The 1153433-nt window shown below is 41.4% G+C and overlaps 6 protein-coding genes and 1 long non-coding RNA gene across 22 annotated transcripts in view; 5 read left to right on the forward strand and 2 right to left on the reverse strand.

Moving 5' to 3' along the window:
- The first annotated feature begins 147724 nt into the window (after nucleotides 1-147724).
- sema6bb (sema domain, transmembrane domain (TM), and cytoplasmic domain, (semaphorin) 6Bb) lies at nucleotides 147725-764822 on the forward strand. Of its 9 annotated transcripts, XM_059991590.1 has the most exons (20): nucleotides 214137-214879; nucleotides 277409-277462; nucleotides 312577-312672; nucleotides 342931-343020; nucleotides 454271-454405; nucleotides 478143-478260; nucleotides 519521-519581; nucleotides 570847-570909; nucleotides 579136-579237; nucleotides 641081-641171; nucleotides 645031-645150; nucleotides 647859-647947; nucleotides 650117-650334; nucleotides 700998-701129; nucleotides 716061-716210; nucleotides 728827-729006; nucleotides 731393-731533; nucleotides 737677-737754; nucleotides 739889-739947; nucleotides 751644-764822. In XM_059991590.1, the coding sequence occupies exons 5-20, from the start codon at nucleotides 454306-454308 to the stop codon at nucleotides 752654-752656; spliced, it is 2715 nt and encodes a 904-aa protein (XP_059847573.1). In that variant the 5' UTR covers nucleotides 214137-214879; nucleotides 277409-277462; nucleotides 312577-312672; nucleotides 342931-343020; nucleotides 454271-454305; the 3' UTR covers nucleotides 752657-764822. The 9 variants fall into 9 exon arrangements, with proteins under 9 accessions (XP_059847570.1, XP_059847569.1, XP_059847571.1 ...); XM_059991589.1 differs by lacking the exon at nucleotides 312577-312672; XM_059991591.1 differs by lacking the exon at nucleotides 312577-312672 and having other exon boundaries at nucleotides 214137-214819.
- On the reverse strand, nucleotides 155695-215203 carry LOC132406234 (uncharacterized). Of its 2 annotated transcripts, none has more exons than XR_009516099.1 (3): nucleotides 215026-215203; nucleotides 174300-174407; nucleotides 155695-155956 (listed from the first exon to the last, which is right to left on the reverse strand). It is a non-coding gene; the product is annotated as an uncharacterized LOC132406234 (long non-coding RNA). The 2 variants fall into 2 exon arrangements; XR_009516098.1 differs by having other exon boundaries at nucleotides 174300-174421.
- LOC132406225 (uncharacterized) lies at nucleotides 360639-365320 on the forward strand. Its single transcript, XM_059991573.1, has 2 exons — nucleotides 360639-360895; nucleotides 361174-365320. Exon 2 carries the CDS (start codon nucleotides 361341-361343, stop codon nucleotides 364608-364610), a length of 3270 nt encoding a protein of 1089 aa, XP_059847556.1. The 5' UTR covers nucleotides 360639-360895; nucleotides 361174-361340; the 3' UTR covers nucleotides 364611-365320.
- Nucleotides 764823-920372: 155550 nt separating the features above from the next.
- LOC132406226 (perilipin-3-like) lies at nucleotides 920373-928778 on the forward strand. 4 transcript variants are annotated; one of them, XM_059991574.1, is made up of 7 exons: nucleotides 920373-920435; nucleotides 921747-921936; nucleotides 922512-922564; nucleotides 923312-923528; nucleotides 927208-927386; nucleotides 927632-927763; nucleotides 928201-928778. In XM_059991574.1, exons 1-7 carry the CDS (start codon nucleotides 920388-920390, stop codon nucleotides 928552-928554), a joined length of 1173 nt encoding a protein of 390 aa, XP_059847557.1. In that variant the 5' UTR covers nucleotides 920373-920387; the 3' UTR covers nucleotides 928555-928778. The 4 variants fall into 4 exon arrangements, with proteins under 4 accessions (XP_059847557.1, XP_059847558.1, XP_059847559.1 ...); XM_059991575.1 differs by having other exon boundaries at nucleotides 928204-928778; XM_059991576.1 differs by lacking the exon at nucleotides 927632-927763.
- A 15537-nt stretch (nucleotides 928779-944315) lies between these two features.
- On the forward strand, nucleotides 944316-957156 carry LOC132406227 (perilipin-3-like). The gene is made up of 8 exons (XM_059991578.1): nucleotides 944316-944464; nucleotides 944729-944818; nucleotides 949697-949892; nucleotides 950912-950994; nucleotides 951431-951695; nucleotides 952759-952946; nucleotides 954258-954398; nucleotides 954994-957156. The coding sequence occupies exons 2-8, from the start codon at nucleotides 944747-944749 to the stop codon at nucleotides 955366-955368; spliced, it is 1320 nt and encodes a 439-aa protein (XP_059847561.1). The 5' UTR covers nucleotides 944316-944464; nucleotides 944729-944746; the 3' UTR covers nucleotides 955369-957156.
- A 37379-nt stretch (nucleotides 957157-994535) lies between these two features.
- Nucleotides 994536-1091498, reverse strand: hdgfl2 (HDGF like 2). 3 transcript variants are annotated; one of them, XM_059991598.1, is made up of 16 exons: nucleotides 1091299-1091498; nucleotides 1049728-1049804; nucleotides 1047807-1047945; nucleotides 1042854-1043000; nucleotides 1039476-1039595; nucleotides 1038909-1038980; nucleotides 1032524-1032665; nucleotides 1030964-1031042; nucleotides 1018300-1018603; nucleotides 1013851-1013957; nucleotides 1012814-1012884; nucleotides 1010203-1010273; nucleotides 1001131-1001232; nucleotides 997867-998068; nucleotides 997185-997311; nucleotides 994536-995365 (listed from the first exon to the last, which is right to left on the reverse strand). In XM_059991598.1, exons 1-16 carry the CDS (start codon nucleotides 1091368-1091370, stop codon nucleotides 995269-995271), a joined length of 1929 nt encoding a protein of 642 aa, XP_059847581.1. In that variant the 5' UTR covers nucleotides 1091371-1091498; the 3' UTR covers nucleotides 994536-995268. The 3 variants fall into 3 exon arrangements, with proteins under 3 accessions (XP_059847581.1, XP_059847580.1, XP_059847579.1); XM_059991597.1 differs by having other exon boundaries at nucleotides 1030964-1031039; nucleotides 1032512-1032665; XM_059991596.1 differs by having other exon boundaries at nucleotides 1032512-1032665; nucleotides 1091299-1091497.
- Nucleotides 1091499-1113496: 21998 nt separating this feature from the next.
- The window catches only part of ubxn6 (UBX domain protein 6), a 60248-nt gene continuing 20311 nt past the window's right edge, over nucleotides 1113497-1153433 (forward strand). The window contains exons 1-8 of one of the 2 annotated variants that reach the window (XM_059991599.1): nucleotides 1113497-1113636; nucleotides 1125192-1125346; nucleotides 1133083-1133141; nucleotides 1137588-1137719; nucleotides 1139606-1139703; nucleotides 1141390-1141465; nucleotides 1150224-1150308; nucleotides 1151694-1151910. In XM_059991599.1, coding sequence (XP_059847582.1) covers nucleotides 1113554-1113636; nucleotides 1125192-1125346; nucleotides 1133083-1133141; nucleotides 1137588-1137719; nucleotides 1139606-1139703; nucleotides 1141390-1141465; nucleotides 1150224-1150308; nucleotides 1151694-1151910 — 905 coding nt within the window. In that variant the 5' untranslated portion in view covers nucleotides 1113497-1113553. The remainder of the gene's footprint in view (nucleotides 1113637-1125191; nucleotides 1125347-1133082; nucleotides 1133142-1137587; nucleotides 1137720-1139605; nucleotides 1139704-1141389; nucleotides 1141466-1150223; nucleotides 1150309-1151693; nucleotides 1151911-1153433) is intronic. The other variant, XM_059991600.1, reaches the window with a different exon arrangement.

Raw genomic sequence — 1153433 nt, forward strand, 5'->3', positions numbered from 1 at the left:
AAATATTACTGTACTCAGTTTAAACTGTAACCTTTGAAATCAATCAGTATATAGAATCTGGTAGAACATGTCAGGACATTTTGTAGTCTTTCATTTATAAACAAATATCATGTGTAAAGTTGCAAGAAATATTGACTTACAAGATGCCAAGGGGTTGAGCTCATGCTCACCATAATGTCACCAATACAACCTCCATGTGACAATATTAGAATGTTGAAATTGTTCTGTGTTGATACAAATATCAAAGTAGAAATTCAACAAGCCAGCATGTATTTGTACATATTTGTACAATAGGACTGCTATCCTGCTGATGATGAGACCCATGGTGGCATACTCATTGAAGCAGATCTTGCAATTTGAGCACAAGGGCTTCTCCTTTGCTATGCAGAATTAGCGGGTATGTGTCAGAACACAGATTACCAGCTGTGAGGGAAGAAAGAAATGTCCCCCCATTCGCCAAGCCACAAGGCCTGGGGCAGCTTACCGTGGAGTTATGATCAACATTGTCGTGCTATGATTGGTTTATGGTTCTGCTTCAAGGTCAGTTTATAAGCAATAATGCACACAAAATTATTTTGGATCTGTGATCCCCAAGCATATATGAAATGCAACCATGTATGTCCAGATCCACTCAGTTTGAAAGGTTAGAGAATTCAAGTGACTGGTAAACAGAAACCCTGAGTTTCCACTTAATTCTCCATCCCACACCCTCCCCGTTCTCACCACTCTTTTGGACTTTTGGACTATTCCAACACAGCTCTTGAGGAGCAGAAGCTACTTCTTTGTCTGAGCAACTTACAGTCTTGGGGCTCAATATTGAGTTTTTATAGCTAGTTTATACCTATATCGCATATACCTAGTTTTTATATCTAGGTAGATGCACCATAACTTGCTGAGTATTACCAGCTTTCTCTTTTATTTCAGATTTTATCTCTTCTATTTTCATTCATTTTTTCCTATATGCATCTCTTCCAGAGAGATCACCTTTGATGACAAGTATTCAATACCATCTCTCAGCTGACACTCCGATCACTTGCAGCACAGTTTCTCTTAATCACCACAATTTCACAAATGTTTCATTTTCTTTTCCTTTCTCTTTGTGTTATTCTGATAAAATGTCTCTGATTGGAAATGTTAACACTTTCTTCCTCCACAGATGCTGGCTGATTTATGGAGCATAACTAGTATTTTCTATTTCTTTCTCAAATTTCTAATATCTGTAATTCTCGGATTGTCAACTCACATTTGGAAGTAATTAGCCAATAGTTGAGAATTTAGTTAATGGTTCTCTGATAATCAACCATCACATAGCACACAACATTTGTTTCACTATATAAGTTTTAGGGTCAGATATTAAGAATTATGTATTATGTAGCAGCTTTTATTACCTCAGATATCCTAAAGTTCTTCAACAAATGAAGCTTTTATAATGTGTGGACATTGCCAAGACAGGAGAAGTTTAGCTGTCAATTTCCACACTGCATGTTGCCCCAGGCAGATAATGTATTTCAATATAGCTGGTTGGAAGCATACAACTGTTCCTTAAGCATTACTGGATCAAAATCCTGGAAATCCCTACCCATCTACCTCAGTAGGATTGCAACGTTTCGAGAAGGAGGCTCTCCATTGCCTTCGTTGGAGCAGAGGCAATGGGTAATAAATGCCGGCTTTTTCAATGTTGCCTGCTTTGAAATGTAAGCAAATGATTTATTTCACACTAGGGATATTGCTGGAAGTGAGGAATAGCTATTTCTAACCATTAGAACAATTAAGTTGTGTCTATACTACACCATGCTGAATATAAGGTTTTTGTGATCTATCAACTATTGTGATATTTGACCTTGCTGACCTTTGTGATCCATCAACTGCTGCTTTATTTCAAAACTTTTGAGCAATTCAATGACATTGTGCCTAATCCACTGCAGAGTCATATAATATGTAAACAAAGAGGCTGTTTGGTCACATATTGTGTTAAATATAGTGCGACTGTTCAAATCTTAAATACAGTAGCTTTAAACTAAACATTCAAGTGAGCTATTTGTTTTTAGTGAACACCAATCTGGTGGAAAGATGCTGGCCAACTTGTGCAATCCACAGTTCCTCCAAGAAGTTTCTATATTGTAGGTGTTACAAGATGCCTCCAAACATGCCACCTTCCGGGTTTTAGATGCACAAACTCCCTGGAGTACGGATAGCTGATGGGGCCCTTTAAGGGTTCAAGACAGTGCCGATAATTGGCCATCATGTTTTGAGCACCTAGAATTGAGTATTTAAACAACACCTGAACTGTGTTTCGGGGTTCAATCGTAAGCATACTTCTGTCATCTAGTGTTTGTTTTGAGCTCAGATTCAGTGTAACACAGTGTCTCGAACCTTGCTTCAGATATCCCAGTATCTGGGTCCAAACCATGCTCTTCAAGGACTCTCAACACAGTACAATTGAGCCAACATGGAACCAGCAGGGTACAGAAACCTTTCATCGGCTGTGGCCAGACACAGTGAGAAAATTTCCAAGTAGAGCCTGGAAGTACAGTCACTGTGTGACAACTATGGCAGGGAGGAAGCTGAAGTCACTCGAGTGAGGCTGTCAATTGCTCTGTGGAGCCGGTCCAGCTTCCAACCCTGGGAAGATTCAATGGTGATCCAGGTACTTGCCACAGCTTCCTCATCCAACGCTCATTAGTATTTGAACTCCAGTCATCTCGGTTCCCTTCAGGGTGCAGAAGGGTGATCTTCATTATCTCTCCTCTGACCGGAAGAGTCCTGGCCTGGGTCACCATGCATTGGGAATCCAGGTCAGAGACATGCTTGCATTCATAGGAATTCAGGGCCACCGTGAGGAAGGTGTTTTATCACACTGCCGGAGCCAGCTGAGCCTTGGACTGCCTGATGAAGATTTGACAGGGTGGACAGTCAGTGTCCAACTACTGAATCAGATTCTGGACCTAGCCCCAGGAGAGTGGTTGGAATGGGAAGGCTTTGGCCATGCTATACTGCCACTGACACTGAGATGAACTGAAGGATGCCCTTGCCTTGGGAGAGGCAGCAGAGAACTTAGAAGTTCTGATTGACCAGTCCAACCATCTCAGTAATCGTCTGGCAGAGAGAGAGTGTGGAACTACTTCAGGAGGTTGACAAGAGCCATTCTGAGCCTGGTCCCTACACATCACAGTTTCACTCTCCAGCCTCGGACCATGACCATCCTGTTGCCTGCTCAAGATCAAATTGAACCTGTGCAGGTTGGTGGTGCTGGACTCTCCGCTGATGAGAGATCTCAGCGTTGGAGTCAAGGTCACTGCTCTTATTGCGGGGAAGCAGGTCACCTGTGGGCTGAATGTCCGAAGCTGCCGCCAGCTGGGGAACTGCTAAGACCATTCAGTCTTAGCAGGACTGTGACAATAGTAGCCACTACACTCAGTCCCACAGATTCTGGTTTTGTGCTGAAGGCCAAGTTCACCTGGTGTAAGAACCTGAGGCAGGTGAGGGCTTTTATTGCCTCTGAGGCAGCGGGTCCTAATCTGCACAATCCTAATCCTAATCTGATGAAAAACAGACGTGGGAGCACAGAGGAACATCTGGAAAGCCTTCTTCTTTGCTGCTGCTGTTGTGAGGTCCGCTGAGAAGAACAGGCCCCCAGTCCTCGGGGTCGCGTTGCTGGTGGCCATTGGTGGGGGTGTCGTAGTGCGCTCGGCAGAGGATGGTGCTCAGAGAGGCTGTACTGGAGGGGATGGTTAGAGGCTTGGATGTTCGATGGACTCGGAGTCCGCTGCAGTCGGGGCACTTTCACTGTGTGCTGCGTCTGTGAGGATGGGTCCGACAGAGCTTTCACTGTGTGCTGCGTCTGCGGGGCTGAGCCGTGGAAGCCCATTGTGGGGGTATTCCCTTCTGCTGCCAGCGTGAGATGACGAGTCTATCGGGACCCTGAGGACTTGTGGAAACTGTGTGGTGGTTTCTTTTGAACTTATAGTCTTTTAACAACTTTGGACTATCTTTACTGTGCCCATGGTCTGTTTTTTTTAAACAATTATGGTATTGTTTCCACTGTTGTAACTATATGTTAACTATAACTATATGTAACTATGTGGTTTTGTGTAGGTCTTGTAGCTTATGTTTTGGTTTGTTGGGTGGTAGAGTTGCTCTCCTGACTTGGTGTGTCTGGATAGTCTTGTTTTGTCTGGTGGATTTGGAGCTCCTTTCTGGGGAACGCGCTAAGATTGTAGCATGATATTAGTACGCAGCAGCCTCTCCAGACTGAATTTGGGGATTACCAAACATTATGTGGATTTTCTGGTGTAGTCTGCTTTATCGTGTGCTTTTGTGATATCATTCTGGAGGAATGGTGTCTCATTTTTCAACTGCATTGCACTTAAAGTAAAGGCGATCTTATTGAAACATATAAGATTGTGAAGGGGCTTGATCGGGTGGATGCAGGGAAAATGTTCCCAATGATGGGTGAAACTAGGACTAGGTGGCATAATCTTAAAATAAGAGGATGCCATTCCAGGACTGAGATGAGGAGAAATTTCTTCACTCAGAGGGTAGTGGGGCTGTGGAATTTACTGCCGCAGAGAGCTGTGGAAGCTACTACACTCAATAAATTCAAAACGGAGATAGGCATTTTCCTGAATAAAAATGGCATTAGGGGATACGGTGAGTGAGCAGGCAAGTGGTCATGTGGCTAGGTTTAGATCACCCATGTGATCTCCTGGGCCAGTTTTCGATAGCCTGGATGGGTCGGAGAGGAATTTTCCAGATTTTTTCTCCTCAATTGGCAAATCGGTTTTTTTCCCCCCCCGGGTGATCACATGGGTTTGGGCAGGATGAATAATAAAATAAAATGGGCGGCATGGTGCCCTGTTGGTTGGCACTGTTGCCTTCTGGGATTCAGTGATAACTAGAGTTAAGATTGGATCAGCCATGATCTTGTTGAATGGCGGAGCAGGCTTGAGAGGCCGATTGCCCTACTCCTGCTCCTATCTCTTATGTTCTTATTTGTGGTTTCTAAATGACAATAAACTGAATCTTGTAATTTCTTGGATTTAGGAACCAGCTGTTCGTTCAATGCAACACAGCGAGTGTTGAGCCAGCCCATGCCCATAACTGTCTAGGACCAGTGGTCCCCAACCACCGGGCGGCAGACCGGTACTGGTTGGCAAAGCATTTGCTATTGGGCCACGAGTAAATGATATGATTTGGCGATATGAAATGATATGAGTCAGCTGCACCTTTCATCATTCCCTGTCACATCCACTGTTGAACTTGAACACACACAAGGTCATTACCCATGCAAGGTAATCAGTCGCCTAAATGCAGTGATATCCTAGTGCCAGGGATCACTGGTAGGCCTCGGGTAACAGGCTGCTTCGTGCGGCCTTTGAAAAGTGCCATTGCTACTGGCCTAGAGTACGGACAGATGGGCGCCGTCTCTAAACCTGTTTAGCACACCGAATGTTTGCGGGGAACCCAATGCTAAAATATTCACAGACGACCTAATTCGGGTTCAGGGTTTCATATGTAGCAGAGCAGCAACCTCACTGCGATCTACTGAAAGTCATCCCTGGAGCCAAACTTTTGTCGGCTGATAGATCCTCCCTACTTTCAAGGGGGCGGTTGCGCGCCCTGTCACACTCTTCACTCAGTCAGTCGCTCTCTCCAGACTGCGACCGCTGCGGCCCCGGCACGGGAACCTCCGGCCCTTACTTCGTCCTCTCACCCCACCCTCGACCAGCCGCACCTGGCCAAGGTGTCTGATGGTGGGCGGGCAGGAGGCTGGAGTTCAGGCCCGGAGGCTGTCCAATGAGGCAATGAAGCCTTCAAAGCTGCTTCAGCACCTTGAGTCCAAGCACCCTGCACTTGACAAATCCGTTGAGTTTGCTGAGTGGAAAAAATATGAGCAAGCAGGACAGAAGCAAGTACTGAGAGCCACAAAAACTAAATTGCGGATTAGACTGGACATAAGGAACCCCCTTTGAGTATCGCTGACTCCCATCACCCCGCGATGGAACTGTCTTGTTGCAGGCTCCCACTGATTCAGCGATATTGGTGTGTTGCAATGATTTTATATGCTCACATGAGGAAAATATGCACTGTGTGTTTAATATCCAAACGTTACTTAAAATGTTATGATGATATTGACTTATAAGTGACTTATAATTGACCTATCACTATATTCATGCGAGGAAAATATGCGCTGTATGCTTAATATTAAATTCATTAGATAAACCGTTTTAGAAATGAAATTGAGTGTATTAGCCATTTATAAGTGCTTATAGTTGACTTATCACCTGTATTCCGGTCGTGATTAACACCACCAGCACCACCCCGCCCCCCCTGTCAGCTGGTCCGCAAGAATATTGTCAATATTAAACCGGTCCGCGGTGCCCTGGTCGAGGACGGCCAACCACTAGGTTCCGGGCAGATGCAGCAGCAGACTGGTCTTGCAGGTGAGTATAGGGGATCATGCGGAAGACGTTCGTTTTTACATTACTGATTTTCCACTCACACCTAGCATAACCTATCTGTGGACTGGAAGGAGGGGAGAATCATTGCTTGGGCCTTTCATTATAAGAAGGTTTGTTGGTGGCATGGTGTTCTGACACCCGGATGCTCTCGTGACCAACGCCCAATAAGGGAACAGCCTTCACTATGAGGTAACCTGAGACCTAGCCCAGTCCTCAAGAACCAACAAGCTGGTTCTGACCAACGGGACTGTGAGACCCAACACAGTCTCGTCAGGATCCCACTGGGACGAGAGAGAGAGGGAATCTATACACAAGCAAGTGAAAATCTGCAGACGTTGGAAAACCAAGCAACACACACAAAATGCCGCCTGGCCCACTGAGTTCCTCCAGCACTTTGTGTGTGCTGAGACGGAACCTACAGTTCAGGAGAGGTCTTAGGAGATTCACAAGCAGTCCAAGAAACTTGCCGCTAAGCTTAAGGAATCCAGCCGCCAGGTCTCAGGGGATCCGTGAAGCCTGTTCTCGGTGGGAGGAGTGGGGGGGTGGAGCAAGGATCCCCTGCAGCACCTTGCTGTCATTACCTGAGGATTCAGATTTGGACTTGGCCACTGTTTCGATGAAGGAACCTTGTGAGTGTAGGGGGAGGACTGACAGGAGTGTCAAATCACCCCCATCACCTAAGAAGCCTCAGGAGTCATCCTCGAAGGAGGGTCCGGAGGAGATAGCAACACCCAGACCAGTCAAAATCCCTTCTCTCTAAAGCACTGGGAAGAGGCCTTCAGCAAGGGAAAGGCCTCAGCTCTTCCACCACATCGACCCTATGACTGTGTTACTCAGTACCTGTACCCTGAGGGGACAATTGTGCACACTCTCAAGCCCAGATGGAAGCACAATGGAGGAGTAGATAAGGGAAGCTCCTGTCACAGGCTTCATTCAGCCCTCCACCTCACTCGCTGGCACAGGCTTCGTCTTCATACAAAAGAAAGATGGGAGCCTGCGGCCATGCATTGATTATATGGGATTAAACCACAAAACAGCCAAGAATCACTACGCCCTTCCACTCATGAATATGGCTTTCAAGATGCTCCAAGCAGTGAGGATATTCACAAAATTAAACCTACAGAGTACATATAAATCTGGTCCATATTAGGGAAGGTGACGAATGGAAAACGGCATTCCATTCCTTTGTGTACCTGGACAATATCCTAATCTTCGCAAAGTCCATGAAGGAGCACGTCGCTCACATCAAAGACATTTAAAAGAGGCTTCTAGATCATGGACTTTATGTCGGGTTGGAGAAGTCAGAGTTTCACGTGACAACTGTTTAATTTTTGGGTTTCATCATCTCCAATGGCAATCTCAAGATGGACTCTACCAAGACCCAGGCAGTCAGAGACTGGCCACCACCATCCAACATCAAACAGGTCCTGGGATTTGCTAACTTCTACCTGTAGTTCACCAGGAACTTCAGCTCTGTGGCAGTTCCACTGACAGTGCTAACCAACTAAGAAATCTATGGGCCCTTTTGCCTGGACAATTGAAACCGAGGCTGTTTTGGCAGAGCTTAAGCAATGGTTCACAAAAGCTCCCATCTTAGTTTCTCCTAACCTGGACCTTCCTTTCATTGTGTAAATGAACACCTCAGACATTGGAGTGGGTGCCGTCTTGTCTCAATGATCACCTGCAGATGGTAAAGTGCATCCATGTGCTTTGTTCTCCAGGAGACTATCCCCGGCAGACAGGTACTATGACATCAGGAATTGGGAGTTTCTTGTGGCGAAGTTAGCTTTGGAATTATGGCATCAGTGGCTATAGGGGGCCAAGCACCCTTTTATCATTCCGGCTGACTACAAGAACCTGGCTTATATTCAGGAGGCCATGGGACCGAATTCCAGGCAGGCCAGGTGGGCTTTGTTTTTTTAACTGCTTTGAATTCATCATAAACTACCAACAGGGGTCAAAAAACTAGAAGACAGATGCCTCGTTCTATCAGCTTGATGAACCGGAATGAGAACAGCAGTCTACCACCATTTCGTCCCAGGCCAGGGTAGTAGTGTCAATTCATTGGCAAATTGATGCTCCTGTGCACAAGACCTGAGCACAAGGGGATTCCTAGGAATGATCAACCAGGTATGCTATCCATTCCAAGGTCTGTCAAGTCCCAGATGGGGATATTCCAATGGGGAATGGGGACATTCATCGAGAATGACCGCTAACCCAAAGATTGCCAGGACCCTTGAGTTTATCAAGAGGAGGTATTGGTGGCCCCTAGAATGATGACAGAGGATCAGCAGTACATGCAGGCAAGTGAGGTTTGCACTCGGAACTAGAAGCCCCAAATCCGACCTCAAGGGCTCCTCCACTCCCTACCTGTTCTGGAAAGACCTTGGGCACACATCTCCATGGACTTTGTCATAGGTCTCCTGTCAGCCAAGGGGAAGTCGATTATCATGGCAGTTGCCGATCGAAAGTCTGCAAGTTCATTGCCTCGGAGAAACTGCCATCTGCCGTGGAGATAGCTGAGATTGTCCTGGACCAGGTCTTCGGGATTCATGGATTCCAGTGGACATTATCTCGGATCATAGTCCACAAGTTACGTCACATTTGTGAAGGGTGTTCTGTAAACTGATATGGGAAACAGCAAACCTTTCCTATGGGTTTCACCCACAGTCCAAAGGCCAGGCAGTGCAGATCAAACAAGCTTTAGAATGTACCCTACGGTGCCTGATCTTGGAAAGACTGGGTGAGTGGTGTGACCATTTGATGTGGGCGGAGTTTGCCCACAACACCTTACAGCATCTGGCGCATGTGATGTCACTGTTTGAGTACCAATTTGGTTATCCTCCACCTCTCTTTCTGGAACAAGAGGCCGAGTCTGGGGTTTCTGCAGCTGAAGATCACACCCAACCCTGCAAACAATTTGGGCAAGTGAGATTTTGTTGGCCTGTAAATAGAAAATGGAGACCAAGGTGAATCAAAAGAGAAGTCAGGGAACACGAGAAAATCTGTAGATGCTGGAAATTCAAGCAACACACACAAAATGCTGGTGGAACACTGCAGGCCAGGCAGCATCTATAGGGAGAAGCACTGTCAACGTTTCAGGCTGAGACCCTTCATAAGGACCTGCTTTACAGCCTGGGCAATAGGTCTGGCTGTCCACCCATGATTTGCCTCTCCAAGTGGAATCTAGAAAGTCAGTGCCCAAGTCCACTGGATCCTTTTGAAATCCTGAGGAAAGTAAACCCAGTGGCTCACACTTTGAAGCTTCCCAGGACCCTAAAGATCAATCCCACCTTCCACATTTCTAAATTAAAACCTGTCTGCACCAGTTCCTTAGACCTTCTACCATCAGCCCCACTGCCACCCAGGTTCATCAAGGGGAAACAGGTCTTCGAGGTGAAAAGACTTTTGGACTCGTGTACTGTTCAAGGGGTTTTGCAATACCTCATGGACTGCGAAGGATTTGGACCCGAGAAGAAGTGTTGGGTGCCTGAAAGAGACATCTTGGGCCCAGTTCTCATTCCCGACTACCATCACTGCCTCTCTGAGCAGCCAGGGCCGTCAGGAGTCAACCGTGAGGAAATGTGTCCTGTTACGAGACGTTCGAGAGTCTGGATAGCGACACGGACCCTTTAAGAGTTCAGAACAGTCATGCTAATTGGTAATCATGTTTCAAGTACCAAGTATTGAGTATTTAAGGAACCCCTGAACTGTAGTTTGGTTCTCAATCGTAATCCTACTTGTGGTATTGCTAGAGTTTGTTTTGAGCTCAGATCCTTTGTAATACTGTGTCTCAAACCTTGCTTCAGATATCCCAGCATTTGGGTCCAATTCATCCTCAACAAGGACTCTTGTCACAGTAGGATGCAGAGGTTACAATTCCTGGCTGGGTCTCAAAAAGAAATCTGTTGCTTTTGCTTGAATCAATTGGGAGGATGGTCTGTTTTTTGTAAAAAATATCTCACATGAAAGGTGCCATATCCAAAAATGCAGTATTCCTTCATTATTGCACTAATGTGTGTGTTGAACCATGACCTTCAAACTCTCTGCAGAGTCACAGCTGTCAGCTCAAACCATCCACACATGTCTATTAGAGTAACAACTCAAATAATATGCACACTTGTGCGGCACTGTAATGACTTAAATCACACCCAGATTTGAACATCACACCGTGCCTTCAAAAGGGATAAAAGTAAATGACATGTGTTCTTTCACCTGTGGGATGGGGCACCACAGCAGTCCAGATTTATGAAATAGGAAAGTGTTAGGATAGTGCAACCCATTCCCAGTGGGGGTGCATTTATAAACACAGCTAATTCAGCAGTAAATATCACTAAATTACAAAGCCACTCCAGTATTCAACAAAGTAGTTCGGACAGAAATGGAAAACAAGTCTGCTCAGGGACATTGCTTCTAACACTGTAACATCCACGGACTCTGCAGCAGGATCTACACGCCTGCGTAACAAGTTCGACAATCGCGCTTGTGAGTCTGCACGTTCCAGCCACAGTGTTGGTGTTAACCTTCAGTTTGAGAGTTTTACCTAACGGCCCTGTTGGCCTAGCATTTATTGTTTTGCTTTCCCTTTAAAATCTGCAACAGCTCTCATTAATGTCAGTGAACTGTTGACCTGCTTCAGTGTCTCACTCTCCACTCTTGGACCATATCCAAATGTTTGGACAACCACTATAAGGGAAGTGCTAATATTGGTTTTGTGTTCATCACCCAGCATTAATATTCTGCACACAGGGTTTACATAAAACACCTGTAACACACTGTAAGGTTTCACTGCTAAGGCTAATGTAATGGCTTCTATGTAATGTTCCGCTGATAAAGTAATAGTTTCTGCAGCAGCAATGTTTGGGTTGTGACTGGAGATAACAGGACTTTGAAATTCAGTGGCTATTCAATAGGAGAAATGTTGTTCTTTCTTTCTTGTATGTCTGGGAGCTGGGTTTTTCATGGTCTTTTGTCAAAGAGAGATGGAAAGGGAAGACACGTGTGGAGACAGCTGGTACACCACCGGACAGAGTGCACTGAGAGCTGAGGGTCCGAAGGGCAGCGATGTTTAGAGGGGACCGATGGTGGAAGAATGACTACTGAGTGAGCTCCAATGCAATTTTGACTGTGACTTGGGTCCTTTTTCTTGTTCTGTTTATTTTCATTTCTAACCCTATATTCAGATTGAGATTCATGAAGTCTATCATTTAATTGCATATGGTGTACTGTCTGATATTTTACGTTGTGGGTTTATGACTGGAGGTATGTTACACAGCATCCACACAAATGTGATTTCCCAGTTTGGCGGGGCTGACGGCTGTTTCCCCTAGATGAACACGAGCTGGATGAGCCCGAGGGTTACAGACCTTTGATAAAAACATTGTAAAATGAACTAAAATATTTTCCAATGGCAAAGACATCTATGTCCAAAAGGTGTTGAAAACTCATCGAACAGGAGCCAACAATGCAGCATCTATTTCAGGGGTGGCCAAACTCACTTAATGTAAGAGCCACATACGATTAACTTCAGATGTTTGAGAGCCACAAGACGTGAACAAAATTTACACACATGATTTTATTGTCACATACACATTTTGCTACAAAAATTTTATCTAAATGTTAAGAAATACATGCACGCAATAATATTTATTCATGCATGTAGTTTTTTAAACTGTTAATTTGTATTAGTTTCAGTAATCATAATGTACATATATACCAAATGTTTTCAAAATCTTGACTGCTGATTGTTGTAACTATATTGAGCGTGTTTAATATGGTAACGGACTATGGGAACACCTATGAAAAATATGCGAATTTCCATTTCAGTAACATAAGATTAGACTGCCAAAAATAAAAATAAAAGGGAAAAAGCTGAGATATTTTTAATGATATTTATTTGTCTAAGGCTTAGATTCATCAAGAGCTAAGTTGAATGCAAGGGAGTTCTTTACATTATTTTATATTTTGCCTGCAACATCAGCACTGATCTGGGAGATATGCCTCCCTGTAGTCTGGCATGAAACTGGTGTTTGTGCTATTAGTCACTGGAGTTTTGTGTTATTTGGATCTATCATTGCACCAACTTCAGCTATATTTTTCTTAACAAATTCGCCATCAGAATATGGGCGTTTAGCATGAGCAATATTCCATGACATAACGAAACTAGCTTCAGTCATTGTATCGGCTTCCTTACTGAACATTGTCAACAGTGTCTGCTGGCTAATTAGAGATGATTTTAACAGTTAATTTGTTTTTCCGTAATTCAGATTTATGTGGATAATCAGCCGAAAAGTTTTTGTGATTTGTTTCATAGTGGCGTTTCAAATTACTGGCTTTGTAATGACTGACTGACACATTGCAGATAAGACACAAAGGTTTAGCTCCTTTAATGGTAAATCCAAAATCTTCCTCCACTGTGGCTTAAAATGTCTGTTTTCATCCTCATATTTTTGTTTCTTAAAATTTGATGACACCATCTTCCTTCACAAAATTTTCACAGACACTTGAAAACAAAACTTGTATCTGCAGTGTACCAATTAGGATTGCACAATTCAGCGTCCTGTGTTACACTGCGTTAATGTACATGACATGAGTGAGGTCGGGCCTAGACTCACTAACACTTTGAGTGCCAAATGACATAGATCCACATCTGTGCTACTTTTGCCTTCAGCACCCAATGATGTTGATCTCCGTCGTGTATCTTGAAACTCACACCTCTGTCTTCAAGCTGTCTTCAGCACCACATAGCCATTCTCACCATCTCTTGAGTGATGGAATTAAGTCTCAAGGGATTTCCCACGGTTCTATTTATCATCAAAATGCTTTCCCATTCATTTCTACGCAATGGCAGCACGTGGTGAAAAGGAGGTCAACCAACATTTCCCATGAGCCGCACATTGAACGCCAAAGAGCCGCGCGTGGCTTGCGAGCCACGGTTTGGCCACCCCGATCTATTCATTCATTTGTCTAGTTCATTAACTGAAGGATAGCAATTGAGTATGAACCATGGCTTGAGTATGGAAAGATACCAAAACATTGTACCTTCTCTTTATAAATGGTGAACAGACAGCCACCAACCCATTCCCCATGCTCACCCACCCTCAAATCCAACCTCAAAGCTCATCCATCCACAAATCTGTTACCTGTCGTCTCCTTGAAAATCTTCCAGCACACTCTGGATCAATTGTGCTGTATCAATTTCTATTGATTTGAAAGGGTGAAGTTGTGTATTTTTGTACAGTGAGTGCTCATACTGACTAGCAAAAAAATTACCAAGCTTGACAATCATTAACCCTGGAACAATGGTCTTATTTTCTCATTTACTTATATTAATTTAAGTTTCTCGAGTACCAAGCTTATAAAATTCCTGAACTCGTCTAATAAATGTTTCTCAGACCTGGGCCTTCTATAGCAGACATGTCAGGGCACTGGAAAAATCTACCAATGCTGTATCTGCAAAATTTTCCAAACTTACTAGAAGGATAAATAAACTAAAGCCAGTATCCTCTCCTATCCATTTAGTTGCCTCCTCCATCACAAAGAGCATGCAGTTTGGTAGGTAGCAATAAACAATTTGGTGGAGGAACTCAGTAGGCTGAGCATCATTTGAGTTCCTTTAACTGGAGGGAGTTGAAAGGAATCGAGAGAGAATAAAATTGATTAGTTGTAAAGCACTGAAGTGGGACTTTAGGCCCATTAGTCCGAACCTAATTCATTTTATTCCACCTACTTTTCTTCAATTCCCTCCAGATTTTGTCCCTTATCTACACTCCATGGGCAATGTACAGTGGGCAATTAACTAACCAACTTATCTTTGGGATGTGGGAAAGAACAGGAGGGAAACATGAAATTTCAGGATGAAAATCTATGCAGATGACAGAAGTTTCTCTGGTAATTATGGCATATTATTAAGCAGACAGAACCCAAGTATCAATCAGGTAAAAACCATCTCAGCTATTTTTCACAGAGAAAAATTGAGCTATAATTTCCAATTTGGGTACAGTCAGAGAGTTGGGCTTATTATGAGAAATATTTTTCTTCCACATTTGTCACCAAACATAGATCTGTCATTTCTCTCCTTATTTCTTACAACAAAGGAGTAAACCATTCATCCCATCAAGTGCATGCCAGCTTTAGAGCAGTCCCATCAGTCCCATTCCACCATTTATATCCCTGTAATCTACTCCCTTGCACATACAGATTTTGTTATATTTTTAAAATATATTTTAAAATATGCATTGATGTATTTAATAATGATCCAGATCAGATGTCTAAATGTATCAAACTTTTTGAATGATAAACCTTTCTTAATAGTAAGTTGATGCTAAGATTGAGTTTCAACAATCAACAAATGTTAGAGAGAAGGCAAAAAAAAAGGCCATTGTTTCAACACCGAGAGAAAGAGCCAGACACAGTGAGATAAAGAAGAGGAAGAGTGGGTCGAAGCTTTATTTCAACATAGAGGATGATTCAGTGAGGGGCAAGAGTATGTGCAACAGAGCTGTGGAATAATTATTTATGACCTTTTGAACAATCTCCTAATGTCACGACTGATGAACCAGATAGTCTAAGAAATGTTTTAAATTCAGTACTGTAAGTGTTCCATTTTCATGTACCAAATCTTAAATGGATTTAAATTGTAATTTTTCACTTGAGTTATTTATTATGATTAGCATTATGACCTAGGAATGTGATCATTTAGCACCAACTTTAACATGCAAGCAGAATCACAGAGCTGTCCAGCTTAAAAAGAGGCCCTTTGGTCCATTATATCATCAGGCCTACCTATACTAATCCCACTTGCCTATAGGAATTCTGTATTTCTCAAAGCCTTGCTCATTCCTGTTAACGTGCATAGATTGTGCCTTTACCTCTACCTCCTACTCTGATAGCTCTTTGTGTCTACCTCTCAGATCCCCTTTAAATTTTATAGTTCTCACCTTAAACCTCTATCCTTTTGTTTCAGACACCTCACCCATGAAAACAGACTTATAAACATAAACAACTTAACATAAGTTTGATTACACTAGTAAATATTTTGGATGCACTAGCATTAAATGTGAAATTATTCAAGGTATTTCCACACATTATTCAGTTTAACTCAAATGTCAGACACAAATCTAATGACGTCACTATTGATAGAGCTCCTTTTTTTGCCAATGCTGATATAATTTGGAACTTCTGGGTAAAACATGATTGTTGTTGAACCTGGTGCCCATTCTAACACAACTTCTATAGATGTGCGGTGGAGACTATATTGACTGGCTGCAACACAGCCTGGTATGGAAACACTAATGCCCTTGAACTGCAAATCCTACAAAAAGTAGTGGATATCACCCAATCTACCACAAGTCAATCCCTCCCCATCGTTGAGCACATCTGCATGAAAACGCTGTTGCATGAATGCACCATTAATCACCAGGGACCTACACCACCCAGCTCATGCTCGATTCTCACTGCTGCCATCAGGAAGAAGACACAGGAGCCTCAGGACTCACACCACCAGATTCAGGAATGGTTATTACCCCTCAACCATGGGCTCTTGAACCAGAGGGGACAACTTCACTCTACTTGCCCTATCATTGAAATCTTTCCACAACCTATGGAATCACTTTCAAAAACTCTTTGTCTCATGTTCTCAATATTTATATACAAACACAAAAATAAATCTTTCTTTTTGTATTTCCACAGTTTGTTGTCTTTCGCACACTTGTTGAAAACCCAAGTTAGTGTAGACTTTCATTGACTCTATTGTGCTTATTACTGTATTATGGAATTATTGAGCATGCTCACAGAAAAATGAATTTCAGGGTTGTAAATGGACTTTCAGAAAGCTTTGATAAGGTCCCACATGGGAGATTAGTGGGCAAAATTAGAGCACATGGTATTGGGGGTAGGGTACTAACATGGAAAGAAAATTGGTTGGCAGACAGAAAACAAAGAGTAGGGATTAATGGGTCCTTTTCAGATTGGCAGGCAGTGACTAGTGGGGTACCGCAAAGCTCAGTGCTGGGACCGCAGCTATTTACAATATACATTAATGATTTAGATGAAGGGATTAAAAGTAACATTAGCAAATTTGCTGATGTCACAAAGCTGGATGGCAGTTTGAAATATGAGGAGGATGTTAGGAGAATGCAGGGTGATTTGGACAGTTTGGGTGAGTGGGCAGATGCCTGGCAGATGCAGTTTAATGTGGATATGGTGTCAAGAACAGGAAGGCAGATTACTATCTGAAGGGTGTCAAGTTAGGAAAAGGGGAAGTACAACGAGATCTAGGTGTTCTTGTACATCAGTCATTGAAAGTAAGCATGCAGGTATAGCAGGCAATGAAGAAAGCTAATGGCATGTTGGCCTTCATAACAAGGGGTGTTTAGTATAGGAGCAAAGAGGTCTTTCTGCAGCTGTACAGGGCCCTGGTGAGACCACACCTGGAGTATTGTGTTCAGTTTTGGTGTCCAAATTTGAGGAAGGACATTCTTGCTATTCAGGGAGTGTAGAGTAGGTTAACGAGGTTAATTCCCGGGATGGCCGGACTGCCACATGTTGAAAGGTTGGAGCGACTGGGCTTGGATACATGGAATTTAGAAGGATGAGAGGGTATCTGATTGAAACATAAGATTATTAAGGGATTGGACACGATAGAGGCAGGAAACATGTTCCCAATGTTGGGGGAGTCCAGAAACAGAAGCCGCAGTTTAAGAATAAGGGGTAGGCGATTTAGAATGGAGTTGAGGAAAAACTTTTTCACCCAGAGAGTTGTGGATATGTGGAATGCTCTGCCTCAGAAGGCAGTGGAGGCCAATTCTCTGGATGCTTTCAAGAAAGAGTTAGATAGAGCTCTTAAAGATAGCGGAGTCAAGGGATATGGGGAGAAGGCAAGAACGGTATACTAATTGTGGATGATCAGCCATGATCACAGCGAATGGTGGTGCTGGCTCGAGGGGCTGAATGGCCTACTCCTGCAACTATTGTCTATTGTCTGTTGACATATATGTACTTTGAAAATAAATTTACTTTGAACTTTGAAATTTTGTGCCTCTTCACTACTTTAATCATTATTTAAAGGATTATTGTGTTGACAATGGAAGGTTTGACTAGCCAGCTTCAGAATTCATAACTGTTTGCTGAAATACTTTCCAAAGTCATCAAGTGCAGAGACTTCACTGTCATGTACTGTTGCTGCACAGCCTAGCAATCCAAACACTTGATATACTGTATACACACTGTCAGTGATGACAAAAAAAGGACAAGCAAGATAATAAGTACAGGCAGGTTTCCCAGGATTAAAGCGAATGTGCTATGAGAAAAGCTTGGACAAACGAGACGTGTTTTCTCTGGAGCAGCTGAGGGGTTATCTGATAGAGTTTATAAAATTATGAGAGCTGGCATCTTTTCCCCAGGGTTGTAATGTCTAATAGTAGAGGACACACATTTAGGCTACATCCACACTACGCCGGATAAATCTGTAACCGAAGCTTTTTCTCTTCGTTTTTACCCTCCGTCCACACTAAAACAGCATGTTTGTCCACCAAAACTGGAGCTTTTCAGAAATACTTTCCAGGGTGGGTATTTTTGAAAACACTGCTCAGGTAGATTAGTGTGGACGGAGTAACCGGAGACTTTTGAAAACGCTGTCAGACGGCAGCGCGCTATTTCATTGTTTTCTTGAACGCAACCTAACAATTTCAGAACAGACAGCAAAGAAACTGAAGCCAGAAGAGTTAGCAATGTACTCACCAAATACTTGACCCATAACCTACTGAATAAATAAGTATACTGTACTCACTTTGCCCTGTTTTCTGTCCTTGCTCGTATGAAGGTGGTTTACCTATTTATGCAAGTACTTCTCTGACAATAGATGTGTAACAGCCTAATGTAACATTGTATGGAAATGCAAGATAACACTGACGCAGACATGTTTTATACATTTAACGAGGTGCTTTATTAATGCAACAGAGTTAGTCAGTTTTTCAATGTTCATCGTCGGCTGGGTCAATCTGTCCGTGAACTCCCTGTCGGTTGCCTCCATACGCTCCAGTATTTGTTTCCTTTTAGTTTTAAGTTCTCCTGCATGACAGCCAACAGTTGCCCGTCCTTTTAAGTTTTTCTAGTCTGTAACTACACAAACGCACGCTTTTACGGCGAGATTCGACACCAAACATGTCGCTTGTTTTTGGTAGATGTGTCCTGCACATGTGCGGGAGGAGGAGATTCGCCAAAATCTCCTTTTCAGTGTGGATAGAGATATTTTCAAAAACGCATAGTGTGAACGCCTATCGTTTTTACTCGAAACCGGCATTTTCAAAATTATCCAGTCTAGTGTGGATGTAGTCTCAAAGTATGATGGAGTAAGTTCAAAGGAGATATGCAGACATGATAGAGGAATTTAAGAGGTGTTAAGTAGGCACATGAATATGGATGGTTGTGGATTATGTGCAGGCAGATGAGATTTTGTTTAATTTGGCATCATGTTCAGCATAGGTAGAGTGAAAGATGGAGCCTATTCCTGTACAGGACTGTTCTATGTTCTTTGCATCCTGTCAGAAGAAGCAGGACAGTCTATCAGCACAGAAATGGGACATCTGGCCCACTCTGACTTTGTTCTAAAGTTTTCAGGGTAACAAGAAAGAGGCTTTTGTGATACACCAATGTCCAGCTCAGCCATGTTCACTTTGGTCTTTACTCTAGTGTGACTAGAGAGTGCCTTGTGTGCAAAGATTGTGGAAGAATAGGACTTGCCCTCAAGTCCCATCTGATCCCACATTGATTCAAAGGGTAATGGTGCTCAAACAGGAAAAATGGCCATTTGAATACCAAAAGGCAGGTACAATATATGGAGTTTTGTCTCTCAATGAACAAACAAGATCAGCACAGGAAGTGAGAGAAAAGAAGCAAAGAAAATATCAATAACCTGCTTTATTCGACCTCTGGGATCAAGATTACCACCAATCTTTCTAGGGCCACACAGTCCTGTTATTTTTTTTAATTCTGCAAAAGCAAATCTGATTTTCAATATATAATCACATTTTCCTTTTACTTCCCTGTCTTTGGGGAAGGATCCTTACCAACTAGGAAAGGTCCTTAACAGCCGTCCCAAACTCGATTGTTGAGGAACTTAGCAGTGAAGAGTAACTGTGCTGATTTCCCACTGCTTTAACATTATTTTTGTCCTCAAGGTAAAACCTCTTCACCATGGGAGAAGAAGCGCTGACCTATGCAAATGTTCTTAGTGCTCAGAGCAGTCTGGTAGGGTTGCTAGCATGGTTCAGGAGGGTTTAAACTAATTTGCAAGGGGGATGGGACCCGGAGCGATAGAGCAGTCAAAGAAGTGCATGGGGTAAAGCCAGATTAACATATAGAGAGGCTTTGAGGTAAGAGCAGCAGAATAAAGGGTATAAAGGTAGTAAAGTGGAAGAGCTAAAGTGCATGTACTTCAATGCAAGAAGCATCAGGAACAGAAGCAATGAACTGAGAGCTTGGATACATACATGGAATTATGATGTAGTGGCCATTACGAAGACTTGGCTGGCACCAGGGCAGGAATGGATTCTCAATGTTCCTGGATTTCAGTGCTTTAAAAGGGATAGAGAGGGGGAGAAAAGGGGAGGAGGGGTGGCATTACTGGTCAGGGATACTATTGCAGTTGCAGAAAGGGTGGGTAATGTAGCAGGATCCTCTTTTGATTCAGTATGGGTGGAAGTCAGGAACAGGAAGGGAGCAGTTACTCTACTGGGGGTATTCTATAGGGCCCCTGATAGCAGCAGAGATACCGAGGAGCAGATTGGGAGGCAGATTTTGGAAAGGTGCAAAAATAATAGGGTTGTTATCATGGGTGACTTTAACTTCCCTAATATTGATTGGCACTTGATTAGTTCCAAGGGTTTAGATGGGGCAGAGTTTGTTAAGTGTGTCCAGGATGGATTCCTGTCACAATATGTTGACAGGCCAACTAGGGGGCATGCCATACTAGATCTAGTATGAGGTAACAAACCGGGTCAGGTCACAGATCTGTCAGTGGGTGAGCATCTAGGGGACAGTGATCACTGCTCCCTGACCTTTAGCATTATCATGGAAAAGGATAGAATCAGAGAGGACAAGAAAATTTTTAATTGGGGAGGGACAAATTATGAGGCTATAAGGCTAGAACTTGCAGGTATGAATTAGGATGATGTTTTTGCAGGGAAATGTACTACGGACATGTGGTCGATGTTTAAGGATCTCTTGCAGGATGTTAGGGATAAATTTGTCCTGGTAAGGAAGATAAAGAACGGTAGGGTGAAGGAACCATGGGTGACAAGTGAAGTGGAAAATCTAGTCAGGTGGCAGAAGGCAGCATACATGAGGTTTAGGAAGTAAGGATCAGATGGGTCTATTGAGGAATACAGGGTAGCAAGAAAGGAGCTTAAGAAGGGGCTGAAATGAGCAAGAAGGGGGCATGAGAAGGCCTTGGCGAGTAGGGTAAATGAAAACCCCAAGGCATTCTTCAATTATGTGAAGAACGAAAGGATGACAGGAGTAAAGGTAGGACCGATTAGAGATAAAAGTGGGAAGATGTGCATGGAGGCTGTGGAAGTGAGCGAGGTTCTCAATGAATACTTCTCTTCGGTATTCACCACTGAGAGGGAACTTGATGACGGTGAGGACAATATGAGTGAGGTTGATGTTCTGGAACATTTTGATATTAAGGGAGAGGAGGGGTTGGAGTTGTTAAAATACATTAGGACGGTTAAGTCCCCGGGGCCTGATGGAATATTCCCCAGGATCTTTCTTTCCTCGTTGTCCACAGGAATAGTACCGGAGGATTGGAGGGAGGCGAATGTTGTCCCCTTGTTCAAAAAAGGTAGTAGGGATAGTCCAGGTAATTATAGACCAGTGAGTCTTACGTCTGTGGTGGGAAAGCTGTTGGAAAAGATTCTTAGAGATAGAATCCATGAACATTTAGAGAATCATGGTCTGATCGGGGACAGTCAGCATGGCTTTCTGAAGGGCAGATCATGCCTAACAAGGCTGATAGAGTTCTTTGAGGAGGTGACCAGGCAGATAGATGAGGGTAGTGCAGTGGATGTGAGCTACATGGATTTTAGTAAGGCATTTGACAAGGTTCCACACGGTAGGCTTATTCAGAAAGTCAGAAGGCATGGGATCCAGGGAAGTTTGGCCAGGTGGATTCAGAATTGGCTTGCCTGCAGAAGGCAGAGGGTCATGGTGGAGGGAGTACACTCAGACAAGAGGGTTGTGACTAGTGGTGTCCCACAAGGATCTGTTCTGGGACCTCTACTTTTTGTGATTTTTATTAACGACCTGGATGTGGGGGTAGAAGGGTGGGTTGGCAAGTTTGCAGACGACACAAAGGTTGGTGGTGTCATAGATAGTGTAGGTGATTGTCGAAGATTGCAGAGAGACATTGATAGGACGCAGAAGTGGGCTGAGAAATGGCAGATGGAGTTCAACTGGGAGAAGTGTGAGGTGGTACACTTTGGAAGGACAAACTCCAAGGCAGAGTACAAAGTAAATGGCAGGATACTTGGTAATGTGGAGGAGCAGAAGGATCTGGGGGTACATGTCCACAGATCCCTGAAAGTTGCCTCACAGGTAGATAGGGTAGTTAAGAAAGCTTATGAGGTGTTAGCTTTCATAAGTCGAGGGATAGAGTTTAAGAGACACAATGTAATGATGCAACTCTATAAAACTCTGGTTAGGCCATACTTGGAGTACTGTGTCCAGTTCTGGTCACCTCACTATAGGAAGGATGTGGGAGCATTGGAAAGGGTAAAGAGGAAATTTACGAGGAGGCTGCCTGGTTTAGAGAGTATGGATTATGATCAGCGATTAAGGGAGCTAGGGCTTTACTCTTTGGAGAGAAGGAGGATGAGAGGAGACATGATAGAGGTGTACAAGATATTAAGAGGAATAGACAGAGTGGAAAGCCAGCGCCTCTTCCCCAGGGCACCACTGCTCAGTACAAGAGGACATGGCTTTAAGGTAAGGGGAGGGAAGTTCAAGGGGGATATTAAAGGAAGGTTTTTCACTCAGAGAGTGGTTGGTGCATAGAATGCACTGCCTGAGTCAGTGGCGGAGGCAGATACACTAGTGAAGTTTAAGAGACTACTGGACAGGTATATGGAGGAATTTAAGGTGGCGGGTTATATGTGAGGCTAGGTTTGAGGGTTGGCACAACATTGTGGGCCAAAAGGCCTGTAATGTGCTGTACTATTCTATATGTTCTACATTCTATGTCTCTGCTCATTGATGCTTTCTCTAGTCTGGTCATGGACCATCTCCTTGTCACAATGGTTGCAATAAAATAACTAAGTCTTTTAGTCCCTGTGTGGTCACAACCGCACCAGATCAGATGGGAAGCTGTTCAGTCTGTCCCAGCTGACGGCAAAAACCAAGTTTTGTGAAGTACTCATCAGGGACATGTTGTTTGCAGACGATGTGGCTCTGGTAACACGTTCTGAAGAGCAACTGCAACGCCTCGCAGACAGCTTCTCATGAGCCTGTCAGGACTTCAGCTTGGCAATCATCCTGAAGAAGACCAACGTGTTGGGCCAAGGTGTTGAGCACCCCCCTGCCATGACCATCAACAACTACGAGCTGGAGGTAGTTCACGAGTTTACATACCTTGATTCCACCATCACGGACAGTCTCTCCCTAGACCCCGAGATCAACAGACGGATCAGACGAGCAGCCTCAACATTCGCCAGGCTGACAAAGAGAGTCTGGGAGAACAGAAAGCTGACAACTCACACCGAGATTGCAGTCTACAGGGCCTGTGTCCTCAGCACACTGCTTTACGGCAGCGAGACCTGGAGCCTCTACTCCAGACAACAGCGGTGTCTCAACTCCTTCCACCTTCGCTGCCTGAGACGCATCCTGGACATCAAGTGGACTGACCGAGTCACCAACAATGAGGTCCTGGCCCGCGCCCAGATACCAGCCTCTTCACCCTGCTCCAACAGCGCCGTCTCCGCTAGCTGGGCCACGTACACTGCATGCCAGACAGGAGGATCCCGAAAGACCTGCTGTACAGGGAACTGGCCTCTGGCAAGAGAGCACAAGGGCGCCCCCATCTTCGTTTCAAAGATGTCTGCAAGAGAGACAAGAAGTCACTGAACATGAACGTCGAGAGGTGGGAGGTCATTGCAAGCGATTGCTCTCGCTGGAGGCTGGAACTACGCAGAGGTCTAAAAAGAGAAGAAGAGAAGCTGAGGCTTGCTGCTGAAAAAAAGTGCACTCACCGAGAAAACAGCACCAAGACAACACCGGAGGACAGTGCCTTCAAGTGGAGTCGCTGCGGCCGAGACTGTTAATCCCATGTGGGCCTCTACAGCCACAACAGACGCTGCTCTACCAACATAGACTGAAGCAAGACTTTCCAGGCGCAGGTCCATGGTCTCACGAGACTAACGGATGCCATCAAGAGATCAAAGGTCACAAGCACAGTGTTTAAACGAGTTCCAGAATTACAAATCTAAAAGACCATAAAATGCCAAAAACACTCAGCAAGTCAAAAACAATCTGAGGAAAGAGAAACAAGGTTAACTTTCAAAGTCAAAAGTATTTCTTCAGAACTAAAATATTAACTCTGTTTCTCTTTCCATGGCTGTCATCTGGCCTGCTTACTGCTTCAACATTAAGTTCAAGTTCAATTGCCATTCAACCGAACATGAGTACCCGTCAGTATAGCCAAGGAAAACAGCATTCCTCCGGGGGCCAAGTTGCAAAACACAGTTTCAACAGTCATACTCAGCACAAGAAACAGAAAGCACATATAAGAAGGCTGTAAACATACAGTCACACAAAAATATATGTAATATAGCCGAGTCTGTGTCATATCCTGTAGATTGACAGTACATACATGTTGTTGGCAAAACAAGCCCAAGGCAGTCCACAGGTGAATGGAAACCAGCTTGTCTCCTACCCAATGAGCACTGTAAGGCAGGACTGATGGGAGGGGCCAGCCCCCAGCCCAGAATGGATGCTGCACCACACTGCCTCTGGCATATCCTCTCCAGGGTAGCTGTAATAGGCAACCCACCGGCATGAGGCCTAGTCCATGCTACCACCGAGAGCATACAGCTCCTCCATTATTGGTCTCGCCAATAAACCAATGAATTGGACTTACGGTATTCTACATTACCAATGTCCAACTATGATGGTACTGGGTTTATTGATTATGAAGTTCTAAAGTCAAACAAACACTTTAGGCCTTATCGGATATCAATAGCCATAGGTGCTCTCACTAAGCGGAGATCAATATTCAAAGGCTACGTTACATCCCTGTTCATTCTCCACAGTGAGTTTAGCTGCCACTATGCACTATTTTAGCAGCAGGTCCCCCTCTCCCTACTAAGGAGAAGATACTTCCAGTTAACAAGGTTAATTAAAACAGTTTATCTTTTTACAGTGATATACATTTAAATCCATACAAGACTCTTAAAAACACATGTAATACTCACAGAGGTTTTCAATTTTAAACATTTCCAATTGCAAATCATTTCCAATACCTAAAGCATTAAGCATTTCTTAAATACAAAGGATTAAGGATTACCAAAACACAGGTACAATTCCTATAAACAAGAAAAAATCTGCAGATGCTGGAAATCCGAGCAACACACACAAACTGCTGGAGGAACTCAGCAGGCCAGGCAGCATCTACGGAAAAAAGTATAGTCAATGTTTTGGGCCAAAACCCTTCGGCAGGAATGGAGGAAAAAACCTGCCCCTACACCACTTCCATCAATACCATCCAGTGCCCTAAACAGTCCTTTCATGTGAGGTAACACTTCACCTGTGAGTCTGTTGGGGGTCATTTACTCTGTTCACTGCTCCCGGTTTGGCCTCCTGTACATCAGTGAGACCCAACGTAGATTGGGAGACCGCTTAGTCGCACATCTACACCCCATACACCAGAACAAGCAGGATCTCCCAGTGGCCATCCATTTTAATTCCATTTCCCATTCCCGTTCCCATTCCGATATGTCCATCCATGGTCTCCTCCACTGTTGTGATGAGGCCACACTCAGGTTGGAGGAACAACACCTTATATTCCATTTGGGTAGCCTCCAACCTGATGGCATGAACATTGGTTTCTCAATCTTCCGGTATTACCACTGCCCCCACTTTCTCCTTCTCCCATCTCCTCTTTTCCTTCTTTCACCTCATCTTACCAATCAACTTCCCAGCTCTTTATTTCATCACTCCCCCTCCAGATGATTCTCTCCTCCCTCCCCTACCCTTTAAATTTACTCCTCAGCTTTTTGTCTTCAGTCCTGCCAAAGGGTTTTGGCCTGAAACATCGACTGTACTTTTTTCCATAGATGCTGTCTGGCCTGCTGAGTTCCTCCATCATTTTGTGTGCGTTGCTACAATTCCTATAAACTAAAAAGACTAACCAAAGATACAGACAAACAAATTATCCACCACAGAAACCAAAGCTGGAGGAATAGATTTTAGTTCATGATGTTGCTTACCCCATTACTTATAAGCCTGAACTGCACTCCACATTTATACCCTTTCCAGCCTCTTGAGTGACTTCACAAGGATGTGATATTTTCCTCAGATACCCTTTTAACACAAATGGTCTAAAAGCATTCTTTGGAGACATAGATCCTAGCTAGCTACCATTAATGTTGTAAAGCTAACTTCTGAGTACAATTATAAACACATTAGTTATTGATATGCTAAATGATATTATCCATCTGGTTCTGCAAGCTACCTTGAACTAAGTAACTTAAGAGTCAGTTTGTCTGTTTGAAACAACCTAAATCAAACAACCCATTGTATAAAAAGTATACTATATATAGTCTAAACTCTACTCTTGAGCAATAATAAAGCATGTGTACTGACTCTTTCCAGAGAGAGCATCTTCAAAACACTGAGCCTATTTGCAAAGCTATCTATAAAGAGTGCACATTTTAAAAACTGAAGACTGACTCCCATTAACAACAAGAAGTTAAACAAACTGTTAATTGGAAGCTTGTTCCCTCCATTGAGGACATTTATTGCAGCAGGTACAGAAAGAAGGTTTGGTAGACACCAGTCACCTCAACCAGAAACTATTTAAGCTGCTTCCATCTGACAAACTGTACTACAGCATTAAAGCCAGGACCAACAGACTACAGGACAGCTTCTTTTTACAAACCATTAGACTTTTAAATTCACATGTCTGTAAATTGCAAAGATTTTTACTCCCTCACATTGTGCGATGGATGTAAGATTTAAATAAATTCTAAATTCTTCTTACAACTGTTTGTGACCTTTCAAATGGCAGCTGCTAGTTAAGAAAGCAAGCTTAGCAAACGTGAGATAGAAGCGAATATCTATCAGACAACAGGTTCTGGTGATCACAAGAAAAATGTCCAAGAGAATTACTCGCTGTTCAACTGCCTTCATGCACTGAGTCTGACTCCTTTCTGCAGCAGGCAGCAACGCAGATTGCAGCAAGTCCAGCCCCTCTTGCTCCGCTGCTATCGAGCAATTCGCTGATGGGATAGACCTGTAGTACCTGAAGTTCTCAATATCCAGCAGTGACTTGCAATTGTAAAAAAGATATTTTAAAAAGACAGTAACAATTTAGTTGGATCCAGAGAGGCCTCTGCCTCTGAGTACACTGTCAGCTTACTGGAAGTGCTGTTTTTTTAAAAAATTTCAGGTATCTAACCTATGCAGTTCATTGGATTTTCTAGGATCCAAAGAAGACCATGTACTTCATCTTCTAACTGCTTCTTGCTTGAGCAATTGTGTTTCATGATGTGGAATCACTGGTTCTCCATACTCTCGTACAAATATTGAATCTCAGAAACACATCCTCCTCATTGTGCTTCCTCTCTCCCATTATCTGAATGAGTTTGCTTTGGCAATAGCCGACGTACTGGGCTGGAATGACAAGAAATTTAAAGAAATGCAAGAAGCATTTGTTTTTTCTTGAAACTACTTTATAAAGATTAATCAAAACCTATTTAGTTACCATCCTATCTTATGTATCTCAAAAGATATCTCCATGTTAAATTAAAGCTTCTGCCTGCTTCTAATCCGACTGTGTTTATGATTACAGCAGCTGCTGAAATCTGCATTCACAACTGGGCCTGAGGCAATATCTCTTCCATCTTTACAAAGTGTTAAGAAAATGATCCAACCAGAAAGCGAGAAGCATTCATGTGTTTTCCTTCATCTGTAATGTTCCATTATTTATGATTTCTTAGCATGCTTACAAGAATTAATCCTCTTTCTCCACTACCATCGATTGTCTTCTCATCCATATCACGGAAATCTATTTTATTTTTTTAGAATGTTCTTTGCTGAGTTCAGGGTGTTGTTGTACATCATGAGAGCAGCCTGGGGGCTTTTTAACAGAGAATCGGTGGAAAATCAACTTATACCATTTTCCAGCTTTAGAATATGTTTTTCAAAAGTTGTATAGATTATGCTTTAAAGGTGGAAACAAAAACGTAACATCTGGAGGAAATTGAAAGTGGGTTGATGAGATGATGAGTTTGCATACCATTTGGGAAAAAACGATTTCTGGCAAGCCGAAGTCTGGAGCACAAATCGAGAGCTAATTGCCAATCAGAGTTGACAAGGACCCAAAAAGGCTCTAAAGGGAAAGATTACACTAGGTTTCTGATTTTTGGCAACGGGATAAGTTATTGGTGCAGGGTTGAGAAGTTTTACTCTGCATCTGATCTGTGCTGTATTTGGTTGAGAAAGACCATTCTCCCCATTATGTCTGTGCCAGCTCACTAGAAAAGATGGAAATAATGATGTAGGCATTGTGAGTTTGTTACCAGAAACTGCACTATATCATAGGGTTAAAACATTGTCTATAGACACATGCCTGGTACATGCTGGTTAGTGGGACTGGGATGAGTACTATCATCCTTACTATTCAACATATAAGAGACCAACATTTTAAAAGCACAGAGTCTGTTGTTTCTCACCTCAGCTGTATTGGGCTCTATCTCCTTGTAATAGTTTCCCAGAAAAAAGTGTCTACACAGATTACTAACCTCCCTCCAGCACTATCTTTCAGGCCTGTGCTTGGTAATCCTACCTCCTCCTACCTGTTTGTACCCATAAAGTCATGAATTAACAGTTTCCTTTCTAGGCATCAGCTGCTTCTTTGAAGTACATTTGTCTTCATTCTATTTGCTTCAAAATTTCCCCCTTCGGGTTTCCAAGATTATCACAGACGCAACAAGCAAAATCCAGTACTCAGACCCACATTCAATTTCTGAATAGAATGTTATGAAAAAACAGTCTATTTAGACTATTTTCACATTTTATGACATCAATGCATTCTCCCAATAAGTAATCAATGATAGGGCTTCCTTTATTTTCACTTAAAAGTAGAGAGAGAGGATTTTTCATTTTGTTGGGATTCTCTACTTTGACCACAGCAAAATCAAATGGGATAGTATGAAGGTGGAATAATGACATAAGTTCTGATACTTATTTTGATGGCAAAGGGAGTTAAGCAAGATGTGAATAAAAATGTTTTATTCTTATGAATAGAACTTGTCAATAACTAAATGTTGTGTGTGAAAAAATGGCAAAGAATAAACTTAAAGTGGTTTGAAATGCCATCTAAATCTTTGGGATGCTTACAATATTTGTGAGCCCAGGGCACTATTGTAGAAATCTGACGTTGTCATATTAACCAATAACCAACATGTTACCAACCTTTCAAGGGTCACTATGGGTTTCCAGAAATTTCTAGAACTCTTCTGATAATAATCCAGTTTCCAGTTTAATTCTCTTTCACTATTTCACTTCCCAGTTGTAGTACAGTATTATCATGAATGGGAGAAGGTGTGGATTAAATGAGTTTCCAAAGATCATTTAATTGGGTAACAAAATCTCCATTCACATTCTAAAAGAATCAGAAAGAAGAGCCAAAATAAGGGTGAACAAAAATAATTAAGGATGGCAATACCTTTACAGCACGAAGGAATGAGAAATTGTATTTGACAACTGAAGGGAAAGGATGAGACCTTTAGAGGTATGTGATCATGCATCAATTTCAGGACAATATCCCATTGACATTGGGACATCTGGAATCAAATCATCACTCACTGGTGAACACTTGCAGTAACAGAATTTATAGCTCTTCCAGGGCTGGTCAGGTCCACTGCCCATGTCTCCCTTTCAACGTAAGTTGCTGTCATTCAAAAAAAACCCCTGCCCCTTTAGTGCTCTGCACTGCGTTGCTAAAACTCTTGGGTTCTTGCCCAAGAACAGCTGGATATTTGTCTGAATTTAATAAAATGAAATATTTGTGAAAGCTGAAAATGATTGACAATATGATTTTAAATTTACAATTATTTCATTCAGTAATTGTAGGTGTGTAACACAACATATTTTGCAAGAATTGCTATTGAAATGCTTTGAACAATTGACTAAATAAGCAACAGAGCTTCAAGAACATCAGGTAAAAAACTGAAATAAATCATAAACCAGACTCAACTGAGTCCTTAATTTAACAAGATACATATTAGCCCACAACTCCAAACAAGCAATATCAACTCACCCTGTGCCAACTGCAATCTGATAGTGCCAGACTTAGACAGCTGTTTGTGAAATGAAATGTACATTTCGTAGAGTGATCATTTTCCCCTTTGCATGTTACAGTTTATTCAATGACAAAGAATTATGGGTATCCATGCAAGGGAGCATGCATACAAGCCCGTTAATTGGTCAATTAAATATAGCACTGGGAGAAAGCTGGTAAGGGCATTAAAATGAAGATGATCTCACTTTCATCCATAACCAGTTTTTATAATCCATTAGAACACTAGAACAGAGCACCTCCATGGAAATCCAACTTTTAGCTTTGATAAATCTCATCCTCCAATGGCTACCTTTGAATCCTTGCCTTCCCACTTCTAGCCTCTTACAGAGGGTCTCACATCTTTTGACTCTAGGTTTCCTACTCCTCTGTTACAAGACTGACTTTATGTTGATGTACATCAGGTAGTGTTCATCAACAACAAAAAAATAACATACACTCAAAACATTACGAATAAAAGTTGCCCAGTGAAACATTGAATCTCCCATCATGTTACGAATGCAGTATAGATCACCTACTGTCACACAATTCATTGATGATCAGAACTTCTACAGAAGTATGCAGTATACTTCAATGTGTGTAAAATTCAGCCATCTGGAGTTTGTTCACCGTATATTATAAAAGTTTTCCCTCAGTTTATTTGGAAACTTTAACAAAGCTAATGCATTGTTTACAAAAAAAATCCCATCTTGTCCCTCAGCAAGAATAATATGCAGTCTTAACTGAAATTATGTGGATGCTTAGCCCATGATTTGCAAGAATTTTGTTGGTATTTTATTTTTGGAATTCCTTTGATAGGAATTCCCAGTCTATTTAACAACAATATTTGCTTCCATTTGTAAGATATAAACAGAAGTATTCTTGATGTTTGATGAGAGCTATAAATATTAGTTATGTTTTGGGTAATGATACACTGACAACATCTGTTTCATAGCAATGGCCTTCCTGCTTATTTTAAGTAATTTTCTCTGGTTGTACTTTCACTAATAATCCATCAATCAAAATACTATTATATTGAAACAGTATCTTGCATTTAATGAAATAAAGATGAACATCAAGGAAATGATGGAAAAGGTAGTAGTGGTGATTAAAATTCATGGAAAGAGACATTTTAAAGTGGATCATAGAAAGACAGAGTAATCAAAGGAGATCAGAGGGTCTAGGTAACAATAGGACGTAGGCAGTGTACACTGTACCTTCTTGATGTGGGAGTGTTTTCCATAGAAATTTTATGTAAATCACTAAGTAAGTGAACCTTTAACATCAGTAAAGTTGCTGGAACAAGTTATTTAGTTATTAGACAAAATAAGCTATTTTTGTTCATAAACTTTATATAGAGGTATAAGAGTAACACAGACAAAATTCAGAAAGAACTTAGCAGGTTAGCCAACATCTATGGAAAGGAGAAAAATAGTCAACACTTCAGACCAAGAACTTTTGTCAGCACTGGAAAGGAAGGGGGAAGAAGCCAGAATAATGTGGGGAAGAGAAAGGAATACAAGCTAGAAGGTAATAGGCTAAGCTAGGTGGGTGGAGGAGAAGGAGGGATGAAGTGAGAAACTGGGAGGTGATAGGTGGAAAAGGATGAAAGAGATGGATAGGGGCTGATAGCAGTGGAGAGTGGACCATGGAAGATGGGAAGGAGGAGAGTAAGAGACAAGTGGGAAAAAGCATAGTGGTAAGAGAAGTAAGGGGGAAGAAAATAAAACTACTGGAAGTTAGAGAAATCAACGTTCTGTCATCAGGTTGGAGGTTACCCAGAAGGAATATGAGGTGTTGCTCCTCCACCTTGAGAATGGCATCATTGTGTCATTAGTGGAGACCATGAACAAACATGTCAGAATGGGAGTGGGAGTTGGAACTAACTTCATCTGCTTCCCCCACCCATGTGGTTTCACCCATCACCTTCCAGCCTGTACACCTTCCCCAGCCCCCACCTGATTCTAGCATCTTCTCCCTTCCTTTCCAGTCCTGATGAATGGCCTCAGCCTGAAACATCAACTGTTTATTCCTTTCCACAGATACTGAGTTCCTCCATCATTTTGAGCTTAGTTATCACATTGAAAATCAGAAGTCTTCTCTTCACCAAAAGGAGTCTTTTCTTGACCAAAGTGTAAGTATATTAGTGGTCAGGCATTTTAATTTAAGCTAATAAGCTGATCAACTAAGGGAAGTATTGTCAGCAAAAATTCATTTCCATCATGTTTGTCTTATCACTCTAAACTTACTTTAAAATAATCATGCAACAAACTTGTTCTGATTTTGAATGCCTGCATCATATGTTGTCTATTCTTCTGAGGTGGAATAACACTTTTAATACAGGATTAAACTCACAATGAAATTATATTCTCATTTAATGATTGACTGCTACAGTTATGAATAAAGGGAAATCTTAATACCCTCACTGGAAATCTTGTTTTCAAAAGGAAGTCGTTAAAACATGTGATGCTTCCTTTGCCTTTGATGAACTTTAATTAGAGTTACAGGTTGAATTCAATTTAACTCACCACCCACCGCTACTTCAATAATCACAGCATATCTTCTGCTGACTAAAATAAAGCCAGCCCATATGCTGGAAAATAACAGTTAATTAAAACATATCTGTTAAATACAAATTAAATATTACACATGAATGATACATTCTTTGTATTAATTAAAATGTAATTTACATATTAAATCATGTTAGAATTTTTATCAAGTCATAAATCTCCATAAAGTATTTCATAGCTCTCCAGCATTAGAAGATGTTAACTCTTTCTTGCAGCTTTGTGCTCCGTTGCCTCTTTCTTCTTTACACCATGCTCTAATTTCTTTGTTCTATCAGTTGTTCTTCATTTCCATCTCCACCACCCCTCCATCCCAAATACACATATTGTGTCAGCTAGACTCGTACCCAATCATAATTGACAATGCTTGCATGCCAATTTGGGTTATCCCTCCAGTTTGTCTATTGACAGGCATAGGGTTATTCAGTATAACAATCTATGAAAACAAAGGTGCCATGCACCTAAGCATCAGACCAGTGTGTATTTAGGAGACAATATTACTTCTTCATAATGCTTTTGTTACGGTCCGGTCCAGAGCCCGCCTTCCGGGCCTTGCAGCCAGCCCTCCTGTCACCCGGAGCCATTGGAGCATCTTGGCTAAGGAGGTACACCTGTCGCCTATTAGGAAGCAGGTATTTATAAGGGGCTCGGGGACTCAGCCTAGTTGGGGGGTGGGTCATCCTGCTCTGAAGCTGGTTTAATCCACTCTGTACCTGGTCCACTGGATTGGAATCCTGGTCTGTACCTGTTTCACCTGCTTTGGATCCAGTTCTGCCCTGGTTGCTGGCCTGCTTGGAATCCTGTTCTGCCCTGGTTGATGGCCTGCTCTGCATCTGTTCTGTCCAGTTGGTCTTGTTCCCCTGCTTCTCTTGTGTACACTTGTCCTGCTAGTCTGCCTTATTTGCCTTGCCTGTGCTGTCATGCTGTCGGTTGCCTTTCCCAATATACCAGTATATCACGGTAGTCCTACTGCTCACCCTGGACCCAGCTCCTTTCTGTTCCCTTGCCTCTGTTGGATAAGCCAGGCTGTTGCTGTTACCTCTTGGATGGTTCTGTCCCTTCCTGTCCCTTGCCCCTGTTGGGTAAGCCAGGCCATTGCTGTTACCCTATGGGTAGGTTCTGCCCCTTCCTGCCCCTCACCTCTGTTGGGGAAACCAGGCTGTCTGCTGTTTTTCTGGTGGAGGGACTCGGTTCCCTTCCTACACCTCACCTCAGATGGGTTGTGCCCTGCACCTGCCCAGGTGTCAGTGCCTTGCCCAGGCCTCCGTGTCTCTGCCTGGGAGGCGGTCCTGCCCAGGATGCGGCCCACCCTGAGGACTCCTACCCTTTCCTCCCCTTGTTCTGATGGGTTGTGCCCTGCACCTGTCCAGGTGTCTGCCTTGCCCAGGCCTCTGTGCTTCTGCCTGGGAGGTGGCCCTGTCCAGGATCCACACGGCCCACCCTAAGGACTCTGACCCTTTCCACCCATTGCCCCTACGGGTTGTGCCCGCATCTGCCCAAGGTTCTGCCTCTTGCCCGGGTCTCTGTGTTCCTGCCTGGGAGGTGGCCCTGTCCAGGAGTTATGTGCCTGCCTGAACTCTGGGATCCAGCCCCACCTGCATTACCCCTTGCATGCCAATGACATCCCCATCCTGTCCTACCCCTAGTACTTCAGTGCCTGCGTCCAGTGTTTGGGTCCATTCCATGTCCACTCCTGACAGCTTTGCCATATTCTTAATTTTGAATGATCATCTTCCCAGATGTTCATTGACACTGCCTTAGTACAAAAAGTTTAGATGGCTCACTATTTGATAGATGAATTCATGCAAATTCCTGATCCAACATGTTGACAGGCCAATTTAAGGAGGAGCCATACTGGATCAAGTACAGGGCTTGTGACAGATCTCTTGGTTGGTGTGTGTTTTGGAGACACTGATGACAACCTCCTGAACTTTGTCATAATATTGGACAGGAAAAGGAGCAGATTGTATGGGAAAGTATTGAATTGTGGTAGGAGAATAATGCTGCTATTAGGCAAGAGCTTGAGAGGATAAATTAGGAAAGGGAGTACTCAGAAAAAGGCACAATGGAAATGTGGGGGTGTTTAGGGAGCACTTGCCTGGTGCTTTGGATTGCTTTGTCCCACTGAGGCAGGAAAAAGATAGTAGGCTGAAGACATGAGAGGTGGAACATCTAGTCAAGATGAGGAATGAAGCATATTTAAGGTTTAGGAAGCAATAATCAGATAGCGTCCTTGAAAGCTGTAAGGTAGCCAGGAAGGAGCTTAAGGGATTTGAAAGATCTAGAAGGGAACAGGAGAAGGCCTTGGCGGGTAGAGATTAAGGATAATCCTAAAATGCTCTACACATACACAAAGAAAAGGAGGATGACTAGAGTGAGGATAGGACCAATCAAGGATGAAAGAGAAAATGTCACTAGAGTCAGACAAGGTAATAGAGGTCCTTAGTGTTTCCCTTCCTTCAGATTTCACTAGTGAGAGGGACCTTGAGAAATGTAAGGGCAACGAAGACAGGCTAATATGCTGGAATACATCAATGTTAAGGAAGGGGATGCACTAGAACTTCTGAAAAACAGTTGGGATAGATAAATCACCTGTGCCAGTTGGGATATACCACAGGGAAGAGATCGTTGTGCCTTTGGCGGTGATCTTTACATCCTCACTGACCACAGGAATAGTATCAGAAGGTGGGAGTGTGGAAAGTGTTATGCCTTTGTTCAAGAGAGGTAATAAGGATAATCCTGGGAATTAGTTTACATCAGTGTTGAGCCTTACATCAGTGATGGGAAAACTATAGAACATTATTAGAGACAGGTTTTAAAAGCATCTGGGATATCATAGTCTGATTAAGAGTAGTCTGCATAGCTTTATGAGGCACGATATGCCCCTCACAAGCCAAACTAAATTTTTAAGGATATGACAAAGCACATTGATGAACGTAGAGCAGTGTATGGATTTTAGTAAGATATTCAATAAGGTTCCCATAGAAGGCTTATTCAAAGTGTCAGGAGACACAGGATCCAGTTAAACTTGCTTGTTTGGATTCAGAATTGGCTTGCCCACAGTCCTGATGAGGGGTCTCAGCCTGAACTATCAACTGTTTATTCCTCTCCAAGATGGCGCTAGTGAATCATGGCGATGTGTTGCAGGTTGCTTACAAAAATTCTGAATTACTCTTACTACAATCTGCAGCCAGTAATTTCCTTTAAGCAACCTACTTGTGAACCATCTAAATGAATGAGCAATTTCACAATCTTCTGAAGAACTAAGCTTACTTAACTTTCAAAGATGCTGGTATAGAACCTTTAAGTGGATGAAAGCCCAGCACCATTGGCATAAAAGAAGGAGGAGGAGGGGACTCCAAGTCAGGCTGAAACACTGAGGAATAAAATTCTGTCTACCCAACACTTTATTAGCAAATGTACAATCACAGAAAGAACAAGAATGTGGACCTCAGGGCAAGATTGCTGTATTAGTGGGAAATGAGGAATTGCTGTGTTCTGTGTTTCAAGGAGACATGGCTTATTCTGGACACACCAGATACAAAGATACACCAGATGAACAGGAACGCTGATTAAGAGAAGCCAAAAGGTGGGGGAAGGGAAGACCATATTTCATGATAAACTCTTTGTGGTGCTCAGACACAGCATTCTTGTCATACTTTTGTTCCCCGATCTGAAACATCTGATGATTAAATGCGACCATTCTACTTACTCCTCTGTTATCCTGACCGCAATTTACATACCACCAAAAGTAGATGTTAAATTGGCATTCAATGTATTGAATGCTGCAATTAACAAACAAAAGAACAACCTATCATAACAGATTTAAAATCATTGTTGGGGATTGTTTAAAGAAAAATTTGCCCATTTTTCTTCAACATACCACTTGTAGCACCAGGGGCCTGAACATACTTGACCTCTGTTATACTTGTGGTGAACTACATATACCTGTCTGGACACGCCCCTCTGCTGACTGCTCCTGTGGCTCCTCCCACAGACCCCGGTATAAAGGCGGTTGGAGGCACTGCTCCTCTCTCATACTCCAGGATGTTGTGTGGTGGTCTCTTGCTACTAATCGTGGTGTCTTGCAGCTAATAAAAGCTTATCGTTCACCTCCCGTCTCCAAGAGTTATTGATGGTGCATCAATACTGCAATTCAAAATGATTACCATTCCATGCTTTGACTGCATTTCTGGAAATCTAATCACTTAGCTGTTCTCCCCCTACCTGAATACAAGCAGAGACTAAAATGCAAGGCTCCAGAAATAATGGCAAACCAAGAGGTGGTCGCGGGAGCCAGAGGAGTAGATATGGGATTGCTCTGAGTCGATGGACTGGGGTTTGTTCAAGGACTCATCAGAGGATCTCAAAGAATACTCCATGGTTGTCACGAAGTGTAAGTAACGTTATAAAGGAAGCACTGCAGTGCCTCTACTTTCTTAGAAGTTTGCAAAATTCAGCTTGTCATCTAATATATTGACAAACTTCTATCGATTTGTGGTGGATACTGACTGGTTGCATTACTTCCTGGTATGGAAACAACCACTGTCCATATCCAGAAAAGCCTCCTAGAAGTAGTGGATATGGCCCAATCCACCACTAGTAAAGTTTTAGTCACCTTTGAGCACATCTACATGGAGCACTATTGCAGGAAAGCAGTATCCATCATCAAGAATCTCCACCGTCCAGGACATGCTCTTATCCCACTACCACTATCAGGAAGAAGGTACAGGAGCCTCAGGACCCACACCACCAAGTTCAGAAACAGTTATTATCCCTCACCCCATAGGCTCTTGAAGCAGATGGGATGACTTCACTCACCCCATCACTGCGCTCTTCCCACTGAACTGGAAACACTTTCAAGAACTCTTCATCTCATGTTCTCGATATTTATTACTTATGTATTTATTATTATTCTTATTATAATTATTTCTTTTGGTATTTCAACAGTTTTTTGCGCATTAGTTGTTTTCCACCCTGATGTGTGTGGTCTTTCCTTGATTCTATTGTGCTTTTTGTATTTATTCTGATTGCTCATTAGAAAACAAATCTCAGGGTTGTATATGTTGACATATATGTATATATATGTATAAAAATGTTTACAAAGACTAAAGTTTTGCTCTGTAAGAACTGGAATTCAATTGTAAACAAGGTGGGAGAGCGGAAACCTGATTGGATGAGTACTAACCAATCAGAGGGGACAGACTACAGGGCTATAAAAACCACCAGACTAGAGAAGCCCAGCCATAATCCCTGAAGAAGATGGCAGTGATTGTCATCGAAGCTTTGGCTATAGACGATGCCTGTACCCAGCTCAAAGCCCAAGAAGAGCTTATTTGTTCACTAGAGACTCCTATTCCACTATTCTTGGTCTGAACCCGAAATCAAAATGTGAAAGGAGCATTTAATCCACACACCAGCCAATCTCTTTGTGAATTTAGCGATCGGTCATGTTCATTATCAATATATCTTAGACTCTCATCAAAGGAAGAATGAATACTAATGACCTCATCCATTCTCCTTCTGACTTGAGAAATATAAAAGCACTCCATCACTACTGCGAAATAATACATTTTGGTCTAATTTGCGATGCCTGTTTTATTCTCATAATGAGTAACAGTCAATCTTGGGAATAGAATGACACACTTGGTCATGTCCTTGTATTGTATCATTTCTGTCCTGAGCTGGAATATCACATAGGAATGCTGGGGAAGTAGAACTGAAACCTCTGCTTGTGATGACATTTTAGATCAGAGCACAAGACAATTATTCTGAACTAGATGTTGTAGTCTCCATGAAACTCACTGGTCTCTGTTCACAGCTTCCTTCTGTTCTGCAGTTGCTAATTGCCATGAGAGAAATCTAAAATCTCATATTGCTTTTGTCAAAAGAAACTGAAGTCACCAGAGTTTGAAATTCAATTTCGACAAAGACTTACAAAGTTTGTATGTTCTCCCCATGATCCAGTGGGTTCCTTCCAGGTGCTCAGCTTTCCTTCTCCATTCCAAATACCTGCCATTAGTTAGTTAATTAAACATTATAAATAGTCCTGTGATTAGGCTTGGGTTAAATAGCTGATTTGCTGAGCAGTTTGGTTCACCAGGCTGGAAGGGCCTGATACAGCCTGTATCTATGAATAAATCAATACATTTTCATTCTGCAATTCCAAGATATATGTTTGTAGGTTATTTTGTAACAGTGTTTAGTCAGAATGAGAGCATGGCTGGGACTGTGTTTTAGGGACTGGAACATGGGCAGGCTTGTGAGCAGGTGTGATGACAGAGGTGATGAGATGGCATCCATTAGTCTCGTGAGACCATGGATCTGCACCTGGAAAGTCTCCAGGCTGCAGGCCTGGGCAAGGTTGTATGGAAGACCAGCAGTTGCAGCAAGTCTCCCCTCTCCACGTCACCGATGTTGTCCAAGGGAAGGGCAAGGGCCGATACAGCTTGGCACCAGTGACGTCACAGGAGTTACCAGAACAAGGTTGAGGGCAACGTTGGACTGTCTTAGGGACTCCAGCTCCGGATTTGTCCTCAGGGTTTACCCCCGAAGCCTTTTCCATAAGTGGGTATGGCCGCAAGGAAACGGAGGTTTGAAATCAGAGTTTTCCCTCTCTTAGATGGACTGCCTTCCCAGGCTGACAAGTTCCATCTATTAGGTAATGAAAAGATAACCTATGTGTTATGGCAAATGGGACAGGTAGGATTATTAATGAATATTTTGTCTATATTCATAAACAAGGAATATTGTGTCAATGTTGTAATTAAGATGATTGAGAAGTATTGAATGGGATAAATGTGGTAAAGGAACAAGTAAAAGTAGTTTCGCTTTTGAAAATGCCTCAAACCAATTGAATCTAAAAGAAACAAGGAAGGAAAGTGCTGAGGCTCTGACCATCATTCTTTAATCCTTCCTAGAGAAAGTACCAGAAGATAGAAGGACTATTAACATTGTACAAGGAAAGAATTAACCGACTAATTTCTTGTCAGCTAATTTAACTTCAATGGTGGTCAAATCATTGGAATCTATTCTAAGGAAATATTCTAAACCTTCTTATTGAAAAGCTTATATTAATCAGGGAGAATGAGTATAGATTTGTTCAGGGAGGTACTGTCTGAGTAACTTGATTGAATCCTTTAAGGATGTAACAAGGAAGGTCGATAAGTTTGACAATGGCCATATGGATTTTTTGTAAGGCTTTTGATACGATGCCACATAGCAATCTTATCAACAAAGTAAAGATCAATGGGAAAATAGTAATCTGGAGCTAAATTTGGTTCAATGGCAGCAAGAAAAGGATAATTACTGATGGGTCTTTTGTGAGTGTTTGGAGTTCCACAAGGCTCACTAGTCACACTTCTGCTTTTTTTTTATGCAATGTTCATGATTTAAACATTAATAGAAGGGTTATAATAAAAAAGATTGAAAAAGACACAAAAATTGGCCACGTTGTTGATAGTGAGAAGGAGCACTTGCACTGCAGGAAAACAGGGATGGTCTGGTCATTTTGGTCAGTAAAGTAACAATGTTAATACGGGAAGAATGGTTTAAACTGGAATGCTCTCACAGAGAATTAGAATGGACTTGACAGAGTGAACAGTCTCTTACTATGCTGTGATGGATACACTTACATTCAGAAAGTAACTATGTAAAATACACAAATGCAGATTTAAGATGCCATGTTCACTGAGATCATTTCAACAATGCGGCTTTTCTTGGTACTTCCTACACATCAGCTCTGGATGTGTGCAATTCTGATTGCCTACCTTTCCCGAAGGTCCAACAAAAATAACTGGATTCCATCGTTTAATCGTGTTTTAGATTTCTTCCCATTCCCTACAGAGTTAGCATCTCCAGCTTCCATCCCTTCAGAAATCTAGCCTGAACACTATGTGACCCAGATGAACTTCTGTGTCTGCCATTACCATCTTCTTTCTAACTCTCAGGAACAATTCTGAACTTTCATCTTGATGGTTGCCTTGCTCTGAAGGTATGGACAACCTCAGCAATTCCCTAAGAGAGGAAACATTGTCTCTGGCTCCTTCTTCTCCTTTAACTCCTGTAGGATAGATTACCTATCCTTAAATTTGTTCCTAAGCAACAAGCCATGATCATTTTTGCACAGGGGTATTCTGTGTCAGGATAAGGAGTTATTCTGTTCTGGAGAACAAACAATGCAATACAATGCATTAGTTTCTGATTGCCAATCTGAAAATGAACAAGTTAACCTATCTGACTATTTCCCGTTAGTTAGCCAATCACTTATTTTATGAGTCTAACCTTACTTCGCATGGTACCTTTTTATGTGGAACCTTATTAAATGTCTTCTGGAAATTCAAATTCACTACATCTCCACTTCCTCCTCATATCCCCCATTTATTAGAGTTACAAAGGAATTGAGCATATTGGTCAAAGTTTTCCTCTCATAAAACCACATCCATTCAGCTTGATTTTCTTACAGTTTTCTAAATGTCCTGCTATGTTCTCCTTCATGAAGGAGTCCAGCATTTTTCCAATGATAATCATTAGGTTAACTGGGCTGTAGTTTCCTGCTTTCTCGCCCCTTCTTTCTTAAATGCTAGTGCCACATTTGTACTTTTCTTCTTGTAGCCTTGCAGAATCCAGGAATTTTTGGTAATTTACAACCAATGACCTATTATCTCTTCTTTTAAGTCCCTAAGCTGCAGGCTAGTAGACTTTGTTAGCCTTTAGCTCCTCCAGACTGCTACTCATAGCCTGAGCCCATCACATGCACAATGACACCTTCAATCCCATCATAGAGCGTGGCACTCTAGAGCCTCAGTGCATATTTGGAATTCTAGTAAACAAGGAAAGCATCCCAGGAGAAACAGGCTAGTACCCCTTCCCTTTGCTCTTCACTGTGTTTCTAAGACTCATTTTTCCACAATAAATTGTGTAAAGGGCTAAGGTGGTGATGCGGTACAGTAACAATCCAGCAGAGTTTTGGCAAGGAAAGATCAGATCTGTAACAGTATTCCATTCCTTCACATTCAGTGCTGCCTTCTCCTGCACAAGAGTCAATCTGCTCTCAGCAACCTTGAGGCTTGAGTACTGTAGATCACACCATGCTACACAAAGGCTCACTTGTTTCACTCTACTTAAACATAATGAGATATAAACTCTTTTTCCAGCTTCTTTTAAGTGCTTCTGTTTGGTCTTCATAACTAGTATGATATTATCCTGAATACTCAGCCATTAACACACTTGTAACTTTTTCTCTATTACTACTGAGTGTATGTCCGTGGCCTTCTGCTGCTGTAGCCCATCAAGGTTCAACATGTAGTGCCTTCAGAGATGCTCTTCTGCACATAACTGTTGTAACGCACAATTGTTTAAGTAACTGTCACCTTCCTGTCAGCTTGAACCAGTCTGGCCTTTCTCCTCTCACCTCTCTCATTAACAAGTCATTTTCAGCCATAGAATTGGCACTCACTGAATATTTTTTGGGTTTTTTTGCATGATTCTAAGTAAACTCTAGAGAATTTTATGTGTGAAAATGCCAGGAGATCAGCAGTTTCTGAGATTTTCAAACCACCCTCTCTGGCACAGGCAAACTTTTTACAGTCGTAGTCAGTTAGATTGCATTTCTCCTTCATTCTGATGTTTGGTCTATACAGCAACTGAACTTCCTGATCATGTATATTTGCTTTTGTGCATTGAGTTGCTGCCACGTGATTGGCTGATTAGATATTTACATTAATAAGCAGGTGTATAGGTGTACCTAATAAAGTGACAACTGAGTGTATTTTTGAGACAGCTTTGGCTGCTTTATACAATTAAATTGTTCCTTGTATTTCACGATCAAACAACAAATGTTCATTCGATCTGTCCAGATGAAGGGTCTCGTTCCGAAATTCCAGCTGTCCATTTCCCTTCCACAGATGCTGCCTGATCTGTTGAGCTTCTCCAGCATCTTGTTTGTTGCTACTGACTCCAGCATCCGCAGTCTCTTGTGTTTTCATTGGATTTATATTCATTTGGGGAGAAATAGGGGACAGATCCAGCTTAGTGAAGACTTCAGCTGGTTCAGGCTCAATAAAGCATCAGTTTTATTCAGAGTGACATCATTATCACTTCAAAGCCATACCTTTTTATCAAACTTTGGAATGCAAGGTTGTCTGATCTCACTGCGCCCTACACTGCTCCAGTTTAACTAGCTCCTCCTTCATCTTTGCTATAAGACAACAAGGCACAGAGAGGGCTGGCGACCAATCAGCTTGGCATCTTGGTGCTTGTGGATATGAGTTTAGTGCCCTGCTGTCACTCTCTAAGGTATGAAGAAAATCTGCATACCACTTCCACACTGAGAGCTGAACTCAAACTATCGAGCTGAAAGACCCGATAACTGACCTTTATCTAGTAGTGTTGGTCATTGTGAATAGTTCACTATGATCATTGATACCTTGACCTTTTTAAAAGTTGCACAAAACTATTCACATTATTTTTGACAGGGTTGTTTTTATTTAAACATAAATTTTTCTAACTTCTGGAAATGTCCCTCCCTCTCTTTTATCATTCCCTATTCTGATTCCCCTCTTACCCCTTCTCTTCTCACCAGCCCATCACCTCCTTCTGCTGCCCCTCCCCACTCCTTTTCTCCCATGGTCAACTGTCTTCTCCTAACAGATCCCTTCTTCTTCAGCCCATACCTTCTCCACCCACCCTGCCATCCTGCCACTTTCCCCCCTCACCTGGTTCACCTATCCCCTACTAGTTTGCACTCCTTCTCCTCCCCCAAAACTCTTCATTCTGGCTTTTTTCACCCTTCTTTCCAGTCCTGATGAAGGGTCTCATTGTGAAAGGTCGTCTGCTTATTCCTCTCCGTAGATACCATCTGGCCTGCTGAGTACTTCCGCTATTTTGTGTGTGTGCTGCTTTGGATTTCCAGCAGCTGTAGAATCATTTGTGTTCACAATTTTGTCGGAGTCCTCAATAATGCCACGAGTACATAGGCAACGTGATGTTGTTTAGGGTCGCAATACCATTGACCCCTTTGATTCAGTGGTACCTTGGAGAAATTCAGCAAGATACCACAGGTCAATTTTGAGTGATCTGTTCTTAAGGCTACTTACTGGTTATCAGATTGCTGCCCTTTTCCATTCAGCTGCCAATACAATTCCTGATCTGCCCATTTCATCATTTTGGATGATGAACCCATCTCTATTTGTTTGTTCTGAAAATGACAGCAGATCCCTCTGCTTTCAGCTGGCTGCCTGCTAAAAGTTGACCTCTGTAACCAGATAACCTGGTCACTCTGAAGAAAATGAAGGTAATGTTATTGCTGTAACTTCAGTCCTCTGTGCCCAGTGCCCTGCACTGAATAGGATTCCCTTCCATTTACTTATTCCCATCAGTTTCTTCCCATTCTGCAGCACCATTTCAACTTCAACAGCTTCCTACCAGCTTGGCTCTAGTCACCAGAAGCTTCACCTGACCACTCTGGACAATACGACAGCACACCTCTCTGCAGTTCTGTATTCTGTATAAACATGTTAATGAGTTACAGGGTGCTACTAGGTTTCTCTAAATCACCACGTAAGTCCTGACCACCTCTTCAGGCATCTGACAGGGTGTCCCAGAAATGTAGGTTTGAAGATATTTCAGATGGTGACTCATCAAAATAAGTCCCCGCTATCTCATTAAGTGGATCATTTATCATGCTGCATTATAACTGTAAGTTGATTAGTGTTGTGTAAATGTCCAACCTACTTTTCAAAATTGGATTGACGTTCTTTTACTCACAGATCACTGGATTTCATTCTTCCTCATTTTTCACTTCTAATTTCTATGATGAAATGGCTTTGAAAGACATATTCCATCATTCAAGATAAACATTAAACACTTCATGCATTTTGTTATGCAGTATTTGCTGAGTTTTCTGTTGTGCCATATCTGTGTCCTTTCTGCCACCTTGTTTTGGTATTAAAGGATTCACCCTTCTGTTTTATCACACTTACTTTAAGAATTAGATTCATCAATGCCACTTTAGCAATATTACCAAAGTACCAGGACCAATAGCACTGAGATGAGTGACCTGACACTGTTTGACACTGTTGGTAGAGATGACCTGTGGGAGCTCCTACCAAAATTTGGTTTGCCCCCCACGCGTAACCAACATCATCCGTCACTTCCACGAAGGCATGGAAGGCCGCATCAACATGTGTGATGAGTTGTCAGACCCATTTCCCATCAGCAACGGTGTAAAACGGTTGTGTTTTGGCTCCTTCTCTGTTTGGACTATTGTTCACTCCTGTTCTTCAGGATGCCGCTTCAGACCTGAAGTCAGGAGTCTTCCTACAAATGAGCGGCTCCTCAACCTTGCAAGACTGAGAGCAAAAACAAAAGTCGGGGACATTGTGGTGCATGAGCTACAGTTTGCTGATGACTGTGCACTGATTGCCCACTCTCTCGAAAACGTACAGGAGATCACCAGTCACTTTGCCAGTGCAGCCAAGAGCTTCAGACTGACAAACAGCCTGAAAAAGACAGAAGTTTTGTAACAACTGGCTCCTGGCTCAAGCTACGAAGAACCAACTGTCCTCATTGATGACACTCACCTCAATGCTGTCAACAAGTTTTGCTACCTGGGCTGCATAATAACATCCTCAGCTCCTCTGGATGTAGAGATTGAGTCAAGAACCAGAAAAGCCTGCTTTGCCTTTGGTCAGCTGAAAGATTGAGTTTGGTCACAGAACATCAGGTTGGCCACCAAGTGCAAGGTATACAGGACTGTTGTCATATCAGCCTTGCTATACGAATGTGAGATATGGTGCCCATATCAGAGTCACTTACGCCAGTTTGACCAACTGCAGCAGCATCACCTACATTCTCTGATGAAGATCACCTGGTGAGACAAGGTCTCCAACACCAAAGTCCTCTCTCGAGCCGAAAGCCAGCAGTTTCAACCTTGGTGATGTCAGCCCAACTGCACTGGGCAGGACATGTTGTCAGAATGCCTGACGGAAGACTGCCTAAAGATATCTTGTATGGCTAATTGTCCAGTGGTACCCGAAAACGAGGAGGCCAGCGACTACGGTACAAGGAAGTTCTGCACAGGAGCCTCAAGAAAGCTGACGTCGCCCCATCAACATGGGAGGATCTAGCTCAAGATCGCTCACAGTGGAGGGACGCCATCGGAAAAGGTGTGGACGCTGCTGAGAAAAGCTCATAGAGGCAACAGAGGAAAGGCACAGCAAGTGCCACAACAGAGCTTCTGCCCCCGCTGCCCCTCCAGGCTTCACCTGCCAAGTATGTGGCAAGCAGTGCCTGTCAAGGATCAGCCTGTAGAGCCACTCCAGGACGCACATTTCAAACCCCACTAACTGACTGAAAGGAACCATCATCACCCTATGGGATGGATGGCCAGAGAGAGAGAGATTAACTAAGTATTCATCCTCATCACCAGTGTGTTGTCTTCAGATTCTTTTTATACTACACTGTAGACTATCACATGATCTATTTAGACTAGAGCTATCAAAGGAAACAAGTATGATTATCAACCCTCAAATGAACCCAGAGCGTAGTACATATACTGTTATAATCATTACCATAGCATTGTGTATTAAAGTAATAGTGACTCCACCAACCCTAAAGCAACACATACACTTTATACTAAAATTAGATGTACCCATAGAGTTTTTTCTTTACAACTAAATCTCAAATATTGTGAGTGCATTGATCATTCATTCTTTCAGAGATGACTTCCTTCAGATATCCCTTCCATACATCTGTTCGTTCTCCTGTAATACTATTTGCTTTGTGATCTTTTCCAATATAGAAAGATTGCATTTTATTTTGTGTTTGGCATCTTGAATGATGTGTCACTGCCCTTGATCATGTACCACCCTTTTAATTGATATTGTTACTCCTTTATATTTCTGTTAAGAAAACAAATATTTATCCTTTCAAGGAAACTTGTCCAGAAATCCCACGTGTCTCTGTATCTTGCAAAGCCTGCTCTGTGCTGTTCCTCAGTAACTTCAAATACATTATTTAAAACCAAAACTTCCCAGATGACATTTACAAGAGGCAACAAAAATCTTCCATTGGTTAAACCATTCATTGACCCTGCATGGCACATGGGCCAATCAAGTAACTATGGCAACATCAAATCCTTTGAGAATTGCTGTTGTATTCACCACGTGAAGTGAATGTAAATGTTGTAAACAACTTCGGCTGAAAGTTACACAATCAATTTAGAATTCAGAACTCAGGATCATACATCAAGCAATACACACTAAATGCTAGAGGAAATCAGAAGTCCAGGTAGCATCGCTAGAAAAGAGTAAACAGTCATGTTTCAGTCAGAACCCCTTCATCAGGAGTTCCACCAGCATTTTGTGTGTATTGCTTTGATCTCAAGCAATTGCAAATTTCTCCTTGTTTGTCATACTTAAAGCAATTGATTTGACTGTACCCATCTACCATCAAGTATTCAAAGTTCATAATTCTAAGTATTTGTATTATCAAAGTATGTATATGTCACCATTTACAAACCCAAAATTAATTTTCTTGCAAGACTTTACGATAAATAAAATACAACAGAATCAATGAAAGGCTACACACAAAGACTCACAAACAATGTGCAAAAGCAGACAAACTGTGCGAATACAAAAATAACAAATAATAATTTAAAATAAATAACTAAATAAAATTGAGAACAAGAGTTATAGGGTTATTGAAAGTGAGTCCATAAGTTGAGGTATCAGCTCAGTGTTTAGGTGAGTGAAGTTATCCATACTGGCTCAGGGACTTCTGAAATACAAATGTAGACATTGCAAATATTGAGACCAATCTTAATCCCCACAAAGTTTGAAGTATCCAGTGAGTGTTCAGGGTATCAGATCAAGGAAGAGATGCAGAGTGAGTGTCATAGTTACCTCAGCATGGACAGAGAGAAGATAGAGGACATGATCCAGAATTAAGCTGGCACAGGGTTTTGGGAGTGTCACATGGAAAGGGAGAGTTGAGGTGGGAGGAGTTTAAGTTAGACCAGGTTTCAACTGTAACAGAAGGGTCTGTAAATGTAGCAGCTTCTTCAGCATACAGAACAGAACTTTTTCCAGTTATCTGGAAGATCCTAAGCATTCTTTCTGAAAACCTGAGTCCATTTGATGGAGCTAATGAGGTGCTATTACCAATCAGACATGGGTTTGAAATGCAGATATATGTGTAGAATACTGTTCAAGATTTGCAAAATTCTAAGGCACATGTATACAGCTAGGGTGCCTAAGACCTCTGCACAGTATTGTCATAATTATCTGTACAGCACTGTACTGCTGCAAAAAAAAATCATGACATATGATAAACTTGATTTTGATATGGGTCTCTATTGTGGACTGAGAGTGGGTAACACCAGAGAGACATTCTGTAGTGATCAATAAACCATTTGTTTGGAGTCAAATTATCTTGCCTGGCATTTCAGGGCTGGGTATGTCTGTACCTGTGTCAACCCTCCCACCCCCAGCCCCTGGCATTCCATCTTTGTCACCTGTCCCACCCCCGCCTCTCGTGGCATTCCACCCTCGTCCTTCCCATCATCCTTTGCTCCTGCCAGATTTACAAACTTGTGCTCCGCTCCACATTGTCAAATATGGTGCAGTGCAAAAGCCTTAGGCATCCCAGCTGTGTATATGTGCCTAAGACTTTTGCACAGTTCTGTAATTCCACCTTGTTTTTCAATTTTGTTACTTCATATGGTTTCCAGTGTACAGTTACAGAAACAGTATGCAGGACCAGCTTTCTGCTCTATCTTGGTAAGCGTGACAACAATAAACCATTATCAACAATATAGAACTTAGAAACATAGAAACCCTACAGCACAAAGCTGTGCCGAACATGTCCTTACCTTAGAAATTACCTAGGGTTAACCATAGCCCTCTATTTTTCTGAGCTCCATGTACCTATCTAGGAGTCTCTGAAAAGACCCTATCATATCCGACACCAACAGCGTTGCCAGCTACCCATTCCATGCACTCATCACTCTCTCCATAAAAAACTTCCCTCTGACATCTCCTCTGTACCTATTTCCGAGCACCTTAAAACTGTGCCTTTGCATGCTAGTCATTTCAGCCCTGGGAAAAAGCCTCTGACTGTTCTCACGATCAATGCCTCTCATCACCTTATACACCTCTATCAGGTCACCTCTCATCCTCCGTCGCTCCAAGGAGAAAAGGCCGAGTTCACTCAACCTAATCTCATAAGGCATGCTCCCCAATCCAGGCAACATCCTTGTAATTCTCCTCTGCACCCTTTCTATGGTTTCCACATAATTCCTGATTTGAGGTGACCAAAACTGAGCAGAGTACTCCAAGTGGGGTCTGACCAGGGTCCTATATAGCTGCAGTATTACCTCTTGGCTCCTAAACTCAATCCTACAATTGATAAAGGCCAATGCACTATAGTCCTTTTTAACCACAAAGTCAACCAGCGCAGCAGCCTTGAGTGTCCTAAGGACTCGGACTCCAAATTCCCTCTGAGCCTCCACACTGCCAAGTGTCATACCATTAATACAATATTCTACCATCATACTTTACCTACTAAAATGAACCACCTCATACTTATCAGGGTTAAACTCCATCTGCCATTTCTCAGCCCAGTTTTGCATCCTATCAATGTTCTGCAGTAATCTCTGACAGCCCTCCACGCTATCCACAACACCCCCAAACTTTGTGTCATCAGCAAACTTACTAACCCACCCCTCCACCTCCTCATTCAAGTCATTTATAAAAATCACAAAGAGTGGGGGTCCCAGAACAGATCCCTGAGGCACACCACTGGTTACTGACCTCCAATCAGAATATGACCCATCTACAATCAGTCTTTGCCTTCTGTGGTCAAGCCAGTTCTGGATCCACAAAGCAATATCCCCTTGGATCCCATGCCTCCTTTCTTTCTCAATAATACTTGAATGAGGTACCTTATCAAATGCCTTGCTGAAATCCATATACACTACATCTACTACTCTTCCTTCACATCTTCAAAAAATTCAATCAGGCTCGTAAGGCACCTCCTGCCTTTGACAAAGCCATGCTGACAATTCCTAATCATATTACGCCTCTCCAAATATTCATAAATCCTGTTTCTCAGGATCTTCTCCATCAACTTACCAACCACTGAAGTAAGACTCACTGGTGTATAATTTCATGGGCTATCTCTACTCCCTTTCTTGAATAAGCGAACAACATCTGCAACACTCCTACCCTCCGGAACCTCTCCCGTCCCCATTAATGATGCAAAGATCATCGCCAGAGGCTTAACGATCTCCTCCTTCTCTTCCCACAATAGCCTGGGGAAAATTTCATCTGGTCCCAGTGACTTATGCAACTTGATGTTTTCCAAAAGCTCCAGCACATCCTCTTTCTTAATATCTACATGCTCAAGCTTTTCAGTCCATTGTAAGTCATTCCTACAATTGCGAAGATCCTTTTCCATAGTGAATACTGAAGCAAAGTATTCATTAACTACCTCTGCTATCTCCTGTTCCATACACACTTCTCCAGTGTCACACTTGATTGGTCCTATTCTTTCAGGTCTTATCTTCTCGCTCTTCACATACTTGTAGAATGCCTTAGGGTTTTTCTTAATCCTGTCCGCCAAGGCCTTCTCATGGCCCCTACTGGCTCTCCTAATTTCATTCTTAAGCTCCTTCCTGTTAGCCTTATAATCTCCTATATCTCTATCATTACTTAGATTTTTGAACCTTTCATAAGCTTTTCTTTTCTTCTTAACTAGACTTACAACAGCCTTTGTACACCATGGTTCCTGTACCCTACCCTTCTTTCCCTGTCTCATTGGAACATACCTATGCAGAACTCCATGGAAATATCCCTTGAACATTTGCCCCATTTCCCTGAGAATATCTATTCCCAATTTATCCTTCCAAGTTCCTGCCTGATAGCTTCATATTTCCCTTTACTCCAATTATACACTTTTCTAACTTGCCTGTTCCTATCCTTCTCCGATGCTATGGTAAAGAAGATGGAATTATGATCACTATCTCCAAAATACTCTCTCACTGAGACCTGACATCTGCCCACGTTCATTTCCCAATACCAGATCAAGTATAGCCTCTCCTCTTGTAGGCTTAACTACAGATTGTGTCAAGAATCCTTTCTGAATGCACCTAACAAACTCCACCCCATCTAAACTCCTCGCTCTAGGGACATGCCAATCGCTATTTGGGAAATTGAAATCTCCCACCACAACAACCCTTTGATTACTACACCTATCTGCTCCTCGATGTCCCTGTTACTATTGAATGGTCTATAAAAAACACCCAGTAGAGATATTGACTCCTTCCAGTTTCTAACTTCCAGCCACAGAGTCTCCGTAGAGAATCCCTCCATGCCTTCCTCCTTTTCTGCAGCTGTGACACTATCTCTGATCAACAGTGCCATGCCCTCACCTCTTTTGCGCCCCCCCGACCTTTCTGAAACATCTAAAGTCTGGCCCTCGAAGTAACCATTCCTGCCCCTGAGCCATCCAAGTCTCTGTAATGGCCACAACATCATGGCTCCAAGTACTGATCCACACTCTAAGCTCATTCACTTTGTTCATAATACTCCTTGCATTAAAATAGAGACACCTCAAACCATCAGTCTGAGCACGTCCCTTCTATATCACCTGCTTATCCTCCCTTTCACACTCTTTCCAAGCTTTCTTTATTTTTGAGCTAACCACCTCTTCCTTTATCTCTTCAATTCAGTTCCTCAGCAATTCTAGTTTAAACTCTCCCCAATAGACATAGCATACCTCCCTGCCAGGATATTGGTTCCCCCTAGGATTCAAGTGCAACTCGTCTTTTTTGTACAGGTCACTCCTGCACCAAAAGAGGTCCCAATGATCCAGAAATCTGAATCCCTGCCCTCTGCTCCAATCCCTCAGCCACACACTTATCCTCCACCTCATTCTATTCCTATGCTCACTGTCACATGGCACAGGCAGTAATCCCGAGATTACTACCTTTGTGGTCCTGCTTCTCAACTTCCTTCCTAACTCCCTGTGGTCTGTTTTCAGGACCTCCTCCCTTTTCCTACCTATGTCATTGATACCAATATGTACCACGACCGCTGGCTGTTCTTCTTCCCTCTTCAGGACATGATCAGAAACATCCTGGACCCTGGCACCTGGGAAACAAACTACCATCTATGTTTCTTTCCTGCATCCACAGAATCGCCTATCTGACCCCTAACTATAGAGACCCCTATCACTGCTGCCTTCCTCTTCCTTTCCCTACCCTTCTGAGCCACAGGGCCAGACTCTGTGCCAGAGGCGCAATCACTGTTGCTTCCCCCAGGCAGGCTGTCCCCCCCACAACAGTACTCAAGCAGGAGTTCTTATTGTTGAGGGGGACAGCCACAGGGGTACCCTCTAGCATCTGACACTTGCCCTTCCTTCTCCTGACTGTTACCCACTTACCTCTCTCCCGAGGCCTCAGTGCATATTGCTCCTATCTATCACCTCCTCACTCTCCTTGACCAGGTGAAGGTCATCGAGCTGCATCTCCAGCTCCCTAATGCGGTCACTAAGGAGCTGCAGCTCAACACACCTGGTGCAGACGTAGTGGTCCAGGAGGCTGGGAGTCTCTAGGACTTCCCACATCTGACACCGAGCACAGAACACCAGCCTCAAACATATACTTCCTGTCTGTATTCTACGCAGGCAACCTACCTCGCCTGGACCTGTTATTGTTGAAGCTCCGTTGACCAAAGCCCTCCTACTTTGTCTCCCTCTGCTCTGTCGCCTCTCCTCATATGCCCACTCTATAAAACTGTCTCCTTTTAAACAATTCTCGCTTTTAAACTCTTCTCGCTGTTCTAACTGGCGGACATCCATGCGCTTGCACAGTCATGCTTTGATCAAACAGCTGAAGAAAAATTAAAAAAAGAACAGATGATTCTTCAAGGCCACACTTCTATCTTTTTAGGCCAAGGTGGGTTAAAACAAGCCCTGTTGTTGGTTTCACCATCATCGTAAAATGTGATTTTTGAATGAATTGGTTGAAATTCTACCTCTCATTAAGATCACCTTTATCTACTGTATACGTAGTCTGATAGGAACTAGGTATGGACAGCAGTATAAAATAGCCTCAATAGGAAGTGGATATAAAACCATAACATAACAAAATCATTCTGTTGACAAATCCCAGTCGGTACGTTCAATTAGTCAAATGATACTGCGCTCATAGTCTTGCCCGGCACTGCCCACACAAGGATTATCTTCTTATATTCAAAGTGTTATATAATGCCTAATTTAACTTAGTTTAAATTGTTGCATAACCTCAGTGAAGGTATCAGTGAAAGACTAAACTAAATCAGTCAACAGCAGGAATAGAATCTGATCATTAAACACTGTTTAGAAAAATGCACTCTGTCGCTTTCTGGACTGAGATATCAAGTTCTAATCAAGTCCTGAGCTATGCTTCTACCACTAACTTAATTACCAAAAATTGCACAAATAATGTTAGTATCACTCTGTTAAGAATTAATGATCAAAGTAAAAGGAAATTAATATTTAAATAGCATCAGAATTATAGACAGGCCTTACAATAAGATTTAAAAATTAATTGTTGGAATGGGTTTTTCAAACAATGGAAGAGTACAGTAAAACAGATTGATGGAATATCTCAATGGGCAGCATCTGTGGAAGGGAATGGGAAGTCAATGTTCTGGATCAAGAACCTATATCTTAAATGAACTAAACAACCAACTTATATTTCAGATCCAATATGTTTATGGTTTCTGTGGGAGGTTCGGTTCAATTTCCATATTTTGTGTATTGTCAATGTGGTGCATTCAATACTGGCATTTTTGTCAAACATTTGGATACAATATTAGGTAGCACTTCCCACCTTGATGCTACCTCAGAATGTATTCTATAGCACCAGAGAAGGTAAGGTATAGGGGCAATACATTCTTTTCTCAGGATGGGTAATTAGTTACAAATTCAACTTTGCCAATAGGACAGTGAGAAGAGTAATTAGGAGAAAATATTGTGCAGTGGACTCTTCACTTGCTGCAACAGCACTCAATAAATTTGACACCAGGATGAATCAACTCATTTGATTGGCAACCCGCCCATTATCCTAACCATACTGACACACCCGTGGCAAAAGAGTGTGCCATCTATGAGATGCATTATCCACCATGATAATTATACTAGTACCTTTCATGCCTGTGATTTCTGTGAAGGACAAAATCTTCAAGTGAATGGAATCACCATGGACTGCTTTCGCCAGAAGGATTGGTGCAGCTTGAGACGATGGCTCACCATCATTGGCTCAAGGAAAAGCAGGGATGGACAGTAAATATAGTCTTTGTCAGAACACACAGACAAAAAATGAAAAGCAAAGTTGCTGCTTTACCACTGATAGGAAAGGAGGCAAAAGGGTGTCACAGGAAGAGCTGACAAACATTTGAAACAGAGGAGGATAAAGGGATATACAGTTAAATGCAGATGCTGGAATCTGGAGCAAACTTCCTTTCCTTCATAAAATGCTCCACCATCACCTTCTCTCAAATTCCAGCATCTTCAGCCCTTTTCACTTCTACCTATAACCTACCAGTTTCTGACATCATTCTCACTCATATCCCTCCCTCATCAGCCTATCCCCTTCCCCCTCACCTGCATCCACCTATCACCTGCCAGCTCTTGTTTCCCCTCATCCCTCCATCCTTTTATGCTGGCCAACTTCACTCTCCACCCCCTCCATACTTCTATCAGTCCAGTTAAAAGTTTTCAATCCAAAATGAATACTGCCCATAACTATTCCTTCCCTGCTACTCACATGCCTGACCTTTTGAGTCCCTCTAGCATTTTGTGTGTCTTAAAGACAGAATGAGGTAAGACAAAACCAAGATTATGGGGATCAATCTTAGTTTCCTCTGTTAGAGCTGGAACACAGTGGGCTGAATTGCCTTCTGTGCTGGAGCTTTGATTGTCTCAAGTAACAATCCCAATGAATCATCACTGTCCTTCTTCATTTTGTTAATTTTCATGTGCAATTTCATCAGTTGTTATTTAATACTTCTCCTTGTGGTTTCATCTTAAAATATTAACATCACTGTTTCAATTTGTGGTATATTGAAGCAGATCAAAAGAGGGTACAGAACTGAGTTTACAAATGTAGCTCTAAGTATCTAGCCATGAAAGTCCAGTCGTCATGGGGCAGAGTAGATGGACAAATTAATAATTTTACTGTGGCCAGTTTCACATGTAGGCACTTTTTGTTTGCATTTGATTCACATGCAGATGGCAAAAAGGAAAAAGTCAGTCCATCTAGTCTGGTACAGTGAAGTAAAGCAGCCCCTGACTTTTCCATCAGCTGTCCTGCAACTTCTCGAGAGAGAGGCAGTAAAACAAACTTGGAAGAGGACCCTCAGCCAAGTTTGAAGGGAAAAAAGATTAACAAAATATTCCTCTTCAATCCCTAAAGGCAAGGACTAGACTAAGTGGCATATCACCTAACACTGAGCCAACTTTATACGAAATATCCATCCTAATGTGCTGTGACAATGAGTAAAAAGCCATAACCATGATGTATGTTAGATAAAGTGTTTGTGTCACCCTGCATCTAACCATGCTGTGTCTGACTTAGAAGTTCTTCATACTGACAACTGGGAATAGTTTTCACTTTTGACATCAAGACATTAACTTTGTTGAGGTCTTTTTCTTATACATTTTTGAATCCACACAATTTTGTTTTTGGTCTGCTAGTCAGTGGGGCAGGGAGCTAATCCCAGGTAGTAACATTGAAATCTACCCTTGTGAATTTCAACTGAAATATGTTCCAGATTCCCACCGCCCATGATCAGCAACACAAGGTTTTTCAGCAAACTTGTTCAGCTTGTCCTTACTATTAAAAAAATTCATTAAAATGTATCTGAGTAATAGTCGCAAGGACATGCAATTGGATTAATGATTCGTTTATTACTTTGCTAGTGCCAAGAATTACAAGAGGAACACAGGCCTTCTGCTCAGTTGGATTTTAGAAAATGCAATTAAATATAGAAGTTAAACATTACACTTTGACTCCTGTAGAAAAAACTAAACTGTTACAATTAGTGATCGAAAATGGAACTCCGCTCCTGCTCTGCTGCATATAAAGGCTGACTGATGTGCTACTGAGTTCCACGCTGAAGTTGATCTGAGTTCTGAGTGCATTCCAAGTCCATGTTAATTCTGCTAATTGCCACTTAGCCAGCAGTTAGCAATTGTCCTCATGTCTACAATATGAGAAAGGAATATCAAGCATTATTTATTCAGATTGCAATTTTGTCTTCTGTGCCATGAAGTGTATCTGAATGTATGTGTGATATGTGTTGATGTCAGTGTCAGTATATGTTTTATATGTGTATGGTAATGAGTAAGTGTGTCTTTATGTGTGTGTCGATGTGTATATGTCTATATTTGCTTGTCAGCATACATAAATGTGTGTTTCGATTTGTGCATATGCCCATGTCAGTATTTCTACAGTTGTTGCATTGCAATTGGAGTTTATTACTGGTTATATTGCATACCGAGCCTTTGGGCCTTCTCCAGGCTGCTCTGGGCTTGGTTCTAAGTACTCATTTTGGTTCGGTGTTATTTCCCATTTCTGTTGTTTGCATGATTTGTGTGTTTTTTTTTTCATTCTCTGTGCATTGGACGTTAGTCTTTATTTTATTTTTTTAATTGGTTCTTTTGGGTTTCTTGCTTTGTGGCTGCCTGTAAGCAAACAAATCTCAAGGTTGTATAATTTATACATTCTTTGATAATAAATGTACATTGAAACTTGAGACTTTAAAAATGTATGTGTGTAAATGTGTGTGAGTCTCACCTTTCTTCCCTCTTTTGGTCAGTTAAACATATGCGGATTATAGGGTGAAGGTTTGCCTCATTCTCCCAGAAAATGTATGTGAAATTGAGTAAAGATCTGTGGAAAGTAGTGATGTGCACAGCATTTCATGCACTGAAATGAGATCTTTGTTTCTGCCGGGACCTCTGCCTAGGGCATAGCTGGCCAATGTGAAAGAAATCAGTGCTTAGACAGCTCTGTATGGCTGGTACCATTTAGCAGTTGTAATGGGGATGAGGGAGAATACTGGGAACAGCTGACACAGCCTGAGCCAATGCCATGAGGGGAATTGGCCTGTCTGATTCCCAAGCAGTAAGCAGCTTGAAGCAGTGTCGCTATGCAACCAGCTGAAGGAACCAATGAGCAGCTTGCTGCCCACTGAGGGAGCTCCAGTGATTTGTCCAACATTATGGTGGCTGTGGGGATGAGAGGCTGGGAGACTGGATGACAAAAATGGCAGCAATGTGGCTGAGAGATGGTGGTGAATACTTATCAACTGCAGCTCATCAGTCTGGAGAAGATCCATCTGGAGGGAAATTACTGAAATGAGAACAGGAATAATAAACAAAATTCTGAAACTTTGCAAAACAAACTGGTGAAGCAAACTATGGCTGATGTTGCAAATTTGAAGTTCAATTCAAAAACATTGGAATACTCAGTAGATTAGGCAGCACCTCTGGGAAGTCTGGTATTATTATATATTTCCAATATCTGCAGGTCTTTTGCTTATTTCTGCAGCAGTGATACAGCTGTGACCAAAGGAAATGCTTTGGTTCTTCCCACAATGGTTCCATTGGTTCTCACTGTTGAGATTAAGCAACACAGATGAGGAAGGTTCTAGAATTACACTTTACATTGTCATCGATGATCACAGTTGGGATGAAAATGATGCCACTGCAAACGAGATTCAAAAAGTTTAAGATAATGGCTTGTGCCTTTGGTTTCAGAGTCTGACTGTTGTATGTGCCATCATGCCAAATTAAAATGTTCTGACCATATTTGTCCAGGTTCCTACAAAGACTGGTCATTTAAATAAAGTGCTATGGTATACCTGATACTTGTGAGATGCAACCCTATCTAGGGATGACACGGTGGTATAATGGTGAGCATAACACTATTATAGCACGAAGTGGCCCGGGTTCAATTCCTGCTGCAGTTTGTAAAGAGTATGAATATCCTCTCCATGAACTCATGGGTTTCCTCCGGGTTCCCTGGTTTCCTCCCACATTCCAAGAGTCGTAAGTTAAATTGTCATGAGTGTAATTGGGCAGCGTAGGCTCATTGGAATGGATGGGCCTGTTTCCATGATGCATCTTTAAATATTTTTTTAAAAAATATGGTCCCTAAGAGTAAATAAATAATGAATGGTTTTAGATGAGCCCCTTGTGTAAATTGAAGACTAGACTGCCTTGCAAGAAAATCTTTCCTAAGTAAGAGCATTTGGAGAGATTTGAATTCTTACATGCTACAGATGTGCATTTTTAATTCTTTATACTATAACAGAAAATCTTTGTATCCAATAGAGTCTCTGCTCTATTTTCCTCTTTTAACTTTTTAACTGGTAGATTGGAAGTAGGAAATAGCAATTATCTCATTACAAATTGATTAAAAATGTTCCAAATTAATAATCTCTGAAGCTGATAAATCCTTTGTTTGCTTTGTTGAATTATTCGTCTGGTGAAGCTCATCATCAATTCTATTTCCTTGCAATTAATTATAAAATCTTCAGCCAAAGTGTTCAATTTATCTGGCACAGCATTATTGATCACACAGCTAATAACTATATACATTCCTGTTAATGAGTTCTACTAACAGATTTTTGAAGCTGCAGTTTTCTGGCACCAATAATATCTCACCAGCAGTCGTTTTGCCACAGGGAGTAGCTGCTCCTAGCTCAGGCACTAATATCTTCAGGTCTGCAGATTTTCTTTGTCATTCTAAAGGAATGCCTGACTCACTAACTTGCCATGTGATTACAACCCACTGGTCTCTGAAGAAATGCATACAGCAGCTCTGAAAATGCTGGAAATACTGAGCATGTCAGGCAGCATCTGCGGAGTAAGAAACACAAATAATGTTTACGGCTGATGACCTTTCAACAGAGTAGATTTGCAGAGCCGACTAAAGGCACTATTAGAGCACACTAACACAATTACATTTGGACACCTTTCAATTTGTTCCTTCATAACCAGAAAATCTTTGTATCCGAGCGTGTCTGAAAATAAAGGTGCCTGTTGCTTCGTTTCATTAGTAAATTCAAAATAGGGAGTTGCAATCATCTCATTGGAAATTGATTAAAATATTTCAAATTAATAATCTTTGGAGCTGATAAATTCTTTGTTTCCCTTACTGAATTATTCATCTGGTGAGGCTCATCTCCTAGCAATTATACAACAGTTGCAGCATTTTTTTATTTTTAAATTGCTGCAGTTCCATTGCTCAAGCTGCCATTGAGCTGATGCTAGTTAACAAGGGGACTGCTTGGTATCAGTGCAGGCTTATATATCGCATGTATTGAGATAAGTAAAAAGCTTTAGTTTGTGTGCAATTCATACATAATGAGATAGTATAAAGAAAAGCAGAATGCAAAATATAGTACTTCAGTTACTGAGAAGGTGCAGTCTAGGTAGACAAAAAAAACGTGTGAGGGCTGTGCCGTTGTAGATTGGAAGATCCAAGCTCAAGAGTTCAAGAGTCTCATAACTGCTGGACATAAGCTGTCGTTAAGTCTGGTAGAATCTTCTGCTCAAAGGGAAAGGGGTGAAGAGGGAATGACTGGAGTGGGAGGGGTCCTTGAGTACGAGGCAGTGGGAACCGTAGATGGAATCAAGATGATATGGGGCTGGATTTCATTGATGGACTGTGTTGTGCTCACAACACTTCGCAATTTCTTGCAGACTTGGGCAGAACAGTTGCCATATCAAGCTATAAGGAATCCTGATAGCATGCTTTCTATTGACGCTTCTGTATAAACTGATAAGAGTCATCAGGGATATGCTGAATTTCTTTCGCCATACGTTTGTGTGCAATGTAAATGTAATTGCAAAATTAAATGAATTATAATATCCATGATTTTGATTCCGTCTTCACTGTATGGCTGAAGCACTGCCAGATGAAGGATCCCAGATCAGCACTGTGGCTCCTAACAGGGTGTCACCTAACCTAGTATTGTGCTATCTACAATGCCACTGTGCCACTTGCACTTGTACCTGTCTGACTTGCACCTCCCCTGGTTTATTCACTCATGAATCCTAAGTCCCTGTGGCATAAATGAGGTCAACATGAGCAGGTCCCAACCAGTGCCTTTTTGGGGTCTGGTGCAGAGGCAGGATCAACATTTATTGCTCCCCCCCCCCAATTGTCAATGAGAAGGTAATGTCGGGCCTCCTCCCTGAACAGTTTCAGTCCTTCTGATAAATGGACTCAATGGTAATGAAGAACAGGATGATGTACAGCACAACATGGAAAGCAATCTGCAACTGATGCCCTTCTTGGAGGCAGGGTTTGTTAGTTTGGCAGGTGCTGCTGAAATAGCAAGAAACTGCAATGAGTTGTGTAGATGGTACATTCTGCATGTCACGGATGGTGCCAGGCCTCTTGAGAGTTGGTTCTGCACTCAAGCTGAATAGAGAGTACTCCATCACAATCCTGACATCACGCTCCTGTAAGTGACATGAAGGTTGCTGGTGCTGTGGACAGCACTGAACTTTGTCCAAGCCTTTAGCAGTATATCAAAAAGATGGAAAATTTGGCAGGGTATTGGAGGATGGATAAATCCCAAAATGTGCGATGTTGTGTTTTGAGAAGTCAAACAAGGGGCTGGAAATATACAGTAAGTAAAATAATGATGGACAGAGGGACCTTTAGGTTCAAGTCCATTGTTCTCTTAAAGTGGCAACACTGGTAGTGAGGGCATATTAAATCTGGGACATTACGTTGCAACATTTTTGCACTGTTAAGTGCATCTCTGTTCATCAAGACACAAGAAAGACAAAGGTGTGCTGGAGAGAGTGCAAAGGAGGTTCACCAGGATGTTGCCTGGAATAGGGTGCTTTAGTTATGGGGAGAAATTAAATAGACTTGGTTTGTGTTCCTTGCTGAAGGGAGACCTGATAGAGCTATATAAAATTATAAGAGTCACAGCAAGTCAAAGAGTCAGATAAAGATATAGATTAGCTTTGTCACATGTACATTGAAAGATCAAAGCATACAGTTAATAGCGACATTTACATCAATGATCAACACAGTCCAAGGATGTGATAGAAGCAGCCCTCAAATGTTGCCATGTTTCTACTGCCAAGAAAGCATGCCCACAACTTACAAACTCTAACTCTAACCCATACATCCTTGGAATGTGGGAGGAAACCAGAGCACCTGGAGGAAACCCACATGGTCACAGGGGGAATGTACTAATTCCATATAGACAGAGATGGGGTTGAACATCGCTCATTGATTGCTGATGTTGTAAAGTGTTGTGCTATCTACAATGCCACTGCACAGCCCTAATAGTCTGTGTGATAGTCAGAATCATTTCTCCATAGTAGAGATAGCAAAATCAAAAGGGCATAAGTTTAAGGTAAAATGAAGGAGTTTTAATGGAAATTTGAGGGCTAAAGTTTTTTATACAGAGAGTGATTGATATCTGGGACTTATTGCCAGAGGAGGTGTTGGAGACAGATGTGATCACTATATTTAAGTGACATTTTTAAAGATACATTAATGGGCAGGGCATAGGAGGAAATGGACCTAATCTGCGCAAAATGATCAACATGGAGAAAGTAGGCCGAAGGGTCTATTTCTATCCTGCACGTGATGATTCAAGCATTGTAGATGGGTTAGTGGTGTTAGGACATAAATCCTTCACTGAATGATATCCAGCATTTGACCTTCTTACTGAGCCATGTGGCTGTCCCTTTGAGTCTCGGGGCAGTAGTTATTGATGGTGGGGGGGGGGGGGGGGGAATCTCAGTGACGTAATCCTTTTACATCACAACCCTTGGTGGTAAGATTTCTTCTTGTTGGAGATAGTTATTGTGGCAATAATGTTATTTTCAATTTCAAGATTTAAGGTTCAAGATTATTTAATTTCATTTCCAGTACAAATTTGTAAAGGAAAAGTAGAATAATTATTATTCCCAGTCTGTTGCAGTACAGAAAAACACAATAAGATAAAGATATCCAAGGTCTGTTGGTTAGTAAGTCCAACACTTAATTGCACAATGGAGTATTTAGACTTAGGATTAGGAGTTTGTTCACCAAGTTCTGTGGGATCATAGTGTTGAATGCCGAACCGAAATCTAGAAAAAGCATTCTGATTTAAGTGTCCTTACCTTCTCAGTCCATGCCTGAACATTATCTAGTTTTGATTGTGTGCAGGTATGGTTTGTTCAATTTACTGAGGGAGTGTAATTTGCTGAAGTACAGTTGTAGAATGTTTAGTTCTACAAGTGGCCTCATCATAGAGAAAGGGTACTGACAGAGCAGCTGTTACTCTGACCTCTCAGCTTTTCTACCAGCCCTAAGCTAGCTTCCAGACCCTGATTCTGGTCCTACATCCAGGCCTTTTCCACCTGCTTAGACCTGACTGTAGTCCTGCATCTTGACCCAGAACTAGCTAAGTCATTTTGAATACAGAAGAAATTCCTTTCCTTATTCAAGGCCTAATCCATAGCACTTAATGTCGTACATTCAAAGCTCAAAGTACAGAGTAAGTTTATTATCAAAGTACATGTATGTCATTCCAAGATTCATTTTCAGAATGAGAATCAAAATCAGAATCCGATCAGGTTTAATGTCACCTACATATGCTGTGAAATTTGTTGTGTTGCCATAGAAGTATGTACAGTGAAATGCATACAAAATACTATAAATAACAATAAGATATTTAGATTTTTATATAACTATCTTAATATTATATATTTAATGAGATAAATAAAGCAAAAAGAGAGTAAAAATAGTGAATTAGTGTTCGTGGATTGGTTCATGGTCCATTGTCCATTTAGAAATCGGATGGGGAAGGGAAAGAAGCTGTTCCTAAAATATTGAGTGTGTGTCTTCAGGTTTCTATACCTTCCCCTTAATGTAGCAAAGAGAAGAAGGCATGTCCTGGGTGATGGGGATCCTTAATGATGGATGCAACATTTTGGACCCTTCACCTATTGAAGAGGTCCTCAGTGCTGAAGAGGATAGATCACGATGGAGCTGACTGAGTTCGAAACCCTCTGTGATGGTGACGCAATGTGTTAGAATGCTCTTCACAGTACATCTGTAGAAATTTGCTAGAATCTTCGATAACATACCAAATCTCTTTAAACTGCTAATAAAGCATAGCCATTCTTTGTAATTGCATCAATGTGTTGTGCTCAGGGTAAATCTTCAGACATGTTGACACCCAGGAACTTGAAATTGCTCACCCATTCCTCTGCTGATCCCTCGATGAGGACTGATGTGTGTTCCCTCGACTTTCCCTTCCTGAAGTCCACAGTCAATTTCCTGATCTTACTGATGTTGTCTGCACAACTCAGTCAGCTGATCTATCTCACTCCTGTACACCTTTGAGACTCTGCCAACTACAATTGTGATGTTGGCAAATTTAGAAATGGCATTGGAGCACAGCCTAGCCACACAGGTATGGGTGTAGAGGTGGCAGAGCAGCAGGCAAAGCACACATCCCTGAGGTGTGCTGGAGTTGATTAACTCCAAGGAGGAGATTTTTTTTCCAACCTGCAATGACTGCAGTCTCCCGATGAGGAAGTCAAGGATCCAGTTGTGGAGTGAGGTACAGAGGCCCAGAGTTTGAAGCTTGTTGATTAGTACTGAGGGTATGATGGTGCTAAATGCTGAGCTATAATCAATAAACAGGAACCTGAGGTGAGTATTGCTATTGTCCAGCTGGTCAAAGGCCGAGTGGAGAGCCAGTGAGATTGCATCCACTGTAGACCTATTGTGCTGGTAGGTAAGTTGCAGCAGGTCTAGGTCCTGACTTAGGTAGGAGTTAATTCTGGCCATGACCAACCTCTCAAATCACCACAGTAGAAATGAGTACAACTGGGCAGTGGTTGTTGAGGCAACTCGCCCTGCTCTTCTTACACACTGATATGATTGATGCCCTTTTGAAGCAGGTGAGAACTTTCGACTGCAGCAGTGAGAGATAGAAAATGTACTTGAGCACTGTCGCCAGTTGACCAGCACAGGTTTTCAATGCCCTACCAGGTACACCACCAGGGACTTGTGACGGTTCACACTCTTGAAAGATGCTGTAGCATCATTTGATATACTGCCCTCACAACGTGTACGTACAAAGCTATGCAGCGAGTTAAATTCCTCAAAAATCACCGAAACATAAGCTTTCTTCAGGGCTTTTTAAATAAAATCTTACTTGTGAAACTGCAAAAAGTTAAGTTAAGTAAAGTAAATATTAAATCCAATACAGAATCATCTCGGGCCTGAATATGCTAATATTGTTGATTATTCTCAGAATCAGTGTTAAACACACTGTATACAATACTCCTTGACTATGCCATGTAAACAAGAGTAAACTTGTAGTGCAACGTTGTCTTAATGATAAAAGGCAATCATAATACTTCCTTCAAATATATCTACTAAATTTTTACTAATATTAATAGAAACTTAAGACTCAAAGGTATTGCTGTTTCAAGAGCAAGTGCAGAGAGGATGGAGTTGGATGTCATTCCACCGTGCACTCCAATCACCGTGCACTCCAATCGAGATCTGGTTTGTGAGCAAGCTTTGCCTTGCCCAGTATGAATCCAATTTCACTATATCCAGCAGTGGCTGCAACCTTCAGGTATGCAACAACAGCAATAGTTTTAGTTGACACATCACAGAAGATGAGGGCCTCTTTCTTTTGAGCTGTAGGTTCTGAAATTGTGGTGTAGGTTCTTGGAATCTTCAAACCTTTAAGATCCTGGAGGGAAGAACACCTTTGCTGCCATTGCTCATGTTTCTCTTCTGGGAGTCGAACATTGCACCCTCAAATGTCAGGAGTCAACTCCCTTAATATGAAGCATCCCTGGATATTGATTGATGCAGCAAGAATAAGTGGGTCAGATGGGCTGTTGATTTGATAGCACCCCACGACATGTAAAGGTCATCAGTATCAGCAAACTGGAAAGGAAGGATGTCTGTAACAAGGTCTCATCCAAGGCCCAAACTGCACTTCATTGGAGGGAGTTCCTGTTGAAGAAGATCAAGATTCTGCAGACCTTTTCCAAAAGAAAACATGCCACAACCTCAGCAGATGCAATCTTATGCAGTGGAAGTAGACTGCGCCAACATGTCTTGTGCTGCTCTCAGCATGCTGACTCATTCTACTGCAGTAGAGAATGATCTACGACCATCATCAACATGGAAATGTCTTTCTATGTACCTCCCTTTTTCAGTCCCAATCTCTTTCTCTCCCTCAATAGCTGTCCTATTAAAGTCCACAGATATCCACAGCTGGTGAATGACAGTTACAAAATACATGAACTCGTGTGTGCTACTCCTGAATGGTGTCCCATTAGTGGTCACAAAATCACAAATATATGAGGTATTCTCAATGATCCTCTCTCACTAGGAAGTCGTGGAATGTTTGTTCAATGTCTGTCGTCACTGAGACTGACTCCATTCTGAAGCACTTTAGGTACCCAAGCACATGAGGGCACCAGTAGAGCATTGTTCAGTGATATGTCTTTGAACTGTGCACTTGTTGTGCCCAGAAATACTTGTGCAGATTTCCAGGGGTGGTAAACACCAAAGCTGGGCAAATACCAGTTTTCTTTGTTGGGTGGAGACACTAACGCAGCATAATTGTTCCAGAAGAGTCTCTCCCACAAACTCTGTATAATGACCTTTCATTTCTGGTTTCCTTCTCCATGTGCAACTGAGGGACTTGAGTCATCTAAGGGGCCGTCTCTGTTATTTGGTTGGAGTTGTTGCGGCAAGCAAAAAGGAACTGTTTGACTTGTCTTCATTAAACCCTTAGGTCACAATTCAAAGGGAGTCCTCACCTTCGTTGGAAGGTGCCAGCTTATAATCATCTTTCGAGTGACAGAAGGCTAGCTTGCCTCAATCCGTTTGAGCAAGGGCAAGTACATCAGGGCACCTACTATCTCTTTGTTCATATGTATTCTACTCTCACAGGGTCTGACTTTGGCACCTGTTCTCCTGGGCATTAACATTAAATGTGCCGTCAGTGAGCTGATGAGCACCATTGAGGCAGACTTCACCCACTATGACCCAACCCAGGTCCAATCAGTGAGTACAAGGTGCATTACGCCAACCATTGCTCTATTCACATACCTTATGTGCATGGATGATGTCTCTACCAAGCAACTGTAGAATCTCAGCAAAAGGATCAGGTGGGGGGGGGGCATCTTGTCAGCTACATGTGAATGACTAAGTACAACTTCAGGAAAGGGATTTCATTCCCGTTTTTGGGAATATGGTCAAACTCAGTGACAGTTGGACAAGATAAGCAGATCACCCCTCCAATTGTCTCCACTACAAATCCACTGGCTTTTCTGATGTTTCAAAAGATGACTTTACAGTGTATGGAGAAACAGAGCTTTAAATAATAAATATGTCAAAGGATATTGATTTTGCCAAAGACACTTTGCTCTGATCATCTAAGATCACATTGGCCATTATTTCTTGCTCAGGATGTCTTTTCAGGTAGATTTTGGCCAGACATACATTAGAACAGTATTTGCCTTGGAATCTGTACCCACATACATCTGAGGATGAGGAAGTAGCTATATCTGAAAGATTCTCATCTGGCTCCCCATTGTGCTCTGCTGTGGGTGTGCTGGAACCAGTGAGAGCCCAAGATGCTGAATGAAGTGCTGGCATGGGCTGGTCACGGCTGCACTCAGAGCAGCGAGTGATAGCTTTACAGTCTTTCCTTGCTGTGCTGTTGAAGACAACATTTGAAACATATCGAGTGCTCGTTTAGAATACAGCTCCAGTCTGCAAGTAGTTTTTCTCAGAATCCTCTGCATTTCCTGAAGGGGTGACATTTCTTACTGACCGGGCATTGTCTATCGCGATTCATGATAGAGTTTACTCCTTCAGTTTTGTTGACTGTGATAAGGGCTCTGGTTTTCCATGCCTTTGCAAACATAAAACTGGGGTCATTTCACATTTCCGCATGGCGGCTGACAAACCTCACAGAGAATGAAAATGGTGAATAAAGGACATGATGCTTCATTTTATACTTGAACCTTTCAGTTATATAGTATTCTTGCATATCGCTTTGAGGTTCCTCCCCTATTCCTCTTGCAGTATGTAGCTATGACAATAGACCTGCAAGCTCCAGGAGCTTCCGCAGTCCTTTGTTTCAGAGCTCAAGTCTGTTAAAGGGAGATTCCTCGATAGCCTCTGGAAAGCCATGGCATTTATCCTACCTTGCCACAGCATTTGTAATCCTGCATCCAGATTATTAATATGAACTGCTCTAGCCCTTCTTGCATGTTGCAGTGACTCCCCATCAAGCCACTTGCAGGGAAGGTTTAGCTCTTGGCAATAATTCCTAATTCTCAAACCACTGTGAAAGCTTGACTTCCAAGACAGATAACTGGCAGACTGATTGTCGAAAATTGCTAGTCCTGCTGTGGCTAGGTCTTGACGAGCCAGATACCAAGACAGATCTAATGCACCTGTGGCTCCTGAATGAGAGCTTTGTGGAGAATTAAATTGAATTGAATTGACTTTATTTCTTACATCTTCTCATACATAAGTAAAAATATTTACATCACATCTCTGCCTGAATCTGCAATCTGCAAATTATAGCAATTTGTAATAAATAGTATGTACAGTAAGATATACAACAGAAAAGTCAATATAGCTTAGAAATACAATTGTGTCAGCATTAATTAATCAGTCCAATGGTCTGGTGGAAGAAGCTGTCCTGGACACTTTCCTGGCTTTAATGCTGTGGTACTGTTTCCCAGATGGTAACAGCTGGAACAGTTTGTGGTTGGGATGACTCAGGCCTCCAATGATCCTTCAGGCCCTTTTTAGGCACCCGTCACTGTACATGTCCTGAATAGTGGGAAGTTCACATCCACAGATGTGCTGGGCAATCCACACCACTCTGTAGAGTCCTGCAATTAAGGGAGGTACAGTCCCATACCAGGCAGTGATACAGCCAGTCAGGATGCTCTCAATTGTGATCCTGTAGAATGTCATTAGGATTTGGGGACTCATGATGAACTTCTTCAACCATCTGAGGTGAAAGAGGCGCTGTTGTGCTTTTTTCACCACACAGTCAGTATGTACAGACCAAGTGAGATCCTCAGTGATGTGTGTCCTGAGGAACTTAAAGCTGTTCACCCTCTCAGCCCCAGATCCATTGATATCAATAGGGGTTAGCCTGTCTCCATTCCTCCTGCAGTCCACAATCCTTTGTTTTTGCAATATTGAGAGAGGGGTTGTTTTCCTGACACCGCTGTGTCAGAGCAATTACTTCTTTTCTGTAGACTGCCTTGTTGTTTGAGGTGAGGCCAATCAATGTGGTATCATCAGCAAATCTAATTTGCAGGTTGGAGCTGTGGGTGGCATCCACTGGTTTGCCAAATGTGTATCCTGAGTTGGATGGAAGTTCAGTCTGTCCATATCTGTGCAGATGGGATTGGTATCAGTAGTAACTCTTGACTGAGGTCTTTGCTGTGGTAGAACTGCAGAACGAGTCATTGTGGGTCATTGCTGCTGTAAACCTTGGCTGTTAATACCCGGACTACATAAAAGACATACTGGTTGAGTGGTGTGGACAGTTTCCTTTATAGATTTGAAGCAATGTCTTTATTATAGCCAAAATGCATTTGGAGATGTGCTTTAGTAAGATGCATTGACTGTTGTGATGGCAAAACATGAATGATTCTGATTACAGACTCATCACTGTCTAAGTCAGCTGCTGCGTCATACGTTTTTGCCTCTGCTGAGGCAGCCTTAGTTTTATGTTCATTCCTGAGTGCACTTAACACATGCTGCCTCCATGTCTATACATGTGAAACATCCTGGGAAAGGTTTCACTGATAATGTAACGGTCTTTCTGTAGAAGCAGTGTTTGGGTTATGGTTAGAGATAACAGTGCTTTGAAATGTGAGCCGTGCAATGGGGGGAGTGTGTTTTCATGCTGGGTGCCTGTCCCCGAGGTCACCTGGGTCTTTTGTTCAGTAGAAGATGGAGAGAGAAGATGCCAGAAAGGAGAGGTCATAGCCACCAGAAAGGAGTGGACTTGGAGTGGGGCCAGGAGTCGACGAAGCCCGGGGAAATCGGTGGAGGACCAGCAGACAGGAAACCGTGAACTCCAACTTGTGGATATTAGACTGTTACATTAAAATGGGTCCTCTTCTTTTTGTTTTACTTAACTAACCCTTTAGTCAAATTAAGAATCATAAATCTAAATCGTTTAATTGCATATGGTGTACCGTCTGTTATTTTGTGGTACTGATTTGTAACAGGGTAACACATTGCACGGCATCCACACAAATGGAAGGTTTTGCACCTCAATCTCATTCGTTTTGTGGGACCAGAGATTGTCTTCCCCAGACTTACGCAGCCGACAGAACCTGAGGGTTACACGTACTTTCTCCATGTTGATGCAAAGCTTTATTCATCTGCATCTCAACTTCGTCTTTAGCTTAAGCCATTCTCATTTGTGCCCCTTCAGCTCTGACATGGGCCTGTGCTACAGCTATGTAATCATGGACTCATTCGAGTATCACGAAGACAAAACAGACGCGCCACATTCTGACCTCATTTGCAGGGTTTGGTGATCGGCATTGCTCGGGTCAAAGCTGACATTGTCGTGTGTGGCATTCAGACGCGTCTCCAGTCCATGGGCAATGACTTTGAAGACGAGGTATCTTTTAATTCTACTGCCCTCACAGTGCACGTGCAGTGAGTTAAACACCTTAAAATCACCAAGGTGGAAGCTTTCACTGGACTTTTCCATGAGCTTGTAGGTGTGAAACTGCAGAACGTTAGGTAAATTACATATTAAATTCAATACAGAATCATTGTGAACCTGAATATATCAATAGAACCATAGAAAATTACAGCACAGAAACAGGCCTTTTGGCCCTTCTTGGCTGTGCCAAATCATTTTTCTGCCTAGTCCCAATGACCTGCATCTGGCCCAAATCCCTCCATACATCTCTCATCCATATATCCATATATCTGTACAAGTTTTTCTTAAATGTTAAAAGTGAGCCCGCATTTACCACTTCATGTGGCAGCTCATTCCACAGTCCCACCACTCTCTGTGAAGAAGCCTGTCAATTATTCTCACAGTCAGTGTTAACCAAGGTAATACACATATGCAATACTCCATAACTTTGGCGTATAAACAGCAGTTTACACATGGCACAATGATATCTCAATAATGATAAACATGATGCTTCCTTCAAAATATATCTACTAAATGTTTACCAATACTAACAGAAAACTAAGACTCACAGAGCCAATAAAGAGAGGATGGAGATGAATGTCTTTCCATTCAAATCAATTGAATCCAAACTAAAACATGCAGGAAATGATATAAAAACAGGAAGTAATGTCCATACAAGACAAACTGTGACTCTAGAGGCCAGAACAGATGAAATGTGCACTGCAACCAGGAAGATGGTGAAAAACTCCCTTGACAGATAAAATGGGCTATCAGTACTAGATCTTTCAGGTTGAGTGAGGAGGACTGACGTAGAAACCCCATGTCTGTGCACTGTGAAACAAACTCCAATCCCTCTTACTTTAAGTGACTCTACTGCCCTGTCTATGTGGTGGATGGTGAAGTCCCATGCTGCATCACTGTGTCTGGAATGTTGGGGGTGAGCCATGTTTCCATGAATGAAACTACACAGCAGTCTCTTATGTCCCTCTGGTACTGTAATCTTGCTCTGTGGTCCTCGATTGTATTTTCCAGACACCGTACATTAACCAGCAGGATGGTAGGTAGGATGTGAGGAGCTCAGGGTCCTGCATTTCAAATCTTACTTGCAGCCCAGTATGCTTTCCGCACTTCCTTTTACTAAAGGGAAAACCCTTGCAACCTGATTCTGCAGTCCAGTGTCTGCTGATTTTGAGGAAGTATAGATTTTTTGAAATATCTTAAAACAATGCTGCTTTCTGAAGTACCCATAACTGAGACTGTACTTCAGCTGTGCTGGTCCTAAACAGGAATATATCATGCTTCCGTTTGGAGCTGCACAAAAACAGTCACCAGTTTCTGGCACCATATTCCCGTGTCATTTTCCTGCAGGAATTCACAGCAGCACAACAAAACACAACAAAATCAATGAAAACTACACACAAAGACTGACAAGCAACTAATCTGCAAAAGAAGACAAACTGTGCAAATACAAAAATAATCAAATAATAAATAAATACTGAGAATATGAACTGTAGAGTCCTTGGAACAACAAGAGTGCATAGGTTGTGAAATCAGTGTTGATTCACAGCAGCAAGAAGAGATCCTGGGCTGGATGGTGGCAGTCCTGGATGATGGATGCTGTTTCCTTGAGGCAGCATGCTTTGTAGATGTGCTCAGTGGTGAGGAGGGATGGACTGGGCTATGTGCACCACTTATTGAAGGATTTTCTGTCCTTGGGCAGTGGTGTTTTCATACCAGGCCAAGATGCAATGAGGCAGGATACTCTCTACTGCACATCAATAGAAGTTTGTCAAAATTTTACATGACATGCCTATCTGTGCAAATGTCTAAGAAAGTAAAAGTGCTGCCCTGTCTTCTTTGAAATGGCGCGTGCACACTGGTCTCAGGACAGATACTCTCAGGTGATAACACCAAAGAATTTCAGATCTCTGTGTTCCTGAATGTCCCATCAGCAGACGAACAATAGAAGGGTCTGTTAGTTTGCTGTCAACAGATTGCTTAGCAGTCCTTTACACTGATTAATGTGTGAGCACGTCTCCCTTTCTCTTGTCAGAAGTTCACTTCCTGTGAACATTTAGCTTTCTCAAAGCCCCAGCAACAATACAAATTTTGATCAAGCGTTTGCCTCTGTCTCCACAGTCTTTGTGAAAAACAGGAAAAAAGCTTCAGATTAAAGCCTTTATGTCTGCACTCATTTGGTAAATATGAGCTGGGCAGTACTTTGCTTCACTCCAAGTTGATTGTCTTCTTCACTATTCCCCTGCTTTAATCTTTACTATTTCATATCTTCCATAGGACATGTAACTTCACTTTTCTGAAGTGGTAGAAACAAGAAATGCTGCAGGTAGCCAGCAGGCCAAGCAGTATCTGTACAGAGAGAAAGAGAGTCAACATTTCAGATCAACTCACATTTAGGATTTACAAGCTTTTGCAATCGCTACGTGGCTGAAACCAGCTTCTCTTGTTCTCTTTCCAACATACTGCATATGAAGGGTTTTAATTATAAACTGTTAATTATTTTGACAAAAAACAACTACAAGAGGTTAGGTTTTGAGAAGAATGTATAATATCACATTCCAGTGATAGGATTCAGTGAGCCAGCTGTAAATATCCCCGAAGTTCTACTTTCTACAGGACTGATGGCAGTGTACAAGCTACAAACATGCTCTATTAACTGAGAAATCTATAATGTGGAAACAGTCAATGGGTCAGGCAGGAGCCACGAAGAATGAAAGAGAGTTAGCATTTCAAGCTGATGAACTTTCATCAGACTGAGTGTCTCTCTTTCATACTTCCAGCAGGCACAGTATTGATCTCAAAAAAATTTAGGCTATAAAGTCTTGATACTTTACCCCACCTCATCTTTACTTCCCTCTTCTCTTTTCAGCTTCTCCAATAAACATATCTCTCCTACCATTTTTCTCATGATCCCTCATGATCATTTATTGGGCTCAGTACTTTTTTCCCATATTTTGTTGTATACTTTGAGATACCTTCTTATAGAAGATGCATGCTGGTTTAAGTATGTTGTTGGTACATCTTCCATTCTATACCACTGCTTGAGTGCTAATATTGTTCTGAAGTAATTTTTCATAATAGACTTCATTCCTAACATTATGCGTAGTCTTCTCTGTACACAGTTTCTGACTCATTCTCAGAGGTGATAATGCAGACTGGTTTCACTAAAATGTCAGTTCCAAATCATATTAAATTTTCCTTCTGCTATGTTGTTATTAGTCAACTATTATTCAGTTGTCAAGATCCTTTTACTGTTGCTGATGATTAACTGTTTATTTTCAGAACGTTCCTGACAGGCACACTGTGAGATAACTCAAGCCACTTGCCAGTAGTTTTGTAACTGTATAATATTGAACAAGTCTGAGAAGACATTAAAGTGTTGTTTTATCCCAACATTATTAATTACTTATTTTGGTGTGAATGTGGTCAAACTTTTTTATGGCACTCTTTATCCTTCTTATTTTTCACCATTAGGACAGAAATGTTTCCACATGTTGGTAAATTAACAAAATTAATTTGATGATGTTGCATAACTCCCCACGTTCCCCCATACTCTAGAAATCAAAGAACTAAAGATGTTGGAAATTGGAAATTTAAAAAAGAAATTCTGGAATTACACAACAGGTTATGTAGTACTTGTGAAGAAGGTAAACGAGTTATCATTTCAGGTCAATGGCCCTTCAAGAAGTGAGGGCCTCCGTCAGTCAGAGTTGACCATGGATATTGCATCCTACCTGTATAGATAGGCAAGCCTGGGCAGTACGATATGCAGAGCAGGCTGTTGCCCATGTAGCAAGCTCCCCCTCTTCACACATCTGATGAACCCAAAGAGGTGTCAGAGACTGATACAGTCTGGTACCAGAAGCGACACAGAGGTGACCAATCAACATCAAACTCAATGTAGGACTGCCTTGGGGGCTCCAGCTCTGGATTTTTCCCTTGGGGTTTACTCCTGAAACCTTCCCCATGAGTAGGTATAGCTGCAAGGAGGCAGAGATTTGAGATTAGAGTTTTCCTTCTTCTAGATGAGCTGCCAACCATGGCTGACAAACCCCAGCTGCCCGAAGTGACTGGTTTTAAGGTGCCAGTAACCCGCCATTGCCCCTTCTCCTGTCAGTAGAAACGGTTCCATCAAGCTTAGTAGCTAAGCCATATGTGAAGGCCACGAGATGGACTTGATTGTCAGAGGTCCTTTGAGGCACACACCATTGGAAGCATTTAATAGGTAGTCAGAGCTTTTCTCCATTACCACTCCCAGTTATAACAACCTGAGGGAACTAATGGCCCTTCATAAGAACCTTAATATCACTCATATACTTCATTCAGATAGACTTTATGGACTAAAATAGGAAAAGCTGGGATCAAACCACAGCCTACTCTTCACACCACAAAGATAGTGAGCCAGTTCTTAGGCACTCATAAGGAATGCCATTTTATCCTTTTCCTCAAGGCTACCACAAACTGAACATTATTCTTAGAGCCTTGTGAGCAGTATTACTACTGGCAGAATTTCACATGCTGACAAGAGGCATACACAGGCAAGATATACTAACTAGTTGAGTAGCATTGCAGCAACAACCTTGCATTCAATATCAGCAAGACCAAAGAGCTGATTGTGGACTTCAGGATGTGATGAGGGAACAGAAACAGAGTTCAGGAAAAACTTTTTCACCCGGAGAGTTGTGGATCTATGGAATGCTCTGCCTCAGAAGGCAGTGGAGGCCAATTCTCTGGATGCTTTCAAGAAAGAGTTAGATAGAGCTCTTAAAGATAGTGGAATCAAGGGATATGGGGAGAAGGCAGGAATGGGGTACTGATTGTGGATGATCAGCCATGATCACAGTGAATGGCGGTGCTGGCTCAAAGGGCCAAATGGCCTACTCCTGCACCTATTGTCTATTGGAACACAAACTGATCCTCATTGAGGGATCAGAAGTGGAGAGAGTGAGTGATTTCATGTTCCTGGGTGTCAATATCTCTGAGGACTGAACTTGGACACAACATATAAAGCTATAAAGAAGACAAGACAGCAGCTATATTTCATTGGGACTTTGAGATTTGGTTTGTCAATTAAAACACTCAAAAGCTTCAACAAATGAACTGTGGAGAGCATTCTAACTGGCTGCATCACCATCTGGTATGCGGGGGGCGGGGGTGTCTACTGCACAAGATTGCAATAATTTGCAGAAACTTGTAAAATAGTCAGCTCTATCGTGGGCACCAGCCTCCGTAGTATCCAAAACATCTTCGAGGAGCGGTGCCTTAGGAAGACAGCTTCCATCATTAAGGATCCCCACCACCCAGAACATGCCCTCTTCACACTGTTACCATCAGGAAGAAGATACAGAAGACTGGACACACATACTCTATGAAATAGGAACAGTTTCTTCCTCTCTGCCTTCCAGTTTCTAAATGGACATTGAACCAATGAACACTACCTCAACCTTCTTATTGCTGTTATTTTGCACTACTTATTTTAACTGAACTATTTAATATACATACTGTATATATATTTACTGTAACTCGGCTTTTTCTCTATATTTATTTATAATGAGGTTCATTGTACTGCTGCCTTAAAGTTAACAAATTTCACAACATATGCCGGTGATAATAAATCTGATTCTGATTCTTAACTTCCCACTCACCACATTTGTGCCATTGATGGTTGGCACAAGGCTGGATGAAAAAAGTTGAAAATTTTCAGGCATGTATCCAACTAGGTACAGGCACAACCATTACCATTTTCACGCTAGTGTGTGACATGTCCACATTGGGACACGGGGTCGTCAACTCACAGTGCAGTTAGGATCTTGATTTAATTTTAATGGTTGCTAGCTCTGGAAGCTTGACAGATAAATGGAGATTTAAACATTTGTCTCTGGAGCTGCAAGTACTTTTCTGATATGGATTCTGAGTCAGAATGAGCTGGAGATTTCCCACCAGTCCCATCAATTACTAATGACCAAAGTGCACAAAAGTCTTGTGCTGTGCAATTTGTTGCCCAGTGACAAATCATTGCAAGCTCCATGTTGTCAACACTGGAAAAGGAATTGTATGATCATTAAATATGCTTAACATACCAGCGAGGTAGAGGGTGACAACCTTTTATGAACAGTTTAAATTCCTTTTTGCGCTAGTACCATGTAAACTATCTTTGAAAGTCTTCCACTGTTTCTCAACTGTCCCATCAAATAGCTCATGTTTCCATTCTATGCTAACCTGCCCCTTGTATCTTTTCAGTCTCCCAAGGGGGTGTTGTTGTAGTGTGGCACACTGACATCTACCTAGCTGAGGTCAGGTGGCAACTCTCAGACACCTCCTCATACCTACCTCTCCAAGAGGTCCCCATTACAGACCATCAGAAATTTATCTCTGACACCATCACTGACCTTGCCCACTCCAGAGAACACCCATCCACTTCCACCAAACTCATCATTCCCGTACCCCACAGTGCTCACTTCTACCTCCTACCTAAGACCTACAAACTATGTATGTCATCTGAAACAAGAAGATCTATCCCCCCTAAAGAAGGCCTCAAAGCTTTCTGCTTCTCTCTTGACAAAAGACCGATCCAATCCCCCTCCACCACCATCCTCTGGCAGAATTGGTCCTCACCATAAACAAGTTTTCCTTTGGCTCCTCCCACTTTGTCCAAACTCAAGGGGTAGCAATGGGCACATGAATGAGCCCCAGCTATGCCTGCCTCTTCATTAGCTACATAGAACAATCCATGCTTGAAAGCCTTCCCCGGTTATACTCCCCAACTCTTCCTGCGCTATATTGATGACAGCATTGGTGCTGCTTCAGGCACCCCTACTGAGATCATCTTCGTTATCAACTTTGCCCTTAACTTCCACTCTGCCCTTAAATTCACTTGGCCCATCTCCCCTTTCTCGATCTCTCTGTCTCAATTTCTGGAGACAGACTGTTAACCAACATCTTTTATAAACCTACAGAGTACCATTGCTATCACGACTATACCTCTTCCCACCCTATCTCCTATAAAATTGCTGTTCTGTTTTCTCAGCTTCTTTAACTCTGCTGCACTGGTTCCCAGAATGTGGCTTTCCATTCCAATTCATCAGAGATGTCGTCCTTCTTTAGAGAATGGGGTTTTCTTCCCTCTAGTATTGATGCTGCCCTCACCTGCTTCTCCTCCATTTCCTGAACATTGTTGTACACCCCATCTCCCCACCGTCTTAATGGTGATAGAGTTCCTCTTGTCCTTACCTACCACCCCAATCAACCTCTGCAACTTCCACCATCTCCAAAGGGATCCCACCACTAAACATATCTTTACGTTATCCCCCCCACCCACTTTCCCCAGGGATCACTCCCTCTGTTATTCTTCTGTCCATTCAACCCTCCCCACTAATTTTTCTCCCGACACTTAATCCCTGCAAGGAGCCAGAGTGTTACACCTGCCCATTCCTCTCCACACTTACCTCCATTCTGGGCCTCAGTATGTCCTTCCAGGTAAGGCAACACTTCATCTATGAACCTGCTGGGTCATCCACTGTATCTGGTACTCCTCGTGTAGCCTTGTCTACATTGGTGAGTCCCATCGTAAGCTGGAGGACTGTTTTGTTGAGCAGCTCCGCACCATCTGCCACAAGCGGGAACTCCTGGTGGCCAATCTTTTTAATTCCCATTCCCGTCTCTATTTTGATATGTTGGTCCTTTGCCTCCTCATGTGCCAGGATGAGGCCACCCTCACAGTGGAGAAACAATACCTTATATTCCGTCTGGGTAGCCTCCAACCTGATGTCATGAATAGCGATTCCTACTTCCAGTAAACAAATCCCCCCCCCCCTCTAATCCCCACTCTGACCTTTTTTCTACCAATTCCTTCCCCTTTGGTCCCCTCCTATTTCCCTTTCTCCTGTGGTCTACTCTCCTTTCCCATCAGATTCCTTCTTCTGCAGCTCTAAACTTTTCCCACCCACTTGGCTTCACCTATCACCTTCCAGCTAGCCTTACCCCCCCACCACTTTTTTTATTATGGCATCTGGTTCCTTCCTTCTCAGTTGATTATCTATTCATTTCCATTGATGCTACCGGGCCAATTGAGTTCCTTTGTGTGTGTGGCTTTGGACTTCCAGCATCTGCAGACTTTCTTGTGTTTATGTAGTCTTCCTTGCTTAGACATAGTAAACTGATTTTAGATTGAACTCTGCCCCCTCCATTTGTGCATGAAATTCTATCATGCTGTGATCACTCCTCCCAAGATGACCCCTAACTACAAGATTGTTAATTTTGTCTGCCCCATTACGCAGGACCAAATCTAATATAACATTTTCCATTGTAGGTTCACTAATATACTGTTCAAGATATCTATCACTGAAGCATTCTATGAAGTCCTCCTCAAGACTCTTCGACCAATTTGATTCTCCCAATCTATTTGCAAGATAAAGACCGCCATGACAACTGCTGTTCCCTTCTTACATGCATCATATGTTTGTTAGTTTATTGCCTGGGCCATTGCAATGTTATTATTCCATGGCCTCTAGACAACTCCTCTTTACAATTCCTAATATATACCCAGATGGACTCAACATCCTTCTTCTTAGATCTTACACCATCATTAAATCAGAGTGCTACCCCACCTCTCTTACCTTCCTGCATTGTCCTTCCATATTACCCGATACTTTTGTTTATTCACTCTCTCCTTCTAGAAGACCCTACTACCTTTCAGAGACAGCCCTGACCCTTGCACCTGGGAGGCAACACACCAACTGGGAGTCCTGCTTGCGGCCTCCAGTCAATACCATTAACCATGAAATCCCTTACCATGATAGCTCTGCCTCTCTTTTCCCTGCCCTCCAAGGCAGCAGAACCACTTAGTGTTATGATCCTGGCTTCTGCTGCCTTCCACTAATGAGCCATCTCCCCCAATAGTATCCAAAGTGAAGTGGTATATCTGTTTGGATGAAGATGGCTGCAGAGGTCTCCTGCAATACCTTCCTGCTGCTGCTCTGCCTCCGAGTCTCCCAATCCCTAGGGCCTTAACCTGTGCTGGGATCACGTCACTAAACGTATTATCCACAACCTTCTCAGCATCGCAGATGCTCCAAAGTGAGACTACGTGTAGTTCCAAGGTCCCTGTACAATCTGTGAGAAGCTGCAGCTGGACACACAGAGTCATCAGGGATTGTGAGTTCCCACATTCTGCAGGAGGAGCACAACAGGGGTCTGAGCTCTGATGTCATTACCTAAAGCTTCACCATGGATGATCCAGTTTCCTCCCAATCCCTGTTGGTAGGTAAATAATTACTGTAAACGGCCTTGGTGTAGGTGGTGATAGTTTAATCAGGAGTTGTTAATAAACCTGTAAAAGAATGGAATACATAGGCTGATATAACTATGTGAGCGTAGGCAGACATTTGGTGAATTGAATGGCCTCCTCACTGTCAAATAATTATAACTTAAAAATGAAAACATAGAAGCCTATATGTGTAATATGTGAAGTAAAGTTTAATCTTTTTGGGTTTCAATAACAGTGGCTCCAAGTCGTACACTTCCAGCTTGTATACAAGTGAATTATTTTTTATCATACGTGTAATGGTGCAAGCTAAGGTAAGGAAATTGAAAGAGTAAAAGAACCTGCTGGAGAGCAAAGCTGTGGAAAGAGATCCAGAGGAAGGCCTGCATTGACTTAGCCAAGAGACAATTACGGTACATGCATTAGTGCAGTGAGCAGGGAGGTGCTGAGGCTTTGAGAAATCTGATCAATGCTACCAGATGAAATAATGAATTGGAGAAATAACTACCTCAGGGAAATTATGGTTAGCACAAATCATGACTTTCATTTGCCCTCTTGTAAGATTTTTTGCTTTGTTTATTGTGTAGCCCCCTGGGTCACCTCAGGCTCGCTCAGCTCGTTCTTGTCTAGGGGGAGCAGCCTTCGGCCCCGCCAAACTGGGTAATCAGCTGGTGTGGATGCTGTGTGATGTCCCCGCCTTGCCCAAAAACAGACAGTACACCATATGTGATTAAATGAGTACAATTTATAAAGGTTACTATAACTAAATGATTAATAACGATACAGTATATATGAAGAAAAAAAATAAAGAAAAGGCTCCAAACTTATCAAAGTCCAAACCACTTTGTGCAAACCATTGGAGCTCAATTACTGAAGTCTTCTGGCCACCATTCGATCCCCTCCGAACTCCTCGACTCGCAGCTTTGGACCATCCGAAATGGTCAACCAAGCACATCTAGCTTCATCTCCTCTCCTCGGAGTACCTCCTGGCCTCGGACCCCCGCTTGGGGTCTGTTCCTCGCCCAGCTTACAGCATTGCGTCCTCTCTCTCAACCCCTCGCGCCGATCTCCCCAAAAGCCCGCCAACAATAGCTTACAGACTCAGAAGAAAGAACAACATTAATCCCAATTGGTTTACAAAGGAATACAATTCTCGTTATCAGTAAATTTTAACCCAAACAAGCTTCCAGCACTCTCTCGCAACAAAGAAGCATTCCTGCTTTTAACAAGACAAAGAAGCCATTTTGATTACATACACAGTTACAAAGAAAAAAGAAGAAACCCCCTTTACAATTGTAATAAAGATCATGCTTGGAAATAAATGCTCCCAAAGGAACTCTACGAGAAGCAGCGTTAGCATTACCCAATCTACTCAAATGTACCAGAACTTTACATTCACCATTTGGAGTAACATTGCATCTAACTATCTGGGGTAGATTCAAATTTATTTTTCCAGGGCCCAAAGTCCAAATTTGTGCATTGTAAGGAAGTAGAATATTAATAATAATGATTCCTATCATTCAAAAAGGATAGAATAGTGAATAAAAATCAAAAATAAATCCAGGTGGAATTCAAAAGCAAAATACTGCAGTTGTTGGAAATCTGAAATAAAACAGAAAATGCTAGAGATACAGCAGGTCAGACAGTATCTGGGGAAAGAAAAATACATATATCCAATGTTTCAGATCGGTAGCTTGAAATCAGAACTAGCTGAATCCTATTTCAGTAAACAGCTGCTTCATCAGAACAAAAACATTGCTACCGTACAGTAGAGCACACAGCTATGCTGGCATTCTTACTGCATTGTTTCAATCTCACGAGATTAATATCCATTAGCATTTCACTTTGGGTGCCAGTCTCGAAGGGCTTGTTGTGCACCAGTGTGAAATATGTAGTGGCAGGTGTTAAAGCTGTGCAAACATATGGGACCATTTTGGCAGATTTAGCTTGTTGCAGCAGGAGGTGTTAAAATTCTTGGTTCTGTGAGTATGCCATCCAATCTCCAGAGGATGGCCTGTTTATATTTTTAAGTTCGGACACTGCCAAAGTAGGCAACAGACAGTCATTGTGAAAATGTCCAATTTCCATGAAACAGTGGACAAAATCAAATGCGGTATCCCAACAGAACCTATACATAGGAGACAGCCTTAGAGATTAAGGTTAGTCACGAATTTGATGAGACACCAATCCTTGATCCCCAGCTGTGATTCAGACCTCATTCTAGCTACAGCTAGGGAATGAATAATACATTTCACACTTCAATTCCATGATTGCTTAGCTCTGTTCCTGGTGACAGTTTTGCTGGTGCGAAACTGATATTTGCATAAAAATCTAGAGTGTATAAACAAAACAAGAAAACATTGGCAAATCTGAGCAGAAACTTGGAATTTGGAAGAAGAAACAGATCATTATAGCTGCTTAGCAGGGATTGCTGCTATGGAGAGGGCAGCAGGGGACCTTCCTTTATTTTTAAGTTGTAAAGTTGTCAAGTTCTTTTAAAAAATATATAATGTACCGAAAATATCTGGCAATCAAAATCATAAGAGATGAGCTTGTGAACTTCAAAGTTGATTCCACTTCATCTTGCCTCCTACAACACAAGAAGGCAGGCTGAATAGGCTGTACAGCCTCCTTCTGTGTCAGAATGATTCTACTACTGTGATCTACTTATGGCAAATTGTGCCCAGCTTTCCCCATGCTGTTCAAGAGAGCCTTATGGATTACAATGAGTTTATAAATGTAAAATAGAGAATAATATGAGGCTAGATGAAGGGGCTCGATTTAGAGGAGTCAGCCCAATACATCACAGGTACATTCCTCCCTACCATCAGTGGTACTTACATGAGGTGCTACCACAAAAAGGCTGTATCTCTCCTGAAAGATCCCCACCACTCAAACCATGGCAAATTATCACAGCTACCATAAGTCAGGAGGTACAGAAGACTGAAATGCCACACCACTAGATTTGCAAAGTTCCTTTCAGCCATTTGGTTCTTGAATCAACTTGCACAACCCCAATCACCTCCTAACATTATGACAACTTCAATCACTTTGCACCACAATGGACATTATTTTGTTATAATGGTAATCTTTCCCATGCAATTTTCTATGATTTATGTTTTTTCTTGTGAATGTTGTGATTCTAATGCTATGCGCTACTGGTGCTCCTCTATGTATGTTTTTCATTGCGTCTATGCACACATGTACTTGTGCTCGTGACTTTAAGCTCAACTTTGATCCAGAACATTGACGGTCCATTTCCCTCGATAACCTGCTGATGCTACCTAACCTTCAGTATTTTGTGTGCTCTGAGAGAAACCAGAGTCTTCAGTTGAAGACCCTTCATCAGCAACAAATCAAAGCAGCCAGAACTGATGTGATTATTGTCTGGACTCTACAGAATGAAGATACAAAAACCTTATGGGGTTGTGCAGAATCAGAGGTAGTACCCCTAAAACTGAATAGCAGCCAACATATACCAGTTGACCAACATATGAAATATGACACCCAGCTGACAATCAGGCAAAATGCTAATAGCCATTAAACAATATTGGATCATCAATTACTACTTAAGCAGTGGAATGGATAAGAAAAAGCTGTTATAATGCAAAAAACTGCAAAAAAAATTGTAATGCCCAGGTTCTGTGTCAACATCTATCTGTGGATATTAAGCTTTCTTCTTCTAATTTTATTGACAAAATTATCCCTTTTGAATATTCACTTTTTTCTTCTGAAGCTGTAACTACTTCTTCATGTTCTTCCTGTATCCCCATAAGTCTTTCCTCTCAGAACTCTACCCCATTTTCTAACTTAGAAATACAGAACTCATGTTCATGCCCTCACTCAAGTCTGAAGATCATGAATTCAACCCGTTCTGCAGAGGTACAGCTATGATCTAGACTGGTACTTCAGTGCACTGTCAAGGGAATGTCCTTATTAGGGGATGTTGTGTTTTAGACAAGATATTGGCCCAGACTTTGTATGAGCAATAATAGCCAAATGATTGCTGTTCAGTTATCGTTGCTCCATTAAATTTGACAGCAGCACCAGGATATCTACGCATGTGTACTAACTGCAGAAATCCCAAGATTTCTCCCAGTAAATGAGCTACAATTGGGAGCTTACCCAATAATATCAAGGAGGACCGATTGAAATTACATGAAATTAAAATATTTATGAACAGATCTCATCAGAAAATACTTTGAAAACTGTGCTCTTGAAATTCAAACATGAGCCATGATTTTTTCTGCACCATTCCTATGAAAGTATTTTTTTTATCGTGGCCAAATGCTTTAAAACTTACCGTAACTCTTTGCTGACCATCTCTAAATTCATTTGGTTGCATATGGCTCTCTTGGACAGCATCAGGTAGGCTTCGTATAACTTGTCACCTTCAATCAGGTATTTCTATCCACAAGTCCTGCCTGCACCACATACACGTGCTCTGAGTCAGGTGAGCCCTAGATCCGGCATCTCCCATGCAAGAGCACTGCTATGAGGATATATCCATGTGGCTGTAAATCGTGCCTCTATTTGGGGATTCGCAGTATCGTCAAGCAGTGTCATGTTAAGGAGATCTCCCTAAAGGCCCCAGGCCAGTCTGACGACCCAATTGAGGTAAGCACCTTTCATCACTGCTTACCTGTTGTCCACCATGTTCCCTATTGTCCCTCCTTTTGTAGAACCATCTACCCACTAATCTCCTCATCTTGATCACATCCCCACCTGTTTTGGCCCCTCAGCCAACATTAATGGATATTTTGAAGATACACTTGAGTAGATTCTGTGCCTCTATTGCTCACATTACTTCTTCTTATCATAACTCAGCATGGAGGAACATCGATTCATCTGCTAAAGGAGGAGGGGTGGAAGGTGATGATCAGAAGATATCTTTATCCATGTTTGACCATATATCATGTGAATCCTTGGGTCTTAGACTCTGTGGTGGGGAGATCTAGAAGTACCCCTACAGTGTTCAAGCTACTGTGGCAAACCTCTGGTGAATCTGTCCCTCTGATGAGATAGTATCTACTCAAGGGCTGTGTTAGAGGAGTTTGGCGTGTTTTCCTGGAGTAAGCTATGATTCTATGACTATGATTGGCAGGTTTTTGAAGGATTAAGCTATGGGACAGGTCTCAAATTTAGCTGCAAGGTGCCATGTTTTGAAGAAAGATTTTGCAAAGTCATCTAAACTTGACACTGCATTCAAATACATTGCGACATTTGAATTCAGTGCCAAATTCAACTCCATATAGTCTAAGGTGATGCATCTTGTTCATGGCTGTGCCAGCGATGAGAAAACTTCAGCTGGACTCTTGTGGACTGGACTTTCCACAGAGGTCACAAACACTGTGACTCCTGACTTTCACACCACAAAATCCTTCCAAGAAGAATCTCTTTCACATCTCATGATCATCTGCTCACTACAGTGTCAATGAGATCACTCAGACACTGTGTTGACAAGCAAGGTTCACAGAGGATGGAGTTCACATGTGTACAGCCCCTGCTCTCTGATAGGCTGATGTGTGGTTGAACAAACTCACCAAACTTCAGGATCTCTAACAAAAATTAACTAATCTTTGCAATAATTCTTCCAGACTTCAGAAAGCTTCTGCAAACAGTGCTGCAACACAGAAAACAGCCCATCACTGTACTTAAAGAGGCTGCACCATATACAAGCAATACCCTACATAGTGTGATATGGTGTCAGCAACATTGTCGCACCATCTTGTACAAAAGGGTTTATCAGCATTTCTGACTTTCCATTGGCACAGGTAGCTGTCAACTGAAATAATGGGGCATTAATAACCTGGGCCTCTTCCTCTAGTGGAAAGAGATTTCATTTGCTCAGTGTTCAAGTGGCTGTCAGTCAGTTCATTCCTAAGTCATGTTTCAGAAAGTATATTGAACTGTTCATATTTAGGGAGTCAGAAATAACAATCACTTTCCACAGCTGGATCAGCCTGGAAGGGTGGTTCCTGAGGGACACAAATTGCCCTGTGCTTCTCAGACTGTACAAGTACAACAGAAGCCACACGGGCAGCAGAATTCTTGCACTGAACATTACTAGAATCTAAGAATGAGATGCCAAAACCTACCTCAGTCTAGGGGCACATCATGCAAGTGCAGTGACTTTACATAAGAAATAGGAGCAGGAGTAGGCCATCTGGCCCGTCGAGCCTTCTCCACAATTCAATAAGATCATGGCTGATTGGGTCATCGACTCATCTCCACCTACCCACCTTCTCCCCATAGCCTTTAATTCCCCTACTATGCAAAAATGTATCCAACCTTGTCTTAAGTATATTTACTGAGGCAGCCTCCACTGCTTCATAGGGCAGAGAGTTTCTCAGATTCACCACACTTTGGGAAAAGCAGTTCCTCCTCATCTTCATCCTAAATCTACTCCCCCGAATCTTTAGAATATGTTCCCTACCAGCCTCACCTACCAGTGGAAACAACTTCCTTGCCTCTATCTTGTCTATACCTTTCATAATTTTATATGTTTCTATAAGATCTCCTCTCATTCTTCCGAATTCTAGCAAGTACAGTCCCAGGAGACTCAATCATTCCTCATAGTCTAACCCAATCTTCTCTGGAATCAACCTGATGAACTTCCTCTGCATCACCTCCAAAGCCAGTATATCCACACTTTGCAGTTTTGTGCCCTTAATGAATAATCCAGCCAAGCAACAACAGCTGCTGGGGGTGCAGGAAGAGCAGCTTACAGACCATGGGCCTCAGGGACATGAGCACAGGCTCAAAGTGGCAGGAACAAATGGAGTCTGGAAACATGGAAGTCCTTGCAGATCACCAGTAGAGTTCAACTTAGAAAATAAAGGGCCAATAAAGGGCTCCATGATAGAGGCAAGCTTTCTGTGAAGACTCTGGTAAATCATTTTGGTCAGTGCAAACAAGGTGGTAACTCTCTAAACCTCTTACCAATCCTTTGAAACATCACAACTCACCAGAAATCAACTGGTGACGTAACATCTCATATCCTCATTTTCAGGACCATCTGCACTGATCATAACAATAAATTAATTAATCCCTGATCCATTTGCTGAAGTAACTTCCAATATCTGTTTACAACAGTATGCAGTTCACATCAGCATGCCATGTTTCTTAACTACTTTGTTGTATAGGGATCCTCACACCTGGGCGAGACAAGCATAGTCACCTCCAAGGGGTGATCCTGTTATAATGGACCTGACCTGTGTCCAGTGCTCCTTGGTACACAGGACCTTTCTCTTGCTCTGCATCTCTCTGATGAGGCCTTTCAGTGAGAATGGATTCTTCATCTATAATTGCACATTTTTAAGGATTGATACCCTTCTCATGTTGGTGCACAGAAAATAGTCAGGGTCTGTAGTCAGTTGAGCCTGATCGCTTTGGGATTCACACAGTCCTGGGATTAAGCCACCATTACACTTATTCCCAGGTATTTCTGGTCAATTTCATAAATGTTTTCATGGGATTAGGTGCAGTGCAATTTTATCATACCAAGAAAGGGTCAAATCTAACTTCTGGGCAATTCTCTTCAACATGTTCCTTCCTACAACACATTGTAATGCACACTGTGTCTTCAAGATGAGTAAACCAATTGAGTTTTTCATGATATATGATAGTTTCTATGATGCATTTAACAGAAAATAACATTTTCTGTCCAGATATTTAAAGCTAAAATCAAATTCTCAAAGTACCATGCTGAGATTTGAACTTTAATCCTTTGAACTAATGTGATCACCAGACTTCCATAACTTGCTGAGCACACTGTCATGGTGTGAAACTCAATCCACCCATAGAGGCAAAAAATAGCAACAGCAACATTTTAAGCCTCAGTGTTGCGATGAGCAGCAAGTGACTGGTTTTCCTAAAAACAATAAGCTGCACAAGGAATATTTTGATCAACGGTGACTTTTTGTTTGTTTTATTTTCTGGAGAAGTAAACTTCATTTTCCAGGGGTGATTTTTTTTAAAGTAGTGGAATATCTTCTCTGTTTTGTATATCAAAAAATGTAATTTACTGCAGAGATGGAACATTTGGACTGTGATATCTCTTCACCATAGAAACAATAACAGCCAAGCAAAATAATAATCTGTTTCTGTATTTCTATCTTCCAATGCAATTCAAAGACCTCCTGTTGATGCATTTTGAAAGTTAAATAAACATCACCTTCCTTTTATTAATCCTCCTCTGTGCATTGTTCAAAATGAAAAATACGCTTTCCACATTTAATTTAACTTCATTGATTAATGCTATAATTCAGAAGGTAAACAAAATTATGGGAAAATACTAAGGATAAAATGATTGAAGAATTAACTCATATTTCAACACAGTTCTATCATAACTCTACAAGTGAAAGGGCTAGGCTTGGTGAGATATGAGTGAGGTTGGGTAAATGGAAATGGATTCCACATACACTTGGGTAATGAGCTTTCAGAGAAATAGGCAAGTTATTTAATGTCAGTTCACCTAGCTAATCAATGCAGGCCGAGAAATGGCAAAGTAGTTAGTGCTGCTAATGTACAACTCCAGCAACTTGGGTTCGATCCTGCTCTTAGGCGCTATCTGTGTGGAAATGGTACATTTTTCCAATGACTATAGAGGTTTCCTAAACTGCTTCTGGTTTCCTCCCAAGCCCCTTATACCTACCAGTTGGTTGTCAATTGATTATTGTTAACTGGTCTTAGTGTTGATGGAGAATCAGTTGGGAAGGGTACTGGTGGTGGAATTAATGGGTATGCAAGAAGAATAGATTACAGGGAAATAAGAAGTGCAATGGATCCAAAGGGTCTGATTTAGGAGCTGTTACAAATTCAGAGTTGGAAAACCAAGTTCTATGCCTTGATGCCTTCTGTACTTTACTATTTGTCTTCCATCTTTCGCACTTTTTTTAACTTGAATTAATTTTATATCCTACACTGTACTGCTGTCACAAAACAAATTTCATAACACATGTCAGTGATAATAAACCTGATTCTGACATGAATGTAAAACATGGTTGTGGAATGCCAATTCCGCGATAGTGGAGCTCAGCAAACAAACCCAGTCAATTACAGGCAAAATCCTCCCCACCACTGAGCACAGCTTTGTCGCAGGAGGGTAGTAGCCATCATCATGGACTCCTACCACCTGGGACATGCCTTCTTCTCACTGCTGCCATCAGGAAGAAGGTACAGGAGCCTCAGGCTTCACACTATCAGTTTCAGGAACAGTTATTATGCCTCAACCATCAGGCTCTTGAACCAAAGGGGATAACTTCATTCAACTTCACTTTCCTCATCATTAAAATGTTCCAATATTTTATGGACTCACTTTCAAGAATTCTTCATCTGTTGTTCTTGATATTTATTGCTTATTTATTATTATTATTATTATTATTATTATTATTATTATTATTATTGTTGTTGTTGTTGTTGTGTTCGCAGTTTGTTCTCTTTAGCTCACTGGCTGAACATTCAAGTTGGTGTAGTTTTTCATTGATTTTGTTATGGTTATCATTCTATCAATTTATTGAGTATGGCCACAAGAAAATGAATCTCAAGGTTGTATATTGTGACACATATGTACTTTCATAATAAATGTACTTTGCACTTTGAAGTATAACTATTTGCAAATATCTTTCATTAGAAGTGCCTACACAGCCTTCAGCTGAGATTCTCACCATTACAGATCAGTGCCCAACCTCTCCACATGGTATTAAAGAAGTGGTTGCATACATTGGGTTCAGTGAGCATAATGGATCAAGGCAACCTGCTAGATGTATTAACTGCATAATTGCCCATATCTGTAATTTCACTGCATCTATCTCCCTTGTATCTGATGTTGGAGTGTAAAATGGTCCAGTTACGTCCACAAAAGGAATGACTTAACCAATTGTCACCCCTTCAGCCTGTACATGATCAGTAAGGGGAAAAAAGAAGTCAACAGGCACCAAGTGTCATCAATATTGACAGTGTTTGTGCAGGCGGAAAAACCTGGCTCTGTATCTCATTGCATCCTTCTTCCAAGTATGGAGGAAAGAGGAAAATATCAGACTTTTATATCAATAGTGCAGCACAATGTAAACCAAAGGAAACTGAGACTAATCAATTGTTTGATCTTAGACTATAAGACATAGGAGTAGAATTAAGCCATCGCCCATCGAATATGTTCTGCAATTCCATCATGCCTGATTTATTATCCCACTCATCACCATCCTTCGGCCTTCTCCATGTACCCTTTGTCGCCTTCAAGAACCTAACAACTGCTGCTTTAAATATACCCAATGGTTTTGCCTCCACAGCTGTCAGGGCAACAAATTCTACAGATTCACCAGCACTGGCAAAGGAAATTTCTCATCATGTCTATTCTAAGGAGATGTTCTTCTGTTCTGAAAATGTGTCCTCTGGTCTTAGACTCCCTCAATACAGGAAAAATCCTCTCCACTTCCATTGTATATAGGCCTTTCAATATAGAAACATAGAAACATAGAAAATAGGTGCAGGAGTAGGCCATTCGGCCCTTCGAGCCTGCACTGCCATTCAGTATGATCATGGCTGATCATCCAACTCAGGACCCTGTACCTGCTTTCTCTCCATACCCCCTGATCCCTTTAGCCACAAAGCCCATATCTAACTTCCTCTTAAATATAGCCAATTAACCGGCTGTGGTGAACTATGTGCCTGTCTGGACATGCCCCCTGCTGACTGCTCCTGTGGCTCCTCCCACAGGCCCCTGTATAAAGGCGATCTGAGGCCTGACGCTCGGCCTCAGTCTCCAGGTCATAGTATGATGGACACTCACTCCTGGTTCCTTCTTCCAGTCAATAAAAGCCGATATCTCGCCTTACATCTCAGTCTGAGTTATTGATGGTGCATCACCGGCCTCAACTGTTTCCTGTGGCAGAGAATGTCACAGATTCACCACTCTCTGTGTGAAGAAGTTTTTCCTCATCTCGGTCCTAAAAGGCTTCCCCTTTATCCTTAAACTGTGACCCCTCATTCTGGACTTCCCCAACATCGGAAACAATCTTCCTGCATCTAGCCTGTCCAATCCCTTTAGAATTTTATACGTTTCAATAAGATTCCCCTCTCAATCTTCTAAATTCCAGTGAGTATAAGCCTAGTCGATCCAGTCTTTCTTCATATGAATGTCCTGCCATCCCAGGAATATTCAATAGCTTTCAATGGATCACCCTCTCATTCCTCTAAATTCCAATAAGAACAGGTCCAGAACCATTAAACACTGGTTATACATTAACCTTTTCATTCCTGCGGTTATTCTCGTGAATCTTCTCTGGACAATCTCCAATGTCAGCTCATCCTTTCTTAGATAAAGAGCCCAGAGCTGCTCACTGTACTCCAAGAGTGGCACGACCAATGCTTTGTAGAGACTCAGCATCATACAGTATCCTTGCTTTTATATTCTAGTCTGCTCAACATGAGTGCTAGCATTGCATTTGCCTTCCTTACCACTGACTCAGCCTGCAAGTTAGCCTCAAGAGAATCCTGCACAAGGAGTCCAAGGCCCCTTTGCATTGTGCATTTATTATTTCTGCAGCATTGAAGTAATATTGTAAATATATTGTTTGATTAAACCTTCTGTGTTCATTTAAATAGTTCATTAAGAGTTATGTGTAAAAGTACATGAAATGCATACATTATTATGCCACCAAATTGTATGTGCATGCCTTGCTTAAAGTAAAAATTAAACTAAGAAGTACACACATTATTCCCAGGCTTTCATGTTTCTTTTCAATTAATTTTATGTTTTGGAGTTACAAAACTTCAACAATGGTCATGAGGAAGTTTTAAATTAACCCAAAATGACTACCTTTCAGTCGAAATGCAGTGAGATGTTCAACTTTTCAAAAAATCACAGTAATGGGGTTTCTTCAGAAGGGAAGTGATAGTCAAGTTGACAAAAAGGCAGAAAACGGACAGAATTCATGGGTTCATAAACAGTGAGCACCAGCTGATAATTATCATCAATTCAAAAAGCAGGCAGAAATGGCTGGCTACATCAGAAAGATAGATGGATTTGATGACACAAGAGATAACAGGGTATTGCATACTGAGTGAATTGAACAGTACTCTGAAGCAAATGAAATAGCCAATAAAAAGCAAATTCCAGTTTTGCTGAGTGCATTAAGTGGAAACCCAAACAGTGTGCTTAGAAGTTTAACTGCTCCAGTGAAACAGCGGATGTGAACTTTGGTGATATCATAAAATCAATGTAAGGACATTTACAACAGAAACCATTGTTGATTGCAAATCACTTTAGGTTTCATTTCAGCATACATGGCTGAATTGAAGAGATTGTCTGAGCATTGTCAGTTCAGTGATGGACTTAATGATGCATTGGGAGATCATTTAGTTTGTGGAATCTTACAAGAAAGCATCCAAAAATGGCTTCTAACTGAAGCACAACTCACACTTTCAATAGCAAGCAACGAGGCAATTGAGCTGTAGTCAGGAATGAATGTGAGCATGAACAAAATTGCAATATCTAAACAGAAAACAGGCTGGCAGAATAAATTGTGTTACCATTGTGCCACCAGACCAATGCAGGTTTAAACGCGAAACTTGCAGAAAATGTGACAAGATAGAGCATGTACAAAGAGCATGCAGGGCAAACAAAAATAAATGGACTACACAAGGAAGTTAAAAAGATAAAAAGTCAAGCTGCATTTTTAAGAAGAGCACTAATCTGCATGCTGTTGATGAAATATCTGATAATGATGAGTAACACAGGACTGGACGACCTTGAGAATTACAATGTGAAAACTAACAATAGACAAGTATGGCTTACACCAGAAGTGAATGGCAAATTAATTAAAATAGAATTTGACACTGGGTCAGCAGTTTCAGCAATTACACAAAATGAGTTTAAATGGCATTACAAATATATTGAACTAAAGGCTGCAGATTACCAACCAAGAACATACTGGAAAACAGTTAACTCCTATGGGAATGACATTCGTGACAGTAAAATACAATAAACAAGCCACATTGTGCTTCTATGTGGTAAAAACAGGAGAGCCGGGATTGTGGGTTCATGATTGGCTGGGACAACTACAGCTTGATTGAATATCCATTCATCATTTGCATGCCACATTCTCTGCAATAAAGTCAACTGAAACCAAATTAAGTAAGGTACTGGATGATGCCGCAGCACTGTAAAACTCAAACATATCAAGGGTAAAGTAGCGTTAAATGAAATTGCCACACACAAATTTTACAAAGCCCTTCCAGTTCCTTATACCATCTGTGATAAAGTAGCCAGTGAGCTCAGTCACATGGAGGCTGAAGGAATTCTTTCCAAGGGTGAGTGGAGCGCATGAGCAATGCCAGTGGTCCCAGTAGCAATGAAGAAAGAGTTTGTTTGGATCTGTGACGATTTTAAGGTTTACCATCAACCCAGTACTGAAAGTAGATCCATGCCCTGTGCCCAGGATACAGGATACCTTTAAATACACTTCAGCAAAGTGGACCTAGCTGAGGCTTACCTCCGAGATGGAAGAAGAGTCCAAAGTGTTTCTCACCATAAACACTCAATAAGAGCTTTATCATGATAGTAGTCTTATTCCTGGAGTAGCATCTGCCCCTGCACTCTGGCAGAAATCTATGGACCAGGTGCTGCAAGGCAGCCCAGGCATTGAGTTTTATCTGGATTGCATCATTACCAGTCAGGGTAACAAGGAACACCTCCAATATCTCAAGAAAGTGTTAAAACGATTAGAAGATTATGGGCTCAGAGCTCAATGTAACAAGTGTGAATTCTTTAAACTGAGCACTTACTGTGGTTATACTATTGACACACAAGAATTAAACAAGTGTGCTAAGGAAATTCAAGCAGTGATGGATGTCCCAAGGCCAAAGGACTTGTCACAGTCACAGCCCTTTTTAGGATTTATCAATTGATCTAACAGGTTCCTGGCTACTGTACTCCACTTTGAACTCATTATTATAGATCGGAAATAAATGGTAATGTCATAAAAGGCTTTGTGAGGTGGGTTTCAAAAAGATAGAGAAATGGTGATATCAGACACTGTACTCACACATTATGAACCACATATTCCATGAAACATGCCTCACCTTATGGTATACATTCACATAACTTGTTACAACTGATGGAAGTGAACACCTCATAGCTTTTGCCACTGCCAAGAAAATATATGCACAGATCGACAGAGGTCTTGAGGCTGCTTTGGTGCATAAAACATGTCGGCCAGTATTTGGATGGGGGTGAGTTTACCCTTATTATTGATAATCGACCACTAGTGTCCATTTTCAATTGTTCCACTAACAGTAGCTGCGTGACTGCAGAGATGAGCTCTGTTGCTTCGAGGACACAACTACCAGATCAAATTCAAGAGGACAACTAACAATGGAAATGCTGATGGAAAAGGAAATACCTGAAAAAATATACAAAAGGGGACACTCCTCTTGACATATTCTCCCTAATATAAAGCTAAATTCACCCTGTTATAGCAGAGATGATTCAAAGTGAAACCAGAAAAGACCCCACACTCTCAGATCTATATGACCACCCCAAGTGGCTGGAATGTGCTTCAGAAATTCCAGCCCACCCCATTTTTACCAGCGCTGGGTTGAGCTTACCCTTGATAGGGGTTGCCTAATGTGGGTATTGAGAGTTGTTGTACCATGCAAGCTGAGAGCTGAAGTGTTGGAGGAGCTACGTAACGGTGAAAGCATTGGCTCAAAAATTTGTCTGGTGGCCTGGGATAGATTAGCAGATTGAACAGCTTGTCTGGCGCTGTTCAGAATGACATCAGGTCCAGAAGATGGCAAGACTAGCGTCAGTCCTTCCCTGGGAATGGCCTGCATTGCCCTGCAGAATGTCCATGCAGATTTTGCCGAACCATTCATGGGCACAATTTTCTTATTAGTAGTGGATACAGCTAAAAAATGGCCAGAAGTATTCCCAATAGCCTCCACTGCAGTCTCAAACATTGCTGATGTGCTGAGAACTTCCTTCCAAGGACTGGTGCTCTCAATCACTTATTCAGTGACAATGGATCTAAGTTTGTTGTGGAATAGTTCCAGTCATTCCTGAAAGTGTATGGAATAAGACCACCATACCACCCAACTACAAGTACCTTGGCAGAAAGTTTTGTCCAGAGACTAAAGGACGCACTGCGAGCAATGTCAGCAGAACACACTACACTGACACTGAATCCGAAACTCTCCAATTTCCTCCTTGTGTATCACAAGGAGCACACTCCAAAGCCAACAGCTCACTGGACATACTGTTCCTGGGTCACCTCCTGCACTCACGCTTGGATCTCCTCAAACCCAATCTCAGAAGAACAATGCAGGACAAACAGGGGAGACAAACTGAGGGTTCCTCAGACAAGGAGGTTTTGTTGTTTTACTCCTGGGATAGCTGTCCTAACCAAGGACCACAGAGGTGATCAAAGGTGGTTACTTGAAAAGATTAAGGACAGAACTGCACCACTCTCCTACATAGATCAATAAACATCTGATGTCATCTGCAGATGACACATCGATCAGTTGAGGAGAGCAGAGTCAATTGTTAGAGAAGAAAGGTGTCCAGAGATGTCAGAACCATGTCCTGCCATCCCAGAGTCAACTCCTACAACCACCATGGAACTGAGGCCAGAATCTGAAATTGTTTCACTGGCTGCAGAAAGTTTGAAGTTAATAACTCATCGGGGTGATTTATAATTTGTGGCCTAAGGTAGAAGGAGATGAGTTATTAACTTCAAACTTTCTGCATTTTCACTCAAAGAGTTGAACTGCATATACATGTAACAAGAGCTGTGTAACTCAACCCCTTCTACTGTAGGCCACAAACTTATCAATCACCTATCTGTGGACACTTTCTGGACGTCCAAGATCCGTATGCTCCATGACCACTGGACTAAGTGTGTAAATCTAGGAGGGGATTATGTTGAAAAATAAATGTACTAGGTTTTCTAAAATAGACTCCTTCTACCTTAGGCCATGAACATATCAATCACCCCTCGTAAAAACAAATGTAAGAAGTACAAACATTATTGCTAGGTTCTCTGTGTTTTTCTTTGAATTAATTTCAAGTTTTAGAGTAGCAAACCAAAACACATTGCAGCTCTGATTTCCAAATGTTTTCCTATTTCAAAAATAGTCTATGCCTTTATTCCCTCCACCGAAATGCATGGTCATGCAGTTCCCTACAGTATATTACATTTGCCACTTCTTTGCCATATAATTGACATATAACATGAAAAGAAGCAGTCCCAACACTTACCCTGCAGAGCACCCCTAGTCACCAGCAGGCAACCAGAAAGGGCCCCCTTTAATCCCACTATTTGCTTCCTGCCAGTCAGCCAATTTTCTACCCAGTGGTATTATTTTTCCTATAATGCCACTGGCTCTTACCTTGTTTAATATCTTCCATTTATTTTAGTTGTATCGGATTAATGAAAGCTCCCCTCTTTAACCCAAACCAATGCTGCAGTAACTCCATAGAAAATTGTCCATCTTCAGCTGCTCTATCGATGGACTTCAGTGCAGTACCCCCTCAGCATTCGGAGAATGACAGTTCAAAGTCTTAGGCATAATTCTCTGGAATGAAACTTGAATCTTTTACCTTCTATCAATTGATAACACTTTTAGAGAAGCAGAGGTCTTAGTTGAGAATAAGGATATATAAATATCTATTTCCCATAAAATTGCAGCATCATTCTCACACACTACGTCACAGAACAGAGTGGTTCATGCAATTGTTTCAAATGATATTTCATATCTTTGCTTTCCAATGATGTGATCTCCCACTTATGGAATCTTATTGATATGGGCTGGGATAGGAGTCCTGAAATCTGCTGAACTGTACAGGACATAAACCAGAAATGGTTCTCTTTGGTCAATTGTTTAATAACTGTGGCAGAATATCAGCAATCAGACATGAAATAAGATGTGTCAGAAACCTTGCACTCTCAGCCCTGCCAGGCACAATATTGTATATTAATGCTGAAGAACTTTCCATTTGGACACATCCTTTCAGCACTTAACAGTCCTGTACTAGATCTTGAGAGACTAAAGCTCTCTTTAAACTCTATCAGGCCTAACCCTCTATGCTATTGCTTCATTTTCTTGTGGCCTTGCTGATGCACCATCAATAACTCACACTGAGACGTAAGGCGAGATATCGGCTTTTATTGACTGGAAGAAGGAACCAGGAGTGAGTGTCTATCATACAATGTCTTGGGGACTGAGGCCGAGCGTCAGGCCGCAGATCTCCTTTATACAGGGGCCTGTGGGAGGAGCCACAGGAGCAGTCAGCAGGGGCGTGTCCCGACAGGCACATAGTTCACCACACTTGCTAACTGAGATTGGGATTATTACACAATATTATCTGTGTTTTCTTGTATTGTGTCATGTGCCCATTACTTAGTTGGAAGTGAATGGAACTTGCTCAAACTGTGCTGTCCTTCGCTCTCTTAAGGTGGCACAGAGCCAAAGCGACATGGATTCAATTCTCTGCCAGTGACTATGGGCTTCCTCTTGGTATTCTGGTTTGCTCCCACATCCCAAAGGAATGCCAGTTAGTAGACTAGGGGGTCATTCTAAACTGCCCTTATTGTGCAGGTGAACAGTAGAATCTGTGGCAAATAAAGGGAATGTGAGAAGAATAAAAATGAGATTCATGGAGAATTAGTGTGAATAGATGGTGGATGGACAGCTTCATCTCAGTAGGCCAAAATTCCTGTTTCCACACCGTACGTCCCTATGACTCTATGATGTAAATATTTCACTTCCAGCTTTCAGCAGTGTGTATGTGTTGAGTTGGATTCAGTGACAAGTCCCAGAGATGAAAGTCAAACATCACACCTGCTGAATCATTGTGAACAATTTGTTTCAGATGATCTCTGTATTCTTTGAGCAGCTCATGTGATAATTTAACATTGGATAGTGCATTAGTCAGTTAGCTTTCGCAAGTAAATGCACAAAGACTTCTGAAGGGGAAACAATGTGAAAGGTGATAATCATATTTTAATGAGAGTAAAGAGAGAAAGATGAAGAAGCTCAACAGGAGAAATATCAATAATGTGTAAACTATTTAAACAGAAAATGTACTTCCATTTAAATAGGACCTTGACCATAGCTTTCAGAATGTCACAATCTGCTTAACCACCAGTGGAGTACTTTTAAAGTGGTCAATATGGAAAATGTGATGGCCTGTTTGCACTGAAATTTAGTCCAGACAAAAGAAAGAAATACTGAAGGAAATATAGTTTTTAAGAAAACAATGAAGCAATGAAGACAGTGAAGGACAGCTCAAGGTGGAGTTAGAACAATAAATTGAATGTATGCAAATAAAAGCCACAATGGTGTCGCTGGTAGAGTCACTGTTTTGCATTTCCACTGACTTGGGTTCAACCCTGACCTTGGAGTCTGTCTGTGTGTTTGTGCATTCTCCTTATGACGCTATAGATGCATCGGGGCAATCTGGTTGCCTTCTACATCGCAAAGAGCTGAAGTTGCCTCTAGTGTGTAGAATCCGATGGGAATGTGGGACAAATAGTTACTGGGAAAATGAGCAGAGCAGTGGGATTGACCCGAGAGCCAGCACAGATTCAATGGACTGGAATAGTCTCCATCTGTGCATCTGTGCTTTATATATATACATACTCATACATGTAAAATATATATATTTATATACATGTCAACATTAATAAAATGTAGAAAAAAGAACAAGCCAATACCAAGTAATTCTACCATCACTCTGTTCTAAACGAAGGACTATTTCAACTCTGATTCTGACAGGGTTTTCTCATATCACCAGTCCCTCTGCTGTAAGAAAATGGAGGGTAGAGTTCAGTTCAGTTCTGAAGACATTAAAGTGTCTCTGAAGGCCACAAAACAACAGAAACTGAATACTTCAAACGTGCAGAGCTGCAGAGATCATACAAATGAAAATATACAGTAAATTAAGTTATACCCTGGCATACCACTGTTTCATTGGGTTAATTAAATGTTGTGTCAATTAAACAACTGAGAATATAGATTTGAAAGATGCTGGGTACTAATTCCAGACTGTATTCAAGTAACAGGCAATCCACTGTAGGAATTCAGCAGGTCCAGGTCAGGCTGCAGATTTGGTGGGAGGAGGGTGGGGAATGGTACTTGCAACGTTTCAGGTTAAATCCCTACATCATATCTCATTCCTTTCCTCTCACAGATGCTATTCTACTCCCTATATTCCTCCAGCAGATTGTGTTTTCTTCCAGATTCCAGCATCTGCAGCCACTTATGTTCCCAATCTGCTCTGAGTTTGGTCATCAATGCTGATTTACATTCGACTCGAATGTTTCTGAATCGGGGAGAGGGGAACAAATAATCTGCAAAGATTTCTGTGACCTCATGTTCATTTGTGTGTCAACAGATGAGCTTATAAACACCCCACCTTTTCCACCACTGCTTCTCCCCACCTCCATCCTGCCTCCTGAAACTTCCAACTTGTCTGGAGGCACATATGAAGCATTGTGCTTGTCCACAATACCGGTTGATGAATGACAACCATGGAAACGAAACCCAGCAAATTTCATTGCCGTCTAGTGCATCTCCATCAGTGGAAAGATAGGGCAACAGTGGCCAGAGCATTCTAAGTGATGTAAGAGATAGAAAGTAAAGTGAAGCAGACCAAAGATATGGGTGGTAAATGCCTATTTAGCAATATCAGGATGAATATAGAATGGTTAATTAAATAACAAAAGCAAGGGTAAGGAGAGAATACACAAGCAGCTAACATAAACGAGAATCAAAAGGCATATAAATTATGCATGGAAATTCAAGGAGGTTTAGAACCACATTAGAGATCTATATATGGAGGGAATAAATAGTGCAGAGGTACTGATAACTCTACCAAAGAAGAAGATGCTGCTAAAATTATTGTAAAAGACAGGTAGTCATGATCCTTAATAAGCTAAAACTTAATGAAGATGAGGAGCTAAAAGGAACGATTTGAGTTAAGCCAGGTAAGTCCTCGGAGGCTGATGAGAGCAAAAGCAGAAATATATGTAAGAGTGATTGGCCATAATTTTTCAACAGTCCTTGGGCCAGAGAGACGGAGGAATTAATTTTTTTCCTCTTGTTCAAAACAGAATGTGCACACTATTCCATCAAACAATGGGCCATTCAGTTCATACGAATCTGTGTGGAGCCGCTATTAGAAATAGCCCAGGGGCAAAGGTAATAGATATTTGAATATGGAACAAAAAAAATGAGGAGCCTGCACAGATTGGTTAAAGAGAAACCAGTCTGACTGATAAGATAACGGAACGTGTTGACGTGGAATGTTGCCTTTTATGTAGATTTTTAAAAGGAATTTTACAAAGCTTTTGAACGAAACTGAAGTCCATTTAACTGATGGGACTATGGCTACAATAATATAAAATTGGATTATGGACATGTAACAGTAACTAGTGGAAACATTTGCGATTAGGGCTGGAGAAACGTATACAGCACAATTTCAAAGACTGTTCATGAGACCTCTGCTTTTCTTGTTATGTATTAATAAGAACTTTAGAAATTTGAGCTGGTATAGGGAATCATTGCCCCACAATTTCCCTATTGCCCTTGATTTCCACAATAGTCACTCATTTTCTTGAATGAATTCAGTAATTGCACTTCCATAGCACTCAAGTGTAAAGGATTCCAAAGATTCATTGCCCTTTATGTGAAGGAATCTCTCTGCATCACAGCCCTAAGTAGTCTACTGTGGCGACCCACTTTCTGTGCAGGCGAACCGGCTCACAAATAGCCAGCGTGCGGGGGGACACTTCGGTAATGCACCTTTGATGTCATTTCTGCCTGGAGAGGGCGGGCGCTAGGGATTAAATGCCAGCGCCGCGAAGTTTGAATAAACTAGTCTCCAAACGACTTACTGACTGTGTGTCGTTGTCTCTAGCTCTGTACATAGTACATCGCTACATTGGTGACCCCGACGGTCCAAACGAGATTTGGACCAAAGATGACCAACTCTTCATCTGTTCACGCTGTTTCGCTAAAACTGCTGACTTTCTGGACGCTGCGACCACGCGTGTGGTTTAACCAAGCAGAAGCCCAGTTCCAGATTCGACAGATATCCTCTGATTCCACACGTTACTACCACGTGGTGAGCGCCCTTGACCAGGAGACGGCTGCCCAGGTTGCGGAGCGGGGTGCCCGCCTGCTTCACCTGGATGGTTTGGGAGACAGACTGCCGTCAGCATTGATGAACGAGATGCTGGCCCTGGCTGACGGACACAAGCCTTGCCTCATGTTCGAGCAAGCTTTCCTAGAGCAACTGCCCGAGGACATACATCTGCTGCTGGCCGATGCAGATTTCAGCTACCCCCGGAAGGTGACGGCCCGGGCAGACATGCTGTGGAAAGCCAAGAGGGAGAGCGTGGCGTCCGTCGGTCAGATTACCAGGCCATGCGCCCAACAGCAGACCAGACCAGGCCTGGCAGGGGGGCGCACACAACACAGTGGCAGGAGTGAGGAGGCCAGTGAACAGTGGTGTTTCTACCACCAGTGGTGGGGCACAGAAGCCCTCCATTGTTGCCCGCCCTGCAAGGGCCAGGGCCAGGGCCAGCTGCCGCTAATGACTATGGTGGCTGGCCACCAGGACAGCCTCTTGTACGTCTGGGACAAACAGTCGGGACGCCACTTCTTGGTCGACACCAGTGCGGAGATCAACGTCTTGCCCCCGATGGGGTACGACACCCACAACAGGAAGCCAGGACCCACCCTGAGGGCCGCAAACGGCAGCACGATACGGACCTATGGCACCCACACAGTGCAGCTGCAGTTCGGCACCAGCCGGTTCACGTGGGACTTCACACTGGGCACCGCGGCCCAACCACTCCTGGGGGCAGACTTCTTGCGAGCTCACAGCCTGCTGGTCAACTTGCAAGGGAAAAGACTGGTACATGCCGAGACTTTCCAGACGTTCTCCCTGGGTGAAGCCAAGTTGCTGGCCCCACACCTGGACTCCATCACGGTGTCGGACAACGAATTCACCAGAATCTCGGCGGACTTTCCATCGATTCTGGCACCGCAGTTCACGGCAGCCATGCCCAGACACGGGGTACAGCACCACATCCCGACCAAGGGACCACCCCTCCATGCCCGCGCACGAAGGCTCTCCCCGGAAAAGCTCCACCTGCCAAAGGAGGAGTTCAAGAGGATGGAGGAATTGGGGATCGTACGGAGGTCCGACAGCCCATGGGCCTCTCCCCTGCACATGGTGCCCAAAGCAGCTGGGGTTTGGAGACCATGCAGCGACTACCGCAGACTGAATGAGGCTACAACTCCAGACCGCTACCCTGTGCCGCACATACAGGACTTTGCAGCAAACCCTCACGGGGCAAGAATCTTTTCCAAAGTAGACCTCATCTGGGGATACCATCAAATCCTGGTGCACCCTGAAGACATCCCCAAAACGGCACTTATCACCCCGTTTGGCCTGTTCGAGTTCCTCCAAATGCCGTTCGGCCTGAAGAATGTCGCACAGACGTTCCAGCGTCTAATGGATATGGTGGGTCGCGACCTGGACTTTGCGTTCATCTATTTGGACAACATCCTTATAGCCAGCAGTAGTCGCCAGGAGCATCTGTCCCACCTCCGCCAGCTCTACTCCCGCCTGAGTTTGGCCTCACAATCAACCCAGCCAAATGCCAGTTCGGTCTTGATACCATCGACTTCCTGGGCCACAGGATTACCAAAGACGGGGCAGCACCTCTGCCCGCCAAGGTAGACACGATCTGCCACTTTGCCCGGCCCAACAGGGTCAAAGGCCTACAGAAGTTCATTGGTATGATGAACTTCTACCACCATTTCCTCCCCTCAGCAGCCCGTATCATGTGCCCTTTGTACACCCTGATGTCGGGTAAAGGCAAAGACATTACTTGGGACGAGGAGGCCTCGGCCACTTTCGTTAAAGCCAAGGAAGCCTTGGCAGATGCCACGATGCTGGTGCACCCCAGAACGGACATTCCGACCGAACTCACGGTGGACGCATCCAACACAGCAGTCGGTGGGGTGCTGGAGCAGCTCATCGAGGGGCGCTGGCAACCCTTGGCGTTCTTCAGCAAGCACCTACGACCACCCGAACTCAAGTACAGTGCTCTCGAGCTGGAACTGTTGGCACTGTATCTGGCAATCCGGCATTTCAGGTACTTCTTAGAAGGCAGGCCGTTCACCACGTTCACGGACCACAAACGTTGACCTTCGCGTTCACGAAGGTGTCCGATCCCTGGTCGGCTCGCCAGCAGCGACATCTGTCCTACGTCTCCGAGTACACGACGGACATCCAGCATGTCTCGGGAAAGGACAACGTCGTGGCGGACGTACTCTCCAGACCAGCTGTCCAGGCCCTGTCCCTGGGGGTGGAATATGCAGCACTGGCGGAGGCGCAGCAGGCAGACGACGAGATGCCCAGCTACAGGACCGCAGACTCGGGTTTGCAGCTGCAAGACTTTCTCGTAGGCCCAGGTGAGAGGACACTCCTGTGCGACGTGGCTACTGGCCAACCTCGTCCCATTGTCCCAGCAGCCTGGAGGCGGCGAGTTTTCGACTCCATACACAGTTTGGTGCACCCATCTATCAGGACGACCATCCGGCTGGTCTCCAGCAAGTTCGTGTGGCACGGACTTCGCAAGCAGGTCAGTGAATGGGCCAGAACATGCGCACAGTGCCAAACAGCCAAGGTGCAGCGGCACACTAAAGCCCCGCTGCAGCAGTTCGAACCCACCCACCGGAGGTTTGACCACATTCATGTGGATATCGTGGGCCCCCTACCAGTGTCCCAAGGAGCGCGGTACCTCCTAACTATGGTAGATCGGTTCACGAGGTGGCCAGAGGCAGTCCCGCTCTGCCGATTCCTGTGCCCGAGCACTGATTGCAACCTGGGTAGCATACTTTGGGGTACCAGCCCACATTACTTCCGACAGAGGCGCCCAGTTCACCTACAGCCTGTGGTCGGCTGTGGCCAGCCTGTTGGGAACGCAGCTACACCATGCTACTGCCTACCACCCACAGTCGAACTGACTAGTGGAACGCTTCCACCGTCACTTGAAGTCTGCTCCCATGGCCCAACTGAGAGTACCTAACTGGGTGGACGAGCTTCCCTGGGTCCTGCTTGGAATTCGCACAGCGCCCAAAGAGGATCTGCACACCTCGTCAGCCAAGTTGATGTATGGTGCACCCCTGGCCGTCCTGGGAGAGTTCATACGAGCCCCAAGGGGGCAAGAGGAAGAACCCGCAGCAGTCCTGGACAGACTACGTGAAAGGCTCGGCAACCTGGCTCCCATATCAACTTCACAGCATGGACTGACCCCGACCCATGTACCCAAAGACCTGCAGAAATGTAAGTTTGTGTTTGTATGAAGGGGCAGATACCGGGCACTGCTACAGTGGCCGTACAAGGGGCCGTTCAAGGTGATCAACAACAAGGGGTCCGCGTACGTTCTGGACATTGGGGGGAGAAAGGATGTTTTCACGGTGGACCGACTCAAACCAGCCCATGTGGACTTGGCGCAGACGGTCAAGGTTCAGGCACCGCGGCACAGAGACAGACCTCCCAAACAGAGGTTGATCCAGACTGTGGACATTGTGGGGTGTATCGCCGGTTCTGGAGGTGGGGGGGGGCGGTTATGTGGCGACTCACTTTCTGCGCTGGTGAACCGGCTCACAAATAGCCAGCGCACAGGGGGAGACTTTGGTAATGCACCTCTAATGTCATTTCTGCCCAGAGAGGGCGGGTGCTAGGGATTAAATGCCAGCGCCGCGAAGTTTGAATGAACTAGTCTCGAAACGACTTACCGACTGCGTGTTGTCTCTAGCTCTGTATGTAGTACATCACCACAGTACTTCATATTTTGGTTCCAGACACCACAACCAGGAGAAACATCTTTCCTGCATCCAGCCTGACAAGCCCTTTCTGAATGTGTAAGTTTCATTGAGGTCATCTCTCACTCTAGGGAATACAGACCTAGTCCTCTCAAATTCTTCAGAAACATCAAACCCTCATCCTTGTATCCAATCTAGTGAAACTTCACTGCACTTTTTTTAGTTGACTGTGTTGAATATCCAGGTGCATTCTCACCAAGGTCTTATACAATGAACCAGTTTCCTAACTCTTGGTTTCAAAAACTTCTTGTAATAAAGATTAATGTAGTATTTGCCTCCCATATAATTTGTTGCCCCCGTTTGTGCAGAAAGTTACCTTGGTCCCTCTGAATGCTGTCACTGTTCAGATGCTCATCATGATCTTATTTTACCGTTCTGTGCACCACAGTAGTGGCCTCAGGTTTTTCTACATTATATTTCACCCACTCAGCTTATCCATATACTTTTTAAGTCTTTTTACAACCTCCACCTTCTGACAATCTCACTTGGTTTACTATAATTAACAAGCTTGAAAGTAAGATAGACTGGTCCTTTCAGCCAAATCATTCATATAGATCACAATACCTGGTGCCCCACCTCCAAATTTAAGCACAATCCTTTTGTTCCTACTCTTTGATTGCCCGATAAACGAGAATTAATCCATATCAGTAGACCCCTTCAATTCTATATATACTAAACTTTTTAACTAACCTCCTGTGTGGAACCTTATCAGAAAACCCCTCCAAATGCAAATACAGGTCCACCAGGTCCAGATTGTCTATTCTACCAGTCACATCCTCAAAGTACTTCAACAGATTGATCAAACATGAATGCATGCTGACTCTGCTCAAGTCTAATCTGCTTTTCTAAGTGCTCTGTTAGTATATCCGTCATTACCAATTCCACCATTATCTCTCTTGGTCACATTGACAACAGGCTGGTCGTTCTCTATTTTTCTCTTTCTCTGTTTTAAATAGAAGAAGTCACATTTGCTTCCCATCATTCCAGAGCAACAATTCCACAATCCATAGAAGTAGGATGATGATATGATAACTAAGACACCTGTTGCTTCTTTACCTATCACTTTCAAAACTCTTGGATGAATATAATTGAATCTTTTAGATTTATTGGCTTTCAAGTTCACCAACATCTTTAATATTTTCTTTTATTACTGCTTGTTTCCTCCAGTTTCTCATTCTCAACTGATTTTCCAGTAAACCTGGCAGAGTTTTCTATCTTTTTCCATGAAAATGTTCAGCTTTAATTTCTCTACAATTTCCTTCTTCCCATTATAAATCCTCCCATTTCTTTCAGTGAGGAACACACAGACGTTCATTGAACTTTTTACATACCTATAACATCCTTGCAGTCTTTCTTTACAATGAACATACAGGGAATATTTTAAAGTTTGCAGTTAAGTCAAATTTGGAGGTATGGTGTACTGAGAAGAGGATAGTCACAGAAGTGGAGAAAATGGATGGAATAGGCAGTCACATTGTAAAGGAGCACTAATCCACAACTAATCCACAAATCTTGGTAAGAAGAACAAGGAGAGCCAATGAAATATAAAAGGCACTGGTCCAGAAGAGGGTAGGAGAAATATAGATGCATAGATATACAAACTTGCATTTGCAGAGAGCTTTGAGAGCAATTCAAAGGCTTAGAAAAATAGAAATATAACGTAAAAGAATGAAAGAAATGATGTGAGTGTCTGTCAACTATTTTTTTGCCACAATTGGAGCATCCATTTCTGGTCAACATCCTGCAGGAAGAACAAAGGAAACTCTAGGGGGTGATGATAGTAAATATTTAGCCAAGTTGTCCTGTGGAGAAGAGATTTAATTATGTGGATAGACTGAAGACACTGGTATATTTCTCACTGGAGAAGTAAAAGTTGCGAGTTGATTTGATGGAAGCATTCAAAGTTATAAATGATCTAGACAAAGTGATAAAAGATAAAGTGTTTCCATTTAAAAGTTATTGAAAACCTGGGTTACCGATTTAAGATGATTGGCAAAAGAACCAGCAGTGACATGAGGGAAAGACAATTCACACAACACATAGCTACAATTAGGAATCTGCTGGCAAGTTAGTCAGTCTTCACTTTCAGAACAGAATTTGATAGATACCTGAGTGGAAATCATTGTAAGCTTATGAACAAAGAGCTAGAAAACACAACCATCTGGACAACTCTTGTAGATAATGTTGTGACCTTGATGGGCTGAATGGCCATACTTCCTGTCGTCTTGGATCTGCTCTGCTCTGTGATGGATTATGTGTAGTTAGAGATGAAGTTAGGAAAACAGAAGTGCTAGGAAAAAATCCTTATTCTTTAAAGGAGTGGTTTTAGCATGGAAATGATAATAAAAATTTGTTGGTTAATTTAAAAAATTCTAAACATAAGGAAAGGTACACAGAATAGAATTATCAGGATTCTAAGATGGTAAGTGAACGGATGTGTGAAAGTAAATACCTAAGTGGCTTTACTCCCTAATGAAGTACTTGTGCAATTCATTGCTGCTTTTCCACTTAAGTTACAGACAATAAAAATTTGAACCTATGTATAATTTTTAATTGTATTTTACTAACAAATACAGGACAGATTGAGGTGATCTTTAAAAAAAAATTTCAGCACTGCAATTATTCATTTAGATAAACGAGAGGACAAAATTTTGCCAGTTTATATTATTAAAACTTGGACCATCAGCACATCCCTCTGGAGCCGCCATCCTTGATTTTACAATACAGGAGTGAAAATGCATGCCTCCAAGGAAAAACTGTATTGATGTAAACTACTGGAATAAGTACGAACAGATACACAGCATATAGACTAGTAGATCAAGAGAGTGAAAACGCCGGTGGGTGCTGCACTGAATTAATAGGATAAAGGTTTGCACAGTCTTGATGGTCTGAATTTAGATCCTAATGCATTTCAGCCCACAAGGCAGAAAAGGGGTGTATTTGATTTCTTTTACAAAACACAGTCATTTGTAATGATTAGCTGCCAATGACATTTTAACACAGAATGTGTTGGAAATTTGGTTGGTAGAGGGTCTGTGGGGCTGAAGAGATTTGTTATTGCTGGGAGAAACTTTGATTTCCAGACATCCACTTTGCATTTGGCAAGGATATGAAAGTCAGGAGTGCGGGGGAGGGTTGACACTTTGAGCCCACACTGCTGCCTAAGTCCTGCCATATCGGTAGATGAGTCAGAATGGCTCCTGAACTGCCTGAACACCACTTCTTCAATTAAAGCCTGGGAGCTACCGAACAAAATTACAATACCATTTAATGTGAAAGGGCAGGATGCTGTTCCACAGAAATACTACAGGCCTTAATTCACCCTACTAACCTTCACATCAAAATCAATGGAATTGAATTTTGGAATCTAAGTTAAATGGTCATGTTCTATTATTTACGTTTATATTTCATGGAACCGCCAACAACTGTCTACACTAATGTATTATAGTAGTCACAGTTGAAGGATAAATTCAAGCTGGGTTCTTCAGTTCTTCCTCCCAGAGGCCTGTGTTGATGGCTCATGGTTTAATAATATAAACTCTGACAATATCACCAGATCACCCACGAAAATCGGGGTCTCACTTATCATTGCATTTGAAAGAAGATGCCTTCAAGGACATAGCCATCCCTCGGTGTTGAAATAGGTGGAAAAGCCTGCATGATGTACTCAGTTGAAGTTGAATCTACAACCTCCTTAACACTGAGGTAGAAGTGCTGCCACCGAGCAAGATGTTGGATCCCAGGCTGTCTTGCCAAGATTACAGGTTGATGTGGTCATTGTTGTCTTGAATAAGACCAAACCTGTTTACTCTAACAGCCTTCAGAAACAAATTCTCCACATCACTCTTTCCACACAGCATCCACTCTGATAAGCTGCTATCCAAGGTTTTGAAAGGAGCGGTAATTAGAAACAGTAAATACACAGGATTTTAATCTTCCAAATTTCTATAGATTGCATACTGATTTCCATGGATTGGAAAACAATAAACATAACTCTTCAATATAAGAAAGGAAGGAAAGAAGATGCAAGGAAACGCATAATGCAGATAATACAGGAAGGAAATGCTCTGTGGCAATAATGTAAAGAATAGTAGGATTGCAATGATTAATGAAAGGGAAACAATGTTTGACTGATCTCTTCAAATTCGTTGAGGGTGTAACTACCAGATCTTGTTCAAAAATACAGGTAACTTTGACAGGAACTGACAGGTTGGATGTAGGGCTATGCTTCCACTGGCTGGAATACCCAGAACCAGGGCTCAGAATCTCAGAATAAGGGGTCAACCGTTCAGGACTGAATTGAGAAAAAAAAATAGCGGATAGTGAATCTTTAGAATTCTCTACCTGACAGGGCTGTGGAGGTGCAGTCACTGTATATATTCAAGATAGATTTTGTACGGTAAGAGAAAGTAAAAGATACAGGGATTCTGCAAGAAAGTGACACCGAGGCAACAGTTCAGCCATTAAATTATGGAAGGGCAGAGAAGCAAATAAGACCAAATGATTTATTGCTATTTCTATTCCCTATGTTTTAATGTTAGCCTGTGACAATATTTCTTATTCAACTGTCACTCCAGACCTCAATTGCTCACAGCTAATGTAGTCCCATTTTTGTCCAGAGTTGTATTGATCCCCATTCTGTTCATGATATAAATGAAATGACCTTGTGAATTTCAGTTAGGTCAATGGTGCATGTCCCGTGCCCTGCCTCCTCCCTCTATGTGCAGCCCCCAACAGTACTTACTCCTCCTTGCACTCATGAACTTGCAGCGCAAATGGCCCAAGGAAATACATGTCCATTTAATTTGAAAAATCGGAAGAACTGTCCAGCTGCAGCAGAGGTATGTGGATCCTCGACAGATACAGAATATATTTTTATCACATTAAAAGAAGCACTGCGGCTATGCAAAGGTTAAGCTTGCATTATAACTACTCAGAGTAATTCACTTCTACAAAGCTGAGCTTTTAACAAAGGAAGAACATGATTATTTTTAAATTTCACTTCTTGCTTCCTTATTATTTTTTTCTCTAGAGTTGATCAGTCAATTGTGGTTCTGAAGTGTTTGCTTAGGTGTCAAAACAACAGTTACCAATTCTCCTTCACTTTTTTGTCCAGATGCGATGCTGAGTGAGATTGCAAGCCAGAATGTTGAGGATTGTTGACTCAGGCTATCATGGCTGAAGATATCCTTCTGGAAATGCTGGAGACCTCATATGATCCCCTGGCCTTAAATTTGTTTATCTGATGCCTCTGCCCATTTCCTGTTTCCATCTTCCTTTGGTCAACAGGTTTCCTTAATCTGAGAAAAATAGTTGGCCAGCATTCATTGTAATTCATGCTTTCAATTGCATAGAGGGGCTCCATTTAAATGTGGTAACAAAATGACCATCTTGTGAGAGCTGTGCATCAAAAGGAAGTATCCTTTTATGAGAAAAATGACGGCCCTTGTCAAGTAATACAATATTGAATTTTTAGCCCACCCAATTATGCTTTTTTCCGCCTTTCCTATTCATCTATCATGTCAAAACTATTTCATCATATACCACAGCAATTCCCAGTTAAACTGTTATCCAGTACATTGTTGAAGGACAATCTCTCAGCTTTTGATTCTCTGTTTCTATAAACTTCTAAACATTTTTCTCTTTACCCTTTCTCACTTAAACACTTACAGGAACATTTTCAACCAAGCTTGTGATGAAATATTTGTACCCTGTTTTTTTTTCTCTGACAATCTGTTTCTTCTTCTTTTCCTACGATTCTTTTTGTTGCTCTGACCATTTTGTTTTTTACTTATCTATGACATTGATCTTTGCTTCTCTGCTCCATCTTGTCTCACTTTGTCCAGTGTGGCCATTTTGTTTCACACACAACTTAGCAAGTCACTGTAACACAACTGCCTCTCCTGGGCCAAGGTCTGCAACGGGATAAGGAGGGGAACAAGCAGAGTTATGTTTATGAAGCACGAGTAGATTTTAAACTTGTGAGTTTACATGACTTGGGACTTAGAATGAGAGCAGGAGTGTTTGAGAGTGAGTCTCAGTGGTGCTAATGAGTTCCACTTAACCACACTTTAAAGAGGTAAGTCAACTAGTTGTTAATTAATTGGTGAGTGGCTAATTAGTTAGTTATAAGCAGCCAAGAAAAAGAAGGTTGGGCCAAATGGAATGGTTGTTGTGAAAGTGGGCCAGTGGTTATGCTTTGGCTCAAGAGGCTTGGCATGCAAAAAAGAAAAGCCCTAGCTCATTCAATCTTTCCTCATAATACGTGTTCTCTAATAAGACCATAAAACAAAGGAGCAGAAATAGGCCATTTGACCCATTGAGTCTGCTCTGCCATTTTATCATGAGATGATACATTCTCCTATTTAGTCCCATTCCCCTGCCTTCTCACCATAACCTTTAATGCCCTCGCTACTCAGATACCTATCAATCTCTGCCTTAAATACACCCAATGATGACCTCCACTGCTGCCCATGGCAACAAATTCCACAGATTCACCACCCTCTGGCTAAAAAAATCTCTTCGCATCTCTGTTCTGAATGGACACCCTTCAATCTTTAAGTCATGCTCTCTCGTACAAGACTTCCCCACCACAAGAAACAACTTTGCCACATCCACTCCGTCCGTGCCTTTCAACATTCGAAATGTTTCTATGAGGTCCCCCCTCATTCTTCTAATGTCCAAGGAGTACAGTCCAAGAGCGGTCAAATGTTCCTCGTATGTTAGCACTCTCATTCCCAGAATCATTCTAGTGAATCTTCTCTGAATCCATTAGCTGGTCAACATGATGTCTCCATGTCTGATCTCCAACATCCACGGTGCACATCAGCGATCTAGTTCCTGTAGTTATCCTAACGGGTGTCCACCTGCCTTCTTGGTAATCACATGCTAGGACTTCCTGTCTAGCCTTGAAGCTCCTTGCTGATTTACATGGCAATTGGTTGAACTGTTAATTCTGCCCTTCACTCTGTAGATCTGGTTTCAGGAGATCTATGCGAGATCTTATATTCCTGCTCTTGAACAGCATCGTAGGTGTTTGATTTGTCGGTGCATGAACAGAGTTCAGATACACAAAAGTGAAATTGTCCACCTTGTGCTGAAGTGAAATGTCCTCCTTGTCTATAGCTTTAATGGACTTCTTGAAGATTTAGACAAACCTTTCAGCTAACCCATTCATTGCTGGATGGTAAGGAGATGACATAAAATGTCTGATGCCATTTTTCTTCATGAATAATCTGAATTCTTCAGACATGTATTGTGGCCCGTTGTCACTCACAATTTGCTCAGGTAAGCCATTTCTGGACAAGGTAGTCTTCAGGTGGAAACAGTCTTTTCTGATATGGTTGACTTCATTGGTATGACCTCAGGCCACTTTGTATGACATCCACAGCAATCAGAAACATGGAGTTCATGAACAGCCCAGCAAAGTCATATGCACTCTTTGCCACAGTGAAGACAGCCAATCCCACAGGTGTAAACATTCCCATGGGGATGCATTTTGAAATTTGTAGCGTCCCGAACAGCTTTTGGTTAAGTCTTCAATCTGTTTATCTATGCCCAGCCAATGCACGAGGCTCCGAGCAAGACTCTTCATCTTGACTGTACCCAAGTGTCCTTCATGCAGATCCTCTGGCATGCAGTTTAGAGGGAACCACAACACGAGATCCACAGATCAAGGTTCTTTGACATACACGCAGCTGGTCTCATCTCACTGAGAACACTGAAGAGATTGGAGTACCATGATCTCCATGGTGATGTCATAGACTTTTGACAATGTCTGGTCATTCCTTGTTTCTCTTTGTATTTCTGAATTTGTTACCAGTAGCTGGTCCACCAATCCTGTGGGAACACCTCTGCTGGGTCACAGAATGAAGATTTTTCTTCTTCAATTGCCAACAGTGGAAGAGGTGACAAGCCGTCAGACTCACTGTATTGTTTGGTACCCTTGAGCTCTGTCATAAGAGTAGCTTCTTGGGAACAGTGTCCAACGTTGCAACCGTAGCAGATATCTCTGGGATTCTCTTCCTGGGATTGAAAATGGACACAGGGTCTGTGATCTGTCACTCATGTGATCTTTTGTCCATAGAGGTAGGGGTGGAGCTTCTTTACTCCCTTCACTAAACTAAGGACCTCTCAGTCAATATGTGCGTAGTTGCTTTCAGCGCCCATCAGTGATCTTGTTTTAAATTCAAATCAATTTTCCATAGTGTGTGACAAAATGGCATCAATGTCATAAGGGGATCACACAGCAATCTGATGGGCAGAGATGGGTTACAATGAGTAAGCAGCTCATCTGATGTTAGTGGTCTCTTTGGTTCCTTGAATGCTCTTTCACATCTTTCTGATGTTTCCCACTTTGCTCCTGTCGACAATCATGCTTTCAATAGGTGAAGCACTGTAGCAAAACTTGGGAGAAACTGGTGATAATAGTTTACAAAGCCCAAGTATGACCTGAATTGTGGCACAGATTTTCTGATTTAGGTTCCTGCAGCACTGATTCAATCTTCTCTTGTGACTTACGTAAGCCAGGCTTGTCAATGACATGTCCACAATATGATATTTCATTTTTGAAAATTCACATCTGTCTCTCTTTGTACACAGACCATACTCATTCAGCCTGTTACACACTTTACCAAGATTCTGGAGGTGCCTTTCTTCATTCTTGCCAATCACAATGATGTAATCAAGGTAACATTGTGTTCCTGGGATATCTTGGAGCACTTGGTCCAATCATTGTGTTCCTGGGAGCACTTGGAGCACTTTGCCAAATTGCTGGAGCTGATGCAACACCAAGAATGAGACTATACTGGAACAGTCCCCTTGTGAGCGTTGATTGTGAAGAACTTCCTGCTTGACTCCTCAATCTCTATTTGCAAATAGGCTTGTGACAAGTCAGTCTTTGAAAACCTCTCTCTATCTGTCAAAGACATAAAAATATCTTCTATTTGTGGTAGGGGATACTGCACAGTATGCAGCACCGGGTTGGTGCTCACTTTGAAATCCCCACGTATGCAAACAGTGCTGGCCTTTCTTTTCTTAATCACCGGGACAATGGGCATGGCCCAGTCATTCCACTCAATCTTGGAGAAAATGCCAGACACCTCCAAGTTCTGAAGTTCAGGACCCACTTTAGGATGAAATGCATAAGGCTTTAGATGTGCTTTATGGAACTTTAGCTGCTTCATCCAGTTCAATTCTGGACTTCATATCTTTGACTTTACCAATACCCCTCTCAAACACTTTCTCATTAACAGTAAGCAGCTATGACAGTTGCTGGATAGTGATTGCATTTGGACTGCAGTTGCCTGTTGATGACACATTGTCCCTCCACTATTCAACGCATAAATCTCTAACTGCTGTGTTTTGTCTGCACATGTCACATTCACTTTTAGTTTGCCTTTTGGAGAGACATTTTCACCTGTGTAGGTCTTTAGTATCACCAAGGTCTTTTTTAATGGTAGCTTAGAAAACGGTCTGTTGTAGTCAGCCTCTGAAATTACAAAGATAACGCTGCATCCAGTTCCATTCAATTTTACACCAGACACATCTGTTGTGATTCATATGATTTTGCAATCTACCTCAGAAATGTTATGCAGTTTTAGGTATGACAGCCCGCCTTTGTCAGACTCTATGTTGTCTGATTCAGTTTTACATTCAATCACTTCATGGATTTGTTTAGTGTTGTGTTTGAAACTTTACACTCTGTATGTTTTTTCTCCTTGGTTTTGCTTTTTGTCAGACTTGCACACTTTCCCTATGTGGCCTTGTCTGTGACACTTCCTGCAAACTTTTTCTTTGAACCAACAGTCATTTGCATCATGGGAGGATTTGCCACATTGATTACATTTTTGGCTTTTTGCACCATTCAGTTACATTTTGTGTGTTTCACATTCTAAACTCTTTTTCTGTAGTTCTGATGCATGATATGCTGCTGTCTCCATTGACATTGCAATGGTCAGTGTCCATTCTAAGGGTAGGTCTCTTTCTGACAGTGGGTTCTTTTGAGTACTTTGACTATGCATGCCACAGAGAAGCCTGTCCCTTAATGCATCTGAACCTCTATCTCTAAACTCACAGTATTGGGAAAGTTTGTGCAATTCTGCAATATATTCAGAAATACATTCATTCTTTGACTGGCTCCTTCTGTGAAATATAACTATCTCAGCAAATACTAGTGGTTTTGGGCTGAAGTGATTTTATAAACTTACAACAATTTTGTTGAATGTCTTGCTTGTTGGCTTTTCAGAAGTTATTAAGTTGCATAAGACACTGTACATTTTTGCACCCATTATGGTGACTTTCTTTTCCTCATCCACATCCTTAGCATTACAATACAGTTCAACCCTCTCTATATGCAATTCCCAGTCCCCATTAGCACTATGAAATCATCAACTTCCCAACTAAGGCAATCGTCACATTATTTTCACTTTAGCTTTGCCAGTTGTGCGTCTCTCATTGTATGCTGTGCACTGTCACTCACACATCCCTGTGCTAGCATCCTTGACTGCCTTCTATGTACGGGTTCGATCTTTCCTCTCACTGTCTCTTTCCCATCCTCTGAGTTCTGTCATCTTGTAACTGTCAGTGCAGTTGGTGATATTCATTGACATTCAGGTCATACGTGTCGACAATTTTTTTATATCTGTACAACTACGTATCAAATAAAGCAGCACTAGAACGCGGAGTAGAAGTGAACGTGTATATTCACTTTGCAGAGAGAGAAACAAATCAATGCAAATGGATAAGTTATCAGTCAATAACTAGTACTAAGGTTAGTCAATGCACTAAAAGAAATAGATCTGTACACTACACTTCCTATAATGAGGTGACCAAAACTGGTCTAACCAGAGTTTTATAAAGCTCAACATTACATCACAGCTCTAAAACTCAGCTGTCAGACTAATAAAGGCCAGTACATCATACGTCTTCTTAACCACCCTGTCAACTTGCATGACAACTTTGAGTGATCTATAAATGTGGACCCTAAGATCCCTTTGTTCCTCCACACTGCTTAGAATCCTATCATTAACCCTGTACTCTGCTTTCGATTTCAACCTTCCAAAGTGTACTACATCACACTTGAATTCTATCTGCCACTTCTCAGCCTAGCACTGCATCTTATCAATGTTCTGTTTTACTTTTGTGAAAACATACTAACCCATCCTCCTACTTCCTTGTCATAAAGACCAGGGGTTCCAGAACAGATCCCTGCAGAACACCACTGGTCACCAATCTCCAGGCAAAATATGTTCCATCCCCTATCATCTTCTGTGGAGAAGCCAATTCCGAATCCATGCAGCCAAGTGGACCCTACACCTCTTAACTTTTTATATGAGCCTAACATGGCTTGTTAAATGCCTTACAAAAATCCATATCCTCCACATCCACAGCTCAAACTTCTTCAGTTTGTTTTGTCAAAATGCTTCCTGTCTTGGAGTCTGGCAATTCAGAGGAAATTGGGCATTAATGCTTCAGAGAGCTGTTTGGACTTGTATCCCTTTCACAGTACACTGATAAATGGGATTAATCAAAGTGGGTATTTGAAGCTTGGCTTGGATATAAAGGAGCTCAGGGCCTGTTTCGGTGTTTACGACTGTATGACTTGCTAATTCAATTTCTGCATTTGAAGTTAGAAGATGGGGAGATATGACATAATGTTTGATCCCATTTTGCTTCATAAACAATTCAGAATTAAATCATTGAAATTGCAGACTAGTATCCAATGCAAGTACATTGAGAAAAAAAGTCTTGAAAAATAATCTGATCTGCTTTTATACATTCCATAGCTCCACATCCCACACATTATATTTCGATCCATTTGGATTGGTTGTCCACCAGCATTGAGATGTTAGACTCATTGAATCATAGTGAAGTACAGCACAGAAGCAAGCCCTTCAGCCCATCTAGTCTATGCCAAAAACATTTAAACTCCTTACACTCATCGACCTGCACTGGGACTACAGCTCCATGTACCTATCCAAACGTCTCTTAACGTTGAAAGCAAGTTGTGTTGGCAGCCATTCCACACTCTCATGACCCTCTGAGTGAAGAAGTTCCCCTCATATTCCCCTTAAACCTCTCACCCTTCACCCTTAACCCATGACCATTAGTTGTAGTCCAACACAACCTCAGTGGAAAAAGCCTGCTTGCATTTACCCTTATCTATACCCCTCATAATTTTGTATACCCCTATCAAATCTCCCCTCAAACTTCTACATTCTGAAGAATACAGTCCTAACCTATTCAATCTTTCCTTATAACTCAGGTCCTCAAGACCTGGCAAATGGACCTTGTAAATTTTGTCCGTACTCTTTCGACCTTGTTTATATCTTTCTTGTAAGTAGGTGACCAAAACTGAACATAATATTCCAAATTAGTCCTCACCAACGTCTTATACAACCATAACATACCACCCCATCTTGTGTACCCAATTTTGATCTATGAAAGCTAATGTACCCAAAGCTTTCTTTATGACCTTATCTACCTGTGATGCCACTTTCAATGAACTATGTACCTGTATTCCCAGATTCCTTTGTTCTACCACATTCTTCAGTGTCCAGCCGTTCACTGTGTAAGGCCAACCCTGGTTGTTCCTACCGAAGAGAAACACCTTGCACTTATCAACATTAAATTCCATCTGCCATTTTTCAGCCCATTTTTCCAGCTGATGCAGATCACTCTGCAAGCTATGATAGCCTTCCTCACAGTCCCACTACATGCCCAATCTTGGTGTCATATGCAAATTTGCTGATCCAGTTATCCATGTTATATTGATAATAAACAGAAAAGGACCCTGCACCGACCCCTGTGGCACACCACTCGTCACAGACCTCCAGTCAGAGAAGCAACCCTCTACTACCTCTCTCTGGCTTCTTCCACAAAACCAAAGTCTACTCCAATTTATTAATTCATCTGAACCACCTTGACCAGCCTCCCATACGTGACCTTGTCAAATGCCTTACAAAGTCCTGGTAACTTTCTCAAGAAACTCTATAAGATTGATTAGACAAAACTTACCACATACAAAGCCACACTGACTGTCCTTAATCAGACCATATCTATCCAACTGCTTATATCCAGTCTCTTAGAATACTTTCCAATAACATTCCCACAACTGATGTCAGACCCACCGGGTGTTTAGAGCCTTTCTTAAACAATAGAACAACACTGGCTATCCTCCAATCCCCTAATTCCTGTCACTAAGTATTTATATATTTCTGTTAGGGCCCTGGTAACTTCTGCACTTGCCTCCTGTAGAGTCCAACCAAACATCTTGTCTGGTCCTGGGGATTTATCCACGCTGCTTTACATCAGGTTAGCAAACACCTCCTTCCTGTGTAATCCGTACAGAGTCCATGAAGTTGCTACCACTTTGCCTCACTCCTATAGACTCTGTGTCCGTCTCCTGAGAAAAACAGAAATGCAAAGAATATTTTTAAGATCTCCACTATCTTTTTTGGCTCCATACATGGATTACCATTCTGGGTTTCCAGAGAACAAATTTTGTCCCTTGCAATCCTTTTGCTCTTAACATATCTCTTAGCATTTTCCTTCACCTGCTTTCCTGCTAGATTAACGTCATGTCTTCTTTTTGCCTTCTTGATTTCCTTCTCTTGCATTTCTTATACTCTATAAACACCTGATTTGTTCCTACTTGCCTATATCAGCTGGGCATCTCATTTTTTTTTCTCTTAACTAGGGCCTCTATATCTCTTGAAAACCAAGGTTCCTTACATTTATTATCATTACCTTTTATTCTGACGGGCACATACAAGCTTTGTACTCTCAAAATTTCACCTTTGAAGGCCTCCCCACTTACAAAGTATGCCTTTAACAGAAAAAAACCCCTCCCAATCCACACTTGTCCACATTCTTCTCACACTGGTTTAAATGGACCCAATAGAATGGTCATACAAGCTACTTCCACACTTGAGTGGTGTCCTCAGTGGTCTGTATGTATAGCATACTCTGGCCTCTTCCAGATCCTTGTCTATACCAGGCCAAAACTACTAACTGTTATGTTCATGACAACAGTATTCAAACCCTCTGCTTGAAAATACTTGGTTCACTGTTCTTTGACCATGTGATGCAGATCTGATTCGAGTATGTGCTGTAATGGCTGTGTTTACAAATCTTATTTGATCATTATGTCAGTACCATCACTAAAGCCAACAAACCCTGGCATAATTGTTGGAGTAGACAGTGTTAGAGTGGAGACTTTGAGGTGTTAGCTCTTTGAGGCTTGAGCAAGGAAGAGGCTTAAGTGAGAGAAGGTGAAGGAGCTGTAGGTAATTCCCCCTACCCTCAGTTTATTTATTGTTTCCATCTTTATATTTGCACAGTTAGAACAGTAGGGATGTCAGGCAGGAAAGCTGAATGCTCCCCTTATGAGATGTGGGAAATTCAGGGAGACCTCCAGTGTCCCTGACAACTTCACCTACAAGAAGAGCATCCAGCTGCAGCTTCTAAAACTCTGTATTAAGGAGTTGCAGCTGGAACTGGATTAACTCCGGATCATTCGAGAGGATGGGAGGTTGATAGATAGGACATATAGAGAGGTAGCTACAACCAGGGTGCAGGACACAGAAGACTGAGTGACAGTCAGGAAGGAGAAATGGGTTAAACAGCCAGTGCAGAATACCCCTCTGGCCATCCCCCTTTGGGTGATGCCCATATAAAATAAAGCAACATGAATATAAATATGTATGTTGATCATTAAAAACCGACATTTTAAAATATTATTTATTTAACTATATGCATAGATGTGACATGTACCACTTGGGAAAAGGCAAAGTGTAAATTGCTGGAGAAACCAAGTGGATTGAGTGGTCAAAGATTCAGGCTGGGAGTCTGTATCAGGACAGAGAGTGAAGAAAGGCAATATCCAGTGTAAAGAAGGGAAAGGGAGGAGGGATGAGACAGGGGCTGGTCTGTGACTAGCAAAACCAGGTGAGTGGATTAGGGAGTGTGGGGAGGGAGATGATTAGCAGATGGAATTCAGTATAGGAGAGGATAGTACAGGTGAACCAGGGGGAACAAACCCAAGTGCATAGGAGTGTAAGTGATGGGTGGAGAGAACCTCATAGGAGAGGGCAATGAGTCTATGTAATGAGGGGAGAAGAGATGGAAAAGGTGAACAGAGAGATGGGTATCCTGGGCAGGCCTGTGGAAATGGTGAAGAAACACAGGGTGTGAGAGTTTCCAGGTTCACTTTTCTATCTCTTCATTATCTGGACTTATTTCCCTGCCCACCCAACTCCACTCTCAATCACTACTCCATTATTTGGTTCTACCAATTACCCATCAGCTTCTGTCCCCATCTGCCCTCACCTAGTTCCATTTGTCTAATTGCCCCTGCCTTTTATCTGTCTAATTGCTCCGGCCCACCATCTCCTGTGTTTTCCTATCACCTGTCTCAACACCCCCTCTCACTTCCTATACTGAGTGCCTTCCCTCTACACTCTCAGTCCTGATGCAAGCTCTGGACCTGAAATATCAGCACACCCTTTGCCTCTACAAATGCTGCTTAACTTGCTGAGTTTATCTGGCAGTTTACTTAATATTTTCTCCAGATTCCTTTGTGCCTCCACTTTTGCCTCTGTCAGTTCAGAAGAGAGAATCTGTGAAATGGGCAAAGGGTGCTGACCATTGTCCACCGGTGAGATGAGGGTCAGCTTGTAACTCCTACAGAGCTAAGCAGTTTTCTTTGCTTTGGACACTGCAGCTACGGGTGACAACCAATCACTTGCTGCAGTTTTATCCAATTCATCTACTTCAACTCTTAGCGCACATAATAGCAGGCAAGGCTTGCAATAAGCTAGAATGCAATTTAACGAGCATGTGAATTTTGCAGCCTTTAATGCTGGTATTAAAATTTACGAGCATTTACCCAGAGCCAGATTGCATTCTACACAGTCCATATCACACAACTGACTCCTCCAACCCAACCATACTTGCTAGCCCCACAGCATATTTAAATATTGTGGCTGTGCTTCCCTCAAATGCTCTCTATAGGCATTGTTGATTTGGCAGTTTCCTAAGATGGAGCTGACCACATGTAGCCACTTGGCTTCCCACAGACCACCTTGATCCCTCACTGACAACTCTAGCTGGTGATCAGAAGCACTGGGAGCAGTTGAAATAGTTAATGTCAAATGTAATTTTCTCTTATATATATTATAACCATATAACAATTACAACGTGAAAACAGACCATCTCGACCCTCCTAGTCCGTGCCGAATGCTTACTCTCTCCTAGTCCCACTGACCCGCACTCAGCCCATAACCCTCCATTCCTTTCCTGTCCATATGCCTATCCAATGTTACTTTGAATGACAATACCAAACCTGCCTCTACCACTTCTACTGGAAGCTTGTTCCACACAGCTACCACTCTCTGAGTAAAGAAGTTCCCCCTCATGTTACCCTTAAACTTTTGCCCCCTAAGTCTCAAGTCATGTCCTCTTGTTTGAATCTCCCCTATTCTCAATGGAAAAAGCCTATCCACATCAACTCTATCTATCCCCCTCATAATTTGAAATACCTCTATCAAGTCCCCCCTCAACCTTCTACGCTCCAAAGAATAAAGACCTAACTTGTTCAACCTTTCCCTGTAACTTAGGTGCTGAAACCCAGGTACCAGTCTAGTAAATCTTCTCTGTACTCTCTCTATTTTGTTGACATCTTTCCTATAATTTGGTGACCAGAACTGTACACAATAATTTCACATTATGTGAAAAAGATAAATAAATTTTAAAAAGCTAACTTTTCTTCCTGAAATCACATTTCTTAATAGAAGCAGAGATGATGCAGCTTTGCATTACAACACATTTGGGATATGGTCCATTTACTAGGAATGCAACCATTTGTAAAAGGGGTCAAGGTTATGGAAGTGAGGGTTTCTCCTGTACAAGGCAACTGGGCAGCACAGTGCTTGCAGCCAAAATGGCTGCAGTCTCACATCTCAGTTATGACCTGTCTGTGTTGTAGGTTCTTGAGAGTGCTAATGTAGGAAGATAACTGGTTGACAAGGCCAATAGGATGCCGGCTTCATTCATTAGGGCATTGAATACAATAACGGAGCAAATTTGATCTAGTTTCATTGAACATTCAGCTTTGATATTGGTCAAATCTCAGCTGAAGTACTGCACATTTCTGGTCACCACACTATTGAAGGATTTGATGATGCTAGAAACGGAACAGAGCACTATTCATAAGGGGGTTGCCTGGTCTATTTTCCCTGAATTGGAGAGTTTAAGCGGGGTCATGATTAAAGTGCAGTCAGTGGTCACTTTATAAGGCACACCTGTTCGCCTGCTTGTTAATGTAAATATTTAATCAGCCAATCAAGTGGCAGCAACTCAATGCATAAAATCATGCAGACATGGTCAATAGGTTTAGTTGTTGTTCAGACCAAACATCCGAATGGCAAAGAAATGTGATCTAAGTGACTTTGACCGTGGAATGATTGTTGGTGTCAGACAGGGTGGTTTGAGTGTCCCAGAAACTGCTGATTGCCTGGGATTTTCACAACAAAACACTCTCAAGAGCTTACAGAGAATGGTGCAAAAGACAAAAAACAATCCATTGAGCAGCAGCAGCTCAGCAGGCAAAAATGCCTTTTATGAGAGAGATCAGAGGAGGTCCATACTGGTTCAAGCTTGAAAGGAAAGTGTTGCTAACTCAAATAACCATGAGTTACAACAGTGGCGTGCAAAAGAGCATCTTTGAAGCACAACACGCCAAACCTTGAAGTGGATGGGCTACAGAAGCAGAAGACCACAAGCATACACTCAGTGCCACATTACTAGATACAGGGGCTACGTCATAAAATGGCCACTGAGTGTATATAAAGCGAGGAGGAATGCAGATATGGTAGATGCAGGATTATTCTCTCCTTATCAGAGGCAGGTAACACAAAAGAGCATAGAATTAGTATAAGGGATACAAAATTTACTGGGGACTGTGAGGGGCCTTTTCTCTCAGACAGTGGTGACTACCTGGAATGCATTGTTAGGGAAAGTAGTAGAAGCAGAGTCACTGAAGGATTTTTACAAATGTCTAGACATTGAAGATTATGTGCCAGGTACTGGAAGATGGGATTAATATGGACATGTGCCTACAGATTGGCGTGGACATAGTGAGCTGAATGCCTGTTTCCATGCTGTACGCTTAAGACAAGTTGCAAAGCAGATGATAGAGTATCAAAGACAGAGAGAAACTCCTCCCATTGGAGATAAGCCACAAACAAAGGAACATACAGCAAAATAATGGACTAAAAAACAAATAAAAAAGGCATGAGAAAATATTTTCTTATCATGTGATCTGGCTATGAAATACACCGCTAGATGTAATAGCTGAAATAGGTTCAACTTAAGCTTCCAAAAGGGAGATGGGTAAATAACTGAAAGGAAAGAATTTGCAGCAGTATGGGCAGAAGGTGAGAGAGTGGGGATTGGCTGGATTCCACAGAGCTGTATGGATTGAATGGGCTGATTGGCCTCCGTTCGTAACCATAGTGATTCCATGAGTTACATTGAAAAACATTTCAGATTCAGATTCACTTATTCAACACATGTACATTGAAACATATGGTGAAATGAATCATTTGCATTAACAATCAACACAACACAAGGATACTGGGGAGACTTCACAAGTGTCGCTACATTCATAGCATTTTAGAACATAGAACATAGAACAATACAGCACAGACGGACAGACATACTTTATTGATCCCGAGGGAAATTGGGTTTTGTTACAGCCGCACCAACCCAAGAATAATGAAGAAATATAGCAATATAAAACCATAAATAATTAAATAATAAGTTAATCATGCCAAGTGGAAATAAGTCCAGGACCAGCCTATTGGCTCAGGGTGTCTAACACTCTGAGGGAGGAGTTGTAAAGTTTGATGGTCACAGGCAGGAATGATTTCCTATGATGCTCAATGTTACATCTCGGTGGAATGAGTTGCTGGCTGAATGTACTCCTGTGCCTGACCAGTACATTATGGAGTGGATGGGAGTCATTGTCCAAGGTGGCATGCAACTTGGACAGCATCCTCTTTTTAGACACCACCGTCAGAGAGTCCAGTTCCACCCCCACAATATCACTGGCCTTACGAATGAGTTTGTTAATTCTGTTGGTGTCTGCTACCATCAGCCTGCTGCCCCAGCACACAACAGCAAACATGATAGCACTGGCCACCACAGACTCGTAGAACATCCTCAGCATTGTCCAGCAGATGTTAAAGGACCTCAGTCTCCTCAGGAAATAGAGATGGCTCTGACCCTTCTTGTAGACAGCCTCAGTGTTCTTTGAGCAGTGCAGACCATTTGGCCCACAATGTTGTGCTGACCTTTAAACCCTGCCTCACATATGACCCTCCACTTTAAATTCCTCCATATACCTGTCTAGTAGTTTCTTAAATTTCACTAGTGTATCTGTCTCCACCACTGACTGAGGCAGTGCATTCCTTACACCAACCACTCTCTGAGTAAAAAGCCTTCCTCTAATACCCCCCTTGAACTTTTCTCCCCTTACCTTAAAGCCATGTCCTCTTCTACTGAGCAGTGGTGCCCTGGGGAAGAGGCGCTGGCTGTCGACTCTATCTATTCCTCTTAATATCTTGTATACCTCTATCATCTCTCCTCTCATCTTCCTTCTCTCCAGAGAGTAAAGCCCTAGCTCCCTTAACCTTTGATCGTAATGCAAACTCTCTAAAAATGGCAGCATCCTGGTAAATCTCCTCTGTACCCTTTCCAATGCTTCCACATCCTTCCTATACTGAGGCGACCAGAGCTGGACACAGTACTCCAAGTGTGGCCTAACCAGAGTTTTATAGAGTTGCATCATTACCCCACGACTCTTAAACTCTGTCCCTTGACTTATGAAAGCTAACACTCCATAACTTTTCTTAACTACCCTATCTACCTGTGAGGCAACTGTCAGGGATCTGTGGACATGTACCCCCAGATCCTTCTGCTCCTCCGCACTACCAGGTATCCTGCCATTTACTTTGTACTCTGCCTTGGAGTTTGCCCTTCTGAAGTGCACCACCTCACACTTCTCCGGGTTGAACTCCATCTGCCACTGCTCAGCCCACTTCTGCATCCTATAAATGTCTTTCTGCAATCTTCGACAATCCTCAATACTATCCACAGCACCACCAACCTTTATGTCGTCTGCAAACTGGCCAACCCAACCTTCTACCCCCACATCCAGGTTGTTAATAAAAATCATGAAAAGTAGTGGTCCCAGAACCGATCATTGTGGGACACCACTAGTCACAACCCTCCAATCCGAATGTACTCCCTCCACCATGACCCTCTGCTTTCTGCAGGCAAGCCAATTATGAAATCATCTGGCCAAACTTCCCTGGATCCCATGCCTTCTGACTTTCTGAATATGCCTTCTCTGGTACCTTGTCAAATGCCTTACTAAAATCCATGTAGATCACATCCACTGCACTACCCTCATCTATATGCCTGGTCACCTCCTCAAAGAACTCTATCAGGCTTGTTAGACATGATCTGCCCTTCACAAAGCTATGCTGACTGTCCCCGATCAGACCATGATTCTCTAAATGCCCATAGATTTTATCTCTAAGAATCTTTTCCAACAGCTTTCCCACCACAGATGTAAGGCTCACTGGTCTATAATTACCCTGACTATCCCTACTACCTTTCTTGAACAAAAGGACAATATTTGCCTCCCTCCAATCCTCTGGTACCATTCCCATGGACAACAAGGACAGAAGGATCCTAGCCAGAGGTTCAGCAATCTCTTCCCTTGCCTCATGGAGCAGCCTGGGGAATATTCCGTCAGGACCCTGGGACTTATCCGTCCTAATGTATTTTAACAACTCCAACACCTCCTCTCCCTTAATATCAACATGCTCCAGAAGATCAACCTCACTCATATTGTCCTCACCGTCATCAAGTTCCCTCTCATTGGTGAATACCGAAGAGAAGTATTCATTAAGGACTTCGGTCACTTCTACAGCCTCCAGGCACATCTTCCCACCTTTATCTCTAATCGGTCCTATTTTCACTCCTGTTATCCTTTCATTCTTCACATAATTGAAGAATGCCTTGGTGTTTTCCTTTACCCTACTTGCCAAGGCCTTCTCATGCCCCCTTCTTGCTCTCCTCAGCCCCTTCTTAAGCTCCTTTCTTGCTAGCCTATATTCCTCAATAGACCCATCTGATCCTTCCTTCTGAAACCTCACATTTGCTGCCTTCTTCCATCTGACTAGATTCTCCACCTCACTTATCACCCATGGTTCCTTCGCCCTACCATTCTTTATCTTCCTCACCGGGACAAATTTATCCCTAACATCCTGCAAGAGATCCCTAAACATCGACCACATGTCCAAAGTACATTTCCTTGCAAAAACATCATCCCAATTCACCCCTGCAAGTTCGAGCCTTATAGCCTCATAATTTGCCTTTCCCCAGTTAAAAAATTTCATGTCCTCTCTGGTTCTATCCTTTTCCATGATAATGTTAAAGGCCCAGGGATTGGTGGTCACTGTCCCCAGATGCTCACCCACTGAGAGATCTGTGACCTGATCCCATTCATTACTTAATACTAGATCTAGTATGGCATTCCCCCTAGTCAGCCTGTCAACATACTGTGACAGGAATCTGTCCTGGACGCACTTAACAAACTCTGCCCCGTCTAAACCATTGGAACTAATCAGGTGCCAATCAATATTAGGGAAGTTAAAGTCACCCATGATAACAACCCTATTATTTTTGCGCCTTTTCAAAATCTGCCTCCCAATCTGCTCCTCGGTATCTCTGCTGCTACCAGGGGGCCTATAGAATACTCCCAATAGAGTAACTGCTCCCTTCTTGTTCCTGACTTCTATTCATACTGACTCAAAAGAGGATCCTGCTAAATTACGCACCCTTTCTGTAGCTGTAATAGTATCCCTGACCAGTAATGCCACCCCTCCTCCCTTTTTTCCTCCCTCTCTATCCCTTTTAAAGCACTGAAATCCAGGAATATTGAGAATCCATTCCTGCCCTGGTGGCAGCCAAGTCTCTGTAATGGCCACTACATCATAATTCCATGTATGTGTCCAAGCTCTCAGTTCATCATCTTTGTTCCTGATGCTTCTTGCATTGAAGTACACGCACTTTAGCCCTTCTGGATTACTACCTTTACACCCTATATTCTGTTTCTCTTTCCTCAAAGCCTCTTTATATGCTAGATCTGGCTTTACTTCATGCACTATACTTGCAGCCCTCACATGACCTTTATTCTCTTCCACCTCACTATCTGCTCCAACACTCTGGTTCCCCTCCCCCTGAAAATCTAGTTTAAACCCCCCGGGGTAGCACTAGCAAACCTTCCCGCAAGGATGTTAGTCTCCCTCCAGTTCAGGTGCAACCCATCCCATCGGAACAGGTCTCAACTTCCCTGGAACAAGGCCCAATTGTCCAGAAACATGAAACCCTCCCTCCTGCACCAGCTCCTTAGCCACATATTAGGCTGCATTATCTTCCTATTTCTGGCCTCATTAGCACATGGCATGGGTAGCAATCCTGAGATTGCAATCCTGGAGGTCCTGCCCTTCAACTTTGTACCTGAACTCCCTAAATTCTCTTTGCAGGATCTCCTCCTTCTTCCTATCCACGTCATTGGTCCCTACATGGACCATGACATCCGGCTGCTCACCCTCCCTCTTGAGAATACTGAGAACTCGATCCGAGATATCATGGACCCTGGCACCAGGGAAGCAACAGTCTATCCAGAATTCTCAATCTCTTCCACAGAACCTCGTATCTGCCCCCTAACTATCCCCTATCACTACTGCTCTCCTCTTTTCCCTCCTTCCCTTCTGAGCTGAGGGTCCAGTCTCAGTGCCAGAGACACAACCACTGCAACTTGTCCCTGGTAGGTCGTCCCCACCAACATTAACCAAAGCAGTATGCTTATTATTGATGGGAACAGCCACAGGGGTGCTCTGCTCTTCCTGTCTATTCCCCTTCTCTCTCCTGACAGTCACCCAGCTAACTGTGTCCTGACTCTTAGAGGTGACTGTCTCCCTGTAACTCCTGTTTATTTCTGCCTCTGCCTCCCGAATGATCCGAAATTCATCCATCTCCAGCTCCAGTTCCCTAACTCGGTTTGTCAGGAGCTGCAGCCGGATGCACCTTTTACAGGTGTAGTCATCAGGGACAATTGTGCTCGCCCTGACTTCCCACATCCTGCAAATGGAGCTCTTGACTGCCCTAACTGCTGCCTCCATTACCAACTCCTAAGCTAATTAGATTAATTAAAGGAACTTACCCGACCTTACCTGACTGGGAGCAAGCTCGTCCTCAGCCTCTGCTCGCCGAAGCCTCTCGAGCCAGAGCCTTCCTACTCTGTCGCATGCTCCATTAATCTGCTCGCTTTTTAAACTCTTCCACTGCCTCACGGGCTGACTCCCACGTGCTTGCGCAGTCGTGTCCCATTCAAACTGCCGAAGAAATGACAGTTTGAAATGTTGAAACAAAGAAATATTGATAATGTTCAGCTGAACAACACAAGCAACAACAACAACAACAACAACAGCAGAGCAATAGCAACAAAACAGAACAACACCAACAAAACAAGCCCCTTTCCTCCCTCCCATCCACTCACACACATAGACAGGCTATCAAAGTCAGACAGGCCACTTCCAGGCCTCCACTTCTTAGCCCTCATCAGTACGCCATGACAATCAGTTTGTCCACCTGCTTCCTGGAAGCCAGCAGTGGAGGGTTCTACCCAGACTGATTAACTACCAATGTTTCGGGTGGGGGGGGGAGGGGTGGCCCATGCCTGAGTAACCAGGGAAGAAGGTACAACTGTACCCCGGAAGTGTTCCTGAACCTTTGAGGACAACAGGTGATAGGTGTCATCTGAGATAGGGATGTGAACATCTTAATTTAGATTATGTTACTGATTCTTTAATCTCTGTTATATTGCCTATGTTTGTTGTAGTATTGTAGAATCATAAAATCAGAATCAGGTTTAATATCACTGGCATGTGACGTGAAATTTGTTAATTTAGTAGCAGCAGTTCAATGCAATATATAATATAGAAGAGAAAAAACTATAATAAATAAAATAAAAGTAATAGTAATAAATAAGTAAATCAATTACAATATATGTATATTGAATAGATTTTTTTAAAACATGAGAAAACAGAAATGCTGTATAATAAAAAAAGTGAGGTAGTGTCCAAGGTTTCATTAGCTATTTAGGAATCGGATGGCAGAGGCGAACAAGCTGTTCCTGAATCACTGAGTGTGTGCCTTCAGGCTTCTGTATCTCCTACCTGATGGTAACAGTGAGAAAAGGCCATGCCCTCAATGCTGGAGGTCCTTAATAATGGATGCTGCTTTTCTGAGACACCGCTCCCTGAAGATGTCCTTGTTCTGGTCCAGTCCGGAGCCCGCATTCCGGGTCTTGATCTGGTTGGTCCACGGACTCCGGACTCCGGGTCTTGTACCTGTCCCTCCTTTCGCCCTTGAGCCCAATTAGTCATACTTGTGGATCATCGTGGCTTGTTGGGGCTCAAGGAGGCGCACCTGATGCCCATCGGCTGGCAGTATATACAGGGGGCTCTGGGACTGAGTGGAGTTGGGGGTTGTCCTGTTTACTCAGGAACTCTGGTTGCCCTGGCTTTGAGTGCCTCTTGCTAAAGATGAGTTCTTTGAGTAAATCTGGCACTCACCCTGGGCCTAGTTCCCTTCCTATCCCTTGCCTCTGTTGGGCAAGCCTGGCTGGACTGCTGTTGCCTGGTGGGGGACTCTGCTCCTTTCCATTACTTGCTGTTGATGAGTTGTGCCCTGCTACCTACCCAGGTGTCCTGTGACCTGCCCAGGCCCCAGTGACCTGCCCAGGAGGTCCAGGCCCTGCCCAGGAGTTATGCAGCCTGCCCAGTGAACTCTGGGGCCCTGACTTGCCTGAACTTTGGGATCCTCTTGCCTGCCTGAACTCTAGGACTCTCCCAAAACTCCAGAATCACCTTGAATGTCACGTCCCTCACACACACCATGGTCACCACATCTTTTCTATCGTTTAGTTGTGCCTGTCCTGCCCTTACTACTTCAGTGCCTGTGTCCTGTGCTTGGGTCCAGCCTCCTGTCCCCTTATGACAGTCCTGTGTACTTTGTAGGCTGGTACCCAAGATGGAGCTGACTAGATTTACAACCCTCTGCAGCTTCTTTCGGTCCTGTGCAGTAGCCTCCCCCCCCCCCCCCCCATATGAGACGGTGATGCAACCTGTCAGAATGCTCTCCATGGTATATCTATAGAAGTTTTTGAGTGCATTTGTTGACATACCAAATCTCTTCAAACGCCTAATAAAGTATGAAGGGTGATTGATAAGTTTGTGGCCTAAGGTAGAAGGAGTCAATTTTAGAAAACCTAGCACATTTATTTTTCAACATAGTCCCCTCCTACATGTACACACTTAGTCCAGTGGTTGTGGAGCATACGGATCTCGGACCTCCAGGGAGTGTCCACAGCAGGGGTGATTGATAAGTTCGTGGTCCAAGGTAGAAGGAGATGAGTTATACAGTTCTCGTTACATGCACATGCAGGTCAACTCTTTGAGTGGAAATGCAGAAAGTTTGAAGTTAATAACTCATCAAGAATGATTGATAAGTTCATGGCCTAAGGTAGAAGGAGATAAGTTATTAACTTACTTTCTGCATAATCACTCAGAGTTGATGTGCATGTAATGAGAGCTGTATAACTTATCTCCTTCGACCTGAGGCCACAAACGTATCAATCACCCCTGCTGTGGACACTTTCTGGAGGTCCGATATCCGTATGCTCCACGACCGCTGGACTAATTATGTAAATGTAGGCGGGGACTATGTTGAAAAGTAAGTGCGCTAGGTTTTCTAAAATTGACTCCATCTACCTTAGGCCACGAGCTTATCAATCAGCCCTCATATAGCTGCTGTCTTGCCTTCTTTATAACTGCATCAATGTGTTGGGACCAGGTTAGATCCTCCAAGATTTTGACACCCAGGAACTTGAAACTGCTCACTCTCTCCACTTCTGTTCCCTCTATGAGGATTGGTGTGTGTTCCTTCGTCTTACCCTCCCAGAAGTCCACAATCAGCTCTTTCGTCTTATTGATGTTGAGTGCCAGGTTGTTGCTGCGGCATCACTCCACTAGTTGGCATATCTCACTCCTGTACGTCTTCTCATCACCACATGAAATTCTACCAACAATAGTTGTATCGTCAGTAAATTTATAGATGGTATTTGAGCTATGCCTAGCCACACAGTCATGGGTATAGAGAGAGTAGAGCAGTGGACTAAGCACACACCCCTGAGGTGCACCAGTGTTGATCATCAGTGAGGAGGAGATGTTATCACCAATCTGTACAGATTGTGGTCTTCTGCTTAGGAAGTTGAGGATCCAATTGCAGAAGGAGGTACAGAGGCCCAGGTTCTCAAACTTTTTAATCAGGATTGTGGGAATGATGGTATTAAAATTCTGAGCTATAGTCGATGAACAGCATCCTGACTTAGGTGTTTATGTTGTCCAGGTGGTCTAGAGCCATGTGGAGAGTCACTGAGATTGCATCTGCCATTGACCTATTGTGGATGTGGCCACAATTAGTCCAGATCCTTGCTGAGGCAGGAGTTCAGTCCAGTCATGGCCAACCTCTCAAAGCATTTCATCACTGTAGATGTGAGTGCTACCAGGCAATAGTCATTAAGGCAGCTCACGTTATTCTTCTTAGGCACAGGTATAATTGTTGCCTCTTTGAAGTAAGTGAGAGGTTGAAAATGTCCTTGAATTCTCCCACCAGTTGGTTGGCATAGATTTTCAAATCCTTACCAGTACTCCATCATGACCTTCTGCCTTGTGAGAGTTCACTGTCTTTAAAGACAGCCTAACTTTGGCCCCAACACAGCGATCACAGGGTCATCAGGTGCAGCAAGGATCTTCACTGCTGTCATCCTATTCTCCCTTTCAAAGCGGACACGGAAGTTATTGAGTTCATCTGGTAGTGAAGCATCGCTGCCATTCATGCTTTTGGGTTTCGCTTTGTAGGAAGTAATGTCTTGCAAACCCTGCCAGAGTTGTCGTGCATCCAATGTCGCCTCCAACCTCATTTGAAATTGTCTCTTGAAATAGCCCTCCACATAGCTTACCTGGTGTCCTGGTACAGGGCTGGGTCGCCAGACTTGAATGCCACAGATCTAGCCTTCAGCAGACAACGTACCTCCTGGTTCATCCACAGCTTTTGGTTTGGGAATGTATAGTAAGTCTTTGTAGGCACACACTCATCCACACAGGTTTTAATGATGTTGGTAACAACTGCAGCATACTCATCCAGGTTCGAAGATGAATCTCTGAATACAGTCCAGTCCACTGATTCAAAGCAGTCCTGTAGGCGCTCCTGTGCTTCCCTTGTCCATAATTGCAATAGATGTATTTTTGTAATAAAAATGACAGGCTGCGTCTAGTTCCCTAGCAGAGTTGCAGACTTACAGACTTCAGGCTTCAAACTTCCCAATAGGCTCACAGATTCGCTGACCCAGGGTTTTGGGCCATCGGGCTTCGAACTCAGGACTCACCAACTCACTGACATGCGGTTATCAGCCTTTGTACATTCTACACACATTGATCTCTAATCCCTGGATTCATCAACCTAAGGAAACTCGCCAATCTGTAAGGTCACCTCCCCTCATCCTGTCCGTTTTACATCCATGGCATTCGCTGACCTAACATCCAGCTATGGGGATCACTGGCCTTTGATCATGGAGCCCTCCAACATGTACATCCTAACCTCTAATTCATCCACATCCTTGTCCCTAAACCCTAACCTGACCTCTAACTCCCCACTCTGGGCTCAAAACCATCCCTATGAACCACAATCAACCAAGTCTAACCCATGAACTGAACTTTTTTAATGGTAATTAAGCAAAATAATAAATATAAATTAAAATATAGGGGAATAAAAAAGGAAAGTTTTACTGCCCATGTATGCCATGCTTTGAGTACTGTCCAAAGCAGATCAGTTCTGGCAACACATGCACTCAATCAAGTAATCATCACTTTACAGTAGTCCTTGGCTAATGTCAATTAACAAAAGGAGAAGGAATCAGTTTCTGTCCACAGACAGGATCACTCCAGGCTTGTTTGTAAAAATTTATTTTACCTGAACCTTGCCTCTTTTTTTCCTTTCACTGTTCTCTCCTCACTGTCTGCCTTTCAAAGGATTACGGAGTATGGCTGTTTGCTCAGGTAACCTTCTCAATGGTGCATTTTGATTAGGGTAAATGGAGATTTACTGTGCTCTTCCAATCTCAAAATCAAAACAAGCCTAAGGATTCAAAAACTGAAAACAAAGCCAAGATTCAAATAATTGGTAACCTGTCTCAATAACTATCATCCAGTAGCACTTATATCCATAGTTTTGAGAGGTTGGTGATGAAACATATCAACTCCTGCCTGTGAAACAACTTGGATCCGCTCCAGTTTGCCTACCAGCGCAACAGATCCACAACAGATGCAATTTTGTTGGCCTTTTACTCAACTCGGGAACACCTGGGCAGCAAAGATGCAAACATCAGGAAGCTCTTTATCAACTACAGCTTGGTATTCTATACTACAATTCCATAGAACCATAGAGCCATAGAACATTACAGCACAGAAACAGACATTTCGGCCCTTCTTGGCTGTACCGAACTATTTTTCTGCCTAGTCCCACTGACCTGCACCTGGACCATATCCCTCCATACACCTCTCATCCATGTACTTGTCCAAGTTTTTCCTTAAATGTTAAAAGTGAGCCCGCATTTACCAATTCATCTGACAGCTCATTCCACACTCCCACCACTCTCTGTGTGATGAAGCCCCCCCCCCCCATGTTCCCTTTAAATTTTCCCCCCTTCACACAACCCATGTCCTCTGGTTTTTTTCTCCCCTAGCCTCAGTGGAAAAAGCCTGCTTGCATTCACTCTATCTATACCCATCGTAATTTTATATACCTCTATCAAGTCTCCCCTCATTCTTTTAAGCTCCAGGGAATAAAGTCCTAACCTATACAACCTTTCTCTGTAACTCAGTTTCTCAAGAACTGGCAACATCCTTGTAAACATTCCCTGCACTCTTTCAACCTTATCAATATCCTTCCTGTAATTTGGTGACCAAAACTGCACACAATACTCCAAATTTGGCCTCACCAATGCCTTATACAAACTCACCATAACATTCCAACTCTCATACTCAATACTTTGAATTATAAAGGACAATGTACGAAAATCTCTCTTTACTATCCTATCTTCCTGTGATGCCACTTTTAAGGGAATTTTGTATCTGTGTGTTCCAAAGACTTTCAATTTCCTCTTTTAATTTAGCATAATTCTGGTGTTTATCATTATTTCTGTTTATCATGATTTCTGTAATGTGTGTGTGTGTGTGTGTATTATTATTATGATAATCGTGATTATTATTTATTGTTTTTCTTTCTTTTTGCACCAGTACCCTTTGTTGTCTTCAGCACACTGCTTGTCCCCACTGCTGGTGCAGTCTTTTATTGATTCTATTTTCTTTTTGATTTATTGAGTATGCCAACAAGAAAATGAATCTCAGTGTTGAAAATGGTGATATCGATGTACTTTGATAATAAATAAACTTTGATCTTTGAGTTCATCTCTGATAAGACATCAAATGATTTTGTATACTTCTTTTAGAATAGCTCTTGAAGATTTGAAGTTACATATTCACCTTGGTTATTAATGTGAAAGGGAGAAATAGGGTCAACCACTTCTTGTATCGTGTCATTGGACAGATGACATTGAAGGAGACCCTTTGAGCCACTGAGTCTATTCCAGCCACAAGTCTACCACTTACCAATGTTGATCTTTAATCTTCCTATATTCTCATGAATTGATCCCTGGTTCTACCAATCACTTACACACTGGTGGCAATTTGCAGTAGGCAATTAACTTAACAACCCCTCGGTCTGTGTGATGTGATGGAAAACCAGACCGGAACAGTCAGAATAAACCTACATGGTGAAAAGAAAATCATTCCGACTCCACAAAGACAGCGCCTGAAGTCAGGATTGAACCTGCGGCTCGAACACTGTGAGACTGCGGCTTTATTAATTGCACTGCTGTACTATAGGCGAAAAAACTCACATCATCACTAGACTTCTCAAGAAAGAGATTCTTCCTTTGCAGTACTCTGTAAGCTTACAATGTAGTAAAATTTGCACACTGAATTCTGACTTGATATTCAGAGTCATTACCACTCACCTCGATTCAATTCGGACGTCCCTAGTCCACGGATCTCTTCGACTCCAACCCTGAATCCAATGGCCCTGGATACTTCCAGGTGGGTGAAACAATTGTCAACAACCACAGTTCCAATGACCCCGAGCAGAAAACTCTGACTCTTCATTACTACTTTGATATTTTTGCTGTATTGTGTACTTAGCACATACAATGGAGGATAAATTTCTATCCATTAAATAATAGGCATGGGACCGCAGGCAAAACTTTCATTTTCCATCAAAATGTCAAAGAAATTCTTATCTAACCCAGGTCAAGTGGAGCACCCTGTGATCAAGCAGAAAACACTTCTAATACACATGAACCAATAAAGAATGAACTTTCACTTATATCACATCTGTCACCCTCAGGCATACTCCAACAGACTTCAATACTCATAAGCTAACTTTTAAAGGCAATCGTTGTTAAAATGTGAGCAATCACAGAACCAATTTGTGCACATCAAGATTCCACAAGCAATGATGTAATAAATGGCAGATTAATTGTTTGCTTTGAAAAATGAATATTGCCCATAAAAACTATAGAACTCACCTGCTCATCATTGATTAGTGTCATAGGATCTTTGCATCTTTCCAAGGAGAGAGAAGATGATCTCTATAATTCATTAGCAGCATGGAACCTCTAACAATGCTAGTTTCTGTCAGTACTCAATGAGAAGTCAGAATGAATTATGTGCTTCAAATTCTCAGACCCATTGTTGCATTACTGACAAGGCCATTGAGAGAGTTTTTTTTTTCACTTTTCTTGCACAGAGTCATTCCAATTTGGCATGTTTGAAATGGTATTCCGAGCTGGACAAAACTCCAGTAACAGCATCACACATGGTGCCTTTTATATTTAACTTCAAGATGAGGAATGGAATATTGAGCACAACCAACTCAGAAACAGGACAGCCAAATTCAATTTTCTTTCTCTCTGCTTGTTCAGGAACAGCTATTACCCCTCAACCATCAGACTCTTGAACCAGAGGGGATATCCGTATTGTGTACTTTGATAATAAATTTACTTTGAGCATTTGTATTAGATCTAGGAAAGACATTTCTGTTTACTATTTCTGTGTTCTATGCAAACTATCCTGTATTTTTTAAGAAAAATGTTTTAAGGTACTGAGCCAATTATCTGTAAAAATTAAAATGGTTCTGGAGTCACACGCTAAGAGCTGAGTTAAAGTAATTCAAAATAACTCCAGTTGCCACCCATTCCATCAAAGATTAATAAACCCTCACACTAAACTCAAGCTTTCAGTCAATTAGCTCATAACCATGCGCCACTCTGTGGGAAGCTTTCACTGATAGGATTCTTAATGTGAGACTAGATGAAATGTAACTCTGTCACCATACCTCCATGAAAAAGATAGCAAATTTATGTTCTTTCCACAAAGGTAGAAACACAGAACATGCTTTCCCAACTGTACTCAAGCAATGGAGGTCTCATAGAGTTCAACAGTGGAGATCAAATATGGAAATCCCCTCACAGCTACACCAGAGGGACACTTATTGAATTTGCATCAGGTTAGATCCGTCACTGGAAGAAGAACTCTACTGAACTACACAGACTTGTATTCATGACTGAGTGAATTGACATATTTTTGAATTAATTAAAATAAGTTAAACATATCTTTTTTGTTTTAAGATTCTTCTTGTGCTCTTGCTTGTTTTAGTTTTTGTGATTTTAAACTATTTTTTAATGTTTCTGAATACCAGAGGCATTCGGGGTCATTGAAATAATTTGATGTTTGGTGCTAAACAGGATAATTTGTGGACAAGACATTTTCTGCACCCTGACTCTTCTGTTGACATGATATTGTACTAGACTTTGTCATCAGTTCAGGCCTCATTATTGAGTAGTGGATGACTTTGAATCACATTGACAACAGAAGATGTAATTTCATACTTAACACCTATAACAGCGGCAACTATGAACTGTTTGCAGTCAGCAACAACTTCTGGCTGACAATGAGAGAGCACAAACAGTACTTTACAAGTTATGCAAATAATAACAGCCTCTGCATTTGACTGGCAGTGTGAGTCCTGTGGGAGTAGCTCCAGGCCACATAATTCCAACGTAATTTGACACCAAAGACATTTCAAAGTGACTACTAAATGGCTAGTAGAGCAAATGGAAAATTGCCAGACTGAGGCAATGTTTTTAGTTTATGCAAAACCCAGAGTAGAGTACATTGTAATAAAAAACAAAGTGAGAAGTCTTGTTCTTCTCATCAGGCTGATGTGTCAATAAGAAGCTCCAAAAGTTACTCCACTTGGAGCAAGAAACTCCAAGTATATCAAGGTTACAGGATGAAAATTCCAACCAGTTGAGCCCCATTCCAAATACAGCAAAGATTATTTTATATTGCAATTTGAAAACAGTAAATCAGTCTTGTGACAAATTTGGGTCTCAGCAGAAACCTGGCAAGGCAAAGCCATTAACAGCTCTTCTTAGTTTAATGAGTAGATAAATTTCATTTCATTGGCTATTCTGTAGCATGTACACGCAGCGACATGTTTAATTAGCAAAGCAGAAACAGTTTTAATAAGGCGAATGTCTCTGTAATACCTTACACCTATCCTGGCTATTCTTCTGGTTGTTGACTTTGCAGTGTATTTCATATTTCAGTAATATTTGAGCAATATTGCAAAATATATTGTTTGATTAAGCAGTGTCTGTTTGTTTCTATAATTCCATTATGGGCTTTATGTAAGAAGTATATAAATGGCATGCGTCATCATGCCTCACTAAAGGAAAACTAAGTAGACAAGTTTATCCTGCTTCCTGTATTTTTCTTTCAATTCATTCCTACAGTTACAGAAAACAACAAATTTCACAGTGCATTTCAGAACCAGTTGGCCCTCTTATACAGTGGTCCCCAACTACCAGGCTGCAAAGCATGTGCTACCGGGCTGCGAGAAAACTATATGATTTGGCGATATGAAACGATATGAGTCAGCTGCACCTTTCCTCATTCCCTGTCACGCCCACTGTTGAACTTGAACGCGCGCGAGTTCATCGGTCACCTAAACGTAATGATACCCTCACACCAGGGATCACTGGTTGGTCTTGCGTGGCCGGCGAGAAGTGCCGAAACTACTGGCCTGGAGAGCGGACAGATGGGCACCGTCTCTAAACCTGTTTAGCACACCGAATGTTCGTGGGGAACCCGGTGCTAAAATATTCGCAGACGACCTAATTCAGGCTCAGGGTTTCATATGTAGCAGAGCAGCAACCTCACTGCGATCTACTGAAAGTCATCCCTCGAGCCAAACTTTTGTCGGCTGATAGATCCCACCTACCTACAACGGGGGCGGGCGCGCTCCCTGTCACACTCTTCCTTGCTCTCCGGACTGCGACCGCCACGGCCCCGGCACGGGAACCTCTGGCCCTGACCTTGCCCTCTCACCCCACCCACAACCAGCTGCACCTGGCCAAGGTGTCTGGCAGCGGGCGGGTGGGAGGCTGGAGTTCGGACCCAGAGGCTGTCTAATGAGGCAAAGAAGCCCTCAAAACTGCTTTGGCACCTTGAGTCCAAGCACCCTGCACTTAAAGACAAAGCCGTTTGAGTTTTTTGAGCAGAAAAAAACATGAGCAAGTGGGACAGAAGCAAGTGCTGATAGCCACACAAACTAAATTGCGGAATAGACTGGACATAAGGAACCTCCTTCGAGTATCGCTGTATTCCGGTCATGTTTAACACCCCCGCCCCCCGTCGGCCAGTCCACAAGAATATTGTCAATATTAAACCAGTCCACGGTGCAAAAAAGGTTGGTGACCCCTGCTCTTATATTTAGGACTTCTGCCCAAGTTAACAGACTGCATGCAGTCAGTGATGTGACTGGATATCGTCACTTCAGTGTTGTAATCTACAAAGACCAAGGCACTTAGTTCAGTTGATTTACAGAAATGGTGCTGATTCACTGGAGTGAAACCTGGAACGCTTGGACAGGTTGGGCTTGTCTCCATTGGAGCACAGAAAAGTAGCAAGTAATTAGATTAAACAGATACCATCCTGGGCCTTCTAATGAGGTGGATGTGAAGAAGTTTTCTTTTATGGAGAAATCTAGAATTAGAGGGCAATGTTCAGAAGTAAGGGGTCTCCTATTTTAGGCAAAGGTAAGTTATTATTTTTCCTTACAGGATAATGAGTCTTTGGAACACCACCAGAAAGTTACTCTCCAATCCACGCACCATTCTGACTTAGAAATATATCATCGCCCCTTTTACCATCGCTGGGTAAAAAATCCTGGAACGCTCTCCCAAGTGACATTGTGGGTACACCCACACATCAAGGCCTGCAGTAGTTCAAGAGGACAGCTCACCACCACCTTATCTAGGGCTATTAAATGGTGGCCTTGCCTATGAAAACACATCCCTTGAATGGTTGTAATAATAAGATAGGAGGACATAGAGTCTTTATATTTTTTTGAAGGAGAGGCAGAGTGATTAATGATAAAAGATCAGTATTATTTGTTACATGTACTTTGAAACGTACAGTGAAATGTGTTCTTTTGCGTCAATGACCAACACACAGCCCATAAGTGTTGTCTTGCTTCTGACACCAACATAACATGCCCACAACTCACTAACCCTAAAGATACATCTTTAGAATGTGCACCCAGAGGAAACGCATGTGGCCATGGGGAGAACGTACAAGTTCCTTATAGACAACGGTGGGAATCAAACCCCCAACAGTAAACACTGGCATGGTAAAGTGATTGTGCTAATCAGCACACTATTGTGCCACCCCAATTACTAAGGAAGTGGGAGAAATGTTATCCAAAGTAAGTGGGAATCTTGAATTAAAGCTGCAATCAGATCAGCTTCATTCTTAGCAGGTCTACTCTTGCTTCTAATTCCGATGTATGTGGATATTGCTTATCATAGTGAGTTGTTCTGTAAGCACACAATAAATGTACAGAACAGCAGTTAAAATAAAATATCCCCACAGCTCAGTTAAATGGAAGAAGTTCATTTCTGAGAGAAGAAAAATGATACCAAATAGTGCACCATCCAGATTAATGAATTCAATTATATATTTTTTTCTGATCTGTAATCAGCACTATCCCAACAATTTTTGGATTGTTATTAAGTGCATGGGGTAATCTTGACTTTGTGAGATAGTGTTGGAAGGCTAATAATACTTTAGTATTTACCCTTCTCTCGATCTTCGTTGCCATCGGTTACAATAGAATTAAGTCAGGAGAAATGGAGAGCTCATATTAACTTGCACTTCTACTCAGGCAGTCCCTGGGGCTCAAGGATGTCTTCCTTCCACTCCATCCTTTAGATCCTGGTGTGACCAACGCATTCAATTTAGGAACTGAGTTGTTGATTCAAATGGGGCAGGATAGTATAAGTGCTCTCAACAACAAAGCTTCAGGATCATAGTACCATCTGGAACATTTTTTCTCTCCCTCCAAAAAATCGCAGTCTTTGTCAATTCCATTCCCTCATCACCACCAATCTGCCAATCACTAATCACAATCCCTGCCCACTGATTCACTCCTCCCCTTACCAATCATTGACCATTCCCGCTTACAACACAATTTATCAAGCCTAACAAGTCTAACCCACATGTTGTCCCTTCCCCAAAACTAACATTAATCTCCTCAAATTCTGAGACAGTTGTCCATCCCAGTACTGCACTATCCATTGACTGCTTCTAAATCTTGGGCTTCTCAATGGCGTGGCTCCCCTACTCCCCACATCCTGCAGTCAGGCCCAGATCCCGAGTGCAACTAATCCCATCTGCATCCTCTGCAATGACAAAGGAAAGTCCTTCAGGGTTTTAGCAGAACACAGTTGGACATGATCTGTCACAAATAGACGAGTGTCTCTTTAGACTGCCTGACAATTACAGGCCATTTATCAGCTCAGGTTGTTGCATTGACAGTGGAATTTATTTTGAGATATGGATTATAAAGCTGTTCTCTACAACCCTGATCTGTACCTATCCTTTGGCTATCTTTAAAAACTACTATTTTGCATTTGCATTCTAACTCAACCTCAGTAACTTATTGTATAGTTTCATCTCTGTGCTTATGGAGTCACCTTCAGATCAAATTCCTGTCCCTGTCTGTCAGGGGCATATGGAGTGTGAATGCATACAGTTTTTTTCCCTGGGATAAGGAATCAAGAACACCAGGGCATAAGTTTAAAGTAAGTGGGAAAGGCTTAACAGGAGCTTGAGTGGTAACATTTTTACACAGAGGATGATACATATGTGGAATAAGCTGCCGGAAAAGTGGTCGAGGTAGGAACAATAATTTATTAAAGACAGATGGTCAGGTACAAGGATTGGAAAGGTTTAGAAGGTTATAGGCTAATCATTAACAAATGGGACTGTCTTGGATCAGACTTCTTAGCTAGCATAGGCCAGATGGGCTGAAACAGTGATCTGTGAGTACATAATTCAGCCATCACAACATCATGTATATAAGTAGGTTAATTGGCCAGGTAAATTTCCCCCAATGTATAGAAGAGGGGTAAAATTTTGAAGAAGACTTGACAGAATGCAAGGAGAATTTTTTTTAAAAAGTAGGATTAATGTAGGATTAGTTTAAATGGATGTTAATGGTCATACTGGGCTGAAAAGCATGCTTCTGTACTTTATACTCCAAGACTCTATAACAATATTTCTTTCTGTTCTACTTTCCCTCATTTTCCATAGCTGCGTGCCACAGCAAACTTTTTCTTTAATTTCATATCCAGTTTACCACTAAGATTGTATCCTTCAATGGTTTCATAGTCATTTTCTTTGTCTGCATCTCTACAGAAATCCTATTCCATGTCCTCAACAATGTTTTCTTTTCCACTGATAATCTCCTTCACTTCCCTATTTCTACACTCATCATTTTCAGGAAATTGAGAAGTCTCAGATAGTCAGTATTTTCATACAGATAAAATGAGGATTACAACATAATTCCAGCTCTAGTGAATTCATCAGTCACTGAACTTGCTAACATTGGGAACTACTTGAAGTGAGGTATCAACCATCGTACTGATTGGGTCACACAATATTCAAATATATTGGCACATAATTTTTTTTCTTATTAGTGCATTCATGCCAAAATACCACACTGAACAGGTAACAACACCAACATTTGACAAAAAATTTGAGTCCAAGAGCTAAAAGTTAATGTAGCAGTTCTATCTAGCCCTGATTGGACCACAATTGGACTATTGTGCTCACCTCATTATAGGAAGGATGGGGAAGCTTTAGAGAGGGTGCAGAGAAGTTTCACCAGGATGCTACCTGGATTAGAGAAAATGTCTTATCAGGATAGGCTGAGCGAAGTAGGGGTTTTTCTCTTTGGAGCAAAGGAGGATGAGAGGTAACTTGACAGAGGTGGACAAGATGATAGGAGACATAGATTGTGTGAATAGCCAGACACTTTATCCCAGGACAGAAATAGCTAATTCCAGGGGACATGATTTTAAAGTGTTTTTAGGAAAGTATAGGCAAGATGTCATTCTTTAAGCAGACAGTGATTAGAACAGGGAATGCCTTGCCAGAGGGAAGAAACACGAAGGCATTTAAGGAATACTTAGATACACACGTTGATGATAGAACACTATATAAAAGAGAAGGGTTAGATGGATCTTAGATTAGAACACTGTGGGCCAAAGGGCCTGTACTGTGTTGTAATGTTCTATGTTCTAAATTCTGCAAAAGAATTTTGTAAAAGAACTTGAAATAATTCTTATTTATGTATAGAGTATATAAAGAAGAATTCCTTCAAATTGTGCAATATACTGAGTCCCAGTCAAAGCTATTGATATTAGTTAGCTTTCATCAGGAAAGATTCCTAGGTCAGAGGCCAAGGCTGATGGTCTGGGATGTCATAGAGCTTAACAGGAGATGAGAAGATAATGGTACAATTATAATCACATGGATCTAAGTCTCAAAGAACAGAGAGTTTCAGTTTTAGAGCCTCTGGGAAGAGAAAAAGTGTAGTGAAGTAAAATGATCAGGATTTGTGAATGTCATCAGTAATTTTGTGGATTTAATTTAGCACCTTAGTTATCTTTGTTCTTTAGAGAGCAGCCACATTGTCTTGTATCTAGCCATGTAATTTCAGAACTTATGAATGCACTAACATCTCCCTTCAGTTCAGACTGGACACTTGTATTATTTATACATTTCTACAATCAGTCCAAGGGCACTCTGAACTCACATTGGATAAATTAATGCTAAGCTCTGTTCATAACTTGTTTTATTCCACAATTAGATTACAGAGCAACGAGTATTGTAAAAATCCCTCCATTCCCTTTGACCAATATATATGTGTGCAATGTCAAGCTATAAAGATCTTGCAAATCTATCTTCCTCCAGTCTTACGTAACAAATTGAATAATATCTTTGCATTCAGTCCAACAGCCTCAAGCAAAACTCCTCTTTTTGCAACCACTTGCAGTCTGAGAGTCTGCACGGCCCTCATTATAAAACCAAGCTTATTCTCTTGGCATCTGTGCTCTGATTATTAATACCTCTCTCTCTCTGTCAGAAAACTTGTTCCTCTCACTACCAACAGGGATGAAATAGGATTGAAATACAATAGATTTAAGTCTCAAGCAAGCTACTAAATTGCATCTTTTTTTTCCTTCTTGCTTTGTCTTTTGGAAAGCAACTTTTGATTGGTATAACCATAATTTTTACTGGGTGCCTCCTTTGTTTAAGAATCTGATTTTAAAGATTAGCTCCTCTCCCTCACCTCTTTGTAGAAAAGCAAGAAACATGGTAAGAGAAGAATTATTTTTGAAAATAATCCATAATGTTATTAAAAGCCATGAAGGGTGAAAATGTTAGAAACACTAAGCAGGTCACACAACATCTGTGGAAAGAGAAAATGCCAACATTTCAGGTCCTGGCCCTTCTTGAATACCTTTCTACACACGAGCAAGTAACTTCAATTGTACCCTGATATAAATGACAATAAACAAATCTCTCTAATCCCAATATTGGGAAAGAGAGAAAAGAGAAGTTATTTTAGACAGCAGAGAAAATAGGACCCAATGGATTAGACAAATTTTCATCATTCATTGACTTAAGTTATTTTATATTACTGTAAGTAATCTACATACTGGCCGAATATCAGTTTAGCTTATGATTTATTGGCAATCTGCGTGAAAGAAAAATAGTAATCAAATATTGGATACTTCACTAGATTCATGTCACTCTGTGATGTAACTGTGAACTAACTCAGTGTTCTAACTGAGGGTACAAGGGCATTTCTAGGGTAGTCCGGAGAAATACATGTATTAAACTTCCTACCCTGGATTAGTTCACTGCCTCATAGTTTCTCATTCCTCATTGGCTATTGAAAGACTGAAATATATAATGGTTCAACATTGGATGGTCATTCAATCTTGATTATTTAGTGCTGAGGTAATTCCCAAAATTAGCGAAGCAATGAATAAAGATTTGATGTTGAGCTTCTCTCTTACAGTCACAAAGCATTCTATTCAAATGTAAAATCCATTTCCAGGAGAAGCATTATTCAAGAATCTATTCTGTTTCCCAGATCTAAATTCAGATTCGCTTTTTCCCCTGATCTTTATTCTTTTCTTTCCTGAGGCAGTTGATTCTTACGGAAGGATACAGTTCCACATCACTTCTATATTGCTCAAATTCTGAAGTAAGCCAGGACAACAACTGTCAGGAAACTACTCACCATTTTCGCAACTGAGCTCTCTCTGGCAGTTAATTGAAATCCTTCTACACACAGATTTCCAGCAGAGCCCTTTGATGTGGATCAACCACAGAAGCCTCGGATGCTCCCCTACCCCACCCCTTTCACCAATCTATTTAAAATAAATCTAATTACTGCATTCTACTCCTGTTCTAATTAGGACAAATTAACTCAACACAGAAAGCGAAATCTTCATGTTCTGCATATTTCAATTTAATTCAGAGTTCTGCATTGATCTCCTGAGCTGCACTATTTTAGTCCTAATTTTAACTCTTCCAAGTGTCAAATCCAAATGATCTCAATGCTGATGCTCCTCAACGGCTTAAACAATAAAATATCTAAAATTATCCACCTCACAAAGGATATTTTTCAGTGCAAGTCTACACATGTGGAACTGGAAGTCAGTTTCAGTCTGAACTTTCTTTCTCCTCTTTTTGTTCTAAATCTTAAAATCTCCCTCCAATTTTCAAGCATCTTGAGTTTTTCCAGATTCTGGAGAGATTTTATTTTTCTGGAACATTCCTTCTGGTATGAATCCATGCAGCATTGTTTACTGTAAAACATAAATAGGTTCATTAACTATACAAGTTCTTGATCATGAAGTAATAATTTATACCCTGCTTCCTTTCTTGTGCTTTGTAATCCATCTCAAGGCAGTTGAAAAGTAGCAGAAGCTCTCAGATGCAACCATGCATCTCAATTCACAGCAGCTACTTTCCACAATTACTTCCCAATGTTCCTTTTATCGTCATTATTGCTATAGCAGCGCTTTGGATTTTTCTGTTGCTGATGAATTCATGTATTTTCCTCTGAGGTATGTTTACTTTTCTCTCTATTTACATCTCAAAGAAAGAGTTGTAATTAAGTATCTTTCACAGCTTTAGTGCTGTACGGAAATTAAGCACTTTTGGAGGACACTAAAGGTTGTAATGCTCACAATGTATGTCCACCGCACATCACATGTCACCCATTAAGGGGTTTTATTTGTTACGGGTGGTGTATAATCTTAAAAAAAAACAAGCACATAATAAAGTTAGCTGGCCATTTCCACTGCTAAAATACTTCAATACTATCTTTTATAAAAGGCTTTATGATGCAAACCATGCCCTTAAAATGCATCTGTTTTTTAGCAGATCTTCATAAACAGAACTGCATCCCTAGCGTAAGAAAGCATATTTTACATTAATCTCTGATCCTTGTAAAGTGCAGTGCTTTCCGTGTCACCATTTGTCTGCCATATGTAATTTTCTTGTATAGGTATGTATTGCTAACTTTCATCAGGAAGCTGTTTAATGGTGACCTTGAATACTTCACCTGCAAAGGTATTAGTCACTCACTGAAAGTAGGCTCTTCCTCGTATCTTTGATCCAGCCCTCCATACTCACAAATTTCCAGATTCACAAGACAACCATCAGTATAAGGTCCAATTGCTAACTTTACCACACTTGTACCAGAGAAGCTAAGGCCAAGTTTACTTTATCAGTTGCTGTGGCCTGGCTTAAATCAGTTAACTCAGGACCAAGAATCAATTCTTCTGCAAAATTTGAACGTTGTATCTCATAGAAACAACCAGCAAGGTGTTTATCCCTTCAGCCAATGAAAATCTTGTCCCTTGATATTTTCAAATTCTTTCCTAACTTTCCCATGAAACACTAGCTTTGGATATTTCTGTCATATCAATTGCAAGTGTACTGCAGAGTGTGATATTAAACAGTGGTGAGTGATGTTCCAAATTCAGTATATTGTCTTCATTGTCTTGTGCAAGGCAAGGTCAGGCCAAGGTGCTCCCAGTCCAAACCACTCCATTGCCCGGGAATTCAATTGCATGATGCTATTTTGTTCAGTTTAATCAAATTTCCCCAAGTGAAACATGATAATGAGCAGTTCTGGTTTGCTCTGCGACACTTGAAGAATTCAACAAATCACTTCCAGGCATGAGACCTGAAATCGTTGATGTGATTTGTATTTCATATATCATTCCCCATGATGCATTCTGCTTGGGGCTTAGAGAGAGGATTAGGATCGTCTTGTCCTGGTTATATCGGTTACTGGGTATTTCAGGGGCATTATCTGTAAAATGGGAGTACTGCAAGCTCAGAGAAAAAAGGAGATAAATCTTCAGTTCTAATCACCGCTGACTCCCAAACCATCCAGGGAGGTTCCCTAACCCCATGACTTGTACCTTTCCCTCCCAAACTCTATCCATCCTGCAAATTTCCTTTTACTCAATTTCCCCAGCAACGTTGAGCACATCTACAAGGAGCACTGAGACAAAAAAGCAGCGTCCATCATCAAGGACCCCCACATCCAGGTCATGCTCTCTTCTCACTGCTGCCATCAGGATGGAGGAACTAGAGTCTTAGGTCCCACACCACCAGGTTCAGGAACACTTATTACCCCTCAACCATCAGGCTCCTGAATCAGTCTGGATATCTTCACTTACCTCAACTCTGAACTGATTCCACAACCCGTAGATTCACTTTCAAGGACTCTACAAGTTATGTTCTTGGTATTATTTATTTACTTGTCTGTTTATTGTTACTTTCATAATTCATCTTCGTTTGCACATAGATTGTTTATCAGTCTTTCCATGTAGTTTTTCATCGATTCTATTGTATTTCTTTATTTCAAAGGTTTCAAAGGTGCATTTAATTTCAGAGAAATGTATACAATATACATCCTGAAATGCTTTTCCTTTGCAACCATCCACGAAAAACAGAGGGGTGCCCTAAAAAAAGAATGAAGTTTTATGTTAGAACCCCAGAGTACCCCCCTCCCCCAGCTCCTTCCCTTCCATGGAAGGGAAGCAGCAGCAAGCGACAATCCCGCCTCCCCCACCAGCAGAAAGAAAAGGCATCAGCACCCGCCACAGAGCACTCACGTGTGAGCAAAGCAATAGCAAAGACACAGCCTTTGCCGTACTCCAAAGACTACTTGTTCACCCAGTATTCGACATATTACAGGCTCTCTCTTTCTCCCTAATAAGGGAGAAAGAGATGTCTCCATTTCACAACGAGAGCGGAGACATAACAAATAACTTGCTGGTTTATGATGTTACAATTTCTTGTGAGAGCCTGCAAAAATGTATCTCAAAGTAGTATGTGATGACAAATACATACTTTGATAATAAATGTACTTTTAACTTTGATCTTTGAACATTGTCCATGCCATTCCATCCCCTCATCCACCAGTCTTATTTACCCTTACCTCCATACCTTCTACCCTCCATCTCCTCTACCCCTTCACCTCAAGGAGATGCAAGAGAAGGGCAATCCTTCTTCCCTTCACCTGTCCCCCTGTCCCCTTTCCTCTGGTACATTTCTGATCAGCTACCGATCAGCTGGTTTTGTTACCTGAGTGCTAGCTGAAGGAACAAGTATGGTGCATATTGTTGCCAAAATGTATTATTACAAAGGCTTGCTAGTGTGATATTCCATTGAGATACTTCTAATGAAATATCACCATTATTCGGTAGTGATTCAGTGCCTCTTTCTCATTCTCTCTCTCTCTCTCTCTCTGCCCCCCTCTCCCCTCTCCCCCCCCCCCACACACACACAAAAACACATGCATTTTGAGAAAGTTAGCTCTCTGAGACTTGGGAATTATTCAGTGAATCAGACACATGCAGATGTTAGCAACTGAGCTGCCAATTATTAGGTAATTTCAATGATAAATATGAAAATCTCTGATGTGATTCATCTTTACAAGGCAACATGGAGTCCTTTTTGGGGGTTGGCTTGTAAGTAATTGTAAATGAGCCTTTGTCACAAGACTCAAATATTTATTTCAGTATGCTTCCTTTCAGTAGGGGATGGCAGTTCAAAACACCACAAATTCCTAGAGATAAAAATAATTTCTTTTCTTTACTAATTGACTGTTAAATTTGCCATAGGACAGAGTGTTCCCACGCTTTTTTAGATGTGACAAGCAATGAAAATGGACAAAATGCTACAGATTATTATGCAAACATGTTTCATCTTACACTATTTCCCATTGCTGCAGAACAAAAATATTTTAGCTTTCTGGTCATTTGCCAGTAGATTTTAAAGCACTGGTTCTGGATCAAAATAGAGTTATTTTTCAGGACAGAGCATGCCAAAGAATTTTTGTTTCTGAGTGTCAGGGGTATTACTTCCTTTATTTCCCTTTGGAACCTCACGAAACCTGGTCCATTTTCCTGACAGTGAGCATTAGTAAACTACTTTACTCTAGATAATTTCATGCAGCCATCTAGATTAGTGTCCCTGCATATGAGTTTCCGACGTGCAATCACAGGACTGCTTGGACACAGGCTAAGAGTGGAAACTTTACGGTGAGTACTAGAACCGATGTAGCATTCTCTTTTTTACCAAACTGATTTTTTTTAGTTTTATTTCTGAATCTATTTATGTTATGGAAAGGTCAGTATTTATTGCTTATCCCCAATGCCTGTAAAGCACCTTCTTGAACTCTTTCAATCCTAAGAACTAATATGAGAATTCAACAACAGTAATCCCATTGCCTGGAAAAGGGAGGTGACTGGATTGACACTTGCAGTGTATAAGTGAAATTTGTTATTCGTCATTGCAAGCCTAAATGTTTTCCATTACCTACTGTACGTAACCATGGAGTGCTTCAACATCAGAGAATGTGTAAGTGGATCTGAACACCATCTTTAAACATGCTTTATTTAAGTCTTTCTGGTAAAGTAAGGCCATGAATGAAACAAAATATAGTTAAATCTCATTGCCCTGATGAGTTGCATCAGCAATGTTACAGAAATTACATGATTGGCCTCCAACAACAATAACCATCTTTTAACTAGTAAACATATTTCACACTACCCTTTATTGACCAGCTTTACCAGAACCCATGGGTTCAAGTGTTGCCTTCATGTCAAGAGAAGTCTCTTTCACCTCACCTTTGAAATGAAGCTCACTTCCCTCTCAATTCTTTGGACCAACATGAGCCAAGTTATCTCAGATGAGTGGACAAACCCACACCCTTCCATAGCCGTACAATTGAGCTATATTACTCAATCATCATGGAGCTTAATGGATTATTTTAAAGAAAATCCATAGTAAACAACTTTGCATGTGACACCGTGTCATTCCTTTAAACAAGGCCACCATTTTATTCATACATGACTGCTTGGAGACAAGTTCAATGAGGTTAGTAATGCAAAAACAATGTGGTTATTTAATAAGTTCTAAAAGGATTGGACTGACACTGCATCACACCCCCCCCCCCATCCCAGAAATTCCAATTGCCACTGGAAGGCATATTTCCCTTTCTTATTGGTTAGACATTTGCATTCTCTCTAAAATTCATCAAATGCACTGGACAACAATTTTTTTCAAGTGTTACTTCCTCAGAATTGCTTTTTTTGTTTACGGTAGACCACTTGAAGCTGAACACAAATATAATTTCTGGCTACTTAGACCATAAGACCATAAGACAAAGGAGCAGAAGTTGGCGATTCAGCCCATCGAGTCTGCTCCTCCATTTTATCATGAGCTGATCCATTCTCCCATTTAGTCCCATGCCCCCGCCTTGTCACCATAACTTTTGATGCCCTGGCTACTCAGATACCTATCAATCGCTGCCTTAAATACACCCAATGACTTGACCTCCACTGCCACCTGTGGCAACAAATTCCACAGATTCACCACCTTCCGGTTAAAAAAATTTCTTCGCATCTCTGTTCTGAATGGGTGCCCTTCAATCCTTAAGTCATGCCCTCTCGTACTAGACTCCCCCACCATGGGAAACAACTTTGCCGCATCCACTCTGTCCGTGCCTTTCAACATTAAAAATGTTAAACATGTCACACTTGTATCACATAGGAAATTAGAGAAACCAGAAATCAACTTTTATTGAATAAAATGCATTTAATTTCATAATGAGGCTGATGCTTTACAATCATTCAACTAAGCTAAAATGTTTTATGGATGATTTTCATTTGTACTCAATGTCTGAGGCTTCTTGCTTAAGTCGCCAACAATAATCAGCCGTCATTGATGGATCCTCGTTACCCTGATACTGTTTCTCCATGACCGCAATGTCCTGGTGAAACCTTTCATCATGCTCATCAGTGACAGTGCCAAGATCTGCAGGGAATAAGTTTATAGGAAAATGGCTACAGTTTGGTCAAAGATTACCACCGATAAGAGCTTATATGGATGATATAACAAAACTGACGACAACTGTCCCCTGAACCAAGAGACTTCTGCAAAAGCTTCATCAAAACATCACATGGGCAAGGATGAAGATCAAGCGCAGCAAGTGCAGAAGCATCTCCATTGTCAAAGGTCAAGTCACGGATCAAAGATTTCATATTGATGGAACATCTGCCCCAACTGTTTCAGAAATGCCAGTGAAGAGCTTGGGCCAATGATATGATGCTAAGCTCAAGGACACGGAGAAGTTTAAACAACTCAAAAAGGATACCATCACGTACAGAGCTCGCAACAACAAGACCTTGCTGCCAAGAAAACTCAAGCTGTGGTGCTTCCAGTTCGGCATACTCCCAAGACTCATGCGGCCTTTAACAATGTATGAAATCCCCATCAATAAGGTGGAAAAGCTCAAAAGAGTGATCAACACACTTGTGAAACAGTGGCTTGGACTTCCAAGATGCTTAAATCCCGTTGGACCGAATGGGAACGGCAAATTGGAATTACTAATTACAAGTCTTGTGGAAGAATACCAATGCACCAAAGCAAGGTTGGTCATTACCCTCACTGAACCTGAAGATACTGTTATTCGAACAGCAGCCCCCCGTGTGGTAACGGGGAGGAAGTGGACTCCATCTGAAGCCATTCAAAGTGCTAGTTCTGCTCTTCACTTCAGGAATGTGGTTGGCCAAGTCCAACATGGGAGAGCCGGTCTCAGGCTCATCCCAAAGGCTCCTCAATGGCACAAGGCAGCATCAGTGTAGAAGAGACGGCTCATGGTGGAGGAAGTGAGGAGACAGGAGGAGGCAGAGCAACACGCCAGAGCCATTTTAATGGCCAAGTAGGCCCAATGGACTAATTGGGAGAGCCTGGAAAAGAGGAAACTCAGCTGGCGTGACATCTGGGAAATGGAGGGATCTCGGCTAAGTTTTGCCCTCAGAGCCACTTATGACCTCCTACCAACACCTCAAAATCTGAACCAGTGGTGGGGAGAAGACCCCACTTGCTCTCTTTGTCAAGCACCTGGATCACTAAGGCACATTTAACATGTACCATGAGCCTCAGCCAGGAGCGGTATACTTGGCAGCATAACCAAGTTCTCAGACAGCTGGCATCAATCTTGGAACAGAGGCAAACCACCGTAAACGCTCTCCCACAAACATCAGCAGGAAATATCCACATTACACGATTTGTACCAGCCCGCCAACCTCCAGAGCACTAAGTAACATCAAAGGATAAAAGCATTCTGCATGTTGCTTGGGATTGGAAAATGGACGTGGACTTGGAGAAAAAGCTTGTGTTTCCCCCAGACATTGCGGCTACAACACTCTGGGCAGACATAGTCCTGTGTTCCACAACAGCCAAGCTGGCATATGTTATGGAATTGACAGTACCATGGGAAGATGGCGTTGAAGAAGCTTATGAGAGGAAAAAGACCAAGTACTCTGAACTGGAAACTGAAGCTGCTCAGAACAGCTGGAAGATCAAGATTTTCCCTGTAAAATGGGATGCAGGGGATTCATTGCTACATCTACGACCAGTCTATTGAAGAAGGTGGGAGTGAGGGGTGTCTCCCTCCAACAAGCAATTAAGTCCTTGTCAAATGCAGCAGAGGAAAGCAACAATTGGATTTGGATTAAAAGGAAAGACAACAACTGGGCTGCAAGATAAAGACAGGAGGGTACAGAATTCAGGGGGTATATCTGGGATACCAGGTAGCACCATTGAGCCCTCTGGAGATGTCATGGGCTTATCAAAGAAAAAGGGTGTCCACCTGATGACCCCAATGATGCAGCTACCCTCCTCGTCACCACTCCAAGCCACTGCCAACATTGAGAGTGCCAACTTTATCATTGGGATTGAAACATCAAGTCCTATTAGCTCTACTTCTACTATGGGAATGCAGAAAATGAATCGTTAATGACATATTGCACTTCATGTTTTTTTTATCCTTGAAGCATGTTGTAAACCAGCTGCATGTAACTTGGTGCTCTGCAGTTGCCAAGAAAATTTTCCACAGCATCCTTGAATGCCTTGCATGTGATTTTCTCTGGTCCCACTAGAAGTTCTTCGAATTGCCTATCATTGATAACCTGTTTGATTTGTGAGCTAATAAAAATGCCTTCCTTAATCTTGACATCAATATCCTGACTTGAATTATGAATTAAAATAACAAATATAGGCAATTTCAGAAAAAATGGCGTGTAATAGGAAATTTGAGTTTCATGATCATCAGACCAAAATCCATAAGATCTACCCAGAAGTACTCAGGAAGCAAAATCTTTGTCTTCCAGTGATATCAGTTTCAACGTAGCACTAAAATATACATTGGCTTGCTTCATTTCAAGTATTAAGAAGTGGACCACGGTAAAGTAAAAGCAGGCACAACCTATTTCTTTCCAAAGGTGTTCCTCCCTACTTTGACTGATCTCAACCTTTCCTTTCTTTATCCAGTTATTTTCTGTTTCACCAGCAATTCATCACTTAATGTTTTATGAAGGGCCACAAAGCTGGGGAGCACCACATTGGGCATTATCTTCTCTTTAGCTGCAATATGAGTGCCCAGAAATTATGTTGTATTGTATCATATTTTTGTGTGATAATCAATCTAGAAACAGGCTCTTCAACCCAACAAGTCTCTGGCCAACCATCAACCATCAATTTACACTAATCCAATAATAATGCATCAGCAAGGACGAAGGAATGCAAAGGCTGTGATTTCTATCTTGGCTGCCTCTGTCCAATTGCTGGGTAATTCACAGAGGAAATCTGTACAAGCAGGGTCTGTGCTACATGAGAATAATCTCTGCTGTGCCACAGAGAAAAAGTGGCAGCTGCAAAAGGAGAGACGGAATAACTGAAAAATCCAACCATTAGCCACAGTCACCACTTCCTCTTGCCCACACTGCACCAGAATATATAGATCCCAGATCAGCCTCGACAGCCACCTGAGAACCCACCAACCACTGAGGTGAACTTTGGACTAGACTGGAGCGATCACCCGTTCTACAAACGTGTACTTTAGCATTCTGCTGCTAAATAGAGGACACCAGGCATACAAAATGTTGTACATATAGACACTACATTTCAGTACTTTCGTACATGGCTTTAGTCATCCATGAGCTACTCTAATAACAGTAGGGATTCACAACTTTTGAAAAATTGTCTGCTACATGACTTAAACAAAATTGGCACATAAAAACTTGAAGAAACTTAACCAATTTTCCAGACACTCCTCTAGATTTACTTTACCTTCTTCACTTCTCTCAACCTGGTCCATGGCCCACTGGATTTTTAATTAAAAATATCTTGGTCACAATTTTGGTCTGGATGCTTGGAGTCCCAAGATTTCATTCTTTATTTAATAAGCATAAATGTAGTTAGACTGGCAGATAATAAAAGCAAAAACACTATTTCCTGCCCTTGTTTTTCTTTACAGTCATTTTTATTAACTGTGGATTTAAGAAGAAGTTATTTTGCAAAGATTCTTACAATAAAGAGAGGGACAAAACATTACTGTTAAAAAATGGGTGTGGCAACTAGTTGAAACAATTGTTAGTTCAGCTAAACAAGGGTTAAGGAGTTGTAGGTTATTAATTTATTCCAAAGAAGTTCCCTATGATGGAAGAAAAATGACAAACCAATTTTTTTAAGCTTTCCATTTGGCAATCAGCCACAATCTGTCATCCACTATGATTTATAGCTTTTTTATTTAATATGTAATAGACAACATGCAACTTATATAAATAAGCATAAATTCAATGTTTATACTAGAATTTCCAAACAAAATGAAATCCAACTTTTGGCTGGGTGAAAGTAATATAATTTTTGACAGGTTGGCTGATTAAAACCTTCCCTGAACTGAGGGTTCTTTAAAGGGGTGCTCTTTGAGATTCTTGTTTATTTGAAATTTGTACCGGTTTTCATCAATAACTTCCTGACAGATTTTGGGAAGAGGAATGAATGTAAAGCAATCAGCATTCTGATGATTTTTATTATTATAAGTCTCAGTGTGTTGGTTTATATGATCCAGAGGTAAACAAATATGTAAGGCAACAATTATAAAGGTTAAGTGGTATATTGGCCTTATGGGAAACTAGTTTGTGGACAAAACTAAGGAAGAAATGCTGAGATTGGGCAGAGATTGGATTTGTCTTTCAATTGGTGCACTATGCATAACTCTGGACTTCATATTTAAATAACATTATTCTTGTCTTGGTGTCATTGCATTATGGATTTGTGAGTGATTTCTGGGTAAGAGGATTATCTGTAGCAGGGAGATTGAAGAAAACAAAATTTTACTCTCTGGAGTTTAGAAAAATGAGCGATGATCTCATTGAGTCAGACAAGACTAAGATTGATAGGATGGATCTTCAGACTGAAGAATCCAGTGACATGGTGCAGGGTCTCAGGACTGGAAAGCAGCCATGAAGAGAATTCTCTTTATGCAAAGGATTGTAAACCTTTGGTATTTTCAACTTCAGATGGTCACAAGTGCTGATGGATTGTGTATATTCATGGTTAAATTCAATTAATGTTTATATACTAATGGAAATATGGGGAATTGTAGAAATATTGAGGCAAATAACGACCATGGTCTTACTGAATAGAGAAGCAGGCATGTTGGTCCAGATAGTCTACATCTGTTTCCATTTTCTATTTTCTTATGTCTATAGATGATTCTCACTTTTCTAGATGAGGCAGGCCTATTGATGCACCATCAATAACTCTCGGAGACAGGAGGCAAAAGATAGGCTTTTATTAGCTGCAAATGTGACCATGACATCTTGGAGACTGAGGGAGGAGCAGTGCCTCCAATCGCCTTTATACAGGGGTCAGTGGGAGGAGCCACAGGAGCAGTCAGCAGAGGGGCGTGTCCAGACAGCTAGACACATAGTTTACCACACCTATAAAAAGGAAATATATGTCAGGAAAATAGATCAGTTATGGACACAATTCACACCATTTGTTTCAATAATGTTCCAATAATCCCAGCCAAAAAAATATCAAATGAGATCAAAGTTCTTTTGACATCAGAGGCCTGACGAACGGTCTCTCAGCTTGAACCGTCGACTGTTTACTCTGTTCCATAGACACTGCCTGACCTGCTGAGTTCAGAGGATAAATTATAGTTGGTGATAAACACAAGAAATTCTGCAGATGCTGGAGATCCAAAGCAACACACATAAAAAGTGCTGGAGGAACTCCGCAGGCCAGGTAGCATGCATAGAAATGATTAAACAGTTTCAGTTTCAAATTTTTAAAATACACTTATACATTGAGACTTGCTTGCCTGTAAGGCAGCCGCAAAGCAAGAAACCTTAAAGAGCCCAATTAAAAATGCAAAATAAAGATCAACACCTGATGCACAGAGAAATGGGGGAGAAAACACAAAACATGGAAACAATGAAAGCGAACAACAACATTCCAAACCGAAATGAAACTTTAGGTCCGAATCCCAGAGTAGGCCTAAAGCTCTGGTATTGGGTACAGAGCACAGCAGCCGGGGCAGTCTTCATAGCCTCAGCGCCATGGAGAGAGAAGTGAACATCACCTCCCATCTTAACACCCTGTCTTTCCAGTCTATCTGAGCCAGCACTTAAAATTGTCCAAACCATGTATCATTGCTCACACTAGGACCTGGGCACCACTGCAATGAAAGGCTCTGGGCCTAAATCACACTGCCCAGAGACTTGCTCCAGGCCTAGATTTCACTGCTCAGCCCAAAGCCACTTTCAAGTCCTCTACTTGTGCAGGCATTGAAACTCCTCTGCCTCGACTTCTCCTTTCCAAATAGCTGACTTTGTCTGTGTCAATTCTGCAAGGTGCCAGCACAGTTCATCCCCCAAATTCACTTCGCCTTCACCCGGCTATTCAATGTCTGCAGTGATAATCTACCACAGTTTACTTCAGTAAAGGTGTTATCAGTGATTTTAGTCAAATTTCTTGCCTTTTGAACTACCAGTAAGCTGAGGCACATGTTTGGTCGTGCCATCTTAAACTGGAAGTTTCGAGCCAATAAAATCTTTTATTTTAGCAAGATATCACGGAGACTCCACATGTGTGGAACTCTGAGGTACAAGTAAAAGGCTTGCCTTTAAATCTAGTAGCAGGGAAGTGTGCGAAACCGTAGAACAATAGAATCCGGTCATAATGTTGTTTTCTTGATTTGTGTCATCCATTTCCACCCATTTGACTTGTGCAGCAACGTTATCAGGTCATGCTCATGGTTGATAGGAGTTAGAGGAGGATAATGCAAATGAGTGCAAAACACTTCAAAATCCAGGGCTGTCAAACAAACACTGGAGGTCAGCCAGTGCTATTTAGTAGCAAGGACATGAACAAATACCACAAACAGATAATCTCAGTTAAAATGGTCAGTACTAATCCAGGTAGAGAAATTATTCATCTGAGATTTAACAGGTAAGGCAGAGAAGCTTATAGTGTGTATCGGCTGTGAAGATAGCAATATTATACACTTAAAATAAACATTTCTGAGAAAAACACAGATTTGGCATCTCACTATTCCAGGGTACAGATGCTACAGGCTTGCGATAGGTACAGGTGAGCGAGATAAGGAAGGACAAAACAGCAGTAATTAGAGATTTCATTCCTGGGGGATCATCCAGTATAGTAGAATGTTGAAACAAGAAGAGGAGGATCAGTATAATGGGGGTGTATTATAAACACCCCAGTTTGACAGTGGAAACTTGAGGAGCAGGAGTGTAGAGAAATTTCTCATAGTTCTATAAATAAATGTTCTGATTAGCGGGATTTTTTAATTTCCCTAAATTGACTGGATTTCCCAAGGTACTGAGGGCCTGGAAATGGTGAAATTTGTCAAATCTATCCAGGGATTTTTTCTGAGTCAATATATAGAGGGCCCGATTCAGAAGAGTGCCATTCTGGGCCTCCTTTTGAATAAGAGGATAGGACCAAAGACCATAAGATATAGGAGAAGAATTAGGCAATTTTGCCCATTGAGCCTGCTCTGCCATTTCATCAATTCACTCTCAGCTCCTATCTCCTGCCTTCACCCCATATCCCTTTGTGCTCTGACTAATCAAGAATCTATCAACCTCTGCCTTACGTAAGTCAAATGACTTGGCCATCACAGCCACATGTGGCAACAAATTCCACGGATTCACCACTCTCTGGCTAAAGAAAATCCTCATCATCTCCATTCTAAATGGACATCCCTCTATTCCAAGGCTGTGTACTCTGTTCTTCAACTCCCCCGCCAGAGGAAAACTCGTTTCCGCATCCACTTGATCGAGGCCTTTCAACATTCGATAGATTTCAAAGAAATCCCCTGCTCTTTCTTCAGAATTCCAGTGAGTACAGGCCCAGAGCCATCCAACACTCCTCATATAATAAGCCTTTCAGTCATGGAATCATTTTCGTGAACCTCACTTGAACCCTCTCCAGCGTTAGCACATCTTTTCTGTGATAAGCGGTTCAAAACTGCTCACAATACTCCAGTGCCTTAAAAGACTTAATATTACATTCTTGCTTTTATATTTGAATCATTTCCAAATAAATGTTACTATTACATTGCCTTCCTTCCTGCAAATTAACCTTTAAGGAATCCTGGACGAGAAACTCACAAGTCTCTGCAACCCAGATTTTTGAAGTTTCTCTCCATTTAGAAAATAGTCTACACTTTTATTCTACACTACTACCAAAGTGCATAGCCATACACCTAATGCCACAGTAAGTTCTTTGCCCATTCTCCTAATCTGTTTAAGTCTTTCTGTATCCTCTCTCTTTTCTCAACATAACCTGACCCTCCACCTACCTTCATATCATTTGCAAACTTGGCCATGAAGCTATCAATTCCATCACCTGAACTGTTGACATATAGCATGAAAAGAAGTGGTCCCAACACAGACCAATGTGAGACACTACTAGTCACTAGCTCCTGTTACGTATCCCGTAACTGGATAACTTACCAGCAAAGGTAGAGAGGTCTGTTGAAGTCTGTTGTCACTATTTTCAAACGTTTTATTCGTAAAGGGACACAAAAGTAGGGTTAATGCATACATTCAGATAGGGCACATTGTCAACACTCAATCTAAAGCGCGGGTATATTAATAATCATCATTATTAAATGAGCTCTGCTGATGTCTAGGGGTTAATAGATTGTCCGTTGGGAATATAAAAGTCACTCTGAAAGTCTGCCGGCCTCAGCCCGTTGGAAATCGCTGGGTTTTTTGTGGGGCAACCGAGAGAGAGAGATTGGGGGGAGAAGAGAAAGAACTTGCCGAGTCTTGATGAATCTTCCGTAAAATCGGGGGAGCATTGGTTTCCTCTCCCCGATGTTAGTTAAAAGCGGTTTCCTGTGATTCCAGCCGCAGATTCCAATCCCGGAATCTAACGCACGTGGCTTCCTTCAGAATGGCTTCCCGCTGCTGCGGGACCCTCTCGTGTCTTCTCGGTGCGTCTGAGGGGCTGTCCCCCCGAGACTCTCCTTTATACTTCCTCACGGGATCGCAGGAGTCAATCAGGTTGTGATGATGCAATCTCTCTCTCAACCAGCCCACCTTGCCCGAGGGCTTTTCACGTGGTCTCCATGAGACAATAGTCGCTGTTGTCTTTATTCTGTATCGCTGGTGGTACCTGCAATTTGGCACATCTCTCTCTCTCTCTCTCTCCGACTGGGTCTACTGACCCCCCCCCCCTTCAATGGGTGCTCTTGCGATTCTCACAAAGGAGGGGGCTGTGATCATAACACCTCCCCTCTTAAAAGACGTTTTACCAGCAGTTAAAACGAAGTGGTCCACAGTCTTAACGGAGTTTTGGATCTAACACAATACACAAGTTTTTCTTTTCACAAAATACTACCGTTATACATTCAAGTCAGTATCTAAATAGTTAACGATTACAGTGTCCCTTTCTTTCATATCTTAGCATTGCGAACCGTACATCAGACTTCAATTCAATAACCACCGATTTAATTTTTTTTCTAAGCAACAAAACTAAGGAGGTGTGACCTTAGCTTAGGTGCATTTACAAAAGTTTACGCGAATACTAATCGTTTCAGTCGTTTAACTTAACCGGCAGGTCTCCGAAGGGCTGTCTTTATTATTCACAGGCTTTGGCGCAAACCTGCTCAACCTGCCAGGCCATCTAACAATGTCATCTCCATTAACCATCGCCCCTTTTCCGGCGAGCCCCCCCCCCCCGTGGGGAACTTGAGTAGTTTTTTGTGGTGAACTCCTGCCCGCCCCGCTCATCGGGGTTATTTTAGCAACACCATGCCCCAGACTTAGACCATTTCCACCCAACTCTTTGATTTTACCCAGGTGGCTGGCCCTTTTATCAGTCCCCTTCAGGCTATTGGTGTTTGATTCGAACTCTTCACTCAAGTAGCCTGTCGAAGGCAGCCTTTTTACACCCCATCCAGGCATAACAATAGAGTGGGGGGCCCCGCTTTTCCCGGCTCACTCTGTGAGCGATCTGCCAGGTTTAAGATTTCTTCCTTCGATTTGGAAACTACAGGCTTTTCGTTTCCTTCGTCAACAATCCTCACCCCCCCCCCCATTCTTAAATTCTGCATTAACTTTGAACACTCCTTCGAGTACAGACGCCGGGGAGCTCACACTTTCCCCGGTTACCAAGGTTAACCCTTTTCCCACTGAACCGAGTCCATCTGACCCACAAGGACGGCCGCCCCGTTCCACTGGGTCAGATACCTCAGACTTCTTCTGAGCTCCATTACTAGGTTCAGCACCTCATGCATCCTCCTCTCGGACACACTCAAATGGGACATTTGCCTCTTCCAGGCTTTCAACCCCCGTATTTTTTTCAAATTCTAACCTCCCCCGATCCTTCCAGTTACTCTCTGGGAGGCTCCCACCCGGGGAAGGCGCAACCCTACGAGCTGAAACAACCTCCTTGGCCTTTTCAGCAGACTCCGTTGAGGCAAGGGTATCCTTTCCATCTAGGACTGCCCCCCTCCCGTTATCGGTAACACCTTGAGAACTCTCAAGTTCCTCAAACAATTCTGCCAAACCAGACAGATCATCCATGCCCAACTCGGGACCTTTTAACAGCTTTATCTGTTTCTCATCTTTATTTCCTACCTTTAGGACCTTTCACTTCGCTAAAGGCAGATCTATCTCCTCTCCCTTACCCCCTTTCACTTTACTACTCTTCGTCTTACCACCCTCGGAACCCTCGTGGCACAAGGTCGGCAAAGACGTCTCGGCCAAATCAAAACTGGCCAGATTTAAACTGCTCTCGTTCACAGTTCTCTCTCTCTCTCCGCCACTTCCAGCTCTTTTAACTTAAGTTCACGTTCCAACTTTAATTTCTCCACCTCTAACTGAACCGTCCCACTTGATGGTACTTTGTCAGGGACATCTTCCAATACCCCATCTTCAAACACATTCTTCCCAACATAATACTGAGTTATGGCCATTCGTACCTCCCACTTTTTCATGGACGACCTCACTTCTGTGAGGTTCAACCCCTTCGCCAAATTTAACAAGTCTGATTTGGTGGCCGCCTCTAGCGGGTTTTTCATAAATTCACCTGCGTCCATCTTTGCTGTTTTCCCATCTGGCTACCCGTGTAACCAGATTCAAGTTTTTGATTTACAAGCCCGATTCACTGGCCTCCCAATTTGGTGTCAAATCACGGACAAGCCACCCAATTGTTACGTATCCCGTAACTGGATAACTTACCAGCAAAGATAGAGAGGTCTGTTGAAGTCTGTTGTCACTATTTTCAAACGTTTTATTCGTAAAGGGACACAAAAGTAGGGTTAATGCATACATTCGGATAGGGCACATTGTCAACACTCAATCTAAAGCGCGGGTATATTAATAATCATCATTATTAAATGAGCTCTGCTGATGTCTAGGGGTTAATAGATTGTCCGTTGGGAATATAAAAGTCACTCTGAAAGTCTGCCGGCCTCAGCCCGTTGGAAATCGCTGGGTTTTTCGTGGGGCAACCGAGAGAGAGAGATTGGGGGGAGAAGAGAAAGAACTTGCCGAGTCTTGATGAATCTTCCGTAAAATCGGGGGAGAGTTGGTTTCCTCTCCCCGATGTTAGTTAAAAGCGGTTTCCTGTGATTCCAGCCACAAATTCCAATCCCGGAATCTAACGCACGTGGCTTCCTTCAGAATGGCTTCCCGCTGCTGCGGGACCCTCTCGTGTCTTCTTGGTGCATCTGAGGGGCTGTCCCCCTGAGACTCTCCTTTATACTTCCTCACGGGGTCGCAGGTGTCAATCAGGTTGGGATGATGCAATCTCTCTCTCAACCAGCCCACCTTGTCCAAAGGCTTTTCACGTGGTCTCCATGAGACAATAGTCACTGTTGTCTTTATTCTGTATCGCTGGTGGTACCTGCAATTTGGCACATCTCTCTCTCTCTCTCTCTCCGACTGGGTCTACTGACCCCCACCCCTTCAACGGGTGCTCTTGCGATTCTCACAAAGGAGGGGGCTGTGATCATAACACTCCCAAGCAGGAAAGGTTCCCTTTATTTCCATTCTTTGCTTCCTGGCAATCAGCCAATGCTCTATTCACGCTTGTATCTTTCCTGCAATACCATGGGCTCTTAATTTGTTAATCTGCCTTATGTCTGGCACCTTGTCAAAGGCCTTCAGAAAATCCAAGTACACGATATCCACCAATTTTCCTTTGTCCACCCCGCTTGTTATTTCTTCAAACAATTCCGACAGATTTATCAGGCCAGTCATTCCCTTAAGGAAACCATGCTGACTTCAGCCTATTTTAACATGTGCCTCCAAGTACTCGAAAACCACATCCTTAACGTTTGACTCCAGCATCTTCCCAAACACTGAGACCAGACTAATTGGCCTATAATTTCCTTTCTTCTGCCGCTGTTTATTCATGAATAGGGGAGTGATGTTTGCAATTTTCTAAGCCTCCAGTAATATTCCAGAATCCATTGATTCTAGAAAGATCATTAATAATGCCTCCACAGTCTCTTTATCCATCTCCTTCAGGACCCTGGGGTGTAGACCACTTTCAACCCTTTCAGTTTCCCAAGCAGCTTCTCCCTATTAATGGCAACTTCGCTCAGTCCTGACCCTACACTCAAACTTCTGGCATACTGCTAGTGTCTTCCACAGTGAAGACTAATGCAAAATACTTATTCAGTTTGTTTGTCATTTCCATATCCCCCATTACTACTCTCTAGCATTATTTTCCAGCAGTATTATGTCTATCCTCATATCTTTGTTGCACTTTATCAAAACATTCTTTGAAGAATGTTTTGGTATCATCTTTAATATTACTGGCTAGTTTACCTTCATATTGCTTCTTTATGACTTTAGAGTGGACTTCTCTTAGCTTTTTAAGGTTCCCAATCCTTTAATGTCCCACTAACTTTTGCTCCATTATATGCTCTCTCTTTACCTTTTATGCTGGATTTGGCTTATCTTGTCAGCCATGGTTGCATCACACTGCCTTTGGAATACTGCTACTTCTTTAGGATGTATCTTCCAAGTTGCTTCCAGAAACTCCAGTCACTGCTGATCTGCCATCATCCCTTCTAGTGTTCCCTTCCAATCAATCTTAGCCAGCTCCTTTCTTGTGCCTTTGTAATTCCCTTTATTCCACAGTAATACTGATACATTTGACTTTAGCTTCTCTTTCTCAAATAGCATGGTGAACTCTATCATGTTATGATCACTGTCTCTTAAGGGTTCCTGAAGGGTTCCTGATAATCTCACTTATCAATTCTGGTTCGTACCATAACACCCAATCCAGATTAACTCCCTTAGTGAGGAAAACCACTAGCTGCTCTAAAAAAACATCTTGTAGGCGTCTACAATCTTCCTCTTGGGATCCAGGACCAGCCAGTTTCCCCCAAACTACCTGCATATTGAAATCACCCACAACAATTGCAACATTGCCCTTTTGACATATATTTTCTATCTCCCCTTGTAACTTGTAGAGGACATCTTTGGAGGTTTGTATATAGCTCCCATCAGAGTCTTTTTACTCTTACAGTTCATTAGCTCTACACATAACAATCCTTCTCCTTCTGATCCTAAGTCACCTCTTTCTAAAGATTTGATTTCAATTTTTACCAGCAGAGCCACCCCTCCTCCTTTGCCTTTCTGCCCATCCTTTCAATATAATGTGTATCCTAGGATGTTAAGCTCCCAGACATAATCTTCTTTCAGCCACGATTCAGTGATGCTTACATCATACATGCCAATCTGTAAGTGCGCTACAGGTTCATCTATTTTATTCTGTATGCTGCCCACATTCAAATATTACACCTTCAGTCCTGTACCCCTTTTGATTTTGTCCCCCTTTTATATTGCAACTCATTCCGTTGACTGCAATTTTGCCCTATCATCAGCCTCTCTTTGCTAGCAGTCTTACTTTGTAAACCAACTACCCCATTGTCAGCCCTGTCACTCCAGTTCCCATCCTCCTGCCAAGTTTGTTTAAACCTTCCCAAACAGCTCCAGCAAACTTACTTGCATCGATATTGGTCCCCCTCCAGTTCAGGTGTAACCCATCCCTTTTGTACAGATCTCAATTATCCAGATCTCTGAACCCCTGCCCCCTGCAACAGTTCTTCAGCCACATATTCATCTGCCAAATCATCCTATTCTTACCCTCACCTAGCTTGTGGCACAGGCAGCAATTCAGAGATTACTATCTTGAAAGCCCTACCTTTCAGCTTTCTACCTAGATCCCTAAAATCTCTCTTCAGGATCTCATCAGCTTCCCTACCTATGTCATTGGTGCCAATACACACCAAGACAACAGCCTGCTCACCTTCCCCCTTTAGAATGCCATGGACCTGATCCAAAACATTCCTGATCCTGGTTCCTGGAAGACAATATACCATCCTGCTGTCTCTATCACAACCACAGCATCTTGTCTCTATTACTCTAACTATGGAGTTTCCTATCACTACTGCAGTCCCCTTCACCTCTCTTCTGAGCCACAGTGCCAGACTCTGTGCTAGTGACCCAGTTGCTTGCACCCTCTCAATGGCATTCTAAGTGGACAAGTACAAACAAGCTGGATGAACTCTGAAGAAGGTGGGAAGAGCCGAAAGAGAAGTTATTAAGTGTGAGTACCAGTTCAAGACCAAGGGTGTAGCTATGGGCACTCGCATGGGCCCCAGCTATGCCTGCCTCTTCATGGGTTATGTGGAACAGTCTATGCTCCAAATCTATACTGGTACTGCTCCCCAACTTTTCCTTCGCTACATTGGTGCTGCTTCCTGCACCCATGCTGAAGTCGTCAATTTCATCAATTTTGCCTCTAACTTTCACCCAGCCCTCAAATTTACTTGGTCCATCTCGGACACTTCTCTCCCCTTTCTCAATCTCTCGGTCTCCATCTCTGGAGATAGACTGTCCACTGACATCTTCTATAAACCCACTGACTCTCATAACTACCTCTTCCCACCCTGCCAAATGTAAAAATGCTATTCCCTGTTCCCAGTTCCTCCATCTCTGTTGCATCTGTTCCCAGGATGAGGCTTTCCATTCCAGGACATCTCAAATGTCCTCTTTCTTTAAAGAATCGTGGTTTCCCTTCTGCTGTCATCAATGATGCCCTCACCAGCATCTCCTCCATTTCCCGCACTTCGGCCCTCAGCCCATCCTCCCATCACCACAACAGGGACCGTGTTCCCCTTGTCCTCACCTATCACCCCACCAGCCTCCAGATCCAGCATATTATCCTCCGCAACTTCTTCCACCTTCAACAGGACCCCACCACTAAGCACATCTTTCCCTCTCTACCCCTCTCTGCTTTTCGCAGGAATCGTTCTCTCTGTGACTGCCTGGTCCACACATCCCTCCCCACAAATCTCCCACCTGGTACTTATCCCTGCAAGTATAAGTGCTACACCTGTCCCTACATCTCCTCTCTTACCACCATTCAGGGCCCCAAACAGTCCTTCCAGGTGAGGCAACACTTCACTTGCGAATCTGTTGGGGTAATCTATTTCATCCGGTGCTCCCAGTGCGGCCTCTACATTGGCGAGACCCGACGCAGATTGGGGCACCGCTTCATCGAGCACCTCCGCTCCGTCTGCCACAACAAACAGGATCTCCCGGTTGCCGCCCACTTCAACTCTCCTTCACATTCCCATTCGGATATGTCCATACATGGCCTCCTCTACTGCCACGATGAGGCCAAACTCAGGTTGGAGGAGCAACACCTCATCTACTGTCTGGGTAGTCTCCAGCCCCTTGGTATGAACATCAAATTCTCCAACTTCCGGTAATTCCCTCCCTCTCCCCCTATCACACTTTCACTCTGCCTCCTCTTCTAGCTGCCTATCACCTCTCTCATGATTCTGCCTTCTTCTACTACCCATAGTGTTTTCCCCTTACATTCCTTCTTCACCTCTCCTACTTATCCCCTCCCTGCTTCCCCTCCCCATCCCTTGATCTTTCCTCTGATTGGTTTTTCACCTACACCTTCACCTGCCTTTGCCCCCTCATTCCTCAGTCCTGACGAAGGGTCTCGGCCCGAAATGTTGACTGCTCCTTTCAATGGATGTTGCTTGATCTGTTGAGTTCATGCAGCTTGTTTGTACATGTTGATTTGACCACAGCATTTGCAGTGTACTTTATGTTTAGTATTCTAAGTGGTATGCTTATTACAGAGTGGAACAGCCATAGGGGTACTCTGCACTGGCTGCGCATTTCCGTTCCTTCTCCTGCCAGTCACCCAGTTACCTGCCTTCTGCAACCTAGGATTGACAGGCTCCCTGTAGCTCTTATCTATCACTTCTTCAGTCTCCTGTATAAGCCGAAGGTCATCAATCTGCAGCCCCAGGTCCTTAAAACGTTCTCTGAGGAGCTGCAGCTCTTTGCACCTGGTGCAGATGTGGTTATCAGGCAACGGTGGTCTCTCAGAAATCCCACATCTCACACACAAAACAGAACACTACCCCTAGAGCCATTCTCCGCTGTGCTAACTGTGCCATGACAGATGAGGAATCAGTAGCAAAGAGGAAAAAGAAACTTACCAGATACTTAATCCACCCAAGCCTGAACTCACTGAAGCCTGGAGAGCCAAAGCCACTCCTGCACTGGCCCCCTCACACAACACCCACTCCACTTGCCCCTGCCTTATTTTTATTCATCATTTCTAATGAATCCTTTTCACTGATTGGGCACAGTCCAAATCCGAAAACTGCCGCAAAGCACTGCCTTTTTAATCTTCAGTTGCAGGCCTAAGTGACATCTTAGCTTCTTCCAGCTCACTGATGGGGTGCAGGACAAGTAAATGAAATAACAGTCAGGGAACACATTGGTTCTAGTGACCATAATTCTGTTACTTTCAAGATAGTGATGTAAAAGGAAGAAGTAAGACCCTTAAACTGGAGACTGGGGCAATCAGGCAGGATCCAGCAAAGGTCAATTGGGTGATCCTATTTGAAAGGAAAGGAACAAATAGCAAGTGGGAGGCTTTTCAGAGTGGGAGATCAAGTGTCCTGGAACGGTATGTTTCTGTTAGGATAACAGGTAAACTAGGCAAGTTTAAGGAACGTTGGCTGATGAGAGATATTGAGGCTCTGGTCAAGAAAAAGAAGGAACCATTCACTGGGATTAGGAGGTTGGATCGAGTGAATTCCTTGATGGCTAGAGAAAGATTAAGGATTCTCTCAAGACGGAAATCAGGAAGCAAAGAGAGGGTATGAGATAGATCTGACAAGGAAGATGAAAGAAAACTCTACAGCTATATGAAGCATGAAAGAGTGGCTAGGGAGAGAATAGGTCCCCTTAGAGGTCAGCAGGGCTATCCATGCCTGAAGATACAGAAGATGAGTGGGATTTTTAATGAATAGTTCTGCTCAGTGTTTACTGAAAAAAAAAATCATGGTTGTTCAAGAGATATGGGAAACACATGGAGACGTTAGGGAGAATAGTCATATTATGAGGGAGATATATGCAGCCCTATTGTGCACTGATGGATAAATCCCCAGGGCCTGACTGAGTTCATCCTCAGAATTTGTGGGAGGCAGGAGTGGAAACTTTAGAGAGCATTTAGAGAGATATTTGCTGCATCGTTAGCTGCTGGTGAAGACCCCAAAGGTTGGGAGGTGGCTAATGTTATTCTGTTGCTGTCATTACGAAGAAAGCATGAGGATTCTCTACTTTCTTAGGAATTTCCAAACATTTGGCATGACATCTAAAGTAACCTGAAGAAGAACATTTTATGCAGTGAGTGGTGAATTTATGGAATGAGTTGGCAGAGCAACTGAATGCGGCAGATACAATCATATCAGTTAAAGAAACATATGAATAAGTACATGATGAGACTAGGTGGATGGGCACCATGTTTAGTATTGGCTTGGTGGGCTGAAGGATGTGTATATGCTGCATTCCTCTATGACTCCAAGTTATAGAACTTGATACTGAATCTGGAAGGCTTCATCAAAATCAGATGGAAACCAAGATGTTTTTGTTTGAAAGCTTGCACGTGGCCTTACTATGACAGTGCAGAGGTCCACAGGTAAATAAGACTGAAGGAGAAGGAGTAGAATGGAGAATTGAAGTGTTGAGTTCATGTTACAGGCAGATGATCCAATCTGCCTTTGGTTGAACCAATGGAGAGGTGACCACTCTGCCAGCACTGAATGCCGCGCACTAGACTGGAAGATGTGCAAGTGAATCGCTGCTTCACCTGGAAGAACTCTTCCCCTCCCACTATGAATAGCGGCAGGAAAATATTAAAAGTGTAGTTTTTATATCCCCTTTTGCTGCATGGAGAAGTGCCTTAAGAAAGGCTGCAATTGGTGGGGATGGAAGAGAAGATCAAGAGTTGTGAAAGGAGTGGCCTCTCCTGAATGATGAAATAGAAGGTGTGTGGCCCGTGAGTGTAATGGTGGAATCTTGTTGGAGAAGGTGGAAATTAAAGAGAATGATCTGTTGAAGGAAAGGCTGATGATGTGAATGGTGAGGATCAGGGGAACTTTGTCCTTGGTCCATCCAAGAGGAGAGTTAACCAATTCCACAATTTTTTGCAGAACTCCTGATCAGACTTTGACGAAAAATGTAATGGTGCCTGAGTACAATCAAAAGGATTGAAACGCAAACGTTTAGGCTCCAGAGATTTGATTTATAAATTATGCATTATAAATATGTATAGATAGTGATGGGAGAGGAGTTCAGAATCCAACATGAAATGGGCAATTTGATATTTCAAAGATGTGAATGAAGTGTTATCTCATGTTCTTTTGCAGTTTAATCCAGTTTTACAAATTCCTGACAACTGGCAGAAAACAGAACTTTCCTTTCCATTGGCCATGTCTGGATTCGAGGCCAATATATCAGCAGACAGTCCAAGGAATGTTGGCAAGAGTTAAAAGGCCTGATTACGCTTGTAAATGTGAAAACAGGTTCAGGATTGTGTCACTCTGAAAGATAAAGGTGCAATTTCTCCACATGTTAACCAACACATGGCATACCAGCTCATTGCTCTACTACTTGGTGGTCAGTTCTGACGAATATCCACCTGTAATAGATCAAACAACACTCTAAAAGTATAGCATATGAGGAAGGAATTCAGGCTCAGGAGCCTGAGACTTCTGTTATGCCCAGAAAGTTGCAGACAATGGCAATACTGTATATTTATTGGACTGGAACCTTTTCCTCACGGAAAGACAAGCCAAACATGATGTGCTGGAGAACAAGTCTCCACAGCTGTAAAATTCGATTGCATACATGGTCCAAAGCATCCACAATTAGTTATAGACAATAGACAATAGGTGCAGAAGTAGACCATTCAGCCCTTCAAGCCTGCACCACCATTCTGAGATCATGGCTGATCATCTACTATCAATACCTGGTTCCTGCCTTGTCCCCATATCCCTTGATTCCCCTATCCATAAGATACCTATCTAGCTCCTTCTTGAAAGCATCCAGAGAATTGGCCTCCACTGCCTTCTGAGGCAGTGCATTCCACACCCCCACAACTCTCTGGGAGAAGAAGTTTTTCCTTAACTCTGCCCTAAATGACCTACCCCTTATTCTCAAACCATGCCCTCTGGTACTGAACTCTCCCAGCATCTGGAACATATTTCCTGTCTCTATCTTGTCCAATCATTTAATAATCTTATATGTTGCAATCTGATCCCCTCTCAATCTCCTTAATTCCAGCGTGTACAAGCCCAGTCTCTCTAACCTCTCTGCGTAAGACAGTCCGGCCATTCCAGGAATTAACCTTGTGAATCTACGCTGCACTTCCCCTACAGTCAGGATGTCCTTTCTTAACCCTGGAGACCAAAACTGTTCACAATACTCCAGGTGTGGTCTCACCAGGGCTCTGTACAAATGCAGGAGGATTTCCTTGCTCTTGTACTCAATTCCCTTTGTAATAAAGGCCAACATTCCATTAGCCTTCTTCACTGCCTGCTGTACTTGCTCATTCACCTTCAGTGACTGATGAACAAGGACTCCTAGATCTCTTTGTATTTCTCCCTTACCTAACTCTACACCATTCAGATAATAATCTGCCTTCCTGTTCTTACTCCCAAAGTGGATAACCTCACACTTATTCACATTAAACATCATCTGCCAAGTATCTGCCCACTCACTCATCCTATCCAAATCACCCTGAATTCTTCTAACATCCTCATCACGTCACACTGCCACCCAGCTTAGTACATCAGCAAACTTGTTGATGTTATTCTCAATGCCTTCATCTAAATCGTTGATGTAAATCATAAACAGCTGTGGTCCCAATACCGAACCCTGTGGCACCCCACTAGTCACCACCTGCCATTCCAAGAAACACCCATTCACCGTTACCCTTTGCTTTCTATCTGCCAACCAGTTTTCTATCCATGTCAATATCTTCCCCCCAATGCCATGAGCTCTGATTTTACCCACCAATCTCCTATGTGGGACCTTATCAAATGCCTTCTGAAAATTGAGGTACACTACATCCACTGGATCTCCCTTGTCTAACTTCCTGGTTACATCCTCGAAAAACTCCAATAGATTAGTCAAGCATGATTTGCCCTTGGTAAATCCATGCTGGCTCGGCCCAATACTATCACTGCTATCTAGATATGTCACTATTTCATCTTTAATAATGGACTCTAGCATCTTCCCCACTACTGATGTTAGGCTGACAGGATGATAGTTCTCTGTTTTCTCCCTCCCTCCTTTCTTAAAAAGTGGGATAACATTAGCCATTCTCCAATCCTCAGGAACTGATCCTGAATCTAAGGAACATTGGAAAATGATTACCAATGCATCCGCAATTTCCAGGGCCACCTCCTTTAGTACCCTAGGATGCAGACCATCTGGACCTGGGGATTTGTCAGCCTTCAGTCCCATCAGTCTACTCATCACCGTTTCCTTCCTAATGTCAATCTGTTTCATTTCCTCTGTTACCCTATGTCCTTGGCCCATCCATACATCTGGGAGATTGCTTGTGTCTTCCCTAGCAAAGACAAATCTAAAATACTTATTAAATTCTTCTGCCATTTCTCTGTTTCCCATAACAATTTCACCCAATTCATCCTTCAAGGGCCCAACATTGTTCTTAACTATCTTCCTTCTCTTCACATACCTAAAAAAGCTTTTGCTCTCCTCCTTTATATTCCTGGCTAGCTTGCGTTCGTACCTCATTTTTTCTCCCCGTATTGCCTTTTTAGTTAAGTTCTGTTGTTCCTTAAAAAATTCGCAATCATCTGTTCTCCCACTCTCTTTAGCTCTGTCATACTTCCTTTTTTTTAATGCTATGCAATCTCTGACTTTCTTTGTCAACCTCTGTGGCCCCTTTCCCCCCTTTGAATCCTTCCTTCTCTGGGGGATGAACTGATTTTGTACCTTGTGCATCATTCCCAAGAATACCTGCCATTGCTGTTCCACTGTCTTTTCTGCTAGGATATCCGTCCAGTTAACTTTGGCCAGCTCCTCCCTCATGGCTCCATAGTTTCCCCCGGAGACACTGACACCTCTGATCTGCCCTTATCCTTCTCAAATTGCAGATAAAAACTTATCATATTATGGTCACTACCTCCTAATGGCTCCTTTACTTCAAGATCGCTTATCAAATCCTATTCATTACACAACACTAAATCCAGAATAGCCTTGTCCCTGGTCGGCTCTCGTACAAGCTGTTCCAAGAATGCATCCCGTAGGCACTCTACAAACACCCTATCCTGTGGTCCAGCACCAACCTGATTCTCCCAGTTCACCTGCATGTTGAAATCCCCCATAACTACTGCGACATTACCTTTGCCACATGCCAATGTTAACTCCCTATTCAACTTGCACCCAATATCCATGCTACTGTTTGGTAGGGTCTTTTTGCCCTTACTGTTCCTCAATTCTATCCACTCAGACTCCACTTCTCCTGATCCTATGTCCCCCCTTGCAAAGGACTGAAACTCATTCCTCACCAACAGGGCCACCCCACCCCCTCTGCCCACATTTCTGTCCCTACGATAGCACATATACCCTTATACATTCATTTCCCAGGTCTGATCTTCCTCCAGCCATGTCTCCGTTATCCCAGCAACATCATAGTTACCCATTCGCACCTGAGCTTCAAGCTCATCCGCCTTATTTCTGACACTTTGTGCATTCAGATATAGAATTTTTCGCCCATTTCTCCTCTCTCTGTTTAAATTGCTGCCTATTGTGCTTAACCCAGCTACCCAAACTCCCATCGGTTTATACACCCTTTGAATTTTGTTGTCCTTCCTAAACTTACTTATTCTTTCTGCACATTCAACTCCATGTTCCATCAGACCATCCCTCTGTACATGTGTCCTCCTTATCACTTGTTCCGCCTCACCTTTCTCTACTACACACTTAATATTCTGGAACCGTGTAGTCTCCACCTGTCCTTTATTCTTCATCTCGCTATCCTCTCTCGCATTCTGGATCCCAGCCCCCTGCAAATCCTAATGAAGGGTCATGGCCTAAAATGTTGATCAAATTCTTTTCCATTGATGCCTGCTGAGTTTCTCCAGGAGTACTAGCAAACTTTCCTGCAAGAATGTTAGTACCGCTCCAGTTCAGGTGTAAACCGCCCCGTCGGAACAGATCTCATCTTCCCTGTAACAAAGCCCAATTATCTAAAAACCTGAAGCCCTCCCTCCTGCACCATCCTCTCAGCCACGTATTAATCTGTATAATCCTTCTGTCCCTTGCCTCACTCACACATGGCACAGGTAGCAATCCTGAGATTGTTACCCTGGAGGTCCTGCCCTTCAGCTTTGCACCTAGCTCCCTGAAATCACTACACAGGACCCCCTCACTCATCCTACCCATGTTGTTGGTCCCTACATGGACCACAACATCTGGGTTCTTGCCCTCCCTCACAAGAATCACCTGCACCCGATCTGAGATGTCCCAGACCCTGGCACCAGGGAGGCAACATACCATCCGAGACTCCCGATCTTCCCCACAAAATCTCCTATCCGCCCTCCTGACTATAGAATCCCCTATCACGACCGTTCTCTTCTCTTCCCTCCTCCCCTTCCTAGTCGAGGGTCCAACCTCAGTGCCAGAGACAGAACCACTGCAATTTGTTCCTGGTAGGCCATCCCCACCAACAGCATCCAAAAAGTTGTACTTATTGTTGATGGGAACGGCCACAGGGGTGCTCTGCTCTCCCTGTCTGCTCCCCCTGCCTCTCTTGACTGTCACCCATTTGTCTACCTCCTGTCTTTTCGGTGTGACTACCTCCCGATAACTCTTATCTATCTCTGCCTCTGCCTCCCGAATGATCCGTAGTTCATCCAGCTCCTGCTCCAATTCCATAACTGGGTCTGATAGGAGCTGCAGCTAGATGCACCTTTTGCAGATGTGGTCATCAGGGACAACTCTGGGCTGATTCAAGATAGTGTACTATCATTCTTCAATACACCAGTGTAACAAAGAATAAAATGATTGTTACTCCCGATCTGATGCAGCATTACAAAAAAAACACATTAAGAGTAAAGAGCACAATAAAAAAACACAATACATATAAATATAATTTATCCAATAAAGCACAATGTACAAACGTACAAGTACCTGTTATAAACACTGAGTGACTGTATGTACATAAAGTGACACTAGGTGATGTGTATGTGGTGGTGGTGGGGGAGGGTAGGATAAGGGGTGGGAGTGTTGATGTTAGAACCTGCATCAGAGAGTTGAGGGAATTAAGGAGAAAAAAGCAAATTTGAGATGTGACAGGCAAGGTGAAGCTGAGGTCATGATCCAGCAATGGTGAAACCACGAATTCATTCTTAATGGGTGCCTGTGTGTAGATGTATCCCAGCATTAGACTTCAAAGACTGGGGAACTGCTGAGATAGATCTCCTTTAAAATTCGCTGAGGCTGACATGCTTGCCTTGACAACTCAATTGCACTTTAACGGTCTTTGCCTTCCATGAGCCATACATGGGTGAACAAATTTCAAAGTACCATTTGTATCTACGTTAGTTTTTGTTAGATGCTGATACAAGGCTTAAGAAGATTGATATGGAGTTAAGTGTGTTTTTTTTCCCCTCTCTGGCTTTAATATCTTGAAGCAAGGGTCATAAAACAATAGGCAGCTATTCAGGAAATTGTGTTCATCACAGATACTGTGGGCTAAAGAGCCTGGTGTGTGCTGTACTGTTCTGTGTTCTATAACAGAGATGAGAAGAAATCCCTTCTCCTATTATGTGGCAAATCTTTGGAAGACTCTACCCAACAGGGCTGAGGATGCTCATTCTCTGATGTTGATAGATTTTTACATGTTAAGGGAACAATGGTTATAGTGTCAGTGAGAAAAGGTTCACTGATTAAAGTTAAGGTCAAGTTTATTATCAAATGTTCAAGTACATGTGTACATAGTGCAAAGAAAAACAGTAGCAACATGGGCGCATAGTATCAAGTAAAGAGAAACATAAATTATACATAAACTTTTACAAGAAAGAAAGTAATTAAAACAACAAGCCTCCTTCCTGCCAGCATGAACATCCAACTCACTGACCTCAGTTGATACCCCTGCCCCCACCCTTACCCCCATCCTTATCTATTATTTTAGTCTGGTTCTCTTTCTCTTTCTTTTTCCCCCCTCACTATAATCTCTCCCCCCAGCCCCACCTTTCTTTCTCTTTTATTTCCCATAATTCTCCACCTTCCCCCTAGCCCATTTCCCTCCAGCCTATCACTTCCCAGCTCTCTACTTCATTGCTCCCCCCACGTCTTATCCCCCCCGACCATCCCAGGTTACTTCACTCCTGATGAAGGGTTTCGGCCCAAAACGTCGTTATTACCTCCTCCCATAGATGCTGTCTGGCCTGCTGAGTTCTGCCAGAATTTCGTGTTTTTTTTATAATATTGTTATACTGAGGTTGAGATTGGGATTGTGCCAGTTCATCCCAGAATCTGGTGATTGACAGGAAGTAGCTGTACCTGAACCTGGTGGTGTGGGGCTTCAGGCTTCTGCACCTCCTGCCCAGTGCTGGCTGCAAGATAGCATGGCCCAGATGGTGGGGCTCTTTGATGATGGATTTAAAGGAGCAACTATGATCTCATAGAAGAAAAGCAGCACAAGGGGGTGAATAGATCCCCAGTCCCAGCTTTTACTCCTTACATCCTTTATCTACAACATCACTCATTGTTTGTGTCACATGCACAGAGGAGCCAAAAACAAAACCACAAACCTGGAGAGTTACGTACAGTATATTAACACTGCAATATCGTTTTGTGTTTCGTCTTCTATCTCTTTGTGCACATCATCTTACTTGGCCATTGTCCTTCCTGCTCCAGAGCTGGGAAATGGATACTATCAGTAAGAGAGACAATAACTGTAAACATCACAGACAAGTACAAATTACGTGCTGGGCAACTAGACCCTATAGTCAAGAAATCAGGTCTTTAACAACTCTATATGCAGAATCTCGATGTGAGTTCACATAATTCACTTAGAGTAAGTATATTTAGATAAACAATATGAGGTAACTAAATGCCCACTTGAGTTCATATTATACAATTTGGACAGGATTCATGAATCCTTCGTGTGCCCTAAGGTCCATTAATACACCAGACTATGTTTTTGTCTGTCAATATGATTTGCCACTAGAGGCAATTTTTTGCTGCTGGAACAATTCTCATTCTTTTAAACCAACTATTGACCTTCCCATTTTCCTGTCTCTGATTTTGCAGTGAATTTATTATCTCCATAATGTGTTTTTTTCAGTTATTCCTCCCAGAATTGACAGTACAAAACAGCTATATCCCAAGTGCCGGTGATCATCTCTGCATCCACCCAAAAAATAACTGAGTTGTGGTATGGGCTCCCAATAACATATATAATGCTCTTCAAGGTTTCAATATAATGACACATTAGCTAGAGTAGCTTAAATAATTCAGGACAGATTGTTTTTCAGTCTGAAATTAGAAGGTATTTTAGAAGGTCTAGTTAGGACAGATGCACAGAGATGAGTGCACCTTCATTCCTTGTCCTTCTCAGAATCCAAGAGTTCAAAGTTGTCAATAAACTAGCTAATTCAGGAAACAAAACAGACAAGTATAAATTTGTCAGTGGGGAACCTGGCTCCTGCAGTCTACACATTACAGATCCACAGCAATTTAGTATGTGGAGTCCCACTGTGTGTTCACATAATTTATCTTGATTAAATATATCAAGACACAAATTGAGGTAAACAAATGACCCATATGTACACTGGTCCTTGTGTTCTTTTAAATATCAAATAGGACAAAAGTTTATGGAAATATGTAGACCTGAGCCAAGTTTTGGAGGCATAGTAATTTTAGTTTTAATTAATAATTGTTGCCTTTCAGGAAGTATTTATCGAGAAATTTCCTAAATAACTCAACTGATGAGTTAATGTGAACAGGGGAATGTTTAAGAGACCTGTGGAAAAAATCAAGTATGCGAGAGAGGTCCATGACTGGGTAGGTTGTGTCTGGTCTGAGTGGGCTCTTGAATAGATATCTTTCTACTGGGCCTGTCCATTGAAATGTGAAAGAATTAGTTGTTTTTTTAATTGATACCTGTTTAATTTAATATCAGTGATTTATACTACCTCGGAAATCCTGGCAGAAGTTCACGTTCAGGAAATCCGAGCTTGAATCTGAATAGCATTGCAGAGCAGCTGGAGAAGCTGCTGATTCAGCAATAAACCGGATTCAATCCCAACCTTAGGATCTTGTGGGGTTTGCACATTCTCTTCTGTAATGTGGGTTCCCAGGTTGTTTTCGCACATCCAAAAGACCTAGAGGCTAGTAGGTTAATTGGCTGCTACAAATGACTCCCAGTGTGTAGTTGAGTGTGGGGGGGGGGGGGGTGGAATGTTGTGGGTTGAACAAAAGAGAATTTCTTCCAGTGCCTCTTACAGGAGTTGTCCAATATGGAGGAGCACCGATTTATCAGCTGAGGGAGTATGGTAGCTGACAGTCAGGAGTCAGATTCTATGCTCAGTTTTTACACAATGCCACGGGGCTTCATGGGGATGAGGAGGTTATTGCTGTGAGCTCCTGGGCCCCTCCTGTTTACCACAATTCCATCCTCCCTGATGGATCTGTCCTGTAGGTGGGATTAGATGAAAACGGGAAGTGTGATGGAAATTGTCTGCAAGAGCCTATTCTCTAATAACCAGGAATTAAACTCCTTGGGCTCCTGACGCTCGCATGAACGTCAACTTCTCAAACTTCTGGTAATTCTCTCCCTCCCTCTCTTCTCCTTTTCTATTTCCCATTCTGGCTCCCCTCTTACCCTTCTCTTCTCCTCACCTACCTATCACCTCACTCTGATGCCTCTCCTCATCCACTTTCTCCCATGATCCACTGCCCTCTCCTATCAGATTCCTCCTTCTTCAGCCTTTTATTTTTTTCCACCTGTCACTTCCCAGCTGCTCACTTCATCCCTCTTCCCCACCCACCTACATTCCCCATAATTGGCTTCATCTATCACTTTCCAACTAGTGCTCCTTCCTCCCCCACAGCTCTTTAATCTGAATTCTTCCCCCTTCCTTTCCAGTCCTGATGAAAGGTCTCAACCTGAAACATCAACTCTTTCTTCCTCTTCGTAGATACCCCTGAACTGCTGAGTTCCTCCATAATTCTGTGTACAAGTGCTCTCCCCCCCCCCACACCCTTACAAAGGTAGAGCATTCCTATGAAACCTTTCTTAAGTCGAAATGGCATAAAGCGAAGAGCCACTAATTTATATGGGAAAAAATCTCGTAATGCGAAAACAAGTTACTAATGTAGGTCTTCTTTAAAAGCCAAGTGGCATAAAGCGAACATTTGTAAAGCGGGGGACACCTGTATGTTACTGAGTAATTCTGTGTTTGTTTCATTGCTTGGATACCAGTGCTCAGATGTTTGTGAGGAGGACTTTGCGAAGATAGACCGACTCTTGATGCCAGGTCCATTTGGTTTCATTGTTTTGAGAAATTAGTTCTTATATACTGTTTGGGAGGGTGGTGTTCCTAAGCTAATTTGACAGTAAGATGCTTATACTCAGTACTACTGATGGCTGTGAAAATGAAATGGAAGACTCTGACAGTGACTATGACAGGTGGGAAATTGTAGCTAATGATAGGTAAAGAAATGCAAAAGCAATGCCTTAATTAGAGAGGCATCATGAGACGACCTGTATTTTCAACAGTTACCTTAGAGACAAAGGTGCCATAATTATGACTGTAGATCTAAAGATCTCCTGCCATTATTTGTAGTACGTGGAGTGTATTCTGCCTGGTGAGTGGTAACTAGTGATGTTCCACAAGGGTCTGATCTGGGTCCTCTGCTCATCATGATTTTTATTAATGACTAATGAGGAAGTGGAGATGTGGTTAGTAAATTTACAGATGATACAAAGGTTGGAGGTGTTGTGAGTCGTGTAGAAGGTTAGCATAGGTTACAACAGCGTTGGGCAGAGAAGTGGCAGATGCAGTTCAATCTAGAAAAGTGTGAAGAGACACACTTTGGAAAATCAAATTTGAAGACAGAGTGCAGGGTTAAAAGTAGGATTCTTGGCAATGTATAGGAACTGCAGGATTTTGGGGTCTAAATTGATGGATAACACAAAGATGCTATGCAAATTGCACGAGTTGATAGTCTGGTTAAGAAGGCCCTACTTGTACATAGTTTTCTCCATTTGCTTGTTCTTTCTTTCCGCTCTTTTCTATAAGTGTATACATCAGATAAATATTATGTGGATATTTGTGGCATATATGACTATATGATATATACATACAATATCTGAAATACATCTTATGGAAATGTTTGTTTGATGAGGAACTTCAATAAAAAATAAATTACAAAAAAAAGGAAGGCCCTCACTAGTCAGGGGGTTGAGTTCAAGAGCCATGAGGTAATATTGCACTCTATACATCTCTAGCTGGGCCTCACTTGGAGTATTTGTGTTTAGTTCTAGTTGTCTCATTATAGAAAGGATATGGTAGCATTAGAGAAGGTGCAAAGGAGAATTACCAAAGTGCTGCCTGGATTAGAGAGCAACTCTTATGAGGAAAGTTTGAGCAAGCTAGGGCTTTTCTCTTTGGAGCAGTGGAGGGTGAAAGATGATGAATGAAATGTGTAACATTATGAGAACCATAGACAGCTAGCTCCTTTTTCCAGGTGGCAATGACCAGAGGACATCATCTCAGGTGAGTGGAGGAAAGATTAGGGGAGATGTCAGAGGTAGATTTCTTTATGCAGAGTGGTGGATGCCTGAAAGGCACTGCCAGGGATGGTGGTAGAAGCTGATACAATGGGAACATTAAAAAAATAAGCACATTAATAAAAGGCAAATGGGGGGGGGCGGCATTATGTGTTATGTTGGAGGACAGGGTTAGATTGATTATGGAGTAGGTTTACATTGCTTGGCACATTATTGACGGCTATTGGACTGCACTAGACTGTTCCATGTATTACTTACTGAACATACTTGCAGTTATACCACACATAATGGACTCTGTGTCTCCATGATGGAGTCACTCAGATGCTTTCTTACCTTAATTGTGTCCTCCCATCTACCACAGCTGACTGCATCGCACCTATTTCCCACACCTCTGCCCGCACCCCTTAAACCCTTGGAGAGAGAAAGGATGGAATTCCCTTGGTTCTCATTCGCAACCCCACCAGCCTCCCAATAAGTGGATCTTCTCCTTTAATACGCTTACACCAGCATCTTCCCTTCCCCTCTCTTTCTACATTTCAAAGGGTCTATTCCCCTTATGCTACACATGTTTGCATACCGCAGCTACTCCCTTGCTTACAGCCCTAGTTCATGCAACCACAGGAAGTGAACCTCCTCTTTTTACCTCTTCCCTCCGCACCATCCAGGGACTCAAATCAGTCCTTCCTGATGAAGCAGAGATTCATTTCCATTTCTTCCAATCTAGTGTACTGTGTTCAGTGCTCACCATTCATTCTTCTCTATGTTGGAGCAACCATGCAGTGTAGAGGGGCCACTATGCAAAGCACCAGCATTCAGTCTGGCTCAAGCTCCCTTTCACTTCGTCTTCCATCTAGCTTCTGAACTGAATAGTGAAAACAACAACTTCAAGTAACCCACTCACTCTGTCTATTTCAGAATTGGCCTAACCTCAGTAACATCTTTTAAAATTTTGTATTTCATAGTCTTTACACTTCACTGTAAATATGTTCTCCCTCTCACAGTTTTAAGTTTCTATGCTCCTATTCATCATCATCATTATGTGCCGTAGGCAATCATGGTCCAAGACCGTGATTGTTCTTGGCAAATTCTACAGAAGTGGAATGCCTTTTTCTGGGCAATATCTTTACAAAATGGGTGACCCCAGCCATTATCAATACTCTTCAGAGATTGTCTGCCCAGCAACAGTGGTCACATAGTTAAGGTCTTGTGCTATGCACCAACTGCTCATATGACCATCCACACGTGCTCCCATGGCTTCATGTGACCCTGTTCGGGGGCTAAGCAGGTGCTGTATTTTGCCCAAGGGTGACCTACAGGCTAGTGAAGGGAAGGAGCGCGTTACACCTCCTTTGGTAGAGACGTATCTCCACCCTACCACTTTATTACCTTTACCTATTTGCAGACATTAATTGATCAATTAGAATATTTCATCAACATCTTACCAGTAAAGAAGCTTTGCCTAATAACAACCTCTCCATTCCATTCATCTCTAAATCCTCTCAAAAACTAGAGCTTTGCAAGTTCCCTCCCTTTCCAAATTTCCGATGAAAGTTGATTGAACCAAAATACAAACCCAGTTTCAATTTCAACAGATGCTGCCCAACCTGCTGAGTGCTTTCAGCATTCTATATTTTTAATTTCTGCCTATACAGAAATGACTTACTCTGTCCTCAGTGGAAATGCAGAGCACAGTACAGCCGCAGCAACGTCTGAAGTTCCATGTTCATCATGATCATCAGGACCGTTACAACCAACCACTAATGAATCTCCAACCTGAATTATTAACTCTTTCTCTCTCCACAGATGCGGCCTGATCTGTTGAATATTTCCATAGCATTTATTCTTCTCTTTGGGATGTGGGAAGTCAGGGTGACCTCCACCATCCCTAACAACTACACCTGCAAAAAGAGCATCCAGTTGCAACTTCCAACAGACCATGTCAAGGTGTTGGCACTGGGAATGGATGAATTTCAGATCACTCAGGAGGCTGAAGGGTTAAAAGACAGAGACATACAGCGAGGTACTGTAGTTACACTCAAGGTGGAGTACACAGTTAACCAGGGACCATCAGAAGGGGAAAAGGGTATAAGCATCAGTGCAGAGTACTTCTTCAGCTGTTCCCTCAGAAACAGGTATACCACTTTGGATACTGTTGAGGAGGGATGACTGATCAGAGGAAGGCCACAGTGATCAGGTCTCTGGCACTGAGTCTGGCTCTGTAGCTCAGAAGGGAAGGGAGGAGAAAAAGTGAGCAGTACTGATAGTGGACTGATCGGTTAGGTGAAGAGAAAGGAGGTTCAGTGAACAAGAATGAAATTCCTGCTGGAATGTTGACTCCTGGGTGCCAGGGTCAGGGCTATCTCAGATTGAATCCATAGCATTCTTAAGTGGAAAGTTGAGGAGCCAGAAGTCGTGGTCCATGTCGGTACCAATGACATGGGTAGGAGGGGTGACAAGGTCCTGCAAAGTGAGTTTAGGGAGTTTGGTGCAAAATTAAAGGATAGAACCTCCAGGTTTGTGATCACAGGATTATTGCCCATGCCATCTGTAACTGAAGCTAGAAATAGGAAGGTCATTCAGTTTAACAGTCTAAGGAGATGATGCAGGAGGGACTTTTGGATCATTGGGTTCACCTTCAGAGATGTTGGGACCTGTACTGAAGGGATGGTCTGCACTTGAACAGGAGAGGGACAAATACCCTAGAGGAAAGGTTTGCTAGTGCTGCACAGGAGGTGTTTAAAGTAGACATCCAGAGCAATGGGAACCAGACCACCAGAACAGATAGTGGGGTAGCTGTGGAGAAAGATGTGTTTAAACCTACATTCAAAGTCAGGAAGATTTACCATGGTGGGACTAATGTTCTGAGCTGCATATATTTCAATGAAAGGAAAGGTGGATGAGCTTAGGGTATGGATAAGCATGTGGAATTATGACATTGTAGTCATTGGCGAGAATTGGTTGCAGAAGGGGCAGCACCAGGAACACACTGTTCTGGGGTTCCTTTGTTTTAGACATGATGGAATAGAAGGGATTAAAGAAAGAGGGGTGGCATTACTAGTTAGTAAAAATGTCAACAACAGTACTCAGCCAGAGGAGCTCGTCTAATGAGGCCTAATGAGTAGAACTGAGGAATAAGAAAGGTATGACCACGTTAATGGGGCTAAATCATAAGCTCCCAACAGTCCATGGGACCGGAAGGAGCAGATTTGCAGAGCAATCACAGACTTTTGCAAGAAACAATAGGTTATGATAGTAGGTGATTTTAACTTTCAACATGTTGACTTGCACTCTCATATTGTAAAATGTCTGGATGGGGAAGAATTTGTTAAATGTGTTAGGGAACTTTTCCTTAATTGATACACAGAATTTGCTTTGAACTTTTGAACTTTAGAAGTCGCAATTAGAGAGAGTGTGATACTAGATCTCTATTAGGAAACAAGTCAGGGCAGGTGACTGAAGTTTGTGTAGGGGAATACTTTGCATCTACTGATCATAATGCTATTAGTTTCAAGGTAATAATGAAAAGGATAGTCTGGTCATTGAGCTGAGATTCTAAATTGGGGATAGGCCAGTTTTGATAGTATCAGAAAAGATCTGGCAAGTGTGGTTTGGGACAGGCTGTTTTTTGGCAAACGTGCATTTGGTAAGTGGGAGGCCTTCAAAAGTGAAATTTTGAGAATAGAGTCTGTATGTTCCTGTCAGGAAAAAAAATGGCAAGAAGAACAGATTTAGGGAATTTTCATTTTTGAGAGATATTGAGCCCTGTTTAAGGAAAAAGAGTTGCATAGCAGGTATAGGCAGGTAGGAACAAATGAGTTACTTCAGGAGTATAGCAATGCAAGCGAACACTTATGAAGGAAATCAGTAGGACTAAGAAAATTTGAGCTTGCTCTAGCAGACAAGGTGAAGAATAAAACCAAAAGGTTAGCAAGGGACAAAATTGGTCTTCTGGAAGACCAGAGTGGTAATCTATGTACGGAGCTAAAAGAGTTTGCGGAGATCTTAAATGGACATTTTTTCCATCTGTATTTATTCGGGAGATGGACACAGAGTCTCTCGAAGTGAGGCAAAGCAGTAGTGTGGTCATGAACCCAATACAGATTAAGGAGGAGGAGGTATTTGTTGCCTTAAGGCAAATTAGGGTAGATAAATCCACAGGTGTTCCCACAGACCTTATGGGAAGCTAATGCAGAAATTCAGGGACCGTAGTCATGATAATTAAAACATTCTTAGCCCCAGGTTAAGTGCCGGAGGATTGGAGGACCAGTAATTTGTTTCAATTTTTAAGAAGGGTTTCAAGAATAAGCCAATTATAGGCCAGTGGGCCTGACATCAGTAGTGGGAAAGTTATTATAAGGTATTCTAAGGAATTGGATATATAAGTATTTGGCTAGACAAGGATTGATCAGGGATAGTTGACATGGCCTAGTGTACAGTAGGCCATGTCCAACTAATCATGTAGAATTTTGTGTGGATGTTACCAGGAAAGGAGATGAAAGCAAGGCAATGAATGTTGTCTACATGGACTTTTGCAAGGCTTCTGACAAGGTCCCTCATAGGAGGTTGTTAAAGAAGGTTCAGTCGCTTGACATTCAAGATGAGGTAGTAAATTGGATTAAACATTGGCTTTGCAGAGAAACTAGAGAGAGGTGGTAGATAATTGCCACTCTGACTGGAGGCCTGTGACTAGTGATATGCTGCAGAAATCGGTGCAGGGTCTGTTGTTGTTGGTCATCTATATCAACAATCTAAATGAAAATGTGATGAACTGGATCAGCAAGTATGCAGATGACACCAAGATTAGGGGTTTAGTGGACAGCAAGGAAGACTGTCAAAGCTCGCAGTGGGATCTCGCAGTGGAAAACTGGCAGATGGAATTTAGTGCAGACAGGTGTGAGGTGTTGCACTTTGGGAGGACCAACCAGGGTAGGTCTTACATGGTAGAACAGAGGGATCTCGGAATTCAAATCCATAACCTTGAAAGTGGCATCAAAGGTAGATACGATTATAAAGAAAACACTTGGCACATTGGCCTTCATAAATCAATGTATAGTGTATAGGAGTTGGGATGTTATGTTGAAATTGTATAAGACATTAGTGAGACCTAACTTAAAGTATTGTGTGCAGCTTTGGTCACCTACATTTAGGTAATATATAAGTAAGATTGAAAGAGTGCAGATAAAATTTACAAGTGTGTTGCCTGGTCTTGAGGACCTGAGTTATGCAGAAGGGTTGAATAGGTTAGGATTTTAGTCCCAAGAACGTAGAAGATTGAGGGTAGATTTGATAACTAAATTATGAGGAGTATAGATAGGGTAAATGCAAGCAGGCATTTTTGCACTGAGGTTGGGTGAGACTACAACTAGAGGTCTTGTGTTAAGGGTGAAAGATAAAATTTCTCAGGGGCACATGAGGAGGAGCCTCTTCACTCAGAGAGTTGTGAGCATATGAAATAAGCTGCCAACACAAATGGTAGATGTGGGTTTGATTAGAACAGTTAAGAAACAATTGAATTGGTATATGAATGGGATGGGTATGGAGAGTTATGGTCCAAGTGCAGTTCAAAGGGACTGGTTCAGCATCAACTAGATGGGCTGAAGGGCCTGTTTTTATCTGTAGTACTCTATGACTCTTGTGTAGATATCTTCCACTCACAATAAGGGTTACTTTCTGATTAAAGTAGAAATCTATGAGAGTCAGTGATTCATTTGCATTGCACCTCATTTGGTGTTCCTCTACACTGGAGAAACCAAGTACTGATTAAATATCCACGTTAACGCTAACTACTCAGGTGTTGTAGCAGGCTATATATCTGTACACCTGAGTAAAATAAAATCTGCAGATACTGGAAATCTAAAACTAAATCTGAAAATACTGAAAAATAATCAGCAGGTAAGGCAGTATTTGTGGAAAGGAAAAAAACGGAGTTAACATTTCAGGCTGACAAGTGCCTTCCTATGTGGTTCTGTACAGACTTACCCAATTGGCGACACAGAAGCAAGTGCTACAGAGATGACTTTCAATAACCGCAACTGTACACTCTTGTGTTAAATGACTGTTAACCACATCAACACAGGTGTACTGAAATACAACAACAAAATCAACAGTGCAAATACTACTTCAAGAACTCCATTTCAAGAGTTCTGCATAACAGAAATGTTTAAACAGATTAACTGATAAACATTACAGTGGAGGACACAGTTCAGAGCATGAACACACAAGTGCAGATATTTTGGTTTGGGTACCAATTACACACAAAAGCCTGCTTTTTCTGGGAATGATTTTTGGCTCAAAATTCTGCTCAAACTATTTCAGTAATTACAAACATAGAAACAGCCCAACAAAGCTGTGCCTTAGTTCATAATATTTAAATTTCAAATATAAAACATTAAAAAATATTGCTTGAAGTACTCTCAAGTTTTAATCTGAGACAGTTATATTAAAACACTGAAGATCAGTATATTGCAAACACTAACTATGTTAGCATTCTAATCTACATCTGGCAGTAACTGAACATTACTTTAAAATAGTACAGTATTATTTACTGGTTCCATGTTGTATAACAACAGGATTCTTAATAGCATCAAATACTATTTTTCATACTTAAATGCTTGTAAGTGTATGATATATCTGAAAAATACTTAAATGGTCATCATCTCTTTGGGCTCCAAACTCTGAAATTGTTCCTTAAAGTTTTCTTTTTCCTTCCTCTTTCCTTTTTTAAGAAATTCCTTAAAATCTTTTTCTTGGTTCAGCTGTCTTGACTTTCCTCCCCACTCTCCACAGATAATGCCTGACCTCCTGAACATTTCTAATATTTTCTGTACTTTTTTTCAGGTTTCCAGCTAGTTCAGATTTTCCCTTTTATGGTTTTGCTAACGTCTCTTTCTTTGGCTTGGAGTGAAGTTTTGTCAGTCACAGGGGGACAAAATACCATGTCAGGGAAGCTATATAAATTCTGGTATTTTATTTTGTTATTGAGCTATACATGAGCTGTACAGTGTAGATCTTAATGTATTGTCAGCCTTTTATGTGTTGGGCACTACTATGTTCCTAACGCAGCAGATTAATAAGGTGGAACAAATTCTTCAAGCAAGAAATATAAGTTGAGAGCAACACAGTTTGATTTTGCCGGAGCCATGCTGGGAATGTATTCAATGCCCATGTTGAAGAAAGGAAAGAAGATTACGATTTATTAAATAGCATGCTGAGGGCTTCACAACACAGCATTACCAAAAGCCACAAAGGAAACAGCAAAAAAACCCCAGCTAATATTCAAGGGAAACAAAGTCAGACACCAAGGGCCATGTGCTTGTACATCACTTTTTTTCACCTCTCCTCTTGCAATTTTCTCTTCCCTTGTTTCAGCGACTGAAAACAAGTGGTATTTCGAGAAGACTTCACTTTCCTGCATGTCTGGTGTTATGGGCAAGCAATCAATTAATGTTCTGGTACTAAACTGTTTTATCCTTTGTTTTCACACGAACATTAATCCATTTAAAGCTAATGGGTTAATGCCTGTGCGATAGAAGGTCATGTTGGACTGTATACCTTTCACCGTCCACATAGCCTCACACGTTCAAGGCACAAAGTTGATGAGAACGATGGTTCATTTCTTGAAAAGGAATCAGATGAAGTCGAGTCAATATCAGCAATAGGTCTTTAGACTGTCCTGATTGGTGGGTATAGACCATTCCAGGACTAATAAACCCAATCCTATCCAAGCAGATGATGCCAAAGTGGTTGGGAAGAGGAAAGATGGGAACAACGAGAGTAGTAAGAAGAGAAAGGAATTCTTTTGAGATGGGATGCGGAGAATGATGGAGCAAGAAGAGAAGAAAGGAGTAAATTTTGGGGCTGAAGAGGATGGTCGTTGGGAGTTAAAATGGTGCACTCGCATTTGTGTTGATATGGTCTAGATTTTTCTATATAGAGAGATCTCATGCTTTATGTGTACTTGGTGACATCCTTACATATCCAGAGAGTTTAATGTCAGTTTTTGACCAGATTTGAGCATCAGCTGTTTGGATCATCTGCATATTGGGGCTGATTTTTAAGTCTAACCATGCAAACTTATGAATGGCTTGCACTCAAGCATTTAGCCTAGGGCTTTAGACGAGCAGACTTCTCTGAATTAAATGTTCATTACAAACTTTGGCAATGGCAATTGCATAGCCCCTGTTCACACGGAGCCATTCTGAATGTCTAATGAGAACTGGCTATGTAAATAACTTAATGGATGTTGTATCCATTTGAGCTCAAGCAAGAACAATTAGCATAATTACACTCTTCTGTGAGCACTGACACATGCTGAAATATAGTCAGAGGCCACAGTTGGGCACCTTACTCGATTGGCTAGATACTGCAGAGCAAAAGTGTGGGGGGGGGGGGGAAATGGCAGTGAAGATGGAGTTGAAGGAATTGGGGGACAGAGTGAGAGGGGTAAACATCAAAAATAGAACTGAGCTTCATTAGTTTCCTTGTCTACTGTCAATCAATGAAGACACTCTAGAAGAAATCACTAGACTGTGCACATAGAAGGAGAAGCTCAAATTAATGTTATACACGGACACCAAGACTCAATGTGTCCTTCATTTGCCCAGTCCACAATATGTAGCATTCTAATGCTATTATTTTAAGCTGCTGTTCTCAAGGATTAAGGATCAACTTTATTCATCATATACATTTACAGGTGTTAGGAAATTGCTGTGGTGTGTTGATGCCATATGCAACAGAAAACAATGTTCAACAATTCTAAAGAATAAAGAATTATGTGAAAGTAAAGTTAGAAGAACGGGTATGGAATAAAATGTGCATAAGTACATAAATGCCAGCATGTACTTACAAAGTAAGCAACATAATAAAAAGTGGCTTAATGTGTTTACTGTGTAGTGCAGTATCTGAGGTAATAAAAAGAGAGGGGGTGGGAGGCTAACTAGAATGTCTGATCAGATCAACTGCCTGGGGAAAGAAACTTTTAAGATGCTGTTAAGTTTTTGTTTTAAAAGCCCTATAGCGCTTACCAGAAGGGAGGTTTTGGAAAAGGCAGTTTGCTGTGTGGGTATTGTCCATAATGATTTTTCCTGCCAGCTTCCTTGCCCTGGACACATACAAGTGTTGTAACAGTGGTAGACTGCAGCCAATGGCCATTTCTGCTCTCCTGACAGTTCACTGCAGTTTCCGTACAGTACTGTGCAAAACTCTTAGGCACCCTAGATTTTTGATATGTTTTCAGAAGGTATGGACCCCAGAGAGCCCTGATCTCAACATCGAGGTTACCTGGAGGTATAAAAGCAAAGGAGACAGCCAAAGTCTGCAGAAGAAACTGTGCAAGTTCTCCAAGATGCTTGGAGCAACCTTCCAGCTGATTTTCTTATAAAACTGCATGAGAGTGGCCCTAAGAGAATTGATGCAGTTTTAAAGACAAGGGGTGATCACACTACATATTGGTTATATTTTTTGTACTGCACTTTATTTTTTTTTGATATTTAGAAACATTGTATTTTGATATTTTTAATACATCTTCACTTTAAAGATATTTTTCACACATGCCTTAGACTTTTGCTCAGTACTAAATATTGTGAGAAAATGCTGCACCAAATCGCACAGCAATAGTGGGTGCGTGAATGCTCTCTTTGATGACAATGTGGAATTGCACCAGAATGTTCTGGGGGAAATTGAATTTTACAAACAGCCACAAGAAATACATCCTCTGCTGAGCTTTTTTGTTAATGGCGGTTCTCCTACATGATGTCCTGTGAAATAATGATGCCCAGGAACCTTAATGTTGAAGCGCTGCTAATTGTAGAGTTGTTGATGATGAGTATGTGGAGAGAAGACAGATTTCTCCAGAAGTCGATATTTTTCCATTTCTCTGCCCCTTTGTTTTCAGTTGAATACTTTTAAGGAGAATCATTAATAGGTAAGAACACCTACTGGACATTTGTATATTCTATGGAGGTTTCAATGAGTAATTTATACCTCTATTTATAACATCCACAAATTTAACAATCATTCAGATTTGTCCCACAATATCAGATTCCATATCCATTGGTCAGCATTCATATTGACACCAATTTTATTTTCCAATATCCAAGGATGTATCAGCACAATTATAACTAAGTATTATACCATTCTTATTTAAGATTGCTATTACCTCTATAGAATCATGTTTCCCACAGTTCACTGGTTTTATTTCCTTTGAACTTAACCTGTGAAACAAGCACCATTATTAAAGTAATAAATTTACTCAAATTATAAATATTTTACCAGACAGTTGATCATCGAGTATGTTTACCAGAGGCAAGACCAATGCAACAGAGGACCAAATGCATTGCTTGACATTCCATACACGAGTTGCACCAGTTTAGCAAAGGTGGGCCTTCATATAAAGCAGACTTTCACAGAAATGCTCAGTACCTACTTCGATCTCTCTTGCAATAATGCATTATTGCCCTATTCTGGTCATTATTTTTCTACAGGCACTGGGGCCGAGCTGTGCCTTCAGCAAGAAAGGTCATTTTTAATTATATAAAACTACTTTGAAGGATGTAACTGTGGACACAAGATGATAAATGGTTTGACCTCCAGCAATGTTTCCTTATGATAGGTGACAGATTCCAGCGTTCACTTGACTGATTTAAATAAGACTCAATATTTGAGAATCTATGAGCTTTCCAGTTGGTAAATGGTGCCCACATGCAATCTAATGCTCAGAATCAAATTCGGACCACTTCAACCCCTGTTTAGAACTACGATTATGGATGTAACTCTATAGATATTCTCATTAACTATGGCTTCTCACACCCCACCAGAAAGCATTCTATCCAGATAAACCATGCCTTTGTACGGCAACTGCACTGCCAAAGCCCACGAGAAATTGCAGAGAGTTTTAACCGCAGCCCAGTCCATCTTGGAAACTAGTCTTCACTCCATTGTCTCTATTCATAGTTCCCACTGCCTTAGTAAAAACAGATAACATTATCAAGGACACTCCTCCCACACGTCCGGCCATTCACAGTTCTTTTCTTTGCTGTTGGGCAGGAGACTCTAAAGCCTGAAAGAACAAACCTCCAGACTCAAGAATAGGTTCTCTCATTCTGTTATCAGGCTCTTGAATGGACCTCTCATAGACTGAAACATGAACTCTTGAACCCTATTTCTCCCGGTCTTACCAGGATAGCATTGCATGGAGCCACTTGCGGGGCAAGTAAGTTAATGACCCTCATCCTCTCTCCTCTCCCCGTCACACAATAGCTGTGATCCCGGCGCTGCTATGACCCCCACTTCAGATTCAGATTCAGATTCAGTTTATTGTCATTTAGAAATCACAAATGCAATGCAGTTAAAAAATGAGACAACGTTCCTCCAGAATGATATCACAAAAGCATATGACAAAACAAACTACTGCAGAAAATCCACATAACATTTGGCAATCCCCAATCCAGAGTCCGGAGAGGCTGCTGCGTATTAATATCGCGCTACTGTGGCGACCCATTTCCTGGCACATCCGAACCGGCTCACAATTAGCCAGTGTTCCGGCTAAGGGAGATAGCCTACGGGGGTTTGCGAGCACAGAGCTTTGGAGCCTCTGCGCCACAGGGGGCAGGTTGAGGGAGACTTAAAAGCAAGGCTGGGTATTTCGAATAAAGTTTTTCTTCGACTGCAGTTACCGACTCCGTGTCGTAATTTTAGTGCTGCACGTAGCACACCGCTACAATTGGTGACCCCGACGGTCCAAACAATTTTTGGACCAGAAATGACCGACGCCGCCTCTGTTCATGTGGTTTCGTTGAAACTGCAGGGTTTCTGGACACAGCGACCGAACCTATGGTTCCAGCAAGCTGAAGCCCAATTCCACGTTCGCCAGATCACCTCAGAAGCCACCCGCTACTACTACGTGGTGACCTCCCTCAACCAGGACACAGCGGCCCAGGTCACGGAGTTCGTACAGTTGCCCCCGGCAGACGGCAAGTACACGGAATTCAAAGCCCTGCTCCTCAGGACTTTCGGACTCTCAAGGCGCGAGCGGGCTGCCCGTTTACTGCACCTGGATGGCTTGGGCGACAGACCTCCATTGGCTTTAATGAATGAGATGTTGTCTCTGTCCGACGGACACACACCCTGCCTCATGTTTGAGCAGGCATTCCTGGAGCAGCTGCCCGAGGACGTACGCCTACTGCTGTCTGATGCGGATTTCAGTGACCCCCGGAGGATGGCAACCCTGGCGGACTTGCTGTGGAACGCCAAAAAGATGAGCGGGGCGTCCATCGCACAGATCTCCCAGCCACGCTCCCGGCAGCAAACCAGTCCAGGCCCGGCCGCAGAGCCCGCCAACCCCCGGCCCAATGAACACTGGTGCTTCTACCACCAGCGGTGGGGCGCAGAAGCCCGCCGTTGTCGCCTGCCCTGCAAGTCCCCGGGAAACGCCAAGGCCAGCCGCCGCTGATGGCTACGGCGGCTGGCCATCGGGATAGCCTCCTGTATGTGTGGGACAGAAGGTCGGGACGCCGGTTTTTGGTCGACACTGGTGACGAGATCAGCGTTTTACCTCTGACGAGTTACGACACCCACAGCAGGGCACCGGGTCCCCCCCTGAGGGCCGTGAACGGCAGCACAGTAAGGACCTATGGCACCCGTCAGGTGCAGCTACAGTTTGGCTCCAACCAGTTCACGTGGGACTTCACACTGGCCGCAGTAGCCCAACCGCTTCTGGGTGCGGATTTTTTGCGGGCTCACAGCCTACTGGTCGACCTGCCCAGGAAGAGACTGGTACACGCCGAGACCTTTCAGACGTTCTCCCTGGGTGCAGCCCAGTTGCCAGCCCCTCACCTCAGCTCCATCACGCTGTCCGACAACGACTTCACCAGGGTCCTGGCGGATTTCCCATCAGTTCTGCCACCGCAGTTCACAACAGCCATGCCCCGACATGGCGTACAGCACCACATCCCGACCCAGGGACCACCCCTCCACGCCCGCGCTCGGTGGCTTCCCCCGGACAAGCTCCGACTGGCGAAGGAGGAGTTCAAGAGGATGGAGGAATTGGGGATCATCCGGCGGTCCGACAGCCCATGGGCCTCCCCCCTGCACATGGTGCCCAAAGTGACAGGAGACTGGAGACCATGCGGCGACTACCGCAGGCTGAACAAGGCTACCACACCGGACTGCTACCCTGTGCCACACATTCAGGACCTTGCAGCAAACCTGCACAGCGCACTGATCTTCTCCAAGGTAGACCTCGTCCGAGGGTACCATCAAATCCTGATGCATCCTGACGACATCTCCAAAACAGCTCTCATCAGCCCGTTTGGCCTTTTCGAGTTCCTCCGCATGCCGTTCGGCCTGAAGAATGCCGCACAGACGTTCCAGCGGTTAATGGACGCGGTGGGACGGGACCTGGACTTCGCGCTCATCTATTTGGACGACATCCTCATAGCCAGCAGCAGTCGTCAAGAGCATCTGTCCCACCTCCGTCAACTCTGCACCCGACTGAGTGAGTACGGTCTAACAATCAACCCCGCCAAATGCCAGTTCAGACTCAATACCATTGACTTCCTGGGCCACAGGATTACTAAAGACGGGGCAACCCCTCTGCCCGCTAAGGTAGATGCGGTCCGCCACTTCCCCCGACCCACCACGATCAAAGGCCTTCAGGAATTCGTAGGTATGGTCAATTTCTACCACCGTTTCCTCCCTTCAGCTGCCCGGATCCTGTGCCCCCTGTTCACCCTGCTGTCCGGTCCAGGCAAGGACATTACCTGGGACGAGGAGTCCGCCGCCACTTTCGTTCAAACGAAGGAAGCTTTGGCGAACGCCGCAATGCTAGTACCTCCCAGAATGGACGCCCCTACCGCCCTCACAGTGGACCCATCTAACACGGCAGTCGGTGGGGTGCTGGAGCAACTCATCGCAGGTCGCTGGCAACCCCTGGCATTTTTCAGCAAACACTTGCGGCCACCCGAGCTCAAGTACAGTGCTTTCGACCGGGAACTGTTGGCGCTCTGCCTGGCAATCCGGCATTTCAGGTACGTCTTAGAAGGTAGGCCCTTCACCACGTTCACGGACCACAAACCGCTTACCTTTGTGTTTACGAAAGCGTCCGACCCCTGGTCGTCCCGCCAGCAACGCCACCTGTCCTACATCTCTGAATACACGACGGATGTCCGGCACGTCTCGGGTAAGGACAATGTCGTGGCGGATGCGCACTCTCGCCCTACTGTTCATGCCCTTTCCCAAGGAGTAGATTTTGAGGCACTGGCAGAGGCACAGCAGGCAGATGAGGAGATTCCAAGTTACAGAATCGCAGTCTCCAGTTTGCAGCTCCAGGACCTCCCCATAGGCCCAGGTGAGAGGACCCTACTCTGTGACGTCGCCACCAGCCAGCCCCAGGGAGTTCATACCAGCCCCAAGGGGGCAAGAGGAAGAACCCGCAGCAGTGCTGGGCAGACTATGCGAGAAGCTCGGTAACCTGGCCCCCATACCCACTTCACAGCACGGGCGGCACCCGACCTGCGTACACAAAGACCTGCAGAACTGTAAGTTTGTGTTTGTACGAAGGGGCGGGCATCGGCCACCACTACAGCGGCCCTACGAGGGGCCGTTTACGGTGCTCCGGAACAACGTGTCCACGTTCGTGCTGGACGTTGGGGGGAGAGAGAGATTTTCACGGTGGACCGACTCAAACCGGCCCATGTGGACCTGGCGCAACCGGCCGAGTTTCCGGCACCTCGGTGCAGAGGCCGACCTCCCAAACAGGTTCCGGCCCAGACTGTGGACATTGGGGGGTGTATCGCCAGTTCTGGGGGGGGGGGGTTATGTGGCGACCCATTCCCTGGCACATCCGAACCGGCTCACAATTAGCCAGCGTTCCGGCTAAGGGAGATAGCCTACGGGGGTTTGCGAGCACAGAGCTTTGGAGCCTCTGCGCCACAGGGGGCAGGTTGAGGGAGACTTAAAAGCAAGGCTGGGTATTTCGAATAAAGTTTTTCTTCGACTGCAGTTACTGACTCCGTGTCATAATTTTAGCGCTGCATGTAGCACACCGCTACACTACCATCTTAGTGCGTTCCCCGGAAAGGAGTTCCAAATCCACCAGACAAACAAGACCAAAAACTAAAGCTACAAGACCTGAACAAAACCACATAGTTACAACACATAGTTACAACAGTGCAAACAATAGCATAATTGATAAAAAAAACAGACCATGGGCACAGTAAGAATAGTCCAAAGATTTTAAAGGACTATAAGTTCAAAGGAAATCACCACACAGTTTCCACAATTCCCCAGGGTCCTGACAGACTCACCATCCCACGCTGGCGGCAGAAGGGAATACCCCTGCTATGGACTTCCACGGCACCGCCCAACTCAGCCTCACAGATGCAGCACACAATGAAAGCTCCGTTGAACCGAGCCTCGCAGACACAGCACACACCGACAGCAACCTGACTGCAGCAGACTCTGAGTCCGTCGAACCTCCGAGCCGATAACCATCCCCTCTGGCAGAGCTTCTCTGAGCACCATCCTCTGCCGAGCGTATTAAGACAGCCCCGCCAATGGCCAGTGGCAACATGACCCTGAGGACTGGGGGCCTGTTCTTCCCAGCAGAGTCCCAGACCTCACAGCAGCAGCAATGAAGAAGGTCTTCCTGGAGATTTCCCAATGTTCCTCCATGCTCCCACATCCGTTTTCAGTCGATTATGATTGCGCACGGCACCCAACTTCACAAATAACAGATAATCAGCTCCGGAGTGGCTGCTGCAAGCCGCGTTGCGCCGCCAGTTGCTCACCAGAAACCCTCAGCAGAAACACACCTAGATGGACCTGCGACCACTAACCCTGATGTCCAGTACATTTTCAGCAATGTCTAGGCATTTGCTCTTGAGGCTTTGCAGTATCAAGATTGTTTCATTATTGTTTCATTACCTCGTGCACCATTATCTTTCAAGACTCATTTGATTCTGCCATGGTTCCTGAGAATTGGAAAATTGAAAATGTAACTCCACTCTTGAAGAATGGAGGAAGGTGAAAGAAAGGAAATTATAGGCCAGTTAGCCTAACCTCAGTGGCTGCGGAATTGCCAGAGTCCATTATTAAGGATGAGGTTTCAGGGTACTTGGAAACTAATCATAATGTAAGTCAAAGTCAACATGGTTTCTGTCAAGGGAAATCTTGCCTGACAAATCTGTTAGAGTTCTTCAAGGAAGTAACAAGCAGGGTGGACAAAGGAGAAGCAGTGGATGTCATATATTTGGATTTTCAGAAGGCATTTGATAAGGTGCTACACATGAGGCTGCTTAACAAGATAAAATTCCATGGCAGTGTTGAGAAATGTATGATAATACATTTTGGTAAAAGGAACAAAAGTGCAGACTATTATCTAAATGGGGAGAAAATTCAAGCATGTGCAAAGGGACTTAGAAATTTTCATGCAAGATTCCCAGAAGGTTAATTTACAGGTTGAGTCTGTGGTAACGGAGGCAAATGCAATATTGGCATGTATTTCAAGAGGAATAGAATATAAAAGCAAGGAGGTAATGCTGAGGATTTATATGACACCGGTCAGGCCGCACTTGGAGTTCTGTCAACAGTTTTGAGCCCCATATCTCAGAAAGGATTTGTTGTCATTGGAAGAAGTCCAGAGGAGGCTCATGAGGATGATTCTAGGAATGAAGGGGTTAACATATGAGGACTGTTTGACAGGTTTGGGCCTGTACTCACTGGAATTTGGAAGAATGCGAGGCGATGGGGGGGGGGGGGTGGAAGGATCTCATTGAAACCTATCAAATGTTGAAAGGACTAGCTAAGGTGCATGTGGAGAGGATGTTAACTATGGTGGGGGTGACCAGAACTAGAGGGCATAGCTTCAAAATTGAGGAGTGACCCTTTAGAACACAGTTAAGGAGGTATCTTTTTGGCCATAGAGTAGTGAATCTGTGAAATGTTCTGCCACAGACAACCATGAAGGCCAAGACTGTGTGTATATTTAAAGTGAAAATCGATCGTTTCCTGATTGGTCAGGGCATCAAAGGATATGGTGAGAAGGCAGACAAGTTGAGTGGGATTCAGGATCAGCCATGATGGAATGGTGGAACAGAATTGATGGACTGAATGGTCTAATTCTGCCTCTATGTCTTATAGTCTTATGATTTAACATGACTGTTTTGAACCTTGGCAAACTGAGCTTGAACTCTTCATCCTCAGCAATAACTTTTGTTACCTCCTGCAACAATGTTATTCTCCACTATATCTCCTCCTGCATCCTTCAATCCCCCACCTCAAGTATTCCATGCATCACCACTCTATGCGCAGCAAGATGGGGTGTCTCTGTAGTGTAGTGCTATTACAGCGCCAGCAACCCAGGTTCAATTCTCACTACTGTCTGTAAGAGATTTGTACTTGCTCTCCGAGACTACATTGGTTTCCTCCAGGTGCTCCAGTTTCCTCCCACATTCCAAAATATAGGTTAATTGGTCACATGGGTGTAACTAGGCAACACAGACTCATTGGGCAGGAAGGGCCTGTTACCATGCTGTATCTCTAAGTAAAATAACAATTAAAAGATGCCCTTCTCTTCCCATCTGCAAGCCCGCACTACCCCTCAAACATTTCCACCTTTGCATCTTTCAGAGCCTTCTGACTCATATTCTCAGCAAAGCCTTTTCTCCTCTTTTCAGACCTTCTGGCATCAGCAGGCTTGCTGCGTCCAGACAGCACCTTAGGAAGTGATTGTGAGGTAAAAGGTGCTGAGGGCACTGTTGTGGGAGCACCATCAAAGCACGTTTGTAAAGACCCCGCTCCTCAGAGCTGGCATAGCAATTAACGTATGGGGAAAACGATCCCCATAACAGAAGTTAAATATAACTCTTTCACCCTGCTGCGTTTTCATTGTCATAAAAATTGACTTTTAAGATAACCTCTTCAGACAAATGAAAACTAAATTTGGTGTCTTTTTACATGTAAGTCAGCAAAGCTGAGGCTCTCCTGGAGCCAAACAGAACATCACAAGGACCGCAACAAACTATGGTCAGGAATTGCTATTTGGAATGATCATATTGTTCCAATTAAAGTCAGATACATTTATTTAATTTTTTACAGCAAAAAAAGTTACTGTTTGGCAGCCAGCATGATTTAGTTAATCCAGCAACATATTAAGATGTAGCATTAATAACTGTGATGTTAAATGAAGTGACTAATTATAATGTAATGTTAAAATAACATGTATCGGAACACACTAGAAGTCTGTCAGTGTCTTTGAAGAGAAAAGCTGGATTGCGGAGGCTCCTCAATAATGTTCTTTAATGGAGTTTTGCTGAGGGACAATGCTTGCAGCTTGGACCATGCCTCCCTCGGCTTTATGTCATGCGGGGTCACCATCCTCTTGAAGGGAAAATTTTATTGTGGGTAGAGCAGAGACAGTTCTAGAAGCTGGGAGGAGGTAGATGGAAGTGACAAAGGCTGACGATGGTGGAATCTGAAAGAAGAGGAGGGTGGAGCATGGAATCAAGTAAGGGAAGCTGGGGAGGGCGGATCGGAACAGTGGGTGAGGGGTATCAGAGGGAGGAGTGTGTGCATGTGCTTTGGCAGATGGAAAGAGTGGAGTAGAGGAAAGAACTAGGTGATGTGTGGCTGGGTGGGTGTAAGAATAGGTAGATAGATAGATAAATAGGTAGATAGATAGATAGATAGATAGATAGATAGATAGATAGATAGATAGATAGATAGATAGATAGATAGATAGATAGATAGAAGAAGAGAGAAAAGGGATGGAGGGGGAATAGTCATCAGAAGATGGAGGATTTAATGTTCATGCGATCAGGTTGTAGACTACATAGGTGCTGATCCTCTAGCTTGCACTTAGCCTCAGCATGGCCATATAGAAGGCAAAGGACTGGCATACAAAATGTGAGAGGAACTCAGCGGCCCAGGCAGCATCTGTGGAGAAAAAGCACAATCGATGTTTCCAGCCGAAACCCTTCGGCAGGATGGCCTGAAAACTCGACTATACTTTTGCTCCACAGACGCTACCTGGCCCGTTGAGTTCCTCCAGCATTTTGTGTGTGTTGCTTGGATTTCCAGCATCTGCAGATTTTCTCTTGTTTGAGGAATGGTGAGTCGGTGTTGGAATGGGGAGGAAGATTTAAATAGTTTGACAAGCATGTGCAGTGACGAGCTAAGTGACACAGAACCAGATGAACAGTTCACTGGCCTTTAATCAGAACTGTGCAGAATAAAAGAAAAACAATAAACGCTTGGTCAACAGCGCCATTAACTAGAACTCACAAAATGAAAGCTAATGCCGACACTACGGCTCCAAAGCTGTAACTTAACACTAAATAAATACCAATCCTTCACAGGGTCAACCTAACTGGTAGTCTTCTTTCCCAGAACAAGAACAAAGGTGTGCTGACATTATTGTGCTTTTGGTCAAGTCTCAACAGGACCAAAACAAGATCTGATGGCATCCATTAGTCTCGTTTGACCATGGACCTGCGCCTGGAAAGTCTCGCTTCAGTCTGTGTTGGTAGAGCAGCGTCTGTTGTGGCTGTAGAGGCCCACACGGGAGTGACAGTCTCGGCCGCAGCGACTCCACTTGAAGGCGCTGTCCTCCGGTGTTGTCTTGGTGCTGTTTTCTCGGTGAGTGCACTTTTCTTCAGCAGCAAGCCTCAGCTTCTCTTCTTCTCTTTTTAGACCTCTGCGTAGTTCCAGCCTCCAGTGAGAGCAATCGCTTGCAATGACCTCCCACCTCTCGACGTTCATGTTCAGTGACTTCCTGTCTCTCTTGCAGACATCTTTGAAATGAAGATGGGGGCGCCCTTGTGCTCTCTTGCCAGAGGCCAGTTCCCTGTTCAGCAGGTCTTTCGGGATCCTCCTGTCTGGCATGCAGTTTACATGGCCCAGCTAGCGGAGACGGCGCTGTTGGAGCAGGGTGAAGAGGCTGGTATCCGGGCGCGGGCCAGGACCTCATTGTTGGTGACTCGGTCAGTCCACTTGATGTCCAGGATGTGTCTCAGGCAGCGAAGGTGGAAGGAGTTGAGACACCGCTGTTGTCTGGAGTAGAGGCTCCAGGTCTCGCTGCCGTAAAGCAGTGTGCTGAGGACACAGGCCCTGTAGACTGCAATCTCGGTGTGAGTTGTCAGCTTTCTGTTCTCCCAGACTCTCTTTGTCAGCCTGGCGAATGTTGAGGCTGCTCGTCTGATCCGTCTGTTGATCTCGGGGTCTAGGGAGAGACTGTCCGTGATGGTGGAATCGGTATGTAAACTCGTGAACTACCTCCAGCTCGTAGTTGTTGATGGTCATGGCAGGGGGGTGCTCAACACCTTGGCCCAACACGTTGGTCTTCTTCAGGCTGATGGTCAAGCTGAAGTCCTGACAGGCTCTAGAGAAGCTGTCTGCGAGGCGTTGCAGTTGCTCTTCAGAACGTGTTACCAGAGCCACATCGTCTGCAAACAACATGTCCCTGATGCGCACTTCACAAACCTTGGTTTTTGCCGTCAGCCGGGACAGACTGAACAGCCTCCCATCCGATCTGGTGTGGAGGTAGACACCATCAGTTGATGTTCCAAAGGTGTGCTTCAGCATGACTGCGAAGAAGATGCCGAACAGGGTGGGGGCAAGCACACAGCCCTGCTTCACACCCCTGCGGATGTTGAAGGCCTCCGAAGCAGAGCCGTCAAACTGAACGACGTCCTTCATGTCTGTGTGGAATGACTGAATTATCCTCGGGGGCAACCAATCCTGGCAAGGAATTTAAACAGGTCATCTCTGCTTACAAGGTCAAAGGGCTTCATGAGGTCAATGAGAGTGATGTAGAGTGGTTGTCTTTGCTCTCTACATTTCTCTTGTAGCTGTTGAAGGGAGAAGATCATGTCGATTGTGTAGCATTCTGACCTGAAACCGCACTGAGACTCGGGATATACCCTTTCGGCTATTTTCTGCAGTCTGTTCAAGACCACGTGAGCGAAGACCTTCCCAACGATGCTCAGCAAGGAGATTCCCCTGTATTTGCTACAGTCCCTTCTGTCCCCTTTGTTCTGATAAAGGGTGACAATGTTGCAGTCTCTCATGTCTTGCGGCACTGCTCCCTCTATCCAGCACTGGCACAGCGGTTCGTGCAGGTGGTTTAGCAGGATGTCCTTTGCACACTTGATGGCCTCTGGTGGAATGTCATTCAGTCCTGGTGCCTTCCCAGTGGGCAGGCTGTCAACAGCCTTACTCAGCTCTTCGGCAGTCCGCAAAGCATCCAGTTCCTCCATGACAGGCAGGCATTCCACGGCGTCTATCATACCGTCCGAGATACGTTTTCTCTAGAGAAGAGTTCAGAGTGATGCTCCACCCACCCCTCCATCTGTTTGCCTTTGTTTTTGATGGTCTCGCCTGTTATGGTTTTCAGTGGAGCTATCTTGCTCTGGGTTGGATGGATGGGTTTCTTGATCCCCTCATTCACTCCATGGATGTTGCCTGTGTCAAATGATGACTGAGTGCCTTCGCATTGTTGTAGCCAGTAGTCATTTGCACATCGTCTGGCTGTTTCCTGCCCCTTGCTTCTTGCTGTCCTTAGTGCTTGCAGTGTTGCCTGGGTGGGGTGGCATTTGTGCTCTAGTAGTGCAACACGCTTTACCTCGATAACAGCGGTGAGCTTACTTGACTCGCTTCAAACCAGTCCTGTGTCTTGCTACATTTCTTCCCGAAAGGCCTTGAATGCAGTGCTGTGGATAATGTCCCTGAGAGAGTCCCACCTCTGCTCAGCATCTCTTTCTGGTGGGTCTGCAAGGACAGCACCCTCCAGTGACTTGATGAACTCCTCCACTTTATCTGGGTGTTTTGTCTTACTGGCATCGATGTGCTGCTTGCCCGGAAGCTTGGCATAGTGCATCTTCTTTGGCCAAAGTCTGACCTTGCAGCAAACCAGAAGGTGATCTGTGTCACAGTCGGCACTCTGAAAGGAGCACGTCATGAGCACGTTTCTCAGACGATGGTGTCTTGTGATTATCGGGCCTAGCTGGGGCCAGGGTTTGGAGCAGGAATGTCGCCAACACACTTTGGCCTGGAAGCAGGTGTTGATGACATACAATTCGTGCAGCATGGGCGTAGACACTGACAAGGTTGCAAAGCTCGAGCAGTAATTGCCTGCTGTCATTCATGCTGCCAGTTCCATATCGCTCCAGGCAGCTTGGCCAGGAGTCGTGTTCGGCACCCACTCTGGCATTGAAGTCGGCAAGTAGCAGCAACTGTTCCTGACTTGGGATCTCTCGTATCGCCATTGACAGCAGGTCGTAGAACTTGTCCTTTGCGTCTTGTGTAGAGTAGAGGGTTGGGGCATAGACACTGACAAGGTTGACAGGCCCATCAGATGTCCGGAGTCGAAGTGAGGAAATCTGCTCCATCCCTTTCTCGCTAGGCTGTACCATCTTCAGCAGCGAGTTCTTCACAGCAAAACCGACACCATGCTCTCTGATCTCGTCTGAGCCCTTCCCCTGCCAGAAGAAGGTATAGTCTCTCTCATGTAGGGTTCCCAATTCTGCGAGATGTGTCTCTTGGAGCGTTGCAATGTCCACTTGGAGTCTCAGCAGTTCATTGTTAATAACTGCTGTCTTGCATGTGTTGCTGATCACCCAAAGGTCATGTGATATACCAGTGGTCATGGTCCGTAAATTCCAGCATCCTAGTCTGAGTGCTGGCTTCTTTCTTTGTCTTCTTGTTGTGCCTGGTGCAGTATTTACAGTCCGCAGTTTGGGTTACTTGTATCCCTAAGCCCCACACACCCAGTAGAGTGGGCAGACTGTGGCGGAACAGCATCTAATTGGCTGGCAGGTGCATACTGCTTGATTGCCAGATCAGTTCCACAATCCGTCATTGAGGATGCTCAGACACCATGTCAGAGTCCATGTCAGGGACCCCTCCCTAGGCGCAGCTCCTGAAGCCTGAGAGACCTGTTCGCTGGAAATCTCGGATGAGAGACTTAACCAGGACATCCTGGGCTGGAACCCAAGAAAACTCCTCAGGGCCATTTCCCTCCCAATTCACGAGATACTGGACCCTGCTCCACACCCGGCGAGATGCCAGGAAGTGCCATATAGAATGCACCAGGGGCCCATTCACCAAGCAGAAAGAAGGGGGATGCGTAGAGGCTGGAGCAAGGGGGAAACAGGGAACAATGGGTGAATCTTCAATGATGATGGTAGGTTCAATCTATATGAGACATTGTTGAAAGCCTTTCCCACTATGAAAGGTCCCATGTAGCATGAGACCATCATGCTGCTCTCAACTTTCAAAGGAAGATCTCTAGGCGAAGAGATAGGCGAAGGCCTATCTCCCCTGGCTTGAGAGGCCTCACCTGTCAGTGGAGCCAATCAGCTTGAGGGCATGTTGTTTCTGGGTGCGCAACAGAGAAGCCCTGGCCCATCTCCACGGCCCTTGTAGCATTGGACTAATTATTCAGCAGCAAGAACTCCGATGTCAATCCTTTGATCAGGGAAGAGTAGTGGCTGGAATTCCTTCTGGCATTCAAAGGGGATCATGCCAGTGGAGGGCAACTGGAGGTTATGGTGAGAAATCTTTGTCCATACCATTTGGGAGGTCCAGGCAGTGGGGCTGGAAGAAACAAGGCAATGCAGGTTTGCCTCCAGCTCCTGATTCACTTTCTCAGTCCCGCAGTTAGATTGGGGGTGGAAACCAGTTGAGAGGCTAGTTGTGGCTCACAAAAGAGAACAGAAAGCCTCCCAAAATTGAGATGTCTTTGAACAGACACTATGTCCTGAGAAAAGTTGTGCAGATATGCTGAGGCATGAGGGTGGCAGCTTAGGGAGAGCAATGAAGCGGGCAGTCTTGGAGAATCAGTCCATAACCACCAGTATGGTAGTGTTTTCATCAGATAGGGGAAGACCAGTGATGAAATCTACCAAGAAGTGGGATTGGAGGCAGAAAGTCACAGGCAGCAGACAGCACAGACTAGCAGGGTGCTGATGTGATGTCTTTTTCTGGGCACAAGTGGGACAGGCAACAACAAAGTCGTGGACGTGCTGGGACATAGGCTGCCAGCAAAATCATCTATGAATCCCACGATCCATTGAATTCTAGGATGGCCAACCAGGTGGGAAGAGTGACCCCACTCCAGCGCACTGGGGTGCAAAGTGGCAGGGAGAAACAGCATTGGAAGGGTCCACCTGGGCCCGGATCCAACTGTTGGGCAGCCCTTACCTCTGCCTTTATTCCCCAAACTGCTGGAACATCTATGCACAAGTGAAGAGGGGTGAGCTCTGGATTGTCATTGTTCTCAGAACTGTCAAACTGGTGGAAGAGAACATTGGCCTTAGTGTTCTTGCTGCCAGGATGGTAGGTGAAGGTGAAATTAAACTAGGTGAAGCAGAGAGTTCAACGGGCTTGACAGGAGTTGAGTCTCTTGATGTCCCAAATGTAAGAGAGGTTCTTGTGATCTGTCCAAACCAAAAAGTGGGGACCTGCCCCCTCCAGCCAGTGTCACCATTCAGGACCTCCTCGACAGCCATAAGTCTTCAGTTCCCAAAATTGTGGTCACCCTTGTCAAGAGTCAAGCGACAGGAATGACAGGCACAGGGGTGTGGCTGATTATCCATGGAAGAGCGCTGGGAGAGTAGAGCTCCACTGCTGACATCTTATGCATCATTCTCGACAATGAATGAATGAGATAGGTCTGGGTGTTGCAGCACCAGGGCAGTGATAACACATCACTTCAGTTCTGAGTATATTTGGTCTGCTTCGTTTGCCCATAGGAATCCTGCAGAGCTCTTCTTGGTGAGTGCACCTATGGAAGCTACAATGAACTGAAGTTTCTGATGAAGTGGTGATAAAAGTTTGCAAAACCCTAACTTTAATCCTAAACATCACCTAACTTGTTTGACCACTCTTTGACAGCCTGAACTTTACATGGATCCATTTGAACTCTGTAAAGGGTGAGGATATAGCCTAAGCATGACACCTGATCTTTATGGAATTCACACTTCTCTAGCTTGGCATAAGGTTTGTTCTTGAGGAGTCATCTGAGACCCTGCCAGACATGTTGGATGTATTCATGGTGAGAGCAAGAATAGATAAGAATGTTGTCCAAATACACAAATACAAACTGATTCAAAGCCATGCACACAGAATATTGGAGGAACTCAGCAGATCAGGCAGCATATATGGAAAAGTGTGAACAGTTGACATTTTGGGCTGAGACACTTCTTCGGGACTGATTCAACATGTCCTAGAGCACATCGTTGACGAGGAATTGAAAAACAGCAAGAGCAATGGCCAGACCAGATGGCATCACGTTACTCATAGTGGCCAGTGGGGGTGTAGAATGCTGTCTTCCTCTCATCCTCTTCTTGAATATGAACCAGGTTGGAAGCATTGCATAGATCTGTCTTGGAAAATATGGTTGTTCCCTGGAGATAGTTGAATGCAGAGACAAGAAGGGGAAGAGGGTAGCGGTTCTTCACTGTAATGTTGTTGAGGGGCTGGTAGTTATTGCAGAGATGAAACTTAACCATCTTTTTTGCTCTCAGAAAAGAAGCTCACCCCCAGGTAGACATTCTTACCCGTCCCCATTCTTGGAGCATATGTCATTGGGTACGTTTAGGGCAGAGGTTGAAAGATTCTTGATTAGTCTGGGCACGAAGGGATATGGGCAGAAGGCAGGAGACTGGGGATGAGAGGGAAAATGGATCAGCCATGACAAAATGGCTGTGCAGACTTGTTGCACCAAAGGCCAAATTCTGCTCTTGTATCTTATGGTTTTATGGTGTCCAGATAGCCAGGGAAGGCCAAGCAGCAACAGCATTTTGGGCAAGTCAACAAGATGGGACAGCTGTTCTCTATGGTCAACTTCTAGCACGTTGGAGGTGTTCTGAGGAGAGGTGGATGTTGCTGGTGATCAGAAGCTGACTATCCAGAGTCCTGACATCAATATTCTTGATAAATTACTGAGTTGGATCTTTCCATCCTTGAGCCAGAGAGATAGCCATGAGGATCCCAGCTGTCTTGGAGTCAAAAAATGCCCGAAGCTCATGAGTCTGAGACTCCCACAATGAGGAAGCAGGATTAAGGGAAGATGCTTGCAGAGAGCATCCTGCTGATGGTATCCTCTTTTACTGAGTGCTTTGGACATGATGCCTGGAGGTATCCTGGATCGCCACAGTAGAGGCAGGAGCCTGTTGGCCTGCACCAATCTTGTTTCTCCTGAGTTGAATGCATGTGCCTCACCTGCATAGGCTCCTTCGTGGACAGTGTTCTGGGTAACATGGAAGGGGTTGAAGACAGGTGGTGATCTAAGGAGTAGGAACCTTGGGACAATCTTTCTCTCCGCCAGTCAGTTGCCGGTTGTCAGTTCAGATGGCCAGATTTATCAGGTCATCCCTACAGTCCTGCTGATCATGCATTGCGATCTCATGCCGGATCCTTGTGCTCAGCCCACACTGGAAGGCAGTGATGAGGGATCTCTCATTTCACCCTGCCTTGACCGCAAGTAGAACTTTACTGCATAATCCTTCACTGTCCCTTTCCCTTGGCACAGGTCCAGTAGTTGGTGGGCAGCTTCCTGACTCCATACTGGAAGATCAAAAACTCTCTTGAACTTAACTACAAATTGCTGGAATAGCTGGTCTGTGGAGGAACCTTATTCCCAAAGGGCACTAAACAGGCTTTGTTGGGAGTTCACCATGTAAGCAAGTTTATGCTCATTATCACCAAACTGACCTGCCAGGACTTGGAAAGTCAGCTCACACTGGATAACAAAATGTCTGCAGCCGTCTGGGTGAGCGGACCTGGTGAAGGAATACCTGTTTCTGGTCCGGTCATGGCAGCTGGGGCAATAGTAGCCAATACTGATAAGACTGTTAAAGTGGAGGATGTGGAAGATGCTGGGAGTGGGGTAACCTGACTGAGGGCTACTGACTTGCAGTAGCAAAAGTGGTAATGGCTACCACCTGATTCTGGTTGTCAGTAGTAAGCTTATAAACCGCGATCCTGCGAGCAGTAATCGCTGCCACCTGATTCCGGCTGAGGTGTGCTACTGAACTGTTGCTGCTCAGGCTGACACCTGTTCTTTCTGCTTTGACTGGGCTTGCTGCTCTGAAAGTGGTTGTCGTACTGCATGAGACACTTCTGCCAACCCAGTCTCTATTGATTTTAGCTTCTCTTCCGCAAACTTCATTTTGGGTTGGGCTTGTCATTCTGCGAGTAGCTGTCGCACTGTGTGAGTCACCTCTGCCCAAACAGCCGCAATTGACTGTGACTTCTGTCTTACCTGACTAATGAATAGCAGGGCCATGGTCAGCTGTTCACTCTCTGCTGCGTCCATTTTGTCATTTGAGTCTTGCTAACAAGGATGTGTGGTGATGGCCCAAGGGCAGAGGGAGATGAACAGTTCACTGATGTTTAATAAGAACTTTAAGAATAAAGGAAAAGCAATAAATGCTAGAAGAAAGAGGCCATTAGCTAAAACTGAGAGCTAATGCCGACACTGTGACTCAGAAGCTGTAACAATACTAAATAAGTATCTCTCCTTTACAGTGTTAACTTAAATGGTAATCTTCTTTCCCCAACAAGGACAAAAGTAAGCAGAGAATGTTGACATTGTCATGCCAAGACAAGACTGAAATGAGAGGAAGTTAAATAGCACCACAATGAAGCACTAATTGGCTGGAACATGCACACTTGTGAACGTTATTGGCAACCCCATTCTGCAGCCTGCTCATTGTGGGTGCTCAGACCCCTCGGCAAAGTCCATGTTTATGCCATAGTTAGCAGTCAGGAGCTCTAGACAGCCCTGGTGAGTGAAGCAGCAGTACCTGGTAAAGTGGTTACCCAGTCACTGAATGTTCCCAGGCAACTTCAAGGTGCCCAAGTATCTGTGTCAATGAAACTACCCCTTTCTATATTTACCTGTAAAACTGTACCATGTCCTTAAGAGAAATATGTTTGAATGAGGATATAACTATACCCACGTAAAAGAGCCCAGGCATAACACAGAAGAGAAGAGAAAACATTTGATAGAGAAACTAGACTCTGTGCTGAGACATAGACAAATGCCTGATAATACAACAAAAACAACAAACCACATTCATTGATTATGCATTGACATATTTTGTCTGTAGTAAAATCCTGAATAAAAATGAAATAGGTAATCTAGAAAGAAATAAAGCTGAAATGCACTGAAGAACTGTCCTAGGCACCAGATGTAAATTCTGTTGTGGATGCAAGCATAGGGGCAAATCTGGTTCCTCAAGAATGAACTAAAGGAATGACGCCACCTGCTTTTTGTGAGTGTCAAAGTGATGGATGCTGTGTAACTTCGACCTCCATCAGAAATTCAGGTGCAGTACGATTTGCTACAGAGTAAAGCTTCCTCCACGCTTTCTCGGCTGTATGTCTCAGCTCCAACCTCTAACCAGCCTTCTCTGCTCATATCACAGTAAGAGACATGTCATCACTGTGTGCACCGCCTAGCCTCGATCTTTCCAAGTGAGTTGGCAATTTAGAGAGAGGCTCTCCGCTGTGAGTTTACAGCCACAAAGGAAATGGATTGAAGCTGCCTTAAAATAATTTTACACAGTGCTTGTAACAAGAGAAAAATGATCATCGCATAATTTGGGTTGATTTCAAGACCTAAGAATGAAGGGTCAGCATAGAAACAGAAAACACCACCCAGTCCCCTAGCAGAAGCCCCTCAAAATCAAATTGTTCCTGGTCTGAGTTTTTATATCCCTCAAAAGGAAAATTTGCCGAGAGCTTGATTATAACCAAAACATACAGCCAAAGTGATATAATACATAGATCTCATGTTCCTTGCTGTAAACTGATTGCTTTCAGCTGTGAAATCTTGTTAAATGAAGGTTTGTTTTCTCCATGTTATACAGTCTCATTAACGGCACAAATTACAAACAGACAGGCTTTGTAATAGATCTATGTCTCATGCATTGGTTTTATCTGTGCCTTGCTACAAAAACAGTGAGTACAAATTAGGATTGCATTATTTGGGATTCAGAATAAATAAAAATCCCATTGCCCTACAGATATTGCTCCAATATTCTGGAGTAAATTCCTTAAATAAACCACTCAATGTCTTATTTGGTACTTGCATTATGGTGAATAGAAAAACTCCACATCTCTCATCTACATTGTCTGTCGTTTTTTGTTACTTCAAGAAATTTTCAAAGTCATGATAATTGACCTCTGTGCTTCTTTGGTAAGGTGTAGTAAATAAGTTAGCTCTTGCTCTTGAATATTCCTAAAGAGGCAAGGATTTGGATTTCAATAGTGAATTCAAAACACTTATTGAATTGCAAAGACTCAGTGGGTAGAGAAACAAGTCAGTGCAAGTCATGATCACATGAACAATAATGAGAAATAACTAATCCTTTCCTTACACATTCCATCAGGGATCACTAAACAGCAGTTAGGAACAACAAAAAATGCTGATGCTTTCTCCCCATCCTCCTCACCAAACAGCAAACTAGGTGTTACTACCACCCGCTCTACATTACCTAACTTGCAGACTCTTGAATTTCTAACATTGAAACTCTTGGGACCTGTATCAACCTGGGTTTGAGGAAGCTCACCCACAGACAATTATATGTGCCTTCTTCAGTCAGGTGTGTATGATTTTTTGTCTTTTTATTGAAAAGCAAAATTAATTCCATAGGGGCAGGAAAATCATTGCAAATTATTTAACTGCATCCAAAGTGGCTGTACACACAGCAGAAAATAGAACATCAGAAGAAATCAGAAATGTTTATAGCATCCCAGCTGACTCATCCTAAAACATTTTAGTTGGTCAAAATCTACATATCCTTCCCCCCTCCTCCTCATCTCCATCCATTGCTTAGGAGCTTCATCCACAAACAGTTGAACTGTGCAGCCCAGAGTTATTTGGTCCGATGGCTCAGAACAGGATGCAAGATAGTTTCACTGTGGTGTTTAATGAAGTTCATACGGTTCTGCAGTAAAAGGTCAGGAGTTACAAGGTGCAGCTGTAAATTTGATTATTAATTGGCTGGAAACCAGAAAAGGCAACACAGTTATCTATAGTAACAGTTATAATTGGGGAACTGTGAATCTCAGGACATACTCCAGGGATCAATCATACTCATTAGTCACCTTACAGCAACATTTCACTTTAAACACTGGAACTGATTTTAAGAAAAGAGTTAAAGACAAATACAGTGACCCTGTGTATGGTAGCTTCTCTGAATTTAAAACAATGGGTTTAATCTTAACTCCCAAAAATAGCTGGATTGCAGTCATATTTAAGATTAAAATGCAAAATACCTAAAACGTCTTCTGATTTGAACACTTTGGTTCTGTTAGAGAAAGTAGTAAAAGGCCAATCCAGTAACAGGAGGGTGGATGGTTAAGAAAATATAATGTCTGTCTTTCTTTTAATGTTATTTAACTCGTGGCACAACTTTTTATAGACAGAGGAAATTCATGACACAAAAGGAGACCATCCAACCCACCATGTTGGTTCTCATCAAAGAGGGACCTAGTCCCACATTCCAGCACAGATTGTAACCCTGGAGGTCATTCCTCCTTGCATACACCCTAAGTATTATTTACATGGGATGAGCTTCCAGCTTCTCCAACTTTTTTCAGGCATTATCTTCTGATCACATCCACCATCTGAGGGGAGAAGCATTTTCTGATGTTCCAATCCTTCTACCAATTACTTTCAATCTATGCTTGGGTTCTCTAGACTTTGGTGAAATTGGTCACTGAAAGGAGTCAAGAAGGGGTAGCATCATCCGAGAAATGTCCCCACTCCTGGGTGCACAATCCATTTGGAGATGTGATTTGTGGTGAGTGGTAGCCTTTTGGGAGGATGGCAAATATTATAGGGCCTCTATATCATTGAAATAATTTAGAAAGTGCACAAAATGCAAATGTAGATATCCACTCAATGGCTCTAGAGATGATTGTGGCTCTAGAAATGGCTCTAGAAACTCTAGAGATGATTGTGCATGAAAATCCCAGGAGATCAGCAGTTTCTGAGATACTCAAACCACACCATCTACCACCAACAATTATTCCATGGTCAAAGAAATTTAGATCACATTTCTTTCCCATTGTAATTAGTAGTATTAAGAAGAAATAAACCTCTTTACCATGTCTGCATGCTTTAATGCATTGATTTGCTTCCACATGATTGGTTGATTCAATATTTCCATTAATGAGCACGTGTGCAGGTGTACCTAATAAAGTGGCCATTGAGTGTAGTGACCCTGGCTGGAGAGTTGAAAGCGGATCCCAGGAAACTGTAGGGCAGCCTGAACTCATTAAAAGGTGTAACCCAAAATGTTTTCAGATGCATAGGCAGTAACCTCCTTCAGGCCACATTGTACCCTACCTTATCATAACTGGGAGATCAGTAAATCTGCATGAGCAGATCCTTTCGCCCCTAAATTGGAACAACCCAGCCCAATGTAACACAATTTCCACCTGTGCTCTTGTGCAAGAGTAATATACTGTAATCATTGAAAGACACACCACAGAAACAGGCCTGCCAGCCTACCAAGTTAGCAGTCACTATCAACCACATTTGCACTGGTCCGGCAATAATTCCATTTGTTTGCATCAGCTCTCTGCCCCTCTCCCCACCACTCACTGATACAATTGGGGCAATTTACAGTGGTACAATTGAACCAATCCACACACCTTTGAGATAGGAGGAAACCGCAGCCCTCTGCAGAACCCATACACTCACAGAAGAACATACAAACTCCACTTAGTCAGCATCCTAGGTCAAGGTTGTTCCTTTGTCTCTAGCACTGTGAGGCAACAGCTCCTCTACCTTTGCCATTACGCTATCTGTGCTGCCTATCATGCCTCACACCTACTAATTTGGGAGGGAACCAGTCAAGTGGCACATTGCAGATAAATGTTGCAGAGCACCAGGAATCTTTCTCTTTGCAACTTCTGAATTTCAAAACGGAATCCTCCTTCTGCCCGCAGTTATGCTTATCACGCCAACCTCCCCTGCCCACCCAACAAGCCACAATGCAATCATCTCCTCCAGGTAACCTAACTCCACACTTGGATCCTGGATCCACAGAATCACATCAGCTCTAAAGTTTGTTAGTGAGAACTCTAACTCTAACTCCAAATGATCATGAGGGGAATTGGTATGGTTTTGATTAGATGGTACAAACTATGAGCTCTAAAAGACAGAACTAATACAAAAAAAACCTGAGGGTGAGGTTATCCACAGCCTAGAGCTCTTGGGAATGATTGAACAGGAGCAAAAATTAGTGGGGTGAATCTCACCCAGTGGGTGAAAGAGCAGAGGGCTCTTCAAGGTGACAATTTCTGAGACAGGTGACAATAAAGTTAAGGGCAGCACAATGATATAACTAGTAGAGCTTCTGCCTCGTGGCTGCACTAACCTGGATTAAGTCCTGACTTCTAATACTATATGTGTGAAGTTTACACATTCTTCCACCAACCCCACGGGTTTCCTCCGTTTTGCTCCACAAAAAGGATGTGAGAGGAATAAAGTGGATGAGCGTAGAATTAATGCAATTCAGTGCCTGATGTTCAGCGCACACACAGTCAGCCAAAAGGCTTTTTTCTGTGCTGCTGGACTCTGCCTCCTTAACTCACTGTGAGTTTAGGTTAAGGAAATGTCTGCCTATCAGATAACAGTTGTATCTTGAACTCAGCTAAAGAATGAGACAGGAGTTGCCACGAGCCTACGTTTATGGAGATCATAGGAAAGCAGCTTGTTCTGAGGAGACTACCCACAATAAGCAACTGAGCGCAGGAATAGAGCCCACCATAGCACAGCATGCCAGTCATGTTGCGGCCAAGTTTATTGGTGTGATCACGTTCTTCGTCTGGGAGCTGCTGACATGAACACTTGCACAGTGACAGCTCCTTCCTGTTACTCCATGTAAAAAATACGTTAGCAATTGACCTGGCTGCAACTTCGAAACTACTGTGTCAATCATCACTCAAAGAATGGACACTTGGGCGGAGAGGCTGTCTGTACTCATGGCAACATATTCCAGCAAGTGCCCACACTTTCAAGACAATAAGGAAGGGGAACTTGGGGGCAGGGTAGGGACGAGTGGTGGGAAATGTATGTTTCTTTTGAAGCAAAATACATTTCTTGATCATTTTCTAAAGCCATGAGAGTTTGATTAACTTACTGTCTTGCAAACACTGCCAGCTCTGGGTTATCCTGCACATTGCAGCCCAGGAATCTATTAAAGACAGCTGAAATTTTAACAAATATGCAAGTGAAAAACGCTATGTCCTTAGATTAGAATTTTTGTGTGCCATTTTGTACTTCACCTTGTTCCTTATGCATTGGTAGAATTTATTGTCCTCTTTATAATTTTTAACAAGGCAGTATAATGAAAATGAAGCATCATGGTACAGAGGCTTCAATGTGGCTAAGTACATAGGAAGCTACGAAGAGTTGCATTGTGCATACGTGCCTTTTGAATAGTAATGTAGTAATGGAATTGGCTACAAATACAAATTTCTCATGCTCTGGAGAGCTGTGGCATTTACTGGGGTGGCACCTGGGAGTGTTGGGAGTTTGATCTGATTGACTGCAGTTCAATAACGAAGTCCCACCAGACACCAATTTCATTTTTCCTGGACCAGCAAACCCTTCCTCAAAAACGTGGCAATTGCTGGAAACATTCAGCAGCTCAGACAGAGAGAGAGCGGAAAAGCAAAGTTAGCTTTTCAAGTTTTTATCGATTCATTGCTGCGGCTGTGGGAACTGGGATTTCAAGAATGGAAGAGAGGTGGGGTGGTGGTATTAACAACAGTGCGTTGAAGCATATTTCACCTGCGTCTATGGTACTTTTTATACCTGTAACTGACAGTCAAAGGTATTTTCCTTCATTCACAGATCATTTCCACATTGCTGGCTGACTGCCACTCTGCTAGAAAAGCTTGATCAACTACTTGTCTGCAGTCAAGTGCTTTTGCATTTCTTTCAGTGCTGTTCTTCTGATTCACCTTCCAAACATTAATGGGAAGTGGGGGAGGTGGGTGATTCACAGATCAGAAGCTCATATCAATGTTTATTGATGTGTGAGGGGGTCAGGGGTAAGTCATGGCACTGCACAAAGTGTTTGACACCTGCTGGTTTCCTGGTGAGTAAGAGTTGAGAAGCAGATTACTATGGTACATCTTAATTTATTGCTCCATAGGGAATTCGGGGAATAGTTTTAAGTTTGATGTCAAGAATGCACATTGCAGCCTAGATAAGGAAGCTGGGAGCTGTGACTTGGTCCTTTGGAATTTTTGAGTTAAGGAGGAGACAGCCCAGGGCAAGCCTCCCAAATAAATGGTCTCAAATATCTTAGCTCCCACTGCGAATTGTCGCCTCCTTGTCCCTTTCCGGTTGCTTCAAAGTAAAAACTAAATGAGAAGGGACAAAGTCATAAACACGAGTTTTCTCGTGCTCAGTATTTACAATGAGGAGGTTCAAGATCTTATGCTGATTTAATTGTACTGAGTATTTGGCTTTATTAACTTCAAAAATAAATGCAGCTGCTGAAATTGGGACAGTCTAATGGAGCACATTAATGATGCCCCTGAGGGAGCTGTTTCAGTTCAATGCTGTGCGACTCACTGTGACGCCAATTCCCCTTGTTGAAAGCATGTTGCCTGTGGCACCACTTCCAATATGCTCTTTCTGACGTGGGACTTCCTCCACTGGCTCATCAGTTGTTGGTCCAAACTTTCCTCAATTATACTGCTTTGTGTCTCCATTGAACTATCAGCAACGACAGGTCAAAATTTATGTAGCTGCTATTGCTTGTCATTTCCTTTTGCAAGTCAAGAGTCTGTCTCTCTCTTTGTGTGATTTAATCATTGATAACTTACTTAGCCAACATGGCACTAGAAAAATGGAAACTAAATATCCATTACACCGGTCTCCATTCCTTAACGGAATGGGGTTGAGGGTGATCCGGGATCAGCCATGATAGAGTGGCAGAGCAGACTCGATGGGCTGAATAGCCTAATTCTATTCCTATGTCTTATAGTTTTCCTGTCCATCTCCATCCTAACACCAAGGCTGCTGTTCTTTCTAGTGATAAACCATATGACCTGAATTGATAAATATATGACAGAATATGAAGAACATTGTTTCCTGGTTGATCGAATAGCACCATATCAGTATAACGTGGTGCTGGGCAATATATTACAGGGCAGCAAGTCCTAACTCAAATCCTTGATCATCTAATCTGAGCTAAGGCATCTGGGCTTGATCTCAGTTCCCCACTAAGGAAGAAGATAGCCTAAATCATGACTCTCACATTATCTGAGGAGAGTGCTGACATAGATAAAACAATATATCCATGGCAAGTTAGCATTGTAGGTATGGGCAGGATTTATAATCTATGCTGAGTTAATTTGATTTGACCTACGGTGGTTACCGAGGTAACAATATTCTACCTCAACCTCGCTGTGCATTATGGAGGAGGAAAAAAGAAACTGGTATTGTTCACTTGATGGTAAATTAAAACTGAAAAAAAAACATATGTAAGGATACTGAGTGAGAATGAAAGTCATTTCATCCAAGAACAATACTCCATACTTGTGAAGTAATGCCATTTAGGCCAGAGATATAAATGATGCCCCTGTCCTTGAGTTTTAGTCTAGCAACATCCAGACCCTTGAAGAAAGAGAGTAGAACAAGGAGAAATTTCCTTTACTTGCTTCTGTAAAAATTTATAGAACTCTCTGAATTTACTCATTATATCCAAATATTATTTCAAAATGTTTAACTTATGTAAAACCATGCCTCCTGATAAACTATTAACGAATAGGATTCTGAAAAATTACCTTTGATACATTTCTAAATTCTCCATTTGAATTTAAAATATGGCTTTTACTGCCAAGACTGTGGTCAGGAGTAAAACGAATATTTTATGCACGATTATTATTATTGGTGAAGGATTATCTGTTATGCATTGGAAGGGGAGGATAAAAATTCACAGCTACGCAGGGAAAGAAAATGTAGTCCAATCCAGTTTATGTGTCGAATCCAGTTCTGGTTTTGCCACACGCCGGAGGCTGGTGCTTGGAGTAGCTGTGAGATGAGGGCACTGTGTGCGCTCCTGGTATCACACAGAGGTATGAGGTGGGAGCTCAGCCCCAAATCCGTGCAGTGTGTTTCACAGACACTGAAGGGGAAAGAGAGAGACTACATATCCACACACACGCTGCAAGGGCAAATCACTTTCTCGGCTGCTGTCCTCTCCCCAGTCTTCCTGGATCTCCACACTGCGAAAGGCACAACAGAACCAGGTGGCTTTCAACTGTATTCAGCTGCTGTGGGTCTAAACGGACTTCCAGCACTATCTTCCCGTAGTCCTCTCCCCGTCACATCTGCGAAGGAGTAGCATTTGGACTTGAGCGCAAAAGCAGGGCAGGTGTGGAGGCAACTAGTTGAGAACATGAGCCGAAACGACCCCACGGATGGGTGATTAGTGAAGCGATCCGTGCACTGCGTGGTTGCCAGTCGATTCCTAGAGTGTTAAAGCCTCAGCTAACAAGGTAATTCGAGCGAGTGCTTACCCCGGGTGCATACAGAAGCCGCTTGACTCTGAAATCAAGGTAACAAAAGCCTCTTCTGATATCTACTTGACTGTTAATAATAATTAGGTGTGTATTATTTTACAATATTATTAATCGTGAATTTCTTAGCACATGTCTACTGTACTGGAGAAGAATTAATCTTAGTGTAACTGTCTTTCACTAACCTTTCGTTTACTCCGTCTTTAAGCGAAACAGACTTGTTTGTAAAGGATCCCAAAAGGTGTTTTAAAAGGGAGTTTCTAAATCCGAGATTAGCAAAAACAAAACTGCGATTTAAACCCGTTATATAATTTCCCCCACTTCACTTCACTGAAGGATTAGAGGAACTTGTAAATATTTGGTTTTGCGTGAGATTTGCAATCGACTGCGCTGCCTCTGACCAGCACAGTAGCAATGTCTTACTTACGTTATTTAAATGGTTCCATTGCACTAACCACTGGCAGTAGCTAATGGATAATCTATTGCAAAATGAAAATGCTTTCGATCATTGGTAAAGCGTGCCGTGATTGGCATTTATTAAACCCGAGAGGGGGTGGTAGAGAAATCGGCTCACTTCAGAGGAATGATTGGGGAGTGCCTTCTTTTCTGCCGGCTCTAGCTTTGCTATGTAGCCGTGTACAGGTGCATTGAAATAAGGTTCGGGGTTCGTTATCTGAAAACGCTGTTTTATATTCATCTTTCACCGGCTGCTTGGTTCTTTGTCAGCCTCCTATCTCGGTTACGATCGTTAGTTCTCTTTTAATGGGGGAGGGCGTAAAACGTTCACTTCGTGCTGTTTTTATCCGTGTTTTTCGGACAGCAGTCGCCCCTGATGAGGTGCTTTGCGACTACCCTGGATTTCGAGGAACGGCGGCGTGTAAGAGCAAGGGAGAGAACGAGGGGCTCAAGGTCCTTTTACGGAGCCCTTATCTTGACTATCCCACCCAGCCCTCCCACTTCGCGGGAGCGGCTACTGGAGACATCTGGTAGAAGAGGACGGGGTGATTGCAACATCCCGACTGAGCATTTGCTAATTCAGTGTGGGCCAGTGAAGGAACCTGGAAGAGTTCGGGGCAAAAATAAGATCCGCTAGGGCAAGGGATGAAAGCGAGTTCAATGTTTAGGAAACTAGTGGATACTTCCTAACCAATAACACGCAACTACTGTTAACTACCTCCCAACCTTTTGCAGTTCTTCTTATAAACACTTTCTGTACAGCAACTATTGTCTATTCAGGGTCTCTGTCAACTGAAGATCACGGGGAAGTCTCTCATTTTGTGTGTTTAAATGGTAGTGCTGGCATGTAACACATCTCCTTGTATGAGCACCGCTGGCAGGAGAAGCTATCTGTTTTCCTTCTGCAGTTATCTTCATGGTGGTTTCCTCCATTGCTTTCGTTGCTTTAGGTGTTGAACCTAGTCCTGGCTGAGGTCTTTGCTACTTTGATTTTACTGTCTTCATACAAACGCAGTGATCAGGTGTATTACATGGACAGACATTAGGGGAAGCCGTAAAAATCCATTTAGGAAATGGTATCTGTGATTAAATAGTGAATACCTTGCAGCTTTTAGATAATATCACAAAGTTCTTGATCTCCATGAACAGAGATGGAAAACATTGAAATGACTGATATGCTTCTGTGACTCCGATGAATCAATATATTCAGTAGAGGGGTGAGTGCAGGCTGATTAGTGCCCAACACTATAGCCAAGTAGCTTAATTAATTCCAGCTTTTCCTTTTATCAGTGTTCAAGTTTAAGAACGTAGAGTCCATCATTTCCCATTTCGTGCCCAGAAACTTAAAGAAATGAAAAGCAGATATTAAAAAATTCCAGCTTCTATTTCATTTAAGTGTTTGTCCTTTATAATGTGATGACTGTTTAAATTCACTGAATTGTTAATTATATTCCTGGCTTTGTCTCATTTCATTGATTTGGTTCAATTTTTGCAGAAGACAAACTTTAATCAGCTTGGAAGGGTGGGGATTTCAAGTCAATGATGACAGAAGATCGGAGGGGGGGGCAATAAAACTCTCCTCTCCCTTAACTGACCCCTTCTCTTCCCCCGACCCTCCCCCCCTCCCGTCACCCCCCAGACAAGCTAGTAGAAAACACTGACGAATGGTGTTTTCCTGTGAGGACAGTGTTTGTTGTGTCAGAAGAAACAAATAATACTGGGGAAAACTTCAGTGGATCAAGCAACATCTATAGATAAACAACACTTCAGATGATCTTCTCTATCTCGTGTTTGCACTTTTTCCAGTTCTAACAAATGGTTGTTGACCAGAATTGTTTCCCCCTCCTTAGATGCTGCCTGGCATGCTGAGTACTTACAACAGTTTTTGATTCTATTTCTGATTTCCAGCATCTGCAGTTTGTTTTATTTCCTTCACATAAGATTTCAAAGACATGAAGATGGGAGAAGAAAAAATAGCTTGGGTTTTTAGAACTAACTTGCTCTACCTTGCAACTGTATTCCATTATGTCTTACTACAATGGATGAATTCCACTGTTGTGACTACCATTAAGAATGGTCCCCACTTTTTATCAAGAAGTCATTACAAGAGGAAGGCATTGTATTGTTTCTTTAAAAATTGTTACATTCCCCTATGAAAGTGATCTTGTATTTAATATAGGAACTGTATTGTGTCCACCAAAATGATGCCCATGCCCTAGATTTGGGTTTGAGTGCCCAAAATTCAGACTTGCCAATTCCTCATTTCTAACTCTGGTGGAAACTAAGGTGATCAAAACTCCTTTGATATTTAAATTAGGTTCTGAAAATGTCAAAACTCAAAAGGCAACCAAACTCAGTCCATCAGTCAGACAGTGTAATTTTAATAAAGAGCCTATCATTTAAAAATATCAGTTCTCTTCATATGCAAAATCTACTTCAATAAATCAAATCCAATGTGTCCCAAATAATGCATCTGATTACATAGAATATAGAACACCATATTCTACTGCACATTACAGGCCCTTTGACCCACAATGTTATGCTGACCATGTACCCTACTCTAGAAGCTGCCTAAAGTTTCCCTAGCGCATAGCCCTCTATTTTTCTAAGCTCCAAGTACCTGTCTATGTGGCTGTTAAAAGACCCTATTGTATCCACTTCACCACCACCCGCAGTTCATTCCACACACCCATCACTGTATGGAAAAGCTTACCCAATATCCCCTCTGTACCTATTTCCAAGCACCTTAAAACTATGACCCTCATGTTAGCCATTTCAGCTCTGGAAAAACGCTATCCACATGATCAATGCCCTTCATCATCTTATGCACCTCTGTCAGCTCACCTCTCATCCTCTATTGCTCCAAGGAGAAAAGGCCAAATTCACTCAACCTATTCTCATCAGTGACACCCTCCAATCCAGGCAACATCTTTGTAAATCTCCTCTGCATTCTCTCTACAGTATCATCATCCTTCCTGTAGTGAGTTGACCAGAACTGAACACAGACAGACAATCTTTATTGATTCTGAGGGAAATTGGGTTTTGTTACAGTCGCACCAACCAAGAATAGTGTAGAAATATAGCTAAAGAACACCATAAATAATTAAATAATAATAAGTAAATCATGCCAAGTGGAAATTAGTCCAGGACCAGCCTGTTGGCTCAGGGTGTCTGACAGTCCGAGGGAGGAGTTGTAAAGTTTGATGGCGACAGGCAGGAATGACTTCCTATGACTCTCAGTGTTATATCTCGGTGGAATGAGTCTCTGGCTGAATGTACTCCTGTGCCTAACCAGTACATTATGGAGTACTCTAAGTGGGTTCTGACCAAGGTCTTGTATAGCTTTAACATTGCATAGAAGTTTTGGATATTTAGGGAATTATCTTTTTAGATAAGCAGCTCTAATAATTTTTTCATTACCTTTTCAGTAAATCAATTTTCTCTCCTTCATGAAGATAATCATTAACTATTGTTTTTTACTAGCTTTTTAGGTGTTGTGCTGATTAGCTCATCCTAGAATGCCTGAACTTCAATAAAACTAGCTACATTTTAAGATGCACTTTAAAACCTAGCTCTTCATTCAGTTTTTTTGTGCTTTCCATACAAGTTTATTTTGCCTGCACCCAATTTCTTTCATCATCCCTATATGAAACATTTTTCTGTACTGAAGATACCTGATCAATGATTTGTGAATCAAGCAAGAAAGTCAGGCTCATGATTAGTGTGATAACTTACACGATTAAATAGTTCATTGGCTCTTAATTACATATGGAGCTTGAACTCCAAACCTGAGCATGAATTGGCAGAATAGATATTTAATTCATTACCTGGGCACCCACTGCAACTACAAAACAGTTGTTGTTTCCTACTGGAAATGAATGGGCAAGACATTACTGTCATATGGTTGTACCTGATTTCTGCTGTAGTTAAACTTGTCTAGGTTTTGCGTGTTTCTATATGGCTTGTGGCTGAAAATGTAATTTGATCATAATGAAGTAGAGCATGAATTAGACATAACAAACAATGTGAACCTCTTCAGCAAACAATTTGGAAGGTGGGAAGCAAACAGCTGAAGGGTTGTGAAGCAGTTATGAATCATTGTGGATCAACTCAATATTAGGTCAGGTATAGAAACAGAGAGAGCTAATAAACTGGGCAGAGAAAGAATATACAAGGCAGATAATGCAAATTTTAGATTTGAATATCAAATCTCCAAAGGCAATTAATGCCTGATAGAAAATTTCTATTTTTATTGGTATCTTATTTGCGGTTCCTGTTTCTTCCTGGTCTTGTTCTTTTCTATCCTCAAACCTGATAACCTCAGATCTCCACAGTCCTACCTTTTGACCATTTTTGCTGACTCTATCTTAGTGCTCTGGCAATTACATAGGGCACACTGTGAAATTTCCAATCTCTGCCTCTGTGTTTTTCACTGCTTCTTTAAGACAATCAATAAAACCAAATTTCTGTGTCAATATTTGTCATACTTTCATTGGCTAGCATTGTTTCTTGGATTACTCCTTGTTTTCTGCATTGAGGGTGCATTCGATGCAAGTTGCAAAATGCTGCCAACAAAAGGGATATTTTACAATTTTAAATTCATGGATATATTTAATAAAGATACAAAAAGGTTTAACAATACCTTTTAATGAGAAACTTATCAAAATGTTGGTTGATGCTGCCTTTGTGTTTTAGCCGGATTTTGTAAGGTACGTTTGTTGATATGTTTTCCCTGAGTTTGGTGAATTTTAATGTGCGTTGGCTGGGTTAGACAGCACAGGTATGCTGATTTATTTACAACAACAGCCTGGCCAGGATTCCAACCCTCTGGCACTTCCTCCATGCTTTGTCCCAGTGTAACTTTGCTCAGTATCAGGTGAGCTTCTTCTGTGCATTGCATTGAACTTGGCAAGTACTGACTGCTCAAACTTGTTTTGAGTCAAATCTATTTGGTGCTGGTGTCAAATTAACTCAGCATCTGGAGATGGGAGTTTAAATGAGCAAGCGCCACAGTAACATCAGTTTAAAAATTTGATTCCTTTTCCATTTGAACAGCTAAAACTGGCCGTCCTTGTCCCATTGCAAAATAATTGGCTTTTTAAAAAATTTCTCAGGGGTAAAAGGGGTTAATTCAATCCAGCTGGACATTGAGAACAATTTTATCTATCCTGTTGTACAACAAGATTCCTCGTAGAGCTATGAGTGTCCCTGCTGCAAAATACTGTTGTGTGTGAATTATGCATTTGACACAAGATAACTGCTTTTACTTGCTAGTTGAATCAGTGTGTAGGAGTATCTTCAAATTGTTGGGATTTTTTTTGTAGCTTATTAAGTACTATGTAACTCCCAAATACACACGAAAAAAATTAAAAGTCTATGGTCAATATTTGGGGGGGTGGGGTCAGTGCATCTGATCGATTGTTCCTCGTTGTCAAGTTTACGAAACGCTCCACACACCAAGAGTAATTAATATCTCTGTGGAGCCCAGCCAGAATAATTTTTGCTCAGCACTTTGGGGACAAAATGACCATAGAAACATTATCCACACTGTTTCAAATTCTTGCTGTTCAGAAGCAAACAAACATAGTCCATCAAGTTTTCCCACTGCATTAAGATGAAACGTGTTCTTTGCTCTCCAAGTGCTTGTCTTCCAAACTTGCTTGTACCACGAGGTGAGAACCTTTGCACTTTCACTCTCAAACCTGGTAGTAGTTCTGGTGATGGCGTGTACGTAGCATTGTTGCAAGTGGTGTTGGGGGTGGGGGGGGGGGGGCGTGAAAGGTTTCCCTGAGCTCCTGAAGAAATAGCACCAGCTTGGAGTGGAATGATGCCATTGCTGTTTACTGTGTTGGTATGAACCCTGAGATTTATTTGTAAATAAGTCTGCTTGGGAGGATCGTTTTGCTACTTTTGTTGCCTTAAATGTGATAATTTCTCTGAGAATCTATTTTGAAGGGATCTTCAAAATTTTGTTTAAAATTGGGCTGCAATCTGAATTTTCTTAGACTAAATGAAAGCCAGAGGACAATGAAAACTTCTCCTTGTTGAGGGTGTTAGCAGAAAACTGTTGCTGATAAAGCAGTAATGGAACATTATGCTTTATTTTGAAGAAAAATATAGTACAATTTTAATTTTAATTAGGAAAATATCCCCTATTCCTCTGATTAAGTATCTGCCATTTGGGATCTCATTACTGACATTTCCCAAAACAGATGATACTATAGGTCTCAGTAAAAAAAAATAAGGGAAGCAGGCACAAGGGGTACACACCACCCACGATCCTCTCCAACCCATACTACCCTGACGTACAAATGTGTCACTGTTCCTTCACTGACTGGCCCTATATTGTAGAATTCCCTGGATTAATAAGATGGGTCATCTTCACCAGAAGGACAGTAGCAATTATCACTACTTTCTGAAGGGCTGTTGGGGATGGCAATAAATACTGGCATTCTCAGCAATGGCCAGATCCTATAAGTGAAGATAATTACTGTTACACCTGAAGCCCCCTCCTTTGTGAGAATCGCAAGATCACTATTGGGTGGGTCAGGAGACCCAGGAAATGAGAGAGAGAGACGTGCGGAATGTCTCGTTCCCCTGGCGATACAAAGCTACGAGACATGGCCATTGTCTCTGGAAGGCGAACTTGTGGATTGAAAATACTGTGCTACGTGGAAGCCCTCAGGCAAAGTGGGCTGGTTGAGGGAGGGATTGCATCACCCCCAACCTGATTGACATCTGCCACCCTGTGAGTCAGGATAAAAGAGGGTCTGTGGGAACAGCCCTTCAGACGCACCAGAAGAAACGCTAGCGATCCCGTAATAGCAGAAGCCATTGGAAGGAGGCCACGTGCGTTCGGTTCCGTTTGCCTGGAACTGGTGGCTGTACCACGGAAAATGGCTTTTAGCTAACAACGGGGAACCCAACTCCCCACGACTCAAAGTATTGGCATCATAAAAGACCTGGGCAAGTTTAATCCATCTCTCTCTCTCAACCCCAAAACGCTGCAGCTTGAACGAACTAACAGTGACTTTTATATTTCCATCGGACAATACATTATCCCCTAGACGCCGATAGAGCTATTTCTTATTGATTATTATTATACGTGTGCTTTTAGATTTGGTATTGATGACGTATATTATCTGTATGTTTGCATTACTTATTTTTGTGCCCTTTTATCAATAAATACTTTTAAAAATAGTACCATCAGACTTCAACGGACCTCTCTATCTTTGCTAGTAAGTGACCCAGTTACGGGGTTACGTAACATTACGTATAGCCTTTGAAGCAAATAGTAATATGTGATTTGTTTCTCAGGGTAGTCCTGTTAAGAGCATAAAACAAGGATCATTAGTATGGGCCAGTTTCACAATGACAATGCATTTATAAAGTCAATCAGGTGAATTTAATGAGGCCAATATTATTGACTTATTGGATAGTTATATTGAAGTAGATTGGACTATTTGGCTGTTGTGCTGATCTCGGGCTGTCTCTTCGGTTTACTATGTAGATTGGGTGCCACGGTAGTGTAGCTGTTAGTGCAACGCTGTTACAGTTCAGGGCATCAGATTTCAATTCCAAAGTTTGTATGTCCTTCCTGTGGAATGTGTGAATCTCTGGATGCTCTGGTTTCCTCCCACAGTCCAAAGACATACCGGCTAGTAGGTTAATTAGTCATTATAAATTGTCCCATGATTAGAATAGGATTAAGTTGGAAGTTGCTGACTTAAGGCAGCTCAAGGGACTTATTCCTTGCTGTATCCCCAAATGAAAATAACTTAATGATTGACTTGGTTGTGCCAAACTAAAGGAGTTGTGCAACATCGCTTTTGACAAAAATAGCAAGTGCAAACGTTGCTTTTTCTTCAACAAAGAGTCAACAGGTGGACTTGAGAGTAATTCTTTTTGCTGGCATCTGATCCCAACCAGATACCAAATTACCAAAAACTTTATACGGATTCTAGTGCAGGATAACAGCAATCCAGGCCCAGAGACATTGTGGGCAAACATGCAATTCTGCTGAGGAATATTTTTGCAGGGATAGGATTGCCCATTTATCCCTTGGATGCTGTTTTGTCACTTGCCTGCACCATGACTGTGACACTATCGGGTGGATAATGATCATGCATTTGCAAACGTGTAATATTCCAGTGTGCTGGAGGAATTCAGTGGGTGGAGCATCATCTGTGGAAGGAAAGGAACTATTGGCATTTTGGGTCAAAACTCTGCATCGACACCAATTCAAATGCGGGGTTTCAATCCGAAGATGGTTTAAATTCCTTGAGGTTAATATGTCAGAGTCTCTTCTAGCAATCAAGTGCCATAACAAAGCAGGCTGACAGCACCTCTACTTTCTGAGAAGTTTGCATAAGTTTGGCACATCACCAAAAACTTTGCCAAACTCCTATAGATGCACAATGGAGAGCATCATAACTGGTTGTATTATGGCCTTGTATGGAAATGCTATTACCCAGAAAAGGCTACAGATAGGGATAAATAGAGCTCATCTAGCTCAAACAAAGCCTTCCCCACCACTGAGTACATTTATATGGAGTTCTGCTATAGTGAATGTGCCAAAAGGTAACATTTGCTGCTTATTTATTTTTATGAGCAATTTAATGCAGCATTGTTCATTTCTTATAAGATTTAATGAGGGGCTGTCTATTTCAGTAGAAGTCTAGGGGAAAGGCAGATTTTTCATTGTGATTAAGTGAGGGGAAGAAGCTAAGAATTGAGATATATTGGGAAATATCCACTTCCCCTGACAGTTCTTGGCACAATGTTACTCTCTATTAGCTTACTGATCAGACTTCATGGGAGCCGACTGCTTCCTCTCCCTGTTCATGCTCTGTTAAATCAATTTTTGGCATTTAAGCAAATATCACTGAAATGTCAGTGCTTGAGTGGCAGCATTCTCCGATGATAATTTTCTCTGTCAAAGCAGATGGAACAATTATCAATATTTGTGGAAGAAATTTCTTTGTGGGAAAGATGAGGAATTCATTAATCCAGCCGTCTCCAGAAAGGCGGTGATGAGACTGGATGGGTTTTACTTGCTGACTTTTGAAATGTCCTGAAGGGGGCACTGAGAGTTTTATTCAAATAAGAAGCAAATCAAATCTTATTCTTTTCCATGCAGTCCTGGTAAAATATGAAAAAAATCTAGGAGACGTGACAGGGGAATGCAGAAGTAAGGAATATTCATATTTATCCATAGTAAACTGAAAGCTGTTACTAAAATTTTAGAAAGTTAATTACAAATTAGCAGAGCAAAGCCTTTGTTTGCTGAAAGCCAGTTTGGCTCCAGTTCTGTTGGGAGGCAGTTCCACTTATGATGTTTTATGTATTTGTAGTTCCATTAATAGTGGGAGAGCAGAGGCGAGGCCAGCTCATTCTCTTCAGACGTGATGACAATGATGTTGACGTTCATTTCGCAATCTGGAATTATTTCTTTTTGAAGCAATGTTACATTGGTGTTCCAGAGCATGGCAGTGACCTGACCTTTCTGTTTCGGTAATAAATCTCCTTTCACACAATCTCCTACCCCGTACCTGATACATCCACTTCACAAAAGTCCACTTGATTGCACCAATTGGGCCACAAGTATATTCAATGTTACCCAGTTGAATGTTTTTTGATTATTTTAAAGCCATACAGCATGCAACTAGATGTTTCAGCCTAACTAGACCATGCGAGCCAATGTGCTTGTCTAAGCTAGCCCCATTGTCCCATGTTTGGCTCATACCCTTCTGTCCATGTTCCAAACTGCCTTGTATTTAGCCCCCCTCTTTTTTTTTTTAAGACCATCTCTTCAAGGGAGAAGAAGATCGCATGGCTTAGAATCTAAACTGATGAATTGTATAGAAAAATTGAGGCTCACTCGAAATTTTAGATGTAGTACCAATGGCTGTAGTGGTATATGAGAAAGGAACTTGTCTTTGCTTCAAAGGCAGTGACTTTTTCAGATCTGCAATGCTCTTGCTGATACCAATGCTAATAGGAGTTTCAAGCACATAACCTAAATGTATTTGATTTATTCCCAGCACACTTCCCAACCTACAGCTGCAGTGTAATAGATGAAGACAACATCTATCTCTCCAACCATAGGAAGATGTAAACGCCTTGCTATCTAGAGAGGACAGAATTGGAACTCCCTGTGATCTCCACATTTTGCATGCTGGTCGTTGTTTAACAGTGTTTATATATTTTTTGTAAATTCTATTTTTGTATCTTTTTATCTGAAAATGCCTGTAAGAAAATGAATCTCAAGTTAATAGTAAATGGTAACGTATAATAGATATTCTTAGATAATAAATTTGAAGATTCTGCAAAGTGATTAGGCCCCCACACAAAGGAATTTGATAAATGCGAAGAAAGTCACTAATTCTCTGCTTGTCTTGAAAAATCCTGAAATTAGTTGCTAAAATGGGGCTGGAGGACATTACAATTGGAAAATTTCTTAAGTTTTTGTTATGTTAGATGAGGTTTGGGATGGAGAAATGGAAGAAAATTGGAGCAGGTGATTGGGCATCCTGTGATGCATTTACTGGGATTGCTTCCAATTAGTATAGATAATGGCCTGCGTCACAGACATTCTGACTGTGCATCTTTGATCACTGTATGTCGACACCTTCGGAGGGGGAGTGCAAGGAAGAAAATTAGAGTGAAGGCAATGGGCTCTCCTTTGGATGGATGTTGAAAGGAGTTAATCGGTAAGGATCGGTTGTGCAACCTCTTGGAAATAAAGATGATCTTCCTTTTACTGACAAAACCCATAATTAGACTCGAACAAAATACTTCCTCAGCTTAGACCATGTTTCAATCTAGGGTGCTATCATCTTTCATTGGGAAGCAAAGTAAATCCCCCATCAGTGAGACAAGTGCGAAGGAAATAGCTTCTGTATTTTTGAATCCGTTGTTCAATGACTGCTTCAAAATCTGTCGAGGCATTCCTGTAACATAAGATGTGACCCTTCCATTTCTGCAAAATCAGCAATTTGACAACTTCCAGGTTCTCAATTGTGCTCCTGTTTCCCTTGCTGTGGTGTGTGGATTATCTTTGCCTTCCTCGAAACATTGGAGTGTGACCTGTGTGATGTCAAACCATATTAACCTGTAATCATTCTTGATGAGAATATCTGTAAAATAATAGACCTTGAAGGCACCATATCTAGCACCTCTTGTCACCTGGGGCTCTCAGAAGTACTTGCATGCATTCCAGTGGAAAACACCAAATAGCAATTGCAGAAGATTTGCTTTAGAAAGTGAGATGCTGTGTTGAATATCCACAGAGTCCGGAAACGATCTAAACTTGGGTACTGTCTATTTGGAGGTAGCACATTCTCTGTTGACCTCTTGACCATTGGGAGAACATTTAACCTCTGCTCAGACAGGTGAAACAAGGTTCTTTGGTTTTCTTTTACATGGAAAAAGATGAGCTAGTTAACTGGCTAAACTGCTTCTAATTTGAGCAGATGGCAGGAGAGGTGGGCAGTGAAGGAGCAAGTGGGGAAAATGGATTTAACATAATTGGGTTTTTGATGATCAATATATACAGAGTGAGGCAAAGGGCTTGCTTTTGTGATATTTGCTCTAAATCTCTTGTGGGTTATTCAAGGTGCACCTATCCAGTGTCCCATCACACTGCTAACTTGTGCATTGTGGGTGGTTATCAGGATGATGCCATCTACAATTGATATTTAGTCTCTGGTCTGAACTCTTTGGATATTGATGGTCCCAAAGGAGTTCATGGTGGTGCACTGAGCAAAAGTAATTCTGTTGAATACCAAGAATAGGTGCTCAAGGTCTCTTTTGCTAATCCTAATTATTGCATGGCACTTGGTGACATCATTGTTGCTTGCCACTTGTCAGATCATGTTACTTGGGTCTTGTTGCATGCATGGGCGACTTCATTTGCTGTTTGCATCACAGGCTGCTATGAGAATGCCAATGCCCTTGACTGGAAATACCTACAAAAAATACTGGGTACATCATAAGCAATTCCCTCCCTCCCTCTCCTGCCTACCATCAAGTACATCTACAGGAGTGCTGCCACAAGTAAGCAGCATCTGCCATAAAGGACCTCCACCATCCAGGCCATGTTATCTTCTCTCTGCTTCCATCAGGAAGGAGGTGCAGGAGCCTTGGGTCCAACACCACCAGGTTCAGGAGCAGTTATTACCCCTCAACTATCAGGCTTCGAAACCAGCAGGAATAACTTTCATTCACTCCAGTGCTGATTGATTCCCCAACCTATGGACTCACTTTCAATGTCACTACTACTCTTGTTCTCAATATTTTTAACTTTAAATTTATTTGTTATTATTTTTATTTTTGTACTAGTGCGACTGTTCATTTTTTTCACATTGCTTATTTGACTTGGAGTGTAGTTTTTCATTGATTCTGTTGTATTTCTTTGTATTTATTGTGAATGGCCACAAGAGAATGAATGACAGGGTAGTGTATGGTGATATTTATGTACTATGATAAATTTACTTTGAATTTGAAGTTGCAAATTGAATTGATCATTGTGCTGTCATTAGCAGATATCCTATTTGTGACCTTGTGAGATAAATATAATTATTGATAAAGCAGCTGAAAATGATTGGGCCTCACTGAACGCAGCTGCAATTGTGATGTCCTGGGATTGACCTCCGTTAAGCCTAACTATTTTCTGTAGTGTCAAATACAAGTCAGACAACTAGAGCAGTTTTCCCGGTTCATTGACTGCAGTTTTAGAAAGGTTCCTTGATGCTTCCCTCAGTCAAGTATTACCCTCATTTGAAGGACAGTCTCTGTCACTTTATTTTGAGAATTCACCTCTTTGTTCCGTGTTTGGACTAAGATGGTGATGGTGTCTGGAGTTGAACAGTCCTGCATAACCCAAACTTGGCATTGGTCGGTAGGTTATTAGTAAGTAAATGTCACTTAGTAACAATGTTGACAAACCTTCCATCAGCTTTGCTGATTGAGGGAAGACTGATCGGATGGACATTAGCTGGACTGGTTTATGCATTTTTTTTTGTGAATAGGGGAACCTGTTACAATGACAGGTAGCACTTTACTAGATGGGGCTGGTCAGTGATATCATGGAAAGTAATCTTTCAATGTACTGTTCTTAATTTGTTCAAGAAGCCTTGAACCTGAGACCTATGCTGGTTTAGTGCGAGGAGCAGCATCCAGTACTCCAAGGAACCACAATCGCAGAGCTGGCATACAAACTTGTGCACAATCGCCACCGTCGGCCTTTTCACTGCCAGCTCCTCTGTAGTGAGGCAGAAGACTGAAAAGGCACTGAGATAGAGAAGATAATGAAGTTTAGAAGAATGACGGGTGCTCTTACTGAAACACAGCAGATGCCGAAGGGGCTTGACAAGAGTAGGTGTTGAGACGTTTTCACAAGTGGGAGAACCTTGAACGTGGACAAAGGGCCAAGATTTAAAACCAAGTAATCTAGGACATTTTTCTCGCAGAGGATCATGTCACTAAAATTCTCTGACTAGAGAGTTGTGAAGGCTATAAGAATTAAAAGAATTTAAAATGCAGGTAGACTTTTTTTTAGAAATCAAGGAAGCGAGGGCTGTGGAGGTGGAGCTGAATCCTGGGACAGGTCAGACAAGATCACGTTGAAAGACAGAGAAGCTTTCAGAGGCCAAGCAGCCTACTCTTGTTTACTTCTGCCTGTGTGCAGGTGATCGACGGGGTGATCCTGGGAAGGATCAAGATGAGGTGAGGAAAGGACCACATTGGAGGATGAGGGGTGAAAGATTACAACAGAAGGTAGCGAGTATCAGAGATGGGGAGTGAATAGTGGCAGACTAGAGTATACAAGGAAGATTGGGGGTTGGTATCGGAGCTGTTGAAGGCACAGAATGGGTATTGGAGAAAAGATCCTGGGCAAGAGGAGGTAGTGAAATGATTGGAGCACAGGAGTTGCGTTGGTGACTGGGCTCTGGGGAGAAGTTCAGAGAAAACTGTAAATTCTAGTCATAGTTGATCACTAAACATGTGAAGAGAATCTTTGAACTTTACCTAACTGAAGATTTTTTTTCACTGCCTTTCTGCCAGTAGTCCAATTAGAAAGAGCCCCTACTGTAACCCAGGAACAGATATTAACACCTCCATTAAAGCTTGCTTTTGCATCCTGGAAAACACTAGCAGTGTGCCAGGTGTTGAAGGGTGTGAGGTAAGAGAAGTGAGAGCAGTTACTATTGCAAGGGAGAAGGTGCTCAAAAAGCTGAAAGACTAAAGGTACGTAAGTTACCCAGACCAGAAGGACTGCACCCTAGGGCTCTGAAAGAGGTAGCAGTAGAGTTTGTGGAGGCATTAGTAATGATATTTCAAGAATTATTGGATTCTGGCATGGTTCCAGAGGACTGGGAAACTGCAAATGTCACTCCACTCTTTAAGAAAGGGAGGCAGAAGAAAGAAAATTATAAACAAGCGAAAATCTGCAGATGCTAGAAATCCAAGCAACACACACAAAATGCTGGAGGAACTCAGCAGGCCGGGCTGCATCCATGGAAAAAGAGTACAGTCAACGTTTGGGGCCGAGACCCTTCAGCTGGACTGGAGAGAAAAACATTGCTGAGGAGTAGATTTAAAAGGTGGGGGGAGGGGGGGAGTGACACAAAGTGACAGGTGAAACCTGAAGGGGGACGGATCATCCTAAAGATCAACTTGCAGGTTGAGTCCGTGGTAAGAAAGGCAAAAGGAATGTTGGCATTTATTTCAAGCGGTTTAGAATATAAGAGCAGGGATCTAATGTTGAGGCTTTATAAGGCCTCACCTTGAGTACCGTGAACAGTTTTGGGCTGCTTATTTCAGAAAAGGTGTGCTGGCATTGTAGAGAGTTCAGAGAAGGTTCTCAATGTAATTCTGTGGACGGAGGGGTTATCATTTGAGGAATGTTTGATGGCCCTAGGCTTGTACTCGCTGGAATTCAGAAGGATGAGGGGTAGGTCTCATTGAAACCTTTCGAATGTTGAAAGGCCTAGACAGAGCAGAGGTGGAAAGGATGTTTCCATGGTGGTGGAGTCTAGAACAAGTGGGCACAGCCTCAGGATAGAGGGGTGTCCATTTAAAGCAGAGATGCGGAGAAATTTCCTTAGCCAGGCGGTGGTGAATTTTATCACAGGCAGCTGTGGAGGCCAGGTCATTTGGGTGTAATTAAGGTGGATATTAATAGGCTCTTGATTAGTGACGGGATCAACGGATACAGGGAGAAGTCCGGTGGGGGAGGATCACCCATGATTGTCTGACAGAGCGGACTCAAAGGGTCAAACGACCTAATTCCCTTCCTGTGTCTTATGTTCTTCTATAGTGCAGGCCTATAGCGTTGGTAAACTTAGGGTGCACAATAGAAAATGGTGTTGGTTGTCCGTTGCTTACATTTGACAGCCTTGAGCGTGCCCTGTAATGAATGAAGGAAAATATCAAAGTTCAAAGTAAATTTATTATCAAAGTGTCACCATGTACTAACCTAATATTCATTTTCTTGCCGGCATTCACAGTAGAGGGGAGGCATGGTAGTGTGGTGGTTCGCACAGCGCTTTATGCTATCAGCGTCTTGGGTTCAATTCCAGCTGCTGTCTGTAAGGAGTTCATGTATTCTCTCCGTGATGGCTCTGGTTTTCTTGCACAGTCCAAAGACGGACCAGTTGATGGGGTAGTTGGTCATTGTAAATTGTCTGGTAGTTAGGCTAGGGTTAAATCAGGGGTTGCTGGGCGGTGCAGCACAAAGGGCCAGAGGGACCTACTCTAAGCTGTATCTCAATAAATAAGTAAGTAAATAAATAAATAGAATAATAGGATCAATGAAAGGCAGCACACAAAGACTGACAAGCAGCCAATGTGCAAAAAAGACAAATAATAAATAATTAAATAACACTGGAAAATGAGTTGTAGATTCCTTGAAACGGAGTCCATAGGTTGTATTGAGTGATTATAACCAACCATTTGCCACAAAGAGCAATGAGATAACCATTTTAGTTTCTGAAATAATAGTACACAAAAATATAGAATTTTAAGCCCTTTGTTAGATCTAGAAGTGAATATGTATGAGTCTGTGTACATAAGCTTGAGCATCACTGTTTGGGTTTGATGTGTGAAATTGTGCGGTTATTGGTGTGTCAACTTGTACGATTGCTCAGGATAATGTTGTGATGGAATAATGCTGAGAGATGATTATTGAGGTCCTCCATAGCTTGTGTTGTTGTGGTCAGTTAACTCTGCAAAGGTCAATGACACTTCTCAGCCAAAGGAAATAAGCAATGAATAGGAGAAGAAAAAGACTGTGAATCAAACTTTGATCTCGTGGCCAGAAATTCAATGCACAGGCATGATGGCTTTATGATTGTTTAATTGAGACAGTAATTTATCAGCAGCAGTGTTTGCGCAGGCCGTTGGTATGAGCTGCTCCAATCTTGACCAATCTTCTTGGAGCTCCTTGCTGTTCCTAAAGCATTGTGGAAAAACATTTTTAAACAATTATAGCTGCAAATATAGACATTGCAAGACTAATATGCACAATGAATTTATTAATAATACTAATCTTTGGAGCAAAGAAATTGATAAGAAATTATATAAAGATGTAACAAACCAGGACAGTTTAGACATGGAAGCTATTCTCATTAGTGATTGGTTCAAGGGGCCAGAGGGCACAGATTTAAAATTATGATTAGTAGATGCCCTGGGGAGTGTGACGGGGAAAAACATTTGGTTTCTTACAGAATATAGCTATGATCAGACTCAATGCCTTATGGTACAGTGGAAAGGATATTGATCAGGGCTTTCAAAACATAATTTTTTAGTCAGTTGAGGGAAAGTGGTTTGCAGTCATTGGGAAAGAATGGGGAATGGGTCAGAAGGGATTGTTGTATAAGGAGTCACCAGAGAATCAATGGGATGAATGGTCTCCTTCTGTGTCATAATGACATTTTGATTAATCATACTGAGTGGTCAGAATATCTCACAATGAATTAAATTTAGAAACAAAGTGATTTCGAAACACAGGAAAATGGCACAACTAATAATTTTCCACAAAGGACTATGCAAAGTATAAACAGTTAGTGTGTGCTTGAAGTGCTTACAGAGGACATTGGGGAAAATACTCTACTCTTTTCTCATGCATGGCCCTGGGATGATTAATGTCTAGGGCAGAGGCCACAGAATTGTGAAGACAGACTATGATTGGAATTATACACCATTACACTCACCAGTGAGTTATAGTTACTAGCTATTTTAGTTCTAACAATGGAACTAACTGGACTTCAAATCTAACCCAGTGCTTTTACCCCAATTTTCATCTGTTTCATAAAGAGAACCACCGTTGAGATGGTGTCTTAGTAAATGGAATACTGTGATTTTTATTCCTGTAAGTTCAACATAATTTGAAAAATTCCAATTCATAAATTATTTCAAAATAAATATCATTTTTTATTTTTTAATTGACACCATAATTCAGAAAGTTTTACATTTCAAAGTAAGCAGTTTGTACTGTTCTTAATGCGTGCTTCACAGTTCTGCAGTGAACAGCTTCTGTCTTCAATTCAATTTTTCTTCTTTGCGTTGTTGATGACTTTCCCTGAGTTTTTCAGCAGTTGAAAACAAAGTATATCTAGGATTTGTATTGGGGCTCAGTCTTGTCTTGCATGATGACTTTGGTGTCAGAATAGATTTCATGCTCAAATAGGTATTATGTTCAAGCACTGGAACATAAAAATCATTACTGACACTAGTGAAGAAGGGACCATGTTATCAAAACAAACTTTGGAGTCTCTCGTTTCTGTCAGTTAGATAGAAAAAGATGCATGGCTGTGTTTTGAATAAATTATCTATATTTATCCTCAAAACAACAGCACTAGAAAAAAAGGTCATTTTATATTGTTGGAGGAGCTTGCTATATGAAAACAGGTTCTACATTTCCTATATTACAACATTGCCCTTAAATATTTCATTGGCTGTAATGGAATTTGCCTATATTGAGGTAATGGTGCTATAAAATATTTTTCCTCCTTTTAATCTACAGTCAGTGTTTTTTTTCCCTACCATTGGAGATGCAAATATGCTCTTTACATGAAAATAATCTCATTGGTCTTGGGATTTGACTTTTAATCAGTTGGCATGAACTGTTTTATTACTGGTTTAATGTTTGGAATAATTGGCTGGGCCATTCTGTGGAGACAAAGTTTTGAATTATTGAGAACCTTGCTAAACTCTAAACTGAAGGAAACAATAGCGGGAGGGGCGCGGTGGGAGGTGGTGCTGATGAACCTTTAGCACTCTCGCATTTTCCCATTCTTCACTTCAATCCTGTCGCTAATTGTCTCAAAGTTGCCCTTTCCATGGAACAAGATGGCAAGGTAAAAATATTGAATGAATATATAGGTCATTAACATAAGGTAAAAGATGGTATTAAATGTTGTTTAATAAAATAGTAAAGGATGCAGAAGACAGGTAAAAAAATTTCAGAGGCAAACATGAGGAAATCTGCAGATGCTAGAAATCCAAGCAACACACACAAAACGCTGTTGGAACGCAGCAGGCCAAGCAGCATCTATAGGAAGAAGCACTGTCGACATTTTGGGCCCAGACCCTTCGTCAGGACTAACTGAAAGGAAAGATAGTAAGAGATTTGAAAGTAGGAGGGGGAGGGGAAAATGCAAAACGATAAGAGAAGACCTGAGGGGGATGGATGAAGCTAAGAGCTGGAAAAGTGATCAGCAAAAGGGATACAGAGCTGGAGATGGGAAAGGATCATGGGATGGGAGGCCTAGGGAGAAAGAAAGGGGGAGGGGAGCACCAGAGGGAGTTAGAAAACAAGTAGAGTGATGGGCAGAGGGGGGGGGGGGAAAAAACTAAATATATCAGGGATGGGGTAAGAAGGGGAGGAGAGACATTAACGGAAGTTATAGAAGTCGATGTTCATGCCATCAGGTTGGAGGCTACCCAGCCGGTATATAAGGTATTGTTCCTCCAACCTGAGTGTGGCTTCATCTTGACAGTAGAGACGGCCGTGGATAGACGTATCAGAATGGGAGTGGGATGTGGAATTAAAATGTGTGGCCACTGGGAGATCCTGCTTTCTCTGGCGGACAGAGCGTAGGTGTTCAGTGAAACGGTCTCCCAGTCTGCGTCGGGTCTCATCAATATATAAAAGGCCACACCGGGAACACCGGACGCAGTATACCACACCAGCCAACTCACAGGTGAAGTGTCGCCTCACCTAGAAGGACTGTCTGGAGCCCTGAATGGTGGTGAGGGAGGAAGTTTTAATGGCAGATGTAGCACTTGTTCCACTTACAAGGATAAGTACCAGGAGGGAGATCGCTGAGAAGGGATGGGGAGGATGAATGGACAAGGGAGTCACGTAGGGAGCGATCCCTGCAGAAAGCAGAAAGGTGGGGAGGGAAAGATGTGCTTGGTAGTGGGATCCCATAAGAAGTGACGGAAGTTACAGAGAATTATACGTTCCAATGTAGTCCTGATGAAGGGTCTCAACCCGAAATGTCAACGATGCTTCTCCCTATAGATGCTGCCTGACCTGCTGCATTCCACCAGCAATTTCTGTGTGTGTGTTGCAAGTCATTTCAGATCTCATATCTATTTAAAATTGCATTATTGGATTCATTAAAGGTATCAAAAAACCAAAGTTTAAAGTAAATTTATTATTAAAGTACATGTATGTCACCATATATAGCCCTGAGATTCTTTTTCTTGTGGGCATACTCAATAAATCTACAGAATAATGACCATCCCCAATATTACTTTTAACATTGGTGTTTACTTCGGCTTTACAAGACAGATCACAAAGCGTCATGAGCAATCTGCCCTTGGAGATAAATTACTCTGCACCTGCTGTCTTAAGGGTTATTTACTTAGCTAACATCAACGGTAAATGCTCTGTGGAGTTGTCATTTTTGAACTCCTAGGAGCATCTGTATGTTATCACTAGAGAGCTGCTGGTACTGTAAGTGGATTCAAAATGCAAACTGGATCAGCTGGTGTATTGAGAAGACATGATGAGGAATCAGGCAGTTGTGTGTAAGGGTTAGAGATATCTTGCCTTGGCTAAATGGCCTTCAGCTGACCCCAAGATTTTTGAATATGGCATAAAGCAATTTCCCCATTTAAATGCTGCAGAAGATTCCTGGAGTCTAAATTGAGAGAAAGAGGAGGAAGCTTCATGTTTGGAGCCACCATTTCTCACTTGACAGTGAGCTTTAGAAATACATTGTCTGATCTTTCACCTACATGCCATTGATGGGCATGAGCTCTGGACAAACTGGCAGTGAACTTACCTCTACAACAGTAGTAGTCTACTGGCTGTAAAGCACTTTTGAGATATCCAATAGAAAGAACGAGATCCTATGTAAATGTTTCTTTTCTTTGGGTAAGTGCCCATGAGTTTTCAAAGCCCAAGTTCCTTTTGTTAAGAACAAGCTGAAGATCTGCTGTGTTGCTATGTGTTTACACACTTGATATCTGGTTGACTGAAGCTCTTTATCTTCAACAGACAAGGGAAAAAGCAATTGTGTGTGTGCGTGTGTGAGATATGTTTTAAAAACTTTGGAATTACAAAGAGTTTTAAATATTTTTCTTTGCAGTTTTTGCAGAGATGTGGAAATTGTCCTTTGAAGTGATATCCATGAAATTACAGGATATTTTCTTGTACACTGCTCTGTTAGGTTTGGACCAAGAATTGTGAGTTAACTAGGCTTCCTCTGAAAACCTTGAAGCACTAGCTTCTGATGTCAATGTCAGTTAATGACACGTATCATTTGAGAAACTTTTATTAGTTTGAACTTTAAATTTTAAGACCAGGTTGGATAGATTTTTGCATAGTAGGGGAATTGAGGGTTATGGAGAAAAGGCAGGTAGGTGGAGATGAGTCCATGGCTAGATCATCAATGATCTTATTGAATGGTGGAGCAGGCTCAATGGGCTAGATAGCCTACTCCTGCTCCTATTTCTTACGTTCTTATGAAATGCCTTTATTTGACGCTGCTTGTTCAATGTAGCTATAACATCAGAGATTGTATATAGAAACAGTTAAACATAAGAGTGTTCCTTGAACACAGCTGATTAAAAATAAAACACAGCAGATGTTGGAACTCAGAACAGTGGGAATATTTAACAGGTCAAACAGCATCTATTGAGAGAGGACCAGTAATGACCATATAAGAATTAGAATTTAGAATGGAATATAAATTCTGTTTTGCCAGAAAGAACCTGAAACTTGTCTTTGAGTTTGTCCTCGACTTGCTGTTGTTCTTGCTCATTCTCCTACCCCCTCTCGCTTTCCGTTCCTGAGATCTATGTTGTCCTGGTAGGGTTAGCCATGGCAGTAAAGTCAGTGGTGGGGCGGGGGGGAGTGGTCCCTGGGCAAAGAGCCATCCAACCAAGACCTTAATGGTGGTGCATTACAATAGCAGAGGAAAGCTGCAGCAGTGAAGGGTCCTCAGTCATCTTGCACGCCATGCCACTGGACCTTGACATTGATCTGTCAAGGACTATGTGGTGGCTGCCCATGCTTCAACCTCGACTGGACCCTGACCCTGATCTGACAAGGATCGTATAGTGGCTGCCTATGATCGGTCTCCCCATGTTAAATAAAGTCCAAAGCAGATGTTCTCCATCAAGGGAAACCACTTACTTTTGCCCATACTGCACCAGAATATGTGGATCACGGATCAGTCTTTACAGTAAGTATCCAGCAATTCACGGCCCCTTGGGAGAACATCGTACTCTACTCAAGTGATGGCACTAGTACTATTGGAGTATGTCAGTTTTATTTTTGCAGGATTATACATCACCTACATCATCTTGCACAGTTTAGTGTAAAGAAACTCCAGGGCAAAGAAAAGTGTGGAGGCAGCATTGAGGAAAGTAATATGGAGAGGAAATTTGATTGTGTATATCCTTGTATAAACACTTGAAATGCTTGTTCTAACCTCCTTGGCATTTATTAAAAGCAGATGCTATCCCCCATACTGCAATCGAGAAAATGAGCTGAGTCTACATTGTAAACATATTGCCAGGAGCTGTTTATGCTCAAATGCCAATTCAACTGAGGACTTCTATGTGAGGAACTGTTTTTTTACATATTAGGGAATTATAAACAGACAGACTTTGACTTGTTTGGGTGAGGAAGTTGAGATTAGCCAGTGGCCAGACCTAGAACGTCTGTAAAGGAATTCTGATACCCCCTTCATCCCTCTGTGAGCCCAGTAAAAGAGACCATAAAAATACCATTTTTTTTTCCCCCTGTTAAATCAAACCGATTACATTGCTTTGACTTGAATTGGACCAATCAATCTACAACCACATATGTAAAAATGACTGAATTGGTTTGTCTTTTGAAATGAATATTGGCTTGGGATCCAAGCAGAGCTTCCTTGCTTGTCTGTGAAATTCATTATTACAGTGAAGTATTAACTAGGGTGGGTGTTGAAGATTCTAAAATGGGGCTTGAGCCCACATTTTGACATAATAGCAAGAGTGTTGCTACTGAAATGAGGCTGATGTTGTGCAGGCTCCTAGGACTGAGCTCCAGGGAACAATCATTCCAGTTCTCCACTCTTGATTGTGAGACAGCAAGAATAGGAATTAGAATAAAGTGCTAACTAAAATGTGTTCTGTGCTTAAAATCAGTACTTAGAAATCACTGACTGTAAAGGAATTGATTGGAGTGGTTTTAAGCACACCGTTTTGCGAGAACATCATTACAAGAGTGTGGAGTAATATAAAGATGTTCATTGTAACTGACAATCAGTGGAAGCATCCGATATAGTCGCAACACCCCTTTTACTGAATGTGATCTGTGTCATCGTAGAGCTTGCACTTATTTTATTCAATCTGTTCAGAGTAACATCATAGCAGCACAATGCATGAATACAAAATTCAGATTATCGAGAAATAACCTTACTTCAATATCATTTAATAGTCTTGCTGATTCTCTTGCATTCAACGGGAGATTCATGGTCAAGATTGCGAATGTCTGCCTTAAGAGTCCTGAGCCCATTTTCTGATGCATGCACCTATGCTGCCAAGGAAGTTCCAGGGTTAACCCTTTAATTACCGATGCAATATGTGTTAATTTAACATTTTGAAAGTGTTACAAGGCAGCTGCTCCACTACAGAATGTGTTTTAGTTAAGATGACAAATCATGTTTCTAATGCTGATTAAGTTTTTAGCAGGTGTTATGCACTATCAGATATTGCTCTGAGGCAAAGTTTATTTTCGGCTCCTGCAGTATTTGGCTCTGAATTGTTAACCCATTTTCAAATAGAGTAAAATTAACATTGTAATTGATTCAAGCCTTTCATCCTGCCTATCTTTCTCCTCAATGCTTTTTGAGAGAAATCTTTGATTCGTTGGTGAATGATTGCTGAGGTGATGGCATTCTTCCATCACCCAATGAACAAGCTTTGCAAAGGCTTTCTTTTTCTTGCCCTATCCAGTGTCACTCTCACGCCCTCATCCCATCCCATACCACCATCCAAAGTTTCTCTCCCACCCTTCCTCCAACCTCCAAACCCATTTCCTCAGAAATGAAAATATTTACTAGTTAATAAATATTCAGATGCATTTTGAAAGTTATGTTTCCCCTAACCACTCAGGTAGTCACTATTTGTAATTTTCAGCGTTTTGACCAATTGTCTTCCTTCTGTGTTACTCTTCAGACAGCAAGGTAAACTTTAGAGAACTCAGCATTCTTAACTTTGGCACTCAATTAACTAGCATTGCCTCTGATCATCCAAAACAGCTTAATAATCAATGAAGTACATTTAGAAAGTCATTGCTTTACAATAGAAGAAATGTGTCAATTTGCACACAGTTTGCTCTCTTAAACGATAATCTAATGCTTGCTCATTCATTTGTGCATACAGCACCCTGCACTGAGGGGCAATAAGGAATAATAAAATTGATAGTGTCTATACTGGAAATGCAGTCAGTTTAACTAAGGCTTGGACTGCTCAAATTTTGAATAGTAAAGCAGATAAAGAATTCCTACATTTTTAGGATGTTATTGGGTACAGAAAGTATGTGGAAAATATATATTTAAGGGTAGAGTTAATGGATACTGATCTTAAACATGGAGAATAATAGGATCAACTTTTCACTGACTTGATGAATAATCAGTAGCCGATAGTTCGGTGCATTAATATTGTAACTTTCAGAATGGAAAAGCTTATGCTGGAAATCCGGAGCAACACACAAATTGCTGGTGAAGTCAGCAGGTCAGGAATCATCCATGAAGAGAAATACACAACCCCTCTCTCTCTAGTCTTGATGAAGGGTCTCAACCTGAAACATCGACTGTTTACTTCCCTTCATAGATGCTGCCTGATATGCTGAATTCCTTCAGCATTTTGTGTGTTTTGCTCAAGGTTTCCAGCATCTGCAGAATCCCTTGTGTCTGTGAAATTGAGTGTTTGTCTGCAGTGGGAAATTGGGCTAAATGATTTTGTGACTGAGGAGGAATGTGGTGTTTCTGAACAGTGAATACTGTCCAGTGGCAGTGTCAGCTAAGGACAAACCAGCTCTTGGATGAGAAGTCTTGAATGGGAATAGCAACTTCAGTCAGGAGGGAGACAAAGGAAAGTAGCTCAATCAAGACTAGGAGGGAATCATGACATGAGCTTTGTATTCGAGATAGTATTTTTTATGGGAGACAGTCTGCAGGTAAACTGTATAGAATGCTTTCTGCCTGACTTCTGAGTTGGTTACAGCACTGAATTTAACATTAATGTTGCATTTTACACATGATATAGGGATGACATATGTCATCCACTATTAATAGACTGGGAATTTTATTTCAGTAATGTATGTCTTTCTGCAGATTTTGAACCAACTAGGCTTTCTGACTGGCACTCATCTACAAGAGAGGTTGGCTACACTGTTTGCATTGTTGCATCTCAAGTTATGGAATCTGAGAAACGCATGGGAGATCACAACGATCTTCCTGTCCCAACAAACAATCGACGTCACACATCAAAGCAGAAAGCTTTTATAGTTATTGGGGGGTGGGGGTAGGAGGCTGGGAGTGGGATTTATATTTATTATTGGATGGTTGCCATAGAAGGTGGGACCTTCATTTGCAGTGGGGTTAAATGAAGATGTACTGTACCAGGTAATATAAAATAGTTGGTAAAGCTGTTTGATATATAATGAGGCATTGAGGAAACATTGCGCTTTAAGTTATTTGAGACTATAACCTGTGGCCAAATGTATCATAGCCCAATGCAGTAAGGTATAATGGTTTATAATAGAAAAGCAATCTTTAGGCTTCATCTATTCTTCTGAGAGCAGTTTTATTTCAATTGTTATGAGGTATTGACATAATCTAGATGGCAATGAGCTGGGGATAACTTCCACCTTCTTGGAATTGTTCAGACTCCATTTGACCAACAATTTAATTCCTCCTTGGAAGAAGTAATTTTTTTTTAATTTTGAAAAACAGCCTCCACCTTGTGCTGATCAACTAATATACTTGACCTCCAGGACAAGATGCAGCTCTGACTAACTCTGTTAAGGTCATGTATCAGACTGGATTTTTTTCAGTTTGCACATTTGGGGAGAGAGAGGGGGTTAGATGTGTCAGATTAGGACTTGGGGACAGGGAGTCATCTTTACTACTTCACGTAACTAAGAAGTGCAGGATTAAGTAAAAGGGGTACAAACACGGAACATAGAAAGCCTACGTAAATGCTTTTTGGGTAGTTTCTGTGTTAAGGAATCATGGTGGATGAGATTATCTGAATTACAATAAATCAGCAGCAATTGTTAATATTTTGATAATATAATTTAAGTGACTTGTTTTTCAGAAGACATGGTTATGTTTTCCTTTTATTTCCTCTTCCCCCTCCCTTCAGTATGCTGATCAAGCTTGGTTTCGGTTCCATGGGTAATTGTAGATCACAACAGAAGTTTTGTGTGCTGACAGTCATGACTTTAGTGAATTGTTAGTGTTTAGTTATACACTTGTGCAGATAAAACTGCTGAAGGATTTTATTAAGTTCATTCTGATGAGTTATTAATGTGTGATGATTTGTTGATCTTCTTCCCTGACAACATTCAACTGGTCAGACAACATTTGTGGAAAAAGAAACAGTTAACACTCCAGATCAGTACCCTGCATCAGATCTGAAATATTAACTCTTTCTTTCTCCAGAGATGCTGTCTGACTTGGTGAGTATGTCCAGTAATTGCTGCTTTTATTTCTTATTTCCTGCACATACGGTTTTTGATTATTTTTAAGTCAGCTTACCCATGTTTGGTAGAAATTATCTGTTGTGTACTTAATATTTCAGTAATATTTGAGTAATCTTGTAACTATATTTAAGAATTCTTTATATAGTTCATTGTGGCTATATGCAAAAATAGATGAATTTGCATATGTCATACTACCACATGATACATGCGTGTTTTGCTTAAAGTAAACCTAACTTTGATGCACATTTCAAACTCTAGTCAGTTACTCTTTATTAGTGTAATGTTATGGAGTTACAAAGCATAATAGTGGTGACAAGGTATTTTTAAAATGATCCAGAGACAACTACCTACCTGTTGAAGTACAGTGAAAGACTAGAGTTTAAAAAAAAATTCACAGCAGTTTTTTTCTTCGGAGCTGTATGTGTTCTTCAGAAAAGAAGACCTGATAGAATTTTTTTTTAAAGGCAGAAAGTGGATGAATTTACAGGCTCATAAACTGTGTATCAGTTTTTCATGGCAAAACAGCAAAAGTGGCTGACTGCATCCAAAAAGATTGATGTGTTTGATTACACAACGGATGACTGGATTTTATGTACTGAATAGATTGAACAGTATTTTAAAGTAAATGGAATAACCAATGAGAAACAAGTGCCAATTTTGCTGTGCATTGGATTTAAAGGCATACAGTTTGCTACAAAGTTCAACTGTTCCAACCAAACCAGCTGAAATGAACTTTGCTGATATTGTGACAGTAGAACCAAAACCATTGATTGCAGAACACTTTAGGTTTCATAATTGCAATCAAAAGGAAGGGAAGTCCATTTCAGCGTACATGGCTGAATTGAAGAGATTGTGTGACTATTGTCAGTCCAATAATGGGCTTAATGATGCAGTGAGAGATCATTTGATTTGTGGAATCTTGCAAGAAGGCATTCCAAAATGGCTCCTAACTGAAGCATGGCTTGTATTAAAAAGAGCAGTTCAAACTGCTGAATCATGAAAGCAGCAGACAAAGGCGCAATTGAGTGACGGTCAGGAATAGTATGAACAAATTGCAACGTCAAATCAGAAACCAACCTGGCTGAACCAATTATGAAATGTTGTGGCAGTGATTCACATACACCAGACCAATGCAGATTTAAAGGCAAAACTTGCAGAAAGTGCAACAAAGTAGGACAATGTATAAAGAGCCTGTTGGGCAGACAAAAATGAATGGACTGTACAAGGAAAATGAGAAAGTAAAGGTGCAGTTTCAAAAAGAGCACTAATCTGAGAATAAGAGTGACACAGGACTGGCTAGCTTTTACAATGTGAAAACAAACAATGGGCAAACAATATGACTTGCACAAAAGTGAACAGCAAATTAATTAAAATGGAATTGAACACGGGCTTGTCTGTTTCAGTCATGCACAGAATGAGCTTGAATGACATTTCAAAGATACTGAACTGGAGCCTGCAGATGTGCAACTTGTACTGGAGAAAAGATCATTCTTGAGGAAATGATATTCATAACAGTGAAACGCAAAAAGCAGCAGTCCACATTGGACTTGAATGTGGTAAAAATAGGAGGACCAGCATTATGGGGGGTGAACAACTGAGACAACAACAATTTGATTGGAGATTCATCCACTATTTGCATGTCACTTCTGCAAACATCCACCAGAAGTACATTAAGAAAGGTACTGGACGATGCCACAACTGTCTCCATGCTGTACACTATGAACTATTAATCAGCAGATGGCAAACAGGTGTTGCTGCCAACCTCTGCCTCTGGTTGGAAAGCGTTTTGGAACAAGGAAGGACAGTGCTGCTCAGAGGAATTGCGAAGGTGACGAAAGCAGTGTTCTGACTCCAACAGATTTCGTTGGCAACATATCCAAGAAAGCTGGTAAACTAATCAGGCAGTTACTTGGTAAATATGGCTTGGTTTTAAGCTGGAGAAGAATTCAAGGAGCTTCAGAAAAATTGCAAGCATTTAGCTTTTGAGTGTAAAGCTCCAGAATCTACTCTGAGTGCTTTGTTGCATGAGTTTCCAAGTGGGAGACGAGCTGCTTATAAAAGTAGATGCAAAGACCAAAGTCCTGTTGGATGAATGGAAAGGCAAGTCATTGGATATATGAAAACAAAGGATTTTGTTAGATGATGTCATGGATGAGAAACGAAGAGGAGAGATCAGCTCATAAAGGGAGCAATAGAAGTATTAATAAGAGAATACTCCAGTGAATTAAATTGACCTTTTCCAAGATCAAGATGTACAAACTAGGAGTAGGGGATGGAAGGGGGAAAAAGGAAGAACAAGAGTATCCAAAGCTGTCAGAGCCATTTCCTGCAGTCTGAGTCGACTCCTACAACTACCACGGAGGAGGCCCCAGTAGCTGTGATTTGTTTTCACGCCTACTAGTCTCCCCTGCCAAGCAGAGTGACCTCCCTTGTCAGAAAAGACATTATCCCACAAGATTAAGAAAACAGCGATTAAATCTTTAGGCCTGAATGGGACAATTTAAAATTTACTATGCTGTGGATGTCTGTATATAATAGTTATATAGTAAAGTGTATACTGTTGAGATGCATTCTCTATTAAGTTAGATTTTATAACTAAACAGGGAAGAGTTTTCTGTCTAATATTAACTATTTTTTTGCTTATATATGTAATCAATTAGTTATATGTAAAAATACATGAATTGCTTGTGCCATGATACTGCCACATGACACAAGTGCCCCACTTAAAGTAAACACACAGTTAGACTCAGGAGCCTGAAATGCAAGTCTATCTTTTAATTAGGCTAATGATACAACTCTCCTCTCTATATCCCATACTGCACACAGATGAGAAATGATTTATTGTACCAGTGTGACACGTTGCACGTAGCCAGTTTACCAGTGGAGACAAGGAGACTTCCAACTTATCAGAATCAGGGTTATCACTGTGACATATGTCATCAAAATTTTTACACAGTGCAGTGCAATGCATAAAATACTAAGTTACAATAAGGAAAAATAAAACATTAGTGCAAAAATCAGCAAAATAGTGATGTAGTGTTCATGGATTCAATGACCATTCAGAAATGGGACCCAAGAAGACATTGTCACCTTCCACAATGACTAGCGTCCAGTGGCACATCTTGCATCCACAGTGATGAAGTGCTTTGAGAGGTTGATGATGAATCATATCAACCCTTGCCTGAGAAGCAACTTAGATCCGTTCCAGTTTGCCTACTGTCAGAAAAGGTTCACAGTCAATGCTATTTCATTGGGTCTTCACTCAACCCAGGAAAATCTGGACAGTGCAAATGCATACATCAGAATGTTCTTTCTCAACAATGGCTTGGCAATCAATATCATCCCCTCAAAACTAATCATTAAGCTTCAAGACCTTGGCCTCCATTCCTCCTTGTGAAATTGGATCCTAGATTTCCTCACTTGTGGAGCACAGTCAGTTTGGATTGGCAAAAATGTCTCCTCCACAATCTTCATCAGCACAGTTATACATCAAGACTGTGTGCTTAGCCCCTGCTCTACTCAACTCACTTTATACTTATTATTCTCAGGTTAAGCAGAGTTTCTATGCCATATTTAAGTTTGCTGACAATGCCATTTTTGTTGGCCGAATCAAAAGGTGGTGACTAATCAGTATACAGGAAGGGACTGAAAATCTGGCTGAGTGCTGCCACTACAACCTCTCACTCAATGTCAGCAAGATCAAGGAGCTGATTATTGACTTTCATGAAAAGGAAACCAGAGGTCCATGAGCCAGTCCTCATTGGGGAATCAGAGGTAGAGAGTATCAGCAGCTGTAAATTGGTGTTGTCATTTCAACAGATTTGACTTGGACCCACAATGTAAGTTACATTACACAGAAAGCAAGGCAGTGCCTCTACTTCCTTCAAAGTTTGTGAAGATTTGGCATGACACCTAAAACTTTGACAAACCTCTATAGATGTGTGGTGGAGAGTATATTGACTGTTTGCATCATGGCCTGGTGTAGAAACAATGCCCTGGAATGTAAAATACTACAAAAAGTAGTGGTTACAGCCCAGTCCATCAGAGGTAAAGCCGTCCTACCATTGGTCACATCTACATAGAGCATTGCCGTAGGAAAACAGCATCCACCACCTAGGCCATCCTCTCTTCTCATGGCTGCCATTAGGAAGAAGGTACAGGAGCCTCAAGACCCACACCACCAGGATCAGGAACTTGTTTCTTGTTACATACACCTGTTAGGGTGCATTCTCCAGATACCTTATGAGGTAACCGTAGCCTTCAGCCATAGTTATAACTCCTCAGTCATCAGGCTCCTGTTCTAGAGAGGATAACTGCACTGGACCTCACTCATCCCATCATTCAACTATTCCCACAACCTATGGACTCATTTTCAAGGACTCTTTTTCTCATGTTCTCTTTATTTATTTTCTTTTTTTTGTATTTTCACAGTTTGTTGTCTATTGCACTTTGGTTGTTTGTCTGTGCTGGTAGGTGCAGTCTTAAATTGGTTTTATTGTGTTTCTTGTACTTTCTGTGTATGCCTGCAAGAAAAAGAATTTCAGGGTTATTAGTTTTACTTTTTACTCCAGGCTGTTATACCTTCTTCTTGATGGTTGTAATGAAAAGCGAGCTTGTTCTGAGTGGCGAGGGTCCTTAGATACTGCCTTTTTTTTTGAGACATTGCCTTTTAAAGGTGTCCTTGATTGCAGGGAGGCTAATGTCCATGATGGTACTGGCCAAGTTTGCAACCCTCTGCAGCTTTTTCAGATTCTGTGCATTGGCACCTCCGTACTACTTGTTTTTGTTCCCCTCATCTGACGCCACTAGTTCATATGTGGTTGAAGTTACTGTGTAACATAAATGGCTACCTTGTCAGCACTGAGGTGCAGCAAGCAAAGTGCTGCCTTGTTATTCCAGTGACTCCGGTTCAGTCCTGACGTCTGGTGCTGCCTATGTGAAGTTTGCATGTTCTCTCTACGACTGTGTAGGCATTTACTCCAGCTGCTCTGGTCTCCTCTCGCATCCTAAAGATTTGCAGCTTAACTTGATTTGTTCATTGGCTACTGTGAACTGGTGAGCAGTAGAAGTTGGTGTGGAAGGAAATTTGATGGAAATGTGGGGAGAATAAAATGGGTTAGGTTAAGATTAGTGCAATGAGTGCTTAATGGTTGACATGGACTCGATGGGCTGAAAGGCCTGCTCCCATGCTACATTTCTACCAAGATTCCAAAGTGATGAATTTACTTGCTCTGTCTCTGTCATTTCTCTCCCATTTCTTGAACTGTCCTTCTCCATCTCAAAAGAAAGAATATTTATCATCTTTTACAAACCCAATATTCCCCACAGTTTTGACTTTAACCCTTCCCACCACGTCAGTTTTAAGAATGCTATCTCCTCCTTCTCCACTGATCTGTCCTCAGGATGCAGCATTTCTTTCCAGGATATCTATATGTCATTCTTGTTTCAGATAAAAGGCTTTCCCTTCCACTACTATCAATGCTGCTCTCGCCTGTATCTCCTCCATTTCCCACCTGTCTGGCCTCACCCTATAGCTGCCTTCCCCGACATCACAGGGATTGGGTTCCCCGTGTCCTCCCATAAGTCTTTGTTTTCCAACACATCATCCCCAGCAAATTCGACCCTTCCCACCAGATTCCACCACCAGGCTTATCTCTCCCTCCTCTGAACACACCCTCCTCCACCCACCAATCTCTGCTTTGCCCAGGGTTTGCTCTCTCCACAATTCCCTTGTCCACTCGTCCTTTCACATCAATCTCCCTTCTGCCACTTATCTATGCCAATGTGGTAAGTGTGACATCTCTTCCCTCACCACTATATTCAGGGCCTGAATAACACTGATAGGTTCATGTGTGAATAACTCACCAATATGCTTACCAACAGGACTGGTCTGTGACAGATGACATATGTACCATATCATGCCACACAACTGTCACTTAGAAAATGAGGACACATTTCAGAATGCTCTTTCTGGATTTCAACTTGGCATTCAAAGCTATGATCACACCGACCTTGGTGAACAATCTCCTCCTCCTCAGTCTAAATATGTCATGGTTCAACTGGGTGTTGGACTTGCTAACAGTCAGGTCTCGGGTAGTTTTCCGTACACCTGAGTGCAGGAAGTGACATCCAACAATTTTGAATCACTTGAAACTTGAAATTTGAATCTTGACTGTGGAGAGGCTCCTCAGGTTGAGGCAGTCCCTCACATCTGAACTTACTGGTGTCATTTATTGCATCCCGTGCTCATCCCGCTACGTCCTTTATGTTGATGAGACACAACACAAGTTGGGAGATGGTGTCATTGTGCGCCTTTGTCCATCCAGTGCAAAAATCAGAATCTCTAGCTGGTCGCCCATTTTTGACTCCACTTCCCATTCCCGCACTGGCACATCTGCCCTTGCCTGCCTGCACTGTACACTAAGACCAGTCATAGGATGGAGGAGTAACATCTCATGTTTTGTCTAGGTAGTCTCCAACTTGATTTCTCTAACTTCTGATCACCATTCCCCATTTTTTCCCTCTTTTCAGCCCTTTCTTTTCCCACACTCTACATTCCCTTTCACTACTTCCCCTGCCCTCGTCATCTCTCTAGTTCTCTCCTTCCTTCCCTTCATTCCATTTCTTCATGTTTCTCCTTGACGTCATCTTCCCACCTTTGCCTTTTCCACTTATCACCATCTAGCTTCATGTATCATTCCCCTTCCCCCTCACCTGGATTCACCAATCACATGCAAGCTTGTGCTTCTACTCCCCACCACCCAACTTTTTATATTTTGGCTTCTGTCACCATTCCTTTCCAGAGTCTCAGCCCAAAGCATTAACCGTGAAGTCCCATCTGTGTAATGCCACAACTGTAAATCCGTGGTGACAGTCCAACCACCACAGAATTAGCACAGAATTAAGATTTTGTATCGGATCTGTTGAAATTTAAGAGCTTGTTGTACAGTTGATCTAACATTGCAGTGTAAAGAAAGGTCAGTTAAAATATGCTGCATGCACTGTTCATTGAAGGAATGCCATGCATTGTAAAATGATTTTTGTCACACTTCAGAGGAATCTTGATGGAAAGTTTGATCTGGACTCCTGCTGCAATATCTCTCCTGCTGACTGATTGATTTGGTACACTGGGAGCTGCTAGGTGGGTTTAGTTAAGAATGATATTGAAGTGTTGATGTTCTTAAAATATCATTTATGTTGACTTGAAGCTTGCTCCTGTTTAATAACATCACTGGAACTCAGTATGAAGGTTTTGTCCACTGATTTTTTTTTTGGAAAGCATAAGGTTCAGATGCTGTAAAATGGCTCAGAAAGTGCTGTGAATTTGTCAAATTGGTATAATTTAACAATTGTGGCTTGGTGGTACTGCCTAGTGCAGTCCATATTTCAACAAATGCAAGAAAAATAGCCACTGGAAGGTGGCTCTTTCTACCCACGCTGCTTTGCAGCTTTGGTGTTTGTGCTTATGATAGTGTTGCTTACTAAATTTATGTCAAGGGTGATGTTTGCAGCTAGCTTAAAGGCACTCTCAGACGTGCAGTAATATCCTGCACCATGGAAACAAATGTGATGCAAATGTCTTGTTATCTCTGTAGTGAGCCCCCTCCGTTGAGACCTTTTTGCCAAATGAAGGACGGGTAATTGGGGTAAAAAAAAATAATACTGAATGAGGTGAAATATTATTGTTGTTAGGTTTTGAGTAAATAAGACTGAGTAATTTTGATTCCTTATTATTGAAGATGGTCTAACCTTGCCTCCTGTGGTATACACATACATTATTAGTAAGTAAACACAGTATCTCCTGTGACTAGAGATGATCATAAAGCCTGTATGTCTGAGATTTGGCACAGCTGAAGAGGAGGTACATATATCTATCAACCCCAGCTCATCCCCATGAACACCAACTCATAATATTTCTTTGTGTATCAGGGTTATTGAGGTTTATTGCTTTTTAATAAAGAAGTGCTCCAATTCTGATGGTTGGGCCTTTATTTTAATTTACCCGCAAACCATTTTGCCGTCCTTGTAAAAATTGTTACTTCAAAATATATTTTGTTACTGTCAGTTCCATACATATTGCAGGGTATCCTGTAGGGAATAGTCGGACACAGGAGATTGCACATCTGGTTTGTAAGCACAGTGTCCTGATTTATGAAGTTATTTAAAATAAACACTCTTTAAAGGAGAGCCAATTCTTGGAAACAAACTGTTTGCCAATAAGCATCCTTTAATTTTGTCTTGGGAGAGGGAAAGTAACCAGAAGAAAAACCGTGTGCAAATTTAATCTCGTAGAGCCACAGAGAGATGCAGCTTAGAAATGAACCCTTTGGCCCATCGAGTCTCTGCTGGCCATGAACTACCCATTTGCTCAAATCCTACATTAACCCCATATTCTTATCTCCTCTCAGATTTTACCACATTCTTGTACATTAGGGATAATTTGCAGTGATCAATTAACGTTCTACCAACCTGAACATCTTTTGTTTTGTTGGAGTAAAACTGCACACCAAGAGGAAATCCACCTGGTCATGGGGAGACTTGGCAAACTTGCACACAGATTCAGTGCCATCCCAATGAGTAACATAATGTCGCTTCCTAATGTGATTTGCTGCGCCGATTTGGAAAGGTCAGGTAAGCAGCCCAGAGCATAGAGCAATGGCTGGGTGCAGGCTGGAGTTTGGAGAAGGACCCAGTGCTTGGACAATTTAAGCATCGGGCCAGATGGACTAAAACGGCAAGAGGGTGAGACCAGAGGTGAAGGTCAAACCCTTTCTGCTCTGTGATACTTTACTCTGCTGTCCTCTGTGCTGAGGTGGAGGCAAAGTTGTGTCCCAGCTGCTCCAGGCTTGGTGTCTGTGAGTTTTGTGGTGATTTGCCTCTGTGTGATAGACTGTGGGCCTCGGGTTCATGGACTCAATTTCAGTCTGAATGCTGTTGCTTGCTTTATTGTTTGCGTGGTTTTATTATTTCCTCTCTGCGCATTGTGTGCTGGCCTTTATTTTAATTTGGGTTCTTTCGGGTTTCCTGTTTTGTAGCTGCCTATAAGTCGATAAACTCAAGGTTGTATAATTTGTACATACTTTGATAATATACTTTGAACTTTGTTTTATTACAATGTCCTTGTACACTAATTAAAAATGTTTGCAATGCTATTGCTGCTTTGAGTTAGTAATTTCTTGCGCAGAATGTGATCTCAGTTACGGCTGGATCTTTTTGTGGCACTGCTCATAGGTAGCTAGATGATAATGTAATTCTTTTAATGACAGCAGTGTTATACCACATATTGCAGAGTTATTAGCTGGTTGCCAACTTAAGGCATTGTTTAATGCCACGTTTCCTTTTAAGGTCACAAAGGTGCAATTGCCATTTCTAAAGGATATACAAAGGTTGGCTTGAGGTTAATTGCCTTTTTTGAAGTATGTAAATTGCCAGGGTGTTTTTTAAATGTCTGATATTAGCTCTCAAAAGTGACACGAGTAGGTTTTTCTTATCTCTTTCTCATGTGTTTATGATTCTTGAATTGTGATGATTGAAATGTTGTGGACCAAATGGTTATACATGTGCCACTGTTGTAATTTACACACACTCATCTCAGGGTGTCAGAATATTTGGTATTACATTTTCTGCTCAGGGCACAGATACACTGTGTTTATTTCCCAAGAACTGATCCACCATCCAGTAACCTGCAATGCAATTATTCTTTTTATTGAAGGCAAAACAGTGAACAGTCACAGCAGACTCAGATATCTGATGTTGGAGCAATGCTACGTGGTTTCCGGTTAATTGGGCCATTGGTTAATCAAGACAGCTGGTTATCTGGGACAAATCTTAAGGAACAAAAAACTAATCGAGAATATAGCCAGAATTCCCTTATTTGTTTATCTTGTGGAGATGTGCAGTTGTCGATGTTTATGCTCAAGAAGCAAGAATTTTTGTCACTGATGAGCTGGGGTGAATTAAGCTGTAATACAATCCAAAAGTGTCCTGTTCATTGCAGTTTCAAGCATTCAGGCTTGGAAAAGTCACCGATGGCATGGAGTGAAAAAGAAACTTTCACTATTTCAGCAAGTAAAGAACTACAAAGCATTTGAAGTTATTGACAATTTTAAATTTACATTGAAAATGAAGATTTGGAGGATGCTATCGTCAACAGCATTGTATGAAAGTAGTCCAATGTCTGCTCAAGGAGCCTACACTGATCTTGTTCATTTACAGTGAGAAGGACATGATACAGATAAATCCTTCCATTGATTGGTATTAGGATCTAATACAGTTTTATAGTACAGTAGCATTGGTAGTGTTCAAATTTGTTCTGTATTTCATTTGAATACATAATTTGTTACTCAGCTTTTTTATACCTTTTCAACTATTTTCATAAAAATTTGGATAATTAGTTCAACTGCTTAATTGGGCCAAAATGTACTGGTCCCGATACCACAATCCACTGTATTTGTGCACACACGTACGTGTATGTGTGTTATACACGACTCTCCGATACAAGTAAAGCACAAACATGTGCCACACACGCTGCACAGATACACTAATGCGATTCCCACCAAGACACATACCTCAAAGTCACTAAAATGCAAGCACACACACATCACTGTCTCACTCCCACACACACATACGCCTAGCTCATACACACATCCAGGCACACTCCATTAACTTTCAAACTACTGATCTGTTCTGAGTTGCTTGAATGAGGCAGGACGCTTCCAGGGATTTTACAGTTGACCTCAATATCGCTTGGCTGCAGATCAGAAAATTATTTCAAAGTCAATCTAGTAATTTTTATTTTGCTGATAGTTGTACATGTAAGGGCACCCATTCAATAGACAATGTTTGTCCGTGCTGTTCTCTATCTGAAGTTAACTGCACGGTGCCACTTTCAGAGCCTTACAGTGACCATTATATTGCAGGATAAAACAAGCTTTAAATCAGGGATTCCCAACCTGGAGTCCATGGACCCCTTGGTTAATGGTAGGGGGTCCATGGCATAAAAAAAAAGTTGGGAACCCCTGCATTATAACGATGCATCCTTCAGGACTGAGGGGATATCAATTCGTGGGGGCTGGGTGGTTGAGAACAGTGCATTCTGTGCAGAGTAACAATGGATAAGAAAAGTTGTTATTTGTGGTAACATTACTTTCTGTGTCAGTTGTATGTGCAATATTGTGCTTGGTTCAGGGTACATTGATTTCCTTGGCGATGTACATGCCTAGTATATGGCTGAATGACAATAAACTTGAAATTGAAAACCAAATGGCCATTCTATCATTTCATCCTTTGGGAGGCGGGGAAAAACTGTTGTTTTCTCTCCAAAGTAGACCACCTATTTTAAGGGGATTGCTCCTTGTTACAGACTTTCGACCAAAGAATCCATATCAGATGTTCAATTAATGGTATTGTTGCAACACAATGTATTTGACAATCTTATTTTCATTCTTTGGGAATGAATACAATTACAGCCAAACAAAGTATATTATTCCTGATGCAACACGTGGTTTGAGCAATGCCCGGAGAAATTACTCCGAGCTTTCAGAGCATGTCTTTGAATTCACTCGGCCTAATTAGGATTTAAATAATTTTGTTTGCTCAGCAGCAGTGTAATTTATCTGGGTTCTCCCTCAGCAGGTCCCACCTTGAATTTTTCTTTAATAATTCATGGAACGATTCTTGTCATCACTGAGCAGTGACTGCAGACTCATTTACCAAGCACCTCCTTTATGGGATTTAATAATTGAGACCCATCTGTGTAAATTTCTCTGACCCATATCCCCCAGTTCCAAGTGACAATAGACAGGCTTTAACACTGCTGATTTCTACTTGGTGACCCCTTTAACCGAATGCTTCTGGCCCAAGCCTGGGCAGGTCAGTTTTCCCTCGTACACTCTGCTTGGGAGGGGACTGCCCTGCTGCGCTGTAAGACTGATTTCAGTAGTGTCTGAAGACTCTGACACCTTCATATGCCTCTGCGGATATTAGTGGCTTCACTGTATCAGCCCTAACAGATGCATTTGTCATTTTACAGCCACCATTTATACCACTCTTCAATCTTCAAACCCTGAGGGACTTGATGCATTGCATTATAATTTTCACAGTTCATTATGGCCGAGTTAATTTGGGTGTAAATTTGTGTTTAAGTGGAAGCAATTAAAATACGTTCATATTTATGTGCATTTCATCAAACAGTAAACAGCAACATCAAATAATGAATCTTCCAAGTCCCTTGGCAAAGAATGATAGTAATCAGTGACAACCAGCTCACTTGCCCTTAGTAAGCTTTCACTTTTCCAGAATGTTCTTAGCTGGAAAAGTTTCTGCAGCATCAGTGGAAAGCTTCTCAGGTTGATGAGTTTCTCCCTCCTGTGTTAATTTCCAACTCCAGCTGCAATGATAACTGTTCCAGAACTTAAAGAACATTAGCTTAGCTACTCAACTAATGCAGTGAGACAGGCACAGCCTCTGATGCCCCTTGCACTTCTCAGTTTAGAAGCAGCTCCTACTGGGTTGAATAGTCCTCCCACTTTGTAGGTGCAGTCATTGGCTTGTTTCGGTTCTTAATGCTACATTATCCTGCCCCTAACTTACGCTAAGTGCTGATCTTCTGAAAAGCTGCTGGTAGCCTAATACGGCAAATGGCAAGTAAATGCTTCTGAGGTGTACTTGTTAAAATTGTGCAGAGTTCTGTTTGCCAAAGTATAGGGAGGATCTGATTGTGATGGAGAGAGGACAGATGAGATTCACTAGGATTGAAGGACTTGGGTTATGGGGAGAAATTGGGATATGCTGGGCTTGTTTTCCTTGGAGTGAAGGAGACTAAGGGGCAACCTGATTGAAGTATATAAGATTATGAGAGGCATAGCCAGATAGTCAAAATCTCTTTGCCATCGTGTGGGTATCGGAAACACAAGGGCTTAGTTTAAGTTGAGGGGTAGGATTTTTAAGTAGGACCTGAGGGGTAAGGGCTGTAACAACTCCATGTCTAAACTTGTAGTGGGATTGTGGAGATGCAGTGGATATAATTTCACTGTGCTTCAAGGATAGCAATCTAGACTGGGAATATTTGAAAACTGATTCTGAGTTGCTAAAATGGCAGTTTTCTGTTTTCCAATATTAACTCCCTTCTCCTTGACAAGTTCAGATTTACAAAAAAAATTAACTGCAGGCATCTGTCACCTGCTTGGTTAACATCTCCATTTGTGTATGTTAAGATTTATTTGTGATGGTCATAAACCTCCCTAGCAGTACCCTTTGTAACTTCGTCAGATGTCCTTAGTACATTGCACCCCTGTAACATGTCTGAAAAAATACCATCCTCTGATTTAGTTGAGTGTAAGCCTAGAAAGGACTTTTGCAGTCATATTGCCAGACAAGCACTTAATGATTCAACTGGAAATCCTTTGACAACTATCTTAATGCCAGTTTGGGTTAATGATTGCGTAAATTGCAAAAGAATATCATCTGAATACGTGGTGGTGATCTACATCGCATTCACTGAACAGAAAATGCCGTAAATATATAGATGAAAGAATTAATTGACATAAATGCACTTGGGGGGAAAAAAACTTGCAACTTCTAGCAGCCTAGAATGATCTTGAAATAATTTCTTTTAATCCCTTTCACTTCCATTTACAATACTCAAGTTATCTCGACCATGGATGCTGGCATCCGGTCCTTCTGGCAGCTGCCTAAAAACCTTGCATAGTTCCCATAGGGAATACCTCCTATTCTTTAACCAGTGAATGGAAAAGCTAATCCTTTGGCCCCACTTTGTGTCACCCTGGCTTACAGCTATTGTCAACATCTGTTTTTATCACTTCTGGATGCAATTATAGGGAAAGAAGAAATGAATCCAACAACCTCCTTTGCCAGATGGTTTACCAACATTTCTGGCCTATGCCTTGAGTACAGTAAAGGCGCGGGCCTCCTGCCATGTCAATTTTGGACATCTTTCATTACAGACACTGTCTGTGATGACTACAACTGCAAGATGTGTGTCCAGCTGCAGCTTTTAACCATCTGTATTAAGGAGTTTGAGCTGGAACTGGATGAACTCCAGGTCATTTGGGAGGCTGAAAGGGTGACAGATAGGACATATTGAGAGATAGTTACACCCAAGGTGTTGGACACAGTGACCGTCAGGAAGGGAAGGGGAAATGGGTTAAGTAGCCAGTGCAGAGCACCCCATGGCGTTCCCCTCAACAACAGGTACAGGTACACCACTTTGGATACTGTGGGGGGGTGGGATATGGTTGACCTCAGAAGAAAACCACAGCAGTCGGGTCTCTGCCAATGAGTCTGGCTCAGCAACTCAGAAGGGAAGTGGGGGGGGGGGGGCGGGGGAGAAGAGGCACACTGTGGTGATAGGAGATGCGTCAGAGGAATGGACAGGAGCATCTGTGGGAAAGAATGAGATTACCAGATGGTGTGTTGCCTCCCGGATGCTAGAGTCTGGGATATCTGAGATCAGGTTCTCAGCGTTCTTACATGAGAGGGTGAACAGCCGGTAGTCATGGTCCATATAGGTATCAATGATGAGCAACCAAGTTATGCTTTGGGAGGTAAGGGAGCTAGATGTTAAGTTAAACGGCAGGACCTCCAGGGTTGTGATCTCAGGATTGCTACCCTTGTCATGTGCTAGTGAGGTCAGAACTAGGAAGGTTATATAGTTTAATATATAGCTGAGGAGTTGGTGTAGGAGGGAAGGCATAAGATTTTAGGATTATTGGGATCTCTTACAGGGAAGGTGGGACCTGCACAGATGGGACAGTCTGCACTTGAACTGGAGGTGGGGAGGTTAATATCCCAAGGCGAATATTTGTTAGTGAGTCTGGTGGGGTTTAAACTAGAGTTGCAGGGGGATGGGAACCAGAGTGCCTGAACAGGTAGTGGAGAGAGGCTGTGGAGCCAGATGTTGGTTAGACCTCAGACAAAGTTAGGAATCAAACGGTTGAGCTTGGTGTGACTAGTGACCTGAGTTGTGTATATTTCAATGCAAGAAACTTAGGAAAGGTAGATGATCATGCTGGAGATGAGGTAGCTGGTTTACAAACAGGCAATGGGTAGTGAGGAGAGGCTGTAGATGGGGCAAAGTGGCAGTGAACAGGATGATTTGCAACATAAAAGATGGACAAAAGCGAAAAGGGTGAATACAGGACTGAAGGTGGCATATTTGAATGTACGCAGTACATGGAATAAGATAGATGAACTTGCAGCAAAGTTGCAGATTGGCAGGTATGATGTTGTGGGTATCACTGAATCATAGCTGAAAGAAGATTATAGCTGGGAGTTTAATGTCCAAGGATACATACTGTATTGAAAGGACAGGCAGGGAGGCAGAGGGGTTGGCGTTGCTCTGTTGGTTAAAAAATGAAATCAAATCATTAGAAAAGGGTGACATAGAGTCAGAAGGTGTTCAGTCATTGTGGATGGAGCTCAGGAATTGCAAGGGTAAAAATGTGAGTTCTGTACAGGTCCCCAAACAGTAGTAATGATGTGATCTACAAATTATAATGGCTGATTTTAAAAAAATGCATGACAAAAGTGCAATGTTACAATGGACATGGGGGGGACTTCAATATGCAGGTAGATCGATCAGGTTGGTGCTGGATTACAGAGGGGAATTTCTAGAGTGCTTACGAATGGTGAAAGGCCTTGATGGAGTGGGTGAAGAGAGGATGTTTCCTGATGGGAAAATCTAAGAGCAGAGGACACGTCCTCAGAAAAGAGGGTTGTCTTTTTAGAACAGAAATGAGGAGGCATTTCTTTAGGCAGTGTGATTAGTCTGTGGAATTCTTTGAAAGGAAATGGGGGGGGGGGGGGGGAAGAGTAGTTGAACGTTGAGGTGTACATAGATAAAACAGCCAAATATATATTGGTGTGCCTGCTGTGTGGCACCTTGTCAAAGGCTGTTTGAAAAACAAAGTGCACAACATCTCCTTTGTTTATCCTGCTTTTTATTTCTTCAAAGAATTGAAACAGATAATATAAATTAGTGTAGGTTAGGATGGTAGGTTTCCTCCTCCGAAAGGCAATGATGAAACAGGAGTGTTTTTATCACAGGGTCTCGGCTAGAAACACTGACTGCTCATTTCAATGGATGCTGCCTGACCTGCTGAGTTCATCCAACTTGTTTGTACGTGTTTTTATCGCAAATCTCTCATTCTACAATCATCATTACTGAGGAATAGATATAATTCTAGATCATTAAGTCTAAATTCCATATCATACGTACATGATGAGATTTGAACTCAAGTCTCCGGATTGTTTGGCCTGACTGTTGGTTTACTTGATGCTGCACCATTTATTGTTATACTCTCTTACTCCAGTTGTTATGTATACCTTTAATGCTGGTGAGTTTATCAGTATGTCTTTTTTTTTTAAAAAAAAGGCTGATCCTAGTGTATGGAGACTATCCCAGTACAGCAAGACCTGTGTAAGTAGATAATGCATCAAACCAAGGGTCTGTTCCTCTCACCATTGACTGGCCAGTTATGGAACAGTGTAACCAGCTGTGGTCACCACAAATTTAAAACTGCAAGTGTCGAGGTGAAGACTAACAAAACAAAATCTCAATTTTACAGAAGGGAACTCCAAATTAATGTAATATTTAAAAATAAGTTTTACTGGGAAGAAATGGTCTAAAATATTCATTCAGATTAAGCCTGGAAAAAGAATAAACATATACATCTTATTTGGAGAAAGTAAATTAGAGGGTGTTGATGGATTTGATGAAGGATCTTGGACCTGTTACATTCACTGTTTCTTCTTCCACCAACTTGTTGATTATTTCCAGCTCTTTCTATTTTCTACTGAAGTATTTCTTTACACAAATTGACAAATAATATCCCTTGCAATACTGAGAACTTTTATGGTGTGAAGGTTATGGAGAGAAAAGCAGGCCAGATAGGTGATTTTGAGGTCTTTTTTTCTTCATACCTAATTTCAGTCATCACATTCCTGGTTAAACATATTAACACTGGAATTCTCCTTATCTTCAAGATGATTTGGCGAGGCCAGCTATTTCGAAATGATGGATCTACAAACTGCTTTCATTGGCTAATCAAGGGTGATTTTCTAATTTAGAACGTCGGTGGTTGATCCAAGACTGGAGCACAACAGGAATATTTCCCAATGTGCTTGAAGCAAGGTTCAGTTACTCTGTCAATATAGATTGCAAGTGCATAATTAAAACACTGAGAAATGGATTAGACTACTTGAAAATGCAATATCCACCGGCAATTTTCTTGATATAAATCAATATGGATTTGTCTGTTTTCTCTATATACACCAGAATGTTCCACTATTTTTCTTCTACATTTCCTTTCATCCATCTCAGATAAAATAAGTTTTTTTTCTTTCAGGAGACCGTTTCTACATTTTTTTTCTCTGGTAAATGTATGGAATTTTCTGATATAGCCCAAATATTATTTTCCATGATATTTCTGGTTTTATTGCATAGCTGTTACCATTTCTCCTCCCATTTCTGTCCTATGTTCAAACACGAGAAAATCCGCGGATGCTGGAAATCCAGAGCAACACACACAAAATGCTGGAGGAACTCGGCAAGCCAGGCAGCATCTGTGGAAACGGTCGACATTTCGGACCAAGACCCTTAATCAGGACTAGGAAAGAAAAGGGATGAGAAGTCAGAGTAAGAAGGTGTGGGGAGGGAAGGAAGAAATACAAGATGGCATGTGATAGGTGAAACTGGAAGAGGGGGAGGAGTGAAGTTAAGACCTGGGGAGTTGATTGGTGAAAGACATAGAGCTGGAAAGGGAGAATCTGAATAGGGAGAGGGTAAAAGATCATGAAAGAAGGGGAAGCTTTGTCTTTTGCAATTATGGATCTGAATTTTATCTCCTTCTTATTTTGGGTTTCCTTAGTATTTGTTTTTCCCTCATTACTTTATATCTTTTCTCTACCAATTTAAAATAAATCTTACCCAATTTTCCTTTTGTGTCCTTTGCTGAAGTAATTTCTTCATTCTTTTCAGATCTTGTTCCTTGATGCTCTAAATTCTGAATGTTAGTGACCAATGCTTTGATTCATCTGTGAATACAATCACACAATTGACTGCAGAGGGCATGACAAACGAGCTTAAATCATGTTATTACTAAGCTTAGAGTGATCGGTCTTTCAGCTATGTTTGCTAGATGCTGACTAGAAATGGAACCTGTTTATTTCTCACTTCTAACTGAAGTGCATTGAGAATATTATTTTAATGAGATTAGTAGGACTAATCAATGCTTTACTAAAATTAGTGGGTCCACCATAGCCTTTTTGGTAATACCTTCACAGAATTTTGCCATCGTGGATATTATGATGAAGACAGTATATTTACTTTATCAGATCCGCAGCTCAATTTTAGGTACAGTTGCTTCTGGCTGGTCCCCTTTGAATCAGGATTTAGTCTCCTGGGTTGATAGTAATAGCAGACTGATGGGTTTGTTAGGCAGAGGGAATGTGGTGGTGTACATTTGTGCTGCCCTTCAATGACTTTAGAGCTGCCAGGTCTTTTCTGAGTCTATCCTGTTTAATACAGTGGTTATGCTACTCAACACAATGAGAGTATGTCTGTGGAGTGAATTCAGGATCGGTTGCCATTAAGATTGTGTGGTGGTCATTACTGCCTGCACTTGACATGGACATGCAGGTAGATGAGCCAAAGAAAAATGAGGTCAGGTAGGATTATCCCTCAAGTTGATTCCTTTCCATCAGCTCAGTGCAAGAGTGACAGTCATGCTGTTTGAGGTTCAGCCTTTGAGTTTAATGGTGGTGCTACAAGAACCAGTTCTGGTGACAAATATTGACGTCCTCCAGTCAGGGTACATATGGTTCAGCTTAGTGCTTCTTCTGGTGATGTCCAAAGTGGAAGAAAACTGATTTATCAGTGGAGTGGTGAGGGAAGACATTCTCAGCAAAGGTTTCATCGCCTGCATTTTGTATACCTTGAAGAATTAATGGTCCCCGGGGCTGGTGTTAGATCACAGACCACTCCTTCCTGATTAGAACATTACAGCACAGGAACACAGTGTTGTGCCAATATAATTAAGCTAACGATGCCTAATTAAACTAATTCCTTCTGCTGCATATAATTCATATCCCTCCATTCTCTGCATATTCACGTGCCTATCTAAGAACATGTTAAATGCCTCTACTTTATCTTCCTCTACCACCATTTCTTCTGTCCTTTAAAAAGAATTTGTCCTGAACATCGCCTTTGAATTTTCCTCCTCTCAGATTAAATGCATGCCCTCTAGTATTAGACATGGCCCTGGGATAAAGATACCAGTGGTCTACTCAAATTATGCCACTCCTAATCGTATAAACTTCTATCATGTCTCCTCTCGGCCTCTGCCACTACAGAGAAAACAACCCAAGTTTGTCTAACCTCTCATAGCACATGACCTCTAATCCAGGTATCGTCCGGGTGAACCTCATCTGCACCCTCTCCGAAGCCTCAACATTCTTCCTATAATGGGGCAAACAGAATTGAATGCTCAGTACATTGATTAATAAAGGCATGCATGCTAAATGTCTTTTATTAACCACCCTACAAATTGAGCAGCCACTTTCAGGGAGTAATGGACTTGGCCACTCTCTTGAACCACTGCCATTAGGGATCTTGCCATTAGTTATGTGGTTTCTGTTGTGTGGATTAAATTCCATTTGCCATTTCTCATTTCTCTATCCAGGTTCTATATTTCATTGTATCCTTTGGCAAACTTCTACATTATCCACAACAGCACCAATCTTGGTATAATCAGCAAAATTACTAACTCACCCATCCACATTTTCATCCAAGTAATGCAGGCTAGTACAATGAGATATAATTATAAAGTCAAACACATACAGAATGGCCTAGAAGAGGCCAAGTACTAAAGACCTGTGCTGATCAACTGGCTGGAGTGTTCACTGAGATCCCTCACTTCGGCAGTCTGAGGTACCTACCTGGCTTCAATTATAACGGTAACCAAGAAAAATGTGGTGACCTGCCTGAGTGACTATCATCCATTAGCACTTGTATTCACAGTGATGAAGTGTTTTCTGAGGTTGGTGATGAAACCTATCAACTTCTGCCTGAGAAGTGACTTAGATCCTACCCAAGCAATAGGTCCACATCTGATGCCATTTCATTTGCTCTTTACTCAACCCTGGATAACCAAGGTGCATACATCAGGATACACTTGATCAACTACAGCTTGGCATTCAATGCTATCATCTCCTCAAAACTAATCAAAAAGCTTCAAGACCCTGGCCTCAAAACCTCCTTGTGCAATTGCAGCCTCAATTTCCTCACTTGCAGACATTGGTCAGTTCAGATTGGCAACGACATCTCCTTCACAATCTCCGTCAGCACAGGTAAATCACAAGCCTGCGTACTTAGCTCCCTCCTCTACTTGCTCTGTACTTAGGACTGTGTGGCTAAGCATAGCTCCAATGCAGTTTTCAAATTTACTGATGACAGCACTGTCATTGGCCAAATTGAAGGTGGTGACGAGTCAGCATATAGGAGGGAGACTGAAAATCTGGCTGAGTAGTGCCAACAACCTCTTATTCAATATCAGCAAGATAAAGGAGCTGATTAATGACTTCAGGAGGAGGAAACCAGAGGTCCATTAGCCAGTCTTCATTGGAGAATTATTGGCGAAGAGAGTCAGTAGCTTCAAATTCCTCAGTGTTATCATTTCAGAGGACCTGTGTTGGCCCAGCACACGAGCAATTATGAAGAAAACTTGGCAGCACCTCTGCTTCCTTAGGAGATTCTGAAGATGTCATGCTGAATCTAACACTTTGACAAACATCTACTGATGTGTGGTGGACAGTATATTGACTAGCTGTAACAAAGCCTGGTATGGAAACATCAATGCCCTTGAATTGAAAATCCAACAAAAGCAGTGGATACAGCCCAGTCCATCATAGGTAAAGCCATCCCCACCATTGATCACATATACATGGAGCATTGCCGCAGGAAAGCAGCACCCATCATTAGGGACCCCCCACCACCCAGGTTATGCTCTCTTTTTGTTGATACCATCAGAAAGAAGGTACAGGAGCATCAGGACTCTCACTGTCAGGTTCAGGAACAGTTATTATTCCTCAATCACCAGGCCCTTGAGCCAAAGGGGATACTTCCACTTGCCCCACCACTGAAATGCTCCCATAACCTATGGACTTGTACTCAAGGACTCTTCATCTGATCTCAATATTTATTGCTAATTTTTTATTACTATTTCTTTTTGTATTTGCACAGTTGACTTTTGCACACTACTCGAATATTGAAATGAATCTCAGACTTGTATATGGTGTCAAGTAAATACTTTGATAATAAGTTTTCTTTGAACTTTGAATGGAAGCAGGGTCTTTAGCACTGTGTGTATCCCAACCATCAAGATCTTGGTTCCACTATTCCCATTTTATTCTCCTTGTATTGCCATCAATTCCACCTACCACTCACCCACACAATTAGTGCAATTAACCTTTCAACCTGTACATAATTGGGATGTGGGAGGAAACCAGAGCACCCAGGGTAGTTACAGGAAGAATGTTCATAGACAGCAGCAGAAGTCAGGATTGAACCTGGGTAATTGGAGCTGCAAGGCATCAAATGTACTAATTACACTGGCATGGTGTTTCAGATGCTCCCAGGTCTGTTGACATAAGGGAGCTCCCATGATTTCTATGGAGAATGCTTTTCGTATACATAGGAGGTGTAGCCATCAATTATGATACCATTTCCTTTGTGATTATTTTCCCCAAATTCAGGAACCAGGCTATAAGTACTGATGAAGAAAAGCTATTTGTATAAAGTATGGAAGCTAAGTGGCAGTGAAAGTAAGTATGTGTTGGAGACTTCGGGCTGTCAGGCTTGGGAACTGGAGAGTGAAAGCTGGTTTAAAATTACTATTTTCTTCAGTGGAGAAATGAAAGTGGCAGAAAACATTGTTGAGCTACTAAGTGCAAATGCATTCAATATTTTTCCTCTTTCAATTTGCAGATGGTTTTTACTTTAAAAATTGTCTTTGTAGCTGAATGGGTTCAGCTTTTAAACAAGTAAGTTAAACTCAACTCTTTGTGTGGCGCACTGCACTGTACGAGAAAGTGACTTTGCCTTGTATTGAGTTCCTGGTTCTCCGAGGTGGCTCTCGCTTGGTGTGGAGGCAGGAGGGGGAAGGGCACAACAAAACTTGGAGATTGAAGCTCTTTTGACATGGGGAATCTAGTTTGCACAAAGGATCTTTGGAAATGGAAGTGAGTTGGGAATGTCAATTTAGCTTCTGAAAAAGAGATTTGATATTCACACAATGACTGAACTACCCAATGACTTGAGGGAACTATTCTCAACATAATCCAGCACTATTCTTGCATAGTTTGTCATTTGTTGTGTTTGTATGCTGCTGTGCTAACTATCAAGTGTAACTGTTACTTTAAGATTGGGTAGGTTGGTGGTACATTAACCCACATTCTGTAGTTAACAGCAATGTTGTCAAAGCCTTGGAGTTATTTGGCATGGAAACTGGCCTTTCAACACAGAATATCCCCACTGACCATCAAATACCCACTGCCTCTTGTTTTCCACTTAATTCCTCCCACCCCTCACTCCCCACCCACTGTCCACCACCACCATCTTGTTCTTCTTCCAAATACCAGTTCACAGTGGCCAGTTTACCTATCGAACAGCAGGTCTTTAGCAATTCAATGTACCCAAGCAAAACAACCGTATTCACAAGGCCAAAGTATAAGCTCTGTAGAGACAGCCCTGGAGGTGAGCCCACGTCACTGGAACTGCACCACGGTGTGGCCCTGTCTATGTATGGTGATGCTTTAGTTCAGCATAGAGGCTGTCACAAAGCAGTGTTGTTCCATTGGTGCTCAAGCTTTCAGTGAGCTTGTTACATACCGTGTGAGGAAAGCCAGCACTCCACCTGGAACCCCCAGCGCTGGTGATTGAAGAGTTCACATGATGTTAAAAGGCACATGGGGCTGCTATTGAAATCCCAGCCTTGGCTTGTCCATTCAGCACAGCTGTGGAAGTAAACGAAAACACAGATATTAGTGAAGAGCAAACCTGACAGATCTGCTTTCCCTCTAGAATCGCCTGCATCAACTCACATTTGACATAGCAGAGTCAGGGCACTATACAGCATGGAGACAGGCCATTTGGCAATGTAGGTGTCCACCTAGGCCAAATGCAACAAAATGGAAGTAGCTTATCTACCTCTAGATCTTTCCTATCCATGTATGTGTCCAAATGTCTTTAAATGCATTAATTGATCCTTCCTCTAGAACTTCCTCTGGTAGCTTGCTCCATATACCCACCATGCTTTGTGTGGAGGGGAAAAAACTTGCCCCTTAGATCTCCTTTAAATCTTTCCTCTCTTATATTAAACCAGTGCCCCCAACTTTCAGACTCCCCTACCTGAGGCAAAACACTGTGCCCATCCATCTTATCAATGCCCCTAATGATTTTATAAATCCTCTGTAAGGTCACCCCTCAGAATCTTTCAGTCGAGGGAAGACAGTCCCAGCCTATCAAGCCTCTCCTTACAACTCAAGCCCTCCTATCCAAGCAACATTCTTTTGAAACTATTCTTCACCCTCTGTAGCTTAATCAAATCCTTCCTACAGTAAGGCCAGAACTACACACAATACTCCAGGTACTTAGTCTCATCAATATCTTATGCATATGTAAATAGGCTTATTATTGTCACATACACTGAGGTGCACTGAAAAACTTGCCTTGCATATTGTTCATACAGATCAATCTATTGCAACAGGGCTTTGAAGTAGTACAAGGTAAGACAATAAGTGCAGAATAAAGAGTTACAAATACAGAGGAAGTACAGTGTAGGGAGACAATAAAGTGGCAGGTCATAACAAGGTAGACTGTGAGATTATGAATTCTTATACTAAGGAACTGTTCAGTGGTCTTTTAATCACAGTATAAAAGATATGTGTGAGCCTGGTGGTGCGTACTTTGATACTTCTGTATCTTCTGCCCATTGGGAAAGAGAGAAGAGAGGTTGTGAAGGGTGTCTTTTGATTATGCTACCTACTTTATTGAGTCTACGGAGGGGGAGATGCATCCATGTGGCATAATATCAAGTGCCAAAGTGAGAGAGGAAGATGCAGTGGATGAAGCTGCGATGGAGAGTGCCTGGGAAATCGGTCAACACCACAAAAAGGTGCAGCTGTAGGTGCACACGTATACCACGGTTTGTCTCTGCTGTATTTCACCAACGAGGAAGTTACAAGCTGATGGACTTGAAAAAAGATGGCTGCCTTGTTGAAAGTCAGGGATCACAAGGACTGAAGAGCCAATCATTTTAAAAACATGCAGTCTTCAACCATCTATTCCCCAGAAAACTGGGAATGGATGGTTGGAGCCTTTCAATGTTCATTAAGAATCTGGGTAAAAGGAACAGATTGAAATACCTTTGGGAGACAGGATTTGCTTTCAAATTGGATCTGAAAGAAAGTTACTCTATTTACACTTAAGAACTGAAGCACATTTGGAGAAGATCCTGAAGCTTAATTATAGAAAATTGCTGGGATGACCTGTCAATGTGAGCAAGACATGAACTACAAACATGAGAGAAGAGGGAAAGGTATGTGCAATTTACAGATGGCAATTAATCCACCAACCTGCACGTAATTGTGATGCGTGAGGAAACCCATGCAGTTACAAAGAAGAATGTGTACAGATAGCACCAGAAGTCAGTATTGGGTCCAATGGGAGCAGTAATCTTGCCACTATTGACAAATGAGACCATTTGTCTGAAACTTTGGAATGGAACTGCGGAAGAATCCTCCTGGAATCTGTTAAGTTTGGAAAAACAAATCCAATGCCAGCATTCTGTACGGGGCTCAGTGAATTGTTCCACTGAGTTGCGAGACTGCATCTAATTGCTTTACAGAAAACAGTCCACAGCCGGAGCAGAAGAGGTCACAGAGCAAGCTTAAAATACTAAGCAGCAAAATCCGAATGAAACATCTGTCTGAAAGCATCCAGAGATGTTTACTGTGTGTCTATTCTCCGCCAACTTGTTGCACATCGTGGAACTCCCAGCGGGGGTGAACAAATTGCAGATTGAATTGGACAAGTTGAGAGAAATGTGCATAGCATTATGGAAGCAGCAACAGGGTCCAGGAGAGAAGAAAGTGTGTCACTGTACAAACAGAGGTTGGAATATCGGTGTTTGTGAATAACAGGATTGATTTCAGGTGTTTTGTCAAAGACGGATGCCAAATAAGATACCTCTAAAAGGGAAATGGAGATGAAATCCATGAAACAAAGCTTCAAAGTGAGGGGAGCAGCATAGCAACAGAGGAACAGGAAGTAACCCAAAGCAGAGAGGTGAATTCCACAATCCTGAAAGGAGACAAAGGGTTCATTAAGTTAACAGATTTCTCAAAGGCTCCAAGAGAATAAGCCTGTCTGCTGGTTGATGATCATGCAAGTTACAAGGAGATCAGATCATAAGGGAGTGCTGTCTGTAGAACAGGAGGCAAACCAGAGTGAAATTGAGACCAACAAATGCTGCGAGTTCTCGGGAGATTAAGAAACCTGAAATGTGTTTTAAAGTTATTATTGTACATGTATGTACAAGTTCTTGAATGTACTCACTAATTGTGATGGTACATTGGATTATTATATAATCCCACTAGGACATGGACAATCAATTGCATCCTCCTTTGGCAGTCGATTCTGAACTAAATTGAAGCAAGTACATACAAGACTGCTAGATTAAGCATATGGCACATCCTGTTTAAAATATTAGCAATTCTATCAACATTAGAATTTTAGTTGCGTTCATCTCTGTCAAGGATTGCCCTTTTTTAAAAAGGGAAGGAGTGGGCTGTACAGAAGTATTGGTCTGTGGCTCGTGTTTGCTGGCTGCTTTACATTAGCAGCTGGTTTACCATTGTCACTTGAACTGATTTACAGTGGAAAAGCTCCATGGATTGCATGCCAAATAATGTTTGTCTCAGATTCAAAACTGGTTTGGCCACAGAAAACAGAGTTAATGGTGGAAGGGCATTTTTCTGACTGGAGGTCTGTGCTCAATGGCAGATGGTGTTTAATCAAGGTAAGTATAAGGGTGATGAAGACTTGCCTTCATTGGTCAGGGCATTGCGTATAAAAACTGACAAGTTATTTAGGCCGCATTTAAAGTTTTGAATGCAATTCTGGTTGCCACATTGCAGGAAGGATGTGATTTTTGGGGAAGTTCAGCAGGGTGCTAATTGGATTGGAGAACATTTGCGATAAAGAGGGAAGACGTGACAGACAGAAGCATATAGAATTATGAGAGGTTTTATGGAAGTTGATAGTCTTTTACCTAGGGTGGAGATGTTAAATACTAGAGTGCATGGCTTTAATGTGAGAGGGAGAATGTTTAAAAGAAAAGTGTAAGGCAATTTTTTTTTAACAGAGAACAGTGGGTTCTTGGAAAATGCTACCAGGGGAAGTAGTGAAAGCAAATGAGAGCGATGTTTAGGAGACATTTAGAACATCACCTGAACAGGCAAGGAATGAAAAGATGTAGACCATCTGCAGGGAGATGGGATTGGTTTAAGTAACATCATGGTCAGCACAGACATAATGGGCTGTACTGTTCAATGTTCTATGAATCACTTGATTGAAAATGCATAGGGAGATGATGATTGCACACGTGAAAAAAATTAATAAATTGTATTTGAAGGGGGTGACTATGGGGAGATCATTGCAAGGAATATTAAACCCTGAAAACATTTAATTCTTAGATTTGTGCATGTGGAGTTTAAATGTGGCCATGTTAATAGTTCAGTAACCCAGTTGTTTATAAGAAGTTTATTGCAGTATTTTGTGTTGTTTATTTCAGACTGTAATTCATAAATTGAAAACTTGCAACTAGTTAAACCTTAGTGGGGTTGACTTGTGATTTCCCTGGACAACATCTCAGCTGAAAAGTTGCTTGAAATCTGTTTAGCTGTTAATTACTACTCACTTAGAGTTGCAATCACAATTAAAATGTAACTAAAACTTGGATCATCTTTGTTCAAATTATCTGCACTCAAATTTAAAGTTTAAGAGAGTTGTCTCATAATCATGCATAAATCTTGTGCATTGAACTTGATTTTCAGTAGTTACAAGGAAGCCTGAAAATTTTTATCACCTACAAAGTCATGAAATTAGCCACGAACTTGGACATTTGCAGGGGCCAAAGCCTTAGGGCTAATATACCAGCAAGATCCAGATTGTCAGCATTTATTTAATATTTAATATTAATATTTATAGGAAAGCCTTGGACCATATCTGTGGATGCTGTGAACATGATTAAGTCATAAAAATAGACCAATCAGAAATGAATATCTTGCTGCGGCAGAATAAATATGGGAAACTGGTGCAAAACTGTCCAGAGAATCTGTTCATTATGGCAAATGCTGAGTATTTTTATTATATTCTGAAAAGGTGAGAGCACAATGACATGTTTCGTCAGTGGTGGGAACCTTCGAGATTCCTAATGAGGTGCCAAGCTGTCATCTATTAAATTGTGTGCACAAAAAAAATAACTGACTTTTAATGACATGTTTGCTTTGCGCTTCCACCAGAGTTTTTCCTGAGGAAGTTCCTGAAGTGATGAAGCTGTCATTAGTGTGAATTTCCCTTGTTTCCCTGGAGGAGCAATATTCAGGATATCAGCAGCAGCATTGAAGCCACCCTGCAGGCAAAGGATCGCAAACGCACAATCAGTGCCAGGACCCCAGCTGTAACTTTGTCATCTGCTTCCGCCAAGAAACCCATCTACAGTCATGGTTGATAACCCATTCGGGTCAGCAGGGTTATAATTGTACTGCCAGCCTGCCAGACAGAGCTTCTGCCTCCAAGCCAATGTGATTGTTATCATGGGTCCTTTGCCTCTGATTATGCAAAGAGTCAGATCTTTATAGACTGTTGCAGTACAAGAGGAAGCTATTCAGTGCAGCTTATCTGCTGGTATTTGCATGCACATTTTCCTGGTGACCTTCATTAAACACCACCAGAATAATTTACCATTCCTTCAGAATTGTTATGAAGCAGTCCCTTCAGCACACCAACCAGCCAGCACCCACCTAATCTAACCCACTTTAGTTTTCCTTCTCCTCCCATGAGCATTATCTTAATTCTGTTGTTACTACTGGACTCCTATACACATGAACGGCAAATGTACATTGGCAAACTAACTCGCTAACCCACACATCCTTGGGGTGTGGGTGGAAACTGAAACAGCTTGGGGGGAAACGTGCATTCATAGGGAGAACTTTGCAAAAGTTTGCTCAAGCAGCACTGTGATCAGAACTGAAAGTTGGGTCACTGGACCTGTGAGCCAGCGGCTCTCCTGTTTATAAATACAAGACTGGTATCAAAAGCCAGACTGTAGTATTTGAGATACTTTGAATGCCTTTATTTAATGCAGACATGTTAAATAGTGGTTTATGTTCTGCCAAGAGTGGTGTTCATAGGGATTCTATCTCTGAGTATATCCATAAGTTAGGGCAAATTTGTCCCAGCTTGGGGCAGTTCAGAGTTGGCTTTAAATCACAGACAATGCAATGGAAGAAAAGCATCAGAAGTTAGGTTTGCACTATAATGAAAGGATCTATTTCTGCAGCAACTGGATTTGAGTTTGCTGGTTCTTTAACTGCTTCGATTTCTTTCATAATAAAATTAATTCTTGGCCAATTATTCAGAATTACTAAGGCTGTTTAAAGATGGTATCTTGCAGCTCAGCTGAGCTCAGCACCCACCAAGGATTAAACTTGTTCTCTCTGCGACTGTGTGCCACTGTCATCCATCGTACTGGGCGTTTACCTGCCCACTGACAAATAATTTATCATTGATAGCTTACAGGTTATAATGGCATCACTGCCTGGCTGAATAATCGAAGTTCATTTAATGTGATAATGGTGTAATAGCTGGTTGTTTGCTGAAATCCCCACTCCTCCTTATATATTCCACTGTGTTTCTTGTACTGGTGGAAAAGATTGATCAATCAGCAGTAACAACTCTGGATCTGCTGGCCAAGGATTACAAGAGCCAAAAACTTCTCACTATTTCAAACTTTGTATCTTTTCTATTTCCTGACTTTTGAATTAAATACTTTGATTTATAAGAAGAATATTTGTTAAAAATCTGGATGTTAGGTGGAACTTAATGAATTTTGCTATGTTTATAGTTGCAACCTTTAAGAATGCTTGAACCAATGGCATGCAAAACATTAAACACCAGCCTTGTACTTGCATGCATTTAGTTAATAGAAACTATATAATTAGTGAGGGGCACCATGGTAGCACAGTGGGTTAGCACAATGCTATTACAGCCTGGGGCATCGGAGTTCAGAGTTCATTTCCAGTGTTCCCCTCTAAAACATTTTCACGCCTTTCTTGTGTGCACATAGGTGTCCTCCTGTTGCTTCAGTTTCCTCCCACAGTCCAAAGACGTATCAGTGAGTAGGTTAATTGGTCATTGTAAATTGACCTGTGATTAGGCTAAATTGTGGGTTAAATTGGTGGGTTGCTGGGCGACGTGGCTTGTTGGGCTTTAAGGGTCTGCTCCGTACTAGATCTCTGAATAAAAATAAAATGTAAACTTCACTAAGTGTACAATTTCAGTACTCATGTACATGGAGATTTTTTGTTTCTGTGAAAAGGAGAGAGTGTGTGCAAAAGTTATTTTTACTTGATTTTAGTTCATAATCACTAAATGGAGGTCGATGTTGAAGTAAATATGTAAAGGAACTAGATTTAGTTTAACATTGTGTGTACGATTAATGTGTTCCTTCATCACTCAACTGGTGGCATTCTCACCTTCTGCCTCTGAAGGCTGTAGTGTCAAGTCGGACACCTACTTCACCTACAACCCATCTCTGACAGTGATCTCACATAATCTCTTTAGTAAGTTTTATTTTTGAGACCTAAAGTGACTGAGGAGTTTGGCTGTAAAACCAGAGACACATTGGTAGCCATTGCAGGTGGTGTTGGAAGGCACGATAAATCCATGATTGCTATGACTCAGTAGTCTGTCTTTTGGCGTTTATACATAGTATGATCACTCTAGTGCAGTACGATGGTCTCTTGAGGGGTTGTCCATTGATGTGATATCATGTGGCTGTAGAGACCGATCCAGGATCCACATATTCTCCCACTTGCTGATCACCGGGGACATCTGTTAGGGTGGATTCCCTAAATGGAGAAAGCCTGTGAATGACTTTGATTAATGTGGGGAAGCTGATGCATGGGCAAACATCACACAGTCCTTGATAGTTTGGGCTCAGAGTCCATTGGCGTGGAAGACAAGATGACTGGGGCCTTTCACTGCTGCAGCTTTCCTCTGCCTTCATTGCTCTTGTGATGGGCCATCATCTTTCACCAGCTCCACCATGGAGGTCTTGGTTCCATTGCTCTTTGTCTGGAACCTCCTCCTTGACCGTACTGGGTGATCCTACCAAGAGCTAAGCGCCAGATGTCATCACTTGAGGGGATCTCAGGTACTCACACATCTCTCCATGACAGGGTGACGTCCCTCAGAAAAGCATTGATCTGTAATTGGAAGGAGACAATTGTCCTCATAGATGTTGGTCCATCTTGGACAAGTCTTTGGATAACTGTGTTCCAGACTGCCCATAAGACTATAAAACATAAGAGTAAAATTTAGGCAATTAAGCCCATTGAATCTGCTCCCCAATTCAATTATGGCTGATTTATTTTCCTCCTCAACCCCATTATACTGCCTTTTCCCTATAACATTTGACCTATCAACCTCCTCTTTATATGTGCCCAATGTCATCACCTCCATAGTTATCTGTTGCAATGAATTCCACAGATTTAACATCTCTGCCTAAAGAAATTTCTCCTCTTCTCTGTTCTGTTGAGGCTACCTCTCTTGATATTTACTTCAGTGGTTCCTTTGATTTTTTAAAAAATATTTCCATTTCCTTCCCCCATTTATGGTTTGCTTCTGTAGCTATGGGTTGATATGTCTGTTTCAGACATAGGCTAGATGATCTGAGCCATTAAATAGTGTTTGCTGGCACAAGGGAAATCGATGTATTTTGATGACACTGGATATTCAATTTTTTAAATAGCAAAAATAGATTTTTTTCATATAATGCACAATCCAAAAAAAGTGTTCATTAATGTAAAATCTTTTAACAAGAATACAAACATATCATCATTGTGAATCATGTGACTCTCTGAGGTGAAATTACTTTCATTATTTGAAGGTATTCCCTGCTGATCTCTGACCCTTCATATGATTTAGATGTTACAATCTTTTCCCCGTTTGCTGGCCACCCTAATGTCATTTAAAAAGTCTTGGAAATCACATCCAATCCTGCATTCATTGATGCCAATTTGGGCCTTTGTCCTTCATGCATTACCCAACTAATGTGCCATCTAAATCATCCAAGTACAGACATCCACTGCAAATTTAAAATATTTACAGTCCCCATCCTCCTTTGAAAGTGCACAGTCCCATGCTGGTCTTGTTTGATGTCCATGTGGAAGATGTGCCTCTTTCAGGGTCCGAATAAGGCCTGGTGTCCCTTCTGCTACTGCATATGGAGGGGCAGAGATCAGCAAGGAATCCCTTCAAATAATGAACAGGACTTCACCTCAGAGAAAGTAATCTGCATAAAGTCCTTGATTTTCATCATTTTATCTTGCATAGAAACAGGATTGCATAATAGACAAAACCATGGGAGCTCCAATTTTACAACATATGTCAGTGATGATAAACTTGACTTGGATTTGAGACTTTGCCCAGTAAGGGACCACACTTTGAATTGTTACTTATTTACCTATGAAGTTCTTTGGCGTATCTTTATATCAAGAAAAAACAAAGTTGGTAGCACTCTTACCTGTAAAACAAGGGCTGCATATTCATTACTCACCTTCAGACAAGTGCATAATATTCACTTGTGCTTAAGTGTAGTCGTGAGAGAGGATCACAGAACCAGTGATGCCTTTGAGTGAAACATTATTTAAGGCCTTATTTGAAGGTTGAGAAGCTATGGCGCTGTTTTATGGAAGAGGGAATGCCCAGGATTTCTGTTGAATCCCTGGAATATATTGTATGGCTGCTGACTGCTCCCTTTGCTGTGGTCTTGTCACTCCAAACTTCAGCAGCTCTAAGACTCAGCTCTGCTGATCAGGTGCGATATTCTTCCCAAGTTCATGATCAAGTTTAATTATCATTCAGCCATACATGAATGCAGCCAAACAGAACTGTGCTCCTCCAGGGCCAAGGTGCAAAACACAATACCAACAGTCATACGTAGCACGAGGCATATATAGCGCATATATGATAGCAGTAAACATATATATATATCCCATCCATGAGTGACATGTCCTGTAAATTGATGGTGCATGGGTATGACTGGTAAGAACAAGGAGTTCTCAGCATCCATGGATGAATGCATGCACACAATCTAGCTCATCTTCCACCGAGCAAATAGCGGGGCCGCGCCCAACCCAGCATAGATGCTGGGCTACACAGCCACCGGCCTCTCCTCTCCTGGACTGCTGCACCAGGCAACCCTCAGATGGAGGCCACACCATTTCCCCCGCTGTCTCTCTCACCTATTAGCAAAGGAAATGGACTTCCAGTATTTTGCATTAACCAATCTCCAGCGGGGTTTTGTCATTGCAAGAGAAATGTCCAAGACCATCAGTTTCATGCACCAGTTCCAATGCCGTTCTGTAGCGGGCAGTAATGCAGTCCACCCCAAGTCCAACTCCTCCACTATCAATCAGTTCACTGGTGGGATAGACCTGTAGTGTGTGAAGTTCTTAATGTCCAACATTGTCTTGTGATTGTAAAAATGATTTTTAAAAAACTGTGGTTCGCCCCAGAGAGTTTGCTGTGTCCGAACCTGCCACCAGCTTACTGCCGTCCATGAGTTGGATCCCAGCAGCATTCTCTGGTCCTTGGAGAACAGAGGTGAAATCGGTGAAGTGTTTCTTCTAGGACTGCCCAGTGATGATAGTTGCCAGGACACAATGGTGTATCTTCTCCCACAGTCCTTTGATTGTAAGACTTTCAATCAAACTCATAATGAAATAAACAGCACCACACAATCTAGTTTCCAAGGCATTGACTGTTTGCTGAAGTTGCAGGCTATATTATTGAAATGGGCAAATATTGATCAAAACTTTGGACCTATAGTAAGTGCCCATTAGATATTTTGTGACTGCTTCTTCAGTGGAACAACTGAAGATTAAATTACCGTTGCATTTTCTCACTGTCACAGCCTTTTTATCATGAATATCATCACCTCCGTCTACCAGGCAACTACTTGTATCCGATATCATTCAGGGAATACTTTTGTTAAAGCTATTGGAAGCATTAAATACAAGTTAAAATTGAAGACATTTACATGCACCGGACTCTTATGACTGAAATGCAGCTTGGGAATTCTCAATGCGGCACAGACGACAAAGAAAATAACAACACTTCATGCATCAAACCAAAGTATGAAGCCATAACTGGTTTTATTTACATTAGGAATGGATATGATATGGTTTTACGAAGGAGATGGGTAAAATAGCAAAAGCGAAATCACTTTCCGTTTCATTACTTTTGTCATTGTAGATACACATTATAACCTATGATTTCATGATTGCTTGGCTTCTGGTTTTAAATTCAAAACCCTTCAGGTTGGCTTCTTTTCTTTCTCAGTGAGCTCCTGTTGATGGTCAATGAGCTAAGCTTCAGCCCAAATAATGCCATCCCATAGTGGAGATGCAGTCAACCAATGCACAACATGAAACCTCCAACAAAAAAATCCTGTGGTTGTATATCCTGTTGTGCAAGCAATATTGTAGGGCAAATACCTGTAGCAAACCTACAGAACTCTGTTTTTTTTTTAAAATTGCATTCTGAGGATGACTGATAAGTTTAACTATATAATACTCTGAGCTAAAACCATCCTGGGTCTATAGAAAACAGTTCAAAGTTTCAATTTTCAGTCTAAAGAAAATGCTTCACAACAGAGATATATTTTGCCCTAGCTTCCACCTGCCTTTCATGTATTTATTCATTTTCTGCTAAAAGGGTGCTTCTCCTTCCCTTGTTTCATGCATGTTTGTGACATACAGCAGCTTATATAGGCACAAAAATATGTATTTTCTTGTATAACCTAATGATTCCATTACATCTGTTTGAATTACTTTTAGAAATTACAAAGAAAATTGCTGCATTATACAGAAGAGACAATTCTTGTCTATAAAGTGTCTGCTTTTAGTCACCTTAGCCATGCCACTATCAGCCAATCAGCTGCTGTGGCCCAGATTTGGGGCTTTACACCTTGTGATGTGGATGGTATTACATTAAGAGATTTCTATATTTAAGACAAATAATTAGATTATCTTGTGTTCCAGAATAGCTATAAATTAGCCTTGTGGATTATGATCAGTATGCTACAAGAACCTGAAGTTTATTGGGGGACAGATTTAGCCCATGAAGATTGCTGGCCCGGGGGATCATAGGTAGGCTAGGAAAGCTTTAGAGTTTGCAAACTATATTGGGAAGTTGGAGGGAAATTCATAGGGCTTGCATATGTTGTCGAAGAGGGTAGCCAGCAGGGCTGTTAGGAGAGTTTGAGCTAAGAGATTGGAGATGGATTGTCTGAAAGTGAAATCTGCAATAGGACAGGAGATCCCTGGACTGTGAACTATACTATTAAAGCAAATATTCATCTTGTGTTGTCCCAGCGATGGCTTGTATTGACACTGCCTACCTCAGGAAAGACCAGGAGCTGATGTTAGTCCACTTACACATGCTTTAAATGTGGGTTAAAAAAACACTTGCCTTTCCTTGCATAGTGGATGCATCGGGTATCATTAAAAAACACGATACCCAAATACTGTGTACTAACTACTTCACAATGTCATTATATTATTCTGTGTGGATGTACATCCAAAGAAACCAAGATTAAATTCTGTAATACTTGCTCTTAACTTTAATTTTAGATTCCTGGAATAAAAGAAATAATTTGAATTTAAAGACGCCAAGCTCCCCAAAGCACTTTATGCCAAGAAGTTATTTTCATGTGTGGTCACTGATGTGATGTAGGAAGTATTTTCCTACCTTGTCTTAGAGCTCACTTGCAGAAAGATAGAGTTGTCAATGATTAGAAGTCTGTGAACTTGACTGATATCTAGCAGTACAGTGGAATAAATATCTCTGCTTGAGTGTTGTCCTTCTGTACAGTAGCATAATGCATCATTTGCTTTTGTGTTTACTTTCCATTAATTGATTTAACTCAGAGAAATTCGGAAAGTCTGCTGGTGCCAGTTATTGGAAACAGAAAATGCAGGAAATACTCAGCAGGTCAGGTCACTTCTGTGGGAAAAGAAACAAGAGTCAAAATTTCAGGTCAAATACTCTTCATCAGAACTCAGTAGTAGATTTGCTGTTTATTTACCTTTTTGCTGTTTTCTCCCTCTGTCCCATTCCCCAGCAGCCCTGTTAATATTATGAAATATCTATACTGAAAGAAATGTTGAAGTTAGAAATAGTTTTATAATATTACTCGGTAACGTCTTGCTGAGGACTAACAACCAATCCCAGCTGATACTATGCCCTTGAGCCACTCTCAGCAGTGCTGCAACTGGTAATTACTGTGAAGTTCCAGCCTCTGAGATCACACATGAATTCTGTAATGATGCTTTCAACCAAGAGAAGACTAGGCGGTTGCCATGGAAAAAGAAATAACCAAATTATAAGACTAATAATTCTGTTTCAAAATGCCTAATGTAATTGGGTTTGAACTTGTGGGTTGGTTGATTTTACCTCCTGACAATGTTTTTAGTTGGGGAAACAAGACAAGGAAAGAGAACTGATTGACAGTTTTTCTGTTCTACAGCCATGAACAATAATCGGGAACAAAGGGACAGCAGGTTGGAAGAACATCATCGAGGTGATTTTAATGTTTGGCTTCAGTGTTATTTGGGAAATACAAAGTTACTTCTGAATAGATGTTGATAACAGTCAGCCAATCAGATGAGGCTTATTTTAATTCTCCCTTCCACTGAATTATCAGAAAAGGGGGCTTGATCATAACTAGCATGATGCTCTTTTTGTACAAAGATTACATAGGATATACTCATCTGTTCTAACCTATTTGACCCAGCCCTTCCATTTATATTCCATTGGAGTCTTGTCCCACCTTTCTCAACTAACGTAAGAGCAAAACATAATATTTTCTGTCCCTTTTCTGGATTCTCAATAAATACACATTTACAATAACCATTCTTTGAGTAATATTTCTTTTGCTGAATCCTCTTTGATTCCTTGCACACTCATACTATTTTCTTCTTCTCTGCAACTGAAAGTACACTTTCAATGCAACTGAAGCTGTTCATGATTTTACAAATCTACTATGAATCATCCTTCAACTTTTATAAGACAAGTGAATCCCAGCCTGCTCATTCTTTCCTAGTAGGTATATCACAGATTGATTATCATTCTTGTGAATCGGCTAAATACTTCTGAATCCTCCTCAATTTCTGCACTCCTCCTCGGCTTTTCAGTTCTATCAAGTTGAGTTTATTATCATTTGACAAATGAGGAGAGCTATGGGTGCAATGAAAAACTTGTTTATTGTATCATCACAGGCACATGGGTGCAGGCAACAGATAACACAAGCTATACATATACAAGGCAGTTTTTTTGCACTATTCCCTTGTTTTGCACAATCAGAGACAAGTCTATGATGGTACAAGAGGTGGTCCACAGTGTTCCATCGCTGATTTAGGATTAGGATTGTGCAGGTCTTTTCAAGAATCTGATGGTTGTTGTAAAAGTAGCTGTTCCTGAACTTGATGTTGTTGACTTCAGATTTATACACTTCCTGCAGTGAGTAGCCAGAAAAAAAAACTAGCAGCAAGAATGGTGTGGGGTGATTGATGATGGCCTCTGTAATTTTTTTTCTGGTAGTCCTTTATGTAGGTGTTTTCAGTGCTGGCATGGGCTGTGCCTATGATGGACTGGGCTCTGCGCCACTGTACCCTGCATCCTTTTGTGCTCGTGTGGTTTAGAATTGCCCTTCCAGCACATGATGCAACCAGAGAGGATGGTTTCAGAAGTGCCTCTGTAGAAGTTTGTTCAGTACATGGTTACATGCCAATTCAAGTTGATTGAATTAATGTTTATAAAATGTGCCGCCTTTAGCGAAAATCTCTGTGCCTAGTCAAATTTGTGACAGCAATACCAAAAGTGTCAGTGTGTGTGGCTTCTGGCTGATCTGATATATTAGGGTGTACAAGAATTGAAACTAGTAACAAAACAGGTTGCATGACTAGTTATAACATTTGCAAACCCTACCTCTTAATTAGGAGAACGTAGTTTAGTTTGAGGAATGTGAATTATCTAATAAAGTATTTGGAAGCAGTCGGTGATCTTGATAGTTAAAAAGGGATTTTATACTAGAGCTACTGCATGTAAGGAATCTTCTTGTCCGTGGGATACTTACAGTTTGAATCTGAGAACTAGATCTGCAGGTGTTACAGTTGTACTCAACATTGGTTAAACCACACTTGAAGTGTTATATGCAGTTCTGGTAGCTACACTATAGATGGGATATTACTGAGCTTAGAGTGAATTGAGAAATCATTCATGAGAATTCTCTGAGACTGGAAAGCTTGAATTATAAGGCAAGGATAGATAGGCTGAGAATTTTCCCCTGGAATTAAGGAGGCTGGGAGGTTATAGAAGCTTATACAATGATGAGAGACATAGATAGGGCAGATAGTTTTTTTTAAATCCCAGTATATAGGGAGAATAAAATGATTTTTTTGATTTAAGGAAAGCAAGGAGAGTTTTGTTTAATATAGTGGGTGGTGAGTATATGGAATGGGCTGCCAGAGAAGGTAATAGTGGCAGGTACAACTACAACTTTAAAAGCCAAGCATTTGAACAGGTACAGGGATAGAAAAGGGGCCAAACACGTGCAAATAGGATTAGTTTGGATGGGCTTCTTGGTTGGTATGGCTGAGTAGAACCAGAGAGTCTGTTTCTGTGCTTTATAATTATATGAATTTAAATCCCACTTAATCAGAGCGGTGCCAGTCACAACTATAAAAGTTAACAATGTTTAATATAGTAAGTCATACTAAATTTCAGTCCATTCCTCAGTGTATTTGAGCCTGCTGCCCAGGAATGAAACTTGACCATCCCACTGGTGAAATTGGTGTGAGCTCTTCCTATGTGAATCAGCATATGTGCCTTTATCATTCTTCAATATGTAAACTTAGAAGTATCAGATTGCCATATCAATCTGTAGTCTTCTGGTTGTCAGCTAACAAAAAGAAGATAGAAGTAATTAGTCGTCAAAATTTTATTGTACTATTGTTATCAAAGTTGGCAGAAAGAAATTGAACAGAAAAAAGCTGTTAAAAGAACAAGGAATTGATATCAGGGACATCTGTACGTAAATGTGACATTGGAATTTTCCACTTCCTTGGGTCAGGGAATCCAATTTAAGTGAGGTTTAATTTAAGACATTCTTATATGCTTGTCTCATTCACCACTGAAATACTTCATAAGCTGTAAGAGTATATATTTAGAGATGGGGATCTCCCACTGAAATAGCCTTAGTTAATTGATCTCCATAATGGAATGCTGCAATTGGACACGAAGACCTTGGACGCGGAAGGAAAACAAGCTGCTTGGGCTACTTTGAACTCTATCCATGGGCAACCAGTAGAAAGTGAGTCTGGGTGGAATTTGAAGAAGACAGGAGCAACTACAGTGATAATGGCTCAGATAAATAGCTCACTGACACATTGGCTATCTGGGGTTGCATTTGAAGAGTTGGCTTCTGGCTGAGGTAGTGGAGGCTACCTATAGAATTAGAATGGCATGTCAACAGGAGCCTTCAGAAGAGAAGAGTTGCCAATTCAGAATTATGATCTGAGTGATGCATAACTAGATATATATGAAGGGGGAGAAAACTCAATTATTTATATATTTGATGCTCATGAATTCCAAGTCTTACATACCATAAAATGAAGTAAATTATTCACAGCTATCAGTGCAATATTCCTATGTGGAGTCAAATTTTAAATGATTAAAGACAACACTGAATTCTCATTTTATTGTCTTGACTGAATTGCTGACCAGATTCAATAATATGCTTGAAAGTTGATCTTTTCTCTGCTACAGTGAGCAATTTTAAATTAATTATTACCATCTGTCTGTTAAATCTGTCAGCTGCGCACATGGCTAGCTTCATTGAATGTGCAGCCCGGAGTTAATGTGAGACATGGGGTGAAATCCACATCCACTATGGATTGGCTGTGATGGTAAGGCAGCAAAATACACGGGCAGGTTGTTGGAGCTTCTGCATGTGTGTAAAGTGGAAAAGAATAGAGCAAGCAAATGCTTTAGAAATTGAGAAAGGAGATTTTAGTTATGGTAAATGAAGGGTACAGGTTTTGAGCAATTATTTTGTACCTGTTCTCACTGTAAGTAACCAGTAGCCAAATAAAATTGACAAACCAGTATCACTGCGAAAGTAAGTACAGTGGATTCCAGTTAATTGGGGCAGCCGTTCATTTGGGACAACTCTTAAAGAACATAAGCAAATTGACCAAGTTCCCTTAGTTTATTTGAGACACTAAGTCACTCAATTGGGGTGGAGGATGGTTGCTAAACAGCTTCTAACTAGCATGTTCACATCATGTGGCTGTTAGACACTATACTGTGTTTGTTGTGAACAGTTTTGAAATAGTGTTACTCGCATGTGTTTATAAACAGTGATTTTTGACACTGATAGTTGGCAAGTAATAAGACAATTCAGTACTGTTTTGTTCACTGCAGTTTCAAGTATTCAGGCTTGGAGATGCCAAAAACAGCTGGGAGTTGAGATAAAGTAATTTCACCACTTTAATAAGATAGCAACTACGAAGTTTGTGAAGAAGAGTCACAGCCCAGAACATTAGCTGTTTACTCTTTTCCATAGATAATGTCTGGCCTGATGAGTTCCTCCAGCATTTTGTGTGTGTTGCTTTGGATTACCTGTCTCTGCATACTTTCTCGTGTTTGAGAAACTGCGAAGAATTTGAAGGTATCGACAATCATCTGAAATGCACAATGAAAATGAAGATTTGGAGGATGCAGTCATTGAAAGCATTGTTTGAATGCAGTCCATTATCTGCACCAGGTGTTTGCATTGATTTTGTTTATCTTACAATCAAAATTACATGGGAATGTACACTGAATGAATTCCTCCATTGATAACTAAAAGGAACTAATGCACAGTGTTATAGTACTGTAGTTGCATTGGTAGTGTTCTAATTTGTTCTGTATTTCATTTAAATATGTATTTTTTACTGAGTTAAACAGTTGTGTCCTTTTTAAACCCTTTTAACTATTTTGTGTTTCCAAAAGGCATTTGATGAAACAGTTTCTGAAAAAAGTAAGGTTCCTGGAGCAATGTAGTAGAATGGAGAGAAAATTGATCAATAGATTTCAAAAAAGAGGAGCCATAAATAGGTTAGTTCATATAGGTAAAATATAGCCAGTGTGGGTGGTGTCTTGGCGATTGCTGGGGTTTCAACTATGTACTCATGAAAATACGTGAAGGATTAAAATGTGTTACATCCAGGTATGCTGATGGCAAGTTTGAAAATGAATGGTGAAGACTACACAGAACCTCAATAAAGGGTGTCAACAGTTTGTGAGTGGGGGAAAAATTGTGTCAGACAGTATAAAATGAATGGAATTGCGAGATCATCCTATTCTGAATTTAAATTAATAGAATTCCTGAGGAACAAAAAAATGAGTGAAATGCAGAGGAAATATTCTAGACTCCTTTTGGAGACACCTGGTGCCATGGTACAAGAAATATAAAATAGGAACTTACTGTTCCAGCAACAAATTGAGGCAATTAGTTAATGTAAAGAAGATGGGGTAGGTGGAGTGACAAAGGTAAGGAAGTGTACAAGGCTTGGTAATGCAGTTGTTATCTTTTTTAAGGGAGGTATATTTGCTCTGTGATGGAGCATTAGGAGATCACTGGCTTGATTCCTGAGATACTGGGTTGTCATACGAAGAGAATGGGACTAAATATATTGGATATTTTCTGAGTTTGAAAGACTAAAATGTTGCAATATTGAAGTAGTTATGATTCCAAGCTTGAAGCATGGTGTTCAGAGGGTGTTTTCCCCCTCATGGGGTGTATAGAAATAGGAGATGTAATCTGTGTATAAGGCATTGACCACTTAAGACTGAAGTGATGGGAAGCATTATTTCTCAGGGGGCTGTTAACCTTTGAAGAGTCACTGAAAGCTTTGGACATTGAGTCATTAAATAAATTTAAATCTGAGTGGTTAATTGTTGCACTGACTAGAATTAAGTGAGTAAGTAAAGAATAGGTGCACAGATTAACCCTTGACTACCTCTTCTTGCTTTCCCCTCTATAAAGGGGCTTCTGCTGGGCCCACACTAAGCATGGATTAGGCACAGGTTCCCCTGTAGTATGCATTCAGCATTTCTAATTTCAATTTCATATTTGAGTTGATAGTGTGTGCTATCATGCTGTCTCATTCAGAATTCTAATATGACCAAAATGTTCCTCAGCTAATACTCTGGAGGATTAAAATGCCATTGTGCATTTTAACTGCAATTTTTTTTATTAAAAAGTGCTTGAAATGAAAATCCATTTCAAACAGTTTCACTGTGAACTCATATAAAGGAGCATTTGAATTCCATAACTCAATTTAAGCTTTATTTTGTGGGCACAGTGAAGGGCCTCCAATGTTGAAAAGAACAAACAAAAAATAGAACAACTTATTGCGGTTAGACTTGGGTTTGAAGGCTGAAGCATGAGAGGAAGGAAGGAAGGTCGTGGAAGCAAGACACCTAATCATTCACAGTCCTTGTGAAAGAAATGTTTAAATAGAGACAATTTGCCATGACAAACGTAACCACATTGATATCCTATTTCATTCATGTAAATGAAAATGTAAGGACTCTCATGATAGCAAGGTAGAAATTGTAATGCAATGATGTTCAGCTGGCTCAGTAAGCAAACATTTTTTCTGACAGCCAAAAAAACAGGAAAAGCCTGTTTGTTTTGAAACAGGAAGTCAAAAGGATAGTGGAGGTTGATAGTGTGGCTATATTTGTTGACGTGCAGAAATAGGAGGTCAGCCACCATGCAGTTCCATTTCTGATGCAAGCAGCAATGCAACTTCATGCTGTTAGTGTAATTAAATGATTTCTGCAAGTAGACAGCTTTGGGTGTGCCACCGAGTGGCTGTTCGCCTCGGCAGGCAGGCAGGCCTGTGGGTGTTCAGCACTCTCAATCTGGCTGCAGCTCCTCAAGGCCACGCTTTAACAAGTAAAGTGGAGGTGCGTTGTCGCTGCATAAAGTGCCTGCAGATATTCTGGATGACAGTCTGACACAGTGGACTGTGCAGAATGAAGGAATTGTGATCCCTGCCTGTCACAATGACTGCTGTCACACATCAGATGAACAATGAAGAAGTGGAATGTGTCTCCATTGCAGGATGTTTCAGAGGCACAGAGCCTGTAAAGCAGTGAAGATTACACGGCGTAATGCCACTCATGGTCAGAAGAGTAACGAGTGGAGATGGGGATGGATAGCAGAAGTGTTTGGCTGAGATTGCACAAAATGAATCAGAATCAGGTTTAATATTGCTGGCATGTGTTGTGAACTTTGTTACCAAGTGAGTTAGTGTTCATGGGTTTAATGTCCTTTTGGGAATCAGATGGCAGAGTGAGTAGATGATTCATGGATAAATTGGAAAGGACGTAGGAGCTATTTCCTCAGTATCTTTTCCACTCTCAAATAGGGGAAAATAGTTGTTGATTCAATCCCATAAAAAGATTATTTTGATAAATAAAACTAAACCATAGTGCCAGAGAGTATTTCTTCCACAGAGGCAGACAGGCTCCAAACAATGTTGCAACTCTAAGAGCAGCCGGCCAGATGATGCCATTCTAATAATGAAGCTGATCAATATTATTCTTGCCATATAGGTTACAAGCCTCAAGTGAGTTTGGCAAGGTGAGTGTTTATAATTAAGTGAGCAGGGCATTCTGTGAAATAGCAGCCACTCCAAGGGGTTTTGTTTTGACTAGTCTGTGAAGAATAGAAACCTGTGTAATGGGAGCCCAGGAGGATACAGGCAGATCTTTTGAAGAATGTTCGGAGAACTGGTGCAGAAACAAGACGGTTGTACGAGACATATACAGATAATTGGCTGCTGAAGGGTATGGGCAGATGGTAAAAATTTCTGCTTCCCTACAGAAAAAAAGTTTCTTGTCCGATCAAGAAGCAAGATTGAAGTCATGGGCATTGTGGATTTTTGACAAAGAGAAGGTATTGTGGGGGCTTGGTGAGGTGGTAGGGAAGGAGTATTTAACATTAAAATCCATGGTTATATGAGTAAAGTCAGCCTAAATAATATGAATGATAGATTAAATGTGTCCATTACCTGCTTAGTAAAGGTAATTACATTTGTGGAAAGAAGAATAATGGCTCCAGAATTGTAGCATATTCTTGTTAATGCAATTCATTAAGATTGACAGTTTAATTTGTTGGGCTTTTATTTATTTCAAAAGAATCTTCCCTTCTTATATCTACATTAGAGAAGCACTCTTACAACCTATTTCTTAAGTTGTACTGTTGAACTAAGATTCACATATTGTAGTTAGAAAGCAAAAACAGATAGTTCCTTCTGTCAAGTTTTAACGTCATCGTCAATTACTAAGGAGTGGTTATTTAATCAAGTGGGAAGTGCCAACTCTTGGATGAAAAGCACAGATGTTTCCCTCTCCTCTGCTGTTGTACAGCTCTGTGATTGACTACCTGACCTCTAAAATCTCTGAGATGTAAATGTTCAACTTTTCATGTGGCATCTGCCGTCAGTAAGCTCCATTCTTCTGCCATATTGGTTAATGTTCTGAGCAGTGCCACATGTCCAGAGTCTTAGCCAAGTTCACCTTCAGGTTATGGCATGTCTTCGTCCTCATCGACTTCCATTCAACATCATAATGCAGTCACTATGCCCGAGTTTTATACGTTTCCCCTTAGACCTCACTTTGTGCACAGTGAAGTGCTTGATTTCCATTCATGTCATTGTTCCTTTGAGTAGCTTTGATGAAAGGCCAGGACTTAGAATGTGCAGGGCACTAATGGCATTGAAGAGAGTGGGTACAAAGATGAAAGAGTGGTACAGTAACAGCGTTGTGTTTTGAAATTCTGCAGGCTGTAAAGGGAATCGGTGTTACTGAGCTGAATTTGGATTCAGCATTCAGAACACATGCACTGTACCTCATTTCCCAAATCACAGCAGTACATTTTGGTTAGTACTACATTCACTGAAAATGTTCCCTTTTTTGCCGGAATAAGTTCTACCCAGTAGCTTTTGGAAGTGTTTCAGATTTAAAATTTATTTTCTGTGATCTCATTTTTAAAATAGAAAGCTGAGCGAAAACACATTTGCATTGTCTTTATTGCATGTATGTGGTAGCTTTGTGTGGTAAGAACATGGCATGATAGATAAAACTGAGCATGAGAAAGATGAGAGAGAAAGAGAAATGGTAGTACTTACAATTGATATTATTTAGTTTACAAAACAAGCCCCAGTTGAAACTAACACCTAATGTAAAAAAATCATGAGGGGCATATTTGCATTTTAAAGCTGAGCCTGAAAGAAAAGCCATAGTTCTTGAGAAAGGCAGTTGGATTTTCAAATCAAACAAAGCTTTCAAAGGAGAAGAATAGGAGAGATTGTAATGGCTGATGATGAGATTGCTTTTTTTGCTCTTGGAAGTTAGTGGGATTTGGTGGATGGAGGATCGCAATCAATGAAACATACTTTTGGCATAAGGGACCTGTCATTCTAAACTGAGAATCATGTATATTGCTCTTGGACAGTAGTGAATCTCTGGAATTGGCGACCCCAATAGAGTTAATCAAAACTATTTAAATTTGAAGCTTGATGAATCTGGCATTCAATGTCAGTAAGACGAAAGAGCTGATAGTGGACTTCAGGAAGGGTAAGACGAGGAAACATATACCAGTCCTCATAAAGGAATCAGAAGTGGAGAGAGTGAGAAGTTTCAAATTCCTGGGTGTCAAGATCTCTGAGGACCCAACCCGATCCCTACATATTGATGCAGCTATAAAGAAGGCAAGACAGCAACTATACTTCATTAGGAGTTTGAAGAGGTTTTGTATGAAAACAAATTCACTCAAAAACTTCTGTAGAAGTACTGTGGAGAGCATTCTGACAGGTTGCATCACTGTCTGGTATGGAATGGGGGCGGCTACTGCACAGGGCCGAAAGAAGCTGCAGAAGGTTGTAAATTTAGTCAGCTCTATCGTGTGTACTAGCCTGCAAAGACATCTAGGACATCTTCAAGGAGCGGTGTCTCAGAAAGGCAGCATCCATTATTAAGGACCTCTAGCCCCCAGGGCATGCCCTTTTCTCACTGTTACCATCAGGTAGGAGGTACAGAAGCCTGAAGGCACACACTCAGCGATTCAGGAACAACTTCTTCCCCTCTGCCATCCGATTCCTAAATAAACATTGGACTCGTGAACACTAGTTCACTTTTTTAATATATATTCTGTTTTTGCACTATTCAACATATGTATAATGTAATTGATTGATTTATTTTTTTCCTCCTCTTCTGTATTATGTAATGCATTGAACTACTGATGCTAAGTTAACAAATTTTACGACATATGCCGGTGATAATAAGCCTGATTCTTTGAAAGAATAGGGGATTGACGGCTTTGAAGATCTGACACAGAGTAGGAGTTGTGGCTCTGGTTGGATCAGACGTGATCGCGTTGAGGGGCCAGGTGGCAAGCTCCTTCTCTTTGCTTGTGTTCTTGCATAAAGAGTGATTCAAACAAAGCTAAAACTTTAGTTAAGTGGTCCATAAGGTACCGTGAGCAAGGTTGGCAGCTGACAGAGCTATGGGGAGAAGAGTGAAAATCTAAGAATGTCATCGCAGTTACGGATGGTGATCGTGGGGAATTACGGGAAGGACTGGGAGGAGAGCCACATTCTATGAAAACCCAACTTCAGCCAATGGGATATTTGCCCTCCAGCTATTCCAATTACAATCTGTTGGTAAAATTGGGTAACTGAGCAATAGACTATAAAGGGGGGAGAAACAAAAAAAAAAGGAATGGGGAGAGAAGCCATGAAAATAAAGGCATTAAGTTGGGTACGATGAACATATCAAAGACACAGTTTTAAAATATAGCGGGAGATTGACAAATCTAAATGTAAAAGTTTGAGTCTGTAATGTATTTGATGCCACAGTTTAGAAGCCTGATTTGTTCCAGTCAAAAACAAGCAAAACAATTAATTCTGATATCTTCTGACCTTGGATCAGGTATTGTATTTACAGGCTGCTGCTACTCTGCAGCAATTCCTACCAATGGTCATAAATCCAGTTGCAATAATTGGCTTCTGGTATTGAAGGGATTGCCCAGGTTAAATGGAGCTGTACTTTAAAAGCAATATAATTCATTGTCTGTAATTTGGCTCACACTGACCATTTTTGGCGAATGCAGCATTATTTGGATTGAAATAATACCTCTCCAGAAAAGTAATTAGAGAAATTAGATGTGGTTTGGTGATGGTGGCAATTCTTTCTCCTTTGTTCTGCTGGGATTTAGTTTGAAGCCTAAAAGGAAAGTCTTCACACTGTAATGGTTACTAAAGATTCGAGGCTTGGACTGACTGAACCCATTTCCACAAAAGGCCAGAACCCTCGCCAAAAAGCAGCTCGTAATGCATCACTGAAGTGGATAACGTCACTCAGAGGTGACATAAGGAGGCTGATGTGAGATGTGAAAATGCCAGTGTTATGCAGAAATGACTGTTACTTTGAGTTTTTGTTGATGCATATTGCTGAATGACACTTGAACGAGCTCTGGAAATGTAGGGTCGCCAGTGTGTATTTGAAAGTAAAAGGAACTGTTCCATTGTTATCTTAATATGTAGGTGTTCTGCAGTGCTAACAAAAACAAATAGATGCTGTACAAATAAGATCCGTTCTAAAGAATAATTTTGAAACAACTTAAATGAATTTTGATCATTGCTTTTACTTTTTAATATTTAAGAACCAATATTAATTTAAACATTTATTTCTAAACAAAATATAGTACAATCACTCCAGGAAAATGCATCCCAAATTGCCCAATGGTTTGCACTACTTCTAGTTTACATTACTCTGCCTTTTGCACTCCGTGTATGGTCTGGGGCAGAACAACTGCACATAATGAAGGTTCTTTTTTTTCCCCACTTTGACCCACAGTTCTTTTCTGTTGTCAGGCAGATGTGTATGCACTGTAGGGTCCGCTGAGATATTTTACCAGAGCTGTTTTCAATCCATTCCCTCTCTTAACCAGTGTGATTGAGGAACAAAGGAACATTCATATAAGCAATGTTAAACTTGTGGGAAAGTGACATTGCGCAATTTGTTAGAAGAATAAGGAAACAGAATAGATTCTTATCATCTGGGAACTGGTAAATTTAGTGTAGTGAGTGATCATGATGTTGGTTTATGAGATAGAGAAGGTACAACAAACCACTGGAGGAATAAATAGTCTGGTATGGGTTTTGAACTACAAAGTTAGAGGCTTCTTGTTGTGATTGTACAGGGTGTTGCTGAGATTTCATTTTGAAGGCTTTGCATGATTTTTGAATCTGTATGCAGAACGAATGTCATAATCTTGTGTGGATTCACTGGGTATAGCATACGGATTTTGGAGTGAAGTTAACACGAGGATACAGTAAGTAAAACTGTCCTTTGCTCAGTGACAATTGGGGAAAAATAAGAGGTGACCTGACTAAGATATTCTGAAAGCTCGACGGGTAGAAGCTCAACAGCTGCTTGCTGTTGCTGGAGAGCCAAGAACTCGGGGTCAATGTCTCATGGTAACGAGTCAGTCACTCAAGAGGGAACGAGGTTTGAATGCTGAGATTGCACACCTTTTGCAATTTTGTACATCAGAAGATCTTATTCAGATATTGGGTGTGTTCAAGACTGAGACTAATAGATATTTGGGAAAGGAAATGAGTAGCTATGAGGATCCAACAATAAAGTGGGCAAGCAGAGGATCTGGCATGAAACTGAGTGGTGGAGAGGTTTGAGTGGCCGTAGTTATGCTATTGCACTTGATAGCTAAGCAATCAAAGTGGAAAAACTGTTGTTATTATTTAACTGAGGCAGCATGGTAAGTATTGTCATAAAGAAGCTGTTCATGATTTTTGCCATTTATTGAAAGCAATTCTGCCTCCTGCATAAAGAAACGTGGGTTCAGGCGTTTCTCAGTTAATGGAATAACCGACTTAAGGACAAGTGATTCTAACTTGATATTGTTTGAATTGGGGTCTTTGACAAAATAAGGTCAAGTTCTGTCCTAGCACTTAGTCATATACAAGTGTTGATGTTGCTAGGGTAATCTTAGTTTGGCATTCTGAACATTGCATCGAATACAGATGCACTTTAGTAGTAGTCCTGATGCCACTGGCTTTTTGTCTGAGGGAGGGTGTTGATGGTGGAGTTGTGTTTGGGCTAAAATGGATCTGTTCAGAATTGCTACCACAGAGCAATTAAATTGCTTCTTTTTTCCCCTCCCTTGGACTGTAGTTCAGCTCCCAAGAGAGGTAACCTTTTCTTTCTAGATGAAATCCGTAAAACCGGGGAAAATTCATTTAGCAGCAATACAAAGATCGTGGGTGAAATATGGGCCATTGGAAATTTTGCAGCAAATCACTTAGTGTGAAAAAATGAACTGCTTTATTATATTGAAAATGCAGTTTAATATTTGTAACTGAAAATGGTGGTTGAATTTTGTACAATAAAATATACATGTGTATTTTATCAAAGAAAGAAATGCTTAATACTTAAGATTAATAACAGAGATTTGTGAAAAGAAATCTAACAAAATTCTGCCTGCTGAACAAAGTGGTTTGTCATTTTTTTGTTTATTTTCATCTTTAAGTGTATTACAGCAATGCCATTGTATTGCAAGTGACCTATTTTGGTGGTACTTAACAATAGCACCAGTTCCTCAGAATGTCATTGACCTAATCTTCAAAAGCTTCTTTAAAAGTTGCTCTGCAACTAATCAACAGCAAGTATTTAATTTCTGTGGGGCAGAGATTTGCAAGTGAAAATGCCACAGTAGGTTCCACAATGCTCCTGCAGCCACCACAGGCAACAAATGAAATCAAAAGTAACCATCATGGCTTTTGATCAACTAGGCCTGCTGAAGTGCAGTCGTTGCCTCATTGTGGGAAGATTTGAGTAACAGCTCCCTTGGTCGCTGGAACTGCAGGAGAGTGAGGAACACTTCATGGAAAAAAAAATTCTGCAATATTCAGAGGTACAGAACAGCAATTAGCATTACATTATTTAAACATTTAAACACCAAATGTACAAAAAGAAAGAACAAATTGTGCAAATGGCAAAAAGTGAGCAAAACAACACAATATAAAAAATCAAACCAGAGTCATTAAAACAGTCCGGGAATGCTCAGTTTAGTTCTGTTCAGGCCAATGTACGGCCATTTTGTTAGTTGACTGCAGGCCACAGAATCAGTCCTCCCCGATCAAGTCCACACAAAATAGGAATATAAAAGGAGTAACCAGATTCCAGAAACACAAATAACATGAAATGTGAGCTCGATCCACAAGCCGCATTGATTTAAACCTTGCCCGAGACCCAAGACTCGGACAGCAGTGAGAGAGGGAGGGATTGGCCAAACATGGGCAGAGGCACTGAACGCCTGCCCACTTTCTCCTCTCATCCTCGTTGATTTCCATCTTGCTCGATGCTTTGATCGGTGTGAAATGGAGGCAATCATGGACTTGTCCCCATCTTCAGTGATGATGATCATGTGACATTGTCATCTTGATCATATTGCAACCATTATAACAGTAATATTGTCTGTCTGGGAAGTCCTTATAAATTGCACATATTTCATCCATGAATCAGTCATATTGGGAGCACATAACATGAAGTAATTGTCAAAGACCCCAATCAAATATGAGTATATTCTCTAGATTAATGTTGAATAATTTATGCACTTCTTGTAGATAATAGAAAGGTATGGAAAGAAACCCTTGAACTTGGTTAGAGTAAATGTTACCAATTCAGAATTGATTATAGTATTGATGTTAATTTAATACGCTCCTTTTCCTCACTAGACGTTTCCCATTTTTATTCAAGGCCCTGACACTGACGGACTCCACAGATGCCAGCAGCACTCCCTCCAATGCTGAAACCAGTTAGCATCTCCCTATTGATGTACCCTGCTAATGAGTGAAGGCTCTGGCATTGAGTCTATTTAAACAGCATCTTTGGTAATCTCTAGTCTATAAGACCCAGTTCCTCAAAATAGAGAGCATTGATCATCAGCACTCCATACCAGGAAAATGTGGGCACTCTCCCCATGGGTTTCCATCCAGCTGGCACATCCGCTAACTGCTTGCCCTCTGTTCCTCATTATGTGGGACTGGTGGGGAAGTTTACTGTCAGCATGGTAGTGTAGCAGTTTGCATGACACTCGTGCAATCAAGGTTCAATTTGCGGTGCTGTCTAAGGAATTTGTATGTTCTCCCTGTAATTGCCTGTGTTTCCTCTGGGGCACCGGTTTCCTGCCATATTCCAAAGACATACGGTTAGGGTTAGTAAGTTGTGGGCATGCTGTGTTGCCGTCAGAAGCATGGCGACACTTGCGTTCTGATGCTGAGGCAAATAATGCACTCCGCTGTGTGTTTCAATGTACGTGTGACAAGTAATGCCAGTCTTTAATCAATGTACTGTAGCAATGTACTACATACAGAGCTAGAGACGACACGCAGTCGGTTGTCGTTTCGAGACCAGTTTATTCAAACTTAGCGGCGCTGGCATTTAATCCCTAGCGCCTACCCTCTCCGGGCAGAAATGACGTCAGAGGTGCACTACCAAAGTGTCCCCCCGCACGCTGGCTATTTGTGAACCGGTTCACCTGCGCAGAAAGTGGGTCACCACATAACCCCCCGCCCCCCCCCCCAGAACCAGCGATACACCCCCCCCAATGTCCACAGTCTGGATCTGCCTCTGTTTGGGAGGTCTGCCTCTGCGCCGCGGTGCCTGAACCTCGACTGGCCGCGCTCAGTCCACATGGGCTGGTTTGAGTTGGTCCACCGTGAAAACTTCCTCTTTCAATCCAATGTCCAGAACGTACGTGGACCCGTTGTTGTTGATCACCTTGAATGGCCCCTCGTATGGCTGCTGTAGCGGTGCCCGGTGTCCGCCCCTTCCTACAAACACAAACTTACAGTTCTGCAGGCCTTTGGGTACATGGGTTGGGGTCCGTCCATGCTGTGAAGTCGGTAGGGGGCCAAGTTGCCGAGCCTCTTGCATAGTCTGTCCAGGACTGCTGCGGGTTCTTCCTGTTGCCCCCTTGGGGCTGGTATGAACTCTCCTGGGATGGCCAAGGGTGCACCGCACACCAACTCGGCCGACGAGGTGTGCAGATCCCCTGTGGGCACTGTACGAATTCCAAGCAGGACCCAGGGAAGCTACTCCACCAAGTTAGGTCCTCTCAGGTGGGCCATGAGAGCCGACTTCAAGTGACAGAGGAAGCGTTCCACTAATCCGTTCGACTGTGGGTGGTAGGCAGTAGCGTAGTGTAGCTGTGTTCCCAACAGGCTGGCCACAGCCAACCACAGGCTGGAGGTGAACTGGGCGCCTCTGTCGGAGGTAATGTGGGCCGGTACCCCAAAGTGTACTACCCAGGTTGCGATCAGTGCTCGGGCGCGGGAATCGGCAGATGTGTTGGTGAGCGGGACCACCTCTGGCCACCTCGTGAACTGGTCTACCATAGTTAGGAGGTACCACGTTCCTTGGGACACTGGCAGGGGGCCCACGATATCCACATGAATGTGGTCGAGCCTCCGGTCGGTGGGTTTGAACTGCTGCAGCGGGGCTTTAGTTTGCCGCTGCACCTTGGCAGTTTGGCACTGCGCGCACGTTTTGGCCCATTTACTGACCTGCTTGCGAAGTCTGTGCCACGCGAACTTGCTGGAGATCAGCCGGGTGGTTGTCCAGATAGATGGGTGCGCCAAACCGTGTATGGAGTCGAAAACTCGCCGCCTCCAGGCTGCCGGGGCGATGGGGCGAGGTTGGCCAGTAGCCACGTCGCACAGGAGTGTCCTCTCACCTGGGCCTACGAGAAAGTCCTGTAGCTGCAAACCCGAGACTGCGGTCCTGTAGCTGGGCATCTCGTCGTCTGCCTGCTGCACCTCCGCCAGTGCTGCATAGTCCACCCCCAGGGACAGGGCCTGGACAGCTGGTCTGGAGAGTGCATCGGCCACGACGTTGTCCTTTCCCGAGACATGCTGGATGTCCGTCGTGTACTCGGAGACGTAGGACAGATGTCGCTGCTGGCGAGCCGACCAGGGATCGGACACCTTTGTGAACGCAAAGGTCAATGGTTTGTGGTCCGTGAACACAGTAAACGGCCTGCCTTCTAAGAAGTACCTGAAATGCTAGATTGCCAGATACAGTGCCAACAGCTCCCGGTCGAAAGCACTGTACTTGAGTTCGGGTGGTTGTAGGTGCTTGCTGAAGAATGCCAGGGGTTGCCAGCGCCCCTCGATGAGCTGCTCCAGCACCCCACCGACTGCTGTGTCGGATGCATGCACCGTGAGTGTGGTCAGAATGTCTGTTCTGAGGTGCACCACATGGTCACAAGGAGAACACAACCTCCTCGTCCCAAGTAATGCTCTTGCCTTTACCCGACATCAGGGTGTACAAAGGGCGCATGATACGGGCTGCTGAGGGAAGGAAACGGTGTTAGAAGTTCACCATACCAATGAACTCCTGTAGGCCTTTGACCGTGTTGGGCCGGGCAAAGTGGCGGATTGCGTCTACCTTGGCGGGCAGAGGTGTTGCCCGATCTTTGGTAATCCTGTGGCCCAGGAAGTCGATGGCATCGAGACCAAACTGGCATTTGGCTGGGTTGATTGTGAGGCCAAACTCAGGCGGGAGTAGAGCTGGCGGAGGTGGGACAGAAGCTCCTGACGACAACTGCTGGCTATAAGGATGTTGTCCAAATAGATGAACGCAAAGTCCAGGTCGCGTCCCACCGCATCCATTAGCCGCTGGAACGTCTGTGCGGCATTCTTCAGGCCGAACGGCGTTCGGAGGAACTCGAACAGGCCGAACGTGGTGATGAGTGCTGTTTTGGGGATGTCTTCAGGGTGCACCGGGATTTGATGGTATCCCCGGACGAGGTCTGCTTTGGAAAAGATTCTTGCCCTGTGTAGGTTTGCTACAAAGTCCTGTATGTGCGGCATGGGTTAGCAGTCTGGTATTGTAGCCTCGTTCAGTCTGTGGTAGTCACCGCATGGTCTCCAACCCCCAGCTGCTTTGGGCACCATGTGCAGGGGGGAGGCCCATGGGCTGTAGGACCTCCGTACGATCTCCCATTCCTCCATCCTCTTGAACTCCTCCTTTGCCAGGCAGAGCTTTTCCGGGGAGAGCCTTCGTGTGCGGGCGTGGAGGGGTGGTCCCTTGGTCGGGATGTGGTGCTGAACCCCGTGTCTGGGCATGGCTGCTGTGAACTGCGGTGCCAGAATCGATGGAAAGTCCGCCAGGATTCTGGTGAGTTCATTGTCCGACAGCGTAATGGAGTCCTGGTGTGGGGCCAGCAACTTAGCTTCTCCCAGAGAGAACGTTTGAAAGGTCTCGGCGTGGACCAGTCTCTTCCTTGGCAGGTCGACCAGTAGGCTGTGAGCTCGCAAAAAATCCTCTCTCAGGAGCGGTTGGGCTATGGCGGCCAGTGTGAAGTCCCACATGAACTGGCTGGTGCCGAACTGCAGCCACACTGTGCGGGTGCCGTAGGTCCGTATCGTGCTGCCGTTTGCGGCCCTCAGGGTGGGTCCTGGCTTCCTGTTTCAGGTGTCATACCCCATCGGGGGCAAGACGCTGATTTCCGCTCCGGTGTCGACCAAGAAGCGGTGTCCTGACTGTTTGTCCCAGACGTACAAGAGGCTGTCCTGGTGGCCAGCCGCCATAGTCATTAGCGGCAGCTGGCCCTGGCCCTTGCAGGGCAGGCAACAACGGCAGGCTTTTGTGCCCCACCGCTGGTGGTAGAAACACCACTCTTCACTGGCCTCCTCACTCCTGTCTCTATGTTGTGTGTGCCCCTCTGCCGGGCCTGGTCTGGTCCGCTGTTGGGAGCGTGGCCTGGTAATCTGACTGACGGACACCAAGCTCTCCCTCTTGGCTTTCCACAGCACGTCTGTCTGTGTCACCACCTTCCGGGGGTCTCTGAAATCTGCATCGGCCAGCAGCAGATGTATGTCCTCCAGCAGTTGCTCTAGGAACGCTTCCTCGAACATGAGGCAAGGCTTGTGTCCGTCAGCCAGGGCCAGCATTTTGTTCATCAATGCTGACGGCAGTCTGTCTCCCAAACCGTCCAGGTGAAGCAGGCAGGCACCCCGCTCATGCCGTGAGAGGCCAAAGGTCCCAATGAGCAGCGCCTTGAATGCTTCATATTTGCCTTCTTCCGGGAGCGACTGTATGAAATCCGCAACCTGGGCAGCCATCTCCTGGTCAAGGGCGCTCACCATGTGATACTAACGCATGGAATCAGAAGATATCTGCCGAATCTGGAACTGGGCTTCTGCTTGGCTAAACCGCACGCGCGGTCGCAGCATCCAGAAAGTTGGCAGTTTTAGCGAAACTGCATGAACAGATGAAGAGTCAGTCATCTTTGGTCCAAATCCCGTTTGGACCATCGGGGTCACCGATGTAGCGATATACTACATACAGAGCTAGAGACGACACGCAGTCGGTAAGTCATTTCGAGACTAGTTTATTCAAACTTCGCGGCGCTGGCACTTAATCCCTAGCACCCGCCCGCTCCGGGTGGAAATGACGTCAGAGGTGCATTACCAAGGTCTCCCCCTGCGCGCTGGCTATTTGTGAGCCGGTTCGCCTGTGCAGAAAGTGGGTCGCCACAGTACTTTCCCCTAAAGGTCTTTCCAGTGGGTGTCACGGTCAGGAACTGTGGCCAGGTCCTCCCACCCCTACCCTGCAATAGTCCAGCAGCACTAAAGCAATTGTAACCTCATTCCTGACAATACAGATGGGCAATACAAATTCTGAGCAGATCTGGTCACATTGAATCTGTAAACTGAAACTCACTCTGGGTTCTCAAGTCGGCAAAGGAGCCTAAATTGTGCTGTTTTTGATATTAATGTGTTTTACTTGGTTCACAATTACCATTCCTATGGATTCTTCATTATTTTCATGTCTTTCCCATCAGTTATAAGGACAGCTCTTTCTCAACAAATGTAATCTAACTTTCTGTAAACTGCAGCAGCAGGCAATGGAAAGAAAGAGAGGCTGAATCATTTTACAGTGATTTTCATACAAAGTGTTGCGCCTCAAATGATCGTCTCAGGGAAAGCAATTCGACTCTGCTGCTGGAACCTCGTTTCCTATCAGTTTTCTGGACTGCTAAATGGAGAGCTGCAAATTTTTTTTACCCCTTATGTTTCCAGTATTGCTGACACCTGCAATTCTCAAAGGGGATCCCAGAACAGCATTCAAAGGGCAGGGCTAACGTAGTATGCAAATGAAGCAGAGAATGAACTCTCATTCCATTTAGCTTCAGTGCTCCTTCAGGCCCTTTGAAAACTACATTGGCTACATATAACATCTCCCAAGTTCTAAGGGTTTTGTTGCCATGGTACAATCCAAGTAAGTGGTGTCCATGTACCACACCAGTCTTACAGCTGTTGTAAAGAGCAGACTCAGCTCTATTACATTGCCACTGGCACAGACTGAACATAGCTACTGACGAACACTGAAAGTACTTGATTGGGGACGGTTCCCAGAAAATTCAGATGCAGGCTTTAAAAATATAAGTGTGAAATTTTTAAGAATAATAGCATCATTATATCAAGAGAGACCGACCCTCTAGAAGAGCAGTCCTGTTGGTCCCATTCCTTGGCTCTTTCCATAAGCCCCTGGATATCTTTCTTCTGGCGCCCACCTAATACTCTTTTCAACACCACAACTAGGTTTCTCAGACTGTGCATTCAAGATCCTAACTACATACTGAGTGAACATGCTTTTTTCCACATCTACCATGACTCCTTTGCCAAACACTTTAAATGTGAACCTTCTGTTTCTCTGTCCCGCAACCAATGTAAGTAGTTTCTCCTCAATTACTTTGTCCAGATCTTTGATTTTAGCCGGTTCTACAAAATTGCCAACTTCCTTTTATCTGTCAACGTAACAGAAATCTCTTGTCCCTGGAGACTGATGGTTAGTTGGTACTGAGATTTTTCTGGCATATTCTTAAACTGGGAACCCAGCAACAGCAGCAAAGCATGCAATGGTTGAAGGCAGGGTGGACAAGGTATTGTGAGAGCCATCTGTATTTGTGGTTTGAAGGAAATTATAAATTCCCACAAACGGCACACTCAGGATAATGGTGAAATGAAATGGGAATTCTAAAGATCAAGTAGTTCTTTGATATATTAATTTTAGATAGTTGTTGCAATGCTGAAGCAGATCCAACTCATCGGAGCCCAATTAATTTCCTGGACCAGTACTCCGTCTAAATGTTTAAACATCCCATCCCTGCATCAATGGTGGACCATGGATCGTGTACTATCTACCCATTGCACTCCTGTAAATCACTAGGGCATTTAAAACCATAGAACATAGAACATTACAGCACAGAAACAGGCCTTTTGGCCCTTCTTGGCTGTGCTGAACCATTTTTCTGCCTCGTCCCACTGACCTGCACCTGGACCATATTCCTCCGTACCCCTCTCATCCATGTACCTGTCTAAGCTTTTCTTAAATGTTAAAAGTGAGCCCGCATTTACCACTTCATCTGGCAGCTCATTCCACACTCCCACCACTCTCTGTGTGAAGAAGCCCCCACCAATGTTCCCTTTAAACTTTTCCCCTTCACCCATAACCCATGTCCTCTGGTTTTTTCTCCCCTAGCCTCAGTGGAAAAAGCCTGCTTGCATTACTGGGGGTCCTACTCGTATGTATGATGTCTATCATCTAGGAAAGCTGGCCAATCCGTGTAGTGACATCTGCACTGGACTTCGAGGTGAATGGCCAGCTCTTTGCATGGTTTCCATCCGTTGTGGGGGTTAGCATGAGCTAGCAACTCAGCCTCATAAAAAAACGCACAAAAAAAAGTTACTGAAACAGCAAAGTTGCCGCCTGATGTGCCACAAGCTGCAGAAAAGAACAAACAAGCGACAGATCTTGGACAAGCACCAAAAGTCAGTTAATGAATCATAGAGAGGGCATCGAGGGAAACCCTTCAGACCCTCAACTCTACGCCAAGCATCAACCACCTATTTAAATTGATCCTGCATTTCATTCTTATTCTCGGTAAATTCCCATCAACTCATCTCAGATTATACCACTCACCTACATGCTAGGGACAATTTAGAGTGGCCAGATAACCTACCAACCCGCACGTCTTTTAGATGTGGGATGAAACCAGAACACCCAGGAGAATGTAAAAACTCCACACGTACAGTAACTGAGGTTAGGATTGAACCTGGGACCTCTGGCACTATGAGGTGATGGTCCAATAAATGCAACACTGTGCCACCCTTGGGGCAAGAATGTGAGAACCCCATTGCTCCAGGTTCCTTCCAGACCATATAATATCCCAACTTCCATCACTTCTTCACTATGGCTGTATTTCCCTGCCTAACATTCTCTGGTAGAGTACAGTAGTGGTGGAGAAGGGAAGGGCAATAGATGGCAGCTTTGCCCATCAGCCAGGAATAATAATTTTTAAATGGACTTGTTACTATAAAAACCACAAGAACATATCCTAGTTCTCCTGATGAGCCATAATCTTTTTGTTTCTTCTCTACAGATACACTCACTTTCATTCATTCTGTCACTCCTGATGCACTGGAGCCATAAACCACCATTACACTGATCATTTACAGATGACACACAATTGCACAGATGCCAAAAGTAAGTGCCAACATAGACACTGCAGAAATCAAGCTGACTACAGCCCGTAGAAAGCCAGAGAATGCTGGGGATAATATTTATTCAATAAATACATATCAGAACTAGAGTACATGCCACTCCACAGCTTGGAGTTTGCTTTTTAGTTTGTTTATGATTCTCTCTATCCTGTCACACTCTTCTTGTCATCTCTCCCATTCTTCCTGCTCTTCTCACCATTTTCTGTACTTTTAATGATGATGTGGTTCTTGCTAATATACTGTTCTGTATAACCAGGCTGCCCGTGTACTCTCCTTATTTAGCTGCTCATCACTCAGACGTGGCTATTTTATCATGCATACACGTGCAGGAATCACTGGACAGTAGTTCAGGATAGGACTCTAGGAACAACATCTCATCACTACCATCAGGATCCATATTTATTGCTGACCTTAAAGTAAAATAAAACTGAAAATACTGGTCAAGTAATACCTGTGAAAAATGAAACTGAGTGAATACTTCTTCACAGACAGCTCCACTGATGCAACTCTTCTCACAGGTACCTCAATATCTTCCTTCTTCCTGACAAGTGGTTTCCCCTTTAACGTCGTAGACAAAACCAATGTTTGCACCCTCTTTCATTTCCTCTACCTCTGCTCTTGACCTACTTGACCCTGGAGATCCCATAGCCCTCACTTCCCTCCCTATGTTCCTCTTCATTCAATGGACCTTCTTTTAGCAACCTCACTGACCTAACCCATTGCTGTCTTCCCTCTTCTCAGCATTCTAAAGGGATCTTCAGAACTCCCATTCTTCATTGTCTGTTCTTCCAACTTTGCCGACCATTGCTCACAACGTTTTCCCCTTACAGCCACAGAGGCTACAGCACCTGCTCTATTATTTCTTTCATTCCCAATATTAAAGAACCAAAACAATCTGTTCAAATGAAGACGCAATTCATTCGCACCTCTTCCAGTACTGAACCCACATTCACTGTATGTTCTCCTCTTCATTGAAGGAACACAAGACAGATTGGATGACCACATCGCATAGAACCTGGAATCAATGAACAGAGATGCTTAAAGCCCTTTTACCAGCCACTTTAATTCTCTACCCCATTCCCTTTTGGAGTTACTTGTCAATATCCTCTTGTACTATTATAGTAACAAGAGTGAAGTTGAACAGGATCTCATCTTCTTCCTAGACACATTACAGCCGACTGCAATTTTATTTTTTCATGTACGGCAATCTGAAACAAAAGGCTTCAATGAAATCTTATTACTACACGATAACCGAGTTAGCATACAGACAATGCATTCATTTCTCAATATCTGGAGAATTAAAATAAACTTCCCATTTTCCCTGGTTAGAGGTTTAACTTTCAGTTTGACAGTCACTACGAAATAAGGAAAGCTCAAAATTTGACAAGTCACTGACCACACATTATCCCCATTTTGTATTTATTGACATAATAAATATAATCTTTAAAAAACTGAGAAAGAGCCTTCAAAATACTAGATGCCTTCATAACTTGTTGCTTCATGTCCTCTTAGAGCTTTGTTCCGGCCAGTGATTTTAAAAATAACAAATTACCAGTAGGCAATAAACTCCTGCTGTTAGTAGCAATGGTTAGCTGTGTAGCCACCTAAGCTATACCCTGGGAGTTACAAACATTAACCACTTCATTATTTGTCGTCAAGGCCCCATTAGTCACTTATTACTAGAAAGGAAAGTCACATGAGATCCAACCACCTCTTAACCCAAGAGCAAGTGTTAGCTACCAGCTGAATCATCCAGCACAAATTCAACCCATCTCAATTCTGAGTCAAAACTACCAATTAAAAAAAAAGTAGGAATATTATACTATTTTTGAAAATGTTTGGCTCAGAAATGAACTTGATCTTTCTGCTGAACTGGATCCGATTAAGATCATCCCCAGGTTCTGGCAGAAATCCATTCCAGTGAACTGCTCGCAGCCTAAACAGTTTGCAAGTCAGAACTACAGCCACCAAGCCAAGATTCCACATGTCTGAAGATGCTGGCATATTCATCCCATGGGCCTCCCAGACACGGCGTGTACATATGTTTGCTGTTCATAACCTGGGGAGGAGCTATATTTGCAGATTGATGGGCATATTTATCATCTCTTTAAATTATAAGCTTTAACTCCAGTGGGAAACCAATTAAAATGAAATTAATATAAATACAGTACTCTAACCTGTCAGATCTGATTCTAGAATTCTTTGTGAGTTCTTATTACAAGATCAATAGACAAAGGAGCTGAACTAGACCATTCAGTCTATAAGAGTCTGCTTTACTTTTCAATCATGATTGACTTATTTCCCCTCTCAACCCCCTTCTCCTGCCTTCTCCCTGTAACCATAGTTACTACTCAAGAAAATATCAACTGCTGCTTTAAATATACACAATGATTTATCCTCCACAGCAATTTGTAACAATAAATTCCACAGATTCAGCACCTTCCCGCTAAATAAATTCTTCCTTGTCTCTATTTAAAAGGGATATCCTGCTACACTGAAGCTGTACCTTCTGATCCTAGACTTACCCACAATTAGAAACATCTTATCCCCATGTAGTCTGTGTAGGCCTATTGATGGTTGGTAGGTTTAAAAGAGATTCTACACCCCCCCCCCCCCCATTCTTCTAAACTCTAGAGAATACAGCCCCAGAGCATTACATTTACCCTTTCATTCCCAGGGAAATTTCATAAACCTCCTCTGGACCCACTCTAATGCCAACACATTCTTTCTTAGGTATGGGCCCAAAACTGCTCACAGTATTCCAAGTGTGTGCAAGTTTAGGGAATCAGTCACCAGGACTGCCAAGTCCAGTTTCTGAATTATTAATTATTTATGCTGTTTAAAAATCCATCAGGTGTTTCTAAGGCCAGTGTTTGGAATGTACATTTAGCATGGGCAAAGCATGAAGTGGAACCATCTAGTCCAGGAAGGTTCATCTCCAGTTGCCCTGAGATGACTGATCCTCTGCCACGGTTCAGCTGAGATGCCGTAATTATTCTCAGGGAAACGGAGTCAGGAATCCTGCTTCTGATTATGATCCAATTCATACATCTGGATGGGTGGTCCGTTGGCGATGTCCTTTATGACCAGTTAGCTTCACAGCATTCACTGGGCTTGAGTTCAAAATAACTATTTGGGTCAGGTCACTTGTTGGAGGAGCAAGCCAAACTGAAGAGTTAAGGAATTAATCAGCACTGTTCACAAAAAAACATTCTGGGAGTTATTAAGCAACAACAATTTTTGTTCATGTAGCAAATTTAACACTGTCATGTATTACTTTGGGTGGGACAGTAGCACTGGAGGTAGTGCAGCTGTCTCACAGTTGTGCTCGTGTTCAGTCCTGACCCAACTGCTGTCTACTAGGAGTTTCTGTGTTCTCCTTGTGACCATGTGGATTTACTCCAGGTGCTTCACTTTTCACCAACATCTCAAATATTCACTGATTGTTTTGTTTATCTATAATTATGTCTAATGATTGAAGATTCAGGGTTAAACTGATGGAAATGTGGGTGAGAAGTAAATGGGAGAATGGGATTGATAGGATTTGTCTGAGAGCTGCCATAGACTTGATGGGCCAAATGGTTTCCTTCTATGCTATGAGGAAATATGGAAAATAATGACCAGGGAAAGAATGAAGATGATGGTTTGGTAATGGATTTGGGACAGTGTCATCAAGTGAGATGAACTTTGACTCCCAGAAGCAGGCAGCTTGAGGTCACATCAGGGGTTAAATGCTAAAATCGTCTGAATCAGAAATCAAACTTGCCTCATTGTTTTAACAGAAAGTGAACAAGATTCTCTGAATTAAGCTGAAAAGCAAAAATGCTGGAAATACTCAGCAGGCCATGAAGCAACTATGGAGAAAGAAACAAAGTTAATATTTCAGGTCTCAGGTCTATGAACCTTCACGGGAGCTGGAGAAGAAAACTTAAATTGTAGAGAGGGGGAAGGGTAGAGAGAGCAAAGTGAGGATGGAGACAGGGTGATGTTTTAGGGCCATCTAGTAATTAGATGAAGTATAGTTAGCAAACGATTAAAAAAAACACTAAATATGTTGGAACCATGAAAGGCAGAAAACAACAATTGCTAATTTTTTTAAGCAAAAGAGAATGCTGAAAGTTGTCTGGTGAACTGTCACCCCTGTTACTTTTCTTTCTCCTCCTGATCTACCCAGTGCCTCGTACACTCTCCCCTATCACCCACATGCATTTTCCACAAGTTCTCCACCCCCTATTGTTCCTATCTGCCCTTTCCACCCGCCTCACTTGACTTCATGCTCTATCTTTAATTTCCAATCAGAATCCATCATCTGAAGCCTTTCTCACTTTTTCTTCTCACCTCCCAGCTTCTGTCACAATTTCCATTCTCCTCTCTTTCATCTGCCTGTCATTCCTCCTCACCTAGATCTACCTATTGGTTGTTAACTCTTGCTTCACCCTTCCCTTTATTTTTTTATATATATACCAGCTTTCTCATGCTTATTTTTCAATCCAGCTGAAGGTTCTTCACGAAACTTACACTGCTCCTTTCCCTCCACAGATCCTCCCTGACTTGTTGAGTTCTTCCGGTATCTTGGTTGTTATTGCAAAAGATTAGACGAGAGAGAGAGAGAGAGAGAGAATAAATAATATTAGAGTTGTAAGACGCAAATAGAAAAAGCTGCTTGCCTAAAAAGTCCAAAGGTTGCAATGATGGGTGATGAAATATTGTTCCTTATTGTTGCACTGGAAATCATTCACTATGTTACTCTTGTAGACCAATGTTAAATCTGGATTTCAGTGGATGGAGTATTTGCCTAAAGGGACTCAATTGTTAGGATCTGCATGGTATTTGGAAAACTGTTCTTCTCAGTTTGATCATCCCTACCTTTTTTTGGATAGAACTCTCCCTCAGCTTCCAGCAATTCCAACAATTAATTGCAAGTACATCCAGAACTCACTGTTGGCCAACCAGCATTACACATTAGAGATGGTAAATGGGTTGATGATGTGTGGTGTGAGTTTTATGACCTCTCAAAATGATTCATTTCTGGGATGATTAAAGAACAGCATATGGTCTATATTGAAAAATACTGGAGAAAACTCAGTCATAACTTTTATATTAATATTTGAATACCGTGAGCAACACAATTGAATAAATGTTGAATGAATTCTGAAACAAGTTTTATTAATAATTGATGGTGAACCTGGGTAGTTGTTTCTTTGACACACGTTTAGAGATTGATGATTCACTTATGCATTTATTTCCTGGTTGCAAGGCAGATAGAAGATGCTGGAGGAACTCAGCAGGTCAGACAACCTCTATGAGAGGAATGAACAGTCAATGTTTCAGACTGAGACCCTTCATTTAGAATGGAAAGGAAGGGGGGAGACGTCAGAACAAGAAGGTGGGGAGAGGGGATGGAGTCCAAGTTGGAAAATGATAGCTCAAACCAGCTGAGAAAGAAGGTAGGTGGGTGAGGGAGGAAAGATGAAATGTGAAGTTTGGGAGGTGATAGTCAGACTCTCCTTAAGGCTTAGCTCAAGGAATGATCCTCATCACCCCAGCTTCTCCCTTTATGCCCATTCTTTATCTATAGTCACAGTAATCGTGGGTTGTTCATCCACTATGAGTCTCAACAAGCCATAAAATCTATTCCCACTGTTTACTTATCCATATTCTCCATCAGTGATCGCAAATTAAAACATCCTGAATTTCTGCCCTGGACTTTGAGTCTTGCTGCTCAGCTAATCCTTTGGCTAAGGTTTGCTGAATTAGCCCAAAATAATAAATAAGAACAGAGAACTGTAAGTAGCAGGATACTAAGGGAGCTAATAGACAACTTGTTGGGCAGGAAAAGGAATGGCATGCAACATCATGACTGTAGCAACAAGATCATCATAGGTTGGTTCCTCTCTGTTGATTTTAAGGGTTGTTCATACTGTTAGAATGAATGCAAGAAGAAGTCAATGACCCATATATTGGTTTAGCACCTTAAGGTGCTGGGCATCGATTAAAGGCATATCGATATTTAATTTTTACTCTTTTTATAAATGGGCTATTCTTCTTCAATGTTTTCAGGAAAGCTGAGCTTGCTATCTGCAAAGGTGCAGAGGTTGCTTACTCTTTCAAGGGCAGTGAACCTCTAAAGTCTGAGACCGGCTTGTTAAAATGCTACCGCTTTTTACCTCCCACAGTCTGCACAAACGGTCCTTGTAGACTAACATATTCTATTGTAATCATGAAATCAAAAAGACTCTCTCACTGACAGCCTGACTTCCTTAGCAGTCATTATAGGAGCTTTGACAATATAATGTAATTTTGCATTAGCTCTTTTATGTTCTTTATAATCTTACAAAATCTTAGCATCTGATTCTTAGAACTAGCCTTTAAGATTACTTTGTATTTCCCACTGTACAAAGTGCAAACTGTTCATAAATGGAAGCAATTACACTGTTACAATTTGTTGATTATTTTAGTGATTACCTCAGAGCTATTTTTCAGATTTTTTTTGGTTTCTTCCTTCTATTACCTTTAGGACTGAACAGTTGGTGCTTTCTGGATAGAAAATGAAATTATTCTCCTGGGTTCTAATTGAATGCTTTCTTTGTTAACCTTCCCTTTCCCACATTGTGGTTTACAAATAGACTAGGGCAATGGTGAAGTCATTTCAAGCACAAATGACTACTAGATCTAAAGCTTCTGTTCTCTTTGACTTTGCGTCTGTTACCCACTGAGCCCTAAACCAATTGGGTATGGTGGGTGGTCCAGTCTAGTAATCCAGAGGCCAAGACTAAAGGTCCTGAGCTCAGATTTATGACAGTGGTGTGGGGTTTATATCAAATAATAACCTGGATTTAAAAAAAAATCTAATAATCAATAATGGTAATATCAGCTTCTTGTACAAAAAAGGGCATTTGGTTCATCAAATATTTTTCAGGCAAATCTGCCTTCTTACCCAGTCTTGCTTATATGTGAATATGCAGTTATCTTTTATGTCCTCTTAAGCAGTCCATCATCTACTCAGTTTGAGGGCAAGTAGGGAAGTGCAATAAATGCTGGCAGATTTCCCAGCCAAGAAAATACATTAGTCTCACTTCTATTCTCACTTCCTCTGAATGTTCTGGCATGCGACTGTGGCTCTACACGTTCTGGCAGCTCTCCGCCACATGTTTTGTAGCCATTCTTCATGAACGGGCCTGGTCAAAAAAATTAGCGGCTGTGGGACCCCAGCAGAGCCTGCTCACACAACTGAAGCTGTGCTCTGCAACCATATGATCTTCTCTAAAAGAAAGGATTGACAGTTGACCACTCTCTAAAAGACCACTGAAGGTATGATTTCATTTCCTTCATGCTATGGTTCGCAGGCAACATGACAGAACCCAGTATTTCTGATTCTTCAGCAAGTCCTGGTGGAAAAGGCCTGTATGCACGTCTTGAACATTCATATTAAATGCTTACTTTCATGGAATAGGTTGTGGTCACTAGCAAACAAGACTTGCACACATTGAATTGCAATTTGGTTGAACTTAAAAGTAAAAAGAGTTGCCACTTTCAAGAGAAAAGATTGGAGGAGAAATGTAACTATACAATAAAATAGGATGATTGATAAACTGCAGGCAGTAGAGAAAAGGCAACAAATGTATCTCAACCTGCTCAAGCTTCACTCCTGTGGTCTATGATGTCTGTCAGTTGGCCTGATCAAGTTACAATTTACAGCTAGCCATTACCCAATCTGTGAATCATTTTCATGTGACAGGTTTTTGACATGTTTAAAAAGTCATTGTCCTACTTGTGTGAGTCCAACAGAAAAGGATCACATTAAATTTGTTTATAGTGAACTTTTAAATAATTTTGCTCTTTTAAGAAGAATTTGTGCTTTGTATGACTCAATTAAAATTAAGATTCCATAATCCCCTGTGAGAGTTGACAGTCAATCGAGCGGAAGATTATTCTTCTGACCTTTATTGAAAGGCTGCAGCAGATTCACACCCTTTCTGTGATCCTGTCTGACACAGAGTATTGGCCTTTATTAAAAACTCCACAGCAGAAATCAAACCATCCACAACCAAGAACGACTTAGAATGTTGTTCACTCCCAAAACAATACTAAACAGCATTACACATAAACATGGCTTTACGCGTATCAAGCAGCATCTCAGGAGACAAAGAGGTGTTTAACATTTCAGCTTGAGACCCTGCGACAGGACTGAGTGTGTAGAGGGAAGATATCCAGTATATAGAATTGAGAGAGAGGTGAAGGGAGTATACTGAGTCAAAGTCTCATTGGTGGTACAACAGATGGAGCCAGGTGTGAGAAGGAGGGTGGAGACAGAGATTGGGAGATGATAGGTGGAACTAGATTAGCGAGGTATGATGGACAGATGGAACCAGGTAGGGCAGATGATAGGACAGGAACTAGGGAGAAAAGAACTTGGTAGATAAGTTTGCAGATAATGGGTGGGTGGGACCTGGTGGGGGGAGGGTGATGAATATGGTGGATAGAGCCAGGATTGGAGGTGTAGTTCAGGTAGCTATGGGAGTCTGTAGGTTTATAGTAGATAGATATCAGTGATGGAAATTGGGAAGTTTACTTTACAAAATGTACGTAATTTTTTTTTCTGAGTTTCCATATTGATAAGAGCAGGCACTTTCAACCACAATGTATATCCGACCTTAATGCCAATCCAGACCAACCCTATCTGCCCTAGTCTATATTCCTGCCTGCTTCTGTGCTTGTCAAAATGTCTGTTAAAAGTTGCTGTGTGGCAGGGACTGCGTTTCAGGCATCTACCATTCCCTTTAACCTCAATTTTTTTTCAATTTCCATCATGAGAATCAGATTCTATCCTATCTATAATCTCTCATATTCTTATATATTTCTATCAGGTCACCCCTCAGCTTCCAGTGCTCCACAGAAAATGATCCAAGTTTGTGTAACTCTCCTTATTAACTAAGACTCTCCAATCCAGGTAACATCCTAGTAAACCTCTCCTGTATCACTTGCAAAGCCTCCATGTATTTCCTATAATGTGTCAAACAATACTCCAAATGTAACCCACTAATGTTTTATACAACTGCGATGTGACTTCTTGATTTTTATGCTAAAGTAGGCTGTGCACTTTCTTTACTACCCCATCTGCATATGTTGCCACTCTCTGAGTGTTACACCCCAAGATCTCCCTGGATATCAGTGCATCTAAGAGTTTTTCCATATACTATATATTTCTCCTTTCCATTTGATCTCCCAAAATTCAACACCTCACACTCGTCCAGATTAAACCTCATTTGCCATTTCTCTGTCCGTACTTCCTACAAGTCTATATCCTGTTAAATCCTTTGACAACCTTCACTGTCAACTGTTTTGTCATCTGCAAGTGTGCTGATCAGCCTACGTATATCTTTGTCCAAATTATTTGAATAATATCACAACCAGCTGAGATTTGTGAGCAGCATCATGATAAGGAGCAATTCTGTTTAACTATTAGGCTCCTATTGTATAATTGCTTCATTTGAGTCCCTGCAATAAAAAAGAAAGTACTTGCATTTCAATCTGCATATCTTTGGCATCCTAAATTACTTCAGAACTTCAAGATGATTTTTTATTGCACTGCCACAAAGTCATGAGATCACAGTGCAGGCAAGAAAGACCTTTGAGTCTATTTTCATGCCCACGTTCAGATTTATCATGTATTCCTTCAATATGACATCTAATTCCTTCTTAAATGTTACAGGAATGTCATTTCTTTTTATATCTGGGAGTCCATTCATTGTGCTCATAGCTCTTTTTGTGAAGAAATTGCAGTTTTCCATGTGAATTTTACTTTTTATAGTTTTTTATATCCCATATCCACTTTTTTTTTTCCTGTTCTGGATTTATCCTTGGATTATCTTTTATGCCTCTGTAGTATCAGCTATCAGACATTTTCTTTGAAGGCTAATAATGTTGCATACCTCCAATCTTTCTTCATAATTTAAAGCTTTGAAAGTATTAATGGGCCTCATACCTCCTCTTGAATGTTTCCCTTGTCTCACACCGTTCACAATGGACATAGCATTTCAGCTGCAGACCTTTAACAGTCTGAAGGCACGAAGAGCAGCAAGCTATACAGAAAATGTGAAATAAATAAATGGTTAATTTTTGGTGTTATAAAGATGATTGTCCTTGAAAAACATTCAAGGCTTTTGAAAGGAGCAACAGGATATTTGTGGACTGAGTGAACATCGCTTGTAAATGTTTTCTGAGAATACACTGCCAACAATCCACCTCCTTTTTATGCTGAGTGCTGTGCACAAAATGGTTGTCAGGTTTGCTCCACCAGTACACTGGCTGCACTTTGTAAAGTACTAATTGGTCATTAAACATATGAAGTCCTTGAGGTTGTGAGAAGTACAAGTGTGAAAAGATTTAAAACTAGAAGAGGCAGTCATCATTTGCAGGTTTATTGTGAAGGTGGCAGCTGACCACAGTGGCATTTCCTGTAAAGATGCAGCTCCAACTGAAGTGTCCTGGGGCAATTCTGACCTTTGCGGTCTGTGTGGAGCTTGCCGTTTCTTCTAGCAACTGCATAGATTTCTTTTACTTTTCTGGTTTTCTTCCATATTCTAATGATGTGAAGGTCTAGAGGTTAAATGGCCACTATGAATTGCCCCTGGTGTGTGGGTGAGTGGTAGAATCTCTGGGGGGGGGGGGAGTTGCAGGGTATATGGGAGACTGTGAGGAGAACAGAGTGGAAGTATAGGGTTAGTGGAGCTGGGTTCTTGATGGTTGCAGGGTCAGTGCACTGAAAGGCCCATTTGCACACTGTAGTTCCTTGAAATGTAAACCTGCTAGCACCTGTACTTGGATCAGTAGGTGCTTTCTATTATCCTTCTAAAGCATAGAACCACGTATCAGGGACCTGAGCTGTTGTCCAACAGGATACTCAATAACATTTCAGAGACAGTGCGTCGGGCAGATTGGTGTCTGTGCCACTGAAGTGACCATTGGCAGCTTTCTTCCTACTACAAAGCCACACTACAATCTATTGCTGCTCAAGTGGAAGAACAGCACGGGCATTGGAATGAGAAACAAAAGATACTAAAAATGTTAAGTAGTTCAAGGAGCGTCTGCTAAAGTGTACCCTTTGTCCACTGTTTATATTCCAGATACTTGGCATCCTAAGCCTGCTAAATATCTTGGCTTTGAAAATAAAGTCTAATTATTTTTCAGCTTTGCTGCTGCTGGTTTAATCTTTGGTCAGAGACCCCTATATTGATAAACAAAAGGTCTTTCAGCTCTCAACAAAATGATTACTGGGATTGAATCAGCTATACTCAGGATTCACAAATCAGCATGAAGAGATGGTTCATGTGGTCAACTGTGCTAACAGATTCAAAACTACAAAAGACAGCCATTGCTTGCAAGTTTGACATGAAGGTGGCAGCTGACATTTGATAACTGATGTACTGTCATACAAATCCATATTGATTTACTGGCAGATCAGTTACACATCTGTGCTTTTTGTATCAGAGGATTTGAGGATTGGATTGTTTCTCGGTTCCCAGGTTCTCGTGTTTCATAGAAATGTGTTAAAAAGGAAACATGTGTTATGTTGACCAAGTGGCGATAAGTGATCAGTTTGGGTTACGCAAGTGTGTGTATAACAACCTCCAAACACTTCCATAAATATTACCCAAAACAAGCCAGCAACCATGAAATGGTTGACGCAGTTCATCAGACAATGGTGTATTCAAATATGCATGTGAATTCTGGCTTAAGAATAACATTTAGTTTTTATATTTGAATTTGGGAAATCTTTAAACATGACCATTTATAATGTAGATACTATTATTGGTTTATTATTGCCTTATGCACTAAAATACTGTCAACAGCTTGTCTTGAATACTGTTTACACAGATGATTGCTCTGTGCACTGAGCTAGAATAAGGTAAAGCAGTAACAATGCAGAATAAAGTGTAGAAGCTATCGAAAAATTGCAGTGCAGTTAAACTATAAACAAGATAATTTAAGGTAGATTGTAAGACAGAGTCCATCTCATTTTACTGGAGATCTGTCGAAGAATGATAACAGTGGGATAGAAGGTGTCCTTATTAACACTAAGGAAACAGAATATATTCTGTTCTAATCACTGATATTATCAGATATACCCATACCAGTTGTGTTTAAGGTAGGGATTGCCAACCTAGGGTCAACGGCATAAAAAAAGGTTCGGAACACCTGGTTTGAGGGATCATGTATAGGAATACAATGCAATATTTTGGTAAGTGCTAGACATCACTGGAGCATGCAGGTACAGCAGGCGGTGAAAAAGGCAAATGATATGTTGGCATTCATAACAAAAGGATTTGAGTACAGGAGCAGGGAGGTTCTACTGCAGTTGTACAAGGTCTTGGTGAGACCACACCTAGAATATTGTGTGCAGTTTTGGTCCCCTAATCTGAGGAAAGACATTCTTGCCATAGAGAGAGTACAGAAAAGGTTCACCAGATTGATTCCTGGGATGGCAGGACTTTCATATGAAGAAAGACTGGATCGACTAGGCTTATACTCACTGGAATTTAGAAGATTGAGGGGGGATCTTACTGAAACGTATAAAATTCCAAAGGGGTTGGACAGGCTAGATGCAGGAAGATTGTTTCCGATGTTGGGCAAGTCCAGAACGAGGGGTCACAGTTTAAGGATAAAGGGGAAGTCTTTTAGGACCGAGATGAGGAAAAACTTCTTCACACACAGAGTGGTGAATCTGTGGAAATCTCTGCCACAGGAAACAGTTGAGGCCGGTTCATTGGCTATATTTAAGAGGATGTTAGATATGGCCCTTGTGGCTAAAGGGATCAGGGGGTATGGAGAGAAAGCAGGCACAGGGTTTTGAGTTGGATGATCAGCCATGATCATACTGAATGGTGGTGCAGGCTCGAAGGGCCTAATGGCCTACTCCTGCACCTATTTTTTGTGTTTCTATCACTGTTATAGCCACTGATTGTCCATCCATTTATTTTAATAGGTTGGAAGGTACTGAGGATGATGGAGTGTGCAACAACTGTGGAACTTCTCAATGCGTACACTTGCTGTGACTAGGAGAGAAAAATGCACAATAAAGGTCCTCCCCAGTTTACAGATACAAAAAGTGCAGCCCATGCGTACGAACCAGCCTTTGTGAGAACTGATAGAATGAATCTGCTGGCTGCTGCCGGATTGCGTGCTCCTTATGCTGGGTGGGAACTTAGTTCACACTTAGCATGACTGACCTGCAATCTATCCAGGAAACAAGTGGTTTGTAGGGACTGAGCCCTAACAACACAGGAAGGACCTGTAGGGAATTTACAAAAAGCATAAAGTGCCTTTTACTCTCCCCTTATCTCAATAGTATAGCACTTTTACCCATCTGTATTCTTTTGAATAGAGTTGTATTTTCTTGCAAAACCATTATCAATTTTACATTTACATCATGTTTATTGTGAAGTTGATGTTCATTGTTCAAGCTTATTTTACTGTATATTTTCAGATAAAGTATTTCAAATAATTGTATTGGATTGAAACCCACTCTCAAAATTAATAAGCATAGGTCAGGAAATCATGAATTAATTGTGTTTGACTTAAGAATTGAAATCACTGGCAGGAAATCAAACAAATATTGCAGCTCACACTCCATGTAAATGCCATTATTAAATAATGTCCTACTGTAGAATTACCTCTTGAGTATTAGATTGGGAGACTTGTAGAGATAACAGAGTTGACATAGGAAATGTAATAGTAGGCAATATATCTGGACTTCCAAAAGGGCTTCAGTGAAGCATTGAAAATATTTTAATGAATAAATTGCAAAGTCGGGAAATAAGAAGCAGTAAGATATGTTAACTGGCTGTGAGTTTGAAAGTTGGGGCAATGGTCAGATTGGAAGGTGGAATCAATTGCAGGAAGGTTTTAGTAAACATGCTGAGTAAGGAAAAATTGATAAAAGAATTTTAACATGGGAAATGTTAGCTATTCTATGGTTGGATTTGTGTGGGAAAACAAACAGTAGATAAACAAAAGATACAAGTATATAAAAAATCCAAGGTGAATATTATAGACATGGTACCCTGGATATAGAAAAGGGTGTAGGCTGTAACAACCTGGCTGCCACAAATAGCATTTATATTCCATAGTAACCTGTCCGTGGTCAGACAACTCCAGTACAATTGCAACATTAGCCTCATTAATACAATAGTTAACTGCTCAGGTGTGCTTTCCCACTAAAAGCGGGGCAAATGTAGTTTGGATAACCATTGCTTCATTAATTTATTCTTAATCAGCGAAGTGGAGTCAATAATGTAATCAGTCATTATCCATCTCCAGTAAAATGTTCTCTCAAGTTTAGCTTTGCTATCTTCAGCGCCATCAGATTCCAGACCTCAATTTTTAAAAAAAGCTTTATTACCTTGGCCCAAATATTGAAGAGCTGAAATCTAGAGGGAGAATAACAAACTACCCTTAGCCACGAGGTACTAAAGACCCCTGACAAAAAATGAACTTAAAGGGAATTTAGAGCAAACCTCTCTAAGCAAGAGAATTACCCTACACAAAGGAAAATGGTTCTGTGTGATGGAGGAGAATCAGTTTGGCCATTGGCATCACTGATGCATCTCAACCTGCTGAGTTCCTTCAGCAGATTGTTTGTTGCTGTATTGGGTAGTAATCTACAGTGAACCATTTTAAGTTCCCTCACTGTTGAACTTCTGTCCACTACAATGTCAGGAGTATTTACTGATAATTGCATTGTTCAAGTCCATTCACAGTTTCTCTCAAAATTAAGCATTTCATTCCAACCTTTGAGCTGAACCTGGGTATCATTGAGATATAGGTTGCTAAGTGGCAAGTAATGTGAGCTACACAAGTATCAGACAAGAACTTACTCCAGTGTAGGGTGACTGTCCAGCTGTCTTTGGACAATTGTATCACCAAGTAGCCAGGACGTTAAAAAAAAACTTAATAGGGACAACTAAATCTGCTATAAAAATAGGAAGCTCCATAGTGAATGACCACCCCTAGATTTCCCAGACTCTTCTTACTATTTGCAAAGCAATTACCAGGAGTGTAAATGATCACTTCCCTGGATGAGTGAAGCTCCAATTAAACTCAGCCCTGTCCAGGACTGAGCAGCCCTCTTGACTGGTAGTTCTAACAGCATCTTAAAACTTCACTCCCTACACAAGTCAGCTGCTTGTGTTCATTATCTGCAATGCAGTGCACGGCAGCAACATGGAAAGATCTTTTTGCAGCATATCCTGAACCTTCCAAGCTCAACCTCCCGGAAGGGAAAGGGAGACCTGCTTATAAAAGTGCTGCAGATTGCAAATTCTCTTCCAAGTCTCTGTCACTATTGCAGTTGGGTTGAAATCCTGGACCTTCCCTCAACAGCTCCAGTTTACCAAGGAGGCTGTGTCAGCTCTACATCTCCTTTTCAAGGGCATAATGAAATAATTACTCTCATTTTACAGGGTGTGGGTGTTGCTGGTATAAAACACTGAAAGATGTTCTGCAAGCTAATAAGACCATAATGCAAACCAAGAACCTCAGGGTTATTTTCCCAGGCATAAAATTAATGTACTTAAACCTATATTGAGTCATGGCAAGGTAAAACACTCCTTTAGATTTCAGGCTGCCATTTTACGAAGAGGGAGGATGCATCAGAGTGAGTTCAGAAATGAAAATAATACTGGATCTTCTGAGGTATGCCTGTCAGGAAAGGACGAAGGGGCTGGGTCCCTCCTTTCTCTTCAGGTGTGATGAAGCAGAGTTCTTAGAGGTTTTGTAATGTGGAGATTTTTCATTTGTAGCAAATAGGAGAACCAAAAGCCATCGATACAAGTAGTCTAGGAGACATTTAGAAGATCATGATTAAGGCAAATATGTCATTACATAAGCAGAGGTGGGAATGGAGTGGATGGGGAATGATAGGAGGTGGTTTGATTGATTGGATTGAGTGACCTGTTGTATTCTGTAAATACTATACTTACTATTTATTTATTTATTGTGATGCGGGGCAGAGTAGGATTTCTGGGTCTTTGAGCCACACTGCCCAACAATCCGCCATTTTAATCCTAGCCTAATCACAGGACAATTAACCTACCAATTGGTGTACCTTTGGACTATGGGAGGAAACTGGAGCACCCAGAGGATACCTACGCAGCCACAGAGAGAAAGTACAAACTCCTTACAGGCAGCAATAGGAATTGAACCCAGGTTGCTAGGACTGTAAAGCATTGTGCTAACCACCACATTACCATGCCACACCATTCTTCATTCTAAAAATGACGTATACTTTCAAGAGTATTTTAGTGAATGTGCAAGATACACATTAGACCCAAAGTCATAAAAGTACCATCTGAAGACTCTGTAAGTAGCTGGGCCTTACAGTTTGATTCTGGTCATCACTGGGCAAGATGGATTCAACGAAAATAGCTAATGGTTTGCATTCTTTTTTTCACATTACCTGCTAACATTATCAATTATGCATCAGACTGCCAGCAGGAGTGCTTGTGGCAGGTACAATAGTATTAGATAAGAAGCATATGGATAGGTACATGAAGGGGCAAATCTTAGAGGGATGTGCTTTGAATGCAGAAAATTGGAACCAGCTGGGTAGACACCACGGTTGGCATGGACTAGTTGGGACCAGGGATCTTTACCTGTGCTGTATTGTTCTATGACTATTACTTCAAGTGCATGCATGTGGGTCAGATCTGCTGTGGAAATATACCACAGAGTCCACATTTTAAGAGGATGGGGCAGACTGGAACTTGCAAAATGAAACAGCCAATGTTATACCTGGGCATTCCATTTACTGTTTGTACTGAATGCAGTTGACATTCTCACAAATTTTAGTTTAGATTATATCTTTACCAAAGTATAGTGATGATGATAATTTGCTGCTTCATTAGTCTCCTCTCCCACTAATTGTATTCCGTTCCGTGCAAGCATTCTTCAGAAATGAGCTAAGCTGACAAGGCTGGAATGCGCTTTTGGTTTCTTCTCAGACTTCCAATGTAACTGCAGTGTAGATTAACAGAAACATTTGACCCATCTTCTGATATCATTATAGCAGCTGATGGGCAGAAAGCCCAGGGAACAATTAGTAGTTTAAAAGGTAGTCATCAGCAGTGAGAGGCCTGTAAGTATTTCTCTGTTGCTAGGGGAAACACAAGTATCGCTCTGCGTGACAGCAGCTAGCGCAGCACAGGTCCATGATTCTAGATGGAGATATCCAGGCCTGTACGTCTCTACTTCCCCTCAGGTAACATCAACTAGCAAAATTGCCCATACTTTCAGTTTAAAGGCTACCGTATAGAGGCAGATGGAAGAAAAGTGCTAGGCCAAAATGAACCTATGGCTTTGTAGCTCCCTCTGAACAAGTAGCATAGCCCTGATGAAACTCTAAGTTATGCTTATAATTGAGATATTTTAGAATTCATTTGAGATATAATAATGTGTTCTATTTCAGCACCGCAGTATTGTGTGTGTTGATATAAAGAGTTCAGTTTTGAGGGTTTTAAACATAGGATGCCAGTCTCTTCTAGAAGAGGGGCAAGAAATTTCTTCATAAATTAATTCTTAAAGAAATTACTTTGGCATTGATATTGGTTTATTATTGTCACATTTTCCAAGCTACAGCTCAAAGAGATGGGGTTCTGCTTGACCTTAACTATGACACCATAAGCCTCCATATTCAGTACATATTCTCCAATTGTGCCACCATCTCCAAAAGGATACTATCACTACGCACATCTTCCCCCCCCCCAAGCCCTCCACTTTCCATAGAGATTACTCTCTGTGTGACTCACTTGTTCACTCAACCTTCTCCACTGATCTCCATCCCAGCACCTCATATTCTACCTCCAACCTGAAGACACGAGCATAGATTTTTTCTAGCCTCCAGTAATTTCTTCAGTCTTCCTCCTATTTTTCCATTCCCCTTTCTGGTTACCGTCTTTCCACCTACCCGTTACGTCAATCCATTCCCCTCCTTCTTCCCTTTCTTCCATTGCCCACTTTCCTCTCCTATTAGATTCCTTTTACAATCTTTTACCTCTTCCTCTAAAGGCCTCCCATCTTCTCATTCATCTCCACCCCCACCCCCACCAACCACCTGTCTCTCTTGATCTCTTCTATCGGTGACCAGCTTATACTCCTGCCCTTGCCCTTGCCACCTTTTTCTGGCTTCCTTTCCAGTTCTAATGAGGGGTCTCTACCCAAAACATTGACAGATAATTCCCCTACATAGACACTGCCTGGTTTGCCTGGTTCCTGCAGCATTTTGTGTGTGTTGTTCATTCCGATCAAATCATTACATGATGCATTGAGCTAGAATAAGGTAAAATAGAAACGATGCAGTGTAAGAGTAAGTGTTATTGAAAAAGTGCAGTGCAGCTAAATGATAAAGATTAAGAATATAAGAAAAAGATTGTGAGGAAAAGTGTCTATTGGGATAGAAAATGTCCTTGCACATAATGGTACATGCTTTCAGCATTTTTTTATCTTCTGCTTGTTGAGACAGGAGGAGAGAGACTCTTGGGTGGGTGGGATCTTTGATTACACTGGCTTCTTTAATGAGTCAGTGAGGAGTATGGAGAGTGTCCATAGATGGCTGGCTGGTTCCCATGTTCTAAGCTGTGTCCACAACTCTGAAGTTTTTTTTGGGTCACATGTAGAGCAGTTGTGAGACAAAGCCATTGTGCATCCAGAAAGAGTCCTTTCTATGGTGCATTGATAACAATTGATAAGTTTTAACTGTGCATCAAAATAACAATAATCTTGAATTGTGTTTAATCAATGAGATTGGGTGAATGTCTGTCAAATGCGTGGATAACTGATACTAAATTTTCTCAGTAGAAGAAACAATTGCTTTGGTGTAGATTTAACAAGGAAGTCACAGGAAATTGCACAAGGATCCATATCCCATCAATCCCAAATAAATTATGTATAACTCTACATTCCTGACTACTTGACTGCGTATTTTTCATTTTAATGTTATTGTACATATGAATGTAATTTGAAATAGCTTGCACATCACTGCAGCATGTGCTCAGCTGATCTGTATGAAATATCCATGAAATGGAAAGGCACGTTCTGCGCTTTGCAGGAGTTTATTTCCAATGTTGAAACTGGAGGGCTTTTGATTGCAAGATATTAGTGTGAGATCACAAAGAAGAATTCCCCTTTTCAAAATATTTTGAGCGGGTAATGAATCAAAGGGGAGAATGTCAGTGAGTTTCAAAAGAATTCCATGGGGACTGGCTTAGATATCTCGGGTTCAGGCACCTGCCCCGATGAGATGAATATTTCTGTCAGTGTGCATTAAGTTTGGTCTGTTTTATTTCAATAGTCCTGCGTTTCTGTAGTGGGGGAGATGATAAAATGCTGCTCTCCTGTTGTTGGAAATCCTTGGAGAAATTTTAAACTCTCAGCAGAGGGAGCTTCACATCTTTTATTTACCAAGTTCTGTGTGACTTAATCTATGATGGGAAGGAGCTGAATGAGAGAAAATAGCATGGACTTGGAAAGCTTAGCAAACTTTATGAAGTCATTATAGCTCAGTCAAAGCCTAATTCTACTGGTTGACTTTTTCCTTCCAATGCTACCAATACTGGACAGTAGCAGGAGGGTGTGAATGAATTGGGAGGGGTGCAGGGTCTTCCTGCCTGCTTGCCGCGTAACAGGAATGTGAATAAGGGTTAGAGCAGAGGATCAAGCCACATACAGTAAAGGACGAGCATTTTATTCTCGGACAACCATTATAGGGAAAAATAATTACTTATTTCATAAAATGCAGAGTTTAGTGGTGGTTATAAAACCTCTTATTTATTTTAATAGTATTCCTCTCATGCAATATTTAAAAGTCCAATTGCTTTCTTGTATTACCTAATTAGGAATGTTGCTTAATTAGAAAACCACAATTACACTAAAATTCTTTATATTTTGTCAATTTGAGACCTTTTGTTATTCAAGCAATAAAATGTAGACAAGTACCATTTTCATGTCTTTCCTAAATTAGCAAACAAAATTCATGAAGGTTTTTTATTTGATACATCACAACGCCACATCATCATTAAACAGGTGGTAATTACACAGTGTTAAGTAGTGGGCTTTGGATTAGTTTTTGTAAGTACTCGATTTTTCCCAGCACTCTCTTCCATCTGCAGATGTTGAAATGTTAATAAAGGGAAGCAGGAGTAGTTTCTGACTTTCATTTTCAAGCAAATTGCCATTGTTTATATGCAAGAGCAGATTATTTTATCATGGCTGTCGGTAATCTTATTCTCATTTATAGTTCCAAGCAGGAGTGGGTCTGTGCAGTTTTTTTTCTCATTTGTAACACAAAACACAGACACACTGGCTGTTAGGCTAAGATAACAGTTATGTTGAGATTAAATATGGACCTTCCTGTGTCACACTACTAAATTAGCGGAAGTAGTTGAGTAGAATTTTACGTTGTACAGCAATGTTGGATATAAAATATTAAGATGGATGGATAGACTACAAACTTGTTCCCCCTTGTTGGACATACAGGACAAGTAGCTTTGCTTTATGATTGCGGGTCTGCCATTCAGTTAGTTGGTACCTGGTTTCCGGAAGCTTTCCTGGACTCGAGCATTCATAATTAGCTTGCTTGCCTCCTTACAATATCAGATAAAATGGTGAATCAGTCTAAGTATGCCACTCTTCAGATATTTGTTAGAAAGTGTGATCGCTATGATAATATTTTGATGTTCCTTCACTGGTTCAATGAAGCACACAGGTAGAAAGTTAATAGTTTTGCAAATCCATTTGCAAATTGAAGTCGCTGGAGTGATCATAACAGGAATGGTGATTACTCTTTTAAGCCATCACATGAAGACCTTTCCTCCAGTGCTACCTGAAATACTGACTTTCTTTTCTCACAGATCCAGCCTGAGTTGCTGAATGTTTACAGCAATTTTTGCTTTACTGTAGCTTTCCTCAATAGGTTCCTGTTCAATGCTAGGCTGTATCTGGGAGAGGAAAGATGCCCACAATCTATCTGGCCCAGACTAATCGTGTGAGGTACATTAGGCTTGGTGGTTGTACATCCATTTGCTGGCAATGAAGTTTTATGGTTATTGGAAGTTGGCCTACCTGGGAGAATGTTACAAATGGTTTTTATCTGAAATAAAACTTGACAATGCTGGAAGCATTCAGTCGATCAGGAATCCTCTATAAAAAGAGGAACAGGGTAAATTTCAGATCAATGTCTCCTTTTTACCATTAACATTTGGACAAACATTCCAGTGATTGGTGTTCGACCTGAAATGTTGACACTGTTTCTCTTTCTATGGATGTTGCCTAACCTGCTAACTGTTTTCAGTTTTATTTAAGATTTACAGCATCAGCAGTTTTTTTTTGCCTTGTGGTATCTTCAGTTTAACTTTGACCTAGCATGGTATAGTCTTTCTTTAGGCACCTAGTGAACAGTGAGTGGAGAAAGTAAATCAACTGCTCCTAGTAACCAAGTGTGGTTATTTGTGTTGGGGCTGTGCTAACAGCATACACACACCCCAAAATACTAATCTGGGGAAGCTCCTGAAATTCTAAAGAGGCAGTGTGTGTACAAATTTAACACCTCAGTGCTCCTCTTCCACCTGGGAACTGAGGAATGTCCACCTGGAACAAAACGGAAAATATTTCTGTTGTTCTTCCATTGAACTATGTGCTGCAATATTTTGACAGTTTGAATATCAAAAGAAAGCAAAAAAACTTTGAAGCCTTAATTCCTTTACAAAGCCATGAATCCCTTCACTTCAGAGATAGCTGGTGGCATCGTGTTCCTGAGTGTTCCATTTCCACCACACAAGGCCTAATAGTTAGACTGTGGTACAGCCTGTTCGCTTCTATTGAAGTGCTGAGTCAGGATGATCTGCAAGCTCTCACAACTTGCAGTTCCATCTCAAGAAAAAAGAATCGCAACTATCGCTAGCTTGCTATTGAACCAATAAATACATTTCTAAAACCATGTCAGAAATTCCTCCCAAGTGTCAGCTTTTTGTTTGAAAAATAAGTGATATGTGATTGTTCAATTCTGAAAAGATACTGGAATGGAATCTGACCTAGTGCTTGTTGCTGCATTTCCCCAGGATGGCATTCAGGAGCAAGGTTCCTGGAGAATTAACTTCTCCCTCCACTCTCCTCACTTACCATTTTGAGGTGTTGTAGGGGATTGGGTATGTGAGGCCATCTATAGAGCACCACTGACTATATTTAACTAACTTTAAGAGGACATAATTTCTTCATAAACAACAGATTTAATGTGGGGTTTTCTGGTCTCTGTGGGTTTTTCATGTATCAGCTGATGCCTTTACCCACTAGGCATCTAGGGACCTCCGGCTTTGTGCCCTTAATAAAGAAGGAAAGAAGATACGCTGTTAATGGCTGGAATGTGAGAGGGTTCCTTAATATGATACCTGTGAAGACATGAAGCACTGACTTCACTGTATATTCTGGGAAACAGAAGAAGTCTTATCAGGAAACTTGTCAGTAAACAGTATTGAGTGAAAATATTCCCAGCTAAGTAACATCCTCCAGATATAATATCTGAAAATCTCATTAATAGGTCTAATATTTATGCTACTTTAATTTCAAAATTCAAAGCAATATTTCTAAGCTTTTTTGCTAAAAGTTACAAAAGGTACCAAACAATTTAACTCGTTTTCATTCTGTAATCTATAAAGTGCTCTGCAAGCTTGTGACTGAATTGAATTGAAGAGCAAATTGAAAAACTCTTTAATTGAACAACAAAAGCTCAGAGAAGGTTAAAAAAGGAACAGGAGAGAAAATAGAGCAAAGGCAGAAGTAATCAGTTAATGATACAAGAATTAGGTTTCAGAAGTCAATGGCTTACAGGTCTGAGCCTGGGGTAAAGTTTCACATAGAAGAAAGCTCTTGACTGGCCATATCTTTTCGAGAGAAGTTACATTTTTTTTGAATAAGACTGCTATATCCCTGGAGAGAGATTGTACACTCCTTCACAGACTGATGGCAGGTTGAACAGTACTCGGTCTGAATTTGGCCACATTTCACAATATCGTTGAGAGAAATTGTCCTTATCAAAGATAAATAGATCAACTGCCATTCGACATTCTCTTTATATAGAATGTACTCCGTGCAAATACAATACGTACATGGCTACATCCAGAATGGAGGTGATATTTCTCATTCAATGAGGCACAGAACAAAATAGTTGTAATGGAATTCTGATCGTTGGCATTACGATTACCATTGCATTTCTGTTTATATCCAGAGAGATTAAAATGCATAGTCATATGGCACTGAATGGCCAAATCCAACCAAAATGCCTTTCTAAGCTAGTCCCATTTGTCCTTATTTGGTCCATATCCATCTAAACCATTCCTATCCATGTGCCTGTCCATGTTCCAAGGGCAATATATATAATGCTCAACATTGTGCTCGAGGGCAGTATACATAATGCTCTATAAGGCAGGTAGCATCTATTCAGAAGGTAATACAATGTGCAAAACTATTTTTGATCCAACCTACCACCCACACTTGCTTTTCATGCTAATTCCATGGCCCTGCTTAACTGCTGCAGCAGGCTGGAAAGGGCTCTGATCCAAGGTCCTCTTGAAACACTATGAGTGTTGTCAGGCCAACAGATGATGGGACTTGAGCCTCTGTCCCTTGCAGCATTCAGATGGTTTTACATGTGCCAGAAAACAGGAAAGGGTCAGCCATTCAGTCCTTCAAGCTTGGTCCTATCATTCAATACAATGACTGCTAATCTGCCTCAGGCTTCAATTCCTCTTCTAAGCTGATATCCTGTAACCTATAACTCCATGATCTTTCAAAAACTATTTCTTTTGATACCTCCAGTTGTTCCCTAGAGGCAGAAAATTCCAGAAATTTAACATAATTTGAGCAAAGAATTCTTTGCATCTCTTGGCAGTCAATGGCCTTCTCACGCTTTGGTTAAAATTGTTAATTTGGACCTACTCCAGGTTTCTCCAGAGATTGGGATTTATGGACTCAGTATGGGTTGGAATGCTGTTGGTGTTGCTCACTTATTTTGTCTGCATGATTTGTGTTTTATTTTCCTCTTCCTCTGTGCCCATTGGGGGTTGGTCTTTATTTTTTCTTAATTGGGTTCTTTTGGGTTTCTTGCTTTGCGGCTGCCTGTAAGCAGACAAATCTGAAGATAGTATAATTTATCCATTCTTTGATAATAAATGTACTTTGAAATGCACTTAGAATTTTAATGACGTTAAATAATTAAAATTTAATTACTTCCAAGTTACTCTCTTGTCCTTTAGTTAAAACATAAAAATTCACTGCAATAAGGTGTATTGGAAAGGTAGGTTAATAGGCAGAGAGGGTGGTGTGGCTTTGTGTATAACAAATAATATTAAATCATTAGAAAGGGTTGACATAATATAGAGTCTCTAAGGGTTGAGTTAAGAAATGGCAAGGGTAAAAGGACCCTAATGGCAGTTGTATACGGGAATCCAAACAGCAGCCTGGAAGTGGATTACAAATTACAGCAGGAGATAGAAAAAGCATGTCAGAAGGGCAATGTCATGATAATCATTGGGGATTTTAACATGAAAGTAGATTGGGAAAACCAAGCCAGTACTGAACCTTAAAAGAGAGAATTTGTAGAATGTCTATGGACGGCTTTTTAGAACAGCTTGTGGTTGAGCCCTCTAGGGTATTGGCTGAGCTGGATTGGGTGTTGTGCAATGATCTGGGGGTGATGAGAGAATTTAAGGTTAAGGAACCCTTAGAGAACAGTGATCACAATATGATCGAGTTCACTTTGAAATTTGAGAAGGAGAAACTCAATTCCAATGTGTCGGTATTTCAGTGGAATAAAGGAAATTACAATGGCATGAGAGGGGAACTGGCCAAGGTTGACTGGAAAGGGACACTAGCAGGAAGGACAGCAGAGCAGCGGTGGCTGGAGTTTCTGTGAAAAATGAGGGAAGTGCAAGACAGATACATTCCAAATAAAAATAATTTTTTTAATGGAAGAAGGACATTACCATGGCTGACAAGTGAAGTCAGAGCCAAAGTAAAAGCAAAAGAGAGGACATACAAGGAAGCCAAAGTTAGTGTGAAGATAGAGGATTGGGAAGCTTTTAAAAACTTGCAGAAGGAAACTAAGAAGGTCATTAGGAAGGAAAAGGTGAATTATGAAAGGAAGCTGCCGACTAATATCAAAGAAGACACTAAAAGCTTTTTTAAGTATATAAAGGGTAAAAGAGAGTTTAGGGTAGATAAAGGACCAATAGAAAATGATGCTGGAGATATAGTAATGAGAGACGCAGAGATGACAGAGGAACTGAATTCGTATTTTGCACCAGACATTCAAGCGTGTCAAGGAAGTGAAGTTTGTGCAGTGAAAATTACGACTGAGAAGGTGCTCAGGAAGCTTAATGGTCTGAGGGTGGATAAATCTCCTGGACCTGATGGAATGCACCCTTGGGATCTGAAGGAAGTAACTAGAGAGATTGCGGAGACATTAACAATGATCTTTCAAGAATCGATAGATCCTGGCATTGTACTGGATGACTGGAAAATTGCAAAAGTTACTCCGCTATTTAAGGAGGGTGGGAGGCAGCAGATAGTAAACTATAGACCTGTTAGCCTGACATCAGTGGTTGGGAAGTTGTTGGAATTCATTGTTAGGGATGAGATTACGGAGTATCTGGAGGCACATGACAAGCATGGTTTCCTGAAAGGAAAATCCTGGCTGACTAACATACAGCAATTTTTTGAGGAAATTACAAGTATGGTAGACAAAGGAAATGCAGTAGATGTGGTGCACTTGGATTTTCAGAAGGACTTTGATAGGGTGCCACACATAAGGCTGCTTAGCAAGATAAGAGCCCATGGAATTACAGGAAAGTTACTAGTGTGGGTGGAGCATTAACTGATTGGCAGAAAACAGGGAGTGGGAATAAAGGGATCCTATTCTGGCTGGCTGCCAATTACAAGTGGAGTTCCACAGGGGTCAGTGTTGGGACCACTGCTTTTTATGATGTATGTCAATGATTTGGGCTATGGGATTAATGGATTTGTGGCTAAGTTTGCTGATGATACAAAGATAAGTGGAGGAGCGGGTAGTGTTGAGGAAACGGAGAGCCTGCAGAGAGACTTAGATAGTTTAGGGCGGGGGTCGGCAACCTGCAGCTCCCGAGCCATTTGTGGCTCTTTCACCTCTGTGCTGCGGCTCCCTGTGGCTTTGGGAAATAATTGGTCAGTATTTAATTAAAATGTATTTTATGTTAGTTTGTTAGCTTTTGAAATGTAATTATGGTGATCTTGTACAACCTAAGTGTAGCGACACATTTCCTGCCACATCCGAAACGGCTCACAATTAGCCAGCATTCCGGCTAAGGGAGATAGCCTACGGGGGTTTGTGAGTACGCGTCTTTTGCAGCATCTGCGTCCATGGGGGCTGGGTTGAGGGAGGCTTAAAAGCAAGGCTATCTTATCGAATAAAGCTATCTTTGACTGCAGTTTACTGACACCGCTACAACGTGTTTTTATCGCTGGCTGTCCAGACGGAAGGTGCTGAAACGCTTTGTCGCGTGTCTGGAAGAAGTGAAAACTTTCCTGGGCAGCAAAGGGCTCACCTTTCCTGAGCTGGAACAGCCAGAGTGGCTGGAAAAGCTACACTTCATGGTAGACATGACAGCGCACCTGAACACGCTGAACACAGCTCTTCAGGGGAAAGGACGTACAGCCCTGCACATGTTGGAGGATGTTTTGGCATTCGAGCGCAAGTTGACAGTGCTTGCCAGAGATTTACAGAAAGGCACTTTGTCTCACTTCCCCAATTTGAGAGAGTTCAAACAAGGTCACGACATGATAATTTCGGAGTATTTACATTCTGCAATCATCGCAATGCAAACATCGTTTGGGAAACGCTTCTGTGAGTTCAGAGAGGAAAAAAACACATTATCCTTCCCGGTCACTCCCTTAAGCATCGATCCTTCCCTACTGAATACGACTGCATTGGCAGGTGTGAGTCAACCTGATCTTGAGATGGAACTGGCCGACATAGCCGACAAAGACATATGGGTGTCCAAGTTTAGATGCTTGACAGCAGACCTTGAAGATGTTGCCCGTCAGAAGGCCGTTCTTGCTCAGAAACACAAATGGAGTGATATTGAAAACCTCACAGATGACAGCTTGCGATCCTGTGTAAAGATGAAGGTGACGTCATACAGCCCTGATGTGCAGACGCTGTGCGCTGAGGTCCAGGAGCAGAAATCCCATTAACCAAGTATGATAAATATTTTAATTGCCTATTATTTTACTTATATTCATATTTTTTCATTGTTCAGTGAAATAGTCCTTTCATTTTTCAGGATGACAGCTGGCTGACGTTATTTTTGGTTTGCTGCTGGCGGAAAATTTAAGTTCGGCGTTTTTCATAAATACAAGAAGGACTCAAATAGACATTGAATATTTTACTTAAAAGTAACTTTCAACCCAACGTCTTTTTTTCGGAGTTCAAAATGTTTTTGTTGCATGCAGAAATGTAATTTCGTTTTCTCTGCAGGAGTTCATCAATTTCATAAATGCAACACATTATAGTTTGTTTATACATAGCATAAAGGCAAAAAAAAACGTTGTATGCAGTGTTATTTCATTTTAAATGTCAAACGGGTTTTGCGGCTCCCAGTGTTTTCTTTTCTGTGGGAAACGGGTCCAAGTGGCTCTTTCAGTGGTAAAGGTTGCTGACCCCTGGTTTAGGGGAACGGGCAAAGAAGTGGCAAATGTAGTACAATGTTGGAAAGTGTATCGTCATGCACTTTGCTGGAAGAAATAAACAGGCAGACTATTATTTAGATGGGGAGAGAATTCAAAATGCAGAGATGCAAAGGGACTTGGGAGTCCTTGTGCAAGATACTCTAAGGTTGAGTTGGTGGTGAAGAAGATGAATGCAATGTTGGCATTCATTTCTAGAGGTATAGAATATAAGAGCAGGGATGTGATGTTGAGGCTCTATAAGGCACTTGTGAGACCACACTTGGAGTATTGTGTGCAGTTTTGGGCTCCTTATTTTAGAAAGGATATAGTGACTTTGGAAAGGGATCAGAGAAGATTCACAAGAATGATTCCAGGAGTGAAAGGGTTACGGTATGAGGAATGTCTGGCAGCTCTTGGGCTGTATTCCCTGGAGTTCAGGAGAATGAGGGGGATTCTTGTAGAAACATTCTGAATGTTAGAAGGCCTGAACAGATTAGATATGGCAAGATTATTTCCCATGATAGGGGAGTCTAGGATAAGAGGGTACAACTTCAGGATTGAAGGACGTCAATTTAGAACAGAGATGCAGAGAAATTTCTTTAGTCAGAGGGTGGTAAATCTGTGGAATTTGTTGCTGTGAGTGGCTGTGGAGGCCAAGTCATTGGGTGTATTTAAGGCAGAGATAGATAGGTTCTTGATTAGCCAGAGCATCAAAGAGTATGGGGAGAAAGCAGGTGAGCGGGAGTGATTGGATGAATTGGGTCAGCCCAGGTTTGAATGGTGGAGCAGACTTGATGGGCCGAATGGCCTACTTCTGCTTCTGAATCTTATGATCTGATAAACAAAGATCAGCAGAAAACTTTGCTAAAATTATCGTTCTACTGAATGTTGTTGAGCCAAAATAAACAATTGGATCCATTGCTTGTTTTGCCATCATACTTGGCACAATGCTGAGAAGCCAGGTCTGAAAAAATGTTCTGGAGATGGTGGCAGAGCAGGTGCCCAGGTGTGCTGACAACTGCCATCTTTCACAGTGAAGTGCAAGAAGACAGTGCTTGATGGCACATGCAACAGTGGAGGCAGGCAGGCAGGCAGGCAGGGGTGTGGGGGGAGTGCTGAAGTAGGAAACAAAGAGAGCAATCTGATAGGGTGAACGCAGTACATCAAGGTGGGGTCTATCAGGAACCAGACTTTTTGGATCTTTGTCCCACAGGATTTGGTACCCTATTGAAGCTGGGGAAGTGTGTCTGGGTCTTGGAGGAACTGAGGCCGTAGTCCGAGGTCCAGTGAATGCCTGAGCCAGGCTTGGCTCTGGGCCAAGCAGGAGCTGATGAATTGAACATGATCCTAGCAAGAGCCAGAGCAGTGTGGCTGGTCCCTGCAGGAGCAAAGCACTTGAGCCAGAGTCACAGATGCTAGGTGCTGCTGTTCACTTTTTCCTTTTCACTGTGTGCTCTTCCCTGTCATCACAAATCTCAGCATTTTAAATTGACGTGTGAATCCAAAATGTGCTCCAGAGTGAGATCTTGGATCATGCCGAGGAAGGTCACAGGTCTGATGTGTGTTGATGCTGAATTTAGTCAAATTGATCCTGTTACTAGCACCATTTCTCACTTGTACAACAGGGACTGCAGACAGCCTCAGCATAAACACAGCAGAGAAGCTTAATTCTGTATCTGTGCTAAGTTAATTGCTCCACGTGGCTCTGTTTCTTAAACCAAATTGAGCTGTGATCTTCCATTTCTTTTAAGAATTCATATTCCTTTCACCTAATCACTCTGTGCAGAAACCTATGCACAATCCGTCGAATTGTTAGTGTAATTTCACCTATAATTCTGCTAAAGAGGATTACAGGTGCTTCAAGCAACTCCTAATACTGGTGACACATTTAATAGGGACACAGGTTTCCTGAACAAGAATTGCATTGTTCAAAAGTTGAATGATGCCATCACTCACCGAAGTGCTTGACGAGCACTGCAGCCAAGTTTGGCTTCCAGCAAGGACTAAATATTAAACACTAGTTGCCCAATGCCAAAATCTTAATGAGGCCTCACTGTCCAAAGATGCCAATACAATGCTTTATAGCTGTGAGCTAAATCATAAAATTTCTCCCAATTTGACAGTAAGTAGTCCAGGAGTTTACAGTGTAGCTGATGTGGAAAATTGGATGCTGCTGCTCTGAGTTGGGTGCTGAAGTAGGTTGTCAGAGTGGTGTTGAGGGAGCTTTCTCATCTGATGTGATGGTGCTTTATGTGTAAATGCAGCTTTTTTTCCAGCGCCAACACTTGATGAGTGCAGAATTCACCAAAGAGCTACTGTTTTATTAAAAGACTTCAAACTGTCCTCAGCTGTGGAATGGCAGGAATGAATCCATCCAGGGTGGGGGAACAATGCTTTGTTCATTAATGCAGCATCGGGAGCCAAATTATGGTTTTGGATGATCAAAATGATGTCAGAATTGCATTAAAATAAAGCAAAAAGAGAAAATATTTTTGCAAGTGGGAAGTGCATTTAAACAGTGTTTAAATGTCTTGCTTTGGAGCTAAATCTTGAGAGATTAAAATCATTTTAATCCCTAATCTATTCTGGGTTACACTTCACAGGAAATTAGAGTTACAAGCTAAAGCTTAAGCAGTGCTAGTCGGAGAAGACCCCTTAGACTACATTCCACATGCAGCTGTGATAATCTGTTTTATTTTACTTAGAGATACAACACAACAACAGGCCCTTCCAGCCCACGCTGCTCAATTAAACCCATGGGATGAGTTAACCTACTAACCTCTGTGTCTTTGGAATGTGGGAAACCAGAGCATCCGGATGAAACCCACGCAGTCGCAAGGGGAACTTGCAAACTCATTACCGACAGCCCCGGAATTGAGCCCGGGTCTGTATCAGTGTAACACTAAACGCTATTGCTTCCACCCGTCCTATTTTGAGTGCTGCAAGATATGTTGTTCTGATTAAACAGAAATATCTGTAAATGGCACGGGACAACAAAAAATCCAAACCATTCTGAGAAAAACACTTCTGTATTTTTGAAACCAATCAAAGAGAATACAATGAAATACTTTTGTAAAGGGCAGTGTTCTCCCCAACTGGGAACAAGTCCAGCTCTTGCAGGATGAATTTGGTAAATCAGTAAACTCTACACCATGGCTACCAGTTGCCACATCTTCAAACCTGAAAATGATGTTATACCGCTCATTAATCCCCAACCATAAACTATTTAATTGGAACTAGCTGACAACCACATTAAGGTGCATCAATGGTACAAAAAATACTGTCCCCCTCACTTGTTCTCAGGCCCCCAACCAAGAGCCAGAGAGATAAACTGAGGGAAACAGGCAGTCAGTGTCTACTGGATTGAGAACACTGAAGGGTTCTGCAACCAATACTCAATCTTTGGTTCAGGTGCCCTTGATGCCATTTGCAGAGCCCATATTTTACTACAGCTCTGACAAAAGGTTCAGTAATTATGAAGACTGATGAACGCTCGGCAGTAGCCCTTGTCAACGCGGTCTTCAAAAAAGACATCTGACAAGGACCTGCTTGGTAATCTGGTCCAATAAGATTAAGACACATGGGGTCCAAGGTGAGGTGGGTAATAGGGTCCAAAATTAATTTGTCGATATGAGGTAGAGGATAGCAGTGAAAGGCTGCTTATCTGATTGTAAGTCTGTGATTGGTAGTGTTTTGTCTGGACCTTTGTTGTTTGTGATATATTGATAATATGGTTAATAGACTCAGAGAGCTAAATGCATAGTTTAAAAACTGGTGTGGGAGAAGTGGGTTTGAGTTTGTGAGACATTGACAGCAGTATGGGGGAAGGAAAGAGCTGTTTTCAATGGGACGGGCTCCACCTGAACCGCACAGGAACAGGGTCCTGGTGAACCACATAACTGGAGCGGTGGAGCGGGCTTTGAACTCAATGGTGGGTGGATAAAGTGGGGTCAACAGCTTGAAAAAGTATGGACCATGTAAAAGTGCAGGAGAGGATGGCAAATTCACCACAATAAAAATAAGACAAAAAGTTTAGAAAGAGATAAGAATTCAACAAGGTAACATAAAGGCAAAATTGAAAACGGCGAGGAATACAGGACTGAAGGTGTCATATTTGGATGCACACAGTATACATTAAACAGTAGATGATCATGTAGCACTATTAGAAATTGGCAGGTACGATGTTGTGCACATCACTGAGTCATAGCTGAAGGAATGTCACAACTGGGAGCTTAACATTCAAGGATACACCTTGTATGGGCAAGCAGGTGGGCAGAACGGGTGGGGTAGTTCTGTTGGTAAAAAATTTAATCAAATTCTTATAAAGGATCAGAAGATGTAGATCCTTGTGGGTTAAGTTGAGGAGCTGCAAGGGTAAAAAGACCCTGATGGGGTTATATAGAAGCCTCCAAAAAGTAGCCAGGATGTGGGGTACAAATTACAAGGGGAGATAGAAGAGGCATGTAAAATGGGCAATGTTACTATGATTATGGGGAATTTCAATAACCAATCAGGTAATCAAATAACCTCCTGCTAAGCCCCATTTTTGTTAGACTTTGCTTGAAACACATTTTAGTTGTTGAAAGCAATGTGTATTTGGCATATCATGAGAAATTTGGACTGAAAAAAAAACGTATTTTTTTGGGCATTATTGCTGTTCACTGTTGTGGTACAGTTTAACTAGTAGGATATGATTCCCATACTTTAATGATGCAGTGACACAATTCCTGTGAATTAGGGAATGGTGTTCAATGGAGTTAGGGAATCCGCCCTTTTGAATGGCCTTGACCCACGACCCAACTGGGATATTGCTGCCCCACTTTATGTACCTTCAGCCAAAGAATCGGGTTTTGCCTGAGCTATTATGATGTCATAAATTTCCTCTTTACTGATCGCAGCGCTTGAGGCTGGATTATACAATAGGTGATTGACCGTGGCTGTTAATCCATAATGAAGATGGCAGAAGCAGAGCAAATGAAAAAGTGTAGACAGTAGAGTGTGAGGTATCCAAAGTATGGGTTCATACCAACATCAATCAACCAACAGCAGCCAGCATTAATGTTGTGTGAAAAAGTTTCCTCAAATGAGGCAGCAAAACCTTCCGTGCTCCTCGAGTATTTGAAGAGAACGCACTCTGATAAAACAAACAAGAACTTGGCTCGTTTTCATTCACTTTGTGAAAACTTTCAAACAGAATACACTCCAAAACCTGTTTGCCAGCTCTTCACAACATAACAGTGATGGTTTGATGCCTCATACAACATTTCATTGCTAAATCTGGAGAGGCCCATACAATTGGAGAAGATCTGATTCTACCAGAATAAGGGAGGTTCTGAATACGGTTTTGCATAAGTCACCAGACCAAATAACTAAAGTGATTCTGCTCAGTGACAGCTATTTTCAAAGATGAATAGATGAAATGTCTGAGAATGTGGAAGATACATTGCGTAACATGCTTATGACAACTGAATTTGCCAGCAACAAATCTTTGCCTCTTGTTTATGTTCCCTTCATAAAAGATGAATGTATAGTTCAAGAGTTGTCATTTGCAAGGGGACTGGAAACAGATACGATAGGGATTTCAGTATTTCAGATTTTTGAGCAATTTCTCAAAGAGAAGGGCATTCCCTGCACCAACATTCTTGCTTCTGCAACAGATGGGGCACCATCAATGACAGGACACCACAGTGGGGTTATTACTTTCTTGAAAAAAGCTGTACCTAACACATTTACCATTCACTGTGTAATTCACAGACAACTTCTTGTCAGGAAAAAAAAACCTAGTGACCGGCAGCACAAATCATTAAATACTGCTATCACAGCAGTAAATAACATCAAGTCCATGCTATCAATTCCAAACAACATTAAGAACTTTGTATTGAGGGCGATAAAGACTTTGAAAGCTTGTTGTTGCATGCAGAAGTCAGATGACTCTCAAATGGAAATGGCCTGAGATGCTTTTATGCACTTTTTGAAGCTCTGATAAAATTCTTTGAAGACTCAATTGCTTCATTCAGTAATCAGCTCAGAAGTATTAGGCATGACATTGCTTATTTGTCAGAATTATTTGCAAAGTTTAATGAAATCAATGTTCAATTGCAGGGAAATGATGCGAGTCTTACCAAAGTCAAATCAGTCATTTGCACATTTAACCCTATTTAAATGCAACACTGGCCATTGAGACCTTGTTCAATTTCCAAGCCTCCCAGTGTAGGAAGAGAAAGAGGGAATACCAGATGATGGTTTTCAAGTATACCGTGCACGTGTGTCAGAGAGATTTCGGGATCTTTTCTCGATGCAAATTCCAGATTAAGTGATAAATCCATTCCTGAACACTTGTAATGAGAAGTTAACAGGAAGCACAGAGGAAGAACTGATCTTACTACAAAATGACTTTGAGCTGAAGCCGAGTTTAAAGAAAATCAGACCAAGACTTTTGGTAGCAGCAAGAAATCTCTGAACGCTATCCTGCACTGTGGAGAAAGGTCAAGGTGTTCTTTATTGCATCTCCAACATCATACTTAGTGGCATGTGGTTTCAGTGCAGTTTTCCAACTACTTTCAAAGCATCAAAACAGACTGTAAATTACTAAACATGGGAATCTGAGACTCCTGCGTGTCATTCTGCCTGATGTTGAGCAGCTGATATCACTGCAGCAAGTCCATTCATCACAATGAAAGTTGAAAAGGCAATTCAGTTGTGAATAGTTGAGCTACTAAGGTACGCTCTACGATTGTTGATGAAAATTATTTTTACTGTATGTAAATAATTTTATTTGTAGCTTTAAAAAGATTTGAATAATTTTTGCAATTATTTGTTACTGCTTTGAATTTGCAGTCCCTATTCTCTTTCACTATGCATCATAAAACAAAATTCTTAATAGGTTTTATGTAATGCCCAGCAGGGCAGAAGGGGTTGCTGGCGATGTGGTCTGGGAGCCAGGGGTGGAAACCCAAAGAAGTTTGGGAACCACTAGTCTAGGACGAAAGGGCATAGCCTTATAATAGAAGGATGTCCCTTAAGTACAGAGATGAGGAGGAATTTCTTTAGCCACAGGGTGGTATGTCTGTGGAATTCATTGTCACTTACAGCTGTGGAGGCCAAGTCATAGTATGTATTTAAAGCAAAGGTGAGGAGGTACACCAGCACACTGCCTGGGTTAGTGGGCACATACTGTGAACAGAAGTTGGACAAACTTGTTATTTTTTGGAGTGGCAGAGGCTGTGGAAAGCCCTGATAGAAATTCATTACATTGAAAGGCACTGATAGAGTGGAGAGCTAGCTTCCTCTCTTGCAAGGCCAAAATATCTAAAAATAGAGGGCACACATTTAAGGTGTGAGGGAGGAAGTTCAATGGAGGTATCCATAGAAATTTTTTTTTACACAGAGTGGTGGGTGCCTGGAATGCACTGCCTGGGGTGGAGATAAAGGGAAATATAATGGAAATGTGTTAAGAAGCTCTTAGATAGGAACATGAATTTGCAGAGAATACATGTTTGTGGATTTGCGTAGGTGGAAGGGATTAGCTTTGTTAGATATTTAATTACTAGTTCAGTTAATTAGGCACAGCATCAAGGGCCAAAGGAGGGCCTTTTCCTCCACTGCATTGTTCTGTATTCTCTAAAGGTAGTCATGTCCCTTATCTAGTACCACTGTACAATTAACATTTACTCATCTTTATTACTCATCCTTGTCTCTCGGCTGTTTCCATAAAAGATATTTATAGAGATGGCCAAAGATTTAATCTTAGAGATGGATTTTAATGGTTGCCATAAAAGAGTTTGAAGGGATCTGTGAAGTGCTGGATTCGCCATTTGAAGGCACACTTGTCAGTGGTGGGCAAAAGGAGTTGTACATGTACTGGAGGCTAGTGTTAGATGGATCAAGGCTTTTTGTTGTACAGAAACTGAGTGAAGTAGAAGAGTTGCAAGTTGAAATTTTGGCTGCATAGCTCTGGTTTCCTCCTACATCCCAAAAATGGGTGGGTTAGTAAATTGCCCCAGTCAGTGGTAGAATCAGGAGGAAAGATGATGAGAGTATGCAGAGAATAAACAAATTGGATTAGTAGAGGATGAGCGTGATTGGGTGATTGATGTCTGTACCTTGTGGTCCAAAGATCCGTTTCCATGCTCTAACTATATCACTTGGTGAAGTCTTTCTGCATTTGACTAATATACAGAGCTGTGTTCGAAAGTAACACTATGTGCATATTGTTGGAGTTCAGGATTAACAATGACCGTAATAATCAGCCCAATCAATTGTCGGTAACAATCACTGTCTCATCAGAGAGAATGAAGCAGAAGATGCAAGATGTCTGAGATTCCTTTCCCAAATCTTTCCATCTCCATTTCCTGCTTCCACAATCTCCTTGACATCTGCCTTTGGCACCACGTTTAGACACCTGCTCTCGTATCGCCTGCATGGATCACGGAAAAGTATTATTTGACAATACACCATGAATTGCCTTGGCTGCTCTATTACATTAAAGGCACCAGATAAAAAATAAGTTTGTGGTGCTTCTCCTCAGCAATCATTCTCAAGGAATCAGTGCTATTTCAAAGGTTCAAAGGTCAAATTTAATGTCAGAGAAATGTAAGTAATATATGTTCTGAAATGTTTTTTCATCTAAAAGAAGTATTGTAACATTGGAGAAAAAATATACTATTTGCAGTGATTTGGGAGCAAAAGAAGATTTTGTGGGAATATTGTTTGCTCATTGTACTGTACTCTTTCTCAAATGTTTTAAGGATGTGAGCTGTAAATTAGCAAGAATCTGATTTGATGTTTTGGATGTGTTCTGAGCTGTCAGAACCTTCCTGGTCTATGCTGCCTTCCTGCTCAATCGTTCTAGTCAGGACCAGCCTTGTTCCACTTGCACAATCACCAGGAACCTTAATTATTGACAACGCAGAAGGTGATTCAGAGTTGCCCAACCAAGAAGATTGGCTGCACAGCTACTTTCAAAGAATAACCCGTGAACCATCTAATGTGAGCTGAATCTAATGGGCTCCAGAATTGTTTGTGTCTCTGTTCAATTTAAAGAATCATTATTTAATGGGTCCTGTCTTTATGTTGACTGAAATAGCCACTATTCATCCTTTACCAAAGAATAAAAAGCATCCATACTGCATTAATCTGTAAAATTCGATCCTTGTCATGTTTAGTGATGCTTCGCAAAAACCCTGTTATCTAGTTAGCTGCTGTCATCAATGCTTATTCCAGTATATTCAGAACATAATTACATTCTGGTCCATCAGAAGTTGAGGAAAAACAGAATTAATTATTGATTGCCTCAGGTTCCTTTAAGACTAATCATAAATGGCAGTGTACGATTCCCAGTTGGAAAATGCACTGTTTAGTGAGGAATTAAGCCAAGCAAGTGCAGTCTCTAGTCAGTGTCATTTTGGGCGAGAGTGGAGGTAACGACTGTTTTAAGCTCAGGGTTTCTATCCTGAATGATGATTGACACCAAGGTCCTGCACATTAATTATTGTGTGCCGTCAGTAAGTTCTCTCTGTGCCGACGTATCTACTGTCACGTCCCTGTCCCTCCTGAACAGCTCTTCAGTGCTGAAGTCACTGGGTAGGCATTAACCATAGGCAAACTGCCCAGTTTTCTGGTGCTCAGCAGAGTAGAGTCCAGTAGTGGAGCTTTCTCTCCTGGACGGCAGCAGAGATTAGCAGCTGCTTCCAGTAAGTTCCAATACTGCTGGCATTGGCAGCACCACTGTGAGAGAGCTGAGAAGAATTCCACAAACTGGTGCCTTTGGAATCTTTGAGAATAACCATGGCTCTGGTTGAATTCTTGTACATCAGTATAGTATTGTTCAGTATTGTACTTAATACTCAGACTTGATCCTATACTCTTGAAAAGACGTAAATAAGGTATAGGAGCAGAATTAGGCCGTTGAGTCTCCTCTGTGTTCAATTATGGCTGATTTTGTTTTTCAACATCATTTTCCACCTTCCCATAACCCTTAACATGCCTACTAATCAAGACTCTATCAATCTCTCCTTATTTACTCAGCCTCCACTGCCACCCATGGTAACGAATTCCATAGATGCACCACATTCTGGCTAAAGAAATTTCTCCTCATCTCAGCTTTAAAAGGATATTCTTTTATTCTGAGGCTGTTCCACCCTCCCCCACGTCTTCCTGACTCAGAGCTGAGGACTGAAATAAGATGTAAACTGGGTGTATAATGTCACCACTAGTAAGGTACTTAATAATCTGTTGTGGCTTTAGTTGTTTCTCTTTGAGACTCCAGAGAAATATTTGGGTGTAGCCGTTACCAAACTATTCTTCAATATCCTCATCATGTACAGGGATCCTGATTAAATTTCAAAGCAAAAACAGAGGAGGTAGTCTGGGAAAATGTTTTGAACTGACATGCAGGTGAGTGGTGGGGTCATTGCGTTTTAAGAGCTGAAAAGTAGGCAGGTGTGCCGTCCATCACCTCGTACAACAGCACAAGCAGCCTGCAAGGCAAGATTGATGTCTATACTGAAGCTGTGATTCCCAAAGAGCCATCTCATCAGTTTGTTTCTGTCAGCTGGTGCCAGTTCAACTACTCCGATTCTCCGTCTGTGAAGGAGCTTCTACCAGCAGTGAGACATCAGACAAAATAAGCACTGACTACCAGCTTCCCTGTAGATTACCTGTAGCTCTTGTCACTTCTCTGCCTTATTAAATTACATAATATTTATGTAGCTTTCTTCCCCTCTGCATTCCTTGAAAATGAACTGACGCCTGTTAAACTTCATTTCCTGCTTTCAAAGCTCTCTGTTTTGACTGAAGTATTACCTTTGCCACAGGAGGTTCAAGTGTCGTAGAGCCATTGAGATGCGCCACAGATGCATGACTTAGCAAATGCTTTGACTGCTAAATTTGGCCCCTTGGCACACAGTTTATTGGTGGCTAAACAATTGAATGAGATCCAAGATGGCTTCCCCTAAACGTGTGCCATTTGACAGAGTGTCATGCCATGTATTGCTAACACCAGCCAGATGTTTGCAGGGCAACCAAATTGTGCAAAACTGACTTGATGCCAGGGTTGCAATTACAGAGCGCAATGCTTGAGTTCACATCCTCTCTTAACTTTGCACTGCCTAACACATGTTCAGCAACAAAAGTACACTAAAGGTGGTCATTGATTCATTTCAGCTGGTGGTAATACAAGTGTTTGCTGTTCCTAGACTGAAAATTGCTAAGTGGTATGTCAGGTGCGGATGGAATTTCTCCCAATTTATAAGGCATAATTTAGTTATTCCCTGACATGGTTGCTTCAGTAAATATTTCCCTTGGAATACTATATGCCTGGACAGGAGCAGGGAGCAGGGCATTCTGCTGGAGAGAATGGGTAGATTAGTAAAGCAAAGGAGAGATTTCAGCAAAAAAAAACATTTCCCCCAAGTGGAATTCAGAGAGCTGTCTGTGATTGGAATCTCAGAAACAAATGGCTAAGCAATTCTTCCACAGGACCATGTTCTTGAAAGTCCCTACAGAAAATGGGCATATCTACAAGCTTAGCGCGGGGTGAGGACTACACTGCCAGTGACCCCCAATCAGAAGTGCGGGCCATGATCTGTCTATATCTTCAGCTCCTACAGAGCTGCATCCGTAGAATGATGCAGTCACTTGGCGCTGCTACAGTAGGGAGGTACCCCCTACTTTGGTTCAAGAACTGACTGGATTTAATTCCAGGATGTCGAGGGACAGCAGGGGCGAGCAGCACTCTGAGGAAGGTGTCGGTACTGGTGTACAGTGCTCTGCTGACACCACTTGTCAGCTTTCACATTACCATATTTCTTTACATCAGAGATTCTAGCTCATTGAATTTACATGACTCACAAAGCATTCTTACTCTCCCCCACTAATATTCCCTGTAATATATTTTCCCCGCATTACCATTAACTCCCTCCACTCAGATTCTACCACTCGTGTTCACTAGGAGCAATTTACAATGACCATTTCACCTCCAAGTCACACCATGTTTGGGTGAAGTGGGAACCCACATAACTGCAGGGAGAAATCACTCTACAGACAGCATTAGTGGTCAGGATAGAACCTGGATCACTGGAACTGTGAGGTAGCAGCTCCACGAGTTCTGCCCCTGTGGTGCAAAGGGATTTCACTACATAGACAACATTTGACCATGGGAAATGAATGACACAGCATAGCCCCAGGTTTTCTGCCAGTGGGGGTAGCACACATAAAATTGTGGAGGAACTTAGCAGATCAGACAACATCTATGGAGAGGAAGGGTCCTGACGAAGGGTCTCAGTCCAAAATGTAAACTAATTGTTCCCTTCCATAGATGCTGCCTGGCCTGCAAGTTCATCCACCATTTTGTGTGTGTTACTCTGGATTTCCAGCATCTGCAGAATCAGAGTCAGGTTTATTATCACCGGTATGTGTCGTAAAATTTGTTAACTTAGCAGAGGCAGTTCAATGCAATACATAATATGGAAGAAAAAAAATAGGGAAATCAATTAGAGTATATGTATATTGAATAGATTAATAATTGTGCAAAAACAAATAATATGTATTAAAAAGATGAGGTAGTGTCCATGGGTTCAATGTCCTTTTAGGAATCGGATGACAGAGGGGAAGAAGCTGTTCCTGAATCACTGAGTGTGTGCCTTCAGGCTTCTGTACCTCCTACCTGATGGTAACAGTGAGAAAAGGGCATGCCCTTGGTGCTGGGGGTCCTTAATAATGAATGCTGCCTTTCTGAGACACCGCTCCTTGAAGCTGTCCTGGTAACTTTGTAGGCTAGTATCCAAGATGGAGCGGACTAAATTTACAACCCTCCACAACCTTCTTTCGATCCTGTGCAGTAGCCCCACCCCCCATACCAGACAGTGATGCAGTCTGTCAGAATGCTCTCCATGGTACATCTATAGAAGTTTTTGAGAATCTCTTGCAGTAGTGGTAATGCTGCCACTGAGTGGCAGTTTATTTTAACACCTGCATTGGATTCACCACAGTCAGTGTTCAGATGCTTCATGGTATCATTACGCCATGAATGATCTATCTTGCTGTGACAATTTTGCTGCTGTTTGACCCTTCCCGGAGGCACCCTGGAACAGCAGACAGAATGGGTGCCAGGGTTGATGGTACTCTGCTCCTCACACAGACTGGCCTCTCAAATTTCTTATCTAAGTTCTCCATACCCAAAGTCCTACAGAGACATCTTTAAGAGGTTGGGTATTATCTTCTGTTGCTTGTCCCTAGTGCCCAATAATTCAGAAAATGCCGACACCACCTCTAAGATAAATTCAAATTGCGTAGTGTTTATATCTGAGATGATGCTTGAAAGTGGGAAAAATAGTACTGATGTGTCTTCATCACCACTGTCCGTCTACTCAACCAGGTTACAAATGTCAGAGGTCACAAAGGAGAAGGACTGAGTGCTGGGTTCTGGAAAGAGGCAGAGTTGCGTGTGGAGATAGTTGATCAAAGTAGGAGTTTGTACTTGCACCCTCTGAGATGAGAGGATGAGATTGCGGAATGAAGGGACTGTAGGGGTGAGGAGGACGATACTCATGACAGTTCGTTCCTACTGAAGTTGAGATGGTGGGGTGGGAGTGGTGAACAAATGGGTTCAGCCTTTGCCTAGTTCGTCCAATCAAAATGAAACCAAAGGTCAACCTCGGAGTAAGAATGCTCTTGGATTAAGAGATAGAATTAACACGAATGGCAGATGGGGCAATGATTTCAACAGTGAGATCCCAAGGAGGGCTAAATGCACATCAACAGAATGAAGGGAAGGCTCAGGGATTAGTGTATCCTGATCAACATCTCCCACAGCAGGAGTGACAAGCAGATGGATCTCACACTGCTGGTTGACTCTAGCTTCCTATGATTATGCTTTGATTATCCTTAACCTGCAACAGAGATGGAAATGAATCAGTGAAATTCAAGCAATATTTTTGAATGATGTTCCTTTTGTGGTCGAGTGGTTTGGCAGTGTACGTAGCAAGCAAGCCGCCTGAGATTTGCAACAGTGTCTGTGTAGGTGAAGCGATTCTGTGAATAATAGTTATGAAACCCAATCAGCCTTGTTGATGGTGCATGATGAATGTGTCATGCAGTACCTGGGGCAAGAGATGTAGTTGATGTGTTGTGAAATTTGAAGAGGAATTCGCTGGCCTCCTATGTGTGAACATTGAAGCATTGAAGTATTGCACCAGGTCCTCAGTGCTTGATTCATGGCACCTGACTGTTGCGGCTATCTGGTCCACTGCCTTTGGGGGGGGGGTGTTGCAAGTGTCTTCTGATACCTCAAAAATGCATCATTTCTCTTCTTCCCTCAATCCTTTCCACAAAATCTCTCCTAGGCAAGTCAGAAGCATCCCCCAGTCATTAATCTCCTTCAGGTCAGACTCTCCAGATCAAAGCAACCACATTGTAGCTTTTAAGGAGCAGGCTGGGTTTATTTAAAGCAAACTGGCTTCAATTGGTATGGGACACAAAGGAGATTGGCAGTTAGAACTGGCTGTGTGCAGTGTGGTAGTAGCTCACTTCCTGCATCAGACAACACGTGTGATGGTCACTCACACAAGCTCATGAATCTTGTTTCCTCTGGACTGCAATTTGATGCCCTGAGTTTCCCCTTTATTTTAATCTGAGTCCCTACTCCTCCTCCGGAGATCTGAGTTTCATTTACAAAGAGTTTGTGTTTGTGGGGTTAATCTTTTAAAGCTGAAACCATTCTGAAACTGAGAGGCTGGTCTTGGTATCATTCTGATTATAGTAAACTAGGCCAAGGCTGAAACCATCCCTACACAATCCTATCCCACTATCTTAATTCCAGCAGGGAACAGTCATCTTGAATCATGTAGTTGTACAGCTCAGAAAGAGGGCCTGTTGTCCACCAGGTGCATGCTAACCATCAAGTACCATATATACATATCCCAGTTACCAGCCCTTGTTCTTCCATGCCTGGTTGATTCAAATGTTCAGCCCAGGTAAATGTTGTGAGAGTGTTTGCCTTCACCACAATCTCAGGTAATTTATTCCAATCTCAAAAAAACGCTCTGGGCGAAAAGGTCAGGAACAGGAGCTAACATTTGCTCAATATGAAGGCAGGTCACTGGGGGCAATTGTGTGACCCGAGTGGTTTCTGCAAGTAACATCAGCTGCCATTGGGAACCAAACTTGGAGACTTCTGAGGCTATAAGCCTGGTACTTCACTGTGAAGTCGGCCAACTTTCCAGGACTAGTTTTGATAATGACTGAAGTGACCAGAAATTAGTGATTAATGCTGGGCATATTACTGTGAGTAATCCTGGAATAAATAATATTGGAGTATTTAAGAAACAAATACATAGTTTCACTTACTTTCACCACAATACTGCAGAAAAGATTTATATGGATGTTGCCAGGACTTGAAAGATTGAGTTCTAGGGAGAGAGGTTGGACAGGCTAGGAATTTTTTTCCTTTAACCATAGAGTGTTATTTTGATTTGAATATTATTAATTAACTTTGACCTAATTTATGCTTTGCAGAAATTAATAAACTTGATAGCAGCATGACATTTTCTAATAGAACAGTGATTAATTTGCATTACCCTTCTGTCTTCTCCAGGATGATGTCCAGCTCTGCCTGAACGTACACTTCTCAGATCCCGTCAGTGTAACGAACTTCATCAGTCACCAGTTCACCTCTTGAGATTAGGTAGGCCATCTTTAGAATTTTCTCTGCAAAGAGCACTTACTTTCTGTACCTTCCTCACTACAGACTATGGTAAATCAGACTGCCATACTTCATGCACCAGTGTTTTTAATATCAATCCATACTGGGCATACTTTGCCATTAAAGCCTTCTGGGAGACAAAGCTATGTGTAGTGTGATTTGTGTTTTGTGGTGTTAGCATAAGTCTGAAACCCACCTATTTAAGGTTGATGTATCAGCTCTTGACCTGAAATTCTCTCCAGGACCTCAGACAGATTTGGTGGACTAACTTTGCTGAATTCAATTTTGTGTAGCTAATTTTTGAATTAAACAAAAACGGATTATGTAATTTTCATCCAGGCAAAAATCTTTAATTCAAGAGTCAGTGTTTTAAAGTGAGGTTATTTTTAGTATACGAAAGCACGATGAGAGGGCAGATTGCACAATAGTGATTAGCAATAACAAGAGAAATAAGGTAGTTGAATTCCAATCCTTAGAGGCCTACAGCACAGCTTGCTTTCATAGTTCTTGATAGTATTATTAGTCATCATCATGTGTATAGCCCCATTAAAATATCAGTACAATATTTTGTCTTGCTGAATTTGCCTTGAATTTTTGGGGTTAAAGCAAGATCAGTTAAAGCAATACCTCCGTTTCAAAGTTCTAAATGTTTACAAACTTGCCTGTGGCCTGAATACTCCATACCTCTGTAACATCCTCTAGCTCTTCAGTCCTCCACATACTTCCTCCATTCTGACCTATTGTGTTTCCCTAAATATGATTTTTCCAGCATTGAATGACCATGACTTCAACTCCATTGTCCTCCCCATCACGCACAATTAAAACTCCCAAACTGGGCCTTCAGTCTCAAAAGGTTTGCATGTGGAATTTTGTTTAATGATGCACTTTGGAGTAAAGACTTCATTAAAAGTGACATACAAGCATAGACTTGTATTGCAGCTGTTTAATTACATATTTATGTATCACTAGTGCATGTCCAGTAGAAGGTAATTGTTTCATTGGTGCTGAAACAAAACAGAAAAAAAATTATTACATATTTAGCTCTTACTGTTTGAATGAATTTTCCAAGCTAGAAGAGTGCTGTCGTTTCTTAATGTGCACTTTGTATCAGAAATATGCTCACAGGATTTATTTTTTTGTTTTTAAAAACATGTACTTGGTAATTCCTTTCAAGCTTGGTGATTGTTTTGGTGATGAAGGATAATTCAAAATATGTCCTATGTCAAGTGATCAGAGTCACAAGCAAAATGTGAGCATCTGCCTCACGAGACCATTGAATACATTTTATATAGATTCTTATAAATGGGAAAATGTCTTCTCTTCACCTTTTTTATACTCATCAATGTGAGAAATGTCATTAAATTTATTTTTACTGCTGCAGTATTGAAGTAAATCTGCTGAACTTGTATTTCAAAACAAAGCAGACCCAAGAAAGTGACATCTGTCATGACCTTTTTGCAATCCAACGTTTAAATCAAGAGAAAATGACAATGGAAAGAAAATGGAATTTAAAAATAGAAAATTTTAATATAACTTTAATGCAAAGGAAGGGAAAATAATCTTCAGCTGGACATGGCTATCACTTTTTGACAAAATAACCCCACCAAACCATTCTTTCATTGTTAATCATGTCTTTCTTCAGAAATTCATCTGTCTGACAAAGGTATTGATGTTTCCCACTTCAGTGGGCTATCTTTCATATCTTCCTTCATATAAAACTTTCAGCTCATGTTATACATAAATTTCAAATTTTCATTCCTGAAATTTGAACCCCTCATGGAAGTTACAAAAAAAACTTTTGTCAGTGCTGTTAATATTTTTCATACTCTGAAATATTTCATCTATAGTGTATCTTCCATTTGTAATTAACTTATTGAAATGCCAATATCTCTGTCTGTAAAGTACTAATCTCCTTTAGATCTGTGTTATCTGAATAAAGGTGGTGTCGAGAGAATTTTACCAAGATGCTATGTGAGGAAACAAAAAAATAAATGATTGTGGCCTTATGGGCCACGAGCCCTGGTATTTTGTAAACTGAGTTGGAATCTCCATTTATTTTGTTTTAAATACTTTGTTATAGATATAAGAGGCATGTTAGTGCTAAAGAATGTAACACTTTGTGTTCCTATCACTTCGTGTCAGTGTCAGCATCAGCCAGTGTCCGGGTTAACTCAGTTATGTACAACTCTCTTCATTCAGCCCTAGCAACACGCTTCAGCTTGAACCTCATCTGCACTGTGACTTCTTTGAAGGAACTGAATTAAAGCTGGTATTTTCTCCTTTATGCTGGAGAATAACTGTGACAACAGAGTTCATGGTGGATGCATGCTGATGACAATGCTGGCTGCTATGTGACAAATGCCACTACCCTCCCAGAACCATTTTGATAGGAAATTCTGATTTCTTTTACGCAGGTGATTCTTCCATTTCACCTTCTCACTTCCAGTGTTACAGGAAAATTCCTTTCTGATGAGCTGTCCTGTCTCTCTGGTCCCGGTTTTGACAAGACTGGATGATACTATACTGATTTAAGTGAGGCTTCAAGCAAGTCTTCAATGAGTCTCTAATGTCTTCTGTTCTTGCCTCACTTCTCTCAAATGCTGGTTCTTCATTAAAAGTTTTCAAACTCATTTCATATTGGCTCCTTTGAAGTACGTATCAGAAAAAAAGATTGTTTTTTATTTCGCTTTGAGCCGTGTCCCAGAAATCAAAGGACAATGTCATACATGCTGTGTCATACAGATCTTCTTTGAACATCACAGCAGTTTTACCACATTGAAACACCCCAAAGTGTTTTTGCTGGGAAATTATCAATCTGAATTTGACAGCAGCATTGGAAGAGAATTATTAGGGCAGATAATGAAATAGTTGGTCAAAGAGGTCAGTCTTAAGAAGGGTCTCAAAGGGGAAAGTTGAACTACGCTAACAAATTAGTTTCTGCAGGAACCTTCAAAGCTTAGAAACTTGGCAGCTGAATGCATTATGCTCATTATGGAGTCACTGCTTAAGTATCCAGTGGTGGCAAGGCTTTCAGATGTGGAAAGCAAGGATTTGAAAATGACCGTGAGAATTTAAAATCTGAAGTACTACTTAACCAATAGATCAACAAATCAGAGCCATGTGTGATGGGTGTACAAGGACTTTGCCGAGTTGAGGAGTGAGCAGTGGTTTTGGATGAGTTGCTGTTTAAGGTGAGAAGTCAGTAAGAAATGCATTGGACTAATTTTTCATTGTATCTAGGTACATGTGATAATACATCAATTCCAATAACATGGTCTCATATCAGCACTTCTGACTGATCCACCCCATTTCTTGATATCATTAACTAGCTCCTCTGTTCTACTGACATTGAGGGGGAAGATGTTATCATGATATCATAGCTCAAGACTTTCTGTCTCCTTTCTATACTATTTAAGATCTGGCACACTAAAGTGGTGTCATCTGCAAATTTCTAAATAGAGTAAGAGCAGAATTTGACCACACAGTTTTGTCGGTTTAGGGATTATAGTAAGAAGCTGAGGACACAGCCATTTGGGACACCAGTGCTGAAGATATCATGGAGAATTATATCTGAAGCTTGCCATGAAGTGACATGCAGTAACATAATTGAATCAACAAACAAGACTGGTGCAGGGTTTCAACCTGAAATGTCGACAGCTCCTCTCCCCCCACAGATGCTGCCCAGCTCGATGAGTTCCTCCAGCAGCTTGCTGCTCCCAGTTCCAGCATTTGCAGTTTCGTGTGTCAGCATAATTGAAACAGTCTGATTCAGCTTCGCAATGTTTTGGTGATGGGGTGATCAGTAACTGGTGGATGAACATTATGGCAGGGACTTAAGACGAGGACCAATCTTCACAATGCCTACCTTGGGATCATTCTTGTGCACCTGTTACTGGGGGGCAGACAAGCAATGTCATAACTGAATGCAAATGGTGGAGATGAGAGAACTGTTGGTAATGCAGAACTAAGAATTTTATGATAATGCATAGCAACCGTAAGTTGTAGAAATCTAATGTGTCAAAAAGTGTCTGGTTGGAGGACAGTGCATTATCCTTTTTCATCAAAATCTTTTGGAGAGAATGAACAAATATCATCTTAATTCTGGTTTACTGACATGTCTAGGGCAAAAGTGTCTGGTCGGAGGACAATGCATTATCCTTTTTCATCAAAATCATTTGGAGAGAATGTACAAATATCATCTTAATTCTGGTTTACTGACATGTCTAGGGCCTTCCCTGACATTTGGATCTGTTTTCTTTCAGCTCATGCATGGGGCTGCTGACAGGGAATGGCAGGAATCCAGAATCTTTTGTTTTCCTCTGTCTTCATCTTCCTTGTTTCCACTGTCCATTTTGGAGGTGAATACAGATGTGAAAATGAATGCCATTTGTTTGGCTGAAAACCTAGCCAAGAAATGTGTCAAATCTGAGATTGACAGGTTTGATTTGTAAACTGTTCCTGCATCAATATTTGGCATTTCACTGCAGCCAGACACAAAAAAACTGCCAGTGGGTGTGAAGAGATCGCAGTAACCCTCACTCTTCATCCCACTAAACCCAAAAGGAAAACAACTAAACTATTCTTCATAATGCTAAGTGTTAAGAATTTACTATCTTGTGGGATTATTTTGATATAAAGTCTCTGAGATGGTGTATGGACAGAGGGTTGATTTTCAGTTTTGGACTAAAAAATCATGACTGAGTTTATTTAAATGTGGTTCTTGCTCAGCTGTGACATTGGTAATTATCATTCAGATAATTGGCCCATTACTGTGTTTCTGCCGATACAAAACACTAATTATTTTTCAATCACTTAGCTAGAGTGCAAAGCCACAATTCCTGTTAGTTCAACTCATTTCATTTCAATTGGAGCAGCTCTTTGCAATTGCATTAAAACAGCATAGCCTGCCAAGGTCACACATAAAGAATGGGCATTTTGGACAAGGCGGTAAGCAGCTGCCAGTGCTTCTGAGCAACGGCCAATTAAAAAGAAAGGAGGAAAATGACAACACGTCCTAGTTAAAGTAACAAGAACTGAAATATTAACCATTAAAATGGGCAGCAGAGTGATACAGCTTTGAAGTCACTGTCCTACAACTCCAGTGAGCCAGGTGTGATGCCAACCTCTGGTGCTGACTGTGTGGAGTTTCCACATTTTCTCTGTGACTCTGAGTTACCTCCCACATCCCAACAATGGATGGGCTGGTAATGAATTGGCTGCTGCAAATGGTCCCTAGTTTGTAAATGGAATCTGGAGGGATAATAGAACATGGGATTAGTGCAGAAAATCTATAAGTGGCTGGAATCTGGGGCAACACACAAGGTGCTAGAGGAGCTCTGGACAGGAAGTGTCCGTGGACAGAAATGGTTAGTCAATGTTTTGGTTTGAGACCCTTCATCTTGAAGAAAGCATCTGAGCTGGACCAGATGAAGGGTTTCAGCCCAAGTAGATGACTATCCATTTCCTTCCACGGATATTGCTTGACCCACTGAGATTCTCCAAGCATTCTGTATGTCGCTGTAGTGTAAGTGGGTACTTATTGGCAAACACAATCCCATCAGGCTGATTCCCAGTCATACCTCTAAAATCAAAGATTTGTCCCACTTTGTCCTCGGGTGTTTTCATTACAGTTTTCTTTTATGTTAAATACCTTATCTGATGTGTACTAAATTAGAAAGATCACAGTTTCAAAGCCAAATACACTAGAGGAATTTGGGAGTAAGTTTTACCAGCATTTCCCTGAAGAACTCAAGTAAAAGACTCACCAGCATTTGTATAACACCTTATCACATTTTTCCAGAGAAGCCCCTAAGTGGCCAAGATACAACAAATTACTGTGCACTGACTAAGTGATAATTGAATCATAAGGAGTTGGATTTTTTTTATTTGGCTTCCTTACAATTAAGGTGATGAATTTGTCTGCGAAATGCCACCAAATATGTAATTAACCACACAAATAATAATTTTAAAAGAATAGCAATAATAAAAATAACAGGAATGTTACTGTTATTTCTCCACAAAGACCAGAGGTTCGATCAGTTACCATTTCAAAGGGTTCATGTCAGGGATGCAAGTATCTCAAAGGTTCTTAATTGCTGCAATTTTTTAGTCATATAATGTGGCAATTAAGCAGATTTATATTGAAATTGTAGCTTGTGTTTGTTTTCAGTCTTGCAGATAAGAGAAACTTGTTAAACCTCTTTGATTATATTTTCAATGTGTGTGGAAATTATTCCTTTGATCATTAGAGAAGTTAAGACTTTCATGTACGTGCCACCTTATACAGCAGCATTTCAATGTCAGTGGCCAATGTACAAAGTAAGTTTATTATCAACGTGCATTATGTTACACATAATACCATGAAATTCATTTTCTTATGGGTATTCACAGTAGGTACAAAGAAATGCAGTAGAATCAATGAAAAACTACACACAAAGATGCGCAATGTGCGGAGGTGACAAATTTTGCAAATACAAAATGAAAAACAAAATAGTAATAACAAATAAATAATACTGAGTGCATCAGTTGTAGAGTCCTTGAAAGTGAGGCTATAGGTTGGGATGTCAGTTCAATGTTGGGGTGAGTAAACTTATCCCTGCTGGTTCAGGAGCCTTATGATTGAAGGGTAATAACTGTTCCTGAATCTGGTGGTGTGGGACCTAGGGCTCCTGCACCTCCTCCTCAGTGGCAGCAGCGAGAAGAGAGCATGATCTGGATGGTGGAAGTCCTTGATGATAGATTTCCTATCACAGTGCTCCTTATAGAGGTGCTGAGTGGTCGGGAGGGCTTAGCTGTGATGGGTTGGGCTGTATCCACAACTTTTTCTCAACTTTTCCACTCTAGGTTATAGCTGTTTCCATACTAGATCGTGACACAACCAGTCAGTACCCTCTCCACTGTGGACTTACAGAAATTTGTCAAAGTTTTAGATAACATGTCAAATCTTTGCAAACTTCAAAGAAAGTAGAGGTGTTGCCATACCTTCTTTGCAATGGCACTTGCGTGCTGGACGCAGGACAGATCCTCTGAAGCGAAAACTTCACAGAATTTAAAGTTACTGATCCTATCCACCTCTGATCTCCTGACGAGGACTGGCTCATAGACCTCCAATTTCCTCCTTCTGTAGACAATAATCAGCTCTTTGGTTTTGCTGACATTGAGTCAGCAGGTTGTTGTTGTGGCAGCATTCAGCCAGATTTTCAGACTCCCTCCTTTATGCTAGTTCATCACCAACAGCAGTTGTGTCATCGACAAACTTAAACATGGCATTGGAGCTGTACTTGGTCTTAGAGCAGGGGGCTAAGCACACAGCCATGTGGTGTGCCTGTGCCCTTGGTGATTGTAGAGGAGATGTTGTTGCCAATCCAAACAGACTGTGGGCTGCAAGTGAGGAGATCAAGGAACCGTTGCATAAGGGGTATTGAGACCTATGAAGCCTGGTACTCTGAGGTGGCAGTACAGAGTTCTGCTCTGATAAACTACTGTCCAACAGTTCAATGCAGCTTCCAGCCCGGGAACATTGCCCAGGGCCAGTGCCAAGCTAAGCAAGCCAGGACGCAAGTGCATCCAGACAATTGAAGTGCGAAGGAAGAAATAACTGGCAAGGGAACTACATCTGATTTAATTTATTTACTTTAGATACAACTAATTGCTGTGAATGTTTCTAATTTTCTTTAACTCTTTCAATGGAAGATCAGCTGCCCGCACGATTGGGAAGATCCTGAGCCTCCCAGTAGAAGATTGAACCCCTAGCCCCATCTAGAAACTGGACCTAGAAAAGGCCAGTTACAACCTTAGGAAGTTCACTAGCTGCTCAAGAACTGGGGCCACTCCATTTTCAATTGTAGAATCATCAATCTGGACCGTGGAATTACTGCCCTGAACTATGGGTCTGGGATCCTCTCTTGACGCTGGTAGATTATTTGCCTCAACCTAGAGGATTACTTCCTTGTCCTTTTCTCCATGTACCCTTCCACAGACCCTACCAATTACTCCTGTGCAGCCTTCTTTGGACCAAGCACATTGCTCTCTTAAACTTGAAGGATAACTCTCCTAAACCCTTCCCTGGAATTAATGGATTACTCTCCCATACCTGGGGAATTAAAATCTCCATCATCTACTATGTAACTTAGTCTACTATCTTATCCAACAGGAAGATCAGATCTCAATCTTTATTATCCATCATTTTGAACCTGTCTACTTTGAAACACACTCCACAGAATTGCAAAGGCGCCACCAACACCAGTCTTCCCACAGACTCTTTCTGTCCTCCATTCTTCAATGTCAATTTAGATTGAGATGATTTGATTATGCTGAGCTTTACCACAAGGCCCAATGTTTGCTCACTCAACATGCTCAAACATATCTTTTCCATTTATCTTCAGTAGATTGCAGTATGAAGCACCACCATTCACTGTATTTTCCTTTAGTAATTCAAGGGCTTCGGATGAAACCAACTTACTTGCACCTTTCTGGTCAGTGGCTTGGTAAAACATTAAAAATTGAACCACGAGAAGCAATCCATTCATTTACACACCATTAAAACACATAAGTATTTATTTGATTCTCTTTTCTTTACCCTCCACTAATTTGCACTTACTTAAATCTATCATAAAATAACCCCAATAGTGAAGAAATTTCATTGCAATGCTTCGAGGAGTTTTCTTTTGTCACTGTTTTTCAAACTTATGAGAGAGCCTGGGGTGCATGGTCAAGAATCAACCTATTATCATAATTTTGGACTTTTCTGATATGTTGTAATTGAGTTGAAAAGTATGGTTGCTAGGAATGTTTGCCAATCAAGAGAAAATAATAGTATTTATAACCAAAGTCACTGAAAACATAAATAAGGGAGTAACTTAAATATCAAAATGCTGTTGAAGGACAGTTTAGAAACTTTGTGCTGGAAGCAATCCTTGTCCATAACATAAAAAGCACCCTTATCTACAGGAGGCAATGGAAGAACCTGTTCTGCATTCTTTATGAGAATTTCTTGCATTTTTTAGAATTTTCTTCTCTGTTGATGACATTGACCGCAACTGAAATATTGTTACAAGAGAGATTTCATAGATTCATGATTGCAGAGAGCATTGTAAAGTTTCTGTTATTATTTAGATAAATCCAGGTGCCATTTCCCATTGCAGCAGAGCCTCACAACAGGAATGTGATATGTAGTTGGAAGAGCTGTTGCTGAACCTGCTCGTTTTTAAGCTTTGTCACAGAATCTTCAGCATCCACCTGAATTTCCATCCAGCAGTTTGATTTATATTTTTCATTGCAATTTGTTTCTAAGTCCTGGAAACAGCCACCTTGCTGCACTGGAATTAAAACTGGAAGCAACTGAGCCAATTGAAATAGTGTGAATATTGGAAAATTAATCAACCCTGAACATCGACAGACCTGCCAGCAAAACCTCTACGTTCTACAGCAGAGGTTACTGGATGTCAATGAACCGTGGGAATCCACCTCTGCATTCTGAAAACCTTTAGTCTCCTCAATTCATATTTCCCCTTTATAATTTCCTTGGTCTCTCTGCAACGTGACAGTAAGATGATTCTTTGCAAATGGACAGAAACTGTTGATTCTGCCTAACCAATTCCTTGTAGAACACCAGTGTTACATTCCACAGTCTAAACTGTGCAGACTTAAAGAAAAGTGCAATTTCCTGCAACATTTGCTTTATCGTGCATGTCATTATCATCAAAGGTCTGCAATCTTCAAGGCATTCAAACTGGAAAAGGCTTGAACTCCCAGTAGATTGTTCAGAGTTACATCCACCCAACAGAGTTCTCCGCTTAAGTAATCCAGGGGAAATGGTGGAGGTATTTACATCTGTAATGTTGCAGAAGCATTTAAATAAGCACACGAGCAGGCAGGAAATGGAGGGATAAAGTCCATGTGCAAGGAGAGAGGATTGATTGAATTAGCATCATGGTTGGCACGTACGTGGTGGGCAAAAAGTGTTATGCACACGGTGTTATGTTCTAAGCTCAGTGCATTTCTAAAATGCTCATACTTACTTTCAAACTATTACATGGCCTTGCCTTCTTCAACCCACTGTGGGATATTTACAGTGCTGTGCAAAAGTCTGTAAAGCAATTATACTTGCAAAAATAATGAAGTGAAACATTTCTAAATATCAAAGAAGCTATAAAATGCAGTAAACAGTTTAAAAAAAACTAAATCACATCAATATTTGGTGTAACTACCCTTTGCCTTTAAAACTTCATCAATTCTCTTAGGTGCGCTGTCATGTAGTTTTATAGGAAAATCTATTTATCAGCTTCTCTTCAAAAGAAATGTAAAAGTTCAACTTTCAAAGCAAATTTATTATCAAAGGACAAATATGTCAGCATATGCTACCACAAGATTTGTTTTCTTGCAGGCATCCACAGTAAGTACTAAGAAACATAATAGGATCAATGAAAAACCAAACACAACAGAGGTGCACAAACAACCAATGTCTAAAAGACATCAAACTGTTCAAATACAATAAATAATAATAATTAATTAATTAAGCAATAAAATATTGGGATCATGAGATGTAAAGTACTTAAAAATGAGTCCATAAGTTGTGGAATTAGTTCAGTGTTGGGGTGAGTGAAGTTATCCATGCTTGTTCAAGAGCCTGATGGTTGAGGGGTAATAATTGTTCCTGAACCTGGTGGAATGGGACTTGAGGCTCCTGTATGTCCTTCCTGATGACAGGAGCAAGAAGAGAGCATGGCCTATATAGTGGGGTCCTTGATGATAGATTCTGCCTTCCTGCGACAGTGCTGTTATCGTGTCCGCAGACAGTCTATACATGGCCCAGCCAGAACTGGACACCTTCTTGCGCCTTGTTGTTGAATTCAGCAAGATCTGCAACAGTTCAGGGTTCCTCTAGTGATGGGCATTGCAGGAGATGTTGCATAGTTTGTGGCTCAGTTCTACATTCACAAGTTGTATATGGTTATATATCCCCATTTGCTTAGTGACACCTTTGAACGACCTACACCAGTCCCAAGTCTGTTAAGGCATTTCCATCATTGGGGGTTGTTTCAGACTGGCGAGCCGGTCTTTCCACAAGGCGATGCTGCCTTCAAGGTAGAAGCATTCACGTCAAAGCCCTGTTTCAACCAATTCTACCATCACCACGCGCAGCAAGTAGTATATTCAACATTTTTGTACCATTGATTTGATCATGCCTGAAGACAGAGGTCATTGACGTCAGAAACACGGGACTTTTTCGAGACTGGCATTGACTATTATATCTGCTAACGTTGAAGGATTCTCTGCATGCTCTTGGTAAATGTCTCAGTGGTGGGAAGGGCTTTACCTGTGATGGCCTGGATGGTGTCCACTACGTTTTGTAGGATTTTCCATTCGTTCCCATACCACATCATGATGCAACCAGTTAGTATATTTTCCACCACGAATCTATAGAGTTGTCAAAGTTTCAGATGATATGTCGAATCTGCGCAAACTTTAAAGGAAGTAGATATACTGCTGTGCCTTCCTTGTAGTGGCACTTGTGTGCTGGAACCAGGACAGATCCTCTGAAGAGATGATGATGAGGAACCTAAAGTTGCTGACACTCTCCACTTCGATCCCCAAACAAGGACTGGCTTGAGGAATTTTGCTCTTCCTGTAGTCAATATTCAGCTCTATGGTTTTGCTGGTATCGATTGAGACATCTGTGAAGAACAAGAATCGCAGGATGCACATTGCATACATTTCTCTGATATTAAATGGAACTGTAGAGGCATCATTCAGCCAGATTTGCAATCTCCCTCCTTTCCGCTGATTCAGCCCACGGCATACTTAGCCTCACAGTCATAAAGCGAGTAGAGCAGGGGTCTAAGTGCACGGCCTTGTGGTGCAGCTATACTGATGGAGACTGTGAAGGAGATGTAATTGACAAGTTAAAGTGACTATGATCTGCAAGTGAAGCAATCAAGGATCCAGTTGCACAAGAAGGTATTGAGGTCCAGGTCTTTCTTCATGCTTGTCAGGTACAGATGTGTACAACTGAACAAATCTCCAGCCTAATTTGTCTCTCTCTGTACACATGCAAAACTGCTGGAGGATCTTAGCAGGTCAGGCAGCATCACTATAGGGAAATAAACAGTCAACATCTTGGCTGAGATCCTTTGTTGCCCAAAATATCAACTGTTCACTTACCTCCAGCAATACTGCCTGACCTGCTGAGTTCCTGTAGAATTTTGTGTGTGTTACTCAAGATTTTGAGCATCTGCAGAATCTCTTGAGTCTCTCCATAAGTCCATTTCTCCAACACAGGTTACATCCTCCTCAGCTTTGCAATTGCTGGCACATCTTTGCTTTGTGATGTCCAAAACCTTCATTTCAGTAAGTCCTTTAGGAGCAAAGTTCATTTGCTTCCATTCCAGTTTTATGGGCTTGAGGCAGCTAATGAGACCAAAGTGGGAACCACAGAATCCCCAGCAGATGTAATACACAGTTTGTAGCAGCAGCTTAAATTGTGCTTGTAAAGAGCCTAGCATAACTTCAGCACTGGCCAAGTTAGAAGAATATTACATAGGCAGGCCATCCCTGAGTAGCAAATAGGATTCCATTTTTGCAGATGTCTATAAGTCAATTTTGTACCTAAGTTGGAAAATAAGCAAAAATTACGAATATAGTAACTGACTCCTCTACAGTCTTATAGCAAATGGAATCAAAATCACATCTACTGATAAGAGCAATTATTCTTAAAAAGCAGAGAGCGAAGAAACTAGTACTGCCATTTGTAGGAATGAATGTTTATATGCATCTCCTGCTTTTGAATTTAATAATATTATGAAAGTTCATTCTTATGTATGGGTGTCCGTAAGTTGTGACCTGAGATAAATAAACCATATCTACCTGTCTTGCTGCTTCAGGGTTCTGTAAGCATGCATTCTATTTCTCTATCCTCTACATCTTAGTTTGCTTACTGCCTATTGGGCGCAAGGTTTGTCCTTGTGAAATATGTTGTCTCACACGTCTCCTTATTCTGCCAATTTAACCACTTCTGTGGCAGCTTTCAGCTCCCTTCCTTCCAGCCAGCTGCATGACAGTTTTGGTAGATTTTATAATTGCCTTTTTGTCTGATGTACTTCAGTGCAGAACGCTGCACACTCCGTGTCATTCATCATCCAGCACCTTATAATGAAATTGAGGCACACATAACCCGCAATTCCAGAATGACAGATGATAACTTACAATGGGTGCTTCCCTTGGTAGATGGTCAGCACCATTGGTGTGGCCAAGTACCTATAGGATGTGTTACCAATAAGCCTTTGCTTCTGAGCAAGCCATTCCCCAAAATGGCTTTAAAAAAAAAGACATTTTGACATTCAGAAGCATGCAGTAATCAATTATAATGTATTTAGTAAAGCTATTTAATGTGGTCATAAGGATTTAAATAATTTTAACAAACTTACAAAATGTTAAAATATTATAGCAAAAACAATATATCTCAGAAAATCTAAGTACCTTTATACTTGCCTGTTTTCCTCAAAGAGCACATTTATTTGATTGGAAAAGAATGGCCTTGTTCCTGCAGTAGGTCTGATCTGACATATGAAGACACAAGAGAATTGGAGCAAGAGTAGGCTGCCTGCGTGCGCATTGAATACCATCGCAACTGATCACTCAAGTCCACATGCCCAAGCATAGTTTCTAGGGGATCACAGTAAGTTTCTGTTCTACTGCTAGGCAACCTGTGGAGACAAAGACAGCTGGAGCAACCTAGCTGCTTGTTTGGATCCTCAATATTTAGGAAAGCCCAAACGCTGGATGAACTTCACATGAATTGTGCAGGAGGCAGTGCAGCCAGGCTGATCCAGGATTATAGGGGTATAGAGTTCCAACGGAAGTTAGTATGTAATGATCAAGAGAAATAGACTTTACCATGCTGTTAATAGGGAGTCCCGACTGACTTAGCAAAAGAATCCCTCGCTGAGGCTGATGGCTTCACTGCCTCTGGTGCAAACAGTGTGGACAAGGATTAGAACCTTCCTGCTCTTTCTTCATCAGTTTTATTATTCAATGCAAAAGCTCACTGATTTTAGGGATAGGAGATCAGATATCTGAAGGAAGGGAGTTGGCAACCTTTTTTTTAGTTAATCCATTCAGCATGATAAGACTTTGAGGTTATAAGCAACTCGTACCAATCTTTCCAGGGAACCTTATTTTGCATTGCTAATCGAATTTAGTTTGGATCTTGTGCTGGTTGTGTTTGTTTTGAAGACAATCAAATCTTACAGGCTTAGTGGTTCTTCTCTGTCAATAAACTTCAATTCAAAGTCATTTCAGCAGAACTCTTTTTCCGCACCCATATCTGTCGACTATTATCAGGCAAGATCTGAAAATGATTTTTTTCTCTCCAGGCGGTGTTTTATTGATATCAACACTGAGGAAGTCAAAGCTGTCAGAAACCACAGCAACCACAAAGTGTGAAAATCTACTTACAGTTAGATTTATTTCATTAACAGTGTATTTCTTGAGAAGGCTGTGTGAAATGGCAAACCCAATTATAGAGTGAATAAAAGATGTTGAAAGTGTGAGGATGATGTGGAATAAAGGGGAAATCAATAATGGGGGTTCAATGGAGACAAGTTTGAATCCCAGAGTTATGGTAAATAGGAAGCTAGAAGGCAAAATAGCAATGGAATATAGAATATTCTGCAAATAGGGTTCTGTCTGGAATGACAAAAGGTAGAACATACAACAAGTATGGTTTTTGTGCAGTTAGAAGATTGATTTTGCTTTTTCTATTGAAGGAGGGGGTGAAAAGATCAGAAGTGCAAAGGAGGGTGGTTCCGAAATGGTATTCTTACTTTAGTTTAGCCTGTCAGCTGCTCCTTTACCTCCACTGTATGGGTTCATGTCCCATTGAAAGACATTGACACAGGGATCTCAGCTAATATGTTGGTGCAGCATTGAAAGAACCCTTTATTGTTATTTTTCGAGGTCATTTTGCACATAAAAAAGTGCTTACACACATTCCCAGAACAAAAGGAACAGCACCTCAAAGACATTCATAATATGCCATGTGTTTTGAGGCATTTCGGGCCAATATAATGTTAGATCATTGCTTAGTTCCAGTTTAATGATCATTCCAATCAATTGCCTTCAATGCCTTGGGAGATTAATGTGCCTCCTCTGCAATATTGAATGCTGTAGTTAGTCATCCAATCTCAGCAAAGGTATTGTTAAAAATTCTGCAACTGGCCGTATTAGATCAGATCAGTAAGTCAGAGAGAAAAGAAATTAAAACTCCACCTGACCAACGCATGAATGCATCTAATGGAAAAAGTGTAGGCTCACCTGTGATGATTTCTCTGCCAGAAAGCTTTATAGTGCTTTGCACTGTACCTCAATAATAATCCGTCGCCATTAATAACCTGGTGCGGTAGAGTGGCCACAATAAGAAAGGATGTGGTGATGGTTGTAAATCGGTAATCATTCGCTATGGACTGGACTTGTGGAAATTCGAATGAACTTTTGCAAGACTCTCCCATGGTGGGCCATGGAAACAAAGTAGAAATACAAGCGTGACTGATCGTCTATCACAAAAACGGCCCAGATTAGGGGTCTTAACCTGAAACATCAATGGTCCTTTTCCCTCCACAGTTGCTGCCTGACCCACTGACTTCTCCAAAATCTTGTTCATTCCTTTACATTCCTGATTTCTTACAATACTCTTTCGATTTCTAAAAACTTATCTAACTGGTTTAGCACCTTGGCCTCTACAGGTGATCTCACAAATTCACCCCTCCCCACCCAAACAAATAAATTTCTCCTCATCTTAATCGTAAATGTTTTTCCCTGTATCCTATAGCTGTGAATTCTTACCCTCAACCCCTCGGTCACTTCCCCACCACCTGTCACCTCCCCACCACCCAATTTGAGTCAGAGGAAACATCCAGGTTTAGATCTGTATTCTCTTGAAATAAATTTTACCCTGACAGTAACTGTTTATTGTTTCGGAACAGTACCTTCTGCCACAACAGGTCTACAGTGGATGCATAGTCTACTGGATCTATGTTATAGAGGACCTAGACAACAGTAAAACATATGTCAAGCTGCTGTTTATCAATGATAACACACTGTTCCCTATTAATCAACAAAATTCAAATGAATCCTTGACTTCCCCATTAGGAGACCATAGTCATTATGAATCAGGGACAACATCTCATCCTCACTGACGGTCAACGCAGGCATGACTCGATGCATTTAGCCCACTGTTCTACTCTCTCTACACTCCACTCACGACTGTGTGGCTGAGCACAGCTCAAATGCCATCTATAAAATCACAGATGACACCACTGTTGCTGGTAAAATCTTAGATGGCAATGAGGAGGCATACAGGAGTGAGATAGATTGAATGGTGGAATGGGGCACAGCTTCTAGCTCCTGGGTGCCAACTTCTCGAAGGATCTATCCTGTGCCCAATACATTGAAGCAGCCATGAAGAAGGCATGCCAGTGACTTGACTTCATTAGGATTCCAGGTTTGGTATGTCACCAAAGACTCACGCAAGTTTCTATAGATGTATGTTGGAGAGACTTCCAATGCCACAGGATTGAACGAGGCTGCAGACACTTCTAGACTCAGCCAGCTCCATTGCAGGCCTCAACCCACCCCACTATCAAGAACGTCTTCAAATAGCGGTATTGCAAGAAAGTAGCAATCATCATCATAGACAGTCACCATCTAGGTCATGTCCTCTTCTCGTTGCTACCATCAGGAGAGAAACACAGGAGCCTGAAGACCCACACTCAGTGTTTCAGAATCAGTTTTTTCCTCTGAGCCATCAGATTTCTGAAAGACCCACAAACACCACCTCATTGTTTTTTTTTGACTAGTCCGAGGTGGGATTCTTGTGGCTGGGAACTTAGGAGCAGGAAATTCACCTGTTGTCCTTTTAATAGTTGGCAGTTGTCACTATATGCAGAATGGGATTTATGGTGCTCCACTCTATCAGGTAATAGAACTATCTCTGCAAGGCTGCCAGCTCTCAGGGTTCTGAACCCGTCTTGGCTGCCAGTACCTATGTGGAATTTTCTACAGAAAGGAGCTTTGCATTCAAAACAACCTTAAACTGTCTTAAACTTCATAAACTGGAGCAGCTAAAATCTTTTAAGATGAGCAGATCCCCTTCTGAGTATAGATTTTCATCAGAGTATGGAACCATGTAATGCTTTATTGTATTTCATCAGTTTCTGGCAAGTAGCATATCTACCAAGTTTTGTTCATGTGTGTTAAGTAAGTGGTATCCTGAGGATAAAATCTGACCCATCAGAAAACTCAGTTAGTAGCAGGTCTGTGAAGAACCTTGAGGAAGGATCAGGCAGAGCTGAACCTAAATATTGACAGATCACGTTTAAGTAATTTAATCCGCCATTGTTAGTGAAATAAATGGAAATTCCATTGTCACAACAGTTCAATCTTAATAGTTTTCTCAGTTAACTCAAGGTCTTCAGACTATCATAACCAATAGACTATCCCTTTAGAATAATATGAATAATGGAAACAGAGAATACTTAAGACTGTTGCCTCGAAACCCTGGTGCATGCTTTCACCTAAAAAAAAATATCACCTAGTGTGCTGTCTTTACGACAGTTATTTAGTTTATAATATTTTCGCTTAGTAATTCATTCAATAGTATTTTCTAGTTAGAATTAGAAGTGTTTAAAGTGTATTCATTGCATGTAAAATATATCGGCATGCGATGACGTCACATCCGGTTTCGCCGCGTCTTGTGGGAAAACACCGGTTTAAAATTAGCGCGAGGGTGGGGGCTTTCCACGAGGCTCACCTGAGCACAAGCAGTTTTGCAGGCATGAGAAATCACAGTGAGAGCAACGCTGTAAGTTAATAGATAATCGATATATTGAACTAAGATGTTAATAGTGATCCTGTTAGAGGTAACGTCGGTAGATAATGTTTATGCTTTCGTTAATTAAAGAGTCGCGGATAGTTTGCATGGAAGTGTATTTAAAGTAGTGAATGGAGCAGGTAAACTCTCCCTGTATACTGCACCTTAGTGTAATGTAGTTATAGTCACCTTTGCAAGTATTTACACTTGAAATGTGATATTAAGGAAGGAACAAATACTGTATCAATCTTGTATTGTTTTATCAACAGTTTTCACCATATGTTAATGTGAAGAGTGAACAGTAAATGGTTAATCTTACTGCGATCTGGTTCTTATTAACTGTGGTTTATCCGGACGTTAAATTCGGCGTTTCGTTACACCCGAAGGAGAACGTGACAGTGAAAAAGCGGCATTATCAGGTGTTTCAAGTGCTGCAATGTCAGCTCAATCCAGCATCAAGTCGACGCCGCCCAGCGACAAGGGCAGTAAACCGACATCAAGTAAGCCCACCCAGGCGTTATCGGGTGTTCCAAGTGCTGCAATGTCAGCTCGATCCGGGATCAAGTCGATGGCGCCCAGCGACAAGGGCAGTAGAACGACATCAAGTAAGTCCACACAGGCAAGAGCCAAGGCAGAAGCCGCCAAGGTGCGACTGCATTACGCCAAACAAGAGGCAGTTTTGAAAATGAAACTGGCCACCAAAGAAGCCGAAAGGGCCGCCAGACAAAGAGAAGAGGCTGCCAGAGAAAGAGAAGAGGCTGCCAGACAAAGAGAAGAGGCCGCCAGAGAAGCCGAAACCCAGTTGGAAATGACAAAAATATCGACAGAGTTGCATGTGCTGCAGCTAGAAGGAGAAGGAGAAGCTGCCAGGGTGGAAGCAGAGTACATAGAAGAAGCTGAAGGGTCGCGTGATCTGACCGAAACAAGTTCTGCTTTGGAAAGGACCAGACTGGAACGCACGAGCGACTATGTACAATATCAAGCAGACAGGCAGGCTTGTCTCCCCTCTCCATACCTATTCGATAACTTCCCCAGCTACGAGGAAGAGAATTTACCCTCGCGGCCCCGCGATGAAGTCAAGAATGAAAGAGCTGACAACCGATATACTTTGACACCAAAGTTACAAAGTTCGATGCGAAGAGACGCGGAGGTTGAATCCAGGATGGCAAATTCCATGAGAAACGTGCGTTCTCAGTCATATGGGCGCCAACGTACTTCTCCAGCCCGCACGCCGCTTGCAGCCGATCCCACGCTGCAGTATTTAGCACGACGGGATCTCGTCACTTCGGGACTGTACCAGTTTGACGATAAACCCGAAAATTACCGTGCTTGGCTCTCCACATTCACCAACGTGATTGACGGGGTCCAGCTCAGTGCAACCCAAAGGTTGGACCTTATGGCGAAATGGCTGGGGAAAGAATCACGCGACCAGGTGAGACGCATGCGTTCAGTGTACATCAACAAACCTGAGCTAGCCTTAAGCGAAGCGTGGGAGAGACTTTGGGAGAGATATGGGTCCCCCGACATTATTGAAGCGGCGCTATATCGACGTCTGGGAAACTTTCCTAAGGTGTCAGCCAAAGATCACTTTAAGTTAAGAGAATTCGGAGATTTACTCATGGAGATCCAAGGAGCCAAAGAAGATGGCTATTCAGCTGGTCTAGTATTCCTAGATACTCCATCCGGGATTAGACCAATTGTGGACAAACTTCCATTTGGGCTGCAGGACAAGTGGCTGACTGTTGCCTCAGAGTACAAGGAAGACCACGATGGTCGATTTCCTCCCTTTGAGCTCCTCACTAGGTTTGTGTGCAAGGAGGCGAAGAGGCGAAACGACCCTAGCCTTGTAGGTCCAGGAAGCAGTTCGATTTACACCAAGCCAGGCAGATCCGTTTCGAATGTTTTCAACATTGATAAACCCGTGTCAGTGCTCAAGACCGAAGCCCTTACGACTAACAACGACCCTGGCAAGTATTGTCCATTGCATAACAAACCTCACCCCCTGAAAGCATGCAGAATGTTTAGGGAAAAACCCCTTGAAGAGAGGACGGCTCTTCTCAAGGAGAAAAGAATATGTTTTAGATGCTGTTCCTCAACCTCTCACCTCGCCAGAGAATGTACGATCGCCGTGAAGTGTCCGGAATGTGGCAGCCCAGATCACGTCGAGGCCATGCATCCCGACCTGTCACCACAAACCGAGAGCGCTCCTTCACCCCCACAACAGGACGGCGGGGAGGGAGAGGCTCACTCTAGGTCAATAGCTGTCAGCACGAACTGTACAGAAGTTTGCGGTCAAGCTCAGTCAAGTCGTTCTTGTTCCAAGATCTGCCTCACTAAGGTGTACCCTAAAGGAGCCAAAGACAAGGCCATCAAAGCCTATGTGATTCTGGACGATCAGAGCAATCGTTCACTAGTCAGTCCAGAGTTCTTTAAATTGTTCAACATTGAGAGTGAGCGGTTCCCATACTACCTCAAAACTTGCTCAGGCAACATGAAAACCCAAGGAAGGAAGGCAGAAGGCATCCAGATCGAGTCCCTGGATGGTAAAGTCGTCATCTGTCTCCCTCCGCTCTTAGAGTGCAATGAAATCATGAATAACCGCGCTGGGATCCCGACACCAAGTGCGGTGCTACACCAGCCGCATCTCCACCACATCGCCAAACACATCCCAGAACTGGATCCGAAAGCGGAAATACTCCTGCTATTAGGAAGAGATGTTATCCAGGTACACAAGGTTAGGCAGCAGATCAATGGACCACTCAACGCCCCCTTCGCGCAACGTCTGGATCTGGGCTGGGTGGTGATAGGAGAGGTGTGTCTCGGTGACGTACACAAACCGACGGTCGACACACTCAAGACCAATGTGCTAGAGAGTGGCCGCCATTCGATTTTTCAACCCTGCACAAGTTCCATGTATATCAAGGAAGCACAACAAGGCGTTAACAAGCGCGAGGCAAGCGACGAGTCGCTGGGCCAGTCAGTCTTCGCTCTAACGAAGTATGACAACAAACTTGCACAATCAGCTCAAGATACCATTTCTTTAAAAACCAAAGACACCAAGGTCTTCAGAGATGAAGCAAATAATGGGGTTGCCCCATTGCCAATCAGAGAACCACGCCAGCGCTCACCAGATAACAAAGAGCAGGCAGTCAAACGGTTCACGTCCTTACGGAAAACCTGGAAAAGGAAACCTGAGATACAGCAACGCACCCGATTGGCCCACGAGGTACTGTGCACCCTAATGGCAGAGGTCACAGCCATTATAAACGCACAATCATTCCTACCTGTGTCTTCTGACCCAGAAAACCCCTTTATACTTTCGCCATCAACGCTCCTTACGCAGAAGGCAGGAGCACCTCCTCCACCAGGAGACTTCTCAGACAAGGATTTGTACACAAAGCAATGGAGACAAGTCCAGGCTCTGGCAAATCAGTTCTGGTCCCGCTGGAGACAAAAATATCTACCTTTGTTGCAACAGAGACAAAAGTGGACAGAACCCCACAGGAATCTTCAAGTTGAAGACTTAGTCCTGCTCAGGGACAAGCAAGCCACCCGCAACAGCTGGCCAACGGCCAGAATCACTGCTACATTCCCCAGCGAGGATGGACATGTCAGGAAGATCGAATTGAAGACTACCGACCAAGGCGATGTGAAAATTTACCAAAGGCCAGTTACAGAAGTTATTCTACTTCTACCCAATGACTGATTAAGAGACTAAGTTTTGTACTCTGCTCATTGTGACCTTACGAAGGTCAAGCGGGGAGTGTGCTGTCTTTACGACAGTTATTTAGTTTATAATATTTTCGCTTAGTAATTCATTCAATAGTATTTTCTAGTTAGAATTAGAAGTGTTTAAAGTGTATTCATTGCATGTAAAATATATCGGCATGCGATGACGTCACATCCGGTTTCGCCGCGTCTTGTGGGAAAACACCGGTTTAAAATTAGCGCGAGGGTGGGGGCTTTCCACGAGGCTCACCTGAGCACAAGCAGTTTTGCAGGCATGAGAAATCACAGTGAGAGCAACGCTGTAAGTTAATAGATAATCGATATATTGAACTAAGATGTTAATAGTGATCCTGTTAGAGGTAACGTCGGTAGATAATGTTTATGCTTTCGTTAATTAAAGAGTCGCGGATAGTTTGCATGGAAGTGTATTTAAAGTAGTGAATGGAGCAGGTAAACTCTCCCTGTATACTGCACCTTAGTGTAATGTAGTTATAGTCACCTTTGCAAGTATTTACACTTGAAATGTGATATTAAGGAAGGAACAAATACTGTATCAATCTTGTATTGTTTTATCAACAGTTTTCACCATATGTTAATGTGAAGAGTGAACAGTAAATGGTTAATCTTACTGCGATCTGGTTCTTATTAACTGTGGTTTATCCGGACGTTAAATTCGGCGTTTCGTTACACCCGAAGGAGAACGTGACACCTAGTATTCCTTGCAGAAGTCAGGAATAGGGACTGAGTGGCTGCAAGGCTGATTGGGCCTATGCTGTGGTATGAAAGTGGTAAAGGCAGGTCTGGTGGTGCTGGGATCACAATCCTGTGGGCCAGGCTTTCGGATGAGGTTAATGGACAGAATCCGGCAGTTGAGCAGCTGGAGAGTTGGAACTGATCAGGAGACCTGCATTTTCATGGGAGTCAAATGAGGCTTTGGTAGGTTTGCACATCAGAGGGCTTGGTGCTGGGGCTGGAGATTGAGATGTGGTTGGGTTCATTGATCTTCGGCTGGTAGAGTGGCACATACTTGAATTCAAGTCCAATCTACTAGCACTATGGGTGTCTTGAGTTGGCAACATGATTGGAAGTGCACACTATCCTGAGATTGCCCAGCAATGGACAATCCAAGGTCTGCATAATTCTAGTTCCCTCCATAATCCAAAATCAAAATTCACAAGGGCACTGTATGTCACAAAGTGCCAAGCTGGATGTCTCAGGTGATGAAATCTAGAAATGAAATAACGAATAGTGTTTGTGGACAAGTGTAGAACAACTGAGAGTTTGAACAATCCCAACTAAATCCAGAATTGTGGAATTTCTTTAGCTGCTCTACTATGACTGGTTTACTGAGGTAGTGGCAGGGATACAGAGAGTGAATCTGGATATTAGTCATGTTCCATTGAGATTTTGCAATCTTAATCAGCATTTCCTGCTCTGTTTGTGTGCTTCCAATCATAGTCTTGTTAAAGCTATACACTCTCCTGTTGCACCTGTGCTGGACGAAGTTCCATTCTAATTGTCCACTGGTTCTTCTGAAGAAATCAGTTTCTGAGCTCAAACTATTTTTGGGATTTTGCACTTAAAAAAAAACTGATTGTAATCCTTTGTTTTCAAGTGTGAAATTTTATTCTGACCTTTTGTTTTCGTTTTGCTGCAAACCGGAGGCATCCGTGGGTATATAGATAGTGAAGTATGAGCAATTGAAGCCTTTCCCTTCATTGAGGATGGGAATACAAGAATTTAAGGCCATTAGTGGATGCCTAACTTCCACATTTAGCCATCGAGTATCAGCATTAAACACTCCCAAATCAATAAACTTTTTAAAGTTATTTTATATCTCCTTCTATTAATGTATTGTATTACTGACCCAGCAAGAATAACCCACAATCATTCTCCATGACATTCCCAACCTCTAATGTTGTAAGGTACACTGTGAACTCATTTCAGATTCTTCTAACCTTTTCTTGGAGTGGCAACAGTTTAAAACCAGCTGTGAATGATGGAAATTATGCTGGGGAGTTTCAGAAATAGATGGTCAGTTTCCTATGGCTTTTCAAAATAGACTTAGAGGCAGTTCTTTTCTTAAAATTGTTGAAATTATAGCAATAACAATTATACCTTTCTCTCTCCTTTTAATCCACCCTGGTTCTTTTGTACACCCCTTCTTTCCAATGCCTCTAACCCCCAGCTTCCTTTCCCCAGTTACCCGTCTGTCCCTGTCTATCCCCTACTTAGACCACTATCTCTTCTCCTCCAGCATTCTCATCTGCAGCCCTCACTCATCTGGTTCTACCTGTTGCCTTACTTTCTCAGCAGATTCAATAATCTGCGGCCCGTTGATGTCTCCAGTAAGCATTTCCTAGCCTTCCATCTATCGCCCCTCTCTCCCCACCTGGACTCACTGATCACTTGGCAACCTCAGCTTCAGCTTCAGCCTATGGTCTCACTTCTCTACCCAGGCTATGTACCCTCTGCATTCTCAGTCCTGATGCAGCATCTTCACCCTGAAATATTTCCCTCCACAGATGTTACTGCACCTGCAAAATTCCTCCAGCAGTTCCCTTCTTTTTTACAACAGTGACTTGCATTTGACCTCCTAACAAAATGTGACTTGTTGGAGTGTAATTTGTAATATAACTGTGAAATTTGTAGTTATTTATTAAAATTGAAAAGTGTTGCCTTCTGGTTTCAGAAACCTGTCTTCTGGCGAATATGCCAGCCTGAATTAATGAAGCTGTACTGTGTATACGTGTTTGCTACGGGCAGGGGCAGGTGCAGTGAGAAAAGTGGAGGGTGAAAGGAAAGATTGGGGTAAAAGGCCAGACAAAAGACACTGAGAAAGAAGAGGAGACACAAAGGTCAGAATAGAGATAGCAAGGAGAAGTGAAACAATGCAATAGTGAGTATGAATGGTGAGCTAATAAAATGAAATTTCACCAGAGCGCCGGTGACCAGTGATGCAAGAAATAGATTTTGTCTGATGGACTGCTCCCATGACAAGGTACCAAAATGTAAATGAATAATCTATATGTTTATTATTAAAATACACTTTCTTAGACAAATAAAGTTAGCAGACCATCTTAACTACAAAATTGATTCACTGTTTCATTCACCTTTATAAGAAAGTGATCAAAGTGTGGAGAGATTAAATTGTGTATGTGCAGCAAATAAATGAGCCCTTGAGAAAGCTGTGGCTGGACATCATTTAACTGAGTGGCAGAATATTTACAAGCAGCTCAGTACTATAGAGGTGATCTGGCTCCTTTATTTGAACAGAACTATATTACTGAAAGTATGGAGCTATACCATGGGTGACTAGTGACCACAGAGGCACCAAGACGGGATCACAGGAGAGTAAAGAGCCAATCACCTCAAATCAGAAGTAGACAACTGATGGATGTGAAGGTGCTATTGTAAAATAGAAATTTAAGGGGGAACAGCCCATACAAGATCTATGAAGTTTATGGTGACTTAGCATCTAAGGCAGAACCTAATCTAATGGGCTACTGGTAGAGCAGGCAGATACAAGTACTTTGTATATCCTCCGAGCATCCATTACCAAGACAATCGTCCATTCACTCTTCTCCTGCTCCACCCTTTTCCGGTATGCAACGACAGCACTTGCAGATAAGAGGAAGAAAGGAAATTTTTTAAAGGGGTCAGAAAACTGTAGTGAAGAACGCTCAAACAAAAGAAAACTTGCCAATGCTGGAAATCCAAACAATGCACACAAAATGCTGGAGGAGCTCTGCAGGCCAGGCAGCATCTATGGAAAATTGCATTCTACCTTTCTCCAACAAAAGAAACCCTCACCAGTCAGGAGTGTACTGAAAGGAAAGAGACTGAGAAAGAAAGATTGAGCAAGAGGGGGCTTGATTAAAGCAACTAGGATGAAGGTTCTTGGCCAGTGGATTTGGAGAGGGTGTTTCCATATGCGGGTAATCTATAATTGCAGGTCACTGTTTAATAATAGAAGGTCAGAGTCTGGAACATAAATAAGATGAAACTAGTTCTCTCAGAGAGACCAAATCTTTGAAAAAACTCTTCCTCAATGGGAAGTGGAATCAGAATTTTTGAATATCTTTTAAGGCAGGAATCAATACATTCGTAGAAGCAAAGGGATGAAAGTTACTGTGGATAGATGGGAATGCAAAGGTGGGGTTGCCTTGCTCTTGCTAAATTACAGCAAGCTTGAGGGTCTGAGTAGCCTACTTCTGCGCCTCATTCATAGGAAAATCATAAGACAAGGATTAACAAGAATAGCTCAGTTCAGGAACAGGTCCTTTGGTTTCTGATGCCAAATTAAACTAAATCTCTTCTGTCTGTCTAACACCAATGTTGTATCTGCTTCCGTCAACCCTACAGCAGTTTGTTCCAAGCATCAACCACATTCAGTGGGGGAAAAATCATGCCCCGTACATCTTTCAATTTTCCCCTTCTAAACTTAAAACCATTACCTCTAATACTTATTCCTCTAATATTACCTCTAGCACCTCTTAGATGCTGCCTGGCCTGCTGTGTTCTACCAGCATTTTGTGTGTGTTGTTTAAATTTCCAGCATCTGCAGATTTCCTCATGTTTGACCTCTAATATTTGATATTTTTTCCATGGGGGAGAAGAAGTCTTGCTGTTTACCCTGTCTATCCCACTAATCTTATTAACTTCTGTCAGGTAGTCCCCTCAGCCTGCAATTCTCCAGTGAAAACATTGCCAAGCTTGTCCCATCTTCCCTTATTGTACATACCCTCCAATGCAGGCAGCATTTTGGTGAAACTTTTTTTTAAGCCTTTTCAAAGCCTCCACATTCCCCCTGTGTTGAGGTGGACTAGAATTGCACACTAAATTATCTGAAAGAGCATCCAAAACAGGACTCAGTACACTTCACTCAAACTCTGTCTCATTATCTTCCTGAATGCATTTCATAGTTGAAAATCTCAGATCTATGATTGGCTTGATTTTGACAAGTTTGGTGTGATATTTTATTAGCAAACAGATGAGATATGCTTTGAATTAAATGGAATTAAGATTGTGAATACAAGCAATGCTGTGTTTATAAAATTTTTTATATGTGGATTCTATTCATTGGAAGGTAATCCAGTTTAATTTATTTAGGTTTCTCGTTGCTTCTGTGTTCTCCTGAAGGTGAGTTCAGTTCTGTGATTGTAGAATTTGATTACTGTTTGAATATTCAAAAAGAAACTCATGGAATGAATAGATAGGCTGCTCAAAGACAAAAATAACGCCTCAGATGCAGCTGGCTGATACTTGACCGTGTGTGAATCAAATTTAGTCAAAATGTGTGTTTAGAAGTTTTATTGAAATGTTCATTGTCATCAAACCTTTGTTGTCAACAAATTGCCAGCCCTCACTTTTATTTCCATTCATCTGTGTCGAGCCAACTTTTTGCCCCAACACCTTGAAATGTCTTTGTAACTATAATAAACAGGATGATCTTAGACAAACATAGACTGAGGTGGGTGTTTGATCAAAAAATGAAAATGACAGTAGATGTTGGGAAAGCTTAATTGATTAGGTAGCATCTGTAGAGAGAGAAGTAGTGTTAATCTTTCAGGTTTTGTTAGTATTAGATAACCAGTATCATTTGAGTCTGACGGGAGAGGGATGAAGGTGATTGCAGTAATGTCATTCATTGAGAGCTAAAAGCTCAGATTGCAACAATGAGTTATAAGAACCATACCAGAAATCTCAAGTCTTAAGAAATTAAGCTATGACCTGAGGCATATTGTTTGTGAGAGAAAACTTTGTAGACTTTCAGTTGGTGAAACTACTGTATTTTGCAGTATTGAGCCAGGAAAATCCTAGGTTTTGACTTAAATGCAATACAGTTTAGTACTTAGGGATAGCATAGTGGTGTGGCTTGTAGAATCACTCCAGCAACCTGGGGGTAATCCTAACCACGAGTGCTGTCTCTATGGAGTTTGTATATTCTTTCTTTGATCTGAGGTTTCCTCAAGAGCTCCAATTTCTTCCCATCTCCCAAAGATGTGTGAATTATTAGGGTAATTCACCTCTGTAAATTGCCTTTGTGCTTAGGTGAATAAATAGAATCTGGGCTGAGTTGATGGGTACGTGGGTTGAACAGCTTACTCAAAATATTGATAAGAGAATGGGATTACTTTTTGAAATGGAGCGGACTTAATGGCAGAATTGACTACCTTTTATGTGGTTTGGGAACCGGGATTATATGATCTCAGTTGAGATGACAGTCAAGCTGCTAGAATTGACTTCAATTTCTCCAGGTTAGGAAGAGGAAGATCAGCTTTTAACCCCAGTACTGACAAGTGAACCCCATCTAGAAGATCAGAGTCATCGGTGATAACTCATGTTTATTAATCAGTAGTTTGTAGTCGTTAGCTAGGCCAACTTATGTACAACAGCTTCTGTTGTATATGCAGCCATTCTCTTAATGCCATCAGGAAAAAGCAAGTTATTGACAGTGTTAAGTGTTAAAAAGTTATAGGTATCAGAATCAGAACAGAATTTATTATCACTGGTATATGTTATATATGCTTTGCATAACACCATTTCATGTTTGCATATTTGTAGCCTTTACTTCCTTTAATCAGGCAAATATTTTGAAATTTAAATTTCATATTTGCTAATTGTAAACAGACATATCAGACAACTAGGCAGTTTGTGATTAACCTGTAGATGAAGTCAGCAGGACATGGTTGATACCGCAACCAGTGGAATACTTCACAAGTAGTTTGAATCTTCTCTGGAATCAGCGCTCGATCACCTATAATATCAAGGCAGCATGGTAACCTGGTGGTTGGTGCGACGCTATTAAAGATCCAGTGAGCTGGAGTCAGTTCTTGCCACTCTCTGTAAGCAGTTTATACGTTAGTCTTGTGATGATGTGGCTTTCTTCTGGGTGCTTCAGTTCCCTTCCACATTTCAACAATGTATGGGTGGGTGGCATTGGTCTAGGAGTGTTTGTCACCATATGCTGCATCTCTAAATCAACAGAAAAATAAAAGAAGATACACGTTAGGTTACAGAATAGGAAGTTGAAAGTTATTGGTTGAATAGAGTTTGAATATTTCTACGTGCACAAGAGTTACTGAGCATGGTATTTCTCAGAGTGATCACTAAATATGTTACCCAGTTTCCTCAGAGCAGTACTAACAAGGAAATTCTGAAAGTCATTACCCTCTTTAGAAATGATGTTGTTTGAAACTTGCCCTTTTTTTCTCAGGCTAGTGAGGAAGTGACATCATGATAAGCTAAAAGTAAATTTATTATCAAGGTAAATGTCACCATGTACTACCCTGAGACTCCTTTTCTTCCAGCTCCTCACGGTAAAACAGAGAAATACCTCAGAATCAATGAAAAACTATGCAACAAAGACTGACAAAGAACCAATGTACAAAAGAAGACAAACTATGCAAATAATAAATAAATATAGTACTGAGAACGCGAGTTGTCGAATCCTTGAAAGCGAGTCCTTAGACCTGCAAGATAATTTATCCGTCAGTGACTCCTGGTGGAGGGTGGATCTGTGTGGATGTTGATGAAGACAGGATGTGTCTTGGTTGGATTGCTGCTGCATTTAAAACCCTGCCAACTCCCCAAGCCTGGATTTTTAATGAATAGCTGTTTCAAAAAGATATTGGAAGATTACTGTAAACACGAGATTCTGCAGATGCTGGAAATCTTGAGCAACACACACAAAATACTGGGGCAACTCACAGACAGTTTTTTTCCCTCCATGGATGCTACCTGATTTATCGAATTTCTTCAGTGTTTTGTGTGTCTTGGAAGATTATTGGATTGGACTGAATAACCATATCCCAAAAATATTAGAAGGAAAGCACAAATATTATTGTATTATGTTTAATTTTCAACAGTTTAATCATAGCTTGATAGAGTGGATCAGTATTGTAGAGCGTAAACATATATTTGTAGAAAAAATTGCCAGAAATGTCAATCATAGCCAGTGTCAGTCACAACAATGTCATCTTAATGTTATTGGCTCTTCTGCTTTTCAGTCAAATCACAGAGCAAAAATATAGTTTGAAAGTAATTACACTTAAAGCTATATTTTTGACTTAATATCTTGCAACAAAAATAATGAATAGTAAATTACAGGCCCTGATTGCAACTGCCTGATTCTGAAAATCTGCACATCTTCCATATTCTAAGCTGGAACTGCTGAATTCCCATCTAGAAATTGGATGGTCCATACCTCCTGGTGTCATTTACAATACTGCACAATAACAAAAGCTTCCTTTTCTACCTGTTAAAGAGCATTAGTTCTTTTGCAAGAATATTTCCCAAAGCTACATGTTTTCCCTCGGAATGATCATTGGCACTTTTTTTCCCCCCAGTTGTGCTGATTTTAGTTTGTACAGCATAAGTGATTGATGGAGGTGTAGGTAGGCAAAGAATTAAAGAGCTGACTATAACTGGGCCCAATATGACAAGGCCTTTGATTATCTCAAGCTGTCCTTTTCTAGATTAATCATGGCACATCCTTGCAGCAGACCTATTAGTTCACTGTAATGCTGGCCCTGTTGAAATGTACATAGTGTTACTGATAGATTTTAATTCAGTTTGTGTCATGTAGGGCTGATATTACTGCAGAAGCATTTGGGTAACTTAGTTAAATGATGTATGCTTTAACAGTAAAACGTACTGTCTATATGTAGCAATTACGTGCTATCCCCCACATTAATAACACATTACGCAGAGGTCACGCCCTTCTCCTCCTGTTCCCTCTATTCGCTACTCCTTTGTTTTCCTCCTCCTCTTCACCTTATGCTTTACTTCTTTACCTTCTTCTGGATCCTCCTTCCATTATCTTATTTTCAACCACACTTTTGTTGTGATACTGCTTCATATGTAGAATTTGAAACTCATGCAGCATCTTCATATCTCACCTTCTCATGTTAGTGGTCTGTAAAATGGGGTGCCCATGTACTCCTGCGTAACAGTATAATGCATATTGAGAAGCATATGTTTTTCATTTAGAACAGATGCAAGAAACAGAAGCTGGAATAAATCATTTGGCCCCCACACCTGCTCCATTACTCAATAAAATCCTGACTGATTTTCCTTTTTACCTCAGTGCCATTTCCCTGTATGAAACTCTTGTCCCTTGATTCCTTAATATCAAAAAGATTGTCAGTCTCCATTCCAATCATACTCATATCCAAATATAAATTGCCTTTTAGGTGATGAGTTCTTCTTCTTAGTTCAGTTTGGGTGACCCCATCTCCATACACCCCAGATTGTGTATGTTTTCTTGAAATCACCTCTGGTCTTCTCACCCTAAGAGAGTATATGCCCCATCTACTGAATCTCCCCTCACAAAACAATTCTTCCATCCCAGAATAAATCTGCAGAACCTCTATTACATCCCTTCTATCACAGGTATATCCTTCTTTGTAAGAGAAAGACTTGACCTGTACCTATTAATCCAGATGCAGTCTCAGCAGAGGTCGAATTAATTTCTGAAGGATGTCTTAACTCTAGAACCCAAATCCTCTTGAAATAAAGGCCAATGTACTATTTGGCACCTTAATTGTTTGCTGTACCTACACATTTATTTTCAGAGATGCCAACATCTTTTAATATTCCATCATTCAAAAAGACTCTGCTTTTCACAATCAAAATAATGACTTCATATTTTCCCTCAATATGGTTTGTCTGCCATGCCATCAACCATTCATTTAACCCGTCAAAATTTCCTTGAAGTTTTTCTCCTCACAGCTCACTCTGCTGTTTAGTTTTGTATCATCTGCAAACATGGCTATACACTTGATCCCCTTTTACAAATCATTGTGAGCAGCCCAGCCTCCAGCCCCAGCCTTTGCTGAACTCCAGAATCAAAACTGACCTATTTATTTTGGCTCTGTGTTTACTGTCTGTTAAGTAATTCTCAGTCCACACCAGTACATGACTCTCAATGTCATGCACTCTAATTCTGTTTAGTTACCTGTATAGAAGCAGATAAAAGTCCCTTGGAAAGTCCAAGTTCATCATATCAATTAGTTTTTCCTTATCTACTCTAGTAGTTATAAACTCAAAAGTTGATAGCAGATTTCTGAAGCGTAAATTCTCTGCCATAAATCTATGTTGATTCTTCTAATACCTATTATTATTTTATAAGAACTTTGTGATTATTTCTTTGTTAATATACCCTACCATTTTCCTGTTGCTGATGTCAAGGTACTGGTACAATTGTGAGCATTTTAAAAGCACAACTTCATATTTCTCAGCCAAACTAATTAAGTTCAGTGATTGTGAATTGCTGTAGCCTCCTGTTGCTCAAATAAATGATACAGTCCATTTACACAATTATCTGCTCAAACTACGGGGTTCTTCTGGATAAGATTGTCATGGTGACCAATAGCAGATGTCAGAGTAACATCAATTAATCTTGCTTTAATGATATAAAAAAGAATTAGGTCGCTTACCCTCTTTGGAAGACAGTATAACACCCCCCCACCACAGAAGATCTTCGGTACATCTTTGAGGAAGCTAGAATCCTTGTGTCCAGACAAGAATGGCTTGCTCTTAATTTTTATTTCAGGAACAGAATGTGAAAGCATAAAAAGGAAATAGTCTCAATCTGTATACAGTGTCTTTTTTAAATGTGTTTATGTGTGTGTGTGTGTGTGTGTGTGTGTGTGTGTGTGTATATATTTTTTTTTTAAAAATTTTATTTATTTCATTAGGATCACCAAGTAATTTTGACAGACAAACTGCTGTACCTATTCCACAATCAAGATTGATATTGGCAAAAATAGAGTTCTCTTCATTGTTAGAGAACACACACCAAGTGTTGAAGGAATTCACCAGGTCAGGAAGCATCTACGAAGGGAAACGGACAGTCATTGTTTCATGTCAAGACCCCTCATTCAGGTCCCAATGAGTAGTTTCAACCTGAAACATCAGTTGTCCATTTTCTCCATAGATGGTGCCTGACCTTCTAAGATCCTTGAGCACTTGGTGTGTTGGTCCCTACATAGTTAAGTAATTTAATAGTGCAGTCAAGGCTTTTGGCTTAAAAAATAGACTTCTGGACCAGAGACTGGAGATCTAGACAATAAGGCATAGATGGGAGGACTATAATAACCACAGTATTCTGAACACCATTGATATCCTTCCCTGCCCCTTCAGTAAATAAATGATGCACTTTGAGGGTGAAGAGAGGGTGGGGGAGTTCCTTAACTGATCTTGAAAAAACTAAAGAAGAGGTTGTGAGTTTATATGAAGAATACAGTGGCTCTCCTTAATCTGCCCATTCTTGATTGGTTGAAAAAGCATAGCTCTCATTAATGGCTACTGAATGGTGACTAGGAATGGCAGCCTTGGCTGAATTTTTACCCTATCTTTAGACTGGAGCTAAAAACCAAAAAGGTAACAAAATGTAACAATCAGCACAAGTATTCTTTCCCACTGGGAAATAGTAATATAAAGTAATTGGTAGTAATAGAAGTAAAGGAAAAACTACTAATGTTTTCAGAGAAAATGGTTTCCCAGTATATCCAGCATATGTTATTTGAACTCCTGTCTCACCTGAGATTGAATTCATATTGAGGATTAAACCTGATACACTTTTTATCCATATAATTAATTTCCAAAACATGTACACTGAACTGTCAAGGGAATGACCCATGAAACATTGTCCCATCTTACGTTGCTCTGAAATATCCCATTTGATCCTTCTGTACTAGTAATGCAAAACAGTCTGACATCCGAAACTATCAGCTAATGCATAATTGTTTCAAGCATGCCTTAGTAAGGCCATGAAATGCATCAGCCAGTCATGCATTTCAGCTAAAAGACAGCACTGAATTTGAATCAGAATGATTGCTTCCTTCTGTCCTGATATAGATTCTGCCATGGAATGGTCATTAATCATTGGCCCAACTAGTCCACTGAGTTTTAATAAGAGATTCCTACCCATGGCTCAGGCAGTACCTTGATTTAAATAGGCAGCTGTGACTATCTTGAGGAGTTTCAGGACAGGATTATGTCCTCAGCTCTCAGACAATCTGCTCCAGCAGTTCTCCTACTTTGACCATTGGGGAAAAAATGATAACAGCTGCATGTAAACCATCTCTTCTTTGTCATTGAAGAAAGGAGTGACACACCCAACATTTCATAGTTCAGTTGTAGCAAAGACTTAAACTTGTTACTGATTAAAGTATGGACATGTGCAAATGTGCTGTGACCTTATGTTTATTTTAATTTTTACCTTGACCTCAAATTGACTTGGCTCCATAAATATCTTCTCCTGCGCTGAGTGCTTGAGTTACACAGATATCTTGGTAATCTTTTTCCATTGCACCTCAATGTAAATCTCCTACCATCTTATTCTGTATATATCACCAATCAATCTGGATCTCATGAAATACTTACCTGACAGGATTATTGTTCCTTGGGGAATGAATCTCTGCTGCTGCTATCTCTACACACCAACCCCTTGAGGATTTTGGGGCTTCTTCTCATCACCTGTCTGGCAGCTTTTATTCACTGTATTTTATAGACAATTCAGTTAAATTTCCTCCTTTAATTACTTCTGTTTTCATCCTCTGTTCTTTGCCATCTGGAGTCGAGAGGGCAAACCGCCAAATTCTTATGTTGTGAGCTTCAGCTCAGAATAGTTCTGATTGGGAGACAGAGCCCAGGCTCCTTGCCACTGTCCTCTGCTGCTTGTATAAAGCAGTTCCCTTTGCCCTTTGTCATATTCCTCATGTATTAATACATGAAGTGCCTCTGGCTTTTTGAGATTCCATACAGTACAGATACATTCTCCCAAGGTGGGGTGCTTAATTTTTCTGTTGCTGCAAAGAGTGAATGACCTGGCACCATTTGCTTTAATGAATGTTTCTCCCATCAATTCACACTCCCTTAACAAATCAGAATTGTACAGCTGGAGTGTAAATAAGACTTTAAAAAAACACATGCTATGTCTTGCTCAGTATACAATGCCACTGCTTTTATTCTGTTAACAGAGAGGATTCAATTTAAAACTTGGAAATCCTGTGTTCTGCCCTCTGAGCTAAGGAGACAGGTAGAGAAAGCTACTGAGGAGGTGGCCAGAGTACCAAAGACCATAACACATAGGAGGAGGCTATTTGGCCCATTGAGTCTGTTCCACCATTCAATCATGGCTGACTTTTTTCCAACCCCCTTTTTCCTGCCTTCTTCCTGTCACCCATAACCTCTTACTAGTCAAGAACCTAGCGATCTCTACCATATTCACCCAATGATTTGGCCTCACAGCCTTCTGTGGAAGTGAATTTCACAGATTCATGGCCCTCTGACTGAAGGAATTCTTGCTCATCTCAATTCCAAGCAGACATCCCTTTATTTTCAAGCTGTGCCCTCAGATCTTGGATTCTCCTCCTGATGGAAATATCTTCCTGCATCCATTCTATCCAAGTCTTTCAGTATTCAGTAGATTATAATGAGATCCCCCTTCTCTTCCTTCTAGACCCCGTTGAGCACAGACCAAGAGGCACCAAACACTCCTCATATCTTAAGATTTTCATTCCCAGAAACACCTTGTGAACCCCCTCTTCCCCTTTTCCAGGGTCAGCCCGTCTTCCTTTAGATAAGGAACCCAAAGTTGTAAACGATGAGTACATCCTTGTCTTTATATTCTTGTCCTCTCAAATTGAATGCTACCATTGCATCGGCCTTCTTTACTACCGACTCAACCTACAAGCTGCTGTTAGGAGAATCCTTACACTTAATACAGAATTTGTGTTTGTCTTTCTCACTTTTCTCTTTTCCTGAAAACCAGGCCTTTTAGCTAAACATCAACATTTATGATGCTCTTTATTGCAGAAGAACACCCAAATGTAATTTGACAGATAGAGATGCAAAGACAAGATAGGTTCAAAGAGATCTTTAGTGGAAAGTGAATGAGTGAGAGGGGTGGTTTAAGGAAGGAATTCTGTAGTTTGGGGCTAAAGCAGCTGAAGCTACAGCTGCCAATGGTGGGGTGAACGGAAAATGGACTGAATTTGGTGGGCTAGAGGTGGTGACGATTCCTCAAATTGTGAGGGACAAAAACCACACAGTAATTTAAACATATGTATGAAAGTTTTAAATTTCAAATAATAGAGTGAAGTGGGAGTTCTGAAACCAAACTAGGTCATCGATTGCTGGACTAAATGTTGAGATAGGTCAATGCAGGATAGGATATGGACAGCTGGTTCCTTCCCTCACTATCTTGATAACTAGACACTGGGATACAGAGGCCAAATGCACCATCCCTGCTTCTGCTGAGTTTGAGATTGTTCACCTTAAGTCAGTCCAGGGAGCAAAACTGGTGTCATTCCATTCTGTACAGATCATTAGCACGCTAGCAAGTACACTTATCCACGGGGAGAAGCTAAAACACATTGTAATAGATTTTTTCCACTTTACCACACTTTCCTTCATAACCTCCAGCAGGCAAATATCAGGATATGGGGAACACACTTCACTCAACGGGAGCTTCCGCCATCTGGAAAACGAGCAAAGAGTGAAACGTCCCCAGAGCAATATGTTTGAATACTACTTAATCCTGTTCAAACCCTGTTGTTCTGCTGCAGTGCTGCAGCTGTTTTCAGCTGTTCCGTGCTTGCTCCACCGTGTGGACTTTCCTCATCTCAGTTGTTCGAGGGAGGGCAACTGTCTGACGTTGCTGCAAAGTTTGCTTCACCCCGAGGACATCGACAGCAACAAAAGTGAGATTGTCCTCGCAGAACCAAGTGTTTCTTTGGAGACAGCTGATGAGAAGAGAAGATTAGACTCAGGCAATTGAGGAGTCAACCTCAGATTTCTCCGTAGAGACTATTGATTGAGCTGTTGTTGGGAACAAAGAGGAGGCTGTCTGAGACTATTGGGCTTGCTGTATTAAACAGGGACAGCTGATACAGTCAGGCAATTAATAAAGGAGAAATGTTGACATAGTCAAGAGATTAATAAGTATAGGATGTGTTTATTGGAAATTCATGGCCAAACCTTTCTTTAAGCACAGCTGCTGGCCTGTAAGATGCTTACACACCCAACCGTCTGGACCAGCCCAGGTTCACTGCATTTTACAAATCCTTTTTACCCCTTTAATCAGGCAATGTTAACTTCAACATCCACGGCACTGTTCCATTCCAGTGCATCGTAGCCTTGGTGGACAGACATTTTCCCAAGTAAGTCAGATACGGCTATAATTTTCTTGATGAATTTGACAGGAGGCTGCCACAGCTGCTTTAATTGCTTTATTTTCCAGTGTAAGATTTCTTATTGTATTCCTGTCTTCACTTAAGGAGATAACAGATCATGGCAAGTGTGGCTGCCATTTGGGATGGCCATGTATGTGTGACTTCAGTGTTTCTTGGTAGGGGATGCGTTGTTTGGGGTGGAAAGTTTTGCTGTTGATGACTGCTATTCAATGAGTCTTACTGGGAAATGTGTGGGTTTGATGTTCATTCGATTCGTCTATTGGCTCTCAGTGACTTGAAGTAAACTCAGATAGGATAGACGGCCACAGTCGTTATCCCAGTATGGGGGAATCTAATGCTCGAGGGCATATTTAAGGTGAGAGGGGATGGATTTAAATGGAACATGAGCAACAAGTTTTCTATATGGTGGATGTATGAAATATGCTGCCAGAGGAAGTGGTAGATGCAGGAACAATAGGTGCATGGAAAGAAGAGGTTTAGAGGGATATAGGGCAAACCGTAGGAAAATGAGACTAACTTATGTAGGCACTTTGATTAGTATGGACATGTTGGGCTGAAGAGGCTGTTTTCATGCTGTGTGATGATATGAATGGTCACATGTGCAAGTTACTGGAAGAGTGTTAATTCCTCTGAAGAGATGTATGTGCCTTTGAGTGAAAATGGAAGAAACCATGGGAACTGCACTAAAGTAGTTTTTCTGCAGGAAAATTGAAAGTCAATCTAAGTTTGGGTAAGAGCTTAGAGTAAATTAGAGGAGGGACAGCACTCAGTTTTACCTGATTGTGATAGCTACCATCTTGAGTAACATTTCTGCAGGGAGATGGAAGAGCTACAGGGATGACCCTAAAACTGTTTCAAAACAATTGCACAGGTTTATTCAAGAAAGGGACCTGGGCAAAAGTAAAACACAACTGGTAAACCACACTCTGCTTTACTTTCATTTAGCACCTAGCAATGGAATGGTGTAAACAAACAATAAAAGTAATGTGATAATTGTTTCCCCACCAAGGCAGCGCCCCTTTAATTGGCTTTTCTGTATGCCTACAGAAAAACTTTTATTTCCTCAGGAGAGTTGATTAGTTTGAAAATTGTTCAAAATACCTTGGTGCATAAGGCTAAGGGTGAGCTATCAAATACAGCCTGTGCTAATTTGCTTTCAGTCACAAAAGCCGCTGATACAATCATTCTGTCTGTGGGATGCAGTGGCTCAGGAAAATACTGTAGTTGTATTGGGATAATCTCATTATGTTCAAGCAAATAACCTAGCTCACCAGTTCTAATTTTTACTCTCTTATTTCAGAGGGCAGATTGACAACTATAATCAACTTAGGTTATATTGCAGCTGCTTTTCTTAACATGTCACTTTGACTTTTACCTCTGCATTACAAGGATATAGATTTCAGCCACACAGTAGTCTTAACCACTTGGTGCAGTTTTGGAAGAATGTTCCATTATCTTTAGAATGAGATATTAAACTGAAATTAGAATATTTAACTGTAAAATGTTCTGTATCTGCTTTTTAAAGAACAGGTAGTTCCAGCCTATATTTATCCTTGAAGTAACATCTAGAAGATGCATTAATTTTCTTTTTGCTATTTATGGTGTGTTGCTGAGTGCAAATTAGCTGGTGCATGTGCTCCATTAAAAAGAACTACACTTCAGAAATCATTGTGAAGTGCACAAAAAATTCTTGAAGATGTCAAAAGTGCAACTCAACTGCAAGGTTTTGTATTGAGATTACATAGGTGGTCAGAATCTGCTTCCAATTATGTTAATTATAGTGTTAGAGCTGAGGAAAATTACTATCATAGAATAGGAACAATTTTACAACACCAGTGGGTGCAGCAATTGTTACTGTGAATATAATTTTAATTGGTGTAGGGGAAAGCGAGTTATTAGCCCTTCCCCTCTGCATTGTTGCGATTTGCTTGGATCCATATGTCAAGCATTATGGTTATTATTTCAGGTAAATCATTTGCAGATCTTTTTATATTGTTCCTTTGCCTACTGGAAAAAATAGGTGCAATTTAGTAGCAGTATTTTTTTCGAATGGGCTCCAGTGGAACCGGGGAGGAGGGGGCTTCGAACGCTCCAAGTAAAGGACATTTCACAGAGACACAGAGAAAATCTAACTTCCCAATTCAACTCGTCTGTTTTCCTCCCTCCTGTTCTGTGTGAGGGCAGCTGTGGCTCCAATACTTCACCCTATTCCTCCTGTGTGAGTTTGTGCAGGGGGGCAATGTTACTTTGACCTCTAAGTGTTAGCAATTTTTTAAAATGGAAGCCTCCCCCCCCCCCCCACCTCCCTGTGTAGTCACTATCCGCTGTGGTATGGCAAATACACTCTTTAACCACATTCCTGTGTTTAGTCATGAATAACTAATCTAGGAACTTTTTTTTGCTATTCTCAAGATATTGCAAACTATTTGTAGTTTGACGTCGGTGTCTGCAGGCTATTTACCCCAGCCAATTTTCACCATGCCATTCCATGTACACAAATGCAAATATTTAGCCACTGTCATAGGATAAAAGTCAGCAACAGTTATTTCCTTTGCTCCCTAACCCAGGAGGGCTTAATTTTACCAGCACCCACTTGGATTTTCAGGAGGATTATCTCAACAAACTCACAACAGACCAATCCTATTTGCTTATGCAGTGCCATTCCAGACAGTACAGTCTCGTAATGCCACAGTGTAGCACTGGTGTTGCTTTATTCCAAGGATGTTACTCTAATCTTCTCAGATATAGTGTAATACTAACTTTGCTTGCCCAGACCTACATGGAGCCAAGTTCTTATTGCAACATTAACAGCTGTGGCCGAGTATTTGATTAGGATTCAAGCCAGCTTGGCCCTTGTGCTCTTTACAGTGTAAGCGATCCTTGAACATTAGTAAAGAAGATGCTTAGTTACAGTACGTGGACCCTACATTGCAGCAGGTGCTGTTATGATTGGACCATGAATGATAAACATATGATAAATTGGACCTCCCAGAGATAGCTTGAACACTTTGACAACTGGAAGACTGCATGCTTTTGATTTCCTGAGTGCTGCTAGTAGGAAATGCCTGTCTCCTCTCAACACCAGATCATAAAATTATATCTAATTATATCACGTACCTCACAAAGAAGGGCAGTTAACACATGGCAGCTTGTCATGTGAAATCCAACCCATTCACCATACAGCATAGAATTCACAGCTCTGTAACAACAAGCAGTTCACATCCCAAATCCGTGACTGTTGCTCTAAGAAGAACAAGCACTTCAGGCGTGCAAGAACCCCCCCCCCCCCCCCCCCCCCCCAGCACTGGGCTCCCTTCTAAGTCGCACACAAGGCTGACTTGGAAATAACTACTTTTTTATTCATCATTACAAAAGTCCAAATTCTGGAACTCCATGTTCAACAGCAGAGGTGGGAATACCTTCTACAGGAAGAATATAGCACTTCAAGATGATGGAGCACCATCAACTTCTCAAGGGCAAATAGCACTGGTGATAAATACCAGTAATGCCTAAATTCCATAAAATAAATAAAGTTGAATTTTCCTATGGACAACAGTTCAGAGATCATAATTCAGGATTGGAGTTTTGTTTACCAAAGATCACACAATGGTTAGAGCAGACCCAATCAGAGCAAGTAATGAAAAAGCTTGGCACTATTGGCATTGAGCTTTTAAAAGTCTTATCAACCTTAAAAGTCAAGAACAAATAAAAGGATTCCCACAACTAGGAGCTGACAGTGTAACTCTGTTTGAAGAATAAGCACCATACTCTGCAAAGCCCTGTTCCATGTTCCTCGAGGTTCTAACCAAGGTTCCAAGCAAGCTTTCCAACTAATAAGGAGGTCTAGCATTTTTGTTTTAATTTACTGCACCCTCAGAACATCACAGAACAAAAATAGAAATATTCATGTTTTGCATTGTAGTTATGGAGTTTTGATTATTGGTAATTGGCTTATCATAGTCACCTGTACAGAGATAAAAGTAAAAAAGCATTGGTTTGCATGCCAACCAGACTGATAATGCCAAAGAAAAGTACATTGAGGTAGTACAAGGTAAAAACAACACCAGAATGAGGGTTATAGTGGTAAAGTTACAGAGAAGGTGCAGTGCATGTAGGCAAGTCAGGTGCAAACGCCATGACAGGGTAGATTGAAAGATCAAGAGATCTTCTTCATCATATAAGACTATCTTTGATGAATCTTGTAAGAGCTGCCATTGAGCCTGTTGGCATGTAATATGTTTTGTAACTCTAAAACATTAAACTAATTCAAAGAAATCAAGAGCTGAGAGATGTGAGTTTTAGTTTGTCCCTGACTTGGTAGCATTGTGACATGTGCGATTTGTGCAGTTCTGCATATAACCTGTGGTGAATTGCTTAAGCAAACAAGAATGCTTAATTAAATTCATGTTTACAAGATTACTCAAATATTAAATACACAATAATAAGAATTTTCATTTGCAAACAGACTGCAGATATATCTGAATGCCATTTGTTATTGATGTTGTTGGTAGAGGGAACAATAACTGAAAGCTTTAAGGACACATTTTCACCATTTTCAAAATGGTGTCTTGGATTATGTTCAGTTACTAAAGCAGCTTTACAAAGCTTTAATTCAAGGTTTCACTGATAGGACTGCACCTTCAACTTCAGTTTTCAGTCTGCAATGCTTATCTGCTGGTCTGAATTTAGCAAGAAACAGAATAGTGGTAGTGTGTGGAGTTTAGGGGAAAAAAAAATCCACCATTTTTTCTATGATTATTTGGGATTAGCTACTTCAGAGGCAGTGTAGCTTTACACAGAGCAGATCTGAGTTTCCCTTTGGATGGTATGAGACATATCTTACTGGGAGCACAATGTTGCTGACATGAGCAAGTTTTCAAGAAAACAAAATGCTTCACCGTGGTGTTCACCATGCTGTGTTTATGATAAGTTAATAATGTATTGATTATACTGCAAATGGAACAAGAACTGTTTCTTTGTTGTTCATGCCATCTGATAACAGCAGTGTAATTATGCACTAAGGAATGTGTGCTTCTGTTGTTTTCCATGGGTTTGAACCAAATCATTACAAATTTTTCTAATTAAATGTTTGCATGTTAGTTCAAAGGAGTTTTTTTTTAATGACATGAGTTCCACCAACGGCTTTGCAGCTATATCAGCGGTACAGATTAGTTTGCAAAATGTTGAGGGTTTATGTGAAATCCAGATGTACAGGGACACTTCACCCAGTGAGTCATTGTGCCAAAGCATTAACTGTGCTGCATTGTGGATGTCCCAGGTCCTGCTTCTTGTGTGTGGATTGGTGACTAAACTCTGCAGCTTTGTGCTTGGTGCATCAGGCCTCTCTGTTCTTTATGTTTGGGCCACCTTGTATTAATGTACATCTCGAAGAAGCAGCTGAGCTCAAGTTGAGCGTCAGGTAGAGAAATCTTGGTTGTGTCCAACGACATTGTGGATTTTGCATAGATATAGCAAAAACTAGTGAACCTGTTCATTTTTTGCAATATTCTGGCAAATTTTATTGGGTGCTTTCTGGTGTTAAATGGATGAGTAAGCGATTTTCATAATTAAGTTTCCCAAGGTGAGGAGTTTGAACTCTTAGCTTTGTATTTGTTAGTCCAGTACTTTATCCATCATGCTACCACACCCGTTAAGAACTATTCAATAGGATGAGGCTCAGTTGCAATGCTCTTTGCCTGCAGATTTCTGTCAAGAGTTCTGCCATGATTTCTGACAATCTATGAACTCAGTTTCAAAAATTCTGCAACTCATATTCTCAGTATTATTTATTGATTTGCTGTATATAATTATTATTGTAATTTTCTGTATTTACTCAGTTAATCTTCCATTACACGTTGACTGTCTTTGTGTGTAATTTTTCATTGATTTTGTTTTATTTCTTTGTTCTACTATGAATGCCTGCAAGAAAATGAATCTCAGGGTAGTACATGGTGACATATACAGACTTTGATAGTAAATTTAATTTGAACTTTGAAAAATTATAATACAGGGCCTCCAACCTGGAACATTGTCTCTGCTTCTCTTTGCACACAACAGTGTGACCTGCAGAGTATTTCCAGCATTCTTCGCTTTTGTTTCAGCTTGCTCTTTCTCTAAAATTCTGCATGCCAACCGACCACCTAGGAAAGCTGGATTCAAATTCAGTTTACTTTATTTTCATGGGCACCCGGGTGCAATGAAATTTCTTTCCCATGTGACTCACGAAGTACACAGTATACATGGTATTAAAAATAGAGCAGTAAATTTAGTGACGAGTGCAAAACAGCAGGATGCGGCAATGCAAACTGAAGTAGTGCAAAAGAAATGCTCAAGAGGCAATAATGGAGAAAACAGAATTAAGCGTACATGGCTGCAATACCATGAAGGGGATGTAAAAGAATTCAGGAGTCTGATACCAATGGGGAACAATCTGTTTATGAGTCTCACCATCCAGGCTTTCAAACTTGTATCTTGTCCTAGAATGCAGAAGAGAGAATGGCCAGGGTGGTAGCATTAGGCTTCCTGATATGACACACTATGAAGATGGACCGGAAGGTAGTGAGGATTCTCTCCATTGCTGTTAGTGTCAAAATCTACCCTTGCCTGAGTCAAACAGGTTTGGAAACATGTAGCAGCTACTTGGTCCTTTAAGATTCAAAATGGTGACTGAGTTGTACTCGCGCATACCAAGCATATTATTGCCAAAGAGCATCAGAGGATGCACACCAAGTAACTGCCAGAAATCTGCAGAGTAGGCAGACGACAGCATAATTCGGCTGGTTTCATATCGCTGCTGATTTTCTGGAAATTCACAATATAGCATTCTCTTAACTATGTCATGATCAGTCAGGTTGTTATAAAGGATCTTTCATCACTGTGTAAAGAATGAACAGCTAAAACTGCAGGGGTTTTTTTTGCAGGATTGTTTGATCTTTCATCACTGGATTTAAACTTGTTTTGACTGGCTTTCATTGCTTTCAATCTCGGGGGTCTACAAGGGTGTAGCTTGAACGGTGGTCAAGTGTAATAATTTAGTGTACAAACTATTTATTCTCAAATTTAGTGTACACAGGTTAAGAATTTCTCCCAGTACAGAGCATGATGGAAAGAGCACAGAATAGGACCAGCTAGGGGGAAAGGGAGGAGGAGGGGAGAAGGGCCCACCGAAGAAGGCTGTGGTCACTGACACTCACAGATTCTTTTGCACTGGGACCCCCTTTGCACAGCGATATCCAGAACTTCAATGAAACTATTTTCTTGGTTGCAATAGAGGTTTCCTGCTATTGGTGTGGGCTTCCCCTCTCTGCCACTGGATAGCACGGTTACTGCTATAGCAAATTGTAAACGTTAGTCATCAGGAGCTACCTCCTGGTCTGCTGACAGTGAAGGCCAGCAGTCTTCATATTACAAAGTAAGAACTCTTGTCCTCCCCATAGCCCTGTGTCAGGTGGTCGTCCACGATCCTCAAAATTGTGCCCAAAATTTTGAATGTACCAAACATTTGGGTGGTTACTGTCATCACTTCTTTCTGTGGTTAACAGTGCAGAATGTCAGAAATACTCTATGGATCAAGCAGCATCTGTGGAGATAGAAAAATTAATGTTTCGAGTTGGTGACTTTTCATCAGTTTGGAAGCAAGGTCATTAACCTGAATGTTGACTTTGGTGAGTCAGGGTGGATAGAAACGTAGAAAACCTACAGTACAATACAGGCCCTTCGACCCACAATGCTGTGCCAAACATGTACTTACTTTAGAAATTACCTAAGGTTAACCATAGCCCTCTATTTTTCTAAGCTCCATGTACCTATCCAGGTTTTTCTTGAAGGACCCTATTATATCCATCTCCACCACCGTTACTGGCAGCCCATTCCATGTACTCACCGCTCTGTGTAAAAAAACTTACCTCTGACATCTCCTCTGTACCTACTTCTAAGCACCTTAAAACTGTGTCCTTTTGTGTTAGCCATTTCAGCCATGGGAAAAAGCCTTTGACTATCCACATGATCAATACCTCTCATCATCTTATACACCTTTATCAGGTCACCTTTCATCCCCACTGCTCCAAGGAGAAAAGGCCAAGTTCACTCAACCTATTCTCATAAAGCATGCTCCCCAAACCAGGCAACATCCTTGTAAATCTCCTCTGCACTTGTTCTATAGTTTCCACATCCTTCCTGTAGAGAGGTGACCAGAGCTCAGCACAGTACTCCAAGTGGGGTCTGACCAGGGTCGGATCTCATCTCTTCAACTCAACCCATGATTGATGAAGGCCAATGCACCATATGCCTTCATAACCAGAGTCAACCTGGGCGGCAGCTTTGAGTGTCCTGTGGACCCCAAGATCCCTCTGATCCTCCATACTGCCAAGAGTCTTACCGTTAATTATATATTCTGCTATCATATTTGACCTACCAAAATGAAGCACCTCACACTTATTTGGGTTGAACTCCATCTGCCACTTATCAGCCCAGTTTTGCATCCTATCAATGTCCCGCTGTAACCTCTGACAGCCCTCCACACTATCCACAAAACCCCCAACCTTTGTGTCATCCGCAAATTCACTAACTCATCCCTTCACTTCCTCATCCAGGTCATTTATAAAAATCACGAAGAGAAGGGGTCCCAGAACAGATCGCTGAGACACACCACTGGTCACTGACCTCCATGCAGAATATGACCCGTCTACAACCACTCTTTGCCTTCTTTGGGAAGCCAATTCTGGATCCACACAGCAAGGTCCCCTTGAATCCCATGCTTCCATACTTACTCAATAAGCCTTATCAAATGCCTTGCTGAAATCCACATACACTACATCTACAGCTCTACTTTCATCAATGTGTTTAGTCACATCCTCAAAAAATGTAATCATGCTTGTAAAGCATGGCCTGACTTTGACAATGCCATGCTGACTATTCCTAATCATATCATGCCTCTCCAAATGTTCATAAATCCTGTCTCTCAGGATCTTGAGATTAGTACCAGAATCCTGCCTCACCACCCATCTAAACCCCTTGCTCTAAGGAGATGCCAATCAATATTTGGGAAATTAAAATCTTCCACCATGACAACCCTGTTATCATTACATATTTCCAGAATCTGTCTCCCTATCTGCTCCTCAATGTCCCTGTTACTATTGGGTGGTCTATAAAAAAACACCCAGTAGAGTTATTGATCCTTTCCTGTTTCTAACTTCCACCCACAGAGACACAGTAGACAATCCCTCCATGGCTTCCTCCTTTTCTGCAGCCGTGACACTATCTCTGATCAGCAGTGCCATGTCCCCCACCTCTTTTGCCTCCATCCTTGTCCTTTCTGAAGCATCTAAAGCCTGACCCTCTAAATAGCCATTCCTGCTCCTAAGCCATCCAAGTTTCTGTAATGGCCGTAACATCATAGCTCATGTATTGATCCACGTCCTAAGCTCATCCCCTTCCCAGAAAGATTACAAGGATTGGCAACAAGCAGTAACATTCCCCTCATACTTTCTAATCGCTGTATTTCTAGTGAACCTCTTGCCCCTGAAGGTTCAGCTATTTTGGCAGAGAGTCTTGTGAAACTGAAGGCAGGGCAGCACCAGTGCTGGGTTGGACCGATGATCAAGTTGCCTTGGATAAGCACATTATGCTTCTGGGGAGCCAGCAGAGGGCTTCAAAGATCTGCAAAATGTTTCTTTACAACGTCAAGTAGGAATATTAGCAGTTGGCTCAGTGACCACTGTTTCAAGCTGATAAATAGTGTGTACAAATCTCTTTTCCCCCAAACCTCTGCACTTTAGAACATCGGCCTTCATAACACATTGGCCTTCAGAAGTCAATACATTGAATACAGGGGTTAGGATGTTAAGCTGAAATTGGACAAGTCATTGGTGAAGCCAAATTCAGTATTTTATATTCCGTACTTGTCACCTACTTGCAGGAAAGATACCAATAATCTTGAAATAGTGCAGAGAAAATTTACAAGGATGTTGCCAGGACTTGACAACTTAAGGAAAGGTTGAATATAGAGATATACAATATTATGAAGGAGAAAGATACAGTGAATGCATGCATGACTTTTTTACCCCACAGGTTGGGTGAAACTAGAGCTAGAGGTCATAGGTCTAGGGTTAAATATTTAAGGGGAATCTGAGGAGAAGCTTCTACAGTCAGAAGGTGGAATGAGATGTCAGTAGAAGTGGTAGCTGCAGATCCAATAGTAACATTTAGGAGACATTCAGATAGGTACATGGATGGAAGGCATTTGGAGAGATGTTGTCTAGGTGTGGATAGGTGGGACTAGATAGAACGTCAGATTGGCATAGACCAGATGAGTGGAGAAGCATGTTTCTACACTGTACTACTCTATAGAGTCCTTCAGCACAAGAACAGGTCATTAGGATAGCATATCCATGACAACCATCGAGCATCCATCTGTACTACTTATATTTCCTACCACTTGGTCTGCAGCCTTCTGTGCCTTGGCAATTCATGCCATTGTGTCTGTTGTGAGAATCTTAGCCTCCACCACACCTTAGGCAGATTCCAACTACCCTCAAGGTGAAAAAAGAACTTTCTCCAGAACTACTGTAAACCTCTTACCATTTACTGTAACCTTGTGCCCTTTCATTTTAGACTCCTCTGCTGTGGGAAAGGATTCCTGCGATATGCTGCAATCATAATTGTGCATATGTCTGCCCTAGGAAAATTAACCCTGTCTACCAGTCTCCTTATAGATGAAATGGTACATCCCAGGCAACATCCTTATGAATTTCCTTTCCACCTTCGTCATGTCCGGACACATCCTTCCAATTGTGAAGATTCACTGCACAGCACTCCAATAACGGGCAAACCAATCTTTTATGAAGTTGTATGACACCCTCTCTGTTCTGACATTCTGTTCCACTGTTGGTATTCTTTTTGCATTTTCACAATAATTCCTGAACTTGAGATACTCACCCTCCCTCGACCAAACCCAGAAATATCCCACAAAGGTAGAAGACCTTCAAAGAATTAGATTTGCTGCAGAGTTAAAAAAAACTCTCAACTCTGTCATTATCTGTGTACAAATGGGTGATGCTTCAGTCTCTTCTTGCTTCTTAATGAGTTTTCAAAATCTGTCTTTGAAGATGCATACCAAATCAATAACATTGTGTTTACATTTTCAAAAATCTTTAGCCAATCAGCCTGCTACTGTACCAGAAACTCATTACAGATCTCAGCAAATAGCCCAACTAATCTGCGGAGCAACCACTACAGAGGAATGAAAAAGCACCTATCTGATTTTATTGCTTAACACAAAATTTCCTTTATGAAAGTTATACAATTAAGTGCTGTTTAGTTAATTTTGTTGGAATTAAATATACATTATTAGCAGTGCTCCAGGAGGATTTGATCGGTCTGTTAAGTTACAATCACCCCTAAGGACTATACATCTGTTTTGAATTTGTGTACATCTTAAAACAGTATATAAATCTGGGTTTGTGTCTGTCTCGCTCATACCTCACTATCCTGTCTGAAGTCACCAGCTCCCTGATAGAGTATCATTCCTCAGGCATTAGTTGACCCATGGACAGAATACCATGGTGCTGTTCACCATGGATGAAGTCTCTATTACTTGTTGTGGAGTACTTGTTCAAAGGCTACGTTTTATCATAGTAAAACCCAGCTGTATTCTTATCAAGTGTTGACTATCTATTCCAAACAATGGTAATTGTTTTATTATTGTCACATGTACTGAGATACAGTGGAAAGGTTTTGTTTGCAAACCATTCTGACAGATCATTCCATAAATACAGTACCTTGAAATAGTACAAAATGGAAAATACAGAATATAGTGTTAATTACAGTGCAATGCAGATAAAATGAATGTGCAAAGGTAATGATGAAATGGACTGAAATATCAAGAGTTTATCTTTATTGTATAAGAGGTCCATAAAAGTGTTGCTTCTGGTTTATATAATAGTTAAGTTTAAATTATAGTGTACAGTATAATCATTCTATTCCACCTAAACTTTTCAAAGAAAAATGCTGCTGGATTCACAACCAGCAATACTTAAGGATAACATTATAAAGTGTCTGTGACACCTCCCTTTGCACTTGGATCTTTGACTTCCTGATCAATAGACTACAATCAGTAAGGATAAGCAGCAGCACCTACATCACAATTTTTCTCAACACTGGTGACCTACAAGGTGGCAGCCTTAGCCCATTGCTCTACTCCCTATATATTAACAACTGTGTGGCCATATTCTCCTCTATAATCCACTGCAAGTTTGCAGATGATACCTTCACAGTAGGCGTACTTCAAATAATGATACGTGAAAGTACAGGGTGGAGGTAGAGAGCCTCCATGACAACAATCTTTCGCTCAATATCAGCAAAACAAAATAACTGGTTGTTAACTTAAGGAATTGGCGGGGGGGAAAGGATCTGTGCACAAGCTCTTGTTGACATCAATAGTACTCATGTCAACAGGTTTCAAAGCTTCAAGTTCCAAGGAGTGGACATCTCCAGTGATCTGCCTTGGTCCTACCACACTGATGTCGTGAACAAGGAAGTTCACCAATACCTCTACTTCCTCAGGAGGCTAATAAAATTAGCACTCCCCCTTTGAGCTTCACCAATGACTATAGAAAACATCCTATCTGGATGCATCGTGGTTTGGTATGGCTCTTCTCTGTCCACGACCACAAGAAACTGCCTAGGAAACCAGCCTCTTCTCCATGGACTCTGTGTACATTTCTTGCTGCCGTGGTAAAGCAACCAGTATAATCAAAGCCTCTACCCAAGTTCAGACATTCTGTTTTCTACCCTCTCTCATTGGGCCAAAGATATAAAATCCTGAAAGCATGTACCAGCACACTCAAGGATGGCTTCTATCCCATTGTTATAAGACTATTGAATGATTCCCCAATATGAAAAGGAAGATTCTTGCCCTCGCAATCTACCTCATAATGACCTTGGCCTTCTTGTCTACCTGCACTGCACGTTCGTTAACAGCAGCGATTCATTCCGCACTCTTTTGCTTTACCTTGGACTACCTCAGTGCATTGTTGTAATGAATTGATCTGTATGAACGGTATACAAGATAAGTTTTTCACTGTACTTCTGTACTTGCAACAACAATGAACCAATTTACCAATCTTTGGTGATTTATACAATCACATCAGTCTTTTGTGAATAATCTCAGAGGGATCTGGATGACCCCATACATGATCTATATTTATTTATTACATTGCCTTTCAGTATTGTATTAATTCTCCACTGAATGTATTTTTGTTTATGTGATCAGATTTATGTAAATTTGACTAAATTTTGACAGTAAGTTGTAAAACGGGTCTAAGGAGGCTACACAAAGGATATAGTGATATAGAGATCTGATAAATAGAGTAAAATATGGAAACATTAAACTGTTCATTTAAGCAGTAAGAATTATGAAGAAGCCTGTTATCTAAATGGTAACAGATTGTGATGCTCTGTGCAGAGGGATTTGGATGTCCTAGTCCATGGTTCACGAAAGATCAGTGTAGGAATTTTATAATTAGGAGAGCTAACTGAATGTTGTTTATTGTGAAAGGACTTGAATACTAAAGTACAGGGGTTAAGTTTCATCATGTAGAATATTGCTGAGGTCACATTTGAAGTACAGTATTGGTCACAAATACAGCACATTCAGTCTTCTAGTCATATCTTCATAGAATTCCAGCATATTAATCAAATGTTGTTTTCCCTTCCTAAATTTCATCGGCTCTGATTTTTTTCTTTCTTTTCAAGCTGCTCAGTTATTCTACTCTTCTTCAGAGATTTCAGTAGTTTCCCTACCATTAATATTGTATTAACAATTTAGTGGTTCCTAGTTTTCATACCCCTTTCTTTCCTCAAATGGTAGGATCACATTTGCAAACTTTCAATCTACGGGAACAACTTTATAATCTATACAACATTGAAAAATTATAACCAGACATTCATTAACTCAAAAGCCACCTTCTGTAAAATTCTAAGATGCAAATCATTGTGATTGAGTGATTCACCAGTTTTCAGGTCACCAACATCGCTAGTTTTGGTTTACAACTAATATTTAGTTTCTCAAGTTCTTCAATGTCACTGGAATCTTGATTCTCTAATAAATATGGTAGGTTTTGTGTGTCTTCGGTGAAGGCAGACACAAATTAGCTTAGTGCTGCTGTCATACCCTTATTCTCCATTATAACTTGAGCTGTCTCTGCTTGTAGGGAGGCATACTAAATGTCACTTGCTATTTCCTTTTTACAAGCCTATAACAACTCATAGTCTGTTTCTATATTTCTTGACCATCCTTTTTCATATTGCGCCTTGCTTTTCTTCATCAAGTTTTCAGTTTATCTTTGCTGAGTTGTGAAATGCTCCCAATCCTCAGGCTTTCTATGATTTCTGGAAATTTTATAATTTTATAAGATTTCTGGATAATTTAATTTCTCTTGACAGACATGGATGAGCCACTTCCTGTGTTGGATATTTGTAACTCAAAGGAATTTACTGTATTTTCTCTCCAGCTTATGCAATATTTCTTCTGTTCACAATTGTACCCTGTAATCTATTCCCCAATCAGAACCAAATCATTTGCCATCATAGTTTCCTTTATTTAAAAATAAAACCCTAATATTGCATTCAGCTAAATCACTTTCAACTCTCTGTCGAATTCTATCATATTTTGGTATCTCTTCCCCAGAGGCCCTTGAGAACAAGCTCATTGATTAATCCCTTCTCATTGCACAAAACTTAAAGCAGCTACAATTTGATGCATTGTGTTTGTGGCAATGACAGATGTGACATTAGAATCTTTAAATAATAGTGGACCAGGCGTCAACCTTTGGTGAAAGTAGGAACCTACTGGATGCGACTGGCATCTGCTCAGTGCTCACTGAGTGTACAGTTCAAGATATTAAAAATTCACTTTAAGTTACAGTAACAAATAATAAAATATGCAAAGGAAGCAGTGTTCCTTTGTTCATGGAGCATTCAGAAATCTGATGCCCAAGGAGAAGGAACTATTGCTAAAACATTAGTGTGGGTCTTCAGGCTTCTGTGCCTTCTTGATGGCAACAATGAGAAGCAGTCGTGTCCCGAGTGGTGGGCATCCTTAATGATGGATGTCACCTTCTTGAGACAGCGGCTTTTGAAGATGTTCTCCATGGTATTGAGGTGCCCATGAGTCTATAATCTTCTGCAGCCTCTTTTGAGCCTGAGCATTGGAGCCTCCATCACAGACAGGGATGCAGCCAGTCAGAATTCCCTCACCGTGCAGCTGTAGAAATTTGCTAGAGTCTGTGGTGCCATGCTAAATTTGCTCAAGCTATTGAAGTTTCACCACTGGCATACTTTCTTTGTGGTTGCATTAATATGTTCAGCCCAGGATAGATCCTCTGAGATGTTGATGCCTAGGGACTTGTGACTGCTCACTATTTCCACTGCTTCCCCCTCAGTGAGGATTAGTGTGTGTTCTCCAGATTTCTCCTTCCTGAAGCCCATGATTAATTCCTTGCTCCTGCTGGCATTGAGTACAGTGCTGTTGTTGGAACACTATTCAACCAGCAGATCTACCTCGTTCCTCGCTCCTCATCACAATCTATAAGATTCGGCTAACAGCATGGGCAACTTTATAGTCTACACTTGAGTAGTGCTTAGCACATGAGTGTAGAGATGTTAGAGCAGTGAGCTAAGTATGCATCCTTGAGGTGCACCTATGTTGAGTGGAGCAAGGAGGAAGTAATAATGCAAGTGCTACTGGGTGATGGTCATTGAAGTAGCTCACCTTGCCCTTCCTGGGCGCTCGTATGATTGATGCCTCTTTGAAGCAGGAGAAAACCTCCAGCTACAGCACTGAGAGGCTCATGAAGTCCTTGAACACTCCAGCTAGTTAGTTGGCACTGCTTTTCAGTTGCCTACTAGGCACATCATCAGGGCCTGGTGCCTTGCAAGGGTTCACCCTCTTGAAGGCTGACTTTCGAGCCAGAGATCACAGGGTTGCCAGATGCTGTGGGACTTCGTACAGGTGTAGTTTAATTTTCCCTTTCAATACATACATCAAAATGTTTGAAGTCTTGAGCTAGAAAGATCCCAGTTTTGGATTAGAAAAGACTTCCCTACCCGCTGACAACCAGGTTTACTCTGAATTATCTCATTTCTTTTGGGCCATGAAGATGCTGAGATTCCTTCATCAGTTCAATAGACAGTAGGAGTGTCAGCAGGCCAGACAGTCTAGGGTCTTTTACAACCACAATTGGTCTAGTAAAATGAAAACCAAAAAGAGAGATAAGATCTGCATGACCTCATTCTTTCAGATGCATATCTACTTAAAATCTCTCCACTCAACAAATTCCTCTTACCCACAAAGCTTTGTTCTAAACTGACTATTTGAGTGCTTCCATTAATCCTAAGGCATTTGTAGAAAGACAAAAAATAGACTAATGTCCATTTAATATAGAAATTTCTTCATTGAACCCAGCTCCCACAGAATGTCACAGATCATATTTGGTGAATTTAATTTTGGACCTAGCTTTTCTCTCTATTAGCTGATGTCCAGCCTGGAGTGAAAGTGTCCAATGGATGAACTTTGAGGATAAGATTCTTGATTTCAGGCTTCCTCAGTAGCCTCCAGACAGGCAGTTTTGCAGAAGAAAAAAAAATTGCAACTGACATGTGAATGTAAAGTCCTTCTTTGAAAACCATCCACTTAAAAAATGTATCATTTCAAAAGTAGAAACTCAAATTAATTTCATCTTTAAGTTACCAGAGTTCATGATGTAACATTACATATTACTCTTGATTTATTAATTCAGACTAGTGAAGCCAAAAACTCCACCTCCCTGCAGCAAATAACTGCCAGTCAAAAAAGCATATTTAAAGGAAAGACCAGAAGATCTAACTAGTCAATTTTTCTTTTAATTTACTTCAACACCATCTATCCATAAACAGTACATATCCTTTGATCCCTGCTCTCTCTAGAAATATATCAGACTCTTTTGAAACTTCGTAGACCATTTACTTCTATAACTAACCCGTGGAAATGCTATGAGACTATTTCTCTTTGCAAACAGATTTGGTCTGCTCTTCCATCTCACTCAGCTCTGATTTACTTGTACCTTAATAAGCATATCAAATAATGTGTGCAGATTAACTTCATTAATCACCTTCATTATCTTCAAAATAATGCAAGTGGGATCAATTTAAAAGCACTTTTAATAATAGTGGATATTAATCTAATGATAATAATAGATGTTTCACATTTTTATAATAGGATTTCTTTCTGACACTATATTTCTGATAGTTACAATCTTTTTACATTCTGGGGATACATGGATGGAGGGAGAGCAAAGGTCTGGACCAGTAATCTGAGGTCTCTAGTTTGAAAAGCATTATGACACTGGGGAATGTAGCTTCTGGTAATTAAATATATCGGGAACTGGAAACAGTAACCTGAAACTGCTAAATTATCTTTTTTTAAAAAACCCATTCCTTCAGGGAAGGAGGCCTGTGATTCAGAAACAGTTCCTTCTTCTCTGCAATCAGATATCTGAACAGTCCGTGAGGCTATGAAAACTACCTTCTTATTCCTCCTTTTTATACCATTTATTTAATTTTGTAGTTTCTAGTAATTTTATGTCTTAGCACTGTACTGCTGCTAAGGAACTATGAATGTCATGTCGTTTACGTCAGTGATTCGGATTCTTAAAAATCAGGCTTACATGTGATTTCAGATCCATTCCGAGCCATCTCCTCAGATGAGAATGATTAGGGGTGGATGACAAATGCCACCATTGCCGCTGGCATCCATATGCTGTGAGCAAATAAATAAAATGGTCCTCTCTAAGCTTGGCTGCCTGATTCTGTGCGATTTAAAGATCAGCGGGAAATATATTATGCAGCAATTGTGCTACTTCCTTTTCTGCATTTTCTTATGAGTGACTGATAACATTTGATTTGAGAATACGTCGTGTTGAGATGAGCTAGGTCCTTAATCATTCACAAGTAACCCAATGCTTCTTGGCAGGCTTAGCTTAGTCTGCGGTTACCAGCACATTACTCACATTTTCCTGAACCATGAATTAGGATATCTGGATAAATAATCCAGATACTGTGAACATAATGTTATAAAATTGGACACCAGATAAGAGTAGTAATTGCTATTGATGGTCATACACTGAGAATGTATGGTTTAACATTAATAGCCAGAAACCTCTTGGCAATATCTGACTTTATGTCTTTAGGACAGCAATGACACTGTTCATATTGACATTAGTCAAGATCCATCACAGCAGATGTATTTGGGTCTCTGCAGTTCTATACTGTACCAGCTTGAAGTTCAATTTTCATATTTCATCATCTTTGACTTCCTCTGGATTTACCATCAATCACCTCTACAGACACTGCTGCCTGGAATAACTTTCCTTATAACTAATTAGAACATAGAAAACCTACAGCACAATACAGGCCCTTCAGCCCACGATGCTGTGCCGAAGATGTGCTTATATTAGAAATTACCTAGGGTTGCCCATAGCCCTAATTAGTGTCCCCTCTTTCTGATCATATTCACACATTTTTGTTCCTTTTCATTATGCTGCTTTAAAAGCTTTGTTTCTGTTTTGTGTTGCCGACAAGACAAAGGACTTTATTGGTCCACTTACATCATAATTTTACATGGAAAGTGGCCATGCAGCCCATCGAGTCCATGCTAGTTGTCAGAGCAATCCTATTCCTCCACTTGCTTCACTGTAATTCATTCTATTGCATGTGCTGTTTTACATTCTCCTCGCATCCACTGACATATTTCCAGTACCGGCTAACCTACCATGCGGTATGTGGTTGGGATGTGGAAGGAAACCAGAGGATGTGGTTACAGGGGGAACATACAAACTCCACATAGACCACAGGTCAGTAATAAACTGGAACTGTCAGAATTGCATTACCTGGAATGTCACTGAGCTGACCCTATTTTTGCTTAATTGTACAGACAATGGTCGGTGTTCCCTCACAAAAGCAGTGTTGGCCAGTCCAAGATGATGTAAATGCAGAATTTTTTTGGAAACAGTCAAATCAAATCAAATTCAAATTTAAATATCATTCAACCATACATGAATATAGCCAAACGAGTCAGCATTCCTCTGGGGCCAAGGTGCAAAACATACACAGCACAACATACACCGCGCATTCGAGATGTTGAGCACACATGTATTCATGCAAAAAATATATACAGGTGTGCGCCACTTAATGTCCATTCGGACAACATCCGATCGCATTTATGTCTGTAGTCCCGATCGGAAAACGTGACGTAGCGGACGTAACCAATCTCGTGTATCGCGCGTCTCTTGAGTGTAATAGCATTATCTCTCTGTTTAATTTTCTTTCAAAAATATTACCGTAAAGTGCATCATGGCTTCCAAACGCAGCAAAACCACTCCTAGTGATAGCAGCAGCAAGAGGCAAAGGAAAAGTATTGATTTGGAAGTGAAACAAAAGGTTATTAAACAATATGAAGGTGGAAAACCAGTGAATGCTATTGCTCAGGATTTAGGCATATCACACTGGACAATCACGACCATCCTGAAAAACAAAGAAAAAATTCTCGAAGCTGTTAAAGGATCGGCTTTACTGAAAACCACAAGGCTCACGAAAATGCGATAGGGACCGATATCGGATATGGAGAAATTGCTAATGAGGATGAATCGCCAAGAGAATCCCTCTCAGCACGACCAAATAGGTTTGCTAAGTATATAATATGGTGTTCGCACAACATCCAAATCACATAACGTCCAATTTCACAGAACGTATCGTGGCTGTTAAGCGACACATACCTGTATCTTTAGCACAAGTCCATGAGTGACATGTCCCACAAATCAAGTCAAGTCAACTTTTATTGTCATTTCGACCATAACTGCTGGTACAGTGCACAGTAAAAATGAGACGACGTTTTTCAGGACCATGGTGTTACATGACACAGTACAAAAAAACTAGACTGATCTACGTTAAAAAAAAAACACAGAGAAAGCTACACTAGACTACAGACCTACACTGGTTTGCATAAAGTGCACAAAAACAGTGCAGGCATTACAATAAATAATACACAGGACAGCAGGGCAAGGTGTCAGTCCAGGCTTCAGGTATTGAGGAGTCTGATAGCTTGGGGGAAGAAACTGTTACATAATCTGGCCGTGAGAGCCCGAATGCTTCGGAGCCTGTTCCCGGATGGCAGGAGGGAGAAGAGATTGTATGAGGGGTGCGTGGGGTCCTTCATAATGCTGTTTCCTTTGCGGATGAAGCGTGTAGTGTAAATGTCCGTGATGGCAGGAAGAGAGACCCCGATGATCTTCTCAGCTGACCTCACTATCCGCTGCAGGGTCTTGCGATCCGAGATGGTGCTATTTCCGAACCAGGCTGTGATGCAGCTGCTCAGGATGCTCTCAATACAACCCCTGTAGAACGTGATGAGGATGGGGGTGTGGGAGATGGACTTTCCCCAGCCTTCGCAAAAAGTAGAGACGCTGCTGGGCTTTCTTTGTTATGGAGCTGGTGTTGAGGGACCAGGTAAGATTCTCCATCAGATGAACACCAAGAAATTTGGTGCTCTTTACGACCTCTACTGAGGAGCCATCGATGTTCAGCGGGGAGTGGTCGCTCCATGCCCTCCTGAAGTCAACAACCATCTCTTTTGTTTTGTTCATATTAAGAGACTTATTGTTGGTTCTGCACCAGTCTGTTAGCCACTGCACCTCCTCTCTGTAATCTGACTCGTCGTTCTTGCTGATGAGACCCACCACAGTCGTGTCATCGGCGAACTTGATGATATGGTTCGAGCTGTGTGTTGCAGCACAGTTGTGGATCAGTAGAGTGAACAGCAGTGGACTGAGCACACAACCCTGGGGAGCCCCCGTGCTCATTGTGATGGTGTTGGAGATGCTGCTCCCGATCCGGACTGACTGAGGTCTCCCAGTCAGGAAGTCTAGGATCCAGTTGCAGAGGGAGGTGTTCAGGCCCAGTAGGCTCAGCTTTCCAAGCAGTTTCTGAGGGATGATCGGTGCAATGGTGCAGTGTCCAGCAGTCTGCAGTCAAACACACACATGCAATCCAGCTTGTCATTCCACAGATTGAACAATGGAGGGCAGCACTGCTAGGAAAGGCCAACCCCCAACTGAGCATGGATGCCTCCATGCTTACCGCCTCCGGCGTTTCCTCTCCTGGACTGCAGCAGGAGGCAGGCCTGCGGCTTGAGGCTTAGTCCTCATTACAGCCGAGGCCACGCAGCTCCCCGCCATCTGTCAAGCCACCTAAACATGGCAACAGGACTGCGGCATCTTACATTATCAATGTCCAAAAGGGTCTTGCGATCACAAGAGAAACGCTCAAGACAATCACCTGTGACTACACTGCATGCCATCTTCATGTACCAATTCCAATGCCTTTGATGCCTTCCTGTAGCAGACGAAATCCAGCTCCTTCACCAATGAGCAGCTTACTGGTGGAGTAGACCTGAAGTTCTTGCAGTCCAGCAATGTCTTGCGATCATAAAATAGGCTTTTAAAAAAGAAAAAAAAACACCTTTGGTTGGCCCCTGAGAGGCCACTGCATCTGAGCACACTGTCATTTTCCCAGAACACTTAGCAGACCATACAGCACAGATAGAAAGAGAAACAGAGTCGAAATTTCTAGTCATTGACACTTAATCAGAGCTAGTCAAGCAAGATCAAATGACATTTCCTTTAAGTGAAAGTGAATCAAGTTATCTTCCTCTCTGTCCCTGATGATGTAGTCAATGCAGAATGGCTTCGCCACCTTTCAGAGATGGTAAACATGAGGGTTGACAAACAGATGATTTGTGAGTTCTGCTTGCCAATATCTACCTACTTTGTAGGTAGCGATTTTTAAAAATTGACGCAAAGGTGACATTAAAATATTAGGTGTGATGCTTAAACTTCAGAAACTTGAGCAGTTCATCAGATCTACATTCCATTCCAATATAAAGGGAGTGCTGAATTCAAATGACATGCTGGACCCTATTAAATGAATGTAAAAGTTCCTGTGAAGTGACTTGAAGAGGGCCAAGAGAATTTATGTCTTTAAGCATTTGTTTCTCTTCAAGGAAATCACTTGGACTTTGCTCCACACAAATGACAGTGACTTAATGGAGAATGGGAAATCCCCATACTCTTTGTAGTGACAGCACCACAAGTTCAGCAGAGAAATTTAGAATCTGGAAACAGTTGGAACCAAGAAGAATGCAGCAGGATTTCCACAGAATTTCTCCAAATCTCGTCCAGCAAGAGAAAGGGAATAAAACTGCTTTTAAAAACGCAAACACAAGGAAATTTGCAGATGTTGGAAATTCAAGCATTCAAGCAACACACACAAAACGCTGGTGGAATGCAGCAGGCCAGGCAGCATCTATAGGAAGGAGTACAGTCGATATTTCGTGCTGAGACTCTTTGAAAGGAAGAGAGAAAAAGGGGGGGGAATAAATAAATAAGTAATGGATGGGGTAAGAAGGACAAGAGGGGCATTATGGAAGTTAGAAAAACTCTTCCTTTTTTTTCTCTTTCTGTTCCTCTTACAATCACTCCTTGCCTGTTCTCCATCTCCCTCTGGTGCTCCCTTCCCCCTTTCTTTCTCCCTAGGCCGCCCGTCCCATGACCCTTTCCCTTCTCCAGCTCTGTATCCCTTTTGCCAATCACCTTTCCAGCTCTTAGCTTCACCCCTGCCCCTCCTGTCTTCTCCTATCATTTCGGATTTTCCCCTCCCCCTCCTACTTTCAAATCTCTTACTATCTTTTCTTTCTTAGTCCTGATGAAGGGTCTCAGCCCGAAACGTCGACTGTGCTTCTTCCTGTAGATGCTGCCTGGCCTGCTGTGTTCCACCAGCATTCTGTGTGTATTGATAAAACTGCTTTACAATGGGTGTTTGTACATGGATGTGGTGTAGTCCTGCTGATGAAATAACCCTGGTTAATTCCAACCAATGTGCATTCATGTTATTCTATTATGATGCAGTAGGAGTTATTTGGTCTGTTGAGTCTAAGCCAGTGTCCCATCAGACCCATCACCCATTCTTTCACCAGTAACCTATTCAGTCTCTAATTCCCATTAACTCCCTCTCATTATCCAAAAATTCATCCACATCTGGAGTAATTTTCAGTGGCCAATTTCCCACACATCCAAGAAAACCTAAGGCCAAGATTGAACCATGGTCTTTGGAATGGTGTGGCAGCATCCTTGACACTCTGACACTCTTCAATCACATCACTCCTTCATTTCATTTACATTCACTCAGAGAAAAGGCCAGCTTCTTGATAGTTCAAGTGTTGTGGACTTGAACCCAGGCTTGGAGTTCTAGCCTTGACAATGCTTGGCAGTGGGTGAAGCAATGCTGCTGGACAAATAGCAGTTTCTTTCCATTGGGAAATAGTGCAGTAGATTGCTACCTCTGTTGAATAAGACAAGTAATTTTTTTATCTCACTGTGAATTCAGATACATTAGGACCAGTAAATGCCCCAGATATTTTGTACTTGTTTTAGCCTTTGGCATAAAATACAGTTGTGTAAATAGAGCGAGTCAGGCAGTAAGTTCAGTGGAAAAATTGTCAATCGGCTTCTGAATGACAAAGCCCACCGAGCTCAGATTTCAGAAAATAAACATGAATGGTTACTCACACATCCAAGCATTTCTGTTGCAAATTTCCTTCCTCCCATTTTGCATGCTCAGAGATGCTGAAGAATGCAAAGGTTTCCAGTTCAGATTCCTGGTGTCAAGAGCAAGAACTTTAAGAGCAGGAGCAGTTGGGTGTAGATTGAAGCCATGTTCACTCAGTGGTGGCTATGAAACCTGGGGATAAATATATTTCTTGCCACTCTACCAACTGAATATTACAAACTTATACTAGACTTAGGCTGGCAGTATTCCCCATCTATATCAGTCTGAACTGGAATTTGCTCCAAAATTGAAAGTTGTAACTCATGCACCATAAGGCACATTCTTGTTTTGATTGGTTGAACAATCATGGAAATAACTCAGGTTTGCTATTGGCAATTTTTTACTATTGTAACTGTATAAAAGCAAATGTGCGCTCAACCGTAAGTGTGTGTGAAGTGTGTTAAATCCTTGATTAAAATGTTTCCATTTTCATTTTCTGCAATAGAAAAGAGAATGTGACTTTAATAAGTCTTCATGTACATGTTCTTGGCATATCTTTGAGCCTTTGTTTTCTCAGGAATCTAATCAGCAAACTTGATGTTATTATGGTAAAAGCTGCGTGCCTTTACTGTAAAGTAACTCATAAAAAGTGTCTTTGAATCAATTCAAATGTCACTCTCCTGAAATTAAGTGGAAGTCTTTCAGCAGTTTAGTTTTTTTATTTTGCTGTTCTCTTTATACTCTCCTTATTTCCAGGAGACAATTTAATGGTTTCAGGAGCACCCGGTTAATTCACACATGTGCTCAGTCTTTGTGTACAAATTTGTACATGTCACCAATTTATTGAAGAGAGTGGAAAAGACAATACCAGACCTACTTGAATTTTGATAATGCCCATTAACTTCAAAATGCTTATGTGCCATCATGTCTTAAATATAGTTAGGAATGAGGGATAAATGTTTTTTCTGTGACATCTAGATCCCCATAAAATGAATTTCAAAGAAGTAAACTGCTTCACATAAGAATTATCAAGCATAATATGTTACTTTGCTATATATAGAGAAAGAGAATCTGAATCAGGTTTGTTATCACTGACCTATGTTGTGAAAATAGTTGTTTTGAGGAGCTGTGCAGTGCAACATATATTAAAAAATGACTATATGTTACAATAGGAAATATGTTTAAAAATAAATAGTGCAGAAAAAGAGCAAAAATAGTGAGGCAGTATTCATAAGTTTACATTCCTAAAAGGTTGAGTGTGCATCTGCAGGTTCCTGTACCTCCTCCCTGATGAGAGGAGAGCATGTTCTTCAGATCTTCAAGGTAGATGCCGCCTTGGGGTATTGTCTTTTGAAGGTGTGCTCAATGGTGGGGACACCAGTGCCTGGGCTGGAGCTGGCTAAGATTACAACCGTCTGCAGGCTTCTCCTTTCCTGTGCATTGGCAAATCCATATGGGACATGAATGGAACATGTTCAGATGCACTCTACCATACATCTGTGGAAATTTGCTAGTATTTTGTGACATGCTAAATCTTCTCAAACATCAAATGAAGTACAGTCATTGCCTTTGTGATTGCATCATATGTTGGACCTGGGTTATTTCCTCTGAGAAGTACATGTGGATGCCCAGGATCTTAAAGCTGCTCAGCCTTTTCACTGCTGACCCCTCAATGAAGATGCTGGTGTGTGTTTTCCTGACCTCCACTTCCCTTCATAAAATCTACAATCATATACACAAATGTTGATCAAAAGCCTGACTAAGCATGTTCATTAACATCAATCCTGCCAAGGCTTATGACTCCTGATCAAATGTGTCATTTTGGGCCAACCCCTGTTATTCCACCCCTGAAATTCATCTCTTTCTCCTAGGTTTGAGTCAATAGAATGAGTGGCCTTGATGAAAACCAAACTGAAATACTGAGTCTGATGATTGGTGAGAAAATGCTCCCTGATATTACTGTCCGTGACAGCTATAATTTTGCTGATAACAGAGAAGAGGTTGATTAAGTAGATTAAATTTGTCTTGAGTTTTGGTAGGCATGTTTTCACACTATTAGGTAGATGTTAGTGCTGCATCTGTAATGGAATAGCTTGGCTAGAGGTGTGGCTAGTTCTAAAGAACAAACCCTTGGTACTATAGTGAGGTGTTGTCTAATCCCATAGCCTCTGATACTTCAATTTCCACCGTATAGTCATAAAAAGGTACAGCGCAGGAGCAGGATCTTCAGCCCACAGGTGTTCATGCTGGTCATCAACCACCCATTTCAAAGTTCAAAGTAAATCTACTATTAAAGTACTTGTATGTCATCAAATACAATCCTGATTCATTTTCTTGTGGGCTTACTCAATAAATTCATAATCCAGTAATAACCATCATAGAATCAATGAAAGACTATTCAAATACAAAAAGAAATAAAAAATAATAAATAAGCAATAAGTATCAAGAAATGAAATGAAGAGTCCTTGAAAGTGAGTCCATTGGTTGTGGAAACATTTCAATGATAAAGTGAAGTCAAGCCAAGTTTGGTTCAGGAGCCTGATGATTGAGGGGTAATAACTGTTCCTGAACCTGAAGCTCCTGTACTTTATTCCTGATGGTAGCAGCGAGAAGAGGGCTTGGCCTGGGTGGTGTGGTGCCCTGACGATGGATGCTGCTTTCCTGTGACAACATTTTGGGTAGATGTGGTCAATGAAGGTAAGAACTTTATGCATGATGGACTGGCCATAGTCACTTTTTGTAGGATTTTCCATTCAAAGGCATTGGTGTTTCCATACCACTGGGGTTTGCATACTGTGATGCAGCCAGTGAATATACTGTTTTTTAAAGTTTTAGATGTCATTCCGAATCTTCGCAAACTCCTAAGGAAGTAGAGGCATTGCTGTGCTTTCTTTATAATTGCACATACATGCTGTACCCAGGACAGGTTCTCCAGAATTATAACACCAAGAAATTGAAAGGTGCTTGCCCTCTCTTATTCTGATCTTCTGATGTGGACTGGCTCATGGGCCTCTGGTTTCCTCCTCCTGAAGTCAAACATCAGTTCCTTGGTCTTGCTGATATTGAGTAGAAGGTTGTAGTTATCATACCACTCAACCAGCTTTTCCGTCTCAGCCTGTATGCTGATTCATTACCAATTTACACTAATCCTGCATTCATCTCGTTTTCCCATTCAGCCTTCATTCTTATCTACTCTCCTTAGATTCTACCACTCACCTGCACACTGGGGGCAATTTACAGTGACCAATTAATCTGCCAACAGTGAGTCTTGCAATGCTGTGTTCTTCTCCTTGAGGCAGTCCACTAAATCCGCTTAAGGCTCCCCAAATATTGCCTTTAGATACGGTTAACCCATCACAGATAATGTTGGTCTTTTGTGCAATAATACAGAGGGCATTTATTTACTTGAGCCATCAAGAAACCTATACTTAACAAAACATTTCAAACATTTCCATTCATAGTTTTGCAAATAAAAATTGCAAATATTTAATCTTGTCATCAATGCCAGTACAGTACAAGTCAGGGGATAGTTATTTAAGTGTGTAGTGGTTAATTGTGGACTTTAGTATATCTGATCTAATTCCAGCCAGAATGATGGGCTGAATTTCTCTTAAGTGCTCTTTCTACTGCCCTGAGTTAGTAGCAACAATACCCAGATGCATTTGGCAGTGCCATTTAGAAAATATCTGATGTGGAACATTGCACTGTTGTAGTCAGAGGTGTCTATGTTTGCAGGTGAAGAATGTTGCTGGGAAATAGAGGAACCAGCTTTAAATATGTTTTATCTGACCAGGAAGTGCTTGATGCTGGTACTGCATCACTGAGTTAGTAAGAACTCAGGACTCAGCATTCCTCACCTCAATGGCTACACAATTTAGACAGCCGCAAATTGGAGGCTGCCTCTTGAATTCTGTGGAAAATAAGACGTTTATTTTCAGGCAGTGTCATTATATCACTAAAGTATTGCTGCAACATAGTTTAAGTGAACATTTTGAATGTATCTGTTTGCTGTTGAAGTCAGTAGTGAATAATAGAACTATTAACAAGTCACAGTAATTCATATTGGAAAAGGGTAGAACAGCACTTCCCCAGGCTTTCACTTGTATAAATATGTCACAACAAAAAATTGAGCCAGTAATGTGGATTTCTGCACATTTTCACGTCAAATTTTCACATCATATATGCAGGAAGCTATTTCACTTTTGCTGTCAATTTTTTTAAAATACATATTTATTTTGTTTCTACTTCCAAAGCCACTTTGCTTCCTAAGGACTGTCCTTAATGCTACAAATGCAAGATGCTGTACAACCATACTTTGAGCTTTGGACTAACGTCCTTTGTGGTGCCAGTAATTCATCTGAATATATTCATATGTGTGTTAACATAATAGTTAGTCTTCAGTAATGTACATACAGGTTATATTTGCAGGGCATTTACTGTCCAGAGGTAAACTGCCAACAGATTGGCCTGGAGATATAGTTGATGGTTGGCATAGATACAGTCACCAGAAGGACTGTGTCTTGTGCTGTGTGTCTTCGTGACTGTATGATATTTGTAAAAATTAATATTAGTCACTGCCAGCCAGCAGATACTACAAGCTTGTACCACAGGACACAGGTCAGCACACAATAATGACCATGATTTCAAGTTATTGGCCACTTGCCTTCATTCTGATTGATTGATCAAATCTATCTTCTGGCCGTCTCCTAATGCTATAAATTTATCCTGGAATCGTTCCACAGGAGATAGATATCCTCCACCTCCTCACCCTACTTGAGTACATCCAGCACTTTGTTTCTCTAGCTCTGCAAAACTAAATACAGTGTATTCCCATTAATTGGGACACAATGGGATCAGTACGTTTTGGCCCAATAATGCGGCTGCCCCAATTAGCCAGTTTCATGGAAATAGTTCTAAAAAAAATATTAAAAAAGACAAACTGCCTTTAACTGAGTAACAAATTATGTATTTAAGTGAAATACAGAATGAATTAGAACACCACCAATGTTACTGATGGTCATCTGTCTTGTCTGCCAACGACAGGAACCCTGTGTGGGAGGGTTTTTAAAGTGAAAAAGCCATTGCACTGGGGCATTTCTGTTTTCTCAACCTCAGATGTCTGAATCCAGTGGGGTGAATAGAGGTAACAACTGGAGTCTTCCCTGGTTGCTGTGGACGACCATGACTTTTCCTGTGCCTCATCCTGCCCTCACAGAAACACCTTCCTAGCCATTGGATCTCATCTAGTCTGCCGGAGCTGACTTTGCGTGCTAGGCAGGCATGTCCCCAGCCCACTGGGGTTTGGGGTCCGCCAGCTACCCTCACCAGGTTTAGCCTACTTGTCAAAGCGGTACACCAGTGCAAGCCCAAAATCCATGCAAATGACTACCACGAGCCGCAGCTGAGAGCCAAGTGTCCAGTGGGGACCAACGGTAACATTCAAAATGACTGTCAGTACCTTCACATTCATTGTAGTCCATAACTTGTTGAAATAGTGAAATCATTTCGTTTTCACTCCTGGCCATTTCTGGCATTTCCAAGTCTGAAAGCTTGAAGCATTTGTGGTAATATCAGTCAAAATCCAGATCAAAGACATTGTGAGCAAAGCAGTTCTGAATTGTCTTACTCCTTGTATCTCGCCAACTATTAGTGACAAAAATCACGGCTTTTTAAGCACAAGCACACACAACTGATGCTATTTAAAAACTGGTTCCTCTAAGCAGGGCTCAGTGTCTAATGGCCACACAACATATATGCAACTGATGTTAGAAAATTTTCAGCAACACTCCCCTAATTAAGCATCATATTCTCCCAAACAAATGAAGAGAATCTTGGCTATTTCTTGATTCGTTTTTGTTCTTTGAGGGTTGTCCTAAATAAGCAGCTACCCTGATTAACTGATGGCCCAATTAATCCAAATCCGTTGTACATGGCAAGATGTATAAGCGATGGCTGACTTGGTCTGAATGAGCCAGAGCACCAGGAAGAAATCCATGTGATCGTGGAGAGAATGAAGGAACTCCACATAGACGGCTCATGAAGTCAGGATTGAACCGGATTTCCTGGAGCTGTGACAAGCTGTGCTAACAGCTCTGCCACCATCTCGCCCATATTACCATGGTAATGTCAATGTGACTTTAAAAGCTTTGCACAAATGATTCCTTTTGAAGCTTAGTGATTGGTACTGCACCGGAATACCGTGGCAAAATTGGGGACTCTAGGAGTGCATCGCTGACTGTTGGCATATGCTGAGAAATTGGTAAAAGGTGGAAAACTGAGGAATTATAATACAGTTCCAGATGAAGAGGGTAAAATTTATAAACAGCAAGCATTTCTTTTTCAAGAGGTGGCCATCACGAACAACATCTGTGTTTATTGCCCATCCCTTTTCATCTGACACTAAAACTGTTCTTACAGTGCATCAGACTTTGATCTGGATGTTGATTTTTATCATTAACAGTTCACCACAAATCTTATTTGTTTACACTGCAGAATAATACAGCACAGAAACAGCCCCTTTGGCCCACTGAGTATGTGTTGTCCTTCAAGCATCTACCCACACTAAACCCATATTAATTTCCCCAGGATCCCATCAACTCTCTCCAGATCCTATCAATTACCTCCAGACAAGGGGCCACTTACAGTGGTCAATTTACCTACAAAAGCGTGCATTGTTATGATGTGAAATGAAACCAGAGCACCTGGAGGAAGTCCTGCAGTCAGAAAAAGAATGTCCAGACTCCTGATGCCAATGCCAGAAGTCAGATTTGATCCTGGGATCGCTAGGACCCCACCACTCTGCCACAGCAGAATGTTTGCCCAGATTTTAAGTAAGGGGTTCTAATCAAACCATTTGTTAATCTCTTTCCCTCCAATTGTCTTCTCCTTGTCCTAAAACCACCAACTTCCACAGCATCAGATTGACCAATGGCACGTCTTCCAAAAGCTCACTTCTCTTGAAAGATGGAAGTGCTCAGTGGTGATATTTTATAATTCAGCCCTTCAGCTTAGAGAGATTCTGAGACACTCAACTCTCCAAGTTAAGCTATTTATCATCGTATCAGTTCTAAGTGACCAACTCCTTTATTCTGAGCTCATGCCCCTCTTGCTCTGAATAACAGGACTCCTGCTGATAGAAATAATAGTAAAGGTGGAACATTTGTTCAGTGGTAAGAGAATGAAAATGCTGACATTCAGATCGGTGTGTTTGTACAAGAAGGTACAACAGTCAATTAGAAAGAGTGTTGGCTTTTTGTTATAGAGCAGCTTGAGCACAAGAATAGAGAAATCCTGTGTCTATCTATCCAGGAAAGAATCTACTTGTAACGGGGTCGGGGGAGGCTGCAATAAAGGCTTATTAGATTCATTCTTAGTTTGCAATATGAAGGGAGATAAAATAGATTTAGCCAATAGACTGAGTTTAGATCAAAGATGCGATATAATCAAAGTACATAATATTTTTAAGAGCTTGATCTGGTAGATGTGGAGTTGTTGCTGTTCCTGCCAGAAATTTCTAGAACCAGTAGTTCCAGTATCTTAGAGTAAAGGGCCTGTCACTCAGGAATAGAGGAGGAAAGATCTTTTTTCCCACTGGGATTGCTAATTTGCCAAGACTAGGCCATTTAGTAAATTCAAAAGAAATCAATCAATTTGGAGATTAAAGAGACAGTGTGTGAAAGGAGTGCTGAGGGAAAGATCAACTGTGATGTTATTGACGATGGTTCATCTTTCCCTCAGCACTCCTTTCATGCACTCCCTGCCCCTACATGATGTATGAAGTGCCAGTAGCATTTTACTGATAACTTTTTAACTTCTGTTGTAAATGCACCTTATTATTTGTTAGCTTGTCTCTGGTAATATTTATGCATGTGAGTTATATGTACTTGTGCACCTTGGTTGCAAAAGTTGTTTTGTTTGGTAGCATGTATGTGTACGGTTGAATGACAATTAACTGAACTTAGAAACATAGAAACATAGAGAACCTACAGCACAATACAGGCCCTTCAGCCCACAGTTGTGAGGAACATGTCCCTACCTCAGAAATTACTAGGCTTACCCATAGCCCTCTATTTTACTAAGCTCCATGTACCTATCCAAAAGTCTCTTAAAAGACCCTATCGTATCTGCCTCCATCACTGTTGCCGGCAGCCCATTCCACGCACTCACCATTCTCTGAATAAAAAGATCTTACCCCTGACTTCTCCTCTGTACCTTCTTCTAAGCACCTTAAACCTGTGTTCTCTTGTGGCAATGATTTCAGTCCTAAGAAAAAAGCCTCTGACTATCCACACAATCAATGCCTCTCATCATCTTATACAACTCTATCAAGTCACCTCTCATCCTCTGTCGCTCCAAGGAGAAAAGGCCAAGTTCACTCAACAATTCACTGTATGCCTTCTTAACCACAGAGTCAACCTGCACACTGCTTTGAGCATCATATAGACTTGGACCCCAAGAACCCTCTGATCCTCCACACTGCCAAAAGTCAGTTAAAATTATATTCTGCCATCATATTTGACCTACCAAAATGAACAACTTCACACTTATCTGGGTTGAACTCCATCTGCCATTTCTCAGCCCAGTTTTGCATCCTATCAATGTCTTGCTGTAAACTCTGACAGCCCTCCACACTATCCACAACACCTCCATTCTTTGTGTCATCAGCAAACTTACTAACTTATCCCCCCACTTCCTCATCCAGGTCATTTATAAAAATCACAAAGAGTAAGGGTCCCAGAATGATCCGTGAGGCACACTACTGGTCACTGACCTCTATGCAGAATATGACCCGTCTACAACCACTCTTTGCCTTCCGTGAGCAAGCCAGTTCTGGATCCACAAAGCAATGACCCCTTGGATCCTTCTTACTTTATCAATAAGCCTTGCATGGGGGTACCGTATCAAATGCCTTGCTGAAATCCATATACACTATATCTACTGCTCTTCCTTCATCAATGTGTTTAGTCACAACCTCAAAAAATTCAATCAGTCTCGTAAGGCACGACCTGCCCTTGACAAAGCCATGCTGACTATTCCTAATCATATTATACTTCTCCAAATGTTGTTCATAAATCCTGCCTCTCAAGATCTTCTCCATTAACTTACCAACCACTGAAGTAAGACTCACTGGTCTATAATTTCATGGGCTATCTCTACTCCCTTTCTTGAAAAAAGGAACAACATCCACAACCCTCCAATCCTCTGGAAACTCTCCAGTCCCCATTGATGATGCTAAAATCATCACCAGAGGCTCAACAATCTCCTCCCTCACCTCCCACAGTAGCCTGGGGTATATATCATCTGGTCCCGGCGACTTATCCAAGATGATTTCCAAAAGCTCCAGCACATCCTCTTTCTTAATATCTACATACTCAAGCTTTTCAGTTCCCAATTTAAGCTTCCAATTTCTTGTCTGATAGCCTCATAATTCCCCTTACTCCAATTAAACACTCTTATAACTTGTCTGTTCCTATCTCTCTGCAATGTTATTGTAAAGGAGATAGAATTATGATCACTATCTCCAAAATGCTCTCCCACTGAGAGATCTGACACCTGACCAGGTTCCTTTCCCAATACCAGATCAAGTACAGCCTCTCCTCTTGTAGGCTTATCTACATATTGAGTCAAGAAACCTTCCTAAACACACTAGCAAACTCCACCCCATCTAAACCCCCCACTCTTGGGAGATGCCAATCAATATTTGGGAAATTAAAATCTCCCATCGCGACACCTTTCCAGGTGTAACTTAAATGCTGAACTTAAATGTTAGATCAGGCATGAGGGACTGAAAAGGCTACTCCTGGTTCTGTTGTTTATTGCTCTCCTCATAGTGGTGGTCACAGTTATAAAAATAACCATCTCAATTAATAAAAATATGTGTTTTCCGAGGATTTGTCAGGGTAGATAACGATAGGGACAGGGGATCCAATTAATGTAGATTTGATATTCAGTTATTATATATTTTTAATCTGCATTTGATAAGGTGTCAGGTGAAATATTAGACAGAAGATTATGGGAATTTAATGTATTAGCATGGATAAAGAATTGATTAAAGAACAAAATAGGAATAAATAGGTTATTTTTAGGTTGGTAGGGAATACTGGTGAGCACCATAAGGCTTTGTGGATACCCAAATTATTAAAAACTATATTAATGATTTATGCGTGGGATCAGAGTATAATGTATCTAGGAATGACTTTGATGCAAAACCATTTTAGGAGGATCCAGAAAACTATGGATAGATGTGATAAACTACTTAGGTGAGATGGTGGAAGAGGGGCAAATGTGAGATTACTCATTGCGGTATAAGCTTTGAGAAACTGATGGAGCCGAAATTCAGAAAGATCGAAATCACAGTTAAGATGCAGGAACAGCAAATATTTGGCATCTTGTGTTATATTGTATGAGGACTAGATAAACATAAGGAAGATTGCTACTCCTGTACATACAGGGTTTCATTAACACCCTTGGTTTACTATATGCAAGTTTAGACTCCCATCTAAGGGCAAGTATATGTGAAGTAGGATCACTGGGACAGGGAATCACTGGACTGACTCTTGGTGAGAGGAGCCTTTGAGGGGACATTGACTAGGTTGGATCCAAATGATCTAGTGTGCTAATTTTAATAACAGGCTTAGTTACGAGAGCACTAGATTGAATTGAATTTCAGTTTATTGTCATTTAGAAGCCACAACTGCAATGCAGTTAAAAAATGAAACAACGTTCCACCAGAATTATATCACAAAAACACACAATGATAACAGACTACACCAGAAAATCCACATAACATTTGGTAATCCCCAAATCCGGACTCCAGAGAGGCTGCTGTGTATTATTATTGCGCTACCATCTTAGCGTGTTCTCCTGAAAGGAGCTCCAGATCCACCAGACAAAAGAAGACTACCCAGACACATCAAGTCAGGAGACCAACCCTACCACCCAACAAACCAAAACCTAAAGCTACAGGACCTACACAAAACCACATAGTTACAACAGTGCAAACAATACCATAATCGATTAAAAAAAAACAGACCATGGGCACAGTAAAAATAGTCCAAAGATGTTAAAAGACTATAAGTTCGAAAGAAACCACCACACAGTTTCCACAAGTCCTCAGGGTCCCAATAGACTCGTCATCCCATGCAGGCAGTAGAAGGGAATACCCCCACTATGGACTTTCACAGCGCCGCCAGACTCAGCCTCGCAGACGCAGCACACAGTGAAACTGCCCTGACCACAGCAGACTCCAAGTTTGTCGAACCTCCGAGCCTCCCACCATTCCCTCCAGCACAGCCTCTCTGAGCACCATCCTCTGCCAAGTGCACTACGACGCCCCGCCACTGGCCACCGACAATGCGACCCGGAGGACTGGGGGCCTGTTCTTCTCAGCAGAGACCCAGACCTCACAACAGCAGCAGCAATGAAGGCCTTCCTAGGAGATTTCCAGATGTTCCTCCGTGCTCCCACATCCGGTTTTTCATCAGATTAGGATTGTACATGGCACCCCGCTTGACAAATAACAGATAGCAGCTCCGGAGAGGCCGCTGCAAAGTGTTCATCACTTACATATGTAGCCTGGTCTAGGAAAAATGGAGGACAGTCAGGACCGAGGTTAGAAGAACAGGTTTCAAACAAAAGCTTTGCAATTTTCTGCCTGCTAGCATGTTTAGTCAATACTAATTACCGGCAGAGGTTTGGATTCTAACGGACTAGTAATGTTGGCATTAAGCAAGAAAGTGGAGATTCACGTACGATTTTCTTGAAAGGCAAAGTTCGCTCAAGCACAGTTAACCCATATCTGTGGTAAATTGTGTTCTTATTCCATCATTGAAAGTGATGCTGTCCTAAGTTATCTTGTCCTCACCCAAGAATCTCATTCAGGGACTTGAAATGGAATTACTGATGCAATCTGGGATCTTGTAAGTCCATGTTACCAGCTGACCCACTGAAAGGGCAAAGAGGTTTCATGAGATTACTTATTTATGTAGAGATACCAGTGACCTAAAGGCTCTTCCTGACCACAGAAAGAGAGCCCGTAGATCAGGAGGCGGGGAGGAGTTGAAACATGTGCTGCAGGAGAAGATCAAGGTGGCTAAGGAGAATACAGGAGAGAGCTGGAGAACAAGCTTATGCAGAGTAGCACGTGGGAGATGTGGAGAGGCTTGAAGAACATCACTGGCTTCAATCAGCCTAGGTGTAGAGCCTCAGAATGCGGCCTTGAATGGGCTAATGAGTTAGACCAATTCCCCAGTAGGTTTGATAATTGCCCTCCTATTCATATCCTCTCAGCACACCGGTCCAAGTGCTGAAGCACCCAATGCTTCCTCAGCACCAACGCCTCCCATCCTCCCTCCTCCCCCCTCCAGTTCAACACGTGGACAAACACAGGCTACCAGTCTACATCCCCTCTTTGCCCTGCACCTACCATCCACACCTCCACATACCAACTGCCATTGTCCCAATCTTTACCTCTTCCCAGCTCCTCCCTTCCACCAACTCCCCAGTCATCATGGACTCACCTTTATGACTAGGCAGGTGAAGAAGGGCTTTGGGGAAAATCAGATATGGGAAAGCATTGGGACTGAATGTTGTGAACCCCAAAATGCTGAAGGGGTGCGCTGAGTAGCAGTGTTAAATTCTCCAGCGCGTTTTCGATCCAAGTCTCAGCCTGGAAAGTATTCCAGCTGTGTGGTCCCAGTACCAGGAAGGGCCAACTGAAAATCGAATGATTATCATCCAGCGGGCCTGACCTCACACTTCATGAAGACCCTAGGGAGGCTGGTCCTGGCTCACCTCCAATCCTCCATCCCCTGCAGTTTGCTTACTAGGAGCACATTGGAGTCGACGGTGCTGTCACCTACCTGCTGAACAGAGCCTACTTCCGTTTGGATATGCAGGCAGCACTGTGAGCAGCATGTTTTTTTGATTTCTCAAGTGCCCTCATTTCCGGGGGAAAAGCTCTGTTCAATGCAGTCTGCCGCTTCCATTGTATCCTGGATAATGAGGTACCTGAGCAGCAGGCCAGAGGTTGTGTGGCTTCAGAGCTGTATGTCAGACATGACAATGGGGCCCCACTGGGGACTTCAGGTACAATACTGAGGTGTCATCTGCAGAAGTTCTCTGATAACTTAGCGGTAATTGGGTGTATAAAGGGAGAATGGGAGGATGAATACAGGGAGATAGTGGAGGATTTTGTCAAATGGTGCAAGCTGAATCATCTGCAGCTCAACATCAGTAAGACAGGAGATGGTGATGGATTTTAGGACGACTAAGCCTGTGTTGCTCCCTGTTAGTATTGATGGTGAGGACCTACAAGTACCTGGGGGTGCACCTGGATGACAGACTGGAATGGAGCACCAACACAGAGGCTGTGTACAAGAAGGGCCAGAGTTACCTCTACTTCCTGAGGGGACTGAGGTTCTTTGGAGTGTGCAGGCCTCCCCTTCACATGTTCTACCAGTCTGTTATCACCAGTACAATCTTCTCTGCGGTGGTGTGCTGGGGCAATGGCACCAACACAGGTGAAGCCAACAGGCCCAAAAAACTGATTAGAAAGGCTGGAGTCAAACTGGACACACTGGAGGCTCTGATAGAACATAGGGCCCTATGGAAAATTCTGGCAATTCTGGACAATGTTTCTCACCCTCTGCTTGCTACTTTGGCTGAACAGAGGAGCACTTTTAGTAATAGGCTAAGACAACTGTGCTGCTCCGAAGAGCATTATATGAGGTCATTCTTACCTGCAGCCATTAGGCTTTATAGTGAGTCAACCTGTAGCTGGGGAAGTGATGACCCCCTCCTGTTAGACAATTTGAAGTAACTTACTTTTTATTCTTTCTTACTTCTCTTCTAATATTTGTATATCTGTGCTCTTGTAACACTATTGTGACACTGTAATTTCCTTTGGGATCAATAAAGTATCTATCTCAAATCAGCACAGAATAGGCCCTTCCAGTCCTCCAAGCTACAACACCCCACAGCCACTGACAACCCCGATTTACCCTAACATAATCATAGGAAAATCTGCAATGACCAATTAACATACCCAATGTGTCTTGTGACTGTGGAGGAAACTGGAGGGCGCAGAAAAATCCCACGCTTTCTAGAGGGAGGAAGTACAAACTCCTTACACAGGGTGCTGGGATTGAACTCGGGAGTCCAACACCCTGAGCTGTAATAGCGTCACACTGAGCACTGCACCACCGTGGTAGTTTTTAGGAAACAGTGTTGTGACATTTCTGCTGAGATGTTGTGGAGAAGTGTCATTAGCCAGTTCTGTAGGTTTTATTCAATGCTTCAGCGGGTGAAAGGGAAAATACATATTCCGTAAGAGGATACAAACAGAGCTCCAGGTATGGAATAAAGCGATCAAAATTTCCATGTTTGACAAGCGGGAGAAGCCAATCTGATTAATTAAATCTTGTTTTAATCAAAAATTCAAACTGCCCCTCTCCTTTGGACGTATCGCCCAACAGTTAACCAGCTGGTGCATGTTTAATGATTTAGAAATTGTTCGTTATTGAGCCAGGTTGGAAGAGAGCCACGAAACAAACAAACAGGCCTAAGTTGACCAGTGTCTCAGAACACAAGGTGGTGCAGGAGCTTGAGAGCAGGAATGATGTAGGATGGTAGAAACAGCAAATGATGCAGCATTGTGGAAAGCAGCAAATGATGTACGATGGTAGAAGCAGAAAAGAAAAAGTGAGTTATCTTTCAGTTCTTGTTCTGTTCAAAAACAACTAAGATGAGTGCAATTTGTTAGATCAGCATCTAGATGGAAAGTCAAAGAAGCAACCATGCTGACACTCTCCTAAAAGTGGACTATGCTGCTAAGCATCAGGCCTCCTGGTTTAGCGTAGAGAATAGAAACTGTAAAAATCACTGAGAGCCATCTGACCTTGGTATCCCTTCTCGAAATATGAAAGGACGCTTAAACTGGTCTCAGCAAGAGTGAACCACATGAAGAAAAAAACAGAACAGGTGTTTACCACAGGCACAACATGCAACGAAGCAGCACAGAGCATTACTCTTAAATACTTAATGTCTTTAGAAACTTCCACGTGTTAATTTTCAAAAGTGGACCCAACAGAATTATTTTTCATAACTTTCAATGCTTGTATTGAATTTTGAGAGAACTTACATATGCATGCTGCAAAAGTAAAATGTCACTGCTGTCCTGAATCAAGCTGGATGTTATTTCATCTTCTAAGTAAGGATTCAGTTGGCGGTTTATATTTTGCTGTGAGGATGATTATTTGACGTATTGTATTTGCGTGGCACTCCTCAGTTCAACATTTTAATAGCTTTTTTAGCTATATATTATGACAGACAATTTAAGTAGTATATTTTAACCACATATTTACATTTTTATATTCTAATATTTTCATAAGTTTGTGCATTAAAGTTGGCATTTGTTTGTCCATTTAAACTTCTATATGGCCTTGCTACAGCATATAAAGTAAATATAATATCTGAATAAATGAAGGTGGTAGAATTAATGTAAACGTCTTACCAGTGCAATATATAAATTTAACAATAAGAGGTTATATGAATTTAGAAGTGTAGTTTAAATGCGACTAAGAACCAGTGAGGGAAGATTCTGAGTAAGTACCAGCAGTGACAGACATCATTCAGAAGCAGCATACATCAGGGAATTGTTGACAGACATTTATTAACTTATATTGCTGCAACATGTCAGAATTTTTACCTCTGGTATGGAAGGAATTTTGGCTTAGTTTATTATGATGTTATGGAATTAAATTTAATTTGAAGAAATTAAATAGCAAAAAAGCTACTTAAGAATTGATTTTTTTTTGCTTATTATGCTACTTTATAACATGGAGGGTCACGCAAGGCATTCTCTTCACCATCTACACCTCGGACTTCAACTACTGCACAGAGTCTTACCACCTTCAGAATTTTTCTGATGACTCTGCCATAGTTGGATGCATCAGCAAGGGAGATGAGGCTGAGTACAGGGTTACGGTGGGAAACTTTGTCACTTGGTGCGAGCAGAATCATCTGCAGCTTAATGTGAAAAAGACTAAAGAGCTGGTGGTGGACCTGAGGAGGGCTAAGGCACCGGTGACCCCTGCTTCCATCCAAAGGGTCAGTGTGGACATAGTGGAGGATTACAAATATCTGGGGATATGAATGGACAATAAACTGGACTGGTCAAAGAACACTGAGGCTGTCTACAAGAAGGGTCAGAGCCATCTCTATTTCCTGAGGAGGCTGAGGTCCTTTAACATCTGCCAGACGATGCTGAGGATGCTCTATGAGTCTGTGGTGGCCAGTGCTATCATGTTTGCTGTTGTGTGCTGGGGCAGCAGGCTGAGGGTAGCAGACACCAACAGAATCAACAAACTCATTCATAAGGCCAGTGATGTTGTGGGGGTGGAACTGGACTCTCTGATGGTGGTGTCTGAAAAGAGGATGCTGTCCAAGTTGCATGCCATCTTGGACAATGTCTCCCATCCACTCCATAATGTACTGGTTAGGCACAGGAGTACATTCAGCCAGAGACTCATTCCACCCAGATGCAACACTGAGCGTCATAGGACGTCATTCCTGCCTGTGGCCATCAAACTTTACACTCCTCCCTCGGAGTGTCAGATACCCTGAGCCAATAGGCTGGTCCTGGACTTATTTCCAGTTGACATAATTTACCTATTATTATTTAATTATCTATGGTTTTATATTGCTATATTTCTACACTATTCTTGGTTGGTGCGACTGTAATGAAATCCAATTTCCCTCGGGATCAATAAAGTATGTCTGTCTGGCAGTCTGAGGCCATTGAAGCCTGTTATCATTCATTACCACCAGCGGAGCCACCACCGGAGTAGACCTCAGCACTAAGCAGGATTAACTTGCTCTCTGGAAACAGCAATCAATATTTGGAATTGGGAACAAATGCGAGCTCTCAATTTCTCTCCAGGTAGTGGAGAGACTTGGCAAACCTCAAGGCTAGAACTTCCAATGCTACATGTGTAAAATGATTTAAGCCTGTCAACAGAGGTGGTGTTACACGCTTTGTTATACTTTGTGGTATAAAAAATGGGAAATTTGTGTTTTGTTTATCAACTTGTATAAGATGAACTGGTTTTATTGTACATGTTTGGTCTTAGTTCACCAGATTAAGCCTGGTGGAAATGTTTCTACTGGCAGGATAAGGGGCAAAGGCAGGTTCCTGGCACCTCAAAAGCAGTTGCTTCAGGCAGATGGGGCTCGTCAGTCGTGGTTGACAGCTCATCCAGCAGAATAAAAACTTGGATCTCCTTGTTGTTAGCTCCATGCATGGGAAGGCTCTGACGAAAAACCCAAAGCTGAAGTGCCTCATGCCGTCCCACATTGAGTTAATCATCGACTGGCAGCTCCTGCAACGCCTCTGGTGCCAAACTGTCTTGGTATTTGCTGTTTCTTTTGATTCATCACTTGTGTGGAGAAGGGCAGCCTGCTGCAAAGGCAAGGTCTTGCTCTGCATATCGTACTGCCCTGGCTTGCAAATCGATGGCAATAGGGTGTGAATGGAGCCTGAACTTGGATGGGAAAGCAGAGTATATAGTCAGGTGGTACCTACAGCTAAGACCAGGATGAGGAGTTGCTTCCATAGGCAAGGTCTGTGGAGGGTCAAGAGAATGGTGGTGTTCAGGTACATATGATGGGGGGAGTAATGTTCAGCTAACTGGTCACAGGCCATGGGATGGATATTGAACAGATAAATAGCCACGGTGGCTATTTGAAATGAAATGGTTGTGGTTTCCATTGTGAATGTTATCAGAACAGGGCATCAGGAGCAGGATGGGAGCAGGGATATTTGAGGATAGAGTTATATGATTATAGGGAAATACAACATGGAAACAAGCCTTTCAGCCCATCGAGTCTGCAATGACTATCACCATCTATTTACATTAATCCCATTTTATTCTCCCACTTTCTCATCAACTCCTCCCGCATTCTATCACATGGATCAATTTACAAATGCCCTAACTGTGAGCAGCTTAAGGATGTGGGAGAATCCTGGGTGTGATCCCGGGATGGGGTGCAGGAGCAGGAGATCAGGGGTCAAGACTGGACTGTTCGGAGAGAGATTGAGAGCGAGGTGGAGAGATCTGTGCTGAGTTGGATTTATGCACAGTTCAAAGTTTTTTTTGTACTGAACATTAGTGGTTCTACTCGTGCTACATTGTGACAACCCAGTTGGCCCAGGAACATCCAATGACGGTTGTTGCTAGTACAACTGGTCCAAGAGACCCCTCTCTTCCAAAAGAAACACTGTGCAGATGACATCCACACGTATAATCCTCAACTAAATTGTTTCTGGTCCACCACGGTAAATCTTAGCAGTAAGTGACTATTAAAATACCAGCAGTTTAATGCAGAAATGGCCACAGTTACCTGGAATTCTGAAAAGATTCACTATTCAGATTTAAAATACTAAAATAATCAATGTTATGCTCTTAAATTTCCATTCCACCAGCACCAGTAGTGAGACTGACCATGACAATGGAAATCTGTGGCTGGCTGGACACTTGGAATAGAAAAGCAAGATGAAGACTGCATGTGGAAGTGTGGGTGTACCCTTTGTTGCTGAGTGCCTGTGTAGCGTGTTTAAAAGATGATGATGACAGAAGCATGATTAACCCAGCCTCCCCACTGCCCTCAAAGCAGATGCCAGACTGATGTCACATCCGATTGACAGGGTGTTCACTATTGTGCTGACCAACAGGTGGTCAAGGCAACTCGCCATTTGCAAGAACAATACTCTACAGAAGCACTCCTTGGACTTCAAACTGAAACTCAGGCTTTAATATTTGCTTTTGAGTCTTTGTAACGTTAATTTGTGGGAAAGAAAAACTTTTTAAAAACTTTTATTTCATTATGTGTTCAGTTTCTGACTGGGTCCCTGAAGGAGTTTTTATTTTGCATTTTGAAAGTTTCAGGGGGGATTTTAATATTAAGAAGCTGGAACTGACAGTGGTATTAATTGAATAATACAATTCGTAGCAGACATCTTCACCCTTGATGACAGCTGTAGAACGTCTGCAGCCAAAAGGCAAATAAGATAATGAGAAGTTTGTGGAAGCAACAGCCTACCTGGAGGCAGATCTGTCAAAGTGGCAGAGAATCCTGCAGAAAACCAATGCTCATTCACACCCTGTGAGAAAGAAAATATACCATACCTATCCCTGATGTGTATTTGAGATGCTATTCTATTATTTATGGAAGTAAGTATTACCTTGTAATAAATAACTGACATTCGCAATGTGTTCTGGTAACATCCATATAACTTGCACTTGCACTGTAATGATTGATCTGTGGAGGGGGTGCTTCAGCTACATGAATTGGCCTCAGTGCCTGTGGTCAAAGGACGAGTAAAATCAGAGTTCCTGCTGTTGTTGGTGTTTTTCTATTGTAACGCCTCAATGTACTGCTATCATTAAATTTCTGTATGAATGGCATGCAGCACGAAGTTTTCCACTGTACCTCAGTACGTGTGATGCTATTAAGACAATTTACCAGCTTAGAGCATCTGAAGATGTCAGGCACTGGGTTTCTGCAGCTTTTTAGGGAGGACAGTGACGTGAGATTGGTAACACGTAGAGCTTCTCTCCCTCCATCATCAACTCTTTGAACCCTCTGTGGATACTACTACCTCAATGCCATATTTAAGTCTTCTGGTGACACCACTGGTGGTGGCTGAAGCAAAGATGGTGATGATTTGGCATACTTATAGGTTGAAGGTTGAAAGTATGTTTGAGTGGAGCAACAACAACAACCTCTCACTCAACATCAGCAAACCCAAACAGCTGATTATCAACTACAGTGGGAAGAAATGGGAGATCCATAAGCTAATCCTCATTAGAGGAACAGAGGTGGACAGGGTCAGTAGCTTTAAATTCCTTGGGATTAACATCTCAGAGGATCTGTCTGTGGAGTGTCATGTAAATGCCATCACAAAGACGGTACGACTGTGTCTCTACTTTCTTACATGGTTGCATAGATTCAGCATGTCACCAAAAACTTTGAGCAACTTCTACAGATGCACAGTGGAGAGTATCCTAACTGCGGTCGGACATACTTCACTGATCCGGAGAGAAATTGGGTTTCGTTACAGCCGCACCAACCAAGAATAGTGTAGAAATATAGCAATATAAAACCATTAATAATTAAATAATAATAAGTAAATTATTCCAAGTGGAAACAAGTCCAGGACCAGCCTATTGGCTCAGGGTGTCTGACACTCCGATGGAGGAGTTGTAAAGTTTGATGGCCAAAGGCAGGAATGACTTCCGAAGATGCTTGGTGTTGCATCTTGGTGGAATGAGTCTCTGGCTGAACGTACTCCTGTGCCTAACTAGTACATCATGGCTTGATATGGAAACACAAATGCTGAGGAATGAAAAAGACTGCAGAAAGCGGTAGATGCAGCCCAGTCCATCATTGGCAAAGCCTTCACTACCACTGAATATATTTCCATTGAGAACTGCCACAAAAAGCCCCTTTCATCATTTAAAAAAAAACAGCAGCTGGATCATGACCTCTTTTTGCTACCACCATTGGACAGGAAGTACTGAAGCCTTAGACCCTACATCACCCGGTTCAGGGGCAGTTATTACCCCATCAACATCAGGCATGGATAACTTCATTCAACGCTACACTGAACTGAATTTACGACCTACTGATGTACTTTCAAGGACTTTTTACAACTCATTCTCAGTATTATGCTTTTTTTATTTGCACAGTTTGTCTCCATTTGCCCATTGGTTGTATGTCAGTCTACTCTGTTCTTGAGCAGTTTTTCATAAATTCTCTTGTATTTATTTTTCCCAGTAAATGCCAGCAAGAAAATGAATCTCAATGTAGTATATGTTACATATACATGCTTTGATAATAAATTTACTTTGAACTTTGCATTCATTCCTTTTTCGCACGATTTAATTATTTTGTAATTTAAAGTGATTTTTCACTCTACTGCTACTGCAAAACCATAAATTTCATGCCATATAGGAGAGTAATTATAAAATTATTTCTGATTCTGATTTGAAGGCCATTGAGAAATTGAAAGTCAATATAGCCCCTGTGGTAGAAGAAGACCAATGAGCAATGTGCCCTTAAAGCCTATTTGTCCTGGGAGGATCCAGTAATGGTCACTTACAAAACTGTGGGGTAAGATCTCTCAGTTGCAGTGTTTTAATACATACATTGTATGGAGAATAAGATCTCATGCACCACTGATGGAAATCTGATGCAAGAATTAAATCTGGTGTCTCCTAGTGTGGTAGGGCGAACAGCTGGAAGAAAGTCATGATTTAATTTTGTGGTAATACATAAAGGTGGAAAAGTTCACTGTCATGTTTCATTTCTGGTCAAGTCAACTTTTGAATGTAAAATCTCTGAAAATGTATTGAATTGACTTTATTTCTTACATCCTTCACATACATCAAGAGTGAAAATCTTTACATTATGTCTCTGTCTCAGTGTTCAATGAGCAATTTATAGTAATTTGTAATAAATAGTATGTACGAAAGGACAGTCAATATAACATAGAAATACAATTGTATCAGCATGAATTAATCAGTCTGATAGCCTGGTAGAAGAAGCTGTCCCGGACCCTGTTGGTCCTGGCTTTTATGCTGTGATACCGTTTCCCAGATGGTAGCAGCTGGAGCAGTTTGTGGTTGGGGTGACTCGGGTCCACAATGATCCTTCGAGCCCTTTTTACGCACCTGTCTCTGTAAGTGTCCTAAGTAGTGGGTATCTACAGATGTGCTGGGGTGCTCGCACCACTCTCTACAGAGTCCTGTTATTGAGGGAAGTACAGTTCCCATACCAGGCAGTGATGCGGCCTGTCAGGATACTCTCAATTGTGCCCTGTAGAAAGTCCTTAGGATATAGTAACTGAAATACATTACATAATTGAATTTCTAAGCCATGGCGTTTTAAAGTCAAAGTCATCAGCTGAAATGAGTGAGGAATGGACCTCAGCAGTGTGTGAATGAAAGTGTGTAATGGGAACTTGGTCAGATGCGGAGTAATGGTGTGAAGCTGTCTGAAGTTGAGAAGTTTGATATTGTTGCATTGAGAGGCAGGAAGTCAGTATGGGTCTATGAGGATGGGGTTAACTAGGAAGGCAGCTCAGAGCAGGGTAGTAGTAAATTTAGTCCTGTAGGAATAGGTAGAGATTAAGAAGTCACTGAGTATTGGAGAAATCAGATCTTGTGTTACTGAAGGCAGGAAAAGAAAGTTTTGATTGGGAAGGGATAACAGGAAGCTGTGGAAGTAACTAGATATTATGATATAGGGGATGATCTTGCAGCTAAATTCTTAACTGAAATCTCCAAGCTTCTGCACAGCATGAGTTTGGAGATAGGCAGAGAAAGTTGGATGTGGAGTCAAAGAAATAAATTGCTTCCATCTTCTTAATTATTTCATCTAAATTTCTGCCAAACTGCGAAGAAGCTGGTGACATCTAAGGTTTTGAATAAGCTGTTTGTATCACTGATTGATGTTGAAGATCTGATGAGATCTTAAGTGGGCACCGTTGAGGATGAAGGCCAATTGGAAAGGATATATTTTTAAAGAAAAGAGAAGCAATCTTCAATCATTGACACTGAATAAACTATCACAGGTAGGAAACCTCAAGGGAATTTCTCCTATCTCACTTTATGGTCTCCTCAGAAATGGACCCCAGCTATGGTCCATAAACACAGTGCAGACAGAACTCAAATTAAAGCAGTAAATGCTGAGAACAGCCAGCAGAGCAGACAATTTCTGTGGAAAGAGTTCCTCACTTCTTTTGAAGATTCTTCAACCTGAAATGTTAACTCCAGTGCTGATCTTGCAAATGCATCCTGAACCACATTTCTGCCCTGACGTTCACCAGCAGCAGTTTTTGATGTTCAAAATCTGTCAAAATTACCTATTGTTTATGTTCCAGGAGTGTTCCTTTCACATGCTATTTTTACATATGTTTGCACTTGTTGGATTAAAACATTGTTTAAATGTTCTTTAATTCTAGAAGATCAGAGGAAACCTGGGAGAGGGAAATGGGAAAATGTCATGCAATTGCAGTTATAAATGCTGAGATTAGAAAATGTTGCTAACTCCAGATGCACATATTGTTGAAGTATTCCACGCACAACTTCCTATCACTCACCCAGTCAAAGGATCTTTAATCCACTTTCTTAATTTTAATAATGGAAGCTATCAACAACTCTTTTAACACCTCCTTGCTTTCTCTGCTGGTTCACTTGTAGTAAACCTGTGGGAGATTAGCTATTGATTTCTGGAGGCTTCAAAGCTGGATATAGAGGGCAGCGTGAATACCTTTGCTACATTCACACCTAACCAGGGAATGACAGGAACTAAGTGCTTCATCATCTTTGACCAGAAGGACAAAGATTATCATGCTGTTAGTTTCAAACCTTAGTTTTAAGAGAGATGTAAATGAATCCATGTATTTTCCCGCATTATCTCAGAACCTGCATCTCTGTAAAAGGTTTCGATCTTTTTGTGATGCTGCTTATTTATGCAGAGTCATTTGAAGTCGATTGTAAGAGTGTTCTCTGGAACATAGCATGAGAAAAATAAATGGCATCAGAGTGATGAATGCAGGATAATTCAATTTGTTTCCAACCACTGAAAGCCACAGGGCTGCTTGTTACTCATGAATTATATGGCCAGCTCACTAGTGGTTTTGTTCTCAATGCAGAGCTGCATTGACATTGGAATGGAAAACTCTGCATTTCACTCAATTATGGCAACAGAGAGAGTTTAATAAGAGTTTAATAGGTGAGAAAAAAAGAATTCTATGTAGAAGGCTTGGCCCATCATTAATGTAATATCAGTATGCTCACCACTGTTTAGATATCTAACAGGACCAGTCAGGGAAAAATTGTAACTACAAATGCAAACAAGAGAATAGCTCCAGATGCTGGAAATCCAAGTAGAATACACAAATTGCTGGAGGAACTTAGCAGGCCAGGCAGCATCTATGAAAAGAGTGTAGTCGACTGATGAAGGGTCTCGGCCCGAAACGTCTTTTCCACAGATGCTGCCTGGCCTGCTGAGTTCCTCCAGCATTTGTGTGTGTTAACTACAAAGGTAGATCAGAAGCTGGGAATCAACTGGTGGGTGACTCTCACTGATACTGTGCTCCAAAGTCATCCGACGTTTGCAATATTGAAGTTGGGAGTGTGATGTGATACTCTCTTCTTGACTGAGTGAGTGCAGCTCCAGCACACGAGGCGTGGTGCCATTCACAGCAAAGTAGCCTGCTTGATTGATTGATTGATTGGGGTCGCACTTACCACTGTAAATATGCATTTGCTCCCTACCCAGTGTACAAGAGTTACCATGTGCACTGTCCACAGATGCTCTGCCAAGAGTCACTCAGGCTACTCTGACAGTGCCTCCCAAACCCTTGGCTGCCACCACCAAGAAGACCATGGGCAGTAAGCACATGGAAACACCGTCACCTGCAACTTCCAAGTCATAGGCCATGCTGACCTGGAAATACACTCCTGTACCTAATAAAGTGGCCACTCAATATATGTCCACGTCTTCTGTAGCCCATCTACTTCTGGCATGTTAAGCGTTCAGAGATGTTCTTCTGCACACCGTTGTTGTAATGCATGGTTACTGGATTACTGAGACCATCCTGTCAGCTTGAACCTGTCTGCCCATTCTCCTCTGACCTCTTTCACTAACAAGGCAGTTTCACCAGCTGAACTTCTGTTGACTGGATGTGCTTCTTTGTTTGTCACACCATTCTCTGTAAGCTTTGGAGACTGTTGTGCATGAAATCGCAGGAGATCAGCAGTTTCTGAGTTAATCAAAGCACCCTGCCTGGCACTAACAATCATTCCATTGTCAAGGTCACTTAGAACACATTTCTCTCCAGTCTGATGTTTGGTCTGAACAACAACTGAACCTGTTGATCATGCCTGTATGCTTTTGTGCATTGAGTTGCTGCCACATGATTGGCCGATTAGATATTTGCATTAACAAGCAGGTGAACGGGTGGACCTAATAAAGTGGCCACTGCTTGTACATCACTGGTCCTTCATTGTCACTGGGTCAAAATGCAGAAACTCTGTACCCAACAGCACTTTTGGGCAAAATCACGGGTAAAATCCTCCCAACCATTGAGCACATCTGCATGAAACGTTGCGGTAGAAAAGCTGCATCCATCATCAAAAATCCTCACCACCCGGGCCATGCTGCCATCAGGTAAAAGAGCCGCAGGACTCGCACCACCAGGTTCAAGAACTGTTACCACTCCTCAACCATCAGGCTCTTGAACAAGAGGAAATAACTACACTCATTCAAGGGCTCTTTTGTTATTTCCTGCTCGTTATTTATTGCTATTTGTTATCTGCATTTGCAAGGTTTGTTTACAGTTTACAGATCCTGTTTACAATTCTATAGATTTGCTAAGTATGCCCAAAGAAAGAGAATCTCAGGGTTGTTTGTGGTGACATGTTTGTACTGTGATAATAAAGTTTACTTTGAACTTTGAACTTGTGAGTACCTTCACCAGAAGGACTGCAGAGATTTAAGAAGGAGGTTTATCACCACCTTCTCAAAGACAATTAATTACTGGCAGTAACTATTGGCTTTGCAAGTAAACGTGAAATCGAAAACAAAATTAGTTAGAAAAAATACCTTCCATTCCCTGTCCATCAGCTCTTCAACAACTGACTTTTCTTTCCCACCATCACAACATCTGCTTCATTACCTTACAAAAGTATTAGCCGGCACAAAGTAAACCGTGCAAGCAATATGCATAAATTACAATGTGCCATGTTGCATGGATACATCAATTAGTCATCCACATGCATTCATAATGCCAGCCTTCTATCTTCCCTTGGTTATCATAAATGTGCATTCAGAAGACCGTTCATGTGAGCCCAGCGAGTGGTAATGGAGTTGCCCACCACTGGCACAAAAGAATGAACTGTAGGAAGCTGCCAAACTCATCCATTCTTCACAATATTCCACTTGGGCTCTCTTTCAGGCTTCCAGGTGCCTTGAGCATTGAATTCTTAATACCCATTAACTGTCTTCTTTCAGCTGCATTATTGTAATGCCCATCTGAAATGTTCACAAAAGAACATGTACCACCTTACCCCTCAAAGCTGCCACCTGTACCCTCCTTTCTCCCTGTCCCAGCAGCATATGTGCCTGTTACCTCCTCATCTGCCTCAGAACTAGTATCTATACTATCCACAGTATCAATATTGGAACTGTGGAGAAAGCCAGAAAAATTTGCGGACATTCATCAGGTCAGATAGCATTTGTGAAAAGAGCTGTGTTTCAGGTGGAAGACTGTTCATCAAAATTGATGCTTGAGACTGTGATACCAACAGTCTCATGTTCCTTTATCTACACTGTCATCTTGTTCTCCTTCAGACCATGACTAGGTTGAAGGACTTGGCGGCAGTATAGGGTGACGAAAGGAAGGGAGTTAACTGAGAGATGCATGCTTACAGTGTTTGCAGCTTGTAAATTGGAAGTGAGACCAAGCAGAGGTGAAACATGAAGCAAATGTAAAAGAAGATGCCACGAGCTCCAACCTCTCCAGCAGATGTTCTGCTAACGGCAAGCCTTCTCCCTGTGGAATAACTTACAGCTTCACATCCCCCATGGGTCAGTTGCCACTGCCCCCTATATGCACCTTCGTGTCTACCAAAAAGGAGGTAGTAAACACCCAGTAAGCACTGCGACACACAGAAAATGCTGGAGGAACTCAGCAGGCCAGGCAGCATCTATGGAAAAAAAAGTACAGTCAACGTTTCAGGCTGAAACCCTTCAGCAGGACTGTCGACTATACTTTTTTCTATAGATGCTGCCTGGCCTGTTGAGTTCCTCCAGCTCTTAGTGTGCGTTGCTCAGATTTCCAGCATCTGCAGATTTTCTCTTGTCAGTGAGTGCTGATATAATGCGCTAGTTGGTGAGTGCTTGATAGGTGTGCAGTCTAAGAGGTATGGGTGTGCGGGTTAGGGACATTTAGCTTCACTAGAGATTGTCAGTGAACACTGAGTAGAGTTTGAGACAGGCCATGCAGTTGCTTGGATTTGACATTTGGAGGTGCATTCACTGACCTTGAATCTCCTATGTGAGAAGATTGATTTATTTTTCCTTGAACTGTCCCCAAGTTCTGGGGATTTGACTCCACAGCTATCTGCTTCCCCTGCCAGAGGGTCTTTTTGTAGATGGCTTTTGCCCTGCTCCTTATGGATTTCCTGTTCTTTCCATCACCCCCATAAAGTCCTCCAGTTCAGCAGGAAGACCTTAGTGCCACCATGCTCCAGTGTCGTGATATTATTGTTAAAGGTCAGAATGACATTTTACATCCACTGACACCACCAGATGCAACTAAAATACACTTTCCCTTTGAGAGTTACAGGCAGGTTTTAGATTAACTTTATTTCTCACATGTACATTCAAACACGTGTTATTTGGATCAAATCAAATCAGGAAGGATTGTGCTGGGGACAGCCCACAGGTGCTGCCATGCTTCCAGCAGCAACGTAGCACGCCCACAACTCAGTAACCCTAACTCCGAGCTCAAACTGTACGTCTCTCGAATGTGCTAGGGAACCAGAGCAGCTGGAAGAAATCCACACGGTCACGGGAGAATGGACAAACACCTTGTAGAAAGCAGCAGAAATCAAAACCCACTCTCATAGCTGGCACTGTAACAAGTGTCGTCCATCGTGTCCAACGATGACAGGAAATCTGTGAGGGAGGGTTTTTAAAGTAGGAAAGCCGTTGCACTGGGGCATTTAAACTCTCTTGACCTCGGAAGCCCAAGTCCAGTGGCATGAACAAGCTTGCAGTGCCTGACTGTGCCATTTCATGCCCTTTGCTCTCCACAAGATGTTGCCTTTCCGGCCTTTGGATCTCACTGTAGATCTCATCCACCCTGTCCACCAGGACTGACTGCAAATGCTGGGACAGGCATGACCCTAACTCACTGGGGTATGAGGCTGCCGGCAACCCTCACCTGATTTAGCACCCCCCCCCCCCCCCCCCCGCCAACCATTGAAGCGGTGTACTGGGATGTGGCCACTGTCACATGCAAACAGCTACCTGGAGCCACAGGGGAGAGCCGGGTGTCGGGTGGGGACCAAAGGTGAGTGAGCTGTCCCAGAATGAACACGACAAGCCCTAACACCAGAGGTACTACCCCTCCCTGGACATCTCATACACCACTTTAATGTGTTTAATGCTCCTGGGCCACCCTGTTTAAGTGGGGCAAGAATATTTTAAGTCCTTTAGACTCATAAAGGTGCGCACATCCACACAGCTGAAGCTTGGTGCTGTCTACAGGCAGCAAGCACATAAGTAAGAAGGCATCACAATCACTTTGCATGCAATAGTTCCTGAGGAGACATTGGATTGCGTAGAGGAAGAGTGAGTTTTAAAGACAAGAGCGGAAGCTGCCAACGTGTTTTGTGTGACAGCTCCCAAGTTCTATTGGATTGTGCATAATTAGGCATTTGGCAAGATCCAAGAAAAAGAAGTTGGGTTTAGCAGAGCAGCCATTGTGTGAGTGGGCCAGTGTTTGAGGCGGGAGTTGAGGCTTTGGCTTATCAAGGATCTGATGAGCAGAAGCGTAAACCATAAGTAGATTTTTTTTCTGTATTCTTCCATTCTTGTTGCATTTTAGAGCAACAGGGTTGCCAGGCAGGATAGTGGAATGCTTCTCTAGTGGGAAGGCAGGGTACCCTTTGGTGTCTCTGACGACTACTCCTGCAAGAAGTGCATCCAGCCGCAGCTTCCAACAGAGAGTGTTAAAGGAGGTGGACCTGGATCTAGATGAACTCCAGATCATTCAGGAGGCTGAGGGGTTGATAGACAGGACATATAGGGAGGTAGTTACACCCAATGTGCAGGACACAGGTAACTAGGAGACTGTCAGGAGCAGGAAAGAGGGTAGGCAGTGAATGCAGAGAACCCAGTGGCTGTTCCTCTAAACAGCAAGAATACTGCTTTGGATACTATTGGTGGGAGGATGATCTAGCAGAGCAAAACCACGACAGTCAGGTCTCTGGCACTGAGTCTGACTCTGTGGCTTGGAATGAAAGGGGGGTGTGAAGAGACGAGCTGTAATAAGTGATTCATTGGGAAGGGGAACAGAAAGGACGTTCTATGGACAAGAATGAGATTGCTTGGTGGTATTTTGTCTCCCAGGTGTCAGGGGCAGGGACACCTTGGATCGAGTCCATGGCATTCTTAAGTGGGAGGGTGAACAGCCAGAGGTCGTGGTCCACATTGGTACCAATGACATGGGTAGGAGAGGTAACGTAGTCCTGCGAAGTGAGTTCAGAGACTTAGGTGCAAAGTTAAAAGAGAAGACCTCCAGGGTTGTGATCTCAGGATTGCTACCCATGCCACGTGCTACGGAGGCTAGAGAAAGGAAGATCATACAGTTTGACATGTGGCTAAGGAGATGGTGCAGGAGGGAAGACTTCAGGGTTTTGGGTTATTGAGGTCTCTTCCAGGGAAAGTGGAACCTGAACAGGAGGGACGGTTTGCAACTTAACTGGAGGGGAACGAATAGACTAGCGGGAAGGTTTGCTAGTGCTGCACGGGGAGGAGCAATGATTTAAACTAGAGTTCCAAAGGGATTGGAGCCAGAGCACCAGAACAGATAGTGGAGTGGTTGTAGAGAAAGATATTGCTAAGCCTACATACAAACCTAGGAATCGAAAGGTTGAGCATAGTGGGACAAATGTTCAGAGCTGGATATATTTTAATACAAGGCATATTGCAGAGAAGGTGGTTGAGCTTACAGCATGGATCAGCACATGAAATTATGAAATTGTAGCCATTGGTGAGATTTGGTTACTGGAGGGGCAGGACAGGCAGCCGAATGTTCCAGGGTTCCATTGTTTTTTTTAATTGATGGAAGGATTAAAGAGGGAGGAGTGACATCAGTAGTCAAGGGAATTGTCATGGCAGTAGTCATTAGGGACAGACTGCAGAGTTCATCTAGTGAGGCTTTATGAGTAGAAATGAGGAATAAGAAAGGTGTAACCATGTCATTGGTATTATATTATAAATTACCCAATAGTCCATTGGATTTAGAAGAAGAGATTTATACAGAGATTGCAGACTGTTGCAAGAACGTAAGGATATGATAGTAGGTGATTTTTAACTTTCCACATATTGACTGGGAATATTCCATTCTATAAAAAGGCTGGATGTGAAAGAGTTTGGTCAAATGTGTTCAGGAATACTCCTTAGTCAGTACCACTTTGGATACTGTTGGGGTGGGGGAATGACGTAGCTGAGGAAAGTCACAGCAGTTTGGTCTCTGGCACTGAGTCTGACTCTGTGACTCAGAAGGGAAGGGGAAAGAAGTGATAGGGAATTTATTAGTTAGGGAAATAGAAAGGAGATTCTGTCAATGAGAACAGATTCCTAGATGGTATATTGCCTCCCGGGTGCCAGGGTCTGCAATATCTTGGATTGAATCCTCAGCGTTCTTAAGTGGGAGGGTGAAGAGCCAGAGGTCGTGGTCCACGTCAGTACCACTGACATAAGTAGGAAGAGTGATCAGGTTCTGCAAATTGAGTTCAGGGACTTAGGTGCTAATTTAAAGGGCGGGGCCTCCAGGGTTATGATCTCAGAATTGCTATTCATGTCACATGCTTGTGTGGCCAGAAATAGGATGATTATACAGTTTAGCATGTGGTTAGGGAGTTGGTCTAGAAGGGAGAGCATGAGATTTTTGGATCATTGGGCTCTCTCCCAGGAAAGGTGGGAACTGTACAGAAGAGATGGTTTGCATCTTAACTGGAAGGGGACTGCTATCCTAGTGGGAAGGTTTGCTAGTACTGCACAGTGGAGGAGGGGGAGGATTTAAACTAGACTTGCAGCGGTATGGGAACAAATAGTGGAAAGGTTGTGGAGACAGATATTGTTAAGACTTCAAATGAAGTCAGGAATTGAAATGTTGAGAATGATGCAACTAATGTTCTGAGCTGTGTATATTTCAATGCAAAAAGTATTGTAGGAAAAGCAGATGAGCTCAGGGCATGGATCGACATCAGGAATTATGATATTGTAGCCATCAGTGAGACTTGGTTGCAGGAGGGGCAGGACTGGCAGCTCAATATTCTGGGATTCCTTTGTTTTAGACACAATAGAGTGGGAAGGATTAAAAGGGTGGTACTAGTCGAGGAAAATGTCATGGCAGTGCTCAGTCAGGACAGCCTGGAGAACTTGCCTAGTGAGGCATTATAGGTGGAACTGAGAAATAAGAAAGATATGACCATGTTAATGGGGCTATATTACTGATCGCCCAACAGTCCAAGGGATTTAGAGGAACAAATTTGTAGGGAGTTCGCAAACCATTGCAAGAACCATGAGGATATTATAGCAAGGAATTTTAAATTTCCACATGTTAACTGGGACTCCCATACTGTAAAAGGACAAGGTGGGTAGAGTTTGTCAAATGTGTTCAGGGAAGTTTTCTTAACTAGTACATAGAAGTCTCAACAAGAGAATGTGTGATACTTGATCTGCTATTAGGGAATGAGTCGGGCAGGTGACAATAGCTTATGTAGGGGAACATGTTGCATCCAGTGATCACTGTGCCATGAGTTTCAAAGTAAATATGCAGAAAGGTATGTCTGGGCTGAGATTCTAAATTGCAGAAAGGCCAATTTTAATAGTATCAGGAAGAATCAGGCAAGAGTGGATAGGGGCAGGCTGTTTTCTGGCAAAGATGTACGAGGGGTGATTGATAAGTTTGTGGCCTAAGGTAAAAGGAGTCAATTTTAGAAAGCCTAGCACATCTATTTTTCCTACATTTACACACTTAGACCAATGGTTGTGAAGCATACAGATCCCTTCTTTGTAGAAGTCGGTGTCTTGGACCACCAGAAATGGTCCACAGCAGGGGTGATTGATAAGTTTGTGGCCTAAGGTAAAAGGGGATGAGTTATTAACTTCAAACTTTCTGCATTTTCACTGAAAGAGTTGAACTGCATGTGCATGTAACGAGAGCTGTATAACTAATCTCCTTCTACCTTAGGCCCCGAACTTAACAATTACCCCTGCTGTGGACCACCTGGACGTCTAAGACGCTCTCATTACATGCACGTTTAGTTCAACTCTTTGAGTGGTAATGCAGAAAGTCTGAAGTTAATAACTCATCTCCGTCTAAGGCCATGGACTTATCAATCACCTCTGCCGTGGACCACTGCTACAAAGAAGGGATCCGTATGCTCCACGACCGCTGGACTAAGTGTGTACGTGTAGGAGGGGACTATGTTGAAAAATAAATGTGCTAGGCTTTCTAAAATTGACTCCTTCTACCTTAGGCCACAAACTTATCAATCACCCCTCGTATTTGGTAAGTGAGAGGCTTTCAAAAGTGAAATTTTGAGAGTACAAAGCTTGCATGTACCTGTAGGAATAAAAGGTAAAGATAACAGGTGTAGTGAACCTTAGTTTTCAAGAGAGATTGAGGCCCTGTTTAAGAAACAAAAAGGAGGTGAATTGCAAGTATAGGCAGGTAAGAAAAAGTGAGGTGCTTATGAGTATAAGAAATGCAAGAGGACATTCAAGAAAGAAAGCATGAGGACTAAAGGAAGACACGAGGTGAATCCTATGGGATTCTACAGATACATTAAGAGCAAAAGGATTGCAAGGGACAAAATTTGTTCACTAGAAGATCAGAATGGTTAATCCATGCATGGAGCCAAAAGTCATTGGGGAGACCTTAAATGCATTTTTTTTTGCATCTGCATTTACTCAGGAGATGGACAGAGTGTATAGAAGTAAGGCAAAATGGCATCTATGTCATGGACTCTATACGGATTACAGAGAATGGGTAAATCCTCAGGGCCTGACAAGGTGTTCCCTTGGACCCTGCAGAAGGCAAGTGCAGAAATTGCAGATACCCTAGCAGAGGTATTTAAATCATCTTTAACAATGGCTGAGTTACTGTAGGATTGGAGGATAGCTAACGTTGTTCTGCTGTTTAAGAAAGCCTCTAAGAATAAAGCCTCAGGAATTTACAGGCCGGTGAGCCTGACATCAGTAGCAGGAAAGTTATTGGAAGGTATTCTAAGAGACTGAAGATCTGAATATTTAGACTGACAACTGATTAAGGAAAGTTAGCATGGCTTTGTGTGTGGTAGGTCGTATCTAACCAATCTTGTAGAGGTTTTTGAGGAAGTTACGAAGTAAGTGAATGAAGTCAATGTAGTGGATGTTGGCTACATGGATTTAGGAAGGCATTTGACAAGGTCACGCATGGTTAGTCAAGAAAGTTCAGTCACTCAGCATTCAAGATAAGGTAGTAAATTGGATTAGACATTGGCTTAGTGGGAGAAGACGGAGAGTGGTAGTAAACAGACTATCATGGCTTGCAGCAAGATCAGGACCAGCTGTAAAAATGGACTGAGAAATGGCAGATGGAACTTAATACAGACAAGTGTGAGATGTTTCACCTCAGTAGGACAAATCAGAGTAGCTCCTACACATTGAACGGTAGGGCACTGAGGAATGCAGTAGAACAAAGGGACGTGGGAATACAAATCCATAATTTATTGAAAGTGGCAGCATACATTGATAGGGTTGTAAAGAAAGCTTTTGGCACTTTAGCCTTCGTTGATCAAAGTATTGAGTCCAGAAGATGAGATGTTGTGTTGAAGTTGTATAAGGTGTTAGTGAGACCTAATTTGGAGTATTGTGTGCAGTTTTGGTCACCTACCTACCGGAAAGATGTAAATAAGATTGAAAGAGTGCAGAGACCATTTACAAGGGTTTTGCCAGAAATTGAAGATCTGTGTTATAGGTGAAATTTGAATAGATTTTATTCCGTAGGAGATAGAAGATGGAGAGAAGATTTGATAGAGGTATTCAAAATTATGAGGGGTATAGATAGGATCAATACAAGTATGCTTTTTCCACTGAGGTTGGATGAGACTAGAACAAGAGGTCATGGGTTGAAAGTGAAAGGTGAAATGCTTAAAGGGGAATATGAGGAGGAACTTCTTCACTTGAGGGTGATAGTGTGGAATGAGCTGCCAGTGCAAATGGTGGATGTGTGTTTGATTTCAACATTTAAGAGAAATTTGGATAGGTAAATGGATGGGAGTGGTATGGGGGGCTATAGTCTGGCACAGGTCAATTGAAGTAGGCAGAATGATTGTTTGGCATGGACTCAGTAGACCAAAGGGTCTGTTTCTGTGCTGTAGTGTTCTATGACTCTATGGTTTGGTGCTACACACCAGGATTAATGGGCACAGGTTGGCGACTCACTGCAGTGCACAGGCATGCTCTCAGAAGCTGTCCAAACTTAGCACCTTCAGAATGGCAAATTCATCCACTTTCGTGTGTTTTACCGGATTGCCTCTCAGATGAGCAAGATGTTCACCTCTAAGCAAGTTCAAGAACTTCAGTCAATCATTGTTACTGATATTAAAGTGTTCTTCACAGTAATTTTCACCTTTCCTTCACTGAAGGTTTCCTCTTTGTTCAAGTCATCATAGCTAAACTTAGCAACAAAACTGAAGCTGTGCCAGATTAATGGATGCTATCCCAATACTACCACATCGATCATAGGCATCTATCGAAGTTCGGTTAATTATATTTCCATACTCCTTTGGAAGTTGATTCCTAAGTACAGGTGCCAAGAAAATTTAGAAATGAATGCAGTAACATGTAATTTACTATACTTATGCAATTAGATGTGAATTCACCAACTCCCCCCCCCCCCTCCACCACTGTGATCCCTTATAACTGAGGCTATGTGCAATATTAATGGTTCCATGCAAGCCTGCCTTGCCCAGATTCTTGCTACCTATGGAGCTGAAACCAGTTGCAATTAGGGTGCAACGCATCTGCCATACCACCACATCCTATCTGTTAGGTTTCATGTAAAAGTAAATTCCCAAGTCCCTTCAGAAATCCAGGATTGCAGACACAGAACTATCTGTCTGATTAATGCCCAGTGTGTGAGCCTGTATAACTTGTACACCTGCAACATTGTCATGACAGCAAGATGACCAGTGTTAATGAAGATATTATGATGGGGCAAGTGATTTGTTATTAATTAGATTTGTTTACATGCCAGTATACTCATTACATCCGACACCTTCTGTACATAATCACAAAACATTAGCAAGAAATCACATTAGTCACCTTAATTGTAGAAATTTGCAATATTTGTCCCAGGGTGTTACAACTCATCAAATTACTTGACCTAAATATCAAGGATCCTGACAGAGGCTGCCTGGCATACGTGTTTTCTGTTTGCTGATTACAGCAAAAGACAAAGAGTTATTTCCATTAATCTTTCAAATAGGTACATAGGACATCAGGCAAGCTGGATGAAGTCTGCAAATAGGAAGGCAGAGTCTGAGGAAGCCAAAGTGTGACTGCCAGCTCACTGTGCATGCAGTCAAACTGGAACAGGAGTGAGACCATCCAACCAGGGTGATGCTAGACTACAAACCTGTTGGGTTAGGTAGCCTCTGTCTTTTTAAATATCATTGGACATGGAAAAGAGAAAAATTAGGATGGAGTTTTCAATATCTTCAGTCCCCATTTTTGAGGCCCACATTTGAAGCCTGTCCATATAGTCTGGGCACAGTACATTACTTTGCCTTATGAACCCCAGGAAAGTTGAGAATTGTCAGGAGAAGACGCGAGAATAGGAATATCATTAAAAGCAGCAAATTGTTTTACTCGGTTTGGAATTTTTTCACAATGTGAGGGAAAGATTAAATGCTCTTGAGATTCAAAGGAATGAAGTTTGATGAAAAAGACAGAAACTGAATTTGGAAATTTATATTTTTCTCTCAAATCATGACATGCAAAAATTCCTCAGGGATTTAATTTCACATTTTCTTATTTTAAAGAAAATATCCAAGTAATAAAGTAACCTTTAAAGCCTCATTCTAATGAATATTTATTTGGCAAGCAAAATGTTATCTAAATATGAGGCTGTGCATCCAATAAGCAACAGATGAAGTAGGACAGTATTGTATAAAAGTAACAACCTTGACAAAACTGAAGATATTAGAAAGTAATTCCAAGCAAAAATAACTATTAGAAGGTTTGTTTGTAGAAGCAAGAATGGCAAAGGACTCAAAATACTGGGGACAGTTCCAAATCCATCAGAACCCAGAACATCCATTGATTGTAGTCTGCCCATTCAATTCAGATAGTTGGTACATCTAATATCAATCTTGCATAAAAACATGGGACAGGAGAAGTACATGAGTTCATCCATTCCTTCTGTAAAGTCTTACCCACTTATTAATGTCTTTCCACCATTCCAAAACAATCTTTCCTAACAAGAGCTTTACCCACTCATTAACCTCTTTCTGTTGCCCATGAATCTCACCTGTTGTGGCCTCTACATGTCTATTAATCTCCTTCCACTGGCTATGGAATTTGTATCCCATCACAGCTATATCCACCCACCTAATCTTCTCCCAAACCATATCTAAAATAGGGAGAAACTTTTTATTTTATAAGATACTTTTTGCGAGGTGGCACTTCTCCAATGTGCTGGAAAAACTCAGCGGGTAGGGCAGCACCTGTGTAGAGGGAAGCTGAGTTGAGGCCCATGAACATTTGCCAGAAACTGTAGAACATTTCTGGATGGCTTACGACCAAATATTAACGGTTTCATGTAAGCCTGCCTTGTTCCGATTCTTGCTACCTATGGAGCTGAAACCAGGTGCAATTAGGGTGCAACACATAATCAGCCATACCACCACATCCTATCTGTCAAGTTTCATGTAGAAGTGAATTCCCAAGTTCCTTCAGAAAACCAGGATCGCAGACACAGTACAATCTGCCTGTTTAAAGCCCAGTGTGTGAGCCTATATAACTTGTACACCTGCACCATTGTCATGACAGCAAGTGATGGCCATTCCTCCCACAGCCAAACAGTTCATTAACAAAGTTTCAAAGTAGGTTTAATATCAAAGTATGTATGCAGCATGCAACCCTGAGATTCATCTTCCCACAGACAGCCGTGAAACAAAGAAACACCTTGGAACCTGTTGAAAGAAAACATCAAACACCCAACATGCAAAAAATAAGAACAAATAGTGCAAACAGCACAAAATGAGTGAAAGCTCAGAATATAAATCATCAAACCACATCACTGAAGTGCATTTAAATTATAACTACCTTTAGATGTAAAATTGTAACTACCTTTAGATGTAGGTAGATGTTTAACTACCTTTAGCACAGTAAACGTCTCAAACAAGGCAGACGATAGAACACCTTGGTGAGCAGTTGGTGGGGTCTGTGCAACTCTCCACTAGGTCTTTCTGTTCCTCATTGCCCCTAGAACTATTGAGCTACAGATGGACCCTGGTGTACAAATCCATGGATCGCAAAAGGGGCTTCACTGGTAGATAAGATGATTAAGAAGGCATATGGAGACTTGCCTCCATTAGCCATGGCACAGAATGTGCAATACAGGGAAATCACTGTATTACTGCATAAAACATTGCTTGGGCTACAGCAGGTTGCATTCTTTGCTGTGTGAATCTGTGACTCCGCTTAAGAGTGAAAGGAGAGAAAAATATTTTTAACAAAAGGTACATCTACTAGAATTTGCAACAGTCCAGCGCCTCTGAATCTGCATTTGAGCAAACAGACTTTCACAGCCCCAAATCCTCACATGAATAAACTTTAACAACTGTATCCTCAGGTCCAATGGGTTTAAAGATTGACTTTGTGGAATAAAGCCGGTGCCATTGTCATTTTTCCTGAGCGTATCAGCAGCCTTGAGAAGGATATAATGTTGTTCTCTCACCACTCTTCACCTGGATGATAAATTGCCCGTTGCTCCTATTGAAATCTGGCTGATCCATTTATCCCAGAATCCTGCAACTGACTGAGATTTATTATGCTCATGACATAGGCAACCCATAAATCCCTGGAGTCAAAAATAATAATCTACTTGAGTGAATTATCACTTAATGTTTCTCTGCTCAGTGCACATTTCTGGAATGTTTTTAATTCTGACCTAAAAACTCACTGGCACATAATAAATTGGACATCACCCCTATTACAGTGCATTAACACCATTCTTTCAGCGCTTTTCTGCACGGGGACCTTCCAAGTTCTGTCTGTGCCTGTGTGACTCATGCGTCTCAAGGGAAGAGCCGCCAGTAAAACTCCATCAACCACACGCTGGGCTTCCTCATGTTGCCCGTCCGTGTCCTGACCCTTGTCACACACGAACAGGCATTCAGAGATTCACTCCTCTCCCCAGGCAGTTCATTATTGCCCGCTTTAGCATAGATCTGCATTGTGCTCAATTTGAGATGGCCATTGGCAGCGAAGCGATGGAACCAAGAAACCTAGGTAACAGACTTGCAATATTTATGCTGCTTTTGTGTCTGCAGAACAACCCAAAGCACTTTCAAGTTGGTGAAGTATGTTTGAAATGCAAGTAGCTATTTGAATTAGGAAATACACAGCAAACAGCAATGATGACCATTTAACCTGTTCAGTCGTGGGTGGATGCAGAACAAGGCATCAGGGAGAAAGCTCCTGATCATTTTTTAAATGGTAAAATGAATCGTTTGATGTCTATGCTACCAATTTGACATTTTATCTATAATGTGTAAAGTTCCTAGTGATACAAAAACAGTGCAGCATTAAAGAGAGAATAAACCAGAAAGGAGCTACCACTGTTTTGGATTTTGAAATCTAATAGAGTGTCGAAGCAAAGAAAGATTGAGCGATTTAAGGAGTTCAATAACTTCAAGGTTTAAGGAACAATATGAACCTTATTCTCAACTCAGCCTTTCTACCAAGGTTTTCAGAACATTGTGAAACAGCTTTCACTGCAAATTGTCTTCTTAAGTTGCAGAATAGATTTCAGGCCACTGGCAGGCACACACAACATTACGTGCACACAATTACTTTCCAGTCATGAATGTGGTCAGAGGTCATCCCGGTGTCAAGGAAAGAATTGAGCCTTTTGTGCAGAAGAAAAACAAAGCAAATTTCAATCCTGTATAACAGATCAGATCAGAACAAAATGGAAGGGCACAGCTTCCAGCTGGCACTTATATTGTCTGCTGCAGGTGCCATGCCATCAGTAGCTCATAGCCAAACCATTCTTTGCTGGCAGGTATACTTACTCCACTTTTGTTTGATTATAACAGTGAACTGGGAATGCCTTTGACAGCACAGAGTTTAAACAAACAACACATCATGGAATGAAGACAGCTCATCGGGGAAAGAACTGTCACACTGCAAGCCCTGTATCTGGAACTTAATTCATGTTAATTAGTTGAATGTGGCTCATATGGAAGCAATTTACCGTATACCACTTAATTTTAGATTGAGGAGACCAGGTTGATTTTAAGGAGTATTCAGCTCATGATCAACACACTTTAGTTACTACAGAGATATGCTACTTAGATGTGGGGAAGTCACTTACTTTGTCCTAACTATGTGGCTCAATGAATCTCAGCAAGGAAATTTAACACTCTTACACATTCAGTAATATTCTTATATTTCCCACAGTGATCATCCATCATGTAGTATATGCCAGTGACTGTCAGAATGCAAGCTGTTCAAGGTCATTTTATTGACACTAATTTATGGATCCTTCACATCACATTGTACAAGTGGCTATGGGTACTATCAATTTCCTAGTATCTGTGCATGGCAATTATTTCCATTTGAGTCTGACCACTGACCAATGAGGCTCCCAAGCTCATCCTGCCCTCAGAGACTTGCATATATGTGTGGATGCCTCTACTCTATCTCCCATAGAAGTTATTGTCTGTTGAAATTATGGCAGAAAATTGGGAAAACCTTGGCAGATATTTTACCTCATATATTTTCCAGCAAGAATCACCTTCAGGAGAATGTGTTTTGACCATCTCACCGAAGGCACTGAGGCAAGATTTAGCATAATATAGGCTGGATGCTGTAACTCTATGCTTTACAAAAGTAAGATTCTTATCCTGATGCAGGGGCTTGATCTAAAAATTCGACAATCCCTTTCCCTGCACAGATATTGCTCGACTTGTTGAGTTCCTCCAACAGCTTGTTTTTTTTTCTGCTCCAAATTCCAACAATTTCAGTCCCTTGAGTCTATAAAAAAATTTATTTCATTTTTGCTTTTTGCCTTTGTATCCTGTTTGTCGTTTTTGATGTCTATTCCAGCTATTTAAAGTTTATTGACCTTGAAATTCAATTGCATTATATTTTTTTTCAACAGTGTGTGATTGATTTTTTTTTACTTCAAGTAAGTCAAGATAGCAAATGTTTCCAGACTCCCTCACATCATTCTAGAAATTTAACCAGGTTCTCCTGGAGTGATTGACCCTTGTGCTTGATGTGATTTCATGTGCTCAGAATGTAGCCATTCACAGCGAAACAGTCCTGTGGAGGACCAGATAGATACAGTACTTGCAGTATAATAAGACCATTGTTGGAGACAACAGGCATTAGAAGCCCTCTTTGGAAAATCCCTTTCTTTAATTGTCCATCATGCCTTACTCCCTTCACTCCATTCCCAATGAAGCTCCACCTTCAATCTAACCATTTCATTTCAACAAAAGTAAGCTCAGACATTGGAACTCCGACTGTTAGATCCCCTAAGGTCACAATCCCTCTTATAAACAGTTGTAACCCACATCCCTCATTCCCCAACTGTCTAGTTGGCGAGTGCCTTAACGATTGCTTCAATGGAGACCTTGTGGAAATCCTAATTTCCACTTAATATGGGTACCACTAGAAATTGTGGATCACATTATTTTGTCAGCTGTTGTTTTGTAAATGTGGAAGTAAAAATGATTTATGGTTAATACACTTACTGCCTGTACGCCACTGGCATTTAAGGTCCTCCATCTCTGTCAGTATAGAAGGATTCTTCATTGCTATTTCTGCAACAAATGTTTTTTGACTTCTCAGGGTTGTTAGTCCTGAGCTGAACACCCCCCCCCCCCACCCCCCAAACCTGGAGGACTGGTGGACAACTGTTAGACTTGCCTCTACCCTATCACCTGTTTGGCATGGGTGACCCTACCAAGAGCCAAAGCGCAAGGCCATGGCCCCAGCCAACATAGCTCTCCAGGTCATTGAGAGACACAAGCCTCCAAACCCTACAACAAGGTTGTGGTCCTCTTGGAGGATGGATGATACAAAGCAGACATTATTAAGTCACATACATTCTCCAGCACAGATTCTTTCTGAATAACATCAATAAGGAGAAGTAGAAGCTTCAATTCAATTATGTGTTGCAAGACTTGGTCTTAATCTTCCATAGTCAAGAATTTATGACATTCATTTCCTTTAGAGAGCAGAAGGCAGACTATTGCTAAAATGGTGACAGATTAAGAAATCCTGATGCTGAAAGGGACGGAGTTGTTGTTGTACTTTGCCAACAAGCCAGCAAGCCAGCAGCTATGAAGGCAAATGTATATGACAAAATGTCTTCTATCATGAGAGGATTTATCTGCAATTATACAGCATCTCAGTGATACTACTAGGTTATAGTGTGCGGTCTCCTTAATCAAAAGAGGTTACTCTTGACATAGAATGGGACAGTAGACCAGTTCCTGGGACAGTGAGTTTGCCATATGAGGAGAGATTGTGTAGACTGAAACTGGGTTCTCCTGAGTTTAGAAGAAGAATAAGTGATCTCTTTGAAGCCTGCCATATTCAAGTAGGGCTTGCCAGGATGGATGCAGTGAAGATGTTTCCCCAAGCTGAGGACTCTACAACCTTAAGAATAAGGACATTTCTCCAGCCATGTATCCTGGAGGAGCATGAAGGCTCAGTCACTATGTTCGTTCAAAATAGAAGTGGTTAGATTTCAGGTTATAAAGACACTTAAGGGATATGGTCTCTTCAGGAAAATAGTGCTAATCCATGGTCTTACTGAATAGTAGAGCAGACTCAAGGTCCAAGATGATCTGTTCTTTCTCTTTAATTCTTATGCTCTCCAGTTTTTATTCACTGTAGAACATCCAGTTCTCTTTCTGTAAGCTTGTCTCCCCAGTGTATGCAAGAGCTTATCACTGCTACACTGTGTGATATCTAATAATTATGGTGTCATTTCCTTGATTGCATTACATTAAGACTGAACCTTCTTAATTAAAAAATAATAATAAATTACTTAGAAGTTTTAACTTTGATTTTCCAATTAATTCTGCCCTGGTTAATGAGTAGCTTGGAAGCCAAGTTCAGGTCCATCAGTCTGTATGTAAGAGTTAAAACACATTAACATAAAGACTTACTGTTCCAGGTTTTGGTCATTGTGTTCGGTGCAAGCTGTTTCTGAGGTAGAAAAAGACATTACAATACTGTCAACCATGAGGGTTAGCAGGAGCAGAGAAGGCCAGGAAGGAATCTTCAACTACTGGAAATCTGTTTTTCTTTTTTGCCTGATGAAATAACAGTCAGCATTTGAAAATTAAGGTTGGAAGGAAAATCAAGTGGGGACTTTTCCATTAATGGCTAAAGCTCACCCTTGTGTGGTGACTATAAATGGGCTAGCAGTCAGCTTACCTGGAATGGAAATAAAGTGCTGAACAATATAAATTGGGGCTCTCTGCTGTCTGTAGGCTTTCCAGTGCAATAGTCAGGCGCAGACAGACAAAGGTTCCTGCATACTCTGTTGTAGGCCATGTTCTGACATCATGCGAAACCCTTCAATTGTATTATAGTCTTGTTAAATCTTTCAGTTTCCTAGCAATAATATACAGCTTAAAAGGAAGGAATACATTTTTGTATAAATGCACTTTTGATGCATTATCCTGTTCATTGTTTGTTAAGGCAAAATGCAAAGGCAAAATATAGAATATACAAACATGCAAATTTATGTCAAAAAAATCTGAGAAATTAAGTTTATGCAATTTAGGAAGAACCTAATGCTACAGCCTTACTCCTGAAATATTTATTGCTTTCAATAAAGCTTATGAAGCATAAAGCTTCTTAAGGCTTCCTTCCATCCAGTTACCATTAGATACGAGAATCAGTTTTGTGTAGTATGTTTTCCAACAGTGATTCAGCATCACATCTGCACCTCATTCAGTCCCCAGCGTTCTCCTGTGGCATTTGGTATTGAATATCAGCAGCTTGTTCGCCAGCTCGTTCACCAGCTCTGATGTACCGCAAATGGTTAGGCTAATTTTTTTTATGTGTAGTAGATTGTGGCAGAAAACCCACACAACTTGCATGTGGTGACGCTTCAGTCAGAGAAAACCAGGCCTAACTGCGTTGCATTAATCCAATTAAATCCTTCATGTTTCTGAAAGAACGAAGTGTTACCAACCGAGCTGGGAAGATGAAAATGTCAGTCAAACAGACTCCATTCATTAATTTATTATTAGGGTTTCGTTTATTTTCTCCATTTATCAAATAGATAATTGCCAAATGTTAAAATTCCTCTTCTTCTATTGTGTGATGTATAATAGTTAGAATTCCTTATTCTAGTTCTGAGACTTTGTGTAGAGTGATAGAGGAAGCCTTCAGTAGTTTCTAATTATGCTAATTCACTGCTGTATTCTGACACACTGTCATAAATTATTAACAGCAGCACGGTACAGCTCGCGTGCATTGGTGATGTTGCATCTTCTTTGTGGACGGAGCAAATTGAATCACCAGGATTGCTCTTGGTTAGAACTTTGTACCTTTAATTCATGTCAGAGGCATCGCAATTTCAATCCACCTTAAATTATTGAGAGAAACAATTTGACTTGACTTTGGCTGAGACCATTTCCAGCAGATTAGGAGACAGAGCTAGATTTACTGCCATTCCTGTTTAAAGTTAGTTAGCCATCTCATTGCTAAATTATATATGTTATAAAGTTGTACTTTCCCCTCCAAAACATGATTGTTTTGATCAGCTGTATAAGATGGTGTATTAATATGAAAGCTAAGGCTTCCACTGCCTTCGCGGTCAGACAATGTAGGGAGCTGTATTTTTTTTAAAGTTATATTTTATTCATCATGGTATGCCACCTAGTACACAGTGCAAACCTAAAACCCTACTTGAGATGCACTACATATATTAATGACAGGAAAGGCTTAGACAAGACAGTTCTACTCACCACTGGGACATTATGTGTCCTTCAGGAGTGCCTCTGTTCCCTGTTTGTGTTGCTGACTGTGACGAGGTTAGTGCTATACATCTGTTAAAAATTGGAACAGTTTGTATTTTATGTTGTTTTCTTGTATATTGGTCTAGCTTCTGCTTAGCAGGAGGCATTTAGTGCCTTTAACTAATTGTTACCGGCAACCTGAAAGGGCTTCTCTGCTAGTTGTGTCTGTTGCTACCTCTCACAGAGTGCTCTGGCACTTCAAAATGAACAGCAGGGAAACCCGGGAGATGCTGCAGTACCAGTGCTCAGGTCCTCCCAGCTGAGCCTTCACTTAAATAGAAAAACACGGGAGCTGAGGAGTTGTGGGGTTCCAGGCCGGTATCAGTGGCGGCAGTAGGCAAGTTGACTAGGGGAAGGAGCACAGCATAGTCATGGCTCTGTAACAACGGTACAGTCCATTCAGATTCAGTAAACACACCAAAAGTCCAGAAAACAGCCATCAGCTGTCCATCACAGTATGGACCACAGCATTGCACAAGAACAGCCAGCTGAGGCTTTGCTTGCCTATCTGGTTTTGTTCTCTCATGTTTATGCAGAAAGTAAATTATTTTTCTTTGTATTTCTTTAAGAGTGCAGCATGCAGCAAAAACAATTCTTGTGTTTGTTATTAATTGGTCAAAAAAACTGACATTCTTCACATTACAATGTGGTTTTGTTTCTACCTCTTGTCATCAGTTTTCCCTTGCCGTGCCTCCCAATTTATTTCCATTTATTCATTTCAGCTTTCCTCTATTTCTCTGCACTATTTGTTTTAATATGTGTTACCTCTCCAAGCCGGATTCTTTTTTTGTTCATCAATCATTCGGAGGCCTGGTCTCACTGATGTACTTCTGGGCTGTCCAAAAGTACTGCTTGGTCACTCCAAGGCCAGTACATTTGTTCCCTCACGACCTAGAGGTCAAAGCTCCTTCAGTTCTTTCAAAAAGTAAGCACAAAGTTTCCTTGGCTTGCTGGCCAACAGCACTTCCTTCGTATAAATAAGAAAATGTTTTGGTCAATTTGTTACATATCTTATTTGCTGTTTCTGCAATCTTACTGTTCACAAAATGGCCACTGTGCAAACCACATAAATGTAGTAGTGGCAAAGTGCTTTAAGCTATTTCTTTCATTATTGTTTGAAGACATTTTATTGTCAGTTGAGTAGTTGAAAATTGGTGTTAAAATGTCTTAAGTAAGTGTTGGAAACATTCAGTACATCAGACTGCATCTGCAGAAAGGGAAACAAATTTATTTTTCCAGTTCTGAGATCCTACAGACTATTGTAAGCTCAGACATTATTAGTTCTGTTTCTCTTTCCACAGATACTGTCTAACCTACTGATTGTTTCCAGTAATATCTGTTTCTATTTCAGATTTCCAGCATCTGTAGTTTTTCGGGTATTCATTTGAACTGGCTTATCTTCCGTTGTAACAGGAAACATCATCCGACTTTCACAAATTGCACTCTGGGCAATGGAAAGCTAAAAGAACAGTAGATGCTGGAAATCTGAAATAAAATATAAAGTGCTGGAAATACTCAGCAGACCAGGCAGTTTATGTGGAAAGGAAACAGAGTTAACACTTCTCTTAGTTATGCCTCCCTATCAGAGCAGCAGTAACCAGAAAAGGCTTTGCTGTTAACCCTTTTCCATGTGTGCCCTAAAATAATTTTCTTCTGCATAAAATGGATAACCTGTCGGTAGAGATGCAAGCTCTTTTACAGACCCAGGAGAAGAGTAGATTGGCCAAGTAAATCCATTAGCTGTGGACTAAAGGTTACTATTACATTGATACATCTGTTGGTGACATTTGAGCAGCTCCATTACTGTAATATTAGTGTTTGCTTCAGCTCCATCACGTGTTAAGCTTAAAATGCCCTGTGGAGTAAATTGGTGTTTCTATCTGCTGAAGGTTTAAGTTAGCTAAAGGAAATGTGGGCCAAAGTGTTGGAGGTGAGTTTCTCTAAATGTACAGAACTAACTGCATCACAGTAACGTGTTTTCCAGTTAGCCTCAGAGTTGCAAGAATGAAAGAAAATATTCAGCCACGATTTTGATTTCTTCTCAGTAGTAGTTGATGGGGCTTATTCTGGCCAAAGGTCTGTTGCTCGTGGTGTTATCAGGGAGCTGCTCTCGGACCGCTGCTGTTTGTGTTATATATAAATAACCTCGCTGAAAACATGGATGGGCGGGGTAAAAACTATGCAGATGACACAAAGATTAGTGGTTTTGTGGAAAGAGTAGTAGGCTTGCAAAAGATACTGTGGGATATAGATCACCCAAATGTGAATTGTTGAACTTTGCAGAATCAAAAGACCAAGACCCTTAACAGTGTTGATGTGCAGAAGGATCTTGTGGTCCAAGTCCATAGCTCCTTGAAAATGATTTGCTAGTTTAATAGGGAGATAAGGAAGACATATGACATGCTTGCCTTTCTTTGTTGAGTTTAAGAGTCAGGAAGTTGAGTTGCAATTTTATTAAACTCTAGTTAGGTCACATTTAGAGTATTTCATTCAATTATTTTCAGCCCATTATAGAAAGAGTGCAGAGGCTTTGGAGAGGATGCAGAAGAGGTTTACCAGGATGTTGCCTGAATCAGAGGACATGTGCTACAAGAAGAGGTTGTGCAAACTTATTTTCTGGGGGAAGACCCAGTGGAGGTTTACAAGATGGGCTAAGACAGCAAATATCCCAAGTTTGAAATGTTTAATATGACAGGGCACATATTTAAGGTGAGATGGGGTAGGTTCAAAGGAGATGTGTGTGCTAAGTTTTTTTTTACACAGGAAGTGGTGGATGCTAGAATGCACAACCTACCGTAGATATGGAGGCAAATACGATCGAGGCATTTAAGAGTATTTTAGATAGGCACATGAATGTTCAAGAAGTGGAAAGATATGGAAATTGTGCAGACAGAAGAGATTAATTTAGTTGAGTCTTTTGATTGCTAATCTAATTTCAATCTGGTATTCTGATACAATTAATTCTGGTATGTTGCACATACTGGCTGTAAAGTGATTCTGATTCTGATTGGTTGGCACAATATTGTGGGCCATGGGCCTGTTCCTGTGCTGTATTATTCTATGTTCTAGCCAAGGAGCACCTTTTTTTAACACTAGGTGAAGGGAGGAACGTGACTTTGCTCCTTCTCAGCAACCTAACCCCCCCGACCCCCCACCCCACATCCCCCTAACCAAGCAGTGCAGTGGGTTGATACCACACTGTTCCAAAGCTGGTTATCAGCAGTTTACCAAAAAAAAAATGAGAACTTTGGAAGCAAAAAGAAACAGGCGTTGAAAGGATAACAAGATCAGCTCAACTCGCATAAAGATCCCTTTGATGTCTCATTTCTTCTAAAGTGCAAGAGCTTTCAATTCTGGGTGAAGATCGGGTGCAAAAATATTTGCAACAGGAAAATCATTGATGTTTTAGTGCTTTGGTTGGAAGTCTCTTAGGGGTTTGTTGAATATTAATAAACCTCTCAGGAAAAAAGTTGAGAGCAACAGTGAATTTATTTTGCTGTGTGGATTTTATATAGCTGTCGTTAAATTTGAATGCAAATCCTGAGTGATTCAACACACGTTTCCCCATGTTATTCCTGTCGAAATTCTTCCTCTGATCTCCTAAGTGCATTGGCCCATGCTGAGATATAGTTTCACGAATGCTAGCCACCCTCTGTTAACTTGCCAATGTTGTCATTTGTCATGTGCCGGCAGACTGATCGGAGCCTTCGCTCCTGAATCCAATCATCCCCCAGCCAATGAGCCATTTTCAAGCAAGGATTACTGGCACTGAATCTCTGGCTGTTTTAGCCATCTCACCAGCTCAGAGCACTGTGGCCTTTTTGTACTACACACAGAGAATTGCAGGATTCCATCATTCATCAGGTTTGAAGCTATCCCGAATGCTAATCTCCTCATCTTCTACAAAGGAAAAGCCTTCACATTTTGTTCTGGTAGACTAGTTTCTTTTGAACAGCTGACTTATACCCCACTGTTTGAATGCAGCAGGAATATTAGGCTTGATCTAAGGAACTCAAACTCTCTGCTTTTTCCAGTTTATTTCTCTCGCTTTCCCTGCACCTCTTCAGTTTTCTTCACCAGGAACATAGAATCAGCTAGCCTTTACAGCACCAGGCTGATCTTCCTGCCTGGTGTGAGTTGTTTTTATTGAACTTATTAGTATGTTAGGAGAGAACACCAGGTAACAATCAAAATAAGTGCTGAACAGCCACTGACCCATATTGTGGCAAGAATCTGATGTTGCCAAGACCAAATGTTGCCAAGCTAAGTTTTGATTAACTTTGCACCTGCTGTAATTTTTTTACTGCTTCTGAAATGAGGCTCATTACCAAGTGCACCTAGGGACGATATAATGTTCAGGAGTCCGAAAATACTTAGGAAGTGAAAAAGCAAAACTCTTAGCACTCAGACAATGGGTTTTTGACTGAAATGTTAGCTCTGTTTTCTTTCCACAGATACTGCCTGACCTGCTGAGTGTTTCCAGCAAAATTAGTTTTTATTTCAGACTTCCAACTCTGCATTATTTTTGGTATTAGGTCTAACTGTTGTCCGTTCATTACACCTGCCCTGCCCATGACATTAAGACACAATTGCTCAAGGCAGACTCTTGTGTTGAAATTCGTTTAGTAAAGGAACATTTCAAGGGATGAATGATTTTCCCTCCCTTGGGATTAGCTCTCTTCTTTAAAGATGTTCGGCAGTTTGGATTATCTGTTACTTCTTACGGTTGAAGTTTTCAAAGCCCAATCAGTTCTTTGCTACTCCGCAGATTAAAAACTCACAGTGCAAAGGGTTTCTGAGGGGTTGTTGTATTAAATGATTGTTCTGATTGCTCAGCCTAGCCCCAAATTGTAAATGTTTGGAATGTTGTACTCTCCCCTGGACAGAGTTTAGCACACCACAGATACCAGCATCCCCTCAATGATCTATGTCTTTTCATTTCACCACCTCAGTAAAGCAGCCAGAGTAATCAAAGACAACCCCCCCCCCCCCAACCCCCAGCCATCCCAGACACTCCCTCCTATCAGGGAGAAAATACCTGGTTTAGAGACAGCTTCTATTATGCCTCGCGTCTATTGAATGATCCCCTTGTACAAAAAAATGAACTCTTAATCTCAACCTACTCAGTTATGATCTTGCCCTTGATTGTTTATCTGCACTGCACTTTCTCTGTAGCTCTTACACGTTACTCTGTGCTGTTACTGTTTTACCTTGTTCTCCTGCAATGAAGTCAGCGATGATATAAGGAGTATGCAAGACAAACTTTTCAATGTGCTTTGCTACGTGTCACAATAATAAGCAGATCAGTACCAACACTTTGAGCTCCCCAGTGACTGCTCAGGTGGAGTGAACACTTTCAGAAGATAAAATGCTTTACTTTTGACCGTCGGTGTGGCTGGGTGTCCAGCCACTTGCCTGCTCTGACACGTAATGCAGATAGTAATACTGATAGTTCAGCTGCTGATTTTATCACTCCGGCACTTAATCACATTGTGCAGGAGAAAGGCAAGCCTTTGCTTAGATGGCAGCAGTTGTGACATTCGGTTGAACTGAGGTGGGGAGGAGAAGATTATCAACTGGGATTATTTTCTTTAGCACAATGCGGTGATCTTTACTTGCATGTAAAAATCATCTGGTCAAATAGTCACCCAATTTCATTTTTAATTTGCACTGGGAATCCTCATCCTTATTTGTCCTTGAAAAGAGGATGAGTTTGTTTTTTTTAAACATCGATGTAATACAGGTTCTCCCATGGTGGTATTCATTGGGGAGTTACTGGATATTGGCTCTCGATTCACACACTTGGTACTGTGAAGATCTAGGTGTCTGAGTAGCTGCACTGAACTCATTTATGGGCAGAAGTGAGAAAGCTGAAGGTTAATTTAAAAAAAGATCTGGACTAGGGTGCCAGGTCTCTGGTAATAATGGAAGCTTACACCATGGAAATCAGGCTGTCATTGTGAACCTAATATTACTGCCTGAGGGTTTAACCCTGACAGGCTGCACAGTATTCACATAAGAAGGCCCGTGTGCGCATGCTAGCAACTGTGCAGCTAGTTCCCGGTCCTGCGTGGGCATAGTTAGACAGATTGCACTCTTGTTCCTCCATTTCTACTGTATTGTCTCCTGGAGACAGGCACAGTGAGGGGCACATGGCACTACCAGCAAATGTATCCCTAATGTTCGTTCTTGTTTAAAATTTTATTTGATTAATTTTTCCAAATATTTTTTAGTAATTTTGTCAAGTGCAAGAAAAATGGGTGAAATTATCAATACTATCAGCCGACCCTTGCAATCAGAGGCTGCTTATCTTTATCCCTTTAGAAGATATCAAAATTGTATTTATATTGAAATGCAAGGGCGTACTTGTATTGACCACTTAAAAGAATCTCAGATCAAGGACTTTTGCAGGCTCTTTAAACTCTGTTGTCCATTCAGTATTCTATTTGATCATAGAACAGTTCATTAACTTATCACCTTCGATCATCGGCATGGCCTCCAGCACATTTGCTCTCTCTTGTCTTGGTCTCAGCTCAGTGTTAATACCTTTTACTAAAAGCTTCTTTGCTAGAGTGTCTCTGCTGCTGCCTTACTAAATAGATTGCCCTGGTCACTAACTCAGAGCCCTTGTGCTAACCCTGTGACTTCTGTGTCCATTCCTGCAGGCGTCTCTGAAGAAGACTATTTTTCCTGTTTCACCATGAAGTCATTGACCTTCCTAATCCTCTCAGTATTGACTGGTCTGTCTGAAGCCACGTTCCCTGATGACAGTGGTCCCCTCAGCACCGGGTCAGTGGACTGTAAGTATACAGGGGCACATTCATAGTAACTTTCAGAGATGATAAAATATATTAGTAAGGATTAATCCATCATCAAGTCCACTGAGCAATGCATAGCGTGCTGCAGATAACTGCAGTGCTGGAATCTGAGATAGTGTGTGAATATGGTTTGTATTTTTGACACAGTTTCCAAAGTGCTGACATATGCTGAGGAAGAGCATTAAAGGCGATGGCTGAACTATTCTTAAGCATCTTCCTGAACTGTTCACCTCTTCCATCAAAGTGGTGGAGAAACCAGAGTAGTGTCAGTTCTCATCCAAAATCTCCACACCCTTTCCCGAAAAGAGTCATTCAGTCACAATGGGTGCAGGTCCCAGCTGATAAATTTTGTACCTTCAGTTGAGGCTCTGTTTGTCTGAAGGAGATGAGAGGAAAAAGTACAGAAGATCTCATAGAAAATGTGCCTCATGAATTAGGAAATACTACAAGGGCTTTAAGTGCAACTTGAAATGTGAATGCACCAATCCATTCAACTTAAAATCTCAAAGCAGAAACAAAATGTCCACAATCCCTAAAGAAAGAACCTGCCACTCCAGAAATGGCCCTCGGGAAGAGCAATTAATCATTCATAACAGAAGAGACAGACAGCCACACCTTCCTTTCCTCTGTCTTGGTTGATGGGTTAAATTCTTAAGGAGACCAGGGGGTGACTACTTGACCTTATCTCATTGTCCACTCTGGGTTTTCAGTGCCCTGGGTGGGCCACCCTGCACGAATTTGGAAAAACGACCCCTTGAATTCATACACTGGAATCTTTTCATCACTGACAGAGCTTCTCTTTCATCCACTGAAATTTATATTTGCATTATGTACTATGGGAAGGTGCTCACTCAACAACAACAAGTCCTGGTCTCTGGAGAGGAGCAGTGAAGTGAAGCTTTGTTTTTGTGGTAGCGGTGGCGCATATATCACTGTTAAATTTAGGGCCTTAGAAATCTGATGGAATTTTGTCAGCTAACGCAAATATATTACAAACATAAGCAATAAAGTTACAATAGACTGCATGGGGAATGATAAAAATGATGCAGGAACTACTTAAATGCACGCAAGTTCTGGGTAAATTTAACGGGTGGGAATAATTCTGAGGCCCACAATAGGCAGTATGGTTTCTCTTGACCTCCCTGTCCCCTGTTGACCTGTGCCAGAAAGGCTGTTGGGAATAGACTGGTGTTACAAAGAAATATAACATAGAAAGTGTTCTTAAAAGAAAAATCACATGGTGGTCCAGGATGGAACTGGCATATAGTTGTTGTACATAATGGAAAGAATTGTAATTGGTCAATAGATTGTAATATTGTGAGTTACATTTGATGCAATTAATTCCTTGAAACTGTTGTATCAGAATCACAGTCAAACACTAGCCATCAGTTCTTATTTAATGTTCTTTTTACCTAGCTGAAAAGGCACTACATGTGATTGTTATAATCTGCAGTTTAAGTTCACACAATATAGAAAAGCATCACACCTCAACTTGGAATGACATTTTCGTGCTGCACTGCTCTTTCTGTATAGCTGTTACACTTTATTCTTCATGCTCTTATTGTTATACCTTATTCTAGCTCAATGCACTGTGTAATGATTTGATCTTTGTGAACAGTTTACAAGACAAGCTTTTCACTGCATCTCAGTGCATGCGGCAGTAATAAACCGATTCCAGTTCCAATTCCCAGACAGCTCACAGTATCCCAGTATCCTATCCCTTCGAAGTTTTAGTGCATTTTACAACCCAGCAGGATTATCAAATAATTGTGTGATCATGGCCAAATGATGGGACTACAACAAGAGCTCATGGGTTAAGGATGAAAAGTGAAAAGTTTAAGGGAACATGAGGGAAAATTTCTTCACTCAGGGGGTTGCGAGAGTATGGAAGGAGCTGCCAATGCAACTGGTGCAAACGAGCCCGATTTCAATGTTTAAGAGAAGTTTTGGTGGGTACATGGATGGTAGTAGTATGGAGAGTTATGGTCCGGATGCAGGTCGGTGGGAGTAGGCGGTTAAAGTGGTTCAGTGCAGACTAAATGGGCCACAGGACCTGTTTCTATGCTGTACCTTTCTATGACTCAATGGTACTAGCAGGCAGAGAATCAGGATAGTTAATTTCTGAGCCACCACAGGAAACTGATAATAATCAAGTGTGCTCCTGTAATTTTTAAAATCAGAATCAGGTTTATTATCACTGGCATGTGTCATGAAATGTGTTAACTTAGCAATGCAATACATAACATAGAAGAAAATAATAATAATAATCTTCTCATTGTATCTTCTACTGAAGGAGCTATCTTGGATAGGGTACATTGTCCCTTGCATACAAACTGTTTGCTTGACTCACTTCTTTTATGACCTCCAAGCGTAATGGCATCCACCAACCAGGAATGCGAGAAGACCACCACTTACATGTTCCTTTCCAAGTCGCACACTGCCCCTCGATAAGTACTCGAGCTACCAAATCAATAGCAACGGAGAGATGCTTTCACCACAGAGCACAATGGTTCAGCACCACATTATCAAGGGTGTCTAAAGTTGGATAATAAACGTTGGCCTTGCCAATGATACCGACGTCCATAATGTATCAGAAAAATGGTGACTGTCATAAGGAGTTTGCGTGCTCTCCCCGTGACCACATGGTTTTCCTCCAGGTACTCTGGTTTCCTCCCACAGTGAAACCCTGTACCATTAGCAGGTTAATTAGTCATTGTAAATTGTCCTGTGATTAAGCTAGGGCTAAATAAGTGGCTACTGGGTGGCATGGCTCGTTGGGTCAGAAGGACCTTTTCTTCTCCCAAGCCATCAGACTTCTCAATGCCCAGAGTCTAGACTGACATCAACATCATCTATTATTATATTGAAATTTATCCTCTACTGTGCCTATTGTCATGTTTATTAATTAATTATTGTACTGCCCTGAACTGTTTCGTGCACTTCATGTAGGTCTGTAGTCTGGTGTAGTTTTTGTGTTGTTTTGAGTAGTCTAGTGGAGCCTTGAGTTGTCTCACAGCGTCTAGTGTAGTTTTGTGTTGTTTCATGTAGCGCCAGGGTCCTGGAGGAACATTGTTTTGTTTTTACTGTGTACTGTACCAGCAGTTTATGGTTGAAATGACAATAAAAAGCGACTTGACTTGAAATACAAACTAAAGTAAACAGTGAAGGCAGCCATTATTAGAGAGAGAGAGTGAGAGTTTGACTTAGTGGCTAAAGAACAGGCCTGCCAAACTTAACAGCAGGATAGCATTTAAATTATTTTTATTTATTTCCTGGTTGGCAGCTAGCAAGCATGAGAAGCTGACAGGGAAGTTGCATAGCCAGAGACTGGAGTGGAGGAAGGGAAAGTGGGAGAAGGAGAGGTCGTGGGGTTAGGGGACAGAGTTCAAAGGTCAGATGCTAGGAGTAGTGGAGAGTTGGTGTTGTAGTTTCAGAACCTCTCATCTCCCTGCCTACAGCTCTTAATCCAAAAGCCTGCTTAAAATACCAGGCATGCAGTCTCATTAACTTAATTAAACTTATGTCTAATTTCCAAAGCACGTTGCTTGTACAACAGTCTGTTCTAGCTATAGAACTGGGCGTCCCTTTTTCACCAACATCCAGACATTCTAGCCTTCACCCCCTCCCCCACCCAACTCTCCAATACTTCTACCCTTTGAGTTGAAACTGTCCCTGAGGTACCTGCAGTAACTCTCATTATAATGTGCTCAATAATGTTCTTCTCAGACAGCCACATACAGCTCTAGATGTGAATTGTAAGCATGCAGCCTAGTTTTTTTCCTCTCTCCGCCACAGCTCAAGGCCCACTGAGGCCAATTAGTAACACCACGAGCCAGGATTAACTAACTCAGCACGGGCCTGCACCAGACCCTACCTTCTACGTAAACACGTGCTCAGGAAAATCTTATATTAACTTGCTCCAGGCTTCATTCACTGTTTTTCTTTGCTGATTTCTGCTTAATTTTAATATCATTCATCTATGTTATCTTAGACTGACCCTCATCTCTTTCAATCACTGTCCTCATCTCTGTAACCTCACACCTTACCACTTTCTCGATCTTTGTCACCTCGGGCTGTATTCTCCAGCTTAGTGTCTCTGACAACACTTCTTCCAGCAACCTTGGTCATCAGCTCTGACATCCACGTCCTGAAGCTCTCGGGTCTCTCTATCTCTCACTCCTCCCGTAACCACTCTTTAAAACCTCCACCAAGACCTTGGCAAATGTCCTCATCCTCTCTGCAATCCTAATTTTGATCAAATTATTGCTTCGTACAATTCCTGCTAATTGTTTAGTGATGTTTTATTACATTGGAGGAACTTTGTGAATGGATATAGTTGTGTGATTTGGCGGCATAAACCAACGTTTTATTCCCTGAACCTTTGAAGGGAACTGTGATATAAATAAATAACTACCTACAATTTCAAGAGTGCCCAGCAGGGGCCATTGACCTTTCTGTGATTGAACTTTCAGGTAAATATTTTATATCTACCCTGTAGATGGCCTTTGACATGCTTCCAATGATTTAACTGGACAGTGGAATGGCTCAGCTGGTGAAAGCACTGTGTGGTGTCAGGTTTGATTCATGGCCTGATCTCGGCCGGGGCTCCAGCTGCGATGTTGCAAATGGTCTCGGTACCCATGTGAAGAAAGCAGCAAGATATTATCCAGATCCCTGAGTCCTGATTGCTGTACGCTTACTGGTCAGAATCAGAATCAGATTTAATATCACCGGCATATGTTGTGAAATCTGTTAATTTTAAGGCAGCAGTACAATGAAATACATGATAAATAAATAGAGAGAAAAAACTGAATTACAATAAGTGTATGTATATATATATGTCTATTAAATAGTTAAGTTAAAATAAGTAGTGCAAAAAAAGCAAATAAAAAAGTGGTGAGGTTGTGTTTATGGGTTCAGTGTCCATTTAGAAATCAGATGGTGGAGGGGAAGAAGCTGTTTCTGAATCTCTGAGTGTGTGCCTTCAGGTTTCTGTACCTCCTTCCTGACAGTAACAATGAGAAGAGGGAATATCCTGGATGGTGAGGGTCCTTAATGATGCCACCTTGCTAAGGCACCGCTTCGTGAAGTTTTCATGGCTAGTACTCATGATGGAGCTGACTAAATTTACAAGTTTCTGCAACTTACTTCGATCTTGTGCCCGCCACCGATACCAGACGGGGATGTATCCAGTCAGAACACTGCCCATGGTTACTGTTGCTGAAAGGATTACCAGATGAAGATCAGGCCTGGTTTTGATGGAAAATATACTTCTTTGTATGCATCTAGTTCAGTCCTGATTTGGTAACCCTCTACCCAGATAATTCCCCACTTACCCACACAAAGCAGTATTCCGTGCCAGAATTAAGGTTGCTGCGTGGTCATGATATTCTGAAGAGGACTGAGTGAGTGAACTTGCCCTCATATAATGTAGAATGAAAGGAAAAAAATCCCTGCTGCCAATATCATAAACAATACTTAGATAATGGTATAAACAATGTGAATGATATCCTCAAATAAAACAAGTCAAATATTTGTATGAGTGCACACAAGCTTCCTTATTTATTATTGTGAGTTTTACCAGCAGGTCAAATATATTTTCAGTGAATTGCCCCATTGTGCTTTGTGACACCTTTGGCAGCAAATCAGGATGATATTTCATGCATAAGAGCCCTTACAATTCTGTTTAACTTGAGCAAAGTTTGACTGTATTGTAATGAATACAAATGATCCTCATCAGCCATTTCTGCTGCTGTAATTGAGTGCAGCATGGGCCAATTGGAATGTGAACCCATACACAATTCCTAATAACACTTCGGGATTGTAATCATTGGAAATTATTCAGAATAGCGCTGTCCTGTCGGTCAGTTAACTTGTGAATTCACCCAATAAACACACAGGTGTGAAGTTTTCATCAGTTGTCTGAGCATATTTAGCTTTGGGTTATGCAAACATTTTTGCTATTGCAATAAAATAGAACTCTTTTGAAGCTGAGGCTGATTCTGACTCAGTGTTCAGAACACTTATTGAGCTGGTCATGTGGCAGCAATGCACTAAATTAGCTTGCTAAACAGATATGCAGATCTAATGAGATAACTGGACGAACTGCAAATAGTGTTGAGTTAACAACCCCTTGCTATATGCAAAACTGCCCAGAACAAGGCATTCCTATGAGACTCTGAATAGTTTTTTTAGTGTTGATAAGATTGTTGAGAACTTGCTTATACCTTCAGTGTTCTCTGATGTACTGGTTCATTCTGTGATCTGGTTCTTCAGCACAACTGTTTTTTTGAACACCGAATAATTAACCTTTTATATAGAGGTAGGAGTGATGTTGCATAGATTTTACCGAAGGTTCACGAGGATTAGGGAGGATGCAAGAGGTTTTCCAGGTTGTTGCCTGGATTAGAAGGCATGAGCTCCAGAGATGTGTTGGACAAACTTAATGTTTATTAAGCTTAATATTGAGTATTGGAGGCTGAGATTCAGGTTTGTTATCACTGGCACGTGTCATGAAATTTGTTAACTTAGCAGCAGCAGTTCAACGCAATACATAATATCGACAAAGAAGAAAAAAATAATAAATAAATCAATTACAGTATATGTATAGTGAATAAATCAAAATTTGCACAAAAACCAGAAATAATATATATTTAAAAAGTGAGGTAGTGTTCACGAGTTCAATGTCCATTTAGGAATCGAATGGCAGAGGAGAAGAAGCTGTTTCTGAATCGCTGAGTGTGTGCCTTCAGGCTTCTGTACAGTCGGCCCTCTTTATCCGCGGATTCAACCAACCGCAGATCGGGAAAATTGGAAGTTCTCTCTCCAGCAATCGTTCTAGCATGTACAGACATTTTTTCTTGTCATTATTCCCTAAACAATACAGTATAACAACTATCTACATAGCATTTACATTGTATTAGGTATTATAAATAATCTAGAGATGATTTAAAAGTACAGGCAGTCCCCAGTTTATGAACGAGTCCGTCTTTAAGTTGGATTTGAAGTCGGAACAGGTACATCTGATATTATTTAGCGTTAGTTAGTCAAATATTTGTCTTAATATATAGTATATATTTTACCTTTCTATGCATATAAAACACTTAAGAAACATATGTATTTCAATAATTAAACCACTGCGTTGCTTAGTAAGAATTGTAGCTATCTTCAGGGCAGGGCCTTTCACATGCTCCATTAAAATTGTTTTGATCGTTGACCAACTGTAGCCTAGCGCTTTTCCAATGACCGGTGGCATTTCACCTCTTTCCGATCGCTTTATTATTTCCACCTTATTTTCAATCGTGATTATCTTTGTGAACAGAAACATTGCGGATTCAAAGCTACACCGCTGGGTCCTAAAGTCCACCACACTGAGACAGGTTAAATAGGGAACTTGAGCATCCGCGTTTTTTGGTATCCGCGGGGGTTCCTGGAACCAATCCCCTGCAAATAAGGAGGGCCGACTGTACCTGATACCTGATGGTAACAGTGAGAAAGGGGCATGCCCTGGATGCTGGAGGTCCTCAGTAATGGATGCTGCCTTTTTGAGTCACCGCTTCTCGAAGATGTACTGGGTACTTTATAAGCTAGTACCCAAGATGGAGCCGACTAAATTTACAACCCTCTGCAGCTTCTTTCGATCCTGTGCAGTAGCCCCCCACACCACCCCCATACCAGACAGTGATGCAGCCTGTCAGAATGCTCTCCATGGTACATCTATAGAAGTTTTAGAGTATAGAGTATATTTGTTGGCATACCACATCTCTTCAAATTCTTGATGAAGTATAGTGGCTGTCTTGCCTTTTTTAGAACTGCATGGATGTGTTGGAACCAGGTTAGGTCCTCAGAGATCTTGACACCCAGGAACTTGAAACTGCCCACTCTCTCCCCTTCTGATCCTTCTATGAGGATTGGTATATGTTCTTTCGTCTTACCCTTCCTGAAGTCCATAACCAGCTCTTTTGTTTTACCGATGTTTTACAAGGTTGTTGCTGCGACACCACTCCATTAGTTGGCATATCTGGCTCCTATACGCTGTCTCACCACCTGAGGTTCTACCAACAATGGTTGCATCATTAGCAAATTTTTAGATGCCTAGCCACAGAGTCATAGGTATAGAGAGAGTTGAGCAGTGGATTAAGCACAGACTGCAGAGGTGCTCCAGTGTTGATCATCAGTGATGAGAAGCTATTATCACCAATCCACACAGATTGTGGTCTTCCAGTTAGGAAGTCAAGGATCCAATTGCAGAGAAAGGTACAGAGGCCCAGGTTCTGTAACTTCTCAATCAGGATTGTGGGAATGATGGTGTTAAATACTGAGCTATAGTCGATGACCAGCATCCTGACATTGGTGTTTGTGTTGTCCAGGTGGACTAGAGCCGTGTGGAGAGCCACTGAGATTGCATCTACTGTTGAGCTATTGTAGCGATAGGCAAATTGCGTTGGGTCCAGGTTGTTGCTGATGCAGGAGTTCAGTCTGGTCATGACCAACCTCTCAAAGCATCTCATCACTGTAGATATTAGTGCTACCTAGTGATAGTCGTTAAGGCAGCTCACATTATTCTTCTTAGACACTGGTATAATTGTTGCCTTTTTGAAGCAAGTGGGAACTGCTGCCGGTGGCAGTGAGAGGTTGAAAATGTCTTTTTGAATACTCCTGCCAGTTGGTTGACACAGGCTTTCAGAACCTCACCAGGTACTCCATCAATACTTTTCGCCTTGCGAGGGTTCACTCTCTCCAAAGACAGCCTAACGTCGGTCTGTGAGACAGAGATCTCAGGTGCAGCAGGGATCTTCACAGTTGTCGTTATATTTTCCCTTTCAAAGTGGGCATAGAAGGCGTTGAGTTCATCTGGAGAGGCATTGTAGAAATGTGTTAAATTGTGAGAGACACTGAGAGGGAAGACAGCCAGAACTTTTCTCCCAGGGTAAAAATGTCAAATACTAGAGGGCATAAATTTAAGAGAGATGTGCGGGGTATGTTTTATACATGGAGTGTGGTGAGTGCCTGGAATGCTTTGCTAGGGAGTGGTAGAGGCAAATATAATAGAAGTGTTTAAGAAATTGTAGCTAGACACCTGCAGAGAATCAAGGGTATCAATAATGTGAAGGTGGAAGAGATAAGTCTAATTTGGCATCATGTTCACCACAGACATCATTGGTTAAAGAACCTGTTCCTCTACTGTACTGTTTTATGTTCCACATATTATGTTCAGTGTTCTATGTTAATACAACTAAACTGCCCATTGCATTAAAGACTATAAATTACAAAGAGTGCAAGCTGTACAATAGAAAGATGGGTATAAGAGCTGTAGAATTCTATTCTTACATTTGAAGACGATGCACCTGTGATGAACGTTCCTAGGGAAAGGAATTAAGGTAGACGATATGGGTGAATTTTGGTGGGGGAAGCATTGAAATAAAATAGTGAGGAAGGGAAACAGATAGATTTAGTCAAAAAGGAGATAGTAACCTTTTTTTTATCATAGTGTCTCTGAGATCATTATGTTCTTACAGAAGGCATTAAAACTGTGAAGATGTGATTCAGGAACTGACAGACATAGAAGGGAGCCTTCTTAGTTGCCACTCGTGTACAAAAATTATGAACACATTTTTATTTACAGATTTATGATTTAAACACTGCATAATTTTATTAAGAGTTTCTTCAGCACCAGTTTTGATTCTTTTTTTCATCAACTCCACCTTCACACCATTTTTATCATGAGCCTTATTATCATAGTCGGCCCTAATGTCTACTGTGAGTCTTTCTTTGCAATACTTCCTATCATCGTGTGGCTCACCCAATCTGATTCCATTGTTAAATACAAGTATTTCCCTTATCCCATCCCTACCCACCCTGTGCCAGTCACACACTCCCAGTTTCTTACCTCCCAAGTGGCAGATTCAGCTGCTGCCACTTCACCCTCCTCCCTCACTAATGCACAGTACAGGCTCGTTAGCCGTATGGCCACTAAACTCCCAAGGGTGGCCTCAGTCTGGCTCTATTAAACTCCATGCAGTTGATATCATTATTAAATTTATTTTAAAAAATCTGGTGTCGAGCACATTCTGAACTGACATTTTTAGCGCAGACTAAAACATTCCCAGCTGTCACAGTGCTCCTGAACAGTGAAATTTTGCCTCACAGCTCATCATGTGTTTCAGGATCCAACTGTCTTCACTGAACCCATAAAACTGTTCTGTACTTCCCACTGCATGAAAAGCTGCTGTAAGAGTACTAGTCCTGATGAAGGGTCTTGGTTGTTCCTTTCTGTCCAGAGATGCTGCCTGACCTGCTGAGTTCCCTACAGCATTTTGTGTGCGTTGCAAGTGAGTGCAAGTTACTGTTGTTAATTTACTGTTCACATGGCATAGATGATGAGCTTTCACCCTGAGACCAAGTTGTCTCAGAGCCTTTGGAAGAGGCATCAGTTGTGCCATGACTCCTGGAATGGCGGGAAACAAGGAATTTTAGGATTGCCCTTGATCAGCTACTAAATACATTTAAAAAGAGGTAGTTGCATGTTTCTAACATGTGGCTTTGCCAATTCTTGGTTAAAATATTTCGTCTGACTTCTGCCAGTTGCTGATGGTTTTCCCATTGTATTTTGGTCATTGATTTACAACCCAATAACCTCAGAGATGATCATATCCTCCCACTCCCTTGCAATAATTAAATTTTATGGCAAATAGTCTTTGTCTCCAACACTCTGAGAAATCCCAGAGTTCTGTCTGTAACCCTCACATCTGCTTTATTTTACATTACAGTTCTTACTTTGTCACTTTCGCTACGTCTGAGTTTGATGAAGAGGCCAGTATGACCCTCGAGCAAAGCATTCCCGTCCCATGTAATATTTGAGACAGGACGTCCATCCTGATGTGTGATTCCTGTCTGCAACAGCTCCCTGAATTGCCCCTTGGAGCCCCCTCCCATACTCAGGGCCATTTCTTCAGAATCAGAGGTGGCAGTAATCAAAGCACATCTGCTCCTGCAAAGGAAAGGACCAGTGAACTCCACAGGACCACAGCTGGAAGCTCAGGATTTGTTTACTCACACAGTTAAACCTGCAAACCAGGATCAGCAGCTAGGTCATAGACAGTGGGGTATTAGCTTTTTTATTTTGTGGAGATTCCCTCTGATCTTCAGACGTCTCACTTTATAATTTTCAAAGCATTTCAGTAATACATCCACTAAACAGTGCTAACATAAGCATTTCCCAGTGGTCTGTCTCCAGAGATTCCTAGGTCAAGTGGCTGTGGATTAAGTATGTGGCAGTCCTGCTGACTCGACAGGTTGTGGGTTCAAAGTCCTGCATCTGAGACAAGTGAGCTAAAACCGCAGTTTGTGCCTTGGTGTTAGTGGGTTTTGTATGAGGTCTTTAACCAGCCCTCTGTCTGCCCTCACGAGTGGATGGGATTGTTAGTCATTGAATTGCACAGCACAGAAACAAACTGTTCAGCTCATTTTGTCCATGCTGACCTTTCTGACCATCGACACTAATCTCATTTTCTGCATTAGGACCTTCTAATGTCCATTTAAATACTTCTGAAGCACAGCAATTGTATCTGATTCAACCAGCTCATCTGGCGGCGTGTTCCAGAGGGGGAGGGAGCAGAAAGAGAGAGAGAGAGCCCATGAGTTACAATAAAAATATTTTCTATAGTAATAAAATATTTTGTGTCATATCTTCAGGCAATTTCGTGTAAAATCATGCATCATACTGTTTATAGTGCCTTGTTTTACATTACTTTATTCTTGGTATTTGATTATGTTTCCAAAGAGTTCTGGGCCTTAAATGAGCCTTAACTGGTGACCCCCATGCAGAAGGGTTCAGGCGAGGCTGAGAACCACCTACACCATCAAAGGACCTGTGCTTGTAGCATTAGTAAGGATGCCTGCCACCCCAGCCATTACTTTTTCTCTGTTTTAATACTCTGTGAGAAGATGCAGGAGCTTGAAAACCCAGATATCTAGACTTAAGGACAGCTAGTTATCTGCTGTGTGATCTGATTTTGTGACATGGAAGGTACGTCTACCTTCAAACACCTTCAGCCAGTATCCCTAAAGCAGTGAATAGGATTATTGTCAATATGAAGCTCATAATGTACACATTTTCTGGGGAACACTGCAACGGTGACATCCACCAAAAACCAGCTCTTCATCAACTGTAGAACATTTTTGGGAGTTCTGAAGCCGTAAAAGGTGGAATGGTAATTGTAACCATTAAAAACTTGATTGTACTTTAGGAACAGAACCATGTGAAATTACCTTGATACACTGTTGTGCCAGGTACCACTGTTCAGTTTGAATCTGGCTCCATTCAATGAACAATGACTGTGTTAAAGGGAAAGGTTGAATAGGTTAGGATGTTATTTCCTGAGTGCAGGAGTATGAGGGGTATAGACAGGGTGAATGCATGCAGGCATTTTCCCCTCAGCTTGAGTGAGTTGGGAGCTAGAGATCATATGTTTAGACTGAAAGGTAAAAGGGGAATCTTAACTCAGAGGGTGGTGGGAGTGTGGAGCAAGCTGCCAGTGGAAGTGGTAGATGTGGTGAAATTTTAACATTTGACATTTAGATAGATACTGTAGGTGAGAACAGTATGGAGGGCCATAGTCCAGGCAGAAGACCAGGTTGGCATGGACCAGATGGGCCAAAGAGCCTGTTTCTCTGTTGAAGTGCTATATGACTCTGGTAGCTCATTCTTGTCTAAGAGATAAAGAATTTCTGAAAAGAAATCCAGAAGCAGTAGAAACAATGTTTCCTATAGATTTTGATGGACGAGTTAGCAGAGAAGTAAATACCTGGCTATTATTGGGTGGTGCAGAGCAGGGCAGTATTTCAGTGGCTCGGCTGAAGGTGACTGTCAGGACCTGTGTAGGGTTGGTGGACGGACAAACGTGAGCTTCTTCTCTTTCACAAAACATGCTTTATTGATAAAATTTACATATATTCAGCACAGAAAAACACATATCACCATTCAAAGGGCCACATCATTCCACTAATATTCCATCACTAGATAGCTAGAAATAGAAACAGAGTAGGCAATTCAACCTCCTGAGCTTCCATTCCATTTGTAAGATGATAAATGCTCTGAAATTCTCAAGTCCATCATTCAGTATTCCTTGAATGCCTATCTCTTGAGGAATTTCTCCCCACACTTCTCTGTAGCAAATAATTCCAAATTCTCTAGTTTCTGAGAGAAGGTTCCCTGAAGAACTGCAACTTTGCAGTTGACCCCTAAGCAACTCTGACCATGACCACTTGAGTGGAGAGGGATTATTCAGGGTGGTATTGTGAACCTTGAGTCAATGTTCCAAGAGCGTACAGTGGCAGGAGGAATGCTCACCTGATAGACTACCTACCTTTCTGCCCTACTAGCCACCTGTGGGAGAGTACATAGAATCACGCATTGGACTCATTAGTCAAGGAGAACCCACAATTCTAGAGTGTATTCATGTCATCCTTGTCCAAGGGATTGCCAAAAGAAAGCCTGAGAGCCTCTTGAGTCCAATCACCAGCCCATCCCTACAATAGATAATAAGTGCCATTCCCATAATTTCAGTTTCTGTTTCATTTTGCATTGCCAGACTGTCTGGACTTAGAGCGAATCCCACCACGTTCCCAACACCCTCAGGTCATCTGACCTGGCAGTGAAGTTGGATTAGAAGAATCAGATAGAGTATTTGCTCTCACTCCTGCTGCAGTTAATCCAGGCTCCAGAAGAACATAAAGGATATTATGTGCTGGGGAACCATGATGCCCATCTTTGGTGTCCCAATGCACTGGTGAACAGCAATCAAGGCGGGGGCGTCGAGAGGCATTTCATCCTCAAGGGTGTTCAGAAATTGAGTGCCAGTTGAAGGGAAATGTTTGCAGAATCTGCTCCTAAATCTTATTAATGTCTAGGGGGAATTGTCAAAGCTTTCCACTTTGTCTGGGAGTCCTCCAGGATCATCTTCTCTTCCAATAAGTTCACTCAGATAGGTCTGCGGTTGGTTACTTTACTATATTGTGGATGTCAGTGTCATTCTGGTGGCCTACTCAGTGTTAGGAGCAGCACACAGTGAGGAGGTTTCTCGGTCCACAGCGCTCATTTAAAAGCAGAGCTTCACAGGTGCTCTGCGTCATTCTGGTAGTCTGGTCAGCTGTGGGAGCAGCACAGAGAGGAGTACATAAAAGTATAGTAGGGACAAGTGGAGTGGGCCAGTGTTGAAAGTGGAAGTGTCATGCTTTGGCTTAAAAGAAGCTTTGGCTCTGGGTAACTTGTCCGGGTAAGTTTCTGTTAAGTTTCCCTTTTTTATTGCTGTGTCAGGGGTACTCAGTGTAAGTTTAAATACCCATTGTGTGTTCTTTGTGTCGAATGTTGGAGTCCTGAGAGACCCAGAATCTCCCAGGGAACTACGTCTGTGTGAAGTGCATCCAGCTACAGCTCCTTGTAGACCGTGTTCAGCATCTGGAGCAGCAGCTGAATGACCTCTGGGTCGGACGGGGGAGTGTGGAGATCACTGATTGGAGTTACAGGGAAGTAGTCATCCCTGAGTTACAGGAGGTGGGTAGCTGGGTGACTGTCAGAAGAAGGAACGGGACGGTGAATAGGCAGTTAGCTCAGAACACCCCTGTGGCCATTCCCCTCAATTATAAATATACCATTTTGGGTACTGTTGTGGGGGATGAGCCCCCAGGGGAATGTCGTGCAGACCAGGTGACTGGCACTTAGCATGCGTCTGTGGTGTAGAGGGGGAAGAGGGGAGCAGCAGTAGTGATCAGGAACTCAGTAGTCAGAGGAGGAGACAGGAGATTCTTTGGACATGTATGGGACACCCAGATGGTATGTTAACAGGCTCGGGGACATCTCAGATCACGTCCACAGCATTTTGGAGAAGGCAGGGAAGATATCTTTGTTCATATTGGTACCAATGACATAAAAAGGAAAAGAAAAGAGATCCTGAGGAGAGAATTTAGAGAGCTAGGCAGAAAGCTGAGAAGCAGGACCTCCAGGGTCATAATGTCCGGATTGCTACCTGTGCCACGTGCCAGTGAGGATAGAAGCAGGATGGTTTGGCAGAGAAATGCATGGCTGAGAAGCTGGTGCAGAGGGCAAGGCTTCAGGTTCCTGGAGTATTGGGATCTCTTCTGTGAGATGTATGAATGGTACAAATGTGGTGGCTTGCACCTGAACCGGAGGAGGACAAATATTTTCGTGAGCAGGTTTGTTGGAGCTGTTGAGGAGGGTTCAAACTAATTTGACAGGGGGATAGGAACTAGAGTGAAGGGACTCAGGATAGGACAGATGGTGAAAAAGCAACAGTAGCGTGCAGTCAGGAAGGGCAGGCAGATGATAGGACAAAATTGCAGCTAGTAAGGTGAGTATCAGTGCATTAGAGATGAGAATCAAAAAGGGTAGCAAATACAGTACTCAAAGTGCTGAATCTCAGTGCATGGAGAATAAGAAATAAGGTGGATGATCTTGTTGCAGTTTTACAGATTGTCATGTATGATGTTGTGGCCATCATTGAACCGTGGCTGAAGGATGGTTATAGTTGGGAGCTGAATGTTAAGGTTGCACATTGTATCAAAGGGGTAGGAAGGCAGGCGAGGGGGGTGTCCCTGCTAGTAAAGAATGGCATCAAGTCATTAGAAAGGTGAGACATAGGATCGGAAGTTGTTGAATCTTTGTGGGTTGAATTAAAGAAGTACAAGAGTAAAAGGACCCTGATGGCAGTTATATACAGGCCTCCAAACAGTAGCTGGGATGTGGACTACAGATTATAATGGGAAATAGGAAAGGTGTGTCAGAAGGGCAATGTTACGGTGGTTATGGGAGATTTTAGCATGCAGGTAGTTTCAGAAAATCAGGTTGGTAATGGATCTCAAGAGAGTGAATTTGTTGAATATCTATGAAATAGCTTTTTAGATTAGCTGGTCATTAAACCTACTGGGTTATCAGCTATACTAGATTTGTTGTTATGTAATAAACCAGAGGCGATTAGGGAACTTAAGGTAAAGTAACCCATAGGAGTTACTTCATATAATTGAGTTCAACTTGAAACTTGATAGGGAGAAAGTAAGGTCTGACGTAGCAGTTTTTCACTGGAGTAATGGAAATTACGGTTTCTGAGTCGAGAGTTGGGCAAAGTAACTTGGAAGGAGATGCTGGCAGGAATGACAGCAGAGCAGCGATGACTCAAGTTTCTTGGGAACTGAGGAAGGTGCAGGATAGATATACTCCAAAAGCAAAAATAAAACACTCAAATAGCAAAGTAGTACAACCTTGGCTGACTACCGAAGACAAAGCTAATGTAAAAGCAAAAGAGAGGGAATACAGCAAAGCAAAAATTAACTAGAAGGTAGAGAATTGGGAAGCTTTTAAGGACCTTCAGAATCACTAGGAGGGAAAAAATGAAATATGAAAGCAAGCTAGCAAACATTCGATAGAAAAAGCATTTCCGGGTATATAAAAAATAGAGGTAAGTGTGGAAATAGGACTGCTAGAAAATGAGGCCAGAGGAATATTAATGGGGGACAAGGAGATGGCAGATGAATTAAATAAGTATTTTGCATCAGTTTTCACTGTGGAAGACACTAGCTGTGTGCCAGGTGTTGAAGGGTTTGAGGGAAGAGAAGTGAGTGCAGTTACAATTACAAGGGAGATGGTGCTCAACAAGCTGAAAGACCTAAAGGTGCATAATTCACCTGGACCAGATGAACTGCACCCTAAGGTTCTGAAAGAGGTAGCTGAAGAGTTTGTGGAAGCATTAGTAATGGCATTTCAGCAATCATTGGACTCTGGCATGGTTCCAGGAGACTGGAAAATTGTAAATGTCACTCCACTCTTTAAAAAAGGAGGGAGACAGCAGAAAAGAAACTATAGACCAGTTAGCCTGACCTTGGTGGTTGGGAAGATTTTGAAGTCAATTGTTAAGGATGAGGTGATGGAGCATTTGTTGACACAGGACAAGGTAGGACAAAGTCAAAATGGTTTCCTTAAGGGAAAATCCTGCCTGACGAACCTGTTGGAATTCTTTGAGGAGATTACGAGTAGGATAAATAAAGGGGATGCAGTGGGTGTTGTATATTTGGATTTTTGAAAGGCCTTTGATAACGTGTCATACATGAGGCTGCTTACCAAGTTAAGAGCCCATGGTATTACAAGAAAGTTGCTAGCATGGTTAGAGCGTTGGCTAATTGGTAGGAGGCAGCAAGGGTCAGTGTTGGGACTGCTTTTTATGCTGTATATCAATGATTTAGATGATGGAGTAGATGGCTTTGCTGACAATTTTGCAGATGATACAAAGATAGGTGGAGGGGGAGTTAGAGTTGAGGAAGCAGGAAGGCTGCAGAAGGACTGAGGCAGATCAGGAGAATGGGCAAAAAAAGAGGCAAATGAAATACAATGTTGGAAAATACATGGTCATGCAGTATAGTAGGAGAAATAAATGTGCAGACTATTTTCTAAATGGGGAGAAAATCCAAAAATCTGAGATGCAAAGGGACTTGGGAGTCATCGTGCAAAACTCCCTAAAGGTTAAGTTGCAGGTTGAGTTGATGGTGAGAAAAGCAAATGCAATGTTAGCGTTCATTTCAAGAGGACTTGAATACATAAGCAGGAATGTGATGTTGAGGCTTTTCAGGCACTGGTGAGGCCTCACCTTAAGTATTGTGAATAGTTCTGGGCTCCTTATCTAAAAAAAGATGTGCTGACATTGGAGAGGATCCAAAGGAGGTTCACAAGGATGATTCCAGGAATGAAAACCCTTTCATGTGAGGAACGTTTGGTAGCTCTGGGCTGGTGCTCATTGGAATTTAGAAGGATGAGGAGGGAACTCATTGAAACCTTTAGAATGTTGAAAGGCAAAGACAAAGTAGATGTGGAAAGGATGCTTCCCATGGTGGGGGAGTCTAGGACAAGAAGCACTGCCTCAGGATAATGGGGCATCCATTTAAAACAGAAACTCAGAGAAATTTCTTTAGCCAAATGGTGGTGAACTGTGGAATTTGTTACCACAGGCAGCTGTGGAGACCTGTTTTTTGGTGTATTTAAGACAGAAATTAATAGGTTCTTAATTAACCATGAAGTCAAAGGTTACGGGAACAAGACCAGGGAGTGGAGCTGAGGAGGGGAAAAAATATCAGCCATGATTGAATGGCAGAGCAGAGTCGATGGGTCAAATGGCCTAATTCTGCTCCTATCCTTAAAATAAATAAATAGATTTACCCAAAAAAAGGATTGTCCCTACAGTCTAGCATAATAAGATCTGGAAAATTTTCTGTGCTGCGCTATATAATCTAAAGGCCATAGAGAGCATAGTCTCCAAATCTCCCTGTCCACTCCCACAGAGATGTTAAATGGTAGCAAAAGGGATAGTCTGGACAATGCCTTTTTTCCATACCTATGCAGGGTCCAACGTCATGGAAGAGGCATCCAGGTTGTATTGAATATTGCCTGATACTTTGGCAAGTATGCAGACTCCTTCAAACATCAGTGCTTTGGAGGTGTGTGCGTAACCCACTGCTTTACTCTCTCTCTCACCAACTGTGTGGTGAGGCACAGATCAAATGCCATCTATAAATTTGCCTATGCACAACTAATGTTGGCAGAATGGTGACAAGGAGGCATACAGAAGCAAGATAGATCAGCTGGTTGAGAGGTGACGCAACAACAACCCTGCACTCGACGTCAGTAATCAATTGTGAGTGTCCACGAGGGAAAATCGTGGGAACACACATCAGTCCTCATCAAGGGATAAGGAGTAGAAAGCATGAGCAGTTTCAAGTTCCTGGGTGTCAACAGTTTTTGCTCTCTTTTTTGCATACTTGTGTAATTTATTTGATGTATTTTTAATGTAAATTGTAGTTTTTTATTATTATGTATTGCAACGTACTGCTGCGCAAATCAACAAATTTTGCGACATATGCCAGTGGTATTAAACTTGATTCTGATTCTAGTTGTTGAACATGTCACTACTTCCATGGAGAACCGTCAACTGGCTGCTGCACTTTCTGGACTTCCACACCTGCACACTTCATCATGGGAATACAGCGAGCGTTGGGGGAGAGGTGCCATTCACCAGCCCACATGACATCCTGTGCACCTTCGGGCTCTGAGTCCTGAGCTGATAGAACAGTTCTCCTTTGAACAGCTCTCAGTTGCCGAGTTTGAAAAGAGATTGTTTGATGTATTTTTCTTTCAGTTTTTGTTTATTCATGTTTTAATTAATTGATGTCAGATATATTTTAAGTGAATAATTACGTGTTTTAATTATACGCATCTATTTTAACTTTAAAATGTCAGAAGCAGTTGTAGAAAGCCTTTGACACTGCATGTTGAAAGCCCGTCAGAACAGTCTAGGGTTGAACTTCAGGTTTTGTCTCCTGAGGCCCAGTAACTACTTGTCGCTGCTTCACTTCACGGAATAAATGTGACGGCGTGGCCACGGAAAACGAATGTGGCCATGAGAATCGTGTAGGGAGTATGCCTGAGGTTCTGTTTCTTCTTCAAAGATGCCGTCTGACCTGCTGAATATTTCCACCGTTCTCTGGTTTTTATTTCAGAATCTACAATGTTTTGCACTTTCAATTCTAGTTGGCATAGCTCTGGCTCTCACTCACGGGCTCATCCACCTGAATCATAAAAGCTGTACTTTTGATGTACTTTGTGTGTGTGCCAGTTGGTAGAACTACTGAATCTTGATTCTTTCGGAATAATCGCTACTTTTATTTTATGTTACGGCTTCTTCACTTTCCTTTCCAGTCCCGATGAAGAGCCTTAGCCTGAAACACTGCTGTTTGTTCCTTTCCATAGATGCTGCTTGACCTGTTCATTTCCTCCAACATTTCGTGTGTTACTACCGAATCCATCAAACAGAAGGCTGGAAGCATTCAATGTGGTTTTAGATTCTTCTGAGAGTTCCCTATTAAGTGACCACAGATCAATTGCTGAAGGTCTTAAAAATAGTTAATTTCATTATAGGCTAGAGTGTTCAGTTCTCCCTAGTCAGGTACAGAATGGTTAGGGAGAACACCTGACTGCACTAATCCATCAGGCACTTCCAGCTCAGCTCTGTTACAGTAGAAAATCATTCTCAACCTTCTGTGCTGTGATTTGTATGAGCCTGCAGTGGAAAAGTCATTAGATCAGCCGGGTGTCCAACGTGCCCAGGTTTGTAAAGGATTACGGCTACACTCATTCATTAGAAGCAAAATGGTCTGATGGTACTTAAGCAGGGATCAGGCTGGACCTGGGATGTCACACAAGTTGGAAGCAACATAATGATATCCCCCGTAAAGATCAGAGGAAAAAGGGAGACAGTTATAGAGCCATAGAACACTACAGCACAGAAACAGGCACTTTGTCTCATCTGCTCCGTACTGAATTATTAATTTACCTAGTCCCATCAACCTGCACCTGGACCATAGCCCTCCATACCCCTTATCCAGATTTCTCTTCAATGTTGAAATCAAACCCGCATGTTTACCCTATCTACACCCATCATAGCTGAAAAGGAGAACCAGATTCTTCAATTGCAATCATGAACAAGAGAAAATCTGCAGATGCTGGAAATCCAAGCAATACCCGCAAAATGCTAGAGGAACTCAGCCAGCCAGGCAGTATTTATGGAAAAAAGTACAGATGATGTTTTGGGCTGAGACCCTTCATCAGGACTGGAGAAAAAAAGATGAGAAGTCAGAGTAAGAAGGTGGGGGGAGAGGAAGAAGAAACACAAGGTGATGGGTGAAACCGAGAAGTGAGAAGAGGGATGAAATAAAGAGCGGGGAAGTTGATTGGTGAAAGTGATAAAGGGCTGGAGAAGGAGGAATCTGATAGGAGAGGACAGAAGGCCGTGGAAGAAAGAAAAGAGGGAAGGAGTACCAGAGGGAGGTGATGGGCAGGTAAAGAGATAAAGTGAGAGATGGAAAAGGGAATGGGGAATGGTGGTGGAGAGGGGAGGCATTACTAGAAGTTTGAGAAGTCGATGTTTATGCAATCAGGTTGGAGGTTACTTGGAACAGTCTAGGCTCCAAGCCCACACTGGTGACAGTTCTACACTTTTCCTGCACTACATCTACAACTGCATTGGTGCTGCTTCCTGCACCCATGTGGAACTCCTCAACTTCATCAACTTTGCATCCAACTTCCACCCTGCCGTCAGGTTTACCTGGTCCATTTCCCACTCCTTCCTTCTCTTTTGCAATCTCTCTGTCTCTATCACTGGAGACAGCTTATCTACTGATGTCTATTATAAACTTTCACAGCTACCTCAGCTATATCTCTTCCCACCCTGTTACTTGTAAAAGTGCCATCCCCTTCTCTCAATTCCTCCGTATCAGCCGCATATGCTCTCAGGATGAGGCTTTTCATTCCAGAATAAAGGAGATGTCCTCCTCCTTCAAAGAAAGGGGCTTCTCTTCCTCCACCATCAACACTGCCCTCACCAGATCTCTTCCATTTCACGCACATCTGCCCTCACCCTGTCCTCCCACCACCCCTCCAGGGATAAGGTTCCTCTTGCCCTTACCTACCACCCTACCAGACTCTACATCCAGCACATAATTCTCCTTAACTTCCGTCATCTCCAATGGGATCACAAGCACATCTTTCCCTACCACCCACTTACTGCTTTCCGCAGTGATCGCTCTCTACGCAACTCCCTGGTCCATTCATCCCTTGCCTCCGATCTCCCTCCTTGAACTTACCATTGCAGGTGGAACAAGTGCTACATCTGCCCTTATGCCTCCTCTCTCACTACCATTCAGGTCCTCAAACAGTCCTTTAAGTGAGGGGGCACTTCAGCTGTGAATCTTTTGGAGTCATCTGCTGTATGTGGTGCTCCCAGTTTGGCCCCCTGTATATCAGTGAGACCCGACATAGATTGGGAAACCACTTCACTGAGCATCTATTTACCATCCACCAGAAAAAGTGGGATCTCCCAATGGTCACCCATTTTAATTCCACTTTCCATTCCCATTCCAACATGTCAGTCCATGGCCTCTTCTACTGTCACTATAAAGCCACATTCAGGTTGGAGGAGCAATGCCATATATTCCATCTGGGTAGTTCCCCTCTGCCATCTGATTCCTAAATGGACATTGAAGCTTTGGACACTACCTCACCTTTTTTAATATACAGTATTTCTGTATTTGCACATTTTTTATAATCTATTCAATACACATAATTGATTTACTTGTTTATGTATTATTATGTTTTATTTTATTTATTATTATTATTTTTTCCCTCTCTGGTAGATTATGTGTTGCATTGAACTGCTGCTGCTAAGTTAACAAATTTCACGTCACATGTTGGTGATAATAAAACTGAATCTGATTCTGATTGTATGAACATCGATTTCTCAAACTTCCCATAAAGCCCACCTCTTTTCACCATTCCATTCCCATCTCCCTCTCTCATTTTTTCTCCTTACCTGGCCATCACTTCCCTCTGGTGCTCCTCCCCCTTCTCTTTCTTCCAGCCTTCTGCCCCCTCCTGTCAGATTCCCCCTCCTCCAGCCCTGTATCTCTTTCACCATTCAACTTTCCAGCTCTTTACTTCACCCCTCCCCTCCTCCCAGTTTCACCTGTCACCTGTGTTTCTTCCTCCCCTTTCCTACCCTTCTTACTCTGTCCCTTCATCTTTTTCTCTCCAGTCCTGATGAAGGGTCTCGGCCCGAAACATTGACTGTACTCTTTTCCATAGATGCTGCCTGGCCTGCTCAGTTCCTCCCGCAACTTATGTGTATTTCTTCAATTGCAATAATGGAATGCACTTTTGGAATTGAAGCTGGGATAATGGCCTTGATTTATGAACATTATGGTTTGAGATACAGTATTGTTCAGAAGTCTTGGATGCATATATATATAGCTAGGGTGCCTACGACTTATGCACATTGCTGTATATATACACGTGGAGCAGAGAGAGTGTTTGTAAATCAGGCGAGAGCAAAGAATGTTGAGAAAGATGGGGTGGAGTGCCACATGAGGGTTGTGGGACAGGTGGCAGAGGAGGAGTGCCAGGGGTGGATGCAAGTATACCCAGCCTTGAGATACCAGACAAGATAATTTAATTACAAAAATTTGATTTGTTGATCATTACAGAATGTCTCTCTGGTGCTTCCTGCACCCTCTCTTCGCCCTTCCCCTTTTTGCAATCATGATTCCCTTTCCCTTGCTCCCTTCTCACTCTCAGTCTAAAGTAGAGACCCAAATCAGAATCAGCACTGTACTTTATGCTTAAATGCATTCCTTGCTAAAATTGGTGCTATCCTTATTTCCATCTATTCTAGGCTTTCAACATATCTTATTTGATATTTCTGCACTTTTTTAAACATTTGCACTTTATTTGTCTACCTGCACTGTACTTTCTCAGTAACACTATATTCCATATTCTGTTTTGTTTTTCATTTGTCGTACCTCGATATACTTATCTGTCTGGATAGCATGTAAACAAAGCTTTTTGCCTTACAAGTGCCAAAAATTAACCAAGTACCAATCGGGTCTGGTCAGCACTAAGAGAATTGATCTCAGCCAAGGAGACTGCATTCTATTGGGATCTTTGTTGTGATCCAGTGCTGGAATTAAGTGTCGGGTAAAACTGTCTAGGCTCAAACAGTGAAATTGGATTTGGGCTCCCAAGTGTGAAATATTAACCAGCATTCATTAGAGGAAGAGGAGAAAATAAGCATCAGAACACCCTATTCAGAAGCCGTTTCTTTCTCCACAGACATGAAGCACAGCATAGTCTTTGTCGGAAATGGACCCGGAGCAAGCCCTGGCCTCACAGAGAGGCTGGATTTTCAACGGATACTGAAAGTAAACAGGACCCTTTTCGTTGGTGGAAGGTAAATGTAGTGACTGTGATTCAAACTCTTCCAAATGTTATATCATTATCAGTTAAGATAATCTTTTTAATAATTCTGTTTCTTATTTTTAATGAGATTGTAATGCTATGCAATGTCTCCATGGTATTTTTATTATTCGACTGAAATGTTAATGCATTAACATAAAAGTTTAGAAGAGTTTTGACCTCAATTAGTTTTGACATTGGCTTTGCAGATGAAAACTTTATTGTGTGAAAACTACTCAATAGTGAGTCAATGTATTCTGGGACTGTACACACAAATGTAAAGCATGCATATTCAATTGTTGGTGGGGGAGGGGGGAGGTAATCTTAGCTGGAGTGATTTTGCATGCCTGGATGAAAATCAGTCGAAGTAATACTGCTCTCATTACCAATCTCTGAATCCACTGTGGTGCCTTCATGAATGTGTGCATGCACAGGTAGTGTCTGTGTATCGGGATAAGTGTGTGTGTATGTGTGTGTGGTCCCAACTAATTTGTCAGGGTTGCCACTTTGAATGTAAATGAGGTGACTATTCTACATTGCTGCCAATCGTAATGCAACAGTGACAGACTCTTACTCCCATCCCATCTGGGCAAAGTCAATGTCAACCTGGTTAAAGCAGCCACAGACATACATATACATAACACTGTTTATCTTGAGGGGGTGATATGTAATGCCTGATTGAGTTGGTTCTTAGTTACTTTAAGTCCACAACAGAAAATTGCTCAAAGCGAAGCTTGGTTAATGTCACTCAAGATACATTAGTGAAATGGAAATATCACATTGTACAGCTGGGAATGATTTCTAAGGTTCAAGTCTTCATTCAAATTTTAGTTTGTGGCTAGAGAATGTTGATGCTTGAGCCTTGCAGCAATTAGACACCTTGAAGATTTATCTCGCTCTGTTCTTCCTCCTTTGCCGTGCACAAAATACTGGTGATCAAAATGAAAAGAAAATGATTTACCAGGATCAGCATAGTGCGGGTGGCATCAACGGTCTATCGATATGTCTGGTTCTTGCCGACCCACCATTTCACTTCCTGATGGAAATATCGCCTCCCTAAAAGCATCTATCGAATCCATAATGAATGCAGCTGGTTTCCCTTAAAACAATGTCATTATTTACATCCTCTTGGATCTTTTAATCGTTTGTAAATGAAGAAATGTTTATAGTCATGAAAAAGATCTAATTTCATGTCAAAGATAAAGATAGTTCATGAAAAGCTTGGCTCAGGTAGGTCTTAAGAAGCTAAGAGAGTATGAGAGAGAGGAAAGCAAATAGGAAAGCTGTAGGCAGAAAGTTAACAATTTGAAACCAAACGACAAAAGCCTGGGCTCTAATAGTGGAGGAAAATAGATAGCAGATGGGCGCAAAGGCCTGGGTTGGAAGAACGCAGAGATCTCAATGGGTGTGGGACTGGCGGAAGTGACACTCAGTTCTGTGAGGGTTTGGACATATAGCCGAGAATTATTGTAGGAACAAATACAGTTCATCAATCACAGCAGCAGACTTGAGATGAGTTAGAATACAAGCAACAGAGTTTTGAATAAGAACAGGGTTATAAAGGATGGTAAAATTGTTAGACATGCACAGACAGTAAATCTGAAGGTAACAAAAGCACATCAGCAGGATATAGGTTTCAGCTAGGATGGAGCTGACATTACAGAGGTGGAAGTGTAGCTGTTTTGATGAAGGAGGTGATTTGGGGTCAGAAGCTCAGGTCAGGGTCAGATAGGGCCCTGAGGTTACAGACTGTCTAATTCAGACTGGGACAATGGCTATGGGCTAACTGGAGCCACATGTCAGTGATGGGGGATGGGTTGCCGAGTTACAAGCAGCTGTGGTACAGAAAAAAATAATAACCTCACTATGAATATTTCTAATATTATGGCAGTTTTATTACCAAATGTGAGACCATCAAATATTCTCTGAATTAATCACTCTACTGACATCAGTTCTAAGGAGAAGCTCAAATCCAATAGTGGGAGTTCAATTGGCTTTTTCAGACTCATATTCACAGAGTCATACATCACAGAAATAGGTCGTTTAACCCTTTGTGCCCATGCCAACCTTCTTGCCCAGTCTATTTGCCTAAATCATTTTATGCCTTGTCTGTTTTAGCTGCTCACTTCCAGGAAGTCACGCCTGAATCCAGGAGTACAAATGACACAAGCTGGGCACCTACTGTCAAATGGCTTTCAGGTCTGAATAAACTCACCCCTGATCTTCGCACAAACAATCCTCATAATGGACACTCCCTCTACTTGACATCAGTGGGCAGATGTCCAGAGAGTGTCTGCAGCAAAACAAAAACAAAGCAAATAATTTTCAGTAAAATTTCTTCCAGCAAGGCTGCTGTAAAATTTCCTTCTCTTAAGTTCCTTTCCTTTCTTTACCTAAACTAAGAACCTTGCATACAAGATTTACTGAAGTAGTACAAGAATGATTTGACACAAGTGAATGACTTTACAGTCTCGTCCTCGACCTCTGCCAACAGTTCACGAAGAAACAGTATATTATTTATATGAAAGCGTTGACAGAGGTGTTTGAAATACACGTGACATAAAAATGTTAAGCCTACTTGAACTAGGGAGACATAAATAAAGTTTTTTTCCTGCTGACAATCAGTCATATATCACTCACACATTCTAATGAATATATGGAATTAATTGAAGGAGTACTCGGAATATATGGCCTCTCCTTTAAAGGGCTTATTACTCCAGTTTCCTCCCATTCTCTTGAAAATACCAGCTAAACATGGGCAGCATGGGGGTGCACCATCTATCGCTCCTGCCTCACAACTCCAGGGATGCTGGTTGAATCCAGACCTCAGGTAATATCTGTGTGGAGATTCCATGTTTTCCTTGTGACCACTAAGTTTCTGCCAGGTATTTCAGTTTACATGCACCTTCCAAAGATGTGCTGGTAAGTTAGCCGCCTCCTGTAAGTTACTCCTTAATGTAGGTAAGTGGCAAAAGAATCAATTGGGTCTTGATAAGCACATGAAGACGAATAAAATAACAGGGCTGCCACGGATATTAAGGGGGCAGCTAATGGAGTCCTGAAGAAGGGTCTCTGATCGAATTGCTGACTGTTTATTCATTTCTACAGATTCTGCCTGACCTGCTGAGCTCCACCAACATTTTGTGTATGCTGCGTTGGATTTCCAGCATTTGCAGAATTTCTTGTGTTTATAATAGGATTGTTGTTGGAGCTGGCATAGGCCATTGATGCTCTTCTATGACATAATTAGTATGACTTATGAGTACTTGGAATAGAATAGAACTTTATTGTCGTTGTTCAGAATGACAAGAGTGGGGTGCTACTCCAGTCCATGTAAACCCGTTATCTGCAATGTATGCCTGACAGCTTAATTACATTTTTAAAAAAGTTCCCATATTTACATGCAACAACTGGCTTTGATAGTCTATAACATTCAAAGGCCACTGTAAGCTGGGGTGTAGCATTATTCAACTGCACAACAGCCCTCAGGTAGAAGCTGCTTTTCAGCCTTACTGTCTTGGGTAAGATGTTTCTGTATCTCCTATCTGATAGCAGGAGGTTGAAAAGACAGTGTCTGGGATGAGGTGATGTTGCAAGCTCGCTGTAGGCATCGATAGTTGTAGATTGTTTCCGGGCATGGAGTTGAGTCCTAGTGATGTGCTGAGCCGTCCTAATCACTGTGCTGGAGTGCTTTGTGATCTGTCTTGCTGCAGCTAGAGTACCACGCTGTCACTCCATATGTCAGTATCTTTCCTACCTTGCATCAATAAAAGTTGGCCAACAAAGTTTAGGGCAGATTAACTCTCCTTAAGCACCTCAGGTAGCATAGACACTGTTGTGCCTTCCCTACTATTGAGGTTGTGTTGATGGACCTTGATGTGAGTCCCCAAACTGGAGACCCTTTCCACCACCTTGCCGTTTGTGAATAGTGGGGCTTGTTTGGGACCTCTTGTCTTCCAGAAGTGCATTATCATTTATTTTGTCTTCTTGATGATGAGTGATAGGTTGTGGTTCCTGCACCAATCGAACAGTCAGCATGTTTGCTAGAATGGTGTTTAAGGCCGAGCTGTAATCAATGAATATCATCCTGAAGTAGGTGTCTTTGTGCTCCAGCTGTTCCAAGACAATATGAAGGGCAATAGTAATGGCATCGCCAGTTGATCTATTGTAGGCAAATAATTCCTTGTAGGCCAACTGGTGCAGGTCCAAGGTAAACATGACGAAATCTGCAGATGCTGGAAATTCAAGCAACACACACAAAATGCTGGTCCTGACGAAGGCACTCAGCTTGAAACATTGAATGTACTTCTTCCTATAGATGCTGCCTGGCCTGCTGTGTCCCACCAGCATTTTGTGTGTGTTGCAGGTCCAAGGTAGCTGGGAGTACATTCTTCATATGGGGCATAACCAGTCATTCCAGGCATTTGATAACTATGGCACTGGTCTGTGGTCATTAAGACATGTTGTCACTGACATCTTGGGAATTGGTATGTTGGTTGCTGCTTTGTATTATGTCATAGCCTGGGACAGTAAGAGGTTGTAAATATCCATTAGAACTTCCAGCAGCTGGTTGGCGCAGCCCCTGAGGACCAGTCCGTGTACGCTGTCTGGTCCCACTCCTCTACATGCGTTAACGTTATGGAGTATAAGCCTCTCCTTGTGCAGTTCCTCCCTTCGATGTTAATCCCCTCATCAGTGGTTCCTTATTGTCCTTACTGAAGCGAGCAAAGAAATTGCTCAGCTCATTGGCTAGTTTGGCATCACCATGAGCAAAACAGGAGAGCTTCTTACATTGTCACCTTGTTACATGTGTGAGCCGTAGTGTAAGAGTCATATGGCTATTTAACACTGGCAAGTTTAGACTTGCTCTCAGTTGCTGTCCACTCATTAACACATACCCAACAGTGACCACTAAAGGCACCCAAGAGAAGAAATAATGTATTGGAGAATTCCAAAGCTACCCAATCAACGATTGAAGAGATTTCTCTTTGTACTAATCCATTTTTCTCAGACTGTTCCCTTGTTCTGGACTTCCCAATGTGCAGGAAAGATTACTATGCCACATAATGAAATCACCTCTCGTTCTTCTAAACCAATGAGAATACAGGCATCCTCTGCTTCACAGGACAATTTCCTTATTCTAAAAATAGGTGGGTTGAGTTTTTTATTCAACCCCATCTGATCCAAGGATGTCTTTCCTTAGGTGGGGAGACCAGAATGCTGAGTGCTCCAGGTGTCAACTCTTAAAGCTCCATTAGTAAGTCATCTTTATTCTTGCACTCTTCTCTGTGCATATTCATCTTCTATTCACTTACGTAATTGAGGCTACATATTAATTTCCTGTGATTCATCAATGAGAATACACAGATCCCTCACTCTGCCAACATTTCCCACAATTTTAGCTTTCTAAGATACTATTTTCCTTCTATTTTCCATCTGGTGGAGAACTTTATCATTCCCCACATTATCCATGTTCTTTTCCTGTAAGTGCCCTTTTGTAGTCCACTGCATTCTCATCACAGCTTAACCTCCCATCCAGTTTTGTATCATCACTGTACATACAGTAACTCTTGCAAACAGCTGAGGTTCAAGTGCCGTCACTCCTTGCACTTCTCAATAATTTGCAGTGCTTTCAATCAAAATGTCCCTTTTATTGTGTTTCTTTGGCCTATTAGCCAATGCTCAGTTCATGCAAGGATCACCAATTTAATTTTATACAATGCCTTTTAAATCTTTATCAACTGTTCATTGAAAATCTGAATCCACCTCCTTTCGTTTACCCATATCTATCCTGTCAGCTGCAATCTTTATAAAGCTCCAACACATTTATTAAACATAAGATCCTTTTCATGTGTTGATTCTACCCAGTCATATTATGATTTCTAAGCACTCTGTTACCTTGTCCCTAATAATAGATTCCAGCATTTCTTTCACTATTGTTAATGTACTCTGAGATTTCAGAAACAGTCAATGCTTGATTTTAAATGTATTCAACAAACACCTACTTGACAAATCAGCATTGTGTTGTTCTCTCGTTATGAATAACGTTATTGACAACTTTCAGGACAGCTTAGTGTTTCCAAATAAATCCAAAGGAAACCATTGTTTCTTTCATAACTAGATTGCCTTTTCCTTTCCATTGCTATGAGGGTGGCGTTGTTTTCAAATATATTTTTTCAACTCTACTCCTGTAGACTGCAATAAAGCAAATTTATACATCTGAATCTGCCAAGATTTCTTTTTTATATCCTGAAGGTAAATTATCCAAACAAAGTTTTATTCCACTGCTGTGGTATGAGATACCAATCCTGAACACTTTTTCCTCCAGCCTTTAAATGACATGACAAGAAGACCAAGAGCACTGCCATAAATTGGCTTCTATCCTCGAATGGCAGCAATGTTTCCTGATCACTATCATTTTCTGTCCTCATTTGGAGAAAACACAGGAACCTGTGATCAAAGTGATCTAGAGTGTAGTATTCCTCACAGTATTAGTCTTCAAGCAACCATATAAGATTGGGTTGAGGTATTGTACAGTTGTTGTACCCTAGGTAATCACACAGAAATATGATATAACAGTATTGTGAAATTTCAGAAAGATAGCCTCAAAATCCTTATGAACAGAGATTACTTGCAAATTTTCCTGGGCAATTCTTGGAGAACTGAAAACTTGAAAATTTTCAAGTAAATACCACCACTCAGCAGCAGAAGGGGTAAAAAAAAACCCAGTTTAGTGCAAATCGAAGAATTGGATTACAAAGCCTGGGGACTGAAACTGATACTCTCCCTTCTGCAGTCAGTGTACACAGAGTAACAACCTCAGTATGCTTTCTATCCTAGTAGTTGAAGAATATGCAGTCACTTCCAATTAGTGGCACAATTGATTAGTGACTGAAATGGTTTGTCCTTAGAATGCCAATGTAAAAGGAAACCTGTTTCATTGGCATTGAAAAGGAGAGAACAAAATTGATACTCCATTTTCAGTTCAGAGCTGCCTTTAGTAGCCTTAAACTACTAAATAAATGTAATTTTTGTATTTATAGAATGTAGTCATGCAGCCGTGAAACTGACCTTTGGGCCCACTGAGCCTGCACCAACCATCAGGACCCCATTTAAACTAATGCCACAATAATCCTATAATTTTCGTCAAATTCCCATTGAAATCCCCCAGAGTCTATAACTCACCCACATGCCAGGGGCAGTTTGCATTGGCTAATTAACTTAGAAATTGTGTGCCTTTGGGATGGGGGTGGAGACTGGAGAATCCAGCAGAGACCCACGTGGTCACAGGAGGAACGTGCATGTACTCTTACACAAGAGTTCAGGATGGAACACGAGTGGCTGGAGAGGGAAGGCAGAAGCTCTGCTCTGCCACCCTTATTGCTTTTCTGCATCAAAATATTTCAAAGAATTTTTAAGTAAAGCATGCTGAAGTTTAACAGGTGTCTTAATTTGTTCTCAAGATGTGCTCACTGTGAAAGGCCCACACTCATTATCTTGGTAGTTTTCTATTCCTTGCTATGGGTCAACCATGTAGTTACTGAGCAAAAGGCATACTCAATCTCCACCATGTCATGTCATGTTCTGGCATCAGAACTTTTTCAAGTGCTGTCGTAACAGTGTACCAAGAGATTCCATCAGGTCTGGTGTGTTGGTACTAACGATATGGTAGTGAGAGAAGCCTGGAATGGTCACAGCTGAGAGCTTTCCAAATTTTAACTCCATCAGAAAGCGGAAGGTTGGTTGCTTCCATGTTCAGCTTCATAAATCAGAACAAAATCATTGGAAGCAGGATGAAGATAAATGCTCACTTTGCATTCATTATACATAGTTAATAACAGCACAGGAAAAATAGGTAACATGATTTGGTAATGATCTGGATGATGCAATTGATGGCTTCATGACTAAGTTTGTGGATGATCGAAAGATAGGTGGAGCGGCAGGTAGTGTTGAGGACACGGAATCTGCAGAACAGCTTGGGACAGATTAGGAGAATTAGTGAAGTGGCAGATCGAATACAGTGCAGGGAAGTATATAGTCATGTCCTTTGGTAGAAAGAAGAAAAGTAAAGGCTATTTTCTAAATGAGGAGCAAATTCAGAAATCAGAAGTGTAAATGTACTTGTAGTTCCAATGCAGGATTCTCCAAAGTTTAACTTAACTTTCAGCTGAGTTGGTAGTATGGAAGACAAATGCAATGCTAGCATTTATTTTGAGAACGTAAAAGCAAGAATGTAATGCTGCGGCATTATAAGGAATTGGTCAGACCACATTTGGAGTATTGTGAGCAAATTTGGGCCCCTATCTAAGAAAGGATCTGCAGGTATTGGAAAGGGTCCAGAGGAGGTTTTCAGGAATGATCCTAGGAATGAAAGGATTAATGTGTGAGAAGCATTTTATGGCTCTGTGTCTGCACTTGCTGGGAGCTTAGAAGAATGAGGAGGAATCTTACTGAAACTTATCAAATATTATAAGACCAAGAGAGAGTGATTGTAGAGAGGATGTTTCTAATAGTGGGGGAGTCTAGGACCAGAGAGCACAGCCTCAGGATAGAAGGTCTTCCTTTAGAAATAAGATGAGAAGGAACTTCTTTAGACAGAAAGTGGTGAATCTGGGGAATTCATTGCCACAGGCAGCTGTGGAGACCAAGTCACTGGTTATATATAAAGCGATGATTTAGTGTGAGGGATAGTAGGAGAATAGAGTTGAGGGGAAAAATAAATCAGCAATAATCAAACGGTAGAGCGGATACAATAGGCAGAAAGACCTAATTCTGATCCTATGTCAGAATCACATTTAATATCACCGGCATATGTTGCAGAAATTTGTTGTTTTGCAGCAGCAGTACATTGCAATACATAATAACAAAAGCTATAAATTACAATAAAAAGTATATATAAAAGAGAGACTTAAATAAGTAGTACAAAAAAAAGGGAAAAAGACTGAAGTAGTGTTCAAGGGTTGATTGTCCATTCAGAAATCTGATGGTGGAGGGTAAGATGCTGAAATGTTGAGTATATGCCTTCAGGCTCCTGTATCTCCTCTTTGATGGTAGCAATGAGAAGAGGGCATGTATTGTGTGATGGGGTTCTCTAATGATGGATGCCACATTTTTGAAGGTGTTCTAGATGTAGAGAAGGCTAGTACTCATGGTGGAGCTGGCTGAGTTTACAACTTTCTGCAGCTTTTTCTGATCCTGTGCAGTGGCCCCTCCATATTGGATGGTGATGCAACCAATTAGAATGTCCTCTACGGTATGTCTGTAGAAATTTGTGCTTATGGTGACATACCAATTCTCCTCAAACTCCTAATGAAATATAGCAGCTGTCGTACCTTCTTTGTAATTTCGTCAATATGTCAGGCCCAGGATATATCCTCAAGTATGCTGACTCAGAAGTCATCCATGATTGAAAGGCAGAGCAAACTCAATGGGCCAAATGGCCTAATTCGGCTCCTATGGTTTTCTGATCTTATGGAAAATTCAACAGAATTATATCAGGAGTGAAATTTTACTAGGCAGCTTGATAATCTAAAATGCGGTTTGATCACTCTGTTTCACATAACAACACATAAGAAGGCCAGCTGGCCCATCAGACGAGTAGTGGACTCAGCTCAATACATGGCAGATCCCTCCCCATTATTGGATTCATCAGTATGAGGTGCTGGCTCAGGAAGGTAACATCTACTTTCAAAGATCTCACTAACTGGGCTATGCCATTTTCTGACATCTACTATCAGGCAGGTGGAACAGAAGTCTGAAGTCTAACACCACCAGGTTCAAGACCCGCTACTTCCCTTCAGCCATTCAGTTCATGAACCAACTTGTACAATGCTAATCACTACCTCAGTATTGCAACATTATGGCCATCTTGCACTGTAATGGACTTTGGTTTGTTCTACTTGTGTTCTATCATGAATATTTTTTCCTCATGAACATTGTGTATCTGTAGCTATGTACCTGTAGAGCTGCTGCAAGTTTGTCATTGAATTTGTGCATGTAAGAGTGTGCCTGACTTTGACATCCATGTGTGTCATCAGCAGAGCAATCCCATCAGTACCATTCCTCCTTTTATTTGTCTGCTCTCTGTCACATGCCAATCAATTCCCCTCTGTTTCCTTTGCCACTAACCTGTGCTGGGGGGGTAGGGGGTAATTTATATTGCCCAGTTAACATACCAGCACAGCTATGGACGTGGGAGGAGTCGAGAACATCCAGGTTGTCACAAGAAAATCATGCAAGCTTCACACAGTATCCCCCAGATCAAGATCAAATCTGGGCTGCTGCAGTTGTCAGGGCCTGATTTAACCCCTTGCCAAACTAACCAAGCATCATTCTGGACTCAAAGCCTCAATGAATTTCCCCAAAACATGAATTATTATGTTTGGATCTAAAAAGTTGGGGAAAAAATGTTCTGAAGGGAGGTTTCCCAATTAGATATGACCCAAGATCTGAACATGAAAGTCTTAGGATGCAGTGCCGAAACTTACACAGTGGTGTTGCTGAATGAGGCATATATTTAGCAACAGTAAAATATTATTTGAGGGTAAACCAATTTTCCTCATGTTTGATTGTTGACTGAATATTCAGTGAGTCGTAAATCTTTCTGATATTTTAGTTGACCAAATTTATTTAAATATGTTTGCAGTTGGCTGAATGTCATTAAACATGTGCATAAATAAGAATGATTAAACATAGAATGATCAAACAGATGTGGGACAGTTAATTAAATATGTAATAATCAGATGCAGGAATAAAATGATTAAATATGTGCATGAATTATAAAAAGGTCTTATGAAAAATAAGATGAGATTTCTAGTTGCTGCAATATAATGATTACAGAATAGAGCAAAATTGTAATGGCTATAGGATGAATTTCTGTTTCAGGAAGGTTTTATACAAAAGTTCTTTGCCGTAGATGAATGTTCTACCATGATTTCCATTTTGTTGCTTTTGGTGTAATTCCTTAATTCTGTGGCTTCCATCGCAGTGACATGGACAGTAGTGGCTTTCCTTCTACTAATGTGTAAACAGTTAGCCCAGTCTCATTGGCAGATTTTGCAGGGATTTTTCAGAAACACTTTATTGTTTTGTCAAATGCAAAGCAAAGATTACTGCACAAATTCCCTTCCAGTGTTGCAGTTCCAAATTTCAGCTACATGACAGTGGGTCCTTATCTCTACTTGTGATAAGTGAATAAGGGCAAGATATAGGCAGCATTTTTGGTGCTGAACTGTTCCAAGTTCCTCCTGACTTAGCCTGGTAATATCCATATTGCACCGTTTGACAAGTCACTCCGTTACAGCTTTTCTTATCTGTTCAGTGCCAGTGAGGAATTGCAGATGTCCACATTCCATCGCTTTATTTATTTATTTTTGGAGATACAGCACAGAACAGGTCCTTCCACCCCAGCAAGCCAAGCGGCCATGCAATCCGTCTATTTAACACTAGCCCAATCACGAGTAATTTACAATGACTACTTAACCTACTAACCGGTACGCCTTTGGACTGTGGGAGGAAACCTACGTGGTTATGGGGTGAATCTACAGACTCCTTACAATTGGCACCAGAATTGAACTCCGAACTCTGACACCCCAAACCGTAATAGTGTCATGCTAACGGTTGTTGTGCTTGAAATTGAGGGAATATGCAGGCGCAAGAGCCTGATGGTTGAAGAGTAATAAGTGTTCCTGATCCTGGTGGTGTGGGATCTAGGTACAGAACATTGCAGTCATTCACATCTATTGAAGTCATTTTCATTGGCTTCAAAAGATGGGAATGCCTATGTGAGCTAAGGAGAAATTCTGCAGGTGCTGGAGATCTTGAAAAGCACACTCTAAATGCTGGAGGGATGCAGCAAATCAAGCAGCATCTATGGTGGGAAATTAATGTAACACTTACCCAACAGGCTGGTATATGTCTAGGGGAAAAAGGAGATCCAGCCACTCACCAACCCACCTCCCGTACATGCAGGTGCTGTGAGAATCAAGTTTATGCCTCGCGCCCGCCAACAGTATCAAACCCACAACAAATACCGTTATGACATACACTTTAAAGAGTTTACTAAAATTAAAAGAGTAGTAGGCAATACAATATATATATATACAAACAAGGAAAAAAACAAAAGGCACCAACTTATCAAAGTTCAGTCTGTTTAGTGCACTCGTTGGAGCTCAATCAACGAACCATTCGACCCCTCGTCGCTTGCCTCCGACCTCCACGTCTTCGCACCTAGGACCACGCCCGGGGGTCTTCCGAGCAGTGCAGCGCACATCCACCTTCCTCGACGTCTTCCTCTCGCACTCTCCTCCCACCAAAAAACCCGCGAAAACCCCTCCCCCAAGTTCCCAGCATCACAAGACATAATAACATTCCCCATTGATTAACAAATGAATACAATTACCATATCAGCCATTCTAAAGTGAAACAACGGTGAGAGAAACACTTATCCGACAAAGAAACATTCCTACTTGTAACAAACCAGAGGCCATTTTGAGTAACATACACAGGACATTGTACATTCTCTCCCCACCAGCAAATGTCATGCCCTCATGACATTACTAGAGTTCCCCAAAGCTTCTTGCAACACACAAAACCCAACCCAGGTGCAGAAAGCAGTGACATAACTACCCAGAGCAGTAGAAATCACACTCGGTTCTCCCGGTACCACATATGTCAACCGCTCTGGGGGGCGCCTAATCTGAGATCTCCATACCCCTTCTGCCCCACTGGGCTCCCTCGTCACCTGCAAACCCACTGTCTCGGACACCGCAGGACTACCTGACAGACCCGCAGCCCCTTCCTCACAGGGGTCCTCCCTCACCTGAGATCTCTCCGGCTCACGCTCAGGTTCCACCTTCTCTCCCACCAATGTTGGCTGCCTCTCCATCTGACCCTCAAGACCTTCCTTCCTCTCACCCAATTCAGTATGGGAAGGGCCAGGAGCCTCCTCTCCTGGTACTGGAGCACCAGCGAATGGGAACAGGGCCCACTCATCTGAGTCGTCCTCCTCTGAATCGGTAGCCATTCCCGGGTGAGGGACCCGTCCCCGCTCTTCAGCAGCGGGCTCTTCCCGTTCTCCGCGCCCTCGCAGAGTCCTTGTACTGGGCGTAACCTCCCACTCGGGCTCCTTATCCACCTGCACCACTTGACCCAGTGACAGCAGGTGATTCCTATGGATTACCTTGATAGGCCCTTTTCCATCCTCAGGTTTCACCCAGTAAACTGGCAGGTTCCGCATCTGGTTCTCTATTACATAGGGGCTGGCCGCCCATCGATCTGCCAACTTGTGCTTACCAGGGAGTCCCAAATTCCGTAAAAGGACCCGGTCACCCGGTAATAATTGTACAAACTTCACCTTTCGATTATACCGCATCTTATTCCTCTGATTTTGTTTGGTAGCCACTGCCTCGGCCAACTCGTACGCCCGCTGTAACTCCCTCTTCATGTCGGACACGTACTTTAGATGGGACTTCCCAGGAAATTCACCCACTCCACCTCCAAAACACACGTCAATGGGCAACCTCGCTTCCCGCCCGAACATCAGATAATAGGGCGAATACCCTGTAGCATCATTGCGAGTACAATTGTAACAGTGAACCAATTGTCCAATATGACGACTCCACCTGCTTTTCTGCCCAATCTCCAGCGTCCCGAGCATATCCAACAGGGTCCTGTTGAATCTCTCTGGCTGAGGATCTCCCTGTGGGTGGTAAGGGGTAGTCCTGGATTTCTCAACCCCAAGCATAGTCAGTAATTCCTGGATAAGGCGGCTCTCAAAGTCCCGCCCCTGATCACTATGGATTTGCCTGGGAAGGCCGTAATGCACAAAATACTTCTCCCATAACACCTTCGCCACTGTCGTCGCCTTCTGATCCTTGGTGGGAAATGCCTGAGCATAGCGAGTGTAATGATCGGTGATGACTGAGACATTCGCGGTGTTGCTGGTGTTAGGCTCAATCGACAGGAAATCCATACATACCAGGTCCAGAGGTCCCGCACTCTGCAAGTGCGACAGTGGAGCCGCCAATGCTGGCAGAGTCTTCCTCTGGATGCAACGACGGCATCCCCTACAGTATTCTTCGACGTCCCCCCTCATCCGGGGCCAGTAGAACCGGTCTTTGAGTAATCCATAGGTCTTTTCCACCCCCAAGTGTCCAGAATCATCATGTAAGGCCTGGAGTACAGCCTGGCGATACTCCTCTGGCAGGACCAGTTGCCAACAGCGGGGTTGGTCCGGAGGCGTCGTTACCCGGTACAAGGTTTTGTTCTTTAACTTCAACCAAGACCACTCCTTCAATAACAGAGGCACGAATGGGTGTTTCGCCTTCTCAGCCAACGCCCCATCCCCCTTCTCGACCGCTCTCCACACTGTGCCAATGCTCGGGTCATTTTGCTGAGCAGTTGCCACTTCCCCCGGACTCAGTTCCGGCAACTGTTTAGTCCCCAGTGCGGTCAGGTCACAGTAAACTAGGGGTGTGGCGTCGTCAAAAACCCCCAAATGGTCCACGGCTCGTTCCAGCCTCCCTCTTCCCTCGGCCTTCACGGTGATAGCAAACTGACACATCGCCTTCACTCCAGGGGCAGGGACGCTCTCCCACTCCTCGTCCTTCTCCTGTTCCCCCGGCTCCCGACGTGACAAAGCATCCGCATCGACATTCTTGCTTCCGGGGCGGTACCTCAGGCTGAAATCATATACCGACAAGGCCGCCAGCCACCGATGTCCTGTGGCATCCAGCTTCGCCGAAGTCAAAATATAAGTGAGAGGATTGTTATCCGTTCTCACCTCAAACTTGGCTCCGTACAGGTAATCGCCCAGCTTGTCCACCACCGCCCACTTCAGTGGCAGGAACTCCAACTTGTGAGTGGGATAGTTTCTCTCCGATGGCGACAAGCTTCGGCTGACAAAGGCTACCGGCCTCAATGCTTTGCCATGCTCCTGGTACAGAACAGCCCCGAGACCCTCTCGGCTGGCATCCGTGTGCAGCACCTATGGCTTCTGGGGATCGGCAAAAGCCAACACCGGGGCCTAGGTCAGTGCCCTTTACAAAGATCGGAACGCCTCTTCACATTGATCATCCCATCTCGAGCCAAAAGGTTCCGCCGGGTTCCAGTATCCTCCAGCGTCCTGCCTCTGGTTCCCCATCCTCTTCTTCCCCACCGGGGGATAGCCACACAACAGCTGAGTCAACGGGTGACACACTTTGGCGTATCCTTTCACAAATCGCCGGTAATACCCACAGAACCCCAAAAACGAGCGCAGAGCACCCACTTTCTGGGGTCTCGGCCAGGTGGTCACGGCCTCTATCTTGGTTGGATCAGTAGCCACTCCCTCTCGCGAAATGATATGGCCAATATAGTTAATCGATGACTTGCAGAACTGGCATTTGTCCAGGGAAAGCTTCAACCCTTCTTCATTAAGCCGGCCCAACACCTTCAACAGCCGCTCCTCATGTTCCTCCAAAGTCGACCCAAACACTATCAAATCGTCCAGGTACACCAGCACCTCCAACAGATTCATATCCCCAACAGTTCTCTCCATGAGCCTCTGGAAGGTGGCTGGGGCTCCGGATATGCCTTGGGGCATTCGTTCAAACTGAAAGAACCCCAGCGGGCAGATAAAAGCGGTCTTCTCTTTATCGGCCGCACTCATCGGGATCTGGTAATACCCACTTCTTAAATCCAGCACACTGAACCACTTCACACCGCTCAGGCAGGCCAACGCATCCTCGACTCTTGGGACAGTATATTGATCAGGGACAGTTCGTCGATTCAACGTCCTGTAGTCAACACACATGCGCACTCGGCCATTCTTCTTCCGAGCCAACACTATTGGGGACGCATAAGGACTTCAAGACTCAGCTATGATTCCGGCCTCCTTCAACTTGCACAAGTGCTGTCGCACGTCCTCAACATCTGCCAGAGCCAGCCGCCGGGATCTCTCTCGGAACGGGGTGTCACCCGTCACCCGGATGGTGTGGCGAGTGCTTTTGGCGCAGCCAACATCAAACTCGCCCCAAGAAAAAACAGTTTCCATCTTCAGCATCTTCTCCACTAGCCGGTATTTCCACTCCGGCGACACAGGGGAATCCCCGAAGTTAAAGGCTTCAGCAGTCAGCTCCCTTCGATGCTCCGATCCCTCCCCGTTAGGGGTCCTCACTGGTGTGCTAGACATTACCGTCACCGGGAACAGATGTGCCAGCGGCATTCCCCTCTTAAAGGTGATTTCTCTTGCCGTGGTGTTCCTGACACTTATAGCTATACACCTCGCATGTACCACCCCTGGTCTCTGCACTTCAGGCCTCACCAGCGCCCCCGCCGGAAATCGTGTCTCCCCTTCAAGATCGTCTGGGGTGTCTACTAACAGGGCTTCTCCCGTCGGCACTCCTGGGAATCTGGGGGTCCCCATCACTAGTGCTACCTCCCCTGGTCGGATCACCTTGGGCCTCGCCTGTGTACACCACACCGTCCCTCGTTTACACTCCGGGTCCAGCCCTTGGGAGGCAACCCCTTCTGCGAACACTGCTCGAAACACTGGATGCACCGAGAGGGTCTCCAGAAAGTCTTCCCCCCCTTTCTCCTTACAAGCTCCCAGGAGCCGTCGCACAACTGGGGAGTTAGTCCCCACCCAGGAGGGCAGCACCACCGGTTTCCACCGGGTCAGGACACACCAACACCAACGTCTCAATAGCTTCCGACACTCCCACATCGCCCTCCAAGAACTCCAATCTCACCGATAGGTACCCATCGTACGGGTAGTCACCCTCGCTCACACCCCAAATCTGCAGGGTGTCAAATGGGGTTACGGGCAAATGCTTTAGATATTGATTGTAGAAAGACCGGTACAATAAGGTCACCTGCGATCCCGTATCAAGAACGGCTTTTGCGTAAATTCCCTCTATCTGTAGACCCACACTGGCACGGGGTCCTACCAGCCCATCCGGAATAGAGGCGTGGGCACCCGGTGGTCTTCCGGCTGATCTCTGGTAACGTGTTCCTCCAGAGGCTCCAGTCCATTCCCTCACTGCGCCTCTCCTAAGTTTCCCGACACCTCTCCCTTTTTTAGTCATAGGGGGGCTTGTCCTCCGCGGGACTCCTTGTCTCTCACAATCCCACCTAAAGTGTCCCTCCTCTCCACAGCTATAGCACACCCTCAGCCTTCCACAGTCCCGCCTGAAATGCCCCTCTTTCCCACAGTTAAAGCACACGCTGCCTGCCACCCCTCCTCTCCCAGGACGGCTCCTGCTCCCAATCCACTGCACTGATCGCCCCTGAGAGTAGGTACCTCCCCTGTCCCTCCCCTCCAAAGGGGGTTCCCTACTCCCCGGGGGATTGTCATTCCTCCACCCAGTCACCACTTCCTGTATCGCTGAGGATCGCTCCCGTAGGCCCGCGTCCCTTTTCCGCCCCAATGCTCTCTCTTCCTCTCGCACCTCTCTAATCAGTTGCCCAAACGATGGAGGGGGACCTTTCCTATAAGCCTGCTGGATAGTCCACGTCACCTTGTCCTCCTCCAGAGAGCCACTGAATAGCTGACTCATCCTCACGCTAGCCACGTCAGTCGCCTTCACTACCCCCCAGCACCGCAGCCCCGAGAGCATCCCCTCCATCCTAAGTATGTACTCGGAGAGCTTTTCCCCTCTCCATTGTTCCAGGCGTTGGAACTCCGCTAAAAGCAGCCAGGGTTCCCCTGACAACCCAAACGCTCCCTCCAAAACTTCTAGGCATTCCTCCACTGAGGCTCCAGGCTTCTCAGCTTTCAACTCCCGGACGGTTTTGGCTGCTAAACCCCTCAAACTTCCCACCAAACGCTGTCTCTTCGCCTCCTCTGAGCCTGGCCACTCCTCTAACATCAAGGACGTATGCTCGATCCAGGTCTCATAGTCCACCTCCCTGTCCGGAGTAGGCTTGGCTCCGGAGAACACCCCCAGCTTCAGCCGTGGCCTTTCGGCCACCTGCACCAGGGAATTAAGTGCGGCTGCCAGCTCCGAGGCTTCCACCCTACCTGGGGAGCAGGGCTTAGTCACGACTCCTTCCTCCCACCTCCCTTTACTAGTGCCAGGCACCTCTCTGGTGTCCACCTCTAGCTCTAACTCCTCCTCCGATGTCTCCTCAGCCTCATCCTTGTAGAAGTGGAGCCCCCACGGCCCCTGCTCCCCCGGTACACTGACCGTCGCCGGCAGTTCCACCATCCTGACTTCAGCACTCGTACGAACCAACACCCAGCTAGACTCTACCTCTTTACCACACCGTCTAGCTACCAATTCTACCTGCCCAATACCCTTCACCGAACTTAAACCCCTCACTATCGCGTCTCCCGAAACTCGAAAATCCACTCCGCTCCCTACGCATGCGTACTGTACTGGTACATCTTCAAACTGGCACCAACAAAAAATCTTATCTCTGTCCATCTCCGCTCTGCTGCCTGCGCGATTCCACAGCCCCTGACAATCCAATCCGGGACGAGCACCCCACAAATATAAAACTTACCCAGCAGGCTGGTATATGTCTAGGGGAAAAAGGAGATCCAGCCACTCACCAACCCACCTCCCGTACACGCAGGTGCTGTGAGAATCAAGTTTATGCCTCGCACCCGCCAACAGTATCAAACCCACAACAAATACCATTATGACATACACTTTAAAGGGTTTACTAAAATTAAAAGAGTAGTAGGCAATACAATATATATATATATATACAAGGAAAAAAACAAAAGGCGCCAACTTATCAAAGTTCAGTCTGTTTAGTGCACTCGTTGGAGCTCAACCATCGAACCATCTGACCCCTCGTCGCTTGCCTCCGACCTCCACATCTTCGCACCTAGGACCACGCCCGGGGGTCTTCCGAGCAGTGCAGCGCACGTCCACCTTCCTCGACGCCTTCCTCCCGCACTCTCCTCCCACCAAAAAAAACGTGAAAACCCCTCCCCCAAGTTCCCAGCATCACAAGACACAATAACATTCCCCATTGATTAACAAATGAATACAATTACCATATCAGCCATTCTAAAGTGAAACAACGGCAAGAGAAACACTTATCCGACAAAGAAACATTCCTACTTGTAACAAACCAAAGAGGCCATTTTGAGTAACATACACAGGACATTGTACATTAATAATTGACATTTTGGGTCAAGACACTTCATCCAGGACTCAGAATCAGGTTTTAGCCTGAAATGTCGACTGTTCATTTCCCTACATAAATGCTGCCCAACTTGCTGAATTCCTTCAGAACTCTGTGCTGCTTCATAGAACCATAGAATATTACAGCACCAAAACAGGCCCTTTGGCATTTCTTGGCCATGTCGAACCATTTTTCTGCCTAGTCCCACCAACCTGCACCCAGCCCATATCCTCTCATCCATGTACCTGTCCAAGTTTTTGTTAAATATTAAAAGTGAGCCCGCATTTACCACTTCATCTGGCAGCTCATTCCACACTCACCCCACTCTCTGTGTGAAGAAGCCCCACCCCCTAATGTTCCCTTTAAACTTTTCCCCCTTCATCCTTAACCCATGTCCTCTGAGGTTTTTTTTCTCCCCTAGCCTCAGTGGAAAAAGCCTGCTTTTTTGTTTAAAAAATAAATTGATGTTTGTTTATATTTCTTAAACTGTGTGCATTTAAAGTTTTTTAAGACTTTCAGATTTGAATTTACAATATAATGTTCAAAAGTATTTTTGCATAGTTTTGATTTTCTGTATTTTTCACGAGCACGCCTGCAACATTTATGTTAAGCCTTCGATATGACTGGGCCAACTGCCAAGATCTATTAAATTGTTGGGTGTGGGGGAGGCGGTGAATGTGCAGATCCTGCCTACTTGAGTGGTTGATGCAGTGAATGTGCAACTCATCCCAGTGACTTTGAAAGTGGCTGTGTGTTGCAAAGTTGGTATGATGGAAATGTGCACAGTATGTGTGATCCTTGTCCGGTAAAGAACAATGCTTGCTTCAATTAAAGTAAAAGCACTTCCATTAACACATTTGCTTTCAAGACATTATGTTCTAAGGCAGGAGTTCTCAACCTGGGGTCACAGTCCCCTTGCTTAATGGTATTGGTCCATGGCAAAGGTTGGGAACGATAGGGTCTTTTAAGAGACTTCTAGATAGGTACATGGAGCTTAGAAAAATAGAGGGCTATGAGTAAGCCTAGTAATTTCTAAGGTAGGGACATGTTCAGTACGACTTTGTGGGCCAAAGGGCCTGTATTATGCTGTAGGTTTTCTATGTTTCTATGTTTCTAACCCCTGTTCTATTATTTTTGATGTGTTGGAACTTGAATATAGTGCGTCTCCCAGCTCGGTATATGTTGAAAAGGCACTGATCAGAACGTAGATGAAGACACTCAGTAATTAATGTGGTGGTTAATTCAAGCACACGGAAAACAGTTGAGGCTAGATACAAAGATACATTTAAGAGAAAGCTAATTAAACTCATGAGGAAGAATGGAATAGAAAGATTTATGGAAAGAGTTCAACAAAGTGGAGAGGCCTGAGCTATGTTGCAGTGTAAAACAGAAATAGACCTTTTGACCAAGTGACCTATTCCTGTATCAATAAATTGATGGGGATCTGTATAGTAAAATAAAACACAACTGCCAATAAATATGTACACAGAAAAGTCCTACATATAGCAAATAAATGCATTTTAATTGAGAGATACAACTGCCCAAGAAGAACATCAGGCCTTGGTTTAATGTCTTGACCAAAAGGCCTGGCATGTGCTTAAATCTCAGTAGTGGGCATTCAACCCACAACCTTTTGAATCTCTTACCACTGAACCCTAGCTGGCAAATTTAAGTAAAAAAGAAATAATGCTATACAAAGACTAATTGTTATTTCTCTAGTTGAACTTGAAGGTCAAGTCTTGGGATGCTTGCCTTCCTAATAATAACAAACTCAAGCATCCTGTGTGTTAGTGTTTAGGATGTGACATTGTCAGAGCTTACAATAACAGTGATATTCTAGAAACCAAAACACAGATTTAGGAAATTTAGACCATGTTTCCAACCCTGCTTACTTCCGCAATTATTTTCAAATTTCTTTTAACTAGTTCCATATCTGCAGGATCCCCTCTTAAAGTGCAACCTTTGTTATCTCCATGATATTTCTGTTTAATTAAGTCCAGCTATTGCTGTGATTTTATCCTGTGGCATCTTACTCTAGTTGTGCAACCAGATTACTGGCTCTCAGAGGAAGTACAGATCATTTCATTTATTGATTTTTGTATTTCTTTTTTGCTACAAATTTTGTGCTTGACATATAGAAAGAAGTTAGTGCCTGCAAAGTAACACACTCCCATTTGTTAACACTTGGTACTACCATCAAGCTCTGCCATATTAGGTTAGCTGCAGAATAGATTTCCCAGGCCCTGTAATGCATCTCATCCCTATGTTTTATAACGTACCGATGGAATATTTTTCATTTCTCCTGCAATTAAGGATTATTGTGATGTGCATTCATCTGGAGACACTTTGTGTCTACTTGTTGCAGTGTGTTCTAAATACAGGATGCACTACAGCCAAAGATTTTCAGTGGGACTACGCTTAAGTCCACTCTGATGAGGCCATATACTGCTTCTCCTCAAAAAATTGCTGATAAATTAGTTTTCCTTCTGGTAAAGTTAGGTAAAAATGTTGTCTCAGTGCATTGATGATATTCATATTTATGTATCTATACAATGTAGACCATTTAGCTGTCAATTTACCCCTCAACCATCAGCTCTTGAAGCTTCACTCACCCCAACTATGAACTGATTCCACAACCTATCAAGGACTTTTCAACATGTGTTCCGGATAGTTATTGCTTATTTATTTATTTATTATTATTATTATTTTGTTTTCTTTTTGTATTTCCTTTTTTTTGTGTGACACAGTTTTTTGCCTTTTGCAATTTGGTTGTTTGTCCATCTTTGTTGTGTGCAGTTTTTGATTGATTCTATTGTGTTTCTTTGTATTACAGTGCCTGAAAGAAAATGAATCTCATGATAGTAGATGGTGACATATATATCCCTGAGTAATAAATTAACTTTGAATTTAATCCCATCCATCCCATTTCACCATTTACTGACTCTCACATTTCCTTTCAACTCCTCTCCCACCTACACAGGAAAATTTCCAGTGGCCATTTAACCTGTGATTCCCCACATCTTTAGTATGTGGGAGGAAATGTAGGCAGTTGGAAAAAGAGCATGCAAACTCCACCGGACAGCCCCAGAGATCATGATCAAACCCAGGCCAGAGGAGCTGTAAGGCCTTACCTGCTGTAGCCCTCTGTCACCTCAATACAGCAATAAATTTACAAGTTGAGGTGGTGTGTTCTCATCTACCTGCTGCCTGTTTCTTTCCAGGCAGCAGATGTCATTGGTTTGTGAGATGTTAATGAGACGCTGCAGCTCGCTCTTTAGCTGGTCATCCACACAGTTGATGCTTGTGGTAAAATCTCTATCAATGAAAGCACAAGAGCACAAGATATATAGGACCACAGGTATATTCCAGTACAGGATCTTGACAAACATTTCTTCATTATTGTTGGTTTTCAGTCGTGGAACTCCCCTGAGCTAGTTTCATAGAGAATGTAGTCACCTTCTTGGTTTAAGCAGTGAATGTGGGCCTTCATCTGAACGTGCAGGAGTCCAGATGAAGAGTCTTGACCCGAATCGTCAACTGTACATTTCCCTCCTTGGATGCTGCCTGACCCCTGCCGAATTCCTCCAGCACATTATGTGTTATTACCCAGGAGAACATATTTTGCTTAATTTTGCATTATCTAGTTAGCTGGAGATGGGGATACCACATAGCATGTCTCCAAACAAATGTGCATTCACTTCGGATCAAGCAGTAAATTAAATGGGTGGGTATGGTGAGGAGTTAAGCAGTTATACGTTCTTCGGGAAAGAATGGCTCCTTGGATAAAGGAAGGGAGGGCAGAAGTTACAACTCAGCTTGGGTGAATGTGCTTAAGAGAAAGGAGCACAAAATTGAAAGGTGAGATTTGAAAACATTTCAAAACTCTTCTACCTCAATTGGATTTGAAATGTTCATTAAGAACTGCGTAAAGTGTTTCTCAGTTGTACATACTCAGCACCTGCGGACTTTATGGATGGAAAGAGACAAAGTACCGGAGCTATTCTGCTACACATCTCCCTTTGGCACAGCATAATTACAGCTTCATAGAGTAAAATGTATAATAAAAGTGAGTATAAAATTATAGAATTAATCAAGTATAAAAGACAGTATATTAGATCCCAGACAAAAGTACCTTCAGACCATTTCAGCTGATACAGCATGATGAGGCACCCACTGAAGTGAAATTTAAAATGTAGGTGCAAAATTAAGGGTGAATTTCATGAGTGATAAAAAAAAAATTGAGGTTTCTTTTCGTTTCTAGTGAGTCTGCCATGCATTGCAATTTTTTAACCTTTTTGCTGTTGGAAAATAACTAACTGGCCCGTCTTCATCTTGTTAATATTTCAGTATGGTTCCTGTGCATACGCTGGGGAATGTATTCCACATGAATCTTGTCTGCCTGTGCACAGGTGCCTTTCCCCAGTTGGAAGGCAATATATCACAGGTCTGTCAGGGTTTCAGAACTCACAGAAGACACCCCTTCAGCATATCCCTGCAACATATTTTCGGTACTACTGACCATCTTGTTCCCCATTCTATAGTTGCTGCTCTGGTCTGGATTATTGTCTGCCCCACTTTTTCTGCTATACAGTGACCATCTGCAAGTTGATTTTGAAATCAGAATCAGAATTTTCACTGTGACAGGAAATCTCTTGGTTCATGACAGCAGTGGAGTGCAAAGATGTAGAATTATTATAAATTACTAAATAAATAAATAGTGCAAAAATAGAATGAGGTAGATTGGCCAAGGTTTTGATCACCCATCTCTTGACTGAGCAATCATTGTCTTCTCCTGATAATTACTCTCTTACATTTTCAATGTTGAAAGTTGTATAGAAATATAGATTGTTGTCATTAAAACATCCTGTTAATGATAATTGATATAATAAATCCAGCCTTGCTGCTTTTGGACCTTTTAAATAACTCAATGGAAATCAATACTTAAGCTAAACACTGTCATATATGGGTCTAATCAGTCTGTGGATAAAGGTCATACTGCAGTTCTAAATTAATCCATAAAATTACTTCATTAACAGGACGTTTTACTTTGGTAATAGATCTTTTGTTCTGCTGGTAACTATTGTTACTACCTTACTAAGTACTAAAGAATTACAGTGTGACAGTAAAACAGTCAAAGCCAGGCTCCATTCAAGAGGGCAGGATTCCATTTTAGCTGTGTTTTATTTATGGTCCATTTCTTGCAAAGGTGCCAAGAGAACACAATTTACTAGAAATGAGACAGGCTCTTTACTTTCCTTCATTAAACAGGACGAAGTCTTGTTAAAGGATCCCTTCCAAGCCAGTGAAATATTGTGAAAAGTTGAACCTTAGATTGTCCTCCATTCCCATTCCCGACCCGTATCCCACAGCTACATTTCTCATGACTATTTTCTCCGACCTCTTTTTATACCCTGGCCTTCCACTTGGATTTTTTTCAGCATTTTTGCTCACAAAATGAGTCACTCTTTGTCAGTTATTTTCCGATTTAATTTCAGGTTAATTACAATTGAACTTCTTTCTGAGAACATTGTTCTGTAAGTATTCATACTTCAAGTGATTATCAGTATTGAGTTGCAGAGTGCAATCTATTGATAGAAGGTTTCCATTCAATCAAAGCAGCAAAGTCACACATCTGATTGAATGTGAGATTTTTACACAATCAACTAACTGAATCCTCTGGCACTGACTTCACAGACTTGGAAGTATGTCCATTACCCACATTAGCTGCGAACAGCCAAGGTGCCTACTTTCAAGACCACTGTGTGGTGAAATTATGAAGCAACAAAAGAGCCTCAAAGCTGGAGTACAGAGTTGGATTTGTCACCACTGACATCACTGTGAACTGAAAGATCACTTAAAAACTCTGCCCTTTCCTCAGTAGCAAATATTTGTTGTGTTTATTGGGTTTGTTTCAGTGATGGAAAGCTACTTCAGACAGAGCATATGGGAAGGACACACAGATTTACGAAGCAGCTACACTTCAAGCATTTTAGCAAGACATGGAAGATAGACATAAAGTTATGGAGGTATAAGGTCTTATCAACTTCTTCCACCTGCATCTCTTCTAACCTGGTCTATTAATCACACTGTGGCCTACTCAACATAGGAGAAGCCAAAGTTCGCAAGGCAACCCACCACTGATGTTCCTCTCCCACAGGCACTGACCTATCACCTAGTTTTCTCTTCCCTTTGTTCACCTTTTCATTCCTCTTCGCTACCCCTCTGGTTCTACCATTAAACCGACTAAAATTGCTATAAATTAGCTACCTTTTCTCGTCCCCCTCAGCCCTACTTGAGGGTCTTGACCCGGAATGTTTACTTATCTTTTGTCTCCATAGCTAATGCTTGATTGTCTGAGTTCTTCCAGCATTCCCTTGCCACTAACCTACTACATTCATCCTTATGCCATTTTGTATTTCTTAAAGGCTACATTGTAAGTTGGAATCAGATTTACTATCACCAGCATATGTTGTGAAATTTGTTAACTTTGCGGCAGCAGTACATTGCAATACATAATAATAGAAAAAGAACTGTGAATTACAGTGAAAAAGTGTGTGTAAAATAGTTAAATAAGTTGCGCAAAAATAGAAATTTTTAAAAAGTAGTGAGGTAATGTTTATGGGTTCAATGTTCATTCAAATCTCAAATGGCAAAAGGGAAGAAACTGTCCCTGACATGTTGAGTTGTTGAGTCTGTACCTTCAGGCTTCTGTACCACCTTCCTGAGGGTAGCAATGAGAATAGGGCATATCCTGGGCGATGGGCATCCCTAATGATGGTCACCGCATTTTTGAGGCATTGCTCCTTGAAGATAACCTGGATACTATGGAGGCTGGTGCCCATGATGGAGCTGACTGAGTTTACAACTCTCTGCAGCTTACTTCAATCCTATGCAGTAGCTCTCCCCCCCACCCCCGTACTAAATGATGATGCAGCCAGTTAGAATGCTCTCCATGGTAATCCTGTGGAAATTTTCTAATTTTAGATAACATACCAAATTTTCTCAAATTCCAAATGAAATATAGTTGCTGTTTTGCCTTCTTTATAGCTGCATCAATATATTGGGACCAGGTTAGATGCTCAGAGATATTGACACCCAGGAACTTGAAATTGCTCACTCTCTCCATTTCTGATCCTTCTGAGGATTGGTGTGTGTTCCATTGTCTTACCCTTTCTGAAGTCCACAATCAGCCCTTTAAGTCTTACTGCCGTTGAGTGCAAGGTTGTTGCTGTGACACCACTCAACTAGCTGGTATATCCTGCTCCTGTACGCTCTCTCGTCACAACTTGAAATTCTGCCAACAATAACTGTATCATCAGCAAATTTTAAGATGACATTTGAGCTGTGCCTAGCTACACAGTCATGGGTGTACGGAGAATGCTAAGCACTCCCTCCTGAGGTGTGTCAGTTGTCAGTGTTGATTGTCAGCATGGTGAAGATGTCATTTTCAATCTGCACAGGTTGTGATCTTCCAGTTAGGAAGTCAAGGATCCAGTTGCAGAGAGAGGTATAGAGCCTCTGGCTTTGGAGGTTTTCAATCAGAACTTTAGGAATGATGGTGTTAAGTGCTGAGCTGTAGTCAATACACAGCATTCTATTTATCAGCTGGCTTTTCTTGGGCACTGGTATGATTATTGTCTTTTTGAAGCAGCTAAGAACTTCTGACTGTAGCAATGAGAGATTGAAAATGTCTTTAAACACCCTGTCAGTTGGTTGACACAGGTTTTCAACACCTTACCAGAGTCTCCATCGGGGCCTTTTGCCTTCTTGAAAGACAACCTGGCGTCAGCCCTCCGGGACGGTTATCACAGGGTCACTGGGTGCTATAGGGATCCTCATAACTATAGTTTTATTCTCCCTTTCAAAGCCAGCACAAATGGCATTGAGCTCGTCCGGGAGTGAAGCATCACTGCCATTCATGATATTGGGTTTTGCTTTCTAGGAAGCAATGGCCTGCAGACCCTGCCAGAGTTGATGTGCACATGATACGGCCTCCAACCTCGCTCAGAATTGCACCTTAGCTCTTGAAATAGCCCTTTCCTCCCAGTGCAATAGTCATAGAGCACTACAGCTCAGAAGCAGGCCTTTTGGCCCATCTAGTTGATGCCAAACTGCTATTCTGCCTGGTCCTATTGACCCACACCTGGACATAGTCAACCATACTCCTCCCATCCATGCACCTATCCAAACTTCTGTCACAGGTGTATGTTGCACTGGAACCTGAATCCAGCACTTCCGCTGGTAACTCGTACCACACTCGTACCACCCTCTGAGTGAAGAAGCTCCCCTTCAGGTTCTCCTTAATTATTTCACTTTTCACTCTTAAACTATGACCTCTACTTCTAGTTTAACAAACCTCAGTGGAAAAAAATTTGCTTATTTATACCTCTCATGAATTTGCATAACTATAAAATCTCCCTTCATTCAAAGGTTTCAAAGGTACATTTAATGTCAGAGAAATGTATACAATATACTCCCTGAAATGCCTTTTCTTCACACCCATCCATGAAAACAGAGGAGTGCCCCAAAGAATGAATGACAGTTAAACATTAGAACCCCAAAGTACCCCCCCCCAAGTTCCCTTCCCTCCCGCGTGTAAGTGGCAGCAAGCAACAAACCCCTCTCCCCCCACCACCGGCAACAAAAAGCATCGGCATTCGTCACTGAGCACTCAAGCGTGAGCTAAATAACATGAAAGGCTCACACCCGCCGTACTCCAAAGACTATATTGTTCACCTGGCATTTGACATACCACAGGCTCTCTCTCTCTCTCTCCCTTATAAGGGAGAAAGAAGAGTCTCTGCTTCACAGTGAGAGGGGAGACATAATGAACAGCTCTCTGGTTTACGATATTAAAAGACCATTGCGTCACTTTCCAAAGATCTCGGGTCTCTGGGCACTCTGCCTTAAATCTTCCATCTCTCACGTCACACCAGACTTCTGCTCAGACACCAACCTCTGATCCCCCGTCTCCAAAGCCACGATAGCTCAGTCCTCCGAAGGCCAGCAAAACTCTTAGGCAGAGCCCTTGGCGTGCCGAACAATGGCCAGTTATGAAACCCCGAGAGCGGGTCCCATTCCCACAAAGAACTGTAGTCAGCGTTTAACTCCAGGTCAGGATCTTCAAAAGAACCCAGAAAGGGAAAAAATAGAGATATTAAAGATGGAAAATGAGCTGTTTCCGAAGATGCAAGCAAAGGAGTCTCTGTTAGGAGCCATTAACGCTCCTAGCTCCTAACCTATTCAACATGGTCTTTTAACACAGGTCCTCTAGTCCTGGCAAAATCCTTGTAAATTTTCTCTGTACTCTTTCAATCTTATTAAAAATCTTTCTCTTTTACATAAGAGTACTACTCAACCAAGATGCCGTGATACTTGAAATTGCAGATACAATGACACGTGCCTGGGTTTGACTTGGTCACCAGTGTCTGGTGAAGGTGCTGCCTCCAGCTTGAAAATAGGCCGAAGTGTTCACTATTGTTATATTTAGTTTTCTTTCCTTATAATAGTTCTGTAATACTCCTTTTCTCTTATCTCTTTTGCTGTAATATCTTAGACATTGTCTTTAATGTTAAATTATACATATTGCCTGTGAAAACTAAGAAATCCAAATGGATGAATGAAGCATTATTCTCAGAGTGTAAGGAGAGGCGAATGGTGTCTACTCTTAAGCTTCCCAGTATGTCTGAACTATGATACTAGATCAGGCATGGGCAAACTACGGCCCGCGGGCCATATGCGGCCCATTAAGCTTTTTAATCCGGCCCGCAGTACTTGATGAAATTATATTAATAAACCTTGTTAACGTTTTTTCCCCACAATTCTGGCGTTTTCCCAATAGATGATGCACTCTATATACATTTGTGGCGACCCATTTCCTGGCACATTAGAACCGGCTCACAATTAGCCAGCGTTCCGGCTAAGGGAGATAGCCTGCGGGGATTTGCGAGCACAGAGCTTTGGGGCCTCTGCGCCACGGGGGGCAGGTTGAGGGAGGCTTAAAAGTGAGGCTGGGGATTTCGAATAAAGTTTTTTTCTTCGACTGCATTTACCGACTCCGTGTCGTAATTTTAGCGCTGCATGTAGCACACCGCTACACATTGACCTTTGTTGAGGTGCAGCGTATTACTCCACATTTGCGCTTTATTCTTTGTTCGGCTCGACCTATTTGTGTGAACAGGCATTCAGCGTCATGAACATCAACAAAGCCAGCCACAGATCCAAGTTAACTGACCAACACCTCACATCCATCCTGAGAATCGCCACAACAAAACTAAATCCAGACTTTGATGCGCTGGCTAAAAAGGGAGACCAACAACACTGTTCCCACTGAAATTAAAAATAAGTTTCTTCGTTGTGTTATGTAAAAAATGCATTAGAAAATATTTTTTTCAATAAGCCTTACATGTTACATGTCATTTCTGTTAAGTGATGGACATGAGTAGTGCGCAGGTGCACGTACGTTCTCAAAATAAAAAATGCGCTCCAGATCAAATAAGGTGCTCCGCATACTGGCGCGCTGTCACTGTTCTGTCCTTGTGCTGGTCATTGTTGAGTTTTGGCACAGGGGACAATTGAATAAGAAGGAGCAGGACAAGTAGACCTGCATCTCCTACCATTTTTGAAATAAAGACAGGCAGGAGGAGAGTGATGATGATAATATCTTGAAGGATAACAGAATTTTCAGTGCTTTAAAATAATAACTGTTACTATTAAAAAAGCTGTATTTTATTCATTTAATTTTCAGTGTTTTAAAAGTCATTTCGATAAATAGCTAAATACCATGGGACTTCAAAGACAGATATTTTGTTGTAATGCATTTGTTCATTTTCAATTGAAATTAAAGCACATGTTTTCTATATATCCCATGATATTTTATTTTCTCTTATGAGGTGTATTACCAAAACACTCCGTCCATCTGCTCCTGGTCCGGCCCCCCTGTCAAATTTTAGAACCTTTGTGGCCCACAAGTCAAAAAGTTTGCCCACCCCGTACTAGAAGATGCATATTCTACTCTGGATCTGTGGCAATCCTAAAAGTGTCATAGATTTGACTTGTCCTCTGGAGTTATGTTTCATCAAGTGCTTTCATTCTGTACGGTATATCCTGTTCCCCATTAAAATAGGATACTACTAGTAATGTACTAAGCACGAGTTTGGCAGAGAAAAAAATAAGGCATTTTTTCATAATTTTATTAATTCTCAGTGTAAATTGTGCCCAATGAAATATAGTCACAGCTAACTTGAAAGAGGGAGAGAGATAGATTAGGGGGGTGGTGGAGAGGGAGAGAAAAAAAAGATGTTTTCAATTCCATTGGAAAGAAAGAGCAGAACAAATTGTGCTAAATTCCTTTGCTCAGTCTAGCTGCAGGAAACTATTCCCAAGATGAGAATTCCAGGACCGTAAGGTGGAATTCCAGCTCAGAATTCCAGAAAGTGCACTACACTTTGAGTAGTTGGTTGTGTGCAACAGTGTTGGTAGTGGTGACCAGAAAGTGCTAAGACAAGAAATCCACAAGATTTAAACCTTGCATGTGGTACCCTGCTATGAAATGGCACCTGTATAGTGCTGCATTAGCATCAAAGAACTGGAATCTCTGCTAAATGGGTATGTTTGCTTTTCAACAACTGTTCAATAATTAGCATTCTTGTAAAAAAGGATACATATATCCCTTATTTGACAACTATTTATTTGTCACCCACTTTCCTCCCTTAAAAGTAGATACTTGATTCTATCTGCTTATGAATGCTGACGTCAAAAGATTTTGCTAAGACCTTATTTCAATTGAATTAAAGACCAAAATATGACCTTTGAATATTTAAGGATTGTTTGCTTTTTATCAGACGGCATCTGCCTGTAATCTGCAAGTCAATTTACACTTTCCTTTTGATGTGACCACATGAAAAAATTACATAATTGATGCATTTAGGTTGACCCTGTTGTACTTATATAATCAGGCGGAAAGTTCATAGTGAATTATTAGCTTGTGGTCTTCCAGTACAATGGACAAGGAAGGTTTAATGGTGAACTGGGTAAAAATATAATCCATTCCAGCCCAAGGCAGGACCAGATCCTCCAGTTTCATTACTAGAGGACTTTGTATTTTCTCTAACTAAAAAACAAAAGGTTATTAATCATAGGCGAGTCAAAAAGAAGTCACATATCCTCTGGAGTTTGAAGACATTTGAAGTCCTGCACAGCCTGGAGCTGCACTGATCAGTCAGTTGATAAACATATTAGCCAGTACAGGAATTAACCATCCAGGAAGGTCACAAGTTCACACCCCAGTCTGTCATTTTGCTTTAGTTATAGCATCTCTTTGATGTATCCTTTGGGTTCATCCACACAAGTCATATTTCTTTCCAGCTGACAATGGGCATCACTGGACAGGAGCTGTTTGTGAGCTGAGGGATCATCAGAAGGAATTAGGTTGCATGCTTCTCCCACCTCATGGGTCACAAAATCATAGGGAGATAAAACACAGAGACAGCACCTTCACCCGCAGTCTGCACCAACCAATGAACACTAATCCTACGTTAATCCCATTTTTCATTTACCCCCAATTTTCATCATTTTCCCTTGGGTTCTACCGCTAATCTACACGCTCGGGACAATCCACGGTGGCCTATTAACCTGCCAACCCACACGTCCTTGGGATGTGGGATGAAACTGGGGCGGCAGGAGGAAACGCGCACGTGCACAGAGAGAACATGCGAACAGTGCACAGCCTGTGCCTCAGGACAGGACTGAACCCAAGTTTCTAACTGACTGACTACACCACTGCTGTTCAGCTCTTGCAACTGACACTTTGCCATACTTGCAATGGAGCTGCTGACTCGGTCCAAAAAGTGGTTTGGTATTTTCAAGCTGCTCCATAGGAAGTGGCCCGGTGCAATCATGTCGATGTTACACCCACTGCCAAGGTGTCTAAGTTGTGCCAGCCGCATCACCTCATGAGCAGTGAAAGGTGTGCCATTGACTGGCCTGTTTCTCTAGAACAACTTCTGCATGATCTCGGGCATTTATCTGCCAACGTGAGACTGTGCAGCAAGTGTCTACTCTTCGTTGTCTTCCACTCGCTCTCTGTTGAGCACAGCTCTCTGGGCTGGTGCTGTTATCCCAGCAAGGATCTAAACTAGCCGATAGATTAAAAAAATCCTGCAGATGCTGGAAATCTGAAATAAAACCACAAAAACCTGCAATCGCTCACCAAGTCCCTGTGATGTCTGTCTCGCAGGGTAAGAACATCCTTCAAGGGGTTGAAGCCTCACAAGGTACCATGTACTGATGATGTGCCTAGTAGGGAACTGAGACCTGTGCCAACGATTCGTGGGACTATTTAATCTCTCACAGCAGTAGTTAGAAGTTCTCACCGGCTTCAAAAAGGTGACAATCATATCAGTGCCCAAGAAGAGCAAGGTGAGCTGCCTCAACAGCTATCACTCACATCTACTGTGCTGAAGTGCTTTGAGAGATTAGTCATGGCCAGAACCAGGACTTACTGCAATTTGCTTTTCACCATAATAGAACAACAGTGGATGCAATCTCACTGGCTCTTCACTCGGTCTTGGATCGCCTGGACAATAGTAATATCTGCATCGAGCTGCTGTTTATTGATTACTGCTCAGTGTTCAGTACCAGCATACCATCGGTTCTAATCAATAAGCTCCAAAACCTGGGCCTCTCTACCTCCCTTTGCAGTTGAATCCTTGATTTCTTCACTGGGAGATCACAGTTAGTATGGAAGTAAAATAACATCTCCTCCTCAGTCAACACTAGTGCATCTCAAGGATGTGCATTTAGCCTGCTGCTCTACTCTCTCTACAGCCATGACAGCGTGGCTAGGAACAGCTCAAATGCCATCTGTAAATTTGCTGATGACACAACTGCTGTTGTCAGAATTTCAGATGGTGAAGAAGAGTCGTACAGGAGTGAGACAGATCAGCTGGTTGAGTGGTGTCACAGCAACACCCTTGCATTCAGTAATATCAAGGAATTGATTCTGGACTTCAAGAAGGAGGTCAAGGGAGCGCAACAGTCCTCATTGAGGAATCAGCAGTAGAAAGGGTGAGCTATTTCAAATTCCTGGGTATCAACATCTGTGAAGTCCTATCATGTGTCCAACATATTAATGGAATCACAAAGGAGGCATAACAGTGGCTATATTTCATTAGAAGTTTAAGGAGACCTGGTATGTCACCAAAGACTCTCTCAAATCTCTATAGGTGTGCATTCTAACCGGTTGCATCACCAGCTGGTATGGAGGGGCCTCTGCACATTGACATCCCTCCAATGTAATCTAAGATTTGAGAGTGAGCCAAGTTGTCAATGGCAAATGAGTCAGTGAATTAAGTAAGTCATTGCTTGAAGCACACAGTTTGGCTGCTAAATCTTCAAACAATTTGAAAAGAAAAATTAATAAAAGTTTGATGAAGCCTTTGGCCCAGAGGGGTCAGCAAAACTGAGACTGCTGATTTGGCATTCCTCGAGAATATATCCAGCAAATGGTCAGTGGAAAACTGTCCAGTTAGAAGCCAATTTATTCATGGATGATTTGTCTCTCTATGACGGTTAAGAACACACTCATTAACAACACGGGCAGTGACACATTTTCATATGCGCTGCAGGTTGCAATTTGACCTGGACAAATATTCATGATCTGGGCCTATATATCAACATCAGCAACATTGGAAGGGGCCCTGTGTTTGTAAAAAGCTTCAACATAAGTGAGCAATCTACAGAATCATGTTAGATGATATGAATGGTTGATTATAATCTGAAAGCTGCTTTATAGTATAGAAGATTATGAATGCATATTTGTTTTATTCTTATTGGAGATTCAGCATGGAACAGGCCCTACCAGCCCAACAAGCTGCACCACCAGGCAACCCACCTATTTAACTCCAACATAATCACAGGACAATTTACAATGACCAATTAATCTACTGACCTGTACACCTTTGGAAATTGAAGCACCTGGAGGAAATCCATGTAGTCACGAGGAGAACGTACAAACTCCTTACAGATGGTGCAGGAATTGAAGTCGGAGCTCCGACTCCCCAAGCTGTAATAGATTTGTGCTGACCTCTATGCTGCCGAGGCTTAGAGTAGAGCATGGAGTTATAGAGCAATACTGTATGGATATAGGCCCTTTGCTCCAATGAGTCTGTGCCAACCCAGTTCTTCCCAATTTCTTGCATTCAGCCCACATACCTCCAAGCTCTGATTCTCCATGTACCTATCTATGAGCTTCTTAAATATAAGAAAATATGCTCAATATCATTTTATCTGGTACCTGTGAGTATATGTTCGTAGTTTTCTGCTGTTCTAGGACATCCACTTCAAGGTTTAACGTGTCATGTGTTCAGAGGTGCGCCTGTGTATACTGCTATTCTAACACATGGTTGTTTGAGATACTGTTGCCTTCATATCAACCCAAACCAGTCTTATTCGCCTTAACGAGCAAGTGGCCACAGTGTTTCTAGGTGTAGATATAAAATAGCTGAAGAAGTCATTTTATACAAAATGTTGCAGGGAATAGGAAAATTAAAAAGAGTACTTAGATTCGCAAAGCAAACTTTACAGCAGAACTATTTTGTAAACAAATACGGAATCCAATTTGAGCACATTAATGATCTATGAAAATATTGCAATTAAAGAACTATTTAACTTGATAGCATTGTCTCAGGGATAAATATTTGGTTAGGGCACCAGCTGGAATTTGCTGTTCCTTTTCTATTGAGGGTACGGAGTGTGTATGTCTACGTGAGAGGACTGCTGGTTTAATGCCTTATCCAAATGAGGGCTTTACCTACAATGTAGTCACTGTCAATACTCTGTTGAAGTATGCGGATGTGCTTCTCAAATCTTGGCTTAGAGCCCAAACCTGCAGATGGAACATAAAACATGACAACATAGTACAGACCCTTTGGCCTATGATGTTGTGCCTACACTAAGATCAATCTAACCCTTTCCAACTACATAGCCCTCCATTTTTCTATCATGCACGTGCCTATCAAGAGTTTCTTAAATATTCCTGTTGTATCTGCCTCTACCACTTCCCATTGCACTGTGGGGGGAAAAAATTTTACCGCTGATAAGCACCTCTATACTTAGCTGCAATCACCTCAAAATTATGCTGCCTCAAATTGGCCATATTTTGTTTGACTCCAAGATAAGAGCATCTGGTATGAGGCAGTATCGGCAGACAAAGAACAACACTAATGGGCTCTTCTGACTCTATTCTGACCAAGTTGCCTGTCAGAGGTACTCCCTTTAACTGCATTTGGCCCACGTCCTTTTAATGTTATTTTTTCTCTGTCCGTGTGCTTGTCTAAATGCCTTTTAAACAAGTGAATTGTGTACATCTGAAGTTCAAGTGCCTACAAAAGTTTCTGGAAAATACTGCTTTAATTGAATGATGTAGATTGTTTTTTTGGCAGGCTTTGATTTGTAAACTAATCCAAGTGTAATATGACCAGTTGACACATTTATGAGGATGAGGAGCGCAGGTGTGAGCCAAATCCTGGACATGATATCCAGTAAGGCTGAATCTGCCAAAACTCATTCAGTCAATCTCATGTAAATATCCACTGGCGGCTCTTCAGTGCAAATATGGTGCAAAATAGAAAGCTGTGCACTTGTGATTGGAAATTAGTGTCCAGATTTCCAGTGGAGCTCAAGTCTGCAGCAGATAAATGAAACTGCTCAGTTCACTCACAGGGAGTTGCACTAGTCTGATGTTTTGTTCGTTCCTGAAGCAGCATCAGCTGGAAAATCAGATCCTGGTAAGAGTCACGTTTGCCTTAAACACCGGTCCAATTTCCAAGAGCCAGCTGCCAAATTCTTGAGAAGATTTAGTAAAGATGAGACAAAGGGAGTGAGTGGTCAGACATGATGGGAGGAAGAAACCATGAAGATTTATGACTGATGTGGAGAGGATTCTGACACTGAGTTCAAACTCCCTCACTCTCAAACCGGGACCTGGTTGGGCAGCTAAGGCAGGTCCTCTGCCTTTGCTTCCTTGTGTGCCTTGCACAGAGAAAGGGAAGACCTGACTGAGCCAACATCCCAGCAAAGGCTTTGGTTCAAGTCATTGCACAGCTTTGGAATGGCAGAGATCAGGAGCCCTCATGAGAAAGAGAGTATGCTTGGAGAACATTACAACCAGTCTCAAACCTTGTGGTCCAGCACCAAAACGAGAAATCTGCAGATGCTGGAAATCTAACCAACACAGACAAAATGCTGGAGGAACTCAGCAGGCTAGGCAGTATCTATGGAAAAGAGTAAAGAGTTGACATTTCCTAATGGGTATCACCCTGAAATGTTGACTGTTTACTCTTTTTCATAGATGCTACCTGGCCTACTGAGTTCCTCCAGCACTTTGTGTGTGCTGCTTCGACTAGCACCAAGGTAGGAGTAAGAACTGAGTGTGTGACATCTTCACTGGCATCAGGGAAGCATTATTCATTACTGTCAGCATGACTGGTGTATTTGTCAAGTTCATTAAGATCTACGCTACCATGTAAGGGGTGACTAAGCATCAGACAGCATCACTTCCTAAATGATGGTTCTCAGCACCTGTGGCAGTAGAGAGCAGACCTTTCACTTTATAGGATAAAAGTTTGTTTGCGTCACTAGCACCATGGTATTCACCACAACAGAGTCAAATATTAAGAGGAGATTATACACAGTGGTGAACATTATAACACCTGTTCAGAGTAAAAGGTCAGATAAATTTGTACCTCAGCTCCAGAATCTTGGATCTTTGCTGACCAAAGTATCCAGTCTTTCAGAATCTAATGGACATCCATTCCATAACATAACTCCATTTAGATCTATAGGCTGAAGTTTCATCTGTGGTTCAATCCAGAATTTGTAGTCAAAGCTGATTCTCTTGGCCAATTTCAAAAAAAATCTCCTATCTTATTAAAATATGCCAAAATTCAAAATGGACATAAACTAGTGGAAAGAGTCTTGCCTTTATTGAAATGCTGGCCCACAGCAGTGTGTTTCTTTCTCGAGCCTTTAAAAACTAAAACAATTTGATTCATACATCCATCATTCATGTATTATCAGGAACACTAAAAATCTGCAAGAGCATTGCTTTTCAATTTTTAAGGTGATATTCTTTGCTTCAGGGAGCGCAAAGTGCAGAAACAAATATCACTGTGATGATTGTATGCTCCGTTATCCATTGTTTGGTGACAATAAAGTAAAGTATCTAAGTATCTAAAAGAAAAGCATGTAAAGAAATAAATGTACAGAGTTGGTCTCACCAAAGGTACATTTCCTAAAATATGCTAATGATACCCAAACTAAAATTTCTGCTATATCCAATGATTTAGACCTATTGATAAGCAAAACAATGCTCATGTTGGAAAGATTCATGAGTCAAGAATGGGTGAGGTGTTGGGTGGTGATGTTAGATTGAATCCAAGTTGCATTGTCTGGGTAGAAGAGCAGAAACGTCCTTATCAAGTTTAAGATCAAGTTCTGGCTTATTGTCATTCAGCCAAATGAAGAGACGTTCCTTGGGAACAAGGTCCACATCACAGTACATGTAACTCACACACGTAACACATAAAGTAATACTACTACAAATAAATTAACAAATATTAGGTGCATTTACAACACAAGTTTAAAAATTAAACCGTATAATGCTGATGGCACGTCATACAAGATGAGACCTCGGTGGTGTCAGGGAGTTCAATAGTCTTAGAGCCTGGGGTACAAGCTGTTTCCTGTCCTAAGCAGTGGGTGCTTTATTCAACATCTATTTATGCTGCATTGACCTAGAAGAGTTAAGCAGGATGGGAAGGAATGCAACTATGTTGTATTCATCCACAGCATAGTAAATTTTAAATTGTTCCATTCAGGCCAAAAGATTTAATCACTGTGGGGGATGTCTTACTCTTATAGGATAACATGGGATAACAAGGGGGGGGGAGGTCACTCTGCTTGGCAGGTGAAACGATCTCAGGTTCTGGGGCCTCCTCCATGGTGGTTGTAGGAGTTGACTCAGGGACTGCAAGAAGTGGTTCTGACAGCTTTGGATACCTCTGACAATTGACTCTGTTGTCCTCAACTGATTGATGTGCCATCTCCAAATGATATCAGGCGCAGTCTCCAGTGTACAGAAGGGTGGTCCAGCTCTGTCCTTAATCTTTCCAAGTACCCACATTGGATCACCTCTGTAGTCCCTCACCAGGACTGCTTGTCCAGGAGTGAACCATTGAACTTTCTTGTTTGAGGAGCCCTCAGTTTGTATCAGTTGTTTATCCTGCATACTCCTTTTGAGATTGTTCTTGAGGAGATCCAAGCATGAGCACAACGGGTGACCTAGCAACAGCATAGCTAGTAGGTTGTTGGTCATGGAGTGTACTGCATTGCGGTATGCAGGGAAGAAATTGGCAATTGGATTGAGTGTAGTGACTTCCACTGACATTGCTCACAGTGCATTCTTTAGCTTGGACAAACCTTTCAGCTGAGCTATTCGTAACTGAGTGGCATGATAAATTCTACGCCTTTTTCTATTCATTTTCAAGAATGACTGAAACTGTTCCACAACAAACTGTGATCCATTGTCACTAAGTAACTGTTCTGGAACACCAGTCCTTGAGAAGAGGTTTCTCAAAACATCAGCAGTATGCGAGGCTGTGGTGAAGGATATTGGAAACACTACTGGATACCACTGCTACCAAGAAATTTATGCCCAGATATTAAATACATGACAATTTCCTCCAGTATTTCATTTGTGTTGCATAGGAGGACCAGTATAGTCTTTTACTGAATAATCATAGGCCACAAAGACCTAAAGCTGCTTATGCGACTAAGATGAGTAAATCTTCAGTCCTCTCTAGCTTAATCTCTTCCTTCAAACACTTGTTCCCTTGCCTTCTCCCTCCCCAACACAGCAAACTGCAAATTTAGCTGATGTCTTCTCCCTTCCACTGGTGCTCAAAGAGTCTCATCTCTCACCCAACCATCACTACGTAGATCCCATTCCATTTCAATTGGTGGTTTGATTCTTCAGCATGCCAGCAAGCACATTGTTTTGTAGGTATCCCCCCTGACAATTATGAGTCTGTTCCAACTCCTCACCACTACACCCTCCCCATCAACACTAACAAACCTCCCCCCCAATCCCAAAACTACTTTGTGACTTTACTGTTTGCTCTCCATTCACATTGTAAGCACCTCCATGTCTATCAACACCAGTGAGTTAGGGAGGCAGATCTTTACCCAATCTGCCCTTACTTATTCATAAAATCATATAGACTGAAGATGAAGTTCAAGTCAAAGTTCAATTTTATTGTTCATTAAGCCATACACATGTATCCCACTAAATGAAACAATGTTCCTCCTGACCAAGGTGCACAACATAATACATATAACTCACACACATAAAGTAATATTACCACAAATAAATTAACAAATAATAAGGTGCATTTATGACACGTTAAAAAGTAAACAATACAATGCTACTGACGTTTTATGCATGATGTAACCTAGGTGGTGGCAGAGTTCAGAAGTCTTGTCGCCTGGGAAAGAAGCTGTTTCCCATTCCAAGTTTCTGTCCTGTTGTCATGCTACCTCCTGGCTGATGGTAGCGGGTCAAAGAGATTATTGGTGGATAGAAGGGATGATGGACAATGCTAAGGGCCCTGCATACACAGCATTCCTGATAAATATCTCTGATGAATGGAAGAGAGACCCCAATGATCCTCTCAGCAGTTTTCTCAATCCTTTACAGGGCCTTGCAGCCAGATGCCTTACAACTGCCATTCCAGATAGTGATGCAAGACACTCCCAATGGTGCTCCTGTAAAAATTGGTTAGTATGGAGAGGAAATCTAAAATTAAAAAAAAACAGAAAATGCTGGAAGCGCTCCGCAGGCTGGGCCACAGCTGTGGGAAGAGAAACCGAGTTAACATTTCAGTTTGTAGACCCTTCGACAGACCTGGGAAGCTTTCCAAAGCAGGTCATTAATCTACAAGAAGGGTGGGGAAGGGGAGTTGTCTCTGATGGGATGAAACCATTGGGATTGGCTGTAAACAAGGTTGCTTGTTCAGTGAGTGAATGGAATAGAGGCAAGAATAGAAGCTGCAAAATGCAGTGCAGGAAGAGATCCCTGGTAGGTCAGATTGCATCTGTCCTCTGCTTTAAGGTCAAAGTCATGTTGAGTTTATTGTCAAATTTACAAGTATATATATGCACAGCCTGCAATGAAAAATTTACTTGCACCAGCATCACAGGCGCATAGCATCAAATAAGCAGCATTCACAAGAAAAAAATTAACATAAATCATATGTTTTTTCACGAGAAAGAACACTATTTGAACCAAAAAAAAAACTCCACTTTAGTGCAAAGTGATCCACACGATCATTATGTTGCTAAATTGTAGTGGTTAGGGTTATACCAGTCAGTTCAAGAACGGAATGGTTGAAGGGAATTAGCTGTTCTTTTATCTGGAGGTGTGGGACCTTCTGCCTGTTGTAACTCCAAGAGTACTTATGTTCTTTTGTCTGTGCTGTCACTTGAACTGAGTCCTAGCGGACACATTCTTCCACTCCAACTTCCCTGTACCTTAATGAGTTCCCAGTTCTGACAAAGAACCTTTGGCCAGAAACATTAACTGTTTCTCTTCCCACAGGTGCAGCCTGACTTGCTGAGTCTTTACATTTTCTGTTTTGTGTTATTTTTGAAATGAGTATGTGGCTAAATACAAGATAAGTGTATATAAAGCTGCCTTGTCTTGTCCTCATCATTCAAATACTCTACCTAAAAACTATCTCTGAGAAAGCTGAGAGATTCCATATTCCTACAATAGCAGTCCAGTAAAAAGTAACACCTTCTGAAGACAAGTGGGGAGAATACTTGTATAGGGAGCAATAAAGGTAATGTATTTCAATTCAAGTGGCCCCTTGATCAAAATCTAGAGATTACTTTAGAACAATGATGGTACTGAAGTAACTATTAGCCTTCAAGCGAAGATGCAATAACCACCACTTCAGGGCGATTGAGCTGTGCATATCAGAATGCGCTCTTGCTCTCTCTAATGCAGCATCAGTAATCAGATGTAAATATTGTATTAGTTGTTCCACAAGTTAATGAGGCTCTTGTTTCGTTCACAGGGATCATCTGTACAGTGTGGATTTGGATGCACCAGTGGCAGACGAAATGCTTTATAACAAAGTAAGTACAGAATCAACATAATAAACAGCTCTGTAATGGATAATGTGCAGAAGTCCAATAGGACAAAAAAAACCTTTGCTATTGTGTTAATCGCCAGAAGGATCTTTTGCATTTGACCATCTTTTGCAGTTGTTTATGCTCTTGGGTTGAAATGGTTATTGAGGGATGAATTAAAGCTACCCCATTCTTTTGCTGGTGTGATTAGATTACTGATAGGATTGTTTTCCAACATATCTCCATTTTCTGTCATTTTCATCCACTGCAACTAAAGACTCACTTGAGAATATCAAAGCCGCAAACCCAATTAACTCATGAACCATAGAAATTTGATGGGATGATGTTTTGTCTTCCATCTCAGTAGGTGCTTGTGTATCTTTTTTCCTTCTTAGCCATTTCCTCAGATCTGTGGATGCTCCAATACACTACTCAAATGGGAAAAACTTTGTTGTTTCTCCTAGTACAACGCAAAAGGAAACCACAGTTTATCTCTTGAAGCTGTTACTTTAGTCTCATTCTCCTGTATATTCTCCCCTAATCCTCCATTTGTTCCTTCTGCCGGTACTTACCCAAGTCTCTTTTGAAAGTTACCATTTATTCTGCTTGGGTGATATAGTCATCTAATTTATGGCTTAAAGTTAATTCTCAATTTCCCCTTTTTTGCTGATTATCTTGTCTCCTGCTTACAAATCTCAAGTTTATTTAAGGATTTTTTTTTCCCCAAAGAATTCAATCAAAGCATCACAGGAAGGATATTGAGTATTTGTAGATGGTGCAAAAGAGGTTCACTGGGATATTACCAGGATTAGAGTACTATCTAAAAGGCAATGTTACTCAGATTTAGATTGTAACTTAGGCTACATCCACACTGAGTCAGTGAATTTTGAAAACGCCGGTGTCACGAAAAAATGATAGGTGTCCACACCAGGCGTTTCTGAAAATACTTCCGTCCATATTAAAACGGATACTTGAGCGAATCTCCTCCTACTAGGCATGTGCGCAGGATACAGCTACAGAAAATAAGCGAAGAAGAAACGGTATACTATTTCCGTTTCCTCCTCTTAATTCAAGAAAACAATGAAATGCCGTGCTGCCGCCACCATCTGTACCAGCTCATTTTAAAATAACTCCGGTTACCCCGTACACACTACACCAGCCAGCCGACGTTTTCAGATTTACACACTCTGGAGAGCGATTTAGCAAAGCTCTGTTTTCGGGGGAGGAGGACGCCATTTCAGTATGAACGGAGGGTCAAAGTGAAGAGAAGAAGCTTCGGTTACGGTTTTATCTGGTCTCGTGTGGACGAGGCCTTAGACTTTGATGGTTTTCCCAGGAGCAATAGAGTCTGTTCCCCTGTGTGAGAGATGTCAAATGCTTGAAGGCGTAGCTTTAAGTTGCGAAGGGTTAAGTTTATGGGAGGTCTACAAGGCATTATTTTTTACATTGTAGGTGTCTGAAACATGCAGCCAGAGGAAGTGGTGGAAGCAAATATGATGGCATTTAGGCAGGCACGTGAGCAAACAGGGAATGGAGCTGTATAAAACCTGTGGAAGCAGATAAGATAGTTCAGGTTGGCATCATGGTCAGCACAGACAATGTGGGCCGAAAGGCTTCTTCCTCATCCACACTGTTCAATGTTCCATAGATTTTATAAAGACCTTCATAATGTTGAGCACCTTTGTTAGTTTCTCTGAACAAGAAAAACAATCTCTGGAAGACCGGACATGGCAAGCAGAATTGGTAGAGGAAAATGGTTTAATTTGATAAGGCTTGAAGGGCCGGAAGGACTACAGTATCTCAATAAATAAATAAAATATGAGATGTTGCTCTTCCTATTTGCATCTACCTCTCCATAGCAATAGAGAAGACCAGGGACAAACTGGTACGTGCTGTGGTGGGAAGGAAAGTTAAACCTGTAGTTCAAGATGGCTGATGCAGACAGAACTCAAGTGTTCTACAAAGCAATCATTTACACTTGGCTTCTGTAACATTGAGGAGAGCACAGTACAAATGACAAATACAATCAATGAAGTTGAAAAAGGCGATGGAGATCCTCCCTCTCACTTGGAAGAACTGTTTAGCACTCCGGATGGAGGTGAAGGAAGAGATGTTACATCTCCTACAGTTCCAGGGGAAAGTGTTGAGATGGGGAGGAGTGGATGGAAAGGACTGATTTCTCTGGGTCTTTCTCTGCTCAGAAAATTACTAGTTTCTGGAGTCTCCCATATAACTAAAATCCTTCATAGGATTCTACTATATCTGCCCTGAAGTCTCCCACATTGAAATCTGGTGTTCAACTGATGCATAACCTTTATACAAAATGTATCATAACCTATCTATTTTCATTTTGATTTTGTACTCAATGCACCTAGCAGCCATTTCAGCTTTTCATTTTCCATTTTCAAAGTTTTGAGTATAATGCAAAAGATTTCTCTGTTCCTGAACTCCACTTTTGTTTCTGTTGAATCTTCTCTTTCCACTAGCCAAAACACAATAATTCTTCCACTTTGCCAGCCATTTTCATCAGTATTTCAGGTATTCCAGATGTCCACTATCTTCTTTCTTACTTTTTACTTCACGTGTGCCTTGCAGAAGCTTTGCAACTTCATCTCTGATCTACTAGTTCAGGTTGTTCTCTGCCTAATAAAGGGAATCGAGCTTGATGCCAATCCATGGGGCACAATGGCACAATTGTTGAGACATTCTCTTCGTCTGCACTCCTTTTCACATGTATCACTCCCTATTTAAAAATCTAGTCAAATAGAAATTGAAAATCCTGTTTTCCTCCTGTCTGATGAAGTATCTAGAAATAAACTTCCTCAACCAACTTCTTCATGTCCAGCTCTCCGGGGATTACTTTCATTCAGACCTACACCAAGGCACCTTGTTGTACCCTAAGGTCAGCCAATTCTACACAGACTAAACTTCAAACCCTGGACAACAGTTTATGAAGTGCAGTGTTATTCTAGACCATGCTGGGTCAGTCACCGAGAGATGCAGCCCAGAAACAGGACATTTGGCCCACCAACTTCACTCTCACCATCAACCACCCACTTACACTGAACTTACGTTAATCCAATCTCTTTTATTCTCTACATGTTCTCATTAACGTCCTCCAAATCTTGCCATTCATTTACACACTGGGGGAAATGCATAGCATTCAATCATCATACCAACCAGCACCCAGGGCTATCCCACACAGTCAGAAGGAAAAAATGCAGTCTCCATGCAGACAGCACCCAAGGTCAGGATTGAACTTGGGCCTCTGAAACTAAAAGGCCGCAGCTCTGCCAGCTGCACCAGTGTGCCTCCCTAAAAGTACTTGTCAGATTTCTTGTTAATAATTTATCATAAACGAGCATTGAGTCAATAAGCTCATTCCAAATGCAATTGAAATTGTGTTTGGCACACCCTAGTGAAATTCAGGCTTTGTGATTTGCATACAGTGCTCATTAAGGAAAACCCATCAGTACTAATTTAAATGAAGTCAGCATCCAATTTTTGTTCAGAGAAAGAAAACACCCACCAGACCATTTCCTGCCATTGTGGGTCAGTTGTCAAAATAACAAGAAACTTGAAGAAATAATATCTGAGATTAATGAATTCCTGGGGAGTTAGCTTTGAAATTGCACATCCATTCAATCCAGCATTTACTGAGTAAATGGAATATCACAGCTTGGGTTTGCAGCTCCCTGATATCCGTTGTACTTTTATTTGTCACACCGTCAGCATGAAATGCACAGCAAAAAGACAAAAATTGTTTCAGAGCATCAATTCTTCACAGGAAACATATCTCTGTCACCTGCATCTCCTGCTGTGACCATATTACAGCCCCTTAGAGTGTGCAGAATGGACATTGTAACCTTTAGCTTTTGTGCAGCTTGATTCCTGTTGAACATCAGGAAATAAGCAGTCGATATAGGGAAAATTTTTGATTGAGCTTCTGGCAGAACATGTCTAACACAGATCTATGGACTCAGTTGGATGACTAGCCTCTTCCTATCACCTAAGCTTCCATGGTTCTTTTGATTATTCTCTTAATATATTACAATATACCATTGACACAAAGAATCAGAATCAGACTTTAGTCGCCAAGTACCTGTGCACATACAAGGGATTTACTTCCGGCAGATGTTGTCTCTCTGCTCATAACAATAATAATGATAAATATAAATGAAAATATAGATTATACATACAAGTAGTGCAATCCAAGTAATAGTTAGTCGACAGTTAACTGGCAGTTAACTGTTCAGCAAAGTGACCGCAGTAGGGAAAAAACTTCTCCAGTGCCTATTAGTCTTAGTCTGGAGGGATCTGAAGCGCCTACCAGACGGAAGCAGTTCAAACAGTCCATGTGCAGGATGGAAGGAGTCCTTTATGATGTTCCCTGCCCTCTTCTTCAACCTGGAAGAGTACAGGTCCACAATAGAGGGCAGGGAGGCTCCAATGATGCGCTCGGCAGTCCTCACTGTGCGCTGTAGTCTGGTTCTATCACTCATTGCACCATTTTTGATTAGCAACTGGGGTCCTTTTCTAAAGAACCCAACCACTTAAACTACAGAAAAGGTGCAAACTTGGATGTAAAAGTTATTAATTACAGACTGAAGGAAAGGGGAAGGAAAATAAAGAGTTTCATTAGACTAAGGTCCTCTGAAAGATAATTTATAGGAAGGATGAGACTTCAGCATGATCCTATGAGAATACATGATGGAAGATGTCTTAGTAGGAATTAAGAAAGTATGAATGGGGAAACTACAGAGACATGATAGCAACAAAGGGCCAGAATGATTGGAGGCTGTTCAGCCTCTTCTTCAGTAGGAAAGGATGTGCAAAGCATGACATCAGATTCAGGAGCAATAGGCCTTGTAGAGGCTCAAAGATGGTCAGTCATTGTATGCAGAAAGTGGCATTCAAGGCATCCTTTTGATAATACTCCTGGCAGTTTTGTAGTAATGGTGTGCCATCATACTCAGACTGTTTGAAGTGTAAGAAACAGCTTGTAATAATTGCATCACTGAAGCTGAAAATTAAGAAAATTAAAAAGGATAGTCTAAGATATTTGCTTCCAGTTTTGGAGAGTTTTGAAGAAAAGAAATTTGCAAATGGTTATGTTCTCTCTGATGTGTTCTGGTTTAAGAAGACCCACTTATTCAACCATAATGTCTATTGTCTTTTGTTACACTAAGCATAGCTTCCCTCTTCATTCACACTCCTCAGTACAATGCAACAACACACAATGCTGGTAAAAGGCATTTCTTCACAGCAAAGCCAGTCTTTTCACATTCTGTGCACACTCTAACCTGTGATGGATCACGTCCATTATATCTTCAAAAGAAAAGTTTTATATAAAAGCTTACTGTTCCCCTGAGGTTAGAAACCAAGCTCCAGAATATTCATTCATCTTTGCCCTGCTTCCACTGCATTTCAATAACTCATTTCCACCATCCTAGTTGTTTGTAGAGCTTATATTCCTGGGCTCAATACATCCAGAAATTCCAAGGTATCCTTCTGTTCTGAACAACACCTGCCCTCCCCCCCCCCCCCCTCCACCACTTCAGCCTGCATACACAAGACTTTCCTAGAAATTCCATCTAAATCTGTCATTGACATGTGACCAAACTGCATTTGCTCCTGCTTACAAAATTTTCTCTAAATGTGTAGTGATGTTTCAAGGCAAAGCCAGCTTTTACACCTCAGTGATAGAGCAAGGATTCTTACTAGAAATCGTAGTTCTGCTCTTTGTTGTGGGAGTGTTCTTTAGAAGCAATAGGGTTAGGAGAGAGGGCAATATAAGTTGGAATATGGAGGCTATACAGAAAGCCTACATTTTGAAAGCCTGTGGCTTAGGTAAGAATGACAAGATCAAATTCGTTGGAAAGAGTAAGAGGCTGGCAATTATATTCGCTTTAATTGCTCCACAGGGAGAAAGCAAAAGTTGATTGACTCTTGATTATAAGGGCCTCAAAGATTACAGGGAAAAGGCAAGAGAGTAGAGTTGAGAAGGAAAATAAATAAATCAGCTATGATGGAATGATGGGCCGAATAGCCTAATTCTGCTCCTATGTCTTATGGTTTTATGGTCTTGTGCAGGGAGAAAGCAAATTTGTAGGTCAGTGCATTTGAAGTTGAAAAACCAACTAGAGGGAGAAATGAAGAGAACATCACTTAAAGGATCAAAAACAAGTGAGATGGCTTGAAGAAGTAGCAAAGTCTGCCGTGCAAGAAACATACTGCAGAAGTAAATGAACTGACCGGAGCAGGAGGAGTGCAAAAAAAAGGAGGAAGGTTATTGGGTAACTAGCCTTACTTGAATTTCTCAAAAGACAATTCTATCAAAGTCCTCTTTTTAAATTTTGTCACACTTCTACAGTTCCCTTGAAATTTCTTGGAATTCTAACTTCTGAGGCAGTAGCTCTAAAAAAACAATACGCAAGTTGTCAAGTTAATGTATTTCGCACAGGGTTCGAATCAACTGTAAAAACAAAAACAAATTACCATGGGATTAGTTTTATGTGGGAGCCATATGAAGGAGTGCTAGGGATGGATTACTCCTAAATTGATTTCTCCAAGTTCACAGAGTGGCTCCTTTGAGGCTTGAAAATGCAACGTCTAAACAGCAGTGATTGTTTATGCAGCATTATTCCTATGATCCCTTCTCTGCTGACACCTTACAATAGTTTACATTAGATTAAACTTTGGTAGAATTTGGAAGACAAGGTCTAAAAATGTTATTTGAAAAATAACTCTTCTGCAGTCCATATCAAACTCCATAGAATGGAAGTAGATGTAGGTCAATGCCTGTGCTTCAAATACAATTTTAATTCTCATGAAGTAATTTAATACATTGTCACAATAGGCATATAATCCAATAAATGGAAGTCAAAACATACTTTGCAGAGATATTGAGTGCACTTGCCATAATTCTAGTCTGTGGAAATGGTACTTTGTTATGATTTGAGGATAAATGGTCACAACTACAGGGTGATGTCACTAAGCTATTGTAAAATACTGTTGATGGAATTGTGAGGAGAGGCTAGTTGTCAGCCTGCAGAGACATTGTCTTTAACTAACTCACACTGCCCGAGTTCAACACTGAATAAAATCTGTTATTCTTGAAAAAGCATGTGGATGCAGAGATAAGCTTTATAGCAGTAAGAAATCCCATAGCAACTGCTTTATTTCAAGGAGACATACCATAGCAACCGTCTAGTGACAACATTGCCTAGTGTGTTTACTTGTACCGCAACTGTCACAGAAGCGGGTTCACACATTAACATGTATTGCAGGGAACATTCACTACTACTGTCATGCTACAGTATACGTAGGACTGTAGCAGACAACGGTGCGTGTCACAAGAAGAACCAGTAAAACGGCAATAGACAGTATGCATATCTAGAAAAAGACAGCAGCAGAATGATTCATCTGATTATGATCTTTGAAGAATTGTTGTACTTCAGACAAAAAGCTGTCTTTTTGGTCCATTTTCTCCTCATTAAGCTGAGTGTACGAGCACTAAGGTTAGGCAGTATTTCCACGTAGATTGGTATTACTTTCAGGTCAAATGAAACATGAACTGTATACAGAACTGTTAGTTCCACTTCACTAAATGTACTCCCCTACTCATACCGCACAAATTTAACATACTGTTCTCTGCAAAAATGGGAAATATTTTGTTTTAGTATATCATTTAAAGGTGTCCCAACATTAATTAGACTGCGTAATTCATAGTGGGGTGCGTGAGGGACGTTTGTGGAATAGAATGTCTGCCTGAGAAGACACAAGCAGCCCCTTTGGCCCAGCTCATCAGGTACCCATCCTGACTAATCCCATTACCATTTAGGGAGAATATATTAGAGAGTACAAATTAGAGCAGCAAATTTCACGTAAATCAGATATGGTAAAAATAGAGAGGCGAAAATTGAATAAAAAGCCAGAAATGCAAGTTTAAATCTTTAAATATGCCAATATTGAATTACGACTCCACACTTGGAATAATTTCTATTTGTGCCAAGGAGATTGATTGGCAGCCAATAAATATTGTGAGTTATTAAAAGGACTCTTTTGCTCGCAATAACAATGACAACATTTGATTTCCTTTGTACTAAACAACAATCTCACATCTTTATTGGATTTCAATGGTGAAGCAAACCACAAGATACCATTTCTCTGAGCAACACAACTGGAGCGGCAGCTCTTGAATACGTGGGTTTAAGTGCCCATCTGCAGGCTTCATTAAAGCCTCGCTGTTATCTCTGACAGCAAAATCTGCTGCATTGTAAGTGTTTCTGTTGCCTGCACCTGCACCCAGTCTAAGCTAAACTCCATCAATCTGTAGTGCCTTATTTTGAATAACTTGTGAAGGAAGTACAAGATATTTTGATCCCAATGTACGAAAATAACTTTACTGATATGCTGTATTTCAAACTCTGCCAGCTGGTTGGCTCCCGGCCAGTTCCTTACTTTGGGACCCCATATAGTAGAAGCAGAGTTAGCAAGCCCAGCTCAAAGTGTTTACAGCCATCTTAAACCAAATTCACATTGCATTACATTAAATTATACTGCGTTGTGTTATGTTGAGTAATTTTATATTATATTGTATTGAATTGTCATTCAGGGTGAGGTGGGTATGACCTACAGTGGCGTTGCTAATTCCCTGACCGGATGCAGCCATTGCCAAAACCAAACGAATGTACTGTTCTCTTGGGTTAGTGAGTCGCCTGGTTGCCCTTTTCTTGAAAATACTGGCGGAGCCAGTGGCAGTAGGACTGTAACAGCAGGCTTTGAGAAAGGAAGCTTCCATCCTGCTGGTCTACATCCAAAGGAGACTGATCACTTTGCTTTGCCTCTGCATCTATTAGTTTCCTATTGAATGCCATTTGAAGGTCACCACATTTATTAAAATGATTCTAACATTTCCAGCCCTTGGATAAGATTTAACTATATATAAAAGCAAGTCTAATTTGGCGTTATTTTAATATGCAGCTCACCACATCAGGGGCCTTGTTTTAATTGTCTCAGAATAGCAAGTAGAGCAACCATCAGTCTGGCCTATCACTGAGATCATGCTACCGTACAATGAATCATATTGGATTCATGATATTCATCTACAATGCCTCTGTGTATTACAGTGAATGAGCCATCCCAAATAATGTAAACTGACAGAGGTGTCAAGCCCAGAGGAAAATTAATAACTTTTATGAAAAAATGCACCTGCAGACTTAAGCATAGCTTAGATATAAAGTCATAATTTTTTAAATTAAAAATTGGAAACATGATGGTGTGGGCATGCTTCTTTCAATTCTCTCTCAAACTTTCCTGAGTGCAAACTAAATTCACTTGTGTGAGCAACTTTTTGGAAATACATTCACTGATCCGTTCTACTCGATGAAGCCCAGGAAACACATCTGCTGAGGTGTTCTGTTTTTAACCCCTCTCTACCCATTCTAAAGGGGATTGACATCTTGGTGAGTTATTGGGAATGCTAGTAAGCTCATACAATTTCATGAATGCCACTGGAGTCGATAAATATTTATATCACAGTCATTAGTCAATCTATGCTATCACCTCTAACAAGAAATGACTCTGAGCCAGTTATATAACTGTTGTGGCTGCAACAGGAATTCAGAGAGTAGGTGTTCTACAGTGATTTACCCATCTTTCAAAATCATTGTACATCTTGCAGGCTAGATCACGATTGTGCTGCCATATCTTCCACTTGCCCATATGTGTGCAGATCCAATAACATTCAAACTCAATACCAACAAGGATTTGTCAGTCAGATTGATTGGCATTCCATTCACCAAATTATGCATTCACCCCCTCCGTCACAGCACAGAATGGCTCTGAAGGCACACTGTGGGTCTTAAAAGAAAAAGGCAGCAAAGCGTGAGCCTGGCACCACCGTCCATTCACACACCATCCTGACTAGGAGGTGTGGTGCATTTCTATCATTGTCACTGCAGGCTCTCCCTGTCCTGCTGCCCTGCCACCTGTCAGATGAGTTGCCAGCCATCTACCACCTTCTCAAGGCCAATTAGAAATGGGCAATATTGCTTCCCGTTCTATAACTGCCCATATCTTATGAATGAACAAAGAAACAAATGTACCACCTGAGTAATTGTTTTGTAAGATGTGAGTTTCAGCTTTGAGTGTACTTCAGCCTGGGTGACTCCCAGGAATTAAGCTTGAGCTCTATCTAGTCAAGTACACATGTGCAGGATCTAGTGGATGAAATTCCCCATGCTTGATTGTGCCGTCATGCTCAACCTTCCAAAGTTCATCACATCATGCTTTTCCAGATTGAACTCCCTCTGCCATGTCCCAGCCCAGCTCTGCATCCTGTCACATTGTAACCTAAAACACATTCTATACTATCCACATTGCAACCTTACTAACACACCTTTACACTTACTCATCCAGGTGTATAAAGTCAGTCAATGCATCTACATGGGCTGGTTAAGGGCAGTCACTGCATTTACAACAGATTTATTTTAATGAAACAGACAGGAATGTTCACCTCTGCCAAAGCCAGATATATTAGTGTATGTTTTACAATTACTCCAATTGGTATATGGTGCAAGAGCTTTAATTTTGGCATATCACTATGAAGAGAAATGCTTTTGTGTCCAAGGAAACTCAAGTATGTGATAGAGAAGAATGCATAAAGATGAACTATTATGTTGACATGGGGAGGCTGAAGTAGAGCATGTAATAAATACCCATTAGACTGAATGACCAATTTCTGGTGTTAAAATTATGTAATTTCAGTTGATTACCTCAAGACTTGACTACTCCAGTGCAGTCCAGGCTGACATCCCTTGTTCTACTCTCTGTATAATAACAGGCATCCAAAACCTTGTATTTGAACTCACAATATCCCAACCACCCGTCACTCCCATAATTACCATGTCAGCTGCCAGTTAAATCTCGCCACAGGGTTTTGGCTCAAAGCATTGACAACTCTTTTCCTCCCACAGACACTGCTCAACCCGTTGAGTTTGCCTTGCAGCTTGTTTGTTACTTCAGGTTCCAGTATCTCCCGTTCCTTGTGTCTGGGTTAATGTATCATTTTCTAGAAGCAGGGGTCAGAGTTTCAGAATAAGCAGATGACCAATGATTACAGAGACAAAAAGAAGGTCTTCACCCATAGGGTCTACTCGTGAGGATTATCAATCTAAATTGAAGACAGAGATTGCTAACCATACAAATAGTCAGAGGTACCTGAAATGTAATATTAGTGAAGGGAAGTGACACTGAAGTAGATCAGCCATGCTCTTCCCTTGACAAAGCAGACAAAAGAGGTCAGATGACCTACACTTCACATGCACCTCTTCCACCATTCACTGCCACAACTACAAAAAATGAGCTCAAAGACTGAGTTGTCAGAGTCCACTGGGGCAGAAAATTCCGAAGCGTTATCACCCTATGATAAAGAATAAAAACGAGATTCTGCAGGTGCTGAAAAATGCTGAAGGAGCTCAGCATCTATGGAGGGGAATAAACACTCAGTGTTTGGGGCTGAAATCCTTCAATGGGATTGAAAGGAAGGAGGAAAAAGGTTTCTTCCCCTTAGAGAAATACTGTTAGATTCAATGAGGTCACCTTACATCTTCTAAACTTCAGAAAGCACAACTTCTTCAACTGATAAACCACCCAAGTCATTGCTAACAATACGTAAGTTTTAGATAAGATCAAAATTGTCCATAATACTTCATTCTAGTGTCACCAAAGCCCTATACAATTACGATAGAACATTTTAAGTCCCATTCTCAATCATGACCCTTAAGGATCTTTCACTTTTCAGTAAGATCACCCCTTTCATTATACTTCTAAACTCCAAAGTATCTAGAAATAGTCTGCTCTTGATAGGATGACCTTATTTTCTTCCACAATTATTCACTTGGTGGATTTTAAAGACAACATTCCTGGAGAAAATAAAACTTCTATGGTGGTTTTAGGAGATGAATATAAGAATATAACTCCAATAATCTGCCATCCCTTTTTTTCTGAAATCCTAATACTTCAGTATTTAGCTCATGGGTCCTCATTCCCATACACCTTCTACCCTCAATATGGCCCTCTATCCTCACTCAGTTTAAAAACACCATGGCTTCATTTCTGCACTCTCCTGAACTTCACTGCGGACTCCTTCCCATGCCCACATTAAATGCATTGGGGTCTCATTCCTACACTCACCTTAAAAACCTGTTCTGACACTCATTTCAAACACACATGCCGTATAACCCTGTTCTCTTTAAACCAGGGATACCCACCCTGATATCCACAGACCGTTCAGTTAATGGCAGGGGTCCTTGGCATAAAAATGGTTGGGAACCGCCTGCTTTAAACTCACCTATGTTTAATTTCTTCTGGATTATCTATCACAGCACTGTGTGACATATAAACAACAGGTGGAGTAATATCCAGTAATCCAAAAGCCCTGCCAACTGGGCATCACATAAGTCTCAAGCTGAATTATCTGAGTTTTACTGCGATAGTTTTAGCAAAAGTGAAAGATTTATGGGAGAACATGTTAGTATATCATCAAAGTCCTCAAATAACTCTGCCACTATAAAATCACACCGTTCCCTTCACCTTGTAATGGAACCTGCTACATTCTGCCTGCTTGTCTCGATTTTGATCTAATGACCCAAAAGACGTTGTGATGAGTAACAAGATCAAAGCATGTCAGAAGGAGAGTATGTTAAGCAGCAGACCTCTTAATTATAATCTCTCATAAAGCCTATACCTAACTTGAATAATGAAATCATTTTTTGTGGCTATTTGTTTACCAACCAAATGATACCTTGTTTGTACTGCTCCAGCACAGCCCCGCAGGAGTGCCAATTAAAGCAGCGACCCTTTGTAGTTCTCAAAAATTGGCATCTCAGCGCCTTGCTTTTCACAATGGATTTGAGGAAGTCAAAATAGATTCTGCAGTCAGTGAATCAATTTAAATTTGTTCCTCAATTTCTCAACAAAATGTGCTATATAATGTCAGCTTGTCTCCAGTGTTCTGTATTCATCGCCTGGTGCTTTAGAAATTTCAGATTCTTTGATATTTACATGGTATTACATGTGACATACAGCACAGGAATAGGATTTCTCACCTTATTTGTCCATGTAGGCATATATACTCTGCTTGAATAAACTAATAGTGTGACACTCTACTCCTGTCTCCCTCATATGATTGAAAAGCATCATACCTCTCTGTCACCTGCTAACTACCTCATTTATAACCCATTTCACAGTAACCCTGAGTTCACACTACCACAGTTATCCCCTTTCACCTATCCACCTCTGCCACCCCACCCCATCATCTCTGCAGCTTAAAACTAACTTATTTTCTCTCCTTCCCAGTTCTGTCAATCATATGAGATCAATTTACATTTTCTAATCTCTTCAACTGACATACCCAGCAGAGCAGGTCTTCAATCTGAAGCATTATCACTGTTCCTCTTACCACAAATACTGCCTGACCTTCTGAGCATTACCAATGTTTTCTGTGTTTTTTTCCTTCAGATTTCTAGTATCTGTAGTATTTTTTTCAATGCCTAATAATCATCAAGCTTCCCCTTAAATGTGTCAATAATATTTGCTCTAACCATTCCACAATGGTACTAAGCTCATTATTTGCATCACTGGCTCTGTTGATGAAGCATTTGAACAGAGCAGAAGGTGCCCCTGAAAACACTAGAAATACTCAGCAGGTAAGGCAACATCCATGGAGGGTGAAAGTTAGTAAACACTTCAGCTCAATAGCTCTCCTTGAAGAAGCACTATCCACCTGAGACATTAACTCTTTCTCCCTCAGATGATATTTGATCTACTGAGCATTTTCAGCACGTTCTGATTTTATCTCAAAGTTCCTGCAGCCTTTTTTCATTTCAATAGCTACATTTATGTTAAGGCATAGGCAAAGTGAAATGACTGAGGTTGCTTCACAGAAACTTAAAATGAAAGAAGACTGCTGGAAAAGAAATTTTGAGTTGGATCTTTTTTCAAAATCCTGCTGTAACTTCCAACCATGCACTCGTTAGGAAATAGACAACAGGGTTTTGGCATCATTCCCCAGCTTATAACTGCTCTCTCCCCTATGGCACAGAAACTATTCTATGCCTGAGTTCTTCTATAGAGCTCAGTTTCCATATGGAATCTCCTGGTCCTCGCATCAGTGGCTGACCTCTTGCTGTCAGCCATCTTGATAGTGCTGATACGACTCATTAACAGCCAAAATAGGAGACATGTCTGTACCTTCTGGCCAGGAGCAGAAAGCAAACCCACTTTGTAGAGAATGAGGTGGATGCAGGGGAGATACATGATGCTCCAGTCTAATTTATATTGGCAGCTGAGCTAAAGGACATCAGACAGGCTTTCCAACTCAGAATCATAACCAGGTTTATTATCGCTTACATACAGTATGTCTGGAAATTTGTTGTTTTGTGGTGGCAATACACTACAAGACATTTAAATTACTGTTACAAAATAAATAGTGCAAAAGACAACTACCAAGGTACTGTCCATAGATTCATGGTCTGTTCAGAAATCTGATGGTGGAAGGGAAAAGGCTTCCATCTCCTGTACCTCTTACCTGACGATAAGAACATGAAGACTGCATGTCCTAGACTGATGGGACTGCTGTTCTATGACCTACAATGGACCCAGTAGGCTGAATGGCTTCCTCCTACATCATGAAGGTAAGCAGATCTGATTCCATCAGATCCAGTACCTCAGAACAGACAGGTAAAAGGGAAGGGCAAAGTGGTAACTTTCAGGATGCTAGAGTCTGGAGCGATGAATAACCTGCTGGAGAAACTCAATGTGTCAAGCAATATCTATGAGGGAGATGAATTATCATCATTTCAGGTCAAGACCCATTAAGGAATGTCTTGAAAGAAGAAGATGGGCCAAGAAACCTCAGGATGTTCGTAGGTTCTGATTTTGTCGACTGACTTCCATTGCCAATTTATGTTTCTGAAGAGAACTGACTAATAATTTAACTAAGATCAAAGACCTGGCAATACTCATGAAGAAGGCTATGCTGGGTTAGCTAAAGGATAGCAGCCAGCACCTGGGAGTCAGTGGACCAGAAATCCAGAAGTGGACATTTTGGGTTGCTTGCCAATTATGCAAAGTGCATGAATGGCTCATGGAGCACTTTTCTACCTCTATGATGGTGTGAGTGGGATTTGAGACTTGAAGGGATAGCATACCTTGGGATATCTGGCAGATGCCTGGAGAGATGAAGGAGCATCAGTTACTTAAGGTCACAATTGGTTCACTAATTGCAGCTGGGAGAATACTGTGCATGTTCGGGAAGGAGGGGAGAGCAGATGGTGTACCTGTGACGTTGCGGATGGCAGGAAGATCAACCGGCGCACTCATGGAGGTGCTCCTCGTTCTCATAGGTTCCACTTTGAGAAGGAACTTGTGTGTGTTCTTTGTTGCCAGTGAGAAAACTTTCACTGGGTTGATTTCAAGTGGGAATTTGATCCTTTGCTCACTTTACCTTTATCCAGTAAGTCAGATAGTTTTGTCAATACCCTTCTATTGCAGGTGCTTGGTTTCAGTTTCTAGGCCAATGTAGAAGGATAAAATAGGTGGAAGGAACACAAAATCTTAACCAAATGATTTTTTTGTAGGGAGAATTGCATTATATAATTGTATTAGAACCTCTAGGAATGTATTTAATGTAGATAATGAAGTGCTACTGACTCTATTGCTTTAGTCAGTTATTGTTTAATGTAATAGATTACCTGTCAGGAATTCATGTCCGCTATTTTATATACCTGCCTTTAATGAGGAATTGATACGGCCTTGAAATATGTACATTAAATGGTATTTTCACATGATGTGGCACTTAATAAAGGCAAACTAACTTAATGTTGAATAGGATATCAGAGCTAAAATAATGGCTTGTTACATTGAACAGAATTCATGTGGCATAGAGCAGAAAGGATCTGAATCATTCCACATCCCAACTATTTCTAACCCATCTTCTTAAGCCAGCTACCCTATCTCCCCACCCTGTGGAGATGTGGTTGAGATTCATATGGCTCTGTCTTTGAAGAGTCATAGACCATGAAATCAGGTATCCTGAAACACCATGACAACCATCAAGCCCCCAATTAATTAGTCCTACGTGAATCCTAATTCATTATTATGCTCTACCACCCATGGTTTCACCACTCACCTCACACCAGAGGCAATTTACCAGTGACCTGTCATCACACAGTTTCTGGAGTATGAGAGGAAACCAAAGCAGTCACAGGGAGAATGTGAAGAGTCCATCAAGATAGAATATCTGAGTCTCTGGCGTTGTGTGACAGCAGTTCTGATAGCTGCACCACAGTGCCATATCTTCTCTCATTCCCATTCTAAAATGCTGGAGAAGAGCCAATAATTTCTACTAAGAAAAAGAAGTTACTTTACTCATAAAAGAGCATACCTTGGCAAAGCAGACATTCTTTCTCCAGTAGCTTCCTCTGGAGAACTGGACAGCTTGAGGAATGTTCTTTATTGAAACCCAGGGAAAGCAGCCGAATCTAAATAATGAGATATATTCAAGAAGTTGCATATGGTTCTAAAGACTAAAAAGTTTCAATAGTGCAGAGGAAAGGAGGGTTCTGAATTCAGATGAACGTCAGTGATCGTATGGAATGGTGGAGCAGATTCAAAGGGCCGAAGATCTTACTGCTACCCCTATGTTTCAATGAAGCATTGCAGCCACAGGCTACATTTCCTAAAAAGGGTACGTACCTAGCGTTAAAGAAACAATGAAAGTTATGTAACTCTTAACAGTGAAAAACAAAATTCCAGCATCTGCAGAATCTCTTGTGTTAGTGAAAGACACATACTCTCAAATTAACTGTTCATTCTCTCCATGCTTCTCTTTAGTAAAATGTCTTCCTGATGCCAAGCTTGATGGACTTTCCTGTCAGGTGAGGTCCTAACTGACTGTCTTTCCCAGGACCTGTAGAGTAGTGTCTGTTTATATTCTTCAGCTTCCAATATCCTCATATCTATTGTACTTGCATATAGCAAGCCTCCGTGGTGATCTGGAGATAAATGAGCTTGGATCTTCTCCCCCACTCTTCTCATCTGCCCACTCCACTTCCCTTATTTGGTTCCATGCTCTACATTCCTTTACTATGAAAGTCTATCATCTGCCCTTTGCTGCCTTCAGCTAACACCTCCCGGTCTTCGTCATTATTTCCTCCTCCTCTGCTGTATTTCCTGATTGCTCCTTCTCACATGTATCCACCTGGCACTCACCAGCTCATGCCCCAGCCCTCCCTTTCACCTCTTTCTACTGGCTGTCCTTTTCTGTTCTTTCAAACCAGTTGACCCAAAATTGCCACGGTCCATGTCCAGCTCCAGCTGCCTGACCCACAGAGTTGCTCCAGCAGTCTGTTTTGGTGGTCTTCCGGAGATGGCTGTTATCTAACTGGGTCACACTGTTCGTGTGATCCAGAGGAGAGGGAAAGGAGCCACTTGCTTCTCCAGGTGGAAAGACATTCCGTGAATGTGCATCCCAAGAAAACTGACTCTGGATCTCAACTGCAGCATTGCTCAATGAAGCAGTTCCTTCTGAAACAGCTACTGCAGCATTGCTCAATGAAGCCGTTCCTTCTGAAACAGCTACTGCAGCATTGCTCAATGAAGCTGTTCCTTCTGAAACAGCTACTGCAGCATTGCTCAATGAAGCCGTTCCTTCTGAAACAGCTACTGCAGCATTGCTCAATGAAGCAGTTCCTTCTGAAACAGCTATTGCAGCATTGCTCAATGAAGCACCATTGAGCTGCAGTCTCCAACTTGCAGCCTGTCCCTAGTGCAGGAACAGTGGAGACATTGTGTTGCTTCAGTATCTTCACAGCTCAAAGCATCTAATTCAGCACAGCCTGCAAACTAAACTCAAGATCTTTTATAGCCAGAGGGCAAAGACTTAGGATTAAGGATAGGAGGTTCAAGGGGGAATTGATGGAGAATTTTTTTTCCACACAAAATCTAGTTGAAAGGGCACTGCCAGAGGGAATAGTAGAGGCAGGTACTCTAATGACATTTAGGAAGGATTTAGATGTGCGCTTGAAACGCTATGGCATGGAAGGCTGCAGGCCGAGAGCTGGAGAATGGGATTAGTATGGAAAGGTACTTGAAGGGAGGTACAGATACCATGGGGCAAGTGGCCTGTTTTTACACTCTAAGACAATGTATACCTCAGCTCCCTCCTGACCAAAACATTCCCCCAGTGGCAGGCCTTTCTGGGTTCCTCCAAAGCAAAAAAATGGACATGATCATGCTCTTCATAACACCTAGTGAAGACAGCAAATGGAATCAGTTCGGTCCAACACAAGTGGCAGAGAGTGAAAACTTGCAGCAATAAATGGCTTAAAATATGACAGTAATTTGATGCTGATTTGACAACTTTGCATCATTCAAAACTGGGTTTGTTTTAGAATGTTTAATTCATTATGGTTTTCTTTCAGACAAGCTTTGGATATATTTATCTTAAATAGAACTATTATTCATGTCACAGAAATAGCCCTGAGAGCTCGATTTTTTTCTCTCTTTTCCATCTGTTAACTACTGTTTTATCTTACAGTGGAAAAATTATTTCTTCCTTGTGTTGGCTAATTTAGCAGGAAATGGAGTGTTCCTAAGCAGTGGCTGAATTGGAGTAGTTATATCCATTCAACAGGTGTAAATTACATTTTTATACGTGGCAGAATAATGGCATACCAAAAGCAATAAAAGACATGGGTTTTTTTTTCAAAATTTAAATCTTCCTGCTCAATCCACAAGTCCTCACAAGGCCATCGAGTGCCCTTCAGCCCATCGAGCTTTCACTGCCCATTAAGCACTAAACCAACATTAATCCCAATTTTTATATTCCCCAAATTCACCTTAAACTCAGCCACCACCTCCCAAAAATATCCACCCGCTACTATCCACACAATAAGCAATTTACAGTGGCCAATTAAAAGCTACAAATTTTGGGATGTGGGAAGAATTCCGAGCACCCAGAGGAAACCGTGCAAACTCCACACAAACGTCACCAGGGATAAAGATTGAACCCTGGTCGCTGGACCTGTGAGGAAGAACCTCTGCAAGCTGTACTGCCGTGCTGCCCCTTTTCTTCAAACACCAATAACTCACCATTTGTTAATTTTTTTCCATGCTAGATCTGAAATAGCCACCTAGTTGTAGATCAGTGCTGAGATGCACCATCTTTCAGGTCATGACATAAGCCCCTTCCTCTTCTGAGTCCTGGAACCATAGTCCAAATGGCCACCATCAAACCTAACTAGTGCCAATGTTAGGGGTGGGGTATGAAGGTATATCAGATCTGTCTGCTGACATTCTTTAGACAGACTAACAAGCAAGTGACAAATTAAAGCAAGAAAAACCAATGAAAAGCTAATTTGCAATATACTATTCTGTTTTTGAAAATTAGGTTACCCTGCCAACATATTTTCTGCTCTTCTCTTTGCAGTTATGGCTCTGTAATTAACACTGACATCTTATCAGAAAAAAATACTCAGGCTTCTAGCAATTATTTATCAGTGCCCTCACATTAAGAGCACACAATGCGCATTTGTGATAGTTAGAGTCTGTATTTTTTAGTTATATTGTAAATGGTCATGTGGTAGGGAGGGGGAATTAGTGAGATTGTTAGACATTTTGTAAATTAAGAGCGGTGACCAGTGATTACAATGTTTAATAAATGATTGCAAAAGGTTGCATTTGAACGGTTGCTGGCAAGAAACATTATCATGGGTTACGCTAGAAGAATGTATACTGGAATTCAGCAAGTAGTCAGAAACATCTCCCCACCAACAGTCAAAAGCTCAAAATGAATTTTATCATCAAAGTACAGATATGTCACCACATACAACCCTGAGATTCATTTTCTTGAGAGCGTATTCAACAGATCTATAGAATAGTAACTGTAATAGGATCAATAAAAGAACACCCAATTAAAGCATTCAACCGGAGTGCAGAAGATAACAAATTGTGCAAATACAAGTATAAATCAATAATAATAAATAACAAAAACATGAGATGAAGAGTCCTTGAAAGTGAGTCCATTGGGTGTGGCAACATTTCAATGATTGGGCGAATGAAGTTGAGTGATGTGTTCAAGAGCCTGATGGTTGAGGGGTAGTAACTGTTCTTGAACCTGGTGGTGTGAGTCCTGAGGCTTTCTTCCTGATGGCAGCAGCAAGAAGAGAGCATGTCCCGGGGAGTGGGGATCCTGGATGATGGATGCTGCTTTCCTTTGACAGTGTTTCATGTAGAAGTGCTCAGTGGTTGGGAGGGCTTTACCTGTGGTGTACTTTGCCAAATCCACTACTTCTCTGAACATTCAAGAGAAGAAGTTAGGAAGAAATAAGAAATTGTTGTAGCGAGTCCTTAAGCTGCCTTTTTTTTTTGAAACTTTTCGTGGGTCCCTAGTGTATAACAATTGATGTTGGTACTGAAAGCAAAATAGAAAATATTCCATTTACCATTGATATATTTTCTGTATTTCACTCTGGGGAAAATGGAAATTGCACAGATTATCAACATTAAGTGCATTTTCTAAAAATGCTCCCATTTACTGCTCTGGAAAAGCTGGTACAAGTAATATGATTCAATTGGTGCGATAATATTAGCTGAGGTTTGAGTTAGCACAAATGAGTTGCATTAATAAGGTGTTCAGTGCACCCCAAACAGCTTTAGATGTTGAGCAAATTAATCTTTCAAGTCTTGCTGGAGCAGCATCAAGAAAAATGAGTCTCTTGGTTAACACCACCTTCAGCACTTTTTCCACTGTTGTCAATACCTTCTGCAGGTGTTTTGGATCAGTTTTTTTCTGTTTTGGACTGCACTCCATGCAGGGCAGCTTTAGTTATTTAAGATGGTTCTAGCTGCTTCCATTCAGAGAGCTCCGGACATTCTGTGGATGGAAGTAGTTGGGGCAGATAAAGGGAGGAGTAGAGGGACAAAAGTTAGTGTTGTAGTAAATTTAACCTATTTCATTCCGTAGGAAATAAGTTAGTCTGGATGCTTACTTTAAAACTTTATCACTTCATATAATTCATAAAGCAGTTCAAAGCCAAACCAGAGCCTCCCTGGTTTATGTTGCTCAGTAATACACCTGGTAGACATCTCAACCAGCTGTTGGAAACTGCCTTTCTATTGGTTGATTTGGTTTTGCACAACAAGGTTTTGCATTCTCGAATCCTGGCTCACGGCTAAAAGGGCAATTTTGTTTAAAGTTCTTCCCTCTCTCCAAATTAGGCAGTGAGACTCAGAAAAATAGAATGTATGTAGTGTGAAGAAACACATTAGCTGATGTAAGAAGCCAAAGTTAAAACAAAAAAAAAGGAGCATTCGAGAAAATGAAATTATAGTTGTCATTGACACAAGAAAATCTACAGATGCTGGAAATCCAAGCAAGACCCACAAAATGCTGGAGAAAATCCATAGGTTAGGCAGCGTCTATGGAAAAGAGTAAACAGTGACATTTGGGCAGAGGTGATGAAGAGTCTTTACCCAAAACATCGATTGTTTACTCTTTTCCATAGATGCCGCCTAGCCTGCTGAGTTCCGCCAGCATTTTGTGTGTGTTGCTTACAGTTGTCAGTACTTTATATTTACATAAAATTGTGTTCTGCATTGGTATCTTGTTCAACACCCAGGATGTGTTCACAGGATCAAGAACTCTGATGGAATAGTGGCGGGTCATCATTATAGCATTATATAGATGGAGATGTATTATTGACGGGAACCTGGCAAGAACACATGTCCTACCAATGCTGCGTTCTCTCTTGCTGAGAACCCGGGCATCAGATTCTTGTTGCTAATCTAGCAACAAATTGTCCCACAGCTTGGTGTGGAGAGGCTGTGGTGAGGATTGCTAAAGCACGGGCGGGGAGAGTGGTGCTGCCGCTCAGGGCTGAGATGGGAGGCTTAAACCAGCGATCACCGCCTGGACACACACACTCAGAGCGGAAGGCGTGAGCTTTCATCGTGTAACAAGAGGTGAGGAGAGGGAGCCGGGGATGTAGGCGGCCCGCAAAAAGATAGCACAACCACTGTGAGAACCTACAGTGGCCCACACTGACTGTGACAAAAAGCTACGGCTCTGAGCCCCACCACCCAATAGCAGCCGTAACCCGCAACCTCTCCACGTAGAGCAGGGAGACAATTCATTGCCTGAAAGATGACCAGTGGAAGCTTCCATTGACCCACAGTATATAGTGTTGGTATCCGCGAGCATTCAGGCCAGGGGAGAGCTATCTGCATGGCAGCAGAGCGTCTCTGCATTTTATTATTTTCTACAGTGAAAGCTGCTGTATTCCAGGGTACTTTTTTGTCACTATTATTAATGCTTGCTGGAGCAGGACTGTTTATAATTAAATTATTAACAAGAAACTCTGTGCAGAGTGGGGCATGTGCCTCAGAGTGTGATTTGTGGAGAGTCCATGAAGGGAGCTTGTGGGAAGTAGACGAAACAGAAACAATGGAATAATGTGGTGGGGCTGACAACATGATGAATTAATACAAGTTTGGTTTGGGCAATGTACAGGCAGAGGATTCAGCAACACCCTTACCATTTATTCATTTCTAATTTAGACCACAACGTAAGAGTAGACCAATTTTGATTTAGGTCAGCTATATTAGATATGAGCTCCATCTGGCTACCGCATATTCCTCAACTTCATTCTGAATTGCAAAGTGCTCGGACGCCCTATTTGTCTGGATCATTTGCCTTTTTTACATGAGTTTTACAAGAGCCATTAGAAAATTGTGACACTTTCCCCCCCAACAAATTAGTTAGGATAAATTAAACACTTGAAATGGCGTACCAAAGTGTACATTATTAAAAGGATGATTAATGAAAAACAGACTATAGGAAAATGAAAGTAATAAGCCTTGAACTTTGACATTATTCCACCAGATACTTTATTACATTTTAATTATACTTGAATGTTTTATACAGTACACATTTAAATTGGCTCTAATATTTTTAAATCACCTTAACCATTTTTCCCTTGAGTAGATTATTCTGCAGTAATGGCTATTAATTTATTTGAATTCCCTCACTCTGCTTACCTTTACCCCCTGTACTTCAGAAAGTACAATACCTGCTGATTTTTTTTTTTACTGTTTTTTTTCTATTTTAAATAATAAGCTTGTCACAACCACAGACTCTGCTGCAGGGTGTCCGTGCCTGCACAGGAGCACTGCACAACAGGTTCAGCAATCACACTGGTGAGTCCACACATCCCAGCTAATTAGTGTTCCACTATGGTGGTGTTTAACTCCCTTCATTTCATTCTAGTCTTATTGAAACTTGTCCAAAAGCATAGTGACATTTGCACTCCCTGGTTGCCCTCATCCTTGTCCGGGAAAGAAGACTAACCATTTCGATTGACACTATCAAGGAGTGGTGCTCATTCAGTATTAGCTGTTGTTTTCCAGCTGCGGTGTTGGTGTTAACTTTCAGTTTGAGAGTTTTAGTTAATGGCTCTGTTGACCTGGCATTTATTGTTTTTTTTTCCTTTAAATCGTGCAACAGATCTCATTAAAGTCAATGAACTGTTGACCTACTTTCTATGTTTCTGTCAATGCACTTGGGCTATATCAGAACATTTTGACAGGGCTCCTGACATTTGTCTCAAAAAAAGATTCCTAGTCATATTCCTCTCTCAGGCAGTGCTGAACCCATTTACAAAGCATTTGTTCATCTAAACTTGCATGCAACATTCTTCAAAATTATTTGTTCACAGATTGTTGCAATGGCAGCATTTACTGTCCATCCCTAATTTCCGCTGAACCGAGATAGCAGTGAAGAGTTAACCATGTTAATGTTCTTAATGTTTAGACCAATTCAAAAAAATTGGCAGAAATCCATACATGACGAATTTAGTCACCCAGTGGGGTTTGACATTTACATGTTTTATTTTAAATTCCAAATTTATTTAGTTACTTGAATTTAAATTCCCCCTCTGCCATGGTGAGATTTGAACTTGTGCCTCTGAATCAATGATGCAGCCCTCAGGCACAGTCACAAAGCAGTCAAAGCTACTGCCTCATCGCTCCAGCTATGTGGGCACAGACATGACCTCAGGTGCTGTCTGGGTGGAGTTTGCATGCTCCCTGTGACTGTATTTTCCTTGGGCACTCGAGTGTTCCCCTACATCCCAAAGATGTATGAGTTGGAAAGTCAATTGGCCACTGAATGTTGTTCCTAGTCTTGGTGTGTGGCTGAAGAATTAGAGATATTTGGGTGATTGGGAGGAGTTATTGGGCCTGCAAAGGGAAAATGAGTTTCAGATAGGATTGGTATAGATGGGTGCTTAATGCTTGGCACAAGTCGGACATACTGTTGAGTCATAATGCAGAGAATAATACAGGAAGTGTAGTAATAGATAAGCTGGCAGCGGGAAGGGGGTCCTGGTTCTATACTGTATGACTGTGACACTCATTTCTGCTTATTATGTAAGGGAACAAAAAAAATTGAGACCGTCTCACACATATTTTAGATGTCACTTCAGATATCTATTCAGTCAGGATTCTCTGCAGATTAATTGGAGATAGCAGCTGAGCACTTGTTATCGTTGTTATGGTCACTGGGACAGCCCTGGTAGGCGTATCTTTCAACCATACATTAATACAACCATAAATATAGCAAAGTGAAAATGCGTACCTCTGGGGCCAGAGTGCAATACACATTATCAATAGCACACTGCACAAACAGTACACATAGTGGTGATTTCAGACAAACATAGTCACAACGAAAAAATACATAGCGTGTGTCCTTAAGTGGCTAGACTGCAGTGGTACTGGACTAGCTTGTTCTTCCACTCAGCAAACAGTGGAGGGCAGCACTGAGTAAACATGGGAAGGCAGCACCAAGAGAACACCAGAGGGCAGCATTGAGCGAATACTGCAGAGCAGCATTGATGGAAGGGGTCAGCTACCAGCCCAGTACAGATTCCAGCATGCCCTCGGAGGTCCCTGCTCTTTTACACATTGCCTCGGCGTCTTCTCCCTGGGCGCCTGCAACAGGCAATCCCATAGCTAAGTCGTACTCCTTGCCACATTCAAGGCAATGCAACTCACCAGTGAATCAGTGAACCAGACTTACAGTATTCTATGTTACCAATGTCCTACAGGATCATGCAGTCACAATAAAAATGTATGAGCAGTAATTTCCCCTGTGCACCGTCCAATGATACACAACAAATCCGGGTGACAACACAGCAACAGTACGCAGTATGGCCAGCAACATCACTATTGAGCTGCAGGACTCAACGTTCTTAATATCCAGCAGAGACTTGTGATCACAAAAACAATGTATAAGATGAACAAATCCACCTTTGAGTGGACCTGGAGTGACCACTGCTTCTGAGTGTGTCGCCATAATACCGGAAGAGGGATCGAGTGCCTCAGTTTTGCATGCATTTGACTACAAATCTCCCAGAGGCAATGATTGAAAGAGGACTTAGAGTACATGACTATGAATTATAGGAGCCACTTTCTGGGAAGGTGACAATGAAACTTCAATTAGCTTGAACAATAGAGAGACTCACCCTGGCAGTTACAGAAAATTGTCAGATAATTAACAAAGCTTCATAATTAACAGAATGATGTTCTGAGTTTCTAGCTTCAAATTATTCAATTTACGTCTGCAAGTTATGCTGATAGTTTTGCCAGCTATTATTTTTCCACTTTTAATACGAGGCTTTCTTTCTAAACAAAAATGCCGGCTATTCCAGCCAAACTTCACTCAGAGGCTTGTCTCTAGTTGGCTCGACCTGAAAAGCAGCCTAATTTTGTCACTTCAACTAATGGCTGGGCATACGGTTAACTACTGGATCCTGGTCCCAGTATCTGTGAAATTCAATTAAAATTTTATTGCATTTTAGCTGTGATTTTATTCATGAAATACCAAAGTTCTTGTGGATGATGGGAGAGTAGATAATCAAGGTTATTTTTAGACTAATAAAACATTGCAATGATTATCACGCTGGATATATGAGTAATTCATTGCCGGCAAATTTGCACCCCATACATACGCCAGAGTTCTATGGGACTGACTGCCTTGGCAAGGTTAAATATTCACAAATGCTTATTCAGCATTCATTTGATATAGATTCACCACAATTAAATGAAGGGATTAGTTTAAACCTTAAGTGAATGAATATTTCACAGTTTTTACTGAGCTGTGTGGATGAGTGTGTGCCTTCAAGATCATGCCAGATATACCCAAACCAAAAGCCATGGATGAACCAGGAGATTCATAGTCTGCTGAGGGCTAGATCTGTGGCATTCAAGACCAGTGATTCAGAACTATAAAATAAGTCCAGATATGACCTATAGAAAGCTCTTTTAAGAGCTAAAAGCAATTCTGATTGAAGATGGAGATAGAATCTGATGCACATCAGCTCAGGCAGGGTTTGCAGTCCATTACTTCCTACAAAGCTAAACCTAACATCACGAATGGCAGTGATGCGTCACTCCCAGGTGAGCTGAACGTGTTTTATGCACACGTTGAAAGGGAGAATATATGTGCACCTGTGCGAATCTTTGCAGTATCTGGTGATTCTGTAATCTCTGTCTCAGAGGCCAATGTCAGTACACCTTTCATGAAGGTGAAGCTTCACAAAGTCTCAGGTGCTGATGGCGTACCTGGTATGTGACTGAAAGCCTGTTCCAACCAAGAGTGTTCAAGAACATCTTCAATCACTCACTGCTTTACTCAGGGGTTCCCACCCACTTCAAAAGTGTGAGAATCATACCAGTGTCCAAGAAGAGCAGGGTGAGCTGCCTCAATGACTGTCACCAGTAGCACTCACATCTACTGTGATGAAGTGCATTGAGAAGTTGGCCATGGACAAAATCAGCTCTTGCCTAAGCAACTTGTCTGTCGCCTACAGTGCATCAAAGTCACTGGCAGTCCACTCAGCCTTGGATCAGCTGGACAATAGTAATACCAACGTTGGGCTGTTGTATATTGATTACAGCTCAGCATTCAACATAACTATGCCCTCAGTGCTAACTAACAAGCTTCAAAACCTGGGTCTCTGTACCTCCTTTTACAATTGAATCCTTGACTTCCTCACCTGTGCACCAAGTCAGAGTGGATCAGAAATAACATCTCCTCCTTACTGCAAATCAACATTGGTGCTCCTCAACAACATGTGCTCTACTCTCTCTACGCCCACAATTGTATGCCTAGGTATATCTCAACCACCATCTATAAATTTGCTAACTACACAAGTATTGTTGGCAGAATTTAAGGTGGTGATGAGGAGGCGTACAGGAGCGAGATAGATTAGATGGTTGAGTGGTGTCGCAACAACTGCCTTGCATTCAGTGTCAGTGAGACCAAGGAATTGATTGTGGACTTTAGGAAGGGGAAGTCAAGGGAACACACACCAGTTCTCATCAAATGTCCATCAGTGGAAAGGTTGAGCGCTTTCAAGTTCCTGAGAGTCAACATCTCTGAAGGTCTAAACATATTGATGCAATTACAAAGAAGAGTGGCTATATTTCATTAGGAGTTTGGGGAGACTTGGTATGTAACCAAAGACTCCCACAAATGTACCATGAAGAACTTTCTAACTGGTTGCATCAGCAGCCAATATGAAGAAAAAGCTGGAGAATGTTGCAATCTCAGCCAACTCCATCATGGCCATTAGCCTCCTCAGCTTCAAGGACACCTTCAAAAGGTGATACCTCAGAAAGGCAGCATCCATCATTTAGGACCCCCATTTCCCAGGACATGCCTTCTTCTCAATGCTATCATTAAGGAGGAGCTACAGGAGTCTGAAGGCACACCCAACGTTTCAGGAACAGCTCTGTCTCCTTCGCCATCAGATTTCTGAATGGACAAACAGCTGATGAAGATTACCTCAGTATTTTCTCCCACTTTTTGCACTGCTTGTTTAATTTTAAATTTCATATACTTACTGAAATGTATAGTTTTCTTATCAATATGTATTGCAAGTCCTGCTGGCATAAAACAACAATTTCCATGACATATGTTGGCGATATTAAACCTGATACTGATGTGGGCGACTCAGGTGAGAAGTTAAAATGCCTCCAAGCAAAAATCAGAAGTGCTGGAAAAACTCAACAGATCAGGTAGCATCCGTGGAAGAACAAAAGTTAATATTTCAGGTCAAAGAACTGTTACAAAGGTACGCCCTTTGGTAATAATGATCAGAGAGACATGGACAGTATCTGTATATTCCGACAAGTATTTTTACTGGCTCAGTTCCTAAGTATATGGACTTACACAGCTGAATACCCATGAGCAGACTTATTAAGTTTCCCTGCCTCTCCATGAACAGGCAATGAAGAGGAAAGGTATTACCCAGGAAAGGAGTCCAAACTGGCTAAGCATTCCTCGTGGTCCCACTCTGATCTCTACATGTCCATGGGGTCCGCCACATCTGTGACAGGTTGTCTCCAGAGAGTTCTCACTGCTTTCCATTCAAAGCCTCCATTCTTTTATTCTTAGCTTACCAGTTCAAATGTTGTGTTTCAGTGTCATTGGCTATGAGTCATCTGACTGATCTATAGCACCTTTACATTGGATGTAGTCCAAGGGCTTCACAACATCATGCATTAGGTGACTTCTTTTGTCTTCTTTGTTTCTGGTCCAACTCTGTCGAATCAGCTCATTCAGACACAGGACTAAAGTAATGAGATTACTTCTGTAAACCTTGCATTGTACACAATACACAGTTTATCTGAACAATGATCTCAAGTTTAGCAGGTCCAATAGCAGAAACTCTTTCTGTCCACATTCAATTGCTCTGATTAGATTATCCCAGAGCAAGATTCACTTCTCAAACAGTTCACAAAACGGAGGCTGCAGAGCAGCTTCACGTCATAGCAGCCTCCAATCCTGACCTCTAATGCTGCCTGCCAGAAGTTCGAGTTCTCACTGTGACTGTGTAGGGTTTCTCCAACATCTCATCTCAGGTTCTGTAAATTGTCCCTAAAAGATGATTGGTAGATTCTGGTGGGTAATGATGTAAATGTGGGGAGACTAAATTGGGTTGGGATAGGATTCATAGTTGATGGTTAACCTTGTCCGAGTGGAATTAGAACATAAAACAGTATGACACAGTACAGACTCTTTGCCCCATAATGTTGTGCCAATCATTTAAGCTACTCCATAAACAACTTAATGCTTCCTTCCCATATAGCATTTCATTTTTCTTTCATCGATATGCTTATGTAAGAGTATCTTAGATGTCCCTAATGTGCCTGACTCTACTACCATTCCTGGCAGCATATTCCACACAGCCATCATTCTCTGTGTAAAAAAAAATCTAGCTCTGGCATCTTCCCTATATTTCCGGCAATCACCTTAAATTTCAGCTATTTCTGCCCTGGGGGTGAGGGGGGGCAGTGAAATGTTAGTGGTCCACTCTATCAATGCCTCTTATCATGTTATATAGTTTTATCAAGTCAACACTCATCCTCCTTTGTTCCAAAGGGAAACGCCCTTCCTTGCTCAACCCTTCTTTATATGACATGAGTAATCTCATCCTTCCCTCTCACATAGTCTAACATTTTTTCACCCACACGCCAATCTAAGAGTCTCTTAAATTTCATTACATAACTGCCTCTCCCACCACCCCAGCAGTGTGTTCCACATACTAGCTATTCTCTGTGTATAAAACCTACCCCTGGCATCCCCCTATACATTTCTCCAAACACCTTAAAGTTATGCCCCCTCATATCAGTTTGTCATCTCTGGCTGTCTACTCTATCAATGCCTCATGTCATCTTAAACTCCTCTATCAAGTCACCTCTCATTCTCCTTTGCTCCCAAACTTGATCAGCCTATTCTCATCAGACAGGCTGTCTAATCCAGCTGGCATTCTGGTAAATCTCCTCTGCACCTTCTCTAAAGCTTCCACATCATTCCCAAACTGAGGCAACCAGAACTGAACAGAATAGTGGGATAGAAGGGCTTGTTTCTATACCATAAGACTTTGTGACTTGAATCACAGCTGGTAAATATAAGTGAGCAGGGTTGGGTCCATGTTAATCACTTCTTTTACTGCATTGAAAATAGATCAGGTGGAGCAATAGAGATTCCATGTAAGGCCGACAGATTTCCTGCCTCCAGTATCATGATTCCCAACACCCTCCTCAAGGCCCCAAATATTCCCAATATTATTAACTGCAATTTCTTTCCATTCCCTTCTTGCTTTGCAGTCTTCAAACACGGCTGGGAGATAGACTGTTGGTTCAGCTGGAAACCAGCAGAAGCTGGTTTGGAAGCCAGGATTGCCCATCTGAGTTTCCCACCCTGACTTGTCCAAGTATATTTCTCCTGTCTGCTTCAGATTTTTCTCATCTACTGAAATCAAAACATAAGACTGTGATACATAGGAGTAGAATTAGGCCATTCAGTCCATTGAGTCTGCTCTGTCCTTCCATCATAGCTGATTTGTAATCCCTCTCATCCCTATTCTAGCCAGCCAGACTTCGAGGCAAGTTGTTCCGAATTTGAATCTTGCTGGTGCCTTGCATGCTTTTCCATCTGTGCTGGGTTGAGTGACAAGCTAGCAACAGTCAAATGCTACAGAAACAGCAAAACTGTCACCAGATGTGCCACAAGGCCCAAAAAGAAACAACACCCCCCTTCTCCTGCCTTCTCTCTGTAACTTTTGACTCCCTTACTAATTAAGAACCTATCATCCTCTGCTTTAAATATACTCAATGAGTTGGCCTCCACAGCCATCTGTGACAATGAATTCCACAGATTCACCACTGGCTAAAGAAATTCCTCCTCATCTCTCTACCAAAGGGTTAACCTTGTATTCTGATGCTGTATGCTCTGGTCCTAGAGTCAACCAGTATAGGAAACATCTTCTAAATTGTAGAGCATTGTGTCCTGGAGGCATTATTTTGTCAGATTTCTCCTGAAAAAGGCTGGAAATCTGAAGCAAAGCATAAACTGCCTGAAACTCTCAGCATTTCATAAGGACAGAGAAACAGAGAAGAATTTTCAAGAGTTCTGTTTTTTCTAACCTCTCCATTCTACCTTGGCATTGTCCTTTGTTATGGACTTTATTCCCATTAATAGGTTTCATAATATGGTCAATCATTGTGACAAGACAGTGCTTCTCTCAAATATATACTGTGACAATTCAGAATAGAATATAAAAAGCTATTAAACACAACAGTGTTGTCCCTTTTGATAGATTATAGGTCATGAAAGTTCTATTCTACCCATATCCTTCATTCCCTTCTCACTTCTGAAATACATCTAATTGTCAAATCCTCTAATGGAGACCTGCAAATGGTTCCACTGGGCTACACAGGTCAGTTCCTCTTTGGATAAAGATTTTCCATCTGACTGACCATCTTACCTGGAACTTCTGAAATTTTGTCCTTCAGATGAAGGGTGCACAGTATCAGTGAATTGAGTGGTTTTCTAGGACAACCAAGCTAATATCAATGTCACAGCACAATGATATACTCCACAGTTTTGAGGGGGCAGGGAGAGGGTGGGCATTGAGGATTAATTGTTACCTGATAGTGAGTGCAATCCAAGCAAGATGGGCACTTGTGTCTGAAGTGGTTGTCTGCACCATTGTATAGAGTAGGCCTTCGGCTGGTACGGATGTGCTGGAAGTGGCATTAGTAAATGCCAGTGGAAACAACTGGCGGATGCCAGGGGAGGTCAATGGAACCAGTGAGTCAAGCAGTGGGTGACAGTGGCGTCAGATGGGGCAGAGGAAGTGAATGATGCCAGGGTGAGTGCAGAGAGGCAGAATGCCAGGTAGACATCTACAGCTCTGTATTATTGTGGAGTTAGGAGAAAGGGTCCTTTGACTTATACCTCTACAGTAAGACAGATGAAGACATGCTTTACTTTGGGTGGCTTTGAAGATCTTAACGGGTTCTGGTAGGTAGCAAAGGAACCAGGAAAATGTGTCTTCACAAAAACACAATAGGAGTCGGAGAGACCACCAGCCCCACCATTTAATCTGCTCATGGCTTATACTATGTCAATTTCCCTTAGCCCTCAATTCCCCAATTCTTCAACAAAATCTACCATCTCTCCCCCTTGGTGATGTCAGTGGATGGTGCAGGGGCAAAGTCAAATGGACGCAGGTTGTAGATTTGAACTCTTAATTCAGGTTTATGATGTGTCCTAGTTTATAGTCTAGTTCTGGTCACTCTTTTTTGTTACTACTTTTGGGCGATTTTTGAAGCGGGCTGGCCTACAGGTAATGAACACTGAGCTGAACTCTGCTGAAATATGCCTTTCGATTTGGTGTTTCATATTTTGTATTTTCATTCACTTTTTTTCGCTGCCATTTGCGCAATTTTGTTGACGCATGTGGGGTTGAAAGGGGTGGGGGTTTGATGCTGGATGTCTCTCTTTGAACGAGTTGGTTCCATGGCTCTTCTTTGTTTTGTGACTGTCTGTGAGGAATACAAATTTCAGGGTTGTATACTGAATACATAGTTTGATATTAAATGTACTTTGGATCTTTGAATCTTCAGCTCCATCTTAAGCACTTCTAATGGCTTAGAGTCAACAGAAACATTACCATCTGCGAAAGGCAATGCACATCTCTTTTAAATCTTTATCTTCTAATGATGTCCCCTCATTCAGTAATCTCTCATTAGTGATAATCTATCCTGTCAATTCCCTTCAAGCTCTCAAAATGTCTCAACAGGATTGCCTCTCATTATTCTAATTTCCAAAGTCAGGATTTCTCAACCATGGTTCCGTGGAACGCCAAGGTTCCATGAGTGGTTGCTCGGGTTTCTGCGAGAGATCGCGATTGAAAATAAATTAACATTGAACTAAGCACACCGCGCAGTGCTAGCGATCACAGTGGTGGGCAGAGACCGAGTAGTGCCGTTAGCAACCTCGTTAGAAGACCGTCAGCCCAGTATGGCTGTGCACAGTAGGACTGTGTTTATTTGCTTTCATCCATTCTCGGTTTTTATTGCGAGACAGGGGAGACCGTTGATAATAGGTGATCGCTATATTGCACGGAGGGGAGGCCAGCAGGCTGATAAGGAGTGCTGTGTTGCACGGAGGGGAGGCCAGCAGGCTGATAAGGAGTGCTGTGTTGCACGGAGGGGAGGCCAGCAGGCTGATAAGGAGTGCTGTGTTGCACGGAGGGGAGGCCAGCAGGCTGATAAGGAGTGCTGTGTTGCACGTAGGGGAGGCCAGCAGGCTGATAAGGAGTGCTGTGTTGCACGGAGGGGAGGCCAGCAGGCTGATAATGAGTGCTGTGTTGCACGGAGGGGAGGCCAGCAGGCTGATAAGGAGTGCTGTGTTGCACGGAGGGGAGGCCAGCAGGCTGATAATGAGTGCTGTGTTGCACGGAGGGGAGGCCAGCAGGCTGATAAGGAGTGCTGTGTTGCACGGAGGGGAGGCCAGCAGGCTGATAAGGAGTGCTGTGTTGCACGGAGGGGAGGCCAGCAGGCTGATAAGGAGTGCTGTGTTGCACGGAGGGGAGGCCAGCAGGCTGATAAGGAGTGCTGTGTTGCACGGAGGGGAGGCCAGCAGGCTGATAAGGAGTGCTGTGTTGCACGGAGGGGAGGCCAGCAGGCTGATAAGGAGTGCTGTGTTGCACGGAGGGGAGGCCAGCAGGCTGATAATGAGTGCTGTGTTGCACGGAGGGGAGGCCAGCAGGCTGATAAGGAGTGCTGTGTTGCACGGAGGGGAGGCCAGCAGGCTGATAATGAGTGCTGTGTTGCACGGAGGGGAGGCCAGCAGGCTGATAAGGAGTGCTGTGTTGCACGGAGGGGAGGCCAGCAGGCTGATAAGGAGTGCTGTGTTGCACGGAGGGGAGGCCAGCAGGCTGATAAGGAGTGCTGTGTTGCACGGAGGGGAGGCCAGCAGGCTGATAAGGAGTGCTGTGTTGCACGGAGGGGAGGCCAGCAGGCTGATAAGGAGTGCTGTGTTGCACGGAGGGGAGGCCAGCAGGCTGATAAGGAGTGCTGTGTTGCACGGAGGGGAGGCCAGCAGGCTGATAAGGAGCATGAGGTGCGCTTCCTGAGCATCGAATGGACTCGCCCAACTTGGTTTGTGACGTCAGCCTCTCCCTTCCGAATTACCTCCCCCAACTTCCCCGCAGACACCACCCACTGACTTATGGGAGTGAACAAACTACCTTCGAGGTAGAAAACAGGAGGGAAATATTCATTCTAAAGATGGTCCAGTGTGGTGATTTTTGAAGAGGTGGATTCTAGGCCTATGGATAATGCTGATAAGGTTAATGACAAAGAATTACAATTTCACTGCTCTAGTGCAACAACGGACACAAAAGAAATTCGTCTTTTTATTACAAAACTATAAAAAATTATTTACACAACAAATACACAAAGTACAAACATTCTGTACTGTACAAGACAGTGAATAAATTCAAGTTAAAATATGATTATTACCGTCTATAAAACAGTCAGTCCCCAGGGGGCACACCATTCCTGGAAATCCCTCACTGTGCCCATTGTGACCACATGCTCCCTCTCCAAGGACAGCCGGGCATGAACGCATCCTCAGAAAAGTGCCATGCAGTTGGCGCTGGCAGAGCCCTTGACTTTCCGCTGCCTAGACCTGTGAATGGCCAATTTGGCCAGGCCCAGGAGCAGACCCACCAGTAGATCTTCTTTGCAACCCGCCCCCTTCTGTCCTGGGTACCCGAATGTGAGGAGCATGGGGCTGACGTGCAACCAGAACCAGAGCAGCAGCCCCTTCAGATACTCAAACAGGGGCTGCAACCTATCACACTCCATATAAATGTGGTACACTGACTCCTCCTGGACAGGTGAATAATGGTGTTAGTGAACCAGTACTGCTCTATGCAACTCCTTCCACCCCGGTCCTCAATGCACAGGGGAAGGACCCCAGCAAAGAGAGATTTCCACTGGGGTCCTCCTCCACCTCTAGATGGTAACATAGACCACCAAGGCAGGTCTAGTCGGCAGAGCAGCCTGTACATGAAACGCTTTGGAGCTCTATGGAAGGGCACAGTGGGCATCCCCATGAGACGGTTCACGTTGAGTGGGACCCTCTCGTGCGTCGTATACCGACGACGACTTCCAGCCCATCAGTCGGTGGTGCAGCCGAAACCCCTCCACTTCCCCGGACTCCTTCGACACCCACTATGACAGGATGGGTACCAGTCCCCCTCACAGCTCGAGCACCGACACCCACCGGCACAGGAGCATCCTGTCTGGATGAGACTAGATCCCATACCCTCAGCAGCTCTCGGTAAAAGCGAGGCAGTTCCTGCAAAGTGGTCCGGCTGTTGCTGTCCGCTGGAAGCCTCGTGCCCTCCTGCCGGCAGTGTCACCGGCAGAGGAAGTGTGTTACCAGTGCGTGACATCTCAGATGGTGGTCACTGTACAGGTATCTCTGCAGGGTCCTGAGATGGTGAGCCACCAGCTGGGTGCGCCAACACACCAATGATTGACCGCCCTCCGCAAGGAAGACTCAAGGACCACAGCAAAGACCCAGTGCCTCCTGTTGCCCCAGAAGAAGTCCACCAGCCTCTTCTGGGTCCTGGATATAAAAGCAATGGGAGAGACTAAAGTAATCAGCCAGTACTATGTCTTTACAATGAAAGCCACTTATCAATGGGTTTTATCAATGAGACACTGAAAACCAGAACAGCTTCTACCCCAGAGCTGTGGCCTCCATCACACCACTCCCACAGAACAATGACTGAAACTGTGAGCACACACAAGGACTCAAATACTTGCACTAATGGCACTTTGTGCATTACTGTGACATTCTGGTGCTGCTGTAACTTATTTTCTGCTACTTATCTATTTAATACTGTTTTTCTATTACTGTCTTGCTTTTATCTACTGCTTTGTTTGATTGCCTGAGAGGAAGCCAAACAGAGTTTCATTGTACCTATGTATAATGACAATAAAGATCATTCAATTCAATTCAATTCAATTTACAGGGACTGGGAATCCATCTGTGGCAAACAGGTTACAAACGTAGCAATGGGTCTGGCAAAATTGAAAAGACGCTTAACTACAAATCACTGCCATATGACACGTAAAATTACTGATAATTTTAAATGAATATTAGAATTCCAAAAAAACACATTAAAGCTTATGAAAATAAAGTCACAGTCAGTAAAAGGATTCAGGTAGCAAATTATTTGGTGGCTTTAAGATCAGTTTACTTGACAATGTTTTAAAAAACTTTGTGAAAACCTGGACAAAGAGCACACCAATCTCCTGCTACATACAAAAATCCAATGGCTTAGCAGAGGAAGAGTTCTCAACATGGCGTCTGAGTTGAAAGGTGAATTGCAGGAGAGCTTTCAAGAAAATATGAGCCTACTTAACAAATGTTTTTCATCGTATGAACCAGTTGAACAAGTCTCTGCTAATCCCTGGAGAAAATGTTTTGACTTCAAATGACAAGATTCTTGCATTTAAAAGGAAACTGTATCTTTGGAAAAATTATGCTATACAGGGAAATCTTGAAAGGTTTCCACTGCTGCTTGGGCTTGTAAATAAGGAAGGATATCAGAAAGTCTAGATTCATATTGAAAACCACCTGGAAGAACTGCAGAGCAAAATTGAACAGTATTTTTCCTCCCTTTCAAAACAAGTGTATGAGTGAGCAAGGGACCCTTTCTCTGAAGCTTCTGCTTAGTCTGAGAGCTTGACTTTGAGAGAAGGGAAGAATTTTGTGAGCTGCCCTCAGATCATGCACTCAAGATGAGATTTACTACCCTGCCCCTAGACAAGTTCTGGATTTCTGTGAAAGAAGAGTATCCTGCCATCCATAGGAAAGTAATGAACATTTTGCTGCAGTTTTCAATTTCTTATATGTGCGAGCAAACATTTTCTTATTTAACAAGCATCAAGAGCAAGGATAGAAATCATCTCATTTCAGTTGAAGGTGAAATCTGTGTGTGCTTATCTCAAGTATGACCCAACATTGAGAAATTTATTATGTTTACCTTATGAGGTTTTAAAATTTATGAAAGAGAAAGAAAGAGCAATTTCAAGAAAGGTAGGCTAAGCTTAACTATCTGTTTTGTATTTCAAAAACGGTTGGCCAAAAATTCATTCTCTATTCAAAAGAGCATTGACAATTATTTTTGGATTATTATGCCTACAACTTACTGATTACACTAATGTACTGTAAGCTCTAGATGTAATAATTCTTATGCAAGGGTTCCCTGAGACCTGAAAATTATTTCAATGTTCCTCTGGGGCAAGAAGGTTGAGAAACACTGCTCCAAAAAGAACAGAGCCAAACTATTTAGCCTCTTTTGAAAGGGATGTACTCTCATTCCCGGAATTAGCCTCATAATTCTCTTTTGGACTCCCTCCAGTGCTGTTATGTCCTTTTTTTAGGTAAGATGACCAATGTGCCCTTAATGTGATCTTACACTTCTGCTTTATGTGCTCATCTTGAAAGGCTAATTAACGTCCGATTCACTAGTGTGTTGAACTGAATTCCATGGTGAATTGAATATTGTAGGTATTGTAAGAAGTGCTGACTGACAGATTGCAAATTCACTTGCTTTGTGAACTTCTTAATATTAGTGATGATATCATTAAAGGTGGTAGAGAGAGGCAATGGAGTTCCCCTGATATATGTTGGCAATATTCTAATGTCAGTCCTTCTGCCAGAGCTTAAATTCTCACCAAATGAAAAGAGTCATCATGAGCACTTACTTTTGGTGGCTTTTAGCTTCCAGAACAAGGTTTCAAATCCTTTCAGTGGAATAAAAGTCTACTAGCTTTGAGGATGCTGTTTCAATTACAACTGATAAGTGTGATAGATATTCAATTCTTAGATTTTTGCTAAGCTTGCTTTCTAAATGCAGCTGCCATTTAGTTCTTAAACTATAAATGGAAAGCAGTATTCAGTTTGAAGTTAAAAGCATAGGTTTCCAAACAAGCTCCGTATTTTGAAGACACTGTCTGTGAAAAGCAGATACTAGCTCATAACATCTTGCTTTAGTAGTTGTAGTGTAAGATAATAGGTTGTTTCAAACAAATAAACTGAGTCTTAGGTTGCTTAGTTCAAGGAAGCTTGCAGAACAGATGGATAATATCATTTTGGATATCAATAACTCATGTGCTTACAGCTTGGAGTTTTATGTGCTGAAGGAATTTAGCTTACAGCATTGATGGTGGCTAACTAAGATTAATGCCTCCAAAAAATACTTCTAGACCATTTGTGTTAAAAGAATATCTGAGCAAATAACATATTTTTGTGAAATATGCAAGTGGGAGAGAAAGGGTATAAATGTAGAAAGCAGTTTAGATGTATCAGGAATGGGGTAAAGAACATCAAGAAACATGAGTTGAATGAGTATCCATTCCTCCAGTTTTTGTTTTTTGCAACAGACGACTTGTTTGCCTGCAACTTAGTGGTATATCATTTTAGTTTATAGAAATTGTGCCTGAGTGCTGGAAATACTTTGTCCTTTATTTTGTGCTTTGGAAATGGTTTGTGTTTTAGAAATTGTTTGTAATTTGGAAATATTTTATAATGTTTCAAGATTCAAGATAATGATTCAGTGATTCAGGATAAGATAGATATCCTCTGTGAGAATTTGGAAATGTTTAAGACAGAAATCCTCCGTGAGTTTTAAATCCCTTCTAAGAGTGTTGTTTGGATTTTAAATGGGTTTCTCTGTAGATTAATGAACTGTGTTTTAAGCCACGTTGTTAGCTGGAAGTATCCTCTCCTTGGTAGGGAGAGGGGTCTGACTGCTCAAATAGTGGGTATTGGCAGCTAAACTCACTGTGGAGAATAAACAGGGAAGTGACCTAGTCTTTGGGTTTATTGGGTTGTCACAATATAATCTGCCTTTAGTGAGGGTACTTGTGGCTATTTATATCTGACAGAGCTTAAGGTATTCGTTTAAGTTTAGAACTTCACAGTCAGCAAACATAATACCATCACATAAGTCTGCAATCAATAAACTGTACCAAGCAGGAAAGGTTGAATAGGCTGGGGCTGAGTTCTGTTGGAAAGGCAAAACTGATTAAGATCCTTAGGATTCGATAGGAGGGACACGGGAGATGTTTCCACTCCTGAGGAGAATGTAACCAGCCAGTTTAAATTCAAAATAGCTAGTAACAAATCCAGCAGAGAACTAAGCAGAAACCTTTTGGCCAGAGGGCGGTTGGATTCTTCTGCCTCGAGCATTTGGGGCAAATGGGATGAAATGTATTTAAGGAAAGCTCAATGAACACATAAGGAAGATTACTGCCGATAGTTTGGGATGAAGAATGATAGGAAGAAGCACAAGTGAGCATATACGCAGGTATGGGCAAGTTGGTTTGAAGGGCTTGTTTCTGTGCTGTGCATCATTTGTAGTTCTTAGTGACCGTCAACTTACAGCGCAAAAATTGACAATTTGACCCCAAGAGGCTGGACACATTGGTTTAAGAGGCTTGTTTGTGGGCTGTACATCATTTGTAGTTCTTAGTGACCGTCAACTTACAGCACAAAAATTGACAATTTGACCCCAAGAGGCTGTTTGGTCTTTGTTGCAGGACGTGGTGATGTTTCCACTAGTGCCTCAGAGAATGCTGTCTGAAGTTTAGGAGCTGCATAATGAGATAACAACCATTTTATCATCTCACTCTTTTGTATGCTGCCAGCAACTTAATTTTATACAATGTTGAATTTGTAAAGAAATATCTTTAATTAGAGACTGAATTTGTCCTCCTTTAGCAGTGCTGTCTATCTCTGGGGGTGCAAGGGCAACTTTACATCATTATTCAAATGCCAGAAAGTAAACACATTTGTGGCACATCCTTTAATGATGTAAAACAGAACAGCAGAATGTATTGTTGGACAAATAAAGCCTATATTCTGTTAACTGAAGCGCTGAATAGACCAATGGAGGCTGCAGCTGAAGATAACAAGTGACAATACTCATTAAAGCTTCTCATCTGCCTTTCTTTAGATAAATGTAAAAGATTTAAGTTGAACAATTCAAACATATCCAAGAATTATTAATATTCAGAGAGCGAAGGTAGCAAATTCTCCACTAACATTAGGCACTATCTTTATAGAATGCACGGCTGTAAAGCTCTATATGCAGCCATAGGATCAGAATGGTCTCACAGCATTTATCAGAGCATCATCACCGTTCAATATGGAGCAAAGCGAGGCCGAAAATGCAGAGCAGCTCTGTCAACTCTAAATTGGACGGAGCCCTTGATCACAAAAGTGATAGAGCTGTATCAGCATCAGTTCTGATGCAGCTGAAATGTTAACTCTCTCTTTCAGATCGCACGGATATACTTTGTACTTTTTGTTTTGTTTTCAGATTTGCAGCATTCAGTTTTTCGATTGGCAAGGCACGGTACTGGGGGTGGAAGATGAAGGGAAAACTTAAGATGCATTGCTCAGATATAAGCCTTTGAAATTATATCCCATGATTTCTTCGAATTTTACAATAGTGAAATACTTTACTATATATTCTGTTGATCAAAGGCTTATAGATAAAGTTTTTAAAAAATGTTTTTATTAAGCACTCTGAAATTGGCACAATAAAACCTAGCACTTACCATCTTGATAAGGTATATACATTCCCTGCATTTATAAAGCCAGAGGCTACGGAGCTGTTTCCTGAATCAGTGTGAATTCTAACTATTCACAGAACAGAGAGAACCATCCACAACAACTCCAAGCAAACTAGAGGGAACAGCACCAGCCAACATACAGGGGCCTTTTCCAACCTCATGTAGCCCCTGACTCCATTAGCCAGTAGTGCATCCTTCACACATTTAACCGTCTGTAGAAATTCAACACTGTCTGACACTTGTTCAACCTGGCATGCAACTTAAAATGTTAACCCATGAAATTACAGCAGAACCAGTTAAAGTCAGAGTCGATTTTATTGTCATATGCATAAGTGCCTTGAAAAACAAAGCATCAAAGGCATTAGATATTCTGCATTCATAAGAAGGGTCTTCGCCAGAAACGTCGACTGTTTATTACTCTCCATGGATGTTGCCAGATCTGCTTGTGATCTTCCAGCATTTTTGTGTGTTACATCTATTTATTCGTTCATTGCTTTCCAATTTTCTCCCCTCCTGTCCCAATCGTATGGATGGGTTTTAGATCAACAGGTCCTCAACCATAACTGATGTCCTACTGTGAGGCATGTAGAGACGTTAGCTGGCTATTCAACATGGAACACAGCTCTTCTGCACCCAGCATTCACATGTACATTACCTAATAGATTTTTCAGATAGAAACTAATGCAAGAACTCACTGTTTTAAGCCCCTGCTAAGCTGAGGACATGTGTAGAATTCTCTACTGCCTTGCACTGGAGATAAGCCATCTCAACAATGGAAATAGATTAGAACTTGAGACATTAAGAGCAATATGGTTATCTATTTGAAAAGCTGTTCATGCATTTTTATTGATGACATAGGTAATGCATGTCAAGTCATCAATAAAATACACAATGTTTGGAAAGAAGCCAGTTTATTAACAATCTTATAATGGACCTCCATTTAACTGACGGAGCATTTGTATTGTGGTAATGAGTCAAAAAACTATTGTTAAAACAAATTAAGTTGTGTTATTCAGCATTGACTATAGTTGCCAGACGGTCCATTTAATCAATGATAATGCTGCTTGCTGTGTATTATTGCAATATCACATCATGCTACAGACTTCACCAACATTGTCAAAATGACGTGACCATTATTTTGGGAAACTCTTTGTACTCTTAGGGCCAAGATGTGACTTCCATAATGTGCACATGTCCTCTTTGTTGTGAATCACCCGGACATCTTATTGGTTACTTTAAGTAGTATGAGGTGAACTTTTACAAGTCATGGATGTTCCGCTTCAAGCTAACTTTCTTTTTATTTAATTAACTTGTAAAGTGTGAACGCCATCAGCAAAGCCAGCATCAAATGGCCATTCCAACCTTCATAACCCACTATAGTCCTATCACAATGTTGGCTGGGAGCTCCAGGATTTAGACCCTAGAGCAATGAAGGAAATGCATTATAATTCCATACTAGACTGGTATGCCCCTGATAACCACATGTTACTAGGTAGTTATTTCCCTAACCCATGATTTTTACCACAAGGAAGGACAAAGACACAATCACATGGGGACACCACATGTTTAACATTGCACTTTAAGTCAGAAGGTGGAGAGCACCAGGCATAAAACTAGAGGCTGGTTGCTGTGGAAAACTGAATGGATGTTCGGGGTTGTCCCCCATCTCCAGTTTCCACAGTGAGCAAACACCTAGCCTAGGCAGCAGTGTCTTTCCTGGGCAATTGGAAGAACATATTCACTTACTCCATGTTGTGCAGTTATAACAGAAATCCAGACCGGATGACCTGCTTTGAAGTGGCCAGCTGAGGTGTAACTCAGACAGATATCTGGTGGAACAAAGTTGGAGACTTGAGAAGATATAAGATCATCAATCGCTGTTTTTGAAGAAATACAAAAGTTGATGTGCAGTAGCTGTGTTCACGGCAGAACACCAGCAACAAATCTGGAGTAGAGCTGTTTGCAACAAATTAAAATTAAAATAAATTAATGTAGAGTCATTCTCTTTAATACCAATCATTACTGCCAAGATCTGCTCTGAGTTTTGTGGATGGGGCACTCTACTGGGATAGTGGTGGAGAAAGTTGTGGTAAGTTAGGAGTGGATCAAGTGGATTGCATTGTCCTGGGTAATGTGAAACTTTGTGGAGATTGTTGGAATTCCACTCATTCAGGCAAGTAGAGAGAATTCCATCAGTTTTGTGACTTGTGTTCCACTATTATTAGAGAGTGAGGATGAGTCATTTGTATAATATATTTTCACTTGCAGGCAGGTTCCCCACTAGTGCTATTTAAATGGTACCCACAATTACTTAAGTGTAATTAATGAATGATTTCTTCTCACCATTGCTATGATTCTCCAAATGATGATCGTTCTATATATGGTTGAAATTATAACTGGGCACATCAAGAGATGTGGCAAGTTTTGAAGTATTTCTCATTCAATTCAAGACAACTGCATGCACCATTTTCTTTCAGACAGCATCCAGTAATAGGTATTCTCCTTGTAATGTAGCATTACATGGAGAATGAGCAGAGAGTATGCAGAATCAAGGCTGCCAAGGTAATAGCTGATGTTGTTCAGGGACCTTATGAGAAGTAATATGTTAAATATTTGTGCGTTTATAAGAGCCTTCTCTCTAGAACAAGACAGCTGTTGTTAGGAGATCACCTGGCTTCACTGAAATTGCATGTGTTCCCATAATCCCATAAGACATGAGAGGAAATTAGGCCATTTGGCCCTTCGAGACTGCTCTACCACTCCGTCATGGCTGATTTATTATCCCCCTCAACCCCTTTCTCCTGCCTTCTCCCTGTACCTTTGATGTCCTTACTAATCAAGAACCTATCAGCCTCTGCATTCTCCCTATGGAGCAATTAAAGCCAGCCTCCTACTCTTTCCAAAGAATTTCAAGACAATGGAACATGTAATTCAAATCTAAGCCACAGGCTTTTGAAACTTAGCCTTCCTCTCACATGTCCTCTATGTTCCCATCTTACAAGGTTCTGTAGAAGGACCCACTTCACTTTTGGGGAGAGGGGTTCCATCGCAACTTTGATACTACACAGAAACAGAAGGAAGTATTTCATTCACTGTGCAGTTAAGGGCAACAGATGATATTTCTCAATAACTGCATGATGTTTTTACTCTGTAGCCTTCTGCTTTGTGAGTTGCATTTGTACCACTACTACATCTAGTGTTGAAAGAATTTGGTGCACAACCCAAGCCTTTTTGCACTATTTGTATATATTGAGAGCTGTGCTGTGATATTTTCATCACTATACTGTTCTCAGGACTCAAGGTCCTGAGTTATGGAGAGAGATTGGTCAAACTAGGTTTACTCTCTAGAGTGCTTGAGACTAAACAATGAAATTACAAAGCTATATAAAATCATTAGGGGCACAGAAGAGGCAAATGCATGCAAGGAAAAGGAATCAAAAATTTAAAGGGCATAACTTTGTTAGGGGGCAAATATTTAAATAGAACCTGAGGGTCAACTTCTTCTTATAGAGGGTGGTACCTATATAGAGTGAGCATCTAGAAGAGCTGGATGAGGCAGGTGCAATAATGATATTGAAAAGACATTTGGACAGGCACTTGGGTGGGAAAGGTTTACAGCAATATTTCCTTTTCCATCTATGTGCCAGTCCAAATGTCCTGACCAAAGGCAGGTAAATGAGACTAGTTTAGAGGGGCACCTTGGTCAGTACGGACAAGTTGGACCAAAGCATCTGCTTCTGTGACACGGACTAGAATATCTAGAGCCTACAGCATAATCTTCAGTTGGTCTGTAACACCAGGAGTCATTGCTGCTCCTCCAGCTCAGAGCTTTCACGATCCAAGAGGGCTGAGTTCTAGATCACTGGAATACTAAGAATGTCTACTACTACCCAGTACTACAGCAGAACTTACAAAGCAACCAACTGATGTTACACAAAAGTTGACCCTCAGGCTCCTTATAAATCTGAATTTTAGCATTCATGTGGTTGAAGGCTGCAATGGAATCTATTTGGCTTTAAACTCTGCCTCATGCACACATGTGCCTGCTAGGATTAGGCTAATTCTATGCTGGTTAGGATGGGCTGCCAATCTCTGTGTGAAACCTTGTGTCAAGTTAGTGCTAGAATCCTCAATGCTTTTTACTTCTGAACTCAGATTTTTTTTTCTTGTATGTGCACCAGGGACTATAATGTATACATAGCAAGCTTTTATTTAGAAGCTGTTCAAAATCCTTTGCATCTGAACTGTTTTACAACCTCATCAGTCTCAATGCTCCCAGCCGAAGTTTAATCTGCTGTTTTCTTGCCTGAGAGCTTGGCTGAAGACCACCGACATCTCACTGTGGGGAAACCCAGCCACTGTCTCGTGCACTAACTTCCACCCAAAGTCAGCACCTGAGCTGATGGCTGCGAATAAGATATTCAGTAGAGATTTAACTCCACCATCACACTGTCTTTTTGGTCTTCCTTGAGTAACTCCCACATTCCTGTTCCTGAAGAGAGAAAGGCTCATGTCTGGGGTTGCGCTTAGTGGAGCAGAGAGGCAAAGATAAAATGCGTGTTCACAATGTATGTAGCTTGTAAGTTGTTTCATAAGGAGAGGAGGCGGTGGGAACTGAGAAGAAAGTACATTAGCATTGAGGATCTCATCCCCATCACTGGCCATGACATTAGCAATAGGGGTCCTAGTCATCCTGAGCACTGGGGAGATTAGGACATTAAGACATGCAGATATGTCTTTCTGCTCTGGTGGCTATTACCTCTTCCAGATGTACATCCCTCTGTCCTGGAAAACAGAGGGAAGCTTGCAAGGAAGTGTATTGGGATTGTCACAGTGGATAACTTAGCACTGTACAACAATGAGGCATGGCTATGACGGTTATGGCAGAGCTAAGTGTGAGGATAAAGTGCTGCACATTGAGTCTGAGAACTGATTGATAGAGATGGTTAGTGGGTGAGTAGGGGAGACAAGGTGACCAGTGTCTGGGAATATGTAATCTGTGAGCTCATTGAACTTGCTGGGTCAGGACATTTGATTCATAGGAATTTAACTCATGGTGGTGGTGACTTGCAAATAAACTTTCCCACTGTCCTGACAAACATACATTCTTGACACCTCCAGAAACATTAAGGACCCTCATCATCCAAGACATCCCCCTTCGCACTGATGTCATCAGGGAGGAGGCACAGGAGCCTGAAAATGCACAGTTATGAATGCTAAGTCACCATTCTGCATTATTTTTTTTATTGTAACATATAGTATTTTTAATGACTTGCTGTTAGGGATAATAAACCTGACTCTGAATGCTGAACAGGACATTCCTCCTGTACAACTGTGGCTAAATTCTGAAAGCATTGAAGGGACTAAGCGGTAGCATCTCAACATGTTGCCTGCATCGGAATCAATCAGATGAATCACGTAGCTGTTCAGTTTCACCTCCATGTGGCTGTTGTTGAATTGCATCAAGCTGAACCGGGGCGAAAAGCAACCAGAGTCATTCACCATATGAGCTGCTTGTGTCCAAAATATTCCTTCTTTGCCTTCTTTCTTTCTACTTTCCTCTTCTTCCTTGATTTTGTATTCCTCTACATTGCCATTGACTGTGGAACTAGCAAATAATCTAACGATAATTTTACACACCCATTATGAAAGATGGAAAGAAAATAGATTGGCACAGTTCATGCAATCAAGAGATTGTGAGGTTAGTAGAAGAGAAAGAGGTTAATTTCTCTAATAAGTGGTGAAGCAGGAAGAGGTTTTCTTGGAATGGAAACATGTTTATTCCAGAAGAACAATTATTCCATTTTGTCTGCCAACGTTGCACACTTAAGGGGTCGCTGAAGTTGTATTGTTCCTGATACTGGAGAGATTGGTGCTAAACCTGAGCAGGTCTCTTGATTATAATACAGTAGTCAAAAGGGGGAGAAGCATTTTGAGATTCCACTTTTCCAGTCACTTTATAATTTTGCAATTTGGGTGTTTTTGTTTCATTGGTGGGTAAAGAGAGGACTGATCTGTGATGCCTTCTGTGTTTGAAGAGCTTGTTGATGCTTTTCTTACCTAGAAATTCATTGGAAGTCAATAGAATCAATTTCAGTGGCAGAATACAACACACTGTGGTGTGTTTACAGCCTCGGAATAAGAATGCCGTTCTTGGAAACCATCTATACATATTGAAAAATAGCTACTTAGATGAGGCACTGGAGGATGACTATCAGCTAGACTATTGATCATTCCTCTGTCAAACATCTTCAGAGGCTGACAGAATCAGCAAAGAGAAAGATGGAAAAATGGTGCTCTACTAGTGGCAGTCACCACCTCCCTTTCATCTAGGGTTAAAACCCCAGCCTTAACACAACCTTGATCTCAGTTTGGAACCAAAGATTTCCTGCATTAATAAGTCAGAGTAATTGCTGATTGACTTCTATCTGTCATTTATGACTGAATTGGTGTAACTAATGAATATTTGATTGTTGCAGAAAAGAGCAGGCACTAGCTTTCGATGTTACTGGAGCATCTGCACCATAGTATTATTTATGGTATTAATAATCAGGTTATGCCCAATAAAATATCACTGATTATAAATCTTTTTAATCTCATCTTGCTAGTAAATACCTGAGTTAAATCTTCGGCCAGAAAATGCTGAAGTTGTATAAACCAATATCTAATCTGAACTGAGTTAAGCTTTAAGGAGTTGGGTGATGATATTGAAGGTCATACACAAATGCAATGCTTCCTTACAATAAAGGCTTTATTGGTAGAGGACTAGCATGTGGGACTGTGGGTATTTTGTGCGTATCATTTATCCACCTTTGGAGAGACAGATAAAAGGTTGCACAACCTGCTCCCTAAGCAATTTGTACCACGTACACTTTGAACGATTAATTCTGACAGTGTCAGGAATTAGAAAATATTCTAATATACAGGAGCCCACTTCATTAAATTTGTTAAATTCAAACTATCGAAGTTCAAAGTAAATTTATTTTCAAAGTACATTAATGTTATTATATACTACCTTGAGCTTCATTTGCTTGCAGGCATTTATGTGAGAAAATACAATAGAATTTATAAAAATAAAACTATACATAAAGACTGACCAACAATAAGCAAAAGAAGACGAAGTGTGCAAATAAAAGAGAATAATACTGACAACATGAGTTACAAAGAGTCTTCGAAAGTAAATCTGTAGGACATAGATTCAGTTCAGAGCAGTGATGATTGAAGTTATTTACACCATTTCAGGAGCTTGTTGTTTGTAGGGTATTAACTGTTCCTGAACCTGGTAGTATGGGATCTAAGGCTTCTCTTCATCCTGCTCAATGGCCTGGATGGTGAACACTTGGATGATTGCTGCCTTCTTGTTGCAGTACTCTACTCTATCTGTGTTCAGTGATGGGGAGGGCTTTGCCTGTGATAGACTGGGCTCTATCCATCACTTTCTGTAGTCTTGGGCATTGGTGTTTCAATAGCAGGCCATGATGGAACCAGTTAGGACACTCTCCACTGTGCATCAATATGTTTAAAAAAAAAGATCTTTGGTGCCGTGCTGAATCTATGCAAATGTCGATAAAAATAGAGGCCCTGCCATGCCGCCTTTGTAATGAGACTTGCTCGTTGGTCCCAAAACAGATCTTCTGATATGTTATCACCAAGGATATTAAAGCAACTGACCCTCTGAAACACTAATCTGATGACACAACTGCTGCTGCCACAACCACAGCTGGTGATGAGGAGGTGTATAAAAGTGAGATAAATTGGCTGGTTAAGTGCTGTTGCAACAACATAAGAACATAAGAAATAGGAGCAGGAATGGGGCATCTGGCTCATCAAGCTTGCTCCACCATTCAGTAAGATCATGGCTGATCTGGCCATGGACTCATCTCCACCTATCTGCCTTTTCCCCATAACCTTTAATTCCCCTAGTATGCAAAAATCTATCCAACCTTGTCTTAAATATATTTACCTATGTAGCCTCCACTGCTTCATTGGGCAGAGGATTCCACAGATTCACCACTCTCTGGGAAAAGTAGTTCCTCCTCATCTCTGTCCTAAATCTACTCCCCCAAATCCTGAGACTATGTCCACTAGTTCTAGTCTCACCTACCAGTGGAAACAACTTTCCTGCCTCTATCCTATCTATCCCTTTCATAATTTTATATGTTTCTATAAGATCTTCTCTCATTCTTCTGAATTCCAGCGAGTACAGTTCCAGGCAATTCAATCTCTCCTCATGTTCTAACTCCCTCATCTCTGGAATCAACCTGGTGAATCTCCTCTGTACTTCCTCCAAAGCCAGTATATCCTTCTACAAGTAAGGAGACCAGAACCGCTCTCAGTACTCCAGTTGTGCCCTCACCAGTACCCTGTACAGTTGTAGCATAACCTCCCTGCTCTTAAATTCAGTCCCTCTAGCATTGGCCAACGTTCCATTTGCCCTCTGAATAGCCTGCTACAGCTGCAAACCAACCTTTTGTGATCCATGCACAAACACTCCCAAGTTCTTCTGCACAGCAGCATGCTGCAATTTGTATTTTACCACTTAAATAATAAACTGCTCTTTCATTTTCCCTTCCAAAGTAGTTGACCTCATATTTACCAACATTGTACTCCATCTGCCAGACCCTTGCCCATTTACTTAACCAATCTATATGTCTCTGCAAACTCCCTGTATCTTCTGCACAGTTTGCTTTTCCACTCCATTTATTATCATCAGCAATCTTAGATACACTACACTCAGCCCCCTCTTCCAGAGCGACAAAAACGTTGCACTCAATGTCAATAAGACCAAGGAATGATCATGGACTTCTGGAAGGGTGACTCTGGAGAACACACAGCAGTTCTCACCTAAGGATCAGCAGAAGAAAAGGTGAGCAACTTCATGTTCCTGGGTCTTGACATCTCCAAATATCTATCCCTGGTCAACATTTTGGTACACTTATGAAAAAGGCATGCCTGCAGCCTTCTCCTTAATTTGATTAGCGATTTGAAGACACTTGGTATGTCACCAAGGACCAGCAAATGTCTAGAGATGTACTATGGAGAGCATTCTAACTGCTTGCATCACTGTCTGGTATGGAGGCACTCATGCACAGGATCAGAAAAAGGTGTTGAAGACTGAAAACTCAGCCAGCTCCATCTATAGCATGAACCTCACACCATCAAGGACATCTTCGAAAGGAGATGCCATCAAAAGGTGGCATCCATCATGAAATGATCTTCACCATCCGGAACATGCCCTCTTCACATTACTGGCATCAAGTTGGAGGCACAGGAGAATGAAGACGCACACTTACAGCTTTTTCCCCTCAGTTAACAAATTTCTGAACTGCCCATGAACACTCCCTCACTATTTTGCTTTTTGAAGTATTTATTTTAATATATTCATTGTAATTTATAGTTATTTGCACTGTACTGCTGCTACAAAGTGCCAATTTTCACAGCATACAGTAATCTTGATTCTAATTCTGTTCCACCTCTGCTCCCTTCACGAGGACTGGCTCATGGAGCTCGGGCTTCTTCCTCCTGTAGCCAATAATCAGTTCTTCGGTTTTGCTGACGCTGAGTGAAATGTTGTCATTGTGTGCCTCAGCCAGATTTTCAATCTCTCTCCTATGTGGCAATTCATTACCACCTTTCAGCCAATAATAGTGGTGTTGTCAGAATGCTTCAAAGTGGCATCAGAGCTGGTACTTAGTCACACAATCGTAGGTATCGTGTAAGTAAAGCAGAGGGCTAAGCACAGAGCACCTGTGGTGCACCTGAGTTGATGGTGAATTTGGAGAAGATGTCATTGCCAGTCTTTACTAACTGGGGTATCTAGTTGCACAGGGTGATAATGAAGCCCAAATCTTGGAGCTTAGTGGTAAGTTTTCAGGGGACGATAGTGTTGAATGCTCAGCTGTAGTCAATGAAGAGCTTCCTGATGTATGCATCTTCATTGTTCAGGAGTACCAGAGGTGAAAAGGTAAATTACGTGAACTGTATACAGTACTTAATTTATGTATATACCTGATTTTTGTAAGCAATCTAATTTGATTGTTCACTCACCCTCATTTCTCCAGTTCTTTAGACGTCACAATCAGATGAAAAAGAACATTTTTTTAGAAGAGTTCAATCACCCGTACTTAATTTGAGAGGGCATGTTTCTGAAGTTTCCAGTGCCTCTGCCAATATGTCATACCACATGGAGAAAATAAAAACAAACCAAAACTTGCCATTAAATCTATCAACTCTGCCTCCACCCCCCCCATAAAGTTTTACAAGCTGCTCTAATCCTGTACAAGCCATCTGCTTTGCCCAACTGCTCAAACTATCTGCCCATCTGAATTTGCATAAATCATACAGGCTCTCCCTTCACCCAAGCAGTCAACCCAGTCTATCCATTTTGTGTAATCCAGTGAGGAAAGGAAGGTTCTGCAGGCTGCTTTATTAACTTAAAATATGGAATCCATGTGAATTCAACAAGATCTGCAATGACCATTCTTCAGTTCATCACATTTTCTCTCACGATCTACTTGACCCATATTTTACTGACAAGTCTTAGAAACTTATTTTAGTTTTCTCCAAGACATCTGAAAATTTGCAGCACAGGCAAAGAACACAGGAAATTCATTTTTTTCCCACTGAAGAAGAATCTTTTCCATGCAAACTCTTACTAACATCTGTTATGGCTTTTCTTATTCCACAGAAACTGACATGGCGATCGAATCAACATGACATTGATATCTGCAGAATGAAAGGCAAAAATGAGGTACAGTTTAAAACAAATTGGCATTATTTTAAGTTCAGCAACTGTGTCACATTATGCCTGAAGGCTAGTATCTTCCATTTTTATTATCTTTGAATTGTTTTGTCAAACATGATTTATTAGCTGTCTGTGCAATTGGTATTTGCAATTAATTATTTCTAGTTCGCTGATCAAAACAGAGCCATCTGAAAATTCAGTAAATTCAATCTTCTAATTCTATTACATATTCTTCTGTATTCATGTGACCTCACACTGAATGGCAACTAAGAAGTGAGACTGCATTAACAATTTGATGTCTCCACATAGTACAAACAAAATAAAAACTCATGTTTGGTACTAATGGAAGGCTAAGATGCATCAGGGCATTACATGTATAATAGCTAACAGCTTTGCATTAGATGTCCATTACTATTGTTCCCATATCTACAAACCCCGCCGCCCGCCCCATTATTGGATTATGATCTTTTATGTTTTGTTGTAGGAGCTTCTTCTGGATATTTCCCTCATACACTTTATCAGAAAATGAAATAGAATGCTGCCTCTATATTCAGAGGTACAAATACCCTAAAGAGAAGGTTGAGATTATATGTTATTGAGGAATGGCTTTGATAGGGTATGTAAAAGGAAATGCCCCTATTATTCAAAGACTGGGGGACATCTTGGGCAAAAACTGCAGAGAGAACATGAGGGAAAGCATTTATATGCAAAGGGTAGTTAGGGTCTGTGACTGCTGTCTTCAAGGAATAATATGATTCCTCAGGACTTTCAAGATAGAATTTGCTGGATATTTTGGGAATAATGTGAGGGAAGAGGACCAAATCCATTGCTCTATTAGGTAATGGCATTGATTCAGCTTACCTCCTATGCTGAAACAATTCTGTAGATACTTTGAAGGAGACTGAGGAATAGAAAGGTATAACAATTTATTTGAAACACATATATATTTCATATTATGATGTAACCACTGCCCTGAACAGAGTGAGGATAGTTAGGGTTGCCTAATCTCCCACTTGAAATTAAAAAGTGAAGACAAATTCCAGTGGACATTCACCAGAGCAATGAGCAGTAAAATGTATTTCCAGTAAAGGCCATTGAGTCATGAAATGAGAGAGCCTCCAAAGACAAGTTGATTGGCTTCTGCAATAAGAACATGAAGGAGATGGTCAGTGGGTAAGGGTTATGTTCAGACAATAAATTTATCATTTGGTTCAAATATGTAATCTGTAGCTACATTAATTTCTTGTGCGTTACACTGGGGAGTTGTGGTTCCTCACTATGTCATATAAAATGAGATGGAAATTGGGGAATGAAGCCAGCCCACTATTACATTCATTTCTTGAGCTAGATTTCCTTTATCCCAGCTACACTCACCCAGTAATCAAGGCTTCTAATCATTTTTTTAAAAATATAGTTTGGTTGCTTGGAAATGACAAGGTGCATACAGTTCCTGGGAGTTCTTCTCACTTCCCACTTTCCACTGTGTTCCAGGCACTAAAGCACGAGGAAACCTCACTCCTGTGTTGCTGCTGAGGGGTTCTCCTTGAAAAGAACACATTCAAGCTCTGGTAGTCGTTAATAGAAACAGAAACAGAACTAGAAATAACATTCACTGTAACCGGCTTCTTATCAAGGGAAAATCATGCAGCTGTAATGTGTAATAATGTGAGGTTTTTGTCTGTTAACAACAAGAGAGCTGAGTAGCTTGCCAATGTGCAATTAACTGCACATAACGTAGTAAGCCTGACCATGGATCTGAACGTAGCTGAACAGATTGCGAGTGGACTATATCCCTTCAGGAATTTAAAGATTTTAAACTAAACAATCTAAATGTTAGAAATAACACTGGTCGTGGAAAAAGTCTTATCTCAAATTTCTTTCCATGTACTATTTTAAGAATAGCCTTGCCTATTCATTACTGCAGTGCCCAGTAGATCATGTTGGATGAAGGTGAAGACAGTACTGTATCTGGTTATGGAGAGTGAGATGGGTTATGTTCACCGTGTTTCAGTAGGAGATGGCGATCACAACATTGTAAGATTTAAATCAGCCATAAAAACAGATTAATTCAAAGTAAAATAATTGCTTGAAGGCAGGCCAATTTCAATGGAATCAGTCTGGAAGCAAAATTAGAAGCAAAAGTAGAGTCAAAAGTTGTAACAGAACAGTAGCAGCCTTTAGGGAGGAGAATCATTGGCCGTAATTAATGCATGTATTTTTGCGATGCAAAGAAAGAACAAACAAATCCAGAGCTCCCCATATGACAAGAGAAATACACAGGGAAACAAATTACACACACAAGATGCTGGAGGAACTCAGCAGGCCAGGCAGCATCTATGGAAAATAGTACAGTCGATGTTTCAGGCCGACGCACTTCATCGGAACGGGAGTAAAAAAAGATGTGGAGTCGGAGTAAGAAGGTGGGGGAGGAGAGGAAGAGACACAGGATAACAGGTGTAACTGAGAGAAGGGAAGGGGTGAAGTAAAGAGCTGGGAGGTTGTTTGGTGAAAGAAGTATAGGGCTGGAGAAGGGAGAATCTGATAGGGGACAGAAGACCATGGAAGGAAGAGAAAGAGGAGGAAGACCAGAAGGAGGTGATAGGCAGTTAAGTGGATAAGGAGGGGAATTTAAATGTGAGAAAATGTTAGATGATAAATTATGGTAGGTAGAATGAGTAAAGACAAGATAGATACAGTTCTAAATGAGGTGCAGGAGCAAAGGAAGCTTGGGATAATTATGCTAAAATCAGTCAAGGTAGCTGGACAGTCTCAGATAGTGGATAATAAGGCATATCTGGCTCTGGTTTTTTTTAAAAGTACAAACACAGATTTAAAAAGCAAGGAAAGCATGCTGAACCTTTAGGAAACATTGACCTAGCTTCAGTTGAAGTATTATATTCATTTCTGGTCACTGCATTGTGGGAAGAATGCGAGGGTGTTTGAAAGAGTCCAGAAAGAAAACAATGCGCAAGATACAACAGGCATAGAGCTGGAGGAACATAGTGGATCAGGGAGCATGTCTAGAAAGAATTTCAGTTGGAAATCTTCCATCAGGATGCATGTATTCATGTTATTAGTTCCTGGGATGAGCGACTACAGTTTCAGGGTTAGATTATAGAAGCTGAGGCTGTTTTCTTTGAAAAAGGAAAAGCTGAGGGAAGATTTTAATACAAGTGTATAAATGATGAGAGGATTTCAGCAGAATAAATAATAGGAGCCTGTTCCCATTGGTAAAGTACCAGCAGCACCAAGATCAAATAAAATGGAACAGGATTATAAATACAAACAGTTCTGCAGATGCTGGAAATTCAGAGAGACACAACACAAAATGCTGAAAGAACTCAACAGGTTAGGCAGCATCAATGGAGAAAAATAAACAGTTGAAGTTTCAGGCCTAGACCCTTCATCGGGGCAGGAAAAGAAGGGAGAAGAAGCTGGGAGGTAATAGGGGGTAAAGTACTGAAGAAGAAGAAGAAGAAGAAGAAGAAGAAGAAGAAGAAGAAGAAGAAGAAGAAAGAATCCAATAGGAGAGGAGAGTTGAGCATGGGCAAAAAAAAAAAGCAGGAAGAGCACCAGAGAGAGGTGATAGCCAGGTGAGGAGAATAGAGCGGGTAAGAGAGGAGCCAGAATAGGAATGAAAAAAGTTAGAAGGGGGAGCGGGAAGAAATTACTGGAAGTTAGAAAATTCAATGTTCATGCCATTAGGTTGGACAATACTCAGGTGAGGTGTTGCTCCTCCAAACTAAAAGTGGCCTCATCATGGCAGTGGAGAAGGCCATAAATTGACATGCTGGAATGAGAAATGGGAAGGAAATTAAAATAGGAGGCCACCGGGAAATCCAGCCTGTTGTTGCAGACAGACCAAAGGTGCTCCATAAAGTGGTCGCCCAGTCTTTTTTGGGCCTCACCAATGCAGAGAATGCCACATTGGGTACAACAGATGACCTTGACAGAACTGCTGGTGAAGTGTTGCCTCACCTGGAAGGATTCTTTGTGGCCCTGAATGGTGGCAAGGGAGAAGTTGAAGGGACAGGTGTAGCAACTGTCCTGCTTGCAGGGATAAGTGTCAGGAGGGAGGGATGAATGCACAAGTAAGTCACAGAGAGAGAAATCCCTGAAGATAACAGGGTGTTGGAGGTGAGAGAAAGATGTGTTTGGTGGTAGGATCTCACTGAGGATAATGCAGGTTACAGAGAGTGCTTGCTGGATGCAGGGGCTCATGGACAGGTAGGTAAAGATGAGAAAAAGTCCATCCCTGTTACGACAGCAGGACAATGGGTTGACGGTAGACATCCAGGATATGGTGGAGATGCAGGTGAGAGCATCATTGATGATAGAGGAAGGGAAACTCCATTCTTTGAAGACATCTCAGATGTTTTCGTATGGAAAGCATCATCTACGAACGGTTGCTGTGGAGATGGAGGAACTAAGGAAGAGGAATAACCTTTTTGTAAATTCCAGGAAGGGAAGCCAGGATTGCTGTAAAAGTCAGTAGGTTTATAGAAGCTATTAGTGGATAGTTTGTCTCCAGAGATGAAAGCAGAGAGATTGAGAAAGGGGAGAGAGGTGAAAGAGATAGAACAGAATAAAGTATGACTTGAAGCAAAACCTTCCTCTCACGAGAGCAGGATTTCCCATCCTTGGGTCCACGGACCCTTTGGTTAATGGTAGGGCTCCATGGCATAAAAAGTTTTGGGATCCCCTGCAATGGAGATAGAACCTGGCAGTTTCTCTGGTAGAGACAGTATAAGAATGATGGGCTGAATGGCCTCCTTTGTTTTGTAATCATTCCATAATTCTTTGTAAGGATCTTAATATTGAATGTTAGATGATCATCTCACCATGATAGCATTGCTGCTGAGCTTTCTCATCTTATTTCATCAGGATTATTGGATAAAAATAAGGAACTGAAAGCTAGGCTGTTTTTTTTTAACTTCGTCTGAGTCTAGGGCTCGAACTGCTGGCCCGTCAGTTCAACTGACTCAGTGCATATTAGGAGTTGGCCTTCAGGTATTTGGGTTTGAATGGCTTGGTGCCACACCAAGTACTTTGCTTGCTCTTCCCCCAAGGCAACTCTATAATCCAAAGCAAAGAAGTCCTGTAAACAATGAGCCATCATAATACTTGTATCTATGTAACATATTTCACATTGAAATGTCTTAATGAGGTTTTACATAATTAATTGTTAAGTAGTCAAACAAAGCAATCAGTTTTAGCAGCAATGTCACATAGGAGCAGAATAATGAATAAGCATTAAGTCTGCTTTACGATGATAAGGTGATGAAATACTGACCAGGACAAAGGCCCAGCAGTTCCTCTAATGCAAGGTTTTTTGCACCTGACTAGAATGACCGTAGGTTTGGGCAGATGCCACATGTGAAGGATAGCACCTCTCATAAAGCTATACAACATCAAAACCTCAGCCTGACTTTGTGAGTTCAGGCTTAGAAGGAGAGAGGATCATCAAACTTCTCATCAATGTGAGCACTACCACAAGAGTCCAACTGACATGCAGAATTAACAACCTGTAAGATATTTACAGCGTAGCATAATTAAAATAAAATAGATTGCAGGCAGACTATTTCACTCTTAAATTTGTGTGTAGCAATTTAAATTTGGCTGTTTTTGTAGGAGTGCAGGCTTGTGTATTTCATGTTTTGGGAAGGACGTGCACAAATATGGATAATCTTAAATTACACATTCATTTGGTGATTATTGTAGAGAGTTTTCCCCACCTTGTTATCAATTTTAATTAAAGCCGAGTTCTGTACAGATCAGGACAATCATGGACTCCATTTGCCCACTGGCTTTCTGAGAGAGACTGATATGAAGACAGAGTGATCACTCCCTAATAAATGATATTAAGTAATTCTGAATTTCCAACAATGGTCTGCTGTCCTATACATCTAGCAAGATCATCCACACTCTAACCACCATCACCCACCAAATTCTCACACTAAAGGATATCATTAGTTAAAGTCATGGAATATAGCATGAAAACACGTCCTAAGGCCCAGCTTGTCCATGCCAACCATGGTGCCCACCAAGTCAGTACCATATGCTCATGTTTCCCATATCTATACGTTAAACCCTCACCTCTCTTTGGAATATGTGTTCATCCCTACCTCTGGCTTCCCTCGCACAGCTCACTTTACAACCAATATTTCACATAATGTTAGAAACTTGAATGCTTTTGATTAACCTTTATCATATCTCTCTTCTCCAGGAAGAAACTTCTTCAAAATCCTACTCTAAAGTTTACTTAACCAAGTTTTGTATCAGTTGCTTTGAGTCTACTGCTTAAAGGCAATGTTTTCAGAGCCTTGTGATTAAAAACAAAGCCCATCACAGTTGCTAGCCACTTTGCTCCTCAGTGTGCTATTCCCAGGATACTTCAGATAAACATAGATGAGGGAGGCAGTATTCAACTTGAGAATTAATACAATACACCTCTCAAAATGATACCACCCTAATATAAGTCATTATGGATATGAGGATGATTGACGTTTGAATATGATCAAAAAACTGGCAGATCTTTATTGTTTCTATGTCATGTACATTTCTGGGCTGCATTCCTGCCAGCTGAAATATATCAGGAGATATTCTCCTTTCTAGTAATCTGTAGTTAGGCTGAAACTGATCAAATGAAGAGAACTATGACATCAAAAAAAAAGTAGCACACAAGCATATTATATTGTATTCATGTCTTTTATCATTAATGAGTTTGGATATTCTTTGTCATTCCTCTTCTGGAGAGGACATAATGGGCGAAGCATTCCATATTATTGGATGGTGCTCACCATCTTAGTTCAGGGGGCTCCCGACCCTGGGTCCACAGACTCTCCCCTCACCCCCCCCGGTTAATGGTAGGAGTCCTTGGCATAAAAAAATGGTTGGGGTCCCTTGTCTTATGTAAATAAAAGCTGCAAAGCAAACTATTCGTAATCTTGCAAGAGAGATCAGACTACATTTATATTCCCAAGACTCTAAAGTGGGGTTTGAATCCACAGCTTTCTGACCCGATACGAGAACTATATCAACAGAGCATCGGCAGGTGGAGCACGATCTGACAGAGGAAAAGAATTGTCGATGATTTGGTTTAAAGCTGCCATCAGATCCTGCTTGACCATTAGTGTACATCTAGCAGATTATCTGCTGCTCCAGATTCCAGAATCTGCTAACTCTTGAGTCTTAAATGAGCATCGGCTGCAATGATTACCCACATAGGATGCATACAGTAGCTGTTACCCACTAACAGAATCATGCTGGAACTCATTAAAAATTGTTCATTAATGTTCCATAGTATAATCTGAATACCACTATTATGAAAGAAGGTAATTGGCCTGGCTGTGAAGAAAATGTTTGCCTATAGAGGACTGAGTGGAGTACAAAGTAATTCATTTTATATAAGACTCTTGGGAACCTTGTAAACAATGTGATGAGTCTTTGATCTACAGAATCAGATTTTTTTACATTCTTTCTCTCTTTATGTGTCTTGGTCATCCATCAGACTTCAACTACACTTTATATCTTAGAACCAAAGTCACCAACATTATTTTCCATACATATCTTAAAAGCAAACAGCTAAATCAACTTGTAGCTGAATTGCTCTGCTGTTTACAGGAACATTCAACTGTCTGTTTCTGTTTGAGGGGATCTCCTTTTTTATTGATTCTTGTCTGTGGTGACGAGTGGAGTAATTATTATTGTCAATTACTAGACCTTACACAAGAATGCTGCCTGAAAATTCAATTGCATAATGTTGTTCCTTCTCACGGCAATGTGATTGAAAATCGATCTTTCCAAGAGCAAATTACAATAATGACCATTCCCAGATCATTTCACATCACTCCAAAAATTCATCTGAACTTTCTCAAGCCCCCAGACTTCCAAGAGTCCTCCACAACTCCTAGCTTTACCCTGCTCCTCTTCCAATCGTTCAAGAATTCTGATGGAACCATTCCCGTCCCTCTGATTTTTTTTCTGATCCATTGTCCTCAAACAGCCACCAACCAGATTAACATATGACCACAAGCCTTGATCTTTACAGACCCCATCCCCTAAAATTAACCACATCTAAACTTAACAGACTCAACCCTCCATCTTTCCCCAATCCCAGATCCTGATCCATTCAATCTTCACTGTTACCTGAACCACAGATAACAATCCTTATGCATGTGTAAGGGGATTCTTATAAAAAGTGTTCTCATTTACTTTCTTCTCCATTCTCAGGCAGAATGTCGGAACTTTATCAAAGTTCTTCTGAAGAGAAATAACAGTGTGCTTTTCATCTGTGGGACGAATGCTTACAATCCAGTGTGTGCAAATTACACAGTAAGTGTCTCTGTTGGCTACTGTATCCCTGTATATCAGTTAATTTGTTGAGCCCAACTTAGCTATAAAAGCTTCCAAAAATTTGAAAATGAATAAAAAAAAGAATCAAAAACATGCCTTTAATCAAAATTTTTAAAAATGCAGAACTTCAACTAGCTGATTGCTCTGGAGAGAGTGTAGAGGAGATTCACCTGGACATTACCAGGTTGGAGCATTATGCTCTAGGGAGAGATTGGTTAGATGGGGGTTTATGGGTCTTCAGGCCCTTGTACGTCTTCCATGATGGTAGAAACAGGAAGAAGGTATATTACAGTTATAGAGGAAAACAGAGTATATGTGAATGTGTTTCAGGAGAGCGGTCTAAACACACAATGTTGGTTAAACCATGAGAGGCAACTGTATTACTTGGTAGCTCTTGATTCACTGGGACTGATTTGATTGCCATTCTGTGTCTTCAATATCTCTTGTCTGACCTGATTACCAATGTACGGTGTAACCAGCTAAAGTATTGCTGTATGGTAATACTCCTAGCCCTGATGATTCTCCTGGTAAGTGTTTAAAGTTACCTGTTTCTGTTATTTATGTGGTGCCTACAGAATTCTGACTTGTTGATCAAAATATTGGTTTGCAAACTGTTACTCAAAACGTGAATCATTTGGAAGTACCTATTACTGATTCACTGAGGAGCAGAAACATTTCACCATTTAGCCTCTCAATCTCCTTGACTTTGAACATGACAATGCAGATCAATAAATGTGCTTTAAATCAGCATTCAATATGCTGCTTGGTATTTTTTCCTCATTTCCTTTTCTGGATACCTGTAGTCTCCATGACAATGTAATTCACTCTGAGATGTTGACCCACTTGAATTCTGCTGCTCTCTCTGGTTTTGTTGCACTCTAGAGAAGAACATTTTCAATTTTAAAAACATTCTGTATTAAAATAATGTGGCAATTATATAAAATTTCGTAGCACAAAATTTGTAGAGATTGGCAGGTATGTTGCTGTGGGTAACACTGAGTCATGGCTGAAAGATTGTAGTTGGGAGCTGAACATCCAAGGATATGCTATATATCGAAGGGACAGACACATACACAGGGGCTGGGGTGACTCTGTTCATAAAAAATGAAATCAAATCATTAGAAGGAGGTGACGTGGGATTGGAAGTTGCAGAATCATTGTGGGTAAGGTTAATAAGCCACAAGGGTAATGAGAGCCTGACGAGAAGCTCTTGATCAGTAGTCGATCAGTAGTTGGTATGAGGCTATAAATTTCAACGGGAAATAGAAAAGGCATGTAATAAGGGCAATGTTATGATAGTCCTGAGGGATTTCAAAATGCAGGTAGTTTGGGAAAATCAGGTTGGAGCTGAATCCGAAAAGAGGGAAATTGTAGAATACCTATGAGATGGCTTTTTAGCAGAGCCTGTGGTTGGCACGCTAGGGGAAAGGCAATTCTGGATTGGATGTTGTGTAATAAATCAGATTTGATTACGGAGCCTAAGGTAAGCTTAAGGAACTTAAGGAGCTTAAGGAAAGGTAAGAAACCTTTAGGAGAAAGTGATCATAGTATGGTAGAATTCACCCTGCAATTTGAGAGGGAGAAGCTTAAGAGACTACTAGACAGGTATATGGAGGAATTTAAGGTGGGGGAGTTATATGGGAGGCAGGGTTTGAGGGTCAGCACAATATTGTGGGCTGAAGGGCCTGTAAAGTGCTGTACTATTCTATGTTCTATAAAGTCAGATGTATCAGTATTAGAGCAGAGTGAAGAGGATTACAGAGGCATGAAAGGAACCGGCCAAATTTGATTGGAAAGGAACACCAGCAGGGATAATAGCAGAATAGCAATGGCTAGTGGTTTTGGGGACAGTTCAGAAGGTGCAGGATATATACATCCCATGGATGAAGAATCCTAATAGGAGGATGAGGCGACCATGGGTGACAAGGGAAATCCGAGAGAGCGTAAAAGCAAAGGAAAAAATATGGAAAAAATTAGTGAGGAGTTGGAGAATTGGGAAGCTTAAACAAAACAGAAGGCAACTAAAAAAAACATAAGCAGAGAATAGATGAAAATAAAAGTAATTTAGCCAAAAATATTGAAGAGGATACCAAAAGTTTTTTAGATAAATAAAGATTAAAAGAGGGGTGAGAGTGGATATTGGTCTACTAGAAGAAGACGCAGGAGAGGTAATAATGGGAGACAAAGAAATGGTAATGAACTTTATTTTCCATCAGTCTTCGCTGGGGAAGACACTAGTAGTATTCCAGAAATTCAAGAGTCTCTGGGGCAGGAACAAGAGTTGTTGCTATTACTAAAGAGCAATGCTTAGGAAGTTTATAGGTTTGAAGGTAGATAAGTCACCTGGACCAGATTGACTACAACCCTAGGTTCTGAAAGGAGTAGCTGAAGTGACTGCAGAGGCATTAGTAATGATATTTCAAGTATCACTAGATTCTGTAATGGTTCTGGAAAAGTCACGCCACTTTAAAAAGTGAGGGACCAGAAGAAAATAAATTAGTCTGACTTCAATGGTTGGGAAGATATTGGAGTCCATTTTTAAGGAAAAAGTTTAGGGGTATCTGGAGGCACATGATAAAACAGGCCAAAGACACCATGGTAAACACAAAGTACACTGCAGATGCTGTGGTCAAATCAAGACGTACATTGAATTCTCCAACTTCCGGTAATTCCCTCCCTCTCCCTTCCCCCATCCCACCTTCACTCTGTCTCCTCTTCCAGCTGCCTAAAACCACTCATGACTCTGCCTTCTTATACTACACATAGTGCTTTCCCCTTAGATTCCTTCTTCGCCTCTCTTGCCTATCCCCTCCCTGCTTCCCCTCCCCCACCCCTTGAGCTTTCCTCTGATTGGTTTTCACCTGGCACATTCCACCCTCCCCCCCACCTTCTTTATAGGGCCCCTGCCCCCCAAAACGTTGACTGCTCCTTTCAACGGATGCTCCCCGACCTGCTGAGTTCATCCAGCCTTTTTGTATGTCAAAGACACCATGGTATCCTTAAAGGAAAATCTTGCCTGATAGATCTGTTGGAATTCTTTGTGGAAGTATTAAGCAGAATAGACAAAGGGAAGTCAGTTGGTGCTGTTTACTTGGATTCTCAGAAGGTCTTTGACAAGGTGCCACACAAGAGGCTGCTTAACAAGGGAAGAGTGCTTAATATTACTAGTGTGGATAGAAGAGTGGCTGATTGGCAGGAGGCAAAGAGTCGAAATAAAGGAAGCCTATTCTGGTTGGCTGCTACTGAAAGTGATGTTCCACAGGGGTCAGTATTGGGACTGCCTCTTTTTACTTTATATGTCAGTGGTTTAGATGATGGAGTTGATGGCTTTGTGCTCAAGTTTGCAGATGATACAAAGATGTGCGGAGGCACAAGTAGCACTGAGGAAGCAGGGAGTTCACAGAGGGAATTGGACAGTTTGGAAGAATGGGAAAAGTAAGTGGCAGATAGAATATAATGTAGAATGTGTATAATCATGCACTTTGGTAGAAGGAATAAAGGTGTAAACTATTTTCTAAATGGGGACAAAATTCAAAAATCCAAGGTGCAAAGGGACTTGGGAGTCCTTGTGCAAAGTTCAGTAATGGTTAACTTGCAGCTTGGGTCAGTGGTCAGGAGGCAGATGTAAAATTAGCCTTCAATTTGGGGGGGGGATCTAGCAAGGATGTGACGCTAAGGCTTTATAAGGCAAGGGTCAGACTGCACTCAGAGTTTTGTGAGCCACTTTGCAGCCCTTATCTAAGAAAAAATGTGCTAGCATTGGAGAGAGTCCAGAGGAAGTTCACAAGAATTATCAGATTCAGATTCAGTTTACTGTCAACTATAAACCACAAATACAATGCAGTTAAAAAATGAGACAACATTCTCCGGAATGATATCACGAAAAAGCACAAAACAAACCACACAAGAAAACCACATAACGTTTGGAAATCCCCAATCCAGGAATTCCAATTATTCCAAGAATTAAAGGATTAACATATGAGGCCTGTATTCACTGGAGTCTGGAAGAATGAAGGGATCTTACTGGATCTTGTGGAATATTGAAAGGCCTAGACAGAGTGGATTCGGAGAGGATGTTTCTCATGGGACTGATTCCAGGAGCAAAGGGCACAACCTCAAAATAGAAGAATGGCCATTTAGGACAGAGATGAGGAGGAATTTCTTTTGTCAGAGGGTGGTCAGTCAGCATAATTCATTGCCGTGGACAGGTGTGGAGGCCAGGTCATTGAGCATGTTTAAAGCAGAAGTTGGTGGCTTCTTGGTTAGTCATGTTGTCAAAGGTTATGGGGAGAAGGAGGGAGAATAGGGTTGAGAGGGAGTATAAATCAGCCATAATGCAATGGCAGAGCTGACTCAATGGACTGAGTGGCCTAATTCTGCTCCAATGTCTTATGATCTTACGGTCATATTTTAATATAATATTGCCTGTGATGCACTTACTCCCACAGCCAAGGGTTTTGACAAGGTATTAAGTATGGAGACTAAGTAGTCAGATTTCTATGATCAGCTAATTTACAATTCTATTTTTATCTCATGCAGAAAATAATTGAATCATTAGATTTCAGCCTCACTGTTGAGCAGACTAATATTTATTCCAGTGTTTATCTTCTCCAACTTACTTCAATATCCAAAGGTGTTTCCATTTCCTTCTGTTTTAATTCCTCCTATACTGTTCATGAATGGCACTGTGCAACACATGGATCTCTTCATGTGACGGAATTGGAATTGCTCCATCCCAGAAACTTTGTTTGAAACATTTTGCTCCACATTGAGAAAAAGTCATCAACGAGAGCAGCATGCTGATTTAGTTCTCCAGCTAGATGACCTATATGTCAATGATAATTAACCTGATTTTCAATCTGCTATTTCAGCCATTAACTCTGGGAAGCATCAGAGCCTGCATTGTTCAAATTCCACCAAGATTTGGTGTTTTTATTGTACATTTGTGTTCCCTCAGTACAGTATTACTGAGTATTACATTACTGGGTATTACTGGGTATTACTGGGTATTACATTACTTGATGGCTCTTGATTCATTGGGATTAATTTGATTGCTCTGTCGTTCTGCTTCTTCAAACTCTTGTGTCTGGCATGATCAACAATGTATGTTTTAACCAGCTAAAAATATTACAGCATGAGTGTAAAAGGAATCATTTTAAAAATATAAATAAATATAACAAGCCCTTTATGTATTTGTTTTACAATCATTGTGGCCAAATAACTTGGGTAGTACACAAACAAATTTCTGAAAAGCAGAGCTGTGAACAAGGATCTGTGCCATACCCCGTGAGTATCTCGTGACTGTCACATGACCATGATGTAATTGAGTCTCTGCTGGGCATGATGTGATGGTCTTGTGATGGTGGAGTGATGTAATTTTCCCGCCAGTAAGAGGTCATGTGATGGCCTGTTTCAACAGGTATAAAAGGAGAATGCTTTGCTGTGACGCAGGTCAGTTCATGGCTTAATTCGTCAGTGACTCCATTATGCTGTTTATTCATCCCATGACACAGTTTTGTTTTAAAGTGGAGTTTCACTTTCTGCCTCAAGTCTCAAAGGTTATTGCTGGCAGTTTCACTACAATACTGTCAGTCTAGTCCAGTCGGAGAGTGAAGAATTTATTGAAGTGCAGAAAACCCGAAGGAGCGAGAAAAGTTGGTGTTGTCAGCGGTAAAAAAGGTTCGACCTTATTTAATCTTCTTTCAAGGAATTAGTAAACTGCGTCCAAGATAGCTCCTGCATTGCTACAAGAGCAGAAAGAGCTGGATGCAGCGTTTCACCAAGGAAAGATTAGTGCCCTTAAGCCGTTTTATTTCCTTCATCGTAAATCCTTCAGGCAAGGCATATTTCAGCTGGGATCAGCAGTAACGTCGCATCATCGAGGAATTCGTTACTTCTAGGAAAATCTCTCCTAATTGGCTGTGTAAATCATTTGGACTTTTGCATTTAACAGTTTTAAAAACTGCATTCACATTTCTCGCTTTAAGAACTGTTTGAGTTGGAAATAACAGTTAACTTCCAATTAAGTTAGTTGTTTGTTTACTTTTGTGGGGTTTCTGAGCAGTGTTTAATAAAGGTTTTATTTGTTTATTAAAAAAACCTGTCTCAATTCTATATTCATTATTGCCATATCATAACACAGTAATAGAGGATTATAAAACTGCCATCTATTCCTCACCCGTGTCTTTGCAGACATGGGAATTGCTGATCACCCTGGAGACTGTTCCATCAGATCATAGCTAATTGGTAATATCATTTCATCTTCCAAACTTAGTTCCATATCAACAAGCAGCAGTGCGATTACTCGAGTTGAGTATGATGTTCTCCTAAGGGGTTGTCCATCGGTGTGTCCTCAGATGGCCGTAGAGGCTGGAATCCACATAATCCATGAGATTTAATCCATGATACTAGGGAGGGTTCCCTTAGCAGAGAACGTCTCATGGGGATGCTGATGAACCAGCAACCACCATGTGATCCTTGACAGATTGGGACTAGGGTCCAGAGGGATGGAATGCAAGATGACCCTTCACTGCTGCGGCCTTCCTCCACTTTCACTGCCATTGTGTTATGTTATCATCTTCTGTCAGCTTTACCATTGAGGTCTTGGTTAGATCTCTCTTTGTCCGGATCCTCCCCCTTGACGTTACCACGAGGAGCTTTGCGCCAAAAGGCTAAACTCCAGGCGGCATCACTCTTGGGATCTCAGGAACTCAAAGCCTCTCCACCGTGTCAAGTTGACAATCCTCAGAGAAGGTCAGCTGGTATCCTTAACACTACAACAGTCTATGAAAATGAGATTTGAAATTTGAAACAGCCTTATAGTCTCATATGTTTTTTTATAATAAAAGGGAAGAGTTCCAGATATGATAGAGATTTTCAAATTCATGAATGGTTCTGAAGTCCTGAAATACTTCTCCACTTGAACTTCGGAATAATATTCCACTTACTTGAAATTATACAGTAGTTATTTACCATTTCCATTTGACCGTTCCCCACTGCTGCATGCCCCTTTTTTGTGTTATATTCGATATTGTCCAGTGAATTCTTTGTTAGTCTCTTTCAGTTAACTATTACATTTATGAAGCAAGAAATTAAATTCGCCACATTGAATTAATGTTTTTATTTTTGTTGAGTCTCTGTTAATGGTGTACAGTAATAGATACGTTGGCGGAGCTCCTTAAAGTGTTTGCTTAGAAAGGAGCAATACTGATTACTGGGCTTTTAAAATAAGATGAAATGGTATTGAACTCTTGACACAGGGTATTGCGAGTCATGAAGGAAATAAAGCTTAGCTGTTGAGAACAAAATGTGATGAAATATCCTATTGTGCACCAATTAAGGGAGTATTATTTCCATTGTGACTATAATTTTTTTTCATTTACTTATCACAGAGGAAACAAAACTAAAGGCTCTGACAGAGTGGACATGGAGACGGTGATTCTTGTGAAAGAATCTAAAACTCTTGGCTGCTATTTAAAAAAATAAGAAGTCAATGATATAATACAAAAATGAAGCAAAATGCTTTTTTTTTGGAGGTCATGAAATCAGAAAACTCAAAGACTAGTGGCAGCAGAATCAATGTATGTTTTAAAGACACTGATAGATAGGTACTTGATAAACAAAGGATGAAAGGTTTCCATGATGGACAGGTATGCAAGAAAGAGAATAGCCACAGACTTATTAAAAGGAGAGGCAAGTACTCTAGCCATCTGACAGCTGACAAACACAATTGAAGTATTCTTGTCAGATGGCTGACAAACACAACTGAAGTATTGCTGCCAGACAGTAATCTCCATTCTACTGCAATATTAAGACTCATGCTGCACCATTTAAATTATGGCAATGTAGGGGTTAAGTTTATTGGACTAGCAGTGAAAGTTCTGGACCATTGATCCAAATATGTGAGTTCAGATCCTACCACAGCAGCTGGGGAATTTAAATTCAATTAAGTAAAATGTGGAATTTAAGAAGAAACTAGTCTCATTATCATTAACCATGAAACTTCTGGATTGTCATTAAAAATCCATCTGGTTCTCTCATGTACATCCAGGAAGGAAACCTTCCATCCTTCTCCACCCTAGGCACATGTTGGCATGACTCCAGACTCTTAGCAGCCTTCTCAGCTGAGGGGAATTGGAAGTAGGCATTGACCGCTGCCGATGTCTTGTGAGTGACTTAATAAAATACCAGACTCAAGTCTACAATAGAACTGGTCCCATCATCTTTAGGTTAAAGTGTGTACTGGCCTGAATGCTGGATGCTTGCCAGAAATGGCCACTGGAAAGCTTGTGCATGTGGACATAGCATTCAATGGTTTGGATTTGACTCTAGCTGACTCAGGTCTTTCTGGCAGTCAGGGTTACTCTGCACCTTTGCTGAGCTATTTAATGAAAGTATAGAATCATATTGCAGAGAGAAAGGCCATTTTGGCCCCCCTCATCTTTGCCAACCATGGTGCATATCTATGCAAAATCCATTTTCCTGTGTTAGGCCCATATGCCTTAATGCCTTTTCTATCTAAGTATTACTCTAAATGCCTTTTAAATGGTGTCTAACACCAGAAGGCTTGCATTTAAGGTGAGAGGGGAGCTAGTTCAAAGGAGGTGAGCAGATCAGATTTTTACAGTGACTGGCGGATGCTTGGAATGAACTGCCTGGGCTGATGGTGAATGTAAATTTGATAGGGTTGTTCAAGAGGATCTTCAATAAACACACGGATGTGTAAGAAATGCTAGTATATAGTATAGTTGGACATTTGATTACTAATTTAAATTAGTTTGGTTTGCACAAAATTGTGGGAGAATGGGCCTGTTCCTGGGCTGTACTGTTCTGTTCTGTCTTCTGTTTTCTTTGTAATTGTATCTACTTCCAGCACCTCCTCTGGCAGTTAGTTCCAAATATATCACCCTACATGCTAAAAACCTATCCCTCAGATCCCTTTTAAATTTCTCCTCTCTCACTTTAAACTTGTGCCTTCTAGTTGTAGATCACCTGTCCTGAGAAAAGGACTCTTCCTATCCTCTCCATGCCCCTTATAATGTTATAAACCTCTGTGAGGTTGTGCCTCCAACTCTTAAGTTTCACTGAGAATATATAGAGCCTATCGATTCTCTCCTAATAACTAGCACCCTCCATTCCAGGCAGCATCCTGATGAATCTCTTCTGCACTTTTTCTGATGTTACCAGATATTTCCCATGGTGCAGTGGGCAGAAGAGTACTCAATACAACCAAGTGCAGTCTGACTCATGTTTTGTACAGCTGCAACATGACAGCCCGATTCTTACGATCTGAGCCTCGGTCTATGAAAGCAAGCAAACCAAATGCCTTCTTCACTACTTCATCGAGGTATTTCACCACTTGCAACAAGCTGTGGACTTCCACCACAAGGTCCCTCTGGATATCAGTGCTCCTATGTGGCTTCAGTATGTTTGATTAATCACGGCATCCTGTGTGAAGAGAGTGGCATAAACTTTTGGAGTGAACGGATTTATTGAGGCCTTTTAGGTTAAGTTTTAGATTGGTGTAATTATCTTTCACAGTTCCAATGCTAACAATTTCTGTGCAGTATCACATGAGCTCTCCTGCTCACACATGAGCTTCAGCAAGGGTCATGCATGATCCCATTTGCTTTAGTGGTGCTTGCATCACCAATGTCGAGAAGTCGAAATCTGTTCTCTGTTAGCTAAGTACCCATCCAAAGTTAATTTTCCTTTATCAGGATGTATGGTTGGGAAAGTCTCTGGCAACCTCACTGGAATGGGCTCCCCCGTGATACAATGCAAAGAATAAACATTAAATGTCGGCTACAACAATGATATCTCACACCCTGTGAGTGAACAAAACTGAGCTAGAATTCTCTGCTGAGCAAAGATGATCCTCACGCCACTATCAGATGGAAAGATTAAAGAATATTCATCACATTCTTAAAAGTCATAGATCAAACATTGGAAGGTGCCAGTGACCACTCCTCCCCCTTCTGAAACACTGGCAAATCCAGCAAAAGCACCAGAGAACCTGGGATTGTGCTGTGCTTGAACATTGAATGAACCAAATGTTTATATTCCAGTTCATTCAGAGCAACTCCTAAGGGGTTCACAGGTTATATAATGCTGCTGTTACGATGACAAGATGCCAAATATTGCTGGATAAAGTGACTAACCAGAAGTTAAGTTGAGGACTTCAGATCTTACAGCAGAGTTTTGGAAAACGTTTTTATGTGCCTCCTTTAATCAGAAGCTGCTGCAACATGTGACAGTGGATTTTGGCTGTAGCTTAGAATGGCAAGTAAGGATAAAGGAGATCATAGTGGATTTGTGGTATATCCCACTGGAGAAAAGGCAATTCTAGATTTGATGTCGTGCAATGATCCATTTTGATTGGGGAGCTTAAAGTAAAGAGACCCTGAAGGGGAAGAGATCATAATCACATTCCGGCATGGCAGTCCATGGCCTCCTGTACTACCACAATGAAGCTACATTCATGTTAGAAGAGTAACACCTCATAATCCATCTGGGTAGCCTCCAACATAATGGCATGAACATTCAATTTCTCCAACATCAGTCAGTTCTCCCCCTCCCCCCTTCTCTCTGTGATTTTTCCACCCCTCATTTTGGCTCCCCTCTTTCCACTTCTCTTCTCCTCACCTACTTATCACTTTCCTCTGTTGCCCCTGCTCCACCTTCCATTTCTCACATGGTCCACTATCCTCTCCTATTAGATTCCTTCTTCTTCAGCTCTTTACTTCTTCCACCTATCACCTCCCAATTTCTTAATATATCCCCCACCCACACACACCAACTTTTCCTCTCATCTGGTTTCATCTATCACCTGCCAGCTTATACTCCTTCCTCCCCTCCAATCTTCTTATTCTGGCTTCTTCCCCCTTCTGCTCCAGTTCTGAGGAAGGTTCTTTGCCCAAAATGTGAACTGTTTATTCCTCTCCAGAGCTGCTGTTTGACCTGCTGAGTTCCTTCAGCAATTTGTGTGTGCATTCCTCAATATTTCCAACATCTACAGAATCTTTTGTCTTTACAGGAAGCTCAGAGATTGGGAAGCTTTTAAAAACCCTACAGGAGGCAACTAAAAAAGCAATAAGGAGAGAAAAGTTGAATGATGAATTTAAGCTAGCCAATAATATAAAGGATGCTGGAAGTCTTTTTTTCCAGATATATAAAGATTAAAAGAGAGGCAAGAGTAGATTTTTGGACCACTGGAAAATGACACTGGAGAGGGAGTAATGGGGATCAAAGAAATGGCAGATGAGCTAAAATATGTATTTTACGTCATACTTTGAGGAGTCAGAGCCAGAAGTGAGTGTAGTCACTATTATCAAGGAGAAGGTAGTCAGGAAACTGAAAGGTTGAAGAAGATAAGTCATCTGGACCAGATGGACTACAACCCAGGGTTCTGAAAGAGGTAGCTTAAGAGATTGTGGAGGTGTTAGTAGTGATATTTTAAGAATCACTAGGTCAAGAATAGTTCCAATGAAATGAAAACTCTCAAATGCCCCTCCAACTTTTAAGAAGGGAGGAAGGCAAAATATAGGAAATTATTGGCCATTTAGCCTGATTTCAGTGGATGGCAAGATCTAAGAGTACTTTATTAAGGGTGAGGTTTCAGGATACTTGGACATGAGGTAAAAATCCTTAAAGGAAAGTCTTGTGATACAGAACTGTTAGAATTCTTTAAGGAAGTAACAGGCAGGATAGGCAAAGGAGAGTCAGTGGATGTTGTTCACTTAGATTTTCAGAAAGCCATTGTCAAGGTGCTGCACATGAAGCTGCTTAACAGGCTCAGGAAAGATGCTAGCATGGATCGCTGATTGGCTGACTGTTAGGAGGCAAAGAGTAAGAATAAATGGACCTTTTCTGATTCTCTGCCAGTGACTAGTAGTGTTCCTCAGGGATCGGTGTTGGGGCTTTTACTTTTCATGTTATATATTAATGATCCGGATGATGGAATTGATGGCTTTGAGGTCAAGTTTGGAGATGATACAAAGATATGTAGCACTGAGGAAGCAGGGAGTCTGCAGAAGGACTTGGACAGATTGGTAGAAAGGGAAAAGAGGTGACAGATGGAATACAGCATAGGAAAGTGAATGGTTATGCACTTTGCTAGAAGGAATAGAGATATGGACTATTTTCTAAACAGAGAGTGAATTCAGAAATTGGAGGTGTAAGAGACCTGGGAGTCCTAGTGCAAGATTCCCTGAAGTGTTAAAACTGTCATGTGGAAGGCCAATGCAATGATACGTTCATATCAAGAGAACAAGAATATAAAAGCAAGGATGTAATCCTGAGGCTTCATAGGCCATTGTCCAGACCACATCTGGAGTATTGTCAGCATATTTGGACCCCATATCCAAGGAAGAATGTGATGGCATTGGAGAGAATCCACAGGAGGTTTATGAGAATGATCAAAATAGGAAGGGCATTTGAGGGTCTGTACTCACAAGAGTTTAGAAGAATGAAGGGTACCTCATTAAAACGTACCAATTATTGAAAGGTGTGGATAAAGTGGACACAGGGACACAGCAGAAGGACAGCTTTGAATAGAAAGAATTCTTTTTAGAACAGAGATGAGGAGCAGTTTCTTTAGCCAGAGGGTGATGAATATGTAGAATTCATCCCATATCTGGCAGTGGAAGCTAAGTCACTGGGTATACAGAGCCTTGTAAAAGTATTCAGCCCCCAACACTTTGTTCACATAAATAAGTATTGCAACCAGGGGTTAATTTAATTGAGAACTTTTATTGTGAATCGCATGCTTCTTTTTCCATGGTAGATCCCAAAAATAAAGAAAATTGTAAAGCATGAGAAAACTAAAAATTCAAAAACGGAAATGTCAGTAGTTCCAAAGTATTCATCCCCCTTGGTAAAGTACTTAGTTGAACCACCTCTCTCAACTATTACAGTCAGTAGTCCTTTTGGATAAATGTCTATTAACTTTGCATAATGGGATGGAGCAAGATTTGCCCATTCCTCACTACAAAAATGCTCAAACCATGCCAGGTTAGTTGGCGAACGACGGTGAACCACAATCTTCAGGTCTTGCCAGAGATGTTCAAATAGGTTAAGGTCAAGACTCTGACTGGGCACTCAAAGACATCAATTTTCTCCATTTGAATCCACTCCATGGTTCTTTGGCAGTGTGTTTTGGGTTGTCGTCCTGCTGAAAGACAAACTTCCTCCCCAGTTTAACCTTTCTGGCAGATGCTGACAAGTTTTTATCCAAGATCTCTCTGTATTTAGCAGCATTCATCTTCCCATCAGTCCTGACCAGATTTCCAGTCCCTGCTGTTGAAAGGCACAACCCTGGCATGATACTACCTCCACCATACTTTACATTGACTGGCTGATGTGCAGTTTTAAATTTATGCCACACGTACCTCTTAGTGTTGAGGCCAAAATGTTCCACTTTAGTCTCATCTGACCACAAAGCCTTCTTACACATCTTTACAGTATCTTCTAAGTGACACTTTGCAATGTCTTTACAAGCAAGGATATGCTTTTATTTTTAAGCCAGGGCCTCTTCCTTGCCACTCCTCACAAATATCCTTTTTGTGCAAAGCTTTAAAGATTATAGAGCCATGAACATCATCTCCAGTTGTAGTCACTGACTTCTCAGAGTGGCCTTGGCATCACAGTGGCCTCTCTCATATAAGTACCATTCTTCTAGAACAAAGAAGTTTAGAGAGGAAGCCTAACCTATCCAGTGTGGCTATGGTTTCAGATTGCTTCAATTTTTTTCACAATGGACTGCACTGAGCTCTAAAGTATGTTCAGTAGCTTTGAGATGGTCTTGTACCCTTCCCTAAATTTGTGATTCTCTATTATCATTTCCATGACTTCTCTTGAATTTTATTTTGTCTTCACTTTGGTTTGGCCTATTGAAAGTCTACCATACCATTTCACCTTACAGAGAGAGGGGGTATTTATTCTTATGAATTAATTGAAAATAGGTCTAATTTTCTACATCAACAAATTGGGTGAGTTGATCAAGTAATATATTGCACCTGAGGAAAGTTAGAAATAAATCAGCTGTGACTGAATGGGCTGAATTGTTTAATTCTGCTCCTCTGCCTTATGGTCAGTAGTTGGCACCTTGTTTTAAAGGAGCATTGAGGCAGTACTTTGCTTATTCTTCCATGAGATAGGAATTTTATTGACTAAACCAGCATCTATTAGTCATTCATATTTGGAGTGCTTGGTAGAATTATATCATTAGGAAGTGGCCCTATTTTTCCAAGAACTCTGCTATCCCAGAGGGATTCGTCATCACCCATATCCCAAAAATCTCAAAACTGCCTTATCCACACCACTGCCTTTTCTGCAATTTTTATAGATTTTATCATTCCAGCTGTCAGTCTGACTGACGAAAGAGCCTACTAAAGAACTGTAAGGCAATTACTGCAAAGGGATCTGAAGGGCAACTTTTTCACACAAAGGGTGTTAAGTATATGGAACTTGTTGCCAGAGGAAATGATTAAGATGGGTGCAGTTATACCAATTTTTTTAAAAAGACCATTTAGACAGATACCTGGATAGGAAAGGTTTGCAAGGGTTCCCAATCTGGGGTCCACAGACCCCTCGGTTAACAGTAGGGGTCCATGGTATTAAAAAAGCTGGGAACCCCTGGCTTAGAAGGATATGGGCCAAACAAGGACTGATGGGACGAGCTCAGATAGGCACCTTGGTTGGCATAAGGAAGTTAGGCTGAAAGGCGTGTTTCTGTGCTAACTATGTCTCCATAGTACTTGCAACCTGTTTCTAGAGCATTCCATGGAAAGGTAAAGGACACTAAATTCACTTGATCTCACTGGTGTAATCTTAACTTGTTCCATGTTTTCCTTGACAAGTAAGGAATAAAGCACAATGAGAGTTGGTTTTTCTAAAATTAATGTTAGTTTTCTTTCTCAGTGAACTTTTAGCAAACATTTTGAGAACCATGTTTGTTTATAGTGACTGAGGTCAGCAAAAATGATGTTGCTCTAGTCATGGCATTAATTAAATGCAGGATCTATAGTCCCAAACAAAGGGATTCCGTTACCATAATTTACTGAATTGACCATAAATCCTCAAGCTCCATCACATTTTATAAATCCTACTAATTATAATCAGAGGTTCTTTATTTCTGTGTGAACCACATTTATATTTCTAAAGGAATGAATACATGAATAAAGAGGGCCTTGTTCCCATTCTCTAAGGGTTAAAAGAGAGGGTGATTAGGATGGAATTTGTCAATATGTTTATACAGGGAATGTGACAAGTGTTTATTTAATCAGGTAGCTGAAGCTGGTAAGCTGAAGGTTTGCATTTCCCTCAGACCTTCAGAGAACACGAAAGCCTTGTCTGTCATTCAGTGTTGCATGAAACCAGGAAGGGTGTGGGGTAAAGACAAGCACCGGTAATTACTGATTGTGCATAAAAAAATGGAAGTAGAAAATAAACAGCTGTAACCAGGCAAATTGGATCTGAGTTTCATGGCAAGGAGCAAAGAATAATGGTTTCTGGATGCTTATGTGACTGGAAGGCTGCTGCTAGTATCATTCAACAGGGCTCAGTACTCAGTCCCTTGATTCTTGTAATATATAATAATGATCTTCGAGTCGTATTGACACTGACATGTTGTGAAATTTTTTTTTGTAGTAGTGGTACAGAACAGTATGCAAAAATGATATAAGTTGCAATAAGAAATATAAAAATGAATAAGAGAGCAAAAATAATGAGGTAGTGCTCATGGCTTCGTAGACCGTTCAGCTCTCTGATGGCAGAGGGAATGAAACTGTACTTACAACATTGAGAGTGTGTGTGTGGAGCAGACTCGATAGGCCGAATGGCTGATTTCTGCTCCTTTGTCTTATGGTCCTCAGGCTCCAAGGGATTATAGGTACTTACCGGATAAATGGGTGGATATTTAAAGCAGACATGCGCACAGTTTTGTCCTACACAAATGTTGATGAATCTTTGGAATTCTTGGTGCCAAAGGGTTTCAGGAGGTTCGAAAATAAAAAGAACTTAAAGCGGCAGTAAATACATTCTTGAGAGATTGAGAATTCAGGGGTGTGGGAACAGGCACAGGAGAGTTGTGTGCCCTGGCATGATCATATAGAATGACAGAATGGACTGAAGAGACCAAAGGCCTTACTCTCACTCCCACTCACTTCTCTTCGTTCTGTGCAGTATAGGTACCTTGGAGTATATTGTACCAATTGTCAAAAGTAGCAGAAAAACAAATAATAAAAAAGACGTACAGAATGCATTCCTTCATTAGCTGTGCTGCGACTGTGCACAGCATTATTTAGGTAACTGCCTGAAAATTTGTTTAATTTTAGTCAGCACATTATAACCAAGAAATGACTGCAATGGAGAGAGTGAAGAAGGTAGAGATGAAGACATTGCAAGAACTGGAAAGCTGTGGCTGGGAGGAAAGATTAGTTCCACACAGATTGTTTTGTTTGTAACGGAACCAGCTCTGGGCAGAGGTGATTGAGGGGCCTGGTAGAAAGGACCAGTTTTCTTTGTCAAGAGTCAAAATCGAGAGGTATTGACCTAAAGGAGAAGAATCAGAGTGGAGATGAGGATTTTTTTTAAATGCAGAGGGTGGTAAGAGTCTAGACCTCAGTGTCTGGAGGGGTGAAGCAGAGATCTTCATTACGTTTGAACAATACTTGTATGTGTACTTCGAAGAGTACAACCTGCAGCGCTACTGGGATGAGGTTGGGTGGCTGCTCTTTGACTGATGGACCAAACAGCTTCCTTTTACACACATTTGATACAGCTTCTTGGAGACTACCACCAATGGTCCCATGACAGAGTCTGAAAATCACAGTTTAGACCATTCACAATCCAAGCTATTTATTAGTCAGAAATGAACAAAAGCTGTGTGGATTGTAGAAACAACTGCGAATAGAAATCGAGCAGGCATGGGACTCTGCTCAGCTTGACCAGCTCCTAATTGTGGCAGAGAGAAAACCTGTAGAAATGCTCAGTTCTTATGGCTGAAGATGCCAACAGCCCCACTGTAGATGGCAAAACCACCCACATCCATCTGCCAGTGTCTAAACACTCATTCATATGTACAGAGTATCCATAAGATCAGCGTCCTTTTTGGAGAGGACCTGTGCAGCTCTCTGTTTCCTATTAATTAGCTAAATTTCTAACCATGTTGCATATTCAATGCCATTCATTGTCTTTCAGTTATGTAGTGTCTCTGATTGACAATGTGTAATAGTCCACTGAATTGTTTCATCCAGATGTGCAGAAATACAATTCAATACCATTCAGTATCTGCTACCCACTCTCATCCGCGTTATCTGCCTCCACCCTCACATGCCTTTGCTAATCCTTTCAGACTTACTTTCCCTGCAAATTGCATTTCCTTTTTTCAAAAAAGATCAATCTGACACAATTTTTATCTGCTCCAAAAGCAATGCATTTTTGGGCAAGGTAACATGATTGGTGCTAGGGCTGGAGGTTTAATTTCTCCTTTGAAATCTGAAGAAAGCAGTAGGGCATCAACTATTTCTCTCCTTGTCTGTCACTTAATATGATTCCGGAGTTCAGAAAATAAGATTCGTGCAGGTGGATTTTATGGAAGAATGTAATAGATCCTTGAAACCACAGGGATTAATATTAGATTACAGTCAGCATACATAGAACACAGAACTGAAGGACCTTAGCAACACACACAAAATGCTGCAGGAACTCATTAGGCCAGGCAGCATCTATGGAAAAGAGTACAGTCAATGTTTCAGGCCAAGACCCTTCATCAGGACTGAAAAAATAGATGAGGGTTCAGAGTAAGAAAATGGGGTGAGGAGGGGAGGTGATAAGTGAAACCAGGAGGGGGTGGGGATGAAGTAAAGGGCTGTGAAGTTGATTGGTGAAAGAGATACAGGGCTGGAGAAGAGGGAATCTGATAGGAAAGGACAGAATCCCATGGAAGAAAGGAAAGGGGGGAGGAGCACCAGAGATGGGCAAGTAAGGAGAGAAGGTGAGAGAGGAAAATGGGAAAGGGGTATCATGAAGGAGAGGCGGCATTACCCAGAGTTTAAGAAGTCGATGTTCATGCCAGAAGGTTGGAGGCTACCCAGACAGAATATAAGGAACTTTTCATCCAACCTGAGTGTGGCGTCATCACGTCAGTGGAGGAGGCCGTGGACTGACAAGTAGGAATAGGAATGGGAAATGAAAGTAAAATGGGTGGCTACTGGGAGATCCCACTTTTTCTAGCAGATGGAGCATAGCAAAGCGGTCTTCCAATCTGCATCGGAAAAGCCTTAGGTCAGTTTATCTTGAACTGGATGGGAATAAACTTAAAAGATGTGAGTGTGCAAAAATTCCTAGAGCTGTTGTATTATGCAGCACAGAAATAGGCACTTCAGTGAAGCAAGACCGTGTCAACTATCAGTCATCCATTTACCCTCATCCCGTTTTGTGCCCTGCCCACAACCTGATCAGCTCCCCTCAAGCATCATAATTCACCTACACACTGGGGGATGTTTACCATTAGTCCACCAATCCACACATGCTTGGGATGTGGTGAAAACCAGAGTGCCCATAAGGAGCCTTGCCATCATGGGAGGAATGTGCAAACTCCACACAGGGAGTACCCTGCATCCGTATTCAACCTTAGTTGCTCGTGCTGTGAGACAGCAACACACCCAGCTGTACTGCTGAGTCACCCCAATTCTCAGTCACTTGAAAATGTAAGCTGGACTGTGTGCGGCAGCACGGGAGCATTCCCCTTGTGTGGGTGACGTGCAGTTAGTCTTGTGTCAAATATTATGGGAATCTTTGTGTTCATCTCTATTGGTGGACTGGCTGAGATTGGCACAAGTTCTTTAATTTGTTTCTAAGCAAGCCTTCTCCCTCCCTTCAAAGATGCCTATTTTCCACTGGATACCAATGCAGAGTTCTTTTACTGACATACATGGTTAAATATTGGAGTAATGACACCAAATATTCATTGCATGCCAGTCATGGCAATTTCTGAGCACCCATCATCAACCATGCATAATTGTGCCACAAGTGGAGGACAGTGATAGAATTTATTGCTGAGCACTTCGGGATTGTTAAACAATCACTTATGTTCTCTCTCTTTTCTGGAAAGCATTTTCCAGGTGGGACAGGACAGAGTGGAGGGCAGAGGCTATTTGATCATCAGTGGATTGATTTGAGCGATAAGCAAACTGGAAAGGGACCAATGTAGCCGGAAGAAAGACTTCAATGTGCTCCATGACCAGCAGCTCAAAGCATTTCATAATGGCTGATGTTAATGCCACCTGATTATAGTAATTTAGGCAGATTACTGTCGCCTTCTTTAGCACTGGAATGATGGTTGTCATCTTGTAAACTGAGGGGACAATGGACCGTTCCAGAGAGATGTTGAATATTACCTGTCAGCACCTCCATCAGCTGGGCTGCATGGTTTTTCAGAACCTGATCTGGCATGTTATCGGGTCCCACAGCTTTATGTGGGTTCACTCTGGCCAGGGTCTACCTCACCCCAGCTTCAGCCAGATGGAGTGTCTGCACCCCTTGGGGAGGTGGGGATGCCTTCCTCGCCAGTACTTTGTTCGCCACATCAAGCCAGGTGTTGAAGACGTGCAACATCCTGGTCACTGACACACAGGGTAGACAGGGTAGACTTGTGGTCTGTAATCCTTTGAATTCCTTGCCACATGCACCTCACGTCTCTGGTATCACAGGAGTGTCAGTAACTTTTCTGAAGACGCTCCCATTTCGCCTTTCTGGTGGAGCGGAACCACACAGTTCTTGTTTCCCTGTGAGCTGTCATATCCCCCCCATCTGAAGGCAGCATCATGAACCCTCAGCCATGCATGGAACTCTGCATTAAGTCACGGCTTCTGATTGCCCTCTCCTGCATGTGTTTCATGATGGAGCATCCTCAATACACTTCTCTATGTAGCTGGCCACAGAATCCACCTAATTCTCAATATTGACATGTTTTCAGCAAAGATTGCTGAATCCAAGGTTTATTCACAGCAGGAGACTTTTGAGAAGGAGAGATACTGGGTTCAGATCATCAACTGCATTACTGTTCAGATCAGCAATCTGAGAATTACTGTTCAAAGAGCAGATAAGTTACATTCTTACCTTCGTGGAAATTACAGACCTGTGTTCAATTATATTATATTAAGTTGATGGATTTTGGTTTAGTTGGAGAAATTACATCCCTCCTGTTCCAATTATGTCCAGTTGTTTTCCTTTCTCTGTCACATCTCACTGCTTCATTAGGTTGCTCAGATCAGTCTTACTAAGCAGCAAATTTCCCTTCTGCCATTTATTCAGTCTTTTTTTTATGAAAAGAAATTCAAAAATTGTGTGAAAAGTGCAAATATTGAGCTACTGAAGTGGGAGAGTGGATTTAAATACAATTGATCATGTAAAGAAAAGCCAACTTGAGGAGCCAAATAGCCAGCTTCTGTATTGTAAGGTTAAATTTGCTGGCGATACTACATTGATTGGCCTTATCTCAAATAATAATGGGCAGCCTACATGGAGACAAGCTCTCCCCTATTGACATCAATGGAAATGGGGCTGAGAGGGTGAACAGCTTTAGGTTCCTCAGCACACACATCACCAAGGATCTCACATTGTCTGTACATACCGGCTGTGTGGTGAAAAAAGCACAACAGTTCCTCTTTCACCTCAGACGGTTGAAGAAATTCTGCATGAGTCTCCAAATCCTAAGGATTTTCTACAGGGGGCACGATTGAGAGCATCCTGACTGGCTGATTCACTGCCTGGTATGGGAACTGTACTTCCCTCAATCGCAGGACTCTGCAGAGAGTGGTGCGGACAGCCCAGTGTATCTGTAGATGTGAACTTCCCAATATTCACGACATTTACAGAGACGGGTGTGTAAAAGGTACCCGAAGAATCATTGGGGACCCGAGTCACCCCAACCACAAACTGTTCCAGCTGCTACCATGCTGATACAATTGTATTTCTATGCTATATTGACTGTCCTGTTGTACATACTACTTATTACAAATGGCTATAAATTGCATATTCCCCATTTAGACGGAGATATAACAAAGATTTTTACTCCTCATGTACATTCAAGATGTAAGAAACACAGTCAACTCAATTCAATGATTTGAACAGCAACAATTGTTGTGGTTTGTGGCATGCCAGTGGCGCTGTACTTGTCTTCTCTTTAGATACAATGTATCCAAGTGTTGATGTCTACTTTCTGTGGCTGAATATTTATTTTGTAATGCCTTGATTTTTGATGCACATTTCCCCTCAGTTCCTGTCATTAGCTTCACTGAAATTCTTAGATCTATTTGCTCTGTAATAAACATGATCAAGGAAGTGTCATCCTGAGAGAAATTTTTGTTTGAATCCCTTGGACTGCGATTTCACTTCCAACTTAAGCAAGAGCTACAATTTACTCATGTGATGCTTTGTACCAAACAAATTCACAATTACCAGGAGACTCAATGGCCCAATGGGGATGGTTAAAGATTAAACGAGATTAAAGGTTTGATTAAAGATTAAATCTTATCTTTATTTGTTAAATGCACATCAAAACATGCATTAAATGCATCATCTGTGTCAACGACCAACACAGTCTGAAGATGTGCTAGGGGCAGCCCATAAGTTTTGGTATGCTTCCGGCACCAACGTAGTATGCAAACAGTTTACTAACTTTGGAAAGTGGGAGGAATCTGGAGCATCTTAATGATACCCATGCAGATAAGGAGAGAATGTACAAACTCCTTGTAAATAGTACCAGGAATTGAACCCAGGTTGCAAATGCTGTAAAGCATTGCACTAGCCACTATGCTACTGTGCTGCCCAGATTGTGCAAGCAGGACAACTTTTATACTAATCCACTCATTCCTGCACTCAGCATATTCTGGCCTGGTAACCAGAGAGGACTGGCTCAACACAGTCTGATAACCTTTAGACATTCGTTATCCGCAACCACGTTATAACATCGGTCACATTCGAGGTGCCAGGAGTTACCTGATATGGGACTGCACTCCAGCACTTTAAAAAGTGCAGCAGAGATGATGGTAAAGAAAACATGGAATTTTATCTTTTGACACTTGATAGCTCTCTTTGAAATCAGAATGCTTTTGATGTCAGCAAGTGACCCTTTCTTGTTACGAGGAGCAAAAGTCAGCAATATCTCTTTTCCCCTGTTGAGTCTAGTATGGAAGATTGAGTGCTGATTTGATGTAGTTTCATCGTTCCTAAATGTTTTCACTTCAGATACAACAAAACTGCAAAATGACAGCTTCTGCAACCCATTGGTCTCCAGCAATAGAACTGCAGGCATTTCAGATAAGCATCTTGCTTGCTAGAGCTAATGTAGCTAATTCTGATGCTAAAGTGTTACTGTAATCCAATATTCAAACTCTGAGTACAGATTCAATGCTCAGCATCGTTGCTTACATATCTTGAAACTAAGACCGATAGTGAACACATGCCTTGTCGTTTACTTTTTCTACAAACACGTTCACCGAGCAAAAGGTGCTCTGTACTTTCACAAGTTAACAATTCGGGTTTCTCATGCCTTAGATTATTATCTTTAGGCTCCTTCACAAGATGGTCCATGCATGGTTCAGTGGTCATCAGTCATCTTTCAATATCATACCATTCTTGATAGGTGAAGCAATGAGATGAGTGAGAGAGCTGGAACTAACCTCATCCCTATCAATATCTGTACCGTGTGCAGTGTAGCAGGGAGCTTCTGAATAGGGATGAGTGAACTAAGTACTGGTTAACTTCGCTCCTCTCCAACTTCCAGCCACTGCTGAGGCTTTTACACATCATTTAAAGGTAGCACTTTCTCTATTCTATGTTGGCATCACCAACGACAGCTGCTATTTAGCACACAGGGCTGGGAACAATTAATCATCACTTAGTTTTGGCATGAGTGGAACTGATGGAAATGGCAGCAGCAATCTGCAATTAAATATCAATCATCTTTAACACAGTTAAACATCTCCAGGTCCAAGCAATTACCAAGCAAAATTGACTACTAAGCTGAGGACCTCCTTCTCACGGGTGCCAAAGCCGAACTACTGTGTGCTGTGCAGTTTTAAGTTTAATCCTGAAGTAGGCCCCATTACGGCCTCCTAACACCCAATGGGAAATTCAGACCTGACATTCTATCAGAATTTTTGTTAGTGCTAGAAAGATTACTGCAGCAAAATCTCCTCATACAGTGTGAACAGTAGGCCCATAATGCCCACAATTCTTCTTCAGTTTGGTTTTAAAATTTACTGGTCTCTAAATAATTCTGTTTACTGACAGACCAATTAACTTTTACTGACCCATTTTCCCCGAAACAATGATATTTCATGGCACAACAGTCAGGTGAACATTTTAGCCAGGTTGCTTTATAGAAAACTGTAATCTCATTGCTGATGCGACACACTGCATACACTTAAAACTGACGTGCATCCTCAGTATCAAGAGAAAATCTGCAGTTGCTGGAAATCCAGTCCTGCCGAAGGGCCTCAGCCCAAAACATCGACTGTACTCTTTTCCGAAGATGCTGCCTGACCATCTGAGTTCTTACAGCATCTTGTGTGACTTCCTTTTGGGCTTTTGTCTCTTCCTGAATGCCACAAACCACAGGTTCTGTGTCGGAAGAGACAGTGAGAGGAGCATCGCTCAAGACACTATCCATCCAGAATTTACAAGAGTTGGTAGGCTTAAAAGCAATGGTGATGCAGAGGAGGCTTCAGCAAAACAGTTCTCACTGAGGTCTCTAATCTCCAAATTCAAATTCAAATTCAGTCTCATCTGAATTGTTTTGGCTGTGGGGTTCAAGGCCATAGTCAGTGCCATCAGTCCAGATGACTGGTCTGATCAATGCCACATCTCACTGCCCCAGTAGTCCATGCTCAGGCAAAGGAGCCCTCCAGCCCACAGGAGGAGGCAAGGTAAACACAGACATGTTCCATCATTTCAGACTTCCCCAGAGTACACCCTTCATTGACCAAACTTGTGTTTGTGTAAGTGTAATGCCCTGGTTCATATTTTTACTATAATGCTGTGTGTATTTCATTTAGCAGTTCTGTAAAAGCAGAACAGTCCATTCTGTTTTCAGCTTGTTCAAGTAATTTTTGAAGATGAGAGATGAGGAGCAATGTGTGCCATCCAATTAGGATTGATGAATTAAGGGGAGGCTTCTCTGATGAGAGACCCTAAGGTTGGGCTTAGGGTTTTTGTTCTAGAGGAGATGAAGAGGGAAGACACAGAAGAGAAGAGGTCGTAGGATCCGACCTGGGATCCTACGACCATGGGACAATGATTCAACAAAGCCAAGGGCGAGATCAATTGAGGGACGGTGCCTATGGAGAAACTTTGAGCTCCAACTTGTGCACATTTGACTGTTTCATTAAAATGGGCCCCTTTCTTTTTTTTTCTTTTCTTTGCTAACCCTTTAGTCAAATTAAGGTTCATAAATATAATCTTTTAATCGTACGCAGTGTACTGTCTGTTATTTTGTGGTATTAGTTTGTAACAGGGTAGAAAATTACACAGCATCCACACAAACACAGATTTGGGGTGGGAGAGCACCTCAATGTCACGAGTTTGGCGGGGCCAGAGGTTGTCTTCCCTAGCCGAGGAAACCAGGGGGTTCATAAGTGACTAGCTTTACTACTGAAGGATCGCTGTGGCAAACTTGCAGAAAGGACATACTTCTGTATGTACTCTTCTACACCAGTCTGCCCAGATCCCTCTGACCTCCTGTACCTCCCAACTGGAGCTAGTGTTTCAATATTCCATCCGATTCATTCAGCGGCACCACTCCCCTCTTGCTTTTGCTTGTAAAGTCCTATTAAGAGACAGCACCTGCAAGGCTAAGTGCTGGCTGTAGGATGAATTTACATGGGATTAATAGAGAACAATAAACTGAAACAAAAGAGAAACCTACCTGATTGTCCAGTGACACTCATCATTGAGGTCTTCAGAGTTCATCCAGCTTTTACAAACAATAGGATTGCTTCCAACATTGTACCAAAATGATTGAAAGGTAGTAAAACTTTTTTTTTGCCTGGGGTAAAGTTTAATCAGTGAAGAGGCAGAGCATTTTGGATTGGAAATAACTAAGCTTGGTGTTTAGGATGGAAGGTCCAGCTAGCAACAGTTAAGTGAAGAGAATTGGAGACAAATGATTGGAGATGTTAGAATGTTTAGCAAAAAACAATCTTAGAGGAACTCAGGCACCATCTGTGAAGGGAAATGGACAGCCCATGTTTCAGGTCAAGACTTTTCTTCTGGTTTAAGCAAAAGTGAATGGAACTGTGCAACAGAGGTCATATAGCATCGGAGCAGACCCTTCAGCCCACTGGGTCTGTCCCGTTCCTTAAATACCCATTTACAGTAATCCTATACTAACCATATTTTTACTAACACTCCCCAATTCCCATTAATAGTCCCCAAAATCTCACCCACCTACACACTAGGGATAATTTTACTGTGGTCAATTATCCAGCAATTAACCTTCGTAGCTTTGGGAGGTGGGACAAAACCTGGGCAAACGCCGTGACCGTGGGAACGATGTGCAAACACCATATAGACAACAGTGGAGGTCAGAATTGACCTGGTGTTGCTGGAGCTGTGAGAAACAATGTGACTAATGCACCATCAATAACTCACTCTGAGACGTAAAGGCCAGATATCGGCTTTTATTGACTGGAAGAAGGAACAAGCAGTGAGTGACCACCATACTACATCCTGGAGACAGAGAGGCCGGGCTCAGACCTCAATCGCCTTTATACAGGGGTCTGTGGGAGGAGCCACAGGAGCAGTCAGCAGGGGGCGTGTCCAGACAGGTGTATGTAGTTCACCACAGCTATGCAAATTAGAATAAAAACAACTACGTTTAGGCTATGTTCATTTCTTAAGGCTGTAAGTAATAAAGAAATACATGAAGTAATGCTGGCATTTCCTAATTAGCAGTAATCTTATACTTTTTAAAAAAATAATTAGTTACTTTGTTTATAGCAAAGTGCAGGCACAGTCCATGAAAGACACAATGAATGTTATCCAGAGGCTTGCAGTGGAGAACAGCAAAAACAGTTGTAGCTGTTAACATCACCCGGTTTCATAAAAGAGCATTTAATGAGGTGTTGCAAGGACTGCTAGAGATGAAAAAACATTGCCAAGTATCTCAAAGAACAGTCGGAAAAAATGCAAGTTAGCATCAATGAAAGAGAAGGAAGGAATAAATTACTTTGTTCAGTGGTTGATGGATTTTCTGTGTTTTACATTTTTATTTATTTCTGATTAACTTGAGGGATATTGTTCTGAAAGACTTTGATGTTCTGATTTTAGAAGCTAGAGCTGAAGGAAATCTAAAGCTTGTTTTCCTCCACTCCCAGAAGTTTAAACTCATTCTCAGTCAGTGTAATGCTTCCTTCCTTTTCTGAGGGAGATTGTTGTTTTAGAGCCAAATTCCTTACGTTTTTGAGTTGTTGGCCACTGGGAACCATATTCAGTCTGGCCAAGGTATTTGATACTGATTAAGCTTGTTTTTTTCCCCACCATTTTGCAATTAGCCCCTTGCTGAGTGACAATCTCAGAAGTGCTGAGCACACAAGTAACCATTATCAATTGGTGATTTTTGGCAGTGAGTGTGGCAGATTGGTCCCAGCCCTGACATGGCTTGATAACTGGACATGTCTGCTTTCAATAGCAGTTGCCAAATAACCATCTGGAGACGGATCCCTGTCTTCAACCTAAGGCTGAAATAGCTGTTAGCTCTGCTAATGCATTGGAGTACCTGGGTGTGAATATACGGAGCAGGAGGAGGAGGAATAGGGCCACAAATAGCTAAAGGCTGCTGCACCATTCATTTGGATCTAACCTTGACCTCAGCTCCACCTTTCTGCCTCTTCCTCATGATTCTCCTGCAGACCAGAAATCTTTCTCACACTGAATGTATTTTTTTATAAAATCTTCTAAGATTTTGAGAATAAAAAGCTAATATCTTTTTCCCAGGGTTGAAATATCGAAAACTAGAGGACATTCATTAAAGGTGAGAAGAGAGTCAAAGGAGATGATGTGTAGTGCAAGATTTTTTACAAAGAGATTGGTTGGAGGCAAATAGAATAGAGGCATTCAAAAAGCTCTTAATTAAGCACATAGATGTGCAGACAATAGAGGGATATGAAAACTGTGTAGGTAGAAGAGTTAGTTTAGTTAGACATTTAATTGCTAGTTCAATTAGTTCAGCACAACATCAGAGTGAAGAGCCTGTTTCTGTGTCAATCTGTTCTATGCTTATTCAAAAGCACACTACTCTCTCAGTAGAAAATGGCTAAGATTCACAATCCACAAATAATTAAAATTGAGTCTTACCACTTGTCCTAAAACAATGACCCCTGGATCTAGGTTCTAGACTCCAAGGGGAAGCAGCGTCTCAAAGACCACACTATTAATCCCCTTCTAAATCATATAGATTTCAATTAGAGCACTATCCAATATCCAATGAGGATAGACCTGACCCAGCCTGCATAACGATTTCTCATGTTTCTTCCCTGATCCCAAGAATCAACCAAATGAATCTCCTCTGTAATACAACTATCTCTCTCTTTGAGTGAGGAGATCTAAATATTGTTGCTATACTCCAGATGTGAGCTCATATTTGAGGCAACACTTTGCAGTTTTATATTCCTCTGCCCCTTCCAATAAAGCCCAACACACCATTTACTTGGTTCATTGCTTCCTACACCTGCATGCTAATTGTTTTGCGCACGGAGAACCCACTGTTCTGCATTATTCTTCATGTATACAATATTTTGCTTATCTAATCTTTTCCCTAAAATTGATAGTCTCCCATTTCCCTGCAAGATGCTCCATTTGCCAAGATGTTGCCTATTTACTTAATCCAGTTTATCCCGTTGTAGATTCAGCACTTCTCTCAACTAGCTTTCCCACCTTTCTTTGCACATCAGCAAAATTGGCTGTAAACCACTTGATCCTTATACTTAATTCATTAACATCAACTGTAAATAGTTGTGGCCCCAGCACCAATCCTTGTTGCACTCAACCAGCTAGGGCTTATTGACTAAACCTGTTAATGACCCTGTTTATTCCAAGTCTTTTGATTAATTAATCCTCTGTTGATGCCAACATATTGCTGTGTATATGGAGACATTCTTTTTACTCTATAATTACCAGTTAGAATAAGAAGAAACAGAAAAAGACTCACAGAGCTGCTATAGCATGTGTAACTGCTTTATTCAACTCTGACTACACTGTACATGCAAATGTTTCATATCTTTATACATAATACATTGCTTTCCCCTTTCTGAAAAGAATGATCAATTCATATCCCATCATTTACTAATTTAACTGATCACAGAATGTGAGATTCTTTGATTTTCCCTCAGGAGCTTGTGACATTGGTATTATTTTCACTTATTGACTTGAGAAAGGTGACAATTGACTGAATTCTGTAAAATTTTATGTTGTTCCTTCTACCTTCTCTTCTGGAATACACATATGGTTATGTATCTCTCTGATGTGTTACAGAAATGAAATTATTTCCCTGAATTAACTATCAAATGTTGTTAACCTCTTTAAAATTGAATATTTGCATTCAATGCATCTGGTTTGGTGAAAATTTTGACTTTGCTAACCATGCAAATAAATCCTGTGAATTAGGCAGTGGTTTCTTCTCATTACCAAATGATATCCATGATAGCATTTTGTATTGATACTCTAATTGGTTTATTTTTGTCAATTGTACTATGATACAGTTAAAAACATTTCAGCATCAGAATTAGATTTAATATCACTGGCATATGTCGTGAAATTTGTGGTTTTGCGGCAGCGATACATTGCAATACATAGTAATAAAACTATAAATTACAATAAAAAGTATATATAAAATAAGAAAGTTAAATTAAATATGTAGCGCAAAAAGAGATGGAAAAATACTGAGATAGCGTTCATGGGTTGATTGTCCATTCAGAAATCTGATGGCGAACGGGAACGAGCTGTTCCTGAAATGTTGAGTATGTGTCTTCAGGCTCCTCTACCTCCACCTTGAGTGTAGCGATGAGAAGAGGACGCCATTTTGAGGCATCACGTTTTGCAAGTGTCCTGGATGCTGGGAAGTCTAGTGCCCACAATGGAGCTGGCTGAGTTTACAACTTTCTGCAGCTTTTTCCAATCCTGTGCCGGGATAGAACAAAGTAAAACAATAACAATGCAGAGTAAAGTGCAAAAGCTACAGGGAAAGTGTAGTGCAAGAAAACAATAAAGCACAATGAAGTAGATTGTGAGGTCAGGATTCCAACTTAGAAGAGATCCATTCCACAGTCAATAACAGCAGAATGGAAGCTATCCTTGATCCTGGTGGCGTGAGCTTTCAATTTTCTGTATCTTCTGCCCAGTGGCGGAACTGAATTATACTACAGTGAATCCCAAGGTATTATATGATTACGTATATGTACTTCCAACTTTGATCTTTTTCTGTGGTGAATTGAAAATAATTGGTAAGGATCGATGGAAACATGCCAAATTTGTTTGGCCTCCTGAGGAAACAGAGACATTGGTGAGCTCTCTAGGCAATGACATTAACGTGGTTGGATCAAGACGGGCTATTGGTGCTGTTCATTCCTATGAACTTGAAGCTCTTAACCCTTTCAGCCTCAACACTGTCGATATGGACAGGATATGTACACTGCTCCCCTTCCTGAAATCAATGACTGGCTCTTTTGTTTTGCTGGCATTGAGGAAAAGGTTGTTCTTATGTCACTAAACTCTATTGTATTTCTGTACTTCAACTCAATGTTATTTAAGACACAGCTCATTACTACGTGGTCAAACAGACCTATTTGTTTTAGATCCTACTGTAGTTGGCATTGCCCAATTGCTCTGGCTCATCTTTAATTGAAGTTCATCTCATTCAAATTCACCTAACTTCTGTTCAGTGCAAGTGGAGCAGAATGAGTCGTACAACATGTTGGTTTTGCATCTGACTACAGATGTGGCATTTAACATATAATACCCACATGGATATTCTTGAACATTAGTGTATATTTTTCCAACAGCGTACCTGAGATTGATTTCTAATCTTTCATGCAAAGCTCCTCTTTACAGTCTACTTTCAATTTTCTGAACCAGTCTTTGCTTATCAGCGTTGATCAATTAATGACATCAGTTACAATAATTGGTAGTTTTATTTGCAAACTGTTGTAACTCACTAAGCAGTTCATCTGGCATTCAATACTTCACTTGAATATTTTCTAAGTTCACTGAGTTCACTAAGTTGGCTGAATTTACTCACCATATGTTGGTACCCATGATGAAGCAATTGGCTACCACACTGATACACTGAACGTTCAATCAGACATTTTTCTGGAAGATATTCTGTTGAATGTTGTCATGTTGGTGAAGCTGCTATAAAAGCCCATTTCTACATTGTTCACATTGGCTTCAATACTGTACTGTAACTCCCCTCCAAATACCTACCATCTACTCTAATACCATGTTCTAAGGTCATAGATACCACAGCAAAGAGAGGAAATTCTCACTATCTACCCTGCTTATAAGACCATAAAGCAGGGTGCTGAATTAAGTCATTAGGCCCATCAAATCTGCTATGCCATTCAATTATGACTGTTTCTTTATTAACTCCTTTCTTCTGCCATCTTCCTGTAACACTTAACCCCTTCTAACAATAAAGAACCTATTAATCCTCTGCCTTAAATTCACACAGTGGCTTGCCCTTTGTGACAACTTGATGCACCATCAATAACTCTAGGAGACTGGAAGTGAACGATAGGCTTTTATTAACAGCGAAAAAGGGAACACGACCACGTCGAAGACTGAGGGAGGAGCAGAGCCCCAATCGCCTTTATACAGGGGTCTGTGGGAGGAGCCACAGGAGCAATCAGCGGGGGGGGGGGGCATGTCCAGACAGGTTTACCACACAACTAATTCCACAGATTCACCACCATCTGGCTGAAGAAGTTTCTCCTCATCTCCGTTTTAAAGGGATACCCTTTTATTCTGAGGCTGTCCCCTCAGATTCGAGAGCCACTTACTAATAAAAACAACCTCTCCTTGCCTACCCTATCCAGGCCTTCATTGTTCTGTAGGTTTCAATAACAGCCCCTGCCCCATCCTTCTGAATTCCATTGAGCACAAGCAGAAAGCCATCAAACACTCCTCATCATTTTCTACACTTCAATTGGATGCACACGAGCTCTATGAGATATATACTCTGCCTATCCAGCCTTCCCTCATAACTAAAATGCTCAATTCAGCCAACGTCCTCTGGATCCTCTTTGCACCTTATCCAGTACAGTCACATCCTTCCTTTAGTGTGCTGATCAGAACTGCTCACAGTCCTCTGGTTGTGGCCAATCCCATATTTCGTGAGTTGTAGTAACCTCCCTTTTATTTTGTGTACAGCTGATGAAGGCAAGTACTCAATATCCCTTCCACACTGACTTATACCCGTGCTGCAACCTGCTGCTATCCTTCGAGTCCAATCCAAGGTGGTCGCATTGGTCCTACTTCCTGCAGCACTACCATTGATTGTGTAGGTCCCAATCTTACTACTACTCTTCAAAAAGTGGTGGATATAGTCCAGTCCATGAAAGGAAAATGCCTCCCTAACATTGAACACTTGTTCTCTTCTCACTTCTGCCATCGGGTAGGAGGTACAGGAGATTTAGGTCCCACACCACCAGGTTCAGAAACAGGTCCCTTCAGCCATAAGGTTCTTAAACCAGTGTAAATAACTTCACTCACCCCAACACTGAACTGATTCACGACCTATGGACTCACTTTCAAGGAATCTACAAATCATGTTCTCAGCATTACTTATTTACTTACTTTTTAATATTATCATTATTATATTTGCACCATTTATCTTTTTTGTACAGTGGTTGCTTGTCAGTCTTAGTGTGTAGTTTTTCATTCATTCTGCTGTATTTCCTTAATCAGCTGTAAATGTCATTTCCCAATGGCAAATGTTAGGTTAACTGGCCTGTAGTTTTCTATTTTCCACTTTCTTTCTTCCTTTCCTCCAAAAGATTCTCTTTTCTCTTGCTCTGATGCCTCCTCTTAGTTCCCCTTGCAAATGGAATATCCACAGTTGCACACCTGTTTGGAGACGATTGGTATGGATTCAAATGACAAGTCATCAAGAAGTCCTTCAGCAGCTGCCACACCTCGCTTGGGGAACTATTTGAAATAACTTGCTAGGCAGATAGAACCAAGGGTAGGATATTGAACCAGGAGGAAAGCTGGTTCTTTCCTGACCATTAAGTGGATTTGTGCTCAAGTCTACAGGTGGAACCAGATCTTGAAAACATCAAGCACTTGTAAAATTCACAGTATCTCCAAGAGGAAGTAGTTGCTTCCTTATTTATTTATTCATAGATTGTGGATCTCACAGGCAATTGTCTAACTGGAGTTCCTAATTAAGGGCAGCTCCTGTCCTACTGTTATAAGACTACTAAAAGGCTCCCTAGTTTAATAACATAGACTCTTGACCTTGCAAAACACTTCATTATGACCTTGCACCTTATTATTTATCTGCATTGCACTTCTTCTGAACTCGTAACACTTCATTCTACATTCTGTTATTATTGAACTACCTCAATGCACTGTTGTCATTAACTGATCTGTATGAATAATATACAAGTTTTTCACTGTACCTCCATACATTTGACAATAACAACCCAATTTATGAATTACCAAGTTAAGGAGGCAGTCAAGAGTAATTGTTTCTATTATTAGTGACTTCAATATAAAGGAGGCCATTCAGCCCTTCCTCCCAATAAAGCATAGAACATAGAATATGACAGCATAGGACAAGCCCTTCGGCACATGATGGCATAACAAGCATTTTAACTCCTCATGTATGTGAAGGATGTAAGAAATAAAGTCAATTCAAGCCAAACCTTTTAACCAACTCTAAGATCCTCCTCCTACATAATCCCTATTTTTCTATCATCTATATGCCTATCTAACACTTTCTTAAGTGTCGCTAATGTATCTGCCTCTAACACCACCCCAGCAGCACTTTCCATGCACCCACCACATTCTGTGTAAAAGTTCTTATCTCTGACATCCCCTCTAAGCTTTCCTTAAGACATAGTCTTAAGGCTCTGCCCCTTGTTTTAGTGTTTTCTCTGCTGGGAAAAAAAGTCTCTGGCTATCCACTCAGTTGGTGCCTCTTATCATCTTGTCCTCCTCTATCAGGCCCCCTGTCCTCCTCCTTTGCTCAAAGAGAAAAGCAGTCTCATTAGTTACATTCACTGCTCTTTATTTCCACACAGCCTTGAAACCTACTTTCTGTGACATACACATCAATTTCCCCTCTCATTCCTTTGCATATTCAAACAATAAGGGGTAATTTACAGTGGCCAATACATCTTTTGGATGTGGGAGGAAACTGGATCACCAAGCAAAACCTGCACAGACACAAGGACCACGTGCAACTCTTCACAGACTGTACCTGAAATCAAATTGGGAGGCCGGTTGTGTCAGGAGTCAGATGGCCATCAGAATGGATACACAAACATGTTTCCTCTTTGAAAGACATCGGTGAACCAAACGAGATTTCATTACCATGCAGTAGTTTCATGACTGCCATTATTGGGACCAACTTAATTTTTATATCAAAGTCTTTGATTTATTTCACGATCTGAATTCATATTCCACAGATTGATAGCACAGCGATTCCTAGAACCTGTGGCTAGTAAAGCAGTAACCTAACCATCATATTCCTTACAATGGTCCATTTAAATGCTTCTGGTTTTGGTTTGTCTTCCTGTTGAATGTGTCCTGAATGGCACTGGTTTGAGAGTGAATTAGCTGCAGCAATCAGTTCCAAAATGTTGCGCCGGTGTTCAAATGGAGTTGGAAGGTGGTCATCTGCCTGCTCAGCACGTTTCTGGAGCTGTTCAATGTGTGCACACTAGCATCTTCAATCAACCTCCTATGTGACGCAAGCAATTGCGTGCTTGAATGCCATGGATGCCTTTTTGGAGCTGTCGTGACTCTTAATAGCTCCCAAAAACCTGGTTGTATCAGGTCCAATTTCACCCCCATTGATTTTGAGCAGAAGTGATTGCAATGGAACTATAAAGTAATCGACTGAACTGCAATCTAATTTACATCGTCATTATCATCCAGCGCACAGGAACAAATTACTGCAGATACTTAGAGCTTGGGTACCGGGAGTACAATTTTTTCTGCACCTTATAACCCAAAACCATGTTCTCCATTAATGAAATTTACAAGAATGATAATATGCTTCATTAATCACAGTGGCAGTATTCACCAATAATGCAACTTTGAATTTCCAGATACAGAATAGCACAGTATTGTGATAAATGCCAGATAGCTGACAGAACCCAGAGCAATCAACTGCTCCTTTGAAGGAAATATTTTTGTTATAATATCAATAATGTAGATGGGCCAAGCTAATCCCTCCCAACAGACTGAACTCACTATTTCAGGATATACCTCCACAAAATAGCAGGAGTGTTGACAGACTAATCAAGTGGCGCAGTTAGTAGAACTGCTGCCTCACAGTGCCAGGAACCCAGCTTCAGTCTTCACCTGTGCTGCTGCCTGTGTGGAGTTTGCTCATTCTTCCTGTGTACAGGTGGGTCCCCCGGATGCCCCATTTTCCTGCCACATCCCAAGGCTGTGTGGGTCGGCCACTGCAACCTGCTCCAGGTATGAAGATGAGTGGCCAACTCTGGGGTTGTAAAAAAATAATGTAGATAAGAGTGGGTAAAATTAGATGATTGACAGTGAGTGCGGACTTTGTGTGCCAAGCAGCCTGTATCTGTGCTCTATGACCTTATGAATTCTGGCTGTCATGGCCAAACCCAGCCTTTCTTCATCAGATGCGCGCACACACACACACACTCTCTCTCTCTCTCTCTCCCCCCCCCCACCCCTCTCCCTCTCCCTCTTCCTCCCTCCCTCTCTCTCTCTCTCATGAGAAATGTAGGCAGTTCCTGTTTTGAGTCAGGGGTTCTGAGGTTAATAGTTCTGGCTCTTCAAAATATAAAGGATTCAAAATGAAATCTTTCTGCTCTTCACTTTGCTCCGATAAATGACTCGTATCAGCTTGTCCATCACTTTACGTCTCTCATTTTTGCTAATGTTTTCCCTTGCTTTGAAGCTCTGTACTCACTCAATTAAGCAAAACTTTAGATCTCCATATCATATGTTAGTTCCGGATCTCCTTTGTTGAGTAAATAAGGAAAAGTTATTTCTAGCACATTAGAACAAAGCATCTATTGATGATTTATGCTTATCTGTGTCTGTGTTCCGATAAGATAAAGAAAGAACTTCGTTTTAGAAAATATTATTTTGTGATGAATAGTTTGAGATCAATGCGTCTGGTTGTAAGATCTGTCCTAGGAGCGACAGCTTTTCCCTAGTAGGTAGTGAAAGCATATATCATGTGGAGGCACATACAGTTACCTCAACAAGAAGTTCTGAGCTCAGTCCGTAGTTTGCTCCGAGTTAGCTCCTGTTGACCATAGCTGAAGATCAGTTGGTATAACTGGCACGGTTCCCTTGTGGTAGGGAGATTTCAGGCTGTGGTCTCGGCTCCCCATGGCTAGGCAGTGACCCCTACTGGTAACAGTGACAAATGTGAAACCTGACAAGGTTGTAGAGGGCATACAGAGCTCTTATCTGCTCCTAGTCAACTCTGTACTGCTTAGAAGACGCCTGCTGTGTTAGTGACACCATTCTATAGCTTGGATACCATAAATTCAGTGATTGCAAGTACATGACTGGTTCAGCTGTCATGGCACTCATTTTGACATGTAAAAGATTTTTCCTTTTCTCACTAGGAGGGAAACCCACAGGAACAAATGGAATGCCTGTTCTTTATCACCCCTAGCTGCACTCTGTACTATCACAGGTGGCTGAAACTTATTGAACCTTATCCAAGTCAGACCCCCAGCCATCAGGAGAGGAATCAAACAATTTCAGGGAAATATGGAAAAGCAGTTTGTACGCATTACATAAAATTTGGCACAGCGGCTCAATTCATAAATAGACACAGGCCACTTAGACCACCAAATCCATGCCGTTCACATTAATGCTACCTAAAAACTATTTTTCCAAATTCCCATTCATTCCCATTAGCACCCCCCACCCCCACCCACAAAATTCTACCACTCATCAAAAGTCTGGAGGTAGTTTACAATGGCTAATTAACTTTCTAACCCGTATGATTTTAGTTTGTGGGAGGAAACCCACACAGTTAAGAAAAACATGCAGAGTCAACATAGATAGTATCAGAGGTGAGAATTGGTCCCCCAGTTTTGAATCTGTGAGACAGCAGCTGTGCCAATTGCCCCACAGTTTGTTAAAAGGTAAGAAAGGTGTCACTCATTGAAAGACCTCAACTTCTTACCTGAGTCATACAGTTCATGAAGATCACATTACTGCAATGGTAGCCAATAGTGACATCGGTACCAGAGAGGACTGAGATTAAAGGGAAACTACCAGCGGGAGGCTCATTAACCTCAAAACCTGATGATCACGAAGTCACGCAATGAATATATCATGATTCATGTTGCTGGGTTTCATTGTTTGAACAATTTGCCTGCCTTTTTTATTCAGCTTTGCTTGATTGAGTGCCTAGAGTAGATTACCAGAGGTGATGGTGGAGGCAAATGCAACAGCTGCCATTAAGAAGTTCCTAGATAGGGACAAGAATGTACAGAGATTGGAGGGATATCTGCGTTATGTTGGCAAAAAGGATTGGTTTAGTTAATTTAAAGTTTAAAGCAAATTTATTATCAATATATTACCATATGCTACCTTGAGTTTCAGTCTGAAACATTGCTGTGTCCCTTGCGTGTTGCTACAAATTGATGAAATTTCCTGTGTGACTTGAATGGTAGTACGATAAAGATATCTGTGTTTAGGAAAGTAAGTGGAACTGATTTTGGTAAATGTCTCTTCCTGCCTTTCAGTCAACCATACCATTAGTGTTCATTTCTCCTTTGTGAATGTTGCAAATTTATAGATACACACTGCTTTCTTCTCACAAAGTATTCAGCACAAAAATCTAGAGGACAATTTTTCCCATATATTTTGTCACTTAAGAGCCTCATCCACATTGGCTGGGATGAGGCCATAGGGAGTGATATTTCCAGCCTGCATTCAGTACATTTTGCCATCTTGGTGTAGCTGTTGAAACTTAATTTAAAAATGGCTGCCCTAAAGTTATGAAGATCCAGTTACCCAACAAAAAATTAAAGAAGGCAATGATGATCTGTTAAATGGCCAACTGAAGAGGGTCAAATAGATCATTGTTGAGGATGTATAGATTAACTCCGAGCCTTGTTCAGAATTCACAGTTCACCCACTGCTCAAGTTGGAGCACATTTGTGCAGAATCGAGTTCAGGAACAGTTAATACCTTATAACCATCAGGCTCCTGAAGCAATGTGGGTAACTTCATTCACCACTACTCTGAATTGATTCTATGACCTATAGACTCACTTTTGAAGATCCTTGCAACTCATGTTCTCAATATTATCTTTTATTTACACAGTCAGGGCAGCACAGTAGCATAGCAGTTAGCATAACACTATCACAATTCCCTCAGCTGTCTAAGGAATTTGTATTTTCTCCCCATGACTCCATGGCTTTCCTTTGGGTGCTCCGATTTCCTCTTACAGTCCAAAAACATAAAGTTGGTGAATTGGTCACATGGGTGTAATTGGGTGGTGCGGGCTCATTGGGGCAGAGGTTTCCATTGGCCTTAACTAGGAACTGGATGGACACCCAATGCCAGTCAGTACAAACCCAGCTGCTTGCAAGAAAGACAAGGTGGGAGAGGGACCTTTACAAAGAAACGGGGCATTTCTTCACTCTGTATTTCCACCGGCATTTTTAAGAACTTGGAGGTTTTGATTGTTCACCACTGCATTCCACGCAACCAGTGGACACTCCGCAGTGCAATCAATGACAATTATTTCTAATGTGCATTTGAGAGCAAAATCTCCAGGTTTTAATATCACCAAACAAGTTCAAGTTGTAGCAATCGTTAATTATTCCCAAACAAGAGCCACTTAATTAGCATAGCGCCTTACACAAAAGCAACCTCCTAGTCAGAAAATATTCATCTCGATAGTAAAGAGACAGAAGCCAACTTCACAGTCCAAGTGCCACTGTGGTAAAAAATACTGGCCTCTGCAGAAGAACAGCTGTAGTTATTTGACAGTAGTCGATGGATATGAAGAGGGGCGTAATAGAAATGAGGTATTGATTAAGGGAATAATGTACCAAAGGGATTTTGTATGTAAAAGGAGATTAAATTTGGTAGTGTAATTAAAAAAAGGCACTGATGATCTTTACTGAGCTCTACATCATATTTCACGGTTATCAGCATCAACAGGAATGACAGCGCAAAACTTAATTTTGAAAATGTCTAAATAGAATCAACGCATAATATTTATAGCACATATTGTTTCAATTTTGTCAGGTACCAGGGAATGATGTTATGTGAAATTGAGAAGACTATTGTAAATCACTTAAGCATTGATCTCCTTGTTTATTACCGCATCTGAACCCTTTGATTAGATTACAGTTTTGCGATCCTTGCCAGGTATCCATTTTTCTTTCAGCAACTCATTTCAAAATAATTGTGGTTTGTAAGAACAAATTCTTCTTGTCAGGAAATACTACACATCCCGGTTCTCATCCCCAATCTGCCAATCAAATCAATGGTTTCAAAAGAAAGCCCAGTGTTCTTTAAAGAAAATGGATGAATTTCATTAGCTTGCTCACAGCCTGAGTTGTATTACTGAGAAATCCAGCTGCTTTACAGTGCTCTTACACCAGATAGCCACTGACGTTGGAAACTGCAAAGTGCAGTTAGTAAGATGTAACCTGTCAACAGAATGAAGGGTTGAAAATAGGACTTAATCTTCATGCTTAAAATGGTTCACTGTAATGGCTCAAAAACAGATCTTGTGCATTTTTGGTCCATTAAATGTGAGCTATGTTTGCCCCAATGCCAAATTACATGTTCTCAAAATATAATCTCAGGACTGGAATTATTACTTAAGTAAATTTCTATTGTGTTTTTCTCCTATTTAAAAGAGTTCAATGCAAACTTGCAAGCTCACATTCAAATGCAGCTTTCTGGGAAACAAGTCAGCACTCTTAAAGAAGTCAAGATTCAGATTTATTTATCACACGCACATCAAATCATGCATTGAAACATGCCATTTGCTTTTACAACTAACATACCCGAGGGTGTGCTGGAGGCAGCCCACAAGTGTCACCACATGTTCTGGTGTCAATATAACATACCCACATGCCTGGAAGAGCAACTCAGAACACAACAAGCAATAAAATTAGAAAAACAAAACAAACCCATTCCTCTCAGCCACCCACACACATACACAGTCCTCTAAACCCAAGGCAGTCTGTCTCCTTTGCACAACAGACTTCGAACTCCAGTCATGCTGATTTGCAAAGCCTGGGCATTATCGGACCACATTCCTACTGCCTGCACGAAGCTGTGACCTTGGAACCTGCTTGCATCTCACTGATCCTGGGGAAGCCACCAGCCTTTATCCACACTGGTTTGCCAGTCTGACATCTGGCCGGATATCCTGGCTCACGGATGTCCCACGTCTGTGTCACTGTCCTTTGAATGTGGAGCAGAGAATTAAGGCTCTGGCCAGTGCACTAATTCCCCCACATCTCAATTCCTAAAACCTTAACTCCGCGCTCTGTCCCCAAAACCATCTCCACAAACCCCAAAAAAAACTTTCCAAAAACTGAAACTGAGCCACAATCTCATCAGAGGTCATAGCTTGGCACTATCTTGAGATGTCTTTGCATGGCAGCCAGTCAACTTGCCACAGAAGTGAGGAAAATGAAGATGAAAGGAGAAATTGAGGGGAGGGAACCAAGAATTTAGTGGCACCATAATGTGTAACCAGACCCATTACAAGATGGAGAGGTTCATCTTGGTCCTGTACTGTGATGGGATCACTGTCCCATTACAGTGTGAGTGCAGAGATGCTGTGATCCTTATCTGTACTGCCACTCTACAAAAGAGCAACCCATGTAAATAAGCATGGGAGTTGCTGTCACAACAAAATCCATAATCCTACTGACACCTTCTCATCTACATATGACCCCTGACTTCGCATGCAACGTATTTCTTGTTCTGCTGTGACTGCACAGTGAAGGTTGGTGGTTGTGACCTCCTGAACCATTTCCTTTCAGAACAACAGAAGCACGTGCAGTGCACATCAATGAAGTCATCACATGTAAATCATGATGAGTGGCTGACACCAGCGTTAGGGCAAATTGCAACAGGACATTCCAGTTCCTGATGGAGGACTTCTGCTGAAAATGGGTGTGAAATGCGCAAAATATGCTTTTTATTCACAATTCTAATGTTACAGGTAGACATAAACTTTAGGTTTTTTTTTCAAATCACTTTTCTAAGCATAAGTGAGTTGCTAGAAAAGATTTTCATTTGGAAAGCCACCAGATACTACCAAAGCCGAGAAATGAGACATTAAAAGTACTCACAATGCTTCAAACCTTCAAATGTTTAGAAAGGAAAGTCTGAGAAAGACTAAAACACCCTAATGAAGAAGCGGGATTTTAATTATAATTCAATAGTTTCACATAATCATTTACGATATTGGTTCTTTTTAGACTTATTTAACTGACTGAAGTTCCTTTGTTGATTTTGTATTTTGGGATTACTTGCCCAGGTGTCTAGATTGCAAACCTAGACTTTGTAACTAGACTTTGTAAGAGAAAAGTCTGCATATTCCAGAAATCTGAAATTAATACAGAAACTAGTAGAAGTGCTCATCAAGGCGGATACCATCTATGGAGCGAGAAATAATGTATTCCAATGGATGGCCTCCCACCAGAAATGGGTGCAGACCACCTGTGACAGAAGGTGTTGTGTTCTAAAAGGAACTAAGGAATGTAAGAAGGAACAATATAACTGAAGCTTATGAAGAACAATGGAGGAATATCTAAAGGCAGAAAAGGATCTCCTACCTCCTACTTGTCAAGGGGGGTGTTAAACAGTCTTTCAAATATGTCAGTACTGCAGATGATTTTTTAAAAAAATTACAAAATAGTTAAGTCCAACTTGGAAAAACTGTTTCTCTTTTCTGACAAAATTCTATTCCAGAGTTAAGTGGCAATTGTGGAGAATTTGCATCTTGTCTTCAGAACTCTGAAAATTCTTTTCAAGACATGCAGATGAACTACTAACCATTCCCATTCACATCTGCATTCACTAGTCAGTGGCCTGACAGTGAAGATATAAAAAAACAGAATTGAGAGCCCATGGAAACAAGGTAGAATATCAAAGGTTTTCACAGTTGCATGGGCATATATAAATGCTTACTGAAGTTTTCCCGTCTGAGAGTGCATTACCTCACAGGTATCTTAAGACTTGTCTCCATTTTTCAGCTAAAGCTCGGCTAAAGAATCACTTAGGCATTGCAGCTGATGCGGTTACCTTTCATGCTTACCCATTTCCTTGCAGAGTAGGCTAATATCAGCATGCCGAATGCTTGAGTGAAATGCCAAAGAAAATGTAACGTTCCTCCTTCCTCAACAGAGTTAAGCTTAGCCTTCATTGCCATGCCTACTAAGCATATTCTACTGAGGTCAAGGTGAGCTAAATAACAGAAGAGTTTTACAATGTAGTTTGCAGAGTCTCATCGTCTTGTCACATGCTAATATTTAACTTTGAGTCATGGAGTCATACAGAACAGAAACAGGTCCATTGAGCTGACCATCTTCAACCTATTTAGACAAATCCCATTTTTATTCTCCCCACATTCTGATAAATCCCTCAGATTCTATTATCATTACAGCACTCAGTGACATACAGACAATTTACATTGGCCAGTTAAGCTGTTAACTCTCAGGTACTTTTGAGAGGTGAAAGGAAACCTGAGCGTTTGGTGGAAACCCACGCAGTCACGGGGAGAACCTCTGAGACAGGTTGGGATTGAACCTGAATATTTGGAAGGGTGAGGCAGCAGCTGTGCCACTGGACCAGTCTTAGGTGCCTTTATAGAAGCCAATCTCATAATCAGAAACCTTTCAATAATTGAAGTTAGCCGTTTTTGTTGCATTAAAGAAACCACCAACTGAACCAAAGTAAAAGTAAAAAGAAATATTAGGCCCTAAGTACAGACACTGAAGTGTTGCTTAGATTTATATTTGATCATACCTCCAGAAATGCTTAGTGGAGAGCCTTACATCTGACTCTCATAAAGCAGGTTATTGACTGTGTATATCTGATTTCTTCCAGCAGCTCGTATATTTATTTTTCTTCATTTTCAAGATAACCTTTCCTCATTTCCCTCAAATTGACTCACATCGGATCCCCTCCCCCAAAAGACATTGTCAAAGTCCAAACCCACAGCGTGTGGTCACCTTCTAAGCTAGTGTTATTCATGCAGCAACTGTAACTGTGCTTTAGTTGGCCATGAGATCGTGGCAAGTTTCCAGCTGATCTTTCTTCATTTGGGAGCCAGTCATGCACCTGTAGCAAGTATAAGTGAGTAGTGATTGGTAATGGAGATATTAACAATATTTATTCTTCCTAACATGAAGGAGACAATTCACTCAAATAATTAAATTTACTGTTTAAAAGCAGTATGGCAGGTAAGCAAATTAAAGTCTATTAAGTTTCCTTCACACCAGCCATAGATTTTTGGCACCATTGTTACAGGCTACTTTCTCACAACTTGGTGGCATTACCTCATATTTGGCACCTCCATTGCAAAAGATCTCACCACAGTAATAGTAATTATGTTGTGTTAAACAGGGATAAAACTGAATCATTTCCAAACAATTTCTTCCATGCGGTGAGAGGCCATCGCTGTTGGCAAATACAAGTGGGAGAACTGACCTGCATTAAAATGAAATTTAACCACCAGCTCTAATGTACCAGATGTACATATTTTAAGTACACATTTTAACAGTGTGATTCTAACTATGGAGATCATTTTTTCTGCCCCTGCAGAGATTTCAGAGCTGACTGCTCTGCAATCAATCTCTATTATAGCAGTTTTGTCAGGTACTTTTATATGCACAATGGACTGTCCTCTTTAACGTCCTCAGTGGTTTTGTCCACATAGGAAACTTCAGATTCAGGAGAGCACGCTCCATCAGGTTCAATTTTCTGAATTCCACTTCCTTTTTTAACTCTGAGGGAGTGTAAATAAGCAGTACATTAACTCTAGTGCACACTAAAAAACACTAGAGTTTAGTAATGTGTGTCCTGGGGTCACACCTCATGACGCTGGCATACAGACATTTAATGGGTCTGAGAGAAATTCTTTCCTCTGCTGTTTTAACCTATTTGAGGTAAATGTACTAACAGTTGCAGTGAAATAGTAGGGAGGTAAATTCACTTCAACGTTGGTACACTTATATCTCAGAGGGTGGCTTCCCCCATAGACTGCGTTAGCATTAAGAATCAGAATCGGAATCAGGGATATTGTCACTGCCATTGCAGTGAAATTTGTTGTTTTGTGCTGCAGCTCCTTGCAGCAGTAACAAATCGATACAAGTTACAATAATAAAAAACAAGTAAATAGTGGAAAAAAGGAATAGAGAGGTAGAGTTCATGGACAGTTCAGAAATCGGATGGTAGAGGAGAAGAAGCTGTTCCTAAAATACTGTGTTTTGGTCTTCAGGCTCTTGTACCTCCTCCCTGATAGTAGTAATGAGAAGAAGGCATGTCCCAGGTACTCAGGGTCCTCAATGATGGATACCTCCCTCTTGAGGCACAACTATTTGTAGATGTCCTTGAGGGTGTGGAGGCTTGTGCCTGTGATGGAGTTGGCTGAGTCTATGAATCTCTGAAGCCTCTTATGGTTCTGTGCATCAGTGTCTCCATACCAGATGGTGATGCAACCCGTCAGAAAGCTCACCACCATAGATCTACAGAAATCTGTTTGAGTCTTTGTTGACAAACTCCAAATGAAGTAGAGCTGTTAGCATGCCTTCTTCATGAATGAGCCCAGAACAGATCTACTGAGATGTTGACACCCTGGAACTTGAAACTACTCACCTTTTCCTCAACTGACTTCTCAATGAGGATTGGCGTGTGTTCTCCCAACTTCCCCTTCCTGAAGTCCTTGGTCTTGCTGACGTTGAGTGCTAAGTTGTTGCAAGACAAGTTGACTAGCTGATCTACTTTACTCCTCCTCGTCACCATCTGAGATTCTGCAGCGGATTCATCAATGAATTTGTAGATGGTGTTTGAGATGTGCCTAGCCACACAGTCATGAGTGTAGATGGATTAGGGCAGTGGGCTAAGCACGCATCCTTGAGGTTTGCCTGCGTTGATTGTCAGTGATTGTCACATCTTTAACTTGGCCCATTTTACACATGGCCAGGAATGCAATATACATTCAGTGGCCACTTTTAAGGTACCTAATGTATGTTCATGGTCTTCTGCTGTTGTAGTCCAACCAATTCAAGGTTCTACTTGTTGTGCATTCAGAGATGCTCTTCCGCAACCCACTATTGTAACACACGGTTATTTGAGTTACTGTTACCTTCCTGTCAACTTGAACCAATCTAGCGATTTTCCTCTAAGCTCTCTCATTAACATAGAGATTTTGCCCACAGAATTGCTGCTCCCTGGATGATTTTGTTTTGTTTTTCCACACCATTCTCTGTAAACTCTAGAGACTGTTATGTGTGAAAATCCCAGGGCATCAGCAGTCTCTGAGATACTCAAAGCTCTCTGTCTGGCACCAGCAATCAGTCCATGGTTAAAGTCACATAGGTCACATTTCTTCCCCATTCTGATGTTTGGTCTGAACAACAAACACGTCTTGACCAAGTCAGCATCCTTTTATGCATTGAGTTGCTGCCGCGTGATTAGCTGATTAGATATTTCCATTAACAAGCAAGTGTACAGGTGTACCTAATAAAGTGGCTACTGCGTGTATTTAGCTATGAACGCCAACTAGAGCATGTATGTAACTTATGGATGCATTTGCCTTTGAGCTTACGTTGGGTAACATCCCCAGATATAAATGTGACACAAGGTGACAGATTTAGCTGTCACCAGAGACTCATTAACAATGACTCCTGTTCCTGCTCCTTGGATTCCACAAACTTGTATCCCTGACTTTCTGTATCTCACTTGCTGCTGTGTCTGCATTCCCAATCCAAGTCTGACAGCAGTCCACTCTGTATTGGTTTTGGGCACTCCGAATGTCAGATTTAATGAAGTGTTTGTGCAGGTCAGACCCACCTGTCTTAGCACTTCATCTAGGTCAGGATGTTTTGCTTCATATTACAATGAGTGTCCTCTGTGTTTGATGTTTTATGCTCAAGCAGACCAGGCAGTCGTTGAGATGTTATCAATGCACTAATGGTTGGGTTGGGCATTGAAGGAATTATAAAGTCTGGGTTTGGGTTCAAGCTGGCTTTATCAAGTCGGGCGTGGAAGAAACTATAACACAAGGTCTGTGGTTGGGTCAGATTGTAATTTTACACCCAAGTACACCTCTTCAGTAATATTATTTGAAAATAGGTCAAACTACACTTCACAGCTGTACTTCACTGTTTTGTGGACCTTATCACAGTAGTTTTGTTATACACCTTATTCAACATTCAATAATGTATAACTGAAATTTCCTCTAACTACATATGCTTTTATTAATTCTTTATTGTATCCATTTCCTATTGTACTCATTTTTGGATTAATTTGCCTGAGTTTTTAATTTGAATTGCATATATTATTAAATTTGGATAAATCATATAATGAAGCAAAATTGTTTGATAGTGAGTGATAAATTCCACTAGTTATCTGTTTATAAAACAGCCACCATTATGCTGTAGGTCCCCGTGTTGAATGACAGACTTAACTAATCACTATCTTCAGTTCTACAGCCTCTTTATATAGAAGTTTCTGTGCATGAGAAATTATATCTGTATAGTCCCATCCACATTCCTCATTTAGGATTTTGCTTTACATCTGATAAATTCTTGTTTTTTTTTTGTTTTATTGTTCTATACTTGTTCCTTGAGTTGTGTTCTAACAGGTGTTTGGAAGACTTGAACTTCTATCCAATGGAAAGTGGTTTGCTCTGCTCTTACACAGCCTAACCTGCAGACTTCAGATTGTAAATCTCACCCAGCAATCGTCATGCTCTCCCACAGAACACTCCAAAACTGGATGAGCACACAGTTTAGCATTTATATAGTTTTGGTTTTTTTCCCATTAAATAATTCAGCAGAATTCAAGCAGTTTTGATCACTTGCGCTCTCCTGACAGTTCCTGCAACTGCATTAATAAAATGAACAAAGATTAACAACTGCTTACAGCACAGCCTGTGCATTAAGAAGAGCTTCATCCATCCAAACACTTTGCTGTTTTTTGAACAGAATAACGTGAATTGCATTCTGTATCTCTTTGGAAGTCTTTTTCTTTCCAGAACCAATTTTTAAAATTGTGTTTTTACTTTTTGTATCTGTATCTCGGGATTTTGTACCACACTGACGTCAATTCTTTTGTAGCTTCATCTTGTTTCATTCGGTTTACATCACTCTTCTCGTGGAGAAGAACACTAACACCATTCTTTCTCCACTTTCTCCTTTCTTCTCCCTGTGTGCACCATCACTTGCTGGAGCAGAATCCCACAGACATTGGCAACACTCCAGCACTTCACTCGTGGCAGCACTCTGCAATACTATACTTCCACAGCTTGTAAGTGGTGAGATCGCAGTTCTATCCAAGACCACATCTATCCTTGCTCAACACTCATACAGATATACTTTCCAGAAGGGGACTATTGATGAGCTACAAGATTAGGAGATCTTTATTCCTACTTTTACTTTGCTTTCTAACAATCAGCAAGCCCAAATGTGACAAATATACTGTAGACACAGTTACAACAAAAATATTCCACTCCAACATTGATGTTTGAAGCTACAGTCATTAAATCAGCAACTAGTTTTTCAGTTTATTTGGATTCCAGGTTTTAGGACCAAATCCCACCTTGCAGAAGTGAAGATAAAATAAATTAAGTACTGATTAAATCTGTGGAGTTTAATTCTTTTTGTAGGAAGGGCCAGATTAACAATCCTAACCATTTCCCAGAGCCTCTCTTGTGAAATTATTTTAATCACACACAACCAGAAACTGAATTTGTAAGTCACAGACATGAACCACAAACTGTGATTCACTCAGAGCCTAGTAAACATTCAGAAAACTACCAAAGTGCACAAGGCAATACTGCAATGTTTTATGTGTTTTCTGAAATAATTTGTTTGAAATCATTTATAAAATCTTACCAGTTCTATAGATGTAGGAACTACATGTGTTTTTAATTTTACAGCCAGTTCAGCATGGATTTTAAAATATCTCCTGTTGACAAATTAAATAATCCTTTACTAATTATGCTTATTAGGTTGGCTTCGTTCATTTTAATTTTTGAAATTCTCTCATTTTACTCTTTCCCTTCTTTCCAAATTGTATTTAGTCACTCTCTGCATTATACAAAATAACCATTCAGTTCTTCATGCAAAATGGGATTAGTTTCACTTCTTGGAAATTTGTGCCATGTGTTTCTGATTACAAATTGGAAAAGCATTCGGATATTCTCCAATGCCTGTAGAACCTCGTAAGAAAGGAAAACTACTTTCATTAATTAAAAGCTATACACAATTTACTGTATACCTAATAAAAGATTTATAAAGAGGGGAACATAATTAAATGTAAATTATGTTTTGGGATGTAGTTGAAGTACAATTCAAGCTTCTGAAAGAAAAAAAAAATTGGTATTAAATAATTTTATTTATTTTTGTCTGGTTAAGTGTCTGGCAACAAAGAGCCCACTGTCCTTTTAACAGCTTCCAGACAAACCGAGTTAGTGAAAGATGAGAATTTGAAAGATTTCTTGTCGACCTGATATGGTGTGCACATGCCCTCCCAATTAGTCTTCTTGGCTTCGAAGTGAGTTTACAAAGCAAATTATACCAGATGCTGTAGATGAGAAGAAAGAATTGTCGCCCAGCTTAAAGAGAATTTTAAGTGTGAAGAGAGGAAAGAAATTAATGTTCAGAATCAGAATCAGGTTTAATACCACTGGCATATGTCGCGAAATTTGTTAACTTAGTGGCAGCAGCACAATGCATTTCTGATAAATATAGGAAAAAAAAGACTTTCAGGAAGTGTATATATCTATAATGGCACACATCATGACAGACATCAAGAGCCCACTTATCTCAAATACCGTTTTTATTGCAACAAGCATAAAAACAGTTGGAGCACCATTGCTTGGCAGTACCCTCTCACTCACATACGGATGGGGGAGGTGATTATTACACACCCCGGTTACAGACAGGGTGACCCACAAACACACAAGCGAACAATGGTGTAATCTGGGCTAAAATAAATTAACTTGAACATCTCACCATAAGTCTACTGAACACGCACACCACAAACACATTGTAAACCAAGAACCATAAGTAGCGCTGGCTGCTAGCAATGCTGGGGCGAGCTGTCGACCACGCCCCTATTTAATATCCATATTAAATAGTTAAATGAAAAATAGTCGTGCAAAAGCAGAGATAATTTTTAAAAAGCCAGCTAGTGTTCATAGGTTCAATGGCCATTTAAAGTCGGATGGCAGTGGGGAAGAAGCTGTTCTTGAATCATTGAGTGTGTTCCGTCAGGCATCTATACCTCCTTCCTGATGGTAACAATGAGAAGAGGGCATGTCCTGAGGATGGGGGGTGGGGGTTTCCTTAATAATGATGTCGCCTCTCTGAAGCACCTCTCCTTAAAGGTGTCTTGGGATACTATGGAGGTTAGTACCATAATGGAGCTGACTGAATTTAGAACTTTCTGTAGCTTCTTTAGATCCTGTGCAATAACGCCACACCTTTCTCCCTCCCCCCCCCCCATACCAGACGGTGATGCAGCCTGTCATAATGCTCTCCACGGTACACCTGTAGAAGTTTCAGTACCCTCCAATGAAAGATAAGCAACCCCTATCACTAATTCTTTAACTCCCTGACTTGCTGTGTTTTCCAGTATTTTTACTGTAATACAGTTAGCTGCCCTGGTTATTATCCAGTGAGTGTACACTTAGGATGACAGGAGGCACAAGCCCATTGCTGGAATTTAATGAACTAAAGCAATACTATGTATTCCAATAGAATACAGAGTAATCTTGCTGGATAAAAAAACATTCAACTATTTTGGGAAGGGTCAGGCAGGAGTAATAAATGGACAAATGTTGTGTAGTCTGAAAGCAGATTAAGGAAAGCTTTGGTTTTAAAAATGTTTGTAAGAGTGGCGGTCAGAGAGATAAGATGGTCTTTTGCATTGAAATCCATGTTTGAGCTGGAGAGAGTGCAATGAGTCTAATCTTACCTGAAAGAGATAAAAAAGACAAGGAATGCGTAGGATAGCACACTGGGAATTCCAGAGCAATGGATGTATACTTCACCAGTTCAATAGATGGAGCCACACTAGAACATTTCAACGATGAGTATATATGAAAATGTCTTCATTATCTGAAAAGTCCTTGAATGGAAAATCCTACAAAAAGTAGTGGATGTGGCCCATCCAACATGGGTAAAGCCGTCCCCACAATTAGCACATCTACATGAAGTGTTGTCACAGGAAAGCAGTATCCATCATCAGGGATACCTACCGTCCGAGTTATGCTTTCTTCTGACTGCCATCATCAGGAAGAAGGCACAGAAGCCTCAGGTCTCACACCACCAGGTTCAGGAACTGATAATACCCCTCAGCCATCAGGCTCTTGAATCTAAAGAGAAAATTTCACAAATTTCACTTGCCCCGTCATTGAGATGTTCCCACAACCTATGGAATCACTTTCGGGGTTTCTTTATCTCAAGCTCTCAGTATTTATTGCTTATTTATTTATTGCTATTATTTCTTTCTTTTTGTATTTGCACAGTTGTCTTTTGCACACTGGTTGGAAACCCAGGTTGGTGCAGACTTTCATTGATTCTATTATGGTTATTATTCTATTATGGATTTATTGAATATGCCCACAAGGAAAGGAATCTCAGGGTTGTTTATAATGACATACTGTATATGTACTTTGATAATAAACTTACTTTGAATTTTATAAAGTTCAAGATCTACTAACATGGGACTGAAAGTCTTTACTACTCCCTAGTAGTTAAAAGGATATTGGAACCTTTCAGCCCAACCCTGGCAGATGTCTGGACTACATTTACATTTAGATGTGGGTGGTGGGTCTCAGAAAAATTGCAATTATGTCAGGAGCAATTGCCAAAAAAGAAGAGTAGGAGGCACCATTTTATGGCAGCTAGGCAGTGGAAAGGTTATTCACCTTACTCATCAACCATGAAGAATATGTACCTTCATCAGCCAAAAGAAATTTGGATGGCATTACAAGAGTCCACATTAATATCCCCTCTAAGGTGTGCATATGTGCACGCACATACATCTTTTGCTATTGGACTGCGCAAAAAATGTTGTGACCCTCTACCCAGTTGGCATGTTCAGTGTATTTCACAATCGTATACAATCACATTTCCTTTTCCGGTTTCTGATGTGAGCAGTGTCGACAACGTGGAGGTTGCGATGATTTGTCTGCATGTTTTAGAACTGGCTTATTTACATTTTTTATTGAAGAAATTATTGATTCACTATGTCAAATTCCAAAGAAGCAAAGGGTGTGAAGTACAAAAGAACTGCTAGTTCATTAAAGTGGAATGGCTTAATGAAACAGTAGAAACTGCTACACTAAAAGTTCATGAGGTCAGGAATGTGTAGCTACGAGAAATATTCCTATACAAGACAGAAACTGGTGTTACCTGTGTGTATTGTTGCAATGACCTTTTAAAGCATCATTTAGCAGGCAAATCACATATGAGATCATAAGACATAAGAGCAGAATTAGGCCATCTGGCCCATTGAGTCTGCTCTGCCATTCAATCATGGCTGATCTTTTTATTCTGTCTTCCCCTTAACCCCAGTTCCTGGCCTTCTCCCCGTAACCCTTGATGCCACGTCCAATCAAGAACCTATCAATCTCTGCCTTAAATACACCTAACAACCTGGCCTCCACAGCTGCACGTGGCAACAAATTCCACAAATTCATCACCCTCTGGCTAAAGAAATTTCTCCACATCTCTGTTTTGAAAGGGTGCCCCTCTATCTTGAGGCTGTGCCCTCTTGTCCTAGACTCTCCCACCATGGAAAGCACCCTTTCCACATCTACTCTGTTCAGGCCTTCCTACATTTGAAAGGTTTAGATGAGATCATCCCTCATCCTTCTGAATTCTTGCGACTACAGACCCAAAGCCATCAAATGTTCCTCATATGATAACCCTTTAATTCCTGTATTCATCCTTGCAAACCTCCTCTGGACCCTCTCCAATGCCAGCACATCTTTTCTAAGATGAGGGGAACAAAACTGTTCACAATACTCAAGGTGAGGCTTCACCAGTGCCTTATAAACCCAGCATCACATCCTTGCTCTTATATTCTAGACCTCTTGAAATGAATGCTAACATGGCATTTGCCTTCCTCATCACCGACTCAACATGTAAGTTTACCTTCAGAGTGTTCTGCACAAGGACTCCCAAGTCCTCCTGCATTTCAGATTCCTGGATCTTCTCGCTGTTTAGTAAATAGTCCACAAAATTTCTACTACGAAGTGCATGATCATGCATTTTCCAACGTTGTATTTCATTTGCCACTTTCTTGCCCATTCTCCTAATCTATCAAAGTCCTTCTGTATCCTAACTGTTTCCTCAACACTACCTGCTCCTCCACCAATCTTCATATCATCTGCAAACTTGGCAACAAAGCCATCTATTCCATCATCTAAATCATTTATATATGGCGTAAAAAGAAGTGGTCCCAACACCGACCCCTGCGGAACACCACTAGTCACTGGCAGCCAACCAGAAAACGAATCTTTTATTCCCACTCACTGCCTCCTACCAATCACCCAATGCTCTAACCTTCTTTGTAACTTTCCTGTAATACTATGGGCTCTTAACTTGGTAAGCAGTTTCATGTGTGGCACCCTGTCAAAGGCCTTCTGAAAGTCCCATTATACAACATCCACTGCATTCCCTTTATCTATCCTACTTGTAATTTTCTCAAAGAATTCCAACAGGTTCATCAGGCAGGATTTTCCCTGAAGGAAACCATGCTGACTTTGTACTATCTTGTCCTGTGTCACTAAGTACTCCATCTCCTCATCCTTAACAATTGACTCTAACATCTTCCCAATCACTGAGGTCAGGCTAACTGGTCTATAATTTCCTTTCTGATGCCTTCCTCCTTTCTTAAAGGACGATGTGCAAAAGCTCCGGTGAGAAAATCCTTCATTACCCACTACAGGCCTACTACATTTTTTTTTGTGAGACAGCAGATGAACGAGAACAAAGTAATCAAACCCAGAGAAGATCAAAATTCTCAATACCTCTATATGTAAATTTCTGTGTGCACATGTTATTGTCACTGGACAATAAATTGCACGGCACAAGATTTTTGTGCACGCTGGTCATTACAAAGTAGAGGGAACATTGGTCCACAAATGGATGCTCTGGTACATCCCACATCAGCTCCAGTGGAACTTAAGCTGTTGAATAATCCAACTGTCCAGCTCACTGTGCATTAGTGATAAAAGAGAAATTCCTAGTTTGCGAACTCTTTCCTCTAATACTACAGAATCAAAATCAGGTTTATTATCACCGGCATGTGTCATGAAATTTGTTAATTTAGCAGCAGCAGTTCAATGCAATACATGATAATACTGTAAAGAAAGAAAAATCAATCAACCGTCAATTACAGGAAGTATATAGGTATACTAATTAGATTCAAAATAGTGCAAAAACAGAAGTAATATATATTTTTAAAAAGTGAGGTAGTATTCATGGATTCAACGTCCATTTAGGAATTGTATCGCAGAGGGGAAGAAGCTGTTCCTGAATCACCAAGTGTGTTCCTTAAGGCTTGAATCACACCACCAAAGCCCTATGACTAATGAAATACCGCTAGCGTGACATTTTGTCAGATGGGTCAAACTAGAAAATGCTCGTCATTGAAATAAATAGTTTTTCAAAATTAATATTTATTTTCAAATAGGGTACACTGTATATTTTCATATCTTTATTCCTGAAGAATTTCACTAGCATATTAAATATGATGAAATTATAATAACAAAGGAAAGCAAGGAGCTGATAGCATTTGATAACATTGGTATTAGCTGAATGAGTTATTCCTGCCTGTCATTCATTTCATCTCACTTTCATTATATATTATTATAATCTTAATCCTGACAGGCATATAAACTTTTGGAGCTAGATAAGATATAACCGTTTCTTTAGTGAGTAAAGAAAAGGTTATATCTTATCTGGCTCAAAAAGTTTCTTTAGTCCTGATGAAGGGTCTCATCCCAAACATTGATTGTTTATTCCTTTCCATGGAAACTGCCTGACCTGCTGAGTTCCTTCAGTATTTTGTTTGTGTTACTCTGGATTTCCAGCATCTGCAGAATCCCTTGCGTTTATAGTTTAATGAATAAAGACTTTGGTGTGTGCGAAAAAAATAAAGCAGTCACATACTTTCCAATAAATCAATATAAGTATTGAAAACATAAAAGGAATAAAATTCTACTCTGTACATGATCAAGATTTTATATCAACACAGACGAACACATTCATTATAAAACTATATGCATTAGTACGTCACTGAAAGGTAGACGAAACCCAAAACTAGTCGTGACTACATTCCTCAGTATTGTCCACAGGACATAGAATAGCACAGCACAGGACAGGCCCTTTGGCCCACAATGTCTGTGCCAAACACAATGCCAATCAATTAATTTGTACATGCTAGTCAAGTGAGCTATTCCAGGAAGGTGTCACAAAACATGCAAGCAGATTTATTAAAATTCGACAAGCTGACTAACTAACAGGACAGCATAATGGAACTGCTGCTGCACTGCAGCAGAGACCCAGTTTCAGTGCTGTCTGTATGGAGTTTGCACGTTCTCCCTCTGATCACGAATTTTTCCTGTAGATGCTTCAGTATTCTCCTACATCCTTAAGAGTGCCCTTTGATAGAATGATTGAATATTTTTATCTCAATGTAGAAGCAAGAGTTAAAATCTGAGGAAACACGGGCAGAATTTTTAAAAATAGGATTAGTGTAAACATGTGCTTGGGGGTCCGTGTTGACTAAGTGAGTTAAAGGGTTTATTTCCACGCTGTACTACTCTATGACTCGTTGACCAACAACATAGCATAAACACATAGGGTCATGTTCATGTGTAACACTGAAAATATTTTTGGACAACTCAAAAAAGTAGAAACCGAGAGTGTATGTTAACTGTTGAGAAGTTTTACGTACAAAATTCTTTAGTTAACAATGGGCAATATTGACAAGCAGTTCATAGCACTTGATCTCTGGAGTCTCTTAGACATGGAATAACATTGTCTTCAGTTGCTGTTTTCTGTCCTACCATTCTGTGTTTATGTGAATTTGTATTCCAGTGTTCAACTCCATCCTTCAAATCTCTGATAAAAGTTAATTCCAATCAATGCTCCTCCCAGCTCATTAATCTTGATTTCATTGGGCCTGGTAGTCAAAAAAACTGCAGTTACTTAAGGCCCATTTAGATCAGTCAGCTCCACATGGTACTTTGCCAAAATTTACTATTATCTCCTTCACACAGATTGTTCACACCAATTCCTGCCCTATTCTTTCTGCAGGCGTCTTATGTCACAAACAATCACTCATTCCACCTTGCATTCATCAACTCAATGACCATCCAGATTTGGTTTGGCTTGACATATTTCCCAGACTTTCTAAATAACAGGCTATTGATTGTACTGATGGTCACTGCATAGAAAAAGCCTTTTAACAGAGTTTGCTTAAACTTCAGCTCAGTACTGCAACATTTCTTTATCAATACTTTCTAATTTTTCCTGATCTTCTTTTCCACCCCAACAACTTAGCATTCAGTAGATCATCTTTTTCAATTATTGACACCTCCACCACATGCATTTTCCTTCTTCCCTTCCAATGTATTTATTAACAATAAATAATTATGTTGTTTATTAGCAATAATTAAAAATGGAATTATCAACACACTGTAATAATTCCCGAATTTTCCTCATGCTTTGCATTTCACAGAAATCAGTTTGCAGAATACTTATGTTCCAATTTCTAGCTAATTACTTCTTAGTCTTTGATGCCGTTTATTTTTACGATGAGACTGACAAAAAGAATTCTATGAAAAACAGCCAAGATTTTCAAAGTGTTTTCTTAATGAGGTGAGAACAGCAGCTTGGAATGGGATGCTTATCATGTAATGCAACTACTAGTTCCTTGCATGTGCATCTAACAATAAAGGACAATTTAGAGAAGGAAGGGAGTTTGAAGGGTATTGTGTGGCCTCTTGTCCACAGGTAATATACTGATTGCAAATTCCAGGGGTCAAAGAGGAAGCATTTGGCATCAAGGACAAGTCTGGATTATTTCCTTCATGTGTTTCCTTCCTTTGAAACCAGGATCATCTGTCATTGAGTTACAAACAGCAGCACTTCATCTAAAAGGTCCTTAAATTTACCAGATCCAGTGTTCTGATGAAGGAAACAGGTTTAAATATTACAGTGAGCTAAAGGTGACCTGAGCTAATGCAGCAACACATCTCCGCACTGTTTGAAGATGACAGTAGGTCTAATAAGTAACAAAGGTTCACTGAAGAAAATTGGCCGGTTCTGGAAAACATTAGGTTGGACTGCAGCCCTCTCTTCACCTGCTTTATATCTTATCCGGTCCACTAGTCTTTGAATATATCAGGCATCAAGATCTCTTTTTGCCCTTAGTAATCCTCCTACCACTCTATTAGCATATGCTCTCTGTTCAATCTGGTACAGGTCCACCATCAGAGGCCTGTAATTATTTGTGTACCAGCTGAAATCAAACTAGTTGATTTCACAATACTAGTGGTCACCAACCTTTTTAAGCCCAAGATCCCCTACCTCGACCTCAGTGAAAGGCAAAATCGACCCCAAATCAATTAGTTACACGCAAGTGCACCAGGCAAAAAAAGACTGGAAGTAAAACCCTGCAACCTGGAAGTAGAAATAATGCATGAAGACCAGGGGTCACCACCCTTTTTTTTGCACCACGGAGCAGTTTAATATTGACAATATTCTTGCGGACCGGCCAATGGAGGGCGGCGGGGGGGGGGGGGGGTTGTTAAACACGACGGGAATACAGCGATACTCGAAGCAGGTTCCTTATGTCCAGTCTATTCCGCAATTTAGTTTTCGTGGCTCTCAGCACTTAGCTGCTGTCCCGTTTTCTCATGTTTTTTTCCGCTCAAAAAACTCTATGGGTTTGTCTTTAAGTGCAGGGTGCTTGGACTCAAGGTACCGAAACAGTTTTGAGGGCTTCATTGCCTCATTAGACAACCTCCGCCCACCAGACGCCTTGGCCAGGTGCGGCTGTTCCCGTGCCGGGGCTGCAGCGGTCGCAGTCCCGAGAGAGCGGCTGACCGAGCGAGGAGTGCGACAGGGCGCGCGTCTGCCCCCCCCCCCCCCTGTAGGATCTATCAGCCAACAAAAGTTTGGCTCAAGGGATGACTTTCAGTAGATGGTAGCGAGGTAGCTGCTCTGATACTTATGGAACCCTGAATCTGAATTAGGTCTTCTGCAAATATTTTAGCACTGGGTTCCCCACGAACATTCGGTGCGGTGAACAGGTTTAGAGACGGCGCCCATCTGTCCGCGCTCCAGGCCAGTGGCAACGGCACTTCCCGCTGGCCGCGCGAGGGTATCACTGTGTTTAGGCGACTGATGACCTCACGTGCATTCAAGTTCAACAATGGGCGTGACAGTGAGTGAGGAAAGGTGCAGCTGACTCATATCGTTTCCTCACGACCCGGTGGTTGGGGACCACTGAAGTACACTGTAGTGCGTGGCGGGGGAGCTACACGCATGCGCACTGGGCAGAAAGAACGGAACTAAGCCCCCACAACCCGGAAACAATCTCTCAACAGTATTTGTGTATTCATTTTTCATTTTTTTCTTGGGATCTACTGGGGAAGTCTCAAAGATCAACTAGTCGATCGCGATCAACAGGTTGGCGACCACAACTCTGGGACTTGATTAGTGAGGTGGTGGTGGGGGCAATACTGTTGAGCCTGTGCTCATACAAATGTAACATCAACCTCTATCTTGAAGACTAGGTTTTGGTAGAGAAGAGAAAGAGGTGAGGTAATACTGAGAATAGAAGAGATTCTGCAGATGTGAAACAACTTACTTACTGAGGTTATTACCTTGGTGCTTTATCACTGCCGAAATGTCATCATGTTGCACAAATCCTTTTTATGTGACTCAATATAATCTTAGATTTCTGCAACAAAAATGTATAGACCCTTTTATGCAGAGTGGACCTCCAATTTTTAGGGAAAATTATGTAGTATTGGAATGTGAGTTCCTTTTTTCACACAGGTCAGCAAGAAAATTGCTATAACATCTGACAGAAATTTCAAAAAAGTGCTGTTTTTTTCATTATAGCCAATTATAATCTTCTAATAAAGTCAACAGTTATAAGAGGTCTCTGTTCCATTTTGATAGTCAAATGTGTAAGAAGATCAAAAGAAATAGACTATTCCTGGTTTGTAATCTCTGTTCAGTATCTCCTGAATCCTGACAACCCATTATAGTAATAATGTGCCTGAAATATGTTTTATTCATACAAACTATTACTGATATTCAAGCAGTTGGCAATTCTTCTGAATGCCCTTTGAAGGATAAAATTACAATTTTGACCAATTTTTATGATTTGAAAAAGCTGCTCAAATTGCGCTTGTCTGTTGATTGAAAACTGTGAAGATGTTGCCTTCTGCAGTCTTTCGGTGTCAGAAGAGCTTGTAAATGTGGCCTGCAGACTGTTTGTTCTCCCCTTCCTTTGTGATTCTTCGAAGGCCAGTAATTGCACAGCCTTGATCTTATTAGACCTGTCTTATGCTAATGCTCATGCAGTGAGGTTGAATCTCAATATGGGTAATGAGCCTTGGAAATAAAGTTATCTTGTCTTCCAGAAGCTCTTACCGTGCTTGAATAGAGTCTGGGTGATAGTGAATAGCCTTCAGAGGGTAGGTGCTCATAATATCAAAGGCTCTTTTATCAAGTTTGTGAGTGATGTGGTTACCACTAAAAGTACAGCTTTAAATTTAAACAAAATATATGCTAGAACAAGCAAGTTGACAGAAGCATAGTGAAATAGCAGATTTTAAATTATGGTAAACAAGCACAAGCAATTGAACAATTTGATAAATATATATTTCCTTGAGGAACTGAAAACCAATGGAAAAGTGGTACAACAATGGCCAGTTAGAAAGTGTGTTTGTTTATCAGGACTGGAGGAGACTGAGAATGCCTGATCGAGGTGTACAAGATTATTGAGAGGGGGATAGATAGCATAGACAGTAAGAGTCTTTTCCAGTCATAGCACTGCCTAAGGCAAGAATGCACAGGTTTAAGGTGAGAGGTAGGAGATTTAGCAGGGAAATTTTTTTCACACAGAGTGTAGATGGAATCTGAATTGCTGCCTGAAGGGGTGGTGGAGGCAGAAATTCACACATAAGAAGCATCCGGACAAACACTTCAATCACAAAGGCCAAGAAGCCTAATGAAGAAGAATGGGGTGAGCAGAGATGGGTGCCATGTTCACAATGGATGTCTTGTTGGATCTGTTTTTATGCTGTAAGACTGTATGACTAGCTGTCCGAAGAAGTTGATTGAGTTAGATTCAAAGAAGCAACATAACGTGACTAGAATGATTGAGGAGGTATTTAAAAAATAGATAAGAGCTTTGGGATAATTGAAAAGTTACACAATTGAGTAAAAAGTAAGCTAGCAAGAAATATACTTTCATTTCCAAAGGCAGATTTGTACCACAAAGCTTCCACCTCCATTCCCTGGCCTCCCAGTTTGGCCCAGTGAGGATCCCAGGTATACTTTCTGGTTCCCCTCTCACCGCTCTCTTCTCCTCACCTGCCCATCACCCTCCTCTGCTGTTCCTCCTTCCTCTTTTTCTTCCATGATCCACTGCCTATCCTATTAAATTCCTTTTTCTTCAATCCCTCATCTCTTCCACCTATCAGGTCCCAGCTTCTTATGTCATCCTCCCTCTCCCATGCACCCACCTTCCTTTCATCTGGTTTCACTAATCACCTGCCAGATTGTACACCTACCTCTCCACCCACCTTCTTATTTTGGCTTCTGCCCCCTTCCTTTCCTATCCTGACAAAAAGTCTCAGTCTGAAATGCCGACTGTCTATTCCCCTCCAAAGAGGCTGCCTGCCTTGCTGAGTTCCTCTTGTGCGTGTTGCTCAAGGTTTGCAACATCTGCAGAGTCTCTTGTGTTTGTATCCTTTAGTGTTTAGAGGATAGTGAAAAGGTCTCTTTTAAACTCAATGAAATCTTAAAGGACATGACAGAGTAGATGCAGGCAGGATGTTTCTCCTAAATGAGGGTTCTACGTCCTTGGGCAAAGTTACAGGATAAGAGATAGGCCATTTATGACTGAGATGGGCAGAAGGTTCACTTAGATGTAGTGAACCTTTGAAATTCTTATCCCCAGTGGGCTGTGGAAATTCAGTTGTGAGAATTCAAAACAGATTTCTTCACATTTGGGAATCAAGGCATGTGATGAGAGTGCTGGGACTGTGTGCCATTATCTAGATGAATGATGGTGCAGGCTTAAAGTGCAACATGGCCTCATCTTGCCCTTATTATGTGAATTGGTAACTTTCTGTTGTAGAATATTGCTGTGATCTTGATATCATACATACTTCATTTGCCAGACTTTACCCTCTACCAACTGAATAGAGTGAATCTATGACACTCTAAGAATGTTCTTTATGTTCTCTAATCCTTTGTTATCATCAAGACACATTGTTAGCCCACATCAGCCAATATCACATTTTTATTTGCTGACCTTAAGCTTCACTTCAGTCTTTGGTTCTATATTACATGAATTTCCTTTGGTTTTCTTTCAGTTCTGCACATTCATGCTTCAGTTAAATCACTCAAGAAGGTCTCACATTTAACTGCTGGGCTTTCTTTTCAGTGCATGCTTTGTAATCTTTGTTGGAGAAACTGTCATCAAATTCCACCTGAGTAGGTATACCACCGCCGGAGTTTCAGTCTCTACAGCTTCTCTCGTGGAGAAAGCTCCCTATATCTGCTGCCTCTTATTTCAGGTGTATTTTCTCTCACTGGCATTAAGTACCTGAACAGCAGCCATCAGATCACTATTTTATATAGCTGTCCCATTCACACAATATTCTCTAGTGTCTGCTTCCACCTCTCAAACCCATTAGCTACTGGTCTGCCTAAGGGAGACCAGTGCATGAATGACTGCAGAGCCTCCTTCCTGCATAATACTACAATCTTTGCAAGACTCACTGCTTCAACACAAATAATGATATAAAATATGCTTTTGGTACTACTTCCAATCATTCCATATACGGGATGAAAGACAAGTCCATTCGGATCCCTGGAATTGTCCATTATAATTCCAACATCTGTCATTATCAATTCCCTACATAAAAAAGCCTTCCCTCCATTTTTTTTTCAGAGAGAATCACTCTCCTCCTGCTCCCTCAAGTAACAACATCCCTACCTTATTGCCTCTTATCTGTGGGTTTTGTTTCTATTACTACACTGAAGAGAAGAGTTAACAGTAGAATTAAGCCATTTGGAGCACCAAGTCTGCTCCACCATTCAGTCATGGCTGATTCTTTCTTCAACCCCATTGTCCCACCTGTTCCCTGTAATTGTTAACCCCCTTACCAATCAAGAATTTATCAACCTCTGTCTTAACTACACCGAATGACTTGATGTTGACAACCGTCTGTAGCAACTAATTTGACAGATTCACCTCTCTCTGGCTAACCAAATTCCTCCTGATCTCAGTATTAAAGGAATGTCCAAGGCTGTGCCTTCAGATTCTAGGCTTTCCTACTCTTGAATATATCCACTCCACTTCCACTCTATTCAGCTAACAGATTTAATTCACACCTTCAATAAGAAAGCAGTTTTGGGTACAACGAAGTGTCAATAGTCGTACCAACTGATACAAGTTATTTTTAGAAGTACCTTACATGTCTTTGTACATGGAAGTGTTCATTACTTTTTTTAATATGCTACCAGGTCTCCTATTGCATTGCTTATGCTGAAATGATGAATCTGGGTTTTTTTTGTAACAATTAGGACATTGTCAAATGTGCGTTGGGGGTGGGAGGTCTCAAGATTAATCGTCAATAAAAGACACAAAAAAATACAGACTTTACAAAAGACTTCAACAAATATCTGTGTACATACATTATTAATGTAACAATAAGATACTGAGTTGAGCTAGAAGAATTTGTTTGAACAATGAATGATAAATATATTACATACTGAGATTAATTTTCTGATTGTAGGGAGATGGTGCAAAGACTCCTTACAATTTCAACCTTCAAATGAAAGCTATAGCTGTGGGCCAGCAAGTCCACAGCTTATTTGTAGATCTTTACTTTGCACCATAGAATGGATTTCTTTGTTGCATGATTGCAATATATAAATAAAAGAGTATGAGTTGCTTACAAGAAAGTTTCAGTATAATTGACTTTCTTTATTTACTTCCAATGAAATACGGTCATGGCATTCAACCTTGACCAGTTTCCTGAGCACTAATATGACCTATTTCTCATTCTCTTACAAACTGATGCCTTGATCTATTCCAGATGGACACCCTGGAGCCTCTCGGACTTAGTATCAGTGGAATGGCAAGATGCCCCTATGATCCCAAACAGGCCAATGTTGCACTCTTTGCTGGTAAGAATAATAACATTAACTTCAATGTGTTTTACCTGCTTTCAATTTCATAGCCAAATGAAAAGTACTATATTGAATAAGATATTTATTGGGCTAGATTGCACAGGATATGAAACACTGTTGCAGTCACTTTGCTTTTGTTAACTGGTGAATGAATTATCTGCATTGTCTGACATATAGCAGGAACAGACACCAGAAAGATGGAGACACAAAAGATTGCAGATGCTGGCAAAACACTCAAAGTGCTGGCCTGAAAAGTCCACTCTTAATTTTCTTCTAAGGGTGCTGCTTGACCTGCTGAGCTCAACTTGTGAAGAAAATTGCTGGGATCAAACCACAGTTGATGCTAATCTTTACCTGGAGCACCAATGAGCTATGCTCCCTCTAGGAAGCAAGGTTGATTCCATGCATCTTTATTTCCGTTCAGTCATCCATCAGGAAAAGGTGCATGTTTGGGCATCAGCTGAAAGAAGATTGAACAACAACATGCAGTTAATGTGCACCCAGGAGTAGTAAGAATTAAACTAACCAGGTTACATGGGGATGCTCTGTTGCCATCGGAAGCATGACGACGTTTGCAGTCTGCCCAACATAATCTTTGCTGATTTGATTTGACGCAAATGACTCATTTCACAGTACGTTTCAATGTATATGTGGCAAATAAAAGTTTATCCTAAACAAGAAATAAAAGGTGAAAGAAGGTGGAAGTTGAAGGGTGACCAAAAGTGTCATCACAGAAGTGAGATTGGAGGGCAGGTCTTATACGAGGATGGACACGTGTTAGCTACAAAGACAAGTTGGACAAACTTCCAGTCATCAACAAAACGACAGAAGATGCTGTCAATAATGCCGCCAATTAACACTTACTCTCCAACTACTTACGCCACAGTCTGACTTCCTCTAGGACCCTTTGACATGAAATCCCATAGTACTCTTGGTCCAACCATTAATCAAAGAGCTGAGTTTCAGAGATGATTTGTGGTTGCCTGGCTTTGACATCAAGTCAACATTTGGCAATACCATGAGCCAACCTCCACCATCACTATCTCTGCGTGGCCTGTTGCCAATGTGCAACAAGTGGGAATGATTCAATGGTTGAATACTTTGCACAGTTGTGGTCATTAGAAGCAAATAAGGGACTGAGGAGTGACCTTATAGAAGTGTATAAAATCACAAAGGCCATAGATAGGGTATATATTTAGATATGTGTACGCCTAAGAAAGCTTTAGAGGAATCGATCCAAACACAGACAAATGGAGCTAGTTTAGATGGATATTCTGGCTGGGATAGACAGTGGGTCGAAGGGCCTGGGTCTGTGCTGTATTACTCTGTGACTCAAAATCACTGCAGCCCCGCAACATCATTTGAGGATTTACTAAGGGCAATGTCCCACATCCATCCACCTTTAGCCATTTCTTCAATGAACTAGCTTCCATTACGAGGTTAGAACTAGGGGAGTTTGCTGGTGATAGCACATTGTGCAATTCTGTTTACCACTCTTCTGTAAATGTGGCAAGACATGGCAAGCCAAGAGGCATTGGGTGTTAGGTGATGAGCACCATTAATGCCACTAAAGTACTAGCTAATGGCCACCTCCAACAAAACAGAGGGAAGCCACCTTGATATTCAGCGGCATTACTATCACCAAACACTCCTCTCTCACTGTCTTGGGAAGGTCCATTAAACAGAAACTGGACTGAACTAGCCACGTAAATACTATGACTAAAAGAGGAAGTCTTAGACTGGGAAGCTTGCACCAAATGAATATTGTCTATAATATATTTACTCTTGAGTGAAACTATCAGAACACTGAAGAGGCTGACACCAGTGAGTTGAAACACCTCACTGGATTGGTACCCAGCTTCCATCCACCACTGGCACACAGTCACTGTAATATGTATTACCTACAAGATGTGACATAGCTACTCACTTGGACTATCCTGACAATAACTCCCAAACCCTTGATGTCTGACAAGAACAAGGATAGCAGGAAACACCATCAAAAGACAACTCCAAGTAAAGTTTGAGACAGGATCTGATGCCTGACAGCTGTGGCATGTTTTGCATGCCATTACTTTTTAAATGGTGAAACTTTATAACATAAGTGGTAATGATGCTTCACTCCTCAATGAGCACAATACCTTTTATGCATGCCTTAAAAGAGAGAATAATGTTACACCTGTGTGAATCCCTTCAGAATCTGGCGACCCTGTGATCTCACACACAAGATGCTGGAGGGGAATAAATTGTTGGCATTTCAGGTCCTGTGTTCCACCAGCATTTTATGCATGTTGCTCTAGATTTCCATCTTTTGCAGAATCTCTTGGGTTTATGACCGATGTTGTCTGTCTTAGAGGCCAGTATCTGAACATCTTCAAGAGGGTAGACCCTAGCAAGAGATAAAACCCTGATGCTGTACCTGGCCAGCTACAGAAAGCCTGGGGTTTTCAAAGTCATTTTCAAACTCTCACTGTTGTGGTCTAAAGTTCTCATCCTGCTTCAAAAGGGCAGCAATCATTCAAGTGTTCAAGAGGAGCAGGGTGATTTCCCCAGTAGCACTCACATCTACTGTAAAGAAGTGCTTCAAGAGTTTGGTTATGGCTAGAATTAACTCTTGCCTGAGCAAGGACTTCAACCAGCTGCAGTTCACCTACCTCCATAAATGTTCAACAGTAGATGCAATCTCATTGGCACTCCATTCTGCTTTGGAGCACCTCAAGAACAGCAAAACATATACAAGGTGCTGTTTATTGATTACAGCTCAGTGTTCAATATTATCATCCCCATAGTATTTATCACCAAGCTTCTAAACCAGGACATCTTCAATTAGATCCTTGACTACTTTATCAGAAGACTACAGTCAGAGTAGATCAGTGTTAACATTAACTCTTCGATGACAATCATCACTGCTCTAATCTCTCTACACTCATGAGTGTGTAAGCACAGCTCAAATGCCATAAATAAGTTCACCGATGACACCACTGCTTTTGGTAAAATCTCAGATGGCATTAAAGATGCATACAGGAGTGAGATAGATCAGCTGGTTGAGTGGTCACAACAGCCTTGAACTCAACATCACCTTTACAAAGCAACTGTTTGAGAAAGGGGAAGCTGGGGGAACAAACACCAGACCTCATTGAGGGATCAGTGGTGGAAAAGGGTGAACAGATGTAAGTTCCTGGACATCAATATCTCTGAGGATCTATCCTGGGCCCAATACATTGAGGGAGTCTTGAAGAAGGCATTCCAGTGGCTCTACTTCATTAGGACTTCGAGCAGATTTGGTACATCAACAAAGACTCTTGCAAATTTCTAATAAATATACGGTGGACAGCATTCTGACTGATTCCATCGTGGCCTGGTACAATGGCTTCAATGCACAAGATCATAAGAGGCTACAGAGGTTTGTAGAATCAGCTAGTTCCATCATTTACACAACCTTCCCCACTATCAAGGATATCTTTAAGAGGCAGTGCCTCAAGGACATCACTTAGAATAGACGAAAAGGGGAGGAAGCAAAAGATTAATATTCAGATGAACTGATAATGTTGCATTTAGATTATATGGCTTATTACAATGGTGTTCAGGCCTCCAGTCCGTTTGTCAATGGGATGGAATCTACAGGATTCTCAGACTGGTTTATGACTGATCTACACTCCCAATTTAGCCCAAACACAAATTTGGATATTATTCTAAACTGACAAAGAGAGAAAATGGTCTCATCTTGTTCTGTTACTCATCCTTTGAGTCTTTGTTAATCTAATACACTTCCAATGTTATTGGCTATTGAATTTAGCTTTTTCAACGTAGTAGCTGCTTTTTGAACTAAAGTAGAGAATTCTTTAATTTCTCCCTGTAGATAATAAATTATTTACTGGAACAGTCACTGATTTCCTAGCGATTGATGCTGTTATCTACCGAAGCTTGGGAGGTAGTCCAACTCTCCGAACAGTCAAACATGACTCCAAGTGGTTCAAAGGTAGGTCATGTCAAAACCCAGCCACAAGAACAGTTAATAGCAAGAATATGCAAAACAGCAAATTTCACGTCATGTAGGATAGTGATAATGAACCCGGTTCTGATTCTGATTCATTTCAACTTGTGGACTTCTTGTAGACTCTACAATCCCCTTCCAATAATATGTTTGATTTATATAAATACGACAGAATATGTCAATACACAGCATGCGGAGGATCTCTGGAAACCTGTTAACCTCAACAAAAGTCCAAGGTCACATTTTGATCAACAATCCACAAAAGCTCAATTCAGTCCTTAAATGGTACCCGGTATTAGTTTCCACATTATGAACTTCACAAGGTGTAGGTTAAGTAATACTTTGATAAGGGCATCATATGTTGATATAGACTGCGTTAATGGAGAGTCTGGTAGTAGCACCTCTCCTCTTCACCTGTTTACACTTTGAAGCATCCTCTGTCGAATGCAATTCCACTCAAGACATGGAGCTTAGAAAATAGAGGACTATGTAGTAGGGACATTCCAGGCAGTTTCTGGAGTAGGTTACGTGGTCAGCACAATGTGGGTAGAAGGGCCTGTAATGTGCTGTAGATTTCTGTTTCTGTGTTCTATGTTCTAAGACATGAAGTTAAATGTCAGTGAAAATCTTTACAATCCTTCTCTGCTATTTAATGTTTTGTTATTGAGCAAGTAACACATGGAAGCACCATCACATTTCTTTGCCTTGCAAGATGTGATTCATGTTTGTGTGGCAGAGGTTCTGCTTAAGGGGGACGGCCTATATTGCAAAGATGTCTGATCCAGATAATTGGGCTGGGAATTTGATGGGCTTGGAACAGTGAAGAGCCGTGCCTCTGGGGCCCACTTCCCACTGTGAATTGTTCCTGGAGGAAATTATGGCTCTTTGTATAGACCATAACACATAAAAGTTGACCAGAACAGTTACGTAAAAGAATTCTGTGTCGTTTCCACAGCATTGCTCTTAATCTCAGCCCAGACCTTCAGATGAAGAGATGAAAAGCAAATGTTCAAAGTATATCAAGTACCCAGGTGTTGAATATAACGTACTAAAATATTTATGACATTTTCTGGATGACCCAATTATATCCCTGTGCTATAATCATTCCTAGGAACCTATCAATCTCCATATAGCGTGTATTGCTGGAAATTTAAACCTGAAGTCTCTTGAATCAAAGAACATTGAGATTCATGAAGCTTATTAAAATTCACATTAATGTTCCTGGACACTTTAAAGGAGGCTATATAAAAATATCTTAAGAAAAATTAACAGAGAGAATTATGCGTCATAAAATTGAATAAGAAATTGCTGACTTGAGCTGATTGAAATGGAGTCAATTGCTTTTTCCAGACCATAGGAAATATGAGATGTACAAAAATCACTCATAGGGGTATTTGAACAAATGAACAGCTCATACTTTCTGCAAAAAAAATAAGTCACAATATAGGAAAAGTCTAATAGCCTATTATCTAATTATTTGGAAATCTGGATGGTTTGGCATCTGTCTCAATAGGAGCTGATTCCCATTCGCCCCTTAACACACAGGAGTGCAGTTTCTGTGCGCTCATTAATACACTGAATCCCTGGTTCCCTGCTTCCATTAATGTACTGCCACCCAAACTCATCACTCTCTTTTAACTCATCAGGGCCCTATTTCCTGCATCCCTTTAACTTGCCAAATTCTTTTACATTAATATCTTTTAAAAAGGAAAGTGTTAATGTATTAAATGAAATAAAATCTAATGGTCCAGAAAATCTGCCAGTCCATTGCCATGAAAGTCATGAACATGATAGAATCATGGAGTTTCACTGCATATTGTAGTAAGTTGTAATTATATCTTGTCATATCATAATCATCTATTGCTCTTCTCATTAACTTCAATGTTTATTCATGTTTTATCTATTTCCTGAGGTACTGGCATAATCTTAGCCATTCTAGAATAGTTCTAGATTCACTGCTACTTTACACTAAATCAGGCCATTTTAGTCAGTATTCGAATTGTGCTCAGTGCTTAAGGGCTGAGGATGGAAGAATTCATCCACAGCTGAAAGTGCACCATGACCTTCCTGGATAGATGGGATGTTCACCACATTCAGACAGCCTGCTAACATGATGGTCATGTTCTTATGTTTAATTAAAAAAACTTATATACTGGAGAACAATTTCACAGTGTTAATTAAACCAGGGATTCACCACTTACTCGTCTCGAAATGGATAGCTTCCTAAATAAGTACGGCCAGATAGTACATTTGATATCTTCCAACTTCTTGATAGCTCCCATGGCAATTTCATCAGAATGGTGATGCTTCTCTTTGAAGTCTTTCTCTCCTGTCAGCTGGTCATCAATTTCTGTTTTCATCATCTTATACTTTCCCTTTAATAGTCTCCTACTTATTAAAAAATGATATCAATTATGCTGTGTCATAATAATTAATAGAAACTGATATATTAATGTAGCTTCTCTTCACTGCACCTAATTATGTTTGTGCAATTTGTGATGATTAAAGTGGATTATAATGAAAACTGATTCAATACATTTGCAATAAAATGTTCATTACATTGAAAGGTGTTAAACCAATTTACAATTACATCATTTTTTTCTGTAATGGGTTAATATGTGATTAGTACAATGTCGTCCTTAATGCTGGTGATGGCAGTAGGATCAGCTCTGTTGTATCTGATTTTCTTTCAGAACCATACTTTATCCATGCGGTGGAATATGGTCGTCATGTTTTCTTCTTTTTCCGAGAAATTGCTATGGAATTTAACTACCTGGAAAAGGTAATAGGGAATTCTGGATATGTGTAATGAGCTTTGTGAGTAATATTCTTAAAGGGAATACAAAAGCAATATTTGTGTCCTCAATCTTAGAAATTAAATTTTTATTATTTAGATTTTGGAGAATCTTCATCCTTGGCTTCTCATTCAACAGTCAAATATAGCCTGATTACAGAATGCGGTGCTCAAGAAAATATGCGATGAGAAAGGAATTTTGAATGTCAAATGCATTTCCTGCATCATATTGCATACAGCCAACATTTTTCGGATCTCCTTGGTTACTTCAATCCAATCAAACACCAGAAATGCATTCTAGAATCCATCACTCTGATTTCCTCCAATAATATTGCAATGCCTTCAACAACAGTAATCTGTTCCCATAGTGCTCATCCCATTTCCAGCCCTAACATCTGATCATCCAAGTTGAGTTTGTTACTTAGATGGACAGAAGGGCTACTACACACACAGATCAAACAGTGGAGGAGGAAAAATAATATGAGAGTCTTGTCTGGAATGAAGTTTGACTTTTTTTTATGGAGGTGCCATTCGATCAAACACAATCTGTATAAGACATACAAAAATGCTGGATGAACACAGCAGGTCGGGCAGCATCCGTTGAAAGGAGCAGTCAACGTTTTGAGCCAAGACCCTTCGTCAGGACTAAAGGAGGGGGCAGGGGCCCTATAAAGAAGTTGGGGGGAGGGTGGAAAACCAATCAGAGGAAAATCAAGGGGTAGAGGGGGGGATAGGCAGGAGAGGTGAAGAAGGAATCTAAGGAGAAAGCACTATAGGTAGTAGAAGAAGGCAGAGTCATGAGAGGTGATAAGCAGCTAGAAGAGGAGACAGAGTAGAGGTGGGACAGGCTTCTTTGTACGTCTTGATTTGACCACAGCATCTGCAGTGCACTTTGTGTTTACAATCTGTATAAGGTTCAGTCACTTTACTCTTCAAATCCTTTCAATGATTCTCTTTCCTCCAGCTTATCTGTAATAATGATGTGTGGGATGAAGAATGAAAAAAACCATGATAAACTTATGGTGTTTGTGCCAGGAATTTTTATTGGACTAATGTACCTTAAACTGTTCAGATAGGACAATCATTTGTAACCCAACTGTGGACAACTGAAACGTTGTGTATTTCAGCTTCCATTCATCAACTGAATGATTAATGAAGTACAGTTCCCTCAACAGTCATGCCTAGCTGGTTCAATTCTCAAATATATTCATTGTTAATTTGCCTGCTTAAAGGAGAATACAGCTGGTTCTGTCCGCTTGGTTTGATGGAGACACATTTCTGCTTCTACTTAAGGGTTCAGAAATCCAGAACTATCAGTGTTGGATTCTGAATCAGGGCAAGGACAGGCACAACTGTGAGGATCTGAACTTGTTCAATTGCCTTTCCTTTGATAGCCAGACCATTACAAAAAGAAAGGTCAATTAAGTAGGGAACAGCAAACAGGCATACTCACTCTACCTCTGAACAGAATCAGGGAACTGGTAACTTAATTATTTTAATGAAATCCAAACAGTTTCTTAAGTTAACTCTACACATAATCACCTTAACCGCTAACAATGTAGGAATTGATTCAAATGGATAAGAAAATTGTGAAGATATTTCCCAACTTTCTCATATGAAATGGCTGTAGGGTATACAATTGGCCTCTGTCTCTGTGCTGTTGGAAGAAATATTTTATATCTTCTTGCGCCAGTGTACGACAAAATCCTGTAGTGAGAAAGCCTGCCATTAGTATGCATTACTTAGCTTTTCTTAAAGAACTGTCACTTTGATAAAATGCCATATCATCATCAATCCATGTGGAAACCTAGCCCAGTGTAAATAACTACCTTCAAGAGAGAAGGGGGAAAATTGGACCGTGATGGGATGTCTACTAATTCTCTCTCTCTCTCTCTCTCTCTCTCTCTCTCTCTCTCTCTCTCTCTCTCCCTCCCTCCCTCCTCCCTCTCTCACTCTCACTCTCTCTTTTGCTCCCTCTCTCTACCTCCCTCCCTCCTCTCTCTCTCCCTCCTCTCTCTTCCTCCCTCCTCTCTCTCTCCCTCCCCCCCTCTCTCTCACTCTCATTCTCTCTCTCCCTCACCCTCTCCCTCTCGTTCCCTCTCTCTCCCCCCTCTCTCTCCCTCTCTCTCCCTCTCTCTCTCTCTCTCTCTCTTACAGGTGGTTCTCTCCAGAGTTGCTCGGGTCTGCAAGAATGACATGGGGGGCTCCCAGCGAGTGTTGGAGAAGCAGTGGACATCCTTCTTGAAAGCACGCTTGAACTGCTCAGTGCCTGGAGATTCACATTTCTACTTCAATGTCCTTCAGGCTGTTACCGACATCATACGGATCAATGGGCATACCATCGTACTCGCCATATTCTCCACTCCCTCCAATAGGTAATAAACTTTCCAATAAATTAAGTGTATATTCCACCCATTGAGATTCTGTGGTTATGGGATTTATATGTAAAGCACGTCGATTTTAATGAACAAAGTACCGATCATCTGGAGACTTGGATAAGGAAGTGGAATGGTGTGTTAGTGAATTTGCAGATGACACAAGTTGGTGATATTGTGGTTAACGTAGAAGGTTGTCATAGAGTACAATGGCACTGCAGAACTGGGCTGGAAATGGAGTTCAATTCTGAAAAGTGTGAAGTCATACTGTTGTAAGATCAAACTAAAAGGCAAAGTACAGGTTTAATAGCAGGATTCTTAGTAGTGTGGAGGAACAGAGGGATCTTGGGGTCAATGTACATAGATCCCCCAGTTTCCTCACAAGTTTATAGGGCAGTTAGCCTTCCTCAGTCGGTTGTTTGTGCTTAAGAGCTGCAAAGTAATGTTGCAGATTTATAAAACTGTGGTTAGACCACACTTGGCGTATTGAGTGCATTTCTGGTCACCACATTATAGGAAGAATGTGGAAACTTTAGAGTGGGTGCAGAGGAGATTTACCCCACAACAACCCCCCCCCCCCCAGCATGCTGCCTGAATTAGAGAGCATGTTACGAGGATAGGTTGAGCAAGCTAGGGTTTTTCTCTTTAGAGAGGAGGAGGTTGAGGCCACTTTACAGAGGTACAGGTGCCCCCCCCCCCCACTTACAAAGGTAGAGCGTTCCTATGAAACCTTTCTTAAGCTGAAATGGCGTAAAGCGAAGAACCATTAACTTATATGGGGAAAATTTTCATAAAAGCGAAAATGCTCTTTGTAATGCGAAAACAGGTTGCTAATGAAGGTCTTTTGTAAAAGTGAAGTGGCATAAAACGAGCATTTGTAAAGCAGGGGACATCTGTATATAAGTTGATCAGAGGTGTACATAGATTGGACACCCAGCACCATCCTCCCAGGATAACAATGACAATACTCTGAGAGTGAGGAATGATCCATGGTTTGGACGATTTAAGCACCAGGACAAGTTGAAAAGGTCAGTGTATCAAGGCCAGAGGGAAAGGACAGGCTGGTTCAGCTCGCTACTCTGTAAGGTTTACTCAGCTCTGCGCTGAACTGAGACTGTGGCCTGCGACTATTAGGCTCCTGAATTGGTTGCAGTGATGACTGGCTTCATGGCCGTGGACTCATTTTCATGAGCTTCAATTTTGAATGCTATTTGCTTACTTTTATTGTTTACGTGATTTTTTGGGGGGCACATTGTGTGACAATCTTTTTTAATGGATTCCATTGGGTTTCTTTGTTTTTGACTGCCTGTAAGGAGATGAATCTCAAGGTTGTAAATAGTATGCATACTTTTATAGTAAATGTACTTTGAACTTTGAACATATTTTTAAGGTAATTGGAGGAAAGTAATGGGGGGGATGCAAATGTAGGTTTTTTATACACAGAGTGTGGTAAGTGCATGGAATGCACTGCCAGGGTTATGATAGCGACAGATACTTTAAGGACATTTAAAAGATTTTTAAATAGGCTCATGGATGACAGAAAAATGGAGGGCTATGTAGGAGAGAAGGGTTATATTGATCCTGGAGTAGGTTAAAAGATGAGTACAGCATTGAGGGCAAAAGAGCCTGTACTATGCTGCACTTTTTAATTCTATATTTTGTAAGAACATATTTTGAATCCAGCAAGGTGATTCATGTATTAGCCATGGCTGGAAAAATGCAGCCACCCCTTCAGCTTAGCACACTTGAGTCATAGGGTCATAGAGCACACAAACAGTCCATTCAGTCTATCTAGTCCATGCAAGTCAAGGTGCCCATCCTTGCCAGTTTCATTTGCTTTTGGCTCATAACCCTCTAAAATAGGGGTCCCCAACCTTTTTTATGCCATGGACTCCTACCATTAACGGAAGGATCTGTGGACCTCAGGTTGGGAACCCCGACTCTAAAACATACCTATCCATGTATCTGCCTAACTATTGTTAATGAACCTGCCTCAGCCACTACCATTTCATATAGGGACCACCCTCGGGTGAAAAATTCACATTAAACTTATGCCCTCTTGTTCTTGATTCCCCAGCCTGGGAAATCAGCTCTGCCTCGAGTCTGAGGGAGGACAGATGTGACCTCCAACTTGTCTCTGTCTTCCACATTTCAATATGCAGGTGCTGAACTGCTGGCAAACATTAAATATGATTCAGATCACTGCTGAGCGTTGTGAGATCAGGTAGGTACAACATAAAACATCTCTGCTTGGAAAGGCCACTAATCTCAGAGAGAGATGCTGCTTCCTCCACTGGCCAGTCTGTGGGTTTCCAGGTTCACTTCCATAGATTCAAAACACTCTTTCTGCAAGTCTTTGCCCACTGAAAAATTGACTTAGCATTGTGTTGCACTGACAGGCAATAAATCATTCCACAATATGGGAATCTTTCTAACCCAGACCTCAGGTGTGAATGACTCATGTTGAACTCATTGTCCCACCCAGTTCATTTGCCTCATTGTTTTTACCAAAACAAGCACAAAACTTAGCAACACACACAAGATGCTGGAGGAACTCAGCAGTCATGCAGCGTCTGTGGAAAAGAGTTAGCAGTTGACATTTTGGACTGAGACCCTTCTTCAGTAAAGGAAGGGGAGAAGTCAGAGTAAGAAGGTGGGAGGTGGGTGGGGAGGAAGAAGTACAACATGGTGGGTGATAGATAAAACTGGGAGAGGGGGAAGAGGTGAAGTAAAGAGGTGGGAAGTTGATTGCTAAAAGAGAAAGGGCTGGAGAAGGGGAAGCCTGATAGGAGAGGACAGAAGAGCATGGAAGAAAGTGAAGGGGGAGGAGTATCAAAGCGAGGTGATGGGCAAGTAAGGAAATAAGGTGAGAGAGGGAAATGCAGATGGGGAATGGTGAAAGGGGGGTGCTGTAGGACATAGTTCTTTAGTAAACAGAGCTACTGAGAATCTGTTGTCAATCATCACCAAGTGACTCAGATTAAACTACCTTTTACAACCTTGGCATTAGTTTCTGTAATAAAATATTTCCCCTCAAGATTATAATATTTCTGGGCCAAGTCATGGAATGTCAACAATCATAATGCATCACGTTCTAATGTAGATGAGTTAAATTCAAGAAATAATGACTGCCAAGCTCTCCAAATTGTTCATCAGCCAGTCAAAAGTCCAAACAAGTCTTTATTACTATAGAAACCCATTTTGAAAATTGATTTGAAAGACGCAGTAAGCAGCATGTTTTAATCAAGAATGAATGCCGGGTTAACAGGTCTTTGAATTTGAATAGGCAGCTCTTTGGAATCCTGTCAAAATACAAAACCAGGACACTTGCAGTTTAGTAGCATAGGTCTCCCAAGTGTCACTGCTCTGTAGATAATTTGTGTTAGGAATATGTAATGCAATATCAAAATCTGAAAATCATGTGGAACTGAGGGTGGGTGTGGATCTATTCAGCAATACTGAGGAAGATTGCATTATAATGCAAGAGGTCACTTAAGAAAGAGTGCATGCAGAGAGTTAAGTGCAAAATTAACTGTAATATTGATAAACGTAAGGTAAATGCATTTGGTAAGAAAAATAAAACCATCAGACAAATTATAGAAAATAAAATGAGGAGGAAGCAGAGAGCAAAGGGATCTAAGGATAAGCATAAAGAATTAACAGAAATAACATCACGTTCAAATAATTTCATTATTCATTTCCAAGATCTAGACATGCCATATGTGGCCAACAATTTGGGCAGAGACAGAGGTTGACAGATTGATCAGGTCTTGAAGGGATATGGGGAGAAGGCAGGAGATTGGGGCTGAGAGGGAAATGGATCCACCATGATAAAATGGTGGTATTATGATCGTAATTCATCTGTCTAAATGTGGATTTTCATACTTCATCGAAGAAAAAGTCCCACCTGATTGTTGCAGTTTCTCTTTTCTAGTAACATGTTTGTTTATGTGTTATGTTAATAAAGCATGAAATACTCATTGCTTCTTTACTTAAGAGAGCTCCTTGATGTGACCTCACTCATGCCATGTTGTGACATCAACAGAGTATCTCTCATATCACCTTCTTCTGTCAAAATTTAGACCAAAGCTGTCTAGAGCTAAGCGATGCTGATAATATTGTCAATGACGTTTTCCATCACTTTAACCGAATCAGACCAGTGCACTGGATTTAGTAGTGTCCATTTGCAGCTTTTGAATTCAACAGACCATAAAAGAGCACTTAGATTCAGGAACCCAAATTCAAATGTCTATGTTAATTAAATCAAATAATGTAGAGTGTGAATAAGAGCAATTATTAGCATTGGTGACCACTGAGCTATTAAAGTCATGAAGGATTTGTAACTGCCATTGGTTGTTAGTGCTGAGATGATGGCTTCTCCGGGCTTCATTCCGTGGTCTCTGTATTTGAGTCATGCAGCTCAGAACCAGACTCTTCAGTCCAAACGATACACACTGATCAAGTTGGCCTCATTTGCCAACACTTGGAACATATTCCTCTAAACCGTTCCTATCCACGTACCTGTTTAATGTGATTAATGTATCTGACTCAAACCAGTTCCTCAGGCAGGTCATACCATATACAGCCCACTGTCTAGGTGAAAAAGTTGCCTCTCAAATTCTTAGTAAATCTCTACTCTTATTTAAAATCCATGTCCTCAGACTCTTATTTCCACAAACTTGGGAAAACGACTTTGTATATTCAACTTACCTATACCTCTTATATTATACATTATAAGATTACCCCCTCATTCTCCTTCACTCCAGTGAATGAAGTCATAGCTTGTCAAGTGCTGGCAACAACTTGTAAATCTTTTGTGCACTCTTTCCAGCTTACTGGTATCTGTCCTGCAGTAAGATGACCAAAAGTGAGCACAATGCTCTAGATGCAACTTCGCCAAAGTCGTGTATAATTTGATTCACATGACAAGGTATTATGAAACAGCCGAGAATCTTGGGTGTAGCAATGTCCCACCAAAAGCTCAGCAATGGTGATGAAGACTTGAGTTTTAAAACCGGTTATCCTTCCGGCCAAGCTGCTCCAATACGGCTATGACTCGGACATCTGCCAATGGTGGGAGTTGTTGACTCTTTGACTCCATTATCCAGTGGCATTTGTTCACCAACAACCTGCGCACTGAAGCTCAGTCTGTGTTTCAGGAGGATCACCTAGCCCCAGTATTCATTACAGCCATGGTCCATATTTTGACAAAAGGCTGAATCTGGATGATAGGAGAGTTGTTGCTCTTGATTTTATAAGATTTTTTGATGTAGTGTGACATCCTGGGAGTGGCAATATTTTCAGTGAAAATGCCTTGTTGATGAAAGGAGAATGATCAGACTGCTTCAAGCTGACAGGAAAGTGACAGTAACTCAAATAACCACGTGTTACAACAGTGATGTGCAGAAGAGCATCTCTAAACACATAACACACTGAACCTTGAAGCGGCTGGGCTACAGCAGAAGAAGACCATTCCAGGCTCTACTCCTGTACCTTCTAAAGTAGCCACTGAGTGAAGTTCTCACCTGCAAAATCTAGTAAACAAGGGATCTCAAATGAACAATTACGTATATAATTCTGGCTAAAATCCCTTATACTGCAGTTGTCCAGGCAACATCTTGGTGAATCTCTTCTGCACTCTCTCCATTTCTACAGCATTTTTTCCTGTCGTGTGGTGACCAGAACTGTACTCAATACTCCAAGTGAGGCATAACCAATATTTGATGTAGATGCAACATGGCGTTCCAACTCTCAAATTGTATTGCTCAGCCTTGTGTCTTCTTCACTACCCTATTCAGTGTATCAGCACCTCCAGCAAGGTATGGATTTAACTTTTTAAAAATGTAGGAAGCTGAGTTTTTAAACGTTAAGTCCACAGCCCCTCGAAAATATTAATTAATTAATTAATTAAAAATAACTAATTAATAAAAAGAAAGCAAAAACAGGTCAGGCTAAACATATCTTCCTGCTCAGCATGTTGTCATTCCTACTTTCTTTCTTTTTTTCGTGTTCGCAGTCTGTAACAGTCTGTCCTCTCACTTACCACATAACCCTGTTTACAGTTTATCCCCATGGTCATCCGAGTTTTATCCATCGGAAGCATCCCCTCCCCCTACAGCTTAACAGGCTTCTTTTTCCTCCTTCCCAGTTCTGACAAAGAGTTTTTGACCGGAAGCATTAACTCTGTTTGTAAACCTACCTAGATAGTATTTCCAGTAGATTTTTATTATATTTTAGATTTCCAGCAATTGCAGATTTTTGTTTGATTTTCTATTTAAAAGGCAACACCATTTTTCCCAGAACACTTCAAGAACCAGTAGTAGCTCATTTCCAAATTCAGTATAAGTTAAGATTTTCAATATGACACGATTTAAGTGGCAATTAAAGGGGTTTAGTTCTGTGTTTCTGACCATCACAGATGAAGTCTAAAATTCAGTCTTATTCTATGAGGGGAACACATTAAATATAATATTCTAAAACATTTTGTATAAGAACCACTGCTCTGTTATTGGTAAAGCTGAGCACTGGACTGTGGCTTATGCAATTCACAGAAAGTGAGGGAAAATATGCAGAAATAGTGACCTAAGTAATCCTATTTGTTCAATTCAGCCTAACTACAGAATGATACTTGGAGAATCGACAGAGTCCTGGAAACAGATTGATTTAGTTGTGCACAGTGAAGAGACACAGAGGGTAAAGGAAGAGAAAGAGTACATTAAATAAATGAAATCTAATATCAAAAAGGTATGAGTTCATTCAAGCGTGACTTACAGGAAGAAGCTGGGTGATGATTACATATCTGTTGGCCGTTTGCGAGTTCTGATTTGTGTAATTCAAACTTGGCTCAGCACAATCATCGTACTTTTACTTCAATTCAACGTACAGAATAGCAATTACGATTAGATTTCTTTGGGTCAAAAAGACACAAATAGGATGTGTGTTGGATGTCCGAAGGTTAGTTTTCTCTGGCAGACAACACAGCTCAGCATCTCTTTTTCCCATTTAATTCAAGGGTCTGTCCCGCTGAGAGTAGCAACAAACTTTCCAAGACAGAGAGGAATGATTTTCCATGATTCATGGAAACAACTGTACTACTTATCGGCTATTTAGCCACTGGCAAAGGCATGTTCAAATATCACAGGAATCCTGTTTCATTTAAGACTCACTCTTCTCAACTTTACTGCTAGCTAAAGTGTTCCCATCATTAAAAGGAACAATTTTATATAGTTTTCTGTGCAATCCCTGCTGACCTTCAGAATATTGGAAGAACATTAAGGCAAGCAGCAGAAATCAATTCGAATTCAAGTTTCCAATGTGTCCCTGAGGAGATGTGCTGTCTGTCAAGGGACTTTGGGTTGACTTGATCGCCACAGTAAAGGAGTTGTCCTTTCTTAATAATAATGATTGAAAGACAATTCCTGTGGGGGCGGTCATGTGGATCGTGGTGTTCACTAATGAGCTTGGCATGGTAGAAGACGTCCCAGGGGGCTGAGCTATTGAACTGAGCTGACAGAACCAAAGGTTTTGACGAGTGATATTAGCTTTAAGGGAGGTCAGAGGACCTACCACTATTATCGAGTCTGCTGTACTTATATGATAACCCCGTTGTTACTGCACTACAAAGCAAATATTTTGCAATCTCAGATGCAACACTGAAAGGGTGCAACATTGCTGCAGATACCACATTGAGAATGAATTCCTAGCATGAGCATCTGAATGCCTGCAGGCGCAACCTCCATGTCACTATACCAAGGGAAACATTTCTGATTTAATTTTTCTTCCTTTCTGTTTTCACTCCTGGCATTTCAGATCAGTGGACCTCAGATGCTGAACCTCACTCAGAATTTAAAACTCACATCCGCTCTTTATTCATGTTGTACAACTGCATTCACTCAAATCTGACTCATTACTATGTGATGGCAGAATTTATTTGCTCCCATTGGAACTGTATTTCCATAACCTGGAATCCATTAGCACATTTATATTTGTGAGTGGAAAATTAGGTTCTTTTAAAGTTTACTCTTTCTATCATCCACCAATGACTTGATTTGGTGCTTATATAATAATAGTCCAAAGGGAAAAATTAGATCCTTGAAAATAGTCCACAATCCTTCATTTAGTGAGGGCAATTAACATTGTGTTTTAATAAAACGCTACAAGCTCCACTTGTAATAATACTCAATTTTAATTAACATGATCTGACTGTGTATCCTCAAGCAATGGCAAAATCTAAGGAGAGTACTTCTTGTTGAATGCAGTCTTCTACCACCTAACTAAAAAATAAATTACTTGCCTTTTGTAAAATATTACCTTTAATGATTTTAAGATACACCTGTATTCCTTTTCCAACGGCGTATTAGGTCACATTTACTGCCAGATTTTTGGGGCAAGGCACTCAATAGTTTTAGTTGTGCCTGAAAATATGCCACAAGAACTGATGCCTTGTAGTGCATTGGAGAAGGTGCAGAGGAGATTTTGTAAGGATTTGTAACCATATGGCAAGACTGCATAAGGTTTAAGTTGTTTTCCTTGAAACAGAAAGGGCCAAAAGGTGGGTCTAAATAACAAATTTTTAACCCTTGCTTTAATGGAATCTTACTTTACCTTCTTTAGATACGCAATGTTAACTACTTCAAGCTTGTATAATCTTTCATCAAAGCCACAGTTGTCCAGTCCCAGAACATGCTTGTAAATCTCCCCTTCTGGAAAGAAAGGAAGCTTTCTAGACAGTAATACAGAGATGAGGCTTCAGATGTTTGAATGATACAAAAAATTCAAGAACACTAAGTTATCATTCCTTTATTTTTGCATTGTTTATTTATATTTGTAACTTACAATGAATTTATTTCTTTCCGCGGTACTGCTGCTGCAAAATAAAAATTTCATGTTATTTAAATCAGTGATAATAAATCTGATTCTGATTCCGAGGCTGTCACTGGAATGAACTACTTATGTCCCAGAGCAGTGCTATCCATTTTAATTAAGTATGCCAGCATCAAAGAATTTTCACAGGGAAACCCAAACTTCACTCTCATCCCATCATCCCATGCATAAAACATTGAAACACTTCCCAAAGCCTCAATTTGTGACTTCTGGCTTAGCTACCTATATGATCCTGCTGGAGCATATCCTGGCTTAAAACCAAAAGTGGTTTATTATATGCATTATAATGCAATGGACAAAGGCACTGCAAGCGATAAGACTGAACCACAGACGTCAATAGGTTGAAAGATTCAATCCCAGTTTTGTTGCCTAGTTACATAATCTCAGCCAGCGCTTGATTTAGGACAATCGAGTTAGTTTTATTGCTGCAGAGCTTCAAACGGAAAGATCAGCCAGGGCTTCTACTTTCGCTGCAGACAGTGTGCATTTGAAAACAGCAGGTGATGACAGCTTCATCCATAGCGTTACTAATTTGTAGGGTGATATACGACGCGTGTCCACCGGCACAGTGTTGGTTCCCTGTGAAGGCAGACTAGGATTAATTATGCAGGAGAATAAGCAGTCGACAGGCTGAGACCTGTCAACAAGGGGGCAGAAACCAGAATAAGAAGGTTGGTGGGGGGGGGGAGGGAGTGGAGGAGTACAAGCTGTCAGGTTATACCTTAGACCGTGTGGGAGGGTAAGTCAGTGGGTGGGGGAGAATGGATGAAGCTGGACGAGGATGGATGGAGAGGTAAAGGGCTGAAGAAGAAGGAATCTAATAGGAGAGGACAGTGGTCCATAGAAGAAAGGGAATGAGGAGGGGAACCAGTGGGAGGTGTGGGCAGATGAGGAGAAGCGAAGAGATGTGAGAGTAACAAGAACTGAGAATGCAAATAGAGAGAAGCAAGTGGGGGTAATAATTACCAGAATTTGAGAAATTGGTATTCATGCCATCAGGTGTAAAGCTATCCACACAGAACATGAGGGGTTGCTTCTCCAGCCTGATATTGGCCTCATTATGGCAGTGGAGGAGGCTATGGAGTGAAATATTAAATATACAACACTCTGCTCAGCTTAGCTATAAACTCAAAGTCAATATAGAGTTTATTTCAACTTATATAATATGTATACTATATAATGCAACTACTATATAGACATGCAATCGTGCCATTCAGCCCTAAAGATGTAATCACCATGGAGAATTTCGTAGCCTTGTCATTCCTGACAAAAGGGACAGGAAAATCAGTCTGCTTGGCAGGTGAGACGTGAAACTATCTCAGGTACTGGGGCCTCCTCCGTAGTGGGTCTAGGAGTTGACTCCGGACTGCAGGAAGTGATTCCGACAGCTCTGGATACCTCTTCTTGCTTCTCTAAGACGTTCTTGGCATCTTCTGGATGTGTTGACATCCCACGCAGTCTATGGCAAGCTGCTTGATCTGTTGATCTAACCCAGGCCACCAAGCTTCAAGCCAACATTTTCATTTTAACCACGCCTAAATGAAGCTCCTCCAACACTTTAGCTCTCAGCTTGGATGGTACAGCTCTCAATCCCCACATAAGGCAGCCTCCATCAAGGGCAAGTTCATCCCAACTCTGGTAAAAGTAGGGGGACTGGAATTTTTGCCACATATTCCAGCCATTTTGAGTTACCATGTAGACCTGAGACAGTGTGGGATCTTTTCTGGTTTCCATTTGGATCATCTCTGCTGTAATAGGCAGACTTTTGACTTGCCTTAGGGAGAATACATCAAGAGACCTCTTTTGTAAATTTTTCAGGTATTTCATTTCCCAAGGATAAACAAGTCAATCTATCAGTATATCCATGATTAGTTTTCCTCTTACATTCAATCTTGTATTTGTGCCCTCCAAGAAACAGAAACCATCTCTGCATTTATGCTGCTGCTGTTAATGGAACACCTTTTTGTAGTTTAATAAAGGACGCTAGTGGTTGATGTTCAATAATGAGGCTAAACTCACTACCATATGAGTACTGATTGAAACATTTTACACCCTAAATCAGTCTCAAGGCCTTCCCTGTCAATCTGTGCATTGTCTTTCTCTGCAGCGGGAAGGGATTATGATGCAAAGACTCTGGGGTGTTCACTTCCATCACTCCTACTATGTGACATGACTGCATCTATATCGTAAGACCAGGCATCACTGGCAAGCTTCACTAGATAATGTGCATCATAATATGTGATTAGTGTCTGACGTCACCATTACCTTTACTTTTCTCAAAGCCTCCTCACATAACTTTGCAATGAGTTGAAGGGGTGGGGCACAGTAGGCAGGTTTGGCAGAAGCCTGTTTCAGTAATTGACAAATCCTAAAAAGGACCACGGCTGTGACAAATCCTTTGGCCTTGGGGCCCACTCTCCTTGAAGTGTCTCAGCACACTTGTATAGTTCTTGTGCATCAATGGTGTGGCCACAGTAAATGATGCTCGGTTTAATGCCCTGAGCCCATAATCTTCTAATCTTTTCAACACTGTCTTGAGATTTTGGAGATGCTTCTTGTCATCCTCACCAGTAACAGTGTTATCGGAGTAACGCTGGGGGCTTAAGAAGCTTTGCCACAGCTGCTCCACAGCTTTCTGCCAGAGTGCAGCTGCAGATGCTACTCCAAAAATAAGCCTATTCTAGTGATCAAAGGTTTCAAAGGTACATTTAACATCAGAGAAATATATACAATATACATCTTGAAAAGCTTTTTCTTCGCAACTATCCACAAAAACAGAGGAGTGCTCCCAAAGAATGAATGACAGTTAAATGTTAGAACCCCAAAGTCCCCCCAGCTCTCCTCTCCCACGTGTAAACAGCAGCAAGCAATGATCCCCCTCCCTCTACCAGCAAAATAAAAACATCAGCAGTACCCCAAAGACTACTCGTTCACCCAATATTCGACATACCATAGGCTCCCTCTCTCCCTAATAAGGGAGAAAGAGGTGTCTCCATTTCACAGCGAGAGGGGAGACATGAGAAACAACTTGCTGGTTTACGACGTTAAAAGTCATTGCGTCACTGAGTGTTTATGATGAGAAACACTTCTGGCTCTTCTTCCATCTCCATCTTTAGGTAGGCTTCAGCTATGTCCACCCTGCTGAGGGGCTTTCCTCCTGAAAGGTTTGCAAAGATATCATCTAACCTGGGCAGAAATTATTGATCTACTTTCAGTACTGGGTTGATTGTGAGCTTAAAGTCACTATAGATCCTGCCTAGACCTGTCTTTCTTGGCAACTGAGACCATGGGCTCCACTCAAGTTTGGAAAAAATTCCGTCAATCACCGTGCAATTTACTCAGTATTGAATATGATTGATATGATATGATATGATTAAGTTTTTTAATCACATCCTTGAACACTGCTGTGGCATCATCCAGTACCTTCATTAATTCACTTTCAGTTGATTCTGTTCCAGGGGATGTGACATGTAAATTGTGGATGTATCTCCAATTTAGTTGTGGTTGTCTCAGGCGTTGCATTTAAATGTTACAATTTTCTTCACATTCACTTTCATTTCTGACTACTACTCAGTTGCACCTCTGTCTGCTGTTTCCATTGATACAATCATTTCAACTGCTCTCTTAAATGTACATTGTGCTTCAGTAAGGAGCTGTTTTTGAACTAAATCTTTTGGAGCATATCATTGAACATACAATGTTCAGACAATTTCTTCAAAACAGCCACATATGCTGAAATGGAGTTCCCTTCCTTTTGATTTCACTCATGAAACCTAAAGCAAACTGATAGACAATGGTTTTCATTCCAAATGTTCCTGCATTATTTTCACGATAGCAGCAAAGCAAGCTTCAGCTGGTTTGGTTAGAGCAGTTAGACTTCAAAACAAACAGTAAGTTCTTCCACCCAGAGCACTCAGCAAAACTGACTCTTGTTTTTCATTGGTGATTTTACATGCTTCAAGTTACTGCTCAATTTGCACAGAATACGAAGCCCAGTTATCTTTTCTGCAATCAAATGCATCTCTTTCCAATGTAGCCAGCAATTTCTGCTCGTTTTTAAATTTATGATTATTATCACCCATACTCACTGTGAGCCCATGATTTTGTCCATTTTCTGCCTTTTTTTCTTAGATGACCACCCCTTCTGAAGGAAAAAAACTTGCTGCCCTTTTTTAAATTCTCAAACGTCTCACTTTTTTTAAAATTCAAACAACACACTGAGCTTTTTTTTAACTTGCATGTCTTGCTGCATTTCAGTGGGTATGTAGTTGTCTCAGGTTCATTTCAAAATTACTCATCACCACTGTTACATTTTGCAAAACATAAAGGTAATTAAATGAAAAGCATGGAGACGTCTTTAACTCGTGTACATAGTTTGGTTTCACTTTTAAGTAAGGCACACACATATGATGTAGTAGTATAATGACACAAGCCATTCACGTACTTCTACATATAACTCATAATGAAAAACAAAGAATGCTTAATCAAACAATATATAGTCACTGTAATAAGTATTCACCCCCTTGGAATGTTCATGTTTCATTGTTTTACAACATTAAATCACGGTGGATTTAATCTGGATGTTTGACACTGATCAACAGTAAAAGACTTTCGTGTCAAAGTGAAAACAAATCTCTACAAAGTGATCTAAAGAAATTGCAAATATAAAACACTAAATAATTGATTGCATAAGTACTCACCCCCTTCATATCAGTATTTAGTAGGTGTACCTTTGGAACAATTGCAGCTTTGAGTCGGTGTGAATAGGTCTCTATCAGCTTTGCACATCTGGACTCTACACTTTTTCTTCATTCTCCTTTACAAAATGCTCTAGCTCTGTCAGATTGCATGGGGATTGTGACTGAACAACCTTTTCAAGTCCAGCCACAAATCTCAATTGGATTGAGGCCTGAACTCTGACTTGGCCACTCCAGGACATTGATTTTGTTATTTTTAAGCCATTCCTGTGTAGCTTTGACTTTATGCTTGGGGTCATTTTAGAGGTGGCCCGATACATCGAATATTTATTTCCCTCCGTAGATGCTGCCTGAGTTGCTGAGTTTTGCTTGCATTTTGTGTGTGTTGCTCAAGATTTCCAGCATCTGCAGAATCTCTTATGTTTATAACTAACAGTACCTTCTGATCATACTAAATGCAACCACACAGACAACAGTGCAGGGGAGACTTACAAGGATCTTCTGGGACTGTAAATTTGTAGCTTTGAGGAGAGATTGAATAAGTTTAAGATTATTGTCTTTTGAACAGAGTAGGCTGAGGGGAGTGTGCAAAATTATGAGATCTAATGAAGATAAGTTTTAAAGATTTCTGATAAACAGGGGGTGAAAATTTATCTTAAGTTAGTGGCAAAGGTTATTTTAAGGTCAGGTTTCATCTCCTTGAATGCTGGAGCAGACTTGAAGGGGCCAAGCGGCATACTCCTGTAGTTGAGTGGTCAAAAGCCAATAGACATGGACTAAAGTAATTGGTTAGATTAGTACAGAGTCAACAAAGTTAGTTTTACGCCAAGTGATTAGTGTGGGTTTGGAACTCACTGCCTGAATGGTCAGTAGAGGCAAAATCCAGATTCAGGTATAGGAAATGACCTGACCTCAGACCTTGTGCTGGAATTAGTTTGGGTAATTCTCATTTGACCAGTGCGCCATGTTCTGTCTTTTTTTATGGTCTTCAAAATGCAGAACTCCTGTAATGTTTTTTGAATAATTGTGGAAAATTTACAGTCAGCATTTGTGCCATGAGCACTAACCACTGGGAATTTGACCACATGAAGTATAAAAATTGATTTGGTTTGCAAGACATTTTCTCAACTCAGGGTAACATTAGCATTTCATTAGTAAAGAGCGAGAATTGATTTAGCGCCTATGATAGAGTAGACATTGTTCAATTTCATAGAGATCTAGATGGGAAGTTACAAGCTGTTCAACTTCCAATTGTTCACATTTTTATAATAGAGAGGCATTTATTAGTCCAGCAAATTCTTAATAATTCTAACATAAGAAATGATTAGAAAATTAGAAATAAAAAAAGAAATAGGGTAAAGGATTTGCTACACAGGTTTCAGGGAGATTTGGAATATTTTAGGAGAAATTGTTAATGGCATTAATCTGTTGGGGATTCTGCTGACAGAAAAGAAGAGAAATCTTATACATTTTCCTCAAATACCTTACAAATTTATGGAAGCACGTGGGTTTGAAACATGCAAGTTATAGGTTACTTCAATGTTATTATAGAAATCAAAGTTATTTAAGAATATGCTAAAGAGATAAATTAGTGAGGTGGAAATCAACTTTTACGAACATGATGAGATGTTAGCCATTTGAATTTCTGCATACTCTTCAAATAACACAAGTCAACTAGTCATATTCTGTAGCCAAAATCCACCTCAAAAGTAATGTGCATGATCCCATTTTCCTCTGCCTACCAAAAACTGATATCAATGCTGGCATAACTATGAACTTCACTGAATATATTGCAAGAGCACAAGAAAACAGGAGTAGGAATAGGCCACTTGGCCCTTCAAGCTTGTCCTGCTACTCAATATCTACTCCAGGCCTCAACTTCTCTTCTATGCCAATTCTTCGTAATCCACTATTCCTTAAAAAATGCATACATTTCCATATTTTTAATTACCTTGAATTAATTAACCTCCACAACTCCCTAGGGTAGATAATTGCAGAGATTCACTACCCTCTACAAGAAGAAATTCCCATATTCCTCTGTTTTTAAATGTACCCTTGATTGAGATTCTCCCACGAGTGGGGGCAACTTGCCATGTCCCTTAGGATCTTACATATCTCATTTCTCATTAACTCCACCACTCTACTCCTCATTTGCACTACTTATCTTTATATATTGCAACTTAAAGTAATTTTATGAATTGCACTCTACTACTAACACAAAACTACAAATTTCATGACATATGTCAGTGATAATGAACCCAATTCTGACTCTGAAGGTCATCCCTTTCTAAACTTTTTGATCAAAAAACCATTTGATATGTCTGTATATATTGTGATTATGATTATGTAAAGCAGGCAAAAGCAAGGAAGGAAAATCATGACAGATTTCTATAACTATCTTGTGTCCTTTCACTTTATTATTCCAAGTAATGAAAGAAAGGTTGTTATCGAGACCTGAGTATGCTGAATATCCACTTGCAGTTTAGCTTCATTTTTGACTAGGATGATATTGCTACTCCATATGTCTTGGGGGCTCCCTTCATAGTTCAGCTCACTGCATGGAAATACTTACACTACAATTTATCCCTGCTTCCTTAATTCCCATGATATCCACTGAGAAAAGAAATCAGTACTTTTGGGTTAAGAGCTAGCCCAACACCAATTGAGAAAATAAAAATCCTTTCAAATTTTCCTTTAACATTTCTTTTCTTTAGTAAATTGATGTCTCATTCTGTGGTACAGCCCCCTGAGTACTTTCTCCTTTTAGCCAGGATGACAGGATCTAGATAGAGATTCTGAGCATGAAATCAAACACAGCCTCACTCAATTACTGAAGATACTTCTTCTGGGAAGCTAATATCCAAGAGGTTGATCAGGATTGATTGCCAGGTAGTGATCAGGAGTAGAAATCTCAGCAGTTTGTTTTTTTGTGCTGGTCCTGGGGCTGGAGCCAATGGGTAATGCCACAGCTTTTATCTTGACTGAGATCAGCCAGGTTGAGATGAATCAGGATTGACACCCAAAGCTAGTTTTTGTTTAAATTAAATCTCGTTGGCCATGGTATTATAACACACTCTGAGAACATGACAGGTAGAAACGTGAAACTAAATAGCTAGTCTTGCATAAGAGAACAATCTAAAACATTTCACATTCTACAGTAAATAAATCTGTAAGAACGTATTCTGTATATTTAATGATTGCATATAAGTAAGTGTATATCTCATGCCCTATCTATTGTTTACCAGCATTATGTTTTTTTTTTGAGTACTGACTAAAATGTAACAATTAACAGTCACTGCTACAGACAGTTGAATCTACATCGCCATCAAAATATCAATCATTTGTTGATATTTCTTCCCTTTCTGTTACTTTTGGACATTAAAGTGATTCAGGTGACGGGAAATGTCCAGTTTGTAACTTGGCAGATGGCTTACAAAACCAGAACTGACAGATGGTTAGACTTCAACTTATTTAAATATATTCATTTTTTGGAATATGGAGTTTGTTCAGTCCTTCTGGGAAGGTACTCCCACAGAGTTGTTGGGAAGGGGATCTCAGGATTGAGACCCACAGGTTAAAGGAACAACAATATACTTCCAAATAGTGAGTGTGGTGTTGATTTGGAAGGGAACTTGAGGAGCCAGTTGCCTGTGTCCCTTGTCCTTGCCGAAAGGGGGGGTCACAGGATTGGGAGGTGCAGCCAGAAAACCCCCGGTGAGTAGCTGCAGTCACATTTTGTGCGTGGTGCATACACACTGCACTGCTAGGAGTTGCTGGTGGAGGGAATGAATTTTACAGTGATTGACAGGGTGGTAATGAAACTGGCTGAGCTGGAGATGAAGGAAGATGGCAGCTTCTCACCTCAGCCTGCCCAACTAATTGATTGGTCAATCCATTGGTAACGGTGTCATTGAGAATTGAAGTCTCAGTTGATGGTCTGAAAGCATTGGGATAATAGGGACATGGGAGTGTGTTTGTACAGTGTTCAGTCAACACTTCAAACGCAAGCCGGGGAAAGTGATTTGGTTTGTCGTCTTTGCAATGATTTGTCAACATTAAGCATACCAAAGTAAAGAACTAAGTTGGGATAAGGCCAATTTTACCAGGTTGACAAAAATTTGGCAAAAATTCACAAGAACTAACAATAGTATCAGAGCATTGGGATACATTCAGGAAGAAGATAGTAAGGATTTTCAATGCTGTATTATTTTCTCAGTTGGAAAAACGAGGGATCCCTCAAATTTAATTCCCTGTGAATGTTGAGGGACCTCCAGATAAAGCAAAAAAAGGAGAAGCTTCACACACACAAAGCTGAAGAAATTCAACTGGCAGGGCAGCATCTATGGAAAAGAGGAAACAGTGAACGTTTCAGGTCAAAACCCTTCTTCAGGGAAGCTTATAACAAGTACTGAGGGACTATAGAAAGCCAGTGAGGTAGCAGAAGGTGCAAGGATAAGGTTGAAAAATAAATTAACAAGGCTTGAAAACAGCAGAGCAGGTACACTGAGTTTAAAAATTTACTTGAAAGAAATGAGTACGATTGAGAAAGTAAGCTCCACTGGAGGACACAGTAGTAGCTTGTATATAGATATTCATAGTTCTAAAATAATATGTTGTGTCTTCCTGCATGGAAGAGGATGCTGATATTAAGGAGGAATAAAGTCGATTAAAAATAATGCATTTCTTAAAAAAAAGTTGACTTCAGGTAGAGAAGCATTGCTATGAGTTAGGAAGAACATTAACTATTAGAAATTATAAATTTAGGAGAATAGAGCAAATTAAGATGTCAATAAGGTAGATAAATCCCCATGTCTAGGTAATGTAATATTATTGTTTAAACAAGGAGAAAGAACAAGAGCATGTAATTGGAGCCCAGTGAACCAAATATCAGTCATCATTTAGGGATGGCGGGAGGAGCAGATGATGTGAGTTTTGGAAAAGCTGGCCAAAATGCAAGGTTCTAAACAGGAATCTTCAAAAAAGTGTGGGAACTGCAAAAGTATGGGAAGGGCAAAGTTAAATTTAGTTCCAGTTGTACAGCCTAACCTGAATGTGTTGCTATTTGTTCTGTGCAGAAGCAAATACCTGTGATCCCAAACACTAAATCATAACAGGGTCCTGATGAAGGGTCTCAACCCAAAACGTCAGCTTTTTATTCCTCTCCCTAGATAGATGCTTACTGACCTGCCACGTTCCTCCAGCGTTTTGTGTGTGTACTCTGGATTTCCACATCTGCAAAATCGCATATTCTCTGTCCAATATCCTTGCCTAATTACTTCAAAAGGCAGAATAATAGATCTAATCTGTTTGGCAAAACACACAAAATGCTTCGATCCTTCATCAGGACTAGAAAAGAGATGAGAAGCCAGAGCAAGAAAGTTGGGAGGGGGATGGTAGGAAGGTGGTAGGTGACAGGTGAAACCAGGAAGGGGAGGGGTGAAGTAAGGAGCTGGGAAGTTGACTGGTGAAAGAGATACTTTGAAGGGGGAGGAGGTCTGATATGGGGGTTCCAGCCCTTTATTTCTTTCACAAATCAACTTCCCAGCTCTTTATTTCAACCTGTCCCCCTCTCCCAGTTTCACCTATGACCTGCCACTGTGTGCTTCTTCCTCTTCTCCCCTCTCCACCTTCTTGCTCTGACTTCCCATCTTTTTTGTCCCAGTCCTGATGAAGGGTCTCGGACCAAAACTTCACCTGTTCAGTTATTTCCCTAGAAGCTGCTTGTCCTGCTGAGCTCCTCCAGCATTTTGCGTGCTTTGCTTTGGATATCCAGCATCTGCAGATTCTCGCATGTTTGTAATCTGTTCTGTGGAGGGTCTTGCGTTATGCTGCAGCAGATCACAAAAAGCAGGACTACAATTCATGAAAAGACCTGAAGGGGTTCTGATAAGTGTAACTGTTAAAATATGTAAATTCTGATCTCTTTTTGTTTAAGATTTTCAAGTGCAGATAATGCACTAAAACCCTGAGCAACTTCCTACCAAAACTAGGCAATGCCAACACACATTATAATCATCCTCTATATGCCAAGGGATAAGAGAATACAATGAAGATGCACACACAAAATACCTGACCAGGAGCCTCAACTGCGCAGTTTATTCAGCAGCATTAGATAAAGAAGACATGTATGTCAACATAAACCTTGACATCTAAATCTGCCGCTGCTCCATGTTATTTTTAGTACACCATAGGACAGCTTGCTGTCCTGAGATTAGCTCTTGATCATTTCCTTCCAAAGCATGCAGCCATTCATTATTCATCTTTATAACTGTACTATCAGCATGGACTGAGAAAATCACTCTCTATTTTAAACACAAAGAAGTCTGCAGGTGCTGGAAATCCAAAGCACCGCGCACAAAATGCTGGAGGAACTCAGCAGGTCAGGCAACATCTATGGAAGTGAATAAACAGTCAATGTTTTGGGCTGAGAACATTCCTCAGCACTGTATTTGTTCACTGCAACTGGGAACTTTCCATGATGCCAGAGAAGAGCAAAATATCTACCCAGGCTCCTTTTATCCAATGGAAGTGATCTGGCAGAAGGAGCTACTTATGCCTGTGGCCCTGTCTTGCTCCAGTTTCCTTTTATATGCTTCTTTCTTAATACGTTTTACTGAGGTCAAAATCAACTCTTGAATTTAGAAAGGGTGTTACAATTTAGGCTTCTCAAGCTCAAAGAGTCCCTTAGATCGGTGGATCTTTTCCCTTCTTCATCTACCAAAGAGTAACTGTCACAACTTTAATGGAGAGTTGTTAATTGTTGTGTAGTTAGTATTTAAGTAACCTTGTAAATATGCTGTTTGATTAAGCATTCTTGTTCATTTAAATAATTACAGGTTATATGTAAAAATACATTAATTGCATACATCATCACACTACCACACAATACGTCCGTGCCTCACTTAAAATAATGATGGTGCCAGATCCACATTCCTGGACTCCCATGTTTTCTTTGAAGTAATTTAATGTTTTGAAGTTACAAAACAAAGGACTACTCTCTCACCTGGGCTGAAATATCTCAAGACACAGTATAAGTACCTTATTTATTGAACCAATAGTTTTATATGCATGAAAGAAATAAATTTCAAAGGAAGGTATGTTTTCCCTTCAATACTCTTATAAGATAAAAATCAAAGACAATCCTTTTGAACTTTTTGAACGTAAGGGGCAATTTATGCACCAATAAATCTATGTTTCATGATGAATGAGATGAAAGTAAGAAAGTAGTCTGAGACATTAATCTATCACCCAATCAGGTTAGAGAATGAAATATTGAAACAGGAAATCCATGTGACAAGTATTCCCACTGGAGTATGGAATGGGATATGCATCATTAAGCTGTAACTTGCCAGAAAATACCAGCTATTCTGCAGCAGAACACAGAGCTGCTGGAAATGTCCACAGTTATGCTGGAGGATGTTCTGTTGAACTTATGCCAAGATAGAACCACCACAGGAATTATGAGCCTTCTACTTTGACTGGAGTGGAAGGGCTGCATAGGAAAATAAATTCATATTTATTTGGAATAATTGATACTTAATGTTTCTGATTGTGTTTTCGTGTGATTTAAACATATTGTTTTCAAAACAAATTGAGAACTTTTTTCACATTTTGGTTTAGTTGACTTTTAACAGGACTTAATAACTCTAAATGTTAGGGACAGTGAGAATGCTGCTGGCAAAAATAATTTTCCTCCGGCTTGTTGGTGCTAAATCACCCCCTGCTCTTTCCTTCTCACCCCATGTGTTGACAAAAGCCTACACAGACTCCTGACACTGCGGAAGGCTCCATTTCCTCGGATTGGGTGGCACTTCACTTCAAATTAAAATCGAGCAGACCCAAAGGGATAAGTCTGCAATCAGTGGGCTTGGCCACGGTGAGCATGGGCAAGCTCACTGCTGATGGCTAGTTCTGGCTTAACGTACTTAGATCGAATACGCTCATGACACTAAAACATTTGTGACGTTCTGCCAGGCAGAGCAGGGTCAAGTAAATTTCCAGCCTGAATCATTCGTTTTTCTTTCCATGGATACTGCTCAGTGTGTCCAGAATTTTCTAATTTTATTTCAGATTCCCAGCATCTGTTGCTTTGTGAGCTTCACCTGTGCAGATACAGCTGTCAGTGCAGGTAAATTGCCAATAACAGCAAGTGGATCTTTCCTCGGCCAGTGTTTTCATTTGCATGTAATAGTTGGACCACGGCCCCCCTAAGCTACACCAGACTCTTCACTTGTCACTGACATCTCTAACCTTACTCTTGCTTTAATGAATTCAAACACTCTGTTTTATATTAAGCAAGTTCCACAGAACTGTGAGAAACGCAGTGGCATATCTAGTAATTTGCTACTCAGAGCTTCAGATACCCACGGTCAATGGTGCCGGCTGTGTGGCACTTACATTTTCCCCTTGTAATTGAATCTTTCCTCCAGGTGCTCCCATTTCTCCCCACATCCCAAAATTAACAAGTTATTTCTCCAGTGTAAATCTCCCTTGGAATGTAGATGAGTGGTAGAATTTAGGGAGTAGTCAATGGGTTAACTACTCATTGTTGATGAGTAAAATGTATTAATCTAAGATTAGTGTAAAAATATCGTGCTTGACTGTAGACACAGACTCAATTATCTGAAGGGTATTTTTCTATTTTGCGTCTCTGTAATTCTAAAAGACCATAAGACATAGGAGCAGAATTAGGCCATCTGGCCCATCGAGTCTGTTCTACTATTCAATCATGGCTGATACTTTTTTTCTCTCCTCCTCAACCCCAGTTCCTGGCCTTCTCCCTGTAACCCCTGATGCCATGTCCAATCAAGAACCTATCAATCTCTGCCTTAACTACACCGTACGACCTGGCCGCCACAGCTGCATGTGGCAACAAGTTCCACTAACTCACCACACTTTGGCTAAAGAGGTTTGTCTGCATCTCTGTTTTGAAAGGGCGCCCCTCTATCCTGAGGCTGTCCTGTCCCCTCTTGTCCTAGACTGTTCCACCACAGCAAACATCCTTTCCACATCCACTCTGTCTAGGCCTTTCAACATTCAAAAGGTTTCAATGAGATTCCACCCCCCCATCCTTTTGAATTCCAGTGAGCATCAGGAACAGAATGCTTTACTACTTCTGATCTTGATCTGCCCTCCTTTGATTGCTTGTTTTATAGAGTCTCCGGGCCATGTACACTACCATGTTTATGGCAACCATCATACAATCATCTCTACTTATAAGTAGACATGATTGTATGATGGTTGTCATAAATATTTACCAGCACTTGGTCTATACCACTGGTTCCTAAAGTGGGCAATATCACCACCCCTGGGGTGGTGGGAGTTTCTAAGGGGATGTTGGGGGGTGGGGGTGCAAGAGAGACAGCTGAGGGATTGGGGTTTAATACAAGAAATAAGTTACTTAATATAAGCATTTGATCCTCAGTACCTCATAATTAATTACAATGGTCACGTAATAACCACATTTCTTACTCAGCCATCGTTTCTTACACTTTGCTCGTAGCACGTTATAGTTGTTGAAGAACAATGTGAGACTTCTGTATTTCGCATATCATGAGAAACCTGGACTGAAGAAATGGTGTTATCTCCAAGCCCAGCCTGCACATCGTTGCTATTTGCTGCTGTGCTACAGTGTTAGCTAGTATGACTCCCATACTCTAATCACTCAGTGACGCAATTCCTGTGTATTAGGATATGAAGTTTGATGGGGTAAAGTTCAGAATCTGCCCTGGACCACGTATCTCTAGCCCAAATCCAACCAAAATATCACCACCTAACTTTATTAACCTTCAGGTGGAGAGTTAGGTTTTGCCTGAACTATGATAACATAATTTTCCCCTTTATTGATCACAGCGTTTGAGGCTGGACATACAATAGGTATCTGATCATGGCTGTTAATCCATAATGAAAATGGCAGAAGTAGAGCAAATGAAAAAAGGTAGACAGTAGAGTGTGAGGTATGTGAAATATGGGTTTATACCAGCACCGAGCAACCAACAGCAGCCAGTATAAATGCTGTGTGAATTTTTTTTTCAAAGGAGGCAATGAATATTTGAAGAGAATGCACTCTGATAAAGCAAGCAAGAACTTGGCTTATTTTCATTCACTTTGTGAAAAATTTCAGAAATAGAAAACACTTCAAAACATGTTTATTGTGTACATTTCTGGTCACCGAATTATAGGAAAGATGTCAACAAAATAGAGAGAGTACAGAGGAGATTTACTAGAATATTACCTGGGTTTCAGCACCTAAGTTGCAGAGAAAGGTTGAACAAGTTAGGTCTTTATTCTTTGAAGCGTAGAAGGTTGAGGGGGGACTTGATAAAGATATTTTAAATTATGAGGGGGATAGATAGAGTTGACATGGATAGGCTTTTTCCATTGAGAGTAGAGGAGTTTCAAACAAGAGGACATGAGTTGAGAGTTAAGGGGCAAAAGTTTAGGGGTAACACAAGGGGGAACTTCTTTACTCAGAGAGTGGTAGCTGTGTGAAACGAGCTTCCAGAAGAAGTGGTAGAGGCAGGTTCGATATTGTCTTTTAAAAAAAAATTGAATAGGTAAATGGACAGGAAAGGAATGGAGGGTTATGGGCAGAGTGCAGGTCGGTGGGACTAGATGAGAGTAAGTGTTCGGCATGGACTAGAAGGGCTGAGATGGCCTGTTTCTGTGCTGTAATTGTTATATGGTTGTATGGGTATGGTTGCCCATATTTCACAACAAAACGGTGACGGTTGCGTGCTTCATTCAACATTTCATTGTTCATTACTAAAGCTGGGATGCCCCATACAACTGAGAAGAAATGATTCTGCCAGCAGTAAGGGAGATTGTGAGTATAGTTTTGCATAATTCAACAGACCAAATAATGAAAGTGATTCTGCTCAGCAACAATTCTGTTCAAAGACAAATAGATGAAATGTCTGAGAATGTGGAAGATGCATTGTGCGCATACAACAGAATTTGCTCTGCAGTTGTATTGGTGAACTTTGCCAGGCAAAATATCTTTGTTTCTTGGTGATGTTTGCTTCATAACCAAGACTTGATGCAGATACAAAGGAGGGAGTCAATAGTTCAGGTTGTTGAGTAATTTTTCAATGAGAAGATATTCTGCCCACCAGCACATATGTTTGTGCAAATGATGGCGCACCATCAATAACGAGATGCTGTCACAGTATTATTATTTTACTAAAAAAGCTATACCTAACATATTTTCCATTCCCTATGTAATTCACCGACAACATTTGGTCGCATAAAAACCAAGTGATCGGCCACATAAATCATTAAATACTGTCATCACAGTGGTAAATAAAATCAAGTCCCATATTCCCAATTCTCTACTATTTCGAGAGCTTTATATTGAGAATGATGAATAGTTTAAATGTTTGCTGTTGCACACAGAACTCAGATGGCTCTCAGAACAAAACCTGCCTAAGATGCTTTAATGCACTTTTTGAAATTGTGATAAAATTCTTTGAAAGCTTGGTTGTATTCAGTAATCAACCCCAGAGTATTAGCCATGACTTTGTTTATTTCTCAGAATTATTCACAAAGTTTAATGAAATCAATGTTCAATTGCAAGAAAATGAAGTGAGTCTTATCAAAACATTTAACCCTATTTAAGTGCAACATAGTTTGTTGAGACTTTTTGCGACTTCCGAGCCTCTCTGGGTAGGAAGAGAAATAAAGAATACCAGATGACGATCTTCAAGTTTACCATGCATAAAAGACATACCAGAGTGATTTCAGGATCTTGTCTCGATCCAAATTCCAGATTGTTTAATGGATTCATTCCTGAAAACTTGTAATGAGGAATTGACAGGAAAGATGGAGGAAAAAGTGATCTTGCTATAAAATGACTTTGAGCTGAAGTCGAGGTTCAATAAATCATATCAAGACCTTGGTTGCAGAAAGAAATCTCTGAAAACTATTCTGCACTGTGGAAAAAGGTCAAGATGTTCTTTATTGCCTTTCCAACATCATATTTAGTGGGGCGCAGTTTCAGTGCAGTTTGCCAATTCTTTCAAAACAATGAAATTGATAGCAATTTACTGAACGTGAGGATCTCAGTCTTTCTGACTGACATTCAGCCTGATGTCGCGAAGCTGATATCACTGCAAAAAAGCCCATTCATCTCATTGAAAGGTAAAAATAGCAATGAAGTAGTGAATAGTTGGATGATTAAAATTGTTTTTACAGTATTTAAATAAAGAAATAATTTACTTGTAGCTTTAAATAAATTTAAATAATTTTTGCAGTTATCTGTCACTGCTTTGAACTTGCAGGTCCTATTTTCTTTCAACATACCTCATAAATTGAAATACTTCATAGTTTTTACTGTATGCATTGTAGCCTTGGAAAAATACACACTCAGGACAACAAATACTTTTTCTGGTCTTTTATTCCTTTATCTCTTTTAGATGTTTTAATGCAGAAAGAGGATATTAACAACAAAATGAGCTTGAAATAAGCTGTTTCTGCTGTTACAATCTCAACTTAATTTTGGCTCACACATTTGTTATGTCAACTAGTTATGAATGCAGTATGAAAATAAATAAAACAAAATATACAAAACCAGTATGGTTGTGGCAATTCTAAAAAAATCAATACAAACATTAGAATCCATCCAACCCTGTACTTCTTGTACAACATCAAAATTTTAAATAAATGCATCTCGCCTTAACTCAGATGTATACTCACTTTGGCACACACATGCTTAACTTCCAAAGATATATAGGCTAGATCCTGAAACAAACTTTCTCCTCATTCACACTACGTGAACAGATATTAACACATTCACATTACTCCATTATATTCACGTTAGGTCATGAAACAATAAAGTAATACAAAAATAAAGTTTTACAACAACTTTTACAATATATTGCTTTGTAGTTAAGTTACTAGAAAAGCTAACCTACTAGGTCGATAAGGAACTTGCATGACCATGCCATTCGGCACCAGTACCTTACTCATGAAAATCTATGGCAAAGTTTGCCAATATTCTAGATTTACCAAGTATAAATAAATTTACATGGATACAACTTTTACAAATTTACAAGTTACTATAAATTGCCCATTGCGCATTCAGACAGAGACGTAACGTAAAGATTTTTACTCCTCGTGTATGTGAAGGATGTAAGAAATAAAGTCAATTCAATTCAAGATTATCAAATATTATCCACCTTTCCTCACCAATAACTCAAAAACGTTTGAGAATCACTGGTCTATACCCTTCTGTGCCTTTATGATTCAGATGATCATCTTGGTACTATCTGAATGTTATGAGAGTCTTTACATCCATTACCCCCTCAGGCAGTATGCTGCAGATTGCAAGCATGTGAAAATATATCCACTAAACCTTCTGACCCTTACCTTGAATCTCAGTCCTCTAGCTTTAGACACTTGCAATAGGGTAAGGTTTCTTACTAAATATTCCATCTATACCCTCTCTTTCACTGTGGTAAATATACAATGAGTTTATAAGCTGAAGGTTCTCTGTACTGAGCTGTGAATCTCTCAATGCATTGAATGGCTCAGTGATGCCCTGTGCTGTCTGTATAGAGTTTGATCATTCTGCTTGTGACCACGTGGGTTTCTTCTGGGTGCTCCAGTTTCATCCCACGTCCCAAAGGTGTGCACGTCGATACATAAATTGTGTGTAGATTTTGGGGAGACATTTGAGGGAAACACAGGGAGAATAAAATGAGATCAGTATATGATTCGTGTAACATGGGTTCTTTATGGTCAGTGCAGTGCAACACTTTGAATGATTCTGCTATTTACCACTGGTATGAGAAATAGTCAAGTTACAACTCTTGCAAGGTGATTCTTTATCCTTCACTCTGCAACTATGGGCTCCAAAGGACTGCTTGAATAAAACAAGATCTAAGGCATAGAAAATAGCTCTAAGATTTCTCAGTGCACTTTAAAGGGCTGGTCCCTCTTGCTGGAGAGTGTAGCAGAACACACATTCTCAAGATTAAGGTCAGTCATTTAGAATAGAATTTGGAACTGTTTCTTCACATCTTCACATTGTGAATCTTTACCAAGATGTCAGTGGATGCCAGGTAGTTTTGCGTTTCACAGTGGAAATTGAAAGAGGAAATCTAGAGGCTACAGTTCATTTGAAAAATAGTACTTCAGCAGCTCAATTAACTGAGATATTTCTATCCTCTTTTTAGACCAGGGGTTCCCCACATGGGGTCCATGGACCCCTTGCTTAATGGAATTTGTCCGTGGCATATAAAAAAGGTTGGCAACCACTGTCTTAGACAATTTGATGTCACAAGTAAAATTTTATGCTAAAAATGAAACAATCTCTAGCAATTCTATTGTATAGTAAATAATGCCCTCCAGATGATTATATAACATTTCAAACCAGCATTGTGTAGCCCAATGAGAAATCCCCTCATGTTGTGAAGAGAATAATTCAAACTTTCTGTTGCAAACAATCCCAAGTTCAGTTTTGAGAGTCAGCTCCTTACATTTTTATTTGAATATACTGTATAAGAAGTTCGTTATAAAAAAATACCATACATGCAAAACTGCCACAGGTGCCCTGAAGAAATGACAGAATAGGACAAAATTTATCCAGCAGCTTGTTTACCATGAAGTTGTACAGTCAGTGAAATGTTTTCAGACCCTACATAGGGCAACAGCTATTGCATAATTATGTAAAGTTTAATTTCTTGCATAAAATCTGTTAGCCCAGGTGTTTCACTGAGTAAATGATCTCCCTTCTGTGGTACTGGGCCAAAATGTTGAAGATGATTTCTGGTTCCTCAATGACGGAGGAGAAGATCTTCCCCACTGTTCCTAATGCCAGTTTGGTCAAAGTAATTCTGAAAGATACTTGGGAGTGTTGTGTACCACATGAACACAAGTCAATAAGCAGGTTTGATTTCCAATGGCTGGGAAGAGTAACATCAGCCCAGCACTCAACAGTCAGTCACTGCCTTGTGAGTCCAGCTGGAAAGTGCAGTTTAATAAATCACGGATGATAACAAGGTTGAATGCAGGGTCAGTTCAGTCCACAGAATAGTCATTGCAGTTCATGTATTCCGGTGAAGTGCCAGTGGACAGCTGAGCCCAGTGATTTAAAAAACCATGTCAAATTTAGGGAACAGCACACACAAAATGCTGGTGGAACACAGCAGGCCAGGCAGCATCTATAATGAGAAGCACTGTCAACGTTTCGGGCCAAGACCCTTCGTCAGGACTAACTGAAAGGAGAGGTACTAAGAGATTTGAAAGTTGTGCGGGGAGGGTGAAATGCAAAATGATAGGAGGGGGTGGGATGAAGCTAAGAGCTAGAAAGGTGATTGGCGAAAGTGATACAGAGCTGGAGAAGGGAAAGGATCATGGGATGGGAGGCCTTGGGAGAAAGAGTGGGGGGGAGCACCAGAGGGAGATGGAGAACAGGCAGAGTGATGGGCAGAGAGAGAGAGAAAAAAAACAAACAACTAAATATGTCAGGGATGGGGTAAGAAGGGAAGGAGGGGCATTAATGGAATTTATGTTCAGTTCAAGATAGCGATACAAAAGCAGCTGGTATGTAATAAAAGTGAGAAGACTCCTAAGACCTCCCTTCAGCCAAAATAAAACTTAAGAAAATGTGGCTGTCCTTTTCACCATAACAGTGTGCATTTTAATAGAAAAGTAACAGAGACTATAAGTGACCATTGTTACCAAACGGTCATTTCCAGAGATTGTAGACTTAAGCGCAATAAATCAGTAAGCTGCAGCCTCAGAGGTCTTGTTCTTCTAAAAGTTGTGCTCAGCCAGGTTCTCAGCGAGAAGTGGTGGCTCAGGTACAAGGAATTGAAAATTTGCTGTGTGCTATCTGAATTATGAGTGGTAGGGTGGAGATACACCTCTATCAAAGGAGGTGTAGGACACTCCTCTCCGCTAGCCTGCAGGTCACCCTTGATCAAGGTGTAGCACCTGTTTATCCACCCTGGTCAGGGTCACAAGAAGCCGTGGGAGCATCTGGTACTTACAAGTCCTGGTTTTGCTACCTCTGATGCCAGGTAGACGATCTCTGAAGAGTATATATGATGGCAGGGGTCACCTGTCTTGTAAGGGCACACTACCCAGAAGAAGGTTATGGCAGACCACTCCTACAGAATAATCATGGTTGTGGAAAGACCATCATCACCCATGTCATACAACAGGACACAGAACAAGTGAACTATCTGAATTAGTTCAGATAAAAATAGGTCTCACCCATTAAGTGAATCTCTAATTTATTCCAAAATTTGGTCAACCACCTTTGTGTTAACAAACTATGTAAGTTTGGAGCCTACGTCTTTCACATTTTAATTATTGTTGCAGAAAATTTCTGGGTGGACAACCAATACTGACATCATTTGGCACTGACTGAAAAATCAAAGTCAAAATAAATGTAGGTGCAACTCCTTGAATAAAAGTTTTATTATCCAAAACAATATGCTTATCTTGACGGCACATGATATGAGTACATATTGATATGTCCACAAAGGACAAGACAAACAGCACATTTTACCTATTCTATCTGACAAGAGTTTCTCTGACTGTTCATTGTTGCAACTTTCCTTAGACAATAACATCCATTGTTGCAAAAAGCCATGAGGGAATTATACTTTTGCATCCAGATCATTGTGGTAGGGGATTCAATCATAAAACCATATGCACGTAATTGCTACCTGTAATACAAAATGTTGCTGTATGTTGTGAGACACTTCTCATCCAGCGCAACCCTTTCAACTGTACAGCTGTCTGGTTACTTCCCTGGCACATCTGTTTTTCAGTTGTGACTTTCAAAATTTAACCTTGGTTTATGTTAGACAAATACAACTTCAAATTAAAGTAGGGCTAAAATTGATGGGGCATTCATGAAGTTCTTAAAATCTAAAATAGAGACTATGAGCAAATTAGTTGATTTCGAAGTATTTCATTATGCGTGCAATGAACTTCAGCTTTTGAGTACATTTTTTTATCAAGCTAAAGGTGATTTAACAAGACTGGTGTGTCAGCAGGTAATTTGAATTGAAATTTCTCCCTGTAAGCAAGAGCTGTGCTCGATAAATATGGCACTCTGACCCCAGCTGCCTAATCTGCAAAAACTGCATAGCTTGCTGGAGACAGTCTATTCTGTATTGATTACGTTCTGATCTCCCAATGCGCAGCAACTGCGATTAGAATGAAGATCAAAGGGAGCAATGAGAGTAACGGTTTTTGGCATGTCCATCCAATCGTTACAGCTATGGATGTTACGTTGAAGCTACAGAATTGAAGAAGGTCATTATATCCAACTGGTCTGTGGTAGTGATTATGTCTCACATAACTGGGAGAAAGATAAGTGGGTTATAGTCAGGAGAGGGAAGGGCAGGAGTCAGATACTAGAGAGTATCCCTGTGGCTGTCCCCCTTAACAATAAGTACTCCTGTTTGAGTACTGTTGGGGGAGACGGCCTACCTGGAGGAAGCAACTGTGGTCAGGGGCGGTTTACTCACAAATCCAGAAAGCTTGGAGACAGTGTGAGAGGGGACATACGCAGGTAATAGAGAAGGGATACGCTCAGACTGATGGTTGGAGATGTGTCTATTTTAGTGCAAGAAGCATCATGAACAAAGCGGATGAGCTTAGAGCGTGGATCAGTACTTGGACCTATGATGTTGTGGCCATTACAGAGACATGGATGGCTCAGGGGCAGGAATGGTTACTTAGAGTGCCAGGCTTTAGATGTTTCAGAAAGGACAGGGAGAGTGGCAAAAGAGGTGGGTGAGTGGCACTGCTGATCAGAGATAGTGTCACAGCTGTAGAAAAGGAGGAAGTCATGGAGGGATTGTCTGCTGAGTCTCTGTGGGTGGAAGTTAGAAACAGGAAGGAGCCAATAACTCTACTGGGTGTTTTTTGTAGACCACCCAATAGTAACAGAGACATCGAGGAACAGATAGGAGACAGATTTTGCAAAAGTGTAATAATAATAATAGGTTTGTCGTGGTGGGAGATTTTTATTTCCCAAATATTGATTGGCATCTCCCTAGAGCAGGGGGTTTAAATGAGATGGAGTTTGATAGGTGTGTTCAGGAAGGTTTCCTGACACAATATGTAGATAAACCTACAAGAGGAGAGGCTGCACTTGATCTGGTATTGGGAAATGAACCTGGTCAGGTGTCAGGTCTCAGTGGGAGAGCATTTTGGAGATAGTGATCACAATTCTATCTCCTTTACCATAGCATTGGAGAGGGATAGGAACAGACAAGTTAGAAAAGCGTATAATTGGAGTAACAGGAAATATGAAGCTATCAGGTAGGAACTTGGAAGTATAAATTGGGAGCAGATGTTCTCAGGGAAATGTACGGCAGAAATGTGGCAAATGTTCAGGGGATATTTTTGTGGAGTTCTGCATAGGTACGTTCCAACAAGACAGGGAAAGGGTGGTAGCGTACAGGAACCGTGGTGTACAAAAGCTGTTGTAAATCTAGTCAAGAAGAAAAGAAAAGGTTACAAAAGGTTCAAACAAGGTAAAAAAAAAATGTTAGAGATCTAGAAGATTATAAGACTAGCTGGAAGAAGCTTAAGAATGAAATTTGGAGAGCCAGAAGGGGCCATAAGAATGCTTTGACGAGCAGGATTAGGGAAAACCCCAAGGCATTCTACAAGTATGTGAAGAGTAAGAGGATAAAATGTGAGAGAATAGGACCAATCAAGTGTGACATTGGAAAAGTGTGTACGGAACAGGAGGAGGTAGCGGAGGTACTTAATGAATACTTTGTTTCAGTATTCACTACAGAAAAGGATCTTGGTGAATGTAGGGATGACTTACAGCTGATTGAAAAGCTTGAGCATATAGACATTAGGAAAGAGGATGTGCTGGAGCTCTTGGAAAGGATCAGGTTGGATAAGTCTCTGGGACTGAACAAGATGTACCCCAGGCTGCTGTGCAAGGTGAGGGAGGAGATTGCTGAGCCTCTGGCAATGATCTTTGCATCATCAACAGGGACAGGAGAGGTTCCAGAGTATTGGAAGGTTGCTGATGTGGTTCCCTTATGCAAGATAGGGAGTAGAGATAGCCCAGGAAATTATAGACCAGTGAGTCTTACATCAGTGGTTGGTAAGTTGATGGAGAAGATCCTGAGAGGCATGACTTAGAAACATTTTGAGAGGCATAATATGATTAGGAATAGTCAGCATGGCTTTGTCAAAGGCAGGTCGTGCCATACGAGCCTGATTGAATATTTTGAGGATGTGACCAAACACATTGATGAAGGTAGAGCAGTAGATGTAGTGTATATGGATTTCAGCAAGTCACTTGATAAGATACCCCATGCTTATTGAAAGGCTTATTGAGAAAGTAAGGAGGCATGGAATCCAAGGGAACCTTGCTTTGTGGATCTAGAATTGGCTTGCCCACAGAAGGCAAACAGTGAATGTAGACGGGTCATATTCTGCATGGAGGCCGGTGACCAGTGGAGTGTCTCAGGAATCTGTTCTGGGACTCCCACTCTTCATGATTTTTATAAATGGCTTGGATGAGGAGGTGGAAGGATGGGTTAGTAAATTTGCTGATGACACAAAAGTTGGGGGTCTTGTGGATAGTGTGGAGGGCTGTCAGAGGTTACAGCAGGACATTGATAGGATGCAAAACTGGGCTGAGAAGCGACAGATGGAGTTCAACCCAGATAAGTGTGAAGTGGTCCATTTTGGTAGGTCAAATATCATGGCAGAATATAGTATTAATGGTAAGACTCTGGAGGAACAGAGGGATCTTGGGATCAGAGTCCGTAGGACACTCAAAGCTGCTATGCAGATTGACTGTGTGGTTAAGAAGGCATATGGCACATTGGCCATCATCAATCATGGGACTGAGTTTAAGAGCCGAGAGGTAATGCTACAGCTATATAGGACCCTGGTCATACCACACTTGGAGTACTGTGCTCAGTTCTACTACAGGAAAGATATGGAAATTATAGAAAGGGTGCAGAGGATATTTACAAGGATGTTGCCTGGATTGGGGAGCATGCCTTACGAGAATAGGTTGAGTGAACTCGGCCTTTTCTCCTTGGAGCGACGGAGGATGAGAGGTGACCTTATAGAGGTTTATAAGATGATGAGGGGCATTGATCGTGTGGATTGTCAGAGGCTTTTTCCCAGGGCTGAGAGGGCTATCACGAAAGGACACAATTTTAAGGTACTTAGAAGAAGGCATAGAGGAGATGTCAGGGGTAAGTTTTTTAGGCAGAGAGTGGTGAGTGCGTGGAATGGGCTGCCGATGACAGTGGTGGAGGTGGATATGATAGGGGTTTTTAAGAGGCCCCTGGATAGGTACATGGAGCCTAGAAAAATAGAGGGCTGTTGGTAATCCTAGGTAATTTCTAAAGTAAGTATATGTCTGGCACAGCATTGTGGGCTAAAGTGCTGTAGTTTTTCTGTGTTTCTAATCCTCTCCTCACCTTTCTTTATCCTATTCAATTAACATGGTATTTCTTCTTTGTCCAAACATAGGAGTAGGAGCAGGCTGCTCAGTCCCTCAGTTAAAGCTGGATTTCTAGTGCAGTAACAAAATGATTTTCTCCATCTAGGTAGTCTAACCTAATGGCACGAACATTGATTTCTCCTCTTGGCAATTTTCCCCTCCCCATTCCCTCCTCTTCTATTCCCCTCTTGGCCTCTTCCACTTCTCATCTCCTGCCAATAACCTTCCCGTGGTCTATCTCCTTCTGCCCTTTCTCTCATAGTCCACTCCCCACTCCCATCACGTTCTGTCTTCTCCACCCTTTATCTTTCCCATGCTTTAACTTCGCCTCCCACCACCTTTTTATTCTCACATCTTTTTCTTTCCTTTCCAGTCCCGAAGAAGTGTCTCGGCCCAAAGCATTGAATGTTTATTCATTTCCACAGATGCTGTCATTCCTGCTGAGTTTTTCCAACATTTTGTGCGTATTCCTGACAGAGATGTTGCCTTTCACTGGCAAAGCAAGCAGGAGAGCCGAATTCTGGCTCTCAACCAACACCAGGCAGAATATCTGATCATTTATTTCATTATCTGTGATACTTTGCTGTCAAATTCCCCACATGTCTAATAGTGTTTACACATCAAAAACACTGACTGACTGTGAGGCACTTGAGGCCTTCCCAGCATTTCATGAATGTGAAAAATATTACCTGTCCAATTTAGCTTGTAGAAGGCAGCAAAGGACCATCTGCTTGGCCTCAACTTCTCCAGTCCACCCGTTCTTGGTGCATTAACCCCTGAGGACATTGATGAAAGTGACAAAGCATTGTCAATATGGATACTAGGCTCAGTCTTCACACTGTGATCTATGACCCTAGTATGACAATAAACGGCAAAGGATTTGAACAGCTGCAGCAGTTTAGAATTGGTCCTGTGTAGGGAAAGGTGGGCAAACCAGTTGCTGCCTTGCATCTCCACCTCCTCCCCTTCCCTGATCAAGCTCCATCTACCCATCAGCGTCCTCCTCACCTGCCTCCACCTATCAACTGTCTGCTTCTCCCTCTCACCCCCTTAAACTGACTCTCTGCTCTCCACACTCTCAGTCCTGATGCAGGGACTCGACCTGAAGCATCGACCACCCTTGCCTCCACAGAAGCAGTTTCTCTGTTGAGTTCATCCCGCGGTTTGGTTTTTCCCTGCAGATTCCATCATTTATAATCTCGTGTGTCTCCTAAAATAAACAATAGTTTCTCTTTCCACAAAAGCTGCTCACTGCTGACTGTTTCTAGTAGCTTCTGTTTCTATTTGGTCAGTCATTTGGTGCATGTAAGCTTTCTAAACCTTGCTATAGTGTCTTCTGAGGACTAATTCAGTTCTTGTTTTCTAGTACTGAACTTAGTAATGGCTGACATCAATAATACTCCATTGTGGCGACCCAGTTCCTGGCACATCCGAACTGGCTCACAATTAGATAGCCTACGGGGGGTTGCGAGCACAGAGCTTTGGAGCCTCTGTGCCATGGGGGGCAGGTCGAGAGAGGCTTAAAAGTAAGGCTGAGGATTTTGAATAAAGTTTTTCCTTCGACTGCAGTTACCGACTCCGTGTCGTAATTTTAGCGCTGCGTGTAGCACACCGCTACAATTGGTGACCCCGACGGTCCAAATGATTTTTGGACCAGAAATGACCGACACCACCTCTGTTCATGCACTTTCGTTGAAACTGCCGGGTTTCTGGACACAGCGCCTGAACCTATGGTTCCAGCAAGCCAAAGCCCAATTCCACGTTCGCCAGATCACCTCAGAAGACACCCGCTACTACTACGTGGTGAGCTCCCTCGACCAGGACACAGCGGCCCAGGTCGCAGAGTTCGTACAGTCGCCCCCGGCAGACGGCAAGTACACGGAATTCAAAGCCCTGCTCCTCAGGACTTTTGGACTCTCACGGCGCGAGCGGGCTGCCCGTTTACTGCACCTGGATGGCTTGGACGACAGACCTCCATCGGCTTTAATGAATGAGATGTTGTCTCTCGCCAACGGACACACACCCTGCTTCATGTTTGAGCAGGCATTCCTGGAGCAGCTGCCCGAGGACATACGCCTGCTGCTGTCCAACGCGGATTTCAGTGACCCCCGGAAGGTGGCAGCCCGGGCGGACTTGCTGTGGAACGCCAAAAAGGTGAGCGGGGCGTTCATCGCACAGATCTCCCAGCCACGCTCCCGGCAGCAAACCAGTCCAGGCCCGGCCGCAGAGCCCGCCAACCCCCGGCCCAATGAACACTGGTGCTTCTACCACCAGCGGTGGGGCGCGGAAGCCCGCCATTGTCGCCCGCCCTGCAAGTTCCCGGGAAACGCCAGGGCCAGCCGCCGCTGATGGCTACGGCAGCTGGCCATCGGGATAGCCTCCTGTATGTGCGGGATGGAAGGTCAGGATGCCGGTTTTTGGTCGATACTGGGGCTGAGATCAGCATTTTACCTCCGATGAGTTACGACACCTGCAGCAGGGCACCGGGTCTCCCCCTGAGGGCCGTGAATGGCAGCACAGTACGGACCTATGGCACCCGTCAGGTGCAGCTACAGTTCGGCTCCAGCCAGTTCACGTAGCCCAACCGCTTCTGGGTGCAGATTTTTTGCGGGCTCACAGCCTACTGGTCGACCTGCCCAGGAAGAGACTGGTACACGCCGAGACCTTTCAGACGTTCTCCCTGGGTGCAGCCCAGTTGCCAGCCCCTCACCTCGGCTCCATCACACTGTCCGACAATGACTTCACCAGGGACCTGGCGGATTTCCCATCGGTTCTGGCACCGCAGTTCACAGCGGCCATGCCCAGGCACGGCGTACAGCACCACATCCCGACCCAGGGACCACCCCTCCACGCCCGCGCTCGGCGGCTTCCCCCGGACAAGCTCCGACTGGCGAAGGAGGAGTTCCAGAGGCTGGAGGAATTGGGGATCATCCGGCGGTCCGACAGCCCATGGGCCTCCCCCCTGCACATGGTGCCCAAAGCGACGGGAGGCTGGAGACCGTGCGGCGACTACCGCAGGCTGAACAAGGCTACCACACCGGACCGCTACCCTGTGCCGCACATTCAGGACTTTGCAGCAAACCTGCACGGCGCACGGATCTTCTCCAAGGTAGACCTCGTCCGAGGGTACCATCAAATCCCGATGCATCCTGACGACGTCCCCAAAACGGCTCTCATCACCCCGTTTGGCCTTTTCGAGTTCCTCCGCAAGCCGTTCGGCCTGAAGAATGCCGCACAGACGTTCCAGCGGTTAATGGACGCGGTGGGACGGGACCTGGACTTCGCGTTCATCTATTTGGATGACATCCTCATAGCCAGCAGCAGTCGTCAGGAGCATCTGTCCCACCTCCGTCAACTCTGCGCCCAACTGAGTGAGTACAGTCTTTCAATCAACTCCGCCAAATGCCAGTTCGGACTCGATACCACTGACTTCCTGGGCCACAGGATTACTAAAGACGGGGCAACCCCTCTGCCCGCTAAGGTAGATGCGGTCCGCCACTTCCCCCGACCCACCACGATCAAAGGCCTTCAGGAATTCGTAGGTATGGTCAATTTCTACCGCCGCTTCCTCCCTTCCGCTGCCCGGATCATGCGCCCCCTGTTCGCCCTGATGTCGGGTCTGAGCAAGGACATTACCTGGGACGAGGAGTCCGCCACCGCTTTCGTTCAAACGAAGGAAGCTTTGATGAACGCCGCGATGCTAGTACATCCCAGAATGGACGCCCCTACCGCCCTCACAGTGGACCCATCTAACACGGCAGTCGGTGGGGTGCTGGAGCAACTCATCGCAGGTCGCTGGCAACCCCTGATGTTTTTCAGCAAACACCTGCGGCCACCCGAGCTCAAGTACAGTGCTTTCGACCGGGAACTGTTGGCTCTACCTGGCAATCCGGCATTTCAGGTACTTCCTAGAAGGTCGGCCCTTCACCGTGTTCACGGACCACAAACCTTACCTTTGCGTTTACGAAAGCATCCGACCCCTGGTCGTCCCGCCAGCAACGCCACCTGTCCTACATCTCTGAATACACGACGGATGTCCAGCACGTCTCGGGTAAGGACAATGTTGTGGCGGATGCGCTCTCTCGCCCTACCGTTCATGCCCTTTCCCAAGGGGTAGACTTTGAGGCACTGGCAGAGGCGCAGCAGGCGGATGAGGAGATTCCGAGTTACAGAACCGCAGTCTCTGGTTTGCAGCTCCAGGACCTCCCCATGGGCCCGGGTGAGAGGACCCTACTCTGTGACGTCGCCACCGGCCAGCCCCATCCCGACAGCCCGGCGGCGCCGTGTTTTCGACTCCATTCATAACTTGGCGCATCCCTCCATCCGGACAACTGTCCGGATGGTTTCCAGCAGGTTCGTTTGGCACGGACTCCGCAAACAGGTCAGTGAATGGACAAAACGTGCATACACTGCCAGACGGCCAAGGTGCAGCGGCACACCAAAGCCCCACCGCAGCAGTTCCATCCCGCCCACCGGCGTTTCAACCAGATTCATGTGGACATCGTGGGCCCCCTGCCAGTGTCGCACGGAGTGCGGCACCTCCTGACTATCGTGGACCGGTTCACGAGATGGTCAGAGGCAGTCCCGCTCACCGACACCACCTCCGAATCTTGTGCCCGAGCCCTGATCGCCACCTGGATATCTCGCTTTGGTGTACCGGCGCACATTACCTCCGACAGAGGCGCCCAGTTCACCTCCAGCCTGTGGTCAGCTATGACCAGCCTTTTGGGGACTCAGCTGCACCACACCACTGCCTACCACCCACAGTCGAACGGGCTAGTGGAGCGTTTCCACCATCACCTGAAGTCGGCCCTCATGGCCCGCCTGCGAGGAGCCAACTGGGCGGACGAGCTTCCCTGGGTCCTACTCGGCATCCGCACAGCGCCCAAGGACGACCTGCACGCCTCGTCAGCCGAGTTGGTATATGGCGCGCCCCTGGTCATCCCCGGGGAGTTCCTACCAGCCCCACGGGGGCAAGAGGAAGATCCCGCAGCAGTCCTGGGCAGACTACGCGAGAAGCTCGGTAACCTGGCCCCCATACCCACTTCACAGCACGGGCGGCACCCGACCTGCGTACCCAAAGACCTACAGAACTGTAAGTTTGTGTTTGTACGAAGGGGCGGGCATCGGCCACCGCTGCAGCGGCCATACGAGGGGCCGTTTATGGTGCTCCGGAACAACGGGTCCACGTTCGTGCTGGACGTTGGGGGGAAAGAGGAGGTTTTCACGGTGGACCGCCTCAAACCGGCCCATGTGGACCTGGCACAACCGGCCATGTTTCCGGCACCTCGGTGCAGAGGCCGACCTCCCAAGCAGGTTCTGGCCCAGACTGTGGACATTGAGGGGTGTATCGCCGGTTCTGGGGGGGGGGGGGGTTATGTGGCGACCCATTTCCTGGCACATCCGAACCGGCTCACAATTAGATAGCCTACGGGGGTTTGCGAGCACAGAGCTTTGGAGCCTCTGCGCCACGGGGGGCAGGTCGAGAGAGGCTTAAAAGTGAGGTTGAGGATTTCGAATAAAGTTTTTCCTTCGACTGCAGTTACCGACTCCGTGTCGTAATTTTAGCGCTGCGTGTAGCACACTGCTACACCATGATGTTTATGTTTCACCACAACATCAATACGTGCTATTGCAAAGACATCCAGACTGTGAACTCCAGACAGAGCTAAACTGTCCCACTAAGTAGCAGATGAGATCACATCCAATCAAGGAAGGTAGCGGATAATTAAAATAAACTTGTGCAATGAGGAGGCTACATAAATATCCCCTTTCTTAACTGAAGGCCAAGCCTAGAGGATGATTGCACAAGAGAAGGCTGAAGTTGATACAGTTATCTTCAGCCACAGGTGATTGATCCAAGTGACGGATTAGTCTTTTAACATAGCATCCAGTACTGCAAGTGAAACTGAAGTTGGTGGGCATTGGACAAAGTCACTATTGTCCTAAATTGTCGCAACTCTAACCTTTGAACAAGGGAACATGGCACAGTTGTTATAGGCTGGTCGTTTTATACCAGGATATTACTGAAGGGCCATGGCCTGAGCCCAGCATTTTTCAGTTCCTTCATTGATGAGCTGCCTTTCACCGTATGGCTATGCCGTTCGCACACTAGTATTTTTTCACTTAGACCTATAATGGAAATCAAAATGCATCTGAGGAAAGAGTATCTGAAGATGTGCAGACATCCATTCCCATGATTCCAAATGTGGACTCTTTGCACTCATCATTTAAATCTGAAAGCATCAGTTGGTAAACTTCACCTCTAGAAAAACAGTAAAGTTCCACTTTGTATTTTGTTTTCCTTCATTCTGATTTATTGCCTGTTCAAAACTATCAAAAATCTGCTGCAAATGGTGCAGTTTCCTATTGCTTAATTAAAACAGAAAAAAAGGAACCTCTACTTAATTATGTTCTAACACTGCCAAGATGCTTACCTAACTGATTAGTAAGAAGCAAGATATTCTCCTTGGTCGTAGGTATTTTAATGAGTCAAGTATGTTAGTCACATTTTAATATAATACTGGACACTGCTAATGGGATCTGTTGATAATTGTCTAACCTATTGCCCTGATGTTGAATCAAGTTGCCATGGTATTCAGTAAAATATGTTGTTGCCAGGATTGTATGCTGATTTGATATTACTAGCAGACAAATAGTATGTTAGTGTAAGTTCTTTAGACATTCTTTTCAAAATTCTCAATGCAAGCTTTTAACACCATGCCATAAAATTAATGTATTGTATAATTAGGTATTCAGAATTGTTCTTTTTTTATTTTTGTTTATACCTCTCAGAGGTTTAATTTTTCAGATTGTATTCCTCTACCAAGAGACCCAGAGTAGATTACCAGCCTCCTTCTGTCTTCCTAAATGATCATTGGCATTGTGATAGTCTCGCTAGCATTTACAATACTTGGTAATAGTCCTGTGTGTGAAACAGGTATGGTCATTGAGCCAGGATGAGAGATCTTTCTCTTAAGTGCCACATTTAAAAAAAAATTTACCATGGGATATTTTCCTTTATGAGGTGGCTCTCAGCCATCTTCATTAACCTCTTCCATCCTTGTAATGAAAGTATTCCCACATTGCAGTGAGTTAGGTTCCAGAAAGTTGGCCCAGCGACAATGGATGAACGGCCCAGCTCTGCAGTTCCAAATCAAAATCATATTTGAGAATTTGCAGGTCTCTTGCCCCATGTTGCTTTTGATTTAAATTGTGAACTTAGGACATGCTGTTTTTCCTAAAAACCTTGAAGAGTTTCTGCAGCAGATTTTCAGATGCTACACTCTAGCAACTGCAACAGAAGCGAAGAGATGAATAAGGTGCCCATCAAGATCGCCATTTTGCCTTGTGTGGTGAACTATGTGTGCCTGTCTGGACACACCCCCTGTTGACTGCTCCTGTGGCTCCTCCCACAGGCCCCTGTATAAAGGCGATTCAGGTCTAATCCTCTGCCTCATTCTCCAGGATGTAATATGATGGTCACTCACTGCTGGTTCCTTCTTCAGTCAATAAAAGCCGATATCTCGCCTTACGTCTCAGAGTGAGTTATTGATGGTGCATCAATTTTATTGACTGGAAGTTTTAAAACATGGAAACCGTTTTACGTCCGGAAAGGTTGGATTTGGACCCTCAAGACCCTGACGCAGCTCTCGCTTTTGAACACTGGCTTGCATGCTTCCAATCATACTTGGTGGAGCTTCGTGCGACTGACCCTGCCGTTATGTACAGAATTCTCCTCTCGAGGGTCACCCCAAAAGTTTATTCCATTATCCGGGACCTGCCGACCTACGAAGGGGCACTGGACGCCCTCAAAAGACAGTACCTGCGGCCGGTGTACACCGTCTACGCAAGACATCATTTAGCTACCCGGCGACTGCGGCCTGGAGAATCGAGCGCCGAGTTTCTCCGAGCACTACAGACACTCGTCCGAGCTTGTGACTGCAAGACGCTCACGGCAGAACAACATGCAGAGCTGCTGGTGCGAGACGCCTTTGTGACGGGACTGAGGTCAGTGTACATGCACCAGCGACTGCTGGAACACTCAGATCTTACCTTACGCTCGGCGATCGAGACGGCCAACGCTCTGGAAGCTGCGCTGCACTACGCCGACGCTGTCCAGTCGCGCGATTCCCCGCCGGTTCCGTGGACGCCTCAGACCCCGCCGCCGCCGGCTCCCGCGAGCAAAATCGCCGCTGCCAGTCGCGATTCCACGAGCTCCCCGAACCCGACCACAGTGGCAGCCCGTCAGAAGCCTGTGCTTTGTTATTTCTGTGGCCATAAAAAACACCCTCGACAACGCTGTCCTGCGCGAGAAGCGACCTGCTCCAGCTGCGGAAAGCGGGGCCATTTCGCCGAGGTCTGTAAGTCTAAACTGCGAGCGGAGTGCAGCGCTGCCGGTGAAACGTGGGGGCCGCCATCTTGCATGCCCGGATGTGGGCGGCCATCTTTGTCGGCGTCAGCACGCCCCGCCCCCGACCCTCCGATGCTTACCAGGTACCCCGGATGTGGGCGGCCATCTTTGTCGACGTCAGCATGCCCCGCCCCCGGCCCTCCGATGCTTACCGGGTACCCCGACGGCTCAACTCTGGCCACTGTAACCCTCGACCAAAGCGCCCCACACCAGCTTGCAAGGTCCATGATGGACATCCGGGTGGAGGGGCACAGGACTAGATGCCTGTTTGACACGGGCAGCACTAAGAGTTTTATTCACCCGGACACAGTGCAACGCTGCGGACTCGCAACACGGCCAGTAAGTCAGAAGATCCATTTGGTTTCTGGGTCACATTCCACAGACATCCGGGCGGGTTGTGTAGCGACATTGGTGGTGCAAGGCACAGAATATCGGAACTTTGCGCTACTGGTCATGCCTAATCTGTGCGCACCTGTGCTATTGGGGCTGGACTTCCAGAGCCATCTCGAAAGTGTGACTATGGTATATGACGGGCCCCTCCCACCACTCACTGTCCAGAATCCTCAGTTCTGTGGGCCTTCATCACTACTGACCACACACACATCCCATCCAGCACGACAGCTGCGCTACCGACACCACTTGCAGACTCTCCACTCTCGAGGTCCCTCCCCCGCCGCTGTTCGCCAACCTGACCCCGACTGTAAACCGGTGCAGTGGTTGCTCAGGGAGGGGATCATTGAGCCAAGCTCAAGCCCTTGGAGGGCCCAGGTGGTCGGATGGTGGCCCCACCCCCCCCCCTCACGAACTCCTATTCTCTTTTCCCAGGAAGTCTGTCACCCTACCAGTTTGGCTGATGTCCCCGGGGCCAGTGCTGCTCCAGAAACCTCTGAGGAGCAATAAATACTCCCCGCTGGTCGAGAGGGTTCACCTTCTGCATGCGAACCCCCCAGTATGCTTACGTGGTCTTACCTGATGGGCGGGAGGACACGGCCTCCATCCGCGACCTGGCACCCGCAGGTGCGGCAGACCACTACCCTGAACACTCTCTGTTAACTATGAACCCTGTACCCGGGGTGACACCACGCTCACCAGGCCCTACATGGACTCCTCATGACACTTATATACCAGGTGCCTCGCACATGCATGAGCTGGAACCAGCACAACCTCCGTCTCCTGTGCAATCACCAATGTCGCCGGCATCTGTGCAATCACAGCCGGTGCTACGTAGATCGCAGCGACAGGTTCGACCACCTGATAGACTTGACCTGTAAGAAACTTCGCCACATGGGGACTCTTTCAAACAAAGGGGGGGTGAATGTGGTGAACTACGTGTGCCTGTCTGGACACACCCCCTGCTGACTGCTCCTGTGGCTCCTCCCACAGGCCTCTGTATAAAGGCGATTCAGGTCTAATCCTCTGCCTCATTCTCCAGGATGTAATATGATGGTCACTCACTGCTGGTTCCTTCTTCAGTCAATAAAAGCCAATATCTCGCCTTACGTCTCAGAGTGAGTTATTGATGGTGCATCACCTTGGAAGCCACTAATCTGTTTGACAAGCCAAGAGGCGAGCATTCCATCACATTGTCATAGCTGCTATCTTTTAGATCTGAATATGAAAGATTAGCTCCCATTAATTAGCCGCTGTTTGTCAGAACTTCCTGGGCTCATATTGAGCACTGGTTTTGTCTACAACTGGACAGTAATTAATGCTGTAACTGAAAGGCTGTTATGTTCTGAGATCACCTGCCAATTTGTTCTCCCTTTCTTCTGAGAGTAGAATCACCAGGTTATTCACAAGGTTTTAGCTCTTGTCACATTTCACAAATTGAGCACTGGTTGGTGAATCAAACTAGGACTTGCCTGCATGTAAAACATAGCACAAGGACTATCCATGAACTGATAGCCCGGTGTGGGTCTTTTAACTTAATGAAAGAGTAAGCAAAAGTTAGAGCTGGTGAGAGAAATTACAATGTCTTAATTTATTGAATTATCTTATCCAACATGTAAGACAAGATAAACAGGTTGACATAGAGGTCTGAATTGTAGGAGATACATTTTACATTAGCAATAATTCGAAGGTTTCTTTGCAATCTGCTCCCGTCTAACAACCAGTATAATTATAGCACTTCAATTACTGCTGCATCTCCCAATATTTCTTTCTTATTTTCTGTTGAACCAAATAATGGAATCTTCAACTGATCTTTCCATATTACAGAAGTAACATGTTTAAGTACATTTACTTGTCAAACCTGGTTTATCGACAGCAAGGTGTGGTGAGAGACAAAGTCATTAAAATTAACAGACTTCAATTAGCGTGACAGTGGGAAACAGATTTCAATACGCGAAAGATGTGTACCAGCGGGGAAATTAATCAGCATTGACACCAAGTTTCATTTAAGTCTCTGCATGCCCTTAACTGTCAAGGCAATTCTTTTTGTACCTTGTCTGCTACATTTTTCAACCTGGCTACACAGAAACATCCAGAAGTAATAAGCATTCAGCTGTAATGACTATTTTCTGCCACACTTGAATATCATTAGGGCAGAGACAAAGTCATTAAAATAAAGTGGAAAATGCAGAGACTTGAGAGCCATGCAGCCAAAGTTTTAGCTTGAAATACTAGACAGCAGTGAAAATAGTTATCATTACTTAATGAACATGCAAAAGGAGGCAAGTTGATTTTTATCACTTTTTTTAAGAAATATCATTGCCCTATCTTGCCCACAATATCTTGTTCTTGTTGGAATTCTGTTCCATTAAAACTGCTTGGTCTTCAATGTTGTGTATTTATTTGGTATTGAGTCCCAGCTTACCATCACAATTCCCCACAAGGACTTACTGGTACATAATCTTCCCAGCTTGAGTTTGCCCACTGTTAATGGCCATATTGACACTTCATCATGAAATTTCTCATCTCCAATCGCCCAATCAATCAAGCCGTCCTTTTTCTATGAATCCCAACACAGCTGTCACTGCCAGTTCAAGTTCAAGTTTATTGCCATCTGATGATACATATATACAACCAAACGGAACTTCATTCCTCCGGACCACGGTGCACTCACACAACATATTTCACACACAGCACGTAAACCAAAATACTATGCTATAAATAAGTTAATAAAATATCATGCAAAGTGCAAGTAGTAATGCACAGCACAGATAAACAGTAAATCTGACACAAGAAAATCTGCAGATGCTGGAAATTGAAAGCATCACACATAAAATGCTGGAGGATCTCAGCAGGCCAGGCAGCATCTGTGGAAGAGAGTCAACACTGCAGGTCAAGACCCTTCATCAGGACTGGAAAGGAAGGGGAGGGAGTGTAGGAAGGTGTAGGGAGGGGGAGGAAAAAGTACCAGGTGGCAGGTGATAGATGAAACCGGGACAGGGTGAAGGGGTGAAGTAAAGAGCTGGGAAGCTGATTGATAGGTGAATATTTTTATAAGATATCTAAATAGATACCTTGAAACAATACGTTTTGGTTTTCTCCTATGTTTCTCATAGTAGTGTCAGCAAGGTTAATTCTTGTTGAATGGGAAACTTTAGTATAGTGCCAGTAAATCAGCATCCCATCTTATGACATGGCTCCCTAAGTAGTACTCAGGAGTGGGAACTATGTTGACATTCCCATATTGGAAGCTGAATCTGAAAACCTCGATACGTGTTTGCCCTTGTTTCATGAAAACTCAACATAAAGCCCAAGATTTTGCCGTTAGAACTCTATGGAACAAAGTTGAGCAAATCCTGCATTTAGCCTTTCCTTGCAAACATGCTCACCAATTTCTGCCTTTGGCTGTATGAATTCTCATGAATGTACAATGTCTCATGCCTAGGAAAGCATTACTGTGACTGATTTGACTCCATTATAAAAATACCACATTACATTTGCAGTTCATTCAAAGCATTGCACATGGTGGATGAAAGAAGAACACAGCTTAAAGCAACATAATTTACTGGTTAGTGGAAACAGACTTCACTATTTTAATGGTGATCATTTCAGATCATTTAAATGATACTCCCTTTAACCAGGGACAACCAGATAATGGATGTGAATAATTGGCTCCCTTTATTTTCTTTTTCAAAGTATAATGTGGGAATTTACATACATAGCAAAATAAAATGCCTGTTATGACAACCACATGGCAGATGTGTTTAAATATATTGCCTGCTAATTATTATTCAAAGTTTCTTAATCAAATCATCATTGAATTTAAATTGAAGTTGTGCAAACATATTTCTATTAATATTAATATCAGTTAATGGCCTGAAACATACTCATCTTTTGCCAGCTGTTCAGAACCACCAAATTTGTGTTCCTCATGGATCAATAGATTCCATATTTCCCTGCCTGTGCAGTGCAGCAGAGATGCACAGAGCACACTGGAGGTCAGACACCAGCATGTTTGACTTCCTCTCCCACCTCTGGGGTCCAGGCATGGTTCAGGGGTCATCCTGAGCTAATTGTCCAAATGCACTTCGTATCCGACTTCTCAGCTAAAATCTGCCATATATTTATATTTAGCTCCAATCACTTGAGGGAGCGCCGATTTGTATGCAAAATTTAAATTTAGATTTTCCTTTATATTATCAGATATTAATATTTAAATTGCTTTATGCCGCATATTGTGTTAATAATTAAATTTGTTATTTTTCAATTTTTAAATAATTTATTATTCCTTTAAATTATTTAAAAATATTTCAACTGTCTTTAAATGTCTCTGCTCAGCAGAAATACTTGTTATCAGCTATAAAGTCCTTTAACAGCACAGGCTGTCAAAAAGCTAATAAGGCAATTGAAGCATGGGGATTCTAGACCTACCACAAGAGGCCTCGTTGTCCACACTTGGACTCTTGTCACTTTTTGAAGCAGCTGCAGGAGGAGCCTGACATGCATACTTAAGGCACAGGCTGATCAAACGTGATTCATTATTTCAAACAAAGCAAGATTTTAAAGTAAAAGGGATATATGCACAATATATATGCAAGTTGTGTATTTCTTCAAGCTAACTTCCTGAAACAAGCAAGTAAAGAAGTATTTTACATCCCCAGTGTCGAGCTGATTAATTTGGCCTGTAGAGGATTTACAAAGCACTGAAATGGTTATTTTGAAGAAGTCCCTTCAGCCCATTTGGCCTCTTCCTTCCAGAGGACCAAATCTACATCTTCCTATTTTAGCATCTAGTTGCATCTTAAATAAACATTGTGCCCTGCTCTCAACTTACCCTGCTGTCAAAATAATTGCAGTGCATACTCTGTCCTGAGCTTGCCATTCCTAGCGTTAAGCATGACTTCATCTTAACATGTGACCTCAGAACAGGTGAATAAATCTTCATTTATTTCTTTATCCTATTAAGTATTGATGTGTTTCAAAAGGCCTTTCTGGGTATGTGGCTTCTCAAGAGCTGAAGTAATTTTTCATAAATCATTGCCCTGAACACCAGCAATCTGTCACATTAGACTCATGTCTGGGGCTGCATATGCTGCATATGTCAGACAGCCTCTTTTATTCTGATGACTCAGTAGATGGTGCTGGAAAACTCACATTTATTCCTTGATACCAATTGACCTGAGAAGGAAGTGATGGATCATCAAGGTATAAACTACAAGAAAAAAACCCATAATAACCTGCAGTTCTTCAGCACTGAAAAACTACACAGCAGAAAGAATGCTAAAAGAGAAATTCAGGCATAATTCTGTTGAAGATGACCATTTTAGGATCACCCATATAGCGACACCAAAAAATATAGAAGGGCCCATTGATGGTGCTAATTGAAGAGAAATGAAAGGAAACTAGTGCAGAGCATAAAGACTGGTTCACACTGTTGATTTCTGCTTCTGTATCTGCCCTGTGATTACTTTGTATTTCTGAACACATTCATCTCCCGCTGTGATGTTCTAGGGCTACAGTACTGACTTCCTGTCACCATGGTTATCTTCCTGTGATGGTTGACGAAGATTTCTTAGGAATCCTTGGTGCAGAAATCAGTGAAATGTTGTCTTGCTTCCATGTGTTTATTTTACCTTTGTGCTGATATCTGCATCGAGGCGGTAATTGAGATAGAAGCAGTAATGAGAATGAGCATGAATCAGTGAGCGGGCGCTCCTCAGTTTAATGCTTGATGTGCATGTGATCAGCAAGAGGAGGTACTTTAGAACAATTTTCTAGGACTTGCATTGTTTGTTGTAATGCAGGTAATCTGCATGGTTTCAAGATGGCAAGTAACAATTAAGGTCAGTGAGAATGAACTTGTCAACAGTGAAACATTGACTGTTCTGTTCTATGTCTTACTGTACTACTTATTACAAATTACTATAATTTGCACATTGCACATTCAGATGGAGACATAATATAAAGATTTTTACTCCTCATGTGTGTGAAAGCTGTAAGAAATAAAGTCAATTCTATTCTTATACCTCTTCTTCTTCTCGATACAGTCCAGATCTATAGTTATAGGATGGTGTCACTTGGTGACCCATTATGACCTGACAGAAAGTTGTTTCATCATCTCTTCAATAGCAAAACTAGTTCAATCCCAGCATTTCTGAAGAAAACCGCTTGAAAGTATGTCACTTCTTTAATTTTTCAGCTTTAGCCCAAAGGAATGAGATGAAGATTCCTCTCTTGATGGTTACTGAAGCCCCATGTGAAATGGATTCTGGCAGAGCTGCCCTATCTTGTGGTTGACTTGAATCCACAGACCTGTGACTTTGTTGTATCTGCTCTGTTCTGGTTTTAGGTTGCTTTGCCAAGGGGGGTTCCAGCTTCATAATTTAGGTTGCTCTCTAGACATACCGCCTGTTGTCAGCACACTGCTTGCATAATGAGGATTAATTTAAATTTGATCAAAGTTAAATATTTTATATCTGAGCCAAACCAATACTTCTGAATGTTGATTCACTGTCAGCTCACACCATGTTCAGAAATTTCAATGCTTTAATATAATTTCGAATCACATCACATTCCCGGAATGGTTGGTTATAGTTTATAATGGATTAAGTTCATTGGAGAACAATCCAGTGGAGCCACAGCACCCGTTAGAACAGACCCTTCAACCGACTGAGTCTGCGTTGACCAAGCCCCCATTTATATTAATTCCATTGAAACACTAATTACATTTTTTCTCCCCACACTCCCAATTCCTGACTCTGATATTCACTTACATACTAAGGATGACTGGCCATTTAATCCTGACAGGCACGTGGAAGGAAAGGAATTGCATAGAAAGAAGCCACACAATTACAAAGAGGACCTGGAAACAGCACCAGAGGTCAGGACGGAACTAAGTTCCTGCGGCTGTGAAGCAGCAGCTCTTGTAGCTATGCCACTGTGCCACCCTCTTTATCTTAATAAGATAAAGAGTCTGTTTATTTGCACACAGAGATTATCATTAATTGATGAGTTAAATAGCCTATCACTCACCTAGTAGACATCAAAGTTATCCAGTCAACTAACTCAGCTTCTATTTATGTACCAGACACACTTCCTCCAACTCCTTATCACCCAATACCATTACCATCGATTCCTGTCTCTATTACATTCATGTTGTTAACATATTCCCAGGTAACTGGCCAAAATATTTTTTCAAGCCTATTGGGTGAATTTTATTCTTGTGAAAGGCGATTATTAGGGGAATAACGTTGTGAGTTTTAGACCATTAGACATGAGAGCAAAATTAAGCTATTCAGCCTATTGAGTCTGCTCCACCATTACAAAACTGACGTATTTATCATCCCTCTCAACCCCATTCTCCTACCTTATAAGATCTTAAGACAAGCATCTACAGGCAACACACGCAAAATGCTGCTGGAACGCAGCAGGCCAGGCAGCATCTATAGGAGGAAGTACAGTCTACATTTCGGTCCGAGACCTGAAACTTCGACTGTACTTCTTCCTATGGTGGAAGGGTCTCTGCCCGAAATGTCGTACTTCTTCCTATAGATGCTGCCTGGCCTGCTGCGTTCCACCAGCATTTTGTGTGCGTTGCTTGAATTTCCAGCCTCTGCAGATTTCCTCATGTTTGCATGTACAGGCAACCCTGGCTTTCTTCCTGTTCATTACGGTGAAGTGCTGCTTGCTGTCAAGAACAAGTGAGTCAATGAGGCGACTTCCAATTCTGCCATTGTTTCCTGGTTTGACCTGTGTCATGCGTGAGACTTTAAGTAAGAGGATGTTGTTGGGAATACTGACCGTGTGTTATTTTTTTGGTTTGTTGAAGCATTCCTGGATCTGCTATCTGTGCCTTTGACATGGAACAGATTTCCAGCATTTTTGATGGACGTTTCAAGGAGCAAAAGTCCCCAGAATCTATCTGGACACCAGTTCCTGAAGAACTAGTTCCAAAGCCAAGGTAGGAAAACCATTTGATACCATGTCACACAATAATTTAAAAATGAAATCTCTTAAATCTTTTGAAGACAGGATGTTAAAACTGTAAATTTAATGCCCTAACTTGGAAATTCTGAATCTCCCAAATGGATGTGCTAAAAATGGGAATTATAGTTGGTACCCTACTGTAAATTTCTACTCAGGATCAAGGAGGGTCCAAGAATGGGTCACCAGAGAAGGTAGGCTCCTGGGGCTGGAGATATTGAAGATTCTGGTCCCAATTAGTGGGCTAACAGTATCAAAGAAGCCTTGAATGATCAGAGAGTTGGTGTCCATGACATTTAGGATGCAGACAGGGAAATATTTCATCACTCAGAAGGTGAGCCCTTGGAATTATCTACCACAGGAGGCAAAGACACCGAATATATTTAAGGAGATAGGTAGACTTCTCGAAGGTATACGTGGGGTGCAATGAAAGACTGGGAATGTGGTATTGAGTTGGGGGGTTAGTAATAATCAGATGGAATCATGGAGCATGCTCAATGGGACAAATAACCAACTCGTGCTTCTGTTTCTATATGTTCTATATGTATGCTTCATAAAAGTAAGGATGACCTAAACTGATTTCAGCATGTTTTAAGCTATGGGCTTTCATCCTGTTAAAGCAATCACCATTTTATCACAAGGACTCCAGAAAGCAGAGAAAACTTCATGTGCAATTTTCAGTGAAGACTGTTCTTAAGGCTAGATTTAGGAGCCAAAAGGCTGGTATCCAAATTCCTGACTAACCAAATGATTTAAAGCTTAGCAACTGGATAGAAAAATGTGTAGAAAGCAAAATTCACACAATAGAAATAATCACTGTCAGCTTGCTCCCCACTTCTAAAGTCAGAAACTTGTAAGAATAAGTCAGTTTCAGGAAATAATGATGTAATCTGTGCCGACACGTCAGTGGAATATCGATGAAGTGTCAGTTGTTGATGGGTTGATCCAACGAATCGCATTAACTAGGAAACATTCAAATGCATGTCTAAGAGTCTATGCACTGACTAAAGTATAGTGTGAGCCTCCCTCTAGCTCTTCCCTCAATATGAGACAGCACGATCTGAATAATTGGACAAAAAGTTTTTTCAATGACATTTGTGGGACTCTGCTGTGTGAAAGTCGAGATCACATTTGCCAGCTTTGTGCAGAGACTGGCGAACAGAGTAGTGGTTAACGCAACACTCTTACAGCTCAGAGTGTCGGAATTTGGAGTTCAATCCCCGCATCCTCTTTAGGGAGTTGGTACATTCACCCCATGGAATGCGTGGATTTTCTCCAGGTGCTGCAGTTTCCTCCCACAGTCCAAAGATGTACCAGTTAAAGGACTAATTGGTCATTGTAAATTGCCCTGTGATTAGGTTAGGGTTAAATCGGGGTTGCCAGGGTGTCAGGGGTTGCTGGGCAGCGCAGTTCAATGGGCTGGAATGGCCTATTCTGCACTGTGTCTCTGAATAAATAAATAAGGCATTTTATGTATGTAATTCTCGTTAATGTTGCTCATCTTGTTCTGTAGATATGGAAGGAATATTCTGCTACAGATAAAGATACGAGAAACCTGTGCTTTACCAAAATAATATCACTTATCGAATTTTTCAAACAGAAATTCTTGGGAATTAATTTCAAAATATCAAACAAAATTGTGCAATACTTCAATAGATTGAAATGCCTACAGATTGGCTTACAAATGGAGCCTTATTAGTTTTGTTTGGAGATTGGTATATTAGACTAAAAAAACTGGCATGATAAGCACTCAGAACTAAATTTTGTCTAATGTTATGCAGAAAAGATTTACTCATCTGTAGAATCCAATTACATGCAGTAAATCAACTTCATGTGGTGTTCAAGAAAATAAAACAAGGTAACTTGTTTACTTGAGCAACACACACACGCATGCACGCACGCGCACACACACACACACACACACACACACACACACACACACACACACACACACACACACACACACAGACAATACTGGAGGAACTCAGCAAGTCAGGCAGCATCTATGGAAGGAAATAATTGTGGGCTGAGATCCTTCATCAGAACTGGAAAGAAAGGGGATAGAAGTCACACTGTAAATGTTTCAGCATGTTTAACAAGGTTTACGCTTGAGCCCGAAGCTAGAAAAAAAAGATATTATCAAATAATATTTTTGGATAAGGGAAACCACTAAAGACCATGAGACATAGGAGAAGAATTAAGCCATTGAGTCTGCTCCACCATTCAATCGTTGCTGATTTATTTTCCATCTCATTCTCATCCTGCAAACTTTGATGCCCTTATATATCAAATACCTATCAACCTCAGCTTTAAGTATACCCAATGACTAGTCCTCAGTGGATGTTTGTGGCAATGAATTCCATAGATTCAACCACCTCTTGGCTAAAGAAATTCCTCCTCTCTTCTGTTCTGAAGGGATTTCTTTCTATTCTGAGCCTGTGTTCTCTGGCTCTAGATTCTCCCATTGTTGGAAAAATCCTCTCCACTTCCACTCTATCCAGGCCTTTCAATATTTGATATGCTTCAATGAAATCCCACCTCATTCTTCTAAACTCTGGTATTTTCCCTGTAATAACATGGGCTGCTATCTTGTTTGGCCACCTTTGTCAGTCCTACCCATTATTTCCTCAAAGAACTCCAACAGATTTGTCAGGCAGGATTTCTCCTTAAGGAATCCATGCTGATTCTGTCATGGTGGAAAGTGTGCTGACTGGCTGCATTACGGCCTGGTATGGGAACACCAAATGCATCTGAGTGGAAAGTCCTCCAAAGATAGTGAATTTGGTCCAGTACATCACAGGTAAAACCCTCCAATCATTGAGTATATCTACATGAAACATTGCCTTAGGAAAGCAACATCCATTAGCAAAATCCTCATCACCCAGGCCATGCTCTTTTCTCACTGCTGCTCTCAGGTGGAAGGTATAAATGCCTCAGGACTCCAACCACCAGGTTCAAGAACTGTTGCTACCCCTTAACCATCAGGCTCTCAAACAAAAGGGGATAGCTACACTCATTTAAGGTTATATCTTATTTCTTGCTCATTAACTTATTGCTATTTATTTTTACCTGCATTTGCACAGTTTGGTTACAGTTTCTGTACTATAGATTTGCTAAGTTTACCCACAGAAAAAGAATGTCAAGGATGTAGGGTGACCTGTATGTACTCGGATAATAAATTTTACTTTGTACATTGACCTTGAACTTAATGTGCCAAGTACCACTAAACCTCATCCTTAATAATGGATTTCATCTTGCCATCCACGGAAGTCGGGCTAGGTGGCCTATGATTCCCTGCCTTTTGCCTCCCTCCTTTTTAAAGAGTGGAGTGATATTTGAGATTTTCCAGTCCTCTGGAATCACTCCACAATCTCTTCAGCTACCTCCTTTTGAACCCTGGGATGTAGTCCAGCTGACCTAGATGGCCCATAAAGTATATCCAACCACAAGATTGTATAACACCATTCACTGTTCATTGAATGATCCCCTGGGCTGATCCATGCATGGATGCCCTGCGTTAGACCAGCTATTCTTTGTCTGAAGGGGGATTTCTTAATATGCTGAAGTTATCCTAAACAACCCAAGTCCTCTTACTCTATTTTTTCAGTGTATTTTAAATTAATTTTCTAGGTTCACTTTTTGCATATGCATATATCTTTTAAAATAGCAAGAAGAGACCAAATTCAGCTATTTCTTGTCATGAATCAGTTGTCAAAGACCCAGGTTCAGCTTTATGCCTCTTTCCCTGCATGGCCCTGTTCCACAGTGACCAGATTTAGATACAACACTCAACATGCAGTTTGACATCTATTCAATCGTTTGAGATATATCACTCAACGTTTTATTAGCTTTGTTAATTGCTACTCTGTGATCTTTGGATGTTCAGTATTGATTCTGCTAAGAACCCAAAGTGCTTTTCAGCTTCAAGCAATATCAGTATCATCCCTCAAATGCACACATTGCCTAGTTAATCTTTTTGCATTCATTGCTTTATGCCCATGATATTAAACTCTATCTATGACTGTTTGGTCCACTCATAGTCTATTTTGTTCACTTTTTTGTTTCTAGATTGTTTCATGATCACCTGTTGTTTACTATTCCATCAGTCTCACAGCTGGATTCAAATGCTATGTTAGACCTTGACTCCTGAGAGATTTAAACTTCTTGAGTAATCTCTCTAGTGAAACTATTTGGAGGTCTATATACAAAACATTTTTGCATGTATCAGTGAATATATGGTCTGACACTTCCTAAAAAAAAAATCAGGGAGCTTTGCTTGAAGCTCATTGAAACTTTTCAGTCTAAAGCAATACTGACAGCTATCTATTAGACCATTGTCCGGATAATCTCCAATTTGAATCCTTAAATGATCAATTTCATTATTTCTCTTGGAATAGAATTAGGACTAATTAGTTTGTAATGAAAACAGAAAATGGAGAAAGCACTCGGCAGCTTAGGCAGCATCTATAGGGAAAGAAACAGAGTTAAACTTTCAGATCTATGATCTTTAATCAGAGCTGAATGTACCTGGAACTCAGATGTTTTCAACTTTGTGGGAGGGACGGAAATCATAGCAGTAACTGAAATGTAATGATGCTAGTTGCAGTGGTGAAGACTGGAAGAGGCAGTGAAGGCTTGCTAATCATAAATGATCTCCTTTGAGGAAAAGTAGTTAGAGAAGACTAAAATAAAACAGAGGAGGAGAAAGACAAAAAAATGAAAAAGAGAAAGCAAATGTGGAACTATAAAATGCACAATGACAATTCAAAACGTATCTGGCAATAGTCCCATCTGTTTTTGTCACTATTCTAAAAACATATATTATGTTTACAATCTTCAAATTACTGTTGTTTCTGAATCCTTTCTTATAGAATCATAGTATAGTGGAGCATGGAGCGAGGCCATTTAGCCCAACTTATCCTTGCCAGCCAGGGGGCACCCTTTTGTATTAATCCCATGTTGCACCACCTGGTTCTGAGCCTTCAATGCCAAGCCAATTCAAGTGCTCGTCTAGATACTTCTCAAATAGAATGTAGAACAATAGAGTGCAGTCCAGGGACAGGCCATTCAACCCATAACGTTGGGCCAAAACAGCTCAAAAACAAATCACAAACACCCAAACCCTAATCCTCCTACCTACACCATGTCCATATCCCTCCATCTTCCTTAAATTTATGTGCATATCAAAACGTCTCTTAAAAGCCTCTAATGCATTTGCCTCTACACCATGCCAGGCAGTGAATTTCAGGCATCCACAGCTCTCTGAGTAAAGAACTTACCTCTCACATTCTCCTTGAACCTACGCCCTCTCCCCTTCAATGGTATTAGACATTTTAACTCTGGGAAATAGGTACTCTCTGTCCAATCTATTTATGCTCTCAGAATCTTGTAAACATCTATCCGATCTCCCCTCAGCCTCCAACACTCCAGAGAAAACAACCTAAGTTTATCCAGTCTCTCATGATAGCATTTGCCCTCTAAAACAGACAGCATCCTGTAAACCCCTTCTGCACCCTCTCCAAAGCCTCATCATCCTTCCTATAGTGGGCTGGCCTAACCAGAGTTTTATAAAGTTTCAACATAACCTCCAGACTTTTGAACTCAGTGCCTCTACTATTAAAAGCAAGCATTCCATAAACCTTCTTAACAACATTATGGACGTGTGTGGCTACTTTCAAGGAGCTATGAACTTGGATCCCAAGATCTCTCTGCTTAGGACCTTGCCCTTAACAGTGTACTGTCTTTCTGCATTTACCCAACTGAGGTGCAATACCTCACATTTATCTGTGTTAACCTCCATCTGCCATTTCTCAGCCCATATCTGCAACTGGCCTATATCATGGAGTATTCTTCGCCAGTCTTCTACACTATTCGCAACTCCACCAATCTTGGTATCATCCACAAACATGCTAATCCGCACATCTACATTTTCATCAGGGTCATTTATATACACTACAAACAGCAGGAGACCCAGCACAAAACCCTGCAGAACTCCAGCTCAATTAAGTCCCTTCAATCTCTACTGTCTGTCTCCTATGCGTAAACCAGTTCTGAATCCAAACAGCCAGCTCACCACAGATGCCATGCATTTAAATCTTCTGATTTCGCCTCCCATGAGGGACTTTGTCAAACACCTTACTGAAATCCATGTAGACAACATCCTCTGCCCTACCCTCATCAATCTCTGTCATCACTTTGCTAAAAAGCTCAGTCAGGTTGGTGAGGCATGACCTACCACATACAAAGTCAAGCTGGCTCTCCCTAATTTTAGGCCGTGTGTTTCCAAATGCACATATATTTTATCCCGAAGGATTTTCTCCAGCAATGCTGTCAGTGACCCAGTTTCAACTACTCAGTGCCATAATAATTATTCATCTTGTTCCATCATTTAACTTTAATCTAACTCATGAGACTTATTTGCTTTGAGTGCTTTTTTTTGTTCTACTAGATCTCATTATTATCTATTTTTTAACTTTTGATTTTATATTTTTTTTATGATGCAACTTATTCTTTCTTAAAAAGCAGAATCATGGAGAAGCATTTTGTCCTCCACACCTGCTCCACCACTCACTCAGTAAGATCATGCAGATGATTTAGCCCAGCATCAACTTCCTTTGCTAACCCCATATTCTTTGATTCCATTAATAACTAAACCTCTGTATTGGGCTATTGATCTTTCACTGCCCTTCCATGTAGAGAAATCTAAAGGTTGACTGTCCTCTGGAACTGGCTTCTCTTGATCCTGAATGGCTTTCACTCTAATATGAGCCATTGACCCACGCGCTAGAGAAAAATCATCCTTACATCTATCCAGTCAAGTCTGTTAGGATTTTATATGTTCCAACCCCTCATGGTGTGGTAAGTTTTTTTTCTCTCTCTCTCTCCTTTTTAACCACTTCTAAAGTATTTAGTCAAACATCCAAATCAGTAGCTGAGGATTGGAGAAATTTCTGAATTCAGCAAAAAGGAACTAAGGCAATGAGTATAAAACATGAGTATAATCTAATGAGGAATGACAAGAAAAGACTAAACTCATCTACATATTGTTAGAAAGAAAAATGCATCTAATGGACTGAGACAGAATAGGTTACACTAGGGGAAAAAAAGAAGTGACAGAGATATTAAGCAAATGTTTTCAGAATCAGAATCAGGTTAAATATATTGGTGTTATGTCATGAAATTTATTGTTCAGTAACAGTACATTGCAATACTTAATAATAAAAACTACACAATAATTCAATTCAATTCAAGTTTAATTGTCATTCAACCACATACGAATACTCATGAATACAGCCAAGTGTTACTTCGGAGTCAAGATGCAAAAGATAGTACCAACAGATACACACAGCACAAAGCACATGAAAGATAGCAAGCACAAATAGCATCACAATCATGCTATAAAAGGGTCCCAAAACTCATGCCATTGATCAGCAGTCTACTACAATAGAGCCTGTCTTCCAGCAAGTGAGGACTGGGGGCTAGCATTCATACCAGCCTGGACCCTGCACCATACTGACATCAGTGGAGTGCACTGCCCCTGATAACCGCCCCCCCGCCCCCCCCCCCCCACAGCTTGAGGTCCAGTCCTTGCACATACAAGACAACAGGCACAGATAGAATTTCAGTAAAAAACAATGACACAGAATATACTTGTATATAGTCCAGACTCTCTAGTTCATTGAGATCATCAATCGACCACAATAAAGTTGTCTTCAGCCAAAAAACTTGAGTGGTGGGATACAGCACTGACTTCAACTGGGATGCTGCACCATGCTGCCCCCTGGTGGAGTGCACCACCACCAACGCCTGCCAAGTGGCACTGCAGCTTGAGGCCTAGTCCTCAAGTGTACAGGACCATATAGAATGTTAATAAAATACAGCCATGCAAAATATATACTATAGACTAGACCTACAAGACATTTCATGCATCTTCTTCACTGAGGATGGATATACCGTATACCCACAGCTCATAAATTTGGTGACAACACAACTATTGTTGGCAGAATTTCAGATGGTGATGAGGAGGTGTACAGGAGCAAGGTAGACCAGTTTATGGAGTGGTGTTGCAGCAACAAACTCTCACTCAATGTCAATAAGACCAGGCAATTGATTGTGGGCTTCAGGAAGGAAGAGTCAAGGGAATACACACCTGTCTTCTTTGAGGAAAGTATATATAAAAAAAATTAAATAAGTTGAACAAAAAGAGAGGGAAAAATACTGAGGTTGTGTTCACGGACTATACATTGTCCATTCAGAAATCTGATGGTGGAGGGGAACTGTTCCTGAAGCATTGAGTGTGTGTCTTCAGGCTCCTATTCTTCCTCCTTAGTAGTAGCAATGAGAATAGGGCAAGTCCTGGCTGATGGGAGTCCATAATGCTGGATGCTGCCTTTCTGAGGCATCGCCCTTTGAAGGTGTCTTGGTTGCTGGGAAGGCTAGTGCCCTTGATGGAGCCGGCTGAGATTACAACTTCCTGCAGCTTTTGCTAATCCTGTGCTCGCTCTTTCCACCTTTGATCCCTCAATGCAGACTGGTGCGTATTCCCTTGACTCTCCCTTCCTGACGTCCACAATCAATTGCCTGGTCTTACTGACATTGAGAGGGAATTTGTTGCTGCAACACTCCACCAGATCGACTTTGCTCCTGTACACTTCCTCATCACTATCTGAAATTCTGCCAACAATTGTTGTGTTGTCAGTAAATTTATAGATGGCATTTGAGCTGTGGGTATATACAGTAGTATATCCATCTTCAGTTAAGAAGACACAGTAAATGTCTTGAAGATAATGCTGGACTGTGAATGAAGTGTTCAATGAAAACATGTTAAGTAGAAAATAGTTTTTGGAGAAATTAACAGGATTGAAGGCTGATAAATTCCCAGCACCTGATAATCTGAAACCTACGGAGGCATCCGTGGAGGTAGTGGGTGCATTGGATTGTCATCTTCCAAAATTCCACAGGCTTAACAATGGGTGGTAAATGCCACCTTTCTAGTTAAGAAAGGATATGGAGACAGTTAAAGAAAATGGAATAGATGAAGAAATTAAGTTAAGTTCTTACTGGATGGCCAGTAATGTTTGGAAGGATGAATGGCCAACCTTTTCTCCTATTGTAAAAATTATTATACAACCCTCCTTTCCGAAGTGATGGAAATATACCATGGGGCACTATGTTGTGTCTTGTCATTGAGGAAATCTTTATGTATTTGGTGTTTAAGGCCACATTCGTGTTTATCAGCTGTCACTATTGGACCTGGACTTGATTCTGTGTATCTTTTCTTTCATATATGTGGAAGCTCCATTTGGTTATGTCATCACCAAGTGGGCGTTGAAGTCTTAGGCCTTCTGGCACATACTGTAGATCTGATCACTTGATCACATTAGTCTCTAGATCAATCTTTATGGGCTCTATCAATTCTAACCATTAGTTATAGGTTTTACAACTCAGAATTGGGCCCTTCAGTATACCATCTCCATGCTTACCTGTTTTGCCTGTCCACACTCATACAATTTGCCCACATTAATACTGTATCCTTCTGTACCTTGCTTATTTAAGTGATCATCTAAATGCCTTTTAAATGGAATAATCCTATTTGACTCCACCACTTTCTCTGGCAGCAGGTTCCAGACGCATCACGGAATCATGCCGAAAGATTAAAGCTGGGAGCATCACTGAATCACAGCTGGAAGATTATAACAGGGAGCATGACTGAAGGATTATAGCTGGGAGCTTGAAGTCCAATGATACACATTGTATTGAAAGGATAGGCAGGAAGGCAGAGGGGGCAGCATTGCTCTGTTGGTAAAAAATAAAATAAAATCATTAGAAAGGGGTGACATAGGGTTGGAAGGTGTTGAGTATTTGTAGATCAACCTAAGGAACTGCAAGGGTAAAAAGACCCTAATGGGAGTTGTATACTTACCCCCAAACAGTAGTAAGGATGTGGCCAACAAATTACAACAGGAGACAGAAACTGCATGCCAGCAGAGCAATGTTACAATAGTCATGGGAGACTTCAATAAGTAGGTAGATTGGGAAACTCAAATTGGTGAGGATTACAGGAGGGGGAATTTCTCGAGTGCCTACGAGATGGCTGTTTAGAGCAGCTCATGGTTAAGCCCACTAAGAGGATCAGCTATTCTGGGTTGGGTGTTGTGTAATGAACCAGAATTGATAAGATACCTTAAGGTAGACGAACCATTAGGAGCAAGTGATAATAATATGTTCAAATTCACCCTAAACTTTGAGAAGGAGAAGCTAAAATTAGAGACAACAATGTTACAGTGAAGTAAAAGGAACTACAGAGCCAAGAGAGAGGGTTTGGCCAGAATTGATTGGAAAAGAACACTGGCAGAGATGATGGCAGAGCAACAATGGCTGTAATTTCTGGAAACAATTCGGAAGGCACAGGATATATACTTTCCAAAGAGGAAGACATATACTAAATGAAAGATGACACAACCATGGCTAACAAGACAAGTCAAAGTCAACATAAAAGCCAAAGAGAGGGCACATAATACAGCAAAAGTTAATGGGAAATTAGAGAGTTGGAAAGCTTTTCATAACCAACAAAAGGCAATTAAAACATCATTAAGAAGGTAAGGAAGGTATGTGAAAGAAAGCCAATAATATTAAAGAGGATACCAAAAGTTTCTTCAGATACATAAAGCGAAAAAGATATTGGACTGCTGGAAAATGATGCTGGAGAAGTTGTAGTGGGAATACGGAATGGCAGATGAACTGAATAAGTATTTTGCATTGGTTTTCACTGTGGAAGACACTAGCGCGGTGGTGGAAGTTCCAGGTGTCAGGGGCATGAAGTGTGTGAAGTTATTATAACTAGAGAGAAGGTTCTTAGGAAACTGAATGGTCACATGGTAGGTAAGTCATCTGGACCTGATGGTGTACATCCCAGAGTTCTGAAGGAGGTCACCAAAAAGATCATGGGGCCATTAGTAATAATCTTTCAAGAATCACTAGATTCTGGAATGGTTCCAGAAGACTGAAAAATTGCAAATGTCACTCCACTCTTCAAGAAAGTAGAGAAAAAGAAGAAAGGAAACTATAGGCTGACCTCAGTGGTTGGGAAGATGTTGGAGTCGATTATTAAGGATGAAGTCTCAAGGTACTTGAAGGCACATGAAAAAATAGGCCATAGTCAGCATGATTTCCTCAAGGGAAATCTTGCCTGAGAAATCTGTTGGAATTCTTTGAAAAAATAGCAAGCAGGTTAGACAAAGAAGAATCAGTTGATGTTGTGTATTTGCATTTTCAGAAGGCCTTTCGCAAGATGCCACACGAAGAGGCTGCTTAACAAGCTATGAGCTCATGGTATTACAGGAAATATTCTAGCATGGATAAAGCAGAGGTTGATTGGCAGAAGGCAAAGAGTGGGAATAAAGGGAGCTTTTTCTGGCCAGTGACTAGTGGTGTTCCACAGGTCCCTGTTTTGGGACTGCTTCTTTTTATGTTATGTGTCAATGATTTGAATGATGGAATTGATGGCTTTGTTGCAAAGTTTGCAGATGATATGAAGATAGGTGGAGGGGCAGGTAACCTGAGGAAGTAGAGAGGCTGCTGAAGGACTTAGACAGATTAGGAGAATGGGCAAAGAAGTGACAGATGGAACACAGTGTTTGGAAGTGTACGGTCATGCACTTCTGTAGAAGAAATGTAAGGGTTGACTATTTTCTAAATGGAGAGAAAATACAAAAAACTGAGGTATAAACGGACTTGGGAGTACTTGTGCAGGATTCCCAATAGGTTCGTTTGCAAGTTGACTCCGTGGTGAGGAAGGCAAATGCAACATTAGTATTCATTTCAAGAGGGCGAGAATATAAAAGCAAGGATGTAATGTTGAGACTTTATAAAGCATTTGTGAGACCTCACAAAGTATTGTGCGCAGATTTGGGCTCATTGTCTTTGAACGGATGTTCTGCAACTCGAGAGTGTTCAAAGGAGGTTCATGATCATGATTCCAGGCTTGTCATATGAAGAGCATTTGATGGCTCTGGGTCTGTATTCACTAGAATTCAGAAGAATGACTGGTGACCTCATTGAAACCTATCGAATGGTGAAAGGCCTTGATAGAGTGGATGTGGAGAGGATATTTTCTATGTTGCGAGAGTCTAAGAATAGAGGACACAACCTCAAGGTAGAAGGGCGTCCTTTAGAATGGAGATGAGGAGGAAGTTCTTTAGCCAGAGAGAGATGCATCTGTGGAATTCTTTGCCACAGGTGGCTGTGGAGGCTGAGTCTTTAAGTATATTTAAGACAAAGTTTGATAGATTCTTGATTAGTCAGGGTATGAAGGTATACGGGGAGAAGGCAAGAGATTGGGGCTGAGAGGAAAGTGGAATCAGCCTTGTTGAAATGGTGGAGCAGATGCAATGGGCCAAATGGCCTAATTGGCTCCTATATCTTGTGGTCTTATGTCAATCACTCTATATGTTAAAAAAGAACTTCAGAATCAGTATCAGTATGGCATGATATTTGTTGTTCTATGGCAGCTATGCAGTACAATGGTTAAAAATATTGTAAATTGCAATACTATATATACATTAAATTAAATGGTGCAAAAAGGGGAGCAGAAATGGTGAGGTTCTGTCCATAGGTTGGTTCATTGTCCATTCCAAAATCCGTCGGTGGAGGGCAGGAAACTGTTATTAAAACATGGGGGATGTGTCCTGTACCTCCTTTCTGATGGTTGTAATAAGAAGAGAACATATCCTGGGTGATAGGGATCCCTGATGATGGATGAAGTCGTTTTGAGGCAATGCCTTTTGAAAATGCCCTCACTTCTGGATAGGCTAGTGCCCATGATGGAACTGGCTGTGTTTGCAACCCTTTGTCCCTTTTTCCAAACCTTTATAGTGGCCCCTTCATACCAATGGCAATGCAACCAGTTAGAATGCTCTCCATGATACATCTAGAAACTTGCTCAAGCCTTTGGTGACATACCAAATCACCCCAAACTACAAATAAAATATATCCACTTCTTTGTAATCACATCAGTATGTTGGGCCCACGGTAGATCCTCTGAGATTTTGACTTGTAACTGCTCACCCTTTCCACTGCTGATACTTAGATGAGGACTGGTGTGCTCCCTCGACTTTCCCTTCCTGAAGCTCCCATTTTCTCTTTCCTCTCAGCTCAAACTAGTGCTCTTTTGGTTTTGATACACCTGCCATGGGAGAAAGATTCAGACTACCTTAACTATGTCTCTTGTGTCTTGTATACGTCTACCAGGTCAGGCATCAGCCTCCTTTGTTCTGGGAACAAATGACAAGCCTAGCCTGTCCAGTCTCTCCCCATAACTTATGTTCTTTGGTCCAGTCAATATCCTGGTGAATCTCCACTGCACTCCCAGCAGTGCAATCACATCATTCCTATCATATGACAGTTACTGAAATCTCATGGGCAATATTGTTTTTTACCAGATTTTAATTTTTAAATATCCCTTAGCTTCCCCGGTACCACATTTGCACAAACTCTTTTCTGACTATACTGATCCCATGACACTGGGAAGATGTTTTCTGTCAACATTTAACACTCAAGTTGAAGATCTTAAATGATCCACAATTGTTCACCTCACAAGTCAAATCAAACACTAATCCCCGTGGGAGGGAGAAAACCCAGAGAAGGGAAAATGAGGCAGGGTACAGGAGCTTTGACAGGTTTTGATAAGTGAGGTTGAACGTGTGCTTCAGAGATCGAGTGAAGTAAAATGGTTGTCATCAAATATATCTTAAGTTAAACTGGAAAGATGAAAACAAGGCAGTATTTCACTGCAGATAGATCCCAACACAACACTGAAACATTACTTGAAGCTGGATATAATAGCTCAACTTAAAAGAAGTACTGCAATTTGTTTTCTATTATCAGCTTCACCAGAAGGCAGACTTGATTAGACTTCTAGCAATGTTTGAAAAACAATGTTAATTTTCACTAGAAAAGTTATTTTTGGAGATAATTCCAGAGAGAAAGCAGTTAATATTACTAAAGTCTAACAAGGATGTCCTTTTAAATTACTGTTTAGAAAGTTTGGATTGTGCTCTGTCATTTTTGCTCTGCAATCCAGTCGACAAGAATTCAAAATTGGGTGATATAAAGCCATCATCCACAGCATACAAAGGAGAGAATCGTGCTGCAGTGGAGTATTTCAGCACTGACTTCATTTATGGAACAAGCTCATGGTGCTAAAGGTTCCATCAATAGACGTACATGTCAACACGGTGAAACAAGATGGAGCAATTTAGTCCTTGGCAGTTAAAATAAAGAAAAAATCCACAGTGAAACTCTGCTAAACAATGGATTTGTTTTTTGAATTTTTCACACGGACAAACGGATGCTGTGAACTGGGTGGCTACATACCCAACCACATCTCTTCCACCCCTTTCCTACCACTGACCACTCACCAAGCCCATATACAGACAGACAAAGGTAGACGTCCTTGAACCTACTATCTGAGGTCAGAATGGTGTTCATCTTTGCCTTCCTGCATTCACTACAATTCTAGCAACTGCAGTGATCCAAATAACTCTGAATGGTTGAGCCTCTGAAAATCATGTGAGATTGCCTTGTCTGCATGTAATGCATTTTTAATTCCACAGAGGTGTCTCGAATATGTAAAACCTAGCTATAGTACTGGGGAAAGAAGAAGTTCCTTTTCTAACTGAACAAAAGAAAGATTTACATTTTAGAGCATCCACTCTGTGTTTTTGAAATGTTGTAATGGAAGAAACATCAGAACTATTTTGTGTACAACACGTTCCCATTAACCAATTAGACTGATGAAAAATTGGTGGACCGACAAAGATTATCTTAACTATTTTAGTGGTCTGAATTCCTTAAGATGTCAGTACTTCCAAATGAGTCATGCATGAAGTTTTGTTTCTTACCTTTTCAGACCTGGCTGCTGTGCGGAACCAGGAACGAAATACAACTCCTCTAATGGATTTCCAGATGAGATGTTAAACTTTGTAAAGACTCACCCACTGATGGATGACACAGTTCCCTCATTAAACCATGGGCCATGGATTATAAAGACAACCATCAGGTGAATTCAAAGACACGGTCTTCCAGAGCATTTTCAAAGAGGGACTCCTTTGTTCATGACCTCTGATATGGAGTCATTACACACCAGGAATTTCAAATCAGTTATAATCATGAGCTGGGTAGCTGGAATTCAAATTCAAGTTTATAGTCATGGGCATGCATACCCAGGATATAAGTGCCATGAAAATTAGCTTGTATGCAGCAGCAGCACCATATAGTACAAAAATCATAAATATATAAATTACATTAACTTAAATTAGCGTAAATTGTACATAACTGTTGCAACAAATAAACAAAAATATACATAACTGCAATTGTACAAGTTGAGGAAAATATATCCCAAGGCACAATTGGGAATTTTTTCAGTTCATTTTAAGAAACAGCCTGATCCTGCTTTCAGCCCCATCCATTGTCTCTTCTCTTCCAATGTTCGGCTTATCTTGTGGTAGTAACGGCAAATTATATGTAAGTATATAGGTCATGCGAGGACTGCATGTATAGACAGAAGTCAGATGCTTGTACGTGATAGAAATGTTCTCAGGTGCATCTATTTCAATGCAAGGAGTATTGTAGGTAAGGTAGTTGAGTTTAGGGTGTGGATTGGCACGTGGGATTACATTATTGCTGTTAGTGAGTGCTGTTAGTTGCAGGAGGGGCAGGACTGGCAGCCTAATGTTCTGGGGCTCTGTTGTTTCGAACGTGATAGAGGGGGAGGGATGAAAGGGGGAGGAGTGGCATTACTAGTCAGAGAAAATATCACAGCTGTGCGTAGACAGGACAACCCATAGGGCTTGTCTACAGAGGCCATATGGATGACGCTGATGAATGGGAAAGGTGTGACCACAATAATAGGGTTGTATTACAGACCGCCCAATAGTCAGAGAGAATTGGAAGAGAAAATCTGTAGAGAGATAGCAGACCGATGTTAGAAACAGAAAGTTGTAATAGGGGATTTTTACTTTCCACATGTTGACTGGGACTCCCACACTGTGAAAGGGCTTGGAGTTTGTCAAATGTGTTCAGAAAAGTTTTCTAAATCAATGTATAGAGGTACCTACGAGAGAGGATACAATACTTGATCTCCTATTAGGGAACCAGACAGGTCAGGTGACAGACCTATGTGTAGGCAAACCATAGTCAGTAGTGTAGGCATTATAGTCCAGTGACCACAATGTCATTAGTTTCAAGTTAATTATGGATAAGGATAGGTCTGGTCCTCGAGTTGAGTTTCTAAATTGGAGAGGGGCCAATTTTGTGGAAATGTGAAAGGATCTAGGAAGAGTGGATTGGGATAAGTTGTTTTCTGACAAGGATGTGTTCAGTAACTGCAAGGCCTTCAAAGGCGAAATTTTGAGAGTGCAGAGTTTGCATGTTCCTGCCAGGATTAAAGGCAAAGTTAACAGGCATAGGGAACCTTGGTTTTCAAGGGATATTGGCGATCTGGTTAAGAAAAAGAGAGAGGTGCATAGCAGGTATAGGCAACAAGGAACAAATGAGGTACTTGAAGAGTATAAAAATGTAAGAAAATACCAAAGAAGGAAATCAGGAAGGCAAATGAAGACATGAAGTTGCTTTGGCTGATAATGTGAAGGTAAACCCGAAGGGTTTCTATAAGTATATTAAGAGTAAAAGGATAGTAAGGGACAAAATTGGTCCCCTAGAAGATCAGAGTGGTCATCTATGTGTAGAGCCTCATGAGAGTGGGGAGATCTTAAACAGATTTTTTCCATCAGTATTTACTCAGGAAACTGTCATAGCATATGTGGAAGGAAGGAAATCAAGCAGTAGTGTCATGGAACATGTAGAGATTAAAGAGGAGGACGTCCTTGCTGCCTTACAGCAAATAAAGGTAGATAAATCCCCCGGGCCTGACATGATATTTCCTCGGACCTTGAGAGAGACTAGTGTAGAAATTGCAGGGGCCTTGGCAGAAATATTTAAAATGTCCTTAGTCACGGGTGTGGTGCCAGAGGATTGGAGGGTAGCTCATGTTGTTCCGTTGTTTAAAAAAGGCTTCAAAAGTAAACCAGGTAATTACAGGCCGGCGAGCTGCATCAGTAGAAGGTAAATTATTGGAAGGTGTTCTGAGAGATCGGATATACAAGTATTTGGACAGCCAAGGGCTGATTAAGGATTAATCATGAGCATGAGCATGGCTTTGTGCATGATAGATCGTGTTTAATGAATCTTGTAGAGTTTTTCAAGGAGGTTACCAAGAGAGTACATGAAGGAAAGGATGTTGTCTACATGGACTTCAGTGAGGTCTTTGACAAGGTCCCATATGGGTGGTTAATTCAGAAGGTTCAGACACTAGCAGAGGTTGTAAACTGGATTCGAAACTGGCTGTGTGGGAGAAGACAGACAGTGGTAGTGGATGATTGCTTCTCAGTCTGGAGGCCTGTATCTAGTAGCATGCCTCAGGGATCTGTGCTGGGACCATTGTTGTTTGTTGTCTATATCAATGATCTAGATGATATTGTGGTAAATTGGATCAGCAGGTTTACTGATGACACTAAGTTTGGCAGTGTTGTGGACAGTGAGGAAGGCTTTCAAAGCTTGCAGAGGGATCTGGACCAACTGGAAAAATGGGCCAGAAAATGGCAGATGGAATTTAATGCAGATAAGTGTGAGGTGTTGTATTTTGGAAGGACAAATCAACGTAGGACATCCACAGTAAATGGTAGGGCGCAGAGGAGTGCGGAGGAACAAAGGGATCTGGGAGTTTAGATACATAATTCCATGAAAGTGGTGTCACAGGTAGACAGGGTTGTAAAGAAGGCTTTTGGCATCCTGGCATTCATAAATCGAAGTATTGAGTATAAGAGTTGGGATGTTATGATGAGGTTGTATAAGACATTGGTGAGGCCAAATTTGGAGTATTGTGTACAGTTCTGATCACCTGACTATAGGAAGGATATCAGTAAGATTGAAGGAGTGCAAAGAAGATTTGCGAGGATGTTGCCGGGTCTTCAGGAGCTGAGTTACAGGGAAAGATTGAACAGGTTAGGATTTTTTCCCTTGGAGTGTAGAAGAATGAGGGGGGATTTGATAGAGATTTCCACAATTAAGAGGGGTATAGACAGAGTAAATGTGAGTAGGCTCTTTCCACTTAGATCAGGAGCGATAAATACGAGAGGACATGGCTTTAGGGTGAAAGGGGAAACAATTAGGGGGAACTTCTTCACTCAGAGAGTGGTGGTAGTGTGGAACGAGCTGCCATCTGACATGGTAAATGCGGGCTCACTCTTAAGTTTTAAGAATAAATTGGACAGATACATGGATGAGAGAGGTCTGGAGGGTATGGACTGGGTCCAGGTCAATGGGACTAGCGGAATAAAGTTTTGGCACAGACTAGAAGGGCCAAATGGCCTGTTTACTGTGCTGTAGTGTTCTATGGTCTGAATGAATGCTGCAACTTTGCATTGACACATACCTGGTTCAAGTTTGCAGAATACTAATCTGACTCAGTGATCAGGTCCCATTGAAACAACTTCTACAAAGCTGAGCAGCGCATAACCCCATGGGCAGAAACACCTTCCTACCAGCTGTACAAGTCCTGAAGCAAGTCTCTGTCTAAAACATCTTAGATACTTCTGGTAAATTTAGAACCTGAGATGGAATTCAATATTAAGGTCATTCTCCTGATATGAAAATATAAGTAGCCAAGCTTGCACGCTGGCTGGTAAGGACTTGTCTCACATCAGTAACTCCAGGGTAATTTTCCTTATTCTTCAAAAGAGGAAGTGGCAAATGCAAACAAAACAATTGTAAGCTTTGGCTCAGTCTTCAAGGTTAAACAGGTTTGGCACCATCTGTGTGGTTCTAAGAAACGGCAGGATTCAAAGAGCCATCTAGCTTGTAAGGCAGTGAGATCCCGGTAAAATGGACACGGAAGTATGCCACAAAGAGGATTCTACACTCCTGAAACCCATCCAAAGAAGCACTTTTCTAGCTGTAACAGGAAAGGCAGAGTAAAATTTAACTATAACCAAGATGCAGAATGGTAGGCTGTGCATCAGACAGCTGGATACAACAAATGGTGATTTTTTTTGCTACATTTGATTTTCATGAATGTTGAGCATCAAGTGAATTTTACCCTATCATATACTCAGTGTGGTGCAGCAGGGCATGTTCCAGTCATTTTAGTGGGCCGTGTATCGGAATGACAACGCCAGGAGAGGCTACTGCTGTCAAGACAAAAGCCTCACTAAATTGAACCCAGTGATTGCTGAGAGCATCCAAGCACTGCATCCCAAAGGAACACGCCTTACTTGTGTTGAGTTTCTGCTCCACTATCCTGGTTCAGCAGATGATGCTCTGTGTTTAAACTTCCACATTTGAGCTTGTGGCTGCACAACATCTGGGGATAATTTAAGAAACACAAGAAGTGATGCATGAAGCTATGTTGTTTGGACTTACAGGAAACATTAAGATGCAGTGACATGCTTTTGGTATGAATGTGAAAATTACAGTAACTGTTACAGTACTTTGAAGAATTGAGCGCATCCACATGCCTATTGCTGCAGGGAATTTTCCTGTAAAGTCTTCTGATCCAGTCCATTTGCCTCATTCCACACCTATATTGCAGAAATCTTTAATTGAAGCAGCTCCTTCATGAACTGTTCCTGCTCCTGTTCACAATCTTTATGTAAACGTTGAGGCAGAGAAATAACAGGCCATTTGTACCATTGTCCCTCAGCTGAAGTGACGGCTCCAAGATATTGAACATTTGCCTAGGTGTTGCTAGATGTAAAGTTGTGGCCTGGCCCTTCATTTCAGAATCAGAATCAAGTTTATCGACACTGACATAAGTCGCAAAATAAGTGGCAGCAGTACAGTGCAGGCATAATAAATCACTATAAGTTACAATAAAAATAAATAAATAAATAAATAGATAAATAGATAGATAAATAAGGCAAAAGAGGAATAGTGTTGTTCATGGGCTCACAGACTATTCAGAAGTCTTATTGCAGAGTAGAAGAAGTTGTTCCTAAAACATTAAGTTGAGTATTCTGGCTCTTGTACCTTCTCCCTAATGAGAAGAGGGCATGATGCACCATCAATAACTCACACTGAGACGTAAGGCGAGATATCAGCTTTTATTGACTGGAAGAAGGAACCAGGAGTGAGTGTCTATCATACAATGTCCTGGAGACTGAGGCCGAGCGTCAGGCCTCAGACCTCCTTTATACAGGGGCCTGTGGGAGGAGCCACAGGAGCAGTCAGCAGGGGCGTGTCCCGACAGGCACATAGTTCACCACAGGGCATATTCTCAGTGGTGAGGCAAAGAACTTTGTGAAAAAGGAAACTTTCCCACATCATATTCCTAAAATATCTACCCTTTGACCTGTGAGCATTTCTCTTGTATATAGAGGATTTAAGAAATCCTTTCAGAATCCTGTGGATTTCACTAAACTGAAATGAGTAGGAGTCAAATCTACTCCAATTCTTCTCAGTAGATAGCCTCAATCCCAAAAACTAGTTGCCAGGGCAGATATTTACCAGTCACAAAGTTCTGTCTTCTCTGGAAGTTGGCGATGCTACGCTGAATTCAGGTAGAAAGGGAATATTTCTTTAAGAGGGCCAAATATTCAATGTATATAGACTGAATCAACCTACCAATTTTACCAATACCAGTTCCATTTCACCTCCATCTCGAAACTCCTTGATCATATTAAGCCTCCCAGATATCAACTGTGCCTTAATTTTTTTGTAATTTATTTTTTTATTGAAGTTCATCAAACAAACATTTCCATAAGATGTATTTCAGACATTGTACATATACATCATATAATCATATATATCACAAAATCTCCACAAAGTATTTATCTGAGGTATACACTTATAGAAAAGAGCGGAAAGAAAAAACAAGCAAAAGGAAAGAACTATGTACAAGTAGGGAGTGATCTTTTTTTACAACAGATTCATTGATTTGTGAGAATAAAATCAGGCCTATGAGTCATTATGTAGTTAATCCATTTTTCCCAGTATAAATCAAATTGCTCCTGCTTATGATTAACAGATGCTGTTATCTTCTCCATTTTGTAAATGTCCATTGTAATTTCCATCCATGTATTTAAAGTTGGGGTCTCCTGTGATAACCATTTCCTAGTAAGAGTCTTTTTACCAGCCACCAACAGTATATTCATTAAGTATTTATCTCTTTTCAACCATTCTTGAGGTATATATCCAAAATATATGGTCTTACTCTCCAAGCGTATTTCATATTTAAAGATGTCTTGTAGGGCATTGTGTATCCCCCTCCAATAGTTTTTGATAACAGGGCAGTCCCAAAAAATATGATAATGATTTGCATTTTGATTTCCACAATTTCTCCAGCAAACAGGGAGGTTACTATCATAATGGGATTTCTGAGAGGGTGTAATAAAATATCTTATCAAGTTTTTCCATCCAAACTCCCTCCATTTCTGTGAATTGGTACACTTCCATTGATATCTAATTTTCACTTGAATCTTTGCAGTTGTATCCTTTTTACAAGTTTGACTTAATTCAAGCCATGAACAGTATCCATATTTAGTTCTTCCTCAAGTCTGTTGATGTCTCTTCAGCAAAGCCAAGCTCACAGCTGAACAACCCATGATCCAGTTCTGCAGTTCTGCACTTTGCATGGCTCAACTCTTTCCCATCTAACCGGATTCCCAGCAGTGGTTTCTCTTTCCTTTTGACTGTCCCGCTGTAACCAGTTCACTAGCTTAAGGATTCATCTTTGACCACTCTCTTTAACTCAGCAGTATGCTGCTACTTGTCAATTCTATACCCAGCCATCGGGACAGCTTCCATATCGTTAGCTGGAATATCCATTTCTGCTTCTTGGCCACCTCCTTCACCAATCCATGATGTCATTCTGCACCAAGGTGAGGATGGTTTAAACTCGTTCCACTCAACTTTTTGTATTATCAAGCCCATCATTGATTTCATCCTTTCCCTGGGCAGGGAATGTTTTGTCATATGCTTTTCAGATGGGCAATGTTCAGAACATCACAGAATTATAGAAGAACTTTGAGTGATGCTGTATTTTGTCTGTAGGAACTTTCATAAGGCTGTAACATGGACCCCTTGTGTCCTTCCAGGTCATTAGTGCCTTCAAATGCTGGTGCCTGAATTTCCAGCGGGCCTGAATGTAGCCTCATCACCTTAGATTTCCCTGAACAGAATTCAGACATTTAAACTCTTATTTAAGTCATTCCTTTACAAAAAAAAACATTTACACCCACATTCATCATCTCCAAATATATGCCTCTGCTTTCTCTACTGGTTTCCCATTCTTCACCCTTCTTAGAAGCCAAATGTAAACTGGCCTATCTCTGTCCATTTCCTCCATCATCTCAGTCAGAGGTTCCCAGTGATGAAACTGTTGCATAAATTAGCAAAACATTATAACACTGACCCAGCAAAAGTTTCTTCAACTATTGTTTCTTCAACTAAATGCAAACTTGCAATTGTAGTGTCCAACACCTGTTTTTCCTCAAATTAGAGTTCCCTTTGCTAGTCTGCAGGTCACCCTTGGGCAAGGTGTAGCACTTGCTTAGCCCACTGATCAGGGTCACATGAAGCCATTGGAGTAGGTGGTGGTCATATGACCAGCTGATGTATATCACAAGTCCTGATTATGTGACCACTGACATCAGACAATCTCTGAAGAGTACTGATAATGGCTGGGATCACCGGTCTTGTAAAGACACTGCCCAGACGAAGGCAATGGCAAACCATTTCTGTAGAAAAGGTTGTCAAGAACAATCATGGTCATGAGACCATGATCGCCTACATCATACGACATAGCACATAATGATGATGTCATACAACATGGCACATAATGATGATAATGATGAAGTACCTTTTCTTTGATACTTCATTAAATATAATCTCTTGTTAGTTTATGCTTGAAAATTTGTCTACAAATGATTGCTTGTGTTACATAGCCACAAGGCCACAATGTTCCTTCTTAATATTTGTTGCAGTTTAAGTCATTTTCAGGCACTTAAATGCATGGTAAATTAGGAAATAATAAATGTTTCTTTCTATCCCCCTTGTTTTCTGAAGTTCCAGTGATACAATCCTTTACTACCATCTTACTGAATCTTGGCATCTGTAAAACTAAGGTTTGCCCATTCAAGCCCTGTTTATTTAACTCAAGAATATTTAATTCCTGTCCCCCTTCAATATACAGGTTTTAAACAGGGATTCTTCATTAGAACCATAGAACATTACAGCACAGAAACAGACCTTTTGGCCCTTCTTGGCTGTGCCAACCCATTTTTTTGCCTAGTCCCACTGACTTGCACCTGGCCCATATCCCTCCATACACCTCTCATCCATGTACCTGTCCAAGTATTTCTTAAATGTTAAAAGTGAGCCCGCATTTACCACTTCATCTGGCAGCTCATTCCACACTCCCACCACTCTCTGTGTGAAGAAGCTCCCCCTAAACTTTTGCCTTTTAAACTTATCCCCCTTCACCCCTAACCCATGTCCTCTGGTTTTTTTCTCCCTTAGCCTCAGTGGAAAAAGCCTGCTTGCATTCACTCTATCTATACCCATCATAATTTTATATACCTCTATCAAGTCTCCCCTCATTCTTCTACGCTCCAGGGAATAAAGTCCTAAACTATTCAACTTTTCTCTGTAACTCAGTTTCTCAAGTCCCGGCAACATCCTTGTAAACCTTCTCTGCACTTTTTCAACCGTATTTAATATCCTTCCTGTAATTCAGTGACCAAAACTGCACACAATACTCCAAATTCGGCTTCACCAATGCCTTATACAACCTCACCATAATATTCCAACTCTTACACTCAATACTTTAATTTAAAAAGGCCAATGTATCAAAAGCTCTCTTTACTACCCTATCTACCTGTGACGCCACTTTTAGGGAATTTTGTATCTGTATTCCTAGATCTCTCTGTTCTACTGCACTCCTCAGTGCCCTACCATTTACCTTGTCTGTTCTACATTGGTTTTTCCTTCCAAAGTGCAATACCTCACATTTGTCTGCATTAAACTCCATCTGCCATTTTTCAGCCTATTTTTCCAGCTGGTCCAGATCCCTCTGCAAGCTTTGAAAACCTTCCTCATTGTCCACTACACTTTCAATCTTTGCATCACCAGCAAATCTGCTGATCCAATTTACCACATTATCATCCAGATCATTGATATAGATGACAAATAACAACGGACCCAGCACTGATCCCTGTGGCACACCACTAGTCACAGGCCTCCACTCAGAGAAGCAATCCTCCACTACCACTCTCTGACTTCTCCCATTGAGCCAAATCCAATTTACTACCTCACCATGTATACCTAGCGACTGAATCTTCCTAACTAACCTCCCATGTGGGACCTTGCCAAATGCCTTACTGAAGTCCATGTAGACAACATCCACTGCCTTCCCTTCATCCACTTTCCTTGTAACCTCCTCAAAAAACTCTAATAGATTTGTTAAACATGACCTACCACGCACAAAGCCGTGTTGACTCTCCCTAATAAGTCCCTGCCTATCTAAATACTTGTAGATCCTATCTCTTAGTACTCCTTCCAATAATTTACCTATACCGACGTCAAACTTACCGGCCTATACTTTCCTGGATTACTTTTAGAGCCTTTTTTAAACAACAGAACAACATGAGCTATACCCCAATCCTCTGGAACCTCACCCGTAGATATCGACATAGTAAATATATCTGCCAGGGCCCCTGCAATTTCAACACTAGTCTGCTTCAAGGTCCGAGGGAATACCCTGTCAGGTCCTGGGGATTTATCTACTCGGACCTCACGTTCCTAGCCACTTTGGCTAACTGTGTTTACATCTTGCCTTAGAGGCACCCATTACTGGCTTTGTGGCCAAGTTTACAAATGATACAAGGATAGGTGGAGGGGCAGGTAGTGTTGAGGAAGCAGGGAGGCTGCAGAAGGATAAATTAGGAGAATGGGCAAAGAAGTGGCAGATTTAATATAGTGTAGAGAAATATATAGTCATGTACTTTGATGGAAGGAATAAAGGTGGAGACTATTTTCTAAATGGGGTGCAAATTCAGAAATCTGAGGCAAAAATGCCTTGTAAGTCCTTGTGCAGGATTCCCTAAAAGTTAACTTGCAGCTTCAGTCAGTGGTAAAGTTGGTAAATGTAATGTTCGTATTTATTTCAAGAGGACTAGAATATAAGATCAAGGATGTAATGCTGAGGCATTATAAGGCATTCACCAACCACACTTGATGTATTGTGAGCAGCTTTGGGCCCCTTATCTAAGAAACGATGTTCTAGTGAGGTTCACAAGAATGATCCGTGAAATTGAAGGGTGGATGCGTGAGGAGCTTTTGATTATTCTGGAGCTGTACTTGCTGGAGTTTAGTAGAATGAGAAGAGATCTCATTGAAACTCTTGAATATTGAAAGATTTAGATAGATGGACATGGAGAGAATGTTTCCAATAGTGGGGAGTTTAGGAATAGAGAGTTTTGCCTCAGAACACAAGGATGTCCCTTCAGAACAGAGATGAGAAGGAATCCTTTTATCCAGAGTGTGGAGAATCTGTTGAATTTATTGTCATAGACGGCTGTAGAGGCTGTCATTGGATACTTGAAGCAGAGATTGATAGGTTCTTGATCAGAATCAGAATTAGGTTTAATATCACTGGCACACATTGTGAAATTTGTTGTTTTCTGGCAGCATTACATTGTGATACATAATAATAAAAACTATTAATTCCAATAAGAACAATATGTAAAAGAAATTAAGAAGTGCAAAAAGAGAGAAAAAATGCTGAGGTAGTGGTCATGAGTTCATTGTCCATTCAGGAATCTGATGGCAGAAAGGAAGAAGCTGTTCCTGAAACATTGAGAGTGTGTGGCTTCAGGCTCCTGTACCTCCTGTTTGATGTTAGCAATGAGAAGAGAGCATGGTGTTGGTTATGGATGTCCTTAACAATGGATGCTGCCATTTTGGGGCATCACCTTTTGAAAGCTGGGAAGTCTAGAGCATATGTTGGAGTTGGCTGGCTTTATAATTTCTGCAACTTTATCCAATTCTGTACAGTAGCCCCTCCATATCAAACAGAGATGCAACCAGTTAGAATGCTCTCTATAGTACATCTGTAAAAATTTGTGAGTGTCTTTGGTGACATACCAACTCTCCACAAACTCCAGCTGCTCTCATACCTTCTTTGTAACTGCATGAATATGTTTGGCTCGGGATAGAGCCTCAGAAAATAGGAACTTGAAATTACTCACCCTTTCCAGCTTTGATTCCTCGTAGGGGAGTGTTGTGTGTTCCCTCAACTTACCTTTCCTGAATTCTACAATCAATTCTTTGATCTTAATGACAATGAGTGCAAGGTTGTTGCTCCAACACCTCTCAACTAGCCGACCTGTCTTGCTCCTGAATGCCTTCTTGCCAACCTCTAAAATTCTGCCAACAATAGTTGTGACATTAGCAAACTTACAGCTGGTGTTTGAGCTGTGCCCAGTCACATAGTGTAAAGAGGTTAGAGCTGTGAGCTGGGCACTCATCATTGAGGTGTGCCAGTATTGATTATTATTTCCCATCCACACGGACTCTGGTTTCCCTGTGAGGAAGTCAAGGCTGCAGTTGCTAAGGGAGGTACAGAGGTCTAGGTTTTTTAGCTTATTCATTAGAACGGAGAATACGATTGAGTTGAACTCTGAGCTGTAGTCAATAAATGACAGTCTGAAATAAGTATTACTATTCTCCAAGTGATTAGTAAGATCATCAAAGGTTATGGGAGAAGGCAAGAGAATGGTGTTGAGAGGAATAATAACTCACCCATGGTTGAATGGGGGAGCAGACTTGATGGGTCAAATGGCCTAATTCTTCTCCTACGTCTTATGGTCGTATTAACACATCCCAATAATAAAAATGAATGGTGCATAGAAGCACTTCACTATCACATGGCTCAGTGTTTGGATTGCTAAACTGTGCTGAAAGTTCAGTAGCAATCAGAAACTGCACTGCCAGCAAGCTTGGCATAAGTTTCTCATGTTCTCAGAATGGAGAATATTTTAATAATACCTGATATGCCAACAAACATCATGTGCCCTTATATAAGTGTGCTGGATGCTGGTATAGTAAACAGTCAGTGTTAACAATGCAGGAGTACTTTTCTTTCTTGATGTCTCTAGCAATTACCCTGGCAAAAAACAGAAGTTGGCAAACTCCCGAATTGTATTCCTTTTTTTTTAAATAAGCCTGAAATGTTAGTGCAGTTTTACAGCAGTTATCTTTATGACAACATTCGATCCCTATTGTGTCAATTCAGAAATACTATATTCACTAAATTCCCCCCACCCTCCATCAAGCATACAAGGTAGAATTTAATTGTATCCTATGACCAACAACATGAAAGATATTTCTCTTGGGAATTAGCTGAGGTTGGTAAGTGTTACAAAATTCAACATATACTGTTGACTGAGGACTTAAGAGAGATTAATGATAGGCCATCCTTTGATCCTGTAACTTTTCAAGCAATGCCTTCAGATTTTGCAGATACAAGTAGCTCATATGCTACATTATATTAAGCTTTACTGGAAATGACCTAGTTTTTATTGTCTTCTAATATATAATTAATATCTTGCTTTGATGCCCAGGGATCGACTGAACAAGATTGTAGTGGATACAGAGGCAGGCCCCTTTAAGAATTACACTGTGGTATTCCTAGGCTCTGAAACTGGGGTTATTCTCAAGTTCCTCATTCGACCAACTACAAGTACAAACTTTGTCAATCGAAGCCTGTTCCTTGAACATTTTGATGCGTACAGTCCAGAGAAGTAAGTACATTTTCTTCTGATGTACGTTAAGACATTGGTCAGTAATTACAAAGAGATGAAGATGTATCAAAGAAGGATAATCAGACCAGAAATCTATTTCAGGGCATTGGACATTTTTCTAACATTTGTCTTCTCATTATAGCCTTCAGAAACACACACACACACACACACACCATTCATGTACTGCTTCATATATCCATTCATACATGCTGCACACATGCACATACAGTGACTCTTGCTCAACATAGTACAAAATAGAGATCTGTATTTGTCAACACCAGCCATTGTTTCCTCTCTTCTGCCCCAGTACAGAACATATGATTGTACCATTCTCCAAGATCTTACGGCTCCCTGTGAATTCACTACATCGATGACAAATTCATTGCACTTCCTCCTACACCAAGTCATTGCTTTCCAAGATGTCAAAGTCTGCCTTTGGTTTCAGTACTTTCTGCTTTTTGCAGGCTATCATCTGTCTCACCTTTGGGAATGATCCTATCTTCTTCCAGACTTTGTTCAGTCTTGTTGACCTACACTATGACTGTCTAAATGCCACTACTACATTCTTTCACTTTTCAAAGAACATATTGATGCAGTGAGGTAAGAAGAAAAGAAAATCTGTTTATTTGTGAAATAAAACACTGGAGCACTCAAACTCCCTGTCACTGAAATCTTCCTGCAAGGATTAATGAAAACCATTAAATGCAAGGTCCTTCCACAGTCCATAGCCCAAGGACACTACCGTGCAATCAGTTTGCCCAAGATCAGTGAACATTCACCAAAGGTTCGTATGCAGAAATTGATGAGAATGTGGGGAGAATTAACAAAAATGTTGGATTAATGTAGGATTACTGAATGATGGGCAGCAAGGTCCTCTTTCTATGCTGTATCTTTTTATGATTTTATAACTCTTCATTAAAAGATCCCTTTCAACTAAATTATCTGTGAAGATTAGCTAGGACTTAAATTGCTCACAGGGGCATTCTGCTACTTTTTCGACTATTCCTACTTTTGGCCACTTTTCAATTTTTCATCTCACCTTTAGGTCCACTTGTCTTCAGTGTACAGGCAGTATTTCTGCTCCAGTATATTATGTCCAAATAAACAAAGCAATTAATTTCTTGTTATCTCACTGCAATAACGTACACTTGTGAAGTTTTGAAGGGCTTAAGTGTGTTGCGTAAAATTGAACAGTCAGGAAAAAGACTCTTCATTGATGAAGGTGAGACAGGTGAAGCCCAGCAGAAAGCCGGAGACTTGAGGATGATCTTTTGATCATCAAATATCTTGACAATATTCAATGCTCGCATAAGGAAAAAAGAATTCACGAATCTTTGGTATTCTTATATTTTGGAACAATACCCCAACAGTCATGGGAGTGATGTCAGATATGTCAGATATACAAGTTAAGTGGGATTGTAAATGCTAACTGTTATAAAATTGGCCCATTTTCAATTCAGCTGAAATCTATCAAGCAGAGCTCACATAGACAACTAGTGCAAAGTTAATTGTGTTGCAGTTTCACTGACAATCAGTTGCATCCCCAGGCACTTCAGAAAAGCAGACAGATTATAAGAGAAGGAACTCTGCTACTGAAAATACAGCAACTTAAAGAGAAGAATAACATTTGTGAATTATTTTCAGATAATTTCAAAACACAATCATAGTAGTGTTAGTATCCACGTAGGCTGTACATGGGAAGTTGTATGTTTAATGATAGAGACAATATAGAGAAAGTGTTAAAAAAATCATTCAAAATTTCTGGGCTCCCTTCCAAAAACCATAAAGACTGCTAGAAAGGTCTCCTTGGAGCACAAAGAATTAGAAAAGACCAGTGGTCCAGGTATTTTAAATGGGTGATAGGAATTGACTGAATACAAATTAGTCTTTGAAATGAATGTGAAGCAAGCTTTGTAAAAAAGGTCTAAACAAGGAAATTAGGAGCAATCTGTTTCGGGGAGGGTCAATATTTAGATTAAATTGCAGTCACATCTCATCACTTTTAAAACAAAACTCCACAAGAGACAGTATTTCCAGTAAAGGCAAAAACAAGGGAGGAGAAGGGAGACAAGGTGTTGAGCTGTAAGAAGTGTTATTATTTTGTCATGTTAATAACTATTGACAGTATATAATATATGGTTGCTAACACATATACACAAATTATTAACTAAAAATATATTAATTGTGCTCTTCAAGATTTTACTGTACATAGACCAACTGCTGAGTTTCCTGCATTGCAGCAGTGAGTGTACTTCAGAGCTAATTCATTGTGTGTGACCTAGTTTGTGAAGTGCAGCGCAGTATTATACAAATACAGTTCCTTCTTAGTTATGCCGTGGCAAAATCCTGCTTCATGGTGACTGAAGCAACCTACTCTTCATTCCAGGTGCAACAGCAATGGACGTGAGCACCGGAAGATCGTGGGAATGGAGCTCGATAAGATCAGTGGGACACTACTTGTGGCGTTTTCCTCTTGCGTCGTCCGTGTTGCTTTTGCCCATTGTCAGCAGCATGCTACCTGCATGAAGTGAGTCATTCAGAGCCTAGTACTTCTCCAACAATGGGGTAACCTTACAACTTTTGAACTGTACCAATTAATTCCTCTGGCTCAACACCCATTATCTCCCTTCCCAGCTCACATTGGGTCTTTCCCTTTAATTTGTGAGATTGTGAGTTCAAATCTCACTGAAGCTTAGATTGCACAATCTGGGCTAACACTCTCGTAGATCACAATGAGAGAATTGCCAATGGTGTTGGCTTCCAGGTGTGATGTCATTCTAAGGATTGTGGAAAAATGTAAAGAATCATGATGTTAACTGAAGAGGACAAGAAAATTCTACCAAAATCAAAGCTGATATATAATCCTACTTCACCAAAAACAAGATATTATTTATTCATCTGACACATTTTTTGAATAATGAGTTCTCGTGGTTCTCTACATAACAATTTCCAAAAAGAAATAACAGGATTATCAAATCTTGGCATGATGATTCTGCTTCCAGCAGTATAGCCCAGATTCTCACTCCATCCATCAAACCCCTGTTGTTCATGGGTTTTGCTTGTGAGGATTGATGGTGGCAGGCTTTATTCCAGGCTTGATCCTATCCACTCTCATACTTGCTGCCAGAAGCCACCCAATTACAACTGTGAGCTTGATCCAAAGGCATTTTCCACCCGGCTCAAGAATGAGGCCTGCCTTCTCTCAGTGAACTAAATACAAACTGTGAATTTCAAATATCTTTCTGAGCAATAAAAGTCACAGACGCATTAGGACTTGTCTCAAAAAGAGATATTATTGGGATTACAATATTGGGCTTTGCCCATTCATAAACCACAGTACAGGGAATGGAGAGAATGAACTGTAGTGCGAGGAGAGATTAGGATAAACAGTAGGCAGAGGAGATTAGCATGGAGGTGAGAACAAGGAAGACTATAGTAGAGAAAGGGAGGGCAGTGTAGAATATAGTACAATGGAGGAGGCCAGATAATGCTGTAGCATAAGTGGAAGACCTCTTGAGCTAAATTCCAAACTTCCACAAAAGAACATTCCAGATCTGGATGAGAGAGCTGGTGTTTGGAGTGAAAGGAATTGAGGTAATACCATTCCCCTGCACTTCATCAACCAATGCACCACCAAATATAGTTATAATCAGCAAGGTCAAAATATTCCCAGGGAATAGTTTTCAAGAAAAATGCAGGTACATTTTTTTGAATGATAATACCATCATCCTCCAGCCAAGCTGGATAGCCTGCCATAATCTCATTCCACTCCAAAGTATCCTGCAATGTCGTCTCTTCCAACCTCTGCACATTGAGCCACTGAAGTACCTAAAATTCTTTTACAACTTCTTCAGGCACTTTGGTAGAAGAAAGAAAAGCATAAACTATTTTCTAAGTGGGGAGTGACTTCAGAAATCAGGGGCACAAAGGGACTTGTGAGTCATGGTGCACGATTCCCTAAAGTTTAACTTCCAGGTTGAGTCAGTGGTAAGGAATTTAAATGTAATGTTAGCATTCATATCAAGAGAGCAAGACTATAATAGAAAAGATGTTGAGCAGACACTTTATAAGGTATTGGTCAGACCACATTTGGAGCATTGTGAGTAGTTGTAAGAAAGGATATGCTGGCATTAGTAGGGTCCAGAGGAGACTCACAAGAATGATCCCAGGAATGAAAGGATTAATCTACAAGGAGCATTGGATGGCTCTGGGGCTGTACATGCTGGAGTTCAGAAGAATGGTGGCATGAGGTGGGGGGGGGGGGGAACTCATTTAAACCTACTGAATATTAAAAGACCTAGATGGAGAAGATGTGGAGAGGATGTTTCCAATTGTGGGAGTGTCTAGGACCAGTGGGGCTTAGAATAAAAGGGCATCCCTTTAAAACAGAGAAGATAAATATTTTCTTTAGCCAGAGTGTGGCATATCTGTGAAATTCATTGCCACGGACAGCTGTGGAGGTCAATTCGTTGGGTATATGTAAAACAGAAGTTGATAGTTTTCTGATTAGTAAGGGCATCAAACGTTACAGGGGAAAGCAGAATAGGGATAATAAATCAGCCTTGATTGAATGCTGGAGCAGACTCAGCCAAATGGTCTAATTCTGCCCCTGTGCTTTGTGGTCTTAACTTCCTTGCACAGAGGGTGTGAGTATCTGGAATGAGCCTCCAGAGGAGGTAGTTGAGGTGATACAAAGGCAACATTTAAGAGGGATTTGGAAAGGCACATGGAGGTTTATGGGCTGAACCTGGGTAACTGGGGAAGCTGGGAGAATGCTGTTGTGGACATGGGCCAGTTGGGACTAAGGGGCTTTTTCCATCTGTATTACACTACACAGGTCCCAGCCTATTTCCCATCTGGATACTGCCCTTCATGAACATGTGCGACAGCAATGTCAGGTTCCAAGTGCACAGCAGTACCACACAGACCTGCCTCATTATCATTTTCTCACCCTTCTGTTCTCTGATTTGTTGCTTTGATTCTTGGACATTCAGAATGAGATTATTGAAATTTTTTGCAGCTAAGTATTTGGAGGACTGCAGATCACGTCTTTAGAATCAAACCAAGCTCCATTCTCTGGCCACCAATTCTACATGTCTCTTCCTGTCTGCCATGTGTGGCTGATTCATCCATTGATTGACTTAAGGTCACATACCCACAATGTCCTCAAAACTGACTGCTGTTACATCAAACACAGTGGCTTCACCTCATCTATTCTAAAATAGTCCACATTTTTGTTACCTCTCTGATTGACCACTGCATTGCACACATGGTCAGATTTCTACCTACCAATTTCTGTTCCTGTGAGTTCATTCAAAACCATTGTCCTCACTTGCATCTGCTCCTGTTCACCCATTGGCTAGCTTTTCACCAATCTCTGTTGGCTCCTGGCTGAGTATTCCTTTGATATTAAAATAATCTTTCTAATCAGCTTTAAACATGGCTGCATCTCTCGCACTCTACAACTTCCCTCATTCACCATCTTGAATTCCTCTAGTTCTGTCTTCACTGCTGACCATGATTGCTTTGCCATAGACAGTCGTATTTTCAGCTGCAAAGGTCCTATGCTCTGCAGTTCCTTACTTAAATGTTTCTGCCTGTCTTCTCTCTCCCTCTATAGAATCCCTCGTTACTTGACTCACTTAGTTTTGTAGAAGTGCGAAACAGTTGGGTCATCACGTTATGTTAAAGGCACCTTATTTTTACAAGTGGCCGTTGAGATAAGGAGAAAGAAATCTATCAGCATTTCTTCTTCTGATAGCTGCATGTCAGCAAGGGCAGGATCTGGCTTAAATATTGCTTACCCCCTCTGTCATTTAAGCCTACAACAATCACTGTGCTCACAGGAAAAGTTGCCCAAGTGGTTAATGAGGTGGAAGGTGCCCAGAACCATTAAAGGAAAATCTCAGCAAAAGGCCAAGAGAGCAAGGGATAGGTAGGAAAAATGAAAGTCCTTTCCAAAGTGATTGAGAGAAATTGAGGCTAATATTTTCACTTTGGACTGATTTCCATCAAATGCAAAAGCACCAGAACAAGCTGTTACCAAAATATGCCAATAAGTAAGGCCTGTGACCATGGACATTTGCCAAATGATTTCTGCACATAGAAAAGTATTACTCATACGATAATATAAGACCAAAACTTGAAACCACTTCTTCAGAGCCTAGCCCTTTGAATACACTCTCATGATTTATAGAGTTGTTAAGAGAAATAACTCTGCCAACTTTCATAGTGCTGACTACTGCCTACTGCTCCAAACCAAGTGTCAATAGAAGCCAGCACATCATTCACTGTAAGCCACAAAGAAAACTCTTGTGCTGAACAGAGTGCCCAGATTAGAATTCATTTGAACGATCGGATCTTGACATCTTTAATGCCTTTCTTACGCTACATTAAGATGAAGGAGGAAAAAGGCAAGTAGGCAAAATTGGATGCACCATGTCAAGGATAACTCTACCTCAAAGAGATTTCAGAAGGCAACCAGAATGAAAAATGAGGCTGCAGTACTTCCAAATGAAAGGAAATGTTAGCTTGAAAGAAAGAGTTACAGAAGATATTTAAAATATGAGAAACAGAACTTTTAATAAAGTTCCCAGCTGAAATTATGCTGTTTCAAGGAACAAATTAGAAGTTACATCAATTAAAATTGGTCCATATGGACATGCTTGCCTAAAAGTTCATCAGTGTCGCAAAAAGCAAGTTGACAAAAAGCAGTTGTTCATTGCAATTGCACACTTGACTCGAGGAAATTTTACTGTGGATTCTGAGATGTAAGATACTGGTGAATCAGGTTTACATGAGGAAGCTTTTCTTTCTCATAATGCACCAGTGTAGTGTGCCCAGAAGTGAACTATTTTCTTTTAATCCACAGTTTGTGCAAGAAGCCTGTCTTGTGCTTGCTTTTGTTGACAAGACATCTTGGGGAAATTTGGTCTGGATGTTTCTGTATGTCTGATTAATGTCCAGTGTCAGGCATTTGCCCAGTGATGATATTCAATAGGGTACAGACAGACATACTTTATTGATCCCGAGGGAAACTGGGTTTCATTACAGCCGCACCAAGAATAGTGAAGAAACATAGCAATATAAAACCATAAATAATTAAATAATAATAAGTTAATCATGCCAAGTGGAAATAAGTCCAGGACCAGCCTATTGGCTCAGGGTGTCTGACACTCTGAGAGAGGAGTTGTAAAGTTTGATGGCCACAGGTAGGAATGACTTCCTATGATGCTCAGTGTTGCATCTCAGTGGAATGAGTCTCTGGCTGAATATACTCCTGTGCCTAACCAGTACATTATGGAGTGGATGGGAGTAATTTTCCAAGATGGCATGCAACTTGGACAGCATCCTCTTTTCAGACACTACCGTCAGAGTGTCCAGTTCCACCCCCACAACGTCACTGGCCTTACGAATGAGTTTGTTGATTCTGTTGGTGTCTGCTACCCTCAGCCTGCTGCCCCAGCACACAAAAGCAAACATGATAGCACTAGCCACCACAGCCTCGTAGAACATCCTCAGCGTCGTCCGGCAGATGTTAAAGGACCTAAGTCTCCTCAGGAAATAGAGATAGCTCTGCCCCTTCTTGTAGACAGCCTTGGTGTTCTTTGACCAGTCCAGTTTATTGTCAATTCGTATCCCCAGGTATTTGTAATCCTCCACCATGTCCACACTGACTCCTTGGATGGAAACAGGGCCATTCCCATGCTGTCTGACATAGATTTACTGTTAAAGGTACACGCATTAGCAAAGAGGCAGAGGCAGGAATTACCTCACTGGGACATTGATGATTTGTGGCAGACTCATTTTTCCTCAACTCATTGTTAATTGTGTCATGACAAAGATCTCAGCTTCTCTGCACTGTGCACCTCAGCCTAAAGTATCTTGATGATCCCAGTCCTTACAGTCAAATGAGACAACTTTCAGTATGGAAGCCGATTGGGACAGGCCACAGCTTAGTGGGGGAGATGCCATAGACACCTGTAGTCATAGGTGGACTGCATTTAAACAGATGGTCAATTGAGGATTCATTATGAAGACTTCATTATAAAAGCTTGCTTGTTCATGGCTTCTTTCAGCACTTAAGAAGGTTTCTCTGCTATTCCATTGGTAATGGGATAATACAGAGTTGTCGTTGGAGGTTAATGCTGTTACATAGAACTCCCAAAAGTAAATTGGACTGTATCCATTTATTGGATACTAATTTTGCAATTATTCTATGAATAACAAAGATACATTCCATCTCTTCAGTTACACCTACTTCTGTTGTACATACCTAGATATTTGACTCCAATCCAATGCCTGTGTATGAGTGAAATTGAGAATGATTCTGTCCAAAGAGTTATTAGAACTTGGAGCAGCTGATTGAATGATTTGGATGGACTTAAAGAGATTAACAAGGTGTAACAAGAAAATCATGTTTATGCACCTGGTATCTTCTGGATTAGTTTCATCCAGAAAACCCCTGCATTTGAATAGTCTGTTGATACCTACCATTGAGACTTATACAACAGGAATAATGACTGGGGTATCTGTTGGACTATATCCTAATGAAAGTCAACACTTTCAAGAGTTGTATGGATTATGAGTCTGAGAAAATAACTATTGTCAAATTATATTTTTGTATAAAATTGCCTAAACTATAGAAATTTTCACCTGTTGTTTCTAAAGGAGCTGTGTTGGCACTCGTGATCCCTACTGTGGCTGGGTCGGAGATGGACAGTGTGCATATTTGGAACCTGGAACCAGGTAGAATCATATTAATCCCATAACATAGTCTGTATCCTATTTTTCAAAATGGGAGCAGTCAACTGTTAGAAGAGGTATGCTAACGTAATGGTTAGTTGCTGGACTGGCAGGGCACATAGAGGTTAGTTACAGGAGTATTGAATCATTGATCCTCACTGGTGAGGTATTTCCAGAGAGCATGAAGTATATTCTATAAATAGCACCACAGACACAATATACTAGAGGAACTCAGCAGGCCAGGCAGCATCTGTGGAGAGGAATAAACAGTTGATATTTTGAGCTGCAACCCTTCGTCACAGCTGTAAAGGAAGGTGGCAGAAGACAGAATGAGAAGGGGGGAGAGTGGGTGGGAAGGAATACAAGCTGGCGGGTGACACACAAGACCAAGTGAAGGGGAAGGAGGGTGAGTGGAGGAGGGGAAATGAAGTAAGAAGCTAGGAGCTGATAGGTGGAAAAGAAAAAGGGCTGAAGAAGGAAGAGTTTAATAGGAGAGGATAGTGAAACTGACTATTAGGAGGGCCACAGGTGTAAGTCAACTGTAATGGAAACAAGGATTCATCCAGTTTTACAAAGACATTTTAAAATATTTGAGTGAGTATTAAAGGGGCTGTTCTTTTTAAGCTTCACATTTTGAACAACATGGCTCCCAAAATGCAAGGGAGGTGATTTGTTAGATTTGTTAGCCTTATTCTAGCTATTGTGTAAGTTACTCCAGCACTGTATCTGATGGCTAATGTTTGGCAATCAAGTCCAGTCTATTAGAATAGGCTGATGCTATCCTGCAGATTTCTAGCTGGCTATCTTACTCTTGCTGCATTGCAGTATACATAAGAACTTAACTAAATAAGGGCCCCCAGCTGCTTTCCATGCTTGGTCCTCCCTAGTTAGAGATTTCCCTGGAATCTAAAAGACTATCCATCCCAGCCAGGAATGTATGTAATGACTTAGCAACCGTAGCTCTCTGACACAGAGAATCCCACAGTTCTTCCATGGGAGAACTTCCTCCTCTTCTGCCCTTAATTGGTTGATCCTCTGTTCCTGAGATTTTGTCCTTGATTTCTCCTACCAAAAAATGAGCCGATATTTAGGTGCTGAGCCAGACTAAAAAGATTAAGGCAGTGAGGCCTAGGGAGAAGGATGAACGGTGTTTACTCACTGCTCCGTAAGGCTTTACTCGCCTCTGTGCTGAACTAATTGCAGCTTTGCCCTGCAGCCATTTGGCTCCTGGACCAGCTGCAACGCTGAACTGGCTCCATGGCTGTGGATTCACTTTCCAGGACTCTGCAGCTCATGTTCTGTGTGTCTCTTGTTTACTTCCTTTTACTTTTTATCCCACACATTGGATGTTTGTATCTCTCTGTGGGTGCGGGTCTTTTTGTGAACTCTATTGTGTTTCTTTGTTTTGTGGCTGCCTGCAAGAAGACGAATCTCAAGGTTGTATATGGTACACATACTTTGATAATAACTGTCCTTTGAACTTTGAATGGAAACTTCCTACCAGCATTTCTATTAGATCACCCCTTTCTTTTCTGGAAAATTCTATCCTACTTCCTGTATTGCAGCAACAGCTTGCTTCTGACTGCAGAACATGATTTGTAGAACTACTGTGTGCATGTACTTAAAACTGCTAAGTCATTTCTACACTAACAGATACACAGTTTAAACTAAGTAGCAAAGGCATGAATTTCAAACTACGTTAAACATTGTTAGTTATATCTCTATCACAATGAGATTTCAGGGATTTTACAACAATTTGAAATGAAATCCCTTTTCCCATGCTCTTGGCCTTCACAAAAAATTGAATTGTTCGCAGGTGAGCCTTGACATTGACATTGGATCAGAATTGAGTCACATACATAGGATGATCATGAACAGCTAACAAGTTAGCCAATCATTGGCTGACTGGGCTAAAGCTTAAAGGAGGTTAAGGTATCAGAGGATGCTCAGGAACTGAATCAATACAGGAAGGAACATTGAACAGTGGCAATGAACTGAACAATCTTTCGTTTTGTTTGCCTTTATGCTTTCAAACAAAATTGCATCCAACTTGAAAAGGTTCAGAGAAACTACATGCAATTTTTGTCATAAAGATTGTGTATGAACTACTAAATATTCTTCTTTGTTGATCTTGCAGCATTTCATTTGAACAAGATGTTGATCATGGAAATACAACACACCTGGGTGACTGTGAAGGTGAGTTTCTGTGGACACTGCCTTTAAAGTGAATCCTATTATCCCCAATTCAATGTAATAATGAAGGCTAACCTCCCAGTATGGGCTGAGTTACCATCAACTAAGACAAATGTAGCTCTAAAATCAGACCATGTACTTGGACTGGGTATAGGACAATGAGGTGTTTAGAATAGGTCACCTAGCAGAATTTAGTCCATTATTCTCTGACTATGGGAAAGTGACTGGACTATGAGGTGGACCCTCTGCATTTGCCACAGCCACAGAAATGTCCTTACTCCCTTTGGGTTTGGCATTACATGAAGATCTTCCAAGGCAATGCCCATATCCCATAAATAAAGTAAAATGATCCCTAAGGTTATTTTGGGGAGCCAGAGGTTATTTATTTTTTGTTTCATTTAGAGATAAAGCACAGAACAGGTCCTTCCGGCCCAATGAGCCCCACCACACAGGAACCCACCTATTTAGTCCTAGTCTAATCACAAGACAATTTACAATGGCCAATTAACCTACTAGATTTTCGACTGTGAGAGGAACCCGGACCACCCAGAATATATCATGCTCTCATGGGAAGGATTTACAAATTTCTTACAGACGGTATCAGAACTGAACTCTGAACTCTGACTCCCCGAGTTGTAACCGTGGTACCCACTCAACTGAATGTCCGTTAGCAGAATGGACCCCTGGCTTTCAGAGCCTAGGTGTTCCTAGGCTCCTAAATTCCCTCACTGTTACACAGTCTTCATTTTGACAAATTTTAACCAAAGAAAAATGATTAAATACTTTGCACCAACTCATGCTGTGCCAAAAGAAAATACACACACAAGAAAACACATTTTTCATGAATTTCTGATAAGTGAATCCAGTGGTAAGACAAACAGATTTACTGATAATTGAAATTGACTGTTTCCATGGAAGCAGACTAATTTTTTTTTATCAGCTAAAATGAGATACCTTCATTCAGTGTAAGTGAGACATGACAAATTTGTGTAATACAAACTTGTGCCAGCCCAGGGGAACAAATGTAAGGAGAATTTTAATGAATATTTATGTAGTTTTTATGGCTCTTTACACCATCCAATTCAAAAAGCAATTAATTTTGAAGTTTATATATATATAAATATAAATAATTGGGTTTTGTCATATATTATTTTCTGATTCTTCTCATTTGCCAGCATAAAATACTGAGACTTGATTTTGAATTTAAATTACAATTTATTTAAGTATTATTTTTTAAAGTTCTCTTAAATTTCAAAATTTAAAGTTCTCTCCGTATTTCAAAACCAGGTCTGTCTAATGCATTATAAAGGTACAAAAGCAAGCTGAAAGTGTTAAAGGTACTTTATCCAGTGAGGCAGCATCTGTGGAAAGAGAAACAGAATTAACATTTCAAGTTCACAATAAAGAGAAAATCTGCAGATGCTGGAAATCCAAAGCAAGACGCACAAAATGCTGGAGGAACTCAGCAGGCCAGGCAGCATCTATGGAAAAGAGTACAGTCGATGTTTCAAGCTGAGACCCTTCATCAGGACAGTCCTGATGAAGGGTCTCAGCCCAAAGCGTCGATGGTACTCTTTTTTGAATTCCTTCAGCATTTTGAGTGTGTTGCTAACATTTCAGGTTAGTGATTTGTCATCAGAGCCTTTTTCCAACCTACTGAGAGAACCATGTCTAAACCAATGAGGAAGCGGTGTGTGACTCCATGTGTGAAATATTGAGAAAATCGTTTAAAAATCAAAGCAAGTGCACTGTCATAGCTTGCAGAACTGCTTCTTCACAACTCCAGTGACCCAGGTCCAATCCTGACCTCCAGTGCTATCTATGTGAAGTTTTCATGTTTGCTTCCCACATCCTAAAGGGGAGCAGGTTGGAAAGTTAACCTAATTAACTATAAATTGCCTCCAGTGTAGTTGTATTGGGGGATGTTGATTGGAATATGGGGAGAATATAACAGGATCAGAGAAAATGAGTTCATAGTTATTTGATGGTTGGCGCAGTCTCACTGGACTGAAAGGGGTGTCTTTGTGTTGCATTAGTCTGTGAGAATTCCCCACAAACAAAAGACAGAGACAAGCCCTCATCCTTCACACAACTCTGGCATGTTCACTGACCTTTAAACTCCCCATCACCGCCAAACCTCCCAAAACATCCCATAACCCCTTGATGCCCCATTCTCCCAAACTGATATGTCCCACTTACTACACACCCTCTCCCCAAACAAGCCACACTTCTCCAATAAAAACTGAAGGTACAGGAAAGGCAGCAGCAGTGGAAAGCAAAGCAGGTAACATTTCAGGTTGAAGTCATGCACCAATTTCCAGCTAGATGAAATCCTCAAATCCTTGGGTTTTTCCCTAGGATCTGTCTCCCAACCTTCTACTTTTACAGAAAATGAGTAACTGGGTTTCCATAGTTCCCTGTGTCTTGTACCTCATTTCCTGTGGCTAATTCTGTATTGTAATGTTCTTCAGCCCATCCACACTGAGCATTTATAGAGTTACAGCCTGGCAGCAGTTCTTTCAGTCCATACTGATCAACCTAAGCTCATCAGATTTTCCAGCGCTGGGCCCATATCCCTCCATTTACCTGTTCAAGTAAGCTTATTACAGCACCGACAATTTTAACCCCTGAATGCTTCTGGTATTCAAAATCAATTTTAAAAAAATTCTTGAACACCTAGAAGTATTTAAAAATGTAATTAAGTTAGCCACACTTTACTTGCCACTGTCCCCCTCCTTAGAACCTCGTAGAAGATCTTTGTTCAGATTCCCAACTGCAAACGGAGGGAAATGCCTGTTAATTTCTGCTCACAAGTTGGGCTCTTTGAGGAATGATATTGAAGACAATTCAGCGGTGCAAGCAGCCTGCCCCAGCACTCACACAGAAATCCCAAATTTTCCGTGCAGGCTCAGTGAAATGTCAGCTGTTCTGCAGGAATGTGTCAACATTACTCCGGGCAAGTCGTTGTGTTTCTCTCTCACTAGGTTATCCGCCTTGCTGCATTATTCCCACAAATTTATTCATGCTCTGAGTACACTGCTTTCAAACTAAAATGAATGTGCATTGTTTTTTTTAAAAAATTTGATCCATTCACTTAAGGAGTGCATTAAAACACACACTAAACACCCATCTATATATTTATTGCAAACTGATAAGTGCCAGTTATAACATATAAGGTCCATTCATCAGCATAGTTCCCTTCCATATCCAAATTTGCAGCAGATGTTTGCTTTAGATATGTAAACTTATAAGAGAGGATGATGAAGTGCCCGTTCTTGTTAAAAGTCTCCCTTTTCACTGGGAATATGGAGACAATAAGCAATGAGTCATAAAGCAGTAATTGGGATTGTAACTCGGCAATTCAGAACTAGAAACCTGCATTCAAGAATTACAATCAAGTTCACTCTAGAAAATGAAGTTTGAAGAAATCAAAGGTACTACATATTGTCATAGCTTCCTATTGAACTTGGGGTTACGTAGGAGAATGTGAGGGATTGTAAAGTTGGGGATAAGGGGATGCATGAGAGATTAGGGATAAGGGTTGAATTACTATTGAAGCTAGGCAGGTTAGGCTAACGTTGCTCATGGGCCATGACCAGAAGTCTGATCTCATTTGAGCTGAGCTAATCAATCTCAGTCAGAGACATCTCCAGGAAGATTTAGTAATCTCAGTTCCCTGGGGTTGATAAGGAGAAGGAAGCAAAACAATCCTTTTGCAACAGAGTTCGTGTATTTGCCTCATTTGACAAGTGATTAAAGAAAATTAACTATGCCCAAGGGAAAGAAGCTAATTAAAGTTCTGTTCATAAAAGTTAGGCATTGATGCTTGCTTTAAGTCAAATCAATATAATGTTTGGAATTTCAATCACAGAAAAACCTGCTTCTTACCTGATCATAGAAGGGCCAGTGAAATACAATGTATCTGGCCCATTAAGTAATGTTCACTTCATGGAGTGTAACATAAAATATTAATTAATTTTATTGAATACAGAGTTACAGATGGATTTATAATTATACAACGGAAATGACAGACTTTAAATTAAAAACAGGTGCAACCTGTTTAAGCGTTTAAGAAGTTCTCAGTGTGTGCTTTCGGATTTGGCCTCCTCCCATGGTTAATTATAATAGAGCACTAACAGGCCTCCTGATGAAAACTGCAGGCATCAATTTTAAGATGCAAACTCTCGGTTTACTATCAACCCTGTGATACTGTCAAATCGGACAATTGTGTTCTAAGATTCCCCTCAAAACCAAATCTTAAGAATTTCCTGATTGGACAAAGGTCTCATGAGTAAAGGTATCAGTATTACTGTACGTAAAGACAGATAGGGTGGTGTTTATTTCCTAATTCGTCTCCATTGCTATCAGCTGGGCATCAAACAACTAGCAGTGGATATGAACTCAAGAGGAGAACAAGCAACTAGTGATCCCACTCCCACAGGTCACACTGGCAATCAAATGGCAAAGAACATAAGTATGGATGAGGACTGGGGGCGGGCACATATCCTCTGTGATATCCATTGTCTTGACCCTTATGCAGAATTGCTCCTGAAGCATGAGAAAGCTGTGCATGATTGAAGTATCCAGGTGACCTCACCTGCAGTAAGTGCAGTAAGTGCTTGAGGAGCTCAGGCTCAAAGTTGTTAACCTGTAATCTGAGCTTCAAATACTGCAATGCATCGGGGAGGGAGACATTTGCCTGTGTGTCAGGAGTTAGTCACTCATTAGATTAAATTCTTCAGATTCAGTCTGTGGCCAGGGACAAGAGGATGTGACTGTGAATGAGGCCAACAAGGGATTCAAGAGGCAGTGCTGGAAGTAGCCCCAGCCCTTGAGCTTGCCCAACAGATCTGAGGTTGTTTTTCAAGAAGAATAGAGTGGGGGCTGTAGGAAGGGTGAGCTTCCACACCAGCACGCCCCAGTTCAGTGAAATATTCGGGGGAAGAGAAATGTAGTTGTAATTGTGGATAGAATAATCATGGGAATAGACACAATTCTCTGTCACAAAGATCAAGAGTCCTGAAGGCTGTGTTGTCTACTTGGTGCCCAGTTTCAGGACATCTCATCTGACCTGCAGAGGAAGTTGGAGTGAGAGGGGAAAGATCCATTTGCCATGGTCCACGTGGGTACAAACAACAAAGGAAGGGCAAGAAAAGAAGTTCTGATAAGAGAATTTGAGCAGCTAGGGACTAAATTAAAATGCAAAACCAAGAAGGTAATAATCCAGAGATTATTACCTGAGCCATATGCAAATTGACACAGGGTTATTAAGATCAGAGAGCATTGCTCAAAGATTGGTGTGGGAGAAGTGAGTTTCAATACGTAGGACATTGGCACCAGTAGAAGGGAAGGAGGGAGCTGTTTCGACAGGATGGGCTCCACCTGACCTATACTGGGTCAAGTCTGCTGGCAAATCACATGACAAGGACAGTGGATAGGGCTTTTAGTGGGATGGGTTAAACAGCTTTGATAAGTATGGGTAAGGTAAAAAAAAGAGGAAAGTGCAGGAAAGGTTACTGAAGTCTGCAGAATAAAGAATAAGACAAAAAGTTTGAAAAGGGATTAAAACTTAACTTTGGGCGACATAGAGACAAACTGAGAAGTGTAGTGAATACAGGACTGAAGGTGTTATATTTGGATGCACACAGACGATCTTGAAGAGCCGTTAGAAATTAGCAGGTACAACATTGGCATCATAGAGTTGTGGATGAAGGAAGATCACTGCTGGGAGTTCAACATCCAAGGACACACATCACGTTGAAAGGATAGGCAAGTGGCCAGAGGGGGTGCTGTGGTTTCACTGGTAAAATAAGAAATCAGATCCACAGAAGGAAGTGACATAGATCTGAAGATGTAGAATCTTTGCCGTCAGAATTAAGAAACTTGCAAATTGCAAAAGACCCTGATGAGCCTCCAAACAGTAGTCAGGACATGGGGTACAAGTTACAACAAGAGATAGAAAAAGCATCTAATTAAAAGAGGCAGACTACAATGGTAGTAGGTTGGGAAAATCAGGTTGGTGCTAGATACCAATAGAAGGAATTTGTAGAATGCCTCGAGATGGCATTTTAGTACAGATAGTGGTTGAGCCCACCAGGGAAAAGCCAATTCTCAATTGGGTGCTGTGTAATAAACTAGATTAGATTCGTGATCTTAAGGTAAAAGAACTCCTAGGAGGCAGTGATCATAGTCTGATGGAATTTCCCCTGCAGTTTGAGAGCGAGAATCTAAAATCAGATGTATCAGTATTAAACTTGAGTAAAGGCAACTACAGAGGCACTGGAGAGGAGTTGGCCATAGCTGATTGCAAGGAGACACTAGCAAGGCTGACAGTAGAGCAACAATGACTGAAGTTTCTGGAAATAATTCGGAAGGTGCAGGATTGTTTCATTCCAAAAAAATATATTCTGAAGAGAAGATGAGGCAACCGTGGCTGACAAAGGAAATTAAAGAAAACATAAAAGCAAATAATATAACAAGAACTAATGCAAAGCCAATGGATTGGGAAGCATTTAAAAACCAACAGACAACAATAACAAAATCAATAAGGAGCGAAGAGATGAAAAATGAGGTTAAGCCAGTCGATAATACGAAAAAGGATACCAAAAGATTTTTTTTCAGATATATAAAGAGTAAACGAGAGTTAAGAGTGGATATCAGACCGCCTGAAAGTTATACTGGAGAGGTAATAATGGGGACAAAAATGGTGGATGACTTGAATAATTATCTTGCATCAGTCTTCACTGTGGAAGACACCAGCAGAATGACAGAAATTTGAAAGGGTTGGGGGCGAAAGTGAATGCAGTTACTATTACTAAGGAGAAGGTGTTTGGGAAGCTGAAAGGTCTGAAAGTAGGTAAGTTACCTAGACCAGATGGACTACACCCCAGGGTTCTGAAAGAGGTATTGGAGGAGACTGTGGAGGCATTAATAGTGCTTATTCAAGAATCACGAGATTTTAGAATGCTTCCAGAGGATTGGAAAATCACAACTAATCACTACACTCTTTAACAAAGGAAAGGGGTAAAAGACAGTAAATTATAGGCCAATTAGCTTGTCTTCAATGGTTGACAAGATGATAGAATCCATTATTAAGGATAATGTGTGGGGGTATTTGGAGGCACATGATTAAACAGGCTGTAATTACAATGACATGAGAGGGAAACTGGCCGAAGTTGACTGGAAGGAGACTCTAGCAGGAGGAATGGCAGAGCAGTAATGGCTGGAGATTCTGCGAAATATGAGGGAAGTGCAAGACAGATACATTCCAAATAAAAAGAAATTTTCGAATGGAAGGACACTATCATGACTGACAAGTGAAGTCAGAGCCAAAGTAAAAGCAAAAGAGAGGGCATGCAATGAAGCCAGAGTTAGTGAGAAGATAGAGAATTGGGAAGCTTTTAAAACTATCAGAAGGAAACTAAGAAGGTCATTAGGAAGGAAAAAATGACTTATGAAAGGAAGCTGGCGACTAATATCAAAGAAGATACTGAAAGCCTTTTTAAGTATATAAAGAGAGTTGAGGGTAGATATAGGACCAATACAAAATGACACTGGAGAAATTGTAATGAGAGAAAGAGAAATGGCAGAGGAACTGAATGCATATTTTGCATTAGTCTTCACAGTGGAAGACATCTGCAGTATACCAGACATTCAAGAGTGTCAGGGAAGTGCAGTTATGTGCAGTGAAAATTACAACTGAGAAGGTGCTCAGGAAGCTTAATGGTCTGAGGGTAGATAAGTCTCCTGGACCTGATGGAATGCACCTTCGGGTTCTGAAGGAAGCAGCTGGAGAGATTGCGGAGGCATTAACAATGATCTTTCAAGAATCAATAGGTCCTGGCATTGTAACAGATGACTGGAAAATTGCAAATGTTACTCAGCTATTTAAGGAGGGTGGAAGGCAACAGAAAGGAAACTATAGACCTGTTAGCCTGACAACAGTAGTTGAGAAGTTGTTGGAATCGATTGTTAGGGATGAGATTACAGAGTACCTGGAGGCACATAACAAAATAGGCCAAAGCCAGTATAGCTTCCTGAGAGGAAAAAATCCCGTCTGACTAACCTACTGCATTTTTTTGAAGAAATTACAAGCAGGGTAGACCAAGGAGATGCAGTAGATGTGGTGTACTTGGATTTTCAGAAGGCCTTTGACAAGATAATAACCCATGGAATTATAGGGAAGTTACTAGCACGAGCGAGCAATGGCTGATGGGCAAAAAACAGAGAGCAGGAATAAAGGGATCCTATTCTGGCTGCCTGCCCATCACCAGTGGAGTTCCACAGGAGTCGGTTTGAGACCACTGCTTTTTACGATATATGTCAATGATCTGGACTATAGGCTTAATGGATTTGTGGCTGAATTTGTCGATGATACAAAGATAGGGGGAGGAACAGATAGTGTTGAGAAAAAAGAGAGCCTGCAGAGAGACTTAAATAGTTTAGGAGAATGGACAAAGAAGTGGCAAATTAAATAGAATGTTGGAAAGTGCATGGTCATGTACTTTGGTGGAAGAAATAAACGGGCAGACTATTATTTAGATAGGGAGAGAATTCAAAATGCAGAGAGACTTGGGACTCCTTGTCCAGGATACCTTAAAGGTTAACCTCCAGGTTGAGTGTCTGGTGAAGAAGGTGAATGTAATGTTGACTTTCATTTCTAGAGGTATAGAATATAAGTGCAGGGATGTGATGATGTTAGGCTCTATAAGGCACTCGTGAGACCACACTTGGAGTATTGTGTGCAGTTTTGGGCTCCTTATTTTAGAAAGAATATGCTGACATTAGAAAGGTATCAGAGAAGATTCACAAGAATGATTCCAGAAATGAAAGGGTTACTGTATGAGGAATATCTGGCAGCTCTCGGACTGTATTCCCTGGAGTTCAGGAGAATGAGGGGGGATCTCATAGAAACATTCCGAATGTTAAAAGGCCAAAACAGATTGGATATAGCAAAGTTATTTCCCATGGTAGGGGTGTCTAGGACAAGAGGGCACGACTTCAAGATTGAAGGAATTTGTTGCAACAAATGGTTGTGGAGGCCGTCATTGGGTGCATTTAAGGCAAAGATAGATAGGTTCTTGATTAGCCAGGGCATCAAAAGATATTGGAGTAGGCAGGGGAGTGGGGATGACTGGAAGAATTATATCAGCCCAGAATTGAATGGCAGAGCAGACTTGATGGGTTGAATGGCCTACTTCTGCTCCTGTATCTCATGAACTTATGGAAAATCTTCCCTGACAAATCTGTTGGAATTCTTTGAGGAAATAATGGGCAGAATGTACAAAGGAAAGTCAATAGATGTTTTCTTTGATTTTCAGTGGCCTTTGATAAGGTGCCACGTATGATGCTGTAAAACTAGATAAGAGCCCATGGAAAGATGAAGAGTGGGAATATACTATTACAGGAAAGATACAAGCGTAGACAGAAGATCGGTTGATTCAAAGAAGATGAAGAGTGGGAATAAAGGGGACCTTTTATTGTCCGCTGCCTATGACTACTGGTGTTCCACAAGGGTTCAAATTGGTATTCAACTTTTCAGGTTATTTGGTAATGATCTGGATGATGGAGTGGATGCCTTTGTGGCCAAGTTTGAGGATGATACAAAGATAGGTGCAGGGGCTGATAGTGTTGAGGAAGCAGGAAGTCTGCAGAAAGACTTGGACAGATCAAGAGAATAGGCAAAGTGGCAGATGTAGAGAAGTGCATTGTCATGCACTTTGGTGGAAGGAATAAAGACAAAGACCATTTTTCAAATCGGGAGTGAATTTAGAAATCATAGGTGCAAAGTGATAAGGGAGTCCTAGTGCAGAATTCCCTAAAGCTTAACTTGGAGGTTGAGTCAGTAGTAAAGAAGGCAAATACAGTACAATATTATCATTCATCTTGAGGGAATTAGAATATAAAAGCAAGGATTTTCAGGCTTTATAAGGCATTCCTCAGACTACATTTGGAATAATGTGAACAGTTTTGGGCCCATATCTGAGAAAGGTTGTGATGGCATCGGAAAGGGTCCAGAATAGGTCCACGAGAATGATCCTAGGAATGAAAGTGTTAATGCAGGAGGATTGTTTGATCTCTGGGTCTGTCCTCACTGGAGTTTAGAAGAAAGAGAGGGTATTTCATTGAAACCAAGCAAAGACTGAAAGGCCTATATAGAGTGAATGTGGAGAGGACTTTTCCATTCGTGAGGGAGTCTACAAGCAGGGGATACAACCTCATAATACAAGGAAGTTGCTTTGCATAGGAGATGAGGAGAAATTTCTTTAGCCAGAGGGTGGTGAATCTGTGGAACTCATTGCCATAGGTGACTGTGGAGGCCATTGAGTATATTAAAAACATAGGTTGATAAATTCTGACTAGTAAGAACATCAGTTGTTACTGGGAAAAGGCAAGAAAATGGGGTTGAGATAGAAAATAACTCAACCATGATCAAATGGCAGAGAATATTGGCCAAATGGCCTAATTTTGCTATTATGGTATTCCAGGAAAGTCAAAAATGAAATTAAAAAGAAAAGTTGTTAAATCCCTTGCAAGAAAACATCAGGCACTGCAACACAAGCACTGCCCTTGGGAAGGCTTTATTAAAGCCGCCACAGATTTCTGACCCTAAGTTGGAACACCCAATCCCTCAACTCACAGTGAAGAGCATAGCTTCGCTTGTGGAGAAAACATGTGGGGGAAAGCATTTGGATTAATGTAGAAAACAAGAGAAAATCTGCAGATGCAGGAAATCCAAGCAGCACACACAAAAGGCTGGAGAAACTCAGCAGGCCAGGCAGCATCTATGAAAAAAAGCACAGTTGACTTTTTAGGGCCGAGGCCCTAGAATTAGTGTAAATGGGTGATTGCTAATCAGTATGGACTCGATGGCTAAAGGGCCTGTCACCATGCGGTTTCACTCCATGAATATGGATCTGTGTCACTTCAGTGAACAGGCAAGGGAAAAGTCCAACATAATCATTTAATCACAAACATAGCTCCACATGAAGCTGTCAAAGTTCATAAGAGCAGCTTTAGAATAGCAATTCAAAATCAATGAACCCCATTTCCTGGAGTTCTGACTCAACAAGATTGAATTTAAAATCCTACAGTAAAAAGAGAGAAATTTCAAGGGGACTGAGAGTTTCCGTTCTTTAGCAGTTCTGAGGAACAGTGAGGTAAGAAAAGGCATAATGATTTTAAGAAGGATGACAAGTACAGTGGTTTCCAATGCATGCTGAAGTGGAGGCAACACATTACTATAGGAGGAAGCACATTTGTAGTTGAATTCCCTTGTGAGCATAATACAGTTAAAATATTACAATCAGCCAATTGAATATACAATACATACAGAGCAGTGACAAGATTATGAAATCTTGTCACTGTAGTATTCATGCACCATTAATAAATAACTCTCAGAGACGTGAGACAAGATATAGGCTTTTATTGGCTGGAAGAAAGAACAAGCAGCAATTGACCACCACACTGCATCCTGGAGACTGAGGCCAGGGCAGTGTCTCCAATCGCCTTTATACTGGGGTCCGTGGGAGGAGCCACAGGAGCAGTCAGTGGGGGGGGGGGGGGCGTGTCCAGACAGGTATAAAAGCAAAAAGGAATGACAGTGATATGCAATGATTAGCAATGTCCAACTTACATTTGAGTTTTAAAAAAAAAACAATGATTCCAGCCTGTTATTTGTTTTCTTGTTCCCACCCTAGGCCTGATACATGAGAGCTTTGTCGAGGAACCCAATGGTCTGGTTTCTGTCAACCTCCTGGTGATCTCAGCCATTGCTGCCTTTGTGATCGGAGCAGTTATCTCTGGGTTCAGCGTCTGTTGGTTCATTGGCCACCGGGACAAGAAAGACACAGCGAGGAGGAAAGATAAGGAAACCATCCTTTCTCACAGCGAGTCTGTAGTCAGTGTGACCAAGCTTGGTGGCATGGTGGAACGTCGCTCCAGGGGGCAGCCAGAAACTCTGCTCGCTCCACTGATGCAGAATGGCTGGTCGAAGAACTTGATAAAAACCAGCCAGCATCACCTTGACTCCACAGTTCTCCCAACGCCGGAGCAGACACCGCTGCAGCAGAAACGCAGTGCAGGGATTAGAAGCTGTGAGTGGGATCAGAACCTGATTAACGCAAGCCTAAGAGATCAGTCGTGTGCAGGATCACCTATGATACTGGTTGACTCCACGCACCAAGCAGTGCCCCACCATGTTAGCAATGTGCGGGTCATCCCAACTTCCCGCCATTCCTTCCATCGAGATCAGGAGCTGGTGAGTGATAATAAAGATGTTATGGACAACCATTATCTTTCGCATGGTATGAGAGAACAGCTTGAGAAACCGAGTTCTCACTATAGGTCATCGTTGGGTGGGAATGGAGTTAGCCATGCTTTTGTGGAATATTCAGTATCTCCTCATAACAGTCCCAAGAGAAGAAGAGGCGTGTCAACACCCGTATTGCCACAAGACTATATTGGGGACGACCCAACCTGTTCCACACAGTGGAATTATGAGAAAGCAAATGCATCCATACCCTCACAGCACGTGAGGAGTCAAACATTTAGCAGAGGGGAAAGTTCAACAGCTCTGCAGAGAAAGGACCCAGTGACTGTGCACCACGTTCATCTCCATCAGTCAGTCCAGTCCGTTACCGGGCAACCTGACCTTGCAAGCTTCAAAGCACCAAAAAAATCAGGCATTGAAAGGACAACTTCAGCAAAGTGAAATGCATTCTGCTTTCCTAATTCTTCATTAACCTTTGTGAAAATGTGTGACTAATGTTTAAAAGCAAAAGTTAACTACTAGAGGAAACCTAGGCATGGAGACAACAGTGCTCCTTGTACAACAAAGACCTGTCCTCAAAATTATGCATTTATTTCCTTTGCAAAAAAATAAATGAGCTTCAGAAGGATGTAGGGGAGAAAATTACTGAGGAATCTTACTGGATTTCTCTTTACTGCTGCCTTTTCAGGAGCCATAGTAACAGAAAAAAAATTGCCCTGAATTTTAATTAGCAATTATTCTTACAATTTTACACAGCAAGATTTTTATTACTGCTAATCTAATAAAACAATATCCAAATGCACAAGATACTGGCTGTGCACTTCAAAAAGTCATTATACTCTCTTATTCAAGTTTCTAAAGTTGATTTACTTTTACTTCATATCTTGGCTGAAATAAATTCAGCATGATACTTTGTTTGGACAAGCGACAATGGACTTAATTTCAGATTTATGCAGATTAGATATACAGCAATACGTTCGTTCATTATCAGAATCATAGATTGATACAGCCCATAAAGAGGCTATGAGGACAAATAGACACATGCCAACTCTTTGGCAGACATTTTTTGTTTAACTTTTTCTTGCTTTTCCTTCATCTCTTCAATGTTCTTCTTCAAATTTCCTTTGGAACTTATTTTCAGTTTGCTTCACTTCCCTTTCAGTTCCTGGCAACTTACTACATGAATGATTTCTTCCTCAAGTCATTTCTTGTTCTTTTGCCTATTACCCAATGTCCAGGTTATTAGGTTACCAACCTTTCTAACAAAAGGAGACAATTCCTCCATTTTGCTTGTGAAAACCTATCATGATTGTGAGAAAATCTCTTAACTTTGTATCTCTAGTAACCAAAATCCTACAATTTTAGTACTGTTCCCACTAAACTCCCTTGCACCTATTTTAAGTCCTTGACACCGTTCTGAAACTTCAGCACCAAAAAATGGCCACAATGCTTTGTTTGGGGCCTGACTAATAATAATTTCCATTCTTTACAGTGCTATTTACAAAGCCAAGGATCCTAAAAGCATTTTGAAAAAAAACTTCTTTATTTTTCCTAACCATCTTCAGCAATTTGTCAATATAAACCCTTGTGGCAGATTTGTGGATATATTGTAAATCCTTAAACAACCACCAAATCTCAATGTGTTACTGTAGTGGTAAGTAGTAAGCAAGCTTAGACAGGATTCGTAAAGACTGACACCTTCCCCAAATATTAATAAGAGACAATTTATCCAAGTTTCTTCTGGTGCCCTTTTCTGATGAAAGAAATGACATTATGTCATATACAGCTGTAGACCTCCCAGGTGCTAAAGGTGAACTGGGTTTTATCCAAAAGCAGGATTAGATAAAATTTCAAGCAATGGTGACTGAACGATGAGCAAAAAACAAAACAGGATCTAATATTGACTGTTTTCCTCCTCCAACCCAGGGCACTGAGGTTAATCATACCACTATCCCAAAAGTCGCCTCATATTGAATTGCCAATATCATTTACCAAGTAACACATTAAAATGAGCATTAAGCTTGTACATGTTCAATCCATGTAATTGATTAAAAGTTAGTATAACACTCCATCAACTACTTTCCAGAAAATACAAATCTAAATTGCAAAAATGAAAACAACATCAGTCATTCTTTAAAATGAGAAGAAAGGCTGTGACAAGCCAAATTTATTTGTCATTCAACCAAAAAATACAAAGGAAGAAAGTTGACATCAAATTTATAATGCAGACATTATGTCACAGAACCACCTTCCCTATCTATTGGCAGTTGTGGCCGTATAACTGTCTAGAAAATATCCACTGCATTCTGGAACAGAAACAATGGGCCAACACTTCTTTAAAAAAAACTGGTGTACTTCTTCAATGGTGCTGAACATATACAGGAATACTTTAGACAAACTTTTCTTTCTCTTGGATTCTGTCCAAGGTTATGCAGTCTGCTTCCCTTGCTCCACCAAATAGGCGTGAAGCAGAATAGTTTCAGCTAATGTGTTTTTCAGGAATACTTGGTATTTAAATGCATTTATTTAATTCTATCCAACAAGATGAAAGAGAACTTGAACTGAGCTACCAAATTTGGCATAGATTTGAAGGAAAGCTACGTTGATGTTGGCAAAACCGTGTTGCAACAGAAGATTAAAACACAGAACACACTAAGACTGTTAACATTATTTATTAATCCTTTTAATCAGTTCGGTTCAGATTTGAACAAAAATCAGAGCAAAAAGTTCAAAAGGCAACTCTCCTCTTAGACACTGAATGTGTGAATGGAAAGCTTTGTGATCCTCATACCTTCATTTCTTTTTATAATTAAGAGGAGCTCCTGGAAAGCAGCAGTACACGTCCCAGTGTAATTACTGTAGCAGATTGCAAGCACAAATTTTTCACGGGGAAGATATTATTTTATAAAGTTTTAGATAAATTTTAGAAGCACTGATAATTTTGATGATGGTGTAATGGTTGAATTTTGCAATGACTGTGAAAGACTTTCTCAGTATTCATGTATTTATGGACTGCACATTGCATAAGGTTGGGCATATCTAGAAATGTTAGGGGACTGAGGACACTTACTCTCATTTGAAATTCAACAGAGTACAATGAAGGGCGCAAGAAATGTTCGTACCAAGCCCAAATGAACTATGTAAAAACCCAGCTATGTAATTAAGATTCTGTCCTAATGCACTCAGTTATGTCTAAAGAAGGGTTTTAAGCAGTGCAACACTAGTAGTGCAGGCCAGTCACTGGCAGAAGCAGTGACGGAAGCATTTTAAGCTGATGAATACATTATATGACACAAGTAGTCTATTGGCACAAACTTAAAATGTACTGGCTCAGGTACAAATATACCTGTAGCACCTTGGTATCAATGACAACATTGACTTGCTCTTTATTCTAAGGCGAGTGTTAATTCCATGGCTCCCCATGTGGTAATTTTCCATAGGGAAACTAGAACAATGATACAAATGTCTGATGAATAAGCCAATTTGTAATATGTTTCAATTCAATGGCCGTAGAACAACCAAGATGTTGTGATAGTGGTGCAGAATCTGTCCATGGATAAACTCATCACTATGGATGAGAGGCAGGAGCATATCATCAGAATGTATATATATCACCAGAAGGCTGTTCTGTGAAAGATGTGTCATTCTTCCTGCTCCATACTATTTATTTTCCATTCATTTCAATCAGCATTGCTTCCAGCTTGATGGCAACAGTCTGCATCAGACTTAGTGTTTCTGCTTTATTCTCAATCTAAAAAAATGTCCAGTAGCTTAATTTTGGAATTAGTAACAATGAATGGGCTTGGAGTTTACAACCAATGGCAATCATAGTGATCATTTAAACTATTTGAACTATTTTGTGACATCATGAAGATTTTTTTCATCATACTGTGACTTAAATATTTACATATTTATCTGTTAGGTCAAAATTCATTTTGCAGGTAACTTTCCAGAAAGAAGTTATTCTTGAACTCTGATGAGCTTACTGAAGGATGTTTGAATCCTTGCCAGGCCTGGTCCATATGCAATTGATCATTAAGAACTATACAAAATGTGTGTGTTGTTTCCTAGCCAGCTTACTCATTCCTTGCATTGCATGGTGTTGTGCATGCCTTGTGTGGGTCTGTGCAAAATTCTTTTGACATGGGCTTAGATTTAGGCATGGAATGTAGACATACCCAAGCCAAACTGAACACTCTGTCCCAACCTGCCAAGAGGGCATTCTGGGCATTGTTTCAGAGCTAGGCCAAGACTCTAATTCTGGATGCTAGACTTTAGGGCCAGCCTTTCTCTTGTAAATAGTATATTGTTTACCTCCATTGCACTTGACAAAGATTAACATTCTGTGACAGACTCCTGATGGTCCTAATTAAACAACTGGGAGCTGGATTCTGTCATTAATCATAGCTTACTTCAACCTATTTACTTAATTATAATTGTTAGTGCATGATGTGCAAAGGAGAATAAATACAATTTGCCTTAAGGCTGCCAAATCAGTTTTCTTGGGCACCAATTGGATCAACACCATTACTGTTACAGGCCATTTTAGACTACCATACACTTTATTCTTTGGTTGGTCAGCACATGATGTACATCAGACCTGTTAAAAGAAAATCCAGTTTGATGCCCAATGGGATTGGCATAAGCAATGAAATTTTACCAGCAAATCTAAGGGGTGCAAGATTTGGGAACTAGTTTGGTCTTCAAAAGATGAAAAATGCTGCTAGTTTGAAAGGAAAGCCCGTTATTAGAAAAAAAAAAATTGGGCTGACAAGATATAATAACCACAACTCCCTCTTAAAAATACTATGGAGGGTAGGTGAATAAAGGGACTATAGTAGTTTAGCACTTGATTTCTAGCCATAGGTCACAGGTGTAAGGTACAGGATAGCCTGTCACTTGCTTGCTTCTTGTTGAGGAGTGTCTTTCTATGGCCATTGCATTCAGTGCCACTCAAAAGCAAGATGTTACCGTTCAGAAAGGAACACGGAGGATACTTTTATCAAGCTGACTTCTTTTGAAACGGCTCTCTTTGCTGTTGATCTCAGAGTGGAAAATGTGGTGGTTTTAGAGATGCCCTCAGCTCAGAATAAGGAGGAAAGATGGATGGTGTTGAGATCTGTGAAGGAAAAAAAAATCTCCCAGTTCTAATGGGAAGCTCAGTGTGTGCGTGTTTGTGTGAGTGTGTTTGTGTGTCAGTGTGTTTTCTTGTTTTACAAAGAGACTGGAACAACAATATGTAATTCAACTTTTGCTTATGGAGTAAAGCCCCATGTTAAAGAAACTTCTTTTTAATGAAATACCTTTGTTGTCAAATCTACTCCTGATCTGTTTGCATTTTGTTGTCATTCACAAGGAGCTATACGAGTGTTAAATTTTGTGCAAATATATACATTTAACATTAATATGTAACATGTTATAGCTCTACACATGAGTTTCTCATAGGTATATTATTATTTTGGAAATTATTTATTTAAATTTGTTTTGCTGATTGAAAATGCACTGCATTTAAAAACACATCTCACTGAGTTTCTGGGAATAAACTAAACTGTGGGCTTTTATTATCTTCTGTTAACAAAGGAGATGCTGTATTATCATCTAGTTTCTTATTGACAAGTACCCACAACATAAAGTATCTTCTAATCAGAATACAGCTGGCATTAAATTTGCAATCTATCAATGCTACCCATATTACTGGAGGCTACAAAACCAAATCAATCTCTGCTTTAAAGAAGGACTTAGATAAACCATTGAAGAAGAAACTGATTGAAGAGTCTGGAGTACGAGCAGTCATATGGTATCTCAAGGTGTAATGCTTAACACACCAGTAGACGAGTGGAAAACCAGAGAAATCACATTGCTGCAGCTTCTAAGGATGAATCATGAGAGATCCAGCTCTGTACCTCCTGTACTGCTTTTAACCAGAAGTCCTTGATGCAAATGAATGAAGAAAAGTATACACAAAATGCCAGAAGAACTCTGCAAGTCAGGTGGTATCTATGGAAATGAATAAACAGTTGCTGTTTTGGGCTGAGACCCTTCCCAGTACTGAATAAAGGGTCTCGATGCAAAATGCTGACTGTTTACTCATTTCCACAGATGCTGCCTGACCTGCCGAGTTCCTCCAGCATTCTGTGACGATTGCTTTGGATTTCCATCATCTGCAGACTTACTCATGTTTGTGAAGAGAAATATACTTTACCCCAACGCTAAACATCCCTCAACTCATGGAATCAAAATTTTCAAATTGCTCAGGTTTTGAAAGAAACTGATTCTCAAATAATGGTGTTTTCAGTTGATTGAGGAAATGAAGAAAAAAATTCCAGGTGAGACTTGGTTTAGATTTAAACTTTGCAGCTAATTATTTTGCTTTAAGATATCAAAAAACATGAACAGATCAATTCTCCCTTCAGGATTCTTAGTGGTAGATGCATTAATTTTAACATGGGTGGAGTAACAAACCTCAGTTCTAAGATGAAAATTCTAATATAATCCATGCCTGCTGATCTTGTCCAGGGTATGAGTTGGAAGAGAGTGCACCCTAAACAATGAAAACAACTCTTGTCCTTTGTACACAGCCTTGTAATGCTGTCGGAGTGCCCTCAGGTGGTGAATGGAGGTGGAGCTCAGCTCCATTTCCTGACACAGGTTACAGCAGGGTTTCATTCCCGTGAGCAGTTCATAATCCAAACCAGTTTCCCACATGGCAGAAGATGACCACAGCTCCACAGCAACCAGCAAATACACCCCGCCAGTCTTCCAAATGTTCATTCATTTGCATGAGCTGGAGAAGACCTGTACAATGTAAGGGTCTACATCATCAATATAACCATGCTGGCTGAGATTCCATATGCTTTTTGGTGGCTGTGAAAATCTCATCACGAATCAGCCTGTTGAAAAACGCAAGTTACATTTTTTTAAAAGCACATGCTGTAGGAACTCAGCAGGTCAGGCAGCATCCATGGAAATGAATAACCAGTCTGTGCTTTGGCTCTTCTTCAGGGCCCATAATCAAGCAGCCTTCGACCCATTTCGGGAAACCCATTTTGCAAATCCACAGGATAATTGTATCAGATGTGTTATCTTTTGTAACTCCAGGAATTAATTGAAAGAAAAACATAGGAGATGGGATGATGGTCTACTTAGTTTTGCTTTTCCTTTTTATTTAATAAGGCTCTCACATATGCCATGACGGCATAATGTTGTATATCATTTATGTACTTCGTACATATAACTCATAATGAGTGATGTAAACAACAAAGAATACTTAATCAAACAGCATATTTACAATTAAATATTGAATGCACTACACTTCTCCCTGCTAAACTTATAAATTCCAACTATGTAGCATATTGCTGTCTAGTCATCTTACATAGTATATACACAGTATACTATACAATGCAACTACTAAATCGACACCCACAGCATTTAAGTTATCCCGTTCAAGACTAAAGATTTAATCGCTGGGGAGGTTTCTTACTCTTGTGGGATAATGCCTTTGTCAGAAAAGACAAAGAGGTTCATTCTGCTTGGCAGGGGAGACTTGTGGTTGTGAAACAATTTGAGGTTCTGAGGCCTCCTCCGTGGTGGTTGTAGTAGTTAGCTCTGAGACTGCAGGATGTGGTTTTGACAGCTCTGGGTACCTTTCATCTCTAACAATTGACCCTGCTTTCCTCAGCTGATCAATGTGTCATCTCCAGATGACATCAGACCCAATCTGCACTGTGTAGGAGAGTGGTCCAGTTCCGACCTTAATCTTTCCAAGTACCCACTTTTGATCACCTCTGTAGTCCCTCACCAGCACTGCTTATCCAGGAGTGAAGCATCAAACCTCTTTGTTTGAGGAGCCCTCAATTTGTCTCAGCTGTTTGTCTTCCATACTCTTCCTGACATTGGGTTTGAGGGGTTCCAAGTGTGAGCGCAAGGGACAACCCAGGAGCAGCGTAGATGGGGAGTTGTTAGCTGCAAAGGAGGAATTTGGTGAGCTTCTGATTCAGTGTAGTGTGTTCTGCTGACATTGCTTGCAGTACATTCTTTAGACTCTGGAAAAATCTTTCTGCCAAGCCATTTGTAGCTGGGCAGTTTGTACAGTAGAGTTGAAGCATGTCTTATTCCATTTATTTTCAGGAACAACTGAAACTGTTCCACTGCAAACTGGTCTGTTGTCACTGACTAGGTGACCTAGAAAACCAAGCCTTGAGAAGAGACACATCAGCAGTGTGCGAGGCTATAGTGGAGGCTGTTGGGAACACTACTGTTCAGTTTGTAGCTACATCTACTACCAACAAGACATTTATGCCCAGGAATGGTTTGGCAAAATCCATATGAATCCTCTGCCAGAACAATTCAGGCTATTGTAGGGGATGGAGGGGCACTGCTCTTGGCATCTTCTGGACGTGTTGGCATCCAGAACAGTACATGGCAAGCTGCCTAAATCTGCTGATCTATCCCAAGCCACCAGACAAGGCTTTGAGCCAACAGTTCCATTTTGACCATGCCTTGACAACCAGCATGTAGTTCCTCCAACACTTCAGTTCACAGCTTAGATCATACAACAACTCTCAACCCCCACAGGAGGCAATGCCCATCAAGGGAAAGTTCATTCCAACACTGGTAAAAATGGGGGGACTGGAATTTCTGCTACACAATGCAACAATTTTGTATTGCCTTGTAGACCTGAGATGGTGTGTGGTCCTTTTTGGTTTATCTGTGGACCACCTTTTCTATAATAGGGAGAACTTCAATCTGCATCAGAGAGCATATGTTGACAGGAGTGTCCTCTTTTGCAAATTTTTCAGGTATTTCCTTTTCCATGTGTAAAAGGGACAATCCATCTGACTTCTCCCATCTCCATCTGTAGATAGGCCTCGGCTAAGACCACTTTGCAGAAGTGTCTCCCTCCTGAAAGGTTTGTGAAGATAACCTCTACCTTGGGCAAAGGGTATTGTTCTAGGTCGATAGTGACCTTGAAATCATCACAGATCCTGACAGACCTATTCTTCTTGACTACTGGGAAATCTGATATTGCCCATGAGTTCCAGTCAACCTGGGAAAGAATTCCTTCAGCCTTCATGAGATCTGGTTCACTGGCTACTTTATCATGGATGGTGTAAGGAACCAGACAGGCTTTACAAAATTTGAGTGTGGCATTTTCATTTAACATTATTTTACCCTTGATATGTTTGAATTTTCCAATGCAATCCTTGAACACTGTGGTGGCATCACCCAGTGTCTTTTTTTTTTACCTTGCTTTCAATTGACTATTACAGGGAATATGGCATGCAAATAGTGGATGGATCTCCAATCAAGTTGTAGTTGTCTGAGCCACCCATGCTCTCACAATGCTGGCCTTCCTGTTTTTACTACATACAAGCCCGATGTGGCTAGTTGGTTGCTGTATTTCACTGCTCAAATGTCATTCCCAAAGGAGTTACCTTTTCTCCTGTATAAATTCTTAGCTGGATATCTGTTGACTTCAGTTCAGTATCTTTGAAAAGCCATTCAAACTCATCTTATGGAATAGCTGCGCCAGTGTCCAATTCCATTTTAATTAATTTGCTGTTCACTTCTGGAGTAAGCTATATTGTTTGTCTCTTGTTCATTTTCACATCACAAATCTCAAGGCTACTCAGTCCTGTGTCACTCTCATCATTATCATATTTTTCATCAACAACATTCAGATTTGTGCTCTTTATGAAACTGCAACTTGACACTTTATCTTTTGCTCTTCCCTGTGCAGTCCATTTAGTTTTGTCTGTCCAACATGCTCTTTGTATGTGTCACATTTTGTTGCATTTTCTGCAAGATTCTCTTTTCAACCTGCATTTATCTGGTGTATGTGAGCCCCTGCCACAATGGTAACACAATTTGTTCAGCCAGGCAAGTTTCTGTTCAGACATTGCAATTTTGTTGATGCTCACTTTCATTCCTGACTGCAAATCAATTATGTCTCTGGCTGCTGTTTCCATTGATAAAGCACTTTCAACTGCTCTTTTAAATGTGAGTTGTGCTTCAGTTAGGAGCCATTTTTGAATGTTTTCTTGTAAGATTCCATAAATGCAACAATCTCCCTGTGCATGATTAAGTCCAACATTCAACTGATAATGCTCAGACAATTTTTTCAATTCATCCACACAAATTGAAATGGACTCCATTCCTTTTGAATCTGCTTATAAAACCTAAAACTTCCTACAATCAACAATGGTTTTGGAATTACATTCATGATACAGCAAAGCTCATTTCAACTGGTTTGGTTGGAGCAGTCAAACTCCTAAGCAAATTGTATGCTTTTCTGCCTACTGCACTCAGAAAAACTGGTGTTTGTTTCTCGTAGCTTCATTTGCTTCAAAATACTGCCCAATTAGCTCAGTATACAACATCCAGTTATCTGTAGAGCAATTTAATACATCTAACTTTCCAATGTGGCTAGTTATTTTGCTTTTTTAAAAAAAATGTTATTACTATCACCCGGTACTCACTGTTATTGAGCCCGTGACCATACACGGTGCTTGTTATTTTTTTAAAAAACTTGAACATCTGTCTCCCCTTCTGAAGAAACATGTGCTGCCCTTGAACAGGTAGGTAGCTGTCGTGGGTTGATTTTAACTCTTCCTCCTTGACACCGTTATGTTTTGTAACTCCAGAATCTAATTGAAAGAAAAACACAGGACCCAGGATAACAGTCCATTTAGTTAATCTTATCCCTTTTTTTAAGTGAAACACACACATATAACATGGTGACACAGTGATATATGCCATTCATGTACTTCTTACATATAACCCAAATTGAATTATGTAAACAAATAATGCTTAATCAAACTATACAATATTTACAATATTACACAAATATTACTGAAGTATTGAATACACTACAAGATGAACCTTGGGCATTAATGGATCAAGTGAGATCTGCCATTTTACTAATCCAAGATAAACATTCTTCAGTCACCAAACAGGCAACATTGAGCTGAATTTATTCCCGTTCAAAATGTCCATTTTTGTTGAATATATTAGATAAAAATACAACTACCTTTGAGATTAATGTAGTAAAAACTGGAATGGACATTACAGACCATCAGTGAAAAAGTATCTAATTGAGTCAGATAGGTACAGCTGGAACATGCTTCGCACTATTGTCTCTGTATACTGAGAGAATAATCAATAAGCAGTTAATCTTACTGAATTGATCAAAATTATTCTCGCTGTCTTGAGAATCGGGTAAAGCTCTAATTAAATCCTTGAGTCAGTGACTAACGCTCCCAGTAACTGGCATTCTCAGTTGCAGTGGTGCTAGGCTTAGCTTAATCATACTTTCAAAAATGTAACACACTGCTTTTCATTATGACTGCCAATTTTATGCATTTTATTCTGAGTTAATTATTTTAATAAGGCACTTGTTTAGGATATGGGCAAAAATATTAGCACAATAGAATGAAACAGACCGAGCACAGAATAGAAATGCCCCATTACCCATTTATAAAATAGGTTACAGAGATCTTGCATGCACATGGATTTGTTTCTCCATCTCAACAGCTAAGAGTGTCTCAACTCCAAAATAATGTATTGTACAAAAGTCCACCTGTATTTCTCCCCTATTGTCCCAGTCTCTTTTGATTTCTGAACCAGATATGCACCGGCTTTTTTTTCTAAATATTGTGTTCTCTTTATGAAATATAAAATTAAAATGCTTATAAAGGTCCTACATAATTTTAAAAATCTGATGTTGTAGTTTTCTTTTATTTGCGCTGATGCTACACTATAGTAAAAGTGCAACACGATGTTAATAAAGAATTTCAGAACTGCCCTGTATGATACTCTGGGGTGTATTACAAATACCTATGCAATTCACAGTTAGCTTTCAATCTTGTATAACTGAAAACAGCACAAGTCCATCAAAGCCTGTGCTTTATTCCCGTACAGTCTGTATTTTGCTTAATATATGTAGACTATATATACAGGATATTTATCACTTCATTGTGGATTGTTGTGATACAAAAGCTTCAGTAATAAGTGCAGTGCAAGTGTGGTACTTTGGTTACTGGACATCGTTTCCCATATAATATTATAACTGAGGGCACAATATGTCGAGACTGAGTGGCAGAATGAGTTCAACGTGGATATCTCACAGCACTGACATGAATTCATAATCTTTCCCTGATTTGTATTGAAATTTATGTCTGTTTATCAGTCATGCTGTTATTTGAAACACAGTCAGGTCACCCTACTGACTTGAATTAGCACGAACTTTAAAAGTGATATTAGATTGGTAGTTTTATCAGTTGGGTGTTATGGGAAGTAGAAAAAAAAGTGTTACTGATACCATAGGTGTTATTCTTCCCACTGTTGCTGAGGCACAACTGTGTTGTAGACCTGCAATATATCATTGTGAAAACTTACTCCACAGTTTAATGAGAAAAGATTGTAAAACAAAACTACCCTAAAGCATTTTGGACATATATATTTTTATATCAAGCCACGACACAAAATATGTATCCTTTTTTAATAATTTCCTTATTGATGCATAATTTGCTAATAATTCATTATAAACACCTATACTGAATGTTATTCCTTTATGTGGCACTGAGAGGTAACTTATGAACATTAAAGATTTCACATCATGCAATGTATTTGGAAGTACTGTGAAGTATTCTGATCTCCATTTTGTTGTTTTATGAGAGACACCAAAAGTAGATGCCATAAAACTAAAGTAGGAATGGATATATTCAGTAGAAAATTCTTTATCTAAAGAATCATTGGGATAAAATTTACTACCATAAGGAGATACTATGGGGAATATCATAGATACATTTTACAGAAGGATAGATAAACACACAAAGGAGAATGGATAGTGGAACTGGATGCTGAAAAAATTAGAGACAGTGTAAGTGCCAGAAGCAACATTTGGACAAATGGCATTTAAGTGTACTGAAAATTATATCTAATTTTATTTGACATTAAAAAAAAATAAATTGCCAGCCATTCTTAATGCTGCAGGAGATGAACTTGTTCTACTATAAATGTAGTTCAGTCATGTGTTTTAGATCTTCAGACACTTGGCAAAACAAGCAGTCCTATCAAAAAGAAATGTATTAAGAATAACCAGTGACTAATGTTGGGGTCAGTGAGTGGGGTCTTCCAGTGTGTGACAGTATAGGAATCAATACTTTTTATTGTGTATGAAATGTTTTGGGATGTTTTGGAACAAGAACATAAGAATTGGACGATTTGCAAGTAACAAAGGCACACACACACTGCTGTTTTCCTAGTGTAGATCCTGAAAATTGTTACTCTACAGCTCTACTTCTGAAGAACATAAGATCATAAGAAATAGGAGCAGGAGTAGGCTATCTAGCCCGTCGAGCCTGCTCCACCATTCAATAACATCATTGCTGATCTGACCTCGGACTCAATTCCACTTACCTGCCTTTTCCCCATAACCCTTAATTCCCCCAGTGTGCAAAAATCTACCCAACCTTGTCTTAAATATATTTACTGAGGTAGCTTCTATTGCTTCATTGGGCAGGGAATTTCACAGATACACTATCCTTTGGGAAAAGCAGTTCCTCCTACCTCCATCCTAAATTTACTCCCCCAAATCTTGAGGTGATGTCCCCTATTTCTAGTCTCACCGAACAATGGAAACAACTTTCCTGCCTCTATCTTATCTATCCTTTTCATAATTCTATATGTTTCTATAAAATCTCCTCTCATTCTTCTGAATTCCATCAAGTTTAGTCCCAAGCAACTCAGCGCCTCCTCATAATCTGTTCCCTCTTCATCGCTGGAATCAATCTGGTGAACCTCCTCTGCACCGCCTCCAAAGCCAGTATGTCCTTCCGCAAGCAAGGAGACCAGCAGTGCATGCAGTACTCCAGATGCGGCCTCAATAGTCCCCTGTACAGTTGCAACATAACCTCCTTGCACTTAAATTCAATCCTTTAGCAATGGCCAACATTCCATTTGTCTTCTTGATAGCCTGCTGCACCTGCAAACTAACCTTTTGTGATTCATGCACAAGTACTCCCAAGTCCTTCTGCACAGCAGCATGCTGCAATATTTTAATTTAAATAATACTCTGATCTTCCATTTTTCCTTCCAAAGTAGATGACCTCGCATTTACCAACATTGTACTCCATCCGCCAGACCCTTGCGCACTCACTTAACCGATCTATAGCTCTCTGCAGACTCTCTGTATCCTCTGCACAATTTGCTTTTCCACTCAAGTTAGTGTCATCAGCAAAATTAGTTACACTACACTCAGTCCCCTCTTCCAGATCGTTAATGTATATCGTGAACAGTTGTGGGCCCAGCACTGACCCCTGCAACATACCACTCATCACTGATTGCCAACCAGAATAGCACCCAAGTATCCCAACTCCCTGCTTTCTATTGGTTAACCAATCCTCTATCCATGTTAATACATCACCCCCCCCCCCCAACTCCATACATCCTTATTTTTTATGGATAAGTCTTTTATGTGGCACCTTATCAAATGCCTTCTGGAAATCCAAGTAAATAATGTCCATCTATTCCCCTCTATCCACTGCGCTGATTATATCCTCAAGTGAACTCCAGCAAGTTTGTCAAACAGGACCTGCCTTTGCTGAATCCATGCTGCATCTTCCTGATGGATCCATTTCTTTCCAGATCCCTCGCTATTTCTTCTTTAATGATAGCTTCAAGCATTTTCTCAGCTGCAGATCTGACTCTATAGTCATAGAGTCATACAGTAATACAAGACAGAAACAGCGTCTCTGACTCAACTGGTCCATGCCGACCACGACATACTCCCTGCTAGTCTCAGTTGCTTACTTTTGGCCCATAACCATCCAAGACATTTAACTCCATGTACCAACCTAAATGTCAATTCAATGTTGCAATTTTAACTGCCTCAACCACCTCCTCTTGTAGCTCATTCCAGGTACTCTGATCTTGTATCTGTATCTCTGACCCTGGGGAAAAGCATCCATCAGTAAGCGCCCATATTCTCCATACATATAAAACATAGAACATAGAAATCTACCACACATTACAGGCCCTTCAGCCCACAATGTTGTGCAGACCATGTAACTAGAAACTGCCTGTAATTTCACTAGTGCATAGCCCTCTATTTTTCTAAGCTCCATGTACCTATCTAAGAGGCTCTTAAAAGACCCTATTGTATCCGCTTCCACCACCACTGCTGGTAATGCATTCCACACACCCACCACTCTCTGTGTGAAGCACTTAGCCCTGACATCCCCTCTGTACCGGTTTCCAAGTACTTTAAAACTATGCTCGCTCGTGTTAGCCATTTCAACCCTGGGAAAAAGCTTCTGACTATCCACATAATCAATGCCCCACATCATCTTATACACCCCTAACAGGTCACCTCTCATCCTCCGTCGCTCCAGGGAGAAAAGGCCAAGTTCACTCAACCTATTCTCATAAGGTGCTCCCTCCAATCCAGGCCAATCCAATCCTTGTAAATCTCCTCTACACTCTACCTATAGTATCCACATCCTTCCTGTAGTGAGGTGACCAGAACTGCTCCGTGGGGTCTGACCATGTTCTTATATAGTTGTAACATTACCTCACGACACTTGAAATCAATCCCATGACTGATGAATCCCATGTACCTTACATGTACTATACACCTTCTTAACAACACTATCAACATGGACCCCAAGTTCTCTCAGATCCTCCACATTGCCAAGAGTATTACCATTTATATTATATTCTGTATTCAAGTTGGACCTACCAAAATGAACTATTTCACACTTATCTGGGTTGAAGTCCATCTGCCACTTCTCAGCCCAGTTCTATATGCTATTGATGTCCCGCTGTAACCTCTGACAACCCTTCAGACTATCTATAACACCCCCAACCTTTGCGTCATCAGCAAATTTACTAACCCAGCCTTCTACTTCTTCATCCAGGCCATTTATAAAATTCACAAAGAGGAGGGGATCCCAGAACAGATCTCTGCAGAACCCCACTGGTCACCTATCTCCATGTATATCCCTCATGATTTTATAAACATCTGAGAGGTCACCCTGCTACGGTCCAAAGAACAAAGATCTAGCATGGCCAACCACTTCCTCTAACTCAGGCCCTCTGGTCCACACAGCATGCTTCCAAATCTCTTATGCACCCTCTCCAGCTTGACAATGTCTTTCCTCGAAAGATATACCAAAACTGTACAGAATAATCCAAGTGTGGCCTCATTAACAACTTACATATCTGCAACATAATGTTCCTATTCATAAATCTGATGAGGGCCAGCATGCTAAATGCATTCTTCACCATCCTGTCTAATTGGAAACTGTGCCCTTGTAAGTCAGTGTGCCATGTTACCATTACTGCCGTGAGGGAACAAGGGATCCGTTGAAAAGCAAGCGTACACACATTGCAGGATTCCACTGGACCCTTAGTCCAGCAGATGTCACAACACCATCAGTGCTCTGCCATCACAGTATAGCCCCTACCCTGGGCCGTATGCGTCAACTCACACTTACAAAAAATGGAAATCCATTCACCATTCCTCAATTCATCTCTGTAACTGAAGTTGTCCCATGATGATCCAAAATTTTATCCGCATCAGTCCAGCAATTGTATAACATGTTTCTGATTTCTCAATTTGCTCCAATTGCTCAGCATTCTGTAGTCCCACAGAATGCAAAACAAGTCTTACAACTTTTACAACTGTAATGTGGAGAACATTCTGCATCACCATCTGGTATGGGGCGGGATACTGCACAAAGTCGAAGTAAGTGGCAGAAATTTGTGATATTAGTCAGCTCCATCATGGCTACCTGCCGCCGTAGTATCCAAGACTTCAAGGAGCGGTGTCTTAGGAAGGTAACATCCATCAGTAAAGAGCCCACCACCCAGGGCATGCTGTCTTTTTGTTGTTACCATTCGGAAAGAGATACACAAGCCTGAAGGCTCACACCCAGTGATTCAGGAAAAGCTTCTTCACCTCTGCCATCCAATTTCTAAATGGACATTGAATCCATGAACACTACCTCAATATTTTTTCATTTCTGCTTTTTTTGCAATACTTACTTTAACTTAACTACTTAACAGACATGCGTATGCTTACTGTGAGTCAGTTTTTTCCATATTTATTTATCATGTATTTCATTGTACTGTTGCCATAAAGTTAACAAATTTCACGACATATGCTGATGAAATTAAATCTGATTCAAATCCTGCGTAAAGATTTATACCACTGAGTACAAATTATCATTTTAATCCATTGATGGTAGCACAGATCTCCCCTGAAATGACACTAATTGTGAAGCATATTATCTATGGAAATTTGTTGGTTACATTGTGGACCTTAAATAAGGAATAAGAAGATAGTGAATTTAATCACTTTGGTTCTAAACCCATGAAATAAGTTAACAGGGTATGCCAATGAAGTATGGTGACTAATCCTGGAGACTAATTTGTGAGTGTTGTGCTAATTTTAAGCATTATGTAGCAAAGTTGTTTAAAAAATGACTCAATTTACATGAAAACCTTTTTAAAGTGATATACAACAAATGCTGCTTCATGTGCTTCTCTCTGACAAATGGTTGGTGTATGCAGTAGGGGATCTAACATAAATCAGTGTGCCATGTTAATTTGAAACTATTACTGCTGCAAGAGAACAAGGGATCTGTTGAAAAACAAGCATACACACATTGCAGGATTCCACTGGACCCAAAGTCCAGCAGACATCACAGTGGTCAACTGACAGGAATTCCACTGGACAAGGTACAATTAGTGTACAACCACAAGTACAAATCTTGCAAAGGAATGCTGATTGTACCAATACAATTTGTTCAGTGTGCATTTATTGATGCATAAACTACTTTTGATATACCTCACGACATACAGTAATTCAAAATCGAGATAAGTATTGACAGTAAGGCCATACTGTCACAAACATCACAGTGACTGTGGCCTCAGATCATAGTCCGTTGCCTGGACTGTTCTGTGGAACCCTGCATTCTTGGGCAAGTGGGTGTGAAGACTTGTGGTGATCAGATGCATTCTAACTGTGCAGTGTTGCAGCTAGTAGAGCCTCACCACACCAGAGACCCGATATTAATCCTGACATCTCATGTTTTTTTTGTGTGGAGTCTGCACGTTCTCTAAGTAACCATGTGTATTTCCTCAATGTATCATCCAAACGCCCTACCATCCATGTAACTAATCAAACTGCCCTTAGATGTTACAATTGAACCTGCGTCTACCATGTCCACTAGCAGGTCATTCCAAAACTGCTCCACCCTCTAAATGAAGAAGTTTCCCCTAGAATATTTCATCTTTTACTCTTAACCTATGACTTCTAGTTTTAGCCTCTCCCAACCTCAGGAGGAGAAGTTTGTTTACATTAGTCTTATAATTTTGTATACCTCTATTAAGTCTCCCCTCATTTTTCTACACTCCAGGGAATAAAGTCCAAGCCTATTCAACCTTTCCGTATAACTCAGGTCCTCATACATTGCATGTCCTCGGAGCAACACTCCTGACATTTGCTGCTGCCTCCTGAGAATACCTCTGAAGCATACCAGAGAATGAAGTCTATCAGAAGAAAGATTTCTATCTCTGCAAGACCTCCAGTGCAGGGACCAAAAACTTAATGCTTACTCTGGCTCGCAGCCAGTCCTGAGTATCTCTGCTCAGGTTCACTCTTCAAAAACTGTTAACGCTTCTTACAAACACATTACACAGTTCTGTAATAAAGTCCACATGCAAGTACCCTGCCATAATATTAGGATCACAGAACATCAGGATCACCTAAAACAGCACGCAGCACAAAGACAATAATAATTCCATGTTACTGTAATTACCAAACTTGTTTACAAATGATACTTAAAGCCCAAACATATTTTCAGAACTTATACAAAGCAAAAGCATTTTAATGTGTCCATTTTGTTTCTGGTGTTAATTGAAATGTCGAGAACAAAATATAAAGACATTTTTTGAGAATATTTACTTAGAGGAATCTAATTTGTTTTAATTATTTTTTTTAGATGGGATGTCTGTAATGTTGAATCAGGTTTGTGGGTCTGACGAGTGTGATGGAAAACTCTGACTACAATTAATTTTATCAATCTTTTATTTTGACAATAAAAATTCACCAAACATTCAGGTTTTCCAAGTTACAGAAACTACAAAGTTGAATATTCAACAGACATACGTTCAATGAACATACTTAGTTAAAAGTGCGCACAGAGCATATCTTGCCTATGGTTATGTGCTCTGCTAGCCTTAAGCAAAGGAAGAGGGAGCAAGTCTCTTCCTGCAGGAGAAGGATGTGATGGACACAGTGGGGTAGTTCCCTGAGCAGACCATCCAGTTCATCTGGCAAAATGCCTCATCTCCAGACCTCACCAACAGGCACCAAGACCTCGCCTGGCTGGCGGTGAGAGGGGCCCTCCCAGTCCGATCCCTCCTGTACGCCCGGAACGTCGCCTCCACATCCCTCTGCCCACAGGAGGACTGCAGTGAGGAGGAGTCGGTGACCCACCTCTTTGCACACTGTAGGTTCGCGGGGAAGGTATGCAGGAGGATGGAAGGGACAGTGTCAAGGTTCATCCCCAGCAGCTGCGTAACAGAGGACTCTCTGATCTACGGGCTGTTCCCGGGGACGCTCACGGAGACCAGCATCCGGTGCTGCTGTCAGATCATCAACTCGGTGAAAGACGCTCTTTGGTCGGCCCGAAACTTGATGGTCTACCAGCACACGGAGATGTCCGCGGGGGAATGCTGCCGACTGGCACATTCTCGGCTGCAGGATTACATGCTGAGGGATGCACTAAAACGGTGCAGCCACCGCAAGGGCCCAGTGGGGAAGGACCACAGTCTAGGGTTCTTCTCCCATGGGAGTTGAGGGATAGGGTGGTGGGGAGTTTACCCCTCAACAATGGAGTGTAAAGATGAACCAACATAGGGCCACGCGAGTGTGGAAATGTATAGAAGATAGAGGAAACATCTGCAATGGATTGAATGTAATTGAATGGTTCATTGTAAATAATTTTTATTTTTGGGAATAAAAACATTTATATCCAGAATGTTTGAAACTGGACACCAGGCAGCTAACCAGTGGGAAAAGCAGCTGCAGTTTCTAAACTAACCAGTCATGACAAAGTGACTTTCGGCAGGCAGAATAAGCCATACCCTCCACAAGACACTCCGCCCCTTGAAAGGTGCGAACATTATGATTCAACCCACAGACTAATAAGACCTTCAGGAACTCCCAACTATAAAACATAGAAGTACAATACCCAGTACTGTACACCCATTAGTCAACCCCCCCGCCCAGTACGCTATTGCAGTCCACCAGCCTCCCTGCACCCTAAAAGGCTACCAGCCCCACCCTGGAGTGTAACAGCTAATGGGTTGGTACCCCACTTATACACTGACTCAGATATGATCAACCAGGTGAGGGATGACACCCAACTTGTCAGGAATGTAGGTGCAGCATTCCTGATTAATAACAGTACAAATGCCACATTTCTTTGTGAGCTGGCCATCAAAATCAGTTCCCGGGCAGTCTTGCCATATCATGCTGAGAAAGGCTCAGAAAACCATCAGGGTGAGAAAACTTCCCTTTGTTTTGAAATGCCTTCTTACCAACCAGCATGGGCAAGGCGCCCATCCAGGGCACTGGGGTGACATACGTACAGCTCCACATATCAACTGCACCACCCTGTGAGAAGCACAGCTAGGCCTAGGAACTGATATCCAGCAAATGCCCAGCTTCACTACGCCATGTGACATTGGCACAGCCTGTTCCTCCTCAAGCTTGCCATCCACCTTGCACCTGTACCCAACATACCAGCTGCGCCAACACTCTATGTCAGGTGGGGAAATCACTTTAAGAGTCAGCACCTTCCAATTGAACAAATGGTACATAGGGAAATATCAGCCCTTAAACCACTTAATTCATCAAGGCTATTAAGCCTCAAGTCCTTTAAAGCTGTTACCATACTCTGGGTTGACGTTTGGCTGGAATAGACTACTCTCTCCTGGATCCGCCAAAACCCATGAAGCAAGATAAGTTGCCTCAACACTCTTTACATTGTGAGGGGGATCAGTATCAGTGGCATCCTTTCCACGATGTAGTAAGAAGTCCTCACAAATTCAGCAATCTGACCTGTCGGTCCGGTGTGAAAATTCAAACGGCATCCCCAGGAATGTATCACAGGATTTCTCACCACAAGTCAGCATCCATTCTGTAACACAGTGAGATACAAATCCACTCACTTCTGATTAGTGAATGGATATTTAGAAAACACAAAAAGACAACAGAATTACTGGAGTTGCTCCCCAAATCCTTAATTCCCTCTGAATTGTGAGTATCTCATACCCAGAACAAAGTTGCCTAAGTTTCGACCCCATCAACTCAAATTTCATATGGCCTGTATGAAATGTGAGTTGACCCTAAAACTAACTGCATGGGAAACAATGAACAAATTAAGACATAATAAACACATAGTATAAAAAAAGAAACAAAGTAACAGACTAAAACAAAAAACACAACAAAGTATCAGATTAGAAATGCAAGATACAAAACCCAAGCCGTACCCAATATTTTAAAGCTTAATATGAAACTGCAAAAACTTAAAACAGTTAATATCACTCAGAAAAATAGCGCACTTAGAAAAGGAAAAAGCAACTGGACAGAGCCCAACATATTCAGAGTCTCTTAAAGGCAAATCTTTGCACACACAAAACAAATTGACATGTGTGGCCACACCTCTCATTTCTCCACATTCAAATCATTCACATTCTACTTACAGGGAGGAGGGGTGCAGGTTGAATGATCCCTTCCCTACAGCAATGAGGTGCGAACGTACTAGCCATTCTCCAATTCCCACCTGTGGTAAACTATGTATATCTGTCTGGACACGCCCCTCTGCTGACTGCTACTGTGGCTCCTCCCACAGTCTCGGGCAGTCAACCGGCATGGATGTGCTCCATTCTACTGCTAATAAAAGCCTTTCAGTATTTACTCTACTTCCAGTCTTTTGGAGTTATTGATAGTGCATCAATTTTATTAGCAGTAATTTTAAAGCATAAAGCGCACTTTGAGACCCGACAAATTGGACATCGACCCGCGAACACCCGAAGCCAGCAACGCTTTCGAACTTTGGCTAGCCTGCTTCGAATCACACCTGGAGGAGATTGAAGTGACCAAGTCTGCTGCAAAGCGCAGAGTTCTCCTCTCCAGGGTTAGTCCATGGATCTACTCGATGATTAGAGACCAGCCGAGTTACGACAGCGCAGTGAGCGCCCTCAGTAGACAGTACCTGCGGCCGGCAAATACCGTCTATGCAAGATATCGCTAAGCGACGTGGCGGCAGCGGGCTGCTGTTTGTCCGGGCCCTACAGACACTCGTGTAGGCCTGCGATTGCCAGGGGCTGGCGGCTAAACAGCACGTGGAGCTCCTAGTAAGAGACACCTTTGTCACAGGGATCAGGTCAGTGTACATGCGCCAGCGGCTGCTGGAACATGCCAATCTTACTTTACATTCGGCAATTGAGCTGGCTGACATACTGGAGGCTGCTCTGCACAACTCTGACGCTCTCCAGGTGCACAATCTCCCGACGGCCTCGTGGACGCCGCAGACCCCGCCACCCGCCAGCACATCAACCACGGCTGCTGCCAGTCGTGAGTCCGTGAAGTGTTACTTCTGCAGACTCGAGAAGCACCCCTGAAAATGCTGCCAAGCCCGAGAAGCTACCTGCTCCAGCTGCGGAAAGAAGGGCCACTTCGCCAAGGCCTGTAAGTCCAAACTGCAAGCGAATTGAGCAGCACTGCATACGAGGCATGGGGGTCGCCATCTTGGCCGTTGTCATCTTGTCTGCCCACCGCCACGTGCGAGGCATGGGGGCGGCCATCTTGGTTGGTACCTCCTCGCACCGCCTATGACCCAGGGGTGCTTACCGGGCACCCCACCGCGCCGGACCAAGACAGCAATTTATCTCTGGCCTCCGTGGCCCTCAACCAAAGCACTCCACACCAGTTCGCAAGGTCAATGATGGACATCCTGGTGGAGGGGCGCTGGACAAGCTGCCTGTTTGACACAGGCAGCACGGAGAGTTTTATCCACCCAGACACAGTGCAATGCTGTGGACTTGTGACACGGCCGGTAAGCCAAAGGGTCGCCATGGCTTCTGGGTTGCATACAACAGACATCGGGGGGGTTATGTAGCGACACTAGTGGTGCAGGGCACAGAATATCGAGACTTTGCATTACTGGTCATGCCTCAACTGTGTGCCCCTGTGCTATTGGGGCTCGACTTCCAGAGCCACCTGAAAAGTGTGACAATGGAGTATGACGGGTCCCTCCCACCAATCACTGTCAGAAATCCCCAGTTCTGTGAGAATTCGTCACATACCCCGCTACTGACCACACACACACACCAACCCACGCATCCCACCCAACACCATGCCAACAACTGCGCTACTAACACCACTTGCAGCCTCTCCACTCTCAGGATCCCTCCCCCACCGCTGTTCGCCAACCTGACCCCCGACTGTAAACCTGTGGCAACTGAAAGCAGGAGGTACAGTGCGGGTGACAGGACCTTCATTCAGTCGGAGGTGCAGCAGCTGCTCAGGGAGGGGATCATTGAGCCAAGCACAACTTCTTGGAGGGTCCAGGTCGTTGTTGTTCGGACCGGGCAGAAAAATAGGATGGTTGTGGACTATAGCCAGACCATCAATAGGTTCACGCAGCTTGACGCGTACACCCTACCCCACATCGCAGATATGGTCAATCAGATAGCTCAGTACAAGGTGTACTCGACCACAGACCTAAAATCCGCTTACCATCAGCTCCCCATCCACCCGGAGGACCGCCCCTGCACCTCCTTTGAGGCTGACGGCAGGCTTTATCACTTCCTGCACGCCCCCTTCGATGTCACGAAAGGTGTCTCTGTCTTCCAGAGGGAAATGGACCGGATGGTGGACCAGTGCCAACTGAAGGCCACGTTCCCATATCTGGATAACATCACCATCTATGGTCATGACCGGCAGGATCACAACAACCACCTCCAAAAATTTTTCTAAGCAGCCAAAGCTTTTCACCTTACCTATAACAGGGACAAGTGTGTGTTCAGAACCACTGGTCTTGCTATCCTTGGGTGTGTCGTGGAGAACGGAGTTGTTGGCCCTGACCCCGACCGTATGTGCCCCCTGTTGGAAATCCCTCTTCTCAACACCCTCAGAGCCCTCAAAAGGTGCCTGGCCTTCTTTTCCTATGATGCCCAATGGGTCCCTCACTACACAGCCAAGGCCCACCCCCTGGTCAAGTCCACCACACTTCCCCTCTCAGCTAAGGCCCGCACAGCCTTCAGCCGCATTAAAGGGGACATTGCCAAAGCAGCAATGCATGCGGTGGACGAGACCATTCCCTTCCAAGTAGAGAGTGACGCCTTCGACTTCACACTGGCTGCTACCCTCAATCAGGCAGGCAGGCCGGTAGCATTCTTCTCCCGTACCCTTCAAGGCCCTGAAAATTGGCACTCCACGGTGGAGAAAGAAGCTCAGGTCATAGTGGAAGCTACTAGGCACTGGAGGCACTATCTCGCTGGCAAAAGGTTCACCCTGCTGACCAACCAGCGCTCAATCGCGTTCATGTTTAGCAACTGACAGCAGGGCAAAATCAACAATGATAAGATTTTGAGGTGGAGAATCGAACTCTCCACCTACAACTATGACATCATGTACAGGCCTGGAAAGCTCAATGAGCCCTCTGATGCCCTATTCCGGGGAACATGTGCCAGCGCGCAGATCGACTGGCTATACACCCTCCATGCAGATCTTTGCCACCCGGAGGTCACCCGGCTTTTCCACTTCGTGAAAGCCCGGAACCTGCCTTACTCCCTTGAGGAAATCAGGACGATGACCAGAGACTGTCAAGTCTGCACTGACTGCAAACCGCACTTCTACCATCCTGAAAATGCACAATTAATCTGCCCCTTTGAGCGACTGAGTGTCGACTTTAAGGGCCCCCTTCCCTCCACCAACCGCAATATGTACTTTCTTAATGTAATTGACGAGTACTCGCGGTTCCCCTTCACCATCCCCTGCCCCAATACCACTGCCACGTCAGTCATAAAGGCCCTGCGCAAGCTCTTCACTCTGTTCAGATACCCATGCTATATCCACAGTGATAGAGGGTCCTTGTTTATGAGTGACGAGCTGCGCCAATACCTGCTGGCTAGGGGTATTGCTACTGGTAGGACCACAAGCTATAATCCCCGGGGGAATGGACAGGTTGAGATGAAGAATGCCATGGTGTGGAAGGCCACACTCTTAGCCCTTAGGTCAAAGGGACTGCCGGTGTCTCACTGGCAGGAGGTCCTCCCCGAGGCACTCCACTCCATCCGTGCTACTGGGGCCACCCTACCGGCTTGGCTGAAGTCCCCAGGGCCAGTGCTACTCCAGAAACATGCGAGGAGCAATAAATACACCCCGATGGTCGAAAGGGTTCACCTACTTCATGCGAACCCCAATTATGCCTACGTGGTCTTACCTGATGGGAGGGAGGACACGGTCTCCGTCCGCGACCTGGCACCCGCAGGAGAACCAGACCCCTACCCCAAACACTCCACGTGGCTATGAACCCCGTACCCACCGAGGTGTATACCCATGAGACACCGCGCACACCAAGCCCTACACAGACTCCTCACAACACTCCCATACCGGGTGCCACGCACACGCATGAGGGATTACCGATGCCTAACGGGCTGACACCTCAAGTCAGGCCGGAGCCAGCACAACCACCGTCACCGGTGCCACATAAAACGCAGCGACGGACTCGACCGCCTGATAGACTTGTCCTGTAAATATACTTGTCTTAAATATTGTCAGTCACTTCACTCCACAGGACTCTCTTTTTAAGAAGGAGGGGTAAATGTGATAAACCATGTATATCTGTCTGGACACGCCCCTCTGCTGACTGCTCCAGTGACTCCTCCCACAGACCCCTGGATAAAGGTGATTGTGTCACTGTTCCTCCCACAGTCTAGGGCTGTCATCCAGCATGGACGTGCTCCATTTTACTGCTAATAAAAGCCTTTCAGTATTTACTCTACTTCCAGTCTTTTGGAGTTATTGATAGTGCATCACCACCAATGCCGAAAACATTAGCCAAGGTCATTTTCAGGGAATCCTGAATGGAATGCAAGGGATCTGGTAGAGGACGAAAGGAGCCCTCAGTGGGAGAGAACATGAAGAATGTCCCTTTCTGCTCAACATTCTCCCTTCCTTGCTTTCCCGGACAGAACTTTCTCCACATTCCATAGATAGTAGTGGCGTTAGCCCCATTTACCTGCTCCTCCAGGACCCCAGTTTTGGGCATTGCTAAAAACATTTCTTTATGGGATATATGGGATCCCCCACTCCCCATCTATCTATCTAACTTCCATTCGTGGCTACATGCACCCTCTTCTATATACTCTAAACCTTGTAATAATTGAATCACTGTATTTATAGGATGACCAACCCTTGGTGCTATTAAAGACAGCCTTACCCTGTTTATTCGAAAAGCCACACGTCCTATCATTTCAGAAGTTAATTCAACATTCTCTGGTGGGATACTATCATTGGTGTATAGTTCTGTTATAAGAGCCCACTGGTGTATAACTTCAGTATTTGCCTCTGCTTTTCTCCACTGCACTTGGGGTTTTAAATTCCACTCAGTTAGAGAATGATACTTAAGATTAACTGTTGCTGTTGCCCAATCCCATAGTGATGCATTCTGCTTGGGGGTAGCAAGCAGTGCTCTCAGGGCATAATTTTTTGCGCATTGGGAGGATAAACTCCCTAAGGAATTCACTTCTCTATTAGATAGGCTCACTCCAGTAACGCCCCCCCCCCCAACCATCCCATATCTTCAATAACCACGTGGCCAAAGAGTCCACAACCTTTTGTCTGCACCTATCCCCTAAATTTGCCACTTCCTTAATGGTGTATTCTCTCCCCTCTGTTGTCTCAAACAGGCCCATTAAACTATTCCCACACACTTTGACCTACCCCCTCCCCCCTCCCCCCTCCTGAAAGGAAGAAGCCGCGGGTTGATGCCCCTCACTGAGGCTGTGGGAATGCATGATCACTGGCCTGGCCTGTGCTCTTTCAGGTACACAAGGGAGAGCGAGATCATGTCAAGGATTAAACCGAGTGATCCACACTACCCTCTCTTCCTCATTTTCATCGTGCAGCCAGCCATCCCAATCCCCCAGCCCCACAGTAGGATCATTGTCCTGCCTCATCATGGCTTGAACCTCAACAGGTGCAGGCTGCCAACCAGCTCGGAGTGCAACACCCAAGTGCAGTGGTTTCATTAGCTGACAAGCTACCTCTGTATTCTTATCTTCTAGCTTTGCAGCTCAAATCTGGGCCATCAACAATGATTCTCTCAGCATAATACAATGCAGACTGAGATTTTCCAATCTATTCTTAAAACTCACTATTATTTTATACTGATGTCTTACAAGTATCCTGTTGACCTCTTGGGAAAACCCAACAATTTAAGTATGGAAACAATGTCGTGGCCTTAAACTCCAGCAAAATCTAACTGGTCTGACCAATCTAATGGCATCCCATAACCCATCGGTAGGTTAACAAGACTTTCAAAGCCCTCACTATTCTCTGTCACCCTGGGACTCTGCATCTCTCAAATGTAGGGTCTTCTCTTTTAAATAATCTTTTGTCAGGTGAGTGAAACAAAAATCAACTGACAGCCAATGAGTATATTAATCACTTACTTGCAAACAGTAAATATTCGACAAAACTTTCATGTTCCTCAAGTTACAGAAACTACAAGTTCAACAGACATACATTCAACAAAAATACTTATTTATAAGTGTGCACAGAGCATACCTTCCAATGGTTATGTAGACCACCTGTCTTAAACAAAGGAAGAGAGAGCAAGCCTCTTTAACATACTATTTTATACCTGGGATATTTGAAACTGGACACCAGGCAGCTGACCAACGAGAAAAGCGGCTGTAGGTTTAAGCTAACCAATCACAACAAAGTGACTGTTGACAGGCAGAATAAGCCACACCCCCTCTTCAAAAGAGCAGTGTCTCTGGCAAGTGCGTCATTTACTGCCCATCTCTGAGAAGATGATAAATGAGCCACTTCCTTGAAATTGTGAAGGTACAATTCTGTTGAGTAGGGAGCTTCAGGATTTAGATTCGGAAATGACCATATACCTCTATTTTCAGGTCAGGATGTTGTGCAGGTAATTGTATTCCTATATATCTGCAATCCAGTGGGAGATGTTGTCAGTTGTGAGATGCTGCCAGAGTAGCCCAGATTTGGGAAGCATCGGATGGTACACACGGCATCTAGTGGTGAAGAGGCTGGCAAGTTGAGCACTAATTAAATTTGCAATTCTGGTCCTAAATTGTATTAAAATTCCTGAGTATTGTTGGACCAGATGCAATACTCATCTTGATAAACAGAGAGTATTCCTGCTGTCTTCTGACTTTTGTTTTGATCAATTATTATTTTTCTAATTCCTTCTTTTAAATATGTGATTGAAAAATATCACCATGTACCTCAATGTTCCTAAGAGTCCTTGCAATATATTACTTACTTACCCTTCTTGTACCGTCTATATTTCATCAAACTAGATTATTGCCATAACAGCAACCTCTCCCTCACTGTCAGCAACACCAAAGAGGTGATTATTGTCTACAGGAGGAAGTAACTGAAGGGCCATGAGCCAGTCATCCTTAGGGGATCGGAGGTAGAGAAGGTCAGTAACTTTAAACTCCTTAACATTATCATATCAGAGGATCTGTCCTGTGACCAGCACGTAAGTGCCATTACAAAGAAAGCACAGTTGTGCTACTACTTTCTTAGAAGTTGGTACAGACGCAGCATGTCATCTAAAAACTTCGACAAACTTCTATAGATGCACAGTGGAGATTATCCTGTCTGGTTACATGATAGCTTGGTATGAAAACACTAAGGCCCAAGAAAGAAAACGCCTTCAAAAAGTGGAGGATACTTTTTTTTTGTATTTGAACATTTTATCTACTTTTGCACAGTGGTTGTTTCTCAGTCATTGTGTGTATTTTCATTGATTCAATAGTATTCTTTGTTCTACTGCAAATGCCTGCAAGAAGAAAGTATATGGTGACGTATACATACTTGGATAATAAATTTACTTTGAACTTTGAACACTGAGTTAATTGTTTCTCTGCAATATTGTTGCCAGTAGTGTATTGAGTTGTCACTGTCACTAAAATATATCTGTGACCAACTGATGTTTACATCAGTACATAGAACATTATGGTGTGAAATAAAGCATACTATTGCACAAAGGCATTTGTTTATTGGTCTCACAGAGCATTTTAGAAATGGGTGAGTGCAGATTGTTCAGACAATTGTTTGAGTGCGGTGAAGGAAGGGAACCCGAATCCTACAACCAAGATGTTTCTTTAGCGAAGTCAGTGGCTCACAAGCACAGAAGTTTGGATAGACCTGACGTGAGTTAGAAAAAAGCAGTAGGGTGCAGTGGATGTGAGAATACAGATCAGGTAAACTTGTATTAAGATGACTTAAGCCTGTCAGCAGTCAGATTCCAAGCTAAATCATATGCATGGATCTCATGATCTTGGTTCAGAAATGTGAATGGAACCTCATTGTGAGATTAAATACAACAACATTGTAAACGACTCTGTGGATAACTCAACAGAGTGAAAATGGAGAGGTTATTTACTCATTTAGAACACAGAACAGGTCCTTTGGCACACTGCATGGTGTTGAACTAAATAAATGAATACTAGCCACCTAACCAAACTAATCCCTTCCTGCCTTCACAATGTCCACAATCCATTCCTTTCATATTCATATGCCTATATGGTGGCAGTAATTACAACTAGTTAACACTAGTTAGCAATAACAGTCACCAGTTTAAGACTGAAGAGCTGATTTTTTTTTCATTTAGAAGGTTATGAACACTCTTCATCAAAAAGCAGTGGATGCACAGACTTTGGCCCAACTCATCCATACTAAACCTTTCCTATTAATGTACATATCCAATATACTTCATATATTTTTAAGGCCAAGGAACATAAAATCTTCATGGAGTGAAAGACATCAGAATAGGAAGCAATGCAGAGTTATTGTTACCATCAGATTTGCCAAGATCTTAGGGAGTGGCAGAGAGGCATCAAAGGGCTGAGAGCCTCCTCATGCTCCTAATTCATTGCTTTGTTTGATTAGGTTCAGATCGGGAATGAAGGTCATAGAAAAGCTTGCAGAGAATAGCAAAGCAATATTTTGGAAATTTGAACTAAAGGCAGCAGATCAGACAACATCTGTGGAGAGGAAAGCAGTTAACACTGTAGGTTAATAGCTCTTCAACAGAACTAGGATATGTTTGAAAACACGCTTTGGCCTACTACTTCAGGAAAATGATGCTGTACTTTTGGGCAACGTAACCACAGAGTTGTACATTGATGAGCAAATAAATGAAGGATAAGGATAGATCCTTGCAGCACTGAAGACAACAGTGTAGGACTAGGAGAAAAACAGCAGTTCCTTGGTTCTCACAGGCCACAAGGACAGAAATATGGGTTCATACTGCAGATTTTTGTTTGCTGTTTATGAACAGTGCATGAGATTGGACTGATGGACTAAGCTTACAAATGAACTCCAAATCTTGAGGGAGGTATTGGCACAGAATCAGTGCATTCAGGAGAAGCGAAAAAATTTATGGAAATCTCCACTGATATAGTGGATGAACAGCACATACTGAAACCGCTATTGCCTGTTTTATTAAAAAGTTGCCTGTATTATAAAAGAGTAAAGCCTGGATTTATCTGTTCTTTACAATCCAGCATTCACGTAATTAGCTTTAAGAGTATTCAATTCAGTTCCCTTACTGATTTTTCACATTATTGAGGTGCTTGAAACCATTGCTGGGATACTTTAAACGACATGGGCAATCACACAAGGCTGAGAGGAGTAGTTTGAAGAGACCTGTTAATTATTTCCTTGCTTCATTTGAGAAGCTGTACATGGGGAAGTTTTAGTTCACTGAGAAAATTAAAGCTGACGTGCAACATTTGGATTTGGCATCTGTCACAACAATTGTTCTATCTCTGGCTTTAAAGCAACAGTGGCACTTCAAATGCTTCCAGGCAACTGATGGTAATTACGATTGCACTGTCCAGCCTAATATTCCCCTTCAATGCACAATGAAAGTTTTGTAATGATTGTGAAATCTCTAGCAGGTGTGAAATAATGTTCTTTGTAACACACGAGCGGTTTATTTCTATTGCTGTATATCGAACAGCATTGGTAGGGATTGTTTGGAGCCAAAGAAGCATGATTCAATCCAGTGGATTGTATCAATGGAAATGTATTTAGGCCCTGGTATTTTGTGCACCCTTCAATACCTCACTAAGTATCAGATGCTCTACTAATGTATGTGTGTAGGCCTCCGTTAGTCTCGATAGACCATGGATTTGCACCTTGGGAAGTTTCCAGGGCGCAAGCCTGGACAGGGTTTTTTTTATGGAAGACCGGCAGTTGCCCAAGCTGCAAGTCTCCCCTCTCCACGCTACCGATGTTGTCCAAGGGAAGGGCATTAGTGCTCTACTAATATAGAAACATACACAATACTGTTTTGCAGAAATTAAAATTAACAAGGAAAGAATTACACCAACATGGCTCCTTCATGACCTCTTATCATCCTAAAGAACTCCTTAGCGAGAAAGGTAAAATTGCTTCTTCAGTGAAAGGGAATCAGAAACTAGAAGGTGTAGGTTGAGGGTGAGAGGGGGCATAATTAAAAAATCAGAGTTAATTTCTTCATGTAGAGGGTGGTGAGTATATGGGACAAACTACCAGCAGCAGTGGTTGAGGCAGGTAGAATAACAATATTTAAAAGACATTTGGACAAGTACATGGTTAGGAAAGATTTAGAGGGCCTTGGGCCAAACGTGGGCAAAAGGGACTAGCTTAGATTGTCATATTTGGGGTTTCTGACTAATCGGAAATGCATTAGACAATTTGCACACAAAAACATCTCGCAAACTGCCATGACAACAGGTCAGCCATTGTATTGTTAAATGTGAAAGGACAACTATTAGGCAGGACACATTGGGGTTGGAAGGAGAATCTCCTTGTATTATTGCTATAGGATATTTTTTATAGGAAAAGATGGACAGAGACACATTCTAACACTTGCCTCAGGTACACCGCATACAGTTGTGTTAACCTGGGTATTGTTCTCAGAAGAGCAATGTCTCCAACAGTTGTAAAAAAATAACAAAGAATCTCCTGCATTTTCTGTATTTATTCCAGTAACAATAGAACCAGGTGGGTTTATTCACCTCTCTTGGCACTAAATGGATGTTCAGATGAAGCATTTGCACCTGGGTTAAGAGTAGGCAGATGTAAGTGCAATTCTGTGTTTGATCAAAGGAAGAAAATTGGGACAGAGAATATCAGCAGTATTTTTAGTTGGTGTGAAAAATCTGATAACTTGACTTGGTGATGGCAACCAAAGTTCAGGTGTAACACATTTTGAGACTTCCTACCCTATCATGTCTGATCCCTTTCAAGTAACATCAGGTATAAAGGATAACTGGTAATTACCTGTTTTTGTCACTTCTTTGGGCAGTTTTTCAAAATCAAACAACAAAAATTATGTACAGTTCAATATAGTAATTGCCCACCTATTCTCTCCCATTTATATGAAATGTAAATTATTTCTCTATAACTAGTTGAGTATATCACCTACTTGTGAATAACATTAAGTTACAGTTTTACCCTGGTAATATCTGATATTTTCTTTCTTTGGAATTCTAACATTCACATTCAAGAGAAAATCTGCAGATGCTGGAAATTCAAGCAACACACACAAAATGCTGAAGGAACTCAACAGGCCAGGCAGCATCTATGCAAAAAAGTACAGTTGGTATTTTGGGCTGACGCCCTTCGGTAGAATGAGAGAAAGGAAGCTGAGTGGTAAATTTTAAATGTGGGGAGAGGGGAGAGAGCATCAGGTGATGGGTGAAACCTGGAGGGGGAGGAATGAAGTAAAGAGCTGGGAAGTTGATTGGTGAAAGAGACAGAAGGCCATATCCATGGGCTCCTCCACTGTGGTGATGAGGCCACAATTAGGCTGGAGGAACAACACTTTATATTCTGTTTGGGTAGCCTCCAACCCGATGGCATGAACATCAATTTCTCAATCTTCTGGTAATGCCCCCCATGCACCCCCCTTTACCATTTCCCATCCCCTTTCCCCTCTCTCACCTTATCTCCTTGCCTGTCTATCACCTCCCTCTAGTGCTCCTCCTCCCTTTTTTTCTCTTCCATGGCCTTCTGTCATTTTCACCAATCAGCTTCCCAGCTCTTTAGTTCATCCCACCCCCTCCAGGTTTCATCGATCATCTGCTGTTGCTGTATTCCTTTCCCACCCACCTTTTAAATCTACTACTCAGCTTTATTTTTCCAATCCTGCTGAAGGGGTTTGGCCTGAAACATCAACTGTACTTTTTCCCATAGATGCTGCCTGGCCTGCTGAGACCCTCAGAGCATTCACATTGCTCTGTTTTCCTCTTCACATTCTCCTTGTGCACACTACACTGCCGTACTGTCTCCATCTTGATGTCTCTTACACCAGAAACTCAGAATTCTGGATTTTCTTGCCTTTTTCAATTTTCCCTTCCTCTTATGGTCCATAGACCTTTGAAATTCAAGGTTTCTGTGCTATCCTTAACTCTGTTTACTACTACTTCCAATTATTGCTGGAACCTTGCACTTTTGGTCTTGAGGATCATAATGGCTCACCTTATTGACTGCATTTACCCTCCACAGTAAACCTCCCCTAAGTAGCCAGCAAATAAAAAAAAAGTTGCTGGAGGAACTCAGTGGGTTAAGCAGCTCCTGTGGAGGCAAAAGAGTGGTCAACCTTTCTGATTTTGATTCAGAGTCCCCACATTGGCAACCTTCTACCTTCAAAGCTACTGCTCAACCTGCAGAGATCCTCCAGCAAACACGAGGAAATCTGCAGATGCTGGAAATTCAAACAACACACACAAAATGCTGGTGGAACACAGCAGGCCAGGCAGCATCTATAGGAAGTAGCACTGTCGACGTTTCGGGCCGAGACCCTTCATCTCAGCTCGAAATGTCGACAGTGCTCCTTCCTATCGATGCTGCCTGGCCTGGGGTGTCCCACCAGCAGTTTGTGTGTGTTGTTGGGAGATCCTCCAGCAACTTGTTTTATTTTTGCTCATGAGTTCAGCATCCACAGTCTCTTGTGCCTTGTTTTCCTCAGCACAGTTGCCTCATTGCTGAGGCCTTGTGTTGTGCGGAATCTTTCCAATAATATAGGGCAGGACCTGCTTTGCACCATCACTTGGCAGCTGGTTTAGCAATGTCACTAAGCTTAACAGCTGTTGATAATTTCTAGCATATTCCTTCTTGATTTAAATTGTCGACTTTCCAATTTTCAGTCATGCTTCCATGCTTCGCGTATACTTCTACCTTGCACGAGGGGGCTTATCTTATCACAGAAAATAATGGCGCACTGGCTCATCATGTCTGATATACACAAATTTGCATAAAACATTAAAAATTAAACTATCGCTTTTAATCCTTAAAAATATAAACTCAGTAAAATATTTTAAACAATTATATTTAAAATTAAATCAATTAATTGGAAAGTTTCAAAGTAAATTGATGATCAAAATACATATTTATGTCACCATAAACAACCCTGAAACTCATTTTCCTTGTGAGCACACTCAATACAACTATAGAATAGTATGCATAAAAGAATCAATAAAAGAATGCCCAACTTGGGTGTTCAACCAAAGTGCAGAAGTCAACAAACTGTGCGAGCACAAAAAGGAAATAATAATAATAAATAAATAAGCAATAAATATCGACAACATGAGATGAAGAGACCTTGAAAGTGAGTCCATTGGTTATGCGAACATCTCAGTGATGGGGCAAGTGAAGTTGAGTGACATTATCCCCTTTGGTCCACTGTTTCTGATCCTGGTTATGTGAGTCCTGAAGCTCCTGTACTTACTTCCTGATGGCAGCAGTGAGAAGAGAGTATGTCCTGGGTAGTCAGGCTCCCTGATGATGGATGCTGCTTTCCAGTGACAGTGTTGCATGCAGATGTGCACAGTGGTAGGGAGGGAATTACTCATGATGGATTGGGCCATATTCACAATTTTTTTTATAGGATTTTCCATTCAAGAGCATTGATGCAGCCAGTCAGTACATTCTCCTCTACACATCTGTCAAAGTTTGTCAAAGTTTTAGATGTCATGCCGAATCTTCACATACTCCTAAGGAAGTAAGGTGCAGCTGTGCTTTCTTCATAATTGCACTTATGTGCTGGACCCAGGACAGGTCCTCCAAAATTAAAACTCTGAGGAATTTAAAGTTGTTGATTCTCTCCATCTCTGATCCTCCAATGAGTTCTAGCTAATGGACCTCTTGTTTCCCCCTCCTGAAGTCAATAATCAGCTCTTTGGTCTTGCTGACATTGAGTAAGAGGCTGTTGTTATGGCACCACTCAATCAGATTTCCAATCTCCTTCCTATGTGCTGATTCATCATAACCTTTGATTCAGCCTGTTACAGTGGTGTCATCAGCAAACTTGAACATGCCATTGGAACTGTGTTTAGCCACACAGTCTTAAGTATAAAGTGAGAAGAGCAAGGGACTAAACACACCGACTTCTGGTGCATCTGTGCTGATGGAGATTGTGGAGGAGATGCTGTGGCCAATCCGAATTGACTGGGGTCTCCAAGTGAGGAAATTGAGGATCCATTTGCACAAGAAGGTATTGGGCCAGGGTCTTGGAACTTATAGATTCATTTTGAGTGTGTCATGGATTCACACGGTTTGGAAACTAGACCTTTGGACCAGCATGCCCATGCTGATGAGCAATTAAATTAATACTTACTGCTCTCCCATGCAGCCCTTCTTCCAGATCCAGTAGCAGTACGATAGGGTAGTGTTCAGTGTAAAGCTGTTACAGCACCAGTGACCCAGGTTCAAGCCCCGCCACTGTCTGCAAGTTTCTACATTCTCCTTGTGACCAAGTGGCTTTCCTCTAGGTGCTCCAGTATCCTCCCACATTCCAAAAACACACAGGTTAGATGGGGACAATTGGACAGCATTGACATGCTGGGCCAGAAGAGCCTGTTATCGTACTGTATCTCTAAATAAAAAATAAAATAGACCCAAATAAACATGCTCCTTGTTCATACTAACATGTGTACCCCACAACAGCGTTGTTTGATGAGTCCAACATTTGAGTGCAGTCGGGTAACCTCCGGCTATCAACTGAGCTATTACACAGGACTCACACAAGCCTATGCAGTGGTGGAGGAAAATGCTCACAGTTCACTTAGCAGAGAAACACTGCCAGACGTAGAGTCCAATATACTTTCATCAAGTCTTGGAGAATCACCCCAGTCTTCAGTGCAGAATGATGGACTAAAAGCGATTGTGAACCTGCTTTTTAAAATGTTGACAGGCAAGGGAATTGTGGAATTTACTTAGTTAATTAACTTGAACTGTTACTGTGGTTTATATGCAGCAAGCCTCAAGCAAAAGGCACTGGAACAAATTTATTTTCCCAGATTAGATGTGTTTTGGCTGCAGCAATGCATCTGCTAATTGCCCTTCTACCTGTGAACTAGAATTCAAAACAAATTCTCTTAGAAGTTTGCTGGAAGTGTGCCCAATAATGGCACAGATTAGGCAACTGGGACCTGGATAAATGATGGTTCCTGAACCAGTGAGATTTAATAACTGAGAAATAAACAGAGGAAGGATTGAAAAGCAAATTAGAGCTGGAAGATATGGAGAATGAAAGAAATAAAAGAATCAAATGGAATAAAATAGAGCAAGAGGCAAAAAGTGAAATGAAGCAAAGATAACATCTTTAAATCAAACATTAAAGTCTCCAACAGCAATTTGTTCCATGCCTTCATACCTTTAATTACTCATTTAGAGGGCAAAAACAGTTGATTGGAGATCATTACAATTATCATGTAATTAAAAAAATACTTAATTTTCTAATGATTGGATTTAAGTTTCTGGATGAGCTTAATGGACCATGGGTGCACAGGAGCAGCAACTTTCTGAAAACTTTGACATCATTCTCATAAAGCTAACAATGGAGGAGAGAAAAATTTTCATAAAATCATAATGACTCGTAACTCAAACAAAGTATCTTATCACATGTTGTGGGCCATCTTGCATATTATTAGCAATCTGTGTGCTTTTTTAGATAATTCTCGACCAAGTATGTCAAGCAGTAGTATTAAATCCTTCCATGAAAGTAAGGTTGCAATCATGCAATACCTTCATGTGTTTCTCAGACAGCAGAGGCACCACTGCAGAGTAGCAGTTAGCACGACACTAATACAGCTCGGGGGCTTCAGAGCTCAGAGTTCGGTTGTCGTGTTTTCTGTAAGAAAGCTTGTATGTTTATCTGTGTGCGCATGGATTTCCTCCATCTGCTCCAGTTCCTCCCACACTTCATAGTTAGTAGGTCAGTTGGTCCTTGTAAGCTGTCAAGTGATTAGGCTACGGTTAAAGAAGTGGGTTGCTGGGCAGTGTGGTTAATTTGGCCGAAAGAGCAGCTTCTTCTTCTTCTTCTTCTTCTCGGCCCTGTTTCAACCAATTCTACCACCACCATGCACAGCGTATTCAACATTTTTGTTCCATGCTGTAATGCTAAAATTTAAAAAGAATTAAAGTTGAAAACTTGAGCTTTGGCAACAAGGAGTGAATACACCTGTTGGATCACAGGGGCAAGGGATGTAGACTAGTATGTAGGCTAGTTCTGTAGGTGGAGAGAGATGAGTGATATCAGGATGAAGGAGATTTCAGATTTATAATGAAAAAGGCAAAGGAAGGATTTGAAGGAGAGGATTTCCTTGCCAAAAGGTTTCAATGGTGTTGAGAATGATTGGTACTAGGTAGTGCAACAGTCTTTTAGAAGTCTTTTTGAAGATCCCAAGAGATATTTAATAGTGGATGGTTGAATAGCCTATCCTATCAGACATACACTATTTGTTTCCTTCCCCGGCTTCTCTCCTATTGAAAATCAGCTTATTTTTTTCCTTCTTTCCCAGTCTGACAAAGGGTCAATGACCTGAACTGAAGCTAAATCTCTTTCCATAGATGCTGCCCTAATTGCTGGCTGTTTTTGGAATTTTCTATTTTTATTTCAAAATTATGACCATCTGCATACTTTTATTTGCAATTTAGTTAGATAGTGAAGGAGGAAATGTTTCACAGTGGATAATATAGTTGTACAAGTATACTCTTTATCGGTGTTCATGGTCAGTTAGAGAATAAGAAGCATATTTGACAAGGAAATTAAGACTTCAAGAACTCTAAGACATAAATATCCTAGTCCCATCATTATATATAAACAACATTTTAGCACAGTGAAATGTCCAAGGTGCTTCGCAGGTGCATCATCAAATTATTTTTGTTACCACACCATCTAAGTAAATACTAGAGCAGGTGCAACATTGTTTGACCCAAGAGTTAATATTAAAGGACTTCAGCGGAGGAGACAGGAGTTGGGAGAAGGGGGTAAATCAAGAGGTGGTTTTGCTCATCATTCAGCAAGAACAAAAATTTCATTTCTGTATCCGAGAGGACATTTATTGTTCACATTCACTCTGGATCACAGAGTGAACTTAGTGTTGAATGAGGAAACGTTGACTGCTCAGATCACCTCAGCTTCCCAGATAATACAGAAGAATAAAGTTAATTTAATAGCCACTTCCTTCAAGCCTCACTAAACAGATGGTCTTGCTTAATGCTATTGCACAGTAGCTGCAACATTTATTCATCTCTGCAATTACAGCCCTGTTTGCTAGATTGCTTAATAAATGTATCGTAATTTTATGGCTATTTTTATACTGTATATAAAGAACTGGGTCCTAGTTTCTCTACTCCCCTACAAAGATGCTTCAATTCTACAGTTCCTCTTGCAAAATAAAAGAGCCTGCTAATCCAAAATTATCAGCTGGAAAGGATTTGGGAATGCTAATTCTTCTCAGTCCTTTAGCATCTATCTTGATTTACCATTTAACTAAAATCATCAGCTCCCCAATGTGAAGGTGTAGTCCCAACCATGAGCAAGGTGGCTACAAGCAATTTAGGAGATATTCTCAAGCATATGTGGAAGTAAGGGAGAAATTGCAGAGATCAGGGCTTCAGCAGTTGAAGCCCCTCCCACCCATGGGGCAGTGGAGATTAGGAATGCACTAGAGACCAGAACTGAGGGGCACACAGGGTTTTCAAGGAATTGCAAAGCCACACAAAGACAGAGCAGTGCTTGGTTGAGTGAGAATATTTTATATTCAGATCTCTTTAACATAAGAAGGAAAGAAACAGAAGAGTAAGCTAAGTATGTTTTGACGAACACTTCCAATCATGGGGTTAAAGTGATAGTACACCATCTAAGTAAATATTAGGTCAGGCATCCAAATAGTTTGCTGAGAGTGGTAAATATTAAAGAAATAGGAGGAGAACATGATTGAGAGGAAGCTAAAAGAAACTTTTATCAGTTCTTGACAAAAGGTCTTTGTGCTCATCTTTCAGCAAAAACAAAAATTTCATCTTTGTCATCCGACAGCACATCTATCATTACTGGATCATAGAGTGAAATTAGTGTTGAATGAGGAAATGTTGACTGCTCAGATCACCTCAGCTTCCCAGGTAATACAGAAGAATAAAGTTAATTTAATCACCACTTCATTTCTATTCCCTGACCCACTGCCATTCTTACCTTACTGTCTTCAATATCCTACAGCACTCCAAAATGGCTAATGAAAGCTCAAGGAATACCTCTTTGTTTTCAAAGTTCAAAGTAAGTTTATTATGAAAGTACATATATGTCATATTCATTTTCTTGCAGGCATACACAGTAAACCTAAGGAACACAATGGAATCCATGAAAGACCATGCCCAACAGGACAAACAATCAGTTTGCAAAAAATGACTAATTCTGCAAATACAAAAATAAAAAAAAAATAATAATAACTCTCTAAGGCTACTATGGCTTTGTCTGGCTTTAAACCCATTCTCTAATTTACTGAATTGTTTGAAAATAGGGTATCAAGTCACAAATGACCAAACAAATTATACCGTGACACACCTTCTACATATGGACGATTTGAAATTATATGCTCCTTCATCATTAAGCTGAACCAATTAATTCAAATTGTAGAACTATTTTCTAAAGATATAAACATGAACTTTGGACTAGATAAATGCAGGACATTAAACATGAAGAGAGGTACAATAGAGCCAGTAGAATATAATACAGAGCAGTAGGATACAATACAACCGATGACAAATATGGAACAAGTATGTGGGAAATCAACAAGCAAAGAAAATGGATCATAGTGTGATAAAGAGAAAACATTCAACCAAATTTACTTCAAGGCTTAAGAAAATCTGCAAACAGAACTCAGTAATAAAAATATATCAAAGGCATTAAACACTTTCACTTCACCCATATTAGTGTATTCTTTTAGTATAATATCTTGACCCAAAACCAATCTAGAAAATTTAACAAAGGAAAATAAGAGAAATGACAAATTTTAGAAAACATCATGTACATTTGAATGCACTATGTAGGCCAGAAGGAGGAGGAAGGATAACATTTTCATGAAGGAAAGCAGGATTCAGCACTCCACGCGAGCATATGCAATTCTGATAAGGAGCACACACCACTAAACTTAAATGAAAGCACAACCCAGAAAAATAAAGAAATTATCACTACAGAAGAAAAAGGTCAACCAACGGAGAGCATGACCCTCCATGGAAGACATCCCCGCGATCTGAGCAGATGAGATGTTGAGAAGGAAACATTGAACACCTGGCTTAGAGTTGAAGACCTCTTCCCAGAAACAGAATGGTTCCTTGTGGTAATACAGGACCAGGTGGTTAACACAAAAATATGAAAAATACATAATGTTAAAAGATGATAAATGCAGAAAACGCCAAGAGAAACCAGTAATAATTCAACACATTAAGGATCCTGCAGCAGTTTAACTCAATCTGATTACTTACACAGACACAATCAAATAACAAACATCATTCACCAAAACCTTGCTTTAAAATACACACTTGCTTTAAAAGACACAATACCTTACTGTAATCAGAAGTCTGAATCACTTTTAGCGCCAGAGTCCTGCAAATTAAATTATGACTGATCCATTATTACAGGGAAAACAATCCATAATAACTGTGTGGATGTAATATTACAGGATAAACAAGCAAGCACAATTTACTTAATAGATATCGCCATTCCAAACACACATAACATACAGAAATCAGTAAGTGAAAAACACCAGAAATATGCTGAATTAAAAGTTGAAATTGAAAAATAAAGAATATGAACAGGGTATACATTGTCCCAACAGTAATATCTATAACTGGTATCATCCCAAAGTACTACACAATAACATTTAACAAAAAGGCTTACACAACAATATTTATGTAAGTCTTCAGAAAGCCATAATATTAAACACCACAAGAATAGTCCAAAAGTTCCTAGCAATTGAGAAATGAGTGTGTTTGGCTATGACCATATCTCAGGTTTTACCAGCTTGAGCTGAGAATAAATAAAACTATTAACAATAGATAAATAAATAAGCATAAATATGGAGAACATGAGATAAAGGTTTCTTAAAAGTGAGGCGGAATGTTATGGGAAAAGTGCAGTAATGGGGATAGCGAAGTATCCCCTTTGGTTCAAGAGCCTGATGGTAGAGGGGTAATAACTGTTCCTGAACCTGGTGGTGTGTGTTAAGAGGCTCCTGGACTTTTTTCCTGATGGCAGCAGTGAGAAGAGAGCGTGGCCTGGACGGTGGGGGATTTTAATGATGAATTCTGCTTTCTTGTGTCAGTGCTGCAAGTAGATGTGCTCAATGTTGGGGAGGGTTTTACCCATGATGTACTGAGCAGTATCCATTACTTTTTGTAAGCTTTTCCATTCAAGGGTATTGGTGCTTTCATACCAGACCATGATGCTGTCAGAATATTGTCCACCACACATCTATAGAAGTTTGTCAGTGATTTAGGTGACATGCCGACTCTTCGCAAACTTCTAAGAAAGTAGAGGTGCCGCCGTGCTTTCTTTGCAATGGCACATACTTGCTGGACCTAGGACATGATAACACTAAGGAATTTTAATTTGCTGATCTTATCCAACTCTGATATCCTGATCAGGACTGGCTTGAGAATCTACAGTAAGAATCTCCCCTTCTTGAAATCAATAATCAGCTCTTTGAGTAATTGTTCCTTGCTGACTTTGAGTAAGTGGTTGTTATTGTGGCACCACTCAGCCAGATTTTCAGACTTCCTCCTAAATGCTTATTTGTCATCACCTTTGATTTGGCCAACAGTGGTGTAATCCTCAAACTTAAGTATAGCATCGGAGCTGTGCTTAACTTCATAGTCATAAATATAAACTGAGTAGAACAGGGTCTAAGCAACATAGACTTGTAGTGCAACTGTGCTGATGGAGATTGTGAAGGAGACGTCAATCTGAAATGATTGGGGTCCGCAAGTAAGGAAATCAAGGATACATTTGCACAAGGAGGCAGTGAGGCCTAGGTCTTGAAGCCTATTGATTAGTTTTGAGGAGATGATAGTATTGAAAGCTGAGCTATAGTTAATGAAGAGCATCCTGATGTTTGTATTTTCACTGTCCAGATGTTCCAGGGATGAGTGAAAAGCCAATGAAATATCATCTGCTGTTGACCTCAGTTCAGTTCAGTTTCAGTTTATTGTCATTTAGAAACCACAAATGCAATGCAGTTAAAAAATGAGACAACATTCCTCCAGAATGATATCACAAAAGCACACGACAAAACAGACTACACCAGAAAATCCACATAACGTTTGGTAATCCCAGATGCAGCACACAAAGAAACCTCTGTCGGACCCAGCCTCGCAGACTCAGCACACAGTGAAAGCGGACTCCGAATCCATCGAACCTCCAAGCCTCCAACCATCCCCTCCGGCACAGCCTCTCTGCCGAGCGCACTATGACGCCCCCACCAACGGCCACCGGCAATGCGACCCCGAGGACTGGGGGCCGGTTCTTCTTAGCAGAGACCCAGACCTCACAGCAGCAGCAACAAAGAAGGCCTTCCTGGAAATTTCCAGATGTTCCTCCGTGCTCCCACGTCCTTTTTTTCATCAGATTAGGATTGTGCACAGCACCCTGTTTAACAAATAACAGATATCAACTCCGGAGAGGCCGCTGCAAACTGCATCACGCCACCATCTTGCTCAGGTATATCAGGTACACCTGATGTATTGGTCAGGAAATTGAAGCAGATCCAAATTGCTTCTCAGTCAGGAATTAATATGTTTCATCAGCAATCTCTCAAAGCACTTCATAACAGTGGACATAAGTACCACTGGATGATAGTCACTGAGGCAGGTTTACCACACTCTTCTCAGGCACCAGTATAATAGAAGCCTGCTTGAAGTGGGTGTGGGTATCTCAAACTACTGAAGTGTGAGGTTAACAATCTCAGTGAACACTCCAGCCAGTTGATCAGCACAGGTCATTAGTACTTGGCCAGGTATCCCGTCTGGACCAAATGCTTTCTCCCTCCAGAAAGATGCTCTCACATTGGCCTCAGAATCTGAAATCTCAGGGTCATCAGGGGCTGTGTGAGTTCATGAAGGTTCCTCCATATTTTGACGGTAAAAGCGAACATAAAAGGCATTGAGCTCATCTGGGAGCAAAGCCCTGTTGCCATTCTATAGGAGCTGATAGCATTCAAGTCCTGCCACAGCTGATGAGCATCCTTCAATGATTCAAATTTGGTGTAGAATGGCCACCTCACATGTGACATTGCTTTCCAGAGATCATACCTAGACGTCTTGTATTTTACTTGGTCATCAGAACCGAACGCCATTGGCCTGGTCCTCAGCAGATTGCAGATCTCATGGTTCCTCCGGGGCTTCTGATTGGGAAAGACCCTGAATGATTTTGTGGGGACATAATCACTTACAACTGTTTTTATAAAATCCTTGATAGCCATGGTGTACTCATTTAGATCTTCTGATAACTCCTTGAACAAGGCCCAGTCCTCTGACTGAAAGCAATCCCATAGCTGTTCGTCTGCCTCCCATGTCCTTGCTCTTTAGTCTGTGCCTGTACACAGGAGGGAGGAGGACAGCCGAGAGATCACAGTTCCATCTGCGCACATTGCACCGCCTAGATGTTAACAATGAATTGAACTATTTCAGACAACTACTATCTTTTTTCTGTCTCTCATCATGTTTGGCTTTACCTTCTGGTTTCAATTCATTTGTTTTTTTTATCTCTTTATCCTAACTGCCACTTTTAAAAATAATCATTACCTTGACAGGTTTGGTATCTGGGCGATCACAGATATTGCTCTTGTCCCTCCTACCCCTATCCCTCACTTCAAAACTAGCTCAGAGGAAGGGTCCTTATCATGAAACAATGAACTCAAGAACGCAGGACAACAGTCCACTCCTTTTATGGTCCAGTCCAGAGCCCGCACTCCGGGTCTTGTACCCATCCCTCCTTTCACCCTTGAGCCCAATTAGTCACACTTGTGGATCATCATGGCTTGTTTGGACTCAAGGAGGCGCACCTGATTCCCATCAACTGGCAGGTGTATATAAGGGGCTCTGGGATTGCATCTAGTTGGTCAGTACTGGTCCTGCTGTTTGCCTGGCTATCCTGTTCTGATGTGGTTGCCATATTTATTCTATTTTGACTTGTTCATCATGTTTGCCTGGTTTTGTTCTGTTTGTCCTGATTACCCCAGGTTTGGAGTACCCTTTGCTAATCAAATAGTTTTGTGAGTCTGTCTTAGAGTTACCCTGGACTGAGCTCCTTCCTATTCCTTGCCTCTGTTGGGTTACCCTGACTGGACTGCTGTTGCCTGGTAGGGGACTCTGCCCCTTTCCTGCCCCTTGGTTCTGATAGATTGTGTCCTGTACCTGCCTAGGCCTGGGAGGCTGGACCCTGTCCAGGAGTTATGTGGCCTGCCTGGAAGACTCTGACTTGTTCCTACTCCTCTCTTCTGACAGGTTGTACCCTACACCTGCCTAGGTATCCTGTGAGCTGCCTGGGAGGCTGGACCCTGCCTAGGAGTTATGTGGCCTGCCCAGGGGGCTATCCTCCCAGTATTCTTTGTCCCAGAGACCCATCCTCTAACCTAGCCAAGATCCTGCCTTGCCATGAACTCTGGGACCTGCCTGGCCTTGCCTGAACTCTGAACACCAAACCCCAGGAATCACCTTTGAATGCCATGTCCCTCATACATGCCATGGTATCCCCATCTTGTTTCTATCCTTTAGTTGTTTCTATCCTGCCCCTAGTACTTCAGTGCCTGTGTCCTACACTTGGGTCCAGCCTCCATATCCCCTTGTGTCAACTCCATTAATTAATATGATCTATGCTGTCCTCATCCCCATTTGAGTTATTTCTCCATACCCATCTATCAAATATTAATCCACCTTCTAAGTACTTCTAATGACTCATCATCTACCATTCCCAGGGCAAAGAATTCTAGAGATACACCACACTTGCAGGAAGAAATTTTTCAATTTTAAATGACTGGTTACCTCCCCCTCTTTGAGACTCCCAGTAGTGAATACCTGTAGGACAATCTTGTATGAAATCTACCCTGTCATGCCCTCTTAGGATCATGTGTGTCTTGTAAGGTAATTCCTTGTTCTTCTAAACTCCAAGGAATATAGCCCCAAACTGTTGAGTCTCTTGGTGGACAACCTTTCACCTCATCCACAAATTAGATTGGTGAATCTCCCAGAGACTGAATACAAAATATTCAGATCATCAATTGCAAAAAAATCTCCCTATTTTTAAACTTTGTAATGAAGGAATAAATGGTGTAGTACCCTGGTATAGATTTTACTGCAGATGTTGTAGGACATTTCATGTAATGGGTTTTTTGTAGAAAGTGTTCTGCTGCCAGTGTTTGGGTTACTGTTAAAGATGAGGGATGCTTAGGAATGTCTGTCATCCAATTGGGGAGTGGAACTGGGAGAATGTTCTAGAGAACATCGGGTAGGGTAACTTTGGACACTGATGTGGGTCAAGGTCTTTCTTTTGGTGGGAAATGGAGAGAGGGAGGTCAAAAGAACCAGCTGTGGGATTCGATCCAGCAGGAACATGCTACCCAATGGAGCTCAAGAAGGGATCTTTTACTGGGGAGCAATGAATAGGAGTTGATGCAGTGAGTAGGTCAAAAACAATGGCTTCTGGAAGATTTGAGCTCCACCTATTCGAATGTGACTTTAATTATAATGGGCCCTTTTTGTTTATCTTTTGTTTCTTTAATAACCAATTGGTTAAGTTAACATTCTTAAATATACTTTATAATTATCTACAGTGTATGATCTGTTATTCTTCGCCGATGGGTGATTGCGGGGTGGGCGAAACATCCCAACCTCACAGGTTTGGCAAGACCAAGGACGACATGTACACCCTAGACATATGGAGCCTGGGAAAGGTGGCTTCCTCGCCATGGAGTCCAGCAGCTGTTGGCGAGGGGCTAATGAGCTGCATTCCAAGAGACACCCAGTAAAAAGGGGCTTTGATAGCTTTTACCTTGAATACTGTACTTATTGTCTGCTGTGTTATGTATAATAGAGAACTTCAGTTCTCAGTGGATGATATGTGGGGTTCACTTGGAACCTAAAGCTACAATGGTGAACAAGAGAAAATCTGCAGATGCTGGAGATCCAAGCAACACACAAAATGCTGGAGGAACTCCGCGGGCCAGGCAGCATTGATGGAAAAGAGTACAGTCAACATTTCAGGCCAAGACCCTTCATCAGGACTGGAAATAAAAGATGAGGAGTAAGTCTTTTTGATACAAATCTGATCCAGAAAGAAATTGATTTTCTTCTACTTCAAAAAAAAATCCTACATTGGAGAGTTCGCAAGGTACTTGGTCCTAACATGTTCCTGGCCATGGTCATTGACTTTTCAAAAACAACAAAATTAACATTTGGAACCACAGAACAACAAAGTTCAGTGGAGCTTAAATTATATCTTTAATTAAACACTTTATTGAGCCATGCGTATGCTGTATTAACAACTATGAGAGCCAATTCCTGAACCTGTCATGTAAGTAAGAAGCACTCAAGGAAAAAACTGATTACTCAAAACTTGTACTATATTCAGTGAGAAATTCTAGCAGTTACCCCAAGGAAGCACTGGGCCCAGTGATTGTTTGATGCAGGGTACAAGATGCTCCTGGGGAAAAAAAAATGTTAAGGCTTGGAGGGAAGACATCCAGATTCTTCATCAGGCCTCGCGACTGCCAAATGCAGGCTGTTTTTAAAAGTTGCCTCTTCCAACGGAATATGTCAATGACTCCACAAATATTACAGCCATCGTACTTCTCCCCTTGGTTTATCAAAAACCTGACCTAAGAGCCAAGAGCTACTGATATTGGAACAGGTTCCCAATGCTGGCTGCTCATTTGGGCATACTGGCTGTGACAGGCAGGATGACAGATGTCAGCAGCATGCTCCAGTTGTTCATATTGGCCCATCTGGTTATCAAGCTGTTTTTTTTAACTGTTCTTCCTCTACAGAGCTGAAGATTTTTCAGATTTATGACTAACCAAATAATGGAACGGGTAGCAGAGAGCATACTAAAAAAATTTCAGAAAGGCATAAATGGCTTATTGTACTGAAGTAACAGAAGGCACATGTTATTTACCAATAATGAGGATATGTTAATGTATTCTAGAAGGAAAAACAAGGAATATGCTGGGAAGTGGAATGATTGCAAAGTATCATTTCCTGAACATAAAAATCACTTCTACCTGCATATTCATGGGTATCTAAAATCCTTTAAAGTGCCATTATTGTATCTCCTCTTGCCACTACCTTTGTCAGTCCAGTCCAGGAACCTACTACTCTCTACATTAGAAACATATAAAGCATAATAAAATGCTACTGCCATTATAAAAAAGAATAAACTCTAAGAACAAAATCAAATTTGTTTAGCAGTCCTGGTTTTATCTAATGTAAAATCCTGGGTGGAATTCTAGGCACCCCATTAGAGTCATAGTCGTGCAGCACAGAAACAGGCCCTTTGGCCCAACTAGCCGTGCCAAAACTATTTTAACTGCCTACTTCCATCAACCATAGCCCTTCATACCCCCTACCATCTGTGTACTTACCTAAACTTGTCTTAAACATTGAAATCAGGCTCACATGCACCACTTGTGCTGACAGCTCATTTCACACTCTCACAACCCTCTGAGTGAAGAATTTTCCCCTCATGTTCCCCTTAAACTTCTCATCTTTCACCCTTAACCCATGACCTCTGGTCATTGTCCCACACAACCTCAGTAGAAAAAGTCTGCTTGCATTTACTATATCTACTCCCCTCATACTTTTGTATACCTTTATCAAATCTCCTTCAATCTTCTACATTCTAAAGAACACAATCCTAACCTTTTCAGTCTTTCCTTATAACTCAGGTCCTCCAGACCTGGCAGCATCCTTGTAAATTTTCTCTGCTCTTTCAACCATATTTACATCATTCTTGTAGGTAGGAGACCAAAACTGCACATAATACTCCAAATTAGGCCTCGTTCATGTCTTATACAAATTCTCTATAACAATTCTATCTTCTGTACTCAATACATTGATTTATGAAGGCCAATATGCCAACAGCTTTCTTTATGATTGTATCTACCTGCAATACCACTTTCAAAGAATTATGGACCTGGTATTCCCAGATCCCTTTGTTCTACCACACCCCTCAGTGCACTACTGTTTACTGTGTAAGACCTAACCCGGTTGGTCCTACCGAAGTGCAAAACCTCACACTTTCTGCATTAAATTCCATTTGCCGTCGTCAGCCCATTTTTTTCCAGTTGATGCAGATCCCTCTGCACCTCACTGACCACTACACCTCCAATCTGGGTGTCATCCGCAAATTTGCTGAACCAGTTAACCTCATTATCATCCAAATCATTGATATAGATCAGAAACAACAAAGGACCCATCACCGATCCCTGCAGAACACCACTAGTCACAGGCCTCCAGTCAAAGAGGCAACTATCTACTACTGCTCTCTGGCTTCTTCCACAAAGCCAATGCCTAATCCAATTTAATACCTCATTCTGAGTGCAGAGCAACTGAACCTTCTTGACCAGCCTCCCATGCAGGGCCTTGTCAAGTGCCTTACGAAAGTCCATGTAGACAACATCCACTGCCTTGCTTTCATGCACTTTCCTGGTAACTTACTCGAAAAACTCTAAGATTTGCTAGGTATAACCTACCATGCACGAAACCATACTGATGATCAGTCCATGTCTATCTAAGTACTTATATATCCAGACCCTCAGAGTACCTTCCAATAACTTCCCCACTACTGATGTCAGACTCAGCAGCGTGTAATTTCCTGGTTTCTCATTAGGGCCTTTTTAAACAGAAGAACAACAATGACTGTCATCCAATCCTCTATACCTCTCCTGAAGCTAAAGATGTTTTAAATATCTCTGCTAGGCCCCTGGCAATTTCTGCACTTGCCTCCCGTAGGGTCTGAGGGAACATCTTTTCAGGCCCTGGGGATTATTCCACCCTGATTTGCCTCAAGGTAGCATACATTTTCTCCTCTGTAATCTGTACAGAGTCTCACTCCTTTTGACTCTGTATCCGTCTCCCGAGCAAAGAATGTATTTAAGATCTCCACTGTTTGTTTGGGCTCCACACATGGAGTACAATTCTTGTCTTCCAGATGACTAATTTTGTCCCTTACTTAGAGCAAGGCTCACCTGTATCACGTGCTAGCATGATGACGTATGCAATTCACGTATTTATACATACGACCTGCAATGAATCATTTAAGCAAACAAGAATGCTTAATCACATATACACAGACACACACACACGCACAAGATTACTCAGATATTACTGAAATATTAAATACACAACGTAGGTCTTATACTATGAGTGGTAGGGCCCGAGGGAGTGTAATGGAACACGGAGAGAGTAGTACTAGTGCATACTTCATTGAAAGTGCATCACAGGTAGAGAGGTGAGTGGTGAAAAAGGCACTTGGCATGCTGATCTTCATCAGTCGGGATAGTCAGGATAGGATTTGGGGCATCATATTGCAGTGTGCATATGAGGCCGCACTTGGAGTGCTGCAGACACTCTTAGTCATCCTATTATAAGAGAGATGTGGTTCAAGTGGAAAGAGGACAGAAAAGATTTACAAAGATGTTCCCAGGACTAGAGAGCCTGAGTTATAGGGATAGGTTGGCCAAACTAGGTCGTTATCCCTTGTAACATGAATTGAGCTGCCGGAGGAAATGGTTGAAGCAGTTGCAATAGTATCAGTTAAGAAGCCCTTAGATAGAAACCTGCAGGGATGGGGCTTAGCCAAAAGTGGACTGAAATTTTGAAAGAGATAGATAAGATGGACGTAGGGAAGTTGTCTCCCTTGGTAGGTGAGACTAGAACTAGGGGACATTGCCTCAAAATTCAGGGGAGAAGAATTAGGACGGAGATGAGGGGAAACTGTTTTTCCCAGAGAGTGGTGAATCTGTGGAATTCTCTGCCCAGGGAAGCAGTTGAGGCTTCTTCAATAAACATATTTAAGAAACAGGTAGATAGGTTTTTACATAGTAAAGGAATTAAGGGTTATGGGGAAAAGGCAAGTAGATGGAGCTGAGTTTACGGACAGATCAGCCATGACCTTATTGAATGGCGGGGCAGACACAATGGGCCAGATGGACTACTGCTGCTCCTATCTCTTATATATGCAGGAAATTGGGATGAACTGGATGGGGACTGTGGTTGGCATTGGTCGTTGGGCCAAAGGGCCTGAATCTGTAATGTGTTGCTCTATCAGCCTAACCTGTTTTTAAAAGACAATAGAATAGGTATATGGATTGGAAGGGTTTAGAAGGTTATGGGACAAATCCCAGCAAATAGGATTAGCTTGGATGGGCATCTTGGTCAGAATAGGCCAGCTGGGCCAAAGGGCCTATTTCTGTGCTGTATGGCTTTAAGGAATATTCATGTCTGTTGACAGTGGAAAACAAAAATTTAAAAAGCAAAAAATACTTTTACAAAATGCACACACACACGCACATGTACATCTCCAAGGCAGTGCAACGTATAAAATATTTCAGTAATCACCACATAAGGTATCAGCTTTTATGACTGTCAATATCAAATAGCCTTGATATTACTGATGATCATGGGTCCTTGGGAGAGAACCTAGGTGGTAAATACATAAGGAACCTTACTTCAGCCCAGTAAATACTTGGAACACCTGAAAATATACCATTCCCTATTCCAATTCCATCTTTCATCTAATACGCGTAATAGGCAGCCTGTTAATAACACAAAAGACTATTATTATTGTGAAGATCCAATTTTTGAAACAAGAAACCAGTGAAAGAATTAGTTCTGGAAATGAACTTTATCTCAATTCAGCCAAGCGCAGTCATTTTGTTTACTGAAAAGCTCTAATTTCTTCTCCTGCTTTACATGGACTTTTGCTCTGCTTTTCAAATGTTCTCTGTTGCATTCGTGGCCCCAGTCCTCATTACTGAAAATGCTAATCTGACAAATATTCACCTCTTGTATACATTTGATTTTTCCAGTGTAAATGCCACATCCAAAGCTATATTAAAACTGTCTTATTGCCAAAGGGGGAAAGCTGCACTTCCCATATAGGTTTCCTTTGTATTACAGCATGTTCTTATCAACTCATTTTGAAGACAACTACAGAGTGGTCAGCTTTTAGATTAAAATAAGCCCTATTAAATGGATGAATGTCCCACTATGAGTTCTGGTTTCTGCTAATAAAACTCTAAGTCAGAACATTCACAAACACCAAGTAAAAAAGCCATCTCTTTTTAAATGCATTAGTACCTACGTTCATGGAATCAATCACAGGATTGCATAGCACAGAAGGTGGTCATAAAATTGTCTGTGCCTGTGCTTTGGAAGAGTGATCCAGTTAATCTAGTTGCTTGGTCTCTTCTGCAATTTATCCTCTTTCAAGTAATTTCCTTTTGAATTCTACTTTGAACCTCTTCTAAGCCAAACACGTCAAATCCCAAACTTTTGTCAATAGAGGAGGTTTTTTTTTTTGCTGATGATCAGAAAAACATCCAGTTTTTTTACCAGTCAACTCCAATTGATATCTCCTGGTGGTTAGCCTGTCAAACATCAGAAGCAGTTCAAATGCCAGGTAAAGGAACTATATGTTAAACATGGCACAATCAGCAACAGTTGAAGTTGGAAAAGAACAAACGACCCCACACAAGTATAGCTACATCCCCTGTTGACAAATCTTATCATAGAGCAAATATTCTTGCAAATCCATGAAATCCTGATGGAAGCACATTTTTAGGCTCAAGGTCATAGTCTTCTATAGATCCAGTTCTCCAGAAACCTGAACGGGAAAAGTAGTGTTGAATTTGCTTAAATGAAATAAATGGAAGTATATATACGGGAAAACAACACCAATGAAGCCCATGAATGCAAGTTAACCAAGTATACAGAATTAAGATCAGAGTGCAGAGACAGAGGGTGGAAGGTCTCATGCTATCCATTTGAAGTAGGTTGCCGTGGCTTTATTGCATTCACTTTCCAGAAGTGGCTGCATGACCTTAGCTTTACTAGAAGAGAGATCAAGTCAACCAGCAGGGCTGTAGCTGAGGCAGCAGAGACAAGATCATCATGGGTGTGGGCCAAGTACATCCAGAGGGGCAGATAGTCGGACAGTGGATTCATCTGTTGCAAACCCTTCAGTAGCTGCATAGATACCTGAAGAGTAGCCTATCTGTTGGATGGAAACTACCAACAACTCTGATAGAGGCAGATGCTAAGTTGTTAAGCTCACCAGTGGGAGGTGGTGCTTTAGCACTGCTGGCCCACCACCTCGAGGGAGTCTTCATCATAAGTGGGCTGAACCTCCTGAAGGCAGGTGGCAGATCAACTGATGATCCCACTGGTGATAGCACAGGACAGTTAACATCTTAGTCCAAGTGTATTTTCAATTCTTATATTGGAAGGGATGTAAAAGATGTTACTGATTAATAATTTCATATTTCATGCTATTATACAAAATCAAGATTATATTCCCAAATCTCTTATTAATGTTACATCCGTCGCCCCCTCCTTTGTGAGAATTGCAAGATCACTGTTGGGTTGGGACAAGGGGCCCAGGAAATGGGAGAACAAACGTGCAGACTGTCTCGTTTCCCCGGCGATGTAAAGCTACAGGACATGGCCACTGTCTCTTGGAGACAATTTTGTGGATTGAGATACTATGCTACGTGAAAGACCTCAGGCAAAGTGGGCTGGTTGAGCGAGAGATTGCATCACCCCCAACCTGATTGACATCTACGACCCTGCTAGTCAGGATAAAAGAGGGTCTGTAGGAACAGCCCCTCAGACGCACCAGAAGAAACGTTAAGTGACCACGTAACAGCAGGAAGTCATCTGAAGGAGGCCACGTGCATTCAGTTCCATTGCTGGAATTGGTGGCTGGAACCACGGAAAGCGGCTTTTAGCTAACAATGGGGAACCCACTCCCCTGACTCAATGGATTGGCATCATAGAAGACCTGGGCAAGTTTAAACCGCCTCGCTCTTAAACCCAAGAACGCTGCAGCTTGAATGAACTAACAGTGACTGTTATCTTTCCATCGGACAATACATTATCCCCTAGACAACGATAGAGCTATTTCTTATTGGTTATTATTATACCCGCGCTTTAGATTTAGTATTGATGACGTATATTATCTGTATGTTTGCATTAATCTTATTTTTGTGCCCTTTATCAATAAATACTTTAAAAAATAGTACCATCAGACTTCAACGGACCTCACTATCTTTGCTGGTAAGTGATGCAGTTATGGGATTTCGTAACATTAAGAAAAGGAGGTGATGGTCCAAGAAACAAAACACACAGTCTGATCAAGAAAATTATCAGAAGCAAATTGAAGGCTGGTAACTTTAGACACTGTTTGCTGGGAAATTGTGGAAAGAAGGAAAAAATTAGTGAACAGAAGAATTTTGAAATGCTGGTAAAGGATGACTTAGAGTATAAGGGGAATTGAATCCTGAGATCCATACAGCATGAATTCAGGGAGTGCAGAGAGGGTAGAGTCAAGTAGGTGGAACATCTTTCTGTGCATCCTTTCATTGGAGTGTTCACTGTTGGAGCAAGGATCCACAAGTGTTACCAAACATATCTTAAATAAATGTTTACATCCAAGATATTTCTCTATTTGCCAGGCTGCCATAGTTTCTAATCACACAGAAAGGCATTGAACATCTCCTTAAACAGAAGGTAAATATGGCATGCTAGTGTAGTAGTTAGCACAACACCAGTGACCCGGTCTCAATTCTTGCCACTGTCTATAAGGAGTTTATATGTTCTCCCCGTGACTGCATGGGTTTCCTCTGGGTGGTAGTTTGATTTGTCTTTGTAAATTGTCCCATGATTAGGCTAGGGTTAAATTGGAGGATTGCTGGGTGGCACAGCTCAAAGGATCAAAAGGGCCCATTTCACATTGTATCGCAATAAAATAAAATGTAACAAAATCCTGTTGTGACACTAAGCCTACACTTCCAAGATAATACTGTTTTGTTCTTTGACCTGGTGTTATCATTTGACTTCACCTTCTTCCTGGACAGTAGCTCAGGACGGAGGATGAGTTACTCCCAATCTAGTGTCTAATGACAGAACCTTTGATGGGGCAAGAGGTGAGCAGATGGGGAAGGATGTGATTCAGATATGGATGCATTCATTTATCACGTGCACATCAAAACATATGCTAAAATGCATCAACACACACAAAATACTGGAGGAGCTCAGTTGGCCATACAGTGTCTTCGGAAAAGAGTACAGACAACGTTTCGAGCTCAGACCCTTCATCAGGACTGAGTCTGGGCCCGAAAGTCGACTGTACTCTTTTTCATAGATGCTGCCTAGCCTTCTGAGTCCATCCAACATTTTGTGTGTATTGCTCGGATTTGCAGCATCTGCAGACCTTCTCTTGGGGCTGAATTTTATCATTAGTGTTAGCAACCAACTCAACCTAAAGATATGCAGGGGGTAGCCTGCAAGAGTCACCACACATTCCTGCGCCCACAGCAACAACAGCAAAACATCCTCCTTTCCTCCCAGCCGCTCACACACACAGACTGTTAGACTCACAGACAATGGTGCTGAATTCACAGTCACAGACTCACAGACACTGGACATCCAACTTCCAGGCATGCCATTCCAGGGCTTTGACCATCGAATCTCAACTGCCAGACTCTGGTCTTTGACCTTTGGGCTTCAACCTTCAGTAGCAACCCTAGGACTCACCAGACCTCGAACTATGGAATCACACAGACCTCTACTGGGATTTTTCGGTCCACATGCATCACTGGGCCTTGTGACTCCCGACCACATGGATCTCTGATCTTGGGACTCACTAACATGGTATGACTCCTCAACCTGGGGGGTTCACCAGTCTTCATCAACCTCAATCATTGGCTATGGGGATCAATAGTCTTTTTTCCTCAGCACTTGCCAACCTGAGAGATTACTGGCCTTCAATCACAAAGTGCTCCTGTTTGGACTCATCCTGTCCCTGACTCCTCATTAACTGCCCGTGACCTCTAACCCCTGTCCCTAACCTCTAACTAACTCCCCATGTTGTCCCATCCCTATGGGCATAAAAACAACTAAATTTGAGCTACGACCTCAATGGATATCACGTCTCAGGACTCTCTTGATCAGAAGATGGCCGAAGTTGATCAATGGCTACCTGAGAGCCAGGTGAGTGGTTTCTTTTCAATATTTTTATTAGTTTCTACATAGAAGAATACAGAGTACAATAAAGTATACATAAAAGGTCAAAAAAGATTTTAAAATCTATCAATTACATTATATCTGCTCATAATAAATCTCATTACCCCGTATTCATGAAAGTTAATCAATAGTTTTATTGAAATATACTAACTTATTACAAAAAAAAGAATCTAACCCCTACCAAGACTGAAACTGTTCATTAAGGAGAAAAAAGGTAAAATACTTTCTCATATAATAAAAATTAATAATAGCTAACATCTGAATTTAGGTTTTGAAATAATTCAGAAAAGGTCCCCACAATGTTTCAAAGTCTTGATGAGATTCAGAAATTGAACAACAAATCTTCCCTAAATCTAAACATGACATAAGCTCACATAAGCATTGAGCATGAGTAGAAGGAAAAACATCTTTCTATTTAAACAAAAGCATCCTCCTAGCTATAAGAGAGCTAAAGGCAAAAATATGTAAATCAGATGCCTTCAGCTTAATATCTTGTCCTGCAACGATACCAAATAGGGCCATCAGAGGGTTAGGCTTAAAATTGACTTTATAAAGTAAGGGAAAAGTTTGAAAAACTTCCTTCCAATATTTGTCAAGATTTGGACAAGTCCAAAGCATCTGAATTAATGAAGCTTCTCCATTATTACATCTGTCACAGTAGGGAGATATATCCAAATAAAAATGAGATAGCTTATCCTCAGTCATATGAGCTCTATGTACCACCTTATATTGTATGAGGGAATGACGAGCACATAGTGATTAAGTATTAACCAGTTTAAAAATTTCATTCCAAGTTTCCTCAGATATTGATGTCTGTAAATCTTGTTCCCAGAGGTTCTTAATTTTGTCTAAAGGAACATTCCTCATCTCCAGTAACATACCATAAATATTAGATATTGAACCATTATGAAAAGGTGTCAAACTAAAAATTACATCCAGTAAGTTCTTATCTGAGCTTACAGGAAATGTGCATAATTGAAATCTTACAAAGTCTCTTATTTGTAGATATCTAAAAAAGTGAGTTTTGGGTAAGCTATGTTTAGCTGACAGTTGCTCAAATGAAAAAAAGGTTTCCTCCAACAAACAGATCCCAAAAACATTTAATACCCAACCTGTCCCATTCTTTAAAAACTAAATCAGTCATGGAGGGTTTAAAAAAAGTTAGAATAAATAGGACTTGAAAGGGAAAATCTCAAAAAACTAAAGTGTTTTCTAAATTGTATCCAGATCCTCGGAGTATGTTTAACTATCAAATTATCAGTTAGTTTACTTACAAATAAAGGAAGTGAGGATCCAAGAAGAGAAATAATAGAAAATTTATTAACACAGTTAGCTTCTAACAAGACCCATACTGGACAGTCTACACGATTAACATAATATAGCCAAAACATAAGATATCCTATATTAATTGCCCAGTAATAAAACCTAAAATTAGGTAAGGCTAAACCTCCAGACTTTTTAGATTTTTGAAGATGAACTTTATTTAAACAGGGACGTTTAATTTATCATATATAGGAGGATAAATTAGAATTAAGAGAGTCAAAAGAGGATTTAGCAACAAAAACGGGTAAAGCCTGAAAAAGATATATAAATTTAGGTGGAATATTCATTTTAAAGAATTAATTGATCCAATCAACGATATTAAAAGAGGTGACCAATTTAATGATATCCTTTTTACACAATTCAATAAAGTAAGAAAGATTTCTTTAAATAAGTGTTCGTAATTCTTAGTGACTGTTACATCCAAATAAGTGAATTGATTCTTTACAATTTTAAAAGGGAGATTAGTATTAATTGATACCAAATTATTTAAAGGAAATAATTCACTCTTATGTAGGTTCAATTTATATCCTGAAAACTGGCTAAAATGGGAGAGTAAAGAAAGTACGCAAGGTAATGAGGTCTCAACATTAGAGATAAAAAGCAATATATAATCAGCGTAAAGTAATACCTCTCCTTAAAATACCACAGATATCATTAGATTCTCAAAAAGCAATGGCAGCTAGATCAAAGAGCAAAGGGCTCAACAGACAGCCTTGTCTAGTTCCGCGATGGTTTGGAATTTTGAAAATTAGTAAGAACCCGAGCAGAAGGAGACAGATAAAGTAATTTGATCCATTGAATAAAATCTGGTCCAAAATAAATTTTTCTAAGGTTTTAAATAAATAATTCCATTCAACCCGATCGAAGGCCTTCTCAGCATCTAAGGATATCACACATTCTGATATCTCCTGGGAAGGAGAGTAAATAACATTTAATACACAGTGTATATTAAAATGGGAATGTTGGTTTTTAATAAATCCAGTCTGATCATTAGAAATAATAGAAGGTAAAAAATTTTCAATCCTACGAGCCAGAACTTTAGAAAGGATTTTAGTATCAGCATTAAGTAATGAAATTGGCCTATATGAAGAGCATTCAGTTGGGTCCTTGTTCTTCTTTAGGATAAGTGAAATAGAGGCTTCATAGAAAGACTGAGGCAAACTACCCAATTTGAAAGAATCCAAAAAGACTAAGTGTAACTGCGGTATAATTAATGAAGAAAAAGCTTTATAAAATTCTCCAGAAAATCCATCTGGACCCGGAACCTTCCCCGAGTGTAATGAACATATAGCCTCGGCGATTTCCTCATAAGAAATGGGTTGATCCAACTGTTTGCAATTATCTGCAGAAAGTGCAAGGATTTTGAATTGATCTAGAAAATTATTCATTACAGTATTATCTTTAGGGGAATCAGAACTATAAAGTTTAGAGTAGAATTCTCTAAAGGTATCATTTATTTCAGAGTGATCAGTTGTCCTATCACCATTAGTTTTGCAAATTTCTTTAATTTGTCATTTAACGACAGAAGTTTTTAATTGGTTGGCCAATACTTGGCCTGATTTATCTCCGTGAATGTAAAATTGAGTTTTATCTTTAAGAAGTTGATTGGATATGTTAACAGAAGATCATATTTAGTTTTAATTTGTCCAACATAGGCCTTGAAAGTATCAAATACAATAAGATTATAAGTCTCTTCCTTTTTATTCTCTTCAAAGAACAAAATAATATGCCTCTCCAGAAATTTTAAAAATTCCTTATCAGGTAACAAAGTCATATTAAAACAGCAAAATCTGTCTGTTTGAGGAAGACCAGGGTGATTTAAAGATAGAAATATAAGAGCATGATCTGAAACAGCAATCTCATTATATTCACAGGAACGAACTGATGAAATCATTTGACTATCAATTAAAAAAACTCAATCCTGGAATACGTATGATGAACAGGGGGAAAAAATGAGTACTCCCTATCTAAAGGATGCAATAAACGCCAAATATCAACAATACCACCTTTCAGTAAAAAAAATTGAATAAACAAAGCTGATTTATTAAGAGACGCATGCTTCGAAGATGATCGGTCTAAAATTGAGTCTAGCCAACAGTTAAAATCTCCTCCAATCACCAACAAATAAAGACTCAGATCTGGTAGAAACAAAAAAAAGTGCTCAAAGAATCCTGGATCATCTATGTTTGGGGCATACACATTGGCAAATACTATTACAGCTTTCCCCCACTATTCGAAGGTAGAGCATTCCTATGAAATGGTTTGTAAACCGGAATGTCATAAAGTGAAGAAGCAATTACCATTTACTTATATGGGAAAATTTTGTGAGCGTTCCCAGACCCAAAAAATAACCTACCAAATCACGCCAAATAACACATAAAACCTAAAATAACAGTAACATTTGGTAAAAGCAGGAATGATCTGATAAATACATAGCCTATATATGTAAGAATACTTTTCTGCTATTATTGCAGCACTGTCCACCGCAGCGAAAATCTCACGCAAGCGCTCTCGGCAGCACTCGCAGCAAAAACAGACGGCGCAAAGCGCTCCGGCAGAAACACTCTTTCCAGTAACATTTAAGCTATGAAACTACCAGATAACACATAAAAATACACAGCCTATATAAAGTAGAAATAATGTACGTCCAGTGTAGTTTCACTTACCAGAATCGAGAAGACAGTGAGCACACTGATGATGGTGTGTTAGGCTGAGTCGTCGAGGTAGGGGTGGTCCGAGGTAGAGGAGACTGGGGTGTCATCTCATCGTCGTCTGTTCCCATCAAGGCAGGCAGGTCACCTTCTTCTATGTCTGCCTGCCTCGATGTTGAAGATCGAGGTTCATCATCTGCTGTGGCTGATGTGGAAGGCTTGAAAAACGATAGTGTGCTTGACAGCTTAGCTTCTTGCATTTTTTTTATCATACACTTCTTTGTAAGCACTCAAACCATCCTGCATCCTAAACCTAAACATATGTACCCTTTCAAAATTAAAGTCATACTTTTCTGCAATCATTGCAGTGTTGTCAATCACAGTGAAAATCTCATGCAATTGCTTCCTGTTCAGTTCCTGGACGACTTCACTTTCGGGCTGTTTGCTACTGTGTTCGGCTTCAATTGTTATCCTTGCCTCTTCATCAGCTGTTCATCTCTCAGTTCTTGGTCATGGGATGCCAAAACCTCCAACATCATCTTCATCAACTTCCACAAACCCTTAGCCAAACTCACTATGTCCTTACTTTGTTCACCGCAATCAAAACGCTTAATTATGTCTAGTTTTACGCTAAGTGTAACACCCTTAAGTGCTCTTTTAGGCTTTTCTGATACCTCAGAACTCATCTTGCTAACGGATGCACAAAATAAATCAAGATACAGCGCAGATGTTCACAGGCACGTGCTTAAGCAATGCCGGATAGAATGTAGCTCCGGGGGAGGAGATTGGCTGCTTGGCACATGCTGCCTTTCTTCATAACAGTGAAAACACCTTCTGTTAGTGAAAGCAAGTAACTAATTTAGGTCTTTCGTAACAGCAAGTTGACGTAAAGCAAACATTCGAGAAACGGGGGACACTTGTAATTTATTATCTAGTTTTCCTGAAACTATAACATCCATTAGTATCAGACACTACTTTATGTTGAACAAAGGAAAGTGTATTATCTATAAGAATTGAAACTCCTCCAGATTTGACCTGAAAAAACAAATGAAAACAAAGTCCATTCCAACGGCTAAAAAAATGTAGATTTTCACATTTGCGTATGTGAGTTTCTTGTAAGAAAATAATAGGGACCTTAATATAAGCAAAAATCTTATTACGTTTAACAGGATGATTTAACCCTTTCATGTTAAAACTGAGTAAATTAATAGTTTGGTCCATTTTTAATATTATTTAAAGGAAGGGTTAAAATGTAAGTTAAAATCAACCCATAAACCTTGAGAGATGGTAACCAAGCAACAAGTTGGCTGAAAATTAGAAAACAGCTTCTGAGTAAAAAAACCCATCCCCCTGCCTACCTCCCAAAGAAAGAAGACTGACCAATAGAAAGTCAGTATCTACAACTATGGACAACCCCCAAGAAACCTGGTGATCACTCCAATTAGTTTCAAGATTATTTATATTCCAACTGATGCACCATCAATAACTCACTCTGAGACGTAAGGCGAGATATCGGCTTTTATTGACTGAAGAAGGAACCAGCAGTGAGTGACCATCATACTACATCCTGGAGAATGAGGCAGAGAATCAGACCTCGATCGCCTTTATACAGGGGCCTGTGGGAGGAGCCACAGGAGCAGTCAGAAGGGGGCGTGTCCAGACAGGCACATAGTTCACCACACCAACCCAGACTAAACAATATCCAAACAAGAAATTCAATTCTCATATCTCAAAAATACTGTATTAAAAAATACAAAAGGAAATTATTTAGAAAGGTATACCAAATGTAAAAACTACAATTATTCATACAGTAAGTCATTAAACATTTAATCTTATATCTTCAGGAAAAAACAGACTAAGCAGTCTGTTTTAAATAAAAATTTAAAAATTTTTATGCTTCAGCATTTAAACAAAACCATTCGAAGGATCCATCTTTAATGAGATTCTCAGTCAAACTGGATAGCCAAGGGACAGGTTGAAACCCTTGTTAAAAAAATTCCAACAAAGCTTGTTTAAACTTAGCATGTTCCTGCATAACCTCAAGCAAATAGCCTTCGAGAATCTTAATATTCCACCCTATAACCAATCATGCCCCTTTGACGGAATCTGCGAATTATAAGTTTCTCATTTAATCTTGTGTCTTCATGTAAGGACAAACTAACCAGCTGGCCTTCGGATTTTAAAAATCTTTGTGCTTCAACAGCCAAACAAATCCATTTGAAAGATCCATTTTAAGTGTGATTCTGAGTCGAGCTGGGTAGCAAAGGGAACCTTTGTTAAATAACTCAGACGTAACTTCTTTGAACTTAGCTCGTTCCTGCATAACCTCAGACGGGTAATCTTCGACAATTCTATAGTCAATCATACCCCTTTGACAAGATTTGCATACTAACAGTTCCTTAGTTTTAAATTCATGAAAGCAAATTATTACTGATCTTGGTCTGTCTCTCATAGGAGGTCTAAACATGGGAGGCCTGTGAACTCGATCAATCATTGGCAAAGGTGCCAAAATTTTCAGAAATAATTCTTGCAAAAAGTTTGCAAAAAATTCCATAGGACGATTACCTTCAGTTAATTCTTCGAGACCCAGAACCCGTAGGCTTTTCCTTCTACTTCTAGTTTCTAGGTTGGTAATCTTTTGTCTCAAATTTTTGTTGGACTTTGATTGCTTTTCACGAAGCTTTTGCATTTCATCCACTTCCCTTTCCAGAGACAACAAAATTGCTTCATTATTTTTATACGTTTATCATTTTCATTAAGAGTTTGTTGAATAGAATCCAATTTATGATCTATTTCTTTAAATTCAGAGCTGAATTGTTGAAAAATCTCAGAGGCTCCTCGTGTATGACATTGCAGCAAATCCATAATAGAATCCAAAGAAACAGGGAGATCATCCTTTTTAGTACCTCTGACACCCCTTGTGAAAGAATATCACACTTAAAAAAGAAGTTTCAAGACAGGTTGGAAATAGTAAGATAATTAGAGTTGGAGCAACAGCAGATTGCTGTTACTCCATCAGCCACCACCAGGAAATCAGTGCGTGGTTTCTAAGATGATCCATTTCTCCCACCATTTATGGAGGACCTCAATTTACACCCAGTTCATGGTTTTGATGTTCTGAACATGATCCCAAAACCAGCTTCTGCACTTCAAGTAGACATAGACCAGTGGAATTAATGGGATGTTGCATTTCTACAAGGGTGTTTTAACACATCCTTGAATCCTTATCTCTGTCTGCCTGGTAATTTCTTCCCATGCTAAAAGATTGTATAGGGTATCTGTATTGGGAAGGGTAGGGCGTGTAAATATGAAATCATGGCCTAATTTAAGTGTTAGCAACATTGGGTTGGGAGGTGGCAGGCTTAATTCACTTACCTTTCCAGTGAATTAAGAGGATTTTGCAGAATCTGCATTGATGATATTTTTCCAAGTACCTTGGGATATTTGTTGCAGAGAGTTCAGGTCTCAGAAGGGCAGGGATCACTGCTTTCTGAACTTTAGTACCAGAACTGTGGGACTAAAAATGCTGGAGGAACTCCAGAAAATTAGGCAGCATCGATAGAGAGCAATAAACAGTCGATGTATCAGGCTGAGACCCTTCATCAGGACTGGAAGAAAGGAAAGGTACAGAAGGGTGGGAGGAGCAGAAGGAATACAAACTGGCATAAAATAGGAGAAACCAAGTGAGGGAGAAGATGAGTAGGGAGGGGAGAAGAAATAAGGAGTTGGGAAGGTGATAGATGGAAGAGGTAAAGGACTGAAGAAGAAGGAATCTGATAGGAGAGGACAGTGGACCATGGGAGAAAAGGAAGGAGAGGGGGACCAGAGGCAGGCGATGAGCAGTTGAGGAGGAGAAAGGGTGAGTGGGGAACCAGACTGGGAACAGAAAAAGAGAAAAGGGAAAGAAATTACGAGAACTTAGTGAAAGCAATATTCATGCCATCAGGTTGGAGGCTACCCAAATGGAATTTGAGGTGTTGCTCCTCCAACCTGAATGTGGTCTTGTCATTATAGTAGAGGAGGCCATGGACAGGTACGTCAGAATGGGAATAGGAAGTCAAATTGAAATAGCTGGCCACTGGGAAAACTTGCCTTTTGCAGCAGACAGAGTGAAGGTGCTCTGCAAAGTGGTACGCAATCTACGTTGGGTCTCACTGATGTCGAGAAGGCCGCACTGATACAACAGCTGAACTTGTCAGACTAACAGGTCTGAAGCATCACCTCACTTGGAATTGGGGTCCTGAATGGTGGTGAGGAAGGAAGTGAAGGGGCAGGAGTGGCTGTTGTCATGCTTGCAGGGATAAATGCCAGGAGGGAGATCGGTGGCGAGAGACGTGTGGACAAGGGAGTAACATAGCAGAAGGTTATAAATGGATATTGGACTCTCCCTTGATGATGATATTGCTTATGGTTTATTCAGCACAAATGTTACCAGGCTAAGCAGTGCCTCACACTTCTCTCCCTTCACACCAGCTCAGCCTATCAATTATTCCCTCAATTCCTTTATCTCTTATGTATTTTTCTATCTTGTACTTAAGCAACAGCAAGAAGTAATGTAAGTTTAACAGCTCGATCTTTCTCATATGTTTTAAACACGAGGCTTTGTCGTTACAACTCCTTGAGTAGTTGGTTGCTACAAGATTAGAAGCTTTTGATCTTTGAAGTCCCTGTTCTGTATTTTAACTTCCTTGCTCAATAGTGCAACCAACGGTCATTATCCTGTCTCAGTTCACCTTAGAACTAAATAAATTTAAGAATAGGAATGAATGAATGAATTAATCTCCCAAAGGACAGCATTTTGTTGTAATTGTTATTGCCTTCACTTTCTTATCATGCTTTTCCATCCCTTTTCCTGGTAGAGGATTTTCTCTTTAATCTATTTACGTAGTTCTGTCCTGATACCCCATGACACTTCAAGTGGCCCGCTGACTTTCCTTCTTGTTTAAGTCTTTCAAGTGTCTTCCAAGGGTAGTCATAGCTGAAGGGTGTAGTGGGGACGAGCTTCCACTGCTAAACAAATGCTCTTCATGGCATGTGACTCAAACAGCCCCTGACAACCAAGTCTAACTCTTGGCCTTCACGCATGGCATAGTTCTTATACCTGGCAGAGCTGTTCCCACTGGCAAGAGAACAGGCAAAGGCAGGCCACTGGCGCCTTAAAACCAGTTGCTCTGGGCAGATGGGGCTCATTAACCACGGATGGTAGCTCATCTAGGAGAGGGAAAATTCTTATTTCAAACCTCTGCTGCCTTGCGGCTATACCCGCTTATGAGAAAGGCTTTGAGAGTAAACCCTGAGGAAAATGCGGAGTCGGAGTCCCGAAGGCGGCTGACTGCTGTACCCATCGGCACGGCAACTCCTGCGATGCTGCTGGCACCAACCCATATCGACTTTCGTCGTTCCTTTGGATCCGTCATCGGCATGGGGGGGGGGGGTCCCACTGCATGGGCAACAGACCGATCTCCACATCAACTCTGCCCTGGCTTGCACTCTGGAGAAGCCATTCCCAGTGACTACCAGAGGCGCAATACCCATGGCTGACCATGACCGACGGAGGCCACAAGACTTTCAAGTGTATCTTTCATATTGGAGCTATTTACCATGAGATACAATTTGATCAAGGTCAAATCTATGCATTATGTGATCTTTCATGAATCTTCAATAAGGGTACCTCTTGAGTCTACAGGGCAAATTTTTTATTCTTAGCCAAGCCACTTCACAGCTAAGTAGATCCTTGGCCATGAAATCAGGTCACATAATGCTGTTCCTTTGTGTTATCTGGAATAGATTGTTAAAGAGATGACTTCCAGATGTGACCACACCAATCAAAGAAATGGATTGGGCATTTCTGATTGGAATCACTGTCCTTTTCCCAGTGCAGGCACAAGACAATTCCCAGCTGTGGAGATACATGTTATAAAGGTTACCCTGAAATAGAGACAATTTTCATAAGAAGCCTACTAAAGCCTAGTTTCCCAAAGAAGCTAAGTGTGGCCTACAGAATATGACATAGTTCATCAATAATCAATCAGGGGCAAGTCTGACAGCATTTCTACCATCTCATTGTTCTGACTACATCCCTATTCTGTTCTTTATCTGTGGCACTATAAATATGCAGAAAAATCGGTACAGCCCAGCAAGTCTAACATTAGTGGAAGGAAAATAAATGGAAAAAAAAGCTATATGGGATAGGATTCAACTGCTCTTGAAGGGGAATAGATTAATTGCAGATGGTTAAAATGGTTTTGTTAAATGGAGATCCTGTTTGCGTAACTTGATTGAATTTTTTCAGGAAGTACTGTAATGACATGCATCCTGAGAAGATCCTGAGAGGCAGGATTTATGAACATTTGGACAGGTATAATATGATTAGGAATAGTCAGCATGGCTTTGTCAAAGGCAGGTCGTGTCTTACGAGCCTGATTGAATTTTTTTGAGGATGTGACTTACACATTGATGAAGGTAGAGCAGTAGATGTAGTGTATGTGGATTTCAGCAAGGCATTTGATAAGGTACCCCATGCGAGGCTTATTGAGAAAGTAAGGAGGCATGGGGTCCAAGGGGACGTTGCTTTGTGGATCTAGAACTGGCTTGCCCACAGAAGGCAAAGAGCAGTTGTAGACAGGTCATATTCTGCATAGAGGCCGGTGACCAGTGGTATTCCTCAGGGATCTGTTCTGGGGCCCCTACTCTTAGTGATTTTTATAAATGACCTGGATGAAGTGGAGGGATGGGTTAATGGATTAGTAAAGATGCTGATGACACAAAGGTTGTAGGTGTTGTGGATAGTGTAGGGGGTTGTCAGAGCTTACAGCGGAACATCGATAGGATGCCAAACTGGGCTGAGAAGTGGCAGATAGAGTTCAACCCAGGTAAGTGTGAGGTAATTCATTTTGGTAGATCAAATATGATGACAGTATATAGTATTAATGGCATGACTCTTGGCCTTGTGGAGGATTAGAGGGATCTTTGAGTCCGAGTCTATAGGACACTCAAAGCTACTGTGCAAATTGACTCTGTGGTTAAGAAAGCATATGGTGCATTGGCCTTCATCAACCATGTGACTGAGTTTAGGAGCCGAGAGGTAATGCTGCAGCTATATAGGACCTTGGTCAGAACCCACTTGGAGTACTGTCTTTGACAGGCTCCTACATGGGAGATTAGTTCAAACAGAAAGAATAGGAGAGAATGTTGGAGGTAAATTTTTTACACAGAGTGATGCAAGGGGAGATGGTAAATGCAGATGCACCGGGAACATTTAAGAAACACGCAGTTGGGCACATGAATGATAATAAATCTGGAGGGTAATGTAGGTGGGAAGTGTTAGATTGATCCTAGAGTACGTTCAAAGGCCAGCACAGCATCACGAGCTGAATGGCTGTCAACACACACAAAATGCTGGAGGAATTCAGCAAGCCAAACTGCATCTATGAAAAAGAGTCAACAGTCAACATCAGATGCCAAGGTCCTTCGCCAGGACTGGGAAGATTGGGGGATGGGAGGAAGAAGTACAAAGTGCCAGGCACTAGGTCAGGGGTCGGCAACCTTTACCACTGAAAGAGCCATTTGGACCCGTCTCCCACAGAAAAGAAAACACTGGGAGCCACAAAACCCGTTTGACATTTAAAATGAAATAACACTGCATACAACGTTTTTTTTGCCTTTATGTTATGTATAAACAAACTATAATGTGTTGCATTTATGAAATCGATGAACTCCTGCAGAGAAAATGAAATTACATTTCTGCATGCAACAAAAACATTTTGAACTCCGAAAAAAAGACATTGGGTTGAAGTTTACTTTTAAGTAAAATAATCAATGTCTATTTGAGTCCTTCTTGTATTTATGAAGAACGCCAAACTTAAATTGTCGGCCAGCAGCAAACCAAAAATAACATCAGCCAGCTGTCAACCTGAAAAATAAAAGGACTATTTCACTGAACAATGAAAAAATATGAATATACGTAAAATAATAGGCAATTAAAATATTTATCATACTTGGTTAATGGGATTTCTGCTCCTGGACCTCAGCGCACAGCGTCTGCACATCAGGGCTGTATGACGTCACCTTCATCTTTACACAGGATCGCAAGCTGTCATCTGTGAGGCGTGCGCGATGTTTGTTTTTAATAAAGTTCATGTTGGAGAACACCTGCTCACACACATATGTGGATCCAAAGATCGACAGGACTCCAAGCGCATACTTTTTAATGTTTACATAAATGACGGGGATAGCATTCCATGTTTCGAACACAAGTTTGTCCGGTTTGAGGAGGTTTTCACTATCACTCCATTTGTGATTCTGAGCAAGAACGGCCTCCTGACGGGCAACATCTTCAAGGTCTGCTGTCAAGCATCTAAACTTGGACACCCATATGTCTTTGTCAGCTATGTTGGCCAGTTCCATCTCAAGATCAGATTGACTCACACCTGCCAATGCAGTCATATTCAGTAGGGATGGATCAATGCTTAGGGGAGTGACTGGGAAGGATAATGTGTTTTTTACCTCTCTGAACTCACAGAAGCGTTTCCCAAACGATGTTTGCATTGTGATGATCGCAGAATGTAAATACTCTGAATTTATCATGTCGTGAGCTTGTTTGAACTCTCTCAAATTGGGGAAGTGAGACAATGTGCCTTTCCGTAAATCTCTGGCAAGCACTGTCAACTTGCGCTGGAATGCCAAAACATCCTCCAACATGTGCAGGGCTGTGCGTCCTTTCCCCTGAAGAGCTGTGTTAAGCGTGTTCAGGTGCGCTGTCATGTCTACCATGAAGTGTAGCTTTTACAGGCACTCTGGCTGTTCCAGCTCAGGAAAGGTGAGACCTTTGCTGCCCAGGAAAGTTTTCACTTCTTCCAGACACGCGACAAAGCGTTTCAGCACCTCCCCTCTTGACAGCCACCGGACTTTGTTGTGCAGCAGGAGATCAGAATATGCGCTTTCCAGCTCATCCAGTAACAAACGGAATTGACGGTGATTTAAACTTTTTGCCATTATTTTATTGACAATCTGAATGACAACATCCATTATTTCTGTGCATTCCAAAGGAAATGTTTGAGCGCACAGTGCCTCTTGGTGCAAGATGCAGTGAAAAGTCAGCAGCTTTCTGTCCAGCGACTTCTGCAGTAAAGCCACAAATCCCTTGTGCGCTCCTGTCATACTTGGTGCCCCATCAGTAGCTACTGACACCAGGTGGGTGGTCTTTATTACTTTGGCACTTAAACAATTCAAGACAGCCTCACAGATGTCCTCCCCCCGTGTTTGGCCTTTTAGAGGTATCAACTCAATCATTTCTTCCTGTGGCCCGGCAGAGTTTACATACCGGCAGAACAGCGCTATTTGTTCAATATCACCTTTGTCTTTAGACTCGTTACAGGCAATCGAGTAGGCCACAGCTGAATTGATGTCTTTAACTTACTGTCTTCAGATATCTTCTGCCATTTTTATGTCTTTGACATTCTTTGCAGAGAGGGGCATATCCCTGATTTTCTGCACAATTTCACTCTTGTTTTTAAAGTCCGTGAATAGATGTTCTGAAATCTTAATGAAAGATTCTTTTATATATTCACCATCTGTAAACTGCTTCCCGTGCCTGACTATTTCCTGAGTGGCAACAAAACTAGCTTATGTCGTTGATTTTCCAGACATCATCCACTCCTTGAAATGATTTTTGCTCAGATCAACCTTCCGCATCAGTTCCGAAATGGCTTTTTTTCTCTCATCTCCATCCGGATATTTTTGAGCAAAGGCTGCGTGTTTATTCTGGAAATATCTTGCGACTTTTGACTTTCTGTTGTTTGCTAGTTTCTCATTGCATATTAAGCATACCAGTAAACCAGTCTCGTCAGCAGTGAAAGCAAATGAATCTGCCCACGTATCATTAAACGTTCTGTTTTCTTCAGTCACTTTTCTTTTTTTAGAATTCTCCATAGTTAGCCTACCTTAGATCGAAAAATTAGAGAAATCGCGCACTGGCGGGTGTCAGGCATTGGCCGTGGTGACATATATTAATAGCGACAAAAAACACGTTTTATTTAGATTGTACAAGATCACCATAATCTTCAAATTTAGAATTACATTTCAAAAACTAACAAACTAACATAAAATACATTTTAATTAAATACTCATCATTTATTTTCCAAAGCCACAGGGAGCAACAGCACAGAGATGAAAGAGTCGCATGCAGCTCCGGAGCCGTGGGTTGCCGACCCCTGCACTAGGTGAAACCAGGAGAGGGGGAGGGGTGAAATAAAGAGCTGGGATGTTAATGAGTGAAAGAGATAAAGGGCTGGAGAAGGGGGGATCAGATAGTACTGGGTAGAAGAGCATAGAAGAAAGGGAAGGGAGAGGTGCACCAAAGAGGGGTGAAGAGATAAAGTGAGAGTGGGAAACAGGAATGGGGGAATGGTGAAGGCAGGGGTGGGGGGGGCGGAAATTACCTGAAGTTTGAGGAATGGATGTGCCTGCCATCAAGTTGAAGGTTAGCCAGATGGACTATAAGGTGTTCCTTCCTGGCCTGCTGAGTTCTGCCAGCATTTTGTGTGGGTTGCTTGGATTTCCATCACCTGCAAATTTTCTCACGTCTGTACTGTGCTATCGTGGTTTATGTTCTATAAAAAGCTAAACCCATAGGATCCAGGGCAATTTGGCCAATTAGATCCCAAATCAGCGTGGTGATATGGAGGCAGATGATAATGCTGATGGATATTTTCATTCATTTTTTAAATCTTTTTATTGGTACATACAGCTATAAAATGATACAAAACTTCAACAGATTAATATGTATACAATTAATAAAGCTGAAGGAAAAAAAGCTGATCATAATATATAAAAATGGGAAAAAAAACTTTTATATATAGGAAAGAAGGGGAAAAACCCACCGACTACAAAAAAAAAGGGGGGGAAAACCATTAGGAATCAATCCCCCGGAGCAATACGTTTGACCACCATCTAAATATATAAAGAAAAAGCATCATCAACCGCCAATTCATGTTTATAAAGAAAATAAAATTGGAAGGAAACCATATAGAATAATTCAAATTAAATGGTAATATTTGGTAAAAGAGCACCATCTTCTCTCAAAATCAAATCAGGTATCAAAAGTTCTACTTCTAATTTTTTCCAAACTGAGACATAACATTACTTGAGAAAACCATTCAATTAATGTAGGGGAAGAAATATCTTTCCATTTTAATAAAATAGCCCTTCTTGCCAGTAGTGCAACAAATGCAATGACATGTTGATCCCTGTTGATTCAGGGATAAAATACCCTGAATATGATGCTGAACTATTCCAAATAGAACAATCTATTAGGTTGTAAATTAATTTTCAGAGCTTTAGAAATTGTAGAAAATAAAGATTTCCAAAACAATTTTAACGAAGAATATGACCAGAACATATGTGACAAATTAGCTACTTCAGTTTTACATCTATCACAGTAGTTGTCTATACTAGGAAGTATTTTAGATAGTCTCACCTTTGTTAAATAATAATGGGGAACAATTTTAAATTGAATTAAACAGCACATATAGAAGAAGAATTTAAGTTTTTTAAAACTCGAAACCAATCTTCATTAACAAAGGTCACATTAAGTTCTCTCTCCCAATCTTGTTTAATGGAACCTCTCACTAAAGGATTCAACTTCAAAATGGTATGATTCTTGTAAATACGGAAACTTCAGTAAATATTGTTGTAAAAAATGTCTAACCTGAAAATATTGCAAAAAACATGTATGAGCCAGAGAATATTTGTTAATTAACTCTTCGAAAGTCATCAATCGACCATCACAAAATAAATCTGTAAAAGAACGGATCCCTTTATTTCTCCATAGGAGAAAAATGGTGTTGGTTATTGAAGGTTTAAATGAAAAGTTTCAATATAAAAAACTAGACAACTTAAATTGTTTAAAATTTTTAAAATTGCGAAACTGAACCCAAATCCATAGAGACTGTTTAATAACCAGGTAAAGATTTAAATTTGGAATTTTAGAGAGCTGTAAAGGTAATGGAGCTCCTAATATTGAAGTTAAATGAAATTGTTTAACAGCTTTTAATTCCAAATCAACCCATAGTGGTTTTTGGCTCTTATCGAGCCAGTATAACCAAAAATATAATTGTCTAATATTCACAGCCCAATAATACAGTCTTAAATTAAGAAGTGCAAGTCCACCATCCTTTTTTGGATTTTTATAAATGATACTTGTTAATTCTTGGTCTCTTATTGTTCCAAATAAAGGAAGAAATGAGAGAGTCAACTTGATCGAAAAATTTTTAAGTTAAAAAGATAGGTATATTTTGGAAAATAAATAAAAATCTACGTAAAATCATTATTTTCACAGCATGAATACAACCTATTATAGAAAGTGTAAGTGGATTCCATCTAGAAAATAGTTGTTTCATGGAATTCATATTAGGAACTATATTAGCTTTATAAAGATCTTTATATTTTTTAGTAATTATAATACCTAAATATCTAAATGTAATAACAATTCTAAAAGGAATATCATTATATATACTAATAGGGGCATTTAATGGAAATTCAAGTTCACTTTTATTCAAGTTAAGTTTATATCCTGAAAACTTACCAAAATCTTCAAGTGTTTCCAAAAGATTAGGAATTGATTCCTCAAAATTCGAAATAAAAATCAAAAGATCATCCGCATAAAGAGAAATCTTATGTATGGTTCCATTCATAGAGATACCATGAATATTTTTAGCTTCACGTAATGTTATAGCTAAAGGCTCCAATACAAGATTAAATAATAAAGGGCTTAATGGACATCCCTGTCTAGTACCATGAGAAAGTGAAAAAAAGATCCGTAATTATTAGTAATGACCATGGCAATAAGGTTCTTATAAATCATTTGAATCCACCTATTGAAATTATTACCAAAATGAAATTTTTCCAATACTTTAAACAAATATGGCAACTCAACTCTATCAAATGCTTTTTCTGCATCGAGAAGATAACACATTCAGGTTGCTTAGATAATGGTGAATATATAATGTTCATCAATCTCCAAACATTAGAGAAAGAGTAACGGCCTTTAACAAAGCCCGTTTGATCCATAGAAATAATTTTAGTTAAAATATTTTCCAAGCAATTGGCCAATATTTTAGAAGAATTTTTGCATCCACATTTAATAATGAAATAGGTCTATATGATGAACATTCAACAGGATCTTTATCTTTTTCAAGAATTAAGGAAATAGATGCTTCATAAAAAGAAAAAGGTAAATTACCCTTCACAAAAGATTCATGAAATATTTCCAAAAGATACAGAGAAAGTAATCGTTCAAATTTTTTGTAAAATCCCACCAAATAACCATCAAGTCCAGGAGCTTTACGTGATTGCATTGATAAAATAGCTTTCTGAATTTCATGCTTGGTAATTAGAGCATCAAGCATCTGTTGATCTTCAACAGAAATTTGTGGAAGTTTAATCTTATGTAAAAAAGCCTTCATTTTGGAGGAATCTGCAGAAAATTGAGATCTATAAACATCAGAGTAAAAATCTTGAGAAGTATTATTAATATCCTCATGGTTACTTGCTATATCATTATTTTTATAAATCTTTAAAATTTGTCTTTTAGCTCTAGCTGCTCTTAATTGGGAAGCTAAGAGCTTATTATTTTTACTCCCAAAATATAAAATTGACTTTTCAATTTAAGCAAATATCCTTCAATAGGAAATGTTAGTAATAAATTATACTGTGATTGTAACTCTACTCTTCTTTTAAATGAAACAACATTTGGAGAGATTGCATTGATGTTATCTAATTCTTTAATTTGTTTAGAGATTTTATCTAATTCCATTCTTGTTTGTTTCTTCAATTTAGCTATATACAAAATAATTTCACCACGTAAATAAGCTTTTAATGTATCCCAAATTACTAACTTTGAGACGTTTCCTGTATTATTAAAGAGAAAAAACTCTTTTATCTGAGTTTCAATAAATTCAACAAATTCTGAACTGTGTAATAAATGTTCTGGAAAATGCCAAAATGTTCTGGTAGAAGCAACATCTTTCAGTTCAAATACTAAGTTTAAAGGAGCATGATCAGAGATAGCAATCTCATCATATTCATATTTCTGAACATTAAATAAAAGTCAGGGGTCGACTATAAAATAGTCGATTCTCGAATATTTATTATGAACATGTGAGAAAAAAAGTATTCTCTATCACTAGGGTGTATATGTCTCCAGATCTGAATTAAACCATAATCAATTAAAATGGAATTAGTAAGTGATGCAGAACGATTAGGGAGTTGATGTTTGGATGATGACTTATCCATTTAAGGATTTAAACAAGTATTAAAATCACCACCCATTAATAGCATATATTCATTTAAATCAGGTAACAGAGCAAAAACAGCTTTTAAAAAATGAGGTATCATCAACATTTGGTCCATAAATATTAACCAAAACCATTTTCCTATCGCAAATTATTCCTTTAACAATCAAAAATCTACCATTAATATTGGCTATAATATCCTCCTGATTAAAAAGGATATTGGAATCAATAAAAATAGAGACACCTCTAGTTTTACTTCGGGAGTTTGCATGAAACTGAGGATCCTTCCAAAATTTAAAAAATCAATTTTTATCACATAACCTGATATGCATCTCTTGAGCAAAGACTGTATCAGGCTGGAATCGGTTAATAACTTTAAATATTTTCTTAAGCTTAATAGGATGATTCCAACCGCAAACATTCCAAGTTAAAACATTTAACTGTTTAGATATCATCATGAAACTTTGTATCTAAAAAAAGTAGTTAGATGCATGTCAGGATAAGGTAGTTGAAAATGGCAGAGATGAACAACAATAAAAATAATTAGCGTATGCTCCTGGATTCCATAATGGGGATAAAAAAAAGAAAAAAAACACCCAAACTACAAAGCCCAGAAACAAGTTGATATCAATCGATGCAAGCCCAAGAAAAGCATAGATGCAAATACAGCTCCGCCTAGTTGAGTAAAATAATAATTTAAAAAGTAATCTCTATCTCCCTCTACTGAATATAAAACATTACAATCGACATATATCTCAATATAATTAACTTGGAAGGAAAGTGTTTTTCTTGTAAAACGAAACAACCTTCAATTTGAAAGCAACCTTCATAATATTAAATAAAGGAAGAAAAACACATCTAAAACAATTCTTGAAATATCTGCACAAAAGAAAAATAATAGTCATCTTTAAATTGTTTAATCTATCTTTAAAACATAAGGAAATCCAAATAATTACTTAAAAGATTTTTATTAAAGCATATGGAACAAAAAAAACAATTAATTCATTTAAATGCTACAGAAAAAAAAATTCTAGATGGTTCAAATATATATACAGTCTATCAACAGTTCTCCCGCTATGTCTTCTGAGGATAAAACCATCCAAACCAGTCTGTTTCGGAGATAAAAATGCGTTTTAAGGTAAAGACTTTCTGTAACCATCAAATCTTCCAATCTCATCACTCTTTACACCGCGAGACAATCAAGCCATTATAAATCATTCAAACTTCAGGCTTCAGACTCGTCGTTGGATTCATTAGGTAAAGAGTTAATAAAACGCAATGCTTCGGCTGGGTCGTCAAAAATATAAGCGCCAGAGTTTTTGACCAAAAGCCTTCGTTTAGCTGGATATTGGAGCAGTGGAAAAAGCTTTTTTTGATATGCTAATTTCATAACCGATGCAAATCCAGCACGCTTCTTAACAATTTCACGTGGAAAATCTTCAAAAAAGCAAATCTCTGAATCTTGATACTGAAACAGTCTTATTTTTCTCGCAAGCTTAGTGATACAGTCTTTGTCTTTGAAACGGAGAAAACGCACAACAATATGTCTGTTTTTACCTTGATCCAAAAGTTTTGAAGTGCCGATTCTGTGAGCCATTTCGATACCCGGAGGTAGCAAACGAACCTCCGGAAATAAAGACTGAAACATTTTTGCAAAATAATCCAGTGCGTCGGCCGATTCTGACTTCTCTTTTAATCCAACAATTCGAATATTATTCCGACATGATCGAGCTTCGAGATCAACGATCCGTTGTTGAGCTTTTTCCAAACGAGAAGAAAGGTCAGCAGCATTTCGACTAACTTCTTTAAGATCAAGGCTCAGGGAGTCAATTTTTCCTGCAAATTTCTCTTTTAATTGAGTTATTTCAATGCCGATACTGCTGATTTGAGACTCTAGTCTCTCTACCCGGGGGGGGGGGGGGGGGGTCCTCCGAGAATTCATCAGCTTTTTTAGGCTTCCCATTGCCTGGGTCCAGATTTCTTTTGGCACTTCTGAGAGTAGTCGTAATTATAACTGTTACTCTATAGATCCGACTGAGTAAAGTTGAAATTTCAAAGTTTAAATCGGAAAAGGGAGAGATTAAAGGCAGACATAAAGAAACTGTGTCTTACATGTCCATATGCGGAGGGCGAAGTCCCCTGATGGATATGTTTAAAGTCTCTGAGCAGTGGTCTACCATAAGGGCCAGTGCTGGAATCTCTGTGTCTGTTTTGGTTTACATATAGTCACTGATGACAGCAGATCAAATGATTACGAAGGCCAACGGGATACCTGCTGTACAGAATATTAAAGCAGGACACTTTGGTAAAACAATAACAAACTTTGCTTTGGCTGTGGCTGGAGAATTGTGTGCATTTCCAGTCACCACAGTACAGGAAGGCTATGATTTCACTGGAGCAGATACACAGAAAATTGATCAGGATGTTGCTTGTGATGGACTATATCATCCATGAGGCAAGAGTAGAAAGGCTATGTTTGCTTTCCTTTGAGCAGAAGAGGCTGAGAGAGAACAAATGAGGTACTCAGACCTATGAACAGCATGGGTAGGATAGATAGTGAGATACCTTCCCTTGAGCAAAGGGTCAATTACCTCAGGGTATAGATTTAAAGTGAAGAATAGAAGATTCAGGTGGGAGAATGAATAGGAATTTTTCTCATCTTGTAGATATGAGGGGTGATTGATACGTTCGTGGCCTAGGGTGGAAGGAATCAATTTTAGAAAACCTAGCACATTTATTTTTCCTACATTTACACACAGTCCAGCAGTCGTGGAGCATATGGATCCCTTCTTTGTAGAACTCAGCGTCTTAGACCTCCAGCAGTGGTCCACAGCATGGGGTGATTGATAAATTCATGGCCTAAGGTAGAAGCAGATGTTATTAACTTCAAGCTTTCTACATTTTCATGCAAAGAGTTGAACTGCATGTGCATGTAATGAGAGCTGCATAACTCATCTCTTTCAACCTTGGGCCACAAACTTATCAATCACCCCGGCATGTGGACCACATGGAGATCCAAGATGCTCTTGTTGCATGCGCATACAGTTCAACTCTTTGAATGGTAATGCAGGAAGTTTGAAGTTAGTAACTCATCTCCTTCTACTTTAGGCCACAAACTTATCAATCACCCCTGCTGTGGACCACTTCTACAAAGAAGGGATCCGTATGCTCCATGACGGCTGGACGAAGTGTGTACATGTAGGAAGGGACTATGTTGAAAAATAAATGTGCGAGGTTTTCTAAAATTGACTCCTTCTACCTTAGGCCATGAACTTATCAATCACCCCTCATAGTTCAGCACACTGCCTGAGGGCTTATTGAAGACAAGTTCACTCACAACATTTAAGAAATATCTAGAGGAGTACCTGAAACAGCAAGGAATTGAAGGCTCCAGGCCAAATGCAACAAATGGGATTCATATTGATCAATACATGATGGCTGGCTTGGGCATGTTGCACTGAATGTCTGCTTTCTGTGCTACGTGATTCTATGATTCTCATGACATGAAAAATAAACAAACTGTAGCGGTGTGCTACATGCAGCGCTAAAATTATGACACAGAGTCGGTAACTGCAGTCGAAGGAAAAACTTTATTCGAAATCTTCAGCCTCACTTTTAAGCCTCCCTCAACCTGCCCCCCGTGGCGCAGAGGCTCCAAAGCTCTGTGCTCGCAAACCCCCGTAGGCTATCTAATTGTGAGCCGGTTCGGATGTGCCAGGAAATGGGTCGCCACAAAACCTTATTTTGTGCAAAATTGCACAAGCAGAACTGAGAGGTTCTGTTAGTTTGTTCTTTGACAACATTAAAGTTCAAAGCAAATTTATTATCGAAGTATGTCACCATATACCAACCTGAGATTCATTTTCTTGCAGGCATTCACAGTAGAATAATACAATAGAATCAATGAAAACCTACACATGAAGACTTACAATCAATGTGCAGAAGAAGACAAACTGTGCACCTCTGTACAAACAGTCATAATAAATAAGTAAACAAATAAATACTGAGAAAATTAGTTATATACTCCTTTAAAGTAGGTTGCGGAATCAATTCAGTGTTGAAGTGCATGAAGTTATCCACACTGGTTTAGGAGCCCGATGGTTGAAATGCTCCTGAACCCGGTGGTGTGGGACGTAATGCTCCTGTACCTCCTTCCCAGTGGCCACAGCAAGAAGATTTCATAGCTTGAATGGTGGGGTCCTTGTTGATTGATGCTGCTTTCTTGTGGCAGGTCTCCTTGTAAATGTGCTTAATGTTGGGGCATGGCTTTTCCTATGATCGATTGGGTATCCATCGCTTTTTGTAGGCTTTTGGGTTTGTTGTTGGGTCCGGGATGTCAAAGCAAGGATGCAAGCAATTTACTCCACCTTTTCTCTAAGAAATACCTTGAGATCTTTTACATCTGTCTGAACAGGCAGAGATGCCTGGGTTTAAAAATGTAAGTTCTCCTACAATACATCAAAGAGTCAGCCTGGATTATAAATCCAGATCTTGAAATAAAGCTTGAAACATTACTTTCTACTTCACTGGACAGAGAGCCATCATTGAGTCAAATTTGACAAGTTTCTCATTGTGACGAGCAGTGCTCCGTTATGTGGTAATGTTAGAAGCGCCATGGTATTAAACTGTGTGAACAGGCATATATGTCATTTTAATTTACATATGCTTCAGAATTGCAATATTCTAACATAGGGAAGGGAACCTTTGGTCGTTTGAGAGGAGGCATAATTTACCACAGTTTTTTTTCAGTCAATGTCCTAGCTTGAATGAATTCTAAGTTGTTTGTCAGGTCTGTTAGTTAACTTCTTATAATTCTAAAAGGTCCATTTTAATCCTGTCTCACTCTTGTTGCGTAGTTATGGTACATGAAGTTCTCATCTTTTTTCTTTCTGTGGGTGATGAAGGCACCTACCTGTAACATATATTCAAGAAATAAGGACAACTGTTTCATTATCCACAAAGAAAAACAAATCTCCAGACCCTTCTAATCCTTCAAGAAATTACCATCAAGCAGATCCCATGGTAATTGACTAGTTATACCAGAATAAGACATAAGACATGCGAGCAGAATTAGGCTATTTGACCTATTGATTTTGGTACACCATCGCATCATTGATAATTTATCATCCCTCTCAAAGCTATTCTCCTGCCTTCTCCCCATAACCTTTGAAGCCTTTACTAGTCAAGAAATTATCAACTTCTTTAAATGAAGGTGGCCTCTACAGTTGTCTGTAGCAAACATTTCCACAGAGTCACCACACCCTGGCTAAAGAAATTCCTCCTCATCTCTGTTCCAAAGGGATGTCCTTCTATCCTGAGACTGTGCCCCCTGCTCCTAGCTCTCCCACTCTCAGAAACATTCTTTCCACCTCCATGCTATCTCCTTTCAATATTCAATACGTTTCAATGGGATCGCCCTTCATTCTTCCAAACTCCAGCAAGTAAGGGCCCTAAGCCATCAGCACTTCTCATATGTTAACCCTTTCACTCCTGGGATAATTCTCATGAACCTCATTTATGATTATTATTACATTATTATGTAATAAAGAGAACATTTCGCTTCAGAAAATTTTAGTAGGCTTTTGGAAGCCATATAGCAAATAGCATAATGCCTATTTTCCACCTTCCCCCACCCGCAGACAGCTCTTCAAGGTACCTCTTTTCCTCTATATGTTCCACTCCCCTTCTATTTATTGCACATACTGTATATTTTGCCTTTTTTTCTTTGAAATACAATACCTCACAGTCTCTGGATTGAATTCAATTTGTTATTTATCTAACCGGTTCTTTGATATCTTTCATATATGCAGTTATTCAATTCAGTCTCACCTTTTCCAGGAATGCCCATACTGTAGAAACTCTGCTTCTCTCTCTAACATTTGTCTCATCCAGCTTGTTCGCATTCAATGGTATTGTTTACCCTTGCTGCCTTTGACCAGGCAATGGTCAAAGCTCACCCCCATTTTCCTCAACAAATGTCTCCAGCATCAACTTATTCCACACGAATTCCAGCTGGAATTCTGACCTTTGTAATTTAGAGCAACCCAAATTCACAGGTCTGCTCAGCGTTTGCCTAATCACTGCTCTCATCACATCCTGATCTTGTGATCTTGACTCTTCTTTGCAACAGTGATTGCTCATCCTCCTGCCCAAAGTTGTCCTTTTCTGCAATGCTGTTGTATCCTTTGCTTCACTCAGTGGTTCAACAATTTTCCTTTTTTTGGTCTTTATTTAATGTATATTGGAGAAACTCTTTGTAAAGGAAACTTTTTTGCTCTCCACAAACTTGCTTTATCTTTCTGCTTCAATTGATATTTTTCTCTCCCTCTGTCTTTCCCTGCTGCTTTTTTAAAGTACCTCTATGAACAAATTTGATTTCCATTAAATGCCAACAATTCTTCTGTCCTCTTCCACCTTCCTCTCCTCTACAATTTACAATATGCTTGTGGTCTCACTTTTTCTAACTCTGGTAGAGGTTCCTTGACCAAACTGTTAATGCTGTTTCTCTTCATGCATTAGGTCCTGAGAGTTTCTGGCAATTTCAGTTTTTGTTTCTGATATCTTCCAATACTTTTCTTTCTACCTCACGTTGCCAGTTTGGTATAATCCCACACTTTATTATACCCTCACCTTTAAGTCTGAATCATTGCTGTGTCCTATGAGTGTTTAAGGTTTAACATTTTCATTAACACAACAAAAAGAACTGATGTGGAGTGTTGAACTCTCACATCAGGATAGCAAAGGAGTAACATTTTGCAAGATTAAAATTCTTTGCCAAGAATTTCCTCAAGAATTACTTCTCGTCAGCCTGGTTATCTGTCAGTCAACAGACCTGCTCACATTCCAATGTTATCTTGCCAATAACAAAATCTCCAAAGTGGCTTTAGGGAAACAACATCAAACAGGACTTGATCTCTCTGGTCCTTCAACTGATCTCCAAATCAAGGACTGCTTGGCAATCAGAAGAATCCCCAGGCATAAATTCCTGGTTGGAATACCATTGAGCAGGGACTATGTTACTCACAAAACCATATTATAAATTTTAATGCTTCAGCACATGACATCACCTGAATTAAGATAGGGGCCATTCAGCCCACTAAAACTGTACTAATGCTAGCTCTTCAATTAGCATTGCCAACTATGACATTCATGGTATCTATTGTCTAATTCAGAGGATTGCAATTCAGATACTTTGCCCAATCTGCAATAAATGATAGATCTGTGCAGTAGCTTATTTCATATATTAGTAGTTCCCATACATTCTTCCAGTGATTGTCCTGAGTCTCCCTATTCTTGTTAGCAATTCAGCAGCTAGTGAAACAATCCTTCACTGTTTGCCATTATGTTTTAATAATATTTGTAAGCAGAAAAGTTCAATATGAATGTGATTGCATTCACATATAATGCATGGCATTTGAATGTTAAGTTTTGCATGAATCTGAAATTGTAGCTTATTATAAAATTATTCATAGACTACTCATTCAGCTGGAAGCTGTATATTGAATTTTATGACAATAAAAATGTTTTTTTTATCTTTCTAGAGGCTCTCAAGTATGAACAATGATGAAATAAAACCTGAAACTGCTTCCTTGTTACCATAAAATAAACACAAGAAAATTAAGCTAAATTCAAACTGTCTTTCAATAAACTGAGTTATTAAACATTTACAAGGCAGATTGTAAATGTGCTATTCTATAATGAGCTGATAGAACTAGAGCTGATATTGCAAATTTTGGATACATTAGGATAATTCATCCCAAGCTTAATCCTGAAGTTGAAGGGGCTCCAGTGAGGCTTTCAGAATTGAATTCGGACAGGATTAAATTCCTGTGCCCATGAACCCACAGCAGCCAAATGTTTCTGACTATTTATTATTAATAGTAATCTACTACTACTTTCAGTCAGAGCCCACCCTGTGGCTGGACAGGGGATGGTAGTAGCTGCCATTCTTCTGTAGTATGCAAAGAACTAATATTTTCATTTGCATCAGTTTTAAAACAGAAAGAGCTAATCAGCTCAGCTTACTGGTGTTGTATTACTGGCACCTCATGATCCTCCTCTAACCCTACATGATCAAACCCCTTATTATGTACTTAAAACTAGAAAAAGAAAAAAACATCAACATTTAACTCTTCCCTACCTCGGTTAATTTATATACAATGCTACTCTCTGCCACACTGGTCATAAACTCCCAGTTACAATCCTAGGTTTATTGCAAATTAACTGATTTCAACAATAGCTTACAACCGGAAAGGTGCAACTGCCCTTAATATTCCCACAATCTGAGAAGTAATCATGAGATAACAGTTCCCACTCATGCTACCTATTCCCTTAGATATATTGTATACAACAGTTGGACATAAATTAGCAGACATGCATTTCTTTCCCATGCTTTGCTTTGTCAGCCTTCAGAAGGTGGTGATAACGCTCTTGATCCACTACAGACCTTCATGAGCACTGCTTTTCAGTCAGGAATCCATGTGAGGTTGAAAGGACAGTAACATAATCTCAAATCAAGTTTATTGCCATTTAGCTATTTACATGCATAAAATGCATATAGAAATGAGACAAAGTTTCTCCAAACCAGGGCATAAAGCACAGTAGTACACATAACACATGATCATTTATGAAGGTAAGGATAAAATCTACAAATGAATCACACAAAAATAACAAACTAAAGTGCATGTATATTAAATACTGTAAGGTACGGATTAGATTAACCAGTGACATTTTGAATACAATGCTTCAGGGAGTTCAGAATCCAAATGGCCCAGAGGAAGAAACTGTTTCTCATCCTGACCGTTCTTGTTTTTATGCATTGTAGTCTCCTGCCTGACAGTAGAAAGTCAGAGCAAAAGTCAAAGTCAAAGCTGGATGGATGGGTTTGATCCTTAATATTACCAAGGGCTCTGCATATGCATTGCTCCAATAAGAGTCCCTGATGGATTGTAGGGAGACCCCTATGATCTTCTCAGCTGTTCTCACAGTCCTTGGTAGGGACCTCTGATGCTTGACTGCTCCCATACCGGATGAAGATGCAACTTGTCAGGACACTCTCGATAGTGCTCCTGTAAAATGCTGTTAAGATGTGGAGTGGGGGCGGAGCCTTGCTTGCCTCAATCTTCTGAGAAAGTGGAGGCACTCCTGTGCCTTCTTGTTCAGTGATGTGGTGTTCAGGGACCAGGTGAGGGCATCCCTGATGTGAGCTCCCAGGAGCCTGGTGTGCTTAACTCTCTCTGTGGAGGAGCCATGTACTTGCAGAGGGAGATAGTTCCTTCCTGAGGTCCACAGTGATTTCCTTTGTCTCTTCCACATTAACAGGATGATCAATGATTTAGAGATTAATCTGTTGATACTGGTGTTGCATTCAGCTGCTGCCCTTGACCTTTGAGGTTGAAATCTCAGTTTTGAACAAAATATGCCAAACACAGGTAAATGGGACTTACAAGGTAGACTGCTTAGTGGCATAGATGAGTTCAGCCAAAGGGCTTGCGTCTGTGCTGCATAATTCTATGACTCTGATTATGAGGAGTCAGGAGGTGAGTCACTCACCATCAATAATCGGCCTCTGACCTGCTCCTATGGATATGATGGCATTGCAAGTCCCATTAACTGTTTATGAACTTTAGCTAAAAGGGTATTGTTAATATTAGACACACTAGGATCATTTTGGCTTCAGGCAAAAAATAAATGCTGTATGTTGAACATTTTACTTAATATGCTCTTCTATAATCATTTTGCACTATTGACCCAAAGCCAAAATTACCCCATTAATTCTGCAACAGATTTATTTTGTAAAACATAATTGCTAAGGGTTGTCATTAATGAATGGAACTGCAGCAGCATGAAGCTCTACCATGTCAGAAATATTGCTTTGGGATACAGAGTAATGGTCCTATTAGAGAGTCTCAGGCCAAACATAAAAGATTGCCTCCTATTATAATATGGTATATTTCTCACATGTGTCCTTCCCAACATTGCCCATGAGTGCCCATGAGAAGGAACATCCATTTTTAATGTAGCCAATCATGTCCCCAGGTAGTGTATTTCACTACCAAAGAATTATTTTTGCAAATATTATTGTTATGTACAGATATACTGTTCCAAGCAGCAGAATGGTGGAGTAGTGAGTGTTGCTGCCTCTCAGCCCAGGGACTTGGGTTTGATCTTGAGTCCAGTTACTGTCTGTGTAGAATGTGCACATTTTATTGACAACATGTGGGTCTCCTTTAGATGCTCAATGTTTATTCCCCATTCCTTATACAGAAGATATATATAGGTTACTTCATATAAGTCAATGTCAGAAAATGATCAAAGGGGAATTCAGAAGAGCAAATAGGACTAACGGGATTGCCTTCCAAGTCAGCAGACTGGAGATAATGGGTCGAGTAGCTTCCTGCTATGTCCTTATAAATATAGGATGCAGTTTTATCAGAGCAGAACATTTCAGTAGAGTAGGATCTTACAGACAGAATATGAATCTGTATCTAGAATTAATTATAGTTTAAATGTTGATTAAAGACACAGACAAATCTCCAACCTTAATCCTATCAGAGCTTTTAGAGGCCGCTATTCTCTTAGCTTCCAAGTCAATTTTTTAAAAAGCACCTCTGACAACACGGAAATTTTTCAGCTTTGGACAAATCAGCAAACATGATCAGTTCCACATGGGCCAGCTTGGACTCTGGAGCAGATACCTACTAAATATGACGAGGTGTACTGTAAACTGAATCAAGCTGATACTCTTTTGGATGTTGTGTGAATAACAGCAATCCCAGAGGATTTGCCAGTATCTGCGGTATCCAGGGAACTCAGAAAAAGTTAACAGGATCCACTTGCTGAATGGTTGCATGCAAAATCCAATACTTGGAAGGGTGGTGGATTCGGCCAGTTTCATTATGGGTACATCTCTCCCCATCATCAGGCACATCAACAAAAAGCTGTATCCCAGGAAATGCTAAACCTTTTATTAAGAACTCCTACCATCCAGGTCATGCCCTCTTCTCATTGCTGCCATCAGGCAAAAGATACAGGAGCCTGAAGACCAAGCCTCAAGGTTCAACAACAGCTTCTTCCCCACTGCCATCATGTTCTTTAACTAACCTGAAGAACCCTACATCTATCTCAGACTATACTTCCCTCAACTTGTACTAATATCATTATGTACATTTTTGTGTATTTTGTAAATTATGTATAATTTATACAATTTAAATTTATGTCATTTTTGTTTGTCATGTATTGTGCTCTATTTGCAAAAAGTTAATTTTCATGGCATTTATACTCTGGTCATGCATGCCCATGACAATAAACTTAGAACTTGAACTTAAAACCAGATAACACACACATAAAATGCTGGTGGAACACAGCAGGCCAGGCAGCGTCTATAGGGAGAAGCACTGTCAACGTTTCGGGCCGAGACCCTCCATCAGGACTAACTGAAAGGAAAGATTCTAAGAGGATAAAACCAGATACCTGAGTACCTGGGTGGTTTTACCCTTTGTTTTGACTAAGCAGAATGGTCTACAAGGAAAGACTAAGCTTGAAATTCATTCACACAACTCTAAAAATATACTTTGGCTTGAAGTATTTCAACCTTGTGCAAATTTCTGGATGTCTTAGAAAATGCATCTTTTGGCTTATCAACAAGCTCTTTGACCTAGCACTGTTTTTTCCCCAATATAATCTGTTATTTGCCCCCGCCCACAGTTACATCAACATTTGGAAATTTTATCTCTGGTGTGATCTTCATCCTCATTTCTCAAAAAGATGACCTGATATACCTACAAGGTAACTAGCTTTTACCAACCCCAGTTCTTTTGAAAAGGTTTTATTTTAGGTGAGCACTCAGACTCACCAGGACTTGTGACCTCGTGTGATCTTAAGTACAGACTTCCATCTGCACCTGGACTGCTTTGTCCTTCAAGGTTGAAGTGAGACCCCTCTCAGCTTCCTGGCTTTAGATTTATTCCAGGATGCTGCTGTCTTCTGGCAGGATTCACAGTGACTGCACTCTGCTGTGTGAGGGAAGACAGACAGTCTCTAAGGAAAGAGACTTTATCTACTTCTCCTTCAGCACATTGGAGAGGGTAAAGCATACACACTTCCTTGGCAACCTCGTGCACCAGCTTGTATGGCCTTTATATACAAAAGACTCTTGTACCAGTTTGACTGAGTCCCACTCACCTGAAAACCAAGAGCAGCTATCTCACAAAGGATGACAGGTTTTAACTGAGCCAGGCACATAAGAGAATGGGCTTTATGCCAAACATACAAGAAACAAAATTCCATTAATAATTTATCTCAGATGCACAGCACCATCCTCTGACAAGGTGCTTTGATTAGTTTCCTGTCAAACACACCAAGGTGCAATAAAATTCCTTGCTCATGTGAAATTTGCAGAGCAGTCAATAAATCAGGACAAAAAAAGGTCTGCAATAGATCTATACAAACTGTGGACCAGCTCCTGCACCTCAGGGACCATCTTAAGGCAGTTATCAGTGATGAAAGTCCATCATTGATGAAAAGCATAGACTTTGGCTGTCTGATGAAAGGAGTATTTAAAGATCAAGAAATCAAACCCAGCACAATGATCATAGCTTAGTGAGCAAAATTAATCCTTGCTCTCCAGTATAGCTCAGAGACATTAACCATCTATAACAGTCACCTCAAGGAACTGAAGAGACAGCATCAACAACGCCCCTAAAAAACCCTCCACATGCTCTGGCAGGATGAGTGAACTAATCACAGCATTCTCTGCCAAGTTAACTTTCCAGCATTAAGAGTCTGATTACACTAGTTAGTTCCCAAAGCAGGTAATCTATGCTGATTTCTGTCATAGCAAAAGATGACCAGGAAGATAAGTGTTTCAAGGATATTCTGAAAGGCTCTTTGATGTAGGATTTTCACTGAAATAGGAATCTCTGGCTCCTGACCTATCAAAATGGTGAAGGAGCTCCCAAGAATACACTGAGAACTTTTGAGACTCTTTAGTGAAATGAATTCCAATGAAAATGGCAAAGGGACTCATTACTAGATTACCAACTGCCAACCCACCTGCCTTGGAAAGCACCTCTTACTTCAAGTAAGGTCGAGTATGCTGCCACAACAGAGCCCACAAAACTGAAGTGGAAGCAAACCTTCTTCAACTGCCTTTGAAGGAGAAATACTGTAATGAGCTGCAATCTACAAGACAAGTATCAACCGCTGCCAACTGAATCCCTCTAGAAACCAAGACATACAGGGCAGGGACACAGAGAGCTTCATTTTGACAAACAAAACAACTGTTGCATGGCTGTTGATTTGTCTTCATCAGACAATGAACCTCAATGCCACTTCATTGAAAATCACTATTTCTAATTGTATTATATCTTCAACAGATAGAATTAGAAGCAATGGTTCCTGGAATCCACTTAGGTATCAGAGTCTCCAGGCTAGAACCATTCACAAGAAGCTTTACTCCTTCTCCTCTTCCTCCCTTATATGTTGGCTCCACCTCTGAAGCAACTTATTTTCTAATACAAAAAACCTTCCAATCTGCCTTAAGCACAGACCTCAGCAGTTGATCTAGCTATCTTTTGTTAGTTTTTTGTCAATCTTTTTTTCCAGTAGAGGACAACGAGCTTTACTCCAACTCAATCCCCAATGAATTTGCTTCTTCTTATACAAGTACAGGAGGTCTTGCTGGCCTGTAGAGGTCACATCCTGCATGTATTTCATGCAGAAGGCATATATTCATGGCTGAATTTGACAGGGGGGGGGGGGGCTTAATACTAGTGTGGTTAAAGATTAACTTTTCTTTTACCTCTGGTTGTCTACACATGTGTGACTCAAGTTTTCACAGACACTGCAGTGTTAAAATTGCAAATCATAATGGAAACTGTTGATAAATGGAGACTCAGAGTGACAAGAAATCAAGCATCAAGCCTTCCACAGAGGAAGTGAATAACAATGAAAAACATAACAGTTACAGTTCCTATTGTACTTAATCAAATCAGCAATAAAGAACCTATTATGAATATCAAAATATTGCATTCACTAACTTAATTCCCCAGAGGGCAGCTGAGATTTTCTTCATAAACTGAAGTATAGTTTCAAGGGATCAGTTCTTGGTGAATTGTCCATTTATATATACAATTCAAGTTGATTTAGTAGATTAAATTAATGAAAGACAATAACTTCCATCAAAGCACTTCATGGCACAGGCTCAGGGAATTAATTTGCTTATATTAATTCCAAAGAATTAAACTTCCTAATTTGTAAGTCACGTATAGTTCTGACTTAGGCGTGACTCATACTAAAAACTTAGCCCTTTGTTCTAAATATCTCAAGAGTCCTTGCATGGCTTGTTCCTGTTAGGGTAAAGGGTAAACCTGACAAGTTTAAGGAACTAGGCTGATGAGAGATATTGAAGCTCTGCTTAAGAAAAAGAAGGAAGCATGCATTGGGTTTAAGAGGTCAAAGGCAAGTGACTCCCTTGATATCTGTAAAAAAAAGGGTACACAAGAGGGAAATCTGGAAGACAAAATAGTGGGTATGATAGGGAACTTGCAAGTAAGGTTAAGGGAAATCCTAAGAGGTTATGTAGCTATATTAAAAGAAAAAATGTGGCTAGGCAGAGATCATGTCCCCTTAGAGATCTGCAGGGCACCTACTCTCTAGGTCTCTAGCTGCAGGAGATGATGGGATTTTTAACAAATATTTTTCCTTGGTGTTTACTGAGATAAGGGAAGTAAATGGAGATGATTTGGAAGACATTTGTTTACCAGAGAGGAGGCATTTCCAGCCTTACAGTATATTTAGGTAGATACAAAATTGGTTTGGATTTAGGAAGCATAGGGAGGTAGTTGAAGGTTGTTTCTTGAGTGGGGGCTGGAATGGAGAATGGAATTGTGTCCCTTGTTATCTTTTATTTATAAAAATGAGTTGGATGCAAATGCACAAGATTTGATCAGTAAGTTTGCAGAAGACACAAAATTAGAAGTTATTGTTGATAGAGAAGAAGGTAGGGGGATCTAGATTAATTAGGTAAATGGGCTGAGGAGTGGTAAATAGATTTCAAGTGTGAGGTGATGCATTTGGAAATTCAACGAGTATAAGGCTATGAATGGCAGAGCACCAGGGAGTGTAATGTACAGAGGGAATGAGAACTACAAATGCATTGTTCATTGAAAGTATCTTACAAGTTGACAGGGCGGTGAAAAAGACATTAGCATGTTGGTCGTCATCAGTCATGAGTATAGGAGTTGGGGCATTATGTTGCAGTTGTGTACGTCATTGGTGAGGCTATACCTGGAGTTCTGCATACAGATTTGGGTACCTTTTGTACAAAAGTCATGGTTAAAAAGATTTACGATGACGTTATCATGACTAGATGGCCTAGGTTATAGAGGGTGTCCAGGCTATGTCTTTATTTCTTGGAGCATAGAAGACTGAGGAGCAACTTTACAGGAAGGTTTAACAATATGAGAGTCATAGATAAGGTGGGCAGTTGCAGTCTTTTCCTCAGGGTAGGGGAGTCCAAAGCTGACGGGCATAGATTTAGGGTGAGAGGGAAAAGATTTAAAAGTTATTTGAGGGGCAACTTTCTCATGCAGATGCAGTGGGTTACATGGAACAAGCTGCCAGAAGAAGTGGTTGAGGCATGTACACTAGTATCACTTAAGAAGCACTTGAATAGATACATGGATGAGCAGGGCATAGAGGGAAATGGCCTGAATGCAGGAAACCAGGACTATATGGGCAGACACCATGGCAGGTGTAGACTTGGATCAAAGGGCCTGCATCCATGTCGTATTGCTCTATGATTCAATCTCCTCAGTCTCTGAGTCAGATGCTTCAGACTGAACTAATAAACGTGTTTGCCTTCGAGACCCAAGACATCTCTCCAGAGGGCTAATCATGAGCTATTATAAGAAAATTATAGCTTAGTGTGGTCAATCATCTCTCACTAAGATTGGTTGGAGGATGAATTCCAATCACATTGGTAAATTTCATAATCCATCATCAGGACATGTCCAGCCTAACTGAAGTTCTTTTCACCACCATATGAAAATAATGGATGAGGAAGAATCAAGTTATCCGTTAAACAGCAAAGTCGTGTTGGATGTCATGCAAAGTGACACGAAGGCAGACTCTTCCTAACAAAACTACTTGCTCACTATAATAATCTTGCCCTACCTCCAGCCATATAACCTCTTGGCAGAGATAAAAACCCAGACCGAACAACTACTCCCATCTATACAGCATCATCAATCCATCAGAAAAACATCTCAGGTTGGTTCATAAGTATGTTGTTAAAATAAAATCTTGCAGGAGGATCAACCCATAGTTTATCCAAGCAGAACTCATCAGAAGTGAAGCCAGGTTCAGAAGGAGCTACTTGCTGTGACCCTTTGACTACAAAATGTTTTGTCAGTGCATATAGAGATGATTATACACAGCGAACACAAGAAGCATGAGGCCATTGCTGCATAACCCCCTCCTCATAGCACCAAAGGACTGCAGAGAATGCCTGTGTCAAGCAAAGACATGTGGTCAAGCCTGTTTCAGGGATATGGAAGAAGCTGAGAATAAAGAGCTTTAGATAGTCAACATGGCAAAATGCATCCCAGTCCCAAAGCCATTGATGCAAGACAGGTTAAGCTGCTATAGTGCCTAATGAGAGTGATCCAAACAGCATGGAAAGAGAAGCAATGATAGACTGATTCTCTTATTTGACCAGATTTCCACATGAGAGATGAAGCGGCCAATAATGGTCACCAATGGTCTTTTGAAAACTCAAAGGAGAGTTTGCCAAGTATCGAATCCCTGAGATGCTAGACACCAGTGATGGGTCTCAAATAACAGCAAACAAATCTGTGATGCTCTCAAATGATTGGTAGTTTAAAAATCATATATAACTTCACCCTTAACAGAATAGTGGAAGGGCACATAACATTATCAACATGACCTATGAAATGACAATCAAAGTTAAATCAAATTTGAAAGGATGGTGCAACCGATTAGGACCAGATGGGAAAGCACAATCCATTAACTTACTCATCTTGAGAATGTTTTACAGAATAATGATACGTGTAGTCTGGTTGCTTCATTATTTAGATTCTTTCTCCAACTGAGCTTCATTACTTAAAGGAGGGACAACTGAGAACTCAATTATATGAAGTAGAAGTAATATTGGACAATATATTTTCCTTTTGCACTGACGTCTTTTACGTGGTTAACTGTCTCTGGTGTTGCTTTAGGTTTAGTTGAAAAATGTTGCAAGAGACAAACATTAATAGTTTCATTAATAAAGTACCTTTCTTGATAGTTGAAACTAATAACTATTTTAGTATCTCAAGGCTGAATAAGGGAGATCAAGAGAAAATAAACTTCTTTGTATTTCCTTGAGACCTGTTACCTTTATTCCTTGGATCTATCTCTTTCCCCTTTTTGTACCTTTCCAGTTCATCCAAAAATCCCCAATTGCTTTCCTTTTTTCTTAACCACAGAATGAGCAAGGCCAACACCTATTGCCATCCATAATTGCTCTTGAGCTGACAGTGGGTCCTGCCTTGTTTAACAACAGTATCTGTGTCTTAAATGTAGAACCTTGGGGTGGTTAATGGGTCCAAATTTTGGGACGAGTAAACACTCGGCAGTGCTCATTTTGCCACATGCTTAGTGCACATGATCAAGGATGAAGTTCAACCTGTTTTTTCAGTCCTACAATCCCCTGAAGCCACCTTAATGTCTATAATACATTGGACAACATATGCTCCTTCATTCCATTATTAGCAATTTTTAAAAATCCTCCACTCAGGATAGTTAGTGAATTCAGAGCAGGGAGACTAATGGAATCAGTTTGATTAAACCTGATTTTCCATTATGAAGAATCTGTTCTAATATTGGTGACTATTCTTAATGTGGAAATCATGCATCAATCCAAGCTCATCACTGAGGCAGACTCATTAGCAGGTCTCACACAATTTAAAAACAGCCTCCAAATAGCTCGTTGCTGCTGTGCTTCATTAGCATAAATAAATCATAGAAGTGTTTCACCACCCATTATTGGCGGAGTCATCAATTGTCAAATGAGAGTTAATAAAGTATTGATTCTCCATTCTCAATGAATTGTGCAGCAGTTTACAATAAAAGACTGGCAGGCAAGATTAAAGGTTCATGACTCACAAAATGGTTCAGTAAATTTCAAAAGGCTTTCTCCATTGCAGCAGTTGCACTATTTCAAAACTCACAATAACTTTTGTCCCCCAAGTTCTGCAGTCCCAGCTAATATCTGGCCTTGATTGAGAAAGGCTACAGCACACTGCTTCCTGGAGTGGGAGGACTAAACTTCATGATTCAATCATCCCTCATGGAGGATGTGGATAAAAATTGTTAGGGTGTGATGAAGATTAAGGAGTGGGTAGTGCTGAAGGACACTGAGAGCATTGAGAGAGGGCATTTCCCCTCACGCTGACAGAGAAATAATGCCTGCATTTTATGGAGGCCTAGTAATTTGCCATCTGCAGTCCAGCATAACTCTGTCTCCTCGTAAATGCCCCAGATTTGCTTCACTATATCCACTAATTCCAGCATAAAATTGCTAATCCTTGCATTTTAAGTTTTTATCTAATCCATTTTATGAAGCAACCTACTCTGAGGAACCTTACCAAAGACCTTCTAAATGTTCTGATGGAGGAGGTCCATTGGACTTTATTCATTGACCAGCTGAGTAACCACCGGAAGAAACATTACCCCTCTATTTGAAGTAATGCTTTCTGAAACCTGCGCCATGCACTTAAATGACCACTCCCCTTTCCAGAGGACATAAATGCACCTTTCTGTCACCTCTGCATTTTCCCAATAATGATGAGGCTGAAGATTCCCTCCTCTGCTTAGCTGCCATTTATTTTCTTTAAGTAGGAGCTGGATGAACCAGTTTCCAGTATAACAGAAATATGTTAGACTCTTTTGAAGGTACAGGCAAGGGATTCACAAAAAACTTCATCCATTTTTAATTATTTTTCACTGGAGACTATTCAGATGTGAATCCCTATCAACTTTGTGCTTTTCCAATCTATTTACCATGTATTTGGTATTTATCCCATCCAATACTATGCAGCTCAGTTCTGGAATGTGTGTGCCTTCTACAGGAGCATAGATGACTATCACCCATTAGAATGCACATCTACAGTTACAAAATGTTTTGAGAGCTTGGTAATCACCAGGTTGAACTCCTGGCTCAGCAAGGACCTGGACCCATTGCAATTTGCACATCACCACAACAGGACAGATCACAAGACCCTGCAGCGAATAGTGAGGTCAGCTGAGAAGATCATTGGGGTCTCTCTTCCCGTCATCACGGACATTTACACTACACGCTGCATCCGCAAAGGAAACAGCATTATAAAGGACCCCATGCACCCCTCATACAATCTCTTCTTCCTCCTGCCATCTGGGAAAAGGCTCAGAAGCATTCGGGCTCTCACGACCAGACTATGTAACAGTTTCTTCCACCAAGCTATCAGACTCCTCAATACCCAAAGCCTGGACTTGACACCTTGCCCTACTGTCCTGTTTATTATTTATTGTAATGCCTGCACTGTTTTTGTGCACTTTATGCAGTCCTGTGGAGGTCTGTAGTCTAGTGTAGCTTTATCTGTGTTGTTTTTTTTTGTGTAGTTCAGTCTAGTTTTAGTACTGTGTCATGTAACACCATGGTCCTGAAAAACGTCGTCTCATTTTTACTATGTACTGTACCAGCAGTTATGGTCGAAATGACAATAAAAGTGACTTGTCTTGACTTGAATGGCTCTTCGCTCGGCCTTAGACCACCTGGACAATATAAACACTTACGTCAAGATGCTGGTCATAGACCATAGCTCAGCATTTAATACCATCATTCCCATAATCCTGATTGAGAAGTTGCAGAACCTGGGCCTCTGTACCTCCCTCTGTAATTGGATCCTTGTCTTCCTTCCGGAAGACCACAATCTGTACGGATTGGTGATAATATCTCTTTCTCACTGATGATCAAGACTGATGCACCCCAGGGGTGTGAGCTTAGCCCACTACTCTACTCTCTCTATGCCCATGACTGTGTGGCTAGGCATAGCTCAAATACCATCTATAAAATTGCTGATGATACAACCATTGTTGGTGGAATCTCAGGTGGTGATGAGAGGGCATACAGGAGTGAGATATGCCAACTAGTGGAGTGGTGTTGCAGCAACAATCTGGCACTCAATGTCAGTAGACAAAAGAGCTGATTGTGGACTTCTGGGAGGGTAAAACAAGGGAACACATACCAATCCTCATAGAGGGATCAGAAGGGGAGAGAATGAGCAGTTTCAAATTCCTGGGTGTCAAGATCTCTGAGGACCTAACCTGGTCCCAACATATCGATGCAGTTATAAAGAAGGCAAGACAGAGGCTATAGTTCATTAAGAGTTTGAAGTGATTTGGTATGTCAACAAAAACATTCAAAAAATTCTGTAGATATGACATGGAGAGCATTCTGACAGGTTGCATCACTGTCTGGTATTGGGGGGGAGGGGGGAGCTACTGCATAGGACCGAAAGAAGCTGCAGAGGGTTGTAAATTTAGTCGGCTCCATCTTGGATACTAGCCTACAAAGTACCTAGAACATCTTCAAGGAGCGGTGTCTCAGAAAGGCAGCATCCATTATTAAGGACCCCCAGCAGCCAAGGCATGTCCCTTTCTCACTGTTAACAACAAGTAGGAGGTACAGAAGCCTGAAGGCACACACTCAGCAATTCAGGAACAGCCTCTTCCCCTCTGCCATCCGAGTTCTAAATGAACATTGAACCCTTGAACACTAACTCACTTTTTCAATATATATTATTTCCGTTTTTGCATGATTTTTAATCTCCAATATACATATACTGTAATTGTTTTACTTATTTATTTTTCTGTATTGTGTATTGCATTGAACTGCTTCTGCTAAGTTAGCAAATTTCACGACACATGCCGGTGATAATAAACCTGATTCTGAGATTGTTGCAGAATAAATCCAATAAATAGGTGATCCTCAAATGTAGCTGGAAATCAAGGTGCAATTTTAAGATGATCTGACTTTTGTGAACTGGACCCTGGTTTCAAATCCTACTCAATTTACTTGCTGCTAAGATTAATGGAATATTGTAGTGATGTACTACATACAGAGCTAGAGACAACGACATGCAGTTGGTAAGTCGTTTCGAGACTAGTTTATTCAAACTTCGTGGTGCTGGCATTTAATCCCTAGCGCCCGCCCTCTCCAGGCGGAAATGACGTCAGAGGTGCATTACAAAAGTCTCCTCCCGCGCGCTGGCTACTTGTGAGCCGGTTCACCTGCGCAGAAAGTGGGTCGCCACATAACCCCCCCCCAGAACCGGCGATACACCCCCCAATGTCCAGTCTGGATCAGCCTCTGTTTGGGAGGTCTGCCTCTGCGCCGCGGTGCCTGAACCTTGACCAGTTGTGCCAAGTCCACATGGGCTGGTTTGAGTCGGTCCACCATGAAAACCTCCTCTTTCCCCCCAATGTCCAGAATGTACATGGACCCGTTGTTGTTGATCACCTTGAACGGCCCCTCGTACGGCCGCTGTAGCGGTGCCCGGTGTCCGCCCCTTCCTACAAACACAAACTTACAGTCCTGTAGGTCTTTGGGTACATGGGTTGGGGTCCAGCCGTGCTGTGAAGTCGGTACAGGGGCCAGGTTGCCGAGCCTCTTGCGTAGTCTGTCCAGGACTGCTGCGGGTTCTTCCTCTTGCCCCCTTGGGGCTGGTATGAACTCTTCCGTGATGGCCAGGGGTGCGCCGTACACTAACTCGGCCGATGAGGCGTGCAGATCCTCTTTGGGCACTTCCACTTTACGAATTCCAAGCAGGACCCAGGGAAGATCGTTCACCCAGTAAGGTCCTCTCAAGCAGGCCATGAGAGCTGATTTCAAGTGATGGTGGAAGCGTTCCACCAGTCCGTTCGACTGTGGGTGGTAGGCAGTTGTGTGGTGCAACTGTGTCCCCAACAGGCTGGCCACAGCCGACCACAGGCTGGAGGTGAACTGGGCGCCTCTGTCGGAGGTAATGTGGGCCGGTACCCTGAAGCGCGCTACCCAGGTTGCAATCAGTGCTCGGGCGCAGGAATCGGCAGATGTGTCGGTGAGCGGGACCACCTCTGGCCACCTCGGGAACCCGTCTACCATCGTTAGGAGGTACCGCGCTCCTCGGGACACTGGCAGGGGCCCCACGATATCCACATAAATGTGGTCGAACCTCCGGTAGGTGGGTTCGAACTGCTGCAGCGGGGCTTTAGTTTGCCGCTGCACCTTGGCTGTTTGGCACTGCGCGCATGTTCTGGCCCATTCACTGACCTGCTTGCGAAGTCCGTGCCACAAGAACTTGCTGGAGACCAGCCGGACGGTTGTCCTGATAGATGGGTGCACCAAACCGTGTATGGAGTTGAAAACTCGCCACCTCCAGGCTGCCAGGACGATGGGGCGAGGTTGGCCGGTAGCCACATCGCACAGGAGGGTTCTCTCACCTGGGCCTACGAGAAAGTCCTGTAGCTGCAAACCCGAGACTGCAGTCCTGTAGCTGGGCATCTCGTTGTCAGCCGGCTGCGCCATCGCCACAGCTGCATAGTCCACCCCCAGGGACAGGGCCTGGACAGCTGGTCTGGAGAGTGCGTCCGCCACGACGTTGTCCTTTCCCGAGACATGCTGGATGTCCGTCGTGTACTCTGAGATGTAGGACAGATGTCGCTGCTGGCGAGCCAATCAAGGATCAGACACCTTTGTGAACGCGAAGGTCAACGGTTTGTGGTCCGTGAACGCAGTGAACGGCCTGTCTTCTAAGAAGTACCTGAAGTGCCGGATTGCCAGATACAGTGCTAACAGCTCCCGGTCAAAAGCACTGTACTTGAGTTCGGGTGGTTGTAGGTGCTTGCTGAAGAATGCCAGAGGTTGCCAGCGCCCCTCGATGAGTTGCTCCAGCACCCCACCGACTGCTGTGTCGGATGCATCCACCGTGAGGGTGGTGGGAACGTCCATTCTGGGTGCACCAGCATCGCGGCATCTGCCAAGGCCTCCTCGTCCCAAGTAATGTCCTTGCCTTTATCCGACATCAGGGTGTACAAAGGGCGCATGATACGGGCTGCTGAGGGGAGGAAACGGTGATAGAAGTTCACCATGCCAACAAACTCCTGTAGGCCTTTGACAGTGTTGGGCCGGGCAAAGTGGCGGATCGCATCTACCTTGGCGGGCAAAGATGTTGCCCCGTCTTTGGTAATCCTGTGGCCCAGGAAGTCGATGGTACCGAGACCGAACTGGCATTTGGCAGGGTTGATTGTGAGGCCAAACTCAGGCAGGAGTAGAGCTGGCAGAGGTGGGACAGATGCTCCTGGCGACCACTGCTGGCTATAAGGATGTCGTCCAAATAGATGAACGCAAAGTCCAGGTCGCGACCCACCATATCCATTAGACGCTGGAACGTCTGTGCGACATTCTTCAGGCCAAACGGCATTCGGAGGAACTCGAACAGGCCGAACGGGGTGATAAGTGCCGTTTTGGGGATGTCTTCAGGGTGCACCGGGATTTGATGGTATCAACGGACGAGGTCTACTTTGGAAAATATTCTTAACCGTGCAGGTTTGCTGCAAAGTCCTGTATGTGCGGCATGGGGTAGTGGTCTGGATTTGTAGCCTCGTTCAGTCTGTGGTAGTCACTGCATGGTCTCCAACCCCCGGCTGCTTTGGGCACAATGTGCAGGGGGGAGGCCCATGGGCTGTCGGACCTCCATACGATCCCCAATTCCTCCATCCTCTTGAACTCCTCCTTTGCCAGGCAGAGCTTTTCCGGGGGGAGCCTTTGTGCGCGGGCGAGTAGGGGTGGTCCCTTGGTCGGGATGTGGTACTGAACCCCGTGTCTGGGCATGGCTGCCGTAACCTGCGGTGTCAGAATCGATGGGAAGCCCACCAGGATACTGGTGAATTCATTGCCCGACAGCGTAATGGAGTCCAGGTGTGGGGCCGGCAACTTGGCTTCACCCAGGGAGAATGTCTGGAAAGTCTCGGCATGTTCCAGTCTTTTCCTTTGCAAGTCGACCAGCAGGCTGTGAGCTCACAAGAAGTCTGCCCCCAGGAGTGGTTGGGCCACGGCGGCCAGTGTGAAGTCCCACGAGAACCGGCTGGTGCCGAACTGCAGCTGCACTGTGCAGGTGCCATAGGTCCGTATCGTGCTGCCGTTTGTAGCCATCAGGGTGGGTCCCGGCTTCCTGTTGCAGGTGTCTTACCCCGTCAGGGGCAAGACGCTGATCTCCACTCCAGTGTCGACCAAGAAGCGGCGTCCCGACTGTTTGTCCCAGATGTACAAGAGGCTGTCCTGGTGGCCAGCCGCCATAGTCATTAGCGGCAGCTGGCCCTGGCCCTTGCAGGGCGGGCAACAATGGTGGGCTTTTGTGCCCTACCGCTGGTGGTAGAAACACCACTGTTCACTGGCCTCCTCACTCCTGCCTTTGTGTTGTGTGCGCCCCACTGCTGGGCCTGGTCTGGTCCGCTGTTGGGCACGTGGCCTGGTGATCTGACCAACGGATGCCACGCTCTCCCTCTTGGCTTTCCACAGCATGTCTGCCCAGGCCACTACCTTCCGGAGGTCGCTGAAATCTGTGTCGGCCAGCAGCAGATGTATGTCCTCGGGCAGTTGCTCTAGGAACGCTTGCTCGAAAATGAGGCAGGGCTTGTGTCCATCAGCCATGGCCAGCATCTCGTTCATCAATGCTGACGGCATTCTGCCTCCCAAACCATCCAGGTGAAGCAGGCGGGCACCCCGCTCACGCCGTGAGAGGCCAAAGGTCCCAATGAGCAGCACTTTGAATGCTTCATATTTGCCTTCTTCCGGGGGCGACTGTATGAAATCCGCAACCTGGGCAGCTGTCTGCTGGTCAAGGGCGCTCACCACGTGATAGTAACGCATGGAATCAGAGGATATCTGCCAAATCTGGAACTGGGCTTCTGCTTGGCTAAAACACATATGTGGTTGCAGTGTCCAGAAAGACGGCAGTTTTAGCGAAACTGCGTGAACAGATCAAGAGTCGGTCATCTTTGGTCCAAATCCCATTTGGACCGTCGGGGTAACCAATGTAGCAATGTACTACGACACGCTAGAGACAACGACACGCAGTCAGTAAATCATCTCAAGACTAGTTTATTCAAACTTCACGGCGCTGGCATTTAATCCCTAGCGCCCGCCCTCTCCGGGCAGAAATGACATCAGAGGTGCACTACCAAAGTCTCCCCCCGCACACTGGCTATTTGTGAGCCGGTTTGCCTGCACAGAAAGTGGGTCATCACAATATAATGTTAGAAAATGTATAACTTCTGTTTCTTGAAATTGGATTGCACCTATTTTTGTGCTTTAAGACAGCAGCTATGAGTCCTAATAACCAGCTAGGTCTTCCTGCCAAAAGCAAATTGCAAAGTTGGCCCACATCCAGTATGAGATAACATAGGGTGATTTTCATTCAGAAACTTGTGTTAAATTAGGACTTGCGTGTTTTCTGATTAAGCTTCATCCAATTTAGCACAGCTTCCAATATTTAGCTAACAGCATCCAGAGAAAGACATTTAGCCATTAATAGAACACTCCACATAGCAACGACACACACTTTGGTTGCCATGGAGGAAGCAGAGGCCACAGGGACAGAAAGAGGCACCATCTACATTTACTCAAAGGGACATGCTGTGTCTTGGTATTCAAGATATACAGCAGAAAGGAATCACATGCATCAGAATTCAAAAAAACAGATCCAGCAGGCGTACAGATCCTTGCACAAAGAAGTAACACAAAAGAGATTTCTTCACTTCTCAAAATGTATCAGGATGGCTTGCTCATCGCTGCTTATAATCACAGAGTTGAGATGCACACCAAAATGCAAATTTTGTGTGTGTTCTGAATTGTTTAAACAAGGAGCCTCTTATCAAAATACACAGAAATGTTGGATAAGCTAGAAAGGTAACTGGAGAAGGGATAAATTCATTCATGTACTATTTCAGTATGGGTAATCCTACATAGAAAAATAAGTGGGGGTCTAGTTTCTAAATTGGAACTCCAAATTACCAAGCCAACAAATCAAGTTAAAATTCCCCAAAGACAACAGACTCTGCAGATGCTGGAAATCCAAGCAACACACACAAAATGCTGGAGGAACTCAGCACGCAGGCAGCATCTATGGAAAAGAGCAAACAGCCGACATTCCGGGCCGAGACCCTTTATCGGGACTGGAGAAAAAGATGAGACGTTAGATCATGAAGGTGGGGGGAGGGGGGAAGAAGTGCAAGGTGGGAGGTGATAGGTGAGACCAGGAGAGGGGGAGGTGTGAAGTAAAGGGCTGGGAAGCTGATAGGTGAAAGAGATAAAGGGTTGGAGAAGGGAGAATAAGATCGGAGAGGGTAGAAAACCATGGAGGAAAGGGAAGGGGAGGAGAACCAGAGAGAGGTGATGGGCAGGTAAGGAGATGAGATGAAAGAGGGAAATGGGAATGGAAATGGTGAGGAGAGGGAGCAATTAACAGAAGTTTGAAAAATCAGTTTGGAGGCAACCCAGGCAGAATATAAGGTGTTGCTCCTCCATCCTGAGTGGGAGAGAGAAGTAGAATTGAAGTGGGTGACCACCAGGAGATCCCCCTTCTTCGGGCAGATAGAACATAGGTGCTCACCAAAGCAGTCTCCCTTTCTATGTTGGCTTTCACTGATACACAGGAGGCCACACGAGGAGCGCCAGATACAGTGGATGACCCCAACAGACTCACAGGTAAAGTGTCATCTCACCTGGAAGGACTGTTTGTGGCTTTAAATGGTAATGAGGGAGAAGGAGTAGGGGGCAGGTATGGCACTTGTTCCACTTGCAAGGATAAGTACCAGGAGGGATGAGTCACATGGGGAGCGATCCCAGTGGAAAGTGGAAAGTTGAGGGGAGGGAAAGATGTGTTTGGTTGTGAGATCCCATTGGAGATGGCGGAAGTTACAGAGAATTGTGCACTGGATTCAGAGGCTGCTGGAGTGGTAGTTGATGCTGGATGCAGATGCTACTACAGAAGTTACATAATTCTCTGCAACTTCCCCCCTTTCCATTTGGATCCCACCACCAAATACATCTTTCTCTACACGCTCAACTTTCCACTTTCCTGCCATGGTCTTCTACCCTCTCCTATCAGACTCTACCCTCTCCAGCCCTTTATCTTTTTCACCTGTCAACTTCCCTGACCTTTACTTCACCCTTCTCCCTTTCCCAGTTTTACCCATCTGCTACCACCTTGTGCTTCTGCCTTCTCTCCCCCCACGTACATGATCTAACTTCTCATCTGTTTTTCCAGTCCTGATGAAGGGTTTTGGCCCAAAACATCAAATGCTTACTCTTTTCCATAGATGCTGCGTAGCCTGCTGAGTTCCTCCAGCGTTTTGTGAGTGTTGCATAGGTTAAAATTGTTAACCCTTTTGTTTCATGTTCATTACACTCAGCTGTCATACTACAGATACAATGCATCGATACAAGGGCAAACTGAGCTTCAAAGCTCAACATTTCATGTGGCGCTTTCCACAGCTGAATCCACAAGCAGCAACAAATATTTGGATTCGCTCCATGGGCCAAGTGCCTACAGCAGTGGCCTATGCAATATAAGCCTAGCTGAGCACAGATTAGGCAAGGTTTATCTGAATGACTAAAGACCTACTTCCAAATGGCAGACAATGCATGAGTTACACCACGAGAGAACCACAAAAGAGCATTTCAAAAGCACCCTTATCCTGACGCGATGCTTTCTCATTAGAAGAGAGATAAGAGTTGTGGATATTTTATATTTGCAATAGATATAAAGTTAATGTATAAAAATTCTATGAACAAATTATAAATGGAAGCCAATTTGACATACCCAGAATTACTAGACTTAAAGCTAACCAGTCAGTTATATGGCATCATCAGGGCAGTAGATGTAACTCTATTTTAACTTCATGCATCATTACATCAGTAATGTTCATGAGTTTCAGTAAGTAGAGTACTTTATCATCATTGCTTGAACTGCATCTGAGGGAATATCTGATGATGGTGTGTTATGAAAAATTAAAGAGCATCTAATCATTGATGAACCACAATGGGAGCAAATCTTGTCAGAGTGAGGCCAAAATTAATGGGAACACATTGAGCTGAATTTTAATCTGGTGAATTTGGGAGCAGGTGAGGGATTAGAATTGTCGAAACTGATGAGTTGGAAAACCTGTTCCAACCCTCTGACTTCCATGTTTCACTGTAGTGTGTTAGGCTGTGTGTAGGTAAACCCCCTGGGGAGGGCAAGGTTGCCAATTAATGTATATTAATCACTCTATTAAAGCAACTTTGAAGCACAGTTTTGATTATAGCAATGCGTCTTGAGATTTACCAGCTTTCGAGCATTTATTAGAGAAAACAAGGTGAGAACACAGTAATAATTTATACACCTGAATCAATCTCAGGGAAATATCCCAATAAATACTTGGTTTTCATGTTTACTTTCTTAACCACTTAAGGGAAGTACCAATGCTAATGTGCTACTTCTATACTTTACAAGACATTAAAAAAGGATCTTCTTTATTTTTCTATATAAAAAGTATCAAAGATACTATTATACTTTTCAAAGCATAGAAAATATATCATACTTTCTATATAGCATGTATACTATATGTAGTATATATATTAAATGGAAAATATAGTCAGGTAAATTGGTAAAGTGATTTACAATTGTGGGCTGGCAGGCAGGAGATACATCTCTACCAAAGAAGGCACTCCTTCCCTCCGCTAGCCTGCAGGTCACCCATGAGCAAGGTGTAGCAGCTGCTTAGCTTCATGTGAAGCCATGGGAACAGGTGTATCGGCAGCTGGTACATATCTCAAGTCCTGGTTACATGACCACTGATGCCTGGCAGAAGATATCTAAAGAGTATTTATAATGGCTGGGGTCACCTGTCTTGTAAAGACACTGCCCAGAAGAATACAATGGCAAACCACTTCATTTGCCAAGAACAATCATAGGACGACAAAGGGCAACCACAAGGAAATCTGCAGATGCTGGAAATTCAAGCAACACATACACTAAATGCTGGTGGAACACAGCAGGCCAGACAGCATCTATAGGGAGAAGCACTGTCGACGTTTCGGGCCGAGACCCTTCGTCAGGACTAACAGAAAGGAAAGATACTAAGAGATCTCTTACTATCTTTCCTTTCAGTTAGTCCTAATGAAGTGTGTGTGTTGCTAGGTTAATAAAATATAGGAGCAGATTTAGGCCATCTGGCCCATTAAGTCTACTCCGCCATTTCCACTCTATCAAGGCCTTACACCATTCGATAGACCATAATCACTCATGTCATACAACACAGCACATAATGAACGAATGAATGGCTAGTCACGTGCCAAGAAAAAAAATTGTTTTGAACGCTATTCTTACAGATCATTTCATTACAACAGTATATTGAGGTAATACAAAGGAGAACAGCAAAAGAGTGCAGAATAAAGTGTTACAGTTACAGAGAAAATGCAGAACATGTAGACAATGAGGTGCAAGGCCATAATCAGGTAAATTGCAAGATCAATTGTCCATCTTATCCTACTAGGGAACAGTTCAATAGTCTTATAACAGTGGGATGAAATCAGAATCAGAATCAGGTTTAATATCACCAGCAAATGTGAAATTTGTTGCAGATAATATAGGGATATTAATTAATTATTTAATTAATTAGTTGCTTACATAATCAATGTATTAAATACAATAGTTAAAGTAAAACTAGTGCAAAAAGAGAAACAGTGTTCATGGGTTCAGTGTCCATTTAGGAATCAGATGGCAGAAGAGAAGAAGCTGTTCCTGAATCGCTGTGTGTGTGCCTTCAGGCTTCTGCATCTCCTTCCTGACAATAACAATGAGAAGAGGCCTGGTGGTAGATGCTATCAAGCTTTTGTAACTTCTACCCGAAGGCTGAGAGAAGAGAGAACGTGCAGGATATATATACATACGTGTGACATAGCTGCCAAGCCCGGCAGAACCGTTTCTACTTACTGAAGAAGGGGCAAAGGTGGGTTACTGGTGCCTGAAAACCAGTCACTTTGTAAAGAAGGGGCTCATCAGCCGTGGTTGGCAGCCAGCTAGGAGAAGGAAAGTTCTAATCTCAAACCTCCGCTGCCTTGCAGCTATGCCCGCTCATGGCCAAGGGTTCCAGAATAAACCCTGAGGAAAAATGCAAAGCTAGAGTCTCTAAGGCAGGCCTACGGTGAGTTCAACATTGACTGGTAACTCCTATGATGTTGCTGGTGCCAAATTGTACTCGTCTCTTCCAGTCCTTTGGATTCATCAGCTGAGTGGAGAGACAGAGCCCGCTGCATATGCCAAAGCTTGTTCTTTATATTGTAGAACACTGGCTTCTGTACTGACCTGCGTATCTCCTTTTCTGCTGGGGCGCAACTTTCTTGCTATACATAGTTTATACAGTGGATTTTGGTTAATTGGGACACATTGGGACCAGTACATTTTGGCCCAATTAGCAAAAGTTTCATGGAAATGGTTAATGAGGTTTTAAAAAAAAGACAAACTGAGTTACAAATTGAATTGACTTTATTTCTTACATCCTTCACATACATGAGGAGTAAAAATCTTAACATTATGCCTCCATCTAAATGTGCAATGTGCAATCATAGTAATTTATAATAAATAGAACAGTCAATGTACTATGGAGAACACTCAAGTCAACGTGAGTTCATCAGTCTGATGGCCTGGTGGAAGAAGCTGCCCTGGAGCCTGTTAGTCCTGGCTTTTATGCTGCGGTATCATTTCCCGGATAGGAGCAGCTGGAATAGATTGTGGTTGGGATGATCCTATGGGCCCTTTTTACACATCTGTGTTTGTAAATGTCTTGAATCATGGGAAGTTTGCAACTATAGATGCGCTGGGCTGTCCACACCACTCTCTGAAGAGTCCTGTGATTAAGGGAGGTACAGTTCCTGTACTAGGCAGTGATGCAGCCAGTCAGGATGCTCTCAATTATGCCCCTGTAGAAAGTTCTTAGGATTTGGGTGTCCATATCAAACTTCTTCAACCGTCTGAGGTGAAAGAGGCGCCGTTGTGCCTTTTTCACCACACAGCTGGTGTGTACAGACCATGTGAGGTCCTCGGTGATGTGGATGCTGAGGAACTTACAGTTGTTCACCCTCTCAACCCTAGATCCATTGATGTCAATAGGGATTAGCCCATCTCCATTCCTCCTGTAATCCACAACCAGCTCCTTTGTTTTTGCAACTTTGAAGGAGAGGTTGTTTTCTTGACACCATTGTGTCAGAGAGATAACCGCTTCCCTGTAGGCCACCTCGTTATTGCAAATCATTTAAATTATGTGTTTAAATGATTTACAAAACAAATTAGAACACTACCAATACCTCTACAGTACTATAAAACTATGTATTAATTCTTAATACTTAACAATGGAAGGATTGATCTGTGTTGTGTCCTTTTGACTGTAAATGAACAAAATCAGCACAGACACCTAGAACATATTGGACAGCCTTGATACAATGCTTTCAATAATTTAATTGATAATTGTAACGTTCAAGATGATTGTTGATATGCTTCAAATTCTTCATAGTCCCTAACTTGTTGAAGTAGTGAAATTGTTTCATTTTCACTCCCACCCATTTCTGGCATCTCCAAACCTGAATGCTTGAAACCACAGCAAGCCAATCAGTTCAGAATGTCTTACTGCTTATTTCTCTCCAACTGTCAGTGACAAAAATTGCAGCTTTTTGAACATAACCACACAGAACTGACGCTATTTAAAACTGTTCTTTCAAAGGACAGTGTAGTGTCTAACGGTCACGCTAGTGCACGTGACTGATGCTTGTTAGAAACTGTTCAGCAAGTCACGTGCCCCAATTAAACAGCATAGTTATCCATGCAATTGAAATGAATCCTGACTACTTACTCGATTAGTTTTCGGTCATTTAGAGTTGTTCCAAATAAGTGGCTGTTCTGATTAACCAAAAGTTCAATACACTGGAATCCATTGTGTGTGCATATATGCCAGGAGACACCCTGTATGGGTGTCTGCTGGGTCAAACATTACAGTTTGTGCCAAATTTAATCCAAATTTGCACATTGATCCTCTGAGGGTGATTTTTTTTTTGTCAAAGCCAAAAATTCCTGCAGTATTTATTTATCTAGAAATATATTACAAGATCATAAATTATTAAATGATCTATTTTATGAGAGTAAATTTGTCTGGAAAAACTGACTTGAATTGTGTTTCTATTTACTCTGTTTAAAAGCTGTAGATGGTATATGGATGGTTTGTATGTTGGATATCCATCCTCCGATTAGTGGACCCAAACTCAGACTCGGCCTACTCAGGGATTTATTAGGGTCCAATTCTGAGTCAGATTAACTTACTTTCTTCTGTAATTGTTCTTGGTTCTGTCACAATGCCATAAACCAGAGCAAAATCAGGCTGAAAAAAAATTGCTCCTCAACGTTGAATTTCCTCTAGCATTCATTAGCTGGGACCACATTGAGAGGGGGAGAGTGACAGCATTTGAGGAACTGCATCCTAATTGGGAATCAGGGATATTGGGAACAGAGAGAAATACAAGGGGAAAAGAGAATAATAACAATGATCAAAACATCTTTGCTCAAACCACAGAATAAATTGGTGGAAAGCCAAGATGTATTCAGGGTCACCATCAGAGGTTAGAACTATTGAATAGGAGTCAACAATTGAGTGAGTTGGTGCCACCAGTTGGAAGTCAGGCCATGGGAACACTTGCAGGCTTGTTGTAATTAGGATCATGAGTCAGAAGTAAAGGTAATTACGGGACCACAGTCCCTGGCAGTGTCTAACAGGAGAAGATCCCTGCACAGGAATTGGGATCAACAGGGCAGCTTGTTCTCTGATGAAGAATTGAGGTGATAGCTGGAGAATTGAACCATGGTAGAAAATTGGAATTGCTGATGGTAAAAACTGATGGCCATTACAGAAAACTGGGGACTCCCTGTGGAGAAGGTGGCACTGGTGGAGAATTAGTGTTGGTGATGCAATTTGAGCTTTGTTTACAGAAACCTAGGTCTCATTAATTGCTGTCATTATTCTTCTGAAATATATCTGTTGTATTTTAAATCTGCATTCTCAACCCAAAGTTTTAAGAAGAGTAGAAGAGATGAGAACCTGAGTTACTAGGAAAGGATGTCTAGGTAAGGGCATCTTTTCTCTGGAGTGTAGGAAACTGAGAAGAGATATGATGGAGATACAAACTTAGGAGGGATATTGATAGGGTGAATGCAAACAGGCTTTTTTTTAAACTGAGGTTGAGTAAGACTAGAACTAGAGGTCATAGATTAAGAATGAAATGTGAATTATTTAAGAGGATCCTGAGGGAAAAGTTCTTCACTCAGAAGGTGGTGCAAGTCATCTATTGAAATGAGTCACACCACATTACTGCTTCTGATGTGTGTAATATTCATGTACGCACTCAGTTACAGGGATAGAATATTAGAAGGCTGCAATTTTGAGTCATTTAGAAAAAAAAGTGGTCCTGATTAGTCAAGAGTCAGTTCATTTTCTTATGAAATTAAGGTCCAGATGCACGAGAGCAGAACAGTCTTGCAACAGCAGGCCAGCTTTCAAAAACACAATCACATAGCTTGGACCTCTTAGCAGCTCAAGCTGTGGAAACTACAATTAGCTTCTCTGTGAGATAACAGAGGGTTATGTATGGGCATTTGAGCTGAAAATTGGCTCCAAATATTTACGTGAAGTTTCTGCAAATTGACTACTTTGTGGTCATAAAATACTACTCAATGCAACAGCAACAATTATAATATTGAACTGGTAAATTCATTGAGAAAGAACATATATTAAAATTTGCAAACATATATTTCAAATGAACTTCGTTCGATTAGAGACTTAGTTACAGTGAATTTCATTTCTGTCAACAGTGCAGAGGCTGGGAAATTATTAAGATTAAAAGCAATCTTCTGGCAGACTTTTATTTGAATATTCTTTATTATTGAAGACTCTGTGATAGGAACTAAGGTGTAAAATATTTGAGAGAAAAAATGAATATTTTACCCCAAAACACTTTATAGCCATTTAAAAACAGAATGTGCTGACGATGCTTAATAGTCTGGTAGCATTAATGGAAAGTGGATCAGATTTATAGCTTCAGGTCAATGACCTTACATAACAAGCAAATCATTTGTTTTCGAGTAGCTGCTTTATGTAAAGCAAGGCGGATATCCACTTGACACAAGGTGTGACATTAAAACAGTCAACGGTGGTCTAAAGGGGTAGTTAGGTTTTGTATGTTAGGCACAGCACCAGGAAGACCTGGATCGTAGTAAGATTCTAATATCACCTCACAGCCCAAATTCAGATCACACAACAGCGAGTTATAAATCTGTCAGATCAAGTACAAGGAAAATAAACATGAGGTGATTGGATCCAACTGGTTCACTAGCATCATTATTACTGGAAGGCACCACCACTTGAATTAGTTTGCACAATTCCATTTCCACATACTGCTGCAGATTCTTTATTGCCGCTGAGAGGGGCTGGCACTCAGGTAAACAATTGTTAACGAAGTTCAAACACCTTCTCAGAGTAGCTGACCTTTCTCATGCCACCAATGTGGAGAACAAATTTAAAACTGCATGCACAACAAGACTGGAAGCTTGGAATATAATATATAATTATATAATAACAACTGTAAAATTAAAAGATAATAAAGAGCTAGGTAAAATCAAGCCTTGTGTTACAACCACAGGAAGTCTCAGATGACTTGCAGTGTAATTATTCTTATAATGAACAGACTACTGCAGCCAATATTGTAGTCCAGTGTAGAATCTGTTGACCCTTAACAATTTTTATTGATTTACTATAGGAGGCATCCTATCTAGATGAATATAGGCATCTGTTAGTTTCATGAGACCATGAATTTGCGCTTTGGAAGGTTTCCAGGGCACAGGCCTGGGCAGGGTTGTATGGGAGACCGGCAGTTGCCCAAGCTGCAAGCCTTCCCCTCTCCACACCACCGATGTTGTCCAAGGGAAGGGCACTAGGACCAAAGCAGCTTGGCACCGGCGTCATCGCAGAGCAATGTGTTGGTAAGTGCCTTGCTCAAGGACACAACATGCTGCCTCAGCTGAGGCTCAAACCAATGACCTTCAGATCACTAGACCAATGCCTTATCCACTTGTTCACGTGCCAACCTAGATGAATAACAGCTTGGTCTAGCAACTGCTCTGCACCTGACAGCAGAAAACTGCATTGTTGTGGATATAGCTTAGCACATCACAGAATCCAGCCTCCCCTCTATGGGGTCTATATTTCCATTGCCTCATTAGAGCAACCAGCATAATCCAGGAACCTATCCATCCCAAACATTCTCTCTTCTCTTCTCTTCCATTGGGCAGAAGATACAAAACCCTAAAAGAACGTACCACCAGGTTCAAGGACAACATCTACCCCACTCTTAGTAGACTTCATAGAATAAAATGGACTCGACCTCATCATCTACCTTGTTCCGATTTTGCACCTTATTGTTTACCTGGACTGCACTCTCTCTGTAGCTGCTACACTTTATTCTGCATTTTTGTCATTTTACCTTGTTCTACTTCAATGCACTGTGTAATGATTTGCTCTGTATGAACAGTATGCAAGACAAGCTTTTCTCTGTATTTTGGTACACGTGACAATAATAAACCAAATTCAATTCCAATTCATTATTATCCTGCTTTGTGTTTGCAAGGGTCTAAAGTAATCTGCAAATGAATGGAACACGGTAATCTAAAGATTTGTGTTCGAACTCTTCTGGTTGGAAGTACACTGTCATTTTTTTTTTTGCAAAGATGAACTATCCTTATTACTAAGGGCAGGTAAAGGGACAAACAGCATTTGTCCTTTGATATAAATTTTACTGTTTTGCTCAACAATAATCTTTCAAGTAAGACTTCCCATACATCTTCCTTGTTTTTCCTTTCTCCACATCTATGTATCTCAGTCATAGAACATAATAGCAGAGAAGTAGTAGTGCAACCACTTGAGTCAAGTATGATGTTCTCCCAAGATGTTATTCCCATAATGGAGAACGCATGTACGTGACTTCACTTAGCATGGGGGGGGCTGATCCACCAAGACAGGTGACCTGTGGAGGAGATAGAAAGCCTTCAGCCTTTGACCCTTCAACCTATTCTAAGATCAATGTAATCCTTCCCTCCTAAATAGCCCTTCATTTTTCTATCAAAAGTGTGCCTATCCAAAACAACGTTTAAATGATCCTAGCAACACACACAAAATGCTGGTGGAACGCAGCAGGCCAGGCAGCATCTATAGGGAGAAGTACAGTCACCGTTTCAGGTCGAGACCCTTCGTCAGGACTGATGATCCCAATGTCTCTGCCTCTACCACATGATTCTTGACAGATAGGGGTCAGGGTTCAGTTACATGGTATGCTAGATGACCTGGGGTCCCTTCACTGTTGCAGATTTCCTCCACTTTCACTGACATTGTGATATGTAATCACCTTCTGCCAGCTCCACTGAAGTCATTGTTGGATCATTCTTTGTCTGGAACCTCCCTCTTGTCCTTATCACCATGAGCGACCCTACCAGGAGCTAAGCTCTGGTTGGCATCACTCTTGGGATCTCAAGAACTCACAAGCCTCTCTGCCATGACAAGGTGATGATCTGTGGAGAAGATAGAAAGCCTTCAGCCTTTGACCCTTTAACCTACCCTAAGACCAATCTAAACCTTCCCTCCTAAATGGTGGCATCCGTTAGTCTCACAAGACCATGGATCTGCACCTGGAATGGTTCCCAGGGCGCAAGCCTGGGCAAGGTTGTATAGAAGACCAACAGTTGCCCATGCAGCAAGTCTCCCCTCTCCACACCACCAATGTTGTCCAAGGGAAGGGCAAGGGCTGATACAACTTGGCACCAGTGTCGTCGCAGGAGTTGCCAGAACGAGGTTGAAGGCAACGTCAGACTGCCTCAGGGACTCCAGCTCCGGATTTGTCCTTAGGGTTTACTCCCGAAGCCTTTCCCATGAGTGAGTATGGCCGCAAGGCAGTGGAAGTTTGAAATCAGAGTTTTCCCTCTCTTAGAAGGATTGCCTTCCTAGTCTTCGTAAGACATACTCTTCTAATCCAGGCAGCCTCCTGGTAAATCTCCTCTGCAACTTCTCTAAAGCTTCTACATCCATCTTATAATGAGGTGAGCTGCCATAGGTGAGACAAGTAATTTTTTTTTTAAGTTATTGGATCAGAGGTGAGGAATATCATAGACTGATGCTATTCTATCCTCAGTTGGCACTTGCCATCTAAAAAGGGAGGACCTCATGGTGACCAGGAGCAAGAAACCTAATTGACTTTACTTTGCACTTTCCTAAATTGAGAAATTAAGAAAGGGAACACCATACTTTACACACTACAGAAGCCCATAACAATTTCCAGCAAGTCTTGGTGAAGCTTAGAACAGAATGAAATGACAATGCAAGTTAATTGTGGATGAGGAAAGTTCCTTTAACCCTTTATAATATAAATGAACAACATATTCTGAGTCTGGAAAATGTCGTAAGTCAGACATTCAATGTTCTCCAATGAAATGACTGTTGCTCATTAAGAAATAAGAGGATTAGCAGGATCTTTTAGATCCTGACAACCCTACTGTGCTTTTCACTTGCTTGTATTACTGCTATTAAAAAGATGGCGGCTTTCCACAGGGAAGATGTCACCTCAGAGTTAAGGTAGCAAAGTCTTTTATTTTCTGCTGGGATATGCATGTTAAATGTCAAACCTTTTTTTGTGACAAATTTTTATATGGTTTTGGATGGGAGGGAACTGCATTAACGTCTCATTAAGATTGCCTCAGATTAAATATTATTCAGTCTGGATTTCTTTGAGTAGCAGAAGTATGGAAGCTGAGGATGGAAGTCTATAACAATAATTGACCAACATAAATAAATATTTTGGATCTAACGCCTTCAAAGAAAACTTCAAGGAAAATATCCCTGATCAAAGTCATAACACCTCTAGAGTATATCATGTTTATGCAAGACAAGAAATAGCGCTACGATTTACTCAAGTTGCTGTTGCTGCCAAACAAGTATGTTCTATTTTTTAAATACTTTTCTTTTTCAATATTTTTATTGAATATATAAATATTTTTAAATGACAACTATAAAACAACAGAGGACATAAGCAGCAGAAAAATTAGGAAATAAATTCCTGATTATTTTCATTAAAAGGTGTCAGTTACAGAGCAACAGGAAAACTAGTAAATCAAATAACTGAAACAATTCTGTCACAACTTTTCTATTCAGACTGCTGCTCCCTTCAAATCATTTATCAGCATTAAATCTTTGATAAGCATTAGGACCAAAACTGGCCAAAGGATAAGAGCAAAGGGGATTCCAGATTCAACAAAGCTCATCACAATGTTGCAGCGCATTTTCTTTATCAGCATATCCCACATTGTAGTCTCTAATTTTTAAATAAAGAGACTGGCAAAAAAAATGGGAGCATAATTGATTCCAGAGTTCTTTTCAAGTCAAATGTGATGCAGACTTGGAAATTTAATTAAACGTTAGCAGGTAAAACGCTGAAATTCCTAATCTTTCACTTCTAAACTTAGTTGTCCTAGCTTTGGTGGCTATATCTTTAGGTCCCAAGGTTCTGTGTTTTACAGATCCCCCCCCCCAAACTTTTTATTTCTTCTTTCACCTCTAAGAAACTCTTCAACACTTAGGTTTTTAACCAATCTTTTGCCATAATATCTCCAGAAGAGGTGTGAAATCAATTGTTGTTTCATATTAGTACTGTGAAGCATTTTGGGATCTTTTTATCAACGTAAATGGTGTTAACCTTGTTGTTGGAGGCTGTTTGCAATTTTTTTTATTTAATTTTTGCCATTTAGATTCATAGAGTTGTAGAGCATGGAAACACATCTTTCAGCCCAACCAAGCCCAACTTGGTTCATACCAACCAAGATGACTATCTAATCTAATCACATTTGCCTGCATTTGGCCTGTAACTCTCTAAACCTTTTCTATTCATATACCCGTCTAGATATACAAATAAACTCTTCTCCGGCTTCCAGCCCAGGTACAGGTATCGATTTTAACCGATGTTTTGATGACAAACTCTGTCATCTTGATCAGGGATGATACCTGGGCATGTCTAGTCCTGTGGTATTTATACCCCCACGATCTATCCCTCCTGCTTGGTTAGTCCTCATTCAATCAGGTTTCTGCTGTCCCATCGTGTTTACAATCAAATTCCAGTTCTTATTTACGAGAGTGTCGAGTGAGACCTTCATCTTTGAAAAAATTATTTTCCTCTAATTCTATTTCAATGGCTTCCTTCACCAGGCAGTCCCAAAAACCATTGGCGTGGCACAATAGTTTTGTGCCGTCAAAGTCAATCCTATGGTCATTGCGATGTTCTGATACCATCAATATCTCCAGGTAACCCAAACAGATGCACCTCCTGTGCTCCTTAATGCGGGTTTCCTCTGTGCGTCCCATCTGGCTGATATACGCTGCTCCACATTCTCAGGGAATTCTGTGAATGCCAACCGACCTGAGTCCCAGATCATCCTTGGCCTGCATAAGCTGTGATTTTGAGCTTCCTTATAGGTTTGTGAATGATGATAATCCATTATTTCTTTAGGATCCTGGCAAAACTTGCAGAAACCAGGGAAATATAGGGAAGACATTCTAACTGTCTTTAGTACATTTGCAGTATTCTTTCCAAATATTCACCAATTTGATGTGGAAAAGCTTGGACCAAAGAAAAATAGAGGGAAGAGTTAGCCTGATTTTAGAGTATGTTAAAAAGTTAAATCAGGTTAGACAGGTGGAATGAGTTTAAAATGAGATCATTTTAACTTTGACGGTTAATCGAGGAACAACTGCACAGGTGCATGAACATCAGTGAGTTAGACAGGTGGGAAGAATTTTAAAGTAGAACAGTTTTATAGAGTGGGCATCCGAGGAGCGGGTGACAGAGTAGAGGGAGTCAAAATAGGAGAGCTTTGGTTCAACGGAGCTTCAGCGATAATAGATCAAGGCAAAGTAAGTTAATTGTGAAGAATAGAAATAGGAAATATGTCTGTGAGGCCAGTGTTCTGTACTGGGTGTCAGATGTGAGGTGTCTAGCAGACTCTCAGCCTCCTGGACAGCAACTTCTGCACCAGATGCGTCGAGCTGCAGCTCCTTAGGGACCAGGTTAGGGAAATGGAGATGCAGCTCGATCATCTTCTTCTGATCAGGGAAGGTGAGGAAGTGATAGAGAGGAGCTATAGGCAAGTAGTCACACCAAGGCCTTGGGAGGCAGATAAATGGGTAACAGCCAGGAGAGGGAAGGGCAATAATCAGATACTAGAGAGTACCCCTGTGGCTGTCCCCCTTAACAATAAGTACTCCTGTTTGAGTACTGTTGTGGGGGAAGACCTACTGGGGAAGAAATATTGGCCGTGCTTCTGGCAGAGAATCTGGCCCTGTGGCTCAGAAGGGTAGAGAAAGGAAGAGGGTGGCAGCAATGATAGGGTACTCTATAGTCAGGGGGTCAGACAGGTAATTCTGTGGACGCAGGAAAGGAACACGGATGGCAGTTTGGCTCCCAGGTGCCAGGTTCTGAGATGTTTCTGCTCACGTTAATTAAATCCTGAAGTGGGAAGATGAAAAGCAAGAGATTGTGGTACATATTGGTACCAACGACATAGGTAGGAAAAGGGAGGAGGTCCTGAAAACAGATTACAGGTAGTTAGGAAGGAAGTTGAGCATCAGGACCTCATAGGTAGTAACCTCAGGATTATTGCCTGTGCCACGTGACAGTGAGTATAGGAATAGAGTGAGGTAGAGGATAAATGTGTGGCTGAGGGACTTCAGCAGGGGAAAGGGATTCAGATTTCTGGATCATTGGGACCTTTTTTGGGACAGGAGTGACCTGTACAAAAAGGACGGGTTGCACTTAAATCTGAGGGGGATCAATATCCTGGCAGGAAGAGTTTAAACTAGAATCGCTGAGAGAACGAAGGGGCAGTTGGCTCACAAATCGAGAAAGCTTGTAGACAGTGTGAGAGGAAGGATAGGCAGGTGATGGAGAAGGGATACACTCAGACTGATGGTTTGAGATGTGTCTATTTTAATGCAACAAGTATCAAGAACAAAGCGGATGAGCTTAGAGCGTGGACCAGTACTTGAAGCTGTGATGTTGTGGCCATTACAGAGACTTGGATGGTGCAGGGGCAGGAATGGTTACTTAGAGTGCCAGGCTTTAGATGTTTCAGAAAGGACAGGGAGGGAGGCAAAAGAAGTGGCAGCGTGGTACTGTTGATCAGAGAGAGTGTCACGGCTGCAGAAAAGGAGTAAGTCATGGAGGGATTGTCTACTGAGTCTCTGTGTGGAAGCTAGGAATAGGAAGGGGTCAATAACTCTACTGGGTGTTTTTATAGATCACCCAATAGTAACAAGGACATCGTGGTGCAGATAGGGAGACAGATTCTGGAAAGATGCAATAATAACAGGGTTGTTGTGGTGGGAGATTTTAATTCCCCAATATTGATTGGCATCTCCCTAGAGCAAGGGGTTTAGACAGGGTGGAGTTTGTTAGGTGTGTTCAAGAAGGTTTCCTGAGACAATATGTAGATAGGCCTATAAGAAGAGAGGCTGTACTTAATCTGGTGTTGAGAAATGAACCTGGTCAGGTGTCAGGTCTCTCAGTGGGAGAGCATCTTAGAGATAGTGATCACAAGTCTATCTCCTTTACCATAGCATTGGAGAGTGATAGGAACAGACAAGTTGTTGTAGTAGGGGGAAGTAGGAAGCTATGAGGCAGGAACTTGGAAGAATAAATTGGGAACAGACGTTCTCAGGGAAATGTATGGCAGAAACGTGGCAAATGTTCAAGCGATATTTGTGTGGTGTTCTGCATAGGTACAGTATGTTCCAATGAGACAGGAAAGGATGATAGGGTACAGGATCCATAGTGTACAAAGGCTGTTGAAAATCTAGTTAAGAAGAAAAGCTTAAGAAAGGTTCAAAAAATTACGTAATAATAGAGATCTAAAAAATTGTAAGAATGGCAGGAAGGAGCTTAAGAATGAAATTAGGAGAGCCAGAAGAGGCCATGAGAAGGCCTTGGCAAGCAGGATTAAGGAAAACCCCAAGGCATTAGGGGAAGAGCAAGAGGAGAAGACGTGAGAGAATAGGACCAAACAAGTGTGACAGTGGAAAAGTATGTAATGGAACCAGAGGAGGTAGCGGAGGTACTTAATGAATACTTCGCTTCAGTATTCACTACAGAAAAGGACCTTGGCAATTGTAGGGATGACTTACAGTGAATTGAAAAGCTTGAACATATAAACAATAAGAATGAGGATGCGCTGGAGCTTTTGGAAAGCATCAAGTTGATAAGTCACCAGTACCGGACAAGGTATACCCTAGGCTACTGTGGGAGGTGAGGAAAGAGATTGGTGAGCACCTGGCAATGATCTTTGCATCATCAATGAGGATGGGAGAGATTCTGGAGGATTGGAGGCTTGCAGATGATGTTCCCTTATTCAAGAAAGGGAATAGAGATAGCCCAAGAAATTATAGACCAGTGAGTCTTACTTCAGTGGTTAGTTGATGGAGAAGATCCATCAATTGTGTGTGCAAGTTTGTACCACTGTGCATTTCACAGCATCCACATATACAGGAGACACGGTTTGGCAAGTGGACAGATTTTCCCGTAGACATACATCAGCCGATCGTGTGAGCGTTACACTGGAATTGAACAACACAAATATATTTTGCTGGTGCAAGTCAGCAGGCCTGGCAGCCTCTATGGAAGGAAATTAACAGTCAGCATTTTGAGCCGAGACCCTTCATCAGGAGGAGAAAGAAAGATGCAGAAGCCAGAGTTAAAGGGTGGGAAGAAGGGTAGGTGCATAAGCTGAAAGGTGAGAAGGGGGGTAACATGGGTAGATGGGGGTGGGGAGTGGGAATGATGTGAGAATCTGGGAGGTGATAGGCAGAAGAGCTTTAAAATGCCCACTTCCTTCCCTTCATTCCATGGTCTACTGTCCTCTCCTATCAGGTTCCATCTTTTTGAAGGGATCAGAATCAGATTCAGGTTTATTATCACCGGCAAGTGTCATGAAATTTGTCAACTAAGTAGCAGCAGTTCAATGCAATACATAATATAAAAGACAAAATAAATAGATAAATATATAAATAAAAATAATAATAAATAAGTAAATCAATTGACGTATATGTACATTTAATAGATTAAAAATCTTACAAAAAACAAATAATATATATTAAAAAGTGAAGTAGTGTTCATGGGTTCGATGTCCATTTAGAAATCAGATGGCAGAGGGGAAGAAACTGTTCTTGAATATCTGAGTGTGTGCCTTCAGGCTTCTGTATCTCCTACCTGATGGTAACAGTGAGAAAAGGGCATGCCGTGGGTGCTGGAGGTCCTTAATAATGAACGCTGCCTTTCTGAGACAACGCTCCTTGAAGATGTCCTGGGTACTTTGTAGGCTAGTACCCAAGTTGGAGCCAACTATATTTACGAACTTCTGCAGCTTCTTTTCATCCTGTGTAGTAGTGCCCTCCATACCAGACAGTGATGCAGCCTGTCAGAATGCTCTCCATGGTATATCTATAGAAGATTTTGAGTGTCTTTGTTGACATACTAAATCTCTTCAAACTTCTAATGAAGTATAGTCACTGTCTTGCCTTCTTTATAACTGCAACAACACGTTGGTACCGGTTAGATCCTCAGAGATCTTGACACCCAGGAACTTGAAACTGCTCACTCTCTCCACTTCTGGTCCCTCTATGAGGGTTGGTATGTGTTCCTTCATCTTACTCTTCCTGAAGTACACAATCAGCTCTTTTGGCTTACTGACATTGAGTACAGGGTTGTTGCTGCAACACCACTCCACAAATTGGTAAATCTTGCTCCTGTACGGCTTCTTATCTCCATCTGAGATTCTACCAACAATGGTTGTATCATCAGCAAATTTATAGATGATATTTGAGCTATGCCTAGCCACACAGTCATGGGTATAGAGAGAATAGAGCAGTGGGCTAAGCACATATCCCTGAGATGCACCAGTGTTGATCGTCAGCGAGGAGGAGACACTATCACCAATCCACACAGACTATGGGCTTATGGTTAGGAAGGTGAGGATCCAATGGCAGAAGGAGGTACAGAGGACCACGTTTTGTAACTTCTCAATCAGGATTGTGGGAATGATGGTATTTAATGCTGAGCTATAGCATCCTGACATAGGTGTTTGTATCGTCCAGGTGGTCTGAGGCCGTTTGAAGAGCCATTGAGATCGCATTTTCCATTGACATTTTGTGGTGATAGGCAAATTGCAGTGGGTCCAGGGCTTTGCTGAGGCAGGAGTGCAGTCTAGTCATGACCAACCTCTCAAAACATTTCATCACTGTAGATGTGAGTGCTACTTTGAGATAGTCATCTACACCCCTGTAGAAGGCACACGCATTCCAGAATTGAGCTGCATCATCATCATCATGTGCCATACTCTGCCCGAGCCTCGGTGACCACTTTCTTCCACTGCGATCTGTCGGCAGTCAAACCTCTTGCATCTCTGGCAGTGAGGCTGGTTCACTTCTTGATGTTGTCGATCCAGGTTGTCCTCTGTCTGTCTCGGGAGCGGCTTCCTTCTACTCTGCCTTCAAGCACAGTGCGTTCCAGTGTGTCATCAGTTTGAGAGATGTGTCCAAAATAGCAAAGTTTCCTGTGGATAACAGTTTACAGAAGTATTGGTTTTGTGCCAATCTTTTCTAGGATGAAATTGTTGGATCTCCTTTCAATGTATGATACCCTGAGGATCCGTCTGTATGTCCACATCTCAAATGCAGTCAACTTCTTTTCATCAGCTGCTTTTAGGGTCCATGTTTCACAGCCTTATAGGGCTACTGGCCAGACGAGATTCTTGAGGAGGCGTATCTTGGTGTCAGTGCTCACAAATCTATCTTTCCAGATGCTCCAGAGATTGGTAGTGCTTGTGTGTGACATTGTTAACCTTCGCCTTATATCCTTGCTGCACTCATTTGTGTAATTTAGTTCCGCACCAAGGAATATAAAGGAGGACATTTGTTCAATGGCAACACGAGTGAATCTGCAGATGCTGGAAATAAATAAAAACACAAAATGCTGGCAGAACTCAGCAGGCCAGACAGCATCTATGGGAGGAGGTAGTGACAACCTTTCGGGCCGAAACCTTTCATCAACCCACTCCTGATGAATATTGGGGGTGTCCCCATTTGAACAGAGAAGATTGCAAAGAGATCTGATAGCAGTACAGTCGGCCCTCCTTATCCACAGGTTCTGCATGCGCGGATTCAACCAACAGGGAAACCAAAAGGTTCTCTCTCCAGCACTTGCTGTTTGTGCATGTACAGACTTTTTTTCTTGTCATTGTTCCCTAAACAATACAATATAACAACTATTTTATAGCATTTACTTTGTATTGGGTATTATAAGTAAGTCGGAACAGGTACATCCAGTATTATTTAGCGTCAGTTAGTCAAACTTTTGTCTTAGTATATAGTACATATTTAACCTTTTTATGCATATAAAACACTTAAGAAATGTATGTATTTCAATAATTAAACCACTGCATTGCTTAGTAATAATTGTAGCTTTCATCGAGTCTGGGCCTTTCACATGCTCCATTATTCTCACTTTATCCTTTAAAATTGTTCCCATCATTGACCGACTATAGCCTAACGCTTTTCCAATGACCGATAGCATTTCACCTCTTTCCGATGGCTTTATTATTTCCATTTTATTTTCAATTGTGATCATTTTCCCTCAACGGAATGGAAACACTGCGGATTCAGCAGCAGCTGCGAGCCCCACCAGGTCCTAAAGTCCACCGCACTGAGAAAGGTTAAATAAGGGACTTGAGCATCCGCGTTTTTTTGGTATCCGGAACCAATCCCCCGCGGATAAGGAGGGCCGACTGTATTTAAGATCATAAAGGGCACATATACAGAGATAAACTGTTTTCACTGGTGGAAGGAACTGTGGAACACAGAAGGAAAATGATTGGCAAAGGAAAGTGTAACAAAGAAAAATGTATCCTTGTGGTTCAAGTCTGGAATGGACTACTAAGGGAAGTAACAAGGCTGGATCCAATTGTAACATGACCAAAGGTAAATGGATAAATGCGTAGAAGCAGTATGGTTTCAAGGTCCAAATGGCCTTCTTTGTTTTAATCAGACTGTCATTGGGCAATGGCAGGCTCAGCATGATTAGTTTCAAGAACAGCTTATTTTTACACACGTTTCCATTCAGATTCATTTGCAGATCATCCATGTAACTGGACAGAACTTTAAATTTTGCATTAGAAGATGACCTTAGTTTAGGAGCAGTCACTCGGTGCAGTGATACCTGTGCAGCTGAAAATGAGCTATTGCAATAACAAAGTACTATCTTTTAAATCCAGCCATCAGTTTGGATTAACCCAATTCTTATGAACTGAAATATCTTTAATAATAACTGCACAGAACCATTTACTAAGTGCTGCAGGTGCACTAAATCTGAAATAAAACTGGAAGTAGTTCAAATTCAAGCAATAATTGAAGAACAACAGGCAGGTATGATATTACAGATTGAAATTTTTTTTTTATCAGAATGTCCTTATATTTGTCACTGTAGACTGTTTTTCAGTAAATGAAAAGAAAAATGGTCTAAGGCATCTACAACATCACTTGCACCTAAAAATTTGGGTTTTATCAGACTCCTTGAAGGCCTATTAGAGCACAATTAGCAGAAACTCACACTGGTGATTCATTCAATTATTGTGGACAGTTTTGTGTGTTTAGCCATCTTCCAGTGAAAGGTGTACAAACAAACCTTTTTTTTAATTGAGCAAATAATAAATGAAAATTTAAAAATAACAGTGGTGGTCTAAATGTGAAACTAAAAAAAAATGCTAGCAACACTCAGCAGTTTGAGCAAAGAAACAAAGTTAATGATTCAAGTCAAGTTCCTTCAACATACTTCTCTTTGACTTGAAACATTAACGTTAACCCAGTTTCTCTTCTGTCAGCAACAAACAAAGCTACAGGAATCAGAATCATCAGGATACAGATGAAGGATCTCAACCCAAATCATTGACTGTCCATTTCTCTCCTGGCCTGCTGAGCTCCTCTACCATTTTTTTTTGTAGTTGCTCCAGATTCCCCCATCGACAGTCTCTTGTGTGTCTCGTTCTCTTTCTGCTTTTTCTGCTTAATCTACTGAGTTTCAAACTTTTTCTGATTTTTTTTTGTGGGGGGCAGTATGTTATTGAATATGCAATTGAACCAAATGGAAACACAAGGCTCATATCTTCTGTCTTCACTTTACCTGACAGATGACCAACAATGAATTCACCAAATTCTCCTTCATATTTTAAAGGAACAAATTACCTGACCACTAGGGGGCAGAGCATCCATTACTTACTTCTCATGGATTCCAGCTGAGGATTAATAGCTGTTATTAAATGCATGTATTAAAGCAATTGAGAAAAGCTTTTACTTTTCAGTATTTATATACTACATTAAAAAGAAAATTTAGACAAATTTTCAGATAACTCAATATTACGCATATAGGAACAAAAGATACAGAAGCAGCAGCAGGTCATTAAGACTCATGTCAGCTCTACCTGGCAGTCAGTTTGTGGATTACGCTGTGCAGCATTCATTTTCCCACCCATCCGTATGGCGTCTGATTCCAAGTGTGAACAAAATTAATCAAACTCAGCAGCAATCAAATGTCCTTGACTCTCTTAGAAAGAAAATTTACAACCCTTGCATAAAGAAGTATCTCCTCGTCCAAACACAAAATAGGAAACCACTTTCCCAAAGATAATGCCTGTAGCTGAGACTCTACATCTACTCTGTTAATAAGACCATAATGTATAGGAGCAGAATTAAGCTTTTTGGGCCATCAACTCTGGTCCTCCATTTCATCATCACTGATCCATTTTCCCTCTCAGCCCAAATCTCCTGCCTTCTCCCCGTATCCCTTCGTACCCTGAACAATCAAGAATCTATCAACCTCTACCTTAAATATGCATAAAGACCTGGCCTCCACAGCTGCCTGTGGCAAGAAACTCCACAGATTCAACACTTGCTGGCTAAAGAAATTCCTCCTCATCTCCTTTCTAAAAGGACACCCCTCTAATCTGAGACTGTGTCCCCTGATCTTAGACTCTCACAAAATAAGAAACATCCTCTCCACACCACCATATCAAGGCCTTTCACCATTCGATAGGTTTCAATTAAATTACCCCTCATTCTTTTGAATTCTAGTTAATTCGGGCCCTGAGCAATCAAACGTTCTTCATATGAACTAGTGGGGTGATGTCACAGCAACAACCTTGCACTCAGTATCAGTGAGACGAAAGAGCTGATTGTGGACATCAGGAAGGGTAAGACAAAGGAACACATACCAACCCTCATTGAGAGATCAGAAGTGGAGAGAGTGACCAGCTTCAAGTTCCTGGGTGTCAAGATCTCTGAGGACCTAACCTGGTCCCAACTTATCGATGCAGTTATAAAGAAGGCAAGACAGTGGCTGTACATTATTGGGAGTTTGAAGAGGTTTAGTATGAAAACAAATGCACTCAAAAACTTCTGTAGATGTACTGTGGAGAGCATTCTGACAGGCTGCATCACTGTCTGGCATGGGGTTGGTGGGGGGGTGGGGGGTGGGGAGATCAACTGCACAGGACCAAAGGAAGCTGCAGAGGGTTGTAAATTTAGTCAGCTCCATCTTGGGTACCAGCCTACAAAATATACAGGATACTTTAAAGAAGCGGTGTCTCAGAAAGGCAGCATCCATTATTAAGGACCTACAGCACCTAAGGCATGCCCTTTTCTCACTGTTACCATCAGGAAGGAGGTACAGAAGCCTGAAGGCACACACTCAGTGATTCAGGAACAGCTTCTTGCCCTCTGCCATCCGATTCCTAAATGGACATTGAACTCGTAAACACGACCTCACTTATTAATATATATTATTTCTGTTTTTTGCACAATTTTTACTCTATTCAATATACATATACTATAATTGATTTACTTTATTTTCTTCTTCTATGTTATGTATTACATTGAACTGCTGCTACTAAGTTAACAAATTTCACAACAAATGCCAGTAATAATAAAACTGATTCTGATAAGCTGTTCAATCCTAGAATCATTTTCATGAACCTCCTTTGAACACTCTCCAGTTTCAGCGCATCCTTTCTCAGATAAGGGGCCCCAAACTGTTCCCAGTACTCCAAGTGAGTCCTCACCAGTACTTTATAAAGTCTCAACATTACATCCTTGTGTTTACATTCTAGTTCTCTTGAAATGAATGCTAACATTGCATTTGCCTTCCTCACGACAGACTCAACCTGGCAAATTACCCATTAGGGAATCTTGCACAAGGACTCTCACGTGTCTTTGTACCTCAGTTTTTAGTATTTTCTCTTCACTTAGAAAAACAGCCCACCCTTCTATTTCTTCTACCAAAGTGCATGACCATTCACTTCCCAACACTGTGTTCCACCTGCCTCTTCTTTGCCCATTCTCCTAATATGTCCAAGTCCTTCTGAAGCCTCTCTACTTCCTCAAAACTACTTCCCCCTCCAATTATCTTCATATCATCTGAAAATTTTGCAACAAAGCCATCAATTCTATCATCTAAATCATTGACATATGATGTAAAAAGAATTGGTCCCAACACAGACTTCTATGGATCACCACTAGTTGTCGACTGCCAACCAGAAAAGGCTGACTTTATTGCTACACCTATCAATCTGCTACTGCTTTATCCATGTTAGAATCTTTCCTGCAATACCATGGGTTTGTAATTTGTTAAGCAGCCTCATGTGTGATGCCTTATCAAAGGCCTTCTGAAAATCCAAGTATACAAAATCAATCAATTCTCCTTCGTCTACCCTGCTTACTATTTCTTCAAAGAATTCTTAACTGATTTTGCTGGGAGGATGTTCCCTCAAGGAAATCATGCTGACTACAGGACCCCATGTACTACATGTGCCTTCAAGTACCCCAAAACCACATCCTTAACAATCAATTCCAACATCTTCCCAACCACTAAAATCAGATTAACTCTCCTAGAATTTCCTTTCTTCTGCCTCTCTTCCTTCTTGAAGTGTGGAGTGACATTTGCAATTTTCCAGTCTTCTGGAACCATTCCAGAATCTAATTATTCTTGTAAGATCATTACTACTGCCTCCACAATCTCTTCAGCCACCTCTTTCAGAACCCTGGTCATCATCTGGTCCATGTGACTTACCTACCTTCAGACTTTGCAGTTTCCCATGAACCTTCTTCCTAGTAATAGTAGAGAGCGTGGCAAAGAGAAAGCCATTGGAAAAAACTCACGTGACATCTCGGCTAGAGTTTGCCAGATGGCATGTGGGAGACTCTGAAGTCAGCTGGAAGAAAGTTCAATGGCTTGATGAATCCAAAATTGAGCTGCTTGGCTATCAGACTTAATGGTATGTTTGGCCTAAGTCAAACACCGCACATCATCAAAAACACACCAAACCTACCATGAAGCATGATGCTGGTTGCATCATGCTGTGGGGATGCTTCAATGCAACAGGCCCCGGAAGGCTTGTGAAGGTAGAGGGTAAAATGAAACCAGCAAAATATAGGGAAAGCCTGATACAGTCTGCAAGAGAACTGCAGTCTGCAGAGAAGATTTGTTTTCCAGCAAGACAATGACCCAAGCATAAAGCCAAAGCTACACAGGAATGGCTTAAAAACAACAAAGTTAATGTCCTGGAGTGGCCAAGTCAGAGTCCAGACCTCAATCCAATTGAAAATTGAAAAGGCCTGTTCACTCATGACCCCCATGCAATCTGACAGAGCTTGAACAGTTTTGAGAAGAAGCATGGGGATAAATTGCAGTGTCCAGATATACAAAGCTGATAGAGATCTAACCACTCAGACTCGAGGCTGTAATTACTGTAATTAAAGGTGCATCTACTAAATACTGACTTGAAGAGGGTGAGAAATTATGCAATTATTTTGTGTTTTATATTTGTAATTGATTTCAATCACTTTGTAGAGATCTGTTTTCACTCTGAGACGCAAGAGTCTTTTTCTGTTGATCAGTGTCAAAACAAGCCAAATTAAATCCACTGTGATTCTGGGGGGGGGGGGGGAATAATTTTTATAGGCATTGTACCTTATTCCATATACTGCACGCTTTCAAATATAACACCTTCCTGTATTCACCCTTTTCGATTTTGTCCGCCTTTTACATTGCAACACATCCTGTTGATCCATAAATCTAAACCCCTGTACCCTGAATCAGTTCCTCAGCCATACATTCACCTGCCAGATCATCCTATTCTTATACTCACTACCACACGGCATAGGCAGCAATCTACCCTGGTTTCTACCTAGCTCCCTAAAATCTCTCTTCAGGGCCTCCTCATCTTGTCTATCGATGTCATTGGTGCCAATATGTACCAAGACTTGGCTGCTTACCCTCACCCTTAAGAATGCTATGGAGCCGATCGAAGACATCCCTGAGCCTGGCACCAAGGAGCCAATATAGGATCTGGGTTTCTCTATGGCACCCACAGAATCTTGTCTCTGTTCCTCTGACTGTCCTCTTCACTTCTGCTCTTCTGAGCCACAGCACTAGGTTTAGTGCCAGAGACCCAGTTATTATGGCTACCCACTATTGGGTCATCCCCCCCAAACAGTATCTAAAGTTGTATACTTATTACTGAGGGGAATGGCCACAGGTGTCCTCTGCACTAGCTTTGAATTGCCCCCCCTTTCCCTGACAGTCACCCAGTTACCTGTCTTCTGCAATCTAGGGGTGGGCATCTCCCTGTAGCTCCTATCTATAACTTCCTCAATTCTCCCATAGGAGTCGAAAGTCAGCGAACTGCAGCTCCAGTTCCTTAATACGTCCTTTCAGGAGCTGCAGCTTGATGCACCTGGTGCAGACGTGTCTATCTGGGAGACTGGAGGTCTCCTAAACTTCCCACATACCACACACGGTACAAAACACTGCCCCGGAGCCATTCTCACTAAACCACAATGGAGGAATGAGCACTAAAGAACAGAAAGAGAGAGAAAAAAAATCAACACCTACCTCAGAATGATGTACATCCTTATGCAAGCAACACAGACAAAATACTGGAGGAACTTAGCAGATGCTGCTGACTTACTCCTGCATTTTTTGTACGTTGCTCAGATTTCCAACATCTGCAGATGTTCTCTTGTTTGTGATTTGATTATATCCTTATGCAATTGCCTTTCATTCTTCTAAACCAGGGGTTTGAATTTCCAACATCTGCAGATTTCCTCGTGTTTGTTCCCAACCTGAGGTCCACAGACTCTTGGCTTAATGGTATTGGTCCATGACATAAAAAAGGGTTAGGACTCGTACTAAATGACAATAACATTATCTTAAAATTGTTCTGGAGCCTGTGTCACAGGGCCTTAGAGTTTACACTGCAAAGAAGCGTGCCCTTCAGCCCATAGTCCAAGCTGATCATCAAGCACTAATTTATGCTAATCCCACCTTCCTAGCATTTGGTCCAGAGCCTTCCATATCTTCTATCCTGTGATTCCAGTGATGAAATTGAGAGTTTCGTTATTGGCAGAAGTGTTGTGTGCTAAATTTGATTTAATGCCAAACCAGGATCACCCAAACAAAAATTATGTAACCAGAACACCTTGCTTTAATAAACAGAACAGGAGTAGGCCTTTTGATCCCTCACAGGTGCTACAACATTTGATAGATCTTGACTAATCTTTTTCTTCCATGCAATTTTGCTAAACTCACCCCAAATCCCATCACTTCTCCTGAAGAAATGAGGTATGGTTCAATTAGCATCAAGTACTTGTCATATTAGCATCTAAGTCATTGTCACTACTAAAGTATATGGAATAAACTACCCCAGTCTCAGTATCCTCACTTCTAGTAGCAATGAGCAAAATTCACGACACATGCCATGATAAAACTAATTGTGATTCTGATTCTGAGACGCTCATATTGAATTGACTGATCTTTATTGTCATCATACATAGGTACAATGAAACTCTGTTTGCCTTCCTCTCAGGCAATCAAACAAAACAATAGATAAAAACAAGACAGAAATAGAAAAACAGTATTAAATAGATAAGTAGCAGAAAGTAAGTTGCATCAGCACCAGAATATCACAGTAATGCACAAAGTGCTGTTAGTGCAAGTATTTGAGTCCTTGGGTGTGCTCACAGTTTCAGTCATTGTCCTGTGGGAGTGGTGTGATGGAGGCCACAACTCTGAGGTAGAAGCTGTTCCTCAGTCTATTTGTTCTGGCTTTTAGTGCCCTGAACCTTTTGCTGGATGGCAGCGGGTCAAACAGGGAGTGGCCAGGGTGTGTGGTGTCTCTGGTTATGCTGATTGCTTTCCTCCTGAGTCTGCTGGAATAGACGGTGCCCAGTCCTGGGAGCTCCATCCTGGCAATTCACTGGGCCGCCTTCACCACGCGATGCAGGTCTTGTCGCTCAGCGGCTGTGCAGCTGGCACACCACACTGTGGCACTGTTGGTCAGGATGGTTTCAATTGTGCTTCTGTAGGAGTTAAGCAACAGCTTTTGTGGGAGTTTGTCCTGTTTCAGCTTTCTGAGGAAGAAGTGTCTTTGTTGTGCTTTTATTACAAGCAGCAAGGTGTTGGTGGTCCATGTCAGCGAGGTGTCGGTGGTCCACGTCAGCGAGGTGTCGGTGGTCCACGTCAGCGAGGTGTTGGTCGTCCATGTCAGCGAGGTGTTGGTCATCCATGTCAGTGAGGTGTTGGTGGTCCATGTCAGCGAGGTGTTGGTGGTCCATGTCAGTGAGGTGTTGGTGGTCCATGTCAGTGAGGTGTTGGTGGTCCATGTCAGCGAGGTGTTGGTGGTCCATGTCAGCGAGGTGTTGGTGGTCCATGTCAGTGAGGTGTTGGTGGTCCATGTCAGCGAGGTATTGGTGGTCCATGTCAGCGAGGTGTTGGTGGTCCATGTCAGCGAAGTGTTGGTGATCCATGTCAGCGAGGTGTTGGTGATCCATGTCAGTGAGGTGTTGGTGATCCATGTCAGCGAGGTGTTGGTGATCCATGTCAGTGAGGTGTTGGTGATCCATGTCAGCGAGGTGTTGGTGATCCATGTCAGCGAGGTATTGGTGGTCCATGTTAGCGAGGTATTGGTGGTCCATGTCAGCGAGGTGTTGGTGATCCATGTCAGCGAGGTGTTGGTCGTCCATGTCAGTGAGGTGTTGGTGATCCATGTCAGCGAGGTGTTGGTGATCCATGTCAGCGAGGTGTTGGTGGTCCATGTCAGCGAGGTGTCGGTGGTCCATGTCAGCGAGGTGTTGGTGATCCATGTCAGCGAGGTGTTGGTGATCCATGTCAGCGAGGTGTTGGTGGTCCATGTCAGCGAGGTGTTGGTGATCCATGTCAGTGAGGTGTCGGTGGTCCATGTCAGCGAGGTGTCGGTGGTCCATGTCAGCGAGGTGTCGGTGGTCCATGTCAGCGAGGTGTTGGTGGTCCATGTCAGCGAGGTGTCGGTGGTCCATGTCAGCGAGGTGTCGGTGGTCCATGTCAGCGAGGTGTTGGTGGTCCATGTCAGCGAGGTGTTGGTGGTCCATGTCAGCGAGGTGTTGGAGGTCCATGTCAGCGAGGTGTTGGTGATCCATGTCAGCGAGGTGTTGGTGGTCCATGTCAGCGAGGTTGTTGGTGGTCCATGTCAGCGAGGTGTTGGTGATCCATGTCAGCGAGGTGTTGGTCGTCCATGTCAGCGAGGTGTTGGTGGTCCATGTCAGTGAGGTGTTGGTGGTCCATGTCAGCGAGGTGTTGGTGATCCATGTCAGCGAGGTGTTGGTGGTCCATGTCAGCGAGGTGTTGGTGGTCCATGTCAGCGAGGTGTTGGTGATCCATGTCAGCTGTTTTGACAACGTAACTCCAAGGAACTTCAGGTTTTCCACACTTTCCACTACCTCTCCATGTATATGTAATATTACACAAACCCAGAAAATGCCTGTTTCCCCTTCCCTTAGCCAAAGCCATCCAGCACTAACAGCAGAAATGAGTGACTACACAACAGATCTCACTTCTAGAAATGGTTCCATCAGTCACTGGATTTAATGAAGAAAAATTCGATTCTATAAATATCCATCACTAGCCTCGGGAATGCAGGAACAAATTACAGACTTTTATAATAACATTTAATGATGTTCGGGTTGTAGAAAATATATCATAGACTAATTTGTGATTAAAATTATACTTCTGCAGAGTATTGCATGCTAACTCTGCAGAAAGAAAAGCAGAACTTAATTGATTTTTATAACTAAAAATGTAATGGAACTGGAGTAATGTTCAGAAAAAAATGACTTCACTGCTGCTGGTTCATTGTCATTTTCAAATCTAGTGACCAAAGAGCCAATAATCTGAGGTCTAACAGATTGATGAAAAGTGCCAGTCTGTTGACATTGTGATTATGTGGCTCAACACTACTCAGTCTTGAATCAACCTTGCCACTTGTATTGACAGATAGGAAGTGGTGCAACTGCTCTATTACCTTACACTATCACTGGTTGCCAATTGCACTGTCGTAATGCTGAGACTGATACTTTTCTGTGCCATATACCAAGTAACTTCACAGATAAGCAATTGCCAGTTCAGGTTCCAAAGTAGAAGATCAATCAACTTGGTCAGACGGCTCAGAGTAAAGTCCTGCTGCTTCCGAGACACACAGATCAGACAAGTCCTAAGTTGTGTCTTAAATTAGCTCGGCGCTGTGAACATTAGAATTGACGCAGTTGCCTGGGAGGAAGAATCTTGAAGGTTCCCATTATTGGTAACTGTGTGGCAATTCTAACTGCAAGGGTGAGAGTGAGGCAAAAAAGAACTCAAAAAAAAAAGGAACACGCAAAGATCAAGGAAGGAGCCACTAGAATCTTCGGCAGCGCAGTGACACAGCTAGTCAGGCCATTGCCACGTAGCACCAGGAATCCTGGTTCAATCCTGAAAGTGGGTGCTATCGCTGTGAGGTTTACACATTCTTCCTGTGATCGTGTGGGCTTTCTCTGGGCGCTCCAGTTTCCTCCCAAGTCTCAAAGAAATGAGGACTGGAAGGTTAATTAGCTGCTATCATTTGTCCCAAGTGTGTTGGTGAGCGATAGAATCTGGGGCAAGTTGACGAGAATGAGGCAGGGGTTTTAAATGGAATTAATACAGAATTAGTGTAAATGGGTGGTTGATGTTCAGTGTGAACTTGGTGGACTGAAGGGCCTGTTTTTATGCTGTATTTCCCTGTAGGAATTTATAGAATGTAGGTGTAATCACTTTAGTACTGTGAAAACAAGACTGTCAACCTCTTACAAACAACAGTGATAATAACCCAATTATTTACTTCAATAGTATTGATTGAGGGATAACTAGTGGTCAGAAGTCCTGGGATACAAATAAATCTCTGAAATAGTATTGTGAGATATCTAACATCATTTTGAAATGACTGAAATGCAACAGGCTATTCGTGAGCTCACATCCCTTTCTGCTGTATTTCAATATTCATGTACTTGTATCTATAGAGCAGGGGCTCCCAACCTTGTTTAAGCCATCAACCAATACCATTAAGTAAAGGGTCCATGGTTGGGGATCCCTGCTCTAGAGCAAGACGAGATCCTCGATCATGCAGCAGGAGGCAAGAATGCAGCCATTATTGGAGCATAAAAGTTGTATTGTTTGCTGTGTAACCAAAACTATGTAGTCAGCTTTGAGTTTGCTATTTGCTATGCATGTATCCAATTTAATAGGAGAATGAAATCTTAAGAATGTAGAAGATAATGGGGTATAAATGAGAGGTAGCTAAGAGATGTAGATTAAGAACATGATCAAGTCAACGGGTAGAAATAATAGTGGCGGATGTACTTGTGATACGCAACTGTAGACCGATTGGATATGCTAATGCATCTAAACCAGGAGATTGCTATAAAAAATGCTATGTACAAGGATCGGTGGGCAATCAGCGACTAGCTCAACGCTCAGCTTTGATTTGCAAATTAAAGTTTAATACTTCTTGAAGAATCTTCTGCATCTCCTGGTCGTTTGTGGGGCACAAGAAGCCACGACACCATCTCAGCAATCACTGATATGGGATGAAGTTAAGGTTATTTTCTGCAGCTGAACCTGCTTCTATCCCCATCACTTACTCAGGTTTACTACCACATTAGGGCTTAGATGCGAAATCCTGCACCTCCAAGCTACTGGTGGTTCTAATGCCCACTGGCTCCTTCCTACAGCATTGATTTGACTGGCCAAATAACCTCTTCCAGTAATGTACATTAGAGCCAGGGCATCATCAATATATTTCAGATCAGATTCCTAACTAACCCCTGGGGGATCACATTGATATACAGAGCTCAGTTCCATTCCAGATGGTGAATTATTCCACTTCTGGGCCAGAGATCACCTTTTATAATTGAGTAATGTAAGAATAAGTGGTTTTCTGTGAATGGAAGTTTGCAATTTCTGAATGGTCAGTTATAAATGAGTGGTTAATTATAGTAATAAACACAAATCTCTCATTCATCATTAAAAATGAAAAGGCCCCTCTGGACGTTAAAGAAAGCTAAATTTGTGTGCCCATCACTCACTGACAAATCCAGGTTCTCACTAACAACCCAGGTGCTTGTCATTTTTGTTAGATTGGTGGATGAGTTGTTACCCTGTGGTTCAGAAGCAGAAGTCAGCAGCATTCAGAGTTCGCAGTGCATTTATGCAGAAGCTGTCATTTTCAAAGCCTCTTTCAAGCCAATTGAAGCTACAGAGCAATTGCAAAGTAAACATATGGTTGGCCAACGCCCATCAACTTAACTTATCCATTTCCTTTTCCTGAGTTTTTGCATCTTCCTCATAACTTTCTTGGGCTTCTCATTTGCTGTGATCTCAGCAACTATGGCACACTGACTTTTGATTTGTTAATAGTACAAATTGTGGATAGTGAAACTCATGACACTCAGTCTGTGGGAAGTATATCCAGTTTTAGTGAAGGAGAACAAAACAGTACACCGTGTGATCTCACCAAAGCCTTGCAAAACATTTTTATTCCTCGCAAGTAAGGCCAATATACCATTTGTTTCCTAATTTCTTGATTCAACTGCTTGTAGCTTATGGTGTATTGTGTGTAAGGTACCTAGATTCACTGAAAATCAACAATCTGCCACCGTTTTAAAGTGTCCATTTTCCACATTATATTCCCTCTGCAATATTCGGTTAGATTGTCTATATGCCTTTGAATCCTGTTTACATCCTGCTTTCTCCTCATACTCCTCAGTAAACATGGAAATCTGCCAAATAATTCATACAGTCTGTGATTATCTGGTGTCCTAGAACATGATCCTTGTGTTATCCTACCATCCACATCTGCCAAACTGAGAAAAATCCACTTATTCTCACTCTCATTTTTGTCCGTTAACCATTTCTTGCCCAATGTCATTCATTGTCCCTCGCCTGCTCCACTATGGCTGACTATTCACCTCAACACGATTTTTTTGTACTAACTCCATTTCATGGAGCCTTAGCATAGAAACAGGACCTTCAGCCTAACAAATCTAAGTGGCCTTCCTGATCTATTCCCATTTGCCTACTTTTGGTCTATATCCCTCTAACCCTTCCCAATCCATAAACCTGTCCAAATGTTTTTTTTTAAACTTGCGATTCTCCTGATCCTATTAATAATCAAAATTCTCTTGATCTCTATCTTGTGTATATTCAGAAATGGAGCATTCATTATTCTCTGTGTGAAGAAATTACATTTCACCTCAGTCCTAAATGGTCAAACCCTTATTTTGACTCTGCTTATAGACATTCAGTTGGGATAACTATCATCCTTGCATTTACTTTGGCAAGATGCATAAGAATTTTGTACTTCCCTGTTGATCACTTCTCCTTCCTTGAAACTAAGAATGTGGAGGCCTAGCAAGCAAAATGTAGTGGAATTAAAAAGCCAGGCAACATCTGTGGAGGGAAATGGACAGACAATACTTGGGGTCGAGACCCATCAAGTGGGTCCAAGTACAAGATCTCAACACTAAATGCAGACTGGTTATTTCCATCCAGGGATGCTGCATGACCCCCTGAAGTCTCCAGCATCTTGTTTGATATTCCATATTCCAGCATCTGCATCACACAAGAGTCTTCAGTTTGGTCTGATCAATGGGACTCTCCTCACAGGACAATCCTGCCATCCTACATGTGGTACCTTTGCAAAAGCATTTTTAAAAGTTCCGATTAGCGACACCCACTGATTTACCATTAGCTGCTACATTCATTATATTCTCAAAGAAATCCTTCTGAATTTGTCAAAACATGATTCCCCTTCACAAAACCATACTGATTCTGCCTTATTATGTTGGAATTTCTCCAAGTGGCTGTCACAAAGTCTTTATCAATGAATTGCAGCATTTCATCTCAATCAGATAGTTCCCTTTTTTTCTCACCTCCTTTCCCAAAATGACAATTCAAAGGCACAACTAATAGACCTATTGTCTCATAGTTCCAGTGATCCAGGTACAATCCTGATCATTGTCACTCTGTGTGTGTGGGGTAGGCATTTTCCCCTGTGACTGTGCAGGCGTTCCTTTGACTGCTCCAGTTTCCTCTCGTATCCAAAAACATTTACATTGGTAAGCTAATTGACCACTGTAACAATGCCCTTACAATATAGCTGAGATGGCCAGGGAGTAACGCTAATGGAAATATGGCGAGAATAAAAGGGGATGCTGTAGCATAAGTGTAAAATGGGTGAATAAGAGTCAGGATAGACTCAGCGGGCCAAAGGACCTTCTCCCATGATGTATCTCTGTGACGGGATTACATTTGCTACCTTCCAGTCTGTTTTGATTATCCAGATACAAGAGCTATAGAAAGACCAGCACCTAGTTTGTGTTGCTCTGAAGCTATACCTTAGCATCCAAGTTATCAGATCCAATTTTAGATCCCTCAGCTGCTCTAGTGATTTGTCTTTAGTGACGTTAATTGCTTTAAGTTCTTCATTGTCATTAGACCCTTGGTTCCCTCACGGCCCAGCAACATTTATAACTCTTTAGTGGAAAAAGAAACAGGGTATTTATTGAAGACTTCAGACATTCTTCACTCTAATTTTTCCTGGGATGTCTTTTTTGCTGCTTTCTTTCTTTTAACATTGTAATGACAGCTCCTTTTGCACATAGTTTGATGATTTCATAATTTATCTTTATTGTTTTCTTTTGGTCATTTGTTCCCACTTACTAAAAATCCTATTAATCCTTAATCTTATTAATCTTGTTGGCAATAGTATAAACCTCTTTTCTAATCTAATAATATATCCTCAGGCTTCTCAGTTAACCATAGATAAATAATTTAGCATATGGGGGTTTTATTTCTCAATGGATATTAACTTCAAAGGTCAAAGTAAATTCATTACCAAAGTACATTGTCACCATATACAACCTTGAGATTCATTTTCTTGCTGGCATTCACAGTAAATACAAGAAACATACGATGTTGGTATATTGACTATCAAAAAGCATTTGATTCTGTCCCGCATCATGGTTAATTAAAGTTCTTAATATATACGAACTACAACCAATACTTGTGAAATTGCTTCAACAACTGATGAAGCATTGGCGTGCTATAATGACCCTATCTATTAACAACCAAAAAAGATCAGCCACTATTATTAAAATAAACCAAGGCATTTTGCAGGATGACTCTCTAAGCCCAGTGTGGTTTAGTCTGGCTTTAAACACACTCTCTAATTTACTGAATTGGATGAAAATTGGGTATCAAATCAGAAACAACCAGACCATTTATACCTCAATGCATGGACAATATGAAATTGTACGCTCCTTCATCAGCAAAACCAAAGCAATTAATTCAAATAGTAGAACTATTTTCTAAAGATATAAACATGAACTTTGGACTAGATAAGTGCAGAACATTAAACTCGAAGAAGGGTGCAACAAAGCCAGCAGAATATAAAACAGAGCAGCAGGATACAACATAGCCGATGACAAATGTGGAACAAGCATCTGGGATATCAATGAGCAAAGAAAATGGATCATAGTGCAATAAAGGGAAAACTTCCGATAGAATTTACTTCAAGGCTTAAGAAAATCTACCAAACAGAGCTCAATAGTAAAAATATAACACAAGCAGTAAACACTTTCACTATACCCATATTAACACATTCTTTTGACATAATATCTTGATTTTGAAACTGAACCCGAAAATTTACAAAGGAAAATAAGAACTGAACTTCCAAATTTTAAAAAACACTATGCACACTTGAACACACTTAGATTAACACTACCTGGGACAGAAGGAGATAGTAACAGACATAAACATTGTACACAGCAGTCAGACAAAAATTCTATGGATATATTTTCATCAGTGAAAGCAGGATTCAGCACTCCACGTGAGCACATGCAATTCTGATAAGGAGTACACACCACTAAACTTAAATGAAAGCACAACCCAGAAAAATGAAGAAATTATCACCACAGAAGGAAAAGTTAACCTATGGAAGAGCATGACCCTCCATGAAAGACATCCCCAGCATCTGAGCAGATGACATGTTGACAACAAAGTGTTGAATGCCTGGCTCAGAGATGCAGACCTCTTCCCAGAAACCAAGGAGATCCTCGTGGCAATACAAGACCAGGTGGTTATCGCAGTAAAAAATCAAAATACATAATAAATGACCAGCAAATTCAAGATGATAAATGCAGCAAATGCCGAGAGAAACCAGAAACAATCTAACAAATTAGAGAATCCGCAGCAATTTAACTTACTCTGATTACTTACTGATGCACCATCAATAACTCTCGGAGATGGGAGGTGAACGATAGGCTTTTATTAGCAGCAAAAGGGAGCACGGCATATCGGAGACTGAGGGAGGAGCAGTGCCTCCAATCGCCTTTATACAGGGGTCAATGGGAGGAGCCACAGGAGCAGTCAGCAGAGGGGCATGTCCAGACAGATATACATAGTTTACCACACTTACACAGGCTGAATCAAGTGGCAAACATCATTCATCAAAAGTTTGAGTTACAATACAAACTCATAAATGAAATCACACTTCACTATAAGAATGAGCCTGATACGGTTTTGAGAGTTAGCCCTACAAATTATATTATGACCAATCCATAATAACTGTGCGGATGTAATATTACAGGATAAACAAGCAAGCACAACTTACTTAATAGATATCACCATTCCAAACACACATAGCATACAGAAATCAGTAAGTGAAAATCACCCGAAATATTCTGAATTAAAAGAAGAAAATAAGAGACTATGGAACATAGACAAGGTATATTTTGTCACAATAGCAATAGCTACAACTGGCATCATCCCAAAGTCATTACACAACTGCATTAAACAATTAAGCCTGCACAGTAATATTTACAGTATGTAGATCTTCAGAAAGCCACAATACTAAACACCACTTGAATAGTCCAAAAGTTCATAACAATTGAGAAATGAGTGTGCTTGGCTATGCTCGCACCTCAGGTTTTACCAGCTTGAGCTGATAGAAAATAAAAATAATCATATATAAATAATAACTGTCAAGAACATGAGATGAAGAGCCCTTGTAAGTGAATCGATAGGTTGTGCAATCAGTTCAGTGATGGTGCGAGTGAAGTTATCCCCTCTGGTCAAGAGCCTGATGGTTGAGGTGTAATAACTGTTCCTGGATTTGGTGGTGTGGGTCCAGAGGCTCCTGTACCTACTTCCTGATGGCAGCAGTAAGGAAAGAGTAGGCCTGGATGGTGGACATTGAAACCTCTGACACTACCTCAATTTTTTTTTCCAATATATAGTATTTCTGTTTTTGCACGATTGTTAATCAATTCAGTAAATGTATACAGTACTGAATAAAGTATACTGAATAAAATTTACTTATTTTTTAATTATTATTATATATATTTTCTTCTATATTATGTATTGCATTGAAATGCTGCTGCTAAGTTAACAAATCTCATGTCATATGCCGGTGATAATAAACCTGATTCTGATCGACTGGGCTGTATCCATTACATTTTGTAAGCATTCCTGTTCAAGGGCATTGGTGTTTCCATACCAGACTGTGATGCAATCAGTCCATATACTATCCCCCACATATCTATAGAAATTTGTCAGAGTTTTAGATAACATGCTGAATCTTTGCAAACTTTTAAGAAAGTAGAGGCATTGCAATGCTTTCTTTGTCATGGCACTTACATGCTGGACCCAGGAGAGATCTTCTGAAATGATAACACTGAGGAATTTAAAGTTGCTGAGCCTCTCCACCTCTGATTACCCAAAGAGGACTGGCTCACTGGTTTCCTTCACCTGAAGCCAATAATCAGCTCCTTTGTCTTGCTGACATTGAGTGAGAGGTTGTTCTTGTGGCACCTCTCAGCCAGATTTTCAATCTCCCTCCTATACACTGATTCATCACCACCTTTGATTTGGCCTATGACAGTGATGTCATCAGCAAACTTAAATAGGTCATTGGAGCTGTGTGTAGCCTCAGTCGTAAGTATAAAGTGAGTAGAGCTGGGGCTAAGCACATAGCCTTGTGGTTCAACTGTGCTGATGGAAATTATGGAGGAAACCAGAGATGATAAGGGCTGGTGCCCATTCACCCCCCACCCCTCCCCCAGGTCACTGTGTCATAGGTGGATTCCAGGACTGGAGTTCAGTGTAGGCAGGAGGCACGAGGGCCATTGACCCCCTAGGTATACAAATCAATAAGAAGAATAACCTCAGTCTCTGGGATCCCTTAAGCCTGGAACCATTACAATCAGTTTCTTACGTGTCCTTTCCAAAGTCTTCACTTGGCTCCCGTAGGCCTGAAGAAATTAAAAATCTGCAAAGCAACTGGCTGGAACAAGTCAAAGACAGTGGGTAAGTAGACACAACAAATGGCTGCTCTTGTGACCATCATCTTACGAACTCATTCTCTGAATTAACTCTTTCTGGGGAGAAGTCCATAAATGCCAGTGAATATGATTAAGGCCTTGGTGATTATTGCTAACTCTGACATCGTTTCCAGACAAGAAGCTATTTGTGGGTGCTCTTTGATAAGGTAGAAGAATCAATGCAGGTTTATAAGAAGAGTACTCTTTGTTTGTAAAGTGAAATAACCTGAGCCCAAAGTCTGACTTGAACTGGCTGTAACCGGTTTGAAATAGCCTGATTCGTGGGGGGGGAACAAAGAAATTACTCAAGAGGCATATCCTTATTTAGTAGAAGAACAATGCGATAATGATAACTGTAGTTGTGGGCTAGGGCCAATGTAAAGTGGTCACAGGCTAGCCAGATAAAGCTAGAACTAATGGAATCAAACCCTTCCCTTCATCTAAGACACTGACTCATTACTTGTCTTTGGAATTATTGATTTACTTTTGTAATTTGTAGTAATTTTTATACCTTGCACTGTGCTGCTGCCACGTCATGATATATGTCAGTAATCATAAACCTGATTCTGAATTCTGATTCTGATAATGGTTCTGAACTAGAAGCAAAAAAAAAGATAAAGGATTTCAGAGGTAGAGCACTGAGAGCTCTGGAGACTAATTATCGCAAGGAAGACAGCCATGCCTGTGCAGTGAGATGGCTAATCTTTGGCCAGTAGCAGATCCCCAACTTCAGTGTTGTAAGTGAGAAATAGACTCGGTAAGTACTGGTACTGAAGGAGCAATAGCATTCAGAAATTGTTGATTTGGGGGTCAACATGATTTACATGGACATTTGTATTGTTATCATAAAGTTGACACGATCAAGTTGCAAGTTTTTTGGATTAGTTAGGATTCATGCATTCATTTGCTTAAGTTAGCTGACCAAGGTAAGGGTCAAAACTCCTGAACTGAGATACAAATACAAGACAGAAGTCTGATCCCTTCCCCTTTCCTTTCTCGGCCCAAAATGATGACTGTTTGCTCTTTTCTACAGATGCTGCATGGCTTGCTGAGCTACCCCAGCATTCTGTAGGTGTTACTTCTAAATTCTGTTGCCCAGAATCAAACAGTTGGGCAACAAGGTAGCACAGTGGTTAACACAATCACTTTACAGCACCAGTGATTACCTACTGGGGTTCAATTCCCGTCGCTGTCAGTAGCGATGTTGTACATTCTCACCAAAACCATGAGTGTTTCCTCCAGGGTATCCAGTTTCCTCCCACATTCCAAAGATGTACAGTTAGAGTTACTGAGTTGTGGTAATGCTACACTGGTACTGGAAGAATGGCAACTCTTACGGGCTACCACCAGCGCAATCTTCAGACTGTGTTGGTCGTTGACGCAAAATGACACACTGTTTCCATGCACAAATAATAAAGCTAATCTTTCTTTAAATCTTTAGAACTAGTAAAATATAACATAAAATATGGCTCTAGGCCTTTTGTTTCATACTTACCCAATATCCCCATGCCTTGATACCTCCATCCTGGGTCTTACCAACAAATCCCCAACCCAACACCATGTTAAACTGACATAACAATTAAAAATAGATTGGTGCAACAAGAGTTAAAACATTGTGGAATGGAAAGGATCTTACAGAGATTACACCTTTTAGCATGCTATTATGAACGATTACAAAAGTGTGTATCGTTGGTGGACATTGGACCGTTGCACAATAACTTATCATGCAAACCTCATTGATATTTACTACCTTCCATCTCCCCTGATGTGACACCAACACCCCTGCTAATCAACTCACCATGGGAGGGTAACAGGAGAGGTAACAAAGGTACTGAAATCCATGAGCTCACATGCCACATTCACAGATAAAGCCATTAATGAGTCAGCTGTATCAAAGTTCATAGGACCTTCTTGCATCTCTCTCCTTTTACGGACTCCTGTGTGGAAATAAACCTATTATTAATTACACAGCCTTCAGTATTCACTCCATCTAGGCTGGCCTTGGAACAGCCAAATTTGGTCTATAGTTTGTCATTTGCCTTAATGACTTCATAGGTGAATCACATCAGGTTCTGTTTGATAGCACTCCTGTGAAAATCCCTTTGGACATTATTGGTACATTAAATGAGCAATATATATAGACAGAGACAGTAGGGACTCAAGACTATTTTCCAAAAATAAAAAGACAACGCCATTGAAAGTTTGTTTAATCCAGTGTAGAGATTCAACGTAGTGTTACTAAGATAAACCCTAATACTGAGACTTTTACAAACAGCATTGTAGTGGCTCTCACTAATGGTTTAACATCAAACAAGTTGGTATGGTATAAAACCAGAGCTTTTTCACTACTGCTGGGAATCACAGGGATGGGAGATCTCAGTCAACAGAACAGGAACTATTCTTATTTAATATTTTCTTTTTATTAGGATTTGAGTTATATGAATAATATTGCACTCCTAATTATTTAACTGTAAGAAAAGCCAGTGAAGACTGGAATGACAATCATTCTCATATGTTAGAGCAACTTCCATTATTTAACTCTGTGAGGGTTGTCAGCTGAAACAGTTTATGGAGGTACAATACGAGATCTCATTTTGAGATGCCTGCTTTGATGTGTAGTTCAGCAAGCAGAGAGTGTGCTAGGTTCAGAAGTCAAAACGGTTTCCAGGTAAGAAAAAAGTAACAGCCCATAGAAACTGTAGATGAAAACTAGACATAACGGTAAATGTAAGCTAGTTTCTGAGTTTTATTAATACATTGAATTTAGTATCTTAATATGAACAATGTTTATATCCTTTTATCTTCTATATTAAATTCACATTATAGACTGAAACTCAATCAAAACAATTGTCTGTTTGCTAAAGTACTAAAACCAATGCCATCTCAGCATGTTAATAGGGGCCTGATGAATTGCTTATCATGAAATCACAGAGTTATAATTCGTCTTATCAGCCCATTATTTCTGTGCAAGCAAGGTGAGCTGCCTCAATGACTATTGAACCTTAGCTCTTACATGTACCGTAATGAAGTGCTTCAAGAGGTTGGTTATAGTTAGAATTCACTGCTGCTGCAACAGGTCTGTGGTGGACTCAGTCTTACTGGTTTTGGAGAATCTAGACAACTGCAAAACATACATCAGCCTGCTGTTCATCAACTACAGCTTAGCATTCAATACCATCATCCTATCAGTATTTAATCTCCAAGTTTCTAAACCAGGACCTCTGTACTTCCTTCTGCAACTGCATTCTTGACCTCATCTGGACACCACAGTAAGTACAGATTGGTGATACTGTCTCCTCACTGACATTCAGCACAGGTACACCTCAAGGATGTGTGCTTAGCCCACTGCTGTACACCTTCTACTCTCACAACCGAGTGGCTGAGCACAGCTCGAATCTCAGATGGCAATACTGAGCAGGTATACAGGAGTGAGATAGATTGGTTGGCTGAGTGGTCTCTCAACAACAGTCTAACACTCAAAGTCAGCAAGACCAAAGAACTGATTGTAGACTTCAGAAAGGTGAAGTCAGGAGAATATTCGCCTGTCTTCATTGAATGGTCAGCCATGGAAAAGGGTGAGCAGCTTCAAATTTCTGGGTGTCAACATCCCCAAGGATCTGTTCTGGACAGAAGATATTGATGCAATCATGAAGAAGGCCTGTCAGTAACTCTACTTAGTTAGGACTTCGAGGAGATTTGGTATGGCATCAAATACTTTTGTAAATTTCTATAGATGTACGGTGTTGCATCACCTCCTGACCTAGGGTCTCCAATGCATAGGGTTAAACAAGTCTGTAGAGGGTAGTAGAGTCAACCAGCTCCATCACAGGCACAAGTTTCCCCAACCACCATTGAGGACATTGGCAAAAGTTGGTGGCTCAAGAAAGTAACATCCATTAATAAGAATCTGGGGCATGCCTTCCTCTCATTACTACCATCAGGCAGGTTGTACAGGAGCTTGAAGACTCCACTCAATGATTCAGAAGCAGCTTCTTACTCTCTATCATCAGATTACTGACTGATCCATGAACACAACCTCATTCTTCCCCTTTTTAATTCTTTTAGAAATGTATTTTGTAATGTACAGATTTTTATCTCTGCACTGCATTGCTGCTGAAGAACAAATTTCATGTCAAATATTAATGTTCATAAACCTGATTCCAATCCTGATTCCGAGACATTAATGATATTAATGACTAATGATATTCGAACATGGTCCCTGCTCTTCAACACGTGTCCTGCTGTCTTTAGGATTTTTGGATTTCACGGTAACTTACCAATTACTGTATAATTCCTAACATTACTTTCCCTTCCAAAAATTAATCACCTCACACTTCTTCAAACTGTATTCTGCTCCCACTTTCTGTCCATATGATCAGATATCTTCAGGTATTCTTCCTCATTATCTAGCACACATGCATCTTTCATGATATCTGCATATTTTTACTCATGTCTTATATGGTGGTGGTTGTCCTTCATGTCCAATGATGACAGATCCTGTGCAGAAAGTTTTTGAAGTGAAGAAGCTGTTGCACTGGGACAGTTCCACTCTGTCAACCTGCGAAATCTAGGTCCAGTGGTACAAACAAGCATCACAAATTGGGGTCTTCCTTGGTTGTAGTGGATGACCATGAAATCTTCTGTGCCTGGTCATGCCCTTTGCTCTCCACGCAGCATTGCAGTAACGCCTCCTGGACATTGGATCTCACTGTAGATCTCATCTGCCAAGTTTGTCAGAGCTAACTTTGCATGCTGGGATAGACATGTCCCTGACTCACTGGGTGTGAGACAGCCCACCTACCCTCACCTGGTTTGGCCCACCTGACGAAGTGGTGTACCATGTGTGGCCACTGTTGCATGTGAACAGCTACTTGGAGATACAGGGGACCAAAGGTGAGTGAGCTTCCCCACAATGGAAATGACAAACCCCTTCACCAGTGGCACTACCTCTCCATATAGAACCCACATCTCCTATATTTCAGTCTAAGTCATGGACAATGCACGATAAAAAGCATTGGACGAGTACAAAGGCAGGGAAATCCCAATGGAAACTGCCTTCCAGTCACAAACTACATCTTGACCTTTGCCCTCTGCTTCCTGTCACAGAGCACTTTCCCTTGAATCCTGCGGCAGGGAAGGAGTTATGCACAGTTAAATATGAAAACCATCTCATTTGTGGCAACCACCAATATCAAATCCATGATCAACAGCTTGTAGGTCAATGTAATATGTTTCAACACTCTGGTAACAAGTGAATTTAAAGGATAAATTAAATGCTTCCATCGAGGCTGAAATTACACTCAGTGGCCATTTTATTAGGTATAGGAGTAGAACCCGGTATGGTCTTCTGCTATTGCGCACATCCAATGTTCAACGAGAGATGCTTTTCTGCACACTACTGTTGGTTATTTGAGTTACTGTCACCTTCCTGTCAGCTTGAACCAGTCTGACCATCCTCCTCTGATATTTCCCATTACCAGGGCATTTTTGCCCACAGAACTGCCACTCACTGGATGTTTTTTTCAGTTTTTCACACCATTCTCTGTAAGCTCTGGTCACTGTTTTGCATGAAAATCCCAAGAGATCAGCAGTTTCTGAGATACTCAAACCACCTGTCTGGAATCAACAATCATTCCATGGTCAAAGTCACTTAGATCACATTTCTTCCCCATTCTGATGTTTAGTCTGAACAACAACTGAACCTTTCGACCATGTCTGCATGCTTTTATGCATTGACTTGCTGCCACATGATTGGCTGTTCAGATATTGGCATTAATGAGCAGGCGTACCTAATAAAGTGACCACCAAATGTACAATTAATACACTCACTTTAAGAAAATCTGGAAATTATGAGCTTTTCACAAAACATGAGTTTATTCAAACATGTCTATTGGACTGATGAGGAGAAAATTTGTAGCAATTAAATTTTTTGCCAAGCCAACGCGAGTGATGTTCTTTGCCAAACACCAAGAGGACTTTAAGGTCTCCAAAACCATTTAGGACAGATGATGATAAATGATCCTGGCCACCATGGTTTTAAAATGGCGTGAAAGTAATAAGACTCAATATATATCCTAGGCTGAAACTACAATGCCACGTTTGTATCCAGACATTATTCTGAGTTACTATGCCTTAATAAATGCATGTAAATGACCCAAAGTCACTAATCACATAATAATTGGATAATTATGAAGAAAAAGAAAAAGAATGGCAGAGGAGTTGCCAGGAACTCTTAAATAACATTACTGCAATAAAACTAGACAATGTTTATCATCATAGAACATAGCAATACAGAACAGTAGAGTACAGGAACAGGCCTGTTGGCCCAAGATATTGTGCAAATCTAATTAAGCTAGCAATTAAATGCCTAACTAAACTAGTCCCTTCTACCTACACAATTATGTCTCATCAGTTAACAGTTATTCATAAAAAAGAGCTCACCTTACATTTTGAATTTGAATTAGAATTGGTTGGATTTGGTTTATTATAGTCACATGTACCGAGATACTCTGAAAAGCCTGTCTTACATATGGTTCATGCAGATCAAATCTATATACTGTGTATTTTGACATTGTACGTGGTGAACAATAAGGCAGGCAAATAATAAGGTACAAGATCATAATCAGAGAAATTATGAAGTCAAGAGTCCATCTTATATATTAGAGAACCATTCAATGGCTTATATCAGTGGGATAAAAACTATCCTTGAGCCCAATAGTATGTGCTTTCAGGCTTTTATTTATCTTCTGTCCAATGGAAGAGCAGTGAAGAGAATGTCTGGGGTGGATAGAGTCATGAGAAATATAGACCAAGTCCATGGAGTGGAGGATGGTTTCTGTGATGTGTTGTGCAGTATCCACAAATCCCTGCAGTTTCTTACAGAGATGCACACAGCTGTCGCCATACCAACCTTTATGCATCCAGATAGGCTCCTGTCTTTGGTGCGTTGCTAAAATGTGTAGGTTCAATAGAAGCATGCCACATTCCTTTGCTTCCTGGAAAATAGAGGCATTGATGAGTGTTCTTGGCTGTGGTATCTCTGTGGTTGGACCAGGTCAGGCTGTTGGTGATGTTCTCTCGTAATAACTTGAAGCTCTCGGTTGTCTCAACCTCAACACTGTTGATGTAGACTGGAGCACGTACACCAACCCCCCCACCCCCCGCCCTTTCCAGAAGTAAACAACCAGCTTTTTTGTTTGGTTGAATTAAGGGAAAAGTTGTCAAGACACCATGCTATTAAGCCTTCTATCTCCTTTCTGTACTCCAACATCATGATATAGCCCACTATGGTGGTATCACCTGCAAAAGTTAGTGACTTTGGCCACACAGTAGGATAGGGGGCTGACAACACAACCTTGTAGAGTACCAGTTTCTAGGGTAGTATTAATTGGTAGAATAATTTAAATTGTTTGGATACTAACTACCCACTTTTTTATTATTGATATACAGAATGTGGGTATGATATAATTTAATGGACTACAAGGAGAAGCCAAGGAACAACTTACATATGAGCCTGGTGGGAAAGTTAGTGGAAGAGATTCTGAGAACCAGGAAAGAACTTTATATGAGAAAGAAAGAACTGTTTAAGGATAGTCAGCATGGTTTTCTTAATGAAAGATCATGTTTCTCAGATTTTTGAAAAGGTGGTGTTTACCATTACCTCAGTCAACCAACTTATGTCAGGTAGGTGACCACCCAAATCTTAATTCATTCAAAACTCACACTTCATTTATCAATGGAAATATTCCATGTACCAAGTAGTTTAATTAGTCATTGTAAATTGTCCCATGATTAGGAACAACTGCCTTACAAAGGTGGCATCCGTCATTAAAGATCCCCACCACCCAGGACATGCCCTCTTCTCTTTGTTACAGTCAGGAAGGTGGTACAGAAGCCTGAAGGCACACACTCAGCAAATCAGGAACAGCTTCTTCCTCTCTGCCATCCAATTTCTAAATGGAGATTAAACCAATGAACACTACCTCACTACTTTCTAATTTCTGTTATTTTCAACTACTTATTTTAACTTAACTATTTAATATTCGTATATATACTTAATGTAGTTCAGTAATTTTGTTTCTCTATATTTATTTATCAGCTAGATCATTGTACGGCTGCCATTAGGTTAACAAATATCACGACATATGCTGCTGATAGTAAATTTGATTCTGATTAGGTAAGTCGGGGCTGTGGGGATGCTGGGGAGTTTGGCTCAAAGATCCCACTCCATGCTGTATCACTAAAGAAAATATTTAAGTATTTAATTGACCCTCAGTGAATAACTCCATTTCCTGAATGCTATTGATCATTCTGCACTAAAACACACCCAGTCCCTTTCTCCAACCCCTCCAACAGGAATTCCTTGCTGGCTAAATGATTGGTGTTCCAATTAGGATCGATCCTGGTTTATGGATCTTCCTTGTTATAGCTAGTCTTTGGAGAGCTTGCTGCTCATTTTTATCTTTATTTCTATCTGTTTTGAACCATGAAACTTTGATTTTGTTGGATCTGGCTTTCCTTGTTAGGCTATCTCCACTTTTCATTGGCTCTGGCCCAAGTAAACATCTGCCCATGACATCACTTGTTTGCTTATCCCTGAATCAGGCCACTTCAAACCAGTGACAGCGAGTTCAAATTAGACACTGGGCTCAAGTTATTTCAGTTTGCAGACACAGATTACTCTTCTTATTAGCCTTTTACCTCATCAAAGAGCATCCCAAAAGTAACTACTTATTAGGAAATTATCTCTAATTTAGCAGATTAACTGCAGAGCCATCATTATGTCCAATTTCATTTACTTTAATCTAGCAAGAATTATTATAATAAGATCATTCAACATGTCCATGGACAGGAAAGGGTTTAGAGGGATATTGGCTAAACACAGGCAAATGTGATTAGCATAGACTGGCATGCTGGCTGTGAACGAGTTGGGCCAAAGGGCTTGTTTCCATGCTCTACAACTCATGAATCTATTATTGTGTTGCTCTGTTGATTGCATTGTTAATTGTTAACAAAAATTGGCTCAGGATGTCCTACTTACTTTCATTACAAATAGTACATTGGCAGGAAAGATCACTGAATATTGAGCAGCAACTGACAATTGTGAGTCTGCTGCTGAATATATGTGTTTACAGTTTTGGAATTATTTTCAGTTTCATGAAGACAAGACTTACATTTCCAATTTTCTGACTAATCCTTTTTCTAGAATCACAAAGTAAAGGAAACAACACAGGGATCATTGCCTTGACCAGATATTGAGTACTTCAAGAGTCAGATCATTAGTAAAGTGTACAGCTAACAGAATCTGAACTTCATGTACAAGAATTTTATGGTACTCTCAAACATTTAATTTAGATTCAATTTAAAATTAAAATTTGATAAAGATCAAAATTGTGCATCCTTTTGTTCACTTCTCAGACATTCAAATGCTGTGACTGACACTGTACTTTTTGTTGAATCAAAATGCTCCAACTTAGCAGTCAATGAAAATCAAAGAAAAACCCCAGAGAGATAAAGAAAGTTAATAGTACAGGTCAAAGAAACACAATTTGTAAAATTGTCAGAAATGTGTTTCCAAAATTTACTGTTTTTTTCTTTTTTCCTCAACTCTGTTGTCTTTGGATTAAGTTTTCTCTTTGCTGTGCTGCGTCAGCAAGTAAAAGTGCCTGGACAGATTTCAATAAACTGGATCAGAACCTTCCTACGCACAAGTAAAGAAACTATCTAATGAACTGTCCTTGACCAAAGAGAACCTTCTTCACAATAAGGCTGGTGTAACTCCAAATTTGCAATCTTTCTAAAACACTTAATCATGATGTGTCCAAATTATCAATGCTAAGACAATGCTAATGTAACAATGCCCACATCTGTTTTGTGTTATCAATGTTGTTTTCAAATTCCACCTCACTAGAGACATTTATTTATTTTGAGAGAAATGTACCATCTATCTACATAGAAAGATTAGAAATTGATCAGGGTAATAGCTAATGCTGCAGCTATTCAAACTCAAAACAAAAAGTTCGGGTTACTGATTCCATTTAATGCATGAAAATGCACATGGAACTATAAAACTACGTCAGCTGTGTGGAGAAACAGCTCATGTGACAACTGTTTATTCCATTGATAGCTCTCTTGTGTTAAATAAAATCATTTGATGGTGCTGCTTTACTCTAGATTGAATTGTGAGACTTGCTTTTAATAAAGTGTAAACAGTTTCTATGTGTCTATAGTGCTGATGAAGACTATAGACTGCTTAATATGAACCAGAATTCTCTCTGAAGCAATACAACTGACCTCCTTTGCAATAGGCTTACAGAGTCGTACAACAGGGAACAAAGCCCCTCAGCCCATTGTGTTCATACTAATCATCGAACATCCATTCACTTTAGTTCCACATTAATCCCATACTGTATATTAGATTACGTGCTAGCCGGCAGTGTAGTGGCACCTTGAGTTCGAATCCGGCCAGCTCGTTGCGCGCTTTCCATCCGAGTTGGGCTGAGCATCGAGCTGGCAACTCAGCCTCATAAAAGACAGAGAAATGTGTTAAAGAAACAGCAAGGTTGCTGCCCAATGTGCTCAGGGTACGGGAAGGGATAACAACAACTATATTTGATTATCTCGCTATTATTGCACAGAAGAGAACTGAACTTCGTTCAGACAAATCCTGGGGGCCGTGTGGAAGGGAAGCTGCTGAGAAAAAAAATAATGACTCAAGCTTCAGGGAGAAACATCTGTGAGTTACACAGCTGACAAATCTGCTGTTGACAAATGTTACATTTCAGCAACTGTTGAAGCATGAAATACAAAAGTATACGAGCAAAGGTAGAATCCGAAGTGTAGCTATAAACTAGTTAATTCCGGAGAAAGATTTGCAAGTAAAATTAGTTACAGGATAATTTGTCACAAAAAGATTTAGAAAAGTAACACCAAGTTACACTCAAGTGAATGAAGATGTATCAAATTCTTCAGGTTACAAAGTGGAGATTGAAGTTTTGTTTGAATGGTGCCACAACAACAACCCTTCACTCATCGTCAGCAAAACCCAAAGAACTGATTATTGATGACAGGAAGAAACAACCAGAGATCCATGAGCCAGGCCTCATTAGGGGACCAGAGGTGGAGAGGATTCATAAATAAACTCCTTGTTGTTATCATTTCATTTCCTAGGGCCAGCAGGTAAAAAAAAGGCATGAAAATATTTCTACAGTCTTAGATCTTTAAGTAGATTTGGCAAGTCATCTTAAAATTTGACAAAATTGTATAGATGCACAGTGAAGAGTATCCTGTTGCATTATAGCCTAGTATGGAAATACCTATGCCCATCAATGGAAATGCCTACACTAAGTGGTGGGCACAGCCCAGTGCATCCACAGGTAACGTCCTCTCCACTATGGAGCACATCTACAAGGTGCAGTGCCTCCACCATTCAGCAGATGCTCCCTTCTTAGTGCTAAGAAGGAGTACAGTGCCTTGGGTTCTACGCCACCAGGTTCAAGAACAGTTATTACCTTCAACCATCTGACTTCTGATTCACCTCAACTCTGAATAGACTCCGCAACCTATTGACTCACTTTCAAGTACTCTACAACCAATGTTCTCTGTAGTATTTATTCACTTATTTATTTATCTTTATTATTTCCACACTTTTTCTTCTGCAGTGGTTGTTTGTCAGTATTCATAGAAATATAGAAAGCCTACAGCACAATACAGGCCCATTGGCCCACAATGCTGTGCCAAACATGTACTAACCGACCAATCCAGCAGCTTACTTTCAGCTTCACCTGGTTTTACTCTGAGACTGTTCTCCATTCCTCACTTGGCTCTTGGGTTGTTCTTGCAGCTTTGTAATGAAAGTCATGCCATGACATGAAAATATCTAATGTTGCTGTGGAATTCAATCTATTGTTTGCCCACCTTTCCTTGCACAGGACCAATTCTAAACTGCTGCAGCTGTTCAAATCCTTTGCCGTGTATTGTCGTACTAGGGTCATAGATCACAGTGTGAAGACTGAGCCTAGTATCCATATTGACAATGCTTTGTCACTTTCATCAATGTCCTCAGGGGTTAATGCACCAAGAACGGGTGGACTGGAGAAGTTGAGGCCAAGCAGATGGTCCTTTGCTGCCTTCTACAAGCTAAATTGGACAGGTAATATTTTTCACATTCATGAAATGCTGGGAAGGCCTCAAGTGCTTCACAGTCAGTCAGTGTTTTTGATGTGTAAACACTATTAGACATGTGGGGAATTTGACAGCAAAGTATCACAGATAATGAAATAAATGATCAGATATTCTGCCTGGTGTTGGTTGAGAGCCAGAATTGGGCTCTCCTGCTTGCTTTGCCAGTGAAAGGCAACATCTCTGTCAGGAATACACACAAAATGTTGGAAAAACTCAGCAAGAATGGCAGCATCTGTGGAAACGAAAAAAGAATCGATGCTTTGGGCCAAGACGCTTCTTCAGGACTGGAAAGGAAAGAAAAAGATGTGAGAATAAAAAGGCGGGGGAGGCAAAATTAGAACGTGGGAAAGATAAAGGGTGGAGAAGACAGAATGTGATGGGAGTGGGGAGTGGACTATGAGAGAAAGGGCAGAAGGAGATAGACCACGGGAAGGTTATTGGCAGGAGATGAGAAGTGGAAGAGGCCAAGAGGGGAATAGAAGAGGAGGGAATGGGGAGGGGAAAATTGCCAAAAGGAGAAATCAATGTTCGTGCCATTAGGTTAGAGACTACCTAGATGGAGAAAATCATTTTGTTACTGCACTAGAAATTCAGCTTTTACCAAGGGACTGAGCGGCCTGCGCCTACTCCTATGTTCGGACAAAGAAGAAATACCATGTTAATTGAATAGGATAAAGAAAGGTGAGGAGGGGATTAGAAACACAGAAAAACTACAGCACAATATAGGCCCTTTGGCCCACAATGCTGTGCAAAACATGTACTATACTTTAGAAATTACCGAGGGTTACCCATAGCTCTCTATTTTTCTAAGCTCCATGTACCTATCCAGGAGTCTCTTAAAAGACCCTATCGTTTCCACCTCCACCGCTGTCGCTGGCAGCCCATTGCACACACTCACCACTCTCTGCATTAAAAAAAACTTACCCCTGACATCTCCTCTGTACTTATTTCCAGGCACCTTAAAACTGTGCCCCCGCATGTTAACCATTTCAACCTTGGGAAAAAGCCTCTGACTATCCACACGATCAATGCCTCTCATCATCCTATACACCTCTATCAGGTCACGTCTCATCCTCCGACACTCCAAGGAGAAAAGGCTGAGTTCACTCAACCTATTCTCATAAGGCATGCTCCCCAATCCAGGCAACATCCTTGTAAATCTCCTCTGCACCCTATGGTTTCCATGTCCTTCCTGTAGTGAGGCAACCAGAATTGAGCACAGTACTCCAAGTGGGGTCTGACCAGGGTCCTATATAGCTGCAACATTACTTCTTGGCTCTTAAATTCAATCCCACGCTTGATGAAGGCCAATGCACCATATGCCTTCTTAACCACAAAGTCAACCTGCGCAGCAGCCTTGAGTGTCCTATGGACTCTGACCCCAAGATCCCTCTGATCTTCCACACTGCCAAGAGCCATTAATAGTATATTCTGCCATCATATTTGACCTACCAAAATGAACCACCTCACACTTAAATGGGTTGAACTCCATCTGCCACTTCTCAGCCCAGTTTTGCATCCTATCAATGTCCTGCTGTAAACTCTGACAGCCCTCCACACTATCTACAACACCCCCAACTTTGTGTCATCAGGAAATTTACTAACCCATCTCTTCACTTCCTCATCCAGGTCATTTATAAAAATTACTAAGAGTAGGGGGTCCCAGAACAGATCTCTGAGGCACACCATTGGTCACCAACCTCCATGCAGAATATGACCCGTCTTTCCCTTCTATGGGCAAGCCAATTCTGGATCCACAAAGCAAGGTCCCCTTGGATCCCATGCCTCCTCACTTTCTCAATAAGCATTGCATAGGGTACCTTATCAAATGCCTTGCTGAAGTCCATATACACTACATCTACTCCATATACACTACATCAATATCTTTAGTCACATCCTCAGAAAATTCAATCAGGCTCATAAGGCACGACCTGCCTTTCACAAAGCCATGCTGACTATTCCTAATCATATTATGCCTCTCCAAATGTCCATAAATCCGGCCTCTCAGGATCTTTTCCATCAACTTACCAACCACTAAAGTAAGACCCGCTGACTATAATTGCCTGAGTTATCTCTATTCCCTTTCTTGAAAAAGGGAACAACATCTGCAACCCTCCAATCCTCCAGAACTCTCCCATCCCCATAGATGATGCAAACATCATTGCCAGAGGCTTAGCAAACTCCTCCCTCGCCTCCCACATTAACCTGGGGTACATCTCATCCGGTCCCAGAGACTTATCCAACTTATTGCTTTCCAAAAGCTCCAGCACATCCTCTTTCTTAATGTCTATATGCTCAAGCTATTCGTTTGTGTGTAGTTTTTCATTGATTAGAGTCATAGACTCACAGAAAAGTACAGCACAGGAGCATGTCCTTCTGCCCCAACTAATCTATAACAATCCATTTACACTGCCTACACCCACTGACCAGCATTGGTACCATAGTCCTCCGTACCCCTACCGTCCATGTACCTATCCTCGCATTGCTTAAACTTAGAAATCAAGTTCACTTACACAACTTGAACTGGCAGCTCATTACACACTCTCACAACCCTCTGTGTGAAGTTTCCCCTCATGTTCCCTTTAAATGTTTCACCTTTCACCCTTAACCCCTGACCTCTGGTTCTAATCCCACCCAACTCAGTGGAAAAAGCCTGCTTGCATTAAACCAGTCTATAACCAACATAATTTTGTATACCTTTATCTAATCTCCTCTCAGTCTTCTGCATTCCAATGAATAAAGTCCTAATCTATTCAATTTTTCCTTATAACTCAGGTTCTCCAGACCCAGCAACATCTTTGTAAACTTTCTCTGTACTCTTTCAACCTTATTTACATCTTTTTTGTAGGTAGGTGACCAAAACTGCCACAATACTCCAAACTAGGCTTCATCAATGTCTTCTACAACTTCAACATAACATTCCATCTGTTGCACTCAATACCTTGGTTTATGAATGCAAATATGCTAAAAGTTTTCTTTACGACCCCATCTACCTGTGCTTCCACTTTCAATGATTATGGACCTGTGTTCCCAGACTCCTTTGTTCTATTGTGCTCCTCAGTGCCCTACTGTTCACTGTGCAAGACCTACCCTGGTTGGTCCCACTGAAGTGCAACACCTTGCACTTATCAGCATTCAATTCCATCTGCCATTAATCAACCCATTTTTCAAGCTGGTCCAGATCCCACTGGTCCACAACACCCCAGTCTTGGTGTAATCCACAAACATGCTGATCACGTTTATAACTTTATCATCCAGACCAGGGGTCGGCAACCTTTACCACTGAAAGAGCCATTTGGACCCGTTTCCCACAGAAAAGAAAACACTGGGAGCCACAAAACCCGTTTGGCATTTAAAATGAAATAACACTGCATACAACGTTTTTTTTTTTGCCTTTATGCTATGTATAAACAAACTATAATGTGTTGCATTTATAAAATTGATGAACTCCTGCAGAGAAAACGAAATTACATTTCTGCATGCAACAAAAACATTTTTAACTCCGAAAAAAAGACGTTGGGTTGAAGGTTACTCCATAGTTGGCCTACCTTGGATTGAAAAATTAAAAGAAATAGCGCACTGGTGGGTGTCAGGCATTGGCAGTGGTGACGATATTAATAGCGATTAAAAAACACGTTGTAGCGGTGTGCTACACGCAGCGCTAAAATAATGACACTGAGTCGGTAAGCTGCAGTCAAAGATAACTTTATTCGAACTAAACAGCCTTGCTTTAAAGCCTCCCTCAACCCGCCCCCTCCTTGGGCGCGGATACTCCAAAAGACTCGTACTCACAAACCCCCATAGGCTATCTCCCTTAGCCGGAACGGTGGCTAATTGTGAGCCGGTTCGGATGTGCCAGGAAATGGGGTCTCCACAATGTTTTTAGATTGTACAAGATCACCATAATCTTCAAATTTCAAATTAAATTTCAAAAACTAAAAAACTAACATAAAATACATTTTAATTAAATACTCATCATTTATTTTCCAAAGCCACGGGGAGCCGCAGCACGGAGATGAAAGAGTCACATGCGGCTCTGGAGCCGCGGGTTGCCGACCCCTGATCCAGACCATTGATATAGATGACAAACAACAGTGGGTCCAGCACCAATCCCTGCAGCACTCCACTAGTCAAAGGCCTCCAGCCAAAGAGACAACCACTCTCTGGCTTCTCCCACATAGCCAATGTCTACTCCAATTTACTACCTCAGCTTGAATGCCAAGTGACTGACCCTTTGTGACCGAACTCCCTTGCAAGACCTTGTCAAAGATTAAAGTCCATGTGGATAGCATCCACTGCATTGCCTTCATCCACTTTCCTGGCAACTTCCTCAAAAACTCTATAACGTTGGTTAGATATGACCTACCACACACAGAGACAGGCTGCTTATCCTTAATGAGTCTGTATCTATCCAAGTAGGTATACATCCAGTCCCCTAAAGCATCTTCCAAAAACTTTCCCACTACTGATGTCAGCCTCACCAGCTAAAATTTCCTGGTTTATTTTTAGAGCCCTTCTTAAACAGTGGAAAAACATTGGCTATCATTCAATCCTCTGATATCTGACGTGTCATTAAGGATGATTAAATATTTCCGCTGAGGCCCCAGTAATTTTTGCACTTGCCTCCCGCAGGGTCCAAGGGCACACCTTGTTGGGCCCTGGGGACTTATTGACCTTAATTTGCTTCAGGACAGCTAACTCCTCCTCCTCTGTAATCTGTATAGGGTTCTTGAAGTTGATGCTGCTTTGTCTCCGTACAAAAAAAAATCATTTAAGATCTCTCCCATCTCTTTTGACTCCACAGATTTATTACCATTCTGATGCTCCAAAGGACTAATTTTGTCCCTTGCTATCCTTTTACTCTTATGATATCTGTAGAATCCCTCAGCCTTCTGCTTCAGCTTGTCTACTATAGCAAAGCTATGCCTTCCTTCAGTCCTTCCGATTTCTTTCTTATGTGTTCTCTTGCATTTCTTATACTCCTCAAGTACCTCATTTGTTCCACCTTGCCTATATCTGCAATGCACCTCCTTTTATCCCCTCAATATCTCTACATCTGTTATGTTTACCTTCAATTCTGACAGGCACCTACAGGTTTTATTCTCTCAGAATTTCACTTTTGAAGGCTTCCCACTTACCAAGAACAGCTTTACTAGAAAACAGCCTGTCCCAATCTACACTTACCAGATCCTTATTGATACCACCAAGACTGGTCTTTCTCCAATTTAGAATCTCAACCCCCAGACCAGACCAGTCTTTTTGCATGTTTACTTTGAAACAAATGGCATTGTGATCACTAAATGCAAAGAGTTCTACTGGACAAATCTCAATCACCTGCCCTGACTCATTCCCTAAGAGCAGATCAAGTATTGCACACTCTCATTGGGACTATGTACTGATTAAAGAATCTTTCCTGAACACATTCAACAAATTCTATCCCATATACCCCTTTTACAGTTTGGGAGTCCCAATCAATATGTGTAAACTTAAAATCACCTACTATATAACCTGGCAACATGAGTGAATCTGCAGATGCTGGAAATAAATAAAAACACAAAATGCTGGCAGAACTCAGCAGGCCAGACAGCATCTATGGGAGGAGGTAGTGTTTTGTGTTTTTACTATGATAACCTTATGGTTTTTGCAACAGTGTGCAATCTCTCTACAAATGTGTAGAATCCCTTGGATTTTGGGTGGTCTGTAACATAACCCCATTCAAACGGTCATCTCTTTCTTATTTCCCAGTTCCACCGGTAACATCTCACTAGACAAGTTCTCCCATCCTGACTGAGCATTGCTTTGACATTATACCATCCTACTTAGATGTTGTTGGTTCTGGTTTTTCTGGTTAGGCTATTTCCACTTGTCATTGGCTCTGGCCCAAGTAAACATTTGCCTCTGATCTCATCTGTTTGCCTTTTTCTGAACCAAGCCTGTTCAAATCAGACACTGGGCTCAGGTTATTTCAGTTAGCAGACACAGATATATTCTATTAGCCTGTCTTGATTCTTCTACCTTCTCAAAGAGCAACCCACAAATAACTTCTTTATGGAAATGACCTCGAATTCAACAGATTATTGGTAGGGCCTTTGTTATGTCCACTTTCAATTACTTTGATCTAGCAAGAGTTATTATAAAAGGTCATTGAACATATCCATGGACAGGAAAAGGTTTAGGGGGATATTGGCTAAATACAGGCAAATGGGATTAGCATAGACTGGCATGCTGGCTGTGAATGAGTTGGGCCAAAGGGCTTGTTTCCATGCTCTACAACTCATGGATCTATTAATGCATTACTCTGTTGATTGCATTGTTAATTATAACAAAAAAAAGGCTCAGTATGTTGCACTTACTTTCATTACAAATAGTACTTTGGCAGGAAAGATCACTGAATATTGAGCAACAATGAATAATTGTGAGTCTGCTGCTGAATACAAGTGTTTACAGTTTTGGAATTATTTTTAGGTTCATGAAGGGCAGATTTTCATTTCCAATTTTCTGACTAATCCTTTTTCTAGAATCACAAAGTAAAGGAAACACAGGGATCATTGCCATGACCAGATATTGATTACTTCAAACATTAATTCGTTAGTAAAGTGTACAGGTAATAAGATCTGAACTTCATGTTCAAAAGGCTTATAGTACTTTCAAACACTTAACTAAAGTTTAAAAAGCAAACATGAGGAAATCTGCAGATGCTGGAAATTCAAGCAACACACACAAAATGCTGGTGGAATGCAGCAGGCTAGGCAGCATCTATAGGGAGAAGCACTGTCAACGTTTCGGGCCGAGACCCTTAGTCAGGACTAACTGAAAGGAAAGATAGTAAGAGATTTGAAAGTAGGAGGGGGAGGGGAAAATGCAAAATGATAGGAGAAGACCGGAGGGGGTGGGGTGAAACTGAGAGCTGGAAAGGTGATTGGCAATAGAGATACAGAGCTGGACAAGGGAAAGGATCATGGGACGGGAGGCCTAGGGAGAAAGAAAGAGGGGGGGGAGCACCAGAGGGAAATGGAGAACAGGCAGATCGCAGAGTCCCATGATCCTTTCCCTTCTCCTGCTCTGTATCCCTTTTGCCAATCACCTTTCCTGCTCTCAGCTTCACCCCACTCCTTCTGGTCTTCTTCTATCATTTTGCATTTTCCCCTCTCCCCCTACTTTCAAATCTCTTACTATCTTTCCTTTCAGTTAGTCCTGACGAAGGGTCTTGGCCAGAAATGTCAACAGTGCTTCTCCCTATAAATGCTGCCTGGCCTGCTGCATTCCACCAGCATTTTGTGTGTGTAACTAAAGTTTAAAATTGTGCATCCTTTTGTTCACTCCTCAGACCTTCAACACTGGGACTGACACTGTACGTTCTGATGAATCAAAATTGTCCAATGTAGCAGTCAATGAAAATCAAAGAGAAACTGCAAAAAGATAAAGTAAGTTAATGGTACAGGTCTAAGAAACAATTTGTAAGATTTTCAGAAACGTGGGATTCTAGCATTTCCTGTTCTTTTTTCTCGACTCAATTGACTCTGGATTAAGTTCCCTCTTTGCTGTGCTGCATCGGCAAGAAAATGTGCCTGTACAGATTTCAATAAACAAACAGAAATTCCAATCCACAAGTAAAGAATCTATCCACCTAATGAACTGTCCTTGACCAAAAAGAACCTTCTTTACAATAAAGGCTGGTGTAACTTCATATTTGCAAGTTTTCTAATTCATTTAATCATGATGTGTCCAACTTATCAATGCTAAGACGTCTAACAGTGTAACAAAGCCCACATCTGTTTCTTGTTATCAATGTTGTTTTCAAATTCCACCTTAGTGGAGACATTTATTTACTTTGAGAGAAATGTACCAACTAAATAGAAAGATTAGAAATTAATCAGGGAAATTGCTAATGCTGCATCTTTCAAGTCAAACAAAAGTTCAGGTTACTGGTTCCATTTGATGCATGAAAATGCACATGGAACTATAGCACGTCAGTCTGTGTGGAGAAACAACTCGTGATGACTGTTCATTCCATTCATAGCTCTCATGTGTTAAATAAAATCATTTGATGGTGCTGCTTTAGAAAAACTTTGAAATGAGGAACTTGCTTTTACTAAGATGTAAACAGTTTATGTGTCTATAGTGCTGATGAAGACTAGACTGATTAAGTATCAATGTTACTATGAACTAGAATTCTCTGAAGCAATGCAGCTGACACCTTTGCAATAAGGTCATACAGCAGGGAAAAAAGCCCTTCGGCCCATCGAATCATTGAACGTCCATTCACTTTACTTCCACATTAATCCCATAATCTGCATTAGATTACGTGCTGGCCGGTAGTGTAGTGGTATCTTGAGTTTGAGTCCAGCCAGCTCCTTGCGCGCTTTCCATCTGAGCTGGGTTGAGCGTCGAGCTAGCAACACGGCCTCATAAAAAAAGAGAAACATGTTAAAGAAACAGCAAGGTCTGTGCCCAATGTGCACAGGGTACGGGAAGGGATAACAAGAACAACTATATTTGATTATCTCGCTATTATTGCACAGGAGAGAACTGAACTTCGTTCAGACAAATCCTGGGGGCCGTGTGGAAGGGAAGCTGCTGAGAAAAAAAATAATGACTCAAGCTTCAGGGAGAAACATCTGTGAGTTACACAGCTGACAAATCTGCTGTTGACAAATGTTACATTTCAGCAACTGTTGAAGCATGAAATACAAAAGTATACGAGCAAACGTAGAATCCGAAGTGTACCTATATACTAGCTAATTCTTTGAAAGATTTGCAATTAAAAATAATTACAGGATAATTTTTCAACAAAAGATTTGGAAAAGTAACATCAAGTTACAATCAACTGAGTGAAGATTCATCAAATTCTTCAGGTTATGAAGTGGAGATTGAAAATCTGTTTGAATGGTGCCACAACAATAAGCACTCAGTCAGCGTCAGCAGAATCAAATAGCTGATTATTGATGACAGGAAGAAGAAGACAGAGAGCCATGAGCCAGGACCCCTTAGAGGATCAGGTGGAAAGGGTTCATAACTAAATTCCATGGCGTTATCATGTCATATCCTAGCACCAGCACATAAGTGCCATTGTAAAGAAAGCATGAAAACATTTCTACTGTCTTAGATGTTTATGAAGATTCAGCAGGTCATCTATAACCTTGACAAACAAGTATAGATGCACAGTGAAGAGTGTCCTTGCTTGCTTCGCAGCCCAGTATGGAAATACTAATGCCCAACAATGGAATGATCTAAAAAATTTTTAAAATAATAAATAAATAAATAAATAGGTGGACACAGCCCAGTAACTCCAAGGTAAAGCCCTCCCCACATGGAGCACATCTACAAGGAAAAATATCACAAAAAAGCAGCCCCCCCCCCCCCACACACACACTCTAGGGCATGCTTTTTTCTTGCTGCTGCAATCAGGAAGCCTCTGAATGGATCTACAACCTATTTTCAAGCACTGTCAAGGACTCTACAACTAATGTTCTTAGTATTATTTATTTACTCTTTTATTATTTGCACAGTTTGTCTTTTGCATATTGGTTTATTTATGTGTGGTTTTTCATTGATTCCATTATACTCTATTGTGAGTGGCTATAATGAACTGAATCTCAAAGTAGTATATAGTGACATACAGTACCTAAATTAATAAAAATTTACTTTGAACTTTGAATGTAGTGCTAATGACTATCCCCTTAATTGATTAAAAGAGACTTGGGAAAATAGTAGAGAGGTTAAATCTGAAAATATTGCGGGGAATCAGTGTGGTTGATGTAATCAGGCAATGTTTGTGCATTGGGCACATGGAAGTTGACTATACATGTGGAGTGGAATAAATAAGGTACATTTGTTTGAGCAACCATTCTTGCCTTAGTGATTCATTATAATGCTGGTACCATATGCAGTTAAGATAAATACCCATGTGTACATTACAAATAACTCCTACTTATTTCAGGTGCATTTCCACTTAGCAACACTGCAGAGTTTCAGACAGGTTGGGGAAATTAGGAAACATCTGATCTGAGAAGGACAATCAGCAGAGCCTGACTAAAGAGCAGAATAATCCTGACCTGTTCAAACTAATTTACTTATTCTTCCTCCCACAGCAGCGGTCTTTAATAAAAGCAATTGGAGCACATTGGTAAGTAGTGATTCATTGAAATACTTACATGCTTTCTCGTAGGTGCTGTGTTTTATTAAGAATCTGCTGAGCATATACTACACTTCAAACCTGATTAACTTCAACTCAGCTAAAGCATTTTGCCTGGCTGTAAATGAATGGTTTTGTCAAACAGAAACAGATAAACCTCCGTAATCAGTGCTATCAGTTCTTAGAACGAGCAACTTCAGTGGTAAACAATGAAGGATATCATCATTGCCAGCAGATCCGCATATGGAAATAATGCTTGTCGGGCGTCAGCACTATCAGACACAGAGAAACAACAAAATTAGTTTTCCCTAAATTAAAATTATGCCACCTGTCTCGAACTGAGAGCATTCCAGTACATGATAATCCACTAACATAAAAGACTTATTCACAAGGAAACAGATAGGATGAAAGTTATTTTAGAGGACACAACGGGATTATATGAGAACACAAAAGTAACCATACCCAAAAGACAGAACCTCCAACCCTCAGGATTTCATGGAAGTGTCAATCCAGGCTTATACGTTCAATCTCAGAAGTAGGATTTGATATCCTATTTTCTGACTCAGGTGCAAAAGTCAATGGAATTGCTTCCCCCCTGCACGATCTGTGGGGTTATAATAACCATCCAACAATGTAACAATTGATTTATGGCTCTTTAATTTTAACCAAGAAGGTTTCATTTTGAAGCCATTATCCTAGAAATGCTCATTATCCTTGATTCTAATGCATTTCCTAAGTTGCAGTTTTAATATTCATTACTAATATTTATACTCAGTAATTCATTGCTTATGCACGTTGTAAAATGATTAAGCCTTATTTGGTACAAATAAAATTAAGTTACAAACATTATAACCAGTGTTCTTCTACAATTGGGAAATGTATTACCTCATTATACTCTGTGTAAAAACAGCAAATAGTGGAGAGCCGCACCATTGAGTATATGCTTCTATCTTGTCAGTAGGTTGGCTGTACATTTTCATTTGTGTTTTTTATCTTCACTTTTTCCTCAAGATGCCCCTCTTATACCCCTCATCAATCTATGAGGTTCTGTCAAATGAAATGAAAAATTCCTTGACCACTACTGTCAGGCTGCATCACTGTCTGGTACAGGGAGAGCTACTGCACAGGACTGAAAGAAGCTGCAGAGGGTTGTAAATTTAGTTGGCTCCATCTTGGGTACTAGCCTACCAAGTACCCAGGCCATCTTTAGGGAGCGGTGTCTCAGAAAGGCAGCGTCTATTATTAAGAATCACCAGCACCCCAGGTACGCCCTTTTCTCACTGTTACTATCAGGTAGGAGGTACATCAACAATTCAGGAACAGCTTCTTCCCCTCTGACATCTAATTCCTAAATGGACATTGAACCCTTGAACACTACTTCACTTTTTTATTATACATTATTTCTGGGGGGGGGGGGGGTTGCACAATTTATAATCTATTCAATATATTATAATTGATTTATTATTATTACTATAGAAGAAAAAAATAAAGTGTGTATTGCATCGAACTGCTGCTGCTAAGTTAATAAATTTTACAACACATGCCGGTGATAATAAATCTGATTCTGAATTACATTCCCTTATGCTCCCTACTCCAATTATCATAAGAGAACACAAGAGTGTGTGGCCAAAAGGCTCATCCTAAATAGAATCACACAAATATTTACAGATCTTTAACTGGCAGATCATGGAACAACAGATCAGATTATTTCTAGACCTCCATTATTTTGCTTTCCAAGGCAGAAAGTTTCAGTTCATAGAACTTGTACTCACATTAAAATATAAACACACATTATGTTTTATCAAATTGGTGCTATGGCCTTTGACTTAAATAAGCTAAAGTTCAAAGTTCAACATAAATTTATTATCAAAGTACAAATATGTCATCACATACAACCCCGAGATTCATTTTCCTGTGAGCATACTCAATTACCCCATAAAATTAATAATCATAATAGAATCAATTTGGCCACTCAATTAGTGTGCAAAAGACAACAAACTGTGCAAGTACAAAATAAATAGTAAATAAATAAGCAGTAAGTATCCAGAATGTGAAATGAGGAGTCCTTGGAGTGAGTCCATAGTTTGTGAGAATATTTCAATGATTTCAAGTGAAGTTGATTGAAGTTATCCCCTTTGGTTCAGGAGTCTGATGGTTGAGGGATAATTACTGTTCCAGAACCTAGTGGTGTGAGTCTCAAAGCTCCTGTACTTCACCCCAATGGCAGCAGCGAGAAGAGAGCATGTTCGAGGTGATAGGCATCCCTGATGATGAACGCCGCTCTCCTGAGAAAATGCTCCATCATCAGGACTTCAGTCCCTACTTCAGCCTATGGACAGGATGCTGTCTGGAATAATGTCTTGTTCAAGTCTAGTGGAATAAGATCTGAGACAATAGTTACCTAAGGTGTTTGTGAGTCCTGTTTGATGTTTCCCCTCTGAACTGTAAGTAATTTTTGTAAGTTGGTCTTAGTAATCAAGAGACTCCTCACCTACAAATGAAGTTATTGTTTCAGGATACTCAGCAGGCAATCTGTGTTTGGATAGCTGCAAACATAAAAAGGGCAAGAGAGAAATTTGCACTTGCACACACACACGCACATGCACACACACACGCTCAATCAAGCAGTAAAACCCAGAAAAATCTACATAAAGGATATAATTCAAGTAACTTAGAAGTTAGTTTATTAAGAGTTGGGCATATGGCCCAGTCCATCACGAGTAAAGCCCTCCCCACCATTGAGCTCTTGGGATCTCAGTAGCACACGACACCACGACAAGGTGATGATCCTCAGGGAAGGATCCTGATACAGAAGAAAGTACTTGTTCTGCCCTGCAAAATAGAGCTGAATAGATTACTCCACTTCCCATTCTTGGTCTGTAACATTTGGTTCATACAAGTCATTTTTAAAACACGAATAACATTTTGCCTTAACAACCACTTCAGAGAGACAGAGACACAAAATTCCAGATACAATCTATTTCATTTCAGTAACTTATCTTTACTCCTGTACTCGCATCCTCTTGCAATAAAATACAACTTCAAGTAAGTTGCAAGGTGCAAATTTAGCCACTAAACTTGACCTTCCTCGTCCTACAAATTCTTTGCCCATCAGTCAAAAGGAATAATTCTTTGCCCATCAGTCAAGAGGAATAATGGAGCTTCCTCAGTTTGGCTGCACTCAGAAATTCATTTCCAAACTTTGTCTGCTACAGTTAGCATACAATCCTTGATTCAAACCAACAGATCTACTATGTTACCTACTTATGTTATGCAGACTAGTGTCAAGCAAGGCTGTGTCATTACTCCAATCTATATCTTCCTCATTGAATATTGCTCATCTCAAATAACCTTCCCTTTGAAATGAAGCTAAAACACAGGAAGAACATTCCCTTGTTCTAGAACCAAGGTCACTCCTCCCTCAGTCATTAAGCTGTAGTATGCTTGTTGAAGGTTAAGCTCTCAATCCTTACCAACTCATTCACTGAAACATATGAGAGAATTAGAATTAGAATTTTATTTCTTACCTCCATCTAACAGCAGGAGGGAGTAAAAATCTTTATGTTGCGTCTGTCACTGTGTACACACAATAAGGGAAGGAAATATGGAAGGATATTGCCCAAACACTAAGATTGTATACATATTTGTTTTGTATACATGCATGTACAATTAGATACAATGTAAAGTCAGATATGCAATCAGATCAAAATATATTGATAAATCCGATGGCCTGGTGAAAGAAGCTGTCCTGGAGCTTGTTGGTCCTGGCCTTAATGCTGCAGTACTAATTGCCAGACAGTAGCAGCTGAAGCAGTTTGTGGTTGGGTGGCTGGAGTCCCTGATGATCCTCCAGGCCTTTTGTACATACCTGCTACTGTAAATGTCCTGAATAGTGGGAAGTTCACATCCACAGATGTGCTGGGCTGTCCACATCACTCTCTGCAGAGCCATGGTAGTTCCCATACAGTGACACAGCCAGTCAAGATGCTCTCAATGGTACCCCTGAAGAAAGTCTAATAATTAACATTCACAAAACAAAGGTCTGCTACCAACTTGCTCCCATTGAACAAAACATCCCCCATGACAGCAGAGTTCCTTGACGAGACTCTGGAATACATGGGGCACTTTCCACATCTTGGGAGCAGTACGTTGCAATATATATTTAAAAAAACTATAAATTACAATAAGTATATATTAAAAAACAAATTACATAAGTAATGCAAAAAGAGAGAAAAACAAAATAGTGAAGTATTGTTCATGGATTCATTGTCCATTCAGAAACCTAATGATAGAGGGGAAAAATCTGGTCCTGAAATGTGGAGTATGTGTCCTCAGTCTCCTGTGCCTCCTCCGCATGGGTAGCAATGAAAAGGCGGCATATACAGCATTATCGGACGTGCTGAATTAACTTACAGCAATTAACTCTTTGGATTTGAGAGCTCAACTTTCAACAAAACTCAAGTTGAAAGGGGAAACTTATAATTTAATGATCAGTTTTCCTCCCAATGGGTGAAATATTAAGTTTTTACACAAAACAAAATTGCACTGCTATGTGTGGCAAGTTGAGAAGTCAAATTAAAATACTTGACAATAAATAAACACAAACAGACATTTAAAGAAAAGTTACCAAATCAAAGAAATTAGGGAAAGTGGTAAAATTAAAGAGAAGGTCACAAAGTTCTGAGGCATAACAGGAGGTTAGAGAATATGAACAATTCTGGAAACCAGCAGGTAATGACCAAAAAACAGAGAGAGAGAGAAAGTAAAATATAAGCGTAAAGTAGCAAGACATGAAAAAACAGACTTTGGAAAGAGTAGCAATTCTTAGAAACTGAAGGAGGCAAATAAATTATATGGAATAAGAAAATGGAAAATATAATAAACCAATGTTTGTATTTGCATTTGTAGCAGAAAAGTAAATAATGAAAAAACAAAAGAGACTGAAGAACATAATGCAATTCTCACTAAAGGAATAATGGACTCTGCATTGAGTCAACCCTCATAAGGCTGCCGGGCTAAACAACATCCCAGGCCGAGTACTCAGGGGACTAGCACAGCAGCTCACCGTCGTCTTTATGAATATCTTCAATACCTCTCTCATCCAGACTGCTGCCCCCACACGCTTCAAATCAGTCACCATCATCCTTGTACCAAAGAACTCTACACCTGACCAGTGGCACTGATGCCAATCATCATGAAGTGCTTTGAATGACTGGTAATTGCACACATTAAAAACTCTATTCCTGTAATACTGGACACTCACCAATGTGACTATTGAAAAAACATTTTACGACAGATCATGCACTTGGCACTGATACACCTAAAAAACAAGGACACTTCTGTCAGAAAGTTGTTTCTGGATTTCTGTTGAGTATTCAACATCATTGTCCCACAGACCTCGGTGAACAAACTCCTACTCCTTGGTTAAGTACACCACTGTGCATCTAGGTGTTGAACTTCCTAACCAACAGGCCTCAGGATGCACAACTGCTACTCCCTCCCCATCTCCCTCCACATGGGAGCCCCTGCCTCCCACCTACCCCCCCCCAGAGTTGTCCACTCTTCTCACACAAGACTGTACAGCCAAACACCCAAACTTTGTCAAGTTTACCGATGACCAGACATTAGTGGTTCTCATCACCAACAACGTTGAGAAGGCCTACAGAGAGTAGGTGGAAGAGCTCAAGGCCTCATCCAGGCAAATAATCTTTTCCTCAATGTCAACAACAAGGCAAAAGAGATGATTTTAGACTTTGTGGAACTTGTACCACTCACACCCCTCTTTACATTGATGGCACAGCAGTGGAAACTATGAGCAGTTTCAAACTCCTGGAAGTGCCCATCTCACGTAACCTCTCATGGTCCCAAAACACAATCCAGAAACCTCACCAAGGCCTCTACATTCTGAAGGGAACCGGACTCTGCGTTATCAATAGTCACGACCTTCTACAGATGCCAGTAGAGAGCATCCTAGCTTGTTGCTGCTCTGCATAGTACCAAAACTGCACTGTGGCAGACTGGAAGGCATTACAATGGGTAGTCAAAACTGCCCAGTGCTTCACTAGCATCAGTGTACATACCATCAAGAACATATATAGAGAAAGGTGTTGGAAAAAGGCCAGCAATATCATGAAGAATACCATCCACCCTGCTCATGGACTGTTTATACCACTCCCCTCAGGGAGGAGGCTACATAGCAGCTATACCGGGACCATCAGACTCAAAAAGCAGTTACTTGCCAAAGCAGAAAGGCCGACCTCCACCCACTAACCCACCCCATCACCACTAAGTTATCATTTCCTGTCAGGCACACCTTATGTACAGACACTCCTGTCCTACTGTCACTTCATGTACATATAATTAATCTGTGTGGAAGCTATCTTATATATTTATATTTATTGTGTTTTATTATTATTGTGCTCTTTACCTTAGCATGTTATTTTTATACTGTGGATCAAATGCAGAGTAACAATTATTTTGTTCTCCTTTACACTCGTCCTGGAAATAACATTAAACTATCATGAATTCTCTGAATTCTTTGAATTCACTAAAGAATCATCAGACAAACTACTGATTCAAAGGGTTGACAGTCTCCTTGCCGTGATTGCCAGCATTCTGTAATTTAAGTGGTAGAGTACCATAGCAGTAGATGCATTGGTAAGCATTTTCAAAAACTGGTGAAGTTCTGGAATGAGCCTACTGGATCAGAAAGCAGCAAATATGTTTCAGTTCTTCGAGAGAGTAGGGTGAAATAGGGAAATGAAGATTAATAACCCAGTGTCAAGCAGCTGGAAAACATTGGAATATACTGGAAATACTGGGACATTTTTAAATATTGTTATTTCAGGACTTGGAAAGGCATAACATGATCAGATGCAGTCTACATTACTTAATAACACTTTGTAACTCAACAAATTCAACTGAAGGGATTGTCAAAACCACAGACCCCTTCAATTCACAAACCAACCTGTTTAGAAAACTTACCAACATTCCTTTACTGTTACTGGGTCAAAACCTTTAAATTCCATACTATTAGCCTGTATCAATACTTTCAACAGACATACTGGAGTGGTTTGTAAGGACAACTCACCACCACTTGCTCCAATTTTAATAGGAGCAGGCAATAATTTGCTTATCATTTACAAATCAATAAAAATACAATTTGTTCACAGACTTCCACAACTATGTTTTTTTATAAATTCCTCATCACATGTTTAAAATACTTTGTAGTATCACAACTGTCTCCTTTTCCTTTGCATTTATTTACCCGTAATTCTGATTGGTCCTTGAGTAACTCAAATGTGATTAGAATCCTATCTCTAATTGTTGCAACCTTGGCTGATAAAAGTGATTGGTTGATGAAAGTGTTTGGTTGATTTTGTTAGTTTCTATTGGTTCAATTTAAAACAGGTGTTGCTATTTTGTTGTATATAAGTGCATTGCATATGCTAATGATAAGTTTGTAGAGGGTAAGGAATTGATTAATGGTAGTTATGTGTGGCTACAATTGCATAGTTATTTTAATTTCTATTGTAGACTGTGCACATAGTTTAATATTCAATTTTGTTTGAGTTAATGGGTAAAGTTCTGGTGTCCTTTCTGTAGATGTTTTTTATTGGGAATGATTAATTATTTTCAGTTTAGGTTAATCTTCTGATCTGTTGAACAGGGCATTTAATTCATCATGGCATCAGTTAACCAAGCACCTGAGGCTCCAGATAGGAGCCAAAAGGTAACTTCTTAGAGTAAAGAAACTTATGCTTATGTAATTTCTTTAGTGTTTTATCTAATTCTTGACAAATTTGATGTGCCTCTTAAAATATCTCTAACTGTAGATTTCCTCTAATCAATATCCCATAGCACTTAATGGTATGTTTTTTTTTCTGAAGAAAATTAATTCCTCACTAGCACTTCAGGGGGAAGGGGTTGTCTGCTGAAGTGGAAGTGTGATTGTGTATAAAGGCAAAAACTTGTAAATATTACTATTATGCATATTTAAAGTTTTTAATAATGTTCATAATTGAAAATGTTTTTATGCCAATTTATTCAATAGTATAAACCTTGACTGGTGTTCTAATCTAGCTGTTTGTCTGGTGCTGTGGGATGAGGTGTTGAAATGAAGTGCCTGAAGTTAACTTATTACAGTATTATCATAAGTACTAAGTGGAAAATTTTGTCTTGCATATAGTCTATACAAATCATTTTATTACAAAGTGCACTGAGTTAGTAAAAGACTTTTAAAAACAGAATGCTGAATAGTGCTAGGGGTGCCACTATAAAAATTCACTAAACAGCAGGGGATATTGTCTAGTTAACCAACAGTTCTTTCACTCAGTTTTCCTGCATAATACTATCTTGAATGTTTGTTATATGCAAATTGGCTGCTGTTAGTTTATTCCTTGGATAACAAGTTATATGCAAGTACCACTTGGTATGTCTTTCAAGGTCACGACTCTTGGACGTTCTGTATTGCCTTCACAGGACTATTTTAAGAATGAATATTTCAGACCTTTGATGACTTGAAATAATGGTGATGTAAGATCTTGTGGTTTGGCAATAGTTTAATCCTGAATTTGGGATTTGTACCTGAGTGGGCTTCTAGGTGCCTAGTTTTACCTCCCATATGTAAGCCATGGTAGTTAGTACTGTATGTTAATTTAATGAATATCCTGTAGTGTAGATGAATGGTAGAATGCTCCAGGATTAAAACTGTTTGTTTGGTGGGGGGTTGTTGTAGAAGGATGCTTGATTGTTTCTTGTGAACACATGGCTAAAGGACCTGATTCAATGCTGTTGGCCTCTAATTCATGTGACTTTAAATTTATTGCATGAATAACTAACTTGGCTTTAATCTAGATACTATATTGTGAATCCTGTAACTGATTCAGCATGCTTGAATACTGGTCTTCCTTCCTTGTCCTGTAAAAGGAGCCTTGCTTCTAATGCACTTCAAAAACAGAAGCTAAACTTGAGTAATTTTGAGATTTGTGTGAGTGGCTACACATCACTGATCAGTAATTAAAAACCTGGCTCTTAATTTCAGGATGTGCCTGTGGGAGCTACTTCCCCTCATGAAAATATTACTTGTGACCAGACACTGACTGAGCAGGCCAGTGCTAAGGAGAACATTCCTGAGAAAAGTATCTCCAATGTGATGGAGCAAGGACAAGAAATGTCTTCATCAACGGTTAACAAAAGTGCTGAATCAAACAAGGAGAAGCCAGGGCCTCAACGTAAGCTGAATAGCTGAATTTTTGTACTGGAGTCTCAATGTTAATTGAACTATTTTGGAGGGTGATTGCATAATTCTTCATGAAGGAATGTAGTGCAGCACAGTAGAAGTATTGATAAGTACCCAAACCAATGAACTGTCCTTGTTTACATTTCTAATCTGCTTCATCTGCAGTTTTTATCTAATGTTATATTACTGTAATGGCATTCCACCCTGACATTAACCATGCATTTCCACCTTTACTGTCTACACAGAATACACCTGAGTGAAAATCTATGGGTTGAAGGGTGTAAGCTAGTGAAGGCTGTGAATTTGTCACTGGAACAACCTTGTCTTTCCAACTATTATGCCTACTGAAGGTCTTCCTCCTTTTTCTTCTTCCCCCCCCCCCAAAAAAAAACTTGGACCACATTTGATTCCATCCTTGTCACATTTTAACACTTGTATTTGCACTGTCCATTTGGAACTTTGGATTTGATACAATTCAAATATTATAAAATGAAGATTTTCTGCAGCTACTTGGATTCACTGACCCTCAAAGAATAGATGTGGTCTTAATTTTTGCTTTGCATTCAGCTGCAGAAACTAAAGAAGGGGTGGACAAAGCTGTGCTTCATCCTACTGAACAGGTTGGTGGGACTTTAATGAATTCTTCCCTGCATGCGAAGGGAGATGATTCTCTAGGGAGCAATGCTCCAGATCCTTCTGTCCTATTCTATTTTCTAGCCATGAGTGTTGGTGTGTTGCCGGTAGTACAGCTGTCCTCATTCCAGCTGTTTGTCAGGAGTCTACATCCATGTTCCCCAGATGCTCTGGCTTCTCCCTGCATCCTCTGCATGTGCAGATGCATCAATCAGCTGCTTTAACGTCCTTGGTGTAGGAAGAAGTGGTATTTATGGACACAAGGACTGATTATATGAAGCCAATTAAATATCAAATTGCTCAGATGAGAATTTTCTTGTCCTCAAACTGAATGGATGTCAATGGAACAAACTATAGGCTTCTGATGCTAAAAATCTCCTGCCCTGAAATTGCAGTGCCATCTGACAGTCGGGAATGCTTCCTACCAACACAAAGCAGTGAGGAATCTAGATAAGTAGTATTAAAGCTGTTAATGTAACCAATTATTTTAAAGCTTGGCTAATCTAGTTACTACACTGAATTGGCATACTGAGTAACAAATTGTCAAATAGTAGCCTGTGCGCTCCTTGATTTACCCTGAATCCTAGGGCCATGGTTGTAAAACCTGACTGTAAACTAACCTGTTTAATTAAAACCTTCCCACATTTTACTGGCTGATCATAAACTTGTTTGAACTATACAAGAATCACTATTGGCTGAATCGATGCAGTTGATCTCTATACCTTGTGCTCTAGGACCAGGGTCATGGAGGCAAGCTGGTGTCCTGGATGACTGATGTGAAAGGCAAAGCAGTTGTGAAAATGACAGCGACCTCGGCTCAAGACAACCTGGAGCAAACTAAAACCATAACTGAAGGTTCCGATACTGCAGACCAGCCAACGGCTACCAGCTCTGATATTAAAATGCTGACAGCTGGAGATCTGTGCTTTCCAATGACCAAAATAAAACCAGGTAATCACAGATATGCTTCTCTAAATTACTGTTTTCATCTTAATCCTTCTCAACTTTCTATTAGGATCACTTTTGCACTTGAGGAGCTGACATGTTCTTGTACCAGTACTGAAGTATTGGCCTCAATTCTATCCTGCTACACTTGAGGAAGGAGAATCCTTTATGTAGTAAAAACATGTGGTGCAGCATCTCAAAATTCCCACATGGTAGGAAGTTTGACTGCTCAATCCCCGGTGGAGGAAACCTCCCCCACTCGAAACATCACCTCTTCCAGTTCTCCAGAATGGCAAAGGTTGAAGCTAATCAATAATTTTCTTTCTAACCTCCTTTGTTAACTCAAAGGGCTGACAAAATGCTTCAGCCTTTCTGCTTGCTTTGCTAACATGGCATTGAAAAGCTTTTCTGCACTAAAACTAATGCCCTGCAGCTACCCATTATATCAAGGAAGGACAAAGAGGTACTGCAAATGATGGAAATCCTAGAGCAATACACAACATGCTGGAGGAGCTCAGCAAGTCAGGCAGCATCCCTGGATGGGAATAAAGTTGACCTTTCAGGCTGAGACCCTGTCAGGAAGGGTTAACAGTATATTGTTAACCATAGATGCTGCCTGGCCTGCTGAGCTCCTCCAGCACACTGTACATGTGTAGATCTCCCTATTAGACAAGATGTAAGAGCAGAATTGGAGCATTTAGCCCATTGAGTCTGCTCTGCCATTTCAAGATTGGAGCTGAGGGAAATGGATCAATCTCCCAATGACTTGGCCTCCATGGTTGACTGTGGTAATGAATTCTACAGTGTCCTATGGACATTGGCATGAGGACCATAGAAAGTACAAAGGCTTTCAGACACTGAGTCCATGAATACTTGTCTAGTTGAGTATTGCTCAACCTTCAATCTTGCTCTGGATAGAGATCGTTTGTAACCTGCAAGGAATGGATACTTGGCTTACAGAAGCTGAGGTCAGCTTGTTTCCTTCTGTTACACTTTTCAGTTTCTTGCCACATTTGGGAATGTGCATGTTGCTTTGTTCTGAAATTTCTCAATCTCCAATGGCAATGGAGCATAAGAATGTGTATCAGTGAAGCCTTTCATGTACTTCCCTGTATATCCTTGTTAAGATTTCCCAGGAATATTTTCTATAAAACCTAGAATTCCCAATGGAATGTAGCACAAATTCACCTGACAGTAATGTTTTCTACCAGCCTGAGTTCTTGCTCCTTCAGGGGCATTCTGCCTAGAAGCCATGTGTAGCTCCCTTCAAAGGCAGTCTCAAATGTAGCAGTGGTGTCTTCCAATAAAATTGCTAGGGAACAGACTTGGAAATTGCCTTCCAGAAATTCATTAGATTATAATATCTTAGCAGGACACTAACAGTATGGATGGCCACATGGCACCAGAGACCAGGTTCATTTCCGACCTTGATTGCTGTCTGGTGGAGAAACCTACACAATAGTTAACTAAAAGTAAATTACCACACCTTAATTCACTATTGTAACAAAATACTGTGTTTATGAACATGATGATCCCAGGTTAATGACATGTTATTTCTTTTGTATTTAACCTGATCTTGCTCCGATTTGTGGCGCAAAAACAAGGAATCTTGTATTGCCTAACAATTGACCTTTTCATTGGTTCTTCATTGTTGTAGTCTCCAGAGGTCTAATTACACAAACAAAATCCTATATATCTTATAGTTCAGAATTTATAAGACTAAGTGTGTTGCTTCTAGCTGGCCTCTGTTTGTTTTTCTCATTGGTTCTGTGCCCAAGGCTACAAGTAGCATCACCTCACTGCTCTTATCCCTAGTAAAACATGCCTGTCATTCCCTTTCACTGAATCGGGCCATTTCAGAAGTGTTAATAGTGTGTTTCAACATTTGTTGAAAACTACCCCAGAGGACTGAAAATCACTAATTCCCCTGAACTCAAAGGTGAGAAGCAAAAGGCAGGAAGTAATGGGCCAGTTAGCCCACATCCATTATTAAGGATGAGATCTGGGTACTTGGAGGCACATGATTAAAATAGGCCAAAATCAGTATTGTTTCCTTCAGCAAAAGTCTTGCCTGACAAGTCCATTGGAATTTAAGTAATAGGCTGGACAGTCAATGGATGTTAACTTGGATTTTCCAAGGCTTTTTTATTTAAAGGAAAGGTGCTGCACAAGGCTGCCAAACAAGATAGAAATCCATAAGATTACAGGAATGGTACTAGCATGGATAAAATGACTGACTAGCAGAAGATGAGGAGTAGGAATAAAAGGGGCCCTTGTCTAGCAGTGTCTTGTGTGGAATAGAAGTTGGTGTATCTGCTGCTTTTCATGTATCATTGAACTGGATGATGAAATTGGCTTTGTTGCCAAGATTACAAATTGTACAAAGATGAGTGGAGGGGCAGGCAGTATTAACCATGGAGTTGGCAGAAGGACTTGGGCAGGTTAGAAGTAGCATATGGAATAAAAGGTGTGTGTATGGCCATGCACTGGTAGAAGAAATAAAGACTATTCTCTAAATGAGGGTGAATTCAGAAATCAAACAAAGGGACTAGAGTCCCAGAGTTGAATTCCCTAAAGGTTAACTTGCAGGTTGCATTTGCCTGCCTTATTCCAACTATGTTAACATCCATTTTTTGTGAGAACTAGCAGTTAGAGCAAGGATGTAATGCTGAGACTTCATGTGGTATTGCAGGCAGTTTTGAGCCCACAGATCCACGGAAGGATGTGCTGGAGAGGGTCCAGAGAAGATCTAAGAATCCCCAAGATCAATGCATAAGGAGCATTTGATAGCTTGGGGTGGGGGAGAAAGAATCTCTAATGTAGTTTAGAAGGATATGGGTAGTGACTCTGGAGAGTATGTGTTCCAATAGTGAGTTTAGGACCAGAGGGCATATCCTTTAGAACAGATGGGGAATTTCTTTAGCCAGGGTATCTTCAGCCAAGGTATGGTAAATCTGCAGAATTCATGGCTACAGACTGCCAAGGAGGCTAAGTGGCTGGATATTTTTACAGTGGAGGTTGAGGGGTTCTTGTTTAGCTATAGGGTGAAGGCAGGAGACTTGGCCAAGATGAAATGGCAGTAGATTTGATGGGTTGAATAGCCTAATTCTGCTCATGTCTTGTGGTCTAACCAGTCCAAAGATAGCCATGGCTCAGTTATCTCACTTCGTACACAGTATTTGTAAACTTATTCTACTTTAAAGTGCCTACAAATAACTTGGTTGAAAATTACTGATTTAACAAATTTTGTAGGGCCTTTTATGTTCGATTTAAATTACTTTAATCCAGCAAGTGTTTTTTTAAAAAGTTGCACCACAAGAACAATCTCTCAAAACAATAGTTGCTACTTCCACCACATGGTATAAATAAAGACATTTGTTTTGTCTACTTATCCACTGTTAACGTTCTAGTTGGCTTATCTAGCAGATTCTTAATTTCTTCAGGCCAATGGTATAATTTGCATATCTCCAACTGGATTTCTCTGGGTACTTTAGTTTCATGCGATACAAATTGTCTACTATACATTGCTCTTAGTAAGTGAATGGTAGAATGTGAGCCCTTCATGGGAACATAAAGGTAGTTTGATAGCTCAGATTTTGTGGGATGAAGGGCCTAATTCACTGCTGTATTCCTGACTAGTGGGAAAGGGCTTCTAAACAGTTAATTCTGAAACTTGACTTTACAGCTAAAGTGCCAGCTCCCATTGAAGGGTCTGTAATGGGAAAAGAGAGTTTCTATGCCTACTCGGAATATTTGACATCAAAGCCTCACAGTGATGGACCTCAGTATTCTGTGGCCAAGATGCAACAAGACACAAAGGATGGTCAAGAGGTTCTTTCCTTCTTGAATAAGCTTCTGGATCTGGTAGGGAAACAATTCCATTTATAAGATTTTTGCGACTTACAAGTATTACACTTGCTATACTGAAGTTACTTTCACCACTTTTTTTTAATATGGGAGAAAGCCAACTAAGCTTGTTCACCTTGAGCCAAGTGAATCTAATTCTAATCTACTCGTGTCTTCAAAAGCAAACCAAATGCTACCAATGCATGGCTACTTCAAATTAATAACTTGGTTTTGGAGCTAAGCCATGCAATTATTTATTTTAGATCAATGTAGGAAAGAGGGGAACTGAATCAACACATCTTGAAGTTCATGAGCATTTGAATCGGATCCTGCTTGACTGGAGAGAGCACCAACCAAAGAAACAAGAGGAAGAGTTGCTATTAGAAAAACCTGAAGTAAGAAATTGATTTCTTGGCACTTGTAACTAAGTGTTAAATTAAGCCACTAGATATACTGCACACAGTGATGCTAAATTATCTCTCTAGAATGGCCTACTACCTTTTAAAGGTGCATATAATTACATGGTCTCCTTCCTCAATGTTTCTATAATCTTGGCAACAGAAGTCAAACTATTTTGGAAAGGCCTAATTTGACAATATTCTTGCACAGCACTTTTTTTTTTCAAAAAACAAAGCTTTAACATTCACCTATCCAATGAAACTAAATTTCACTTTTGCATTAGGTGAAGTGTATGAGCAAAGGATGAAATGGGTGATGCAGGGTAAAGGTGAAAAATACTTGCATGCCTGAAGCCAATTTCCAAAGGAGCAAATCAAAATTGTCTCAGAATAATGTGGACAGAATGGGTTAACATTTCCCCTGTATATTTCAGCAGGCTGAATCTCAATCACTGGCCATGACTCTCAAACTTTCCAACCAACTACAAACCATCTGTCAAAACTTGGCTTCAAGTGTTCGTGGGTTGCCTCTTCACATTGAAGAACAAGTACAACATTTCTGCAAATGGACAGCAGAGATCTCCAGCACCCTGTCCTCGGCCACTTCTTTTCAGGACTTGTCTGCACAATTCCTCGCACAGATGAGAGAGAAACTGATGAAGATTGGTGATGGAATGGAGCGGGTGATGGACTATGTGCTTAACGATGCAGATGTTGATTGGTTGATGGGACCCATTAGTCCACACCTGAATGAAGGTCGGGAACCTAGGAATCCCACAAATAAATGAAGGCTGGTGTCAATGTAGAAGGAACCTGGAAAATGGATGAGAGCCAAATTGAGTATTTCAATTGTATGTTTTCAAACTTCATGAAGATGTGACTCACTATCCAGTTAAGAATTCCTGCTTTATTTCAGGTTTAAATTTGTCCAGTCTAACTGGATTTAGATTTTTATTTGGTAATCACACTAAATTCTCCTGTAATGGGATTGTAATAAAATGCATACAAATAGAATTGGTGTGAGGTTTTAATTTGACTCTAACCAGTTGTATATGTACACCAGGTGCTTGCTTGAAGTTTAAACTCTTCAGTGTTATTCCCTATCAGGTCAAGACCTTTGGTTGGCCTTCACAGTTCCCTGTCAATTTTGGACTTCCTACATCCTTGAATTCAAAGCATCCAACAGGCCCATGCTGTCAGTGGCATACTTGAAGTATTTACTATCTTAGGATTGATTTATTATCACATGAACTGAGATGGTCAGAAGCTGTTTTGCAAGCAATATCAATGTTAGTTACATAAAATAGTTAGACAAGGTGTCTGGCTCTTTACTCAGCAATATGTGAGATTGTTACTTCTGTGGTGTTTAAGTCTGATAGTGGGATAGAAGCTGTTATGGGCCTGTTTTCAAGCTTCTGTGCCTGAAGGAAGGAGACTAGAGAATCCCTGGGGTGAGAAGATTTTAATGCTATAAATCACTGACCAGCTAATCCAAGAAGTCAAGGCAATTCTAGCCCTCTATTGTACCTAATTTGTCTAGCCTGTGTTTTGTCCCTGATACTGCAGATACATATTCAAATTTTAATGTAGTTGCTAAAGTAACTGGGAACAAATGCATGTGATTATGGTGTTGGAGAATATATGCCCTAGAGAGGCATTCTTTTTGAGTGGCAAATTATTTTGATTCGGTATGATTGATGACAAATGTCAAAGTTAACATCAAATTTAGAATTGGATTCAGTTGAATGTTTTTGGTACTGTCTGCAATTGGCTTGAATCTTGTCACTGGACTCCATTCAGTCCAGCCAGCTGCTCATTCCATGCATCATTCAACATCCAATTTGATTTGCACTTGCTCTGCATAATAGCACAATATTATGATTGCTATATCTTTGACAGTTGTCATCCTTTTAAACTTTATTTTATTCTCTAGTAAGAGCTAACTGATAGGAATAACTGTCAACTCTAAATCTTGTTACTTCTATAAATCTTTCAATGGAGATTTCACTTCCAGCATCTCAGTACTGAAGGCCCACATTTTTATTAATTTCATGGTAAAATTCATGTGTGCATTTGGATAAATGCATTTCCATAATTGTGTGCAATTATCCAGTTGAAGCTTCTCCACTAATTTAAGGTTGGAGCATGTTTTGCAGTTTTTAAACTATATCAACTTGCCTAAAGCAATTAGTGTAAATGGACATCTTGGCTTTTATTTTGCCCATTTGCAATTTCAATCTGTTATGTTAGAGTACCTCGAAGTAAATGGCTTCATGCCTCCCAATGAGCTATAACTCCAAGCCACAGCTCATTTTACTCCCCTTCTAAACAAGCAATCACCATAACTTTGTTTCCTTATCACAAACAAAAAGCCTGCTTCCAACACAAACCATTTGGAACACTTGAGTAACAAATCAAAACTATTTGGGAGCTTTGTATGTTGGATTGGTTGGCAATCGGTAACCACAGGAAATGCCAGCCTTTGCTATCATCTAGACAGTTTCATGTCTGCACTGTATTTTAACATTATAATTGAGTTTTAATGTTAAGATTTTTAATCCTTACTTATTAACCAATGTGTCCCTAAATTTTCCAATTTCCCCCATTGCTGCTGCATAGAGGGTCTGTTGTGTTGTATCCTGATTATCTAAACTATAAAATCATCAGAACATGAGATTCTGCAAATGTGGAAATTCCAAAGTTGTAATTTTAACTAATTCTTTTGTCTCTCTCCATGAGAATTCCACCCACAACCCTTGGCCACATGGGAAGTCTTCCATTTGGACTATGTATTTAACAGCTCTCAATGTTTTCGTATTTTAAATTCAAATTTAATTGTCATTCCACCATTCATAGATACAAGACCCTGGCCCTGTCAAGATGCTAAAACGAGAACCCAGTCGCAGAATATAAGACCCAACTGCCATTGGGAAGGAGGTATAGAAGCCTTAAGTTTCACACTGCCAGGTTCAGGAGCAGTTATGTACAACCATCAGACACCTGAACTAGCATGCATAATGTCAATCACACTGAACTGATTCTATAACTCGCAGGCTTATGTTCAAGGACTCATTACATCCTGTTCTTGGTTCTTTTTATTTTGCACAATTTGCCTCCTTTTGCTCATTGGTTGTTTGTCAGTCTTGTTATGAATAGTTTTTTCTGAAATTTCCATTTTTTTTCTATAGATGCCTGCTAGAAAATTAATCTCAAGGTAAAATATGGTGACATATTTGTTCTTGAATAATAAATTAACTTTGATTCCACTCCTACATCCAGATCCAAGACTTATTTCTTCCTAATGGTTATATATAAAATATATGCGTGTATATATTGATTATCTCTTCCCAATTCCTGCCCAGCTTGCTGAATAATTTTAGCATTATTCTTAAACTGCTCTGTCCTTTGTGTTAGTCCAAACACTTGGTAAAGGAATTTCTGCTCGTGTATCAGTAATGAATGAAGGAGAGAATATGTGCTTGGAGGTGGAAGACATGGTTAAGGTCATAGCAGAATATTTACACTGATTCACCAAAGAGCAAGGAAAGCAGTGTGGGATATGCTAATACAACAGGGCACTTGGGGATAAAGGTACTGGTGGGCTTCCTGAACGTAAATCTCCAGTGTCTGATGGAATATATCCCAGGTTATTGAGCTAAGAGAAAACTGCAGAGACTTTCTCCTTTTGAGCCGTAGACAAGATTATGGAAGACTGATGTAGCTAAGGTTCCTCTGGATTACACTGGTGAGTCTTGTAGCTGAGAGGGAAGCTACCAGGAAAGATTCTTGGAGCATTTGGAAAAACTAATCCTGTTTGGTGACTGGCAGCATTGCTTTGTGCAGGCAGGGCATGTCTTATTAATCTGAGTTTTTCCAAGGAGGTGATAAAACAGTTTATGTTGTCCATGTGGATTTTAGTAAGATACTGAAGGTTCCTCAATGGGTTAATCCAGAAGATAAAGATGCATGGTGACTTGGTTGGATTCAGAATTGCTTTGCTCATAGAAGGCAAAAGAGTAGTAGTTGATAGATCTCATTCTGGCTGGCGTTCTGTAACTAGTGGTGTTCTGCAAGCTTCTCTTCTGGAATACATACAATATGAACTGGATTAAAATGTGGATGGGTGGTTTACAAAGATAGCTGATGATAAAGATTTGTGGCATTGTGGATAGTGTAGAAAATTGCCAAAAGAATAGATGGATATAGATCAGTTGCAGAAATGGGTGGAGAAATAGTAGGTGCACTCTGTACTTGCAGTACAGCTTGGAGAAGGCAAATTAATCTCTGCAATTGTATTGCTGACACTTTAAACCCTGGCTTTACTCAAATATTTCATTTGATTTTCCACCTCCTTGGTCTCAGTCCAAGAATGCCATGCATAAATATTAGAAGCTTGTCTCGTGTTCTAATTACCAATAACACATGTAATTCAATAATATACTAATTCAATTCTTTTACAATTATTAACTACTCTGCTGAATTGTCACATGAGTTTGGTAAGATCAATACATTGAGCAATCATCTGTCACCAGCTTTAGTGCATCATACATAATAAGATGATCAGTGCTGGGAAAATTAAAACCGGATTAAATTTGGGCAAAATTCTGCAATAAAGTTCAGTGGGATTTGGTCTTTTCTCCTTCTAGAGAGCTGCTGAAAAATTAACATCAGTTATTAATTAGTAATTAACATTAACATCACTTAAGCTTTTCCCTGAAATGTGTAATCACAGTAATGGGCTGCACTAAGGTTAGAACTGAAGCACAAATTGTCTGAGAGAAATGCTCAATTGTTCAAAATTATACACACATTGTGATGGCTATCTCAAACAAAAAATCTACAGATTCTGGAAATCCAAAACAACACACAAAATGCTGGAGGAACTCAGCAGGCCCAGGCAGTATCTATGGAAAAGAGTAAACAGTCAATTGAATTGACTTTATTTCTTACATATTTTCCTCACATACATGAGGAGTGAAAATTTTTACATTATTTCTCCATCTGAATGTGCAATAATAATTTATAATAAATAGAACAGTCAATGTAATATAGAGTACACTCAAATCACCGTGAGTTCATCAGTCTGCCTGCCTGGTGGAAGAAGCTGTCCTGGATCTTGTTGGTCCTGGTTTTATGCTGCGGTACCACTTCCCAGATAGTAGCAGCTGGAATAGATTGTGGTTAGGGTGACTTGGGACCCCAATGATCCTTTGGGCCCTTTTTACACACCTGTCCTTGTAAATGTCTTGAATCATGGGAAGTTTGCAACTACAGATGCACTGAGCTGTCTGCACCACTCTCTGCAAAGTCCTGCGATTAAGGGAGGTACAGTTCCTGTACCAGGTGGTGATGCAGCCAGTCAGGATGCTCTCAATTGTGCCCCTGTAGAAAGTTCTTAGGATTTGGGGGCCCATACCAAACTTTCTCCACCACCTGAGGTGAAAGAGGCTGAACTCCAGATCCATTGATGTCAATAGGGGTTAGCCTGTCTCCATTCCTCCTGTATTCCACAACCAGCTGCTTTGTTTTACAACATTGAGGGAGAGGTTGTTTTCTTGACACCACTGTGTCAGGGTGATGACTTCTTCCCTGTAGGCCACCTCGTTATTGTTTGAAATAAGGCCAGAGACCAACATTTCAGGCAAAAACCTTTCTTCAGGACTGGAAATGAAGGGGATAAATCAGATTAAGGGGGGGGGGAGAGGAGAGGAAGAAGTACAAGCTGGTAGGTGATAGGTAAGTGGGGGAGGTGAAGTAAAGAGCTGGGAAGTTGGTGAAAGAGGTAAAGGGCTGGAGGAAGTGGAAGCTGATAGGGGAGGATAGAAGAAAGGGAAGGGGAGGAGCACCAGAGGGAGGTGATGGGCAGGTAAGGAGGTAAGTTGAGAGGGGGTAACAGGAATGAGGTACGGTGAAGGGGGTGCGGGGGCAATTACCAGAAGTTCGAGAAATCGAATTTCATGCCATCAGGTTGGAGGCCACCAAGACACAGTATAAGGTGTTGTTCCTCCAAACTGAGTGTGGTCTAATCGGGGCACTGACGTGTCAGAAAGGGAAGTAGAATTGAAATGTGTGGCTACTGTTATGAAGGATGAACAACTCTGATGGGCAGAAGGGTGCAGAACCCCCCTTTTGGAGAATCGCAGATTGCTACTATTTCCATGCTGTTATCAAGGAAGTAAGAGAGACAAAGGAAAGCTGCCAGGGCAGTAGTTATTGATAACAGCTCATGAAAGAGAATGAGAGAGAGACACAGCTAAGATGGAACTTCTCCTACTGACAAAAGCCATTGATTTACTGCTATTGCCTTGGGGAGAAGGATTGTTTACTTGGTACTGTTCTATTCATTGAAATCCCTCAGGGGGCAACCAGAGTGGGCTGGTTTGATGGGTTACATCATCCCAACCTGATTGACACCTGAGACCCCGTGAGTGGGGATAAAAGTGAGGTCTGGGGTAACACCCCTCAGACGCACCAGGAGAAACACTAGTGAGCATCAGAACCCCACGAGACAGGGTGGGAGACCAGAGACCGAACGAAGGGTTGTTAACTTTTAACTCAGTGTTTTGTAGCGAAACCGGTGGGGGCTTGTGTGTGTGTGTGTCCACCCTTGCCTGGGTGACGAGTCCACCACAGAAGAATGGTCTAGCTAAAGGACGGAGGGGTCATACATGAATAGCCACAACAACAACGCATCGATGGATCAAAATCGTAAAGGAAGGTTGGCAAGATAATAGCTGTTACTGTTCACATGTTCTCTCTCTCTCTCAATTGAAATACAGCGACAAACAACTATCGTAACCTGCATGAACTGAACTGAACTTTATATTTCCATCTGACAGTTCATTATCCCCTAGACAACGATAGAGCTTGTTTCATTAGTGATTATTATTATACGCGCACTTTTAGGTTTAGTATTGCTAACATATATTCTCTGTATATTCACGTTGATATTATTTTGTATATTTTTGCTAATAAATATTGTTGAAAATAGTATCACCAGACTCCAACGGACACTTCTATCTTTGCTGGTTAGACACCCAGTTATGGGGTACGTAACAAATTGGGGCCTTGTCTCGAGATTTGATACCAAATTGGAGGGCCAGTGAATCGGGCTATAAGTCCAGACTGTGATCTGGTTGCATGGGTAACCAGACGGGAAACCAGCAAAGATGGACGTAGACGAATTTACACAAAACCTGACTTTGAAGGCGCTAGAGGATGCCACAAAGACGGACTTGGTAAATATTATGAAAGGATTAAATCTCACAGAGGTGAAGTCGTCAATGAAAAAGTGGGAGATGCGGAGGGCCATAACTCAGTATTATATTGAGAAGGAGGTGTTTTTGCCTGAGGTATTGGAACATATCCCTGAAAAGGTACCAGCTATTGGGATGGCTCAGGTAGAGTTGGAAAAATTGAGGCTGGATGCAGAACAGAAGAAAAGGGAGTATGAGCTCCAACTAAAAGAGAGGCGAAAAGAGAGAAGGAAAGAGCTGAAAAACAGGGAGAGCATGAACTTAGGTTAAAACAGCTGGAAGCTGAGGAAAAGGAGAAGGAAAGAGCTGAAAAACAGAGGGAGTATGAGGAGAAGGAGAAACAGAGGCAGCATGAGCTAGAAATGGAGAAGTTAAAGCAAGAGAGAAGAGTCCAAGGGGCAGACCGAGAGGAGAGGTTTAATGTTAGTAGGGAGTTTAGGTTAGTACCTCCGTTTGAGGAGACAGATGTTGATAGTTATTTCTTGCATTTTGAAAAGGTGGCAGTGAATCAGAAGTGGCCCAGAGATCAGTGGGTGGTGTTGTTACAAAGTGTGTTAAAAGGGAAGGCACAACGGGCATATGCGGCATTGTCCATGGACACGTCTGCGGATTATGAGGAAATAAAACAGGCCATCCTTCGGACCTATGAGTTATTCCCTGAAGCATATAAACAAAAGTTCAGAGATTTAAAGGAAGTGTGGAATCAGACATATACAGAGTCTGCCTATGAGAAGGGTATGCTCTTGGATCGTTGGTGTGCGGCAGAAAGGGTGGAGGAGGATTTCCGGCGTCTCAGAGAGTTAATTCTGATTGAGGAATTTAAAGGTTGTGTTTCAGATGATATCCGGATGTATTTGAACGAGAAGCCGAATAAGTCTATATCAAAATTTGCCAGGTTCGCAGATGGATATGCTCTAACCCACAAGACAAAGTTTTCCTCGAATAAGAGTTACCAGAAAGACCGTAGGAACGGTAGAGAAAGTCCGCCGGCTGAGGTAGAAAATATGCCGGGAGCTTGTGGTAAAAGTAAGGAGGAAGAAAGGCAAGCTGGCAGGAGGGGTCCTGGCTTGACCTGTTTTAATTGTGGAAAGGTTGGTCATATTGCATCTATGTGCTTTGCTCCAAGGAAGGAGACAGGAAAAGGGAACGCAGCAGTCCCTACAGGGTGTACTGTGTCAATCAGCAAATCGACGAGAAAGGCCCAGGTCGATAAAATACGAGAGGGACGTGAGAAATTTATTTCAGAAGGGACCGTGTCTGTGAAAGAGGGAGAAACCCCAGTTCCAGTGAGGATCTGGAGAGACACTGGGGCTGATCAGTCATTGATTCTAAGTAAGGTACTAGATTTTGGTCCTGAGACTGGAGAAGTAGTTTTGAGAGGCATAGGAAAAGGGACAGAAGCTGTACCTTTGCATGGGATCATTATAAATTGTGATCTGGTATCTGGACCAGTTGAAATAGGGGTGCGGTCAGAATTACCGAGAGACGGCGTGGACGTCCTTCTTGGTAATGATTTAGCAGGGGGTAAGGTGTGTTCAGCCGTGAAGCTGACGAGCAAGCCTGTCAGTGTTGAGGACCCACCCCTAGATTCCAAGATCTATCCCGCATGCGCGATCACTCGCAGCATGTCGAGAAAGGCAGCTGAGAAAGAGACTAGTTTAAATCAGTCCAGTGTCGATTTGGCTGAGACATTTTTACCAACTCTGTACCAAGAGGGGTTAGGGGATGGTAAAACGAAGAATAGGGAGGTGAAAGAGAGTAAAGGAGAGGAGGTAGACCTACCCTTAGCCAAGAGGGAATTTATAGAGGCACAGAGTAAAGATGAGAAACAGATAAGGCAGTTAGAAGGTCAGGGGCTGGACATGGATGATCTGTCTGGCTTGATGGAAGTTTTTGAAGAAGTTGAAAAATTGAGATGTGTTCCCAATAATGATATAAGGGCAGCCCTAGATGAAAAGGATGCTGTTACTTTGAAGGAGTCTGCGAGGTTAGCAGGTGAAATTGTTTTAACCCACAGGGTTGCGTTTACTCCAGATGGGAGTTGCCCAGAGAGTAACTGGGAGGATCAGGGGAATTTAGAATTTGAAAAGGGGACGGGTATTGAAAGCCTGGAAGAGGCAAATGTCCCGTTTGAGTGAGTTCAAGATGTGGATGCACATGGTACTGAACCTATTCATGAAACTCAGGAAAAGTCTGAGGTACCTGATTTAGTTGAAAAGGAATGCAGTCCTTTTGGGTCAGATGGACTTGGTTCAGTGAAGAAAGGGTTAACCTCGGTACCAGTGGGAAGTGAGAATTCTCAGTTGTTTGTGTTAGAAGGTGTGTTAAAAGTTAGTGAGGAGATGGGAGCTGGTGATGTGAATATTATTATTGAAGGAGAAGGGAAAAGTGTAGTTCCTAAATTGACTAAAGAAAATTTAAAGTCTGGATTGGTTTCAGAAGCGGTAAACAGGCTGAAGGAACAATGGCTTGTTAACAAGGTGCCTGTGAATCAATTACAGTTTGTTTTGGAATTTAAAGGTAAACAACTTGCAGATGTTAAACTGAAAACTAATAGAATGAAGGGTCCTGAAGATAAAACTAATGACTTGCCTAAAAATAAAGAATTGTGTGGAAGTTCAGAAGATGGGCTAAGTTTGGAAAACATTGTTGATAAAATAACTCCTATGAAAGGAGTAGCGAAAGCCTACTCCACACTGGTGAGCAAGCTAACCATGTGAGAGTTAAGTGGAAAAGAGGCAAAGGTTGACAAAATGCCACCTTAACAGCATCTGGTTTTGAGGGATTTCGACAAAGCATGTAAATAATAAAGACAACACCATGGAAGATTGACTGTTAAGTTTAAAAAGTCAAATAAAGATTAGTATTTGCATAAACTTTTATAATGTACTACAGAATAATCACACATGTATTGGTTCACATTTTGTAATATATACTTAAGGTCACAACCCTTTAGTTTTGTTTTTGCTGAAGAAAAGGAATAAAAATAGGTGGTTATTAAATTTGAGTCTGATGCTACAGGAATTTATTAAGGTACAAGATATTAAGATATTAAAGGAAGTGACAATGTAATCGCTAACTGTTTAGATGCTAAGTTGAATATATATCTGTATTACTCTGTAGTTAAAAACTCTTTTGTATTGTGTTAGATTCTGTAGTTCTGTAAGACTCTATTAGTTAATTTTCCCCTTTGGTGAGAATTCTTAGAAGGATGGGGGTGTTACGAAGGATGAACAACTCTGATGGGCAGAAGGGTTCAAAATCGCCCATGCCCTCCCTTTTGGAGAATCACAGATCACTACTATTTCGATGCTGTTATCAAGGAAGTAAGAGAGACAAAGGAAAGCTGCCAGGGCAGTTGTTATTGATAACAGCTCATGAAAGAGAATGAGAGAGAGGCACAGCTAAAATGGAATGTCTCCTACTGACAAAAGCCATTGATTTACTGCTATTGTCTTGTGGAGGAGGTTTGTTTACTTGGTACTGTTCTATTCATTGAATCCCCTCAGGGGGCAACCAGAGTGGGCTGGTTTGATGGGTTGCATCATCCCAACCTGATTGACACCTGAGACCCCGTGAGTGGGGATAAAAGTGAGGTCTGGGGTAACACCCCTCAGACACACCAGGAGAAACGCTAGTGAGCATCAGAACCCCACGAGACAGGGTGGGAGACCAGAGACCGAATGAAGGGTCGGTAAATTTTAACTCAGTGTTTTGTAGTGAGACCGGTGGGGGCTTGAGTGTGTGTCCACCCTTGCCTGGGTGACGAGTCCACCATGGAAGAACAGTCTAGCTAAAGGACGGAGGGGTCATACGTGAATGGCCACAATAACAACGCATCGACGGATCAAAATCGTAACGGAAGGTTGGCAAGATAATAGCTGTTACTGTTCACACTTTCTCTCTCTCTCTCTCTCTCTCTCCAACAATTGAAACACAGCGACAAACAACTATCGCAACCTGCATGAACCGAACTAAACTTTATATTTCCATCAGACAATTCATTATCCCCTAGACAACGATAGAGCTTGTTTCATTAGTGATTATTATTATACCCGCACTTTTAGGTATAGTATTGCTAACGTATATTCTCTGTATATTCGCATTGATATTATTTTGTATATTTTTTCTAATAAATATTGTTGAAAATAGTATCACCAGACTCCAACGGACACTTCTATCTTTGCTGGTAAGACACCCAGTTACGGGCTACATAACACTACAGGGAGATCGCACTATTTCTGGCGGATGGAGCGTAGGTGCATGGCCTAGCGGTCTCCCAGTCTACGTTGGGTCTCACTGAGTTACAAGAGGCCACACCGGATACAGTAGATCACCCTAACAGACGTCACCTGGAAGGACCGTTTTCAGCTCTGAATGGTAATTAGGGAGGTGATGTAGGGGCAGGTATGGCACTTGTTCCACTTGCAAGAATAAGTACCAGGAAGGAGATCAATTGGGAGGGATGAGTGGATTAGGGAACTACATAGGGAATGATTCCAGTAGAAAGCAGAAATTGGAGGTGGAGGAAAGATGTGCTTGGCAGTGGGATTCCATTGGAAATGGTGTAAATTATGAAGAATTATGTGCTGAACACAGCCCAGTGGGGTGGTAGATGAGGACAAGAGGCATCCTATCCCTAGTGAGGTGGCGGAAGGATGCAGTGAGGACAGACATGCACAAAATGGAAGAGATGTGGGTGAGGGCAGCGTTCATGGTGGAGGAAGGGAAGCCCCATTCTTTGAAGAGGGGGATATTTAATTAGTTCTGAATGAAAAGCCTTATCCAGAAAGCAGATGCAGCAGAGATGGAGGAACTGAGAAAAGGGGGTGGCATCTTTACAAACGACAGGGTGGGAAGAGGTATAGTTCAGGTTGCTGTGAGAATCAGTGGAGTTATAAAGGTAGCAGTAGACAGACTGTCTCCAGAGATGGATACAGAGAGATCGAGGAGGAGGAAGTGTCAGAGATGGACCAAATGGATTTACGGGTAGGGTGGAAGTTGGAGCAAAGTTGATGAAGTTGATGAACTCAGCATGGGTGCAGGAAGCAGCACCAATCCAATCATCGATGTAGCATAGGAAGAGATGCAGAACTATCTATTTAGATCAATGTCTCCAGTGTACTTCAGAATTCTAAATTTCCCTTCACTTTACAGAAGAAAATATTCTGGGCTGTCGAGCTCTCATGGACTCCAAAATTCTCAAACTAAAACATGAAATTCAAATTTCTTCATAAAACTATGAAGTTCTTTTAGAAAATGAATGAGATATTATTATCACTCCATCTTCCTTCACATTTAAACCAACCAATTAGGAAAGCTAAACTTCCACACTTTGCTTTACTGATGTGGGAGTTTTTGATTTTTTTAAAAATATAGATATCAAATAAAAAGTACTTGCTATTTTTGGAAATCAAATGATAGAATAGCAATACATCCTCATCTTAACTTACCTCAATCCTGTATCCATTATACTCCTAGTCTGACTCTCTGTTTCTGTAACTTATTAAATTGTCTTTGCTGTCAACTTCTGTCACTTCTCCAGAATGGCTAGTGTAGACTGCTGGAGTCTGTTCTGCTGCTATGATTGGACCAAAAATAAGACACTGATGAAGCTATTAAATCTACTACCTCAAAGCTCTAATGAGATATGTTCATTTCCGACCTTCATTGCTGACTCTATGGAAATGTCAAGTTCTCCCTTGACTGTATGTGTGTTCCTCCCAGGGTCCCAATTCCACATCCAAAGGTGTGTAGGTTAACTGTACTGTAGCCAAGTGGTAAAATCTGGGGGATTTGATGGGAATGTGGGAACATAAGATGGTTAATGTTTGATAGCTGATATGGACTCTGTGGTCCATATTAGTAAAATATGCAAATTAGTAAAACATAGAGTTTAAAGACTATAAGGCAAAGAACCAGAATTAGGCCATTTGGCCCATTAAGTCTGCTCCACCATTCAATCATGGCTGATTCTTTTATTCCACTCCTCAGCCCCACTCCCTGGCCTTCTCCCCATAACCTTTGATGCAGTGATGAAAAATTCCAAAAATCTGAGATAGAAAAGGACTTGGGAGTCATTGTGCAGAACACCCTAAAAGTTAACTTGTAGACTGAGTTGGTGGTGAGGAGGGTAAATGCAATGTTAGCATTCAGTTCCAGAGGTCAATAATATAAGAGCAGGGCTATGATGTTAATGTATTACAAGGCACTGGTGAGGCCTTGCCTTGAGTATTGTGAACAGTTTTGGGCTCCTTATATAAGAGATGATGTGCTGGCATTGGAAAGGCTAGCACAAGGATGATTCCAGGAATGAAAGAGTATGAGGGATGTTGATGGCTCTGGGCCTGTACTCACAAGTACCCAACTCCACTATAAATCAAGGACATGGCTGATTATCTGCCTCAACTTTATCTCTCTATACTCAAAGTTCAAAGTATGTACATTACGTAACACTACACTGAGTCTCATTTTCTTGCAGGCATTTATGAGAAAAATAAAGAAGCACAATAGAATTTAAGAAAAAATGATACATAAACAATTCTAACTGACAACCAATATGCAAAAGACGACAAATTGCAAATAAGAAAATAATACTGCGACTGAGTTTTAAAGAGTCCTTGAAAGTGAGTCTGTAGGTCATAAAACCAGTTCAGTGTTGAGGTGAGTGAAGCTATCCAGTCTGGTTCAGGACAATGATGGTTGTAGTGTGATTACTATTCCTGAACCTGGTCGTGTTGGACCAAAGGTTTCCATAACACCCGCTCGATGGTAGTAGTGAGAAGGGAGTAGGGCCTAGATGGTGGGGTCTTTGATGGACGTTAAGTTCTTGTGGCAGTGCTTGATGTAAGTGTAATCAATAGTGGGGAGGGCTTTGCATGTGATGGGTTCAGCTGTATCCACACTTTCTGTCATTTCCCACACCCCCCACCCCCATTGCTGGACATTGGTGTTTCCATACCAGGCTCTGATTCAACCTTTAGATTACATGCTGAGCCTACACAAACTTCAAGAAATTACAGATGCTGCTGTGCCTTTTTGTGATGACATTTACAAGCTGGTCCCAGGGCAAATCCTGTGACGTGTTAACGCCAAGGAATTTAATACAACTGACCCTCTCATCCTCCAATCCCCTAACGAGGACTGGCTCCAGCTCCTGCCTCCTGTGGTCAATAACCAGCTCTTTGGTTTTGTTGACGTTGAGTGAGAGGTTACTATGGCACCATTCAGCCTGACTTTCAAGCTCCCTCATATGTGCCAATTCATCACCACTTTTGACTTGGCCAGCAACAGTGGTGCTGTAAACACAAAGTACACTGCAGATGCTGTGGTCAAATCAAGATGTACAAAAAAGCTGGATGAACTCAGCAGGTCGGGCAGCATCCGTTGAAAGAAGCAGTCAATGTTTCGAGTCACGGAGAATGTGCAAACTCCTGACCGAGAGCAGTGGGATTGGACCCATGTCTCCGGCATTGTAATAGTATTATACTACCATGCCATTCCCTTTTTGGATCTGCTTGTAATTTTATGTCCATAGATTCATGGAGTTGCAAAACACAAAACAGGATCTTTGGCCCAACTCATTTAAGATGTCTCCAAACCTTTCTCATTCATGCACACGCCCAAATGTCTTTTGATATGGTAACAGTACCCAGCTCCCCTAGCAGCTTGTTCAATACATTCACCTTATACTTAGCTGTTAGATTTCATTTAAATCTCTCCCCTCTCATCTAAACCTATGCCCTCTAGTTTTTAGACTTCCCTGTCCTGGGAGAATGAGTGTGAATGTTCCAGCCTATCCAAGGATCTTTATATAATTCAATTCTCTCCAGTTCAGGAACATTCCTGTGAATCTTTTTACACTCTAACTTAATTACATCCAAAGTACAGTGTGGAAACCTGAAATGCACACAATACTCCAAGTGCCATCTAACCAACACCTTGTGCAACTGTGATGTGAAGCCCAATCTTTATCCACACAATGAAGGCAAGCATAACTAATCTGACTAGCCAAGTCCTTCACTCCAGCAGGAATATTCTGGCCCTGGTCATCCTGGACATTAGTACAATTGTTATCCTCTTTCAAAGGAAACTGACTGCAGCAATGAGAGATTGAAAATGTCTTTGAACTCCCCAACCAGTTGGTTGGCACAGGTTTTCAGAGCACTTAACACACTCACCATTGGGACCTATCGCCTAGTGTTGGCGTGTGGTCAAGTGGTTAAGGTGTTCGTCTAGTTATCTGAAGATTGCTAGTTACGTGTGTGTCCTTGAGCAAGGCACTTAACCACACATTGCTCTGCAATGACACTGGTGCCCAGCTGTATGGGTCCTAATGCCCTTCCCTTGGACAACATTGGTGACGTGGAGAGGAGAGACTTGCAGTCTTCCATTAAAAAAACCCTGTCCAGGCTTGCACCCTGTAAACTTTCTAAGGTGCAAATCCATGGTCTATCGAGGCTAACGGAGGCCTACACGCACATCGCCTTGCAAGGGTTCACCTTCTTGAAATACAGCCCGACGCCGACCTCCAAGACACAGATCACAGGGTCACCGGGTGCTACAGACTATTATCCCCCAAAGACTCACAAAGAGCATTCTATACCGCGGAGAGCATTCTGACGGGTTGTATCACTGTCTGACACGGAGAGGCCAATGCTGCAGTAGAGGGTTGTAAACTCAGCCAGCTTCATCATGGGCACTAGCCTCCCTATCTTAGGAAGACATCTTCAAAAGATGATGCCTCAAAAAGGCGGCATCCATCATGAAGGATCCCGCTCGTCACTCAGGACAAGCCCGCTTCTCAACTGCCATCAAAGAGAAGGTGCAGGAGCCTGAAGGGACACATTCGACGTTTTAAGAACAGCTTTTCTCCCTCCACCATCAGATTTCTGAACAGTTCATCAATACTACCTCACTATTTTTACTCTTTTGGACTACTTATTATGCACACGCACATATTTATATGTATATAGTCTTATTTTACTTCGTAGTCTATTTATTTATTGCACCGTTCCGCTGCCACAAAACTAATTTCATTTGTCAGCAACAATAAACCTGATTTTGACAGTGACCAACGTTCACTTCCTCTCACCACATCCAAATTTATTGGCATAATATCAGAACAACTCGCGTGTTGCAAGTTTCTGACTTCAGAGTCATGATGAATGAGTCAAATGGCTTTCCAATCGCATCTTGTGACCGAACAGTATATTTGCTACGTGCCGAGTTTCTTTGTTCACTCTTTCGCAGCGCCATCAAACTCTTCCAGCCAAACTCAGTGACTGACTCAGAGGATTCGCATTGGTCGGTGGCCCTGTCAATTATTGAGCGGGCCCCACCCGGATGACGTCATCTCAGGTTCTTAAAACCCTTTGCCCCCAGACCAGGAACTATATTCTGGAGCATACAAAGTGTCGAGTGTGTGGTTTTGAGACTGTTGGTAAGTGTAGGCACCGCTTATTTATTTCAGGTATTTTCTCTTGTAGGTTACACGTTCGCCTTTGTTCAAAAATGTTAAAAGTAACTTTTAAGATAACACGAATCGTAATTTTTCGAATACTTTATCGTAATTACCCTCGATAGTTAGACACTTTTGTGGAAGTCTTAACTCTCGAGATTATAAACTTTCTTTCCCTGTGAGAGCTGTTTGTGATTCTGAGCCGTGGAAAGAGTGCCTTATTCGATCCTGGTTTCTGTTCATTAGATTCAGAAGATTTTCGCTATGGCGGCAGAAGTGGATAGAAACGTTGAACTTGCCAACAATGAAGAGCACCAGGGCGAGGGGGAACAGCAGGTACCCTTAAGTAGTTATTGCCCCTCAACTCCGACTAAACGTGAGCGCTGCAGTGTCTTGGGCAATCTTACCCCGCCCTTGTGCAAGACGACGATGATTTCAGCACGAATTCGGGTCAATAGTCATGGGAGTGCTTTCGGTTCTGCTGGAAATTGTTGCTCTCTGACTCAGTCGGCATGTGGTGCGACTTTTGACCTACTACTTTAATTTGGCTGTAATTACCACTGCTTGATAAACGTTACAAAGTTTGTGTAGATTACAGTGTAATGGGGGGGGGGGACTTCTTGGTGGCTCTTTATTTGACTTTTTATCTTTATTCAATTATTTGACAACTTGGAATTATTTTCTTGCTTTCTAGGGATATTTTAAAAATCTTATTGCTGTCTATATTGCGATCTACCTTGTTAAAATTGCATTTTAATGTGGTTCAAGTCTGTGTTGCAATTCTTCAAAATGGCTACTTTCCTTTTTGAGAACATTGAGGCTAAAATCCAGCTGAAGGCTGTTCCACGACCTAAAGAGCATACTGATGAGGATTCGAGGGCCATTCTTTTGAAGATTATTGTACATTTGTAATTGTTGAGATAGTTTGTTTCTGGATAAAATTTGTATCCTGAATTAAATCTTGTGGCTACTCTAAAGTCTTGGGTTCAAACCCACAGACCTTGGAACTTGTCCTTTAAACATTACTCTTTGTAGTTTGCATTGCATCTGTTCAGAAGTGTAGTTGAAGTAGTTGCATGTCCTGTGATTGCTTTGCCTGGAAATAAATCCCACTGTGTCTCTGCTAATGTCAGATATAACCATATAACAACTACAGCACGGAAAAAGACCATCTCGGCCCTTTCAGTCCGTGCCGAATGCTTACTCTCACCTAGTCCCACTGGCCTGCACTCAGCCCTAACCCTTCATTCCTTTCCTGTCCATATACCAATCCAATTTTACTTTAAATGACAATACCAAACCTGCCTCTACCACTTCTACTGGAAGCTCATTCCACACAGCTAGTACTCTCTGAGTAAAGAAATTCCCCTCGTGTTACCCTTAAACTTTTGCCCCCTAATTCTCAAATCATGTCCTTTTGTTTGAATCTCCCCTACTCTCAATGGAAAAAGCCTATCCACGTCAACTCGATCTATCCCCCTCATTATTTTAAATACCTCTATCAAGCCCCCCCTGCAACCTTCTAAGCTCCAAAGAATAAAGACCTAACTTGTTCAACCTTTCCCTGTAACTTAGGTGCTGAAAGCCAGGTAACATGCTAGTAAATCTTCTCTGTACTCTCTCTATTTTGTTGATGTCTGTCCTATAATTCGGTGACCAGAACTGTACACGATACTCCAAATTCGGCCTTACCGATGCCTTGTACAATTTTAACATCACATCCCAACTCCTATACTCAATGCTCTGATCTATAAAGGCCAGCATACCAAAAGCTTTCTTCACCACCCTATCCACATGAGATTCCACCTTCAGGGAACTATGCACTATTATTCCTAGATCACTCTGTTCTACTGCATTCTTCAGTGCCCTACCATTTACCATGTATGTCGTATTTGGATTATTCCTTCCAAAATGTAGCACATCACACTCATCAGCATTAAACTCAATCTGCCATCGCACAGCCCACTCTTCTAACTGGCCTAAATCTCTCTGCAAGCTTTGAAAACCTACTTCATTATCCACAACGCCACCTACCTTAGTATCGTGCTGAGTCTTGATGATTTTTAAGGTCTTGGAGAATAGTGTGTGGGTTTTGGTTGAGGATCAGCAACACCAAGATTTACTGGAAATGAATCCAACAGTAACTAGGAACATTAGCTTGAGGGTAACTTTTATTACATAGAGCTGCTGAGTGAAATTAATTTGATGTTTCAGTGGAAGTGCAGTAACACTCCAATAATCCACTTTTGGGAATCGTGATGGTTTGGAATCAGGCTTGCCAAGAAATGTTTGTTGTACTCCTTTTTGAATTCACCTTCTGATATTTATCATAACTGTAACATCTAAATTGAATTTAATTTTTGTAATAACACCCAAGAGTCCAGCAAATCTACAAGTCCAGCATCATAAATTGTAATTATGTTAGTTGATAAGCTTTAATGTAATCTAGTCCATAGAAATACAAATTTGATTTAAAAATCTACATTCTTTATGAAAGGCAAGAAGTGATATGTAAGAGATAGGGATAGGAACAGGTTCAGAGTGAGGAATTGATGGAAGTTGTGGGCTAGAGAAGTTGATAGGACTTGCCTGCATCCCTGTGCTTTGGAAGATGTTGCTGTTGAGATGAATTCTGGTGTGTATACGTAACTCCATCTTTTGTTAAAAGAGTAGAAGCTATCTTCAGACCAGTTAACCCAATGCAAGCGGAGATGTTCCTAACTTCCAAAGAAAGGGTACATAGCGGGTTTTGATGTTAGCATGCATTGTATAACAAATAATAGCTTTGAGGTTGTAACCAGCAGAGTAGAAGGAATCCAGACAATGTACAATGTTAAGATTTTCCAAAAATTTTGGGTGCAAATGGTCATTTGCATATGTTCTTGTTTTGTGAGGTTGGGAATGTAACAGTTGCCCTAATAATGGATTCTAATATGGAATGAGAATGACTTTCAAAATGGTAGGAGTTAATACAGTCACTTGCTGTAGGAATTGGTGCCAGGAACTCAACTGTTCTTAAGAGGATGTACAAGTTTGCTGGTACCAAGCTAGATGACTATGGGTGTCATGTGGAATCTTTGAGGATATGGGCAAAGACTTGGCAGTTGAATTTGATCTGGTTCTTTGATCCAAGGATATAACTGAGCAGAGAGGTTACCACAAATGTTGATTCTTTGTGTGGAAATTCTCCCAAAGTAACAGCTTGCACCCATATTGTGAAGTTTAGATTGAGGTGATGTTACTTCAGTATATACAGTGATTCCTTTGTGCTGTCCAGAACTAACGGTCAATGAGCTTGGCCATTCAATCATCTATAGGTTATCGAGTGCTTTGAGTTTTGTTTTCTATGCATGTTCAAATGTTTTACTTTCTGTCTGGACATGAAGGACTTTTAAGAGACCCTAGGATGAAAGGAGAACGGAGGGATATATGGAAGAGAAGGATTGATCTTGGAGTAGGTTAAAGTCAGCTCAACAAAGGCCCAGTTCTGTTTTATGTCAATCTGGATGGTGCTGATCTACCATAATGAATGATTGCACGAGGTCACAGAGCTGAATGGCCTACAATACTGTGCAAAAGTCTTAGCACTCTACCTAAAGCAAAATGTGTATAAAAATGTTATTTCTCTTCTGCATTAGTATGTCAGTATAAAAGAACAAATCCTAGATTTCCAAACATTCATTTTCCAAAGTAAAAAATGCTAGAGACTCTTTGTATTTCATTACAGAAAGTAACATACTAAGTAATGGACCATTCTTCAAATTAAAAACTTGAATACTTTGTAGGTATCTAGCCCAGTGCATGACTAAACAAATAACAGGATGCTAATGATCAATATGTGAATGAAACTGAAACAGGAAGGTGTGTAGAAGGAATCAAGCTGGGTGAAGGGCAGCCAAGCTAAAAGGTGAGGGTGTGATGTGACAGTTTAACCTGCAAATTATCAGTTATTACACCGTGGCAATAGGGAGCATAGCAATACAAGGTGGCCACCTGCATCAGCAAGGTCTCTTCAAAGCAGAAATTTTGTGGCAGAAGAGTTTCAAGATGTTAAGTCCAAGCTCAGCTGAAGAAGCACAAAGAAACGGGCAAGGGTAAGGACCAGAAACGCGGTGGTCGGCTACAGAAATTGAGTGTAACAGATGAGAGATACATCAAACCGACTCCCTTCAAATTTGGAAGAAGTCCAGCATTGCTATCGGTTCTGAACTCGTCGAAACCACAGAACCCAATTACACCCCACTACAATCTGGAGAAGTCCTGTAAGAAGTGGTCTTCATGGAAGAGTTGCCAGCAAAATGTCATTCCTGCGAAGTGGAAATAATGCCAAGAGACTCGCCTACGCACAAAACCACAATGATTGGGGTGCTGAACAATGGCAGCAAGTGCCCTGGACTGACAAGTCATGTGAAATCTTTGGCTCAAACAGGAGGCAGTTTGTGCACAAGGAGCTGGAGATTGCTACATGGTTAAGTTCCTGCAGCCAACAGTAAAGCACAGCAGAGGCTCCCTGCAAGTGCGGAGCTGCATTTCTGCAAATGGAGTTGGTAATCTGGACAGAATTAATGGAATTTTGAACACTGAGAAGTACAAGCAGATTCTCAACAATCATGCAATCCCCTCAGGGAGGTTTCTGATCAGAATGAACTTCATTTTGCAGCAAGACAATGACCCCAAACTCATGACCAAGGTCGTAGCGAGCTATCTTCAGCAAAAAGAAGAACAAAGAGTTCTGCAGCAGATGATAAGACCATGACAGGGCTCTGATCTCAACATCATCGAGGCTGTCTGAGATTTTCTGGAGAGAAGGGAGCAAACCAATGTCTGCAGAAGAACAGTGGCAAGTTCTCTAGATGCTTGGAACAACCTCCCAAACCTCCCAGCCAGTTTTTCTTATAAAACTGGATGGCAGTGTATTTAAGAGAATTAATGCAGTTTTAAAGGCAGTGGGTACTCACACCAAATATTGATTTAGTGTCTTACTGTTTACTGCTTTTTATAGTAGTTTTTTATTTTTGCAGATTTAGAAACGTCAAATTATTTTTGAAAGCATTTTTGTTACAGATGTTTTTTTTAACGTGAGCCCAAGACTTTAGTACAGTACTGTACTGTTATTTAACTTGCTGGTAACATGAGCTGTGAGGTGGCAGACCTCTGTAGAATTTGTTTTGGGTTTGTGTCAATGGAATGAGTGTCATGATTTTGTGTTTTCAGAATGTGGTGAACAGGGTCACAAACCTGCCGCTTCTGAGCTCTGCCTATGATATGGTGTCGGCTGCATACAATAACACCAAGGAGAACCATCCATATGTCAAGACAGTCTGTGACGTTGCTGAACAGGGAGTGAAGGCCATCTCTGCTGTGGCTGCCAGTGGTGCCAAGCCCATTATGAACAAGCTGGAACCACAAAGTAAGGTTAACGTCTAGCAGAAACATGAAAGTCATTGTATTTTGATATGATTTATTGTTATAAAATGGTGGAGCAGTCTTGTTGGCCAACTTCTGCTTCTGTCTTGTGGTCTTGTTACCGCAGTTACAGTCAGCTTTTTATGTGCTGTAACGGTATTATCGGACTCTTGGTGACAGGACATCAAGACCTTATTGTGATGGAGCTCTTTTTTTTAACCTCCGTTTGGCCCCACAGAGTGAGGAAGTTACAAGGGCTTGAAGTAACCTCAGTTTCACTATCTGGTCTTAGTGAAGTACTTGTTAACTGGGCATCCATGCAAAGTGCAGACTATAAGGGTTAACCTGATGAGTGTTTGACTCTGGGCCTGTACTCACTGGAGTTTAGAAGAATGATGGGAGGGTGATGGCTCATTGAAAGGCCTATGTGGAGAAGATGATTCCAATAGTGGGGGAATCTAGGACCAGAGGGCACAGTCTTCGATTACAAGGATATTCCTTCAGAACAGCTGTGGAGAAGTTTCTTTTATCAGTGGGTGGGGAATCTGTTCAATTCATTGCCACAGACAGCTGTGGAGGCCTAGTCATATTGGAATACTGGAAAGTAGAAGTTGATAGGTTATTGATTAGTAAGGAGGTCAAAGGTAACAGGAGGAGGCAGCAGAATGGTCTTGAGAGGGGTGATAAATCAGCCATGATAGAATGATAGAGCAGACTCAATAGGCCAAGTGGCCTAACTCTGCTCCTATGCTTTCTGGTCTTGTAACAGTTTTATTCATTGCTATATAAATATTGTGTTGCTCATTGTGCCCTAGACTCAGGAAATTTTGGTAACTCAGATGCGTTCCTTAGACCACTGCTGGATGTGGACCTTAAAGATCAGCAGTTGCACTGCTCATTTGCCAATTTGAAAACTCAACTACTTGTCTTGTCATGGCAGCTGTACCTGAAAAACAAGGTTGTTGCTGTGATTAGGTTGACTGCATTTGTTAGTAACTAATTGGACTGGTTCTCTTTTTTCAGTTGCAGCAGCTAATGAATATGCCTGTATGGGCTTGGATAAGCTAGAAGAAAAGCTTCCAATCCTTCAGCAGTCCACACCCCAGGTGAGGAAAGACTATTCAGTGGGGTTTCAGAAGGATGCACGCAATAGCTTAGCTTGCAAGAGCAAGCTAACAAAGTCTTAACATGCAAGAATTGAACAAGGGAAGAGTTCAATTCCTTGTTGGTGATAAAGTATGTTAAAGGCATTGTCTTTCACATAATTCCTCTAGGAATTAACTGTTGCCTTAATGGTAATTATTGCCATTCAAGTATTATTCAGACCAACTAATTGGTGGAATTTTACAGATAAATTAATATTTTAATAATGGCATAAATAATTCCCTCATCAGTTGTAACTGAGCACAAGTTTAAAATGTTCCATGTATTGGTTAACTTCTCTGTGAAAAGCAGGAATTTTGGTTCCATGCAGAGCACCACTGACTCTTTGAAAGAAATGCAGGAGTCTTTGTTGGATACTGAATTGTTCTCTCTTTGCAGGTTGTTGCGGGTACCAAGGAGCTAGTTTCCTCCACTATTACAGGAGCTAAGGATGCTGTCTCCAACACAGTGACTGGTGTCGTTGACATGGCCAAGGGAGCTGTGCATAGCAGCATTGAGAAGACCAAGAATGTGGTAGCTGGAGGAGTAAACACTGTCATGACATCCAAAGTTGGCCAGATGGTGGCCACTGGTGTGGACAGTGCACTCAATAAATCGGAAGAGATGGTTGATCATTATCTTCCTTTAACTGAAGAAGAACTAGGTAAGAAGCTTTGCTGTATTGTCTAGGTTGCCTTCTGTACATTGGGAGGTAAAGTTTGATCCTGCATGGACTAATCACTCAATTTTCAGCCTTTGGCTTGCATTACCCTCTAAATTCAAGTTCTCAGTTGTCATTCTCTGACTGAATTTTGTTGCTTTTTGGTGTGCAGTGCACTGCACCAGTCCTGGTTGTGATAACCTGAAATAATTCTGATTAAATCAGATGGAAAAGAAAAAAAAATAACCATCAGGTACTATATGTATACTAGTTTATATGTATATGTACCTTCCTATTGCAATATCCATCCTTTTTTAATCTGCAAGATTACTATTATGCCTGCTATATTCACAACCAAATGGTAAGGGCCCTAATACTGATCTCTGTAGTACACCACAGGTAACCTGGTAAGAAAGGTAAAGCTTGTAATCAAAAACAACTTTACATTTCCAATTTTTGCGAACCTCTCTTAAATCCTGTGGACACCAACCTGTTGAACCAGTTTCCTATGTAGAACTTTGTGAAAACAAACCTTGAAGTCTAATCACAAACGAGCAAATCTGCAGATGCTGGAAATCCAAGCAATGCACACAAAATACTGGAGGAAATCAGCAGGCCAGGCACCATCTATGGAAAAGAGTACAGCTGACATTTCAGACCCAGACCTTTCAGCAAGGCTGGAGGGAAAAAAAGACGGTCAAAGGGTCTCGGCCTGAAATGTGACCTTTTCCACAGATGGTGCCTGGCCTGCTGAGTTCCTCCAACATTTTGAGTGTGTGTGTTCTTTGAAGTATAAGTTGGCTGTATTGACTACACAAGTGTTCTGGAAAAATCTGTTTCACTTGAGTTTTCAATATTGACTCTTATCACAAATGCCCTTCCTTCCTATACTGCATTGCTTATTTTTGCCTGGGACTTTACATGTAATGTAGATAGAAATTAGACTCTTGCAATTGAAAGAAAACATTTCAAAGAGTTCCCACCTTCCATCTTCAGCTGGAAATTAACTCAAAAGTAAACTGCAGTTTCAACTATGAATGTGAAATGTAAATCTTTCGTGTTTCAGCAAAGTTGGCCACATCTACAGAAGGTTTTGAAGTGGCCCCAGTACAAGAGCAAAGTTACTATGTGCGCTTGGGATCTTTGTCTTCGAAAGTTCGGCACAGAGCATACCAGCACTCGACTGCTAAGATGCAGAAGGTCAGGCAAAGCAGCCAAGAAATCATCTCTCAGCTTCACAACACCATGGATCTAGTAAGAAAAATAATCTATTCCATTTCCTCATGGTGTCAAGCAACCATTATTCTGGCCTTGAGCATGTTGCTTCCAACCCTCAACCCCATCACCTTCCTCACCACTTTTAATTGCTTCAGTTGGCAACTTTTTGCTTTAAGTTAGCCTCATTTTAATTCTTTTACCTCTACCACGCATGTGGCTATTCTGATAATGCATCCTAAAGTGCGGCAGAGTTACTCTAGTAACACCAGAAATTCCTACATTTTGCACAGACCAAGTAACATACTCTTTTAAGTATAAGAGACTCTGCAGATGCTGGCAATCTTGAGCAACAGACAAATTGCTGGATGAATTCAGCAAGTTGGACAGCTTCTGTGGAGGGAGTTGACAAATAGTTGACAATTGGGCAGAGATTCTTCTGATCCAGTCCTGACGAGGGGTCTCAGACTGAAACATCTGTATATTCCTCCTCCATAGATGTTGCCTGATTTGCAGAGTCCCTGCAGCATTTTGTGTGTGTTGCTCAAGTAATGTACTCTGAATGCTTTGTCATTTGGTTATGAAAATGACAGGATCAGTTCATTAAAACCTGCTTTCATTGTAAATTGTGGGATTATTGGTGTATTAGTCAGTCTAGGCTAGGTCCTGATGCTATAACTCTTTTCAGAGGTGGAGCCAGTGCAGCCAAGCCATTGAGAAGGTTGGATCAGCCATGATCCAGCTTAAACTTTTGTCCCAAAGTAGAGTCTTTGTTTACTTATGGAATCTCCTCAAACTGCTCATGAAATTTGCATTACTACATTACATGTATGACGGTCATGGGACTCATCAGCAGCAACGAAGAGATGACCCAAAGTGGACTACCACTTTGGTCAACTCATTGGCATTTGGTTGGTATATCCAAGAAACTTTTGATGAAAGTTTGTGGAACCATTTTCTAGCAGAGTAATCTAGTGCAGTCAAGGAGCACCATTGTGAAGCTGGTTTAAATACTCTTTTTGCATCCCGTGTAATGGAGTGTTGGGATCACTAATATTTTAACATGCTCATTTCTAGGTGAAGGGGGGCTCAAGTTTCATGATGAGGATTTCAAACTTTGTTTTAAGACTAGTAATTGATTTTTTTTTTTACTTCTATGAATAAGTCTCATGGCAAATTTAATATTCCAGCTCTGTCCCTTCAAGTAGCAAAACATAGTCTACAAGCACCTGTAGGTCTTGCGTCTGAAGAACTACCTAATAAAATTATGTCACAGCTCCTTGTTTTTTTTTTGTGGGGGGCGGATGGATGATTCTTTCAGTATTTTATAACAAAGTTTATTTGAATTAGATTGAATTAGCAAGAAAAGGGATGGATTCAGCAAATCAGAAGCTCCATGATGTTCAGGCGAAACTGCATCAGGCCTGGGACGATTGGGTAAAAAATCAGCCAGAAGCTCAAGTGGCAGAACAAAATGCTCAGAAGCCAGAGGTAAGAAAATGTGAACAGCCCTGATTTCAATCAAAAGTCAAAAGGGGAGGAATCTGTACCTGTTCTGTGGTTAAGCCATCAAAATAATCAAATGGGAAACTACCCTCGTAACTGAAAACCATTTGAGTTATTGCAGTGTTCAGATAAAAACCCCATCATTTCACAGATTTGTAACTTACACTTTTCTGTTCTCATGGAATATTCTAAATAACTGCAATAAACTCAGTGATTATTCCCTTACACCACATGTTCTGGTGGTGTATTTGTATTGTGCCATCAGACTTGACTTCATTGAATTGGTTAATGGACAGTTGGAGCTATTTGCTGTTGTAAAGTTGTGGTTTCTTGCAGAAGTTTTGTTAATTTGTATTTATTGATTATACCCATGAATATTTAGTATAGATTTCAGGTACAGCAGACAACTGCTGTGTCTCAATGTATTGTTGTCTGGTGTCGAAATTTCCAACATGGCCTAGTGATTGACTCACACTTTTTTTAAAACAAGTTGGTTAGGCACCAGAGCAGAGCTTCGGTAGAGTTTAGTTTGAGGATTTACTCTGGAAATTTTAAAACTCCTTGGTGTCTTTCTTTGCAGCAACTGGAATCTCGTATGTTAACTATGACACGTGGTCTCACACAGCAGTTACAGACTACCTGCCTGACCTTGGTTTCAAATGTTCACGGTCTCCCTCAACACGTTCAAGAGAAAGTGCAACAGATCCGCAAAACAGCTGAAACCATCCACACCTCGTTTTCCTCTGCTAATTCCTTGGGGGATCTCTCTGGGCAGCTGTTGGCCCAAAGTCGGGAACAAATGGCAAAAATTCGGGAATCCATGGATGGGGTGATGGAATATGTGCTTCATAACACTCCCCTCAACTGGATGGTTGGTCCCTTTGCCCCGCAGCTGACTGAGAAACCTCAGTCATCATCTGAGGAGATGATTGCAATGGATGAAGTTAAGGAGTAACTTCACCTCTGAGTTCTACTTGTTTGATAGATAACTTGACCTATGTTTAAACTTGTGTTAATTTTGGTATTCAAACTTTGACCTTGCTATTGGACTAAATTTGTTTTTCTTGTTTTGCACAATATTCCTCCAAACTACTTGGCCTCATCCAATTAATATTGTCGATAACATGAATTTTAACTTCTAATTCTCCCAGTGCAAGGTGAAATCTGTCCACACTTATTTTGGTTATACTGATATAAAACAATATTACAGATGTGTGAACTTTTCAATAAATGAGAAGTGCCAGCAGATCCCATGGAAAATTGACACTCTAAAGCTTGAAGGATAGGATTGAGTTGGAAGTTCAGTGGAACATAACTTCAGGCAAATGTATCATCTTTCAACATAATCTGGCTGGGGTATTCCTAGCACTTAATTCATTGCAACAATGCTGCAAAATGGATCTGATGAATTTCCCAATACAATTTGAGAAATTCCTCTTGCAATATGTATCATTTGTGCAATACATTTTTGTGTCAGCCAGATAAGGGAGAATGTGCGCTGACCTTGATCAGCTGCAGTTTTTCTACCTACCAGCCTAAAAGAAATGTTGAAATGTTTGAGAGGCAGCAGCATGAACAACTTAAAATGTTTGAGCACTATGCATGGGTGGAGGTGTTTGTTCTAAAATTTAACCTAGTCCTATTTGCAATGTATTTCTTGATTTTGAAATAGTATTGTTAAAGTTGAGTTCCTCTTTGAAGGTGTGCAAAATAGAACAAAGGTTTAATTTGGAATAAATAAAATAAACAGGATGCCTGAATACTGAAGAATTTCACCAGCATTACTTACACACTTTACCTTGCAGTCACTTTTCAGTTCTCCTGCAGTATAGCAGAATTTGGTTTGTTTTTAATTTCATATTGGGTGAGTGTGTCCAATGTTCAGGTCTGCAAATGAAGTGAATACTATTGGTTAACTTTCAATAAAGGTTATAATTGGAACTTAGTTTGTCTTCAAATGAAAATTTACTTTCATTGTAGTGAAATTACTAAAATGCTAGTATTGGTCTTTGCAATGAGGTATGTTTACTCAAATGTACTACGTTAAGCAGTATAAATAAGGTACCAATCAACTCTTTAGTGAATGTATTTAATAATCAAAATTGTTTTGCTGGAATGTAGCTTTATCTTGAAAATGCATTGACTGTTCTATTACCTAGCCCCAAGTTCAATGATCTAGATAAAACTTGCAGCGGTAGCAAAATTTATATTTACTCAGCCTGTTTATTGCAGTCAGTGTATGGAATTTCTGTGCTCCGTGGCATTAAATCCTTCTTCACAAACACTTTTTTTTGACATTGATCCAATTTGCAAAGCCTGTGCTAGCATTGGTGCATGGTGGCAAAGCTGGTCCTCAGTGGGCCAAGCTGGTGCCCATGCAATTAGGATACTGTATTTGAACATGAGCTTGAAATCTGCTCAGCCAGTGTGAAATATATGCAAGTGATCCCATACTTAATAGAAAAATTCTCCCTCCCAAATCCAAGAACAGAAGCCATGAGGTCTATGTTACTGCAATCACCTGCATGAACTAGTTACCATGTTAGTCTCCTAGTCAATCTTTGAGGAAGATCAATGCATTGGTGATATTTAACAAGGGCCACCATTTGTAGAAGTTGTTTACTAAAAGATAAAATTTTAAAATGTTTCATTGCTCGATTTTGCTCATATCCAAAGTTTCTATGAAAGTGTACCTACCTTGTGTAATGCACTATGCAAAATAAAAACAATTGGGTCTTTTTGACATGAATTCCCTTTATAAATTTGCACATGCTCTCTCCAATCAGCTCTGATCGGTGATACTGGAAAGACTGTACAATTAAAACTAAATGCCAAGGCAATGGATGTTTGAAATGGGCTCATAATCCTCAGGATCTATTTCAAAGTCCCACAGTGAAGATGATAGATTTGTTAGTATTCTAGAGTTATGGATTCTGTAAGAATTGGAATCAGGTTTATTGCCACAGGCATGTTGTGAAATTTGTTAATTTAACAGCAGCAATAAGTAATATAGAAAGAAAAAATAACAATCAATTACTGTATATGTATATTGAATAAATTAAAAGTAGTGCAAAAACAAATGTTTAAAAAGTGAGGTACTGGTCATGGGTTCGATGTCCATTTAGGAATCGTATGACAGAGGAGAAGAAGCTGTCCCTGAGTCACTGAGTGTGTGCTATCAGGCTTTCGTACCTCCTCCCTGTTGGTAACAAGAAAAACAGTGCTTGCCCTGGGTGTTGGGGCACCTTGATAATGGGCATCACCTTTCTGAGGCAGAGCTCCTTGAAGATGTTTTGGATACTACAGAGGCTAGTACCCAAGATGGAGCTGACTGATTTTACAACTTTTATGTAGCTTTTTTCAAGCCTATGCAGTAGCCATCCCCACCCTTCTCCACTCCCCCCCCCCCCCCCCCCAACCATGCTAGTCAGTGATGTCTCTCACAATGCTCTCCATGGTACATCTGTAGAGGTTTTCCAGTGTTTTAGTTAACAGGACAAATCTCTTCAAACTCCTAATGAAATACAGCTGCTTCCTTGCCTCCTCCTTAACTGCATTGAAATGTTGGGACCAGGTTAGACTCAGAGATTTTCACACCCAGTAACTTAATTGCTCACTCTCCCCACTTCTGATCCCTCTGCTTATTATTCCTGTTCCTTCATCTTGCTCTACAATCAAGACAAGCAGCTCTTGATTGTAGACTTCAATCAGCTCTTTCATTTTACTGACACTGAGTGAAAGGTTGTTGCTGCAATGCCACTCAACCAGCTCTGTACGCCCTCTCATCTCCATCTGAGATTTTACCAACAACAGTTGTATCATCAGCAAATTTATAGATGGCATTTGAGCTATACCTAGCCACAGTTGTGGGTAGAGCAGTGGGCTAAGCACACACCCCTGAGGTGCACCAGCGTTGAGCGTCAGCGAGGCAGGGATGTTATCACCGATCCACACAGATTGTGGTCATCCAGTTAAGAAGTTGAAGATTCAGTTGCAGCGGGATGTACGGAAGCCAGGTTTTGTAGCTTATCCATCAAGATTGTGGAATTGATGGTGTTAAATGCTGAGCTTTTGTCAACAAACAGCATCATGGCATAAGTGTTTGTATTGTTTAGGTGATCTAAGGCCCTGTGAAGAGGCTTTGAGTAGCACCTACCTTAGACCTATTGTGGTGATAGACAAATTACAGTGGGTCCAAGCCCTTGCTGAGGCAGGAGTTCAGTCTAGTAATGACAAACCTCTCAAACCATTTCTTCACTGTAGACATGAGTGTTACTGGGCAATAGTCATTAAGGCAGCTCACACTGTACTTTTTAGGCACTTTTATAACTGTTTCCTTTTTGAAGCAGGTGGGAACTTAAGTGAGAGGTTGAAAATATCCTTGAATACTCGTGCCAGTTGGTTGGCACAAGTTTTCAGAGCTTTACCAGGTACTCCATCAGGGCCTGCCACCCAGTGAGCATTCGCGCTCCTTCAAGTCAACCTAACTGGCATCCAAGACAGAGGTCACTGGGTGCAGCAGGGATCTTTGTTTGCTCCCTTTCAAAGCGGGCATAAAAGGCATTGAGCTTGTCTGATAGTGAAGCATCACTGCTATTCATGATGTTGGGTTTCACTTTATCGGAAGTAATGACCTGCAAGCCCTACCAGAGTTGACACACATCCAATGTCTCTTCCAACCTCACTCGGCATTGTCCCTTCACACTTGAAATAGACCTCCACAAGTTAAGCCTGGTTTTCTGGCACTGACCTGGGTCACCAGACTTAAGTGCCAAAGATCGAGCCCTCAGCAGATGATGAACCTCCGGGTTCATCCACGACTTTTGGTTTGGGAATGTACAGCAAGTTTTTGTGGGCACACACTTCATCCACACCTCTTTTGATGAAGTCAGTAACAACTGCGGCATACTCATCCAGATTTGAAGATGAATCCCTGAATGCAGTCCAGTCCACAGATTCAAAGCAGTTCTGTAGGTGCTCCTGTGCTTCCCTTGTCCATACCTTCTTGGTCCTCACAACAGGTGCTGCAGTCTTCAGTTTCTGCCTATATTCAGGGAGTAGAAGTACAGCCCGGTGATCAGACTCCCCAAAGGGAGGGCGTGGAATAGTATGGTAGGCATTCTTGATGGTGGTGTAACAGTGTGTTGCTCCCTCTGGTACTACAAGTGATTGGTTTTTGGTAATTATTTAGTGACTAAGTTATTATAGCTGGGGGTGGTAGTGAGGATAGCTCCCACTGCCTGTTAAGTGCTCCCATCTCATCTCAAATAGCCCCTAACAACCAAATCTAGCTCCCGGCCTTTATATGTGGCTTAGCTACTAGGCCTGGCAGAACCGTTCCTTATTGACAGAAGGGGCAAAGGAGGGTGCCTTAAAACCAGTTGCTTCAGGCAGATGGGACGTCAGCCATGGTTGGCAGCTCACTAGGAGAAGGAAAACTCATCTCAAATCAATACAGCCTTGCATCTGTAACCACTCATGGGGATGGCTTCGGGACTAAACCTCGAGGAAAAATCCAGAGCTAGAGTCCCCAAGGCAGTCCTACGTTGAGTTCAACATTGACTGACAAATCCTGTGACACCACTGGATTAAACTGTACCTGTCTCTGCCATTCCATTGGATTCATCAAATATGAGGAGAAGGGGAGACTGCAACATGGGCAACAGCTTGCTCTCCATATGCCCAAGCGTGCTTATCACATGGAGAGTTGGGACACAGATTCCATGGTCAGCCTTGACCAATGTAGGTCCTCAATCTCAAATTCTGCAGTTATGTAAATATAGCAGATATTAACTCTAACATGAACCAGGCTTCAGTTCTTATAAATGTAAATAAGTTCAGGAGTCTTGTAATTAACCTTCAGTTTTTTCTGTCAAGTACAAGCAGTAAATTGAAGTTAAAGGCACAGGCTGTTCCACAGACTAAGGGATTGCATATATGTGAGCCAAACTTTAAAACAACGGAGTTGTGTTAATAGGCTTGCATCAAACCAGGTAAGATGGCTGCTATTTGCACCATTGTGGCTTGAGTTCAGGTTGGCAGACCAGACAATGCTGTCATTTAGCATGTCAAAGATGGTTACAGGTATAGGTAATCAATAGTTTTTCTGTACTTACACTAGTTGTGTACTCAGAGACAGCCCTGATAACATTCACTTTGGGTGTCTGGTTCTCTACCTTCAGAAGCTTTTAGACTTATTTGTGTCTAAAATAATAAATAGTGGATAAGAGTAAACATTTCATGTTTCACGCCGAGACCCTTCATCAGGGCTTTGCTTTTGTATGCATGGTGGGTAGTGGGTATGCCGATGCTTTATGCTAGAATAAGTGGGGGGTGGCTGGGGGAAAATGTTGATGCTGCTTGCTACTGTTTGTGCATAGGAGAGGGCAGGAGGCTTTGGGGTTCTTATGTTTTTTTTCTGTTGTTCATTCTTTGGGGTTTTTCTTCTGTTTCAAGGATGGCTGTGAAGAATAAGAATTTCAGATTGTATATTGTAAACATTCTCTGATATTAAATGGAGCTATTGACTAACTATAGGGGAGTTAGAATAAGAAGTTGGGGGGGAGAGGAAGAAGTACAAGGTAGTGATAGGTGAAATGGAGAGGGAGTGTGAAGTAAAGAGCTGGGAAATTGATTGGTGGAAGAGATAAAGGGCTGGAGAAGGGGGAACCTGATAGAGGACAGAAGACCATGGAGGAAAGGGAAAAGAGAGGAGCACCAGAGGGAGGTGATGGGCAGGTAAAAAGATAAGGTGAGAGAAGGAAACAGGAATGGGGATTAGTGAGGGGGGCAATTACCAGAAATTCGAGAAATTAATGTTCATTGCGTTACTTTGGAGGCTATCCAGAATTAATATAAGGTGTTGCTCCTCCAACTTGACTGTGGCCTCATCACGGCAGTAGAGGAGATCATGGACTGGCATGTTGGAATGGGAGTATGAAGTAGAATTGAAATTGGAGGCCTCTGGGAGATCCCATTTTTAGTGGCGGGCAGAGCAAAGGTGCCCAACAAAGCAGTCTCCCAATCTACGTCGAGTCTCTCAGCATCTGCAGATTTTCACAAGAATTAATTAGTCCGGGATCTGGGCAGACTGAAAGGTAAATGGGATGAGGCCTATCAGCTATGGGTATTACTGCTGTGGAGGATAACGAGGTTATTTGGGAAGCATTGGACCAGGGAGCTGAGAAGTGGGAAGGTACAGGAGGGGTTACACTCACTACTACCTGTCAGAATGACACCTATAGAGATCAGGCAATGGCAAGCTCAGAACCCGGAATATCCCAGCCAGCCACCCACTCGCATCACCACCATCGACAAGCCCTTCAGCCCAGGGGAAAAGCAGGGAATACTATCTGAACTGCCTTCATTTTGAATTCTGTATTGAAATGGAGAATTTTGATGTAATGTAGAAGTTATTATTGAGACGACACTACACGGATTGGCCTAATTTCAAATAATAATGAGGCAGCCTACAGGGAAGAAATCATCACCCTGACACAGTGGTGTCAAGAAAACAACCTTTACCTCAACAGTATGCAAGTTTTAGACTTGGGGATAACAGGAAGACCCACCTACTCCTCAAAAGTTTTGTGAGCTGGGTAGATAGATGAAAAGAGAGTTAAGCAGGACTATAAGGTGGCTCTAGCAGATGTAGCTGTTGTGAAGATGCAGGGACCTTGCTTGGTTTTCCACAGACCAAGGCACTTCATGAGGGACTGCCACCCTGTGGTTCCCAGGCCACAGTGTCCTAACAGAGGAAGGAGACAGGAGAATCTTTAATGGTTTGTAACTCCAAAGCTTAAAACTAATTTAAAGAAAAACATGGAAGGTCCAGAATGCGAATCTAACTTTGTTTTTTACTTTAAGTGAGGAGTGCCTGTAAGATGTGGTGGTGCGATGACATAGGCCATTTACGTATAATCCAAAATAAATTATTTAAATAAATGAAAAATGTTTAATTAACAATGTATTTACAAAATTACTCAAATATTACTGAAATATTAAATACACCCCACTCCACCCTGCTTAGTGATAAACTTCAATTCAATATATATTGCATCTCAACTTTAAAAATACAGTACTCTATATAATACAACTACTACGTAGACATACATAAGAACATAAGAGTAGAAATAAATCTTTAGGGAATCCTGCACAAGGACTCCCAAATTACTTTGCACCTCAGATTTTTGAATTTTCTCCCCATTTAGAAAATAGTCCATGCTTTTATTCTTTCATAACCTTACATTTCCTTACTGTGTTTCATCTGCCACATCTTTGTCCATTCTCGTAATTTGTGTAAATTTGTCTGTGGACTCTGCTTCCTCAATGCTACCTGCCCCTCCACCTATCTTCTGCAAACTTGGCCACAAAGCCATCAATTCTATCATCTCAATCATTGACATTAAATATAAAAGGAAGCAATCACAACACAGACACCTGCGGAACACCACTAATCATCAGCAGCCAATCCAAATGGACCTTTTTATTCCAACTCTTTGCCTCCCACCAATCAGCCAATGCTCTAAGCATTCAAGTATTCTTCCCATAATACCCTGGGCTCTTGTATTGTATATGTGGTGAACTATGTGCCTGTCGGGACACGCCCCTGCTGACTGCTCCTGTGGCTCCTCCCACAGGCCCCTGTATAAAGGAGACCTGCGGCCTGAAGCTCAGCCTCAGTCTCCAAGACCTTGTATGATAGACACTCACTCCTGGTTCCTTCTTCCAGTCAATAAAAGCCGATATCTCGCCTACGTCTCGGTGTGAGTTATTGATGGTGCATCACTTGTATTGTATAGCAGCCTCATGTGCAGCACCTTGTCAAAGGCCTTCTGAAAATATAAATACACAACATCTTCAAAGAATTCCAACAGACTTGTCAGGCAAGATTTTCCTTTAAGGAAACCATGCTGACTTCGTCCTACTTTGTCATATGCCCCCAGGCATCCTGAAACATCATCCTTAATGATCAAGTCCAACATTCCCCCCAACCACTGAGGCCAGGCTAACTGGCCTCTGATTTTCTTCTGCTTCTCTCCTTTCTTGAAGATTACAGTGATATTTGCAATTTTCCAATCCTCTGCAACCATGCCGGAATCTATTGATTCTTGAAAGATCACTATTAATGCCTCCACAATTTCTTCGGTACCATGTTTTGAACCCTGGTCTGTAGTCTACCAGGTCCACGTGACTTGTCCGGCTTCAGACTTTTCAGATCCCAAGAACAATCTCCCTAGTAATAGCAACTGCACTCATTTCTGCCATTTCTTGAACTTCCATCATACTACTAGTGTCTTTCACAGTGAAGCTGATGCAAAATAATTCTTCAGTTCATCTGCTATTTCCTTGTCCCCCATTACTATCACTCCAGCATCATTTTTCAGCGGTCTATTATCTATTCTTGCCTCTATTTTATTCTTTATATATCTGAAAAATACTTTGGTGTCATTTTTGATATCATTGGCTAGCTTTCCTTCATATTTCATCTTCTCCACCATTATGGTTTTTTTAGTTGTCTTCTGTTGGTTTAAAAAATCCCAATCCTCTAACTTCCCACTATTTTTTGCTCTATTATCTGATCTCTTTTCTGCTTTTATGCTGGCTTTGACTTCCCTTATCAGCCATGGTTGCATCATCCTGCCTTTAGAACACTTGCTCTTATTTGGGATGCATCTATCCTGCATCTCCAAAATTGCTCCCAGAAACTCCAGACATTGCTGCTCTGCCATCATTGTCCCCTTTCAATCAAATCCAACCAACTTCTCTCTCATGCCTCTGCAAATTCCCCAAGACTAACATAACATTGCCTTTTTGATATGCTTTTTGTTTGTCTCATGCTGTAATTTGTAGACCCCATCCTGGCTACTATTTGGAGACCTGTATATACTTCCCATCAGGGTCTCTGGCCACAAGGATTTTACATCTTCTGATCCTATGTCACTTCTTTCTAAAGATCTGATTTCATTTTTTACCAGCAGAGATATTCCTCCTCCTCTGCCTATCTGCCTGTCCTTTCGATAGATTGTGTAGCCTTGGATATTAAGCTCCCAACCACAATCGACTTTCATCAATGACTCCATAATACCTACAATGTCATACATGCCAAACTCTAACTACGCAACAAGACCATCTGCCTTATTTCATACACTGTGTGCATTCAAATCTTCAGACCTGTATTTGTCACCCTTTTTACATTGCAACCCATCCTAGTGATGGCAATTTTGCCCTATCATCTGCCCATCCTTCCTGACAGTGCCACTACCTCTGCTTGTAAACCAACATCCCTATCCTCTCCCTTCTCACTTAGGTTCCCATCCCTCTGCCAAATTAGTTTGAATCCTCCCTAAAAGCTCTAGCAAACCTGCCCACTAGGATATTGGTCTCCTTCAGGTTCAGGTATGGCCTGTTCCTTTTGTACACATCCAAAGATATTCCAATGATCCATAAATCTGAAATAAAACCAGGCATTCCTATTCTTGCCCTCACTGATAGTTTGCACTTGCAGCAAAGCAGACACTGTTACCCCAGAGATTCTGCTTTTCAGCTTTCTACCTAGCTCTCTAAATTCTCTCTTTAGGGCCTCCATTCTTTTCCTTTCTACATCATAGGTACCAATATGTACGAGATATCTGGCTGCTCACCCTCACCATTTAGAATTTTGTGGGCATGATTTCAGATGTCTCTGACCCTGGCATCTGGGAGGCAACATACCATCTGGATCTCTCCACAAACTCTCCTATCTACTCCTCTAACTATGGAATCCCCTATCACTACTGCATTCCTCCTCTGCTCCCTTTGCTTCTGAGCAACATCTCCAGACAGTGCCAGAGACCCAGTTGTAGCAATTCTACCCCCCCCCCAACCAATAGGTCAAACAACACCCCCCTCAACAGTATCGGGGCAGAACAGTCACACGGATACTCTGTTCCGGCTGCCTACTTCCCTTTGCTCCCCTGACAATCACCCATTCACCTTCCTCCTGCAACCTCCTGTCTATCATCTCTTCAATCTCCCTTATGAGCCAAAGATCATTAGTCGTAGCTCCGGTTCTTTAACGCATTCCCTGAGGAGCTGCAGCTCGGGTGCCGATCACATTGTGAGTACAGTGTCTGACACCACTATTTCCTATGCCTTTTGGAAAGCCACCTCGCACTGCTTTGTCAAGTCAAGTCACTTTTATTGTCATTTCAACCATAACTGCTGGTACAGTACATAGTAAAAACAAGACAACGTTTTTCAGGACCATGGTGTTACATGACAATACAAAAACTAGACTGAACTATGTAAAAAACAACAAAAAAAAAACTACACTAGAAAACAGACCTACCCATGACTGCATAAAGTGCACAAAAACAGTGCAGGCATTACAATAAATAATAAACAGGACAGTAGGGCAAGGTATCAGTCCAGGCTTTGGGTATTGAGGAGTCTGATAGCCTAGGGGAAGAAACGGTTACACATTCTGTTCGTGAGATGCTTTGGTGCCTTTTTCCAGACGGCAGGAGGGTGCGTGGGGTCCTTCATAATGCTGTTTGCTTTGCAGATGCAGCGTGTAGTGTAAATGTCCAATAATGGCAGGAAGAGAGACCCTAATGATCTTCTCAGCTGACCTCACTATCCACTGCAGGGTCTTGCAATCCAAGATGGTACAATTTCCAAACCAGGCAGTGATGCAGCTGCACAGGATGCTCTCAATACAACCGCTGTAGAATGTCCATTGCCATTTCTCCCTGATCTGTGATAATGAGTTCAAAGAGTGGAGCCCAGTAGCCAGGTTGGCAGGAAACTGTTATAGCAATTGACAAATCCTTAAAAAAGGACTGTAACTGTGACATATCCTTTACAGACTGGGTCAATTTATCCTTACACAGCTGTTCCAGGTTCAACACCATCTGTAATCACCCCATAAGGGAGTCACATTGCTCGGTCAATCAGAAATTCATAGGGGCTCAGACCCAGCATGCATTGTGGAGTTGCTCACAACCTCATCAGACATTAACCCATGTCTTTTCCATCTCTGTTATAGATTGTTCAGCTCATCCTTTTTTACCATTCCTGAGCTCTGAGTGTTGTAGGGTCATAGGATCATTGTCAAATCCCCAACAGCTTGCACATTTACTTCATCACCTTCCCCGTGAAATACGTTCGGTCATCCGAGTTCACCTGGGATAGAGTTTCCCGGAGAAGATTTCCTCAGTGAAAATCCATGTCATTGTGCTGGCCTACAAACTCTTGTTGGAAAGCCTCTTCACGCGGAGTGAAGTGATCCACATCACCAGACAGTAACTTCTCCCTCTGCTTTTTGACAGGGGGCCCATGTAGTCCACTTCATGATTTCCCTCAGCCATGGCTGGTTTGCCAACTGTATCCTTATGCCCTTGCTGGGGTAATGCTGGGCACAAATGTCACAACACCAAAGAATTTCTCAATGTCTCTGCCCATCCCTGCCCACCACCTGCCTACCTGAGGGTCATGATCATGCTATGATATGACTTTGGCAGTATCTGCCTAATAGATGGGTGGGGCTGCCCTGCCTCCCCACGAGTCCAGCTCCGATCTGGTTCCTCCTTTGCTCCCTCTCTCAAAATCAGGATCAGGTTTAATATCACTGGAATGAAATTTGTTGACTTTGCAGCAGCAGTACAATGCAATACATAATAATTTTAAAGATGGATTACTATCTAATAGTTAAATAAGCAGTGCAAAAAGGGAAATTAAAAAAGTAGTGAGGTAGAGTTCATGGGCTCAGTGTCCATTCGGAAATCGGATGGCAGAGGGAAAGAAGCTGTTCTTGAATTGTTGAGTGTGTGTCTTCACATTTCTGTACCTCCTTCCTGATGGTAGCAATGAGAAGAAGGCATGATCTGGGTGATGGGGGTGCTTAAAGATGGACGCTGCCATTTTGAAGCAATGCTCCTTGAGGTTGTCCTGGATACTATCAAGACTAGTAGCCATGATGGAACCGACTAAGATTACAACTCACTGCAGCTTATTTCAACCTTGTGAAGTAGCCCCCCACCCCCCCCCCCCCCCGGCCACCTCCACTCCTCCACTCTGCATACCAGATGATGAAGCCAGTTAGAATGCTCTCCATAGTACATCTGGTGAAATTTGCAAGTGTCTTACATGACAAACCAAATCTCCTCAAAATCCTAATGAAATTTAGCCACGGTCATGTTTTCTTTGTAACTGCACCAATATGTTGAGTCCAAGTTAGATCCTCAGAGATATTGACACCCAGGAACTTGAAACTGCTCAATATTTTCACTTCTGATCCCTCTATGGGGTCTGGTGTGTGTTCCCTTCCCTTACCCTTTTTGAAGTCCACAATTGATCTTACTGATGTTGAGTGCAAGGTTGTTGCTGTGACACCACTCATCTGGCCAGTATATCTCACTCCTGTACACCCTCTCATCAGCATCTGAAATTCTGCAACAATGGTTGTATCATCAGCAAATTTATAGATAGTGTTTGCCACACAGTCATGGGTGTAGAAGGAGTAGAGCAGTGGGCTAAGCACACATCCCTAAGGTGAGCCAGTGTTGGTTGTCAGCGAAGTGGAGATGTTATTACTGATCCACACAGATTGTGGTCTTCCAGTTAGGAAGTCAAAGGATCCAGTTGCAGAGGAAGATATAGAGGCCCATGTTCTGAAGTATTTTGATCAGAACTGTAGGAAAGATTGTATTAAACACTGAGCTATAGTCAATAAACAGCATCCTGACAGATGTTTGTATTGTCCAGGTGATCCAAGGTGTATGAAGAGCCATGAGATTGTGTCCAATGGAGACGTATTGTGGCAATAGGCAAATTGCAATGGGTCTAGGTAGGAGTTACCTCTAGCCATAACCAATCTCTCAAATTACTTCATCATTATAGATGTGAGTGCCACAGGACAACAGTTGTTAAGCCACTTCAACCTGCTCTTCTTGGAAACTGGTATAATTGTTGCCTTTTTGAAGCAGGTGGGAACTTCTAACTGTACCAATGAGAGACTAAAAATGTTTTTGAACGTCTTGGCTAGATATTTGGAACAGGTTTTCGGAGCCTTTCCAGGTACTCCATTGGGCCTGTTGCCTTGTGAGAATAAACCCTCTTGAAAGGCAGCCCGACATCAGTCTCCGAGACAGAGATCACAAGGTCAAAGTGTGTTGCAGGTATCCTCACAGCCGTAGTACTATTCTTCCTTTGAAAGTGAGGAGAAAAGGCATTAAGTTCGTGTGGGAATGAAACATCATAAGACCATAAGACAAAGGAGCAGAATAGGCCATTTGGCCCATCAAGTCTGCTTCATCTTTTAATCATGGCTGATGCTTTTTTCCCTCCTCAGACCTACTCCCTGGCCTCCTCCCCATAATTTTTGATGTTGTGACCAGTCAAGAACCTTTAAATACACCCATTGAGCTGTCCTCCACAACTGTCGATGGTAATATTCTGGCTTCCACCTTCTGGCTAAAGAAATGTCTCTGCATTTCTGTTTTAAATGGACACTCCTCTATCCTGAGGCTGTGCTCTCTTTTCCTAAACTCCTCCACCATGGGGGACATCCTTTCCACATCTACTCTGTCTAGGCCTTACAACATTCAAAACATTTCAATGAGAACCCCTGTTGTGATGGAAAATAACTGGTTCTTTGAGTCTCAACAGTAGAGGCCTGGGCACACACAGTTTTAATAATAAGGAATTTATTTACAAGGGGAAGTCGGGTCAACACAAGCAACTACAATATTCTAACAAAAACACTTAGGGTTAACACATGTGGGGAAGGTCAGGTCAGCTGTACAATACACAGAAAGCGGTGTGGGGACAGGGTACAGTTACACATACAAAGAACAAGGGAAAAGCACTACGACAGCTATCCCCCTTGACCTTGGATAGCTGCGGCTCCCTTACCAGGACAAACGATAGACCTTCCCAAACATAAATCAATGCACTTACCTTCAATGAGGTGGTCTGTAAGAGAGAGCAAGTTAGGTACTTGTCTCACCTTTTATAGCATGGGGCTGGGTGCAATAATCCAATTAAGGTGACCAATAATTTAGGTGTGCATTGATTAGTTGGGAGGGACCAAACGTTGATTGGCATGTGGTATGTCCTCCGACCAGCCAGGTGGCAGTGCGTCTGTCACGTGGCTGATATCTCTGGATACAACCCCTCTCATTCTTCTAAATGCCAGCAAGTACAGACCCAGCTCAAATGTTCCACTTATGATACCCATTTCATTCCCGGAGCCATCCTTGGAAAATTCTCTGAACCTTCTCTGATGCCAGCACATCTTTTCTTAGATAAGGACCCAAAACTGTTCACAATACTTAACGTAAGGCCTCACCAGTGCCTTATAAAGCCTCAGCATCACATTCCTGCTCTTGTATTTTAGACCTCCTGAAATGAATGCTAACATTGCATTTGTTAGCAATAGTCAAACTTCTCACTTCTTCTACCAAAGTAGAATGACCATGCGTTCACTAACTTGTATTTCATTTGCCACTTTCTTGCCCATTCTCTTAATCTAGGTTCCTCTGCAGCCTACTTGCTTCTTCAACACTACCTGCCCCTCCATGAATCTTCATATCATCTTCAAACTTGGCAACAAAGCCTTCTATTTCATCATCTAAATCATTGATGTACTGCGTAAAACAAAGCAGTCCCAACACTGACCCCTGCAGAACACTGGCAGCCAACCAGAAAGGATCCTTTTGTTCCCACTCACTGCCCTTTACCAATCAGCCAATGCTCTAACCATGCTAGTAACTTTCCTGTAAAGTCCAAATATACAACATCCACTGCATCCTCTTTACCAATCCCACTTGTAATGTCCTCAAAGAATTCCAATAGGTTCATCAGGCAACATTTTCCCGTATGAAACCCATGCTGACTTGGTGCTATCTTGTCCTGTGTCACCAAGTACTCCATAACCTCATTGTTAAAAATTGACTCCAACATCTTCCCAAACACTGAGGTCAGGCTAACAGGTCCATAACTTCCTTTCTGCTGCCTCTTTCCTTTCTTAAAGGGTGGTGTGATATTTGCAATTTTCCAGTCCTTAGTAACCATGCCTGAGTCCAATGATTCTTGAAAGATCATTGCTAATGCCTCCACAATCTCTACCACTATCTCTTTCAGAACCCTGGGGTACAGGTCATCTGATTTGGGTGACTTATGCACCTTTAGGACTTTCAGAGCACCTTCTCCCTTGTAATAGTAACTGCACTCACTTCTCTTCCTTCACACCTTTCAGCACCTGGAACATTGCTGATGTCTTCCACAGTAAAGACTGATGCAAAATACTCATTTAGCTCATCTGCCATCTCCTTGTCCCCCATAATTATTTCTCTGGCCTCATTTTCTAACGGTTCAATATCCACTCTCAACTCTCTTTTATTATTATATACTGAAAAAGGGTTTGTCTATCCACCATGATTATGTTTGCTAGCTTGCTTTCGTATTTCATCTTTTCCCTCCTAATGATTCTGAAGGTCTTTAAAAGCTTTCCAATTCTCTATCTTCCCACTAAATTTTGCTTTGTTGTATGCTCTCTCTTTTGCTTTTACATTAGCTTTGACTTCCCTTGTCAGCCACGGTTGTAATATTCTGCCATTTGAGTACTTCTTTGTTTTTGGAATACATCTACCCTGCACCTTCCCAGAATTTTTCCTAGAAACTCACACCATTGCTGCTCTGCTATCATCCCTGCCAGCATCTCCTTCCAATTTACTTTGGCCAACTCCTCTCTCATACCATTGTAATTTTTTTTTACTCCACTGAAATACTGCTCTGTCAGCCTTTACTTTCTCCCTATCAGACTTCAAGTTGAACTCAATCATATTGTGATCACTGGTTCCTAAGTGTTCCTTTACCTTAAGCTCTCTAATTGCCTCTGGTTCATTACACAACACCCAATCCAGTCTAGCTGATCCCCAGCAGGCTCAACGACAAACTGCTCTACAAAGCCATCTTGTAGACATCCAAAAAATTCACTGTCCTGAGATCCATTACCAATCTGATTTTCCCAATTTCCCCACATGTTAGAATCTCCCATGACTTTCATAACATTGCCCTTTTGACACACCTTTTCTATTTCCCATTGTAATCTGTAGTCCACATCCCAGCTACTGCTGAGAGGCCTGAATATAACTGCCATCAGGGTCCTTTTACCCTTGCAGTTTCATAACTCAACCCACAAGGATTCACCATCTTCCAATCCTATGTCACATCTTTCTAATGATTTGATGCCATTCTTTACCAGCAAAGCCACACCACCCCCTCTGCCCACCTTCCTGTCCCTCCAATAGAATATGTAACCTTGGACATTCAGCTCTCAACTACAACCATCTTCAGTCACGATCTAGTGATGACTACAACATCATACCTGACAATCTGTGATAGTGCAACAAGATCATTTATCTTATTTCTTATACTCAGTGCAACGAGATATAACACTTTGAGTACTGTATTTGCTACCCTTTTTGATTCTGCATTCCTAGTACACTGAAACTCACCCGACTGGCTGCATTTCTGTCCTATCATCTGCCTGCTCTTCCAGACAATCTGACTGCAAACTATCTTTGCTTTTTTACCATCCATCCCATCCTGAGTCCCTTCACTCCAGTTCCCATCCTCCTGCCAAATTAGTTTAAACCCTCTCCAACAGCACTAACAAACCTGTCCATGAGAATATTGGTCCCCCTCGGGTTCCGGTATAGCCCATCACGTTTATACAGGTCATACCTCCCCCAGAAGAGATCCCAATGATCCAAGAACCAGAAGCCCTTCGCCAGCTTCTCAGCTATACATTTATCTGCCAAATCATCCTGTTTCCACTCTCACTGGCACGTGGCACAGGTAGCAATCCAGAAATTACTGCCCTGGAGGTCCTGCTTCTCAGCTTTCTGCCTAGCTCTCTAAATTCCTTCTTCAGGGCCTCTTTTCTTTTCCTTCTTATGTCATTGATAACAATACATACCAGGATATCTGTCTGCTCTCCCTCCCCTTCCAAAATGCTGTGGATGTGAAGTGAGACGCCCCTGACCCTGGTACCCAGGAGGCAAATTACCACCTGTGTGTCACATTCATGTCCACGTAACCTCCTGTCTGTTCCCCTAACTATTGTATCCCCTATCACTGCCACTCCCCTCTTTCCCCCCTTCCCCTTCTACACCACAGACACATGCTCAGTGCCAGTAACATTCCTCTGGGAGGTGATCCCCCACAACAGTATCCAAACTGGTATATTTATTATTGAGGGCATGGCCACAGGGGGGCTGTGCGCTATTTGCTTCTTCGCTATTCCATTCCTTCTCCTGACGGTTCCTGCCTCTTAGGGGTGACTACTTCCCCATAACTCCGATCAGTGACCTCCTCGCTCTCCCATACAAGCCGAAGGTCATCCAGTTGCTGCTCCAGATGCCCAACACAGTCTACAAGGAGCTGCAGCTGGATGCACTTCACATAGATGTAGTTCCCTGGGAGACTCTGGGTCTGTCAGGACTCCAACATCCAGCATGAAGGGCACACAATAGCCATTAAACTGCACTAAATACCCTAACACAATAAGACAAAAGGGAAACTTAGCAGAAACTTGCCTGGAACCAGCCCTTTTTTTGATCCCTGCTATCAGTATTGTGGCAGGGCTGGCCACAATGTGATGCTATCTCAGTGTGGTCATAGTGAGGGTGGTATAGTGTACTGTTAACCGTTATAATACATCTGGTTTCTTTACTAACCATATAGATGAGTTACTGGTTGAAGAGGTCTCTCTTAGTAAGCACTGGCATTTTAATTCCTGCACTATGCTGTCAGTACATCAGTTTTTATTGGATATTGCTTATGGAATTTATACAGAACCCCTCTTTTAATTGGGGTTATCTTCACCTGACATCAATCTTGCTCGTGTCTAGCCATACCTCTGGGAACTGCTGACAAAGTAAGCAATAAACTCCATCCTGTTTTCCAGTCCCTGATGATTGGAGTGGCAGCAGCTGGCTACGTTGTGAGCTCTATTGGTTGTACCTGTTCTCTGCCCCTGACTTGTCCATGCTATTTTTCATTTCTGGAGTCTATAACCCTGCCTCCCTCAGCATGCCTTTTCTAGTGATGGTATTCTCATTATTTGGACAGGCCCAGAAATACACTGGAAGCAGCACTCCATAAATTTTGGGTATCAGTGACACACTTCTTCCCGCCCCCCCACCCCCACTGTTCTCCCACCCTACGCCTGCAATATAAATAGCCTCTCCAGTGGTGGGCAAGAGTGGATCTGTAATCAATACCAATACCCCTGTATCCACTAACATATCACATTGCCAGCCTCCTGACAATGTTGCTGTGTACATCTGTGCTGACTACATATCACTAGCTTCAGTATCTCTCTAGTAACCTTGATACAGTCACAATACATTTATCTGGATCTAGTGGTGCTCTAGTCACCATAGTTAATACAAACTCTCATTTGTATATCTAAATTTCATTTCTTTATCTGTTTAAAACAGGAGAGCATAGGTTTAGGTAAGTGGGAGCAGTTTAAAGGGGGTCTAAGGAAGAATTGCTTCACCCAGAAAGTGACTGGAATCTGGAAGGTATTACTTGAGTGCACGGTGGAGGCAGATACTCTTTTATAAAGTATTTGAATTACCAATGCATGGCTAAGTGCAGGTAACTAGTATTAGTGTTAGGTGGGAGTTTGTTGGGCTGCACAGACATGGTGGCTGAAGGTCCTGTTTCCATGCGCTCAGGGTCCATGGCTGTGTATTTGGGAGTCTGCAGTTGCTGGAATCTTGGACTACAAACAATCTGCTGAAGGAACTCACTGGGTTGAGCAAAGTTTGTGGAGCTGAAGGAATTGACTGTTTAGGGTCAACTGCAAGGTTTTGGCCCAAAATAAGAACAGTTCCTTTGAGCCCCAGATGCTGCTTGGCCCACTGATTTCTTCCGGAATATTGTTTGTTAGTCCATGATTCTGTTGCTGGATGACAGCACAGAATTGCTGAAGAAATGCTGCAAAGTCATGGGAGTCATCTGTCTGCACATGGAAGCTGTGGAGAGTCTTGTCAATGGGAATATCTGCTTGTAGGCTAAGCCTTATTGCCCACCACTTGGTTTAAATTCCCAATGGAAGAGTCAAACTCTCAGAGTCAGGTTTAATATCACTGACATGTGTCATAAACTTTGTTATTTTATGGTGGTACAGAGCAATATATAAAATACAATAAATGACTATAAGAATATATAGAAAGTAAATATATAGTGAAAAAAGAGAGCAGAATAGTGAGATAGTGTTCATGGGTTCATGAAACTTTCATAAATGTGGTGGTGGAGGGGAATAAGCTGATCCTAAAAATGTGAATGTGTGTCTTCAAATTCCTGTACCTCCTCCCCAATGGTAATACCGGGAAGAGGGCATGTCCTCGATGGTGGGGAGGCTAGTGCCCATAATGGAGCTGGCTGAATTTTTTAACCATCTGCAGCTTTTTCCAATCACAAGCATTGGCATTTCCATACAGACACTGATGCAACCAGTCAAAATGCTTTCCATGTTATGTCTGTAGAAATTTGCTAGAATCTTTAGTAACATACCAAATCTCCTCAAACTCCGAAAGAAACATTGGTACTAGTGTACCTTCTTCACAATTACATCAATATGCAGCTAGAGAGCAACAGACTAGTGCAGCACTTTACTTCATCAGTATTCTCTGCATCCAGAACAACTTAATAGATATCTTCAACAATTCTTTTGCAAAATATCGTACAATTTGCAATTCTGCAAGTGTCGATCTACATTTGAATCAACGCAGTAACAATCATTTTTGCTTGCTTAAGAGTAGGAACTTTTACCATAATGCAGGATAAAAATGATCTATCTGGAACACAGGGAAGTTGGCAAAGGCCCGAGTCTATTTGAAATTCTGGGTCCATTGCAATTTCTATACCCTGCTACTTAGTGCTGCGTTAATTCTTTTTAATCCTTAAACTTGGCCAAAAGAGTTTCTGCCAAAGAAATAATTAATCCTACTTGAAAAAACATTGCTGTTCAATAAGATCTTTGAATCAATTGTTTCTGATATCTAGAATATGGCTTTAGTTGGCTGGGTCAGAATACGCAGAATATATGGAGCTCAGTTAAACCTTGAGTTTGTCAAATTGGCAAATTCTATACACCTATTGTGCACTATTCAGTGTGTGTGGGTAAAAGTTTCCAGATGACATAGAGGTTAAAATTAGTACGACTTTCTTTGCAGTGAGGAGGGGAGAAAGAACTGTGCATCCCCACTGAATGAAAGTAGAAAATAAACTGGTAAGATTTCCCACCAAAGGCAATAAAATAATTGTTTAATTTATTAAGTTTTAGAAAATAGACTTCTCTTCAGAATTACAAGCTGAAAAATAAATTTTCCTTTGTCTTTGTTGTGAATGCCCAGTAAGTTGCATTATTTATAACAGCCAAAACTTGTATAAAATTAAAAAGGTAACAGATTTGCAATTATTTTCTTTACCAAATAGTATTTAATAATGTAAAAGAAAGATTAAACATACATTTAAATTCAAGATTTTAATTCCAAATCTTGCTCTGGATATGGAGAAGATACAATTCTATCTGCATATTCAAAGTTCAAAGATTCTATTTATTGCAATAGAAAATAGACACAGCTGCCTTGAGAACTTAAAATAGTTATAAATCAGCATTTATATGACGAGCTCTCCACTCTTAATGTGTTGCAAAATGCTTCAAAGTCCGGGGAACGTTCGAAGTTCAAAGAAATAGCTGAAATGGCAATGTATGAAGATTGTTTGTTTCTGCCACACAAACACGGTGGAAAATAATTAAGCAGTTTACATTTCTGGAGCGGGAGTCCCAACCTTTTTTATGCCATGGACCCTTACCATTAACCAAGAGATCTGTGGATCCCAAGTCGGGAAACCCTGCTCTATAGTGATATAGTGATCATTTAAATTGAGAAACTGAGAGGAATTGTGTCCTTTTTACAAACCAAGCTGACAGTTATTTTATATTCACCCAAGTAAATCTATGAGCATTAATATTACATCTGAAAGATGGGCCCTCAGGCTGTGGAGTCTTCCTCATTCCCTAGGCTTCGGTTATTTGGTGCTTTATTTTCACCTTCAGCTTCACAGGTAGGACTGACAGAATCCTGACTCTGTATTAGAATACATGACAAATTATAGATATCTGCTCCAGGCACTTTTTCTCTTATCTGCATTTGCATTTGATTCCCTTCCTCTGTGGAACTTTAATGTCAACATTTCCCGTGGTAAATGTGTTTCTTAACATGAAACTGATGCAGCTCAACCAGTAACACAGTGGCTCAGCTCGTAGAGTCGCTGCCCTCGCAACTCCATTCACCCAAGTTCGATTCTGATCTCCGGTGCTGTGGGTGTGGAGTTCACACTTTCTCCCAGTGACCGCCTGCGTTTCCGTTGGGCAATCTAGTTTCCTTCCAAATCCCATGGATATGGCATTGCTGGCCAGCTCACCCTCGTGTGTGGGTGAATGGTAGAGTCTGGGGGAAGGTAAAGAGAATAAAAATAAGATTATTGTGGAATTGATTTGATAGTCAGCTTGAACTTGGTGGACTATGAGCTTGTATAACATATCCAAGGTATTTAATTTTAAAATATCCTTCTGTTCCTGAACTAGTTCCTTATGGAGCATTTGATTCTCTGTAACTTTTAATCGCAGTGGTCAGTCTCACAACAGCAGATCTCATCAAGTTCTATAAATCTCCAGTGACTTGGCATTCTTGGCCCAGGTATCTGAATACTTGGTGTTATGTAGTTGTAAGATATCTTAACACAGAATAATACACTGCTCACACAAAATGCTGGTGGAACACAGCAGGCCGGGCAGCATCTACAGGGAGAAGCACTGTCGACATTTCAGGCTGAGACCCTTCGTCAGGACTAACCGAAAGGAAAGACAGTAAGATAGGATTGAGGCAGGAAATATGTTCCAGATGTTGGGAGAGTCCAGTACCAGAGGGCATGGATTGAGAATAAGAGGTCAGTTATTTAAAACAGAGTTGAGGAAGAACTTCTTCTCCCAGAGAGTTGTGGAGGTGTGGAATGCACTGCCTCGGAAGACGGTGGAGGCCAATTCTCTGGATGCTTTCAAGAAGGAGCTAGATAGCTATCTGATGGATAGGGGAATCAAGGGATATGGGGACAAGGCAGGGACTAGGTATTGATTGTGAATGATCAGCCATGATCTCAGAATGCCGGTGCAGACTCGAGGGGCCGAATGATCTACTTCTGCACCTATTGTCTATTGTCTATAAGAGATTTGAAAGTAGTGGGGGGAGGGGGAAATGCAAAATGATAGGAGAAGACCGGAGGGGGTGGGATGAAGCTAAGAGCTGGAAAGGTGATTGGCGAAAGTGATACAGAGCTGGAGAAGGGAAAGGATCATGGGACAGGAGGCCTCAGGAGAAAGGAAGGAGGGGGGGAGCACCAGAGGGAGATGGAGAACAGGCAAACAACTAAATATGTCAGGGATGGGGTAAGAAGGGGAGGAGGGGTATTAACGGAAGTTAGAGAAGTCAATGTTCATGCCATCAGGTTGGAGGCTACCCAGCCGGTATATAAGGTGTTGTTCCTCCAACCTGAGTTTGGATTCATTTTGACAATAGAGGATAATGTCTGATAGACATATCAGAATGGGAATGGGACGTGGAATTAAAATGTGTGGCCACTGGGAGATCCTGCTTTTACTGGCATAGGTGTTCAACGAAACAGTCTCCCAGTCTGCGTCGGGTCTCACCAATATATAAAAGGTCACACCAGAAGCACCGGATGCAGTATACCACACCAGCCGGTCACCTCACCTGGAAGGACTGTCTGGGGTTCTGAATAGTGGTGAGGGAGGAAGTGTAAGGGCAGGTGTAGCACTTGTTCCGTTTACAAGGATAAATGCCAGGAGGGAGATCGGTGGGAAGGGATGGGGGGGACGAGTGGACAATGGGGTCGCGTAGGGAGCGATCCCTGCGAAAAGCAGAAAGAGTGGGGGGAGGGAAAAATGTGTTTGGTAGTGGGATCCTGTTGGAGGTGGCGGAAATTACAGAGAATTATACGTTGGACCTGGAGGCTGCAGGGGTGGTAGGTAAGGACAAGGGGAACCCTATCCTGAGTGGGGTGGCGGGTGGATGGGGTGAGGGCAGATGTGCGGGAAATGGGAGAGGTGCGTTTGAGAGTAGAGTTGATGGTGGACGAAGGGAAACCCCTTTGTTTAAAAAAGGAAGACTTCTCCTTCATCCTGGAATGAAAAGCCTCATCCTGAGAGCAGATGTGGCGGAGATGGAGGAATTGTGAGAAGGGGATAGCCTTTTTGCAAGAGAGGGTGGGAAGAGGAATAGTCCAGGTAGCTGTGAGAGTCTGTAGGCTTATAGTAGATATCAGTAGATAGGCTGCCTCCAGAGATGGAGACAGAAAGATCAAGAAAGGGGAGAGAGGTGTCGGAAATGGACCAGGTAAATGTGAGGGCAGGTTGAACGTTGGAGGCAAAGTTAATGAAGTCGACGAGCTCAGCACGCGTGCAAGAGGCAGCGCCAATGCAGTTGTCGATGTAGCGAAAAAAAGAGGGGGACGGATACCCATATAGACTTGGAACATGGACTGTTCCACAAAGCCAACAAAAAGGCAGGCATAACTGGGACCCATACGGGTGCCCATGGCTACACCTTTGGTTTGGAGGAAGTGGGAGGAGCCAAAGGAGAAATTATTGAGAGTAAGAACTAATTCTGCTAGATGGAGGAGAGTGGCGGTAGAGGGGAATTGGTTAGGTCTGGAATCCAAAAAAAAGCAAAGAGCTTCGAGACCATCTCGGTGGGGGATGGAGGTATATAGGGACTGGACGTCCATGGTGAAAATAAGATGGTGGGAGCCAGGGAACTTAAAATCATTGAGAAAATTCAAAGCATGAGAAGTGTCACGAACATAAGTGGGAAGAGATTGAACAAGGGGGCATAAGACAGTGTCAAGGTATGCAGAAATGAGTTCAGTGGGGCAGGAGCAAGCGGAGACAATAGGTCTACCTGGACATTGCTCACTTTTTGGATTCAGGAAATTCAGTCCCAAATTTCATCGGGATTTTCTTTGCTCTTTTTTGCCTTTCTGTTGCATGGATCTCACAAGATCAATAATAAATATCAAAAAAATCATAAAAATCTTTTATGAGTTTCAATGCCACATGTTGCAAAGTGACAGTTCCTATTTACACATGGAAGAACCATCTTTTACTCCAGTCCCTCTGAACCAATGCTGAAGCTGTATTGTCAGCCCTCATTGACATCTCCAAATTCCTATGTCTCATACACTGACCCACATACATACCTGGGTTGGTTTTTATATGTTCAAGACTACTGTTATTCTCATCTTCCTGGCCTCTAGGATGCTGTTCTTGACTCTGACATATCACACGGTTTGCTTCTCACTGCTGTAGTTCGGGGATATACAAACTTCGTATTCAAGAAGGCTTCATTTACTTTTCCATTGTCCTATATAAAGCATCAGGCAAAGAGGAGAGTAACCCTTACCTGCATTAAAGGCTTCCTCAATGTGCAGGTTTTCAGAAACTTTACATGCTGTATTGTGACCACTTCTATCCAGTGTCACTTCTGGAGATTGTAAGTTGCCACCTTTTACAAAGAATATGTTTCCTCCAAGTAAAGTTAGTCACCAACCTACTCCTAGAACTGTCCCCATCATTTATTTCCATATTTGCAACCAGTTGCAATAATGAAGAAACTAGAGCAATATTTTCAAAAAATATTTGCTTTAGTAGATTCTACATTTAAGAGATTTAGGCTTTGTAGATTCTTCAGTGTGCTATTTTCGCACACTCTTCATACTTCCTCACAATTGAATAAGAGCAGAAAATGCTGAAAATACTCAGGAGGTCGTGAAGCATCTGTGGAAATAAAAACAGCATAAATATTTTCAGAGCAACACATACAAAATATTGGAGGAACTTAGCAAGTCAGGCAGAATCTAGTATGAAGGGGAATAAACAGACAATATTTAGAGCCTAGACCCTTCAACCAGTCCCAAAGGGTCCCAGCCCAAAACCTTGACTGTTTATTCCCCTGTTTAAGTGCTGTCTGACTTTCTGAGTTGCTCTAGTATTTTGTCTGTGTTGTTCAAGATTTCCAGCATCTGCAGAATCACTGAATCTGAATTAATGTTTCAGATCAGTCATCCAAGGACATTTATTCTTGATAAATCCTTTGGTTTTGATTTGTTGTTTTGTGATAGCTGCTTGGCTCAATTTTATATGTAATGTAACGTTTGACATAAAAAGGAGACTGAATGGTGCACATTTGTATAAAATAATGACTGCATCAAACACCTCAGGTTTGCTTCTACGTTCAAGAATATCAGGTTTGTGATATATTATTAACCTATTAGGGAGTATTCTGGGATTATGTGACTAGCAGATATTAATTCAATTGTTACTAGATATTAATTCAAACAAGAACCAGGCTTCAGTTTTTATTTTAAATGTCAATAACTTAAGGAAGCTTGCAATTAGTCTTCAGTTTTTTTTTTGTAAATTGCAAGCAGTAAATTGAAGCTAAAAGCACAAGCTGCTTTTAGCTTCAAAGACAAAGAAATTGCATATGAAAGAGCCAAATGTTCAGACAATGGGGTTGTGTTAATTGGCTTGCATCTAACCAGGCAACATGGTTATGTGCACCATTGTGACTTGAATGCAAATTGGCAGACCAGACAATGTTGTCACTTAGCTTATCAAAGATGGTTACGGGTATAGCAATCAATAGGTTTTGTGTGTTTACCATAGTTGTGCACTCAGGGACAGGCCAAAAAACATTAATTTTGGGTGTCCGGCTCTCTGTCACCAAAAGATTTTAGAATACTTGTGTTAATTGGTTACTCTGAAAGGCGTTTAGAGCTTCGAGGTATTATTGAGGTGTACTAAGTCTCTCATTTGTCAACCAAAGCTATTGAAGTAAACAATATCATTGTGACTATTGACATTTTATGAATCACTTTTGATCTTAAGAGTATAAAAATGTGATATAATTTTGGGTTTGTGAATACTTACAGAATGATGTCACAACAAAAGGGTCTTGATCTAAAACGTCAACTGTTCATTTCCCTCCATAGATGCTGCCTGATCTACTAAGTTTCTCCAGCGCTTTGTGCATTGTGTCATAAAATCAAATCAACATTTCAGTCAATGAACCCAAATGCACCCAGCCAATGCAATTGACTCTGAACTGCTTCCTCAGTTCAGAGGCATTTACAATAGAACAAATCCTAATTTAGAAAAGGCAGAATTCTTTCCACATTATACACTGGAAAGTGATGCTGTTGTCTTCAGCCCTTGCCACAGCCTCTCATCTTCTATCTCCAATGCCACCTGCACTCCTCACATCCTTGGCACCATCTCATGGTAATTGCATCCATTTATTGGACACCACTCAACCTCAAGCTGGGCTTCCAGATCTTTATCTTCTTATGTACAAAGATCAGCACTGCTTCTTCTTTACCCTGAGGGACACAGGGAGAGCAGCTACCTGAAGTTGGAGAGATCAGTGTTCATTCCACCAAGTTGTAGATTACCCAAGCATAATATGATGTTTTTCTCTGATTTGAATTTAGCTTCAGTCTGGTAATGGAGGAGGCCCTGAACAGACATGACAGTGTGGAGTGGGAAGAATAATTATAACAGCTGACAACTGGGATGGCCACAGTTGATGGAGTGAAAGTGTTCTGCAAAGTTGATGCCCAATTTACATCTGGTCTCATAGATATAGAGCAGTGATTCCCAGTGGAGGTGGTTACATGTCTTAAGGGGGTACTAGGGGTCCAAAGAGGACATCGGGGACGGGTGGTAGTAATCACCACCCTGGTTTGAGGCACAAGACCTGACTGTGTCAACTCACTGCTGTCATCAATATCTGATAGGCATTCCCAGCTTGTGTTAATTTTTAATTTTAATTTAGCCCCGTTAATGATAGATAAATACATACAGCGTGCTCTCTCTGGGTCTGAAGGCAGTGAAGCATTGGATTCTAATCCTGCTAAGAAACAGAAACTACAAGAAGTGTGTCAAAACAATGTTACATACCTGGAGTATGGTTTTATTCCATACCTTTCAGATCAGCAAAGCTCAATGTTTCTTATTTGTAATACTGTGCTGTCCAATGAATCCATGAAACCATCAAACCATCAAGACTGCAGGAACACTTCTGTAAAAGACACCCTGAAAAGGCTATTTATGGTATTACTCAGTTCCAGAAGATGAAAGAAGCATTTGAAAAGCATTGCATACTCGAGTCATTTGCCAAGTGAGCTAAAAATTACCTTGCTAGTGGTCTCATTGCTTCTTACAGCATTTCCAAAATGATGGCAAAGTGTGAAGGATCTCATACAACTGGTGAAAAATTAATAATTCTTGCAGTATTAGAAGTGCTCACAACTGCTCTCAAAATGGATACCAGTATTTTAAAATCAATTCCTCTGAGTAATAACTCTGTAGCTCATCATACTGATGAAATGAGTGAAGACGTTTAGTATCAACTATGCACAGAGCAACAAAAAACAGAATTTGGGGTACAACTGGATGAGTCAACTGTGCAAAACAACGAGGCATTGCTAATGGCCCATGTACGGTTTATCAAAAATGGAAAAGTTTATGAAGAGACTCTCTTTTGTAAAATGTTAGAAACCAAAATCAACAGAAAATTAATCTACAACAAACTCATATTGCATATTGAGGTTTAAAGTATTCTGATCAGGAACATGATTTCTTGTGCTACAGATGGGACACTGTATATGACAGGTCACCATGCTGGTTCAGTGACATTTATGAAAAAGAAATTCCAAGTCTGTTTGCAATCCATTGTATAATTAATCATAAACATTTTGCAGTCAAAAGCTCAGCCAGGAACATTTTTCAAGCATGACTCTTTTACTATCTACTATCAACAAAATTAAAGATCATCCATTAAAGAGTAGAATATTTCACTAGTTATGCCAAGATAACGATTAAGAGTTTGAATGATTGCTTCTTCACATTTAAATACACTGGCTGTCAAAAGGCTGCTGCTTAAACCATTTCTTTGATCTTTGTAACACTGGTTGTATTTTTGCTCAAAGTCATCAAGAGCGTAGGAAACAAGATTGAACTTCTACGCGAAGATGTGGCTTACCTAGCCAAACCGTATGACAAAATTAATATGAAACTGCAGGGTCAGATTTTCAAGTGCAGTGCAGTGTGCACTTATATCAAAAAATTAGAAATACATAAGCAAAATATTGGGAGAAGAATGTTCTCACAGTTTCCCTGCATAGAAAGTATGGCACCTCTTTCACAGATGGTGATTTGCAGGAATACTGCTTACACCTGCAATCTCTGATGAAATGATTTTCAGAATTGATTCCAGGATTTGAACAATCTGGAAATTCTGGACTGGGTAATTAACATATTTCTTTGCAAGGTGAAAGAACTGGAAGAGAGTTTTCAAGAAAAAATTATCAAAATTCAGAATGATGAAGAAGCAAATCTGCTTTTCAAGAATGTCGTCTATTCAAGAATATTGTGGTATGCAGCTACACTGTCATACGAAGTTTCCTGGTTTTTGGAGAAGAGCCAGAATGCTCTTCATTGTATTTCCATCTTCCTACCTTGTTGAAAGAGGCTTCAGTGCAGAAAAACCACATACTCACAAAAAATAGAAACTGCTTGGACATTGTTATGCTTGGGGACTTAAGGTTTTTGCTGTCACACCTTAAACAGGGTATTATAACCCTTGCTTAAAAACCATCAAGCTCAAGGATCACATTGGTATCAAAGCTACTGTACAGTGCTTTGGTACTGTGTAAACTAGGTTTAAAAACCTAAGTCCTCACTGGACCAGAATTCTCCTAATTTGGCAGATTAATTGAATAATGCACGTACCAGTGTACTATAACTGATACATTGCAGTCTACTCCAGCTTGAAATCCAGAAACTATATTATTATGAGATTAGCTGTTGTAACAAATTATATCCTGACAATATTTCTCAAATACCTTTCCTTAGTTGTAACATACTTTGCAAAAGCCATTAGAAATCATCTGCATGAGTAACCTTGAATGTTTATACCATTCTAGCTGGTCAAACAGTCAGGTCTGGAAATTATGTAAAATAATTTAATTATCTGCTTTCCCCCAATGGTTGGGGAACAGGGCATTGACACTTGAGCATCACTGATTTTTTTTTAACCCAGCAGTTTGAGTGCTGCTTACTGGCCATTACTCAATCTTTCAGACCAACTACAAACCTTCTGTCAGACTTTAGCTTAAATGTTCATGGGCTGCCAGAGCACATGAGTAGTGGGCAGCGGAGATCTCTGGCACTCTGTCCTCAGCAGCCATCTACCAAGGTCTTTCAGAACAATTCTTGGCACAGTGAAGAGCAACTAATGATGAATGAAGGAATGGATGGAGCAATGGACAATGTGCCCCACAAACCAATCACCCTGACCTTTCATCCCACAGTTAACTAAACGTCAGGAGCCAATGAAGTGGTGCAAGCTGGACTTAAACCTCAATAGACGACATGTTTACTTTGAATCAAGCATTCATTTAAACAACACTTCTGGTGCACACAAGCCATCAGTGTTCTCAGAATAACTGGTCCTATGTAGGAATTCAACGCCAAGATTGAAAATAGGCTTGCAACTTGCACTTAAATGTTAATACTGTACAGTGATTGAAGCAATTAATTCTAGTGAAGTGCTTTGTAATGATAATGGTCTACATTGGTATAAAATTGTGGAATGCATTGTATCTAAAACAATTTCATATAAATATCTGATTGTGCATTATGCCTTGCTACTGAAACCCCATAAATTGATCTGCAAGAAGTGCAGGCAATCTTTACTTTTTCCTTAAATTTGAAAAACAACATAAACTGCCTCAAGTGTAGTTAAAATACCAATGTACAACTCACATTCTCTTTCAAGAATACTAATTATATGGCTTGTAACATTCTTGCATATGAAATTGGTTCTGCTAATCTTTTGCTAGATAGGGTTTTTCACATTAATTTCTAATAGCAGTGGAGCAGTAAGCTGGAAATATTAGGCTGCAAAAAATTTTCTTGCACAGAAGTTGCTCTTCATTGAAAAGAGAAATGGCTGCTCTTCCAGCTAGATGATTGCTAAGTCTCTGACACCAAGCCTTGCTATCCCTCAGCCAAATAGAAAGGGACAGCAAGCTGATTGATAAAGTTGCAAGTTTGAACCAGAAGCAGCTTTTAAACTGTTTGTGTTTAATATTCTATAATCTACCTGATTCAAGTCTTTGATACAAAATGATTGGGCTCATTTAGTGTTGATACTGTCAAAAATATACAAGGGGAAAAAAACCAAAAATGCATTGAAATGAATAATCGAGACTGACTACCTGGGGTCAATACCTTTCTACACTCTACTATCTATATCGCTGGTGTCTTGGACAGATTCTAGGGACTGAGGAAGGATAATTTCTTTAAGTGGATGAGGCCAATGTGAGACTTGCAGCCTACTACAACAGAAAGATTGAGGGAGCTAGATCCAGTGGGTGGTTTGAGACATCTATTGCTCCTACCTTGTGCCAGTCTTCTGCATGTTGCTGTGATGAAGATATGGAAAACCTTGTTTTGTAGATGGCCTACAAAGAGGAGTTGGAAGAGCTCAGGGCCTGGTTCCAGGCAAATACCATTTTCCTCAATGTCAACAAGACAAAGGAGATAATTTTTGACTTCTGAAGAACTCGCATTACACCCGTTTACATCAGCAGCACAGCAGTGGAAACTGTGAGCAATTTCAAACTCCTGGGAGTGCACATCCTCTCATGGTCCCAGAACACATCCTACACAATCAGGAAAGCTCACCCATGCTTCTTCTTATGGAGTGTGAACAGAGCTGGAATGTGTACATCTATATTCACATTGCACTACAGCAGAGAGGAGGCTCAGCAACAGATAGTCTAAACTGCCCAATGCATCACTGGCACAAGCCTACCTGCCATCAATGTCAAATATACAGAAAAGTGCCAGAAAAAGACTAGTAATATCATGAAGGATCCCAACCACCCTACTCATTGACCACTTGCCCCACTTCCATCAGGGAGCATCCACGCCAGTACCTCTAGAAAAAAAAAACTACTTTCCCCAAGCAATAAGGCTGATCAACACTTCCATCTACTAACCCACCCTTCCACACCCCCAACTACAATGAATTTTATCATTTTATGTCAGTCATCCAGTGTATAGACACTTCTGTGCCTAGCATCACTTTATGGACATACAATCAATTTATGTATATGATATCTTACATATTTATATTTGTGTTTTTTACTACTATTGTGTTCCTTATCATATTGGCATCTTTTTGTGTTGCATTAGATCCACAGTAACAATTATTTCATTCTTCTTTAAGCTTGTGTACTAGAAATTACATTAAACAATCTTGAAAACTCCATTTGAAGACACAAACCAAGGCCTTGGATTTTCAAAACAGTGCATCTTTCCTCATTTCTCCTGGCATTTTCTTTGCTTGCTTCAATACAATAGTGGAATCTGAAATCTACAGTCTATGAATTTCAAATGAAATTAATAAGAATATTTTACTTATGTATTGTATCCATGGACCGTCTTGATTAGTTGCTTAATTTGGTTTGCCAGGGCTGGTGGTAATGGCAGATGCGTTAGGAGCATCTAAGAAACACAGATAGGCACATGGGTAATAGAAAAATGGATGGTTATGTGCGAGAGAATGGTTAGATTGATCTTAGGGTAGGTTTAAAGGTCAGCACATGGCCTGTACAATGCTATAATTTTCTATGTTCAGGAAGCTTTCTTGTGACTCATTTATATTTACTCTTTTCTGGTGTGTGGGGAAACAGAAGAGATTCTTTATCATCCTCCTGCAAGGTTGGCTCTTTGAGACTTTTATAAATACTGAGATAGCAACATGGACTCGATGTAGTTATCTATCTAGTTTGAATTGGCTGCCTAAGATGTCAATAATTGCTGAAGCATAATCTTATTCCCTATGCCAACAGTCATATACCTTGATAATAAACCCCGCAGACCAATATTTCCATCTATGCTAGTCCAATTTGCTGGCATTTGGCCCATGTCCATTTAATACTTTCTATCTAGATACCTGTCCAAGTACCTCTTAAATATTGTTAATATACTTCCCCCAATCTCTTCAGTTGCAAGAAACACAAGTTTTCAGCTGCCACTTTCCGTATGGTATCAGATTCCTCTGTGTACTCTGGACAAGAGCTCTTATCAGAAGAATTGAGTCAGGGTCAAGTTTAATTGTCATGAATGCGATGAACAGAGCCAAACAAAATAGTGTTGCTGTTCATGCTGCTGAATTACACAAACCACGAAAATCCTGTTTCTGACAATTTAGTAATGAAAACTGTTAGGTCACACTACCTCCACTGTAAAATGCAAGCTGCATTAAAAATCAAAAAACTTGCTATTCAAGCACAAACTCGCCTGGCACTTCATAAAATGAAAAATGTCAGGACAGTACTGGCAATTCAGCCCATTGCATCACTGTAAGCTCAATGATGAAATACTTTTCCCTTACTCTTTTCCAATGGAATTCATTTCTCCTCTAATTTACTAAGCTTTACTTGAATCCACTCTAACTGCTTCAAACAAAGCATTCTAAATCAATGTTCCTGTTGAAGTATTCTAAGGTTCCACCTGGTTCTTGTCACTCTACATAGCTTGTATCACATGCTTTGATATACATCTCATGTATTTTGTAATTGCTTTCTGATTAGGATGTTAAGTTCCAAAATATTGCTGCTAAGTTGTACACAAGACAGGCAGAACTTTATTATAATGGTAATTTGCAAAAGTTTGATGCGGGAAAAGTTGGGTTTGGGATTGGTTAGATAGGGTGCCAGCAGATGGCTATTTGGGGAACAACTGAGACAGAGCTAGAGATCTCAGTCCAGGATTGCTGGTGATCTTCAGAAGCACAGGGCCAAAGGGCTTCAAACCCTATTACAGTAGAAGCCTGATATCATGGGATCCACATCACAATTTAATAGTAAAGTAAAAGGTGGGCCTAATTTATAACATGTTTCATTTAAACTGATTAAGAATCAGAACTTGAGCATAAAAGGGGATTTCTGTATCTTGCACGTTATTCTAATTTGTCAAGTTAAATATATTGTACTTGAAAGTGTATACTGATTTAATAAATCTGCTTCATTTCGATTCAACCAAATTGTTCAGGAGAAATATCAGCACTGTAGAGTTCAAGAAATAAATCTGTAGACTTAGATTTCCTGTTCTACAAACGTGCAAGCTGAGCCTTAAGCCTAAGTAAGTGTTAGGTTAACTTTGACTAACTACAGAATCTCGTTGTTTCTCTACTTTCTCCCATCCAGTTCCATGATTAGCTACGTTGCCTTAGTTTTGAGTTGACCAGAATTAGGACCTCATGTTTGAACTGCGGCAAATGACTGATATTTTTATATATAGATATGTGGTGCAGTGATAGCTCTGCATATTTCAGTTTGGATTACTAATCTGCTTTTTACTTTTGATCCAGGAGTGTCATGGAACTTCTTGTGGCCCTTCCTTTCATCCAAATGATAGAACTTCCTTAGTTTCCCCCATTTATTGCACTGGTGCATGAGGCTCAACAGAAACTTCCACCCAGATTTAGGCCCAGGGCTGAAACTTCCTACTTTGCTAAGCTTACGATTTTTGGAATTTTAGTTGGAAGTGCCTAACAGCACCTCCATCTTCTTAGAAGTTTGCGAAAATTCAGCACGTCACCAAAAAACGATTTGACAAACTTCCACAGATGCACTGGAGAGAATCCTAACCGGTCACACCAAGTCTGGTATGGAAACACCAATGCCCAGGAATGGAAAAGACCACAGAAAGTGATGGCTACAGTCGAATCCATCACAGGCAATACCCTCCCCACCATGGAGACCAATTACATGGAACCTGCCCGTAGAAAGCAGCATCAATCAAAGACTCGCACCTTCTTAGCCATGCTCTCTTCTTGCTGCTACCACATGCAGGAGGTACAGAAGCCTTAGGTCCCACACCTCACTAGATTCAGCAACAGTTGCTACCCTACAGCATCAGGTTCCTGAACCAGTATGGATAGCTTCACTCACCTCAACTCTGAACTGATTTTACCAGCAACAGTCTCATTTTCAAGAGCTCTTTTCAACTCATATCCTCAGTATTTTTATATACATAATTTGTTTTCTTTTGCTCATTGGTAGTTTGTCAGTCTCTGTTATCAATAGCATTTTTGGAAATGTTATTATATTCCTTCATTTTCCTGCATATCCCTGCAAGAAAATGAATCTCAAGGTAGTATATGGTAACATATACATACTTTGACAATAAATTTTACTGTGAAGCTGCACTGTAAACATTAATGAAACCTGTTGCATGAAGATTGATTGCAGTTGGTCACAGTACTATTTCTGAGCTTTGATTGACTCTACAGCCAATGAGATGAGGGAACTACAGAGTGTGTGTTCTCCAGTGTGACAAAATATTTCCTAAAGTAATCCTAATGTGTTCATGTGCAAGAGCAGCTTTGCACTTGTATACATTCTTTTTCTCCCTGGCTTGTTGAACAAAGGATCCACTGCACTGGCAGGATGTTTTCAGAAATACCACTGCAACAGAAATATTGCGCTTAAATTTTATTTGTATAACCAGCTGCACTTTCATTACCGATATCTGACGTTAGTGAATAATTGATCGTTACGTGCCATGTCATATGATTGTTATTTGCAATTTTTCTTTCTTAAGTGGTTTGCCATTGCCTTCTTCTGGGCAGTGTCTTTACAAGATGGGTGACTCCAGTCATTATCAATAATCTTCAGAGACCGTCTGCCTGGCATCAGTGAGTAATAACAAATTAAAATGCAGAATTATGCATCTGCCATTTGAAATTTACTTAACAGAATGGATTTTACTGCTTCAGCTTAACTGTAGAAAATAAGTTGCCAAAACCACCAAGGAATTATCAGTTTCCTGGAAGCACTTGTAATTTTGAACAAGCTTAACTTTTCAATAGCCTTGTCTCTTCGATTGATCATTCCTCTAGTTTGCCACTTTATAAAATATGTCAATATATTTATTTCGCATTAAATAATTTCAAAATTTCTTTCTACATTAATTGTTGATTGGTTTTCCTAGGCTGCATCTATGATTGCTTGAAGATGAGAGCAAGGAGAAAAGGCAAGGAGAATGACAAAACTACCATTGCAAGAAAAATTTGTGAACCCTTTGCAATTACGTTTTTCTGCATTAATTACTCATAAAATATAATCTGATCTTCATCCAAGTCACAATAATAGACAAACACAATCTACCTAAACTAATAACAATTGTACTTTTCATGTCTTTATTGAAAACATTGTTTAATCATTCACAGTCCAGGCTAGAAAAGAACGTGAATCCTTGAATTTAATAACTGGTAGAATCTCCTTTAGCAGCAATAACCTCCATCAAACATTTCCTGTTGCTGTTGATCAGACTTGCACAATGCCGAAGAGGAATTTTAAACCATTCCTCCATACAAAACTGTTTCAGTACATCAATATTTCTGGGATAGCTTACATCAATATCTCAATTGGGTTAAGGTCTGGAATCCAAATTGGCCATTCAAAAACAGAATTTTTTTTTAAGTCATTCTGTTGTTGATTTATTCTTGTGTTTTGGATCATTGTCTTATTGCATCATCCAACTGCTATTAAGCTTCAGGTGACGGACCTCGACCCTGACATTCTCCTGTAAAATGTCTTGATACAATGTTGAATTCATGGTTCCCTCAGCAACTGCAAGCTGGTCAGGCCCTGAAGCAGCAAAGCAGGAACAAACCATGTTGTTCCTTCCACCATGCTTCACAGTTGGGATGAGGTTTTACAGTTAGTACGTAGTGCTTTTTCCTCCAAACATAGCAGTGTGCATTTCTCTAAAAGGGGTTCAGCTTTTGTCTCATCTGTCCACAGAACATTGTCCCAGAAACATTGTGGATCATTTAGGTGGTCTTTTGCACCTATTTATTTTTGAACAGCAGTGTTATCCTTCCAAGGGCACCATTCTTGTTCAGTGTTTTTCTTATAGACACAGGAACAGAGACTTCAGCAAGTTCTAGAGAGTTACCATCGAGTTCTTTTTCACTTCCTTCCGCGTTCTACATTGTGGATCTTTGCAGGATCCACACTCCTAGGGAGAGTAGCAACAGCACAGAATTTCCTCTGTTTGTATGCAGTTTCTCTTGCTGTGAACTGAGGAACACTCAAGTCTTTAGCAGTGCTTTTGTAGCCTTTTCCAGCTTCATGCATCTTTACAATTCTTCTTCCAAGCTCTTTAGAAAGTTGTTATCAATTAAGGCATGAGGCAAATAAACAAATCTTTCTTCAAAAGAGCAGGCTGTCAGTAACTCTGACTTTGTGTGTCTTTTAATTTGAATATATAGGACAGGGCACCCCAACAACCCAAACCTCCGATCTCAGCTCATTGATTGGAACACCCGACTCCAAATAGCTTTTGTAGAAGGCATTACTGCAGAGGTTCCCATACTTTTTGAACCTAAACTGTGATTGTTTAAAAAGTGTACTCAGCATTGCTGAGAAGTACAATTGTTTGTGTGTTTGTCTATTATTGCAACTTAGATGAAGATCAGACCACATCTTATGAGCGACTAAAGTAGAAAATCAGATCATTGCAAAGGGTTCACAAACTTTTTCGTGTGACTATGTATGCTTATTAATCATAGTATTTACTGTGACGAGATTACTGAATCCACTAAATTTGTTTAGTTCCTCTATTTATAGTGCCATTAGAAATTATGGCAAACTTGCTAATATCATAAATCTATAAGAATTAGTACAATTTTATTAAGAATGGAAGAAATGTTTCATTATGTGAATACAATCACATAGATCAGTATCCCTCATTAGATGACTAGAACAGTACTCTCCTATGCTTAGAGGTATTAAAGTAACATTCTGGGTATAGTCTAACCCTTGTCTGTCTTTCTAATCTACCAACTAGAAGAGTTACTGTTAAATAAATATCCTTGTCACAACTAGTAATGAATTGTGGCAGGGAATTAAACAGCTAGAAGGAAGATCCAAGAGGATGATGGCCATGACTGTGCAAAAGACAAGGCTGAATATTTGCAAATATCTTCAGCTAGCAGTACCACGTGGACAAGCTAATTCACCCGTGCCTTGGAGTCCTACTCCCACAACATTATATGGATAACTCAGGTGGTTATTGAAAAAAGGGATTCAATAGTTGGGATGAAGAGCAGGCAGCAGATTGGTGTTTATGTAGCATGAGCTATATGCCACCAGAGAGCTCAAGCAGCTTAGGGACAGAAGTGTGGGAACAATAAATTATTGTAGAGCTAAAAATGCCAGTTTCTACAATTCCTAAATTATGGATTCTAGCAGTCCTTTGAGAATGGTCAACTCTCAGCTTCAGCTATAGATAGTGAACTAACTACCTTTGAATAATTACGTTAAGTAAGTACTGGAAAACCAACAACGAACTCCTATTACAGTTAAATACCACAGGCTGTTCTCTAATCCATGCTCAGCTAATGGACATTTAAAATTTTATTCTATGTTGGAACTAAGGTAGCAGAAAAAATGATGATTTTGGCATCAACAATTGCAATATTTCCAAAGTAACAAAATGCTTGAGCAAAAACAGGCTAGTAGTTGATGATCGGGTCAGTGTATCTGTGGGAAAGAATATCAGGCATCAGAAACATAAATCAGATCTTAAGTGAAGAGAATGTGAATGAGAGGAAGAATTTCATTTTTGAAAAACAATGGAGCTTGAATGATGTGGATAAAAGTGTGTAATGAGTTGCAGTTTTATGCCACGGACAAGTGTGTACATGTATGGTGGTGTACCTGAAGTTTATGAAAGATGCAGCTCAGGAACAATATTCTCAGCAGCAAACTTCTATTACAATGAACCTCATTGCAATGATACTTATTGAAAGTGGGCCTTTAAGCTTTTTGACTTTGGCTTACTAAATGTGCTTATCCTTTCCTTGCAGATCTTGGCATCACACACATCACTTCAATACAATCTTGTTTTTACTTTTGCCAGAAGGGAGACCATCCACAAACTAATACCACAATACAGTAGGAGTATTGTACAAATAAACTTGACCAGAGTGTACAATTACTTACACAATGCTTGTCTTACATTAGTACTTGAATTGTTACTTCTGGTTCCGATGTTCCAGTCTGCAGGGAAAGAATGGAGGTTATTGAACAGTAATTACTCAGAATCTGAAGTTGGATCTTCTTTGTCAAACATTTAAAAAATAAACATGAGGAAGTCTGCAGATGCTGGAAATTCAAAGTGACACACAAAATACTAGAGGAACTCTGCAGCACCCATGGAAATAAATAAACAATCGACATTTTGTGCTGACACCTTTCTTCAGGACTGCTTTTGTCAACTGAATTCATGAACAGAATTGTTAAATAGTATTCAGGTTAAGTGTCCGTATTTTGATGGTGGGCTGATTAGTTTCCCATTTCAATAAATTTGACTAGAAAAGAAAACACCACACAATTTTTTTTAATATAAAAGTTTGCATTTTAAAACTTTTTGAATTAACCTGCTAAAGGCCATTTATCCTTGGTGGTCTTTTACAATAGGATTTATTTTCTTTTAAATTAATAAACAAAAGCCAAAGATCATGTCTTACAGTGCAGACCACCACAGTTAAGACGAAAAAATGTTTAGGTTAATCAAGAAACAGAAGACGTTAAGTGAACCCAGAACTTAACCTACTGGCTTTCCAAGCTACAGGAGAAAGGGAAGACAAAGAAATAAGTTGTTCCACAGTTTTGAGGTCTTATGAAATTATAAGTGTTGGCAAGACTTCATTTTATTAAGAATAAAAGGAAGAACAAATAGAATGGCATTTTTGGGGTTTGGAAGGCATGAGAGGAACAAATTCAAGGGGTTAATACCCATGAATGGGTCTCCCCTATAATGTCACTCTCTTCTACCCTACTCTCCATACAAAGCAGCTTTAAAAAAAGTTCACTACATCAGTGTCAACATCACGTACAAACTCCCACAAGGTCAAACTTTAATAATTGGTTACAAAGCTGTATTTTACAATGACATAAAACTGAAAGGTCTACATAGGTTTCTTTTTCCTTGAAGTTATATACGGACTGATAAATTAGTCATTTTGGGGGGAAATGAGTAATGGTCCATTGTAGCTGGAAGAGGTTTTGAAAAAAAATGACCAATTCTGTGAGCCAAGCCATCATGAAGAACATACTTCAAATGACAAAATGTTCAAACAAGTAATTTCAAGTGAAGTCAGAGAACAAATATGTTCAAGTCCATTGAATTAAGTAAAGCGTGCATCATGATTTCCTCAGGTGTTTTCCAAATTTGCTGCCAGAACTTCAGCAGGAACCCTGCTTACACATTTATCCAGGATTTCTGCTGATCAGAAGAACATCCAAGGAATTTCCCATCAATACCTTTCATCCATTAAAAGCAGCCATTTTTGTACTTGCATCACATTCACTTCCTCCTTCTTAAGGTTATGAAAAAAAGAGATCTTAATTGTGCTGACAATTATCTTTGTTCTCTTTTCAACAAAATGAAGAAAAACAAAGCTCTGCACAACAAGTAACCTCTTTCAGCTTCTTTGTATGGGCAGACAACAAAACCAAACAGTCTTTACTAGGTTCTAGGACAATTCAAGTGACAAATGTTCTTATTTGAAAGTAACCCAGATCTTGAAACAAGTCCCATAGTTGTTTTGGATTCAAAGGCTCAACTCTTGATGGCTGACTCCATCTCCATTGTGACTGGTTCTGTGCCACTGGTGTGTTTACCATCTGACTGAAGCACTTCTAATAAATCTGGAGCACTAAAGGAGGAAATAATAAACACTGTCATTTCTACTTTTCCCATAACTTTTTCAACACAATCCCCACTTGTTCACAAATCCAGCATCAACAATGACAAAAACATAGGTACCACATTTTGAAATAAATGAGAAGTGAACAGCGAAGACTTATCCGGTCAACAAACACTGATGGTCTGCTGGTTTAAACAAACCATAACCATTCAGGAATGTGCAAACAAGATCATTTAAGCCCCTGAAGACTGTTACATCCTTCAGTAAAAACAAGATTGACATGATCCAACTCCAGCCAACTTCTTCATGTTTAAAAATAAGTTAGCATCAATTACTATTATTAAAGTTCTAAATTCATGCCAAATTTTTCTCTACAACAGCTTCCTTACACCACACCTGATAAAGAGTTTGTGTCTTAAAATGTCATTCCATTTCACAGATACTGCTGGAGCTGCTAACTACTTTCAGCCTTTTGTTTTGACTGAAAATTTTGGCAAATTTGTTTCTAATTACCAAGTTTGATTCTGCAGAAGTGCTCCAATCATTTAAAAGGACACTGTCACAAAACAACTCTGGCCTTAGTATTATGAACCAGGTGGGAATTTGGAGGATTGGTGCATATTGGGCTCCATCCACCCCACAAATCTTAAATACCAACTTGGTAGTGAGTGAGTCTTGAGGATTTGAGCACAAAATCTAGGGTTACATTTCCACGTAATGCTAAAGGCAAGCTGAAGAGATAATTTCAAAATGAAATAATACACAAAGAATCTGCTCTCCCATTGGTTACTCCCAGAAAAACAATAATCATTTAACTAGTAATCGTCTCCTGGGCTTTGTCTAAATCTGCAGCTACATTTATCTGAAGCGCTACTTCAACAATAACTTAAAAAGTGAAAAACAGAAATAGAAAATGCTAGAAGCACTCAACAGATCTGTGGAGAGAAAAACAGTTAAAAGTTCAGATCACTGTGCCTTCTTCAAATATTATTTCAGATTTTCAGCAATTGCAAAGTTTTTGATCTTCAAAAATAACTTCCATCTGCAAAGTTATTTGGATATCCTGGATTTCTGCTGAAAATAAAAACTACATTAATGCATGTATTTACTACATTTTAACATCCAGATAATAGACACAACTCCTGCAATGGAATGAAAACAACGAACCATGGCCAATAGGTCCCACATAAATAAGCCTTGAACCGGCCCACAGGAGATTCTGCAGATGCTGGAGTTCTTGAGCAATGCACCATTGTCAGCCACTCAGGCACCATTTTTGGAGGGAAATAAACAGTCAACATATCGAGCCCATACAAGATGGAACATGTCAAGTGACAAATGCCAAAGCATCACAAACAGGAAGAAATCTGCAGATGCTGGAAATCTGAGCAACACATAGAAAATGCTGGAAGAACTTAGCAGGCCAGGCAGCATTTTGCATGTGATACCAAAGCATCTATCTTTTTACTCCAACATAAAACTCCGGATCAAATCTTTATGCTGAAGTTTGGTAAATCTGGATTTCACAACAAAACGGCAGCCATTAGGGGAAACTTGTCTCATAAAGTAACAGGTGGTGCTTTTTTTTAAACTACCATATTTGGGTTGATCATTGCTGTACTGAGGGAATACTGCAATTCTGTGAGCTTCAAAAGAGCAGTATTCCCTCAGTACAGCAATAATCAATTCAAATTATTTTCTCGTCTATAATGAGGCTTATATGAATCTACAACCATATAATACAAAAGAATACAGCAACTGAATAAAATTCGTATGTGACACCATGTCAAAGGTACAGATCAAATCCTTCTGTTTATGTCACTATTACCTGTTTTTTTTGCCAATCAACATCTCCTCAGTATTATTCCCTTCTTCTGCCTGTGGTCGATCTTGTTCTTGATTTTCTGGGAGAGTCTCATTCTTCACAGGCATGGTCTCACCATTTACTGCAAAATCTGTTGATAGTTTGTTGGAGAAATGGATCAAATGCAGATTTTTTTTTTAAATAAAAAATAATCTAACTCAGAAATAAAACAGAAAAATGACATAAGTATTTTTCTTTCATTTTAATTTTCTGCTAGTATATTTGACCACAAACAGAAGTAACGTCAAGCTGAATCCTACTGCACAATTACACTCATTTACAAGCACAGCTGCTCAGACAATAAATTTCTCCCTCCTTACTCTCAAATCTTATATATAAATTAGACTGACATAACTGCCACAGACCTGCTAACTCTCAAATATGGGGATTATTCTTGCAATATAGAGTGAAAACTCATATTACAATTAAGATCGTAATCATAAAGAACGTAGTTCTACTGAGGAATTTAGGAACGCAGTTTAAGGAATGGGAAAAAGAGGCTGATAATAATATTAGAGCTCTTAAGACATTACACAGGTACAAAAGAAATAGTCTCCAACTCACAGAAGGGAGACTGGGAAGAATATCAGATATTATAACACCCAGCTACAGGCTATATTACAGGATCCTACCTAACAAATCTTACCCAAGTCTTGCTTCTTTGTTGTGTTATTTTCAGCTTCTTTCTCCTCTTCTTTGGTGTTATCTTTCTGCTGCTCTAGTTCAGAGGGATTCTTTTTCAATGTATTGTTGCTAGAATCATCTCCTCCCATAAACATGGACTTTAAATGACTGTAGATCTCCCCAGCTTTTGTCATGACTTCCTGGCTAGCTTTATAGCGACGTATCTGGAAAACAATGCCAATAATATGTCAACATGAGGAGCAAGACCAGGTCCTACCAAATAAAGCACAATTTTGCATTCTAATTAGCATGATCTCAAAACAGACTATGCAAGCCCAAAAATACCATTGAAGAATGGTGCAGCTTTCAGTTGTCTCAACTCTTTGAGGAGATATCTCAGCATCAGTAATTTAAGGAAGGAAAATTAAAGAGGAAATATAGTTAACAAATACAAAAAAAAACATTTTCCTTAATTCACCAAGTCATAAAATATAATGCCTTAAATCAATTAGAAACTTGTCCCAAGGCCAACCCTATTAAGTTTAAATTTAATTGTTACTCAACCATACACTTGTATACAGCTAAATGAAACAGCACTCCTCTGGGGCTAATGTCAAAAACACAGTACATACAGTTACACACAGCACAGAGTTATGAGAGCGCATACAGTCACAAAATAATATTAACACAAGTCCCAAATGGCATGGCCTGAAGATTGATGGTGGGTGGGATGCTGTCCCGGATCAAATACAAAATGTTACTTTTAAAGTAAACCTTCCCCCTTTTTTCCATTTCCCATTTTGGCTCCCCTCTTTCTACTTCTCTTCTCCTCACATGCCCATCACCTCACTCCAGTGCCCCTCCTCCTTCTCTTTCTCCAATGGTCCATGCTCTTCTATCACCCTTTACCTCTTCCACCTATCACCTTCCAGCTTCTCATTTGTTACCCCCCTGCCTTGTGCTCCTTTCCCTCCCCCGCCTTCTTATTTTGGCTTCCTCTTCCTTTCAGTCCTGATGAAGGGCCCAAAACATCAACTGTTCGTTCTCTTCCACAGATGCTGCTTGACCTGCTGAGCTCATCCAGCATTGTGTGTTTGTTCCTCTGGGCTTCCAGCATTTGCAGAATCTCTGTGTAAATGTTACTTGCTTTATTCATTTCCAACTCCCAAGGGAAGATACAAACTACTTTCAAAATAAATAAAAATTAACAAATTATCTAATTTAGAATTTTGAAGTTAATTTATTCTACTTAAGCAAAGTCTGTATGACCTTAAGTATCTCATTGGACCGTGCTAACCTTTACACCCACAACTATAACATAATTTTGTACCTAACACTGCTTGAATCAACACTGAAGTCGTTATGCTATCTATAATTTTGGTTATTTCAGTGGTTACCTTGCTGGATTATCAAGCTCCACAATTAAATAGCTCACAACTGAATATTAGGGCAAGGCAGAATGGACCAGAGACATATTCTGACTCCAGTCCTCAAAAAGCATCACATTTAAATTCCTTTCCCGTATCTTTAAACCTCTAGCTTTGTACTATCCTATACTTTCAATCCCTTCCATCTTGGCATTCTTTACAAATACTTAATTCAACTGGGAATCGCCTCACTGTTGGAAGCATATTCAATTACCTGTCTCCTAAATCTCTCTGGGTCTTTGCTACTTTTAAAACTGGTGCTTACCAATATTTCAATCACACAAGTTTTCCTTTCTGGCTTGCCATTGGTTTCTTTATACTTATTTTTAAAGCTACTTGGGATTTTCTTAAGCTAACAGCAAAATACATTTCCAAGTTCTTAATTTTATTTCTATTGAAATGAGAAAAAATATGTTAAATTGTTACATTTATACTTGACTAGATTGCTGAATATTTCATTGCTACAGTAGATCTGTATAATTCTCAGGGAAGTAGTTCATAGAAAAAAATCTTCGTTACATTTGAACAATAATACTATGGCACCCTTTGTTGTAAGACAAAAATAGAATAAAATCATGATTTCTCATCACGATTCTCTTGTGTTGTGAGACTTCACATCTGAAGTGTAGCGATTACACTTCTTAGACAATTCTATTGGTCAGGAGTCTGGGAAATCACCCTCCACTCTTTCCCATAATGGCAAGTGTCTTTCTATACCTACTTAACCCATCCCAAAAAATAAGCTATTTTCAACTGACGGATAGTACCTTGCTCCTTCCTCCCAAAAGAGGAAGTAAGTTTTCAACATCACAGAATGTCAACAAAGATTAGTACTTAAACACAAGAATTAAGTGTGAACTCACAATTCAAAGGCAGGTTCCCACCTTAATCCAAGTATTAGAACATATTACCTAATTCAAAATCTGCACAAAGAGATTTATATTTAGCTGGGATGCAAAATGTAACAGAATAACAACATCCATAACTTCATTCTTAACTTCTGAATTATACCAACAATGCTGTACAAATTCTGTCTTCTGTGGACTTGCAGCTAGAATATAATTCATGGACTTTTATAAATCCACTGTGCATTAACAGCACACTGCTAGTGGGAGGAATCCATCAATACATCAAGTCTCTTCACATTGCTGCTTTGCTCAGCATATACATAAGATTAGTACACACAGACAGCATAGTTTTGGTTTCTCGATGATAATTGGGCTTGAGGTTTGAGAGAAGACTTGAATTATGATAACATAGTATTATTGTTAATTACTCAATCAACTGCTGGACTGAGTATACCCATAAAAGAATCCATTGACATGATGCCCTATGCTCACAAATACACAACAGAGAACTTGAGGTGGGCTGGGATAATTCGATTAGTTAAACTAATTAAAAATAGCTCTTCTGTTTGCTATCCTGCGCATTTTACAAAAAAACATACTTAGAAATTAATCTTTTAGGAATGGGGAGTAGGGACGTACTTACAACAGTGAAATAAGATACAAATGCCATTAAAAATCCAGAGCAAGAAAAGTAGAGACAAAAAGAGATCATAAGAGATAACAAGAACAAATAACGCTTAGTCACTTTAAAGTCAGACCAACAAAACTCTCCATCCTCCTCAAGGTACTTACTTTTGCTGGAATTAGGTCTGCAGAAGGTGACTACTGCTTGGTTTACCAATAAACTAGCAGTAGTGAATGGTCAGCTCATTATATGGAAACAATTAAAATACCTCACGATGAGCACCAAATACATCTACTTCACCAAAACTTAATATACCACAAGAATGGATAGAGCCAATTAAAATCAGATGTTATAAAAAAACAATTAAAAATGCACAATAAACATACCTTTTTTAGTGTTGCAACCAAATCACTATGTTTCTGCAAGAGCTGTGTTGTGACTTGCAATGTCCGTAGTTCTTCAAGTGCCTCCACGCACTTCTTTACGTCCTTCAACAGACCAAGAATTAGCGTTAACACGTAACCTCTTAGTTCCTTTCGGTAAACCCTCGCACCACATTCCCTTTTGTTCTGTTTTGGGCCACATGCCAGTCATTACGAACTACTCTGCACTGTCGGCTTCAACATTTGTACTTGCTTCTAATTTGGCTCCTGTCATGTAACTGTACAGAGCAATTCCAAATGAAGTAACATCACTGGTTCTCAAGAAAGCCCTGCAAGGAATGGCTTGTGACAATTATGCAAGAACAGAACACTGGTGCCATCTTGTGACAATTTATAAACTAGACATTTTATTCCACATTTCACTGGGACAGCAATGTTCCTTCCATTACTTCTCGGCATAATTAGTTTGGTGATACTACAGACCTTTTATGTGCATCAGAATGTAATTTTTTGTGTGGGAGTTAGATTTTTCTGAAATCAAAAATAACTTAACTCTTGACACCTGCAGGTCCCATCCCATCTGCATCTTCATTGCTTGTCCTACTCTTGCTGGCTGTACCTTTATTAAGGGAAATATTACATATATTTCCCTTTGATAGGTTGAAGAATCTAATAGGCTTAATCATGCCGCCTGTAAGGAGTTCACATTTTCCTCATGATCGCATGTGTTTCCCCAAACAGTCCAGAAGACGTACTGGTCAGTAGGTTAACTGGTGATTTGAAATTGTCCCATGATTAGTCTGGGATCAAACCAGGGAACTGCAGAGCAGCAAGGCTCAAAGGGCCGATTCCACACTATATCTCAATAAAAAATACATGGTGTGTATGTATATTAGAAATATTTTTCCTGATAGCTACTTGATTGAGTCGAATTCGTTACAAAATGATTTCTAATCAACTTTCACAGAAACTGCATGTTGCAAATTTGAATCCACCTATCAGAATTCAACAATGAGTATTTATAACCATATAACAATCACAGCACGGAAACAGGCCATCTTGGCCCTCCTAGTCCGTGCCGAACCCTTAATCTCACCTAGTCCCACCTACCCGCACTCAGCTTATAACCCTCCACTCCTTTCCTGTCCATATACCTATCCAATTTTACCTTAAATGACACAACTGAACTGGCCTCTACTACTTCTACAGGAAGCTCATTCCACACAGCTATCACTCTTTGAGTAAAGAAATACCCCCTCGTGTTTCCCTTAAACTTCTGTCCCCTAACTCTCAAATCATGTCCTCTACTTTGAATCTCCCCTACTCTCAATGGAAACAGCCTGTTCACGTCAACTCTATCTATCCCTCTCAAAATTTTAAATACCTCGATCAAATCCCCCCTCAACCTTCTACACTCCAATGAATAGAGACCTAACTTGTTCAACCTTTCTCTGTAACTTAATTGCTGAAACCCAGGTAACATCCTAGTAAATCGTCTCTGCACTCTCTCTAATTTATTGATATCTTTCCTATAATTCGGTGACCAGAACTGCACACAATATTCCAAATTTGGCCTTACCAATGCCTTGTACAACTTTAGCATTACATCCCAACTTCTGTACTCAATGCTTTGATTTATAAAGGCCAGCGTTCCAAAAGCCCTCTTCACCACCCTATCTACATGAGACTCCACTTTCAGGGAACTATGCACAGTTATTGCTAGATCTCTCTGTTCCTCTGCATTCCTCAATGCCCTACCATTTACTCTGTATGTTCTATTTGGATTATTCCTGCCAAAATGTAGAACCTCACACTTCTCAGCATTAAACTCCATCTGCCAACGTTCAGCCCATTCTTCTAACCGGCATAAATCTCCCTGCAAGCTTTGAAAATCCACCTCATTATCCACAACACCTCCTACCTTAGTATCATCGGCATACTTACTAATCCAATTTACCACTCCATCATCCAGATCATTTATGTATATTACAAACAACATTGGGCCCAAAACAGATCCCTGAGGCACCCCGCTAGTCACCGGCCTCCATCCCGATAAACAATTATCCACCACTACTCTCTGGCATCTCCCATCTAGCCACTGTTGAATCCATTTTATTACTCCAGCATTAATACCTAACGACTGAACCTTCTTAACTAACCTTCCATGTGGAACTTTGTCAAAGGCTTTGCTGAAGTCTACATAGACTACATCCACTGCCTTACCCTCGTCAACATTCCTCGTAACTTCTTCAAAAAATTCAATAAGGTTTGTCAAACATGACCTTCCACGCACAAATCCATGCTGGCTACTTCTAATCAGATCCCGTCTATCCAGATAATTATAAATACTATCTCTAAGATTACTTTCCATTAATTTACCCACCACTGATGTCAAACTGACAGGTCTATAATTGCTAGGCTTCCTTTTAGAACCCTTTTTAAACAATGGAACCACATGAGCAATACGCCAATCCTCCGGCACAATCACCGTTTCTAATGACATATTAAAGATCTCCATCAGAGCTCCTGCTATTTCTAAACAAACTTCCCTCAAGGTCCTGGGGAATATCCTGTCAGGATCCGGAGATTTATCCACTTTTAAATTTCTTAAAAGCGCCAGTACCTCCACCTCTTTAATTGTCATAGGTTCCATAACTTCCTTACTTGTTTCCCACACCTTAGACAATTCAATATCCTTCTCCTTAGTGAATACCGAAGAGAAGAAATCATTCAAAATCTCTCCCATCTCCTTCGGTTCCACACATAGCTGACCACTCTGATTCTCTAAGGGGCCAATTTTATCCCTCACTATCCTCTTGCTTTTAATATAACTGTAGAAACCTTTCGGATTTATTTTCACCTTATTTGCCAAACCAACCTCGTATCTTCTTTTAGCTTTTCTAATCTCTTTCTTAAGATTCCTTTTACATTCTTTATATTCCTTGAGCAATTCCTTTACTCCATGCTGCCTATATCTATTGTAGACATCCCTCTTTTTCTGAACCAAATTTCTAATATCCCTTGAAAACCATGGTGCTCTCAAACCTTTAACCTTTCCTTTCACCCTAACAGGAACATAAAGATTCTGTACCCTCATAATTTCACCCTTAAATGACCTCCATTTCTCTATTACATCCTTCCCATAAAACAACTTGACCCAATCCACTCTCTCTAAATCCCTTCGCATCCCCTCAAAGTTGGCCTTTCTCCAATCAAAAATCTCAACTCTAGGTCCAGTCCTGTCCTTCTCCATAATTATATTGAAGCTAATGCTATTGTGATCACTGGACCCGAAGTGCTCCCCAACACATACATCTGTCAGCTGACCTATCGCATTCCCTAACAGGAGATCCAACACTGCCCCATCTCTAGTCGGTACTTCTATGTATTGTTGCAAAAAACTATCCTGCACACATTTCACGAACTCTAAACCATCCAGCCCTTTTACAGAATGAGCTTCCCAGTCTACGTGTGGAAAATTAAAATCTCCCACAATCACCACCTTGTGTTTACTACAAATATCTGCTATCTCCTTACACATTTGCTCTTCCAACTCACGTGCCCCATTAGGTGGCCTATAATACACTCCTATCAGTGTTACTGCACCTTTCCCATTCTTCAATTCCACCCAAATGGCCTCCCTAGAGGAGCTCTCTAATCTATCCTTCCAAAACACCTTTATTTATTTACATTTATTGGAATTCCTTCATAAAACTGCAAATGAAGAAAGTTAATGACACATTACACACAAAATGCTGGTGGAACTCAGCAGGCCAGGCAGCATCTATAGGGAGAAGTGCTGTCGACGTTTCGGGCCGAGACCCTTGGTCAGGACTAACCGAAAGGAAAGATAGTAATGTGGCGGCTCATTTCCTAGCGTATGCGAACCGACTCACAATTAGATAGCCTACGGGGGTTTGCGAGCACAGAGCTTTGGAGCCTCTTCGCCATGGGGGGCCGGTTGACAGAGGCTTAAAAGTGAGGCTGAAGTTTTCGAATAAAGTTTTTCCTTCGACTGCAGTTACCGACTCCGTGTCGTAATTTTAGCGCTGTTTGTAGCACACCGCTACAATTGGTGACCCCGACGGTCCAAACGATTTTTGGACCAGAAATGACCGACGCCGCCTCTGTTCATGCGGTTTCGTTGAAACTGCCGGGTTTCTGGACACAGCGACCGGACCTATGGTTCCAGCAAGCCGAAGCCCAATTCCACGTTCGCCGGATCACCTCAGAAGACACCCGCTACTACTACGTGGTGGGCTCCCTCGACCAGGACACAGCTGCCCAGGTCGCGGAGTTCGTACAGTCGCCCCCGGCAGACGGCAAGTACACGGAATTCAAAGCCCTGCTCCTCAGGACTTTCGGACTCTCACGGCGCGAGCGGGCTGCCCGTTTACTGCACCTGGATGGTTTGGGCGACAGACCTCCATCGGCTTTAATGAATGAGATGTTGTCTCTGGCCGAGGGACACACAGGCCTCATGTTTGAGCAGGCATTCCTGGAGCAGCTGCCCGAGGACATACGCCTGCTGCTGTCCGACGCGGATTTCAGTGACCCCCGGAAGGTGGCAGCCCGGGCGGACTTGCTGTGGAACGCCAAAAAGGTGAGCGGGGCGTCCATCGCACAGATCTCCCAGCCACGCTCCCGGCAGCAAACCAGTCCAGGCCCGGCCGCAGAGCCCGCCAACCCCCGGCCCAAGGAACACTGGTGCTTCTACCACCAGCGGTGGGGCGCAGAAGCCCGCCGTTGCCGCCCGCCCTGCAAGTTCCCGGGAAACGCCAGGGCCAGCCGCCGCTGATGGCTACGGCGGCTGGCCATCGGGATAGCCTCCTGTATGTGTGGGATAGCAGGTCGGGACGCCGCTTTCTGGTCGATACTGGGGCTGAGGTCAGCGTTTTACCTCCGACAAGTTACGACACTCGCAGCAGGGCACCGGGTCCCCCCCTGAGGGCCGTGAATGGCAGCACAGTAAGGACCTATGGCACCCGTCAGGTGCAGCTACAGTTCGGCCCCAGCCAGTTCACGTGGGACTTCACACTGGCCGCCGTAGCCCAACCGCTTCTGGGTGCGGATTTTTTGCGAGCTCACAGCCTGCTGGTTGACCTGCCCAGGAAGAGACTGGTACACGCCGAGACCTTTCAGACGTTCTCCCTGGGCGCGGCCCAGTTGCCAGCCCCTCACCTCGGCTCCATCACGCTGTCCGACAACGACTTCACCAGGGTCCTGGCGGAGTTCCCATCGGTTCTGGCACCGCAGTTCACAGCAGCCATGCCCAGGCACGGCGTACAGCACCACATCCCGACACAGGGACCACCCCTCCATGCCCGTGCTCGGCGGCTTCCCCCGGACAAGCTCCGACTGGCGAAGGAGGAGTTCCAGAGAATGGAGGAATTGGGGATCATCCGGCGGTCCGACAGCCCCTGGGCTTCCCCCCTGCACATGGTGCCCAAAGCGACGGGGGGCTGGAGACCGTGCGGCGACTACCGCAGGCTGAACGAGGCTACCACACCGGACCGCTACCCTGTGCCGCACATTCAGGACTTTGCGGCAAACCTGCACGGCGCCCGGATCTTCTCCAAGGTCGACCTTGTCCGAGGGTACCATCAAATCCCGATGCATCCTGACGACGTCCCCAAGACGGCTCTCATCACCCCGTTTGGCCTCTTCGAGTTCCTCCGCATGCCGTTCGGCCTGAAGAATGCCGCACAGACGTTCCAGCGGTTAATGGACGCGGTGGGACGGGACCTGGACTTCGCGTTCATCTATTTGGATGACATCCTCATAGCCAGCGGCAGTCGTCAGGAGCATCTGTCCCACCTCCGTCAACTCTGCGCCCGACTGAGTGAGTACGGTCTTACAATTAACCCTGCCAAATGCCAGTTCGGACTTGATACCATTGACTTCCTGGGCCACAGGATTACTAAAGACGGGGCAACCCCTCTGCCCGCTAAGGTAGATGCGGTCCGCCACTTCCCCCGACCCACCACGGTCAAAGGCCTTCAGGAATTCGTAGGTATGGTCAATTTCTACCGCCGCTTCCTCCCTTCAGCTGCCCGGATCATGCGCCCCCTGTTCGCCCTGATGTCGGGTCCGAGCAAGGACATTACCTGGGACGAGGAGTCCGCCGCCGCTTTCGTTCAAACGAAGGAAGCTTTGGCTGACGCCGCAATGCTAGTACATCCCAGAATGGACACCCCTACCGCCCTCACAGTGGACGCATCAAACACGGCAGTCGGTGGGGTGCTGGAGCAGCTCATCGCAGGTCGCTGGCAACCCCTGGCGTTTTTCAGCAAACACCTGCGGCCACCCGAGCTCAAGTACAGTGCTTTTGACCGGGAACTGTTGGCGCTCTACCTGGCAATCCGGCATTTCAGGTACTTCCTAGAAGGTCGGCCCTTCACCGCGTTCACGGACCACAAACCGCTTACCTTTGCGTTTACGAAAGCATCCGACCCCTGGTCATCCCGCCAGCAACGCCACCTGTCCTACATCTCTGAATACACAACGGATGTCCGGCACGTCTCGGGTAAGGACAATGTCGTGGCGGATGCGCTCTCTCGCCCTACCGTTCATGCCCTTTCCCAAGGGGTAGACTTTGAGGCACTGGCAGCGGCACAGCAGGTAGATGAGGAGATTCCGAGTTACAGGACCGCAGTCTCCGGTTTGCAGCTCCAGGACTTCCCCGTGGGCCCAGGTGAGAGGACCCTACTCTGTGACGTCGCCACCAACCAGCCCCGTCCGGTCGTCCCCGCAGCCTGGCGGCGACGTGTTTTCGACTCCATTCATAACTTGGCGCATCCCTCCATCCGGACAACTGTCCGGATGGTTTCCAGCAGGTTCGTTTGGCACGGACTCCGCAAACAGGTCAGTGAATGGGCCAGGACGTGCATGCACTGCCAGACGGCCAAGGTTCAGCGGCACACCAAAGCCCCACCGCAGCAGTTCCATCCCGCCCACCGGCGTTTCGACCACATTCATGTGGATATCGTGGGCCCCCTGCCAGTGTCGCGCGGAGCGCGTTACCTCCTGACTATCGTGGACCGGTTCACAAGATGGCCAGAGGCGGTCCCGCTCACCGACACCACCTCCGAATCTTGCGCCCGAGCCCTGATCGCCACCTGGATATCCCGCTTTGGTGTACCAGCCCACATTACCTCCGACAGAGGCGCCCAGTTCACCTCCAGCCTGTGGTCAGCTATGGCCAGCCTTTTGGGGACTCAGCTGCACCACACCACTGCCTACCACCCACAGTCGAACGGGCTAGTGGAGCGTTTCCACCGTCACCTGAAGTCGGCCCTCATGGCCCGCCTGCGAGGAGCCAACTGGGCGGACGAGCTTCCCTGGGTCCTTCTCGGCATCCGCACAGCGCCCAAGGACGACCTGCACGCCTCGTCGGCCGAGTTGGTATACGGCGCGCCCCTGGCCGTCCCCGGGGAGTTCCTACCAGCCCCGAGGGGGCAAGAGGAAGAACCCGCTGCAGTCCTGGGCAGACTTCGCGAGAGGCTCGGTAACCTGGCCCCCATACCCACTTCACAGCATGGGCGGCACCCGACCTGCGTACCCAAAGACCTACAGAACTGTAAGTTTGTGTTTGTACGAAGGGGCGGGCATCGGCCACCGCTGCAGCGGCCATACGAGGGGCCGTTTACGGTGCTCCGGAACAACGGGTCCACGTTCGTGCTGGACGTTGGGGGGAAGGAGGAGGTTTTCACGGTGGACCGCCTCAAGCCGGCCCATGTGGACCTGGCGCAACCGGCCGAGTTTCCGGCGCCTCGGCGCAGAGGCCGACCTCCCAAGCAGGTTCTGGCCCAGGCTGTGGACATTGGGGGGTGTATCGCCGGTTCTGGGGGGGGGTTATGTGGCGGCTCATTTCCTAGCGTATGCGAACCGACTCACAATTAGATAGCCTACGGGGGTTTGCGAGCACAGAGCTTTGGAGCCTCTTCGCCATGGGGGGCCGGTTGACAGAGGCTTAAAAGTGAGGCTGAAGTTTTCGAATAAAGTTTTTCCTTCGACTGCAGTTACCGACTCCGTGTCGTAATTTTAGCGCTGTTTGTAGCACACCGCTACAGTAAGAGATTTGAAAGTAGTGGGGGGAGGGGAAAATGAGAAATGATAGAAGACTTGAGGGGGTGGGATGAAGCTAAGAGCTGGAAAGGTGATTGGCGAAAGTGACACAGAGCTGGAGAAAGGAAAGGACTAATTACGTCGAGCTCAGCATACTTCATTAACTTTGCCTCCAACTTTCACCCTGCCCTCACATTTACCTGGTCCATTTCCGACACCTCCTTCCCCTTTCTTGATCTTTCTGTCTCCTTCTCTGGAGACGGCCTATCTACTGATATCTACTATAAACCTACAGACTCTCACAGCTACCTGGATTATTCCTCTTCCCACCCTGTCTCTTGCAAAAAGGCTATCCCCTTCTCACAATTCCTCCATCTCTGCCGCATCTGCTCTCAGGATGAGGCTTTTCATTCCAGGATGAAGGAGAAGTCTTCCTTTTTTAAACAAAAGGGCTTCCCTTCGTCCACCATCAACTCTGCTCTCAAACGCATCTCTCCCATTTCCCGCACATCTGCCCTCACCCCATCCACCCGCCAAAAATCCTTTTTGGTTAGCGAAAACAGGTCTTTCGCAACAGAGAGCTGTCATAAAGCGAATGTTCGAAAAACAGGGGCCACCTGTTACCCAAAGTTCCTCTAATTAAGTTATTAAAATACACTGAAAGTCCTTTGGGAATAAGGCTCCTAACATTTTGTGCACATTCTTGGGATCATTTATGTCTGACCCCAACTCTAAAAGATTAAAAGATCTTAAAAGCAGGAATTATTTTGTAACCAGAAATGATATAAGCAAATGGATGAGTATAATGTGAATTCTCCAAGCTGGGAAAAGTTGCAGAACATTAACATGTAACTGCAAAAATAAATTATTTTCTAGAAATTAATTTTAACTTTGCAGTGCAGGTTGGCTTCATCTTAGACATTTTTGGCAATTTTAGAAATTATTTTTAAATATTGCACATATGTAGCAAAAACTTGCTTTCCAATGTAAATTTTTATTCATACTTACCGGACTGTCAACCTTTAGAGCATGCTTAATGTCAGTATGTATTTTCTGAAGCTTCTGTTCTGCCGTCATTTCTATCAAATTAAACAAAATTTCAGCAGAAATTTATTGTCTCTATTGCAGTAAGCCTTAGCAAATAGCAAGATGGAGCACATTAGTACTGAAAGTCAGCTCCCTTTTCATCATTTGTTTAACTGATACAGATGATACACATAAAAAGAAAGATCAGGGATCCTTTTAGCTCCACAATCATGCATTCCCCTAACTCCCTGGGGAGGCTACGATGATTAAAAGTTTTTAAAGAAATGCTAGCTACTAAAAAAGTTCAAAAGTAAATTTATTATCCAAGTACATATATGTCGCCATATAAAATCCTGAGATTCATTTTCTTGCAGGTATACTCAACAAATCTAATATCCTTAATAAAATTAAAGACTGCACCAACTTATAAAGTTATTCAAGAACGTTTCCAGGAAAGTGATTAAGACAAGCCAATGGATGTTGTCTACACAGACTATACTATAGTGAGGCATTTGACAAGGTCCTGCATGGGAGGTGAGCCAAAAAAGATTCAATCACTTGGCATTCAACATGAGGTAGAATGGATTAGACATTGGCTTAGTGGGAAAAGCCAGAAAGTTGCCTCTGACTAGAAGCCTGTAACTGATGGAGTGCCACAGAGATCGCTGCTGGGTCCATTGTTGCTTGTCATTTATATCAATGATCAGTATGAAAATGTGGTTAACTGAATCAGCAGATTTGCAATTGACAGCAAGATTGGGGGTGTAGTGTACAACGAGAAAGGCTATCGTGGCTTACAGACAGATCTGGACCATCTGGAAAAAATGGGCTGAAAAATGGCAGATGGAATTTAATGCAGATAATGCAATGGTAGGGCACTAAGGAATGTGGTAGAACAAAGGGATCTAGGAATACAGGATCATAATTCATTGAAAGTGGTGCCACAGGTAGATAAGTTCATCAAGAAAGATTTTAGCACACTGGCCTTCATAAAGTACTGAGCAAAGGAGATGTGATGTCATGTTGAAGTTGTACAAGCATTGGTGAGGCCTAATTTGGAGTATTGTGTGCAGTTTTGGTCACCTACCTACAAGAAAGATGTAAACAAGGTCGAAAGAGTACAGAGAAGGATGTTGCTGAGTCTGGGCAAACTGAGTAATAAGGAAAGTTTGAATAGGTTTGGATTTATTCCTCGATTGAGAGAACATTTGAAAGAGGTATACAAAATTGTGAGGAGAATAGTTGGGTAAATGCAAGCATGCTTTTTCCACTGACGTTGTGTGGGACAACAACTGGAGGTCATACATTAAGAGTGAAAAGTGAAAAGTTTAAGGGGAACATGAGGGGAAACCTCTCCATTCAAGGGTCATGAGAGTGTGGAACGAGCTGACAGCACAAGTGGTGCATGCAAGTTCAATTTCAATGCTTAAGAGTAGTTTGGATAGGTACATGGATGATAGGGGTATGGACGGCTATGGTCCTGGTGGACTAGGTGGGCTGAAGAACCCTTTTCAAGAACACAAGATGAAGAGTTCTTGAAAGTGAATCCATAAGTTGTGAAAACATTTTAATGATGGGTAAGTAACGTTACCCCCCTTTGGTTCATGAGCTTGATGGCTCCAAGGGTAATAACTGTTCCTTAAGCCGAGAGTGAGTCCTGGGGCTCTTAAGGCTTCTTCCTAATGGCAACAGCAAAAAGAGAGAATGACTTGGGTGGCGGAGGTCTTTGATGATGGATGCCACTTTCCTGCGACAATGCTTTATGTAGATGTGCTCAGTCGTGGGGAGGGCTTTACTTGTGACGGACTTGGCCATATCTACCACTTTTTACAGTATTTTCAGTTCAAGGACATTGGTGTTTTCATACCAGGCTGTAATACTCTCCACCACGCATCTATAGAAGTTTTAGATGTTATGCCAAATTTGTAAAAAATTATAAAGGAAGCAAAGGTGTTGCGTACATTTTTTTGTATTTGAATTTATAGGAGCTCTGAAATGATAACACTAAGGAATTTAAAGTTGCTGACATTCTCCTTCCCTGATCCTTCACTAAGTACTGGTTTATGGATGTCTGGTTTTCTCCTCCTGAAGTCAATAATCAGTTCCTTGGCCTTGTTGACATTAAGAGGTTGATTTGTGACACCATTCTCAGGTAGATTTTCCACAGCCTTGTGGTGCACCTGTACTGCCGTAGATTGTGGAGATGTTGTAGCCAATCTGAAATGAGATCAGCAAGTGAGGAAAATGAGGATCCAATTGCATAAGGAGATTTTGAGACCAAGGTCTTGAAGCTTACTGATCAGTGTCAGGGGGATGATAGTACTAAATACTGAGCTGTAGTTGATAAAGAGCATCCTGATGTATGCATCTTTGCTGTCCAGATGTTCCAGGGTTGAGTGAAGAGCAAATGAGATGGCACCTGCCATGGGCCTGTTGTGCTGGCAGGCGAATTGGAGTGGATCCAAGTTGATTGTCAGGCAGAAGATGGCATGTTTTATTACCAACCTCTCAAAACACTTCAACACTGTGGATGTAACTGCCAAGTTTAAATTAACCACTTTCAGCAAGAACTTAAAACAATAATGGAAAATACCTTTTTTCTTTTCTATTTTTTTAACTTGCAGTTTCTCTTCTTTCTTTTTTTCTTTTTCTGCTTTAGCTGCCCTGCACAGAAATGAATAATTAAAACAGAGGAAAAAAAAATCTAATCAGAAATTTCTGATAGCTTCAGACCAACATTTCTCATATCCTACACAATAAAAAGGAAAATGAAAAAAAGATTTATACAAGCACCTTAGGCCACTAGAGAACACTTTAGAACTAATTAGACATGCTTTTTTTAAAATGTACAAGTTATTATAACATAGAATTTTGGCAGCCGATCTGCACACGGCAAGCAAAACTATGATAGTGGCCAAATAACTTTACAAGCATTGATTGAGGATTAAATTTTAATTATGACCCTGGGCAAAATTATCTTGTGATTCTTTAGAATCACGGGATACATTAATCTATCCCAGCCCTCTTATTGCATTTGCTCCATGGTAATGATAGCTCCAGAATCTTGATTGATAGATTGGGTATTTTTCATGCATTAGCTACCAACTTGGGAGCATCATAGTGAAAACCCAACCAAATTTGAGCTACACCAATGCAAGATTGCTAGTGAGGACTAGTTGGCTAATCTTGGCATTCTATATATAAATTCTACATATCCACACATGGAGAGGGAAGACAGAACTTAGCCCAGGAATAAGGTAATATTTTACTTGATGCCCAAACTTTGAACTGATGTTTAAGTACAAGACATTCTGCAGATGCTGGAAATATTGAGGAATACACAAGTGCTGGAGTAACTCAGCAGTTCAGGCAGCATCCATGGAGAGGAATGAACAGTTGATACTTCAGGCTAAAACCATTCATTAGGACTGGCTAAGTGGTCTTGGACCAAAATGTCAACTGTTTACTTCTCTCCACATTTACTTCATGACCTCCTGAGATCCTCTAGCACTTTGTTACAAACATCTGTTCAAACGCAACAGATTTATGTCCAGTGGTATATCCCATGAAATAGCATAAGGTGCTGAAATCTGAACTGTTGCAGCTGCTGGACAATGAAATATAACTCACCTTTCTTTGTGTCGATCTTCCTGCTTACGTTTTCTTTCTTTAGGCTCTCTTTCTTTTTTCTGTTTACTTGTGGGTTCAGAATGTGGTTTCTTTGGCTTTTTTTTCACCTGCAAATAATAAAGTGACGTGTTCTATTTCACCTTTTAAACTATATTTAACAAAAAAAACACTTAAATACATTGAATTGTTAGTTGTGCAGCAAAAATGAGACATAGGAGCAGAGCTAGGTCTCTTGGCCCCATCGAGTTTCCTCCACCATTTCATCACGGCTGATCCATTTCTCCTCTCAACCCCAATCTCCTGCCTTCTTCCTGTACCTCTTCATGCCCTGACCAATCAAGAATCTATCAACCTCTGCCTTAATATACATAAAAAGTTGGCCTCCTCAGCTGCCTGTTGCAACAAATTCCACAGATTTATCACTCTCTGGATAAAGAAATTCCTCCTCATCTCTGTTCTAAAAGGACACCCTTCTATTCTTAGGTTCTCCACCATAGGAAACATCCTCTTTACATCCACTCTTCCATTTGATAGGATTCAATTAAGTCACCCCTCATTCTTCTGAATACCAGTGGCTACAACCCAGAGCCATCAAGCATTCTTCATATTGCAAGCCATTCAATCTTGGAATCGTTTTCGTGAACTTCCTTTGAACCCTCTCCAGTTTCAGCACATCCTTTCTCAGATAAGGGGCCCAAACTGCTCTAAATACTCCATGTGAGGCCTCAGCAGTGCTTTATAAAGCCTCAACATTACATCCTTGCTTTTATATTCTAGCACTCTTGAAATAAGTGCTAGCATTGCAAACAAGAGAAAATCTGCAGACACTGGTAATCCAAGCAACACACACAAAATGCTGGAGGAACTCAGAAGGCTAGGCAGCATCTATGGAAAAGAGTACAGTCAACATTTTGGGCTGAGAACCTTCAACAGGGCCGTCTTGCTGAAGGGTCTCAGCACAAAATGTCAACTCTACTCTTTTCCATAGACGCAGCCTGGCCTGCTGAGTTCCTCCAGCACTTTGCGTGTGTCATTAATATTGCATTTGCTTTCCTCACCACAGACTCAACCTGCAAGTTAACCTTTAGGGAATCCTGCACAAGGACCCCCAGTTCCCTTTGCACCTCAGTTTATTAAATTTTCTCTCCATTTAGAAAAATATCAACCCTTTCAGTTCTTCTACCAAAGCATGATCATACTCTTAATAACACTGGATTCTATCTGCTATTTCTTTGCCCATTCACCTAATCTGTCTAGGTCCTTCTGTAGCCTCTCTAGTTCCTCAAAACTACCTGCCCCTCCTCCTACCTTTGTATCATTTACAAACTCGGCAACAAAACCATCATCCAAATCATTAACATATAACGTAAAGAGAATCTGTCCCAACACAGACTCCTGTGGAACACCACTAGCCACCAGCAGCCAACCAGAAAAGGCTCCCTTTATTTGCACTCTGCCTCTTGCCAGTCAGCCATTGCTTATCCATGCTAGAATCTTCCCTTTAATTCTTTGGGCTCATAGCTTGTTCAGCAGCCTCATGTGCGGCACCTTGTCAAATGCCTTCTAAAAATCCAAATATATGGGATCAACCAATTCTTCTTTGTCTGTCCTGTTTGTAATTTCTTCAAAGAGTATCAACGGATTTATCAGGCAAGAGCTTCCCTTCAGGAAACCATGCTGACTGCAGCTTATTTTGTCATGTGCCTCCAAGTACTCCAAAACTACACCCCTAACAATCGACTCCAACATATCCCAACCACCAAGGCCAAACTTCCTTTCTTCTGCCTCTCTCCCTTCTTGAAGAGTGCAGAGACATTTGCAGTTTGCTAGTCTTTCAGAACCAATGCTGAATTTGGTGAAGACTGATGCAAAATACTTAATCAGTTCATCTGCCATTACCTTGTCCCCCATCACTACCTCTCAAGTATCATTCTCCAGTGGTCCAATATCCATTCTTGCCTCTCTTTTACACTGTATCTGAAGAAAATTTTGGTACGCTCTAATATTATTGGCTAGCTTATTTTCATATTTTATCTTTACCTTCTTATTAAATTTTTTAGTTGGCTTCTGTTGCTATCTGAAAGCTTCTCAATCCTCTAACTTCCCACTAATTTTTGCTCTATTAAATGCCCTCTCTCTGGCTTTTATATTGGCTTTGACTTCTCTTGTTATACCAAACTCCCAGTGATTTTCTGGATGTCATTCTGGTTTTCCTACATTTTGCAATGTCAACACTTTCCAGAATAAATTAGTTTCTTCCAGTATAAAGGAATGTTGTGTTGGCCAATATGATTAAATATAAATAAAAACCTGATGCTATAAAAGTATCTATCGCCATTTTGCATTTTCTGAAACATTTTTTATAAAATATTGCCGAGTACTTTTAAATTATAACTTTAGCATTAGTATATAAATATCTCCAATGCAAATCTAAAATCAGAGTCAGTACTGCTGCTTCCTCAGATTTCACGAAGAATCACACAGAGAAAGGAGGTTTCGACATTTAGTGACAGTGATAGAGCAAAGGATACCACAGTTATCTGAAATCTGACCAAAACAAAATTAATAATAAACACTGGACATTAGTAATAAAACAGAATCTTGTATCCCAAGTGGTCCATGTTCTACTGCCCTCTGGTGGCTACTTGCATATACTGTTGGATATATTAGTGGCCATCTAGTTTTGAATGATTTAAATGATACCCACACATACAATTATTAGCATATACATATCTATTATTACTCACATTCTTAAGTTTGAAATTATTTTCAATTGCTGTAATTATCTTATCAGTTGTTAGAATACTGAGTGTACTGAAAATTGCAGAGACTACAGGACCAGACATCTCAGTTGTAGTACAATAGACCTGCTAGCTATTCTAGTACAGCTACAATACAGGCATCCAGGTATGATATTATCTTGCAATCTTGCTTATAAAAGCAGGACAAATCCAAATCAGGCTAATTGCCACCCATATCAACCTACTCTCTATCATTAAACACCATTTACTCATTCAAAGCTATTTTGGGTTTTGCCAGCATCGCTCCTTCCAGAACGTACCTGGAGAGCTGAGTTCCAGATAGCAAGACAAAGTGACAGCCCTTGACATCAAGGTTGTGTTTCATTAAATGGTATCAAGATGCACTGGTAAAATTCACCTTCGTCAATGGGCCTGAAGGTGAAAGCTTTTGAGTGCTTACAGTTATACACTGCACAAAGGAGGACAGCTATGCTTGATAAGAGTTCAATACTCAACACCTCAACTTTACCACAGGAGCTTCTCAGGGCAATTTCCTGGGCCAAACGAATTAGCAGCTTCAAGGACTTTTCTCCACCACAAGGAAGAAAATAATTGCACAGCATTCAGTTCCAGTCAGAAGTCCTTAGCAAATTAAGTAATTCAGCCCTTCTTGCAACATGACTGGGACAACATATCAGGCATTGGCTGATAAGCAGCAAACCACAGAAACGCCACTTAGCAACAGTCACCAATGTGATAGCCTGACCATCTTCTCTTCCCATTCAATGACATTACCACTGTCAAGTCACACAACATCAAAATATTGGGAGTAGCACTGACTAGAAACTCAACTGTGCAAAGACTTCTAATCTGCAGCCATTACCCCAAGCTCTTTCAGCCATCTACAAGGCATATCTGAAAAGTGACACTACACTCTCCACTTCCCTGGATGACTGCAGTGCCCACAATTCAAAGCAGCATTCAAGGCAAACCCACCCAGTTGACTGACACCCCTTCAACCACTCAGAACAATTATTCTCTCTACTACCAGCTCATAGTGGCGGCAAACTGTATCCAATATATTCCAACAGCAGCTCTCAAACCCACAATCTCTGTCATCATGAAGGACAGGAACATCAGATGATGCCCTGAATCGTGAAACACAACTACCTCCAGCATGTTGTGATATCCAAATCTTGAAACTTCCTCTCCAATAGCACGGTCAGAATACCTTCACCAGCAGACAGCTCCCCACCGCCTTATTAAGAGCAATTATGGAAGAGCAATAAATAGTTACCTTGCAAATCAGCTCTAGGCAACAAAAATGAACTTTAAAAATTGTATTAGTTGATATATCCCTGTGCCTGATTTTATCACCAGTTTGGTCTCTATATGGTTACCCAATAAAAATTACATTAAAGTTCAGGAACAACATAAAAATTTATGTATAAGAAAGAGGTAAAAGCTCAATATATTTTAATAAACATTTTGTATTAACCACAGATGTTTTATTATGACTACCCACAGTTAAATAATCTACTATTACTCACAGGATAGATCCAGGTAGTAAAAATAGCAGGCAAAAATAATAAAAATTAATGGCCACTAAAACAATAACCACAATGACACATCTTCAAAGAATGTTGATGAAGATCTGAACAAAATTAAAATCATCAGAATGAACTGAATCAATATAAACTAAATTCACCTCCTTTTCCACTGCAGAGTCCGAATCAGAGGAGTATTTTGACTTAGCCCGAACTTTCTTGACTTTCTTTGATGGTTCTTTCTTTACTTCATCTACTTCATCAACTAGCGTGTCCTGATCATCCTCTTTTTCTTTTTCTTCTTTCCGTTTCCTCTTCTCCTCTTCTTCCTCCTCCCTTTCCTTTTCTCTTAATTTTCGTAGCTCTTCCTCCTGCTGTTTCCTTCTCCTTTCCTCTATCTCTCTCTTTCGTTCTTCATCTCGTTTTTTCCAGTCACTGATCTTATCTTCAGAATCGCTGTCACTGCTAAAATTAAACAATGAATAAGGTACATACATAGGTTTGTAGGTGGTTTCCAAAGGAACCAGCACAGGTGCAAAGGGCTAAATGGCTATGCTCTGTACTCTATTTTTCACTGATTAGTTGTTATAATCTCAGGTGACGTTTTGAAATGTCTTGATATTACTACTGGTTTGAGGTCTTCCTCATCTGCATCAGATAGCCTTTCCAAATACTCAGAAGTTAAAGGCCTCTGGCTGCAAATCTGATAAGCAATGATGAGAGTGCCAGGGTCCAAGGAATTTAATCAGTCCTCCTAATGATTCTAATAAATTCTCTTTTCAATTAAATTTTTTAAGCTCTTTTCTGATACTAGACTCTTAGCCTTCTCCCAATTTTGTTATATTTATTTTGTCATTTGCTTTAGTCACTTATCTCTTTAAAATTTCTTCTGTAATCACAGAGATCCCACTTATTTCTCTTATTTCTTTACTAACCAGTTCAAGGAGCCCTTATTACATTTGTTTTTAAATTTGTTATGTTACTCTCATTCTATCTTTATATTTTTGTCCATTCTTTGCTGGTTTCTAATGTTGAAAGCTTGATAATACTGTACATCTCTTATTTCAGTCTAATTCCAAGAGCAGAAGCCATGTATCAATTTTCTGTCTGTATTATATTTTGTGGCACAATTATGGTGGTCTGACACATGGGTTGGGGCATAGTAGAAGCAAATGAGGATAGCTACATATTCTAGTTTAGTGAATTGTTTAGACTAGTTGAGAACTAGAGGCACCTAGGAATTACAATTTTTGTTGATCGCTAATTGGGATGTTATTAGAGTACTAATTGGAAGACTTAAATATGTAAGAACACCAATTCTGATATTGCTAATTAGAATGCTTAGTTACTGCGATTGAAACACAAAGATTCATATATCGCTAATTCAGTTTGGTTAATTTGTTTTTAAATCACTATAAAATCATTTGTCTTTGCTGGATTCAGAGTAAAGGATCAAAAGTACCTTTTTCGACTTTGGAACTTTGTTATTTGGAAGTGCATCATACAGAGTCGATCTCCTCGCTTAGTCTCTCAGCAGTTTTGGTTTGTTTTAAAGTAACTGCTACATTTAGTCAACAAAAAATTGTTATAGCAAACAAACATCAGTTCGGACCTCTTGGCGAAACTGTAGCAGCTTGCAGCAAGTAAACGACCCTTTGTTGATTCATGCTGTGTATTTGTGGTTTAAACCAGTTTTGGATGGTCAGCGCTGCCTGTCCATTGGGAACCGTTGCTTAATCTTATGGTGTTTGCCTGAGGGTTTGTCACTTTGTATTATTGAAGCGCTGAAATATTCCGGTTGCCGACATTTAAATTGAAGTCTGTTTGTTCGGTCTGGTTTAAGCACTGTGGATACATGGACAGCTTTTTGTTGACTATGTTTATTGAATCGAAAATCGATGGTGCTGCGGGTGAACAAAGAGTTAATTGCGAGACACGCAACCAGAGAAAGTAATACAAGTGTATGGAAGCATGGAATTGACATCAATGATTCTGGAGACGGGCTTGCAAAAAAGAAACTGAAGCTAAAGCTAAGACTAACTGAATCAAAGTTTTCAAAAGGGTTTGAAATAAATGTAAACAAAATTAAAGGTTTAATACCATCAATTAATAACCTTATGAAAAATAAAGAAAATGTCTTACAAGTGCAATCTCATTCTGATTAATCTTTCTGAAGCTGCTGCTAAGCAACATCACATAATAAACTCATTACTTCCCCAGCTCATACGAGAAACAAAATAGATGTTTTTCAAGCATTGATGGCTATTATAATGTATTCTTAGGGGATGTGAAACCTTCACCTTCCATCAGACAATGTTTCTCAAATTCCAAGGCATGGTTTGATTATGCAAAGAGCAGGTGACCCACAGGATGATGTGAAACTGAATCACGGTGTCTGTAATGTCTGTGCTCGAAGTTTTCTTGCAGGAAGAAAACCTGTATCTACTACCTCTTCTGCATTCACTAAAACAAAGGCTGATTAGCTGCATTAATTGCATGTCAACAATTACTGAACTAGAAATATGCACTGGAAGAGCAAGAGGAGCAGATTGAAGAAGTGGATCATCTATGGAAAAGGAAGGTACAGCTTAAGTTAGAGGAAGAAATTGCTACGCATATGAATAAAGTTAATGTGCTAAGGCCTTCACGGTGTACTGAGTGCTCCAGCAGGACAGTCCTATGGTGTGAGTTCCTACAATAGAAGGGCACAAAGGAAAACAAAAACACCCAGTGTCGATGCTAATTTATTCATTCCTCAAGTTTCTGTAAAACATGAACAAGACCCCCAAAAGGTTGTTCAGGGTCCTCTAATGAGGCACTCTGAACCTACATCATATGCCAACAGCTCAAAGTGCTCATGGGGTCATTAACTTACAGCATGAAAACACTTGTTTTAGATGACAGAGTTCAAAATAGTGCTATCGAAGCAAAATGAAATAACAACCTTATTGGTACAACAATATTTCATCTTTGCCTAAAAGAGAGATTCAAGTCTTCGATAGTGATCCATTGCTGTATCATGCAATCATGAGGGCTTTTAGAAAGTGTTGAAGACAAGACTGACAGCTATATATAGCTTTATATATGCCTTTATTTCCTTGAACAATACACTAGAGGTCGCCCTAGAGAACTTGTCAGAAGTTCCCAGCACGTTGACCCCAAGAAAGGATATGTGAAAACTAATGCTTTACTACAGGAACATTTTGGTAATGAACAGAAAATTGCATCATAATTGTAAATCTCCCACGGATTAGTTACAACTGAAACATGTTCATTTGCCAGAAATTGAGTTGCGATTAGGGACAAATGTGCCTAAAGCATTGGAGCTGTTGCAGGAGATCTTGCATTGTTAGTGATGGACCCTATGCAATTGCCACTACTGTGGGTTGTTGGGTTGCACTGTGAATGGACCACTGAAAAGAGACCATGACGACAAAAGAAAATGAGCACAGAGTTGACAGTTAAAAGGATTTCAGTTTTTAAAAACTTGGATGAGCTTTGGCAGCAGCACTTCAAGGCTGACTTCCCTGTATGCAATCAGAATTGTTATGAATGTACCACAGTTCTGAGGGGCCGAAGGGTGCGGAGTAGCCCCCTCCTTTGTGAGAATCGCAAGATCACTACTGAGTCAGTTCAGGGGGCCCAGGAAATGAGAAAGAGACGTGCGGAATGTCTCGTTTCCCCGGCGATGTAAAGCTACGGGACATGGCCATTGTCTCCGGAAGGTGAATTTTGTGGATTGAGATACTATGCTACGTGAACGCCCTCGGGCAAAGTGGGCTGGTTGAGGGAGAGATTGCATCACCCCCAACCTGATTGACATCTACGACCCTGCGAGTCAGGATAAAAGAGGGTCTGTAGGAACAGCCCCTCAGACGCACCAGAAGAAACGTTAAGCGACCACGTAATAGCAGGAAGTCATCTGAAGGAGGCCACGTGCGTTCAGTTCCGTTGCTGGAACTGGTGGCTGGAAAACGGCTTTTAGCTAACAACGGGGAAACCCACTCCCCTGACTCAACGGATTGGCATCATAAAAGACCTGGGCAAGTTTAAACCGCCTCGCTCTTAAACCCAAAAACGCTGCAGCTTGAACGAACTAACAGTGACAGTTATATCTCCATCGGACAATACATTATCCCCTCGACAACGATAGAGCTATTTCTTATTGGTTATTATTATACCCGCGCTTTAGATTTAGTATTGACGACATATATTATCTGTATGTTTGCATTAATCTTATTTTTGTGCCCCTTTATCAATAAATACTTTTAAAAATAGTACCATCAGACTTCAACGGACCTCTCTATCTTTGCTGGTAAGTGACCCAGTTACGGGGTTTCGTAACAGAATGAACAACCTGGTTTGTCAAGAGAAGATCACAAGTTTGCAGAGCTTACCTTCAGAAAGAAAGGTTAATATGCCAAATAATATGAAGATTGCTAAACAGTGTGCTCTAAATCTAAGAAAGATGTTTACGGAGAATGCGTCATTTCACACTGACCACACAGATTTCATGAAGGATGTCATTTCCAAAGGTTATGCTGAAAGTGTGCTAGCAGAAGATCTGGAAAGCAGTGATGGGAAAGTCTGGTATATTCTACATCATGGTATTTATCACCTCAGAAGAGAGAAACTTCATGTTGTGTTTGACTGTGCAGTGTCTTTTCAAGGAATATTATTTAATGCTCAGCTTTTACAGGGTCCAGATCTTGCTAATTCACCGACTGATGTCATAACCAGATTCAGAAAGAACTAGTGGTGATCATGGTAGATAGTGAATTAATGTTTCATCAGGTTAAAGTACCAGCGGAAGATTCGGATCTGCTGAGGTTTCTCTGGCGGGCTGATGGTGACCTGAACTAAAATATGATGGGTTTTGAAATGGGGTTTAATCATATTGGAGCAACTTCACCACCAAGCTGTGCCAACTTCACTCTTTGGAAATGCACACAAGGCAATTAAGAACAGTTCAGCTGAGAGAAGGTGGATAAAATTCTGCATTGCCTCTATGTTGAAGGTTCAAAGGTCAAATGTAATGTCAGAGAAATGTATACAATATACATCCTGAAATGCTTTTTCTTTGCAAACATCCATGAAAACAGAGAAGTGCCCCAAAGAATGAACAAGTTAAACGTGAGAACCCCGAAGTTCCCCTCAGCTCCCCCCTCCCATGTGTAAGCGGTGGCGGGCAACAATTCCCCCTCCCCCCCCACCGGCAGAAAAAAGCACACCTGCTACCAAGCACAAGCGTGAGTTAAGCGATAGCAAAGACACAGTTACCCCAAACGCTTTGCATTTCATCCAACATTTCACAATGCACAGATTCTCTCTCTCTCTCTCCCTGGCAAAGAAGAGGGAGGTGTCCCCCATTTTCACAACAAGTGGGAGACATAACAACCCCCTGCTGGTTTACCATGTTAAAAGTCTGTTTCGTCACTTTTTTCATCTTGAATGCCTTGTGTTCTCTGTTCTATTATGACCTTTTATCTATTAATACAAAAGACGGCTTTCAACTCACAAAGTGGATAAGCAATAGACATAGTGTGCTAGTTGCGATACCAGAAGAGCAAAGAGCGAAAGACAAAGAATTTGGATCAAGATATTCCTTTGTTGGAGAGAATACTGGGGGTGCAATGGTGCATTCAGTCTGATACTTTCAAGTTTAAGATCATGATCCAAAATAGACCACTCATCAGAAGGGGCTTCCTCCAGTTAGTTCTATCAATGATCTTTTAGGAATCTTGAGTCCAGTGGTGCTATCTGCTAAGATGATTTTATAAGATCTTTGTTAAGAAGGGCTTGGCTGGGATGACACTATACCAAATTTAGTTAGTCGTGAGTGGTCAAGCTGGCTGGAAGAACTCTGCCACTTGGAAGACTTCAAGGTTGTTAGATGCTTGAAACCTGTGGATTTTGAAGTAGCTACTACTGTGAACTGCACTTTACAGACGCAAGCAAATATGGCTTTAGAACAGTGACCTAAAGTTGCACAAAACATGCTCTCAGGTACGCAGTGCTTTTATCATGGGAAAATTTACAGTAGCTTCACTGTTTACAGTAGTTTCCATCCTTCAAATTGAGCTCACCACTGCCATGGAGGCAAGCTATATAGACAAGACATGGAGGAAGCAGTTGCACGTGCAGCTTCATGACTCAGTATTTTGGACCGATCGTACTTCTGTGCTGAATGAAACTTCCAGATTCTGAACCTTCATTGCAAACAGTTTCAGAAATTCTTAAGGTTTCACAAGCATCTCAATAGAGATTGTAAACACTTCAAGCACACCAGCAGATTTGGCCTCAAAGGGTTGAAGGTGAAAGCATTCCTGAATAAAGAGATATGGGTGTCAGGGCATCAGTATCTTCTTCAGACTGAAAGCAAATGGTCTGTGAAACCCAAATGTTCTACAGAACTGCGGCTACATGATTTGGATGTCAAGAAGAGTGTTACAATGAATGCCACTCAGATTGAAGAGGAGGTAGATGTGGTAACATTTGTAACCCATCACTTCTCATCTTGGACCCTTCTGAAGAAAATGTTGGCCTGGATTCTTAGATCTAAACACCTGCTCCTGTTTCTTATTCAAAAGAGGAAGCAAGTGAACATTGCTCTTGCTCAGTCTGACTTGAACAACAACAAGGGTATTCTTTGGAGAGAGAAACTGAGAAGGCCAAAGGTCAGATTGGCCAAGGTTGTTTCTCAGTGAAACAGATCAGAAAGGCTGCAATGGAAAACAATGGGTTTTGCCACAGATTTCCAGATGAATTCTCAAGTTGGCAAAGTGCACTAAGTGTGAAAAGGAACAGACATATTTTCAAGCTCAATCTAGGTCCTTGAAAATGGTCTCTTGAGAGTTGGTGAACAACGTAGTAGGCAGCCATTCCTGAACAGTCTAAGCATTCTGTTATACTGGGAAAGGATCTTCATATCTCAGACTTCATGTACATCAATAGGCAGGACATGATGACCATAACCATGTTCTCCAGGTTGCACCAAAAATACTGGATTGCTGGTGCTGTATAGCTATTAAGACGAATCCTGTCTAAGGTGTTGTTTCTCGACTTATGTGCAGCTCCAAGATGCCAGCATATGGCAGATCTACCTCTGTACAGCAAAGAGCCATTGAAAAGTGGAATAATTAATAGGATTAGTGATGTCCTTATAAAAAGAATTAAGCCCATTTTAATCCCCCCCTCACAGGTGGTTCATATCATGGAGAACATGAGAGAGATCAATCATGTCTGTGCAAAAGGTCCTCAATTCCACTATAAGAGTACGGAATCTTGACCAAGAGGGTCTCCACACAGTCCTGTGTGAAGTAGAGGATATTATCAAGAGTCGCCCAATTAATAAAGCATCATCTGATCCCAATAATTTGGAAGCAGAAACAGCTAACTATCTGTTGCTTCTGAAAACTTCACCATCCTTACCACCAGGAGTTTAAAATGGAGGATATTTATGCTCATCATAGTTGGAAGCAGGTCCAATATACGTCAAATTTATTTTGGAAACAGTGGTAAATGGTCAGGTGCAAAACACTGTTTCCTCCCAGGATTTATTGTGTTTATAGTTGACAACAAAACTCATGGATCATGGGAAGAATCATTCAAGTCTTTCCAGATAGAAGAGGATTTATGGGACAGGTGCACATCAAGACCAAGACCAGCTGACTGGGCAGGCCTATAACCAAGACCTGTCTTCTACAGGGGTCAGAGGTTTGAGGAGCTACAGCTCTAGATGCTTCATGCTTTGACTTGACTTACGGACTTGACAGAGTGATGGTAAAGGTCACTCTGTACTGGGATTAAGTGCAGGTAACCTCTAGCCTAGATGACGGTTACAGGATTTGAATAGAAGAAGAAAGAAGAGGACATTTAAATAAATGTTGTTTATCCTTGAAGATTTCATGTCTCCTATGTTAGTAGTATGTAGTTACAATTATTTTAGTATAATAATTAAGGAGCTGGGATGTAGAAGCCATGTATTTATTTCCTGTTCCTAGGAGCCACATAACAATTTTCTGTCTTTATTGCATTTATTACAGTAATTTCACATGGGTTGGGGCATGGCAGAAGAAACTTATTACATATTCTTATTTTCTTAGTTGTTTAGTTTGGTCTAGTTGAGAGTGAGAGGAAGCGGGTAATTTTTTTTTATTGACCGCTAATTGGGAAGTTATTGAAATGCTAATCGGAAAGCTTAAATACATAAAGAACTCTAATTCTGATATCACTAATTAGAATGCTTAGTGACACTAATTTGACTAATAAGAATGCAATGTTGCTAATTCAGTTTTGTTAATATTTTTTATATTGCTATAAGATCGCTCATCTTTGCCAGTTTCATAATAAAGAATCAAAAGTACCTTTCTTTGACTTTGGAACTTTGTTATTTGGAAACACGTCATACTTCTTGCTTAATCTCTCAGCAGTTTTGGTTTGTTTTTAAGTAATTGCTACACTATCCATGACTAAAGTTATGAATAGATTATTTTTTCCATGGAAAGTTTATTTCTCAATGGAATATACATTCATCCGCTGTTATTCAAACCTTTAAGTCTCATTTCCTAATCTGCCTTAGTTTCCTCATCCCGACAGGTAATTAACTTTAAACTCAGAATTACAGCTCAAAACTGGATGCAATCCTTTACTCAAGGATTAATCCAAACCTAGGCATAATCTATGAAAGAGTCTTGAACAGAAATCGCAAGTGTACTATGTTAATCTACAACTGGAGAACCCCTTGCTATGATGTTACAAATTAACCCTGCTTCTTTATACCACTTTTAAGGAATCTTGTTCTCAAATTGATTCCACAAAGATAATGGACCAAGAAACTGTCCTGAACATATTCTAACTCATCCTTCAATCTACTTTTTCAAATTTAATTTACTCATATTATATGAATATTAAAATGTCCTAGGAACTACATGTTACTTTTGCTCCAACTTCTTAATTCTTGATTATTTTCCTAACACTGTTGGTGCTGCTGCATAAAATATTTCCACTAGTACTTTTTTTTGTCCTTACTTGTTATTGATTCTATTTCTCAACTAAAATCATAAGTCATACTCTTATCAAATTTCTCCTTTTCAAATTATTAAGCTGTTTGTAATATTTAACCACACAACTACATCATTATTACATCAAATCCATTAATCTATATTTGTTCCACAAGTTCATTAGACCTGTTCTGAATGTACAACACACAAAATGCTGGAGGAACTCAGCAGGTCTGGCAGCATCTATGGAAAGAAATAAACAGTCGAAGTTTCTGACCAAGATCCTTTATCAGGACTGGATAGGAAGGAGGAAGAAGCCAGAATGGGGGGGGGGGGGGCAGAAAGAGGGAAGCGTACAAGCTAGAAGGTGATAACTGAAGCTAGTTGGGTGGGATGAAGTAAGCTAGGAGGTATTACATGGAAAAGGGAAAAGGCGAGAGAGGAAGGAATTGAATAGGACAGGAGAATAGACCATGGGAGAAAAGGAAGGAAGGAGGGGCACCAGTGGGAGAAGAGAAAAGAGGGAAGCCAGAGTGGGGAATGGAAGAAGAAAAAAGGGGAGGGGGGAAAGATTATGGGAAATTAGAGAAATTGATATGCATCCCATCAGGTTGGAGGCTAGCTGGACAGAATACGAGGTGCTGGTCCTTTAACCTGAGAATAACCTCATTGTAGCAGCAGAGGAGGCTATGGACTGACATGTCAGAAAGAGAATGGGGATTGGAATTAAATTGGTTGGCCACCAGGAAATTGCTTTTAGTGGAGGGAGTGGAGATGTTTGACAAAGCAGTCACCCAGTCTACAATTGGTCTCACCAATGTAAAGGAGGTCTCATCAGGAACACAGAGTACAAGTCACAATCCCAAAAGATTTGTAGGTGAAGTGTTGCCTCACATCCTGGGAGCAGATGTGGTGGAGACAAAGGAAATGACAGAAAGAAAAAGGCAGGGTGGGAAACAGTATAATCTAAGATAGCTATGGAAGTCAGTACATTTGTAAAAGGTATTAGTAGCTAATTTGTCTCTAGAGAGGAAGACAAAGAGATCAGGAAAGAGGAGAGAGGTGTCAGAAAGGTACCAAGGGAACTTAAGGACAAGGTGGTAGCTGCAGGCAAAGTTGATGAAATTGATGACAACATGGGTGCATGAAGCAGCACCTATACAGTCATCAATGCACTGCAGTAATGAGCATTACCAGGAAAGCCCTGGAACTTAGACTGTAGTACGTAGCCAACAAAAAGGCCCATTCAGGTGTCTATAACTACACCTTGAGTTTGGAGAAAGCGGGAAGAGCCGAAAGAAAAATTGGTGCGTGTAAGGACTAGTTCTACCAGATGGAGGAGGGTGGGGGTGGAGGAGAACTGGTCAGGTCTGTTGTTGAGAAAGAAATCTTTTTGATGAGGAATCGACATGTATAGGAACTGGACATCTATGGTAATCAGGGTCAGGGAATTGAAAATTATTGAGGACATTGAGAGTGTGTGAAGTGTCACAGGTGTAGGTCAGAAGGGACTGAACAAAGAGGGACAAAATGGAGTCAAGACATGCTGACAAAAGTTCAGTGGGGCAGCAGCCGGTAGACAGAAACAATGGCCTTATCCGGACAATCCTGTTTGTGGATCTTGAGTAGGAGGTAAATGAACAGTGTGAGATAAGTGAACGAAGGTTGGTGGCAGTAGATGGAAGATTTCCATATTTGATGAGGTTGTTGATGTTGTGGGAAACAACGTCCTGATGTTCCAGAGTGGGATCCTGTTCAAGGGGTAAGTAGAAGGAGACGTCTGAGACTTGCCACCTGGCCTCAGCAAGGTAGAGGTCAGTTAACCAGATTACAATAGCACCGGACTGCCGCTGCCCCTCATCCCACCCCCCACCCCCCCACCGGCCTGTGGGTTTGATGGGGTTGGGATTGGTGCAGAGAGTGGTGTGCAGTGGGGTAAAGTCTAAATAGCATAGATGATAGATGACTGCTTGTCAAGAATGTCTTGTCCACAGTGAAACATTAGAGGAAAACCCCATGATGTCCTATAACTACAGTAGAAGTAAAAAGATGGCTAGGGAGAGACTGGCAGATCAGCAGGGCTGTCGGTGTCTTGAGCTGCAGGAGATGGGTAGAACTTTTAACAAATATTTCTCCTCAGTATTTACTGAAGAGAAAAATCATAGTTACTCAGAAGATAAGAGAAACAAGTGAAGACACTTTGGAGGACATTCACATTATCAGGGAGGAGGTATTTGAAGCCCTACAGCAGATTAAGGTGGATAAATCCCCAAGCTCTGACAGTGCATCCTCAGACTTTGTGGAAGGCTAATGAAATTGTGGAGACCCTCCAGGGATATGTTTGCTTCATCGTTAGCCAGTAGTGAAGCTCCCAAAGCTTGATAATAATGTTCCATTGTTTAAAAAGGGTATCAAGGACAAGCAAGGAAACTACAGACCAATTAACCTGAGGTGAGTAGTGGAGAAGTTACTGGAGGGAATTCTGAGGGCTAGGATCTACCAGAACTTGGATTTACGGAGTCTGATTAGGAGTCAGCATGACTTTGTGCATGGGAATCGTGCTTGACCAACTTTTTAAAGTAATTTATTTTTGAAAAGGTAACTAAAAAGATAGATGAGAGTAGGGCAGCAGACATAGTCTATTTGAACTTCAGCAAGGACCCTTCAACAAGGCACTCTCTAGTCTGTAAGGTTGGGTCCCATGAAATCCAAGGAGAGCTAATTATGTAGGTTCTAAATTGACTTGGAGGTTAGAAAGAGAGGGTGGTAGTGACAGTTGTTGCTTGGAATGGAGGCCAGTAACTATTGGTGTGTCACAGGGGTCGGTTTGGGACCTTTGTTATTCATCATTTATATGAATGATTTGGCTGCAAATACACAAGGCTTGCATATGACACTAGATTAGTTGGTGCTGTTGACAGTGAAGAAAGTTACTGTAGATTAGAAGGGGATCTTGATCAGTTAAGGAAGTGGGCCAAGTAGTGCAAATTAAGTATAAGATGATGCACTTCGGTTAGTCAAACCAACATAGGACACTAGAGTGCAATGGAGCAGAGGGACCTAAGGATACATGTGCATGCTTTGTTAACAGTTTAGTACACTGGCCTTCAAAGTATGGGAATTGGGACATTATGCTGCAGTTGTACAAATCATTGGGGAAACTGCACTTGGAATACTGTGTACAATTCTAGTCACCCTTTTATAGGAAAGCAATGCTGAACTGGAAAGAGTTCAGAAAGTAGTAAGAGGATGTTGCCAGGACTAAAGAGCCTGAATTAGTTGATCAGGCTAGGTCATTACTCCTTGTAATGTAGAATGAAGGCAACCTTATAGAAATCTTTAAAATTAATTGAGGCATAGATAAGGGGAATGGAGAAGTCTTTTTTCCCCAGGATAGGATATACCAAAACTAGGGAGCATAGATTTAAGATGAAAGGGGAAAGATTTAAAAAGGACAAATGGCAACTTTTCCACACAGAGGATAGTGAGTATATGAAATGTTCTACAAGTGGTCGAGGCAGGTAGAAAAGTATTATTTAAGCAGCAATTGGATAGCTGGGGCTTAGTGGGATAGGAGTCAAACGCAGGATATTGGGACTGACTGGGTGGACACCTTAGCGACTTCATTAGGCCAAAGGGCCAGTATCCTGCTGTTTTGCTCTACCAAACCTAATATCCCTTTATAGTTAAATTTTATATTATACAAAACTTAATTCCATCTTATTATATATGTATTTATGTCATTTTGCACATTGGTTAGTAAGAACTAATAAATATGTTACGTTTGCACACTATCCTGTGTGTTCTTGGTTATTATACTAACCTGAGGCTGCTGGAGACAGAAGGTAACCTCTCAACTTTTGGCTTCCTTCCTCTTGGTTTAGGAGTCTTCTTTTGAGCTGCTAAAGAGAAGGAAAAGATAATGTCTAAAGTAATTAGACTTGTGCATATCGTTATCTAGATTAAACATTAAATATTCACTTCATATACTGACCACATTAGAATCTTATTTTCAAACAAAGTACAGCTGTACATAATCCATTAATGAGTTTTGTTTTATTTAATTTCTGTAATATAGATAGATAGGATATGAATTCTGTTATTTATGATGGAATTCAAAAGCAGTTACCCTAATGTGCCAGAACTTCTGGCAGCAACAAATCACTCACTGTCCCTACTGAGACACTGATGAATTGGATGGGGATTTAGTTTTAGATGATCCCCTAATGTTGATGGATAGGAAAATTGACAGCTGGATAGAATGTAGCCCAATGCTTTGCCGACTGTTAAATACTTTGAGTATTTCTATATGCAAAGACCTGCAGAGACATTCTAAAGTCATTAGAAATCAATCAAGCAATAGCTTTTAAAGTTAATTAAGAACACAAAAACATTTTTTTTTGTGTGTGCCATACTCTGCCAGAGCCTCAGCAACCACTTATTTTTTCAAGTGCTTGTCTTGGAGGAAAGATTCTGTGAGTGGTTCCCCACGTCCTTCTTACAGCGGACTGTTTCTTTTATGAGGCCGAGTTGCAAGCTTGAAACTCAACCCAGCATGGATGGAAAGCATGCCTGGAAGTGGCCTGACTAGATTCAAACACAGGAACCTTTGCTCCGGAGTCGGGCACTGATGTCTCTGCACCACCAGCTGGCCTAACAAAATCAATACAGATTTTATAAATCAAAATACTGCAAAAATAATCTTATACTTCCTTCCTGCCTTGCAGCATTTATTTATTTGAAACAACTGTCTTACTGTTCCCAAAGAAGGTCTAGTCTGGCACAAATTCAGCAGACAGTTACAGTCCTCATCTCATTGGAGGAGATACCGAAGCCTGAAAACACTTTTTAAGGAGCAGTTTCTTGCCCTCCAGCATCAGATTTCTGAATGGACGATGAACCCATATAAACTACCCTAGTATTTTTTCTTTTTTTAAAAAATCCCTTTTTACACTACTTATTTTTAAAAATACATTTCCAATTGTAGCTTATTTTTCAATTCTTATTATGCATTGCAACGTACTGCTACCAGAAAACAACACATTTGATGACAAATGCCAGTGATATTAAACCCAATTCTGGTTCTGCTTGAGAACTTCAAGCAATTTGTGTTCTGTTGCCAGGCTTCAGAAGGAATCCAACTTTGGAGAACTACCAGGATATTATTAAGGTAGTAAGTTCAGAGAATTCAGAACACTTGCATTTACACAACAGGGTAAACTTCTTGAAACAGGGTGGCTCAGCATAAGATGGCTGGCATTTCCTAGCACACTCCATCCAACCATTATGCAACTAAACCTGATACACCTCATCAATGTTAAGTTAACACAATGGCAGTGAATGTAGAACATATTAACATTCATTGTGGTACCTGGTTTTCTACCTCTAACAGGTTTCTTTATGGAGTTGTCAGAGTCAGATTCTTTCTTGTAGTCATCATCATCATCATCTTCCTTCATTTCTATATGCTTCTTCTCTTTCTCTTCATCCTCGTTATTCTCCTGCTCCTCCTCAGAATCATACTTCTAGAAAAAAAAATTAAGGATACCTAGCCTTTTAATATATTTTAAAAATAGGAACTCTTACAATTCACTCATAAATAACTGACTTACTTAACTAAGGCTGTTCAGGGAGAAATCAAACAGCTTTAAGAAAATCCTTACAAGTGTAGAGGAATGCAATATGAAGAGAGTTAAACTCCAGTAAGGCTCAGTCGCTGATGATGAAATTGAGGGACAGATTGATGGGATGTGCATAGGAGATAACAAACAACAAGAGAGGGAAGGATGAGGACGCAGATCTGACGCAGTTACAGAAAAAGATTAGAACAAGAATGCACATGAATTTCTAAATGAAGATTTTGAATGTGTTTCATAGTAACCGGCAGCTTACAGGAATGAAGGATTTAAGGGAAATAAACAATTCTGAAAAATAGGGTCTTACATAGACAAGATCAAGATGGCGAGTCACAAAAGGCACTGGACAAGTGAGGATAACAAGGCAAGGACAACATATGGAAGCAGTTTGCATTTTGGCAGATGTAAAGTTTTATCTGTAGATTGGACACAGGATTAGAACTTCAGATCAAGGTACAAAAATGACACTAACACTGTACACAAACTCAATATGCTGCATGAATGGAGTGGAGAGTTACACTTGATAGAAACTAAAGAATATGGTTTCCCTTTTCCAAAAATTCTAACCTACCCCACAAAAAAAAAGTCAAATAAAGGTAATAATCAAGCAAGCCACAGTTAAAAGTTTGACAAAAAAAGGATTAAAAGCACAAATTTTCTTAAACTGCTTGGCTAATTCAGATACCAAGTGCAAAATTAATCACTGCTCTGCTATTTAGTGTTTCACCACTGAGTCACTTTACTGTCCACAATCACATTTCCTTTACAGAGCAACAAACAAGATACTGGAGAATTCAGCAGACTAAACTGAATGCAAGGAGATAAGCAGTCAATGTTTCAGTTTGAGGCACATTATCAGTTCTGATGGAGCATTGACAGTTTACTTCCCACCTTAGATGCCACCTGACCTGCTGAATTCCTCCAGCATCTTGTATATGTTGTTCAAGGTTTCCAGCATCTGCACAATTTCTTGCAGCAAGGTTTACCTGTGTTATTTGCAGAAAGGTGGAAGTGTATGTGTGTGAGGCCAGTTTTCTGTGCTCAGTGTCAGATGTGGGAGGTCCTGGAGTCTCTCAACCTCCTGGACAGCTATATCTGCACCAGGTGTTTCGAGCTGCAGCTCTGAGTTGGGGAACTGCAGATGAAGTTTGATGACTTTCGCCTGGTCAGGGTGAGCGAGGTAATGATAGAAAGGAGTTATAGGCAGGTGGACACACCGAGGCCACGGGAGACAGACAAGTGGGTCACAGTCAGGAGGGGGAAGGGGAAAGAGTCAGGTACCAGAGTGTACCCCTGTGGCTGTACGCCTTAACAATAAGTACTCCTGTTTGAGTACTGTTGGGGAGGACAGCCTACCAGTGGGAAGCAACAGTGGCCGTGCCTCTGGCACAGAGTCTGGCCCTGTGGCTCAGAAGGGTAGGGAAAGGAAGTCAGTAGTGATAGGGGACTCTACAGTTAGGGGGTCAGACAGGTGATTCTGTGGACGCAGGGAAGAAACTCGGATGGCAGTTTGCCTCCCAGGTGCCGGGGTCCGGGATGTTTCAGATCACGTCCAGATATCCTGCAGTGGGAGGGAGAACAGCCAAAGGTCGTGCTACATATTGGTACCAATGACATAGATAGGAAAAGGGAAGAAGTCCTGAAAAAAGGGAGTTAGGAAGGAAGTGGAGAAGCAGGACTGCAAAAGTAGTAATCTCGGGATTACTGCCTGTGCATACGACAGTGAGTATAGGAATAGAATAAGATAGAGGATAAATGCGTGGCTGAGGGATTGGAGCAGGGGGCAGGGATTCAGATTTCTGGATCATTGGGACCTCTTTTGGGGCAGGTGTGACCTGTACAAAAAAGAAGGGTTGCACTTGAATCTCAGGGGAACCAATATCCTAGCAGGGAGGTTTGCTAAGGTTACTGGGGCGAGTTTAAACCAGAATTGTTGGAGGGTGAGAACTGAACTAAAGAGACTGGGGAAGAGGAGGGAGGACAGGCAGGCGATAGAGAAAGGACGCGCTCAGACCGAAGGCTTGAGATGTGTCTACTTTAACACAAAGAGTGTTGTGAACAAAGATGATGAGCTTAGAACATGTATCAGTACTTGGAGATATGATGTGGTGGCCATTACAGAGACTTGCATGGCTCAGGGGCAAGATTGGTTACTTCAACTGCCAGGTTTTAGATGTTTCAGAAAGGACAGGGAGAGAGGCAAAAGAGGTGGGGGCATGGCACTGTTGATCAGAGATAGTGTCACGGCTGCAGGAAAGGTGGACACCATGGAGGGATTGTCTACAGAGTTTCTGTGGGTGGAGATGAGGGTGTTTTTTTATAGGCCGTCCAATAGTAACAGGGATATCAAGGAGCAAATAGGGGAACAGATCCTGGAAAGGTTTAATAATAATAAAGTTGTCGTGATGGGAGATTTTAATTTCCCAAATATCGATTGGCATCCCACTAGAGCAAGGGATTTATATGAGGTGGAGTTTATTAGGTGTGTTCAGGAAGGTTTCTTGGAGATAAGCCTGTAAGAAGAGAGGCTGTACTTGATTTGGTATTGGGAAATGAACCTGCTCAAGTGTCAGATCTCTCAGTGGGAGAGCATCATAATTCTATCTCCTTTACAATAGCATTGGAGAGAGACAGGAACAGACAAGTTAGAAAAAACGTTTAATTGGAGTAAGGGGAATTATGAGGCTATTAGGCAGGAAACTGGAAGCTTAAATTGGGAACAGCTGTTCACAGGGAAAAATAGATAGAACTGTGGCAAATGTTCAGAGGATATTTGTGTGGAGTTCTGTATAGGTACGTTCCAATGAGACAGGAAAGTTACGGAAGGGTACAGGAACTGTGGTGTACAAAGGCTGTAATAAATCTAGTCAAGAAGAAAAGAAATGCTTACAAAAGGTCCATAGATCTAGAAGATTATAAGGCTAATAGGAAGGGGCTTAAGGAGGAAATTAGGAGAGCCAGAAGGGGCCATGAGAAGGCCTTGGTGAGCAGGATTAAGGAAAACCCCAAGGCATTCTGCAATTATGTGAGGAGCAAGAGGATAAGACGTGAAAGAATAGGACCTATCAAGTGTGACAGTGGGAAAGCGTCATGGAACCGAAGGAAATAGCAGGGGTACTTAATGAATACTTTACTTCAGTATTCACTATGGAAAAGGATCTTGGGAATTGTAGTGATGACTAGCAGCAGACTGAAAAGCTTAAGCATGTAGATATTAAAGAAACAGGATGTGCTGGAGCTTTTGGAATGCATCAAGGTGGATAAGTCACCGGGACCAGATGAGATGTACGCCAGACTACTGTGGAAGGCAAGGGAGGAGATTGCTGAGCCTCTGGCGATGATCATCAATGGGGACGGGAGAGGTTCCGGATGATTGGAGGATTGCGGATGTTGTTCCTTTATTCAAGGGAGTAGAGATAGCCCAGGAAATTATAGACCAGTGAGTCTTACCTCTGTGATTGGTAAGCTGATGGAGAAGATCCTGACAGGCAGGATCTATGAACATTTGGAGAGGCATAATATGATTAGGAATAGTCAGCATGGCTTTGTCAAGGGTAAGTCATGCCTTACGAGCCTGATTGAATTTTTTGAGGGTGTAACTAAACACATTGATGAAGGAAGAGCAGTAGATGTAGTGTATATGGATTTCAGCAAGGCATTTGATAAGGCACCCCCATGCAAGGCATATTGAGAAAATGAGAAGTCATGAGATCCAAGGGGTCATTGCTTTCTGGATCCAGAACTGGCTTGCCCACAGAAGGCAAAGAGTGGCTGTAGACGGGTCATATTCTGCATGGAGGTTGGTGACCAGTGGAGTGCCTCAGGGATCTGTTCTGAAACCCTTACTCTTCATGATTTTTATAAATGACCTGGATGAGGAAGTGGAGGGATGGGTTAGTAAGTTTGCTGATGACACAAAGGTTGGAGGTGTTGTGGATAGTGTGGAGGGCTGTCAGAGGTTACAGCAGGAACATTGATAGGATGCAAAACTGGGCTGAGAAGTGGCAGATGGAGTTCAACACAGATAAGTGTGAAGTGGTTCATTTTAGTGGGTCAAATATGATGGCAGAATATAGTATTAATGATAACACTCTTGACACTCAGGGATCTTGGAGTCAGACTCCATAGGTCGGTCAAGCAGCTACGCAGGTTGACTCTGTGGTTAAGAAGGTGTATGGTATATTGGCCTTCATCAATCATGGAACTGAATTTAGGAGCCGAGAGGTAATGTTGCAGCTATATAGGACCCTGGTCAGACCCCACTTTGAGTACTGTGCTTAGTTCTGGCCACCTCACTACAGGAAGGATGTGGAAGCCATAGAAAGGGTGCAGAGGAGATTTACAAGGATATTTCCTGGGTTGGGGAGCATGCCTTATGAGAATAGGCTGAGTGAACTTAGCCTATTCTCCTTGGAGCAACGGAGGATGAGAGGTGACCTGATAGAGGTGTATAAGATGATAAGAGGCATGATTATGTGGACAGTCAGAGGCTTTTTCCCAAGGCTGAAATGGTTGCCACAAGAGGACACAGGTTTAAAGTGCTGGGGAATAGGTACAGAGGTGATGTCAGGGGTAAGTTTTTACTCAGAGAGTGATGAGTACGTGGAATGGGCTGCCGGCAATGGTGGTGGAGGCGGATACTATAGGGTCTTTTAAGAGGCTTTTGGATAGGTGCATGGCGTAGAAAATTAGAGGGCTATAGGTAAGCCTAGTAATTTCTAAGGTCGGGACATGTTTGGCACAACTTTGTGGGCCGAAGGGCCTGTAATGTGCTGTAGGTTTTCTATTTTTCTATATTTTCTTATAGTGAATTACATTTGACATTAAAGTCAGTCACTTGCAGATTTGAAATTAGATGCAAAAAGAGAAAATGGAGAAGCATGCAGGAAAAGTCAAGATTATAAGTCAAAGACTAAAACATACAAGGCTGCTGAAGCCACAAGGGCAATTAATTTCTATACCATTTAGAGGATAGTTTTCTAGAACCCTGACGAAGACTTTTACAGTCTACACTATTTCAATCAAAAACAAGAGCTTCAAACTATTCTGATTAATTAACAGGAAAAGTTTCCAATAAAATTCAAATGCACAATTGTAAACAAGATCTTCAATGAATCAGACCAACATAACAGAATAAAACAGAAATTCAACTCATTCAACAAAAGATTGTTGAAATATAATGTTAATTTGATTTCTCACTCCATAGCTATTTCCTAATCTGCTGGGTATCTCCACTATTTGCCTTGATAATTTCAGATTTCCGCCATCTGCAGGTTTTTATTTCCTTTTGTTAACTGCTTATTGTTAACAGCTTTTTCCGTCCACACTCTACAGACCCCTCCCCACCTCTTGATCTTGAGTCTTAGCCCCACTTTCCATAACTACTGATCATAGGACTCCATCCCAATTGTGGTCCTTCTTCCATCACCACTACAGTCAAATCTTATCCCAATGCCCAATTTTAATCCACAGGCTTATTTCTTAGCCTCTCCAAACCTTCAGCAATACAAACCCCATATTCAAATGCCCTAAAATTAACAACTTTCTTCTGTACAACGTGCAGCAGCAAACAGGAAAGTGCTATAGATTTTAGGTGCTATTAGATTTCCAAGTGGCAAATATACAGTAGAACAAAATAAATGTTGGAACACTTCACAAGTTATTTATTATGCTTGTATAGGAATTATGGAAACTCAAGGCTATTCAGACTACTTCAGTTTATTCAGTTACACAGTAAGTTTAGTTTACATATTGGAAAAAAGTGGCTAATCAATCAAGAAGATGATTGAAGTTAAAACTTATTACTTTCAGGAAAGAGTTGCCAGACTGTTGGTATAACTAGTGCAAGGTCAGCAAAAATTTCCCTACTGCTTTGCCTACATGTATGCGGAAATACAGACTTCTGTAAATGCACTGGTAAATGGCAAATAAGCACATTTCACACAAGATGTGAAATTTCTCATAATAGAAGCCTTACCCATATGCTTTCACCTTAGATTTCAGAACCAAAGCAGGTGAAGAGAAATAAAAACCTTTAGATCATTATTAAATTTGTCATTTTCCCCATCTGATATTAAGACAGTTATTCTTCCACATAAACAGTAATACCCCAAATTTCTAAGGTTCGTTTACCTTTTTCTTTCTTCCAGCTGCAGGACCGCGCCGAGGTGCTCTAGAAATAACTTTCTTTTCTAGTGTGAATTCCTAATTTTAAAAATGAGAAAGAAAAATTTATAATGCCAACTGTCTCAATATTTTTCTCAGCTGCTTTGCTGACAATATCAAGTGTCCATTCATCACAATAATAATATATGCATTTATAAATGAATAGTTTATCAGTACTGGCTGATAAACAGTACTCTGACAATTTCCTGAATTGTGGGATAGCAGTTAAAATTGGTAATTCAGAAATGCCAGATTGAGCCAAAGATAATCAAGTATTACCCTAGAAGAGGTCAAGATGAACTATATTTTTTCCCCTGCGTTTTTTTCAAATTTATCTGGTTTGGCTATATAGCAGATAAATTCAAACGAGTCAGCGCAAGAGCCGTGAAAATTCTACTCCAGTTTGGGTTACATGTGAGATAGGATGGTCGATGCTTGGCAAGAAGATCACAAAACTACCAAAAGGGACACTAATGGGAACAGTACAATAACTTTTTTCTCCAAAGAATTGGTGTTTACTGTATTTATACTTACTTGGTCACTGTTTTTCTCAGATTCTGAGGAACTTGCTTCAGAATTCTCCTCAAGCGAGTTGGAACCACTTTCCTCTTCCTCTTCATCACTTGATTTGCGAGCACGTTTTGGAGCAGGTCGCTTCAAAGTTAGAATGTGGCAAAAATAAGTTTTTTCTTCCTCTGATCAGAATGTTTGTAGATTGTTGGAATGTAACATCTTTAAAAAATAACTTTGATTAACAAAAAGCTGGAAAGAGTCACTAGTATATTATGCTGTTGCTGAGTGCCATCAAGTCGTTGCTGACTCATGGCAACCCTGTGGATAGAGTCATTTTCCATAGGGTTTTCGTGGCAAGATACACAAGTAGATTGCCAGGGCATTCTTCTGCATAGATACTGCTACTACCCAGGTTGGGACCCGGCCAGAATTGAACTCAGGACCATACGCAAAGTCTAGTACTGATGCCACTACGCCACCGACCATTATACCAACATAATTATTCTAACAATTAGTAACACTGCGCTTTTCTTTTTGTGTGAAGTTCATTGGATTTTAATACTGCATAGCATGCGATACTATTAGATCAATATTAGATTCACAAAATTTGAGTGGTGATGGCAGTTCTCAAATTTAAAATTATAATAATTCAGCTATCGTTAAAGTGCATACAACTTGTACCATATATAGATAGATTATATATATATATACATACACGCACACACACATACATATACACACACTTTGGCTTCAAGTATATCCTAATTGATCTTGATCTAAAATCAGATTATAAACTTAAGCATAGTTAAACTCACTCATATTTTCCTCCTCCCTGAATTTTCAAATTTGCTTCAAACCTGTTTTACTAATTAAAATCTTCAAATGCAATACCAGCTTCCAAACAGATAGCAATAACCTCCACCTCACTATTTAAATTATTTATTTCCATATAACTTTTATTTATCATGCTGCTTTAATGAACTTGGCTCCTCTGCTGTTGAAATTCAAATCTTTTCCTTTGCTACATGATATCATGTTTATTCTAAATGTCCACCTACTTGACCACTCTCTGTAAAATCAAGCTCGTTCAAACTTTAATGATAATATTTTAAATTATAGGGATTCACCTACTCTTTCAAGTTTAATGATCCATGTTGATTCTCAGTTTAGCAAAAATGCAAATGTTAATAAAGTTCGCATCTCTGAAGCCACTTTCATTCTGAAAATTTGAAGAGATTTCAGCACTATTCCAGTTCTGGAGTATTCACAAAATCAGTCACTACACTGTTGGCCTCAAAAACTCTGGACTTCAAAGTCTCTTCACTTTCCTACCGACACCTTCACTTCCAAGTGGATCATAGATATCTTCCTTGTTTAACCTTGCTTATCCAACAGCGCCACTTATAAGGTGCTATGCAGCAAGCAACGTTTCACAGCTTTTCAGCTTTTTTTTATAAAAAAGCAGTGTTTCGTATAATTCTGTTATATTTTTCTTGTGAATTTATCTGGTATACATTTTCACACATTGTATTCTTTTGGTTCGGTTAACCAGTTGATCTTCCATTTTCTGAAGTAGTATTAAAAAAATGCCAACCTTTTATCAAGCAACCCATTTCCCACATTTACCAGGGTCTATTTCTTGTTGTAAACGATTCTAAGGAATACAATTGCTTTTATTCTACAGCCCCACTATTATGCCAAAATCCTTGGCAATACATCAGCCAAAAACACTTATATTCAACACAAGTGGAAATGGAATGATCCTACATATACTGTTTTACATGAAAGTGGCTGTATTCAAAGTTTTAAATTTAGAACTTCAAAGTAAAGATTTATAACCTTAAAATGTCAACAATCACTCTGGCATTACTACTCAGGTCTTTGAAATACTGACTCTGGATTTTGCAAGACCAGGTATAATACTGCACATATTTAACTGAGTCAGACAGAGAGTGTTGATTTGCTGGCTCTCTGCACTCTTGGATTTGATGGAGAAGTCTGAGGGACAACTGAGCCATAACTGGCAGAATGCAGTAGCCCTGCCCCCTAAAGCACTCTTACTGGCTTTAACAAAAGGAAAAGAGGGAGGAACACTTCACACAAAATGCTGAAGGAACTCAGCAGGCCAGGCTACATCTAGGAAAAGAGTACAGTCAACGTTTCGGGCCAAAACCCTTCGGCAGTACTAGAGAAAAAGAAAGCCGAGGAGTAGATTCAAAATGTGGGGGGAGGGAGAGAGAAACACAAGATGAAAAGGTGAAACCTGAATAGGGTGGGGATGAAGTAAAGAGTTGGGGAGTAAACTGATAAAAAAGACGGAAGGCCATGGAAGAAATAAAAAAGGGGGAGGAGCACCAGAGGGAAGTGATGATTTAGGTGTGATTTCATTGAAACATAAAATTTCAAAGTGACTTGATAAGAGCAGATGTAAAGATGCCATTTCTTACGATTGGGATGCTTAAGACAAGGTAAAATTTGTTGTTAGGTGCATTCAAAAGGCTTTTGTGACAGTATGTTTATTGTCCAAACAGGGAAAGGGCCATATTTGACCTTGTATAGGAAAACGAATCTGGTCAGGTGATCAGTGTTTCAATAGAAAAATAATTTTGGGAACAGTGATCAGAACTCCATAAAATTTTCAGATGGTTGTGGAGAAAGATGAGACTGAACCATGGAGAAAAGTGGTTAATTGGAGAAAGGCTAATTACAATTATATTATACAGGACAGCAAATTGGGAGCAGCTGTTGTTGGGTATATCCACATCTGACATGTGGAAATTATTTAAAAATGAGTTGGTCAGAACTCAGGACCAAAATATTTCTACAAGGAAGAAAGACGAGAATGCCAAGATTTGGGAATCTTGGATGACAAGACGAGATTACAAATTTAGTCAAAAAGAATCAAGCAGCAAAACAAAGCTTAGGAGACTGAAACTGAATAGGTCTTTGTAAAAAGAAGCAAGAAAAGAAAAACTTAAAATAGAGAATCAAGAGGGCTAAAAGAATTTGTGAAATATCCTTGGCAAGTAGAATTACGGAGAATCACAAAACATTGTATACACATATTAGAAAGAAGATTGGCAAGACTATAATGACCAAAGAATTACAACGATGACACAGAAATTGGTCAAGATATGGATAGTGAGGATCCATGTTTGAGAGTGTATCCTCAAGGTCAGATGTGTTGAGGGGTTTAAAATGAGAGTTAGTTATCTTTTGAGTTTAACAAATCCTATTTGTATTTATGTGCATGAATAGCAGCATTAATCACCACCCACAAGAGAGAAGGGAATAACGAAATGGTGGATAGCAGCAAACCAGCTAAGTTAATAATGACAGATATTTGTAAGAGGGGAATAAAAACAAATCTGACACACCTGTGAATTACTAAGGGTTTACCTTTGGAAGGACAGGTTTCCTCTTGATGCCACTCTGTTCAATGCTGTCTTTGTCAGATTCCTCATCACTCACTTGTTTGTCCTCTTCTACACCACTCCCTGGGAGTGCTTCATTTTCTGGAACTTCACTGTCAGATGAGCTTGATGGCTAAACATGGTAAAGCAAATGTCAAATCAGCTTCTGAAATTTTGCACAAAGGAAATTAAAGCCAATGTTATTTATTTTCCAAGGAAAAATCCAAAATCTCGCATAAGCAAACAGCTTGCTTTAATATAGTTCTTTTAATGTAGCAAAGCATAAGGTGCCTCCTTACTCCATCAACTTCCTTCTTGTGAGTTACTTATCTACCACTGGACTGCTTTCTCCTTGCTGTTCATGGACAGTTTTACCAGGGTCCTTGCTACCATGCTCAGTCAAATACTGACTTAATGTTATGGGCAGCATTCTATGAAATCAGGCTCTGACTCATGTTTGGACCAAACTGGCAAGTTCTGGAGTGAAGAGGACCCTGGGTACCGACAAGGTGGTTACTGGAAGACAAGTACTGCTTATGCCAAGACCACCTTCTATAATTTAGCTGATGACTGAATTTAGATTGATTGTGCAGCAATTTACAGCTTGGATTTGTCCTGCCTTGTCATGCACAGGACATACTACAGGACAGAGTTTCAGCTATATTGGAATAGAGGTGCAGCTAATTCCTGGATAGTGTTGTAGCTGAACTTGCTGTGCCCCATGTTGTAGCCTGCCTCAGCCACCCAGGTGGTGTGCAATCCAACAAATGGTAGAAATGATTGGCCGACATTTTTCTTATGGTCGCAAGACCCTGTTGAACACTGGTAACGTAGAGTACTACAAGTATGATTCACTAGTTCATTGGAAAGACCAACAGTCGGTTGTTGCGTGGCTAAGGCCTGTTGCAGTTACCGGCAAAGGAGACAATGGAGCTAGGTGTGTGCCAATGGATTCCATAATGGGCAGGGAACTGGCCCCTCTCAATGGTGCTGGGTTGGATTCTTGCAGAAATGTCACTCCAAGACATTATCAATGCAGGATCATCTACAGGCCATGGCACTCAGGGATTTGGCCTATATTAATATTATTTTTTATATTTTTTGTAACTGTATGTTTCCCTGTTATCATAATTATACATGTTACATGTGCTGTGTGTGACTGTTGGTACTGTGCTTTCTAGCTTGGCCCCCAGAGGAATGCTGCTTTTGGCTGTATTCCTTTGTATGGTTGAATGACAATGAAGTTTCATCTTCTGGAGCACAAATTTTTAGGATTTTAGTTAGAATGGATACTGGTCCTTCAAATTAGGCTGTGTTCTGTGCTCCCAGCCATTTCTTGATTTTACATAAAGCAAATTAAATTGGCTAAAGGCCAGCATTTGCTATGGCAAGGATCTCTGGAGGAAGCAGGGATTAATCACCATCTTGGCACATCTCACTGAACATGAGCTTGCTTACACAGAGAAGAGTGGGGAAGACAGCAGCTTTCATCATCATCAACAGAAGATGAGCAAAACACAGAATCTGATAGTCAAATACATGGAACAGCAAGGGCAGTCCCAAGGATTACAGTCATTGTGTCAGCCAGAGTGTATCACTCCAGCCTACCCAATTCCATTATATCCAACACCAGCCCTCAAAAGGCTGTTGATGAATGATGCCTCTGTGGCTCACTCCACACAGCACAAGATAACTTTCAGCATTTCATTGTTGTGGGAGTACCAGTGGAATACTGAGCATAATACCAGGTTTTCATCATAGCAGTGGAAAACGCAGGTGTCTGCAACCACGTTCTCAGCACAGCAATGCATCTTGTATAAAATGCAGTAATTATTCCTTTTAGAGTTGATTCCAATTCCATTTGAGCTCTCCTTCCTGGGACACACTGGAACACCACCAAGGTACAAGACTAAGCACTGAAGTGAGGGATTGGTCACAGGGCTCAAAGATCAGAGAACAGGAGAATCCCTTTCTGCAGAGGCTGCCCGCCTGAGCATTGAGTACTTACCCGTTTTATTCCTTTCTTAAATCTGTAAAGATCACTCCCCAAGGTGAGCATGAAATTAACAAAGGGCAGATAGTACATTCACCTTTCTATAAGGAAGCTACTTCAACATTTAGTTCAGGGTCTTTTTAAGTAAGCACAAGGAATTATTGAACTCAACTGGATCTACGTTTAATTGACAAAAATATATTACATATTCATTCTTCAGACCAGAAGATCAAACCTATATACCCAATCAAACTGTATTCATTTTTTAAAATTCTGCAAAAGATCTTAGTAATTTGTAGATATCTACTTGAATTTGTATACATGCTCTTGACCAAAAGAGTAACATTATTTAAAAAAAACCTTTTCCAGTTTTCAATCCAAAATAATGACTACTTCATCCCTTGTCAAGCGACAAGACTCGAATTAACTCTTACAGCACCTGACTTAGGAGACCAAATTTATGCTTAACCTACAAAGTTCTTGTTACACCCAAAGCCTCCATGTCAACTGGTGTTCTAGAGGAACAAAAGTTTTGACTTGTTTCTGATTTTCTATACATTAAAAGTAGAGTGTACATTTTAAAGAAAATTTAAAAAATACAAACTAATTCTAAAATTATTTCAACTGCCTGCTTAAGCACTGCAGTATTTATCACAAACCAAAATATTTAGTTTGCACAAGTCAACTATCTATAAAATAAAATTCACAATTGTAGCGGTGTGCTACACGCAGCGCTGCAATAATGACACGGAGTCAGTGAGCTGCAGTTGCAAAAGAGATTTATTCAAACCACTCGGCCTTGCTTTAAACCCTTCCTGATCCCACCCTCCCTGTGACTGTATTCACAGTCCCGTCCCGCGTGCAAGCTTTTCCCCTTGCTGGTGAAGCAGGCTTGGCGTCCTCTTTGGAACCTGCCTCAATGCCGGTGTGTACCGCTTTGTGAGCCGGTTTGAGTGCGCTGGGAAGTGGGTCACCACATAACCGCCCCCCAGAACCGGCGATACACCCCCCAATGTCCACAGTCTGGGTCAGACTCTGTTTGGGAAGTCTGCCTCTGCGCCGTGGTGCCTGAATCTCCACTGGCTGCACCAAGTCCACATGGGCCGGTTTGAGTCGGTCCACCGTGAAAACCTCTTCTTTCCCCCCCCAATGTCCAGCACAAATGTGGACCCATTGTCTCTGATCACCATAAACGGCCCCTCGTAGGGCCACTGTAGCAGAGCCCGATGTCCGCCCCGTCGTACAAAAATGAACTTAAAGTTTTGCAGGTCTTTGGGTTCGCAGATCGGGTTCTGCCCATGCTGTGAAGTGGGTATGGGGGCCAGGTTACCGAGCCTCTCGCGTAGTCTGCCCAGGACTGCTGCGGGGTCTTCCTCTTGCCCCCTTGGGGCTGGTATGAACTCTCCTGGGACGACCAGGGGTGCGCCGTACACCAACTTGGCCGACAAGGTGTGCAGATCCTCTTTGGGCACCGTGCGGATTCCAAGCAGGACCCAGGGAAGCTTGTCCACCCAGTTAGGCACTTTGAGGTGGGCCATGAGAGCCGACTTCAGGTGATGGTGGAAACGCTCCACTAGTCCTTCGACGGCTGTGTCCCCAAAAGGCTGGCCATAGCTGACCACAGGCTAGAGGTGAACTGGGCGCCTCTGTCGGAGGTAAGATGTTGATCTCGGCTCCGGTGTCGACCAAAAAGTGGCGTCCCGACTGCTTGTCCCAGACACACAGGAGGCTATCCCAATGGCTATTCACCATAGCCATCAGCGGCGGCTGGCCCTGGCGTTTCCCGGGAACTTGCAGGGCGGGCTACAGCACCCCACCACTGGAGATAGAAGCACCATTGTACATTGGTCCCTTCACCCCTGCCTCTGGGGTTAGCAGGCTCTGCAGCTGGGCCTGGTCTGGTTTGCTGCTGGGAGCGTGGCCTGGTGATCTGTGAGACGGACGCCCCATTCTCCTTCTTGGCTTTCCACAGAATGTCCGCCCGGGCTGCCACCTTCCAGGGGTCGCTGAAATCCGCGTGGGACAGCAGCGGGCGTATGTCTTCGGGCAGCTGCTCCAGGAATGCCTGCTCAAACATGAGGCAGGGCTTGTGACCTCCGGCCAGGGACAGCATCTCATTCATCAAAGCAGATGGTGGCCTGTCCCCCAAACCATCCAGGTGCAGTAAGCGGGCAGCTTGCTCACGTCGTGAGAGTCAGAAAGTCCTTATGAGCAAGGCTTTGAATTCTGTGTATTTGCCATCTACAGGGGATGATTGTATGAACTCCTCAACCTGGGCGGCTGTCTCCTGGTCGAGGGAGCTCACCACGTAGTAGTAACGTGTGGCATCCGAGGTTACTTGCCAAATGTGGAATTGGGCTTCTGCTTGCTGAGGTGAGGTCGCAGCGTCCAGTAGCTTGGCAGTTTTAACGAAACAGCATGAACAGATGCGGCATCGTTCATCTCCGGTCCAAATATCATTTGAGCCATCGGGGTCACCAATTGTAGCGGTGTGCTACATACAGCGCTGCAATAATGATACGGAGTCGGTGAGCTGCGGTTGCAAAAGAGATTTATTCAAACTTCGCGGCCTCACTTTAAAGCCTTCCTGATCCCACCCTCCCCGGGCGGGAATGCTGTATTCATAGTTCCGTCCCACGGGCGGGCTTTTCCCCTTGCTGGTGAAGCAGGCTTGGTGCCCTCTTTGGGACCTGCCTCAATGCCGGTGCGTGCCGCTTTGTCAGCCGATTCGAGTGCACTGGGAAGTGGGTCGCCACACAATTATCATTGTTATACAAGTAAAAGCCTCCCAAGACTTAAATCATACATTTCTCCTGAGAAGAAAATTGCTGGCAATGACTGAAGTACACATTAGCTTAATATCGTACTGTATCAGACAGAGCATTACCATAAATGTAGTTCGACACTCTGCAATTCAATACCAAATATGACAAATGCTCAACTCACCGGTGGTGCGGTAAAACTGACATTTGGGTTGTTTTGTATTTCCCACAATCCTTCATTGAATCCTTTCCTTTTGTTCGGCTTTCCATATTTGTCCTTGTATTTTTCAAAAAGGAAAATATCTTTTGGTCCCAAAAATGCTCTAGACAACCAAAATAAAAGAAATGTCGATTATACAATTACTAAATATAACATGTGAACTTTCAACATTATACATGGGAACTTGATCATTAAGGATTTTTAAAAAAATGTTAGAGAATACAATCTTAACTCCACTTCAGGGAGTGTTTTCTCACAGGTAACATTTCTAACCTTGAAACAGCAATCATAATCAAAGGGTTGAAATAAGATATTGAAAATTTCAAGATAAAAAATAATTAACTGAAGGGCCATTTCAAATGGAATGGGAACACAACAGGCTTGAATAAATTGGAATCAAAAGTTTCACTTTGGCCCAGGTACAGTGTAATGAGGGAGAAGTAAAAAGATAGAAGATGCTTCTAGAATACATACAAAATGGAAGCAATTGAGGCTCTGAATAGTGTGAAACTTAATAAATTTGTGGTATTAGAAAGATTGTTTGTACTTAAGGTGAATAAATCACTTAGTCAACAAAAGATAGATTCCAGATTGATGATGCAAGGGCAGATGCAAGGCCATAATCTTCTCAGCAACTATAGGTTCAACGGTGTTGATAGAAGGACTAGAATGTGGAAATAATACACCTTTTTTTTTAAAAAGGGTGCAACAATGAATATTCTCAAAACATCATAATCACCATTACTGTTTATTTGGATAATACATATATTACAAAAACAGTTTTTATATGTTAGAGGCAAAATGAGCCTACCAACAATATGGAACTTTTCTAATGAGGGCTAATGAGGGAAAAGCAATCTTTACTATGTACATGCACTTTAAAAAAAAAGCATTTTATAAAATGACACATAATGGGCTTGCCATCGAGATTGAAGGCTATTGTATGAAAAAGCTGAAGCAGTATGGATAAAAAAACTGACTAAACAAGATGAAATATTAATTAATAGTGAAAGTCCTCTTCAGAATGGAGGTAAGTTTAAGTTTTATTAATGTGCATTACGAACTTGAATTTGGCTCATCATAATAAATGGGGATATAAACTCACTTAGCCACTTTATTAGGCACAGGAAGCTGGTGTGGTCTTCTGCTGCTATAGTTCATCGCCTACAAGGATCAACATGTTGTGTTCAGAGATGCTTTTCTGCACACCACCATTGTACCATGTTGTTATTTAAGTTTTTGTCTTATTCCTGCCAGCTTGAACAGGTCTGGCCATTCTCCTCTGATCTCATTAATTAACAAGATGCTTTCTCCCACAGAACTGCCATTCACTCGAATTTTTCTTTGTTCTTTGCATGATTCTGTGTAAAGTCTGAAACTGTTGTGCATGAAAATCACAGATCAGCAGTTTGAGATATTCAAACCACCCCGTCTGGCACCAATAACCAATAATAGTCAAAGTCACTTAGATCACATTTCTTCCCCATTCTGATGTTTGGTCTAAACAAAAACTGAACCTCTTGACCATCTCTGCATGCATTTATGCTACCACACAATTGTCTAATTAGATATTTGCATTTATCAAGCAGGTGCACAGGTGTACCTAATAAAGTGGCCGCTGACTGTACACTTAACAATTATGAAATATTTTACAACAGTTAATTTCTTTCAACACAAAATATCACCTTTTTAGAATCTACACTAATAGTGACTAGATGAACACCAGCTAAGATATGGCAATATAATTATTCATTCGCATATACAGTACACAGCAACTTTCAGGGATAGAAGGTGGAATATACTGGCTAACAAATCCAGATTCACCAACAAAATATCCTGACTGATCATAAATCAATTGTTGTAAAGAAAAGGCAGAATAACATACGTTTCATGAGTACCATAGAAGAAAATTGGGTATTTATTTGATGGTGGTTTCACCGCTCCCTCAGCAACATCATCAATCTGAAACGATAGAGAATTCATGGTTATGATTCAGTCACAAACACAAAATGCAATCATTTTCTAACAAATCTTTCTTTCTTCTTAAAAGTAAGTGTCAAATATACATGCCCAATGATTTATTCAGTGGGTATTGCAAGTTGCAAATTGTATAGATATCAATAATCAGGAAACAAACCTTTCTGAATCTGTCAATCATCATCATTTATAAGTTAACTAAACATATGGCTGAACTTACACCATTTTCAATGCTAACTTCTATACAATATTCTTCTTTGGACCCCCATTTTATCATTAAGTATTTACCCTTGATCCAGAAACACAGATAGGTAATTTGCTCAGGCCTGCAGCAACTCCAGAAAGTACAGGTTACAAGATTCATCACTATTCATTCATTAGGTTCTAGCCCAAGGAACCAAGTCTAAACCTGGTCAAAATAAGATACAGGGAAAGGAGGCAAATCCAAATTCAGATGTACAATAGGAGATGAACTTGAGGAATGCTCAACATAAAGTAGGTTCCATGAGATAAAGGACAAGGAAACTTCCTCAAGTCATGAGAAATACTGTGGATTCCAGTTAATTGGTCTATCAATTAATCATGGCAGCCGCTTATTTGGAACAAGTCTTTAAGAAAAAAACTAATTAAGAAAATGGCTGTGATTTCTTCCATTTATGTGAGATACTATGCTGCTTAATTGTTACAGGAGACTGTTGCTGAACAGTTTTTAAAGTAGCATCAGTGCGTGAGTTTTTATTCCAAAAGCATTGATTTTTGTCACTGATAGTTGGTGAGGAATAAGCAGAAAGATAATTTAGAATTATTTTGTTCACTGCGGTTTCAAAAATTCAGGCTTGGAGATGTCAGAAATGGTGGGGAGTGAAAATGAACCCATTTCACTACTTCAACTAGTTAGGGACTATGAAGAATTTAAAGATATCGATAATCATCTTGAACATTACAATGAAAATTAAAATTTGGAGTATGTAATTATTGATAGCATTGTATGAAGGCAGTCCATTATCTGCACTAGGTGCCTGTGCTAATTTTATCTTGTTACAGTATTTCATGCTTGTTATTTATTGCTATTTATTTATTATCTGCATTTGCACAGCTTGTTTACAGTATACAATTCTTGATGTTTGCCGTTACTATTCTATAGATTTGCTGAGTATGCCCATAGAATAAGAATCTCAGTGTGACATGCATGTACTCTGATCATAAATTTTATTTTGAATTTTTTGTACTTTTTAATTTTATTAATTTACAGTCAATCAAAAGAACACAACAGCATGTTGGTTGTCCATCATATTCGACGATGACAATGAAGCCTGCGCAGGAGAATTTTTAAAGTGGAAAAGCTGTTACACTGAGACAGTTCTACTCTCTTGACCTCAAAGTCCAGGTCCAGTGGCACGAGTCGTCATCACAAGCTGTGGTCTTCCTCGGTTGCAGTGGATGACCATGACTTCTTCTGTGCCTCGTCATGCCCTCGACTCTTCATGAAACATTGCAGAACCGTCTTCTCACTCTTGATCCACCCAGTCTGCCAATTCTGACTTCACATGCTGGGACAAGCATGTCCCTATCTCACTGGAATATGCAGCCCACTGGCTACCCTCACTTGGTTTAGTCCACCTGTCGAAGCAGTGTACCAGGGCGTGACCGCTGTCGCATGCTTGGAGCCATGAGTGTCCCATGAGGACCAAATGTGAGAGAGCTGCCCCAGAATGAAGACAAGGCTCCATACACCGCAGCATTCACTGGATAATTTCCTCTGTAGATAACTATTAGGTACTAATATACAGTTTTATAGTAGCATTGGTAGTGTTCTGGTTTGGTCTGTATTTCATTTAAATACATACTTTGTTACTCAGTTAAACAGTAATTTGACTTTTTAAAAAATACCTTTTTAACTATTTCCTTGAAACTTCATCTAATTGGGCAGCTGTTTAATTGGGCCAAGATGTACTGGTCCCCATATGTCTCAATTAACCGGAATCCACTGTAATGGATCAGATTTTATGGTCCCTCTAATCTATTCTAATTTAATAAATTCTTTGCTGATCACATACTCAAACGCATTTCAAGAAATCAAAGAGTCAAGATTGTTTGTCATTTTCCATCCACAAATGTAAAGGCGAACAAAATAATTGTTACTCTGAATCTGGTGCATCACAAAAATAAACACAAAAGACAAAGAACACAATAACAACAGGAAAAAAACCCAATGAATATAACTACACAATTTTTTTTATATACATAGAGTAAGGGTATACAATCAAAGTGACACTAGGCACAGGAGGGTCTGTACATCAGGTGACTGACAGAAAATGATATAGTAGTGGAGGTTGAGGGTGTAGAGAGGCAGGTTAGTGAGTGGTGCTGATCAGCCTTACTGCTTGGGGAAAGTAGCTGTTTTTTTCCCCAATCCAGAGGTCCTGGTGTGAATGCTATGTAGCTTTCTCCCTGATGGGAGAGGGACAAATAGTCCATGAGCAGGGTGGGTGGGATTCTTCATGATGTTACTAGCCCTTTTCCAGCACCTTTCTGTATATATGTACTCGATGACAGGTAGGCTGGGATCACTGATGCACTGAGTTTTGCCTTCCTATCCACCGCAGTGCAATTTCCACACCAAGTAGTGATGCAGCTTGTCAGGATGCTATCTACTGGCATCTGTAGAATGGTGTGAGTATGGATGTGCAAAGTCCAGCTCTCATCAGCTTCCTAGAAAGTAGATTATGAGCATTGATGTTGCTTTCTTCACTATGTATGATGTGTTCTGGGACCATGAGAGGTTATTGTATGATGTGCACTCCCAGGAGTTTGAAAGAGCTTGCAAGTTCCACAGCTGTGTCACCGACATAAAGGTGGGTGTAAGTGGTGAGAGTGCTCCTTAAGTCAATAAACAACTCCTTTTTCTTGTTGACAATAAGGAAGAGGTTATTTGCCTGGCACCAGGCCTTGAGCTCTTCCACCTCCTCTCTGTAGCCTGTCTCATTGTTGTTTGACCACAAGACACAGGAGCAGAATTGGGCCATTCAGCCAATCAAATATACTCCACCATTCCATCGTGGCTGATCCTGGATCCCACTTAATCACATACGCCTACCTTCTCACCATATCCGTGGATGCCCTGACCAATCAGGAAACGATCAATTTCCACCTTAAATATGTGCATGGACATGTAGTCATGGGCGAACTTGAAGTTGAAATTGCTCAGCTGTTTGATCCTGCTGTCGTGTGTCAGCAGAGTGTACAGAATGAGCTCAGCAAACAGCCCTGAGGGGTGGGGGAGACCCATGTTGAGGATGATGTGGAGGGAGGAGTGGTTGTGCTCCTGACTATCTGAGGTCGGTTCGTTAGAAAGTCCAACATCCAGTTGCACAGAGATGTATTTAGACCAAGGACTTTGTTCAGCAACATCTGTGGGGCAGTAGTGCTGAATGCCCAACTGAAATCCAGAAACAGCATTCTGATGTGAGTGTCCTCCTTTTCTAGATGTGTCAACATCAGATGTGCAACAGTTTCTATGGCATCTATCGTAGAGCAGTTCTGTTGGTAAGCATATTGGTGAGTGTTCAGGAACGGAGTTTTTGATATGTGCCATCATCAGCTGTTCAAAGTACTTCATGGTGATTGGCATCAATGCCATCGGGGGGTACTCCTTTTGTTCTATAGGTGTAGAGTTCTTTGGTACAGGGATGTGGTGGTTGATTTAAAATATGTAGGGACAGCAGCCTGGATGAGTGAAGAGTATGCCCGTGAAGACATCAGTGAATTCCTGTGCACATGTTCGACGAGTTCACGGCCTGGGATATTGTGTGGCCAGGCTACCCTTAACAGGGCCGACTCTCATGTAGAGTCCTTTATCAGACCTCAACTTCTTTTTCCTTTAGTATCCAAAAATCTCAGTTTCAATTCCAAATATTCTACTCCTCATCCTCCTATCTTGGCGATTAGTCAACATTCCTCCTCACTAGTCACTACTGGAGATGAAAGGACAAAATATACTTTGGGTCAGAAACTGTAACATTTGCCATTCAGGAGTGGTTTAGTAGCACAACCAATGCAATAAATGGGATAAACAAAAAAAGAGGTATCAACACGGAAAGAAACTGCTGAGTTTTGCCCTTCACATTCTGAGTTTGTGAAGCAGACTTCTAGAACAATATTGGCATAAAACGCTTCAGGATTGTTAGACATAGGACATTCTTCAATGATTTGTCAATAAAAAAGTTTTAAAACTTTTAAAAGCTGATTAAGTGAAAATTACAAGTGATAATCAAAAGACGGCTTTGTGAACAGTACAGAGGTTACTATGCCCGTGAGAAACTATCTTATTTTCACCCTTCATATTATGTAGTTACCACCAGTCTAAAACCAGATAAAATTTGTAATAGATAAGCAATTCAAAACTGACCATCATTAGCATTAAAATCTGTACTGTGTACCCTGACACTCTTACCATGATCAAGCCAATTAGGGGAAACAGTTTCAATATTAAGAAGCAGGCAAGGAGAAACATTAAGTTAAAAAAAAACTTGGTGCAGCTACAACAGAAAACTATACGCATGCTAAACAAACAATAGCATTTTTAAATAGAGCAAATAACGCACTACCGAAGGGACCAGATCAATTATCTATAATCCTGGTACATCAAACTGTGAATTTAAAAATCTAATAAGAGGCCCCATTGTTGTTGAAAAATAGCAAAAGGCAGAGTGAAACAAATAGAGCCAATTTCAGCCAGAAATACCACACTGTTGATGTACCTCAGTCTCTAGAGATCCCTACCATCACAAAAGCCAGTCTGCAGTCAACATGATTGATTATGTGTGATACACAAAAGCTGTGGAACCCCAACAACATCCCAAGTGTGGCATTATAGATTTGTTCTCCAGCTCCAAAGACATATCATTGCCACACACCTGACAAAAAAGTGAAAAATTGCTCAAATCAATCCTTGTCACCAAATGTTGAATTCGATGTTGGCCTTGCCCAAGTAAACTAACTGATAGCAAAAAGAAATGCATGGTCTTTCACCTTGCAGAGCTACTACTGGACTAGGACGGCCTCATTTCCTAAGCACAAAAACAGTGACAGCCTCAAGGCTGATTTATACTTCTGCATAGGCTCTATGCCATAGCCTATGCAAGTGGCCTACACCGTTCTGAGCATTTATACTTGTGCGTTGTTGCGTCTGCGTTGCTCTGCAATTCACTGCCAAAATGCTAGTTGGCGGTAGGGTTTCTATGTTACTGTGTTGAGATTCTTCATGTTCGTATGTACATATTTTCAGACTTCCTCAATTAACCTCTCCTCGATTTGGTCCATTTTCCAACTCACGTTCTTCTCTCTTCTCTCTCAATTCAAAAATGGCAGAGAAGCAGCAGCAACCGGAAATGCGTAGGAGGAAATGCGATGCTACCAAGTGGACCAATCACCGTTGTTGCAGTCTGCCTCTCCGCAACACATAGTTACGTTTTTAGGGAGGTGCGCATCAGGCTATGCCGTACCTAAGGCGTATTCGATGCAGAAGTATAAATTGCCCTTTAGAATCACAACCTCATGATCTCATCTCAAGATCACAGGCTTATTTCAGCTCAAGACATTGGCTTGCATTACAAGAATGGAGGGTGCTGGCATTCTCCTAGACAACAACCCATACTACAATTTTCCATCATATGAAGCAGCATCATCTGTGCAAGTATCAGAAAATGAGAGATGAAAAGAAGTTTTCTTTTTTGCACCTACATAAATTCAGTCAGAATGAATTTTATTCTGCATCTCAAAGTTTTAAGGTAGCCATTTGTGAATTCTATAGGCCAAAATTTCCAATACCCAAATAGACATAACCCCGGGGTCACCTGTATTTCAATAGTTGTTGGAATCTGGAAAGAAAAACATTATAGTTGTGGAAACAGGATAGGAAAATAGAATAACTGGAAACCTTCAGTAGAGCTGTCAAAAGACTAATAGATTAAACAGTGTTTTTTTAAAATCACTCTACATGGGATTTATTTATACGTAAAAAGACTCAGTGAGCTTCAACTGAGTACATTTTCAACAATTTTCTAAATAAAGGAGACGATAAACTATAGAGATGAAATCTGAAGCAAACAAAAGTGATATGATAGAGAAACTCAATAATTCAGGTAGCATAAGTGGAGGGTAACAGTCAGTCAGTATTTTGGGTCAAGACCCTTTATCTGGACTGAAAGAGGGAGGTAACTATAAAAAAAGAGACGAGGAGGAGGGAGAAAGCTGGCAAGTGACTGGCAGATCCGGGTGAGGAGCTGCTGATTGGCAGATTGAGTCAGGTGGAAGAGAGAAGGGCAGAGATAGCCAAAGAAATGATAAGTGGAGACAAGAAAGAGCTTCAGATTGTGAAATAGAGTTAAGAAAGGAAGATGAAAAATTAAACCAAATACAGGGAGGCAGGGAGGCATGATGGGCAGATGGAAACAATGGGAAGAATGTGCATGCGATAGACAAATAGAATAGATGGGGGCAGAACAGAAAGATGTGGATGACAAAACAACTACTGTTGTTTTATTCCTCATATTCCACCTGGGAGCCTACAATCCAACATTTCATCAGATCAGGTATAGTTATGTATTCTTCACATAGGTTTATCTGATAAGGTAGAGACCTCATTCTCTGCATGTAGGCAAATCTATCAGTTCTAAAGAACATCAGCACCCGCCATATTTAGCACAAGAACAACATGCATTCAGTTTACATACATATACTTCAGCAAAAGTCCCAGTTGCAAAAAAAAATACAAATTAGAAATATTTTAGCACCTACATATTTTGATGTTTCTATAAATATACAAACATGCCTGCATCCTGAAATTATAACTGGCGACCAACTTCCAAAATTATTCACGTTTTGTACTTGTGACTGGAAATTGCCAATGCTAGTGATTTACTGTGGATTGCTTTGTCTCTGCATTTAAACAGTGAGCTACAACAATAACAGGAGGAAACAGAAAAAGTATAAATCAAAAGATAGTCAGTTTTTTTTAAGTGCAGGTTTCAGGTTTGATCACAGATGTTGCCTAAAGCTGCAACTGTTAAACCAGAGCTTGTTGCACACTCTGCAAAACAGTACACAAACACAGCATACCTTAAAAGATATGGAAACATATCTAACTGTATGCAAGTGCCATTGTTGCACTTGTTAAGAGTATAAATATAAAGATAGAGATTTAAAGCATAAAGCAAAGAAATAACAACAGACAAAAAGTGCAGGTGCTAGCATCTGAAACAAAACAATGCTGGACAATTCAGTGATCAGCAGCAACTATGGAGGCAACAGGTGTATAAAGTTACTTTATTGCCATCAGCATACACACCCAAGGTACAAATACCATGAAAATTATTTTGTGCAGATGCAGCACAGTACTGTACATTAGAAATGTCATAAATAACACTAATTATTCATAACTTACACAATAAAACAAAACTAAACAAGACATTACTACAGGTTGGAGGAAATATACCCAGAGAGAGAATTAGATTTCTTCAGGTCAGTTCAAGAACCTGATGACAGCCCAGAAGGGTGCCACAGTTAATAATTTTAAGTGTGGGACTTCAAAGCTCCTGTATCTTTAGCTGATGCCAACATGGCACAGATGTAGCATTCCTGAGACACATCACTTCTTCTAGATATCCTTGGTGGAGAGAGTTGCACACATGATGGAACTGTTCAAGTTACCACTCTCTGTAGCCTCTGTGGATCACAGTTTCCATACCGGTCCATGATGCAATCAGTCAGAATGCTTTCCCTCCCTGCAGTCTACAATCAGGGACTTCGTTTTAATAATGTTGAGTGCAAGGTTACTGTTATGACACTACTCAAGCAGCTTACTGATCTTAGTCCTGTTTACTTCCCTCACCATCCACGATTCTGTCAACTATAGTGGCATCAAAAATTTTACTGCACTGCTTTTTACTTCCTACCCCCACAGATTCTGCCTTTAAGTTCCTACATCATAGAATAACATGTAGCCAATCTGTATTACAACTCAAAAGTTATGAACTAGTTTTGCTTGGCAAAACTGAATTGCAATTGCTCCTTGGGATCCAGAAAGAATCCATGGATAAAGTTTATTTCATATACAAACCCTCACAGCTACATCAAACGGCTGCCCCAGTTAGCCAAAGTTTCACGGAAATAGTTAAAAACAGTATAAAAAAAAATCAAACTGAGTAACAAATTATGTATTTCAATGAATTCCAGAACAAATTAGAACACTCCCAAAACTACTACAGTGCTATAAAGCTATGTATTAATTCCTAATACTTATTGACAGAGGAAATTCATCCACATACTGATCATTTGACTATAAATGAACAAAATCAGCACAGACACTTAGTGCATCTAATAGACTGCATTCAATCAATGCTGTTGATGATTACATCCTCCAAATTTTCATTTTCATTCTTTGTAGTCCCTAACCTGAAGTGGTGAAATAATTTCATTTTCACTCCTGGCTGTTTCTGGCATCTCCAAGCATGAATGCCTGAAACTGCAGTGAGCAAAGCAGTTCCGAATTGCCATACAGCTTATTTCTCATGATTTTTCTCCATGATGTTATTTAAAAACTGTTCCCTTAAAGCAGTGTTGTACTCAATGCATACAAATGCACATAACTGACGCTAGTTAGAAAATGTTCGGCAACATTCTCTTGCCTCAATTAAGCAGCATCGTGTCCCAAATAATTGAAGGGAATGCTGTCTGGCCTACTGAGTTCCTCTAGTATTCTGTGTATTGCTTGGATTTCCAGCATCTACAGATTTTTTCCATGAAGGGAATCCCAGCTATTTTCTCAACAAGTTTTTGTTCTTTAAGAATTGTCCAAATAAGTATCTGCCCCAATTAACCTATGGCCCAATTAACCAGAATTTGAACAGGTATGTGAACATGTGCAGAATGGAGAGATATAGATAATGTTCAGGCAGAGGCAACTACTTTGGCATCATGATTAGCAGAGGCATTGAGTTGAAGGGCTTATTCTTGTTCTGTACTAGATTTTAAATTACTGCAGACCCTCTCAAAAATGAAAAGCACCATCTTTCAAACTGTGCCTTAAAGCAAGTTATCTTCAAAGGTCACGTGATGACATAGGATCGAGACGTTGGGAATCCAGCTCCCTCGTAAAAAGTAATGAAATAGGGTTTAAATGAAGATTTAACAAATATCTACTAGAAACTATTTGTAAGTAACTCAGCATTATCTTTTGATATGGCTCCTAAACCGAAACAGAAGAAAGCTACCACTTCTAAGACTGCGCAAATCGGCGGGGAAAAAGGCCTAACAATATCGGCGAAGCCTGGGACTCAAGTTGGATCTCCTCCCAGCGAAGTGCATGGCACTTCTGATGATGCGGGACAGGAAGTTGCAGCAATGTCGGCGGTCTCTAAGAAGAAACGGCAAGAACAACGCATGCGCGAAGAAACAAGTATGCACGAACAGATATTAACAAAAGTAACAAAACTACAAATCCCAACTACGGCTAGAAGTGAAACTGGAAGTGAATCGGAAGTGGAAATTCTTTGGGAAATTCAGAGGAAGAAGAAGAGGAAAAGAAAGAGAAGATTAAAGGAGACATAAAAGATATCCTGATATATATTATGAATGAATTAAAAGCTATAAGAAGGATGCAGAATACACTCGATAATGTGGTGGAAAACCAAAAGATGGATAATAAAGTTAAAGAGATGGAAGTAAAAGTGGAAGAAAATACTGAAAGAATAGATAAGATAGAAGACAATAATCTTGCCTGGACAATAGAAAGAAAACGGATGTTGGAAAAAATAGATGCACTTGAAAACTCAAGTCGACGAAATAATATCAAAATTGTTGGTCTTATGGAAGGTACAGAGGGAGAAAATCCAATAAAATTCTTTCAAGAATGGATTCCAAAAATTTTGGAAATGAAAGAAGGAAGCCAAGTAATTGAAATTGAAAGAGCACACAGAGCTTCAAGGCTAAGACCTCAACAAGATCAAAATCCAAGATCAATTTTGATAAGGTAACAAGATAAAGAAATGATCTTGAAGGCAGCTACTCAAGATACTAAAAAGAGAAATGGGCCATTGACAATAGAAGGGAACAGAGTTTTTTTCAATCCAGACATAAGTTACAATCTTCTGACGAGGTGGAAGGAATTTAATCCAGTGAAAAAATCTTTATGGGAAAAGGGCTATAAATTTTTATTGAACTACCCAGCAAAATTGATAATTTTCCTGGATAATGAAGAAAGAAGATTTTTTGTTGACTAACGGAAAGCGGAGAAATTTCTACAAGAATTACCTGATGTCCACGAAGAGCAGTAAAGAATTATAGAAATGAAGTGGACTAATGATGAAGACTGAAATAAGGTTGGACTTGACGGACATTTATAAGGAAAACAAAAATACTTGGAGTATTAATTGGGAGTAGAGACATTAATTATTTTCTTTTTTTCTTCTTCACTAATATATTTTCTTTCTATTTTTTTGGGGGGGGGGGGAGCTGGAGGAGCTCCTGATCAATGGCTGCAAGTTTCACGTGTACAATCATGGCGATTGCAATGACCCATAAAATGGGGGGGGGGGGTAATTTTTTTTTATTCACAACATTAGTGGGGGGTACTTTGTTTTTTATTCTTATATATTAGTTATCTTTCTTCTATTTTTCTTCTTTTTTGCCTGGATGGTTGGGGAGAAACTCATAGCAACATGGAGAATTTTAAAGAGTTCCCAAGGTATTATGAATGATTAATTTACTTAATTTAAGTTTTAATGTTAATGGAATTAATGGACCTGTGAAAAGAAAAAGAGCTTTAACACATATTAAGAAAATGAAAGGAGATAGTTTTTTTTTTACAAGAAACACATTTAACAGAAACAGAACATAAGAAATTAAAGAGGGATTGGGTTAGAAATGTCATTGCAGTTTCATTTAATTCAAAATCAGGAGGAGTTGCAATTTTGGTTAATAAATCTTTACCAATTAAAATACAAAATGTAATCATTGATTCTGTGGGGAGATATGTGATTATACATAGTCAAATTTTTTCAGAATGATGGACTTTTATGAACATTTATGCACCAAATGAAAATGATGCAAAATTCATACTTTTTTTTGAACTTGGCTGATGCACATGATAAAATATTAATAGGTGGAGATTTTAATTTTTGTTTAGATTCAGTTTTGGATAGGTCAACTAAAGTTGCTACAAAATCAAAAGTAATACAACTAACTTTATTATTAATGTGTTACGCCCGCAGCCCCCTCCTTTGTGAGAATCGCAAGAGCATTATTGGGTTGGGTCAGAGGACCCAGGAAATGAGAGAGAGACATGGCCATTGCATCCTGGAGACAATGTTTGTGGATTGGGGACTATGCTACGTGCAGGCCCTCGGGCAAAGTGAGCTGGTTGAGAGAGATTGACATCTACTACCCTGCGAGTTAAGATAAAAGAGGGGCTCTGTAGGGACAGCCCCTCAGACGCACCAGAAGAAACGTTAGCGATCCCGTAATAGCGGGAAGCCATTTGAAGGAAGCCATGTGCGTTCGGTTCCCTTGCCTGGGGGCTGGTGGCTGGTACCACGGAAAACGACTTGGAACTAACAACGGGGAACCAACTCCCCCGACTCAACGGATTGGCCTTATAAAAGACCCGGGCAAGTTTAAAACCGTCTCTCTTAAACCCAAAGAGCTGCAGCTTGAAAGGACAGTGATGGAGGTCAGCAGGAGATGCTCATGGAGTGAGTACTGTTTTAGATTCGATCCATAACCTTTACTTTTTTTAACCTTTGATCACCCTTATCCAACTTATTTTTACCTACACCAAAAGATTCTTGCTATTTTTTTGGACTTATCATTAAGAGATTATTGTGAATTTTTGAAGATATGCAATCAGAAATGGCTCTTTGATCTAAAGGACGAGAACCTGGGAGGAACCCGAACGGTAATGGAAAGAAGCAAGCTCATCCGCAACGCACTGAATTAACTTATGAATTGTTTTTGGAGGTTTTGGATAAAAAATTTGATGAACTACAACAAATTTTTAAACAAGATATAAAGGCTTTTCAAGATTATATGGAAAAGACGGATTCAGTAATTAACCAGCAGTAAGTTCTTATCGCATCTCTGCAAGAAGACGCTCAGAAACGAGATTTGATCATTGAAAAATTGCAACAGGATTTACTTCCGACCACTAAACTGGTGGAAACACTTAAAGCCAAGAGTGTCGACTTTGAGAATTGGTCCAGAAGACAGAACCTACGTATATTTGGTCTCCCGGATGGCATAGAACAAGACGACCTTTCGAAATTCTTTGCTCAACTTTTAAAGGATGCGTTCCCGTCTGTATTTCCAGATCGCCCCCCATTACTTGATCGTGCTCATAGAATCAAGCGTCGATCACCAAGTGCTTCAGCTAAACCCTCGGTTGTAATTGTCTGGTTTCATTACGTACATGATAAAGAGCAACTTATTCGTGTGGCCCGGCGTGTAGGAATGGTTAAATTTCAGGATCACAATTTCCGCTTAGTAGAAGATTTTAGTCCTGAAGTAATGAAGGCAAGGCTTCTTTTTAAACCTCTGATGTCTGAATGTTATGAGAAAAATCTAAAACCTGCACTCTTATACCCTGCGAAGCTCAGAAACTCGCCGCCAAACGCTCCATGCCGGGTTTTCCTTTCTACATCTGAAGCGAGAAGTTTTCTAAATGAGAACATTCCTACTGTTACGGAATCTCATTCCTAACAAATGAGGGTTTTTGATCGTGTAAGATGGTTTCTGATTCCTCAAACCAGATTTTGTTTCTGGCTATTGGCGTAGGTTTACTCTACACTTTATATTCAAGTTAAAGTGGTATAAATTGATTTGTTTTATACACTTTAAACATTATGCTATATTGTTGACTATTATTTTTGTTCCTTCGAAGGTGAATTCTTTTTTACTAAGAAAGTGGTTTTTTGGATAAATATTTTTGTTTTTTTTAAGATGGCGTTATTTTTTTTTCTCTCCTCTTCTTCCTACAATGCATCGCTTATCACAGTCTAAATATTTTTTGGTTTGTTTGGGTTATAACCCGATTTATAAGTTCTTAGTGATTATATTCTTTTAGTTTTTTTTACAACCAAGTATATTAAGAAGTTTGGTTTTTAGTATAGTGATCATAATTTTTTAAGTTTGGGTGGATTTTTTTAATATATATCCTTTATATACGGAGTGGTCTTCCGCTGATATGGGGGTAGAATTAGTTTCATGTTTTCCTTTTCCCAGCTGATTTTTGGCTGTTGTTTTTTTTCCTCTCTCTTGAGGGGGTGGAAAACTCTATATTTCTAACTCTATATTTCCTTTTCCAGTTTGTTTTAGTTTTTTCATTTGTGCTGTTTTTGAACTACAAATACGTCCACTCTTTATTTTTGTTCCTCTTCCGGGTGCATGAGTTTATAATTTGGTTAACCCTTTTTATACCAAAGGGTTGATTTTAGAAATATGGCTCAGACCATTAATTTTGTGTCTTGGAATACTAATGGTTTAAACCATCCGATTAAACGAAAGAAGATTTTTCAAAGTATTCCAAAGACTTAATGCTCATACCATTTTTGTACAAGGAACTCATGTGAGGAAGGAGGACAATTATCATTTTTTTAGGTTTTGGCGGGGTCAACAGTACCATTCGAATTTGAATGCCAAAGTAAAGGGAGTTTCAATTTTTATTGACTCCTCTATTGCATTTGTCCAACATGATATCTTTTCGGATCTGAATGGTAGATTTTTGTTAATTACGGGCTTACTTTGTAATAAAAAGGTTGCTATGGTTAATGTTTATGCTCCAAATGTGGATTGTCCTGATTTTTTTAAGTCATTATTTACTTCTTTACCTAATCTAAATGAATATAAGTTGATAATGGGTGGTGATTTTAATTGTTGTTTAAATCCTTTGATGGACAAATCTATATCTACTCAGACTTTACCCAATAAGTCGGCCACTTGTATCAACTCTTTCATGACTGATAATGGAGTTTTTGATATTTGGAGATTTCAGCATCCTAAGGACAAGGAGTTTTCTTTTTTCTCACATGTTTATCATTCTTATTCAAGAATTGATTATTTTTTAATTGACTCTTGTTTGATTTCTTAGGTAAATGGTTGTGATTATGATAGTATAGCTATTTCTGACCATGCTCCATTAAAACTTTCTATTAAATATATGGATACAGTTCCTAATGCTAGACAATGGCGATTTGACTCTAATTTACTGTAAGATCCAGACTTTATTAAATTTATGAATGAACAGATCGACTTCTTCTTTTCAATCAACTCCACGGAAGATATTTCTTACGGAACACTTTGGGACACTTTTAAAGCATATATACGTGGACAGATCATCTCTTACTCTGTTGGTCTGAGAAAACACATAAAGAAGGAAGCTCTTTTATTGGTTGATAAAATTAAAGAGATTGACAAGAAATACTTGATTACTCCTAGTAAGGAGCTTTACAAGCAAAGGGTTGAACTTCAAACAGAATATAGTTTATTACTTACATCTTCGATTGAAAATCAACTGATGAAGTCCAGATCTGATTTTTATATACATAGTGATAAATCGGGTAAACTGCTAGCTAGTCAATTGAAGAATGCTTTGGTTAAACGTCAAATTACTAAGATCCGTCAGAAAAATGGGGATTTGACAGTTAACCATGATGAGATAAATAAATCATTTCAAGATTTTTATACTTCCCTGTATCATTCTGAATTTCCTCAGGATTGTGGTACCATGTGCGATTTTCTTGGGAAATTGAATTTCCCAAAATTATCACCAGATGATCTTTCATTATTGGAATCTCCTATGACTGATGCAGAAATCAAAGGAGTTATTTCCTCCATGAATTCAAGGAAAGCACCTGGTCCCGATGGGTATACAGCAGAATTTTTTAAATGTTTTTCCGCTACTCTCTCTCCTTGGTTATATAAGGTTTTTGAAGAAGCAATTAGATTGGGCAATTTGCCACAATCTTTTTATAGAGCTTCCATTTCTTTAATATTGAAGAAAGATAAAGACCCTACTGATTGCGCATCCTATAGACCAATATCCTTATTGAATGTAGATTCCAAGATTTTTTCCAAGTTACTTGCTTCCAGGTTGGAGAAGGTATTACCCCAGATTATTTCGGAAGATCAAACCGGTTTTATTAAAAATCGTTATTCTTTTTTTAATGTTAGGAGGTTATTGAATATTGTGTATACTCCTTCACATAATATTTCAGAATGTGTTATTTCATTAGATGCGGAGAAAGCATTTGACAGAGTTGAATGGCCATACTTATTTAATGTGTTGGAGAAGTTTAATTTTAGTCCGACATTTATTTCCTGGATTAAACTGATTTATCATACTCCAGTAGCCTCGGTGTTTACTAATAATCAAAGATCTCCCTTTTTTCGTTTATTTCGGGGCACTAGACAAGGCTGTCCTCTTAGCCCACTATTATTTGATATTGCTTTAGAACCCTTGGCAATTGCTATCAGAGAATCACAGGATATTCTTGGTATTAATCGTGGGACAGATTATGCAGAGGATTTATTATTATTTATTTCTAATCCTGAGAAATCTATTCCTGTAGTTTTATCATTGTTGGCTCAATTTAGTGACTTTTCTGGGAATAAATTAAATCTTAATAAGAGTGAATTGTTTCCTTTAAATAGACAGGTCCCAATCTATGGAAACTTACCTTTTAAATTAGTTAATGACTCTTTTATTTACTTAGGGATTAAAATTACAAAAAATCATAAAGACTTATTTAAGGTTAATTTTGTACCCTTAATTGATCAGATTAAATGCTTGTTTACTAAGTGGTCACCATTATCTTTATCTCTGATAGGTAGGATTAATGCTATCAAGATGGTTATTTTACCTAAGTTTTTATATATTTTTCAAGCGGTACCAATTTTTATTCCGAAATCTTTTTTTACTAATGTTGATTCAAAAATTTCCTCATATATATGGCAGAATAAAAATCCCAGGTTAGGTAAAACATACTTACAGAAGGCAAAGAAGGAAGGTAGACTAGCATTGCCTAATTTCAGATTTTATTATTGGGCAGTTAATATTAGATATTTGATATGTTGGTTGAAAGATTGGGATGAATATTTTAGCCCTCATTGGGTGAGCCTGGAAATTAAATCGGTACCAGGTTTTGCACTGGGTTCTATTTTGGGGACTTCTCTCCCTTTTGCTCTTTCTAAATTGCCGAAACGAACTGACAACCCGATAGTTAAACATACTTTACGGATATGGTTTCAATTTCAGAAATTTTTTGAGTTGACTCAATTCGTTTTAAATATTCCTATTGTATCCAATTGTTTTTTCCACCCTTCAATTATAGACCAAGCTTATTCGGCTTGGAAGACTAAGGGATTACTACGATTTTCTGATTTATTTTTGGATAATTGTTTTATGTCTTTTGAGCAATTATCTAATAAATATAATTTGCCTAGATTTCATTTTTTTTTAGATACTTACAGATTAGGAATTTTTTTAAATACTGTACTTCCTACTTTTCCAAATTTTGTGTCTTCAGGTATTTTGGAGAGTTTGTTTGAATTAAACCCCTTTCAAAAAGGGCTTATACCAAAACTTTACAATATAATTATGAAGATACGTTCAGAGCCCCTTTATAAGACAAAAAATGATTGGGAAAGAGAGCTTAACCTTATTATTCCTATTGAGAATTGGGATAGAATTCTTCAATTAGTTAATGCATCATCTATATGTGCCAAACATTCATTAATACATTTTAAGGTCATACATAGGGCCCATATGTCCAAGGATAAATTGGCTCATTTTTATTCCTATATAAATCCTATTTGTGATAGAGGTCAATCTGAAATAGCGTCTTTAACTCATATGTTTTGGTCGTGTCCACTTTTGAAAAAATATTGGAAAGATATTTTTGATATTATTTCTGCGGTATTGAACATTGATTTACAACCCCATCCTATTACCGCAATTTTTGGTTTACCAATGATGGACTCACTTCATTTATCTTCTTCCACCTGTCGAATGATTGCGTTTCTTACACTAATGGCTAGAAGATCTATTTTGTTGAACTGGAAGGAAATTAATCCTCCTACTGTATTTCATTGGTTTTCTCAAACTATGTTATGTTTAAATTTAGAAAAAATTAGAAGTGGTGTATTTGATACTTCTATTAAATTTGAAAAGACATGGAGACCATTTATTCAATATTTTCATATGATGTAATATGACCCTGTTTCAAGCTTATTTGATTTTCCAGTTTTGATTTTTTATATGTTGAGAGGATCGGAGTTGACGACACTGATGATTCTGTATTTTTGTGAGACATTATAAACAGCCTTTTTTTTTTCTATTTTCAGTTTTTCTTTTTTCCTTTTTTTTCTCATTAGCTATTAGATTAGTTTTTTTGCATTTTTTTTTCTTTTTCTTTTTTCTGTTTTTTTAATTACTTATTATGATATACCTAGATTTGCCTTGTTTATTTATGTATTGTATCGTTCATGATTTGGGAATACTCATTTATACTGTAATCATTGCTTATGTATTCTTTCATGTGCAGTTGAAATGTGTATGTAATCCCATTATCTATGTATCAATTGTATTTTGTTGATATTAATAACAATAATAAAAAGATTGAAAAAGGACAGTGACTTTTATCTTTCCATCGGACAATACAATATCCCCTAGACAAACGATAGAGCTATTGCTTATTGATGATTATTATTATACCCGCGTTTTTAGGTTGAGTATTGACGACATATATTATCTGAATGTCTGTATTAATCTTATTTTTGTGCCCCTTTATAAATAAAGACTTTTAAAAATAGTACCATCAGACTTCAACGGACCTCTCGATCTTTGCTGGTAAGTGACCCAGTTACGGGGTTCGTAACAAAAATTGGGGTTCTCGTCTCGAGATTTGAAACCAAATTGGGGAGCCAGTGAATTGGGCTTGTAAGTCCATACTTGGATCTGGTACGCGGGTAGCCAGACGGGTAACCAACAAAGATGGACGTGGATGAATTTATAGGAAACCCGACTCTGGAGGTGCTAGAGGCAGCCACCAAATCAGACTTGGTAAAATTGGCGAAGTGGTTAAACCTCGCAGAGGTGAGGTCGTCAATGAAAAAGAGGGAGGTGCGAAGGGCCATAACTCAGTATTACATCGAGAAGAATGTGTTTGCAGCTGAGGTATTGGAAAATATCCCTGAAAAGGTACCAGCTAGTGGGACGGCTCAGTTAGAGTTGGAGAAATTAAGGTTGGAACATGAAATTAAGTTAAAGCAGCTGGAAGCAGCCAAGAGAGAGAGAGCGAAAGAGCCGAGATACAAAGGGAGCATGCGCGCCAGCTAAAGGGCATTAGAGGTGAAAAGGGAGCAGGAAAGAGCTGAGAAGCAAAGAGAGCGTGAACTTCAGTTAAAAAAGCTGGAAGCAGCTGAGAAGGAGAAGGAAAGGGCCGAGAAGGAGAGGGAGGCCGAGAGACAGAGGAAACATGACTTGGAGATGGAGAAGTTAAAGCAAGAGCAACGCGGTCAGGGGTCAGACCAAGAGGAGCATTTCAATGCTAGTCGAGAATTGAGGCTAGTACCTCCGTTCGAGGAAACGGACGTCGATAGTTACTTCTTGCTTTTTGAAAAGGTGGCAGTGAATCAGAAGTGGCTCAAAGGTCAGTGGGTGGCGCTGTTACAAAGTGTGTTGAAGGGGAAGGCACAGCGGGCATATACGGCTTTGGCCATGGAGGAGGGAGAGGAGGAGAGTTATGACAAAGTAAAGGCAGCCATTCTCCGGGTTATGAGCTAGTACCTGAGGCTTATAGACAAAAGTTTCGAAGTTTAAAGAAAGGGTGGAATCAGACACATGCCGAGTTTGCCTATGAGAAGGGTGTGCTCTTGGACCGGTGGTGCACCGCAGAGAGAGTGGGAGAAGATTATGGGCATCTCAGGGAGCTAATTCTGATTGAGGAATTTAAAGGGTGTGTTTCAGAGGATATCCGGACGTATCTGAATGAGAAGCCAGGTAAGTCCATCTCGGAATTTGCTAGGTTCACAGATGAATATGCCCTAACCCACAAGACAAAGTTTTCCTCGAATAAAAGTACCCAGAGAGACCGTGGGAACGATCGAGAAAGTCCGCCAGCTGAGGCAGAGGTCCTGCCGGGAGCTAGTGGTAAGGTCGAGGGGGAAAGGCCAGACAGCCAGAGATTTCCGGGCTTGACCTGTTTTAATTGTGGAAAAGTGGGACATATTGCATCGCGGTGCTTTGCTCCGAGGAAAGAAACAGGAAAGGGGAAAGCAGCAGTCCCTATCGGATGTGCCATGGTAATCAGTAGATCGACAAGAGAGCCCGGGGTAGACAGAGTACGAGAAGGGTTGGAGACTTGTCTGTCACACGGAACCGTGTCTGTGAGGGAGGGAGACACACCAGTTCCCGTACAGATCTGGAGAGACACGGGGGTTGAGCTGTCGTTGATCAGCAGTAAGGTACTAGAGTTTGGTCGAAAGACGAGAATGGTAGCTGTAAAGGGGATACGTAAAGGAACAGAAATGGTGTCCTTACATAAGGTCATTATGGATTGTGAGCTGGTATCTGGGCCAGTTGAAATAGGAGTGCGATCGGAATTCCCGAAGAAGGACGCGGACGTCCTTTTCGGTAACGATTTAGCAGGTGGTAAGGTTTGGGCAGCCATGACGATGGCCAGCCGACCGGTGAGTGTGGTGGCCCCGCCCCTAGATTCCAAGATCTATCCCGTATGCGCAGTCACTCGCAGCCTGTCGAGAAAGGCAGCTGAGAACGAGAGCAGTTTAAATCTGGCCAGTTTCGATTTGGTCGAGACGTTTCTACCGACCTTGTACCACGAGGGTTTACAGGGTGGTAAAACGAAGAGTAGTAAAGTCAAAGAGGGTAAGGAAGCGGAGGTAGATCTGCCCTTAGCGAGGGGAAAGGTCCTAGAGGCTGGAAATAAAGATGAGGAACTGCTAGAGCAGTTAAGAGGTCCAGAGTTGGACAAGGATGATCTGTCTGGTTTGGCAGAACTGTTTGAAGAAGTTGAAAATTCTAAAGGTGTTCCCAATAATGAAATGAGGGCAATCCTAAAGGAAAAGGATGCAATTACCTCGAAGAAGTCTGCTGGGTTGGCAGATGAGGTTGTTTCAGCCCACGGGGTTGAGTTTACTCCGGAAGGGAGTTGCCCAGAGAGTACCTGGGAGGATCGGGGGAACTTAGAATTTGAAAAGGATACGGGTATTGAAAGCCTAGAAGTGGCCAATGTCCCATTTGAGTGTGTCCAAGATGAGGATGCATGTGGTACTGAACCTAGTAACGGAGCTCAGAAAAAGTATTTGATTCAGTGGAACGGGACTACCGTTCTTGTGGGTCAGATAGACTTAGTTCAGTGGGAAAAGGGTTAACCTTGGTAATCATGGGAAGTGAGAGTTCCCAGGTGTTTCTGCTCGAAGGTGTGTTCAAAGTTAAGACAGAGTCTAAGAATGGGGAGTTAAGAATTATCATTGAAGGAAACGGGAAATCTGTAGTTCCCAAATCGAATGAAGAATTTCTAAGCCCTGCAGATCGCTTACAGATTAAGCCGGAATATGATAGCCCCCCCCCCCCCACACACACTATTGTTATTCCAGCATGTGGTGTAAAAGGGCAGAATTTGAAATGCTGCTTGAGCAAGGAAGTTGAACTGAAACCACATAGTCTAAAGGGGCCTGACGAGAGGGTTAGCCACCTGTGTAAAATTACAGAGGTGGGTGGAAATTCAGAAGATGGGCTAAGTTTGGGACACGGTGTTGATAAAATAATTCCTATGGAACAGGCAGGCGAGGGTTTATCTCGCCACCTTACTCAAATTCCCTGGAAAAGAGGCAACGGTTAAGGGGGACGCCATTTTTAAATAGCGAAGCCGGTTGTATGGGATTTCGACAAAGCCTGTGAATAATAAAGACAACCCCCTTGGAAGCCTGCCTGTTCAGTTTGAAAACGACCGAAAGACTAGTATTTACATAAACTTTTGTAGATGCACGTAAGCTAAGAGCACACCTCCTTAGTTTTGTTGTTGAAAAAATAATAAAATAGGTGGTTATTAAATTGAAGTCTGATGCTATAAGATGTTGGTATGGTACAAGATGTTAAGATATTAAAGAAAGTGACACTGAAATCGTTAACTGTTTAGATACTGAATTGAATGTATCACTGTATTACTCTGTAGAAAAGAAAAACTTTGGTATTGTGTTAGCTTCCCCAATCCTGTAAGACTCTGTACTACTTCATTTTTAACCGCTGGTAAAAACGCTTTGAAGAGGGAAGGTGTTATGCCCGCAGCCCCCTCCTCTGTGAGAATCGCAAGAGCATTATTGGGTTGGGTCAGAGGACCCAGGAAATGAGAGAGAGACATGGCCACTGTCTCCTGGAGACAACGTTTGTGGATTGGGGATTATGCTACGTGCAGGCCCTCGGGCAAAGTGGGCTGGTTAAGAGAGAGATTGCATCACCCCAACCTGATTGACATCTACTACCCTGCGAGTTAAGATAAAAGAGGGGCTCTGTAGGGACAGCCCCTCAGACGCACCAGAAGAAACGCTAGTGATCCCGTAATGGCGGGAAGCCATTTGAAGGAAGCCACGTGCGTTCGCTTCCTTTGCCTGGGGGCTGGTGGCTGGTACCACGGAAAACGACTTGGAACTAACAACGGGGAATCAACTCCCCTGACTCAATGGATTGGCCTCATAAAAGACCCAGGCAAGTTTAAAACCGTCTCTCTTAAACCCAAAGAGCTGCAGCTTGAAAGGACAGTGACTTTTATCTTTCCATCGGACAATACAATATCCCCTAGACAAACGATAGAGCTATTGCTTATTGATGATTATTATTATACCCGCGTTTTTAGGTTGAGTATTGACGATGTATATTATCTTAATGTCTGTATTAATCTTACTTTTGTGCCTCTTTATAAATGAAGACTTTTAAAAATAGTACCATCAGACTTCAACGGACCTCTCGATCTTTGCTGGTAAGTGACCCAGTTACGGGGTTCGTAACAAATGAAAGACTTAAACCTGATTGATATATGGAGAAAAATTAATCCAAGAGAAAGAGATTATTCATTTTATTCAAGTAGACATAAAACTTACTCAAGGATTGATTTTTTCTATTATCAAAAAATATTCAAGATAGAGTGAAAAGTGTGGAATATAAAGCAAGAATACTGTCAGATCATTCCCCCTTGATAATGACAATGATAATGATGGATAAGGAGGAATCGATTTATAGATGGAGATTTAATTCAATTTTATTAAAATGTCAAGATTTTTGTGATTTTATGAAAAAACAGATTCATTTTTTTGGATACAAATTTACATTCAGTTGAGGATAAAATTGTATTATGGGAAGCGATGAAAGCATCTTTAAGGGGTCAGATTATAACTTATACAAGAAGGAATACATGGCAGAAATAGATCAATTGGAAAAAGATATCACAAAGTTAGAAAAAGAATCTCAAAGATAGATGACAGAAGAAAAACGAAGACAACTTGTTAATAAAAAACTACAATATAATACACTCCAGACATATCGTACAGAAAAGTAATTATGAGAATGAAACAGAAATATTACGAATTAGGTGAAAGATCACATAAAATTCTTGCTTGGCAGTTGAAAACAGAACAGGCTTCTAAAACAATAAATGCAATTAGAACAAGTGTAAATAAGGTTACCGTACTTATAAACCTTTAGAAATTAATGAAACTTTAAAAAAAAATTATACTGAACTATATCAATCAGAATCACAAAATAAGATTGCTGAGATAGATAAATTTTTTTATCACAAATAACCCTTCCAAAATTAAATTTGGAAGAACAGAAAGGATTAGATATGTCCTTTACATTAAAAGAGGTTGAAGAAGCTTTAGGATCACTTCAGGGTAATAAATCCCCAGAAGATGGTTTTCCTCCTGAATTTTATAAAAAATTTAAAGATTTATTAATTCCTCCTTTTATGGAATTAATATACCAAGTGGAAAGAATGCATAAACTCCCACAATCTTTTTTAACAGCGATCATAACTGTATTGCCAAAAGATAGAGATCCTTTAAAACCAACATCATATAGGCCTATTTCTTTGTTGAATACAGATTATAAAATAATAGCAAACATTTTATCTAATAGAATATCTAAATATTTACCAAAATTAATACATATGGATCAAACAGGTTTTATTAAAAACAGACAATCAATGGATAATATAACCCGGTTACTTAGTATAATTCATTTGGCACAAAACAGAGAGGAAATGAGTGTGGCAGTTGCTTTGGATGCAGAAAAAGCATTTGATAGATTGGAATGGGATTTTTTATTTAAGGTATTGAAAAAATGAGTTAGGAAAATCTTTTATACAATGGATTAAAATCTTAAATACTTATCCTCAAGCTAAAGTAGTTACAAATGGTCAGATTTCAACACCATTTTGCTTAACGAGGTCAACTAGACAAGGCTGCCCATTATCACCTGCTTTATTTGTATTGGCAATAGAACCATTAGCTGAATTAATTAGAACAGATTCAGACATTGGGCACTTTAGAGTTAATCAAGAAGAATAAAAGATTAATTTATTTGCTGATGATGTTTTGATTTATTTAACAAACCCATTGCAATCTTTGCAAAGATCATCTTTTAGATTGGAAGAATATGGGAAAGTATCAGGGTATAAAGTAAATTGGGATAAAAGTGCAATTTTACCCCTTACCAAAGGAAATTATAATCAATGTCGGTTAGTATCTCAATTTCGATGGTCAATAAATGGGATAAAATATTTAGGTACTAGAGTTGATAATGATGTAAAAAATTTATATGAACAAAATTATTTGCCATTATTTAAAAAAATAAAAGAGGATCTTGATAAATGGATGATGTTACTAATAACATTAATAGGTAGAGGTAATGCTGTAAAAATGAATATATTTCCTAGATTGCAATATCTATTCCAAACTTTACCAATCCAATTACCTCAGAAGTTTTTTCAAGAACTGAATAAATATGTAAGGAAATTTCTTTGAAAAGGAAAGATGTCAAGAATATCATTGGAAAAATTGACATGTAAATTTGATTTAGGAGGGATACAACTTCCAAATTTTAAGAATTATTATAAAGCAAATCAACTTAGATTTATTGCGTCTTTTTTTGATGAAGAAAAACCTGCATGGATTAGAATAGAATTAGATAAGATAGGAGAAAACATACCAAAAGATTTTATATATAAATGGGAATCAAAATGGATATGGGAAAAAAAAGAATCTCCTATATTAAGACACTTGATTGATTTATGGAATAAGGTAAATATGGACAATGAGATAAAGAAATCTTTATTAGCAAAAAGAACTTTAATTCAAAATAGACTTATTCCTTTTACAATGGATATTAAAATTTTACATAATTGGTTCCAAAAGGGGATTAAATATATAGGTGATTGTTTTGAAGGAGGTATATTGATGTCATTTGATCAATTGAAAAATAAATATAAAATATCAAATAACACTCTTTTCTGTTATTTTCAATTAAAGGCTTATTTACAAGAAAAGCTGGGACAAACAATGTTGATGCCAAAACCTAGTGAAATAGAAATATTAATTCAAAATGGAAAAATTAAAAAAATTACATCTTGTATGTATAATTTCATTCAAAAACAGACAATTAAATCAGGAATTCATAGATCAAGACAAAAATGGGAATCTGATTTGAATGTTAAAATTGATGGAAAAAACTGGTCAAGATTATGTTCTGATAGTATGAGAAATACAATAAATGTTCGACAGATTAATACAACATAATTTTTTACATCAATTATATATAACACCACAGAAAATAAATAGATTAAATTCAAATATGTCTGACCAATGTTTTCGATGTAATCAAGAAATTGGTACTCTTTTACATTCTACTTGGTCTTGTTTTAAAATTCAACCATTTTGGATAAATCTAAGACTTTTATTGGAACAAATTACTGGAGTACAACTCCCACATAGTCCAGTATTATTTTTATTAGGAGACATTGAAGGGACAATACCAAAACTTAAATTGAATAAGTATCAGAAAAAATTTATAAAAACTGCATTGGCAGTAGCCAAAAAAGTTATCGCAGTTACTTGGAAATCTGATTTATATTTAACTACGGATTGTTGGAATAATGAAATACATAGTTGTATTCCACTTGAAAAAATTAAATATAATCTAAGAAATGAATATGATATATTTTTGAAAATTTGGCTCCCATACTTACAAAAGATAGGATTAAATACATGGGTCCTTTGAAGATAAAATTATAAAGTAATTGGGGAAAGTAAAAATAAATATTTAAATAATTTTGAACTCCATGGAGCATGTGGGGATCCTCCGATATCCAGGCAATGTTTCTCTTCTTTTTTTTCTTTCTATAGATAAGGGTTGGGGGGGGGGGGGGAGGGTTAATATTATTTTTCTCACTATTTCATCATCTCTTTTATTCTTGTAATTTTCTAAAATTTAATAAATAAAAACACTAATGCTGTATAAGTAATCTTGTATATACATTAAGCATTCTTCCTCACTTCAATAATTCATTACGAATTATAGGCATGTACAAGTAAGTGAATTGCATAGGTCATGATGCCACCAAGTGATACGTGCACACCTCGCTTAAAGAACAAACTAAGACTCACATTTCAGACTCCCTAGTCTTTGAATTAGAGTAGTTTAATGTTTTGAAGTTACAAAACTTAACAATGGCAACAAGGTATTTTTGAAATGTACCCGAGATGGCTGAAGTACAGCAAAACATTTTTACTAAAAAAAAAGCATCAAGGAACAGCAAGTAAAAAGAAGCAGTCCAGTATGTGCAGAGACCATCTTCGGAAGGGAAGAGAATAGATTTTTTTTTTAAACAAACGGCAGAAAATGGAAGAACTCACAGGTTTATGAAGGGTGAATACCATGTAAATATCATTAAAAAAAAGATGGCTGGTTACATCAGAAAGATTGAAGAGTTTGATTACACAACAGATAACTGGCTCACATATTCTGAGCTAATTGAACAATATTTTTAAAGCAAATGAAATATCCAATGAGAAACCAGTACCAAGTTTTCTGAGTGCATTGGGTTTAAAGGCATACACTTTGCTTTGAAGTTTGATTGCTCCAACCAAACCAACAGAATTAAGTTTTGCTGTTATTGTCAAAGTAATGCAGGAACACTTAGAACTGAAACAGTTGTTGATTACAGAACATTTTTGGTTTCATAAGTGGAATCAAAAAGAGGGGAATTCCATCTTAGCATACATGGCTGAATTGAAGAGAATGTCTGAGCATTGCCAGTTTGGTAATGGGCTTAATGATGCAGTAGGAGATCGTTAAGTTTGTGGAATCTTACAAGAAAGCATTCAAACACAGCTCCTAACTGAATCATGACTTACATTTAAAAGAGCAAATGAAATTACCGTTTCAATGGAAACTTCAGACAGACACAACTGAGTTACAATCAGGGACGAAACAAAATTATAACATCCAGATAGAGGCCAACCTGATAGAACAAGGTGTGTTATCACTGTGCAGGGGCTCACATACACCAAACCAATCCAGGTTTAAAGGTGAAACTTGCAAAAAAATGCAACAAAGTAGGACACATAGAAAGGGCATATCAGGCAGACAAAAATAAATGGATTGCACAGGGAAGCAAAAAAGATAAAAAGGCAAATTGCAGTTTCAGAAAGAACACTAAACTGCATGCTGTTGATGAAAATTCTAATAATGATGAGAGTGATACAGGAATGGGTAGGCTTGAGATTTACAATGTGAAAACTAGTAATAGACAAGCAATATGGCTTACACCAGACGTGAATGGCAAATTAACTAAAATGGAATTAAGACATTGGTTCAGCTGTTTCAGTCATTTTACAAAATGAGCTTGAGAGGCATTTCAAAGATACTAAAGTGAAGCCTGCAGATATCCAACTAACAAACTTATAGTGGAGAAAAGGTAACTTCTGTTGAAATGACATCCGTAACAGTGAAATACAACAACCAAGAAGCCACATTGAGCTTATATGTGGTAAAAACAGGAGGACCAGCATTGTGGGGACATGACTGGCTGAGACAACTACAACTTGTTTGGAGATCCATCCACCATTTGTATTTCAAATACTCTGCAATGTAGGCATATGAACGCAAGTTAAGAAAGATACTGGTTGATGCCATAGCTTTGCATTGCACTGAATATCTCAAATATAAAGGGTAAAATAGTGTTAAATGCAGCTGCACCCAAGTTTTGCTAAGCCCATCCCGTTCCTATACCATCCATGATAAAATAGCCAGTGAGCTAGATCACATGAAGGCCGAAGGAATTCTTCCCAAGGTTGAGCGGAGCCCATGGGCAATGCCAGTTGTCCCAATAGCCAAGAAGAATGGGTCTGTCAGGATCTGTGATGATTTCAGGGTTACCATCAATCCAGTACTGAAAGTAAATCAATAACCTCTGCCCAGCATAGAAGACATCTTCGCAAACCTCTCTGAAGGAATACACTTCAGCAAAGTGGATTTAGCTGAGGCCTACCTACAGATGGAAATGGAAGAAGAGTCCAAAGTGTTTCTTACCATAAACATACACAAAGGACTTTATCACTATAATGGGCTTATTTTTGGAGTAGCATTTCCACCTGCACTCTGGCAGAAATATATGGATCATGTGCTGCATGGCTGACCAGGCACTCAGTGTTACCTGCAATGACATCATTGTCATTGGTAAGGATGACAAGGAACATCTCCAAAACTTCAAAACAGTGGTAAAAAGATTAGGTTATTGGCTCAGAGCACAATTCGACAAGTGTGAATTCTTTACACTGTACTGACACATTTTGATTCACATCATCTAGTGAGGCTTGCCTCTGACACCTCGCCTTCTGGTACAGGTGCAGTCAGGTCACATTACGAGTGATGGAAGTGAATGCCCCATAGCCTTTGCATCACATTCACTTACCGCTGCACAGAAAAGTAACACACAGATTGACAAAGGACTTGAATCTGGTTTGGGGTGTAAAACATTCCAACCAGTACTTATATGGGAGTGAGTTTACTCGTATTGCTCGTCATTAACCACTAGTGTCTATTTTCAATCTACAGAAGGGTGTTCCACTAACAGCAGCAGCATGAATGCAGAGATGGGCTCTGTTTATTTGAGGACATGATTACCCTTGGAAAAGTAAGTACCAGAAAAAAAATTAGTAAAAGGACTCTCCTCTTGATATATGATAGTTGCTGTACGATGCAGGGCTAGTGTTAGAGGAGCTATGTGCTGGTCATCTAGGCATGGTTAAAATGAAAGCATGGGCTCAAAGCTTTGTCCGGTGGTCTTGGATAGATCAGCAGATCGAGCAGCTTGCCATGCTCTGTTTAGGATATAACATATCCAGAAGATGCTAAGAGCAGTGCCTCTCCACAATTGGGAATGGCTTGTATTGCCCTGACAGAGGATTAATGTGGATTTTGCTGGACCATTCATGGCCACAAATTTCTTGGTAGGAGTGGATGCAGCAACAAAGTGGCCAGAAGTATTCCCAATAGCCTCCAATACAGCCTTGCACACTGTTGATGTATTGAGAAGCCTCTACACAAGGACTGGTGTTCCAGAACACATAGTCGGTGACAATGGACCAGTTTGGGGGGGGGGGGGAAGAAAAGTTTCAATCATTTCTAAAAATGAATGGAATAAGGCATATTACATCAGCACTGTAGCACCCAGCTACAAATGGCTTGGTGGAAAGATGTGTCTACAGTCTAAAGAACCCATTGCAAGCAATGTCAGTAGAACACACTACACTAACACTGAACCAGAAGCTTGCCCATTTCTTCCTTGCATATCATAATGCAACACATTCCACAAGCAACAAACAACTCAACAGCCATGCTGTTCCTGGGTTTTCCCATCTGTTCATGCTCAGATCTCCTCAAACCCAATCTTCGAAGGAGAATGCAGTACTACCAGCTGCGACAAATTGAGAGCTCAATGTTTCATGCCTGGACAAACAGCTGATCAGAAACAGGTACTCAAAAAGATTAAGGATAGAACTGGACTACTCTTCTACACAGTGGAGAATGTGTCTGTTATCATCTGGAGATGACACATCAATCAGTTGAGGAGGGCAGAGTCAATTGTTAGAGAAGAAATCAACACACACAAAATGCTGGTGGAATGCAGCAGGCCACACAGCATCTATAGGAAGAAGCACAGTTGACATTTCGGATTGATACCCTTTGTCAGGCCTAACTGAAAGAAGAGATAGTAAGAGATTTGGAAGTGGGAGGTGGTGGGGGAAATTCGAAAGGATGCTGATAGGAGAAGACAGGAGGGGGAGGGATGAAGCTAAGAGCTGGAAAGGTGATTGGCAAAAGGGATACACAGCTGGAGAAGGGAGAGGATCATGGGATGGGAGGCCTAGGGAGAAAGAAAGGGGCAGGGGAGCACCAGGGGAAGATGGAGAGCAGGTAAGGAGTGATTGTGAGAGGGGAGAGAGAGAAAAAGAGAAAGAAAGGGGGAAAATAAATGAATGAATGAATTAATAAATAAGGGATGGGGTAAGAAGGGGAGGGGGGGCATTAACGGAAGTTAGAGAAATCAATGTTTGTGCCATCAGGTTGGAGACTACCCAGACAGAATTTAAGGTGTTTTTCCTCCAACCTGAGTGTGGCTTCATCTTGACAGTAGAGGAGGCCATGGATTGACATATCCTAATGGAAATGGGACGTGGAATTAAAACGTGTGCCCACTAGGAGATCTTGCTTTCTCTGGCAGACAGAGCATAGGTGTTCAGCGAAACGGGTTTTGCCAATATATAGAAATCAGCGAAACGGTCTCCTAGTCTGTGTTGGGTCTCACCAATACACAGAATTCTATATATTGGTAAGACCCGACGCAGACTGGGAGACCATTTCACTGAATACCTATGCTCTGCCCGCCGGAGAAAGCAGGATCTCCCAGTGGCCACACATTTTAATTCCACATCCCATTCCCATTCCGATATGTCAATCCATGGTCTCCTCTACTGTCAAGATGAAGCCACGCTCAGGTTGGAGGAACAACACCTTATATTCCGTCTGGGTAGCCTCCAACCTGATGGCACGAATATTGATTTCTCAATTTCCGTTAATGCCCTTCCTCCCCTTCTTACCCCATCCCTTATTTATTTATTATTTTTTCCTTTTCCCCCTCTCTCTGTGTCCCTCTCACAATCACTCCTTGCCTGTTCTCCATCTCCTTCTGGTGCTCCCCTCCCTCTTTCTTTCTCCATAGGCCTCCCATTCCATGATCCTCTCCCTTCTCCAGCTCTGTATCCCTTTTGCCAATCACCTTTCCAGCTCTTAGCTTCACCCCACCCCCTCCGGTCTTCTATCATTTCCGATTTCCCCCCTCCCCCTTTCAAATCTCTTACTATCTCTTCTTTTAAGTTAGCCCTGACGAAGGGTCTCGGCCCGAAATGTCAACTGTACTTATTCCTATAGATGCTGCCTGGCCTGCTGCGTTCCACCAACATATTGTGTGTGTTGCTTGAATTTCTAGCATCTGCAGATTTCTTCGTGTTTGTGTCAGAGAACAAAATTAACTACCACTATCAGAACCACTTCCTGCAGTTTCAAAGTCAACTTCTACAACCACCACGGAGGAGGCCCCAGAACCTGAGATTGTTTCACAGCCACAAGTCTCACCTGCTAAGCAGAGAGATCCCCCTCGTCAGAAAAGACACTATCCAACAAGAATAACAAATCCCCACAGCAATTAAATCTTTAGCCTCAATGGAACAATTTAAAATTTACTATGCTGTGATTGTCTGTAAAGTAGTAGTATTGCATACACCCTATCCTCGTTATATGTGTCTTAAGACTATGCGGATTCAGTTATACGAGGTACCTATTTCTACCAACGTCTCCTTATATACGTCCAAAACTCTCAGTTATGTAAGAAGCACTGCTTTCCCACCAATACAAGTCAGGTGCGTGCACCTCACAATCTCACTCCTGCCAGTCTCACATTGGTTTTAGCAAGGTGTGGATGTGCGATCTTGCGCTCTTAAACTTTTGTTGGTTTTACCTACGGTGCAATGATTTTGTGCTTGAAATATTTAACCATGCCTCCTAAGCGTCCGATATCATGTCCTGGGCCATCAGCCGAGCGGCAGAGAACCACTTTAACACTTGAAAAAAAGTTGGAAATTATAAACAGCACGGCATCAGCTGAAGGTAACGCGGCTCTGGGACGCTACTACCGGGAATAGAATCTTGCCTTTAAAATTCTTTCGTTGCTTGACAATGCGCCAGCCCATCCTGAACATTTGGACAGCACTTCTCCTAACATAACAGTGCCGCCTAACACAACTTCGCTGATTCAGCCACTCAACCAAGGTTGAGCATTTTTTTTTTAAATGGCGAACTCTCTCGCAGATGCTGCAAGCAACAGAAGACTTTGAAAATCCTGTGAGTTTACCAACAGTGAGGGAATGATGGAAGTTGGAACACTTGCCACAAATGGGGATGGACATGGACCCAAGTTTAGAACGGAGTCAGCATTTCCGTTGTTCCCTGCCATCAACCCTTCTTCCCGGCAAGCAAATTTATGGTGAAAAACAAAATGCTGCTAAGCAAACAACCCTCACCACTTTTTTTTAAATCGGTGTCATCTCCTGCTGCCGGCAGTTCTAAGAGTTCCATGAGTATTCCTCCACCCCTTGCTGTGCTTAAAATGATCCCTACACCACAATACCCACTCATCTCCCGGAGCGAACACACCTGCCACTGTTGGTGAGTACTGTACACCCTAGTATGTTAACTTTCAACTTACGCTGAATATTACCTTAAATTAATGAAATATAATATGAATGTTGCCTTGTGGTACTACTTTTGTGTCATATTGGTATGAAAATGAGAATAAATTAGACAAAACATATTTAGGAAGCCCTCTGGAACTCACCCCTATTTTCTCCATTTAAATAATTATTCACATTATGCGTCGACTGTGAGGAATGTATCCTCCGCATATAACGAGGATAGGGTGTACTTAATATGTAAGCAATGTGTGAGTGTATAAATATTTTTAATAACTCATTACAAGCTACATGTATATAAATATACAAATTGCATATATTATGATGCAACCACATGATATGATGTGCATGCCTCACTAAAGAACTAAGACTCACATTTCACACCCGTGTCTTCCTTTTAATTAGTTTAACGCTGTTATGTTTTGTAACTACAAAACTATTACTAAAGTGAAGAAAATGCCTTACTCCTTATTTAAATAGTATCCAGAACTGCATGTTGTTCTTCACCCACTTCAAAAAAACAGAAAAGTATTGTACAAAGTACCTCAAAATATCTTTTTGATCTGCTTACTAACTTGGAACTTCCACGTCTCAAGTTCCTTTGGTACACTGTCACACAGTAAAACAACCTTTCCAACAGAATTGTTTGCCAGAGTACGATTTAATAATCTCTTCTACTTCAATACATCTTTCTTAAGAAAAACATCAAATCTTTATACTCCAACCAGCAGAAATTTTACATCAAAAGTAGAGACTGCTCTATGTAAAGGGAGTACATTTCATAAGACAATTTGAAACTTATTTAGGAAATGTTCAATTGACTGAACCAAAAATATTAACGGATAGGATAGATGGCAACAAGTCCTTGAATCAAAAATGATGCCAAATGTTTTGAGAAGGAAAAGTAAAGTTGAATAATTATTCTACTTCTCATTACATTGGCTTAATGCCTTTAAAAGTTTGAATAAATATCTATTCAGTTCATTATTATTAATTCATCTCCTTTTAGAGCCAACATACACAGTGCAAGAAATGTGCACAAAACAAAATTTAATGGTGCACCACAGCAGACTGGCTCCATTCCCACAGGAAACAAAAATCAGTGCTACCTGAGCCCAACATCTTGCAGGCCATCAGAAGCAAAACACAAGACAGGTGTATTATGCCAACCAGAACCCAAGAGTGGTGCTTTCACAGTCCACCTCCATTGTCCAAGGCATTTAAGTGAGGTTACAAGGTAATCATATATAGTCGATACTGCTTCCTGTCTTTCTATTGGAGTTGCGACAAAAATTACATCCATTGCACTTGTACATACAGGGAATCCATACTGCAATTCAAGCAGCAGCTCTTCAGTGTTTTTCTAGTAGCAAGAAAAATCAAGAGTATCAACAAATGCCAATTATGGTGGACTAGAGCAGTCCTAACTCTTGACACTCATGTTTCCCGTTGGCCACAAGTCAATAAGTTGACTGTGACTCTCTGAGAAGAGCTCTCTATCAAAGGTTCTTGAGATCTTTGGACAATGATCTTACAGAAATGTTTCTTATGCTGCTGTTCTGCCATATTGGAATAACAATGACTAACTAATAAGTCCTAAATTCAGTCAGCAGTACCCATTATTGTCAAGGCAATGGAGGCATCTTTGAGGTCTCTTATTTGAATGATGAAATAATCAAACAGATGCTAGTGCCCAAATCAACAATATTCCTAAGAGTCTTATACTCATCTCTCTAGTGATATGGAATATTGGTTATGATAAAAGTATCCTCCAACCATTTTGTCAGTCGGATTCCACTGCAGTTGGCTTCTGCCTGCTCCTTGCTTAGTGAACAAAACTTACTCATAGATATTGTCTTTCCCAGCAGTACAGAAGTTAGCTGAGAAAATTATTGCCTCCAACCATTTTTGCATCCTAAGATCTGAGCAGAAATTCTCATTGGCCATTCACAATGCTTTCATGATTGGGGTCTGTACACCAATGTTCTCAACATCCTGGTTCCATGTTAAGTGAGCAGACAGGTCACAAAGTATTTACTCATCTGAAAGGGACAGACACCAAACTGACTTAATTTTGGCAGTGACACAACCCATGAAAATAGCATTCCTTGCCCAGTTTGCCCTTCCAGAAGCAGCTGGTCACACCCCACAACGTGATTCTCCCTTTCTTTTCCTGAGGCAGGCACCTCTCTCTCTGATCTCCACCTCATCTCAATTACCTTCCATATACCCTCTTTTGCTTTCCAGACCCAAGAAGATCACCACACATCTGTATCATATCCAAGTGCCATTTCTTCATCAACAGAGCAGGCTGGAATGCAACTGCCAGTGTTGAGTTGACAGGCAAAATACAGTGATTCTGATGAGCTAATTGCACTTCAATCCACGCCTCCTCAATGTTAGAATGAAGATCACCCAGACTTCAATCATGAGCTACACCACACAGTTAATAGTATTACACTGGCATATAATTGAAAGCTAAGCACCAGGTCACTATCAACCCATTCACTGAATTAGAAGACAGGGTGGGTCTTATACAGCTGCAAGAAAAATTTTGTGAACCTTTTGCAATTACCTGTTTTTCTGCATTAATTAATTATACATAAAATATGGTCTGATCTTCATCCAAGTCACAATACAGACAAACACAATCTGCCTAAACTAATAACACATGAACAATTGTACTTCCTCTGGTCAATACTCAGCAGACCATTTAAACAATCACAGTCTAGGTTCAAAAATGTATGCAGAGCTCTGGAGTAATGCCTTCTACATGATCTATTTGGAATCAGGTGTTCCAATCAATGAGATGAGATTGGAGGTGTGAGTTGTAGAGGTGCCCTGGCCTATAAAAAAGACACACAAAGTCATGTTACTGACAGAGCCCGCTCTTCTCAGGAAAGGTCTGTTTATGTGCACTATGCCTTAATCAAAACAACTTTCAGAGGTCCTCAGATGAAAATTGTACAGATGAATGAAGCTGGAAAAGACTACAATAAAACACTAATGTCTTTAGAAATGCATCAGTCCACAGTTAGAAAAATTGTCTACAATGGAGGAAACTCAGTACTGTTACTACTCTCCCTAAGAGTGGGTGTCCTGCAAAGATCACACCAAAAGCACAACATGCAATGCTGAAAGAGGGGGGAAAAGAAACCAAGAGTAACAGCTAAAAACCTATAGAAATCTCTAAAACTTGATAAAGCCTTTGTTCTTGTGTCCATTGTAAGAGAGAGAGGAAAAAAAAATTGCTGCACATCTCAAGTTTGCAAAAGACCACCCAGGTGTTCCACAACACTTCAGGGGCAATGTTCTGTGGACAGAGACTGAAGTTGAACTTTCTGACAGAAATGCATATTGCTATGTTTGGAGTAAAAAGAGCACTGCACACCAACACCAAAACCTCTTCACAACTGTGAAGTGTGGTGGAAGGAGTATTGTGGTTTGGAGCTGCTTTGTTGCGTCAGCACCTGGACAGCTTGCAATCATAGAGGGAACAATGAATTCAAAATTGTATCAAGACATTTCACAGGAGAACGTCAGGGTCATGGTCCTTCAGCTGAAGCTTAATAGAAGTTGGATGGTGCAACAAGACAATAATCCAAAATGCAAGATTAAGTTAACAACAGAATGGTTTAAAAAGAAGAAAATCTGTGTTTTGGAATGACCAAGTCAGAGTCCAGACCTTAACCCAATTGAGGAGGCTGTTCATGCAAGGTATCCCAGAAATATAGATGAACTGAAACAGTTTTGTATGGAGGAATGGTCTAAAATTCCTACCTGCCATTGTGCAAGTCTGATCAGCAGCTACAGGAAACGTTTGGTGGAGGTTAATGCTACTAAAGGATGTTCTACCAGTTATTAAATTAAAGGGTTCACATTCTTTTTCTAGTCTGAATTGTGAACAGTTAAACAAGGTGTTCAATAAAGATATGAAAAGTACCATTGTTTCTGTGTTATTAGTTCAGTCAGATGGCATTTGTCTATTATTGTAACTTGGATGAAGTTCAGACCACATTTTGTATAACTAACACAGAAAAACAGGTAATTGCAAAAGGTTCATATGCATTTTCTTGCGACTGTACATTCATACACAAAGGGCCCTCTAGTGCCCTGCCGCCCCACTGCTGCCCACCTCCGTATACATCACCACTCTCTGGCAACAATGATTCTCAACAAGATCATAGAAAACAGACCTCTTCCCTTTCCTTGATTACGTCTGTCAGCAAAGGTAAATATTAATGAGGAAATTCACAATCATCTTCAGGTGCATCAGCAGAGTCATAAGTCATCCAGAGTGTTTGAAGCTCAAATTCTAAAAACAAGGGCTAAATTATTACTCTATCATATAGCAGAGATCACTGCCCTCTATTTTGCTTTTGAGACATTGGCTACCTATGACAATTATCCCATCAAAACACTGCAAATTTTATCCATCTCTGCCACAGCAAAATCCATCATGATAAGAAAACCAATACCAGCACCCTTTCCCAGGTCATTACCCTACGATTAAGGCCCTAATTACACTTGGTCATTTCCAATGGCTATGTTACTGTATATCACTTGCAGAATTAACATTGGACTCCCAAAGCAAGTGCTATGTTCTGAATTTGTCACAAAATCAAATGGACAAAAGAATACCCTCAAAGCCCTCTTGGAAAAAGTGCAACAACTCCACTAACTGAAGATATATGGTGCAAAATGAACAAGCCACACTCAGGACAACATTGAGAACCGAATCACAAGACCTTAAGGTATAGAAGCAGAATTAGGCATTTTGGCCCATTGAGTATTCTATTATGGCTGATTTATTATCCCTCGACCCCATTCTCCTGCCTTCTCCCTGTAACCTTTGCCATCCTAACAAATCAAGAACCCATCAACGTGTTGCAAATACAGTGCATTTCAGATAATTAGGTCATGGTTAATCAAAGCAGCTGCTTATTTGGGACAACTCTTATAGAGCAAAACCTAATCGAGTAAATAACTGGGATTCCTTTCATTTGTCTGGGAAACTATGTTGCTTAATTGGAGACTGTTGCCAAACAGTTTTTAATTGGTGTCAGTCATGGGCACTTACAGTGGCATGCAGAAGTTGGGCACCCCGGTCAAAATTTCTATTACTATGAATAATTAAGCGAGTAGAAGATGAACTGATCTCCAAAAGTCATAAAGTTAAATATGAAACATTCTTTTCAACATTTTAAGCAAGATTAGTGTATTTTTTTTGCTTTATACAATTTTAGAGTAAAAAAAGGGAAGAAACGCCATGCAAAAGCTTGGGCACTCCAAGAGATTTGAGCTCTCCGATAACTTTTACCAAGGTCTCAGACCATAATTAGCTTGTTAGGGCTATGGCTTGTTCAGTCATCATTAGGAAAAGCTAAGTGATGCAAATTTCAAAGCTTTATAAATACCCTGACTCTTCAAACCTTGTCCCAAAAATCAGCAGCCTTAGGCTCCTCTAAGCAGCTGCTCAACGCTCTGAAAATTAAAATAAATGATGCCCACAAAGCAGAGGGCTATTCAAAGATAGCAAGGCGTTTTCAGGTAGCTATTTCCTCAGTTCGTAATGTAATTAAGAAATGGCAGTTGACAGGAATGGTGGAGGTCAAGTTGAGGTCTTGAAGACCAAGAAAACTTTCCGAGAGAACTGCTTGTAGGACAGCTAGAAAGGGAAATCAAAACCCCTGTCTGACTGCAAAAGACCTTCAGGAAGATTTAGCAGTGGTGGTGCACTGTTCTACCGTGCAGCAACACCTGCACAAATATGACCTTCATGAAAGAGTCATCAGAAGAAAACCTTTCCTGCATCCTCATCACAAAATTCAGCATCATAAGTTCACAAAGAAACATCTAAACAAGCCTGATGCATTTTGGAAACAAGTCCTGTGGACTGATGAAGTTAAAATAGAACTTTATGGCCACAATGAGCAAAGGTATGTTTGGAGAAAAAAAGGGTGCAGAATTTCATGAGATGAACATCTCTCCAACTATATTATATTGGTATGGTAGTGTACTAATTCATTCTGTATTTCATTAAGTGCATAATTTGTTACTCAGTTGAACTGTAGTTTGCCTTTTTAACTATTTCCATGAAGCTTCAGCTAATTGGGGCAGCTGTTTAATTGGGCCAAAATGTACTGAGTTTTTAAGAATCAATAGATTCTGGCATGGTTCTGGAATACTGGAAAATTGCCAATGTCACTTCACTCTTCAAGAAGGGAGAGATTCAAAGGAAAGGAAATTATAGGCCAGTTAGACTGATCTCAGTGGTTGGGAGAATGTTGAAGTGGATTGCTAAGGATGTGGTTTCAGGGTACTTGGAGGCACATGATAAAATAGGCCAAAGTCAACATGGTTTCCTTTAGGGAAAATCTTTCCTGACAAATCTGTTGGACTTCTTTGAAGAAATAAAGGAGACAAAGGAGAATTGGTGGATGTTGAGTACTTGGATTTTCAGAAGTCCTTTGACAAGATGCCACATGAGGCTGCTTCACAAGTTAAGAACCCATGGTATTACAGTAAAGATAATAGCATGGATACAGCATAAGCTGATTGGCAGGAGGAAAAGAGTGGAAATAATGAGAGTCTTTTCTGGTTGATTAGTAGTGTTCCAAAGGGGTCAGTGTTTGGACCACCTTTTTAAAAAAAAACATTGATGTCAATGATTTGGATGATAGAATGGATGGCTTTGTGGCCAAGTTTACGGACAAAATGAAGATAGGTAGAGGGGCAAGTCATGCTGAGGAAGCAGGGAGGCTGCAGAAATCTAAGAAGCTGCAAGTAATCCACAATCTTGAGGGGCTGGTTAAGGAGAGGTACAGAATAACTCATCTTGTATATCAATATCCAGTGTAGAGAAATAGCCTGAAATAGTAAACACCAAAGTAGTGAAAGTTTTAAAGATACTTGCTCTTAAATATATAGAATTACATTTCCCAATCTATGATTGCCAAAAGGACAGAAATTCATCATATGGAATATCCAGGACAACTGCTTAAGTGGTACCACACAGCAACTAAAGAATTGATTACAGGCTTCAGGAAAAGGAAGGAGGACAAACATGCACAAGTCTAATGCAGGTGAGGGAGAAGACGACAAAAAATGGTACAGAGAGTTAGCAGCTTTAAATTCAAGTGTGCTAAGGTATCAGACATATGACCTGACCTGGGCTCTGCACTGTGATGCAGTCATAAGGTATCTGAATCATTCAGTTGCATCTTTACTTTCTTAGAAGGCTGAGGAGGTTTAGCATATTATTAAACACACTGGGGTATTTTGACTGACTGCATCATGGTTTGATACAGTCATATGTATAAGAACACAAGAAGCTGCAGAAAGACTCACCCAAGACGTCACAGGCACATCCCTCCCCCATTAGTAGAATTCTCCCCCAAAAAGGCAACATCATCCAAGATTCCCACCATCTGGGCCATACACGTTACCACAGCTACAAATCAGGCAACTGATAAAGAAGCCTAAAGTCCCACACCACCAGGTTAAGACAGCTACTTCCCTTCAATCATTTCATTCTTGACCCAACCTAAGCAATCCCAGTCACTACCTCAGTACAACAACACTATGAACATTTTGTACTACAAGGGACTGATTTTTGTTTCAACTGTATTCGTATATTTATTTGTATTTGCAAATGACAATAAACTCAAATTTGACAGAACAAGCAAGACAGTCCAACCAGTTCACGAAACATTTATGCATCATAGAATGCCCAAAATTCTATCATTCATTCTGCCCAGAGATAATTAAAATATGCCACAGCAATCATCTCATTGGATATGGCAAAAGGAGAATTCAATGGCTAAAGTAAAAACACACTGTGTTGAGGTAATAACCAAAAACAATGACTTCCATCTACGCTGTTTTTAAACAGGTGCTTGGTAACATTAAAAAAAACACATAAAATGTGCACTCTGGAATAATTTGATTTGTCTGCCTCCCAGTCAGGATCCTTACAAGATTATTAGCATACATAAGATGTATTGAATGGAATAGGGATAATAACACACTTCTCAGAAATAATTGTAATGAAGTCAATATTCTCAAGTAGATTATGACAAGCCATGAACACACCTCCTTCCATTTGGCAGCGTAAAAATAATATTTACTATATGGTAGTGTTGTAGAAAAGCATTCGCATCACCAAATTCTCTGTCATAAAGGAAGGATATTTTAAAAAGCAAAAAGGACTCCAAGGTCTCATACATGCTCACAGAACATATAAGGTTAAAATCCTATAAATATACTTCATCACATAATTTAGGATGACACTCCTTTGGTATGGAGATAGTACTACACTAATTAGTGTCATCAATTGGGTTAAATCTGTGAATATCCACCTTCTCAAATTTCAAATCACCACTTCTAGAATGAGGAAAGCAACTTTCTTAACATTGGTTCAACACCTCACAATCAGGTTTAGTATCACTAGCATATGTTGTGAAATTTATTGTTTAATTTTATTCATTTATTTAGTGATACAACGCAGAGTAGACCCTTCTAGCCCTTTGAGCCACGCTTCCCCACCCTGACAAACCCAATCAACCCGAACTTAATCATGAAACAATTTACAATGACCAACTAACCTAGTAACTGGTATATTTTTGAACTCTGGGAGGAAACCAGAGCAGGGGAAACCAGGGGAAAACCTAGACATTCCACAGGGAGAACATACAAACTCCTTACAGAACAGCACCAGAACTGAACTCCAAAGCACCTCAAGCTTTTACGAAATCAGTACATTACAATACATAATAATGAAGAGCTACAAATTACAATCACTGTTATATAAAAAGTCAATTAAATAGTTGATAATATCTCAGTGAATTTCTTTGGTACTGCAAAGAAATGTCAGTCTGAACTATATTCCTAAATTTTTACTAAAAAGTATTGAATCCCTAACAGTCTAAAGCAGAGGTGAGAGTAATGCTTGAAGGCGTTATCGTTACATGGGTGATTAAAGTTAATAAATTATTTCACATGGTATTTACAAATTGTCCTTGTAGAATCCTGCGGTAGGCACCTTAAGAGATGTAACCAGAACTGTCCCCAGGTAACTAATCAGGTAATAATATACCAGCATGGGATAGGTTGAGGGAAGCTTTTGTATACAAGCGCCCCCTCGTCGCAGAGCATGACGGGAAATATAGTTTCCTCAGGACTTTGACCGGTTGGCGTTACAAACTCTGGTTACCGTAAGAACTACAACTCCCAGAAAACGCTACGAACGTCACACATGCGTACACCAGCGGTCCAGAAAAATCCACACTGTATAACACACATCCGCCCCCACACAAAAAAAACTTTCAGTCAGAAATCTCAGTGATGAAGATTAAACATTAATATCCGCTTCATGAAGAAAGTTTCCATAAAGATAACAAAAACAGCACAGGCCTCTACTTTTCTCCCTTCTTCAGTATAAACAAAAGAATTGATCACAAGAGAAATAAATTTAAAAAGGGAAAGAAGCATTTTAATCCACCTCACATGGATACGCGCGCCATAGTTAAAAGTTTTGAGTCGGCTATTATTTTCCTACGGCTGTCAGACTGTCCTCCCGCCAAAGCACATCAGACAGCGCGATACTCACCCGGGCCGGCCAGTGAGGATAACCCTTCATTTTAGCGAAAACCAAATCTCCTGCTTTGAAATTGTGAGGCATTTTCTGATCGTCTTAGCCTCCTTTAAGCAATTTAAAGAATAGATACGGACTCGATCCGTAACAGAGCGCAATTCTCAGCGTTTCGAATACTGTATAGCGCCTAAGGGGGGGAGGGGGAGAGGAGGGTAAAGCCTAACCTGCTGCCAGAAGTCCCACCTTTTTCGGTCTATGATTTGCTCCTGATGTTCAACGTGCATCAAATCCAAGTTCTGATTGGGGAATGTGGGTGTCAATCCTGTGATATCACGCCAGGTTAGTCTGATGCGTAGAAAGGGAGGGGTGGTTCCATTGAATGTGGATAATGAACCATATTGCTTGAGATCTGTAATATAATTTTTAATCATGCTTCGTTTCTAATACACTTCATTAAGCTCTGTAATAATCTATTTCCATACAAAATGGGAGGAGTAGTGAGGCCACCTAGTTTGTTGCAGATGTCCAGGAATCCAGTAATTGAAATAAGTTGTTTTTTATCCGCTGCAAGCAGTGTATACTAGTTATGTATTTGCGAATGTGCGCTCATAACATTCCCCGCATGCACGCAACGGGACGGAAAAAAATACAACCGGATTCTTGCCTCGGCAAACATGACATTTCTACTCGTGCCCACTGACATTTTTTTAATGCATAGGCCTTGAACGCCTCCTAAACATAAGCAATACAAGCAGAAGTAGGCCATACAGCCCTTCAAAGCTGCCTTGTCGTTTAATACTATTGATGATCCTGTGCATTAAATCCACTTTCTAATCTGATACCTGGGTTTCCCGTTAAGACTAAACATCCCTAGCCCTTCTGAGAAGATAAGTCTAAAAGATTATAACTGACTTAAGGTTTTTTTTTCTCCTTTTTTCATTTTCTGTGATATGGCCATGGCAAGGCAAGCATTCACTGCCCATTCCATAAATGACCTTGATGGAGAGTTGCTGTCTTCAACCACTGCAGTCGTTCTGGTGAGGGTACTCTCAAGGTGCTGTTGAATAGGGAACTGCCGAATTTAGGCCCAAAAAATGTGGAGGACCAAATAATATATTTACAAATCAGGATAATGAGAGCTTGGGGGGGAACTTGTGGCCCCTGGTGTTGCCATGTACCTGCTGCTTTTGTCCTTAGTGGTGGAGGTTTGGGAGGTGTCATCAGAAATGGTGAATAACAGATCATTTACTGGATAATACATACTACACCTATTGTGTAACAGTGGTGGAAAAGTTAATGTTTAGACTTGTGGATAGAGGGCCAATTAAACAGGATAGTTTGTTCTGGATGATGTTGGGCTTCATTAGAATTTTTAGAGCTGCACTCAATGGCATTATGCACTCAATTTATTTTTGTTACGTTGGTCAATCCCTTATTTTGAGAACACCTTCTTAAAGTCAATTACTGATCTCTCATTGTTTTAAAAATATTATTTTTTCTTTTCCTCATTCCAAAGTGAATAACCTCATACTTTCTCATTTACATGTCACCGTCACCCCCAAACTGCCAATATCCCTTCATATTTCTGGGCAAAAGACACCTTGCATCTTACCACATTGCTGCCTGGCAGCAAAGTTACGGTAAGTTGTACTATATGATTGTCAGAGCAGTCAGCAACTCAGAAATAGCTTCTTCCCCTTCGCTATCAGATTTCTGAATGATCTTTGAACATTACCTGATTATTCCTTTCTTTTGCACTATGTATTTATTTTGTAATTTGTAGTAATTTTATGTCATTGCAACGTGCTACAGCTGCAAAGCAAATTACTCATCAGAGAATTCAGTAATAATTAACCTGATTCTGATTCTTCAAATAATGCTCTGGAATCTTTAACATACATCTGGAAAGGCAGAAAATCAGCTTATCACCTCGTCCTGGAAAAATAATCTTCACTGCGGCATTTCATCACAATTGCATATAAATGTCAGCTGAGATTATGAGATCAAATCCTGGATTAGTTTCCAAAGATAATCCTTGCCGACATGCAGATGAAGAATATCACCAATTAAAGATCTTTCTATTGGTGCAAATTTCTAGTTAACATGGTTAAATGGAAAAAGGATCTAATTTAAGTTGTATAGTTCAAGCCAACATTAGTTCATATTACAGATGCAAATGGCCTTCTTTACTATTTTTCTTTATCGTATCTGTTTGCATCTTTTCAACGGATATAGATCTAATTATTTCTTTGAATGAATGGGTATGCTTTTGAATTTTAATGTGTTTTCTATCTATTTCTCTCTTGCTGACTTGCTCTATTATCTATCCATTGCCACTAACTGTGCTTTATGATATGATGATAGTAATGATTTGTCATGTCAGAAGAGCAGATAAATATGTTAGTTTTGGAGAATAGAAGAAACAATCTGGTCTAAATCTGCTTCAGCTTTCTCATAAGTGCACATTTCTGGAAAGAACGAAGGATAGAATAACTATCACTTATTACTTAAGTGTTAAGTATTCCATTCACTTAAATAATCACCCTTAAGACACTTGCTGAAATATTTATTGGATTTTAGTACTGTGACTCACATAGTAAAATCTTAATTATCTAGCACGTTATAAATCAGAACTTCAGAGGGGGTGGCAAAGACATTAGCATAGCGCCTGGAACTTCCAGGCCATTATCAGGTCAGTACGAGATGCGGGTCTCAAGGCAAGAAGGCAATGGGGCATGTGAGCTGATGTTTGACTCCATTTCGCCAATTAAAGCAATGAGAGGGACTGAAATATCGAGGCAAAGGGTGGGGGTGAGCACAGGCTGCTTGCCTTTTGATCGCAGGTGGGATCGCTCTGCTGCTGGAGAGGGGAGACTGTGTAGCCTGCTGCTGTGCCTAGAGAACATTACCGAGGTCTTCTGCATTTTGAATATGTTTATGGATTTGGACTACAGGCTTTTTTTCACTCTTATAGTTTTATACAATAGGGGACAACAGAACTTTACTTCCAGATGAACTCCATGCCTTCTATTAGCACTTTGATCACCAGAACGGGGAGGAACCATTGCGCACCCCCATATCTCCAGCTGATCCGTAGGTCTGAGTATCTGAAGATGACCTGCGGTCTGCCTTCAGGAGAGTTAACCCAAAGAAAGCATGTGGTCAGGACAGTACCTGGCTAATAGTGAAGACCTGTGTCATCCAGCTAGATGGTGTATTCACAGATATCTTCAATTTCTCTCACTGGCAGTTTATGATACCCACCTGCTTCAATCGTACCAGTGTCCAAGAAGAACGTGGTTACCTGTCTAAATGATTGTCACCCAGTGGCACTTACATCCACAGTGTTGAAGTGTTTTGAGAGGCTGGTGTGGAAGCATATCAGCTCCCATCTGAGTGGCGATTTGGATGTGCTCCATTTCACACCTGAAGTAACAGGTCTACAGCAGATGCTATCTTCACACATCCCTGGAACATCTGGACTGCAAAGATGCATACATCAGGGTGCTCTTTATCGACTTCAATTGGACATTTAACACCATCACCCCCTCAAACTAATCGGTAAACTCCAAGAGCTGAGCCTCAATACCCCCTTGTGCAATTGGATCCTGGATTTCCTCACATATAGACGCAGTCAGTTTGGATTGGCAAAAACATCTCCTCCACAATCTCCATCAGCACAGGAGCACCACAGGTATGTGTACTTTGCCCCCTGCTCTACCTGCTTTACACCTATGACTGTGTGGCTAAGTACAAGTTTACTGATGACACCACTGTTGAGAACCATATCAAAGGTGGTGATCAATCAGCTTACAGGAGGGAGACTGAAAATTGGGCTGAGTGGTATAATAACAACAAACTCTCCCACAATGTTAATAAGACCAAGGAACTGATAATGTGAGATGCCGACGGCTTGTTTCCCTTGTTTGGTAGTGAGAAAGGTGACGAAGCAGCAGCGTGGTTCCTTGGTTGTAGCAAGGACTAGGCCTCAACAGGCTTGTCTGCTGCTCCAGTCCATGTGAGACAATGCTGGAGACGGTGTAGTGTGGAGTCCGAGCTCAGTTGGGATTTGGCCTCTCCCATCAGTGCTGTCCTCTGGTGTTCGACTGGCAGAATGGCAGGCTGAATATCCAGGAGTTGTACCATCAATTTGCATGTCACTCGGGGACTTGGACTGTACATGTGTTTTCCTGCATAATAATGCGTGTTTTTTTTTAACTCTCTCACTATTTTGAATGTACGTTATGCACCTTGGCCTCAGAGAACACTGTCTTGTTCAATTGAGTCCATGTGTGGTGTCAATGATAAATAAACTTGATTTGATTTGATTTCTTGATCTTTCTGTCTCTATGTCTGGAGACAAACTCTCTACTGATATCTTGTATTGATCTACTTACTATCTTAACTATCCTTCTTATCACCCTGGCTCCTGTAAAAATGCCATCCTCTTTTCTCAGATCTTTTGTCTCCGCCACATCTGTTCGCAGGATGAGTCTTTCCTTACCAGAACATCAGAGATGTCCTCCTTCTTCAAAGAAGAGTGTTTCTGTCCTCTACCATTAATGCTACCTTCACCCGTATCTCCTCCATTTCCTGGACATCCGCTATCACGCCATCTTCATGCAAGCTTAGTAGGGATCGAGTTCCGTTTACCTGCCGTCCCATGAGGCTCTGCATCCAGTACATCATTCTGCACAACTTCCGCCATCTTAAAACTCCTCTTTACTTCCTACCCCCAACTCTCTGCTTTCTGTAGTGATCGTTCTTCTGTGATTCCCTTGTCCATTCATCCCTCCCCACTAATCTCCCTCCTGGCACTTATCCTGGAAGCAGTGCTACACCTGCCCATTCACTTCCTCCCTCACCCCAAACTGTCCTTCCAGATGAAGCAAGACTTCACCTGCAAGGTTGTCTACTGTATCCAGTGAGACCAGATGTAGATTGGGGGACTGTTTTGTTGAGCTACTTTGCTCCATCCATGGCAATCAGGCTTTCCTGGGAGCCCCATTCCCATTCTGACTTGTTAGTCCATTATACCCTCTCCTGCCACAACGAGGCCACTCTCAGATTTGAAAAGCAACATCTTATATTCCATTTGCGTAGCCTCCAACCTGATGACATGAACTTTGATTTCTCTATCTTCTAGTAATTCATGCCCTACCCCTTTTCTCTTCTTCCATTCCACACTCTGGATCCCCTCTTACCTGCCTATCTCCTCCCCCTGGTGCACCTTTTCCTTCCCTTTCTCCCATGGTCCACTCTTCTCTCCCATCAGATTCCTTCTTCTTCAGCCCTTTACCTTTTCAACCTATCACCTTCCAGCTTCCTGCCCTGCCCCCATCCACCAGGCTTTACTATCTCCTTTCAGCTTGTACTTCTTCCCCTCTCCCACCCTCCCCACCTTTTTATTCTGACGTCTTCACCCTTCCATTCTAATTCTGATGAAGGATCTTAGCCCGAAACATCAGCTGTTTATTTCTTTCCATAGTCACTGCCTGACCTGCTGAGATCCTCCAGCATTTTGTATGTGTTACTTTGAGGGAACCGCTACACCAACAATGGGACCTCACTAAGGAAATCCAGTCTTGATTAACCAGCATATTTGATTAATTAGCACCTGTCAAGTCTGGTACAAACCAGACAACCAGGCTTTAGCTATAGCTGTTTTGCCAGGTAATGAAATTCTTGTAACTGGAATATGTCTTGTGAGCAGATCTGCTGATTATAATCTTCCCAGCTTTTCTGTGCTTTCAGAAAATGCAAGTATTGAAATCAGGTAAACCTTCATTACAGTGGTTTCCATTTGGGGATCCATAACATGAAACTCCACCTTGATCTACTACCTTACATTTATTCAGTAACACCAGTACCTTGTTTCGCATTGTACTAAACAGTACAAATTAGGGACATATGCACAAGCTCTGTTCTCTTTACAAATGCTTACTACTTATTGTGCACTTACTTTCTGACCTTCATGCTCTAAACTCCAGATTACATTCTTGGCCACCAAGTACGTAGGTGAATGCCAACTAAACTGCTGGTAGAATATGGATGCTAAAACCTGCATTTTCTGGTTTTCTTTCAAGTATTCAGCACTAGGTGATTTTTGTCTCCTTAGTCTTAATGTGATTTAATGCATCTAAAAAATCTATTGCTGCTTAAGATCAACGGAATTCTGGTCAAAGGTGTGCTTCCCCTTTAAAACAGTGGAAAAGGAGATGCGGAGCTGGACTAAAAGTTGGTTTAAGAAAGTATGGCTTTCAACTCCCAATACTGACCATCTTGCTGACTAACACACAGTCTCTGATAACTAAAATTCAATATCTAAATGCTAGGGTGCTGTACCAGAGGGCCATATTTGTTTCACAGAATCTTAGTTAAACCCTTCTGTTCTGGACCGAGCAATTTGGATTGATGAGTTCAATAACAAATGCCCATCGTTCCTACCCGAGGCCACATTTTGGCAATTTGGATCTTTTGGCTGTACTCCTACTACCTGCATAACAGACAGAGCCTAATGAATAAGACTCCAGAGAACAAAACAACTAAGGGATAGTCACGGGAGACGGAAGAATGGTTACACTATTACCTTGAATTAGTGTGCTGAACCGTGTTCAAGATCACCACCAAGATAGGACTGCTGAGTCTTTCAAAGTCCAGGGAGAATGGGGAAGATGCTTCATGATCAACTCCTTGTGGTGTACAAATGTGGCAGTGCTGTCCCAGTCCTGTTCACCAGAACTGGAACTCCACACAATCAAGTGTCGTCCATTTTACCTGCAGTGGGAAATTTCAGCAATCATTTTAGTAGTGGTGTACTTTCCACCTCAGGCTCATGAAAAACAAGCTGTAGATGAATTGGGTGATGAAACAGCAGATCCTGCTGCCTTCCGTGTCATTTTGTTCAAGTCGTTATTAAAGTCTTTGAGTAATTATTACCATCAAATCATTTGTAGCACCAGAGGAAACAACACACTGGACCCGTTACAGAACCATCATGAGTGCTATTCCACACCCACACTTTGGAAAGTCTGATCACCTGACTGCACTTCTACTCCCTGAGTATAGGCAGAAACTGAAGACTGCAGCACCAGTAGTGAGGTCCATGAAGATATGGACAAGGGAGGCGCAGGAGTGTTAACAGAACTGCTTTGAATCAGTGGACAGAGATTCATCTTTGGGTCTGAATGAGTATGCCATAGCCATCACTGACTTCATTAAAACTTGTCTGGATGAGTGTGTGTCTACAAAAAGTTACCATACTAACCCAAATCAAAAGCCATGGAGGAACCAGGAGATTCGTAATCTGCTGGGGTTAGATCTGTGGCATTCAAATCTGGTGATCCAGGTCTGTACAAGAAAACCAGGTACGACTTGCGGATGGCTATTTCAAGAGCTAAGGAACAATTCTGAACTAAGTTGGAGGTGATATCAGATGCACGTCAACTCAGGCAAGATTTGCAGGCCATTACTTCCTATAAAGCAAAACCCAACATTGTGAATGGCTGTGATGCTTCACTCCCAGACAAGCTCAATGCCTTTTATGCCCGCTTTGAAAGGGAGCTAAAACTACAACTATGAGGATCCCTGCAGCACCTGGTGACCCCATGACCTCTGTCTGGTAAGTCTTGGTAAGGCTCTGAAAAGCTGTGCCAACCATAACCATGCGGGGAGCCGGAACATCAAGACAACGAATGCAGCTGTTGGAGGCCTCTGCACCCTGATGATCATTCTCATTCTCATTCTCCCTCTCCCTCTCCCTCTCCCTCTCCCTCTCTCTCTCTCTCTCTCTCTCTCTCTCTCTCTCTCTCAATGGTGGGTGAGAGTTTGCTGCCAGTTCACGAGTCGGGGGAACTCAAAATAAGAGCAGCACTACAGTTCGAGACACCAGCAGGAAACCGGGTCCATAGGGCAGTACTAGGCTGCAACCCGAAGGCACCCATTTTCAGGCTGCTCCTGGAGATATTGAAACTGCGGCCGATCGGTGAAGTCCAAGAATGGGAACACACCACCAAGAACCACACAGTTTGAGTGTACTTGTAGATCATGGACTCCAACAGGACCCCAGCCACCTTGAGAAGGAAAATAGAGACATTAGAAGAAGAAAAATTTTAAACTGTTCCATTGATGGGCTGGGAGAAATCGCCCTCTGTTGCCATCTTTAGCTCTGCTCTGATGATGGTGAGAGGGCGTACAGGAGTGAGATATGCCAACTGGTTGAGTGGTGTCACAGCAAAAACTTTGCAGTCAATGTCAGTAAGGCAAAGAACTGATTGTGGACTTCAGGAAAGGTAAGACGAAGGAACACACATCAGGACTCATAGAGGGATCAGAAGTGGAAAGAGTGAGCAAAGTCAAGTTCCTGTGTGACTTGACTTGCCTAATTCACCAAGAACCTAATCTTGACCCAACATATTGATGCAGCTATAAAGGTGGCAAGAAAGTGGCTATCTTTAAGAGTTTAAAGAGATTTGGTATGTCATCAAAAACACCTGCAAATTTCTACAGATGTACTGCAGAAAGCATTCTAAATGGCCGCATCACACTCAAAAACTTCTATAGATGTACCGTGGAGAGCATGCTGACAGGCTGCATCACTGTCTGGTATGGGGGGGGGGGGGCTACTGTACAGGACCAAAAGAAGCTGCAGAGGGTTGTAAATTTAGTCCGCTCCATTTTGGGTACCAGCCTACAAAGTTCCTAAGATGTCTTCAGGGAGCGATGTCTCAGAAAGGCGGTGTCCATTATTAAGGACCCCCAGCACCCAGGGCATGCCCTTTTCTCACTATAACAATCAGGTAGGAGGCAGTGAAGCCGGAAGAATCACACTTAGCAATTCAGGAACAGCTTCTTTCCCTCTGCCATCTGATATGATCCCGTGAACACTACCTCACTTTTTTAATATACATTATTTATGTTTTTGCACAAATTTTAATCTATTCATTATACTTATACTGTAATTGATTATTTATTTATTTTTCTTCTTCTGTATTATGTATTGCATTGAACTGCCTCTGCTAAGTTAACAAATCTCACGACACATGCCGGTGATAATAAACCTGATTCTGATTCTGGTATGGGGGGGGGGGGCAGTGCTAGCTACTGCACATGATCAAAGTAAGCTGCAAAGAGTTGTAAACTTATTCAGACCATGTAGCCCCTGTAGTATCCAGGACATCTTCAAGGTGCATTGCCTCAAAAAGGCAGTGTCCATCATTATGGACCCCCATCACCCAGAGCATGCCCCCCTCTCATTGTTACCATCAGGACGGAGGTACAGAAACTTGAAGGCACACACTCAATGATTCAGGAATAGCTTCTTCCCCTCCGTCACCCTGGATTCTGAATGGACATTCACTCCTTTCTATTCTATTTTTTGCACTACTTATTTAATTTAACTATTTAATATAATGTATATACTTTTTTAATTCACAGATTTTTATTATTATGTATTGCATTGTACTGCTACCACAAAGTTAACAAATTTTATGACATACTGGACAATGGGGTGACCCATTGGGGCACCCTTTGAGAGAAGGGTAGTGCAGTCCGATGTGACCAGAATGAACATTAAATTTTCCTGAATGCTATTGGTATCGCTTTGCTTTGGAAATTGAAGAAGTCAACCTCAGTTTATTAAAGAAGTACGACGAATAGCAAAGCAAATATAGCTCCTCCTCATTTAACGAAGGACACTTTTGATGGCATCATTTCTGATCTGCCACCTTTGTGCCTCTCATTGTCATTCTGGAGACATGCAGTCCTTTTAACCGCCATCTCTTCATATCTTCTGCTGTTTAATTGTTGTCTCTGATCTTGGAAACTTGCATTTCTCTGCGCCTTTGTCTCTTCCTCTCTCCTCCTCTTGTGCTTGTTTCTGTCATTCTGGAGACATGCAGCCCTTTCATCCCCCGTCTCTTCATCTCTTCTGCTGTTTGTTGTTTGTCTCTGATCCTAGAGACGTGCTTTTCTCAGCTCCTTTATCTCTTCCTCTCTCCTCCTTCTATGCCAGTTGTTGTCATTTTGGAGATGTTCCTCTCTCTTCCTCTGTCTCTTCTCTCATCTTTTTTATCCTGACTCTTTAGTCCTGGAGTCGTGCAGTCCTGGCCTCATCCGATTCTTGTTCTCTCCCTCTCCTTGCCACATCCCAACGACATTTGGCGTCATCTCTTGACCATAATGTCCCCCTTCTCTTTCCATGTGGCATAATTAGGCTGACCATGCTGGATAGAAGATACAAAGCACCAAAGATACAAGACCAAAGTCTCCAGGATGCTGATTATTCTTGATGATGTGATTAGCACTCTCCTAAATGGACTTGATATAGTCACCGCTGTCCTTTGACTGCAGCAAAGGGTTTGATGGGTGTCTCGAAGTATGTCATTACAATAAGATTTAATTATCTCTTATTTGATGGCTGTCAGTTAGATCTGTCCCAATCATGCACCTGCTGATGGTGATTAGCAGAATGTGACCGCTCGAGCTAGAGCTACCCTGGCCTTTTGCTCCAGTTGGTGTTGCTGCTGTGAGCATCGTGAAGCACTGGCCATGCGCATGCGTCGTGGTGTCGCGTCGCGGTTTCTGTCATGGCTGAAGTTGGCGAGTGAGCAATTTTATACGGATATATAACCCTGAACTTTGCCTGCACTCTGTAAGTTAGCACATTTTAAGTCGATTTAGTCAAAAATAGTGTCGCTGTAATACGCCGTTTGCGCTGTGGGGGTCACAAACGGACAAACTGAGCATCAGAGTTTTAGTAGTGTATAGATGCCAGTGATATTAAACCTGATTCTGATTCTGATTAGCCTCACTACCAACCTTCTTTATATCTAAGGTGAGGCCATCAATTTGTTTACATCTGTTACATTCCTGAATTCTTGACCCACAACCCAACTTTTCTTCTGCTCCAGTCATGATTTAAAAGCTCTCTCTCCTGATCAGCCTTATGATTAACCTTGTCTACAATACATTCTTGTCTTTCATTTGATCCTACTCCTTGACGTTGTAAATTATATTTACATCTCAAAACTTCGTTTGTCTTCCCAAGCTTTAGAAGATATCCCCACCTCACAAGTCTTTGGAGGCATAAGAGATTGCAAATGCTGGAATGAGGGTGAAAAGGCAAACTGCTGGGGAGCTGTTGTTTGGGCAGCATCTGTGAAGGCAATTGGATAGTCAAAATTTTGGGTTGAAACTCTGGATCAAGACTGAAAATGTAGAAGGAGGAACACCATTTTTCTACATAAATGTTGACAGTATAGAGAGTTGAGAGGGAGAGGTGAGATAGGTGTAAAAAAGTGAGGAAGGAGATGATGAGCTGGCTCAAGAGACAATGGTTGGTGGGTATAGAGGCTATCTGTCACTCACAGCTTCTGTCTCCCTCTTTACCTGCTTCCACCTACTGCCATTTTTAGGAATATTTTGTCCCTCTTCCCATCAATACACCCCAGGGCCCTACCATTTATGGTCCAACTCTTATTAACTCTTATTCATCATTTTGAACTTGCTACAATTAAATTCCATTTGACATTGCTCTGCCCAACTCACTAGCTGTTCAATATCATTCTGTAACTTATGTGATGAACCCCTAGGTTTATCTCGTGTGGACTGTCATTTTAAGAGAGAGTGCCTGAGTAACTTCAACCGCCAGCTTTCTTCAGCTCCTATTTGATTCTTACTGAGAGAGGGGCGGAACTATTTGACTCTGCAGCTTGTTTTGATTTAAGCAAGGACACTCACTCACACACAGTCAGTGGCAGTTGGAGTTGGACAATGGAAGGAAGCCAGTGACTAAGGGGTCACTGGTTGGAACTTTCGAGTGCCCACAAGGGTGGGTTGAGCATTGACCCAGCACATTGATAAATGGCTATCATGTTGTTTGATGGGGACAACCTTTTGAAATCTACCTATGTGTTAACCCTTGCCTGGGTGGTAGTTCCCTTTGAAGATGGTACCCCTGTGATAAGCTACTATTGATGATAATTTGTTAGTGGATTTGGAACAACGACGGATAAAACCTACAGCGATTGTTATCTTGTTTTACCTGTGGAATACGACATAAATGCCTTCTCTCAACATTCATCTTGGATTACAAATATCTCTCTCACATCATTTAATCCATGGATGAAATGAACTTTCATACCTCACCATCTCAAGATTTTAAGCCTAGTGCCCCCCCCCCCACACTGAGCTTAATAGTTTGGGAGTTATACTTAGACATATGTATACTCATAACACTGTTAACTTTTGATTATTCTTGTTACTATATTAAGTAGATACTAATAAAGATAATGGTTTTAACATCAAAACCAGACTCCAGGCGTGGTCTATTGCTGTTGGTTCGTTTAAACCATTATGGGTATGTAACACTTAAGACAATCCTCTTTGCTATTAACAACAATGTCGTCTGCAAATTAATAATATGATTGTGTCTCAAACTTCCTGATCATAGCTCTTACATTTATAACTTAATTACTAATGTACATTGCAAACAATAAGTTTTCAGCACTGATCTCTGTAGATATACAACTGGTCACAGGCAAAAAATCAAGGTCAAAATGAAGTTCATTGTCATATGACCAAGTATATGTGTGCACAGGTGCATGAAAGAAACTTATCTGCAGCAGCATCTCAGGCACATAGCATCATTCACAAAACAACCCTCCACTATCACTTCCTGTCTGACTCCTACTATCAAACTAATTATGGAGACACAAATAATTGCAGATGCTGTAATCTAGAGCAACTCAGAAAGCGTTGGAAGAATTCAGTGGGTCTGGCAGCATTTATGAAGGGAAATGAATAGCTGACATTTTGATTGAGGCTCCATGTGGACTGAAAATTAAGGGGAGATAGCTAGAATAAAGAGGTCCAGGGAAGAGGTGGAGCAATCAGAATTAGATTTATTGTCACTGACATATGTCGGGATATTTGTTGTTTTAGGCAGCAGTACGTTACAACAGTGCAAAGTGAAAGATAGATCCGGGTGAGGGGGATAATAGGCAGATGAGTGCAGGAATGATATCAAAAGCTGGAAGGTGATAAGTGGTGTTAATTGGAGGATAATGGAACATGGAATTAAAGAGAGGGAGATGGGGACAGGAACTAGATGAAGAAGTGTCTGGTTGATGGGCAGATGGAGAGGGAGAGCATGGGGAGGAGAAAGACATAGGGTAATGGGGGCTAGATGGATCAGGAGGGAGAAGGAAAAACAAGAAATATAGGGGGAATGATTACCATAAGTCTGAGATGTCAATGTTCATGCTGCCTGTTTGGAGTTTACCCAGGCAGAATATGAGGTGTTGTTCGTCTAATTTTTGTTTGGCTGCGGCTGGCAGTGGTGGAGGCTGTGGATAGACGTGTAGGTTTGGGAATGGGATTTGGGATCCATTTTGCCAATTTGCCTTAGATTCCATGATCTTTATTCTTTTGGACCAGCCTTCCATTTGGGATCGTGTCAAGGCCTTACTCAAGATACATTAACCACACTGTCATTGTCAATACATTTTGTTACTTCTTCAGAAAACAATCATATTGGTCAAGCATGATGGCCCACCAACAAAGCTATGGTGGCTATCCCTAAGCAGTGCCCGCTTTTCAAGTGTAGGTTAATTTCTAGCCACTTCCCTACTACAGATTTAGGCTTTCTGGCCTATAATTACCCATCTTATCCATGCCATTTTTGAATAAAGATATCACATTTACTGTTCTCTACTCATCAGGCCAGCAAAGATTTGACAAACTAGTCTGAGCCCCAGCAATCTTCCTTGGCCTACATATGAGCTGGGTACATTTTACCAGGACCGGGGATTTGCTGACCTTTATGTTCTCTGGGACATCTAATTAATTCAACGTTTTAATGTTAAGGTACTCTACACCATGCCCATCCCTGGTTCTGATATCTGTTGCTTTTATTTAAACATGTGCATTAAATAGTAAGAAGGTCATGTATTCATATGGCACCTTGTTTCCTTTTTATTAACCTCTCTGTAGTTTTTGACATTATTGGCTCAAGATGTTCCCTCAAAATATTTTTCATAAATCCAATCTAATAAGACTTCCATTTTGTTTCATTCTCATTTTGCCAGTTCTAGTTAAAGCATGCCCAGGAAGGCCACTCTTCCTGCCTGACTGAAGATTACTTAATAGGTTTAATAGGTACATTTAATATCAGAGAAATGTATACAATATACGTCCTGAAATTCTTTTTCTTCACAATCATCCACAAAAACAGAGGAGTACCCCAAAGGAAGATAGTTAAAAGTTAGAACCCCAAAGCCCCCCCATTAATCCCCCCTCCCACACACAGGTAGCAGAAAGGCAATGGCACACTTCAACAATTACACTCCATTCTTTAACAAGAGGGCTATGGGCAACCCTAGGCAATTTCTAAGTGTAACCCCCTGGGTCGCCTCAGGCTCGCTCAGCTCGTTCTCGTCTAGGGGGAGCAGCCTTCGGCCCTGGCAAACTGGGTAATCAGCTGGTGTGGATGCTGTGTGATGTCCCCGCCTCGCCCAAAAACAGACAGTACACCATAAGCGATTAAATGAGTACAATTTATAAAGGTTACTATAACTAAGTGATTAATAATGATACAGTATATATGAAGAGAAAAAAATAAAGAAAAGGCACCAAACTTATCAAAGTCCAAACCACTTCGTGCACAACCGTTGGAGCTCAATTTCTGAAGTCTTCTGGCCACCATTCGATCTCCTCCGAACTCCTCGACTCGCAGCTCAGGACCCTCCGAACTCCTCGACTCGCAGCTCAGGACCCTCCGAACTCCTCGACTCGCAGCTCAGGACCCTCCGAATGGTCAACCAAGCACATCTAGCTTCATCCCCCCTCCTCGGAGTACCTCCTGGCTTCGGACCCCCCTTTGGGGTCCGATCCTCGCCCAGCTTACAGCATTGCGTCCTCTCTCTTGACCCCCTTGCGCCGATCTGCCCAAAAGCCCGTCAACAAAAGCTTACAAACTCAGAAGAACATTAATCTCCATTTGGTTTACAAAGGAATACCATTCTCATTATCAGTAAATTAGCATTCCTGCTAGTTAACAAAAAGAAGAAACCCTTTCCCAACAGTAACAAAGACAAAAAAGAAGAAACCCCCTTTACATAAGGTAAGGACGTGTTTGGCACAGCTTTGTGGGCCAAAGAGCCTGTATTGTGCTGTAGGTTTTCTATGTTTCTAAGATCGTCAGAAGTCACTGCTCAGCCTGATCTCATTATCAATATCGCCACCCGACCACTGGGGAAATGAATGTATAAGATGAAATACTGTAGGAATGGAAATGCTGCTGACATTTAGCCAGAGTTAGTTTTCCTCTCACCAGAAGGAATCTGCAGTACTGTGCAGAACACAATTCCATCTCCACATGAAGAGCCCTTTTCCTCCCTAACCCTGATGCATGTGAGAAGGTTGGGAGATGCACCCTGGTTTTTTCAGAAACCAGTGAAAGAAAAATATTGCACATAGCAGGGGTGAATTTATTTGCTGAAAGGGACGAATGTATGCATTTGTTCTAGATGGCGCGTGGCCAAGTGGTTAAGGCTTTGGGCTGGCGATCTGAAAGTCGTTAGTTCGTGCCTCAGCCAAGGCAGCAAGGCAGCTTGAGCAAGACACTTAACCACACACTTCTTCTGCACATTTATAGCTCAGTGGTGGTGGTTGGTGCAGTATGGATAAGACAAGTGGTGATGGGACCGATTCTTCAGCTCAGCAGGGGACATAATTGAAGGAGGGTTAGTTCAGGCCCAGTTTATGCTCAGCAGTTGGAGTGGAGTAGGAAATACCGAACTTATTCTCAGTGGCAATTGTCATTTTTATAACCTATAATTTATGGGAGTCTGTGTGATTTTGCTTAGTGGTGAATATTCTGGTAGTAGTAGTTCTGTTTAATGGGATAGATTTGTTGTACAGAATGGGGGACACATTTTGATCTTACCTGATGGAGAGAAGAGAATCACAGGTAAGTTCAGTTGCACCAATTTCAATACTGATGTGAGAGATATACTTTGTGACATAACTTGACTCATCCAGGTCTTTCATCAATCATCGGGAATAATTCTCAATGCTGCTGAATTATCACCCTTCCTAAAGCTGGGCATCAGGTAAGCACATTTGCAATGCTGGTACCTCTCAGCAATTATATATGTAAATTCTTTATCTAGTAATCTCCACTTTCAGTTATTCTTTTTTGAGGCCTAATGATACTGGCTAATTAGAAATCTTCAAAATTTGACACAGAGATGAGTCTAAGATCACGTAACAGGCCTGCATGTTTCACCGCTTTTGACATTGCCAAAAAAATGTTGGAATTCTAAAATAGAAACAGAAAATGGTGAAAAAGTAAACAGGTCAGGCAGTATCTGCAGAAAGAGAAACAAGTAATATTTTAGGTCTCAGATCCTTCTTCAGAGACAAGCATTAAAACAAGATCAATGTTCCCTCTAAGGTGTGCGTGTGTGCACTCACACATATCTTTTGCTACTAGTGCACAAAGGAATTTAAACTGTGCTCTAAAGGTTATCACCCTCTAACTCATTGGCGTGTGAAGTATATCTCATGATTATACACAAACACATTTCCCTCTCTGGTTTCAGATGCAGACAGTGATGATAATGTGGAGTTTGTGAAGGTTTGTCTGCAGATTTTAGAACTGGCTTTTAGTTATCCAGATTTTATTGAAGAAATTAGTCAGTGTGCACGTGTTATTACTGTGCAAAAATTGTACAGCACAAGATGTTTGCACACACTGGTCATTATAAATTGGAGGGAACCGTGGTGAACTACATATACCTGTCTGGAAATGCGCCCCTCCCCCACCCCGCTGACTGCTCCTGTGGCTCCTCCCATGGACCCCGGTATAAAGGCGATTGGAGACACAGCCCCGGCCTCAGTCTCCAGGATGTAGTGTGGAGGTCATTTGTTGCTTGTTCTGTCTTCCAGCCAATAAAAGCCGATATCTCACCTCACGTCTCCGAGAGTTATTGATGGTGCATGAGGAACATTGGTCAAGATGGCAAAGAAGGTGGAAAACAACAGCTCTTAACTGCCATAATTTTTCATCCCATCACCCTTTGTTGTGTCCATCTCCTTCTGCCACCTACTGAGTACAACTGACATTCATAGGGTTGTGTTATCATGTTCAGACAAAGATTGGTGCAGAGGAATCATCTCAGCTTGGTCAAGAAAGTGATCATGGTGTTTAACCTTAGATTTGTATGATATATGTCTCATGTACTTATGTTTTAGGGTATAACACTCACTGTGAATTTTGAATCATTTCTGGTCTGTACCTGGAGGTCTTCCTTTAATGTGCTCAAATAAACTAGTGAACAAGGAACTTCAGTTTCATTTGATGAACGCTGAGCGTAGCCAAATGACCACAACATCTCATATCCTTTCTTTTTAGAAATAAGACACGAGTATGTGTATTTGAAGAAATCACAGTTTCACCTAATGCTGTGAGGAGGTGCAGGAAGGAGGGCAAACAAGGAGGAAAAGTGACTAACTTCTAGATAATTAAATTGGAATTGCTTGCACTTGGTTAAGCTGTGAACACCATTTTTTTTATTATTAAAGTTCAACTTTTGTGCATATTTTCTAAATGACCTGGAACATTGTCCCTAAAGTTTTCTTCAAAATTTTGTAGCATAGCCACTGAAGATTACAGTGTTGTAAAAAAGGCAGACTTCAGGGATAGGATTCTTAGATTATATACTTTAAATTATTGAAGTAATATATATATATATTTTTTCAAAATATGCACTCTGTTGCCCCTTTATTAGGTGCACATGTACGTCCGCTCGTTAATGCAAATAGCTAATCAGCCAATCATGTGGCAGCTATTCAATGCATAAAAACGTGCAGACATGGCAAGAGGTTCAATTGTTGCTCAGACCAACATCAGAATGGGGAAGAAATGTATCCTAAGTGACTTTAGCCATGGAATGATCGTCGGTGTCATATGGAGTGGCTCGACTATCTCAGAAACTGCTGATCTCCAGGGATTTTCATGCACAACAGTCTCTAGAGTTTACACAGAATGGTACAAAAACATCCAATGAGTGGCAGGTCTGTGGGCAAAAATACCCTGTTAAAGAGCGAGGTCAGAGGAGAATAGCCAGATGGTTTCAAGCTGAAAGGAAGGCAACAATAACTCAAGCAAGCATCTGTTACAACAGTGATGTGCAGAAGAGCATCTCTGAATGCACAATATGTCAAACCTTGAAGTGGATGGTGTTAAGTTTTGTAACTTCAGAACATTAAACTAATACAAAGAAACTCATAGGAGTCTGTGTAACTTTGAGTTTACTTTTAGTGAGGCATGTGCTTATCATGTGGTAGCATGATTATGTAATCAATTAACAGTACTCCTCCCTGCTGAGCTATAAACTCCAACTCAATAGAGAATGCATCTCACTATATACACAGTATGTTAAATAATGCAACTATGATTTATAGACATTCCTGCATAGTAAATTCTAAATTGTTCTATTCAGGCTGAATGATTTCATTGCTGAGGATGCTTTCTTACTCTTGTGAGATAACCTTTCTTCTGACAAGGGACATCCCTCTTTCGCAGATGAGACACATGGGTGTGAAAACAATCTCAGGTTCTGGTGTCCCCTGCGTGGTGATTGTAGGAGTTGATTTTGAAACTGCAGGAAGTGGTTCTGACAGCTCTGGACACCTTTCTTCTTTTCTCTCTCAGGATCTACTTCAATCCTTTTATCTTTTTCTTTCTCACATTCCTTCTCTCTTTCAAACCATTCTCTTTCTCATTCACATTCTTTCTCTCCATCTGTTCCCTCCCTTCTTCTAGGTTGTGCAGTCTTGATCTTGGAAGGGGGTATTTAATTCACTGGAGTATTCTCTTATTATTCCCTTTAGTGCTCCCTTTGTTATCTGAGCTCTCCTCTTCGTTTCCCCATCCACAACATCATCTCCTGAATCCTCTGTTTTTGTATCTCCATTGGCTCCTTTCTTTTTGGCTGTCCAGTCATCCAGCTGGGTTTGGACTTTGTGTCTAATTTTACGAGCAGCTTTTTGTCTCCCACTTGAAGTTCACGCACTAACCTTAATGCACTCAGGATAGATGCTGGTTGTTTAAGCTCAAAAAAGCCGAAAGCTTGCACAACTTTCCTGAAGCTCCTTGAACTCACTTCCAGGTTAAAACCAAGTCATATTTTGCAAGTAACTGCCTGATTAGCATGCCAGAAGCTTTCTCAGATATTTTGCCAACAAAAATAGCTGTTGTCAGACCACTGCTTTCATTAGCTTCGTGCTTCCTCAGAGCAGCCTGCTCCTTCCTTGGTCCAATATGCTTTCCAAACTGAGGCACAGAGGATGGCACCAACACCTGTTTGTCCTCTGCTGGGCAACGGTTCATGGTGTTCGGCATGGCGACAGTTGTGACATCATCCAGTACCTTTCTTAATTAGCTTTCAGTTGGCTTCATTGCAGTGAATGTGGCATGAAAATAGAGGATGGATCTCCAGTCAAGCTGTAGTTGTCTCAGCCCACACAATGCTGGTCCTTCTATTTTTACCACACACAAGCTCAATGTGGCTTGTTGGTTACTGTTTTTCACACTTACAATGTCATTCCCACAGGAATTACCTTTTCTCCAGTATTAGTTCTTTGGATATCTGCAGGCTTCAGTTTAGTATGTTTGAAATGCTGTTCAAACTTATTTTGTTGAATGACTGAAACAGCCAAACCAGGGTTCAATTCTGTTTTAATTAATTTGCCATTCACTTCTAGTGTAAGCCATATTGCTTGTCTGTTGTTCATTTTCCTGCTAAATCTCAAGGCTACACGATCCTGTGTCTCATTATCAGACATTTCATCAACAATGTGCAGATTAGTGCTCTTTTTGAAACGGCAACTTGATTTTTTAGCTTTTTCTCTTCCCTGTGCAGTTCATTTATTTTTGTCTGCCTGACATGCTCTTCGTATGTGTCCTACCTTGCTGCATTTTCTGCAAGTTTCGCCTTCAAATCTGCACTTATTTGGTGTATGTGAGACCCTGCCACAGCAGTAATACAATTTGTATGGCCAGGCTGGTTTCTGTTTAGACACTGCAATTTTGTTCACACTGACTTTCATTCCTGAATGCAATGAGGTTTAAAGGAAACCATAACAACACCTATGCTCTGTCCGCCAGAAAAAGCAGAATCTCCCAGTGGCCAACCATTTTAACTCCACTTCCCATTGGCATTCCGACATGTCAGACCATGGCCTCCTCTACTGTCACAATGCGGCCACACTCAGGTTGGGGGAGCAACACCTTATTTTCCATCTGGGTAGCCTCCAACCCAACCAGATGGCATGAACATCAATTTCTTGAACTTCTGTAATGCCCCCCCACTTCACCATTCCCCATTCCTAATTCCCTCTCTCATCTTATCACTCTTCCTGCCCATCACCTCCCTCTGGTGCTCCTCCCTCTTTTCCTTCCTCCATGGTCTTCTGTCCTCTCCTATCAGATTCCCCCTTCTCCAGCCTGGTATCTCTTTCATTAATCAACTTCCCTGCTCTTTACTTCACCAACCACCCCCCCACCCCAGTTTCACCTACCACCTTGTGTTTCTTGCTCCCCTCCCTGCACCTTCTTACTCTGACTCTTCATCTTTTTTCCTCTCCAGTCCTGATGAAGGGTCTCTGCCTGAACATTGACTGTACTCTTTTCCATAGACGCTGCCTGGCCTGCTGAATTCCACCAGGATTTTGTGTGTGTTGCTTGGATTTCCAGCATCTGCAGATCTAACCTTGTTTGAGATGGGCTACAGTAGTGTAGGTTTTTGTAAATAAAATGGTAGAGGTAACAGACACAGAACATGAACTGCAGTTAAAAAACCTTCATGTAATTATGTCATCACGTCATAAAGTGAACCCCAATATACTGAGTGTATATTGTTTATATAGTGTTTCTCTTTCATTTATACAAAATAATTTCATACCGTGTTCAAGGTTGTATGATTTCCTTTGACCCATTGAGCTGGTGCCAATCACAGGATCTTCTGTTGTGTTGCAACAAACCCAGATCAGCCTGGACTACAACCCAGTTCTATTCAGATAAAATTTTATATACTCACCGTCAAGAAGTTATCTGAAGACTAGGGGGAGAAGCATCAGAATAGAGGGATATAATTTAGAACAGAGACGAGGAGGAATTTATTTCGCCAGAGAGTGGTGAATTTGTGGAATTCATTGCCACAGACAGCTATGCAGGCCAAGTCATTGAGCATATTTAAAGCAGATATTAATTGATTCTTGATTATTCAGGGCATCAAAGATTATGGGGAGAAGGCAGCAGAATGGGAATAATAAATCACCCATGATGGAATGGCGGAACATACTTGATGGGCCGAATGGTCCAATTCTGCTCCTACGTGTCATGTTCTCATGGCCTTAAGTTAATTATCCTGAACTCAAGTCTGTATGTAGTTCTAATTTATTTTAATTCTAAACTATTTTGGTACTAAATATTTGAAAAGAAGGTCCATGGCGATTTTAGACTTTTATGGACTTTCACGGACACAACAACTAATATTCCAGTTTTTTTAAATAATCTATACATATTATTTGTTCTTGTATTTGCCCAATTTCTAAGTCTTTGTTTTGGTGTAGTTTTTCATGATTCTGTTGTACTTCTTTGCTCTATTGTGAATGCCTGTAAGAAATGAATGTCAGAGTAGTATTTGGAACATATACGTACGGAAAAAAACCTACTTTGAAATTTGGTCTCCACGATCACTTTCGTAACTGTTTTCACCGGGAGCCCTTGCCTCGTTATGTCAGGCCCAAGAGACTCTGCAACGTTCAATTTGCCTCATTCTCACTGCGACATTCTGGAAGCCCAACACCCATGAATCAATATAAAAGCAAAATAACATAGGCACCAAAGATCTGAAATAAGAAAAAAAGGTTCCAATTGCTCAGAAATCCATACGGATTGTGACTGATGTGATTCACAGCTATTTCACCGAGTGGTCTGGCAATACGTATTACATGCAGTTAAATGACCACTAACTAGGGTCGAGGGAATGTTATGGGAATTAATGAACAGTCTATGTTTCGGGGCGAGACCCTTCAGGACACGTTGCCACGACAACGAATCTACAATGTTGCCGACTGGAGCAACGTTGTCGTAGCAACCCTATGGGTGTTACATTGATACGGAGCACTTCCGGTTCGCGCGTATCCGGTACGGGGGGAATTCTGATGACGGAACACAATCCGGTCTGGGCCTGGTGCGAAGATGAAGAAATTTTTCGATGACTTGAAGCGGGATTTAAAGTTTAAAAGTCTGGGGTCGGGGCATGTCCTGACCGAGGATACGAGGTGAGGAAGATGTGCGGAAATGGATGAGGGTTGGTGGATGAGTTGAATGGAGAGCAGGTTGGAGTATGGTGTTGTGATGCAGAATTAGATATCCTTTAGAGAAGAGCCTGCACTTTGGCGTTTGTCAACTAATTCTTCGGTTTGCCATATTATCCCTTTTGTATTTATCCTGATGACCACGGTGGGCTGTAGGATAAGCGTTTGTGAGAATATGTGAATTTTGCTTCGCATAAATACAAGGAATGTAGATGTTTCCACGTCTCTGTCTCTCAATCCTCTCCAGTGTCCGTTTACATTCTAAAGCACTGAGGGTTTCTGAAAGTTAAAGGCTGGTGAAGATTTTCTCTCTATGTGTTCTTTACTGCCTCCGCAAACGTTCACCTATTAGTGTTTAAGAAAGTTTATTGTCATGGGCATGTGTACCCAGGGTATAGATGCCATGAGTACAGTATTAGCTTTTTGTAGTAGCACAGTTCATTAAAGACGTAAACACATACAAGTTAACATAACCTGAGCTTAACATAAATTGCATGACAAATTCAACAGCTTTATTTCCTTTTGTTTAGATATTAACTTGTTTCTGAAAAAGACTTCCATTTTATATTTTCATTATTATAAGATCATCCCCCCCGTCTGTAAAACCAAACTGCTAATTTTTTGTTTACCTGTCTGATTCTTTTAGTCTGTATCAATAGTTCTCTCATGATGTGTCTCGATATGTTAAGTATGTGCCAGTTGAGTGAAATTGTACTCGATTTGCTGTCAGACACTTTGTGCACTAGTGACGCTACACAGTATTTAGAGGTTGGAGGAAATAATTGATTCACTGCTTCATCGGAGAAAAGGCAAAAGTTACAAGGATAGGCTTAAAGAACGGTGGCCATTTTAGATCAGTTGCCTGTGAAGATTTATTTCCAATTTATGTGAAATGTTCCATAGTGTTTACATACATCATCATCATAGCTTGTCACACCAGATAGCCAGCCACTCCAGTGTTGTTTGGTTGATATTGAGCAGGTCAGTGTCAGCTCAATCAGATGAGAGTGGGCAGTTGCGCAGAACGTGTTCAATGTTCTGCACCATTTCGCCGCTCTCACAGGATTCGCTGGTCTTTAAACCCCATTTCACCGTATTGTCTCCCGTCCTACAAACTGCCGCTCTCGCTCTGTTGAGAGTACACTACAGTACTTCCGTCTGTCAAGCAGTGCCCCGTCTGGCAACATTTCTGTGGGGTCTTGCACTGTATTGTTTGGTGAGGTTCTGGCTTATTCGGCAGGCTTCGTTAAGCAATTAAAAAAAATCTTAAACTGCTGATCTCTCCTCTCCACTTCCTTTCAGGCCCTACTTGAAATGTGACTCTTTGCATAAGCTTTTCACACCCTTCCTGATGTGTCTTTCAGACTTTGCTTCTGTAAGGTTGGCATTGGACCAGTTGGCTCAAAGGGCCTCTTCCCATTCTGCTTTAGAAGTCTGTTCGTTTTTAATTGTATATCTATACTTAACAGAGTAGGTGGGAGTGGATTTCCACAACTTTAAAGCGATGCTGATGATTTTTAACTGATTATTTTGATTATTATATATTTTGCTTGGATTATTTCAACTGTATGCCCATTTTCACATGAAATTATTTGAATGATCTAGCTGTTTTGTAAGCCATAGGCTCATTGTTAGTACCTGTGGCATCAGGCTGCTTGGAAAAAAATGTTAGATCAATTTAGATGTAAAGACCTAAATCAACCAAGAGGTGTTGGGAACATACCAGGGCACTGGTTTATTTTGCCCCATTGCAGTGAGGAAGGATATATACAGCAGGTTTCATGGCTTCATGGTATCTTGTGACTTCAGTTAGTGAAGTACATTTGAAGTTTAATCATCAGTACACTTACAAAATCAGTGACTAATGCAGAGTAAGGTTAAGTACTTCCTAAAAATTAAAAATAAATTATTTTGACATGTTATTTGATGTTTGTAGAAAAAATATACAGGCTCTTTATTTTTAATAATGAAGTTCAATCTTCATTAAGCTGTCAGTGGAGCTGTGAATTAAGTAGGTGGTGAATGTACGACACAAGTATGGTATGCTGGAAAAAAATTAAACAGAACCTTTTGGAACTGCTCAGCTTGTCAAGTAGCAATTCCAGAAAAAAAGACAATTTTCAAGTGGATGACAATTCATCAGAGCAAATTTAGTGAATGTTGCTGATGTTTTGCCAGTGTTGCCTGATCTGTTGGGAATTTTCAGCATTGCCTATTATTAGTTATGTCATAGGGTTGTAAAGCATGGAAACTTTGCTCAACTGCATCAGAATCAGGTTTATTATCACTGGCATGTGACATGAAATCTGTTAACTTAGCAGCAGCAGTTCAATGCAATACATAATTTAACAGAGAAAAAAAATAAATAAACAAGTAAATCAATTACATATATTGAATAGAGTTTTAAAAATGTGCAAAAACAGAAATGCTGTTTTTTTGAAAAAAAGTGAAGTAGTGTCCAAAGATTCAATGTCCATTTAGGAATCGGATGGCAGAGGGGAAGAAGCTGATCCTGAATCGCTGAGTGTGTGCCTTCAGGTTTCTGTACCTCCTACCTGATGGTAACAGTGGGGAAAAAGGCACTCCCTGAGTGCTGGAGGTCCTTAATAATGGATACTGCCTTTCTGAGACACTGCTTCCTAAAGATAGCCTGGGTACTTTGTAGTCTAATACCCAAGATGGAGCTGACTAGATTTACAATCTTCTGCAGCTTCTTTTGGTCCTGTGCAGTAGCCCCTCCATACCAGACAGTGATGCAGCCTGTTAGAATGTCCTCCACAGAACAATTACAGAAGTTTTTGAGTGTGTTTGTTGACATGACAAATCTCTTCAAACTCCAAACAAAGTATAGCTGCTGTCTTGCCTTCTTTATAAACTACATTGATATGTTGGGACCAGGTTAGATCTGCATTATGCCTAGCCATATAGGTGTAGGTGTGTGTGTAATATAGATAAAAAATCAGAATCAGGTTTATTATCACCTCAAGTTAAAGGTTTTAATATAATTTGGTTTAAAGTGATATCTGAAAGTTTTTGTTCTCATGCATCAGGCATTTTCCTGAGGCTTGTCCGGCCACACCGTCCCTGTACATTGACAGGAATATCTCTGCACCTCTTAGATGTGATCTGAGTACATAACGGTCAGACATTTAGCCAAAGTTCTGACTTCGACACTCGGATAATAAAAAAATCCTGTGTTAAAATAGCTTGCTAACTGACAGAAACGGCTGATACTAACTTATAGATTTCCACGTCTAGATGTATTGAAGAGTTACTGTAAAATATTTAGCATTATGGTGACAAACAGTTGGTTATCAATTCCTTAGTCTGTGAAATCCAGGCTAATACTGTTTTGTAAACTTAGTAGCGCGATTCAACAGAGGGGAACGTACCAGCCTGCCAGTGAGCATAATTAGACTGGGTAACCCCAAGGTATACGTATACAGTCAGAATCTTTTTATCATCTTTGGTATACTTCTGGTAGGTGTTGCTGGGTAGTGATTAAATTCTTTGACCCCTTGTCTTGCTGAGACATAATTTGTCATGTGACTATATGTGTTTTCATTATTTAATGCATCTTATTTTACTTAATTTGCCCTATTTCTTTATAAATATATTTTTTCTTGAAGTTTATGTTGGATGAATTATCCAATTTGCCAAGGCTATTGTACAATTAACACCTCAAATATTCCAGATCCAATCTCAATTTCTACTCAGTTTGCTGATTTCCAATGTTGCAGTCAGTGTTACAGGTATCTGCACGGGCCCTGGTCTAGTTTGCAAGGAATGTCAAGTTTTTTTTCATTCATGCTTTTCCCCTCCTATCTGAGCTTGAAGAAAGTTGATTTTCCAAACCAGAATTGGTGTCTGTTGTGTCCCAATACCAGAGCTGGTTGATATGGTCCTAAGTTTTATTAGGAACTGTGGATCCATATATATCAATAGTAAATGAGTGATTGGATTTGTCTTACAGACCAGGTTTCCAAAGCACCACACGTAAAATGCTGGAGAAACTCAGCAGGTCAGGCAGCATCTATGATAAAAAGTGTAAACAGTCAGCGTTTCAGGCCAAGACCCTTCTTCATGACTGGAAAGGGAAGGGAGAAGTTCCTCCAGCATTTTGGGTGTGTTGGTTTGGATTTCCAGCATCTGCAGATTTTCTCATATTTGTCAATAAGTTTTCATCTTGCGTTGATGCTGAAAGTAGAAGCCACTGGTAGATTATACGCTCTGATTCATAAAACGTGATTGTAGATCATTCTGATTGCCTCAGCTAACGGGAATGGAGTTCAATGGTGAAATTACTTGTCCACACAGGAATAATACCCAGCTGGGAGCACAGCAGTGATCTCACTAAAATATGGCTTAAACATGATGTCATAAACATGATAGACTGAAATCAGTTGGATGCAACTACCTTTTTTTAATACTGTGTATAGTGTAGTGTTCATGGAGAGGTGAGTGTGTGTGTGTGCTTTTTAAACACTATACTCTTTGGAGTGAAGAATGTCAATGTTACATGTGGATCTCTTTTCACATCAAACATCCAGTGACGTAAACATGCACTCCAAGTCAAAAATACAATAACCTGTTGCAGAGTGAAATCCTTCACTGCTGGCGGCACTGTGTGCCTCAGTCTCACAAGGCATTTCTTATAGTAGATATTGACATTTTTCACTTTGCATTTTAGAAAAGCTGAAACTGTTGGACTGAGGACGCTTTCACACTATAAATCTATGTTGGGTTTGAACCCATGTCACAGATACACACTTTGTAATCCCACTGTCATCTTCATTTACATTCATCATTGTCTTTCCTCTGTTTTCTTTGCAACAATTTTTCTGCATAGCTTGATGAATCACATACAACATAAACAGTTCAGGAGTAAGGAATCACTACAGCATCTGAGAAGTAGAACAATGCTACAGAAAGTTGCTTATAAATGGATCTGCAATTTTTCAGCACTGAAACTATTCACAGAATTTAGCTGCAGTTTGTTTGTGTTATTGGATTAAATTATCTCCAAGAGGAACATAACCTAGTGGTAGGGGTTTGGAGGCTTGTGTGCTTCAATGACCCAGAGAGCTATGTTGGCTGGAGTCAGGGTTTTATGCTTTGGCTCATGGTAGGGTTACCCATGCCAAACAGGTCAAAGGGTAGAGGCCACACTTAGAGTGGTTTACCAGTCCTGCAGGTTCAGGAATTCAGCTCAGGGTTAACAACCCTAACTGATTAAACCAAAGCTGTTACGGAGACAAAATGAAGAATCCTTCTACATCTGAATGTGATGGTATTCCTGAGTCTCCAACTGGGACTTGCATGACAGACTATAGTGAAATCTGAGCTATTGACACGATGAAGGAAGCCCTGAACACTGGCAGAGATGGAGGAATTTCATTGCTGCCCTAAATGCCGGCTTTAAAATGGGTAGTAGGTATGTAGACAGGATTAAATTAGCAGACAGTTTACAAATTAGTGGTGATTTTTCTGTGCTCTGATCTTGTTTAAAATTCAATAAGCAGTTGTCTTTGTGAAGGATGATACTGTGGCGACCCATTTCCTGGCACATCCGAACCGACTCACAATTAGATAGCCTACGGGGGTTTGCGAGCACAGAGCTTTGGAGCCTCTGCGCCATGGGGGGCAGGTTGAGGGAGGCTTAAAAGTGAGGCTGAAGATTTCGAATAAAGTTTTTTCCTTCGACTGCAGTTACCGACTCCGTGTCGTAATTTTAGCGCTGCATGTAGCACACCGCTACAATTGGTGACCCCGACAGTCCAAACGATTTTTGGACCAGAAATGACCGACGCTGCCTCTGTTCATGCGGTTTCGTTGAAACTGCCGGGTTTCTGGACACAGCGCCCGAACCTATGGTTCCAGCAAGCCGAAGCCCAATTCCACGTTCGCCAGATCACCTCAGAAGACACCCGCTACTACTACGTGGTGAGCTCCCTCGACCAGGACACAGCGGCCCAGGTCGCGGAGTTCGTACAGTCGCCCCCGGCAGACGGCAAGTACACAGAATTCAAAGCCCTGCTCCTCAGGACTTTCGGACTCTCACGGCGCGAGCGGGCTGCCCGTTTACTGCACCTGGATGGCTTGGACGACAGACCTCCATCGGCTCTAATGAATGAGATGTTGTCTCTCGCCGACGGACACACACCCTGCCTCATGTTTGAGCAGGCATTCCTGGAGCAGCTGCCCGAGGACATACGCCTGCTGCTGTCTGACGCGGATTTCAGTGACCCCCGGAAGGTGGCAGCCTGGGCGGACTTGCTGTGGAACGCCAAAAAGGTGAGCGGGGCGTCCATCGCACAGATCTCCCAGCCACGCTCCCGGCAGCAAACCAGTCCAGGCCCGGCCGCAGAGCCCGCCAACCCCCGGCCCAATGAACACTGGTGCTTCTACCACCAGCGGTGGGGCGCAGAAGCCCGCCGTTGTCGCCCGCCCTGCAAGTTCCCGGGAAATGCCAGGGCCAGCCGCCGCTGATGGCTACGGTGGCTGGCCATCGGGATAGCCTCCTGTATGTGTGGGATAGAAGGTCGGGACGCCGGTTTTTGGTCGATACTGGGGCTGAGATCAGCGTTTTACCCCCGACGAGTTACGACACCCACAGCAGGGCACTGGGTCCCCCCCTGAGGGCCGTGAATGGCAGCACAGTAAGGACCTATGGCACCCGTCAGGTGCAGCTACAGTTCGGCTCCAGCCAGTTCACGTGGGACTTCACACTGGCCGCCGTAGCCCAACCGCTTCTGGGTGCGGATTTTTTGCGGGCTCACAGCCTACTGGTGGACCTGCCCAGGAAGAGACTGAGACTGGACGTTCTCCCTGGGTGCAGCCCAGTTGCCAGCCCCTCACCTCGGCTCCATCACGCTGTCCGACAATGACTTCACCAGGGTCCTGGCGGATTTCCCATCGGTTCTGGCACCGCAGTTCACAGCGGCCATGCCCAGGCATGGCGTACAGCACCACATCCCGACCCAGGGACCACCCCTCCACGCCCGCGCTCGGCGGCTTCCCCCGGACAAGCTCCGACTGGCGAAGGAGGAGTTCCAGAGGATGGAGGAATTGGGGATCATCCGGCGGTCCGACAGCCCATGGGCCTCCCCCCTGCACATGGTGCCCAAAGCGACGGGGGGCTGGAGACCATGCGGCGACTAACGCAGGCTGAACGAGGCTACCACACCGGACCACTACCCTGTGCCGCACATTCAGGACTTTGCAGCAAACCTGCACGGCGCACGGATCTTCTCCAAGGTAGACCGCGTCCGAGGGTACCATCAAATCCCGATGCATCCTGACGACGTCCCCAAAACGGCTCTCATCACCCCGTTTGGCCTTTTCGAGTTCCTCCGCATGCCGTTCGGCCTGAAGAATGTCGCACAGTCGTTCCAGCGGTTAATGGACGCGGTGGGACGGGACCTGGACTTCGCGTTCATCTATTTGGATGACATCCTCATAGCCAGCAGCAGTCGTCAGGAGCATCTATCCCACCTCCGTCAACTCTGCGCCCGACTGAGTGAGTACGGTCTTACAATCAACCCCGCCAAATGCCAGTTCGGACTCGATACCATTGACTTCCTGGGCCACAGGATTACTAAAGTCGGGGCAACCCCTCTGCCCGCTAAGGTAGATGCAGTCCGCCTCTTTCCCCGACCCACCACGATCAAAGGCCTTCAGGAATTCGTAGGTATGGTCAATTTCTACCGCCGCTTCCTCCCTTCAGCTGCCCGGATCATGCGCCCCCTGTTCGCCCTGATGTCGGGTCTGAGCAAGGACATTACCTGGGACGAGGAGTCCGCCGCCGCTTTCGTTCAAATGAAGGAAGCTTTGGCGAACGCTGCAATGCTAGTACATCCCAGAATGGACGCCCCTACCACCCTCACAGTGGACGCATCAAACACGGCAGTCGGTGGGGTGCTGGAGCAACTCATCGCAGGTCGCTGGCAACCCCTGGAGTTTTTCAGAAAACACCTGCGACCACCCGAGCTCAAATACAGTGCTTTTGACCGGGAACTGTTGGCGCTCTACCTGGCAATCCGGCATTTCAGGTACTTCCTAGAAGGTCGGCCCTTCACCGCGTTCACGGACCACAAACCGCTTACCTTTGCGTTTACGAAAGCGTCCGACCCCTGGTCGTCCCGCCAGCAACGCCACCTGTCCTACATCTCTGAATACACGACGGATGTCCGGCACGTCTCGGGTAAGGACAATGTCGTGGCGGATGCGCTCTCTCGCCCTACCGTTTATGCCCTTTCCCAAGGGGTAGACTTTGAGGCACTGGCAGAGGCGCAGCAGGCGGATGAGGAGATTCCGAGTTACAGGACCGCAGTCTCCGGTTTGCAGCTCCAGGACCTCCCCGTGGGCCCGGGTGAGAGGACCCTACTCTGTGACGTCGCCACCGGCCAGCCCCGTCCCGTCATCCCGACAGCCTGGCGGCGCCGCGTTTTCGACTCCATTCATAACTTGGCGCATCCCTCCATCCGGACAACTGTCCGGATGGTTTCCAGCAGGTTCGTTTGGCACGGACTCCGCAAACAGGTCAGTGAATGGGCCAAAACGTGCATGCACTGCCAGACGGCCAAGGTGCAGCGGCACACCAAAGCCCCACCGCAGCAGTTCCATCCCGCCCACCGGCGTTTCGACCACTTTCATGTGGATATTGTGGGCCCCCTGCCAGCGTCGCGCGGTGCGCGGCACCTCCTGACTATTGTGGACCGGTTCACAAGATGGCCAGAGGCGGTCCCGCTCACCGACACCACCTCCGAATCTTGCGCCCGAGCCCTGATCGCCACCTGGATATCTCGCTTTGGTGTACCAGCCCACATTACCTCCGACAGAGGCGCCCAGTTCACCTCCAGCCTGTGGTCAGCTATGGCCAGCCTTTTGGGGACTCAGCTGCACCACACCACTGCCTACCACCCACAGTCAAACGGGCTAGTGGAGCGTTTCCACCGTCACCTGAAGTCGGCCCTCATGGCCCGCCTGCGAGGAGCCAACTGGGCGGACGAGCTTCCCTGGTTCCTACTCGGCATCCGCACAGCGCCCAAGGACGACCTGCACGCCTCGTCGGCCGAGTTGGTATACGGCGCGCCCCTGGTCGTCCCCGGGGAGTTCCTTCCAGCCCCAAGGGGGCAAGAGGAAGATCCTGCAGCAGTCCTGGGCAGACTACGCTAGAAGCTCGGTAACCTGGCCCCCATACCCACTTCACAGCACGGGCGGCACCCGACCTGTGTACCCAAAGACCTACAGAACTGTAAGTTTGTGTTTGTACGAAGGGGTGGGCATCGACCACCGCTGCAGCGGCCATACGAGGGGCCGTTTATGGTGCTCCGGAACAACGGGTCCACGTTCGTGCTGGACGTTGGGGGGGAAAGAGGAGGTTTTCACAGTGGACCGCCTCAAACCGGCCCATGTGGACCTGGCGCAACTGGCCGAGTTTCCGGCACCTCGGCACAGAGGCCGACCTCCCAAGCAGCTTTTGGCCTAGACTGTGGACATTGGGGGGTGTATCGCCGGTTCTGGGGGGGGGTTATGTGGCGACCCATTTCCTGGCACATCCGAACCGACTCACAATTAGATAGCCTACGGGGGTTTGCGAGCACAGAGCTTTGGCGCCTCTGCACCATGGGGGGCAGGTTGAGGGAGGCTTAAAAGTGAGGCTGAAGATTTCGAATAAAGTTTTTTCCTTCGACTGCAGTTACCGACTCCGTGTCGTAATTTTAGTGCTGCGTGTGGCACACCGCTACAATACTATCTTTGCTGGGTAGAGGCATACAAAAAGCTTATTTGTTGCATAAAGGAAAGCAAAGGAAACTATAACAGATTTCTTCGGAAGAAAAAAATAGTCCAATCATCTAATTGACAGACTGAATCAAGGAAGATTATTCATTATGAAAGGATTTTTAATAACATGTAGATGTGGCTTCATTTTAATAAATGATAAATTAGGCCTAAGAAAATAAGTTGTGTGTATGGATTTCAGCAAGGCATTTGATAAAGCTTATTGAGTAAGTATGGAAGCATGGGATTCAAGGGGACCTTGCTGTGTGGATCCAGAATTGGCTTCCCAAAGAAGGCAAAGAGTGGTTGTAGATGGGTCATATTCTGCATGGAGGTCAGTGACCAGTGGTGTGTCTCAGCGATCTGTTCTGGGACCCTTACTCTTTGTGATTTTTATAAATGACCTAGATGAGGAAGTGGAGGGATGGGTTAGCAAGCTTGCTGATGACACTAAGGTTGGAGGTGTTATGGATAGTGTGGAGGGCAGTGAGAGGTTATAGCAGGACATTGATAGGATGCAAACTTAGGCTGAGAAGTGGCAGATGGAGTTCAACCCAGATAAGTGTGAAGTGGTTCATTTTGGTAGGTCAAATATGATGGCAGAATACAGTATTAATGGTAAGACTCTTGGGAGTGGGAATGATCAAAGGGATCTCGGGGTCTGAGCTCATAGGACACTCAAAGCAGCTGCACAAGTTGACTCTGTGGTTAAGAAGGCATATGGTGTATTGGCCTTCATCAATCGTGGCATTGAATTTAGAAGTCGAGAGGTAATGTTACAGCTATATAGGACACTGGTCAGACCCCAGTTGGAGTACTGTGCTCATTTCTGGTCGCCTCACTACAGGAAGGATGTGGAAACTATAAAAAAGGTGCAGAGGAGATTTACAAGGATGTTGCCTGCCTTATGGGAATAGGTTGAGTGAACTTGACCTTTTCTCCTTGGAGCGACAGAGGATGAGAGGTGACCTGAAGAGATGTATAAGATGATGAGAGGCATTGATCATGTGGATAGTCAGATGCTTTTTCCCAGGGCTGAAATGGTTGCCATGAGAGGGCACAGTTTTAAGGTGCTTGGAAGTAGGTACAGAGGAGATGTCTGGTAAGTTTTTTAGGTAGAGTGGCGAGTGCATGGAATGGGCTGCTGGTGACAGTGGTAGAGGCAGATATGATAGGGTTTTTTAAGAGACTTTTGGAAAGGTACATGGAGCTTAGAAAAATAGAGGGCTGGGTAAGCCTAGTAATTTCTAAGGTAGGGACATGTTTGGCACAACTTTGTGGGCGGAAGGGCCTGTATTGTGCTGTAGGTTTTGTATGTTTCTATAAGTTGAGAACTTTTCCATGTACAGTCTAATGATAGATGCATAATAAATGGGACACAGGCAGTCCTGAAGGAATATGGGCATCTTGTACTGAGGGACATTAATATTGCAGCATTATTGAAATAGTCATTGACTCCCTGTTTCTAGATTTATATGAAAAAACTAATGAAAGGTTTCAAGAGACATGTGAAAAATGTAGCTAAGTGTGATTAATCTTGGAAGGGTAAGATAACTAATTCTGTTCCCTTCAAAGCAAATCCATGCTCGGTTTAGAAAATTGTCTTGCTACAAATAGTTATATTCTGATAAACACATATTACATATACTTTACATTTTTTATTCCTGAAAGCAGAGTCTTGTTGGCACAGATCCTGACTCAAAATTATGAGATAATCTATTTCTGTGGCTGTCTAGGAAACCCACTGAAATCAAACCCAATGTTCAGGAGAAGTCTCGCAGACCGCCAGCCGAGGAATCACAGATGGCAGCAGCTGCGGCTTTATCTAGACTGGAGGTTAAACAGCATAAAGGAAGACCCACCTCTGGACTGAGCAGCTTAAAGAGTGAGGGTAGGTGTTCACAGAAGAGGAATAAAAATATGTTGTGTTTGACTTTTCATTTTTAAGGTTAGTAAAGGATTGTGCAAGGATTTAGAAAAGGATATCCTTTCCTGAGCTGTGACATTCCTTCTTGAATGCATCATAGCAGCAAGATTATATAGGTTTGAGCTTGCAATGCCTTTAGTAAATTTTTTCACAATCTCACTGGGGAAAATACTATCAGGTGCAACTTTTAGTGGCTGCTAAGAGAAAATTTAATTAATTAAGAATTTTGCAAACGTAGAAATATATGTACTTTTATCCTCTTTCCCACCATGTGATTGCAATTCATGTGCCCATCAGAATTGAGGGTGGTAGTGGTTTATTTTCAATATGATCTCTCAGAAGTATTGTTTGATTTCAGGATTAATTTATTAACAAAGAACTTTTAATATGATATCATTCAAAACTATAAAATAACAGTAAGAAAATTCAAGGCATACTAGGGGAATGCCTTAGTGACCAGGTCTCTGGCATTGAGTTTGTCTGTGTGGCTCAGGAGGAAGTGAGGGGGAGTAGAGAGAAGAGGAGAGCAGCAGTAGTAGTGTTAAATTGCTAGTGGAACAGACAGGAGATTTTGGGCTGTGAAAGAGGTTCCCAGATGGCATGTTGCCTCCCAGGAACCAGGGTCAGGGATGTCTTGGATCAGGTCCACAGCATTCTTAAGGGGGAGGGTGAGCAACCAAATATCATCGTACATATTGGCAATGTTCTGTCTAATTTGCAATGAGCAGTGTGTGCGAAAGTCGTGTGCTGTGCAATTTTTTGCCCAGTGACAGCAACACATGCGCACTGAATTTTAAGTGGAAGTAAACCTGAAACTATTCTAAGAATAATAAACTACCAAGTATTTATATTTCAGACCCTGACTCTATTGTTCTGCTGAGCGAACAGTGGGGGGGAGGGGCATCAACTCCCCCCCCCCCCCCCCCCCACCCCGGTGAAGCGCAGAGACTCTGATGTCTCTTGTCTTGGTGGCTGCAGACAGGCAACACCGCCCATTTCCTGTATTCATCCCCTTTATAATTACTATGCTTACTTTCCTCAGCCACAATACTGTACATTACCTTACCAACTCAACCAATTTGTTGATGTAGGAAATTGGGGGATCACCTGTTTTCAATGAATTCATAATAATAAATTCTCTGTAAGGTCCAATAATATGGTAGATTTTCAACAGACCAAATGAAAATGAAGACAAAAGAGCATTCAAGACACGTCAGAGAAATGATAATGGAGAAGCACAAATCTAGGGAAGGGTACAAAACCATCTCAGTGGTACTGAATGTACCTCTGAGCTCAGTGCAGCCCATTGTGGAAAAAGGGGAAAAATGTGAAACCACAAGCAAGTTGCCTAGGTCACGCTGCCCCTCTAAACTTAGTCGCTGGAGAAGAATGGCACTTGAGAGAGGCTACTGTGACACCAAAGCCACTCTGAGTGAGCTGCAGCAGTCAGTGGCTGCAGCTCACAAGAATAGGTATTTATAACAAGAATAAATACAAGAAAAGGTATTTATGGAAGAATGGCAAGGAAGAAGCCCTAGCTTCAGGAAAAAAAACGTATCCTTACCCAGAAAGACTTTGCAAAATATCACTTAGAAGATATTGTAAAGATGTGGGAAGATATATTGTGGTCAGATGAGACTAAAGTGGAACTTTTTGGCCTCAACACTAAGCAGCACATGTGGCATAAATCTCATACTGTGCATCAGCCTGGTAACCCTGTCCCTACTGTAACGTATGGTGGAGGTAGATATCATGCTATGAGGATGCTTTACAGCAGCAGGGATTGGAAGTCTAGTCAGTATTAATGGGGAGATGAACATTGCTAAATACAGAGATTAAAAACCTACTAGCCTCTGCCAGAAAGTTTAAACTGGGGAGGAAGTTCATCTTTCAGCAGAACAACAACCCAAAGCATACTGCCACAGCAACCACGGAGTGACTTCAAATGAAGGAAATTGATGTCCTTGCATGGCCCAGAGTCCTGACCTTACCCAATCATACATTGCTGGCAAGACCTCAGGATTGCTGTCTGCCACCACTTCTCAACTAACTTGACACTTGAGAACAATTTTGCAAGGAGGAATTGGCAAATCTTGTTCCATCATGTTGTGCAAAGCTAATAGAGACTTATTGAAAAGGACTTCTGGCTAATAGCTACGAGAGGTGGTTCAACTGAGTACTGAGCAAAGTGGAATGAATACTATTGAACATTTCAGTTTTTGATTTTTTTAGTTTACAATTTTCCTGATTTTTGGGCTCTCAATTAAATTGATCAAAATCCCTGGTTGGAATAATCATTTATGTTAACATAGGTTTGTGGGCTGAGTACTTTTACAACACATTGTAGATAGGAAAAGTTGAGGCCCTGAAGAGAGAATATAGGGAGCTTGGTAGGAAGCTGAAAATCAGGACTTTGAGGATGATATCGTCTGGATGCAGAGAGAGTGAGAATGGGATGATTTGGCAGATGAATGTGGCTGAAGAATTGATGTAAAGGGCATGGTTTCAGATTTGTGGATCATTGGGATCTCTTTTGGAGAAGGTGTGACCTGCACTAAAGAGATGGGTTACAACTAACTCGAAGGGCACCAATATCCTGGCAGGGAGATGTTCTACAGTATAGGAAGATTTTAAGCTAGTTTGCCAGGGGGACAGGAACCAGACCAGAGTGACGGGTCTAATGATGGGACAGTTGATGTAAAGTTAGGATAGATAGTGGAAAGAGCATAATGGCAGTTAGTTGTATGGGTTGAAATGTATCTATTTTAAGGCAAAAAATATCAGGAACAATGGCAGTGAACGTAGAGCATAGGTCAGTACATGGAACTGTGACATTGCAGCCATTACAGGGACTTGGTTGTCCCAAGAGCAAGAATGGCTGCTGGATGTTCTGTGGTTTAGATGATGGTAAAAGAAATTGGGGAGTGGCATTACTAATCAGGGGTAGTATCACAGCTACAGAAAGGGAGGATGTTCTGGAGGAATTATCAACTGAGTCATTTTGTGGGGATGTAAGAAATAGGAAGGGAGCAATCACTCTATTGGGAGTATTCTATAGACCACCATCCCCTCAACCTGCTTAGCAACAGAGACATTCTGGTGCAGGTCAGGAGGCAGAGTTTGGGAAGATGCAAAAATAGTGGGGATGTTCAACTTCTCTAATAATGATTGTCACTTCCTCAGTGCAAAAGGTTTAGATGAGGAGGAATTTGTTAGTTGATTCCTGACAAAGGCCAAGTAAAGGAGAGGCCATACTGGATCTAGTACCAGGCAATTAACCAGTTAGGTGTCAGATCTTTTGATGAGTGAGCACTTTAGAGACCTTGACTGCAACTCCCTGACCTTTAATATAGCCTTGGACAGGGATAGGAGCAGACAGTATTGTGAAGTATTTAATTAGGGGAGGGAAAATTATGATGTTATTTGGCAGGAACTTAGGTTGTTTAATAATAATGTACTTTATTGATCCTGGGAGGGGAAATTCTTTTGTTACAGCATGAACTTTTAATACACCCTTAGCAGTGTGCAGACTTAACTAACAAAGTACAGAGTAATATACACAATAAGTTACCAATGTACAAAATAATAAAACAGACTATTGTACTATGGTGTCTGTTCTCCTGTTGCACAGAGATGAACTGTTGTATATGCTTATTGCATTTGGTAGGAAAGATTTTTTGTAATGATCCTTGTGACAACAGAGCTGAATGAATCTGTTTGAAAGGGTGCTCCACTGCTTATTCAGTGGGGAGCACTTCCACGGGGTTCTGGATAGGTTTGTCCCATTGAGACAGAAAAAGGGTAGTAGGGTGAACGAAGTGTGTTTGATGAGATGTGGAACATCTAATCAAGAGAAAGAAAGAAACATACTTAACATTTTGAAGGCAAGGATCTTGAGAATTACAAGGTCGCCAGGAAGGAGCTAAAGAATGGACTTCATTGTAGTTCAAGTTCAGTTCATTGTCATTCAACCGTACACCTGAATGCTGCCAAGTGAAACAATGTTCCCCTGGTCTAAGGTACACAAAACATTACAGGTAACTCACATAACGTGTAAAGTAATATTACCACTAGTAAAAGAACAAATAATAAGGTGCATTGTGACACAATTTAAAAAGAAAACAATATAATGCTCCTGGCGCTTGATACGTGATGAGACCTGGGTAGTGATAGGGAGTAGTCTTATGCCCTGGAGGAAGACATTTCCCATCTTAACAGTTCTTGTCCTTGTGTTACAGTACCTCCTGCCTGATGGTAGGGAGTCAAGAAGATTGTTGGCAGGTTGGGAGGGGTAATGACAATGCCAAGGGCCCTGTGTAGTAGACCTTTCTAGTGGTACTAGAAATTTGTGAACCCTTTAGAACCTTCTATATTTCTGCATAAATATGATCTAAAATGTGATCAGATCTTCACCTGAAACTAGATGAAGTGAACCCAATTAAATAGATAACATAAAAAGAATGATACTGTTCATTTATTTTTTTGAGAAAAATGATCTGATCACATTTTAGCTCATTTATGCAGAAATAAAGAAAATTCTAGAGGGTTCACAAACCTTCTAGCACCACTGTCAATATCTCTGTATGTTAGATCTCGATGAACCTCTTAGTAACCTTGCAACCCTTTGTCAAGACTTACGGTCAGATGCCTTGCAGTTCCCGTACCAGATGGGATGCAGAAAGTCAGAACACCTTCCGTAGTGCTCCTGTAAAAATTGGTTAGAGTGGTTTGGGGTGGTGTGTCTCACTCGCTCTGATCTGATCTTCTCAGGAAGCAGATTTGTTGCTAACCTTTGTTGACCAAAGTGATGGTGAGGATGGTGCATGAGAAGGCCTTGCAAGTAAGATTAAGGAAAATCCAAAAGCATTCTACACCTATATAAAGACAGGAGGATAACTAGAGTGAGAGTAGGATAAAAGGGTAAATGTACCTGGAGTCAGAAGAGGTAGGGGAGGTCCTTACTGAATACTTTGCTTCAGTATTCACCAGCAAAAAGGACCTTTACAAATGTGAAGTCAGTGTAGAAAGTGTTGGGACTTCAGAAAATTACTAAGATAGATGAGTCCCTAGGGCCAGACAGGATATACTCCAGGTTACTGCAGAAGTGGGGGAAGAGATTGTTGTGACTTTGGCAGTGATCTTTGTGTTCTAACTGGCCACAGGAGTATTGCAGAGAATCGGAGGGTGGCACATTGTATTCTTTTAAGAAATTTAATAGGGATAACCCTGGGAATTATAGGCTAGTGAGTCTTTTGTCAGTGGTGGGCAAACTACTGGAGAGGATTCTTAGAGACAGGACTTATGAGGATTGAAGGAGGCCTAGTCTGATTAGAGAGAGTCAACATGGCTTTGTGAGGGTGCGTTGTACATCATGAGCCTGACTGAATTCTTTGAGGAATTGACAAAACATTGAAGAAAGCAGAGCAGTTCAAGTGGTGTATATGCATTTAAGTAAAGCATTTGACGAGGTTCACCATGGTAGGCTTATTCAGAAAGTCAGGAGGCATGGGATTCAGAAGTGCCTTCTCTCAGAAGGCAGAGGGTGGCAGCAGACAGCATATTTGGCCTAGAAATCAGTGACCAGTGATGTTCTGTGGGGATCTGTTCTGGGATCTCTGTTTTTGTATTTTTTTTAAACTACTTTGATGAGGAAGTGAAAGGGTGGATTTGGGAGTTTTCAGATGACGTGAAGATTGGTAGTGTTGTGTCTTTCCTGATGTGGTTTGTTTGTCTCTAATTGCTAGATCTTACTACCTGTAAGTCCACAGCTGTTGTTGATTACTTGTTATTGCATAGTTAGGTCAGCCATTATATAATCATTTGGACACTTCATTTAGTAGATAAGGCGTATGTTCAAAGTTGAAGGAATTTCAATCAATATTTGAATCTACCTTTCGTAAGATCGCTGAGAAGTACTGTTCTTTTCACCGGCTCCCTGCGTACTCTGTGTTAGTGAATAATAAAACCGCCTTCAGCTACAGCTATACAGAGACTAGCATTATCTATCTGTCTAGCTTAAAAAAAGGGGGGAAAACTCTTGAGCGAGGGCAATATAGGTAGTGTTGTCAATAGTGCAGAAGGTTGTCTTAGTCTACATAGTGACATTGATAGGATGCAGAACTGGGCTGAGAAGTGGTAGACAGAGTTCAATCTGGAAAAGTGTGAAGTGATTCTCTTTGGAAGGTAATACTTGAAGGGAGAATACAGGGTTAATAGCAGGATTCCTAACAGTCTGAATGAACAGAGGAATCTGAGTTTTGTACCCATAGATTCCTTAAGCTGCAGTGCAAGTTGAAAGGGTGGTTAAGAATATGGATGTGCTAGCCTTCATTAATCAGGTTTTTGAGTACAAGAGTCACAAGATAATATTGCATCTCTATAAAGCTCTAGTTAGACCACATTTGGAGTATGTTTAGTTCTAATTGTCTCATTATAGGAAGGATGTTGAAGCTTTGGAGAAGGTGGAGAGATTTACCAGGATGCTACCTGGATTAGAGAATGTGTTTAATGAGATAGGTTGAGTGAGCTAAGGTTTTTCTTTTCAGAAAGGAGGAGGATGAAAAGTGACTTGATAGAGGCATAGATAGTGTACGGCCAGAGACTTTTTTCCCAGTTCGGGAGTAACTAATACAAGGGGGCATAACTTTAAGATGTGTGGAGGAATAGATGTCTGAGGTAGAGAGTGGTAGGTGCATGGAATGTACTGCCAGGAGTGGCACTAGAGGCAGATACATTGGGAATATTTAAGAAGCTCTTTAGAAAGGCATATGGATGAAATAAAAACTGGAGGGCTATGTGGGAGGGAAGGGTTAGATTGATATGGAGTAGCTTAAAGGGTTGGCGTAACAAAGTACATTGAAGGGTTTATACTGTACTATTCTATATTCTGTGTTCTATAATAATCACCATTCATTTTATGGTTCCCGTCTGTGGGACTCTGCCACTATCTAGGTTGTGAATGTAGATAGGAATGGTACTGGAGTTGTAGTTGGGGATATATGTTGGATTAAAATGAGCATCAAGAAATGGACTGTGGCAATAACCCCTGCATAGACCAGTGTTTAGCGTTTTGATTCTGAAGAAATTGGCAAACACTACTGAGAAAGGAGTTGACAAATTGGTCATCCATCAAAGCAACTAAATTAGTAAACCAAGTTGCAGCAACTAATAAGATTTTAATGTTACCAAATAGGTTGCATGCAATACCTCAGAACTCATGCTTGAAACTATGAGCAATAGCTGGAGCAGAATGTTGAGTTCTGGTCACTGCAACAGGAAATGCTTCAGAACATTTCTCTTGATGAATAAATGAGTTCTTTGTTCTATACTTGGGATTTACAAAGAATGAAAAAGGCTCACGGAACTCATTTGGCCTGTTACTGCTCTATTGCTTGGAGCAAAGATCATTGCCACCAAATTTAGACTTGGTGCTGCTGCTTTTTGGCTCAGTAACTTGGCGTTAAGAGCCTACTGCAACGTGAACTGGCCAACATCCGCAGTATAGATTTCAGAATTACAGTATGTTCTGTGAGAGAAAGTCAGAGCATTGCTTCTTGTTAGTTAAGTGCTAGTAAGTATGTGACCAGTCTAATGCTTCATCTGATTTACACAATAATTTTAATATTAATGTTGTCATATTTAAAATTTGAGTTTATTTTTGTGAAACAGTTGCCTGAACTTTTCATTTATTTTAAATGTAGTAAAAAATGAACTGATGGCTGAAGCTGCAACCTCTGAAGTACAGACTATAAATAATCAGGTAAGTATCATATTAATAATTTACGGGATTACCAATGGAAGCTAATGATCAAAAATTGTACCTTGACAGTTTATGGTTCTTTTTTTAAAGTTAGACATTTGGCATAGGAGCAAAATTAGGCTATTCAGCCTATTGAGTCTGATCCACCCTATTTTTCTAAACTCAAGTAAGTGGAGGCCTGGAGCCATCAAATGTTCCTCATCCGCAAACCATTTCATTCACCAGATCGTCCTCGTGAACCTCCTCTAGACCTTTTCCAATCCTACACATCCTTTATTAGATAAGGTGCCCAGTACTGCTCACAATACTCTCAAGTGTGGTGTGATCAATGCCTTGTGAAGACTCAGCATGACATCCTTGCTTTTATATTGTAGTCCATGCGAAATGAATGCTAACATTGCTTTTGCTTTCCTTACCACCAACTCAACCTGCAAGTTAACATTTAGGGAATTCTGCATGAGGATTCCTAGTTACTTTTTCACCTCTGATTTCTGAATTTGTTCTCCATTTAGAAAATAGTCTATGCCTTTATTCCTTCTACCAAAGTGCATGTTGTGCATTTAATATTTCAGTAATATTTGAGTGATACTATAAATATATTGTTTAAGTATTATTTAAGTAGTTGCGGATTATAGGTATGAGAATGGCATACATTATCATGCCACCATGTCATATGTACACACCCCACTAAAGTAAAACAAATCTAGAGGCATACCCAGCTCTGTGTTGTTTTCTTTCAATTAGTTTTATGATTTGGAGTTACAAAACTTAAATAGCAATAAGTAAATTTTAAAATGAACTAGTGATGACTTCCTACTTTTTGAAACACAGACGTTCAAATTTTTAAAAAAGCACTTTTTTTCCTTTGCAAGAGGAGAAGGATATTAGAGTTTTTAAAATAAGAAAACAGACAAATTCACAGGTTAGGAATCAGTATCTGGTTATAATTATAAATAAAACTTAAAAAAGTAGAGATGGCTGGCTACATTGAAAGATTGACCTGTTTGACTGCACAAGAGATAACAGGATATTATATACTAAGGAGTATTTTGAAGCAAATAAAATAGCCAATGAAAAGCAAGTGCCAGTCTTGCTGAGTGCATTGGGTTTAAAGGCACACAGTTTGCTTAGACATTTAACTACTCCAACCAAATCAGCGAAAATGAGTGTTGTTGATATTGTGAAAGTAATGCAGGCATTTAGCGTCAAAGCCATCATTGATTGCAGAACACTTTAAGTTTCATAAGCGGAATCAAAAGTAAAGGGAGTCCACTTCATCATACGTGGCTAAATTGAAGAAGTTATCTGAGCATTGTCAGTTCAATGATTGGCTTAATAATGCAATGAGAGATCATTTAGTTTGTGGAATCTTACAATAAACTATTCAAAAATGGGTCCTAACTGAAGCACAACTTATATCTAAAAGAATAGTTAAAATTAGAATCAATGGAAACAGCAGCCAGAGACACAATTGAATGGCAGCCAAGCAAATTGTGTTACTTTTATGGCAGGTGCTCACATACACCAGACAAATGCAGATTTAAAGGAGAAACTTGCAGAATCTGTAACCAAGTAGGACGCATCATACAAAGAGCATGTCAGAGAGACAGAAATAAATGGACTGCCCAGGGAAGAGAAAAAGCTAAAAAGTCAAGTTGCAGTTTCAGAAAGAACACTAATCTGCGTGTTGTTGATGAAGAATCTTAAAATGATGAGAATGACTGAGTAGCCTTGAGATTTACAATGTGAAAACTAACAATAGACAAGCAGTATGGCTTATACCAGGAATGAACAGCAAATTAATTAAAATGAAGTTGAACTCTGGATTAGCTGTTTGTCATTTCACAAAATCAGTTTGAACGGCATTTCAAAGACAGACAGACATACTTTATTGATCCCAAGGGAAATTGGGTTTCGTTACAGCCGCACCAACTAAGAATAGTGTAGAAATATAGAAATATAAAACCATAAATAATTAAATAATGATGAGTTAATCATGCCAAGTGGGAAAAAGTCCAGGACCAGCCTATTGGCTAAAGAGACTAAACTGAAGCCTGCAGATATTCAACTAGAACTTGGAAAATATAACTCCTGTGTGAATGACATCCGTAACAGTGAAATACAACACCCTACAAGCCACATTGGGCTTGTACAAGGTTAAAAATAGATGTGCCAGCATTGTAGAGGTGTGATTGGCTGAGTCAACTACAATGTAATTAGAGATCCATCCACAATTTGCATGCCACATCCCCTGCAATAAAGTCAACTGAAAATGCGTTAAGAAAAGTACTGGATGATTGCACAGCAGTGTTCAAGAATGGCATTGGTAAACTCAAACATAATAAGGATAAAATAATTATAATGAAAATTCTACACCCAAGTTTTACAAAGCCTGTCCACTTCCTTATACCATCTGTGATAAAGTGACCAGCGAGCTGAAGGAATTCTTCCCAAAGTTGAGTGGAGTCCATGTCTTAGTTGCCAAGAAGAATGGGTCTGTCAGGATATGTGGTGATTTTAAGGTCACCATCAACCGAACAATAAAGCAGATCATTACCCTCTGCCGAAGATAGAGGATATCTTTGCAATCTTTTCTGGAGAAAAACACTTCAGCAAAGTGGATTTAGCTGAGGCCTACTTACAGATGGAGATGAATGAAGAGTTCAAAGTGTTTCTCACTATGAATACTCACAAAGGGCTTTATCGCTATAACAGAGTTAGTTTTAGAGTAGCAGCTCCCTGCACTCTAGCAGAAAGCTATGAACCAGGTGCTACAAGGCAACCCATGCACTCAGTTACCTGGCTGACATTATTGTTACCAATAGGGATGACAAAGAATATCTCAAATCACAAGACATTGTTAAAAAGTTTAGAAGATTATGAATCAGAGCATGTGAATTCTTCAAACCAAGCATCAATTACTGTGGTCACATCATTGATATGCAAGTATTATGCAAGTGTGTTGAGAAAATTCATGTAGCGATGGATGCCCCAAGGCTAAAGGACATGTCGGAGGTGTGGTCCTTTTTAGGATTTATCAATTACCAAATCAGGTTCCTGCCAAACCAGGCTGCTATGTTCCACCTCTTGAACTCATTACTACAGATCAGAAAGAAATGGACAAAGCAGTGTGGGGTGGCTTTTCAAAAAATAATGGAAATGGTGATGTCAGACACTGCACTTACACATTATGGTCACGCCATCCAGTGAAGTTTGCCAGTGACGCCTTGCCTTATGATCTAGGTAGAGTCATGTTATGAGTGATGGAAGTGAATGCCCCATAGCCTTTCCATCATGGCTGTAGAGAAAAATTGTGCACAGACTGACCTAGAGTCTGGTTTGGGGTGTAACATGTTTCAACAAGTATTTGTATGGGAGAGAGTTTATTCTTGTCACTGATCATCAACCACTGGAGTCCATTTTCAATCCATAGAAGGGTGTTCCACAAACAGCAGCAGGAGGAGTGCAAAGATGGGCTTTGTTTCTTGGGGGGGGGGGGTGGGAAACAATTACAAGACTAAATTCAAGAGGATGAAATGCTGGCAGATTGTCCTGTTTACCATTGGAAAAGGAAATACCTGAACAATTTACAAAAGTGGACACTCCTCTCTTGTTTTCTCCCTAATGCAAATCAAAAGTCTCTATTACGGCAGAGATGATCCAAGAGGAAACTAGAAAAGACCCCATACTATTTCATGTCTACATGGCCATCCAAAGTGACTGGAATGTGCTGCAGAATTCTAGTTTCCCTATTTTTATTAGTGCTGGGATGAATTTGCCTTTGATGGAGTTTGCCTTATGTGGGATTTGAGATCATCCAAGCTGAGAGCTAAAGTGATGGAGGAGCTACATGCTGGTCATCTAGGTGTGGTGGAAATGAAAACATTTGCTTGAAACTTTGGTAGCCTGTGATAGATCAGCAGATCAAGGAGCTTGCCATGCAGTGCTCAGGGATGCCAATGCATCCAGAAGAATGGTATTCTGAGCTGTCAGAGCCACTTCCTGCTCTCTGAGTCAACTCCTTCAACCACTGCAGAGGAGGCCTGAAAACCTGAGATTGTTTCCACAGCCACAAGTCTCACCTGTCAAACAGAATGACCTCCTGTTTAGGAAATTTGTTATCCCACCAGATTAAGAAATCCTCCACAGTAAATAAATCTTAAGGCCTGAATTGGAAAATTTAAAATTTACTGTGCTGTGAATGTGGTATCCATAGTATATGGTAGTTGTATTATATCGTATACCATGTGTATATTTAAGTTGCCTTCTATATTGAGTAGTATGTTATAGCTAAACTGGGAGGAATGTTGTGTGCTTAATATTTCAGTAAGACTTGAGTGTAATTCTGACTCCTATATTATTCCCATTAAATATTTGATATCCAGATGCAGAGGAAATATAAACATTAAATTGTAAATAACATGAAGTTCTTCCTTATGATCTTAGGGTCCCAGCAGTGCCTTGAAGAAAGATGGCACCAATTTCTCTGTTGATGCTGTGTACTTTATTTGCCCTCTGACAAATGCCTCAGTATCTAAAAGTGGGAGAGAGTTGCATATTAAGGAGGCCATTCTTATGGTATGTTTTAGATATCATTATATGGATTTGTATTTTGTAGTATTATTAAATTATCTTTCAATCAGATGCTTTTTGTATTTTCCCTTGTATGAGACCAAAACACAGCAGTAGTTCTCAGATGGAATGACATAAAAATGGATGTAGTGAATATGCTACCAGACTCATAGCCCAGTACAGAGTTCAGAATCACTTTATAACTTTGAAAAAAAAGTCAGTGAAGCTGATCAAAAGATAAATACTCATCTTGTAACTGGGCCAGCTTAAAAGAAATACAGTCCAATTGTATTATTGACTTTCTATTCTTGAGAAATGAGCTAGCAAAATCATTTGGTTTAAAAGGAGCGAATTGTAGCTCCATGAAAACTTGAACTGAATTCCTTGGAAATGCATTAATATATGAAAGAAAGCTAATTGCTTGTGCCATTTTAAAAAAATGGACGTTCTAAATTACTGTAGAATTGTAAAATTTATTATTCAAATAGGGGCCACTCAGTCTATCATACCTGTCTCTGTCGGTTCTTTGAACTGGCAGTTGAAGTTGGTTAAAGGTCAGCTTTGTGTATATGAATGATAAATGCTGACCTCACAATAGCTAATCATGTTTGGTGATGCTATTTGAACTGATTCCCTGGCCTATAGTAGATGAGTAGATGGAATTTCTTCCCCATCAAATGGTGCGAGGACAGGATTTATTGAATGTTATTTCTGCATCAAGGATTGTGAAAGAACACTAGGAATACTCAGTGTTTCTTTGACTGAAGGAACTATGGCTAGCCTGGTAAATTATGAATGAAGTTCTTAGGAACCTTGACAGTTTATTCTGACTCAGTCAAAGAAAATTGATTATAAACTTAATATTTATTCAAATTTTTCCAAAATTACCTTTTATTGTTCTTTAATCACTTGACTACTAAATAGAATATCACCAGCTATATTTGGAACATCTTAAATCTTGATTACATGTTGCCATTAAGTTCATGTCTAGCTCAGTTTCACAAACTTTTGAATTCAAAGTATTTACTTCCTAGGTTTTACCCTCTATCTTTCTGTATGATTATTTTCTAAATCTACATACCATCCTTTGACTTTTTTTTTACTTTCTTCTGTGGTATCCACATTATTTGCTCCTTCCTGCATTTTGGGGTCTTATAATATTTTCCAAGGGTGCAGTTAAGGAAAAAATGGATTTGAGATGAGTGATTTAAAAAAAAAAGATAGAGGATTTTTTTTTTAAATAGGGTTTATAATCAGAAGCTCTGGAAATTAACTAGATCAGTGAAACTTCAGAGATTGCAAGATAGTGAAAACTGATGGCTTTGGCACTCCTGAGCTGAAAAATGGGAAATTAGCTAGTTAATTTCCCATTCCATGTCTGACCACTGCACAGCAAGTTTGCTGCAAGTGGTTAAGGTAAGTAATATTTAGTCTGATTATTGATGACAGCAAAATCTGGACTGACTGTAATGTGTTTGCCTTTGAATATTGTTCTGATGCTTGTTGTCAAGTTTGTGTATGAATATGGGAATCATTTGGATGATGTACTAGATGCAGATTGGCACCTGAAAGAAGTCAATTTCAGGAGATCATACTTTTAGAGTGGGAAGGAGAATACTTTTTTTGTTACATTCTGTTTTCTTGAGCAACTGCTGTACAAATGCAAATCTAAGCCCAGTAGTTTTTCATGTATTCTCAGAAGCACTGCACATCTGACTATCTTTTACATTGGATGTCCAGTAACCTATCTTAATTTTGCTCTTGTTTGGTGTCCATTCCCATATTCATTCTCAGTTTAAGAATAAAATAAATGTTTTGAGAAGTTGCAGATTATTAAAGTGAAAAATATTATGATATTCTTTCTGATTGGATCACACATCTTTCCAATCTAGAAATTTGCTGATGATCCGATACGAGCCTCTATAATGATGATTCATACATTCAACAAGGACAGAGAAAAAATAAAGATGGCTTGTGAAACTCTCGGCAAGTAAGTAAATTATGTTTATTTCTCCCCAATTGAATAATTTATTAATGCAAGACTTCTAAATGTAACTTCTATCATGTATGTTTGCCTTTATAGATCTTGTGCTAATGATGAAATTAAAGCTTGCAGAAGTGCTAACAGCTTATCCATGGCTCTCAACCAAATATATTGTTTATGTGACTAATGGTATGACCTTGAGTGTAAGAAACTACTAAATTTATTAGCATGGAAGTGACTGCTGGCAATCTTGTCAAAAGGTGATGGTTCAAGGAGTCTTGCATTACCAGCAACTAGAATTTCCTGGCTTTTGTATGGATTGGCATTCAGTGAGCAAGCACTGTTGAAATTCTTCTATGCTATTTGGAGAGGTAAATGGCAGGAAGCCTCTAGCTGAGTAAGACCATGGTCATTTGTCGGGTCTCTGGCTTACTCTGATACTTCACGAGAGATGTTAGGAGGGATGTTGGTGGGGTGGGGGTTACAGGTGAGAGGGGGGTGGATATTGCAGTGGTAGATGAGAGTGAATGATGTGGCCTAAAATATACAGAGCTTAGTGCCAACTTCATTGAAAGCATTTTCAAAAATACCCATGCATACTGCTTGGGTATTTGGAAAACAATGAAATAATTTAATAATAATAAAATAATATAAAAGGGGATACAGAATTTTTTTTCAGCTACTAAAGATAAAGTGGATGAAGATTGTCACAGATGGCTGTGGAAGGCAATGCATAGATTACTTTTAAGGCAGAGGTTACTTCATCCAACCCCAAAACAGTTTCTTTCTCATTCATGTTGGTCTAGATGTGTCTGATGTGTCTATTTTCTTAATTGCTTTGCATTTTAACAGACTCCAGACAAGTAAATTTTATTGAAGTGACCTAATGGGTCATTTTTAGACACAATATGTGGGGACTAGTGGAAATGCTACCTGGCAGGACTTAAAATCCAGGTGAATTTCTGAGTCAGGTGCTGTTTCTGGAATGTGTATATTTTTTCACTGCCTCAGTTTCCTCTGGATGTTCTCACTGTAAATTGTATCAAAGATGAGTGGTAGAATGAAGAGAGTTGATGAGAGTATGGGCAAAATGTGTTGGTGTATGATTAGTGCAAGTGGGTAGTTGACATTTGGTACAGACTGTAGTGGGCTGAAGGGACTGTTTTTGTGCTGTTTCATTCTGTGTTCTTCAGAAGCTTTTACAATAGAGAAGATGGTAATTTGGTCCATTGAGTCTTTACTGGCTCACAAACACTCCTTTATTTTTCCTTCATTAATTTTCCCTGTAACCTATTCTTCCTCCATGTTCCTATGAATTCTGCCATGCAATTTATGGATACTAGTTACAGTATTGGCTGCAAATGGATATTTCCAGGTCCGTCCTATCAAACAGTTTAACATATTTCATTGTCTGTTACTTCACCTTCAGCCTTTCAGTTTTTCCTATTTGGTGCAACAGAGCTGATCAGTATAATCCCCATTTGGTAGACAGGTATACCCTCTGGTCATACCTGCTCTTGCTTCCTCTTTCCCATCACTTAAATTAAAATATTAACTGGCCTTTTGTCCCTTTGACATCATCAATGTTTCCAGTGTTTCAGCTTCTGTTACAATTTTATTTTATTTCTTTAAATTGTAGAATTAAACCAACTATCATCCTGTACATTACATTAACTTTATTTTAAACGACAGATACATTGATAACATGTGCAATAACCCCAGTGAAGAAAAGTACAGAAAGATCAAGTTGCAGAACAAAGTCTTTCAGGTAAATGCTCCGATTAATTTTATTTCTTCTCTTTTGCACTTGATTTAGAGCACTATTTTCAGCCAAGTTGTGGACTTTAATGTATCATATTAAATAATCAATAGTTGCTGGCTCTTGTGAAAGAAAAGATTGGATCAATGTACAATAACAAGCACCTGTACATATCTGGAACCTCTTTAAATAAATTTTCTATTTAAATAATTGTCCTGTTAAGTCACAAATCTGAATGAAGACCCATTTCCAAAGACATAGTGTCTTAGTAACAGCATCTAGCCAACTGCATTGACTTTTTTCTTAAATAAAATCTTGGGTATGTTTATGTGTGTGTTTGTCCTACTGTCATAACTTGGTGGAGGAGACAGTACCCCTGTATGTAAGAAAACCTATAAGGGTGCAATATAACCTGGTAATGGATATAAACTGAATTGGAATCAGGTTTATTATCACTGACAATATTCTGAAATTTTGCTGCAGCAGTACAGTGCAATACATAAAAATTACTACAATTATTGTTGGAGTATATTTTAGAAAGAAAATGTGCAAGAAGAGCAAAACTGTAGTATACATGGTTCATTGTCCATTCAGAAACCTGACGGATGAGGGGAAGAAGCTGTTCCTAAAATGCTGAGTGTGCATCTTCAGGCTCCTGAAGGTAGCAATAACCATATAACAATCACAGCACGGAAACAGGCCATCTCGGCCCTCCTAGTCCGTGCCGAACTCTTAATCTCACCTAGTCCCACCTACCCGCACTCAGCCCATAACCCTTCACTCCTTTCCTCTCCATATACCTATCCAATTTTACTTTAAATGACACAACTGAACTGGCCTCTACTACTTCTACAGGAAGCTCATTCCACACAGCTATCACTCTCTGAGTAAAGAAATACCCCCTCGTGTTTCCCTTAAACTTCTGCCCCCTAACTCTCAAATCATGTCCTCTCGTTTGAATCTCCCCTACTCTCAATGGAAACAGCCTATTCACGTCAACTCTATCTATCCCTCTCAAAATTTTAAATACCTCGATCAAATCCCCCCGCAACCTTCTACGCTCCAATGAATAGAGACCTAACTTGTTCAACCTTTCTCTGTAACTTAAGTGCTGAGGAGGGCATGTCCTGGGTGGTGGAAGTTCTGGATGTCTCCTTACTGATTCATTGCTGTTTGAAGATTCCTTGATGGAAGGATGGCTGATGCCTATAATGGAGCTGGGAGGATTTACAACATTGTTCAGCTTTTTTTGATTCTGTGCATTGGTGACTCCATACCAGGTAGTAATGCAACCAGTCGGAATGATTTCCCTGTAGAAACTTGCTACGGTCTTTAGTAACGTACCAAATCTCTGTACACTCCTAATGAGATATAGCAGCTGGCCTGTACTTTTCATAATTGCATAAGTATGTTGGACCCAGAATGGGTCTTCAAAACTCTTGACACCACTGTCAATTCCTTGATGAGAATTGCTGTGTGTTCTCCTGACTTTCTTCTTCCTCAAGTCCACAATTAATTCTTTGGTCTTTCTGTCTTTAAGTGAAGGTTGTTGTTGTGAGACAATTTAACCAGCCAATCTATAACACTCCTGCATGCCTCCTTGTCACCATCTGAAATTCTGCCAACAAGTTATATCATCTGCATATTTGTTGACGGTATTTGAGCTGTTCCTAGCCAGACAGTAATGAGTGTTGAGAGAATAGAGAATTGGGCTAAGCACGTATTCTTGAGGTGTATCTGTGTGGAGAAGATGTTGTGTTGAATTGCACTGACTGTGGTCTTTTGATCAAGAAGTCTAGGATTGAGTTGCCGAGAGGGCTACAGACGACCAGGTTTCAAACTTGTTCATTAGTACTGAAGGAATGATAATGTATGTTGAGCTGTTCTTGATAAACATCATTCTGATGTAGTTATTGTTCAGGTGCTTCAAAGCAGAGTGGAGAGCCAGTAAGATTGCTTTGCTGTACACCTATTGTGCTAGTAGGCAAATTGCAGCACTCCAGGTCCTTGTTCAAGCAGGAATTAATTCTAGCCATGACCAATCTCTAAAAGCACTTCATCACTGTAGATCTGAGTACTGTTGATCATTGAAGCAGCTCATTCTGCTCTTGGGCACTGGTATTACTGATGCACTTTTGAAACAGGTTGGAGCATATGATTGGAAAAATGAAAGGTTCAAGATGTCCTTGGAACTATCTAGCCAGCTGATTGGCATGGGTTTTCAGTGCCCTACTAGCCTTACCTTCGCAGCTTGATACAGGGAGTATCAGGGAGAATACAGGGAGACTTGGATAGGCTGAGTGAGTGGGCAGATACTTGGCAGATGTCATTCAATGTGAATAAATGTGAAGTTATCCACTTTGGAAGCAGGAACAAGAGGGCAGAGTATTGTCTGAACGGTGCCGAGTTAGGTAAGGGAGAAATGCAAAGAGACCTAGGAGTCCTAGTTCACCAGTCAATGAAGGTGAATGAGCAAGTGCAACAGGCAGTAAAGAGGGCAAATGGAATGTTGGCCTTTGTTACAAGGGGAATTGAATACAAGAGCAAGGATGTCCTTTTGCATTTGTACAGGGCCCTGGTGAGACCACACCTGGAATATTGTGTACAGTTTTGGTCTCCAGGTTTAAGGAAGGACATTCTGGCAATTGAGGAAGTGCAGCGTAGATTCACTAGGTTGATTCCTGGGATGGCAGGGCTGTCTTACGCAGAGAGATTGGAGAGATTGGAGAGATTGGGCTTGTACACGCTGGAATTGAGGAGATTGAGAGGGGATCTGATTGAAACGTTTAAGATAATTAAAGGATTTGATAGGATTGAGGCAGGAAATATGTTCCAGATGTTGGGAGAGTCCAGTACCCGAGGGCATGGATTGAGAATAAGAGGTCAGTTATTTAAAACAGAGTTGAGGAAGAGCTTCTTCTCCCAGAGAGTTGTGGAGGTGTGGAATGCACTGCCTCGGAAGACGGTGGAGGCCAATTCTCTGGATGCTTTCAAGAAGGAGCTGGATAGATATCTGATGGATAGGGGAATCAAGGGATATGGGGACAAGGCAGGGACTGGGTATTAATAGATCATGATCAGCCATGATCTCAGAATGGCGGTGCAGACTCGAGGGGCCGAATGGTCTACTTCTGCACCTATTGTCTATTGTCTATTGATGCCTTGTGAGGTTTCACCTTCTTGAAAGAAGTCCTGACATCAGACTTTCAGATATTTATCACAGGATTCCCAGATGCCATTGGGCTTCATACAGATGGAGTTTTATTCTCCCCTTTAAAGCATCCAAAAAGGTGTTGAGCTCATCAGGGTGTGAAACGTTGCAGCCATGTATTATGTTAGGTTTTGCCTTCTAGAAAGTAATGGCCTGCAAGTCCTAGCTGATGTGTGTTTGATTTTGTCTCTAACTTAACATGGAAATGCATTTTTGCTTTTAATATAGCTTCTGTAGTTTATACCTAGACATCTTAAAGTGTCCTGGATCACTAGTCTTTAATGCCACAAATCTAGCCCTCAGCTGACTGATGATCTTCTTGTTCGTTCATGATCTCTGGTGTGGATGTGCCCAGTATGTTCTCAAGGGCACATACTCTTCCACACAGGTCTTGATGAAGTCGGTGACAACAGTGGCATATTCACTCAGATCCAAAGATGTTCCTGAATATGGTCCAGTCTACCAATTCAAAGCAGTCCTTAAGCAGATTTTTGTCTCCCTTTACCATGCTTTTGCAGTCCTCACTATAGGTGCTCCAGTTCTTAGTCTCTTGCTGTATACCAGGATTTGAAGTACAGCTAGGTGATTGGACTTGCTAAAGAGCTTCCATGGGGTGGCATGGTAAGCATTCTTGATGGTGTTGTCAAAGTGGTCAAGTGTGTTGGCTCTGCTAATTCCACACGTGGTATACTTGTGATAGTTGATCAGAGACTTTTTTGAGCTGGTTTGGTTGAAGTCCCCAGCAATGATCAGGAAGACATCAGGGACATTTGATCATGGTGCTCAGCTCCTCCAGTGCCAGCCTAATGTGAGCTGAGGGTGAAATGTACGCTGCAACCAGGATAATGGTGAAAAACTCGCTCAGCAGATAGAATGGAAAACACTGGACTGTAAGATTTTGCAGGTCAAGAGAGCAGGACTAAGACACTTTGTGCACCACAATGAGTTAATCATAAAGCAACCACCACCACCTCTGCCTTCACCTGGTGCTGCTATTCGGTCTGTGCATGGGGGATGAAGCCTTTGGGCTGAAACGCTATGTCTGGAGCTCTAAGGGTGAGCCTTGTCTCTAATGCAAAGTACACAGGAGTTTCTCTGGTACAGCAATCCTGCTCTAAGGTCTTCAGTTTTATTTTTCAGAGACTATATATCAGCCAGGAGGATGGTAGGAATCTGGTGGTCTGGCAACTGAAAGAAGTTAATTTCAGGAGAGAGGCTACCACCAAGTCAGAGTTGGTTGAATCACCACCAAAAAAGCTGTTTAAACACTGAACACAAACAGTTTTCAATTATACCTAAGAAGAATGTGGTAATCTGCCTCAAAGAGTATCATCTAGTAACACCTTCATCCACTGTGATGAAGTGCTTTGAGAGTTTGGTAAAGAAATACGTTAACTCCTGCCTGAGAAGCAACTTGGATCTGTTTCCAGTTACCTAATGTCACAACAAGCAATAGCAGATGCCATTTAATTGGGAACTCTTCACAAATTGGATTTTCAATTTACCAGTTGCAGACCCCAGTCAGTTTGAATTGGGGGGGGAGGGGAAATCTCCTCCACAGTCTTCATCTGCACAGGTGTACCATAAGGCTGTGTGCTTGGCCCCCCCCCCCCCCCGCACTACTTGGTTTATATTTATGACTGTGTGTTTGGGGCATAACACCACTGTCGTTGGCTGAATCAAATGTGGTGGGTGATGAATCAGCATATAGGATGGAGATTAAAAATCTGGCTGAGTGGTGTCACAACCTCTCACTGACTGTCAGCAAGGAGGATTATTGACTTCATGAGAAGGAAACTGGAGGTCTGTGAGCCAGACCTCATTGGAGGAATCACAGGTGGAGAGGGTCAGCAACCTTAAATTCCTCGGTGTTATCATTTCGGAGGATCTGTCCTGGACCCAGCATGTAAGTGCGATTATGAAGAAAGCATGGCAGCAGCTCTACTTTCTTCGGAGTTTGCAAAGATTTGGCATGACATTTAAAACTGTAACAAACTTCTATAGAAGTATATTGACTGGTTACATCATGGCCTGGTGTGGAAACACCAAAGCCTTTGAATGGAAAATCCTATAAAATGTAGTGGATACAGCCCAGTCCATCATGGGTAAAGCCCTCCCCATCATTGAGCACATCTCGGCAGAGCACTGTCACAGGAAACTAGCATCCTTCATCAAGGACCCCTACCATCCCGGCCATGTTTTCTTCTCGCTGCTGCAGGAGTGAGAAGATGATACAGGGGCCTCAGGAACCATACCACCATGTTCAAGAATAGTTATTACACTTCAATCATCAGGCTCTTGATCTCATGGGGATAATTTCACTCAACTTGCCTCATCACAGAGTTGTTACCACAACCCGTTGAGTCATTTTCAAGGACTATTCATCTTGTGTTCTCGATATTTATTGTTTGTTTTTTTTTTGCTTTGTATTGTTACAGTTTGGTGTATTTTGCACATTAGTTTGTCCATCCTTTGGTTTGCGGCCCTTCATTAATTCTATTTCTTGGATTTGCTGTGTATGCCCGCAAGAAAATGAATCTCAGGGTTGTGTATAGTGACATATATGCACTTTGATACTAAATTTTACTTTGAACTTTGATTGTTCCTAGCAGATGTTGAGTGAACCATGGTATAGAATAAACCTCCTTTTTGATCTGCCTATTGCAAGTACATTCATCTTTGGTAGCATTGGTGGGAATGACAGCCACACAGTTCTAGTGAAGATGGAGACCCTTGTATTCACCAAGGACACTCTTCACTGTGTTTTGTGAAATGTTATATTGAATGGTCTGAACTGGTAGCAGATGTAAAAATAGAGAATTAGGCATCTGTAAGTTTGTATTAGCAAAAGTATATACTTTATCTAGAATAATCTGTAATCACTTGACCAGGCACATTCTGTTGCCTTAGAACTAAACCAAGCATACCTTAAAGACAAGGTAGCAGCATGTTGGAGCTGCAGCACAAGAGCGCCTGCACATTATATAGTAAAGACAGCATGTAATAAAGTACATGAGCCCACAACCAATGGATCAGATTGACGGTCTACATTTTCTACACATAGTCATGGATGTGTTGGATAATTAAGCAGCCAATTGTTTTCAAGGAGTTTCCACTCTCCAGGATGAGTGCCAAAGATGAGGCTGAAGCATTTGCAGCCATTTTCAGTCAAAACAACTGTGAGTAATCCTACTAGGCATCTTCTTGAGGTCCCCATAATTATAAGCCAACTTTCTGTCAATTCAATTCACTGCATGAAGAAATGGCTGAAATTGGCCATATTAACCACATTATTGCTATCACTGTCATCTCAGATGCACTTCAGAACTAATCTGCTCTCTAATTAAGCTACACATGTCCAGATGCTACAAGACATTTCAAAAGCAAAGTTAAAAATTGCCTCCACATACAGCAGGAGAAATTCTCTCCACATACAGCAGGAGAAATTCATCCTAAACAGAAAGTGCACTGCAGATGCTGTTGTCAGATCAACACATACAAACAAGCTGGATGAACTCAGCAGGTTGGGCAGCATCAGTTGAAATGAGCACTCAAAGGATTCTGCCCAACCTGCTGAGTTCATCCAGCTTGTTTGTATGTGTTGAAATTCATCCCAGCTGCTCCACTTACAATTTTCAGTCTGCTATCAATCATCAACAAACATTTTATTTATTATCTTTATAGAAGAAAAGCAAAACTGCCAAAGGTGTGTTAATTGCTCATGTCCTTTTGGTGGTAATGAGTTGTGTGTATGAATGGTTAGGAGTTCCTGCAACGGGAGAACCATGTAAAGTTATTAGGGTGTTATTCTAATTACAATAAAGGATTAGCAATGTATGAATAAGTTGGGTTGGTACACAGCTGGGTATTGAACCTGCAGGGGATGCTGTTCAACGTGTGAAGCCTTTGGTTGCCTTGGTGCAGTGATCAAATGTTTCAGGGGTGCATTTGAATTGCATTAGCCAAGCAATTTCAGTTTATTTTGTAGATGGTTGCAGTTTATACAGGCAGTGGAGCAAATGAATGTTTTGGGGTAGTGGATACAGTACCAGTCAACTGGAAAATTTGTTCATTATGATGTTCAGATTTTTACTGATGGAACTGCACTCATCCTGGTAAATGGGAAGAGTTCAATTTCACGCCACATTTAGCCATTTTGTACCTGATATGGGAATAAAGCAACCTCTTTCACAATCTTGTAGGGGCATCCTCACTACAGGCATTGATATCCACATGCATAGCTTTCTAGGTACAGGAGATCTGAAATGTAAAGAAAGAAAATATTTATCATCGTAGGCAGATATTAATGTCAAATACTTGGAACTATTGAGTGATATAATTTCAATCTGAGTAAAAGCACCAATCTTGCTTGTATGAATGTTCCCATTTCCCCTGTAGCTTCAACAAACAAGTTATTGAATCCACATGTCTCCTAGGTGTCCAGTTTTGATAGCAAGGCTTTTAAAGCATATTGAATCGAGGAAGAACATCTTTGGCTTTATTTATGCTCATTAAAGGAAGTGTCATTCGCATATTAACTAATATGCCTGCATCCCCTTTTCAATGAAGTAATAGAGCCTCATTTGAGAGCTGTGGATGAAATTGTTCTTATTTAATAAGGTTCCTCTCATTCTGTGTCTTTCCATCCACACCTGAGTGTGGATTGAATACCACAGTTCAGCTCTTGAACAATGGAGATCAATCTCCCTAATACCTGTTGGGCTTGATGAGAAGATAGCATACATTAGAAGTAGGATTCACTTGTGCCTAGTACTGATTTCAGTAAAGGCCTTGGAACTGTATTATGTTTGTTAATAACTGCTTCATAATGACTAGACCTGTTGAGAGCTGTTGCCACTGTCATTGTATTCTTTTCTGGAACATTTTGCTTAGCTGTTCTGATCATTGGATATTTGTGTCCTTTAGGGGATCTTTGGGACCATTAAATAATGTTGATTTGGTGATACATTTTTTTTTAAAGAGAATGATCCTGGAATGAAAGGGTTAACATACAAAGAGTGTTTGATGGCTCTGGCCCTGTACTCGCTGGATTTTAGAAGAATGAAGGGCAATCTTATTGAAACCTATCCAATATTGAAAGGCCCAGACAGTGAATGTGGAGGGGATATTTCCAATAGTGGAAAGAGTCTAGCGTCAGAAAGCACACTCAGAGTACAAAGGTGCCCTTTAGAATAGACATGAGTGATTTCTTTAGGCAGAGGGTGGTGAAACTATGGAATTCAATGCCATGGACAGTTGTGGAGGCCAAGTCATTGTGTATATTTGAAGTGGAGGTTGATTAGGTTCTTGATTAGTAAGCACTTATAGGTGTGGGGAGAAGGCAGGAAAATGTGGTTGAGAGGGATAATAACTCAACCATAATTGAATGGAGGAGAGACTCAACGGGCTGAATGACCTAATTGAGCTCTTACAGTATGTTTTATGGTTTTGTTTTCCAAAAAATGTTGTACATTCTGATAGATGAGTTATGCTTTTGAACTGTCAAATAGATTGAATATTCTGTTCTATAAATTTTATTTCCTCTTCTCAAACAAGGAAAGAATATCTGAACTAGAAGGAACACATGAATTTTTACAGTCAATTGGATTTGAAAGAAAAACGTTGCAGGTACCTGGGCAAGGTAACAGTGAATTTTCAGTAACTATTGATTATTCAGAAGGAATAGAATTGGGAGCAGCCTGTTCGGTTCTTCACATCTGCTCTACCATTCAGTAACATCACAGCTGATATTTTTGCCTTGGCACCACTGTCCTGTACTAACTCAAGTCACCTGGTTTTCCCACTATCTAAAATGACTATTGATTTCAGCTTTGAATATACTCTAGGACTAAGTCTCCACAACACTCTTGGTAGAGAAGAGTGAAGATTCATTATCTGCTGTGTGAAGAAATATATTCATATCTCTATTCTGAATGGTTGAACCATAACTTAGTGATTCTAGATTTCCCAGCTCAGAAAAGTATCAGCTTTTTGACAATCCTATCAAATCTCATAAGAATTTGTACATTTTATAAGACCATAAGACATAGAAACAGAATTTATTATCCCTCTCAACCCTGTTCTCTTGCTTTCTCCCATAACCTTTTTGATACTCTGACTAATCAGAACCTATCAACCTCCACTTTAAATATACTCAATGACTTGATTTTCACAGCCATTTGTGGCAATTAATTCCACAGACTCACTGCCCTCCGGCTAAAGAAATTCCTTCTCATCTCAGTTCCAAATGGACATCCCTCTAATCAGAGGCTCTGCTGTCTGGTGCTGGACTTGCCCACTGTAGGAAACATCCACCTATCTAGCCCTTTCAGTATTTGATTAGGTTTCAGTGAGATACCTCTTCATTATTTTAAATTCCAGTGAGTACAGGCCCAGTGCCATCAAATGCTCCTCGTGTGTTAATACTTCCGTTCCTGGAATCATTCTGGTGAACTTCATCTGGACCCTCCCCAATGCCAGCATATCTTTTAGATAAGAGGCCCAAAATTGATCACAATAGTTCAGACCACAATTGGACAATACCTTTTAAAGCCTCAGCATGACATCCTTATTCTTATATTCTAGTCCTTTCAAAATGAATGCTAATACTGTGTTGCCTTTCTTCCCACCAACTTAACTAGGAAGTTAATCTTTAGGAAATCCTGCACAAGAACTCTCAAGACTCTTTGCACCTCCTGATTTTTGAATTTTCTTCTCATCTAGAAAATGGTCAACACCTTTATTCCTTCTACCAAAATGCATGACCATGAACACTTTCTTACACTATATTCCAGCTGACATTTTTTGCCCATTCCCTCGATCTGCAAGTCCTTCTGTAGCACATTTTCCTGTGGTTTATGTCTTCAGCTCTATTCTGGAGTTGATCCAAACATTCAGGTTTGAGATATGAGAGAATCTACTTTATGTTAGGATCAGCGACGCCGGGAAGAAGCATTTCATTGTTGTATATGATTCACTTTTTACTTTCTAACTTAAGCAACCTTTAACAATATTTTTAATCCACAGAGAATGAAGAGTTTTATGTGTTCAATGAGGATTTTCTTGTTACATACGAAGAACTCAGACAATATAAAGATGAACTTTTAAATGCTGAGCCAGTTAGAGCACAGCTGGATCGACAGATCAGAGTTTTTCAACCTTCACCCCAGGCAGCTAAATTTGAATTACCCAATGACTTCTATAATCTGACAGCTGAAGAAATTAAACGCGAACAACAGTTGAGGTAAGACTTAATTCACCTATCAATGCTGTTGGGGTTAAATTCTCTAATTTAATTATGAAGAGCAGATATACATTAAGGACTGGAATAACATACATAAAATGCTGGAGGATACTGATGAAAGGTCTCAGCCCAAAACATCAACTATTTATTCCTCTTCATAGATGTTGCCTAACCTATTGAGATCCTCCTGCGTTTTGTGTGTGTTATTCTGGATTTCCAGCATCTGCAGAATCTCTTGTGTTTATATTTTAATAGCAAGAGGATAAGACGTGATAGAATAGGACCAATCAAGTGTGACAGTGGAAAAGAGTTTATGGAACAGGAGGAGATAGCAGAGGTACTTAATGAGTACTTTGTTTCAGTATTCACTACAGAAAAGTATCTTAACGAATGTAGGGATGACTTACAGAAGACTGAAAAGCTTGAGCATGTAGATATTAAGAAAGAGGATGTGCAGGAGCTTTTGGAAAGCATCAAGGTGGATAAGTCACCAGGACCGGACAAGATGTGGGAGGCGAGGGAGGAGATTGCTGAGCCTCTGGTGATGATCTTTGCATCATCAATGGGGACGAGAGAGGTTCCAGAGGATTGGAGGGTTGTGGATGTTGTTCCCTTATTCAAGAAAGGGAGTAGAGATAGCCCAGGAAATTATAGACCAGTGAGTCTTTCTTCAGTGGTTGGTAAGTTGATGGAGAAGTTCCTGAGAGGCAGGATTTATGAACATTTGGAGAGGCATAATATGATTAGGAATAGTCAGCATGGCTTTGTGAAAGGCAGGTCATGCCTTATGAGCCTGATTGAAGTTTTTGAGGTTGTGACTGAACACATTGATGGTAGAGCAGTAGATGTAGTGTATATAGATTTCAGCAAGAAATTTGATAAGGTATCCCATGCAAGGCTTATTGAGAAAGTAAGGAGGCATGGGATCCAAGGGAACATTGCTTTGTGGATCCAGAACTGGTTTGCCCACAGAAGGCGAAGAGTGGTTGTAGACAGGTCATATTCTGCATGGAGGTCGGTGACCAGTGGTGTGCCTCAGGGATCTGATCTGAGACCCCTACTCTTTGTGATTTTTAGAAATGACCTGGATGAAGAAGTGGAGGGATGGGTTAGTAAATTTGCTGATGATACAAAGGTTGGAGGTGTTGTGGATCGTGTGGAGGGTTGTCAGAGGTTACAGCAGGACATTGTTAGGATACCAAACTGGGCTGAGAAGTGGTAAATAGAGTTCAACCCAGATAAGTGTGAGGTGGTCCATTTTGGTAGGTCAAATATGATGACAGAACATAGTATTAATGGTAAGACTCTTGGCAGCGTGGAGTATCAGAGGGATCTTGTGGTCCGAGTCCGTAGGTCATTCAAAGCTGCTGCGCAGGTTGACTCTGTGGTTAAGAAAGCATACAGTGCATTGGCCTTTATCAGTCGTGGGATTGAGATTAGGAGCTGTGAGGTAATGTTGCAGCTGGTCAAACCCCACTTGGAGTACTGTGCTCATTTCTGGTCGCCTCACTACAGGAAGGATG

Source organism: Hypanus sabinus, chromosome 16 (genome assembly GCF_030144855.1).
Source record: "Hypanus sabinus isolate sHypSab1 chromosome 16, sHypSab1.hap1, whole genome shotgun sequence".
In the NCBI taxonomy this organism is placed as follows: Eukaryota; Metazoa; Chordata; class Chondrichthyes; order Myliobatiformes; family Dasyatidae; genus Hypanus; species Hypanus sabinus.

What these genes read in the sequence shown, in the direction of transcription:
- sema6bb (XM_059991587.1), top strand. Translation starts at nt 277,411, where the DNA reads ATGAACAATAATCGGGAACAAAGGGACAGCAGGTTGGAAGAACATCAT. An exon ending in ACCCTTTTCGTTGGTGGAAG is followed by an intron (nt 478,261 to 519,520) that starts GTAAATGTAGTG and finishes TTTCGTTCACAG; the next exon opens with GGATCATCTGTACAGTGTGG. An exon ending in CAATGTTGCACTCTTTGCTG is followed by an intron (nt 641,172 to 645,030) that starts GTAAGAATAATA and finishes TTCTCCCTGTAG; the next exon opens with ATAATAAATTATTTACTGGA.
- LOC132406227 (XM_059991578.1), top strand. Translation starts at nt 944,747, where the DNA reads ATGGCGGCAGAAGTGGATAGAAACGTTGAACTTGCCAACAATGAAGAG. An exon ending in AGGGCGAGGGGGAACAGCAG is followed by an intron (nt 944,819 to 949,696) that starts GTACCCTTAAGT and finishes TTGTGTTTTCAG; the next exon opens with AATGTGGTGAACAGGGTCAC. An exon ending in TTCACAACACCATGGATCTA is followed by an intron (nt 952,947 to 954,257) that starts GTAAGAAAAATA and finishes TATTTGAATTAG; the next exon opens with ATTGAATTAGCAAGAAAAGG.
- LOC132406226 (XM_059991574.1), top strand. Translation starts at nt 920,388, where the DNA reads ATGGCATCAGTTAACCAAGCACCTGAGGCTCCAGATAGGAGCCAAAAG. An exon ending in GGAGAAGCCAGGGCCTCAAC is followed by an intron (nt 921,937 to 922,511) that starts GTAAGCTGAATA and finishes CTTTGCATTCAG; the next exon opens with CTGCAGAAACTAAAGAAGGG. An exon ending in AATGACCAAAATAAAACCAG is followed by an intron (nt 923,529 to 927,207) that starts GTAATCACAGAT and finishes TTGACTTTACAG; the next exon opens with CTAAAGTGCCAGCTCCCATT.
- hdgfl2 (XM_059991596.1), bottom strand. Translation starts at nt 1,091,370, where the DNA reads ATGCCTCACAATTTCAAAGCAGGAGATTTGGTTTTCGCTAAAATGAAG. An exon ending in ACTCTGCAGTGGAAAAGGAG is followed by an intron (nt 1,013,958 to 1,018,299) that starts GTGAATTTAGTT and finishes TATTATTTGCAG; the next exon opens with GTGAAAAAAAAGCCAAAGAA. An exon ending in AAAAATAGAAAAGAAAAAAG is followed by an intron (nt 1,010,274 to 1,012,813) that starts GTATTTTCCATT and finishes TTAATTTGATAG; the next exon opens with AAATGACGGCAGAACAGAAG.
- LOC132406225 (XM_059991573.1), top strand. Translation starts at nt 361,341, where the DNA reads ATGTCAGCTCAATCCAGCATCAAGTCGACGCCGCCCAGCGACAAGGGC.